Source organism: Acinonyx jubatus, chromosome A3 (genome assembly GCF_027475565.1).
Source record: "Acinonyx jubatus isolate Ajub_Pintada_27869175 chromosome A3, VMU_Ajub_asm_v1.0, whole genome shotgun sequence".
In the NCBI taxonomy this organism is placed as follows: domain Eukaryota; kingdom Metazoa; phylum Chordata; class Mammalia; order Carnivora; family Felidae; genus Acinonyx; species Acinonyx jubatus.
In genome coordinates, this window is record NC_069388.1 from 62,738,863 (window position 1) to 63,820,477 (window position 1,081,615).

Here is a 1,081,615-nt window from a genome sequence, read left to right on the forward strand (position 1 = left end):
CCTGGGTGGCTCAGTTGGTTAAGCATCTGAATTCATGATCCCAGGTCATGATCTCACAGTTTGTAGGTTTGGGCCCCAAGCCTCGGGCTCCATGCTGGCCGTGTGGAGCCTGCTTGGGATTCTCTCTTGCTCTCCCTTTGCCCCACCCACCCACTCTCTCTCTCTCTCTCTCCCAAAATGGACAAATAAATTTTTTTTTAAATCTTAGAAAATATACTTGATGACTAATATTGTATCACATGGATCTATAATAATGTTTTAGCTAGTCTTGCATCACTGAACAGTTAGCTTGTTTCCAATGTTTGCTCTTATAAGATTTTATTTATAAGTGATCGCCACACCCAACATGGGACTCAAATTTATAACCCTGAGATCAAGAGTCTCACATTCTGCTGACTGAGACAGCCAGGTGCCCCCATGTTTGCTATTATAAATAGCACTGTAATTTAGAAGCCTCATTATATGTAAATTTTTGTTCTTCTCTTGAATTATTTCCTTAAGATAGATTGTTGGGAGTGGAATTGCTGAGTTAAACGTTACGAACATTTCCTTCCCTCTATTACAAAAGTTGTGTATGTTGAGGGCAAATAGTGAAAAGTAAAAGTGCAAGGATTATTGACCTCATTCTCTTAGTCTCAGTCAACCACCAGCTGAGAATGAAATATTCACATGTACATGTGTGTCCAATTTTCTCCACACCACTCTGCTGATATTATCTGTACCGTTCCAAAACATTGTTTTCCACTTCACACTATGTTTTGGACATTTTTCTTTATCAGCAGAGATATATAAACGTGTTCTTTTTTTCATGCACTTAAGTATTTATGGCAGTAACTTCTTTTTTCCCCAATGTTAATTTATTTATTTGTTTGCTTGTTTGTTTGCTTATTTATTTATTTTTGAAAGAGAGAGAAAGAAAGAGCAAGCATGAGAACAGGGAAGGGGCAGAGAGAGAGGGGGACAGAGGAACTGAAGTGGGCTCTGTGCTGACCTCAGAGAGCTCAATGTGGGGCTTGAACTCATGAACCGTGAGATCATATGTGAGTTGAAGTCAGACACTTAACTGATTGAGCCACCCAGGCATCCCTATAAACTTGTTCTTTGCAGGAGCTATGTGATATTTCATTGTCTGAATCAACCATAATTTACTTAAATTATTTTCTAATGATGGATGTTTAGATTGTCTTCAACTTTATTGCAGTGTACATCCTTGTACATATGTCTTGTTGGTTACATCTTCAAGGTAAGTTTTTAGCAGTGTAATTTCCAAGTCAAAAGTTATGCAGTTTCTAATTTTGCCATAGACTCCCAAATTGTTCTACACAAAATTTGCACTAATGTATGCACGAGTGTATGAGTGCCAGTTCCCTCTATATTTTTGGATGCTGGGTATCACCAAAGTCTTTCATTTTTGCCAAAATGATAGTCTAAAAGTAGTATATCGTTTTTGTTTTTGTCTCTATTTCTTTAATTTTGGGTGAAATTTACATTGTGTGTTCATTAACCACTTGTATTTTTTTTCCTGTCAACTTTTTATACCCTTTGTCCATTTTTCTATTTTTTGGTGTTAGTTTGTATAATCAATTCCTGTATTATGGATATTAGCTGTCATATGTGTTTGCCATTTGCCTTCTATCTTTGTGGATTGCTCTGTTTGTTTTTAAATTTTGTAAGGGGCACCTGGGTGGCTCAGTCAGTTGGGCGTCCCACTTCAGCTCTAGTCATGGTCTCGCGGTTTGTGAGTTTGAGCCCCCCGTTGGGCTCTGTGCTGACAGCTCAGAGCCTGGAGCCTGCTTCAGATTCTGTGTCTCCCTCTCTCTCTGCCCCTCCCCTGCTCATGCTCTATCTCTCAAAAATAAATAAACATTTAAAAAGTTGATAAATTTTTTCCTTTATAGGGTCTAGGTTTTATATTTCATATTCTATTTAGAAAGGTTTTCCAACTCCAAGGTTTTTTTTAATTCACAAATTTCTGTCTAGCATTTTTATGGTTTTACTTTTTACTTGTAAATCTGATCTACATAGAACTTATTTTGATGTAAGGAATAAGGACAGTTATATAGCTTTATTTTCTTTTTCAAATAGCTAGCTAGTTGTCCAACATCACTTACTAAATAATCTTTCTTTTCCTAATTTGAAATGTTGCCTTTTCATGTTCTAAATTCCCTTCTGAATAGGGGTCTATTTTTGGTGACTCCAATCTGTTCAACTGATCGTTTGTTTGACCTATCCCTTCTTTCGTACCAACTCCTTATTTTACTGGAGTTTATATTTTAAAACCTGGCTTCATTTATTACTCTGAAAATGTTAAAACTCATGATACACATTGCCAAATTACTTTCTAGAGTTATTATGTCAATTTACCCTGGACATTCACCAGCACTATAATCTTTTAGAAATTCTTTGCCAAGGTGATTGGAAATGTTCCTTTGTTTCTCTAATATTAGCGAATTAATTTGTGTGAAATGTCTTTATATTTTTTTCTGAGTTTTCTATTGACATACATATTTTTTACTTGATATCGTGAACTTTCACATACATACGTATAAAGCCTAACAATGTTTATGTCCCTTTAATGTTAAAGACATAGCTCTCTGGCATATTTATTACCAATATATTTCCCAACTTGGCATATGCTTTTTAGTGACTACACTTTATGATATAATAAATTCAAAAATTTTATTCAATCTATTTAAGTAATCTTCTTTTGTGATTGCTTTTCTTATTTAAAGAAATCCTCCCACCAAAGACTAGATAATCATTTGTTTGTTTCTAAAAGATTCTAGTTTGCATGTCTGGAAGCTTAAAGTATTGTTGCTATCTTAAATAAAATTTAGAGAAGTTGAGGGGCACCTTCCTGGCTCAGTCAGTAGAGCGTGTGACTCTTGATCTTGGGTCCTGAGTTTGAGCCCCATCTTGGGTGTAGAAAAGTTGAAATGGAACATTTCTGTCATGAAGGCATACTGCTGTGATGTAGAGTTTTCTCTGCATTTATATGATTGCATAATTAGAATTTAAGGATTTATAACTAAAAGCTATTTTGTATAATTTAAAATTATTTTGAAACTATGGGTATTTTTGCACATTGTTTTTTCCCCCAAATAGTAACAGAATTTCAGGAATTAGGTCCTGTTTAGCCAAACTGTAGAAAGAGCCCAAATGTCCATTGACTGATGAATGGATAAAGAAGATGTGGTATACACACACACACACACACACACACACACACACAGAGAGAGGAATATTACTCAGCCATCAAAAAGAATGAAATCTTGCCATTTGCAATGATGTGGATGGAGCTAGAGTGTATTATGCTAAATGAAATAAGTCACTCAGAGAAAGACAAATACCATATGGTTTCACTCATGTGGAATTTAAGAAACAAAACAGATGAACATATGGGAAGGGGAAGAAAAGAGAGAGAGGAGGGGCACCTAGGTGGTTCAGGTGGTTAAGTGCCTGACTCTTGATCTTGGCTCAGGTGGTGATCTCATGCTTCATGAGATCGAGCCCCACATTGGGTTCTGCACTGATGATGCAGAGCCTATTTAGGATTCTTTCTTTCCCTCTCTCTGCCCCTCCCCCACTCACGCTCTCTGTCTCTTTCTCAAAAATAAATAAACTTTAAAAAAAGACAGAGAGAGAAAAGCAAACCCTAAGAGAGTCTTTTTCTTTTTTTAACATTTATTTATTTTTGAGAGACAGAGAGAGCACAAGTGGGGGAGGGGCAGAGAGAGAAGGAGACATAGCATCCAAAGCAGGCTCCAGGCTCCTGGCTGTCAGCACAGAGCCTGATGGGGGTCTTGAATCCATGAACTGGGAGATCACAACCTGAGCCGAAGTTGGATGCTTAACCGACTGAATCACCAAGGCTCCCCTAGAGATTCTTAATGATAGAGAACAAACTGAGGGTTGATGGAGGGACTTGCATGGGGGATGAGTTAGTTGGGTGATGGGTATTAAGGGGGGGCACTTGTTATGATGAGCCTTGGGTGTTGTATATAAGTGATGAATCACTAAATTCTACTCCTGAAACCTACTGTAATTTAACTACCTAGAATTTAAATAAAAATCTGAAAAGAAAAAAAAAGAATTAGATTCTTTTGTGAAAATTACTATTATGTTTGAGAGATAAAGCAATTTCAAGACATAATGCATAATTCCTTTGATTTTTATTAAAATTTTTTTTTAACATTTATTTATTTTTGAGAGACAGAGGCAGAGTATGAGCAGGGGAGGGGCAGAGAGAGAGAGGGCGACACAGAATTTGAAGTAGGCTGTAGGCTACGAGCTGTCAGCACAGAGCCCGCCATGGGGCCTGACCTCACAAACCATGAGATCATGACCTGAGCCCAAGTCGGACGCTCAACCGACTGAGCCACCCAAGCGCCCCAAATTCCTTTGATTTTTAAAAAAATACACAGTATGCATAATTAATGACAGATGCCATGTTGGATGCATTCAATGAGCTAGGTATTGGGATTTACTCTTTTAGAAAAATAACCTGGACACAATCAAATGGTTTATTCCTGTGTACCCCACACTGCTTCCAAGCCATTCTATAAAAAAATACAGGAATGTTAAGAATTCATATAGCTTTATTTAAAGAACCAAAAATTCTTGTTATCTGATCAAATGAGTCATAAGGCTGTTTAAATTCCATTGATTAAATGGTAACCATGAGTCATCACATTCTTGGAAGCCTTGAAGAATCTTCTAGGAAAGCACACCTAACTTTAGTGCAGTTTGCTCGGGTTTGCAAATGTTGTATTTTGCACTTGTCAATGATTAAATAACTCTTAAGTGCGTGTATTAAGTGCATTTATATTTATCTATAGTAAAGCACTTGAACTTGCTAGACATGGAATCCTTTCTCCCCATCTTCTCTTCCCCCACCCTCAGAGGGTACTTCAATGAATGGAAGCTAAAAAATAGAAAACAAGACTGGAGGGGCGCCTGGGTGGCTCAGTCAGCTAAGTGTCCGACTTCAGCTCAGGTCACAATCTCGCAGTTCGTGGGTTCGAGCCTTGCGTCGGGCTCTGTGCTGACAGCTCAGAGCAGGGCCTGGAGCCTGTTTCAGATTCTGTGTCTCCCTCTCTCTCTGACCCTCCCCCGTTCATGCTCTATCTCTCTCTGTCTCAAAAATAAATAAACGTTAAAAAAAAAAAAAAAAGAAAGAAAACAAGACTGGAGGCACCTGAGGTCCAACTGAGTGTACAACAAGCTTATTTATAGGGTTGGCCTGGACTGAGATAAAATAAAGTTAGCTTCAGTTACAAAAGTGTTGTTGCTCCCTGTCTCCAGACATTCTTCCTCTTGGAAGAGTGGAGGAAGAAAAGAGACCTTTAAAACAAAACATACAGAAAAAGCCTGTTTCCGCTTGCAAAATTCAGTATTTCTTTTTCTCCTACCTAGCTAAAAAGGACCATTTTTTAAACTTTTTTTTTTTTTACTGTGGTAAAATATACATAGCATAAAATTTGCCACTTTATTTAAGTATACAATTCGGTGGCATTAAGTACTTTTACACTATTGTGCAACCATCTCCACTCTCCATCTCCAGAACGTTTTCGTCCTCCCAAATGGAAGTTCTGTACTCCATAAACAGTGAGTCCCCATGACTCCCTTCTTCCCACCCCCTGGTAACCACCCTTCTACTCTCTTGTCTCTATAAATTCATCTAGGTGCCCCAGACGAGTGGAATCACACAATATCTGTTCTTTTGTGGCTTATTTCACTTAGTATGAGGTCTTCAAGGTTCATCCATGTTGTAGCGTGTGACAGGATTTCCTTTTTATGGCTGAATATTACTCCATTGTTTGCATATATCACATTTTGTTTGTCCATTCATTCTTTGATGGACACTTGGCTTGTTTCCACCTTTTGACTATTGTGAATAACGCTGCCGTGAACACTGGTGTACCCAGTCAAGTAACATTTAAATTGCGGTGGAACCCTGCTTCTTCCTCCCTTTCCCCCTTCTCCGTGCCCCTGTTCCCGTCCAGGTCTGAATCTCTCAGCGTTGGGACAGTAGCCACAACAGCCGCAAGGATTGATGTAGAGAGAATTTTTTTTAAAACCCCTTTTACCTTTACCCTTTCTTCCTTGGCTGGACTTTGTCCGCCCAGGTTTATTTATAAACCACAAAAGCTCATTAACAGGACCAAGCACTTCAGCAAGCCACCTTTCCACCTTTCTTATTGCAGGAAGGCCCTCTGAAGGGATAAGGCTGTGGGACATGGCTGAGAATAAAGGCAAGACAGACTCCATCAGGATGAGTATGCAGGGATGCCGGACAAACAACGGGTTTGTCCAGAACGAAGACATCCTGGAGAAGGACCCGGACCCAGGCAGCCGGCTGGACAGCGCCGTGGCCGTCCTTGGCCCTGTGGAGCCCGACCTGAAGGACATCAGGCCCTATGCGGGCATGCCCAAGGAGGTGCTGTTCCAGTTCTCAGGCCAGGCCCGCTACCGGCTGCCCCGGGAGGTGCTTTTCTGGCTCACCGTGGCTTCGGTGTTCGTGCTCATCGGGGCTACCATAGCCATCATCGCCGTCTCTCCAAAGTGTCTCGACTGGTGGCAGGCGGGGCCCATGTACCAGATCTACCCGAGATCTTTCAAGGACAGTGACATGGATGGGAACGGAGACCTAAAAGGTGGGTTCGGGAGTGGGGATTAGGGCGGGGCCGGGATGCAGCTGGTTTATGGCTCTCAATCCTCAAAACCAAACTGTGCCTGGCTTGGGCGCTAAGCATATTCCGCTGTGACTGGTCACACCGAGCTTCTCCTTGTTTATGATATTCGAAAAGCCATTCAGCACAACCTGGCAGTTCTCGGCACGATGTAAGGCTCCTCGCTGCATGCCTTTGAGCCCCCAGTGAGTTGTTTCATTTATTGCCCACTAAGTATATATGCTTAGTTCATCGATTCTGACTTCTTATGTGGAACTCATTTCCTCCTCAAATGCTTCCTGCTTCTGTGCACCTTCTAGTTGGTTATCTCAGAGTGACAACTTAGAACTGCTTTCCCAGTGTGTGTAGGGGCTAGTTTGGTAATCTAGCTGAGTTTCTTATTAGTGAATAAAGCATACATTATGTTTTTAGAAAAAAATTAAGTGATATCTTTAAAAGGTATAGGCTGAGTCTTTAAAGTTTAAATCCTGAGAAATGAAGGGAAGGAAAAAAGGTATTAGCAGAGTGTTGGGCGTTACCTGAGCCAAAGTCAGACGCTCAACCGACTGAGCCACCCAGGCACCCCCCCAAAACTATTTTTTTTAAGTTCCACCAATAATTTCTGAGTCAAGTGTAGAGCATCCTTATACTTTGTTGCTTGAATCAGGACACTTTTAAAAGTAAAATTTTGCCAGACAGCACATGTAAACTGGAGCTGTCCTGGACAACTTGGTTGATACGGTCGCTCTAGTTCAGGTAACGATAAGAAACAAACAAGGTAATTTTTGATAATACTTAGTTTGAAAAAAAAATAAAAGAAAATGATCTAATAGAGTATGGGAACTGGGGATGAGCTTAATCTAATGTTAAATGTTTATTTATTTATTTTGAGAGAGAGAGAGAGAGAGAGAGAGCACACGCACACAGCAGGGGAGGGCCAGGGAGAGATGGAGAGAGAGAAGCCCAAGCAGGCTCCACCCTCAGCACAGAAACAGACTCGGGCGCTCAGTCTCACAACTGGAAGATCATGACCTGAGCCAAAATCAAGAGTCCATTGCTTAACCGACTGAGCCACCCAGGTGCCCCAGAGTTTAATCTAACTTTAAAATCTAACTTTCAAATAGGATCTTGAAATCTCTAACTTACCTTAATAATTAATGAAAGGCTATGTGATGGGGCACCTGGCTGGCTCAACCTGTTAAGCGTCCAGCTCTCGGTTTCTGTTCAGGCCGTGATCTCAGGGTTTCGTGGGTTTGAGCCCCACATGGGCCTCTGCACTGGCAGCATGGAGCCTGCTTGGGATTCTCTGTCTCCCTCTCTCTCTCTCTCTCTCTCTCTCTCTCTGTCTCTCTGCCCCTCCCCTACTTGCACTGTCTCTTTCTCTCTCAAAAATAAATAAACTTTAAAATTTTTTTGAAGATTACTTTAAAATAATTAATAAAAGGCTTTTCTTTTTCATGCTTGATATCTTTTTTTGTATCTTCCTGTGTCCTCACTAATTGAAATATTGGGATGCCTGGGTGGCTCAGTTGGTTAAGTGTCTGACTCTTGATCTCAGCTCAGGTCATGATCCCAGTGCTGTAGATTTGAGCCCTGCGTCGGGCTCCATGCTGACTGTGTAGAGCCTGCTGGGGATTCTCTCTCCCCCTCTCTCCACCCCTCCCCTGCTTGAACTCTCTCTCAAAATAAATTAATAAACTTTTAAAAAAATAAATGGGGGCACCTGGGTGGCTCAGTCGGTTAAGTGTCCGACTTCGGCTCAGGTCATGATCTCATAGCTCGTGAGTTCGAGCCCTGCATCGGGCTCTGTGCTGACAGCTCAGAGCCCGGAGCCTGCTTCAGATTCTGTGTCTCCCTCTCTCTCTCTCTGTCCCTCTCCCTCTTGTGCTCTGTCTCTCTCTCAACAATAAATACATGTTAAAAAAATTTTTTTTAAGTACTAAAAAATTAATAAAAAATTAATTGAAATATTATCTGTCCTTCAAGGTGCAGTTGAAACTCTTTCTGCATTAATCTTTTTTTTTTTTTCATTAGAGAGTGAGAGAACAAGCAGGGGAGGGGGCAGAGGAAGAGAGGATTCTGTCTCTTCCACTCAGCATGGAGCCCAACGCAGGGCTCGATCCCAAGACCCTGGGATCATGAGTTGAGCTGAAATCAAGAGTCAGATGCTCAACCTACTGAGCCACCCAGGTGCCCCTATATTAATCTTTATTTAAGCTTTCAGTCAGAGCATCTACTCCCCTCCCCAGAGCTCATGGGACTTTGGACTGTTTACAGTCCCCTCTGATACCGCCTTGTAACCTATCCTGGTGACTTCACCCCTCATCCCTGTGTGGCCTTAGCACCTGCTCCCTTTATGTAGTAAATGCTTAGCAAAAGTGATGTTTTGACAAAATAGAGCTAAAATCCCTAAACCCAAATAAACTCCCCACTTCCTGGCCCTCCCATTGTAATCTCCTCCTAGATACATCCCAAATTCCCATACACAGGGCCATGTCTCATCAGCTCCTATGTTTGCCTTTTCTAGTAACTTTGCCTTGAGGGACTAGTTATTTCCTTTAATCAATAGGTATTTGTCCTTGAGGTTGAGGGGATTTGCTTGTTACTATCTGAAGGAACCACTGCAGGTTTCAGTTTGTTTTTGGTGATTGCCTTCTGTCCCCTGGAGTGGGGGCCTGGGATCCCTTGTTTACTTTGTATCTGCCCAGCCCCTTTGTTTTTACCATCCTGTTCCTTTCCTTATTCTTAAGATGTCTTGTATTGTTCTGATTGAAATCAAAATCCTTTTGTTGGTGGTGAATAGTCTGTGAGGTCTCACAGACACCCATATGGAGGAACTGAGGTACAAAGGGGACAAAAACAAGCATCCTATAATCGGGGAAGAGCCCTAATGCTAGGAGTCCGGAGACTTTGTGCTTTGGTCTCAGTGACCTCCAGCCTGCTGTGGGACCTGTGACAGGCTCTGATTGTAGGAAGCCATATAGGGGTCCCACCCAAAGTTACTGGAGATTGAAGTTATTACACTCAAGTCTGATCTGCAATTAGGACTCTGAACTGGGACTGCACACACACAAATACACACTATCTGCTAATTATCCCACAAGGTTCCAAGTACACGGAGTTTCATTCCTGTGTCTCTTCTCAGCCAAATCTAGAATTCTCTTCTGTATAAATGATTGGCTTCAGCATTGTCCAAAGGGTATAGAACGTGAACCACATAGATAATTGTGAATTCTTTAAGGAGCCACATTAAAACAAGTACAAAAGAAACAGATGAGAAATTCATTTTAATAATAATTTAATTTTAGGGGCACCTGGCTGGCTCAGGCAATAGAGCATGTGACTCTTGATCTTGGAGTTATAAGTTCAAGCCCCATGTTGAGTGTAGAGGTTACTTAAAAATAAAATCTTTAAAAAAATTTAATTTTAATTTAGAATCCACTTTAATAATAGTCATTTAAAGTATTTTGTTTAAGCCAACATATCAACATATCATCAACATAAAATATTACTGAGATATTTTACATTATTACATTCTTACACAAATTTTTTTTTAATGTTTATTTATTTTTGTTAGAGAGAGAGAGACAGAGCATGAGTGGGGGAGGGCAGGGAGAGAGGGAGACACAGAATCCGGAGCAGGCTCCAGGCTCTGAACTGTCAGCTCAGAGCCCAACGCAGGGCTCGAACCCACGAACTGTGAGATCATGACCTGAGCTATAGTTGGACAGTCAACTGACTGAGCCACCAAGGGGCCCCTACATTATCATATTCTTAAGAATCCAGTGTGTGTTTTGCATTTACAGCACATCTCAATAGACGAGTCACATTGCAAGTGCTCAATGGCCACATGTACAAATGGCTGTCATACTGGACAGTGTAGCTTAGACCGTGTGTTACTCTTCGTCCCTTGGCACTTAGTCCAGCCCCTGGCTTAGATTAGGTGTTCAAAAACCATGTGTAGGATAAATTAGCAATACTGTAGCCTTGATTTTAAATATAATCTATGAACAAGGCACAGACAGATGTTAACGTTTTCCATTTATGTTAAAGGTCAAAGGTTATTGCTAAAAGACCATTTGATGCTACTGGTAGAACTAGACTTTTCTATTTGAATTTCATCAAATTCAACAGAATTCTGAGTATTTCTGTTTCAATATACATATTTCAATTTTAGCCATATTGGTTTTGTTTTTAACCCTTCGATCAAAAAGTCAAACTTTATTTCTCATGGCCTTGACTTTTTTCTTCAGGCATTCAAGAGAAACTGGACTACATCACAACTTTAAATATAAAAACTATTTGGATTACTTCATTTTATAAGTCATCCCTTAAAGATTTCCGACATGGTGTTGAAGATTTCCGAGAAATCGATCCTATTTTTGGAACAATGAAAGATTTTGAGAATCTGGTTGCAGCCATACATGATAAAGGTAAACTGAGTGGTAGGTGGGTGTGGGGGGGGGGGGGTGGGGTTGAGAAAAGCATTCTCCAATTGCTTACTTAAAGCATTTTTTTCCTTAACAGACCTGTATTTGTCTAATATAATCTCTTCCTAACATTTGAAATATTTTCACTCATTAGGTTTAAAATTAATAATTGATTTCATACCAAACCACACCAGTGATAAACATGCTTGGTTTCAACTGAGTCGGACCCGGACAGGGAAATATACTGATTATTACATCTGGCATGACTGTACCCGTGAAAATGGCATAACCGTACCACCCAACAACTGGGTAAGTACCGACTTGTCTGATTTACAAAGAGAAAATGGGCAGATCTTCGGTGATTAAACTGGTTATCTATAAAGTCCTTTTAAGGAAAAAAGTGAATGGGTATAGTTTTGGGGGAGGGGAAAATTTCCCAAATAAATAGAAATAACCTACCCAAGGCTTGTAATCATTTGGATTTGGACTTTTTATTCCATTGTGGAACTGATGTGTTTTAGCACATTAAAGCCTGTACTTTCTGTTATTAGCTCCTTCCTCCCTTACTTCCCATGTCGTCAGACTTGGACTCCATGTCCTATTAGGTCAGTAACGGTCTTGCTGACTCCTCCGTCTTTCTGACTCCAGACTCCAGACTCCTATGTCTTTCTGACTGTGTGACTCCCCTGTCCAGTAAAACCCCAGCCATAAATGAGCCTGACCGTCCACTTTCTCTTCGCCTGAACTTTGGTGTCTGTGCCTTCAGAGACATCACACATCCATTGTCCTCACCTGAGCTGAGACATCCAGTCTTGGAATTTTACCATCCAGGCCCTCTCTTTTCCTCAAACACCCTTCTTGCCATCTCTGCCTCTTATCATGCTCAGCGGCAAGCTCTGCTTCAAAGGGTGAGCAGAAGTCATCAAACCTGCCGACTCCTATACCCACCCTCTTCCTACTCACCTTTTTTTACGGCAGAGACCGGGTCTTGTCTTGCCTGGGGTTACCAGACTTATAAGTAAAAATCCAGGAAGCCCAGTGAAATCTGAATTTGCATAGTTTCTGAGTATAAGGTATTTCATGGGACATACTTACACTAAAAATGATGCACTGTGTATCTGAAATTCAGATTTAATCGTATGTTTTGTATTTTATCTGGCAACTCTGCCCCTGTCCTGGGCTGGTCTCCCCACCTGCTCTGGTTCATGTCTGTCCTGCTTTCTGCAAACTGTTTACCCTGGATCCTCTGGATCTCTACCCTCCAGTCCCTCCTCCTCTCTTCCTGACCTTCTCCAGAAACACTTAAAGAGGCTGACTCCTGGGCATCAACTTTTAGATGAACCAAGGGCACTCAATATCAACACGTATCAATGCTGACTGTGTGATCTTCTCCCCGCCAACCTCTTGTACCCCAGGTTTCGTGAATAGTACTAGTATGCAGCCTGGTGAGCGGGTTATCAGCAATCCTGGCAGTTTTAGCTCCTTAATTTTTCTTTTCCCCAATCCCGCACACTCGTTAAAATGATTACGATATTAACAAGCATTTACTAAATGAATACTATGTGCCGGGCTCTGTGCTAAGTGTGTTATATTCATTCCTTCATTTAATCTGCCCTGCAAGCCTATGAGTTTTAATTCCTGTGTTGCAGATGAGCAGTGTTAAACACCTTGCCCTCCGTCACACAGCCAGTAAATGAAAGGGCTAATGATGGCACCGTCCCACCATACAGTCTACTTTTAAAAATTGCTGCCCATACTTCCAACCATATCATCTCTTGCCTGCAGGCCTGTAACAGCCTCCAGTTTCTCCATCCTTCCATCTGTTCTCCACTATAGCCAACATTGTTGGCTTTTTGGGTTTGTTTGTTTTTGGTTTTTTAGTAGTTAATACATGGATACCTGGGTGGTCAGTTGGTTAAGTGTCCGACTCTTGATTTCGTCTCAGGTCACGATCATACAGTTTGTGAGTGAGTTCTGCATCGGGCTCTGTGCTGACAGCACAGAAGCTGCTGGGGATTCTGTCTCTATCCCTCTCTGCCCTTCCCCCACAGGCACTTCTCTCTCTCTCTTTCTCAAAATAAATAAACTTAAAAAATAGTTGATACATACCAAAATATATGTAATATATGATAGGTGTATAAAACATCTTGTGTCATAACCATACAATGGAATACTACTCAGCCATAAAAGGAATGAACTATTGATAACCGGCAACACCATGGATGAATCTCAAAAGAACTATACCGGTGAAAGAAGCCAGACAGAAGGGTACATATTATTCCACTTAACATGAAATTCTAGAAAATGGAAACTCATCTGTAGTGACAGGAAGCCGATTAGTTGTTTAGGGATGGGAAGGAGATGGGGAGGAGTGGAAGATGGGGTCAGGGGGTCCCAAAGGATGGATATATTCACTATTTTGATCATGGTGAGAAGTTCACACACATATACACATGTTGAAACTGATCAGATCGTACACACAATATGTGCAGTTTATTGTGTTCATTTACACGTGAATAAAACTGTTAGAAAATATAGGTAATATGTATCTAAGTAATAATATAGTGAACATCAATGAGCCCATCCCCAAATTAAGAATTGAACATTACCAACGCTGCTGAAAATGCCTGCAGGTTCCTCCCTGTCCCTCCCCACGCCTCCTCTTAGAGGTGACCACTGCCTCACATTTGGGGGTTTTCCAAGTCCTTGCTTTGTGTTTTTCCTGTGCTGCATATGCTGCATATTTTTAAAAGATTTATTATTTAGTTTCTCCTGTTTTGGACTCTATGATAAATGTCCTGGTGCATGTAAATCTCCTGTAACTAGCTTTTTCACTGTTTTTAATGTTCATCTATGTAGAGTCCGGTAGCTGTGGTTTATACATTTTCTTTCTTTTTTTTTTTAACATTTATTTCTGAGAGAGAGAGAGAGAGAGAGAGAGAGAGAGAGTGAGTGTGCATGAGTGGGGGAGGGGCAGAGAGAGAGGGAGGAGACAGAGGATCGGAAGCAGGCTCTGTACTGTCAGTGCAAAGCCTCATGCAAGGCTTGAACTCATGAACTGTGGTCCCGAGCCAAAGACTGATTGAGCCAACCAGGTGCCCCTATACTTTTTCACTGTTATGTAACCATTGTATAAATATTCCATGATTTACTTATCCACTCTTCCACTGATGGGCAATTGGACTGTTTCCAGGGGTTTATTTTATTTTATTTTTACTATTATTAACGATGCCATGGTAACATTCTCATTAGTCTCTTTGTCCCGGGGTGCATGTACAAGAGCTTCTGAAAGGCAAATGGCTGGGGGTGAAATTTCTGGGTGCACGAGACTGCATGCTGACCTCTGCAAGATAATACCAAACTGATTGTCAAAGTGGTTGTACCAGTTTATATCCCCTCCAGCAGTATAAAACATACATATTCTCCTTAACTTACTGGTACTGCCGGACTTAATAATTTTTTACCAAGTGAACCTAAATTGGTACCACCTTGAGGTCTTCATTTTCCATTTATCTAGTTGCGAATGAAGATTTATCTGGTTACTAATGATGTTGAACATTTATTCGTACATTTCATTCACTTGAGCTTCCATTTTGGTGAAACACCTGTTTATGGATGGTTTCTTTCCTCAGTTTTCTTTTGGGTTGTTTGTGCCTTTGAAATTGATTGGTGGGGTTCTTTTTATATTCTGGATACCCATCTTTTCTTGGTCGCATAGACTGTAAATATCCTGGTTTGTGTCAGGGCCGGCGATGAGGGTGTGTTTCCTTGAAAGGCGGCAGCTGCCACTTAGCTCCACCCACTTGTTTTAGTGGCAATTTGGACCCACCATGACTGGGTCTTCCAGTTAAAAAGAAAGGATTTGTGCAAAATCCCCCAGTTTGTAAATGTCGTCCAGATGTTTTCTTTTGCATGAAATGAACAAAAGCCCAAGCTAGAGCCCTGAGGAACTGCCCCATTGAAGGAACCAAGCTGACTTAAAAGCAGCAGCAAGAGAGGCAGGAAAGTCCGCCAGGAGAGTCACGCTTTGGAGTCACATTTGTGAGCATTCCTAGAAAGAGGAAATCAGTGCCAGGTGCTTGAAGCTGCTAGATTTCTTTTATTCCTGAGGGCTAGAGGGTTTTGATCTTTATTATTTTATTTTATTTTATTATTGTTATTTTTTTAAGAAGAGTTTTTTTTTTAATTTTTTTTTCAACGTTTTTATTTATTTTGGGGACAGAAAGAGACAGAGCATGAACGGGGGAGGGGCAGAGAGAGAGGGGGAGACACAGAATCGGAAACAGGCTCCAGGCTCTGAGCCATCAGCCCAGAGCCTGACGCGGGGCTCGAACTCACGGACCGCAAGATCGTGACCTGGCTGAAGTCGGACGCTTAACCAACTGCGCCACCCAGGCGCCCCTTAAGAAGAGTTTTAAGTGGATGATTCTACTAATTTTCTGAGGATACAGTTTAAATATCCACTCTGTGGATTCAAACTCCAAGGCCAATGGAATGTATCTTTCTCCCCAGTTGACCATCATTTGCATTTTTTTCACCAACAGGAGTCCAGAGCCTGGATAGAAGGTTCAGGAAAATATGTTAGAAATGTCTGCTCTTTAGGTTCTTTCTGGGACTCGACAGCTCCACTCCCATCGCCACCCCCCCGCCCCGCCCCGGCCCATGCATCACTGCCACCCACCTGCACCCTCACCACCAGCTGCTGTGGGCCCAAGTGGGGAGCAGTTTCCTTTGGTCTTGGTTTCCAGTGACCCCTCACCCCAGGCGCATACTTGCCCTTCCAGACAAAGCTGACTTCCCACCTTGCTGCATCCTGCTCCTGCTGCGTCCCCACACTCAGCGGTGGGACATTGCTGACTGGGCTCTTGGTTTGGGCGTCCCTTCTGCTTCCCCACTCTTCCCTCTAAGAGCTTCCCACTAAGGGGCCTGGGAGGGCTCCCCTGGCCTTAAAAGGGGCTCAAGCCCCATCTCATTCTGATCTGCCCCACTCCATAGCCCTGGCAGCAGCAGATGGGGAGGGGCGCTCAGCTCCAAGATGCCCCCAGCCGACCTGTGCCTCAGTAGGTGTGGCTCACACCTAGTCTTCTTCCTTCCCACCTTGCCTAGTCCTTGCTCAAGGTCAGATGGTCCCATTTGGGGCACTAGAGGGAAGGCAGGAGGGGTCTGAGCCCCCTATCCTCTGTAAATGGGCTCCAGCCCACCTCACCGCCACCCTGGAATCTATTGCAGTGAGGGAAATGCAGTCCACCCATTATCCAGGAGGCCCAGGTTCCCTGTGGCAGCCACCTCAGGTGGGCCGCAGCCACTGCCCCACCCCATCCGCTTCCACCCTAGGCCTTGGTTTCCCCTTGCGTCACACGGGGCACTAATAACAAGGAACTAGCCTTGCTCACTCCCACCCTTCCGATCCTCCCTACCCCCCAAGTTTCTGGTTCCATCTTTCCTCTGTTCACAAACTACCTCTGGACAGTGTGTTGTTTTTGTTCAATGTTTCCATTCTTAGACACACGTCATCGCTGCCATGACCACCACATGTTCGTCCTCATTGCTTCCTGCTGTTCTGCCCGCATCCCCCTCCTCCAAGATGCTCTTAGGGGAAGGGGCCTGGGGCAGAGCAGGCTGGGTTACCGACCACCCCAGTCCCAGGGAAAGTGGGATGCTGTGGCAGAGCGAGGCGGGGGGACCTGTATTAACCATTGAGGGTGTAGGGGCCACCTCCTCCCCATTCTGCCAGGGAAGAGGTAGCCATTATTTGTCCCAGCCTGGTCCTCCCTCCCCCAATCTGGTTTCCGATTTGTAGTTATTGAATAAAAAAAATATCCTGTTCCGGAGGAAAAAAAATGTCCGCTCCTTAAATTGGCCTCATTCTACATTTGAGAGCATTGGTTTGCTATTGCGGTTGTTAGGAACAGCTTCTACTAGGCAAAGGCAAATATACCCCAACTACATCTGTGCGGCATTCGTGGGTGACATTTTAAGGAATGAATTTATCCAGTGCTCTCCCTAGAAGGAAAATTCCGAGGATTTGCGCACTCCACCTGCACCGGGCCAGGGATGGCAATGATCGTTTCTTTTCGGGCAATGCCATTACATGGATGCTAAGAAGGTGATATGCTATTTTCTGTTTGCTAGCTAAGCGTGTACGGAAACTCCAGTTGGCACTTTGACGAAGTACGAAACCAATGTTACTTTCACCAGTTTATGAGAGAACAACCTGATTTAAATTTCCACAATCCTGATGTTCAAGAGGAAATAAAAGTGAGTACAGATACCCCCACAGACTTCTCCATTGCATGGGTGTAGAAGTGGGTACCCGATACACTTTGTGTTGAACAGTAATTGTTGACTTCGGCTCAGGTCATGATCTCGCGGTCCGTGAGTTCAAGCCCCGCGTCGGGCTCTGTGCTGACCGCTCAGAGCCTGGAGCCTGTTTCAGATTCTGTGTCTCCCTCTCTCTCTGCCCCTCCCCTGCTCATGCTCTGTCTCTCTCTGTCTCAAAAATAAATAAACGTTAAAAAAAAATAAAAAAAAAACAACAACAACCAAGTAATACAATTAAACTCTGGGATTATGGAGTCTGAGGCAAATATTAGACCCTCAGACATGCTGGTCGTTCCTTCCTCACACAACGGACGGGGGAGGGAGGCAGGAATACCTTGGTAACTTAGCCCTGAGGTACCCCTCTGCCTGTGATGACGAGAGGATGGAGTGAGGTGCGCCAGAGTGTGGGCTCTAGATCTGAGCCTGCATCTGGACCCAGCGCCACTGCTGCTACCGTGGGCTTCTGGGTGAGATATTTGGCTTTCTGTGTCTCTGACCCCTCATCTGTGAAACACGGTCGAAGGCGGTATTTGTCTCACGGGCTGTCTGGAACATTGCGGGACATGACCCGTGCACGGCCTTCTGTATCCAGGTCGTGTTCTAAGCACTGGAAATGCAGCCGCGAATCAAACCTGCTCTCAAGGCGTTGTCTGCAAACCGAGGGGAGGGCACACAGTTACCAACTAAACGTGTAACGTGTCGGGTGGTCCCTGAGGGTAAGGGACGTCAGAGTGCCAGGCACAAGTTGGTTTGGGGCCATCCCTCCGTGGAGGTCCTGTTTGGACAAAGACCTGAAGTTTGAAAGGGAGCCCCGTGGATGTTTGGGGGAAGAAGGTTCCAGGCGGGAGGAAGAGCCAGTGCAGAGACCTCGAGGTGAGAGCGTGCTTCGTGTGATTCAGGAATGACGTGGAGGCTGGTGCATCCAGTGACCGGAGGGAGCAAATGGAAATGCAGGACACCAGCTAAATTTTCATTTCAGATAAACAACGAGAAAGATGGTATTTGGGACCCGCTTCTGCTAAAACATTATTCGCGGCGCATCTGAAATGAAAACTTAGCGGGGTGTCCTGTGTTTTATCTGGCAAGCCTGCCAGTGCATAGGAGTGACACGAGAGGGAGGGTTAGGGGCTGAGATCCAAGAAGTGGAGACGAGGGGTGGATCCCACGGGGCCACGAAGGCTGCTGTAAGGGATTCCTGCTGAGCTGCTGAAGATCCCTCCGTGGCCCCTCATAGGAGGCTTCCTGTCGGCGGTCACCACACAGTGGTGGTTCCAATACCCAACACGACAGACATCAGCTGTGGTGTTGCTGCTGCTGCTGCTGTGGCGGTAGTGGGCAGGGATTCAGGTTAGTGGGGGAGTGCTCTGAGGTCGGTAGGTGGGGAGGGGACCCGAACAGAACAGAGAGCTGTGGGTCCCTTTCTATAGCTCGTACCCTGTCAGCTGAAGGGTGAGGGTGCAGGTGGCCACGCTGGAGCCACTGAGGGCGCCCACAACCCTTAAGTTTGTTCTTGTTTTTTTTTTCTTTCATGTTTATTTACTTTTGAGAGAGAGAGAGAGAGAGAGAGAGAGAGAGAGAGAGAGAGAGGCAGAGAGAGAAGGAGACAGAGGATCTGACTTGGGCTCTGCGCGGATAGCAGTAAGCCCGATGCAGGGGCTTGAACTCACAGACTGTGAGATGATGACCTGAGCTGAAGTCGGATGCCTAACCACGAGCCCCCCTGGGCGCCCCTCTTGTTTTTAAGTACTACCTCTAGGGAGATATAATTCACATAAACATAAAATGCACCCCTTCAAGTGTATAATTCAGTGGTTTTAGTCTCTTCACAGAGCCGTAAAGCTATCACCACTGATTTCACAACATTTTGTTCACCCCCTAAAGAAGCCCTATATCTATTAGCAGATACTCTCTGTGCCTACCCCCCCCCCCCATTGCCGGCAACCGCTAATCTACTTTTTGTCTCCGTGGATACACCTGTTCTAGACATTTCATATAAACAAAGTCGTACAATATCTACCTGTATGTCTACGATATGTATCTGTATTTATAATCTATATTTAATAAGTTGAGAAACTGCCCAGCTCTATTCCAAATCAGCTGCACCATGTTTGTCCCGGTAGCAATGTGTGAGGGTCCCGATTTCCCCACATCCTTCCTTGCTAGCACTTGTTACTGTCTGTATTCTTGAGTACCGTCATCCTAGTGGGTGTGTAGTGACATCTCACTGGGGTTCCGATTTACGTTTCCCTGATGGCTAATGACGTTCAGCATCTTCGCATGCGCTTATATAGTTTATTTTTATATCTTTGCTGGAGAAATGTCTGTTCACATCCTTTGCCCATTTTAAAATTGTGTTATTCGTCTTTCTGTTGTTGGTTTTAAGATTCTTTTGAAGTTTATTTATTTTGAAAGAGTGTGAGCAGGGGAGGGACAGAGAGAGAGAGAGGGAGAGAGAATCCTAAGCAGGCTCCGCACTGTCCAGAGCAGAGCCCTACCTGGGGCTTGAACCCACAAACTGCAAGATCATGACCTGAGCCAGAGTCGGATGCTCAACTGACTAGGCCACCCAGATGCCCTGGTTGTAAAAAAATTTGTATAGGGGCGCCTGGGTGGCTCAGTTGGTTAAGTGTCTGACTCTTGATTTTGGCTGACAGGGAGGAGCCTGCTTGGAATGCTCTCTCTCTCTGCCCTTCCCCCGCTCTCTCTCTCTCTCTTTCTCTCTCTTTCAAAGTAAATAAAATAAACTTTAAAAAAGAATTTTATATGTATTCTGGATACATATAAAAGTGCACTTTTCTCCCATGCTGTGGGGTGTCTTCTTGCTTTCTTGATGGAGTCCTTTGAAGCACAAGTTTTAAATTGTCCAATTTATCCGTTTTTTTCCTTTTGTTGTTTGTACTTTAGTGTCATTTAAAAACCATTGCCTAACCCAAGGTCATGAAGATTTTTTATGTTTTCTTTTCCTAGTTTTATAGTTGTAGCTCTTACATTTTAGGTATCTGATCCACTTTTTAAATTACCTCTTATATATGGCATGAGGGGGTCCAACTTAATTCTTTGGCATGTGGCTATCCAGTTATTCCCACAACATGTGTTTTAAAAAAAAGCTATTCTTTTTTTAAAGAACTGTCTTGGAACCCTTTTGAAAATCAACTGGCCATAAATGTCAGGATTTATTTCTAGACTCAATTCTTCTCTATTGATCTGTAGGTCTGTTCTTGTGCCAACACCACAGTGTCTGGATTAGTCTAGCTTTATGGGAACTTTCAAAACTGGGTCGTGTGAGTCCTACAATTTTGTTCTTCTCTTTCAAGATTGTTTGGCTATTTTGGGTCCTTGTATTCCTTTCTTTCTTTTGGCGATCAATTATTATTATTATTTATTGGAGTATAGTTGACATATGATGCTATATTAGTTTTAGGTGTACAACATAGTGATTTGACAATTCCGTGTATTACTCAGCGCTGCCCACAGTAAGTGCAGTTGCCATCTGTCACCATACAACAATGTCAAGAATATTATTGACTGTATTCCCATCGCTGTACTTTTCAATCTCCATGACTTGTTCTGCAACTGAATGTTTGTACCTATTAATCCCCTTTATCTCTTGTGCCCATCTCTCCACCGACCTCCCCTCTGGCAGCCACCAGTTTATTCTCTGTATTGAAAAGACTGTTGTTTGTTTTTGTTTTGTTCTTTAGATTCCACAGATAAGTGAAATCATATGGTATTTGTCTTTCTCTGTTTGACTTATTTCACTTAGCATAATCCCCTCTGGGTCCATCCATACCGATGTAAATGGCCAGGTCTCATTCTTTTTATGGCTGAGTAATATTCTGTTGTGTGTGTGTGTGTGTGTGTGTGTGTGTGTGTGTGTGTACAGACCACATCTTCTTTACCCATTCATCTGTGAATGGACACCTGGACTGCTTCCATAGCTTGGCTATTGTAAATAATGCTGCACTAAACATGGGGGTGCATGTATCTTTTTGAGTTAGTACTTTTGTTTTCTTTGGGTAAATATCCAGGAGTGGAGTTACTGGATCATATTCTTTCCATATGAGTTTCCATATGATCAGCTTGTCAATTTCTGCAAGCAGCCTGCTCCTGGGATTTGAATAGGGATTGCATTGAATGCGGGCATCAGTGTGGGGCAGCATTGCCACTCTAACAATATCAAGTCTTCTGAACCAGGAACACATGATGTCTTTCCACTTGTTTAGGTCTTTAATTTCCTTCAACATTGTTTTGCGTTTTCAGTGTGCAAGTCTTGCATTTTGTTGCTGTTGCTGTGAAATATATTCCTGTAGACTCCTTACTTCTACGGCTGTTTTTACTACACATGTTTAATGTTTCCCAGAATTTAGATGAATTTAGACGATCTGTTCCAGAAGTAGGCACCTTGTCAGTGCAGCCTTGTCTCTTTGAGGTTGGGAAGAGGGGGGTGGGGCAAAGAAGGTTAGTTTTAACCTTCTTTGCTGGAGGGTGGACACTGCCTTCCTTCACCAAAGATCATTTACACACCCCCACCTGTACCTTTCCCTGCCCCACCCCGCCCCCACACACTTTTGGGCATTTACTTTGTGCCAAGTGCCTTACCTGGATCATCTCATTTATGCTCTGACCAAGCCTTATTTAGGAGACTGCAGGATCATTTTACAGAGAAGGAAACTGAGGGTGAAAGAGGTGAAGTCACCCACCTGGGGCGGATTGATCCAGAGCAGGATTCAAACCCAGAGTCCATCCTCTTACCCACAACCCCACTTCCGACTTGAGGCAAACCCGTTTCTGTCTCTGTGCTTCACTTTTCCTACACAGTTTTTCAAGGGGTTTCAGTTGGAAATTCATAAATGTGGCAGGGCGCCTGGGTGGCTCAGTCGGTTCAGCGTCCGACTTCGGCTCGGGTCATGGTCTCGCAGTTTGAGAATTGGAGCCCCGCGTCCCGCTCTGTGCTGACAGCTCAGAGCCTGGAGCCTGCCTTGGATTCTGTGTCTCCCTCTCTTTCTGCCCCTCCCCTGCTCACATTCTATCTGTCTGTCTGTTTCTCTCTGTATCTCAAAAATAAATAATAAACATTAAGAAAAGAAAAAAAGTAGAAATTCATAAATGTGAGTATAATCCAGTTGGTTTATCAGGCAGTGGATTTCTCCAGGCTCCTTGTGACAATAGCGATGGATTGTCTGGAGATGTTTAGACAAGTGTGATCAATTTTGTCCAAAGGTGCCAGCCAATACATTAATTATTTTTTGACTGTTCCGGCCGTTCCCTTGCAGGCATCCAAGTAGTGGAACAAGAGCCTTATTTACTAGTCTCAACAGAATGAGATTCCCCTTGGGATGAATCGTTAACTGCCTCCAGTTGAAGGTTAGACATTTTTGTAAGGCTGGTATAGAAGATTTGCTTCTAGAACTAAATAAGAAAGGCCAAGAAGCTGCAAGGAAAGGCTCTTTGCTGCTGAAGAGGGACTTTTCACATGAAGGGGACTTTCCAACACCCTCCTACCCCCCAGCAGCACTTATCTCTGCAGTAGAGCTAAGCAGGTTAATTATTTGCAACCCAGCGAGTTTGTGGTGGGGAGGCATTTGGAATGATTCCTGCTTGCATACCAGCTTGCACTCATGGCGACTTCTTGCTTCTGGCTCCCATCAGATTTCAGATTATCTGCACAGTGGGAGGCAAGCGGGGGGCACACAGCACACAGCACCCTTGTCTCTCCTCTCTGTATCCTCCTTGCACAGGCCTTCAGGGGACTTGGCTCTGCCCTGAACCTCTCGGGGCTTGAGTGTGTTTACCTCGTGAAGTCTAGAAGCCTTCTTGGGAGAAGGTGGAGGCTTACGTTTGTATGGTATTTTGGACGTTTCCAGCCACTTCGGTTTTTACTTGCGATCACGTCTCTTCTTTGCCAAATGAGCGAACAGAAGTCCAGAGAGCTGGGTTAGTAGCAGAGCAGGGAAGAGACTCCACACAGCCCAGCCCTCTGCCTGAACGGTGTCAGGACCCCGAGCCCGCCATGTGGAAATGTTGAGTGCTGGAGTGTGGGATCCTGGGGAGTTAGTATGTTCATGGCCACTGGGGACAGGGAGCCCAGGTACCCCACCTCCACCCACCCCACCCCACCCCCCACCCCGCCCCGGCTTAAATGTCAGCTCTGCTCTGCTCCTACTGAGCACGGCGTTGGTGGTGAGGTGGTGAGGATTTGAGTTTACAAGGTCTTAGGGAAATCATTTTCCATTTGCATTTTGGAAATCAGTGACTGTGGAGAAGGGGTTTGAGTGGGGCAGGTTTGGAGGCAGAGGGGCCAGGGGAGAGGATGGGTCAGTCATCAGGGAAGAAATGCCAGGGGCTTCGGAGCAGTGAGGTGGCACGGGGTTGCAGGGGTATCATCAGGTTAGAGAGGAGTCTGGCGTGACTCTCAGATTTCGGATTTGAATGCAGACTGGCGGTGGTGCCATTTCCTGAGATGGGAGACAAAAGACGAGGGGGTGGGGCATGTCTTAATCATGGAGAGTTTGACGTCTGAGATGTCAAAGTATTCAATGGAGACTCGGATATAAGGACATGGAGCTTGGGGGACATGTCTGGCTTAGAGATAAAACTCTGGGATTTGTGGGCATGCGGACAAGGCTTACAGAGGTCAGGCAGGTAGTGTCAGTGAGAGCGCCAGCTGGCCAAGATGGACAAGGGGGTCACTTGCAACTGAGCTTGAGGTGATTGTTGGCATGTGGGAATAGGGGCCAGGAGTTGGCAGATCTTCCAATCGAAAGAATAAAATAAAGCAGAGCAAATGGGTAAGGGTGCCAGAGGTTCCAATTCTGGTGCCACCACTTACTAACTCTGTGACCGTGATCAAGTTACCTCATCTCCCTGTGCCTCAGTTCCCTCGTTGGTAAAACAGGAACAATAATGACACATACCTCGTAGGGGTGATTGGGGATTAAGTGGTTTAACCTCTCTGTATGGCATTTAGGATAGGGTGTTCCTTGTTATTTAAATGCTTGTTAAATAATAAATGGGTAGGTAAATGAGTCAATACAATGTTGTGAAATGAAATGAACAGGGAGTGTAAGAGCCCCTCAAAGTGCTAATATTTAACTTTTCTTTATTTTTGAGACAGAGCGAGAGCATGAGTGGGGGAGGGGCAGAGAGAGAGGGAGACACAGAATCCGAAGCAGGCTCCAGGCTCCGAGCGGTCAGCACAGAACCCGATGCGGGGCTCGAACTCACAAACCATGAGATTATGACCTGAGCTGAAGTCAGACACTCAACCGACTGAACCACCCAGGCGCCCCCCAAAGTGCTAATATTTAAAGGACTGCAGAGTAGACAGAGAAAAGTGGCAAACGAGGAGTAGGTATCCGGGAGCTAAGGGATAGGAGTATTTCTAGAAGGCGCGTTTAGTCAGCAGGGACAAACACTGCAGAGAGATCAGGTAATATAAACACCCAAGTGTGAATTGACTCTAGCAGCAATACCTTATTTAGTCCCTACAGAAACTCTGCCAGGCGGGTGTAATTTTATGGATGAGGAAACCAAGGTCAGTAAGGCCATGCAGATGCCCTAACGCACGCAGCTGGATGCAAAGTGGGGAGCTGGGAAGGGCGCTCGGATGGGTCAGAATCCTGAGCCCGTGATCCTTCCTCCATGCCCTGCTCCTGAAGGAGTTAGCCAAGAGTTTCATCAAGATTTCTGAACAGCATTAGGGTCGATTTTCTTTCCTTTGCTTAAAAGCAGAGAATATAGTTTTCTCTCTGTACTTCTAAAATATCCTATAGTTTGTTATTCCTCTTTGAGATGGGCTGAACCTGGGGTTTATGTCACTTTCAAGACGATGTCTTACAGATCGTCACCTGTAAGAGCAGAGTTTTTCTATTTCGCAAACTAAGCTTTTTAGGTAAATGGCCCAGTAACTTTAGTCTCTCAAAAGAAAAGTTTTGCCTCTAGGTTTCGTGAATCTGGATATGAGACTAGTAATGCTGAATTGGTTCCTGTTTTACTCAGCGCAGTGAATTGTTTAAGGAGAAAAGAATGAAAAGGTGCCTGGTAGAGAAACCAGGACTCTGTGATGTCATGGGAGTTATACAGGAATTGGGGACACAATGTACTGTCCCCAGAGTCCCGTGGCGCCTCTGTGGGTCACCCAGACCCAGCAGAACTAGGCTCTGTGCCCATTTCTGCACCAGGCACCCTGGGAGAGCTTAAATGGGGTAAAGAGAGGGTTAATGATTAAAATCTAGAGCTCCCTTTTCTCACCTAGTTGGGAGAATAAATAGCACAAATATTTTTCAAGAGCATATTTTGGATTATCTGAATGAAGACCACAGCATTTTTACAATGACTCTCAAAAATAACCATCCAACTTTTGCTGTTTTGTCTCTTCAAACGATCATTGTATCTCTTACTGGACTGAAGTGAAAACCCCTGCCAGGGCCAGAAACCTTTGCTCGGGTACACATTTCTCATTTTTTATGGCTGGGTCAACCGTTAGCAAGTCTAACTATTCCCAAAGGGAATAAGGACCCCATGAAGAAAGTGAGCAGATTTTTTTCTGGGAAATCCGTGCCCCAAAGCTTAAACAGCGTGGTGTTTAATGTTTTCCCACAGCTTTGTCGGAGGTGGCTTGGATGGATTACAACTATTTGTGTCCCACCCCCACCCTGACCCACCTCCCATGTTCTCTCTTGTCAGGACCAACGCCACCTGGCCGTAGGCCTGGGTTGTATGGAGTCTGAAGCTTGTGAAAATTTGGGGCCTTCTTAAATTGTGTAAAGTTAGGTACAGAGTGTTTACTTAGCCCGGGGAAAGAAGGTGGGTAGGAAGGGGCCGGGGTTACTGAGGGGTCCTGAAGCTTCATGCTGAGTTGACCCCTGGGGCCACCAGGACGAGATGGTTCTGCCTCATCAATGAGGTACCTTTACATCTATTGACTTCTCTCTCTCAATCTCTAACCAATCGCTCTCACTTCCTGCCTTCCTGCTGCGCTGACCTCCAGGACCAATCCTGCTATTTCATCTTCTTGTAAGATCATGTGCCTCTCCTTTAAAGCTTTTTATCCTGGCTGTGACTTAAATATTCTTGCATTACTATTTGCTGGCTGTCTAGTTGGGGATTCTAAATAAATTCAGGAGACCAAGGACCACAGCTGTTGTATTTTGCTCATGGTTGTAGGGCTTAGCTAAGTGCCTGGCCCACAGTTGGAACCCGAATACTTATTGAATGAATGCATTTGGTTAAGAGCAAGAGGCTAGTAACAACAAATTTGTGGGTTTTGTGTGGGTAGAACCAGCTTAAGGGTATTTGGTTCAACTGTGTCCACGCGAAGATTCTAAGTCTGCTCTTAGATTTGAAAATATTTTTCAAGCTTTGTTACTCACACTTGTCACTTTAAAGGGACTTGACCTCAGCAGTATTAACCCTTCCAGTTAGCCTGTAAGAAACCCTTGAGACCCTTGAATTACAGCGCCCTAGAGACCCTACATTCACATGTAGACACGAAACACATTTTAAAAAGGACACGTGTTTTTTTGGGTGATAGTCTTTATTTGGGAGCTATGGCTCTGTTCTCCATAAATTAGCTACTTAGTCTAGTACTCCAAGTTGTGGGCTGTTCTGTTTTAATATGATAAGTACGTTCCTGTAAAACCTGCCACTCAGTAAGGGCTGAGCTGAGAGGAAAGTGGGGAGAGCCACTGTCCCTCTGCAGAAGGGTAGCTTACGGCTGGTGCCAGAGTAGAGCCAGCTGGCAGGGGTGGAGAGCGGAGACCTAGTTCCTCTGCTCTTCAAGGCCCTGTGGTCCTTCCAGCTGCCCCAGTAGAGGCCAAGTCAGTTCTGCCTCTGTGATTAGCCATGCTGTCCTACAAACAGTCCGGAATGTTCTTCCTAATCGTACTCCCTGATAAACTCCCACTGGTCAAGGTAGAACTCTAGCTCTTCTTTCGCTGTTTGTGGCCACCCATGTTAAATTTGATCTTCTTGGGGCGCCAACAGCCCTGCAGACAAAGGAGTCTCCTCTCATGATGTTGCAGTGCACCCCACCTGGCATTATTAGGTAATCTTCTCATGTCTCATGTGTCCCCAACTATTCTGTAAATGCACTGATGCCTGGGGCCATGCTGAATTTTCGTGTCCCAATGGTATCACAGCATGTTTGACTTATTTGGGCTTTGTACTGTGTACTTTCAGTCCATGACTGGTTCACTAAGGACCTGGTGCTGTGGTCCGAGGCAAGGGAAACAGAAATGAAAGCTGCAGTCTTTCCTTCTAGAATCTCCCACTCTGGTGGAAGAACCCTTCATGACCTGATGCTTAGCTGATTGTTTTCTCTGTTTGGAGTGGCCTTTAAGGAACTGGGGTTTGGGGGAAGATATGTTCCCAGTTTCTCCTGAGTCCCTTTCACTGTGGTTTCATACCTTCATTTTGAGTGATTCTTTAAACTTTGGAAGCATGCTCATAACGTTAATTACAAATGTAACATTCTGAATTCAAATTTGAGGGAAGTATGGGAGTCCATAAATGCAGTGAGAGTTCACTACATTAAGCTGCTGCTATGCTCAACAGACAAAAATACACTATAGGAGTGCTGTGCTTCTTTTGTACCTGGAGATGGCCGTTTTATAGTGGAAAGTCATTACAGACAGAAACTTTAATTAAGCATTATAAACATAATGCATAATGTAACCAAAGCATTTTGTTTCTTTGTGTTTAGGAAATCATACAGTTCTGGCTCACAAAGGGTGTTGATGGCTTTAGTTTCGATGCTGTTAAATTTCTTCTAGAAGCAGAGCATCTGAGAGATGAAGCCCAAGTGAATAAGACTCAAATACCGGTAAAGTTTTGTCTTAAACATTATTTTTTCCCCCTTTCTAAAAATGTCATTAGAGCATTTTCTTTTTTTCTTTATGTTTATTTATTTTTGAGAGAGAACGTAAATTCAGGAGACCTAGGACCGCAGCTGTTGTATTTTGCTCATGGTTGTAGGGCTTAGCTAAGTGCCTGGCCCACAGTCGGAACCCCAATACTTATTGAATGAATGCATTTGGTTAAGAGCAAGAGGCTAGTAACAACAAATTTGTGGGTTTTGTGTGGGTATGAGAGTGGGTTAGGGGCAAAGAGGGAGAGACAGAATCCAAAGCAGGCTCCAGGCTCCGAGCTGTCAGCACTGAGCCTGATGCAGGGCTCAAACTCATGAGCTGAGAGATCATGACCTGAGCTGAAGTTGGTCACTCAACTGACTGAGCCACCCAGGCACTCCCAGAGGGTTTTCTTTTTTAGCACGAGTCACCACTGACCAGAGAGGAATTTGATCCTATCTACTATAGGAAGCTTTTAAAAAATGTAATTTAAATGTATTAATATATGCCTCTGAATTTTAAAGCATAGTTTTTTTTTAAAGTTTATTTTGAGAGTGAGCACACTGGAGTGGGGGAGGGGCAGAGAGAGAAGGGCAGCATGGAGCCTGATGCAGGGCTCAAACCCACGAACCAGCAGATCATGTCCTGAGCTTAAAGCCAGAGTTGGACTCTTAACTGAGCCACCATGTGCCTGAAGCATAGTTGTGTGTGTGTGTGTATTTCCATGCCCAAAACGGGGCTTGGACTCACAATCCCAAGATCAAGAACTGTATGCTTCACTGACTCAGCCAGCCAGGCGCCCCTATCGGAAATGCTTTGAATCGTTTTCTTTAGAAGAACAGAGTTGCTTCAAATGCATATGCCTAGATGTTTCCTTCATTGGCACCCTCTGATGTAGGGCATCCTTAAGGAGTACTTTGGTGACAAGGGTTCCGAGGGCACGGGCTCCACCAAGGGCTCTGACAACTCCCTGCGATTGTATCTCACTCAAGCTCAAGTGGGGAGGCTTAGGATTCCTGAGCTGCTTCTGTAATCATTAAAGAACACACAGAAGAGCAGGTAACACACGCCTGCTGAATGTCTGTATGCTAGGTGTTTATTTAGAACAGTCCATTTAACTCTTGCAACAGCTCACAGGAGACATTTCATGATCCTCATTTAGAAAATCTTAGAGAACTGACTTTATCAGGGGTGATGGAGATGATAAATAGAACTATAAACCAAGCCTATCTTGCTACAGAATCTGGGTTCTTTGTGGTTCCACACCAGTGGTTCTCACCGGGCTCCCCGCCACGTCACACCAGAGACAGTAATCAGGATGCCACTCTGCTCTTCTGGTTGACCACCACTCTACAGTCACTCTATGTTCAATGGCTAGACAGGAGTCCTAAAATGGGTTGCAGAGTAATGGATTTGTAAATTTACACAATGGATTATACATTAGTCAAAATAAATGAGTTACAGTGACACACAACAATATGGGTGAATCTTAGCAGTGTAATGTTTAGTGAAAAAAAATAGGGGCACCTGGGTGGCTCGGTTAAACATCTGACTCTTGATTTTGGCTTAGGTCATGACCTCATGGTTCATGAATTTGAGCCTTGCATTGGGCTCTGTGCCAACAGTGCAGAGCCTGCTTGGGATTCTCCTTCTCTCTCCCTCTCTCTGTCCGTCCCCTGCACGCTCTCTCTCTCAAAATAAATAAACCTAAAAAAAAAAGAAAAAACCCTAAAAGTATTATATAGAGCATGATACACTTTACATGAAATGCATATAGTTAAATATCAAGTGTCTAGCTTTCGTCCTAATAGACTTATGGGTACTTAAGAATATCATTAAACCAAATCAGTTAACTAAAGAAAAGCTGGCAATGCCTGGACTAATTATGAGAGCATGTCCTGAATCAGAGGCCATTTTTTGGGGAGGTGCAGCGGTGGGAAGCACATGATTTCCAATAGGGAAAATGAAGGGGGGAAAAGGTGATATATTAGTCCCAAAGAGATAGTGCATATCCTTGGAGAAGAAATCTCCAAGTAACCTTCCTAATTATGATGAGATGTCATAAGACAGGCATATGCCTCCAGCCACGACAAAAGATCAGAACAATGGGTCTTGTGTGCCACCCAAAACAAACTTAAGGAAAAAGTGATTTCAGTAAGAGACTTAGGACTCCAAAACTCTTCACTTGATCTAGCAAGTTCACTTATTGAAAAGGAGTCCACTGAATGGATGGCAGTGTAGATCCACGTCCTAACCCAGGATTTATGACCTTGGCTTGTGTCAGACATAGTCTTTTACTTTGGATTCTAGATCACTGTAACCCTAGGAAGGCATAGAATGAATATCAGGAAAAATTACTGAACCCCTGGCAGTGTTTACTTACCACTTCTATCCTTTATTCTATTACACTTTGGACAATTTTGTAAGCAGATAAAGTCCAGGTGTAATAAGGAGCTCTATGTTTTCTTTGCCTTTAAACATTTAGGACCACTAAATGTTTAGGACAAGGGTTTTGTTGAATACATTTGCAATAAATATTTACATAGTAAAATTTGTTTTACTTAATAATTTAAGCATCAAAGGAAGTCCTAATAGTCATGAATGTTACTCTCCAGCCATAAAACCCCATGAGCACTTCAAGGCCTAGGATCATCCTTCCGCACGTTTGTCTTGGCTTGAGCCCTTTGAAGAGACCATCTATATTCGCATAAGGCCAGCTATAGGCATGTGACGTATGAAATGATGGTAACCATGTTTCTTGGTTTCCTAAGGACACGGTCACACATTACTGGGAGCTGTATCATGACTTCACCACCACCCAAGTGGGAATGCATGACATTGTCCGGAGCTTCCGGCAGACAATGGACCAATACAGCAGGGAGCCTGGGAGATACAGGTGACCGCAAGACGCGCTTCTGTTCTTCACGGGCGTAGGGTGTGATCTATAGCTTATCCTTCACAGCCAGGCATTCTCGAGAGGCTCAAGTTATTTAACAAACCTCCATAACTACAGTGTATTATAATTCAGTTTTGCCAGGGCCTGGGATAGTCTTTCATGTTGTTTTAACTTTGCTCATTTTCAGTTTCTTTTTTTGTTCAGACAATGCGCATCACAGTCCTTCACAGAATTTTGTGAAATTGGCTTAAAATACGTAGTCTAAATGTTAGTCACTGACTATTCTACTTTTAATCATTACTATTTGGCCTGTTAGTGTCCAGTGTCCAGGATGAATCCAAATGTTTAAACTAAACTATTAGATCACAATGGTTAGCAACACAGCTTTGGAATCAGATGGACCTAAGGTAGAGTCCTGTGTGTGACCTTGGGCTGGTTCGCTGACTCAAGTCCCACTTTCTCAACAGGTGATAGTGAAACCCTTTTCAGGCTTTTGTGAGACTGCAAGAGATAATGTCTATGAAGCACTTAAAACAGGGACACATGAACTCACTAAATCTCTTCCTATGTTTATATACATCACCCAGTAGCATCAACAGGAGTTAAAGAAATTTCTCCTCCTCAAAGTAGGTCCTCTGATTGCTATCCCCATACTACAGATAAGGAAACTGAGACTTGAGCACAAAGGCAATGGTCACACAGGTGGTAATGTCAGGGATGGAACCAGGGCTGAAACACTTGGGTTCCAGATGTCGTGCACTTACTTCAAACAGGTGAAGTCAGCACTGATGTAGGTCATTTCAGGCTGATGTCTTTCCCTAAGAGTGTTTTAAAGTAAGCTCTACAACCAACGTGGGGCTTGAACTCATGACCCCAAGATCAAGAGTCACGTGCTCTACCAACTGAGGCAGCCAGGCACCTCCAGGTTTTTTTTTTGTTTGTTTTTTGTTTTTGAGAGAGAGCAACAGAGTGCACATGCGGGACTGTGAAATCATAATGAGCCAAAATTAAACATCAGATGCTTAAAAAAAATTTTTTTTAAATGTTTATTTTTGAGAGAGAGAGAGTGCAAATGAGGGAGGGGCAGAGAGAGAGGGAGACAGAATCTGAAGCAGGTTCCAGGCTCTGGGCTGTCAGCACAGAGCTGGATGTGGGGCTCAAACCCACAAACTGTGAGATCATGACCTGGGCCGAAGCTTAACCGACTGAGCCACCGAGGCGCCCCTCCAAGTGTTTGGTTTTTAATAGCCAAGGGTCACCCTGATAATAAAGTGAGGCTTTATAGGGATTCAAATAAAACGGGAAGATTTGGGGGGAAAACCCCTTCACATGATATGCAGACACACACTGCAGATTCTAAGTGTGAGGAAGATTGCTAAAGGGTTCCTGGAAGTTACTGAGTTTTAATCAGATTTAGAAAGAAAGAACAATATTGACTGATATCCAAATGTATTTTATGTTTATTTGGAGAGACAAAGAGCATGAGCAGGGGAAGGGCAGAGAGAGAGGGAGAGAATCCCAAGCAGGCTCCGTACTCAAGCCTGACACATGGCTTGAACTCAGAACTGTGAGATCAGGATCTGAGCTGAAATCAAGAGTCGGATGCTTAACCAACTAGGGCACCCAGGCGTCCCCAAATGTATTTCCTAACTCTTAGGCACGGCATAGTATTAGGCTAGTCCTTGGGTTTATTGTCCATGAGAAGTGAGAAAGAGTCCAGGTGAGCAGGCATGCCACTACTTGGCCATCTGGCTTGATTCTGCTTCCTAGTGAGCCCAGCTGGATGTGGGTAAGAGTCCAGCAGACGGAAGCAGCTGCAGAATGCTTCTCAGTCCCCTGACGGGCCCTGAGGACACTGCACCCTGCCAACTCTTCCAGGTTCATGGGGATTGAAGCCTACGGAGAGAGCATGGACAGGACCATGATGTACTACGGGTTGCCTTTTGTCCAAGAAGCAGATTTTCCCTTCAACAATTATCTCAGTGAGCTGAACGCTCCTTCTGGGAACGGGGTGTTTGAGGTTATCACATCCTGGATGGAAAACATGCCAGAAGGAAAATGGCCTAACTGGATGGTAAGTCCTCGTGCCTCATCAGCACGTCTGGGGCTGTGGTGCTTGTTGAATAGTCACCCCTAACGCGAGGGCTAGGTCTGTAAACAGGCATCACCCTTCCCTTCATTGCTGATTCTTCAGGGAGCCAGGCCTATCCCAGCTTCTGACCACGTTTTTGTCATTTTTCTTCATTCTTTTTCTTCTGGTTCTCAGACTAGATAATCTTGATCGGTCTTCGAGTTTGCTGATTTCTCTGTCAGTTCAAATCTGTCCAGCCCGTCTCAATGAGTTTTTCCTTTCAGTGCTCATACTTTTCAACTCTGAAATTTCTTTCCGGTTCTTTCTTTTATCCTTTTGACAGTATCTATTTGATGAGACACTGTCCTCACACTTTTCTTTGAACATATGGATAGCAGTTGACTTAAATGTCTTTGTCTGCTAGGCCAGTGTTTCTTCATCCACAGTTTCTATTTTCTATTACGGGTTGTATTTTCCTGTTTTCTTTGCATTCCTTTTTAGTGTTGAAAACTGGATATTTTAAATAATGTAGTAATGTAGGAAAACCCCTTCTCTCTTCCCTGGTGTTTATTGTTGCTGTTTCTTTAGTGACTTCCCTGGATTAATTTTGTAAAATCTGTATTCTTTGTTGGGTGTGGCTGCTGAAGTGTCTGCTTGGTCAGATTATCAACTAATGATTTGAAGAGATTCCTGAAATATGGTGAACCATGAAGTCTCCCAGCCTTTGCTGAGGGACTGTGTGTGTTGGGGTGTGCTTTCAACACTTTGGCAGGCAGTTGGTAGTTCTACCTTAGTCTTCACTTTCTGCTTGCACTGAGTTTCAAGGTTAGCCAGAGATGAGAGATTAGAGCCTTCTCAAGTCTTCCCAGGGTATCTGCACATGTTCCAGATTCCAAAAATCTGTCAGAGCCTTTCAAAGGCTCTTATGGTCACCTCATTCCCCAGCTTTTAAGGTTTTTGGTCAGTCTCTGTTTAGCCCCAATTGGCAATACCTCCTCAGGCAGATGTGATGCTAAATAACTGTTGCTGATTATTTCTGGCCAATATCTCAGGGATAGGGCATCTTTCTAATTAAAAAAAAAAAAAAAATCCAACTAAAAGCGAGTGCTAGAAAGGTCAAATTGTGACAGTTCTCTAAATGGAGCTTTTGGTGAACTCTAAACCTATTCTGCCCACTGTCCCCCCCCCCCCCCGCCCCCCACTACCCGGTAGCTCCTGGTTTTCACAGCTACAGTAGTTGCTAGACTGAGGTTTTCAAGGCTATCGTAGATCCAAGGGGCAGGAGTTCAGGACCAGTTAAAATGACACAAAGCTTGCTGTTTTTCTTGAGTAAATACTTCTTAAGATTACTGAAGGCCTTTAGCTAGTTTCCAGAGTTCTGAAACAGTGGATTTTGTTTTTGCCAGCATTCTCCTTGAGATTTTGGAGGTCTTTCCTCCACCATTCCACAAGGACCCCCTCTATTTTATAATGGAGTTTTAGCACTTGTATTTTTCATATACTGAGAGTCTCCATTAGCTTAGGTGACTGGGATCTCTCTCAGCCTATGAGAGGCCCCAATCTCTGTCCACTGCTGTGAACTACCTGCGGAAATATTTCTTGATTTCAGTCCTGAAATTGAAAGTGCCCTAAGTCCAGAAAGTTTGAGAAACCACAGGGTTTCTTATCAAATGCTCCCGAGATAATGAAAATAAACAGAGGTGATATTTGACTTTTCTGACCATAAAAATAGAGACATAATTTACAGTGGTCTACAAAAAGGTAACTGTAGGTAGTTTTTAGTACATCTAAAAAAAAAACCAACAAAACTCCTTTTTTCGTGAACTGTAACAACCAAGTTCTTATTCTTAGACTCAAACTCAAAGGCTGGTTTTGCATTATACCCTAATTTGAATAAGTGATACAACGTCTCAGAGCTTGTCGTTTCATCGTTGTACACTGGAGAGAATACCTGACAGGGGAGGAGGGCAAGACGATAGAAGGTAGGTGGGAAAGAATTTTTTTTTAAAAGCTTATTTATTTAAGTAATCTCCACACCCAATGTGGGGCTTGAATCCACCCAGGGCCGAGTTGCATGCTCTTCCGACTGAGCCAGCCAGGTACCCCGAAAGTACTTTTTCAATACTAAACGTCCATGCTCAGCAAATGCACACGAGACCGAGTTGTGGTATATGGAGAGAACTGCTGGGTGATTTAAACAAACTCTTAAGGGCTCGGTAATATGTATCATAACATGTAATTAGAGAATTCAGCATAGAAGTACCAAATTTAAAAACAGGAAACACATTAGAAAATTTTCTCTTGGACTGTGTACATTTCTCTATAAAAGTTGATTTTTCTTTAAAATTTGTTTTGAATAGTTCAAGTCACACACACACACCAGAAACTGCTCCTACCCCTTCCACCTGTTCCCTCCTTGTTGTGCCCTCAATGGGGTAAACATTTTTGTTTCCTGTCCATATTCTCTCATCCAAATGTGTGAAAATATTAACATGCACCCTCGTACACTTTATCACATTTGCGAAGTCAACTGTTAACACCATTCTGTTGATCATAATGGCCAAGACAGTAAATTGGTCAGCTACACAGCAAATAGCAAGTAGCAAGCAGCGTTGGTACTCAAAGCCAGGCTTGCTGATACCATGGTACTCACAGCTAACTTTGTTTTTCTGCCTGATGAACTTTTTGTGCAATAGGGTAAGTTTTCCAGACAACTGTATATTAAGCTACGTCCTTAAAAATATCTGCCTTTCAGATCGGTGGACCGGACCGTGCCCGGCTGACTTCTCGTTTGGGGGCAGAATATGTCAACATCATGAACATGCTTGTTTTCACACTCCCTGGAACCCCCATAACTTACTATGGGGAAGAAATAGGAATGAGAAATATTTTAGTCACAAATCTCAACGAAAGCTATGACGTTGTAAGTTAATATAATCTAACTACATGAAACTAGAGAATTTACTTCTAGTCTACTGATGCAAACGATTATTTTGCTTTCCTTTCGTACTCTTAGACAGTCACCTTTCTTTGTTGGGAGCTAAGAATACTGTTTCCTAAGCCGCACAACTGAATTTCTTGTGTAGAGCCCAGGAATCTACATTTTAAAGATGTTTTCCAGCTGATTCGTAGACATACTAGAATTTGAGAACCTGTGTTCTGAGTTGGGAATATTACTCAGTGCCCTCTACCTGGAACACAGAGGTCTGTACTGCTAGATTCTGACCACAGCACAAAGATTCTTCCTTTCATGTTAACAAATGTAATGCACAGCCCCAGACTTGAGTGGTTTTTGTTTGTGAGGCTATGGATCTCAAAATTGTGTTCTTAGGCGAACCCGTAATAATTTGTATGGTTAGCTTGCAGTGTTGGAGATCCAATTTCCCTAATATTTGGTGTACATTTCCTAAATTTGTGTGTGTGTGTTCACGTGCAACAACCAGGCTGAATAAAAGCGGGCAGAATTTAGGCTTACTTGTACATGGGTGCATACCTGAACTCATCGCCACTACACCACAGAACGTGTTGGCAATCGCACATTTTGAAATCCTACGTTACTCATTTTTAGGGAAAAGCTGCAAAGATTCTAAGCATGTATCAAAGTCCAGTTACCATAATCTATTCAAACTCAAGATGTCACTGTTTTCCAATTAAAAGTGAGAAGCCGGTTTATGTACTGAATGTTGAAGCTTTTTCATTATGAATGCTAATAAATACAAGTACTAAGAAGTACAGGGAATTAAATAATTATGAAGTAAACCATGACCAAATTATATTTTTTTAATAACTACTGTTTTCTCTTTATGGTCTTTGACACAGGATACCCTTTTCTCCAAGTCACCGATGCAGTGGGACAATAGCTCAAATGCTGGTTTTTCTGAAGCCCGTCACACGTGGTTACCCACCAGTTCAGATTACCACACTGTGAATGTTGATGTAAGTATCAATGAAAATATTATGCTGATTCCAGAAATAGGAAATGAGTTTCTGTGCTGACAACGAACAGTCACCCTGAGGGTGCCCAAGACCTTAACTGATGCTCTCTTTAAATTAATCACATAGACTTAGAGTTTTTAAGTGATGTTTTTGTGGAAGTACAGGCTGGTACAGAAGTGTACCATGTGGAGTATCCTATGGAATACACAGCTATTCACTGGAATGACTTTGAGAACTCTGAGCTATTAAGGAGATTTTATGGAGGTCTTTCAGCAAGCCCAGCTATCTGTCCTCCTTTCCCGCCTTTGAAAGGAAGGAAAGAAGATTAAGGATAATTACCTGAAGAAACCAAGATGTAACCAATTCCTAAAAGGAGCTGTTCTCGAAAAGCACACCCTTTGGCTTTTGGCTACACTGTTTTCTAAATTCGTAGTGGTCAAGGTTGCCAGATTCAGCTGGAGTTGCTCGAATATACGCATTCCTGTTTAGAAAATCTGTTTGCTCAATTTGGCAAAGGGCTAAGTACATTTCCTTGGACCAGGACACTATGAAATGGCTTCAGGTGGAGTCACGTACTAGTGAAAATGTCATTGTTTAAACCACCTCAGGAGAAGAGAAATTCCTGGCATCCCATGAGACTTAAAAATTTTAAAGCAAAAATCTCCCCTTACCCCAATCTACTAAGTATTTTGAAAACAATCTCGTAAGATTTTGAAAAAATTACTGAAATATAGCTGACACACAATATTATATCAGTTTCAGGTGTACAACACAGTGATGGGACGATTCTGTACATTACTCAGTGCTCATCACAGTAAGTGCAGCCTCCCCAGGTTATTAATCTGTTTTGAGCTTCATGCAAACCCTCCTGTTTCCACAACTCCCTGCTCCAAACTCCACAGAGGCTTCTGGGATAGTATTAGATAGGTCCTTGAAAACGAAAATATGTGTTTTAACATTTGTGTTTGAGAGTAAATGCATCTATTCGTTTTCAATTTGAGTCCAAGAGGTTAAGAAATCCTACATAAAAATATATACCAGAAAGATGAAAAAAGATAAATGCAAATTAAAACAATTTTTTCTATAACATTAACCAAGTCTTTCAAATGATCAGGAGGAATGCTAAATCGTAACACAATGTCTCAGGCTAAGCTATTTAATAAAATACATCCATAAGAGCCCTAGAGACAGGTAAGAATTTAATTTCTAAAAGAAAGTAAAATCAAGCTTCTCATAATGACTAAAGGCAGACAACCGAAGATAAGGAGTATCAAAATGCAAAAGTAAATGGATCGCCAAGAAAGACACCTTTGAGAAAAATTAAGAGGATGGAAGAGAACACCACTCTTAACAGAAAACTGTTAAAGTAGAGGAAATATGGCAAACAGAAGACTTTGTTATTGTTATACTGTCTTATGGAGTCTCTTGATTCTCTTAAAAAAGGAATCAGAGGGGAGCCTGGCTGGGTCAGTGGGTGGAGCATGCGTCTCTTGATCCTTGGGGTTCTGAGTTTGAGCTCCACGTGGGGTGTACAGGTGATTTAAATAAGTAAAACTTAAAAAAAAGTGATTAGAGCGTGTAGGTACGTAAAACATTGTGAAAGACTGAAACAGAAATTCTAATTAGGGTGCTGGAAAACTGATCCAGAGACTTCTCCCAGAATGCACTGAAAAAAGGCAAATAACAGTATGAAGAGAAAATTTTTGATATGCAATCAATCTAGAAATTGCAACATGAAATTCTAGAAGAGAACAGAAACCAGAGGGAACTATATATTCAAAGAAAAATGGCAAGAATAAAGAAAAAAAGTCTAAAAATATGCGGAAACCAAAACCAAACTGCAAAACAGACTGCCCAAGCAAAGGACTGAGAACTGGACTTGCTTAAGCGGATCCTAGAACATATCAGAACTTCAATCTTTAACGCTATGATGGAAACTTGATTCTAAACCTACAATCTTATATCCACTCAAACTAGTGTTCATGAATATAGACTTGGAAAAGCATGCACCCCAATTTTACCATAAATAGCCAGCTTGTGAGAGAATAATCAGGGACTGAAACAAAACAAAAAGATGAATCTAAAAGAAAGACAGGATGTGGGGTGCCTGGCTGGCTCAGTCAGTAGAGCATGTGACTCCTGATCTTGGGTATAAAGATTACTTAAAGATAAAAAAATGTTAAAAAAATAATACATGATGTATAAAACACAGCAAGGAAAGGAATCAACAGAACTTAAGGATATTTTTTGGTACATCATGTAAAGTAAGATTAGTAAGATATTCTGGAACAAAAATCTTAGTGATTGATTTCTATATGGGAAGTGGCAGCAGGGAAGGGGAGAGAAAAGACAGAGAATGTGTGAGCGAGCAGGCTAAAGCATTCTTTTCAGGGCATGGACATAGAGTACCTCAACTGAACAATGCAGAATTCACTTCCTGTGGCACACTAGCACGCATCAAGTGCAGAGCAGCTGGGGGCTACCACTTTAGCACAGATACAGAAACTTCCAGCACTGCAGAAGTTCTGCTGGATGGCACTGCTCCGGATGTTGAGAAAAGTATATTTTAAAACAGGCATTACAATTTTAAGAGTGTCATTTTCAAAGAATAGAAGGAAAAATATTACATCAAAACAACCGATATGAAAAGGATGAAAACAATAGTACAAATATAAATAAAAAATAAAATAAGGCTGTAGGAGTATGTCCAAACACATGGCAATCACCAATATAAATGGGTCAAATTCACCTATTAAAAGATAAAAACTCTCAGATTAAGGTAAAGAGACAAAATCCAATATAGAGACATTGCTAAAACAAAAAACGCACATATAACCTTTGACTTAGTAATTTCATTCTGAGAATACTTACATATGTGGAAAATGATAAATATTCAAGGATCTCCACTGGAAATGATTTAAATATTTTATCAAGAGAATTAATTATGGTTGACTTATACAATGGACTAGTATGCAGCTTTTAGAAAGAATGCACTGGTATCATGAGACCGTCTCTACCCTGTACTAAGAAACAGAGTCCATTATGGTAGCATGCCTCCACTTGTATAGAAAAAAGGATATCTACATCTGTTTGCAAAGGCACAGGATGTAGCATAAACAGCAATAGTGTCTGTTTCTGAGACAAAAGGTGAAAAGCAAGGGGATGGTGTTAGGAAAAACCTTATTTTATATATTCCTCTTATAAATGAATTTTATACTGTGTGCATGCATTTCCTATTTTAAAAAAATAAAGTTACAAAAAGCAGGTGTGGAAATATTTAATAGCAGACAAAATAGAATTCAATATGAAAAGCATTATGAGACCAATGTAATTTTCAAAAACTGTTAAAGAACATTCCACTACAAGTCATGATCTATGCATCTAACAATAGCGTCCAAATATATAAAACAAGTACTATGAGAAATGCCAAGAGAAACTGACAAATCCACAATTACAGAGAGACACTTCAACATACTTCTAGAAAGTAGACACAGATAATAGTTAACACTTACTGGGCACTTCTTATGTGAGTGGCACCGAACTATGCTTTTCCATGCATCATCTAAGGCTATAGAAAATGTTAATAGTAATTTGACAAGTCATATACATATACCATATACATGTACTAAATACCTTTGTGCCTGATAACAGAGAATAAACATTTTTCAAACATTCAGTAGATGTTCACTGAAGACCACACATTAGGCACCTGCCCCGCAGTAACAACAATGATAACAGCAATGACAGCCACCACCGCCGCAGTCAACATGGCTGGCAAGAGTCCACGGAAATGAACATTACCACTGATTTGGCAACAGCTCTTATGCAGACTAATTTGGCATTATGTATCAAGTATCCATACTCTCTGACGTAGTAATTGTCTTTCAGTCCTAAATAAATAATCCAAATACGGGAGAGGCACTAAAAATATGAGAAAATATTAGAAAGCTGAATGCTGAAATGAGAGGGATGGTTTTAAATTTGGTATATCCATTCAACCAAACATTATCCTGTTATTAAAATAACATTTTACCATAATCACAGGAGAAGGCTCTTGAAATTAAATTATATATGTTCTATGTAGCTGTGAAATAAACCCCAATCTTCTTTAATGGACACACATTAAAGAAGTATAATTTTTAAACTTTCCCTGTAGGCAGCATTTTGCTTTGCGTCCTTTTTTGCAACTTTCTGTTCACCACTGGCTACGTAAGGAACACGTGTCTGCTGAAGTTAAAGAGACCTCCAAAGTATTCTACAAAAGAGAACAGGGAAGCCCTCCCAGTTCATGGCCACAGTGGCAGCCTTTCTTCCAGTTACAATGTAGCATAAAGGGACTGTAGTTAGGCAAGTTAAACACCAGGTAACTTAGACACGGACATTATTTTGAGATACCTAAAGTGGAGTCAAATTTGGTCTCTCATAACGTCTGGCCAAAATGCGAGCAGAATGCTGTGCACCCAATGACTCCCTGCATTTGCAGTATCTCTTGGTAGTTAAATAAACTACTCTTACCAACCTATCAATACTTACAATTTGGTAGTCATTTTAATGGGCAAAACCGAAGCAAACTTTTTTGGGAAATAAGTTCCTTATTTGATACTAAGACTACTAAAAAAAAAAAAAAAAAACTGCTAACAACTATTTGGGAAATGAATAGTTAATTTTTTCTTTTTTTTTTTTTTTAATAGGTCCAAAAGACTCAGCCCAGATCAGCACTGAAGTTCTATCAAGAATTAAGTTTGCTTCATGTCAATGAGCTGCTCCTCAGCAGGGGCTGGTTTTGCTATCTGAGGAATAACAGCCACTCTGTCGTGTACACAAGAGAGCTGGATGGCATCGACCGAGTCTTTCTGGTGGTTCTGAATTTTGGAGAATCCTCACCGCTAAATCTAAAGGAAATGGTTCCCAATATTCCCACAAGAGCAAGCATAAGGTTAAGTACCAGTTTTGCCGACAAGGGCGGTGAAGTTGATACGCATGACATTTTACTGGACAAAGGAGAAGGCCTCGTCCTTGAATACCACACGAAGAATCTCCTTCATCACCAAACAGCTTTCAGAGACAGATGTTTTGTTTCTAATCGGGCGTGCTATTCCAGCACATTAAACCTACTGCACAGCTTGTGTTAAAGAGATGAAGACACTGGCGTCCTGTTCCCTCCTAAGCATGTGCAGTAACTTCACGCACCACAGACGGCGGGGTAATACAACGTGAATGTAACAGCTTTAGAAAAGGTTCTCAAATGTTTTTTAAAAATAATAAAACTATCGCTTGCAGGAACTTGTAACTTTATTGAGCTAGCATCAGTGTAAGAGATGATCGGGACACCTGAGGACCCCGGACTGTCAGAGAGATCTAATGAATTCTAATGTGAAGAATGTTACCTCTTTTCATAAAATACAGACGTAGAAACTGGAGGACTTACTGCTGACATGTCTAAAAGTGTTCATTAGCAAAGAGGCAGGACCTTGATTTGTAAACTTTTCAAAGGAAATGTTAGTTCGGACAGACAGAAACAGAGCTGTTCTGAAGGGGGAGCTGGGAGAGTTGTGTTGTCACCAAACCTTCCTTCACCCTGTCCTCCGTGTCCTTCTGAGGTGCACGGTTTGAAAACCCCTTTCCTAGGTTAAAGGGCACGTGTGCCAAAGGACAGAGCAGTAGAATCAAGTGAGATATACACGAGACAAAATGTGGATGGAGAAGCAAATTTTAAAAAATTACTAACTTAAAAAAAAATCTCACTGTTGCTTACCCAATTGGAAATAAGACTATGAAATATTTCAGTGTGTTTCCAATTCCCATGGAATGCAGCGTTTCAGAATTTTAGGTATTTCTTAAGATTCTCGAAAACACTGGTGCTGTCAAGTCCAAGTTCCTCGTACAAGAATTTAATTTGGGCTGTAATCTAAAAGAAATGCATTTAAAAAATTAGATAAAGGCCTTTGTGGTAAAACTCGAGGGCTACATCTCTTTGTCTATCCATCTTCACCTAACCACAAAGTCAGCCATTTATGGCAAGTCTACTTTTATTTGGGGACAGAGGCAGAAGGTGCTTCCAAACAGGTAAGATTCCATCACTCTAACAGCACTCACTTATCAAGTATAAGAGGGAACCTTTTCTCGACTCAGCATTCTTCCTTCTGCTCTTGGGCCTCAGCCACAGACCAGACAGTGACAAAGCAGCTGTCATAAACTCTGCTGTAACCAATGAAATGGTGACAGTGACAGATCTCTACTTGGGCATCTGTCAACTGAGAGGGGTTTGAAAACATACCTTTTTGTGAGAATCCTCAATCACATGATTGCCTCCAGGCTGAATATCTAACACAACATTGGGGGCCTGGTAGCCTGAAAGAGTTAACATATGCAACAATTAGAAGGTTTGAGATTCATTTCTCCCCTTTCCTCTCAAGTACGCTATTAAAATAATAGCAAAGGAAAAAGGCATAAACTATCACCAAGTAAGAGATGGGAGGGGGCAAGCAGCAAAAGACAAATTTCTGAAACAGAGAAAGCAACAGGAGGATGAGTGGCTGAGGACACTGGATGGAAGAGACTTGTTGGGCCACATGGAGAAGGTTGTGAAGCAAGAGGAAGCCAATGGCCCTGTCGAATCAGAGTCTTATGACCTGGAAACGCCAACTTTTGCAATGTGTAAGTGTGAGGCATGGAGGTGAAAACAAGGTGACTGAAACTTGCATGTGGGTCCCTTCCACCCTGAGCTCAGAGGGTCTTGCTAATAAGGAAGAAAAAGGTAAGAGTTCCTGTGCAATGAAATGGAAAGATCTAGAGGAAATTAACGCAGCTAGTTTGGACACTGAAGCTCCAGAGCAAAAGCTTTTCTAGAAGTTTCCAGGAATAATGGCTCAATTCATATTGTTAAATGAATGAGTGTTGTATGACAGTATATCTCTAAGTTATACTTTGATGTTTAAATTTATTTTTCTTTGTGCCTTGCCTACCTTATTTTAAGACTGTCCTTTGAAAAAGGGGCAAGTCAGATATAGTTATTAGGTATGCCTCAACTCAGTAGTCAACACAGGAAAACCAACTGTCCAAACTCATGGGCAGATGATTTGGTCTGTGGCATAAAATGTACTACTCTGAGCAGTATGTGGTAGGTAACAGAACATTTAGCTATGCTCCCTGCTTCCAGGTGGTCTCCTACCTTCACCAGTGTCCTTAGCATGCTCCATAATGGCTTCCTTGAGTTTGTCAGTATAGTTTACAATTCCTTTCAGAGGTACACGCTCATCATTTTCATAAGCTGTGATGTGAATGGAAGGATAATGCTGAAAGAAAATAGATGTACAAGATTTGCATTATTCCTTATGGTCTTTTTCTACCTTATAGGTTATGAAAAATAACTCCATTTTTTTGACCTAAGTGCTAGATAATTTCTTCTCATTTCATATTGAGAGATCTACAGTATCATAGTACTAGACCACTTGCTACCTGGAATACCCTTTTCTTGGCTAGTGAGACCATGACCACATCTAACCTATTCTGAACTATTACATTGAAACAAACATGGAGTATGAGCAGAGATGGCGCTGAAAGTTGTTTGGGTATTATAAGCAGAAATAATCTAAAGCCCTACAAAATTCCGGGTCAGCATGGGTAAGTATTCTTTTGATTATCTCTTCTATCATTTTAGGATAGTTTATCAGAACTGTTATTCACTACCTGTGGTTTAATATTTTGATAGGGACAGTAACGTTTTATGTAGTTCTTGTGTTTTTCATCAGATGAAGGATTCCCCCATTCTTCTAATTCTTCTAATGTCAAAGGAAGTGTAGTATCCATCATGGTGTTGAGAACATCCAAGAAAGGTGCCTAAAAAAACAAACAAACAAAAAAACTCCACAAAGCCAAAGAAATTTAAATTTTGACTAAAAAATTGGTAAAATGAATTTCAGAAAAATATACTTTATGAATATAAATGCTGACATGAGAGAACAAAGGTCAAGAAGCCACGCTGATTCCCAGGAGGCAGACTACTCAGACCTACTCAGTCCTTAACTAGGGCCTGTGATTTATAACTGGCCTTTAAGGTATTCAGATATATATATGGGTTTATCTTCTAATTTCACAATTTTTTAGTTTGATGCCTTAGTGTACATTTTACATAAAAGTAATAAATGCTACCCCTTACATCCATTAGGATGGGTACTATTAAAAAGAAACAAAAATAACAAGTGATAACAAGTGTTGGCAAGGATGTGGAGAAATTGGAACCCTTGTGCACTATTGGTGGGAATGTAAAATGGTGCAGATGGTATGCTAGTTTCTCAAAAAATCAAACTTAGAATTACCATATGATCCAGCAAATATATCCCTAGGTAAATCAGAGTCTTGAGGAGTACACCCATAGTCACAGCAGCATTATGCACAACAGCCAAAAGGCGGAAGCAACCCAGTGTCCAATGGTGGATAAACGGGTAAGCAAAATATACACAATGACACAACAGATTATTATTCAGCCTTATAAAGTAAGGAAATTCTGACATATGCTACAATAATGGATGGACCTCGAGGACTTGAGGATATCTCTAAGTGAAATAAGTCAGTTACAAAAAGACAAATATGTACGATTCCATTTACAGGAGGTACAGGTATTCTAATTCAGAGACATAAAGGAGAGTGGTGGTTCTGAGGGAAAGGGGGAACTGGGGAGTTGCTATTCAATGAGCGTAGAGTTTTGGCTTTGCAAGGTGGAAAGAGTTCTGGAGACTGGTTCCACAACAATGTGAACATACTGGACATTACTGAACTATACATGTAAAAATAGTTAAGATGGTAAATTTTGTTATTTTATCACCATTAAAAATTATTAAAAAAACCCCAACACATGAGTAAGCCCTACTTTATCAGTTGGACATTTTACCTTAAAATATGGGTAATAAATGTTGATTGAAGAAAGTCTAGATAGTATCCAAATTGAAATAAGAAAAAAATCACTCACTGGCTTATAACCAGTATTAAAACATTTAGTAAAACGGCAGCTGCTTTTTTTCACTTAGCTTATAGTATTCTGTTAACATGCTTTTCAGCTTTCTCTTGTATTGGCATTAACCTAGTAGGCAAATGCAGTTCCTTCCAGCTGCCTAGAATCTGAACTCCTTTTTTGCATTTAGACTATCCCTAACCTTATGAGGCAAAGCCTGCCTCTCACTACGGAGGTACTAAATGCCCCGTATTTCCTTTCTTAGTTTTCCCTGCAGTTGTGGAGTATAACTACATGGCCTGGGTCTACCAAATCAGACATAATGCGCTCTAAACTTTGAATGGCAAGTTAGTGACTCAAAGAAGTAGGGACCATAGAGAATTTCCTCTGGCAAACGTGCCACATTTATATTGAGATTTTAGGAGCAGCACTGGCAGTATGAGAGGACTTGTACGCAGCAGTGGTGGCAGCGATAGCTTCACTGGGGCAGTTTTATTGGTGTATTTTGGACATGTTTCTGGCTGTGCAGCCTCTAAGACTGGTACTATACCTGCTCCTCCCCACTACCTTTTAAAAAATCCCTTTTCTGCTTAAAGTAGAGCTGGTATTTGGTACTTCTAATTAAAACTATGAATTCTCTATTGTTGGATATTTAGAGGTTGACTCTAATAAGCAACGTGGGATGAATATTCATATACTTTTTGATTATTTCCTTTCTAATTTCTAAAAGTCACAGACCAGTTGTATTCTCTTTATATTGTAAATAGCTTTGCTATTATTATCTTTGTATATAGATTTCCCCCCTCTATATTTAGCATCTCTACTTAAAAAAGTAGATTTACAGATGAGGATTATTTAACACTTATTTACAAGTCCACAGTGTATACCCATCCTCAAAATAAAAGAAACCTGAAAATAATATGCTCTCTCCATCCCGGTCATTATTTTCTAGAGTACCTAACCAGGAGCACAGTGATGAAGGTGAAATGAGCTGCTTTAATAGAACGTCATAATTTTGGACACCAGGAAGACTATACAGTTGCCCCTTGAGTGACATAGGTTCGAACTATGCAAGTCCACTTACATCTGGATTTTTTCAATAGATATACATACAGTACTGTACAAACATTTTTTTCTCTTCCTTATGATCTTAATAACATTTTCTTATCTCTAACTTATTGTAAGAACATAGTATGTGATACATAGAATATACAAAACATGTTAATCGACTGCTTATGTTATTGGTAAAGTTTCTGCTCAACAGGAGGCTATTTGCAGTTAAGTTTTTGGGGAGTCCAAAGTTTATCATGGGTTTCTGACTGCATGGGGATGGGGATGGGTCTGTGCCCCTGGCCCCCATGTTGTTCAAAGGTCAACTGTAGAGACTTTTAAGAATAAAGCAAGATATTTCAATCAAAGTACAGAAAAACTACCCCTTAAAGACCTTTAAGAATGGAGTATCTAAAAAACAGAGAGCCCCTACATCCAGGACTAAAAGGTTGATGGGCAGCACAGGCAACGGATTTCATGAATTCCAGAGTCACAGTGTGCTCTGCCTGAGTCCCTGGAACTGGTGAGTCATATATCCTTTGCCTCTTTTCTACCAACTCTACATGTTCTTAAAAATAAGAAATGGTCAATGAGGATAGCCATTAATATTCTTCAGTGGAAATTCTCAATGATTAATAAAGAACACTGTCCAGGAAGAAGGGATAAAGGATAAGCAGTTAGATTAAGTTTAGAAGTTCTCCCAGAGCTACAATTGTGTGTTTAAAATTTTAAGGTTTTGTTATTCTCCCTATGCTAGTAAATATGTTAGCAACTTCTTTAAAAATATTTGGGAGAGAGAGAGAGAAATGTGAAAAGATATAACAAATATTTTTTATAGAGCATCCTAGGGCTTTCCCACTTTCCCACTTTGTAAATAGAAGAGACAAAGTATACTCACCTCCAAAGTCACAGCTCTTAGGAGCTCTGGATTAGAATTACACAATGCTCCCACAAGCACCCCTCCAGCACTGAAAGCAGTCAAGGCTGTTAGACTTGGCTGAGAAAAGCCTTGGCCATGAAGCGTCTTAATGCAAGCCTCTAAGTCAGCAAGGCCATTGAGTTTTTTAGTTAGACGGCCATCAGCGTGCCACTGGAGGCCTAACTCACCACCACCCCTGAAATTAAAGGGCAAAAAAATTTTTTAGTGGGAAAAAAATATTAATGATATATTTCAGGGTCAGCAAACAATAGCCGGTGGGCAACAACTACCTGGAGGCCTGTTTTATTTTTTTATTATTATTTTTTTTAAATGGCGTTAGAGCTAAGAATGGTTTATTTTTAAAGGTTGGGAGAAAAAACAACAACAAAAAACAATGAGGAATATACAACAGAGACCATAGGTGGCCTACAAAGCCTGAAATATTTACTATTTAGTTTTTCAGAGAAAGGGTTTGTCAATCCCTGATAAGAGACAGTCAAAAATGGGTTCAACAAATATGTTTTTATAAAAAAATAAGAGTCATTTGTCATTTTTTCTTTTCCACTCATTCACTCATTCATTCATTCAAAGTAAGCTCTATGCCCAACATGAGGCTTAAACTCATGACCCAAGGATCAATAAACTCAGCATGCTCTAAGCCAGTCAGGTCTCCCTCAACAAATATGTTTTGAGTTGCTGCTTCTGCTTCTCAGGTACTGTGTTAAATGCTGGCCTTAAAAATATAAAAAAGCAAAAGGTCCTCAGATGACTGGACACCCAGAGCTGAGAATCATTAGGTTAAATGATACAAGATTACAAATAAACTTTCTTAAAAAAATTGTTTTTAACGTTTACTTATTTTTGAGAGACAGAGCACAAGTGGGGGAGGGGCGGAGAGGGAGACACAGAATCTGAAGCAGGCTCCAGGCTCTGAGCACAGAGCCCAACACGGGGCTCGAAGCCCACAAACCATGAAATCATGACCTGACCCAAAGTCAGACACTTAACTGACTGAACCACCCAGGCGCCCCACAAATAAACTTTCTTAAAAAAAAAAAAATCTACACACACACACACGCAAAAATCTCCTGCCTGAAGATCATAATTTTGGGGGGAAAGAAAACAGCTGCCAAGCATGTGGTTGCTGCTTTCACACAAGTGTACTGCAGGTTATCACAGAAACAGTAGAAAGAACATCCACTTATTAGGTTAGGGGTATATACTTCTTAAAACAAATGCTTAAGAAGGAGAGGATACCTAATCCGAGTCTTGGAGGAAGAATATGAGAATATGAAAATATGAGATGCACAAAGAAAGGGAAAACATCAAGACACAGCATGTGCAAAGGCAGAGAGGAGAAAGTGTCATCTGAAAGGATGTAACAGGGCTGGAGTGCAGGGTGTGTCTGGGCAGTAATGAAAGATCTCACTACAGAGATAAGCCAGATCATTAGGATGTTAAATACTATAAGTAAGGAGTTTGGATTTTATTTTGGAGATAGGGAGATGGAGAAAGATTTTAAGCAGAAACATAAAATATTACTTGTGTCTTGAAAACAGCTAAAATAAAATGAAGTCAGAGTACACAGACTGGTACATGAATTCTAAAAATCTGGTGCAACCACAAAGGAATCAATCAACAAAACTAAAAGGCAACTGATGGAATGGGATACTTGCAAATGACATATCGGATAAAGGGCTAGTATCCAAAACCTATGAAGAACTCACAAAACTCCACACCTGAAAAGCAAATAAGCCAGTGAAGAAATGGGCAGAAGACATGAATAGATACTTTTCTAAAGAAAACATCCAGATGGCCAACAGGCACATGAAAACATGCTCAACGTCATTCCTCATCAGGGAAATACACATCAAAACCACACTGAGATACCACCTCACGCCAGTCAGAGTGGCTAAAATGAACAAATCAGGAGACTATAGATGCTGGCGAGGATGTGGAGAAACGGGAACCCTCTTGCACTGTTGGTGGGAATGCAAATTGGTGCAGCCACTCTGGAAAACAGTGTGGAGGTTCCTCAGAAAATTAAAAATAGACCTACCCTATGACCCAGCAATAGCACTGCTAGGAATTTACCCAAGGGATACAGGAGTACTGATGCATAGGGGCACTTGTACCCCAATGTTTATAGCAGCACTCTCAACAATAGCCAAATTATGGAAAGAGCCTAAATGTCCATCAACTGATGAATGGATAAAGAAATCGTGGTTTATATACACAATGGAGTACTACAGGGCAATGAGAAAGAACGAAATATGGCCATTTGTTGCAACATGGATGGAACTGGAGAGTATTATGCTAAGTGAAAAAAAAAGTCAGGCAGAGAAAGACAGATATCATATGTTTTCACTGATATGTGGATCCTGAGAAACTTAACAGAAGACCATGGGGGAGAGGAAGGGGGGAAAAAAGTTACAGAGAGGGAGGGAGGCAAACCATAAGAGACTCTTGGATATTGACAACAAAGTGAGGGTTGATGGGGGGTGGGGGAGAGAGGAAAGGGGTGACGGGCATTGAGGAGGGCACCTTTTGGGATGAGCACTGGGTAAACCAATTTGATAATAAATTATATAAAAAAAAAAAGGAAAAGAAAGAATAGCTCATTCATAGACTTAATTTCAAAATGTGTTAAATTCTTGCTATTCTAAAGTGATCATCAAAGCTGTCGCTTGTTTTACTGTTATTTACCATATACCTACTGCTTTGCTTTCAGGTCTCATTTTTGCCCAAAGTAAAGAGGTCTCAATAGAATTTAAAAAAAAAAATCTGGTGCAAGATCCTAAAAATCTACCCTTTTGCTTTCTGGATCAACTAGTCTGTTAAATCAGCTTCTATCAGTACATGTTTAGGAATACATAAATTCAATAACACAAATGAGAAAATAAACTTTCCTCCCTGATACAGCATTGTTCTGGACATCTGTCACAACACTCATGGGCCAGGTAAAATGTGTTGACTCACCGAACGTGGCAATATGCTAATATCCATCCATCATCCACCAACACCCGTCTTTCAGGTCTGAAATTCATTTTTAAGTCCATTCCATAAGCTCCATATACATGTACCAGGAGAGGTTTCTTCTGCAAGTCCTCAGAATCCGTTTTGTGGAAAATAGTCATTGGCACTGATTTTCCATCCTGGAAATGAAGAGTTACTACGCAATGTAAATAAAAGTTTTTTAAAACAGTTTATCCCTAATTTTATGCATTGCTTACTGATGTTGAATACAAACTTCATTTAATTGAGACAATGGAGGGGCTCCTGGCTGGCTCACTCTTAAGAGTTGTGAGTTCAAGCCTCACATTGGGTATAGAAATTACTTAAAAAAAAAAAAAAAAGGACAACAGAGTTATGGTTAAGGTCTTTAAAAATACATCATGGTTCATCCCCATTTTTAGCTATTCTGCTGACCCATAATCCTAACTAGAAAAGAGCAGCAAAACTCAGGCTTGAAAACATTTTATGAAATGCAGCTTTCCAAGACAGTGAAGTGATTTTAAAGAGTTCTTTACTACCTACTATTACTGTAATTTTTTTCTTTCAAGATTAAGTCAAAATATAGCTACCAAAATTAGACGTACTAGCATAGTTAATTTCCCCACACCTATGGCTAGATACTGACATTTCACATCTTTGCATATTTACAAATAGGTTGACTAAAGAAGTTTTAACTGCTCAATTTTCTGTCCTCTATAGGCAGAATCCTCAACCATTAAGCGCCAGAATTTCAGTTAGTTTCACTGTTCTTTCCACTTAGGATATGATAACTACAACATTTTGATGGATTGGTATATGGTATAGTTACACATTTCTAAAGCAAAACAAAGCCTAAAAATATATATTTTTTTCTTTTCTTTTTGAGTGTAAAGGGGGAGGGGCAGAGAGAGAGAGACGGGAACAGGATCTGAAGCCAGCTCTGCGCTGGGAGTGGAGGACCTGATATGGGGCTTGAACTAACGAACCGTGAGATCATTACCTAACCTGAATTCGGATGCTCAACTGACTGAGCTCAACCGACTGCGCCCCTGTAAACATATTCTGTTGACAAAAAACCAAACACAAAAATCTGGAAAGTGATACAATAAATGGTAAACAATAATTATATCTAAGAGGTACAGCAAATGGGACTGAAAAGTAGTCATCTAAACTTTGTACATTCTGCATTTTTGTATTTATTCTAAGAAATGTGTATTGCTCTTGTATTATTAAAAAAATACACTTAAATAAAGATTTAAAAGAAAATCAACGAAGAAAAAAATTCATAAAGACAAAAAGGCTGTGTCATAATTCATTGCCAACACATATGAAATTATCTGATGTTTGATAGGTCAAGGTCTGAAAATTCCTTAAATCCAAAGGCCACAGTTTATTAATTTGTTCCCCACTTGCACAAATTTTCTTTTATACTTTTTACTCTGCCCTCAGTCTTACCTCTTTTACTCTACACTTTGGCCATATTGTCCTCCTTTACTTAAAAAAAAAATTATTTAAGTAATCTCTACACCCAACATGTGGCTTGAGTTCACAACCCTGAGATCAAAAGTTGCATCCTCTTGCAACTGAGTCAGCCAGGCACCCCTTCCTTTCTACTTCTTGAAAGCACCATTTCTCCCTCAATTCAGGCCTCTACACAAATGTATTCCTCCTGCCCCTTTTCTAGTTAGATTCCTAATCATCCTTGAGGTTTTACCTGAGACATCACTTTCTCAGAAGCCTTCAGTGATCCCTCCAGCCTAGGTAAGGTCCCTGTGCCATGTTTCCACTGTACTCAACACGGCGTCCTTTGCAGCAGTCAGTACATTAGCACTTACTCCTTCAATATCAATCATCTTCCCTACTAGATTCAAGCACTCTAGTCAACTGCTTACCACCTTCACAATTTTTTGCCATTACCTAGAAACCAACTCTGACAATTTCTTGAAGTCAACTTTCAAAATTCAAATTCAAAATTCAAATATTAACAAGCCTTGATGAAATCAATGACTTGACATGCTAGCTATAAATTTTCTAAGCCATGTTAAAATAAATACGGGAGTATTTAAAAAAAAAAAAATCCATGGATCCCTTAAGATCATTTGGGTCTTACTGTGGTATGTGAGATCCACTTCAGAAACCCATGCTAATGTAACACCAGCAGCAACTGCACAATGCTTGACAAGTAGTATGAATGCAGTAGATGGGGGCTCAGAGTTGGGATTACAAAGACTTACCTTGCTTTTGGCTTCTAGACGTAAAACACGACTAGTCTTTGTGATTGGGTCTTCGTGCCCAGTTTCCTCAAATAGTTTGCCTTCTGCAAATTTGTATGTGTAGTATTTTGGGGGACGTATTGGAGAGCAAAGCTGGAAGGGGCAGTTCTTTGGGTCTGAATTGGTATCCATTATGAATCCACAGGCCCAAGGAGGAAGCTAAAGAAATAAAAGTTATTTTTACTCTTTATCTACACACTAAGTATCATTAATTAAATTTGAGTCAGCTACAAACAAGATGATGTGGACATCCAGTTTACTTTTATCCATTATAAGTAATTCCTCATTTAACTATTATTTCAGCACAACAGAATATATTTCAAGTAACAAATGAACAGGACTCCACATTAATGACCAATAAAATAAGGAAAAATTATAGGAAAATGGTTTATCATGACTCTGGATTTATACAGGATCTCCTTTAATAAAGCCATTTATTTTGGGTATAAACTTGGGAAGTGAATAGTAAAATGGTTACGAATAAGAGCAAATCAAATAATAATTCCAGAACCCGGCAACATCTCCAGATCTCCGTTCTCAGAGAACATGAAATCTCGCTCAGGTGTTTTTTTAATGATTTACCCACCAGCACTTTCCCTGTGGCCTAGACAGCCACAGTGGTGACAGTTATCATGCCAGGGCTACAAACTCACTCAGCAGCACTAAAGCATTTACAATTTGTTTCTAACTTCAGCCCCCAGGCTAACTGTTGTGCAGAACAAAACCTTTCCTGGCACATACACTCTGAGAGACTCACAGCTATTATGATTAGGATTCTTCACTTTAAGAAAAAAGGAAAGGAATCAAAATTTATTCTCTCAGAGCAGCAGGGTCCAGTTTCAAGCCTGCCACTAACATCCCTCTTACACCTTTCAAAGAATTGTGGTAAGCAGGCTGGCAGAATATAAGAAATGGTACCGAGAGTCAGAACATTAAAAGAAAATTGCCTTTCCTTTCCCGAGTAATTGTAGAAAGAAAATCAGAGGTCTTGGCACAGCAATGTCACAGGTTGGCATTATTCAAAAAGGGTAGGTGGGGGCTGTGTGCATAAAGAGTGCATCATCTGACCTGTAGAAACTACAGCCAGAGTTTATGTTCACAGAGCATATGTCTTACTATTAGTCCAAAGAATCTATCTTCCTGAACACTCCAAGGATATATATTCAAAATATCTCTCAAAGAGAGTTCCTAATTTACTGTCCTCAGACCGAGAATTATGTTCAAGGATAATCTGTCTACTTAAGTGAAAGCCATAAAACGGAAAGAAGCATGTGGCACATCAAAGTTGTGAAGTCTGGAAGCATAAATGGGAGTGAGTAAATGGAGACCTTGCTGGGAAAAACCACCATCGCTTCTCACTACTCATGTTGTAACCAGGTCTCAGAAAGAGGGTACATGATGCCTAAGTCCACACAGGCACAAATTTTTCTGTCCTTTGGTGAAACTTTAAAAGAGTTTCCATGTGCCCCATGTGGTAAGTGGTCATAGTTTCAAACCAAGTAGTTCCAATAAATAACTCTTTTGGGTGTATTTCTTAAAGTACTGGGACCAAGGGTAAAGTTTTACCGTAACAAAAACTGTTCTAGTTTGTCTAGTTCTAGTTGTCCAGAAATAAATGTTAACCATCTCAAGGATATCTTAAACTGCATTTCCTATTGAGAAACCTGCAGTACTATCTGGGTATGTTAATGGACAGCACCCAAGAATAATGATAAATTGGCTAGGTGATCTGCAGCTATTTCTTTGATACATGAAAGAAACAGGTTCAGCGCTAGCATCCTACCAGCAATCGTAGTCATCTATCTCACTGAAAGAAAACTGGCTCAAGTGTGCAAATGCCTCCATGTGAAGTGATATTAGTACAGAGCAAAAAGTCTCCCCAAGATTTGCTTAAATTAAGTATCCTAACCAATTAAATTATCATAGCTTCTTTTTGTGAAAAAAAAAAATTACCAGGAAAAACTGGTAATATGATGACCAAAGATAGGAGGCAAATATATTAAGGATTTTACATTTCTGTTGCCCAGATGGAGTTTAAAAAGATCTTTTAGTGAAGTGCCTACTAGGCGGAGATGTTACATACAGAAATATTTTATAATATAGTCTGGCTTAAAGATTTTGTCCTTTGTGTATGCCATTGTCCCTGCATATTAATCAGTATTATCCAGTTCATGAAAGGCTCTGATCTATAAAATTTTCTTTAAGTAGAACCTAATATATAATGTAGTATTGATTCTATGTGTTGATGACTCAAAACACTGTAACAAAGCCCAAAAGGGTCAGGGAATAAAGAGAGGATATAGAATAAATTACAGATATGATGTTCCACTGGAGACATTCCTGGAAGCATCAGGCCCTGGAGAACAGAAGACATTATACCGCAGGACACTACAGGACCTCTTCTTCATAAAGCCATTACCCTCAAGAACAAGAGATGTAGTTGACTTTCCTCACACAGAAATAGGCATAGAAACTTAGACAAAATGAGAAGACACGCTTTGTCTCAAATGAACAAAAAGCCAGAGATTTAAGTGAAACATGGAAGTGATATGCCTGATGAAGAATTTAAAGCAATGATCGTAAGGATACTCACCAGACTTGAGAAAAGAATGGTGGACATCAGTGAAACTATTAGCACAGATAAGGAATAATATACCAGAGATAAAGGGTTCAATAAACAAAATGAGAAATGTGCTTGATACAATGAATAGCAGGCTGGAAGCAGAGGAACGAATTAATTACCTAGAAGACAGAGTAATTGAAAGTAATCAAGCTGAACAAGAGAGAGAAAAAAGAATTATGGAAAATGAGAATGGACTTAGGGAACTCAGTGACTCCATCAAACATAATAACAGTTGTATTCTAGGAGTCCCATAAGAAGATAAAGAAAAGGGGGCAGAGAATTTGAGAAATAATAGATGAAAACTTACTAATCTGGAGAAGGAAAGAGAAAGAAATCCAGATCCAGGATGCACAGAGAACCACCACCCCCTCCCCGGATAAAAATCAACAAAAGCAGATCCATAGCAAGGCATATTGTAATTAAAATGGCAGAATATAGTGATAAAGAAAAAATATTAAAAGTAGCAAGTCAAGGGGTGCCTGGGTGGTTCAGTCAGTTAAGCGTATGACTTCAGCTCAGGTCATCATCTCATGGTTTGTGGGTTCAAGCTGCACATCAGGCTCTGTGCTGACAGCACAGAGCTTGGAGCCTGCTTTGGATTCTGTGTCTCCCTCTCTCTCTCCTCGTTCCCCACTTGCACTCTGTCTCTCTCTCAAAAATAAATAAACACTAAAAATAAATGAATGAATGAATGTAGCAAGACAAAAGAAGACAGTTATATACAGAGGAAACCCCATAAGGCTATCAGTGGTTTTTTCAGCGAAACTTTCCAAGCCAGAAAGGAGTGGCATGATGTATTCAAAATGCTGAATAGGAAAAACTTGTATCCAAGAATACTACATCCAGGAAGGCTATCACTCAGTATAGAAGGAGATACAAAGAGTTTCCCAAATAAAAACTAAAAGAGTTCATGACCATAAAACCAGCCCTGCAAGAAATATTAAAGGGGATTCTGAGTAAAAAGGAAAGACCAAAAAAAGATAGTATGAAGCTAGGAAACACAAAACCAGTAAAAATAAATATTTCTGTAAAGAATCAGTCAAGGAACTCACAAAATAAAACAATGTAGAATATGGCACCATATATCTAAAACTTGGGGAGGGGAGGAGTAAAGAACTGGTTCAAACTTAAACGACAATCAAATTAATATAGACTTCTGCTATACGCAGAAGAGGCTATATAAAAACCTAATGGTAACCACAAATCAAAAAATACTAATAAATATGCAAAGAATAAAGAAGAAAGAAATCCAAATATATCACTAAAGAAAACCAGCAAACCCTGAAAGAAAGAGAAGAAAGGATCAGAGAAAAACTTTGGAAATAACTACAAAACAAGTAAAAATGGCAATAAATACATATCTATCAACAATTACTTTAAAACTAGATGGACTAAATGCTCTAATTAAAAGACACAGGGTGACAGAATGAATAAAAACCAGGACCCATCCATATGCTACCTACAGGAAACTCATTTTAGATCTAAAAACACCTGCAGATTGAAAGTGAGGGAATGGAGAAACACTGATCATGCAAATGGATGTCAAAGAAAAGCTGGAGTAGCAATATTGGTATCAGACAAAATAGATTTTAAAACAAAGATTGTAACAAGAGACAAAGAGGGACACCATATAATCATAAAGGGAACAATACGGGAAGATATAATAATTATAAAATGTATGCATCCAACACAGGAGCACCCAAATACATAAAACAGTTAGTAAGAAACATAAAGGAACTAACTGGTAATAATTAACAACAGTAGGGCACTTCCACACCCCACTTACATCAATAGACAGATTGCAACTAAACAGAAAATCAACAAGGAAACAATGGCTTTGAATGATGCACTGGATTAGATGGATTTAACAGACAGATCTATTCAGAACATTCCATCCTAAAACAGAATACACATTTTTTTCAAGTGCACATGGAACATTCTCCAGAACAGATCACTTATTAGGCTACAAAACAAGCCTCAACAAATTTTAAAAGATCAAAGTCATACCATGCATCTTTTCTGACTGTAACACTATGAAGCTAAAAGAAAAAAATCTGTAAGAAAAAAACATCTGGAAAGACTACAAATACATGGAGGTTAAATAACATGCTCCTAAACAATGAATGGGTCAACCAGGAAACAAAAGAAATTTAAAAAGTACATGGCAACAAATGAAAATGAAAACACAATGGTTCAAAACCTTTGGGATGCAGCAAAAGTGGTTCTAAGAGGGAAATTTACAGCAATATAGGCCAACTGTAAGAAGCAAGAAATATCTCAAATAAACAACCTAACCTTACACCTAAAGGAGCTAGAAAAAGAACAAACAAAACCTAATTACCAGCAGAAGGAAGGAAATAATAAAGATTAGAGCAGAAATAAGCGATACAGAAACCAAACAACTACAATAGAACAGATCAATGAAACAATGAGCTGGTTCTTTGGGAAAAAAAATCACTAAAGTTGATAAACCTCTAGCCAGACTTCTCAAGAAAAAAAAGAGAAAGGACCCAACTAAATAAAACTACAAATGAGGAGAAATAACAACAAATACCATAGAAACACAAACAATAATAAAAGAATATTATGAAAAATTATGTCAAAAAACTGGACGACCTAGAAGAAATGGAAAAATTCCTAGAAATATACAACCTACTGAAACTGCAACACAAAGAGATAAAAAAATTTGAACAGACTGATAACCAGCAATGAAATTGAATCAGAAATTAAAAAAACAAACAAAAGGCCAGAAGCAGATGGCTTCACAGATGAATTCCACCAAACATATGAAGAACAGTTAATGCCTATTCTTAAACTATTCCAAAAAAAAAAAAGAAAAGAAAACTTCTAAATTCATTCTATGAGGACAGCATTACTCAGATACCAAAACCACACAAAGACACCATAAAAAGAGACCTACAGGCCAAAATCCCTGATGAACACAGATGCAAAAATCCTCAACAAAATACTAGCAAGCCGAATCCAACAATACATTAAAAACATCATTCACCATGACCAAGTGGGACTTATTCCTGGGTTGCAAGAGTGGTTCAATATTCACAAATCAATCAACGTGATATACCACATCAGTAAGAAAAAGGATAAGAACCATATGATCATTTTAGTAGATGCAGAAAAAGCATCTGACAAAGTACAATGTCCATTTATGATTAAAAAAAAAACCTCAACAAAGTAGGTTTAGAAGGAACTTAGCTGTACATAATAAAGGCCCTTTATTAAAAGCCCACAGCTAACATCATCCTAAATGGGGAAAAACTGAGAGCCTTTCCTTAAGATCAGGAACAAGATAAGGATGTTCACTCTGACCACTTTTATTCAACAGAGTTCTAGAAGTCCTAGCCACAACAATCAGGTAACAAAAAGAAATAAAAGGCATCCAAATCAGTAAGGAAAAAGTAAAATTTTCACTATTTGCACATGACATACTATAAATATAAAACTTGAAAGACTCCACCAAAAAACTGCTGGAACTAGTAAATGAACTCAGTAAAGTTGCAGGATACAAAATCAATCTACAGAAATCTGTTGCATTTGTATACACCAATAATGAAGCAGCAGAAAGAGAAATTTAGAAAACAATCCCATTTACAATTACACCCAAAATAATAAGATACCTAGGAATAAACCTAACTAAAGAGGTAAAACATCTAGACTCTGAAAACTCTAAATTATAACACTGATGAGAGAAATTAGAGATGACACAAATGGAAAGACATTTCATGCTCATGGATCGGAAAAAAAAAATATTGTTGAAATGTCTATACTACCAAAGCAATCTACACATTTAATGCAATCCCTATCAAAATACTAACAGCATTTTTCACAAAACTAGAACGAACAATCCTAAAATTTGTATGGAGGCACAAATGACTCCAAATAGCCAAAGCTATCTTGAAGAAGAAAAGGAAAGCTGGAGGCATCACAGTTCTGGATTTCAAGTTATATCACAAAGCTGTAGTGATCTAAACAGTAGGTACTGGCACAAAAATAGATACACAGATCAACAGATCAGAAAAGAAAAACCGGACATAAACCCACAACTATATGGTAAATTAATGTTTGACAAAGCAGGAAGTGATATCCAATGGGAAAAAGACAGTCTTTTCAACAAATGGTGCTGGGAAAACATGCAAAAGAATGAAACTGGACCACTTTCTTATACCATATACAAAAACAAATTCAAAATTGATTAAAGACCTAAATGTGAGACGTGAAACCATAGATATTCTAGAAGAGAGCACAGGAGGTAATTTCTCTGACACTGGCCATAGCAACTTTTTTCTAGACAAGGGAAGGGAAAGAAAAAACAAAAATAAACCAAAGGAAACAACAAACTAAAAGGCAACCTACAGAATGGGAGATGATATCTGCAAATGATATATCCGATAAAGGGTTAGTATCTAAAATATATAAAGAAAATGGGGAGCCGGGGTGGTTCAGTCAGTCAAGTGTCTGACTCTTGATTTTGGCTTAGGTAGTGATCTTGCAGTTGTGAGACTGACCCCTATGTTGGGCTCTGCTGAGCAAGGAACCTGGTTGGGATTCTCTCTCTCCCCCTCTCTCTGCCCTTCCCTATGCTCAAACTAAATCTCAAAATAAATAAACTTAAAAAAGAAAAAAGGTAATGATTTCAATTATTTGGAATAAAATTTAACCAAACAAGATGCTCAAATGGCATTTCTCTCTCCATTTTGGCTAGGTCCTCAAACTAGGTATAAGTGGTCAACTGGTTTAACAACTCTTTCCATATCAAGTAAAATGGAGGCCTTTCCCGTTCCCTTCAGCACCTGTTTTCTAACCTACATGTTTTTAAAATTTTTTTTTTTTAATGTTTATTTATCTTTGACAGAGAGAGACAGAGTATGAGCAGGGGAGGGGCAGAGAGAGAGGGAGACACAGAATCCGAAGCAGGCTCCAGGCTCTGAGCTGTCAGCACAGAGCGTGATGTGGGCCTCCAACTCACAGACCATGAGATCATGACCTGAGCCGAAGTCAGATGCTCAACTGACTGAGCCACCCAGGCGCCCCTAACCTACATGTCAATGCTGCTTTAAAATGGGGTTGTAAGGCTGGCATTCACCAATTTTAAGAAGTTCACTTGTGGAGGCAGATTATCTTTTCTGGCAGCCACAGGCAATATCAGCAAGTCAGCCTGCCAGGCAGATGTGCCACCATTCACAGCTGTGCTGCAGTGGAGACCACTGCCACCCCTTACTGAAAGAGACCAAAGGTTTCTTGGTCCCTTCTGCAACCCCCACAGGTAAGAAAATGAACAAAAAGAAGAGGGTATTTCTGCAAAGGCAGAAATATGGTGGGCATGCCTCCTATCCCCACGGGGGGTGGTGTGGGATGGGAGCAGCAGCAGTGGGTCAGGCTCTAGCCGGCAAGTTGGCCTGAGTGATTAGTATACGTAAAGTTGTAGAGATGGATGATACATAGCGATAGGTGGAAAGAGGAACGTGACACTGAACTCTACTTCTGAAGTTCGTATTTTAAGTAAAACTTTACTAAAAGTGAGGTCCTCCAAGTAATTTTAAAATAAACCCCCTAAGATCCAGTATGAAAAGATCCAGTATGCCAAGTTTCATTGAAATTAAATTCCACTCAAGAAACAGTATGTTGCTATCACTCAAAATGTGATGTTCTGTTACACTGAACTGGATGTAGAATTAAACTTACCTTCAGAGACCGAACCGAGTCATCAGCCAAACCAATCACATTAACGTAAAGTAGATTGCTGTGCTTCAGGAATAGAACGCAGTGGTCCTTAAACATGTCCAAGTCTACAACTTTGGTATTTCTCTTCATTGTGAAAAATAAATCCCAATTCATAATGGCAGGGGAATCAGCTGCTGTTCTCATGAGCTGTGTGGAACAAAGTCAGAAGAGATCCAGGTAACAAAATGTGATAACCACGGCATCCAGAAGAGCCAAAGAACACATCAGGGCTGCAGTGTGACCATCACCGTGTGAAGGAGCCTGCTGTGTGGTGAGATAGAATGGCCTACTGCTTAGCTCACAACAAACCAATGGATGTTCGAGTGAAGGCATTTGCTAGCGAGCTAACTGTGGATGCATTAAGGAGCCTGGCTGGGACCAGCAGAACTGCCTAGCTGAGATCAATACCAAATTACTAAGTTATAAGGTCATGAATTTATAAAAGTCTATTCTTTTAAATCATTAAGTTTGGCTTTCATAAATGATATAATCAGGATAAAGTAGGTTTCATTTGCTAATCTTTTTAGGCATAATTACAAAGTGTAGAGACATTATATCTAAGGGAAGAGAAACGGAATTGGTTATGCATGGAAAGGTAGCATCAATTTCTACAGTTTACCAAAAGTCCACGAAAACAGTTAACTCTTAACGTAAAGAATGTTGTTGATGGAAGTGTGATACTTTTGAACAGACCACATAGGGACAAGGAGAATCCAGGATTACCTTGAATTCTGTAGGCTCGCCAACATTAGTGAGAATGTATAATTCATCATCTCTGTGTTCAACGTAGTAAAGGACGCCATGTATTCGCTTCTGGATAAGTACTGGTGGGTCCCAAGGGCTTAGGCCATCTATCAACCACACTTCAGAAGTAGTCTTGTTCATAATGTTTATGGTGAGGAAACGACTGTCTTTTGTAAGATAAAGGAAAACAAAATAGCTGCGTGCACACACACACACACGCACGCAGAAAGAGACCGAGAGAGAGAGAGAGAGAGAGAGAGAGAGAGAAATCCAGTAAATTTCAGTGGCATGTTACTTTGTTAATGACAGTATTTCACTGCCTGCTATACATATGTTGATTTATAATGCAGACAGAAAATAACTCCTTAGTGAACACTGCTTGTAAAATAAAAAAAATAAAAAAAACTATTATTTTTCTCATTTCTCCCACAGAAGTATTCAAAGGAACTTCTTCTCTAACATTTTATTATGAACATTTTCAAAACCACAGAAGTTGAACATGTCAGGTGAATACCCATACACCCACCACTGAAATTCAATTATTACCAATGATTTGCTTATATTTCCTTTATTACATTATTTGTGCATCCATCAATCCATCTTTTTCTAAATGCATTTTCAGGTACACAAAAGGTATCCTCTCTCACTTAATCACGTTAATAGATTACAGGCTTTTTAGTGGGAAGAGGAAATAAATTTCCTAGAGGAGATATGTAATTGTAGGAAAGAAGAGGGACACAGAATTTACTTTGTTCTTCCTCTGTATGCTCCCCTTCCCCTAGTTTTATAACAAAACAAAATAGAAATAACAGAAACACAAACAGGAAGAAAAATGCTTGCAATCTAAACACATTTTAAAAATTAATGTTAACTGTTTTAATTTTTTCTATTTTTCCTTCTCCTTTATTTGTATTTCATGCATGTGTTTCATTTTTTTAAAGTTTATTTAAATATTTATTTTGTGAGAAAGAGAGAGAACATGTGCACGACTGGTGGAGGGGCAGAGAGGGGGAGAGACAGAATCCCAAGCAGGCTTCACATGGAGCCCAATGTGGGGCTCGATCTCATGACCGTGAGATCATGACCTGAGCAGAAACCAACAGTCAGATGCTTAACCAACTGAACCACCCAGGCACCTCAATATGTGTTTTTTGTCTGTTTTACTATTTTTTTTAAATGTTTATTTATTTTGAGAGAATGTGCACACCAGTGGAGGAGTGGCAGAGACAAAGAGAAGGGTGAGAATTCTAAGCAGGCTCTGAGCTATCAGTGCAGAGCCTAATAGGGGGCTCAGTCTCACAAACCATGAGACTGAGCTGAAATCAAGAGGTGGATGCTTAATTGACTGAGCCACGCAGACACCCTTGTGTTTCATTTTTAAATTGAAAAACGTCTGACTTTGGCTCAGGTCATAATCTCATGGTTTGTGAGTTTGGGCCCCACATCAGGCTCTCCACTATCTGCAGAGCCCACTTCTGATCCTGCCTCCCTTTCTCCATGCACCTTCCCCGCTCAAGTGTGCGCACATGCTCTCTCAAAAATAAACATTAAAAAAAATTTAAAAAACTTTAAATTACTGAAGTACAGTTGATATATAATGTTATACTAGTTCAGATACACAATATAGTGATCAGAGAACTCTACCCATTACTTAATGTTCATCACAGCAAATGCAGTCATCATCTGTCACCATACAACATTATTACAATATTATTGACTATATTTCCTATGTTGTACTTTTCAGCTCCAGGACTTCTATAAAACACAGATGCAATTTTGGATTCTGCATTTGTGACTTCACATAATATCAGTATTCCCCCCACATTAATTACAATCTTTTATGGTCATTTTAAAAAATGTTTCTTTATTTTGAGAGAGAGTATGTGCACACGAGTAGGGGAGGGGCAGACAGAAGGAGAGAATCCCAGACTCCATGCTGTCAGCACAGAGCCTTTCGTGGAGCTCGATCTCACAAACCATGAAGACTGGAAATCAAGAGTTGAAAAAACCAAAATTAAGAATTGAACACTTAACTGAATGAACCACCCAGGTGCCCCGTGATCATTATTTTTAATGGCTACCTAATATTCTATTAGGTTGAATTATTATAATTCTTAAAACTTAAGATTTTAATGTTTCATTGTAATAAAGAATACAATAGGGAACGTATTCATGAAGACAGTTCCCCCTTCCTCACCTTTACAATTATTTCCCTATGATAAATACTTACCCATTTCTTAGGAATGGAAATATGAATTTAATGATAAGCAGTATCCTTTTTTAATCTTTTTTTTTTAATGTTTATTTTTGAGAGGGAGAGACAGAGCACAAGCAGGGGAGGGGCAGAGAGAGAGGCAGACACAGAATTTGAAGCAGGCTCCAGGCTCTGAGATGTCAGCACAAAGCCAGATGTGGGGCTTGAACCCACAACCATGAGATCATGACCTGAACTGAAGTTGGAAGCTTAACCAACTGAGCCACCCAGGTGCCCCTGTTTTGGAAATATTTCAACCAAGTCGAATGAAGTACTTACCACTGGCATCTAGGTTTTCTGGATAGTTTTATTTTTATCAATTGATTCTTTAAATCTTTTAGGAATGTATGCTGATGTATGAAGTGATGAAAATTATTTTTCTACAGTATTAAAAAATTATACCTGTTTTTCATTGGTCTGTGATGCCTTTTCCATAATTTTTTATATATATAAATTTTTGAGTTATCTCTTCTGATCTCTATTATTTGTCTATCGGGTTGTATTAACTATTGTAGCTTAATGTGTTTTAATACATGGTTTTAGGACAAATTCCTTACTCTAGTTTGCTATTTTCAACACTATCTTTGCTATTTTCAGTATTTTACTTTTATCTATTTATTTTTGTTTGATGATGACACAGGTAATCAAAAGATAAATTACTTGGTCAACTACTTGGCAGATATTTGGTTACGGAAAGTCAGAATACAACTGGTTCTACAGAAACAAGTTTCTTAGAAAGAGAAGACAAGTCATGGTAACCACAGAGCAAAAATGTACAACAGATATACAAAAGAAAAGAGAAGGGACTCAAACCAGAACACTATGGAAAATCATAAATTCACAAAGGAAGATAGTGAGAGAGAAAGGAACACGGGAGCCACAAAATAACCAGAAAACATCAATAAGATGGCATTAATAAGTACTCACCTATGAATAATTACTTTAAATGTAAATGGATTAAACTCTCCAATGAAATGGCACAGAGTGGCTGAATGGATAGAAAGGAAGACCCAACTATATACTGCCTATGAGATTCACTTCAGCTTCAAGGACACATACAGGCTCAAGATGAGGGGATGTAAAAAGAAATTTCATGTAAGTGGAAACCAATCGAGCACAGGGGTAGCTATACTAATATCAAAGAAAATACACTTTAACTCAAAAGTTGTAACAGATAAAGGCAGCCATTATATAATGATAAATGGGTCAGTTAATTAAGAGGATATAACAGTTGTAACTATATACAGACATACCTTGGAGATATGGGTAGGTTCCAGAACCACTGATAAAAGTGAGTCAAATGAATTTTTTGGTTTTCCAGTGCAGATAAAAGTTATGTTTACACTATATTGTAAACTGTTAAGTGTGTTACAGCATTATGTCTAAAAACACAATGTATATACCTTAATAAAAAATACTTTATTGCTAAAAAATGCTAACCATTATCTTAACTTTCAGGGAGTTGTAATCACTGATCACAGATCACCATAAACAAATAACAATGAAAAAGTTGGAAATGGTGTGATAATTACCAAAATGTGACAAAGACATGAAGTGAGCAAGTGCTGTTGAAAAATGGTGCCAATAGACCTGCTTCAATATGTTAAAAAAACGCAGTCTGCGAAGTGCAATAAAACAAGGTATGCCTGTATGCACTCAACATCAGAGCACCTAAATATATTAAGCAAATACCAACAGATTTGAAGGGAAAAACAGACAACACCACCACAATAATAGTAGGGGATGTTAATACCTCACTTTCAGCAATGGAGAGATTATTCAGGCAGAAAATCAATAAAAAAAATTGGGTGTGGACTCTATGTATACTTTAGACAAAATGGATGAAACAGACATATGTAGACCATTCCATTCAGCAGCAGCTGAATACATTCTTCTCAAGTGCACAAGGAACATTCTTGTGTAGGTAGATCATAGGTTAAGTCATAAGACAAGTATTAGCAAATTTGAGAAGACTGAAATCATACCAAGTGTTTTTTCCAATCAAAATAGTAACTATTAAGAGAAAACTGGAAAATTCACAAATATATGGAAATAAACAATATACCGCTAAATAAGCAATGGGTCAAAAAAATCAAAATCAAAAATATCTTGAAAAAAATTAAAGTAGAAATAGAACATACTAAAACTTAAGGGATACATAAAAGTACTTCTACGAGGGAAGTTTATGGGATACGTGTTTACATTAAAAGTATCTCAAATAGGGGTGCCTGGCTGGATTAGTCGGTAGAGCATGCAACTCTTAATCTCAGGGTCATGAATTCAAGCCCCACGATGGGTGCATAGCCTACGTAAAAAAATAAAAAGGGGCTCCTGGGTGGCTCAGTTAAGCATCTGACTCTTGATTTTGGCTCAGGTCATGATCTCACAGTTTGAGTTTGAGCCCTGAGTTGGGACTCTGTGCTGACAGTGTGTGCTTGGGATTCTTTACCTCCTTTTCTTTCTGCCCTTCTCCCACTAACATGTACACCCATGCACTCTCTCTCAAATAATAAACTTAAAAAAAGAGGAAAAAAAGAACTATCTCAAATAACGTACATTACACCTTAAAAAATTAGAAAAAGAAAAAATAAGCCTAATGTTAGAAGAAGGAAGGAAATAATAAAGATCAGAGAAAAATAAATTAAGGAGACCAGAAAAACAATAGAAAAGATCAACAAAACTAAGAGCTGCTTTTTGAAAAGATACAACTGACAAACTTTTAGTGAAATTAAGAAAAAAAAAAAGAGGATTCAAAATCGGGAAGGAAAAAGGACGCATTACATCTGATACTGTAGACACACAAAAAAGTATAAAGTTACTATGAAAATTATATGCCAGCAAATTAAATAATCTAGGAGAAATGAGTAAATTCCTAGAAACATACAACCTACCAAGACTGAATCATGAAGAAATAGAAAATCTGAACAGACCAATAGAGTAAGGTAGAGTTGATTACCAATCAGTAATCAACAATTTCTCAGCAAAGAAAAAAGCCCAGGATGAGATGGACTCACTGGTAAAATCTACCAAATATTTGAAGAATTTGCACCAATCCTTTCAAATTCTTCCAAAAAAACTGAAGAGAAGGGAGCACTTCTAAACTCATTTTATTAGGCTGGTAGTACCCAATACAAAAGCCAGATAAGGACACTACAAGAAAACTATCCAATATCCACAGTGAATATGATACAAAAATACTCAACAAAATGCTAGCAAACTTAATTCAGCAGGCACATTAAAAAGATTATTCATCATTATCAAGTAGGATTAATCCGAGATATAAAAATGGTTCAACATATGCAAATCAATAAATGTGATACATTAATAGAATGAAAGCTAAAAATCACATGATCATCTTTATAAAAAGCATTTGACAAAGTTCAACATCCATTCATGATACAGACTCTCAACAACTGGATATGAAATGAATGTTACTCAACATTATAAAGGCCATATATGACAAGTCCACAGCTAACATCACATTCAGTGGTGAAAAGCTGGAAGGTTTTCCTCTAAGATCAGTGGATGACCACTCTTACTACTCCTAATCAACACAGTACTGTCAGTCTTGATTTTATATATAGGAAACATTAAATATTCCACCAAAACACTGTTAGAATTAATCAATGAATTCAGTAAAGTTGCAAGATGTAAAATCAAGATATGGAAATCAGTTGTTTTGATATACTAACAATGAAATATCTGAAAAACACACAAAACAATCCCATTTAAAACAGCATCAAAACTAAACACAGTACTTAGGAATATATTTAATCAAGGAGGGAAAGAGATGTGTACATTAAAAACTTAAGACTTTGATGAAAGAAAATAAAGACAACACTATAAATGGAAAGATATGCCATATTCATGATTTGGAAAAATGACTATCATTAAGATGTCCACACTACCCAAAGCCATCTGTACAATGAATGCAATCCTTATCAAAATTCTAATGTCATTTTTTAACAGAAAAACAATTCCAAAATTTGTATAGAGCCACAAAATATCTAGAGTAGCCTGAAAAAGAAGAACAAAGCAAAATGCATCACTTTTTGATCTCAAACTGTATTACAAAGCTATAATAATCAGAACAGTATGGTACTGGCATAAAAATAGACATGCATGGGGGCGCCTGGGTGACTTAGTTGGTTAAGCGTCGGACTTCGGCTCAGGTAATGATCTCGAGGTGAGTTCCAGCCCCGCATCAGGCTCTGTGCTGACAGCTCAGAGCCTGAAGCCTGCTTCAGATTCTGTGTCTCCCTGCTTCTCTCTCTGCCCTCCCCTGCTCACGCTCTGTCTCTCTCTCAAAAATAAACATTAAAAAAAAAAAACACAACCGACATGCAGATCACAGAAACAGAACCGAGAGCACAGAAACAAACCATTAAGTATATGTCCAACTGATATTTGATAAGGGAACCAAGAATACTCAAAAGGGAAAGGAAAATCTCTTCAATAAATTGTGCTGGGAAAATTGGATAATCACATGCTATTGAAATTGCTATGCTAATGAAATTGGACTCCAATATTACTCTACTCACAAAAATTAACCTGAAATGGATTAAAAGACCTAAACATAAGACCTGAAACCATAAAATTCCTAGAAGAAAACGTAAGGAAAAAGCTCCCTGACATAGGTCTTGGCAATTATTTTTTATGACACCAGAAGTATAAATAGATGAATAAGTGGGACTATATCAACCTAAAAAGCTTCTACATAGCAAAAGAAACAATCAACAAAAAGAAAAGGCAATCAATGGAGTGGGATAAAGTATTCCCAAACCATTTATCTGATGATGGGTTAACAGCCAAAATATATAAGGAACTCCTACAACTCAAAAGCAAAACAAACAAACAAACAAACAAAAAATCCGATTTAAAAATGGACAGAAGACCTGAACAGACATTTTTCCTAAGACATACAAATGGTCAACAGATACATAAAAAGATGCTCAACATCACTAATCCTAAGGCAAAGGCAAATAAAAACCATCGTATCACTTCACATCTGTTAGAATGGCTATTATCAAAAAGACAAGTGGTAACAAATGTTAGGATATAGAGAAAAGGAAACCCTTGTGTACTGTTGGTGGGAATATAAACTAATAATAGCTATTATGGACAAAAAAATGTAGGGTCCTCAAAAAATTAAAAGAGGAACTACCATATGTGATTCAACGATTCTACTTCTGAGCACATATCTATAGGAAGTGGGATCTGGATCACAAAGGGACATCTGCACTCCCAAGTTCATTGTAGTATGAACAACAGCCAAGATACAGAAACAACATACATGTCCACTGATGAATAAATAAAGAATACACACACACACTGGAGTATTGTTCAGCCACAAAAAAGGGAAATCCTGCCATTTGTAAAAACGAGGATGCAACTTGAGGGCATTCTAATAAGTCAGATGGAAAAAGACTAATACTGTATGATATCATTTACATGTGGAATCTATAAAAGCCAAATTTACAGAAACAGAGTAGTAGAATGGTGGTTGTCAGGGGATGAGAGCTGGGTGAAATGGGGACATAATGGAAAAAGGGTACATACTTTCAGTTATATAAGATGAACAAGCTTTGAGGATCGGGTGCCCAGCATGATGACTATAGTTAACAATACAGTATTAACATACTTGAAAATTGCCTCGACAGTATATTTTAAATGTTACCACCATACACACAAAAAAGTGGTAATTTGTGAGGTGATTGAGATATTAACTAAACTTCTTTTGTTATTCATTTTGTAACAGGTATATGTACCAAATCACCACATACATCTTAAACTTAACGTGTTATATATATATATATATGTATATATATATATATATATATGTCAATTATATTTTAGTAAAGCTGAAAAAAGTAAATCTTAAAAAAAAAATGCATGTGTGCATTGACAAAAAAAACTCTAGAATGATACCAAATAACTTTCAATTCAGAAAGAGAGAGAAGACAAGGGATGTAAAGAACTAAGGGCAATCTGTTTTCCCATTCAATTGATATTTATTACAAAATTTTTAATTGTTATTTTAGAAAGAGAGTGTGCAAATGCGGGAGAGGGGCAGAGGGGCAGAGGGAGAAAGAGAGAGAGTCTCAAGCAGGCTCCACGCTCAGTGCAGTGCCTGATATGTGGCTTGATCCCATGACTGTGGGATCATGACCTGACCTGAAATCAAGAGTCAGATGCTCAACTGACTGAGCCACACAGGGGCCCCCAACTGATATATATCTTTTAAACTTAATATATCCTTTACCTCTGATTAGGAAAATAATCATGTTACTTTGAAAAATAAGTTGACATCATACTATATATTCACTTTTTTCACCCAGCGGAGTAATACATTTTTACATTAGTTTTAATTTATAATTCAGCAGCAATATATTCTTTTTTTCTGAGCACAGGTGACACACAATGCTACGTCAGTTTCAGGTATATAACAAAGTGATTTGACAAGTTTATATGTTATGCTATACTTACCACAAAGCAACGCATACTTTAAATTCTGCTATATCCTGCTAAGAATTCAATGGTTAAAAGGTACTCACAGCCATCACTGGTTTAGGGTTTTAGCTTGAAAGACAGAAACTGACCTAAGTGTACCATTTAACTAACAGGCATAGATGAATGGCAATGATACAGGCCTGGTACCCTACTTATCAGTAAAGATGCAAAGGTGGAAATGATTCGGTCTTTGTTCATTATCTAGCAATTCTAGGTTGTCTTTATAGAGTTTACATGTAGGAACCATGGTGTAATGCACAAAATCAATTTCAGTTTTAATAATCAAACGTGTCTTTTTTTTCTTATTATTAATTACAATGGTTGCAACCATTACCCTTGCATGGGTAGCAAACTCCAACTTCTCATTCTGCAGTATTACTGGATATGTAAGTGAGGGGTTTGAAATGATCTGCATTGATTTTTAATTTGCGTAAATATATATAAAGATAGGTATACTCCAAAGTATGAAAGAAACACAGAAACACAAACTAAACCCAGAAAGACTTTTGGAATCAATATGTCAATGTCATTATCCAAATCCTAAAGCATTACCTAAGTATTACCAAGGATACTGAAACTGAACAAGAAATGGCTTATCCAAGATCAAACAATCTGTGGAAAAAAATAAAACTAGAACCATCTGCCACATAGAGGAAAAGGGGCCATTCCAGGCTAATTCCATTTGTCCCACAAGAATTTAGGTTCTATTGTGAAGGAAGAGCAGTGTCAAGTGCTAGAAGATGCAGGCGTCTGGTTTTTTTTTTTTGTTTTTGTTTTTTTTAATGAACTGCATGATTTCAGGTAAATCATTAACTGTCTTTATTTTCAAAAGGCTAATTTCTAAATGAAGTTAAAGGTATACCTCTAAAATTCCCTTTACTTGAAATTTCTAAGATGTCAAGTGTTTGGTGCAGCTTAATATAATCAAGTTACCCTGAGACGGCCTCCCTGAGTTCTTTGGGGTTTGAACCTCTGGTCTTCAATGACAAGGCCTGTTTCAGTAACCTCCCAGGCTTTTCTAATTTAGCTCTGTTCTGGCTGTTAGTGACAGAACCACACTGTACGTTGTATAAGTGAATAGCATTTGTACCAGTTGTGTTTTTGGTGGTTGTGAGGGAGGTGCTGTTTTTCAGTGACTTGAAAAGCAGGCCTCTTAATTTGGTTCAGATCTTTTCCTTTAGAATCTATACAATTCTGTTCTTCCCAGAATTTGTGAATTAAATGGTTCCGGAAGTATTTGAAAATGGAAGAATTAGGGATGTCTGGGTGTCTCTGTTGGTTAAGCATCTGACTTTGGCTCAGGTCACGATCCTACGGTTTGTGAGTTCGAGCCCTGCATTGGGCTCTGTGCTGACAGCTCAGAGCCTGGAGCCTGTTTCGGATTCTGTGTTTCCCTCCCTTTCTGACCCTCCTGTCCTTGCGTGCTCTCTCTCAAAAATAAACAAACATTAAAAAAAAATAAAATAAAATGGAAGAATAAATATTCAAAACTATCGATCTTTAAGAATAGTAGAGAGGCATTTTCCTTGAACATGACTTTCAGAGGCTCTCTACCATTGAAATCGAAAACTACCTTTGAACAACCAAATTTACCAAAGCACTGCAAACAAAGCAGATGAAGAACTTGGTTGGTAAGGGTTCTTTTTAGGCACATTTATAACAGCACATCTTTAAAATTTAGGTACCCATGGGGCACCTGGGTGGCTTGGTTGGGCATCCGACTTTGGCTCAGGTCATATTCTCACAGTTTGTGAGTTGGGAGCCCTGCATCAGGCTCTGTGCTGACAGCTCAGAGCCTGGAGCCTGCTTTAGATTCTGTGTCACCCTCTCTCTCTGCCCCTCCCCGCTCATGCTCTGTCTCTGTCTCCCTCTCAAAAATAAATAGACATTTAAAAAAATTAAGGAAAAAAAAAATCAGGTCCCCAAAACTGGGCCAAGAGGGGCAGGTAAATACAGGCTTTGGTGAACTTTACTGATGAGAACAGAAAACTGAAACCTGAGGATCAGAGCAAACATAGTAAAAAAGCAGCTCTGTGTTTTAGAAGTTCTTTGAAGACCTTTACTTCATTTCTCTTCAGGTATTCTGCTTTTCCCTTTTGGTCTTCCCTTCTGGATTTGGGCATTATAAAGTGTCAAGAATCTACAAACTAGTTTGTATTGTAGATCAGGGTTCTGAATGTCAAATTAGGCTTAACCATAATTGGTTAGTTCCTTATGGGGCAGAAAAGCATGCTACAAGCCAAATAAGTTTCTACTTAATCTTAGAAATTAGGATGATAACGATATATGGCAAGTGAGTATCTCATTCCAGGGTATAGCTCACTGTGTTAATTTGAGCTTTATTCACAAGATGGCAAACAGTTTGTAATCACAAGTTATTGATATAATAAATTACTACCTTAAACTGTCATCTCCCCAAAAGACAGCCTTAACAAATGACATATAAAATCACAGGGGCACTTGGGTGGCTCTGTCAGTTAAACATCTCTTGATGTCAGCTCAGGTCATGATCTCACGGTTCATGAGATCAAGCCCCATGTGGGACCTGTACTGATAGTGCAGAGCCTGCTTGGGATTCTCCCTCTTCCTTTCTTGGCCTCTTCTCCCACTCGTGCTCTCTTTCTAACTAAACTAAAAATCAAACAAACAAACAAAAATAACAAGAAAATAGAATACTTCTATCAGACAAACTAGACTTTAAATTAAAGGCTGTAACAAGAGATGAAGAAGGGCATTATATAATAATTACAGGGTCTCTCCATCAGGAAGAGCTAACAATTATGAATGTGTATGCACTGAATTTGGAAGCACCCAAATATATAAAACAATTAATCACAAGCATAAGCAATCTTATTGATAAGAATGTGGTAACTGCAAAGGATTTTAATATTCCACTTACAGCAATGGACAGATGCTCTAGACACAGAATCAATAAAGAAACAATGGCCCTGAACGATACACTGGACCAGATGGACTTGACAGATATATTTAGAACTGTACATCCCAAAGCAGCAGAATATACTTTCTTCTTGAGTGCACATGGGACATTCTCCAAGATAGATCACATACTGCATCACAAAATAGCCCTCAATAAATATAAAAGAACTGAGATCATACCATGCACACTTTCAGATCACAATGCTATGAAACTTGAAATCAACCATAGGAAAAGTCTGGAAAACCTCCAAAATTATGGAGATTAAGGAACATCCCACTGAAGAATTAATGGGTCAACCAGGCAATTAGAGAAGAAATTAAAAAATATATGGAAACAAATGAAAATGAAAATACAACAATCCAAACCCTTTGGGATGCAGCAAAGGCAGTTCTAAGAGGAAAATACATTGTAATCCAGGCCTATCTCAAGAGACAAGAAAAATCCCAAATATCAAATCTAACAGCATACCTAAAGGAACTAGAAGCAGAACAGCAAAGACACGCCAAACCCAGCAGAAGATGAGAAATAATAAAGATCAGAGCAGAAATAATATAGAATCCAAAAAAACAGATCAATGCAACCAAGAGTTGGTTTCTTGAAAAAATAAACAAAATTGACAAACCTCTAGCCATGCTTCTCAAAAAGAAAAGACAGAGGACCCAAATAGATAAAATCACAAAAGAAAATGGATTTATTACAACCAATCCCTCAGAAATACAAGCAATTATCAGGGAATACTATGAAAAATTTTATGCCAACAAACTGGACAACGTGGAAGAAATGGACAAATTCCTAAACACCCACACACTACCAAAACTCAAACGGGGAAATGGAAAATTTCAACAGACCCATAACTAGTGAAGAAATTGAATCAGTTATCAAAAATCTCCCAACAAATAAGAGTCCTGGACCAGATGGCTTCCCTGGGGAGTTCTACCAGACATTTAAAGCGGTTAATACCTATCCTTCTCAAGCTGTTCCAAAAAACAGAAATAGAAGGAAAACTTCCAGACTCATTCTATGAAGCCAGCATTACTTTGATTCCCAAACCAGACAGAGACCCAGCAAAAAAAAGAGAGCTACAGGCCAATATCCCTGATGAATATGGATGCAAAAATTCTCAACAAGATAGTAGCAAATCGAATTCAACAGCATATAAAAAGAATTCTTCACGATGATCAAGTGGGATTCATTCCTGGGATGCAGGGCTGGTTCAATATTCGCAAATCAATCAACGTGATACATCACATTAATAAAAGAACCATAGGATCCTGTCAATAGATGCAGAAAAAGCATCTGACAAAATACAGCATCCTTTCTTAATAAAAACCCTCAAGAAAGTTGGGATAGAAGGAACATACTTAAACATCACAAAAGCCATTTATGAAAAGCCCACAGCTAATATCATCCTCCATGGGGAAAAACTGAGAGCTTTCCCCCTGAGATCAGGAACACGACAGGGATGTCCACTCTCACCACTGTTGCTTAACATGGTGTTGGAAGTCCTACCGTCAGCAATCAGACAACAAAATGAAATTAAAAGCATCAAAATTGGCAAACAAGTCAAACTTTCATTTTTCGCAGACTACATGATACTCTACATGGAAAACCTGACAGACTCCACCAGAAGTCTGCTAGAACTGATACATGAATTCAGCAAAGTCAGAGTACAAAATCAATGTATAGAAATTGGCTGCATTTTTATACACCAATAATGAAGCAACATAAAGACAAATAAAGAAACTGATCCCATTCACAACTGCACCAAGAAGTATAAGATACCTAGGAATAAAGCTAACCAAAGATGTAAAAGATCTATATGCTGAAAACTATAGAAAGCTTATGAAGAAAACTAAAGGAGATGAAGAAAACTAAAGGAGATACAAAGAAATGGAAAAACGTTCCATGCTCATGGATTGAAAGAATATTGTTAAAATGTCAATAGTACCCAAAGCAATCTACACATTCAATGCAATCCTAATTAAAATTGCACCAGCATTCTTCTCCAAGCTAGAATGAACAATTCTAAAATTTTTATGGTATCACAAAAGACCCCAAATAGCTAAAGTAACACTGAAGAAGAAAACCATAGTGGGAGGCATCCCAATCCCAGACCTTAGCCTCTACTACAAAGCTGTAATCATCAAGACAGTATGGTACTGGCACTAAAACAGACACATAGACCAGTGGAATAGAATAGAGAACCCAGAATTGGATCCACAGATGTATGGCCAACTAATCTTTGACAAAGCAGGGAAGAGTATCCAATGGAAAAAAGACAGTCTCTTTAACAAATGGTGCTGGGAAAACTGGACAGAAGAATGAAACTAGACCATTTTCTTACAGCATACACAAAAATAAACTCAAAATGGATAAAGGACCTGAATATGAGACAGAAAACTATCAAAACCCTAGAAGAGAAAGCAGGAAAAAAACCTCTTTGACCTCAGCTGTAGCAGTTTCTTACTCGACACATCTCCAAAGGCAAGGGAATTAAAAGGAGAAATGAACTACTGGGACCTCATCAAGATAAAAAGCTTCTGTACTGCAAAGGAAACAATCAACAAAACTAAAAGGCAACCGACAGAATGGGAAAAGATATTTGCAAATGACATATTGGATAAAGGGCTAGTATCCAAAACCTATGAAGAACTCACCAAACTCCACACCTGAAAAACAAATAAGCCAGTGAAGACATGGGCAGAAGACATGAATAGACACTTTTTCAAAGAAGACATCCAGATAGCCACAGACACATGAAAAGATGCTCAACATCACTCATCAGGGAAATACAAATCAAAACCTCACTGAGATACCACCTCATGCCGGTCAAGGTGGCTAAAATGAACAAACCAGAAAACTACAGATGCTGGAGGATGTGGAGAAACAGGAATCCTCTTGCACGGTTGGTGGGAATGCAAGCTGGTGCAGGTGCTCTGGAAAACTGTGGAGGTTCCTCAAAAAATTAAAAATAGATCTACCCTATGTCTCAGCAATAGCACTGCTAGGAATTTACCCAAGGGATACAGTAGTGCTAATGCATAGGGGCACATGTACCCCAATGTTTATAGCAGCACTTTCAACAACAGCCAAATTATGGAAAGAGCCTAAATGTCCATCAACTGATGAATGGATAAAGAAGATGTGGTTTATATACACAATGGAATACTATTTGGCAATGAGAAAGAATGAAATCTGGTTATTTGCAGCAATGTGGATGGAACTGGAAGGTATTATGCTAAGTGAAATAAGTCAGTCAGAGAAAGATAGCATATGCTTTCACTCATTTATGTGGATCTTGAGAAACTTAACAGAAGACCATGGGGGGAGGGAAGAGGGGAAAAAAGTTAGAGAGAGGGAGGGAGGCAAACCATAAGAGACTCTTGGATACTGAGAACAAAGTGAGGGTTGAGGGGAAGAGGTGATGGGCATTAAGGAGGGCACCTGTTGGGATGAGCACTGGGTGTTGTATGGAAACCAATTTGACAATAGTATTATATAAAAAAAGAAAATAATAGTGGAATCATATGAATAGTTCTAGTAATTTCTCATCAAAACAATCATCATCAGAAAAAAAAAAAAAGCAAGGGCAGCATCACGAGGCCAACAATGTTAGTTCTATGGGCTGGAAAAATGGAACTTCTTCAGATCTCAAATTCTCAATATAAACTGGGGACTGTACAAGATTTTCATTACATCCCTGTCAGTTTTGACATTTCATGAAATGATGGGTTACTTTTCTTGTTTTGAGTATCAATTTCACTGACATAGATTTGGTGTTAAATCTTTTTTTTTTTTTTCTGTTCAGACACTGTCCAAACTGTACCGTTAATTGACATATAAGGTGACAGGACCTGGTGTCAAGCAAAAATCTGTTTCTAGTAAGTCATTTGGAAAAGTGTATCTGGGTAAGAATAATGGGATTTTGCCAGATAAACTTACTGTCATTTCCTCTCACGCTTGCTGAGTATAAGACATGAGTCCTGGATTACAAGGAGTAAAGAGCATTACTTTTATAGTTTTATGTAGGTATGTATGTATGCATGCATGCATGCATGCACGTTTGTTTTTGAGAGAGACAGAGACAGAGTGCGAGGGGCAGAGAGAGAGAGAGAGGGAGACACAGAAACCAAAGCAGGCTCCAGGCTCTGAGCTGTCAGCACAGAGCCTGACACGGGGCTCAAACTCACGAACTGTAAGATCATGACCTGAGCCAAAGTCAGACACTTAACCGACTAAGCCACTCAGGTGCCCCAAAGAGAATTAGTTTTAAGAAGCAATTATCAAAATACTGGAGAGAGTAAAATTTAAACACCAGTGGACATTGTGGCTCAAAGCAATGGAATTTAAATGAAAGATCATCTATATAAAATGTAGTGAATTCTGTGCAATTGACACCATGGCATTCTAGTTTATAGAACCATATTCTATGGTTTATAAGAGATCTAGAAACGCAGTATGACAACCCAATTAAAGACTTAACAACTCTCCTCATATGTCACAGTCCCAAGACAATGTAAGCAACTTAGCATATGCAGTGTACTGGTATATTTGTGTTCACTCTGGAGTTTGAATAGATCCATATTCCAATTTTGAATCCAAACAACTAATAAAAGAATGATTATGTTTATCTTCCCTATTACACCTGGTTCCAGCTGAAATCAACATCTTATGTCAACCAAGAACTGCACTTTAGATAACTGGAGATAAACCCTGGAGGAAAAAATTTAATTTCATTGTTCTAGTACCTTGGGTCCTTTTCTGTGTAAAAACGTTCATTACGTTTGTTATCACCAAAAGTTGCTCGATACACATCATGACAGCGAAGGTTCCTCTGGAAGGTGTAGAATAAAACATCTTCCTCTTCTTCATCCTTTACCCATTCTGAAAGAAAATAATTAAAGATTTATAGACATTACATACTACTACTCGAAGTTGAAAAAAAGGGCACAGTGCATTCAAATTTTGAGTTTCCTCAAAAAAGAGATGCACAAGTTTATCCCTGGAAATGTAAATTGAACACAGGTTTGATCGTGGTCACCAAAATAAGTCAGAGAGCTTTCCAGAAAATAAAATACTGCCACATCAGTTCCAAGGTTTCGAGCAGTTCTCAGTCCCAGGTTTCTGAATAAGAGTTGAATGTTTAGTATTTTCAGAGTCACAGCTTACATGGGATGCATTGTTTCCATCTACAACCCCTAACTTTAAGTCTGAAGAAATACCAGATCACTTTCTCTCATGCCTCTTTCCTGTCTGCTTTCAAGCCACAGGGTATCTCATTTAATACATTTAATGCTGGAGTTTTCTTGCTCTTACCAGAAGCTGTCAATGGAAGTTTTCACACGATTACATCATGACTGCCACCTGGCTGACAGTAACTGTAAGACATCATTGTATAATATGGATCTTGATTTTTAAAGAGGTTAAAATGTGCAAAATTGTAAATCTAAGAATCGATTAGACTAAAATTTCAATTCGCCGCAAAAGCACTTAGTTATTAAACAATGGGGAAAATTAAAGTAGAAAATGAAAAAGGAAGATAAACTATGAACATATGTATCACTCGATGATAAAAGGTAAAATTAAAAAATTAAAAAAAAATTTTCATGTTTACTTATTTTTGAGAGAGAGAAAGAGAGAGAGAGAGGGTGAGCGAGCATGAGGGGAGGAGGGGCAGAGAGAAGACACAGAATCTGAAACAGGCTCTAGGCTCTCAGCAGAGAGCCTGGCACGGGGCTCAAACTCAGAATGGTGAGATCATGACCGGAGCTGAAGCTGTACGCTTAACCAACTGAGCCATCCAGGTGCCCCAATAAAAGAGAAAATTTAAAGTTGGTTCTACTAGTAAAAATATGACGAATTCTATTAGTGAGTTAGTTAGCTCAACATCTTCCAAAGTTTCTCGGTAGTGACCTTGGGCAATTTGCTCTAATAGTTGACAAGATAACGTGAAATTAAAAAAATAGATACCTAAAATTAAAGTTCAGTAACATATTAAGATACAACTTATGTGCAAAAATGTATCTGAGGTAATAAATTTGCAAAGAATTATTGATATATCAAAATAAACTGTACGGCCTGGATTCTGGTTGTAGTACTTTAAAAAACATGAACATGAATTAGGATATATAATTAAGGAAGGCAAGGTCTCCTGAATGAGAGACACACAGGAAGCTTTGGGTCCATAGGGATAAAACGATTAGGCATTCACTTTCTTATTCACTCACATGGACAAGTAAAAACGTTTCAAAAGTGCTGACAATTCTCTTACAGTTGTCATAACACAGAAGACTGTTTTGTTTGGTGGCTTACCAAAACTGGACACATTTGGGAAAGAGGCTTCCATTACAGGCTGATCACTTAGCTTCACAACTATACAGGTAGATGCTTCAGAATCTTCAGTTCTTATCTTAGCAGCTACATATTTTTCATCAGGAGCAACTCTGATACAATCAATGAAGGGCTGGTCTAATTTAAGTTCCTCCAAATTGAATAAAACTTCGTAATTATCATTATCTGCTGCATAAAGACAAGTATGAAAGTGATAACTCCACAAGATGTAGTTAAAAAAATCTTTAGTATTTCAATGTTTTGAATTAGCATTCCCCTTCTAGAAGAGGATACAATCCAGCCTCCTTCAGCCTTGATAACAGCTTTATTTGCATAGAAACTGGCATTTTGTTAGTTATTATTGTCCTATGCTATTCAGTGTTATTCCACACATTAGCCTATGTGATATTATTTGATAAATATAGTCTAGTATTTATAGATCATATAGAACCTAAAGGGTTATTATTTCAACAGAATTAATATAGGAGATATTAAAAAAAATGCTGGTTCCCACCTCCATTCTCCCCACCAAAGCTTTTGGATGTACCTGTTAACTATATCTTAAGTAAACCCAGATACTAACTACTTATTTTTTTTTAAATGCAGAAATAATCTAAAAAAAATTTTTCTATACCTTTAAGAAATTAATACCAAATTTCCCATGAAATACGTGAAGTATAAAAAATCAGAGTATGTTAAAAAATAAAAATGGGAAAACTGTGGTGTACCTTCTTCATCTTTGGAACGAACCAAGCAGCAACCTTCTTGATAATAAACAAAACCACCATGCTTCACCTGACAAAAAAGAAACAAATGATTTATTTAATAATTATTTAAACACAATTTAATTGTTTAATGATCTGACCATTTAAAATGAAGAAATGAAATCTTCAGTAGACCTACTGAAGTCTATGGATGAACACATAACAAATACAAAATGGATCACTTTTTACAACACAGTGGTTAAGATACGGTTTTCATACATTCATAATCACTGAAGTTTCTAACATATAAATGTAGGAGGCAACAAAGAGAAGGTGTAACAAAATCTATGTCGGTTCTTATGACTGTATAAATCACTTTAGGTATATTTGGGAGTATCTGACATCCCTATGGTGGGATTCCATTAATAGAGATTGAATGCAGCTTTAAGGTAATCCAAAATGAGGCAGATGAAGAAATTATGGCTCAGACTACTCTGAAAATCCGGTCAAAAACTTGCTGAGATTCTTTTCCTCTAAGTATGCAGTCACTACCAACTGTCCACGGTTTTGATTTGATTTCACACAAAGCATCTTCCAGGTTGACAGATATACACAATTTGAGATCGAGAGAATATTACTCAATATATAAACAGTGCTCTTGTCTAATACCTACATATTAAATGCAACTGACTGATCGACAGGATTTCAGGTAGCCTAAGATGCATTTATCACCTGCTAGTAAATGGCATATTCTGAATCTGGATTCCGGATTTTTAACCTACTGCTATTTCCATTCTCCTATGAATATGATTTTCATTTATAAGTTGTGGTTCTATTTTCCAGTCTTATTGGGAAATTTGCAACATGCATGTTCAATCTGTTTCAACTGAATATTTATGACTGTGGTAACCATAAAAGATCAAATACTTGGCTTTTGTGGTATTATACTACTTCAAGTGAATTCCTTTTATTAAAAAAAGTGTAGACAGGGCAATCAGATACTTTTCAAATAATAAAAACATGATGGTTTCATATGAACTTTTCCTTGAAATTATTATTATTTTTTAATTTAAAGTTTATTTTGAGACGGATAGAGAGAGAGTGCACGCATATGCAGAGGGGGGCAGAGAGAAGGAGAGAGAGAATCCCAAGTGGGTTCTGTGCTGATGCAGAGCTTAAACTCAAGAATTGTGAGGTCATGACCTGAGCCAAAACCAAGAGTCAACTGTCAGATGCTTAGCGCAATTGAGCCACCGAGGTGCCCCTCTCCTTGGAGTTGTTAACAACATTTTAAAAAAGAACTGGTTGTTTCCAAAAAATAGAATTAACACAATAGCTTGGAAATTCACTTTGACCTTTGTTTATTTTACAAATCACACTGATTATTCTCTGTTTAAGTTTTTCAGCATATTTTAAAGGTCTAATTTTGATGTGGGTTTATGTCTAAATTCACAAAGCACTTGATTTGCGGGGTGTCTCGGTGGCTCAGTCGGTTAAGCATCTGACGTCAGCTCAGGTCATGATCTCACAGGTCGTGAGTTGAGCCCCACGTCAGGCTCTGCGCTGACAGCTCAGACCCTGGAGCCTGCTTTGGATTCTGTGTCTCCCTTTCTTTCTGTTCCTCCCCCACTTATACCCTGTCTCGCTCTCAAAAAATAAAATAAACATTAAAAAAAGTTAAAAAAAAAAACCCCAAAAAACAAAGTACTTCATTTGCATCTTGACTGGTAATATGAGATGTAGGAAAAAAAAAGTAAGATATCCTACCTCTGCATTGATGATTTCATATTCTTCTTGTGGCTGTGTTTCTAATTTTGTTCTCACTTTTTCAAATGCATCCATGTTTTCTGAAAGTGAGTCTTTGTTTTCTTGTTTAATAGGCAGAAAATCCTGGAAGAAGTTTACTGGTATGATCATAATATTTCAAACTAGAGAAAAAAACCTTTGCTTTTTAGAGCTCATCCTTACTTACTTTTCATGCAAGTACTACAATGTTAGGTTTAAACCTATGAAATATATATTTCATCATAAATGATGTTTCTTAACCTCAATAAACGATCCCCTCTTTTTCATTTAAAGATGTAAACAAATAAAATAAGGTGAACACCTGATGGCTATACTATCAATTTACACGTATTTAATCCTTAAGATGCAGAAGCATTAAGAAGCACTGGAGAATGTTCAGAAATACTGTAAGATTTATACAAAATTAAGCAGGAAAGGACATTTACACATTTAGTAGTCAGGTGTAAGAGATAGAAAAATCTGTTTACTGAGTTTTATAAAGTACTATAATACTTCCTAAAAGGAAGGACAGTTCAAAGGGAGAGGAAGGCATTATCTTTATTAGTAAATGTTCACTATTACTCTATTCACAGCAAGTATTACAGGAAATGTGTCTTACTTTATATCTTTATTAGCTGCAATTTTCTTCTCTTGTGGGGATAAGGAATCCCCTAAATAGAACTGTTCATCAGATCAAAAGGTTAATTAATACTTTAAAAAAGAGCTTCTCTTTAAGTTTAAGGAAAAAATAGTATGTTCACTGTATACAAGAATAAGAAAAAATAATGGAAAATTAATAAACACGAGCAGAGATACAGATTATAGCTAAAGAAGCATTTAGTGTCTTATTGGAAGTATATATGAAAAGCTAATGGCTTTAGGTGACCTCTGGTGAGTATGTAAATGCCGTATGAATTATTAAAATTTGGATAAGGCAGAAACCTCAGTTATCACACAAAAAAGGTTCACTAATTCAAAACTCCACAGGTTTGTTTTGGTTAAGCAAAAAGAATTCTAGCCAAGATTTTCAACATCAGCTTTCTGCCCAAGACGACAACTGTACAGTGATTTGTGCCAGAGGGGCACTAAGCCTTTGGGAAGGACCTCTAACAGCTGGTAAATATTTATTGCACAAGTGTGTCCATGATACTTTACCAACACTGTAGAGAATGTAAGCTATAAATACAATTTATGTCACAGTTTAAAATCTAAAATTAAACACACGAATAAAACAGAAATATCACCAAAACAAATTACTGGAAAAATGATCATTTTCTACGTTTTTCTTTTGGACTTTTCGAGACGCTTTATGATTTGGATGAGATTCCCATTAGGAACAATTGTTGTTATGTCATTCAGTCTCTACTTCAATCATACACTTAATATGCTTGAATAATTATTTGAAATCAAATACCGGAGGCTCATGTTTATTTTTCATTTATTTTTTAGCATTTACACAAAATCTAGAGCTGATCTTTAGAGTAGTGAGGTGAAATATCCGTATTAGTAATTTCCTATTATCATCTAAAACACAAATCAGGAGATCATTAGAAATCTATCTTCAAACTGTAACTTAGCGATAGGAGCTGTTTTTTCATTTCCAGATATATTGCTTATTTATTCTGTAATTTCATCGGACCTTCTCAAGTAGAGTAGCTATGAAGTAGAGTTAGGATAGCTATGAGGAGTACCTCTTTCTATCTTGCAGTTTCTAGCACATTCTGCATCTCCTTTTAAATAACCATTCTTCTTTTTCTTAATACCCATTCTTATAGAGCCATGGCCAACACAGGGCTAAAGGCACAGAACTGGGTATACTACCTGTTCCCTTAGTCAATTTTATTCTTGATTAACCTTTTTCTGTGTCAAAAATCCAAATATACCAAGCTTATCTGAACCAAAATAACCCTGAAAGCAGTATGATTTTTAAAAGCCTTAATTTGGAAGAATTCAGAGCTTTGTAAATAATTCCTTAAGCAGAATTACTCCCAGAAAAAATTGAGGTTTTCTACAATATTCATAAAGTATTCCAAGTTGTTCTTGGTTTTAGTTCTGTCCCAACAATACCCATTGGGTGTTTTAAGCTTTCATTTCAACGCCACTTAGCATTATCATTAGGTTACACAGCTAAACCTACCCATTACAGCCAAGTATCTTAATATGTTAATAGTCTACTGGTCTGAAGGGCATATATACTACCTAATGGAGCTGAGGTGAGGATAGCTTTAACTTAAAATTTTAAGGTTACATATACAGTATCAAGAGATATCAAGAGAGACTCCATTAGTGGAAAAAAGCACTCTTTACCTTCCAGGTAGCCTAGTATAAAACCATTTTAACAATGAAACTTATGAAACAGGAGGATGGAATATATGAACTTCATTATGGCAAAAAATGCGTAATTCTAAAGACAAAAAAATCACACAGTAGAAAAATACTGGACAGCTTTTAGTCAAGATGGTACCATTAATAAATGGCTAATTCCGAGTCCAGGGCAAGAGAGTAAAAAGTAGGCTAGTCAGAAAGCAAGGAAATGCCCAAAGATTAATGGAGCTGCATTAAAAGGGCTCGTCTGTAGAGGTTCCTACATCTGGGACAATTTGAGCATCAAAAAAATAATGATTAAAACTGATATTACCCTGAAAAATATAAAAATTCAAAGTAAGTTGAAAAACCAAACCAAACCAAAACAAAACTCCCCAAACACACTAAAGTGAAAAAAGAGTTCAACAAAAAAGAAAACTCTTCTTTACAAAATAATATCAGCTAATAAATGTAGAAATAATAGAATCAGGAAAATCATTAGCAACCCCAGTGAAACAACTGATCAGGGTAAAGATCATCAACGGTTGTTAAATGTATTAGGTGAAATGATGTTGGGTAACACAGTACTGAAGTACTACCCTACTGATTACTTAGTAACTGCAAAGGGAATAAGGTCCCTTTATGTATGGAGAACTAGCAATTATTACTGTAACCAAAATTATCAAACTTAACATCATTAATAGTAGGAAAGACTGACATTATAGGTCCTGTGAAATGCAGTATGAAGCATTTCAACTTGAGTAGAGAGTAAACCTAAAGGAAGTAGAAGAAACAAAATAAAGTGGTTTCAGTGAAATTGGTAAAGAAACTAGAGAAGATCAACAAAATAAAAAGTGGGTTCTTTTCGGGGCACCTGGGTGGCTCAGTCGGTTGAGTGCCTGACTTTGGCTCAGGTCATGATCTCACAGTTTGTGAGTTGGAGCCCTGCATCAGGCTCTGTGCTGACAGCTCAGAGCCTGGAGCCTGCTTCGGATTCTGTGTCTCCTTCTCTCTCTGCCCCTCCCCCATTTGTGCTTTGTCTCTCTCTCTCTCTCTTTCTCAAAAATAAAATTTTCAAAAAAAAAAAAGTTGGTTCTTTTCAAAAGAATATTAGAAATGAAAAAGGTGGTATAACTACAGATATAATACAGATTTTAAAAAATCACAATAAAGTTCTTTGTGTGTATACATTTGAAAACAGATAAATGAATAATTTCCCAGAAAATAAATGAATTCTAAAAATGGATAAAAAAGGAAGAGCTGTATAAGCCAATAACTATCAAAGAAATTAAGTGGTAATTAAGTATCCTCTTAAAAGAGATACCAAACCCAGTTGCTTTCAAAAGTTTTCTTAAATCTTCAAGGATCTTTTCAAATGCTAAGAAAACAATGTCAACTATTTAAAACTATTCATATTATCAAGCAAATAAAACCTTGACACCAAAACTGGACAATGACGATAAAAGACAATTAAAAATCAATCTTATCATAAAATATAGACTAAAAAAACCAAAAGTATAATGAATTAATGTATTTTTAAAAAGCACAAAACGAAAAATAGTAACATAATAATAAAATGCTATGTGACCAAGTAGGATATATCTTAAGAATGATTACAATCTATTTGTATTACAATATTACAAAATCTATTATTGTAATCTAACACAAATAAAAGAGATAAATCTTAGGGCCATTTCAATTAATGCAGAAAAAAATAGAAAATAATCAAGGCACTTTAAAAAAACAATAAAACGTTAATTAAGAATGGAGAATTTAGAAAAACTAGGAACTTCTTTGACTTGATAAACAGTCTCTGTTGTTTTACACTGGACCATATGTAATCTGTAATTAACATACCTGAAGTGTATTCATATTAGTACACACCTTATTTAGCATCTGTGAAACACGTCTTAATAATCTTAATTATATTTACTTAAAATATCTAGCTATATTCGCTATTTTGTTATTCAAAAGTGATTGTTAAACGAAGGGAAGTAATCGTTTCCTATGCTCTCTGCCTCCAATTCCTTTCTTCCTTTTCCTTGCCCTTCTCATTCCACTGACTCTCTTGTTAAGGTCACTGATGGCCACAGGACTGCAAAATACAAAGGTTATTCTAGGTATTCATATTACTTAACCTATAAGCATCATGCCACAGTTGATTACTTCCTCCTCCTGAAAACACTTTTCTTCACCTGACTTCCAGAACACCTCATTTTCACTGTTTTCCTATTTCACTGGCCCTTCTCAGTCTCTTTAATGGGTTCCTACTTCCTGGCTTCTTAACATCAGCATGCCCTGGACCATTTCTTCATCTACAGTCTGCACGAATTCCCTTGATGATCTCATCCAGCCTCATGACCTTAAATGCTATTTATATGCTGAGGACTCCCAAATTTGTATCTCTAGCCTGAACTTTCCCCTGCATAAGCTGAACTTCTATACCCAACGGACTTGTTCAACATTTGCACTTTGGATGACTAATAGGTATGTCAAAAAAAGTCCAAAACTTCCAGTCTCCCCATGTATCCTCTCTCCCAAAAAAATATTGTTCTTCAGTCACTCCCATCCTGATAAATGACAATTCTGTCCTTCCAGTTGCTCAAGCTTCAAACCAGTCTTCTTTTTCTCTCTTGATACAACCAAGTGATCTGCAAATCCTTTCAACTTTTAAGATACATCTAGAATCTGACCACTTCTTACTCTTGTACTGGAACTACTCTGGTGGTACTGTTATCCTCTCTCCTTTGGATTACTGCAAAAGCCTAAATGCTCTCTGCTTCTGCTCCTGTCTTCCATAAGCTATTTTCAACAAAAGAGCTAGCATGAGCCTAAAGTCAGATATCATTTCTTGACTCAAAGCCCTCCAATGGTTTCCCATCTTGCTCAAGAAGAAAAGGGAAAATGCTTGTAATGGTCTACAAGGTCCTAAAGGATCTTGTTTCACTACCTTGCTGACTCCATCTACTACTGTATTCCTCCCACACCTACTTACTCTGAGCCACACTGGCCTCTTTGATATTGCTTGAACATGACTGGCTTGCTCCCAACTCTGTTTCTTAGAACCTGCTATGCCCTATGCCCAAACACCTCCTTCAAGCTATTTCTCAAATGTCACCTTCTCAGTTGGGCCTTCCCTGACCATCCTATTAAATAACAACTCTCCCTATCTCAGTATGGCCTATTCATTCTTTCCCTGTCTTATTTTACGTTTCACTGTACCTATTGCCTCTGATATACTTTATATTTTATTCATATACTTTTTCGCTCTTCTCTCTTCTCTCAACTAGAATGATAAGCTTCATGACGGCAGGGATTTTTGTTTCCTCTGCTCACCGCTATATACCGAATTGCTAGAATGGTGCAGAGTAGGGGTGCAACAAATAATTGCTGAGTAAAATGAAACAAAGCATAAAACATAAAAATTAAAAAACCCATTTAAATAAGACATCATAAGCAAAGTGAAAACACATAGCACAGAAAAGATACAGAAAAGATACCTACAGCACACAAAAGACAAAGGACATGTAAATACCTCTTATGAACCAGTAAGAAAACGAAAACTCATTGGAAAAATGGTTAAGGGATGTGAACATGCGATTGAAGAAGACAATACGGGTTAATGAGCACAGAAAAAATCCTCAACTTTATCACTAATCAGGACACTGAATATTAATGACACACTTGACATACTGATATATTTACCTGTTGGAAGGGGAAAAAAGAAAAAGTCTGATAATATCAAGTGTTACTTGAGATACAGACAGAACTCTCATATACCTGGTTTGTAAGCTGGTTTTATCAATTCAGAAATTAATTTGATAAACATTAGCATGTGAATGTAATCAGGAATTCTTTTATTTATTTATTTTTTAAAAGTTTACTTATTTTGAGAGAGACAGAGACAGCATGCGTAGGGAAGAGGCAGAGAGGGAGACAGCGAGAATCCAAGCAGGCTCAGCACTGGCAGCGCAGAGCCCAACATGGGGTTTGAACTCACAAAACCGTAAGATCATGACCTAAGCAGAAACCAAGAGTCAGACACTTAACTGACTGAGCCACTCAGGTGCCCTCCCTACAATCAGGAATTATATAATAGTTAATAGCACAATTAAATGAAGTATGGTTTTTATGGCCTAAACTCAGTACCTATATATGGATAACTCTTCCCAAATTCCAGACTCAGATATCCAACTGTCTATAGAAATCTCCACTTTATTTTTTTTATTTTTTAAAAATTTTTTTAACGTTTTTATTTATTTTTGAGACAGAGAGAGACAGAGCATGAATGGGGAGGGGCAGGGAGAGAGGGAGACACAGAATCGGAAGCAGGCTCCAGGCTCCGAGCCATCAGCCCAGAGCCTGACGCGGGGCTCGAACTCATGGACCATAAGATCGTGACCTGAGCTGAAGTCGGACGCTTAACCGACTGAGCCACCCAGGCGCCCCTGAAATCTCCACTTTAGTAGTGAATTATATCTATTTCTTCTCTGTCCTCACCCTTAAGATCTAAGTAACAGAGTATATACTTGTGACTATGACATAAGTCCATCTGAAACGTAATGATGCCTAGATGTGCTTTGGAATTTAATGATTTTGCAAAGTTAACATGGTGCCTATCCCAGTAAGTGTGTGTGTGTGGGGGGGGGGGGGGACACTATCTTGTAATGAAACACAGAAGATTTTGGAGCGAAACATCTATTAAGTGGGATAAAAACTATAATAGCTTTGTGTCAGTTTGTGGGGGATGGGGGTAGAGTTAAAACAACTTCTGTAAGAGGCTTCTGAATTTTAAAATGCAAACAGAAGAGGGATTATCAACCTATATTCTCTATTCCTCTACTAAGATGTCCACAATAAAATGTAATCATCCTATAATGAAGAAGTTTGAGTGATTCTAGCTCTCTAATCTTTCCTCAAATCTACTTCTCTCCATTCTCATGGCTATGGCCTTAGGTTAGACTCTCATCTTCATGCATCTGAGTTCCTGGCAAGGCCTCCTACTTCCAATCAATTTTCTGCAGTTCTGTCAGAGTGATTCTTCTAAAATGCCAATCTGACTTCACCTGATTTTCAATGGCTTTCTGTTACTTTTAGGATGTAGTTTAAACTCCTCACAAGATTTACAAAATTGTCTATACATGTTCTGGCCCCTGTTTACTTCTATTGGTTCATTTTTGACCACTTTGGCTACACTACTTGTACAGATGCCCTCTCTAGATTTGAAGCTTTTACACATGCTGCTCCCGCTGCCTGGCAGGACCTTAACTACATCTGAGTCATTTCTTTTTTTGTCTAGCTCAATCCTTTATTTCGGGAGGTAGGTTCAATAATTATATTGCATCCACAGAATGGCATTCTTAAAACTGACGTAGGCCCATATTTATGGGGACAGGCATTCATTTAATACTACTGTCATGCAATGTTTCAGAAACAGGGAAACAATGTTGAACAAGATAGGAATGGACCAAACCTTTTTGAAAGTTACATTTTATTTTTTAAGGTTTATTTTGAGAGTGAGCAAGCATGCATGTGCAAGCTGGGGAGGGGCAGAGAGAGAATCCCAAGCAGGCTCCATGCTGGGTGTGGATGCGGGGCTCGATCTCATGACCATGAGATCATGACCTAAGCTAGAACTGAGTCTGATGCTTAACTGACTGAGCTACCCAGGCGCCCTATGAATTTTACATTTCAGTTAGGAAGACAAAATAAAAAGGGAAAATGACCGATGAAATAATAATTAGAGTGGCAGGAAGAAAACAAAGCTAAAGTAGAAAATAACAAAGCGAAGAAGTTACTTTGATCACCATAATTGGAAATGTACTTTCTTAGGAAGTACCATTTATCAAGACCTAAAATAGGACAAGAAACTAGACATGTAGAAGTGACCTAAAGGGAATGCCATGTACAGGCCCTAAGATGGATGGGAAAGAGCTGTATTCTTTGATCTGGGATATAATCACCGCAGCTTTACCAAGGTGGACGGGGAGCAAAGTGACATGAAATAAGACAGTGTAAAATGCTACGGGCCCTTGGGGGACATGGTTAGAAAACTGGATTTTATCTTTATGTAGTAAGAAATTCTGGAAGGATTTTAAGTTGGGTACGGACAGATTTAATTTATATTTTAAGATCATTTTTCCAGTTGTACGGAAAATGGGTTGGAAGGGAAGAAGAGGGCAAACAAGGAGCCTGTTTAGGTGGCTTTACTAGCAGTCCAGGTGAAAGATGACTATAAAGGTGATGGTATGGACAGAGAAAAATAGATGCAATATATATATTGGAGGTTGGTGCAGTGTTTCTGAAAGCATGTCAACATGATGGCATATAGGATTTGGGATATGTGGACATTTTATTAGAAAGAATATAACTAGCGTATCAATTTGCACATCATTTACTAAATTTATTCCTTGGAATAAGAGAAGTTGATGAAGCTAAAATAAGTAAATAATAGCCTTGGTGCTATTGAGATATGGCAAAAATCATGAAGCCTGTTTGGGATACAGTATTTAGTGAAGTGATGGCAGGTAAAGGAATGGGAAGAATAAAAACTTCTGTGTTTCCAGTTGTGAACAACTGAGTATACAGCAATGAAAAGTAGAACTGGGTTGGGGAAGTTCAACTGTGGAAAGTTTGTTGCAAGATGTTCAACTGGCAAGTGTTAATTAAGTAGGCTGTAAAATACCGTGTAGCAGAGGGGAGTCTGGGATGAATAACTGCTACGATACTTAAATCCATACAAATGGATAAGACTGCTTGAGAAGAAATTAAAGAGAGAAAAAAGGGGCAGGACTAAGCACTGGGAAACTCCAAAATGCAGACGTCCTATGAAAGAAAAGTTAGAAAAGAAGACTGAAGACAGGTTTGTAAGGGGGGGAAGAAAACCAGGAAAACATGGAGTCAAGAAGCAAACACAAAAGAGTCTTTCAAGAAGAGATGGTCAAGTGTATCAAATTTACTGAGAAAGCCTGTAAGAGGAGGAAAGAGAAAGGTCTACTGGGTTGAAATACGCTCCATCATTGGTGACACTGACATGAGATTTTAAAGGAGGAATAGGAGCCATACTCCAGCAGGTTAAAGAACAAATGGACTGTGGAGAAAATATGAAGCTGTACCTACAAGGCAATCTCACTCTGAATTACTACAAAAAATTGTGAGACTACAATGTTCACTTTCTTTTCTTGCTTTCCGGAGTTTTATTTTTAAATTAAAAAAAAATGTTTATTTATTTTTGAGACAGAGAGAGACAGAGCATGAGTGGGGGCAGGGGCAGAGAGAGGGAGGGAGACACAGAATCCGAAGCAGGCTCCAGGCTCTGAGCTGTCAGCACAGAGCCCGAGGCACGGCTTGAGCTCAGGGACTGAGATCATGACCTGAGCTAAAGTTACGCTTAACTGACTGGGCCACCCAGGTGCCCCTCCTGAGTTTTACTTTAAAATATCCCCTTTCTTCTTCTTTCTGATGATGTTTCAAACCCTTTAGTAATTCCTACAAATCACAGGTCAGAAGTGCTAGTGAGGATATCCACTACCAAATTATCTATCTTAGAACTACTGCAGGATTTGCTATAATCTGTATTGTAGAAACAGCCAACATGTTTAGTCAAAGGATTTAGCATGTTCTCTTTTCTTATTTGGTTTTCTTTTTGTATCTTGTTCAGCTCTGCGTGATCAAAGATCTTAGGAATTATTCTTGAAGGCAGAGCAGAATGCTGTAGAAGATAAATGTGGTATCTGGTTTGATGTTGGTCTTTGACTATTACTAGCTGCTGTAGGAGTATAATGGACTAAATTCAACTTGCCTTCTGGTACTGTTGAATGGAAAGCTAAGGGGCACCTGGGTGCTTCAGTCAGTTCAGTTAGTTGAGCATCTAACTTTGGCTCAGGTCATGATTTCATGGTTTGTGAGTTCAAGCCCCACATCAGGCTTTCTGCTGTCAGTGCAGAGTCTGCTTCAGATCCTCTGTCCCTCTCTCTCCGCCCCTCCTCCGCTTGCGCTCTCTCAAAAATTAACGGGGTGGAAAAAAAAAAAAAGGAAAGCTCAGGTACCTGCCAGTAAGAACTTCAGAACTAAATGAATTCAATTAGGTTTAGATCAGTAACAGTTGGTAACCAAGTGTCTCTAGATCCTAAATGCAAGTCTGCTGTCAGTGTCAGGCTGGGAATTTCAGAATTATCTGAGAAACTTAAAGAAAAGAAAAAAAAAAAAAGGAGGAAGAGGAGGAGAGAAAGACCCCAGCCATAGAGATTCTGATCCAGCAGATGTGGGATGAGATCCAGAAGTCTGTATTTTTAAAGAGCTCCCAGGGACTTCTGATACACAGCTATACTGCAGAATACGGTTGGTACTAAAGAATCCCAAATGTATAGGGGATAATTTGTTAAGGTTAATAAGGAAGAGCTACAGAATCATGAGACTATAGCACCTGGAGGACTTTTAGACTACTACGTTGAAACTCCCTTTCTTTTTCCATTCAGGAAGATTAGAATCCTGGCTAGTTCACAGACACACCTGTCATAGACAGACCCCTTGACTTCTGGCATTTCTGTTACATATGCTGCCCCTCTTATTCTTTAGTTAACTTAAACAGGTCTTTGCCTTACGGTAAATATATATATTTGTAATTTGCCTACAGACACCAACAACTCTTTTTTACTTTATTATACCTGTAGGAGTGAACAAAGTTGGAACTGAGTGGAAGCTTGCTGAAAGAAGAAAATGTGCATTCTTGTTTACAGGTCTCCTCACAGCCTCCCCAGGTCCCTGGGATCACACAAGACAGGGAGCACAGCTTTCAGATCTTATCACTTCTCAGAGAAGAAAACGATTGATATATGACACATGAAAGCAGGACCAGTTTTTCAGGTTGAAGAGTTACTAAAAGAGCTACTTTTCTTGCAGTCATTGAGTCAGGTTAAAGTTTCTAGGTGACAGGAATCTAGGAAAGAGAACTGAAAAGTTGCCTCAGGGACAAACGGAGGGAAAAAATAGTCAACCTCCTGTTCAGGGTGTGAGCTCATCTCAGCTGTCACTTCACTGGTAATTCCTGCCTGCTATTTATAAACTAAGACTCAAGAGTACTAGATGACAAAATGTTCTAAGCAAAATGTAAACTAAGATGTTCTATAGGTCCAACATTTTTCCAACAGGTAAAATTTAAAAGTTTATCTTTCTTAAGTAGACTAAAGCTGCACACACAGGCACAAAATAATGAAATGAAAGACATAAAGAATTTGAGTAAAGGAAGATGCAAAATGCTAAACTAAGCCATGATACTATAAAAAAATAATTTGAAAGATTAAGACATAAAGAGTAAAAAAGTCTAGGAACTACAGATAAAAAATCAAAAGCAAAACCAAACAAAAAACAGACAAAAAACCAAAACCCACACAAGAGCCCACAAGTATGAACTAAGAGCAAATGTTAAATAAAATAAAGGAATTGAGCAAAAGAAGATGAAAAAAAATCATTTCTAAAACGAGAAGCCGTTCAAGTGTCCACCGACAGACGAATGGATGATATGGTATATAAATATACAATGGAACATTATTCAGCCATAAAGAGGACAAAATTCTGATATATTCTACAACAGTTACATGAATTATCTAAAACAGGCAAATTCATAGAGACAAAGTAGATTAAAGGTGACCAGGGACTTGGAAAATGAGGCAGTGGGGAGTTATGGTTTCCTGGGTACATTTCTTCTGGGAGATGACAGGGATTTGGAAACAGTGGTAATGGTTATACAACATTGTGATTGTAATTAATGTCACTGAATTATACACTTAAAAGTGGTTAAAATGGCAAATTTTATGTCATATATATTTTACCACAATAAAAAATGAAGTAGCCAAAACAGACTAAAAAGAAAAAAATCAGTATGCAACAAAACAATTTAAACCGGAAATTAAAATATTAAAATAATATGCTGAGTTACTGCAAGAGTATCACCCCCAAATATAATTTAAGGAACCTAAGGAACATAACAAGTATATGGTGGGGGAGGTATGTCAAAGTGGCAGGAGCATAAATAGTTTCATCCCAATTGAGTAGGATGTCCACATAACTTACCATCATAACCAGGACATTTTTGAGAGAATACTATTAATAATTACACAGGGACAAGAGGTGTAGATGGGGCCTGTCCCAGGCAAATTGGAATGTGTGGGAACGCTCCCTACAAGGGCTATCAGATCCTCAAGGTTGTGGTCAGGCCCATAGCTTGGGGTCTGGTGAAAGTACAATAGTCTGAGAACATCTTCCTGAAGGACCCAAGTGGTCAAAAGTCCAAGTCTTTTTTTTCTTTCTTTCTTTCTTTTTGTTTGTTTACAAAGAACACACAATTACATAGAGTTATGGAAGCTTACAAGTTTGGGATTCATAAAGCAATTAGTATATTATTGGATTTTTTTAAAAGCTATTATGGTATTCCAGGCATTTCGGGAAGGTGAATTATACTTTGAAATGCACGCGTAGGCATAAGATTTCCTAAGCTGAACCATTTTTCATTAATATACATCTTTATATATTACATTACAGCTCTATAAATGCATGTTTTCACACTTATATTGAACTATACACAACTGAGTTTTAACATTATAAAAATCACACTAGAATTACTGAGAAAATTAGTAACTGATGGCCTATCCATTCTTTATTATTAAACTAAAATTTATCTTAATGACCTATAAATAGGTTAACTTAAAAAGTCCATACCTTACATGAGAAGCTCCGACTCGGGATGTTCCTTGCTAACTCTGATATCGTGGGTTTATCCTGCAGACACTTGGTTAGGTGACATTTTTTCAATTTTATTCTATTGTAACAATGATCAGCGAAGTTATAGTGATTCAAGTGCTGTTTCTGCACGCATTTCCCAAGGCGAGGAATACTATACTTCAAAGCCTGGAGAAATAATTTGCTCTTCTGCTGCATGATATCAGAGCGCCTGGTTTATGCTCCCTTTGGGGCTGTCAGCACATGATTTCACAGTAGTGGGTTCTCAGAATATCTAAGATCCACAGTTCTTATCCCTCCCCTTCAGGGCCATCCACCCCTCAGGTTATGAATAACTGCAGACAGCTGATAACTCAGGTTAAAAATACCTGAAAACTTGTATAAGTTACAGTTTCATTCAAATGACACCTCTTGGCAGACGTGACTTAAAATGTCTCATTTGTAAAGTCAATCCTATCAGGGTCAAACTACGCAGCACTGATTCTGGTACACATGAGGCAAACTAAAAAACAATAACAAAACAAAACAAAAAACAAAAAAATAAAAGAAAAATTTGCAAACAAACACATAGACTTAATGGCATCTCCGGAACTCTTGAGGGCTTTACAAGGCAAAATGGCTTTGGTCTTACATAATTCAGAACATGTTTCCGGTGTGTATATTAGGAAAAAGCCTAATTACTTAATAAAGGTAGGGGAGTGTTGAGTGTTTGCTACATGCCAGACACTTTTATACACTTTGTCTAATTTAAACTTCATAAGGACCTACCCGATAGAGTAGCTATTGTAATGTTCATTTGAGCCAACTGTGGCTCTGGGCGGTTTTAGCAAAGTGCCTTGGGTCATTTGGACAGTAAGTAGCAGAGCAAAAAGTCCAATCTGGCTGGCTCCAAATGTTAGACGTAACAATGGACTTAACGTTAAAAAGGTGTTGAGCTCTTTAGTTACAACAGAAGCACATCACTTTAAGATGAACAAATATAATGTGAGGCCGCCCCTGGTTTCTGTTGAAAAGATGGTTCTTATTAAACCATCAAAGGCTCGTATTTAAGAGAGACACCTGGGTTCAGATCCTCACTCGGGCACTCACCACTTGTGCCTCAGTTTCTTCATCTGCAAAACTGAGATGATGACATCATTTACCTTATGGAGTTGTTGTAAGAATAAAATTACAGAATTTATGTTAAGATCTCAATACAGTGCCTGGCATGTAGCGTGCACTCAATAAATGCTTGTTACTATTATTACATAAAAAAATCTAAGTTTCTTGCACACTGTTGAATATCATCATGGGAGTCTTCCACAAAATGCCCCTCGGTATCAAAGATACACTATTGCGTCAGATTTACTACAGATTTGATCCGCTCCGACGATTCCGCCCCCCCCCACCCCCCACCCCCGTAATCTCTGTGTCGCAGCAAAATAACGGGCGAGTGGGGATAAGAGATCAGCAGCCAACACTAACCACCTCCACCTCCCCGCCCACCAAGGTCCCGTTACAGGGGCCTGTAAGGCCCTAAGTCATTATATCCATGCCAGAAGCCTCAATCCATCCATCTTTCATCCGCAGGGAGAAGACAGTATGCAAAGATAAGGATGGGGGGGGGGGCACGAAGGGGTGTTCCGGGAGGACCTACTCGTTTTCCCTGTGCAACTCTCCACCCCAGGGATAAGACGGCGTGAATGAGAGAAGGTCAGGGGAGGTGGCAGTATGTGCCACGCAAAGAAGGGACGCCAAGCAAAAAGCGACCAGGGGGGCTGACGGGTGTCTGGGTGAAAGGAAGGAGAGGACCCCGCCCCCGCCACGGTATGCCTTCCGTACGTACGCAAGTTGAAGGACAGTTGGCCGGGCTCTAGACACCGAAACGAAGGAGGGCAAGTCTGAGAACCAGAACCTTTCAGGAAGGAGCACAGGTGTCACCTCGGTCGCGTCCAGCCGAAGTCTGCGTTCCGCAGCCCGCAGAACAACAGCCAATCCAGAGCCGCCCAGAGCTGGTTTGCAGCACGCTGATCTACGTAACCCCAGTCAAACACTAGCGCTAAGCGGATTTCGCCATTTTTATTGTGGTCATGAATAGGTTCTCCTCCAGTGTTTTTTTTTTTTTTAACTGTCAAAGTTCTAAGACTTTTGGTTCTTTGCTAGTCTTCTGTGATCTAGATGAGGCAGGGGACAGTGGGAAAAGAGGAGCCGGGGTCCCATTAGTTCTGCCACAGCTCCTTACCCTTTGGTCTGCCCTCACAAAAGATGGCCACCAGCAAAATGGTGCAATGACGCGCTGCCCTGGTTGCCAAGGAGACACGAATACCGGAAATGCGGAATTCGGGGAGGGCGCGCGCGCTGGGGCTGTCGGAGCTCACAGGTCCTGACTGGGAACAAGTACACAGGTCCTGGCAGGGGAGAGTTGTGGTCGCGACGGCGCGTGGTATAGGCGGGTTTAACGGGATGGAGTCGCGAGTCGCGGATGCCGAGGCCCGCGAGGCTCAGAGTGCTGCGGGCGAGGGCCCAGCAAGCGGCGACGCCTCTCAGAGGCTTCCAGTCTCGGAGCCCTTGGGAGCTGCCCGGTGGAAGCTTCTGCGGCAGGTAAGAGAAAGCCCACTCACCTCACCTTTGCCTCTGGCCACTTCCTTCCCGGGTACGCAGCGAGCGACCGGTAGAGTGTCTCTCCTTTTTGCAACTCTGGGAGTTCGCTCGTAGTTTTGCCGGGAGCCACGTGAGAAGCGCCCCCTTGCTTCGGTTAAAGGTCCCACCAAAAGGGAAGAATTGGATTGGGTGGGGCGGGGAGGGGGCAGCCAACACTGAGTTCCTGGGAAACTCAGATGGAAGTATAAGATCTTTTTTTGGACATTTGTTTGCATCTCGGGGACTCTTCTCTGTGCTCACCAATCCAATTGGTGGGACCGCCGCTCCCCATCCTATGCTATTTTCTTTCTTGCTTCTGTTTTACTTCTTTCCCCAGGTTTCTTTTCCTTGCTTCTTATCTCCCAGCCTCAGTCTGGTTCAAGTCTGGCCCCTTCCTCGGAAATCAGCGTGGTTGACTGTGTTGGGACTGTGAAGTTGCACGCGGTGTCGGTACAGCGAAGAGTGGAGGGTGTATCCAGAAGAGCTGCTTCTGTCTTTGGTGGCATGTGAAAGTTTCGTGTTGATCTTGTAGTTTGAAGTGATCAGCAAGATTCTTGGTGCCCAAGGTGGACTAGTCCGGGTGTGTTGGTTTGTTTAACGGCGGTCATTTTCTAGTACTTTAGAGTTGCTGCTGTTGGTAACTTCAGTTGTACACAGGTTTGACAAATGTCTGATTTGACATCGCCGACCCTCTTTCCAAACTGCTTGAAGTAAAATCTGTTTATTGTTTTGCACACCAGTGTTAATCCTCTGCCTGAGCTTTTCTCCTGAAAACTTGACTCGAGGACATTTTCCACTTCTGACTGTTGTATTTCGAGAAGGATTTCCCAGCTACAGCCACTTGGAGATTGTTTGCAGCTGTCTCAAGTCACTTTTTCATATAATGTCATGATGTGACTCAGAGATCATTTCTTTGCTGATGCTTTGAAAGTGTATCCAAAGCATTAATGGTCTGGTTTTGTTACTAATATTACAAAATTATAGGATATTAAATGCATCATTCATAGATCATTCTCATAGGAACTTTCTACAGTGAAATAAAACAGCAGTTAAAGTTGAATTATCAAAGTAGTAAATTAGGGCATTAAATTAATCAAATCTTATTGTGATAATTTCAGTGATTCTTAGTATGGTAAAAACTCCAGCTGACCATCACATATGTTCATTCTGAGTTGCTGTCTACATCAGATCAAGGACAAGCTTCAGCTATGGCTACCATTTGAACTCCCCACATACTTTGTTTGACATTTAATGTTTTGGTACACATGTGTATTTTGCTTAGAGTCTTGTCTTCTTTCTTACTCGATGAAGTTCATTTTTCACAACTACATTTTAACATCCTCTGTGAAGCCTCTCCTAACTCATCTGGGCTGAGTTAGACCCTCAACTCACTCTACCAGTGAACCCCATATCATATCATTTTATGATCATCTGATCAGAGTCCATATAACTTACCAGAGTGGGAGTTCTCCCTGGGAAAAGATGATATTTTATTGATCTCTATCCTCTGCACCTTGCACAGTGCCTGAGTGGTTTTTAGTAGATGTTAAGTGTTGTGGAAAGCCTGAAAGTAAGAACAGGCTTTAAGTGGCCCATAGTATCAAGTCCTCAATGTATTGTATCATTTAGATATTAATGAGTAACAAACAACTACAACATCACAATGGCGTACAATAGTTAGCATTTATTTTGTATATCCATGGGACACCTGGGAGTTGACTGACATAGGCTATGATAGCAGACTTTAATCCTTGGACCAGTTGGCTGACATATTCTCAAGGTGATGGCAGAAGTATAAGAGAGTAAAGCCCAACCACTAAAATTCATTTTAAGGTCTTGCTAACTCCTATTATCTGAGGTAAGATACTTGGCTAAGCTTAAAATCAAAGGGCCGGGAAGTATACTCCTTCCTTGGAGGGGGCAAGAAAGGAATAAATCCATAATAAATCTAACCTATCATGTATATTAAACATTTGCAGGTGCTTAGTAAATATGTTTCAAACTAACTGACCATCCACATCTTGTAGGCATCCAGAACTGGAAAACTGAGGAATCTAAGCAGTGATAGAGCTATGCAGCGCGCTCTCTCTCTCTCTCTCTCTCTCTCTCTCTCTCTCTCTCTTATGGGACATCTTCATGACATCTGCTTATGCCTGCTTGTTTTCTTCTACACAGTTCTGTCGCTCTATTACCCCATAGGGCTCCAGTGCTATCTAATGGTCCTTCACTTTAACTGTTCAATAATTTTTTTTTTTTGGTTTTGTAATTAACCTTTTTTAGAAAAAGCCCAGTTGACCTAGTTTGTCGTTTGATACCAGGTCACATGATAAATTGCTGACTTTTGAGCCTAGTGCTGACTTTAATCAGATGAAGACTATGGATCAATATTGATAGAGGCTTTAGATAGTATTCTGTTTTCCTCTTTGTTGGGTGTCATTACCTAATAGCAAAGATGGCTGCTGGTAACAACAGGCTTTCATCATGTACCTAACTAGTGATCCAGGAGAAATGACCTTTTTTCCCGAAACCCAAATAATGCCCTTTGAACAACTCTAATAGGCCAAGGTTGGACCAGTTGTTGTGTCTAGGAGAATGAGGCATTTTGGCTACCTGGAACGTTAGCCCACCCTGTTGCTGGGAAGATAAAATCCCCATCATTAACACGTAGAGTGAGGGAGGGGCAATTCCTAAGAGGAAGGGATGTAGGGCAGATGAAAAAGTGGCAGTGATCATTACACCCATACTCACAAACACCTTCAGAATGAATAATCTTGCCTACAGGTCTCATATTTGGCTGAAGAATCTGATTAATGGACTATTTCACAGCATGATTTAAATTAAAGCGCTATGCTGTATGTTTGAGACTATCAGTGCTGAAAGAGATAGCATGATTTCTGGAATGGAATTTAATATAACTTAATTTCGGGCCCAGATCCACCCTTAACTATTTGTGTGATGGTGAGCAACCTCTTTGGACCTCAGTTTCTCAGTTGTGAATGAGGGAACAGTAGTAGATTTCTCTAAGACCATTTTCATCTCGGATTATTTTGGAGTGAAATTATTTACCAGCGTTAGAAATAAATTCATTTTCTATGTTCTTGTCCTGTTGTTTTATATTTTCCTAACAAGGATTTGATTGATGTATTTTTAACACTTAAAAACAAAACATTACATATTGGGGGCACCTGGGTGGCTCAGTAGGTTAAGCATCTCGCTTCCACTCAGGTCAGATCTCATGGTTTGTGGGTTTGAGCCCTGCATTGGGCTCTGTGCCGACAGCTCAGAGCCTGGAGCCTGCTTTGAATTGTGTGTCTCCCTCTCTCTCTGTCCCTCCCTTACTCACGTTCTCTCTCTCTCTTTCGAAAATAAGTAAACATTAAAAAATTTACATATTAGATAAATGTGCAACACTGCGTATACAAGTGAGATTATCACGGTATTTAAAGTATTAAAAATGATTTTTACAATGTCAAAGACAAAAACAAAGGATAGGGACAGTATGCATAGTATGAGCCCTTTGAGAATTATTCATGGTTTTTTAGTTTTTTTTAATGTTTATTTATCTTTGAGAAAGAGATAGAGACAGTGTGCATGCAGGGGAGGGACAGAGAGAGGGAGACAGGATCTGAAGCAGGCTCCAGGCTCTTATCTGTCAGCACAGAGCCCAACATGGGGCTTGAACTCACCAGTCGTGAGATCATGACCTGGGCCGAAGTCTCATGCTTAACTGACTGAGCCACCCAGGCACCCTTACTCATGGTTATTTGTATATGTAGGCATGCATGTTTAACAGTGTGCTCTCCCAGAATAGTAGAATTTCAACTGGGTTTTTACTCTTCTATACTTAAATTTCTTTTACAGTAAACATGATTCTTTTTTTTTTTAACGTTTATTTATTTTTGAGACAGAGAGAGACAGAGCATGAATGGGGGAGGGTCAGAGAGAGAGAGAGAGAGAGGGAGACACAGAATCTGAAACAGGCTCCAGGCTCCGAGCTGTCAGCACAGAGCCCGACGCGGGGCTTGAACTCACAAACCGTGAGATCATGACCCGAGCCGAAGTCGGACGCTTAGCCAACTGAGCCACCCAGACACCCCAACATGATTATTTTCAAATCACTTACCAAAAACTTATTAAAATGCCAAAATGCATAGTTTTAATTTTAACATCTTTGAAATTGAGATACGGCTTTTAGTTGACTGCACGCTGGTTAATTGGCAGTCTATTCTATATAACAACAGAAGAAAGAAATGTTGCCATCTTGTAATCAATGATGTGTTAAATTTAATGAAGTACAGTCATAGGAAGGGAGGACTTTTTTTTTTTTTCATTTTAAGGTAAAACACTAAAGACCCTTGACTACCAGAAAAACTCCACATGATTGAACAAAATTATTCCCAGATCAAGATGCTTTATACAGTAGAAGACCTATTACCTGGATTGGTTAACTGAGAGAGTTAAAGAGGTGAATCATAAAAATGATACATATTCTAAAGTGAAGCTATAACCTAAGTGCTAAATACTTCTAGATATTTATGATTAGTTCTTTAGACTTTTTACGGTTGGCTTCCCACACCTAAATTGATAGTATAGATTTTGGGGCACCTGGATGGCTCAGTCGGTTAAGTGTCCGACTTTGGCTCAGGTCATGATCTCACGGTTCGTGGGTTCAAGCCCTGCCTCAGGCTCTGTGCTGACAGCTCAGAGCCTGGAGCCTGCTACAGATTCTGTATCGCCCTCTCTCTGCCCCATCCCTACCTGCTCTCTGTCTCTCAAGAATGAATAAACGCTAAAAAAAAAAAAATAATAATAATAAATAAAATATAAATAAATTAATAGTAAGGTTTTAAGCAACTTTTATCAAGCAGACTTGCCTTTACCTTTCCAAAACATTCAACTTAGTTTTTTATTTATTTTTATTTTTTTAAGCTTATTTATTTATGAGAGAGACAGCATGAGTGGGGGAGGGGCAGAGAGAGAGGGAGACACAGAATCTGAAGCGGGCTCCAGGCTCTGAGCTGTCAGCACGGAGTCCGATGCGGGGCTCGAACCCACGAACCGTGAGACCATGACCCGAGCCAAAGTTGGATGCTTAACCGACTGAGCCACCCAGGCGCCCCTCAACTTAGTTTTTATGGAAGCAACAACTCGGTTTTAATTACCATTTTGTTTGTTTTTGCAAATTTAATTAATGACAGTAACGAGAACAACTGGTGTAACAAAACTTGTGAAGAAGCACTGTTAACTTGGCAAACATACGGCTCAGTAGGAAAGGGCAAGAACAGTGCTTTGGCTACTACCTTAAAGTCCACTTTGAATATTTAATAGAGGGAATGGAAAGCGTCTGTTAATCCAGAGTCAGCTATAATCCAGAGTCAGCTAACAGAGCTGCTACTTTATAGCGTGCTCTGTTTAGGCCTTCTGGTTCTATGGTTAAAATGGCAAACAGACACCAGAGACCTTGTCTTGCAAATGCTGGTGTGGTGCACTTGTAGATTTTGCACTGAGGATTGTGGTTTGGATTTCTACTTAAAGTGAGGGACTGGTGTTTATTGGCATCACTTGACTTAATGGCAGCAGAGGCTGAGCTCTTTCGTGCTTTCTCTCTCTCTCTCTCTCTCTCGTTTTTTGACAGTAATTTATTGACGTAAAGTTTTATACATCATTGTGTTTATAAGGGCTTTTTCACAGTGTTAAGATTAAACTGACATTTCAAGTTAGTATAGAATTTTAAAGTTCTGAGGCAACAGATGACGTAGATTTTTGCATGTGCTGTGGAGCGTGCTTGAGTCTTAAGGGTCCGGTACGAGGTTCACCATTAATCCCTGCTGTTCAAACCATGCTGACATGTATGTCAGTGACTGGAGGAGATTTTGTTTTTTATGTCTGACTTATTAAGATTAATAATTGGTTTCTCTGGATTCCTTAAAAATATTTAGGATTGTACTTTAGGTTAAAAAAGAGGACGTGAATGTTTTCTTGAATTTTAAAAGTATGTGGTTTATCAGTCCCAAACCAAGATATTCTTCTAATACTTTTTTTAAAAGAAATGAACTTTTGGGGTGCCTGGGTGGCTCAGTCGGTTGAGCGTCCGACTTCAGCTCAGGTCACGATCTCACGGTTTGTGAGTTTGAGCCCCGCGTCAGGCTCTGGGCTGATGGCTCAGAGCCTGGAGCCTGCTTCTGATTCTGTGTCTCCCTCTCTCTCTGCCCCTCCCCCATTCATGCTCTGTCTCTCTGTCTCAAAAATAAATAAACATTAAAAAAAAATTAAAAAAAAAAAGAAATGAACTTTTAATTGTGGAGTAAAGAAAAAAAAAGTTTAGAAGGCTCTAGATATAAAAGCTTTTGTTTTCAGTTTCACAGAGCTGTGTTAACCAATAATCTTCCTATCAGTAAATGTAGTAACTTTTCAAAGGTTGAATAGTTTAGCTGCCTTTCCTGGAATAATGCTGAATATTTTTATATGCCCGCTTTTGTTTTTTATTTATTAAAAAATTTTTTTTAATGTTTATTTTTGAGAGAGAGAGAGAGACAGACAGACAGTGTGAGCAGCGGAGGGGCAGAGAGAGAAGGAGACACAGAAACTAAAGCCGACTCCAGGCTCTGAGCTGTCAGCAGAGTCCGACGTGGGGCTCAGACTCATGACCTGTGAGATCATGACTTGAGCCGAAGGTCAGATGCGTAACTGATTGAGCCACCCAGGTGCCCCATCACCTGTCTTTTCTTATACGTTACTTGTATGTATGTATGTATGTACATATGTATGTATGTATTTGTTTATTTTCAAATTTTTATTTAAATTCTAATTAGTTAACATATAGTGTAATATTGGTTTCAGGAATAGAATTTAGTGATACAACTCTAAATGTAAATGTAAATCTAAATCTAAATGATTCATCTCTTACACATAACACTCACAGAAACAGTTCCATTTTTGGAAGCTGCTTTCTCCAGTTTCTCTCTTGACCTCATGGTCCTTGGTCAGACCGCAAGTTTTATTTATAAGATTTTTAACCTTCTTCCTCTGAACTTAGTTCTGAGATGCTTTCTAACCCCTCAGATTTTCTATTGTCATATAATTTTTCTCAAGTTATTTAGTGCTGAAATTACTGAATCTGGTGAGTGGAATAAAGAAAATATCCTACTGTTTTGAAGTCGCTTTAAGCATTATTGTGGAACTAAGGAATATTTAAGCAATTTGTTGGCACGGTGGAAAGGGAGCATTGACATTGGACACATGTGGTTCCAATCCTAGTTCCAGCACTTAGTGTGTGCTCTTTGTTGATCTCCCGTATCAAGTGTTTACTCTTCATGGAATGTACTTTTGTGTCACCATTATTTCTATCTTTGTTTTTTATCCCTGCCCTTATTTCCTTATTTTTAATTCCCCTCATGCATCTTTAATGAATGGCATCCTGTGGTATTGTATTTTTCTAAGCCACTTCAAGTCCTTTTGGTAACAGTTGTGACATAAATTATTGTCCTAGAAGTTGTGGGAATTGGACACCTTTTATTAAAAGGATATTTTTATGAAAAAGATCTCACAACTGTGAGATCATGACCTGAGCCAAAATCAAGAGTTGGACGCTTAACTGACTGAGTCTATTTATTTCTGTTTTGTACTCTCTTGCTTCATTCTTTTGGGGGCTCCCTAACTCTCAAAAGAGAACTGTTATCCCTTTGGGGCCCCAGAATTAAGCACCCTTCTGGTTTCAGGCCGTCTTGATTGAATTAGTAAGTCTTTACCATAGGGTGATTTCTGCAGTAATTGACCATTTTGTTGGGAGATCCCAGATGTCAGTATCTACAGGTCTTTTCTCTTGGCCCATAGCCCCCAAAAGGAATCTTGCAATCTCTTCTCTGGCTGATATAAGACTGGCTGCCTGTGATCTAGAAGGTAAGTGAGGGAAAGGGATGTTCATCAGAATGAAGAGCATCTTATACCACTGTAAGCTCTGCTTGATGTTTACGACCATAATTTTTTGCTACCCTTTCTCTAGAAATTTAGAGAATTCAGAGTGCCACTGTGGACGAGAAAGGTAGTTGCCTGGCATTGCTGATGGAATCATGGGATCTAGTAACTTCTTAAAAATATTTTCAACCACTGTTTCTGTGTTTAGTCTTACTTCTCTATCCTCATTGCCATTAGTGTCCCCAGTGACCGAGTCTTTCCTGAGTGTGTGGTAGAACTTTGCTGCTTCTTGGCTCTCCCTTTGTCAGCACTTAGATTTTGGCAACCTGTCGAATAAGTTACCATTCATCATGTCTCCTCCAGGTCTCTTTGTCCTTTTGTATTTTTGCTAGTTTTACTCTTTAACTGGTATTCTGGGGAGTTTTGGAAGGGATAGGATATAACTGTGTGTGTGTTCGGTCTGCTTCGTTTAACCAGAAGTTAGTTAACTATGTACTGAGTACCTGCTCTCAGCCAGACATTTTCCAGATAGCGTATATTATTTTAATTAATTTTCGCACAAGTCTTGTAGTCAGTCCACAGTTACCATATATCAGGCATTGTATTAGAAGCTGCAAAGTAAGCATTACTATTCCTGTCTTACAGGGGAAAAGACTGAGCTCAAAGGATAATAAATGTGCTTGCACTCAACTATTGAGGGAGAGGCTCTCCTGCTGCAAAACCCTTGCTCATTTTCTGAGTGACATTACTTTTAGAGTATTGGTTAGTAGGGTTCCTACATAGTTATGTTCAGTGTATTTTAGTTCTGGAGTAAACAAATACTTCAGGTAAATTAAATGGGTTTTAGACTTTCATTGTGTTTAGTTGCATACATTTTTTACCTGATGGGTCCAGCAGTCCATGCATTTTTTTTACCCCTTCGGATATTTGATATTTTGACATGAACTTATTTGGTATAACATGTATCCTTGATTAAAGAACTCATTGATTTAGAGGAATTAGACAATGTCTTGACTTTGAGCATTTTCCTTCACCCTAGATAATGCAATCTGGATTTTATTTAATTAGGTACCTAGGAGCTTTGAAGGTAATATTCTAAAAATGGTAGTTGATAAGATTATACCTCGATGGGAGATTCAAGTATCCTGTCAGCTCACAAAGCTGCAAGTATTATTGGTGACATTAAAATAACTGAATCTTCAGGGACGCCTGGGTGGCTCAGTGGGTTGAGTGTCTGACTTTGGCTCAGGTCATGATCTCATGGTTTGTGGGTTTGAGCCCCGCATCTGGCTCTGTGCTGACAGCTTAGAGCCCGGAGCCTGCTTTGGATTCTGCCTCCTCTCTCTCTTCTCTTTCCTTGCTTGTGCTTGTCTCTTTGTCTCTCCCTCTCTCTCAAAATAAACATTAAAAAAATTGTTTTTAAGTAACTGAATCTTCAAACTAAAAAGAAATGTCAAAAGTAATTGGACTTGATTTCCCATTGTAATTACCTTTACTGAATATAGATTATATAAAGAAGTGTTGTTTTTACCCTAAATGTATTGCCTGTTACTTCCATTGGGTATCAGCTTGTTCATATTGTAGATCATGGGATTTATTTAAACTGTAAAAGCCCCTTCTAATATTATACCTGTGGCAACTTGATTTTTTGCCTTAGTGCTTTGTGGTGCTGTAATCTTGACATCAGACATGTGGCGCTGTAATCTTGACAACATAATTAATATAAAAAGGTGTTTGAGGGGCGCCTGGGTGGCTCAGTCAGTTAAGTGTCCGACTTCGGCTCAGGTCATGATCTCACGGTCCGTGAGTTCGAGCCCCGCGTCGGGCTCTGTGCTGACAGCTCAGAGCCTGGAGCCTGCTTCAGATTCTGTGTCTCCCTCTCTCTCTGACCCTCCCCCGTTCACGCTCTGTCTCTCTCTGTCTCAAAAATAAATAAACATTAAAAAAAAAAAGGTGTTTGCTTTTTGGACATTAGATGGACAAAATCTACGACAATTTATATCTACATTTTACATTTTTAAAAGTTTAATTACTTTGTTTTTGTCTTAAGAGTTAGCTCTGTTGGGTGGTTTTTCTTCCTGATAACCATGGTTGACATAGTAATAAGGCCCTGTTTTTGGTAAAGACTTTTAAATAATTCATTCTTTAAAAAAAAAAAAAGAAACCTTCAACCAAATCAAAGAGAGACAACCTTTTCTGATCCTCCATTAAAAAACCCAACCTTCTAAATCTTATACATAGTGTATACATTTTAAACAGATATCCCTCAAGATTTTATCTTGATAAAAGATAAAACTGCACCTGGGTGGCTGAGTTGGTTAAGCGTCTGACTCTTGATCTCAGCTCAGGTCTTGATCTCAGGGTCTTGATCTCAGGGTTGTGAGTTCAAGCCCTGCATTGGGCTTGGCGCTGGGCGTGAAGCCTACTTAAAAAAATAAATTAACTAAAATTAAAAAAAAAAGTAAAGATATGTTCATACTGATGTGTTCTCTGGCTTAGTGCTGACCTTGGTTTGCTCTTTTGCATATAAGAATTATGGCATCATTAGAGTCAGAGTTCCTCGTTAGGTAAGAGAAACAACTCTAGCTGTCTTTAGCAGGAAGTGATTTAATATAGTGGATTAAGTACTTACTCTTTGGACGTACCAGAGGAGCAGGCCAAGAATGAGTCCCAGAACAACACAAAATCCCAGAACAATGCAAAGCTGACCTGCCAACAGAAATGTCACCTCTACCAAAATGAACAATCTGATCTGTCTCCAGCATTACACTATTTTATCTATTGTCTCTGGTGATGAGGAAGCTGCTGCCAGAACTATAGACTCTGGAGGCACATTTTGCCTACTAGATCTCTCCCAGCAGAGGTGATGCCCCTTGTGCCTCCTCTCACTTCCCGTTAAATTAGGAAGGGAACACTGGACCTCTGCTGAAGATGCTACAGAAGAGCCAAAAGTCTTTACAACTGTTCTACCAGTGAAAATCACAGAAATGTAATTACCACGTCTATTCCTCTTTCAGAGCACACGTTAGTGCATCTGATTAGCTAACAAGATCACATCTGAAACTTTGGTTGGTAGGGACTCTGGGAAACGTGGCTTCCAGCTTTCTAGCTTTATAATATCAGTAGGTATCTTAGAAGGAAGTTGGAATGGATGATTGATGTCTACCATATTCTCCACAAGCAGAAATGTTAAGAGTTTAGGCTCTGTAGTCAGTCTGGATTTGCTTTTTCCTAGCTTTCTGACTTTGAGCAAATTAACATCCCCTTGTTTCCTGTCTCATATAACAAGTATCTACCCCATAGGGTTATTTGAAGATTTAGTGAAGAGTGTGGTAAGATAAGCATTGATTCTTTTTTTTTTTAAATATGAAATTTATTGTCAGATTGGTTTCCATACAACACCCAGTGCTCATCCCAACAGGTGCCCTCCTCAATGCTTATCACCCACTTTCCCCTCCTTCCCACCCCCCATCAACCCTCAGTTTATTCTAGTTTTTAAGAGTCTTTTATGGTTTGGCTCCCTCCCTCTCTAACTTTTATTTTTTTCCCTTCCCCTCCCCCATGGTCTTCTGTTAAGTTTCTCAGGATCCACATAAGAGTGAAAACATATTGTATCTTTCTCTGTATAGCTTATTTCACTTAGCATAACACTCTCCAGTTCCATCCACGTTGCTACAAAAGGCCATATTTCAGATAAGCATTGATTCTTACTTAGACATTGGGTTGTCTTCGACGAGATTTGCTGGTGAGCAATCTGGGCCTGGAGTTTTCTTTGGTAGGACTTTTATTTATGCATTGCATTTTAAAAAAATAGTTTAGGACCGTTCAGACTTTTTACTTCTTGTGTCAGTTTTAGTAGGCGTAGTCTTCTAGGACTTTGTCTATTCATCTAAATTTTTAGTTGTTTTTTTTAATGCCTGCTGGATCTGTAGTGATCTCCCTATGTCACATTGATATTTATATTTTCTCTCTTTTTTCTTATTAGTGTCATCAAGGATTTGTCAGTTTTATTAATCTCTTCAAAGAACTGGCTTTTGGTGTTTTAATCTTTCTATCTATATTTTTGTCTTCTACTTTATTAATTTTGACTAGGGAACTTAACTTGCTTCTTTTTGTAATTTTTGCAGTGGATATTTAGCTTACTGATTTTTAGCTTTTCCACAAATTTTCCTCTTAGCGTGAATTTATCCGCATTTCATGTGGTTTGAAATGTATTATTATTCTGTTCAAAATACTTTCAAATTTCCATTGAGTTTTCTTTTTCTTTTTTTGTTTTTGGCTCATAAGATATTTAGAAACCAGTTTTTCAATTTTATTTAGAAAGCAATTTATATTGCTTTCTTTCCAAATATATTTGATGTTTTAGGTATCTTTTTAGTTATTTTTCACTTGTTTATGACTATTAGGATGTTTTATATCTTTTTTTAATGTTTATTTTTTGAGGGAGAGAGAGACAGTGTGTGCATGAGCAGGGGGAGGGACAGAGAGAGGGAGACACAGAATCTGAAGCAGGCTCCGGGCTTGGAGCTGTCAGCACAGAGCCCAATGAGGGGCTTGAGGCCACCAACTGTGAGATCCTGACTTGAGCTGAAGTCGGACGCTCAACCGACTAAGCCTCCCAGGCACCCCTGGATGTTTTATATCTTTAAAAAAGCTTTCTATTATGGGAAATTTCAAACATATACAAAACTGGAGATAACAGGATAATCCTCACTCAGATATCCATAAACTTCAACAATTTTTTGAAAAGTTTATTTATTTATTTTGAGAGAGAGAGAGAGAGAAACAGAGCACATGAACAGGGGAGGGGCAGAGAGAAAGAGAATCCTAAGCAAGCTCTGCACTGTCAGCACAGAACCCCATGTGGGGCTCAATCTCACAAACTGAAATCATGACCTGAACCAAAATCAAGAGTCCGACGCTCAACTGTCTGAGCTACCCAGGTGCCCCAACTTCAACAATTTTTAACTCCTGACCAACCATATTTTATATCTCTTTTCTTTATACCCCAACCTCAGATTATTTCAAAATGAATCTTGGGGTACCTGGGTGGCTCAGTTGATTGAGTGCCCAACTTTGGCTCAGGTCATGATCTCACCGTTTGTGGGTTCAAGCCCTGTGTCCGGCTCTGTGCTGACAACTCACAGATCCTGGAGCCTGTTTGGATTCTGTGTCTCCCTCTCTCTGTCCCTGCCCCACTCGCACTCTGTCTGTCTGTCTCTCTCTCAAAAATAAATGTCAAAAAACTTTAAAAAAAATTTCTGAAATGAATCTCAGATGTATCATTTTTTTCTATAGATATTTCAGTATGTACCTATACAAGATGACATTAAAAAAATAGCTAAAACATGGGGTGCCTAGGTAGCTTAGTTGGTTAGGCATCCAACTTCTGTTTAGGTCATGATCTCATGATTCGTGAGTTCGAGCCCCTCCTCGGGCGCTGTACTGACAGTTTGGAGCCTGGAGCCTGCTTTGGATTCTGTGTCTCCTTCTTTCTCTGTCCCTCCACTGCTTTGGATTCTGTGTCTCCCTCTGCCCCTCTCCTGGTAGCGCTCTGTCTCTCTCTCTCTCAAAATAAACATTAAGAAAAATTTTTTAAAATAACTAAAATACCATACCACACCTAGAATAATTTCTTGATGTCATGAAATAAATAGCTGGTCAGTTTCCAGATTTTCCCCATTGTCTCTAGATTTTGTTTGCAATTTGATTATTTTGAAGCATGATTCAAATAAGATCTAAACTTTTTTATTATTTGATAAGTTTTATAAGTCTTTTTTTCTTATAAAGCTTTTATTTTAAAAATTTTTTAAATTTTTGTTTTTTAATGTTTATTTATTTTTGAGAGAGAGAGAGAGAGAGCGATTGAGCATGAGTGGGGAAGGGGCAGAGGGAGCCAGAGACACAGAATCTCAAGCAGGCTCCGGGCTCTGAGTTGTCAGCACAAGCCTGATGCAGGGCCTGAACTCATGAGCTATGAGATCATGACCTGAGCCGAAGTCAGATGCTTAGCGGATGGAGCCACCCAGGTGCCCCATAAAATTTTTATTTAAGTAATCTCTACACCCAGCATCAGGCTTGAACTCATGACCCGGCGATGAAGAGTTGCACGTTCTTCTGACTGAGCCAGCTGGGTGCCCCATTTTATAAGTATTTTTAATCTAAATGTTTCTTCTGCAGGTATGTCTTTCAACTCTTGCCATTTATTTATTGAAGAAACTGAGTTTCTTGTCTCTTAGGAGCTCTCCATAATTTGAACTTTGCTCATTGTACTTGATGATGATGTTTAATGTGTTCCTGTATTCCTAGTTCCTGTAAGTTCCTATTTCGTAGGTACAGAGACCTGATCAGATTCAGATTTAACGGTTTTTGTTTGGTTTGGTTGGTCAAATGATGGTAGAGTGTGCTTTCATCAGTAATCATAGTCGTGTCTGGTTATTATTCCTCTTGATGATGATTTTCTAGGTTCATGAATTCATGGAGAGGTTGAAAAATGGTGATATTCTAATTGCATCATTCCTTCTTCATTTATTCCCTGGAATACAGCTATAAGGAGAAATTTCCCCTTCTACTTGGATATTCTCAGTTACAGTTCATATAGGAAAGACAGACAGATACTTGATTCTTTCTCTTTGTTTACTAGTTTTCAAAATAAGTTCATTCTCTAGCATCCTTTAGTGATCATTTTTTTTTTAAGAAAATACCCCAATGAGCTTGTATGTTTTGATTCTATTACATTTATTACCTTTGTTAATGCTCATACTGTTCCATATTTGGCCACTGGATCCTATTCAAATAGGCTCTGGAACCTTTTTGATATAACCCTTAATTTTTTATGGCTTTCTTTTTTTCTCATATGCAGGATATTCCAGGTTCATTTGTACAATTCGTGCCGTTTCTCCAAGGGACCTTACTTTGTTTTAGTAGAAAATGATATTTAGAGACAGCAATGTGGGCATTAAATGTGCTCATTGCTTCTAGTTTGGTCACTGTTTCTAGAGCTTTTTTGTTTTTAATTAATTTGAGAACGAGAAAGAGAGTAGGCATGCAGGAGAGGGGCAAAGAGGGAGAGAGAATCCCAAGCAGGCTCCATGCGGTCAGCACAGAGCCTAACATGGGGCTCGAACGTATGGACCATGAAATCATGATCTGAGCTGAGATCAAGAGTCAGATGCTTAACCAACTGAGCCACCCAGGAGCCCCTGTTTTAGAACTTTTAAGAGGTCTGATGTAAGAAACATATACATTTTAAAAAATGTTTTAATAAATACATCATTTGTTTCTATTATATTTTATTCAGATTCAGAGCTATAGGGTTTTTGCTTAACATCATTAAGCTTACAGCTATATTTGGTTCTCCCATAGTTAAAAACCCACATTTCAATGTCTCCAACAAAATTACTCATTTGATTTATCTTAAAACAGACACACATACACACACACACACACACACACATACACATGAGACAGGCTTGGAATAACATACCTGCCTCTGCCTAGGTAGCTTTGAAAATCAACTTTTACCCCCTAACTCTACAGGCTGCAAAAGGTGCTGCTTATCTTCTTAACTCTTTCTTTTGGAATTGGACCTGTGTCCCCCCCCTAAGGAAAGTGATTGCAAAGCCAGGCTCACCTCTCTAGATTTATTTCCTTTCTGAGTTCTGAGACTGGTAAATCTTCACTATCTTCTTTGTTCTCTGATACCATCAAATAATGTTTTAAGATATTTTGCCCATCTTCTCTAGTCGTCTCCGGTAAGAGTTTGGTCTCCATTATCTAATCTGCCATTATTGGAAATGAAACTCCCCTTCCCACTTAAACTTTGAACACTTGCGTTTATATAATAGCACAATATTTGGTTTTATTTCAAAGGTTCTGAAGCAAAAACACCTGGATGACTGTCTGCGACACGTATCTGTGAGAAGATTTGAATCATTTAATCTGTTTTCAGTAACAGAAGCCCAAAAAAGGACAACTGAAGAGGACTTTGGTGCATGGATCCAATATACAAGTGTCTTCTATCCTGAGTACAGCATTTCTTTAAGGTGAACATCATTCTGGTTAAGATATTTTTAAAAGTATTTTTCTCTTGTAGAAGAAAAGCAGTCTAATAAGAATCTCATTATGCATTCTGTTGAGTTTGCAGGTAATCTTGATCAGAACTTCGGTTTTGCAGCATTGTATTAGGAAATCCTGCTGCTTTAACTGGGTTTTGTTGTATCCTCAGAACTGAGGGAAAAAAAGTCTCAGGAATGTAGTGGCATTTGAGGATAAAGTGCCTTGCAAATCAAAAGGTTCATTTAACCATTCTCTCATAGCATTTGATTATGACAGAAAGCCAAGTTCTTTTTGAGGCTGAAAGTGGAAACAGAATTTTCTAAACTACTTTTCAAGGAGTAGTTATCTGAAAAATCAAGCTTTGGTATTTTTCCCATTCATATTTTGTCGCTTTCAGAATGGAATCTTAAGAATAGGAGGAGAAAATCCAGCTGAAAACATGGAGACTGTGAGAAGCACACAGACTGTTCTGGCTTTAAAAATCGTTTTAAAAGAGACAGAAGAGTTGCACACTGAAGTAACAAGATACCATTTTTACCGAATTAATTTTCTCTCACAGTTACAGTCTAGCGTGTTGCAATATTACTGTAGGTGTTTGATTTTATAAAATCTGCCTTTTTTGACAAGATTTCACATCTTGAAAGGGAGGGAGGAGCACATTTACAGTAACTGTAAGAAGAGCAAAAAACATTTTAAGTGGAATGTGACTGAATAAGGTTTAGGTGAGGCGAGGAATAATTTTCAGAAAAAAAGTTTTCACAAAGGGTGTCTATTTATAGTATATGTTTCTCGAACCATTTTAGTTTAAAATATCTAAGCTTTAAAAGACATCATAATAGCTGAAAATTTGGGATCTGGATAAAAATTGACGAGGGTGGGCAGGGAAGAACCATTAGGATCTGGTTTCACAATACTGCTTTGTTGAAAACTCCAAAAAGAAGATAAAAACCTAGGGATTTGTGAGCTTGCCTGGATATTCATTATGAGATTCTAATTAGAATACCTGAACTGCCTCGTGTTCAGATGGAGATAATTAGTTTAGTTCCTGTTCCGGAAGGGAAGGAAAATGCATGGAATGTTTACCGTGTGCCAGGTGCCAAGCTAGGTGCTTTGTTGTATTCTAATTCTTGTAATCCTTCCGGTAACTCTGCAAAGTAGGAATGAAGATGATTACACAATTGGAAGATAGCATCTGTAAGGAAATTAAAGAGAAGGAAGAACAGTGATCCCATAGGGGTCTTCAGGTATAAAGTTCTAAAACTTAACTTCTCCATCTGCTGGTAGACCAGACGCAGTAAGTGTAGTATGTACCATGAACGATTTCCTGACATCTTCCAAGTCCTGGTAAGGGTTAGCTAGAGAGAATGGGAAATCTTCCGGTTCATGTGAGTTTTCAAAATAGGGCATGGTTCTCCACCTGCTGGAGATGACCCTGGTGTGGCAGGAACCCAGGCTCCAATGTAAACTGAGACTCCTTTCCGGTGGCATGGTTCCTTGTGATATATCCATTTTTAAAATAAATAAAATAAATAAATAAATGCAAGTCTGTCTATATAAATACGACATTGAATCCTAATTTATGGAGAGAAGACAGGTGACCAAGCTAGAACATTGGCTGCGATGGCTACCAAGATTTTTTCCTCTTTTTTTCACACTAGTTCTTTTCTCTCCACATTAGTAATACAAAGGTAACAATAGTGTGCACATATTCTAGAGCTGAGCACAATCTTAGAATAATTTTTAAAAGATCACAACCACATTAATGATGGCTGACTGCTGAGTGACTACTATGTCACAAGCACTGTCGTGAGTGGTTTACATGTATTAGCTTATTTAATCCACGCGACACCTTTTGAGGTAAGTACTGTTATTATCCTCATTTTACAGATGAGGAAAGTGAAACCCAGAGAGGTTAAATGACTTGATTGAGGTCATACTGCCAGTGATCGCGCCTGTATTCAAACCCCAGTGGTCTGGTTCCACAGCCTGTACTTTTAAAAACTTTTATTTCGAAGTAATTACAGACATTCAGGAAGTTGCAAAAATAGTACAAGGAGTTCACATACCCTTCATCTAGCTATCTCCATTGGTAACATTTTATGTAATGACAGCTACAGTCTGCACTTTTAACTTCTGCACATGCTGCCTCTCGTGAGGCAATCATGTATCCACTTATTCATTTTACAGATGAAGGGATTGAGGCCCAGATAAACTAATTTCCTCATTGATTATTCTGAGCGTTCTATTTCTTACTCTATAATTCCGTTACCATACAGAAAATCGCTGAAATTACTGCAGTTGCTTAGGGAGGGGAGGATTTCTGCCAAGAATAGTTTATTCCATTCCATTGTCCACTTTGTTCATGTTGATTTCTCTTACCACTTCTTGTTTTCTGTTAGTTGCCCAACATGGATGGATCCCCGTTTTTGTTCCTTTAACATCTTGTATCCGCTGTTTTCTCAACCTGCTTCCGTTACATTTCTTTAGCTACCTTTATTGTCTTCAGTATTGTTTGAATTGGGAGCATTCTAGAGTTAAAAAAAAAAAATTACTTGCAGTAGCTAAAAGCAGTGGTTTAGAAGGTAGTTTTGGAATGATGTACCATTACTTTCACGTACATTTTTTAAAGTTTGTTAAATCAACACAATGGAATGATTTACAAGAAGTGATGAATTATTTTATCTTATTTTTTTAATGTTTTTTTAAAATTTATTTTTGAAGGAGAGACAGAACATGAGCGGGGGAAGAGCAGAAACAGGGGGAGACACAGAATTCCAAACAGGCTTCAGGCTCTGAGCTGTCAGCACAGAGCCCAATGCGGGGCTCGAACTCACATGTTTCCCTCCTTTTCAAATAATAATCTGCCCCAGTGACTTGTTCCTTAGTCTACTTACTCCATAGGCCATTCGTGGGAGAAACTCAAAAATCATCAATTATAGGTTAGCTTAAAGTGCTTGATGAAAAAATGGGTTGGCTTTTAGAAGAGACTGACTATGGGGGTGCCTGGGTGGCTCAGTCGGTTGAGCGTTCGACTTCGGCTCAGGTCACGATCTCGCGGTCCGTGAGTTCGAGCCCCGTCTCCGGCTCTGGGCTGATGGCTCAGAGCCTGGAGCCTGCTTCCGATTCTGTGTCTCCCTCTCTCTCTGCCCCTCCCCCGTTCATGTTCTGTCTCAAAAATAAATAAACGTAAAAAAAAAAAAAGAGAGACTGACTATGGGTAATTTCCCCCCCAGCTTTATTGAGAGATAATTGATATGTAACAGTATGTAAATTTAAGGTGTACAATGTGTCGATTTGATACACTTATATATTGTCAAATGATGATCACCATAGCATTAGCTAATACCACTGTCATGTCACATAGCTACTATTTCTTTTTTGTGATGAGAACATTTACAATGGCTATTGGTGTTAAGGGTTTGGGAAAGAAGTTAAAGCTTTGGAGTTTAGGAGAAAGATAGAGTGAACTTTTTATACCTTGATATGTTGGGAAAAAAAATGTCATTTTTCAGTAACATTAATTGCTAGTGTAATGCTAAGATTGAAGTTTTGGGGTCCCTTCCTTATAAGTATTTTTATCTAACCACATTGTCCAGGCAGGACCTAGGTAAACTGTTGAAAGATTAGGGTTAGACAAGATGTTATACAGTTGACACATTAATAAAGTAGATGACTCTGTTAAGAAAAAGCTGTCCATGAAGTTGGGACAAGTGATAGGGAACTTGAAATAATCGAACTGAATCTTTACCGCATTATGTTCATGAGAGTTTTCCTATAGTTAGCACTAATTCTTACGCTGTTGAAAACAGTGATTGCTGACATTATTCTTTCATGAGATGCCTTCTTTTAGGATGTCTAGACTTCATAGATAAGCGATTTTCACTTTTGGAAGTTATTTAGAGGGATAGAGTTAGTTTTACACTTTCCCTACTTCTTACCCCATTTTATTTTATTTTTAAAATGTTTATTTTTGAGGGGGTGGGAAAGGGCAGAGAGAGACACACACAGAGTCCGAAGCAGGCTCCAGGCTCTGAGCTGTCAGCACAGAGCCAACGTGGGGCTCAAACCACAAACCGCGAGATCATGACCTGAGCTGAAGTCAGACACTTAACCGACTAAGCCATCCAAGCACTTCCTACCCCATTCAAAAATGTCATACTCTGTTTTTTTTGGCTTGTTACCATAGGTAACATTTTTAAGACTAGACAAGTTCTGCTTCAGTGATAATTTTGCCAAATCACACTTTTTGTTTTGAATAATGCTTTTTAATTTTTAAACATGAATTTCACTTCAATTATCCCAGTTTCTGTTTTTTTTAGAAATATTTAACATTTTTCAAAATATATATTTAATTTCAAATATATATCCATCCTGAATTGAGAAGCTTTTAGGGATTTATCCTCAGGAAAATGAGAAATGGGCTCAGTGATGTTTCTGCAAGGGTGCTCATTGTAACAATATGCATAACAGCATAACACTGGGCACAGACTAAACATACAACAAATAAAGTGTTGGTTCGGTAAATTATGGTGCCAACAATCATTCACTGAACTGCTTGGCAGCCATTAAATTCATGTTGCAAGAGAATACTTAGTGATGTAGGAAACTGTTTTATAATATCTTAAAACACAAATTTCAAAACAGGAGAAATATGCTCTTAGTTATTTAATGAAAGTATGAGCATGGAATAAAATTCTATACCAAAATATGAATAGTGGTTGTCTCTGCATGATAGGATTATGAGCATTGTTTTTCTTGAAGGAACCGTAGATTGCTTTTATATTTAAGAAAAACTTTTTTAAGTTCTGTGCCATGTTGCTGATCACTTTTAGAGCCTCATCTTGCATTTTAGGTATTAAATACTTTGACCTTTTTCTTTCTTTTTCTTACATGTATACTGTAGTTTTCCATGTTAGGGCGTATAACCTCATCTCTACCTAGAATCACGTATACAGAGAAGGTACAGAATCACTGTGTTATTGCTAACACTTTGGTAGCTTTGTCTTCTTAGATTATGATACTTCTGAGCCCAATGCTTATTTGGCCGTGATGATTGCACATAACTTCTTCCAATCTCAGTCACTCTGTCCAAGAACTGGGTCTGTATGACAGAAATAAGAAGAAGTTCTTCTGCAAAGGCTAATACAGTTTACGTGTATTTTCTTACTAAATGTATTAGTTTGCTAGGGCTCCCAAAAACAGTGCCACAGACTGGATGGCTTATACAACAAATTTGTTTTTTACAGTTTTAGATCTAGAAGTCTGAGAGAAAGGTGTTGCAGGTTTGGTTTCCTCTGAGGCCCCTCTCCTTGACTTGCAAGTAGCTGCCCTCTTGCTGCCTCTTCACATGGTTGCTCCTCTGTGCGCATGCTCTGTTTTCCCAGTCTCCTTTCCTCGTAAGGACAGCAGTCATATTGGATGAAGGCCTACCCTAATGACCCCATTTTGACTTAATCACCTATTTAAATAAGGCCGTGTCTCCAAATACGCTTTTATGCTGAGGTACCAGGGGTTAGGGCTTCAACATGTGAAATTTGGAGACACAGTTCAGTTGGTAACAATATATGTCAGATATGATAAGTTTAATGACAAAGTGGTGTTGATGAAGTAAATTGTAATTAACTGCTTATGAACTGTTACAACATCCTAGAGCACTACAGCTGTAAATGAACTCTGCTTATATAGGGGAGAATATGGAAGATTGTGGATGCATTAGCAACAGTTTTTTGTGTTTAATCACCCCTGGAAAAGTGTCTCAAACTCTGTGACCTGTTGACAATAAGGCCCGTTTATATATGAAGAATAGTATCTTTTGTAAGTATTAATGAAATAATCAGCAATCAAATTAGATATTTCAGGGGCTGCCAAGTGAAGAGAGATTAGAATTAAAAGGGAGTAGAATTAAGGTTAGTGGGCAAAAGATATGAAACTATTGGCCCCCTGACATTTAGAACTTTCTGTAGGTAGATCGTGCAGATCTGAAGGTGGGTTAGTTCTTTGTGGCTGAAGTTCTGAGTTTGTTGGGCCGGTATGGAGGAAATCTGTATATTGTTGAGTGTGGTTGTGGAGTTGACAGTTTATTTCTCTTTTGAGATTCTTAAAGGTATGGTTTTGTTTTGTTGTCTTTAATAATCTACCTTATCTTTATATAACTAAAACAAAAATGATAAAAAATATTTATTAATACTTTAAAATGTAGATTACTCAGCAAGAATATCATCACATTAAATATCCTGAGGAATGTATTCTGTTACTTCTTTTCCTTCTCCCTCTAGTGGGCAGAAAATATTTTGAAAATATAGCAGGGAAGGGTTTATTAGTGTTGAGTGGGTGCATCACAATACAGTGTCTCAGCTTTTAAAAACATTAATGTTAATATTTCAGAATCATTGACTAAAATGTTTTATTCCTTCCTAGGCATAATAATGGATCTTTGAATGTTGAAGATGTTCTTACCAGCTTTGACAATACAGGAAATGTTTGTAAGTTGCATGTTCCCTTTGTGGAAATATTTTTAGTGTTTTAAAATGAATTTATAATTAGTGTTTTTCTCACTAAGGTTTATTGTAATGATGTGTGTGCATGTGTGTGTGTGTGTAATACAAACTTTTATTGTTTCCTGCTGCAAAATCAGCATCATGTAAGATGCACCTACTCAGTAGGATAAGGGTGTCTTTACACTTTGCAGTTGTGTGAGTGTGTGTGCGTGTGTGCGTACATGCATATGTGTGTGTATAACAGAATGTAGGTCAAAAGGAACACTGGACTGTCTCTTTTTCTTGTTTCCATTTTGACCTCAGTTAATCCAACAGATGGGCTGTCTCTTTCTTCTTTGCTATATCTTGGGTACTTTCGTTTCCACTTCCTGCTTTCCTTTTTCATTACAGAATAAAACCATTTATTTCCCTTGCTGTGAATATAATGCCAGAAGGTTTTTGTTTTATGCAGTATTATAATATAGAACACGTTGCCTTTTCATATAAGCTGATTGTCAGGATAAATTTCTTCACTGAGAGAATTATCTAAATAATTATCATGTTGGGCTGCCTGGGTAGCTCAGTCAGTTAAGCGTCCGACTTTGGCTCAGGTCACGATCTCAGGGTTCATGAGTTCAAGCCCCGCGTCGGGCTCTGTGCTGACAGCGCAGAGCCTGGAGCCTGCTTCAGATTCTGCGTCTTGCTCTCTCTCTGCTCCTCCCCTGCACTCTGTCTCTCTCTGTCTCTCAAAAATAAGTAAACGTTAAAAAAAAATTAAAAAAAATAATTATCATGTCATATGATGAAAGAAATCAGCCAATAATATATTTTTATCACCATGTTAAACAACATATGATGAAGAGCTGCGTACCCCTCCTTCATGTGTGTTGCCTAGGGTATTTCTCTTCAGATAGTGAATGATTTGTGTAATATGACCTTTTCAAATGTAAAAATTGTACTCAGATACTTTTTTCTCAAAGGAAATTTTGTTGCTGTAACTTTTCTCTGAACTAAACTAATGTACTTTGCTAACAGCATTACTTTATCAGATGCGCTCTAATTTTACATCTGCATAGAATCATGCCTGAGCAATACTCAGGCAATAATTTTGTTTTTATGCTCACCTATGGCAAGCTTTTCTTAATATAGACAAATATTTATGTATTTTGTCACTAAGGAATCTGAAAGTATCCTAAAATTATCCAAAAATATTTAAATAATATGGGTTCCTTTTTCATAGATAGTGACAGGTTTGCCTTTTTAGTTTCTACATGTTGGCACTTGCTGAATTCTTTCCCACTTAGGCATATCTCCATTTTATCGGGGGTTAGGACAAGGGATGCTAGTGGTGTTTGAGGAGACATTCTCCTTTTAATGTAAAATATCACTAAGTCAGGTTTATGCATATATAATTTAGGAACATGGTCCTAGAATGTTAAATGTGGAATTTTTTGATTCAGTAATGAAAAAATGAAGTATTGTTTCTAGTATGAAATAGGGCCACTAGCTGGCAGCATCATGTAAAATAAAAATATTTTCATAAAAGTCTACATTATTATTTTATGCACGAATGCCTGTCTTGTCCTCCTCTGACATTTTTTTCTCATCAACTTACTCCACACCGCCTTCATCCACCCCAAGTTGTTGCATTGACAAATGGAGAAATTGCATGCAAAAGGTACTTTTTTACTGATGTTGTATTGTTTGGTGGAAAGGTTTGAGTCTTTGAATGAGACCCACCTACGTTTGAGTCTTGGCTCTGAAATTCATCTTGAGCAATTTACATTATGTCAATTTATATGAGTTTATATTATCTCTTAGAATCGGATATAATACATAGAAAGTGTATAACGCATATTCCTCATAGTTGACGTTCAGGAAATGGAAGCTATTTATTAATTATTACTTGTGATGAGTACCTCTAGAACATCTTTCCATCTTTTTCTAATAATGAAGAGAATATTAAGGGTTGTTCTCATGTTTTAAAGTAAACTGTTTTGATTGAACTAACAAGGTAGGAAAAAAATACATCAAATTACCAAAATAGCAATTTATTAAAAAGTCTTGTGACAAATGTTGTGTTAAAAATGTGAATATATTGCCAAGGGATGGAAGTGGTGACAAAAATAAGACCTATTAAAACATGTTTAGTGTAATTTTTATATTATCTTCCTATTTTAAAAGAAAAAATCTGTACTGAGATTTTACTTAATGATAAATTGGTAAAATCCTGTTATGGTAAAATGGATTTTGATTATATAATCTTTTATACAATCTTTGCCAAGGCTTAAAATGGTCAGTGACTGAAAAAGTGGTTTATCACTTCATGCCTCAAATGTTTGATTTTAACCTGATAGGGATATTAGGTTGAGTCTGTGACTAGAAAACCCAGCAGAGGGCGCCACAATCATAATTCTGTCTCACAGCACACTATAATTTGAATAAGTAACTTGAATAATAACAAGTTTTCATCATGTAAACATATGAAGATGTAAGCTGAAGCATTTCCATTTGATTTATTTTTCATGTATTTAATATATTCAGCAATCCATCAATACAAAAAAAAAAGATTTTCCTGAGTTATTTTTGAGTTAATTTTTTTGTCTTTTGTTTTCAATATCAGTTTAATTTTTGTACTTCTAGCTTTAAAAACAGGAATATTTTTGGTCTTGTTAATCTTAATAGAGATCAGAAGTTCTATATAAGAATATCTATTCCTAAATGACCGCCATGGTAGTAAATACATTGATGGTACACTGAAAGGTATTTAAAATAAGGAAAAAAGTTTCTAATACTGTGAGAGAACCAATAGATGGAATTATTCATTTGTGTCAGGAATAGTCCAGGTTAACAGAACTGCCAAATAATAGAAAAAATGACTAACATATTTTAAAGGTATAAAAACCTGATATGTGTATATGTATAAAATGTGTGTGTGTGTGTGTGTGTGTGTGTGTGTGTTTGTGTATACAAAATATATTCATGGCTTAATGGAACCATTAATCTCCATTTTAAGTTAATTTTTAAAACCAAGTAATGATTTTATTGTAAATTTTCAAAGATGAGAGGATCAGTCTTCGTTCCTGAATTTGTTCTCTAATAAAAAAGATATGGAAATGTCTTTAATTTTGGAAAACAAATGAAATTTCTGGGTAGTTCCTTATTTCCTGAAAGATTAGAAAAAAAATCCTATTTACCTTTATTAGTTTCAAGTGTTTTGTGTTTCTAAATGTGTGACCTGTGAAGTGTTTTATATTTTTGTGATATCCTCTCAGAGTTTGAATTCCTTTGAATGCTGTAGGAAAAAATTAAAAATGAATCTCACACAGTCATCTTGGCATAATGATTCACTGCCCCAAAGAATATATTTGCTATTGTGGAGAACACATTATTTTGAAAGTCAAGCTCCCTTTCTGCTTTCCTCTATTTTGGGATAGGTATGTGTATTTCATTCTTTGGGTCTACTACTTGAGAACCTATTTCCTTTGCAAGTATCAAAGCTGCTATGGAGGGGTTATGTCTGCTATCGATTCCTCATGCCTGGAAAGAGATGCCATCATGCTACCTAGGGAAAAGTATAGGCTGGCATCCTTTACCTCAGGTGGGGTACTGGCTGCTTCTGTGTATCATGTAACATGTCGCTTGAATACGTTGGGTAACAAGAGTACCCTGCCAAGCACTGGAGCAGATCACTTGCTTCTGTTTTCCCTGTGGGCAGAGTCTCCTTTCTAGCAAGTCCCTGACCTCTAATCAAAGAAGTCCCACTATGCCGTCTCTTCCAAACCCACTTCTCTTTCTCCAAAGTCATCTCTTTCCTCTACTAAAACTAATTTTTTAAAAATGTGATCCTCTCCAAGGCTTAATTGATTCAAATTTGGTTGTCATATTACATAATATAAACTATTTGGTATTTGTAAAGTCTCATCAGTGCTTGGGGATATAATAGCTTCATTTTTTACTTTTTTAGCACATCATCCTTCATTTGACAGCTTGAATAGATGAGGTAATAATACTTTTCATACAATTTATTGTGCATGATATATGCAATATAATATGTATAAGCTTTTAAAGGATAGGAAATCAATAATAATATATCCCTACAGTAACCTTGTGTGGCTCAGGATCTTTGGCTAACACTGCAGCTTAAATTGGGAGAATGTATTGGTAAGACCCCTTCTACCATTCTTTGAAAAAAATTTTTTTTTCTCCTGGCTGGGCTACATGACATGGTGGTTGGTATACCATAGTCTCCCGGGGAAATTTGTAGACCCTCCGCCTTATATACTCTCACATTTGACGATAGTAATTTTTTCCCCCAGTGAATCTCAGGGCTGATCTGGATTTTTAATATACACAGCTATAGTCTCCTGCTTTTAGATCCTTCCTGGTAGTCTGATAGTGGGACCTGTTTTATTAGGTATCCAAAACGGATCTCTTTCAGTTTAGTAATAATTACTACCTGAGGAAATATTCTTACTAGAAAATGAAAATATTTGGGGTGCCTGGGTGGCTCAGTCAGTTAAGCGTTCAACTTTGGCTCAGGTCATGGTCTCACAGCTGATTATGAGCCCCGCCTTGGGCCCTGTGCTGACAGCTCAGAGCCTGGAGTCTGTTTTGGATTCTGCGTCTCCCTCTCTGCCTCTCCTCCACTCATGCTCTGTCTCTCTCTTTCTCTGACCCTCCCCTGCTTGTGCCGTGTCTCTCTCTCTCTCAAAAATAAATAAACATTAAAAAAAAAAGAAAATATTTTGTATTTTAACTGCATTTGGGAAACCAAGAGAAGGTAACCATCTCTAAGGAAATATAGTCCCAATTTTTAGTTCTTGTTTCATTGTTTTGTGTTACATAGTTAGGGTCTGTAATATCAGTGGAATTATCAAAGCTTCAGGAATATCAGCTTGGGTTTAAAATTTTTTTCTTCATTCAAATAAAGGTATGTGTGTGCATTCACATGCACGTGTGTGTATGTATGTGTGTAGGTGTATAATACCTATGTGTAGTTATATGTGTGTGTTTATATATGTGCGTGTGTATAGAATGTATACTTGGTAAGATAGTTTGCTTAAAAATAAGAAATTTGGGGGGCGCCTGGGTGGCTCAGTGGGTTAAGCATCCAACTCTTGGTTTCGGCTCAGGTTGCGAACTCATGGTTCATGGGTTCAAGCCCCACATTGGGCTCTGTGCTGATGGCACAGAGCCTGCTTGGGATTCTGTCCCTCTCTCTCTCTCTGCCTCTCCCCTGCTCGCTCTCTATCTCTCTCTCTCTCATAAATAAATAAACGTTAAAAATTTTTTTGAGCTTTTATAGGTAATTGCTCTATTTTTAACTTAGTGGGTTCATGGAAGGATCATGGAATATGAAATTCAGGTTGTAGTTCTGCCATTTACTATGTGATCATAGGTGAGTTAACAAATCTGACTTCCTTATTATGATTGGGTAAGGAACAATAGCTTCTAGTGTGGTGGACATAGTGTTAGGTAATGTGAAAGCACTATGTAAGCTGTAAATTATGTGTGTTCCTAACATGTGTGTGTTAGTTTTTATTGTTAGTATTCATATCATTTGTCTCATTTGTTAATCTTGAACCTTTGCAGTATTTTAATATTGTAAAATAACACAAGTTAGGAAATATTTTTGGTGTGTGCCATCCTGTTTTCATATTTTGCATTATTTTGTTATGTGAAAACACAGTGCAAAGCTACATAATTAAAACAGTGAGTATCAGTGCAGAAATACACATATAAAACTGTGTTTTAGAAAAGAGAGTTCAGAAAGATATAAATATATGCGATTTGTCATACGATGAAGATGGAGTGTCAGTAAGAAAGGAAACGATGATTCTTCAATAAATGGTGTTGGGAACCATTGATTAAAAATTTAGAAAAAATATCAAAACTGAATCTCTCCTTTATGTTATGTACTGATACAAAAATAAGCTGGATTAAATATTTAATTAAAAATCCTAGCACTCCACTTTGAGATATTTCAGATGAATAATTTAATAATAAAAAAAAAAGGAAGGGCCTTCGAATAGTGACCCAAACCCCATGAATTTAAAGATGAATATATTGACTAAATCAAGATTTTAAAAGTAACTTTATTCAAAAAGCATCAAAAAAGTTGAAAGACAAATGACACACTGGTATTATTTGTGACATATATGCAGACAAAGATGTATTTCCTTTATTGAGTGAAGAGCTCCCACAAAGCAATAGCAAAAACAGACTGCAGATCCATATGAAAAGGGCAGAACACAGCCAAAGATTAGGACAAGTTGTTTCACACACGCCCACAAAAACAAAAAAACACTCCCAAAACCAATGCTCTATAAGCACATCAAATAATTACTTTACCAGAAATGAAGTAATGAAACAATGAAAACAGTGAAATAAAATTTTTGTTTATCAAATTGGCAAAGATGAGAGAAGATAGGCAATAACCAGTGAATTATAGGGAAATGGGCCTTTTCAACTGCTATTGGTTGGAGGGTAAATGATTCTACTTTTAGAGGTGATCTGCCAATATCTTTTATAACTTTAAGTATCCGTATCATTTTGACTAATAATTGCTTTGCTAAAAACTGATGAAACCATTATGCAAGCCTGGAATGTAAGAGAGTTCATTGTAGCACAAAGAACAACTGGAAAAAGCATAAAACTTTAATTTTAGATGACTGGTTGATTATGGATAATCCATGGACATAAAATATTATGTAGCTGTTCAAGATTTTTAAATCATATTAGGTTAAAAAAATCACTTTAGGGAATATGATCTTCTGTAAAATACATAGATATCCATTAATTATGAGTGTATGTATGTATATGCATAGAACTATGTCGTAATGCGCCTCATGTTTTGTTGGGGCATTAGGGTTATGGTTGATTGCTACTTTCTTCTTTATCCTTTCCAGTACTAATGGATTTTTTTATGACACATATTTATTAGTTTTATAACTGGAATAAACAATATTCTTTTCATTTTGAAAAAGCGTAGATATTCTTTAACTTCCAAATTGAGTATTAATATTTTTGACAGAAAGCTGTGATAAAATCTTGAATTGCTAAGTACAGCACTGTGGAAAAAAAAAGGAGCAATTCATTTTACCAGTGAAGAAAATATAAACTATTTTGTTTTAAAATTGCACTTTTCTCTAGGGAGCTCACAGCATGTTCCACATTAATTGTCTTCATCTCCCAATGGACTTACGAGATGATAAATCAGAGATCAAATCATCCTCTCCCCGTATTAGGTCAGGGGGAGTACCAAAGAGGCTTAAGAGCTCAGGTGGTGGCAGAATATTGAGCTTGGGCATTGATAATTTTAAGTTTTGTTAAAAAATAAATTTTAAGTTTTAGTGCATTACATGGTTGTTATGTGTGGGTAATAGTCAGGGGCCCCTAGACTGTGGTAGGCCCCGTGTCAGTGGGGAGCTGGTGATAGGCCACACTGACATTAGGTTTGGCTCTTAGCCCTTCTTGAGAATCACAGTGTTCATGTACTATGTAGTCTTTGTGGGAGAGGGGTTTTTTGTTTCTTGTTTGTTTTTATAATGTTTATTTTGAGAGAGCGAGAGCAAGCGCACATGCAAGCAGGAGAGGGACAGAGAGAGAATCCCATGCAGGGGATTCCCAAGCCCTGATGTAGGCCTTGATATCATGTCTGTAGATCATGACCTGAGCCGAAATTAAGAAGTCAGATGCTTAACTGACTGAGCCGCCCAGGTGCCCCTAAAAAAATTTTTTTTTAATTTGAAATAAAAAATTACAGAGTTGAAATGATTCTTAATAGTAGGGGCTGCTATCATGAGAAAAGAGTGAAATAAACCCTGTAATCCTTTCTAGACTCACCAATGTGTGTTATGCTTCGTGACCGCACTAACACCGGAGCATAGTTCACATCATTGCCATAAAGCTGCTAGTTTTTCAAACCTCCTTTAAGTAGTTGCAGGGATGTTCCTAATTTAAGTGCCTCCAAGTTTTAGCAGAAGAGACATATGCCAAGCAAGTCTTTTTTTCTTCCCTCCTCTGAGCAAATGCTGAGTAATACCACTTCTTTCTCCATCTTCTTTTAAATAGCTACTTTTTTTTTTGCACCCTCCCCGCCCCCCCCCCCGATTTATCAGGAGCTTTGTGAATATTATTCCCATTTAGTTTTCTTTATGTGGCAAGGGATGAGGAAACCGATACTCAGATAAAGATAACTTGCTTAAAAATTAATATTTATGAGGTTGTTACACAGGAATTTAGAGCTATTCTGTATTTCTTGAAGGTAGCATTTCTCCAAAGTGGCGAGAAATGAATTTTAAAAGTTCACGGTGGGAATTGGAACTAAAAGTGGTAACTTGGAGTGCTAGAAAATAACTTTGGCAAATGGAAAAGAATTCTGTCCAGTGGATTGTGTCTCAGAGGAGACTGATTAAAGGTCACTGGAAATGGGCTCTGTAGGGTTCCTGCAAGGTAGTTGACAATCTAATGGAGCGGGGATTTGGGGAGTGAGGATGGGGCAAGAGAATGCATTTTCTTTTAATAGTCTGAAACCTAATGTGGGTTTTGTTTTATGTCAGGGTTTTTTTTTTTTTTTTTTTTTCCTCCTTTTTGGGAAGTCCTGCTTTTTGCACAGTAATATAATAGTAGAGTGATTTGTGTTTTTACATAGCCCTTTCTCTGAGGTACTCAAGTGTTTCTCAAGCTTAGGGCTATAATGATATTTAAAAATTGCTTAACAGAAACAGAAGTCACACAGAAAGCTTGACAGAAAGGATATTCTTGTTTTTAACCAAAGTTGTTTGGATTGTGGCCAGCCTTTCCACAGGGAATTATGGATATTCGGATACTTGTGTGGCCTGTGTATGTTGTATCCCTCGATGAATGCTTGATGTGGACAAAATATTTGGTGATTCAGTGAATTTAGTGTCTGTATATATGTATCTCATTTTTCTTATGTTCTTCCCTCTCACCCTTCACTGCCCACTCCCCCCCCCCCCCCCCCCCCCCCCCCCCCCCCCCGCCGCCTTTCCCTGTATCTGACTATTGTCTTTTATCCTGGGGAGGTGGGGACGGTCCATGGAAGGAATGAGGAAAAGTTTCAGATCGTTCTGTGTATATGGGCTGGAAAATATGGATGTATTCTGTGTGTTGTAGATGCCCCCCATGCTCACAATCTGCCAACTCTATTATGTTGGATCAGGTAGAGTCTTTGTTCCTGGTGGTAAATTCATGGTGTGTTTGAAGCTTTGGCCCATCCATGTTGTTGGAGGCCAGACTTCTGTGTCATTGCCATTTACCAGGGGTCCCTTAGTTTCTGACTGAAAGGTGTGGTGGAATCCAGAATCACAACTTAAATAAAGTATCATTTTTGATAGTGTGATAGTCAACGGGGGGGGAAAAAAACCCAGTATTTTGATTAATCCTGGGCTTTGTTTTTATTTTAATATTTGATAACCCAATCAGAGCTTCGTGGGGATTGGTTGGACTGTCACTACATACAACTGAGAACTCCTCTGCTTGTGCCTATCCCCTGATCCTTTTGAGGAGAAACGAGAACAGCAAGAAGGGGAGATAGATTCGTATTGCTCTCTTCGATCTTTCTCAAGTCCTACAGGTTTGCAGTTCCTATGCTACAATTGAGCACTCAATTTTGTATCACACTGTATTAATTCCTTGTTAGTCTTTTTCTCCCCAAATAAAATTTGACCCCCTAGATTGCAGGACCATGTCTTCTACTTCTGCCGCATTCATAAAACCATGTCCCCTCTGCTTAAGGATGGTAGTGCAAGTCTATGCAACAAAAGGATTTTCAGCTAGCTTGAGTGTTTTACCTCTCTTGATTAAATGACATGAAGGCAACATGCAGTCTCTAGCAGTTTTTCTTTTTTTCCCCTCACCCATCTGTTGTCATTCCACACTGCCACTGATTGTGTACCTCTTAAATACAAAACAAAACAAAAATCTTAGGAATCAGTTCTAACTCTTCCTATCATAAGACAACTCTCGACTTCCTTTTTACCCCCTTTCCTTCTAATTCTCTGTTATAGTCTGAAGAGATAGCCTGGCAAGGCAGGATTTTCCTTGGACTGTGTGAGCCTGGGTAGGCAGAGGGGAGGAGACTGAAGCAGACCGGTTTCTGTTAGGTAGGGTGACCGTACAGCCTGGTTTGTCTGGCAGGGTCCCAGTTTACGCCTGTTGTTCTTAGCCTAATTATTTTTTTGGTAAAGTTTATTTTATTTATTTTGAGAGAGGCAGAGAGTACATCAAGGGAAGGGCAGAGAGAGGGGGGAGAGAGAGAATCCCGAGCAGGCTCCGCACGGTCAGTGCAGAGCCTGACACGGGGCTTGAACTCATGAACTGCGAGATCATGACCTCAGCCGAAACCAAGAGTCAGACACTCAACTGACTGAGCCACCCAGGTACCCCTCTCAGCCTAATTATTAACACAGCTCTTTTCACTCCTAGAAGTACCTTGGTTTGGATGATAAATTATTCGCCCATTTTTAGAAGACAGAGAAAGATCGGAAACTTACATTAATTACTAATGTCCAGTCACCTCTTTATTCCACCATAGTGACTTGTACAAGGTCTGGCTGAAGTGGTATTCAAAAAGTATGCATTGAGTCATTTGAATCCTTAGTCACATTCACATGAATTCATTCATTCTATGCAAGTGTATTTATATTTGATACACTATTATATCTAACACAGAAGTAAATCTGATACGCGATTCTATCTAACACAGAGGTAAATCTGGGTCTCAATTTTAGAGGGCATATACTACAAGCCCCATAAACTCTAGAAATTGAATTCAGAACACATACCTGTTTTGATGAGCTGAAAAAAATTAGCTAAATGAGAAAAATGAATTACTATCAAGATTTGACAATAGGAAAATTCACAAAGAGTTTTCTCTTAGAGAAACGTAATGATCTAGAGGTCCGAGTCTGTGCTCACGTGGTAATGATTATCTGGAACTGAGCACATTCTCCATTTTGTACCCTCACCACTCCACCCATGTATGTGTGAATTCGCAACTTCTATTATGTATTCTGTACCCGGAGAACTTTAAGCCATGTTTGTTTTTGTGTATTTTTCAGATTGTTTCGTTACCTACTTAAGAATCAGTTCTGATTAGTCAACTTGTTTGTCAAAGCTAATTAAATACTTGTAAAGTCTTTTGGAATAAGTCTTTTTAAAAAACTATCTGAGTATAGTTGACACACAGTGTTACATTAGTTTCAGGTGCACAATAGCGATTCCACAAGTTTATACATTTGGCTGTACTCACCGCAAGTGTAGCTACCATCTGTCACCATACAACCCTATTAAGTATCATTGACTATATCTCTTATGCTGTGCCTTTTATTCCTGTGATGGACATAATAAGCCTTTTTGAATTCAACAGGTTAATCATTCATCTCTGGGAAATATTTTTTGCCCATACTATCTAAGAAGGACAACTCTTACAAAAATACTTCTGTTGTTCTATTTAGTAAAGGCGATATTGTTTAAAATTTCTTTCAACATCCAGTCTCTTTAAGAAAACACATTTTTGAAGCTTACTCATTTGAGTTAAAATTGTAAAATATATTAAAAAATGAAATTGAAAACTCACATAGAGCTACGGGAGAAATTTTAAATATTTGTGAATGTATGTTGTGTGTGTGTACATGAATGTGTGTTTATGTGTATATGTAAAATACATAGTTAACTTTATCTTCACTTGCCTTTTCTTGTTTATAGATTGGAAAAGAAAGAGCAATCTCAGCAAGTGTTTGTATTAAGGGCCTATTATGTGCTCTCCTGCATTTTCACTTCTCAAATGGTTTCTCAACTTTGAACTACTACAAAGGAATAAAACATTCTGCTCCACATGTTGAAGAAGCTACTGTGTATTAAAATATGGATAAATATCTCAGTGTCTGATGCATCCAGGTCCTTGGATGATCTGTGAATAATGTCTTAAATCTCACCAGCAGACATCTTTTTAAAAATAATTTAAAAGAGCTACATTGCTTCATCAATGAAGGATTGAGCCTGATAGCAGTTTTTAGAATATTGGTGAGAATATGGCTTGACTTACTCTAACTACATTAAATATAAATCTAACGGTGTGAACATATTGTCTCAGGACACAAAATATTTGTCTATTTTTAAAGCTTCGTATATTCTCAGTTAAAGTTATTCATACGTAGACCATCAACTTCATGTTTATGAAGTGCCTTGGTTCATAAGGCACTTTTTGATGCCTCTGACCTGCTGTCCTCTCTAGGCCTGCTACAGACCTTTCATCCTGAACGCTCCCTTCACGATTATCCTGGGGATTGTCTTCACCTCTTTTTTGTTGGATCTCATTTCCCAAATCCCATGGCTTCCTCTTTGTTTACTCTGATCATTTTGAAGATTATAAACTCTATTTATAATAGAAAGTAAAGGAGAAAGAAAAGGAAGTAATTTTTGAGAACTTGGGATACTTTGGTTGGATATAACTATTTGAAATAGTTCCTTTTTCACAGTTTTACAGCTACAGTATGTTGTAGTTTCAAGTGTTGCATTTTAAAAGTTTAATATTATTCTAAAATTCTTTATCTTTTTAAGAAATCTGTTCTCCTTCAAATTTGACAGAATCTTCTTTTTTCAGTGTTCTAAAAACCTTGGTGTGGCTCTGTTTTTAAACATCGTATTGAACATTTGACAGACATTTTCGATTTAGAAAGTCATGGTTTTTCGGTTCCAGGAAATTTTCTTGAATTATTTCTTCTTTAAAAAAAAAAATGTGTATTTTTGAGAGAGAGAAAGAGAGTGTGTGTGCACACACGCACAAGTTGGGGAGAGGCAGAGATAGAAGGAGTGAGAGAGAATCCCAAGCAAGCTCCATGCTGTCAGCACAGAGTGCGATGTGGGGCTCAAACTCACGAGCTGTGAAATCATGACCTGAGCCAAAATCAAGAGTTGGATGCTTAACGAGCTGAGTCAGTCAGGCACCCCTTGAATTATTTCTTTAATGATTTCCTTCCTTTTGTTTTCACTGATGTTTTTCCAGACCTTCCATTTCCTGGACAGGTTCTCAAAATTATCTTTTCATCTTCTGTCGTGTGTGTGTATATATACGTGTTTTAATGTTTTATTTATTTTTGAGAGAGATGGAGAGACAGAGTATGAGTGGGGGAGGGGCAGAGAGAGAGGGAGACACAGAACTCGAAGCAGGCTCCAGGCTCTGAGCTGTCAGCACAGAGCCTGACGCGGGGCTTGAACCCACGAACTGTGAGATCACGATGACCTCAGCCAAAGTCAGATGCTAAACTGATTGAGCCACCCAGGCACCCCTTCTGTTTGCGTATTTTTGTCTTTTTTCTTTACTCTCAGGGATATTTCTATAACTGTATCTTTCAACCTTTCTGTTAAATTTTTCATTTCTAATTTTTATACTTTGTAATGACCTTTTTCTTCTTAGTCCTCCCCCTTCCCCCATTGCATTCTTTTCATATTTCTTGATTGCTTCTCTTGGTTTCTCAGTTTTTAAAATATATTACTGGAAGTTCTTTTTTTTTTTTTTTTTTTTCTTTTAATTGTCTCTGTTTCCTTCAAGTTACTTTTTCCATTTGTTTTCTTTGGCCTCTGTCTTTTATAATAGAGGCCATTGTCAAATATCTGGTGATCTTTAAGAGTTGTACTACACAATTAATCGGGTACTACTGTGATGCCATAGCTTGTTGTGGTTTTTTTTTTTTTTTAAGAATTTATTTTTAAGTAATCTCTATATCCTACGTGGGGTTTGAACCCACAACCCCAAGATCAAGAGTTGCACACTCTGTTGACTGAGCCAGCCAGGTGCCCTCCTCCTTGTTTGTTGGTTATGGGTTTAACTATGGGATGATCTGGCTGGGCCGTTTCTTAGGGAACTCCGGATGTCCGTATGTTTAGGTGTTTTCTTTTGAGCTGATCTGTTTCCCAGAGAACCTTCTTTTGAGTCTGCTGCCTTGGAGAGTGTGTGTACCTTAGCAGCTAACATGTTAGGAGTTGGGTGGGAAGAAGAGTCTCAACATTCAGTTACTCAGTCTCCCTTTAAAAAATATTTTACCTTACCCCCTCCCCCAATACCCTCCCTCTACTGTGCTAATGCCCTACAGTCCAGAGACTCTCACATTTATACTCTAGATAAGATTTCAAGGTCTAACTGTCTTGTAAATACATTTCCGACAGATCCTGTATTTCACTTATTCTTCCCTCCATTCACAGAATGGCTTTTCTCCCTGCGATTAAGGATTCAGCTTTTTGCTGTCAACTTCGTGTGCCTTTATGAACCTTTGTTTTATTTTCAAATCTACTTATTTTGTAGGTGGGGTATCAGGAAGGGTGTGGAAGCTAATAATGTAGATTCACTCTGATATCTGTAACCACCATTTTTAACACATATACATATAAACACATGCCTACATACATCAATCTCACATAAATGCTGTAACAGCTTAACAATAACAGTAAAATTTTTAAAACTTCGTATCAGTAGGCCACATATGGTTCTTGTCAAATCTGCACTAGAAATATATTTCCAGCTTAAATGCATTGAGATGAATCACCAAGCTTTGAACAATCTTTGTAGAGATTCTTTTCTCTTTCATTTCTGAATTACTCTTCAGCCTTCAAGATTCAAGTCCTATGTCGCTCACTTCCTCTGTAAATCCTTTCCTGACTCTCCTTAGCTATAGTTCAGTGGTCTTTCTTGTGTTTACCCGCAGACTTAAATGAAAAAATACACCATTAAAATATATGACATCGTATCCTAATTGTGTCTAAATCACTCACTAGATTGTAAACTCCTAGAAAGCAGGACTGATGTTTTGTTCTGTATGTACAGTGCCTGGCATATAGTGAGCAACCAGTAAATGCTTTGTGGGGTGGTTCAGTCGGTTGAGCATCCAACTCTTGATTTCGGCTCAGGTCATGATCTCAGGGTTTGTGAGTTTGAGCTCCAGGGCAGAGCTACCTTGGGCTTCTTTCCCCCCCACCCCCCTGCCCTTTATTCTGTCTCTCTCTCTCAAAATAAATAAATAAGCTTAAAAAGTCTTTAAAAAATAAATGCTGTGTGGATTAGGGAATTTAATATTTTAAAAAAGAGAAACCACACTTTAAATAAATTAGGATATGATTATTGTATAAAATGTTCACTGTACAAAATAATTTACTTTGGGGTTGCTTTAAATAGCCCTTGTCTTTGGTGCATTTGAAATTTCATTACTTTTTTTTTTTTTTGAGGAACACATTTTGGTGTAGTATTCCTTTTGCATATATGTGTACATATGCATACATTCTATATTGGTCTTCCTTAGTGGGGATGTTACTTATATTTGAAGAGAAATAAATGTTATTTTGTTACACATTAGTGATATTTTTCCCTCCAAATTCCCTTTGCTGGCTGAGCGCTAAGTGGCTATTCTAGCTTTCTGATGAGTAGTGCAATAGATTTTAAGCAGCTAGTTCTAAAATACATTCAAAAGCATGTCCTATTCCTCATGAATTGCTCTTTCTTTGCTTAAATTTCCCATTCGGACCACCAGCAATCCCTTAAGTACTTTCCCCACCAGCTAATGCTAGCTTTTAAAAATCTACTTAATGTTACTCCTTTCTTTCTCTTTGTTGCCTCTGTCACTTAATATACCTCTATGCCTGCCTGATATTTTCCTTTTCAAGGTCTTTGTATGCTTTTAGGATGATCTTTCCTAGTCTCTTTTTCTACTGTCTTAGATGCTTTGATTCTGCTGTTTCTCCATTGCGAAGAGCTTAGTAGAGGGAGGAAGTGACTATTATGGGTGACTTTTTTTTTAAGTTGTTATGTACAGTACTAAAGAAGATACAAACACTGGTGGTTACTATGTAACTACTGTTCCAAAAGGGATTTTAATAAACTTTCAGAGCCATTTATGGAGACAAAAAAAAAAAATTTTTTTTTAATGTTTATTTTATTTTTGAGAGAGAGCGTGAGTGGGGGAGGGACAGAGTGAGAGGGAAACAGAGGATCCAAAGTGGGCTCTGTGCTGACAACAGACAGCCTGATGCTGGGCTGGAGCTTACAAACCATGAGATCATGACTTGAGTCAAAGTTGGACGCTTTAACTGACTGAGCCACCTAAGCACCCTGAGACAAAACTTAAAAAATTTTTTTTTTAATATTTTAATTATTTTTGAAGGAGAGAGAGAGAGAGAGAGAGAGAGAGAGAGCATGAGCAGGGAAGAGCAGAGGGAGAGAGAGGGACACAGAATTCGAAGCAGGCTCCAGGCTCCGGGCTGTCAGTACAGAGCCCGATGCAGGGCTGGAACTCAAACTGCGAGACCATGACCTGGGCCGAAGTCGGACGCCCAACCGACTGAGCCACCCAGGCGCCCGAGACAAAACTTTTAAAATGAGACTTGTTTACATTTTTTAGAAAAGGAAGAAACAATTGAACATTAATATTTGGCAATTGTCAAAGTTGAATGATAGGTAAATGGGAGTTCATTATTTCATATTCCCTTTATTTTTGTGTATATACACTCTTTTATACGTACAAGATTTCTAAAAAAATGGAAGTATCATTTTTTATTCCTCTTGACCCAGCAATCCCACTTTTTGGTATCTGTCCTCTAGTATATCAGGACACATGTACATGGATATTGATTAGCATTATTTGGATTGGAAACAGTCTGATGAGTCTGAAAATTAATGAAATTATTGGATAAATTATGGTGTATCTATACAATGGATTACTATGCAAAAATTAAAAAGGATGAATTGAGTTATATGCTATATACTTTGGAGGGATGTCTGAGATGTGTTGTTAAGTGCATTGAGTAATGTATATAATGTCATTTCATTTTTATAAAAAGAAACTGGTAATATTACAAAAAGCTGTGAAAGCATATATAGCAAATTATCAGTTTTGGTTATTTTAGTAAAGTGGGACCTGAGGGAATGAGGTAGAGGAAAAATTAACCTTTTCTCTATCATTATGTGTATTGTTTGATTTATTTCAAGTATGTGTTACTTTTGGGAGAAATGTAGTAAAAATTTTAAAAATAATATAAAAATAAAATATTTTCAAACTGAGTGTCAGTTCATCCATGATAATAAGAACTCATTTTTTAAGTTTTAAAGAGAAGTGGGAAGTGATGTGCATAGGAAACTAAATGGTGCATTAGATCACAGTTTGCCTTCGGAAGGAAAAATAAATCGATACTTGTGTCTATATATTGAACTCTGACCTTATACCCAGATTTCCAACAGAAATTTCCTGGTGACAATTAGAAACAAGACTTTGACCTTCTCTATATTAATTCAGTAGACCTCCTGCTCCCGTTCAACTGTACCTGAAATTAAAGCCTTTTTTTTGTTATGATTTTGAACTATTCTATTTCATAAATAAAGATGTCCCATTAAAAAAATTTTTTTTCATGTTTATTTATTGATTTTGAGAGAGAGAGAGAGAGAGAGAGAGAGGGAGACAAAAAGCACGAGCAGGGGAGGGGCAGAGAATTCCAAGCAGGCTTCGCCTTGTCAGTACAGATCCTGGTAAGGGGCTCATTCTCACGAGCCATGAGATCATGACCTGATGACCTGAGCCGAAATCAAGAGTCAAACGCTTAACTGACTGAGCCACCGTGGTGCCCCAAGATGTCCCATTTTTAAGAGGCCACATTTAACTTAGAACTAGGGTACCTAGTTATATCAGTTAGGGTTCTTTGATCACAAGCAAAAATCCCCTGACTTTGGCTAACTTAGGTAAGAAGAAATGTATTAGAAGGATACTAAGCAGTAATAGAATTTAAGTTTCACTTGACAATTGGACATTTTGCTTTATGATTTAGTATGCCTCTAATTATATTTCCTGCTTTTAATTAGAGCATTGCATTGAAAGTTCCTAGCCAGACACTTTTTTTTTTTGGATTAAATTTAGTTAAGTCTTAAAAAATTTGTCATTATTTAAAAGGGAAACTTATATAGAATCCATTGTTTAAATTGTTCTCTAGTAAATGGTGAGTTTGGGATTATAATTAGTTTCATTTATTATAAGAGGTATAACCATTCAAATACAGATAGTCTCAACCTATATATGTTATTTTAGAATGTCATCTTTGAGTTTCTCTTAAATGTCATATCTGTGTATGGGGGGGGGACATAGTTTTTCAGTATCTTTTTTTTCTTTAATTGTAAATTTCCCAGGGAGATTCTTGTAAATGCCACCTGTAAAATTATGATTTTATTCCTATGCTTTTCTTTATAATTTCTGTCTACTTAACTGGAACACAGGAATTTTATATTATGATCTTTTTAAATCTGTGCAACAGATTGTTCCAGAAGTTTCTTACATACCTTTTAGAAATAACACATTAATTTTGACTCTATTTTTCAAGGGAATTATCTGGCTTTGTTTTACAGAAGACTCTTCTAAGAGGCTTAACACCATTTTTATTATAAACTATAAATCATGATAACATAAAAATTTATATAAGTATATAAAGGCCAGCTTAATGTTTTTTATTTTGAGAAGCATGAAGTTCTCCCTATGTACTAGATAAAGGCAACACTTCTACTTACATAGGGTACACTGCACTTATTTTAGAATCTGGCTCATTTTTCTCCTTATCCCTCTTTGGGGTCAAGTTTTCAGTTGGCAGTACGAGTGGAGGTTTGAGGGGCAGATCAAGGCCAAACTTTCTAACTAGCCTTTCTTCCTACCCATTTCTCCCTTCTGTTTTGTTGGAGTCAAGGTTTAGGTTCAAATATGGGCAGAGACTGGGAGGTGGGAGGGTAGTGGGTTGGGACATCTGGGGTTAAGTCTTCTGCTTTACAGCTGAGAAATTGTTTACAATCAAGAGATGGAAATAAGCAAATACATTGAGGGTAATGGGAGCTAAGTTTCTGAGCGTCAACAAAGAGAATTGTACATATGGAAAGGGGGAAGCCTAAAACCAACTCTGTGGTGTTGAATTAGAATTAGAGGTATCAGTATGATCTCATTGCTTTGCTAGCTAGGTAGGTAGGGGTGTGTGTGTGTGTGTGTGTGTGTGTGTGTGTGTGTGTATTTCCTAGCTGTGTCTGGGTATAATAGCAGTGAGCACACCTAGCGCCCAGACCTTGGTTTCTAAATATTCTTCACTAAAAAGACCCAGACCAGGGATCTTTGAAGAAATGGTTGACTCTCTCGCTAGGCATTTTATATCATGAAGTAAGGAAGCCCTCAAATAGTAATTGACACATGCCCCAAAGGGCACAGTAACAGGTTTGAAGGATTAGTGTTGACCAATTCTGAGACCATCTGAGTATCAAAATAAATGTTATAAACAGATTGTAACCTTTTGAGTAAAATAGAACTCCAGAAATCCACACTAATATTAAATATATAAATGAAGAACAGAAAATTCTGAATGTCATTTAGTAAATCTAGAACCTTGGCACTAAGGACATTTTGGGAAAGATAATTGTTTTGAGTGGGAGAGTAACGTCTGGTGTATTGTAGGATGTTTAGCATTATCCTTGACCTCTACCTTCTAGATAGTAGCATCCCTCCTGCCCTCAACCTCTAGTTGTGAAAAGCAAAAATGTCTTCAGGCATTGCCACATTGCAATGAGGAGGCACAATTGCACCCTCTGTCCTCATTTGACAACCACTGATCTGGAAAGAATGATGGAATTAGAAAATTACCATTTGGTAACTATCATAGTAATAACTGACTTCAGCATGGATTATCAGTGGATACTAAAGTAAGTGAACATATGATGAGTAAGATATTATCTTAATCTCAAAATATCTCCGCGAAGCACTAACTACTTAGTAACTGATAAATACCATATGCTTCTAATTAACTTTACAGTGGGAAAGCCCAGCAGCACCGCTTTAACCAAGAAATAAAAATTAATATCACGTGCCTCCTAATATAGTGCAGTGACAGAAGAGAGCATTGCTTCTGTGGTATTCCTGCTGAAAATCACAAATTGTGAGGAAAATCCTGCAAAACCAAACTGGGAGACATTTCACAAGGTTAACTGGACTGTACTTTTCCAAAAAGTTAAGATCATGGAAGACAGAACTGCTCTAGATTGAAGGAAAAAAAAAAAGAGACATGATCACTAAATGTAACATGCGATTATAGAGTGGATCCTGGACCTATAAAGGACATTGTAGGCATGATCAGAGAAATTTGAAGAGGTTTTGTGGATTAGATGGTAATGTATCAGTGTTTATTTCCTGATTTTGACATAAATTTAACTGTGGTCATACAGATGAGTTCCTCAAACACACTACGTTTCCTTGAGAACATTTCAGTTTCTGTTCATGGTGTCTTTTGTCAGTTCTTTTGATGGGTGGCACTATTTCATCTTTTGGCACGTTTTCACCTTCTCAGAGAGGCCATCCGTAATTGCCTTATCTATTGTACCTATCTTTCCCAAATCCCTGTCACCCCATGTTGCTTATTTTATTCATAACCTTCACTATTACCTGTTATTACCTTCTTATTTCTTTGTCCCTCTGCTGAAAGGAAGCTCATGAGAGCAGAAGCTTTCTCTGTGCTGCACCCTCAGTCTGAACCAGTGCCAGATATCTTAGTGGACTTGTAATAACCGTTTCTCGAATCAGTAACTCTACTGTGAAATCTGGCCTTCTACATTGGCCACTTGGTCATGTAACCAACCTGGGTATGTTAAGATGTTGTAGGAATTAGTATCTATTGAAAAAAAAAGATAAAATGGTATGGTTTGGGTGTGGCAGTGGAAGAGGAGAGAGAACTGGAAGGATAAACAAAAAAGAGAAATACAGTTGTTTGATAAATCTTAAAATAGCTCACAGGGATTGCTTGGATGTGCTTAAACACTTGAACTGAATATAATTTCTCTACGGCATTTTAAAAATTGTTTTTATGTTTTATTTTTGAGAGAGAGAGACAGAGACAGAGTGTGAGTGGGGGAGGAGCAGAGAGAGAGGGAGACACAGAATCTGAAGCAGGCTCCAGGCTCTGAGCTGTCAGTACAGAGCCCAGTGTGGAGCTCGAACTCACAGACCTTGAGATCATGACCTGAGCCGAAGTTGGACGCTTAACTGACTGAGCCACCCAGGCGCCCCTCTCTAGGGCATATTTTGAATTCAGACCCAATGAGCTGTTGGGACCCAGCTCCTTCTGCTCTCTTTGCCAGCAGGGCTCACTTGAAGGCTGCAATTAGTAAAATCCTTTTAAAAAGTAGAGGCTATAGATTTTGGATACTAGCCCTTTATCCGATATGTCATTTGTAAATCTCTTTTCCCATTCTGTTGGTTGCCTTTTAGTTTTGTTGACTGTTCCCTTTGCAGAGCAGAAGCTTTTTATCTTGATGAGGTCCCAATAGTTCACTTTTGCTTTTAATTCCCTTGCCTTTGGAGATGTGTCAAGTAAGAAATTGCTGTGGCTGAGGTCAGAGAGGTTTTTTCTTGCTTTCTCCTCTAGGATTTTGATGGTTTCCTGTCTCACATTCAGGTCCTTTATCCATTTTGAGTTTATTTTTGTGAATGGTGTGAGAAAGTGGTCTAGTTTCAACCTTCTGCATGTTGCTGTCCAGTTCTCCCAGCACCATTTGTTAAAGAGACTGTCTTTTTTCCATTGGATGTTCTTTCCTGCTTTGTCAAAGATGAGTTGGCCATACGTTTGTGGGTCTAGGTCTGGGGTTTCTATTCTATTCCATTGGTCTTTGTGTCTGTTTTTGTGCCAATACCATGCTGTCTTGATGATGACAGCTTTGTAGTAGAGGCTAAAGAACTCACCAAACTCGACACCTGAAAAACAAATAATCCAGTGAAGAGATGGACAGAAGACATGAATAGACACTTTTCAAAGAAGACATCAGATGGATGGCTAACAGACACATGAAAAGATGCTCAACTTCACTCCTCATCAGGGAAATACAAATCAAAACCACCCTGAGATACCACCTCATGCCGGTCAGAGTGGCCAAAATGAACAAATCAGGAGACTATAGATGCTGGAGAGGATGTGGAGAAATGGGAACCCTCTTGCACTGTTGGTGGGAATGCAAACTGGTGCAGCTGCTCTGGAAAACAGTGTGGAGGTTCCTCAAAAAATTAAAAATAGACCTACCCTATGACCCAGCAATAGCACTGCTAGGAATTTACCCAAGGGATACAAGACTGCTGATGCATAGGGGCCCATGTACCCCAATGTTTATAGCAGCACTTTTGACAATAGCCAAATTATGGAAAGGGCCTACATGTCCCTGAACTGATGAATGGATAAAGAACATGTGGTTTATATATACAGTGGAATACTACTTGGCAAAGAGAAAGAATGAAATCTGGCTATTTGCAGCAATGTGAATGGAACTGGAGGGTATTATGCTAGGTGAAATAAGTCATACAGAGAAAGACAGATACAAGACAGATACCATATGTTTTCATTCATGTGGATCCTGAGAAACTTAACAGAAGACCATGGGAGAGGAGAAGGGGAAAAAAAAAAAGTTACAGAGAGGGAGGGAGGCAAACCATAAGAGACTCTTGGATACTGAGAACAAAGTGAGGGTTGATGGGGGGGTGGGGGAGAGGGGAAAGTGGGTGATGGGCATTGAGGAGGGCACTTGTTGGGATGAGCACTGGGTGTTGTATGGAAACCAATTTGACAATAAATTTCATATTTAAAAAAATTAGGAAAAAAAGTAGAGGCTAAACATTGTTCAACACAGAACTAGAAGATGGGAATAGATAAATTTGAGTAATTCCAATCTCAAATTCCCATGCCTTTACGTCTTAAAGAATACATATGTATCTTTTCCCTGTGAATTAATTTGTATGTAATCACCCCAAATTACTTTTGACATTGTAGTGACCCTAGACTACTGTGAATTGAGGCACTCCCCCCCCCCCCCAATGGCAGGTAAGCTGCAAAATTACTTCCAGATCGACTGACCAACAACATGTAATTTTGTTGCTTTTACATAGGTTTTGTTACATCTTAAAAAAAATTTTTTTTAATGTTTATTCACTTTTTGAGAGAGTGTGCACATGCATGGGAAAGGGGCAGAGATGCACGTGGGGGAGGGGCAGAGAGAGAGGGAGACAGAATCCGAAGCAGGCTCCAGGCTCTGAGCTGTCAGCACAGAGCCTTATGCGGGGGCTGGAACCCATTGACTGTGGGATCCTGACCTGAGCCGAAGTTAGATACTTAACCGACTGAGCCATCCAGGGGCCCCATTCTTTTGTAGTTTCTAATAGGTAGTTAATCTCATTCAGAACTTTTTTTTAATTTTGGATACTGTATTTTTTCTGGAAGTTCCATTTGGTAACTGTGTCTTCCATCTCTCTATCTCTCTACGTTCAGAAAACATTCTCCCTTCTTTTTTTAAAAAAAATTTTTTTTTTTTAACGTTTATTTATTTTTGGGACAGAGAGAGACAGAGCATGAACGGGGAAGGGACAGAGAGAGAGGGAGACACAGAATCGGAAGCAGGCTCCAGGCTCCGAGCCATCAGCCCAGAGCCCGATGCGGGGCTCGAACTCACGGACCGTGAGACCGTGACCTGAGCCGAAGTCGGACACCCAACCGACTGAGCCACCCAGGTGCCCCACATTCTCCCTTCTTGAACATGTGCAGCATATTAACTGTTTCGATATCTTTGCCTGCTAATGCCATCATCTCTGTCATTTTTGGTTCAGCTTCTATTGATTGACTTTTTTCTCCTGTTTATGGTCATCTGTTCCTGTGCCTTTGCATGCTTGAGGATTCTTTATGAGATGCCAGATACTGTGAGTTTTATTTTGCTGGATTGTGTTATGTTCCCTTAAATTGTGTTGGACTTTGTTCTAGGTAATTAGAATCAGTTGGAGCCTCTTGAGGCTTGCTTTTAAGCTCTGTTAGGCTGAGAGCCAGAGGAGCCTTTGGTTCTAGGACTAAATTAGCCCCATTTCCAAGGTGAAATCTTTCTGAGCAGTCTAGTCAATGTCACAAGGTTTTTTCAGATTGGCTGGTAAGAATGTGAATTATTTCTGGCCCTGTGTGAGTCATGGTAGTTGTCCTACACTCTTTTTTGGTGCTTTTTTTCTCTCCTTTGTGTGTGTGTGTGTGTGTTTCCCTCCTTTGGAGACAAGACCTCTGCAGCTTTCTAGAGTTTTCTCTGCGCAGCTTCCTCCTCTCTGGTACTTTTGTTTCACAAATTCTAGCTCCTTTGGCATCCTCAAAATTGAATGTCTATCTTCTTGACTCAGAAAGACTGTTGGGCTCTGTTTAGGCTGTTGGGCTCTGGGCCCCCACTCCCTGCATTGTGGCTTAGAAACTTCTCTGGGCAGTAAGTTACTGCAATTGTAAGGATTGCCTTGTTTCTTTTTTCTTTTTTCTTTTTTTTTTTTCCCTTAGGGATCATAGCCCCATGCAACCAGTTGTCCAATGTCTCAAAAATATTGCCCCATATAGTGTTATATGGTTTTCTAGTTGTTTAAGGAGGGAGTGTACATTTAGTCCCTGTTACTCCAATCCAGAAGCAAAAGTCTCTTGCCTTCATTTTAAAAGACATTTTCAGAATGCATGGTTGGCTCAGTTGGTAGAGCCTTGATCTCAGCGGTGTGAGTTCAAGCCCCACGTTGGGCATGGAACCTACTTTAAAAAAGAAAAAAAAAAACATTTCACAGTGTAGAATGCTATACTTTTTTTTTTATTTCAGTATTTTAAAGATTTTGCTCCATTGTTTCCCAGCTTGCATGGCTTCTGATGAAAAGCATGCTCTGATTTTTATATTGTTCTTCTGTTTGTAATAGTCCTTTTCCCCCTGTCTGCCTTCAAGACTGTCTCTTTAATGTTTGATTTTCAGCTCTTGGTTATGATGTGTGTAGATATGCTTTTCTTTATGTTATTCCACAGCACCTGAATGCCCCATTCGGTTTTGACTCATTTTGTGTGTGTGTGTATTTCAGTTTGGGTGATTTCTTTTTCCCTATCTGTAGTCAAATTCATCTTTTTTTTTTTTTTATCTGTTGTGTCCAGTCTGTCAATACACTTGTTGAAGGATTTTTTGTCTCTAAAATCACATTTTTCATGTCTAGCATTTTCATTTGACTTTTTAAAAAGATAATTTCCTTCTCGCTACTGACATTTCCCATGTATTCTTTATTTTGTTGATTATTTTGTCTCTCGAGAGTGTTTTTTCCCTTAATTTTTGTGTCTCTTATACTTTATAATTGAAAACTGATTACTGTGTGTAATAGGACAGCAGGGACTGAGGTAATAATATTCATGCCCAGAGGTGGGCATGCCTCTTGTTCTATTGGATGCTGGCTTAGGGGTTCAGTCCATCTAGTCGACAGTTGAACTGGGTTTGGGTTTTACTGTTGCCATAGCTATCTTCAGTATACCCCAGACTTCAAGTTGTGCCAGTGGACTGCCATTTACCTTGTGCTTTGTTTGAAGCCTAGAGAGTTTTTCTCAGAATTTCTGCTCTATGTACAGCTTTTAGAAGGCTTTGCATGCCTGTATGACAGAGAGGGTTTCACTCTGTGCTCTTGAGCTGCCCTAGCAGTAGACTGCTCTAGTTTGTTAATTGGTTCAGGTGTTGTGGTGGGGCCTTAGAAGGCTTAGTCTTTGGCAGGTCCTGCGCACCTGAACCTCAGGAGTGGGGCTTTTTCAGTGTCCCTGCACTTTTCCAAGTGGCAGCAATTTTTTGCTTTGTATTAGTGCAAGGTCCTAACAACAGTGGGTTTTCTCCCCTTTCCTGACGGCAGGTGGCTTTTGCCTAGTGTCTATGCAGGTGGGGTGGGGTTGCCTTGTTGTCTAAACTGACCAGAATCGGGGCACCTGGGTGGCTCAGTCGGTTGAATGTCCAACTTTGGCTCAGGTCATGATCTCACAGTTCGTGGGTTCAAGCCCCGCACTGGGTTCTGTGCTGACAGTTCAGAGCCTGGAGCCTGTTTCAAATTCTGTGTCTCCCTCTCTCTGTGCCCCTCCCCCACTCACAGTCTGTCTCTCTCTCTCTCCTTCAAAAATAAAGAAACATTAAAAAAAAATTGACCATAATGAACCTTGTTAGTAAAAGGGAAACAGTATTGCTGTCTACCTCACGAGGTACGGCAATGTAATGTTTTATGTGCTGTGAACTCTTTGGTTCTATACAAATATTTGTTAATTAGGTAATATTCAATGCAAAAAGTATAGATTGAGCCATCACTTGAAAGAATTAGGAGGACTTAGATGGGCAGACTGAAGGCAAGAGAGCATCTTGGGTAGATTGCATAAAGACAATGATAGCCAGCCACATTTTGACTTGAAAGTACTTTTTATTTATTTATTTTCCAGTTTTATGGAGATATAATTGATACATAGCAGTGTATCAGCTTAAGATGTACAGCATAATGATTTGACTTCTGTGTCATGAAATGATTAGAAAGTACTTTTTCTTAAATCAGTCTTCTGTACCTGAAAGATGCCTTCGTTCATTCAGTCATTCATTCATTCATTGTTTTTTGCTGTACTCTACCAGAAGATGGTGTTTCAGAGGCATGTTGCTTAAATGTATCAGCAGATAGTACCTAAGACATTTCCTGATACCTTGGGAACGATCAGGGAAATTTAATTGAGGCCTTGGTTGGTTTGGAGTCAGGACAAAAGCAGCGCATCTCCCTCTCTTTGTAGAGACCTTCTTTATCTGTGGATTCTAAGATAATGGAAATAATAACAATTTTGGTTTATAGAGAAGTTTGGTTTTGCTGTGGGCAGACATTGACTAGATACTCTGATCACATTCTCTCTAATCTTTATGAGGGCCTTGCGATATGTGGATTATTCCCTATTATTTATTTACGTACAGAGGTGAAAAAATTGAGTCTCAGAAGGATCAAGTGAGTTGCCCAAGGCTGCTCCACGAGTTTAAGCTAGAACATGGCTTTGACCAAGGCCAGCATGATTTTAAAGTCGGAACTCTTTTCATTACATCACTCTGCCTCCCCAAAACGAGAGATGTAGTGAGGAAAGGCAGTGTTCAGAAAGTCCTATATGTTTTGTTTTTAGGTGTTTAGTTTAGCTGATAACCTTTTATTGCTAGATACAAACAGCTAGCCAAAACGCAGTGAAGTATCTGTTCAGTGCTTATTAAGTGTCCAGCATTCTTGTAGGTATGTATTCTCTCAATAGTTTCCATCTGATCCTTCAGAGGCAACCATGACCTATTGGTTATGCCCAGTGTGACATTTCTTAATTTCTTGTGGCCCGGAAGCATTTAAACTTTCATATCACACTGGGTTAGATGATTTATAAATTAGTTTTTGGTCTGTTTTTATCTCCTCTTGAAATTTTACCTGAATCTTGGTTTGATTTGATTTGATTTTTTTAAGTTTATTTACTTATATATAAGTAAAGAAAGAGACAGGGAGAGAGCATGCAAGCAAGGGAGGGGCAGGGAGAGAGGGGGACAGAGGATTGAAGTAGGCTCTGCACTGACAGCAGTGAGCCCAATGCAGGGCTTGAACCCATGAACCACGAGACCCTGGGATCATGACCTGAGCCGGATCCAGAGCCGAACGCTCAACCAACTGAGCCACCCAGGCGCCCCAGTTTTTTTTTTTAACACCAATTTTTTTTGTAGAAAAAAATTGTTTTGTAGAAAAAAAAACTTGTAGAAAAGTCTGAATCTGTTAGAGAACACATTTTAGCAGTTTCACATCATGTATTATCAAAGAAGCAGAATATAAGAAACCAGCAATCCTGCAATAATGTGTGTATCCTGACAAATTTAACATAATCTCTTAAGTGGACATGTTTTCAGTTCCATAAACATGTGGACACCAGTTAGATATTAGTATTTTACAAGCCTCTCTACTTGATGTATAAGGATATTTTTAAGCCAGTGTGAAATGTGGAGGATCGTCTTAAAATTGAGAGTTGTAATCAACTCTGAAGTCGAAGTTCCAAGGCTATTCACAGTGCAAGGTAGGCTTTCATGACTCATTTCATCTAAATGAAACATACTCTATTTGGAGCATTATTTCAGTTGCCTATTTAATATGCCAAAAGACTAGTGTAGTAATTTGGAGAAACAACTTCATTAACAAGTGGAGGCAATTGCTTGATAACTAATTCGGTCGCAGTGTATCCAGAGATTAAAGGAGAATTTTAAGAGGTTAAAAACAACAGCTGTGTTTAAGGATAAGTGAATTTTAGCTCACCTGCAGTAAATGAAGCAATTAGTTTTTTGGTGAAATGTATCATTATGTATAATATTAACTTTAAAAAAGAAATTGATAGTTCCACAGTGTTAAGGAACTTTTGGCTAAGAATTTCCTATTGGAGTTATACACCTTAACAAGAGAAACCTAATCTTTTGAATACCCATCCTTGATTGCTGAGTTCTCAGAGATGGCCTTTACTGTTGTACTCAATAGTTCCTGCTTGTAAGAACTTCTAAAAGTAGGAAATTGGATTGTTTTGTTTTATGAATGCTTCTTTTGTTTGAGCAAATATCATTTATAATCTTTGGAATTTTTTTTTAATGTTTATTTTTGAGAGAGAGAGAGAGAGAGAGCAAGCAGGGGAAGGGCAGACAGAGAAGGAGACACAGAATCCAAAGCAGGCTCCAGGCTCCAAGCTGTCAGCACAGAGCCAAAAAAAGCAAAAAAGATACTATTCTATAGGAAAACTACATTTGGTTTTCAAAGTTTCTGAATATTTAGAATCCAAGGAAATATACATTTTATACTCACATTATATTAGAAATAATTGCATTTTTTAGATGATTTGACTTTGAGCATATAATTTCATCTTTCTAGATTTTAGTTTCCTCACCTATAAAGCCATGCAATTGGATTATATAATCTATAAATCCCCTAATGAGAATTTTAGGATCCTTCATTGTTAAGGGTCTTAAAGGCTACCTTATAGAAATAAATTCTGGGTAGCAATTTTTTTGCATTTTCTTAATTAGCATATTGAGTATGCAAATGAATACAGCCTTTGACAATGTCATATGGCTACTTTTCTTTTATACATTGTATCTGCCACTGGAATAATCTTTCCCCAAGTTTCCCCCCCAAGTTCTTTTTTAAAAATTCCGTGTATTAAACTCTGTATTTTTCACCTCCCTTGCTATTACACGAGTGTGACATTTATGTTTTTTGCCAGTTACCATTGCTTTTTTGAATTGTTATCCTTTGATGTGGTCTTTTAAATAATTTTTTTCATTGTCATCCAAGCCTCTTAGATATCAACTGATGCTTTTAACCTCACTTGCATTGTTGATTTACTGCCCAAGGCATCGTTAACATTATTAAAGAAGCTTTGGCTTTGGATATTGATTTGTAACTATATATTGTTATAAAAAAATTCAATGTCTAACTCTGGCTTCATTGGCTTAGCCAATGAAGATTTACATGAAAATTCTTTTAAAATTGTTTTCTTCAGCAGACAGTTTAGATTTGCACTGAATCTTCTTTAATTCTTCAGCCAGGATTCTCTGAGGGTAAAGGCATATAAAGGTAACCACAAAGAGATGGAACTGATTGTCGTAACATTATGTCCAACCATGAGCAACTGAATGAAACAGCTAGAGGTAACTCAGTCTGTCCATTTATTCTGTATATCCCCTGCAGCACCTACTATAGTCCTGTACATACAGTGGAAGACCAAATATGTGTTGAATGAATGAATGAATGAATGAATAATCAAAATAAAGGAGAGCGTAACTTTGCCACAAATTGTTTTTGGACCATCAGTATTTTGTTTTTAATGTTTATTTATTTATTTTGAGAGAGAGAGAGAGAGAGAGAGAGAGAGAGCGCGCGCGCGCGCGTGAGCAGGGGAGGCACAGTGGGAGGGGGAGAGACAGAATCCCAAGCAGGTTCCACCCTGTCAGCATGGAGCCCTACGTTAGGCCCAGTCTCACAAACCATAAGATCATGACCTGAGCCAAAATCAAGAGTTGAACACTTAACCAACTCAGCCACCCAGGCAGGCACCCCTGGACCATCAGAGTATTATTTAAGTTATAAACTATGTGACCAGAAGTATGGAGATGCTGAAGAAGAGGGAATTTATGTAGAAAAAAAACTGTCGCTGTTTTTTCTTTTCCATTCTAATATCCCTCATTTTTAAGCTTCCTTTATATAAAGTTAGCTGTTCTTATTTTCAACATTTATGAGTTATGAACTATTGCAAGTACACAGAGTATTGAGAAGATGAGAAGCATGCATGTAGCCACCATCCTGATTTAGCCAGAGTAGATCTTGAATTTTTTATAACAATACATAGTTACAAATCAACTTGACAGTCCTATATTAGTTACTTGCGCTCTCTCCAGACTCTATGGTGGTAGTGATACAAATTAAAAAGTCACACAGGTAAATTGATGGTTATACTTTCTTTTGAGTCTTTTTCTTTGGCCTTTAAATTGGTCACTTTGCATTACTTGTAGGAATTTCTAATGTAAACAGAGCAAATTGTGTGTGTGTGCATATATATATATGTGTGTATATATATATATATATGCATATATATATGGCCATTCATATATATGTATATATATATGCACACACATATATATGCATGAGTGTGAAATCTATAATGAAATCACAGTTTAGAGAAGGAATTATACGTTTAAAGTCTTCAATTTTGTGAAAACAATGATTCCACATTTCTTCAAGTGGCTGCCATAGAATGGAAATTGAAATCCCTGGGTGGGAAGTGTGCTAGAAATCATAGTATTCCTTTTCAAAGTATTTTGCATCCCCTTATACGTATATTCAGTACTTCATTTCTAACCCCTACACACTGAATCATGCTGTGATTCATAATACTGTGTTATGTTTTAAATTCAAATATTGTTTTTAAAGGGAAATTGCTACTAATGTTGGTTAAGCTGCACATAATAGTTTCGTAAATGGTTGTAGGTTTGATTCTTCTCGTGTCAATCTAAATGTGAACTAATATTACTCAAAATCCTTTCAAGACATTGAATAATTGTTTCAGTTAACTAAATGCTTCACCAAATAATATCAATTTATGAAGTATAGTTGAGTTTAGTGAATTTATTAAAGAAAAAAGTAGTAGGTGCATAGTTACATAATTAAATATTAATGGCTATCTTTTGCTGTTGTTAAACGATATCTTTTAAGTGGCCCTGTGTTCAGAGGAGGAGGCAATTTAGTATCTTAACAGAATAATTAAATTATATTGAAAATTTTCAAAAGTAATATATGACTAAAGATTGCTCTTTTTTCATTTAAAATTTTAAAAGCAACTGTATTGAGACATAGTTTGCGTAAATAAAATGTACCAATTTTGATGTACATTTTGGTGAGTTTTGAAAATGTTATATATTCATATAACCACTATCAAAATCCAGACAATAGAACATTTACATCAGCCCCAAAAGTTGCCTTGGTCCTTTTTCCAGTCTCCGGTTCTCCTCCCAGACAACTACTGATCTATTTTCTGTCACTGTAGTCACTGTAGTACTCTATTTTTTTCTCTAGCTTCTTTCACGTAGCATAATGCCTTTGGGGCTCATCTATCTATAGTGTTGTGTACATCTGTTGTTCATTTCTTTTTTATTGCAGAATAGTATTGTATGAATAGACCCACAATTTGTTTATCCACTCATCTGTTGATGGATATTTGGATTGTTTCCAGTGTTTGGATATTTTTAATAACACTGCTGTGAACAGTCATGCATATGTGTTTTTGTGTGGACATATGCTTTCATTTCTCCTGGGTAAATACCCAGGAATCAAATTTCTGGGTTGCATAAGTGTATGTTTAACTTTGGAAGATAGTACCAACTGTTTTCCAAAGTTTGTACTCACATTTTTACATTGCCTCCAGCAATGTATGAGAATTCCAGTTCCTTCATATTCTTGTCAGTGCTTAGTATTGACTTTGTAGCCATTATACTGGGTATGTTGTGTATCTCATTGTGATTTTATACAGTACCCGATGACTGTGCTGTTGAGTGTAATTTCATATGTTTATTGGCCATTTGTATATTTTCATTCATGATGTGCTGTTGAGTGTCATTTCATATGTTTATTGGCCGTTTCTGTATTTTCATTTGTGAAGTATATGTCAAATCTTTTGTCCATTTTAAAATTGGGTTGTCTGTCTTCTTACTGATGAGTTGTAGGAATTCATTATATATTCTGAATACAAGTCCTCTGTCAGGCATGCATTGAGAGCACTTTGTCCCAGCTGGTGGTTAGCTTTTGCATTTTCTTAATGGTGTTTTTCAAAGAGCAGAAGTTTTTGATTTTGGTAAAGCTCAATTTATGAACTTATTTCACTATGGTGCATACATTTTGTATCCTAAGAAATCTTTGCACAAAAGTCATGAAAAACTTCTCCTAAGTTTTCTTTTAGAAGTTTTATAGCTTTGCTCTTATTTTTGGTATATGGTCCATTTTGAGTTAATATTTACATATGGCATGAGATTGTGGTCAAAGTTCCTTTTGTTGGTGTTGCATATGGATATTGAGTTGTTCCTACACTATTTATTGAAAAGATTATTCTTTCTTCATTAATTTATTATCGTATGCTTTTTGAAAATCAGTTGACTGTACACACGCACACACATATATAAATGTATGTATTCCTGTTTCTAGACTCTTTATGCTGTTTCATTGATCTATCTTTTATGCCAATATTACATTGTTTTGATTATTGATTATTGTGGCTTCCAATGATTCTGGAAATTGGGTAAGTCCTCCAACTTTGTTTTTGTTTCTCAGAATTCTTTTGGCTATTCTGGGTTCATACATTTCCATATAAATTTTATAACCAGCTTAATAATTTCTACTAAGAAGCTTACTGGAATTTTGATTGCAATAGTGCTAAGTCGACGGATGGATTTGGGGAGAATTGACATCTAAACAAATTTAGTCATGCAAACTATGAATATGATGTGGCTCTCTCTTTATGTAGGTACTCCTTAATTTCTCTCAGCAAAGCTTTATAGATTTCATGTGCCAGGTCTCGCACAGATTTTGTTAAATTTATTCCTAAATATTGCATGTTTTTAAAATCATGTTTTAGATCACTTTTTTTTTTTTACATTTGAATTTCTAACTGTTGCTGAAAATCAGTTTATCATAATCTGGAAGTGTATTTTAATTTCTTAAAAAGTTTTATTTATTTATTTTGAGAAAGAGCACAAATGGGAGAGGGGCAGAGTGAGAGAGGGGAGAGAGAGAATCCCAAGCAGGCTCCGCACTGTCAGCACAGAGCCCCATGTGGGGCTTGCACTCACAAAACCATGAGGTCATGACCTGATCTGAAACCAAGAGTCAGACACATAACCAATTGAACCACCCAGGAGCCCCAATCCAGAAATATATTTTAAATACAAGTAAGGTAAATTAATAGAAAAAGGTCTCTCCTTATGAGAGCTAAATAATTTGGCCAAGGCAAACAAAGTTTACCAATTTCTATTTGCACCTAACTGAAAAGATGTAGGTAGTTTTTAAGAGGGCCAATTTAGTATCATTTTATGGCATATACCTTTCTTTCTTATTTTTATTTATTTTTAACAATTTTTTAGCATTTTAATTTATTTTTGAGAGACAGAACACGAGCGGGGAGGGGCAGAGAGAAAGGGAGACACAGAATCTGAAGCAGGCTCCAGGCTCTAAACTGTCAGCATAGAGCTCGACATGGGGCTTGAACCCATGAACTGTGAGATCATGACCTGAGCTGAAGTCGGACGCTTAACTGACTGAGCCACCCAGGCACCCCTTCTTTTTTATTTTTTAAGTTTATTTATTTATTTTGAGAGAGACCGAGAGAGTGCGAGCAGGGAATGGGCGGAGAGAGAGGGAGAATCTCAAACAGGCTCCATGCTGTGAACTTGTGAGTACAGAGCCCAAGGCCAAGCTTGAACTCATGAAACTGTGAGATAGTGACCTGAGCTGAAATCAAGAGTTAGACGCTTAATGGACTGAACCACCCAGGTGCCCTGGCATATGCTTTTCAATAGACGCATTATTTTTTAAATTTGTGTATCTTAAATGTAATACCAACTCACAAATTTAAAATGAGTTATTGGTTACTTTTGTGACTTTTATAATCATTAAACCAGACATGGCAGCTAGAATGATTATATCTAGGTACATTATTGCTTTTAGCATATGTCTTATAAGTTCTTGATTGTATTTGTCTTCTTGTCTAGTGTATTACTATATAAAATGTTAACTTGATCTACCCTCAAAATTTATAATAGTTACATAATTATAAAATGATATAAGTCCTAATAAGTCACTTTTATAAATATACCAATATCTTTACTAATAGTAAATGATGTATAGATATTCAAATGTAATCTTAATGAAAAATCTATTGGTTATATGTCAAACTATAGTGACAAAAACAGATACTTTCTGAAAATCATTAGCATAGTATCTGGTAATGGTAACTGTTAGCTCCTCCCTCCTTTCCCTCATTGCTCATTTTTAACCCTGAAATAAAGTTTACATGGGTCTTTACTTATTTATTTTGAGAGAGAGGATCCCAAGCAGGCTCCATGCTGTCAGTACAGAGCCTGATGTGAGGTTTGAACCCACAAACCATGAGATCATGACCTGAGCCGAAATCAAGAGTCGGACGCTTAACCAAATGAGCCACAAGCACCCCGTAAATGGATCTTTCTTTATTCTCAATTGAATGTGTCTATATAAATAAGACAATGGGTTCACATAACAGCCCTTGCACTTCAGATTCTTTGCTAATTAACTTTGAGGTCTGTTTCTAAAGTCTGAGTGCATATAAAGATTTGAGGTTTGCTTCTTCAATATTTAATTTATTGAATATTTAATATTTAATTTAATGAATATTTAATTATTCATCTTGTACTAACTGGCCCTTAGAGCCCATGACTAAAACATTTGACCAGGCAGTGCCATGCATGAATTTTGAATTCAGCAGGTTCTCTGGAATATAAACCACCTGTTTACAAATGTTCAATTTTAACCCATTATTTTATTTTCATTTTAAATTTAATTTAACTTTAATTTTAACTGAATGCTCGTTGTTTAAATTTTAACTGATTATTTTATTACTATAGCCCTTTGTGAGACATTAGTGCTGCATTGTTTTGCTTTAGTGAGAAATAATCTGAACATAAACTGCTTTAAAGTAACATAGTTTGGGGCGCTTGGGTGGCTCAGTCGGTTAAGCATCTGACTTTGGCTCAGGTCATGATCTCGTGGTTCGGGAGTTCGAGCCGCACATTGGGCTCTGTGCTGTCAGCTTAGAGCCTGGAAGCCTGCTTCAGATTCTCTGTCTCTCTGTCCCTCCCCCACTCACACTCTGTCTCTCTCTGTCTCTCAGAAATGAATAAACGTTAAAAACAAAAGTAATATAGTTTGAGTGGTCCAGTGTATTTAGAGAGAATATTGAATCACTTCCATCAGAGTTAAGATATTACCACATCTGGCTAAGATTTAGAAATGGTATATCCAATGATTTATATTTAAATTCCATAAAGATGATAGAAATATTAATACATAGATAAAACTGATTATATTTATTAACTTATTTAAAAATGGAATCTATTACTTCTCTATGTAATACACTCTCACTGAAAAAAAATCCAGCAATATAAAAATATGAAGGTCCCCTTGAAATTCTGTCCTGTAGAGATAGAATTGGTTAACGTTTAATGGACTTCTTTCTAGGCTTTTTAACGTATCTATAGACACAGTTTTTGAAAATGTTTATTTATTTTGAGAGGGAACACAAGTCGGGGAGGGACAGAGAGAGACGTAGAGAGAGAGAGAATCCCAAGCGGGCCCCACGCTGTCAGCACAGAGCCTGATGTGGGGCTGGATTTCACAACCCAGGAGATCATGACCTGAGCCAAAATCAAGAGTCAGATGCTTAATGAACTGAGCCACCCAGCTGCCCCTAAACAGGATATTTAAAACATATATTGAATCATGCTGTGTATATATTATTCTGTACTTAACTTTTTTCTTCATTCTCTGACTTAACAGTAAATATTAAATATCTCACCAGATTAAGTCATCAAACTTGTAGCTCATCTTTTTAATGGTTGCATAGTATTGCAGTGTTAACTGCTCCTTAGACTCCTCATTGATGGAAAGTTAACTTTTCCTTGACTTTGATATTTTAAACAGTGCTACACAAGATAGACTCTGTACTGATGTTTTGTTGCTGGCCTAACAAATTGTCACAAACTTAGTGTCTTGAAACACCATAGATTTATTCTTATTATCTTACAGTTCTATATAGGTCAGAAGTCTGACACAGGTTGCACTGGGCCAAAATCAAGATGTACACAGACTGCCATCCTTTCTGACATCTAGAGGCAAATCCATTTCCTTGCCATTACCAGCTTCTAGAGTCTTCCCACATTCCTTGGCTTGTGGCCCCCTTCCTGCATCTTCAGGTTGGGGAGTCAGGGGGTTACCACCAGAACTGTTGAATTCAAGAATACATACCTGAGATCTAGGGATTAGAAAGGTATACTTTCCTCTTTCACCCATGAAGCAAATGGCTGAATGCTGGAGTGGTTTTGCAGAAAAAACCAACATGTCTATCATTGTGCTTTATGATAGCAGCAGCTAGTCAAAGCATTGTCTTCTGTCCACATTTCAAATCTGGTGTAAGTGCATCTAAGTGGTGCAACCTATTTCACATTGAGAACCTTAGCTGTAATGGAATCTGGGAACGTAGTTTTCCTGCTTCTGTGGTTCAAGAAGTCAGTCTAGAAGAAAGTTGGAATGTATGCTGAGTATTTCTATTTCACCATATCTCGCACAGTAAACACTGTGCTATGCACTGAAAGGTTGCTGCAAAGTGAGTTTGCAGCCTGGAGTTTGGCCAGGTGCGAAGCAGGAGGGTCCTTTTTATGTGAGTCAGGGTCCTTTGCAAACAACAGAATCCACACTGGTTGCTTTAACTGAAAAGGTGTTTATGAAAGTGTTAAGAAACTTATGGAATCCTAGGAGAGCCAGAAAGTCAGGCTTGGGGGAGATGCATCAGGTACAGTACCCAAATCACATTGGGAAACCACTTGGCACTAAACCCACAGTCCGTGTTGAATCCCATCGGATGTTTGCTTCTTCAGTCTGGTCACTAGTAAATTGAGTAATGTGCAGGTGTGTTTGGCTGAGTCTGCTCTGTTAGCAAGGTAAGATGAGAGAGTGAGTTCTGGCTTTTACCCTGAAAAGAGGAATTCACAATGTGTGAAAATTTCCAGACCTTAATGGATGCTCAGAAGATATAGGGCATTCACAGATAAGGAGATGTCCACGATAGGAAACAATAAGTTGAAGACATCTATGTTCTAAACAGAATGGTCCGTTTTCACATTCTATCTAAAATCCTAACTCCTAAGTTTTTTGTAGATCTGATTTAAACAGTTCAGCCTGTGTCAGCGGGATGATGCAGAACTGTTTTAGGACGTTTGTAGATCTTAGGAATTCTTATTTTTGGAGGCAAACTCTAGCAAGGCTGATTACAGTGCACCCATAGCTCCCATTAAATACAATTTAATTGCAATCACATGTGTTAAACTGAAGTTTACTGCTTATGGTTTGCAGACATTTGTTTGAACCTTTGTTAATTTTGATCCTACAGTTACTGTTACGTATGTTGGCACAATATTTATTTTAGGTTTTAGATATTTTCACAAGTTTTTGGAAAGCATATAGGCCCTAAGCAGTGCAACTGTATTGCCTAATGCATCAAAACACCTTAAGGCACTGTGTGGAATCCAGTGTCCAAACTTGGACCCAAGGCTAAAATTGGTAGACCCCCCCACCAAGACAATGTTGTAACAGTGATGATGGTAAGTGATGAGATCCCCAAGGGGAAAGGAGGAGATAAGAGTCAGGCTTTTAGGTACCTGTATGTGTACAGCATAATAAAAGGAACACACTGCCATGCCTTTTGTCATGGCTTAGAAGATGTAACTCTTATGAGAATTATAGAATTAACAACTAATGTGCCATAGAAAGAATGTGTAGACATCTAAAATAATAAGTGCATCACAAAATCAAATCAAGCCAACGTGGGTATTTCTAAACAGGTAGCAAGTGATAAGTGATCTTTGTTTACCGTGGAATGCCTTTGAGCAAGGTTCTGTTCAAAACAAGCAAATCATCCTTTGATCAGCTCTGTTAGTCTAATGTGGCAATTTCATTAGAATTTATTTTTCTATGTTTTTTTTTTTTTTGATGGTTAGTAATAATCATTTTTTAAAGTGCAAAGAGTGGGGCGCCTGGTTGGCTCAGCCAGTTAAGCCGCCGACTTCTGCTCGGGTCATGATCACACGGCCCGTGAGTTTGAGCCCTGCGTCAGGCTCTGTGCCGACAGCTCAGCGCCTGGAGTTGCTTCGGATTCTGTGTCTCCCTCTCTCTCTGCCTCTCCCCTACTCACACTCTGTCTCTTTCTCTTCCTCAAAAATAAATAAACATTAAAAAATAAATAAATAAAGTGCAGAGTGTCACAATCATTAGATACGATACATGATGTAATGCCATCATTCTCTATTTTAGTATTTAGAGCTTTTTGCTGCCTGAGAAGTACTCAGTGTCACTGCTCTTCCAAGTTGAGGTGAATACTCAGAGGAAATGACACAATTTTGTAGGTAATATTATATAAAAATTTATTTATTTAATTTTTTTTTAACGTTTATTCATTTTTTTGAGACAGAGACAGAGCATGAATGGGGGAAGGTCAGAGAGAAAGGGAGACACAGAATCTGAAACAGGCTCCAGGCTCTGACTCATCAGCACAGAGCCTGACGTGGGGCTCGAACTCACGGACCGCGAGATCATGACCTGAGCCGAAGTCGGACGCCCAACCGACTGAGCCACCCAGGCGCCCCAAAGATTTATTAATTGTATGAGTCCAGCATGAGTTTAGTAATGATGGGATATAGCTTAAATCTCTGGTTTGTATTTTAAAAATTTCCAAGGATCACGTCCAGGCATATGAAACAAAAGGTGACCTGTTCATCATGTGCAATTTGCATATTTCTGTGTAAGTTTTACAGTCAAGTCTCTGGCTGTTTTCTAACTAATATTTGCTGTTGCTTTCATGATTTTTTTTCTTTCTTCAGTTTTAGGACCTACAATACTTTCCCTTAAGTTTGTGAGAGAGGGAATATATATACGCAGAGAGAAAATATATAAAAAACCTGGTGCAGTGAGGTGCATCCGAAACATTACCTGGATTGTTTCTAGGCCCTTGAAGGTTTTGTAGGGAATTTGGAGCTAAAATCATTTAATTACATCTTAAAAAATATTAGTGTGTTGGAGTTGTTCCCAGGACAGAGGATCATGTATTTCATATCCTGCATCCTGCTGGTGGAAGCTTACCTTTTCTTCCCCTTTGGCAAAGTTCTTCTTGAAAATTGTGTAAGGGATTAACTGTCACCTCGTTATCTTTGTTAATCGCTTCCAGAGCTTTTGCATTATCCATCACAGTGGTCAGGAGGCTCACAAAGAAAGTGCTCAATCTTTATTCACAAAGGAAGTTGATATTGGCTGTTCTCTGTATCTGCTGTATATTTCCTTTGAGTATTTGTGGGATAATTTAGAATTGACTCTTAATATTGTGTTTGCGGGAAATTTGATGTCTGAGCAGTACTGAATATCCAAAAAATAAAACCATAGAAAATAGAATGCAAACCATTAAGATACAAAACTAATGTTTCTTCAGAATGGTTTAAAATATTCTCCTATTCATATTGTTCTTTCAAGCCGTTTTCTGGAAAATTTTAAGGAAGGACTTTTTCTTTATTTAAAAACTTAAAAAATTTTGACCATATGAAGAAATTTTATTTACATTTTTTGTTCTTATAAACGCTTATATTTCATGTGCCCCCCCAATATTACTGAGATATAATTGACATATAACATTGTATAAATTTAAGCTGTACAATGTGATATGTCTATATTGTGAAATGATTACCAAAATACATTTTAGATATCATCCATCCCTTCACATAGTTCCCAAAAGTTTTTGCCCTTGTGATGAGAACTTTTAAGATTTACTCTCTTAGAAACTTTCAAATATATAAAACAGCAGTGTTAGCTATAGTTATCATGTTGTACATTATATCCCTAGAGCTTATTTATCCTATATCTGGAAGCTTATATATTTTGACCACTTTCAAATCTGATCTCTGTTTCTGAGTTTGGTTTCTTTAGTATCCACAGATAAATAAGATCATAGTGTATATTCATCTTTCTCTGTCTGACTTATTTCACTTAGCATAATGTCCTCAAGGTTCATCCATGTGGTCACAGATGGCTGAATAGTATTCCATTCTATATCTGTACCACATTTCCTTTATCCATTTATTCATCCATGGACACTTGGGTTGTTCCCATGTTTTGGATGTTGTAAATAACGCTACAGTAAACATGGGGGTAAACAGATGTCTTTTGGGATGGTGATTTCCTTTCCTTCAGATACACACCCAGAAGTGGAATTGCTAAGTTATATGGTATTTCTATTTTTAATTTTTTGAGGAAGCTTCTTACTGTTTTCCATAGTGGCTGTACCACTTTATATTCCCATCAAGAGTTCACAAGGGTTCCTTTTTCCAGCATTTGCTATTTCTTATCTTTTTGATTTTGATCTTATTGAGACTTTGATTTACATTGCCCTAATGATGAGTAATGTTGAGTACTTTTTCATCTACCTGCTGTCCATTTGAATATTTTCTTTGGAAAAATGTCCATTCAGGCCCTTTGCCCATTTTAGTGGGATTATTTATATTTTTCCTATTGAAGGGTATGAGTTCCTTGTATATTTTGGATATTAATCCCTTGTCAGGTGTGTGGTTTGCACATATTTTCTCCCATTCCATAGGCTGCCTTTTTATTTTGCTGATCATTCCCTTTGATGTATAGAAGCTTTTTAGTATGATATAGTCCAATTGTTTATTTTTGACTTTGTTGGTTGTGCTTTACATGTCATATCCAAAAAATGATTGCCAGGACTCAATGTCAAGGAGCCTTTCCCTGTGTTTTCTTCTAGGAGATATATGGTTTCAGGTCTTATGTTTAAGTCTTTAATCTATTTCAAGTTAAGTTTTGGGAATGGTATAAGATAGGAGTCTAGGTTTATCCTTTTTTTTTTTTTTTTTTTTTTTTTTTGAGAGAGCGAGAGAGTGTGTGAGTGTGGGGGAATGGCAGAAGGAGAGAGAGAGAATCTTAAGCAGGTTCCATGCCTGGTGTAGGACCCAATAAGGGGCTCGTTCTCACAACTGTGAGATTCATGACCTGAGCCGAAATCAAGAGTTGGACACTTAATTGAGTGAGCCACTCAGGCGTCCCTATACTTTTTCATATGAATATATTTACATGTTTGATAAAAACATCCATGGGCCTTTCTTTCAAAGGTAAAAAACTGTGAAAGTTAAAGTTATTGAATATGCTCTCTCAGCTAAGAATAACTTTTTCAAAATATATAAATGCAATTATCCTCTAAGAAATAAACACATCTTCAAATTTTTTAGTAATGTGTCACTGAAAAATATTAAAAGGTGACATTCCTACTCACAATACAAAATGAAAACAATTGTAACAGACCCAGGATGTTGGAGATAAATGAAAAATTATCTTGCTTTTTGTAATTAAAGTTTGCTAGTTTAATATTCATAACAGGCTTGTAGACTTCTTAATTACTCAGGTGAAATATTTCCTTTGTTTTGAAAGCATTCTCTTTTTCCTACTAAATCAAAAACAGAAAATTTAAAGCACATGACTCCCTTATAGTTTTTAGAGCAACGATGGTTAAGAATATCTTAGACTTAGGAATCCTTTAATTTCTCTGACTTTTCATTGTTTTTGTGCCATATCTAGTTTCTGTTTGCAAAATAACTGATACTGACTAACTTGAGTAGAAATAAAATTTATTGGATGTTGGGCAGTTCCTAGAACCTGTGTTAAAGTCTGGAAAGTGGGGCTTGGGGCTTGAGCAGGAAACAGGGCAGGCTGGGTCCAGTCCCCTCTGCCCCAGCCAACCCAGAGGATAAGTCTTCAGTTTTCTAAGAGGTGAGCTGCTTTTTGATGAAAAGATATACATAGGAACAGTGAATATTCTGGGTTGTCAGCCCCTGGCTTTACTGTTGTCGCCGTGAAGGGGGCTCCTGTTTTCAGAATCACTGCTGTGTAACACACATCCATAACACCTTCGGTCTCAGCGTTTCTTTCCTCCTCCTCTTCTCTCTAGTCATAACAGTATCATAAATGATTTTTAATGGACTTTTCAAGAGGAACAGTATTTTTTTCCACGGGCTGTCCTGGCTTTAACGACTCATCCCAGGAGTGAACCTAGATGAGAGGATGAGTGATCGTATGCTCCGGTTCAGACTCCACGAAAAGCTCTTAGCTCAAATAGCATTTCGCACAGGGTGTCTGGGTGACTCAGTCTGTTAAGCATCTGACTCTTGATTTCAGCTCAGGTCATGGTGTCATGGTTCCTAGGATTGAGCCTCATGTTAGGCTCTGTGCTGACAGCATGGCTCTTGCTTGTGATTCTCTGTCTCCCTCTCTCTCTCCCCCTCCCCTGCCCATGCACTCGTGCTCTCTCTCAAAATAATAAGACAGTTCAAAAACCCAGGATTTCCCATATTAGTTCCCCATCTCTTGCCTTCCTCTGCGTTCCTGTGCTGCAGAGATGCCATCTTGTAAATATTCTATAAGCACAGTTATCACTCTGAAGTTTAATTAAATATATATCTCATCTTCCCCATGGACTATGAAATCCTGGAGAACAAGAAACAGGCTTACATTTACTTAACATTTATTTATTTATTTATTTATTTATTTATTTACATTTATTTTTAACATTTGTTTCAAATTTATTTTATTTCAGATTTGTTTTCTGTACCTAACATTATGTTTGGGATACAGTAAGGGCTCAGTTTTTAAAAATCAAAGTGATATATACCTATGGTTAGAATCAAATATTTTGTATTCAGTTTGATGCTATATTTGATGTATTTGATACTACTCAGGAGAGCTTAATGATGAAAATCAACAGTCCCTTTTCCTACCCTGTCTTCCCCCTGTCCTGCTTCTTGAGGCCAACACTTTTAACTTTTCTAAGTATTTTTTCTGTTAGCCATTTCTGTATTTCTTTAAAAAGATACTTATCCTGGGGCGTTTGGTTGGCTCAGTTGGTTAAACATCCAGCTTCAGGTCATGATCTCGTCCGATTTGAGCGCCATGTGGGGCTCTGGGCTGACCGCTAAGAGCCTGGAGCCTGCTTTGGATTCTGTGTCTCCCTCTCTCTTTGCTCCTCCCCTGCTCACGCTCTTTCTCTCCCAAAAATAAATAAATATTAAAGATTTTTTTAAAAAAATATACTTATCCTAATATTTCTTGATTCATCAGTTTTGCACAGCTTATTGACTGCCCTCTACCATTATGAGATACAGATCAATAATTTTTGGTTTTATGAATAATCAGCATGTACATTATTTTAACTGTGTAAATAATATTCAATATAGAGCCACGTTGGAGTCTTTAACTATATTGTCTCTCATACATTTTTTTCTCCCTTATCCTTTTGCATAATTTCCTTTCTATAATTATATTTCCTTTCTTGTACAGCTTTTCTACTGCTTCTGTACTGTGTATATTTAATTTTTTTTCCAGTCCTCCATCAGTTGTCTCCCCATTGTCTTCCTGCGTTAGTCTTTTAAGCTCACAGCGTAGCTGGCAACGAGTACTTTCTTTTACTGTCTAGGCTGAATCTCTTGTGTTTTTGATCTGTGACTTCCTTCTTGGTATACTTTTTTTTTGTTTTGGTTTCATGTAACTTCCTAAGAAAGGAAGGGGATTTTTCTGAGTCCATGTATATGGGAAGAATTATTTTACCATCACACTTTGTTGTTTCATTGATTGAGTGTAAATTCTAGTCAGAAAATAATTGCCTTTAATAACATCAGGGTCTTGGCTGTTGCCTTCTAGCAGCCAGTGTGGCTAATATAAAGTCTGTTATTCCTTTTGTGAGAAGCTTTTAGGATTTCTTTTTGTCCTTAGTCTTCTGAAATTTCTCAAAGAAAAACCTAGATAGATGTCTTTTTGTAAAAAAGAGATATGTGTCTTCTGCTTGTGGACAGGTCCTTTGAATCTGAAGACCCATATCCTTCAGTCTGAGAAATTCTTTGTATGATTTCCGTGATCATTTCCTCATTTTCATTTCCTCTCTTCTCTAGTTTGGAACTCCTCCCTTAATCTTTTATTTTTCTCTGTCTTCTATATAATTATTACTTAAAAATTAAAATAATATAAAAGGGTTCACCGTGAAAAGTAAACTTGCACCTCTGCTGCTATATGCCCTGGTTCCCTGAGGTAACCCTACATTACCAGTTTATTTCCCCCTCTGATCTTTCTAGAGGTATTCCATGCATATTGTGGCAGAGATTATACACCAAAACACTTGTTTTCTTCTTTCTGGGACCGCAGGTGAACTATAAGTTTCCAACTTCCCTAGCAGTGAGATGCAATCACGTGACTAAGTTCCAGCCAATAGAATATGAGTAGAAGCGATGTATGCCATATCAGGATTAAGGCTTTTAAGGAGTGTTTAGGTCTTCTCTTTTCCCCTCCCACTGGGAAGATGCAGAAAATAACAAGGTCTCTAGGGGAATGGTACGACCACAGATAGAAGGATCCTGAACCTGTAAATTATTGCTTGAAAGAAAGCAGCCTATCAGGAACAGAAATGAATTTCCATGTATTTGAGCTCTTATACACTCTTGGGCCTGATGGTGATACCCCCTAATATTACCTAATACACATATGCAGTCATTTCTCGCCCCCCCCCCTTTTTAACCTTTTGTGTTAATTTCTTCTTTTTATCACCTGCCCTGTTAAGCATATTATTTCTAGGAACTCTTTAATGTTTTGTAATTGTTTTCTTTTTCACGCATCCAGTTCTTATTTTATATATGCAGTATCTTCTTCCAATTTCTCTGAGGCTTTCAGAATATTTTTTTTCCAATGTGTTTCCCAAATTACTTCTGTCTTCTGTAGCTCATTGTTTCGTTTCATTTGCCACGGTCTTCTCTTACATTTTAGCTTTCTCTCAATTGTTGAGCCTCAGTTGTTCAGTCATATGTAAGAATGAGACACCAGAAACCAGTTGAGAGTTCCGTGCATACATATGAGTAGAGGTTTGTTTTAGAATGACCAAGCGGAGAACTCCCACTAATGTGTGACTGCCAGAGTCTCTTCTCTGTGGGCAGTTCAATTTTGTTTTCAACTGGGTAGACAAAAATGGCTGCCGGGGGGGGGGGGGGGGAGGATCAACTACCCTGTAGACTGACTTTCTGTTAGTGCCTCAGGGTTTAGCTCTGCTCTTACATCTCTCGCTTTCTATCTGGTGCTTCCAAGCCTGGAAGGTCTCTAGGATTCTGATGGTAACTTGTTTCCCTTCCCCATGTTTGGGTTTGTCTGCCCTGCTTCACTAATTGCTACTGTTCCATTTGCTTTCCATCTTCCATAGGAACATAATGGGGCCAGTCTTTTTCCCTATCATGCAACTTCTTTCCTTCTCTTTGTTGTTGTCAGGTTTGTGCTCTGTTGTCATTTTAGTGGAGCTTCTAGAGGAAGAAGAGATAAGTGTGTGCTTTTCGATGTTCCGAGTTCTGCTCTTGACCTGCTGCTGCTTTGTAAGCTTTGCAGCTTGTGCGAGCCAGCCAGCTCTGCTTAGAAAACTGAGAACAGGATAGGAACTAAACTAAACCTTTAGGGATTTGGTTTTTTAAATTATGTGATCTAGAACACTACATGAGACTTTTAATCTAAAAAAAATTACCCCCTTTGGTAAAATAGTAAAATCTCACACCCTCCTTTAATATTATTCAAAATTAGAACACATTCAACGTCATGACTCCCGATTTAAGGGACAAAGTATTGCTTTGTTTTCAAACTGCACAGACTCTTTTAGAGACTTTGATACAGGATCTACTCCCTACTACCATTTCATCCTATGCTTAGAGCATTGCTAATCTGTTCATCCATCCATCCATTCATTCATTTATTTTAGAGAGAGAGCATGCACATGCATGTGCATGCAGGGGAGGGGCAGAGGGAGAGGGAGAGAGAGAATCGCAAGCAGACTCCCCACCAAGAGCATAGATCCACATGACTGTGAGATCATGACTTGAACCAAAATCAAGAGCTGGATGCTTAACTGACTGAGCCACCTCAGCGCCCCAGAGAGTTGCTAGTTAAAAACAATTTTTTTTAATATTTATTCATTTTTGAGAGAGAGAGAGAGAGCGTGAGTGGGGAAGGAGCAGAGAGAGAGTGAGACACAGGTCCAAGGCAGGCTCTAGGCTCTGAGCTGTCAGCACAGACCCCGATGTGGGGCTCAAACCCACGAACCATGAGATTAAGACCTGAGCTGAAGTCGGTTGCTTAACCGACGGAGCCACCCAGGTGCCCTGAGAGTTGCTAATTTAAAGACTGCATCATATATTGTAACCTTTGCTTCTTTAAAGAAGCAAATGTTTAGGGGCACCTGGCTGGTTCAGTTTGAGGAGCATGAGACTCTTGATTTCGGGGTTGTGAATTGGAGCCCCATATTGGGTGTAGAACTTAATTGAATAAAAACTTAAAACAAGAAGTAAATGTTTAATTTCATCTCATGAGAAAAATTCAGCACACATTTCAAGGCAATTTTTGAACAATATTTCTAAGCAAATGATATAGGATTATAAAAGTAAGGATACTTAATAGGTCAAGTTTTTAATGAATTCAAGAAAACTATTAGTTATCCTATATATCGTCTATTAAATTTGCTTCTGTGCTATATAAGACTTAGAGAAAACCTACTTTATGTATTGATTCACTTATTTTGGACCTTTGTCTACCATAACTGAAATAGTATTTTTATTTTTAATTTTGGCTGCCTTCTCGATGGGCATTAAAGAGGGCACTTGTTGGGATGAGCACTGGATGTTATATGTAAGTGACGGATCACTAAATTCTATCCTTGAAATCATTATTATGCTGTATGTTAACTAACTTGGATTTAAATTAAAAAAAAAAGTAAAAACAAAATTTTGGCTGCCTTCTAGAAGCAGGAATCCTTTTAAAAATGAATATCAAAAAATAATTTGCTTGGAGAATCTTTCATCCTCATTCCTTTATTACAGTTTTTGACTCTGATTTGACCTCCTTTCTAACTGTATTCATTTACTCTCTTTTCTTCAGTCCCCTTAATAAAATAATAGTCATAGTAGTAATGCTAGGATATGTCATCAGGATTACATATGCCTCTGTACTTGGTCTCATAAAAAGGGATTCAATCTAAAGTTGATAAAGAAAATGATGCTGATATTTTTATAATGACTTCATTCATATTAGTTATAAAGACTAATTAAAAATAAAAGAAAGCTACTTAAGTATAGATTGTGGCCAGGTTTTCAAATGAATACAACTCATCTTAACAAAAGACAGCAATATTTCAAATCTAGCTGAGACTAATGATCTGCCTATCCAGCATCTGTTAACCGTTGTTATAACACCCATTTTGATGGAGAGGATTTACTGACATTGTGAGAAGAAGAATATCATGACTAAAAGAAGAGACCAGTGACTGCAAATTATCATAAAGATATAAAGATGAGGTCATTATAGACTCTTTGATAGTTAATAGAGCAATCAAAAAACAATGACGTTTGATATGAACTATTTTGATTACAGAAGAGGCTATGACTCATCTTTACATTCATACATCTCCAAGAAAATTTACAGATTTATGAGATTGACCCTTCAATTACTAATTTTTTTTGGTAACATACAATGAGTAAATGAGGTTACAATTTTGAAAGGGCAAAAGAACTGTTAAATCAAAAGCCATATGTGTAAAATAGAGACGATTTCAGGGAGACTGATTTAATTCTCTGAGTCTATCTAGGATTAAATCCATTAAGCAAAAAACTTAATAGCTTTGTCCATGACTTAAAAAAAAAAAAAACATGAAAATCATTTTACCAAGTAATTTGCTTTGCAAGAATAATTTGAAATTATGCCAATTCTAAAGCATAGTTTAAAAATTTTTTGAAAAATAATTTTAGTGTTTGTATAAAACAGAACTAAGTTAAGGCAAGGGCAACTCAACATAACTGTTAAAAGGAAAATTTACTTAGTGGAGGGGTTGCTTGGCTCTAAGAAAAATAAATATTTGAATGTCTGTACCAGTAGAAATTTGTAGTTGTACCATTGAGAATGACTTCCTGGCCACTAAGAAAATCTCAATACATAGTGATTAAGAGTATCTGGGAAAATATTCATTGTGGAGAAAAATGTGAAGAGTTTATGTTAGTACAGATTATAATCAAATATGTTCTGAAGGTTAGTAGTTTGGTGAGACTGAGGAGTACTCGTGGTTCAGGTTAGTCAGAATGCCACCACACACACCAAAATGAGATTCTTCATAGCCCTTGGCATAAAAATATTGACTGCAAAACATTAACAGCTAGGCTTCAAACATAAATTAACATGGAGCCCCAAGATGCCAAGAGCCACCACAACATATACTAGATTCATGTTGTAATGAATATGTGACCCAAAACAGACTGTATATTTAACTTTTTGATAAAAATGTGTAAGCATTTGTAGATTGTAGCTATTTCTTTTGGTAAACACAGTACAAGATTTTTCCAGAATTCTTGTGTGTGTGTGTGTGTGTGTGTGTGTGTGTGTGTGTGTGTGTGTACCTAATTTTCTTCACACCAGTTTAGAGGTATGGAGTCACATAATAACTCAAATTCCACTGGCTCTTATACCTACTTCTATTGAAGGACCTCAGCTAATGTGCCCTGAAATATTCCTGAAAGTCCCCAAGAGTATCACAAGTGCTCACACACAAGGCGTCTTTCATATGATATTCCTATGCCTGTTGGGAATTATGTAGGTATATCTAGTGCTCTTCTAGTAGTGTGGTCTCTTGCCCTACCCTTTCTGGGCAGTATCCTGAGGAGTATACCATGGCGGTGTAGAACATGGAGTGATTAGTGGTGAAACAGAGGAGCAAGAACTTCTCCCTTTGGTATTTCTATTCATTATTCTAAAACAGTGCTGTTGGGGCGCCTGGGTGGCCCAGTCGCTTGATTGTCCGACTTCAGCTCAGGTCATGATCTCATGGTTCGTAAGTTAGAGCCCCATGTTGGGCTGTGTGCTGACAGCTCAGAGCCTGGAGCCTGCTTTGGATTCTGTGTCTCCCTCTCTCTCTGCCCCTCCCCTGCTCACACTCTGTCTCTCTAACTCTCTCAAGAATAAATAACAAGGGGCGCCTGGGTGGTTCAGTCGGTTAAGCATCCCACTTCGGCTGGGGTCATGGTCTCGCAGTTTGTGAGTTCGAACCCTGCATCGGGCTCTGTGCTGACAGCTCAGAGTCTGGAGCCTACTTCAGATTCTGTGTCTCCCTTTCTCTGTGCCCCTCCCCTGCTCACACTCTGTCTCTCTCTTAAAAATAAGTAAATATTAAAAAAAAAAAAAGAATAAATAATAAGCATTAAAAATTTTTGTTGAAAAAAACAAAACAGTGCTGCTTATGTCTGTCTTGTACAGAAATGATTCTTCCAGTTTTTTTTCACGAGTCCCACAGAGGGTGCTCAACAAGCTCTTGTCCTGTCCAGCAACCCTTCAGGGTCACATCAGTGTGTCTAGTTTCCACTTTCCACTACTTTGTGTTTATCTATTTAGGACAGATTTCTTAGAAGTTTACTCAGTGACCGACCCTCATCTCCCCACCTTGCCCCTGACACTTTGTTGGCTTCTACCCACTAATGTACTAGCCATGCCAGCAGCTGGCAGAATGTGTGTTCTTTCCCATGAGGCTCCATTAACTACCGTGGTGTCAGCCTGACAAGTAACCTTGTTATTTGTATTAGTTTTGTTTTTGTTTTGTTTTCCTTAGAAAGAATTTAATGGCTTTAGTTTGTGTAAGGGAGCCAGAAATTTGGCGGCTACGACTCCAGATGCAAGTTGGTCATGACTCTGTGAGTTTGTAAAACTCATGTAGACTTTCGAGGATCTCAAAGCAGGGGCAGCAGGCATTTGGTCCTGTGCAGTGTGCACTGTCTGCTGTTGTGACAGTCTGAACCCGGGCACTGTAGGAGAGGAGGTTATTTTGCCTTTTCCTGTCTTTTCTCCAACTACTGGGGCTTTAAGAATGCTTCGAGTCTAAGGAAGAGATTTGAAAGATAGGTTGTGAGAATCTTTGTTGCAGCCATCTTGAACTTAAGGTCAAATCAAAGAGCCTAGCTCTTTTTTATAGGAGCCTTTGAGCCCTTGACCACAACAGGTCTTGTCAGATGGGTTTGTTAACCTTAAAACGAAAACTGTTAAGTTGCTTTACCAGCAAAAAATGGCTTTATTTGGGAATAGCAGAGAATTGCAATCTGGGACTTGCACGTTACAGCAAAACCATAAGTAAGTGTGGAAAACAAAGGAGAGAACCACTCTTACAGGGCAAGGAGTGAGTTGGAAGGGACTATTCTAAATAAAAAGAACATTGCAGTAAACTGAGAGTTAGAAGTATAGTGGCTTTTGATTGGCAGATTTCTGAGTCTCTCATTGGTAGGCTGTTTCCGCGGAAGGAGAAAACCATTCTTCCACCTCCCCCAACCCCCCTGCGGTTGTCAAGTAGTATCTACTTGCAAGGTACTGCTCTTACTGTTGGGGCATGCAATTTTCTAGGAGTGGTTGGGAGTTAGAGCTCCTCCTTCTGGCCTCTCAGCTCAATTGTTGTGAGGTTTCCCTTTATTAATTTTCACAGGCTCACCTTATCAGCCCAGAAATGTTTGCTTCCGACTCAGACTCAAGCTGGAATCCCCATCCTCCAAGCTGTGCAGCTGATGTTGAAGCAATGTGTAATGTGTTATCTTGGTGTCTTGGTAACTTTAATATATTAAAAGAAATTTTCAATTATTATAGATATAGAATTCTCATAGATTATTAGTTCAAACTAATATTTCTAGATATTTATCATATTGCAACTATAGTTTTGGATGGTTGTTCAGTCTGAAGTAGTCTTAGCCCATATCTTTGCCTCTTGGTCCCTATTTTATCATATTTCCTTCCGCATCTTCTATGGGGGGGTGGGTACTAATGACTTACTGAGTTTCCTTCCAGGGTTTGGGTTTTGTTTTGTTTTGCTTTGTTCTGTTTTTGAGAGTATAGTAGTTTAATGAGTGTAAAAGGAATATGTCAAACAAAATAAAACCTACCAGAGTTAGGTTAACTTACTATGATTAGGTAGGCTTTCATTAAGTAGGGTTAAATAGAGTTTGTGATAGATACAGATAGATGTATTATGTGTGTATATAAATATATTAAGACAAAATTCCCTAAATACTCAAAATAGTAATTTACCAAGGGAGAAACTGTCCATAAAGTGAGAGCGTCGTTTCGGAATTGTGACCTGAATAACCGAGTGGGCTTTCAGCTCCGAATGTTTGAAATTTTCATGTTGTGAGATCAAGTCAGTGTTCCATTTAGAACAAAGACACTCTTGGTGGGGCCTGAGGAATACCCTGCCTTGTAGTCTCTGATGTTAACAGAAGAATCTGCTCAAACATAGGATCTCCATCAAATGTAACGTTAGGGCTTGGAAACACACCTTTCATTTTCTTTTTTTTTCTCCTTTAGCAGCCCTGAAGAGTTTTCACCAAATTGCAAACTGGAGTCAGGTAATGTTTGTTTCTGAGCTTTCAGAGGAAGCTGTTTATTTTAGTAGGCAATTTTCATGTGTGATGAAGTGAAATGTTGAGAAGGCAGCCTCTCATCAGTGGACAAACAATGCCTAAGAATTTAGCTAATGGCCCCCCTTCAGTGCAGAGAATAGATGGCAACAATTGTACTTGCAGACCAGACCCCGAGCTACTTGTTTGGCTGCTAGGTGTTAATGCAAATTTGTTCTTCAGCTCATTCAACCCTGGGGCTCCCATCCTTTGATTTAATTAAATGTAATTGGTTACATTGCTCCTCCCAGGCCCCTGAGGTGTTTTTGTTTATTGCTTACTCTTTGCAATAAAGCTTCGATTCATGGCACAAAAATGCTGGATAAATAAGACTCTTTTTTTCCCTATGTTGGATTTGCAGGGAGATTATTCCCTTCAAATAGTTTGGCTTTCCTGTTAAAAGTAAATGACCAGTGAAATAAACTCATTGGGTGGCAAATGTAGCATATCCAGAAGCAAGGAATTAAGTAGGGTAAATTACATGAGATTAGGAAAAGATATGAAGTTGTAATGTTAAATTAGTAAAGATTTGCAAGAGTACTCTAAGAGATACCCACATTGTAAATAAATGAGGCTCTGATAAGTAAAATTATCATTGTTGTAGCACATAATAAAGATTATTAAAAAATTTACTTTAAAATGCCAGCTCTGAAATTCAGAGCTCTGAAATTCAGCTCTGTAAATTCACTCTTAGCCGTCCAGAATTCTCTTACTCATAAATATGCAAGTGACATTGTTGGGGACAAAAGCGAGAATTATATTGACTTAAATTAGATGGGCACAATTAACCTATTCCTTTTTAATGAAAGATTTTTTTTTTCTTATTGCATGAGTTTTGTTTTTAACCTGAAGATACTGTAAATAACATTTTTTTTGTAAACTATTTTTTCAAGTTTTCCTTTTTGAGAAGTGGGATAAATTATCTTAATGTATTAATCTATAATGTAGTAGCATCTATAATGTGTTGACTTCTGAGGAAGAGCTCGGAAGCTTAGGGAAATTAGAAAACTAGCATTAGCACTTCCCATTCCATTTTAAGTGCCAAACCGTGTAAATGACTTTTGCCGTTGTTGCCCTCGTGAGCTGGATAAAAGGGCCTGCCAGAGGGTAATATTTATCATGGTGTTGCCTGGTTAGTTCTTTCATTGCTTTCTTCTTTTCCTTGCCTTTATTTTTCCCGTTTTTACTATAGAGGTATAAGATACGATGACATTTCCATTAATGCTCTAGACCTTCTAAATCTTGCCGTGTCACAAGCCTAACTCGTATCTCTTCTGATGAAAAATATGAAAAATCGACGATAAGAACACGGGTGTTCTCAGCACAGTATTTTTACAGCTTCAGTTCCTCACAATAGGATTGTTTGGCAGGAATTTTTTGTCTAGGCTCCTTTCATATTCAGCTGCTGCTGAGGTGCTGGGGTTTTATGCTAATCATGTTGTGCTATCAGAAAGTTAGGTCTTAAAAGGAGAGAGGGAGAGAGAGAGAGAGAGAGAAAGAAAGGAGAAAGAGAAAGAAAGAAAAGGAAGGAAGGAAGGAAGGAAGGAAGGAAGGAAGGAAGGAAGGAAGGAAGGAAGAGAAAGAAAGGGAAAGAAACAGATCTTTCTTCTGGAGGGTGGCCCTGACTGAAAACCAGCAGTAGTTCTAATAGAAAACTAGAAAACACTTCCCTGGAAGGTGGAGAAATGGCCTCAGGTGGCAGCTCAAAGTTCAGAGAAAAGACGGAGCACCATAGCCACAGGTTGGAAGTGTGCTGTCAGAGAGGCTGGCCTTCATTCACTTCGAGAGGGTGTTTTAGTTAGCCTCTATCAGATTAGGTGTAGGCAGAAAACCCTGTTGTGGCCCAAGGTGCAGGAACCTTTAGTGGGAAGTACAGGCTTTGTCACTTGGCTTCAGGATGATTTAACTTCTCACCTAGTTTACATGAAGGAGTCACAGTTTAAAATAACTCTTGACCCACAGACGGGGAAATAAGAATGTTTAACATGATGTGGTGGCTACTGAGTGTAAATGGAAATGTAATGTCATTGACAGAAAGAAGAAAGGGAAGTATTCCAGTGATCTTTTAGATAAAACCAGATACTCTTGTACTTGAGCAATTTTCCTCCCTGTGGGCTGGTAATAATAAGCCCGGTGCCCGTCCCCTGACTGTGACTCTCCTGAATCCGCAGCTTTGATTGGAAACTCTCAACCCCTGACTGGCCTCAGGAGCACTGATTACTGGAGGCACCCCACACACTTCCCTCGTAAACATTTGGCAGATCAGGAAGTGCTGAAAAGCGATGCCCCTGGCTCTCAGAAGAGGGTACTGGTGGGAGAAGAAATAGAACATTTTCCCTCTTGCAGCTGTCAGAGAGTGATTATGTCAAATGGGTTTTCAAGGAGCCACAAAGTAATTACAGGGTAACTTCTTGACGTTATTTTCCAATGTTTGACTCAGCAGATGATGATGATTAATTGATGTGTATTATTTTATGGCTCTCTGAAACTTTGTTTGATACTTTAGATAGAAGTCAGACTAAGTCTTCATTTAGATTAATATAGCAAGTCTGCCTTCAATTTTAACATGTTAACGCTCCCTCGGTGACATGATTCCGTAAACTTTGGTGGTAAGAGAGACTGTGTTTGGGCTGCCTTTTCCCTATAGGCTTTCTTGCGCTTTCAAAGCAGTATTTTATACTTTTACTAGGATGATAGTGTGAATTTCTGGGGCTATAGTGAGACTCACATGAGCTAAATGATGAAAAGTAAAAGTTCTCAACTACCTGGCCTGTAGTGAGTATCAGCTATATTGAAACATGATGTAGTTGTCATTAAACTTAAGAGGTATTTTCTTGTGTGCTTGCTAATGTTTTGGTCAAATTAGCGGGGAAGATTCTGCCACCCTGCTGATTTTCTTCTGTATTTATGTCATGTTAGAGCTGGTCTTTTGGTTTACGTCTTATTATTAATTTTAATTCAGTTTAAAATAGTTGAGAGTACCTAAATACAATGGACTTGAAATACATTTATATTTCCTGTCCCTTTCCAGGGTACACCCTGTATATGTGTCTGTAATTGATTGATTTCAAGCAAATGAGTGATTCAGGTTGGCCAACATCTGGACATTCATGACAGGTGTAAGAGAAATTAAGACACATTAAAAGAACGAGTAATGAATATAGTGGAGCTTTTATTATTTTAACGCACGTAAATTGTAAACATACGTTTTTCAACTCAAAGTTGTCAGTGATATGAGAAATGTTTGGTGATCTGAGACTTTCAGAAGCTCTTCTACTAAACGATGTTTCATAGGCAGAATGTTTCTTATGAGAAAAATGGAAGTGTCTGATACAACACTTTACGTTAAGCCTGGATAGAGAAAAACTGTCTGAAGTTTCATCTTTGCCTTTGTTCTGTATGAAATAATTTGTTGGCTGACCCCCCACACTGTTCTCCAAAAAATAACTGCTGTGCCTATGAATGTTGGATGAATGACTGGGTTATGGCATAAATGCTAACATTTGATGAACTTTTGAAAACATGCTTGAATACAGTTATGTAAATAAGTGCTTTTGAGTAGATTTTTAAAAAGTTTTCAGGCATCGGTGTTTCATTCAAAAGTATTATTTTCTCATAAATTTAAGAGAAATACCTTGGGATTAGATATCTTGCTGTAATAGGACCCTGGCATGTCTTTTTACACACCGAATGCATTCACTGGTGTGGTGGTTGTCTGTGTGCTGTGTTTGTGTGTGTTTTGTAAGTAAATGAAGTAGGTGAGCTATTTATTGGCCACCCTGCTTCTGCTTGCCGACCGGATAGATCGTCATTCCAGGTACAAACAAAAGATCTTTAACCAGTTCAACTGAACAGTCTTCCTTTGTCTCCACATGTGTTTCACAAAGAAAAGATGTTGCTCTCATGGTAACAGAAGGATGGCAGGCTAGGGTTTGCACTGCTATCTTTATTATGTGTGTGCTGAATGAAAAGAAACCAAGTATTTGACTGTGGGCCGTGTAGTTGGGAGGGATTTGTTTGTTTGTTTTTTTCTTTGTGGTGGGGGCGGGGGTGTTGTGGTCTCCACTGGTAGGATATTTTAGACCTTAAAAAAACCATCTGTTTATAGGAAGCACTGGGGGTGCACCCATCTATTGAATTTATTATGTGTTTTGCAAATAACAGATGGCTCAGCAATAGATTGACCCTTCTGAAGGAATCTGTTGCTTCTAAAAGTAGCAAATCTTCGTTTTTCAATATTTGCACATTTTAGGACATTGGAGGTTTGTTTTCCTTCTAAAATAATGTTCTCCCTGGCAATATGATCTCCGTGTCTCTCATCAATGGACTGAACCTTGCCTGGTTACTCTGAATCGTCAGCTTCCTTGCCTTACTCAAGTTCCACCTTTGACATGTTTGATATTTTTTTTTCTCTACCAGAATTATTATTCGGAAACATTAAGTGCCCAGGATTTTGCCAGGTCTTAAGGTTGTAAATATTTACCCTCTGTCTCTGTGATTGCAGTTATAGCAAATCGACATGGATTACTTATAAAAAAGATTATGACACATAGGCAACTCTGTATTATTGTGTATACAACTCAGCTTACAGTGTTTCCTTTATTTAAATTTTCTACAGCTCTTGAACTTTTTTCTTTCTTGTGGAGTATGCTGTAAGGTCCTTAATGATGCCCTTCGTCCTTTTCTTTCTGTAAACCTTTTTAAGTATAGTGTTTTTAGTTAAGATGGTGAATAGATACAAAATAATCATATATATAAGAGACAGAGATGAATAGAACAACATACATCCATGAATACTACATTCAGGGAGTGAATTATCCAGGATAAGTAAGAAGGTAGCATATGTATGGATGTTTAGGGGCAAATGGGATAATATGTTCATCTGGGCTGGGACCAGAACCATCTTTCATGGAAATGGGTACTCGTCCAAAGCCCAGCTGGTAAAGTTTTTAGAGGGAACATCCTTTTTCTCTGAACAAAGGTGCTTTTTTTTTTCTCTTTTAAATGTTTATTTATAATTTTTGAGAGAGAGAGAGAGAGAGAGAGAGTATGCACTCGTGAGCAGGAGACGGGCAGAGAGAGAGGGAGACAGAGAATCCCAAACAGGCTCCATGCTGTCAGTGCAGAGCCTGACACAGGGTCAGAGCTCAAGAACCGTGTGATCACGACCTGAGCTGATGCTAAGAGTAGGATACTTCACCGTTTGAGCAACCCAGGCGCCCCAACAAAGTTTTTGGCCCTGGCAGCTGGGCAGCAGTCTGTCAGCTAAATATGATGGTTACAAGCTGGCTGGCCAACATTTCAAACATTGAACCAATTGCAGGCACTTTCCACAGCATTCCGTGTACTCAGACATGTGTGGTCAGTAAATGCTGTTTGCTATTTTGATGGTGATGTAATTGTATATGATCATTTTAATCCCTATTTCTCTAGTTCTTGCTTCTGTAAGACTTTTATATAAAAAAATTTTAAAGTTTTTATTTAAGTAATCCCCACATTCAACATGGGGCTCAAACTCACAACCCCAAGATTGAGTCACAGACTCCTCTGACTGAGACAGCCAGGTGCCCTCATATCAACTTAAAAAAAAAATGTTGGGGCGTGACTCAGTCAGTTAAGTGTCCAATTCTTGGTTTTGGCTCAGGTTATGATCTCATGGTTTGTGAGTTTGAGCCCCACACTGGGCTTCACACTGCTGGTGCAGTGCCTACTTCAGACGCTCCCTCTCTCTCTCTCTCTCTCTCTCTCTCTCTCTCTCTGTCTCTCTCTCTCTGCCCTTCCCCCCTCCTGTGCACGCTCTTCCTCTCTCAAAATAAATGAATAAACTTTTTTAAAAAGTTTATTTATTTTGAGAGAGAGAGTGCATGCATATGTGTGACTGAATGGGGGAGGAACAGAGAGAGGGGTAGAGAGAGAATCCCAAGCTGACTCCACGCTCAGCACGAAGCCCAATGCAGGGCTTGATCTCAAGACCATGAGATCATGACTTGAGCCAGAATCAAGAGTTGGTTGCTTAACTGAGCCACCCAGGCACCCTTCAGCTTTTTAATGTATACTCTAATTTCCTAAGTTTTTGTTTCTTCTATCACTCTTATCTTAATATCTCCAAAAATTTTAAAGCAAAAATATGGTTTAATTCTTCTATATGATGCATCAGTATTCATTCCAAGTTTACCTCTAGGCATCCAAAATTTCTTACTTTTCTAGCATATATATTTTTAAGTCTTATAAAAATTGATATTTGAATCTGGGTTCAACTAATTAAAATTTTTTTTTAATGTTCATTTACTTTTTGAGAGAGAGAGAGAGAGAGAGAGAGAGAGTGAGTGAGAGAGTGGGGGAAGGGCAGAGAGAGAAGGGGATGTAGAATCTGAAGCAAGCTCCAGGCTCTGAGTTGTCAGCACAGAGCCTGATGCAGGGCTTGAACTCACAGACCATGAGATCATGACCTGAGCAAAAAGTTGGACACTTAACCAACTGAGCCACTCAGGAGCCCTGGATTCAACTAATTGTTTAAATTTGAAGTTCCGTGTTTAATCAAGTTTTCATTCAGGTGTTTTTATAATTCAGTTTTTGCTTTTTACCCCCTGTCTTTCCTTATCTAGTATTTACTGAATACAAATGTAAGTTATTAACATTAAGCTTCTAATAAAAAATAGTTAATTCAATGTAGCCTCAATTTTTGTAAGTCTTGCATGATTTTTTCATTTTCTTTAAGGTTTTTATTTTTGAGAGAGAGAGAGAGAGAGAGAGAGACAGACAGACAGATAGAGCATGAGTGGGGGAGGGGCAGAGAGAGAGAGGGAGACACAGAATCTGAAGTAGGCTCCAGGCTCTGAGCTGTCAGCACAAAACCTGATGCGGGGCTGGAATTCATGAACCATGAGACCATGACCTGAGCTGAAGTCGGACACTTAACTGATGCAGCCACCCAGGTGCCCCAAGTCTCACATGATTTAAATGAAATTTGAGTTTTGTTTTTTTTTTTTAAAGTGGAGGAATATATAGACACAGGCCCGTGGACTTCACCTCTGCCCCATTCTCTACTCTCACTGTTTCCTGCAGGAGTTGTTCTGTCCTCTCAGGTGACAGGAACTGGGAACTGTTACTTGTGTGTGTGGCGTATCCCTTGTGCCCTAGCAGAGTTGGTGGCTGGCTTCTTTTTGTGCCCGGAGCTCTCTGTTTGTACCTTAATTGTAGTACTTGTCCTGTTACATTATAATTAGCTGTTTACCTGCTATCTGTTCAGCAGACAGGGCAGTGGCTTTGTCTTATTTTGCCTCCTAAGCTCAGTAAACACAAGTTTATTGAATGAAGTAGTGTGTGTGTGTGTGTGTGTGTGACAGAGAGAGAGAGAGAGAGAGAGAGAGAGGGAGGGAGGGAGGGAGGGAGGGAATCCATTACAGGACATCCAGAAATGCTGTTAATGAACCTTTTTTTTTTTTTCTTTTTTTTTTTTTTTTTTTAATGATAGAGAGACACAGTGTGAAAATGGGGCAGAGGGAGAAAGAGAGAATCTTAAGCAGTCTCCCCACTCAGCATGAAGCCTGACATAGGGCTTGATCCTATGACCCTGGGAACATGACCTGAGCTGAAATCAAGAGTCAGATGCTCAATGGACTGGGCCACCCAGGCGCCTGCCTTTAATACACCTTTAAAGATTTGATAAAATTCAGCTGTTTTGTGAAAGCTCTCCTCCCCTTTTTAGAGAAAGGTTGCTAATAGGCTTCCGACAAAAATGGCAGAAACCTAGACTGCTAATTTACTGTTTACGTTTGCATATATTAAACTAGGACCCCAAATGAAAAAATTAGAGTAGAATGTTAATCACAATTTGAGGTCAAACCAATTAGAAAACATCCTAAGTAAGTTTGTTGTTCTTTCCGACTTCGTATAATGGCATCGCGTTGGCATCGCGTATGTTTTGGAATATGAACATCGTTAGGTCCCTTTGAACAACTGTACACCATCTCATGAATTTACATATATAAATACTACTCATTAACATTTGTTTATTATTTTGCATTTCACTGCTATTTACTAACAGATTTCAAGACAATAGACAATTTTGTAACCTCAGTTTTGTAAAAACCACTAGTATTTTCGGTCCCTAGCAACCATTTAGTATGTAAATTAGGTATTCTCAGGCTTAATGTACTTCATTTTTATAAAACAAATACATCATTAATCTGATTAAGTTCTTGGATGGGAGTGCTGTCCTCAGATCATTGTGGATCATTTATTGTTGGGCACGCATCCAAAAAAAATTCAAGCATGGCACTTACAGTCTGGGTTTAGGAGAATTGTTGAAGCCTCCTAAATGACATTTTCCAGAAGAATAGAAAGGCACTGCTTACTTACAATTGCAAGCATTACCTAAAACTTAATGATGTTCTTATCCTTAATTGCAGCTCAGTTTGATGATGATTCAGTGCCTGAAATTATGCCATGTTTTGCTTTGATGTTATAAAATGTATAATGAAATAAAGGTGATCCAAGTGAATCAAAAATAGATTCTGGCTTTCCAGTAGTGACTTAATCACTATGTTTCTGAATTCAGAAGTTGCTTGACTGTCATGGCTATTATTTTGTATGTCTTTAGCTTTTAGTCAAATTTACTCCTTAAGAACTGAGAATGTTTAATATTAAGGTTAAAGAAAGTTCATGATGTGTGAATTTATCTAGAAGAAGGACATTTTCAAGAAAATTTAAAACCAAGTTTATCGAATTCTGCCTTTTTAGTTCATTTACAAAGTTGTCTGTCCTCCGTTTGGAGGTAGTCTTTGTACAATGAAGCACAATTAGAATAGCTTTCATTTATTGAATGTCTACCATTGTACCTCATTCATTCCTCTAAAAGTGTTGTGAAGTTATGTTTATTCCCATTTTGCAGATGATTGAACAAAGGCACAGAGGTTGAATAGTGCCCAAAGGCATACACGTAGCATGTGATTAATCTGGGACTCAAACACAGTTCTCACTCCAGAGCCTCTGGTTCCTCAGATAGAGGAGAGAAAGAGGACAAGATAACTTAACCAGGCCCACGAGGTGGGAATCACTTTGGGCAGGGGTTGACAAACTTTTTCTGTAGTGGGTCAGATAGTAAATATTTTAGGTATTCTTTATCACATATTCTCATTTTAATTTTTTTTTTTTTTACAAACTTTTAAAAATGTAAAAATAATTCTTAGCTCGAGTGTCATCTAGAGAGAGGCCGAGGGCCAGATTTGACCAAATGTCCTTAATTTGCCAATCTCTGATTCAGGACAGTGTCACTAAGCCCTATATATTCTCTCAGCCCTTATGTGATTACTCTGTAATTATAGTCAGCAATAAAATAATTTATAACAATGACTTTTAAACATCAACAGAATGGACAAATTATGTTCTCAATGTCTTATTTAAGAAGGCATGAAAGCACAACATCTTAGATTTTATCAAAGAAATCAAATTAAAGTTCTGGTATTTATAGTGGTATATTTAGCTATCTGGAAGATTAAACTTTTTGAAGCTATTCATTTTAAAACAAAAAAATGAAAAATTATATTACAAGTATATTTTGACAGATAATTTATAACATACCATTTTAATTTCATCCTTAATTGTTCATTAAAAGAACCTCACCTTGATATTTGAGTGCTTACTATTCTGTCCTGTATTTATATATTTTTTTATTTTTAGAAATAGAGCATGAACAAGGGATAAGGAGCAGGGGGAGAGAGAGGGAATCTTAAGCAGATTCCACCCTCAGCACAGAGCCAAATGCGGGGCTTGATCCTACAACCCTGAGATCATGACCAGAGCCGAAATCAAGAGTCAGATGCTCAACCAGCTGAGCCACCTAGGTACCCTGGTCCCTATATTTTTGAAATTGCAGACAACTCGTTCCCTTTTCTCACAGCACGCATTTTGTATATTTGTTTTTGTTTTTATTAATTTTTTAAAATTGTTTATTTTTGAGAGAGATACCCAATGTGGGGCTCAAACTCATGACCCCAAGATCAAAAGTCACATGCTCCTCCAACTGAGCCAGCCGGACACCCCTTTACTTAAGGAAAAGCATCTTTTAATTGTGGGTGCCGGGCATCTCAGATTTTTGTTGGTAGGTTAATGTTTACCTAGATGTGAATGTGTCTTTCTTCAACTTTTTAATTTATGTTCTAGTTTCAACTGGCTTAGGGGACACAGACTCCAAGCCCTTCCTTAAAGAAGCCCTAGGCAGGGTCACTGGGGGACAGTTGTCCTCCTGATGGGGCATGGGGAGTGGCAGTAGACCTGGGGCTGTCAAACCTTTGTTTGGAAACTTGTTTTAATCAACTCCCTGGTATCCATATTTTCCTAATTTCTTTGTTTTTATTCAAGCCATTAGTAATGTTGCTTTTGAAAAATTTAGTATTATTTTGGTCAAATGGTGAAGGGAAAGAGATATTTGTATCTTTTAGCAGACTAGGTCATAGATGCCTAGGAGGCAAGAGTGCTGCTAAGCACAGTAGCCTCGGTGGGCTTCTAGTCCTTCTGTTTTAGAGGGTAGCCTTCTCAGAGCTTTTCCTCTAGCCCTCAGATGGCTACCAGGACAAAACCACTCCCACAGATCCTCCTAAATGACTTTACAAAAGATACACACACACACACACACACACACACACACACACACACACACACAGTATCAAATTATAGAGACAAGAATTTTGAGTCATTATTTAGGTAGTGAGGCTGGCTTTTTGTTCCTATTTTCCTGTCCTTTTTATTTTTTAAAATTTTATTGTTTTGTATTTTAACTCCAGTATAATTAACATACAGTGTTCTATTAGTTTCAGGTGTATAATACAGTGATTCAACAATTCTTTATATTACCCCGTGGTCATCACAATAAGTGAACTCTTTAATACCCATCACCTTTTTCACCCATTCCCACCCATCTCCCCCCAGTAACCATCAGTTTGTTCTCTATAGTTAAGACTGTTTCTTAGTTGTGTCTCTCTTTTTTTCCCATTTGTTCATTTGTTTTGTTTCTTAAATTCCACATACGAGTGAAATCAAATGGTGTTTATCTTTCTCTGACTGACTTATTTTGCTTAGCATTATACTCTCTAGCTCCATCCACGTCATTGCAAATGGCAAGATTTCATTCTTTTTTTATGACTGAGTAAATATTCCATTATACACACACACACACACACACACACACACACACACACACACATACCACATCTTCTTTATCCATTCATCAGTCAATGGACACTTTGGCTACTTCCATAATTTGGCTATTGTAAATTGCCCTTCCTTTTTAAAAAAAGTAATATCCAATTGACCAAACATACAGTCTTACAGTAGTGGGGATATTAAATGATTTGACTAGTTCAATCACTAAACTAAACTGCCAAAGTCTGACATACAGGTGATTTTCAACTGATGTTTACTGAGCACTTACCGTGTACCAGGTTCTATCCCAAATGCTTTACATTCATCATCTCATTCAGTCTTCACAGCCACTTTAAGAGCAAACTGAGTTTGGGGCACCTGGGTGGCTCAGTCAGTTAAGCGTCTGACTTCGGCTCAGGTCATGATCTCACAGTTCATGAGTTCTGGGGAAGAAACAAGGTGAGGCTGGAGAGAGCAGAAAACCCAGATGGTGAAAGGCCTTTTGTACCCAATGCCAACGAGAATGAACTTGATCCTGAAGGCAATAGGGAGCTAACGGAGTGGTGTGATCAAATCTGTGCTTTAGAAACATTTTTCACTCTTGCTGCAGCATGAAGAATGGGCTGGAGGAGAGCAAGCAGGGAGAACAATTAGGAGGCTGGTGATGTGGCCATGGGGAGAAATGCGTGGGTGGATTCCAGAGATTGAGAAAGTACAGGTGACAGAATTGGTGAAAGAGGAAACCAGGCATGGGGAGAAAGGGAAGAGGGAGCAGTTACAGATGGCATCTTGGCAACTTGTTAGAAAGGAACAATAGAACTGAAAAAGGAGAATGGAAAAAAAATATAGAAATTAGTAGGAGTTTAGTTAAAGATGAGATGTCAGCAAAAGGTTGTAATGGTTTTGTCTCTAAAATTGCTTTTCTACCCAAATCATTAGCTGTCATTTGTTTCCAGTTTTGTATTGTACTACTCATTCACACAGTTTTACAGTGTAGATTCTAGGAAAACAATATTTTAATTTGTTGGGGCATTTTTTAGGTACAACGCTTTTATGAGCCAGTGTTTCTAAAATTCAAGACACAGACTTTGTTAGTTTAGTATTTCAAATACCATTATGTAATTATTTTTTATGGGATGAAGTTTTAAAATATGGCCCTTGATAATAGTGGTATTACTTGCGGTTAAAGTTATGCTTTCTCTTTAAATTTCCCCAACCAAATATGTATATAAGTGTGTGTGCGTGTGTGTGTGTGTGTGTACACATGTTTTTGTATTAAAACTAAATCCAAAATCCAAAATGCAAGGTTGTTGCGGCAGAGTGATGGTGATATTTGGTAGTGTTTATTAAAGCAAATCTCTAGAATTTTTAAAGCTCATTTATCTTTCTTTGTGTTTTGTTTTTCTGGGACTTGACAACATAGTGGTTCATGTGCAACTCATGGCAGTGTATAGCCCGGTACATCATATCAAACTTTAAAAGACTGACCTACCCTGGGGCGCCTGGGTGGTTCAGTCGGTTAAGCATCTGACTTCAGCTCAGGTCATGATCTCATTGTTCGTGAGTTTGAGCCCCGTGTCGGGCTCCGTGTTGACAGCTCAGAGCTTGGAGCCTGCTTCGGATTCTGTGTGTGTGTGTGTGTGTGTGTGTGTGTGTGTGTGTGTGTGTGTCTGCCCCTCCCCCATTCACACTCTGTCTCTCAAATATAATAAACATTAAAAAAAAAAAGACCTACTTGAAATTGTATTTCGGATTCATCTACTTTATCATTGTTAGTTGATACAGTTAGGAGGCGTAACCAAATAGGATTCAGAGAACTACTGCCTTCTCCAAATTTCTGGTTTTGTGGACTTCTGGGTCTTTTTTTTTTTTTTTTTTTTTCATGTCATCTGGTCCAGATATCCACCAATATCTGGTTTTATTGAAGTAAAAAATATCGATAGCTAAAATTTAAGTGCTTACTGTTACCTTGTTCTAAGTTTTTTACATGTATTAATTCACACTATCTTGGCAGTAACTCCATGAGAAAGGTACTTTTAGCCCCATGAGGAAACTGAGGCATAGACAGGTTTAATAATTTGTCCATGGCCACTCAGCTAATAAATGGCAGGCTGAGATTTGTATGTAGGCAGCCTGGCTTCAAGGTTTGTCCTTGTAACCATTCATTTGTACATTGTTTCAAATTAAAGATAACACTAGATTTACATCTTCCTACTATTAAATCTGGTTTCAGTAAAACATTATCCATCACAGTAAATGGATGACTTCAGTTTAAATTACATGGCCTTGAACTTGAATTTGTAAATTTGTTTTGGTTTTATGATTATATAAAAGCTATAAATATAAACATAAATATTTATGTCTGTACATATATAATTAAAATTACAAAAATAATTTAGTGAACAATTAGAGTAATCTTCAAATCTTTTCTTTAAAAAAAAATTTTTTTTTAATGCTTATCTCATAGAGAGAGTGTGTGGGCACGTGTGAGCACAAGTGGGGTAGGGCAGAGAGGGAGAGGGAGACACAGGATCCAAAGCAGGCTCCAGGCTCTAAGCTGTCAGCAAAGAGTCCGATACGGGGCTTGAACTCACAAACCGTGAGATCATGACCTGGGCTGAAGTCAGATGTTTAACTGACTGAGCCACTCAGGCGCCCCTCAAAATTTTTAAAGGTTTTTTTTTTTTTTTAAAGAATAATTGTGTTTAAGAAACACTGTGACATAAAGTTAGGTTTCTAATATGGTATTAAAGGTATGTACCTTACCTGTGTTTTCAGTTTTATTTCTTACATCTAGCTTTATACTTTATACTTCTGGAATATTAAATTCCACTCAGATGCAATTTTTTTTTTTTTTTTGCCTCATTTGTTGCCTTTACATGGGATTGTTTCTTATTGCTCCCCAGCTAAACCTCCTGTCTAACTCAGATCAGATACTACCCCTTCTAGGAAGACTGAACAACATCCCCTCAGTGCCTCCCTAAACTTGGTTGGTGCCCTTGTTTTCGTAACCTCACAGTGTTCTGTTGCAGCCTTCTATTGTTTCATTCAACAGATTGTTTTAAAGTTGTTGTAGCTAGGGGCACCTGGGTGGCTCAGTCGGTTGAGCATCCAACTTCAGCTCAGGTCATGATCTCACAGCTCATGGGTTCGAGTCCTGCATGGGGCTCTGTGCTGACAGCTCAGAGCCTGGAGCCTGCTTCAGATTCTGTGTCTCCCTCTCTCTCTGCCCCTCCCCCGTTCATGCTCTGTCTCTCACTCTCTCTCAAAAATAAACATTAAAACAAATTTTTTTAAGTTGTTGTAGCTATTTTCCATTGGCCTGATAACTGGAGCAAAGGGGTAGGAGCTGAATAAACAACTATAGTTAAAGGTATACTTGTTTGGCCCAATTGGTTCATGTTCTTGAAGCCACAATCTTTTTCTCCCAACTGCCTTTTGGAGCCTCCAGTTGAAACCACCATCAGCTGTCATCAAAGCATTAAAAACTCTCGTTTGGGGGCACAGTTTGCTGGAGTACATTCTTTCTTGCATGCCTAGATCTTTCTCCTCTTATCATCCCAATGACTTTATCCTGCAATTAATCTCTCTCCCACATCCTTATTTCTCCTTCTCTGTAGAATCATTCTCATCAGCACACAAACATGCTATCGTACCTCCCTTGTTAAAAATAATTCCCTCTTGACCTGATTTCCATCCTAGTGACTGTTCTAGTCCCCTGGCACCCACCTCCTTTTTGGTTCCTTGTCACAGAAAAACTTCTTGGTAGAATAGGTTCTAGTTGTTTCCCCTCTCTGCTGGTCTGGATTTAAGAGGTGTCAGCATACTGGGTCCATCTGAAAACTTTTCCAGTCTTCCTAAATACCGTAGGTCAGGAGGTGTCAGGCATCAACAACGAAGTTACTGAATAAAAACCCTGAAATAAACATTTTTTGATTGGAGGCAAAGTTCTCATTGGCAGGTTCAAGGTTCAAGATTCTCATTTTTTCTGATAATGTCTCCATGTCATGGGATAGGGCTTCTTATGGTACAGGGCGGGCTGGTTGGAGATGAAGGGGCTGATGTGGGAGGGAATGGAAAACGTTTTTTGACTTATACAGGTCTCATCAAAATGTACTCGTTTCAGCTAGGGCTTAGGATGGTGTATCCTCTGGTCCCATGTATATAGTTCAGCTTCTGATTTCCGTAAGGAAATCTTAAGATTCTGAAAGCTAGACTATGCTATCCTTTTCTAAAAATTTTTTTTTAACGTTTACTTATTTTTGAGACAGAGAGAGACAGAGCATGAACGAGGGAGGGTCAGAGAGAGGGAGACACAGAATCTGAAACAGGCTCCAGGCTCTGAGCTGTCAGCACAGAGCCCGACGCGGGGCTCAAACCCACGGACCGCGAGATCATGAACTGAGCTGAAGTCAGCCGCCCGACCGACTGAGCCACCCAGGCGCCCCTGTGCTATCCTTTTCTAAATTATCTAAAGGTCTCAGGGAAGATGTCATAGAGAGGGTGTTGGTAGCAGTAATAGAAAATACAGTATTATTCTTATTTTTTGGAATTAAGAACCTGACATTCAGATTGCCCCATGATACAATGCTAGTAAATGCTAGTAAATATTAATGCTGGGATTTGAAACCCAGGTCTGATTTCAAAGCATGTACTTGTTCCACTGTTACATCTGTAAGAATACTCTTTTTTTTTTTTTAAGTAATCTTTCCGCCCCCTGTGGGGCTTGCATTCATGACCCTGAGATCAAGAGTTACATGTTCTACCAGCCGAGCCAGCCAGGTGGACCAACAAACTCCTTTAAGTCTTTTTTTTTTTTTTTAAGTTTATTGATTTATTTTGAGAGAGAGAGAGAGAGAGAGAGAGGGAGGGAATGGGCAGAGAGAGAGAGAGGGAGAGAGAGAGAGAGAGAGAATGGGGATGGGCAGAGAGAGAGAGAGAGTGGGGATGGGCAGAGAGAGAGAGAGAGAATCCCAACAGGCTTTGCACTGTCAGCACAGAGCCCAGTGTGGGGCTCAAACTCATGAACCGTGAAACCATGACCTGAGCAACAATCAAGAGTTGGACGCTTAACAGACTGAACCACCCAGGCGTCCCCCAACTCTTTAAGTCTTAAATTGCACTACCCAGTGTGGTAGCCACTAACCCCGTAGCTTTTTAAAATTAAGCTTAATTAAAAATTTAAAACCTTAAATTAAAAATTCATTTCCTCAGTCCACTAGCCACATTTCGTTTGCTCAGTGCCATATGTGGCTAATGACTACTATATTGGGCAGGGATCATACATGTCTATCAGAAGGATCTGGTAAGCAGCACTTGTTTCCAAGACATTCGTTTTTCATAGAAGAATCTCACATTCTGACAATTTGATACTACTTGTGTTGATTCTAATCGTAGAAACTTTGTTCTCTGATTTTTTTCTCATTGTCCGTTTTGAATGTCTTGGCATTATTTTTCACAGAATCTCTCTTTTGTTGGGGGTATACATCTATACATCTTTTAGCCCACCCTTGTGTTCTCAAAATGGCCGATTTTACGTTAGTCTTGCCCGTTCCACTAATTTGAATTCCACGTCATGAGATGAATATTAGCGTTACACTTTGTTCTTATCTGGCCAGCACCTCAGGGATTCATCTGTTAGGTCATGTCCTCTCCTTTGAAGTAGTGCTTTGGTCCTGCTTTGTTAGGATTTTTTCCCTTGCTTGTTTATTCCCTGTTACATATCAGGACACTTTTCTTGTGTTGTGACTCTTTGCATGTTTATATTCAAGTCTCTTTTTCGATCTGAGATTTCTGGATACTTGAGGTTCAGGCCTTTTGATTTGGCTTGCTGGAAAACAAGGGGTTACTCTTTCTCTGTATCATGAGTTTTCAGGATCAGACAATTCTTTGGCCTTTAAATTATGACTAATAATTTACCTAAATCAGTGCTGTTGGGTGATAAGATCCAGGCTAGATCACAATGATGACAATGAGGTCTTAATCCTCAGCCCGTGTCATTAAGCTTGCAAATAGAAAAGTCTTGAGGGCTGCTTGGGCTGCCCAGTAGGTTAAGCATCGTCATGACTTCAGCCCAGGTCATGATCTCACAGTTTGTGAGTTTGAGCTCCCCACTGGGTCTTGGGATTCTCTCTCTCCCTCTCTCTCTGCCCCTGCCCCACTTGTCTCTCTCTTTCTCTCCCTCTCTCTCTCTCAAAATAAATAAAATTAAAAAAAAAAAGATTTTGGAAAACTCTTGAGAACTAAAACTCTGTCTTTGCTTTCCCCCATGGTAGGTGTCATTTTGTGTGTTCAGTAAATATAGATGATTAACTGTATAAAAAAGGCAAGTTGTCTGGTTAACCCATTTCTTGTGCTTTCTTCTTCTTCTTCTTCTTCTTCTTCTTCTTCTTCTTCTTCTTCTCTCTCTCTCTCTCTCTCTCTCTCTCTCTCTCTTGTGCCTTTAACTCAACACAGAGTGAGCAATATAATGCCTTTGTATACCTTTTAATTTTAGTGAATTGTTATAGAGATAACTCAAATTTAGTGCTAGGCCTTCTGCCTTATAACTCTGTACGGATATATTTCCTTATACCAACTAGTTTTACTGCAGAAGGTGACAGCTGCACCTCATTCTTGCCTTTTTATGTCTATTCTATATGCCACTGTTTTCTGTGCATTTTGATATGGGAGTCTTTATGTTTGAAATGATATAAAGGGAAGGAAAGTATTCTCTTTATGTAGACCTCTAAGACAGTTGTTTTTTCCCCCCTTTCTTTCAGCACCTTCTGTGGGCAACTATACATATAGGATTGATGAGGAAGCAAAAGAGGCCACCCCATAGCACTTTAAAGAAAAGATGTTGGGCTGGCCTTCAAAGCTGGCCCTTGGGAAGCAGGTAGTGTCCTTGTTTCTGGATGGACATGCTGGTAGCAGCTTGGGGATAAAGAACGTCAGCAGAGTCTGGCCTGGATATTCATCTTCACTTAAGAGACTTGAATTTAAGAGAAGAAGGAGCTGTGTAGATGAGGTGAATGAGGGATAAGGTGTATGTGACCCAGCTCTCCCAATTGCCTTACAATAGCTTCAGCGACCCTAGCGGAGCATGGATTGGAAGCCCAATAGCATAGGTTATAATTCCCATAGAGCTGCATGTATGCGTGTGTGTATATGAATGCATATATTTGTTACATGTATGTGTGTGTGTGTGTGTGTGTGTACACACATTGGGTCTATATATATAAAACAAATATATACTTAAAACTATATATGACACGTACATATATAACCAATACATATAATACATATACACATATAAATATGTATGTAATAAAATCATGTATTTAAATATAATGTATAACTATATATATGTGTGGTTTAGATCTGTTCACTTTTCTTTGATTAGCACCAAGGTTTTCACGATTACGGCGTTCTTATAGTCTATTCCTAGTACAGAGTTGAAGCCTGTGATTTCTAGGCACATCTAGAAATGACATCTCCAGGTCATCTCTTGCCTATAAGCCATGTTGTATTTCTCAACTTTCTGATGAGGGCCACACTTTTTGATGACAGCTTGTGTTTCAGTGTGATATTACCTCTGCCTTGACGATGCTCTTCTCAATTTGCTGACAGACTTTACTACTCTTTTCTAGGTACAGTTGAAATGCTGCCTACTTGCCTTTCCAAATTCCTTCAGGCCAGGGGTTCCTTCCCTTGTACGTCGACAGTACTTACTTTATCCTTCTGTCCCAGGACTTAGCGCCCATTGTCATTATCACTGTGTGTGTGTCATGCCTCTGTCTGGAGAGCGTCTGTAGCTGGGGCGGGGTGAGGTTATATCCTTAACGTTTAGCACAGACCTAGACTTAAAATAGGTGCTCAATAAATGTCTGAATGACTGAAAGAAGAGAAGAATGAATAAAATCTACCACCTCAGGTTTCAGACATGCTTGAGTTCTTCCAACTCCCTTTTCTTTTGTGCTGCTTTTCTGTATCTTCTTCCGTGCCACGTGTTCTTCTGTCCTACCTGGTAGATTTTAGCGCTTAGGAAATATGTGTTGGAAGGTTTAAAATATAGTGCCTTGAATTCCTTAGAGCAAAAGTCTATGAATAAATAATTAGACTCATTTCCCATCAAAATCTAAAGTGTGAAAAAATGTTCGCTATCATTTGGTGCTTTATTCACTTGTATGGTAATCTAATGGCATATCCATTGTTATCACAGAACTATACTGAAATATTTTACTCTTGGGGCTTTTCATCTGACAAAAGGAAGCTTTTCGAAAATGAAAAAGCACAGTTCCCGTCCCTGGTATGCCAGGGGGCAATTTATTAGTTTTGTAACGCATGGGTTAATATTACCATGTTTTATATTGAACATTACTTGAAAAAATTACTATTAATATCGCTGCAGCATGTATGTATATAACTGCTGTCATCTTGGGGGTATGTAAATCAGGAATGTTGCTGAAGAACTACTTAGCATTTTCTTGGGGGTGAAGTGCTCAGTTTTGGAATTTAATTGTAGGTTTTACATTTAAGCTGTTCAGTATTACTCGTATAAAGGTTCTATAAATTTCTTGCTTTGTAGTTTAACAGATTTAGTCACCACAGTTGAAAGGCATCATCCTCATAATGAAGCCAGAAAAGAATAAAGGTTGATCATGCAGGGCTGGCTGGCTGTGACATTGAACAATAGAGCTTGACTTCTTCATGTCTGTTAAATGAGACTATGGGGTGTGCTTATCTTGCTGCAATGATATTGAATTGTAACAAGAAAATGTTATGTTGTGCTGCTCTGCAAAGGGGGTGTGTGTCTATTCTCACGCCATATGTACGGGAAAGGCTTTAAAACACTATGGAAGCAGCTTGAAGTCTAGCTTGAAGTCTAACGGCACAGACCGGGTATAATACTGAAACAAAAAATAAAGAAAGAAAAAAGTAACAAGGCTTTGAAATAGCCCCAAAGTTTTTTTCCAGTGCAGTCTTTCTTTAAAGGGCTGAAGGCGGCTCAGGAATGGTGTGCTGGAAAAATTTGATTTTGAAGAGGTCTTTGTGAAGGAGATAAGTGATGTGGTGTGAGGGAAAAACAAGAGGATGTTATGTTGCCCAGATGACAGATTTATTCTAAACTTTTCTACATTTGTACTTGGTACAGTTCAACTCAAGTCCCTAAACATCAATGAAATACTTTCTGTGTTTCCAACACTGTGATGGATACCATAGGAGGTTTTGAAAAAAGTGTGTGATTCAATCCTGCCCCCGACGAATTTAGTATCTTTTTTGAGGAGACGAAAATGAAATCCGTGAAATAACTTCTTAGAATTGTTGGATGTATGAATGACAGTATTGTAAGCTGTCAGGATCATTTAAAATTTTGATTCTGTTATTATATGTATCATTCCCAGATGTGTCACATGAGCATTTGATAGGCATCCCTTTTGTGTCTTAAGTCACTGCTAAAAATATTGAAAAGTCAAGGGCAAGCTTGGGGGCAAGAAAGAGCATTCTGACACTCCCACACTTGTTCTTAGCATGTGTTTTGGTCTACTCTTGAACATGGCGTCATTTTCTAAACATATATAAACTACTTAGTTAAGTCAGTTACAGAATTTTATCATGGATGTCAAACTACTGTTCAAGTTTGTGTACTTATTTTTTTATGTGTACTTATTTATCTTTCCCAGGAAATCAAAACAGCACATCCATTCCCGTTTCCTTCTTTTCAGTCATTTGTCATGATTCCTCAGTGTGATTCCTGACAGCAGATTATAGATACCAGTTTTAAACTTACTTCGTATGGTGAAATATAGATTGCTTTTTCTGGAGATCCAAACCCTCCTAAGGCAGCTACTAGATATTCTGTTGTTTCCTCACCTATTCTGGCCTGTGTTTTCTTTTTTATGTTGCTCATCTTTCCCTTCCTTTCTGAAGACTGATTTTTTTCTTCCAGGAGAAGACTGAATTGAAGTAGAAGGTGAACCACTGCCTGCCTATTGTCCATTGCCTTTACTTTCTTCCTTAATAACAGAACCAGAACTTAGATTTTTTTTCAGGATTTTTTTTAAGTTTATTTATTTTGAGAGAGCGAGGGGAAAGTGGCGGGGGGGAAGAGAGAGAGAGAATGAATCCCAAGCAGGCTCTACACTGTCAGTGCAGAACTTGATGTGGGGCTCTAACTCTTGAACCATAAGATCATTATGAAATCTAGAGTTGGATGCTTAACCAGCTGAGCCACCCAGGTGCCCTGGGAACTTAGTTTTTTTTTTTTTTTTTTTTTTTTAGGGCAGGAATGTGCCCAGTGAAAATACTATCTGCACTCCCTTGGGTGGGTGACCTTGTGATAGATTCTGGCCAGTGAGAAAGAAGGGTACATTGTGGGGTGCAGGATATTAATTAGCTGATGCTGCATGACAAATTACCTCAAAATCCAGTGGCTTAAAACAAAAATAAAAATGTATTATCTCACAAATTTTGGGGGTCAGTAATTCAAGAGAGCTAGCTAAACTGTGTGGCCAAGGGTATCAGAGATTGAAATCAAGATGTCAGGTGGGCCTGCAGTTATCTCTGAAGGTGTGGCTTACAGGATCTTTTAACCCCTATGTTCTCTTGCCTAATAATAATAATAACATCAACAAAATTAATAATATCTGCCCCAGGAAGGCAAAGGTAAAATACACAGAGCACTATTATAGGTCAAATGCTACTATGAATTTAAAGATGCTGATTAGAACTAAGTCTATGTTATTAGTCCCATTCACTGATTTCTTTTCTTTTTGAAGTGTTAGGATACTCTGAATCCTCTCTCACTCCTATAACTTGTGTTCTTTCGTAGAACTTTTGTAATCTGTCTGAGAAAGACATCCCTTGCCCTCCATGTGCCCAAGTAGCCATTGTATACTCACTATTTAACCTAAAACAAACAAACAAAAAATATTAAATGCTAAACTGATGACCATCAAATGTAAAATCTTCCAAACAAAGGCTACGTATGTTAGGAATGAGAGAAATCAGTAATGGCTAGAGGCAGGGAAGGACATAGCATTGTGGTAAGAGTAGACTGATTGAAACATGACTAACCCTAAAGCCAGAGATACCTGGATGATGATGAAGACACTAAAGAAAGAAATGATAACAGACTGCCCATTATTACTTGTAATTTTGAGGCCAGAATTCATTTGCTGAACTATGAATAAGAGCTTAACATGCATAGATTGCTTTTCCTTTAAGCAGAATTTCTCCCTTATTCCCAAAAAGCTATACATGTAAGTGTATTATGAGGCTGCTAAGCTTGGTGTGTAATTAGCATGATAGTTATGGGCTAGGGTTAGGGATGGCATGAGACATGGGTAGGCAGGCATGATAAGGCACATGAGGCATTAAGTAGCTTGTTTCTCACACACTCTGTTCTTCGTCTGGTGGTAGAAAAATCCCGAAATGATTTATTTGGGGTCTTAATCTTATGGGAGGTGATGTTTACTGGAAGAGAAAGGGTCTTGGTAATATGATTCATCAAATAAATTGGTCATTGTGTTTGGTGTGGACATATTTAGGAAAAGTAAAATTTCTTTTTCTTTTTTTTTTTTTTTTTTAATGTTTATTTATTTTTGAGAGGGAGAGAGTGTGAGCAGGGGAGGGGCAGGGAGAGAGGGAGACAGAGAATCCCAAACTTCCAGCGCAGGCCCTGTGCGGGGCTTGAACGCATGAACCGCAAGATCATGACATGAGCCGAAATCAAGAGTCGGATGCTTAACCACCTGAGCCACCCAGGTGCCCCTAAAATTTCTTCGCTGGAAGTTGCAGGATCTGTATCCAGTCAACGAATAGTTTTCGAATGTCAATTATGTCAGGTTCAGTGGTGATTTATTCTCAGAGTCTCCTGGATTTGTTCTTTCCCTAATATTCTCATTTACTTCAACAACCTAAGTTCAGACCCAGTGGCCTCCTTCCACCTCTGTTTTCCACCTCTTGTGTACCCTGCATGCTTTTGGTCCAGATCGAGACCTTTCATCAATCAGTCTTTGCCCTAAAGCTTATCTTCTGCCATTCTTCGTTATAACGCAAGGAATTATGGCCACACCTGTGTCTTTGCTTTTATTGTCATGCATATTAATAATTCCCACATCTGGGCCTCTGCTTATTCCTTTTTCATTTTAGCATTTATGAAGGCAGTGTCTATACTTGGTTACCCAAATGTTCTTTCTTTAGTGTAACTCATATTCCTGACAAGTGAATAAAATTTTGGTGTGGCATACCATTTAAGACAAGAGTAAAGAATTTTAATTTACCTTCATGTAAAGTTCTGTTTTTATTTAGTGGATATATGACCCATCTAAAATATTGCTTTATTACAGAAACATGGAGCCTCAGAATTAGAAAAACCTTGGGGGTTAGAATACACCCTTCCTTAATTTTCATATAAGGAAACTGAGATTCAGAGAGGTTAAGAGATTTGGCTTAAGGCATTTGAATAATACATGGGAAGAGTAGGATTAAAACCCACATTTTATAACTCATAGAGTGTGCTTTTCACTAGAGTAATTGATTTCTCTTATTCTCCTCTTGTTTTATCTCTTTTCTAAAACCTCTAGAGGTAAGGGCTGTATTTCTGTCCCTCCAACCTATATCCATAACATTAGCACCATGCAGTGATTTTGGATAAATAAGCTTAGACGAGATGTAATGATCATGTAGATATATGTGAATGTATCAGTCATAATGGGATGGGTTGTGCTGGAATAACAAATAGCCTATTACCTAATTTCAGTGGCTTAAAACACCAAAGTTTCTTTCGTGTGCATGTTTATCTTGGGTTTATTGTGGCTCTGGTCCATATTGCCTTCAATCTGGGACCTAGGATGTTGAAGCAAATTCCAGAACAATTGTCGGAGATAGAAAAGAGACACAATGAATGCTGTGCTGGGCCTCAGACACTTGTTTTCACAACTTATTGCCTAGAGCAATTTATATAGCCAAGCTTGTTGTTAATAGGGTGGAAAAGTATAATCTTTACCAGGTAGGGACAGCAAATATTTTTGAAAAATAATACCCCCAATTTTTTTTACTGTGACCCTAGATACAAAGTGTTGAGTAACTTACACTTTTCAGTTTGTGACACACTGTCATCATGGGTCCTGCATGGCCGTTTTCTTTTTTTTTTATTCATGTTTGTTTCAATGTATTCTTATAAGACGCATTCTGTTGATTGGGTTGTGTATTGTGAATTTATATAATGGGTATTATGCTCGAGATTATATTTTGTTTCTTAATTATTTTCATTTAACATTATTGCTCATTGCTACATATTCATCCAGCTTGTTGCCTCTGGTAAATACATGGTATTTCATGATAAGCATCTACCACGTTTTGCCTATCCACTCCCTAGATTGCCTGCAATTCTCTACCACAGTCAATGATGCTGTGTGAGAATTTCTTTGGGCTCTATACTCAGGAGTAGGATTGCTGGGTCATGAGGCATGCCTATATTTAATTTAAGTGATTAAATATTATTCTCTGAATATTTTCACCACCTTTTCAGAGTGATTAATTTTTGGTGTTATTGAAGTTTAGCAATTTCATGGTTTATATCTTATAAAATCGATGTTGCTAATTCTGCAAGTCAATCAACTTCACCCAACTGAAAATGCACAAATAACTAACACGTAATTCACATCTGTAAGGTGATTTTTCACTAATTATCTATAAGCATATGTTACAAACTATTGTTCTCAGGCGTTGTTTTACGTTGCTATAAGACCCAGTTGTTTTTATGAATGTTTTTAGTGTTTATTTATTTTTGAGAGAGAGAGAGAGAGAGAGACAGAGCATGATCAGGGAAGGGGCAAAGAGAGATGGAGACAGAATCCAAAGCAGGCTCCAGGCTCAAATCTGTCAGCACAAAGCCCGATGCGAGGCTCAAACTCAGGAGCTGTGAGATCATGACCTGAGCCGGTCAGACGCTTAACCGACTGAGCCTTCCAGGCGCCCCTAAGACCTAGTTGCAAATGCATGAACAAATTGTGCCATAAATATTAAATGCAATATTTTTCAACAATAAAAGGGAGCAAATTATTGATACATGGTATAGTATGAATGAACCTTGAAAACCTTTTGCTGAGTGTAAGAAGCCAGCACAAAAGCCTACGTATTACATGATGCCATTTATATGAACTATGCAGAACAGGTAAATCTATAGAGACAGAAAGTAGATTAGGAGTTGCCTCTAGCAGGGACCAGGGAATGAATGCTAAACAACACAGGGTTTCTTTTTGGAGTCATGAAAACATTCTAAAATTGACTGTGTCAACAGATGGACAACTCTGTAAATCATGTATTCATGATAAACCATTGAGTTGTACATTTCAAATAGATGAAATTTTGTGACCTGTAAATTATACCTAAATAAAGCTGCTAAAAAAAAAAAAAAAAAAAAAAAAAGACCAAACACCTCAATTGGATCATTTTCCAAGAAGCAGGTTGGAAGTGAGTTCAAGGCTGACCCCTTAGTTTCTTGCTTCCTTTGTGGAAAGAATAGGGGAACATTTTCTTCTCCTGTGGGAACCTAAAGGGGAAGAATCAGGACAGTTTTGTCCCCAAGCTCTATCGTCAAGTTATTTGAAAAGAAACCCATACATGTTATTCAGCTAACAGCCTCTGTGCTCATAGAACTCCCATCCCAGATCTTTTGTTTAAATGTTTATAATTATGTTCAGGACATTTTTACATGTGTTACCCACCACTAGTTAGTTCCCTTCTTAAATATCTAATTTTTTCCTGTACCCTCAGTTTTTGTATGTTGATATTTAGAAAACTTGGAGATTTTTTCTTTTTCTTTTTTCTCATTTTTAGATCTAATCTTTTATCCTGTCTTATCATCTTAAAAGTATTTTTCAAATATGTCTCCTTTTATTCATTGGATTTTACCCTGCCCGAAAGGTGAATATTTTCAAAATTTTAGAAAAGGTAGGATTTGGCAGAGTTGTGCTAATTATAATTGTTTAAAAACAGCAAAGATGTTTCTTCTGTCAAAAGTATTAGCGAGTGTTTGACTTTACACTTTGTGACTACAACTGGAAAATTCAGTTCCAATTTTTATTTTGTTCTGCATATGGCATTTCATAGTCACGGTAACATTTGTGTTTGTCCAATCAGTTAAACTGTGGTTGTTTTTAAGTAAAGTATCAAAATCCATGATAACCAAGGGGTGCTCAAGTGACTTGAATGCTCCAGCTTGAGATAGGTCAGCTTTTGGGGTCAAGTTGTGAAGAGAAAGCCATCACACACACTTCATCAACACTGTGGAATGAGAGACCAGTGCATTTACTGAGCAGTGGATTTCTAGTGAGCATATAAACTAATTGGTGGATGAACATGCCCCAGGAGCAATGATTTTAAGGTCATAGCAGGCTCAGTGAATAATGCTGACTTATACTGCGTCTCACTGATAGCTGATCTTACCAATGAGCAGTTTAGAAGCATTCAAGCCTGAACTCTCTTCCATGTGCCTTGAATGGCATGTCAGCGGTCACTGTTTTTGACATCCTTTATATTTGTCCAGTCAGCTCTAAATCTTTAGGTTGGGCTTCAGAGTACTCAGGAAAGAAAAGAGAAGCAATTATTTTCAGCCATTGAGTTTTGAAGATCTTAGCGTTAATTATGCCAAACATTGTTGGTTCATCAACAAATAAAAGCGGTAAAAGGCAGTATGAAACATTCCAAAACTTGCTTAAACATAGTTTATGGTGATTAAGAATTTCTTGTGTACACTAGCATATTTTCAAATACATTTTTACCCATGCATGTTCATGTATAGTTTCAAAACCAAATATTCAAATTAAAGTCATTTTCAACTTTGGAGAAAAATATTAAAAACTTATTCACTTCTAATTAGCTTACACTTTTTTTTTTAATCATTTGAAAGCAGGGGAAATAAATAGTGCAATTCACTATACCTGTGTGGAGTCAGAATAATTTGGGGTATGAAAAATATTTCCATAAGACAAAAATCAGTGTTCTAGTTTTAGTTAAAAATTAACTGGTTAAAAATTATTTAACTCATAGTGGCCTTTGAGATTTAGGAATTTTTCTGCCACTGAAGGCTTTAATGTATAATAGATTATTTGAGCATTAAAAATGTGCTTTACTTATTGCTTTTCAATCCCTGTGCTCTCTGACCTGTTGAAGTTTTGCAGGAAGTGCCCAATCAAAGGATTGGAGGAAACAGTATTGCACATTCTTTGCAAATGTTCCTCTGAGAAAATGAAAGTTAGAAGCTAAACTGGTATTCTTGTTTGTGACTCAAATTTTAAAACTCCTTTCCCACCTAAATAAAATAAGCAAAAAGCAGAGGGATATAAACTCCCCAAATCTGATAGAATTTTAGATGTTAATAAAAAAATAATTTTATTGTAGTAACAGAAACACATTTGGCTCCTAGAGAGAGTACCTTGGATGGTATTCTTTTGACAAAGTAGAGATTTGAAGTTTTTCATAATGTACGCATATTATACAGACATAATGTTAAATTTTAGAATAGTTCTGGTTTCTGATATACTGATGATTAGAAAAAAAAATCATCCCAATTCTTGGTTTGTAATTAAAAAAGAAACTGACATGATATTTTGTTTTTTGGTCCATATTCTTTCCAAGTGATGAAATGTGTTCCCCCTTACTGTCATAGTTTGCCCGTCAAATTAAGATATGGTAATCAGAATCTAATGTAGAATTTAGATTTAGAATTTAGTGACCATAGAACGTGTTTGCCTTTTCTTAAGACCAAGTGATACCATAGTTTTTAAAAGAGAGCTGACAATTTATGAGAATCTGGCTGCAATCACAAACAGTAACTGTTAACCTCAGAGGTTCGTTATTCAGTAAAGCATTTGTACTCTTTTTGCTACTCTTTATTTTATTCTTATGAAACATGTTTATCTTTTATTAACAATTACTTTTTCAGACAGATAGATCTGTAATAATACAAGCATAGTAAAATGTTAATGGTAGTTTCTAGGTGGTGGGTATATGGGTCTTATCTATAAAATTCTTTCACATTGCTATATATTCAAAACTTTTCATAATAAAGTTTTAAAGAGAGGTTTTCTATTTTGACTGAATGGCATAGCCAACTGGTGAAAATAACTTCATATTTGAAAAGAACATAAATATTTTAGTTTTCTCATGTTTAAGCAAAGCATTGCAGACACAATATAATTTATGTATTGGCATTATCACATATTTGACCAGCAAAACATGAAACTGATTCTTTTTTTTTTGTTTTTTTTTTGTTTTTTTTGTTTCTTACATCCAAGTTAGTTAGCATATGGTGCGATAATGATTTCAAGAGTGGATTCCAGTGATTCATCCCCTATGTATAACCCCCAGTGCTCATCCCATGAAACTGATTCTTAATTATAAATCTGTTCACTATACCCCATTCATATTTGTTTGGTGGTTGAAAAAGCTATTTTAGGCATTTTTAACTGAAATAGAGCAGTTACATCAAAAATGGATTTTTAACCAGAATCATCTTCTGTGTTGTTAAAGGGGCCATGATGAAATGAAATGTTTGGAGAGCTTTAGGAATAAAATGTGGATGTGTATGAGGACCTGAGTTAGTTTAAAATAGAATACATTTTCTTATTTCCACTGTATCTTGGAGTGTGAAGAACATTGATGTCAATAAATCATGCTTATCAGGCTTCTAAGTAGGCATAGTTCTGATTAGCTCAGATTTTAGTCAGAATATTTTGTCCTTAAAGTAAATAAATGCAATAGCTGCATCTTTTGGGTGTTTTTCGTGTTGTTTATATTCACCTGCTCGCCACACATGTGCGTGCCCAATGTATTGGTGGCTCACAGAAGCAACGTGGAAATGTAATGTGTGTATGCCTACCCCCCTTTTCTTAAACATACTTTTTTGTTTGTTTGTTTAACAAAGAAATGTTATTGTTTCTGTCCTAAAATATTTTTTGGGGGGGGGGCAGATTTGGCTTACAGAATTTAATCCTGCTAAATTGCTAATGTTTTACCTTCTCCAACAATGGGGTTTATGAGTTTGCAAATCATTATACCTTTGGTATTTCGTGGTAGGAATCTGGAGATGATTTTTTTAAAGGTAAGATTTGTTTTTTTAATATCATGACTATTGTAATCTCTTCTCATATGACTCTCCCAGTAGCATCTGTGGATTAATGAAAATAAAGACATGAAAATAAAAAAATAAAAAAATATATTAACCTGGTCCTTGCATTCATTAGAGGTATTTGCAAGTCATTTGTGGCCCGTGGAGTTGCCATCTATTTGATATCTTGTAGCTGTTATTGCATGCCTTTGGGGTTATGATATCATGCTGTGGAAGAATGGTCCAGCTGTGGATTTCATGTGCTTTTTTAGAGTTGTTCACAATACCCCATACTAAATTATATGGTGAATTATTATGCATTAACTAGTTAGAAAGATGTCTAATTGATTCACTATGCTGAAATATCAAAGACTATATGCTTTAGGAGTGATGCTTCCAGTTAACAACCTATCATGTATTCATGGAGGCGACAATGTTTGCTCACATGTTGGCAATATTATCTAATTTGGTGTGCCTGGTGTTGTAATTCAATCATCTATTATTAAAAATAGATATGACTACAGGGAGCAAAACCACATACAAACCCATAAACACATGTATGTGCATGTTTACTTACACTAATATATTCAATGAGGTTTTTGTCTTAAACGTGCTTACACTGGTGAGTCATAAATGGAAAATAGGTATTGGCTTTAAGGTAAAATAAAATAGATTTTGATTTAGTTCAAGTGAACCATCTCATTTAAAATTAGCCCAGGGGCCTCGTAAAGAATGCAAATAATCTAAACATAATAATGCACATTGCCCAATTGCTTCGATGTATGATACAGGTTCAGTGCTGTACTGCTTTGACAGCCCATTACTGAATGTAATGAACAGCTATTTTTAAACAGAAGAAATTCAAGTTGACAGCTTGGCAATGAAATTCAGCTAGTGGGATAATTTTTGTCATCTTTAGGATAGAGCGTGGATTCAGTTTAGTTTAAGCAAATTTGTATCCTGTAGTTTATAAAGCACACATTTTTATTAAAAGTAAATTTGACCATTCTGGGGGACTGATATCACTGTTAGAGTATAGGATCATACTCTAATGCATATTTTAATGAATTACTTAGACATCATCTCTAGGACCTCAGTTTAAAATCACATTTCCTCTTTTTTTTTTTCCTCTGCCATGGGTGAAAGAGTCAGTCTAGTAAAATGACTTTAAGAGTTACCATAGAATGTGTTTTTCATTGCTGCTTTTTAGTCTTTCAGAGTTTAAAAGAAGTAGCTTTTTAGAAATAAGAGAGTCTTTGGAAATGGACATAAAGCTTGAGGCAGTGTTGTCTTAATGGAATTAACAATTAGAATAGCATGGAAGGAAAGAAGGAAAATACCTGCCGGACTGTATATTTTGGAGAAATTCTTTTGAGGGGATGGTAACATCCGATTTTGGCAACTCAGAAGAGTTGGAGATGTTTGTTCTGCAATTCTTAAATAAAATAGGTACATTTAAAAACTCATCAAAGTAATAGAGTAAATCACAGTAAATTATTTCTTTTTTTTCCTGTTTATAGCAAAACTTGCCTGAGAAATTTAATTGCTGTTTTTTCTAAGCGCAGCTAATTATTAGGGCTTTTAAGATAGAAACTTTAGGTTCAACATTGAGGATTTGTGTTAAATGTAATCTGAATAAAGCAGCAATACATTATTCAAAAATTGGGTGAGTTAAGTAAGTAAATTGAATACTTCTCCTTTTATCCGATCATGTTCCAACCCATAAAAGAACCTATGTCTATAGCAGTGATGGAAATGTACAAATGTCAGAGTCATCCCCTTCCAAATACATTGCCAGGAACCTCCATTCATGGGTCTTCATTGCCCTTCCCTGCTTCCAGGGCACCTCCTCTGGGTCCCCAAAGGGCTAGTGCCTGAGTGCTAGCCTTGCTTAGGGACTATGCCTTAAATTAGGAAAATAAAGCAAATCATCTTTTTTTCTTTTTAAGTTTATTTATTTTGAGAGAGAGAGACAGAGTTAGTGGGGGAGGGGCAGAGAGAGAGGGAGGGAGAGAATGTCAAACAGGCTCTGTGCTATCAGCCTGGAGACTGGGGTTTGAACCCGTGAACCGTGAGATCATGACCTAAGCCAAAACCAAGAGCCAGATGCTTAACCCACCGAGCCACCTAGGTGCCCTGCAGATCATCTTTAATAGTCAGTAGACTTTCATTCCCCATATGTTTCTCTATTTTACTTCTCTCTTGAAAGACATGATGTCCCTGAACATAATGTAGCCATGAATCTATGTAGAAGTCAATCATTTTTGGAGAGGCTTTCATGTTAGGTCACTACTGTACTCTCGTTTAGAATTGTATTATATCAGTGAATCAAAGGAATTTCCTGACATGAAAGAATTGGTGCACCTCAATAAACATTTTATTTAAAGCTAGAGAGGATATTTATTGTTCATCTAACAGGATCCAGCTTATTTCTAGCAACTGACATCAGTTTGTAGCCTGAACTTTGAGCTCTTGATTTTGTTGTGAAGTGATCCTCTTGAAATCTTGGTTTACTTGTGGATAGGAGATGTTGTATGAGGCAGAAGGGCATTATCATATTAGCCCTGCTTCTCTATGGCAACCTGGGGTACTAACCCAAGTACCTGAAGGATATTTTTCTTGATGGAGGAATAATTTGAGAAGGTACCCATGGTACTCAGGTGCTGAATTAATAAAATAATTTGTCATATTTGGGGTGCCGGGGTGGCCCAGTTGGGTAAGCATTCAACTTCATTCAGCTCAGGTCATGATCTCGTGGTTCGTGGGTTTGAGCCCCATGTGGGGCTCTGTGCTGACAGCTTGTAGCCTGGAGCTTGCTTTGGATTCTGTGTCTCCGTCTCTCTCTGCCCCTCCCCCCCCCCTCAAAAATAAATAAACATTAAAAAAATAAATAATTTGTCACATTTGGTGATGTTATTCTTGGGGAGGAAACTAGTGGCAAAATGAAAGCAGGACTAGTGATGTCAAAGCCAAGCCTAGAGAGATGTTTTTTAGGAGGCTTAGTGCTACAGACGGGCAGGATGAAGGAAGTCACCAGTGATTCTAGTAAGTGCTTTCTGTATTATCTGGCTTAATCCTTTCTGTCCCCTCTGCCTTTAAACTATACTTTCAAGTCTGAGCAGTGCGGGAAAAGGAGAAGAAATTGTGTTGCCACGATACACTGTGGAGGGCTTGAGGAAAATATGATATGGCAGTGGTTTGCAAGATACTGAGAAGGTTTCCAACCCAATTATCATCCATTGCAGCTGGAAGAATTTAATGGGATGTGGGACAATGAAACACACCCATTGAAAAGTTCTCAAAGTAAACTCTAGTGTCTTGCGAGTCAGTATTGTGTAGTAGTTAAGAAATACTCTATCTGGAGACTGACTCCCTGGTTTGAGCCTCATCGCTTACTAGCTGTATAACTTTGCCCATGTTATTTAACTTCTTTGTGCCACAGTTCCCTTATCTATAAACTAATAAAAACCACATCTACCTTCTGGGTTTTATATATAAGGATCAAATGAGTTAAACGTTTAAAGTTCTTAGGACAGGGGCACTTGGGTGGCTCAGTCGGTTAAGCGCCGGACTTCTGATTTCTCCTCAGGTCATGATCTCACAGTTGTGAGATGGAACCTGACCTTGAACTCCATGCTGGGCCTGGAGCCTGCTTAAGATTCTGTCTCCCTTGCCCTCTGCCCCTCCCCCGCTCCATTATGCATGTGCGCGCTGTCTCTCAAAAATAAAGTTCTCAGAACAATGCTTGGCATTTAGAAAGAGCTTGATACAAGTAATCTCTTATTTTTGTTGTTTCAAAATTCATTTTCTATTTCTATTTACATTTTTCTAATTAAAAAGAAATAATTTCAAAATCCATTATAGCTGGAATGCTCTTAAAGATCTGAGTGTTTAATTGAAAGGTTAAAGTTATTGGTTATCCTAACTGAGAAGAGAAAGTCAAAGTGAGTACTCAGATTGATTTGACGACATTTATCAATCATAAATATTAAGTAGCATGGGGTCAGATTTATAAAAGGTTGAAATCATGGCTTTTACCCTTTTAGTAAACTCCATGATAGTAGGGGACATGCTGTATATTGCCTATCTTTGCAACCTAAATTGTACCTTGTATAATTCAAATATTTGTTCTATGAAAGTCAGATCAACATGAATCCTAATCTATTGCTAGTACTCATTAGACTCTTGAAAAATGGAACTTGAATGAAAAAAATATTTATATCTTTGTGGTATATGTGTGAAAGTGTTTGCTATTTTCACTAGTGATGGAGGACTTAAATTTATAACAGAAGTGTTAAGTTAGATATAACTGGCCGCATCCTGATTATAGGGTTGGGAAAACATTCTAGTTCTTTTATTAAGAGAAATAACAGAATCTTCACAGTTGTAAAGAATAGGTTGTTAGTGGATATTTAGCTCTTTATTTGCTGTAGAAGAATATTTGGGTCTTTCTTGACCTCTTTAGACCTCTTAACCCTCTCTCTAATTCTCAAATTTGTTATAAAAATTTGTACATGCTTGTAAAAGAAGCAAGACTGTCTCAGAATGAAAAGGTTTAACTACAGCCAACTTTCTTTTCTACATGTCATCTCTCTCTCTTTTGGAAGAAATGAACTAGGTGAAAAGTAAAGAAATCACCACCAATAACTCTCTTCTTTTTTATTTTACCGGTAAATATGGTTAGGAAGAAGGAGCTCATAAGAAAAAATATTTTGGTTGAGGCACTCAACCTTGTCCTTGCCTTCATGATCTTGACTCTAATTGGAGCAGAAATCCTCATGCTAGATATTTTTCTTCTCTGGAAGGTCAGTAATCAATTATCCTATTTTCCTATTTTAAGATTCCTCTTTCCCCAGCTCAAGAGTGTTTTATACAAAGCTAGTGTCTGGGATGCTATCTCTAACTCATTCAAATAGGTTTCTATGCTGTATTGTTAGAATAAATTCTATTTAAAATGCTTAGTAAAGTACAGGATTCATAAAATAATTATTGCTTTAGCTTGCAGCTGCAGTGATACTGATCAACATTCATCATAAAGACAGTTGAATGTGATTTACATATGTTTTTATGTAGATGTATATGTTTTGAGTAGGTAGTACACTCCTATGATTCAAAGTTCACAAGAGCATATACTGCGAAAAGTTTCCTTCCCATTCCTGGCCCTTCATTAGTTCAGTTCACCTCCCTTGGAAGCAACCACAGTGACCAGTTTTTTGGTTTTTTTTTTGTATACTTCCAGAGTCATTTTCTACATACAAGCAAAACCATATATGGTTAGATGCATTTTTGTATACTTAAAAATGGAAGTGACTTTCCTTTTGCAAATGTACCACTTTCTAGCCAAAAGATGAGAGCCAAGGAAGGTCAAGAGCTCCTTCTGAGAGTGCCAACTTGCCTTAAGTCATATATCTTAAAAGTGCCTAGTGTGTAAGAGTCTTTGAAAATGGAGATAAATAAGGAGAGAAACCAAAGAAAGATTAGAAAGTCTCAGTAATTGGTTTCCTCTTGAAAATTCTCTTCTCAGGACAAAAATTCCAGATTTGACAAAGCTGAGATAGGTAGTTCCTCCATGACTTGCTGAAGGATAACGTGGTCTCTCTGAAAACTCACAGTAAGCCCCAAGATTCCCTTGAAAGCATGAAACAGCATGCCCAAAGGTATAACCCAGGAACATGCCCCATTTTGGTCAGATTTATCGGGGTTCAGAGACCAGCATGAGGATCTGGTAGCTTTGTGACTTTTAGTCAGTGCCTGAGTCACCTCCTGAGATTGTAAATTGGGAGTAATCAAATCTTCTGGTGTGTTTCAGAGGATTAAACGAGATGATTTCAGTGGAATAATGTCAGACACAAAGTAGGTACTCAATAAATGTTAGCTTCTTTCTTTAACCAGTCCTCCATGATATTTAATCCTACTTTCAGTGTGTTGCAGTGTTCAGTCTGATGGTGTTTCTCCAAATTGAAAACGGCATTTAGGAAGAAGTTTTTAGGTGATCATTCATATTGTGAGTGTCAGAACTTTTTTAAATCTACAAACTAGCCCTTGTGTTGTGCTTTAACAATTTGCAAAAGTTAACTTTCTATTCTGTCTAGTCTCTCTTTGAGGGAGATGAGAGGAATGAATGAAAAGAGATTACAGATGAAGACATCTATGGCAATATCTGATAGATTAAATTATTTATTTAAAGTGTCTAGTTTTTTCCTTTTTGCCCTAGTTGGAGTACTATGAAGTTTCCAAAGGCTATATTGATGGACACAAAGAGGAAAACCAGCTGTGGTAGAAAGACTCTCAGATTAGGTTTTGACTTCCCATATGGCAATAAAACAAACAGTGAGGCAAAAATATGGTTGAATTTTAAGTGACAGATAAATTGAAAATTCACCATCTACTTTTTGGTTTTAGTTATAACTCACTATGGGATCTAGGCTAGTCACTTCACCTTTGTAACCCTTAGATTCCTTCTTAAAAAAAAAAAAAAGGTTTGGAAGCAGTACCCTTTTCAGATTCCCTTGGAATTATAGCTGTAAGCACTATGTAAATTCATAAAAAATAGTTTTGAAGACCAGCTTTAGAATTTCAATAGTTATTGTATATTCAAAACAGCTACAGAAGCACTTTATTTTCATTTTAAAGATTTACAATTAAAGTGATTTTATGTATACCTCAAATGCCTGATTATATACAAACCCATTACAGGGTTTATGCACACATTAAATCCCTTCTTATTATGGGGTTTTGTGCACATTAAATGCCTGGTTGTTATAGATTGTTGTTTTTCTTGTTTCCGTTAAATGTAACATTTCCCTAGGTGATGAAATGTATTATTACTGGGAACATTTATTTTAGTGTGTGTTCTGTATTTTAAAAAAGAAAGGTATTTAAGCAGGAAAGACATAGCTGTTATGAAATTTATTTTTTATAAATAGCTTTTAGCAGAAATCAGAGCAGTGCTTTAAAATTACAGTTAAAAAAATCATTTAATCATTACACTCCTTGTTGGCTAATAGGGTACTAAGTGACTTCCCCCCCCCCCCCCCTGCAATAGGCTATTCTTGATACGCTCACTAAGTGGACCTAAGAGTACTAGAGTATTTTATGTTAGCAAGCCTTGATAGCAAAGTGCTGAAAGTTCAGGGGGCATTTGTCTCCTTTCTCACAAATTCATTTAAGTACCAGTCTTGCTGGAGCTTTAACTGGGGCAGACAACCATACAAATGACTTGAGATAAAATGAAAATAATGGACTGAGCTGGGTTCTGGGGGTGGTAGTTACGCTGAACACACATCAATAAGCTTCGAGTGTGATTCTATGCTAATGTAAGCCTGATGGATCAGCTTTCTCTTTTAGCCTGGAGGACCATTAAGCTCTGGATGCTGGGTCAAACTGATAGAGTCTGCAAATATAGCCCATCGGTTAGCAGCAGTAGTTAACTGACTGTGATTCCTAATGTGGGAAACTAACATTGCTTAAAAACCCTCCAGGATCAGGACATAGATCAGGAAGGAGATAATAGATTCTGTTTTCATTTGCATAATCAAAGCTTCTCATTTTTTCCGCCTATAGATAACATAACAGGGGGAAAAAAAACAGCTGTGACTACTTGTATTATGTTGTTAATCTTCAATCATAGCAAATAATTTCCATAAAAATGTAAATAACTTGTTTCAAAAGAAAAGAGTATAATTGAAAGATTTGACGAGTTATTTCTTTGGAATTAAACTGTAAGCACAGTTATGCAGGTTAGGTAATGAGGATCTTGGGGCTCTGAAATGTAAAAAAGTTTTTTAAAAAAATGTCTTTTTAGTGATTTGATTCAAGCACAAAAACTTTGCTGCCTGTGGTAAGTCAGATTTCTTTTAACATGTGAGCTTTGAAATAGATATAAATTAATACTGTGACCAAAGCGACAGGGAAGTTGATCATCTCGTTTTCTCTCAAAGAAGAGAAAATGAATTAATTTGTTTCACGGCAAAAATTATAATGAACAGCACCAGAATGGAAAGAATCCAGAAATACTATTTAGTTTTATGAAGCACAAATGCTAAGAGGACTCTGGTATAAGAACGAAGAGCATCTTCCACTCACATATACCACTCTTTATTCTTTTTAATCCCTTACTTAATTTTGTATCTAAAATACCACAACAATGGCAAACAATCCTATTTTTAACTAATGATTACCTTCATATAAAATCAAGTTCAGTACTTTTTATTTGAGGATATTGGCTCTGCAAACTTGTCAAAAACACCTCAAAATTCTATTAGGTTCCCATTTTTGTGATATGAGGACTCTCTTTTGTCATTCATTTAGAAAACATTGAGCACCCATTTATTTCAGGCATTGTCTTGGGCACTAGTAGTACAGTTGTCCTCTCGGAGCTTAACTTTTCTTTCTTCCTTTCCATGTTTCTTCCTTTCTTCCTTTCTTTCTTTCTTTCTTTCGTTCGTTCGTTCTTTCTTTTTCTTTCTTTCTTGCTTTCTTTCTTTCTTTCTTTCTTTCATGAGAATTACAATAAGTAAACAAAGAGATCATTTCAGAGAATGATAGGTTCTTAAGGAGAGCCTTTTCCATCTGGGAGTATGTTTCTGCCAAATAGACCCACATATCAAATATGATGCTATTTTTTCAACCCCTCGTTTTCAGACTGTCTCAAAAATTTTTGAATATAAGGAAAATAAGTATATTTTGTTAAAGAAAAATTAAGTGCTTTTGTGTACCTAGTGGTAATCCAGGCTGGTATTTCTATGAAACACCTAATAAAATTCTATATGTATGATTTTTTCCCCCATAGTGCTTATTGGATGTGTCGGTTCTTCTAAGCACTTTAGTCATTTATTAACTTATTTAAAAAACTCTGGGGTGCCTGGGTAACTCAGTCGGTTGAGCATCCAACTCTTGATTTTGGCTCAGGTCAAGATCTTATGGTCCAGAGATCAAGCCCTGTGTTGATCTGCACTGTGCATGCAGCCTACTTAGGATTCTCTCTCTCCCTCTCCCTTTGCCCCTCCCCTGCTTGCTCGTGCACGCTCTCTTTCTCAAAGAATAAGAATGAATTGAAAAAAAAAACAAAACCTCTAAGAAGAGGTATTATTATTCCCAACTGAGGAAACTGAGGCAAAACATGATAAATAACTTGCCCAGAATTGTATAGCTAGTAAATGGGTGAGGTGGGATAGTTTGGCTCCAGAGTCAGTGTTCTTAATCACAATTGCTCTATGGCAACCAGAAGAAATTTATGTGGCTGAAAATGTGTTGCTATATTAAAATGCAAGTTCCAGTGTGGCAGGGAATCCCACTGTCTTGTTCATCTCTATTCTTGCACTTATCATCTAGCAACCTGGACTATAGAGGGTGCCCAATAAATATTTGTTGAATGAATGAATGTAAATGAGTATTAAGTTTATATCCAAAGTAATATTCAGTATCAAAGTCTTTTAAAAATTTACTTTACTTCTGCTTTGCTGGTGTTCTAAGTATCTGCCTTGTGTGTATAATTGTAGCACCAGTTAGAATGGCAACATGGCCACTTATTAATGATGAGATAAGGGTAGAGCCAGAGTTCCCTGACCTTGTTTGGTTTCATACCCTGTCTACCCTAGGTATGTGGATTTCTCTGTGGATCACATGAGAATGAACTCATCTTGTATCCTTGCATAATACTTCCTATATTGTGTTCTGAATGGGTTAATTCTTTTCTAAAATATGAGCAGCTTTCTTCTGGAAGTGAATTAACTAATAAGTAGAATGTAATCTGGCTTCCAAATGTTTTGAGTAAAATGGAATAGAAGAGGCATGCATATCTTCACCTTCAATTTATTTCCTTTCTTACTGTGTCTTTGGAGAAGACAATAATATTTTTAAAGTATCAAATTGATATTAAATGAGTAAGTGAATGGAGGATTCTATTCTATGGTTTCTTTTAGAAGATAAAAATAAAACACAATTTCTAAAAATATAGTACACATACACATTCATGTTGAATTTTGAACAATACAGACAAGGATAACTAATAAAGTAAAAATAAATCATATTCTCACAACTCAGAATAGTTCATATTCCCATCACTTAAAGCTGTTAATTCTCTATTAATATTTTGGTTATTATCCTTCCAGAGAGCTATATATATTTAGGCACTTATGCATTATTTTAAATAAATGAATTTATATTTTACATGTCACTGGATAACCTGCATTTTTTTCCCTTAATAGTTTTGGATTGTTTTCATGGCAACAAACATTATATGAACATCATTATTATTTTTAATGACTTCTTAACATTCTGTTTGGATTTATCATTCTTTAATTGACTTCCTAAGAATAAACCTAAATTCCTTCCTTTCTTATTTTTGGTATTCCAAAAAAATTGAAGTTCACACACACACACACATACACACACACACACACACACACACACACACATAAATTGTTGCTGGATGAAAGATTTTCTTTTGTGTGTCATTGTATAAAGTCCTTATTTTACTACTGAGGGAGCATTTGTGTGCAAGAGTAACATAATATGAGAGAACAGAAATATAACTTAGGTAGGGGCACCTGGGTGGCTCAGTTGGTTGGGCATCCAATTTCAGCTCAGGTCATGATCTCACAGCCTGTGAGTTTGAGCCTCACATCGGGCTCTATGGTGACAGCTCAGGGCCTGGAGCCTGCTTCAAATTCTGTGTCTCTGTCTCTCTCTGCCCCTTCCCTGCTCATGCTCGTCTCTCTCTCTCTCTCTCTCTCTCTCTCTCTCTCAAAAATAAACAAACATTAATATGTATGTGTATATATATATAAAACATATATAGAACATATATATATATATATATATATATATATAAAACTTAGGTATCAAGTATTTTTTAAAAAATGCTTCTTAATCTCTTACTCTATAGGTTTCCTTATATTTTTTTTTACATTTTCCCCTTACAGTTTGTCATGGACACTGATATTTTTGTCCTGTAGATTTTCTTAGAGAATCTGAATCTTGCCAATTACCTGTCCAGATTGTCATTTAATATGAGCTTCTGTCTTCTGTATTCCCTGTAAATTGATAGAACTAGAGGCTTGAGTGTTTTGGGCCTTCCTTCCTTCCTTCCTGGAAAAGGTGGCTGTGATTTCAAATGCATAAGTCACAACACAAAAAACAAAGCACAGGAAGAAACAGAAACATGGTCCATATGGCTAGAATCAAAGGAAAAATATAAATCTTTAGAAATTGACTCTAGGGAAATGGAGATTTGGGGTGCTGCCTGGGTGGCTCATTGGGTTAAGTGTTCAGCTCTTGGTTTGAGCTCAGGTCATGATCTCATGGTTCTTGGGCTTGAACCCTTGCATTGGGCTCTGGGCTGGCAGTGGAGCCTGCTTGGGATTCTCTCTCTCTTTCTCTGTCTCTGCCCCTCTCCTGCTTTGTCTCTCTCTCAAAAATAAATAAATAAACTTAAAAAAAGAAACGGTGATCTGTGAATTACCTCACAAAGAATTCAAAATAATCATTCTAAGTTCAGTATGCTACAAGAGAACACAGAGATCTAAATGAAATCAGGAAAACAATGCATGAACAAAATGAGAATACCAACAAAATGATACAAACTATAGAATAAAGAACCAAACAAATTTTGGAGCTCAAGAATACAATAACTGAATTGATAATTTCACTAGACAGGGATCAATATCAGACTTGATCAAGCAGGAGAAAGAACCAGTGAACTTGAATACAAGTCATTTGGAATTATCAAATGAGAGGGGGAAAAATGAAGAGAAGTGAAGAAAACTTGAGGGACTTAGGAGACAGCATTACATAGACCAGTATTTGCATTATCTTCTCCTAGAAGGAGGAGAGACTGGGTCAGAGAGTTTATTTGAAGAAATAATGGCTGAAAACTTCCCAAGGCTGAGGAAGAAAATGGACACCTAAATTGAAGAAGCTGAAGGGACTCCAATTCAGATAAACTCAAAGAGGCTAACAGCCAAGACACATTATAACCAAACTATCAAAATACAGAATCTTAAAAGCAGCAAGAGAAAAGCAACTTGTCATGTACAAGGGAGCTCCCATAAGATTATCAACAAATATCTCAGTAGAAATCTTACACACTAGAAGGGAGTAGGATAGTATATTCAAAGTGCTGAAGGAAAAAAAATTGTCAACCAAGAATAATATATCAGGCAAAACTGTTCTTCCAAAATAATGGAGATAAACAAAAGCTGAGGTTGTTCATCACCACTGGATCTGTCTTGCAGAATTGCTCAAGGGAGTCTTTGAAGTTGAAACAAAAGGACACTAGACAGCAACACCAAAGCGTATGAAAATATAAAGCACTCTGATAAAGGTAAATATGTAGACAGATACAGAATCCTGTAATATTATAATGGGGTATGTAAATCACTTTTAAGTGTAGAATTTGAAGATAAAAGCATAAAAATATAACACTTTGTTACTGAATATAAAATATAACATATATAATTTGTGACATCAATAACATAACATGTGGGAGATACAAAGGAGGAATAGTGTTTTTGTATGTGATTGAAGATATCAGTTTAAAATAGATTGTTATAACTATGAGATGTTTTATGGAGGCCCCTGGGCAGCTCAGTCAGTTAAGCATCTGACTTCGGCTCAGGTCATGATCTCATGATTCATGAGTCTGAGCCCCACGCCGGGCTCTGTGCTGACAGCTCGGGGATTAGAGCCTGCTTTGGATTCTGTCTCTCTTGCTCTCTCTCTACTCCTCCCCACTAATGCTCTGTCTCAAGAAAAAGAAAAAAAAAGATGTTTTATGTAATCCCCATGGTAATGACAAAGAAAATACTTACAGAAGATGCACAAAAGAAAATGAGAAATGAGTAAAAGCATGTCACCACAAAAAAAAAATCACTGAAATACAAAGAAAGGCACCAAGAACTGAAAAGAGAGACAAGTATGAGACATACAGAAAACAGTTAACAAAATGGCACTAGCCTTTTCTTATCATTAATTACTTTAAATGGATAAACTCCCCAATTCAAAGACATACTGTGGCTGAATGGATGAAAAAGACAATCCAACTATATACTGTCTATAGAAGACTCACTTTAGATATGAAATATCTATAATGTAGAAATAGATATGAAAGTCATTTCATTTTTTATTTTTTATTAAATTTTTGTAATGTTTATTTATTTTTGAAGGAAAGAGAGACAGAACATGAGTGGGAGAGGGACAGAAAGAGAGGGAGACACAGAATCCAAAACAGGCTCCAGGCTCTGAGCTGTCAGCACAGAGCCTGATGTGGGCCTCGAACTCACAAACCATGAAATCATGACCTGAGCTGAAGTCTGTTGCTTAACCAACTGAGCCACCCAGGTGCCCCTATGAAAGTCATTTTAGATTGAAAGTGAAAGGATGGAGAAAGATTTTCTATGCAAATAGTAAGCAAAAGAGAGTAGGTGTGACTATACATATATTAGACAAAATAGATTTTAAGTCTAAAACTGTCAAAGAGACACAGTAAAACATTACATAATGATAAAAGTTGTTCAACTCGCCAGAAAGATATAATAATTATAAATATATATGCACTTAACAGGAGAGCACCCAAATATATGAAGTGGATATTGACAGAACCAAATAGAGAAACAGAGAGTAACACAATAGTAGATTTCAATACCTTACTTTCAGTAAGGCATAGATCATCCAGGCAGAAGATCAATAAGGAAACAGAGACTTGAACAATACTATCGACCAATTGGACACTAGAAGTAATGGATAAATTTCTAGAAACATATTGTACCAAGAATGAATCATGAAGAAATAAAAATCTGGATAGGCCTATAACTAGCAAAGAGATTGAATCAGTAATCTAAAGCTTCCCAACAAGGAAAAGCCTAGGACCAGATAGCTTCACCAGAGAATTCTACCAGACATTTAAAGAATTAACACCAATTCTTTTTAAACTCTTCCAAATTTGAAGAGGAGGGGAACACTTCTGAACTTATTCTGTAAGACCAGCATTACCCTGATATCTAAATCAGACAGAAGACACTGTGAGACAAGAAAACTACAGGCTAATATCCTGATGAATATTGATGCAAAAAATTCTCAACAAAATACTAGTGAACTGAATTCAACTGCATATTAAAAGGATTGTACATCATGACCAAGTAGGATTTATCCCTGGAGTTCAAGGATGGTTTAACATGCAAAAATAAGTGCAATATACCACACTAACAGAATGAAGGACAAAAATGACATGACCATCTCAATTGACATAGAAAAAGCATTTGACAAAATTCAACAGTCTTTTATGATAAAAACACTCAACAATCTAGGAATATAAGGAAAGTATCTCCACATAATAAAGGCCACATATGTAAAGCCCACATCTAACATCATACTCAATGGGGAAAAAACTGAAACCTTTCCCTGTAAGATCAGGACGAAGGCAAAGATGCCCACTCTTCCCGCTTCTACCCAGCATACTACTGGAAGTCCTAGAGCAATCAAGCAAGGAAAATAAAAGGCATCCCAATCAGAAAGGAAGAAGTAAAATGATCTCTGTTCAAAAATGGCATGATCTTATGTGTAGAAAACCCTAAAGATTCTACAAATAGAACTAACAAAGAAATTGAGCAGACTTTAAGACACAGAATCAACACGCAAACATAATTTGTGGTTCTATACACTAACAATGAGCAATATGAAAATAAAATTTAGAAAATAATCCTATATACAATAGCATCAAAATACTAATATAATTACAAATAAACTTAAGGAAGGGAAAGACTTACACACTGAAGGCTATAAAGTATTGTTGAAATAAATTTTATTTTCTTATTTAAAAAATGTTTATTTTGAGAGAAAAAGAGAGCAAAGGGGCAGAGAAAGAGAGAGGGAGAGAGAATCTCAAGTAGGCTCTGTGCTGTCAATGCAGAGCTTGATGTGGGGCTCGATCTCACAAACCTTGAAATCATGACCTGAGCCAAAATCAGTTGGACATTTAACTCTCTGAGTCACCTGGGTGCCCTGAAAGAAAAATTTAAAGACAAAATAAATGGAAAAATATCCTGTGTTTATGGCTCGGAAGAATTAATATTGTTAAAATGTCCGTACTATCCAACATGATGTACAAATTCAATGCAATCTCTATCAAAATTCCAATGGAATTTTTTTAAGAAAAAAAATCCTAATTTATATGAAATTTCAAAGGACCTCAAATAGCCAAAACAACCTTAAGAAAGGGAAACAAAGCTAGAAGTCCCACACTTTCTGGTTTTGAAACATTATAAGCTACAGTAATCAAAAGCATAAAGACAGATACAAAAATGAATGGAAGAGAAGAGAGAGTTCTTGCGTGCCATCCCAGAACAAACCCTCACATAAATGGTCAAAATGATAACTGGCAATGTTTCCAAGGCTACACAATGGGGACAGGATGGAACCTTCAACAAATGGTGGTGGGAAAACTGGATATCCACATGCAAAAGAATGATGTTGGACCCTTACCTTACACCATGTACAAAACTTCATTCAAAATGGGTTAAAGATTTACATGTGAGACCTAAAACTGTAAAACTCTTAGAAGAATACATAAGGGAACATCTTCATTATATTGGATTTAGGAATGATTTCTTGGATGTGATAACAAAAGTACAGGCAGTGAAGGCAAAAACAGACAAATGGGACTATATCAAACTTCAAGACTTGTGTGCAGCAATGAAACAATCAGGAGAGTGAAAAAGCAATCTATGGAATGGGATTTTCAAACTGTATATCTGATAAGGGATCAGTATCCAGAATATATAAAGAGTTTCTGTACTCAACAACAAAAATACAATCCAATTAAAAGTAGGCAAAGGAGGGGTGCCTGGGTGGCCCAGTGGGCTAAGCATCTGATTTCAGCTCAGGTCATGATCTCATGGTTCATGAGTTTGAGCCCTGTGTCAGGCTCTCTGCTGTCAGCGCAGAGCCTGCTTTGGATCCTCTGCCTGCCTCTCTGCCCTTCCCCCACTCATACTCTCTCTCTCTCTCTCTCTCTCTCTCTCTCTCTCTTTCTCTTTCTGTCTCTGTCTCAAAAATAAATAAAGCTTTAAAAAATGGGCAAAGGACTTTAATAGAATTGAATAGAATTTCTCCAAATGCAGATATACAAGTGGGCAACAAGCTGATGAAAAGCTACTAAGCATCACTAATCATTAGAACATTGCAAATCAAAACCACCATGAGATATCACCTCACACCCATTAGGATGGCCAATATCAAAAAAATAGAAAACAATAAACGTTGGTGAGGATGTGGAGAAATTGGAACCTTTGTGTGCTGTTGGTGGGAGTGTAAAATGGTGCCAATGCTATGGAAAACCATTTATAGAGGGCTCTTAAAAAACAAAAAATAGAATTACCATATTATCCACCAATCCGAGTTCTGAGTATATATACAGAACAATTGAAAGCAGAGTTTTGAAGATATATTTGCATACTCGTGTTCATTGCTGCATTATTCACAGTAGCAAAGAGGTAGAAGCAACCTAAATGTCCATCAGTAGGTGAGTGGATAAAGAAAACATGATATATTCATACAATGGAACATTTTTCAGCCCTAATAAAGAAGGGAATTCTGTCATTTGCTACAATATGGATGAATCTTGAGGACATTATGCTAAATTGAAATAAGCCAGTCACAGAAGAGCAAATACTGCAAGATTCCACTTACATGAGATATCCAGAGTAGTCAAATCTTAGAAATAGAAAGTAACATGGTGGTTTTCAGGCCCTAGGGGGAAAGGGAAATGGGGAGTTGTTGGGTAGAGAATTTCACTTTTGCAAGATGGGAAAATTCAGAGATCTGTTGTACAATAATATGCATAAAGTTAACACTACTGTACTGTACACAATAATGGCTAAGACAGTAAATTTTATATGTAACAAAGGCTTATCACAGCAACAGGTTTTATATATTTCATCAATTCTGCAGTTCATGTATTCAGGCATGGCTCAGGTATTCTTCTGCTCCTCCTGGTATTGACTGAGGTCATTCAGCTGGTGGGTAGAGTGGTCTAGAGGAGCCAAGACTCCTATGCCTTTTTTCCGGTGTCTTGTGTTTGGTTGGGCTTGGCTAGAAGGTTGAATTCATCTGAGGCTGTTATCCTCAGTGCCTACATGTCGTTTTTTTTCACATGATAGTTCTCAGGTCAGTCATCAATCTTCCATGATGGGTAACATCCCCAAGAACAGACATCTAACAAAACTGGGTAGAAACTCTGTGGTCGTTTCTAACTTAGCCTCAGGAATCTCACAATATCACTTGTGCTTCTTTCTGTTGGTTATGAAGAGTCAGAAGGCTAGCCCAGATTCAGGGGGACTGCATTTCTACCTCAGTGGAGGAGGGTCAAGGTTACATTGTAAGAAGAGCATATAGAGTGGAGGATACCGTTTCACTAAAACTCAGTTGGCCTCTGTTGCCTAGAACTTATTTTCTAGTAGTTTCCTCAAGAAGAATTTATGGAAATCCTGAGTTCTTTCACGTCTGCAACAGTTTGAATTCTTTGCATTTGAAAGTTATTTTGGCTAGATAGAAAATTATTGGCTCATTTTTTTTCTGTTAATTGTTTTAAAACTATGTTGCTCATTGCATTATGGCATAAAACCTTTTTTTTGAAATCTGACAACAATTTTATTTCTTTTGTAAATGACTTAGCTATTTGTCTGATATCCAAAGATTAGATACAGGGTGTGCCTTATTTTGTTTGTTTGTTTGTTTATTTATTTATTTATTTATTTAAATTTACATCCAAATTAGTTAGCATATAGTGCAACAATGATTTCAGGAGTAGATTCCTTAGTGCCCCTTACCCATTTAGCCCATTCCCCCTCCCCCAACCCCTCCAGTAACCCTGTTTGTTCTCTATGAGTCTCTTCTGTTTTGTCCCCCTCCCTGTTTTTATATTATTTTTGTTTCCCTTCCCTTATGTTCATCTGTTTTGTCTCTTAAAAGTCCTCATATGAGTGAAGTCCTATGATATTTGTCTTTCTCTGACTAATTTCACTTAGCATAATATCCTCCAGTTCCATCCACGTAGTTGCAAATGGCGAGATTTCATTCCTTTTGATTGCCGAGTAATACTCCATTGTATTTATATACCGCATCTTCTTTATCCATTCATCCATCGATGGACATTTGGGCTCTTTCCATACTTTGGCTATTGTTGATAGTGCTGCTATAAATATGGGGGTGCATGTGTCCCTTCGAAACAGCACACCTGTATCCCTTGGATAAATGCCTGGTAGTGCAATTGCTGGGTTGTAGGGTAGCTCTATTTTTAGTTTTTTGAGGAACCTCCATACTGTTTTCCAGAGTGGCTGCGCCAGCTTGCATCCTCGCCAACATCTGTTGTTGCTTGAGTTGTTAATGTTAGCCATTCTGACAGGTGTAAGGTGGTATCTCATTGTGGTTTTGATTTGTATTTCCCTGATGATGAGTGATGTTATTTACCTTTTTATTAAAATTTTTTGAAGTTTACTTATTTGAGAGAGACAGAGACAGTGTGAGTGGGGAAAGGGCAGAGAGAGAGAGAGAAGGAGACAGAGAATCCCAAGCGGGCTCCACACTGTCAGTGCGGAGCCCTATGAGGGCTCAAACCCATGAAACCATGAGATCACATGACCTGAGCTGAAACCAAGTGTCAGACACTTAACCAACTCAGCCACCCAAGCTCCCCAAGTCATGTATAAATTTAAAGATAATGAGCAATATAACCAGGAACAATTAAATATCCTAAATAATTTAATTTAATTAAGTTAAATAATTACAAGATTAACTCAGAAACTGAGGTGTTATGGATGGTACACATGAATAATGCTTAAGGTATAGAATATAGAATAGGTTGGTAAAGTAAATGAGATTTAGTTTGATACACATTTATGTACACACACACACACACACACACATATAGGCACACATATACATATACCCATACATACATACACATACATTTATGTGTATCTGTGTGTCTAAGAGCTAATAAACAGCAGGTAAGAATAATATAGACTTAAATAAATAAGGGATGTAGGTACATATATGCATATATATGTGTTATATATTATATATACATATTACATATATAATACATAAAATAGATATTTGGGTATTTGTTAGGTATTATAGATCCATGAAGCAATAGAATCAGGTGGGTGATGAAGGAAGAAAGCTAATATATATAGAATGTTTACTCTGTGGGCAGCCATCATGTTTTCACATATTTTTTAAAAGTAAGCTTTACAACAACTCTGTGTGGTAGATATTATTATTCCCATTTTATAGGCATTGAGAAAGTGAATTGGCTTATTACAAAGAACATGGACTTTGGAGTAAACTTAACCACTGGCTAGCTGTGGGACTTTGGTCAGATTGCTCCTCTCAGAGTCTTGACTGTCTCATGGAAAAAGGAGATAAAAATAGCACCTTTTACTTCAAGGGGTTGTTGTATAGATTTTCAAAGGAGTTATTTATGATTTTTCCCAAAAGAAGAACATAAACAATCCTATTTTAACCTGTGCATGAAAATTTGCTTTTGAAGTTCATTTGAGTGGTTATTATTTCTTTTTGTGAAGTTTAAATATGATAATGTTTATTAAAGTAGATACCATAGTAGTCATTTAATAAATGGTAGCTATTACTACTGACTGCTGTTGTGAGGCTTAATCTGATAACTTGTCTAAGATTTGAACTTGTGTATCAGCCTTCAAAAACCACTCTGTACTAAAATATGCTACTTAAAAAATTCATCGTACAGATATTCGATATCTCCTCTTTCGTTTTAACACGTATTTATAGATGATGCAATATAAACTAGGCCCTGAGGGAATGCAAAAGTGAGACATGGTTGATGTCATGTAGAAGCCATAGTTGGTAGAGAAGGCAGGCAGTTGTTAGAAGAGACTGCCTTCTGGAAATTACACAAGCCAGAGAACAGCATTTTGGAACCTGGTTTTTAACAGACTTTGATTCTCCAGATGAAACAAAGGTTATGTGTTGATGAGATTGAGTGTTGGAGTCAAATAATCAAAGTATACTTATTTATATACGTTTAATACTTCCCTACGTAATCATCAGGTTGTACTTTTCCCAGCTGGCTTGCAATCTGTGCACATTTCTTTCCTACTTCTGAGATTGATGTGCAAGCAGCCCATTTCAGTTATCGTCACGAGGGATAAACGTGAAGAGAGGAAAGGTGGGGGGGAGGGCAGCTGACAGGACATTCGCTCACTCTTCCAGTATAGTATATCTAAATGGATAGCTCTATCATGATGTTTTTTTCAGTTCCTCCTGAATTTGGGGGAGGAGGCAGAAGGAATGCTTCCATTGGTCAGATAGTGGTACTGCCTGCCATGTTGTACGTTCTACTATCAATTATTACTAAAAAGAAAACCAGAGATATGGATTGTTCCTGGCCAAAGTATATGTGGTTTTGTGCATGTTTCCTTTGTTTTGCTTTATGAAAAATTATATGCCTTGTCTTTAAGAAACCAAATAGTTTATATAATTGAAACCTCATTAGTAGATTTTACCTTTTATTTACCAAAATGCTAGTAAGCTGTGTTTGAAAAGTTAAACATTGAACCACTAACAAATCAGAGCTAAATAAATAATTCCATTATTTATCTCCTTGTTGGAGAAGGACCGACAGTGGTGGATTACCACTGACACACTAGAGCTTTTTTTTTAAAGAGCACATTTCAGAAATAATTTAACAATACAGTTTGAATTTAAAAATGTGATTTAGAGAGAGAAATTGTCTAGAGAAAATTTAAGTTATATACAATAAATTGCATCTCAAATGGAAGATCCCACTTTCAGACAGTGAAACATTTACATCCCATGATTGTTCTCTGTGTAGAGTTTTTGAGTGGATACTCTGAGGTTACAAACTATAAAAAGAATGCTCTATCCTTGGGGAATTTACAGTTTGCTTGCTTGTTTGTTTGTTTTTTTATTCTCAAGTTCGTTAACATGCAGTGTAGTCTTGGCTTCAGGAGTGGAACCCAGTGACTCATCTCTTACATATGACACCCAATGCTCATCCCAAAAGGTGCCCTTCTTACTGTTCATCACCCATTTAACCCACCCCCCCACCTCTATCAACCCTCAGTTTGTTCCCTATATTTAAGAGTCTCTTATGGAATTTAGTTTTTTTTTTTTTCAATTTAATTAAAGAAATATATTTGAGAGAGAGAAAGAGAGAGAGTGCGAGCAGGGGAGGGCAGAGAGAGAAGGAGGCTGAATGGCAAGCAGGCTCCCGGCTCCGAGCTGTCAGCACAGAGCCCGACTGGAGGCTCAAACCCACGAGCCCTGACTGAGATCATGACCTGAATCAAGTCAGAGGCTCAACTCACTGAGCCACCTGGGTACCCCTGGAATTTACAGTTTAAAGTGGAATAAGTAAACTGTACAGTAGAAACCCAAATGGCAAAAGCTAAAAGAATTCATGAAGAGAAAACCCAACTACCCAGGGAGGTGGTAGACTTGCTAGGACCATAGTCCTTTGCAGCTGAGTTTTGGTTAATGGGGTCCCCATCATTTATTAGTGTCCTCCTTTTACAACTGCCTTTTATCTAGCAAACTGGACCAACTGTTCTCTTTAGAGATTATCTGTGAGGCACCATCTAAATCAAATACAATCCAGCAGCAATTATGTGAATTCTGTAACAGGTTTTCTGTATACTTGCAGCACAGGGCAAAAAGAACGATGTTTTACAACTCCATCAATCTCATCGCGCGATGCATTAATAAACATCATAGTCCATTGGAACTATGAAATACCCCTTCAACTGAATAGAAATTTAGAGTACAACAAGAACGTAAGCATTTAGAAAGAGAGAGAAAGAAAGAACTAGTCATATGCTACGGTAATTTTTTTGGAAAAAATATAACCCGGTTAACATGTTCTGTTACTGTTTAATTCCTGTATGTCTGTCAACCGAACGAGATCTCAAATCTTTAAGGCAGTGAATACCTCAGATTCAAGTTCAGCAGACAACTGAGCTGGGTTTCTTTCCTCATCTGCCTCTCCTCATTAGGCCAAGTGCTCCTCCTCTGTGTTCCAAACAGCATTGTGTGCTATTTCTATCAATTGCATCAACACCACTATAGATGCATTGAAACACTCCCAATTGAAATGTTGTATTTCCACGTTTTCTCTTACATTGCTAACAGACAAGCTCCTCAAACTAGTAACTCTGCCTTATTCAGTACCTGGTACACGGCTCTAAGTTAACTGAAGGCTGAGTGATCCAAATACTTACAATCAACAACATAGACACTCAGTGTGAAATACTGGCTAGGAATAACAGTGATAAGACCTGAGGCATACTGATAGACATGATTCAGGTATATTATTATCTGAACACACTTGATTCTAATTATTTACCAAAATATGTGTCTACATAGTTGAAAAGACCCATAATGTAATCTTTCTATGGCATGTGGCATTAGTTTAGTATTCGTTATGTTCTATATTTCTTTTGTATCCCCTTGAGCATTTTTTTTTTAAAGTTTATTCATTTATTTAAGTAATCTCTCCACCCAGTGTGGGCCTCGAACTCACTCCCCCGAGATCAGGAGTCACACGCTCCTCTGACCGAACCAGCCAGACGGCCCTTCTCTTAAGCATTTAATAAATGTTATTAATATCCGATTTAAAATTTAAAGTAGTAAAAACAAAAAAGGAGTCCTAATAATGGTAGGAACTTGTTATATTGAATGAGGAATAGAAGACTGGGTTTTACTTGAAAAGTAGGGGTTTATAAACATAGTTAAGAGTAGGTGGAAATTTTGGAAAGAATCAACTGGTGTGCCCAAAGCAGCGCCAGCAGCATCCGGTGTGCATTGCAAAGATAGCCCCCACCGGGAGGAGGACTGTTAAGAGAGGGGGATGGCCCACTATTTTAGGGGGAAATTTCATTCAGAGAGCCTCATGCATGATCTCATTTTCATCCCGATTTACTAGAGGCATATGGTGGGCATATCAACAGTACCCTCCAAATCAAAGTGCATCATCGTTTAGGAATTTGTGAAGGGGAAATAGTCTGTGACTGCACCATCTGCTCACCTACCTATGTCCCTCAGAACCGAAGCGTTAGGATATCTTTCTAAACCTTTTCCTTTGTTTCTCGCTTTGTAATGTGTGGGGACTGATGTTAACTGCATTTGAGTTTTTGTGTAAAACAAGATTAAATCACTGTCTTAAAAAATGAGGTGACTTTACTTGATGACTTAAAGAACAGGTTTCTTTTTAATACATTTAAGACATCTAAAATGCCTTTTATCCTCAGACTAGCACTGTAGTTCTTTGGTGCTTGAGTCGATACTGCATTTAATACCGCACCTACAAAGAAAATTACAGTTTTTAAACTGTTTCTCCCAAGGGCTTTCAGAATGAAGACACTACAAAAGTGGTAAAAGTATGTTGTTGAAAAAAATGAGCTACGAGATTATTAATTCCTTAAAGACCACGAATATTGTAAATTCAGATGATCCCACTCATTATCGATATGGGGTCCCTTTATGGGTTTGCATATTGCAATGTGTTCTTAAAAATGGGGTAGATGATGACTTTACAGCATCAGCTATTGACGCTTTCCAGCTGCTGAATCCTTTTTTTTTTTTTTTTTTGCTGTGAGATGTGTTCGTTTCATTGTGTGATAATATATGTCAAGAAAACAGTAAAATTTTAAATCTAGTCATGTTCAGGTTTTTATAATACTTTATGCATTTTTAAGAATTTTGAGTGACCCAATTTTGTAAAATAAATTATCTTATAAAAAAAATGTGTTTCCATCGCGTGTTCCATGTAGCAGTTGTTCAATAATTTTCTTTGGGTTGAATTAAATTATATCCACAGTTGCTTAATGCAAAGAGCACTTAATTTGTAATTCATAGGCCTGGTGGCCTTGGGCAAGTCATGTAATTTTCCTGTCCTTCAGTTTCTTCATCTGTGAAATGGGGATAATATCTCACAGTGATGGTTTAAGGATCAATGTTGATGACTAAAAAGTTCCTAATACAGGACAAACGGTGGATACAAACTATATCACAGCTATTGTTATTATCCAAGTGGCTTATTACTGAAGTAATAAAAGAAGTTTTCACATAATTACATCAAAGATAGTTCTGGGACACAGACTCTGAGAAAGGATTATAGTGAGGACATAGAGAATTGAGGAAAATAAAAAAGAATATGCAAATAAAATTTGAAGAAAACTTTGAAAAATATATTTCCACATATAATTATATCTGTCCATATATCGAATCACCTTTTAAAAATTACATGGTAAAAGTCCAGTTTGAAACAGTTCATTATTGAGTTAATAGGAACTTGGGATTTTGATCTAATAAAGCAACTGGGAATTCAATTTCAATTTGGAAATTGAAAGAAAATTAAAGTTGAAACTATAATGATTACATAAGCAATTTAAAATGGCTTGTGTAGGTAGCTGGGGGAAAAAAAAACTTGTAAAAACTTGAAAATACAGATGTAAAGCCCAGTATCTAGAATTCTTAGGTGCCAGTACATTTTTGATTGAGCACTTAAGCTTTTCCTATTTCTCCACTTTGCCTAGCTGCCATTTTTCAACTATGAAAGGGATTGAAAGTCCGTGAGAGTTTCTGTCAGCAGCACAAAAGTCATTTGAAGAAGATGGTGGCAGGTTAGACATGCAAAGAAAAAAATGAGGTGATAGGCCTCAATTCAGGACTATCAGCATATTCACAATGGTGGAGGTATGGGCCTCATCACAGGTGAAGGATGGTAATGTGAGAACTCATGGGCTTATTAACAAGCTACCTCACCCACAGGGAGGGATAATACTTCTGTATACAGGTCTACATGGCAAATGCCATGTATATGAGGCCACAGTGACAATTTATGTCAGTGGCCTCAAAGAATATCTATATTCTGTACCATAGATTTAGTGTGTAAAATTAAGAGCAGTGTATATTAAGTATATTTTAGGAATCTGTGATTCTGTGACCAAAGATCCAAATGATACTCAAAAACAGATCCCAAGTTTTTTTCTATAGAAACATGATGAACATCTGGACAGGTGGTGATATTTGTCAGTATTCACCCGTCTCATATTTCAGGAATAGTCCATATTTTGATGATCATTTTATTTGCTTTTTCATAGCCCCAGATTGAGTATTGTTTTGTTTCCTTGTTTTGTCTTGAGTCTACTTTTTTTCTTGCTATTTGTGGGGATCACAATGGGAGGTTTAGAGTTTAGCAGTTGTGGTAACTTGCTGTTGAATTCAACTTGTCAGTTCATAGCATGTCTACGGCGGTATGTGGGGCAATATTTTCATAGCACGAGTGCTACTTGACTCTGAATGTTTTCTGTTACAAGATTTTCATATATAAGCTTATTTTACCTTGGCTTCTGAATATGCTGACATCCTTCACCTCTGCCCTTGGTTATAATACCTTTTATTTTTGAACATTTAAAAATGCTCCCAAATCTTTAACATTGATAACAGCATTGGCTATTTTAATTAATATGGACAAAATAAAAACAAAGGGAAACTTTTTGTTTTGTCCTTCGATGATTACAGTAAAAGCACAGAAAAGTTAATTTGCTTTTCTAAGAAAAATTATGCAGGCCCTCCTTGGTACACAGTACTACCCATAAGGGTTTGAGTTTTGGAGTCCTTAACAGTAAATGACTTTTAAAATGTATACCCTGCTGTAAATCACCTAAGAATTTCACAAGAAGCTGTCAGCTTTCTGGTTATTTCATTACAGAGTACCTGTTTAATAAATTCCAGGAAGATGGGACTAACTCTGATAACTGGCATTCTACACTCTAAAAACACTTTCTTTCATCTCACCCCTTTGCAGTGACTCTCAGCAGAAAGTCTCTCTCTTTTGTGGCCTTGTTGGTACAGCATGGCACTAAGTGACATCAGATTAGCAACTGGAGAACGACTTTGTAAAGCTGTTTATGGATGTGAATTTGCAGAGTTCAAGACTGTGTTTTTTCCTTCTCAAATCACCTGGCAACTTTAGATTCAGGCAGAAGTTGGAGTTTATTTTACAAAACACGAAAAAGCTTTTAAACCAACGTCTTTGAGGTAAATCTGTAGCAAAAGTGAGGCCACCTGCTGTTAAGAAAAGTGCTTACACATTCAGCACATTTCTGTCCCCAATAGAGGGTACTGCTGAGTAAAACACTGCCATTATCGTTAGAACCTATAGGTGGCAGCAGTTCCCGCAGATTCAGAGCAGAACAATGGCTTGATTTGTGGGTCTAAGAATAAAGCTGTCATGAACTCATGGGATCCTTGTACTGTAAGGGCTCTTCTTTGAAATGTGATACATCAGAAAATTACCATTAGTTTTTAGTTTCTCTTTTAAGATTTAAGTAGCTTATCTTTCTTCTAAGTTCCATTTTATATTTTAAATTGTGTCCCCAAACACGTGTCCACAGCCTTAATTTTATGGTGTTACATTATGAAGTATAAATCTTTAGGTAATCTGAGGGAAAGACATGATAGAAACTATTTTTTTCCTTTTCCTTCCACTGCTCCACCCCCCCCCCCCCCCCCGCATACAAGAATAATTCATTGTTAATTTTTACTGCCCCTGCAATCTTGGGAGGGAAATCTTACTTGCTATACAAGCGTGATTTTCCTCACGTTCAGGAGCTGAGTGGTTAATGGTTTAACATTGCCATTCAGCTTCTAGGAGGCTTTGAACCAAATTGTAGCACCTATAAAAGAGTGATTTTGTAACTGTCTTTAATAAAAGGAGTTTTGAATAATACTGTAGTTTCCTATTAGTTGACTGAGAACTCAGCAACTAAGTACTCTTCGAGCAATTCAGTCACCTCTTGTGTCTGAGAAGAAGCAGTCATTATTAGTGTGGCTGGTCACACACACACACACACACACACACACACACGCCCCTCCACCTGTCCCAAATAAACCCCATATTCGGTAGAAAGATTGTTATTCGTTTAATTTTAATGGTCAAAGAGATTATTTAAAAACAATTTTCCCTGACTGTTTTTTTGTTTAATTCACACTCGCAAAATCTTAAATGAAACTAGTTTTTGGTTCAAGTTAAAATAGACTTAAGCCTGCCTCTGAAATGTTTGTTGAGAAATTTGGCAACCTTTTTCTTATTGTTCAAATTAGTTATTCCAGAATAATTAATTAAAATATTTAAATATTTAAATATTTAAAATAATTAAAAAGGATAATTTATTCAAATTAACATCAAAGTCTGGGAATCCTATCTTCTTTTTAATTTAGGAAAGACTAAGTTCTCTGTATTTATCATTTGAGATAACAGAATAGTAAATTAACTGTACTATATAAGTATCCGAATATATTTTGAAGGGAATAGGTTAAACTTATTCTTGGATATTGGAGCTCATCTATTTTTATTAATTAGATACCTTTTAACTCTGTTGAATCTTAGTTTTTGGAATTAATCTGCTTCTGTTAGGTAAATAGATTATTGAACTCTTAAATTAGAACATACAGATCTATAGGCATTGTACATATACACAGACATGCATATGTGCGTTTCTTGTAGATAAAGGAAATGTAGCTTTATGAGCTATGGAATATTTGGATCATACAAGAGATATATGCCTATAATGTTCATCCATATATCAAAACATTTATTTATCTGTATGTTCAGAGTGGTGTTTTTCATAAAGAATGATGAGTGTTATATATACCTACATATCCCATTTGATGGGTTATGAAAGGAAACAATGGTAAAAGCAAAAAGTTTGCTAGGAATCTTCCATGATATGAATAGTTACATTGTGTGTGCATTGTCTGCTACGTAACAAACCTAAGTTGTTTTTAAAGCAGCTCCTAGGAGCAAAAATACAAGTCAATTTATTTTTGAATACTTTTAATATGTGCTCGTATAAAGCTGATTTTGGTGGCATAGCAATTTAATTATGTGCAAATATATCTCTTTTGTCCTTGTTGTTTTTAGCATATTTAAACCAGCTGGCTGCATAACAATGATCCATCACTTAAGACAGGGCTCTCTCGGTTATCTGGAAGCACTATGTCCTCTCCAAAAATATCTCAGCCAGATATACACCAAGATATTATAACATAAATTCCATATTTTGGACAATTCTTATTGAGAAACTTAGTTAAAATCAATCCCAATTTGTTAGTTTCTCATATAGTGAACATGTAAAGCTGATCACTTTGCTCTAGTTCATAAATTTTATGAAGTATTTTAATGAATTTATATTGCTACTTAACAAGATATTTAACATTGATTTTACTTTTTGAAAGTAAAGTTATTTTGGCGAATAACAAAGCTTTCTAGGAGTGCGATATTATGAATTCTTGGAGTTGTTTTCAGCATTTAAAATGTACGTAGGCTTTAAAAATATAGCAAAAATATTTTAGGCATCATAAATGTGGAAAATGAGCTATTTGGTTAAGCTTGACTGATTTAGACTCATTTAAACCCACGTATTAGCATTTCTTTTTACTTCCTTATAATTAAAAATCGTGCCATTTTATTTCAAAATTAATTTGTATTTTATTTTCCCATATCAATGATAGTGAACTTTAATATTAATAAAATATCACCTAAAAAAGATGTTCATAGAAACTACTTAAGGTTTGAAAGGACAGGATAAGATTAACTCACATATTTTGAGGGCAATTTTAGGGCTTACAGAATAATGTACTACACTGATAGGGAAAGATTTTTAAGGGAGGAAGCACAGCAACTGATAGTCTGACTTTGAGAAAGCAGCAGGTACATTAAACCCTTGATTCTATGTAATGGATGGTGAGTGGAACTTCTCATCAATTGAATTGTTCTGTTTAGCCAATTATCCATGTGTATAGACTATGCATGTGACCAGCTTTATAAGCATTAGAATATAATCAGAGAAACTTAACTTTAACATATACTAAAAGTAATTGCTTCTAAAAAAATTACTCAGGAGGCCTATTGTGATCTTTAGTCTCATTGATTACTGTCCTGAGTATCTGTTGCTATTTTAGCATCTTGTTTTATGGGGAAAGAATTTGATCATGATTGCACTTTCTGATTGCTTGGGTTACAGACAAATGAGAGTTTGTTAATATCAATTCTGTAAATTTAAGTAAGGGTATTTATTATCAACATTTAGCTAAAATATTATGTAAGCATAGTTATTTTCTGAGTCATATAATTTAAAAGAGTAGGACCTCAAGAAATTTTTTCTCTGAGTGGCTTCCTACAAATTCCTGGACCCTCAAAAATGGTTTTATTATTTACTCTAGGAGAGCCTTGTTCTTTCACAGGTCTGACACTCCATAGAATTCACCTTGGGTATTACTAATGGACATGTTTTGTTTTTTTTTCTGTATATGGTAGAATGATGGTTGGAAAGGTCAATTAGTACCATAAACATGCCAGATATTCCAGTATTTGGGGGAATTCTTCTCTCCCTTCATGAATGGCACATTGTCTCCATATGTATCTGGTCCCACGGCCCACAAAAGGGCCATTTCCAACCCATGAGCATATAGATCAGGCTCTGCTTAAAGTTCATATTTCAGTTTCTTTTCTTTTTAATGTTTATGTATTAATTTTGAGCACGCGTGCAAGTGGGGGAGGGGCAGAGAGAGATGGAGAGAGAATCCCAAGAAGGCTCCGCACTGTCAGTGTGGAGGGGCTCGAACTCACAAACCATGGGATCATAACCTGAGCCAAAATCAAGAGTTGAACGCCTAACCAACTGAGCCACCCAGGCACCCCTAAAATTCACATTTTAAAATGTACCACCGATATTGTAAAGAATTACGATATTAGCGCTCTAGGTTTGAATGCTCTCACATCAAATCAACATGTGTACATAGCACAGACACCATGGGCAGGACATGCTTACACTGGATGAAGATAGAGCGAAGAACTCTGCAACTGACATTTTCCCCTTCAGGCCTGACTGACCAGCCCCATCTACTCACTCATCTAAATGGATATACCACCCGTCAACCACAGGGAGAACAAAACCCAGTGTGAAATTTAGTTTCCCTACTTGACATTTTAGGACAGTTCCCATTCAGGTTAAGTATTTTTCTTAGTCTCACATGTTCTTTCCGAAAAACATTGATGAGATAAAATTAACTGCTCATGAATTCAACCACAATTATTATGTTTTACTATTTTTACTGTGTAGGGATTCAACTGTCCCTTTCCTGAAGTCCTTTGTAGTCTAATGGATTGCTCTAGCCTTAAAATCATCACCCAGTTAATATAATAGATGAAACACAGGCAATACAGTTCTTTCATATATAGAAAATCTGAGTAGTTATAAACACTTGATGGCATAGCTCAAACCGGAATCCTAAATTCTTGACTTCTAGTTTTAGACTGTTTGTACTTCTAAAGTTTGCTTGTAAGTTGGGCATTGAGAATTCAAAGCTATAAGAACGGAGGTGACTGGCCGGTTCAGTCCGTAGAGTCTTGAGTCAGAGTCTTGATTGTAGAGATTACTAAAAAAAATAAATAAACCCCCCCCAAAGCTGTCAGAACATATGAAAGTCATTATTCAGTCGAAGTTCTAAGGGAAAATAATGCTGTTGCAGTTCTTATAACAATATAAAACAATAATGATTATGTGAGAATTTCACTTTAAAATCTGATATTCAAGTAAAACTGGATTTAATCAAAAGAGGAGTAATCCCAGAAAACCCTTTGCCTTCTAAAATTTTAAGAACTTGGTGATTCCCCTTGTTTTTAAAGGGTGATATAATTGGAACTTCTGAATATACCCTGAGACTTTAGAAAGTACATGATACTGGCAATTATCATAAAAGTGTATTTCGAGAGAAGTCTGGATAGCTGTCTCTTTAAAAAAATCTCTAAGGGACACAAGCACATTTCTAAGACGTAAGGGCTTGCTCCTCAGCCTGTGCCATGAACCTCCAGTCTGAAACCCCTCATACTGGTACCTCATGCCTTCTCTGCAGAACTTAGTACTCCTTATTACACCGAGTCCTCACGAGGAGAAAGTGGTCTGGGCAGTTGGGAGGGAGACAGTTGAGGTACTTTTAGCAGAAATTGACCAATGAGTCTAATATTTATACAGAAATGCAAAGGACCAATGATAGTCAAGATAATCTTGAAGAAAAAGAAGGGCGATTTACAATACCAGATATCAAGGCTTATTATAGAGCTATAGGAATTAAGAAAGTGTGGTGTTGCTTTAAATGTTGACGATGTCTAAGACGACGAAGTCTAATGGAATAGTGTGGCGTCCATAAACAGACCCATATGTATCTGGAAGCTTGATTTATGACATAGGTGTCACTACAGAACAATAGAGATAGGTGGAATTTTCAGTAAAACATTCTATGCTTGAGCAATCAATAAGGAAACAATCAATCAAGCATTCTGAGCTAGCAGGATAGCCTTAGAGGAAAAAAAAATCATGATCCCTTACCTCACATCATCTACAAATATCAATTCCAAGTGGATTAAAGGTCTAAATGTGAAGCATAAAACAATAATGCTGATAACAAAAATATGTAAGAGTATCTTCATGACCCTGAGGTAGGCCAAGAATTCTTAAACAGGATGAAAACAACCACATAGAAAAAGATTGATAAATTGGTCTACATGATAATTAGGAGCTTCTCTCACTGATGAACACTGTTCAGAAAGGGAAGAGGTAAGTTATAGAATAGGAGAGAATATTTGCAATACATATAGCTTACTAAGGACTTGTTTTCAGAATATATAACAGATTCTTACAAATCAATGGAAAAAGAAAACCTAATTTCACAAATGCAGAAGATGTGGTCAGGCACTTCACAAACGGGATATCCAATGGCCAATAAACACAGAAAAAGATACTAAACCTGAATAGTCACCAGGGAAATGCAAATTAAAACCATAATAAGATAGCAATACACCACTCCCAAGAGAATGGCTAAAATTTTTTTGAAAACTGACAAAAGCAAGTACTGATAAGGACGCAAAGCGCACAAAACTCATACAACTGATAGAAGTGGCAAAAACCATCAGGAAACTCCATTTACTAAAGTTGAACCTATAAGCATCCCGTTACCTGTCAATTTCCCTCTAAAGGATAATAGACCGTACAGAAATGTGTGTATATGTGCACCAAAAGACATATAGAAGTATGTTCGTAACATTATTAATATAGCAAAACACTGGAAATAACACAAATGCCCATCAACACTGAATACATATGGTGGTTCATTCATGCAATGGAATACTTTATTATAAAAGCAAAGAAAATGAATCAGCTACTTCCACACACAAAATCCTCAATGACTGTCACAAACATACTGTGGAGCAAACGATGCCAGACTCAGAGTCATGCCCACTGTGTGATTCCACTTATAGAAAATTCAAAGGACGGCAAAACTGTAATGTTGAGATCAGAGTGCTGGTTACATCTGGGGAGGAGAGAAAGGGCACAAGGGAAGCTTAAAGGGTGTGGGGAATATTCCATTTCTTAAACTGGGTGATGATTATGTGGGTGTGTTCAACTTGTGAGGATTTTTTCATCAATGATTTTATTGTTTTTTCATGTTTCTGTATGTAGGTTGTACTTCAACAAACACGTTTAACAAAAAGAGAGGTGACAGGAGTATTTTTGCAGGTTTTTAAAGTAGAGAGCAGAGGAGAAACAGACCAGGGAGTGGAGAAGGAGCTCTGGATGTTCTTTTTCTGGTTTGGGGGAGGTGGCTCACAGATGAGATAAATCAGTGTCATTCACTGAGCCAAAAACTCATAGTGTATGTTGATGTTGTTCATAAAACAACAGTGCTGTAACATTCTGTATTCTGTGGTTCTTTTTTTTTTAAATTTTTTAATTTATTTATTTTTGAGAGGGAGAGACAGAGCATGAGTGGGGGAGGTAAGAAAGAGAGGGAGACACGGAATCCAAAGCAGGCTCCAGGACTCTGAGCTGTCAGCACATAGCCTGCTGTGGGGCTCGAACTCACAAACCCTGAGATCATGGCCTGAGCCAAAGTCGGATGCTGAACCTACTGAGCCACTCAGGCACCCCTGTGTGCTGTGTTTCTTAACCTATATAGGATAGTGTTTATAAAGTACTTGAATGCTGTCCGAGGCTAGGGGTCTTAGTCATAGAACTTAAAGCTGTTGAGCCCTGAGCGTACATTGCTCAGCTGAGATACAATTTCCCCCTAAAAACCTTTCCTGACTTGTCAGTTTGGGCCAGGCACCCTTCTTTATGCACCCACAGTACCAGTCCTTGTGTACCCCATGTCCCTGCTCCCCAGACACTGTAAGCTTCTTAAGGGAGTAACTTTGTCGGGGCGCCTGGGTGGCTCAGTTAAGCGTCCAACTTGAGCTCAGGTCATGATCTCACAGTTCGTGAGTTGGAGCCCCACATGGGGCTCTGTGCTGACAGCTTAGAGCCTGGAGCCTGCTTCAAATTCTGTGTCTCCCTCTCACTCTGCTCCTCCCCCTCTCATGCTCTCTCTCTCCTTCAAAAATAAATAAAAACATTAAAAACAACAACAACAAAAGGGAGTAACTTTGTCTTGTTTTAAATCCCAGTGCCTTACATAATGGCTGGTACTCAACCATTACATGAATGACTGGAAGTCAGCAGTTCATAACGGGATGGGTGTCTGTGTTTAACTATTTTATTTTATTCTCTTATTTTTAGATTTTTTAAGTTTATGTATTTTGAGAGAAAGAAAGAGCATGAGCGGGGGAGGGGCAGAGAGAGAGAGAGAGAGAGAGAGAGAGAGAGAGAGAGAATTCCAAGCAGGCTCCGCATTGTCAGTGCAGGGCTGCACACGGGGCTCAATTTCACATCCTGTGAGATCATGACCTGAGCTGAAATCAAGAGTCGGACGCTTAACTGACTGAGCCACCCAGCGCCCCTGTGTTTAACTATTTTGTAGATAGATTTAATCAGTTCAAAATACATAATTCTTGTGAGCACTAAATATTAGGATGAAGAATTTGGGACTCTTTTAGGCACCTGCCTTTGGTCGTTACAGTTAAGTTTTACAAGAAAGTAGAAGCTTGAAAAAGTCTGGTATTTCCGGTTCTAAAATAGCATTTTTCTCAAAGCAACAGCGTGACCTTCTTGAAAGTCTCTGCTTACTTTATGAAGATGTGAAATCATTTCTTTTTCCTGATAACATGGAGTTTAGTGATATTTTCAAATTGCTCTTGAATCACAACTAAAAAAGAACCTGATAGCAGAGTTGTTACAGATGAGAGTTTCTCAAATGTTTTGAGTTTGGAGTTTTTTTTAATTGTACGAAGTCGAAATATGGACGATAGTCATAATTATAATCAAGTAGTGAAGCCAGGCTTGAATTTCATATTTTAGCCATTGGTATGCTTTCTCTCAAATTAACTGTGTTTTTAACAAGTGTAATTTTCACATTGGAGTCATAGGAACGGATGTCTATGTCATACCACAAATAGAAACTGTTTGATTTAATGACAATGCCAAAAGCAGCTAACTAGAGTGAAGACAAATGAAATTCTCCCTTTTGTATTTGTTGGTTGTTGTGTGAAGGCAATCATAGACACAATCTGTGTCCTGGGATGTGGTATGTGAAATGGATGCAAGTCCTTGAATTTCATCATTTTGTGCATTCAAATGGATAGACAGAAGACCATGAGGCCCTTTAATTTAGAAATTCCCACAGTTCTCAATACAGTGGCTCACCTATGGTTTCGGTTGTCACCTTTTTCTAAGGGCTTTGACATCATGTCTTCTTCAGTGAAGTAATTCTGCTTCAGCAGGTAGATTTTCATATTTATGACCTATAGGCTAGACTCCAAATGCTCTTTGGTATTTTCTTTATATCATGGCACAGTCGGCTTTTGCGTGGTTTCTGCCTTATATTCGTGGTAGCTTTGTAAAGCTTTCTGTTGTAGATAAGAGAACTCTAAAATTCAGGTGTCTTATCTGTAATTGTATGAGAAATATTTTAAACCTGTAACGGAATGGAATGAAATACACATCTCATACCAACATTAATGGCATTAGGTCTCCAAAAACCGTGTGTTTTTTTTGTTTTGTTTTTTGTTTTTTGTTTTTAATATGTCTCTGTTGTCTAGCTTTAGGGCTATGAAATGTGTAAATTTACCTGTATATAATCCTGTAATATTTTACTATTATTTTAATAACTTGCTTATAAAGTTATATTCAATTGTGTTTCTATAAAATATGGAGTCAGGATATATTTTAAGCTCAAAGATAGTTATTATACATTAGAAAAAGCCTTTGTTTTATTATATATGTTTAACATTTTTATTAATGTCTCTAATTTTGATTTATTTTTCTAAATTTGAGTTGATTTCACTAGGGAGTGTTGTTTTATTTGGCTGTACTATTTAATTTTGGAAGTTTATCACTCTTCCTTTAGCTTAAAGATTTCCAGATCTATTTATCCATGGAATACTTTCTACAGTATGATGTCATGGCAGAACTTCACAATGTATTCATGAGCTATAATAGTGGATTGCAATACTTGGATTAAAATTATGGAAAAATAAACAAAAACTTTGCAAACTAATTGCTGTGAGAAGTAAAAATTGTGATTCTTAGGCTCTGAAAACTTTATAAGGGGTACCTGGGTGGTTCAGTCGAGTCTCCAACTCTTGATTTTGGCTCAGGTCATGATCCCAGGGTTGTGAGGTCAAACCCTGTGTTGAACCCCGCTTTGGGCTCCGCACTGAGGGTGGAACCTGCTTAAGATTCTCCTTCTCTCTCACCCTCTACCCTTCTCTCCTTCTCATGTTCTCTCTCAAAAAAAAAAGAAAAGAAAAGAAAAGAAAAGAAAACTTTATAACAGAATGGGAAAAATAATGGTAACATAATAGAAAAACTGGATTATTATATGAAGAACAAGAAAAATTCAATTTATTTATTTTTTATTTGAGAGAGAGCATATGCACAAGCAGGGGAGAGTGGCAGAGGGCGGAGAGAGAGAGTATCTTAAGCAGGCACCACCCTTAATGTGGAGCCAGATGTGGGCCTTGATCCCAGGGTCCTGGGATAATAATCTGAGCTGAAATCAAGAGTCAGATACTCAACTGATTGAGCCACCCAGGTGCATCTCTGTCACTGTATCTCTTATGACTATATATATGACCTCCTTTTGATGTTCTTTGTCACTGTGAGGACTGGAACATATACTTTTCTTACTGCTGTTCCTTTACCCATTACACCCCCCCACCCCCCAACTAGAATGGGCCTTGTTTAATTGGTAACTAATTGCCTTAAAAGTACCTGGAGAATAAACATTATTTGGGACACCAACAAATTTATAGAAAAATCTTGGAAAGCATGAAATTCAGAAAAGGCTTTCTTTCTCTTTCTCTTTCTTTCTTTCTTTCTTTCTTTCTTTCTTTCTTTCTTTCTTTCTTTCCTTCCTTCCTTCCTTCCTTCCTTCCTTCCTTCCTTCCTTCCTTCTTATTTCTTTCTTTCTCATTTATTTTATTTTATTTTATTTATTTATGTTAAGCCCCACTTTCACCTGTAGTGCATGAACCAGGTACCTCCCTACTGCATTGCCATGGCAACTCAATCACTACCTACACTGGAACAGGACTGCTTTCTTTTTTAAATAAATTAAATATCCATACTTAGTTTTAGTAACATTATTGGTTCATCTCTGCCTCCCCCCACCCCGCCAGCTTTACTGAGATATAACTGACATATAATTGATTCATCTGAAATCCAGATTCCAGCTGACCAACTCTTTGAAATGTGATACACTAGTTGGTTTGAGTACTGCAGATACTGTTATCTAGATCTCAATTATGATTTTATTACTTATTTGATTTTGAGGGACAGAAGAAAACAGGTAGGGATTAAATATAAACCTCACAGAGACTATATGAAGATTAATGAACTTGTGTCTCTTATAAAGCATTTTGGTTTTCATTTGTCTACAGAATGCTGACATGTGAGAATAAAGGAGGATATTCACTAATACTCAACATTTATTTGAAATGTTGACAGAAGCAGATCATATCTGCAAAGGAAGGTTAGTCTATGGTTAAGAGTTTATTGCCTCCTAAAATTATTATCAGCTTACATAAACTTTTTTTTTACCTTGTATTTAAAAAAATTTTTTTGATGGTCAGTCACTGCTTCTCCCCAACATGGACAATATTAAACTGAAAGTTTCTAAAGTGCTCTGAATTTCTTAACTCCTCTTATTTCTAGATAAGAATGCAAATGTAACGTGTTTCAGAAATTTTTAAAAAATTAGGGGTGCCTGGGTGGCTCAGTCTGTTAAGCATCCAACTCTTGATCTCAGCTCAGGTTATGATCTCACGGTTTGTTAGACTGAGCCCTGTGTCGGACTCTGCACTGACAGCGTGGAGCCTGCCTGGGATGCTGTCTTTCCGTCTCTCTGCCCCCCCCCCCCCCCGTTTGCACTCTCTCTCTCAAAATAAATAAGTAAACTTAAAAAGATAAATTAAAAAAATTGAGGGGCGCCTGGTGGCTCAGTCGGTTGAGCGTCCGACTTCGGCTCAGGTCACGATCTCGTGGTCCCTGAGTTCGAGCCCCGCATGGGGGGCTCTGGGCTGACGGCTCAGAGCCTGGAGCCTGCTTCCGATTCTGTGTCTCCCTCTCTCTCTGCCCCTCCCCCATTCATGCTCTGTCTCTCTCTGTCTCAAAAATAAATAAAGGTTAAAAAAAATTGATAACGGTAAGAAATGTAATATAACATGATGTAATGTGTTTTGCATCTGGATGTATACTTTACTGCTGTGCAAAAGCGGCAATTGAGTATGATGATCCCATTTTCCTTGACACATTTCTTGACACATTTTCCTTGGAGCCCACGTCACTGATGATGTTGGTTTGTGGGTCAGCTCCTCTTCACCACTTGGTCCATTTTTATTGCCAGTCGGTGACAATGATGATGTAATGCGTGACAAAATATTTTCATCAGTGTTTGGGGTGTGTGGCTGGCTTAGTTGGAAGCGCGTGCGATTTTTGATAGCGCGGTTGTCAGTTCAAGCCCCACGTTGTGGAGATCACGTATATAAATAAATCTAAAAAAATTTATCGGTGTTCAAAATGGGCTACAATTCCTTATATAGTACTTGAAGATAAAAGCTTTATCTTTTAAGGCACTTGTACCTACTTTAAGGATTTACTGTAACCAAACATGCTTCCCTGATTGTATTTATTAGAGCTAAATGATGTGATCTTTTGTAGATATACTAGATCTTATTTTGGCTACATTAAGCAATGGTCAACAGAAGAGAAAAACACTTTGAATCCTAAATAGGTTATAGAAAAGAACATGACAAGAAAGTCACCTATGCAAGGGACCTTAGGGCTAAGAAACAAATGCTTTTGGATATACTTTATATTTAAAAACCAAGCAACAAAACTTCAAGTTTTGGCTCTGAACTTCTAATCTTCCAGTCCTGTTTTGAAAACCTGTTCTTTCTGTCTCTAAACAACTCAAGAGTATGTACGCTTTCTTGTTTCTATTTGCTTTGCAAAGCGCTAATCAAACTCTTGGTGGTAAAAATAATTTATTTAATAGTAATGATTTTTGCTCTTTGTTGATGTTGTTCTTGATGAGATTTTTCCCAGGGCCAGCCGATGAGGACATTTTGACCACCGGATTTTTACTTGCTGCCATTGACTTTTCCTTTTTGAAGTGAGACTAAGCTTTTGACAGCTCTTTCTTTGGTAATTGGTAGAAGAAAAAGCCTTCAGGAAAAAAAATATTTGTACTTGATTTTAAGGGGTAACTGAATTTCTTTGTTGTTTGTTTTTTTTTGGAATAGTGTTAAAATTGTGAAACTGTAATGACTGAGTGCATATTTTTGAAGGATTTTACTTTATTTCCTTCATCAAGAAACAAAACAAAACAAAACAAAAAAAAACAAGCAAACCAGTAACTGTTAACCCTAATTTATTTTTACTCTTCAAGTGACATTACTTTTAAATGGCTACATTTGGATAATAAAAGCCATAGATTTTAAACCACTTAGTAATTTGGTTTCATTTTTAACACAAATAACACCTTTTCATCCATTTTATATAAACTTCAAACAACATATGTTTTAACTTACTGCCAAATAAGAAGAAATGTGTTACATTAAAGTGCATGTTGTTTGCTTGCGCATTTGGAAATACCATTCATTTTATAGCAATTTTGAGTTATTTTTCTGTCACTTTGTATTCCTATTCAAAGAGACATACAGAAACCCTCACTCAAAACAACTCCCTTAGGGTTTACTCCTGGATGTCAGCAGACATGGAGCGGGAGGTACAGTATACAACAAACTTAGGTCATGGAAATGTCAACTCTTGGTGACCTGCATTTATTATTATCCTTTGAATTGTGTCCTCTTGAAATTCTGTGAGTGGTATTTTAATACATTTCTTTTGTGTTTAGGTGGGCAAGAGAGAGATGCCACATCAGTTTTTTTTTTTTTTTTCTTCCCTCTCCCTCTGTTGATATAAAAAATCCAGATGCTCTCATTCTCTAGGATTTGGTTCAAATTCTTAAGATGTGTGTTGCCACGGGGTAATGCATACAGAATGTGAAATGTTAATAACATCAAAGACTAAGACATAAAAATGGAAACGTTTTCAATGTTAAGATGCAGTTCCAAGTGTTAGATTGTCTTAAATTTGATGAAGTGAAACGGATATTAGAGAAATGCAGAGCAAATCGATTTTGTTGTGTTCTTCTTCTTATGTTTAGGAACGGGAGGCAGTTTTTTGGTTGAGAATTCTAAGGAATAGAGAAATTAGCAGGTGTAGATACCCATACCTGTTTTGGTTCTAATTAGCTGTGTGACTGTGGGCGAGTCATTTTATTTTCTGAGCCACGGGGGCCCAGTCTCTCTCTGTGAGAGTTTCAATTCTGGTATGACACCACATACTAGGAGACGCTCTACAGGATGGTGTGGTAATCCCAGGTGCCGGGAGGGATGAAGTGCATAAGAAGGACTGCCCCAGATTTAGCCTCTTTGGGTAGCATAAAAATATTGGGGGCAAGGGAGTTATTAAAAATAATTGATACTATGGAAGTTCACCTCCCCCACCCCTTTACATCCCTTATAAACTGAAGGAAAAAACAGCAGAGCTGTTCTATGGACGGGTGTACCCACTACATGCATTTTACATCAGTTTCGGTAAACCGAACAGTTTCCTAAAACTTGAACAGTTTGTTAAAGAGTGATTCAAATTTTCACCGGTGTTTTGCAGGAGATTGTTTGGCAAGATCTTTGTCTGGAAAGGGTGTGAGGTGTTCTGTAACCTAAGTGCTCAGTTCGTCAGTTGACTCCCCATACTGCCTATTTGTCTGTCTTCTGTATTTAAAATGGTTAAAGAGTATCACAGGATGAGATATAGAAGAATAATAGAAAACAGCTCTCCTGGAGCTTTACTGTGGTTCTAAGACAATAGTATGCTGGGAGGTTAGAAAAGGAATCCCTTCCTGCAAAAAAAAAAAGAATTATTTTTAGTTGTTTTTCTTTACCACTTTAAATTGTAACAAGAGAATATGGTTTCTTTTAAAGAATGTGGATTACAGTTACCTAAAACATATCAACTAATATAGGGGAGAGAGACTCTTTCACAACAGATAAGGTTTACATAAAATTTATAACTAGTAAATTAAAAATGAAAACATCCTCTGGAAGCGTTCTCTGACCTATCTCATCTCCTGCACCTGTTGGGTCAGGTACACCTCTGTGAAGCTCTTGTAAGCAATACTCGTCTCGTTTTCTCTGCGTGAGACATACCTCATGCCTAGCACATCATCACTGGTCAGAAAGCTCCTTAAAGGCAAGGACTGTATCTTATTTGGCTTCGTGTCTCACCCGTGTCACACAGTAGTTGCTCAGGAAATATCTGTTGAATGAGTATCAGGTGTAGAGAGATGCTGGACAGACCCTAATTACGTCTACATCCTTCCATCAAAATAAGCTGCATGTGTGGGTTCGAAAATACTCTCATTGCCTTTTCATTAAGAAACAAATGTCTCTGCAGTCTTCCAGAAGAGTTCATATTTATTATTTTTTGAGGACTGACGATTAAAAATTATGTATATGTAAAAGTTGATAAAAATATATTGCCAAAAATATCATCACTTGATTTTGGTAACTTGACTGCTTTGGGGTTTTTAAAAGCCTTTGTAGGGGCACTGGATGGCTCTGCCATCCGGGCTCGTGGGATGGGACCAGGTTGGGCTTGTGGAATCGATTGTGAGTTGGGTTCATGGGATCCAGCCTCTTGTCGGGCTCCATGCTGAGTGTGGAGCCTGCTTTAGATTTTCTCTCTCCCTCTCTCTCTCTCTCTCTCTCTCTCTCAAAAAATAATCCTTTGTAGTGTTAATTTCAATACTATCCTTTACTGGTGGCCAAGGATGTCAATCGAAAGTGATTCTTGAGGCAGCGGAGACGGGAAAATGGGTGATGGGCATTGAGGAGGGCACTTGTTGGGGTGAGCACTGGGTGTTGTATGTAAGTGATGAATCATGGGAATCTACCCCCAAAAACCAAGAGCACACTGTATACACTGTATGTTAATCAACTTGACAATAAATTACATTAAAAAATAAGCAAATAAAATAAAATATCTAACTTAAAAGAAAAAAAAAAGCAGTTCTTCCTTACTGCTAGTTGTTGGCCAATGATGTGAACCAGATTTGGACCCAAGCTGAAGCTGAAATGTCTAGTCAGGCACCCTTCTTTAACAGCGGTCACAGGGTGCGCACACTTCTCGTTCCCCATCAGAAGGCCACAAAGAATGCGTCCAGTGAACATGGATCAGCCAAAGTTTTGCTATCGTTCTGTTGGGCTGTTGTTGAGTTTCATTTTTATTAACGATTAAATTAGATTCCTCCCATCTCTAATCACTTTTTTGGCAGGATCTCTTACTTTCTTATGAAATCTAGAATTTCCAAGTAAAGAGCCGTAAATAATTCTACACCTTAAATTCAGCAAAGTTTTCCCCCTCTTGCTTGCAGAAGAAAGCTATGGTTGCACTGGGCCATAACCAAGTTTGTAATTTTCAAAACGTCAAGGCATTTGAAGTTTTTCAGATTTCTGTTGTAAAGTCCTCAGTACAATTTTACACTATCCTTTATATTGACTGATCTAAAGGTTTGACTATTAATTTAACAAGCACTATTACACTTTTCCCCTAACATAAACCAAAGCTCTTTAAATAAATTGATCCCTTACTGTCCTATAACAATAAAGAGTATTCAGTAGTCCTATTTTCCAGACACTATTGCACAGTATTGTCAATACTTGAAGACAAGAACAGCTGTTGTCTGGTGAGTGAAGGCACTCCCTACAGATTGAAAGAAACAGGCACCCTACTTTATTATGTACGCATAAGTAGAGCTCAGTAGAAAATATGGTCAGCTTTCATGTATATTTCATAGAGTAACAACAGCATTTTCCACTGTTGACTAATACAGCCTTTAGAGCCCGCCCTTGTAGGTGACTTGTATATTGCCATATACCCTGCAGGCACTCATTAAATATTAGCTGCTGATGAGAGTTGAATATCCCTGCTTTTCAGTACTGCATGTGAGATAACCAAGCCTTCTAGGTAGAGTTAATTAATGTCTGGTGGTCTTCTACATTCCAAAGAGAATAGGACTTTGAATTACCTCTCTTCATCATGGATAAATTTGTAAGGTCACAAAAGCGGTTTCCCAGTTAGGGACTTGGGGAATGACATTTAAATGAGTAATGGCAACCTATAGTCATGTAAATGCTTGGTTCTACTGGCCATCTGAGTCTAAAGTATAGGCACCTAGGGACTCTGATATACTCATTTGCTTGTGAGAACCTTCGTTGCTCCTGGCAGTCATATTTGTTGGCATCATATGTTGCATTATTAGTGTGACGGTGGATTTAGAAGTTAAGTGTCAGTCTTTGGCTGGAATTATTTGCTAGCCAAAGAACCTTAGCCATTTTCAGGTATGAGTTTTTTTTTTTTTTTTTTAATTGGAAAAGGGAGAATATCCTCATTTATTATTCATAGATGCAGTACATTTGTTATGATTCCTTTGTTAAAAATGAGACAATGTGAATTAAAACCAAGTACAGTTTTAAAGGCTCCAAAGTAAATTAGAATGCTAGTTTCATATATCTTCATAGAGAAATCATGATTTTAAATTTTATTAGCTGATTGAGTATTTCACCTCAGTTAATATGGGGGGATATTGACAAATAACTAGACATTTCTGTTTCATTGGGGATGCCTTGTCTCTATTTTTCATAATCATAAAAATAAATAGCATAGAATTGGATGCTTTATTTTTCATAAATAGAAAAGGAAATGGTATAGTATTGCACATGGGGGGAACAAAGTACTTGAGGTAAGAACTACAAAGTGGGTGTGTACAGCTCAAGGTGTGGGATGGGATGGATTCAGGGAACCCATTCTTTCATATTTGATTTTTTTAACTCAAGTTTCTCCGTGTAGGCATGACAAAGGGTAGGAGAAAGTGAGAGTAACAAAGACCCCTCTTTGTGAAAAAAGAAATTTTGTATCGGTGTAGAAAAAATATACCCGAAAGTTGCACACCAAAATTATTAACCATGACTGCCCCTGGGGAACAAGCCTCTAACCAGAGGGCCTTTTCTGTTTTTTATTTTATATACCTCCATAGTGCTGCAGTTTACTTTGAATAACATGTATTATTCCTATAATTAAAAAAAATTATGAAATAAGCAAAAAGAGAGAAAGAGACACACAGAGACAGAGAAAATGCGAAGGGCCTTAGGAAGTCAGAGGATGGCAAGAGGGGTGAAGATTGTGGTCATTAGAACCTGGTCATGACACAGGTCAATTCAGATACTTGCTGGCTGATGGAGTCTTCTTGCCAAAAGAGAAATCTGCAACCCAGGCCAGTGGTGGCCAACTGGGAGCCTGTGTGGAGTGGGAATAGGACTGGAGAAAGATTGGGAAGGTGAGGGGACTGTTTATGGAGATAGCTTGAAATAATGAAATCAGTGATCCTGGAGTGTAGCTAGGATATAAGCATTTTGTGGCAAGAGTGTTAACCTGGGGAGCCACTGGGAGTTTAGGTATGTGTCTCTATTGAGTGAGATCAGTCATAGTGAGCCTTTACTAATTTTATTATTTTTATTTTTATTTTTTAATGTTTATTTATTTTTGAGAGAATGTGATAGAGCACAGCGGGGAGGAGCAGAGAAAGAGGGAGACCCAGAATCCGAAGAGGCTCCAGGCTCCAAGCTGTCAGCACAGAGCCTGACACGGGTCTCGAACCCATGAACTGCGAGATCATGGCCTGAGCCGAAGTCGGACACTTAACCGACTGAGCCACCCAGTTGCCCCGTATTTTATTTTTATTTATCAGAAAATGAATGATAGTTGCCCTCTCCAGACAACCTTAATGCAATGACATGACTTCAGTTGGTCAGGTGATATCAACATTCAGGAATGAAGCTATTCATTTTTCTCAGTTTTGATAATGACACATGTAAAATATTTTTTAAATTGTCTAACACGGGGTCAGACTCTTACATCTATAAATTGAAGTATAAGAAGCTATTTATGGGGTGCCTGGTGGTTCAATGGGTTAAGCCTCCCACTTCAGCTTGGGCCATGATATTGTGGTTCTTAAGTTCAAGCCCTGCATTGGGCTTTGCTGACACCTCAGAGCCTGAAGTCTGCTTCGGATTTTGTGTCTCCCTCTCTCACTGCCCCTCCCCAACTGGTGCTCTGTCTCTCTCTCAAAAATAAATAAACATTAAAAAAAAAAAAAAAAAGGAGCTATTTGTTAGCTAATGGGGTGGGTTGATTAATAGTTAGCTATGCTAGACATCTGGAATTACATCAATATATATAGACAGAAGTACATACATAATACATTCTCTATGTCAGCTTAAAATCTAGAAAGCTAAATATATTCATTAGTATCACTTAGGAGATGCTCTCTTTTGTCATGTTTCTTTGGCAAAAGCTAGCAGTTCTGTTAGCCGTGGTTTTGATGATAAAATCCTGCAATTCAAGAGGTTGGCTTATTCAACTAAACTGCTACCTTGGGCAATGCTGGACCAACTGTGAGGGCTCTGTTTTCTTGAGACCTGGAAAGCTGTTCTGTTTGCTAAACAAAGGAATTGTTGATTTCAGTGATTTAATTCCCCTTTTGGCTAAAGGCTGCTGAATGAAAACAGTGCTTATTTGAGAAGGAATCTGTTGCTAGGGCAACTGATATCTCCTTAATTATTGGCCAATATTCCCATATGAGATTGGTCTCTTTTGATTGTTGGAAATAACCAAATTATCCAGAGCACTTTCAAGTCTTGAATTTGGTGTGGATGATGGGGAGGTGGGGGGGTGGTGGGGAAAGAATTTCTCTCAAGTTTATAATCAGAAATCTCCCATTTGGGTTGGCAGAGTGAAGGTAATATGTTCAGGGTGGTGGTGGTGATAAAGATACAGGTCACCGTGTCATTTTTGCAAAATCTCCTGCATTGTAAGAGATCTTGTTACTTAAGACTAGTTGCAGTTATGAGATTAATGACCTCTGCTCGGTCTTTTTTTAATTGAATTCTTTGATGTCTAAGAAAATACATCGAATCAGTTATTTATCCTTAAGAATGGGTAGATCTGAGGAGAAACTTGTAAGTACTATTTCAGTAATTATGCCAACAAGGACTGTCTTCGGAAGTGTCTGCAGCCATTTATGTGAAGTTCTTTTCTTGAATGTATCTAGTGGTGCATATGTTGACCTTAGAGACTGACCTCTTTCTGCCTGTTACTTTGTAGGATCACGTAAAAGACCTATGGTTTCTTGTGTCTCGGCAGTGCAGTTGTTTGATCATTTAAAATTAATTGAAGCTTTGAATATAGTCAGGCTAAATTCTGGTGTGTTCCTATCATACTTCATGATTGTTCTCCTCTGGTGTGAAGGACATACTGAGAAATCAGTACAATTCTTACAAAATGGGAGTTTGTCTCTATAATTTTATTGTATGTCTTTTTAAATACTTACTGTGGATAATAGAAATCTCACATTATCTCATGTCTTTACAACAAAATGGGAATTCACTGTACTTGTCCTCTCTAAGCCTGGTGAGCATTGACGAGATGCTTCTAAGATCACTCAGAGTGTCCCAGGTCTTCTAGCCAAGTGAATGTGAAGTTCCGAAATGAGATTGTGATTTTTATGCTGTGGAACCATGTGGATTTTCAGACTCTCACATGAAAGGCTTTTGGCACAACAGTGCTGAGTCAATCTGTTTTGTGATCCTTTTGGATGGCTATAGTTCTTACTCAGGATTAGTCTTTCCATGTTTCATTCATGGGGATGACATTGGTTTTACACCTTGGGTTGAATTGAATATGAAAAGCTTGCACTATGTATTGGAACAATCCTTGAGTTGGATTTTATGTACATATTTATTATCTATTCTAGACATTCAGAATTTCACTCTTCATTTTACTCTTCAAGAAGTAAATACAAATAAGATTCACTTGATGAAAGTATTAAAATACATGAACAGGGACAATAGCCTGCAACGCTGTTGACTAAAACATAAGCACAAAGCCACAGAATATAGGTTCAAAGTGGTTGCTGTCCCCACATGTGCCTTCAACATCATTAATCTAGTTCTCGCCTGTGGGTTTTGCAGCATCTACTGAAGTTCTTCCATCTAAGGCTGCAAATATAATTACACAATTAAATCCATGATACATTTTGAATTGGCCTCCTTTTAAAGAACCTTTGAGCTTATGTCTTATTTAAATTATGTTGAAGTATGAACTATCAGACATTATTCTTTAAAAAGCATTTTGTGCTTTCTTTTTCTTTTTTTTTTAAAGTTTATTTATTTTGAGAGACAGAGACAGAGAGAGCAGAGGAGGTGTAGAGAGAGAGGGAGAGAGAGAGAGGACTCCACACTGTCAGCACAGAGCCAGATGCAGGACTCGACTTCACCAAGTGTGAGATCATGACCTGAGCCGAAGTCACGAGTTGGACACTTAACCGACTGAGCCATCCAGGTGCCCCTGTGCTTTATTTTTCAATTTCATAATATTTATAAAATTATAAAGATATTGTTTTAGTCATTTATCTTAACAAATTACTTTTTCAGATTATTATATGAAAAAATAAATTCTCCTAAGATTGTACAAAGAGAATTGATACTTTGTGTTGATTAGATTATAAAAACTTGACCCAAGGGGTGCCTGGGTGGCTCAGTTGGTTAAGCATCTGACTTCTTCTGCTTAGGTCATGAACTCATGGTTCCTGAGCTCAAAACAACCCCTCCGCCCTGGGCCCACCTCCTCCTCCTTCAGACTCTGTGATGATAGCTCAGAGCCTAGAGCCTGCTTCAGATTCTTTGTCTCCCTCTCCCTCTGCCCCTCCCCTGCTTGTACTCTGTCTCTTTCTGTTTCTCAAAAGTAAATAAACATTTTAAAAAAAAGAGCCTGACCCAAGTTATGGCATATGTCTATTATAATTGTCAACCTATTAGTTTGTTTTGTCACATAATATTTGATTACGTTTTCCAACCAAAATATAGCATTTTACCATTTTCTTAAATTCATTAAAGATCAAAGATGTAGAGAATATTTTGTTAGCATTTTCTTACCTTTTTTTATTTTAATTTTTTATTTTTTTAAATATGAAATTTATTGTCAAATTGGTTTCCATACAACACCCAGTGCTCATCCCAACAGGTGCCCTCCTCAATACCCCTCACCCACCCTCCACTCCCTCCCACCCCCCATCAACCCTCAGTTTGTTCTCAGTTTTTAAGAGTCTCTTATGTTTTGGCTCCCTCCCTCTCTAACCCTTTTTTTTTTTCCTTCCCCTCCCCCCATGGTCTTCTGTTAAGTTTCTCAGGATCCACATAGGAGTGAAAACATATGGTATCTGTCTTTCTCTGTATGATTTATTTCACTTAGCATAACACTCTTCAGTTCCATCCACGTTGCTGCAAAAGGCCATATTTCATTCTTTCTCATTGCCACATAGTATTCCATTGTGTATATAAACCACAATTTCTTTATTTATTCATCAGTTGATGGACATTTAGGCTCTTTCCATACTTTGGCTATTGTTGAAAGTGCTGCTATAAACATTGGGGTACAAGTGCCCCTATGCATCAGCACTCCTGTATCCCTTGGGTAAATTCCTAGGAGTGCTATTGCTGGGTCATAGGGTAGATCTATTTTTAATTTTTTGAGGAACCTCCATACTGTTTTCCAGAGTGGCTGCATCAGTTTGCATTCCCACCAACAGTGCAAGAAGGTTCCCGTTTCTCCACATCCTCTCCAGCATCTATAGTCTCCTGATTTTTTCATTTTAGCCACTCTGACTGGCATGAGGTGGTATCTGAGTGTGGTTTTGGTTTGTATTTCCCTGATGAGGAGCAACGTTGAGCATGTTTTCATGTGCCTGTTGGCCATCTGGATGTCTTCTTTAGAGAAGTGTCTATTCATGTTTTCTGCCCATTTCTTCACTGGATTATTTGTTTTTTGGGTGTGGAGTTTGGTGAGTTCTTTATAGATTTTGGGTACTAGCCCTTTGTCTGATATGTCATTTGCAAATATCTTTTCCCATTCCATTGGTTGCCTTTAGTTTGGTTGATTGTTTCCTTTGCAGTACAGAAGCTTTTTATCTTGATGAGGTCCCAATAGTTCATTTTTGCTTTTAATTCCCTTGCCTTTGGGGATGTGTCAAGTAAGAAATTGCTGCAGCTGAGGTCAGAGAGGTTTTTGCTTGCTTTCTCCTCTAGGATTTTGATGGTTTCCTGTCTCACATTCAGGCCTTTATCCATTTTGAGTTTATTTTTGTGAATGGTGTAAGAAAGTGGTCTAGTTTCATTCTTCTGCGTGTTGCTGTCCAGCTCTCCCAGCACCATTTTTTAAAGAGACTGTCTTTTTTCCATTGGATATTCTTTCCTGCTTTGTCAAAGATTAGTTGGCCATATGTTTGTGGGTCCAATTCTGGAGTCTCTATTCTATTCCATTGGTGTATGTGTCTGTTTTTGTGCCAATACCATGCTGTCTTGATGATTGCAGCTTTCTGGTAGAGGCTAAAGTCTGGGATTGTGATGCCTCCCGCTTTGGTCTTCTTCAAAATTACTTTGGCTATTCGTGGCCTTTTGTGATTCCATACAAATTTTAGGGTTGCTTGTTCTAGTTTTGAGAAGAATGCTGGTGCAATTTTGATTGGGATTGAACTGAATGTTTAGATAGCTTTGGGTAGTATTGACATTTTATCAATATTTATTCTTCCAATCCATGAGCATGAAATGTTTTTCCATTTCTTTATATCTTCTTCAATTTCCTTCATAAGCTTTCTATAGTTTTCAGCATACAGATCTTTTACATCTTTGGTTAGGTTTATTCCTAGGTATTTTATGCTTCTTGGTGCAATTGTGAATGGGATCAGTTTCTTTATTTGTCTTTCTGTTGCTTCATTATTGGTGTATAAAAATGCAGCTGATTTCTGTACATTGATTTTGTACTCTGACTTTGCTGAATTCATGTATCAGTTCTAGCAGACTTTTGGTGGAGTCTGTCAGGTTTCCCATGTACAGTATCATGTCATCTGCAAAAAGTGAAAGCTTGACTTCATCTTTGCCAATTTTGATGCCTTTGATTTCCTTTTGTTGTCTGATTGCTGATGCTAGAACTTCCAACACTATGTTAAACAACAGCGGTGAGAGTGGACATCGCTGTCATGTTCCTTATCTCAGGGGGAAAGCTCTCAGTTTATCCCCATTGAGGATGATGTTAGCTGTGGGCTTTTCATAAATGGCTTTTATGATGTTTAAGTATGTTTCTTCTATCCCGACTTTCTCGAGGGTTTTTATTAAGAAAGGATGCTGAATTTTGTTAGCATTTTCTTAGCTTTTTTTAAAAAAAAATTGTGTTTTCTGGGGATTATACTTAGTACTAACTTTCAATTTGTATAATATACATTAATATATGTGATGTAAATATTATATATATATTTATGACAAGTCTTAATCTTTGTATACAAATATATGACAATGTTATTTCTTTTCTTTCTGCAAAGGTAGTCTTTTCACCCCACTCCCACCCCCACCCCCCACACCCCAGTCTAAGTCTGGGTAATTTGTTAGTTAGTAGTTTATTTCTCTTTGTTTATAACCATGTGTCGTATCTTTCTTTGGAGAAAGCATTGACAGTCTTTTACTACTAGACACTTTCTTTGGGTGAGGTAGAACCACTAACTGTGTTATGCATGTATACACCAGAGAATATATAAGAACAAAAGAGAAATGTTCCATCACACTTTTGAAGGGTCTATTGAAAGTGCTACATATTTCTGTAAAATCTAGCACTGTAATTTGGAGCAGGAGTAAGGAAAGGGACTTGTATAGTTTACGTTTTCTATTGCTCAGTGCGTATGGCACATCCTAGTCTGTCTTTCTTGATACTTTCTCCAACTGATGGAATAACTACTTCATAAGCTTTAGCTCAACCAAGACTTGGACAAATTTAAACACTGGTTCTACTCAGGGAATAGTTTTAAGGCACAGTTCAAATGTCTGAATTAGATCATACGTTAGAAAATATAAAGGTGATAGAAGGCTTACTTCTGGCAAAAATCATCAAGTAGATACGCGTTTATCTGTGATGTTTCTAAACTTACCAGCCATACCCCATCAATTGAATAGTCTTTTTCCTTTCATAAACTCTTCCCGGTGCTCTCATGCACCCTCTGATAAGGATCCTTTGCCACAGCCTGTGCCCCTGTTCCCTTTCTGCATTACCAGCCTTCCCATGTCCCATGCCCTTAGGTCAAACTTCCTTCAAACATTGCCAAGCCTGTATTTCAGTCCCTCTGTATTCCATTGACCTAGGAATTAGTTCTGTGCACCAATCATTGTTTAATTGGTAGTAGTTGATGATGTGATAGCTTTTTCTAGTTTGCCATGGTAACGAAAAATTGTAACTTACTCAGTTTTTGGTGAAGAACCCTTCAGGGTACACCCCCTTGCTGGCTGGACTTTGATGGTTTCGACACTGTTTCAAGCTGGTTTGTTTAGGTATTTATTTGGAAGGAAAAAGAACACTGATAGACTATCAATGCATATCTGCTTTCAAGATTTGTTAATTTAAGTATAAGACTGACTGTTCCTTAAGGAAAGCTGATTTTAGAAGAGAGAAGGCAAAACTTTATTCAACAATTATGATCCATAATAAAATACCCTCTAGTTGCATACTCTTAGCCAATTAAATGAAAATATTTTATATTAACAGGACACACAATTTGGAAGATGGAAAGCATTTCCTTTTTTAATCATCTATTTTTAATCTTTGTGATATGGCTGCTGATTTGCCCTGTTTTATAATTCTCTGTTAGAGTTGTTTAGTATTTATTATAGGTAAACTCTCATTTGTTAAACTATGAAGGGGGCATTTTTATTATGTTCATGTTATTTTTCTTGACAAAAAACTGCAACAAAGAACAAACTAAAGTCTATTCATAGAAAGATTATGTCATCATTAAAAAAATCCCTTTCTCGGGGTACCTGGGTGGTTCAGTGGGCTAAGCATCTGACTTCAGCTCAGGTCATGGTCTCATGGTTTGTGAGTCCCAGCCCCACATCCGGCTTTCTGGGTGTCAGCACAGAGCCTGCTTCAAATCCTCTGTCCCCACCGCCCCCCTCTTTCTGCCCCTTCCCTGTTCGTTCTCTCTCTGTTTCTCAAAATAATTAAATAAAAGCTTAAAAACAATCCCTTTCTTAGGTTCTGTACTTCTTTTTGTTAGTGTAATGATCAAACCTTTTCCCCCAGGTATTTATTTTACCCCTCCCTTGCTTGTGTCATTCGGATTTCATCCAAGAGCGAGCAACTGAAGCACTTCTGGTCTACCCTTGGTAGAATCTCTGCATTTCCAAGTCTATACTTGTAGGAGTGTGAAGGAAAGCAAGAATAAAGAGAATGTAATATAAGCTAGAGTTCTTTTTCATAAGACACTTATGGTCTATTAAGAAATCAGATTACTCCATATGAAGCAACCTATTAGCAAGCCAGGGTAATTTCTAGTTCTAAGATATGTGATAAAGTTAACATTATCAGGCATCAGAGAGGAAAGAGAAATTACAAGCTTGAGATGCCAGAGAAGTTTTAAGCTGAACTTTGGACAGGTGAAAGGGAAAAGGACCTTTGAGATGGAAATGTTAAAATGCTCCTGTAGAATTCTGAGCCCCAAAGGTGGTACATGTACCAAACTAAGGAAAAGAGCAAAAAAGATTATTAGCTTCCAAGTTTCTTCATTGGTCCACAGGAAGCCTGTCTAAACCCACTGGGCTGGCCCCTCCTATTTCCAAATACCTGGTGCTGGTCAGCTCTGGCTGCTATTACAACATAGATTGGGAAGTTTGAACCAACGAAATTTATTTCTTACTGTTCTGGAAGCTGACAAGTCCAAGGTCAAGGTGCTGCCAGATTCAGTCTCTCATGAGGGCCCACTTCCTAGTTCATGGAGGCCATCTTCTTGTTATTTTCTCATGTGGCTTTTCTATAGTGCTTGCATGTGAAGGGAGAGAGATTTCAGGTCTCTCTCCCTCTCTCTTTGGCTTTATTGAGGTGTAATTGACAAAGTTGTAATATCTTTACATGATGTGATGATTTGATACACATATACCTTGTGTAAGGTTTCCACAGTTAATTAACACATCCTCACCTGACATATTTACCTTTCTTTTTGGGGGTGAGAACACTTAAGTTCTATTCTCTTAGCAAATTTCAGTTATACCATGCAGTGTTATCAACTGTAGTCACCAGGTTACACATAAGATCCTCAGACCTTGTTAATCTTATAACAGACTTTCCCTTTTTATAAGGACACTAATCCTATCATGAGGGCAACACCCTCATGATCTCATCCAAACCCAATTACCTCTCAAAGGTCCCAGCTCCAACTACCATCACTTTGAGGTTTTAGTGATTCAACATGAATTTTGGGGGTCACTAACATTCAGTTCATGCACTTCCCATAACTCATATGTGCTATGTACAGCCCCATCTCTGCTTTGACTCCCTGTCTTCCTTCAACACCCTGGGAGATAAGATGCACAGCAAAGACTTAGTCCAGATTTGGTTCAGGACTAAGTCCTGATTTAGTTCAGATTTGGTTCCCTTTATGTTTTTATGGTTGTACTAATGCTGACTTCAAATATTTATAAATGCTTTTAGATTCATGTTCAACTGTTTTCTTTTCTTTTTTTTTTTTAGAGATTTTTCAGTAATTTCTACACCCAACATGGAGCTGGAACTCACAACCCTGAGATCAAGAGTTGTGTGCTCTACCGACTGAGCCAGCCAGCTTACCCCTTAACTATTCTCTCAAAATTAGCTTTTTGGAGAAATTGGGTCACCTTATAACTCCGTAAAAGTGAATATTTGGCTTGACATAAATGTGGTTTGTTTAATTATTTAACAACTACTCAACAGATGCCTGTTAGAGGCTTCTTTCTGATTTCTGACGTAGGAGTTTGTACAATGTGTTGTCCCCGTACTTACAAGGGCAGAATTGAGGTGGGCATAAAAGCACTTGCTGTGAACTTGTTATAATTATTACTGAATACATATTTTTAAAGAACCTTTATATACCCTTAATCTCCCCCAAATTTGTATTGTGCACATATTATGTGCAAAGTATTACGCTGGGTCAGGGGTTTCTGAACTTTTCTTAAAGGAGCAGATAGCAAATATTTTAGGCTTTGTGGGTCATAGGGTCTTTTCATAACTAGTCAACTCTGCCTATAAGACAGAGTAGCCATAAACACTATGCAAACCAATCAGTGTGACTTCATTTCCAAGAATAAGCATCCAGACTGTGGGCTTTAGTTTTCCAACCTCTGTGCTAGGTGATGGGGCTACACAATGGATATGATGTGTGAGGCATTGATAGTGTAGCTAAGGAGACAGTCATAAGGGATAATTTCAGTGTGTTGATAAACGCCAAGATCAAGGTAATGCATAGGGTTCTCTGAAGCACAGGGGAGGAGCACTTAGCCAATTTGGGAGGTTCAAGGAAGGCTTTCTGGAGGAGCTGAAGGAAGGATAAAGCATGAACCAAATGAAGCAAAATGAGAAGCTACAAGGGGCGGCATGAGCAGTGACACTTTGGAGCTGAGTGGTGGCAGACAACTGCTAGAAGTGTGCCTTCACAAAGGGGTCAAGAGCCATTTGTCAAGTAACAGGATTGAAGAATTAGATGGGGCCAAGTCATGGGAGAGCCTTGTATGGTGTACTCAGAGCTTATGACGTTAGGTTGGAAAATTTTGAATTGCCGGTACTTCTGGGACAGCCAAAGTGACATGCCTAGCTTAGGTGGATTCCCAGTCCTATCATAGACTGGGAATCATGAGCATACACATGGTTATTAAAGCCACGAACATGGATGAGATTGTGTTGGGACAGGGTAAAAAGTGGAGCGAAGTGAACAGGGAGCAGGACAGAGACTTGGTGAACAATGTTTAAGGAGTGTGCAGGAAGGATAAGCCCAAGAAGGGAGCAGAGAGGGAGGAGACAATTAGCGGAGAGTATTGTCATAGCAGCCAAGTACTCTTCTGAGGGTACAGTGCTAAGCTACAGTAACAACAAAAACCACAAACAAGTAACAGTGAAATGGCCACACGCAAAGGTTGATTTCTTCTCATGCAGAGTCCTATGCAGGTCTAGCCCTCACCTCCTTGCTTTAACACTTGGTGGAACTTGTGGGCTATGAGTTTGTCATTGGCAGGAGGAAAATGAGATGAAGGGGGGGACACCAGTTCTTTGCTGCCTTGATCTGAACTACTTGAACCCGAGTAGTCAAATGGGCCCAGCCTAAATGCAAGGGAGGCTGGGAAGTACAGAGGACTCCAAGAGTACTAACAGTCTCTGTCTTATCCATAAAGTAATGAGTTTCAAGAAGCAGTGGGCAGTCAGCTGTATCAATGGAAAGGCCCACCTAAGGAGAGACTTTAATAAATTTTAAGAAATGTGAGAATATTCCAATAGGCACACCATTAATGTCTCCAGACCATTCCTATGTCCAAATGAGAAGTTGTGGTACTTCTTTCCATTTGGCCTATGAGGGCATCTCTGGAAGTTTTTTTTCTCCCAAATTTAATTTTTTTTTTTTTTTTTACCTCCAGTTTTCCTGCGAAGCTTCTTATTATGTCAGAAAGAGCTTTGTGAACAGACAGAAAAGGAGGCAGAGATGAATGATCTCCCTACCAAAATGTCAGCATGTTCTTCTCTGTTTAGACAATGGAAAGTGACTTGTGCATCAGTTTTGTTTGTTTTGTAAGGGTCAACACTAAAAAAATTTTTTTTAACATTTATTTATTTTTGAGAGACAGAGAAAGACAGAAGAGGAGAGCAGGGGAGAGGCAGAGAGAGAGGGAGACACAGAATCTGAGGCAGGCTCCAGGCCCTGAGCTGTCAGCACGGAGCCCTCTGCAGAGCCCAAACTCACAAACCATGAGATCATGGTCTGAGCAAAAGTTGGACACTTAACCTACTGAGCCACCCAGGCGCCCCCATAAGGGTCAGCATTTTAGAGCGCTAATATCTATTCTTCTTCCCTTATAGAAGAGGTTGAAGTGCATAATTTTCACGAAGGTTATCAATAAGAAGATATAGGGAATTTTTTCTTTCCATAGTGTAATCGCTATGATACCCTCATTTGTGTAAGGGGAGAAAAAGAAAAGGCAAAGCTCTGGCCTAGTGGCTGAAAGATTGGGTTCTAGTAAAGACTGCAATGAATAGAATGGACTACTGTGATAGGATAGAATATATTGGAATCAATCACATATAGTAAGGGTAAGGATTGTTGAAACTTGTCTTTCAATTACAGGTTGTGTGTGTGTGTGTGTGTGTGTGTGTGTGTGTGTGTGTGTGAGTGTTTTTATATAAAACACGTTTTTTGCTGTGGATCATCGATGAAAAGAGGTTTAAAAACACTAGACTGGACATCTTGCTGGGATTCAAGGGTTTAGGTTAACACTGCTTTTAACTTATAACTAGATGCATCCCTCAGACTAAAACCTGGAGCTGAGTGACAGAGCACTCCAGGAGAAAGAGACTAAAGTTAGAAACAGAAAAGAAGAGGAGGAAATGAATATTTTGGTAGAAGCCATGTGGATATCAGGAAAGAAGATGGTTCCATTCCTCTGGAGGCCAACCTACTGAGGGAAGACATCTAGGCAAAGTGCCTATGGGCCCTGTCAGCTATTTTGGCCACCTGTTGCCTACATAACAAATTGCTCTAAAACTTAATGGATTAAAGCAACCATTTTATTTTGCTCATGATTTCGTGGGTTAAGAATTTGGCAAGGCTCAGCTGATCAATGATGATGGCTGTTTGTTCACATGTCAAATGCCTTGGTGCTCTTTGTCCAGTCTGTGTCCACGTGTGTTGTCATCCTCCAGGATGTCCCCAGGTGGCTTGATCAATTTTTCTGGGTAGTCACATTTCTTTCATGGCAGTTGGCTTACAATAGTGAGTGTTTCAAGAGACAGGAAGTAGAAGTTGCCAGTATGCTAGGGACTGAGTTCAGAAACAGGTAAAGTGTCATTTCCACCATATTCCATTGGTCAGAGGAATCACAGAGCCTGTCCAGATTCAAGGTAAAAAGAAATAGACCTTACTTCTCAGTGGGACCATTAGCAAAGAATTCAAGACCACCTTTAATGTGCTGCATTGGCCAATTTATGGTGATAGTTTTAGAAGGGTAGCCCTGTCATAAAATAGTGTGGTAAGGTATTGTTTTGTTTGTATGCTACTTTTATTGGAATTATTAAATCAGAAATAATTATGTTGTTATTTCAACTATTTTGAACATTGTTTTAACTGATATCCTTTTTCTTTTCACTTATTTTATTTAACTTTTAAAATAGTTGTAGATTCACATGCAGTAAGGAATAATACAGAGATATCCAGTGTACCATTTATCTAGTGTTTCTTCTAAATATATATATATATACATATGTATATATGTATATATATATATATTTAATGTTTATTTTTGAGAGATACAGACAGAGAGCGAGCAGGGGAGGGGCAGTGAGAGAAGGAGACACAGAATCCGAAGTGGGCTCCAGCCTCTGAGTTGGCAGCACAGAGCCCGAAATGGGGCTCAAACTCACGAACCATGAGATCATGACCTGAGCCAAAGCCAGACGGTTAACTGACTGAGCCACCCAGGTGCCCCTACCTAGTGTTTCTTCTAATGGTAACACTTGCAAAATAATAGTATCATATTACAACCAGGAAGTTGACATTGATACAATTCACTAACCTCACTCAGATTTTCTAGTTTCCCATGTGTTCAGTTGTGTGTGTATATGTGTGTGCATGCGTGTATGTGTTTAGTTCTATGCAATTTTATCATGTAGGTATGTGTATCCACCACCACAGGCAAGAGACAGAACAGTTCCATCACCTCAAGGATCCCTCATTGTTGCCCTTTCATAACCATATCTATCTCTTCTCATCCTTAATCCCCGGCAACGAGCATAATTCCCTTAAGTTTCATCCACATTGCTGCATGTACCAAAAGTTTTGTTCCTCTTTATTGCTGTCTGGTGTTCGTGGTATGAACGTACCACAGGTGGCTTAACCATTCACCAGTTGGAGGACATCTGAGTTGTTTTCCAGTTTGGGGCTTTTATGAATAAGGCTGCTATGAACAGGCATGTACAGTTGTTTTTTTTTGTTTTGTTTTGTTTTGTTTTTTCTGAATATAAGCTTTTATTTCTCTGGGATAAACACTAGTGTAATTGCTGGATCATATAGCAATTGCATTTTTAGTTATAAAACCGTTTTCCAGAGTGGCTCTACCATTGTTCATTCCCAGCATATGAGTGATCCAGTTTTTCCTCATCCTTGTCAATATTTGGTGGTGTCATTATTTTTTATTTGACATTTTGATAGGTGTATAGTGATATCTCATTATGGTTTTAATTTGCATTTCCTTAGTGGCCAGTGATGTTGAAGGTATTTCATGTGCTTATTTCCCCATCTGTATATCTTCTTTGGTGGGATATCTGTTCATGTCTTGCTCATTTTCTAATTGGATTATTTGGCTTTTTTCATAATTGAGTTTGGAGACTTTGTATATTCTGTGACTAGTCCTTTGTTGCATACGTAGTGTGCAATTATTTTCCTTTGGTCTGCGGCTAATGTCTTCATCCTCTTAACAGGGTCTTTTGCAGAGCAAAGACATTTAATTTTGATGAAATCCAATTTATCTGTTTTTCTTTGTGAATTGTGCTTTGACATCAATTCTAAGAACTCTTCTCCTAATCCTGATCCTGAAAATTTTTCTTCTATGTTTTTGTCTAAATTTTATAGTTCTACGTCTTACATTAAATTAAGTCCATATTCCATTTTGAGTTGACTTTTGTATATTGTGTGAAGTTTTAGTTGAGATTCTTTTTTGTTTTTGTTGCTAATGAATGTTGTTTTAAAATGCCAGTTTGGGGGCGCCTGGGTGGCTCAGTTGGTTAAGCGTCCGACTTCAGCTCAGATCATGATCTCATAGTCTGTGAGTTCGAGCCCCACGTCAGGCTCTGTGCTGACCGCTCAGAGCCTGGAGCCTGTTTCAGAGTCTGTGTCTCTCTCTCTGCCCCTCCCCGCTCACACTCTGTCTTTCTTTCAAAAATGAACATTAAAAAAATAATAAAAAAATAAAAATAAAAATGCCAGTTTGTCTCAGTTAAGGAGAAACAGAGTTTTAATGTGTGTTTGCTTCAAGGCAAAGACAGAGCGGAAAATGACTAGTTGCTGAGTGATCGGGATATCAAAGCAAGATAACTAAATAAGTAAGGAAAGTTGAAATTCAAGGAGAAAGAGCTTATCCCTTCTGCAAAATGTATTTATTTCTATTTAAGAAATTTTCTCATTCCTTAAGGATTTTGTAATATAGAGGGATGATTCTCTTTCTGGTATATGAGACAGTTTTCAGAGATTTTTTATTTAAACATAGTAAATTATTTTTCTTACTCTTTCCTGATTATAATTGATTTTTGACACTCGGGGATAATAATGGTTGGTTTTTGTCAATATTTATGTAATTTATTCTTTATTTGTTGGAGTTGAAATTATGTTAAAATCCTGATTATAATCTGGTCAGAATTAAACCTTATATCTCATTGCAGAGGGCTCTATAAATACAGATACCCACAATCCCAGAATTTTAGTGCTGATAATGACTAATAACACAAAGTATTTCTTATGGTATCAATATAGTTCAAGAAATCCGTCACCTTACACCAAATTGAATTTCTGTAATAAGTCTACTGACTAATTTTCCTCCAAAATTAACTCTGTTTAAACCATTCTTGCTTTTTGTCATATTTCAAAATGTGTTAGCTAATATACTTTAAATAATCAAGGTATCATTTTTATCTTGCAAATTTATGCTGATCAAAAAATCTTCACATTTGAAATGTTTATAAAAATGACTATGTGACAGAATGGCAAACATACTCTTTAAAATATTTTAATTTTAAAAGCTCACAAGGCATTTAGAAAGGTAGTGCCTACAAGAAAAGTATTATCTTCAATATTATTTACCTGTTCATTTTTGAATTCATAAAATTTGTTCACTTTTTTTTGGAGAAATTTGAATATGTAGGTCCTTATCATCAGAAAGGAATAGAAAAATTGAAGGCAGTTTGAAGCTGAATAGAAGTTATTAATGAGCTTAGCTTTGACTGAAATGACAGATTAATGGCTAAATTTTCCTCTATAGCAAGTCTGTTAAAACTTCTAGCTTGCTTCAGTAAATTCTTTTTGTCATTACAAATTGAAGGCAAAAGGCAAAGTAGTCTTCATTTCAATTTTGAAATTCAGACCTTAAATCTTCAGTGACCTTCATGCAGAACAAGGACTGGTGGTACTTCTTTGGAGCTCCTTAAAAAAAAAAAACAAAAATCTAATGGACATTATGAATCATGTAGCACATAGCATTTTCTTCTTTGTATTGACTACAAAAACCCACTGAACCAAATCTGCAGGCTACCTTTAATTAGTATACCATAACAGGTGGTATGCCTTTTCCCATTTTTTTCTTATGCTCTTTGCCCTGATCTCCTCTTCTGTTCTGATAATAGTAATAATTATCATCATAATTTATATTTATTTAATGCATTTGATAAGCACTTTATGTAGATTACATTAAGCCTCATGTTTAATATCCCTTTGCGATAGGTATTTTTGTTACCTGCCTTTTATTGATGAAGTGTAGAGCAGTGCTGGTCAAAGTACCAGTCTGCAATGAAATTAGGAGTTTATACCAGAATTAAGTCAACTTCCTTCTTCTTTCTTCAAGAAAGTTATGCTCTAGGGGTCCCTGGCTGGCTCAGTTGGAAGAGCATGCGACTCGATCTCAGGGTTGTGAGTTTGAGCCCCACGTTGGGTATAGAGATTACTATTTTTTTTTTTTTGAAAACTTAAAAAAAAAGTCACACTACAAACAAAATTTCTCCCTCCATTGTGTGTGTGTGCGTGTGCGTGTGTTTCCTCTTTGAAGACGCAGTAGTGTAGTGGTTAAAAACACAGCATAAAGTTATTAGCTCCTCTCTTAACCCACATTTTGACTTTGGGCAAATAATTTCGCCCTTCTGTGTCTCGTTTTTTTAATAAAAATAAATGGAGGCTAATAAAGCACAGGTTTCCTGTAGGGATGCAATAAGAAAACACACATAAAGCACTTAGCTTGGCACCTGGCACGTTGTAAGCATTCAATGAATGGCAGCTATTATCATTATTATCTAACTTTTATGGATGTGTTTTAAATGTGGAACAAAATTGTACTTTCATTTACCTCATTTTGACAGTATACTTCTTCTTCTGACCTACATGTACTTAAATTTAAAGAACATTCTTCCTACCCTTTCATTATTGCTAGCCTTTCAAGGGTCCCCTACCTTTTTTGCACTCTCAATTCCTGGACTATGATGTATGTGAATTATAATAAAATAAGCTAGTGATTTTTGTATATTGGAAGGCCAATTGGCCAAAGGTAACATAAAACATATAAAAACCTAAATCTGTGCCTGTATAAAATTTTGAAAGGCGTGATGTAAAGCTAACTTAAAATGTTTTTATCATACTTGCTTAAAGTTGAATTTTCATTTGATTTCTATTTTTGTTTTTTCTTAAGATAAATGTAAGCAAACTTCCTTTCTCGAAGCGGATAATAAAATGAATGTCAGTATTCCTGGGGTCTCCAGAGGGACTTGCAATGATATGATACATGCTGTCCCGCATCTATGTATGTGGAGCCAGTACAGAAAAAAAAAAAAAAAAAAAATCCTGTGTAATTACATTGGTGTTAATACTATTCACAAGATGCCATGCATTTTCATGGAATTAAAACACATTCTGATGAGAGTTTTAATAACTTTTTATATGTGTTTATTTTCATGGTCAGTACTAGTGGTGCTCGTAATTTCCAAGCCCTGCAGAGGGAGAAATGCTCTGAGGCAGCTCTTCTTTGTGGTTCACCGCAGACAGCCAGCTCACCCCACTATGCACCCAACCCCCTCTGTTTTTCACACAGAGTTAGATGGGGGCCAGAGGAGAGGGATCCAGAGCATAGGAGTATGACTAGTACATAGTAGTGATCCAGTAATTGTTATCGAATTAATGAATGCACAGATGATATAGGCACGATGTTTCCATGTTCCCCGTGACTGCTAGAAATGTCAGGGCTAAATTTATTATTCAGTTGTAGCAACTAGGCGAGGTGTCTGATACATCGTATGTTTACTCCCAATTATTTAAAAATTTTTGGTAAAGCAGGATGCCTTAATATTATAAGCGACCTCCCATATTTGGACTAGGGTGCTTAAGAAAGACTGGTGTCAAGTGCATGGTGCACATGCAAGGGGAGGTCCTCTTGGGACTCTGGGCTGGTTCCTATCATGGCTTCCTCTCATGGCAGCCTGTAGTGCTCACTCCTCCCTCCCTTCTTGGGTAGGGGCACTGGAAGGGACACACTCTGGTTACCGTGGACTTCGATTTATTCCGACGGTATAGAAGAGAGCACCGTGCAAGATAGGGCAGACATTCCTCACCCCCCTCCCCGCCCCGCTTCCAAGACAGAGGAAGAAAGGTTGAAAAGAAAATCAGCGCTTAAAGAAAGCAGAACATGAATGGTTATGTAGAGACCAGCCTGAAAAGCACCATAAGAGGAATGAAGAAGCTGAATTAGTTGTCCAGGGTTAGAACCTGTATCCAAGAAAGGCAAATGTATTTAGGAGTAAGACAAAGTTTATTTAATGTTTGTGCCAGGCAAGGTACTAAAAATACCTTTGGCCAGACCTTGGTGACTGGCTAGATGGAGAGGTTGGTAGAAGGGCAAACTTGCTGAGATGAAGCTTTTTTAGGGTAGCATGCCATAGATGGCCCTGAATGTCCAAATCGATCAAAAGTCTCTCCTCTCTGAGGACTAAGCGAGCCTAGAGCTAGCTTGCTCTGAGAGCAGGTGACACTGGTCTGTGGGAGTTGCTAGTCTGTACTAGGTAGAAGGTCAAAAGAGGGAGGTGCTGTGCAGATTAATCAAGGGTGTCTAATTCCAAAGCAGGGGATGCCACGATGATAAGAAAGGCAGAGGAAGAGCTAATGAGATTATAAATGCCATGGGAGCAGGGACCTTGTCTGTCTTATTCGTTGCTCTATTTTCAGCTCTTAGACGAGGGCCTGACACATGGCAGATGCTCAGTAAATAGTTTTGAATGATTGTATTAACAGGAGAAACTTCTGACAGATTAAATGCAAGGTCGATTTTATGTAAGGGTTATTGCTCTATCAATGATAGCCGTGCCTGGATTTCTCGTAATATCCATCCCAAATACGTTAAGATAATTAAGTTACTATTGAAGGAATATGTTAGGTAATCATAGGATATAGTTGCTGTGATTTATGGAATGGGGCAAGAGATGGTTTAGTATATTCACAAGGGAGGATGCTGTTGGATATGAGGCCTGCACAGCCTCTGAGAAGTTGGGTAGTCTGTGTAGACCACTTTCTTATCTGCACCAGGTCAAGTGACAAATAGAGCTGGCCCAATATACTTTTATTTCTTAATGTCTGTATAATATAAGGGATCAAGAAGGGAGTGGCCAGGGAAAGGCAGAGGATTTGGGGTTTAACATCATATGATCATCTACAAAGATTATACCTAGAAGTGAACGTGGCCTCACTTGTGATTCGAATTTCTGTTGAAGAGGAGCTTTGATCTACCGCTAGACCATTCTTCAGATGCTGGCTTTGGTGTCTGAAAAGCTTTTTGGGAGAGTGGCTCTAGTCACTAATAGAGGCTTTTCAGGGGGATGGGGAGGGGGTTAGAGGAAATTTGGGTTGGGTACAAAGAGACTTATGACACTGGGTCAAAATGCTCAGAGCCTGACAAAAATAGCCCTTCAGGCTCTGGTGAGGGATCTCTACAATATCTACAGAATATCCTAAAACACAGGGGCGTTTAGGGGAGAAGATGACCAATGGAACAGGCAGTTCATTCACCTGTCAGTTACAGAGGTCTTACTTCTAAGAAATATCTGAAATTGAGGAATCTACTGTGGTACGTGAATCAGAGATGTGACTTGAAAAATTGGGGGAATAATGTCATCAGTGAATGGGTCAGGGAATTTGGAAGTAGAAACTGGATTGGGTGGAAGGATCATCATTTTGGTTTTAGAAATTCTGAGTGGGAAATGACAGCACGGCATGTTGAAATTTGTGGTAGAGAGCTGGGAAGAACAGAGGGAAAGCTTAGGGGAGAATCAAGTTAGGGATCATTTGCTTTTTGTTCAACTCCTCCCCCCACCCCACCCCCGCCCCGCCCCGGGAAAGCAATGAACCGCAGATACCACATTTAGCCTGTTGCCGTGATAGGTGTTAGGTCCTTTGCCTATGTGTAGTCTAACAGCATTAGGACATCGCTAATGACATGTTGAAAACACAAAGCAGTGACTTCTATTTATTAGAGTGAGAATCTAAAGAACAAGATTCACAGATAAGCAGTTTTCTTTGCCATTTTTTTTTCCTTGAGAACTTAACTATTATCGAGGTCTATCAGGAAATACATGCTCAATGCCAAAGAAGAACATCTCATTGCTTGTGTTGAAACGCACCAGGGTAACTGATGGGTGAAAAAGAAAGCCTCATATAGAAAACCAACTGTTTCAGTAATCCTGCTGCAAACCATGACGGTTTACTTAAAATTTCTTTCCTAGTCTCGTTAGACTCATGCAGTAAATAAATTAAGTACCTTTCCCACTGGGAGTTTTTTAGAAACACTTAATGAAGTAAATGCCACAGTGTTAGGTTAGAGGGGAACCCTGCTATTGAATTATTTTTAGCATGCATTCCTAGTTTAATTTTTGTTGGTTTCTTTTGATGTGGGCTTGAGTCTTAGCCAGCTGGTGTGGTTCAGAGGACAGAGTGAGGGAGAGATTTGGGTTTAATGTCCAGTACACGTGACCAAGCAAAGCATCTTTCTCAAAGGTCAAAAAATTTAATTTGGTAAGAATGCCTCTGTATTGAAATGGCTGTATTTGCGACAGCTGAAGAGACATACTATTAACTCATTACCCTTGAATATTTGAAAAAAATTCTCTATGCTTAATTTTAACTATATAGCTTTTCAAGAAAAGTATTATTATGTACTATTTAAAAAAATAAACATAGTTACCAATGAAATTATTTTAATTTTTTTTTAACGTTTATTTATTTTTGAGACAGAGAGAGACAGAGCATGAATGGGAGAGGGTCAGAGAGAGGGAGACACAGAATCTGAAGCAGGCTCCAGGCTCTGAGCTGTCACCACAGAGCCCGACGCGGGGCTCGAACTCACGGACGGCGAGATCATGACCTGAGCCGAAGTCAGCCACTTAACCGACTGAGCCACCCAGGCGCCCCCAATGGAATTATTTTAAATGCAGCTTAATCTTTATAAGTAAGAAAGCTTTTGGGGATCTTGAAGGGCTTTGAATCATTACGATAATTAAATTAGTATTATAGCAACAAAAGGCCAACAGGTGTGTGGAAAGATGCTCAACATCACTAGTTATTAGGGAAATGCAAATTAAAACCATAAGGAGAAATCACCTCACACCTGTTAGAATGGCTAGTATCAAAAAGACCAGAGAGAACAAATGCTGGTGTAGATATGGAGAAAGGGGAGCCCTTTGCACTGTTGGGGGGATTGTAAATTGGTGCAATTTATAGTGTGGAGGATCCTCAAAAGATTAAAAATAGACTACCATATGATTCGACAATTCCATTTCTGGAAATATATCCAAAAAGAAACAACAGTACTGATTCCAAAAGATCTCTGCTTCCCCGTGTCCACTGCAGCATGACTTACAACACCAAGACACGGAAACAACCCACGTGTCCATCAGTGGATGAATGGATAAAGAAGGTGTGGTATATTTATATCCTACCACTTGCCACAACATGGATGGATCTTGAAGGCATTACACTAAGTGAAATAAGTCAGGCAGAGAAGGACAAATACCATATGATCTCACTTAGATGTGGAATCTGACACCAAATAAAACTCATAGAAGAAGAGATCAGACTTGTGGTTACTGGGGACGGAAGGTGAAGGGGGAGGGGAAATTGGAGGAAGGTGGTCAAAGGTCCAGACTTCAGTTATAAGGTAAGTAAGTGCTAGGGATATAATATCCAGCATGACGACTCTAGTTAACACAGCTGTATGGTATATAGGGAAGTTGTTAAGACAGTAAATCCTAAGAGTTCTCATCACCAGGAGGAAAGTTTTTCCCGTTTTTCTTTTTTTTCCTTTTTAGTGTCTCGAAATGAAAAGACTGATGTTAGCTGAACCTATTGTGGTAATCACTTAATAGTATATATAAATCATGCCATCATGCTGTATGCCTTAAATGTATACATTGATGTATGCCAAGTATTTTATTTTATTTTTATTTATTTTTAAGAGAGAGAGAGAGCATGAGCAGGGGAGGGACAGAGAGAGAGGGGGACACAGAAACTGAAGCAGGCTCCAGGCTCTGAGCTGTCAGCACAGAGCCTGACGCGGGGCTTAAACCCACAAACCATGAGATCATGATCTGAGCCGAAGTTGGACACTTAACCGACTGAGCCACCCAGATGCCCCAATGTATGCCAAGTATTTTACTTTATTTTATTTTATTTTATTTTATTTTATTTTATTTTATTTTATTTTATTTTATTTTATTTTATTTTATTTTTTATTTTTTCAATGTATGAAGTTTATTGTCAAATTGGTTTCCATACAACACCCAGTGCTCATCCCAAAAGGTTCCCTCCTCACTACCCATCACCCACCCTCCCCTCCCTCCTACCCCCCATCAACCCTCAGTTTGTTCTCAGTTTTTAAGAGTCTCTTATGCTTTGGCTCTCTCCCTCTCTTACCTCTTTTTTTTTTTTCCTTCCTCTCCCCCATGGGTTTCTGTTAAGTTTCTCAGGATCCACATACGGATGAAACCATATGGTATCTGTCTTTCTCTGTATGTATGCCAAGTATTTTAAAATAAAACTCAAAAAAATTATTATCACAGCATAAATGTACATAAGTGTTTGTTAATCAAGTTTCTGATTAATAAAATTCATTGAAAAAACCATAACCACATTCTTTGAATAACTAAAAGGAGTTGCTAAAGAGATTGCAGCTAATATAAAAATATTTTTTTGGAATAAACAATTTACAAAAATGCATCACAGAAGATGCATTGTCTGGAAATACTCTGTGTCTAGAGGGAAGTCTTCAGTTTTGATTAATTGAAAATTACTTTCTGAGTACCTTAAGAATTAATGAAATGTGGAGTTAGATAAATTACAGCAATAATTTTCTAATGCTGAACTGCTCAACAGACTCTTGAAGGATGGGATTTTCTTCTGGAGGAAAGAAAACCCCAAAAGACAGTTTTCTTTTTGCACAGAGCTCTGTAATACCTCCATACACTGTCTCAACAGGGAAAGTGGTGCTCTTCGTTTTAACGTGCAGCCTATTGTGAGCACGAGCCAGCCTTTCTGCCGTCCCCAGGTAGTCAGAAAGTATTAAAAGGTGTAATGGGGAACAAAGTGGAAAACGGCGGTATCCCAAGTTACAGGCCAAATGGGTAACCCCAAGAGAAAGATTTTGACAGCCATAAATACTTCATCTCCCAAGGCCCCGGTGCTACTGTGTGAGAACAATTTAGCTAGAAAGATCATCAACAATTAGGTGACATCTCTATCACACCTATTACTGAGTTGAAATTTCGCTGACATGAATAATAAGGGGTCTTGTTTGACATTTAACAGTTTAATTAATTTGTTTCCTAAAGTGAATGATGTTTTACACTGTGATTTTTCAATACGCCATCTCCATACACTTGAATTTTTTTCTTTTGCTTTTCTCAGGAAACCACTTAGTTTTTCTTTTCACTTAATAAATTACCTACCCATCTTGGGTCTGGTGCTAGCTGGTGTTTGGTAGGGCTTGGGGGTGGGGCTAGGGTTTAGAAAATTAGGGAGGTGTTACAGATCTTCTGCTATTCAGTTTTTTTTTTTTAAGTTTATTTTGAGAGAGAGACAGAGTGGGAGGTGGGGGGCAGAGAGAGAGGGAGAGAGAGAATCCCAGGCAGGCTCCATTCCCACTGTCAGTGTGGAGCCTGATGCAGAGCTCCAACTCACAAAACATGAGGTCATGACCTGAGTTGAAATCAAGAGTCAGACTCCTGCTTAACCAACTGAACTACCCAGGTGCCTCTTCTGCTGTTCAGTTTTAAATGAGAGACCCTGGAGGAATATGGAAAAGGAAAAAGAAAACACCTTTTTTCTCTTTTTTTCTTTTGGAGAAAATGTAGTGCTTTTTTGTTGTTGTTAGACCAAAACATGAGTGTTGTCTCTGGTCACTGGAGTCATGGGGGATCGTCAAGGGACCATTATGTGTTGTCACACTGTCATGTGACATGTCTGGTTGCACTGTACCTTGTATGTTACTGATCTTATTGTTTTCTGCACACCTTCAAGATATGTTGTATATTAATGTGATATCTGTAGAGCTATTTTTGGAAATAAAACACGTGAAGGTCACTTCTAAAACAGCTGCTATGTGGGGCGCCTGGGTGGCTCAGTCGGTTAAGCATCCGACTTCGGCTCAGGTCACGATCTCGCGGTCTGTGAGTTCGAGCCCCGCGTCGGGCTCTGGGCTGACAGCTCAGAGCCTGCAGCCTGCTTCGGATTCTGTGTCTCCCTCTCTGTCTGCCCCTCCCCCGTTCATGCTCTGTCTCTCTCTGCCTCAAAATAAATAAACGTTAAAAAAATTTTTTTCAAACAGCTGCTGAAGCAGGTGGAATAATCCAATGTGACAATAGAAAACATGAACCTACTCTGTGTTCTTGAAAATAGAAATAGACTTTTGAAAAATTAGTCAACTCCATTAAATGATTTACTATAATTGCCCCTGTACAAACCTCAACCCCCCTCCTTAATCTATTTACTTTAGCAAAGAGGGTTTTTGTTTTGTTTTGTTTTGTTTTTTTTAAACCCAAAGATGTCTGGGATAGCTCCTTCTCTCCCACTTGAACCTGTAGGACATCAAGGTAAATGATCCACAGGTATTCTCCAGAGTATGAGTGTCCTGAACCGTCTGATTACGATGTATATTTCTGACAGATGGAGCTTAGCCAGGTAGACGTGCCCAGATGAAATCAAAGTGAGAGTGCATGTTCATGACAAATGTGAGTGGGAAGAATGTCTTAGAACATGTCATCCTGAAGAGACAACGCTGAAGTGTTGCCAGTTGAATACTGAAAGGTAGGCTCCAGCTTTCGGGGAGAAAAATAGTCCGGGACATACCTCCCATGTGATACTTCTTTCCTGGTTACCTTCTTATTTTATAATGGCACCTACAAAGTAAAACAGATGCCTCCACTTTTCTGAGCTGTTTTAGGGCCAAATGTGATGAAAGTGATATGGAGCTGATTTTTAACTATTAATCCTCCGGGATGGATAAACTTTTAATGCTGTCACAAAATACCATGAGATGCTTCAGCATAATAGAATGCTAGGAAGAGTTGAAATTGCCGCTGTTGTATATCTCAGACTTGTTAAAACCATTCCAGACCCATGGTGAAACAGATCGCTTCCTTCCACTGATGGAAATTGAACCCCCTCCCCCCCCCCCCCCCCGTACATGTGTTTTTAAATAAGCTGGGACGTAAACCCTTCCTTCGGAATATACTTTGAAGCAGGGATGTATGTTTATAGATTATGTATATGCAGAGATGTATGTTTATAGAGTATTATGTATATTATTAAATATTTCTTTTTTCAATACGGCTGGTTTCCAGTTTGTAATTTTGAACCTGTATAATTTTCATCACGATTTTCTCCTCCTGTGAACTGAAAGGCCATCTAATAAGTGAAAACATTTTATATTCATTTAAAATAAACACTTTATTAAGTACTTTTCCCTCTCCACCTTACTACATGCATAACAAAGTGTCAAGTATAATTTATGAAAGATAATTAACCACAAGCCTCGAGTGACTTTCTTTTACCACAAAGACTTAAGAAATGAAATGACAGACTTGAGTCAGCACAGTTTGGTTAAAAAAAAAAAAAATCTGTGACACAGGGCATAGGAGATGTGTATTTACTAAATACTTATACTATGTGCTGGGCACCGTGCTTAGAACTCAAGACACATTATCTCATTTGTTTCCAACAACCCAGTGAGGTAGTGATTGCCTTCATTTTGTACATGAGGAAACCAAAGCATTTTTAAAAAATTTATTTATTTAAATTCAAGTTAGTTAACATACGGTGTAGTATTGGCTTTAGGAGTAGAATCCAGTGATTCATCACTTACATACAACACCCAGTGCTCATCCCAACAAGTGCCCTCCTTAATGCCCATCCCCTGTTTAGCCCACCCCCCCACCCACCTCTCCTGCAGCAACTCTCAGTTTGTTTTCTGTATTTAAAGTATATATATATACATATATTCTGTATTTAAAATATATATATATGTATATATATATATATTCTGTATTTAAAGTATATATATACACACACACACACACACACACACATATATACACATACACACACATACTACATCTTCTTTATCCATTTGTCAGTCGATGGACATTTGGGCTGTTTCCATACTTTGGCTATTGTTGATAGTGTTGCTATGTTGGTATATTGGGGTGTATGTGCCCCTTCGAATCACTATTTGTGTGTCCTTTGGATAAATACCTAGTAGTGCAATTGCTGGGTCATAGGGTAGTTCTATTTTTAATTTTTTGAGGAACCTCCATACTGTTTTCCAGAGTGGCCACATCAGTTTGCATTTCCACCGACAATGCAAAAGCGTTCCCCTTTTTCTGCATCATTGCCAACATCTGTTGTTTCCTCAGTTATTAATTTTAAGCCGTTCTGACAGGTGTGAGGTGGTATCTCATTGTGTTTTTGATTTGTATTTTTCTGATGATGAGTGATGTTGAGCATCTTTTTATGTGTCTGTTCACCACCTGGATGTCTTCTTTGGAAAAGTGTCTATTCATGTCGTCTACCCATTTCTCTTCCATTCATCAACCCATTTCATCATAGGTGAGTTATTTTGGGGGGAGCAATTTCTTTACCTGTTAAGTGTTGGTTTTAGTACCTGTCCCTCTTATTTCAAAGTCAACCTGGTACCACGGAAAAAGCAGATTTAGAGTCATAAAATATGGATTCAAAGACTAACTCTAGTAGTTATTAGCTGTATGACTCTGGATTTATTCACCCAATCTCTCTTGTTTCCTTAGTATGTAATGTGGGGATAATGATATCAGTGCAACCTATCTCCACAGGCTTGTTGGAAGGACCAAATTGAAAATGACATAAGGTAGGTGAATTTGCTTTGTGGTAAACTTTATTACATTTATGGACTGCTCGCCCCACATAGTAGGTACTATTAAAAGCATTTTATACTTTATGTCTTATTCTCCACAACAGTCTTACATGGTCGGTGCTGTCACGATTCCAATTTAATAGATGATGATCCTGAAGCATGGAGAAGTTAGGCAACTTTCCTAGGATTACAAAGCTACTAAGTGGCAGAGCCACTTGATTTGAATTTAGTGATCTGTCTCCAGAGTTCGTGCTCTCAACTACTTTTTATGTAGCCTTCTATAAAGCTAAGTTGTTTAGGAATATCTCTCATTATTCACATGAGTGGCTGAAGTAATGTGGGACTGCTTCTTTTGAGGGAAAAAAAGAAGGTGCCCAGGAAAGAAACAGAAGGGAGAAAAGCCAAAGTCAGTGAATCCTGGAGTAGGAGTCTTCTCAGCTGGTCAAGGCCAATGATCCTTAGTGGATTTGAGAAACTTTAGAAGTTAGTAAAATTCTATGGGCCTTCTTTGTGTTCTGGAGGAGATCTTGAATCGCAGTCCTTAGAAGAACACCACTGGAGAGGTGTCCTATCCTCGGCTGAGCTGGAGGCAGAAATTATTTACAGTCCCCCTTTAAATTAAAATAGACTTATAATGCTCCCCTATGTTCTCCTATCTTCCCATCATGACAACTGGAAGTCTAGGAACTTGTCATCCAAATCAAGTTCATGAGGTCCTCAGCTATACGACTCCTTGAGTATGGTTTCTCTTCTCTAGTCCTATGAACCAGAGAGATGCTATCTGTCCCCCATGCATGGCCACACACAGTGGTGGGATAGGCACTGGGTACCTGCTGAGCATATTCCTACTCAGAAAGAGGAGGAATAGGACACGTGATAATGACTGACCCATAGCTATACATCCTGGCACATGTTGCATGTTCTATGTTCTTTGTGACTCTTGGCTCTGCTCTGAAGGTTCTAGGTTCTAGGTTCTGAGTCATCCTTTCTTTCCTGTAAGAAATGGCCTGTTTACAACTGAGTAGTCTTATTCTCTTGCTTCCTCTTCGTAAAAACTTAGCGGTCCAAAAGCCTCTTTTCATTTTGTACTCTATCTGCCCTTTCAACGTAAACTAATACAATTCCTTTAAACACTTTGTCAACTTACTGTATAATCATTTATAACCCCTTACGTTAGACAAAAGCCATACTTACTAATCAGTCCTTCTCTCCCTTGGACTCCCTGTGAGGCTGCTGTAGAATAACACCTTTAAGGTGCTTAGAAGCTCTGTTATTTATCAGAGAAAGTCTTCATCTTAAGTGTGATCTTAGGAGATTTAGAAGTTCTTTAATCTGTCCAAAAGGGCTTATATCACCTTAACAAAGGTCCTTTTTCTTCTTTTTTTATTATAGGGTAATCTCTATACCCACTGTGGGGCTTGAACTCATAACCCTGAGATTAAGAAATGCATGCTCCACCGACTGAACCAGCCAGGGGCCACTTAACAAAGGGCTTAACAATGGGTTTTACAGTCATTCACAGTCTGTGGTGTTTTCTTCACATCACCCTAGATTTGATCTTTACCCTGAAGACATTTTTTTTTTAATGTTTATTTAGTTATTTTGAGAGAGAGAGAAAGAGAGAGAGTGCCTGCCTGTGTGTGTGCTCACACACACACATACACACACACGTGGAGGAGGGGCAAAGAGAGAGGGAGAGAAAGAATCTCGAGCAGGCTCTGGCTTAGTCCAGCTCCATCTCATGAACTGTAAGATCATGACCAGAGGCAAAATCAGGAGTGGGACACTTAACCTACTGAGTCACCCAGGCGCCCCCTGAAGGTGTTTCTTAATTTGAGAAGTGTTTGCTGTGAGACTGGGAATAAGAAACAAATTGGGTCTGTCAACCCCACCAAGTCCTGGCTGCTTTATGGCTCCTGTAAATTTTGCCTAAAAACCAGAGTTCATCTCTCTGCTTTCCCGTTTTATCATAGGCAGCAAGAAGAAGGCAGGTAATACTTGTAGTGTTCTTTTCCCAATCTCCCTAGCTAGATCACCAAGTGAATTATGTTTCCTATTTCCCATGCCTCTGCAGCCCAAGTATTGCCACGTTTTAAGCCACTGTGCAACAAGGGCCTGTTTTCCTCCAGGTTCCAGTAACATCTTTCTTCCTTTAAGCCCTCACTTTTAGCCTCTAGAGCCCTGTTCCGAAACTAAGACCATGTGTTGTAGATTTTGGTATAGCAGCATCATGCTTCCAGTAACCAAATCTGCCCTGGTTATCTTCGTTACATTAAAAAATCAAACCCATCTTAATGCTAGTGGTGTAAAACCACAGCTGTTTTATAATGCTCATAAATTTGATGAATCAAGAATCTGGGAATGGCTCTTCTCCACTCCATGATGTCTGGGACCCCACTGGTAAAACTGGAATGGCTGAGAGCTGGAGGATCCATTTCTAAGATGGTTTCTTTGCTCACATGTCTGGTACCTGAGTTGGGATGATTAAAAGGCTGGCTTAATTGGTATTGTTGATTAGATTATCGTGGTATGGCCTATGTGGCTTGGGCTTTTTGTAGCTTGTGCTAGGTTCTGAGAGGGTGTTCTGTGAGGGGGGCTCCAAGCATTCCAAGAGCAAGGATCAGGCCCAGGTTGTATACTTTTCCTTACTTAGCTTCAGAAGTCACATAGCATCCCTTCCAGTGAATTCTATGGGTTGAAGCAGTCACAAGTCTGCCCAGATTCAAGGGAAGGGGACATAGAATTCACTGCTTAATGGGGAAAGTATCAAAGAATTTTGGGTTCATGTCTTTTTTTTTAAATTTTTTTTACATTTATTTATTTTTGAGAGACAGAGTGAGACAAAGTGAGAGTGGGGGAGGGGCAGAGAGAGACGAAGACACAGAATCCGAAGCAGGCTTCAGGCTCTGAGCCATCAGCCCAGAAACCGACGCGGGGCTCAAGCCCACAGACCGTGAGATCATGACCTGAGCCGAAGTCGGACGCTCAACTGACTGAGCCACCCAGGCGCCCCTGGGTTCATGTCTTAAAACTGCCACAAGGATGGTAAAATTCAGGGGGCAGGTAATACAGTTTGACTCCATGGCCCAGTAACCTGTCTCTAATCCCCCCATTCCTCATCGAGGAATTTCTCCTACTAGTCAGATGGGAGGTTTCAAGATATTATTTAAAAAAAATTCTTTTAATGTTTATTTATTTTTGAAAGAGAGATAGAGCATGAGTGGGGGAGGGGCAGAGAGACAGGAGACACAGAATCAGAAGCAGGCTCCAGGCTCCGAGCTGTCAGCACAGAGCCCGACGCAGGGCTCCAACTCATGAGCTATAAAATCATGCCCTGAGCCGAAGTCGGACACTCAACCGACTGAGCCACCCTGGTGCCCCTCAAGATATTATTTACTGGGGTACTTGGCTGGCTCTGTCGATAGTGCATGTGACTCTTGATCTCTGGGTTGTGAGTTCTAGCCCCAGTTTGGACATAGAGATTACTTTGAAAAAATTTTTTTAAAAAGATACTATTTTATTGAAGATGGAAGTGTTTCTGTCCAAAGATGGTGTTTTTATTGCCTCTCTTTTGCTAATGTTCTAATCCTATTTATATTTTTCATCATCCTCTTCTTTGTTCTTTTCTGTTCCTCCTCCTTCTTCTGTGCCTTTCTTTCCCTCCTCTTCCTTCTCCGACTTCGCTTCCTCCCTACTTCTCCCTCATCATCATCTTCATCATCGAGTGATGTACACCGGACATCTCTTAGTATCTGTTTTCATTTGGTTGTTGTTCTTGGGGTTTTTTTTGGTGGGGGGGAGGGGAGTTTGTTAGCTTTAAGGACAATCTGAAATCTTTAAAATATCTCAAGCTGTAAAATTTGAAAAGAGGACAAGAGCACAATGGAGAAAATAAATAGAATAAAAAGGTAGAATGAATGTTGGAGAGCATTTTCATCCTGTGAGCACACTGTATCAGTAAGGAGTAAAGTTGAAGGAAATTCTTGTAAAATAAAGTAGAGTCTCTTGTTTGAACTTCCAGGGAGATAAAGTACGAGAAGCCATTTGGACTCTCTAGTTCCCCAAGGGTGGCCAGTACACAATATTTTTGGTACAAATGAGAGAATGAAATTGCTAACCTTGTACAGAACTCCTTGCCCTGTCAGTGCAAATCACTTAAAATGGGAATGGAATTGGGGGAAGTGAATTGGCCAGAAGAATCTGTGAGTATTTCATGAATATAGAAAAACATGTTTAGGGTATGAATTTCCTGAGCTCTTAATAAAGTCACTTGTCAGACATGCATGCTAACGGAGGAGTAGAATGATACTGATACTCAAATATCATTAGGTTAGGGTTGCTTACTTCCAGTTATTTGAGGTTGTCCCAATATATATGGTAAGACGTAAACTAGGGACTCATCTCAACAGCAGGTAGGTAATCAGTACACTGTTTAAGTCGGTAATCCACTAAGTGGACAATGTCTTTGCACAAAGTAGGAGAAATTTAAAAAATTGGAAGTGAACTAGGTGAGTCAGAATGGCTCATGTGAAATTAAGCAGGAATTTTAAAATATCATTTCTTGTAACTCAAATAGCTTGTCTCACAAACCTCCACAACAATTAAAAATGTTAACATAAACTTATTGCCTTGACATTAAGAGAAATGGCATTCTTGACATTACTCTTAACACCCATTATGTGCCCCACTCTACTGCTTTGAAGACATTAATGTAATTATTTACATTGTCTACTTTCCCTGTTAGACTAGAAGCTTCTTGGGGGAATGGTAGGTCTACCTTGTTTTCCTCTGTATCCTCAACACCTGTACATATTTGGTGAATATTTGGTGAATAAATGAACTAAACAATAGGGCTGGAGAAATCTTGGAGTCCTTATTTTTGCAGTCAGCCACGCCTTACCTTATGCTCCAAAAATACTTTGTATATCCCTCTTGTTAGCATTTATTTTATTCTTTTTTTTTTTAAACGTTTTATTTATTTTTGAGACAGAGAGAGACAGAGCATGAGCAGGGGAGGGTCAGAGAGAGAGGGAGACACAGAATCCGAAACAGGCTCTGAGCTGTCAGCCCAGAGCCTGATGCGGGGCTCGAACTCACAGACCTCGAGATCATGACCTGAGCCGAAGTCGGACGCCCAACCGACTGAGCCACCCAGGTGCCCCAGCGTTTATTTTATTCTATTGGAATTATTTGCTTACTTAAACCTGTGTGTGACAATAGGTTGGGAACTCCTGGTGGGCAAAAGTCTTCATTAATCCACCAGGTCTGGCATGATGGGTAGAATCCAGCAAATGTTTGTAGAATGATTAACTGAATGAATGATTTTCCTTTTCTGCTTTTCTTCTAAACAATAGCCAGTATGCTTCCAAAGATCTTTTCTTTTTACTTTGAACAGTTTAAGAGCCTCAACACGAGTGCAAAGTATCATAATAAGATAACCAATGTAGCTTGTTAAGCAACGCTTTGTATTATTTTCATCAAATATTCATTTAAAACCCTTTATTTTATATGAGAATAGGTGGGATTAAGATGTCCAGCATATATGAGTAATTATACTAATAGTAATAGTACTGGAAATATTTTTAGGCGTTTATACAAACATCTCGGGCTAGATGATACAGATGTATATTAAATTATATTACTGCTATTAAAAACTGTCCATGTTTAGCTTGTTGATGGCTAAAATCCAATTACAACCATTAGAAAAATTGTCCCAATAAATATTAGAAAGATATTATCTCCTTTAAAAATTTCACTGCACATTTTCACAGGAAAATTATAATTCTATTTTTTGAGCGCTAGCCGCTTTCTAGCATCTTATGTCATGCAGTCCTTATCATAATCTTATTAGGTAAAAATCATTCTACTGATAAGAAACTGAGGCTGAGAGAGGATAATTCATTTGTCTGAGGTCAACAGCTAATAAGTAGCAGAGCCTGGGCTCCAACCTGGGTCTGTCAGATCTCAAACCGGTCGTGTTAAGCAATATGCTTCTTCCCCAATATTTCACACTGAAATTTTGTGCCAATAAATTGAATACATATGCTGATAATCTTATGACATTAATGGCTACTGCCTTAGAAAATGCATAACGCTAAGGACATTCACAGATAATTTTCCATTTTTTTTCTACATGTGGATATAAAATCCCTCAAAATTTTAAATAAGAACTTTATGAGGGTATAATTGACATATTATACAATTTACCCTTTAAATTGTATTATTCAATAGTTTTTAGTATATCCACAAGGTTGTATAACCATACCCGCAACCAATTTGAGAACATTTTCATCACCCCAAAAGAAACCCTCTACCCATTAACAGTCACTTCTCATTTCCTCCCAATCCACCTATCTCTAGACCAGCTCCCCAATTCATTTTTAACGTCCTAAGATAGTTTACGATTATTTGTACTTAGAGTCAATCATACATGTGTAAGAGCAGCAGTATTCTGAGTTTGTGCAGCCTGTTGATGAGTGTCTTATAGTTCCTCTTTTTTCTTTGAAATAGATTATTTTTTAGAGTATTTTTTCATGGCAAAATTAAGCAGAAATGTTCAGAGATTTCTCATATTCCATCTGCCCTCACATATGTACAGTCTCCCCCACTACCCACATCCCGCATCAGAGTGGTACATTTGTTACACTTGATGAACCTGCAACAACATGATATTGTCGCCCAGAAGTCCATAAAGGTTTACATTGGGACTCACTCTTGGTGTTACACATCCTCTCAGTTGTGACAAATGCATAGTGACATATGTATCCGCCATTACAGTATTATACAAAGTAGTTTCACTGCCCTAAAAATCCTCTGTGCTCTGCCTTTTAATCCCGTATAGTTCTTTTTAAAGCCGTCGAATTATAGAAATTCATAGTGGAAAGGGATTTAGAGATTATTTAGTTCAACCAACCAGTTGGGAAGGATCTAGTAAGAATTTTGTCTCTTCAGCTGAATTTATTCTTTCCTTTCTTGTTGAGTGTCACAGGTAGAATTTTCTTCTTTTTTTGTAGCTTCTGCCCCTTCCTAACTTCCCAGTTTATAGTTAGTCAGGCAATAAATTTTAGAATTTAACAAGAAACATATTTCCTTAGTTTTTATTTTGTGTGCAATAAAGCATTTTTTATAATAGGACATTTCAAAAATACACAATAGTAGAGAGCATAACATATATATAATATTATAGATAGATAGATAGATAGATAGATAGATAGATAGATATATGATATAGATATATAGAGAGAGCACAGTTACCAATACATGGTCAGTCTTTTTTTTTTTTTTTTTTTTTGGTCAGTCTTTTTTATCTGTCCTTCTATCCAGTGCCACCTCCTATCAACTGAATCATTTCTGATTAACAGACATCACTAATTTCATCCATACATACTTTAATATGTATTTTAAAAGATACAGACTTTAAGAAAGAAATTAACACAGTACTATTATCATACCTTAAAAATGATCAACAATCCCTTAAAATCATCAAACATCTAACCATTGCTCAAATTTTCCCAAATTTCCCATCTTTTTTTCTTAACTGTCAGTTTGTTTAAATTGGGAGCAAAACAGCATCACCCATTGCATTAAAAAAATTCTTTTTTTAATTTTGATTCTTGAGAGACAGACAGAGCGCAGGCTGGGGAAGGGCAGAGAGAAGTGGAGACACAGAATCCAAAGCAGGCTCCAGGCTCCAAGCTGTCAGCACAGAGCCCGTCATGGGGCTCAAACTCACAAACAGTGAGATCATGACCTGAGATGAAGTTGGACGCTTAACAGATTGAGCCACCCAGGCACCCCACCCATTGCATTTTAATCTATGGTTTTAATCTATAGTTTCCTCTCCCTTCTTTATTTGTTCAAGAAATTGGGTCCTTCTTCCTGTTGTTTCTCACATTCAGGATTTGCTCATTGCATCTCTGTGGCGTCGTCTAATAGATTTGTCTCCTATAAACTGATAGTTAGCTTAAGAAGCTTTTTTGGGGTTGGAGGGGGGGCGACAAGAATACTTTATTGGTCGTACTCTGCATTTTTATTTCAACCAAGTATCTGATTGTTTTTTGATGTTAGTGGCCATTATTTCATTAGAGGCTTCCAAAGTGGTGATATTCTAACATGTTTATCTTTCTTCCTTTATTAGCTGGAATGCTTCTATTAAGAGAAAATTTCTCTTATCAATAACCTGAGGTACAGTTCTTATAGGAAAGGCAGATTAAATGCTTGATTTCTTTCCCTTTATCTACCAGTTTTCAGAATAATGAATTTGTTCCTTAGCATGCTCTGAAGGAGACCAGCCAGGTTGTATTTGGCTTTTCTTTTCTTTCTTTCTTTTTTTAACTTTTTAAAATGTTTATCTATTTTTGAGAGAGAGAGAGAGAGAGAGAGAGAGTGTGAGCAGGGGAGGGGCAGAGAGAGAGGGAGATACAGAATCTGAAGCAGGCTCTAGGCTCTGAACTGTCAGCACAGAGCCCAACATGGGACTCGAACTCACGAACCACGAGATCATGACGTGAGCTGAAATCGGACGCTTAACTGACTGAGCCAACCAGGCACCCCTGGCTTGTTTTTCTAGTATCATTATGAACTCACAGATTTTTAACCTATTTGATGTGTTTCAATCCACTACAGTTTTTATTCTATCGATTCTCAAACCTGAAAATGCATATAAAATTTGAAAATTAGATCAGTAAAGGGTGATTGCATTACAAATGGCTTTCCTTCATTGAATTTATTTTAAAAAAAGCTTCCCTGTGTTGTTACACTTGATTTTTCGGGAATATATCTAATACACAAAGTGGGTCAAACCTGCACAGGGGCCTTTACTGGGCATATACACTTGAACGAAAGTGTTTCCATGGATCTCGGGGACTGTGTATGGTATCCTAAGGAATGACTACGTGTTCGCATTTATCAGAAAGATCCCAACTCCTCTGCTTTGGGCCAGCATTGTTTCTGAGGTGGCAGGCATTCTGCAATGGCTCTTCAGGGCATTAAAAACAAACACAGCCTCCTCCCCGTAAGTTCTTTGGCTCTGACCACAGGAGGGAAGCTAGGCTAATGCTCAGCCATTTGTCAGGTTTACCTGCATTTTCATGGTATTCCTATCAAAGAAATTTGTCCTAAGTGTCAAATTGCTGATTTTTCCAGTGACTGAAAGGTTTCATGGGGATTTCTGTTGTTATTTACATGTATATAGAGAAAATTGCAATCTGTGAGTAATTTGAGAAATTTCAACGGTTTCAGCAGTAGTGATCTAGAAATTGAATGGGTTTCACATACAATATTCCAGTGCAGTGCTGCATATATAATGTATGTGCCGCATATGCTGAGGTCTTTTTCAAAACATTTACATTAAACCTGTCAGGTATTTATGAATAGCAAAAATTAATTTCCCCTAGTTCTGTCATCAGTTAGAGAAATGGATTTTAGCACAGAAGACTGTCAGTGTTTCCCACATACCAGAACAGCTCCTTCAATGTCACAGTATTACACCAGGTGGCCTTCTAAGAGTCAGCTTAATGTGATTTCAAATGATAGGGTAGAGAATGTGAGGGAAATTAAAATAGTATCATACTTATGATTTAAAAGCAAGTTAATTACAAGGGCTTGTTAATAAACAAAGAAAAATTCAGAATGTATTATTTGTCATGTAGCATATCAATAACAAGTGTGATGCTTTGAAAACAAAAAAAAACGACCACTACGTGACTTTGAGATGACTTAAAAATATTTCATTAAATTGTTGACAAATGTGTTCGTCTACTAATGGCCTTATAGCATTTGAAAGAATTTTTAGATATTTATTTTCGTTCTTAAGGCACTTCTAAAAGCATTGTTTAACCAAAAAGATTAGCCACACTGTTGGCATTCTTCTCTAGAAAATCACCGATGATGTGTTTGATGTGAATGATTCTAACAGTACTGTACTTTGTCAATGTTCAGTCAGTGTATTTTCTCCAACTGAATACCTTTAAGGTTCTTAAAGGGCCAAAGCACATGCGGTCTCACTATTACTAAAACAAGACACATTTCACTTGATGAATGATTTAATATTTTTGATGGTCATAAGTGACGTGCCTCTTCAGCGCTCCTGTCTTACATATTAGAGAAAAGGAAAAGAGTGGGTATGTGCCATATTTTAAGACATTATTTAAATTCTAATTTTAAAAAGTCATTCTGAAATGTTAATGTGTAGAAAGTTTTTAAAATATCCACCATTTGTTTAATAGCCTCAAACAGTATCACAGTACTTGCAGGTGTATGGTTTTTTTTTTAATTTTTTTTTTAACGTTTATTTATTTTTGGGACAGAGAGAGACAGAGCATGAATGGGGGAGGGTCAGAGAGAGGGAGACACAGAATCCAAAACAGGCTCCAGGCTCCGAGCTGTCAGCACAGAGCCCGACGCGGGGCTCGAACTCACGGACCGCGAGATCATGACCTGAGGTGAAGTCGGCCGCTTAACCGACTGAGCCACCCAGGCGCCCGTAGGTATATGTTTTTTGTAAAAAATATTATTAATGGTTTAATAGTGTAGTGGCCTTAGAAGAAACAAGAGATGATGACATCCGTTGTGCATGTGAACTTGCTAGGAGTGCGATATCTTATAAAGAACAGAGACTGACTTTTAAAAATGTATGACTTATGAAAAATCTCATTTTCTAGTCGCAAGATAAACTGAAGATAAATTTTTCCCTTTCTGGATTATACTGTTAGGGTAGTTAGCAAACCTATTTTTTTTTAAAGATTGTTCTAAGGAATTGTAATAGTTCTGTTCCACTCTGTTTTTAAGGTTGAGAATTAAGTTCAGGGGCGCCTAGGGTGGCTCGGTTGGTTAAGCCTTCGACTTCGGCTCGGGTCATGATCTCAAGTTCATGAGTTTGAGCCCCACGTCAGGCTCTGTGCTGACAGCTCGGAGCCTGGAGCCTGCTTCAGATTCTGTGTGTGTGTGTGTCTCTCTCTGCCCATCCCCTGCTCACTCTCTGTCTCTCTCTCTGTCTCTGTCTCTGTCTCTCTCTCTCTCAAGAATAAATAAACATTAAAAAATTTGAAAAAAAAAAAAGCATTAAGTCCAACCCAATGGATCTCTCTTTCAATAATGGAGCCAATACAGGGTTACATGGACTTCAAATCCCGGAAATACATGGCTCTCCTTAACAATGTTTTATATGGTTTTCCTTGTAAGAATTGCGCTGTTTAATATACCATGCTATAATTTGAGACTGCACAACCCCACGATGAAGGATTTCTTTGTAAGATCCAGCTGTTTTAAGGTTCTTTAAGTGTCCTGGCTGACAGCCCACAACTGCTGTGCTGATGTGGATACAAGAAATCTCATTTGAATAAGAAAGACATCTGACATGAGATTCACAGTTTTATCAGAGGCCAGAGCATTAGTAGTCACAGGAGTTAGTGCTTCGGTTCCAGTCATATATACCTTTTTCCACTGGGCTTCCTACTTTCTGATTACTATTCATTCACATCATGTATATCTATTTTATGTAAAATAAATAGTAGCACTACAAATCTCTCTGGTACATATCGGCGTCTGTTTTACTTGAGGTTTGTCTATGTCATAGCAATTTTGATAAACCTTTGAATCTCATGATACCGTACTTGTATTTTTTCAGTTATACACACGTTCCCCTAAGAAAAGGAAGCCAAATGTTTTTGAGTATATTTAAAAGAGCATCGTTTCTGCATTTTCTTTTCTCTTCTCTTTTTTTTTCTTTTGGTCTTATCACAATTTTACAGTGTGATGCCATCATTCTAAGGCATCTTCTACAGGAGTTTAAGCATTAGAAAATAAAAGGCAGGAAAGGGTATTTTTAGAGGCTATTCAGCTAACTTAAAATAAATGTATGTCATAGTAACTGAGAGTTAGGACTCTTGATTGTATTCCCTATAGTGCTTTCCTCTAGTCCGATGTATAGTACGTATGTATGTACATGCATTTTCCAAATCTGGTTTCATGTTGAGCCAGCATCATTTTTTATCAATATTTTAATCAATTAACTATTCAAAAAATGGTACCTACAGCATAGAGAGAGGGTAGCTACTTGCTTTTGAAGTGTCAATATGTTGGAACAGTAAGATGTTTTGTTGATCAAAGTTACAGTGTACAGGGGTGCCTGGGTGGCTCAGTCATTTAAGCGTCTGACTTTGGCTCAGGTCATGATCTCACGGCTCATGAGTTTGAGCTCCATATCGGGCTCTGTGCTGACAGCTTAGAGCCTAGAACCTGCTTCAGATTCTGTGTCTCCCTCTCTCTCTCTGCCCCTCCCCAGCTCACGCTCTGTCTCTCTCTCTCTCTCCTTCAAGAATAAACATTAAAAAAATTTTTTTAAACAGTTACAATGTACAAGTGTCTAAGAAATCACAGTTATTAATATCACATATAGATTATGTTGACAAATACATGGGCATATAAATTGAAAAGGGAAGATGACCTGTTGATATGCAAAAAGAAAATAGGTAATAAAATAGGAAGGAATCCAAAAATCCAGAAGTTTAAATATCAGCTTGCATGCAATGGCACTTCGCATTGTATTCTGACTTGTGCCACAAACATTTATCGAGCTCCCACGACATGTCACATTCTGTATCTGATGCATGAGATGAATTTGACAATTTGCCTGCCGTCATGGAGCTTGAAGTATATTGGGGAAACTTGGCATGCAAATAAATAATGGTAATGCATAGTATATATAATAGGATACCTACTTTCCAATGGGAACACAAAAAGGGGCAAATTCATTTTTTCTGTGGGAGCCAGGGAAGGCATCACTATTAACGTACTCTAGTTGGGCAGGCAGAAAATTCAAGTATTAAAGCTGAAAAAAATTTATGAGGACTTTGTAAGTCATATTAAAGAATTTTACTCTTACCCTAATTGCACGCCACTGAAGATTTTTTTCACAGGTTGACAGATCACATTTTTGTGTTAGAGATACAGTTTTGAAGAGGCAGAATAAAGATGGTAGTTACCTCCACATTTACTCTGACGGGGAAATCAAAAATCTCATTTTTTAAAATCATGGAAATAGATGGATGCATAGACTGACACTGAGAGCTTCCCTGAAAATCTTGGCATAAAGTCTTGGAGAAACAAGTAGGGTAAAGCAAGTTAAAGGAAGTAGGCTTTCAGGAAGGTGGAGTTGAGGAAAGAGAAACTATATTATGAACAGCCCTGGAGTGTTAACTTCATTTGGCTCAGGGGAAGGAAAGGCTCAGAGAATTTATTCAGTCTTATGTCCTATTAAAAATCTCAATAGCCCGATTCTTTCTTCTCCCTCTCTCTCTGCCCCTCTCCACCTCTCTCCCTTTCTCTCTCTCTCTCTCTCTCTCAAAATAAATAAATAAACTTAATTTAAAAATTAAAAAAAAAGATGGGGCGCCTGGGTGGCTCAGTCGGTTGAGCGTCCGACTTCAGCTCAGGTCACGATCTCGAGATCTTGCGGTCCGCGAGTTCGAGCCCCGCGTCGGGCTCTGGGCTGATGGCTCAGAGCCCGGAACCTGCTTCCGATTCTGTGTCTCCCTCTCTCTCTGCCCCTCCCCCGTTCATGCTTTGTCTCTCTCTGTCTCAAAAATAAATAAACGTTTAAAAAAAAAATTTAAAAAAAAAAAGAAAAGAGAAGAAATCCCAATAGACTAATAGCCTGGAGTGTGGCTCTGGGCCTCCCCAACATGAACCTGATGCAAATAGTTGGCCTTGGAAAAACTCACCTTGTTCAAAGATGACTAATAATTAAAAAAAACAACAAAAAAAGGAGTCGGCAGGATCAATACAGAAATATCATAAGGAAAAAGAAGAAAAGAAATAGAAAAAAAAAAAAAACAGTGACAAACTTACCAGAAAAGTGTTGAAATAGAGTAGAGGCAATAACATATTTGGTCATAATTTAAGATAGATGAAAAGGTAGAAAGATAGGAAGGAAGGATAGTAACAAAACAAACAAAAACTTGATGAAATAGTTGCTTCTGTAAAATAAGACCAGAATTAGGGAGATATGGAATCAGAGAAGATATGCTGATTCATCTGAAGGAAATGAAACGTGACTTGGGAAATTTCAGAAAAAGAGGAAGAAGAAATGATAACCGTGGTTACAAAGATGAAAGCCATATAGTTAATTTTCTGTAAAATGATTTTATAATTTGTCATCCCAACTTGAACACTTTTGGGGCTTATGAATCACATGTCAGGAACACAGGCATAAATTGGGATGTCTGGGACAAAGCAAAATTTATTACTCATTATTTTGCCGTCTTAGAGTTCCTATGAATATTTTCTTCTCTTATTGATAACTTGTTTTCAGAGGGACTCCATATGGATGACTGAACATAGGCCATTTGGTCTCCTGGGTTCTCGTTGGCTTTCTTTTCTTTTTCTTTTTCGTTTTGTTTTGTTTTGTTTTTTTCCCACTAAAGTGACCAACATATTCAGTATTTTCTGATGGCTCTCCTTTCATTGGGGATAGCTTGGTCTTTCCTTCAAACTTATCCTCTAACTGACCCTGAGTTTCTCAGGGGGAAGTGATCACTGTCTGTGACACCCTCCCAAGGAAGTACTTTGTGGGCCATGTTCTTACACACTCAAACACACGTGCAAATTATATATTTATGTAGACACACACTTTAAATACTTCGCACTTACAGAACTCGAGCTTCTGTACTTTTTACTTGAATACATTATTTACATTTTGCCCCATTTAACATTTTCTCAATCCATCCATCTATCTCAATAATCTTTATGTCCTGTATATAATACTTCTTTGTATATGCCTTTTTATATCTATACTCTCTTCCCTAACCACAGAACAATTGTCAAAATCAGGAAATTTAACGTTTATACAAAGCTGTTATCTAACCCACAATCCATATGCAGATTTTATCAGTTATCTTGATATTCTTTGTAGCTGTTTTTCCCATACCAGTATCCAATTCAGGACCATGCGTTTAATATACTTGTCATGTCTCTTTTGTCTCCTTTAATCCATAGCAGTTCCTCAGCCTCCCTTTGTCTCATTTGATCTTGACATTTTTGAAGAATAAAGGCCAATTACTTTGTTGAATGTCCTTCAATCTGGGTTTGTCTTCTTGTACCCTCATGATCAAATTCAGGTTATACCTTTTTGGCAGGCATATCACAGAGCGATGATGTCTTTATCAGTGCATGATATCAGGGGATAACATCATATTGGTTTGTTCCATTCTGGGTGATACTGTCTCAAACACTTGGTGATGACAAAGCTGATGACTTCTAGATTTTCCATTGTACAGTTACCATTTTTCCTTCTGTAATCAATAAGTAATCGGGAGAGAAACTTTGAGACTATTCAAATATATTATTCCCCAGTCAAACGCTCACCTGCTGATTTTAGCATTCACTGATGAATCATGCTTGAATCAATTATTATTGTATAAATAATTACTTCTGCATTTATTAGTTGACATTCTATCGTAAAGAAGAACTTTCCATTTCCCCTTTCTTATGCATGTATGCATTTTAGTATGGACTCATGGGTTCTTGTTTTAGTCAATAGATTAAAATACTTTGTTTTCATTATTTATTCTGGTGCTCAAATTGCCCCAGGTTTGGTCAGTGGAAGCCCCTTCAAGCTGACCCCTTTGTCTCTTTGACATGGCCCTATGTTTTTTTGTATTCTTTTTTACTTTCTGATACAACTAGATATTCTAGGCTCATTGTATACTTTCTTGGTCCAGCCATGGCACCAACCAATTCTCCAAGGAACACTGGTTCTTTTTAGTAGAAAATGTGATTTAAAAACCCAGAAGTGTGTTTTAGGTGTGCTCATTATTATTGGGATGTTATTGCCTTTAGGCCCTCACAGGGAACAAAACTATAAAAATTATACACACACACACACACACACACACACACACACACACACACAATACTGATACCTTCAATCCTATTTCAACACCATATTTGTAACCCTCTCCTTTATCAATGAAGAATCTGGTTCCCATTATCCTCAATATATTTAGGTATTTGCTGAATCCTAGAATATACAGAAAATAGTTTCAGAACTGCTAACCCATAAATACTGCAAAAAACAAACCTATTTACTAGAGTTCGGTATTTGTTTATAGTTCTTTCTGTCTTTAGAGTGAGGTGTAAAATGAATCCCCACCTGCCCCTTCCAATCTTTTCCACCTTCACTGTAATTATATTATTTAATTGAAATATAAAGTTCTGTTCACTTGTATTTACTCGTACTGCATTTTAAGGTTACCCTCTCATCTTTGTTGGCTTTGTGCTATTTTATCTTTTTAATATGTAAAGTATTACCATGGCCCCAAAAGTGTATCACTCAAAGAACTGTCTTTTTGCTCCCTCCCCACTTGACCACTCTTCCACCCATTCTTACCTGCTTCCTCTAAGAAATATTCCTTAATCTCTGATTTATCCTTTCTTGATTTCTTTTGCCAAAGAAATGCAGAGTGTATATTTTCTTATTTTATCTTTTTTCTTATACAAAAGATACCTTTCCATATATACTACTGCACTTTAATATATACTGTGAATCACTGTATTGATTTATAGAGATCTTTCCATTCTTTGTTTTCAATTAAAAAAATGTTTTTTAATGTTTATTTTTGAGAGACAGAGTGCGAGTGAGGGAGGGGCAGAGAAAGAGGGAGAGACAGAATCTGAAGCAGGCTCCAGGCTCCCAGCCACCAGCGTAGAGCCTGACGCAGGGCCCTAACTCATGAGCCGTGAGATCATGATCTGAGCTGAAGTTGGACGCTTAACCGACTGAGCCACCTGGGCGCCCCTCTTTTGTTTTTAATTTTTAAAAGAATTTATTTATTTGAATTCAAGTCATTTAACATATGGTGTGGTATTGCTTTCAAGAGTGGAACCCAGTGATTCATCCCTTACATATAACACCCAGTGCTTATCCAGCAAGTGCCCTCCTTAATGCCCATCACCCATTTAGCCCATTTCTCCCCCTACCACCCCTCCAGCAACCCTCAGTTTGTTCTCTGTATTTATGAGTCTCTTATGGTTTTTATCTTTTTTTTCCTTCCCTTCCCATATGTTCATCTGTTTTATTTCTTAAATTCCACATGTGAGTGAAATCATATGATATTTGTCTTTCTCTAACTTATTTCGCTTAGCATAATACACTCTTGTTCTATCCACATTGTTGCAAATGGCTACATTTCTTTCTTTTTGACCTCCAAGTAATATTCCAGTGTGTGTGTGTGTGTGTGTGTGTGTGTGTGTGTGTGTGTGTGTGTAACATCTTTATCCCTTTGTCAGTCGATGGACATTTGGGCTCTTTCCGTAATTTGGCTATTGTTGATAGCACTGCTATAAACAGTAGGGTGCATGTGTCCCTTCGAATCACTATTTTTGTATCTTCTGGATAAATACCTAGTAGTGCAATTGCTGGGTCATAGGATAGTTTTATTTTTAATTTTTTGAGGAACCTTCATACGGTTTTCCAGAGTGGCTGTACCAGTTTGCATTCCCACCAACAATGCAAAAGGGTTCCCCTTTCTGTACATCCTCACCAACATTTTTTTTGTAGCTACTAATTACTGCACTGTGTTGATGTACCATAGTTTATTTAGCCACTCTATTTATTGTTCATAGACCTTTAGATTGTTTCGAAATATTTTATTTCATTTTTTAAAAGTTTATTTCTTTATTTTGAGAGAGAGAATGAGTGGGGAAGGGGAAGGGGAAGGGGAAGGGGGGGAGAGGGAGAGAGAGAGAGAGAGAGAGAGAGAGAGAGAGAATCCCAAACAGATTCTGCCTCAGCGCAGAGCTGGATGTGGGGCTTGATCCCACAACCATGAGATCATGACCTGAACCAAAATCAAGAGTCAGATGCTCAACTGACTGAGCCACCCAGGTGCCCCTGTTTCAAAATATTTTATTGAAAAAAATTTGTTTAATGTTTATTTATTTTTGAGAGAGAGAGACAGAGCATGAGTGGGGGAGGTAAGAGAGAGAGGAAAACACAGAATCCAAAGCAGGCTCCAGGCTCCGAGCTGTCAGCACAGAGCCCAGCGTGGGGCTTGAACTCACGAGCAGTGAGATCATGACCTGAGCTGAAGTGGGACACTTAACCAACTGAGCTACCCAGGCACCCCTCAAAATATTTTAAATTCAACAAAAAATGCTGCAAGGAATAACCTTGTGTATATGTATTTTTTTGCAATGTTCAAGTGTTTCTTTAGGGTGAATCCTTAAAAGTAGCCATATCTTTGTGGATGTAATCAACTCAAATCTGAGTTTGTGTGTATAAATTATTTTCAGATACTGTTTGGTTCATAACTTCTTTCAACTCTTTTGAATATATTTATCAAATGTAGAGCGGTTAGTATACAATTCCATATAAGGCCCTCAGCCCAAAAAATCCAGAATAAATACTTAGAGAGCTATTGCCATGCATAAACACTGCTAGGCATTTGGGGGTTACCAGAAAAAAAGAGGAAGATAATAACTAAGACCTCTACTCAACTTGCTTCATATCCAAGGAGATAAGGTTCACTTTCTCTCAAGGCTCCTGGGTGGCTCAGTCAATTGAGTGTCCGATCCTTGATTTCGGCTCAGGTCGTGATCCCAGCATCATGGGATTGAGCCCTGTGTCAGGTTCCTCACTGAGCATGAAACTTGCTTGGGATTCTCTCTCTCTCTCTCTCTCTCTCTCTCTCTCTCTCTCTCCCCACCCCCCCCCCCGCCACTGTGCCCCACTTGTGCTCTCTCTCTCTCATTCTCTCTGTCTCAAAAAAAAAAGACTCTCTTTTTTTTATACGTAGACATAGCTATACATATACATATGTGCACACATGTGCACAGACGTGTGTATATCTATGTAAAAACTTGGTTGAGGTCAAGGGGGCATTACATAGAAAGAACTAAACAAGTAGGTTCAGGAGGGAGGCAGGGGAAGGCTCATGGAAGAGGTAGGATCAGTGCCAGGCCCAGAAACAGGCATGGTGTTCAGGATAGCAGTTATGGAAAGCGTAAGGTAAGGACCAAATTAAAGATCATTCCAGCATGGCTTCATCTGGTGAGCTGTGTTTGGGAGATGAAACTGGAACTCCAGAATAATGGTCAGATGGTGGGAGGCTCAGGGTACCAGGTTAGAAAGCTGAGACCCTCTTTCTCCTTAGCCTCCATTCCTCACCTTCAGTAGCTTTCAAAAGCCATACTTTTTTTTTCTTATTATAATAGAGAATATGGTTTATCTACTAAACAGTTTCTTTCATGCAGATTATCTCTTGTGAGTTGGTAAATAGGGGAACGAAGTAGGAGATGATGTGGAAATTGTGTTGGTATTTATTTATTTATTTATTTATTTATTTATATATTTTGATTTATGTTTTAAAGCCATCAGGGCAAGCTTTCTTTCAATTGAAGAGAAAACTTTAGCATTTTCTGAAGACCTCAAGAGAGAAGCTGACAGTCTGCAGAAGTGCCTTCCTTTAGTGCAAGTAGTGGGTCACGTAGTGGCTTTAAGAATCTCTGCTCCTTCCATGGTGCTAAGCCGTCTGTGAAGATGGAGGCAAGTGGAGGCCAGAAGGCAACAAGACATTTCCCTCGTTAAAAACATGAATTAGTGAAGAATGCTATGCTGTGGATTGTCCATACGTTTTGTTTTCATGAAAATAGTCTCTTTAAAATCAAATGCCCACCAAGACCTGTAGGTAGGAGGAAGCACGAGCCTCAAGGTTTAAGGCTGCAGAGGTTGCCAAACTAAGTGTAAATATCAGCAGAGATGAACCATGCTGGTGTTTTTAATTGGATCGTTACTACTTTCATTTATGCTCTGGTTAACATGTTTTGAGTTAACCCTCATAAGCTCTATTATTATTATTTTAAAACATATTTATTTATGGGGCGCCTGGGTGGCTCAGTCGGTTGAGCGTCCGACTTCAGCTCAGGTCATGATCTCATGGTTTGTGGGTTCAAGCCCCGCATCAGGTTCTGTGCTGACTTCTCAGAGCCTGAAGCCTGCTTCGGATTCTGTGTCTCCCTCTCTCTCTGCCTCTGCCCCGTTCATGCTCTGTCTCTCTCTCTCTGAAAAATAAATAAATATATTTTTAAAATATGTTTATTTATTTGGGGGGGGGGGCAGAGAGAGAGAGAGGAAGAGAGAGAATCCCAAGCAGGCTCTGGGCTGTCCACACAGAGCCTAACGCGGGGCTTGATCTCACAAACCATGAGATCATGACCTAAGCCAAAACCAAGAGTTGGATGCTTAACCAACTGAACCAGACACCCAAGCTCTATTATTTTTTAGCACATAATTTTACAGAATGCAAAAATTGTCAGGAAAGATTATGTGGTTGGTTTTATAAGGCTGCAAATTCTAATATTTATCAAGTGTTTACACAATTTAGTTGATCCATGCAGTAATTATGTGATTTATTTCTCTTAAAATTGTATCTTTACTTATGAGAATTCAGAATACTGATTTGGTCTAAGTCTACATAATTAACTTGATTTGTTGACTGATGTGTTTTAAAATGAAAATCAACATCTATGAACAATCTGAGTTAGCATTTATTTTAATTTCTGTTCAGAGGGTGGTATATATTGGTCAAACCAAAGCCAAGGGGCCAAGATAGGCCAGATGAAGTTCATGAGATCCCATAAGTGTGCTAGACAAAATCTGCTAGGCTACTGTTGGTGATCATAATTCAAAATACATGTTTTTCACAGGATTTGGTATTTAAATTTAGTGCCCCCTGAAAGAGGAGTATGGTTTCAAATAATTTTAAATTTCTATTACATTAAGTACATTCCCAATTTATTCCCAAAATAGTCAATGAAATTCTTTTATTAAATGATAGTTTTATGATTACCTAGCCATTTGGGAAATTTAGCAATTAAAGTTCAGGATTATTTATTCTAGTGCTGGTTCAGAAATTTCTGTTTATACTCATCAAGAGGGATTTTCAGCAGCGTGAGCCTTCTTTTTCTTTTTCTTTTTAAGCTGGCAGAGTCAATGGCTAAAGGACAAAAATTCTAAATTGATTGAGTTACAAATGAATACAGTGTTAATTAAGCCAGGCCATTGTCTTTAAAGTGGAGTTAGTACATTGGAAGTCAGATTTCTCTTGCTGTTTAGTCAAACTGCCTAAGGCTGCAACTGCTTCCTTATTAGGTTACTGGCTACGGGGAGATGTCATTGTTTGCTGCTGTAGCTGGGCTTTCTGTTAAAAATCACAGCATGAGGCTTACACTGCTGCAACCATTATCCAGTGCTAACATGTCACTAAAGGTCTGCTAATAGAACAAGAGGAAAAATATCAATCTTTAATTTTAGAACAGCTGAGTAACCTGTAGCACCTGTTCAGTTTCTCTCATCAACCAATTTAAAACTAGACTAGAGCGATCCTTTGATGGGCAGGCTAAAAGATCCTCATTCCTTTTCTTCCTTTTTCTTTTCTTATCAGAGGGAAATTTAGAATTTAAGCAAGAACGAAGAAAAGAAAAAAATAAACCACATGTAAATTTCTCTTAAAAATTATTTCAAAGGTGGGCTAAGCTGATGTAATCCAATGATATCTAGGCTATTATAAATAATTTTTGAAAAGGATAGTTTTGTTTAATTTTCTGAAATGCATTTTGTAGATAAAAGTTAATCAATGAAGACATACTACCGTGGTCAAAGGAGCAAATTTTCTTCAAAAAGCAGAAAACTCTTGAGCTGTAAATAACAAATGTACATTTACCTAGTCAAATATAATAAACAATTAGAACTTCGCAGCTGCTAGCTTTCCCTTTATGGAGAGCTCAAGGCTCCATCACAGTATGGGGCAAAATTGAAGAAGTCATTGTGGTCTGCTTTTAGGAGAGGTGAAAACAAAGTATGGCTTCTGCAAACTTCCATTAAGCAATGCAAGTTTCAAAACATTTCCAGTGATACTAGACCAAGTACTACATACTTAGCAAACACATATATAATAATAAAGGCAATAAGAATAACTTAGTAAACTTTTCTCAAAGCATATCCATCTTTAATTTAGTGAAACTTAAAAGTAAATTATCAGTAAGCCAATCACTAATTAGTGATTAGTGATCAGCGAGCCGGTCACTTTCCTAGGTATTGAGAACATCAAGATGGGTAATAATACCACATGTACCCTGCTCTCCATTATGGAACTTGTGATCTGTTATTGATCCTCTACCTAAAACCTTTTTGCGGAGCTAGTACACCTATACTTTTTGTTTGTGTTGGTTTTTGTTTTTGTGGGTGACAAAATTGAGATACAGGAGGTTGTGACTTGCCTAAGGTAACAAGATAAATGGAATTAAAAAAATCTAGGATTCTGACTTCTAGTCTAGAGCCTCTTCCCTCCTTCTCTCCCTTCCTTCCTTCCTTCCTTCCTTCCTTCCTTCCTTCCTTCCTTCCTTCCTTCCTTCCTTCCTTCCTATATCAAGATGAAGCCACCAGAGGAGAGAAGGGAATTACAAAAATTACAGTGTTAAAGGACACCTTGTGGACTAATACGAGAATGGCGTAATAGCATGGGAGGATTTGATTCAAAAAAACTAATTCTAGTGATGGAAATCCGGAAGCCAGTTATATTTTAAGTGCCTTCAAAAAGAGATGTCAATAAGATAACAAATTTCACCTTTTACATAGACAGTTGCCTTTTGTTTGTAACATTCCTTCTGGCATCTGATCATATTCTTTTGGATTTGGCTCTTGGAAATACCTTAGACTGGTAGGAGACACACACACACACACACACACACACACACACACACACACACCTTTGACCAATTTCACATCTGAGATCTGACATTTAGCCCTAAAATCTCCTTAGCCCAAAGCTGCCGTTGTCCTTGTCCCAGACACTCCAACTTTTAGCATTTTCTTCAGTGGTCACTTGTGTGCTGCATCTGTCCTGAGGTCTACATCAGAGTAGGCTCAGCCTCATTCTGCCACGACCATTTCCATCATCACAAGTACTTGATCTGTTTCACGTTTTATGGAATCGATAAATCTCATCCCTAAAGAGTCCAGCAGGCCTTTGATTCCTGACCTGACATTTGCTAATGCTCTTCCTGATGACCTGCCACCACGGATCTGCAGCCCTGCACTCTGTGTTTGACAACACTCATAATATGAATCAATATTCAGCATTCAGTAAGTGAGCTGGGGAGTCATTTCACTGCTGCAAAAGGCAGCATTGCCCCTGGGCAGCTGTCAGAAATGGGTAGTTATTAATAGCCCTCTCTTTTCACTTAGCATAGTCAGTAGGGGTCAGGCATGAAATGATTTAATCAGTTTATGATATCTGTGACAGAGAGCACTTAAAATGTAATCACAAAATTTAGGTAGAAGTGTCCCTGGGCTGTTGTAATGTTTTTCTCACTTAATTTTCCCTAATGCTGATATAGTGCAGTGTGCATGGAGACTGACCATACAACACGAAATGACACATGACTTGGTGTTCCTTTCATTTCTGCCTCTGTAAATGTGCCTTTTTAGTGGGATTTGCCACTTTAAAATATAGACTGTAAATCCCCAAGGGTAAATAAGGATAAATCTCTTGGCTTGGCTTGGCCGGCTCTGCAGAAATGTGTTGTTTGTTGAGGGGTCTTGTGGGTGGAGAAAAGAACCTGATTGGACAGAAGGAGCTCAGGCGCGAATGTCTCTCTCTGATCCCCAAAGAAACTGTGAATGTACTAGAATCCAGAGAACGTGATCCAGGTTCAGAAACCTCCACTCCATTACTGGTAGTCGTGTTCAACCTTTAGGCAGCCTCTTGGAAATTCGCCCAGCAGAAGCAAGAATAAAATCTGGTCTAGGCCGATGGTTTGGGAGGACGGTGTCTCAGCAGGATTGATCAAGCTGGGAATTCAGGGTTCAAGTAAGAAGAGTGAGTCAGGAAATGGTAGATGAAAGATTAACCTAAAACTTGAAAGACAGTGAATGAAATCATTACAAGTTGACGGTTAGCAATACATGGAATGAGATTGGGCACAGTGGTTGGAGCTTAGAATCAGAAAGCCCCAGGTTTCAGATCCCATCCCTCTACCTTAATTTCTTCATTAGAAATAATGTCCATTTCATGGGGTTATTATGAGAAGTAAGTAAGGGCTTATATAAAAGTGTCTGGCACACAGTAAATTGTATTACTCTCCCTTCTTATCCATAAAAGGCTAAATTTAGTTAATTATAATGCAGTGTGGAGGACAGGATTAAACTGAAATTCAGGTGGAAAGAGAGCATCCCCACAGCTGTCTGTCCCTGGCTGTCCCTCCTGCAGCATTGTCCTGACACTGGCATACTTGCCTATCAGAGGCACACTAGCCACTCTCACTATCCTGTTGGAGGAGTGGGAAAGAGCCTCAGTTTAGAACATTTTCCTACAAATTTAGGGAAATGGAAGAAAGACAAGCATAGACATATGCTGGGTTTAGGTGTGTGATTCCAACATGAATTAATGTTTGCCCCCAAATGGGCTTAGTTCTTTTAATTAACAAATATTTACTTAGCACCCTACTCTGTGCTTCCTACGTGTTAGCATAGTTTACAGGCACAGCCAGCTCCAGGTCCCCTCCTGTCTCAGTCCTGACTTCTGTTGGATATCACAGAATGAATGTTAGACAAGTACAGGTCACTTCTAGTCCCAGTCTAGAGTTTTCTGTGAATCCAAAGCCTTGGAAGCTCTTCCATCGTCTAAGACCATTGTTCTCTGTACCTGCTTTGGCTTTCACTGGTTCTAAACTAGGAGGTCATAGTCTCACATGACACCTCAAGCCTCCATAACAGGTGTCTCCTGTGGTAGGGAGAATTCTAAAATGGCCCTCAGGACCCTTGGCCCTTGGTGTGCACACACCTTCTCCCATGAATTCGGTCAAATGCTAATCTAGGTATTGGCTGGGGTAGGATTTTGCAGTCACAATTCAGGCCCCAAATCAGTTGACCTTAAGGCAGGGAGTTTATCTGGGTAGACTTGACCTAATCACGTGAGCCCTTTAAATCTGAGGCTAGAGGTCAGAAACGGGAAGTCAGACATTGGAAGCATGAGAAGGGCTTAACTGACTTGAAGACAAAAGGAGCCACACTTCAAGGAATGCTGGTAGTCTCTAGAGCAAAGAGTGGCCACTGGGTGACAACAGCAAGAAACAGGGGACCTCTGTCTCTCCAACACAAGAAGCTGAATTCTACCAACACGAATGAGCTTGGTAGTGGATTTTTCCCCAGAGCCTCCAGATGAGAAAGTCTCATTGATGCCTCAATTTCAGCCTGTGATACCCTGAGCAGAGGGCCTACCCATGCCATGCCAGACTTCTGACCTACAAGATGATGAACTAATCAGTGGGTACTGTTTTAAGCTGCTAAGTTTGTGGTAATTTGTTACATAGTAATAGAAAACGAAGGTGTCATCTCTCTTTGATTCTTGCCTTTTCCATATTAGTTTCCTCCTAGGCCAGAGGAAAGCATGATATCCTTTTTCTATTTTCACATCCATTAAGTTCTTCTTTCAGCTGGAGGAAAATGTTCCTGGTTCATTTGTAGAAAGAGATGGTTGTGATGTTCTGAAGCTAGAGAATGACTAAGGCTTTCTTTAGTTTACCAGCTCTGTCCACTTCTTTGGGCTCTCTTTGGTGACTGATCACTCAGGCACCCCCGGGGGGGATTCCCCGCCAGAGTACTATGATTGTAGTTCTATAATCCCCCAAACACGGAAAATGTACATCGAGTGGCAAACATAATTCACCCCAAGGGAAGAGAAGAATCCTTCGCTCACAGCAGGAAGACTCCATTTTTTCCTGTCAAGCCACCTGCCACAACCTCTTGAGCTACTCATGTATTTTAAAGACATTTCTTGACAGAGAATCATTATCCTTTTGTTTACCAGCTTACCTTAAGGACCCCGAAGCCTCAAGTCCCAGTTAACCTATGTCCTCTGTGATGTCCTCCAACCCCACCCACTGCTGAGCTTTCATCTTAGAAGGACAGAATGGGTCTTCTTGAACTTGTTGAACTTTGGCCATACATTTTGTTTCCAGATCCAGCTCTGTCATGTTCAAAGTCATGGTGCTATGTGGCAAGCATCTTTACTCCAGCCTTCCCTTGCTTAGTGTGTAGTTCTTACTAGCTTTAGATTCTAGGATTTTTAAAATAGGAGAGATTCACTTTGGTCTGTCAGAATTGGAAGTAACATTAAAAGGTGGGCAGAGAATGGGGAAGGGAAGTGTGTTTAGGGAGTCATATTTACAGAAATGTCTTGCTAACGAGACAGTGTCAGCACAAAGAACATCAGCATATATATATGTATTTTTTTAAACTGACAACCGTATAAGAGTGTATTTACATATAAAACACATATATGAAAATTCCACATGTGAGATAGTAAATGATTTTTTTAATGTTTATTATTTATTTTTGAGGGAGGGAGAGAGAGAGGGAGTGGGAGGGGCAGAGAGAGAGGGAGACAGAGAATCCCCAGCAGGTTCCATTCTGTCAACACAGAGCCCTAGGTGGGGCTCGATGCCACAAACCATGAGATCATGACCTGAGCCAAAATCAAGAGTTATGCACTTAGCTGACTGAACCACCCAGGTGCCCCTGGGATAGTAAATGGTTTAAATCAATTATGAAATGTCTACTGGAAGGTTAACATTAAACAAGGCTCTGGGGAGACAGTGAATACAGGGGATTTATAGGCTCCTCATATCTGTTTTTCTATTCCCATGTGGTGGATATGGGAAGAAGTCAGTAACCAAATGATACCTGATTCACTATCTTCTAAACCAAAGGAGTGCTCTAGAAGCTTGCAGTGTCCGGATGAGTTATATTCTGTGTTTCCCTCTTTTCCACTTGTCTTGTATTTGGGGATTAAGCCAATGATGTATTGCCTCATACATTGCAAGATATGAAGGGAACTGTGGATGTTTTATATATTCTTTGTGTATCTTCACAGGGACTGCTAAGAATGGGGCTTGGGACCAAAATTTTAAACTCCCTGTTCAGTGAATGCCCACCTACCTAAATTCCTGTACATAAAGTAGGACATCTTGCAAGGCCTAAAAGTCGGTTAATTTTAAAGCAGTTTCTCCAGTGTTTTGTTTGGAAAAAAAGCTATCCATTCCCTCAAGCCACACAATTCCAGGTGGTGTTCCAAAGTTCCAGACAGATTACGCCCCAGTAATCTAATCACAAGATTACATAGTACTATTTAACTTGGGGCAGAAACCCACATCCACAAGATCTTTATTCTCGCTCTTAGATTGCCCAGACAAAAAACTGTTGTGGGACTTCACCAAGTGTCACACAGTAGTTGGGCATGCCTTAGATGTCACATTAATTGAATTCATAAATTTACTTTAGATATCTGAGCGCGGAGACCTCAAATTCCCATTGTCCAGGTGACTCTAAGCAGATGGCTTATGCATAGTGTTGGAAGGGTTGCAAGTTCTGGAGGGAATTGTGCAAGTTGCCCTTTATATTCCTCTGGCCATTACTGATGGGCCTTGAAGCTCCCTGGAGTTTTATGCATAAGAAAGAAAGGTGTCGAATTTGCTTACTTGCGTAGTTTTATCAGGGTCACCTGTGATCTGTATTTAACATTCAGTTGCAAGAGAGAGTTTCCAACAAAAAGATGCTGGAACACAGCCAGTCCATTAGCATTGAGGCCATGCTTTCTTCAAAACATCCTGGGCTGGGCTTTAAACCAAAGAATGCTTTTTAAATGGCAACAATGGAAAAGATTTGTTGAAATTTTATGTCACTATAGATGAATTTGTGTGGAAGAATAGAGATCATTATCAGCGCAGTAAACTTGGGGACATCACAGTGAGGCACTGTGCTAAGTGCTTTTGCATGTTATTTCCTTTGATCTTGGTAACAGTACTGGGAATCACATGACCTTACTCCCACTTTACATAAGAGAAAACTGAGGCCCATACACAGTCTGCCTCTGAAAAGCTATGGAGAACTTTCCTTAATGATATGTTGGCATTTGTATCAGAGCCAATGTAACTTACTCTGGGCAAAGTGCACCACGGTTTCTAGCATATAGGATAGATAAGCATTCACGGTGACATCCACTGATATTTTGTCTACAGTCATTGCTACTTCTGAATCTTTAATCGAATTCAGAAAAGAAAAATATAAAAACTCCATTTTACTTCTGGCTTTCTCATTAGCAAGCTGTGCCAACTGAGCCAAGTCACTGACCCGTCTAGGGCTTGACATTCTTCTCTAGAAATGGAGGATCTTACCATAACAACTCTAAAACTCTGGAATTTTACACAGTTGGAGTCCTTCCACACCCAGTACTGTAGCTGTGCTCAGAATCTGGTATGAGGACTGACACCACTACTCACCCTCATATTTTCCATTTATTCAGCACCTATTTATTATGTTTCAGGAGCCATGCTGAGCAGTTTACAGACATCATCGTGTTTAATCTTCACAACTGTCCCACTAATATTGTTCCCACTCTACAAGTGAGGAAACTGAGATGCACAAAAGCTCAGTGACTTGTCCAGAGTCACACAGTATGTGGTGCGAAAGCGGCGATGTGAAAACTAGTCTGTTTGGCCACAAAGCCCACCTCTTAACCATTGGACTACTGCCTCCTGTTCTTCTGCTTCAGGGGTAGAGTAAATTTATATGGTTTAGGTAGGACGTTTCTCCCTGATGGTCATTAGACAAATCTGCAGTGATTTTAGAAGAAAAAACTATTTTGGAGGGAGGGAATAGGAAAGTTGGAAAGAAAATAAGAGAAGAGTTCCCCTTTTAGTCTACATCTTCCTCACCTAGCACAAGGAATATTAATGTGTCATCTGACATTAATATTAATACTGAGCTGAAATTGTTGTCATACCTACCATAACTCTTCAGATTTATTTGCCTGTGTATGATTGAGAATGATTTTCCATTCTTTATTATTCCTCTCGATATACTGAGTGTGATTTGCCTGGTGTCTTACATCCATCTCTGTGCATCTAATAGAGAAAGCATTTTGGGGTGCCTGGGTGGCTCAGTCGGTTGAGCGTCGGACTTTGGCTCAGGTCATGATCTCACGGTCCGTGAGTGCAAGCCCTGCATCCGGCTCTGTGCTAATGGCACGGAGCCTGGAGCCTGCTTTGGATTCTGTGTCTCCCTCTGTCTCTGACCTTCCCCCTTCATGCTCTGTCTCTCTCTGTCTCAAAAATAAATAAACATTTAAAAAATTTTTTAAACAGACAGGCATTTTTAAGATGGCCATATAATTTATCATACAAATAGGGACACTTTTGAGGACGAAAGGGGGTGCAGTTAATAACTGTGCTTCAGTAATTGCATGGAGTAGGACTGTCCCATGCACACGAGCCTAAATAGTCTCACTGGGCTTAGGAGGAGAGGTTTGTGGTTCTTATTCTAGTTGACAGGGCAGAGGTTTTCAAATATTTAGCCTGAAATATACAATTCTCTTTTGGACTCATGAAAATTTATAAATCCGCATGGCAAACACTTGTGGGGCAATGCCCACATGCCAGATTCCCCTTGGCATGAATTTTGCACAAGGTCAGAATGCTCCTTTGTCACAGAAATTAAGTACCAGACACGTGCTGTGATTTAAAGTTTCATGGCACATGAAAGTCTTTTGTTTAAAATCAGGAACACCTTCAGCAAGTAGCGGATGGTATCCAAATATCTCTTATTGACCAACACAGTATTACTACTGCCACTCTTGTTGACCATTGAGCCAGAAACTCACATGTGTAGATAGCATGTGAACATTCTTCATTTTATACTCTCATACAAGGGCTGTCATTCTGGGGTACTATGTATAAGTACTCCTAAGAAAAGACAAGTTGACTTTTTTTTAAAATTTTTTTTAATGTTTACTTTTGAGAGACAGACAGACAGGATATGAGCGGGGAAGGGGCAGAGAGAAAGGGAGACAGAGTATCCGAAGCAGGCTCCAGGCTCCGAGCCGTCAGCACAGAGCCCGACGTGGGGCTCGATCTCACAAACTGTGAGATCATGACCTGAGCCGAAGTCGGAGGCTTACCCCACTGAGCCACCCAGGTACCCCAAGACAAGTTGACTTTTTAACCTGTATTGTTTTATCCATTAAAAGGATATGGCATCCTTTTGTCCTGGAGTGACACACGTTTTTATTTTTGCTTTTGTTCTTTTTTTCTTTTTGTGCTGAAAGAACAGTATTCCCCTCTTGTGGCCTACCAGAGTTAGATGGTAAAATATTCCACAGTTGTACCCTTTTTTGCTTTATTCTAATGAATGATACTTTGCTCTAGTCTAGCGAATGGTACAATGATTCACACAGCCCAGATAGAGTTTTGAATTATAATTTTACACTGAAATAAAAATAATTTACCAAAGGAAGACATTTTAATGGGTTTAAAATTTAAGACATTCCTCTTACAAAGTGTTGTTCATTTAATTGGTTACCTTTATTGTTTGGTTGGGTCCTCTGGTTCTATAAAACACAAACTTTAAAAAAAGAGGCTTTAAGTATTAGAGTCTAAGTGACTTGCAAATAAAAAAGTATGGAGAATCTTAAGAAATGGATACCTGTTTAGGTTTTAGAAATACTAAGCGTACTTACCCATTGTGACCATTTTTGCTACCTTATTCATTCATTGAACAAGTATCTAGTATCTGTATATTCAATAGCAATTACTAGGATAACCACTAGACCTTCAAAGATCAGTAAGATATAATTTCTGCCTCCAAGAAATTGTTTCATGAAGGAGATAGACAAGAGAGTAGGAAAATCCAATGGTTAGTTAAGCATTTTGACAGAGGGATGCATTCAGTTGCGTAGGAACACAAAAGTCTTCCTAGTAGTTAAGTAAATGGAAGCTGGATCGAGATCACTTGGGTTTGAATCCTGTTAACTGTGTGCTCTTGGACAAGTTACTTGGCCTTTTTTGTACTTCCTTTTTTCTTCTGTAAAATGAGCATAATAAAAAATCGGTTAATATTTATTAGGCCTTTAGAACAGCATCTGGTACATAGTAAGTGCAGTATTATAAGTAAAACTGAACAGATGAGTAGACTTTAACGAGATGGAGGTCGTTTTGGTTGGAATGGGAATAGGGGGAGATAGGGAAGTTCCAGCAGAGGAAACTGCATATCTATAAGGACTTGACAAGAGTAGTCTTGGAACTGCCAAAGAGAGTGGAAAGGGGGTTAGACAGCATTGAGAGAAGAAACTGGAGAGAGAAGCAGGAGCCATGTCAGATAGTCTTGTATAAAAGCATGGGCATGATTTGCATTTTGAGATTCAGATTTTTACAGTATTTTCATGGAAGATAGATTGGAAGGGGGGTTAATGCAGACACAGGGAGACCAAAGGTTTGTTGACATTGTTCAAATTTAAAAAAAAAATCATTGAGGCCTTAAACTAAGGGTATTGATAGTGGGAATGGGAGAGCATGGAAGTGTTTAGAGAGCTGGAAACAAAGTAGAGTTACTAGGATTTGGTGACTAGTTGAATGTGTGGGATAAGGGATGAGGGGGAATCATTTGTGACTCTCAGGCCTCTGGCTTGTGAAACGGGTAATGCTGAAGCAAGGATCACAAGAAGAAGAACAAATTAGGGTAAGAGCTGGGGCAGGAAGGTGAGTTTCATTTTAGGTATTTTGAGTGTGCAGAATCTGTGGGACAACGAGAAGAGTTGTCCTATTAGGCCTTCAGCTGTTCAGAGGTCTAGGGATCAGCAGAGAGGTCTCAGCTGGAGAAATGGATTCGGGAGTCTTCTTCAAGTGCATGCGAGTTGAAGCCATGATGGCATAACATGAAGAAGAGGAATAAAGAAAGAATAGAATAGAGTTTAGGATAGATTCCTGGTGATCACAGATTTGAAGAGTGGATAGCAGCAAACAAAACCATGGGAAATAGACTGAAAACTAATGCCCAGAGAGGAGGAAACCCAGGAGAAGGTGTTGTCATAGAAACCAAGGGAGGAGAAACTTTCAAGAGGGAAAAAGTGTTCAACCATGTCAAATCCTGCAGAGACAGTAAGATGAGGACAGAAAAGTATCCATTGAATTTAGCAAAAAAGAGGTCATTATTGATTTTGGCCAGAGAGGCTTCCAGCAGGTAATAAGGAATGGCAGCCAGATTGCAGTGGGTTGAGGAGTGAATGGGAGGTGAGGAAGTCTGGCTTGTCTATAAAGGAAATCCAGGGGCGCCTGGGTGGCGCAGTCGGTTGGGCGTCTGACTTCAGCCAGGTCACGATCTCACGGTCCGTGAGTTCGAGCCCCGCGTCGGGCTCTGGGCTGATGGCTCAGAGCCTGGAGCCTGTTTCAGATTCTGTGTCTCCCTCTCTCTCTGCCCCTCCCCCGTTCATGCTCTGTCTCTCTCTGTCCCAAAAAAAATAAACGTTGAAAAAAAAAAAATAAAATAAAGGAAATCCAGATGTGAGGAGCAACAGAAAGGAGAGTGTAGGGGCATACCTGCCTGTGTAAGTGGCATCTCCATTTCAAAGTGAAAGGTTATTAAATATGTGTGTGTGTGTGTGTGTGTGTGTGTGTGTGTGTGTGTGTGTGTATTTGAAGGATGTAATTTTATTTCAGGGAGAAAATGTATAGAAAATATCCACCCCACCCCACCCCCATGAATGCAACAGTATGCTAAGAATTTGTCTTTTTAACTCTCCCCTTATGTGGTTTGCTTTGTCTCTTCTCACAGATGAGATGTCTTCTTTATTAATTTACCTAGACATAAGATTTATTCATAATTAATGGTAATGTGTTTTATAAGCAGTATTTGTCACAGAAATGTCCAGTAGAAATATAATGGTAATAACTGCTGTTTAGTCCTCTTTTTGGCATTGCTTCAATCATGTTCACAGCTCTGCCGGAGCACAGCACTAAAAGGAAGCAATTGGAATATTTTCTGTCTTGTTTCTGTTTTGGGGGTAGGGCTGTACTTAAATGCTAGTACATTCCATCATTTGAGGAAATAAGACTCACACATGAAATAAATAGGAAGCAATACTAAACCGTGTTTAATAAGGCACTTAATTTTGTAGTTCTCTGAGGGCAATCCTTTTGTTTGTTTGGCAATCTGTTTTTGAAGAGGAGGAATACTAGTGGGATGGTCTGATGGTATTGTTTCTGATCTGGAGTTGACATGCTGGAATACCTTGAATAACTCACTGTATCTCTTCCTCCCCCTTCCATGTGTAAAATAGAAACAGTAATAGTAGTAATAATATCTTTAGGAAAGGCTTGGGAAAAAAATTTCTAAGTAATTAAAAGGATGGTTTGTACCATATTTTTGAGTCATTGTCCATTTGCTTGTAGCAGCAGGTGATCACTTTATGTGGAGAGATGATTTTTTAAAGGCACTTTTAATTATTTCCTGGATGTTTCCATTCCATGTTGATAGACAAATGTTCCTTGTGTTTAATTTGTAATATATAATAATATATTAAGTGAGAATAATAACATATTAAGAAATAGAAGGCAGTTTAAGAATTAGATTAGCCATTACTCTCTGCCTTCTATCAATTTAAGTTGCCCTCCTTCTGTCTCATGTCAGTCAATTTAAAATATCTGTGAGCAGGACCCTACCTGGCATTAAAGGAAAATGTATGTGATAAGTCTCTCCTTGAGATTAGCAACTGTGGTAGTATTGTCAGTTTTTTTTAAAGCTCTTTCTCACTGTCACAAATTCCTCGGTGCTTGCTAAGTTTAGACCAGTTTACATATATGAAAGGATATAAGGAATGCTCATACCTTCTGTTTTAGCCTCAAAGGATGTTTCTCAAGGCAAAAGTCCATCTTAAACAGACAAGGTTCAGAGGGACTCATTAATTAATTCTCAGTACCTATAACAGATGCTTCTTCAAAGGTTTAGACCCACTAGAGGCATCCAACTTGAGAGCTGTTGGATTAAAAGCAGAACCTAGTGATGGCGTTGTTTTAATCAGGACACAATATTTGCCCTGGAACAATAGTGTTTGCTATGGAACAATAGTGTTGCAAGGGGATATACAGTCTTCTCTTCCATCTATTTCCCCCAATGCAGGAACCCCTCCAATAAGCATCTTGACAGGCTTGTGAGCATATTTACTCCTAGGAAGTACACTCCTTTTGAGGGTAGAACATAGTTAGACCATTGTTTAACCGTGTGTGAGGAAGGGTACCCCAGAATGAACCTAAATCTATCTTTATGTTGTAATATACACTCTTTGTCCTCTCTCTGAAGCACTACCCTATTTTCATGAGACTCCTTCAAATTTTTGAGGACAACTCTAATGGCTTTATTTTTTTTTTATTAAACATTTTTTTAATATTTATTTTATTTTTGAGAGAGAGAGACAGAGCATGAGCAGGGGAGTGGCAGAGAGAGAGGGAGGGTCCAAAGCAGGGTCCAGGCTCCGAGCCGTCAACACAGAGCCCAGCACAGAGCTTGAACCCATGAACTGGGGGATCAAGGCCTGATCCGAAGTTGGATGCTTAACCGACTGAGCCATGCAGGCACCCCCTCTCATGGCTTTTTAAAGTCTTCGTTTCTTCAGACTATGAATTTCTATTTTGTATAACCACTTATTTTTTTTTTAACAGGGTCTTCAGACTTTTCACCCTCTTCTGTTCTAAATCTGTCGTCCCTTTGAAAGACACATCTCATACAGGGTCCAGTATAGCAGACTATTACATCTGTGCATCTGGGCCCACTACTTACTGAAGCCTAATTAAGAAATAGGTAAAAGAATGTCGTATAGTGCCTGAAACAGTTGATTGAATTAGAATTATGTGATTGGTTCATGATAAAGCATTTTATGACTATTGAAAATCACCTTCCTTTTCATTTGAACTGTTAGCAAGCAGGGTCTTCTCTAACCTGTATATTTGGCTTTTGTTTGTCTTAAGATAAATAACATTCTTTATATTTCTACCTGCTGGATTTCATTTGAATTTGAATAATACTGGTTTGAAACTCATTTTTACGTCAATCAAAATCCACTGAAAATTTTCATTTATCATCCAGCTTATCAACTAAACTTCCTGCTTTGGCTATTGGAAAAATAGCCAAAAAGTTTGTCTTTGACATCTTTCCAAGTTGTTAATAAAAATTTTTGAATGGGGTAGATCTAAACACACCATTCTGGGAGTTTCTCCTAAGACAGGTTGACATCCATCAACTAACTTGGCTGGTTTTTCTTGACTATGTCCGTAAGGATCTTCCTGAGGTTTAAATGCCTTCTTGAAATGAAGAGATACTCTGTGACATTCTTCTAATGACAGCCTGATTGTTCTGTCAAAAAAGGGGCTATGAGATGAGCTTAGCATACTTTCATTTAGTAATATCTACAGTTTGAGGAAAGGAGGTATTATAGTTATACTCTTCGGGCTATAGCTTTACCTAATCTTTTACCTTTAAAAAAAATATGAACAAAGCCTATACTTATCTTCATTCTCCTGGCACCTCCCCTGTTCTTCAGGATGTCTTGAAGCTCCTAATACTGATTCTGCACACTCACCCTTAAATTCTTTCAGTACCCTGGGATGTAGATGGTCTACTCATGTAAACTTGAATTCACTCAAAGTAACTTCATGCAAATTTTTTTTTTTTTTTTTTTTTTTTTTTACTATTCTACATCTTACATGGGGCTTTGAGTCCTTTTTAACTTTTTCTATCCTTCCCAGAGAGCAATTTAAATCAGAGCAAAAAAAAAAAAAAAAAAAGGAATTGATAAGTACTGCCTTCTTCTTGTCATCCTTTATTATTACATTGCACACCCTGGACACTTGTTCTGTAACATTCTTGTTTATCTTCTTGTTCCAAACAACCTTTTCTAATCTTAACCCTTTTTTTTCTTTCTTCTTGCAAACCTTAGCATTCTGGAATTTGGCCTTTCCGACACTATGTTTTATAAGCTCCTATCAACTTTACAGCAGAAGTCTGGCAAGGTGAAGCTCCTTATCACTACTACATCTTAGGAAAATGTCAAGTTCGTATCTAGATTTAGACATGGATCATCTTAATTCTCCATCTTGATGGTGGTTTCTAATATATGTATTCTCATAGGACTACCATTGCTGTTTTCCTTTCTTAATCTCTACTTTATTCTTTGTATTATATTTTTATGTAGATAAATACGATTTTACATACAATTTAATCATTACTCATCTCTATGCATTGGTATATAGGCATATTAGTTAAGGTTCTCGAGAAAAACAGAACCAGTCTCTCTACCTCTTTATCTCTATCTTTACATAAGGAGATTGATTAGGAGGAACTGACTCACATTATGACAGAGGCTGAACAAGTCCCATGATTTGCCAGCTCCCAGGTGGAGACACCAGAAAGTAGGTAGTGTGATTCCAGTACGAATCTGAAGGCCTGAGAACCAGAGGAGTTAATGGTATAAATCCCAGTTCAATGGCAGTAGAAGACTGGTGTCACAGTGCAGTGGGCAGGCAGGCAGGACAAGAATCCTTCTTTCTCCCTCTTTTTCTTCCATTCAGACCATTACGGGATTGGATGATGCCCACCCACATTTGGGAGAACCATCTACTTATTGAGTCCACCCATTCAAATGCTAATCTCATCCAGAAACACCCTCACAGATGTACCAAGAAATAATGTTCAATCTGGGGATCCATGGCCTAGTTAAAGTTGACACATAAAATTAACCATCATAATGGGCAAAATAGGCATTTCACTTTGTTTTCACTCTTGTTTTCTCCTGAGATGACCTGGTGACCTTTCCCAATTATACGGGGAAAAGTCTTACCTATAGGTCTTTTTAGGAATATTCCTCAGTCACTTCAGCCAGGTTTTGTCAAACACGTTCTTCCTTCTTTTTAGGAGGTGAGTGGGATTCTTCTTGAAGGGTTTTTCAGTCTGCTAGGTTAAACTGTAGATAGACAGGAAGCAACATATGGGTCTAGGACAAGTGGCAACTAAGGCATTAATGATGTGCCTGAAGATCTGGTCACGTTGGGGCCCCTCACTCACTTGTGACAGAAGGTGAAGTAAATCTGATGCTGCTAAATCAACAGGGGCGTGGAATTGTGCGGTGCAAAGCCTCAGGACAGGGATTGGTTAGGAAAGGTCTGGGAAATCACCAGGCAGTGGCCAAGTAGGGAAGTGAGCCCTAGATAAGGCAGGAGAGTGTAAGTAGGAGAAAAACCTAGCCTCCATTCAGAGTGGTGGTGGCTGTGATGGGGTGGGGCTTGGGGGTGGGGGGCGAGTAGCCATGGTGGTAGAGTTGCTTTTGCTGGTAATGAGCGTGTACAGAATGAAGATCCAAGATCAAGTGGGTAGGAAATTTATTAGGGTATTCTGCTGAGGGCTTTGCGATATCCCACCTAGCTGCTACTTTGAGTCCGGGTTCCTCTGACATGTTGAGCTAGCAAGAGGGGCTGACTGCCCTCTACCCCTTCCCGCGCCATCCTGGATTGAACCTCAGCCCTTTAGACCCTGAGCAGTTTCACAACAAACTAGGCGTGTTTTTCTTGACGTTGTCAGGCCTCTGTGATGTCTCCTTTCTCTTCTTATGCATTTACTTCGTAGTATAATTATAACTGTTATAATAGTCACGCCAGCTATTAACAACAATAAAAGCTCACACCTTATGAGCTTCTGTTACGTGCCCAATACACGTATTAAATCATTTAATCCTCAAGATGGCCCTGTGGGGTAGGTTTTATTATAGCAAGGTAACTGGTCCAGGGTCATACAGCTGGTAAGCCAGGATTTGGATCTGCCTCCAAAGCCAAACTCTTAACATATCATAGCCCCACCTGCCTGGCCTGCATAAGGGGCTCTGCATCCGGCAGTACTGATGGTAGAGGTGGAAGTGGGGTATAAAGATAGAGTGATAAGTATGCATCTCATAATATACAAAGACCTAAAACATTTTTAAGTTTGTTTTATTTAAAAAAATTTTTTTAAGTTTATTTATTTTGAGAGAACGAGAGAGAGAGCACAAGTGGGGTAGGGGCAGAGTGAGAGAGAGAGAGAGAGAGAGAGAGAGAGAGAGAATTCCAAGCAGGCTCTGCTCTGTCAGCACAGAGCCTGACACAGGGCTTGAATCCACAAACCATGAGATCGTAACCTGAGCTGAGATCAAGAGTCGGTCGCTAACAGACTGAGCCACCGCGGCGCCCCAGAGATTTAAAACATTTTTAAACAGACGTTACAATGGTATTGGCACAAAAACAGACACATAGACCAATGGAATAGAATAGAAACCCCAGAACTAGACCCATAAACATATGGCCAACTAATCTTTGACAAAGCAGGAAAGAACATCCAATGGAAAAAAGACAGTCTCTTTAACAAATGGTGCTGGGAGAACTGGACAGCAACATGCAGAAGGTTGAAACTAGACCACTTTCTCACACCATTCACAAAAATAAACTCAAAATGGATAAAGGACCTGAACGTGAGACAGGAAACCATCAAAACCCTAGAGGAGAAAGCAGGAAAAGACCTCTCTGACCTCAGCCGTAGCAATCTCTTACTCGACACATCCCCAAAGGCAAGGGAATTAAAAGCAAAAATGAATTACTGGGACCTTATGAAGATAAAAAGCTTCTGCACAGCAAAGGAAACAACCAACAAAACTAAAAAGCAACCAACGGAATGGGAAAAGATATTTGCAAATGACATATCGGACAAAGGGCTAGTATCCAAAATCTATAAAGAGCTCACCAAACTCCACACCCGAAAAACAAATAACCCAGTGAAGAAATGGGCAGAAAACATGAATAGACACTTCTCTAAAGAAGACATCCGGATGGCCAACAGGCACATGAAAAGATGCTCAACGTCGCTCCTCATCAGGGAAATACAAATCAAAACCACACTCAGATATCACCTCACGCCAGTCAGAGTGGCCAAAATGAACAAATCAGGAGACTATAGATGCTGGAGAGGATGTGGAGCGCCTGGGTGGCTCAGTTGGCGAAGCGTCCGACTTCGGCTCAGGTCACGATCTCACAGCCCGTGAGTTCGAGCCCCGCGTCAGGCTCTGGGCTGATGGCTCAGAGCCTGGAGCCTGCTTCCGATTCTGTGTCTCCCTCTCTCTCTGCCCCTCCCCCGTTCATGCTCTGTCTCTCTCTGTCTCAAAAATAAATAAACGTTAAAAAAAAAAAATAGACCTACCCTATGACCCAGCAATGGCACTGCTAGGAATTTACCCAAGGGATACAGGAGTACTGATGCATAGGGGCACTTGTACCCCAATGTTTATAGCAGCACTCTCAACAATAGCCAAATTATGGAAAGAGCCTAAATGTCCATCGAGTGATGAATGGATAAAGAAATTGTGGTTTATATACACAAAGGAGTACTACAGGGCAATGAGAAAGAACGAAATATGGCCCTTTGTAGCAACGTGGATGGAACTGGAGAGTGTGATGCTAAGTGAAATAAGCCATACAGAGAAAGACAGATACCATATGTTTTCACTCTTATGTGGATCCTGAGAAACTTAACAGAAACCCATGGGGGAGGGAAGGAAAAAAAAAAAAAGAGGTTAGAGTGGGAGAGAGCCAAAGCATAAGAGACTCTTAAAAACTGACTCTTAAAAACTGAGAACAAACTGAGGGTTGATGGGGGTGGGAGGGAGGGGAGGGTGGGTGATGGGTATTGAGGAAGGCACCTTTTGGGATGAGCACTGGGTGTTGTATGGAAACCAATTTGACAATACATTTCATGTATTGGAAAAAAAATAAAAAATAAAATAAACAGACGTTACACCGTTTGATCTAAATGGCAATCCTGCTGTAACTATTATTCCTATTTTACAGAAGAGAAAAATAAAGTTGTGATGAATTAAATCATACCAAGGCTACCTTCATGGAATTTTTACAATATCTTTTCTTATTATAAAAATAATCCTATAATCCCACTACTTAGAGGTATTTACTTTTTATCTGGATACATTTCCCATAAGTGTATAGAAAAATTAGTTATTTCTTTAAAAAAAACCCAGGATTATACAGCATGTACTGTTTTATAACCTAACTTTTAATTACTTTATTGTAATTCCAGTGTAGTACATATAGAGTGTTGTATTAGTTTCCGGTATACAATATAGTGATTCAACAATTCCGTACATTACTCAGTGCTCATCATGGTAAGTGTATTCCTTAATCCCCATCACCTAGTTCCCTTGTCCCTCCCAGCCCCTGCAAACCATCAGTTCGTTCTTTATAGTTAAAAGTCTGTTTCTTGGCTTGTCTCTTTTTTTCCCTTTGATCGTTTGTTTTGTTTCTTAAATTCCACATATAAGTGAAATCATATGGTGTTTGTTTTTCTCTGGGTGACTTATTTTGCTTAGCATCACACTCTCTAGCTCCATCCACGTTGTTGCAAATGGCAAGATTTCATTCTTTTTTGTGTCTGAGTAATACTCCATTGTGCATATATATAACACACCTTCTTTATCCATTCATCCAGTGGTGGACACTTGGGCTGTTTGCATAATTTGGCTATTGTAAATAATGCTGCAATAAATGCATGAGTGCCTATGTCTTTTTGAATTAGTGTTTTTGTGTTTTGGGGGTAAACACTCAGTAGTGCAATTAACTGAATCCTGTGGTAGTTCTATTTTTAACTTTTTGAGGAACCTCTATGCTGTTTTCCACCGTGGGTGCACCACTTTGGATTCCCACCAACAGTGCAAGAGGGTTCCCTTTCTCCACATCCTGACCAGACCTGTTGTTTGTTGTATTTTTGATTTTAGCCATCCTGACAGGTGTGAGATGATATCTCATTGTGGTTTTGATTTGCATTTCCTTGGTGATGAGTGACACTGAGCGTCTTTTCCGTGTGTCTGTTGGCCATCTAGATGTCTTTTTTGGAGAAAGGTCTGTTTATGTCTTGTGCCCATTTTAAAATTGGGTTAGTTGTTTTTTTGGTGTTGGGTTCTATAACATATTTTTATATATATTTAAGTTTATGAGTTTGTATATTTTAGATACTAACGCTTTATCGGATATGTAATTTGCAGATATTTTCTCCTGTTCAGTAGATTGCCTTTTAGTTTCGTTGATTGTTTCCTCCTCTGTGCAGAAGGTTTTTATTTTGATGTAGTCCCAATAATTTATTTTTGCTTTTATTTCCCTTGCCTCGGGAGACATATCTAGAAAATGTTCCTACAGCTGATGTCAGACACATTACTGCCAGAGCTGTCTTCTCGGATTTTTATGGTTTCATGCCTCACATTTAGGTCTTTAATCCACTTTGAGTTTATTTTTGTGTATTGTGTCAGAAAGTGGTACAGTTTCATTCTTTTCCATGGAGCTGACCAGTTTTCCCAGTACCATTTGTTGAAGTGTCTTTTTCCTAATCTGCCTTTTTTAAACTTAAAAATACATTTTGAACATTTCAGTGTGATTAAATATTCTTCTACAGTTTTATTTTAATAGTTGTATTGTTTTTCCTCATGTGAATGAATATTACCCTTTGTGCTCTGATACTGTCTCATAGTGGAAAAATAGTAAGGGTAATAATTTTAACTAGTAGTTTCATAGTATCAGTAAGGTTGAGGTGCAAAGCACATTAGTTGACTAGAACTTAATTCAGGACGAATAAAGGCCTACATTTCTATTATTTATCAAGCTGATAATACTTTAATTTTTCATTGGACCTTGTAGTAGCGTTGCTATTAGAGTTGTGTGAGATGGAATCATAGTCCAAAAAGCTGTCCCAGGACTATCCATTGCTTCCTCACTTGGTCTGCCCGACGCCAGAGTCATGTGTGTTCTTATCTTAATTTTTCCTACTAGACTGTAGATTCTTTGGAGAGGGCATCATCTTTCTCATCTTCACGCATTGCATTTCCTAGCAGAGTGTAAGGTCAAGAGGACCCCTCCAAATGGTTTAACTTTTATATTCACCTAACATGGCAGAGGTGGCTTAATGGTAATGGCTCCAAACACTTTTTTGATTCATAAATTGGGTCAGGGATGCTCAGAAAAAGAAGTAGAAATTAAAAACAAAAGAAAGTCAGTACTCAGGCAGTGTGGTATCTTGGGGAGAACAGTAGATTGGAGCAGGAAGATGTAGCTGTAAAATTTGCCACCAACTTGCTTAGAGAACTTGGGGAAGTCACTTGACTCCTCTGGGTCTCTATCTCCCTTCTTGAAAATGAAGACATCACATCAGATGATTATTTCAGATTGTTTCCAGAACGGACATGTGAGGATTCTGTAATTTACTATTGCTATAGCTTGTTACTTTAGAGGAAGAGAAAAAGAAGACTTGGAAATAGATTCTAAAGCAGTTTTTCTAAAATTTGGCTGCACATCGGAATCACCTGGGGAGCTTTGGAGGAAGACCTGATGTCTGGATCTTACCGCAGATCATCTGATTTAAGTGAGATAGAGTGTGGCCCGGGTCAGGAATTAAACAAAACAAAACAAAACAAAAACAAAAACCTCAAAACTTCCCAAGTGATTCTTCGTTCAGCCAAAGACACCATTTTCAAGCGGTTTCCCCGTTGTCTTAATGACAAGTGATCGAGTCTTGGTTATGCCACAGGTGTTACTGTTTTGGCTTACAAAAATAAATAGGAAGGCTGGATTCTCGAAAGTTGATGATGCTGGTTTCACAGAGAGGTAGTTTGCCGCACAATATCGTTTTGTCATACAGCAACACGTATTTGTGTGTGAGTGCAAGCGTGGGTGTATGTAGCCTGTAAATCTGTTGAGTAAATTAGATGGGGCTAAAAAGGAATTGAGGATTACAAATTATCTCTACCGGCTGTTGAATATTTCATGTCAATTAAACATTTGCAAAAACCAAGGATAGTATTATGATCCACTCATAACCATTATGAGACTGGCACATCTCCACACAGCAATAGCCATTGCTAGGGCTACTGTACTTACTCTGGCACAAATCATCATAAATTGGGGTCCCCCTGGACATAATGAACAGTAATATAATTTTGTAGTTATTCTCCTAGCATGATGAAGCAGGAAGCCAAATTGAGTTTCTAGATAAATTTTGACATATGGGTCTTATTCCTAAGGAAAAAGAGCTATTGTTGCTCTGGCTTTGTTCCAGAATTCTGCAGAAATCCACATGGTAGCTTATTGTTGTATTACAAAAAGGTACTACAAGTATTTTTTTATGAAAAAGAACAAATTGCTAAGTTCAATTAGTCCTTTGGGGCAGAATTTGGAATTTCTTTTCAGTCTGGCGGCTGGATCCTATGTGAGCTATTGTTTGACTCACAGAGGGGCAGTCTTAAAGGCCTATGAACCACAAGGCCGCTGTCGGGGCTTCTAGTTGATGGTGGAAGGATCAAGCAGACCTCTTCGCCACAGCCGTGAAATATGACGTTTAACTTTCTTTCTTTCTTTCTTTCTTTCTTTCTTTCTTTCTTTCGAATCAGCCACAGGAAAGGAGGTTAAGAAGTTGTGGCAGAATCAAAACAAATCGAGGCTTTTCAGCTGGCAGTCTGAGAACCCCACTCGACATTTCATGAGTGGATGCGGTTTGAAGGATTGTGTAAGAATAACCAGCTAAAGGATGCTTTTCATTAAAAAATTTTAAGATAAATGGAAAACGTACATGTTGAAAAAATCTCAGTTGGCGCGGTCTCTTGTGCCTTTAACAAGGATTCATGTAAATGTGTACTTAAGAACTGGGCCCTGATCTGTAAGTATTTCTCAGGGAGACAAGATTCTAGGATTAGAAACCCAGTGGTGGTGGTGGAGGGGCACCTGGGTGGCTCAGTCGGTTAGGTGTCCGACTTTGGCTCAGGTCATGATCTCGTGGTTCATGGGTTCGAGCCCCATGACAGGCTCTGTGCTGATAGCTTGGAGCCTGGAGTCTGCTTTGGATTCTCTCTGTCTGTCTGTCTGTCTGTCTCTCTCTCTCTCTCTCTCTCTCTCTGTCCCTCCCCCACTTGCACTGTCTCTCTCTCAAAAATAACTCAAAAATAAATAAACATTAAAAAACAAAACAAAACAAAAAACTAGTGGTAGTGGAAAGCAGCATTGGAGTGTCATTAAATAGCCAAAGTCAGATGCTTGAGGGAGGACAGGTACCATAGGAACCAGTATTCCAGAAGTAAATTCTGCTTCTGTGTTACCAGTTGATCAAAAGATTCCTGTGTGTATTTGTAAAGAGTCTCAAATCTAGTGGTCTCGGTATGGAATTATTGGATGATGTAATAGAGGAGCAGAAATTTTCCTGCAGCTCTTTTAGTGGTACTGGCTCAGTCTTGGGTTATCCAAAGAGCTCTCAGATTGTCCTGATTAACATGAATTCAGTCCTACTGTCAGGCTTATGTGACGTATGCAACCCAACTATCAGTGGCACATTAAAATGCTCTCCACAGGACCGTGGAGCTGCGGGTGACCTCTGCGTGGACATGTTTGTGGAGCAGGAACACTCACATTTCTGCCGAAGCACTGTACAGAGCAGCAGCTGCGGGCTGGAAAAATTATGTTCTCGCTTCTCTCTTGCGCAAGTCCTTCGTCACAAGGTCAGGCAAGAGATCAACACAGAGTTTTGAGTAGGAGTGTCTATCTAAGCTAGTGCACTGGTAGCAGTGGGGTTCCATTTGGAGGAAGCTCAGTTTAGGGCTCAACTTGATTTCTGGAAGGAAAAGATTGCTATTAAGACAGACACAGAGATGGGAGGGGTGAAAATTGAAAGGAGATAAAGGGGCCCCTGGGTGGCTCAGTCCGTTAAGCTTCCGACTTCAGCTCAGGTCATGATCACGTGGTCTGTGAGTTCAAGCCCCGCGTCGGGCTCTGTGCTGACGGCTCAGAGCCTGGAGCCTGCTTCGGATTCTGTGTCTCCTTCTCTCTGCCCCTGCCCCCACTCATTGCTCTGTCTCTCTCTGTCTCTCTCTCTCTCTCTCAAAAATAAATAAACTTAAAAAAAAAAAAAAAAGATCAAAACCGAGGCTTTCCTGCGTCCGATTTCTTCTGTAGTTCTGTCTGTTGTCCTGGCACAGCCTTGCTAGCATGATTCGTGGCGGAGTCCAACATTTGAGTGCCACACCAGGATTCACTTTTTCTTTGACAGCATGGCCATCCAAGCTGATTTCAAAGATGCTGGTCACTGTGCTCTGTGGATCTAGAGTTATTCATTCAGCAGGTGGGTTTGTTTTGTTGTGTTGTGTTGTGTTGTGTTGTGTTGTGTTGTGTGCTTCCCTAGTACTGGGGAAACAGGTGAACGAGAGCAAATTCCTTTCTTGCCTTTATGGAGTTTGCAAGTGAGTCCTGGAGAGGTAATTGTTTGCTTACAGTTGTGGTAAACAGTTGCTGTTTGAGCTTAAAATAAGGAGATCTAACTTGGCCAGGGTGGGGCTAGGGTGATCAAGGAATGCATTCCTGAAGAAGTGTCAGTTAAGCATAAATCTAAAGGATGTACTGGAGTTAGAGACAAAGGGGTGGGGCAAAGCAGACAGCTAGAAGAACATATGCAAAGTCCCTGAGGTAACAAAGAGTTTGGTACTGAAGGAACTGAAAGTCTAAAATGCCCAGCCTAGGGGCACCTGGATGGCTCAGTCAGTTAGGCATCCGACTTTGGCTGAGGTCATGATCTCACAGTTGGTGAGTTCCAGCCCTGCGTCAGGCTCTCTGCTGTCAGCACAGAGCCTGCTTCAGATCTTCTGTCCCCCTCCCTCTCTGTCCCTCCCCTGCTTACTCCCACGTGCTCTCTCTCTCTGTCGAAAATAAAGAAAAAAAAAAGTGTTAAAAAATAAATTAAAAGGCCAGCCTAGGTGGAGCAAGTGAGCAAAACAGGAGAGGAAGGAGAAAGAGACAGATTTTGCAGAGCCCCATGGGCCACGGCAGGAGTTTTGGCCTTTATCCTAAAAGCAAATGGGAAGGTGTGGAAGGCACAAGGCCTGGGAATGAAATGCATGGGCTGGTACTTTGAAAGAATTCTCTGGTTACGGAGTGCACAAAGGACTATGTCTAGAATGGGGTATGGGTTCTGAGAGGTCCTGGGGATGCTACTGGAAAAGTCCAGATCTGAAAACTGGAATAAAGGGGACAGCTGTGGAAGAGACAAGTGGAAGCATTCATGATATATTCACAAGGTGGAGTAGTCAGGTCTCGGCAACGACGCAGTGATGGTGGTTGAAAGGCCAGTCCTAGAATTTCATCTGAGTGCTCTGGCCATCTTACCTCAGTTTCTGGATTGCTTAGATTAATGCGAGACAGTTAGAGCCCCAAACTAAGTATGTGTTCTGAGACTGTGCCTCATGAATAAAAATCACACTCAAATCACGCGCCTGTGATTTTTATTCATGGAACAATTGTACCTAGAGACAACTCAATAGGAAAACCATTAATAACTGGTGATAATATCATCTCACTGCTTCAAAATAAATGTTTTTCATTTTCAAAAGTTCTAAGTTCAGTTACTTGCAGTGTTTCTGCTTACATGGTAAAGGTCTATAAATCAAGATGCAAATATCATAGGCTTCTTACAGCTTATTATAGGAATGGCGATTTTCTTGGAGGTATTTTGCTAAATTTGCATATGTAATCCGATGGAATGTATTCATCGAAATGATTCTGAGTCATTGGCATTTTTTTCTCCCCCGTTTTAAAAATGAGTTTTGTTTAGGAACTTCACATTCCCTGGAGCTCCTGGGTGGCTCAGTCAGTCCAGTGTCCAACCTCGGCTCAGGTCATGATCTCTCGGCTCACGAGTTCGTGCCCCGCGTTGGGCTCTGTGCTGACAGCTCAGATCCTGGAACCTGCTTTGGGTTCTGTGTATGTCTCTCTCTCTCTCTCAAAAATGAATAAACATTAAAAAAATAAAAAAGAAAAGAACCTCATTCTGAATCTCTATTATTACTGTCCCTCGGTAGTTCTGTAAAATCTCTTCCAACTCTCAAATTCCCTGATTTTCCTGCCTTCTTATCTCTCATCCCATCCTTTCGCTCAGTTTCCCATCGCTCTCTCTTTGTGAAGGTAGTGGCTGGCTGGAGAGGTGTGGGTTAGAATATTCAAGGAGTGTAGTTATCAAGGGAAGCTTGGGCCCTAGTCCTGGCCGATCTTTCCTCAATCTTCTCTGTGCATTAGCTTCAAGTGCAGTCATTATTCATTTAGCCCTCAAATACAATGCTCTTTGTTGCAATGGCAATTTTTCTCTGGTATAAGGCAAAATGGCGTATCAGCCTGATAATGTGAATTTGATAGCAACTGGCAGGTTTTATTTGTGTGGGGAGTTTTTATAGTTGTTGGTGATATTTTTTTTTTCTTTTCTTTTCTTTTTTTTTTTTAAGTTGCCATTTGGATCAGGGAGGATTTTATTTCTTAACTAGGATTATTCCTTTATCGGATATTAATTTAGAAGTGGTTTTTTTCCCCCCTCTAAATACCAAAATCATAGAGATGCTACATAGTTAATTTTTTTCTTTTTAACTGGATTAGCCCCATATCAGGTATTTCATAAAGCTAGATTAAATGTATTTAAGAGCAAATATTCATCTTATGAGTAATACTTCCCCCAAATACAATGAGGCCCATTTAAAGGAATACCTGAAATAAAAATAATCCTAATGAGAGATCTAATGCACTCTGTATCAGACCCATTGAGTTCCTTTAAACCGTATTCAATAAATGCCTGATTAATAAATAATCCTGTTAAATGAATAAAACTCCAGTGTGCCAAATGGAGACATGCAAAGCAATCACGATCAGACTTGTTATAGGAGAATGGTAGATGAATAAATCTACTATGCAATTAATTTATGACTGAACTATGATGAAATCCCTGTGGCAATGCTAAATCTGTTAGAGGAATAGATTTATCATCTTCTTTCAAACAACTGCATTCCAGGAATTTAACAAAATACCGTTATCTGAGTCTCCTCATAATGGAGATATATCTATTCATTTACATGGGGGAAGACAGTTCCTTATCTGCAGTCAGAACTAAATAAATGTGTGTTGTTATTGATGCGCAGCAGGAACAGTCTCACAAGGAAACTACTATAATGCTGGTAGCTATTCTTATCTGCTTCTGTTTCTTCAAATCTGATCAAAGTTGCCTAATTTTTAGATAGTTTGGTGTGAATAATTCTACTTTTTAGAAGCCTGTAGGACCAACAAAAACCAGCCACAGACTGAAAATGATCTGTACTACCGTATAACATGGTTCCACTTTGCTTATAATTTTTTTTTAAACATCTATTTGTTTTTGAAAGAGAGAGAGAGAGAGAGACAGAGTGCAAGCTAGAGAGGGGCAGAAAGGGAGACATACAATCTGAAGCAGGCTCCAGGCTCTGAGCTGTCAGCACAGAGCCCGACGCGGGGCTTGAACCCACAGACCGCGAGATCATGACCTGAGCCGAAGTCAGATGCACGACCGACTGAGCCACCCAGGCGCCCCGATTCCACTTTGCTTATAAAAGTGCAAGTTTGGGGACCCTGTGTGCAGAAGTTCATCAGACCCTGGTAGAGTATCAGAGTGTTCGTTGCATGTTTTAATTTCAAAAGATAGCCTGCCATATTTTAGTCCTGTTGTACTATTAGATAGGAGGTGCTTATTGGTACAAAAAATTAAAATAAAAAATATCTTGAGCTAAAGGTTAGATCATCTGGAGTGAGAGTCCTTAGATTCAGAGCACAGTGGCAATGTTTGAAGAGACTTAGGACCAATAAACCAAACATAAATATCCTTATAATTTTTGTTGCCGTTCCTGTTTGCCTGTGGCTTCACATAGCATTCAGCCTTTATAGGATCTTATTCAAGATTTGATTGTAGGGGAGGAAAAACATTTCCTTTACCCTTCTAAGTTCTTTTGGCTGGTCTATTAATCAAGCTGAAAGAAGACAGATTCATAAGAAAAAAACAAATTTAATTACATACGCATGGAAGGCCCATAAAAAATAGGAGACCCAAGGACAAGTTGGGCAATTGCGGGTTATACACCATCCTGAGTAAGGAATGGGATAGGGGCTTAGGGCTTCAAACAGGAAGAGGGTAATTCACAGGACAATAGGAAGAGCAAATATTTGGTAATTAGACGTTTGCCCTGACCTACAGATAGGTCTTTCAGGTAAAAAGTTATCTCTGGTAATAGCTCCTTCTGGGCCAGGCCCCCTGTACAAATTCTTTTAGGTAGTTAAGGGAGAGGTAAAATTGTTTCTTAAGTCTGCTGGGTCTTGATTGCCTTCAGCTCAACATAATCCACATGCCAAAGTAGAGTATTTTGGGGTCCCGTTTTTTGCTCCCCCTCACAATCATTCATTTATTTTCCCAGCAAATATTTGCTGTCTATCTACTTATAAAGTGTGCATCAGACTCGCAGGTACCCACCAGGCATCCCCTTTCCTGGGGACCTGCTATATCCAGATCTGGGAGATCTGAGCACTGCTGTGGAGATGTTGCATAGAGGGAAGGCACATGGTAGAATATGTCTCAGAGAAGATAAGAACAGATGAGATCAAAAACACAGGTAGGAGAGGGGAGAGGCCGAAGCAAAAGAAGCCACAGATCTGAAGCAAAGGGCACAGAAGTTCTGGGATGTGGGGCTCAGTGGCTTTGATATATTCGGTAACTTGGGAAGAAGCAATCGTCTGCTGAAAATGAAGGGTCAGGGGCAAGTTTGAATGGAGGAGGATATATCTTGTGAGAGAAATAGAAAGCTTGTTGGATTACCCAGCAGCCCAACATGAATGTGGTCAGTGATCCAAGTGAATGTGACTTTATGCCTTGCCCCGATGGCAGTCAGCAAGCGTAGGAGCAGGTGGGGAGAATGGTTGGTGAAATTCCCGGTTCTGAGGGCTAGCAGATTAGGATTAGTGAGAGAGGGATATCAAGAATAATGGTAACAGCACTGTTGAAGCTAGAGAATGCTTACGATTTGCTCAGAAATGGCCTCCTTGCACAATTTAAAAATGCAACTCAAAAGATCATCATGGACACTTAAATAGCGCCACTGCTCATAACCAAGATAAAAATTTTGCAAAGAATTTCATTCATTCAGTTTCTGTGGACAGAACGCTTGTGTTCAGTACCAGAGCTATTTTCAAGGAGTTTATTTCTAAAAGATTTACTTTCTTGGACCATTTATTAATACCATTTCTTTAAAGGTATATGTTATTCAAATATGCAGTATCTTCTATAAGCATTCTAGTTAAATGTTTCCCCAGAGTGGGCAGATCATTTTGGTGCTGGTATACCAGGGAAATGCCGTGAATTCCCAGATGGTTTTTTAATACAGATGGTTATAACGACAAAAGTAATGAGACTTTTTGAATGTCTCATTTTCTTTTATCGTAGCTTTCCATAAATTCAACATTTGAATAATGCCTGAAGGTAAATTAACATTGGTAAGAAGGATATACCGTAGTATAAAGTACTTTAACATTTATAATGTAAGGAGGCCGTTTATTAAAGAAAATACCATTATATAATAATGAGGCTAATAATTTCATATGGAAATAATACTGTATTAATTTGATGTATTCATACTAACAGTGAACATGATATTTTAAATTTTGCTGTCACATAATTATGCTCCTACTTTCTGAAATGTTATACTGTCACCTAGAAAAACCCTTCTTTGAGTGTAGTTCTGTGATCTTCAGCTTTAGATGGCAGATTGTAATGTGTCACTGAGGTATTTTTAAGTGAAGAGGTGGGAAAAACTCCTGGCTGAGTCATAAAGCCGAGGATTCTTTCTTTCTTTAATCTTCTACCTGGAGCAAGGCTCTGTAGGATAACACTGGCCTTTAGCAAAGAATTAAAGCACCTTCCTAATTCTACAGGGCAAACTGGATAAGTGGGTGTGATGTTAGGTTTGAGCTGAGAAGTAATCTTAAGGCTGTGCGTCATGGTCTGTATAATTGTCACTCTAGAAAAAAGAAAAGGCATTCAAAGGAAAAGTGAGAGCTAGAAGGATTTGAAGACCAGATAATTCTGTTCTGGTCAGCAAATAGCAGTGTTACAATTATGAGTGACTATTTGATACAGGCCTTGTAACTCCTTGACTCTATTAGGTATTTGTACTGTTCCAAGAAGTATGCTTCTGTAAGGGAAAATGAACACATGTTAAAGCAACGGATTAAAAGTGAAAAAGTTGACACATTGGTGCACTGGAATCAATAATGCCTCCAGGTTTACTCAGGGGTGGCAAGGACACCAAAATACAAAGCTATGCCTTTGATAAAGTTTGTTAACATTTCAGGAAGTAAGGTTCAGTGACAGTGGGCAACACGGAAAAGCAGAACTCTTTCTTGCCGCGATATTTTACAGCTGTCACTGGCAGTGTGTTTTCTTAAACTGATACCAACTACTATTTATACACTTACAATTTCTGGTCAGATTAGGGTAGAAGGTTGTAGTACCCACGTATATCAAATAGTATAATAATGTTCTATTCTTTTTGGAACAAATTTGTTACGTGAAATGTCAGATGAGTCATTTTGCTCATGTCAGATATTTGAAAGTAATGGAAAGATGCCAACGTGGAAGCCCAGTAATTCATGCACTGGTGTAATGGAGCAAATGAAATGCAAAGCTCTCGTACAGGTCCAATTTCAGCACCAAGCGCTTACCTGTCAGTCAGCAAAATTGTCCCTGAATAAAAATGAACCCCATCTGAGAGGCAAAGCATTTTAATATACATCACATTCTTTGACTCTGTTGCGAGGTAGAAGCTGCATGGAAAGAAAGAGAATGCGGTTGAAAAAGACATTTAGTAGCAACCCCTGAGCATGCTGAAAATCTTGCTCGCACTGCTGCTCACAAAAGGTTTTTGGTGTGCCCTTTCTCTCCCGAGCTATTGACAAACTCTTTAGCGGTGCTCCCCACTCCCCCCCCCCCCCCCCCCGTGTCTCTTATCTACATGGAAAGGCGGCTGATTGACTCCAGACAGAGATTTGGCCACTCAGGATGTGGAGACCAAGTTTTAGACAGGTAACTTTATTGCCGTCTGGGTGCAGCTGGAGGATGTATTTATGGAAGGGACAATTAAAAACGTGTGTCGCACAAATCGAAAGTCAGACATATCCTTGTAGAAATGGTTATTATGGCCCAAAGTGACTGCCATTCTTTTGAAAAGACTTTCATTTTGGAATCGGTTCCCACTTTTCTATATGAGCAAGCGTCTTACAGAAATGAGGTGTCCTAGTTTTTTTAGACCCAATTCCTTGTGGTTTTTAAAAGGCAAATGGAAAAGTGAAGAGTTTGTGTGCTTCAGTGCCCACACACCCAGGGTTTCTCGAACCCAACCTTTGAAATGTCTGTTTTCCATTTCTGTGTTTTAAGACTCTTAGTGCTTATAGGAACCCAAGCAGCTATTGAAAACCAGTAATGACTAGTTCTTCTCAATGTTAATGATCGAGAATGAACTAGCAATCAGGGCTCAAAAATAAAATAAAATAAAATAAAGTGTGCCGTATTAGGAACAGTAATAATTAAATCAAGCCAAGGTGCCCTATACTTATGACTGCATTAATGCTTGAAAAATTAGGAGTACAGAGAAAATTTACATAAATCCTCTTTAAATGATGTATGTGAGAAAAAGGAAAGAAAGAAAACCATGGTCACAGGACTGAATTTATTTTAATCCCCTGGTTCAAGTGGCCCTAGAAATAATCATACTTGTATCAATCTATATTGCATGACTTTTGTAAGATGTGAAAATAGTGTTTTCCACTAAATTGTCACTTATTATTGTTCATTTAGGGCCACTAACATAGAAAAATTTCTCAGCTACAGTGTCAAAAGAATAGGGACAATTTGATGTTTTCTTTTGATGCTGTTTGTTGATATCTAGACCACTGTAGCTTGATTGCCTAACATTAAACCTATAATAACAGTGCAATCATAGCAGTATCATCATGAATGTTGTTACAATAGAAACAACATTTACACGGCTTCAGAATGGTAATTATCAAACTTTTTGTCATGAAGCGCTTATTTGCTAGCATTGATCTGCCCCGGTCAGTTGTTAGCTCTTCTCATCTGAGGTGTATTGATTGTATAATCAGTAGATAGAGGCTGTGGGCAGATGAAATTCAGTGTTGTGGGGCAAATTATCGGCTGCTTGCCTGTTGACCTGGACCCTGCTGGTTGTACCTTAGATGCTGGTGGGATTATTACTCATTTCAGTGACCCTACTTTACGGCAGAGCATTCTGTATTATTATAAAAGATAAATGCCATCCTGCTCGCCATGGCTGTGGTTGACTACACAAATGTCAGACTATAGCTAATATGAAAACTAGGCGGAACAAGTGTGTTCCAGATGAGGTTACAAAGAGAAATTTTCAAAGACTTTACCTTTTCTGTATTGGTCCCTCCATATGAATATGCAGATCTTCCTGGACTTTTGACGGGGTTATGTCCTGATAAACCTATTTTAAATTGAAAATATCCTAATTCGAAAATGCGTTTAATCCACCTAAGCCAGCAAACATCGTTGCTTAGCCCAGCCCATCTTAACGTGCACTCACAACACTTACATGAGCCCGCAGTTGGGCAAAATCATCTAACACAAAGCCTCTTTTATAAGAAAGTGTTGACTATCTCATGTAACTTATTGAGTACTGTACTGAAAGTGAGAGACAGTATGGTTGTCAGTGTATCGATTGTTTGCCCTTGTGATGGCGGGGCTGACTGGGGGCTGGGGCCACTGCCCCTACCCCCCGTTGCAAAGAGAGTGCTGTGTATCACTAGCCTCAGGAAGGATCAGAATCCAAAATTTGAAGGATGGTTTCTACTGAATGCAGATCACTTTCGCAGCATTGTAAAGTCAAAAAATCCTTAAGCTGCTGCATTGTAAATCAGGGGCCATCTGTAATGATACCAGCCTCTGTGTATCTAGCTGATGATAATAATGAGACCTTACATGGATATAGTGCTTTCTCATGTCTAAAGGCTGTGATGTGTAAGTTAATATTCTTGTTTTGTCAGTAAGAACACTGAGGCCTAGGCATGAATTTGATTTCCTCTGAATATAAGTCGAGTTTGTCTTGTTGTTCTCCCTTATTAAGTTATCCAATCTGACCATTAAAAATGTCCTGAAAGATCTAATGTTTCATTCAGGTTCATTAAGAAAAAAAGGGAGGGGGGCACCTGGGTGGCTCAGTCTGTTGAGCGTCTGACTTTGGCTCAGGTCATGATCTCACAGTTGGTGGGTTCGAGCCCTGCGTCGGGCTCTGCGCTGACAGCTCAGAGCCTGGAGCCTGCTTTGGATTCTGTGTCTCCCTCTCTCTCTGCCCATCCCCGCTTATGCTCTGTCTCTGTCTCTGTCTCTGTCTCTCTCAAAAATAAACATAAAAAAAAGACCTTGATGTTATTTAAATAAATTGTTGCATTGGGTAACTTTTGAGACTATCTGGGGCATTAAATATTTACAGCATTTGAAAGACCAAAGTCTAGCAGGGGATTTATATTTTAAAAGACAAAGTCATTTTATATAAAGAGCAATATGAATTTTATAGCTGGCGGCTCCTTAAAATCTAGATGTTTCTTACAGAATGTTTTGCTTATGTGGGAAAATTCTTTAAGGTTATTTCTTCTGCCATTTCTTACCTTCCTCAGTCTGACTCCTCTTGCATTTTGGAACCATTCTACCCTTCACAGATAACCGTAGCGTGGCATCATACCTTGATGCCTGGACTGGACCTTTCTGGCACTACACAGAAGCCTATTTTGATATTCAAGTCACCCCATACATACGTTTATTTAAAACCCGACAGTGTTCACAATGGCATGTTCACCCTTCTCTCTGAAAAGGAAGAGGTGTAAAAAGGGCGCACTTTACTAACAGTGAAATACTATAAAGATATTAACGTTTTGGAACTGATAGTCGGATTCTCCAATTGGTATTTTAGAGGAAGGGACATTTACACATAGTTCTACATCTCTAAATGTTCTTGGTTGTGCCTAGTAATTAGCGGTTTCATCCTTTCTTGCTGACAACTACTCCTCCATTGTATTCTAAAGGTCAGTGGTTACCTACTCATTGTGTTTTAAAGGCAAACTCACAGCAAGTAGTCCCACAAGCCAAGTGCAGCAGTACCACATTCCCGTTTGGTCTTAAATCTTGCAGCTCTTGAATCATGATTGAGCAATGATTTTTTTCCTTTCTGACAACTATTTTATATTCCTAGTTTTAAAAGACCAAATGACTGATCTCTTGCTTAAAGTATTTCAGAAGACAATGGGTGAAAGGCATGAAAGTTACACGCAGAAGTCGCTCAGAGTTGAGATATTTAGCGCTTGATGTCTCTGTGAGGACCAAAGAAAATAGCTGTTTGTATATTCCTCTAACACTTTTCTTACCTAACATAGGGGGGCATCAGATACAGCAGTCAATGAACAAGACACACACAGTTCCTGCTCTTCAAAGCAGTGAGGAAGGCAGTGAGACAGATGTTAGACAACTAATTACATAATTAATGCAGTTTTTCACTTTAATACTGTATACCTAAACAAACTTCAAGATGCTAGAGGTTTTTCTAATAACAATCAGATCAAGGTCGCCTGGGTGGCTCAGTCTGTTCAGCTACTGACTCTTGGTTTCAGCTCAGGTCATGATCTCATGGTTTGTGAGTTTGAGCCCCGCATCCGGCTATGTGCTATTAGCACAGAGCCTGCTTGGGATTCTCCCTCTCCCTCTGTCTCTGCCCCTCCCCTGCTTGCACTGTATCTCTCTCTCTCTCTCAAAATAAATAAATAAACTTAAAAATAAGAAAGAAATCAGATCAGGAGCACCTGGGTGGCTCAGTCGGTTAAGGGGCAGCTCTTGGTTTTGGCTCAGGTCATGATCTCATGGTTTGAGTTCAAGCCCTGAATTGGGCCCTGAGCTGACAGTGCAAAGCCTGCTTCGGCTTCTCTCCCCCACCCCACCCTCTGCCCCTTCCCTGCTCACATGCACGCACACACACCCTCTCTCTCACAAAATAAACTTTAAAAAAAATTAAAAATTAAAAAAATAAATCAGATCATTTTTATTGTTCTCCAAGACAGGGATCTTTAAAAATCAACCTTTAAGGGGCACCTGGGTGGCTCAGTCGGCTGAGCGTCTGACTTTGGCTCAGGTCATGATCTTGTGGTTTGTGAGTTTGAGCCCCGTGTCGGGCTCTGTGCTGACGGCTCAGAGCCTGGAGCCTGCTTTGGATTCTGTGTCTGGCTCTCTCTCTGTCCCTCCCCTGCTCACGCTCTGTCTCTCTCTGTCTCAAAAATGAATAAAACATTAAAAAAAATAAAAATCAACCTTTAAAATTTGATTTCACTTTTTAAAAATGCATACATTCAAGTGTATATTTTGATGAGTTTGTACAAGTGTTTACACATACCCGTATGTAAGTATACATCTAAGTATATGCATATCTAAGTGTATATGTATGTATATATGTGTATATATAAGTAATTGTTTGCACATATACATGTATGTATATATGAGTATATATACATATACAGGCGTATATGTATGCACACACATATACACCCTTATAATCATCACCTTAATCAAGCTTTAGGATATTTAGGGGCGCCTGGGTGGCTCAGTTGGTTAAGCGGCCGACTCTTGGTTTTGGCTCAGATCGTGATCTCACAATTTCATGAGTTCCAGCCCCACACTACATTGGCAGTGTGGAGCCTGCTTGGGATTCTCTCTCTCTGTCTCTCTCTCTGCCCCTCCTCCACTTGCGCGCTCTCTCTCTCTACCTCTCTCTCAATATAAATAATTAAACTTAAAAAAAAAAAGATTTAGGGGAGCGGCTGGGTGGCTCAGTCGGTTGGGCATCTGGTTATGATCTCAGGTTATGATCCCACGGTTTGAGTTTGGGTCCTGCGTCTGGCTCTGTGCTGATAGCTCGGGGCCTGGAGCCTGCTTCGGATTCTGTGTCTCCGTCTCTCTCTCTGCCCCTTGCCCTGCTCGCACTCTGTCTCTCGCTCTCTCAAAAATAAATAAACGTTGAAAAAAATAAAAAAATTAAAAAAGATTTAGGATATTTATAATATCCCAAAAGGGGTACCTTTGTGCTCTTTCCCAGTACAACCCACAACTTTCCCCAGGACCTCAGATTTGTTTTAGATAAATGATGCCATACAGCATACACTCTTTGTGTCGGGTTTCTTTGCTCAGCCTGATGTTCCTGAGATTCACTCATGTTTTTGTGTATATCAGTGTTTTCCTTATTGTTGCTGATTATATATATATACATATACATAAAATAGAATACTAATAGATACTACAATTTGTTTATCCATTTACCTGTTGATTGACATTTGAGATTTTTTTCGAGTTTAGAGCAATTACGAATATAGGTACTATAAACATTAATGTAGAAGTCTTTTCATTTTTCTTGAGAAAATAGGGAGTGGAATCCCGGGATGGCTCATAGGGGAAGTGTATACTTAACTATATGAAAAACTGTCAGATTGTTTAACAAAATGGTTTTCTCTTTTACATTGCCACAGGCAGTGCTTGAGGGTTCCAACTGCTCTATTATGTCTTTGCCAGCACTCAGTATGGGAAGTGTAGTAGTATCCTATTGAAGTCAGAAGTAGAAGTGGGGAAAAGTAAACTGCAATCCCCTTCTTGTCCTTGCAAAAATAATCTTCTTAACATATTATTTCATTCCTCTGCTCACCCAGGGAATAGCATATAGAGACCCAGAAGCTATTTTGTTCTGAGTAAGGTAAAGAGTTTTTATGGGTGGTTAGTAGAGGGAGAGGAAGTAGAGAGAGAGACAGAGAGAGAGAAAGACAGAGAGACAGAGAGAGCACACAGGGAGAGGTGTGATATGGAAGGAGGCCAGGGTTATATTGTGAAGGTTTGGGTATTACTGTTATACTGTTGAACTTGAAAGGTAAATGAGGCTGTTTTTAATAAGAAGAGTGTCAACATCAGGTTCATGTTTTAGATTTATGGTTTACAAGGATGATCCTGATGAGCATATGGTTGTTTGTATGTGTACAGTCAGGGGGAGGGGAGCGCTAATCTTCATGGCTCTAAACCCATAGCTTTTGTTTTCTTTTTCTCTATTCCTTAGAAATTCAAGGAGTCTATTGACTGCATCCATCTTCTTTGGGTCAATGACTTAGGAAGTTCCAGGCTTCCTCTCTTACTTATTCTATATATTCCCAAACACCTCCTGGCATAATCTTTTGGATCCTCTAACTTTACCTCCACCCCAACATATCAGAAATGGAAACACCCAAAGTCACCATGCCTGTTCACCCTCAGTCAAGTCTGTTTCCATCACCATTCTTTCAGTGCCTAAGCTAGAAATCTTGGAATTGTCTTGACTTATCTTATCCTATCTTATCTTATCACACACTATTTCATTTAATTCTGTGAAGCAAGCCTCATTAACCTCACTTTGTAGTCAACAAAAACTAAACTCCCAACAGTAATAGAGCTGGAATTTGTGCCTAGTTCTATCTGATTCTGGAGTCCATAGGTTTCCTTCTGCACCTTTCTGCAAAAACCTACAAAGAGTCCCATTGGTCAGCGACTTTAAGTCCCAACATTTCTGGTCTTCAAAGCCCTACAGAATCTTCTCCCTTCCCTTGGGTCATACCCCCCATCTGCATTCTACCCTTCAAGCTAAATTCTTATATTTTCCAGTGTTCCAACATAAGTCCTGTCTCTTCTGGTTAGGTCTGCTATCTTAAAAACTGCAGCTACACACGCTGTTTTGCCCCTGTGTCTTTTCACATAACCTGTGAAATGTTTTTCAAGTAACATTTCTCCCCTAGAATTGTCTCCTTTTGGCCTAGAAAACATCATACTCTGATTCTCATACTGTCCCAAACTGAAGTTGATTCAAACCATTGTAAAGTCCTCACCAGTCTTTTTGTTTTGTTTACTTATTTGATTTATTTATTTTGAGAGAGAGAGAGAGAGAGAGAGAGAGAGAGAGAATCCCAAACAGGCTCTGCACTGTCAGTGAGGAGCCCGATGTGGGACTTGAAGTCACGAACTGCGAGATCATGACCTGAGCTGAAGTTGGACACTTAACCGACTGAGCCACACAGGCACCCAGTCCTCGCCAATCTTTATATTAGGGAATAAATTTGAGAGGGTAAGTACAGAACATAAAGAGACACATTTCTGAAAAACAGATTTTAACCTTGCCTTTCAGTTTGAGAAATTAATAGGGAAAAAAAAGTAGTAGTCAACGGATTAAAATTTAGAAACTTTTCTTTTACGATGAACAGTAAGAAACACAGAGACCATTGTCCTTGTTCAAATTCTTGTCTGTCAGATTTCTGCCTTCCTGAGGTACTGTGGCCTGAGTATGGCAGGAATCAGCTATACCATAAAGTGTCAGTGAGAGTGGAATATTCCAAAGAGAAATGGAGAAAGAGAAAGTAAACTTGTTTTTCAGTTGCCTAATCAATACTGGCTCCCAGAGAGCAGCAGAAAAAAAACAAAACAAAACAAAACAAAAAACTTGTGGAGGAAAGAAAGTTGGCCTATTACACCTTATTAACACTTTCCTAATATCTTGTTCTTATCTTTGGGTAAACTCACTGCCAAAAGTCCTGGAAATTCCTGTATTTTTTAAATTAAGAATTTCAGACCTCTTAGCAACAATTCTTGGGACAGACAGCATTGCTTAATTAGAAACTCAGATATGCATATTGAAAAGGACGACATTTAGGTTAAGTGAGAGATGAAGGCTAAAGAAAAGAGAAATTGAGATTGAGGATCCCTGAGGAACTATCTTCCCATGAGCAAGTTTTTAGAGAGACTCCCATGAGTTGGGCAGAAATCCCTAGAGTACTCATTATGGATGCCAGATAAGAAAGCCACCTTATAGAGGGACAAAATGACAGCAAAAACCATTGCAATGGGCCATCTTTCTCTTCCCACAAATGTCAGATCCTTGAGAACTGGGACTATGTCTAATTTGTCTTTTCCTCTTCGTATCTAGAGCCAAGCTTGGCACATAGAAGGCCCACAGAATGACTAAATAGGATGAAGAAGAGCTTAGCCTCTGTAGTAAGACAGACAAGGATTTAAATCCCTGCTCTGCTAATTAGCCAGCTTTGTTACCTGTTATTTAATTACCTTAAACCTCAGTTTCCTTATCTGTAGAATGGAGATAATTTTATCGCCTTACATCACAGAGTTTTTGTGAGGGTTAAAAGAGGTCATGGTGATAAAGAGTTTTAGCAATATGCTTGGCACAAAAATTCTCAATAAAAAAGAGCTATTAGTATTATTATTTTTATAAGTAGTTTATAAAATGGCTTATTAAGCTGACCTCAGTTTATTGCCTAAAGTATCCTCAGCGATGTTTATTTTTTTTTTTCAATGTTTATTTATTTTTGGGACAGAGAGAGACAGAGCATGAACGGGGGAGGGGCAGAGAGAGAGGGAGACACAGAATCGGACACAGGCTCCAGGCTCTGAGCCATCAGCCCAGAGCCTGACGCGGGGCTCGAACTCACGGACCGCGAGATGGTGACCTGGCTGAAGTCGGACGCTTAACCAACAGCGCCACCCAGGCACCCCTCCTCAGCGATGTTTAAATCTTACTTGGATATTTTGTAAAATAGAACCTCATCCAGTGAGATTATGGATCACTCCTTAACCTGTCCCCCAAAGGATACGATGAAAGTAATGGCTTAGTTTTAGCTGTGAACTATGGGAATGACCTGGGATGTTATGTGGTATTCACCATATATAAATAAAGTTGGCCTACATTGAAATCATTTTTATCCCCCAATGAAAGTCTGTTATAAAGACAAATCCTACCTATAGAAACACAGTTTCACTGATAATTTATGGATAATACTACATGCTCTCTAAGTTGTTGAGTAGAATGCTGAAGTGTGAGACACTAAAATCAAATTAACCCAATACCATTCATTGTGGGGTACTTATGGAACTCAACAATAATGTTTAGAATTAAAATTCAATAAATATTTATGTCTGCTATACACAAAGCATAGTATTCAGTTCTATAAAGTAATAGAAGATAAGCAAGATGGTGTTCCTTCCCTAGAGGTCCTGTGGTCTAAAACTTGGAAATTGGGGATCTGCATCAAATGATAAAAAATAGTAAAAAGGCTTGTTGATTAGACCAAAGCAGTTTTAGTACCCAGCTTTTTAGTTTTATTTTTTAAATTTTACTTCTTAAATTTACATCCAAATTAGTTAGCATATAGTGCAACAATGATTTCGGGAGTAGATTCCTTAGTGCCCTTAGCCATTTAGCCCATCCCCCCTCCCACCCCTCCTCCAGTAACCCTCTGTTTGTTCTCCATATTTAAGAGTCTCTTATGTTTTGTCCCCCTCCCTGTTTTTATATTATTTTTGCTTCCCTTCCCTTATGTTCATCTGTTCTGTGTCTTAAAGTCCTCATATGAGTGAAGTCACATGATATTTGTCTTTCTCTGACTAATTTCGCTTAGCATAATACTTTCCAGTTCCATCCACGTAGTTGCAAATGGCAAGATTTCATTCTTTTTGATTGTTGAGTAATACTCCATTCTATACATATACTATATCTTCTTTATGCATTCATCCATCGATGGACATTTGGGCTCTTTCCATAACTTAGCTATTGTTGATAGTGCTGCTATAAACATTGGGGTGCATGTGTCCCTTTGAAACAGCATACCTGTATCCCTTGGGTAAATACCTAGTAGTGCAATTGCTGGATCTTAGGGTAGTTCTATTTTTAATTTTTTGAGGAACCTCCATACTGTTTTCTAGAGTGGCTGCATCAGCTTGCATTCCCACTAGCAATGCAAAAGAGATCCTCTTTCTCTGCATCCTCGCCAACATCTGTTGTTGCCTGAGTTGTTAATGTTAGCCATTCTGACAGGTGTGAGGTGATATCTCATTGTGGTTTTGATTTGTATTTCCCTGATGATGAGCATTTTGTCATGTGTCAGTTGGCCATCTGGATGTCTTCTTTGGAGAAGTGTCTATTCATGTCTTTTGCCCATTTCTTCACTGGATTATTTGTTTTCTGGGTGTTGAATTTGATAAGTTCTTTATAGATTTTGGATATTAGCCCTTTATCTGGCATGTCGTTTGCAAATATATTCTCCCATTCTGTTGGTTGCCTTTTAGTTTTGCTGATTGTTTCCTTCGCTGTGCAGAAGCTTTTTATTTTGATGAGGTCCCAATAGTTTGTTTTTGCTTTTGTTTCCCTTTCCTCTGGAGATATGTTGAATAAGAAGTTACTGTGACTGATGTCAAAGAGGTTTTGCCTGCATTCTCCTCTAGGATTTTGATGGCTTCCTGTCTTATGTTTAGGTCTTTCATCCATTTTGAGTTTATTTTTGTGTATGGTGTAAGAAAGTGGCCCAGGTTAAAAAAAAAAAAAAAAAGTGGCCCAGGTTCATTCTTCTGCATGTTGTGGTCCAGTTTTCCCAGCACCACTTGCTAAAGAGACTGTCTTTATTCCACTGGATATTCTTTCCTGCTTTGTCAAAGATTAGTTGGTCATACGTTTGTGGGTCCATTTCTGGGTTCTCTATTCTGTTCCACTGATCTGAGTGTCTGTTTTTGGGCCATAGTGCCCAGCTTTTTAAAAGCGGAACAAATTACATCTCTTATAAGCCACTCAGGTTAATTTTGATACCTTTAAAGATTCTGTGCTAGATGAAATCATTGAACAATCAATTAGTCACCACATAGGAGAGCATGAAGTACTGAGTAGTCACTGTCTTGGCTTTGCAAAGAGCAAATTGTACCAAGTCGATTTAATTTTCTTCTTCAAGAGATTGACAGTTTATACAGACATTTAGGAAGCAGGGCATGTAATTTATCTAAACTTCAGAAAGGATTTTGATGAAGTCACATGTGCCATTTTAGCACTAACTCAAAGGATATGATCCAGTCCAGACCATATTCCTCCTGTAGGAAGGGGCCCACCTCTCTGACAAGTCACAATTGAAAATGCTTACTGAGAGCTTGGTGTCAATAATGAACCCTCTCCTATAAATGCATAATCTAATGCTGGAGTTCTTTTCTGAGTGTCTATGTGTGTCATAGATAAATAATTGAAAATAAACTCACGTTGGGGTGCCTGGGTGCCTCAGTCAGTTGAGCATCTGGCTTTGGCCCAGGCCATGATCCCACAGTTCGTGGGTTCGAGCCCCACATCAGGCTTTGCACTGACAGTATGGAGCCTGCTTAGGATTCTCTATCTCCCTCTCTCTTTGCCCTTCCTCTGCCCCCTCCCTCTCTTTCTCCGAAAAATAAATAAACATTAAAAAACAAAAGAAAAAAAACTCACGTGTTGGTTGAGGAAAGCTCTGATACAAGGACTTGGGGAGATTGTTATGGTTTAAATGACATGATCTTAAACCATAAAAATGAACCATTATGTACTCTGCGAAGGGCAATAGGACCAAGTTCATAATAACATGCTGTGGTGATCATGAACAATACCAGAGATACATACAAAGTGGGAGTGCTTGGCCATAAATATGGCGAAGAAAGACTTGGTAGTCAATGGTGGAACCCGATCCATGTATCGCTGAACAATTCTGTGTTATTATTTGTAAGTAACACATAATTTTAGACCGTGTAAAAAGGAATATGATTTGCAAGCACGGGGCGCCCAGAAGTCATTACTCTACAATAGTCTGTTTTAATCACAATTCTCAGACTACTCTAATTTTACACTGCAGGGAAGCTAGATGGTCCAGAGAAAAAACCTTCTAAATATGTAAGATGATGAGTGGATATTTCTTTAAAGTTCAGACTAGAGAAGAGCGACCACTCTTCAAATTTTATAGTCACTTGTTGAGTAGCAGATATATATGTCAGATTGTCAAGATATTTCATATCTGTTTCTGGAGCAAGTGTTTTGTTTTGTTTTTAGAGGGGGAGTATATAAAACAAATCAGCTTAAATGTGGCAAGAGTGTGGGTAGGTAAAGGAAGAACTCTTTTCCTATTGAGTTCATTAAACGCTAAAACATGTTATCAGAAGGTATCTGAAATATTTTTTTTCTTGTAAGCTGAAAACAGAATAGACAGCCTTCTGCCTAACGTAGCATAGGTGTTGAAGGCTCTGGTTTAGTCCAATAGTTCCAAAATCTGACAGTGTCAGGATCACTTGGATAGAATTTTTTTGTAAAATAGTTTTCTTGAAGTGTAACTGACCTACTATAAATTGCATGTATTTCAAGTATATAACTGGATAAGTTTTGACTTAAATATATACCCATGAATCTATTACCACACTCAAGATAACAAATATACTCGTTATTTCCAAGAGTTTTCCCATGCCCCTTGTAGTTCTTCTTCCCAGACCTTTCTAGACAAACATTGTCTGTTTTCCGACACTATAAAATTGCATTTTCTCAAATTTTATGTAAGTAGAATCCGATGATTTGTATTTTTTTTCATGTTGCTTCTTTCACTTAGCAGGTTGATTTTGAGTTTTATCCATGCTATAATGTATTTCAGTAGTTCATTCCTCTTTGTATTGTATTCCATTGTATGGAGATATACAGTTTGTTGATGTATTTTTCCTTTGATGGACATGTGGGTTGTTTCCAGTTTTTTATTATTACAAATAAAGCTGTTGTGAAGATTTATGTACAAGCTTTTGTATAGACATAAGCTCTCATTTTCCTAGGGTAAATACTTAGGAGTAGAATGTTTGGATCATTATGGTAGGTATATATTTGACTTTGGGGGAAACTGCCAAATTATTTTCCATTTACAAAGTGGTGGTTCCATTTTACACTCCCATCAGCACTTGTCGGTGAGTTCTGCCAACACTTGATGATGAGTGAATGTCTTTAATTTTAGACATTCTAATGGGTGTATAGTGGTATCTCATTACAGTTTTAATCTAAACTGACCCAATGACCAGAGATGTTGAGCATCTTTTCATGTGCTGATTTGATATCTGAGTATCTTCTTTGGAGAAGTGTATCTTCAGTTTTTTTGCCCATTTTTTAATTTGGGCATTTGTTTTATTTTTGAGTTTTGAGAGCTCTTTATGTATTCTGAATACAGGTCCTTTAGCAGATATATGATTTCAAATATCTTCTCCCAGTCTGTAGTTTGCCTTTTCATTCTCTTAACAGTGTCTTTCAGAGGAAGATGTTTTTCTTTTTGTTGAAATCCAATTCATCCTTTTGTTGGTGTGTTTTTTTTTTCCAGATCATGCTTTTTGTTCATGTCTACAAACTTTTTTTTTAGTTTACTTATTTTGAGAGAGAGAGAGAGAAAGAGAGAGAGAGAGAGAGAGAGAGAGAGAGAATCTCAAGCAGCTCTGCACTGTCAGTGTGGAGTCCAGTGCAGGGCTCAAATTCACGAACTGTGAGATCATGACCTGAGCTGAAATCAAGAGTGGGACACAACTGACTGAGCCACCCAGGCACCCCTAGAAACTCTTTGATCACCAATATTTTCTCTTAGGTTTCTTAAAGAAGTTTTATAGTTTAAGTTTTATAGTTAGGTCCATGATCCATTTTGAATAATTTTTTGATATATGGTACAAGGTATGGATCAATGTTTTTATTTTATATATGGATACCTAGTTGTTCCTGCATAATTTGTTGAAAAGACTGCCTTTTCCCACTGAATTGTCATTGAACTTGTGTCAAAAATCATTTGTCTATATATGTTTGGGTCTATTTCTGGATTCCCAAATCAGTTGCATTGGTTTACTTGTTAGAGTGTTCTGAGATCCATTTTCCAATGTATGTGTGAGCATTCTAAGCAATGCTCAGGAGGCCAGTTGGACATTCTATAATTCACCTCGATGCTGATGCTCCCCGAATTCCACAGGCTGAGGACTCTGCATCACAAGGCCAGCTTCTACTTCAGATGCCAGTTGCAAGCCAAGGTTGTTACCTTCTGGCTGACTGGCTAGAAATCCACAACCCCCTCCTTGGGTCCAGTTAATTTGCTAGAGTGGCTTACAGAACTCAGGAAACCCATTTACTCTTTGGATTACCGGTTTATTATAAAAGGATATGATAAAGGATAAAGATGAACATCCAGATGAAAGAGATGTATAGAGCAAAGTATGTGGAAAGGGCTCAGAGCTTCCACGCTCCCTGAGTGGGTCACTCTCCCCAAATCTCTACACCTTCACCACCATAGAAGCTCTCTAGACCCGTCCTTTTGGGTGTTTATGGAGACTTCATTACACAGGCATGATTGTTCAAATCATTGGCCAATGGTGATTGATTGAATCTCCAGCCCCTTTCCTCTTCCCAGAGGTAGAGGAGTGGGATTGAAAGTTCCAACCCACCTGTCACTTGGCTGGTTCCCCTGGCAACCAGCCTCCATCCTTAGGTGACAAAGTCACCTCACTGACCCAACAAAAGACACCCCAGTCTCTCTCACCACTTGGGAGATTTGATTCCAAGGGTTTTAGAAGCTCTGTGCCAGAAACTGGGATGAAGATCAAATATGTATTTCTTACTGTAAATCACAACTTCACACTTGTCCAACTTTACCCTGAAACCATGCTATTTTGGTTGCTTGATCATTATAGTAAGTCTTAAAATCAGGTAATCTTAGTCTTTCAACTTAGATCTTCTTTTCAAAAACATTTTGATTATTCTAGGTCTTTGCATTCCATATGAATTTTAGAATCATCTTGTTAATTTTTACTTGACTGCCAGGATTTTCACTGAGATTGCATTGAATCAATAGATCAGTTTGGAGAGAATAGGCATCTTAACATCATTAAGTCTTCAAACCCATGAACATGGTATATCTCTCCATTAATTTAAAATTTAAGTTTCTGTCAGCAATGTTTTGTGATTTTCATTGTACCAGTCTTGTGTATCTTTTGTCAGATTTATCTCTAAGTGCTTTGTATTTTTAAATGCTATTGTAAATTTTATTTAAAAATTTTAAATTTCCAATACCTTGTTGCTATTATGTAGAAATACAGCTGCTTTGTGAATTGACCTTATATCCTGCAACCTAACTAAATATTTGCTTTTTTTTTTTTTTTTTTGGTAGATTCCATGGAATGTTTTGCATAGACAATCATATTACATGCTAATAATGACAGTTTTACTTATTCCTTTCCCATCTGGATATCTTTTATTTCCTTTTCTTGTCATTCTGCAACTGACTAGAACTTATACTATAGTGTTAAATAGAAGTTACAACAGGGGATATATATATTTGTGAGAGATATTGGGCTTGTGAATTTTCTCATAATGTCTTTGTCTGGCTTTTGTATCAGGGTAGTGTCCTCATAAAATGAGTTGGACAGTACCCTTCCTTTTCAATTTTCTGAAAGAATTTGAGAAGAATTGGTATTATTGTCTCCTTTGCTATTTGGTAGAATGCACCAGTGAAGCCAGCTGGGCCTAGTAAATCTCACATCTGTGGGTGAGCTTAGAAATTTGTTTGTAACAAGGCTCCCATCTGATTCTGATTGGATCAAATGTGATTTCTTAAAGGCCCATCCAATCATCAAGCAGCCAGGGAAGTGGCAGTTCTCAAGAGGTAACAGGGTCATGATCAACCTGTGAGTCTCAGCTTCAAACTATGTTTGTGTCATCACAGACCTGCATCACTAAACTGTAGAACTTTCTCTCCCAGAAAATTCCATGCAGAAAACTCTGTCAGGAAATCATTCTGGCAGAATTGTAAGAATTGTAACAAGTCTAAAATTTACTTGGTAATTAGGAATATGCATATAGATTCCTATTTCATAGCCAATAGACAATTGGACATTTGCTCCAATCTGCCATGAAATCAAACTTTTTAAAGTTATGTTTTTATAAGGAAAATAAGTTGTTCCATGTTATTGATTAGATCTTTGCTCTGTTAAAGTTTGGAAAGATTAAAATCCTTATCAGTAATTGTGAAATTTCTACTGATAAAAGTCACCTTAGAGGGTGTGTATTACATAATAAATTCAAGTTAGTTGTTTTCTCTTCCAGAGAACAGCTCTCTAAGGGTGTCATTGCAATTCCCTAAGTGCCTGTTAATTGACTGGTTGATTTATCTGTACCAGATTTGATGAACTGTGATGTTACTGTTTTCACAAAGGTTCAACTTTCACAGAGACTAGTTAACTATCATTGTAACTAAGTTCTGATTCTAGGAAGGTGGTACCAATTTGTGAATAATAGGTTTCCACTGACTGTGTACTTACATACAAACATTTTGTTTGACTAAATATAGAATCATCAAAAAAATCTAATGTCCATAATTCCTTGTAGTGAATCTATAACCAATAGTATTCACCAGCCAGTGATATCACCACTTTATGTAGGAAGCATGCCACTTTCTGGGCTCTTTCTTTTTTTTTTTTAAGTTTTTACTTAAATTCCAGTTAGTTACCATAAAGTGTAATATCTGTTTCAGGTGTACAATATAGTGATTCAGCACTTCCTTACAATACCCTGTACTCACCACAAGTGCCCTCCTTAATCCCCATCATTTATTTAACCCATCCCTTCCTCTGCCCCCTTTGGTAACCATCAGTTTGTTCTCTATAATTAAGAGTCTGTTTTTTGGTTTGCCTGTCTCTTTCCCCCAGCCTTTTCTTGTTTTGTTTCTTAAATTCCGCGTATGAGTGACATCATATGGCATTTGTCTTTTGGAGTGACTTATTTTGCTTAGCATAATACTCTAGCTCCATCTATGTCATTGCAAATGGCAATATTTCATTCATTTTTATGGCTGATTAATATTCTATTGTGTGTATATGTGTATACACACACACACACACACACACACACACACATCACATCTTTATCCATTCATAGTCAGTGGACACTTGGGCTGTTTCCATAATTTGTCTATCATAGATAATGTTGCTATAAGCATCGGGGGGCATGTATGCCTTTGGATTAGTATTTTTGTATTCTTTGGGTATCTGAGCTCTTTTTAAATTTTAATTTATGTTCCAGTAAGGAGTGGAAACGTGATATTATTTGGTAGATGGTCTTTAAGTGTATATATTACAATCCCTCAGAAGTTCTTAACCCTTTTTATTCCATGGGCCCCTTTGATATTAGATGATGCTTATAGACCCTTTCTCAAAATAATGTTGCAAATGTATTAGTAAAATTATAGGAATACAAAAGAAACCAATTACACTGAAATACAGTTATCAAAATATGTTTAAAACACAATTGTGGTGTAGTAATATATGTGCTTCCTTATTCATGCAATAAAATAATAAGCTCTAGTTGCAGCTATAATAACTATTGTAATTTGTCATTAAGAATGAGCTACTACTTGGCATTTGGAAATAACTGCAACAACTATAATGTCAATGAAAATATCGCTGTTCATAGCCTACCTTTGTAACTGAAGAAAATGCTAAGATTTCAAGAGTTTAGTAAAAAACGCATATTTTTTTCCTTCCAAGCTCATGGACCCCTGAATTCACTCCATGAATCCTAAGAAACCCTGCTTACTTTCTGTTCATTTTTAATGAAAATTCGAATCGCGAAAAACAAGTTATGCAAAAAATAAATTATGAAGGAATGTGAGAGAAAAAAATGAAGGTCCATTTTTCTTGTGGAATTGGTTGAATTGCAACATTTTGATATACATTGTGTTTTTTTACGTTCCATTACTTCCTGCTGGAATTAGCATTGTCCTTTTCAATGAACCACTAATGAACAGCCTGACAAGTATGACTTAATCATACAGCACTTTTAATCTGTGAAACCTATTTAGAATGTTAGCACAAAATAGAAATATAATGATGTAAAGGAGAGAATTATATACCATAATGAAATCCCAGCTTAGAAGAACCTAAAAGCTGCAAGCTTGGGACCCTTAAAATCAGAAGTTCTTTGGGTCTCACTCAGTTTAGAAACTTGTTGAAGGCTCTGGGTGGTAAGATGATGGTGAGGGAGGATACAAGAGAACAAAAAGAAGGAACAAATAAAGTCCTGTTTGCAAAATATGAGGCTCAGAAGAATTACATCCTATTACAGGTGTTCAGTAGATATGCCAAACATCATATTTGCAAGTCGCTAACTGGCATTGCGTGATTAAATTGAGTAATTGCACATGTTGGTAAAAAGCCATAATTACCTAAGAAAAATGTATGCATTTTGTCTGAGTAGGGTTCACCCCTTTATCATGTCTTTTAAATTTTGATCAACTAAAAATCTGCTAGCAATGTAAAGTTCTCCACTTGCGTGGACCCTGGCACATGGGGGTTCTTGATCGTTGTTTACTCAACAGTTAGCTTTCACATTTAAGGTGACATGGAAGCATACTTAAAACTGGCAAGAATTGCCTCGCTATGAGAAGCTTTGGGACTTGGTCAGAAATTTCTGTTTTTCTCCATTTCTCCAACATTGTGACAATAACTCATCGTCTATTTACAAATGGAAAGCAACACTTCATGGTACCTGGCCGCTTTCAAAGCTAGATTCTATCTGTCCTTGTGTGAAGGGCTCCAGTCACACCATTGTAAGATATTTTCTTCTGACCATCTGGCAGTTCTTCAGAACCCTTCTCTCTCAACCTTTACAGCTACTGCACTAGTTACAGCTAATCCTTTCAATGAATGAGCTGGAAAATGTAGGTACATCAATATCATATCCTTTTAGAGCCCATTTAATCCATGCCCTATTATTATTTCGTTTAATAGGGCCATTATCTTCTGTGGAAATGAAAAGTAATTTGTCAGAATCATTTCTAAAATTTTAAAGATCAGTCTATGTAAATTTTTTTAAATAAAAGAAACCCTAGATTTTTTTCTTTAAAGAATCTCAAACACACTCATTAAAAATCTCAGAAATGGGAATCTAGGGCTTAGATTTCAAACATGTGTTAGGTCTTATTTTTCAGCCTGGGTTCTAACATGTCTAGTCTAATAACCCAGCTCAGGTTGGGCTGATAGTATTCCTGAGAAAGAGTTTATATTAACAGTGACATTAATTACCCCAGCAAGGCCAATAAAACAATTTGTATGTTTCTCTTATTGTTTGCTTTAAGAAGCTAAGAAAAGGTTCATTCCAGTATGGGAATTTTATGAATTTTCCTTACTCTATGGACTTTGGTTTTTAAATACCTTATTTTGCGATTTATGAATAAGCTCATAGACGTGTCTAGTGTTCTCATTTTAACCAAGGTTTTACTCCATGAAAAACCCATGTTGGCTGAAAAGTTTTGTTAGAAATGCTGTTAGTATTTCCACATTCTGAAATTTACATTTATAATCGAATCGAAATGAAAAAAGCCTTTTTTTTCCCTCCAGATTCGGAGTTTAAAACTGTATTCACAATACCCTGTCCCCAGCTCACCATTTCATACACATCCCCATCACCATAATACCAAGTTTTTGACAGAAACCTTTCCCCTAGTGTTTTCCACTTTCGTGTTTAGGTACTTTAGCTTGGGCAAGTTATTGTCCCCATTGTTCAGTTAACACACACACATATGCGTGCCCGTGCATGTTGGCAAACTCTCCCTGAGTTGTAGGATGAAATTGATTTGTTATTCCCAAGGTTTCTTGGTGTTAAAATTAATTTTTAAAATTTCCGTGAGAGCGTTATGGTGACTTCTGGAAAATTATTCTTTGCTTTTCTTTTTTGTTTTGGGGGGGTTTTTGGTCACATGGGGATTGAAACTGCCCAGTGTTTAGACTCATGAATTTATGTGAGGTTTGGCTAACAATTGAGCTACCTCTGGAGATTAGAGTCCCTCAGCCTCCTTCTGTTGATACTGTCTTTTCCTCTAATTGCTGGGTTTCTGTCATAGCCTAAGTTTAAGGAAGGAATAATATACATCTCCAAGTTAATTATAACATCTGGCTCTATTTTGACACCCTTAGACTGCCTATAAATATCAGCCATGCTTTAAAAAAAAAAGTCATAAAACTGGAAGAAACCTCAAGAGGTCACTTATGTAGTGTCCTTTCTTAGGGACTATGTTTCCAGAAAGAGGAAAATCTAGTCTCTGTTCTAGGATGTAGTTACTGTTATCATCAAACATTTCAAATGTAGTAAGAAACAAACTCTTTCTTACTGTTCTCTAAACTCCATTCCTCACATTTCATTTTCTTCCATTTTAAAATATTGAACACTTTAGTTTTAAAATTTCTTTTTGAAATCTCTGCTTTAAAACTTATTATTAAACAGTTTCCCCATTCTCTTAATTACTTTTTAGTTTTTCCTAATTAAGTAGACAATTTGGAAAACATACAAAGGTAAAAAGAAAAAAAAATAGCCCCATGTCCAGAGGTAATAACTTAGATATTAGTGTATGTCTTTTGTTTCTTTTAATATTTGTGTTTTGCAAAAATGATATACTGCACATACTATTTTGTAGTTTGATTTTCCAAGATCTGTCACTCAGTTATGATGATAAACATTCTTCCACCCTCTTATTTTTAATGAGTACCTAGCATTCTATTTTTTGAATGCACCACATGACCCAACCTCCCAACCTGTTTTCCCAGCAATTGTATTAAGAAAACAGACTATGGAAATGTTGAAATAATTTTACAGTGAACACACACATACGCACCACTTAGCTTTTACAACTAACATTTTATTATAGTTGCTTTATCACATATCAGTTGAACTAGCCCTCTCTCTACCTATCAAGACATCTTGTATTTTTTATGTATTTCAGTATACTGGTATACTCCTCCCCCTTCAAGTACTTCAGTGCTCATCACAATAAGTGTATTCCCTAATCCCCATAACCTATTTCACCCATTCCCCCCGCTCAACTCACCTCTGTCAACCATCCGTATGTTCTCTATAGTTAAGAGTCTGCTTCTTGGTTTGTCTCTCTCTTTTTTTTCCCTCTTTGTTTTGTTTCTTAAATTAAACATATGAGTGGAATCATATAGCATTTATCTTTGATTTATTTCACTTAGGATTATAGTCTCTGTATCCATCCAGGTTGTTGTAAACAGCAGGATTTCATTCTTTTTTTATGGCTGAATAATATTCCACTGTATAAATATAGCACATCGTTTTTTATCCATTCATCTATCAATGGACACTTGGGCTGCTTCTGTATCTTGGTTATTGTAAATAATGCTACATTAAACAATAGGGCATGGGGGTGCCTGGGTGGCTCAGTCAGTTAAGCGTCCGACTTTGGCTCAAGTCACAATCTCGCAATTCATGGGTTTGAACCCTGAATCGGGCTCTGTGCTGACAGCTCAGGGCCTGGAGCCTGCTTTGGATCCTGTGTCTCTCTCTCCCTCTGCCTCTCTCTCTCTCTGTCTCTCTCAAAAGTAAATAAACGTTAAATTTTTTTTTAAACAATAGCACATGTATCCCTTTGAATTAGTGTTTTTATATTTTTTGCACAAATACCCCGTAGTACAATTACTGAATTGTATGATAGTTCTATTTTTAACTTTTTGAGGAAACTCCTGAACCTGTATTTAAAAAAACAAAAATTGTTTTACATTTAAGTTGTTTTCCAATCTATTGGAAAAAATAATGTACTCATTAGTGTAATTGAATCAGCTTTCTGTTGCTGCATAACAAAATACCTCAAAGCTTAGTGGCTTACCAATGCTTTATTTGCTCATGGTTGTATGGGTCAACAGTATAGGCTGAGCTCAGCTGGGCAATTTTTCTGCTGGTCACAGTGGGGATTATTCCTGCCACCACAATCATGTGTCAGCTTTGCTGAGTCTTCTGGAGCAAGATATTCTCACTTGATGAATCCCTAGAATTGGAGTTCGATTATATAAAGTTATACATACCCATAGCCAAATTATCCTTATTAATTATTTAAAATGTTTTTCTTCCCTTAGGTTCTCTTTGCATTTTTTAAATTCAAAGTCATTTTAGTTCAGAATAACTTTCTGAGATGCTGGCTGGATTCATTTTAATCAATATATTGAGTTAGACATTAAGAACAATACAAAAGAAAGAAATCTAAGACATCGTCTGTTTTTCAGGAAGTCACAATCTAGTTGGGAACACCAACACTTACAAAATAGTCAAATTGAATTATAAGAACTTGTATAGTTGTCAAATTGCTTACTTCTTTCCCTTCTCTAGACTGGGTTAACTACTTAACATCTAGTAAGCATTCAGTAAATACTTAGTAACTACCATTGTATTTCAGAAAGGGGCTAAATTAAAGTTCTGTAGACTGGGGATTTTGTTAAGGAGGTAGGACTTCATCTCGGTCTTGGATTAGAGGTATAATTTAGATAGACTAGGGAAGAGTGTATAGATTCATGTATAGAATCATTTTATTTCATTTTATTTTATTTTATTTTATACTGTTCAAAAAAAATTATGGTTAGAAATTTACCTTCTTTATCACGAACACAAAACTATCTGCTGAAACATTTGCCACTGAGCTCACAACAGGGATTGCTAAAGTGCTTATTTCACTACCATCTTTAAATTTCTGACCATCCTTTATAATACTAAGTGTGACTAGAAGGGAAACAACCAATTTCCCCAAATTCAGAAACCCTTTCTTTTCTGCAAACCCCACCTAGTAGAATTCATGTAAATATGTTTGAGGGATTTTGTGGGCAGAAGCAAACCTATGAAAGCTCATCTAATTTTTTTTTTTTTACATTCACTAAAATAAAATACTAATCTCAGCAACTGAATACACATATTAAAATAGTTATAATGAGATCCTGAAGAATTAAAGCCATAAGCTTTTCAGGCTCTCCATCATCCTTGATTTCAACCCTATGCTTACAACTTCAATTTGTGCTTGTTGCAGCACGTGCTTATACTAACAGTTTGGTGTCTTTTCCCCTGAGTGTAAGTGTTGATCCTCCAGCAAATTTTATGATACAGAGTTGACTTCCATTGTCTAATTCCCACCGTGGTCCCAGAGATGGAGAAAACTGGACTTGTAAGCTGTTTGTGGCTCCTTTTTTTCCAACAGCCTGAATGAGTGTGCCTTTGCCCCCATTTCAGTAGGAGTGTTAACATTGCCTTAGTTCCAGACTAAGTGCTTTCAGTCCCTGATAAATGTAGCTTTCCAAGGCCTTCGTATACTTTCCCTCAGCTTCCTGTCCCTCACCCTCTCCCTCTCCAAGACATTCATGGTAATACCTCTGTTCTCCTCTACTTTATTTCCCCTTATTTTTCTATCCCTCTATTCCTTTTTTCTTAATTATTTGTGGAATAGGGAATCCAAAACTCCTGAGGGTAAAAAAGAGCCATAATTGAAAGTGAATTTCACCTCAGGGGAACTCAAAGTTAAGAAACGATCATCCTATTAGAGCACATATCCATACTTAGCATACATAGAAGTGTTGCCTCCTTCACACTTGTTATCTTAACCTATCTCTGCTGCTGTTGCTCCCAGCATTTTTGTTAGGATCTTTTCAGACCCTTGCATGTTGTCTTGAATATACTTGGTGGTGGCAAATCTTCTTTCTTGAGAGGTGGGTTTTGTTTTGGAAGCAGATACAGGTTATTTGCAATCAATATGGGTGATTTCACCGGAAGGAATCACACTGGGTAACATGTGTTTACACACAGCACCTTTCCATACACACACAAGTGTACAATCACACGTATATAAGGCAATGAGACTAATTAAGATATGTGTAGAAAAAGTAGTTTCCACAGGTGGCTGTTGCTGTTGTTGTGTTTGGTTAAGCACACCACTTTAGAATTTTAAGAAGCAAAAGGTCGGCACTGAAAGAGGCTTAGTGGGCATTTATTTTAATACCCTGAGGAAACGAAGGCACAGAAAGATGAAATGACTCCTCTGAAGTCCCATGGTCAGTGATTCAGAGCTCTTCTTCTTCTGTGAATGCACATCTTGTTCGTCCGAATTCCCCAACACGAAAGTGAGTTCTGATGGAGTAGAATCTTGTACGTTGAGGTTCTTAAGAAATTTTGATGTTAATGATAGAAAGCAGCCTCTTTCTTTCTTTCTTTCTCTCTTCCTAACTTCTTTAAAATATCCTTTTTTTCAACCCCTTTCAAATATTCTTAACAGCTCCAAACTATTGAAGAATAATCGATTGGTAAATTTCCTTTTTAATTGGAAATATATAAAAGGAAAGAAGATTTCTATATTGCCCGTGATCATTGGAAGAACTTGAGGCTACCCTCAACTGAACACTTCACATGAGTATCATTCAAAATGAACTACTCCAGGAACCAGTTACCTGTTTTTGTGTTTTATGAGGGTTTGGAGCTGCCCTTTCAAGCATATTATAAAATCGGCTGTCTATACTACTTTCCAAAATCAGGACTTTTTTTAAAAGTTTATTTATTTATTTTGAGAGAGAGAGAGAGCACAAGCAGGGCAGGGTCAGAGAGAGAATCCCAGGCAGGCTCCCATTGCCAGTGCCGAGCCCATTGTGGGACTCGAACTCACGAACTGGGAGATCATGACCTGAGATGAAACCAAAAGTCGGACTCTTAACTGACTGAACCACCCAGGCACCCCCCAAAATCAGGACTTTCAAACTAACTCCTAAAGTATTAGCCAAAAGGGATCCCCACTGCTATAATAAACAATGTGTCTAAAATACCTGTTTTGTAAAGTGATTTGGAAAGGAAAACAGGTGAGGAAATGAGACAATACTTGATCATCCGGAGAAACAAAGTGGCTGAAAAATTGCCTTTCAAAATGACAAATATCCTTCTCCATTTAAATACCCTCAAAGATCAGCCTCTTTACCATCTCGGGAGTCTGAAGATCTTAGACTCCATGATTCTCACTCAGTGTTGGAAGAGACCGTAGAGTAATGGCACCCACAGCCGGTCCACCAGCCTGTGACAAGCAGTCTATGACAGCACGTTAGCCTCAGTAGTGCAGTGAGGAGGAGGTAGATGATGGGGTGAACTTGTCATAGAGCTAAATATACCCGGCTTACTATTGAAATATCATTTTCGAAATGACTGTAATAATAGATCTTTGCTGTTATTGTTTATTTTTAGTTCTTGCTGTTATTATTCGTTTTCATAATGATCTTCCTCAGCAAAGTCGGGGGCCCCGAACTTTAAAAACAAATTGTACCATTCAGGAAATTACAAAAATCTGGGCACCACTGCATTAGAGGTTATCCAGTTCAATTATCTACCCTTCCAGAATATAAATAAAGTGCCTCGTGTAGAATTTCAGTATTTAACCAAAGTTGAATAGATTACTGAGAAGATTTTTAATATGACCCCCGCCCGACACACACACCCCACGTCCCCCAAGATCACTCTGCTAGACTCGTCTTCTATAGTTAATATTCAGCAGATTATTGCAGCAGTCTCTAGGCAGTAATTTTTTCCCTTCCATTTTCATGACCATCCTGAAGCCTTCACTGAAGCCCAGCCTGCTTATATAGATCCTGAATTGTTTGTCAGTATTAGTAGCTCGTAATTGTGATGTGTCACGCAGCACCTCTTACTGTTCTTATAACAGTTCTGTGATTTTAAAGTTATTTTGGTAGCAGTTCCTTTATCATCAGAGGGAACATTTTGCCTCAATAGGAAATTCATTCTGTGCAGACAGACTGCAAATTCCCATGACATGGTAGGCTCATCTGTCAAAGAATATTTTTTATTCCCATTTACCTCTTTGATTACGTTCAGAATGCCCCAGTAATGCTGATGAGATCATTCTGACTCTTTAGAACATTTTCTTCATGTTTTCCATCATCTCCAATAACATAAAAGGTTTAACTCACAGCGGAAATGGTAGCGAAATCTCTTCTTTTCTCTTTGGGAAGCTAATTTGGGGAAAGGAGGTTGATACATGAAGCTTTAAAAATATTTTAAAAATTAGCAGTACCTGTGTTTATTTCTTAACTGAACACCAAATTGCTCTTGCCTGTGTCACATTTGCATACATGTGGGTTCTAGCAGTGAACATAAAAGCTCCAGTGAGTTACACAAAAAAGATATTTTCTGCTTATTGTCAATTCTACCTATCATGTATTGGAAGAACAGGAGATACTCTGAATTCTTGATACGTTTTCTCGTGAAATGTGGTGTTTTATGTGCCATAATGAGGCCCAAAATAAGTAAACCCTTGGCTGTAGTGATTTAAGAGCAGAGATCTATAATTGATATAATTAGATGCCTAATTGGCATTTTTTTTTAAACTTTTTTTTCAACGTTTATTTATTTTTGAGACAGAGAGAGACAGAGCATGAACGGGGGAGGGTCAGAGAGAGGGAGACACAGATTCTGAAACAGGCTCCAGGCTCCGAGCTGTCAGCACAGAGCCCGACGTGGGGCTCGAACTCACAGACCATGAGATCATGACCTGAGGCAAAGTCGGCGCTCAACCGACTGAGCCACCCAGGCGCCCCCTAATTGGCATTTTCAATGAAGTCTGTATTTGTGCATATGGAAGTAATTATAATTCAAAACTTTCTGATTTTTTATCCTCTATCCTCCAAATTCTAGCAGTGTATACGGGTTTCTTGTTAAAAAATATTTTATTATGAAAAATTTTAAACATTTGCAAGAGTAAAGATAATACTATAATGAGCCCAGTATACCCATCACTACTTTAATAACCAAAGCTTGCAGATCTAGTTTCATTTATATCTCCTTGAACCACTCTGTCTCCATGAGATTATCTCAAATAAAATACCAGACATCATTCATCCTGAAGAACTTTAATCCATAAATTGTACACCAAGAATGCACCTAAAATGTTTTCTTTAATACCATCAAATATTCAAAGAGTTCAAGTTTTCTTTCCTCTTGATTATCTCATCATATATACATGTTTACAGTTTGTTTGAATCTGGATCAAACTAGAGTCCTATTTTATTTTATTTGGCTAATACTTTTCCTGAATCTCTTAAACTGAGGTTTCCTCCTTCTCCTTTGTAAAAATTCTCTTGGGGCACTGGGGTGACTCAGTTGGTTAAGCCTCCGATTCTTGGTTTCAGCTCATGTCTTGATCTCACAGCTCATGAGCTTGAGCCCTGCATCCGGCTCTGTCCTGACAGGGCGGAGCCTGCTTGGGATTCTCTCTCTGTCTCTCTCTGCCCCTTCCCTGCTCTCTCTCTCTCTCAAAATAAATAATTAAACTTAAAAAAAATTCTCTTGCCAATCATTTATGGAACAAACTAGGTCATTCGTCGTGTAGAATTCCCCATATTCTGGATTATTTGGATAGTACCTCCTTGGGGGTATTGAGAGAGAGAGTGCATGAGCATGAACAGGGGAGGGGCAGAGAGGGAGGGAGAGAGAGAGAGAGAGAGAGAGAGCTCCATCTCATGAACTGTGAGATCATGACCTGAGCTGAAATCAAGAGTCAGATGCTTAATCAACTGAGCCACCCAGGTGCCCCTTCATATTTTATTTTAATATCATCTTTCATCTTTTGCTGGGAATGTAAATCTCAACATGTCTTCATTTCTCTACTTCATTCAAGTAAAGTACTGTGTTTATTCATTCAAGGAAGTCCAGTCCCCAAGTCTAACTTATTCTTGCCATACCAGTCAATCACATTGGCAGGGTTTTTTTTTTATGTTTAAAAAAAATTTTTGTAATGTTTATTTATTTTTGAGAGAGAGAGAGACAGAGTGTGAGTGGGGGAGAGGCAGAGAGAGTGGGAGACATAGAATCTGAAACAGGCTCCAGGCTCTGAGCTGTCAGCACAGAGCCCAATGCAGGGCTTAAACTCAGGAATGGTGAGATCATGACCTGAGCTGAGGTCAGACGCCCAACTACTGAGCCACCCAGGTGCCCCTTTTTATGTTTTCTTTTAAAATTTAAATTCAAGTTAGTTAACATATAGTGTAGTGTTGGTTTTAGGTATAGAATTTAGTGATTTATCACTTACATATGACACTCAGTGCTCATCCCAACAAGTGCCCTCCTTAATGCCCATTTAGCCCATCCCCTCCCCCACCACCTCTCCAGCAGCCCTGTTTGTTCTCTGTATTTAAGGGTCTCTTATGGTTTGCCTCCCTCTCTGTTTGTATCCTATTTTATTTTTCCTTCCCTTCCCCTGTGTTTATGTTTTGTTTCTTAAATTCCACATATGAGTGAAATCATATGATACTTGTCTTTTTCTGATTAAATTATTTTGCTTAGCATAGTACACTCTAGTTCCTTCCACGTTGTTGCCACATTTGCAGGTATTTTAAAGAGAAAATTACATATAAAAAGACTGCTTTCCCACTTGTTCCTAGACCTTGAAAAGAGAGATTAATCAACTTAAAATTTTAGCTCATTCTTACTTGTGGGTGGAGAGAGTTCCACTGAGGTGTACAAAGGCCATTTTAAGCCCTTTAGGTAAGAGTCTTTGTAAGTGACTCCTAATATGGCCATAAATTCTTCATTACCAAGTGCTTGTTAACCACTGTAATTTTATGGAATTCAGTTTCTGAAATTACAAATTTTGTTCCAATGGGCTAATTCTCTTCTTTTCCAAAATGTTCTAATTTAGTGTTTCTCGGCTTGCTGGGGAGGAAGGAGAGAGAATGGGCTCATTTCCAGAAGGATGGATTGGGAATTATCCTTAAGGTTTTGAATGCCCCCTGATCTTCCCCTCCCTGCCTCCGCCTTATCCCTACTGAATTGAACACTCCCATGTAGTGTTCAATCGTCACCACTACTATTGATGGAATCATCAGACATCGGTCAGATGTGGTGGGGATGGAAGAGAGGTTGAAAGCCACCGTCTATCTGTGTAAGACCCTCATGAGAAAGTTGCTGTGTAAAGTTGCACTGCGCCTCGTTGACTTTCAAAGTCATCTTACCCTAGGACGTTGACTATTAAGAAAACAGAGGTCAGAGAGTATCGTGACTTTTCTTTCTGCACTAAGGAAGAAGGCTCATTTCACATACCTAGACTAGATTACGGAGGAGGATACATTTCTGACTAGAGAAATGAGCGTATTCATTTAGTGGGGGTTTACCCAGTGTCTACTTACTATTGCCCGGTGCAAATCTCTGAGGGAGAAAGAAAATAAAAATTTTAAGTGCCCCTTGCCCCCGAGAGCTTTTAGTTTGGTTGAAGAGAAAAGGCCCATAAAGGAGCATAGTCAACAGTATTGATGTGGGAAACAAAGACAAAAGAAAAAATTAAATTTCCTTACTACTTACAGCCCCTGACGAGTCCTTGATACAGGCAGAGTGACATTCCTTGAGAACTCAACTGCCTGGATGATGACACTTTGCTAAGGGCAAAAGGCAATCTTAGTTTTAACATTAGCCCGACCCCCCAGGATCCTGTGAGTCTACTTTAAACATATAGGAATTCCTTTGGAAACTTTCTTTATCTCTGCCCGCCCAGGATGTATGCTGGCAAACATACTCCAAACGTATGGCCCATGGATATACATCTGAAGGGTCTCATGACTGAGCTTTTACTAAACTAATAAATGACCTTTTCCTAACTATAGCTAGCCCCCTCGGAGCCCTGGAAACCTTGTTTCCAAAATTCTTTGGAGGCTCCTGCTATTCCTGACCCCCTCCCAACCTGAAAGTAGATCATTGGCCACGCCTCACCACCCCAGTACAGCTCATCCTGCCCATGGGTCCTGACCCCGTGCTTTAGTAAAACCACCTTTTTGCACCGAAGACATCTTAAGAATTCTTTCTCGGCCATCAGCTCCGAACCCCAACATTTCCACATCACTATTGTAATAGCAGTGGGTGCGGACAGAGGGTAGCTACACTTGCGGTGAGCATAGTATAATGTGTAGACTTGTCGAATCACTACTACGCAGTATAGTACGCCTGAAACTAATGTAACATTGTGTGTCAACTACACTCAAATAATAATAATAATAATAATAATAATAATAATAATAATAAAACAGAGAAGGCACACAGACATGAAAGAGTTAAATAAAAATGAACGGTAATATTTAATTAAGCATTAGGATTTGGGATTAAAAAAAAAAAAAGCCCAGGGGCGGCTGGGTGGCTCAGTCGGTTAAGCGGCAGACTTCGGCTCAGGTCATGATCTTGCGGTCCGTGAGTTCGAGCCCCACGTCGGGCTCTGTGCTGACCGCTCAGAGCCTGGAGCCTGTTTCAGATTCTGTGTCTCCCTCTCTCTCTCTGACCCTCCCCCGTTCATGCTCTGTCTCTGTCTCAAAAATAAATAAACGTTAAAAAAAAAAAATTAAAAAAAAAAAAAAAAACCCAGGAAGCAGAATGAAACCGAGAACAAGTGCCAAAGGATTTCTGAAGGAATTTGGGCCTCTTCGAAAAACTGGGGCTTCTTTGGGAGGTGCTGATTTTATCATGTGAAGTGAGTTGATGACAATTCTCCAAAAGCTCTTAAGTTTCCTCCATATTTGTGGTTCACATAAGAAAATTACCCAAATTACCAAAATCTACAGTTCCGGTGAACAAACACTGTCAGCACAACCAAAATAATGTAACCCTTTCAATGAAACTGGCAAGCTACCCTTGCAACCTATTTGCTAAAAATAAATGAAACATCCCAAAGTAAAAATAAGATATGAGTGGTAAGCATCAATTGTGTTCTGTTATTTAAGTGCGGGTGGAAACAAACAGTTCCTAACGTTTGTGTTGAGTCTATGGAAAACTGATGAAAGCTATAGAGCCCTTTCTCTTGAAAATTACTTACATTTACATACAGAATTTTGCACACATTTCACAAAAAAGAAAGTTAATTCATGGAACGATCATTCAGGAAATAGAATAGGCAGCATACATTGCTGCTTTGAAGGGGGATAGCTGTCAACTATTGATAGTTCAAAGTTTCCAGAAAATTTCTAATATCTCCCTGCCAATCAATAAAGATAGCATCACATTCATCACTTTAGTTGTCAGAAATGATGTTATTTACTGACTAAAGGCAGTACTTTAAAAAAAGCAAAGAGGAGAGTTAACTTTGAGGGAGTACTCACTGTGGAATTTTAGCAGCAATGATTTCCTCTCACTCTGAAAGGCATCACAAATAGAGATATATTCGTATTCTTAGGATCAAATAGTTTTTTAGTAGTTGCACAGAAGTACAGCAGAATACATTATTAGTTCCTATTATAATAAAGAGCATGGATGGAAAATGTCTGACTTGCAACTAGACCGGCCCACCAAAAAAATCAGTAACAACATTGACCAAGGGTGAACGAAAGGTTGACTCGGGAGTTTAAATTCAAAATTAATTAAGGAGCATGTTTATTGCAATCACGACAGGGCCTCCAAGGTGATATTAAAACTCGTTGGAGTGATAACTAGTAAGACTATTTAAATTACTGTTGAGCTTACTTTTCAGTCTCTCCCTCTCTTTTTTCCCTCTCTCCACTTCCTCCCCTCACCCCACTCACTCATTACTATCAGTGGCTTTTAAAGAGTAAATCAAGATTTCTTTAAATGTGAACAGATCTTTGCCAATCTACTTTGCTGCCTGCATATACATTTCTTCCATATACATTATGTGGCAACGGGGATAGTGGTGAAAAGGGAAAGATGGATGGGAATAAGGCTATAAAAAAAATCCACGGTTCAAAACATTTTAATTTATTTTTTATCTAAAAATATTTTTTTAATGTTTTATTTATTTTTGAGACAGAGACAGGGGCAGAGAGAAAGGGAGACACAGAATCTGAAGCAGGCTCCAGGCTCTGAGCTGTCAGCACAGAGCCCCGACACGGGGCTCAAACCAGCAAACCCTGGATCGTGACCTGAGCCGAAGTCGGATACTTAGCCGACTGAGCCACCCAGGCGCCCCTCAAAAAAAAAATTTTTTTTTAAATAAAGAATCCATGGTTCTTCTTTTAAATTTACATGAGACTTCAATGAATCATTTTGGGAGCAATATAAGATTTCTGTATTTGGCATTATTTTGGTAACATAGTGTTACTGACATAAAAATTTAACTCATACATTGTCTTTTATTTGTATAATTAGTGTTTGGGTGTCTGCTATATACAGTGTGATCCGCATTACACAGAACAAACGTACCTTCTGTGAAAATGTTGAATTATTTTTATATTAATTAGGAGATAGCACTGCCCTCGAAGCCATGCTCTGCCTCCATGCTCTGGAAGACCCAGGCTCTCTTCCAGAAACCTCTATATCTCCCTATGAGCCAGCAAATAAAAGGAAAGTGAAAGGCACAGCAGAGAGTCTTCAGGACCCTAACCTAGTGTGGCTGTGAAGATATTTAATGTTTAAATCATCTCTGGTTATATGCAGACCACTGTGCTTAACTCACCAGGGAATAAGAAGTCGCATCTCCTAGTGTCAAGGAGCTCACAGATGTGTCAGCAGCAATAATTGGAACAGCAGCTGATAGCACTTACTAGACGCCTAGGCACTGTTCTAAGCATGTTTCATGTTTCATCTCATTAGCCCTCATAATATCCCTAGGAGTTTATTTTCCTTGTCTTACGGATGAGAAAACTGAGGCATAGAGGGATGAAGTCATTTTTCCAAGCTCATGCAAACTGTGAGTGGTGGGGCCCTAACGCATCACATGCAGTCTGACGCCTGAAAGAAAGAGCATGGAAAGATGCATGGTGTTCTAATTGGTGTCCACCTTCCAGGCACATTCAAGACGCTGGAGATACACTAGAGAATAAAGTGGGTCAGACTCCCTGCCTTCATACAGCCTGTATTCTTATGAGCAAGATAGAAGGAAGATTTGTAAAACATAGAGCATAACATGGTGAAAAGTGCAGTAGGAAAAAACAAAGCAGGGGAAGTGGTGGGGTCTGCTGGAGCTGGGAGACATAGCCTGCAGTTTTAAATAGGGAGGTCTGGAACAGCTTCAGGGAGATATTTGAATAAAATGCTGAAAGCCAAGAAGGGAACAAGCCCTGTGACTCTCTACAGAGAAAGAATATTCCAGGCAGAAAGAATACCCAATGAAAAATCACTGGCATGTTCTTGGACAGCAAGGACACCAAATGGCTGGTTGCAGCGAGCAAGGGGACAGTTGTAGCAGATTGATGATGTCAAAGAGAGAAGGGGATATTGTTGGTGTATGTGGAGTCATACTGAGACGTGATTCTGGAAAGGATGCAGAGACCAGATCATAAAAAGGCCTTGCAAATTGTTGCGAGGAGTTTGATTTCATCTTGATTGCAGTGGGGAACCATTGAACTTTAAGCACGATAGTGACAGATCTGGCCATCATACAGAGAATGAGTTGGAGAGATACAATCCCAAAGTCATAGAGACCGTTTGATCAGTAATCAAGGAGCAGAAATCAAAGTAAGATATGATGAGCACCTGAGCTAGTGCTGCCGCTGGCCAAGGGAATGGAGAAAAGTACACAGATGCAGAGATTTAGAAGGAAAAGAATCACCAGAACTTGGTGATTGCTTAGATGTGGTAACCAAAGGGGAACGAAGACTCCAGGTAATTCCCAGGTTTCTGTGTTATTGGGTAGCTGAGCGGCTGATGATGCCATTCACTGAGAAAGATAAAGTTTTCGGAGGCATTTAGGCGAGATGATGAAAATGGTTTGGGGCGTGTTACATTTGAGAGGCATCAGGCATGGTCTGGACGAGATATCGCATACAGATTCAAGATGATAATGTCGCCCACTCTGGTTCTTGTTGGTGTTTTAAACTGCTGCAATATATTTTTTACAAACCTACCCTAAGATGCCCAGTCACATACTGACTAACTTTAGACTGTAAAAAAACAAAAAGAAAAATTGCCTTTATCTGCCAAGCAATTGTTCCCCACGGAAGAAGAGCTCTGTTGATTGCTTGTTCCTTTATTGTCTCTAATTCTCACATTCTAGAACTCACTTTTTTTTTTTACTATTGTCATTTGATTTAGATGACTTAAAAGCTTTTCCATCACAAGACATATGTATACTAATAGAACAACCTTCAACACTATTTTTTTTTTGATTCACCAGAAAAGGTGATCCTTTCTTGATCACAAGCAGTAATGTTTCTTGTCCTCAGCTCAACCTCATTATAACTATACATTTGAGCAAACTAAGATATCCTCAGAAATGAGTCACCTCATCCCAGGGTTCAACTGACATGAAGAATTATCTTATTTTAGTTAGAAAACCTTAATTAGATTAGGTTGGCCTTTCTGGACTTTATGTGTTGTGACATACAGGAGTTAAACACCTTGATCTATGCATATCACACAAATCAGGAGAAAGCAGATGAAAGCAGAAATGAACTCATGTTTCTGTATGCAGCTGCTTTGATGAAGACGTTTCAAATAGAAACTGGAAAACCAGAAGCACAAAACTAAGGAGATAATAGCCAGCGAAGGGGAGAAGTGATTAATTCAGATCAGGAAAAAGCTGCAGAGTTCAAAGAGACTTATGATGAAATTAGGGGCTGTTGGAGATGTAATCCATATCTCCCTGTCACATATGTCCTATGTGATAGTACCGTGAATGTCATGGGAGAAAATTAATGCCTTACAGAATAAACATGTTTAAACTTTGTGAAGAATACCCACACAAGAGACTGATATACATACATTTCAGAGATGGACACGTTCGTCTTACAGGAAAATTCATCTGCCTCACAGTGAGTGCAGCTGACAATCAGGGGTCACATTCTAGCAGAACCTTTTACTAATATTGAGCCATAATTGTGTCTCTGTGGAAGTTTTTTTTTATCTTATTCTATTTATATAATGTTCTTTGTATAATGGTAATGCATCTCTATTATTTTTTTAATGTTCATTTATTTTTGAGAGAGGGAGAACGTGCGTGCATCAGCGGGGGAGGGGCAGAGAGAGAGAGAGAGAGAGAGACAGAATCTGAAACAGGCCCCAGGCTCTGAGCTGTCACCACAGAGCCCAGTGCAGGGCTCGAACCCACAAGCAGCAAGCCAAAGTCGGTTGCCTAACCAACTGACCCACCCAGGCGCCCCATCAATTATTATTGTTGGATTGCAAACAGAATGCATCCTAAACATACACTCCTTAGGAGAAAAGGCCTAAACTAGACTGTTCTCTGCTCTTGGAAAAAAGAGTTCTACAGTTTTCTCTTTCTTAAAACAAAATACCCTTGGTTAAATTTTGAATTCTTTTTACATTCTTCATAAATTTTTTTATGAAGTTATTTTTTTCATTCTGCAATAGTTTTAACCATCCAGATGGGAAACTTGAGTGTGGGATGTAAACATACACGTTTCTCTACTTTTCCCACTAATTTACACATTGCTCCCTGGGCTCACTGAACAATCTGTCTTCATTTTGAAGTCACCTGGGGTTATCCCTCATCACAGCCTCACCGAAGGTATGTAGGTGGGTGAAGAAAACCACTTAAATAAAAAGAACATTGTGACTTTGAAGAGTACAGTGCATTTTCCCAGAATGCACACTCATGATTTTTCGCAGAAAGGCAGATGACATGGGACAACAGATTACTTTGTTTTGATTGAGGATTGAATTAATGTTACAGTACATTCTTTGTCCGTACGCAGGCAACAAATAAATAATGTGTGATTCTGAAATGCAAAAATGGGATAAAGGTGGCCTATATAGGAACCAAATACAGCAGAAGCGTACAGATATCAAACTTTTCTTTATTCAGAAGAAACTATCCGAGCTGTTCTTTTTATCTCCCTCCTGTTTCCCCCGTGCATCGCTCTGTATACACTTTTAATAGTTAAACTGCTTTTAATGGCTGGATTTTCATTTAAAAGTAAAAGACGTTCTCTGCTTCAAGCAGCAGGTGTGTTTTTAATCTTTAATAGGTCACCTTCCCAAGTGCAAGCAGGCAAGCTGTTATTGATCAAAGAGGTTTTGTTGGGTAGCTCTCAGATTATTGAGTGACAAACTTTATTGAATTTGACTTAACAGAAGTCAGAAGACAGCTGAAGCATAAGAGCTCGCACTGCCATCAGAGTCATTTTACGACAGCCAGGGAGCAAAGCTCAGAGATGGATACTGAGCTCTTTGCTGGCCCTTGGAGATTAACTGAACAGCCTTCCTACCAATTCCCAAGCCTGTCAGCAGAACCAATTAGATTTTCAACCAGTAGACAAGAAGGGTGGCACTTGGGGACCTTTTTGCTTTAGGTCGAAGGCTTTTCAGACTGCGATGAGATGACATTGATGATGACACGTTGAGCATTGGTTGGTTTTAAGACAAGTTAAATTAGCAGTCTTGAAATGATTCCAACTGTCTCCTGACTTCTCACTGTTGCCATATTCAGTGGATCCTGTCAGGAGCAAGTTGATGACTTAATAGTCTTTCTTGAGTGGATTTGAGCACTTTGGCTGTGTGTTTATGTGTGGTTGTCATGCTTAAAATATTCATATGAAGGCTTGAAATATTTATTTGAAGGCGCCTTCTGCAGAGTTCAGCAGTAAGGCTCTCAGTGCTTCTACCTCCTTGTTATTTTATTTTATTTTTGCTTCCCTAAGCAGTTATTTTGCACGACTACCTTTTATTCTGTTTCATATATAATTGATGACAATATTGCATGTAGTTATTGATCACTTCATTTATGATAAAGTTAAAGAGCCTTTGTGACATCTTCCTTCTCTCCTAGACTACTGTAAATTCAGCTCTACTTACTTCTCAGGGTGGCTTGGGAACCATGGGGATTGGGAAGGATGCCATTGTTTTCGCTCCATGACCTTTTATCCAAAAAGACTGGGGCAGCTTTGAGTGGAAGGGATGGAAACACAGATGTAGTACTAACGCAACCAGTCTCGTCCAGATGGAAACTGGGTATCTTTGGGAAGCTTCATTTTTGACCTGGATAAAGTTATACAGGATACTTGTTTGAGGTGATGAAAGACTATTACTGTTATCAAGTCTGCATTTGTACTTAAAGATTTGCTGAACAGCCTTAACATCTACTAACATCAGTAAACTAGTATGATGTGGACTTTTGCATTATGTAGATAACTGACATTTCTAACTTCGACTTTCTGGTATTTGATAAGCTTACCAGGCATATAAACCATTTGCGATAGTTTGCAAGTTGTTGTACCTAACACTTACAGTTTAAAAGCAAGAATGATGCTAGCCGATTGTATTTGTGTGGGTGTATACATATGCAGCTGCAAACACATGTGCACTTCTTTGTGTATTTCTATTTGTAATTTATGTTTCATGACAAAGTTCTGTAATTTCTACAATTACATTCTGGTGCCATTACTTGGTAATTACTGACCCCTGAAAAGGGTGCAAATGAAAGTATTTTGCATGTGTAAGTTCTTTCAGACTATTAGACAGTACTCTTCTGCTGAGATACAAAACTAAAATTTTGTCACTAACACCTTGGCAACTTATAGTGGTTAAGTCCTTTTTGTAGACCTTGATTTAGAAACAGGGGATCTTTGGTGTATGTATTTAATGCTGGATTTGGAAATCTAACCCTATGGTTTCGTATGTACACATTGCTCTGGAAAGCAATGATAATATGTGGGGAATAAATCCTTCAACATCAGATCATGTTTTCAAATGGATTATTTTTTAAGATGGCCGTGTTTGGTCAGAACCCCATGTAACCATTGCTCAGTCCCAACAGGCAACGATCCCTGGCCAATATTGTTCGTCAAAAACCCCATTCACCCCTTGTCTTGTATTATTTCGAAGCAAATCCAAGATAACCATATAATTTCATCCATAAAATATTTCCGTATCTAAAAGGTGACATTACTATCATACCATTAACACAGCAGATTCAACAATAATTCCTTAATATTATCAAAGGTAGAGTCAGATGTTATTTGTTATTGTTATCCAGGATGACCAATGTTTGAAATTTTGCTACATTTCTTTCCTTTTTTCTAAACACACGCGTTTCTCCTCAAAGCTATTTTCATGTTGTCCTTTGATGCCTGTTTTTGACTCCTTCTCATCCCACCCAGCCAAGTTGAGCATTTCAGTAGCACTGTCATCTGTCTCTTGAAAGCTTTCATCCCTTGGCCCTCTTTTATGCTTACTCATTCAATCACCAACTACATATAAAGCTAACAGTTGTTTTTCTCTGCTCCTGTTAATCTCTGCTAAATGCTGTTGAAGAAAAATTTGTGACTGTTGATGGCACCATTACACAAGTGTGATTTCCAGCTTTAAGTGGCCCCTTGGTACCACCTGGTGGCCGTTTTACCCATTCCCCACAGGAGCTATTTTCAATCCACACTTTTCTCCATTCCCCAACCTTGTCTCTAGCCAGTATCTTCAGGCGTAATAGATGACTTGGATATTCACCCTTCGTTCCTATGCTTTTTCTCAAAAGAAGGTTCCTTTTTCCAACAAGGTTAATGTTTAAGACTCTGAAACCAGACTGCCTAGTTTAGAATTCAGGCTTCACCCTTTCTTGGCTATGTGTCCTTGAGAAAGTTAGTCAATTCCTCTGTGTTTCATCTGTTTCTTCATCTGTAAGGTGAGAATTATAATAGTTCTTGCCTTTAGGGTTGCCAAGAGGATTAAGTGACTTAATATGTATAAAGTTCTAAGGACAGGGCCTGGCACATAAGAGATCATACACAATACATGTAATAGTTATTATCGTTACTGTTACCTTTCCAAAGCACTACCTGCGTTCCTGACTGTTCTAAGTAGCATAAGGAAATGAGCAGGAGGAAGGTTCTTTACCTAAGGTGGTCTGGGAAGGCCTCTCTGAGGAAGTGACATATAAGCTGAGATGTAACGCATGAGCATGGGCCAGTCAAGTGAAAAGCTAAGAAGACTTATTCTAGGCAGGGCACACTAGTGCAAAGGCCTTGAAAAAAGGAAATTGTTTGGTCTGTTTGAGGAATGAAGGGACAGTAATTAAGGCTGAAGTGTGGAAGGAAGGGTGAGAACGGCTCAAGATGAACTTGGTGAGATGGCTGGGGCCAGCACCACAGAGCAGCCTGGTGGGCCACATAAAGGGTATGGGTTTTATTCTAAGTGTGATGGGAGGCCAGGGGAGAGTTTGGGCCAGAGGAAGAACATGATCTAATTTGTATCTTGTGAAGATTGCTCTTTTTGCTTCATGGAGAATAGATTTGTTAGAGGGGCAGGAGTGGACTGAGGAAAGGTGTATAGAAGATTGTTGCATTATTCTAATTGAGAAATAATAGTCATTTGGATTGTGGTCACGGCAGTAGTAATGGTGTGAAATAGATGAATTTAAGATGTAGTTTGGAAATAGAAATCAGGACATGGTTATGTACTGGTTGTGGGGGGATGGTGAAGGAAAGGTAAGCATCGAGTTAGGACTGCTAAGTTACTGGCTTGAACAATAGGGTGGATGATGAGGTTATTTATATAAGTCATTCTCTAGCAGTCCACAATCTCCAGACAGACAAAGGTAAAAGTAAGAGTAAGGAATAATTCAAACTACAAAGTTATTCATTTTGATCTCAAAATGGCCTTGGTTTCTCATTTCTCATAGTACAGTAGCTAGCAAGGAAAACTTCTACTTATTTGTGTCTAGAGTCTTTTTTAACTTTTAAAAATCAACTTTATGGGGCACCTGGGTAGCTCTGTCGGTTAAGCGTCCGACTTCGGCTCAGGTCATGATCTCATGGTCATGATCTCAAGTCAAGCCCGCATCAGGCTCTGTGGTGATGGCTCAGATCCTGGAGCCTGCTTCGGACTCTGCGTCTCCCTCTCTCTCTGCCCCTCCCCTGTTTGCACTTGGTCTCTCTCTCTCTCTCAAAAACAAATAAAAACATTGAAAAAAAATTTAATAAAATAAATTAAAAATCAACTTTATAAAAGTTCCAATTTACATACAATAAATGCACCCATTTTAAAGGTATATCTCAATGAGTTTTAACAACTCATGTGTAACCACTATGCCAGTCAAGTTATAAAATGTTTCTGGCCCTCAGAAAAGTGCCCTCATTTCCTTTGTGATGAACTCCCAGCTCCAGCGCCAGCCCCAAATCCAGGAAACTGCAGATCTGTGTATTGTCACTAGGGATTAGTTTAGCTTGTTGTAGAATTCTATATAAATGGAATTATATAGTATATAATCTTTTGTGGGTATCTTTTCCCCTCAAATCTTTGTGGGCTTTTTTTGTTTTTTTGTTTGTTTTTGTTTTTGTTTTTTGAGAGTCATCCACATTGTTGTATATCAGCAATTCAGTCTCCTTTATTTTGGAGTAGTATTCCATTGTATTAGTATGCTACCCCTATTTGTTCATCCATTCATTTGTTGATTAACAGTTGGATTGCTTCCGGTTTGAGGCTAGTGTGAATGAAACTATTAGAAACATTTGTGGTAGGTTTTTTTATGGACGTACATTTTCATTTTTCTTGGATAAATACCTAGTTGTCAGATGGCTGGGTCGTATGGTGTATGTTTAACTTTTTCAGAAACTGCCAAAGTTTTCCAAAGTGGTTTGACCATTTTATATTTCCATGGGCAGTGTATGAGTTTCAGCTGCTTCACATCCTCACTAACACTTGGTAGAGTCAGTCTTTTTAATTTTTCCGCCATTATAGCGACTATATACTGCTATCTCATTATGATTTCAGTTTGCATTTCCCTGATGATTACTGGTGTTGAATATCTTTCATGTGTTTGTTGGCCATTTGTATGTCTTCTTTTGTGAAGTTGGATGATTCCACTTAAATTTTTTGCGTTGTTTTTAATTGAATTGTATGCTTTTTTTTATTGAATTGTAGTTCTTTATATAATCTGGAAACAGGTCTTCCAGTCCAACTCTGAATAGAAGTGTCGAGAGTAGGGGGCGCCTGGGTGGCTCAGTCGGTTAAGCGTCTGACTTCAGCTCAGGTCATGATCTCACAGTCTGTGAGTTCAAGCCCTGTGTTGGGCTCTGTGCTGACAGCTCAGACCCTGGAGCCTGCTTCAGATTCTGTGTCTCCCTCTCTCTTTGCCCCTCCCCTGCTCATGCTCTGTCTCAAAAATAAATAAAAACACTAAAAAAAAAATTTTTTTTAAAGAAGTGTTGAGAGTGGGTATTATTCTCTTGTTTCTGATCTTAGGGAAAAGTATTTGGTATTTTACCATTAATTATGATGCTACGTATAGGGTTTTTTGTAGATGCCCTTTATTAAAATGAGGAAGTGTCTCTCTATTTCTGGTTTGTTGAGAAATCTTGTCATGAATATGTATTTTGTCAAGTTATCTCTCTGCATCTTTTGAAAGTGTTGTATAGTTTTTCTTATTTATTTTAAATATGGTAAATACACTTGATTACGTTTGATTTTCCATGTTGATCCAACCTTTTATTCTTGGAATCAACAGCATTTTGTCATAAGATATTTAGATATTTGGATATGACTCTATTTGATTTGCTATTATTTTGTTAAGGATTATGTCATCTATGTCCATACCAGCCATCATGGTTTGTATTTTTCTTCAAGTTTGTTTGTAGTTTCTTTGTTCGGTTATTGCTGAACTCATAAAATAAATTGGTAGCTATTTTTTGCTCTTCCCTTTTCTGAAAGACTTTGTATAAGATTGATAGTAATTCTTCCCTAAATGTTTGACAGACTTAACCAGTGAAGTCATCTGGCCTAGAGCATTCTTTTTTTTTTTAACTTTTTTTTTTTTTTTTTTTTTTTTTTTTTTTTTTTTTATTTTTGAGACAGAGACACAGCATGAACAGGGGAGGGGCAGAGAGAGAGGGAGACACAGAATCGGAAGCAAGTAGAGCATTCTTTGTAAAGGGAAAGTTCTTATTTACATTGTCAACTAAATACAGAGGGTGCTTCCAATTGTTTATTTCTTCTGTGTCAATTTTGACAATTTTTGAGGAATTTGTATATTTCCTGTAATTTTTCAAATTTATGAGCATAAAGTTGTGTATAATATCCCGTTGTCCTTTTCGTGTTCATAGGATCTGTAGCAGTGTCCCCTATTTCATTCCCAACATTTGTGTTTCATATCTTTTTTCTTCCTTAAGCTGTCTACTTAGAGGTTTATCAACTTTATTGATCTTTTCAAAGAACTGGCTTTTGATTTCATTGATTTCCGCTGTTGTTTGTCCCTTTCCTATTTCACTGCTTTGTCCTTTTATCTTTTTTATTTCCTGATTTCTAATTGTTTTGGTTTTAATGTGCTCTTCTTTTTCTAGCTTCCAAATAAATATGAAAGCTGAAGTCGTTGATTCTAAACCTTTCTTTTTGCCTAATGTAAGCATTCGATGCTGCAAATTTCCCTCCTAAGCACACTACACACCCAACAGATTTCAATATATTTTAATTAGTATTCAAAATACTACTAGTTTAAAATACTTAAAATTTTTTCTTGTGATTTATGTAATGTATGGATAATTTGGCAGTATGTTGTTTGATTGCCAAGTATTTGGAGATTTTTAAGACATCTGTATGTTATTGATTTATAACTTAATTTTAGTTTGGTCAGAGAATGGATTCTGTAGAACTTAATCTTAAATCATGGAGACTGGTTTCATGGCCCTTCATATGTTTTCACTTGATGAATGTTCCATATGCATTTGAAAAAAATATGTATTCTGCCATTGTTTGATATATTGTTCTATATATGTCAGTTAAATCAAGTTTTCTGGTAGTATTACTCTTGTCTTCTGTATCCTTACTGATTTTCTGTCTACTTATTCTATCAATTGCTGAGAAAGGAGTGACGAAATCTCCTACTATAATTATGTATTTGTCTATTTTTCTTTTCTTTTGTCAGTTTTTACATCATATATTTTAAAGCCCTTGTATTTGTTGCATATATATTAATTATTGCTACCTGTTTTCATATTTTGCTGATTCCTTTATATTTATGAAATGTCCCTTTTTATCCTTGGTAATATTCCTTGTATAGAGTCTATTTTGTCTGATACTAATATAACTACTCTAGCTTTCTTATGATTAGTATTTGCATGGTATATCTTTTTCCATCCATTTATGTTTAACGTATCTGTTTCTTCATATTTTGTGTATATTTCTTGTGGACAGCCATATAGTTGAGTCTTGGATTTTGAGCCTACTGGCAAACTTTGCTTTTAATTGGACTCAATTTAATTATTGATATAGCTGTGTTTGAGTTTAATATCTTGGTATTTGTTTTTTATTTGTCCCATTTGTTATTTCTCTTTTTTTCTTCTTTATTGTCTTCTTTTGTATGAATTATTTCTTAGCATTCCATTTTTCTCGGCTATTGGCTCAGTTACTATACCTCTGTTTAAAGTTAGAGGTTGCTGGGGCGCCTGGGTGGCTTAGTTGGTTGAGCGTCCAGCTCTTGATTTCAGCTCAGGTGATGATCTCGCGGTTCGTGGGTTCAAGCCCCACGTCGGGCTGCACACTGTCATTGTAGAGCCTCTTTGGAATTCTCTCTCTCCTGCTCTCTCTGCCCCTCCCTCACTTGCACTGTCTCTGTCTCTCTCAAAATAAATAAATGAACTTTTAAAAAAACGTTAGTGGCTTCTGTAAGGTTTAAACTTTATAACTAACTGATCTACCTTCAAATGGTATTTCAGAAGTTTCCCTCCCACCACCCCTTATTTATGGTTTCACTTTTCATGGTTTCAGTCACCCATGGCCAATCTCTTTTTGGAAACAGACAATCTTCCTTCTGATGTAGAAGGAAAGAGGATCCTAATGCTATGTCACAGTGCCTACATCATTCACCTCACTTCATCTCATCACATAGGCATTTTATCATTTCATCACAAGAAGAAGGATGAGTAGAGTACAATAAGATACTTTGAGAGAAAAAAATAGATTAATTTAAAAAAAGATACTTTGAGAGAGAGAGAGACCACATTCACATAATTTTTATTACAGTATATTGTGATCATTGTTCTATTTTATTGTTAGTTATTGTTGTTAATCTTTTACTGTACCTGATTTAGAGATTAAACCTTATCATAGGTGTGTATGTATAGGAAAAAACATAGCAGGGGCGCCTGGGTGGCTCAGTCGGTTAAGTATCCAACTTCGGCTCAGGTCATGATCTCACAGTCTGTGAGTTCGAGGCCCGCGTCGGGCTCTGTGCTGACAGCTCAGAGCGTGGAGCCTGCTTCAGATTCTGTGTCTCCCTTTCTCTCTGCCCCTCCCCTGCTCATGCTCTGTCTCCTTCTATCTCAAAAATAAATAAAACATTTTAAAAAAAAAAAGGAAAAAACATAGCATATGTAAGGTTTGGTACTATCCACCACTGTCAGGTGCCCACCAGGGGTCTTGGAATGTATCCACATGGATAGAGTACTATTATATACTTCTTCACATGTAATATTAGAACCATCAAGAATATACTTTCACTCTTTCCATTCTCTCCTCTATGCTATTGGTATCAAGCATTTTACTTCTACATATGTCAAAAACCTCACCACACATTGTTTTTATTTTTGCCTAAACAGTTCCTTATCTTTTAAAGAAAAATTTTTTTTAGCATTTATTCATTTTTGAGAGACAGAGAGAGACCAGGGGAGGGGCAGGGAGAGACACAGTCACAGAATCCGAAGCAGGCTCCAGGCTCTGAGCTGTCATTACAGAGCCCAATGCGGGGCTCGAATTCACAGACCATGAGATCATGACCTGAGCTGAAGTTGGACGCTTAACCAACTGAACCACCCAAGCGCCCCAGCAGTTAATTATCTTTTAACACAACTTAAAAACAAGAAGAAAATATGTATACTACCCACATATTTACCATTTCCAGTGCTCTTCATTTGTTATGTAAATCTCACTGTAAATGTGGTGTCATTTCCTTTTGCTTGAAGATCTTTGTTAATCATTTCTTATATTCAGGTTGGCCAGCAATGCCTTCTGTCATCTTTTGTTTGTCAGGAAAAGGTTTTATTTTTCCCTCATTATTAAAGTTTCTTTCCACTGGACATAGAATTTTAGGCTTATGGCATTTTTTTTCTTTAACACTCTTTTCTGGATAGGACTTTTAGTTTCACAGGTTTTTTTTTTTTTCTTTAACACTTTAAAGATATCATTTCATTGTTCTCTGGCTTGTATATTTCTGGTGAGAAATCAGTGATAATTCTTATCTTTTTTCTTCTGAATACACTATGTATCTTTGGAGGGGAGACACTGGTTTAAGATTTTTCTCTTTATTTCTGGTTTTCAGTAATTTGATTATGAGGTGCCTTAATGTGACTTTCTTTGTAATTATTCTGCCTGGGGTTTGCTGGTCACATGGATCTTTGGGTTGATAATTTTCATCAAGTTTTGGGCTTGTTTCTTTGAGTGTATCTCCCTCCCCAGTCCTTTTTAAAGGTTTAGTTATATGTATGTTTTAAACTGATATTGTCCCATATGTCACTGAAGCTCTGTTCATTTTCTTCATCCTTTTTTCTGTCTTTCCTTCAATTTGCTTAGCTGTCACTATCACCAGTCTTTTCACCCATAGATTTATCTGACATTAAACCCCATCTTGTGAATTTTTAATCGCAGACATTGTATATTTTTGGCTCTAAAAGTGTACTTGATTCCTGTTTTTTTTAATAGTTCCCATTTCTCTGTTCATTGTGTTCATGTTTTCCTTTAATTCTCAAACGTTTTTCTTTATGTTTATTTATTTATTTTGAGAGGGAGAGAGAGAGAGGCAGAGACAAGGAGAGACAGAATCCCAAGCAAGCTCCATACTGAAGTGCAGAGCCTGACGCGGGGCTCAATCTCATGAACCTCTGAGATCATGACCTGAGCCGAGATCAGGAGTCAGACGCTTAACCGACTGAGCCACCCAGGCGCCCCCTTGAATATGTTTGTAACATCTTTTTATAGCTCCTAAATCCATCATCTTGTCACTTCTGGGTCTATTTCTATTGGGCAAATTTTCTTCTCTTTTGATCACTGTTTTTCTTCTTTGTAAGTCTGGTAAGTTTTTTAGGATGCAAGATGTGAACATTACATTGTTAAAGGTCTGAATTTTGTTTTCTGTTGGTAGTCAATTAAGCTGCTCGTGGATCAGCTTGTGTCATTGAAGTCTTGCTTATGTTTTGTTTTTAAAATCTGCTGGGATGTGTCTAGAGTAGCCTTTACTTTCTGGCTAGTTTAGCCCTACTACCAAAGGGGATCTTTTGGGATCCTTTCGGGCTCTTCACTGAATGCTTCCATTATGTAATGATATCCTTCCAGTATTGGCTACCTGAACTGGAACACCATCCAGCCTGGCGTTCTTTGCCCAGCTTCAAGAAGTCACTCTGTGGAAGCAGAGCTTAATGCTTAGGCAAAGGTTCAAGAAAGAACCTATTCACGTTTTTGAAGTTCTACTTGTGCATAGCTCCCTCCTCTCTGATATTCTGCCCTGTCAATTCCAGCTACCTCAGCTTCCCCTAATTCAGGCCTAATCTCCTCAACTCAGCAAATCATCCATCTTCTGCCTGGAGTGATCTTCAGGCTCACCTCATTTATTTCCCTTCTCCTGGAGATCACAGTCCTATGCTGCCTGTTGTCCAGTAGCTGAAAGCAGTGGTTTCATATATTTAGTCCAGTTGTTTGCAGTTGGAGGTCAAGTCTGGTACTCGTTTTCAGTCCTCACTAGAAGCAGAAGCATTCTAATGCCTTTTAAAGATTAATAAGTAATTGCTTAGAAATTCACTTATACACCCCGTTACACTGATTTATTGAGCGCCTGCAATCTGCTAAGTACCATGCCAGGATTTGAGGATACAAAGGAACGTCAGAGAAGACAAACATGTATTATAAACAATTAGAAAGGTATGTGGGAGGCTAAAAAGAAGACATAAGTAGCTGCAGGGTAGGGGCAGAGGTATTGATGAAGAAATTAGTCCTAGTTTCACAGGTGTTGCCCGGGTCGAGAGCTGGCAGAAAGGATATTCCAAAGAGAGAGCAATAAATGGAAAGTTTCAGACAGATGAAACAGCACAATGTGCATATAAAACTAGTTTAATTAAGTAATCATTCATTTAGTAAATCTGTCTTTAGTATCCGTTAGATGCTATGCAATTTACCAAGGGTTGGGCACCCAAGGGGTGAGTAAGATGTTCATAATCCCTGCCTTCATAGAGCTTACAGTCTAGCAACTCAGTGTGGAGGAAGTGTAGGGTGCCCAGGTGGAGGTAATATTTGTGGGTGAGGTGACAGGGATGGCAGGTTGAAGGGAGCTTTTAAGCTACTTTAATTGCTGCTGTAAGGGGCTAGTCACTGTCCTGAAGGCCACTGTCCTCCAAACATTTTTTATTGCACTTCCCATCTGCAAAAGATTTCTGCATACTACCCCCAACATAGGTATACACATTTATTAATAAACTATATATATGTTCTACTATGTTGAGATATACACTAAAAAATATACCAAAAAGAAAGAAAATGTAGGTGGGATAATATAAACGCAAATCGACATTGCAGTCCTCTTTTCCTGCATTCCATGCTTTGTCTTGCACACCCTAGGTTCACAACCCTCACTTTGTAGACCAGTAGACAGTGGGGATCTTGATCTGCAGGCAATGAAATTGATCAGAATTCGGTTTTAAAAAGGTTCTGAACGTGACTTTGATTCTGAGTAATGGCTTTTAAAGCAGAGGAGAGGCTGGACTAAATATGATTCCTTCCAGTCCCAAGATTGTATAGCTGGGGCTGCTCCTTAGAAGAGGATAGAAATCTAACCTGGAGTGGTTATTTGTCGCATCATCAAGACGTAATACACTAGACCAGTGTATTGACTTGTGACTTGACGCAGTGGAGTGTCTAACTGGGAGTCGCCGTTCCCTGCGATGAAAACCTGTGTTGCCACCCGCAGGCCTTCACTCTACACTTGACATTTCAAACTTTGGCAAATCACTTTTTGATTCACCTGTATTATGTCCGAAAATGGAACAGATCCAGACTGGGCACACTAAGCAAGAAGTTGGACCATCGAAACAAAACCAGGTAGAATTGAAGGTCCCAGAAATCAATGGTACGGGCTGGGAGGCCAGCCAGAGTTCAGGCAGCTGAAGACATCAGGCACAGTGAGAAGCCAGGTATTTGAGAAGGAAGTAACGAGAAAGACAGAATTACCAGAATTAGGACGAGGTGCCTCCAAACTAAGAAAACAGAATTACCAGAGTTAGGGCCCAGGAGGTCTGCAAGAGCTTGGCGAATGGATGCAAAGAACCAGCCCCGAGGAAAACCTGAACGGTGAAGAGGCGGCTTCGGCTCAGCAGAGTCTCTGGGCTTCCAGTGAGGCAGGCTGCCAGGGCAGAGCAGAGAACCTACCTGGAGTGGGCGATGGAGGCGGAAAGAAAGATGGTTTGGGAATAGTCCGTATGCCCCACATGTACCCACTGGTTGAAGCACTTCTATTATTTCTGAACTTTCAACAATTCTATTTATAGTTTTAAAAAATATTATCTCCCAGAACAAAGGGAGCACTTCCTAAGTTATGTGACAGTGTATCAACCACGTCCTTCTATACTACACTTTCTATGCAGTTTGAGAGCAAAGGCCTATCAACTTCTTTTGCAAATTGGAAAACCACGTCCAGAAAACTTACTCCTGTCGGGTAGGGCAGGGTTCCATTTGCCTCTTCCAACTTTCCTCCAGCTTCGATTTTGTTTCTTGCCTGGAGAGTCGTTGGGGCCACCATGCCTACCTCTTGCTCCGTTTTACCTGACACCTCTACCTGCGGTAACATCACATCACTCTAAAAACAGAAGCCGAGACTATCCCCTGTCGTGAATTCACCCAGCAGTAGATAGAGTAGGGCTTCAAGCGGACAGGCATTGTGGCAGGTAAGAGGGGAGCACCGAGTTACAAACGTATGTGACACACCGCTGCTGTAGCTGTCCTGAGGCTGGTGGGTGTTCGCTAAAAAAATGGGCCAGAGCCAGGGGCACCTGTAGAACAGTTAATGGCAGTCATTTACCTGTCATTCACTTTTCAGCTCAAATTATTTTAAAATACTTTGTTAGTTCAGAATGTGTTTGCTTAAGTCACTTCGGCAGTAATACTTTTCTCCAGGAGGCAATTAGGTATTCTTCATTTTACAGCTCTTGCATAATAGCCGAGAAAACAGCAATTGCCCAAGCCAAGCGCCGATAAACACCAGATTATCATATTAAAGTCCTTATTAGTCTGTCAGAAGGTTTTTTTTTTCACTGAATGCTTTTTGGTTTTTTATTATCCAATTTTTTTCAAATCAGGATTTTCTTAATGTGAGTTTAGTTTTAAGGAAATCATTGAGGTCTCCATTTTTAATAGGCAACTGGTCTTTTCTCTACTCCACCCCCACCACTGTGTTAACTTCAGCCTAAAAATAGCAAGTTGCCCTTTTATATTTTTAAAATATATATAAGCCATTTTAAATAGTTTTCTGAGGTACCCAATGGACCCTTTTACTTTTTTTTTTTTTTTAATGTTTTTATTTATTTTTGAGACAGAGAGAGACAGAGCATGAGTGGAGGAGGGGCAGAGGGAGAGGAAGACACAGAATCCGAAGCGGGCTCCAGGCTCTGAACTGTCAACACAGAGCCTGGTGCGGGGCTTGAACCCACGAACTGTGAGATCATGACCTGAGCCAAAGTCAGACACTTAATGGCCTGAGCCACCCAGGCGCCCCTGATCCCTTTACTTTAAGGCAGTGTATTGGAAAAGGTGGACCTCTTCCTCCTTCAGGTTGGACTGCAGTGGTAAGGAGCCTGTTGATAATCTTAAACCCAGAATGACAGTGGTTACTCAAAATAATAATAAACCTCCCATTTATTTACAGTTTCTTTTTTGAGAAGCCAGGATATTAAAGTATTCTTAAATTCACATATGCATTTATGTGTTTGTAGGTGAAACTGTACTAACTTTTTGTGTGTGTACTATGGTTTTATCTCCTGAGAGAGAAACTGCATCTTCCACAGATATTTCTTTCTTTCCTGTGTCTTTCAGCATTCAAGGCAGTGCTGTGAAAGTTAGGGTGTCAGTCAATATTGTTCGATTTCTATTTGGAATAGGCTATTTTTTTCCCCAAGATTCGAGGAGAATACTCAGAACTCCCCTCCCTTCCCCCCGTGAAATCTAAAAGACTACCTTTCTTCTACTTGAGTCGTTATTAGAGATTAAAAACAGGAGGAAAGGAACTAAAGTTCCTTCAGTGTGTCATGAGAGATTGCTGAGAAGTCTAAAATCCTGCCATCTGCTTCGTACGAAATCTTTCCTAATGAGAATCCAAAGCAACACACTGTGCTTCTTCTAATTCCTCATAGATAGAATGTCTTATTAACTTTCTGATGGAGACAAGGCCTCTCAAGAGAAAGGAAATACCCCTCTAAAGTAAAATTGTAGGATGCAATATAATTTCTGGGTTTTTTTTCTTTTATAAAAAATTGGCATGACATCAAGAAAATACACAAGCAGGAGATATGTTCTACTCTTTCCGATACACGTGACTAATTGCCCCTGCCCTTTCCTGACCTTTGCCTGCTCCAGCACTCGTGGTCAGTGGCACAAGCCTTAGTTAGCCAGTTTTGCCTTCTTAGCTGGCAGAGGGATAGATAGAAAGAACTCATTTGTAGTCGCTGGCAAGCCCAAGCCCTCAAGTGGTGGAGAAGATTATCTCTGGGTTGTCTCAACTGCCCAGTTAGCTTCCCAAATGGCTTGTTCCACAGCGGGTGTGATCTTTTCGTGATATCCTGAGTTACGCTTATTTCCTTTGGCTTTTTGACATGGAGAAAACAAGATACAAGAAAGCAAATCAAGACTGGTCTTTGATATTTAAGAAACGTTCCAATCAAAACTAGGTAGACTGGGTATATTAACAAAGCCAACGTGGAACATTAACAAAGCTAATTCAGGTCAGGATACTTGACCGAAACTCCTAATGGGTGAGCGAGCTCTTAGTTTATTGTGTTCATTTGAGTCTCCAGGGTGTCTTTGGCAAGGTAGTAGATACAACTGGATCATGGTTTGCCTGTTGCTCAGGCAGCAGCACCATCTTTCAGACTTCCCAGGGGGTGTTATGTTATTTCAGTTCTTGTGGACAGTTTACTTCGTGGTTGAGAGCACAGATGCTGGACCTAGACCGTGTGGATCTCAGTTGCAACTCTGCCACTTCCTAGTCGGATGAATGGGCAAATTCCTTAATGTCCGAATTTCAGTTTCGTCATCCATAAGATGGCACTGATAATGGTGCCTACTTCATAATGTTGTCATGGGTTGTAGGAAGTGACTTGATAAATATAAAAGCCCTTGGAATAAAGCCTGCTCCACAGAAAGCACTAGACACGTATGGCTGAAGCAGCGGTATAGTTTCTGGATGACATATGTGTCGTCACAATAATTTTCGACACCAGCTCCTGTCTCCCTGGCTGGGTGTTTGGATACTGATGATATCCCAAAGCCCCGTGTTCAGTTCCACTCTGTTAGGTTAATCCTATGTGGCAAAGGCCGGTCACCTGAATGTTGAGTTTAGTTTTTTCATTTGTAGTCAGTCAATGCTCAATAACCGAGTGACGATCCCTCATTTTGAGGACTATCCATGGAGGTATTTCAATTCTGGGCTATTTTGCCCTATTCAACCTGTTTCTGAGGGCACTCCATTTACTAGAAGCTGATTGGGTTTTCTGGGAATACAAGTTAATTTTGTGATTAGGTTAAATTACCTAAGGACACTAGGGTAACTTAAAAGCTTCTAATGCATTTGTAAATCTTTAGGATTGATTCACGTTTTGGACTGTCTGAGCAGCTACCAGGTGGTAAGCTATACAACCAAACAAGCTATACAACCCCAACTTGGTTGACCCAGGGATTGTATGTGATTTTATTGCAGTCTTGGCTTTTTGCCCTGGGCGGGGGTTGGGGGGAGGAAAGGGGGACATCTACCAAGGACCCAGTGAGCACCCATTTCCCTCCTGTTTGAAAAATGAGTTTTCTTTGTGGAACACACATCCCTCCACTAAATACATAGGTTTTGAATATTCACATTAAGCAACAGACAATTTAAAAGTCATTTTACTATTGATGTGTCATCAAACAGACAATATGACTATATGAGTATCAATAATATGACTTTTGGTAAAAGGGAATAGAAATAGTACTTTAAATAGAACCATCATAAGTGAAATGATCAGTGGTTCTTAATAGTTTTAAAACACCTTTTATAACAACATAATACAAAGAAATATCTTCTCTGATTTCATTCCCCTTTTATGTAGAGTTTTGTTTTGAGTGTTTCAGAGTTTGAATTCCTCTGAAAAATGTAAATACGCACTGGGTTGCACATAATTTAAGAGCATGAGCTTTGGAGTTACACTGCCTGGCTTAATATCCTAGCTTTGCCATTCACTAGCTCTGGCTTGGGCAAATTACCTAACCTCTGTAGACCTCAGTTTCCTCATTTACATGGTGGAGAAATCATCCCCATGGCCATGATGGAGAATTAAATGGCTTCATAATATAAGTAAAGCACACCATACAGTGCCGGCATCTTAGTAAAAGCTAGTGTGATATTAATCTTGAAAAGATTAGAGATACAGTTGACTCTTGAACAATGCAGGAGTTAGGGCCATCCACCCCTGTGCAGTTGAGATTCCCCATATAACTTCTGACTACCCAAAAACTTAACTACCCATAGCCTATTGTTGACCAGAAGCCTTAACGATAACGTAAACTGTCGGTTAACACATATTTTGTATGTCATATGTATTTATCCACTGGATTCTTATAATAAAGGCAACTAGAGAAAAGAAAACTTTACTAAGAAAATCATAAGGAAGAGAAACACTTAGTACTGTGCTGTATTAATCGGAAAAAATCCACGTACAAGTGGACCCTTGTAGTTCAAACCCATGCTGGTCTCTGGTCAATTGTATTTACAAGCTTCCTTTAATATCCCAATGTTAATCTGTCAGCCATGAAGTTTCCCGAAGCCTTCCTGCACTTCCAAACATGTCCAGCTAATGCCATTTCCTGGAGTCACGAGTGCCATGAGCCTATTTTGTGCTATGTAAACCGGACATGGAGCGACCAAGGCTACTTGCTTCAGGAAGTGGGGCCTCCCTCCTTTTTGTGTTATATATAGATCAGGTGGATGTATCCCTTCTGATCTTCTTCAGATCCCCCGATAGTGATTTTTGTAAATCTCAATTGCCTCCTTCATCTCACACATTATCTTCTCAACCTAAAGAATCTTTCAAATAATAGTATGAAAATATAAATATCTTGTTAATGTCAGCTTTTCCCTCACTAAGATTACATTCAAGAGCAAAGCAGTAGTTATTTCTCTATCGTCACTGCTAATTTTTCTAGATTCTAACATAATTAATTCATGCCTGCCTCTTTTCTTTTTCTAACGTTGATCTTTTTAAGCTCCTCTCAAAGAATTACAGAGGAAGATGATCTCATGAACCCCTTCAGTCTGGTCCCTTCCTGGAGCAAATATGATTTTCCATGTGTCAGGATGAACAGTTTTCTCAGGTGAGAGGATAGCCTAATCTTGCAAAAACAACCACAGACGTGAACCACTAGACTCAAACACATGCATCTGGCTGTTCATGTTATAGGGTCAAGTTCCATTGTTCTGAATTTTTGTAATCTTATATTTTGTCTGATCCCAGACATGAATCAGGGCTTTAGAAGAGAAATACCATCGTTGTTAGCAATATTAGCTATGCATGCATCTACTGAGCTATCCTTACCTATCTTGCCATCTAGTATCCTGACATTTGGGCAAAAGACTTCTCAAGCCTGCTTTTTTTTTTTTTTAGTGTTTTTTTATTTTTGAGAAAGAGAGACAGAGCGTGAGTCAGGGAGTGGCAGAGCAAGAGGCAGAGAGAGAGGGAGACACAAATCCAAAGCAGGATCCAAAGAGGGAGAATCCACAGCAGGCTCCAGGCTCTGAGCTGTCAGCACAGTGCCTGACGTGGGGCTTGAACTCACCAACCATGAGATCATGACCTGGGCCAAAGTCGGACGCTTAACCGACTGAGCCACCGAGGTGCCTCTCAGGCCTACTATTCTTAAAGGCTTATGTTGTCTCCAGACCTCTTGCTTTAATCGTAAAGACATAGCGTAAGGGTAATGCTGTGGTATTTGTATTTTTTTCCTGCCTCCTATATAAAAATAATTAATGGAAAAAATAAGGGAAGACAGTTTTACTTTTGTTTGCTAAAAATCACCTTGAGTGCCAGCCTGAATAATGTGCTAGGTGGTATAGGCAGGCCTCAGGAACAGATGAGAATGAACTCAAAGGGTAAGCAAAGAATGGGCAGAGAGAAAATAAGGCTGTAGAGGAAAGACAGGCTCATCTGGTGGAAAGGAATCAAGTGGCCTTTGAATTGTCTCAAGTGCTTCCTAGTGGCACTGGTGGCATGAGGCAGCTGTGTTGAGTCTAAGCTGAGTGTCTTCCTGATTTCCACTGTTTCTTGAGACTGAAAAGGGTACTGGTCTTTCATACACATTTATTATAATGTAGGGAATGAGTGTGATCTAGGTCTTTGAAAAGAAGGCTGATCTTCAAGAAGCATTCCTTCTGCTTCCCGGCATTGTGTGTCTGTGATTATGTGTGTGACTTTGTGAGAAGTCTCTGGCCTCCTCTTTACACAGATTCTCTTGTTTGTGAAATAAGGTGTGCCCTTATTGCCCCCAGGTGTTGGCAAGCCTGGTGGATGTGTCTAAGCTACTCTGGAGGAGGACTGTGGGGAAGGGGGCGGGCAGCGGGGGCAGAGGGAGCGGAGTGCCCTTGGGTCCAGTCTTCCTGGAACATGAAATGAAATGACACTCTGGGACCCAGCTGCACTGAAGCTTGGAGGAGGTTTGGTGAAGGATTTCATCCAGTGCATGAAACAGTTAACTTTTCTTTGTCTGAATAAACAGAACACACAATTACCCATGGATGACTCTCAAGCAAAGGCTCATGTCGAGCATCTGCTGTGTTCAGGGCATGGGCGTAAGCCTAATGGGTCATCAGATAAGAACACCTAATTCTTAGTCTGAAAGGACTGACAGTAAAATGGGCAGGGGAGACAGACTGGCAGAAAAAACATGTAGAACCCTATGGATATAAATGACCATGGAGGTATCAGTCAACAATGTGTCTTGCTACCTTGTTTTTGCTTAGTTTTCTAAAAACTTTCAGTTAAATTATTCCCCATGAGTATATCGAAGGTGGCTCTCTATTTAATTTGCAAGATTTAGGCTATTTAATATTCCTTAGGAAACCCTACTGAAAATAAGCTGTTTCCATCAGTCCAGTAGATCTGGGGGCACTGTGTAAAGGCATGGAGAGGGTAGGAAATGAGGGAGCTCAAACTACTCAAGTTACTGGAAAAGCAAAGGCACGTCGTAAAAGAGTTAACAAATGATATAAGAGAAGATATAGAATATATCTAATATAAGGAAAGGACCTTATAATACAATGGACACTACTATAAGGAATGGACTATTTTGGATCTATTCAAAGGAGAGGAATATTGTTACAGGCTGAAAAAATGAGGGAGGGCTTGATGGAGGGGAAAAAAAGCTTCAGTTAGTTCTTAAAAAGATGGGCAGGAGCTAAATGGTAAAAATGAGATGAGAGAGTTTTCCAGCTAAAGGAAATAATAATGAACTTGCAAAATTGTTTTTAAAGGTTTTAGGAAGCCACAGTCATTCGTAGTTGTAACCGCTAATGGTAAGAAGGAGTAAAATATTTCTAAAGGAATTTAGAAATTTTAAAATTGTAGAAATTTTCTGTATTTTTCTCAGGAAAAAATGAAATATCCTCCTATTTAAAAGTAACCTTTCACCTTCCTGGTATGATTTGGAAATGCTTCTGTATTTGAACCTCCCCGTGATTCTGTAGTTATACCTTTTCCCCATGAACCCAGAAAGAGAAGACACTAGATGGTACCTGAGATCAGTTAACATTTCCATATCGTGTAGCTATGATCAGCATTAACACTTTATGATAAAGTAGACTAACTAGAGACAGTGACAAAGCATTGAGATGGTGGCACCTCTTAAACATTCCCTCTGCCCATTTCAGGAGAAGGAAGCACTAACTACTCTCACATAGTGATTACCTCTTGTGACAAAAGACAGGATCTTCGTTTTTCTTCATTTGAAGTCAAAGCATAAACGTGGGCAGAGTTGTTTTTCACTAACATGACTACGATCATCTATGCCCCATTATTTAATTATTCATAGGGATCGCGTTGTACTGGCACAGAGGAATCTGAATCCAGTCTTGAGTAGAGAATGTAGAGAATGTCATTCATTTCAGTAAATCGCCCCTTGACTGTCATCACGTAGAATTCTTTAATTTTAGGCCTGAGAAACTCAGAAAGAAACACTGTGTAAAATATGCCAAAAAGAACTATCCTGTGTCATACACTTCATGTAGCGTTTGGAAATAAAACATGGGCACTGCAACACTTCAGTCTGTAAGTTGATTCCATCAAGGCACTGAGAATGGGAACCGTTAACTAGGCTCATGTGTTCTTTAAAGAAGTATCACATGTTTTCAAATTATGCATTGAATTTAACCTATCTTAGCACATGGAAGTTTTGACGTAGTTCCTTTTCTCAATCAATTCCAAAGAGTCAAAGTGATTATCTAAGCTGAAAAGGCTTTTTGTGTTTTCTTCAAATGTTGAAGCCATGTATGTGAACAACAAGGCGGATGGATTTGCCGTTTTATTTAGCTGACATTTTAATTCAACATGTAAACTGAAGTTTCTTTTCATTTCTTTGCACTATTAATATTATTCTGTTTTTGGTTAGGCTGGGTGAACCATTCACTGGTGTCATTTTTGATAATTAGCCTTTTACATCTTGGGGTTTTTGGTAAGCAAATAAATATTTTAAATGTAATTGGTGCAATTACTGTATGTGCATTGAACAACTTTATATTGAGCTTCCTGTCATGTCATTTTTATGCTGGTAGGTTTTTTATGATTTTTTTTTAATTGTATGTGGTATTCTTCTGAAATATGTAATTACCAGCTCAGCCCTGTGTTGGAGAAGCAAGAATTCTGTCGTTCTCTCACACAGACTTGTATTGAAAGATTATAGGAAAGCTTGCTTTGCTCTAACATTATTTCCCAATCGATAAAAGTAGTTCATGTCTGAATGTTAATGCTATTTTTTGCACCTTTTACCATCCCAGATCACACTGGTCTAGTTGAGTCCAAGCAAACAACCCGAGCTTGGCCCACATTTGATTTGGTAGAAACTGGAAGGCTAGGGGCTGGGATGGAAGGTGGTGGTAATTAGGAGACTGGGGGAAAAACACCGACATACGCATTAGGCAAAAATGAACTTTTACCCCCAGTCCTGTCTCATGGAGTTGCATCGCAGGGAGAGAAGCTTTATGGTGATAGATCTGCTCCAGGATGACTTCTTCTCAAAAAACCAGCCAGTGGCATAGTCCGGCCACAGAGCAGCCACAGCAGGGAGGCATGGGGCAAGGGTCAGTGGAAAGGTGGGCACAAGGAGAAGGGAAAAAGTAGCATAGGTCTGGGCTCCAGGAAGTTTAGGAGAGCGTTTAGAATGACTGGGCCGACTCTTGATCTCAGCTTAGGTCTCGATCTCAGGGTCATGAGTTTAAGCCCCCAAGTTGGGCTCTGTGCTGGATGTGAAGCATACTTCAGGGGAAAAAAATGGCTGGACCAAAAAGGAAGTGTTAACCCAAACCAAAAGTGAATGGGGAAAGTCCACTAGCAAAACAAACAAACAAATGAAAACTGAAAAGAGTTAAGCAGAGAATGAATAGAAAAGATAACAAAATTCTGCACTCCTTACTAATCCTCTCTTCCAAAGAGTAGAAAGTCTGACTGTGACAAAGAGGAGTGTCTTACCGAAGAGCCAGGATAAGAAATGATCTTTGGGACACCTGGGTGGCTCAGTTGGTTAACTATCTGACTCCTGATGTCGGATCAGGTCATGATCTCGTGGTTCATGAGATCGTGTCCCACATCCAGCTCCACACTGACAGCAGGGAACCTGCTTGGGATTCTCTCTCTGTGCCCCTCCCCTGCTCATGTGCGTGCACACACACACACTCTCTCGCGCTCTCTCTCTCAAAATAAGTAAACATTTAAAAACAATAAGAAAAAAATGATCTTTGCTTAGGGTCGGACTATCCTGTTAGATGGCATTGTAAACATTGTAGCAACAACTTATGACTGTTACAACTCTACATGTGCTCCCATTGCATGTTTAAGAATTTTCTACTTTAAAAAGAGATCGTAAAAAGAGATCGAGAACCAGACTGAGAAGGAAACGGATCGTAGAACAGTTGGAGGGGCTTCGTGCTGGGGAACATCAATTGTGATATTATACTCTGCCTAAATTATGATGAAATCATAGGAGGCATCAGAGCAAAAAACATCGTGGGGAAGCTGTTAACAGTCTAGCATTTCCTGTTTGTGTGAGGGTAATGAATTCCATCTACCAAAGGGAATAATAGTTCGGCTCAAGTTAGAGACGAATAGCAGTATCATGGATTTCAGCTTTGTGTTCTGTGTGCCTATAACTGTACAGAGTTAGGCATTGCTAGACGTTTGGTTTTTTTGGGTTTTTTTTTTTTTTTTTTTTTTTGGTTTTTTTGTTTTCGTTTTTAATTAGCTAGACGTTTGGTTTTTTTGGTTTTTTGTTTTTTGGTTTTTTTGTTTTCGTTTTTAATTAATACGAAATTTGTGATGTTCCAAAGGTTATCCCAGTAGAGTGACTACTTCACCTGCCTTACGAGCTTACAGAAAAATGAGGGGCTCAAGGAAAGAGAAGCATCACCAAATTCTTACAGTTCAGCTAGTGATTTAGCTGACCTGGGACCAACTGCAATAAAGCCCAGGAGATAACTTGAAATCTTCACTGTTGAGACAGGTGAAGTCCCGGCCTGCCTGCCTCCCTCAAGTCTCTGCACTCCATACTGAGATAAACATTTTTTCCTGTCTGCTTTGGAAGCTAGCCTAGAGCATATGCCCGCGACAAAATTTCCACCTTTTTTTCTAAAGCCGTGGAATTTCAGTAACCTTACATTTAGTGTAATTCGGACACATTTTATTCAACTTGCTTTGAAGAGAACCACCACCAAGCCCCAGGCTTCCTCAGTAAGAAGCCAGAGACTTCATAGATACTAGATTGTCAAGAAAGGTACAGTTGTGCCTTTTAAAGAGCATTAAAGAGAGCGCATTGTCTCTCATTGGCAAACTATGCAGGCTGGTTAATGATTTAGATGAAAGAAGGGTAAAAACCAATGGGCCTGTGCTGCTGTCCAGCGGGGAGTTGAGAGTCACAGGCAGACTTAGGGAAAGGATCTTTCCTGGTTACTTTTCATATAAATGGGATATTAAAAACATTCCTTGAGGTCTCATATACTTAATTGCAATGGAATTGCATCTATACGTATCAGATTACGTCTTCATGCCCGTTACTGTAAAAGTAAATGGCATTTGCCATTGGATTTTAGGTCAGGAGGATTATCACAGCTTTTGCTTTCCATCAAGAGCCTGAGCTTTGGGGTCAGGCAAACCTGAGTTTGAGTCTTAGAGCTGCATTTCACAAGCAAATCTGACCTTGAACAGACACTTAATCTCTCAGAGCCTTACAGTCCTCATCCATCCAAAGGAGAAAATAATACAAACCCAAAATGTCAGAGTTTTAAACTGAATGCCATGTATATATATATATATCTAACACACTGTCTGACTCAAAAGACAGTGACTTCCTTTCTTCCTTTCCCTTCATCCCACAGGCATTATTGAGCACGTACTCAGTACCAAACACTGTACCAGATTCCAGACATGGGAAAGAACACATAATCCAGTCCCTTAGGTACTCACAATACAGTGTGAAAAGTGCTGTAACCCAGCAGCCTACAAAGAGCCAGATGAACATAAAGGAGGGCGCAGTGTCCGTTGTTTGGGAAACCGGGGGAGACTCCTTGAGATGATGTACAGGCTGGGTTTTAGGGAGTGAACAGATGGAAAAGGGAAGAGAGGCATGCCAGGCATTGGTACAGACTTAGGAAACATCAGTTCAGTTGGGGGTGAAGCATACTGTCTGGGTAGAGGAGGAGCTAAAATGAGTCTGAGAAGTGATGTGTGGGCCTTGGATGCCTTGGGTTTTCAGTGAAGTGACATAATCAAATCTACACTTGGAAATCTCCTTCCATTAGCCATATGGGGGACAGATAGATGGTAAGGAAGTTGTCATCTGGTGAGGGATGCTAGTAAGGAGCCATTTACCCTACTCCATAAGGGAGGCTGAGGCCTCACCTGAAGCAGGAGTGATGAGACTGGAAAGGAGAGAGTGGATGGGTGAATGTCTCAGAGGCAGAACCTGTAGAACTTGGTGACTGCCTAGGTATGGTTGGATGAGAAGGAGGTGGGCATCATAGATGACAGCAATTTGGTGGATAGTGATGCCATTAGCTTATAAAAGAGAGGATAAGAGGCTGGGAAGGGAAGGTGAGCTCCGTTCTGGACCAGTTAGATATGAGGAGTTCAGGATATACTGGTGGAACTGATTATGAATACTTGGAAGCTCTTGGTCTGGGACTAGAGACAGCTTTAGCCCTCACTGATAAATGAAATCATAGTCACATCTTTGGTAAAGGATGTCCTTACTCAGAGAAAGGATATAGAGTGAAAGTTGGGGTCCTGGGAAGCACACCTAGGGGGCCAGCAGAGAAAGGGAAGGAGACTGACGTGGTAACACCTAAGTTAAGAGGAGAATCAGAATTATTTCTGAAGCAAAGGAGGGAGAGAATTTTAAGTGAGGAAGAATATAGAGCAATGTCAAATGCTGCAAGTAATTCAAGAAGAAATAGACTGAAAAGTGGTCATTGCATTTGGGAACTGGGAAGCCACTGATGACCTTAGGAAGAGGTGTTTAATGCAGAGATGAAGGTAGAAAGCATTTCTTTGAGTGAATTAGGAAGCGCAGACAGCAGCATGTTAGCTGAGCCTATGTGAATCATCTTTTAGAAACCTTGGGGGCACCTGGGTGGCTCCTTCCTTTACGCGTCCTACCTCAGCTCAGGTCATGATCTCACAGTTCGTGAGTTCCAGCCCCACCTTGGGCTCTGTGCTGACAGCGTGGAGCCTGGAGTCTGCTTCGGATTCTGTGTTTCCGTCTCTCCCTGTCCCTCCCCTGCTCATGCTCTGTCTCTCTGTCTCTCAAAAATAAATAAACATAAAAAAAAATAAAAAATCTGTAATATACCATGGAGCATGGAAGAGGTGCCCTAACCCAGAAAGTGGGCAAATGGCTTCTCAATTTTCGACAGCTCATGCAAGCTTAGCTGCACTGCCCCTCCCACGGCCTTCGAAGAGGCCTATGCATGTGGAGGGCCACGCAACTTGAGCGTCATGATCTTCACGGTGAACCCACCTCTTGTCAGAGAAAAGCAAAGACTGCCTGCACAAGAATGTTCGACACACCGTTGTCTGTAATGGGAACAAATAGAGACCAACAACCCGAAAGAAGAGCTAGTTAAATAAAAGTTAGTACATTCATACTGTGCAGCTATCAAAAAGAGTGAGGTAAATCTGCTATGTGTTAACACAGAAGGGTGTCCATGATACATTATTGAGTGAAAGAAGCCAGCTTTAGAACACCAGATAGTATATTAACAGAGGACCATGGGGGAAGGGAAAGGGAAAAAATAGTTTCAGACAGGGAGACAAACCATAAGAGACTCTTAAATACAGAGAACAAACTGAGGGTTGATGGGGAGGGGCAAAGGAGAGAGGGAAATGGGTGATGGGCATTGAGGAGGCACTTGTTGGGATGAGCACTGGGTGTTGTATGCAAGCGATGAATCATGGGAATCTACCCCCGAAGCCAAGAGCACACTGTATACACTGTATGTTAGCCAACTTGACAATAAATTATATTTTAAAGAGGGGAACACTATATAGTATAATCCCATGTATATAAAAAGGAAATGTGAATATACACATGCAGGCACATATAGACACATGCACACATTACGCATATGTATTTCTATATCTAGTTATATTTGACAGAAAAATCTCTGGAAAGCCCACCAAATCGTCAGCAACTGTTACTCTTAAGCAATAGGAATTGGAGACTGGGGCTTGGGGCTGGGAAGACTTTCGTATTGTGCTCTTGCACCCCTGTGTCATTTTAATTTTTTGGTCAACAAAGGCACAATTCTTTTGTTAATTTTCACCAAGTGTACAGAATTTTAAAACCTCACACGAGGAATAATTTAAGATATTTGGCTTGTACAGAGCCAATGTTTCTCAAGGAGAACATAATGGCATCCTTGAAACATGTAAAGGGTTACCCCTGGAAGATTAGATTCATTCTGAGGGATCCCTGGAGAAATAGGGCCCGTGGGTGTAATAAAGAGATACATGTTTGAAACTATAAAAAGTTAAAAAAAATACTTCTAAAGACCGGACGTTTTAGATGTCATCAGGTTTTAGAAGGCTGTTCATAACTGTACTATCTATGGTGCTGTTCTGGTCCTGCTCAGCCTCTTTGCTGGGAGTGGATCTTTCTGCCTCGCCTGTGAGGATCCGCTTCAGGCAGTATGTGTAGGAGTTCAAGGCAGGGCTCCGGGTCCACTCCTGCACCATCACTTACTAACCTTGGGTATGTTCCTTAACCTTTCTAGGTCTCCATTTTCGTATGTGTGAAAGGCAGTAATCAAACTAATAGTATCTTTTTTAAACTGTTTATTTATTTTTGAGAGAGACAGAGCATGAGCAGGGGAGGACAGAGAGAGAGGGAGACACAGAATCCGAAGCAGGATCCAGGCTCTGAGCTGACAGCACGGAGCCCGATGCGAGGCTCGAACTCAGGAACTGTGAGGTCATGACCTGAGCCGAAGTCGGCCGCTTGACCGACTGAGCCACCCAGGCGCCCCTAAACTAATAGCATCTTTGAGAGCAGACACATCTTCAAGATGGAGTTAGAGTTGCATCACATCTTCCTCCTCTACGGTCTCCATCTGCTTGCTCCCCTGAACCACCTCAAATAAATATACAGCCCAACTGAAAAAACCGTGGGCCAGCTCGGTTAATAGAGCTTTCAGACAAGTACTTTAGTCATCCACTTCCAACCAGATTGCTAACTCTAAACCCTCTCCTTGTAAAAAGAGAGCACCACCACTGCCTGAGAAGGTTGTTGAGGGAATTCAATGAGATGATTAAGACATTTAGCACAATGCCTAGCACAGAGTAACTATTCAAGGAAGTAAAAATTATACATACACATGGATCCCACTAAATCATAATGTTATTATAAGTGAGATGACATTTTCAAGATTCTGGGGGTACAGCTGTCAGGTTTTCCTTTCAGTGAATGGAAAAAAAAAATGATTTGATGATTAAAAGCCTGGCACACTCTTGATGCTCTTGGACCTCGTTTCCTTTCAGTTTTCCTGTCCTTGAAGTTCAATGACTTTTCTTATTCCTTTGTTCATTCCACAATCGTTTATTGAGTACCTTCTGAGTTCCAGGTTCAATCCCAGGTGCTGGTAGTACTACGATGAGAAAGTAGGGGCTCGGTGCCCCTGGTCAGAAGGAGAAAGAAGTTCGGATCCTTGCAACATGATGTGATTAGGGTTAAAAAATAAAGGCGTGTAAGTGATATTGACGGAGAAAGCAGACAAGTATACTGAAGTCTGTGTGAGGAGTCCGAGAAAGCTTCATAAGAGAGGAAACACCTGAACTGGAGCCTGAAGGGAAGACAGGAGTCTGTTAGGTAGAAATCCTCTATCACAGGCTGGATGTTTGGAGATACTGCTTGACGTTTGGTGTGAAGTTTTCCATGCCTGTTTATAAAACTGAAATGATAGGGGTGCCTGGGTGGCCCAGTCGGTTAAGCATCCAATTCTTGATATCAACTGCAGTCATGATCTCACGGTTCATAAGTTCAAGCCCTGTATAGGGCTCCACGCTGACAGTGCAGAGCCTGCTTGGGATTCTCTCTCTCTCTCTCTCTCTCTCTCTCTCTCTCTCTCTCTCTCCCTCCCTCTCTGTCTCTCTCTCTCTCTCTCAAATAAAGAAATAAACTTACAAAAGGTTTAAAATATATTAAAAAATAAAACTGAAATGGCAATCCGTTTGATTCCTCTTTTCTGTCCTGACAGAAAATCCAACAAGTACTATTTAAATAAATTAGAGATGTAGTAGCTCATGGTAGAGGCTTCAGCTGCCTTCCCACTCCACTATCCTTGCCACACAGCTTTCATCCCCAGGGTCAAAAGGGCAACTGTACCTTCAGTTGTGAGGCTTTGTATTTCTCCCAGGAAGGAATGTCCTTCCCCCCGATCTTCCAGTGGACAGGATCTTTCATTGGACAGGAAGGGGCCACACGGGCCACTGTGAACGGCGAGGGAGGCTGAACAATTTTTCTGGAGGAGGAAGGTGAGGCCAAAGGAGACTGTGAATGACCTTGGCCAACCTGTAGTGTCTCCCAGAGGTAGAGATGTAACTTTTTCATCAGTCGTCATGGTTTGGTCTTACTTTGTAGCTGTTGCCGTTTGTGTGTTACTTTCCTGGTGCCGGGGTAACAGGTACCACAAGCTGGGTGGCTTTAAACCACAGAAATGTATCGTCTCACCGTTCTGGAGGCTACAAGTCAAAAAACTAGGTGTCAGCAGAGCTCTGCTCCTTCGAAATCCGGAGGGGATCGCTTCTTGCCTCTTCCTAGCTTCTGCTGGTCTGTGGGCAGTGGCTGGTGTTTTTTGGTCTTGCTTAGCTGGGGAAGCCCAGTCTCTGCCTTTGGCCTCACATGATGCCCTCCTGTGTCTCTGTCTTCACGTGGCCAGTCATGTTGGAATAAGGGCCCACTCCACTCCCTCATCTTCAGCTAACAAAGTATGTCTGCAATGACCTTGTTTCCAAAGAAGGTCATACTTGAGGTACTGGGAGTTAGGACTTAAGAATTACCTTTTGGAAGGAGGAGGGATGGATATAATTCAATCCATACCACCATTTCTTTGCCCTTGGTATATAAATGAGAAATGCTCTCTTTCCAAATTATGTTTCTTCATACCTAGGTTTTGTAATAAACTTTTATTTTTTTAATGTTTATTTTTGAGAGAGAAAGAAAGAGGGTGCGAATGAGGGAGGGGCAGAGAGAAAGGAAGAAGGTGGATCCAAAACAGGCTCTGTGCTGCCAGCAGAGAGAGCCCAGTGTGGGGCTCGAACTCACAAATCACGAGATCATGACCTGAGCTGACTGAAGTCAGATGCTCAACCAAGTTCCCAGGTGCCCCTGTAACAGATTTTTAAAAGCTTTATTTTTATTCTTACTTACATTCCAATTTTGTTTATTTATTTTATTTCTAGTTTATTCCAGTTTTTTAGTTAAAATAATTCATAATTTTCCTAAAGTAGTTTAGGAAATAATTAAGAGTAATTCCGAAGTATTCCTAAAATAGTTCCTATTTATTTGAAGTGTATTGGTATGGGGGCGCCCGGGTGGCGCAGTCGGTTAAGCGTCGGACTTCAGCCAGGTCACGATCTCGTGGTCCGTGAGTTCGAGCCCCACGTCGGGCTCTGGGCTGATGGCTCAGAGCCTGGAGCCTGTTTCCGATTCTGTGTCTCCCTCTCTCTCTGCCCCTCCCCCGTTCATGCTCTGTCTCTCTCTGTCCCAAAAATAAATAAACGTTGAAAAAAAAATTTTTTTTGAAGTGTATTGGTATGAAAGATAAACAGTATTCAAGTAACTGGTTATACCTTTAGGAAAAATAATTTTAAAATTCATACCTGCACCATATGCCCCCCCAAAATGTGCAAATAGGTTGAAGGGTTAAGTATTTCATAGAACTGTAGATAAAACAAAGAATCTGGTCTCTTGAATATTTGCGTGACTGTAAGAATTGTAAAAACTAAATTGTAAGAACTGTAAGATTGTAAGAAATAGTAGACATAATAAAAGAAAAGGTCCCTGAGCTCTAACTGTATAAAAATGTTAAGTTTTTTGTGCCAGAAAAACTCAATGGGGAGATGATCGATTAGGGAATGTTATGCCGTATCAGACAGTAAACATAAACGGTATATTACATATAACTGTTAAGACCCCAATGGGTAGTCAAAGGATGTGACCAGACAATGTGTAAAAACACCATTCATTTTTGTTATGCAAACATGTGGGAAGGTATTTAATAATTGTTTAAAAGTCCAATTTAAATCGCAGTGTAACTGATAAATAATTACATTGCCGAGGGTAATAGCAGTCGCTGCAGTCCCTTTGTAAATAAAGCATTTGGCAAATACATCCAGTGTCATCCAAACGTTCCCACAATTAATATTTCTGGAAATCTAACCTCACTAAATAGACCTGAAGAAGAAGAAAAAAAAAACCTGTGTTCATGCAGTTATGAATTGCAGAATCACTGGTAACAGTGAAAACTTGGGAGCAGTCTTACTTGTCTGACAGTAGAGGAGCAGGTGGGTGAATTATGATGCATCCTTCTGTTGGAAACGCAGCCATCCAAAGGCGTAACAATGAAGTCCCGTGACAACATGAAGAAAGACTTGTTTTAAGGTTACGTGGTTTTTCTAAGTTGTGTACGCAACAAATGAGATGGTGGAGTGTACAGAAGGTGTCCAGGAGCATGGAGTTGTATTAAGGTGATATGATCGGGAGCCATTTTTCTATCATCTTCCAAACTTTCTTATAATTTAAAAACTGTTTAAGCATATTCAGCTTACTATTTGGTTTAAAATCCTCCTGTACTGCTTGCATGTTGATGAAATCATTAGGAGGTAAGGAGACTTTAATGAGCTTTCTGGGAAAAATTTTTTTGCTCACAGTAGTAGTGTAAATCACACCAGATGTTTTTCTGTCATAAATAAGTCTTGTACTAAGTGGTCGGATTATTCTGATATGAAAAAGTGACACTTGAAGAAAGCATTTTAATATGGTATATGTGCATTGTATGATGAATGGCCATGTTTTTGACTGGTGAAGTAATTCTTTTAATCCTGTCTTGTCATTCACTTTAGTATGGGTTTTGTGACTGAGATTTAAAAGCCATACTTTCTTAAAAAAAATTTTTTTAATGTTTATTTATTTTTGAGGGAGAGAGAGAGAGAACACAAGTGAGGGGAGGTGCAGAAAGAGAGGGAGACACAAAATCCGAAGCAGGCTCCGGGCTCCGAGGTGTCAGCACAGAGTCCCCACACAGGGCTCAAACTCACGACCCACAAGATCATGACCTGAGCTAAAGTCAGACGTTTAACCAGCTGAGCCAACCCAGAGTCCCTAAAAGCCATACTTCCGAAGAAAATAACTTGCCCATAGGCTAGAGAGAAATAGTTTTACTTCCATCATGACAAATGATCTCCTCTCACTTTGTCGTTAGGACTAAATAGCACAGGCTTAATGCCAGGTGATCAATGCAGTGAACACTATTTTTAGCAGTCTCTTTATTTGCATTCTTATAAAGAAATTTTGCTCCTCCCTTCTCAAAGGTAGAGTTTATAAGAAGTATAAAAGCATGATTATTTGCCCCACTCCTTGTTCCTGGTGAGATGTACCTGGTGTATTCCCCAGGCTTGCTGGACTGCCCACTGTCCCCGAGGGAACACAGGCGGCCAGCTCTCTTTGGGGGTGTGAGAAATAACCAGGGATGACAACCCCTTTGGGCTTGTCCACTGCACAGGCCTGATTAGATTATGAATCTCTGGTTGACTAGTCTTTGAATTCACTAGTCTGAATTCACTACCTGAAGATTAAAGTTAGTGGTAGCGCATCTCACTGTCTCCCAAGATAATACACACGCACACACACACAGAGGCATGCGCACACCCACACTCACACTTGTGTATATAGGCTTAATGCCAAATAACCAATTTATATCCTTTAGGAGAAAAGAAGGAGTCTGGTGGGTGGGTGTGATGATGGAAAGGAGTTAATCCCTGTCTCCAAAGTAAAGACTAGACAATGGGGATCCATGCAAAGCAGTGCTGGACAATGGACATCTACTGGCTCCCTACTGAAACGCAGCCTGCCCTCGGTCATTCAGGGGCCGATCATCCAAAGTGTGGATTATCCAAGCCATATGCTTCTCCTCCTTTGCCATCTGGCTGGTTGCCTGCTTCCCTTCTTCCTAACAGGGGAAATACTCAAAATACCTCAGTCCATTTCTGCCAACCCATTTCTATCACCTGTATCAAACCCTCTCTTTTGGCTGATTTAGTGCAGTGATTTTGATCAAATCTGGTCTCTTGGTATATTTGGATTCCTCACAAGACACATTGGTTAGTTTCTAACGCATAATCTTGTGCTTGTTGATCCTTGCCTCGTAAGTCCTTTAGTGGTCATCTCTTGGATGTTTTGTTTATCTTTTCAGGTAGCTAGGGAGTACTTTCAAAATAAAGAGATCTCCTCTGCTTTTCTTTATTTTTGTTTTAAGTTTATTTATTTATTTTGAAGGTGGGAGGGGCAGGGAGAGAGGGAGGGAGGGAGAGAGAGAGAGAGAGAGAGAGAGAGAGAGAATCCCAAGCAGGCTACGTACCATCAGCATGGAGCCCCACACGGGACTCAAACTTACGAGCGGGGAGATCATGACCTGAGCCCAGGCAAGTCATGAGAAAGTCACAACAGTAAGGAGCAGTGAGCAGACATGCCATTTTTATAAAAAAAGAAACTGACAGAAAACTCTAGACTTTCAGAATTGGAAGAAGCATTAGAGATACTTTTGTCTTGTTGACAGGGAAACTTGGGCCCAAAGGAGTAAGGTAACTTGTCTTTGATTGCCCAGAACATTTGTAGCAGAGTCAGGACTAGAACTCAGATCTCTAGAGCCATTTCTGTTATGTTTCAGATTTCCAAGGATCATATAAAAGGAGTTACGCAGAAGGTATGCAAAAAGAATGGCTTAGATTATACTGCTGGGAAGAAGAAAAATGTTATCCCTCTTTTGTGTACACAGATCTTTTGGAGTTATAGATATCATAGGAAAATAGTAATTTTTTGGAGTTATTTTTATTTGTTTTAAAGACTGACCTAAAGTAAGAATTGCAAAGGTCTCATCCAAGTGCCTACAACAAACCTGACATGGTAGCAATCAATTAAAATTTGCTGAGTGAAAGAGTGAAACCAAAACTTTCTCATTTTCTAAGGACTAGGAGTATTATTTAGTTCCAGAATTATCAAGTCCGCTTATGAAAAATATTAGTCTTCTTTGAATCAAGTTTCTTGGTTTTGCCATGTATTTTAATTGACTCTCGACAAGTAGTTCAGCCACAAATTACAATGAACTGAAATACCTGTGTGTGAATGTCATAAATTACCAGAGAAAACTAGTACCCTGTCACTTACAAATGAAATGCCCATTGAACATTTTATAATCTTAGCCTGAACATCTTGGGTATGACTGACGTGAATTTTTAAGGTGAATCTCAAACATCAGATTGCATTTCCAATTCCAGGTGTGCGGGGAGGGCTTTGTGTAATTTTAGAGAATATATTTAGGTTTATAGTTCTATAACCCATGAACCTTTGCATGAGGGCAAAAGTAATTTATATTGCTGTCTTTAAAAGTTTTATACAGGGGTGCCTGGGTGGCTCAGTCGGTTAAGTGTCCGACTTCGGCTCAGGTCACGATCTCACGGTCAGTGAGTTCGAGCCCCATGTCCGGCTCTGGGCTGATGGCTCAGAGCCTGGAGCCTGCTTCCGATTCTGTGTCTCCCTCTCTCTCTGCCCCTCCCCCGTTCATGCTCTGTCTCTCTCTCTCTCAAAAATAAATAAACGTTAAAAAAAATTTTTTTTAAAAATAAATAAAATAAAAGTTTTATACATTACTCAAATAATACATGTTCATTTTAGAAAAATTAGAAAATATCGGTAATCACAAGGAAGAATAAAACCAGTGTTAACTCCAGGAGCCAAAGATTAATTGTTAACTATTGGTTGTGTACCCTTGTAGACCTTTATTCTATGCATATTCATGGGGCCATACACTACACACTGTTTTATTTTTATTTTTATTTTTTAATATGAAATTTATCGTCAAATTGGTTTCCATACAACACCCAGTGCTCATTCCAACAGGTGCCCTGCTCAATACCCCTCACTCACCCCCCCATAAACCCTCAGTTTGTTCCCAGTTTTTAAGAGTCTCTTATGTTTTGGCTCCCTCCCTCTCTAACCTTTTTTTTTTCCTTCCCCTCCCCCATGGTCTTCTGTTAAGTTTCTCAGGATCCACATAGGAGTGAAAACATATGGTATCTGTCTTTCGCTGTATGACTTATTTCACTTAGCATCACACTCTCCAGTTCCATCCACGTTGCTACAAATGGCCATATTCCATTCTTTCTCATTGACACGTAGTATTCCATTGTGTATATAAACCACAATTTCTTTATCCATTCATCAGTTACACACTGTTTTAAAACTGAGCTTTTTCTTATCTTGTGAATATTTCTAGAAATCATTCTTAATGGTTGCATAGTATTCCATTATGTACAAGTACCATAATTTGTTTAACTAATCTCCTGGTTTTGGATGTTTAGATTATTTCCCATTTTTTGCCATTATAGACAATGCCTTGGTGAACTTCCTTATTTATACATCTTGACTCACATATTCACTTATATTCTTAGAATAGGTTCTGAGGAGTATGATTGCTGAATTTGAAATATATTCAGTTGTAGGGTGGGAAATGAGTTTTTAGGTGTCAATGAAATTATCTTCCTGTAGACTTTGAAATTGCCTCAGAGACTTAAGATGTTTTTAGGACTTAGTACTTAATTTTGCTTCTTCGCAAGAAACACATTTTTTTATTTTGCATTGATACAATTGTATTTGACAAATGATGATCTTCCAAACACATTGTTGTAGATGGTTTTAAGATATTTCAATGCTTTAAATGATGGTCTTCTCTTAGGAATAATAATATTAAATTATGCTGATCGGTTTCCCCTCATTATTTTCAAAGCCTGGATGCTTTGTTTAGCTGGTTGACATGAGGCGGTTTCTTGCTGGAGGCAAAATGTCATTGGACCATGCACTAATCTTTTTTCCCCTCTGATTTACCCATTTCCAGGCTGATTATATAAACAATAAGGTGTTGCCTTTTTAATTAAGTGAAAGTGACACATTACAGGTGCTTTCCAGCAATCTGAACTTATCTCCTAAATAGGTCTTGTACTATCTATACCCACAAGAGAACATAAACATTCAGGCAAGGCCACTTTAGAGGAGTATTTAAAGTAAGGAACACTGGAGGCTTCCCCAGTTTTGCACACAATGGGATGTAAGAGCAGCGCTATCCAATTAGGACGAAAGGAGACAAGAGGGAAGAGAGGCTATGCTTACTGAGCTTGTTCAACCTGATGGCATTATGATTTTCATGATAAAGTCTGCAATAACCTTTATCTTTTTATATTTAATTTAATGGCCTTGGAATCTGGAGATGCCAGCAGGCCTCAGTTATCATGTGGCAAATATCAGCCTCTTCTGGTACGATTTTTTTTGTGCTAACTAAAAGAGACGTGGAATTAAAAATAGGTCAGAAGGCTCTTCATTTCAGTTTTGTTGATTTAAGTGGATGCAGGAGGGGGGAGGACAGGCAAAACATTCGTTTCTTTTAAGTGATATTATGGAGAAAATAATCTATAACAAGCAAACAGAGATTAGAGCACAATGAGAACACTGAAGATTATGTTTTATGAAATGAGTTCTTTCCAAAGCATCAGAGAAGTATAATTACAAAAACGATATCAAGTTGCCTACCAGTGGTTTTTGCTTAAAGTAAGGGAATGGTATTTATTTGAAATATTTTCATTTATCTTTCTGTGAGGCCGTGATGGGAGAGGTGAGTATGTGCTTTGCTAAATTATTCATCGTTCATTAGACAATAAATTTATGTCCTATAAGAAATTTCTCTCAAAAAGAATTATTAGTTATTTTCTTAAAAAACTAAACTAAACTCAAACCTGAGCCAAAATAACGGTACATCTAAGAGTATGTTTGGAAGGCCCTAGCTTGTCACCAAAAGAGAATAATGAATTACACTCTGAGATATGTTTAGATTTATTTAGATATACTTGGATTTAGATGATAATTTTCTCAAAAATATTTTTTGCTTCTGGAAAAAAAAAAAGTTAAAAAAAGAAAAAGCAATAGTCCCTCTTTAGGGGTCTCTAGAAGGCCTGTGCTGTATGTAATAATAAGAGTGGATAAGAAATGTGAATTCTGGGACATTGTTGCCCATGGCTTTCATACTGCAGTGAAATGAATTACAGAAACACAAAGAGCTGTTGAAACCCAGGTAAGCATTTCTCCATCCGTTCCGCTGTGACTGTCACTCTGAGTGTCACCAACTCTCTGAAACCTATTATGTCCTTTAATTCTAACACTAAAGAAGGCCTCCAGAAGAAGCCTTGGTTTTTTGGTTTTTTGGTGGTTTTTTTTTGGCCACTGACACTCCTTCTTTTCCCTCTCGCCATTACCCCCAAAATAAGAGAAAATTCCCATTTCAAATGATACAACACACTTCAATGTATATTCCAACACGTTGATAGCTTTCACATGTCCTGGGTTAATACTTTGTCCCAGCAAGCAGGAGGGTAAGCAGGCTTCCTCTTCTTATATCCTAATGCCACAAATGCTCTCGAGAAGCAACCGACACTGTTGGCTAGTTGTTGTCAGAAAGAACCACAAAGCTAAGATGATTGATTTTTCACGGAGACATTTTCACATCCAGATGGCTACCGTTCATGTATTTAAAAGTTAACTCTAAGATATCGGAGGATATAGGCAATTTCTAATTTGTTCTCATGTCCTTAGTCAGGGTGTAGTCCCGCCCCAAATCCAACATGTGTGAGAGCCACATGAGGCCAGAGGTCGGGATCTCTCAGAGTACAGTGTAGGGCAAGATCCAGACGCCTTTTACATTTTGAGGCTTTAAGCACAGGAAAGAACTGAATAGATGCCAAAACAGGGTTGCAACAATTATTGATTTATCTTCCGTGTTTACATGTAACTGATCAATGATATAAACACGCACACCCAAATGCGATGACTGCACATCCCACCCAACTCATTTGGAGAGAGCTTTAAGCCTTAACCATGTGGCTCCTCGTGCGTGTCACAGATCTGAAGTCTAGACCGGAACTAACCTCTCCATCCTTCCCGTGAAAGGATCTAGCCCGTCAGAAACTTGGTTACATGTGTCACTGAGCCATTTCTGGCCAGTGTCATGCCTTCCATGATTTATGGTGCATACGTTTGGAACTAAACTGAGTCCATAAGCACATGAGTAGATGAACATGGAGCTTTTCCTGAACAAACCGTACCTCAAGCTACAGGCGTTTCTGAGGCCCCCTCCTGAAGGTGGGTCACCACTTCTTTGAGCAAGAAAGCCAGACAATTCTGTTGTTCAAAATATATCTTTTCCAGCTACATGCGTATTATTTTGTGGACTCTTAGGGGGAAAAAAAATCTTATTTCAGTCACGTATAAGAATAACTGACAAAGTTGGATTCTCAAGCATTTCTACACACCAAAGAAAGAAGGAACTTGTACTGTAGAGTCAGAGTCCAAAATAGCATAGCAGACTCAACATTTAAGATCTTCGGTTTTAGTTTCGAACTTCATATAAGTGTTGTATTCTTCTCCATACTGTGTTTTAATATGAAATAGTGATGTGTCTCCCCTGCACCCCCTAGTCATTGATAAATTTGGTTCCCACGTGCTCTGTTTGACTCTGCGGTGCTGTGTAACCTTGGCACAACACTGTGTACCCCTGTGGTACACATTCCTGGAGTGTACCCCAGCCTGACATACACGAACCCAAACGTGTATTTGCTTTCTGCCCCCTCTGATCGTCCAAGCTTTATCGCTGTTAAGTTGAACTGTCGCACACATGGGTAGTCAGAGGTGGCTCTAGAATTGGCGAGGCTCCCAGAAGAGGGGTTCTCGTGAAGCAAGTTCCATTTTTCCAAAGTAATCCAGTTTTGATTTTTAAAATTGATCACGTGCTCCCCTGTATCATGCTAGGCCTGGAGAGGATATCCATGGTGGTCTAATTCACAACCATGGGAGGCCTATTACAAGGTTCTCAGCCAGTGGTTCTTAAAGGGTGCCGTTTAAAATTTGTGGGGATATTTTTTTTATTCTCACACTATTAGGAGAAACTGTTGGCCAGGGATGGGGACCGAAGAATACTGGAAGAAGATTTTTTTTGTCTTTTTTTTTTTTTTTTTTAAGAAAAATGTGATTTAACGTGAAAACCTTGACGGATTAGCAAAGTGGTTAAGACACATACTTCGAAGTCAAACAGACTTGAATTTACATCTTGGCTTTATTTGATACTTAGAGCTGATTGCCCTGGACAATCTTTTTACCCTCTGGTAGACTCCATTTCCTAAATTGTTAAATAATGGAATGTATGAAATTCCTTCAAGAAGGGTACCATTGCTTTCACCCTCCTCCTCACTCTCAGTGAAAAGAGTCGTGTGACAGATTACTTTAAACGTCTCCAGAGTTCAGGTCCCCAAGGAAGATTATGTCTTCGAAAGAGCTAGTCTATTTCCTTCTAGAGAGTGGGAGCCATTTTCCCCTTTACTTTGACTAGTAGCAAACACGGAGCTAGTACTCAGGCTTAATTGCTGTGGCTTTCTGCAAATAGGGCTTAATATTGTTCGCCTCCACTCCACTCCCTCCTCCCTTCCCCCCTCCCTTCTAAATGTTGGCCTTTCATCCTGCGTTGTTAGTTGTTGGTCTTATTGTTCTGGTGCTTTTATTGGACGTTGTCTCAAATCCTTTTGAAAGTAGGTGGAAAATAAATAAGTAAGAATGAAATAATAAGGCTGCATTTTCTTTATGGTACTTCATAGTGCTTATTTCTATAGGTGGCAAAGTTTCTATTCTCCCCTTAATTTATACTGTTTGTTAATGATAGTATTAGTCAGATCGTTATTGTATCACTTACTTGGGAAAATATGACAGTCCTAAGCTGATGTTTTACCCAAAATACCCATCTACAGAGTTAGCTCAATGTAAATCATTTAATTCTATTTTCCCAGCAAAAATCAAAAGAATAATACACATTCCTGTACCTCATCATGTTACTATAGAACAATGGTTCTCAAGTTTTTTTGGTAAGGACCCCTTTGCACTTTAAAAAATTTTTGAAGACCGGGGCACCTAGGTGGCTCATTCGGTTAAGTGTCCGACTTTGGTTCAGGTCTCATGGTCTGTGAGTTTGAGCCCCACATCGGGCTCTGTGCTGACAGCTCAGAGCCTGGAGCCTGCTTCAGATTCTGTGTCTCCCTCTCTCTCTGCCCCTCCCCCACTCGTGCTCTTTCTCTCTCAAAAATAAATATTTTTAAAAATTATTTAAGGGGCACCTGGGTGGCTCAGTCGGTTAAGCGGCCAACTTTGGCTCAGGTCATGATCTCACAGTCCGTGAGTTCGAGCCCCGCGTCGGGCTCTGTGCTGACAGCTCAGAGCCTGGAGCCTGCTTCAGATTCTGTGTCTCCCTCTCTCTCTGACCCTCCCCCGTTCATACTCTGTCTCTCTCTGTCTCAAAAATAAATAAACATTAAAAAATATATATATTAAAAAAATTATTTAAAAATTGTTGAAGACCCAAAGAGCTTTTGTTTATGTGAGCTATTATCTCTCAATGTCTATATTAAAACTGAGAAATTTAAAAAATGTTGACTTACAAATTCATTTAAAAAAGATACTCATTGCACTGGGTGTTGTATGGAAACCAATTTGACAATAAATTTCATATATTGGAAAAAATAAATAAAATATATACTCATTATGTATTAGCTCATTATATATCAAATCCACTGTGCATTAACATAAATTTATATAAACAATAATTTCCAAAACAACAGCCATAGAACATTTTAGAGAAAATAGTGGTATTGTTTTTGTAAACCTATGTAATATTTGCTTGTGTGCTATTTTTTTAATTGAACTATAATTGACATATAACATTATATTAGTTTCAACTGTACAACATAGCGATTCAAGATGTGTGTATATTGTGGAATGATCAACACAAGTGTAGTTAACATCTTTTTTTTTTTAAGTTTATTTATTTTTGAGAGGGAGAGCGAGAGACAGAGAGAGCAAGAGAGAAAGAGAGAGAGACCAAACATGAATTGGGGGAGGGGCAGAGAGAGAGGGAGACACAATCCCAAGCAGACTCCAGGCTCTGAGCTGTCAGCACAGAGCCCGACGTGGGGCTCGAATTCACAGACTACGAGATCATGGCCTGAGCCGAAGTTGGACACTTCACCGACTGAGCCACCCAGGCACCCCAACGTCTTAATGTTTGTCTTAATGGAAGACAGCTAGATTCTTAGATCTGCTTCTGCATTCACTCTGTTGCAATATCATACATCTTGTAGCCTAGTGGGTAGATGGAAGTGAAAAAGGCAAATATATATTACTACTACTACTATTAAAATTTCTTGGATTTTAAGGACCCCCGAAAGGGTCTTAGGGATGCTCAGGGCCCCAGACCACACTTTGAGAGCTGCTGCTGTAGAACGTAGCTGATGAAAATAGCAATATAAGAAATCGAAATTAATGTTTTGCCCACATTTTACTTTTTCATGGTTTCAGTGAGCTGTTAAGGGTTTGAAAATACGCCTCTAAGCCTTCTCCCAAAGTTCGTAGAAACATTAAGGTCAAACTATTGTTGATGGGAATGCTTAGATTTTTCCTTCAAGATCTAGACAACGTATTTTGAAAGCCACTAGCGATATATGAAATCAGTGTTATGTTTTTGGCAAGACTTTTTGAAAAATATTGAACAGTGATCATCCTTTTAGTTGTGGTATATAGGAAGGCTTAGCTTTTTTATCCTTCCGATCGATAATAGTAAAACTAGTTTTATTAAGCCATTATTTTTATTTGTATGTGTTCCTTGTTATATCATCTTTATACCGTTCTATAACTGGAGTGGAGCAAATTGATTTGTCTTATTCCTGCTGTGAGGTAGCTCATGATGAAAGGGAGATGGCTTGCCTTGTTTACAGAGTGGCATTAGGTTCAGAATAAGTTAGTACAGAAGAACAACACATTTATTTTACTGTATTTTATGTCTTTTTCGTCATTTAGGTGATAGCAATCATGGTCGTGAGCAAGACTTTAAGCTTACGTATTGCTCTAAGGATCCTCTAAGGATCCCAGCTCTGCCTTCAGTGTGATGGAATTTCCATTGCAGTATGGTGGTGCTGGTTCCAGTAATTACCTGGGTTCTCCGTTTCTCCTTCCATGGGAAAATAGTCTTGAACTTTCAAATAGCTCCACTGGACAGAACAGAGGCTACCAGTGCTTGACCTGCCCAACAGTGGCAACAGAGTCTGGTTTGGATAACTTTGAAGTAGCAGCGGTGATAAACAGAGTTTTCTGCTTATGGGACACATACCCTTCAGGTTTCAGATGGGTAATAAAATAAACATGGTGGAGGAGTGTTAATTACCACCTTCAGCCATACCTTCATACAGCTCGGCCCAATCCTGTCCTTGCACCTTTCATAGAAAATCAGATCATACCTTCACCTAAAAAAAATAGCTTGGCTGTAGGTGTATATATCTATCACTATATGTATTATCTGACACTTGCCCAAGGATTTTCAGAACTAAGTCAGATAGGTTAAGAAGGAAAAATGTTTTAATGTTTTTATTTATTTTGAGAGAGAGAGAGTGCAAGTGGAAGAGGGGCAGAAGAGAAGGAGAGGGAGAATCCCAAGCTGTCAGTGCAGAGCCCGACTCAGGGCTCGATCTCACAAACCGTGAGATCATGACCTGAGCTGAAATCAAAAGGACCCTTAACCGACTGAGCCACCCAGTCACGCCTACTCTATTCTTTATCTGAAAATTTTGTCAGCCCCTTTCTTACCCTTCTTCTCTCTCCGGTTGGGCTGCTCTAGTTTTCGGCATCTGTCTTAGAAGTCTCATACCCAGAATGACACTCCATACTCTTGATGCTGAGTGACCATTATAGGGTTGAGTGAGGCCTTGTTGCCATTACTTGCTAATGGATCTGAAGATCTTCTAGCTTCTTTGACAGTTGTATCGCATGGACTTGCCCTGTACTTACTATCAATGGAAAGTATATCTGAGCCACACCAACACTACTAAGCTATATTTTCTCTTGCATTTATATATTGAACGTGCATATTCAAAACTCAGCCCGTTAAAGTTTGAAGGAAGGTGTTCTTTCTTGTTTTTTAGTTTTTGACAGGGGGGATAACTTTTTATTTTAATGCAATTTTAAATCTACAGAAAGACTTCAAGAATATCTCAAAGGATTACCGTGTATCACTTACCTAGATCACCCATTTGCTTTATCATTCTCTAGATAGATTGATGTACATTACACAGAAATATAAATAGTTGTATATTAATTTTTTTGTGAGCAACTTCAGAATAAGTGGCAGATGTGCCTCTTTAAGTATTTCAGTTTATATTTACCACAAATAAGGACATTTTCTTGAATAGCCACAATATAGTTATAAATCAGAAAATTTAACATTGATATAATGCTATTATATAATCTATGGTCCATACTCACATTTCACCAATTATCCCCACATAGTCCTTTATAGCTTTTTGGGGAGGGATGGAGGGGTTCCAGGATCCAATCCAGTATCATGCATTTCACTCAGGTGCCTGCTGACTTCTCCACCTTAAAAGCAGTGTTCTTTATGCTTCAGAAGTTGGATATCTGTGAAGACTCCTGAGGTCTTTGTCCACCGTTTCCATATCACTGATTCAGCAAACACTCAGCTATCATCTTCAAGTAAAAAAATAAAGTAAATTACGAAATCTGCTCAGTTTTGAGCTTTCCCCTTCCATTTAACCTTGTTTAGCATTTTGACTGTGGACCTTTCGATGTAGGCATTGGAAGCGACAACTTTCTAAAGGTTCTCAACCTATCTCCACTCCGGACCGTTTTCATAAGCCTTGTGTTCAGTGAGCCTTTCTTCTTCCTTCAGACATAGCATGACCATTAGCACAGTCTCTCTACTTGCCCCGAGCCACACTCTATCTGTCACGTCCCCATGCCTCTACTCATGGGGTTTTGCTTCTCTATAATGTCTTATCATTCACCCCCTTGAGCCATCCAAACTCTATTGATTTCTCCAGGTAGCATCTTCTTTGTGAATCTTTCCATTCATTTATATAACAAATATATATTGATCATCTTCTATGTGACAGGCAGTGCTCTTAGGTGACAGGGATACAGCAATGAGCGAAACAGGCAAATATCCTTACCTTATGGAGTTTATATTATAGTGAGGCAAGGAAATCAATAAGTAAGATAAATAAATTTCCAGGAAGTTAGGTGATGATAAGTCTAAGGGGAAAAAAAATAGGCAAGAGATGCCCCCCCCCCCCCCCGCAGCTCTCTCAGAAGCTGGAGGTTGCTTCTCTTTCCTCCTCCTAACATGGCTCCACGTTGCCACCTCCACACACTTCTCCTTCCTTCTCTCTCAACGTCTGTAGCTCCTTTGAAGCTCATGTTGCTATTACCTGCTGGTTGGAGACACTCTCCACTCTGGTGAAGATTTTAGAGTTTATTTATTTATTTTGAGAGAGAAAAAGCACAAGTAGGGGAGGGGCAGAAAGCGAAGAGGGAGGGAGGGAGGGAGGGAGAGAGAGAGAATCCCAAGCAGGCTCTGCACTGGCAGCACAGAGCCTGAGGCAGGGCTCGAACTCTTGAACCATCAGACCATGACCTGAGCCGAAGTCAGACTCTCAACTGACTGAGCCACCCCGGTGCGCCTCTGTTGAAGATTTTAGAAACTGCCTCACTCTCTTCTTTGTCACTGTTCTCAAAGTCACCAATGTCCATGTAGATAGAAGATCTAACCCTGGTTTCTTCATTCCTCACCCTCATCTCTCACACTAGTTTTCCTCCACGCCATCTTAGTCATCCCTATAGTCCTAGTACACAGCCTAGACCTTGTTGTCATCACCAGGAACTGCACCACCTCTGAAGTCTCCGTGTGTAGCATCCTCACTTTCTGTTTCTGCGGCCCAGCTACCGGGAGAACTCCATCCCAACAGCACAGTGGAACTGTTTTGGACCTCCACTCTATTGACCCTATATAGTTTTCATTGCCTGTCACCCCTCCTTCCTGCACCCCTCCCCCCCCACCTCAGGCTCTCATTTCTCTTCTTACCTGTTTATATGGCACACTCATCACCGTATAAGTCATCCTTGATACACATCCTCCACACTCCTCCTTCTCGCTCACTTCAGGAAACTCACCCGGCCCCCCGTGACACTCGGGGCCTGCACCCGAGCAGCTGACCATGGCAATCAGCCAGGCTCACTGGCCTTGCTTTGAATCCATGATCCCAGATCTCAGATCAGCGTTTGAGAAATCCTGCTGCGTTCATTCCCCTGGGAGATTTGCTCATCACGGATCTCCAGCTTCTCCTCTCCCGTCCTTCTCAGCCGATGACTTGGCGGATGTTTGGCTGAGAGAATAGAAGCAATTACTCTAGATCTGCTGCTTGTTCTCATCACACATCCTCCTGCCCCCACCCCTGTGTACCATGTCTCTACCTTCCCTTCAGGAGTAGTGATCAACTACCCCACTCCTTGCTGAGGCTAGCCCTCCCCACTTTTGTTCTGGGTACCAGTTCTCTTCATTAGCTTCAGTATTTCGGTCTGTAATGATTCCCTCTTTCCCTCATTAGCAAATTTCCCTCACTGCTGATGAACTCCCATCCCTACAGAAGCATGTGGCACAAGCACGCATCTCAAGGAAAGGAAAGGACAGGAAAGGCCTCTGTTGACCATAGCACCTCTACCTACTTTGTTTCTCTGTTCCCCTTCACAGCAAAATGCCTCGAAAGAGTTGTCTTTATCGGTCAACTCCATCACCTCCAGTTCACTCTTGTTTTTCATTACTTTTTTGTGTGTGAAATACATATAGACGAGAGCATGTATGATGTGTAGGTTTCTTTTAAAAGGAAATAAAGGTAATACCTGTGTCTCTACCACCTGAACTCCTCCTGTGTATGTCCTTCCTCAAGTGTGTTCCCCTCTCTGCACTGCTGAAGTAACCACTGTCACGAATTTTTGTCATCACTCTTGTTTTTCTTTACAAGTTTACCATATGTGCATGTATCCCTAAGTAATACATTTTTGTTTTGCCTGTTTTTGAACTCTACCTAGATAGAGTTACATACTTTGATCACTTGCTTTGCCACTCCCCTTTAGGCTTAAAAAAAATTTTTTTAAATGTTTGTTGATTTTTGAGAGAGAGAGAGAGAGAGAGAGGGAGAGAGAGAGAGAGAGAGAGAGGGAAACAGAGTGCGAGCAGGGGAGGGGAAGAGGGAGAGGGAAACACAGAACCTGAAGCAGGCTCCGGGCTGAGCGGTCAGCACAGAGCCTGACGCAGAGCTTGAATCCACGAAGGGCAAGATCATGACCTGAGCCAAAGTCAGACGCCCAAACGACTGAGCCACCGAGGTGCCCCCCCCCCCACACTTAGGCTTTTTAAAAATACTAGCCTAATTGTGTGTAGTTCATTCATTTTCATTGCAGCGTAGTATTGTACTCTATGACCATATTACAATATATTTTTCTAGTTTACTGTTGATGCACACTTGGGTCGTTTCTGGATTTTTTGCTATTTCTAGCAATGCTGCTATGGACATTCTGGTCCTGGGCTCCTGATGTGTGCAGGTGCAAGAATTTCCACAGGGTATATACTGAGGAGTGGAATGACTGGGTCAATTTTACTAGATATTCCCAAGTTGTTTTCTAATGTGTTTTTTTTTTAATCAATTTCTACTACTATACACACTAAATGGAATTTCCTGTTCCTCCATGTCTTTACCAAAACTTGGTGCCATCTGACTTTTAAAATTTTTGCTAGTCTGGTAGTTAATTAATGCCATCTCATTATGGTTTGAATCTGAATTTCCCTATTTACTAATCGGCTCCTTTTCAATGATTATAGACTTTCGGGTTTCTTCTTCCTTAAAATGCCTATTCGTATTTGGGCCTTCTCCTCTCCTCCCCGCCCCCCACCCCCTGACCTTTTGTTTTACTGGACTGTCTTTTTCTTGATTTGCAAGAATTCCTTATGTATTCTGGTTACGAATCCTTCGTCAGGTATATGTTATCGGCTCCCAGTTTTCAGCTTGCCCTTCTACCATTGTTATGAAGATTTAATGAGCGAAATTCTTAATGTTAATGGATTCGGTTCAACTGTAAGACATCGCTGATAGGTGATGATTTTCTACGACATGATTCCATACGGTTCCTGAGGAGCTTATGAGAACACAGTGCTGGGCCTCATTTGCAGAGTTTCTGATTCAGTACCTCTCTCAAGTGGTAGGCGAGACTTTGCATTCTCGTAAGTTCCCAAAGTGATGCTGCTGATCCAGGAAGCGCACCGTGAGAAAGTCTGCCTCAGCCCATTCTGTCTTCTCACTCTTACCTTTAGCCAATTCTCCCTCCACGGTTTCTTAGAGATCACACCCTGTGCCTAACACATAGCCCATCTCTCCTGCTCAGCACAGTGTCCTTTTCGCCAAGGACCTGTCAATCTTTTCCCAGCTGAGGGTTGCCTCAGTTGACATTAGTGGGTCTTACCAGTCCTGGGTGCAGATAGCAGCCTAGGCAGTGCTTGCCATGTTAAATAAATGCCATTTTGTTCAAAGTTAACATACAGCTTTTAATATGTCCCAGGACTATTGATTAACTGACTTTGCCACCTCCTTTAGGAGTATATTGTGTGATGAAGTTATTCTGATACAATATTAAATCATGAATCAAACGCACTGTCTTGTCATGCTCTGGTACCAAGTCTCCTTCTGCAAAACCCTCCTTTTTTTCCTTCGAAATTTCACTTAAAATGTCTACCCTTTCCTATCGTGAGTTAGTCACCCCACATCTCCAGCCCCATTTGTGACACCCATGAGTTTTTCTAGGACATGCATAATAATATCAAACATTTTAATAATAAAGCCTCAGATGGGCAACAGAATACTGAGTAAAGATTAACAACAAATATTTAAGTCGTCCTTCAAGTTTATTTAGAGCAAGCTTTCTTTTTTTTCTTTTTAAAGTTTATTTATCCTGAGAGAGACTGGGACAGCACAATTGGGGGAGGGGTAGAAGAAAGGGAGAAAGAGAATCTCAAGCAGATTGTCAGCGCAGAGCCCGATGCGGGGCTAGAACTCACGTAACTGTGAGATCATGAGCCGAAACCAAGAGTCAGACGCTTAACTGACTGAGCCACCCAGCACCCCTAGAGCAAGCTTTCTGAACAGTGACACCATTAACTTTTGGGGCTGGGTAAGTCTTTGCTGTGTGGGGCTGCCCGTGTTGGGCAGCATCAGTGGCCTCTACTCAAGATGCCAGTTGCAGCCCATTCGTACCCCGTGTGACACCCAAAAATGTCTACGGGCATTGCCAAATGTCCCCTGAGGGCAAAATTTCCTCTGGCTGCAAACCGCTAACTTAGAGACATCTCATGCTTAACTTCTGGTGGGTTTTCTCGTGAAATACTGTCAGCCGGTTGGAGCCTTAACATTTCAACCCAAACGTCTTTAACCTGTTCCATTTCTCTTCTATTGTATATTTCTCTTTTGTCCACAGCGAAAGGAGAGGGTTATATTTTCGAATTGTTCTCTCACTGATCCTCGACCACATTTCCCCAAGACAAAAGGCAGCTCCCACCAAACACAGAGGCAGACCCCAGGACAGACTTCAGATTTTTTTTCCTGTCCTTCCTGCAAGTATTAATCTCACCGTAGGATGGTGATAGCTACTGTGATTAATATACTTTTAACTGTAATGCGATTATAGAAAATCATGCCAAAATTGCTAGAGCTCAAACTTGACCTGCCCTGACAGGATGATGAAAACTCAGTACCATTCTCCCCGACCCCCACCCCCAACCCCCACGCTCCCCAAATAGTCTTGCTTCTTAATGAGTAAGAGTAGTTTAAGCTGCAATTATTTCTTCTTACACTGACTGTCCTTTTCACCCTGATTACTCTTTGGATGTATAATGGGGAGATAGTTGCTTGCAGGCTAGCAAGGAGGTCTGGTGAATGGCAGCAATACATACTTGGAAAGAGTGCATTCCGCTCTCAGAACAACCTGCCCAAACTGAATGCAGCTTCGCCAGCGGAGTGCATAGAGCTCTTTGTGATTTCGGTTTGAAACGCCACTTTTCTGGTTTCTGCAGCTAAAACAGTAAATAATTTTGTGGGATTTTTTTTTTTTCTGTTGCTCATAGTTTGACGTTGGCTGAACCATCTTGATTTACTTTTGCAAAACAAGACAACCATTTGTACCGTGAGGCCACTTCTCTTTTTTAGTTGGGTTTAGGGACCTTCTCCAATTTAGCCTCTTTTGACACGAGCACAGTGTCTATTCATTCAAAGGGAACCCTATGACACAGCTGGAGAATATGCCTTGGGAATGTAGAGGGCATTGTGTCTATGTTTCCCAACTCCAGAAGCTCAGACTTGCTTTATTTGCCAGACTATCAACCAAGCTCTGGGTTACTGGGCACTTTTATACATTTATAGTTTTGTGTTAATTGAGATAATAACAACTCCGAAGCATTATAAGATCTGTAAGTACCTTAGGAGTCATCAAAAAAAAAAAAAAAAAAAGAGAGACTAAACAATAAAGTTTTTGTATCGTTTGTGAGCCAGACAAATGCTATTTGTAGCTATGTACTTGAAAAGTAGCGGTTCTTATAATTAGGTATTTCATAACTATCTAATAAAAATAAATCCATGCCTCCGTTATCTGTACTTTTTTTTTAAAGCAACCTTAGACATCAGAACAGTGCCGAAACAGGGAGTAATAACCTTAATTAATTGTGTGTCTCAGGGGGCGCCTGGGTGGCTCAGTCGGTTAAGCGTCTGACTTCTGCTCAGGTCATGATCTCATGGTTTGTGGGTTCGAGGCCCTCATTGGGCTGTGTGCTGACAGCTCAGAGCCTGGATCCTGCTTCAGATTCCGTGTCTCCCTCTCTCTCTGCCCCTCCCCCGCTCTCTCTCTCTCTCTCTCTCTCTCTCAAAAATAGATAAACAAAAATAAATTAAAAATAAGTAAATAAATAAATTGTGTGTCTCATGGGAGATGACAAAGCCCCTCTACGTATATGATCTTGTTTGATTAAAAAAAATTTGGCGCTAACAGGCAAACATTCACTCGGGGCAGTGAATGGTTAAAATAAATAGCTAAAGACCTAAAGATTAGAACTGGCCAGCATGATTGGTTGGTTTGCGAATCAAAAAAGAAGGGTTCTGATTTGGTGCTGGTAGCTGTACAAACCAAGGGACTTGCTGCAAAAACCTAGAAACACTGGAGAATGCCAGACAAAGGAGTCAGGCAACACGAAAACAAAGGAAAGGGGGAAGAAGAAAGAACATGAAGGGAGACTGGGGGACAGTGGAGGTCACTGGAAAGAGAAACAGAGATTTAAACACTGGTGTGAGGAAAGGAGAGCATCAGTTACAGAAACTGACACAGGTAGGGGTAAACAGCCTAGGCTAGCTGAGCAGCCTTTTGGGACACCTACCCCTGAGGGCACCGGGCTCGCAGAGTGAGACAGCCCAGTGCATGGTAGGTTCCAGTCACCCTGGAGCTCTTCACCTCATTCCACTCCAGCACAGTAACTGATCTTCATGGTGAACCCCCTTCATGATGAATGAAGAAGAGTTTGCATCGCGTCTGTTTTTCACGCACTGAGACCTTAAGTGTTACCTAAAGAAAAAAGAAGTTAACTGCATTTTTTCCCATAAAGGAAGTCGATGTGGAATCATGCATTGTCTGACAGGGCTCACTAAATTTGATGTTTCTATCGGATTTATCGGGATGCCTCATTTCTCTACTGTGCTCTGCAGTACATAAGAGGCAGCGAGGGGGTAGTCACTTCATTATTATATGAACTGTTTAGGATGAGAGGAAAGGTTGATAAGCCAAGATGGTGATGCATCCCACTGGGATTTACGCTTGATTATTTGCATTTGTATTTTGATATTGTGCACTTACCCCTTTGTATTATAATGATCTGTTTACATCTGTCTTCTCTGCGAGACTATCAGTGTCTTGACTGCAGGGATCATATTAGTATCCAAAACCCAGAGCACAGTCTCAGGCATGGAGCTGGGGTTTAATGTTAGTTGAATAAATAATTGAAGAAATAGATATATCTGATCTGAGAAATCACTGCGAACAAAGTAATGCCTCCCTCCGCACAGGGAAAACATAGTAACACCTGGAAAGCTTAACTGCTTGCCTCTCAGACTGCCGCGAAGCCCCCAACCTCAACCCAAGTGCCCTACTGTAAATCTCTCCCCAGAACAACGGAAGTGGTTAAGTGTTCAGGTGTCAAAACGCTACCCCGCTGGGCTGCAGGCCGCATACAAAGTTATATTACACTGAGTTTGAAATGCTAACAAAGCAAGTAATTAAGCTGAGTAAGTGCTAACTTGCTTGAAAGCAAGATTTGAAGCTGATAAACTAAAATGCTGATAATTAAGAGTTGATTATACAGCTTTGTTGTTTCTCTACCCTGCTAATAGCCTCTCATTCTTGGCATGTAATGATTTCTCCCCCACAAGGTGGGGGGGGGGGGAACCCAACCATCAATCTTCTCCACTTCTTCTCTCCCTTCCTAAGACAACTCCTTCCTTCCCCAAGCTCAGCCCTCCACCCGTGGCCTTGATCCTTCTCTCCTCTCTCTTCTAGCTCTACATCTTTTACCTCTCCCCCTCCACTAGTTTCTTCTCTTCTGTCACAAACATGTCCAGGGGTTACCATCCTTAAGGTTTTTTTGTTTTTGTTTTTGTTTTTTTAAAGCGAGCCAGCAAATATGAGTGCAGGAATCTTCTCTTCTGCTGCGTCCCGGAAGCCTCCACCATCTTTCCCCTCTACATCTCCCTAAGCTTCCTAAAGGGGACCCACATTCCTTGTAGCCTCAGCTTGATTGCCGATTGCTTCTTACTCCCTTAAGATCTCCTGGTGTCAGCACTCTGATGAAGCTCTTTCGAAAGTTATCGATATATTCTGGATCGTCAGATTCCACATTCTTAAGTTTTCTTGATGTCTGCAGCATTTCACATTGTTGACCTGCCTCTCTTCTTTTTTTTTCTAAGCTTATTTATTTTGAGAGAAAGAGAGAGAGAGAGAGAATGCTCGAGCAGGGGAGGGGCCGAGAGACAGGAAGAGAGAGAGAATCCCAAGCAGGCTCAGCACTGTCAGAGCAGAGCTTGACTCGGGGCTCGAACTCACAAACTGAGATCATGACCTGAGCCAAAATCAAGAGTTGGACACTTAACCGACTGAGCCACTTGGGCACCCCGACCCGCCCCTTTTCCAAAATGTGCCCGTACGTGACTCCCATGACATGTTACCTTTGTGGTTTTCTTCTCCCTCCCCTTATTCTCTTCTCTTCCTCTCCTCTTCCCTCCCTTCTCCCCTTCCTTCCTTCCCTCCTTCCTTTCTTCATTCCTGGTAAGAGAGAGAAAAAAAAGAAACTAGTATTTATCAACATTTAAAACGAATTATATGCCAGGTATTGTGCCAGATTTTCAAACATCTCCTTTTGTCCTCACATCAATCCTAAGATACAAATATTATTCCTATTTAAAATTTTATTCATTCATTCATTCATTGTAATTGTGGTAAAGTACACATAATATAAAATTCACCATAGTAACCATTGTTAAGTATACCGTTCAGTGGCATTAAGTACATTCACGTTGTTGTGCAACCATCCCCACCGTCCATCTCCAGAACTTTCATCTTGCAGAACTGAAATTCTGCATCCATTGAACATTGACTCTCCAGTCTCCCATTACCCCCAGCCCCTGACAACCACGCTTCTCCTTTCTGTGTCTATGAATTTGACTACTCTAGGCATCTTATATAAATGCACTCACATTTTTTGTCTTTTTGTGACTTACTTCTTTTGTGACTTATTTCACTTAGCGTGTCTTTGTGGTACGTCCATATTGCAGCATGTGTCAGAATTTCCTGCACTTTAAAGGCTGGGTAATATTCCATTGTATGTATATGTCACATTTTTATGAATTTTGAAGAATGTTTATCCATCCTTCCATTGATGATCCCCATTTTATAATGGTGAAAATGTGGCTCAGACAATAACCGATCAAAGCTACACAGCTTTTCCCTGTGGGAAAGCATTCTTCTAAATTCTATCCTTAGTCTTGTTTCTTCTCTCTCCCTCCCTCTCCCCCTCCCTCCCATCTTTGCTGATCTTATCCTACATTTTAAATTATAATCTCCATATGGATGTTTCTCAAAACGTATATCCTAAATGTAATCTTGGTGCTGAATCTAGTTCCAGATATCCAGTACATCCAACAGAACCTGGGATCTCTGTTGCCTTTGAGTCACCATGCAAAAAAAACAAGCCAATCATTGTTTGATCCTCAAAATAAGCTTGTCATTCTGACACCCCTATGTTGTAATGATGCCACAAATTCCCCAGTCACCTGGACCCTAAAACTCCGAGTCATTCTTGAGCCTTTTTCTCCTGCATCCCCCAAATTCACTGCCATAAAGTCCTGTCACTTTTGCCTCCTGATCCTTTTCATACCCATCCTCGCCTCTCTGTCCTTGTAGAAGAGGTTCTTAGTCAGGTGGATCTAAGGGCTTGGGTTAGATTCAAACTCCAGCTTGGCCACTCCCTGGCTTGGAAAGGAGAGAGGATGCTGGGCTAGTCACCTGACCTCACTGAACCCCAATTTCCTTATCTGCGGAAGAAAGCCCAATTTGCAAGGCATTTTGATCATTAAATATGACAATATTTATAAATAGCCCAGCACGGTGCCCAGTGTTTGGCAGAAGCTAGGTAAATGGTAATTCTTCTGTTAATCCTATCTTCCTACTTCTAGTTTACTAGCCTTCTTCTCTTATAAAGATTTTTCTCTCCCAATATTTAGTGACTTGAAGGAAACAAACCACTGCATTTTAGCATTATGTTTCATTTTACAATGTCCTTGATTCAGTATAGCAATCAGAGGACAGTGATTGTGCTCAGGGTCGATCCTTCATATTTGTGTTTGGGATTTGATGTGACATTTAGAATTCCTAAAACAATCTTGGAGGGGATTTCCATCTCGTAGACTGCCTCATCAAAATTGTTTTACACAAAACAGTTACAACCTGCAAGATTTATTGAGCCCAGTCTCATTTTTTAGAAGATTGCTACAAAGTCAGTAAAGTGAGATTTCCATGATTGGAGAGAACCCAATCCCTCCGTTGGAGGGAATGATGGAGGGGCAGCATGATCTTACACATAACTTTATTTTGAGCGTGCCAAGAGTTTTAACTAGGATAAGTGCAATCAACGAATATCGCCCCCTACACACATACGCCAAAATACAATTTGGCAGGAAAACAGGCAAACTTGCACATTTTCAGCAGAAGACACACCTGGGTAGGAGACTGTCTTCAGTTTGTGGAAGAAGGGTACACAGGCATATTAAGTCCCAACTCCCTCATCAGCAATCTGCACTCCAGGGAGCTGTCCAGAGTAGCCGGGCCACGTCCAGCTGCATTGAAAATAGGAATTCCACATATGGATCCTGAACGGACAGTGTTCTTTACCCAGCTAGATTGCTGGGTCTCTGAAAACCCATTAACAGCAGCCACAAAACTTCCAAACAACTCTTATGAGTAGTTTGGAGAAAGATTTTAATAAGGAGGCGTTGGAAAATTAGACTTCAGGTTGCTGTTTTCCTTTGATGTTTTGGAATGGTGAAAAAGTAGGTGGTGAAAGTGGGAATGGTGTTAGTTCCCATCATGTATTAGACCTTCAGGTATAGCCAGGAGTGTAGTTCTCTAAACTTAACTCGCTCTTCCCTGAGATTGCTGCAGAGGCTACAGTGCTGCTCGGTCATCCGTGAACGGCACGGCCACCCCTGGTATGCCACTCTAGTTTCAAGCTAATGGTTCAGACGTGTCTAAGATCGCCAATCTATCCAAATGCTTGGGTTGGGCTCATTACTCCTGTCTCATTCCTGAAGCATGTAATCAAATTCTAAAAACCAATTGCTTGGGTGTTTTTATTTTTCTTTTGCACAGCAGGTTTTACTCAACCAAAGCAGACTGCACCCTTTAGTGGATAATAGCAGCTCACAAGCCTACCTTCTGATGTTTTGTGTTGTATTTTTTTTTTCTCATGGGTAAGATTTTAAGTGTGAATGCTCATACATTGTCTTCTCTTTTTCTTCCGGTAGCCTCCCTTCCCATCTCTTCTTAGACTTTCTCTTATGAACTCTAAGAATGCAGTCTCTGGAATTTTCTGTTCATGGTTTATGAAAATGGCAGACTCCACTACTCACTGGTCTTTTCCCACAACTGTCTTGCCACAAATCCCGTTTTTCACTCATTGTCCTTGAGAATTTTGGTTCTCTTGACTCCACGCCGAGTTGAAAGTCTCCAGGAAATCAGTAGCAGACTGGATTTTAAGTTGGTTTGGTCCCAGCAGAACCTTAACAGAGTCCTCCTTCCATTCCTGTGTGAGTAAGATTCCTCAAACTCTTTTGAATAGCCATCGTGGTCTCCCCTAGGCTGGCTGGTAGAGTTGGGGCGTGGGCTTCAGAATGAAAGGTTATGCTCAGAAAACTCAAACTCCAGTTTTTGGGGGTTGGGTAGGGGAATCAACTCTTCGTGAATATTGTAACCATATATCTGGCTGTTTTCTGCTCCTGCCGCAGCACCCTGACATAGTAAAATAAAATTTTATAAATGTGGCTCAAGATCTGGCAGTTACCATGTTTGATATTGGACGGCTGCCACACTCTCAGCCATTTCCTCCCCACCGTTTCTTTCCGCTCTGCCTGCCTGCCTCGCCTCGGAGCAGGAGGGTTCAAGAATAAATGTGTTCCCAAAATGAAGGGCAACAGTCTATGAACTTCAGAGTGAAGAACTGTAAAGTGGCCAAGACTCTGATTACCAGTCAGGCTTCCAGATGGTTTATTAATGAAGCAATGCATTATCCACAAGGGGCAAGAAATGCCATTAGTGTTTTTACTCCAGGCACGGAAGTTCCTATTTAAGGAAAAGTAAATGCATAGCATGAGCCATGTCAGAAAACTAATTTTAATGTTAACAATGAGGTGAGTATTCTTGTAGCGATGAGAAAATATTCCAGCCTTCATTGCCTTCCACAAATAAGTTGCTGGAAGTAAACGAGGTGTGCTATTTCAGTACCAATTTAGCAATACCTCTGCTCTATTATCAGCAACATGCACAGTTGGTTCATGGCGGAATGCAAGCCACTCTTGTCTGTGAATAAGCATCAGGCTGACTGTGCAGGAAGATAATTGCTCTGCCTGCACTTCCTTTGGCGCCTACTGATCTCTGCTAAGTGGTTAGTAAAACATTTTTGTAGGAATGTCAAGCACTTCTGAAAATGTGAAGGACTGAGTTTTTTTGATTGTTCTTTTCCTCACGCTTAAGTTTGAGGAAAGTTCACGCAAAGCCGTTGCACTGCGGCGTTACTCCTCGCGTGTCTTAAATAGTAGGGTGCCACTGCGTCCTGCCTGGCATCTGTTAATCAACTGTGCTTTCTGCCGCGTTCTACTGTGACACCGGCTGGATGTGTTGGGATATCAAGTGACTGACTTCAAATGGATGGCAAATTCACTAAAGTGAAGATGATTGTGGTAGTTCCCTCATTTCCCCCCACAGTGTATGTAAAACTGACTTTTAAAGTGTTTAGTGGATAATGGATCATGTAAGGTCAGTACTAGCCATGGCGGCCACGGCTATTATTTTCCCTTTTCATGGGAGGGTGCTCAGCAAAATGAGATTGTCACACTCTTTTTTTTTTTTGAGAGGACGGCGACAGACAGTTAAAAGCCTCTTCATGTAAGGATGTTATTTCATAAAGACACCAGCACTGGATTATCCCCTTCACTTTAAACTTCTGCCAGCGTGTACAAAGAGATAAAACAAAATAGCCCTGGTCCCAGGGGTGGGGAAGTGCCGGCCGGCTCAGCCTGGGTCCACGAGCTTTCATTTTGATTAGTCACATGTGAGGAAAATTCACTTAGGCTGAGAGGTAGATTTAATACCAGTTATGCCCATGCTGTTCATATCACAACCATTTTCACATGATGCCACTTAATTCCCTAAGAAGCAGAAAGGTAAATCGGTGGCTGGCCAGCAAAGGTGTCACAATGCATTAAGAACAGCACTCGCTGCAGGGGATAATGGTTCTGATTGCTGTTGACTCATGTCTCCACCAACTGCCTCATGTAAAATAAGTGACATTTAAAAGACATCAAGATGTGAGAAGAGGTAAGGGAGAGAAAAAGAAAGGGAGAGGAGGGTAAAAAGTCCGCGCCGCAAAACTTGCCACCCGAAAGCGCGGTTTCTTTTCCACCCTAAGTGGTAGGGAATGGTAACTCGACGTGCCACGGTGACCCGTACTAGGCTTTTAACTTCCCGTCTTGTGTTTTTAGAGAAGAATCTGTAAAATTGCTTCTGGGAACTGCTCCAGCGTGTTATCATTTATTTCCAATTTAATTTTTTTTTTTTTTAAGTTTTATTCCTTTGCCCTCCCATATCAGTCCATTCATCTCTTCAAAAGCTTTAGGCTGAATCGAGTTAGGCAGTGGTAGACAACAAGAGGCAGTCTACTTTCTGAAGGCCCATTTATGTCTATTTTTATAAAGAGAATCAAACTCCAGTTTACAGTAAGCATATGCTTCAGTTGACATCTGTTTCTAAGACTTGGACGCTTTGTTTGCATAACAGTCACCAATAAATGGCCTTGTTTTAAGTCTGCTCACTGAGTTGTATGTGGGTTGTTCAGCTGGGGATTTCGGTCGCAGCTGATCCCCTACCGCTCATAGCTGATAGGAAGGGGGAAAATCCGAGAAGCCCAGTCCTATTTATTAATGCAGATTTTAACATTCTCAATGAACCACTTATCCAGTGTGATTCGGCAACCAAATCCTTATTTGCTCAGGCAGAGGAGGGGGTGTTCTTCAAAGTGCTGAATTAAAGCTTACCAGCTTTTTTTTTTTTTTTTTTTTTTTTTTTTGGACGGGGAGGGGCAGGGGGGAAGGGGAGAGACAGAGCAAGGCCTTTTCGTCAGCCGGTCTCTGATAATTCGGAGTACAATGAGATTGAGTCTTTACCCAGGACATCGTAAACCAAGCTTATGCTTAATGAGTTTATTGTTAACTAAGAATATCAGACGTTTATAGAGCTCCAAAATGCAGGCCTTTTGTGCAAAACATCTTGATGATTTTTATTCAGTACTGCTTACACATCAGTTTAGAGTTTGGTAGAACAAGGTTGTGTTTCCTTCGTTCAAGTGGTTTTGTTTCGTCGTAAAGCCTGGCCGACGCCACATGCGTGGGAAACAGGCACAATATTCACATATTTCAAGATGTCCATGTGACTATCTTCAGGATCATTAGTGCTAATTAAAGAAGTTACTACTTGCGTTAAGCTGCTTCGAAAACAAAGCTAATCCGTAGGCTCTGTAAGTCTGCCCGATCTCCCCCTGCCCCCTGGAAGGCATGCCAGCAGTTAAAAATATTAGAAGTCCGAGGATAGAGTCTGTGTGCCCTTGAACGTAAACCTGGTCAACAGGGGGCTTTGTTTTGAGTCACATATTTACATAGAGGAGATCTACCTTTAACGTGTTGGAAAATACGGTGTTCGCTAACATGAGCATACTGAACTTTTCCCCCTGAATTATTGTGTAATATTCAAGTAATCGTTTATGAGACGTGTAACTTTTTTTTGAGGGGATTTACATATCAACTTTTCCTAGTGGAATCAACAACGGTAGCATGAAATGTATCTACTCCATTTACTCTTCTCCAGTGCTCCTACTTTCTTTTCCCCTTTAATTTTTATATATGGTAAAAATTTCATTGAAGAGAGATTTCAGATGACAGGACTGTAATTTTAAACCCAATAGAAGAGGTGTAAGCAATTTGAGCTTAGTTGAAGCATAATCTTAGGTTGTCAAGAAGAAACCCATTCTCCCTATGCTAATCAATCAGTGTATCAACCAACCAATCATCTCTTCAGCTTAGCATATATCCTAAGGTTTGATATATCTATTAACTGCCCATCATGCAGCTGGTCTCTGGATGATGAGATTCCCTCTATCTTGGCATTCGGCGGCAGACGACTGAGCTATCACAGCCTCAGATAAGTACCAAAGTGGAGATTTCAATCCCGTTTCTGAGTGCAGAGACAATCCAGGAACGTGGAAAATATTCTTAGAAGAGAATACGCAGAAAATTACATTTCTCAACACGGTAGTGTGTGTGAAAATTGTATACATTACATGATTTCCCCTCCTGAGACACAACAAAATAAAATAAAATTACTTTTATTATGATTGGAATGCTGGGAATCAAAAGAATAGCTGGGATCTGCTGCAAACTCTTAATTGCAAGGCAAATTGCATGGGGGACATTTGAGTAAGCGGGAATAATGACCGCGTGGATAATAAATTTCCTGAAAACAAACAGAAGCCCAATTTTATAAAACAAGGCACATAATCATTGTAATTCCGGAGAAAGGGGTCACTATTTCCGAAGATTATTCATTGCTTCCTGGCCTCAGTTCAGAGGTTCCACCATTAGGTGGGCTGCAGCTGAATGTTACTATAGCCTCTTCCTCCAGCCAGGATGTCACGGTATGGTTTGGAGAGAGTGCGTATTTCCACAAAACTGTTCGTTGAGAAATACAAACCGACAAGACTCACATTTGATTCCTGAGAGTCTGCGAATATGTTGAAATTGGAAGGAGTAAGATTCATCTCTTCAAATACCGATTTCCACCTGGAAGGTAACATCCTTCCACAAAATGCAAACGCAACCGACGATGTCTTTCCTGCTCTGCTGCCCCAGTTCTTCCTCTGCAAAGAGAACCAAGGAGAGGAATTAGGGAACTGAGGTTCTAACCGAAGCTGAGCCACTGACTAGCCAAGGCTAACAAGCAAGTCCCTTAATTCTCTGGGCCTTACTTCATAAATCGAGATTTCTCTGAAGCTCCCAGGAAAAGTAGTAGCTAAGTAGTCTCACGGTAGGTCAACACTGGTTTCTATTCTCCCAAAAGGTTGTTTCCCGTGTCAATTGTGGCATGAATTTAGACCTCGATTATAGCATTTGGTCAGCCAAAATCTCTTCAGCGCTTGGGCAACATGAACAAATGAAAAACATTTGCCAGTCTAAATGAAATGGTCTGGGTTTGAAGTCCCTTTTTCAATCATGTGTTGCGGGTGGGGCCTAGGAGGAGGAATGATGGGGTTCACGATAACATGAACTCTTTGCTGCTGGAGAGAGAAGGAAATCTGCTTTCTGTCGTGAGAAGTCCAGCGTGAGTCCAGAGAGACCATGATGACTTCTCCACTCCCAGCAACTCAGCCCGTGCACTTTGATCTCAACTTAAATGCACCTGTTTGTCCTGGTGTGAGAGGGCCAGTGACAAATATAACAGCTCCAGAATTTTGTCTTTTTCCCAACAGAAAGATGATTGTGGTGTCAACTTTAGAGCAATAGTTCAGTTCAAATAGTTTATTTCGAAGGCCCTTCTCCAAGAGTTGTGATTCTCGGAGAAAACACTTTGCTCTGTGGGTTAAGGTTATAAATTTCATCAAAGCCAAAAAAAAAGGGGGGGGGAGGTCAAAATAAAATAAGGAGGGAAAGAAAGAAAAGAAAAGAGAACCATTTTCTCTATCTCAAGTCACTTAAAGGGCCCATTCTGGGACTCATTCCAGGCTACTATGATTAGAGACCTGCCTGTTTGTAGATATCCACAGATAAACCCCAGATATGAGCACTCATGACACGTGCTCTGCTGAATGAGGCAAAAGGATTGATTTAAAGAAAGATGGCCTATTGAATGTGGATTCTTTGTTGCTGGCCTGGAACCTTGTAAGCATGTACCTTTCAGGCCCAGGACAGCCTTGCTCCCCAGAGCATCTATCCTGTCTTCTGGTGATAATTGTCCTGCCAGCCCTGCAGATTGTGGATATAGATAAGAAAGCCAGTGAAAGTGGATTGAGTGCAGTTAGAAACTTATCCACACAAGAATTGACCCATGATTGCATTTACAGCTAGACTCAGGTCCTGAGGAGATCCATCATATAAAGCTCAACATTAGATTTTGCAGAAGAAAAGGGATTCATTTTTTTTTTTTATTGTTGTGATTTCCAGCTTTAGAACATTTGGCTACTGCTGTATACACAATTTCAGCATGCCTTCACATGCATCATGTAAACATGCCACAGAGAGGTAAGAGAAGCAATGAGCTCCCTGCCCTCAAGGAGTTTCTGTTTCAAGATAACAAAGAAGCAGATTAAAATGTTTTTATAAAACCTTGAAGGCGGTACCAGCAAAATGTCTTTATCAGAGTGTGATTAATGTTTGCTTTTCTATTGTGAATTCTTTTAACTGGAAAGCGGAGGCTAAAACTTTAGTCGAGATTGAAGTGAGAAGTAGGAGAGATGATGAGAGGGATAGAGAGGGCACTGAGGGAATCAAGGGAGGGCAGAAAGGACTAGGCCGAGTGAAGGGCTCTCCTGAGGCCATGGCTGTGCTCTGTCTGTGCTGTGGGTCCTGTGTATGTTTTAGGGAGGGAGTTCTTTCAGCTTAGAATGTACTGGAGCTAGAGAGGGAGTGTTCACTCAAATATCAGGCACGAACCATTGACCACTGTCTCAGCCAATGTGTGCTGCCCTAACAAAATGCCCTAGACTGGGTGGCTTTAACAACAGACATTTCCTTCTCGCGGTCTACGGCAACCACTCTTTGTAGCTACAGGGTATCTCCCCAAAGGCGTCTTTTCCAACTTGCTGTTGGAGAGACTACCATTAACCAGTATGGAGCCCATGAATCTTTGCAGGATTCTGGAAGCATTGTACCCAGCCATTAAGCAGTGGAGCAGAGGGGGTAAGAAAGCACGCACAGAGAGGAGAGGGTGCGCAGTGAATGCTTTATAAACATTCTGAATGGCTGAAAAATAATGACCTCTGACTTCTTTGTGGTTCTTAACTCATGCTGCCACAAGATTGGTTATAAGGTCCATATCACACTGTGATATGAAAGTATTAATTGAATAGGGGCAATCAGAATTTCTATGTGAATAATGACTTAGAAGTAATATTCTGCCCATTCAATAATGTAGTGGGGAAGCTGGGCTACACAGTTCCCTTGATGGGGTCAGATTTTTTTTTTTTAACCCTGAGTTATATGCATTTTGTGCCCTGCTTTAATTCTTAAATCTGATACGAATTTCTTTAGAGTAACTTGAGAAGAAGGAAGAAAATTAAGGGAAGGAAACATACGATAGATGCTAGTATTGTCGTTTAGGCTTAAATTTTGGCTTTCTGACAGACACCTGCCTAGCTCTCCACTTGAATAGTTACCCTCCCGTTAAAAACGAACCCATGGATATAGTGTAATATGAACGTACCAGTGTCAGTTTCTTAGTTTTGATCGATGTTAAGATGTTGATAATGAGAGAAACCAGATGAAGTGTATCCAGCAACTCTCTGTACTGTTTCAGCAACTTTTTACTTTTCTGTAAATCTGACATTGTTTCAAAATTAAAACTCTATTTTTAAAACCCAGGTATGTGTGTTTCACAATGCGCACGTTTGAATGAGAACACCCTTAGCTCTCATTTATGGGAGCATTTCCTCAATGTTTCTGCTCATTTAAATTTTGTATCCTGAGAAGCTGATGGCTAACCCTACACTTATGTATACCATCAAACGGGTCCCTAGCCGATCCTGGACAAATGCCCGCTTATGTGATATTGAATTAGAAGAGGAGGATTTAGAATTATCTGACTTTTTGGAATGCCCCCAGCACTGAAATGAAATGAATAAAATAAAATAAAATAAATCCCTATAGCACGTTCATTAGCCAAAGCATACTGTATCTCATTTTAAGTTATTTGAAAGTTTGTGTTTTCTACTAGGCTTGCCGTGTGGTATACTCGCAATCATGTAAAGGTATCTTGTGGTTACTGTAAAACTAGAGGCTGTCCAAATGAAACTTAAAATCATAAAACTTTTATCCAAAGTGTGGTAATTCTTGGCTACACTCGTAAACAGTTTGACATGTGTTTAAACATAATTCAGTTTCCTTAAAGGAATGTCTAATGAAGTGTGTGACTGTATAATAGAGGAGACAGTATTTGATTTTTAATTTTTTCATGTTCGTTCCCTCTGTGTTCTCTACCCATTTGATTTAAAAAAAAAAAAAAACAGAGGTAGCAGAAGGTGCACATCTAACATCACTGTGCCTGCGGCATTGTTTCACTTTATGTTTTTTTTGTGCCCATCTTTTCCCCTGAAGGGTGAACTCACTGAGAGTAAGAAAGGTGGCCTCAGTATCCAGCCCAATTCAGTACACAGTAAGGATTCAGTAAATACTTGTCTGAATGAATAAATGAGTGAAATCACATTCAAATGAATGATTCCCATTCTGAAGGGGACCAAATAGGTGCCTCTTGATTTGCTCCCTTTACTACCCTTGTTTTAGGATGGCCTCACCGTTTGGACAGGTTTTTATCGTTGCTATCATTCAGCTATGTATACTAACCTTTCAAATCCGGAAAAAGTATTTAAAAGAAAGGGAAATTGTTCATGTTTCAAAACCTATTATAATGCATTTTCAAATATGTCAGACACATCTTTGTTAAAATTAAACCAGGGATTGGTTTTGAGCGAATAGCCCTATATCCTTACAGATGCTGTGGATGGGTGCATCTAAGCTGCTTATTATATTGATGGGTTTTGCTGCTCTGCAGCAAATGAAAACAGGCAGCTGCTTCCTCCATCAAAGCAAAAAGCAGCCTGAGTTTTTATTAACTGAGCGTTCATTTCTTCTATTGCCAAAATTCTTACACAAAACAAAAGAGCAGTTTTAGCACGTTATTGCTTAACTAGACATGAACAACTGACAGCAAGTGATAAGCCTGTCTGCTTTTCACAACTGGTAATCATTTTTGGAATAGATGTTTTAATATAGTTGAATATAAATTTTGTAATTTACATCTACAATGGTACGTAAATTTATAGATCCAGTTTGTTGCAGGAGAATGAAAGCTATAATCACAAAAGCCTTTCCCGGTGTTGTTTAATTTTTAATGACTATTTGAAAACTGGGGAAGGAAAATGAAATCAAATTCATTTCTTTAAAAAATACACAAAGGTGTTAAAGACAATCGTACAAGTTGGTTGGAGCCATTTGTAGATGGCCCTGACAGAGCAAGACCGCTGTGTTTACAGCCAGGACGTGCTTCGCACTCTATTTCCACATTAGTTGCAGTGAGCTGCCCGAGTTTGGACAGCAGCAGAAATTTCTGGAGAGCAGACCGTCATGTTTCCTTTGTATCAATGAATGAGGATGAGCAGGGAGCCCGGAAGGACAGACCCAGGCCATTTTGCATAGCTGAGATTCTCTGCCAACTCATATATATATATGTGTATATATATATACACACATATATATATATGCCATCTGAACACTGAACACCACACGTTTACTTTCAGATAGAATGGCAGAGAGCGGTTTGTTTAAAGTGGGTTGAGACCGAACCTCAACACCCTCAGCACACAGAGATGTTGCCATATCTACCGTGTCAATTTGCCTAATGATGTTTTTCCTTTTGGAACTTGCTAATGGCAATTCCTGCCGTAAGAAGGGGGAGGCGGGCTTTCTCTTTCCCCCACCCCCTCGCAGGCCTAAGAGGAGGAACTTGGAACGAAGGCAGTTTTGAAACACCACGATGTGCACCTTGCAAACCACACTGCTCGATAAATAAGTTCTGCCTAAAAAGCCTAATACCAGGGCCGTTTAATAGATGCACTTTGCTTTGGCACCTGTGACACGCACCCCCTGAATACCATTTTCTCTCCAGGGAGGCTTTCATAAATGCGCAGAGCATGTAGTCTGCCTGGAGCACAAGGCTTTCCATTTGTTTGGAATTCAGTCTTAGCATTCACCTAGAAGTGAGATAAAGCCGGACCCCAAGGTAGAAAGCTGCTTCAGAAATCAAGTTCACAAATCATAGGTGACTAAGACGGGGTGGGGGGGTGCCGGGGGGGTCTCACTCTCTACTTTTCTTTGGTGTGCCACGTAAGAAGTGTGTGTCTGAGCTGGTGAAGTGACTCAGTGCCTAAGATAAGGAAAAATAACAATTATTTCTAATACTTAAACAATTTTTTTAATCTTTTTTTTTTTTTTTTTTTTTAGTTTGAGAGAGAGAATGAATCCCCAGCAGGCTCTGCACTGTCAGCACGGAGTCTGATACGGGGCTCGAACTCATGAGCCATGAGATCATGACCTGAGCCAAAATCAAGAGCTGGATGCTTAACTGACTGAGCCAGCCAGGCACCCCCTAATACTTTCTTCTTTGTTCTACTTTGACACCTTGCTGCTTTCACATGACTTCAAGACACAACACAGTCCTATATTAAAAGGAAAAAGGGTGCTCTCCTTAAAATGATAGCCTGATCGCTCCACTCTGAGGACACTGAGCACAGCAAGGTCTTGGTGGGGGGTGTTACTTAAAGTAAAACTGGCAATGAAAATCTCCCTGCTTTATTTCTCTTTCTTTTTCTTTGTGTCTTTCTTTGTCTTCTCTGTCTCTCTCTCTCTCTCTTTAACTATGAGGAGAATGTGCTGTTTCTAGGGGAACACAGGCCATGTTTCTTCTCTTGCTAGGAGCTCTCTGGGTGTTCCTTTGCCAGACATGACTGTTCTCACTTTCCGACATCCTCTCTGACCAATGGGGATGGAGCGTTTTCTGGTCTTAAGCCCAAAAAGATTGCACTGGGAGATACTGTCCTACTTGTGCTTTGAGACTTCGGGAACATTTCTTCTGCCCCAAGGGTGGTTGGTACCCAGACAAGGAGAAAATAGGAGGAAAAAAATACGGTATTTATCTGAGAACCATGCTCAGTATTGGAGAGGAAAAATTCTACTCGAGGAGGTTGTTATTAATATGCTGGATTAACTAAATAAAAAAAAAGCTATTGCCACCAGAATACAATGATAGAGCAGTCTCTTCTGAAGCTATGAGGTTGAGTTAACAAAGGCAGTGCTAATTCAATTAAAATAGGTGATGGAGGTTTGACTTCTGAGACCATTTTGAATCCTAACTAAAATATTTCCTTTAGATTTGATCCTATAGTACAAATAAAATATTTAAACTGATCGAATTTCTTTAAAATGTTGTGGGCTAGAGCCCAATGACCATTTTACAGGTTTCATTTGGAAACGCACAATGATCTATAGCCGCTGGATTTAAGAGTTGGAAGAAGCCTCAGAAATCAATTTGACCCTTCCATTTTATTCTTGAAGCTAGAGCCCAAATATGATTTGTCCAAAGTCCTAAAATTAGTTATTGACAGCCATGAGAACTAGAAACTAGTTCCCTGGATTTCAGGACCAACCACGAGGGTTCGAGCAATGCAGGGCAGTGATTAAGAAACCGGGCCCTGGAGGTTGAGCGAAGCCACTTCAGCTCTGTGTGCGTCAGCAAACCTCATTGTGCCCCTTAGCTGGCCGTAATGATAGTACATACCTTACGGGGCTGTTTTAAGGATTAAATGAGATAATCTATATAAAGCAAATAGCCCAGTGTTTGTGAAGCAGTGAGTGTCCAATTAGTGATGCTGCTAGTTAATGGTAATAAAAACTAACACTAACAGCATTCGTTAGAGTCAGATTACCTGCGTTCAAATTCTAACTTCATGACAGAATATCTGTCTGATTTGGGGGAAAGGCTTTCATAACCTCTCCGTCCCTTGATTTCCTCGTATACCGCTTAGTATACGAGGATACTTAGCATTCGATAAATGTTGGAACGTCACGAGGCAGGCGTCCACCAGCTCGCTGTACCCGACTACGCAGACATTCCCTTTCATCCAGATGGACCCGTGTTCTCTGCGACCTGGCTCCACAAAACAGGGAGGCCTGCACTTGTAATTTATTGTTCAGAACAACTCTGTTAATGGGTCAGAGCAGGAAGACAATTAAAATTTATTTTAATTTTTTTAATGATTATTTATTTTTGAGAGCGAGAAAGAGCACGAGCAGGGGAGGAGCAGAGAGAGAGAGAGAGAGAGAGAGGGAGACACAGAATCTGAAGCAGGCTCCAGGCTCTGAGCTGTCAGCACAGAGCCGGATGCAGGGCTCGAACTCGCGGACCGTGAGATCATGACCTAAGGTGAAGTCCGACTGAGCCACCCAGGCGCCCACAAGTATTGTCCATTTTTATGGAATTCTATGTACAGTCGTTTTTCGAAGTTCCCAAAGCTAGGGTGAATTTTCCCCCAGTTCAGTTTTGGTTTGATTTGGGGTTGATTTTTTTTTTTTTTTTTATCGATTTAGGAATCATAATCCCCCTGAAAGTATTATAAATTATAATCAAGGCTGATAAAATTTCCTGGATAGAAATATGTCAAAATAATAACAATGACAAAAAGCAGTGGCAACCATAGCTAACATTATAAAACAATTTGCTATGTGCCAGGCACCGTTCTAAGTGCCTTATGTATATTATCTCATTTAATCCTTACAACCATGCTGAGTGGGTACTTATACTGCTGGAACTTAATAAGTGAGAGAACTGAGGCATTGCACAATGCTGGCAGAAGTAGCAATACCCCCCACCCTGTAGTTATTTTTTAATTTCATTGATGTTTTATTTTCTTCACAACATTAATCATTATCTGAAATTATCTTGTTTACTGCCTATTGCCCCTATTGAAGTTATTTGGGCAAGGGCTTTGTTTTAATCATTTCTGGATCTCCAGCTTCTAGAACAGACCTGGCTGCCAATAATTATAAGTTGAATAAAAGAATGAATGAGGCTTAGAAAGTTTGGGTTTTTAAAAGAAATTTTTTTAATGTTTATTTCTGAGACAGAGCATGAGTGGGGGAGGGGCAGAGAGAGAGGGAGACACAGAATCCAAACCAGGCTCCAGGCTCTGAGCTGTCAGCACAGAGCCGGACGCGGGGCTCGAACTCCCAAACCGTGAGATCTTGGCCTGAGCCCAAGTCAGTCACTCAACCGACTGAGCCACCCAGGTGCCCCGGGTTGTTTTTTTTTTTAATATAATTTATTGTCAAATTGGTTTCCATACAACACCCAGTGCTCATCCCAACAAGTGCCCTCCTCCATGGAGGCTTAGAAAGTTTAAGAAGCTTGCCCAAGGTCACGCAACCGTCAGAGCCAGTCCTCAAACTGGACTCTTAAGTCTGGAGCATGAAATCTGGTTTTTTATTACAACTTTTTATAGCTTGAAGTCCTCCTAGGCATAATCTGGCCCAAGCCTAGATTCTTGGGGATGAGGATACTGAAGTTCAGAAAGGCCAAATCACTTCCCAATATCACATAGCTTATCAGTGCCAGAGCCAGAATCAGACTCCAAACCACTAGCTGGTGTTTTTGTACCATGAACCCAGCCTCCTCGGTTCATATGAAATTGAAAGAAAATCCTATATGCATTTGCTGTGCATCACCCACCTACTTACTAATCCATGACACAAACCTAAGTCATATCTGACACTTTCCTCTCTCTTACCATCCCCTCCATCTAATTAACTACTAAGTCTTGTCAGTGTACTTTCTGAATATAGCTCATATCTTCCCACTTTTCTTCATCTCTGCTAACCATCACCCAGGCCACTGTCAGTGCTCACCTAGGTCATTGTGGTAGCCTCCTACCCAGTTTCTCGCTGCCTCCTCTTGCCCCTCTTCAATATGTTTTCTTTAGAGTAATCTAAAATCTTCTAAGATGTAAGTCTGATCATACCACTCTGCTGCTTAAAATGTGTTATTTAGGGGCGCCTGGGTGGCTCAGTCGGTTAAACGTCCGACTTTGGCTCAGGTCATGATCTCACGGTCCGTGGGTTCGAGCCCCGCGTCGGGCTCTGGGCTGATGGCTCGGAGCCTGGAGCCAGCTTCCGATTCTGTCTCTCCCTCTCTCTGTGATCCTCCCCCATTCATGCTCTGTCTCTCTCTGTCTCAAAATAAATAAACATTAAAAAAATTAAAAAAATGTATTATTTATATTAAGGCGTAATTTGCAAATCTTAATGTGGCTTTGAGCCTGTGGCATCTGGCCCCCGACCACACTTCCAATCTCGCCTGGTACTGCTGTCTTCCTTTCTCATATATTCTGCAGCTCCACTGACCCTGTTTCCATTCCTAGAATATCGAACTGTTCTCCTCCTCAAAGCTTTAGCTCATGGGGCTTCCTTACTATGGACCATTCCCTTCATCTGTCCCCTTCTTCCTGCCCTACTTGGCTTTTCGTGCCATCTCTGCAGGGAAGTGTTCCCTGATGGACTCCTCCCAACCTCCCTTCCAGCCAAGTCAGGTCTCCTATGATATGTTTTCAGAAGTACCCTCTATTTTTCCAACATAGCCTTTATTATAATTATACTTAGGCACATTAATTGTGTAATTATTTATTCAGTATCTCCTCTACCTAGACGGAAGCTCCAGTTACCAGGCTGTCTCATTCTCTGCCGATCCACAGGGCCTGAGATGTAGGAGGTGCCCCCGAAATATTTATGGAGCATTCTGTAGTCCTCTTTTGGATTTCCACTCTGGGTCGAAATATTAGTGACAAAGCAGAAATGTTTAAGGAAGAGGAGTCAGAGTATAAACACTGAAAACAGTTCAAGAGATTTACCTACCCATTCCACATTAGCTGATTTTCATTTTCGTAACACCTGCCAGTGTGCTTCTTCTTCCAGAAGAGTCAACAGCTTAGCTAAGGGTGTGCTGGTCTCCTCTCAGATTTGAGAGAGGCTTTACTTCTGACTCCTGTGTAATAGATGTGACCCTTTCATTTGAGGAGGGTAAAGAAAGCTGCTGCCTGGGTGCCTTATCAGCTGATCAGAGGAAAACCATCTCTCTGCTTCACGAGCTGGGTGTGTTGTCCCCATGGGCCAAGTACAAGCTGTTAGAGTGAGAAGCAAGAGTCAGCAGTGCTGTGGGTCCAGTGCCATCTGGCAGAGTCTTAGGACTTTCCTTTAACGTGAACTCTGGGGAAGCAAAAAGCTCTCAGATGCAAGTGATCTAGGAGGACCCACGCTCAGTTAGAGACTCCTATCTCTTATCATCCACATAGTTTGTTTCAAGATTTGTTCAGCCCTCAGGTTAATAACGGATTTATTGTTTGTTTCCAGACTAACTATGAAAGTTGGCATTTAAAATAATTCTAAACTAGCTACTTAACCCACAACAAAAAAGTGATTGCGTACATAAAATAGATCGCATTGGCAATTTCCCCCCTCATTATTGCTACATGGATAGCTAGTTTTTCTTATTTTAGTGTTGGCTGGCTACAGCTTTCTGAAGTTTGTCATATCCAGCAGGCCCCGTTCTGACAGAAGCATCTGCAGGGAACCAATCCTTTGTTTGAAAGAAAATGGAATGAAATCAAATGACCATGGAAACCCAAGTATAATATAGTATTCTTTTTTTTTTCTTCCAAACAGAGCTCTTGTTTAACTAATGCTTTTATGGAGGCCCAGTGGATGAAGGAAGACTTTTCTCCTATGAGTTAAATGAATTCAATTTATATAGAAAGCACTAAGGCGTAGAGAACTATATGCCTTCAAATAACTTTTAAGGAAGTATCCTAATTCATGACATGTGTTTAGGAAACAAGTTATCTAGAATAAGTCATTAATTAAAATATTTTGTGATGCTTTTTGGGGGATCAATGCTTTAGCTACTCTAAATGCCACTTTGGTCATTCTTCTCTGTCTCAATGGGTGATGTCAAGAATATAGCAGAAATGCCTATAATTGATTGATAGAGTCCTACAGTATTATTAATGGACTATAAAAATCTTAAGCATAAGAAAAACCTCCCCATTCATGTCATTGGCTTGTATGTCCTCCTAAAATTTAGGGGTGCCTGGGTGGCTCAGTCAGTTAAGCATACGACTGTTGATTTAGGCTAAGGTCACGGTCTCATGGTTCATGGGTTCAAGCCCTGCATCTAGCTCTGCACTGGTGGTGCAGAGCTTGCTTGGGACTCTTTAACTTTCTCCCTCTCTCTCTGCCCCTGTCTCTTTCTCTCTCAAAGTAAATAAATAAACATTAAAAAAAATTTTTTTTTAATTTGTCCTCATCACTTTTCCAATGAGTTTCTCTCTGTTGCATGAAGTCCTTCTAGTCACTGTTCTCCTGGGATGCATACTGAAACCCCACCACTCAGACCTTAAAGCATTTATACTAAAATGTACGTTATGAGAGATAAGAACCGTTACTATAGGTCTTGGGTTCCAGAATTATCCCACAAACAGTTACTTTCAAAAGACCAGACATTTCTGGATTTCAGGTAAACATGGGGGTTGAACAATGCGTTAAAATCACTTCCTTTGAGAAACTGTAGTAAACCACTATAGAGAGGTGTTTTTAAGACCTAAACACACAAGGATGATAGAATGAGGGGGCATATAACAACATAATTTTGGAACCTGGGAAGCAGGTGGATGAGAAGTCACTGACTTAGCAGATTTGAGAAAGCCAGCAGTTGAGAACGCTGAGAAGCAAACCAATTCATACATCTGAAACTTTGAAAGGCTCAGAAATTGGGGCAATTGTAAAAGTAGGAGTTGAAGGGGGCTAAAGTAAGGAAGACTGATTGAAAGCTGTTTATAAAGCAGTTACATCCCTATTCCAGTCTGCTGAGTAACTTCCTCTTCTGTACCCCCAGTGGAAGAGATTTGTTCTCTGGAGAGGGTTAACCTGAAGGGTTTTAGATTAAGGAACACCAGGCACAGTTGAAATCAGAGAGAGTACCAAAAGCAGGCTGGAAGGATTGGGTGAGCATACACAGAGCCACCCACACTCCACTCCGTGCCCACCCATTCAGCCGTCTTCATCTCCAACCAGCTTTTTATCTTCCTATGATTATGTTTAAGCAAACAACAAAGAATTACCAGCTATCTGAGGAAACCTTTTAATGTGACAGGTACCCAAATCAATGAACATCAGCAAAAACAAACACACAAACAAACCCAACAGCATGAAGAAAACAGACTATGTAAGGATCAGAAAACCTAAAAGAAACTAATTAATACTGTCAATTTTTTAAAAGATTGCATTCTTGAAACAAGAGTAAGATGTTCTAAAAAAGAAATATTCAGAGAACTACCAACAACAATAGCATAAATGAAAAGAACAATAAAAGGGTTGGGAGATAAAGTTGAGGAAATTTCCAAGAAAGTAGAAAACAATGAGAACTAGAAAGCAGGGAAGAATAGATAAGAAAATTAGGGGGCGCCTGGGTGGCGCAGTCGGTTAAGCGTCTGACTTCAGCCAGGTCACGATCTCGCGGTCCGTGAGTTCGAGCCCCGCGTCGGGCTCTGGGCTGATGGCTCAGAGCCTGGAGCCTGTTTCTGATTCTGTGTCTCCCTCTCTCTCTGCCCCTCCCCCGTTCATGCTCTGTCTCTCTCTGTCCCAAAAATAAATAAACATTGAAAAAAAAAATTTTTTTTTAATTAAAAAAAAAAAGAAAATTAGAGGATGAGTTCAGGAGATTCAACATCCAAATAGCAAGAGTTCCAGAGAAAAAGGACAGGTAAAAATGGAGGTCAGGAAATCATCAACGGAACTTCCCAAAAAACTTTAGAGGATCTGAGAACATCAAGTTTCCAGGTTGAAATTACCCACTGAATCCTGAAAAATTCCCAAACATTTACTTCCCACACACTTTTTCAAAGAAACTACTGGAGGATATGTTGCATTAAAATGAGGAAGTAAACCAAGAGAAGAAGACAAAGGATAGAGAAACAAGAGATGAGATACAGCAAAAGGGCAAAAGAGAGCCTGGAATGATAGTGAAGACTGATTCTAGGGGATCAGCTGTGCACCATGCATAGGGCACATTCGTTCCAGACAAAAGCAGATCAGAAGGCACCAGGCGAGATTTCCTCATGACGTTGATAAAATACCTGATGTGAGGGCACCTGGATGGCTCAGTGAGTGTCCAACTTTTGATATTGGCTCAGGTCATGATCTCATGCTTCATGGGATCCAGCCCCATGTCAGGCTCTGCATTGACAGTGCGGAACCTGCTTGGAGGTTTTCTTTCTCCTTCTCTCTCTCTCTGCCCTTCCCCTGCTTGTGTGCTTGTGCCTTCTCTCTCCCCCCCCCCCCAATAAATAAATAAACTTAAAAAAAATAAGAATACCTGATGTGAATGAATGTACTGAGAGGGGAAATTGACAACTGGATTTTGAGATTGAATAAAAATCTTAGCAAATGAGAAAAAAAATGGACAATTATAAACTCCACAGGAAAGAAAATTGTACATGAGAGGAAAAGCAATCGTAGTTTACTACATGGCTCAGTATTATTTCATGGCCATAAGGGAATTGACAAAGAGTAGTGATCTTCCCAAAATTATAATATATCTATGATAGGAAGACGGTGATAGTGGGTGGATAAGGAGCATGGTGTGTGTGGCATGGGGAGAGGCATATAGATGAAAGTGAAAAATGCTTATCTTCCATAGTGGGGGTCAATAGATTTTGCCTGAAACTGAAAAATCAAGAAGTAACAATACACACATATGTAGAAATATGGAAGTAATTGCCAGAAGCATCAACTAAAAGAATTAGAAGTACTAGTTTCTGAGAAAGGAGAAAGACTGGGTCAGAGGGGATGGGTCCTGCTGTTTGTCTTGATCATTCTCATGGAACTCAATGGCTCTTTAAACTCTGGATAAGTTCTTTAAAAATAAAATCCTTTAGGGGCACCTGGATGGCTCAGTCAGTTAAGTGTCCTGACTCTTGGTTTTGGCTCAGGTCATGATCTCATGTTTCGTGATTCGAGCCCTGCTGTAAGCGCAGAGCCTGCTTGGGATTCTCTCTCTCCTTCTCTCTCTGCCTCTCCCCTGCTCACTCTCCCCCACCCTCTCTCCCAAAATAAATAAAGAAGGGTGTCTGGGTAGCTTAGTCGGTTGAGCGTCCAACTTCGGCTCAGGTCATGATCTCACAGTTCATGAGTTCGAGCCCTGCGTCGGGCTCTGTGCTGACAGCTCGGAGCCTGGAGCCTGCTTCGGATTCTGTGTCTCCCTCTCTCTGCCCCTTCCCCGCTCATGCTCTGTCTCTCTCTGTCTCTCAAAAATGAATAAACGTTTAAAAAAAATTTTTTTATCAAAATAAATAAACTTTAAAAATTTCTTTAAAAAAGAGACCACTGTTTCCACAAATAGGAATGAGAAAACTTTTTTAAATAATGACATTATTGAGATATAATTCACATTACCACACAGTTCACTCAGTGGTTTTTAGTATATTCACAGAGTTGTGGAACCATCACCACAATCAATTCTAGAATATTTCATCACTGGTAAAAGGTCACTCCACATTTACTCTCAACCATCCCAGCCCTAGACAACCACCACTCTATACTGTGTCTATGAATTTGCCTATTCTAGGCATTTCATGTAAATGGAAACATGTAGGCACATGGTTCTTTGCTTTGGGATTCTTTCACTTAGCACAATGTTTTCATGTTCCATCTGTGTTGTAGTAGCATGAATCAATACTTTATGTCTTAATTGCCAAGTAATAGTCCATTGCATGGCCATAGCACATTTTACTTATGTGCTTATTAGTTGATAGGCGTTTGAGTTGCTTCTGCTTTTTGGCTATTAGGAAGAATGCTGCTACATGTACATGAGTACAGATTTTTGTGTGGACCTATTTTCTATTCTCTTGAGTCCATTCCTAGGAATGGAATTATTGGGCCATATGTTAATTCTATATTTAAGTTTTTGGTGAGCTGCTAGACTGTTTTCCAAAGTGGCTTTACCATTTTATATAATTTCTCCTCATCTTCGCCAACATTTGCTATCGTCTGACTTTTTGGTTATAGCCATCCTAGAAGATGTGATGTGGTATCTCATTGTGGTTTTGATGTGCACTGAGATCACTTTCAAAAACTTAATACATTCGCAAAGATAAAATACGTTGTCAAAATCTCATCGGCAAGGCTTTGAGGAAGTAAACACTCTTATTTGGAGGTATATTTTGGTACAAATTTAGGGGAGGACAGTTTGATATATCACAAGGTGATATGTACTTAGCTTTTGACCAGATTTCCCATTTCTGGGCATTTGACCTATGGAGAAAAACCACATTTGGGGAAAAAAAAGTGTCTTCGTTGTACCACGGTTTATAATCTCATTATATCAAGAACTCAAAATAACTTCTATCAAGAGGAAACTAGCTAAATAAATTATGATGCAGACATAAAATCCCTAGGAAGCCTTTAAACACAATGATGTGGGGTGCCTGGGCAGCTCAGTCAGTTGAGCCTCCAACTTCAGCTTAGATCATGATCTCACAGTTCGTGGATTCCAGCCCCGCGTCTGGCTTTGTGCTGACAGCACGGAGCCTGCTTCGGATTTTCTGTCTCCCTCTCTATCTGCCCCTCCCCCATTGGTGCACACTCCCTCTCAAAAATAAACATTAAAAAAAATTTTTTTAAATTTTTCTTAACATGTATTTTTGAGAGACAGAGAGAGACAGAACACAAGCAGGGGAGGGGCCGAGAAACAGAGAGACACAGAATCCGAAGCAGGCTCCAGGCTCTGAGCTGTCAGCACAGAGCCTGACGGGGCTTGAACCTACCAGCCCTGAGACCATGACCTGAGCCGAAGTCAGACACTTAACTGACTGAGTCACCTAGACGCCCCAAAATTTTTTTTTTAATTATGATGCAAGTAGATTTTTATTGTCATGAGAAGTTGTCCATCACATATTGAGTGGGGCAGAATCAGATTGCCAAATACCTGCACGATAAGATGCCATTTGTGTAAAATATCTTTGTGCTTGGAGAGCTTTTTTTTTTTTTAATTTTTTTTTTACATTTATCTATTTTTGATAGACAGAGAGAGACAGAGCACAAGTTGGGGAGGGGCAGAGAGAGAAGGAGACATAGAATCTGAAGCAGGCTCCAGGCTCTGAGCTGTCAGCACAGAGCCTGATGCGGGGCTCGAACTCACGAGCCATGAGATCATGACCTGAGGTGAAGTCGGATGCCCAACCGACTGAGCCACCCAGGCGCCCCTGCTTGGAGAGCTTTTTATGGAATGATGTCCAAAATGATACTAGGGGTTATATAGCAGTGGTGGAATTTTAGGTGATTTTATTAACTTTGTTCTACATATTTTTGTATTTAATTTAGTTAAAAATCAACCTCTATAATTTTTTGAGAAAATTATAAAATTCTCTTGAAAGACTGTGCATTTTAGAAGTCACATTTTTGTACTTAATCAAAGCTTGAATTTTAGTTAAATACCCTTCCCCTATCATTATTTTTTAAAACCTCAAAACCATCTACTAAAGGCATAAAGAAATTTATTATTCTGGTGATTATACGCACATGGTGTAGAATACTGTCTTGGGCTCTTCCTTTGGAAAATTTTATTATGTGCTTTAGTCTTTATGGAGTTCTTTTTATGAGGAGGTATGCCAGGTATTAAGGACTTTGGGGTGTGGCAACGTTCACGGGCAGGAGCAGGACAAAAATGTTCCCCATCTGTTCTGTCATTGGGATAATTGTCTGGGGTCCACATATTCTCTCTTCTACTCTTTTGTCCCCCTTCTCAGGAGAATAACATTATTTTTTTAATGTTTTATTTATTTATTGTTTTCAACGTTTATTTATTTTTGGGACAGAGAGACAGAGCATGAACGGGGGAGGGGCAGAGAGAGAGGGAGACACAGAATCGGAAACAGGCTCCAGGCTCCGAGCCATCAGCCCAGAGCCCGACGCGGGGCTCGAACTCACGGACCGCGAGATCGTGACCTGGCTGAAGTCGGACGCTTAACCGACTGCGCCACCCAGGCGCCCCAATGTTTTATTTATTTTTGAGAGAGAGAGCTCGTACATGCGTGCAAGCAAGCGGGGGAGGGGCAGAGAGAGAGGGAGACAGAGGATCCAAAGCCGGCTCTGCACTGACAGCAGGGAGCCTGATGCGGGGCTCGAACCCAAGAGCCGTGAGATCATGACCTGAGCCGAAGTTGGATGCTTAACCGACTGAGCCGCTTGGGTGCCTCAGGAGAGTCACATTTGACGATGAATTTTTCTTGGAGCTCATTATAAGTTAGGAACTGTTCTACATACATATCGTGTATTTTATGTATTTAATCCTCACAGCAATTCTGTGAAATTGATACTACAATTAGATTATTTTACAGATGAGGAACCTGAGGCACAGAGAGGTTAAGTAAACTACCCAAGGTTACTCAGCTAGGGCATGCAGTCCAACATGCTGGGAGTGGAGCCCAACGAGTCTGTTTCCAAAGCACCTGTGGTCTTAACTGCCCTACTCCACTGCCTTTCTGACTTTCCTCATAAATACGACTCCAACGCCTCTTGCTGGGGACCTTGTTCTCTCCCAAACTGTTGTTTCCACTGGAAATACCATGGAGGCTGAACTTGTTGAGCACACTTGACTGGACTCTCCTGCAGCACATGCTTCTGTGGGGTCACTGTCTTTGCTGTCCCTATATTTACCCATTGATTCCCTTAGGCTTTTACTTACCATTTCTTTGCCATCCTCTTTTCTGAAATGTTCGGATTTCTCACTCTTTGATGCTGGAGATGCAGCTGGGAGAGAAAAAAAATTTAATGCTCATTAGGTGTTTCAGCTTTGCATCCAGACCCATTAGAAGAGCGTTCAGTGCTAAGGCGGTGAACATTCACTGCTCTTCCTCGGGAAGGCAGAGCCTTCTCAACCTCAGGCAGAGCGAGATGCTGGTGCCCTGCCTGCCTGAGCTTTGAGTCTGGCCCCTTGGGGAAAACATAAGACCATGGTTAATTCTGATCATAGGGGTGATTCACATTCGTTGTGAAAATCTTTGGAAAATATAAAAAAGTGTGAAGGAAACACATTGAAAGCACTTGCAACCCTGCCATCCTGTGATAACCACTAGACACTGTCATTTCCATGCTTGTCTTTTTATTTTTAAGGAATTCACATTCATTCATGAAGATTATATAAGTGGTCAGAATAAATGACTTCTAAGAGATGATTTTAGAAAATGCCCATACATGGACTTTAGTGGGGAGGATTATTGTTAAATTTAAAGATGTGCCAAAAGTTGGTGAAATTTAAAGTTCTTAATTTTAATCTCCAGTTTGATATTTCTAATTGCAGAAAGGAAATCATTGTGCATGTTTGAAAAGATTAGGATGGAATCAAAGAAAAAAGTATAATGACCTCTGGGGTTTTTCTTTGCTCCTTGCAAGTGATTTTTTCATTTATTTTTGCCTCGTATGGGCTGCATAAACAGTAGGTATTCAACTGATGCTTATGGATTGGCTGAGAAGAATGTTCATGTGTACAAGATTATCTACCTGAAATCCCATTAAAACTGAACTTTTAATATTTGTAATTTGATTGTTATTGTTTTTGCTCTCTTATTGTGATTGAAATGTAGTAAAATCTATTTAGGATATTTTACTGTTTATCTGGGAGGGAGCTATAATCAACAACAAAAGAAAGCCATGTGATATGACATATTACAAGTAATAATTATGTTAAGTTTGGTTCAGGTGGAAATACCTTGTGCTGAACATTATTTTTAAAAGCAATTTCTTACGAGAATGATTATAGAACAGACTCCTATAATCAAAAAGTGTATCCTCTTGTGTTTTCCAGGCATCTGGCCATCTGAAGAGGTTTTGGCTTACTACTGCCTCAAGCACAGTCATATATTCAGGTACAAAGCTGCACTTAAAAAGATATTTTTTAGCCCCTTGTGGATATTGTATCTGCATGTTAACGATTGCCATGATTGCATTCTTCAAATTAAGTTGTTAGAAACATATAAAAAAGAAAGAGAGAAAGGAAGGAAAGAGGAAAAAAAGGAAGGAGGGAAGGAAGGAAGGAAGGAAGGAAGGAAGGAAGGAAGGAAGGGAAAAGAAAGAGAAAGAAAGAAAGAAAGAAAAAGAAGAAAGAAGGAAAAAAGAAAGAAAGAAAGAAAAAGAAAAAGGAAGGAAGGAAGGAAGAAAAAATAAAAAGAAAGGAAAAAAAGTTCATGGTGAAAACATGTTGCTTCTGAAAAAGAAATCTGAATTGCCTTTGGGTACTAATATTGCACAGCAAGCTTTTTGCTATATGTCAAAGGCTTTTGATTTCCACTCAAGGCATTTTATTTCACTTTGATTTTGGGGAAACAAAAGTGAAGCTCCAATCAATCCTTACTGATTGTGAAGGTCAAAAAAAAAAAAAAAAAGAAAAGAAAAGAAAGAAAAAAAAAACAAACCACAATAAGGACATTCTTTAAACTTCTGCTAGGGAAATCATTGCAGAATATTTGATAAATATATACCCCACAGCTCTTATTTAAAGATGCCATCCCACCCCTGGTTTTAAAGGTATTTTATATACCTAACAATATGTATTTGTAAAATATAAATTACTATTACAGACTCATGCTACGGAAATAACTGTTTTCAATTGTCAGTGTGCATTATAGATTAAACCCATGGATGGGATTTAGGAAAGAGGGGGGAAAAACCTCCTTTTATTTAAAAATTCTAAAGATGTTTGGTAGACCCAGAAAATACAGGTTTTTCATTTTAATTCTCATTTAATGAAAGTCATCTAATATATACTCCCTGAATAGCCCATTATGATTCCAGACAAGTCACTAGAGATCATGGTGTGTGTTTTAACAATATGTACTTACAAGATTGGGTCAATAATATGTATTTTTTGAAGCTCTGTGGCCCATATTTACCAACCAGTCTATAATTGCTTTGAACAACTAAATGCCCATTAAGTGCATTTCGGAATATGAACATCCTCGTTTGGCCTCTTCTCTTCCTCTTCCCCCTCTTTGCACCTCTCCCTCCCTTTCAGTTCTCTCTCTGTCTCTCTTTTTCTTTTCCCCTGTGGAGGTGATAAACTTCCCAACCTGGGAAGATGCAACAATCTTAAGGGTTTAAGCATATAAAATAACAGCAGGGCAGTATTGAATTTGGGCCACAAAGCTGCCCTGGGAGTCCGGCATTTGGCTCTTCTCGCTGTGCTTAAGCTTGACTGGAGCTCCAATCATCGAGCTGTGGGCCAGGGCAAGAATGTCACACGTTGAGGGCTAATATGTAGGCACAAAGGGGAAGGTGAGTGCCGAGTGCCACCCTAGACTGTCCGCTTTAACTCTGAACCGCTTTACTTTGGAGCGGCGAAGTCAGAGCCCGGTCATTACTTTAGCCGGGGTTCGCTGGCTTAACCATATTATGCCCCTGCATTGTTTATTCACTGTGTTGTGTTGGGGTCAGTTGTGATTAAGTGTTAATTGCTAAATGCTCTTTGTGTAATTGTTCTTTATGGGGGCGGTTCGGCTTTCCAAAATGTTTCAGTTTGGTTTCCATTTTTTTTTTTTTAATTCCAGATTGCATTTATTTGTGTGTGTGTTGTGTGTGTGTGACTATAACATAGGTATATACACACTCATATATGTTCTTCATTTACTTGTCTAACTGTTTTTGAAGGAATGAATGTGGATTAACAGTGTTATCCTTTCCTAACAATTATCTTTCGCTACTCTAGCTAGTTTAGTTCTAAAAGACAGCGCCATTGACAAGGGAAAAAAAGGGAACCTTCTCAGATTTTTCAGCTCAGCGGTGGTAATGTTGCAGTGAACACTAATGAGGGAACCCCCACTGATTTGCCTGCTTTGTGACTTTTCTATTTCATAATTATTTTTAAAACGCAAAGCAACATGAGGTAGCCTAGTCATGTCTCTACAACTTCCTGGTAGTGCCGTTCTTACTGCAGATGGCAATTTGTTCTTGTAACATATATATCTCTCTGACCATTTTCATCTAATTTGTATGGGTTCTACCATTTCTTTTCTCTCTTTCAGGGACCTTGCTGTGTGTGAGCTAGGGGGTGGCATGACATGCTTGGCTGGGCTCATGGTAGGTCTTTTCTCAATTCCAATCCCATTCAGAGGGAGGAACAAAAGGAAAAATGTTCCAGGGCCTCCAACTGCTGGGTCAGAGAACCGTCAACAGCATCAGCTGCGGTCAAGCTGCCGGGTCTTGAGAGACCTTCTAGATTGACTTACTTTCGGATCATATTGATTTTATGGTTGCCTCGATGAGCAGAAACATTTTACCTCAGTGTAGTCAATATCGCTTGTTGTGACATTCCAGGCCTCGCGCAGTCTTTCTTTGCCATAGCGAAAGCATTTTTTTTTTCAGATTATAGTCCCATTTGCTAAGATACAGGAATAGCCCGGCGAATCACAGTTGGAGCACCATGATATAGCTGCTAATGTTTTGCCTGCATTATTACACCAACAAACATGATCCAGAGCGCTCAGTAATTAGATTCTTTTGAATTAGATTGGCCATTCAGGAACGTCGTTCCCCATTCTCTGGGTTCTGAGTCATGTATTCAGGAGATATTATGTAGCAGCACAGTGCATTAGACAAGTTTTTATGTCTCTACAAATAAAAGCATATTGTTACACTGATTGGCATTTGACAAACCTGTCGCTCTTACACAATGTGTCGAGGTTACAGCCCAATGTGCGAGCATGTCAAAGCTCACAAAAAAATTACCCTCACAAAGCCATCTGCCTGCAATGCAAAGTTATATGAAGGGCATCAGGCAGTCAGACAGAAGCGAGCTGAAAGGCAGAGTGACAGACAGCCTTGTATGATGGCTCTACTAGATAAACAGAAGCCCACAAATGAAAGCCTCTCAGAATACCATCATCCGCTGTCACAATGCAATTACCGAACAGAATGATAGCAAGATAGAGGCTCCCGCAAATGGAATGATAAAAGTATTGACTGATTTGATTGAATGATTAAAATAATGCAGACATAAAATGGAAAAAGATTGAAGATTGTTACAGAGGAATAGGTGAGGAAGCATGATACTGAAGGCTTGTCATTCCTGTCTTCACTTCCACACAGACAAGCATATTTGCTCATTGTTTGCTGTGCTCCTTTTTTTTTTTTTTTCAGGTTGCTATTTCTGCAGATGTCAAAGAAGTTCTGTTAACTGATGGGAATGAAAAGGCCATCAGAAGTATCCTTATTCAGATAGAAAACGGGTTTGTTGTGCTCATTCCCTTTTCCCGGCTGAGTAACAATTGATATAAAGAAAGACAGCATGGGGTATTAAAAGAGAATTCCCCCCACACACATGATAAGTAATTAAGAAAAAGTAGAGATATATGGGATTCATTGGATACGACTGTTGTTTTTTTTTTTCTTTTATCTCGATAGATTTTTACAGTCACTTCTTGTTAAAGGAGCCTATGATTTGTGGACCTCTCAAGGCAATAAGAGCATTTGTTTCATAATAATTTCCAGGCATTCTTGTCCTTTTATTTCCACGGAAGTTTCCCAGGATAAAAGAAACAACTGAATATTTATTATATTGGATATTGCTTGCAAAAATTAACATCCATGTTCATTATGTTCATGTTCATTATGTTCATGTTCATTATGACCTTTCTTGCGTTTGATACTGAACGTTATGTGCTAAGTAGCACGGTACCTACTCTCATTGCTAAGGGGTTACCTGTATCTCCCCATTGGAAACAGCTATCAGTCTTTCATTATTTCCTCTTATTTAGGATTATAAAAGCTATCTTTTTTTTTTCTGCTATGCTGTTACAGTTCAAACCCCATTATATTAGATTATGCTTTACCAATATGTACACAGAGTTCGTGAAAATTGAACTGTACTTTAACTAAGAAAGCAAGCATAATTTATGGCTACTTTAGCAATCGAGCTGACTTGTTCAGGAGCAGTTAACAGCCGTTAGAAATTGAGAGGCGAAGTGGAAGGTATATTTGCTTTGGATTTTTTTGGTGTGCCTTACATTTGCATCATGAAGGAGGCAATCTACTTACGTGAATTCTAAACCCCTAAAATGCCAAAGCACTTTTGATTTTTGTGGCCTCTTACATAAAGCCTGTTTTCGATTTTCTTTTTCTACCCCTGCTATGTAATTTTTTTTTTTTTTAAACAAAACTTGCAGCAGCTCTATCAGGCTGTTCGAACAGGAGAAAGGGGATGTAAGAAGCACAGTAGCTAATATTGTTCCGCAGCACCTTCTGTGCTCTACAGAGCCCCACCCAGCTAATTGCTTGACAGACTTAAAAAAAAAAAAAAATTCGGGAAGGAAAAACAGCCAATCACAATCTTGGCCTTTCACACAAGGGAAAGAGATCACAAAAGGTGCTTCCTTTTTTAAGATGCAGGATTTTAATCATGATCTTCAGACTGTCGCAAGTTTCTCAAAATATCCCCGGAGATGAGCCTGTGCTGTTTCATTCACTCTGCTTTATTCTGAGTTATGCCTTGCACTGTATCATTTCACTGTGCTCCTCCTTCGCATGTCAGGGAACACAGACAGTGAGATGAAGTCAGGTATGCTGGCTCAGCCCCAGTGGATGTTCCCCCACCCCCCTTGGGGGTGGGGGTGGGGAAAGGAGGATTATTGGACAAGAGAGGGTCAATTTAGCCACAGAAACTTTCAGGTTGGGCCCGGCAACCCAAGGTTTTCCTCCCAAGTCAGCAGGTGCCTCATTTAATAGCGTCAGAAACAAATTCGAACTTTTATCAAACTATAGGAACATCTGTAGTCAGCATGTAAATTTAATCGTGCTAAAATTATTATAGAGCTAAAGTACAGAGCTTCCAAAGAAGGGAAGCAATGCTAATGTCATTAATTAACACACCTTTGCTTTAAACAGCAAAGATGCCATGCCAGCTCTTGAAACCAGAGAGGAAAAATCTTAGATTCTGTATTCACTCTGCTGGCCTTTCAAGGAAATGATTGGTACAGCCCCCTCCCAAGAAAATGGATTTTTAACATTTGGTCCTCAGAAGCTCAGCCCTGAGAGTGCTTTATTGTGCTGGGTTTTACAATGGGTTTAATATAGCGGGGTGCCAAAGGGCAGGAGGGGAAGAACTTTACAATGTAGATAAAGTAGGTCCTTTCAGGATGCAGACCAAAACTCGTAGTGTGTTTTATTTCATCTCTCAGGACTTTCCTGATGGAGTTCAGTTTTTATCATGCAGCTGTTCTGTGTGTGTGCCTTTTTCTTTTGTAACTAGATCTAATTTTTTTTTAATTAAGAGAAAAAAGCATGCATAAAGCCTTAAAAATTGGCAATGTGTTTCTCCTGCTTTTAATACCGATGTTATTCTCGATTTGCTAACAGAGCTTACAATTGGCATTCGTTGTAAGCTGTTTTCCTGAATAGGGTTAATATGAATGAATTTTTTTTTTCTATTTGTGTGCCCACTTTCTGTGAGAATAACTAATTTACTGAATCACATACTGTTGATGCATATAGATTGAAACAAATTCATTTAAAAATTACTGTTTACATCTTTCCTTTAAAATTTTAGGAAGCCTAAATTATATACCAGTTGTAGGATATTATCCAAAAATTACTTTCTAAAAAGTAAAAGTGGATGTCAACAAAAAAAAGGGGGGGGGAGAAACATTGCCAGAAGCCAGGAAATCTCTAAGCAAAGCTGCTAATTATTCTTAATGGGCAAGATGAGCACATTAAGAAACAAATGAATACATCAGTGAAATGTAATTGAAAATCGAACTGGCAATCGCACATCACATCTGAGTATTGGCCTGTATATTATTCTCATCATTTTAAAAATTATTTTTGTTGTTCTTGGCATCTGAATTTAATGAATCCAACTGAATCTTACTTTCTAGTCTCTTAGGCTTATAAGGTTCTAGTTTTTACCTTTTTTTTTTTTTTTAAAAAAAAACAGCATGTTTTGATATTTCCTTTTTATCTTCTGTTATTTCTGTTTTTTAACATGTAATGAATGGATGACTTCTGAATCTTTATTTCATAGAAGCATGTCAACCAGTTGTGAGGTTATTTATAATCTTCCCTAAGATGTATCAAATGGATTGGCTATGTCTTTCAGAGCTCTCTCCCTTGACCCTGGAAAGCTAGATGTTGATTTGAGATCTACTAAACAGAGATATCTGAAAAGAGATTAAGACTTGAGGTATAAGTGAATGTTGTAAGTCCTAAATATTTTCTTAGACTCGTGGGTACGTGCCCCTCAGGTTCTCCTTGGTCCTTAAACTGCATTGCTGGGTCTAACCCAGAGCCCCTCTACCTGGGAGCTCCCTCTCCTTACAGATGCCATGTGTATCTGCACCCAAAGAGAACAAGAGATAAATTAGAAATGGGATCCTTTGGTTCGTCCACTTCTCAAATTTACCTAAAATAATTTGAAATGCGTTCCCTCTGCTTTGGCGTGGCCCTTTTGGTGTAATAAAGAAAGAAATCTCTCGGTGCCTACAGATAATAATTACTCACTAAAGTTCATAGCTGGTGATGACAATGACAGAAGAATAGGGGAGGGAAGTGATATACTGAATTACTGTCGATGCTAAGCCTCTTCCAAGTCATCAAGAATAAAAGTGCAACACCCAGAAGTGAGGAGCCCTCTCTGGTATACTCACTAATTCCCCCAACACAAGCACCCTGCCTTGATCCACCCTTAGGAAACATCAAGTGTATTATCTGCGGACTGTGGAAGTGCTTGTTGACCCATTTCTCGTGCTCCTGACTCAGGCGTCTTATTCCCCCAGCATGCACAGTCCGGACCATGATCTCGAGCTCAGGGTCCACCAAAAATTGGTAAATCTCCTGTGCATTTTAAAGGCGCCACCCCTGGCTTAACATTATTTATTAGCAGAATCCCTGACTTGAGGAATTAATAAATTCAGCTTCATGTAGACTGCGCAGCCTGTGCTGTGGATGGCTGAGACCTTGGGAATGCCACGCCATCATCCTGTGTTCAGGTCTCTTCCTCTAATAGCTGTGCCAACTGCACTTCTGTTTGGTGGCTGAGTCATTAATGGATTCCATGTGCCTCATACCGGGTAGGAGCTCAATAAATGGCTTTGGAAATTCAATTTAAATTAAGTAATAAATTAATCTAAGTAATTAATTAAAACTAACCCAACCACTATTAATTGCACGCCATTTCAGGTGCTAAAGACATAGCAGTGGACAAGACGAACCAAGTGCCTGTTCTTATGGGACTCGGACTGTGCCTTGGCTGGAGCACATTTATACATAGGAAAGACATTGAAAATCTGCAGGGCAGAAATTCTTTGATTCCTCCCAGTTATTTAAATTCTACAATATAGGGGCTTCAGGGTAGCTCTGTTGGTAAAGCATCCTACTTCGGCTTAGGTCATGATCTCACGGTTCACGAGTTCAAGCCCCACGTCCGGCTCTGGGTTGACAGCTCAGAGCCTGGAGCCTGTGTCAGATTCTGTGTCTCACTCCCTCCTTGCCCCACCCCCCAGCTCGTGCTCTGTCTCTCTGTCTCTGTCTCTCTCAAAAATTAAATAAACAAAAATAAAATAAACAATAATTGTAGAAATAAATTAATATTTATAATTAATATTTATAATTTATAAATAAATGTGAATAAATTAATATGTATAATTTATAATATATTATGAGAAAATAAATATAAATAAATATTAAATATAAATAAATAAATAAATAAATAAATAAATAAATAAAAATTTTAAATGTTTGTTTATTTTTGAGAGACAGAGAGACAAAGCGTGAGCAAGTGAGGGGCAGAGAGAGAGGGAGACGCAGAACCCAAAGCAGGCTCCAGGCTCTGAGCTGTCAGCACAGAGCCCAATGTGGGGCTTGAACTCGTGAACCGCGATATCATGACCTGGGCCCTAGCCGAACGCTTAACCAACTGAGCCACCCAGGCGCCCCCTGCTAATGATAATCAACATTAAAAATTTTTTTTAAATAATAAATTCTACAATATAAACGTTAACCTAATTACTTCTGAGTGGCAGGGAGAGAAAATAAAGCCTAACTGCCAAACCTCATTTTAGTTACTCACCAGCCTCTTCGTCCTTCCAAAGCTTTTGCCTGAACTCTTGAAAAAGATAACGAATTGGCATGAATTAGGCAATGTGTCAGGCTCATCCTATGGAGTACTCCATTAAGCCTATAAAATTCAATAAATTAATTTATTATTTATTAGCAGAATCATTATTCCTATTTTTGAGGTGGCGCTCAGAGAGGCTAACTTACCGAAGTTCACACAGCCGTTAAGTATCAACATCAGCTTAGAAGCCAGCCAGGTTCATTTGCCTTCAAAGCTTCCCTCCCCCCGCCCCCATTAAACCATTCTGTTTCACCAAAACCTAGAATGGTTTGCTGAGTGTCATCTTACGTTTTCCCCAGCACCCTCAGTAAGAAAAGGCCTCTCATCCAAAAACATAACAGTTGACACTGCTAACAGAGTTCAAAGCATCTCCTGTCATCCTCTCAATTCCTTTGATAACAACCACATTTAAGAATGTTTTGCAGCCTTTAAACTGGCAAATATTGCAACATCAAGCATTTTTAAAAACCAGTGATCAAAATGAACAGGATTTGTATTATAACTTCATGGTTTTCGACCCTCACCTTGGATGGTCCAGTGAAAATAAAGGTAACATAAACTCAGAAAGTAATGCTTTCTGAATCACAACGTTTGTTTTATTATTTTATGTTATTTTTTTAAGTAGGCTTTACATCCAGTGTGGGGCCCAACATGGGGCTTGAACTCACAACCCTAAGGCGAGGACCTGAACTGAGATCAAGAGTTGGACGCTTAACTGACTGAGCCACCCAGCCTCTTATATATACATATATCTATATATATATGGATTGGATTTCCTTTGTTACTCTGAAGTGACACTAAAAAATGATAAAATTTGTTATTAGATACATGCCAACCAGAGGAACCACCTCAAAATCTGACCTAAAGTGAAGGTTGGGGGGAACAGAATATCAGAATGTATCTCTTAAGATATTTAAATACACTACTGCCATTTATTTTTCTCTTTGGACTTGTTTTAATATAAAAACACCTCCTAGGGGCGCCTGGGTGGCTCAGTCGGCTAAGCGTCAGACTTCAGCTCAGGTCACGATCTCACAGTTCGTGGGTTCGAGCCCCACGTCGAGCTCTGCTGACAGCTCAGAGCCTGGAGCCTGTTTCAGATTCTGTCTCCCTCTCTCTCTGACCCTCCCCCGTTCATGCTCTATCTCTCTCTGTCTCAAAAATAAATAAGCGTTAAAAAAAATTTTTTTTAATAAAAATAAAAACACCTCCTAAACCATAAAACATATTTCCTTCCCAGTTCTAAAAATAAAGCAGCCCAAATACTGCTGTGAATTTTTTTCATTATATATATAAAAAAAAAAAAAAAAGCACCTCCAGAATTACAAATACGTACACTTGCTTCAACCTGACCACCCAGTGCCACAGGTTTATAAATTGTATAAAAGCATAGAGCGTTAAGATGTTTACTAAAAATTATTAATAGGTTTTCAGGCTTATGTAATTTAACTTCCCTGTGACTATTTTATAAGTACTACCTCCACTAACAAAATAATATGTTTGGCTTGATAGATTAGTCACGTACTCATACGACGCTACAGGTGAACCAGGCACATTGTTGCATGCGGTGGGATGTCATGGAAACATCGAGAAGGGTGTGGCCGGCGTGTGGGGGAGCATAACCAAAAAACAGTTGTCAGTTGATTCTTCACTAATTTTGGTCTTCTCAGAATAAAGATGTCAGCTGTCCTTTCTTACAAGACAATTCGTTTAGAAGACTTTCCTGAAATACTTTCTTCCTGAAATAGACAGAACTGTAGGCCGATGTGTCATTTTAGTTAATCAAAACAAGTAGGCAAATTAGTCTCTTTTATTTTTTTAATGAATGTAATTTAACGGTATTTAATTTGCATACAGGAAAGTTCACCCAGAAAAAAAAAAAGTCTCCATATAATGCACTTTTGTAAACCTCCACAAAGCCCTTCATTAGGAGACCTAATTGATTTTTCCTACCCACTCCTGGGGGGGAGAAAGCTATCACAGTACCTGCTTATTCACTCAGAGAAGAAATGGGTGTGCCTGATGTTTCAAGCAGAGATTTGGGTTAAAAAGTCCTGTGGCTCTGTTCTTATGGGGAGATCTTGGCCAATGCTTGTTTGGAGCATTCAGGAAATCTGTTTTTCTATAATAAAAAAAAAAAAAAAAAAGGAAATCTGTTTTTCTGAGCAATAGGGGAACATCGCTTGTCTGCTTGGTGTCCTCCCCATGGGCCCAATTTAGTTCAGCTTGCAGCCTTCAGTGGAACTATTTTATTTCTTGCTTATTTAAACCTGCCTTGATCTGAAAGAGGGACTTGGAGGCTTTTTACAGTGACGCATAGGATATACCATATGAAATAAATGAGAAAGTGAGGATTATTGAAATCAGAAAGCCAGGAAAATATGATGAAGCCAGGATGAGAGGTCAGTACAGAAAACACATACCATAAGAGCTCTTGTGGTTGATAGAGTTTGGTCATCCGTTTGGCTCTGGATTGCACAGGGACCAGAGCAAGAAGAGAAACGAGGACAGTTGTAAGATTTATAGTGCCTGGAAGTTGAAGCAAAAAGGGTTGATCTCAAGTCTAGCCTTGCCCTGGTGTTGGAATGTGACATGAGTTTTCCCACGGGCCCTCATCAAGATGGCGCTGTGTGATGTCATGGACTAGCTCCTCAAAACATCTCTTCGAGAAATATGGCTTTTCTCGTACAAGCCCTTATGTGCCAGCAGATGGCCAAAGGCCTCGGCATGAGTCTGTAAAGCCAGTTCTTCAAGGGGCCTTTCCCTGGACTGACTTTCTTCTTTAGTAATTTGTTTTCTCTCAAAGGCTCTCCAAGCTTTTCTGTCTTTCGCCTCTCACTTCCTCCCAAGCCCTTCCCTGCTGCTCGTCCCCATACTCTCTGCTAGCGTTTACGAGATTGGAAATTCTTCACCCTGGAGAGTCTCCGAAAACTGCCTTTGCCCTCCCCACTGACTGAAAGAGGCTTGCCTTGGGGCTTGTAGCTCGTTTAAGCAAGTGGGGCATGGTGCCCACGCAGGAGTCATCTACACCCACCAGCACTCATAGCCCTGGGCCTGGCCAGCATGCTCCCTGAATGTCCATTTCACGGGTGACAAAACTGCAGCCCAGCAAGTCCAGAGAGCTTGCCTGTGGCAAGCAGTTCAACGTTGGTGGTGAAGAGTGGCAGAAGAGCCAGGGCTAGACCCTTCTTCTCCTACGACTCTTCTCTTTTCACCATGCTCATCCCATGTCCAGTAAGAAGATCATCGTATTTGTGGACCTTTTGGTTTGGTTTTGTTTTGAGTCAGTTGACAGTCTCTGCAGAAGCTTTCTTAACTGTGTCCTTCAGACGTGAGAGACATCATCACAAGGAATCAGAAGGCTGGCGTGTTTAAAACTCGGAAAATATCAAGCGGGTAAGATACCCTTCTGCATTAAAACACTCTGGTTTTCTCACTACTAGGGATGATTATTTAAAAAATAATAGCTAACATTTGCTGAGCATTTACTGTCGGTCAGGCCCTGTTCTAAGCACTTTAAAAGTATCTCATTTAATGTTGAAAAGAACTTGTAATGAGGCAGACGGACATTTTCATTATCTTCAATTAATAAATGAGGAAAACTGAAGTGTATTGAACCCTGGGTTGGGAATGATTTAAGGGTTGAGAGTGTACAGGATGAGGCTGGGGAGGTCCCTCGTGAGACCTCCTTATGAAGGCTCTGTTACTAGGGGCAGTCTTGCTCCCAGGGACTTTTTCATTGTCCTGACCTGGGGAGAGGATTGCTACTGACATCTGGTAGACAGAGGCCAGGGATGCTGTTAAACATCCTACAATGCACAAGACGGGCCCCTTTGAGAAACCTCGCTCCATTCATGATTGTAAAATGGGCTAGGTGTCCTTTCCCTTTCAGATTCTGTTGATTCCTATTCAAACTTAGAGAAACGTCTCCCCTCAACCAAAACAATAGTGCTTTCTGTGATGTTACATTTCCTTTTGCCCTAATGATAGGAACCAGAAGAGTGAGTAATCATCGTTCAGTACTTTTCCCATGAAATGTCTGTATTTGTGCATTTTTCATGCATAGGTCAAACCCCAGACATTAGAAGAACAGTCTGATTTTTAACTAACTATTTAATTTATTTATTACTCTTAACCTGTCACCCTTTGATATTTTGAGTTTTCTCTGTGTTGAAGATGCTTTCCCACCCAAACTGCTCGGTTTGGGGGTGTGGGAGGGAGATGAATGAACAGCAACAACGCTTAAAACGTGCAGCGGTCAACACATTGGGATGAAGCCATGGAATAGCAATAATTATTTTTCTCTCCTGTCAGCTGGTGAAGATAATGGAGTGTCCACGTATGTGTTTTGAAATTTCGCAGTAGAATGTCAGAGTGGGCTGGTGGCACAGGGGACAATGTGCTCTGTGTTCCTCATATAAATAACAAACCCTTTCTGTTTCCCAGAAAGCCTCAGGCAGGTCAGGATAAAGAGCAATCTGTTACCTGTGTATCCTTCATTCTTAGGACAGCCTTCACTCCGCGGTGTAGACTGCCCTACCCTTCTGGGGAGGCCTTCTTTAGGGACGTGATTTGCAACCTGGTCTTTTAGTTATCAATCAAAAGCACATTTTCTATGTTGTCCTCATTTACATTTATTTAATGCTTAAGGTCATTTGTGACCATTTGAGTGTATTTCAGCATATGGAATCAGGGAATAATAGATTTCAGCATCATGCTGTGAAGTGAGATTGTGTTTTTACAAGACATAATGTTGTTTACTGGGTGTTAATAATCACTAATTAATAAACATATCTACATTTCTAAAATGTGCCATTTTGAGGAATAAAAATGTCAAGTGTTTAACTTATGGAGTGCAACAGAATTTGCTGTCATCTTTTCATAAAATAATTGTTACAGAAAGAAGCAAAATGTCGTTATTCAACACAGGACGTATCCAAAATGGCCTTTGTTTCTATTTACCTGTTATTAAAAATGCGATCTCTAAATATGTTGTTCTGATATGTACCTGGACATATAATATGGCAATAGTCTTATAGGAACCTCCCAAGGTGAGAGATTTGGGTTTTTTGTCTTTATCTTCTATTCATTGTGGTCAGTTTTTTCTCTTCTGACCTCTGCAGGCATTTTGTCCAAAGTCTACTAAAAACACTTTGCCAGATAACCGGCGGATGAGTCAGACCTTGAAATGCCTTGATCTCATATTAAGAAGCTACTTGACCACTTAACCTTCCAGAAGCTAAGAGGGAACTGCCAACCAGTGATGTAGTAATCAGCATTTCCCTTCTCTCCACTGCTTTCCCACCCATAACCAGTACAATATGATGAGCACATTAGTTCCATGCGAGAAGAAATAAAAGGAAACTGTTCACAAAAGAGCTAAGATATAGTTCAATGTTCTTTTTTATTGCCTCAATGCCTATGCAGAATTTCTCCTCCAAATTGGAGGTGTGGGATAACAGTAGCGACAGATAACTAAGAAGTATTTACCATAGCTACAAAGCCCACCTGTGAGCCCAATATTTCTGCTATTGAAAAGCACTTCAAAGCTTGACATGAAGTTTGGAACAGCCGAGAGTTTCCTGTGACTTCATTCGCAAAGGAGATGTAACAGCAGAAAGGTGTATCAGGGTATGAGGACACGGGGCCTAGGAAATGGTGTGTTTTTAGAAAGGAGCGGGAAACTGCCCAGAAATGGCAACGGCACCCCAAGCTCCCCTTCCCGCTGCTCCAACAGCATGCTCAGTGACCATCAGCCTCCTCTTGCCTCTCAGCCAGGACAGACCCGGGTGCCTGTGGGGCCCCACATTTTGAGGGCTCTCTTCAGGAGAATGAATTTGATGACATCTTTGGCAAATTTTACAGAAGCATTTGACCATAGGGACACATCACTGGGGCGCCTCATGTGCTTGGAAGGAGCCTGTGCAAGTAAGGGACCCAGATACTTAAGCTCCACTAGCTTCACAACGAACCCACCCCTGCTCTCCTAAACATCACCACCCTTGCCTAGAATAACGCCCTTCCTTTAATAACAAACTTTCTCACTCCCCCTGTTCCATTCTAATCCCAGTCTAATTGTTGCGTAGTGAGACAGACATATTTGTGGAGGCCCGGGAGCTTTAGCCCCGGTGAAGGAAGATCTAGGATGCCCATTGATGAAGCGTTATATCCATTTCATCTCACAGATCTTAATACAGTCATTTGATGGTTCACGTGTTTATCCATCCATGTAGCCATCCACTCATTTAACTGATAGGTCCAAGGCATTCTGCCTTTGAGAATATAAATATGGAGTTAGCGAGAGTAACTTGTGAACAAAGGAAATTGTGCTGCTAAATATAGCCGAAGAGTGGTGGAAAGAGCAAGGATATTTACGGCTTCTCAATTGTTAGGTTTATCTGAAGCTGTCTTCAAAACCTTGACTGTCTCATAAAAAAGCATTTGGAGCTTTTGACGTCTACATATTTCTGGGTGTTCTAGAATTAGTGAATGGCGTCATTCTCTGGTTAATATTAGTTAACAGTTACAGTATTTTTTAAAATCTATTAAATATACCCTGCTGTGATATTAAAAGTAAGTTTCTACCGAAGAAAAGAGTTTATCTTTGTGTGAAAATTGCTGGCGAATTTAGGCCTGTGACTTGTATTATTCTTTGATAAACCATTAATTTTAGTAAACTATGGAACTTATTATAACATTTAAGACTTCTTTATAACCCAAATTTCACCTTTATGTGGGCCCCCAGGACTGGCTATTGGCCCCATTGCCCTACTGCTTTTTAAGATTTATGTCTTTTCTGAGGCTCATTTCCTTTTAAAGGTTAAATCAAGGGTGTGAAAAATGATTCTAAAAGTGTAAATGTCTACCAAGTGGGATCCAGTTGCTGATTTTTCTAGGCCTTCTGCAGCCTGCCCTCACTTCCTTCACTCTCCTCATTCAGTCTAGTTCCCTCTGCTTCCCCAGCATATGCCTTCTCCCTTGGCCCTCTCCAGGGGCCTTCTCCCATGGCCACCCAGGCCTCTGCACTCTCTGGACACATTTGGTCTTTCCCATCACTGGCCTTAACCAGTCCTATTCCCTTCCCCCTCGTCCTTCTAAATTCTTCCTTGTAGGATGGCCTAATTATCATTTATCCTGCCTTAATCTTGCCATCCTTTTAACTTCCATTGGCCTTAGACTGATCCCACAGTTAAAAGTGCCATATTCTCTTATTGCTCAAAGCATGTTGACTTTGTCTTTTGATTCATTTCTTTTTTTAAAAATTTATGTAATTTATTTTTTTAATTTACATCTAAGTTAGCATATAGTGCAAAAATGATTTCAGGAGTAGATTCCTTAATGCCCCTTACCCATTTACCCCATTCCCCCCCCACACACACAACCCCTCCAGTAACCCTGTTTGTTCTCCATATTTAAGAATCTCTTATGTTTTTGTCCCCCTCCCTGTTTTTATATTAATTTTGCTTCCCTTCCCTTGTGTTCATCTGTTTTGTATCTTGAAGTCCTCATATGAGTGAAGTCATATGATATTTGTCTTTCTCTGACTAATTTCACTTAGCATAATACCCTCTAGTTCCATCCATGTAGTTGCAAATGGCAAGATTTCATTCTTTTTGATTGCTGAGTAATACTCCATTATATATATATATACCACATCTTCTTTATCCATTCATCCATCGATGGACATTTGGGCTCTTTCCATACTTTGGCTATTGTTGATAGTGCTGCTATAAACATTGGGGTGCATGTGCCCCTTCGAAACAGCAAACCTGTATCATTCGGATAAATACCTAGTAGTGCAATTACTGGGTCATAGGGTAGTTCTATTTTTAATTTTTTGAGGAACCTCCATACTGTTTTCCAGAGTGGCTGCACCAGTTTGCATTCCCACCAACAGTGCAAAAGAGATCCTCTGTCTCTGCATCCTCGCCAACATCTGTTGTTGCCTGAGTTGTTAATGTTAGCCATTCTGACAGGTGTGAAGTGGTATCTCATTGTGGTTTTGATTTGTATTTCCCTGATGATGAGGGATGTGGAGCATTTTTCCATGTGTCGGTTGGCCATCTGGATGTCTTCTTTGGAGAAGTGTCTATTCATGTCTTTTGCCCATTTCTCCACTGGATTATTTGTTTTTTGGGTGTTGAGTTTGATAAGTTCTTTATAGATTTTGTATACTAACCCTTTATCTGATATGTCATTTGCAAATATCTTCTCCCATTCCTTTGGTTGCCTTTTAGTTTTGCTGAGGTTCATTCATTTCTTGACAAATATTTCTGTCACTTTCTACACACCAAGTACTGTTCTAGGTGCCAGAGATGTAGTGATGAACAAGACTGAGAAAGCCCATGCCTTCTTGGACTTCACACTCTAGCAGGGGAGACGGATAATTTTCTTGAAGGCAAAGATTCTGCTTAATATGTTTTTATATTCCCTGAAGCAATTAGTATGCTTTATCCCTGCCATAGAAAAAGGTTTTTAAGATTTGTAGTTGGGGCACATTTTGAAAGACATGAATCCATAAGGCTTATGGAACCAAATAATTTTTAGTAGGAGGAAAGTCAAGCTCTGGAGACTCAGACATCAGTTTATACATCAGATAGCTGACTTTCATTTCAGGATAGGCTTCTTCTCAGGAATGCCTATGCCGTGTCTATAGACAAACTGACATTGTAAGTAGGCATTTATCTGTCCTTTGTCAGGTTGAAGAGGAAGGTTAGAAGAAGGTAACTGAGATAAGGAGGCTGAAGGCTGTCTTTGGGAAATTTTCTGATAAACTATACCTGTTAGTGAGTTTTGCTAGAATTATGTAACAGAATCTTGAGAACTGCTGACAATTCTAGAGATGCCACAGTCCTGTTTCCTTCCATTGCTATCTTGGATGTGGGGGAAGGAAATTACTACATGTGCTTTCTATTACGAACATTTTTTATTTGCCTGACAAATTTAAAGAAGGATCCATGTCCCCTACTCTTCAGTGTTTTGCCCTGAAGAAACCAGCTCCCACAGGCATATTATCCAGTTTTTGATTATTTTTATAGAGTTCTCCTTTTTGTATTAAAATGAGCCAGATTTTAACAGTTGGGGACATTGTATTTTTTAAGGCATCCTCTTAAACTGCAGTAAATTAAAAATTAAGGCCTCTTATTCTAAAAAAAACATTATATTAACTCTTTGGACATGCGGTTTCCTACTCCTCACCAAGATCAAAATCTCACTATCCAAATTTGGCCAAGTTCAATATTGATAGCCAGGTGTGCATGTCAGGCTACTGCATCCTCTGCAAAAATGCCTTCTAGTTTTAAGAGAAAAATCACTCCTTTATGGAAATGTGTATCACCGAAGTTACATATCAAATAAAAACATCTTTATTTTCTTTATTTTTTTATTTTTTAGAAAAAAAATTTTTTTTAACATTTTTATTTATTTTTGAGAGTCAGAGTGCGAGTGGGGGAGGAGGAGAAAGAGAAAGAGGGAGACACAGAATCGGAAGCAGGTTCCAGGCTCTGAACTGTCAACACAGAGCCTGATGCGGGGCTGGAACCCACCAGCTGTGAGATCATGACCTGAGCCAAAGTCAGATGCTTAACTGACTGAGCCACCCAGGCGCCTCTCTCTCTCTCTTTTTTTTTTTTTTTTTTTTTTTTTTAGAGAGAGGGAGAGAGCATGTGTAAGTGGGGGAGTGGGCAGAGGGAGAGAGAAAGAATCTTAAGCAGGCTCCGTGCTCAGCACGGAGCCCCACCCGGGGCTCAATCCCACAACCCTGAGATCATGACCTGAGCCAAAATCAGGAGTCAGAAGCTCAACCGACTGAGCCACCCAGGTGCCCGAAACGTCTTCATTTTCAAAGGATTTCTTCACTTTAAAATGGACAAGGGGCAATCTTAAAATATTTTTTTAGAGAATGGCCACATCATAATCCATTGCTAAAAACTAATTGTTTTTTAATTTTAATAATAGTCTGTTTTCAGTATTTTGCCATTACAAACAGTGCTGCAGTGAACACATCTGTACGTAGACTGTATATTTGCAAGTATATCTACACAACAGACTTTCAGAAGTGAACTTTGTCTATTCATATGGCTCTACCAAAGGGTAAATTACTACCTCTTAATAATATATTTTCCTATCTGTTAAGACTAGTCCCTTGTCATTATGCTTTCTTTTTACAATTTTCTAAAATTATGTTGGTATTTTTATTACACTGGCATTTTCATTGTGATTGAAAGAAATATAATTTACTAAGCCTTGACGTCTTTATGACTGAGTCTTCCTATTCAAGAACAGGGCGTTTTCTTTTTATTCAAGTTTTTCCAGATGTTTCACTGGCACTTAAAATCTTTCTTCATGTCTCTTGTTAAGTTTATTTTTGGAAATTAGTTTTGTTTCTCTTGTAAATGAGCTCTTTTCTTTCATATATTTTCTAACTGGTTGTTATATGTATGTTTATAAAGGAAGCTACAGGGTTTTGTATAGTAAATGTTTAGTCATCTCTATGAGTTATTGTTTCTGAAGTTTGTCAGTTTATTTTCTTGAATTTTCCAAATAAACAATCACATCATCTGCAAACGATGACGATTTTGACTTCTTTCCAATTCTTATACCTCTTCTTTTGTATCCCTTGTATACTTTTATTGGATAAAAATTTCCAGGATGATATTAAATGATAGGCATTTTTGAATATGACTTTGTTGGGACTCCTCTAATATTTCACCATTAGCTATGCATTAGCTTTTGAGTGGAAATATATATGATATTTTTTATCTTGTTAAGGAAATTGTTATTGGTTCCTAGTTTTCAAGAGATTTTATTATAAATAAATTTGGAACTTCAGCAGGTGCCTTTTTTGCATGAACGGAGCTGAGCAAATTGTTTTTTTTAATTTCACCTGTAATTATGATAAGTCCTATTAACCAGTTTCCTAATATTAAAGCATCTCTGCATTTCTAGTCACTTGGTCATGGAGTCTTAATTTGTCCTTTAACATGCTGCTGTATTCTAACGTGATATCTGGAATTATTTTTATAACAAGTTTGTTGAGATACAATTCACATGCCATACAATTCACCCACTTAAAGTGTACAACTCAATGGTTTTTAGTATATTCACAGAGTTGTGTAACCATCATGATCAATTTGAGGACATTTTTATGTTCTAAAATATAAAAAGTGATACAAATGTTTTAAATTCTAAATAATAAAGTGACCCATTAGCAGTCACTCCCCATTGCCCCCCCCCCCCACTTTCTCCATCCTAGCACTAGGGGACCACTAATCTACTTTCTGTCTCTATGAATTTGCTTATTCTAGGCATTTCACATAAATGGAATCATACAACATGTGGTCCTTCATGTCTGGTTTCTTTAACCTAACATAATGTTTTGGTGTTCATCCATGTTTTAGCACATACCAGGATGTCATTCATTTTTATGGCTGAATAATACTCCACTCTATGGATAGACCACATTTACTTTATTTTATTTTAATTCCAACATGGATAACATACAATATTGTATTAGTTTCAGGTGTATTGATTCAACAATTCCATACATTACTCAGTGCTCATAAAGATAAGTGTAGTCTTAATCCCCTTCATCTATTCTACCCGTCCCCCAATCCATCTACCCCCTGGTAACCATCAGTTTGTTCTTTGTAGTTAAGAGTCTGTTTTTTGGTTTGTCTCACTTTTTTCCTCTGTTTTGTTTCTCAAATTCCACATGTGAATGAAATCATATAGCATCTATCTTTCTCTGTCTGGCTTATTGCGCTTAGCATTATACTCTCTATATCCATCCACGTTGTTGCAAATGGCAAGATTTCATTCTGTTCATAGCTGAATAATATTCAATCGTATATATATACTACATTTTCCTTATTCATTCATCTACTGATAGACACTTAGGCTGCTTCCATAATTTGACTATTATGAATAATGCTGCAGTAAATATAGGGGTGTGTATATCCCTTAAATTAGTGTTTTCATATTTTTTAAATAATTTTTTAAATGTTTATTCATTTTTGAGACAGGGACAGAGCGTGAACAGGGGATGGGCAGAGAGAGAGGGAGACACAGAATCTAAAACAGGCTCCAGGCTCTGAGCTGTCAGCACAGAGCCCGAGCGGGGTTCAAACCCACGAACCGTGAGATCATGACCTGAGCCAAAGTCAGACGCCTAACTGACTGAGCCACCCAGGCACCCCAGTGTTTTCATATTCTTTGGACAAATACCCAGGAGTGCAATTACTGGATCATAGGGTAGTTCTGTTTGAAATTTTTGAGGACCCTCCATACTGTCTTCCACAGTGGCTGTACCAGTTTGCATTCCCGCCAATAGTGCATGAGGGTTCCTTTTTCTTCACATCCTTGCTAACACTTGTTGTTTCTTGGTTGTGATTTGAGACATTCTGACAGGTGAGAGGTGATATATCATTGTGGCTTCAATTTGCATTTCCCTGATGATGAGTGATGTTGAGCATCTTTTCATGTGTCTGTTGGCCATTTGTAGACCCTTTTTGGAGACATGTCTATTCATGTCGTCTGCCCATTTTTTAATTGGATTATTTGAGGGTTTTTTTTGGTGTTGAGTTGTATAAATTTGTTATACATATTGGATACTGACTCTTTATCAGATATGTCATTTGTAATTATCTCCTTCCATTCAGTAGGTTATCTTTTAGTTTTGTGGGTTGTTTCTCAATGTCAGAGAAGTTACTGCCTGTGCTCTCTTCCAGGATTTTTATGGTTTCAGATCTCACATTTAGGTCTTTAATCCATTTTGAGTTTACTTTTATGTATGATATAAGAAAGTGGCCCAGTTTCTTTCTGTTACATGTAGCTGTTCAGTTTTCCCAGCACCATTTGTTGAAGAGACTTTTTTCCCATTGCATATTCTTACCTCCTTTGTCAAAGACTAATTGACCATATAATTGTGGGGTTATTTCTGGGCTTTCTTTTCTGTTCTATTGATCTATATGTCTGTTTTTGTGCCGGTACTATACTATTTTGATTACTACAGCTTTGTAATATAGCTTGAAGTGTTGAATTGTGATACTCCCAGGTCTGTTTTTCTTTTTCAAGATTGCTTTGGCTATTCGGGGTCTTTGTGGTCCCATACAAATTTCAGGATTGTTTGCTCCAGTTCTGTGAAAAATGCTGCTGGTATTTAGATAGGGATTGCATTAAGTGTGTAGTTTGCTTTGGGTAGTGTGGACATTTTAACAATATTGGTTCTTCCAATCCATGAGCATGGAAATGTCTTTCCATTTATTTGTGTCGTCTTCAATTTCTTTCATCAGTGTTTTATAGTTTTCAAAATATAGGCCTTTCACCTCCTTGGTTAAGTTTATTCCTAGGTATTTTATTATTTTTGGTGCAGTTGTAAATGGGATTGTTTTCTTAGTTTTTCTTTGTACTACTTCATTATTAGTGTACAGAAATGCCACAAACTTCTGTACGTTGATTTTGTATCCTACAAACTTATTGAATTCATTCATCAGTTCTAATAGTTTTTTGGTGGATGGATAGACTACAATTTTATTTATCCATTCACCATAGACATTTGGGTGGTTGCCATTTTTGGGCTATTGTGAATAGTGCTGCTATGAACATTTGTGTACAAGTTCTTGTGACAAATTTCATTTCTGTTGGGTGTATATAATCATATACTAACTCTATGTTTAACCTTTTGAGGAACTGCCAGACTGTTTTCTAAGTTGGCTGGACCATTTTATATTCCCACCAGCAGTGTATATGTTATCCGAGCTTTTTGCACTGATATTATGGTCCACAATTTTATTTCACAATCTTTATTAGATTTTAATATCACTGGTATGATGGCTTCTTAAAAGAATTTGGAAGCTTTTCTTATCTTTTGAACCACCTAATCTGGGTCACCCTAAGTTGCTACCATAATGCTAGATCAAAGCAATTTTTACCCCATTATTTTGGAAGCTATGACTTGAAGTTGGCAACAAATAGTGAAATTCTTATATTAAAATTGCATTATGCTTGAAAGTTCATAAGTTTGAAAAGAAAAAAGAAATGAAAACATGAAAAAACAATAATCAATTTGTGATTTCACATCTAATGCCACATAATTATAATTTGATATGAAATAAGAGCTAATTCTAATTTTTTATCATCACTTTGTTTTGCTCTTATGTAAGTTAATCAGCTGTCATAATTATGGAATCAGAGATACTTGAAATGGGAAATATAATTAGTAAAATAATTAGTACCTTTCATTCCAAGATTTCAAAACCCTTTACCAGTCCTCCTTAACCAGTGTGGAATATACTGGTCAACAACTTAGGAAATCCAAATGTTAAGTAAATCTGTCTTCCTTTTGGACTCTGAAGTTTCAGCTGAATTACAGACAAAAACACAGATCCAGAGAGTGGGGTCAGTTTTAAAGCCAGTCCAGAAATATACAACAAGCTAGAGCCATAGCTCTCAAACTTTAGTATCAGAATCATTTGTAGAACTTGTGACACAGAGATTGTTGGGCCTTATCCCCTGAGAGACTGAGGTGGGGGCCTAAGAGCTTGCATTTTGAGCAGGTTCCCAGGTAACCCTGCTGCTGCTGGTCTGGAGACCTCACTTGAGAACCACTGAACTTGGCGGTCTCTCTGAGCGTTTCCCGTTAAATTCTATAGTGTTTCATTGCTTTAAAGTTGTCCCAATTTTCATTCATTAAAACCAGCTCTATCCACCTTACTCCCATGTTTATTTTATAGATATCATGTATTTACAAAGAAAGTACAAGATCTGACATCCTGGCAACTCTTAATTGTCTGTAATTAATCAATCTTGTAGATCCTCTAAAGTAAAATTTTCATTGAGACCTCATTTTACTTCCCTTTCACCTTTCTCCAAGCCTTCTTTCTTAGTCTGGAAATGTGAATTAGTTCACTTCAGGATAAAAATCAAAAAGTTGGTCAGGTCATCTGTTTCAAGGAATTTATATAAATGAAATCCTGTTTTGGTTCATCTGTGATGTTGCTTCCTTCCCTTAGTGATCCAGGGGGGAGTGGGGTTTGTTGTTGTTGTTTTCTTTTGTTTTAATTGAAGTATAGTTGACACACAATGTTATGTTAGTTTCAGATGTACAGCGTAGTGATTCTGCAAGTCTCTACATTATGCTATACTCACCACGAGTGTAGCTACCCTCTGTCACCACACACTATTACAACACCATTGACTATTCCCTATGCTGTACCTTTTATCCCATGATTTGTTCATTCCACAGCTGGAAGCCTGTATCCCAGTTCCTTCACCCATTTTGCCCATCCCTTCATGTTTTTCCACTCTGGCAACCATGTTTGTTCTCCGCATTTATGGGTCTATTTCTGCTTTTTGTCTGTTTATTCATTTGCTTTGTCATTTAGATTCTACATGTAAGTGAAATCATATGGTCTTTGTCTGCCTTATTTCACTTAGCATAATACCCTATGGATCCATCCATGTTATCCCAAATGACAAGACACCATTCTTTTTTATGGCTGAGTAATATTCCATTGCACACATATATACCACATCTTCTTTATCCATTCTTCTATTGAGGAACACTTGGGTTGCTTCCATATCTTGGCCATTGTAAATAATGTTGCAATAAACATAACAGTGCAGATATCTCTTCAAATTAGTGTTTTTGTTTTCTTTGAGTAAATACTCAGTAGTGGAATTATTGGATCGTAGGATATTTCTATTGTTAATTTTCTGAGGAACCTTCCTACTGTTTTCCAAATTGGCTGCATCAATTTCCATTCCCACCAACAGTGCACGTGGGTTTCTCTTTCTCTACATTCTTGCCAGCATTTGTTATTTCTTGTCTTTTTGATTCTAGCATTCTGACAGGTGTGAGGTGATATCTCATTGTGGCTTTGATTTGCATTTCCCTGATGATTAGTGATGTCGAGCATCTTTTCATGTGTCTGGTGGACATCTGCATGTCTTCTTGGGACAGGTCCTCTGCCCATTTTTCAATGGGATCATTATTATTGTGGTGATGGTGATGATGATGTTGTTGTGTTGAGTTATGTAAGTTCTTTATATAGTGTGGAGTGCTCTTAATTCTGTTTTTAGGGCCACTATTACTTCTCTGGAATGGCACCCTTTTTAAAATCACTCTTTTGAAAATAAAGACATTTGACACGTGGAACTAAAAGTCTAGACCTTTGGCTAAAGAGTATTCTAAATGCATATCTATACTGGTAAAGATCTTCTGGAACAGGTTTCTCAAAATGATGCGTGACCCATTTTCATAGGAATTACCTTGTGGTGCTTATTTTAAAAACAAAAGTTCAGGGGCGCCTGGGTGGCGCAGTCGGTTAAGCGTCCGACTTCAGCCAGGTCACGATCTCGCGGTCCGTGAGTTCGAGCCCCGCGTCAGGCTCTGGGCTGATGGCTCGGAGCCTGGAGCCTGTTTCCGATTCTGCGTCTCCCTCTCTCTCTGCCCCTCCCCCGTTCATGCTCTGTCTCTCTCTGTCCCAAAAATAAATTTAAAAAAAACGTTGAAAAAAAAAATTAAAAAAACAAACAAACAAACAAAAGTTCCTTACTGAACTGGACTCCCCAGAGTTGTGGTTCATGAATCTCACATTTTAACAATCTGCCACGGTGATTGTAATGTATTTGGATCACAGATCACACTTTGACCAACTTGTTTTATCCCTACATTGCTGTTCCGTTTAGCATACCAACTGAAAGCATAAAGGCGAATCTATTGGATGGATATCCCGCTATTTGTCCTTAGGAGAGGTGTTTTGTTTTTTGTTTTGTTTTGTTTTGTTTTTACCTTCCATGTGAGGGCTTTATTCCTCATGTTGGACTCTGGATTTCTATGGTGGCATCTATGTAAATGGCAGTGGGAGGGGGAAAGTTGTACAGAGAAGGGAGTTGTACAGAGAAGGGAGAGTTCTGATTAGTTTCTTGTCTGCATCACAGCCTTTCGTTACTGGGATCCAACAAGAAGCACACATCAGAGGTGGAAGAGTCCTTTGAGATAATCCACCAGCTGTTCTCAACCAGAGGTGGACTGTGTGCCCACCTCTGCACCTGTTTGTAATTATGTGGGGTATTTCTGTTTGGTTGTCACAATGAGGGTTGTTACTAGAACCGGAGGGAGCAGAGACAGTAAACATCCTACAGTACCAGGGACTACAGTTCAGCGTTGTCCTGTCCCAAATGCCAATACTACCCCAGTTGAGAAACACTAATCCTATACTAGTTGAGAAAAATGGAGATCCAGAAATTAACCTTGCATCACTTTTATAGCATTGCTTATTTTCTGGACTTTTTTTTTTTTTTTTTGAATTGCTATATCTGTCTTACATACACTCTTCTTTAATTAAGTTTGTTAGTGAATAACATTTTTACCTAAAATGTTTCACTAAATTAGCTGCTATTCTAGTTCAACTTGTGTCATTCAGTTCAAGGTAATAAAATGTAATTTAGAGTCTGCTCCATGTAAAAGCACTATGGTGAGCCCTTTAGGGGTTACCATGAGTAACCCCTAAATATGAGTAAGGTGAGGTTTCAAGATACCCACATGAGACATAAGATACTTGCTCAACTACCAAAACACAAGACTGAGTCTGCTCTAGTTGGGTTACTCGTGTTTTGTAAGTAGAAAAAGAAGATCAGCCAATCCAAGGAAGAGGGATCTGAGAAAGGGTCATGAAGGAGGTGGCCCTTGAAAGGCAAGAGAAGAAAAGCAGTTGAAGAGTGCATTCTAGATATGATAAGCAGGGAGGAAATCATCAAAGGCATAGAGGTAGAAAAGATATGTCCAGGCAAATTTAGTTCTTTGGTGTGATGAATGGTGGCAGGCTAGAGGCCGATGACCAGTTAGAAAGTCATTGCATTGAGGTGAAGGTTGAAGGTGAATGATAGAGCACGTAAAGGGACTTCTGCGGGATTAGGCAAAGTTCCATTTCTTGATCTGGGTGGTGGTCCCGAGTTTTTTAGCCTCATAACTAATTAAGATGCACATTTGCTTTACATAGTTTTCTGTTTCACTGTTTTATTCTATAGTAAAAAGGGTTGGTTTTTGTTGTTGTTTGGTTCTTGTTTTATGTTGTTTTTTGTTTTTGTTTTTGTTTTGCTTGTTTCAAAGCCATCTCAGTGGTTCCAGAGAAAGGGAAAGAAGTAATCAGGCCTGAATAAGAGTGCAACCTGGTAAGCAAATATGGAGGCCATTCCAGAGAATTGACTATATGTGGGCACTAAAGAAAATAGGTGGAGTGAGAGAGCAGTTTGGGACATGATACATTCATGTGGTCATAGAACATTAATGTGTGTTCTATATGTGACAATACCTGGCAAGCGGTTAAGCAGGAGAGTTCAAATCTCAGGAAATGTGCCAGAAGATATGGAGATCAACATGAAGAGATAAGAGCAGAACTATGGAAACTGGAAGGTAAAAGAAGATGGCCAATGACAGAATCTTGGAAAATGGCTGTTTTGGAGGCAGAGTAATAGGAGTCAGTCAGGGACACAGAGAAGGAGCTGGAGATAGGAAGGCTGATGCAGGGTGGTGTGGCGTAAAACCGCTCCTTGACGGGAGCAGGGTCAGCTGCTGCAGATCGCTGAAGGTCTGGCAAATTGCAGAGCAGCGCTGGTGTCTGCTGGGGGAGAGGTCATATTGCAAGGGCAGGTGAATCAAAGGGAGTAGACTCCTCCTGCCAAACTGTTGATGGCAAAGGGAAAGAGACAAGTAGTATGTATGTCAAGGAGAAGCAGAGTTGAGGACAGCCAAGGAAGAAGAAATAAGTAATATATGAAGTGAGGCGGAGCGGGGGGTGGATTTGATGGAGCAAGGATGCAAAGCGGTGCTTCTCAAAGTATGGTCCCCAGACCAGCAGCATCAGCACCACGTGGAAATTTGTTAGAAATGTGGATTTGCTGCCACCACCCCAGACCTACTGAATCGGAAACTCTGAGACTGAAGCCCAGCAATCTGTATTTTAACAAACTTTCTGAGCATTCTGATGCATGCTCAAGTTTGAAAACCACCGAGCTAGAGGAAAGAGGGAGTGGCTTAACCCTGCGCATAGGTGGAAAGGATGGACTTTGAAAGGAAGGACTACTTCCTTTTAGATAAGAGGCAAAGAGAAAAGATGAAGAAGAGGGGAAAGATATCAGAGAGCCCCAGGCTTGAGATAAGGTCATCTTCGAGAACAAAGACCTGGGATGTTGGGGAGCTAAAAACACAGATGTGTACATCCAGCCTCCAAACCCTTGCCTTACACTTTGTCTAAGATATAATTCCTCTTTCTCTTTCCTGTCCAAAACCTGACTTTAACATCACATTCCACCTTCTACCTTCTTTAGCCTACTTTCCCCATCATGGCCCTCTGTAATTATTTTGTTTCATTTCCAGATAAGACTATATGTTTCCTTTGACTCTTCTAATTTTGTTACTTAGAAACAGGTCCTCCTTGTCCTACCTTCACAGCCTCCAGACAAGTGCTGAATAACCCTGTGGATGGACCGGCGCACAAGTTAGGAAATCAACAGATTGGTGTCCCTCCTCATTCTCGGTTTCTGTTCTAGATTTGGATTCCTTCCTCCAAGTGTCTAAGGCACCATTAGAGAAGCTTCTAGCATATGGCATTTTGAAACTCTATAAAAGATCGGGAGAAATGGAGGGCCAAGTGATAGGGAATGGTTTGAAAGAAGAGAAATGATTCCCCAGTGTAGGTTAATACTATGAATGACTTGAATGGACCCTCCATAAGGGGGAGCTAAGCCCAGACAGTGTTTGAGAAGTAAGATGTAAGAAACCGTGGAAGGGTTCCTGGAGTCTGTTGCAAGGAAGAATGGGTGTAATATCCATGTAAAGAAAACCACTGCCTTCCCCACTGCTGGTAGGACAGCTTGTGTTTTGTTTTGTTTTGTTTTGTTTTGTTTTGTTTTGTTTTGTTTTGTTTTGTTTCGTTTCGTTTAATAAGTCTAAGTTCATTACATTTGGCAAACATCATCAAGAATTGTATCAGTATGGGGCGCCTGGGTGGCTCAGTCGGTTAAGCGTCCGACTTCAGCTCAGGTCATGATCTCACAGTTCGTGAGTTCGAGCCCCGCATTGGGCTCTGGGCTGACAGCTCGGAGCCTGGAGCCTGCTTTGGATTCTGTGTCTCCCTCTCTCTCTGCCCCTCCTCCGCTCATGCTCTGTCTCTCTCCTTCAAAAATAAATAAAAACATTTAAAAAAAATTTTTTTTAAGAATTATATCAGTACACTATTGCAAACACACAAGGGACAACAGTTTTAACAGCAGAATTAAAAACTGTGACTCGCTCCTCAACAAGGAATCTACAAATATAACGGTAAACAAATATTAACTGTGCGAATGTGAGAAAAGAAATACCTTAAATCTGTAGAGGGAAGGTTATCTGTGAACACCAGAATGAAATACAAATGAGATTAAGCATGTTTGACATTAGGTTTTATTATAAACTTAAAGCAGACTTTCTGTTTGAGAAATTTTTTTTCTTTTTTTTTTTTTTTAGTGTCAGTTTTAAATCACAAGGTAGGAGTCCTATCAGAAATTGACTTGGCTTTGCATTTCAGGTTGAAACTCCAAAGTCAAAGCCAGAATGAAAAAAAAAAAAAAAATCTAAGTTAGTGCAAGAATAAGGGAAGGGAAACTGATATTGAGCACCGATAATGCATCTTTCATATATTCTAGCTCATTCGATTCTTTATTGCTGTGCAAGGCAGCTAACGTCTGTTACAGATGAGGGCCATGATACTCTGCGTCTCTCAGCCCCACTGGCCTGTGAGTGGCAGAGCTGGTATTTGAACTCAGAGCTTCCTAGCTACAAGCCCGGCATTCTTTCTGCTATGCTGTACCTGTTAAACTTACTGGGTTTGATATGCCTATAGGTATTCAAATTTTTCTAAACAATGGGGAGTTCTGTAATGATGATTGGCTTTATATTTCTATCTGTAAAATTGTACTCTGCTTCGTAATGAATTTCAAACAAATAAGATTTTGACATTGTGGTCAAATGGTGACAACATAAATTTTTCTTCAGTGTCGGTGTAATTCTAGGTAACACATTGGCATGATTTGGGGATTTGGAAGAACCATCTTTTACTTGTCTTTGCATCTGAATGTTATGCCTTAGATTGTGTAAAGTCCATATAGGTCCAGGGGCTAGGAGTATTTATGTATACACCCTGCTGTCTCAAAAAGCATTTCCCTTTTAGCTTTTCCTTAACAGTCGTATTGAGGTAAATTGGCATCCAGTAAACTGTATGTACAATTTTGTAAGTTTTGGAATTTGTGTATACCCTTGAAGCCATCACCACAATCCAAATACTGAACATATCTCTCACCCCCAAAAGTTTTCTCTTGCCCTTTAATAATCCCTCCTTTTTGCTTCTTGAAGTTTCCTCCCTCCCCAGAAAACCACTGCTTTGTTTTCCCTCCCCTTATATGAGTTTATATTTTCTAGAGATTTAAATAAATGGAATCATTCAGTACGTGCTTTTTTTTTTTAGAAAGTCAGTGTTCTTTCAGTCAGTAAGAATATTTTGAGATTCATCTGTGTTGTTGCATGGATCAATAGTTCTTTCCTTTTGGGGCGCCTGGGTGGCTCAGTCGATTGAGCGTCCAACTTCGGCTCAGGTCACCATCTCGCGGTCCGTGAGTTCGAGCCCTGCGTCAGTCTCTGGGCTGATGGCTGGAAGCCTGGAGCCTGCTTTGGATTCTGTGTCTCCCTCTGTCTCTGCCCCTCCCCCGTTCATGCTCTGTCTCTCTCTGTCTCAAAAATAAATAAATGTTAAAAAAAAATTAAAAAGAAAATAGTTCTTTCCTTTTTATTCTTGAGTAGTGTGCCATTGTGTGGATACACCACAATTTATTTCTGTTTTCACTCATCGATGAACGTTTCGGCTGTTGCCACTTTGGGGCTGTTACGAATGAAACTGTTAGGAATATTTATGTACACATATGGATATGTGGATATATTCTTTGTATGGATATGTGCCTTCACTTCTCTAGTGTAAACCACTTATGAGTGGAACAGCTAAATCATATAGAGACACATATGTAATGTTTTAAGGAACCCAACAAACTTTTCCAAACTGGTTCTACTATTTTATATTCCCATCAGTGCTGTCAGAGAGTTCTGTTTTGTCCGCAGCCTCTTCAACACTCGACATGGTCAGTCTTTTAAATTACAGCCTTTCTAGGGCACCTGGGTGGCTCAGTCAGTTCAGCGTCCTACTTTGGCTCAGGTCATGATCTCGTGGTTCGCGAGTTCGAGTCCTGTGTTGGGTTCTGTGCTGACAGCTCAGAGCCTGGAACCTGCTTCGGATTCTGTGTCTCCCTTTCTCTCTGCCCCTCGCCTGCTAACACTGTCTCTCTCTCTCTCTCTCTCTCTCTCTCTCTCTCTCTCTCTCTATATATATATATATATATATATATATCTCAAAAATAAATAAACATTAAAAATATTTTTTAAATTATAGCCTTTCTAATAGGTGTATAGTACTATCCCATTAGGGTTTTAATTTGAATTTCCCTAATTACTAATGATGTTGGGTATCTTTCCATGTGCTTATTTGCCACTTACATATCTTTGGAAAAGCATCTGCTCAAATGCTTTACCTACTTTTTTTTGGGGGGGGGGTTGCTTGTTTTCTTATTAACATACTCTGAGAGTTCATTACATATTTTTTATATGTTTATATGTAAGCTTACATGATATAACCTTTTATCAGATATATGATTTGCAAATATTTCCACCCAGCCTGTGGCTTCTCTTTCCATTCACCTCATAGCATCTTTCAAACTACAGAAGTTTTCATTTTAATGAAGTCTAATTTACCAATTTGTTCTTTTATGGATCACGTATCTTTTGTCATATTTAAGAAATCTTTGCTCAATCCAAAGTTACAAAGATTTTCTCCTGTACTTTCATCTACAAGTTTTATAGTGTTAGGTTTTACATTTAATTTTATGACCCATTTGGAGTTAATTTTTTAATATGGTATAAGATATGTGTTGGAGATATATATATATATATATATATATATATGTATATATATATTTTTTTTTTTTTTTTTTTTGATGTGGATATCCAAATGCTAAAACACTATTTGTTGAAAATACTCTCGGGGCGCCTGGGTGGCTCAGTCGGTTAAGCGGCTGACTTCAGCTCAGGTCATGATCTCACCGTCTATGAGTTTGAGTCCCGCGTCGGGCTCTGTGCTGACAGCTCAGAGCCGGGAGCCTGTTTCGGATTCTGTGCCTCCTTCTCTCTCTGACCCTCCCCTGTTCATGCTCTGTCTGTCTCTGTCTCAAAAATAAATAAACATTAAAAAATTAAAGAAAAAAAAAGAAAATACTCTCCTTTATCCACTGAATTACCTCCATTTATTTAGGTCTTATTTAATTTCTCTCATCTTTTGTCAGAATTATCTCCAAGTATTTCATATTTTTATTCTACTAATGGTATGGATTGTTTAATGTTATTGTGAATGGTATGGAATTGGAAATTACAATTTCCAATTATGTGTTGCTTGTATAAAGAAATGCAACCGATTTTTGTATATTGGTCTTATATTCCATAAGCTTCCTAAACTCACTTATTAGTTCTGCTTGTGTTTTTGTATATTCTATTGGATATTCTACATAGACAATAGGGTTGCCTGCTAATAAAGACAGTTTTACTTGTTCCTTCCCAGTCTTGATGACCTCTTTTTTTCTTGCCTTATTAGACTGTCTAGAACCTCCAGTGCAATGTTCAGTAGTGAGAGGAAGCATCCTTTCCTTGTTCTGATGTTTAAGGAAAAAAAAAATCTAGTCTTTCACCATTAAATATGATACTGGCTGTAGGTTTTCCCAGATGACTTTTTTCAGGTTGAGGAAGTTCCCTTCTGTTCTTAGGTTGCTGAGAATTTTTATCAGGCATAGATATTAGACTTTGTCAGTCAATGCATTTTCTGTACTTATTGAGATGATATTTTTTTTCTTTTCTAGTTCATTAATATGGTGATTTATTATATTGATCAATTTTTAAACGTTAAAGCAACCTTCTTGTATCCCTAGGACAAACCTCACTTGATCATGACATCTATATCTATATATTGATATGTATTTATATACCTGTAGAGAATATATATATTTATTAATATATTTTATGAATACCTGTTATATTCTTATTATCCTCTTACTATCTGTAGAATCTGTAGTGATGCCACTTCACTCGTTCATGATATTGGTGATTTATGTCTTCTCCCTGTTTTTCTAGTCAGTCTGACTAGAAGTTTATTAATTTTATTGCTCTTCTCAAAGAACCAGTGTTTGGTTTCACTGGTTTTCTATTTTGAAATTTTCTATTTTGAAATCTATTCCTATTTTGATTTTTCTATTATGTTTTTGTTTTCTATTTCATTTATTTTTGTTCTAATCTTTACTTCCTTTCTTCTGGTTATGTTGAGTTTAACTTCTTGTGTGTGAGGGGGTGCTTTTTTGTTTGTTTCTTTTGTTTGGAGTGGAGTCTATTGACTTGAGACCTTTCTTTTCTGATATAGGCATTTTAGTGCTATTAATTCCCTCCATGTACTGCTTTGATATCATCCCACAAATTTTATATGTTGTATTTTCATTTTCATTCAATTAAAAATATTTTTCAGTTTCTGTTTTGATTTCTTCTTTGGATGCTAGGTTATTTACAAACATTATTTATTTTCTAAATATTGGAGATTATTTATAGAGAATATTGATTTTTAATTTAATTCCATGATGGGCAGGGAACATATTTTTATATGACTGGAAATCTTTTAACTTTGTTGAAAGTTAAAATAAGATCCAGAATGGGTAGGGGTGCCTGGGTGGCTCAGTTGGTTGAGCATCTGACTTGGGCTGGGGTCATGATCTCACAGTTTGTGAGTTTGAGCCCCATTTTGGGCTCTCTGTTGTCAGCACAGAGCCACATCAGATCTTCTGTCCCCTTCTCTCTGTGCTTCTCCCCTGCTCATGCTCGCTGTCTCTTTCTCTCTTTCGAAACTAAATATTAAAAAAAATTTTTTAAGAACCAGAAATGGATATATTTTGGCAAATGCTCCATATCTATTTGAAAAAAAAAAAAGTTTATTCTGCTATTATTGGGTGGAGTGTTCTATAAATATCAATTAAGTCATGTTGCTCAATAGCATTGTTAAAGTCATCTATAACCTTGGTTATTTTCTGTCTACTTCAATTAATTATTGAAGAAGGAGTATTGAAATCGCTCATTATAATTGTGGTTTTGTCTATGTTTTCTTGCAGTAATACCCATTTGGGCTTCAAATTAGAAGCTCTGTTATTAAGTTCATATACATTTAGAAGTGTTATCTCTCCTTCTTGAATTGGCCCTTTAACATTATAATGTGATCCGTTTTATATCCAGTAATATTCTTTGCTCTGAAATCTACTGTCTGGCATTCATATAGGCAATCTGGAATTCTTCTGACTAGTGTTTCTTGGTATGTCTTTTTACGTTTAACCCACTTGTGCTTCACATTTAAAATACACTTATTGGGGTGCCTGGGTGGCTCAGTCGGTTTAGTATCTGAATCTTGATTTTTGCTCAGGTCATGATCCCAGGATCATGAGATTGAGCCCCACATCGGGCTCTGTGCTGAGTGTGGAGCCTGCTTAAGATTCTCTCTCTCTCTCTCTCTCTCTCTCTCTCTCTCGCTCTCGCTCTCGCTCTCTCTTTCCCCCTGTGCCCCTCCCCCCGGCTCACATGCTTTCCCTCTCTCTCTAAAAAAAAAAAAAAAATAGATTCACTGTAAACCGCATATACTTGCATCTAGCATTTTATTTTTTTACTTTTTATTTTTTTGAGAGAGAGAGAGAGAATGCAGTATCTTAATCCAACTTGACACTGTGCCTTTCATTTGGGGGCATTTATACCATTTTCACTGAATACAAGTACTAATGTGGCTAGATTTAAATCTGTCATTTTGCTTTTTGTTTTCCATTTGTTCCATCTTTTTCTTTCTCTTTTCATCTTTTTCTCCTTCCATTCTATTTTATCTCCTTTGTTGACTTATTAGCTATAATTTTGTTTAGCTGTTTTAGTGGTTACTTTAGGTTTTATAATATACATCTTTAGGGGCTCCTGGGTGGCTCAGTCGGTTAAGCGTCCGACTTCAGCTCAGGTCATGATCTCACGGTGTGTGAATTCGAGTTCTGCATTGGGCTCTGTGCTGACAGTTCAGAGCCTGGAACCTGCTTTGGATTCTGTGTCTCTCTCTCTGTCTGTCCCTCCCCCACTCATGCTCTGTCTCTCTCTGTCTCTCGAAAATAAATAAATGTCAAAAAAGAAATTTTTTTAAGATTTACAGTATGCATCTTTAGCTTATCACAGTCTATCTTCAAGTGATGGACCACTTCATCTACACTATAAAAACCTTATCATAGTATACTTCTATTACTGCCCTCCCAGTATTTATGCTATTGCCTTATATTTTACTGAGGTATATGTTATAAACTCCACAGTACTTGTTATTTGTTTAGCTAGTCCATTCTATTTCAAAGAGTTAAATAATTTTAAAAATCTTACATATTTGCCCATATAGTTACAATTTTTGGTTCTCATCATTTTTTTCTGTTGATTCATATTTTCGTCTGCTATGATCATTCTTCTGCCTGAATGACTTCCTTTACATTTCTTGTACTATAGATCTACTGATGATTAATTCTTCGAGGTTTTGTATGTCTGAAAATACCTATTTTACATTTTGGGGGAAAATATATTTTAACTGGCTATATAATTCTAGGTTGACAGATTTTTTTTTCCCATTCAGTCTTTAAGGATGTCAGTCCACTGTCTTCGGACTTGCCCATTACTCACAAGAAATATACTGTCATTCTTACCTTTATTTATATATAATGTGTCTTTTTTTCCTTTGGGTGCTTTTCAGCTTTTCTCTTTATCACTGCATTTGGGCAATTTGATTATTTGTGCCTTATAGTTGTCTTCATGTTTCTTGTGCTTGGAGTTGGTGCAATCTCTTGATCTGTGGGTTAATAGTTCTCATTAAATTTGCAAACATTTCAGCCATTATTTCTTCAAATAATTTCCATGCACGCTCCTCCCTCGCTTCTGTCCTTTGGAAACTCAAGTTACACATATTTGAGGTCATTTAAATTTGCCCTACAGCTCACTCACTAAACCTCTTTTAATTTATTTCTATTCTTTGTTTCTGTCTGTATTTCATTTTGGACAGTTTCTATTGCTTTGTTTTCAAATTCACTTATCTTTTCTTCTGAAATGTCTAATCTGCTATTAATTACATCTGATGTATTTTTTTCCTCTCAGACATTGTAGTTTTCGTCTTTAGAAGTTTGTCTTGGGACTTTGAAAATATCTTTCTTGTTTCTATTCATGTCTTTAAATACAACGAATATCATTACAATAACTATTTTAATGCTCTTGTCTGTTAATTTTAACATCTGTGGCAGGTTTAGACTGGTTTCAGTTGTTTGAAACCAGTTGCCTCATTATTGGTTGTGTTATTTCAATTCCTTGCATGCCTGGTAATCTTTGATTGTATGCCAGGTATTTTATATTGTATCGTGTTGGAATCGAACGTTGTTGTAGTCCAGTAAATGTTTCTGAATTTTGTTCTGGGTCGCAGTTAAGTTATTTTGAAATAACTTTTGGGTCTTGCTTTTAGTATTTATTAGGCAGAACCCGAGTAGCATTTAGTCTAGGACGAAATATTCTCCCCTACCGAGACAAGACCCATCTGAGGACTGTACCCAGTACCCTGTAAACTATGAGGTTGAATTGACAATAAAGAGTTTAAACAGGTTTTTCGTGGATGTTTCCTGCGGAGGAGGAATTGGGCAATAGAGTTAAAACTGGAGGGTAAGTAGAGTTAAGATATTTTAGGAGAGAGAAAATAACTACGTTTGAATAGTGATAGAAATGATCCAGAACAGAGGTGGTGCGATAGGATAGGGGAGGGAGAATTGCTAGAGCCATATCCTAGAAAAGGTGAAAGAGGCTGCACCTACTGTATAAGAAGAGGTACTAGATTTAGATAGGGGTATGGCATCTTTTTAAAATTTTTATTTTATTTTCGAGAGGGAGAGAGAGAGAGCATGTGAGCGAGGGAAAGGGATAGAGGGGAGAGAGAGAGAGAATCTCAATCAGACTCTATGCCCAGCGTGGAGCCTGACATGAGGCTCAGTCCCACGACCCTGGGATCATGACCTGAGCCGAAGTCAAGAGTTGGATGCTCAACCGACTGAGCCACCCAGGCACCCCAGGGTATGGCATCTTTAATTCCTCAATGATAACAGCAGGAAGGCAGGGTAGATGGGAACAGATGCTGTTAGGAGCAGAAGTGTGGTGGTGAGAGTAGGTGGAAGTTCTCATCTGATACCTGCAATTTTGACAGTAAAGTAGGAAGCCAGGTGATCAGCTGAGAGTGAGGGTGAGAGAGGAAGTCTTAGCATTTTGAAAAGAGAAGGTAGTGCAAAATAACAACCCGGGAGACTGGGGGAGTAAGTGGACAAGGGAAGTCTAAGTATAACTGTTAGACATCACCAAGAGTCCACTTGGGGTTCATGGTTATGAATTTAAAGCAAAGCCAGTCAGGATGCTTTTGTGCTTTCTCCAAGCACACTCAGGTGCACAGGTGCAGTCTCAGAGCAGGCAGAGGGCTGGATTTAACAAACGGGAGGGAGTAAGAAAGGGAAAAGGGAGTAGAAGAATGAAGAATGGTTGAGATTAGAATACCTTCTGGAAGGAGTTAGCTGCGAAAGGGCTGGTCAGAGAGTAGGTCCGGATTGTAGTTATTCATAAAGACAAGGTCTTGAACAGTGTTGCTCAACAAATAGGCCATACGCTGGAGCCAATATGTGAACTGCATGCTACTCATCTGCAATGAGGTAAGTTCAGAAACTGAAAGTAAACGTTTAGGAACACTACTGTGCTATCCAAGCATATGATCGGTGGACTTATATTTAGAATGTCTTGGCTTTTAAAATCTCATCTGTCTATTAATTTATATTGTATTTTACAAAAGGGTTGGTCTGCAACAGATTGGGTCTAAAAACCATAACAACAAAATCTGGTCCTTCCCCACAGCTAAAATACTGCTCTAGTGTACATGACCATCCTGTGAGTTATCTGAGAAGGGTGGAGGGCAAGGTCATTGGAAGAGAAGAATTGGAAGGCCCAGCTTCTTGAATATTGACATCACCATCGTCAGTTTCCTTCCAAGGTGGAAGGTCTCCTGACTGGATAGCTCCAGCGGGCACCCTTCTCATCGTATGCTACGTGAACACCGTAACTCCAGAATACAGTGTGAATGGTGTTCTCAAGAAGGTGGCCATTGTCCTCTCCATTTTACAGCTGAGAAGGAAAACTCTGAGTTCACATAGCCAGTCAAGGAAGGAACCAAAATTTGAACCTAGGTGTGCCTGTCACCCCAAAGCTGAACTCTGTCTATACACCACTCTTTTGTCACATGCTTACAGTTATGGGGATAGCATGGCCATAAGCCTCATGAGAACTAAGACAAATGCCTTTGGGGAATGTGTTGTGGTCCATGTGGCCAAGCCAAGCATTTCAGTTTCTTTTAGAATCACTCGTTACATCTGCTGTGGTATCACTCGTTACATCTGCTGTGGTAATCCACAGCCAATTGCTATCTAGGCCCCTGTCTCTCCAATTTGTCTTTGTTGAATCAAAGGCTGAAGCACCTCAGGAATCCAACATGCAGTACCCACCACAGGATTTCCTACATTTTCTGTTCATGTGCTTTAGTAACTACTTATGTGTTAGAAGCACTTTCTAAATAACGGTTTACAACATGGTAAGATTATGAGTAATTTTCACAGTTCTCTCTTTTTCCTAAAATTTGTGCGATGGGTACGTTATTTTTATGATTTGAAAAGGTCAAGCATAGATCTATACTTTCAACTAGCTTCTTCATGTAGTAACTTTTTAGGACTCTTAGGTCTCTGATGAGGGCTCAATGGGCCCGGTTTCCCAGGGAGCTGGAGTTCCAGCTGCACTGGAGGCCTCAGCATTTCCATAAAAGTTGATATCGGTTGTGTCCCACTCTCCTCAGGTGCATGGAGTTTCTGAGGAATTAATCTAAAAACAAAGTAAGCCTTAATCTCTTAGGGCTTCCCTGGTTTTTCCATTCCTTGGCTCTCCAGTAGGCCCAAGTAAGTACAACAGTAGAGTTAATTTAGAAAGCTTGTCCAAGTGTCATGGCATGACACGTTCTTCTGGAAAGCCCTCCCTGGAGCTCCATTATGTCTGTATGCTTACACAACACATAGGACACAGCATCAGAATTATAGGTTTATGTATCTGCATGTCCTGCTAGGCTGCCATCATGAAGATACAGCCTGTGGCACAGCGCAGGGCCTGCGACACAGTGGGTGCTCAGTAACAACGAGTTGATGAGTGAATGGGGAACTGATGCTCAGTCTGTATAGATATTTTCGTAGTGATGTGTTTAATCTTTTCTGCGTTAAGAAATTCACTACCACTTGTGTACATTAGTGTATAGGGGAAGAACTTTTGGACTTACCGACATAAGACTTGTTTTTTTTATTCAAATATATGGCTTTTCACCCAGGGAAGATGGAAAAGAAATAAAGAACCCACCAGGAAAACCAAATATACCTGGACAGGGTTGAATGTGCTCACTCAGTTTGGTTTTAAATAGCAATCAAAGTAGAAGATAGGAGCACAATTTTCCTTTGAAAAATAGCACTGCAAATCACTTTTGATGTGGAAAGAGGAATCGTTAAGTACTTTAACGTGGTAAGATGCTGATTATCCCCGTTATTAATTAAAAGTAACTTAAAATCTTTGGCTGGCTTCATAAGCACAACTAGAATTGTTAAATATGTGCTATTAATTATTGTTGCTAATATGAGGTTTAAAACCTGATCCTCTTAGGGAGACTAAGTGGTAGGATGGGTGAATTTTAAAATGTGCCTAAAGACTAGAACTACCAAAAATGAAAGTTGGCTCTTCTTCCATCCTGCCAAATTGCTCATTCCCTCAATCAGAAAGGCAACTGACATGCCAGGCAAGATAGATACACACTAAGTTTCACATCATTTATTTTTATAAATTTGTATTCCAGTCAGACGGGGAATACTTTGATCTCAATATGTACCTCATTGATGTTAAGAGTATGGACTCATTGTAATGACTATGGTAAAAATAAGATGTTTTTCCCTGGTTCATCTACAAAAAAAAAAAACTATAAAAACTAGCACAAGCTTAACTATTGTATCTAAATAGAGAATTCTTCCTCTTCTAGATTTGAAGACTAAGTAAAATACAGAACAGACAGTTACATCCTTAATTTTTTCATTATACCTTTTGAAATAATTTGTATATACCTTTTAAATAATTTCAAGTGCCACAAAAAATAATGTTAATAGCTCAAAATCAAAAGTTAAAAAAAAAACCCTAAGTATAATTTTTAAAATCTTTTTCTCCTCAAGCGTTTTACGATGGGATAATGAGACAGATGTCTCTCAACTGGAAGGACATTTTGACATTGTTATGTGTGCTGACTGGTAAGTACATAAAAATCATAAAACTCCTGTTAGAAAAAATAGCTTTGCTGGAGTAATTGGGCTGTGCTGCTTTGCTGACGGCTAAGCCAAGTCAACAAATGAAGCACAAAGCCACCTTAACCTCAACAAATTAATATTCATCTCCATGTGACAGTTATAAGGTAGTCTTCTATCACACAGTAACTTCTACCACATTATTTCCCAAAGATTGATTTTGAGAAGCATTTCCATTTTCTGGAATTGCCTCTGTTTCATGCTTGACGTATCAGTAAATGGACGACTTAGGCAAATTGCAAATAATTATGGCTCGGAGAGGAATAGTCTGGAGAAAAAGGAGTTTATCAACACAAACAGCTCAATTAGCTTACTTCTTAGGAGAGATCTGACTATTGAGATAAGGGAATATAGGTACATGTGTGTACACGCACGTATATGCTCCTACAAATAAACGTATTTGTGGAATATCTTCGGGGAAATATCTTTTCTTAAAATGTATGTTTGTTATCTAAATTTTCAATGTATTCAATTATGATATTTAATTATACACAAAACAGGAATTATAAAATTACATTTTATTGTTATGCAAATAACATTAAAATCTCTGTCAGGTGCCTGCGTTTTAAAAATAATTTACATTAGATATTTTGTCTTTTCTTTTAGCTCAATCTACTCATTGTTAATGAGAGTCTGATCCCAAGTTGCAGGATAAATATGTATCAAACCTTAATAATTATTTCAAATAATCTTAGGTATTTTCTTCATGCACGTCAAATAAGAATCATTTCACCATACGGGGAACGTTGACAGTTCTAAAGTATTTTTTTCCCTGGTAAGAGTAAGATGTTATTTGTCGTTTTATCATGGTTTTATGACACTTTAGATTTGAAAACACAAGTTTGGATTTTGAAGAAGTTCTGTTGTATCAATCAACCCAATTACGAGATCCGGAACCTGGAGAAAACTTTCCCCAGAGAGAAATGGGATGAAATTTTCGGGCCGTCATTATTATTATTATTATTATTATTATTATTATTATTATTATTCTAAGTAAGATTTTCAATAGGTAACTCTTCTACGTAAGTCACTGGAATTAGATTTGCTTTCTTTTTTCTTCTGAAAAATCCTTCTCAAGGGAAAAGAAGGAATTTGTTCTATTTCTAGTTTTCCATGGCCTTTTAGTGTCTTTGCACCCAATTTCAGAAAACCTTGTTCCAAAAGAGGGAGAAACAGATTTTGGACTAATCGTTGGTATGGTGCCTAATGTTATATCCCTCATCTGATCAAAACCAAGGCACTAAAACTTCACCATACGATTTGAGCAAGTAATTTAGTAACTGCCTCTCCTCACCAAATATGAGAAAGGATCCTCCAGGTTTCATTGCACAGGTGAAGATAATGCTGGCAGGATTAGATGAGATTAAGCATGAAAGATCAGAGAGCAGCAGGAAGAGGGAAGCAGGGAGGCATCTTCTTGGAGGTTTAGACAGGGTCGCAGGCGTGGGCTCTGATATGTGGAGAAAGTCAGGTCTGGCTGGGAGATTTAGAGTTAAATGTGTCCCTTACACAAATATCAGAACAGCCTGGCTTTGTCAGACCTTGCGCTATGGACACACACACCATGTCATCCTATTTGTACCAGAGAGACAAGCAGCGGAAGTAAGATTTAAGCTGTTTTCTGATTAATGTTCTCAGTTAGGTTAAAAATAGCCACACAGCATGTTTGAGAAATAGTCTTTTTTTTCCCCTAGCGAGCAACAGGGTCACGTACAACCGATATACATAATGCATATTCAGTTGAGGCTTTCATTGCAAATACATAACATAGCACAATGTTAGATGTATACACACAGACACACACACATCCAGGAGCTATGTGAGTATTTACGGATTCAAATGAACTAAATATACCAAGTTTTATTTTACAAATGGCTTTTCTATGCGTGAGTTGTTAAGTTTTTTTTTCCCCCTGGTGTCGTAAGTGCCAAAATGTCAGCCTGTTTATAATTTCCCATTTGTAAATGTGAAACATTAAGCTAGTCTCACTGCAATGCCGATATGATTTCCAAAAGAAATGCTTTGGTAATGGTCTCTCTTCATATTCACAGGGATGGGTAAGCTGCTTAGAAACTTAGAAAGCACAGTGATATTTTTAATATGCATGTTGTACACATAGCAGTGAAGCAAAGGCTCCGTGAGCTCTTTATGTCCTGACGATTTGGTGTTGCTCTGTCAGTGATTGGCGTGGGTGATGCTTCTGGGGACGGGCAGGCAGACCATGCTGCATTTTTTTTTTCCCACAATGTTACAGAGGAGGGGAAAAGAAAAAACAACTCTCTTTAGACACCACCTCCAAGATGAAACTTGAAATACGCAGTGGCAGAAATAGGTGCCACGCATAAACAGATCACACTGCCGCACCCCGTCCTTTAGTTATTATCCGTGAGATCTGGATTAGGCCATAGGAATATGAAGCAAGAGTTGGAGTTCCAATATTAGGTTCATGGATTAAATCCTTACTGAAGCATTTCCAGCAAGGGTGGCATTGTCTGATTCTCTGAATAGCTAACCAGTGGGACTGCTTGATCCCATTTACATGAAAACAAACCCCATTCACAAACCTATTCCAAACCCACCGTTGCGGTTCAAGGAAAATGCACATGATTACAACGAGCGGGTGATATGTTTATGTTTTTAAATCATTCATATATTCATATATTTACATTCAAACATTCATAAACCTATGGGCTGTGGGGGAAATGACTTCTTTCCCAGAAGAGACGGTCTCCTTCGCTCACGTCTAAATTTAGGAGCTCCCCAGATTCTAAAATAAAGAGGCAAGCTGCGAAAGCGAGCCAGTATTTCACCATTCAGCATTTTTGACAATGAAATATAGTTTCATGGTTCAACAGTTTCTAAATAACTTGTAAAATGTCAACTTTGAAATAAACAAGAGGAAAAAAATTGAGGTACACCTGCGAAAGGATGCTGTTGACAAACATCACAATATTAGAATATTTAACCACAGGTGTAGAAGAAAAACCTGCCTATTAAGTTCCTCGGTTGACTTGTTTAACATCGAATTTAATGTAAGAGTTCCTTTCTACCCGAATGCAGTCCAGCCTGGTCCTTGCTGAGTTTAGATTAGCACGTGATTGTTAATTTTCAGCCTGCCTTTCCAGACTCCTGTTCAATCACAATAATCTCAGAGTCTGGAAGTAAGATTTTTTTTTTTCACCCAATGAACGCTTTCATTCAGTGTTCGATGGCTGTCCAGCTTATTGTAGCTCTGTAATAAATAAAAATGATTCTGTATATTTGGATTCTCTAAAGGCTTGGAAAGGAAGTCTAAAATGCCACGCATAGCCTGATGCATCGCGCTAGGTCCGCAGGACAGTCAGCACTGTGCCTGCAAGCGCCATCTGAGACTTTGTGGAGAAATGGGGGAAGGTTACACCACCCCACTGGCTCTCTTAGCACTTTTACACTATGTATGGTGGGTTGTTCCTATTTTCTATTATTCTAAATGATGAAAAAAGTTTGATTTTTAAGGTGTGTTTGTGGCAACAAAAAAATATTTTTTTTTCTCAAAACAGGCTCTAGAATATCTTTGTTTTCTTCCAGATGCTGTGCTCATGGATAGTTCTAAATCGCAGCCTTCCCACCTGAAAAACTCTTTAACCCAAATGCGGCCAGCCCTTTTACCTAAACTCAGCCATACCTAAAACTCAGTCCCAAAGAAGATAAACAAATTGTCAAAGATCTGGCACCCTAAGGGGTAGCCCCACGGGCAATCAGACCCCCCGTCAACCCTGGCTGCACAGCAATCAGTTGATAAATATTGATAGAGGCCTTTCTTCTGAAAGTTAAATCTTTAACTTAGCACATGTCATCTTAAAGATTGCATAGAGACCTTCCTTTCTGTGCATACTGACCGAGAAATGTCTCCTTGTCCACTGCACTCATTAATTTGTCTATGAGTGGAGGGTTGGGTGCTCTGTGCTCTGCCTAAAACTCTGATTCTAAGGGAGGCCATGAAAATGGCCTAGCACCTTTCCTTTGTCCTGAAATCAGACCAGATCAATGGAACAAAGCAAGTGTTGATTCCACAAGTGCATTATATAGAGGGCTGTGTGTGTATGTGTGTGTGTGTGTGTGTGTGTGTGTGTGTGTGTATTTTAATAGCCAAACTAGTGCAACTGTCCATGTATTTTGATCAGTAACAGAAGGGAGAGTTGAAATGGTATCTCCATTCCAATCAGTGACCCACTCAGCCTTTTTTAAATAGATCCACTTAAGCTGCTGTTGTTCTCAGAGCCCATTAGGACTTATTTAAGGGGTGAATTTTCAGGAGATTATACATCACTCCCACTAAAGCACATTGAAATTGCTCATATGACGTATCCTACAAAGCATTATACATTCTGCCTCAGAGCTGAGTAGAAAGGTGAGCTTGCTTGGAATCAAGACTTATTAGAGAACTGTAAGAATTACTTTTGGGAAATTTGACTTGGAAGGATGGAGTAGACAACACTGCCATTCAAATACCTGTGTGGAATGGGTGCTTGGGTGTTAAGGTGCATTTTCCATTAGGCTGCAATATTAATATCTTTGTCATATCACCAACGTTGAGTGGAAACAGGGCTTTATAAGGTTATGTTTTAAGCTCAGTTTTTAAGGTGCTGATTATTTCTGACAGTCTTACCAGTTCATAGGATGCACAGGTACAAACTGAAGAGTGGTCTTTTGCTTAATGTTGCGTATCATAACCAGCCAGCTCTCCTACGGGCCTGAGTAACTGACAGAGATACTGTCCCACAATGATAGTCATTTTAAAAAATAAAACCAGGGTGCTTAATTATTAACATTTAAGATGTTATTGGGGCGCCTGGGTGGCTCCATCTGTTGAGCATCTGACTTTGGCTCAGGTCATGACCTGACAGTTCGTGAGTTCAAGCCCCACTTCAGGCTCTGTGTTGACAGCTCAGAGCCTGGAGCCTGCTTCAGATTCTGTGTCTCCCTCTGTCTCTGCCCTTCTCCTGCTCACTCTCTGTCTCTCTCTCTCTCTCTCTAAAAATAAATAAATAAATAAATAAATAAATAAATGAAATTAAAACAAAATTAAGATATTATTACCTCACTAAAGAATAGGGTATACAGTCCTGAAGAGAAAACTTTAAAAAAGACCAAGATAGAATTTGATTCCTTTCTTTTTTTTTTTTAATTTTTTTTAACGTTTATTCATTTTTGAGAGACAGAGAAAGACACAGCATGAGCGGGGAAGGGGCAGAGAGAGAGGGAGACACAGAATCCGAAGCAGGCTCCAGGCTCCGAGCTGTCAGCACAGAGCCTGACGCGGGGCTCGAACCCACAAACTGCAAGATCACTACCTGAGCCGAAGTCGGACGCTCAACCAACTGAGCCACCCAGGTGCCCCAAATTTGATTCCTTTCTTATCAACCCTTAATGATTATTAATCACTGATTAATATGACTTATGGGCAAGTTTTTGTAGCATTTGAATTAGACACACTCTAAGCTCTAAGATTTAGTGGTTTTTCGTGTTTTTTTTAATGGAATGATAGGAACATTTTCCCCTGGCTCACCCTCAGGTTGTCCTGATTGATGGATGGAGCGGGATAAGGTTCCCACTCTAGATATGATTTTAGCTCATCTTGAAAGGATTCTTTCTCCGATGCTCAAAGCATCCTTTTATAGAAGAACCTTCTACTGTACACATCATGATGAAACCCAAGCACTGACTTCCTGGCAATTTTTCATACACTGCTCTCCCCCACTCCTTTCACAAATGAGAGACTTGGAAGAGAACCATCCTAACTGGTGGAACTTTCTACCCAAGTGTTGGTTCTTCCTTAACAATTCCTTAACAATACCCGTAAAGAAGTGCGGACAGCCTGTTTGAGGGTCATTGAAACCAACACCGTACGTAAGTTGCTCGATTTCAAGAACTGTGTTTCTCTACCAGTCAGGCAGTAAGCAGATACTTACAGAGAGTACCTTCTGGGTGCGTATGTTGGTTGTGCTAGAACTTGTAGTGTGTAAATGAAGAGAGACCGGGAGCTCCTTGAGGATGGGAACTTTGTTTTATTCACAGCATGTCTCCAATGCCTAAAACAGCCCCTAGTATGTAGTAGATGATCAGCAAATATTTGTCAACTAATATATATTATTCATTTGATGCCCACCACAGCCACGTAGGTGGGCGTTTATTGACCAGGAAACCGAGGCCTCGTGGGAAGCGACGTAGCCACACATAGTAGAAAGTTCAGAGCCAGAACTCTATTAAACCCTGCACTGGACTGCCCACTTGCCTGCAGTTTGACTCGGCACAGCAGCCCTCCTACTGAGAGCTGGTAGTCACGCTGAGTTCAGAGGAGGATGATGAGGCAGGGCCCTCGAATCTGTGGTGCTTACTCATGCTACGTGAGGAGCAGGGAGGCCAAATCAGAGGGACCCACACCAAACTGCAGCATTAGAAACGGGAGGACGAGGCTCCACTTAGGCGCCTTATGAGGTGGCTGATGCACAAGGCTGCTCAGTGCTTTAGCCCACAAGTCCCAGATAAGACAAATCTGCCCCAGGTTTCCAAGAGCAGGCCTGGTAAAGAAGGCTTAGCCTGACCCAACCAAAGGGGTGACAGAGCAACGAACGGAAATTCTCAAAAGAGGGGGCGTCTGGGCGGCTCAGTCAGTTAAGCTCAGGTCATGATCTCATGGTTCATGAGCTTGAGCTCCACGTTGGGCTCTGTGCTGACAGTGAAAAGCCTGAAGCCTGCTTCAGATTCTATGTCTCCCTCTCTCTCTGCCCCTCCCCTGCTCATACTCTCTCTCTCTCTCTCTCTCTCTCTCTCTCAAAAATAAATAACCATTAAAAAAAAAAAAAGAAATTCTCAAAAGCGAAGAAAAATGAAAAATCACAGTGAACTCGAAAAAAATCAACATGGAGGTCAAAGGAGAAAAACCCTGTGTGATACCTTGCCTAAACCTGGTCTTTGTTTCTGGAACTGTTTACTCCTAGGTCAGTGGTTGAGTCTGACCTCAGTGCTGCTCTAACTCACTAAAACCCATCACCACCTGAGATCTGTTCTGTGGTTTGGGCATCAGAGGGCTGGTGTTTGTTTCTGGAGGGTGGCCTCATCGTGCCCTCCGTGGGCCGATGGCCCAGGTCTATAGAAACTAGGCTCTCATGACAGGAAGTGTTACATCTCAACCAGATGATCCCCGCAAATGGCAGCTTAGAAATTGTCCCTTTATCACTCACACATGACCCAGTCATGTGTGAATCCTGGCCAGTTGCACGTTGATGACTTGGCTTCGGGTGGATAACACCAACCACAATATCTTTTTTTGTTCCAGTGAGACACTTGAATGGAAGGAAACAATTTCTCCTTTTTTAGTGTTGAGTAAACATGCGTAATTAGTCTTGTACTTATCTCCATTAGTATCATTAGACTTGGAACCCAGTTTAATCTGGATTCTGCTCTCTTCTCAATGTCAGCCTGTTTCTGGACCAGTACAGAGCCAGCCTTGTTGATGCAATAAAGAGATTACTCCAGCCCAGAGTAAGTATGTTTCTATTTTCTCCTGAACACTGGCTTCAGAATAATTAGTCTGTGCACAAAGATGGAGAGAGTAATGGAATGGCAGGATTAATGTCATGTAATACTTTAATACTTATTATGTCCAACTTCAATTGGGCCTTCTGATCTATCAGATTCTTTCCTAATCACAACTAGGAAACTTCTTACCCTTGGCCTTCTGATAAGGAACACAGTGGGTAGTAAAATAAATGAAACCGCTTCAAAGATAGTGTGAGATTATTTTTATCAAAGAATTTCTTGAGTCTTTTCCTTTGATAACAATATCTTCATATTAAAGTAGAAGTATGATATTGAAAGTTTTCTGTTGACTTCTGTCATTTTAAATCCCTTCAACGGTAACCTTTGTCATTGGGTATTTATTTATTGCAAAAGAATATTTTTTTCTTTTTATTTCTGTTTATATCAAAAAAATAGGACTTCAGATGAATCTGTATATTAAAAGTTCTTTGCTTTAAAAGGAAGCCATTATTTACATATTATAAACATTAGGTCACAATGAAGCCAAGCATGGCATAAAATATTGTGCACATTTTTACATTTATATATCCATTTATGCCTGTGAGTAAATTACAGAGTTTGTAGCCATTCTTATTTTGTTGGGCTGTTCCACTAAGCTAGGAGGTCCTACAGCCTAACCGGAGAGTTAATATACATCTATTTAAAGTAAGAAAACAAGTTTAAAGCTCATGCATTAAAAAAAAAATCTTATAAGTATGTAAGACTCTTGCTGTGCCCTAGGAATTTAAAATAGGTTAACGATGTTAATGCAGTTCTAAGACAGGTACTCATATTTGTCTGAGAAAGGACTGCAGCGCGCGCGCGCGCGTGTGTGTGTGTGTGTGTGTGTGTGTGTGTAAAAGTATTTTCTAAAGTTTTGTTTCAAAAGTCTTTTTAAGAAGGTTCGCTCTAGTTCTCTGACCTCGATGAGACTTATGGACTAATACCTTTCAATCTTTCTTTTATATCTTATTCACATTGAAGGTTCCCAGAGCAATTTGATAATCGTCCTTTGCCTTATGCTGTTGCTTTTTATTTTGTTATCTCTGTGTAGCTCAGAAACTTTAAATAGGCCTCTCAGAGGAGTAACCGCAGCTTGGTAAGTGGTAATCAATTAAATTAAATTGGCCTTCTCAATTCCCCCTGTGAGGTGGGTAGTAGGTCTTGAGGCAAGGAAGGGGCATGCTCCAAGCTGTTGATGGCTGCTGCCATGGTTGAGTGAGCAGCCCAAGTTGAGGGTAGAAGAAGGAATTGGGAGCCTCCTCATCCCCCCCACCCCCACCATTAGCCTTGGGTGATTCTTGTGAGCACTTGCAAGGTCAGGATTTTCAGAGAGGGCATGGAGATTCTTGGATGCAAAGGCCTCTGTGAAAATGTATCATACATAAATACAATGCTTTCAAGGACTCTTGGATCTCACAGTGCACAGACAGGACTTCACCAACACCCTTCAAAGCCTATTTGTGGCAAATGCTCCATGTGTCAGAGATTTGCATGATTTACCTAGGATCTATTGTAAATCTTTCGAATGATTTCCAATGGAAAACCGTCCAGGCTGTGGATAGTCCTAAATGCGGATTGGGCTGGAATCTCTAGCAGCTTCTTCTACACCCTTCAGTAAACCCTGAACCTTGCCTGAAGTGTGGCTCCACGGAGCAGCCCTCCTAGTGACAGCCGATACTCACCGTTAGCTCGAGAAGGACGAGGCAGGACCCTGGAGTAGGTCGTACTTGCCCATTCTACGTGAGGAGCAGGAAGGCCAAATCAGAGAGGCCTGCCCTGAATTGTAGCATTCGAAATGGGAGTAGGGAGCCTGGCTTAGGCCCCTCATGGGATGGTTGATGCCCAAGGCTGCTGGGTGTTCTCGCAAGGTGTCAGAGACCCGCCATGAGAGGGGAAATCCAAGTTGTGGGTGGCGCACGGATATTCCCAAATTACCGCCCAGGAATCTCCTCCCCGTTGGAAGCAAGGCACTTGCACTTCCTGGGCCTCCATCAGGTGGGTGGTAGAAGGATCACATAGACTTGGCAGTGGCCACCAGGAGCTCCGTATCTTGTACCAGTGGGCTGGTTACCCGAAGCGGGGGGGGGGGGGAGGTAACCAGAGCAAAAACTGACCCCTTCCCCTCCTTACGTCTCAGGACTGGCTGTTCTGCTGCCATAGGCTCTCCTCCTGCGGAAATCACTACCTAAGACTAAGAGAACACGAGAGGTTTATTCCATTACAATTAAAGCTGCTTTTAACGTTCTCTTGAGCCCAGACAACTTCTCCATGGTTTTGTGGCCCTGGTGTTAAAAAGGCGTCACAAGAGGCCCACAAAGAAACAACTTGGGGGGCTCCATTAGTGGATCCCAAGTTCTGGGTAATTCAAGGCTCAGCAAATTCAGTGGGAGATAAAAGCCAAGTTCTCAGGGTGCTCTGTGAAAACTATTTCAGCCAAATGCTTCCAAATGCCCAGGAGGGCCCCAGTTTCTGCTGGGAAAGCAGGTAAAGCTAGAGGGTGAAGTCACAAATCTCTGCATACAAAACCCAAGTCTGCTCTTACTATCAAGGCTCTCTGAGCCCAGAGTTTCATCACCTCCGGGTGAGGGAGGAGTAAGTCTTGCCTCCGGCTGATGTAAAATATTTGCATATGTAAATGCCCAGCCCAGTGCCTGGTGCATGGGATGTGCTCCAGGATGAAAACTGGCTGTTTGTTATTGCTCTATTAGCTTGTCAGGGTTAATACCCATGAGACACTTGTCCAAAGGGACATTTGACCTGGCCGATGGAGGGTGGTGTGGGACGTGAATCTAGGCCCGAGTTCACACTAGCAGCAGGCTCTGGAACTCAATCTCTCTCACCAAGTCCTTCTTCTGGAGGGAAGGTATGCTTGTTCTCTGGAGTCTGAAAGTTTAAGGTTCAGATGTGGCCACTTACTGGGTTCATCTCATGAAGCCTCAGTTTCCCCCATGTGTAAAATGGGGAGGGAACAAGCCAACGCATCGGAAAGCTTTAGCACACACACACCACTGGCTCTGAATATATTTTAGCTCTTAAAGAAGAACCAGAGAGACTTTCTGACTGTGGTGAGGACAGAATATTTCCTTGCAGATATGCCGGTGGGAGGGGAGTACACCATTCTCTTGACCCAAACTTTGGTGATTTCTGCACATACCTGGACATACAGCGTCTCCCCTGCACCCAGGTCCTGCATGCCTGGCCGCGGGCCCCTCGGTCCCAGGAGGACTGTCCGCATGGATGAAGATGACACTTTTTGCTACAGATAGAATGAGAGGAGAGAGATCAGTGCTAGATGGCAATATCGAAGGAATTGTCACGTGAGGTTTCAAGCGGTGAGCTGCGGGAAGAAATGAACTCTGCCATTTGTGGGTATGTTCCTTGATTTCTAACTAAGGCAAATCAGCTGTCTGGAGTCACACAATCCAGAAGCAAAAAAAGGTAGATGGAGAAGAGGAGTTTCCCTGCTTTTCAGATTTTCAATTTTTTTTCTTTTTTTTTTATTTTTAAAGAACTTTATTTTTTTTTGAGACAGAGAGAGACAGAGCATGAACAGGGGAGGGGCAGAGAGAGGGAGACACAGAATCAGAAGCAGGCTCCAGGCTCTGAGCCATCAGCCCAGAGCCCAACGCGGGGCTCGAACTCCCGGACTGTGAGATCGTGACCTGAGCTGAAGTCGGACGCTTAACCGACTGAGCCGCCCAGGCGCCCCTGCTTTTCAGATTTTGTAGTGTGATCATGAGTGAGAAGAACAGACCCCGGAGAGAGCTGAGCCACCAAGGTGCGCTCCCGGCATGGCACAGTGCCAATGTCAAATCCCAGAGCTGAGCTTAGATCCTCAGCCAGATGGGCACCTGTAGTTGCAGAGTCATTACACGAAGCCCCAAATTTCAGCAGGAAATGTTTTTCGCCGGCCCAAATGGGAACTTTCCTCAACCTGCTGGTTGAGAGAAGCTATAGAACGCTGGCATCCTGCCAGAATGTACAGGGAACTCTCTAGCAAGCTTAAAAGGTGAAAAGAAAAGAATGGATACTAAAAAGGAATGAAATTGGCAAAATGTACTTATTCTAAGAAGCAATGTTGCTCCAAAGCATCCCCTCCCCATCTGTTTCCCTTCCATGAGTGGCTTCTTGTTGCTGCTGATTGATAGGTGACCCCCCGTTGTTGTGTTCTTCAAAGAACATCAGCAATGTCTGATATCAGAGGACCAGAATGTAATTTAAAATACAGCCACAGCAACCTGCAAGTTGAACTTTAGCCTGGAAATGACAAGCCACAAATGGCATCTACTAATATTTCTCTGAAATGGCTTTCAGTGCAGGGAGGGACACCAAGCCAGCTAGACGGTCTGAATTTACTCAGAAGCGCAAAGAGATGGATGGGGATGCCATGTTGACCGCTCTCCAGCTCGTTGCCACTAACCAGTTGTCGGGAATTCAGAAATGCCATCTTGGGATTCATTTAACCTTTAAAACTGGCCCTAACTAACCACCAAATTCCTGGAGCCCTGCTTGTATGCCAAGAGTGCTACGCATGTAAATCACGGACATGGTTTTTGAAGAGCAGAGATTTCCTCCTCCTCCTTTTTTTTTTTTTTTTTAAATCCAACATCTCTGCATACATCTGTACAAACCTCTGTTTTTGCTTATCTCGGGGAAATGCCTTGTGAGTGTGGGTTCAGGGCAATGAACTGAGCTGATGCTGAAGGGCCCTTATTTTCCTGTCTGCCAGCTGGGTCAGAGACCCAACAAATCCTCCCTTGTTCTTGGTGAGAAACCAGGTTCAGCCATACCTGCCTCTCCCAGTTGTAGGAATAGAGAATCTCCAGATTGTTTTAAGACCCTCAGAATAGGAGGCTGGCTCTAGAAGTTCTTTCCTGAAGTCTACCCAGGTGCTTGTTCAGCACATGTAGTACTGAGTCTCTGCCCCCAAAGAATTTATAATCTGGTCGTGGAGATGTACCACACTCACAGGTGGAACCCCAGTGGACAGTGAAAAATGGCCTACAAGAGCCCAGCCTTTGGTCATATATAATGTGATGCTGAGTTTATTTGCTTTGACAGTCTTTCTAATTTACACCTTCATTAGAACGTGATAGTCAAGATTTGGACTCTGTCTTGATGCAGTAAACATTTGTTAAGCAACTACGAACTACCCAGCACTCTGCTGGGAATGTGGGGTAGGGGTGTCAATATGTATCATGAGCACTCTGAGAATCTCAGTTTAGCAGATGAGTGCCTGAGCCACCAGGAATTACAGTGCAGTGTGATGGGTACTGGGGAGGAGGTACACCAGAAAGAGTGACTGACTGCCTGAGGAAGGTTTCTGTAGAGGGAGTGGCATTTGACTCTGGTCTTTAATAGTAAAGCATCCTAAGCTTCAAGGGAAGGGGACTGAAAGGAAGCATCCCACATCCCCGGTGGAAGGAACGATGCTCCCAGGTACAGGGCATGAAACAGCATGTTGCATTCTGGGGTCAACAGAAAGTTTGCTCTGTCTGGAGTGTGAGAATCTGTGTGGTTTTGGGGTTAGCGTTGGGAGGGGCAGAAGATGAGGTTAAAGAGTTAGTTTGGGGTGCCATTTTATGAAAGGCTGAGGACACTATGAGAAGAAACTGGGCTTTATTATATGGGCCACAGAGAGCCACTGAAAGTGTTTGAGCAGTGGGGTGGTCAGATGTGGGTTCTAGAAAGATCGACTGGGCCGCATAGAGGCTGTAGTGGAGTATGAGAGAGCTGGAAAGCAGCAAATCTCCTCAGGTCACCATCGTGGACCAACTTGTACATGAGATTGAATAGTTAGGAGCTAAAGAAGATCTGAAGATGGAAAAGAGAGAATTGAGTGGATATTTACTGAGGAATTATTCAGCAGACATTTACAGAGTACCTCTCAGATGCCAGATGCTGAGATGCTGTGCTAGGACCTGGGGATAGAATACGGTACAATGGAATCTTGCCCTAAACGAGATCCCAGTCTAGTGTTAGAGACAAACAAGCAAGCTATTACCTGATGGTGTGTTAAGGATATAGCAGAGGTGTGGGTGAGGAAGCAGAGGGCAAAAGTGGCTAACAGGGAGGAGGCACAGCATTGACGCCAGGGATGGGCAGCAAAGACATCCCAGGGACAGGGTGTCTAATCTGGGTGCTGAAGGAGGAGTAGGGTTTACCAGGCAGACAAAGAACTGGGGGTAAGAGAAGCATTTCACCCAAGGGAATGTTTGCAAGTTTGAAGACACATGGGGTCCATGAAAGGGCAAATCGGGGGACTACGACGAGTTTGGCCTGATCGGAGCTCCAAGTGGGTATGGGGGAGGGGCTAGAGCCGGGGCTGAAGATAGAGGCATGCGTCGGGTCATGCTAGACTTTGCCTGCCTTCCCAGAAAGGTGGGACCCATGTCATGGTCTTCAAACTCTTTTTAAATGGGAGAAGCCTTCGGTCAAAACGTTTTTAGCCATCACCCCAATTGTTAGACAGATAAAAGTGAAGCAGCTGTGGTTAGATTGGATGTGAGAACATTAGCACTTCTGCTCTTGGTCTCATTTTCACCCTCCCATGTCACCCTGGACACAACTCAAACACAGTCTGAAAATCATATACAGCAAATGACACTGATGCAGGTGTGGCATTGGAGGGTTTTACAGGCAATGCCACAATTCCCTGGTTTCTAACTTCATTTTGAAGGTGAAGGGTACAGAAATGCTTGGGGCCTAGTAGGTACTCAGTGTGTTTGGGTGGGAGGATGGGGGTGGGAAGGGGTTTGTGGCCAAGGGTACGAGTTCCATTGTAGACAGAATAGGTTAAAAGTACTTTCAAAAGGCCCCTGGCTGGCTCAGTTGGTAGAGCACGTGACTCGATCTCAGGGTCGTGAGTTCAAGCCCGTATTGAGCATGGAGCCTACTTAAAACAAAACAAAACAAAACAAAAATCAATTCCTTTATCATGGGGTGCCTGGGTAGCTCAGTCAGTTAAGCTCTTGATCTCAGCTCAGGTCTTGATCTTAGTGTCGTGAATTCAAGCCCCGAGTTGGGCTCCAGATGGAACCTACTTAAAAAAGAAAAAGTATTTTCAGAACATCCTCCTGGAGAGACCTAGTAGGCACCTGAAAACATGGGTGGGCCCTGGATGAATGCTCTAGATAAATATTTGGAAGTGTTGATGTATCAGTAAGAGCTGAAGTCGTGGACTTCCATACAATTGCCTAGAATCGAGCACAACAGGAAGAAAAAGTAGGCAGATCCCTGGAGACCAAGGGGCAGGTGGAGAAGCCAGGGAAGGGGGTTGAGAGAGATGGAGGGGAGGAAGCAGGCAAAGGCAGCATCTCAGAAGCCAGGTAAAGAAAAAAATAAACATAAGCTTAAACATGTAATCGGTATTTAATAGTTGGTTGCCTGGAAATGAAACAGGAATAAAGGCATTTCACCGGCATAGCGTATTCCTTTTAAAAGAAATCTGAAGCATACTTATTTTTTCCAGAAGCACACACCCTTTAATATATGAGTATAGATTAGTGTAGCAAAATAACAACAACTGAGCTCACGATGTAAACAATATCATTGTTGTTTAGTGGAACTACTCCTCTCTCCTCTCCAGGGATAAATGAATTCTCTCAAATTTCTGCCCATCAGTCAAAATTTTACGTTCAATTAAGTGTTCATTCTGAGTTTAAGATGATTCTAGGACTTCAAATGCCTAGAAAGTTGTGCTTTGGTAAATTGAAAGTAATTTCTCTAAAGTGATGGGCTAATTTGAAATCTATATCTCTTTTTCTTGTTTTGATTTTTGCAGCCTAAATTGTAAGGCATATTCCTCTGATTGTACCAGTGTCCTGCTCCACTGGGGACAGGGGAATTCTAAAATCATTCCTTATGGGGTGGATGCTGGCACTCAGCAGCTGTTTATTGAATGAATGGATGATGTACTATTGTCCCTCCTAAATACTGATTCACACCTCAAAGGTGTCTGTCCGTATTCAATAAAGTGAAAAAGAAAGCATTTTAAAACTCAAAACTGAGTAATTAGAGATTAAAACTACTGCTCACCCTTTCTCTTTGTTGTGGGCACAGTATTATGCACAGAAGGCTGCCCTCTGAAATCCCATCAGAGCTACGGACTCTGTAAAAGCTTCCTGGGGAAGATCATTTTTCAAGAATAAGCAATAGAATGTGGCCTTCGAATTCCCTAAGACTTGCATTTCTCAGATTGCTCAACATCTGGATTTCGTTTATTCTCTCGACAAGTATTGACTGAGAGTCTACTATATGCTAGGCACTGAGAAAATGCAGTGAATAAAACATTAGAAGATCCCGTTGTCATGAGCGTCCGTTCTAGCCGAAGGTGACTGGCAGTAACAAACAGGGATTTAATGTGTGTTAGTGGTGATGAGCGCTAAGAACAAAAGTGAAGGGGGGAGGGGAGGGGAGCGTGATGGGGAAGCAGCTGCTGTTCTAGAGGGTGGTTAGGGAAGGACAGATAAGCTGGGACCCAGAGAGGGAGAGATGTCTGGGCGGAGAGGAATGCCATATGCTTAGCTGGGTCCCCCTACAGCTCACCCTGACCAGCAAGGGGTGGGGGTGGGGAGCATGTGCTTATAAATGTAAACACCAACCCAGCCAAGAGCCCTGTAGCCCTGTAAACATTATGATATGTAGCTCAGATAATAACTGTTAAAAATCAACTCTTCAGGGGCTCCGGGCTGGCGCGGTTGATGGAGCATGCGACTCTTGATATCAGGGTTGTAAGTTCAAGCCCCACGATGGGTGTAGAGATTACTTTAAAAAAAAAATAAATAAAATCTTGAAAAAAAAAATCAACTCTTCAATTTTAACTGTGAGACAATTTTTGCAGGTGACTTGAAAATAAAGCAACTTCCGGGGCGCCTGGGTGGCTCAGTCAGTTGAGCGGCCGACTTCGGCTCAGGTCATGATCTCACGGTCCGTGAGTTCAAGCCCCGCGTCGGGTTCTGTGCTGACAGCTCGGAGCCTGGAGCCTGTTTCGGATTCTGTGTCTCCCTCTCTCTGACCCCCCCCCCCCATTCATGCTCTGTCTCTCTCTGTCTCAAAAATAAATAAACGTTAAACAAAATTTTTTTTTTAAAAGAAAATAAAGCAACTTCCATTATTCACAGATCCAGACTGGCAACCAGCTCTTAGAAATGACTAAAATGACCCACTAGTATTCCTTTTTTTTTTTTTTTTTTTTTTTAACGGAGACTTTTGCTCCCCTGCCGAGACCATGTATTATATCCAGTTTCACATCAAAATGAATTTTTGCTGCTAAGTTTGAAAAACGCTGAAAATAGCGTAATATTGGAAAAGCTGACAGGACCTGAAGTGTGGTGGCGTGACTGGTGCTGATATAATTATGTGCCTGAGTGTGCACATGTCTGTGTAAACACAGTATGAAAACACACTTGATGTCCAGGACACTATATCAGTGTATTTTCTTGCAGGTGGATGAGGGAAAGAGAGGGAGAAAGAACTGATAGAATCCCTCTGGCACTGTTAAGTGGTGTAGATGTCTCTAGTCTTACATTGACATAACCTTGATTTTCAGATTATTTTCACATTCGTCATCTCATTCGATCCTCACAACTTACTGGAGTTGGGGCAGGGGCGGGGGTTGCGGCTTCGTTCTTCGCGTTTGGTGAGTGAGAAACCTTGGTGGGTCGGCTGGGATGACTGAGGAGACCGGATTACGTCATCCCCAAGGTCCCTTCTCGTTCAACAGTTCTACGGCTTTTTTTTTTTTTCCTTCTTCTAATTTTCCTGAGGTGACAGCTGTGTCATGGTGGAGACTCTTAAGCCGAGAACGTTTTCTGCCACGCAATTCCTCCTCGTCTTCTTCAAGGCCTTCACTGCATGTTTAATCATGTGTCAAATGTAATGTCTACCACACAAGGTCATTGAGGGTACCGTTGATGGGATGGAAGGGAAGGTTGGTGAAGCACCAAACACACTGGTAGCTATTATTATTATTGCCATCGCTATTACTAATAAGGAGGCAGTGCAGTGTCGTGGAGCGAGCATCAGCCCTGGAGTCTGGTAAGTTTCCAGTCTTTTGCCGGTTGTGTCATCTTGGCCAATTATTCAACCATTGGGAGCATGCTGTAAAAATGGAGCTGATAACACCTCCATTACCGGGTGGCGTGAAGAGCAAATGAGGCCAATGGAGCGCCTATCCCAGACGCTCCATAAATAGGTGGCAGTAATAAATGAGAAACCACCTTTCATAAGAAATATTTTCATGACCCCCTCAAAACCTGAAGAAGCATTTCACAGAGGTGAAGTATAACCTTGAAGTTAACAGAAGCGTACGGTCATCTTTTGAACGAAAAGAAAGGATTTGGAAGTTGAGCTCTTCTGTGCATGTCTCAGAGGGCGCGGAAAAGTCTGCTTGCAGCCAAGGGTCGGCAAGCGGACATCGTGGAGTCTCATGTCCAATGGCCTTCTGAAATCCAGTGTAGATTTTACTCAAGTCCCTCCATCCTTTCCACGGCAACAAGCTCATGAGGTTGTGCAGTTTATTTGGAAAAGCCCGGCGACCCTCATTATACCACTTTCTTTGGAAAGCAATCATTTGAGTACCGCAAGGAGCTGCTTTGCTCTAATGATGACTATCATGAAGGATTCGATGAAGTTGGAAACCAAGATCTGGTAGCCTTGTCTCTGACAGCATGGTCCCGGAGAAGGCTGGTGGTAGCAAAGAGCAAAATTCTCCAATAGAGATTGCACTTAGCTGTCCCTGTGGAGAATTTCTTGGAACTGAGTTCTCAGGGCACAGTAATAAACTAACGTCCCTAGGCGTCCGTTGCCACACACACTGGAGCTGTGTCGTGGACAAGCTGGTAGCTGCTAAGGAGTCGCAAGGTGGGTAGCACTGCCGTGGACCAGTTACTCTAACATCTAGTTGATGGTCTGAACCACTGGACCCAAGAGAGGTGTGTGTCGTACAGAATACCCACTCTGGGCCACATTTTATTTATCAGATGCGTTAGCTGAAAAGGGAAAGACAGCAACATTTGAATGCGAAATACACGTATTTTTTCTTGCTCGATGTATATCTGTCCTCAAAATTATTCTCGTTGTGAATGCCCATCCTGTGTGGATGTCTCCAAGAACAACTGTGTTTTCTACCTGAGAGCAGTACGTTAAATGCTTTACCCAATGTTTGTTGTGTTTGGTTGCCTTCCAGGTTTAAAATGTGTGAATTTCCTTTTTAATGTTCTAGGGGAAAGCAATGGTATTCGCCCCACGCCGAGGGAATACTTTAAACCAGTTTTGCAATCTAGCTGAAAAAGCTGATTTCTCTATCCAAAGACATGAAAATTATGATGAACACATTTCAAACTTCCACTCCAAGGTTAGTTTTCTGCTTATGTTAGATAACACTTTAATCCGCATTGCATTTTGAAGAGATCATGGTCTTTTTGGCAGGTAACCTAAATATTTGATTAAAGCACTGCTTAGGTGTGCTGCTTCTGAACAGCTATTTGTATCTGATTATTTTTGTGTGGTAAAGCCATCTTTTATCTTTGCATGTCTAGAAGGATTTTACAGAAACCATTCCTGTTTACTCCTTTCTCTGAAACAAACTAATCTTTTCATTCATAATGGACTAATTTGTAGGATGCAGGGGAGGTGGCATAGAATGAATGATAAACAAGCATTTATATTTTAATGAAAAACCTTCGGCTTTTAAGTAGGTTAAATGCTCAGCTGCACTGAAATAAATAGAAGGTGAATGTCTAATTGTATCATGTTGGACTGTAAATCTTTCTCTCTGCTTGCTTTATGGCTGGGTCAGTTGGCAGTTTGAGACTGTTAAATCTCATACAGAATTTCACAGTTGTGAGGTTATATGTCAGATCGAGGAGCTACAAGATTTAGGTCAAAAGCACTTATCTGAGAGTGATTTCTAAGCTTGCTTACATAAAGCAATGTTATCAGCCTTTTTATTATTTATAAGTATAGAGCAGTATAGGACACTGAGAGGCGAGCGTTCCACTGAAAACTTTTTAGGAATCTCACCTTTGCTAATACATATCACACTTGCTAGTCTAACATGTATTACTTCTGTAATTTTGTGCCTTACAGAAATCTCCCTTTTCTGAGCTAGTCTGACCTTGGCAAGAGACTTTGAACTTGTCATGATTTTGCAAGTTGTGAACGCAGAAAAGTTAAGCCCTGACCTTAATTTTCTCCTGAGAAAATGGGAAGAGCATTCTTTATTATCCAGGACTATGATATAATGTCAAAGTATGTTGACTTTTGAAAAATTATATGCAAAGTGGATCTGATCTTCAGGCACGAGGAAGAAAATCCTTACTCTGTGGAGATGGGTTCACTCTTTTGGGTGTCTAAGGTTTCATTTAGCCCCCCTGGGGGTGGGGGTGGGGGTGGGGGAGGAAACAACCATGCTTTGTGAACTGAAAGGGTTAAATCACCTCCTCTGCCTGGTGGGATTGCCCTTTGCTTACAGTCAGAAAATAAAAAGAGAATGGCATGTTATTCAAATCTGACCTGCTTCTCCAGAATGAGATTTTTCCCTTTTGCAACCCCTCCCCAGAATAAAAGGAAAGCCTCTGAGGGCTTTACCAGGTAGGGGAAGGGTCTCTCCTCTACCCAAAGGGACAAAAACAGCCTTCTCTCCTGGATCGGGCTAGAGCTACAGGGATCAGCCTATGGCTGCTTCAATGCCTTGTCATTCACCTTCCCCCTAGAACAACAAATGCTTTCAGTTTCTCAGTCACAGATCAGGAGAGCAAAGGCAAGGGTTTGTCCACCAGCGGAGACGGTCAGCGTTGTGCCTGATACCCTCCGTTGTCCTCCCTGCAAGATTGGAAGTGTGCTGGGCCACGTGAGTCCTTCGTGGCCACGTCTCCTTTGTCTAGAACTTTAGATTGTCAGCGGCTAGCGGACAGCAGCTGCCTCTATTTTCAATGCTGTACACTACCCTGCTAAGCATAGCACGGTCCATAAATCGCTAGACACGCCTCTTGTATTTATATTGTGTCAAGTACCCACAGGTAGGTAGTACTCCGTAAATAACCATGGACTGATTGGTCCCACGGAAGTAAATTTCCACAAATAACCAGGCGGCCTTAGTTTTCATCTCTTCATGATTGCTCAAAAGTTAAAACTCTCCACTTTGCTGACCCTGGGCTAAGAAACAGTTTCCCTCCGCCTCAGCTTATGAGGAGTTAAGGGTTGCGTGTGGCTCTCAGCAAGTGGAGCCGCCAGGGGAATATTCTGCAGGGTTGGGGCGCCCCTGACTACGCGGTACCAACGCGTACCCAAGATGTGTATTTTTTAAGGATGGTGGGGGGGGGGGGGCAGTTGCAGCTGGTCTGGTGTTCTAGCAAAAGAGCGCCTCTGGTCCCTTCTGCCCCGGAAGCACAGAATGCCCTGCCCTCCTGCTTCGGGCGGCGGCGCGGATAACCGTGTGCCGCCTGGCGGGTGTGTCGGGGCGGCGCCACCCGGCTCCGGCTTGCACGTGAAGGTCTCCTTTGCAACCGAAGGCCGCCCAGACAGGGCCGCGGGCCAAGGCGGAGGGAGCGGGGAGCGCCCCTGCTCCGCGCCGAGCCCCGGTGCTCTTCTCCGGGGCGCCCCTTCGGGCCCCTGCCCGCCGCCCGCCCCGGGGCTCCGGGGACGCGCTGGGGACCGCGCGGGCGCCGGGAACCTCCACCCTGGCCGCTTTTGTTTGCCGCGTGCTAATAGCCAGGGCTTAAAAGTTTTCCATCTTGCGCGGCAATCAGCTTTCTTCCTCTCCGTCTCTGGCCAAAGCCCCACGGTCCCTGGGCCGAGCCTGCTCGCAAACGGAGGAGCAGCGTTTTCCTTCGGGCTGCGTGTTATCCTCTTAGCCCTACTGTGTTGGAATAGAGCGTAACCAGCTGGAGGACTGTAAGACGCCTGATAATGCCGCTCTTTTCCGCTGTCCCGTCTTAATCTTGTTACACAAATGGTTGTGAAGAGATTCATGAATTTTAATTTCGCCCTCTGCATTAGTGCCTCACGTCACTCATACACAGCTGGCTTCTATGCTGAGTTTTCCACCCCTCCTCTTACAACAGGGGAAAAAATTAGTTACAATCTTGGCAGTAGTGGAAGGTAAAAAAAAAAAATCTGCAGATTTAGGCAACCACCCATGAAGCTGATTAACAGTCAGTGATCAGGAGGAACAGCTTTGCCTCTTAAACTTTTCACCTCTCATTGTTAACTGTGAAATTTTATTTCCGTTAAAAAGCAAGCCTGTAATCAAAACGGTGCCATTCTGCACTTTTCTGCCAGTGCTTTTGTTAAATTGTGCCCACACCATGCAGCCAGCGTGCTCAGGAACCAGGCGGCCGAAGGTGTGGTGTTTTAAAAAATATTGCCTTTCTGTTCCTCCAGGCGACGGGGAAGAAAAATAGAACACTTCCCTCCTTCCCAACCTCTTGGTCTCCTCCAGGCTAGGAATCCCGTGCCTTGCCCGTGTCTCAAAACCTTTAGGATGTTAAGATAAGCAAATTGTTTCTCAAGGTGGAGACCTCACTTGGAGCTTACCGCTGGCTTGAAATCAGTTGATGAAAATACTCTCATTCATGCAGACAGTCTTTGAAATCTACATGCCACAGGTTTTGGGGTTTGTTTCTGTTTTTGTTTTTTTAACTTTTGCAAAACCACCAGTGTGTTTATTTTCTGTATTTTGTAGACTCCACGGTGAAAACAGCCTTGGGCTCATTTGTGAAGTCGGTACATTGTGTTAAAAGCATGGCCGTATTGCACTTCTGCTTATCTATTCAAAATGCCACTTTACAAGTGGCTGGTGCTTATAATCTGTGTGGTGTGCTGTTGATAATTGTGGATACTGTAAAGGGTAAACAGTCTGAACTCTGTCCCTAGTGCTGCTGCTCGCTCAGCGCCGTGGCGAGGCTGAGCGTGTTACATCCAATTATGAAGTAAAGCATAATGTTACTAATAGCCGCTATGTAATTTAGTTGGGTCCTCAAAGACCCTGTTTTAACCGATGAAATTGAAAAATTGTTTTATTTGCAATTTGCTTTTTGTTCATTTTTTTTCAAGGTGGTTTTCATTTCTTAAAATTGTAATTATCAATTGAGCAGAGAAGTACAGCCTGGGCAAATGGAATTACTCTTAGACCACATCACATTCCCTCGTCGACAGCAAGTATTTCCCAACAGCCTTGTGTGTGTTCAGGTGCCCTGACATGACAGACTTGGTTCAGCAATGATCTGGTGCTGGGGGTGTGGTGATGCCTTTGAGGGGCGTTGGTTCTTCCCCGTGGCAGGAAGGGCTCACAGTCAGTGCGGGGCTGGCCCCTGGCCCCTTCTAGCAAGGAAGCCTCTGCTTTGGCCTCCAGAGGTCAGCACAGAATCCAAGTTAAAAGTGATTTCTAACCCATATTTACAGAAGAATTATTTATCCCACATATTACCTCGGGGACTATATAAAGAGCTCATTTGAGTCTCTGTATATTAGTGCATTGTGAGTGAGTAGGTCAGCTGACTCACGCTGAGTAATCAACTTTCCTCCATCCCCAATCCCTGAGGAAGAACCGAGCTAGCCTGACCCCCTCTTCCCTCTGTAATGTATGTCAGCGAGCTCCTATCACTGGGGCGGCTGGCAACAAAGGTTATTTACAGCTGGCAGGCCCTAGGTAGTGGGTTTGGATTGGGAAGTTTGTGAAGCCATTTTTCTTGGCCTTTTTTTTTTTTTTTTTTTTAAGAGTGATGTTAAGGACCGTGTGTTGGGGATTAACACTGTCACTACTTTGGCGGTAACAAAATTCCAGGGGATCTTTCTAAGTAGGCAACTAATCATCTGTAAACAAAGCAAAGTCCCGTCTAAGAAAACAGAAGGAAGTTACTTACCTCAGTGACTGCACCACCATCTTTTCTTGTGAAAATGGATTAGAGAGTACAGGCGAGGTTGGCTTTCTGTTCCCCAGTGAGGGAGGTAAAGCTGGCCCGTTGCTCCTGGTCCTTACCGGTGAGGGTGTGTCACAGTTTGGGAATATGATTTAGAAGAAACATGAAAAAATTCAAGTTAATATGCCCCAGACCTATACTAATCCAGGAAAGTGTCATGTTGGAGCCATTCATGTAGTTTGGGGTGGGGGAGGGGAGGTAATCTCCCCTTTGAATCTGTATTGATTCAAAACAATAAAAGAATTGGTTCCGTGTATCATTAAAAGAAATATTTATTTCTGATCCTTATCACTTAAAGACTGAATTAACAATTGGCTCAGAAACGCCGATGTCAAAATACTAATTTTTGTCTTTATAAATAGCAAATTATTTTTTGCCAGGAGACATATAAATATGACCGGCAAAGTCTTCTGGCCGAATGAGGAAAAGAGTACTCTAGATTTGAGAACCCTGATTGGATTTTTAAAACTACCACGGAAAGGCCCTCAGAACTTCACCTGAATGGTATCGAAGCTTGCTGCTCTATTGTTGGACTCTGTTTTCCTCCTCAGAGAAAAGAGTTTTTGAATTATCATTAATATTAACCCCCCCTAAGGAGCAGCTGGAGAGCCTTTGAAATGTCTTACGCCTGGAAACCTGTCCCTTGTGCCCAGGTGCTGCCAGTCTCCAAGAGATCTGAAATGCCTGGCCTCCTTGCTCCTGGGGCTCAGGTGTGGGACACAGTAGACCAAGAGCAGAAACTTCGATGCCAAATGGCTGGTCTGGTGCAGATGACTGAGCCTCCAGCTTTCCCTTCACTGAAGTGCCTCACAGTTCATAGAGGTCACAAATACTGTCATTTATGAAAAAAAACCACCCTGCTCTCCTCCTTACCCTGCCCCCCCCCCCACCCCTCCCACCCTCCCAGGAAACATCCCAGCCTGGTGCATGGTACTATCATGCCAATGCCACTGAAACTACTTTGAGTTGCTTTTTTTGATTTATTTTCCAGAACAATATATTCGGGTAAGAAGTCTTCGTTGCATTCGGCATGAAAAACTACTGGAAAACCCATAAGAGACTCTTGAATACAGAGAACAAACTGAGGGTTAATGGGGGAGAGGCAGGGGAGAGGGGAAAATGGGTGATGGGCATTGAGGAGGCACTTGTTGGGATGAGCACTGGGTGTTGTATGCAAGCGATGAATCATGGGAATCTACCCCCGAAACCAAGAGCACACTGTATACACTGTATGTTAGCCAACTTGACAATAAATTATATTAAAAAAAAAGAAAAACAAACTACTGGTCAAAATTCCTAATCTGAGTCTCCTTACCTTTTTTGTTCTGTTATTGTTTTCAGTTGAAAAAGGAAAACCAGGATGTATATGAAGAAAACCTTCATTACCCGCTTCTGCTTATTTTAACCAAAAATGGATAGAAGATTAAGATGTTCAAAAGACGAAGAAAACACCAAGTGCACAGGGAATATTTTCACAAAAACAGAAGTCTGGGATGGGATTTCTTTTAAATCCTCCCTGAGGAGGCTCCCTGAGGCCCCCTGAGATTTGTGAGCCCCCCCCCCCCCCACCACCACCACCACCACCTTTGCAACATTCCACATGTGGGTTTTGGAGTCCACCTGTCCTCACTCACGTCATTTCCAGCCTTGCTGGACTCCTCCTTTTATCGTCTGCTCTTCTTGTGCCAAACCTTTGTTTGTCTTCAAATATCTATAAACAGCCTGCGATTTGAATTGGACTTAGGAGAATCCTAAATATTTTTCCTTTTGAGACAGAATTTCTTTTGGTTGATTCCCACCCCCACCAGCCCTTTTAGAAAATATCTTGGTCTTTGTTTTACTTTGTGGTGGTAGTTTTTAACCTGTAAACAGCTAACATCATGATTCTTTCCTGGTTGGGAAAAGAAAGAAATAAAGGCATATCTTTCTCACCTCCCTCAAATTAATTGTATTCAATCTACCATCTTTTTTCTCTCTCTCTCTCTCTCTCTCTCTCTCTCTCTCTCTCTCTCGTTCTCTTTTTCCTTTTCAACAGGATGTTTTTTTCCCTGTAGATGTATAAGAAATGACTACATCAGCCCAAAGCCTCATAAACTGACCGTTTGTCCTCTGGACACAATAGCGTGGCCAGCCCTCTGCTCCTCCTCTCCAATTATGTGTGATTAGTCTCAATGTGTTGTGTCAAGGAGGAGGAGTGTGCTGAGTGCTTATTATCTGTTTAGGTACAAGAAGAGCACATTTAGGCTCTGACTATGAATGAAAAGTGAGCCTTTATCGGGGCTCACATCTAACTGCTGCTATTCTCCAGGCCTCTTTCAAAATAGGTCCTTTCCAGAGAAATTTTGAATAAATGGTTGCTAAACTGGATTGCGACCAGGGGGGAGTTTTTAAAAACTCAATCACACAATTATCTTATTGAAAGTAAGTACATCTTGTTGTGTGCTGGGATTCAAGTGTGTAATAAACATTTAATAGGTGCTACCTAGGATTAAGAAAGAATGACTTTTCTGCGGGGAACCCAAGCATATCCTTGCCTGGTGCATCCGCGAGAAGCTTTAATGCCTTTTGTGGAAATTCAGATGTTTATCTGTAAGGAATCATCTGTGCCCACGTTAGCAGTAATGTCATTAGCAGGTTAGCTATATATGCTCATATCTTCAGTGGAGGCAAAGCATGTATCTCGTGTGATACAATGAAAGTGCTAGGTGGGAGACTGGGGGGCACATCCTTTTGCATGTTAAACAAACTTAGCTGTCGTAAAAACAGCCACTCTCACGTGTCTCCTCTGCTCACTTCTATCATCAAACAAATTTTTCACCATCAGTTTGCATGTCCTTGTATTCACCACTTTTTCTGCTCCATTAGAGCACCTAGATGGATCTCGGAAGGCATAGGTCAAGTCGCAGTTAGATCATACATTTCTTTCTCACAAAAACTTGAATTGCAATGCCAAGCGATGGGCTAACATCACAATAACAGCAATTTATTCCTCTTTGGATAAAACAGCAGTCTATTCTCAGTGCTAGATAAAGACCAGGGCAATGCAAACCAGCCATTTAGCCGAGTAGTTCAGCTAGTGGCAGCTCTCCTTTGGCGACTGTATAGACTGCACACTGGCTTCACATTTTCTTGTTTAAAAATTAGAATTTGGAATGTTTTAAAAGGCAACACAGGTAGTTCCATTTATACGGGTGGAAAAACAGCCGGAATTATTTCTTCCATAAAACCTGCAACTAAATCAGCCAGACAAAGAAAGCCCATCCCTACAGTGGCATCTGAGATGGGCTCTCCTTTTTCTTTTTTCTTTAAAACGTAGAGAATATTGTCATTTTTTTTTTCCCATGAGAAGACGTGAATCGGCAAGAATTCCATTTGCATTTGTGTGTTGTGGGTGTAGACATCCACTGTTTATTTCTTTGGGAGAAATTTTACTTTAAAAGGGGACTAGTGATGTATTCTTTAAAAAAATGTATCTGAGAATGGTATGTATAGGTTCCCAAGCTTGAGATGGGGTGTAAGAACTGGGCTTTTCTTGACAAGAGATGCCTGGTAAAGAAATAAGCTTATGGTGATTAAAACCCAGAGGGTCTCCTGTAAAATGTTAAAGGCTTCATAGAGCTGATCTTTATGGGCTCCTCACCTGGAGATGTCTCTAGTTCAGGCTCTTGGGAGGTTGGTGAGGAACTCACGTTGTGTGGTATTGAATAATTTTAAGGTGTTTTTATTTCCTGAAATTGTAATGAAATGCCAATATTGAGAAGGAAAAAAAATATATAGCTGCTTTAGAAAGGTTACCATTTTCATTTATTTTGAACTTTATTATTAAGAACTATTTGTATGCATCATTGTTGGGTTGTATAATTGCAGTTGAAATGCCCCTTCCATAATTGTCTATTAGGTAATTATATATGTGTTTGTTTCAAAAGGAGGCCTGTCCACTTAAGAAATCAGTAGGATTATTATGATATTCCTCTTCTCTGTGTACCTGTATCTCCTGATAAAACTCATGATTTCCCTTTATCATACTAAGTAGATTGGGTTGGACGTAAGAATGTTTTCCACATCACCCGTGGTCAGTCCTGATGCGGTGGTATGAACAGCTACATACAACTTGGTTATAAGAAATATATTTTATTTTATAGCAAGACATATGCTGTGAATTGGGATGAAAGTGCTAGCAAAGAGTACCTAAGAGGTTGATGCTATTTTGTATAAATTGTGTATTTTGTTGGCTTTTTGACTGAGCATGAAAATGTAACTTCCATTAGGGAAGAGTAATTTAGGTGCTCAATATTCAGCAGAAAACTTGTCGGGGCCATAAAAGCTTTTCTGGCTGGTTCCTCGGGTGTTTTCAGAGAAGAGCTGCCCACCCCTTGCTGATTTTCCCTTTGGCTTCAGTATGGGCTGAATTTACCACGGCATACCTGTTGAATCAATTTGGGGGATCCAGCAGTTAACCGAGTGAATGGAAGGATTAGTGGCCCTCCGGAGCCCTATTTCAACAGCCAGGTGTCTGTCCTGAACTAGTTAACTGCTTTTGACACTTGAAGAAGCTGATTTTAATAGCATAGGCAGGAGGCTGTTGTGGTGGTGGGTTTGTTGTGGTTGTTGTGGTGGTTTCCTTCTTCCCACTGCCAAAGTGGAGCATACCTTCTCCTAAGGGTTAGACTTTCCCTTGTTTAATAGGAATAGACCGTCCCCTTCCCTAAACCCAGCTTCCATGGAGTTTGTCTTAGCATTCGACTTGTTTCCAATCTGTGCCAAACAATTTGGTGGCATCGTCCAGCAGGACCCTTTCATTGGATTCTGGTAGTGGAGGAGGGAGGACACCCACATGAGGGAGGGAATGAAAGTAGATGTAGGTGTGCCCGTGCCCGCACGCGGGTACACACACTCACTCACACACACACACACACACACACACACACACACTTAGAAGGAAGATGAGGCTATTTAGACCCTAGATTGGGGCTCCAGTTCCCAGATTCCAGACCTGCTCCTCACACCAGATCAAAATCTCCTGAGTTCAGACAGCCCGCAATGTCATAATTATGCAGAGTGTATCTCATAGATTAGAAAGATTGATTTGAAAGTCAGTCTCCTTAGAAACTGAATTTAGACAGGGCAAATATGTTTTCCTGAGTGGACTGTTTCCAAATTAGGAAGGAGCTTGTTGGTGTTTAACAAACCATTAAGCCCGAAATGCCACTTTTAATTCTCAGACTTTGTTTTACCCAGGAAGCTGACTGCCTAGGCTGTGGTTAAAAGCTCACTCTGCTCACTGCCCTGGAAGTCTGCATTTGGAGTCTATATTTTGCCTTTTTTTTTTTTTTTGGTCTCCCTGACTTTCCAATTAATACATTTTTTAAATAGATAAAACAGATCATACTGTGACTTTTAAAATGTCAACAAGCTTGTAAACAGACATGTAATAAAATGGCTAATAGGAGATTCAATAGTTAATAGAGGGCCTGAAGTGTGAGCAAATACAGTAGCTGTATATTGGAAACTGTGCAAGTGAAGATGGCTTTAGTATTGCAAACTGAGGAAGAAAATTGTTTTTAATTAGCACCTTCATAAGAACTGCTGATTAATACTGTTTTGTTTGGTGAAAAGCTTTCAGCTGAGTAATTTGTACAGCCATTACAACAGTTTTGTTAGAGCAGCACTCCTGTTGTTAAACACAAACAGCAGATGATAATGGTGGAAGATGAGTTTGTCATGTAACAATTTACCTTATTGAAAAAAGCTTTATATAAAACCCAATACAGTAGGTACCAGCAGAAATCACATATTTTAAATCTTTCCAAAATTGCAGTGTGCCATGCTTGTGTGCGTGTGTGCGTGTGTGTGTGTTTTCAGGGACTGGAAGCAGATTTTATATCATTTATAAAACTATATATACAATTTAAAGGTGGTGTAGCATGGACAGACCACTTTTTCAGCAGCGTTTTACATCAGAGCAGTAAAGTGGCCGTGTATTCAAACACTTTCGAACTACACAAAGCAGGTTGGAAAATGGAATCCTAATTAAATAATGTTACTCAGATGTAAATTTGCAATGGGATGGGATGTAAGGAAATAAGAATTGGTGTTTCTGCCTTAGGTGGGTTTATCACACATGGGATCTTTTTTTAAAAAAAAAAAATCTCAAGTGAAGTTTAATTAACCTTTTTTTTTCTTCCTTTGGAGGGGTTCTAACCCACCAGGGAAAAGAGTGCCCGTTCAGTGAGACTTGACCAGGAAATCAGAGGCTGATTTCAGTGAATTCCTATCATATGGATATTGCCCTAGCCACAAGCATGGGAACTTGTTTTTTCTTTTTAAATAAAATGCAACGGTATAGCATATTTGCATTAAAATATTACACCAACCAAGGCTGGTAAGAACTGTAAATTACTGGAGTGGAGTAATAGAGCATGAAGGTTTTTTTTGTTGTTGTTTTGTGGGGTTTTTTTGGTTTTTTTTTTTTTTTTTTTTTTTTTTTAGACAGGCCTTCGGGGTAATAACAAGGGTTGAGGCTCACGACAGTGCCAAATAAGCTTCAGACAGCATAATAGTCTGCAAAGAAAGCCACAGAGCACTAATGTGAAGGAAGAGCTGTCCACCACATGCAGCAAAAATCACCAAAGGTCATTTTATGGTAGCAATTGTGACATAAAATTGGTGGTCATGCTACATGCCTAATACTCGGTACAGCTTTATAAATGATGGGCCCCTAGCGATGGCTGTCATTAAGTGCTTTCATCATAATAAACTTTAAACTGTTGGCTTTATGAATCGCCAGCTAGCTTCAGCTGTTCGTTGGATGGAGCTCGCGGTGCCTTAAGTGTGACAAGACCTATTAGGAATTGCAACCATGTTTCAAGCGTACTTGGCTTCCCCACTCCTGGGGTGATTGCTGCCTATTAAAGGCGTCTGGGAAGATTTTCCTCCAGCAATCTCTGATCAAGAGCGGTTTTTGGGCTTTGACCTGCATTTCCTTCAAGACTTTCTCTGAGGAGTTTTATAAGAGCAAAACTCCAGAGGATTTATAGCCACTTCTGATTAATACCTTTCCAGTTTTTCTAGCAACTCTCCCACTGCTGCATAGAGAAAAGCTTTCATTGTTCCTGAGGTGCTTATCCGTGACCTTTTCTCTGCTTCCTGATTCCCTCTAACGTGTTCTATCCACGAAATCCTCGGGGTGGAACCAAGACAGTCAGTGAAGTTGTTACAGCTGGAGACACAGAGGGAAAGGGAGGCTTTTATATTTTTAAAGAATTACATGCCGGGCAGCCTGGCCCCGCCCATGTAAATACCCGCTGTGACGTCACCTGCCGACCCAAACGCATCCTTAATGAGCCCTCGGTGTAAACTGAAGCGACACATAAAGATTTCATGATTCCGATTACACTTTCATTAACCTTTAGCATAGGAAGTCTTTTAGTTTCTATAAATCTTACAGTGGCTTACCGTCTGTCCTACTGATGTGAATAATAGATGTTTGGGGAAATCGCTCTTTAAAAACCCAGGGCATTTAATTTACAAGGGCTCGATACATATTTCAGACTCACTTAGCAAGAACTTTAATTACTTATTGTTGCTTTTTCTAACTTGGAGGTCTTCCCCCACCCCCTCCGGTTTGCTTCTGCTTGACTCAGATGTTTTAGACACGACAAAAGCTTTCAATGTCTAAGTCCCCGTCTTAGTTCTCTTATTAGTCCTTCTTTTAAGCTAAGTACTGTCCTAAAGATAGTTAAGGGAATGTCTCGGGTGTGGACCATTACACAATTCAATTAGCAAACCTCCGAGGGATGGGATTAGGACTCCGCGGGGAACACCTGGGACTCTGGGGCAGAGCCGAGTTTCTGAACGGCGGGGCTCTCGCCGTGAATAGCGAGGGTCTGCCTGTTTGGGTAGTCCCCATCACAAACTTGTCCTAACCAGATACGGTATGGCAGGCGAAACTCCTCCCCCTCCCTTCCCCCAGTAGGTCTCTGTGGCTGTCAGAGGGAACAGGAAAACCATCAGCGAATGTGTCAAGCTGAAGAGAAAACAAGAGTTGGAAGACTCGTGGCGTTTCACATACAAAGGCATCCGCCCATCCCTCCCCTCGAGCCAGCCAGCCCAGGGTGGACAAGTGCATTTTGAGTCTGCGGCCCAGGTGCAAGGGGTGGGGGCTGAGCCGCTGCAGAATGCCCCAGAACAAAGGCGCCTCCAGGAGCCTGTGCAGAGGTCACCTGCCGCCTCCAAGGCAGATTAAGGAGGACTGCAGAGGGCATTTGGAGGAAATGGTGCTGTTCTTTGGCAAATCAATTCGTCCCACCCTTAATAGGGCATTTTGCCCTCCCTCTTTGGGAGTCCCAGGCAAATGTGTTTCCAGGTCTCTCGAAATCAGTTATTAACCGGCCCCTGTTTGAAGAGGCGACACCTTTCCCTGCCTGTGCTCCTTCAATAGCCGGTGCCCCCTGAGAATTTCTTTTCTGCTCTCCGCAACGTCTCACTTCCCCTTTCTCGCTCCTTGGGGCTCTCCCGCCCCTCTCTACCCAGGCTTCTTTCATAATTAGGCTGGAAGTGGAACTTTCCCCCACTCCCTTACTCTGAGATTTCTTTTTTCCCAGTGACCTGGGCCGCACTTTGCCCCCACTCCCTGCCTGCCAATCTCTTCAGGGTTAGGGCCTCCCTCTTTCCATTCTTGCAGGCTCCCCCTCCTCGAGAGCCCCGGGAGGCCCAGCCTCCCAGAATCCGATCTCCTTCCAACACAGCAGCCCCCCTGTGGAGGAAGGAAGAGGCCTCCTCGGAATGAATGGCTGCTAAGGAGGTTTTTAATTTGTCTGGAAATACAAGAAAAAGGCCTCAGAGCAGCGTCCCTCCCTCACCTCGTTTGGAAGCCCCTGTGCCTTCGGGGTGGGCGCTGTCACCTCGCCATCCTAGGCCAGGTCCGCAGGGGAGGCTTGGCGGAGGGATGTGCAAACACTGGGAGGGAAAACCGCCTGCTCAACCTCGAAGAGGCACACCGCTTTTTAAATTGAATTCTGATTTTTTGTTTGTTTGTTTGTTTGTTTGTTTGCAGCCCGGCAATGTGAGAAATTTGGAAGCTTAGCACGTGTCTGTCAGGGTTGGAAAGTGAGCTCAGTTCATCACTTGATGTGGCATCTGCCTCCTGTGGGCCGACTCTCCTTGAGCTTGGGGGGGGGGGGGGGGGGAATGTCACCATGCTGTTCCCAGCCCAGAAAACACGACTTTTAAAAGCTTTGCCCACCTGACCTATGGTTTCATCTCCAGGTACATTAGCCTTCATTTTCCTTTATAGGCTTTATTTTTAGGAGCAGAGGGCACAGCCCTGACCGGCCTGTGCTTTGAGTGGAATGCACCCTCTCTGTCTCTTTCTTGGCCAAACCATTTATATAAGTGGCATCTCCTGATGCCAAGAGCTAACCAGAAGGAGGCAGCTCACAGCTCACAAGCTGTCTGAGGTGTTTCCTCGCTTCTCAGATACTCTGAGTCAGTCCATTTCAGTAGGACCCCCTGGGCTGCAGGACAGAGGCCTTGGGGACGCCACCTGGCTTTTAATGCCCACCCCCCACCTCACAGCTGGGGGTCTATGTCTAGCCTCAGCTTCCTTTTCTGCGCCACCCCCCTCCCCCCTCCCGCCAGACTAGACAAACCATAGGATGGTTCCAATATTGTCAAATATGAATGTGATACTGAAGGGGTTGATGGGGCTCTGCCCTTGTAGTAGGTTGGGAAAAGCACACAAAACAATATGTTCCAGCCTTGCTCATCAAGAAATAAAATCTGTTTCTCCACCCTTGATTCTCACTTTGGTTAAGTATAAACAGAGTATAAACAGAGGTGAGCATAAACAAAGTTTTGAAAATCACCGGCTCAATGCTGTTTGCTCTCTCTTGCTACTTTTGGAACCCAGCTACCATGGGGAAAAGCCTGGGCTATCCTGCTAACACCCTGGACACGTGGGACTTCTTCACCCTATTATTCCAGCCACGCGAGTGAAGGCGTCCAGGACTAAACAGCCCCTAAAAGGCTAGCTGCTGACAATAACTGCATTGGGTGAACGAGGTAAGCCAGCGGAGAAACTGCCCAGCAGAGACCAGCCCCCAATTCTTACTCAGAGAATCATGAGCTAATAAATGCTGGGATTTTCTTTTTCAAGTTTATTTATTTATTTTGAGAGTGAGGGTACGAGCAGGGGAGGGGCAGAGAGAGAGAGAGAGAGAGAGAGAGAGAGAATCCCAAGCAGGCTCTGCACTGTTAGTACTGAGCTCGATGTGGGGCTTGAACCCATGAACCATGAGGTCATGCCCTGAGCTGAAGTCAGACACTTAAGTAACTGAGCCACCCAGGCACCCCTCCTGAAGTACTTTTCTTTTCTTTTTTTTTTTTTTTTAACTTTTATTTATTTTTGAGACAGAGAGAGACAGAGCATGAACGGGGGAGGGTCAGCAAGAGGGAGACACAGAATCTGAAGCAGGCTCCAGGCTCTGAGCTGTCAGCGCAGAGCCCGATGCAGGGCTCGAACTCACGGACCGCGAGATCATGACCTGAGCCGAAGTCGGCCGCCTAACCGACCGAGCCACCCAGGCGCCCCTGAAGTACTTTTCTTAAGTGTACCTTGAGGTACCAAAACTTTTGAGATAATGTTTTGCCTAAAATGTGTTGAGTCACATGGTGACTAGCATTTTGAAAATACTAAAAGAGGATACAGGCCTCACTCACCCATCAGAAGGCCAGCAAGGCTCCTAGGAGAAGACACAAGAGAAAATAAGCTATGGGAGAAAGAATGATGGAGTCAGGATTAGAATAACTAGATGCTGGCCCAGGCTCTACCAGTAACAAACTGGTGATTTTAGGCAAGCTACCCACTCCCTGGGCATCACTTTCCTCCTCTCTGAACAAGATCATTTAATTTCCCATTTTACACTAAATTCTGAAGGATTCAAGATAAAAACATTCCATTATCAATCAGGGTCAGAGATGTTCATCACCTCAGGGAATTGGAATTCTCTGATGTTGCCAAGAAAAACTTGTTCCGCATTAGCTTGGTCCTAGAGAATATTTAGTCGTTCTTAACTTTTTTTAGTGTTTTTATTTATTTTTGAGAGAGAGAGGAAATTTTTTTTGACGTTTATTTTTGAGAGAGAAAGAGCGGGAGCAGGCGAGGGGCAGAGAGAGAGGGAGACACAGAATTGGAAGCAGGTTCCAGGTCCTGGGCTGTTAGCACAGAGCCCGACATGGGGCTGGAACTCGTGAACCATGAGATCATGACCTGAATCGAAGTCAGATGCTTAACCTACCGAGCCACCCAAACACCCTGAGAATACTTAGTACTTCTAAGTAGACTTAGCCTGGTGGGGCTCTGGAATAACCCCAGGATCCTACCTTGCTCTGTTGCAGGCTGAATCTGGGGGGAAAGAAAGGAGCAATGGGAACCCTTGAGCCTTCATTTTTATCCATTTATCTATAAATGCTTATTGGGTACTGGTCACCCTGTTAGGTGCTGGGGATCTAATAGTGAACAAAAAGACCCCATTCTATGCTGGGGTCTAGTGAGAAAGACAGAACTGCTGTCCACACATAGCTTGCATTCTAAACAGTAAAGGTGCCAGTGCATTTATGGAATAATTACGAATTGTGATAAGTTCTATGAGAACCAGATAGGGTCCTATTGGTAGAGAATCATAGAGAGGCTTACTTCAGATAGGATGGATGGGAGAAACCCCCGAGGGTCTCAATTGTGAGAAGGGACATTCCTGCAAAGCAGTGACGGTGGGGCCGAGGAGCTCAGAGGGAGGGAATGTGGAAGGCAGGCCCCAAGGTAGGCTGGAGCTGTGGCCTCTGAAGAGCGAAAGGGAGGCCAGTGGAGCTGGGGCCTTGGGAGGAGGGTCATGGGATGTGTGAGGGCCAGACTGTGCAGGACTTCGTGAGTTTGGATTTTATCTGGAGTCTGATGAGCAGCCGCTGAATGGTTTGGGGTAGTGAGAATGACATAATCAGATGTATATTTTTGAAAGCTCACCCCGGATGCTGGACGGAGGACAGTTTGGAGGAAGTGGAGATTCCAGTCAGGAGGCTTCTGTCACGCTGCAGTCTTGGGGGACAAAAACGGCAGTGTGGACCGGGGACACAAGTGACCATGAGGAAGGAGGAACAAACCAATTCAAAGTCTGTGCTTGACCTGCAAGTAGCCTGATTTCGGGTGAGGATATGGTTGGTCAGCCTAAAAGTCTGAACCCACTGCGTTGGGAATGTAAGCCCCTTTGCCGCACTTGGCTGGGGATATGTGGTGGTGTGGGAGGACAGACCATGGATGGGATGGGACCTCCACACACTCCACCCCCAGCTTCATGATCTGCAAGAACCTGGGAACAGGGGTCTTCATATCCTGATGCCTCCTTGGCCCCCCAGGTAGACCTGCCTAACATCCTCCGATATGCTCAGAGTCCGAGGTGGCAGTGACCAGACAGGATGAGGCTATAGGACTAGGAGCTCATTTGTATCCTTTCTGTGGACATAACTCCCAGGATAGAAGAGTTCATTCATTCATACTGTTTTCTAGGCATCCAGCACTTGGGGGTACTAAGGGGAAAACCCAAGGGGGTCAGAGACTAGCCTCTGTCCTGATCATAAGGCCCCACTGAGCTCAACACAGGCAGAACAAGTAATCCCCTATGTGGCAAGATTTAAAGAGCCCAGCAAAGCTCTTGGGTGGGAAAGAAACGAGTCATTGATACTGAAATTCCACCAACAGAACATCTCCCCCTTAGCTCAAGGCAGGGGGTGCTGTTAAAATGAGGCTTCTCTGGGCAGAGTGGACACTCTCATGGTCCTTGGTGTGAAATATCTGAGAACAGGCCTTAGTGGGGATGGGGAAGTGAAATGGGTGAGGTGAGCGAGGAGAGGACCCTGGGAACCTAGGGGAAGGAAAGGGGCCCCGAGACCTGGGGGAGGAACCGAAATGGGAGGATCCACTCGTCAGCTTCACGGTGTTACCTGGGGCCAGGAGGGCTGTCCTGACTCGACAGTGTGGACACCTGACTGTGTGTGCACAGGAGTAAGAGAATGAGGCCCACGGAGCACTTAGAAACTCGTAGGGAGATGGAGCCTGTCCTCAAATAATGCAGATGCACGGGAAAGGACTGGCATAAGGGTTACTAGAGACCAAAGGGAGGAGCAGGAGCGCCATGCAAGAGGAGGCCAGGTTCGCGGCAGGCCTCGAGGTGGTGGCGGTGGAAGGGGAGGCCCTGCCAGGGAGGGCAGCTCATGAGCTAAGGCCCAGCGGAAGATTTCAGAAAACGTTTGACTGGGCAGGATCGTGGGGTTGGCTGAGGTATACAGATTCGCTCATCCCATCCAGCAGGGAGCGGTGCCTGAGGCTCATCAAAGCCTAACAGGGGCCAGGCACTCAAGGGAGACTTGCAAACCGGACCGACAAATCCCCTGCTCTCGTGGAGCAGCATTCCTGTGGGGGGGAGAAAGGCAATCTACAGGCACACAAATAAGGCTGGCTCAAATCAGGACAGGTCTGGTGAAGACAAGAAGATGAGTTGCTATTTTGGAAAGTGACTGGGCCTCCTTTAGATACAAGGTCAAGGAAGCTCTCTTGAAGGAGGCATCATTTTAGTTGAAACCTAAATGACAAGAAAGAGCCAAGCTTTGGAGATTGAGACGAAGAGGATTCCAGGCAGAGGCAACAACAAGTACAAAGGCCCTGAGGCAGGAGCAAATCTGCAGAGCCAGGGCGGATGGAGCTCAGGGCACAAGTGAAGTGCATGGTGTGAGGCAAGGAACGTATGGGACTTTGTAGGCCACGGAGGAGAAGCTGGATTTTATCTCAGTGGGAAGCTACTGCAGGATCTGAAAGAGTGACATGATCTTGATTTGTCTGTTGCTGCTGCGAGGAGAAGAGGGGGGAGTAAGAAGGGAAGTGGAAGGTACCAGGAGAAGCTGTTATAGTCATTCGGGAAGGAGGTGACAGGTGAGGGGAGAAAACAGGGAGCCGGCTGAGGCCTGGAGAGTCAGCAGAGAGAATCCATCTGGCCAAGAGGGCTGGACTCCAGCTGGGAGCAGTGGGAGACCATCAAGACTGCTGACCTGGTGTGACTTTTGTAAGGAGCCAGAGTGAAAATATTCCTGCGCTGCGGGTCGCAGACATGGAAGCAGAGCTCCAGGTCTGTCTTTGGCGTGTGACGACCGCAGGACCTTAGCCCGGCCCCTGAGAGCCCCAGGGCCAGTGCACTGACCCATGCGAGCAGGGAGCGGTGTCTCATTCACTGAGGCATCCCAGCATCTGGCAGGTAGTAGTTGATGGACGGGAAGGCTGGAGGAAGGCGGCTGGACAAGAACTGGCCCAGGACATCTCTGGCCCCAACTCCACCCTCTTTGCTCGGCCACATTCAGGAATTGGCAGAAATGTCACAAACTTCCCAACAGAAACCTCTAACAGTTGTCGTCCGCGATCACATGCCCTACAGCCATGGGACTTTTTTTTTTTTTTTTTTTTACATTTATTTATTTTTGAGATAGTGTGAGCTGGGGAGGTTGCAGAGAGAGAGGGAGACACAGAATCTGAGGCAGGCTCCAGGATCTGAGCTGTCAGCACAGAGCCTGACGTGGGGCTCGAACTCACGGGCCGTGAGATCATGACCTGAGCCAAAGTCGGACACTCAAGCAACTGAGCCACCCAGGTGCCCCCATGGGACTATTTGAAGGAAAGAAAACCTCCATCGAGGATTTGAAGACCCAAGGGAAACGGTAGCAGCCGCTCACATTCACCGAGCACTTACCGAGTGCCAGGCATTGTGCTAAGTGCTCTGTGTTGTTGCCACATTTTATCTTCACAGCATTCCTCTGACCTTGTTGTTATTATCCCCCTTGTTGTAGACGAGGAGATTGAGGCTCAGACAGGTGAAATGACCGACCATCTCTGGCCTGGTCCCATTTCTGCTGAGGGAATGATGGGCCCAGATGAACCCTGGCCGTTCGGCCTGTGAGACCATTGTCCAGAGGAAAGGCTCACCTAGGAAGAAGGTTTAGCAGTTAATCCGAAGGCAGAGGAAAGGAAGAGTGGTGTCACCGGTGCCTGGTTGTTAGACTGACGGAGATGTTGAAGTGAATCGACATCGGAGAGCCATGTCTGAGCAAGGAGCCCTGCAGGGGCTGTGAAGCACATGATTTGGCCAGATGAGGGCCCAAACCACAGACAGATTAGAGGTTAGCCACCTCTCAAAAGTCGGGAGCCAAGCCTTCATTCACACACACGCACACGCGCACACACACACGCACATGCACAACCTGCCTGCAAAGGAAGTTTCTTTGGACTCTGGCCTCCCAGGACTCCAAGTGGTAGCCCATGGCTAGTTGGTCCCGGTGGCCAGTCTGAGATGCGTTCTTTGTCTAGGGATTTGACTGCTATCGCCCGGAATGGATGTTGGCAACTCGGTTCGAATTTTTCAGACGACGTCCAACACTGTGGCCACAGCGGTTGCTCCCACGTGAAGTCACTTGTGGCCTGCTCACCTGGGCCGAGACTAGGCTCAAAAGCCACCAGGTCAGCAGTGCCAGAGACATTCCTTCTCTGTGTTCCCTTTTGTTCGTCACGGGCAAGGCAGAAGCCACGTTTTTGACGGAGAAATCAACTGTGTCAGAGTGATGATTCACCCCTCACAGTGTGATTCAGTGGCTTCTCATCACCTCTGCTATAGGTAGAGACTATGAAAATTGAGGAAAACAGAAGAGCTGAGGAAATAGAGCCAACGCCTCAACTGGCTAGAACAAAAGGTGTCTCCCCCAGGAAGCAAGAGGCGAAAAGGAGACCAAGGATCCACGGACGTGCCATGGGTAGGGACAGGAAAACTACCAGCGATCCCACAAAGAAATTATTCTTGGGTATTCTCCTCTCAGCACAGGGAGCCCACACACAACCCCATCTCTCAAGTGCCTGTTGCCTCGCTGCCTGGTTGCCAGGTAGAGGAGGAAGACACAGAAAATTCCACTCTCTTACCGTGTATTTGACGTCAGTATAGCCATTTAAAAAAATGATCAAGCATATTTAGGTGTTTCTTCCTCTTAGAGATTCTCTTTGAAGAAGCAAAGAAGGAGGAATTGGGCAGGGTTTGAGGCAGGGCACGATTACTCAGAGGACCTTGGGGCTTGGTCGTGGGTTGTGGGCACTTGGGGTGGGGAGAGCTCTCACCCAAAAGTCTGTAAGGCTCAGAACAGACAGATTTAGTTGGTCACTTATATGATTAGCATTCCCTTCCTGATTTTTTGTGGGAGGAGGGGAGGGAATGGGGGGTGAGGACTAAAGAACATTCTTTGATGTCAATTGAATATTAAAGATTTAGATTTTTCTACATTTGAGTCTGGCAGCAACAGCTGCTAAGCTGGCATTAACAACTCGGGAATCTTCCTCAGATTTTGCTGCAAGGGGTCTCCAGAAAGGGGCTGAGGGGAGAGAGGGTGTTTACTCAGTCCCTTCCATCCCAAATTAAATATTCAAATTGGGTTTGTTCTGAGGCATTGTTAAGGCTTGAGCTTTAAGCTTAATGGAAATGGTATTGTCCCCTGAATAAAGGTTTCATTAGGCCGGCCCGCAAACTTGTCCCATTATCCCCTGCAAGAAACAATCTGGGTGACAGCCTGCCCGTCATAATCCCCTGCTTCAGATTTATGGTGACAAAAGACTCCTAATACTGAAAATGTTCGGGGGGAGGAGAAACACTTCCCAAACAAGGGGTCTCTGCCTTCCAGGCCAGGTAACAAAGGGTCAGGAGGAATTTGGTGGGGCCTCGTGGCCACCTGCCGATTAAGCCTGTGGTCAGTAGATTAACTACAGCTCTGGCTGAGTGTTTGGAAAGGCAAGTTACATGGCAGAGCAAACAAAATTCAGACTGTGCTTTACACATGGTAATCCCAAATTTAATAAAAGCCTCACCACTGGGAAGCCAGAGTCAGAAAGGTAGCTGAGGTGTGGAGCCCCATTGTTCCCAGCTGGGGATATCGCCACTGGTGCTGGGCAGCCCCTGGACCACCCCCTGGGGGTTCTGTGGCCCCGGCTGAAAAGTTCCTCCTGTTCTCTTGGGTGAGTTGGCTATTTTCCCTCGTTCCAGGCTTCAAGGGCCTTGTCTGAGATGAGTCACAATTCTGTCCGTTCTGAACAGAGTCTCTGCAGAATGCTTGGGTGGTCAGAAGGCCATAGAAGCCTCAAATGCTGTGGGCTGCACCAGAACCCACCTTCTTGACCATGGGGCTCACCATGGGCAGAGCTGAGGCTTCAGACAAGAGGCCATGGGAAAACTGTGATTCAGGCTTTGGGCAGTGCTGATGAAAACCTGGATGTCTATGCCTAGTCAGATATCAGGCGTCTGATATGTATATGTGGTATTTACTTTGGGCCCATGTGAGCTATTTCTCAAACTATGGGGAGCTGAAGGAATGTTTCTTTTGTGGCCACCTTCGTGATCATTCATTGACTCAAGAGATACTTAGTGAGCACCTGCTATGCTCCAGCTCTGTCCTCAAGTGCCTCGGACATCACAGTGAACAGAAAACAGACGTGGTCTCACTCTACAAATAACTCCTACAGATGGAGTTAAGGGCTGTAAAGGAGAGGAAAAATTGTTCCATGAGGCCATACTATGTTTTTTCTTTTTCTTTTTCTTTTTTTTCTTTCTAGGGGGATGCCTCTTAAGTTCTGTGAATGAAGAGAAAAAGATAATTCACATAGTGCCAAGAAATCGATTTGGTTTATTTCTCGAAGGCCAGAGGACCATCTTCATTGTCATCTCTTGTTGGGGACCAAATAAAGGATACTGTATGCTTTTCTCTAAAAGAACTCCCTAAGTAGCACCTGTCCCACTGGCATTTTGTCAAAGCCTACCGTAAATCTTTGTCCGCTTACGGTGAGCTGTTTAAGTGGTCCACACCAATGCTTGGTCATATGCCGAGGAAACATGATGAATTGACCAAGGGGGGCTTGAAAACACAACGTACAATCAAAATTATATTGAGGTGCTTGGGAGAGTCTCTTTGCATGACAGTGGGACATTTGGGGGACTGTGGGAATTTATGCAAATGTAGGACTCCAAGGAAAATATGGATGCTCCATTTCAGCTTGCCTGAGATTTGGCCCTTTACCATCTCCCTGGTAAGTCTTTTTTTTTTTTCCCTCCTAATGCCCTGTCCATATAGTTTATTGTAATCTTTCTCCATGGACCCATGAAATCTAGGTACTTAATAAATAGGTGTGCCCATGTCCACATTTCCAGAATTTTTGGTAAGAACCACCTTTATTTGATTCCTGCCAGTTCTTCTGATCTTACTTTCCATGTCCTCTCCTCAGTTCTTACATCCAAATGGCATTTGAACAAATGTATAAAACCTCTCCCTCCTCACATGTCCCTTGCCCTGTGGCCCGAGACACACTGCCATCCCAAACTTCTCAAACACAGTAAGTCATTTGTTGAGAACCTACCATGGGTCAGGCACTGTGCTGGGCACTTTATGTATATTATCTCACTTAATCCTTCACAAGGAAGGGTTGATATCATTATCCCATTCTATAAATAAGGAAACTAAGATATATAATTTCAAGTAAATTTCCAGAGGAACATGGCCAGTAAGTTGCCAGTCTCAAATATTTAAAGTTTTATAATAGAAACATACAATTCATATAATAAATTTATATATATTTTTGCTGTTATTGTCACATGTTTTAGCTTAGCATTATTTTTTTCTTTTCTTTTTTTTTTTTACCCTTTGACCCCCTTTACCCACTTCTCCTATCCCCTGCCTCTGACAATCGTCAATCTGTTCTCTGTATCTTTTTTTTTTTTTTTTTCTTGTTTTAGGTTCCACATGTAAGAGAGATCATCTTGGTATTTGTCTTTCTCTGTTTGGCTTATTTCACACATGGTGCCCTCAATATCTATCCATGGTTATGTTGTTGCAAGACTTCATTCTTTTTTTTTTTTTATGGCCGAATCATATTCCATCCTAGATATGGGCCACATCTTCTATATACATTCATCTGTTGATGGAAACTTAGGTTGCTTCCATATCTTGACTATTGTAAATAATGCTGCAATGAACACGGGGGAGCATATGTCTTTTTGAGTTAGTATTTTCATTTTCTTTGCATAAATACCCAAAAGTGGAATTTCTGGATCATATGGTAATTCTATTTTTAATTTTCTTAGGAATCTCCATACTGTTTTTCACAGTGACTACACCAATTTACCTTCCCACCAACAGTGCACGAGGGTTCTCTTTTCTCCACATTCTCACCAGTACTTGTTATTTCTTATCTTTTCAATAATAGCCATTCTAACAGGTGTTAGGTGCTATCTTATTGTGGTTTTGATTTGCATTTCCCTGATGATTGTTCCAATTTTACTATAAGGGCTGCCAAAGCGAGCACTGTATTTCCCTGGTGATGAGTGGTGCTGAGCATCTTTCCATGTGTCTGTTGGCCATCTGTATGTCTTGTTTGGAAAAATGTCTGTTCAGATATTCTTCCATTTTAAAAAATTCTTATTTATTCATTTAAGTGACATCTACACCCAGTGTGGGGCTCAAGCTCACAACCCTGAGATCAAGAGTCACCGATTGGGCCAGCCAGGAGCCCCTTCTGCCCATTAAAAAAAAAATTTTTTTTAATGTTTATTTATTTTTGAGACAGAGAGAGACAGAGCATGAACGGGGAAGGGTCAGAGAGAGGGAGACACAGAATCTGAAGCAGGCTCCAGGCTCTGAGCTGTCAGACCGTGAGATCATGACCTGAGCCGAAGTCGGACACTTAACCGACAGAGCCACCCAGACGCCCCTCCTTCTGCCCATTTTTAATCAGATTGTTTATTTTTTTGCTATTGAGTTATAGGAGTTCTTTGTATATTTTGGACACTAACCCCTTATCAGATACATGATTTGCAAATATTTTCTCCTATTCAGTAGGTTGCTTTTTCATTTTGTTGATGGTTTTCTTTGCTGTGCAGGAGATTTTTAGTTTGATATAGTCCCACTTGTTTATTTTTGCTTTTGTTGCTTTTGCTTTTGGTAAGGCCATATATGACAAGCCACAGCTAACCTACTCAGCAGTGAAAAGTGGAAAGCCTTCCCATAAGATCAGGAACAAGACAGCAATGCCCACTCTCACCATGTCTATTTAACATAGTATTGGAAGTTCTAGCCAGAGCAATTAGGCAAGAGAAAGAAGAAATAAAAGGCATCCAAATTGGAAACAAAGAAGTTAAACTTTCATTCTTTGCAGATGACATGAGATTATATATAGAAAACTCTAAAGACGCCATCAAAATACTGTTAGAACGAATAAATTCAGGGGCACCTGGGTGCCTCCGTCAGTTAAGCATCCAGCTTCAGCTCAGGTCATGATCTCACGGCTCGAAGGTTCGAGCCCCGCTTCGGGCTCTATGTTGACATCGCAGAGCCTGGAGCCTGCTTCAGATTCTGTGTCTCCCTCTCTCTCTGCCCCTTCCCTGCTCACTCTCTGTCTCTGTCTCTCAAAAATAAATAAACGTTAAAAAAATTTTTTATAAGAACTAATACATTCAGAAATGGCAGGATACAAAATAAATTCACAAAAATCTGTTGCATGTTACTTAGTAACATGAAACATGAACCATGAAAGTTATTCCATGAAACATGAAAGTTAGTTTCAATAACAATCAGAAAGAGAAATCAAGAACATTGACAACTGCATCAAAAAAACTAAAATACCAAGGAATAAATGAACCAAGCGAGTGAGAAATCTGTATGTTGGAAATTCCAAGAGATTTAATGAGAGGAATTGAAGGAGATACCAATAAACGGAACAATCTGAGCTCCTAGATTGGAAGAATCAGTACTGTTAAAATGTCCACACTACCCAAAATAATCTACATATCCCATGCAATCCCTATCAAAATTCTAATGGAGTTTTTCGAAGAAATAAATAATCCTAAAATTTGTGTGGAATCACACACACACACACACACACACACACACATACCACAAATAGACAAAGCAATCTAGAAAAAGAAGAGCAAAGCTTGAGGCATCCTGCTTCCCGATTTTACGCTGTATTACAAATCTATAGTAATTATAACAGTGTAGCATGAGCTTAAAAACAGACACATAGATCAATAGAACAGAGAGCCCAGAAATAAACCCACAAATACATTCTCAATGAATTTACAACAAAGGAGCTAAGGATAGATAATGGGGAAAGGACAGTCTCTTCAATAAATGGTGTTGGGAAAACTGGACCATGGTCTTACACCATACACAAAAATTAACTCAAAATGGATTAAATACTTGAACGTCCTTGTCCTAGAAGAAAACATAGGTGGTAAGCTCCTTGGCATAGGTCATGGAGATGGTTTTTTGAATCTGACACCAAAAGCAAAAACAACGAGAGATTATACTATGGAGGAACTTGGCTGAGTCAAGAGGGACAGGGAAGGCTTTTCTGAGGAAATGGTGCTGGATCTGGGGTCTGAAGGGCACATAAGGGCTAAGCTAGGTTGGGGATGGGAACAGATGGAATAAAGGACAAAGGGGAGCCTGCTGGGTGTTGTAGAGGCTCTTGGACCCTGTGGTGAAGAAAAGGATGGTGACTGCAAAGAAAGGCTACCCTCACTCTACTTCCTGGGGCCCCCACGCCTGTGCAGGAAGAAGTTGGGGAAAACCAAGCCCTAGTTTATGTGTACCATTGTAAGAGTAAGGGCCACGAGATGCTAAGCATCTGTGAACAACAATTTCCTGGGGAGCCCCTAAACCTCAGGTAGACCTCCTGGCTTAGGGGTACCAAGCTGCTGGAAGATGAAGCCATCAAAATTGTAAAAACAAAAAACAAAACTAAAAACACAAAAATTTCAGAGTCTTTTTATAGTTCGAGATGGTGAACCCAGGATACACATTTGCCTCCCATCTTTCCCAAAGTCTCATTGAAATAAATTTTTAGAATTCCAAGATGATATACACCTGTAACATTAAAGAGAGGGGGAAGGAGGCCACCAACAGATAAGAGATGTAAGCCAAATTTCTGGAACATGTCAAGTATATGGGAGCCGTTATTAGAGGAAAGGGCTGAAGGAAACCACACATAAAATGCTCTTTGAGAGGCAGCAGAGGAGATAGGAGCCAGTTCACTCAGAGAACCTCACAAAGGTTCAGGGAAGCCTATTCAGGCAGGAGATGTGCACGATTGCACAGTAAATCCACACCATCTCGAGTTCTTCCACATTCATCATCAAAGGATAATCAAGGAGGCATATGTGCAGGATGAGAACCATTCACATGAAATAAATACATAAAAATAAGCGAGCTGAAAACTATCACCCCAGGGAAACACAAGAAACAGGAAATCACTTTAAATATTTTTTAGAATTTTCGATTGGGGCTGGGAAGAAAATGCATTCTAAAATGGGATTTTGAGAACAAGAATGAGCTCTTGGAAGTTGAAAATGCAAGTGGTGAAAACAAAATGTTCAGCAGAAGCACTAAAAAGTAGATGAGATCTCAGAAAGCATTGAGCAGAAAGACACAGAGAGAGAGAAAATATAAGAGAAAAAAAGACACCCTGGCATAATCCAATCTCTCACTAATAGAAATCTTTGAAAGAAACCACCAGGAATTAAAGGGGAGAGAATTCTCAAAGAAAGTAAAGAAGATAATTCCCCAGGGCTTAAGAAAGACTAGTCCTAATACTGGAAGGACCACTTGTGTAAGAAAAAGACCCACAACTAGATGCATCCTGGCCAAATATCAACTCAGTGCACATAAAGAGTTGATTGTGAAAGGTTCCAAAGAGAAAGTTCAGATCTCCTACAAACAAATAGCAGTAAGAGTGGTGTCAGACTTCTCCTCAACACTAGATGCCAGAAGACAATGGAGTAATGTCTTTAAAATTCTGAGGGAAAGTTATTTTCAGTTTAGAATTCTATACACAAACTATCAGCCAAACGAAAGACGACAGAAAAATTTTCGGGCAAGCGGGAGCACGGAAAATCTGTCTCCAGCGCGCTCTTTCTTACGAAGTTACACGAGGCCATACTTCAGGAAAACTAGGACATAAGGTGGTAGAAAGAAGAAAATCTGGGCTCACACCTGGGAGAGCAGTAAAGACAAGTCTCCAGATGACTGTTGCCCACCAGCCTGGGGAGCAACTTGCCCACACTGGAGCAGGATGGACAGAGGCCTCCGAGGAAGAGGAGAAGGTTGTTCTCAATAGATTAGATAACGGGTAGATCCTGAAATAAGCATATGATAGTAACAAGTAATGCAAGAGAAAGGAAAGGCAACTGGAAACACTGGAGGAAAACTGATTTGATATTCAATTCAATTCAAGATCTGAATATGACGCTAGCTAAAAGTCACGTGATATTAAGCTAAAGATAAAGTGTAAGGAACGAGAATCCACGTGAGCTGGTGCCAGAAACATCCCTTGGAGAGGCAGGGTGTGTAAACCTAACATGATAACTACTATTAAATACAAATTCCACAATAATAACAAAACATATGATCCATTTCTCATTGTAAGAGTCAACCGTTAGACAAAGCTGGGAAGACGAGGGTGTGTATCAGAAGAGAATATAAGTTTTTTTTTTTTAATTTTTTTTTTAATGTTTATTTATTTTTGAGACAGAGACAGAGCATGAACGGGGGAGGGGCAGAGAGAGAGGGAGACACAGAATCGGAAGCAGGCTCCAGGCTCTGAGCCATCAGCCCAGAGCCCGACGCGGGCTCGAACTCACGGACCATGAGATCATGACCTGAGCCGAAGTCGGACGCTTAACCGACTGAGCCACCCAGGCGCCCCAGAATATAAGTTTTAACAACCTTGTGAACGTAAAAGTACAAGTATAGTAGCAGAAGGTGAGACATGGAAAGGGAAAGAAAAATATAGAAGGAAGGAGAGGATATCGGTAATGACTCAACGTATGAAGTAGACAGCCAAGAGGCAATGCTGAAAGTTGACAGATCAATAAATACAGGTTTAAACATTCTGTTAAAGTTACAAAGGCAAACAGAAAAATGGATATAATATAACTATTAAAAATTTTCACACTTCTGATTCCACGGATACTAACAAGTTGGTAAATGAAGAAATGAAGACAGAAATACATTAGAGGCATACTGTATACAAATCTATACATTAGATGAGGGATCTAATGAAATAGATAAAATACAGTATCTTGGAGTATTTTGGACATATTCGCTGTTTGTCTGAAATTCAAGTTTTACAAGGCGTCCTGTACTTTTCCTCCCTAAACTCGGCAACCCTGGATCCACTGGAAGAACTAAAAATCCAACAGATCAAAGAGGTTGCTTCAGAACAGTGGGCTGATGGTGGGAGAAGATGTAGCATTTTTTTTTAATGTTATTTCTGTTTGAGAGAGCATAAGCAGGGGAGGGGCAGAGAGAGAGAGGGAGACAGAGGATCCGAAGCAGGCTCTGCGCTGACAGCAGCAAGCCCTATGTGGGGCTCGAACCCAAGAACCGTGAGATCCTGACCTGAGCCGAAGTCCGACGCTCGACGGACTGAACAACCCAGGCGCCCTGGAGCTGTAGCATTTTTACTCACAAGCGTGCATGTGCTCCTTATTTGATCTGCAAGTATATGTGTGTATTATTTTGATAGGAGCAAAGATATCTCAAATGTGTTTGGTGCATGTAGTAAATCAATCCCTTACTCTGAGTATCCAGGAAAAGGCAGATAATTTTATTAATAGCAAATCAGTATTGTCCTACCCTACTGCATAAGTTTTAACCAGGTATGTAAGGAATACTTGTCTGAGATATTCATATTGTAAATAGTGTAGATATTCGTATCGTAAACCTGTCAGACACCTACAGGTCTTGCGTACTTGGACCAACTTTGTGCCAGATGCTATGGGTCCCTGAGCTCTAGGAGTTTGGAATTCAATTGAAAAGGCAAGATATATATTGTGCACAGAACAGCAAATCCTCTAAGAGAGATTGGCTTCCACTCCTAGAAGCCAAATGATTTAAAAAAAAAAAAAAGTGGTAGTTGCTAAATGCTACAGGGGCTCAGCTGAGGGACCAGAGTGAGGGCAAGGCAGGGTTGGTGATGGAGGTGTGACTTGAAGGAGGAAGTGGGATTTGGAGAAAGGAAGAAGCAGGAATTCCAGTGTCTGCTTTTAAAATCTCTGTTTTACCACCATGAGATGTCACCCCACACCTGTCAGAAGGGCTTATTTCAAAAAGGCAAGAAATAACCACTGTTCACAGGGATGTGGAGAAAAGGCAACCCTTGTGCACCGTTGGTGGGAATGTAAACTGGTGCAGCCACTGTGGAAAACACTACGGAGGTTCCTCAAAAATTAAACATAAAATGACCACAGGATCTGGCAATTCCACTTCTGGGTATTTATCAGAAGAAAACAAAAACACTAATCTAAAAAGATATGTGCACCCCTATGTTCATTGTAGCATTATTTATGATAGCCAAGATATGGAAGCAACCTCAGTGTTCATTGATAGATGGATGGATAGAGATGTGGTGTATGGCATATATATGGCATATATATATATATATACGGCATATATATATATATGGCATATATATATACACACACACACACACACACACACACACACACACACAATGGAATATTACTTGGCCATAAAAAAAGAATGAGATCTTGCCATTTATGATAACATGGATGGACCTAGAGGGTATTATGCTAATTGAAATAAGCCAGACAGAAAAAGATAAATACTATGTGATCTCACTAATATGTCGAATCTAAAAAACGAATGAACAAAAGACAGAAACAGACTTGTAAATATGGAGAACAATCTGGTGGTTACCAGAGAGGAAGACTGGGAGAGGGAGGATGGGCAAAATATGTGAAGGAAATTAAGAGGTACAAATTTCCAGTTATGAAAGAAATACATCATAGGGACATAAAGTACAGCATAAGGAATATAGTCGATAATACTGTAATAAGGTAGGGACAGATGGTAACTAGACTTATCAAGGTGATTTCATAATGCATATGAATGTTGAATCGCTATGTTGCACACCTGAAACTAACATAATATTGTATGTTAACTATACTTCAATAAACAAAGGAAAGAAAAAATAAGAATAAAAATAAAACAAAGTCTCTGGGTTTTTCTTCTTCAAATTTTTATTTAAATTCCATTACGTAAAGTGTCTATTTAATTTTTTTTTAATTTTTTTTTTTTAACGTTTTATTTATTTTTGAGACAGGGAGAGACAGAGCATAAACAGGGGAGGGTCAGAGAGAGGGAGACACAGAATCTGAAACAGGCTCCAGGCTCTGAGCTGTCAGCACAGAGCCTGATGCGGGGCTCGAACTCACAGAGTGAGAGATCTTGACCTGAGCCGAAGTCGGCCACTTAACAGACTGAGCCACCCAGGTGCCCCGTAAAGTCTCTGTTTTAAACTGCACCTTGGCAAAGGAGCAGATGTCTGCCCCCAACACTTTCAGCGTACCCCAAGATGCTTCCTTTTTTCTGGGCCTTCCCAAACTTCAGAAGGGCGATTCAATCCATAGTTAAATGTCCAAGAACCCCTCTAAAAGGACGAATCGACGGTCAAACGATGATTAGGAACCACTGTTCGTGTCAGGTCTAGGCAAACCCTACCCAGAGGTCCCCTAGCCTTGGCGGGCTGAGAGGACAAGGGTAACCCTCAGGAAAAGTCCCTTCCCTGGATCAACCAAACGCAAGGTGTTGATCTTGTTTGGACCCTACTTTGCAACAACATCTGTAAAAGTCCATTTGTAAGACAAATGAGATTTTAACCTAGGCTCGGTATTTGATGATGTTAAGGAAATGCTATCAATCCTTTTATGTGATAATGTAATTATGGTTATGTTTTTAAAAAAATTTTTTTTAACATTTATTTATTTTTGAGACAGAGAGAGACAGAGCATGAACGGGGGAGGGGCAGAGAGAGAGGGAGACACAGAATCGGAAGCAGGCTCCAGGCTCTGAGCCGTCAGCCCAGAGCCTGATGTGGGGCTTGAACTCACGGACTGTGAGATGGTGACCTGAGCTGAAGTCGGACGCCCAACCGACTGAGCCACCCAGGCGCCCCTGGTTATGTTTTTTTAAAGAGTCTTTATCTTTTAGAGATGTATTCTGAGGGGCACCTGGGTGGCTCAGTTAAGCGTCCGATTTTGGCTCAGGTGACCATCTCATGGTTCGTGAGTTCAAGCCCAGAGTAGAGCCCTGCACTGACAGTGCAGAGCCTGCTTGGGGTTCTCTCTCTCCCTCTCTCTGCCCCTCCCCTGCTCATGCTCTCTCTCCCACAAAATAAATAAATAAACTTTAAAAAATGTATTCTGAAATATTTACAGATGAAATTACATGATATGTGGGATTTGCTTCAGTATAGTCCAATGTGGGCTGGGCGGAGGGTGGGGAAGGATGAAACAATATTGGCTATAAATTGATAATGGTTGGAGCTGAATGATGGGCTCATGGGAGTTCATCGTACTCTTCTACTTCAGTATATGTTTGAAATTTTCAATAATAAAATTCCTCACTTAATATCCCTTGCTCTCTCTACAGATAAGGTAACAATAGCTTAGACTTATTTGACACGTCTGGTTTTACATCAAATAACTCTTTTGATCTCTTCAATACCCGAGTTGGGTAGTTGGGAAATTTTGCTGATGAGGTGAGGAAACAGAAAAAGACAAAGGTCCACGGAGGCCTTGACATGGAGAGAGGATGTTTCTGTCAGCCAGGCATTTTTGTAGCTCCTCCTCAGCATTCAATCTCCTGTCAACCGATCCTTTCTTCTCCCCATGGAGGGAAACACTATTGCCAAAGTCTCTGGGGATCAACGCTGTGCCGCGGACCCATCCATGATGACTGAGTGCTGAGGCAGCCATTTTTCTTATTCCAGCCTTCCCTAACTTGCTTTTTCCATCCCTTTTGGTTGTTCCTTTTCTCCTTCCTGTTTTCTCGAGTCAGTACCTCCCCTTTGTCCTTCAGGCTGGCCAATGATTTCAATGTCCCATGTCCTCAGGACTCACTTCAGAAGATCTTCTAATGTCTGGAGGGCTGGCCTCAGGTTTCCTCCAAACTGATGGGCTCTGCACCTCCTCCCAGCCTTGCTAGTCTCTTCCTTCAAACTTAGCTTGGGCCAACTCACTGACAGCAACAACCACCTCCAAGTCAGGGCCTCCCCACTCTTCATGCTTCTCTTCCTGGATCCCACATTTTTACCTTTTGAGAAGGGTTTATTGAGCATTTACTACATGCCAGGATCTGTGCTAAATATCCCTGTGTGTTATTTCATTGATTCTGCCTAACAGTGAGGTGGGCATTATTATCTTAGGTTCAGAGAGGTTACAGAGCTTGCCTGGGGTGGCAGAGCTAATGTTCAAACCAGTCGGCCGGTCTCTGCAGAGAGCACCGAAGGCTGGGTGAAGTGAGTAGCAATCAGGTTAGGACTAGAACCACAACCGGACATTAGGAGATAGAAGCTCTCCTTTTGAAACAGATGTGTGGTAATTGGCGTCATTTAGCCTCCCTGAGCTTCACTTTTGCCATATTAAACGTGTGGCTTGGAGAGGTAGGGACAGTACAGTCTCTTATGAGAAGCTGTACAACACAGTGATGAAGTGTGTGGACTCAAATGTTAGTTCTGTCAGTTGTGAAATCATGTGACCGAATCACCTCTGTCTCAGTCTCCTTATCTCTGAAATGGGTGTGATGATACCAGTGTCTATCTCACAGAGTTATGATGAGAACTCATTGGTACAGGTCGAGTATTTCGTGTCCTGCTGGCATACAGCAACATCAGTCATCATTCGTGTGATTTTAAATTATTATTAATGGTCTCTTCCATCAAAATTATATTATTTTAGGATGCATTAGAACTTTTAGAACTGCTGTTAACATAGCCAGGATTTTCACGTTTAGAAATTAGGAGGTGCGGGCTCTTGTCTTTCATAAGGAGAAAAAAAGTCTCCCCTCTTGTACAGTAATTCACTTCTTTCAAAGCACATGCACATAGGGTCCTTCAAAAGATTTTGTTTAAGTTTATTTGTTTACTTTTGAGAGAGAGAGCACGCAAGTGGGGGAGGGGGGCAAAGGGTGAGAGAGAGAATCCCAAGAAGGCTCCACCCTGTGAGCATGACTCAGGGCTCAGTTTCAGAACTGTGAGATCATCACCTGAGGGGAAATCAAGAGTTGCACACTTAACTGACGGAGCCACCCAGGTGCCCCTATGGTCATAATTAGTACCTGATAACTCTGCGAAACTGGTCATGAAAGTACATTTGAACAGCCGCTCACAGCGATCAATGCATTTGAAGTCATGTCACGCATTTTGGCCCCACTGTGAGGCAGGCGATGCCAATCAGAGACGAGGGACTTTCACCCAGCCAAGGTGACCTGCTCCAGATCACACATTCATGGGTAGTAGAACGAGCAATGAAATTGAAAGATCCTGATCCCAGTTTAGAGATCTTTCCGGAAAGAAATCTGTATTCTGCAAAGTACTTTGTGCTTATACATGTGTTGGGCCCCCATAGACCTGAACCGGAACTTGGAGTGGAATTCTCCAGGCGGCAAACATCTTTCTTCTATAACCAAGGACATAACCGGTCCCCGTCTAGAATGGAATCCCAGTGTGCACATGAAAGTGGGTATGGAGGATCACTGCTACCTCGCAGAGAGTGAAAGAAGTGAGGGCCCTAGGGTCAGAGAGACCCCAGTCCTCATCCCTACTCTGGCACTTAACTAGTTTGATGGCCCTGGGAAAATCACTCAAAATTCTCTAAAACCGTCTCAAAAATGGGGATGAGCATAACTGCCTCATAAGGAAGCTGTAAGAATTGGCACTAATATGTGGAGGCATCAAATAGGCATTGGACAGATGGCAATTTAAAAAAAAAAAGAAAAAAGAAAAAGCCTTTTTTTTTCTTCTTCTCCAAAAGGCCAGCATGGCTGACAGTCCCAGCTTCTGGTTTCACTTCTGATTCTCCGGGACGCTGGCTCGAAGAAAGGCAGCAGGCAAAGCAGACAGGTGACTTCAACTCATGAAACATATATTCTCACCTTCAGCACCCGCTGTTTTTAATGACTAACCCCCCCCCCACACCCCCATACAGCCATCATTTAGCAAATACCAGGGCTAGTTATTAATTTAAAAACATGTTCAGCCTGTGCTTCCTGAAACTGCCATTTCCCCCTCGGGAATGAGTTTTTAGTTATGTTTTTAAAATTAGCTGGCGCTTGAATTTCATTTTCCATCCAAGCTTCCCTGTTATCTGTAAGGTCACAGGAACACGTAGGCCACGGACAGTCCAATCCCAGATATTAGGCTCTTGGAATTAAAAGCCGAAATAAGTAAATAAAGAGAGAATGCCCAGGGATTTTTCAGAGCAGAAAGCCGGTCCTCGGCGAACTGAGGGAGCCAGGTTTCCTCCTTAGAAGCTTCTTCCTTTACATTTGGAGGTGCAGGCTGAGGAAAAGGAGGAGGAAGAGGAGGAGAAAGGCCTATGACCTATATCTTCAAGGTCTGTCTCTTCTGCTCTCAGCAACAGGAAAGAATCAAAATGCATTCTGGAGGAAGAAGAAAAACCCCAAGCGCTGATTGTCCCTTTAAGCCATTCCAATCACAGGCTCGCGGTTAAAATAATGCTCACCTACTGCGTTTCCAACTGGGCCATCTACCTTTTTCGCTTGGCGGGGTCAGGCCCAGTCAAGCCTGATGAGGCTGCCACAGGCCCCGTGAGCTGTGCTACAAGGCCGGGCTACACCTGTTTATCGCGGAGTCACTTCATTTCCCTTCCCCTCCTCCCTGCTTGAAAAGGAGCATTAATTAAACCGGTAAACAAGCCGGCTCCCATTCTAAATCAGAGCTGCAGGCAACGGAGAGATAACTTGGGCTCCGGAGAAGAGGGATTTTCAGTTAATTTATGGAATTCACCGTCACTCTCTCTCTGAGCAGCCAGCTCCCCGCTTAACGGGGGAAATTGAAGCAGACAGCCTTTGTCTAAACACTTCTTTTGCCCAGAATATCTTAATTTTTCTATTTGAATGTTTAATAAGGTTTGGGGTGCTTCTTCTTTTTTAATTTTAATGGTGCAGACGTTTGGGTGTTATCACTCGGCTGGTGGCTGTAGGGCGCCCGTCCTCCTGGGCCGTGGAGGGAAGGACCAAGTTGTTTTTGTTTTTTGTTGTTTTTTTTCAAGCTGGGCTCCGACAGCCTGCGAAAGAAGGACGCTGGGGTTGGGGGGAAATTTCGGGGGGGGGGGGCGTCTCCAAGTCAGGGCAGCCCAGAAACGCTTCGCCCACAGGCACGCCCTTTCCACCTTTCTGTTCCCAACGCCGTCGGTGCCCGCAGGCGCCCCGGGAACGCGGCCCGGGCCCCGCGCCCGCTTTCTTGCTCTCCCACCTCCCGGAGCACCCGGGGCAGTGCTCCCGGCGAGGCCCGACCACCCCGAGCGCGCACGCGGCCCCAGCGGCGTCTTGGGGGATCCCTCTCCGCCCGAGGGCTGGGCCACCGCTCATTTCCGGCCGCTGCTGCGAGAACCCTGCGCTGCCTAATTTCTCCAAGAAGGGGGGCTGCGCGCGTGCATTATTCCCACACTGATATCCAGAATTCCACCGTCTAAGCGGGAATTCCATTGAAATTGTCGTTTTCACAAGATTATAGACAGTCCAAGGAAAAACGCTCCGTAAATCTTTGTCATTTCCAATATAAACCTTCGTAAAAAAACACAGGAACGTCTTACACATATTTCAAGGCAGCCTGCTTTTCCGGGTGGCATATCCAGTAATCATGTTGACAAATTAATGGTAGAGAATTAGTTGTACATTAAAGATTTAAATTATATTATGCAGCACATTGTCATAAAGTGATATAAAACAATAGGAAAATAAATGTAAATTAATTCCAGTTACTGACATGTAAAACACCAGACTGACATCTGTACACTCAGCGGCGCGCTCAGCCGCCGGGGCGCAGCGCGGAGCGCGGCGGTGCCTTCCCAGAGCAGGGGAAGGGGCCGCGCGGCTCGGCGCGCCAAGGGTTAAGTGGCGCCGATCGCCGCCTCCCCTGGCTCCCCTCCCCTGTGCGCCGATTTTCAGGCCCGCCGAGTCGCCCGAGAAAGTTTTCAATTCGACGAGGCTGGAGCATTTCAGGGGCTGAGCTCCTTAGAAAGCTTCAGGGCCCCTGAGGGCCGACTTGCTGGGAGGGGGCGGCCTGCCCCGTTCTGGACACGCTAATTACAAGGATTCTGTTTCCCGGGTCTGAAGGAATGCATTACCTGCAGCAAAGGAGGCACGGCCTCTCGGGAAGGCCCCGAGAGGAAGCTGAATGCCCCAGTGAATTCCAGCCCCATCCCTAGGTTTATACCCACAACCCCAGCCCATGCTGAGGGACTAATCGCTTGGCCATTGTCAGGGCTGTTGTCCAATCAGCCTCTGAATAGCAAAACTTCACAATGCCGAGTATGAATTAGAGGGGAACAAATGTGGATGCAGACTTTTTTTGCAACAATACCTAACTGAGCCTTTCAGACAGGACAAGGGACGCACAAAAGCTCGACGGAAATTGGAGTAACTTTTGGAGGCCCTTGTAAGCTCCCGTCAATAAGCGCCCGCTCCATAATGGCGGCATGGGCCTCCCCCAGCAACCCCCCTTTTCTGTGGGATGGATCGATTGTTCATGGGGTGGGGGGGGGGGGACATTGTCATAAAAATTGGGCATTTTTGTTGTCCTTGTCTTGGAAACGGTGGCTGTCTGTTGAACAGGGCCAAATGGATTCGTCTCCTTTTTATGCGAATTGTACATTTGGTCATACGGACAAAGTCCCCTCCCTCCCTCTGCCTACCCCCAAAAGAACAGAACAGCTTCTTGAGCTATACAAATGTCAGGTCTCTGTTTTAAAATTTAGCTTTGTTTACCCAACAGAATGGAATTCATTACTATGTAAAAGTGGTTCCATTTTCTGATCTTTTTATTCAAAATGTTGAGAGTATCAGAAAGCTCATTTGAAGGTCACAGGTTTATGTATCTATTCTCCTAAGTGTTTTAGAAATTCATATGGAGGACACAAAAGGTGGAAAATGTGAAAACATACTGTTCATTGTTTATCCTAACCTTGCCATGGTTATTAGATAAATGAGTGTAGGGGGAAAAAAATGGCATTAAAAGCCACTGTGAACTGGGAATTTTTTTTTCCCCTGAAGACTGTTAATTTTAGCCCTTGATCTGTAAAGGTCAATTTCTAATTCTTTTTACTGTGCAGTTTATATAACTTCTGCATTTGAAGTCTATAAAAAGCTTTTGCAGACTTTTCATAATGTAAGTAGCAATTTATTTCATTACGGTTTGAATTTTTTATGTAATTCCTATGGACATTTTGATGAAATTGTCAGGCTTAAAAGCTGTAGTGCTTTTCATTTGGGGGTGTGTGGACTTTTTTTTTTTTTTTTTTTTTTGCTTGGATCCATTCTTGCTGGATAATTTAAAATTAGTAGATTAATCAGTTCAGTGATTTAAAAGACCACAGTTTGGTTGGAACAAGGTCTGAGGCAAAATCATTTTATTTTATTTTATTTTATTAGTAAATGATTTAAAAGGCCTTTTCAACTAGTTATCTGAAGCCGATATTTAACTGTTACTTATTCCACTAATTTCTATCTTTTGTTAAAAGAACTTTCCAGCCTAAATCTCCTCGCTCTGTCCCATGCTAATTGCAGCTTACATTATATAAATGGCTTTGTAAAGAAAACTATAACTCTGAGCCTTGAAAGTTGGGTGTTTCTATTTGCTCAAACTTGATGCACTTGTTTGGAGAGGGTCATTGCAGGGAAAGCTGTGTAGCCTGTAAGAATGTCCTGGATAACAAGCTTAAACAGAACCTTTTGTTGTGCTTAGTATTCTCAGGACTCCAAAATGAGGCCTCCTTTTTCTAACCGCGGGCTGAAGTGGTTCATTACTGCTGTTTCCTCCGCCAGGCCAGGGCTCAGCCATTCCCACTACTGAAGGTCTGTAACTTCCTTAAAAAGGAAGAAGGAAAACATGGCCCAGAAAGGTCTTGTTAGCACTTCCTATGTGAAATTAGCAGCTTTCTAAAAGGTACAACTCCAATTACCTCACATTGTGGAGGCGAGTACAAACTCAACAATACGCACAGCCTAGCAAGTGACATTCTGTCTTTCTAGAGTTACTTCCCTAATTAGGAATGAAGAAGCTCTATTCTGCTGAGTGCATCTATTTACAGTGGCCACAATGCTTTAACTTGAGCATCCTTCTCAAAGCCCAGTGTTAAAAAACACAAGTGCTCTTTTCGCCGAGCAGGCTATGGTGAGGCGACACATTCCTAACGGTTACGCCCGCGGAAAAAAAAAAAAAAGTGTAGCCGCTTTGGCAGGATTGTTAACACTTCAGGATTCATTTTCCACAATGACGCCCCTGCCCAGAGAGCTCTGGGAATTACAGTGGACAATGGGGAGGCATTCTTAGGAGGGTCTAATGATGGAATAAAAAGAAAAATATTTATTGCTTTTGACAGTTCCACAAGGGGCAAAAATCCTTGTCGTGGGTAAAGTTTCCCTAGCTGTTGGAGGAAGGCGGCTCACGGGGACTCAAACAGTTCCACTTCCTTTGTTAGGAGGCTGAGTCCCAGGGCCAAGCTGGGAAATTAAAGATTAAGTTCATTAAGGTAAGATAATTGTGCGGAGGCATTGTTGTTGATACAGGTGGAGCGATGGGGGCTGGGGTAGGAAGCCCATTTACATGGAGGGACGACCCATTAAACAGGCTTAACAGATGTGCAACACAAATATGTTTATTATTTGTCTGATGGCTGACCTAGGCTTTCGCTGTTTCGTTAGCCAACAGGCCCCCACCAGCGGAGAGACCGGACTCCCTGCCGGGAAGCAGGTGGAAGAGAAGAGAAGGCGGTCTCCGGAAAAGAAAGATCCAGTCCCGTGGGCCCTCCTCTGCCTCCGCTGCACGTCCCCACGTCTAAGTTCCCTTCTGTCCCTGTACCCACCTGACGGGACCAGCCCGCCCTGGATGGGTGGAGGGGACAATGCTCTCCCAGCTGAGGTGTGTCTTTGGGTCTTTGTGGAACTGACAGGAGGTGTTGGTGCAGAAGAACACAATGGATGCCCCTTTTAAAGAAGGTGTTGGACTCTCTCTCTGGAATCTGGTGATTGCGTTTCCAGTCAGGGACTTTATCAAACGCTTTCCTTCCCCAGTTACCTCCTCAGAAACTGACTACTTTGGAACTCTGGGTGGCCTTTCAATTCCTTCTTCTGGGGGAAAAGCAAAACAAAACCAAGCATGACTCCCCCCCCCCCCATACACACACACACACACACACACACACACACACACAGATACTTTCTCTGCTTTGTTATTGCAAACCATGTTTGTCTTTGTGAGGAAGAGCTCCTCCCTGCCCCTTCCCTAACTTGGAGACCCATAAATACAGAGAACTTGAAGAAGAAAACACTGTAAAGCAGCATGGTGGAATTCTTGTGAGCATGGGGTCCACCCGTGCGATTTGTTTGAGGGGAAGAAGGTGGACGGGGAGGTACCCAGAGTGTGGTCAAATGGCTGAGAATGTGTCTGGTGCACTGCTCAAAAAAATCATTCCCCCACAAGCCTCCCTGCCTTCCTTTCCCCGTGTCTTGGGATAAGGAGAAAGATCTTCTTTACTTTTGGTGGGGTCAGTAATTCTGTTTCTGCTGAGGAGCCGAGAAATGTGTCAGACTTGGAGATGTCTTTGATAACAGATATCTTGAAAGTGGAGCGCTTGTTTATTTGCATGATAGGGTCACTTATTCTACAAAAACTCACCAGCTTTCTTTCCTTTTCCCTCCTGCCCTCCCTCCAGCCCCCCCCCCCCCAGGAAAATAAACAGGTCATAATGATTTTGGTAAATAGAATTCTTTTTAAAGCCACCTGATCATGGGGAGATATTCTGAGAAGACCCTAGGATTTAGTTTAGTGTTGGTGTGTGAAAAAAGACTTAATTTTAGAGAGGTTTTAACACACACACACACACATACACACATATGCACACACATCACATGGTGAAAAGATTTTTCAGGAGTTAAGAATAAACATGTTTTGATTCCTTCAGGCTCCATCATGTTGCTGTATTTATTGTTATTTTCCTTTAAAGGAAAGGTTACAGTAGAGTGTTGATTTCCTTCAGGCTTCCAGGCATCTGTAACGTGGAGTGAAATGGAGAGTCTTTTAGTTATTTTCGTAGAGCATATCAGAGAAGTTTTTGAATAAAACATTCTCAGTGTAAGGTGTTTATTGGTTCGGACAGAACTAGAAATAATTCTGAAACAAGCAAGCAACACGTCCCAAACGTCTTGGCGGTTTTCTCCTCTGTGCTTATGTCAGGGTTCCTTTTTATTTATTTCTATAAAGTGTCCTTTGTCCTTGAGAATGTTGAATGGACTTCTTTCAAAAGTTATCAGAGACCGGTCTGATAAATCAGACGAGAAATTAGGAACATCTGAGTTATTTTCTAAGATGGGTTAATGAAGAGATGAGGATTTGCATTTTCTTTTAAAGACCTAATGAGCAAGCCAAACGGATGAGGGAGGAAGGCTCGCAGGCTGTCACATTGTGATTTATCAGAAAGCAGAAGGGAAAATTTGATACAGACAAGATTCCAAGCTGCGGCTTACTCGAAATGTGTTAACTTTTTGAAAACAAGTGTGCAATCATTGGCCTTTTACAAAAAAGATACAGCTTGCAAACCTCATGCGATGTCCTCGGAACTGAAGCATTTATCTCCATAAACGGCCCTGTAACTGAAAAGAAAAACTGTTTTGTCTATGATCAGAAAATATTGCTTCCTAAACTAGTGGAAGCTGCATTTGTATTTGCAGCCCTACTGAATCGAGATTACTAAAACCTTTTAAATGAGAGGCTTTTTCTTTACTGCTTAAAAAAAGAAGCTTGTCACATTGTCATCTAAGAAGGGAAGCCTCATTTTTGAAATGATTTGTATGTTTGAGGTTCTCAGAAGGATCACCCTGAATTTGGAACTGAGGTTAAAGTTGGCGAAAGGACAGGCGTGTCGGGACGGGGCCTCATTTCTCTACGAACTTGGAAAATTTCTCAAATGGGGAAGAAACTCGGGGCTTCTTCACCCTGCCCTTTCCAGCGTGCTGGGGGCCATGAGTTCCACAAACAGGAACAGCCAGGGAGGATGCTGTAAAACCCTCTAGATCCTCCCCCTGCCCAAGCCCTGAGTGCTTCAACTATTTCAGGCTATTTGCATCACAATTTCTGGAAATTCTGTTGGAACTTTTAAACTGTATCTATTTAATAATGATTTTTTATACTTCCTACTCGTAAAAAATATTTATGGGCTCTTTTTATTTGTTGCAAATACTTTATAGTTGTTATGAAAATATGAGAGTATACCGTGTTGCATTTTAAGGAAAGCTGTCAGGTTGCTATTCCCTGGTTTCTGCCATTAGTGTTATTGTTATTCAGGCGGAATTTCCATAACCCCAAATCAACCACTTCGAAGTGGACAGTGCAGTGGCATTTCGGGCATTCACAATGTTGTGTCTGTAGTTCGTTTTTTAGTTATAGTTTCTCCCAGTTGTAGAATCAGCGACAAGTCTTTGGAGAAGACTTATTAAATATCGATATTCACTCAACAAACATTTGTGGAACAGATTTTTCCAAGAGTGGTGCCAGGCTAAGCCCTGTTGTGAGTTACAAAGATGAAAAGGAACAGTCATGCCCTCGAGACATTTGTTTTAAAAAATCATTGAAGATGTGCTGCTGGCACCCACAACTGTAGTCAGGGAATATTTACTGATTTTATTAATAAACTTTATTCAGCCCCACAGAGTTTTAGCATCCTAAATCATCAAGAGTTGCTCATCAAACTGTAAAAGGCAGAGACTAGTTTCTATACAATTTTTCTCAGAGTGATTTCATTTTCTCTGACATGTTCCAAAGGTTCCAAAACCGGAAATATTTTGTTCAGCATGTTCACTTAGAGGAACGTTTACCCTGAGTGGGTCTATCATTTCAATGTGAAATTCTCTGTGTAATGTTTCAGCACACTGCAGCCTGGGCAGCGATGGAAGTTTCTGGAGAAGGCTCCACAGGCATATCAATTGCTTCCCCTCGCTGGCAAAGCCCTGTGTGTTTCTCAGGGGGCCTTGAAGGCAAATGGTGACTGTAAACTAAGGCCAATGGCTCAGCCCGCTGTGGGTAACAATAAAGGTCACGAAACCAAGAACGCATGGAGCCTAACCTAGATTTTAAAGATTGAAATTGCTTAGTATAGAAAAACCATGATCCATCTGTTAAAATGTTTCTCGTTTTCTTGAAAACATATTTCTCCTTCAAATACAACCTGTAGTTTGCCGTGGTAGTGGTGGTGATGGTTTGGTGAGAGTCAGCTCAGAGGAAACGTGACAAAGAAAGTGTCTCCTTAAGGTTAGGTTACCAGCTTTGGAATGTTTTCTTTGGCATAGAATGTAGGAGAAGTATGACAAATCAACAACCATTTACAGAGCTCCCTTTCAGCCAAGGCGGTACCAAGTTTCCTTTACGAGGAAGAAAGATGGCAGTCAAAGGGTCCAGTGTTTAGAGCTTAATTGTTGGGGGTTCCAGTGTCGGTCAGGCCACTTTCTCGCTGTGTGCCTTTTGGCAAGTCACTTCTCTGCTCTGAACCTAAATTCTTTCTGCAGCAGCCACCACAATAGTCTCGCATGGTCCCCTGGGAGGATCAGCAGTGGTGTGATGTTAAATCACATCCTCCGTGCTCAGTAAATCATTAATTGCCAAGACAAATACACACGTCAGTCCTGCTTGCCATGCCTTTCAGCCCAAGAACAGAGTCTGACATTCTACCAGGGAAAACAAAGTACCCTTTGGTGTGAGTTTTGCAAATCATCAAGCATCAATTTAGTGTATGATTGTGTGTGTGATGTCTGGGGAGATAATTTTGAAAGCTCTCTCTGGAGGGAGGGAGGCTTCAGGATTAGTATTTTGAATGGGAATGTCTAGAATCTGTGGCTTTGACTGTTGAATACCATCTCTTGCTGCCACGGAAAGCTTACAAATATCACCTGAAAAATTATTTCAATTTGCCATCGGACTGGAACTATCAATTTACACCTGAAATGTGTCAAAATGTTGGGTATCTCTATAATGATAAAAATGATTGGAATTGCCATGTTTAATTAAAATGTTAATCCACTGTCATTTTACATGATCTCTATTTATAGAGGATTTTCTATTTGCTGTTAGGACATTTTATTATTAAATGAAAACCCTGCTGTTTAGCCAATGGCTGCTGCTGACTTAAGGGAGAGGTGACAATCTGCTAGAGGTGAGGAGAGGTGACCCTTTCATCAGGAGAATGTCTCTTATAGTTGAAGGAGAGATTGCACGAGAGAGCTGGAAAGACCTCCCTGTCTCTAAATCTTGCCAGCCTGGTCCCTGATGTTTAAAATCTTTTAACAATAGATCTGGCTAAAATGCAAATGCTTTGGGGGGAAAAGGAACACTCGAGTTCGAATTCACAAAAAGGTGCAAAATGCTTGATACCCCAGCCCTTTTCTGAGGGTGGATGGGAGGAAGGAAATTATCCTCACTGAATTTATAATTTTGCTGAAAATGACCATGAATCAGAGGGACTTCCAAGGAGTGTGGAGGAGGGAAGGAGAGTCTGAATTTTTAATCTTAGGAAATGATATCTCTGCTTTCTTGTCCAGAGTATAAGTAAGTACAAGACCAGTCTCTGTTAAGGTAACAAGAGCAGATTCCAGGGTCTGCACTCAGGTTCCTTGGAAAGGACTCTGAATAACCACGAAAGTCTCTGCTTGGTGTGGACGTGGTCTTAGATTGGATTCAGTCCATCCTCACTGGGTTACTTGCCCAACCTACCTTCCCAAATGACTTGGGCTTGAGGGATGTCTCCTGCATAAGGCCCCCTTCCCCCCATCTCTAGCCACCTTGACCCTAACCACAGCTTGACCCTAACACACAGCTTCTGACTCCTCCTTCCCATCCATTGGTCAGCTTCTGGCTCCTCCTCCTCCTCAGCCATTGGTCAGCTTCTAACCCCCCCCCCCCAGCCATTGGTTACCTTCTGGCTCCTCCTCCCCAGCTGTCTATGACCTGCTCCTCAGGCTCTTTGAGCTCCCGATCCTCTAGATACACCGTCTCCAGTGATTTGATTTCTGGGGTAGCAGCTCCACAACAGACACATTCCACCCACTTCCCAGATGAGCTTTGCCCTGGCACCACTCTGTGTATCATCGATGCTTTCTTCCTTGGCCTGCAGGACAACTCCATAGCAGGTGGCATTGAAGCATCTCAACCTTAGGACTGGACTTCTCCTACAGGAGCTGCTGGGCCTAGGAAGCTCCTAGAGAGCCCTCCCTGCCTTTCCTGTAGTTTCTGTCTGTCCTGCTAAAAGGTTCTTCCTCCATCTCTCTCAGTCCAATTCTGCCTAAGGAATACCCCTGTCTCATGCCCTCTCTGACTTCCCAGCCTTCTCTGGAGAATGACTTTTTTTTTTTAACTGCAAAAACGTATAACATAAAACTTACCATTTAAACTATTTATTATGTGTACAGTCCAATGGCATGAAGTATATTCACAATGCTTTGCAGCCATCACCACCATCCATGTCTAGAACTATTTTGTCATCCCCCAGAGAAACCCTGTATCCGTTCAACAAGAACGTTCTCTCTTCCCCTTGCCCCTTGGAGGCTCTAACTCACTTTGGGTCTTTATAAATTTGACTACCTTTGATACCTCAGATAAGTGGAATCAGTACATTTGTCCTTTAGAGCCTGGCTTATTTCACTGAGCATAATGCTTTCAAGGTTCATTCGTGTTGTATCAGAATCTCATTCCTTTTTGAGGCCGAATAATATTCCACTGTATGCATGTATCACATTTGTTTGTCCATCTTTCTATGGCGGACATTTGGGTTGTTTCCACCTTTTGGCTACTGTGAATAATGCCGCTATGAACACGGGTGTACGAGTGTCTCTTTGAGTCCCTGCTTTCAATTCTCTAGGTATGTAGCTAGATATAGAATTGCTGGATCATAGATGGTAATTTTATGTTTAACCTTTGAGAACTTGTCAACCAAAAGTCACTTTTATGACACATTTATGTGACACATTTATGGTTGACCAAATGCTGGCCGTTTTATTAGCTTCTCATAGCAAGGAGACAGACACTGTTATGAACATCACCTTTATTCAAGTCCAGAAGATGAAGTTCAGAGAGGTTCAGTGACTTGATCAGGGTCACTCAACACATCGATGGGGACTTTGGCCCCAGAACAAAATCATGTGACTGGGGTGCCCATAGACTTTCTGATGCTGTGGGCCACACCTCAGTGGTCCCTCGTTGCTTTATCCCCACAGCGAAAATGAGCCTTGAGTCATGTTTCTTGACTCCCAGCCTGTCAACGTCAAGGGTGCTATGTCCTGGTTATTTTTGTCTCTCTAGTATACGCAAGGTCTGGTACATGATAGGCTCTCAATAAACGTCAGTTAAATGGATAAATGAATGAATGGGTTCTTGGTGAACAGAGAAAGGGCCAAGAGGGCCTTCGTGTTTTGCCCCAGACATGCAGCAGAGCTGAGGTTTCTGTACTGGTGGTGACCTCTGCTCCCTCACTCATCTGGAATGTCGCTTCTTGTTCGGCTTTTCCTAACCCTGGACATTCCTGCTCAGGGTGCTTTGATAGTCACTTCCTCTCTACCTCCCAGGCTGGACTGTAGGCTCCCTGAGGTCAGGCACTCAGTCTATCACCCCAGCATGGAACACAGTGCCAGGCACAGAGCACAGGTGCTTGGTATATAATTATAGACTGAATGAATTTTGCAATGAAAGGGCCTCAGGAACTTGCTCCTTTTTCCCTCACTCATGCAGGGATGGGAGGGTGGTCGGATAGAATACAGGATGCCCAGTTAAATTTGAATTTCAGATAAACGATGAACACTTTTCTTTAATGTACTACATGCTCATACTAAAAAAGTATTCGTTGGATATCTGAAGTTGACATTGAACCGGGTGTCCTGTATTTTTGGCAACACTCGTCACTAAGTACTTCTTCCCACATACTGTCATATCACCGACCTCCTCAGACGTGCTAAGGAGAGAGTAGGAAACAGGTTTTCCAGAGCTGAATTGCTAATTATCTTTTAGTCTTAAAAGTGTAAACGGGTGCGTTTTTTTCTAGAATGGAGACAATCCTACACCGGCAGCAATTTCATTCCCATTTGAAATCGTAGCTTCTGCGTCCTCTCAGATAGCTCTGCTCTGTTGTCAAAGTATTTCCAGTGTCTACTCTGGCTTTGGCTAACCCTGGCACCCAAGCCATTCCCTCTGGAGATGTATGTGCCTGTAGTCATTTGAGACATTCCCCGAAGGCTGACATCTAAGGGTGTCACTCCCTGGCAGGCTAACTATCCTGATGTGTGCAATTTATTACACTCATATTTCTGAAGGTTCTTTCGGGTTTGACTGTCCTATAATCCAGAACTTCCTGCCTGAGTCTTAATTGGAGACTTGACTTGGTTTCCCCATAAGCCCGTTTTTGTTTTTGTTTTTTTTTAATGTTTACTTTTGAGAGAGAGAGAAAGAGAGCATGCAGCCCAAGGCTGCACGTGAGCAGGGGAGGGGCAGAGAGAGGGAGACAAGAGAATCCAAAGCGGGCTCTGCGCTGACAGCAGAGAGCCCGATGTGGGGCTCAAACTCACAAACCGCGAGAAAGCCGGTCACTCAACCGACTGAGCCACCCAGGCACCCCCCCCCCCCAAAGGCCTGTTTTTAACTGTGGCACTGGCAGAAGTCACTCCCTAATGTCCCAGAGGGTCCATCCAAGTTCATCTGAGAGTCCTGGGATCAGTTCTCTTTACCAGATGTACCTCAGACTTCCTGGAATGAGGGAGGGGCAGGGGATCCAGTGGAGAGCAGAGTCCCTGCCTCGTTGATCAGGATGGTATCTGCTGGGGCTGGGGAACTGGAGGCTGAGACCAAACTGAGGTGAAGGTGGGGGGCTGCAAGAAAGGGCCAAGAGAAGACATGAGAATCTTTCATTTGCTATTTCCTTCTGTGGTTAGCCCCCTAAGTACTGAATTATCACACTCCTTGCTGCTTCTCTGACTCACCTAGTGGAATCTTAGGATGCTGTTACTTATGCGTCTTCTGATTTGGAGAATTTTTAAGCAGACATACAGTGGAGACTGGGCCTGCAGGCCAGCTTAAAGGCACTTTCAGAAGTTTGGGGTCTCCCCCAGACAAGGGCAGGGTGGGAGGAACGCAGAGAGGTTGCACAATCCAGAGATGTCTGAGTTCCTTTACCTCCAAACTGGGCATCTTGAACTTGGGAAGTTCTTGGGCTAAGGGATTGAAAGGTCTGTGTCCTTCCAGGTCCTCAGTTTCACTCACGCTCAGAGAGTGGAGAGTAGAGGCTAACCTCTGTCACGAGCTGGCCGGCAGGGGAGACTAGAGAAACTGAGGGTCTAGCACTTTGTATTCCTAGGAAGACAGATGTTGTCCAAAGTCAAGCTGGAATAGATCCAGAGTGAACAGGGCAGAGGACACCCTTGCTGAGACATTTTGGGCTGGGGAGACCGGAATGTGCACTGCTGAGTTATTCTTTGAAAAGTCTGCTCCCCTCTGGAATAAGAAATGGAATTGGCCTTATAACCTAAAATCCCAGGTTTGCATTGGCTGTCACTCACTTGAAGGGACCTTGTGACATGGGGCCAGGCGGTTCTGGGGAAATCAGCCTACCCTGTGGGACTTGCCACAAAATCCCCCAAACTTCCCAAGCATTAGGGTTTAGGCTGAAACAGAACACCCCGTGGAGATCTCATCACCTGATGCCACATCCTGTCCCATCTACGAAGGAAGGAGTTACATGGGGACAAAGTAACCTTAGGTTGTATTTTAGAATTTTGCTTTCAGGAGATACTGGAGAGGAGGTCCATGGAGATTTCATTGTCTGATTACTGCCACTTATGGGATTATATAGACGACATGTGAGTTGCCCTCTGGCCACCCAGTCAACAAGGAAGGGGCTGAGGGTGGGAGTCTGGCGGGGAGATGGCAGGTCAGGGTTTGTGGAGATTGACCCTATCAGAAGGGCCTCCTGGTGGGCACAGAAAAACCATGTAGAGACTTCTGAACCCTCAGGAAGGACCAGAGAATGTTCCACATCCCAGGCATCTAGAAACTTGAATCTAAAAGACTGTCCCCTTCCTGGATCTGGGCATCCCCTCCCGGCAGGACCCTCTCAGCCACGATCAACAAAATAGGATTATTTTGCAAAGGTCTAAAAAAAATCAGATGATATGGTTTTATAATTCTCCATTCTCTTCCCTTATGGAAAGTTATATGCCTTCCAAGTTGTTCTGATGGGTGGGTTTGCTGGGAATGATGCTTTGCCAATGACATATGTGGCAGAATGAGTTGGACTAGCATTGGGTGGGGAGAGGGACTATAAACAAACCAAGCCTGTGGTTGACGGAGCCAACTGAATGAGGTGGGGAGCTCCAAAAACTACCGACAGCAGAATCAGAGCTGGGGCAAGGAGGCTGAGCAGAGGGAGTGGACGGGCCCCGGAGGGTTCTACTCCTCACTACACTCCACCCAGGCGTCTCTCCTGGGTCCCCGTCTTCCTCGCCATTTGTGTGTTGACAATGTGGGGATGGCCAGAGGGGAGCCCGCATGCTGGCCTCTTGTATAATCCGATAATTGGCTGTAATCCCTGTATGAAATATTTGGAGATCTGCCTCCCCATTAACTCCTACTTGAAGAATAATCACATCTCCACATACAGGCCTTTGGGCCAAGTTCTCCCCTCACATCGCTGAAGCTCTTATCATAGTCTCGGCTGTACCAAAGGTTTTTGTAAATGGTCCACACCCTGTTTGTTACATTTTTAACTTACCACACACACACACACACAAAAAAAACCTTCCATATTCAAAGGGAAGGCCTCCGCTGATGTGTTTGAGTAAACATGGGGGTAAAATTCTTGGAAGCTGACGGAAGTGGGAGTCTGTTAGGCAGAGCATGCAGGTACCCGGGGAGACCATAGAGGGTCTTGACAAGAATCCTGGGCAGAGGGGCAAAATGTTGGGAGGGAAGGAGATCCGTGTTATAGGTGTGAAACTACAGCAAGGCCTCTGGTTGTCATGGAAACAGCACTCGAAGGCTGTTTAGAGGTGGGAAGGCCAGGGTGGGAGGCCTGGTACTCTTTCTAGGAGAGAGCAACAACGAGCCAAGGACAGGTATGTGCTTGAGAGTCTGGCCCTGGGGTTCGGGAGGCTCAGCGCCTTCTCTGTGAGCTGGTCTGTGACCATGGCTCAGCACCGTCTGCCTTCCCGGTGGAGACCCTCCAAGGAGAGGATGGAGGCCAAGCAAGAGCGAGAGCAACTAGAGACTTCAGCGCTCAGGGCCGGTGATGCCTGTGTGAAGAAGGCCTTTCGGCCCCTGTTGCTCCTCGGCGTGGAGGAAGCTGCCCAAAGCAGGACGAGCCCCAGAGAGTTCTGGTTCAGGCTGGAACTTCGTGTTAGGTGTGATACTACGTGCTCGTGTTTCGGTACCCATTCCTTCAGGCAGAGTTGGCAGAAGAGGTGGTCACACAGTTGGTATATTTTGGGGACTACCAAAGGGTGCTTCTGTTCCCAGTCTCCTTCCAACACTTGTCACAAGGCCTGGCATCCTGCCATTTGAGTTTCCTGCCCTTGGCTCGAGCATATCCTCCTCGAGCTCTTTCTTTCCATTGCAGGTTCTCCTAGGAAGGGGTCCCATGTGCAGTCCCTGCCACCTCAGTGTGGACTTGTTTATCGAATGCTTTGGCAGGAGGCTCGGCGCCTCGGGGAGCCTGGGTTAGTAAAGGCATGCTCGGAAAAGGGAGAACACGGGAGGTGGGATGCCCCAAAGGCAAACTTGTCCACCCGTCCAGTTTGTCCATGCTCCCGACAGGGCTTGATGGGCAGCTGGGATGCTGCGCTGACGGCTGTTCCCACCAACCCCTACCTCTGCTGGCTCCCGCCATGCTGGAAGGCTTCCTAGCTCAGATGGTTGAGAAGCAGGTGCTCTGAAAGGAGGCGGCTGCTACATGGGGCATGTTTGTTTGAAGATCCCGGGCATCAGGAAGTGAAGGGAAACACTGCTCTGGTGCTTTTTTCCAGATGCTGCCAATTGTCTCTCCGGGTTCCGGACCCAGATGCCGTGCATGGGAGGTTGTCAGATTACACACAGACACCAGTGAAACTTGGATTTCAGAAGAGCAACAGATGATTATTTAGTATAAGTATGTCCCATATAGCTCATGGGGACATAATTGTGATTATTCATTGTTGGTCTGAAATTCAAATTGAACTGGGTGTCCCATATCGTTCGTGGCTGAATTTGGCAATCCCACCTGTTGTGAGCGGCTGGGATTCCCAGGTGGGCCCTGCCTTCCCTTCCTTCCACGTGGGGCTTCCAGAAGGATCAGCGATGGTTGCTCTCTCTTTCCGTCTCCCCCTCTCTCTTTCGCTCTCCTCCTCTTTCCCCTCCTCTTTTCTATCCTTCTCCCAACTCTATTTCTCTTTAAGAATGGCCATTTTAGAGTCAGACATACCTGGATGCAATCCTGTCCCACTACCTGCTGACTGCATGGGCCTGGGCAAGTAACTCTACGTCTGTGAACTTCAGGTTCCTCAAGTAAGATGGAATGATATCAGGGCACCTGGGTGGCTCAGTCGGTTAGGCATCCGACTTCAGCTCAGGTCATGGTCTCTTGGTTCAGGCCCCGCGTCGGGCTCTGTGCTGACGGCTCAGAGGCTGCAGCCCGCTTCGGATTCTGTGTCTCCCTCTCTCTCTGCCCCTCCCGCCCCCCTCTCAAAAATAAAGATTAAAAAAAAATTTTTTTTTTAAATGGAATGATATCAAAGCTGTGTGATCCCGCTGCCAGGATTGAATGAGGTAATGTATGGAAAGGACCAAGTACAGCACCTGACATCATAAAACTGGCAAACAACTTCTGAGCTGTCTGTCAGCCCTCCCCCCAGATTCAGTTGTTGAGGTGCCCCCATGCCAGCAGTTCCCACCCCCATACCAAACCCAGTGCACACACTGGTACCTCTTCTGGGCGCAAAAGAGTCCTCTTACAAACATCGTTTGTGAGCAACGGAGACTTTCCGCAGGAGAAACACGAGAGGGAAGTTAAACCACACACTTCCCAGCCAGTCGAAAAAGACGTCTGAGATTTTATCCTCCTCCAATGTCTCTCTGTGAGGTTTCTTTGTTACCTCCCCCCCCCCCCCCCCGCAAACCCGCCGCCACCCCCTCCCCCAGCCCCTGCAGCCTCTCTTTCCCTCCCTCTCGGTGATCAAGCAAATCTGGCACTTTGTCCTATGTAGCCAATTAGCTACACACTCCATTGCTCTTGAATATTCCTTTCCTGCTTTACCCTCCTTTCTGTGTTGTTTAGCATAACATTTTCTCCAAGCAGATATAGGGCTCTCCCCAGGAGGGATTCTGGGGACCACGATGTCCTGCTTGTCCTTACTCTTTGTGATAAGGCCAAAGACCATTTATATGATACTCATGTACATTAATCCTTCCAGCAGCTCCACGCTGTAGGTGCTGTTAGAGTTCCCACTCACCGATGAGGAAACTGGGGCTACGAAGGTTTAAGTAATCGTCCAGAACAGGTAAAGAACCCCTATAAATTAACCAGGAAATGATAAACCATCCAATGGAAAAATGGGCAACAGGTGTTAAGGGGCAATTCAGGATGGAAGCAACCTGGACAATAAACATTTGGAGACTGCCCCCCTCCCCACCTCTCCGGAAATTGCAAATTAAAGCAAGAATTAGATACCACGCATCGCATTCATGGGTTTGGCCAGACAGTTAAAGTCTGACAACGCTAAGCGTTGGTGAGAATGGGAGGAGCCGGAGGTGGTGCCCGTAGGAATGTAAACGGGTCTGACGACTCTGCGGCAATCGGGCAGTATCCGGTGACGTAAATGCACACCCCGCCCCACAGCAGTTTGACCCCCTCAGTGTCCCGTTTGGAGAAGTGCTCGTAAGGTCCTCGGGGAAGTGTTCGCAGGAATGAACATGGCAGCATCGTTTGTCACAGGAGAAGAGTGGAAACGGCTCACCCGTCTCTAGGCCGAACCTGGCCTGCCACCTGCGAGCCAAGAGTGCAAATGGTTGAAAAAAATAAAAAGAAGAATATTTTGTGACACATGAAAAGTATCATCGAAACATGTCCATGCAAAAACCTGCACATGGATGTTCCTAGCAGCTTTATTCATAATTGTCAAAACGTGAACACAGCCAAGATGTCTTGCAGGGGTTCATGGATAAATAAACTGTAGTACACCCAGACAGTGGAATACCACTCAGCGCTAAAAATAAACGAGCTACCAAGCCATGGAAAGACAGAGAGGAAGCCTAAGTGCATATACCAAGTGAAAGAAGTGAGTCTGAAAAGGCTACATACCATAGGATCCCAACTGTGTGGCATTCTGGAAAAGGCAAAACAGTGGACACAGTAAAAAGCTCAGTGGTGCCAGGGATGGGGTATAGGGAGTAGGGAGGGCACAGAGGCAGAGCTCAGAGGATTTGGGGGGCAGCGAAACTACTCTGTATGGAACCATAATGGTGAATACATGTCATTATACGTTTGTCCAAACCCATCGAATGTAGAGTACCGGGAGTAAGCCCTAATGTAAACTATGGATTCTGGGTGATCATGACATGTCAATGTAGGTTTACCAGTTGTCACAAATGTACCATTCTGTTGGGGGATGTCAGTAATGGAGGAGGCTGTGCGTGGGGGGGGGGGGGGGACATATGGGAAATCTCTGTACCTTCCCCTCAGTTTTGCTGTGAACTTTACACTGCTCCAAAAAATAAAATCTTATTTGAAAAAATTATTTGAAATAAATTTTTTATTGGAGCACAGCCAAACTCATACTGTCTATGGCTGCGTTCCCTCTCCAGTGGTAGAGTTAAATCATGGAAGAGACCATATGGCCTAAAAGACTTACTCTCTGGCCCTTTACAGAGGAAGATTGCTGGTCCCTGTTCTAGGAGTGGAGAAATAAAACAGTGGCGCACTCTCAGAGCAGAATACCATAGGGGCGTCTGGGCGGTTCTGTCCTTTAAAAGCGTCTGACTTCTGCTCAGGTCATGAGCTCTAGGTCCATGAGTTTGAGCCCTGCATTGGGCTCTGTGCTGACAGCTCAGAGCCTGGAGCCTGCTTCGGATTCTGTGTCTCCCTCTCTCTCTACCCCTCCTCTGCTGTGCACAAATATACCCGTGGGCTCTCTCTGTCAAGAAAAAAAAAAAAGATTTTAAAAAATATTTAAAAAAAAAAAAAAGAATACCACACAGCCATCACACAAGCATCGGCCAAAGTCAGTCCCAGAATGCAATGTCGAATGCAGAGAAAAAGGAATTTTCAAAAGAATCCATAAAATATGGTACCTATCACGTAAAATTTTAAGCAGCAGGTGTTATTACGGCATATATGTTTCACAGTTATTTATGTAGGTAGTGAACGTTTTTTAAAAAATGCGCTGGAATAATAAATAGCTTCAGGACACTTGTTACCCTAGTAGAGGAAAGAAGGGGAACAATGAGAAGATAGTTTTAACTAATTGTTAACATTCCATTTCTTCTTTTAAAAAGGATGATATGGAGTAAATATGATACAATGTTTATGTCTTTAATGTTAGTGATGAATATATGGGTACCTGTTACATATAAATGTAAGATATATATAAGTGCTTGTTTTGTTTTAATGTCTATTCATTTTTGAGACACAGAGAAACAGAGTGCGAGCAGGGGAGGGGCACAGAGAGAGAAAGACACACACAGAATCCAAAGTAGGGTCCAGGCTCTGAGCTGTCAGCACGGAGCCTGACACGGGGCCCCCAACTCCCAAACCACGAGATCCCGACTGGAGCCCAAGTCTGATGCTTAACTGACTAAGCTACCCAGGCGCCCCTATAAGTGCTTGTTTTATATTTGAGATATATTGTAATTAAATTAAGACATTTTGGGAAAAGAAAAGTGAGATTAAATAACTCAGTCAAGGTCACCCAGCTGGGAAGAGGCAGACTTGAAGAGTTTGGATTTGAACTCTTAACCACATACTATGCCTCCCTTAACTTACTGACATAAATGCTCCGTAAATGGTCTTTCTCTTTCTGCCTCCCCTAAGAGTTTATAAGTAAGAGTAGAGGTGAGTCCCTTGGCACCATTAGTGCCGAGTTTGGATCGGCTGCCTTATCAGGCTCCCGGATCCTGTCTAATCTTTTACAGGAGAGGACCCTGGCTTCTCCCCAGGGGTTCACTGACACCTGGGGAGTCTGCCAGGAAGCAGTTCAAGATGCCTGGCGACCAACTGGGACATGGTGAGATGCTGAAATGTAGTCTTAACATCCCAACAGGCTTGGTATGAAGACCAGGGTCTGGAGTCCTATGGAGGGCACAGGCTCCATGGGAATCCTTTCAGACTTTGTAGGGCCACCTAAGAAGGTTCCAGAAATTTTGTTTTCTGAATCCTTGTTGAATGAGAATATTCTTTGTCTCCTTCTCTTCCTTTCAAAATGGCACCCATTAACCATTTCTGTCATCCTTCTCTCCTCATAATAATGGGGAATCAAAGGAGAAAGGGGTCTCCCACAGATGCAAGCAGACGCGAGCATTGGTGCACACAGTGAAGTGTTCCCTCACCACACCTGACCTTCCAGGCCATGGCAGCCTGGGGTGCAAAGGAGTCAGAGTTCCCACTTTTATGCTTCCCTTTCCCCAACTCCTATGTTTCTCTCACCTCTGGAAATACCTTCTCTTTTGTCTGTTTTGTGTGTCTCACCCATCATTTAAGGTCCATTTTAAAAAGCCCACGTCGGGGCGCCTGGGTGGCTCAGTCGGTTGAGCGTCCAACTTCAGCTCAGGTCACGATCTCGTGGTCCGTGGGTTTGAGCCCCGCGTCGGGCTCTGGGCTGATGGCTCAGAGCCTGGAGCCTGCTTCCAGTTCTGTGTCTCCCTCTCTCTCTGCCCCTCCCCCGTTCATGCTCTGTCTCTCTCTGTCTCAAAAATAAATAAACGTTAAAAAAAAAAATTAAAAAAATAAATAAATAACAAATAAAAAGCCCACCTCTTCCAGGCAGTCTGTTCCAGCCTGCCATGGCCTCTCACCACAAAACCCCCACAGTATTCGTCATCCAGTACCTCACGGGTTTCTGAGGCGTTTCTTTGTTAGTTACCCTTTTACCTCAGTTGAAATGTGAGTGATTGGAGCTCAGGGTCTATGCCTTATTTGTACTTTCCCATGATACCTAGCACAGTGTCAGGTATGCACTAGGCATTTAATAAGTGTTTGCGAATAAATTAATGAATGAGTGAAGTACATTTGAAAAAATTCCTGGAATTCTGTTCCTAAGGAGGGAGAGAACCACAAAACAGGTCAGGTGAGAGCTGGCTCTACCCTTCCACCTTAGTCTGGCTTTCAGACTCCCTGGGCGTAGGGGAGGGGTGGCCTGCCTGCTACGGGCCTTGCTGGGCAGGAGACAGAGAGGGAGAGCCAGTGTCCAGACAGAATGTCGACTGAGTGGGTGCAGGGGTCGCTGTGGGGGAGGGGAGCCTTGGCATTGGCTTTCCTTATGATATTTGTGTTTATTTTTCTGTTTGTGCCCAGGAACCTCAAACAATGCCCCACACTGGCTACATAATGTGAAAACAGCTGAAGAAGAAATAAAGCAAAAGAGAAAAACAAGGAAAAGAGGGTAAACAAAGAGAGAATTCACCTTTCATGCTCCTGCAAAGTCCTCGGTTGGGGAACGAAGTTAAGACACAAAAGCTTTGCAACAACAACATTGTGGGGGAAGGCACAAGAGGGGAGCCGAACAGCCATTAAAGCAATTAAGAAAAGATTAAGGTCGCTTGTGGTGGAGAGAGAGAGACCCATTAATCAATAGGCCAGAAATCGCAGCAGGCTACAAAATTATAAGACCAGGCAAACTGGAGAACACACAGGCTCACCTCAACCAAGATGCCTGAGTAACTCAAGGGCAGAAATATTATATTCACTTCTCAGGCTTGGGGGGAAAACGATTCTTAGAGGAATGGTTTCTTTTTAATCAGCTAATGGGGCATCCTGAGGTGGGGGTGAGGTCCACATTGATTTCAAGGCAAATTCTAAAACATCTTGGTAAAAGAAAAATTCCTAACAACGCATGATAGCAATGTTGCTGGGAAGGAGGGGATAGCAGGGCACGAGCCTGTCTGATAATATTAGGAAGGGTCTTAAAACTCCCTGTGGCGGGGGTATATTATGGTTCACAAATATTTGCTGCCGCTTCCTGGGAAGACCTGTGTCCCAGCTCCACTGGCAGCAGGCCTGGCTGTATGAGTTGCTTGGGCCAATGACACCTGTGTCACTTCTCAGTGGAAGTTTTAAGAGCCAGCAGTTTGCTCTTCCTTTTTTTTTTTTTTTTTTTGGTCCTTTGCATCAACCCTGAAATGTTCTAGACGAGTCTGTCCTTGGTCTGGTCTCAACGTGAAGCCCATGTGGGACAGAGGCTCAGGTGACTGGCAGAGGGCATATAAACTTTGTTGTCTGCCACTGAGAAGTAGGGGGGTGCCAGCGTGTCCTGATATATGTCCTTACAGCATGTCACCGCTCTATGGAACCTGTATGGGCTTCCTATTCCTTACAGGATAAATCTCGAACTTCTGGTCCTGACATGAGCCCTTCCCCTCTCCCCATGCATTCTAGATATCAGGATTTTCTTCACGTGCTCCCACGGTCCCGCCCAACCTCTCTCCTTATTGGGCCCACACATACCTTGTTTTAGTGAAGAAGGTCTTCTGGTTAAGAGATCTGAATTGCTCAGGCCTTTGGTCACACTCTTTCTGATATCCGCCTTGGGAAGCCATTTCACATAACCTCCCCCCACCCCCCTGCTCAAAGCCATCTCTGGACCATTATAGCTCATGGTCTGTGCCATTGAAACACTTATTTTTATTCAACAAATACATATATAGTGCTTGCTAAGCGTCAGGTACTATATTCATAGCTATACCTATATTAGTACATTTAATTCTCACTCAACCTTATTGTTCCCATTTTACAGATGAGGAAGTGGGGCAAAAAGAAGGTACAGTAAATCCATAGAGCTATCTAGTGCAGAGCAGGGACTTAAACCCAGGCAGCTGGGTTCCCTGCTGTTACCCTCTCCCGCACACTGCCCCACGTACGCCCATGCCATCTTGATGTGGCCTGACTTATCTTCCACCAAGATTATAGAGCCCTGGAAGGCACAGGCACTTTTATCTTCCCTAGCATTTAGCCTGATAGCTGGCCCACTAGCTCCCTCCCAAGACCTGTCAGTTGATTGAAAATTCAATGGGTCATTTCATTTCATCCATTTCTTTGTCTCCACGTAGAAAAGAAGCAAAACCACGTTAGAGAAAACTTCTCGAGAATGCCTCTTTGAGCATAGGGGAAGCTTCCTGACATCCAGCTCAAGTGTCTCCTTGGGCAACATTGATTCGTTTTCCATTGTTGTAGGTGTCCGTGAAGACAGATAGCGGACGACCAGCTCTTACTTAGGATAATACCTATGATACAGGAATATCATTATTTTATTAATCCCTTTGTCGTTTGAACACTGCCTTGTTTCTTTAAAAAAATTTTTTTTTTAATTTATTTATTTTTGAGAGAGAGAGACAGAGCACAAGGTGGGGTGGGTCAGAGAGAGAGGGAGACACAGAAGCTGAAACAGGCTCCAGGCTCTGAGCTGTCAGCACAGAACCCGATGCGGGGCTCAAACTTCCGCACCATGAGATCATGACCTGAGCCGAAGTCGGACACTCAACCGACTGAGCCAACCAGGTGCCCCAAACACTGCCTTGTTTCTAAAAGGATACATGATGGCCAGGAAGGAACCATAAAATACAGTCAAGAACACAGAAAGGGTCAGAAGGAATCATCACCACATACTGTTAAATGAAAAAAGCACACTGTAGAATAATGCATACTCTGTGAGCCATTTATAAACTTCATAAAAAATAGGTCTGCCTGCAAATTTCTATGAACACATATAAATGTTTATTGCAATTTCAAAAAAAACAGATCTGAATTAAATTTAAAATATTAGTTATGCAGGGAGTTATGCAGGGACTGGGAGCAGGGAACAGTCCTAGAGAGGGACAATGGGCACTTCAACTTTGTGTGTAATGTTTCACAGACTTAAAGCAAATATAACAAAATAGTAACGCTTGTCAATTTTGTATGGCAATATCAGATATAGTATTACTGTGTGCGCTTTTCAGAATTTTCAAAGTTCCTCAAGTTTTTAAAAAGGGAAAGAAGCAGAAAAAGATTTGGTAGAATACCTCAAGGCTGTATTTACTTGCTCTAGGGAGCCACAAATTTATCTCTAAGCTTTCTAAAGGCCGATACAAAGAAAGGTGCCGGGTCAGTTATATAATTCATGGTGTCATGACTGTCCCCAGGTGAAAACCTATCTGGGCTTTGGAGAAGCCCAGAAGCTGATACTAGAAACCCCAGAAGCAATGGTGGCTCCAGAGTGTCTGGAGGGATCCAGGAGCCTGCAGGCGTATGTGTGCACAGGTGTGCATGTGTGTGTGCGCGTGTGTGTGTCTGGTTGGGGGAGAAAGCTATTTGTTAGGAATCTACATTTATGTACTTCTTTACCTAAACTTGTCTGCAAGGATGGGACAGGTGGGGGCCACCCCTGGTCCTGCCATGGGACGTGATGAACGGCCTCCTCACGACAGCCTTGCCACGAGCCAGTGAGTAGTTTTTGTTTTTGTTTTTGTTTTTGCTTTTTGTGATTGGCATCACAGCAAGGCCCTTTCATAATGTAGTTCCGCAGGAGCCCCACGGCTGCAGGGTAGGCCCCACTCTCTGCCAACCTGGCCTGGCCCAGGGGTGGGCTTCCAAGCCCCTGGAGGCGTAAAGGGACCATGTGTCCTTCAAGCAAAGATGTCCTTAGAGCAAATGATTCGTGCTCTTGGCAGAATACAGGGAGGTGAGATAGGGTTTGTGCCACTGGCAGGGGCCTGGCAGAACCATCAGGGTCTTGTCTTTGTGGGGCAATGGCAGCCAGCTGGGAGCAGGCTTGGCTGTCCCCTTACAGAAGCTGCAGACATTGGGGACTCCCCTCTCTAGGCAGCCGTCCCACCTCCTCTGGAGGTGAGCCCAGGGGGACTCATTGCTCTGCCAGGTATCTCCTCAGAAAGCATTTGGAATTGGCTCCAACGCACGCACGTGCACACACACACACACACACACAGAGTGGTACAGGTGTCCAGGGTCCCCTCCAGGTGGTGTGCGCAATGGTCTAGCCTGAAAAATGTTTAAAGCAGGTGTCACCAGATATCCAGCCTCCGCCAACCTGCCAAGAAGGAATTCAAGAATGTTTGCCTAGCCTGCCCACACTTCCTGGCATGTCCCCTGGATGCACTGCTTGAGAAATGACATCACCACCACCGCATGAAGTGTGAAGCAGGTGTTTTACGATCAGTTAATGTGGCTTGCAGAAGAGCGGCTCTCTTTCCTTTCCTCGGGGCAATAATTAGCCAAGAGAACCAACTGCCTGTTCAGGCCTCTTACTCCCTCACCAGCCGTGCTTTGGAGCAAGACTTCTGCAGCCAGAATCGAGCCCCACCACTTAGTAGGTGGCACATTACTTCAACTTGCTGAGCTTCAGCTTCCTCACCTGCAAAGTGGAGAAAATATTAACAACGCACTTGCTTCACTGGGTTGTCGTCGGGAAGTACATCAGGGTGCTTGCGCTAACTGTAAGCGTTAGTTACTATTATTACTATTTATGTGGGTGGTGGCGGCATTTCTACCCTTAAATTCTGCCCCTGCCCTTTATCTTGCAGACAAATCTCGATTCCTTTGTGACGTGAGCCTCCAATGCTCGAAATGCTTTCATTGATTGGATCCTGAGCAGCGAGCTGTTCCATCTTTTCACGGCAACAGCAGCTTGCACGTATCACGCTTCAGTCTGGGCCTCGAGACGAGTTTCCCGTGTCAGATGGTTCTGAGGATTCTGTGGCGTGTGTCGGTTTAGCGGTAACAACACCAGGAACCCCAGCCCTGCAGCTGCCTTCTGGAAAGGACGTGCCCTTCTTCCTCGCTCCCCCTGCTCCCCCTGGCATCTCCAAGGGAGAGTGAAAATTGGGGCTCAGCTAATCCTGAAGGATAGGTCTTGAGAAGCGCTCTCTCAGCCCTTGCTTTGGGAAAAGGGCTTGTGAGCTGAGGAGGGCTGGTTGTTGGATTGGTCAAGTTGTGGGGAATGAAACAAGTCATTTATGAGGTGATGAGAGAGACTGATGGGCTTCTATAGAGTGGGGGGAGGGGGGGAAGGCCCGCTGGCCATTGCGTGGGGTGGGGGAGAGGGCCCAGGGACCCTCGCTAAGCCCCCTTCCTCACACAGCTGGCCTGTCCTCATTAGCATGCCACCACTGAGGGCCACTGGGAGCCACACTTTGTGGATTTTCCAGAGCAAAGAGTAATCCCAAAATCCACAGTCACAGGCTCCAGGAATAAACGAGAGATGGAAACTGGGAGTGTATAAGGGGGAAGGGGTACTGACTACCAGACAAGCAATTAATACTCATGTTCTTGTGCAAAGATCCTGAAACTCTTTGGTCTTAAGCCTCTTTTTGGTCTTAAAAATTATTGGGCATCCCAAAGAACTTTTGTTTATGTGGCTTATAGCTGTTGCTGTTAAGTGTGTTAGAAATTAAAACTAAGAAATGCTTAAAATATTTATTAATATTTATTAATTTATCAATGCTTAAAATATTTATTTATTAATAAATATAAAAATATTTATTAATATTTAATACTATTAATATTATTAATATTAATTATATATTTATGGTGACTTTTGAAGTCACCATACAAGCCCATTACTTGTTAGCACATATAGCATATTTTTATGACAATAGCTATATTTTTCAAAGAACAAAAATCAATGAAAAAGGTAGCATTGCTTTGCATTTTTGCAAATCCCTTCAGTGTCTGGCTTAGTAGAGGACAGCTGGATGCTTGTATCTGCTCCTGCCTTCAGTCTTTTGTGAGATCACACACTGTGTAGCTTCTGGAAAACACCAGTGTACCATGTGAGACAACGGGAGGGGAAAAGGCAAATAATATCTCGATATTGTTTTGAAAATAATTTTGACCTCAGAGTCCCCTGAAGGGGTCTTGGGGACCCCAGGGGGCTCCAAACCACACTTTGAGAACTGTTGTTTTCATGAACGCTGGAAATAACCGTTGTAAGATGACAGAAGCTTCTTTTAACTTTGTAGCTTTTCCCCTCTTTACTCTTTCCCTGACCCTGATCTGTATCTGTTTAATTAATCAGTGCCGGGCACAGTGCTAAATGCTAGAGGCTCAAAGAAGAAAAACGCAAAGGCCCGGCCCAAAGGAGCTGACAGGCGGAGGGAAGGTGGACACGAAACCCCCTTGGGCTCCAGAGAAGCTCTGTGTCTCTCTAGGCTCAGAGCATGTGGCACTCAGCCTACAAGTGAGGGAGAGGCAAGGGCCCCTCCAGAGTGGACTCTTGAGAGACTCCGGTAACATAATTAGTGAGTCCCTCAGTGCTGCCCGTCGAGTGCTGTGTAGTCTGAAGCGATCAGAGAAGTCTTCATGGAGGAGGTGGGATTCATGGCCTAATGTGGCCTTCCAGGCACCTGCCACCTGTGAGAAGGCACCGGGGCAGGGCAGAGCATGATGAATGTGAGAGGTAAAGGAGACCGGCCAGACTGATGAGGTGCTGGGGAGAGAAAGCACAGGGGAGGGTAAAGTGAACACGAGGGTTGGGGCAAAGGTGGGGGCTCATAGAGTTGGGACTCCTGCTTAGGCCTGGCCACTTTCTCCAGGGTAAGAACTCTGGGCTGCTGTGAGTCAGCAGAGCCTCACTGGGACCTTCTAAATGGCAACCCACATCCCACCTGCCATTAAAATCTGAGCCCTGAAGACAGTCACACTTGGGGACCCCAGTATGAGATAGGGTGCTGCACGCCTGGGTTCTGCAAGCCCACCTGGGGCCTTCTCACCTTCTTCCCTGACCCAGTTGGCACACTCCCATGGTAGTGCCTAAGCCCCTGGGTTCTGTGTGCAAGCCCAGTATTTTTTCACTGAGCTACTCACTTCCCTGGATGGCTATGAAAAAAAGAATGGAAGGGAGGAGGGAAGGGAGGGAGGAAAAAAAATAGGGAAAAAATAGGAAAAAAATGAGGCAGTTTGAGAAGAATCATCTTTGAGTCCTCTCTAGCTCTAAAATTGAGCATATCTCCTTTCAAACATGCTAAATGCCAGCCCAGTGCTCTGGCGAAGCTCTCAGCCATCCTGCCCTAAGCGAAGTGTGAATTTTCTATAGATAAGTCTGGTCCCCTTGGCGGACCTTCCACATTATCCTGCAGAAGAACAGAGACCCCAGAGATGCTGCTAATGCTACATGTTTTCTGAAGATGCAGACGTTTTTAAAACTTCTCTATAATGAAGAAAGAACCGAAAGATGAGAAGGTTCCTTACCCTGGTGAGCCTCTCCCCTACTCTCACTTCTCTTTCTGCTGCTCTGTCCCGGTGTCCCCGGGATGGAGAGAAGGACCCGTATCAGCCCCTTCACATCTCCTAGTACGAGGTGCAGGGGCACATATTATCACATGAATAGTCAGCGCTACATAAAGGAACACAGTAACGTGTTCTATGTAAAAGTAATCGGATCAGGCAAGTGTGAGGAAGTGGGGAGATTAATGAATTAAGAACCAAACGCGAGTGGCTGGAGAGCCTCAGAAGCGAGAATGAAGCTGATCGAAGATATGGGGGATGGCCCCCCAAAATCAACCACCTTCCCCATGGAGACTCGAGTCTGCTTGGACCACAATATGCAGATTGCGGGGAAAGCTAGCCTCCTCACGAGCTGGAGGGAGCTGCAGCTTTTGTGGAGCTAGACAACAAAGAACAGCATAAAGGAAGACATGGACCAGCAGAAGAGTGGGTGCCATTTTGCTCTTCTGGCTCGCTCAGCTTCCTCCAGGTTCTGTGGTCTCTGATGAGCTCCGTGGCTTGCTGAGTGATGGAACAGATTTTCTTCTACACCTACTGATGAAGAAGCTCCAAGCTTTCAATCAACCTGCACAGAAAGCCAGCTGGGACCCATGGAGGGGGCCTCAAGGGTGTTTGTGAAAGCACAGCTCCCTGGAGAAGCTAAGACTCATGTGTTTGACATTCTCACCTTCCAGTGTTTCCTGCTACAGCAGGCCCAGCCCTGACTTAGCCTACAGGGCGATGGGCTTTTGGCCAGAGGACGGAGATGGGGGTGCCACCTGGGTGGGCAGTAAGAGTAATGGCCCGAGACCTGCTCATTGTTAGGAGCAAAACCCCTCGGAGTGGGCCAGATCACGTCCGGGGAGGCCCACGGTCCCAGGCCCACACTGCCGAAGGACTTGCTGGTTATTGTGCCCATCAGATGCTTTGACGAAAGAGGCTTACACATACACACGTGATGCTTCAACCACTGCTCTGAAGGAGCAGATATGACGTCAAATGTTGCCATGGGTAGGCAGAAATGGGCCCTCCAATTCACTGCTGTAGAGGTGTCAGTTGGTTACCTTTGTGGGGAGGCGGGGGCACTTAATCTGGCAATATGCAAAAGAAGCTTTAAACAGTACATGCTCTTTATCGTGGCAATTACATGTCCGAGAATGCGTTCACAGGAAATAACCAAACAGTGTTCAAAGGGGAATGAGCAAGGATGCTTACTGCGCTGTTGTTTACAACAGCATTGGAACACTGGAGAAACCCTAACCAGCCACTGATGGGGTTGGTTAATAAATGAAGGTACAGCCTTGCCTCGGAGGAGGGTACAACGACTCAAAACGACGCTGTCGACCCTTGGATGGCACCATGAACATACAGTCACACTATATCGTTAGATTTTATTTTATTTTTTAACATTTTTAAGTTTACTTATTTTGAGAGAGAGAGAGAGCTTGCGCACGAGCAGGGATGGGGCAGAGAGAGGGAGAGAGAGAATCTCAAGCGGGCCCTGCACTGTCAGCTCAGAACCCGATGTGGGACTCAGTCCCACCAACCGTGAGATCATGACCTGAGCCAAAACCAAGAGTCGGATGCTTAGCCTACTGAGCCTTCCCAGGAGCCCCTGTATTGTTAGATTTTAAATGGCAGATTACAAACGAGCATTACATAATATGGCTCCCTTTTTTTGTAGCTAAACATCACACATGTGCATGAAAATAATCTGAAAGAATATACATCAAAGTGTGGCCAGGGTCCACCCAAGCATGTGGGGTTTCAGGTGGTGGTTTTCTTTTTGCTTATTTGTATTCTAAATTTTATATCATTCGTAGCATATACTTGTGCAGATTTTTTGAAGGGCCAGGTGGGGGAAACCGGGTGTACGGCCGCAGGTGAGCCAAGGATGGGTCTGCTAATGGTCAAGTTCTGGATGGGCTATTTCTCATTGTTCCACTTACCCGCAAGATCACCGGGAGACACAGTCTCCTAACATAGCATGGGCAGCTCAGGCAGAGGCTCTTACCCAATTCTAGAAGGCCCTACGGATATCTTCAGGGTCTCAGAGGCCCCCTGCTTTTTCCCCTAGAAAGGGAAAGGCCCACCAGGGCAGGGGCTCTGAAATCATTTGCCCCACTGCCTTCAGAGGAGGCCCTCCTGGGTCCTCAAGCTGCCCAGGTAATGTGAGGACAGTAGGTGGGTAAAAGAGAATAAACTACATAACCCAAATTTGTCTGATGTCACAGCAGAAAAAATCTTCTGATGAAGTCAACAAACATTAAAAAAATTTTAATCACAGGGGCGCTTGGGTGTCTCAGGCGGTGGAGCGTCTGACTTTGGCTCAGGTCATGATCTTGTAGTTTGTGAGTTCAAGCTGGGCTCTGTGCTGACAGCTCAGAGCCTGGAGCCTGCTTCAGATTCTGTGTCTCCCCCTCTCTCTCCCCCTCCCATGTTCATGCTCTGTCTCTGTCTCTCAATAATAAATGTTAAAAAAATTTTTTTTAAATAAAAAATTTTAATCACAAAAACAACACCTTTTTACCCCAGTGCCTGTCTCTTAACTTTCTCATTCTTCCATGATGGAGGAAGACAGAAGTCTCTAAGGCATCCCACCTTTTAACCTGTAGAAATTTAAGTAGCATGAAGGATAAAATCATTGGTGAAACAAATTAAGTTACTTTTAGATTCTGGGTCTCCTAAGCATATTGGAGTAAATGCCTCCTCCCTTCTCCAAGATTTTTTTCCTTCCAATTTTATTGAGATATAATTGACACATAACATTGTTTTAGTTTCAGGTGGACACCATAATGATTTGATATATGTTTATATTGCAAAATGATCACTACAAGTAAGTTTAGTTAACATCCATCACCTCACATAGTTACAAGTGTGTGTGCATGTGTGTGTGTGTGTTTGTGTGAGATGAGAACTTTTAGGATTTACTCTCTACATGTGAGTGAGATCATACAGTATTTGTCTTTCTCTACCTGGCCTTCTCGGAGGTTCTGATGGATTGAGTAGCAGCTCAAAGATCAGTAGCCAATTGTGAAACAAAACACAGCTTTAAAGAGTCTCTGGGCCAATACTGTATAACCCCAAAGCAGGGCTCTGAGAAAAGCAGGGCTGGGGAAGATGGCTCAGGCTTCAGGTCAAAGTGGCAACAGTTCCATTATCCCAAATCTGCCTCGTTTAGCCCCAGAACCGAAGGATGCAGTGCTACGAAAGGCCAATTTGAAGCTTATTTGTAGATAAAAGAGCAGGACAAAATAGTGAATGTGTCAGTGTCTCCAGTGCCCAAGTGAATAGCTGTCTGGGTTGTGAGACCCCGGGGGCCGTGTTGATGTGGAGCAGGAAATAAAAGAGGACGTGGGCAAAATGTTCACGAACTTTTTTATGTACGGTGACCCTTAGGCTCTCAGATTCCTCCCTCCTCCCATGGGGACAGAATCTATAAAGGGGAGTGTGGATGTTCCCCCAACATCCACCAGGGCGGGAAAGAGGACTGTGCCATGTTCTGTCCTCTCCACAGAGAGAAGCAGAAACATGGCGGGAGAGGGCAGGGGAGAAATTTCTTTCCTCCCCAACAAGGCAGTGCCCAATAGAAAGGAAGAACTGAAAGCTGGCCTAGAAACATGACCTCATCCATCCCCACCTTGAGTCAGACCATCTCTGACCTCTGAGATTCATGTGCCTTCACTTGGAGAACCTTCGGAAAGTCCTCTTGCTACCTGTAGGTCAGCACAGCCTTGTCCCTCCATATCCCTACCTTGACCCTGCTGTGCAACAGGGACTCTGAAACTGCTCCCTGGGAAACCCTCAGCCCACTTGAGCCCTCCCTGAAGGAGACAGTGGTCCTTGGTTGACAGTTCTGTCTGTCCTCCTAAAGTGCTGAAGAAAGGCAGGGGGGAGATCAGACAGAAGAAAAGGGGTTGAGCCAGAGGACTGAATTTCTGTTCCCAGAACACAGTCCTAAACCACAGGATTAAGTGTCATAAATGACTTGCCAACTCTCTCCATTAGACAATGAGGCCACATGAAAGATTAAATAAGAATTCCTAATATCCACCGGAACATTTTCTCATACATCAGAATATGGTCTGAGTGATGAAATGACTATAGGTAACATATTTTGGGGTTCTGTTCCCTTTTCCGGGAACTGAGTTCTGCCCACGGGACTGCCTACCCTCTAAAAAGGAGCAGGTGTAGATGGCCATGACTCGTCTGATGTTCTTCTCCCTCTCCAGCTGCAGCTAAGTGAGCCAGGGGTGGGCATCTGACGTAAGAGGAGCCTGTATTAGCTAGGGAGCTCAGCCAGTCAGATCCTCCCTTCTGTATGCAAACTAATTGTATTTGGGAGCAGGCATTGGAGATAACCATGTCGAGTTGGCTCTGGAATTAATGGCAAGGCAAAGCCAAGCTTCATGTGAGCCAGAATTGGAGGGGAGGAGTGGTCAGAGGGAGCAGAGCAAAATGGTCTGCAAAGAGAATGAGACAGAGCAGGAGAGATAAACCAGGAATGAGAAAAAGTGGGAAAGAAGGGAAGGAGAATGGAAAGAAGGAAAGACAGGTGCATGGAGACAGAAAGCAAGCCAGAGGGGGACCGGGAATCTTTCTGGCTGCCCGTGCCCTCTCGTTGCTAGTTTCAGTTTCCAAGAGGTCTGAATTTACTTTATTTCTAGAAGGAAGATGCTTCCACACCTTTTAGCAATCATCCTTTTCTTTAAGTAACATTTATGTTTCTTGTAGCCAATGAGCTTTGATTCAACCTATGACCCTAGCCATGGTGGCAGGAGAGGGCTAGAGTCTGCCGGTGGATATGCCCCGTTGAGTGGAACCAACACTTGGGGGAACATGAAATCAGGGGCAGGTTACCCATGAGAGCTTGGGCAGACAAGCAATTGGCATCTGGACAGAAAACGGGCAGAGAAACGGATCCCTGGGCTGAGAGACAAGAAAGGGAAGGAAGGGAGAGGGAAATGGTTGAGTCAGAGCAGGATTCTAGTTCTGGAAATCCTGGACAGAGACTCACCCAGAAGGATCCTATAACCAGAACTGAGGGCCAGGATGGGCCAAGATCTTGCGCTTTTCCTTTAAAGACAAGAAAATAACATCTTTCAAAAAAAAAAACAACAACAACAATAAAGAATGTCTTTGTAAGTATTTCCAAAAGCCCCACACAATTTGAGTCTTTATTGAAAGGGGTAGTTATTGCCAGACCACTTCCTGCAAGCTTTAGAGGACTCCAGCTCCAGAGTGCCTGGGACCTCCCTTTAACTCCACAAATCCCTTGTCCTGTTTACAGTCAATTCTTGTTATTGGCAGTAGCTACGATCTGTAAAGTCACCTGATCACTGAATTAGCAAATACAGAACCATTACATCCAGGGCAAATACCAGGTTACTTTCCTACAAACCTCTGGCCACATTTTCATGAATGGGTCAATGCATAACCTCGTTTTATATGTATTTCTGTTTAAAGATACCTTATTCGATATATATGGGTGATTCATTAACCTTGGACTCAAGACCAACAGCGCTATAACTCATACCTGAATAAAGCTTCTCTAATACACATATTGTCTCCAGAAGGCCTGTCACAGCCTTTTTGTGTCTTAGAACCATTACCACAATGGTGGTGTCATTGTTTACGTGTGAGGAGTGAGAGCTCTGTGGGGGAAGAGAGGATAATTACTTATTAATTTTTGTAGCCATAGCACCTAGCAGAGGGCCTGGCATCTAATAGTCACTCAGTAAATATCTGATGAAAGAATCATAGAATCAGGGAAGAAGCCCAGTTCCAAGAGTCTGTAGTGGGTGAATACAAAGTGTGGACTCTCTCCAAGTTTGCCCACTATGATCAGACTGGGTCCTTTCTGAGGCTGAGCTTGCAGAAGGGAATTCAGCCAAGGAGACAGGAGTGAACACCAGGCAGGGCCTGGAAGCATTCATCACTGTGGACAGGCGAGCACAGGTAACCATCAACTTTTAGTGGAAGAGCATCCATGGCTACTCACAGCATGGGAAGCCAAGTTCTAGGTCCCAGATGATCAGCTGAGCTGGTGAGGAGTCAGGGAGGTGTCTGAGCTGGAAATGGAAGCAGATGCACGTGTGTAAATTGCACTTACTTACATAAAAGTTGCTTCGTTAACATGGCACCAAACCTTCTAGTTGTAACGGGTCAAAAAAATAGCTTAGACGGCAAGCCATGTAGACAGATCCTTGCTTTCCTAACTTTCTGTCTCCTTCTTTTTATTAGATTACCCCCTGGGCATGATACTTGAAGAGATACTGCCCATCAAACAAATGGCATCTTAAGTAACTACTGTCTCATGGTGATTAGAGACACAGAACTGCCCATCAAGTTTCTCCCTGCCAAGAAATGCCATGTGGAGTTGCTCTATTCGAGCCAAAGGTAAAGACACTTGAAATTTACTCTGCTTATGGTGGTTAAATCTATGATTTCGACTTTTAAAATATTGAAATACTTTGGCATGCCCATTGCTAAGAGTTTCATCGGCCCCTTTGGAAACCTCAGGTGGAGAGTAACTAAAATCAATGTCTGAATTCACCGGTGCTCATGGCAGCAATATAGGCACAGGTGAACACAGGGAGCCGCTGCTGGGGGGTTTTGACCATGACTCGCCCAGCCCAGGTGAAGTGGCTTCCGGCCTCTCTCTTGCGCTCTGTTCTGAACAGACCCAGACAATCCTCCTTGGCCATCCCAGCCCCTGGTATATCCCAGCCCCACACCATATGGTATGGTGGGCTGTCAACTTCTGTTCTTCTTTGTGTCTCCTGTGGCCCCCAGCGCAGAGCCACGTACTCACAAGGGGCTCAGTCAATACTGGTAGACTTCTTACATGTGTCCTAGTCAACTACCATGGCTCCCTGTGATGAAGCATAAAATTCTCTTGTCCAAGGCTCTTCTTCTGACACCCGTTGGGGTCTCTGAGCCCTTTCCCCCAACAAGAGATATTAAGAAATGACCACGCCTCTGCTAGAGCGTTCAGAGAAAGAATCCAAAGAAAGTGGTGGCGGGGCTGGGATACAGGAGAGATGGGGCAGGCTGCTGTCTCATCAGCTCTGCTCCAGTTTGAGGAGTGAAATGCTGTAATTGTATATTTGGATGCTTTCACAGGCACATGAGATTAAATTCCTTGGCAGACCACTGTTCCGATCAACAGGGACATGTCCCCGAGGTACTCCTGCCTGTGGTCCCTGGCTGCCAATTGGTCATTCCCGTATCCTGGACTGCCTTCCTCCTCCCTGCTGCCCACAGCCTATCAGCTCACCCACGCTGGGCCCTATAGGCATGGGGAGGCAGGTTTTCTGAAGATCGTGGAAACACCTTTGGCCAAGAGACCGGTGAGACCTGAGTGCTGATTCCTGGCAAACGGAAAGGACTGCGTTGGGAGGCAGGTTCACCAGGCCTTGCCTCAGCTCCTGCATGAAATTCACTTAACTGTCAGTCCTCAGTTTCCCCACCCAGGATCGAATGCTCTGGATACATGCAATCTCCCTCCTACATGGTCCCTGCTTCTCGACAGTTGAACGTGGCCAGAGAAAAGCAGATGGGCCACACTGACTGGTCTCGCTTTCAATTTATTGCTGCAAATTTCTAGTGGGCACTCAGCACTGTCTAGAAGTCCTAACCTCTCCCCAGACTATTGTGCTCTCCTCTTCCAGATGACTATTGCCCCCTTCTCCTCTCCCCTCAAACCTTCAACCCCCTCCTCTTGCTCTCATTACTCTCAGCTAATACAATACTCTTTATTTCACTGAAAAAAAAAATAGAAGCATCAAAAGAGAACCACCTTTTTATCCTGTCACCAATCAACCAATCCACCCACATCTGCGTCACCTTCTCTGCCTCCCCTGCTCCCTCACCCCCTCCTCTAGGGTGACCAACCACCTCAGGTTGCTTGGATCTGAGGGTTTTCCTGGGAGGTGGGCCTTTTGGTACAAACAACAGGCAAGTCTTGGGCAAACCGGGATGAGTTGCTCTCGCCCCCCTCCCCACCTCCCATGGTGCCCTGGATTCTTCCTCCTCATAGAATCGGGGACGCTGGTCCCATACTTGTGTTCCTCTCCTGCACCACCATTTTTTTCTGTCTCTTCGGAATGGGTCTTATCAGCACATAAACATGCTGTGAATTTGTCTCCCTTTTAAAAATCCTCCCTGGGCCTCACGTTCCCCTCAGTTGCTGCACCATTTCTCTGCTTGCTAAACTGCCAGTTGGCCAAGTCCTATCATTAGCCAAGTGTGTTCCTCCATATACAGGCCTCGGCAGTCACCATTCAGCACTCATGGCTGCATGTTATGGGCCCGAACGCTGATTCCTGACATGAGCCCAAGTTTCACATGCTGGATCTGAGAGTGTCAAGGACCTGATATATTGGGGTCATTTGGTCGTGTATCTGTCCCTCTTCCCCACCTCCCACTGGGAGCATCCTGATGGCAGAACGCTGCTCTACTCATCTTTGCACGGCTGGTGTCTAGAAAATAGCGAGGCATGTGGCAGGAGCAGAGAAAGTGTTTGTTGAGTGAACAAATGACTAAAACACTGAATGAATGAATTATGGACCCAGTTCAAAATTCCTGAGCATTTTAACCACATATGTCCCACCATCCTCAACTCCCAAAGCTCTAGGTGGCTGACACTTAACCACAATTTCATGTCACATTTTCCCTTTTATCACATAGCCATTTATCTCCTGGGGTGCGCTAACCCTCGGGTGATAGTCTTGGCTTTGCCCCGTAAGCTTGTGAGTTCCCTGTAGACAGCCTGTATGCTCTACAACGTTCAATAACTATATTAGTCAGTTGGTTGGTATAAATTACGAAATACCTAAGGGAACACTCTTCCGTGTGCTGTGGGCCATTCAGACAAAAGACACGGCTCCTTCTGGTAGGAGCTTGCACAATAAAGGAATGGGATATTGAATAACAGGACTACAGAAGCCTATTGCCAGTAGATAAGAATCCCTCTTTTTCAACCATCTCAGGGCTCAGGCAAGATTTGGAGTCCAGGAGAGAGCCAGCAGCCAGGGTGGAAAAGTCAGTGAATAATACTTGGGAGATCGACCCATCCGGGCTGCTGGGTATACCTGGGGAAAAGATAAATCTGACTCCAGAACCTATCACCTGGATGGACCTGCCTTCGGTGCACACCAGCCCCCTACTGCCCCAAAAGTCTCTTCCTTGTGCGTTTGGAATATTTGGTCTTGTTATAATTAAATATTTCCCTTCAAGGAAGCATCATTCCTTGCCCAGTTAGGCGGGCTGTCTCTGATTTTGCTCTCTTAAAATACCACCCTCTCCCAGCTGCTTCCACTTCCTCCTCCAGTCACCAAAGGAAAACCCACCAAAGCACTTGGGTACCAGCCTGTAGCAGCCTCGCCTTCCCTGCCCTGCCCCTCCCTCCCCGAGAAGGGCACCTGCAGCCTTAGTAGAAATATGGTCGTCAATTTGTGCGGCTGGTACAAGCGTTTTAGCATATTGAGTGGTCCAAATATTTAAATATCTATGATATAGGAAGCGTGGAGAACATTAAAAACCATTTTCTCCCTGCTGATTCCAAGAGAGGAAATCTACACAGTCCCTGCTCCCCTGCACAGTTGCAAAACTGCTGGCCTAATCATATTGCCTATGTAAAGTACCTCTCCCGCCTCCTCTAGTCTGGCTTTAGGTTGCATTTACTGTAAACAAAGATGTATTTGGGGGGGCAGTTGGATTGAGTTTATTGTTTATGTAAATCTCTCAGAATGTGACATAGCAAGATAGCTTCCTATGTTGTGTTGATCCACATTTTAGGCCAACAGCCAAAGTATTTTATCTTTTCCTTCATTATAGTGATCTTCCAATTAGCCGTGGTCTGTAATACCCTGATTTTGGTGGCAGTGGTTTGGACAGGATTGTTTGATAGTTCTGCTCGAGAGGCAAAATAAGGGGCCTTATTATAGAAGTGCAGAGGTTGTGCGGGAGCTGAGTTCTGTTGCAAAGTTTGCCGATAAGGGGAAAACCGGCCCTTAAGCGTCCATTCTGTTCTGTATATTAACACTTCTAATCTGCACTGCTGATAAAACTGCAAGCCATTTGCCTTTGGAGGAATTAGTTCTGCCTCACTTGTGTAACCAGGCGATGGTGATTAACCTTTAAACTGTCCAATATTCCCAGCAGCCTCCTGCTCCAGATTAGAAACTATTTAGTTATGACCAACTAAATTAACAACACTCCCTCCTCTGAAGAATGAGATTTGGAAGGTGGATGCATTTTAAGGTGGAATTGTGTTTTGAATTGGCGATCCATCTTTCTAAGGTGCTTATTTCCTCGCCTGTTATAGTCCAGGCTGCCACAGTGGGGATGGAGTTCAGCTGGAGGCTGGGGAGAGAGGGAGGGAGACCAGTCGGTTGTCCCAGTTGGGTTTGCAGATCCGAGGTTTCCTGGGCACAAAGGAAACCTGACTTAGGTTTGGATTTCCTTCCCTGTTATTACCCCAGGTTAAAAGGGGACTTAGCTAGCTCTTCTGCTAGACCCAAGCCATGCTCACAGTGGGAGAGAGCTGCAGCTCCTAATGGGAAGATTAAGGAATAAATAAAGTAGCTCCTTCATCACCCTGCTCCCAATTTCTTCCTGGAGTTGAATGTCAGAAAAAGATACTAACTAACTTTCATGTTCCAGGCACTGGGATCTGCCCACCGCAGGTGGGTCTCCCCAACTGAACTGTGGCCCCGCTAAACAATCCCGCTCAGCCCGCTCCTATCTGCCCATTTCAAATGTGTAATTTATCAGTGGAAACATACCCTCGGTGGTGAGGGCCAGGCAATTATGTAATCGTGTGTCGTGCCTCAAATCCCCGAATTGTTGGTCCTTCCCGGATAACAAATAAAATGGAACAACAACCCTCACTACCCACACCCCTCCCCGCCGCCCCGCCACCCCGCCACCCCGCCACCCCGCCACCACCCAATCCCGGTAGCAACCTTTTCTGTTTTACTAGTTTCCTATTAGCTGCCTCCTTAAAAACTGCTAATCTAGATACTGCATTAGTGGGATGTCAGTCAAGCCGCAGTCCACGGCGAAGCCTTCTTCATATACCAATTTAAATCATTCATGGTCTTTTCTTTGGCATTATTCAAAAGATCATAATAATTTTCTTGTGCCCACGGCACAAAAAAATCAATTATTTCCCCACAAAGACTTGAAAGTACTTAGCGAGGGCGGCAAGAAAAGCTGAGGGTGATATCAAATTGAAATTGCACTCATTACATACAACACAATTAGTTGCCACTAGCCTGGCCGGGCTTTAATTCTGAATGGCATATCTTTATTATTACAGAAACAAGCATGCAAATGGCATTGTTCGGGATTTGCCGAAATCAATAGGATATAGTGCTGTGTGTTTGGTGGCCACTGTCACTCACGCTGCTGTGGATGCGAGATAATGTGTGTGTTTGAATTAATGAAGGGAGCAGGCAACATCATAAGTGACACCCAAATAAAAGAAATGGGTACATGATATTTGTAATTATTCTACTTGTGTTTTTGTTGTAAATACTTGTGCTTTTTGTTTTCTAATCAAAGGATTAATTGCATTTTAATAAGGCATTATGATTTGCAGAGCTTTAGTTAATTAAAACTTGTAGTATATAATTATGAAGTGATGCTGAGATTTTTCTAAAGATCACCCATATGTGTAGAATATGTATAATTTTTCTGTTTAAGCAGTTTCGATCTCTCCCCCACCCCCAGCCTGACTCCTTGGTCCCTCCCCTGCCAACAGAAGATAGGGATGACTTACGTGAAATGGTGAACTGCTGATTCCAGGTGCATTTCTCTAAGTGGCAACTAGAACCCAACTTAGGTTACTGCACAAATTAAAATGACTTTGAAGCCGCGCTCGTGTGATAAACTGTGGCAGGAAACTTTCTTGTTGACACTTGCTTTCCGGGTAATCCTCCTGAACTGCAGCACTGTAGAGTCTGGGGAGCTGATGTGGGTTTCAGAGTGCAAACACTGAGATCTCTCCATCTGGGTGAGGTGGTGCCATTGAGAGTTAGACCCTGGTTGCTTCTCTGAGGCTGGGACCAAACCCTGGTGGAGTCACCGAGCCCCGGCCTTGTCCTCTGTGACACATAGGAACTTAGTCGGGAGGGCTGCGGCGGGGAGAGGGGGTGCTGAAAATCAAGGGAGCTAGGCATTCCCGAGTGTTAACACATTAGTAATTCACAGTGGAATCCAGCCCAGAGACGCGGAATCGCGTTTCCTGTAGGTGTGTATTATGTGAAGGCTGATGGATTAATTGCTAGATAGATGGAATCGAGCTCAGGTAAAACATTATTAAGAAGTTTTAAAATCTTAATGCAACATTTTGAAATTTGCTTTGGGGAATTTTTTCATTGCAGTCTCCTACTTTTTCCATTCTCTCCGGGATCAGGAGTCTTAGTTGTCTTTGCAGAAGGAGGGATCCATTTGCTGAGAGCTCATGATGTTCTTTGTTAAGAACATCCAGGTGGCCCTGTGACGGTGGGTGGAGGCAGGAGCTGGTGGTTGGGCCTCGGGTGGCCAGTGATATGATGAGATGAGGTGACTTCGAAAGGCTGAACTCCAGTTACCCTTCCGGGACCTGGTTGGCTGGGCACCCAAAGGCGAATTTTCCTTTCCCTCTAAAGACCCAGACACTGCCATGAGGAGTACCAAGGTTCCCCACTCCCTGCAAAGGCAACGTGAAGAAGGATAAGGTTGAAGGGAAGAGGGTCCTGCGATGCTCGTGCCCCCAACCTGGTTTTCCAGGAGACTCACAATAGTGCTCTAAGTAGGGTGGCCCAAAGCTGATTTAAACTCAACTATTATTAGGTTGGTCATGGCTTCCTATTTTAACTCTGAAAACCTAGGGCTTGAAAAGGTGGTTCATTCAAAGCTTGCTAAAATATTTGCTCAGCAGCACAATGGTGTGTGATGGAAAATAAACTCTTGTGGCTTGCTTCATCCTATCAGCCGCGGCCTGCAGCAGGGAAAGAATGAGGGAAGGTCAGTCAATTATGTGTGGTAATCACCGTAAGCATATTATCTGAGACACAGATGTCTTCTATGACCCCACACGACATGGCTATTAACCTCGGAGCAATATAAAAATGGAGTGGGTTTGGGGGGAGGAGGAGAGGTAAACCAGACTTTCAGCCTGGCCTTGTCCACAGGCTCAGAAAAAAACAAAAACAAAAAAAAAAAAAACAAAAACAAAGTTGTGGACATGAAGACTATTTTCAGGAACCCATCCAACAATCTGACCCCTACTCATGGTGGCCAGGGCCTCATGCCCCTCCTTCCCGGAGACCTCTCTGTAGGTCTGCTCACGTGGGGCAGTACTTGCCTCATCTGAAAACGAGACTGATAAACTGACTCGGGAGATATCTTGGACGCACGATGGCCCAGGAATGCTACTTTCTGTTCACCAGGGGAGAGGAGAGAGGGAAAAGCCATTTGGGAGACTATGTGGGTACTTAAATAAGTTCACCTCCAGTCTTGGACAGTGGTAGGCAGGGAGGACAAGGGGGTCACCAAGGCATGTCGGGGGACACAAGTAGGTTAGCCAGCAGACACGGACAGATGGAAGTCAGGGTTGTTACACTTAACGGGCTTTTACCTCCACATCTAGCCCCGATTCTGAGGTCTCCCTGGAGAAGTTGGCATCAGGGCCTGGCCTGAGGGGCTGGGCACGAAAGCTGTTGATGGGTTGTTACAGGGTGGGTACAGCACTTAGGTAAAGCAACAGCCCTGTGAAGCACCCTGGACCAGAGGCTGAGGATCCCAAAATGAATAAACGAGTTCCTGCCCTCCAGGAGCTTATAGTCCAGTGAGGTGAGGATACAGGAAGACCTGGAACTCAACTCATCTCAGAACGTGTCGTGGATGCTAGAGCAGGCCGGGAGAAGGGGTTCTGGGCAGAAATGAAGAAGGGACTGTTCTAGCCCAGGGGCCTGGAAAGTCTTCCAGAGGAAGCCATACTTGAGCTGGGACATATGGGTTGCTAAGCAGCTGTCCTTTGGAGGAACTCACCAGAGCAGGGCCCCATCCTGGGCACTCTCCTTGCCTGTTGTCTGATTCTCACTACCCTGTAGGACCCACCAGACCCATCACGGACTTGAGACTGGGACAGGTAAGGCTATTTGTCTCAGGTCTCACAGCTGGCTAGCTGGCTAGCTGAGGTTAGAATTCAGACCCAACTGACTCCAAACTCCACTGAAAAGGAGGATGCATTTGACTGTCGGGCCAGAGAACGGCGTTTCAAGTGAAGGGAGACATATAAACGAGGGCACAGGCACATCCAGGGGGCGCAGGGACAGCTGGGGCTGGGAGCAGGTCAGAGGGGCGTGACCAGGAAGCCTGACAATCCCGGGTCCAGGGCCCATGCATTATCTTGTGCACGATGGAGCCACAGCAGGATCAGATGTGTGTCTCTGAAGGGTCTCTCTTAGAGTTGCAGGGTGAATGAATCAGGGAGGGAGGGTGGCTGAAGATCAAAGACCTCAAGCGGGTTAGGGAACTATTAGAGCAAGACCAGGGCCGGGGAGGCGGTGCAGGGCGCCGAAGGGGAGGAAGGGCTGAGTATCCTGAAGGGATGTGGTGGCGAGGGAAAGGGAAGAGTCTGGGATTACCTCAGCTCCTCACAACAACCCCTTGCGTGTCTTATGGCCTGACCCACCCACCCACCGCGACCCTCTGTGTGTGCGGGTCGGGGGTGGGGGCAGCAAAGGACCCCTTCCAGACGCTTGAATCTAGGTTCACCTCCTCTGTAGATCTCCTCCCTTCTTCCCTTTCCCTAAACTTTTCCAATGAAAAAGAAGTTGACAGATGTGTTACCAAAATTGCAGTGGTGACCCCAGCCACTTCTGTATTTCTAAGCTGTTACGAGAAGGTGACTGTACAAAATGAGCTATGGAAGAGATGTTGTTGCAATATATACACATTTTAAAATGTTTACTTATTTTCGAGAGGGAGACAGAGCACAGGGGAGGGGCAGAGAGAGAGGGGGACAGAGGATCTGAAGCAGGCTCCATGCTGTCAGCACAGAGCCTAATGCAGGGCTCGAACTTGCAAACCGCGAGATCGTGACCTGAGCTGAAGTCGGTTGCTTAACCACCCGGGCCACCCAGGTGCCCCTGTATACGGTTTTGTGTTGTTTGTTTTTTTTTTTTTTTTAACTTAAAACAGCTTAATTTAACAGGTATTCATGACACACGTTTTAGTGAGGGCGACAGGGTCATGGTGAGCGTGACTAATAAATGGCCTTATTAAGTGCTATTTTACAAAGTTGCAGCAGACACAGTTGGGTGGCTTTCAGCATCATTTCCACCACCCCTACTGTCCTCACAGAACCTATTTTGTTCAGGTTCCACCCTACTCCACGTGGCCTTCTGCTTCAAGGAAAGCTGGCTCTGGTCCCAGCTCCAAAGGGCAGATCCTGATTGGTCTGAGATGGCCATTATGGTCCCCCTTAGAGGCACGGGGTAGGGTGTGATGTAACTCTGGTCGGTGAAATGGGGCTAGATGTGGGAAATGTTTCCTCTCTCCTAAGGAAACCCCTTTCTCCCTAAGAATAAATGGTCTCTGTATAATTTATCATGTCTGGATGTCATGTGTCCAACTGTGACCATTCTGTGACCATGAGAAGAGCCAGGTACACATCCAGAAATGACAGGGCAGAAAGATGGAATGGCCCTGCGTCCTCCACGATGTGTCCGAGCCACTGATCACATGCTGTAGAGTTGCTCTACCTCTGGGCTTTGTGTGCTGTGTGATCATTTTAAATTTCTTTTATTATTTAAATTCTTTAATTTAAATTATTTAAATTTTAAATTATTTAAATTCTCTTATTATTTTTTTTATTGTAAATCAGTTTTCGTCTTTTACAAACAGCTTTTATAAACAGCTGTGGCATGACCATGTTATTTATATTTCTATAATATAAATAACAGAAAATTTACCATTTTCACCATTTTTAAGTGTACAATTCTGTGGCATTAAATACATTCACATTCTTGTACAGCCATCACCACCATCCATCTCGAGAGCTTTCGTCCTTCCAAAATGAAACTCAGTACCTGTTAAATATTAACTCCCCATTCTCTGCCGTCCTCCAGCCCCTGGAAACCACCGTTCTACTTTCTGGCTCTATGAATAAGATTGTTCCAGGGCCTCTTACAAGTAGAATCATATAGTATTTGTCCTCTTTTTTTTTTTTTTAATTTTTTTAACGTTTATTTATTTTTGAGACAGAGAGACAGAGCATGAACGGGGGAGGGTCAGAGAGAGAGAGGGAGACACAGAATCTGAAACAGGCTCCAGTCTCTGAGCAGTCGGCACAGAGCCCCACGCGGGGCTCGAACTCACGGACCGCGAGATAGTGACCTGAGCCAAAGTCGGCCGCTCAACCGACTGAGCCACCCAGGCGCCCCAGTCCTCTTTTTTTTTTTAATTGAGGTATAGTTCACCTATAGTATTATACTAGTCTCAGGTGTACAACATAAGGATTCGACATTTCTATACACTGTGAATGATCGCTACACTAAGCCTAGTTAATATCCATCACCATACACAGTGACAATTTTTTTTTCTTGTGAGAATTTTTAAGATCTACTCTTTCGGCGACTTTCAAGTATGCAATACTGTGTTATTAACTGTCATCACCATGCTGTACATTACATCTCCATGACTTCTTTATTTTATAATGGAAAGTTTTTCACTTTTTGACTCCCCTTCACCCATTTTGCCCACCTCCCCCCATCCCCTGCCTCAGGCAACCACCAATTTGTTATTTATTTATTTATTTATTTATTTATTTATTTATGTGTAATGTTTATTTTCATTTATTTTTTTATATTAAATCTAATTAATTGTCAAATTGTTTCCTATGCAACACCCAGTGCTCATCCCAAGGGACACAGGAGTGCTGATGCATAGGGGCACTTGTACCCCAATGTTTGTAGCAGCACTTTCAACAATAGCCAAATTATGGAAACAGCCTAAATGTCCATCAACTGATGAATGGATAAAGAAGATGTGGTTTATATATACAATGGAGTACTACTTGGCAATGAGAAAGAATGAAATCTGGCCATTTGTAGCAACGTGGATGGAACTGGAGAGTGTTATGCTAGGTGAAATAAGTCAGACAGAGAAAGACAGATACCATATGTTTTCACTCATATGTGGATCGCGTTCTCTGTATTTATGTGCTTGTGTGTTTTTGTTTGTATGCTTTAGATTCCACATTTAAGTGAGATCATATGGTGTTTGTCTTTCTCTGTCTGACTTATTTCCCTTAACATAATGCCCTCAGAGTCCATCGATGTTGTCACAAATAGTAAGATTTCCTTCTTTTTATGGATGAATAATATTCCATTGTGTTTCCATATACCACATGTTCTTTATCCATTGACCCGCTGACAGACAGATTATTTCCATATCTTAGCTAGTGTCAGTGACGCTGCAATGAATATGGGGGTGCAGATGTCTTTTTGAGTTCATGTTTTCATTTTCTTCAGATAAATACCCAGAAGTGGAATTGCTGGATCATATGGTGTTTCTATTTTTAATTTTTTGAGGAACCCCCATAGTGTTTTCCATAGTGGCTGCACCAGTTTGCCTTCCCAGCAACAGTGTAGAAGGGTTCCCTTTTCTCTCCAACACTTGTTATTTCTTGCCTTTCTTATAATAGCCATTCTAACAGTATTTGTCTTTTGGTGACTGGCTTATTTCACTCAGCATAATGTCCTCAAGGCTCTTTCATGATGCGTGTGTAAGTAATTAGGGGAAGGAGTTTCTGATATTTGCAGTGGTAGGCATTCCAAGTTATAAACCCATTAAACCAAGATTTAAAATTTTTCTTGCCATCATTGATTCTCAAGTGTAGTGGTTAAGAACATGGACTCTAGAACCCAAATCCCTGATTTTAAATTTACTTTTTTTAATGTTTATTTATTTTTGAGAGAGACAAAGACTGAACATGAGCATGGGAGGGGCAGAGAGAGGGAGACACAGAATCCGAAGCAGGCTCCAGGCTCTGTGCTCTCAGCACCAAGCCCACCACGGGGCTCGAACTCACAGACTGTGAGCTCATGACCTGAGCCGAAGTCGGACGCTCAACCAACTGAGCCACCCAGGCACCCCCAAATCCCTGATTTTAAATTCTCACTCTATCATTTACTAGTTGTGTGAGCTCAGAAAATTTGCTTGCCTCTCTATGCTTCGATTTTCTCAGCTGTTAAATGTGTATAATAATATTACCTCCTGCTTAGGACTGCTGGAAGCTTAAATGAGTTATTACATATAAGGCGCTTAAAGGATCCCTGGGACACTGCAATTCTTATCATCACTCTCACTGTTATTCTTGGCTATGAGCAGGCAGCAGTTTCGACAGCTTCCCCTGAATACCATGCATGAGTTTACTCTACACTCGCCTGGCCATTAGACGATAGAAGATCTGGAATGGTTCCCCTCACCCACGATTGTTGGTCTGTTTGGAATGAAGGTCCTGGGTCCTTTCCAGTCTTTCTCAATATTTTTCTTGCCTTGGGTCTTCCTGCTCCCATCTGAGTGATGTGTCCACCTTCCCCTTGTTCTCTGCTCAGTTCTAGCAAGACCAGCTCCAGGATCCCAGGACCTAAAGGCCCAGAGGCATCTGGTGCTGTGGGCCAGAAGACCAGGAGTGGGCTGTTAGGCAGCAAAGTCACCCCTGCAGGAGTCCTGAGCTCAAGGAGGGAGGCACTTGAGAAGTGGTGTGTTAACTCTGGATAACATGGATGGAGGGAAAAGAGTAAAGTGAACTTAGCCCTGGGTTCACCGTGTGGGAATCTGAGGAGAGAGGTGCAGTGATGATCCGACGGCTAAACTGAGGGAGGGACCAGCAGGCACAGAAAGCTCCAGAGTCCAGGACATAGACCCAGACACGGGTGCTTTGCCTTCAGCGGTGTTGAGGGAGTGTCCAGCAACCCCTGCTGTAAGCCCCATGGCTGTCTCTGTAAGGAGCTTTTGATGTGCTTAGGGAAGGAAGAGAGAGGAAGATCACCTGAAAGAACAGAAGGTAGAAGTCAATGAAGCAATTCTGGAGACAGAGACAGGTGTGTACGTGTGTGTGTGTTGTGTGTGTGTGTGTGTGCGCACGAGCGCGCGCGCGCGATGTGTCTTAATTTCCCCATCTGCATCAATTTCCCCATTCTTGCCTTGTGAAGAGCTTGTCAACAACGAATGAAATATACAGCTGATATCACTGTATTATATAATTGGGAAATAAGGAACAAAGGAAATAATGCATTACAAAGTATGTTGAGGGGCGCCTGGGTGGCTCAGTGGGTTGAGCGTCCAACTCCTTGTTTCAGCTCAGGTCATGATCTCATGGTTTGTGGGTCTGAGCCCCATGTTGAGCTGTGTGCTGGTGGTGTGGAGCCTGCTTAGGAATCTCTCTCTCTCCCCCCACTCTCTCTCTCTCTCTCTTTCAAAATAAGCATTAAAAAAATACTTATTTTTTAAAAAAAGTACTTTCTAAAGAGTAAAGCCTTCAAGGTAAATTGTTATTGGTGTGCCTTTATAAGATGACATTTGGGTCCAACCTCATGATGACAAAAGGAAATGTGTTCTTCTGGTGCAAAAAGGACACAACCTTGGACATGCCGTGTTTAGATGCCAGCGAAGAGAGGTCCGAAAAGGCATTTGAGGAGCCCTACGTACTGACTCTCCACCGACCCCTTTACAGAATTGCTCGGGTCTCCAAGTAGGCCCCGGAGTGCAGCGTTAGACTGAGAGTCTCAGGAAACCCACTTGGACAGAAGGGACACAGACTGAGATTTGTATTACTGGGAGAGGAGCAGAGAGGGGCAAGTGTCACCAGAGGCAGGGAGGCTGCCTGATAAACTGTATATTTGGTGGAGGGACAGGGAGGAGATAAAAGATTAAAAAATGTAATAGAAGATTTGCTTACACTTCTTGGAATGGTAATTAAATTTATTTATAGTTATGGAAAATTTGGGGAAGGGAGGAAAAGCAATTTAAATGCAGAGTTTTCACAGGGCAACTGCAAATGGCTTGCTTTAACGGTGCCTCTGAAGGTTAACAGAATGGCAGGGAGGTCAGACTGAAGTGCATATGATAAGTGACAAGTGTTAACATGGCAAATCATGTATTTAAAATTACTCTGAGCTTTATCAAATGTTTCCTCTTGAAAATAAACTATCCTGGAAGGAAAGGTTAACTGAGAAAAGAGTATTACTCTAATGTTCCCGCGATGACCAGGGGGGAAGGGAAGGGAGTTCTGTAATATAGGAGAGGTGGTGATGAATGTAAATAAGTTGTTATGTTATTAACGGGAAAGAAACAAGGATATTCCAAACTTACATTGCACTAGGAGGAAAGGCAAGTAAGTGTTCTCTGTCCTCTTCATCTCTCCCATCTCCACGAGCCAAGCAGCTTCCCAGTCTTCCCGTGGAGTGGAAAGGGGACACACTACAGAGGGGATGCTAAAGGAGGAGCAACAGCCGATGCCTCCAGGGCTGTAACTATCCACGGTCAGCGTTGGCCCTGGAGAGGAATCCAGAGGATTCTCTGAAACCCCCCACCCCCACTCCCATCACCTTGTTTCCATCTTTCATAGGACTTCTCCTTGACCTTGCCCTGAGGAAGGGTAAGGTGGTCAACTGGGCAAAACAGAAGCATCCCTGCAACCCAGCCCAGCCAATGAGACAGAGCCATGGGCTTTCTGTGAGGGTCATGAACTTTGCCACCATCTTTTCCCCGTGGCCCCAGCTTTCTCCAACTTATTGGAGCAAAACTTCCATTGGCTCGATAGAACAGTAGAAGCAGATGCATAAAAGTGAAAAACAAATCCGCAATGTTCTTGTGGAACACTGTTATTGAATATTGTCCTAGAAGCACGGGCCCACAAAATGTAGCAGGGAGAAGAAACAAAGTGATGATTCTTCGTGTACGAGGTGATCACTTACCAAGGGAAAAAAACAGTAGGAGACTCAAATGAAAAACTCTTATAATTCAGTGGCATGACTGAGTATGAAATTAACATAAAGTAATATATAGCCCTTGTAAAGAAAGCGGGAACACGTTAGAAGAGATAAAGGAAGAAACCATACTTAGGGAGAAATTGAGCAGGTAATGTCCAAATGATGGATTCTTTCAAATGTTAATGAGCAACAATATGGACCAAAAAAAGATCTGGACAAAGGATATTCTTCTACAGAAAGGGTCAACATCATAAAGATGCTAATAGTCTCTAAATTAATCTATAAATCCCAGTACATTTTTTTTTGGTAGAAGGCGAATCAGACAAGCTGATACTACATTTCACATGGAAAAACAGGCCAGAAATTGCCATAAAAACTTCAAAACTGAGATGTGATGAAAGGAACTGGCTCATCCAGATATTCAATTATATTATAAAGCTATAAAATTGAAGCAGTCTGATACTGGCACATGAATAGACAGATCGATACAACTATGAATAGGGACGCCTGGGTGGCTCAGCCAGTTGAACGTCTGACTTTGGCTCAGGTCATGATCTCACAGTTCATGGGTTCGAGCCCCACGTCGGGTTCTGTGCTAACCGATCAGAGCCTGGAGACTGCTTCAGATTCTGTGTCTCCCGCTCTTTCTGTCCCTCCCCCACTGGCACTCTGCCTGTCTGTCTCTCTTTTAAAAATAAACAAACATTAAAAAAATAGAACTATGAATAAAAATAATTTGTATACCTATCTCAGATCTTCTACCTAAAGAGACTCCAGGGGGTTCAAAGATATAAATAATTACAAGTGAACTTTAAAAGAGCAAGAAGGAATATGGGAGAGTATTTTTATTATTTATTTATTTATATTATTTTTGTAATGTTTATTTATTTTGAAAGAAAGACAGGGTGCGAGGAGGGGAGGGGCAGAGAGAGAGGGAGACACGGAATCTGATGCAGGCTCAGATGCTGACAGCTCAGAGCCTGACACAGGGCTCAAACCCACGAACTGTGAGATCATGACCTGAGGCGAAGTCGGACACAACCTACTGAACCACCCAGCCTCTCCCAGAGTATTTTTAATGGGTCCAGACTGAGAAAATCATCTGTAGTTATGCCATAAGAGCTGGGAACAAGAAAAAAATTTGGAAAACTTAATTGTATAAAAACCAAAGTTTATTCATGGGAGAAAACATCATAAAGAATGGAAAAAACAAACAAAAAAGGAAAAACTGGGGAAAAATACTTGCAACTCATAACACCTAAAAAAGGAAAAATATTAATATGAAACATTTCTAAACGTCAATGATAAAAAGACCAACTAACAGAAAAGGATATATAAATTGTTTTTAAAGTTCAAGAATGAATAGGGGCCTAACCTGTCTCCTAATACAAGAAGAGCTAAAACGACAATGAAGTACCATATTTTACTTATCATATAGGAAAAAGATTTAAATGTCTTGGAGAATGTGTAGGAAAAAAGGAAATCTATACTGATGATCCGAGTAAATACTAATATCATGTTTATAAAGAACAATGTCTATCAAGGGTACAAATGGGGGCCCCTGGGTGGTTCAGTCAGTTAAGCATCTGACTTCGGCCCATGATTCATGGGTTCGAGCCCCACACAGGGGCTCTGTCTGTCAGTGCAGAGCCTGCCTGGGATTCTCTCTCTCTCTCCCTCTGTCTCTGCCCCATCCCCATTTGCTCTCTCTCTGTCTGTCAAAATAAATACATAAACTTAAAAAAAGCATACAAATGAACATCATCTTTTACTCAGGGATTTAGCATCTAGGAATTTATTCAACTTATTTATTTGCACGGGCACATACCAGAATATTTACAGAAGCATACCTGTAACAGGAAACAATGAGAAACAACCTAAATGTCCCTCACTACGCCACCGGATGGATGAATTATTGCTCTTACGTGCGGTGCAATGGAACGATCTCCAAGATGCATTTGTAAGCGGAAAAAGAAAAGCGCATTACATTCAACAACATGTCTTAAAAATATAATATTAGGCAATAAAAAGCAAAGACACAAAGGAATATATATGATATGATTCCACTAATATAAAGTTTAGAAACAGGCAAAGCTAAACTCTATTGTTTAGAGGTACAATTCAGAGGAGGCAAAACTGTGCAGAAAAGCAAGGGAGGGACGATCACAAAAGTCAAGATAACGGTTCCCTCTACAGGGAGGGAGGGAACGGATATTAAGAAGAGGCTCTGGAGTGTTGACACTGCTCTGTGTCTTGAGCTGAGTGGTGGTTACACAGGTGTACGCTTTTATCGTGAGTAACTCCACATAGATGTTCTTTGCTTTCCTATGTGAGTGTTCTTTCCCGCAACAACTTTTCTTCCACAAAAGCGAGTGCAGAACTATGTGCATTGTATGATACTATTTATTTTCAAAAATAAGATGCATATATGCCCTTGTCTCTGCATAAAAATAACTCTGAAAGGATTGGCACAAAACTGTTAGCGCTATTTGCCTCTGGGGAACTGAGCTGCTTGAGGCCAGAGAGGGAAGGGACCGAGGAGGGAAGACCTACTTTTCACTGAGAACCTGTTAGTGCTTTTCGAATGTTTGACAGGTGCATGTGTTACCTTTAAAACATGTCTCAAGCATTGACTCAGCTTTAAAATGATGATCATACTCAAGATAGGTTAAAATTTTTAAATGGACTTTTACAGAAACAGAACTGAAAACATAATGCACCTAGACTCTAGGGAAAAAGTAACCATAAAAACAATCTGTTGGCTGGGGTACTGCAGGGACACTGAATCTCTAGAAAGTTCAATAGAAAGGAGTATCTGACAGGATGTTAAATAGCTCACAGAATGATTCCACCAAAGAAACAGACTCTAGGTTCAGTTTTCAGAAACAGGTGTCCAGGCCACCAATTCTCAAACTAATTGGGCCAACAAGATGGTGGCTGCCCCTTATATGATCTTGAAGCACCACGATCAGGAAGCTCCTGCTATGATCTGCACTAACACAATGGCTATCCTGCACCCTGTTCTCCATCCCCTTGAGACTGGGGACAAGGCCCTCGGACCCCCACTAATGCCACTACAGAAAAATAAAATGGCTCCCCACCTGTGCTTGCTTCTGGATGCAGCAGAGCGTGGCTTGCTCCCCGTTCTGGGTTCTTCGTGAGTTCGTTCTGTTTGCAGAACTGGATCATATCTGGAATGCTAGGTGCAAAGGAGTCTGGGAAAGTAAATTTGTGTTACCACCGTGCAGAGCGATTTTGCAGTATCTACTAAAGTTGACATTGAACCTACCCTAGGACAAAGAAACTCTACTTCAAAGTACATAATCTAAAGAAACTCTTACATATTTGCCCAAGGAACTAAACTACAATAAAGTTTATTCCAACAGCTTTTGTGACAGTGAAAAACTGCAAACAGCCCAAATATCCATCAACAGGAGAATGGATTGTGACCTATTTTTTTCAATAGATACTCTCTAGTAATATTAAAGATATGAACTAAAGCCACATGTGCTATAATAAATAAATCTCAAAACAATAATAGACGATAATACATCATATAATAAAACAAAAGTTGTAGAATTATGTATACGGCAAGATATCATTTACGTAAGTGTTTTCAATTGCAAAGCAACACTCTATATTGGACATGAACACATAAATGTATCACATGGATGGAAATGATAATTGCCAAATTCAGATTAGTGGTTGCCTCTGGAGAGAAAGAAGGAGGTGGGATTAAGGAGGAGTACACAGAGTTTTCAACTGCTCTGTAATGTTTTATTTCTTTATAAAAATCTGAACCAAACATGGCCAATGAAGCTGAATAGTAAGTACACTGATGAATGTACTATTATTTGGTGCAACTGTCTATATATTTTAAATATTTCATAGTAAAAAATTTTAAACTATGGATAACCATTAAAATAACAAAAAATAGGGGCACCTGGATGGCTCAGTTGGAACATATAACTCTTGATCTCAGGGTTGTGAGTTCAAGCTCCAAGTTGGTTAAAGGGATTACTTAAAAATTAAAAAAAAAATCTTTGGGGCGCCTGGGTAACTCAGTCGGTTAGGCATCTGACTTCGGCTCAGGTCATGATCTCGCGGTTTGTGATTTCGAGCCCTGCATCGGGTTCTGTGCTGACAGCTCAGAGTCTGGAGCCTGCTTCGGATGCTGTGTCTCCCTCTCTCTCTGCCCCTCCCCTGCTCGTGCTGTTTCTCTCTCAAAAATAAATATTAAAAAAAATTTTAATAAAAAATAAATCTTTGAAACAAAATAAAAAATATATGCAGTTTCCAAATTAGCAGAAAAAACAAAAAGAGTGGGGATAAAGCAAACATCCTCAATCTAACAATACAAAAGGAGCAGAAAAAGAAGTCAAGGAAAAACATGGAAAAAAGGGAAATAAAAAGAAGATGCCAGAAATAATTCCATATGTCAGTACTCATCATATATATAAATGGGCTAAACTCAACTACAAAAACCCTGAGCTTATCACTCAGATTTTAGATTTTTTTTAATTATATGTTTTAAATCCAAATATGTACTGTCTACAAGTACACCTCAAACCAAAATAATCGAAATATTGAAGCCAAATGAATGGCAAAGGTATACAATGCAAATACTAATCAAAATAATTATTCATATCAGATGAAATATAACTTAAGGCACACACATAAATAGAGATAAAGTGGAATATTTCATAATGGAAAAAACAATTCATAAATAAGGTATAATAATCATGAAATCGTATATGCCTAATAAGAGATAGTCTCAAAATATATAAAGTAAAAACTGACATAATTACAAGGAAAAAAGTTTTTTTATTTTTAAAGAGAGATTTCGTGCTTGTGAGTGGGAGAGGGGCAGAGGGAGAGAGAGAAAAAGAGAGAGAGAGAGAGAGAGAGAGAGAGACAATCCCAAGGAGGGTCCATGCCCAGCATGGAGCTTGATGCAGGGCTGGATTCCATGACCCTGGGGTCACTACCCAAACTGAAATCAAGAGTAGGTGGCTCAGGGCCACCTGGGTGGCTCAGTGGGTTAAGTGTTCAACTCTTGGTTTTGATTCAGGTCATGATTTCACAGTTCATGAGTTTAAGCCCTAAGTCAGGCTCTGTGCTGACTGTGGAGCCTGCTTGGGATTCTCTCTCTCTCTCTCTCTCTCTCTCTCTCTCTCCACCCCCACCCCCTGCCCTTTCCCCTGCTTGCACTCTCTCTCAAAATAAATAAATAATCTTAAAAAAAAAAGAGTGGACACTCAACCCACTGAGCCACCCAGGCGCCTTGAAAAAAAAATTTAAACCCAAAATTACTTGAGAGATTTTAGTACACCTCTATCAGGTGGATAGATTAAGTGGAAAATACAGAAACTATGTAAGTAATAACACTGGATGGTGAGAGAGGACCTGACTACAGATGCAGTAAAAAATTTTAAATCATAAAATAACCTATAGATGATTTTACTGAAATTTGAAAACTACATTTCTTTAAATCCAAAAAACTTAGATAAATGGATAATCATCAAAACTGACTCAAGGAAAATTGTTACCTTTAAGAGATCTATAATCATTATTAAACAAATTGCATCAGTACTCAAGTCCATCATCAAAACAAACTGTTCCAGAGAATGGAAATTTAGAAAACTTAACCAACTCATTGCAGATAGCTAGTTTAACCTTGGTAGTAAACCCAGACAAGGATAATAGGACAGGAGAAAATCATATGATGAAGGAAGGAAAGATAAAAGACTCATATGGCAATGTTACTCATGAACATAGATGGAAAGTACTAACTCAATCAACTTCAGAAAGGTTTAAAAGTAAAAATATGTCCTGATCAAGCAGGATTTATCTTAGGAATGTGTTAGTCAATAGCAAAAGATATATCAATGTAAGTGACCACTTATCAGATTGAAAGATCATTTCAGTAGATGCAGAAAATATTTGACAAAAGTAAATACTTTTTCATAACTAAAAAAAAGGAAATATTTATTTAACTGGAAATAGAAGGGGCCATTTTAATCAGATACAGAATATCATCCAAAAATCTATAATAATATCTTAGTTAATGTTTGAAGTGTAGTTTTAATTTCCTTTGATGTCATAAGACATGGATGCCCTCTTCTGCTCCTCTTATGCGAAATTATCCCGGAGGTTCTAGAGAATGTAATAACGATAGGAAAACTTTATTTATTTACAACAACATAAGAAAAAAATTATAATTTACAGATAACATAATTATCTACAGAGAAAATCCAAAAACCAAGCTCTTAGACCTAATCAGAGTATTCGACAAGGCTGCTGCGTTTAGTCCCAACATACGTAAAGTATTAACACTTCTAGACACTAATAATAACCTATTGGTCAAGAACTTAATATACAGTGTAATTCCAAACAAAGTTCCAAGTTATTGTGTGGATGTTGACAAGATGATTCTAAAGTTTACATAGAGAGGTGAAAGATCCAGAAAAGCCAACACGGTATTTTAGTACAAGAACAAAGTCAAAGGAGTGACACTAACCAACTTTAAGACTTACTATAGAGGTACAGTAATCAAGTCAGTGTGGTATTGGCAAAAGAATAGACAAAAAAAGTCAGTGGAACAGGACAGAGAGTTCAGAAATAGACTCACATAAATATAGTTAACTAATCTTAGACGAAGGAGCAAAGACCAAAACAACGGAGCAAAGATAGTTTTTTAATAAATGTTGCTGGAACAGCTGGACATCCACATGCAAAATAATAAATCTCGACACAGACCTTACACCCTTCACAAAAATGAACTCAAAATGGATGGCAGGCCTAAATGTAAAATGCAAAACTGTAAGACCCCTAGAAGAAACATAGGAGAAAAACTAGATGGTCTTGGGTTGGCAATGACCTTTTAGATATAACACAAAAGGCATGATCTGTGAAAGAAATAATTACTACGCTAAACTTCATGGAAGTTAACAGCTTTTGCTCTGTGAAAGACTTGTCAAAAGAATGAGAAGACAAGCCACAGCTCAGGAGAAAATATTTGCAAAATATACATCCGGTAAAGGACTATTATGCAACATATACCAAGGATTCCTAAAACTCAGCAATAAAAAAATAAGCAGTCCAATTTAAAAATGGGCAAAAGACCTGAACAAACACCTCACCCCAAAAAATGTGATGGCAAGAAAGCATATGAAAATATGTCATATGTCACTAAATCACAATTACAAATTAAAACAACAATGAGATATCACTACATACCTAGTAGAATGGCTAAAATCCAAAACACTGATAACACCAAATGGTGGCAAGAATATAGAGCAACTGGAATTCTCATTCATTGCTGGTGGGAATGCAAAAATGTTACAGCTACTTGGGAAGACAGTTTGGCATTTTGTTACAAAACTAATATATTTTAACCATGTGATCTAGCAGTCGTGCTCCTTAGTATTTGCCCAAATGAACTGAAAATTTATGTCTATTCAAAATCCTGTACAAGGGTGTTTATAGCAGCTTTATTCATAATTGCCCAAACTGGAAGCAACCAACATGTCCTTCAGTTGACGAGTGGATAAATAAACTGGTACATCCAAACAATGAAATATTTCGCACTAAAAAGAAATGAGCTATCAAGCCCTGAAAAGACGCGGAGGAACCTTAAATGCAAATTACTAGGTGAAAGAAGCCAATTTGAAAAGGCTACATACTGTTTGATTCCAACTATATGACATTCTGGAAAAGGCAAAACTGGTGACAGTGAGTGAGATCAGCGGTTGCCAGAGGTTATCAGGAGACAGGGATGAAGAGGCACAGCACAGAGGATTTTTAGCGCAGGGAAAAAATTCTGCACAATACTGCAGTGGTGGATACATTCATCATACATTTGACAAAACCCATAAAATGGACAATGCTAAGCATGAACCCTAATGTAAACTACGGACTTTGCATGATAACGATAGGTTTATTATTTGTAACAAACATACCACTCTGGTGCTGGAAATTGATAGTGGGGGAGGTTGTGCATGTGCCCGACAAGGAGTATATGGAAACTCAGCGTGCTTTCTGCTCAATTTTGCTGTGAACCTAAAACTGCTCTTAAAATTGAACTTGACTGGGGCACCTGGCTGGCTCAATCGGCAGAGCACGTGACTCTTGAGCTTAGGGTGGTAAGTTCATGCCCCACATTGGGTGTAAAGATTACTTACAAATAAAACCTTAAAAAAAAAGAAGAAGAAGTTGTTTAATTAAAAAGTAAAAGTAAAACTTTAAATCTATTTGGAGAAAATATAGGCAAACACATTTTTGACCACAAGGTAAGGAATAATGTTTCTTAAAGGCACATACACACAGAACATATACACAGAGAAATCGTAAAGGAAAAGGCTGAAAACATGTGACATCCAAGTGGAAAACTTTGTGGAACAAAAGACACCATGAACAAAATGAATAGCCAAGCAGTATACTGGGAGAAGATATTTACATCATATATAGCAATCAGAAGATTACTATTTCGAATAAAAAGACTACAAACAACCAAATAGAAAAATGCGTGATTCGTGTAAGAAGAAACCTGAATAGCCTAAAACACATTTTAAAAGGTTCAGCCGAAGTATAATCAAGGAGTGCTAATTAAAATCACAATGAGAGATCATGTCACACACATCAGATTAGCAGAAAATAAATTCTGATGGTTGAAAGGATATGGGGGAATAAGAACTCTCACACAATGCCGGTTGGAATGCAAATTGGTACAACCGTTTTGGAGATCGACCTGGCAATATCCAGCAAAATGTGAAATGTGCATATTCTATGCCCTGGTAGATCCGACTTTAAATACTGTAGAGAAACATTTGCACATGTATTCAAGGAGATGTTACACGAGTGTTCATTCCAGCATTGGAACAACCTGAAATCGGAAACAATCTAAATGTCCGTTAGAAAAAGGAATGGGGAGCCTGGGTGGCTCAGTCAGTTGGGTGTCAGACTTTGGCTCAGGTCATGATCTCACAGTTTGTGGTTTCGAGCTCCTCATTGCGCTCTGTGCTGACAGCTCAAAGCCTGGAGCCTGCTTCGGATTCTGTGTCTCCCTCTCTCTCTTCCCCGCTTGCACTCTGTTTGTCTCTGTCTCTCAAAAATAAATACACACTAACAAAAATTTTTTTAAAGAAAAAGGAATAAATAAATTATGTATGCTATGTTTATTCTACAAACTACTATCAAGGGGTTAAAATGGATGGACTGTACTTAAAGGTATCAACATGGATAGATCTAGAAACAATGTAGAAGAAAAAAGAAGTATGTAACTACAATCCTACAAACTGTAGGATTTCATTTAAGTGAATTTAAAAGAGCAGGAAGCAATATATTGTTTATGGCTACCTACATGTAATAAAATACAGTTATTTATGGATACCCTCTCAATTAAATCATTTGAATGCAAATAACAGAAGCCCCAGGCCCTGTCCTCCAGTCTCCTGGCCTCTGTCTTAAACAATTCTAAACCATCCTGACTGCAAAGGTCCAGATTATCAGGCGAGGACCTAGGGGATGGCAAGACACGGACATTTCTCTTGCTCAATCTCCCTCTTTTCTCTGCCTTAGGATGCCTTTAGTCATATCTTCCCCGTAGGATATTACCAAAAGCAGTAAGATAGAGTTAACACACCAAGATCCTGAACTTCTTCTTAATACTACAGCTTTAGTAGGCAAATGGTCTATGTCCCAAGGAACACTGGGGTTACTTGTCCCCAGCTTCCCAGCCTCTTCTGTCCTCCAACCTCTACTTAGCCAATTCCCCATTTTATTATTTATTTGATTATATTTTTGCATGCAGTCTTCTTCTTCTTCTTTTTTTTTTTTTTTTTTTTTTTTTGCAAGTAGGCTCCATGCCCAATGTGGGGCTTGAACTCACGACTCTGAAATCAAGAGTCTCATGTTCTACTGACTCTGCCGTCCAGGTGTTCCCAACTCCACATTGTAGTGTCTGATACTTGAAGCACCTACTTCCTGATTTAAAAAAAAAAAAAGTAAAGGGAAATAAATAAACACTCTTTGAGCAGGCCAACAAAACACACATGCACTTGAAAAGTATAAAAACACAACCTGGATATAAACTGAATTCATGTTAGTAGTTGCTGGTGGGAAGGATGGGATTGGAGAGGGACGTAGGGGAATATGTTGTCTGGAAAAGTTATTTCATTATAAAAAGATCCGAATAAATAGGATCGAATATTTTCCTGTTTGGGACGATGTGGGCATTCGTTATATCTTCCTCTATGCATGTACTTACTATTTTAATTTAAGATTTCAAAAAGAGGGCAGAGCTGAGCCTATGGCCATAGATGAACACTTGACAAAGTGATCAGTCCGGTGTAACAGTCAAGGAGCTGGCAGCTAAGACGTTTCCAAAGGGATGGTCTCTCACAGCCAAGGGAAGGCCATGCTTGCGATCAGAGCACATGGTCAGGTTTTGTCTCTGTCCTCCGCTCTGCCCATCTACATCCTGGTGACCTTTCCAGGCTGTGCTGAAGTCCCACTCCTCCGGGAAGCCTTCCCAGACTATTCCAGCTAACAATCACCTCTCCCTCTGTTCAACTATCAGAGCCCCTAAAGCTGCTGCTCACTGTGTATCACTAACTCTTCATTTCAGGAGTTTTCAATAACCCAGAGCAGTCAGGTCCAAAGCCCACGAGGGCCCCTACGAAGTTGACAGGGACTTCATACACCCCCATCAGTCCCTCCTCAAACCCCAAGCCCATTAACAGAACATAGCCTCCAATGTTACCCAGCTGACAGTATGTAGCTGGCAGAAAAGGGCCCATCTGTCACAATTCAGCGGGCTCAGCTCTCAGCTCGGATGAGCCTCGATCCCCTCAGAACGCATTTTCCTTTTGTGTGATATATGTAAAACACTCCTAATGTGAGGATCCTCAGCGAGAGCTCACACTGCCCGTCTAAGTGTTTTTTTTTACAGAATCGAGCTCTTACCTTTTAAAATTACACCAGGGTGGTATTGTTCAAATATGTCAGACCGACTACTCCAGAAAGCGGCGACAACAGGACACAATGCACTAATTTTATCCCACTTTGACTTAGAAAATATAATCGGTACTTACAAAAATTGTAAATACTAAAGAATCAAGGGAATAGGATTATTCTAAAATAGGGCGCTAATACATCAAACAAAATAGCTTTTGCTAGTCTTAACTGAGGGCCATTATCTATCAGAGAAGATATACCTCTGGCCTTGATAATGTGAAGAAACACAAATGGCGAAAGAAGCTTGCCAATATTTCTGGGAGTGGGAAGAGAGGAAAGCATCTTTAACGAGATAGGAACCTGGGAAAGCTGAGCGATTCGACAGGGTAGATAAACAGCCTCAAGCACACTGGAGAGGGGGCAAGCCCTGCCTGGTTCAATCACCATAATTTTCCTTGGAGACTCCATCCCTCCCCTCTCTGAATTGCTGTGGCTGTCACACAATCCAGGACTCCCTTCTACCTCTTGGTGCTTGTGTTCCATCACTGTATGTGTCTCCCCAACTAAATACAGCCCCCCTCAGGGTAAAACCATACCCTATATTCCCCTCCTAAATCCTGCTTCCTGCCCACAAACCCAGCTCAGCCTGGCCCACGCAGCAGCCTTGAATGTCAGGGGCCGAGCCCACTTTCTCCCTCTCTCTGTGTCCCTGCCCATGATAAGTGGAAGGGATGTGAGAATCTGCCGTATGCTTCCTGATGACATGCTTCCTATGACATCGCCATATGCCTCTGCTATGATGTCTTCCTGAGAGTATGCGGAGATTAGTAAGAGGCATTCATTCTGGACAGAATTCCAAGATGGAAAGGTGATACGTTTTACAGATAAAATATTGCAGCTTGTGAGCGCTACAGATGCGCATCTGAAATTTGGTGTTTAGAAGATTTTAGTTTGATTTGTGTGTCCCAAGACTGATGGAGAGTTGACGGACCAGTGTGGGGCGAAGGGTCCCCAAACACTTTGCAAGAAACCAGAGGCTGTTTGGTAACAATCAAGCAGTGTGCATTATATACTTCAGTGGTGTCCTCACTTATGGGCACCCGATCTTTACAGGGCTCCCCAGTGGCCACGAAGTCCATTCCCTTGCCTCTAAGTTTCACCACACCTAAATAATTCCAAGAACATGTGGTTAAGGACCAATTCTGATGGAAACCGATACCTGTATATTTGTGCTCTTTATGTTTTGTGTGATTCTCCATGGAGGAAGCAAAAATGAGTAGAAGACGCCTTCCACTTCATAGGATATACATTTAGCACTTTGCTCCTATTTTCGTTCTCTGTACCAAGTCCAGGTCATTTTTTTAAATGTCCATTTATTTAGTTTGGAGAGAGAAGGAGAGTGTGTGTGTGTGCGGGGAAGGGGCAGAGAGAGGGAGACAGAGGATCCAGAGGGGGCTCTGTACTGACAGCACAGAGCCCGATGCTGCCTCGAACTCACAAACCACAAGATCATGACCTGAGCTGAAGTTGGACGCTTAACCAACTGAGCCACCCAGGGGCCCCCAGCTCATTTTTGTCCATGGGCGCCCGAGTACAATCCAAGGGTCTACATGGTTTCTTTTCAACAATCATGTATAAAATGTATTTATTGCCTCTTGATTCTAAGAGAAAACTACAAAAGCAAAATTGGTATTTGTTACATTAAATGAATGAATGACAGAAATCTTGATGAGACACTTGATTCCAAGCTCTGCAGCGCCATACTGGTTTTCAAACTATTTTTTATGGGGAAAACCAATGTTCCTAACTGATTACAATGGAGGTGTTCTGGGTGAGCTGTGGTAAAAGAACTAATGCTCCCCTCTGCCTTCAAGTTTCTGGAAGCTTCCCAGAAAGCTCTAGACAGAAAAGCATTTCTCCCAGGATCAAAGGCTTCTGAGAAATACACATGACCATTCCTGGCTAATGGAGCCTTCTGCTTGTCTAACTTTTATCTGCATCCTTGTAGTAAAGAGTATGATAACAAGTCATAAGATATTCCGTTTCCCAGGGTAAACAATGCTTATCCATTTACCTTTCCCCTCAACACTCATCCTAAACCCATTAATGGACATTGTGTCTCTTCCAACTCCTTCTCTGGTTCTCACCATCTGTCATATTCTGGTGAGAATATAATTGCACAAAGACTGAAACTGAGACCATGACTTGAAATCAGGTCCAGTTTGGTGTCTACTAAAAATTTCTATCTCAGTTCCCATGAAGGATTTACGTTCCCACTTACAGGGTGTGTATATGTGTATGTTTAAAAAATATATATGTATAATAAAATTTTCCATTTAACCATTCTATTTACTCAAATATATACAATATAGTATTTAGAGCTTATATCATTATTTGGGGCTTTTGATCATCTGTACTCTGGCTTGGGTTCAAATCCTAATTCAGATACAAGCTGTATGCCCTTGGACAAGTTACTTAACTCCTCTGACTCTTAAGTTTCATCATTTGCCAAATGGGGTTGATAATATATAACCCACAAGGTATGGATTAAGTGAGGTAATGTGCTTGAAAACAGCAGATGTTCACTCATATTCCCATGTTTTAACTTAGTTATTGCTTCTGACTCTGGTTCTCCTGCTCTTGTCCATCCTTTCTGGTTCCCCATGATTTTTGGTGAACACAGTCAGTAGTCATTTCATTAACTGATGTTAGTAGGTGATCATTTGAAACATTTATTTATATATTTGATCGTATATTTGTTGCCTCCCTACATATAGATTTTGAGATGGTATTTAGATTTATGCCATTTTCCAAAGAGCTCCTTGTGAACAGCTGTAAGATTGACTTGTCTGACTTGGGAATACATTGTCCCAGCCTTGTCAACCGCTCTCAACAGAGTCCTCTTTTTCTTCTCTGTGTCAGAAGTGACATAATGGCGGACATGCATGAGTTCCCTGGAGAACAATGAGGGACTTCACAGAGCTCAATTTGGGAGAATACACAAGTGTTGTTGTTAGAGAGTGATTTTCCCGTGACACTTGCAAGTGGGAAATGAACTGGACAGTAGATGAAGTGAAGGGTGCTTGAGGGGAGAGAAACTTGCTTCCAAAAGGAATAAAAAACAAAAATGCCCCTAGCCAGGCAGAACTGGGAGGAGACTCTGTAGATGAGATGTGCAGGGTTAATTAAGCATTCACCCCTCCATCTTCCATCAACCCCTTGGCCACCATTGTAGGTGATGACTCTGAACTTTCCAGGACAGTATTTGTTTACTGAAATATTCTTCCCCTTTTCCTTTTTATTTCTTTTTCTTTTTCTTTGGGGATAAGGATTAATGAGTACCTCAGTCCGTGAAATCTCTAGTAGCTTTCTAGAGATCATTAATCCTTTCTTCATTCGGCAAACATGCACTGAGTGACTAATGAATGAAATAGGCAGACCCTGGTTCACACAAATAGTCAAGCTTGAGGGTGACAAACTAATCCTTTGAGGATAAGCTTGGAGAGAAACTCTTTTCTTCTATTTTAAACCTCATTCATTTTCTTTTTCCTCATATGTTGTGGTGAATAATTCAATTCCAAACTCCAAATCAATTCAATTCAATTCCAAACCTTGCAGGAGTGTATTTAGTTAGGTAGAACCTAATTCAAATCCAGAACTCTAGCTGCAAGAAAATTTCAGAGATGTCGTTTTAATCTTTCTAACCTCTCCAACTGCAAAGGGAAGTTGAGTGAGCAAATCTAGAGTATTTGGTATATGCAGATGATGAGCTTTGAAACTGGCCTTGAAAATGTATAGGATTTGTTTTAAGAAGGAAATTTTCAGGGAAAAGAATTCCTGGCTGGTGAAGAAGAAAATTGGGCAGGGGGTAATAAGAAGAATATCTTCTCTGGACTGGACTATAGAAGGCATGTGAGAAAGGCAGGATGTGGAGAGGAGCTTGGAAGGCTGGTTAGAGAAGACTGAACCTGATTCTATAGTCAGGGCAGTGTGAGAAACACTAAGGGTCATTAAGCAAGGAAGGAAGTTCTAAGAAAAATTAATGCCACCATTACTATACCATAATCAATATACACCTGCTAAAGGGTGATCTCTTGCCCTTCAACTTTTCTCCAGTTCTCAAAAATCTACTAGTAGGTTATCACTGTGATAGTCACTGATAGTGTCAAGTTGGTTTAATATTTTCAGAATCAGCATGCAATCCCAGGAGGTATAGAAGTGCTTTACAAAGCTGGAGAGAAATTATTTGCACCCTAGAATTCTATACCTAGCCAAACTATCAGTCAAGCATAAGAGCAGAATAATGACATTTTTGCTTATAAGAGCTCAAAAAGTCACCTCCCCCTTTTTTTTACTTATATTTTTACTATGAAGCTTCTGAGGAAGTAAACCAACAAAGGGAAGACAAGGACACAAAAATCAGAGAAGGTAATGTAAGAGGGAAGCATGTGGTGCCCGGTGGCTCAGTCGATTGAATGCCTGACTCTTGATTTCAGCTCAAGTCAGGGTCTCATGGACATGGGATCAAGCCCCATGTCGGGGTTCAAGATTCTCTCACTCTCTCCCTCTGTCGCTTTCCTTTTCTCCCCTGCTTGTGAGCTCTGTCTCTAAAATAAACAGAGAATGAGAGAGAGAGAGAGAGAAGCTAGAAGCTGAGGGGATCATCAAGATAGTAATAAGAAAGATCTAAGATACTAACTCCACAATAGCCTCAGGAATGTCCAGTCCAGATTGAAGCAGGAGGATAGAGAGCTTTGAGATGAAAGTCTCTAGGGAAAAAAATAAAATGGATAATATTCTAAACACATTGAGAGAAGATTTCAAATATGTAGGGATGAATTAGTGATAAGTATACAGTAAGCCAAGGGAAACAAGGAAAGTTAAGTATAGGAGAGGAAGTGTAACCATAGAATACGTAGAGCTCCACAGCAAATAATTATTTTCATAATCATAGTAATGTAAACGCTAAGCACTGACCCTATCAAAAATTGGGAAATAATGATGTTGTGAGCATGGGGGCAGAGAAAGGGTTGGTGGGAGGGAGCATGTGTGAATGGGGTTGGGGGGAAGAGGTGTAAGAGAGCCCAAATCTCATCCTCCTCAGTCAGAAGTTAGTGGACAGGGGCTAAAATCAGAAAACATAGAAGTAACCACATAAGCATGGTATTTAGACACGTGGAACTAAATAATAGAAGAGGCTGCTCAGAGATTGGAAGTCACGGCCTTTGAGGAGGGGGAGAAGGAAACTGGAAGGAAGCCTTGCTGGATTACATTTTTTCTTTTAAACTATGTACCTGTATAACTTTGGTAAAAATGATATTTTATGAGGGTTTATAATAAGTGCTCAAGCTTTGTCCTCTGTTCACAGTTTTCCTGTCACCCAGTGCCCTCAGTCTCAGACCCTTCTAACTACTGCTACTGGGTCCCGCTGGCAAATGGGTGGTGCAGATTTTGTTGGATTCTATGTTCGCTGCAAAATAGGAAGCACTGGGAATTTCTGAAAATATGACTATTACTAATGGCTTCAGCTTGCCTCGTGTGGCCAAGGGAAAGCAAACAGGGCATGGAGGAAGGCCACAGTGGTAGGTAGCGGGTCCCCTAAAGAGCTGCTTTGGTTGTGGGATGCTCTCGCCGGGGACAAACAACTGAGGAACATTGTAAATGTGGGGGGAACAATGATGTAACATGATCGAAAAATTAGTTTTTGTTTATGGTTTCGAATTATGTCTTCCACCCCTTTGTAGCAGGCTGCAAAAGGAATGAGTGATTGCTCAAGGAAACCATTAAACAGAGCTGCTTTGGAGTAAAAAATACGAAAAACACTGTAGGGGCGCCTGCGTGGCTCAGTCGGTTGAGCGTCCGACTTCCGCTCAGGTCACGATCTCACGGTTCATGGAGTTCGAGCCCCGCGTCGGGCTCCGTGCTGACAGCTGGGAGCCTGGAGCCTGCTTCGGATGCTCTGGCCCCCTCTCCCTCATCCCCTCCCCGACTCGCTGCTGTCTCTCAAAAATAAATAAAAAACATTTTAAGAAAGAAAAAAGAAAAAGAAAGAAGAACACTAATTATTTCCAGACCTTCCCTTGGCTGTGTTATATCTCACCATACTTCTCCTGGGCTGCCTGGTTTTTGGAAGAGGGGGAGATAACCATTGTTGTTTCAAGAGGGAGGGAAAGCCATTTGTTCAGTATCAGAAATTTAGAGAGTGTTTCATTTTCTAAGCTCCCAGTTACTAATGTATTAAGTTCTCTGAAAAATTCTCTTCATCATTTTCTGTGATATTTTTTTTTCCTTTCTAAGCAGCATAAAGCTCCAGCAGAAGGCAAAGACATTTCCTTGTCTGAATTACTACCACCATGAAATAGATTGGGAAAAAATACATCATTTTATATCAACCAGTAGCATCCCAGTCCACGGAGGGGTGTCTCCTAAAGCTATCAAGATAGTATCAGAGTATTAATCATTTCTGGAACAGTGAGAGCCCCAACACCAGCCAGCACCCACAAAGGCTGCAACCCCAGGGCCAGCTGCAGCCGCCCATGACAGACGTCGGCTCGGGATTCAATCTCCAAGTTCTGTGACCGAGAGCACATTCCGGATGGCTCCTGCTATTTGGCTAAGGGGCTGTCGCCAAGCACAGTGGCCGATGGGCCCTGACCTCCCCAGACCAAGGAATCACAAGGCCCTGTTCACTGCCGTCCAGAGGCCAGGGAGCAGCAAGAGTGGGACACGCGGGGTTCAGCAAACACACCCACACACATACAGGTGTGCACTAAATACATGTAATCCAATAGTCCTTGTCGTGAACACGTACCTCATGCAGGCTGGGCCCTGTACGTGTGACATCGTACAACGTAGCGGTTGAAAGCACGGCGTTACAGCAAGAGACTGGATTCAGCGTTCGGTTGCCAGTTACTTAATTTCTCTGAACCCCGATTTTCTCTTCAATAAAATGGGGATGATAACAGTACCCACCTCAGAGGGTTTTATCAGGATGACGTGAAGCCACACGTAAAGAGAGCTAACCCAGTGCTTTGCTTATTAAAAAAAAAAAAAAAAAAAAATCCCACTGGTGTTAGCTATTGTCACCAATAATAAAAAATTGAAAATTATAAATGGGTACATTTAGTCAGTACTTGATAAATGTTTGTACTGAAGGTGATAATCATTGTGGACCAAAGAATTCTTCCCTTCCGTAGGAAAGAGTCTTTCTGGGAGGAGGGGACTCCCAGTTTAGTTAAGTATCTATTTGCGGATCACTAAGTATCTGACAGGAAGATTGGAACTGTAAGACACAGAGAGGTTCCATAAGAAATTAAATTATCTCTGAGAAGATAAGGTATAACTGTGCGGAGAAGAAGGATTGCTTTATAAAAATTCGTTTCGTGCCCGGCTTGAGGAGAATGCCAGGGAGGTGATGAGAGAGACTGTAAGAACACAGGAGATCCAGCTGTCTTGAGCTCCAGCCGAGAAAGCAACTTTCTCCCATAAACACTAGGCCTGCAACAAAAAGCATGCTAGGGGCGCCTGGGTGGCTCAGTTGGTTAAGCATTCGACTTGGGCTCAAGTCATGATCTCATAGTTCGTGGGTTCAAGCCCCACATCGGGCTCCACGCTGACAGTGCAGAGCCCCCTTGGGATCCTCTGTCCCCCTCTCTCTGCCCCTCCCTCACTTGCAGGCACTCCCTCTCTTTCTCTCTCTCTCTCTCTCTCTCTCAAAATAAATAATTAAAAAAAAAAAAGAATTAAAAAAGAAAGCATACTCATGGGTCCCTTAGGTGGCTTTGATCAATCCTCCCTCTCCTGTGAAGTTGGTGACCTTCCTGGATGGAGTGGCCTGCCTCCACCCCTGGCCCCAGTGGGAAATAGTCCAAACAACCGAGTATCTGACTGGGCTTTTTCCTCTGGAGAAAGGCCCTTGGCACCCCACTCTCCTTGTCTCACACCAGTCCCAGGGAAAATTCTGGAATGGCCCATCCAATACCCCCGCCCTTTTTTTTTTAAAGAAAAACAGACTGTCACGGGCATGTGGCACCTCATTTGGGTGTGTCTGGAGTCTTGGAAGCTTGGCTACCCAACATTCCTCTACCAATGGACCTTGAGAGCTTGTTTGGAGGTTCTAGAAGGGGAGCACAGCTACTCGTATACTCTTGACTGAAGAATGTCCTCCTCTTCCGCCCAGTGAACAGCTTCAGGAGGGACACACATGGAGCAGTGAGGGAGGAAGGGGACACCTGCTCAGCCAGCCGGAGCAGCCAAGTCAGCGCTGGTGATCAATGGGGTGACAGCTGCGGCAGCCAGATCGCCCTCGCATCCGTAGCATAGTATCCTCTTGCCTACCCAGAGCACAGTGCGTGGCCAAGGCCCAGAGATCCCACGGTGGAAGGTGAGCGAATTTCTTTTTGGTGCCAGTCCAAAAAAATGGACTTTAAAGGGTCTGGCAGCCCCGGGAGAAGGAGGTAATTTACCAACATGCCATGTTTGTGTACTTCCTGACCGAGGCTTTCTTGCTCTGTACAGTCATTGGATCCAGCTATCCAGATGCCCCACACTCTATAGAAAGGATGTCACTGGTCCCATTTCACATAGGAGAAGATCAGGGTCAGTTGATGGAAGGTGACACAGATGAGTTAAGGCTGTGCTATCTCTTGGCCCCTTGCCCACAGGTTTTTCCACCATGGGAGATTCAGGTACAAAACCAGCCCCTTTCCCATCAAGGCTCCTCTGGCGAGTCTGGGCTGGGGTTGTAAAAGGAATCCATATACTTGTTCTTGCCATCAGGGAGTTTACAATCCACTGGGCAAAATAGAACACACATTCAAAAGGGTAACTGACAGTTATTACTCAGCAAATAGTATTAGAGCCTCAGAGAAGGGGGGCGCGGGGGGTGAGACTAGGCAGCAAAGCAGAGCCACCTCCTGCCTTCAGGAGCTTCTGTTCTAAATGATGCAAAGACAGCAAGTGCTGGAAAAGGGTCAGACACGGGCATGAAGGTGCACAGAGGGACTTGCGTGGTGGCCGGGAGGGGTCTGGCTTCAGAAGACGAGTTTGAACTGCACCTTGAGGAGCAGCTGAGTGGAGGGAGAAGCTTCGAGGGGGTTCCAGGTGGGGAGAGGGGTATGTTCCTTTCAGCAGCCAGTGAGCAGTAGATCAACCCTCTGGGACCAGAAGGAAAGAAGAAGTGGATGGTGAGTGAGGAAAGGTAATCGAGACGAGACTGTGGAGGGGCCTGGGGGCAGGGGTCATGTTGGATTATCATCCTACAGGCAATGAGGGGTCTTTGCCATTTCTGAGCAAGGGCGCAGGTGCAGGGCTCAGAAGGTGATGGGGACGGGGAGTCCATGTCACAGAGGACCGTCATGGGTGAGGCTTGGTGGCCCGAGGGAAAGGTGGAAGACTTGAAAATGCCAGACTCCCATCTCTGACTTGAAAGCAGGAGAGGTGTCGACCAAGAAGGACCCAGCCTAACCGCACTCTGTGGGGAGGCCACATGGCCTTGAGATCTACAGGCGGGAGTCCTCAGGAGGTACCTCTGCAGAGAAGAAGCCCCTCCTGGCCTGCTGGGGCCCTCCTTTCTTCTCTCCTGTACCCACCTGCCTCCAGCTTCTAGAAATCAGGCTTCATCCCCAGAGAGAATGAGCATGCGGCTTCCTGGGGCGTTGCGGGGCGGGCAGGGGTTGGGGGGCGGTATACAGGGGGACGGTGGCGGTGATATCTAATTCTACTCGGAGAGGCTTCACCCTTTCTTCTTCTGCCTCCCCATACGAAGCTGGGGGGTAGCCAGGGAGGGAGGGGGTCGATGGAGCCTGGAAACCCAGGAGCAAGGCAGCCCTCTCCCTCCCTGTGACGTGTCTCTCAGAGGCAGTAGGAACCGCCAGGCCGAGGGCTTTCCCTGTGAGGTTCAGTTTCAAATATGAGGTTGATTTTATTTTCCCCCGTTGCAATTAACTGAGAAAAATATTTCAAAGCTGTATAATTAAAGGCCGGCATTTTATTAGGGTTTAAAATAGTCGCTATGAAATTTGCTCCTGCCACTGGTAATTACAACGTACATCTTAATATCCCCCTGCTTGCCAGCCTCGAGATAACACCGCCGTGCACGCTGCATTTGGCTGTGCAGAGAAGGTAAAATCCTTATCTTATCTCCATCTGCACACAACAACCAGCCTCTCTTCCAATTCAACCCTAATCTTCTTAGTAAATAATACTGATATTTTTCACCATAACAAAATGGAGCCGGTGCCAGATTCTCACTGATAACACCTCTCGTTTACACACCATTCTCTGTCCAAATCGGCCCGATTTTTCTTAATCTCTTTAACTTATCAAAAAAATACTTTTTACATTCGGCCATAGTTAAGTTCTTTTCTACCCAATAATAATATTATAAATAAATCCCTTTGCCTACAGCTGACTCGTTGCAAGATACCCGGCCTCCTCATTTTCTTCATGAATGGGAAATTGTTCTGGCTCTTCAATTTGCCTCCGAGTTTGGGGTCCACGCCGAGCGAATTGTTTCCAGGCCGGCCCCGAGCCATCTTTGTGTCTCACAGGGGGTCAGCCTGGTCCAGGACGTGCAAGCTTGCTTTTTATTTTCATTGTCCCAGCCGTGGCGGGCTTCCCCCACCCCTACCTCCATCCACCTCCAACTCAGAGAAAACGCAGAGACGTCAGGCAAATCCGGCAGGCTCTTCCCCAGCCTGTAGATGACCGTCTGCTCCCACTCACATGCGTGCTGAGACAGGCCTCTGCTCAGAGCCCCATCCTGGCAGAAACTGGGACCCCACTGCCCTCTCCTGCTGCCTTCCAGTGTGAGTCTCCGAACTGTCATCCAACCGGGAGAGGCAAAACTGAGACATGTTCATCACACAGCAGGTATTTATTGAGCACTTACTGTTTCCCCATTCCAGGCTTAGCCTGGTAGTGATTCCAGAGATGGGAAAGCACAGTTTCGGCCCACCATGATCACATCACGTATGCAGTAGGCTGTCTCCAGGCATGAAGAGAATTTCCAGTGGAGGAGGATCGGGGTTTAAGAAATGTAAGGCGTTCAAGGAAAAACGGGATTGGGGCAAGGAGGTTGAGAATGAGCCTTTTCGAATATTTGTGTGTTCAGTAAGGTACGGCGGAAAGACACTAACAGACACTATCAGTAACATTTTACACAGTTCAAATTAATAATAATCGGCACTGTACCAGGAGATTCCAATTTCCACTTCCAATTTCCTTGCTCACTAGAAACTTCCTATGATTTCCCTTCCCTCTCCCGCAGTTTCCATGATATGCTTGTAAATTTGCTTTGCTTTGTCGCCGATAATGCACACCTAAGAGGGGTTTTACTTTCTGTATCTCTCCTCCTTCCAAATGTCCAATGCTTTGTCCATTCTATGACATCCCAGTGGCAGCTGCCACTCCTCCTTGGGGTCTCAGCCCCTCCAGAATGGGGATTCCCCTTCCTCCGCCCCAAGCCCCCAATGAATCCGGATGGTTGAGACTGCAAAGGTTGGGGGTGCCCTGTGTTCAGGTATTTCTCAATCCAGTGTGGCTCATAAATACTTAGGACTGTGGGATGTGGGCTCTGTCCCTGGGTACACGTCTTGCCAAAGCACATGGCATCAGCTCCTCTGACCCGGGCGCCTCCTGCCCCCAAGCCAAGGGACTCCTGTTCTACGGCTCTGTTTGCTCCTCTTATCTTCCTTCATCTTCTGCAAGGCAGCACTGAAATCCTTCTATTTTTTTCTTCTGACCCATCTGCTTCACATAACCTTTATATTCCTAATCCCCAATTCCCTCATCATCTAGGAGGCAGGAGAATAGTTATTAAGAATCAGAATCAGGGGCGCCTGGGTGGCTCAGTTGGTTAAGCGGCCGACTTTAGCTCAGGTCATGATCTCGCCGTCCGTGAGTTCAAGCCCCGCATCGGGCTCTGTGGAGCCTGCTTCCGATTCTGTGTCTCCCTCTTTCTCCACCCCTCTCCCATTCGTACTCTGTCTCTCTCTGCCTTTCAAAAAAAAAAAAAAATGAATAATTAAAGTCAGACAGACTTGGATTTTTGTCCTAGCTCTGCTATTGCCTGCTGTGTGACCTTGGGCAAGTTACTTAGCCTCTCCGGATCATAGTTTCTACCTATCTCATAAGATGTATTTTATGATTTGCCTTAATAAGCTATGTACGTACCTGGATCATAGTAAAGGTTCAATAAATGATAGTGACAGTTAATAATAATATTAATTGGAACTCAAAGAAGAGAGATATCAGTGTGAATACACTTGGCTGGAAATCTACTCAGAGTCGCAGGGCATCAGGAGAGCTGATCACAGAAGGCCAGACAAATTCTTTAACGAGAAACCAAATTGTTGGCATTTTGGTTTGGCGACATCTTCAGAAAGTCAGGGTTTGCTGGACCCACCGACGTCTCAGGACCAGCAGGAAGGGCACAGACAGCACCATAAGCAACTTTGTGCCCTGGTTAAAAATAATAAAGACAAACGTGCAGAACTCATTTCCCTTCAAAAGTGACATTCTTCCGGATCATGCCAAGAGGTCAGTTTAACTCAAATTTTGCCTGAAGAGCTCTCCAAGATCTCTGCTGTGTACGTGGGCTGGCAAGCAATTTTTGTGCAAAAACAACTCAGTGGAGAGGATCTCGGGGCTGGGTCTGTCTCTTCCCCATGTCCGAGAGAGGGTCCTCCTTCAGCACAGCCACCCCGCTGGTTCCCTCTGCAGCCCTCTCCAGCTTCTCCTCTGGGGTTCCTTCCTCATCCGGGTTACATCCACGTGGTTTGAACAGAAGATAACCCAATGCGTCCGTCACCCCCTAGCGGTTGTGTTGGGACATGTAATTAGCACTTGCTGTGCACCCGGCACTATGCTAGCTCTTCACATATTATCTCATTTAATCTTCCAACAACCCTGTTAAGCAGGGGTCCTCTTGGCCCCCTGCCATCACTAGGCTTGTTTCCTCCAACTTGACTCAACCTCCACTGGTCCCCTGGAGATTTGTCTCCATCTTAGAAGGCCGTGCCTGTCCCATGGACTGGAGAAGAGACTTTTACATTTTCTCCAACCCCAACAGCCTCTCCCTGACCTCTAGGTACTGCAGTATTGTTATTTCACGGGAAAGTGGGTGTTGTGCTTTTTCCCGGAGAGATTCGGAGGCCCCTTGGGACATAGATCACACCGCCAGTCGCAGAACCCCTAGGGCTGGAAGTCGCGACAGACATCATTTCTTACAACGCTTCATTTTATGGACGAGGAAACAGAAGCCTGCAGAGGTGGAATATGTTTTCGTCTGTATTCCCCACGACTTCCTGCCCTGGGTGGATACACAGTAAATGCTCAGTAAGTACCAAGGCCATCTGCTTGGCTCTAGCTTTGCTCCAGTATTTGCCACAAAATCTCTGGTACAAGCCTTGGTCTCTCACTCGTTTTCATTGACTGTGTTCACAATGTACGCAATACATAGGTTTCCCGCTTTAAGAAACTCTACTATGCCAACTTCCTGAGCCAGAGAAGCTAACACGAATTATTCATTCTAAACTACGGGGCTCCTTTAAATAGCTACTATATTTATGCAAAGATTGATTTTAACCCGGAATTCCAACTGAACTTTTCAGCCACGGGTCAAAACTGCAGAGAATAAGGCCCTCTTGTGTTTCACTTGCCTTACAAACAAAATGGATCTCTGAAGGAGCCGATAGCCCAGCCGATTTGCCCCTGAATCTGAACATTCATTGATGAGCCATCACCAAACCCAGGCTGGCTGAATGAAGGGGCAGACAGGTGTGGGTAGGTAGATCCGACAGCTTTGGGAGCCGGATTTCCAGGTAAAAAAGGTGGGAGGTGGGACGTAGGGAGGAGGGGGGCGGCTGGGTCAGCATCCTGTCCCGCTCATCAGGGACGCTGTCCTGCTAACCCTGCCACTGCCATTCTCGGGCAGTGCAGCCACGGGATGGCCTCCACCATCAATGCTCAGGCCAGAATGCTGCCCACTGCCTTCCTTGCCTGGCCATCGGTCATCCAGGTCTCTCCTCTCAACCCGTCTTCTCCTCCTCATATCGCCCACCCCAGTCCCCCTCTCCCACTCTGAGGGCACCTGTATGGGAGAGGGGACATAGTCATGTAACAGTGTTAAAAATAGACTTTCTACAGGTGGCTGGGTAGCTCGTTGGGTAGAACGTGACACTAACAACACCAACATCGCGGGTTTGATCTCCAAACAGGCCAAGAAAGAAACACGTTCTCGTGTTTAGTAAAAATCAGTCTTAAAGAAATAGACATTTCTATCATCTGGAAGGCTCTTGAGTGTTTGCATGAAAAGGGCCCTGGTTCCTTTATTTATTTATTTTTTTTATTAAAAAAAAGTTTTTCTTTAAGTTTATTTATTTTTGAGACAGAGAGAGACAGAGCATGAACAGGGGAGGGGCAGAGAGAGAGGGAGACACAGAATCGGAAGCAGGCTCCAGGCTCTGAGCCATCAGCCCAGAGCCCGACGCGGGGCTCAAACTCACGAACTGTGAGATTGTGACCTGAGCTGAAGTCGGACACTCAACCGACTGAGCCACCCAGGCACCCCGGCCTTGGCTCCTTTAAAAAGTCAGGAGGTAAACATTGCTTGCTCTCGCAAGCATGGATAGGGAATTCCGAGAAGGTGAATTGGAAGTAAATGGTTGACACAGGACGTTCAGTGCCTCGGTGAATTCTCTGCCTTTCTCAATGATCTGCCTTAGAAGAAAGTCTGTTCTACTGGGCCTGAGTTACCATCAACAGACCCCGCTGTGGACCTGACTGCAGGAGCCCTGGGCATAAGCACGAGGCCTGAGGAAGAAATCGGCCTCCGGAGGCCTCACCACCCTTGCCAGGGACTGCAGTGACTGGCATCCTCTAGGATCTGAAATAGAGAAATTCTCATGTGAGATCTGCCTCTTCCAGGCAGCCTTCCCTGCTCCGCCCCAACTGCCCTCTGCTCACCTCCTCCCTCTGCCAACCTTTCAACACCTCAAATTTAGTCCATACTTGAGTGTTTTGCACTCACTGCCATGTTGTTCTGTTATTCTCTACTATTTCATGTGGTTATACTTTATCTAGAACATCGCTTAAAAATATTAATAGCAGACGTTTATTAAGTGACTCTTAGGGGCCAGACACCTAGCTTAGCATTTGATCCTCGGACCACCCCAAAGGTAAGTATTATGTTCCCATTTTGCATATGAAGAAACTGAGGCTTAGAGAAGGTGAGTACTGCGTGAGCACTACACCCAGCTTGCACCACTCTGCAGGCTGTGGCCTCTGTGGGAGCCCCGGCGAGTCTTCCCTCCCTTCCACCCAGGGCTCTACCCGTCACACTTACCTGGCAAATGCCATTAACACTGATGCACTGTGCCTCCCCATCGGGGGGGTTGGAAACCAGGCTCATGGGTGTTGAGATGTGTCTGTCGTGGGACCTGTCATGGGACACAGAGCGCGGCATCCCTCTGCCCTGCTGCTGCTCACGCACTTGCCTGTGGCAACTTCCAGAAGAGTGAGGATGATAGGGCGATAAGGGTGGGGGCCCAGATGTGCCTGGAAAGCTACACTGAAGAAGCACTTTCCAGAATGTGAGGCTGAAAAGTGGCAGGAGTTGTTGACGTTTGGTTCGTTGCAGCTGCAGCAGCCCCAGTTTGGGAATGCTGGTTAGGGTGCTGGGGACACTCTCAAAGTCAAGGGCAAAACCTCCTAAGCACTGGCTTTCCCTGCCAAGTATGGACCCGCCCTGCATGTGGCAGCCTTAATTGGGCTCTCGTTTATTATTGTAATGAGGATCCCTTTTCTAATGTGTTTTTCTAGCCCTCATGTGGCTGAACTGTTATTTTTCTCACTTGACTTTTTTTTGCCTATGAAATGTTTTGGATAAATATGCAGCTGAAATGGCTTGTTACTGACTGTGTACATTTTTAGTTGAATGAAAAGTAAAGAAATACAGCCTTTCGCATATAAAATATTCTGTTAATGTTATATAATTTGGCTGCGGAGTATCATTTTGCTTTTATGAAAGGGTTTGGAGAAACCCTCAGGAATAGCAGATGGCTAACACACAGTAATTATCGGTTACTAAATATCACTTATATCATACTGATCTATTCATACAAGTATAACCACATTAAATGTATACATTTTTTTTTAAGACAATATGTAACGTGAGTGCTTGAAACAATGGCAGGACTTGAGTAAAATTCGTCTAAGGTGTAAGGGATTCAAGGGGCCCTGTTTGGGCCGCTACAGAAACCCCCCACCCCCCACCCCCGCCCCATCACACGGTGTCCTCTGCTCTGGGTTTACACAGGGAGCTGGGCTCTGTTGACAAACAGCTGGGCAGGGCGGGAATGCGAGGAGGGATGTTGTGTGGAGGTCAGCACTTGAGCAGATGTTTTGAATTCTCTGCTCCGAAGCTGATGTTTAGAACCGGCCATGACTGCCATTCTAGGCATAATTTCTGTTTGGCTGTGAGTCAATGAGGACTCAGAGGTCCCACGATGGAACTTGAGTCGGTCCAACAATGAAGCACTCTACAGACTATGAATCACACAGCAGTCCTCTGCTTGATGCAAGGTGATTTTCATTCTCCAAACAACTCTTCTCAGAGTTCGCAGGACTTCCAGGTCCTCTGACCTTCCCTGTCACTCTGTTCCCAGAAAATGGAGACTGGTTCTAGGTAGCTCAAGCAACTGCCGTGTTGGGAAAACAGAACTACTGTATACAGTAAGTGCCTAATCAATGCGGTTGCCTCAGGATCACGGAGAAGGCACTTCAAAGTTACATCAAAGTGGTTTTAGGAGGCCTGCTGGCTTAGGATTAGCAAAACCTAGGCAAATACATTTCAATTCTGGTTCTGATTGTGATGAATCCGGGGTAGGGGACTTCTTGGAGCACCTTCTTAAAGAATCTGAAGTTGAGTCCCTAGCTAAGAAAAAGGGTGCTGTAATCAATTAGTGGATGTCTGCCATTGACGCTGGCATAAGGGAAGAGCAACATTTTGTTGCATATTTGATAATCCAGCTTGCTTAAGACTGAATGTTTGCATCTCACCAAACTTCATATGTTGAAACCTAATTACCAACGTGGTGTTGAGGCCTTTGTGATGTGATTAGGTCACGAGAGGGGGACCTTCACGAACAAAATTAGTGCTCTTATCAAAGAGCTCCCAGAGAGGTCCCTTGCCCCTTCAGCCAACAGAGAGAAGACAACCATCTAGGAAGCTGGCTCTCGGCAGAAACCAAATCTGCCAGTGTCTTGATCTTGGACTTCCCAGACTCCAGAACTGTGAGAAATAAAGTTTTGTGGTTTACAAGCCCTCCAGTCTATGGTACTTCATTACAGCAGCCTGAAAGCAGCTCTACTTCTCCTTCAATCTCACCTCTTTGTCACCTCCCCAAGGAAGCCCGCCATGACTTCTCGGCAACATACCACAGGGCTTGAGAGTATAGGCTCTGGGACCCACTGTCAGGGTTTGAATTCTGAGCCTGCTACTTACTAGCTTTGGGACCCTGAGCAAATCATATGACTTCGTTATGCTACAGTTTCCTCATGTGCTGGCACCCACCTCTGAGGATCGTGGTGAATATGGAACAAGCGGAGACAAGGACCCCACGTACAGCACCAAGTCCTCCTGAAGATTTCGCCAGCTGTGGCTGTTTCCAGGCCAGCTCAGGTGCCAGTGTGACTCCATTGTCCTAATTCAGTTGTATTTTACATTCGCAGTGTGGGTGTTTAGTTAAAGTCTGCTTTTCCTCCCCACTGTGTGCCCAGGACATAGGAACAGGTGACCTCCCAGGCTGGTTGACTCATCCTGCGTGGGAGAAGGCCCTGATGGCTCTGGGAGCACCTCAGCTCACCTCCAGATGATTTTCTACTATAACTTGTGGTCGTGCCAATGTTGCTGCAGGAGAGAGAGCTGGCAGGGGGAGGCATAGGCAAGAAGAAAAGGAGGAGAGGTGAGAGAAAAAGCTAGGACTGGAGAGGAGAGGAAGGAAAATACAAGCAGACCCAAAACAAGGGAAATAAGGAGGATGAGATCATCAAATAAGCAAGTGAGGAGTGGAAGGGGCAGGGAATGGAAGGAACGTCTGAACACTAAGGAGGTGAACGTGTTGAGGGAGCCAGGGTATCTGTTCAGGAAGCCTCAGGCTTCTGAAAATCCCCTTGGCCTTTTGATAGGTTCTCTGTGGGGGGACCTGCTTGGAGGCTAAGAGCATGGTCTCTGGACTTGGACTGCGTGAGTTTGACTCCTGACCCCCGCATTCTGCCTGAATAACCTCGGGCAAGCCATTTATCTGAGCCCCGGTTTCCACACCTGTAACACTGTGATAAAAATTACCCATTTCACAAAATCATTGTATTACTGAGATAACCCATGTAAAAATTTTAAAGTTTCTGGCACACGGTAAGCTGTCAATGAATAATAACAATAGCAATTGTTATTATTAGAGAATGCCAGGCAGGCTCCAGAGTCTCTCATCCGTCCTCCCGCTCTATGGTTTCACCCCTTGCTAGAAGCTCAGGAGTACTAAGCTTGCAGCACCACCCGTTCACTCACTTTGACGCCCATTTACTGAGGAGCCCTGGCTTCCGGTCACTTGGGGCTTTCTTGCTCCCAAAGCAAGTCTCCACCTCCAAAGTGGGCAGTGAGAGTCAGAGGCTAGGAGCTGACAGACAGATGGAGGGGGCCAAGGAGTAGGCACGAACAGGCTCACAATGAGAATGCCCCATTCCAGCCTCCGTCCCTCGGCAGTCCCACAGCAGGACCTTGGGTGAGTCTATTAACCTCCCGGAGCTCCTGTTTTGCACTTTAAAAAAAAAAAGCCTATTTATTTATTTTTGAGAGGGGATGGGGAGGGGCAGAGAGAGAGAGAGAGAAAGAGACAGAGAATCCGAAGCAGGCTTTGCACTGTCAGTGCAGAGCCTGACGTGGGGCTCAACATGGGGCTTGAACTCCCGAACCAAGAGATCATGACCTGAGCCAAAGCTGGATGCTTAACAGCTGAGCCACCCAGGTGCCCAAGTTTTTTATTTTATTTTTTCATTTTTTTTATGTTTTCATCCTTACTGAGGTATAATAGACAAATAAAATGTAAGATATTTAAAGTGTACCCTACGATGGGGTGCCTGGGAGGCTCAGTCAGTTAAGTGTCCAACTCTTGGTCTCGGCTCAGGTCACAGTCTCACGGTTTGTGACACTGAGCCCCCCTTCGGGCTCCATGGTGACAGCACAGAGCCTGGTTGGGATCCTCTCTCTCTCTCTCTCTCTCTCTCTCTCTCTCTCTCCCTCTCCCCTGCTTGCACATGTGTGCAAGCTCGCTCTCTCTCAAAATAAATAAACTTAAAAAAATAAACATAAAAAATACAGTGTACAGTGTGACTATTTGATATACATATATATTGTGAAAGGATCCCCCCATCAAGTTAATTTATAATGCTCACATATTTACCCTTTTCTGGTGAGAATATTTCAGTCTCACTCTCTTAGCAAATTTTAATTATACAACACAGTGTTATCAGCTATAGTCACCAGGTTTTTATTACTGTGATAACTATTTGTACTAAAACAAATGATAAAATTTCCAGACAGAATAGAAAACTCCTTCTGGATGTTGTTTTTTGCTTTCTTTTTTTAAGAAATAAAAAAGCTCTGGCTAGTATTATAAAAACAATGTGAAGGGGTCTCAGCTTGGCGAGGGAATGAACTCTCAGGAGAGACGTGCTCAGGGCAAAGAGGTGGCCGGATGGCCTATAAATGGTGGGACTGGCGTGAACCCCTTGCCTCTTTCTGAACTTCCTCCTTAAGGGCCTGGACAGGAAGACAAGATCCTGAAATACCAGAAGAATGGTGTTTCTCATTTCTCACCAGTCCAAACAAGGAAGCCGGGAAATCTTGCAAGGGCACGTTTTAGTTCAAAGGCCTCAAGTCCAAAGAGCAGATTAAGTTCAACGGGAGTCAAGAGCCAAGGTCTTGAATGCTCATATGGTCAGGCCCTGGGTCCCTGAGTATCCCAGACACCCTCGCTTGGAGGCTTTGGTTGGACCTCACCTATTGAATCTGCACCACTAATATTTTGGTTGACTCAGGGTCAACCAAATCACAAAGTAGTGGCCTGCCAGCAAATGGCTCATTTCAGTATAAACCTATATAAATAGTTGAAAAGCACTCAACTAGCTATAAATGATTCTTACATACTACAGAATTCTAGAGGCTAATAACTGAACAGAAATTAGTACAAATGTTGGGCTTCTTTCAGAATTTGTGTTCATGTGGGGGCGCCTGAGTGGCTCAGTCGGTTAAGCATCTGACTTCAGCTCAGGTCATGATCTCACGATCTATGGGTTCAAGCCCCGTGTCGGACTCTGTGCTGACAGCTCAGAGCCTGGAGCCTGCTTCGGATTCTGTGTCTCCCTCTCTCTCTGCCCCTCCCCTGCTCACACGCTGTCTCTTTCTCTCTCTCAAAAATAAACATTAAAAAAAATTAAAAAAAAAAAAAAAAGAAGAATTTGTGTTCATGTGACCACAGTGAAATCTTTGTGAAATGTGAAAGCACAGACTCAGAAAAACTGTTTGGCTACTTTAAATGTATCCCATTTCCAAATCACTTTTCAGAAAGGCGATAATATTTATGAATCGGTACCACACAAGCTTCCCTCATGTACCCTCCCGGTCTGCACTTCCCTTGCCACCATTGAAAGGTAACCTCTGTCACCAAAGATGCATTTAGCCTGTTCCTGATCTTCACACAAGTTAAATAGTGCATCTGGCTTCTTTCGCTCAACACTACGCAGTTTTTTCTTTTTCGTTGTTGTGCAATATTCCATTGCACGAATATACCACAATTTCTTTATCCATTCTACTGCTGATGGACATCTAAGTTGTTGCCATTTGGGGACTATTATGAGGAAAGTTGCTATAAATATTCTTTTGTTCTTTTTTTACATTGGAAAAATATCTTTATTTTATTTTTTAAAATTCATTCTTAAGTTAGTTAGTATACGGTATATAGTCTTGGCTTCCGGAGTAGAACCCAGTAATTCATCACTTACATATGACATCCAATACTCATCCCAACAAGTGCCCATCACCCATTTTCCCCACCCCCATCAACACTCAGTTTGTTCTCTGTATTTAAGAGTCTCTTGTGGTTTGCCTCCCTCTCTGTTTTTATCATATTTTTCCTTCCCTTCCCCTGTGTTCATCTGTTAAGTTTCTCAAATTCCACATATGAGTGAAATCTGTCTTTCTCTGACTGGCTTATTTCACTTAGCAAAATACCCTCCAGTTCCATCCATGTTGCTGTTATTTTTATATATATATATATATATATATATATATATATATATATATATATACCACACCTTCTTTGTCCATTCATCAGTCAGTAGACATTGGGGCTCTTTCCATACTTTGGTTATTATTGATCATGCTGCTGTAAACATTGGGGTGCATGTACCCCCTCTAATCAGCACTCCTGCGTTCTTTGGATAAATTCCTAGTAGTGCAATTGCTGGGTGATAGACATGCTTTTAAATGTCTATTTCAGTATCATAAATACTAATTGCTGTTAGATATTTACTCGGTCATAATTTTACCAAATTGAAATGGGTCTTTGTGGGCACTTGATTCAAGCAAAGCCTGCATTCCTAATTGAAAGTAAACGTCTTCCGATTCCACTAGTTTTGTGACAAGTAGTGAAGCAACTATTCTCTCAAGACTTTCCACACTGTCTTATGTTCTATTCTACATATCTGAAACCACAACCCACTTTCCTTAGAGGCAATTGCACCCAGCGTACACTCAGGAAAAGCTCACACTACATCATGCGGTCATATGCAGAACTGTGAGTCTGTGTGCTACGTTAAACTCAGAGCAGTTTAAAAATCACAGCAAACGTCACTTTTCCCTTCAAGACCCAACCAGCCTGGCAAAACTAACTTTAGAATGGGACCTGCCACACTCTGAGCACACAAAAGAGGTCAAATCTGAACAAACCCTCACTACGTTGATGCAGGTGGAGAGCCCAGGGAGCAAAGGTGAAAACGTCTACCCTTCTGAAGCAAGGCTCTCATTTTCACTTGCAAATCTGCCCTTATCTTTTACGTTTTATCATTATTACTTGAACTAGTCATGGCCACTGTCCTAAACAGCTTCCCAAGGGCAGGGGGCTCACAGACGGCTTAATGCTCCTGTGTTATCTTGTGTGCGGTACCCAGCGTGAGTTGATGTGCAAAATCTTTAATTATTAATGACAGACATGTCATTGTGCTCTTCTCTTCTAGTGACCAGGGAATTTGGACCAAGGTTTGAGCGATGGGGAACAGCGGTAGAGAAAGCAGCTCTCACTCACTGAGCACGGGTCATTGCGCACTGCGTGAATCACATTGTTCATTGCTAGTCCGTTACCCCATTTTACAAATGTGAAAACTAAGGCTCAGAAAGGCTAAGTAATGTGCCCAGGATGGAACCGTTGGGAATTTGCAATGCCGGGGTTCAGAGCCAGGAGAGCCTGGCTGCAAATCTCAAGTTCTCTTCTCTACCTCATGTTGCACCCTTGTGCTACTGTGTCACTTTCCAGTGGGCCAAGTACTTCTGCGTGCGTGTAAGTCATTTAGTTTTCATTATGAGCAGAGCTGGGCATTGCCATGTCCCCTCAGCAGTGCCACACAGCTCATTAGTGGCAGAGCCAAGATTTGAACTCAGCCTGCCTGACACCAAGTCTGTTCTCTTTCCACCCTATCACAGCTACCTTCCAATGGAAGCCCTCTCCCCCAGTCCTTAGAGCAAGCCTTGTTTCATCTGATTGCCTAGAGAGACAGGAGAGAGATTGCTTCCTTCAGAGTACAGTGCTTTTATTTATTTTTAAAAAATTTTTTACTGTTTCTTTACTTTTGAGATACAGAGAGAGACAGAGCATGAGCGGGGGAGGGCAGAAAGAGGGAGACACAGTATCCAAAGCAGGCTCCAGGCTCTGAGCTGTCAACACAGAGCCCGATGCGAGGCTCGAACCCACAAACCGCAAGATCGTGACCTGAGCCCATGTCAGACCTCCAACCGACTGAGCCCCCAAGGCACCCCTAGAGTATGGTGCTTTAGAAAACTCTAGGCTCTCAGGTGTGTTGAAGGCTGGCAGGCAGTTGTACCCCCACTTGGGCCAAGGAGGCCAGAGCAGTGGCATAACCACAGGACTAGACCTGGGAATGAATGAGGTGATCAACAGACTAGATTTCCCTTCCTCAAGAGAGAGATGCAAAACTTCTAAGAAAACAAGCCCAGGGTACAAGTACTGTCACCCACCCTTAGCTGCCCCAATCAAAAATTGTTCCTCTGGCATACTGTTCTGTTCTCATCCTTTGAAAGATATTATGTGTTGTTCATTGAAAGGTGCACCCTCTTTGAAAAGCACAATGTTCCGTGTAAATGCAGGGCGGTGGTGTTGTTATTGTTACCATGATTATTTCTGCAGGGGAAGAAGAGGAGGGGCCGGGGAGCTGAGGTTCCTTCCCTAGCCCCCTCCCTCCTGCCGTGTCTGCTAACTGATCGGCAGGATGCCTCTGCTAGGTGTCGATAGAAGAGTCAGACCAAAAGTATTGTCTGAGGACATCGCGAATAACGCAGGCAGAATGATTCAAAAAGAAATCAATGGTCCTAAAAATAGCAAAGAGACATTACAGAACAACGTCTTAATGGGAAAAAAAGGGGTTGAATGATGTGTTGTATTGTAAAAAATCAAGTGTTTCTAAAATGTCTATACAGAAGTATAAGTGATCAGCTTATAAAAGGGAGAGAAAAGCCTGGTGACATTCAAGCTGAGAAGCCCCTGGACCTCAGACCGTGGCAAAGCCCACTGTGAGAGGACACGCCTTTCCCCTGTTGATTGCAACTTCTTCCTAGTACCCTGGAGGAAAGAGCTGCTGATGAGGAAGGTGGCAATCTTCCCATGGCAAAAATGACCCAGGAAGGACCACGCCGCTAAGAGAAGCTTCATTTGCGTGCATGTGTGCGGACACACACACGTGTGCATGCACACACACACCTGCTCCAGTCTTGGTCGTTGGGTTCATTGTGCTGTATTACACTGTGCTGTATTGAATAGTGTGGGTATTGAATATTTGGGTTCAGCCAAATAGTGGATTTGGCTGAATTGTGCTGAATTCATAATTGTCCTCGGTGTGGGTGTAAAGCAGGTAGATAGTCCTGATTTCAACTTCAACCCAAGGTGGGGGATGGGCCTTCAACCGAGAATCATGAAATTCAAAGAACTGCCAGCTTCCAACGGCTCTTGAGGACTCTCTCTGGCCTTGCTCTCCTGGATAATGACTCAGAACCTCAGAGAAAATGCTGATGGTCGTCCCCAAGAAGAGTGCTCTGGTGGGGCTCTAAGATCCAGCTTTGCATCCTGCCCCACCGTCACCATCTCCCTGTGAGTCCCTGCTGGTCCATTGAAGAAACTGGGTTCAAGTTTATTTGGGAAAGTTACATTTGTATCACGGATCGTGACCATAATGTATTTTTCCAACTCGTGCTCCTGAAGATAATATTCTTGTTTGCTAAAATAATGGAACTTAACTGGTACCAGTAACCTAATGGCCAAAATAGGGTTGGGATATTTTATTGGCAAGATGCAGGGTATATGGCTGCCTCTGTGGAGAGGCTTTTCAAAGGTGCAACGTGGACAACTTTCATGTCAATTAGGAAGCTTTTGGATTCCAGTAACAGAAGATCTGACTAACTGTAGTTTACTGATAAGGATAATTGTTTATTTAGAGATTAGTGGTCCCAAGTTTGGTTTAGCAACTCAGTACGGTCATCAGGGGACCAGGCTGTTTGCATTCTTATCCCACTGTCTTGAACTTCTTGGCTTTTGTCCTCAAGCTTCTTGTCTCATGGTTGCAGGATGACTGCCATTGGTCCTTAGATCAAGAACATGCAAGGAAAGATAAAAGGGGGCAAATGGTTTTTTTCCTTGTGCTGCTCTTTTGTCATGGAGAAAATTTTCCCTTAGAAACCCCAGCAGATTTCCCACCATAGAAGGTCTCAGGCTCTGAGCTCACGCACAGGCTTCTTCCACTTACTACCTATGTGAGTCTGGGAAAGTTCTGTGTCTCTATTTCAATGCCCATACAATCATAACGGTAACAGTGCTTATCTCTGAGGATTGACTGAGTCAATACATACAAAGGTCTTAGAACACTGCCTAGTACATAGCAAGTATTTAAAACATATTAGCCATTATTTTTAGTAATCTTGTCATCATGCTCATTATCATTTCCTTGGCCAGATCTGGGTCATATGCTCAAGAGTGTCTCCCAACTCAGAGGTAATGAAGTTAGTCACCAGCTGGAATTTGAGTCTTTAAGAGTCCTTTATTAACAACCTAACATCACGGGCAAAAAAAGACACCTTAAGCATTTGACTTCTAATAACCTTAGCCCAGGAATTTGCTGCTCAGATAATGTTCCTGGGAATGAGGCTGGAGGGAAAGAGATGAGAGAGAAGTCTCTGGGAGGTCAGGTGAGGACAGCGAAGCTCAGAGGCCCTGTGGTCAAACTGGCCAACTTTACAGTTTTGTCCAGAGTGACAGAAGCATTTCAGAGGGTACACTGTCACATGACTGTGACTATTCTCGGCAGTTACAAGGACAGTACAATTCCAACTTTGACATTGATCCAGAAGATCATAGGAGGCCAGAGAGACCCAAAGACATGATTTCCTGGATCCTCACTGGCATAAATCTTATTAAGCCAACCATGTCAATTTCCTTAAAAGCAAAGGCCACCAATTTGACATTCTTTTGCCCACCCCACAGCACCTTAAATAGTACTAGGCACAAACATCATAAGCTTTCAACATTGACTGGTTGCTTGATGTGCACATTCTTCCAAATAATAGCCAATGTCCTGGGTTTCTAAGGAGGGTAACTGGTGCATTAGAGGCACCCAGACAACACTATCTACCAGGTGGGTGCTCCTTTTGATTTCTTGGGAGTTGAGGGGGAAAAGATAGTGAAGAAACACCAATATGCCAGACGCTGCTAACATTATTTGTTCGTTTCTCACAACAATCCTAGAACTAGGAGGTATCATGATGCCCATTTGTAGGTAAGGAAGCTGAGGCTCAGAAAAGTAGTTATCTGACCTGGTAAGTGGTTGATACGTGGCACAGCCAAGGTGTGCTGTTTTCTATAGGTGTTCCCTGGATGGAAAGGCAAGGGATCTCAAGTTTGCAGCAGGGATACGAGTAGAAACCTATTTCTCTGTGCTCCGAAGTCATGGGTGTTTCAGCCAGGGAGATGGCGGCCAGGGCACAGGCTGTTCAGGAGCCCCGTGAGCTCAATTTAAAAAAAAAATTTTTTTAACATTTATTCACTTTTTGAGAGTCAGAGAGAGACACAGCATGAGTGGGGGAGAGGCAGAGAGAGAGGGAGACACAGACTCTGAAGCAGGCTCCAGGTTCTGAGCTTTCGGCACAAAACCTGATGCGGGGCTCGAACTAATTGACTGCGAGATTATGACCTGAGCTGAAGTCGGACACTTAACCAACTGAGCCACCCAGGCGCCCCCTAAAATCTGATGTTGGTGTGCCCCTCTCCCCAGCACCAGCCTCATCCACAATCACCAAATGGGTAGTCCTACCCCTGGTGCCCATGCGCATGTCTCCAGTTGTTCATATCTTAGACTCAACATGTGGTCAGTGCGCAGCTTGGCCCCCAGGTCTGCAGGATGAAAACCAGCCACTGTCTCTGCAAGTAGACACTGGGTTGCACTCCAGCCCAATCCATCCCTCCCCAGATTGTAGCAAGCAAATCAATTGGGTGGAATTGATTTCCTCCGTAACACAAGAGTTTCAGAAAACAGCAGACATAGACCAGGCCCTGATGACTGGTTTGCGGGTGATTCAATCAGACAGAAACTCAGGATGTTTGAGTGGTGATTTTAGGAAATATCCTCCCTCTTCCCTGGAGTGAATGAAGAATATATTGCCTTCATTGCTTCTGCAGCCATCTTGTGGCCATGAGGGAAGTTGGCCTGTGCCGACACACAGAGGAAGGTAAAGCCAAGAGAAGTGCAGAGAAATACAGTTGATGCCCTAATGAAACTGCATCAAAGCCCACCTTCTCTGGGCTTGATATGAAACAATAAATCCAAGTCATTTTTCAGCTGGTTTGATAGGTTTATGTTTTCTGCTTGCAACCCAAAGCACCCTAGCCAATATACCCCTGCTCTCCTCTCTATACTATCCTATCCACTTTGGATAGTAAGTAGGTTCCATCTGACGGATGAGTCATTTCCAGTTCACAGCTACTATATGGGAAAATGGGTAAAAAGGGACAGGCTCTCGGAGGGACAGGGATTCCCTCTCTTTATTACTATGAACTGAAAAGAAGGCAGTTGTAGGCAGTTGTCTGTCACCTGGGATGGTCCAAGAAGCCAGGTGCAGGGAACCTAGGCAAGACATTTGTGAAGAGGTGCTAATCTTTGCAGACAGGGTGAATTTTCCTCACCACTCTGGCAGGAGTGAACGAGATAGCTGTGTCGGCTGCTTGAATTCCACACACTTTTTATGTTTGTTGCCCTTTTGTCCTCTTTCTTTTCCTTTTAATTTCTTTTAATGTTTACTTATTTTTGAGAGAGAGAGCGTGTGCGAGAGCGAGCAGGGGAGGGGCAGAGAGAGAGGGAGACACAGAATCCAAAGCAGGCTCCAGGCTCTGAGCTGTCAGCACAGAGCCCCACGCGGGGCTCGACCTCAGGGACCGTGAGATCACGACCTGAGCCAAAGTAGGATGCTTAATGGACAGAGCCGCCCAGGCGCCCATTGTCTTCTTTCACATTTATGGAAGTCTTTGGGGGTGCTCCCACCTATCTCGGCTCTGCCAATGGGTAGAGCGCGAAGCTATATGGTGAATTGCCCTCAGCATCCATTTCTGTTTCTTTCTTGACAAACTGGAGAGGCTGAAAATCCAAACAGTATAGACCTCTTTGCAGCTAGGATTCTGAGGGTCAGTCACACCCTGCCAATTACGTGCCCTCTCGCGGGATCTGGCAGGTGAAGCGGGGAGTGATGCATCTTCCTTCCTTTGGCTGTTGCTCCTGGCGAGCACAGTCAGAAATATTGGGCTTCTCGGCACAGATCCCCCGTATCCCATGCGGAGGTGAGAGGCAGATGTGTCAGAGGGGGCTCCCTGATTCCTGGCTTGTACCTCGATCGTGTGTCCTTGGACTGATTCCAGTGCTAGTCTCCCCATCCCCGCCTCTTGGGTAGTGGCAGGAGCAGGTGCTCCCTAGAAGGTCAGTGCTGGGATGATGTTCTCGGAGTTCCTGGAGCCAGCCAGAACCGGTGGCTCCTGCAGCCTAGTGGCCTCGTATTTAACCCTGTGCGCAATACTTCCCTGCTTAAAATCTGCAAGAGGGCTTATGTTTCCCACATCTCAGCTCTGTCTGACATGGGCAACGAAGGCGAACATACTGTTCCTGCTGAGGACAGAGCATCGAAGGGCAGAAGCACTCCTTGGAGCCCACATGGAATTTAGTGGGACAGAATTCGTGTTGCGAGGTCAGCTGGCCGGTTCTCCTTCTTGGGCTAAATCGTTGGAGGTCTAGATTGTGCTCACTGAGCAAGACTCCATCCTCTTACACAAAATAGAGTCACTATGTCATGCAGTTTGCTGCCTGTGTAGCACTCTCTGCATGTCCTCAGTCCTCACATCCTGTCGCTCTGACGGGAGTAAGAAGCAAGCCTGATATTATAATCCCCATTTTCCCATTTTCCCAATGTTCAGAGAGTGTGATCCAACAGACCCTGATAAATAGTTCACCAGTGTTCCAAAATGTCAGATCTTCCAAAGGCTGCAATTCCACCATTAGAGACTCATTTCTCCTGGATTAAACACTGGTCTTTACTGGTTCTTCTTTCGAAATCAGATTATCTAGGATTGAGGGCCATACATGGAGTTCCTGACGTGCCACTATAAATGAGTTCATAGTTTGACTCCCAATAAAAGGGATGTGGCATCATCGGGGGGCCTGGCTGGCTCAGTCAGTACAGCGTGCAATTCTTAATTTCAGGGTCATCAGTTCAAGCCCCACCTTGGGGATAGACTTAATTTATGGGGGGAAAAAAGGAGGGACGTGGCATCACGGAGGCACTTGATGCCCACAGGGTGGGGAGTGGGAGATGAGTCTGAGAAGGCACTTGCCAGGGGAGGAAGCAAACGATGCCGGTGATATTTCTTGGACACCATATAATGTTTCTAATGACCACCCCTGCTGTCACACATCTCTTCTCTTCAGGGTGGGAGAAGGTCACAGATCTGCGGTAGGAACAACCACTGCAGCCAGAGGGGTGAGGGGTGGATCTGAGAGTGAAACTGGCACAGCAACCGGCCTCCTTCCTTTGCCAGGAAACTTGGCAGGATCGGGGCCCTAAAACACCCTGTGTGGTCTGGGCTTTGCCAGAGACCCTGGAGCTACAGCGGCAGAATTCCCCGACTAGGTAGAGAGGAGACGGCTAGGGAGGATTTACTTTGTCAGCGGTTTACTGGATGATTTCCCCATGCTCAGACAAGGATATCAATCGGAGCAGGCTCGCCTGTCTCCAGCGGGCCTGACCCTTCCTGCGAGCTGCAGACCAGCGGTGTTTGCCCTGGGCACCGCTGTCCTGCCCCCCCCCCCCCCCCCCAGCACAGCTGACAGAGAGAACTCACGGGAGACAGCCCAGAGCCACCCGGGAGACGCTAACCCAGGAAGATAGGAGTGCGGAACGCATCCCCAGGTTGAAGCCAGCCGAAACTTCCTTCCCCCCTTTGTTAATGCTTTCCACAGGAGGCGCCGGGCTCAGGGGTGACTCGCAAAAGCATTTGATGGGAAGAGGTGACACCTCATCTGAAATGCCTTCACCGAGTTTCTGAAGTTGACGGGAGCGTCGGGAAGTGAGGCCGATAAAGTCCGCTGTCCCCTCCAAGCGGGCTAATCAGACGTGAAGTCTTGGCGAGAGATAACCAGGTTATAAGAGAGCCAAAATGACATCACATCAACTCCACTTCAGATCCTGTACACACCGGTGCCTATCACCGCTCCAGGTGGCTGGCTTCCTCCACACACGAGAGGTATTTTCAGACCGGGACATCTGTCCCCCGCGCGCCCTGTAGCTGTCACTCTGGGGTATGCTGGGAACATGTTTGTCAGCATGTGTAAAGCCACACACGTTAAAGGGAGGCCACTCTGGAGATGAAGTGGGCTTTGTACTCTGCCCTCCTTCCCCACGCCGGCATCGGTAACAGAAAGACCTTGCCCTGGGCACCAGAGACAGAGGCCAGGGCGGGTGCCTTCCGGAACCTTCCCCGAGAGAATCGGACCGGGCTTTCCATCAGAAGAGTTGTTCGCATCAGCGACGAATTCCAAAAAAGTGTATTCGCTTCAGGAGGAAGTGGCTGGCATAGAACCCTCACCACCGGTTTGCGGAGACCATTGGTGGCCCGTACTTTGAGGATGAGGAAAAGAAACAAAGGACAACGGGCGTGGGTTTGGAGGCAGCTGTGAATGCCATATCTGTTTAATTATAGCTCCCTCTTTAGCTGACATGGGTCCTTTCCTCCTCGAATGAAAACATCCAAGCAACTTGAAATGTAACAGGGAAAAATGTTCTCTGTTCTGCTCCCTACCTTGTATCCTGGCTCAGGGCACGGGCACCAGCCCACTTGGAGCCTTTTTTCACCAGATAGTTTATGTGTCATGCAAGAGTTGCCTGCATGACACAGATAACTCGGGGAACAGCACAAAGTAAATGAGATGCATTAGTGCCTGGATGGGAACTGAAGATATAAGTTCTCAGAACTTCTTGTTTAATTTATAGACATGGCTTTCCCTCCTGTGCTTAAGATTTCAAAATAGTAATCATATTCTGAAGAGGAGATATTCCCACTCCAGGTACTAATATCAATATGTAAAAGAAAATCATTAACTCGCTGTACCTCTCAGCAGCACCTATTATATGTCAACAAGCTAACTGAGGTGATAAAACAAACTGTTAGTGGAAATTTAATTACCAGCCATTGAGATTTGGGCAAGGACCGAGGATTCTAGATTCATTACTCTGGCACCGGAGGCTGCTTGAAGCAGCCATCCGCCCGGAACGAACATTTTTAATAGGTGTTTTCCTTCCCACTAAAAAATCAGAGCACCAAAGGCCAATCGGAAACTTTTCAAATCCAGTTCCTTAGGGAGAGCCAGGGTGAGGTGGAGTGGAGGCCCGAGCAAAAAGAAAATAAAACGGTCCGTTTCCAAGCGCTTGCCTGGTCAACTTCGGGGATGATTGGGGCCTGTGAGGTCATTTCGTAAGCGGTTTCTGCACATTTAATTCTGTCCGATTCCTGGCCAATGGCCACTTTTCAAGCTGGCGTGATTTGTCATTTATAATATGATAAATAAAACAGGGTCCCACTCTCTGTGAAGCTGGCTAAGCTGTGTTCCCTTCTCCAGATACCCGAGCTGGGCTTGTCTTGCCCCCCCCCCCCCACCCAGTCCCACCGCAAAGAACCCCTTAATAGTGCCCTTACCCACCACCTTCATTCACCTTGGGTATGAGCCCGGGCACAGTATCTGGCAAGTGAACGGTGTTCAGTAAAAGGTTTAGTGTATGATAGATGCCAGTTGGACTCTGATGTCCCCTGGAAGCCCCTTGCTCCAAGATCTGGGTACAAAAGGCATGAAGCCACACCGATTCCCAGTCACAAGTCCTCTCACAAAATGTGTGCAGATTCCTTTATTTTTATTTTTAACATTTATTTATTTTTGAGAGACAGAGAGAGACAGAGCATGAGTGGGGGAGGGGCAGAGAGAGGCAGGGACACAGAATCCAAAGCAGGCTCCAGGCTCTGAGCTGTCAGCACAGAGCCCTATGCGAGGCTTGAACTCACGGACCGCAAGATCATGACCCGAGCCAGAGTCGGACGCTTAACTGACTGAGCCACCCAGGCGCCCCTACAAAATGTGTGCAGATTCTTGGAGGGGGTGCTTATCGAGGCGACTTCAAGTTCAGAGTCTTGCCTGCGTCCCATATGTCAACCCTAGAATGAAACTCGGCCACCGTTTCAGTTTTATAAAGAAAAAGTTGTTCATATCAAGCAATTTTTTAAATGGTTATTTATTTTTGAGAGGGAGAGACAGAGCATGGTGGGAGGGAGGGGCAGAGAGAGAAGGAAACACAGAATTTGAAGCAGGCTCCAGGTTCTGAGCTGTCAGCTCAGAGCCCCATGCGGGGCCTGAACTCATGAGCCGTGAGATCCTGACCTGAGCCCAAGTCCGACGCTTAACCCACTGAGCCACCCAGGCGCCCCATATCAAGTATTTTTGAATTGGTGGGTTTTCATGAAATCAGAGGGTCATGAAGTTGTACGTCGGGGGGATCGCAGGTCTGAGCCCTCCACCAGCTTGCTTCTTCGCTCCGTTGCTGCTTCCCACCCCCCAGTTCCCCTCCTTTCATTATGCAGAATTGAGCCAACCTGCATTGGGGTGGGGCGACAGGTAATAGAGTGATCAACCTTCCTGGTTTGGCTGGATCTGAGGGGTTTCCTGAGGGGCAGGACTTTCAGTACTAAAACTAGGACCACAAAGTGGATGGTTGGTCCCCTTCAAGGAAACGACCGTCCCAGCACAGAGAGTGCAAGCTATTGAGAAATGACACATTCTCTTCTTCCTTATACTACGGTCCTCCTCCTTTGCTCACCCGGAATGGCCCCTTATAGATCACTGTTCTCAATCTTAGCTATAGCATAGAATCATCTGCAGAGATTTAAAATATCTCGGTGTCCAGGCCACATCAAAGAACACTTGAATCAAAAGCTCTGGGAATAGGACCTAGGCCATAGCGCTTTTTAGAGTTTTCTAGATGATTCCAATGTGCAACCAAGGGTGAAAACCAATGCATAGGGAGAAATGACTTCAGGGAGCTCTTAAGGTTGGGCTCCTTTGGCTGTGTCTATTCAGCAGCCTGAACTACCTGAAAAGCCTCAAAAGGAGTCCACGTTTTGGTAAAATGAATGACGTCCAAATGTGTTGTGAATCTATCTGACTCTACTGTCTACATTTTCTCCAGTCTCATTAAAACAGCTAAACTTGTTTTTATCACTTCCTTTCTCCCTTCTTAAAGAAACTCTTAGGCTTGCAAGTTTCTTGGTAGGTGGCTCGGACTGATTGACATCTGAGGCTTTCCAAATGCAAATGACATGACCCCAAGGCCCTACCACTGGGGACATTTTGTAAAGAGAGGTGAGGCTGCACTAAAAATATGTATTTAGCTACCTAGATGACCTTGACAAGCTCAGGTAACCCTGGTCTGATTATCCATCTGAAGACTGAGGCTAAATAATCTTATCAGTCCCTTCCTAAGAAGGACTTCTGAGTTCTGGGTCTGTAAGTTCTCTTTAAGCAATTCCACTTAAGATCCCAAGATTTGACATTCCTGCCTCAGGACTTTTTAAGCAGAGAGAAATCTCTACCTTTGGTTCTGTCTCCGAAAACCTCACTAATGTTTCTGCTGCCGCTGCTGTGGTTAGAGGTACCAAGAGAAATTTCTATTCAAGTCAGCTGAGTCTATGTGGAGACTGCAGGTCTCTGTGCCTCAGTTTCCTCACCTGATACATGGAGGTGAGGGACGGGGAAAAGAGAAAAGGGTTGTGATGGGGACAAAGCTGTGTCGCTCATATGTTAATTTCACAAACATTGATTGTATCCTTACTATGTGGGCAAAGATGAGTAAGACAAGGTCCTTGCCTTCAAGGGGCTTATAATCTAGTAGATACCTAGTAAGAGCTATCAAAGGGCTCTGTATGGTGAAGTATACTATATAAAGTTAAGACGTAGTGGTGTCATTGAAAGGAAGCCTTCGGAAGCTGATGTCATTATGTTCAACCAGACCAACTGAATTGAATCCAAGTCAGTAGAATAGAGTGGCTTATCTTTTTTTTTTTTAAGTAATCTCTACACCCAAAATGGGGCTTGAACTCACAACCTTGAGATCAAGAGTCATACACTCCACCAACTGAGCCAGCCAGGCACCCCTAGAGCTGTGCTGGTAACATTATTTAAAAGAGGAAATATTTAGCATTCACTGAGTGTCTAAAGAATTTGCAACCCCTTGCTGGTGTCTGGCATGTGGCTAATGCTGCGTAACTCTTCACTGCGGCCTCCAGTTGAGAGCGTCTAAAACAGTGCCTGACACCATTGTGCCCATTTCACAGATGAGCAATCTGAGGCAAGGAATAAAGAAAAGTTGATAGCCTGAGAAGACAGCTCCAGAGGGAAGTTCTTCTAACTTTCCAGGGCAGCATCCCCGGGCTTTACAGAACTTCCTCTTCCTCAGTTTCCTTTTTCAATCTGGAGAGACCGCAGGCCCTTTGCACTATTAATTCACTATTAATTTGCGTTTGTTCTTCCGTCTTTCTTCACTATCCTGCCTCTTCCTGACATTCAAGCAACTTCTTGATATTGAGGTCTCAGCTCAGAGGTCACCTGCCCAGAGGGACCAGGCTCGATTAGACGTGCTGGTTCATCTCTATTAAATTTTCTTTTACGGTCGTCATAGCACCTATTTTCTGGGCTTCATAGCAATTCTCCTGATCATTCGTTTGTGCGTTGTCTTCTTCTCTTGCTAAAATGGAACCTCCATGAAAATAGGATTTGGTCTCAGTAGTGACTCTATCCATTACGCCTGAAACACTGTTTGGTACGTAGCAGGTGCTCAATAAAAATGTGTTGAATTAATCAATATGTTTGCATTCTCTCTGAGATACTGGTGATGGGAAGGCTAGCACGGGAGAATGGAAATGTCTCAACTCTCACAGCTAGGCTGGTCAGCTGCTCTCTCGGTACCTTAGCTTTCTTGGCTATAAAACCCAACGGACGACCCGGGGATGGAGGCATTGTGGACCAAATGAGAAATCTGTGGTGAAAGTGCTCTGACCAGAGAAAGCACGAGTTAAGTGGGAGACGTTATTATCTTCCGCCATCTGCTTTACTTTAATCTTTTTTTCCCTCTGTAAGCGGACCTATTGATTGCAGCTTGCTGCAGGAAGCTCTCACTGTCTAATTACTGCCCCAGCTCAGCCTGTCACCGTGTCCTCCACAGTCAGCACGTCCTGACACTGACCCCTGATACCACAGCCCTTTGCAGATCAGCCGCTTCTGGCACTCTGCGCCCGGCACAGAGGAGGCAGGTCTGGCCCTGCCGGCTGTAAGGGGGTCTGCTCTCCTCTCTGGGGGGAGCTGAAGCCCCCAGCGAGGCAGGCAGCTGGGGAGGGGCAAGGATACAGGTGCTGCGGCAGCCAAGGCCAGTGGGAACACAGCCCTTCCCTGGAGCCACAGGCCTGCAGCCGCACAGTGTGTCCATTGCACACAGTTTTGACCATTCTCAGGTTCTGGGTTCTGAGAGAATGTTCCCTGCCAATTCTTTCTGGCCTGACATATTATTAGTTGTGGCGGGGTGGGGGGGAGGGGGGAGGGGGTAGGACAACCAATCTTTTCTAATGCTGGGCAATAATGATTCCTTTCGCATAAATTGTAGAAAGTTTCAGAACATCCAGGGTATTTTCACATACATTACTTCCCCTGACACTCACAACCCTGTTGTGGTTAATCTTTCTTTCTTTCTTCTTCTTCTTTTTTTTTTTTTAATAGGAATGGGACTGTGGTCTTGAGAACTGAGGGTGTGATTTTCCCAGGTTCAAACAGTCAACTAGTGAAGAGGGGAATGAGAATTCTGGTTTTCTCACTCCCCATCCAGACTTATAGCGTAGTCCCTCCCAGGGCTGACTCTGGCTGTGCACAAATAACGGGAGTTAAAAACAGTGCTTGAGAAAAACTCCCAGAAGGTATCAGGACTTTTAAAGTGCTTTTAAAGAAGCAAATGCTTTTGGGGCACTTGGGTGGCTCAGTCAGTTAAGCGTCCAACTTGGGCTCAGGTCATGATCTCACGGTTTGTGAGTTCAAGCCCCGCATCAGGCTCTGCGCTGACAGCTTGGAGCTTGGAACCTGCTTTGGATTCTCTGTCTCCCTCTCTTTCTGCCCCTCTGCCAGTTGTGCTCTGTCTCTCTCTCTCTTAAAAAACAAAAACAAAACAACAACAACAACAACAACAACAACAAAACCAAAATGCTTTTTTGGCCAGCAAAGGACACGGAGATGTGCCAGAAATAACATCTCAGTTTTGTGTCTGTCATTTAGAAGAGAGGGGGTGAAAAAGATACAAGCAAACAGCACAAGTTTTCTGGGTTTTGTTTTAATTCTTTTCTTTTCTTTAAGTTTTTTAAAAATGTTTTTATTTATTTTTGAGGGAGAAAGAGAGGATGAGTAGGGGAGAAGCAGAGAGAGAGGGAGGCAGAGGATCCAAAGTGGGTTCTGCACTGACAGCAGAGAGCCCGACAGGGGGCTTGAACTCATCAGCCGTGACATCATGACCTGAGCCCAAGTTGGAAGCCTAACTAACTGAGCCACCCAGGCACACCTTGTTTTAATTCTTAAATAAACCACAATTTTGTCTTGGATTCAACCCCTGTAGAAATAACTGAATCAAGTAAACCTCAGACTAGGACAGTGCCATATAGAAGGTGCTTGGCAAATACTTGTTGAATGAATACATGAATATTGACCTAGATTATAAATAACCTGTGCTAGCTTTCATCACTGATCTTAATGAAAAAGAAATCATTCTTATCAGATACAGATTCATGAGGTGCTCTAAGATAGTGGGGTATTGCTTTACTTTATAGTTTAAAAGATGTTTCTTGGGGCGCCTGGGTGGCTCAGTAGGTTGAGCATCCGACTTCGGCTCAGGTCATGATCTCGCAGTCTGTGGGTTCGAGCCCCGCATCAGGCTCTGTGCCGACAGCTTGGAGCCTGGAGCCTGTTTCAGATTCTGTGTCTCCCTCTCTCTGACCCTCCCCTGTTCATGCTCTGTCTCTCTCTCTCTCAAAAAAATAAATAAACGTTAAAAAAAATTTTTTAAATAAAAAAAGAAAAGATATTTCTTGTACAATATCTCAATTGATCCTCCAATAGCCCTAGGAAATATGTGATTTTATAGATGAGGAGACTGAGGTCTGGAGAAATCGATTGTTTGCCCAAGATCAGAAAGATAGTAGGTGGCCATGTCCATTTCTTACAAGACAGTGGACTAGACCCTCTGATCAACCTTCCCAATGAGAACAGCTATATGTTCTGGATAAAATAAAAAGAAAATTTTAAATGTACTAATGAGGTGGAAAGAAATTAAAGAATATTCAAGCCAAAAACCAGATGAAAGTAAAAATTCAGAGAAATAACTTAAGTACTGATGTTGGCTTTGACCTTGAAGGCATTTGCCAAATCACGTAAAATTTGGTTTCGGTTTTCACAGCCTCACAGAGCAAGGGGGAAAGAAGAAAAAGTCTAGGGCTTATCTAAGGTGGGGGATATAGTAAAGATCCCTGTGCATAAATCTGAGACCCCCAAATTATGCTTCATGTGTAAAGATAAATGAAAAGTAACCTATACTTTATTTCTACTATGGGAACTACAAAGAAAATTACATACATCAAATTTTGACCCTAAACAGAGGGAAGAATTATTCTGAGAATTTATAACCATATCCAGCTTTTTGTAGGCTTGCACATCGAATTCCCACTCCCTGGGTGGCCCAAAAAGCCTCAAGTTAAAATTTGGAGGAAGTGAATCTGAATTATCAATGGTCCCAGGCACCTAGGAAGTAAGATGCTACCTCTCTGGAGGAATTTTAATCCAAACCTCAAAGAATTCCCATAGATAAAATTTGAAAGCAAGAAACTCACAGTCAAAAATCATTAAGCATTCAAGGAAGCAAAGTACCATTAGCAAGAGTCAGCAAACAACAAAATTGAACCCACGAAGACATCAGATGTGGAAATGACCAAATATAAATATAAAACATTATGTTTAATGCATTTAAAGGAATAAAGGAAAGGATTAAAAGCATGACCAGAAGTAAGAGGCTATAAAAATGCCCAAGCAGACTGGAAAAGAATTCCAACAGGATTTTTATCTAAATAAATAAGTAAATAAGTAAATAAATAAAATTGCTGAAATTAAAATATCAATAGATGGATTCAACAGAAGATTAGACACACTGAATATGCTACTAGACAACTAGAATATAGATCTGAAAAAAAAAAAGATCCAGAATGCAGCTCAGGAAGACAAAAAGAAGGATGATGTCAAAGAAATGTAGCTTCATATAGGATTGAGTGAATATGTTTACACATATCTCAAGACAATTTATAGAGGAGGAGGAGAAGAAGAGGGCAGAGGTAATATTTGAAAAGATAAGAATTTTCCATAGATTCTGAGCCCCCCAAATGCTAAGAAAGATAAATAAAAGATAATATTAAGTGGCAGTGAAGGGCCCAATACGTAGTATAACTTGCAGAGATATTTGGGTCCCTGACATTTGTTCTAGGTTCATATCACAGGTTTAAAACCAAGCTGGGAGTGACTAGGAAGGATTATCTTCATACACAAGCATACTATATTATACTGTACTGAACTTTGTGGTCATACCGTATATTGTATGTATAACACCAACATTGTACATGAGATTGAGCTTGGAAAGGGAAGATATTGTTCCAAAGAGTCTGACGTGACTCTCTCTCACTTAAAACTGCCATCTACGACAAGATACTCTCATGAAAACTAGTGTCCAGAAGCTTACACCTCTGTCTCTCTCTGCTGTGTATTCTCACTGCACTGACTTCCATTCATATTTTTTTTTATTTATTCAAAAATGATTTTTAATGTTTTATTTATTTTTGAGGGACAGAGAGAGACAGCATGAGTGGGGGAGGAGCAGAGAGAGAGAGAGGAAGTCACAGAATCTGAAGCAGGCTCCAGGCTCTGAGCTGTCAGCACAAAGCCTGGCACGGGGCTTGAACCCACAAACTGTGAGATCATAACCTGAGTCGAAGTCGGATGCCCAGTCTACTGAAACACCCAGGTGCCCCCCCATCCATATTTTTTAGGTAACCAGACATCTTCTGAATTATCCAAGCCTGTATCTGATTTCTTTATCAATCTGAACCTACTGCTAATGTTTATCAATACAGATCAATACGTGGTCATGCATATATACCCATGCATATCACACTGCAATCACAGAACACAAAAGACAAAGAGAAAATCTTAAAGGCAGTCAGAGAAGAAACATCATTTTCCAAAGGATGATCATTGAAATGGCAACTGGCTTCCCAGTAACAATTGGTGCCAGAAGATATTGGGAAAACAATCTTCAATGTATTGAAAGAAAATACTTAGCAACCTAAAGCCCTATACTTAGGGGAAAAAATACATTTCAAAGCATTTTCAGATGAACGAATTTTTTTACTAACAGGTCCTCACTAAGGAAAAGTAGCAAATACTGAAAGATAAAATGGTACAATTCCAAAAATTGTGGAAATCAGCTAAAGTAGTTCTTAGAAGGAAATGTTTAACCTTAGATAATGATGCTAGAGATGGGGAATTAAGAATTAAGGAGCTAAGCATCTGACTTGGAAACGTAGCCAAGGCCAGGGATCCCACTTTAACCTGCTGCGTTGCCATAGTCTGAGAGAACCACGTCAACGTGAATGTACCTAAGAGCCCTCAGAGAGATCCAAACATAAGTAGTGATGAAATTATCGAATGCCACACAGTCAGAAATGATAGTGTCTTTTCCTGTTCCCTGAGATTTTGGTTCTGGGAGTTGGGACGGTAAGGAGTTGGAGAATGGGGCAGGATCAGAACATCTGTTGTTACTCTTTCCCTCAGGGTGGGGAGCCTTTAGTTTCTGCTTGTGTTCTGGCCTCTTTAAGCCCAGGCGTCCCACTCTTCTCAAGCCGACAGAGGCCCAGAAGTACAGAGGCAGGATTCAGAAAAGCACTTACTAAATGCAGGGGGCAAAAACAAATGAGACACAGCCTCTGAAAAGTTAGATTGTCTTTTGGAGGTAGGCATTGCACACAAAGGAAACGAAACATCTTTCCACTCACTCAGGAAAGCTCATATCTCTGGTCCTCTCCAAATAAGTATGTAACTTTGCTTTCTGCCTTTAGATGGAATCCACTAGTGGAACCCACTAGTGAATCTGACATGATTCACAAAGTCTGGTGGCCAGAGTTAGCAGGGCTCCTTATTTGTCCAATACGCAACCCCGGACATTGAAGACTTGTGCCTGTCACTGACTGTGTAACTTCCCTGAGACTTCCGGTCTTAATCTAGCTGATGATGGGACCAAAACTGAGCTGGGAATGTGCTTTGGTGAGAAGATGTTATAAAATGCAAGATGTTGATTGTCACCAAAGTCTAGCTTCCTTTCGGAGTCTAGTAAAAGGCCTGTTTCTCTATAGGCATCCTGAAAACATTCCTTCCCATGGAAGCCAATGGTCTGATCCAACAATTTGCGTAAGAAGTCAACTTAGGAAAACTGAATTCTGTGTGACCTTAGATAATTCACACCCCTCTGAGTCTCTGAGTTGTCACAATTTTGTTTATTTGTGTGTGTGTTTAAAATTTTTATTGCATGTCTGCCTGTTTTGTTTTTCTCCAGTGAATAAAGAGTTTGGATTAGGAGAAGGATTCTTTTAATTAATTAATTAATTATCCATTCATCACTTACATATAACATCCTGTGCCCTCCTTAATGCCCATCACCTACTTTCCTCACCCCCATCAACCCTCAGTTTGTTCTCTGTATTTAAGAATCCCTTATGGTTTGCCTCCCTCTCTGTTTTTATCTCATTTTTCCTTCCCTTCCCCTATGATCATCTGTTAAGTTTCTTAAATTCCACATATGAGTGAAATCATGTGATTTCTGTCTTTCTCTGCCTGACTTATGTCATTTAGCATAATACCCTCCAGTTCCATCCACATTCTTACAAATGGCAAGATTTCATTCTTTTTTATCACTGACTAGTATTCCAATGTGTGTATGTGTGTGTGTGCGTTTGTGTGTGTGTGTGTGTGTGTGTGTGTACCACATCTTCTTACTCCATGCATCAGTTGATGAACACTTGGGCTCTTTCCATAATTTGACTGTTGTTGATAACGCTGTTATATACACTGGGGTGCATGTGCTAGAGGAAGGATTCTCAACCTTGACTTCATTTAGAATCACTGGGGAGGCATTAAATACACTGATGCATAGGTCCCTTTCAAGCTGGTTGAATTAGAATCTCTGGAAGCAGAGTCTTGGCTCTAGCATTGTTATAAGAGATTCTGAGGCACAGTGAGGATTTGAACTCCCATACCAGATGATGTCTGCAGTCCTTTCCAGTTCTCTGATTCTGTGACCCAGGCATGTACAAGGCTGCAGCCTGTGGCCCCTTGGGATTCAGCACAGGTGAGTTGTCTGAATCACACCACAATACTCTGAATACAATCCTTGACCTTGGTTAATCCTCTGAGGGTCATTACCTCATCTCACATCCACAAAACTGCCCACTGGTGCTCCACATCTGAATCAGAAGGCTGGCCTGTAGGGTCATTCTGATATGTGAAGGCAGAGGAAACCCAGACCTACACTAATAACGGAACAACTACTCTGTACCAGGCACGTACATACGTAATTGCTAATTCTCACAACCTCTTTTCAGTACAGGCTGCATTATTTCCATTTTAAGAAAGGAAACAAGAGGCTCAGGGAAGTTAAGCAACTTGTCTAAAACAATAGCTGGGTGAGAGATTCACACTCACATTCGGTCTAGATTCAAACACCACATTCTTTCCATTATACTGATTTGGCCAAAGATGAAGCCATGTCCTGGGCCACGAGAGGATGTGCTAAGGCAGAACCACTGGGGTTTGGCTGGGTCACTGGCTATCGGAGTCCCAAGAGAAGACCCTTAACCAGCTGGGAGCTGAGTCCAATGGTCTGCTTAGCTCCAGGCCTCCCTGGGTGGGAAGACAGCGTTCTTGACTAACACACATCAGGCTGCCAGCCTCAGTTTGTATTTTTACAGTCTACTAATTAGGCCATTTTAACTAATTTGTTTGCATTTTGTATGAGCAAGTTGGGCTTTTGGATTGACTAATGTAATTGCAGCTGGTTTCTGCCAAATACAAATTACTCAGTCTAGTGTGGGCTAGAGAGAAAAGCAAATATTTAATAGACATCAATACCCTTGTAGCTTTTTAGTGGAGCCCTTTTTTCCCTATGGAAAGTTGAAATAATTTCCCCAGCATCTGATTGAACTTTCATGTTAGGGAATTACTTTTTAATCATTTTTTTAAAAAATAATGAGGCAAAGGCTTTAGTGGCTCTGTTAAGGTTTATCTCTGATCCATTTACCCCTAAGCTCAAGAAACTTACGGGACTTTTCCATTTTCAGGCTGGCTCTCCACAATCTCTTTCTGCTTGGGATATTCCAGTGACCACCAACCAATCCATATCACAGATTGTCACAGCCAGAAGGGGACTGAGAGCTCATCTAGTGATGAGTGGTTCTCAAAGTGTGTCCCGGGACGAGCAGCACCAACATCACCTGGGAATATGCTAGAAAGGCAAATTCTCAAGCCTTTTGAGTCAGGAATTCTGGGGGTAAGGCTGAGAAAACTACATTTTAACAAGCCCTCCAGGTGATTAAGACACAGGCTGAACTTTAAGACCGCTGATTTAGTCTAACATCTCATTCTACAGATGAGGAAACTGAGGCCCGGGAAGAACCCGAGCTTGTGCTCATGGCACGGACTGTGTCTGCTTCACTCACTGCACATCCTCTGGGTTTAGTCCAGTGTGATAAGCACTCGGTGAATATTTGCTGAATGAATGAACCATGGAATGGATGAGCTAGAGCTAGAAACAAAGTCTCTTGATTCTATGTTACTCCCTCAGTGCCTCTCTGGCTCTGAGGAAGAAGGGGAACCTGGGGAGCAACTCCTTCCTGGTTTTTGCTTTGTGAGAAGGGCAAGGACTAGGGATTGCAACATTATATTCCTGTGTCCTGGCCCTTAGGGGGATGGCAGTCCTCCTCCCACAGCCTTGCTCCTAAACCAGGGATAACCTGGCTCCCCTCTCTCTAGCCTGGTGGATGATAGGGCCCAAAACCCACAGGGGATTGTTTCTGTCACTTTCAAAGACCCTAACAGTGTCTGAGGCAGAACCAGAACCCTTGTCTGGGTGTTTGATTCCCTGGCCAATAACTTCTGGTCAGCTAGTAAATGGGGAGAATGAATTGAGATTGGATTTATGAAAAAGGGGATTTCTTTTTCTTTCTTCTTCTTCTTTCAGAGAGAAAGCACAAGTGCGAGTGGAGGAGAAAGGCAGAGGGAGAGAGAAAGACAGACAGAGAGAGAGACAGAGACAGAGAGAAAGAATCTTAAGTAGGCTCTACTCTCCACATGGAGCCTGACACGGGGCTCAATCCCACGACCTGGTCTCATGACCTGAGCTGAAATCAAGAGTCACACGCTCAAATGATCAAGCTACCCAGGCACTGTGAAAAGGGGGATTTCTAAGCAGAGAATGCTACAGAGGTGAGTCCTTTAGATTAAATTACTGGATCCTATGAAGCCAGACCAAAACAAAACAAAACAAAAACAAAAACAAAAACAAAAACAAAAACAAAAAACAAAAAAAACCCAGTCCTGGTTCTCAAAACTTCTGATTGCAGATCTGCAGAGACGGGTTGACTAGATCCGAATGAAGTACTCTCCACTGCCTTGATCCCCCCGGCCTGGCCTGCTGACCTTCTAGGAAATGAGAAGAAGGGAAAGACAAACAGTGCCCATAAGTTTTCAAACAGATAAACAAGGGAATCTCCCAGGGCCATGAGGAACAAGCTTCTAGAGAGGGTGCCTCTGTCCTTAATCCGGTTAAATTCTCCTATGAACTATCTAAGCAACTAAAAGTACCAAGCCATCTGGATTTAGTCACTCAAGGAGTTTATGTTCTTCTAACCTCAAGTTCAAATGGCTCTCATGACACAGCTTCCCAAATCCCTTGCTTCTGCGTGTCTACGTGTCTCATGGAGCCCTGAGAAGGATAGTGCAATCTTTTCAACACTCACAGCATCCTCTTTACCATCCCTGGAGCGCTCAATGCTTTCCTAGTTATTTCCAAATTTCCCTGAGACCTCAAGGAAAACTTTGATAATCTCATTCACTTACAGGTGGCCCCAACTAATAAGAGCTGCTGCCTCCACCCCATAGAAGATTTACGCTAAAGATTCCATACCCCAATGTGAGCTCTTAGATCCTAATTTGTTATAGACAGTCGAACCCACAACATTCTCTTCTGAGAACAAGTCCCACCCACATAAGGAATCAGTCCTCTGGGTCAACTTCTAACCCAATAGACCACAAAAACGCTCTCTTTAGGAAGTTTGGAGTTGACCAATAGAAAACTGAAGGGGGGGGGTTGCTGCTGGTCACCTGAAGTGAGGGGGAGAAGTCCTAGAGATGTTGAGTCTTGCAGGAGAAGAGTAAAAGCTATTATGGAGAAAGCTGATGGTATAACTGGATTACAAGCCTGCTTGGGATGAGGGGAGGGGAGGGGTGAGACTTATATTATAGAAATATAAGTTCTAGAACTGAAGGGGTCTTGGTCCACCATGCACACAAAGAAGCAGAGAATGTCAACCAGTAGAGAGGCTTGAACTAAGCAGAGGCAAGACTCAGTGAGCATGAGAATGGCCACCTCTCTTCTGGTGCCTCATCTACTTCCGGTCCCAGACCTGTCTGAAGCAAATACTCCTTCTGCTATTTGGCCCTGAGATACCGTTGTATCCTTGACTGAGACTCCCCCATCATTTTAGTGATGCTAGCTTGACTGGGTTTCTCTCACTTCTCTTACCAGAACATTCTCGGAGCTCCTGGCAGAGCTGGGTTACTACAGAGGTGCCCAGTGATTTTGTGTGTGTGTGTGTGTGAAAACAACAAGTGATGTCAATTCACACAAATGTAGAAATGGAGATTGCTACATTACAGATTTTAGACTGTTAGACTATTAGATTGTTGAGCCTCTATGTGGCCAAAGACCTTTCTTTACTTGTTGGAAGGGTCCTTGAGGTCTAAGAGACAGATAAGACACTTATTCAGCCCAAGAGACTGGAGGCTAAGCCTAAGGGAGAAGAAAAGCCAAGGATGATATTAGAGAAAAAACAGGAGAGCCCAGGAAATGCCTAAACCAAGGAATCTAGAAGCAAATATCAAAGTTAGAGTTTGGGTGGGGCTTTAAGGGACAGGTGTAAAACCAAGAACATCCCAATCTAGCATCTGGCCAAAGATGAACTTGGCCGGTACAGTTGTGGGTGGTACCACTTCTTTTCCTTGGCTTCAGTTACCCCTTCTCAATTCCTTTGACCTTCAAACACTGATTGTAAAAATCAGTGTGAATTGACGATGATGCCCTCATTGGAACACATCCCAAACACGCGCAAACCAAATTCTCCCCTGACGACAGTGGGCAAGGGCTGATTCCTCCTTGGAGCACACTCCAGAGACTAGGAAAAGGTAGCACCTGAGCGACTGAGCCATATTCAGGGATGAGTGAGTGTCTGTGGGCTGCTCCCTGCGAAAGCGGCATGGTGGTAGTGGAGATCTGAAGGATGACCAAATACGCTGAAAAGGGATGGCTAAGGAGGCAGGAGAGAGGACCCTTCCAGCCAGATGTCTCAGACGCCTCTGAACCGCCCCATCACAGCCAACATTTAGGAGCCAGGATTTACGATTCAAAATCAGGTGGAGTATATTTGAGGGGCGAGGTTGGTGGGGGAGAGGGGAGAAGTCTTAGAGATGTTGAGTCTTGGAGGAGAAGAGAAAAAGCTATTATGGAGAAAGCTGATTGTATAACTGGATTACAGGCCTGCTTGGGGTGGGGGGAGGGGCTGAGGGGGGAGACCATCCCCCACTTAGAGTAACAAATTGCTCATACCTGGCATATTCTTTGAGTAGGAAAGGAAGTAGCGAAAATGGAACAAGAGTAAGAATAAAAAAGAATTAGCTGATATCAGATGTTTTCTCCTCGGTTTCTGCTTGCCCAGGTCTGACTGGTACAGCTTATAATTAGTCTCTGCTTGCAGATGTGTGGTTCCAAAGACTTGTGGATTAAGGAGAAACTCTAGAATTTCTCAGTACCTGACAAGTTGTAACGTGAAGAGCTACACTTAGTCCATTAAAGATTTTTCACAGTGACATTTGAGTGCAGCTTGAGAAATATGCCACCTTGCCATTTATCATTTTCAGGGCACGGGTGTCGGAAAGGAGGTTGCTATGAAGAACAAAACAAAATGGATTGCATGTGTAGAGGTGAGCTGGCGAATACTGATAAATGTACTTCACTGAATGTCAGCAAATGTCACTTGAGAAGCCATTTGCAGCTACCATAACAGCCTCCCAAACCCAACAAAGAGTAGCAAAAACAGGCAAAATGAACTGGGCGTCTTGCTTCCGCATGAATAAGCAATCGGCCCTCTCAGAAGTTACACCAGAAAGTTGTTAAACTTGATAGAAGAAGCTTTCGCACCCATACTGACGCACACTATAGATTGCTACTGAGGGTTGGAGACCTTGTGAGGACATCAGCACCGTGGCTCAGGGAAGGACCTAATAACCCCTTCTGTCCCAGGTGGGTGCCTTCCTTTTGTGTGCACAGACTTGCTGTCTCCTAGACCTGCTGGGTCGGCTCGGTTTTTCCTGTCCCCTCCTCTTGCTGCTCTCGCTGACTCTGCAGACCCCTCCCCTGCTTCCGATCTACTCTCCCTTGCGAGTGATCTGGGAGTCGTTGAAGATCTGATCTGGGTATCAGGACTCGAGGGTGCAGCCCTCACACGCCCCATCAAGAGGAGACCCAATGTACTACCCTTGAACCAGATTTTCCATCTCTCCCTCAAGAAAAGGCTTTTTGGTGCGTCCTCTGGTCAGTCTGAAAATGGGAGTAATGGAGCCAGCTTCTGTTTTATTCTTGGTAATGGGGTCTAATACTTTGCCTACATGTGATTTAGGATTTCTGAAAGCCAAGACCAAGTTTTCTTCGGAATTCGGCTGGGGTGGAGATGGTCCCCTCTTCCTCCTGGGCTTGGGGAGTCTCCATACTTTACTGCAGAGAGGCAAATGGGAAAGGAGATCATATTCTCAGAAAAGCCCTCCAGGGAAATGTGAGACTAATTAAAACAAAATTCCAGCCTCTGTTCAGTTTTTAATCTCCGGGGGCTCCTCCTCCTTAACACAGACACACAAGGTCATCCAATACTTTTTTCCTCCTTTTATACCAAGAGTCTTACCGAGTAGCTGGAATTTGTCCGGCCTTGTAAATACACACACACACACGCACAAGCGCATTGCCCACACAGATTGATGTCAGTTCAGCTTTCACTAGAGAGATCTTGCGGTATTAGAATGTTTTAGAAGCCCCGTATTAGAATGTTTTAAAGTTTATTTATTTGGAGAGAGAGATAGAGCGAGTGGGAGGTGGGGCAGCAGGGAGAGAGAGGGAGAGAGAGAATCCTAAGCAAGCTTCCGTGCTGCCAGCATGGAGCCTGACGTGGGGCTCGAACTCAGGAAACTGCGCGATCGTGGCCTGAGCCGAAACCAAGTGTCGGGTGCCTAACTGACTGAGCCACCCAGTCGCACCGAGGAGTCCTTTATTGAACGTGCATCCCAGCTTCTGCCCTTCGATGTGCCAATGGATGCACTTCTTGCTTCACACCATTCTGCCGTATGTTCAGCTTGTGTATGGTGTGGCTGAATACATTCTACACCCGGGACAAAAAGGGGCTCTTGGGAAAGCAAGCTTCCCTCGGACGAATTTGGAGAGACAGCACGTGGATGTGGGGTGGAAGGTAGACCCCTCTTCAGCCACACTCATTGCAGAATGCTCCATAATCCTTAGTGTTTCCTCCTTTTGAATTAGGTGCTTCCCGGGGAAGGGCCTTTACTTAGGTCTTGGGATCGCAAAAGTCATCTGTTTACTGTAGAAACGGAATTGCCCTCAACCCGTTGGCTTCCATGCTTAGTTTAAGAAGAAACAGTGGCTTGCTTAGAAAAAGAAAAAAGAAAAAAGTAAAAGAAAAGAGGCACCAGAAGAAAGCCAGATTTCTGGAGCAGAAGTGGAGGTGAGGGCAAAGGGGAGGAGAATGGAGATGGAAGGTGTCTTGCTCGAGGCGAGATCTGTAGTGGAGCCCCACACTGCTGTGCTCAGCGAAGCTACTTTCTGAAGAACCAGTCAGTGCTGTGCCCTAATGTGAAGCACATGTCCAGGCCCAAAGACCTAATGAAGCATAAAAACGCATTCTGTAGAGGGGCGCCTGGGTGGTTCAGTCGGTTGAGCGTCCGACTTCAGGCAGGTCACGATCTCGCGGTCCGTGAGTTCGAGCCCCGCGTCAGGCTCTGGGCTGATGGCTCAGAGCCTGGAGCCTGCTTCCGATTCTGTGTCTCCCTCTCTCTCTGCCCCTCCCCCGTTCATGCTGTCTCAAAAAAATAAATAAATGTTAAAAAAAATTTTTTTAAAAAACGCATTCTGTAGAAAAGACAATATGCATGTAGATTTCCCATCTCGCCAAGATTTATTTTCCAGTTGTTGTCATTTACAACTTGTATCTTAGGGCACCCGGATGGCTCTGTCGGTTAAGCGACCGACTCTTGATTTCAGGTTGGGTCAGGATCTTGCCGGTCGTGGGTTCCAGCTCCACGCTGGGCTCTGCGTTGACAGTGCGGAGCCTGTTTGGGATTCTCTCTCTCCCTCTCTCTGTGCCCCTCCCCTGCTTGTGCTCTCTCTCCCCCTAAATAAATTAATTTAAAAAAATTTTTTGAACATATTTTAAAAAGTAATTTAAAAAACCAAAACTTATACCTTAACGTTCAAACTAATCAGCATCTGCTTCCAGGAGAGAAAACAAAACAAAACAAAACAAAACAAAACCGTTCATACTCGATTAATATCACCCAAATCCTGCCATTGCTAGAGGCCAGAGCTGTGAAAACCCACCTTCTTGTTGTGCCTTTAAAGAACAAGGCCAAAAGTCTTGTCACATAGACAAGGGTGGCTGATATTGTCTCCGTCTCTCAAATGAGAAAAAGTGAAGCTGGGTTGGGTGAGCCACTTTAACCCCCCACTAATTATCAGCACCACCAGCTTTCCTTGTTTCTAATCCACGGGCCATTTTCAGTGGACTCTTCTCTGCTCTGTATATAAAAACCTAACAAGCCCCCTTTCACCATTCTGCATTCCAGGATGTTTTGAACAAAACATTAAATTGGTACCATAAGAGAAAGATTTGTTAAAAATAGGAAACCTCTTAGAATTTCAGTAATCCCCTCATTCTTGCAAGAATGTGAATAGGACTAGAGGGAACACTTGGCCCTTAGAGAAGTATCCCCTGAGTACGAACCCTCACCCCCTCCTATCAACAAGCATCACTTTGTCAGCCCTTGACATCATCAAAATTTCAGACTTTGCTCCCTCAGCCTAATTGAGGAAAAGGTACAACATCAATGGAGGAAAGAAATAAAGAGAGGTTCAGGTTAACAGAGCAGACAGGCCAGCCTAAAAAGAAATGTTTAGAGGAATTTATTATCAGACTTCTAAATAATTCTATTCATTCATTGCATTTGAGTAAGCACTTTTAAATGCCTGTGCTGTGTCAGACTTGTCACTATATCTTAACTGGATACCAGTTTTGCTTGTATGTCATTCTCCTCACCATCTCGAATCATAACTCAACTTTCAAGCCTCAGCTCAAACCCCACCTCTTCCAGGAAGCCTTCTGAGATTTCTCCCATGCTTCTCTCCTATGTGTTCCCAGCCAGGGCATCCACAGAACAGCACTGTTCTGTGCTATTGACCTGTGTCCTGTGTATGTTCTTCTCCCCCAACAAGTATCAGCCCCCTGAGAAAAGGGCCTCAGTCTTACTTATCTCTGAGATGGTCTTCCCTAATATGCTCTTGGAAATGGGATTTAAAGCAACTGAAAGCAGGGGCGCTTGGGTGGCTCAGTCAGTTCAGTATCCTACTTTGGCTCAGGTCATGATCTCACAGCTCGTGGGTTCGAGCTCCAAGTCGGTCTCTGTGCCAACAGCTCAGAGCCTGGAGCCTGCTTTGGATTCTGTGTCTCCCTCTCTGCTCCTCCCCCGCTCACACTCTGTCTCTCTCTCTCTCAAAAATAAATACACATTTAAAAAAATAAATAAAGCAACTGAAAGTGGGTTATCTTTCACCCACTTGAGACTTAAGCCATCTTGGTTTAAATATATGAGAAACAGCCTTCTCCTCCTTGGCTATTGGTAGTATTCCGCATTCAGTGAGGGGGAAATATGCAGATGAGGGTAAGAGTGTGTCCTGTCTAGATAATATGCGCCCTCTCAGCAGTGGAGGCAAAATCAGACTGGTTAATTTGCGGTCAGTAAAAGAAGATGGATCATCTAAATAATTGTATAAATCTGGTCTTTGCTGGCAGGTGTCACCCTTTTGGATACACTTGGGTGTTTATAGCAGCTTTCCCCACCTCTGTATCAAATAGACTTCAGAAACTTGGGGGTTGACTCCTAATCCTGGCATAATGGGAAAGAAATGGGGAGAGTTCACATTTTCTTTTCTAGAACTGCCAGCAGTGGGGCACCCAAGCTTCTTAGTACACTGACTTTCGTTATTTCCCAGAAGGAAAAGTTTGCAGTCTAGGAACTTACACTCTCCTTCCTTTATCTGTGCTCAAGTACTCACAGGGGAGAGAATACCCACCACTTCCCTCAACACAATGCGGCGAAGTTTACTGTTGAAAACTAAGACTTTGAGTGGGGTTTGTGAACGTTAATAACTTTTGATGAAGAGATTTTCTTTTTTTAAATCAAGAATTCAAAAATGCCCTTCCTTCCTTCCTTCCAACACCTGTTGTTTTCATGTAGGCCTTTCAGGGAAGCACCTTTCTTAAAATTTTTCTACCTTTTTAATGCAAAAAGTCCCCCCAAAGCGGGCAGAACGCATCACATCCGAGCAGAAAGTCAGGCCATAAAAAGCTGGGCATCCAGTCGCTTGGTAAGTGCACAGAGTTTAACAATCTCGTGTAACTGTTATTTTTTTCCGTGTTGAGCACTTAAAAAAAAAAAAACTCACCTAGCATACTTCGAAATAACCTTTCTTACCATGCCAAATGTTTCATTTCAGTGCCTGTAATACTTACTTGTTTCCCTACCCAGTTAGGGAAAAAAAAATTCTGCCTCGATTTTAAGAAGAAAAAGATCTTTAAAGTTTCTAAATGTAAGAATGGTTAAAAAGTTTTTTTTCCCTCTCAAATCGGCATTCGGAAAAATATATTTGTATATTCATTTACGTCTGGTGTGAGAGCAGAATTGCCGCTTTTGCTCAAAGGAAAAGGTCTTTGAAATGACACAGATCTATGTGTGCGTATTTTTAGAATTAAGACGCTTGTATTCATTGTCGTGGTGGGATTTCCTTCCAGGGGAATCCGTATTGGGGGATGTAGCCCGTCTAGGGAGCATTTAAAGAAATTTTAATATCCAAACAAAAGCGGTATTACCATTGCTATCCACTCCCTCCCCTAGAGGAAAAACAATTAATAATTTGCATATGCTCCTGACACAAATTAAAGACAAAGGGCCCCTCACTGACTGTGGTTACCACGCAGCCCTCAGCAAGCTGCACCGCCCCAGCACTGTTCTTGCTTCCAAATGAATAGCATTAAGCTCGATAACTAAAAATAGTGGTTCTGGGCCCTCTGGCCTAGTCCCACTGTAGAATCATGTGTCCCCAATCAGAAACATCTCCCAATCTCTCCACGAGGTTCTAGGCAAAAAGAACGTATAGTTCCAAGGGAAAAAAATACGTATATACTTTGCCCTTTTTATTTTAATGGCTAAACATTGTAATGCTAGCTAAATAGAAATTCTTGTCTGTTAATAGGTTCCTTTAGTTTGTAATAAATAGGAATGCTAATGACTAAAATTTGGTATTTGGTATGCATTAGCTTTTGTGAGCTTTTCTTTACAGTCCTCATTGACATGCAATATGGCAAGCTTCCTTTGAAACATATTTATAAAATAACTACAGTATAATTAAACCAACAAAGCCATCTTTTAAGTAAGCTTAATAGCTTGGTTTTTTTTTTTTTCACCTCGGTAAAAATTTATTTTAAAAAGAAAAATAGTTGTGCCTCAATCCCACTGTATATTTTATTCTGTGCATCTAATATTTCCTTTGCATCTACAATCTATGCATATCTAATTCTTTTTGACAACTATGATTACTAATAAAGTTCTCATGAAAGATATGCTTCATAGCTTCTTCAACAAGAATAATGGTTTTTTGTTAATGGAAATTGTAACATATCTTGACAGATACAATATATAAGATGTGCTTTTTTCTTAATTGTTAATGTTGCTGTGCTGAACACACAGGGAGCAGATCAACAGATATGGCAGGTAATAATCAGAGCGGATGCTATTTTGTACAAAGTGACTAAAAATATTTTAACGATATAAAAGCAATAGATAAATAAAAGCAATTATGTTTAATTTTGCTTTCGGTATGCGAACAATTTTTGGTTGTTGCTGCTGCTGCCGCGGATGTATTTAACAGAGGAGGGAGCTCAGGGCGCAGTGATGGGCACAGAAGCGGCTCTGCCTTCCTGCAGCGGAAGGGTCCTGCAAGCCGCCCTTTCTCCACCCTCGGCGGCTTCGGCCTCCCAGGGGCGCAGGGCCCGGCCGCACGCCAATTCGCGACACACAGTGGCTCAAGTTCATCAAGTTTTCCTCAATTTTGCAAACCCTTGCTGTATCTCCAAGCCTCCCGGCTTAAGACCACACGATTTCCAAAAAGGAAAAACTCAGAAGACCCCAGGCGCGGGACCCGAGCGGGCCCGGAGCGGGACTGGAGCGGGCGCTGGCTGCTTCTGCGCCTCCCGGCCCCCTGCCCGCTCCGCTCTGCCCCACGCACCTCGCTCCCTTCTTTCTCTCCGAAACTCCGTCCTCTCCGCCGAGGGGCTGCCGGGCCCCCAACCCACCTCCCGCGCGGAGAATAAACACAGTTGACATCACTGTTATAATCTTTATTTAAAACTGTTTCCAAGGTTACAAATTACCGTGCCTCGTATGCAACAGGTTCCTCCGAAGCGGTATCATTACAGATTAACTGTAATGTGCAGGATTAGAATAAAAGCATAAGGGATTAGGTAAAAGGGGGGACGCTCGAGAAAGAACGCCCGAGCGCATCTCGACCAGCCGGCGGGGGAAACCGCGTAGACGCTCTGTGTCCGCGCGCGGAGGCTCGCCGAGCTGGAGCCCGCTCGTCCTCTCCCGGCCCCAGAGCGGTCGGGGACGGCAGTGCCGGAAGGGCCAGCGCGGCCGGAGGCTTCGGGGCGACGCTTCCTGGGCGCCAGGGACTAGGGACGGGGCCCCCGGGCTCGGGGAGGCTAGGGGCCGGGAGGCCGCGGAGGCGCGGGGAGGCCTACGGCCGGGCCAGGGGCCGCGGGCAGCGCCGCGCCCGGGACCAGGTTCCACCGCCGTGCGAAGCGGCCAGAGTGCAGCGACGGGGACAGCACGCCCACGCGGGGGTCAGCGGTTTTATCGGTGTGGCTGACCCTTCATTCAAGGTCCAGGCCTGTTGGGGCCCCTTCCTGCGTGCTCGTCCAGACCCCACACAGCCGACGCTCTCCTGTGGGGCTGGGGGTTAGGACCCGCCGGCCGCTTCGGAGCCCAGGACTTGGGCCTGGGCCGCCCGCCGAGGCCGTGCGCCCCACTAGTCCACGTCCCCGGCCCGGCCGACCCCTGCCCTGGAGCTCCAGAAATGCCCCCGAGCTCCTTCGCCCCTCGCTCTGCTTCCTGGGGGTGGGGGTGGGGGCAGAGCTCGGCGCGAGGGCCCCAGCAGGGCTTGGGCCTGCTTTGGGCCACGGCCTCGGGCAGCTGACGCAGCCCCGAGGGCTGTTTGCACGTCCCGGCCGAGGGCGCGGGGCTGGAAAAACAAACAGGGCGGGCGCGGAGGCTGGGGGGCGACCGGCTGGGGGCTGGAAGGAAGTGCGCAGTGTGGCAAGAGCGCCGAACAAAGCCCTCACGGGAGCCCCGTCACCCCGCGGTGACCCCGGGCCCGCCCCGCTGAGCCGCCGAGCCCCGGGCCCTAGCCTCCGAGCAGGCCGCGCCGCTCCGCCGCCGCACGCCAGGCCCCCGGCCTCCGGGCCTCCGCCGCCCGAGCCCGGGCTCTCCTTGGGTCTCGCCTGCCGAGCCCGCGGCCCGCCCGAGGGCTTGAAAGGTGGCTCGGCCGGCGGCTAAGCCTCATCCCGCCACCAAAGCCAAAAGAGCGAGGCTGGGGGGGTGGCCCATGCGGAGGTCCTCCGCAAGGAAACAGGGTGACTCTGGAGCCGCTAAAGCCACAGCTCTGCCAGCAACCCCGGAGGCGCTGAGCGGGCTCCCAAGTGGGCCACCAAATTCGCCGAGGCTCCTGCTTCCAGGGGAAGGGCCCCCGGCTGAGGAGGCGGCGGGAGGGGACTGTCGCAAACAGCTGTTCCTCATACATATTTCATTACACAATCAGATAATGCGTCCCACCACCTTCTCAATTATTCACAGATAAACATTTTCAAGACGTTTTGACATCTGTCTTAGTGCCTGCTATTAATTTAGTAATCACTGTAGTTAAAAATGTATGGGATTTTTGCCGTCGGAGCACCTCCTCTTGGGCGCGCGGGCCCAGTGTTGGGCCGCGACGGGAAGCCTGGGCCCTCCGGGGGTGAAGACACCTTTGGAGGTGAGACGGCCCCTCTAGCGCACTGACACTGTTAATAGAAGGGATTAAATGGGGTGTCTGGTTATTTTATTTTATTGTCGAAGGTGATGGTTGTCCCCTCCCCAACCCGCACACACCGCCCTTCCTTTCCCTCCCCAGCTTAGGACCGGACAACGTTCAGCCCTTTGCCCCGGGCAGCGGAAATGGATAGCGTCTACCTAGGAAGAAGCATTCTTCGGAGGAAGAGGCGGGCAGCCGGGCGGACTCATCTGGGGAGGGGGGAGAGGGGGGGAGAGAGAGAGGGAGAAAGGGAGAGGGAGAGAGAGAGAGAGAGAGAGAGAGAGAGAGACACGGAGAGAGCCTCACACTATCACTAAGAATTCCTTACAACAAAAAAACCCTAACAACACAGTGCGCTCCACTCAAGAGGTCGCAAACCTCTCCGGTTTTGCCCTGAGTCCTGTGGCTCCGGCAGAGGTGATAAGGGCTTTTAGGAAACACAGAGAAAAATAAATTCTCTCCAGCGACCGTGCATGGGGCACTTAGGGCTATGAGAGACTGAACTGCTTTTCTGCTTGAGTGATGAATGTTACAACGACTTTAGCTACCTACGTGCGGTTTTCTAAATCATACAAGCAGAGTTTGAAGAATCTTGTAGAATTAATTGGTAAGTAGTAACAAACATCTTTAACTCTAAAATGCTGGTGGTTATGTATTATTGGAAAGACTCTGAATAAACTACTCAAAGGGGAGAAATGCCCTCAAGGTAAAGGAGTCTGCTTCTTTGTGTCCCGAGTCTCAGCTATGGGGAATGGCAGTGACTCCCGGCTTGGGAGTGATGGTCTCCTTACTCATTTCGCTCTCTGTCATAGTCTCTTCCTGAAGCATATCAGCAGGTGGACTCTTATTAGGGAATAAGGAAGAACAAACCTGGAGAAAGAAAAAGGTCTTGGAAGAAAATGCCCTTCCAAGGAAGATTGAGTCTAAAATGATTTTCACTCTTTATTGTTTAGAACATCTACAAGAACAAACACTACAATTTCCAGGAATTAAATGTATCTTTGGGAAAAATTGAAAGGACACAGTGTTTGTCCCCCAAAGGGAAGAAATCCTTCCCTACTCATACTCCCAGCCCCCCTCCATTTCTAGGGTAACCACATTTGTTTAAAAGTGTCCTCCTGCAGTGTTTTCCAGATGGTTCATCTCTTCTTCAGGAGACGGACCTTCCTCTGCCCCCTTGGAGGGTGGTCATCCGACTTGCTGGCCCAGAGCGTCCTCTTTTTTTTTTCTCTTGTTTTGTCTGAAAGAATCTTCCCAAACTTACCCTCTACTTTCAGAGAGACAGTTGGGGAGGGGAGGGCATCATTGCATCCAGTGTGCCTGCCTCTTCTGCAGGGAAACCACGATGGCTACTGTCTGGAAGGTTCACCAGGACGGGGCAGGCAAACAGAGCTGAAACCAAAAACTAGGCTGTGCACTTGCTTGGGCCTTTCCAGGAAAGCTACTCTGGGAATCAATCCCTCCTCTTCAATCCCCCACCCGCAATGGCCTGGACGAGGACTTTCTCCTGGGACAGGGGAGTAGGTGAGGGAGAACTTCTCAATATCTCACAAAGAAACGTACTCTAATAAACCAAATAATTCAATTTTCTTTGGAGTGCTCTTTTGCAGACTTATTTTACACAAAGGGGACTGGGATGGAAGGGAAAAGGCAGGAAGACGTGGAGATGAGCTAATGTTCTTTTTTAAAGACTAAATTTAGCATAAGAGGAGTGGAAGGGACCCTCCGGATTCTCCAACCTGATTAGAGCCCAAAGTTCCCATTAGGTATTAGGAATCTCCTGGCATTGAAGTGCACCTCTGCTCTTCACCTCATCCTCCTTCAGAATGCAATCTCCCAAATCAATAATATAACAACAAATAAATGATGCTGATCCAGACGGATCTTTCCTGGATTGCCCTCTTCTGGGTGTCTCTGACCCAGAGCAAGGGGAAAGGGCCAGCTTTGGGGTGGAGGAGGTGCTCTTTGTAGGTAGTCTCCTGGACTTGACCTGAAACCTTTCACGCAGTCGGCTCAACAAAGTTTTTTCCCTCGGGAACCAACGTCCCTCTAGCAGGAAGCCCTTGGCTTCACAGCCTGCATCCTCACTCGGTCCATTCTCCCGCTGTGGCCGGGGTCACTCCACGCGGGCATTGTGGCTTTTGTCTGCATCTGGACAACCGGACCACGCACTGGAAATGTCTGTGGACGTTTCTTTTTTTCCCTCAAATTCTGTTTTTAGTGTTCCTCTAATTCCACCGCGTGTACTCGGTTACAATTGCACGTACGTTCCATGTACTTACTGTCAAGTGACTCTGCTCAAGCCTGACGTGCGACCTGCTGGGTCTGCTTGGGGAGGAAGGTGTGCAAGTGCAAACTTGGGCCTTAGGGTGGAATGAGAGGTTAATAGGGCTTCCTAGCCCCGGGACCCTCTAGGCCTCTCTTACATCTTCATGTGCCCAACTTCTCAACTTTCCAAGAAGAGGCAGACCCTCCAAGGATCCTGCCTCCCACTCCCTTCTGGAAGGGTCGAAACAGCCGCTGGGACTGGTCTTGGTGGATTTTGGCGGGGTCAAATGGTGGGGGGTGGGGGGGGAAAGCGGGTTCTCTAGGTCTCCTAGAGGCTCGAGACCCCACTCCATCCCCGGGCCACCAAATGGCCGAAAGAGCCCCAGGATACTGGGGAAGGTGCAGGACCCAAGAGTGGACGTGACGGTGCCTCTCGGCCAGCGTTACGAGTCTTTGGGGGAGAAGCTCTCCTCCTAGGCCTCGTGAGAGCAGCGGTATTTGTAACTGGGAACTTGTCTGGGCCCGCCCCCTCGGCCCCTCCTCCCGCCCCCACCTCGGAGCTCTGAGCTCAGCAGGCAGCGGGAGCTCGGGGTCCAGCCACCCCCAAGCACCTGGGACCACGCCGTCTCTTAAAGCCCTTGGAGTGGGTCTAGGGGGCTGGAGTGGGGAGAAAGGTGGCCAAGGTCGTCCGGTAGCAGTCTTGCGTTGCATACCTCTGCTGGGAGCCGCTTTGCCAGCCCTCCCGCCTTCTAGTCTCCGGGGCCGCTGGAGGGTTGGCCTGGGAAGTGCGGGGGTGGGGATGGGGTGTGTGAGTGCTTGCTCGCCTGCTGCTGCAAGCCATGCTCAGAGGGATCCTGCGGGGACTTGTGCGGTCCTGGAATCCTGTGGATGTGTTTTCTCATGAGCGTGAGGGAGAAAGATGCGGACTTGGCCTCTAACTTCAGGTCAGTTTGTTGTAAAAGGCCATTGTCAGTCAGTCAGTCGGTAGGTCTGTCTCTACTGCGCAATCGCATAAAGTGAGGCCACCTCTCCCCCGCCTTCCACGCAGCCTTCCAAGTCCGGCCATAAGGCTGTGGCCCGGGGACCCTGAGGCCTGGCGAGGCGAGGGCCTGAGAGTGCGCCCCGTGTTTTGATCATAAGACCTAAGATGCCCAGGTGCCCAGGGTGAAGCTATAAAACCTACGTGGGAAAGGGGGACTCAGAGAGCTACCCCCGCACCCAATGCAGGGTGAAGTTCCAATCAAGGCGCGCGTTGAACCTGCAGACCTGGCATCTCATTGCTGACCCAGCCGGGGATCGGATTGTTGGCGGCAAGGGAAGGAGGGATGGGGAGTTAGGCTGATTCAGGATGGAGGTGGAGATGGCAGGGGGGGGGGGGGAGGAAAGATGACTGGGTGGGGATGTGGGGTGGGGATGTGGCTGTGGGGCAGACTCAGCGCCGGCTTTTCGCCCTGCTTTGAGGAGGTGCATCGGGCTGTGCCGTTACCAACCCCCCCCCCCCCACGCCGGAAAATAAAGCTAATGATGTAGTAATTTAGGAGGGGTGAGGGGCTGGGCGAGAGAAGGGAGGGTGGATGGGGAACGCGCTCCCCAAGAGCGAAGGCAAACAGCTGTGGAGGCGCTGCCCAGGGCTCAGGCTTCCCAACAGGTTAGCTAGACGGGGATCCACTCGGCATTTCGCAGGAAAGGGGGGGGGAGGCTGAGTGAGAGGGGGAGAGAGCCTCAGAAGAGGACAGAGGGAGGGAGGGAAAGAGAGAGAGGAGCGAGAGCGCGCGCCGCGCGGTTTAAAAGGAGACACTTACACTTCCTAATGAATATTTATCCGCCGCTGCTTCCTGCTCCCGGCTTCCCTTACCTTTCCGCAGGTAAGATCCTCCCAGAGCCCCAGCCCTGGGGGCTCTCCCAGCTCCCCCCGTCCTTCTCCGGGCACCGGTGGCCAGGCAGCAGGGCTCTTGACAGCCGGGGAGCTGGGGAAGTAGGAGGGTGGCTCTGCTCGCGGCTCGGCTTGGGCGCGGAGGCTCGCGACCCAGCACTTGCAAGGTCCGCGTGCGTGGGTTACCTGTGTGGAGTGGGTGTGAATGCGTGTGTAAGAGTGGGTGACAGAGAGGATGTGAGCCCGCGAGCGCGCGCGCGCGCCTCTGTTTCCCGCGCGCTCCGAGGACATTTTCCGACTTTTCACTCGGACGCCGGGGATTTCTTGCCTTTGCCTTTCTCAGCTTCCCCCTCCTCCCTCCGCTCGCCCCCTCCACCTCCCCCACCCTATCCCCACCCCCGGCTGCCAAGAACCCCTTCTGCGGGCTATTGTACAGCCGGCGCGGGCTCCCCCGGGCCGGATCCCGGGTCTCGAAGAAAAGAGGGTGTGTAGTTGGGTTTCTGCCTTAACCCCACACACAAAGGCCGCCGGGCCACGGGGTCCCCCGCCCCCTTCCTGTCGTCTCCGCTGGCGAAATGCTGCGGCGTGTCCTCCCATACTCGACCTCTCCCACCCCCTGCCACACACACACACACCTTGGGGTATCAGGGCCCACAACGGAGCTAAGAGTGATTGGGACCTGGGGGTACTGGGTGGAGCCTCGCGGGGCCCTCCAGCCAACAATCCTGAGCTGGAACCGGGGGACCGAGGACCCCCAGGGAGAGGGTGTCTCGCATCGCCACTACCACCATCCTCCCTGCCTTCACCCGGGAAAGGAGCACGGAGATTTCGGAGAGGCCCGGGGGTGGGGTGGGGGGGACCTGGGAGGGAAAAAGGAAGGAGGCCGTGGAGGAGCTGATAGTATGACCAGAATTTTTAAATGGACTTACCCGGCCACCTGTTGGGAATCCATTTGGGGTGGGCCAGTTCCGGAGCTGCTCCAAGTGGACACACAAAACCAAAAGCCGAAGTTGGAAAAAGAAAATTCTTTCTCTGGCCTTGCCCTGGAGGGGCCAGTCAGGCTAGCAGCTCTGCGCTAGGGTCAGGGAGCTGCAGAGCCAAAAGCACCCTTGCCACCCCAGTTCCGTTCATCCCATGGCTCCGAGGAGGCCGGGGGTCTCGGAGCCCGCGGACTCGGCGCTCAGGGCCCAGCGCTCGCAGTTCGGCTTAAGCCAGGACAAGCTTTCTAAGCCCTGCTCAGAAGTCAAGAGCAGCAGCGCCGCCGCCTCGGCGCGGCCTTTCATGACGCGGTCGCTCCTTATTCTTGTGCCTCGGCCTCTCTGGTCGCCCCCGGACAAAGCCACCGGAGCCCGGCCGCTCGCTTCCCGCTAAATCCCCTTCGGGGTCAATGCGCTACCAGCACCGGGCCGCGCGCTTCTCCTGCCAGTGGTGTGGCTCTTAAAGAGCCGCACACCCCCCCTCCTCCGTCCTGCGCGCTCCCCCGACCCCCGCCTCCCCGCCCCTCTCCTCTGGATCTAGCCCCCCACGCCGACGCCTTAGGTCCCTGCTGCCCCGACCGAAGCCTGCGGACTCTTAGCCCCCTCCCTTCACCTCCTCCCCTGAGCAGTTGGTGGGCCTGGCCTTAGGCTTTACCCCGCTTTAGGTCCCCTTTCTCTCCAACATCATTCCTCGCTTGCCCGCTCCTACCCTTGCCCTTTGGATGGATCAAGGCCCAGGCACCATCTTGCCCAGTGCACAGATGATCCCTAAAGATCCTCAGTTTGGGCTTAAATTAGGGGGTCGTGGGATGGGAAATGGGGCGGGGCATGCCAGCTGAGCTGGGGGAAAGAAAGAGGAGCAGAGCAGATGGACTTAGAGGCTCTGCTATCCCAGGGCCTTGCTGGCCTGTCGGCAGAGGGTGAGGACTGGCTGGGTGCCACTCATTCCTAGAGGTGGCCACCCTGGGATAGGGTCCTGAGGCTACCAACCTGGTTAGCCTGCTGTGTATCTGAGGGATTGTGGGCATGTGGTGGGGGGCACCTCTAGAAGTCCCAAGAACATGCGTCTGCGAGAAGCCTCTTCCCCAAGCCCTCCAAAGTCCAAGAACTGGGTGTGCAAGAAGGGACCTTTAGTGACAACCGTCCAGGCAAAAGGGCATGGGAAGGGGCAGAGAGGGAGTCTACTCCCTTTTCAGAGGACTGAAACACAACTTGTCCTGGGCCTCCTTAGAGTCGCTGGCTTGTCACTTGCCCCACTGAGGCAAGGGGAAGTAGATGGTGGCTTTGGTCCCCCTTCCTTCCAAAGTACCCCCTTTCTTCCTCTTCTTCGGGCTTGTTTTCGTCCCATCTTGCCCTAGCAGCAAGGTGGTCCTGTACAGGGGGGGCCCTGCTTCAAGTGCTTTCTTTAGGCTTCCTAAGGACTGGAAGCATGAGTAAAGAGAGACCAGAGAAGGCATGGTTCTCTGGGGGAAGGGGGGCTGGTTCAAGGTAGGCTGTAGTGCTGTAGTTGCCAGTGCTGACTGTGTTTGATTGTTTGGGGTCTGTGGTGGAGGGGCAATGATGGTTTGAAAAGGAGCGCGCCCACCCCTGCTCAAATTCACTCCCCAGCACATCCGTTCTGGCTCTCCTAAAGAGATCCCTGCAAAAACATAGGCAGCCTCCCGGGCAGTGGAGCCCAAAGGAACGTGGTGTGGGAGGAGGGTGGAAAATGGACCCTCCCCTGGACATCTGCCCTCTGCCACCCCAACATTAGTCCAGTGCATCTTAAAGGAACCCGGGTAAATGGTTGGAAATTGGTCTCTTGGGAGAGGGTGGCAGTGCACTCCCTGGACTGGAACCTGAGGCCACAACCCTCCTCCCCAGCCCAAAAGACTCACAACCCCAAAGTCTCCCACCTCTCTCACTCTTCCGGCTGGGTCACTACAGCCAGCTGGGACCCAGCTTGGGCCCACTCTCCTGGGCCTGGCAGTGGGAGGTGCGGTGGCCCAAGACTGAGCCAAACTTCTCTTGTTTGAGGATGTGGGGGGCGAGGAGGCCTTCAGCGGGCGGTGGGGCTCATTAGGCAGAGTGGGGTGCGGAGAGGTGCGCAGCGCCGCCCCGGAGGCCGCCTTTGAGCGGTCGGGGCAGCTTCATTAAGCAGCGCTAACAAGGCATACAAATGCCGGGCCCAGCAGCTTTCTTGCAATGCCGGAGCCTTAGCAGGGCGCCAAGCTAATGAGGGTCACTCAAAGGGGCTGATCAAATATTCAAATTTCCCCGCACGCCAGGAACTTTTATGTGCGGAGAAAGTTGAGGCAACTGAGCTGTGTTTACTGTCCCGAGCGACAATTGCTCGGAGCGCGGGTCCCCGAAGGCTAAGGCGCGGGGGGGGGGGGGGGGGGGGGGGGCGGAGGCGCTGGGAGGGAGCAGTTGTTGTTGTTGTTGTTGTTTTTCATTCAAAGGAAAGTAATCGGGGTCCTTGAAGGGCTTCTCGGCCTCCCCGCCTACGTGCTGCGCTCCCCTGCGCCCTCCTCCACCGCCAGCGCCTAGCGCCTCAGTTTGCAGCTTGCGGGGAGGCCCAAACAACCCTCGCCTCCCGATGTCCTGGGGGCCGGAAGGGCCGTTGCCCCCCGGAACGAACCGGCCTTACAGAGCTGAGCAGGGCCTAATGGATGCAGCTGCTCCAGCCGGGAGGCTTGCAGACCTCTGGGCTTTCCTGGTAGCGCCAAACACGAAGTGAGTCCTCAGACACCTCTCCCGGTGGAGTTGAGACTGCTGGGGTCGGGGCTGATTTTGTAAATAAATGCCCCGCAGGTCCTAGTAATAGAAAGACACTCTCCAGCTCAAACGCCCTTTCTCCCCGCACCACCTGTACGCAGTCCTGCCGGTTGCCTGGCCCAAGATTAAAGCAGAGACGATGGTGGCAGTTTTGTGACCTCGGCCTGTATGGGCTCCAAGTCCCAGATCCGGGAGTCTGAGCGGCCAGAAGGCAGGGGAGAAGTATGGGCCCCGCGGGCTGACCCATTCATCCGGATCTCCACGCTCTGAGAGACCCAGGGTGCTGGCGCCCCCCTGCGCGCCACCCCTTCCAGATGTCCGTCAGGCTCAGCTCCCTTCCCTCGCTCTGCTCAATGTCTCGGGCCCCCAGAGCGGCGTGAAAGGCGCCCGGGCCCCGGAACCCGAGGTCCTTCTGCTCCTACGCCCCCTCTCCAACGCCCAGCGCCTGGGAATTTGGGAGGGGAAGCTCGGGTGCTCCACAGTCCCCTCCCCCACACGGCCAGGGGGACCTACTAGACCCGGACCCTATGGAGCCTGCGCTCCCAGCTCCAGCGGGAGCCGGTCCAGTCACCCGCGCGGAAGACCCGCCGCCCCGCCTCCCCCCAACACCCAGCTCTCTGGACTCTCAACTTACAGGCTCCCGGAGGCGGACATCGTGCTTCGGGCCAGAGGGGAGAGGCGCTGGCGGCAGCGGGGCCGCGAGGCTGGCTCCCTGGGCGGCACGGAGCTCGCTTCTGCGGGGAGTCTGACAGCCCGGGGCTGGCCGCCGGCCCCGCCGCGCCGGCTCTGTCCCGGCGCACAAAGCTGCGCGCCTCGCAGCCGCCCTCCGCCAGGCTTTGCACTCCCGAGTCGCGGTCGCCACCCCAGCAGGCGAGGTGCGGCGCGTCTGCAGGCGCCCCGGGCCGAGGCTGGGGGCCGGAGTGTCGCCGAGCGGAGCCTCGGCCCCGTTTGCCTCAATTCTCCTTGAGTGGCGACGGTTTTTGATTTCAGCACTTTTCGGCAGAGCCCGCGGCACCTGCCCAGCCTCCCTCCAGGGCTGGCCGGGCTGCGACGGGGAGAGGCCGGGTCGCCCCCACCCGGAGGCGGGGGTTGTGAGGACGGGGAGGGGACTGGTTGGGTTCACCCGCCCGCCCGGCGCCTGGGTCCTCGGCTCCAGGGGATGCAGTTTCGGGGTCACGAGCTGCTTTCAAAAAGTTGAACACAATATTCGGAAACCCACCCGTAGGAATTCTCCCCCCACACGCGGCACAATACCCACTCCCCTCCCCTTTTTCATTCCTTCCTCCCCCGCTTCCTCCTCCTGCCCCTTCCCCCTCCCACCCCTCAGCCTATAATCCTTCCCCTACAAGAGAAAGGGATCGGGAAGAAAAGATGAAGCGTCTGTTTTTGCGTCCCAACCTTAGGGCTCTTTCTGGGCCCGCCGTGAACGACCGCCCAGAGCTTCGAAGCTGAACGGAGAAGTCCTCGCGGTTGGAAGCAAGATAGTTGGAAGGGAGAGATCAGCCGAAGTGGGACTTGGCGGGTCTTCCCTTTGAGCGAATATTTCTCTGTCTCTGTCGTGGGGTTTAGGACCCGCAAGCCTCAGCTGCCTGGGGCTGAGCGGCGGGTATCGTCCCCCATGCCCAGTCCAGACCCTCCCTGCCAGAGAAGAGACTCCAACGGCAACTTGCACTTCTGTTTCCAGGAGGCCTGGCTCTGCGGGAGTCAGGGCCTAAGCAGGGCCCGAGCTCAGGGTTTCGGGGTGGGACACTCACAGCCCTAGTCACGTTAGGTTTCCCATTTAAATTCTTGCTCAATCTCTTTCTCTCCTCCCTCATTGAGATCTCCAAAGTGGTGTGGACTCTGTGCCTCGCCCCCCGATCTGCATCGGAATGTAGAAAAGATCTTTTTTTTTTTTTAAAAAGAGTTTTGAATTCCTCAATGATTTTTCTTCTGGAAAGGCAGCTTAGGATAATTATTTCAGCTTTATTGAGGGCAGATTAGTTGAAGTCTGGACGCTGCGTTTCAATACGCGTTGTACACGGGCCGACAATGTGGGCATTGTTGGCTACTGTGTGTAAACTCATTCAAAATATACACTTTTTAACACCAAACCGAGTCCTGTCTAAATATACACAGTGCTCAGGGGAAAGACGTCTCTGACCCCGACAAATCTGCGTAAATCACACTTCCATAGTTACAGAGGCCTCACAAAGGGAGACCCCACTAAAGATGCTGATTACATCTTCTTAAAAGCAACATACCTTAGAATAAATACCCCTACCGGCCCCTGGGAGTAGGGGAGGGGGGGTTGCCGTGGCCAGAGGGAGGAAGGGCTCTCTGTATCCTATGGGCTTTTTGGGGTCTGTTTTAGGCTTGTAATGTTACTTTGCTTAGGTAAATTAGTTGTATTATTTTTTTTTCCTTTACAATATGAGCAAACATGCAATGTTCAGGCCTATCCGCTTCTTTGGGGAAGCCTCCAAAGTTTGACTGTCCTTCTGGGGCTGGTAGGCAAGTCCAGAGCTCCTTGGAGGAGTAGAGGTAGCAGGCATTTCAGGGGGCTCCAGAGGGTTCCAGACTTCTCAGCTCCCAGGGGACACAGCTGAAGTCGAGGGGGAAACAAAGACGTGGCTTGCCTTTCAAGATAAAAAGAAGTGTAGTGTTATTTATGCTGGTATTTTAAAATACAGGGCAATAAGGGAAATCAAGGCTCCTTGACCCGGAGCTGAGGAAAGAGAAGCGGGTGGAATCCAATGCAGATGAAATCGAGGTAAACGTGGCCGATGAACCAGGACGGGGGAGGCCAGAGCGGCTTCCAACACCCTGGGGCCTGAGCTCAGCCTCTCAGGCGCCAGGTGCCCCCCGAAATCCGGGAACCCCGCCGCAGCAGCTAGGGTCAGCGTGCGGTGGGCCCCATGATCTCATCTCTTCTTTCTTCCTCACCAGTATTAGTGCTCACATAGGCAGAAAGAGACAGCCCGACGTGCACACCGTGTGCAAACCGTGCCTGCTCGGCCGGCCCTCGGGCTCTACTTGAGGGCTGGCCTTCGGCCTTCAGGCGGCATGGGGAGCCTCTCACTTCCCGACAAAAATCCCTTTAATTGCTCATCCCATTCAACAACTCTATGCCCACGGCATTTTGAATTTCTGGATCAACTTCTTTGGGGAAGAGGGAAGAAGGGAGCTGAGAGAGAGAGAGAGAGAGAGGGAGAGAAGTGGCGAGATTAAGAGTTGCAAAGATTAAAAAAAAATCTCTTTCTCCCCCTTCTCCCTCTTTCCCTCCTCTCCCCCTCCCCCCCCCCCCAACCCTGGCTAAGTGGTAAAACCGTCCTTACGTTCTCGGTATTGATTGGCAGGGCTGACAGTGATTGGCAGCGGTTGCCGTGGCAACGCCACAACGACACGCCGCAGACCAATAGAAAAGCGAAACAAAATGTTTCAATGCTGCACTCACTGTGGATTTAGGGGAGATATTATGAGGCTGTTGTCATTAGGGCGATTGCTGTGGAATCGCTGAATCTTGACTCGGCGGTGGTTGGCTCTCTCTCTCTCTCTCTCTCTCTCTCGCTCACTCTCTCTCTCTCTCTCCCTCTCCCTCTCCCTCTCCTCTCCCTCTCTGTCTCGGGTTCTCTGCGCGCGCGCACCGGGCCGCTCTCCTTCCTCCCTCTCTATGTGGCTGCGCGGGTGTGTGTGTGTGTGGATGTGTGTGGGGTGTGGGTGTCCCTTACGCCCTTCCTCCTCCCCCTCCTCCTCCTCCTGCTCCCCCCTCCTTTCCTTCTCCTCCTCCCCCCTCTCCTCTCCCTCCTCCTGGTCCTCATCGCCCCTCTCCTCCTCTTCCTCCCCTCTCTCTTCCTCTCCCTGAATTTTCTCCTCTCCTCTCAGGTCAGTCCATGGTATTCCGCTCCCCCCTAGACCTCTATTCCTCCCACTTCTTGTTGCCAAACTTCGCCGATCCTCATCACCGCTCCCTACTTCTGGCGAGTAGCGGCGGCGGGAACGGTGCGGGCGGCGGCGGCGGCGGCGCGGGCGGCGGCGGGAACTGTGCGGGAGGCGGCGGTGCTGGCGGAGCAGGCGGCGGCGGCAGCGGCGGCGGCTCCAGGGCCCCCCCGGAAGAGTTGTCCATGTTCCAGCTGCCCACCCTCAACTTCTCGCCGGAGCAGGTGGCCAGCGTCTGCGAGACGCTGGAGGAGACGGGCGACATCGAGCGGCTGGGCCGCTTCCTCTGGTCGCTGCCCGTGGCCCCCGGGGCGTGCGAGGCCATCAACAAGCACGAGTCGATCCTGCGCGCGCGCGCCGTGGTCGCCTTCCACACGGGCAACTTCCGCGACCTCTACCACATCCTGGAGAACCACAAGTTCACCAAGGAGTCTCACGGCAAGCTGCAGGCCATGTGGCTCGAGGCGCACTACCAGGAGGCCGAGAAGCTGCGCGGCCGCCCGCTCGGCCCGGTGGACAAGTACCGCGTGCGCAAGAAGTTCCCGCTGCCGCGCACCATCTGGGACGGCGAGCAGAAGACGCATTGCTTCAAGGAGCGGACTCGGAGCCTGCTGCGGGAGTGGTACCTGCAGGACCCCTACCCCAACCCCAGCAAGAAACGCGAACTGGCGCAGGCCACCGGCCTCACTCCCACACAAGTAGGCAACTGGTTTAAGAACCGGAGGCAGCGCGACCGCGCCGCGGCGGCCAAGAACAGGTCAGTGGCGGGCCCGCGGCCTGGCTACCTTCTCCCGGGCTGGGGAGGGAGAGAGGGGTTGAAATGGGGGCGGATGGGGCAGGGTGCCAATGGCTGCCGAGCACTCGAGAAGCCGCGACCCCCTGGCCAGTTGGAGAAAAGTTTCTGCTTGCCCAGACGCACAGAAGAGGGACGGTCAGCGGGATTATTGGCTGCTTTGTCGGAGAGGGGCTTTCGGCAGGGTGGAGAGAGAGAGGGAGAGAGAGAGGGAGAGATCCTGAGTGCCCACGGCCCCTGGTCCCAGCCCTGGGCAGCTTAGCCCTGCTGCACCTTGCTACCTGCTCAGCCCTTCCACAGCTCAGCACTCCTCTGGAGCCTACAGACAGGGAAGGAAGGAAAGCAGTCCTTGCCATCTGGTTCTTATTTCCATGCATTGCAAAAACCCAGGAGGAATCCACAATGTCATGGAAAGGAAACTGAACCTGGGTCTCTGCCACAAAATGAAAAAGGTCGGTGGCCACCTTTGAGCAGGCCTTCATTGCAAATTGCCTGACGGGAAGCAGGAAAATCAGGCTGGGAGTAGAAAGGCCGTGTGTGTGTGTGTGTGTGTGTGTGTGTGTGTGTGTCTGTGTGTGTCTGTGTGTGTGTGTGTGTACACGCATGCAGGTGCTAGCCCTCAAGCCTCAGTCAAGGAGCATCCCCTTGGTACATTAACTTGGGAAGCCACCAGGAATAGGAGCAACCCCACTACCAGCAAGTTGGCCACAAAGTCACAAAGTTGACTGGGCTTGGCCAGTCAGCAGACTTGGGCCTGGGGGAAGTCAGGAGAAAAAGAACTAGAAGAAAGAGGAGGAGGAAAGGGCACGGAATGGGAGGGAAGGGGGATGGGAGGAACTTGGGTAAAAAAGCCCTGGTAAGGAGCCTGTGTCCCTACCTAGCCTGCAAAGGCTCTGGGCCTGAAGTACCGCAGGGAGCGGAGCCCCGGTTGCTGACAGTTGCCGGGGGCTTGAGGCCCGGTGTGAGTTCCCGGAGAGTGAGCGAGTGTGTTTGCGTTTACGTGGCCCAGGCCTGAGCCCCTCGCCCTCTCACCCTTGCCTGTAGAGCCAGGTTTTCGCCTGAGAGGGGGAGTTCCCCGGGGTCCAGGGGAAGGCCTCCTGGTAGGAACTCAGAGACTCTAGGCTTGGGCAGCGGCTGCCTGGTGCGAAAGGGACAGATGGAGACCGCTCTGCACCCGCTCCTGCCTTCTTCTCTGCTTTCTCTCTTGCTCCTCTTCCCCACTTTTTCCGCTTCCGGCTTCTCGGTTCTCTCTTCCCCTGCTCCTGCGCTCAGCGCAGGGATTCAGAGAGCAAAGCCAGCGTGTCCTGCCCGGGAGAGGCTGCGGACGATCACCCCGCAGCTCTGGGTGTGTTTGGGGGACCTGGGACAGGAGGCGCTGCGGGGACTGACCGCTCCCGGCAGCCGGCTCAGTCTGAAGAGTCCCAGGGGCTGGGGAGGAAGAAGCACCCTGTCCCTCTCAGACTTTTGCTCCTTCGGGACGCTGCATCCGGAGGCCTCCCCAGGCGCCCGGCCTCGGGTTCTACCTCTCCTCTGAGGCCGGCTCCGAACTGGGAAGCTTTGGGAAGCTCCAGCGAGTCCCGGGAAGGAGAGAAGAGAGCCGAGACCGGCGCTGGGGGGCTCTGCAGCCCGGTGCTTGGAGGCGGGGGTGGGGGGGGTGGGGTAGCGAGAAGTAATGAGTGCAGAGAGCAGAGTCAGGGGTGGTGGCGAGGGGCGTGGGGTTGGGGAGGTTGGGGTGCATCGGCGGCCGCCGGCGCGGGGAGGCTGCTTGACGGAGCTCTGTGGTGGGGCCGCTGTGTCAAGGGCTGGTGCCGCTCTCTGTCTCCCGCAGGCTCCAACACCAGGCCATCGGACCGAGCGGCATGCGTTCGCTGGCCGAGCCCGGCTGCCCCACGCACGGCTCGGCAGAGTCGCCGTCTACGGCGGCCAGCCCCACCACCAGCGTGTCCAGCCTGACGGAACGCGCGGACACCGGCACCTCCATCCTCTCGGTAACCTCCAGCGACTCGGAATGTGATGTATGATAGCCAAGGCCGCCCTCCTCCCCCTCCCCCTCCTTCCCCTCCTCCTCCTTCTCGCCCTCCTCCTCTTCCTCTTCTTCCTCCTCCAGCCCCAGAACCAACCGAAATCAGGATACACAATCATACACACACACACACACACACGCACACACACACACGTACACACACACTTCTACCCCAGCCAAAAATATATAAAAACCAAGAAAAATAACAAACGAAACGCAAACTATCAGCAACCCTGACCACCATCTACCGCCACGGCCACCCCAAAGGACCGCGACGCCGACAGACAGTCACAAACGCTGATGTTGCGGGCAGAAAACATAAAAGAGGTGACAATTGTATACTTTCTAGGACAAGCACGGCTTCTCCTTTCGGTTCCCACGGACCCGGCACCCCACCTGCATGACGATTTATTTGTATCTGGGAAAATATTCTCTCTAGTTTAAAACGATTTAAAAAGAGTCGACTATACAAAAACCGACCACCACCACGACGACAAGACGACAAAAGCAAAACAGACAAAAAGAGAAAAAAAAATAAAACCGCCATCTCCGTTCGGAATTTGTTTAAAAAAAAAAAAAAGAACTCCTCGAGAGGGAAATAGCAAATGTTTCTCGCCTTTTGTTGCTCGCTCTCTCTTCTTTCCTCTCTCACTCTCTTTCTTTCTCTGTTTTTAAGTCCAAGTATTGGTCAAACAAGATGCAATCTTCTGTTTTTTGTTCAGCAGACAATCATTTTCTTCGTAAGCACCTTTTTCTCTCTACTCTGTCACTGCCTGTGTGGGTACTGGTTATAAATGTGGAAAAAGAATAGTTATGACTGTAACAGATTTTTATTTTTATTTCAAAATTTTATATGAATTATGTATATCTTAATGATCAGTCATTTTCCCAGTTTGTAATATATGTGTAGAAATTGCCTGTATATGATATTGCTTTTTCTCCTCTTCCCTTTTCATTCTCTCTCCCCCCCCCTTCCTCTGCCCTCCCCGCTCACCTGTCTCTTTCCTTTTTGGGGTTCCCCTCCCACTCGGTGTTCCTGGCGTCGACTTGGCAGTCAAGGCGTGGCATGGCGGGCTGGGTTAGGCAGAGGGACCCCGTCGCTAGCAGAAGCGGAGAGTGAGACCGTAGTATTCTTATGCAAAAGCTATTCCAAGTATTTCTTAGCTGCTTTGGAGATATCTCTCACTCCCCGTAGGGCGCTTTTACTGTTATCTTAACTGCGTGTTTATCTATATGTAAAAACTTTCTAAAGCAAATACAGTATTCTCCATTTTCTTATCACTCTCGGAGACTGGTGTTTTTGTCCGCCCCTGTGCGCAGCCCGGGGGGGGGGGGGGGGGGGGTGTGCAGTGCCCGGCCTTCACTTCCACTCCGACTATGATACTAGAACTGGGGCAGAATTTTAAGGCTGGGGGTGAGCTTTTTCCTGGAGGTGGGGGTGGGGGTTGGGGGGAAGATGGGGGCAGGCCTTTCGGAAAAGAACCAAAGCCAAATACTGAAGGAAAGGCCCAGAGGGCGCAAGGGGTAGGGGGCTCAGGCAGGTTTCTTCAGCAAAGATGCCAGGCCGTGGTCCGCAGGAATTATAGCCTCCTGCGGCCCTTGTGGGTCTTTGGGGGTGTATTTGGCATCTTGTGGTTGTGGTTGTTGTGGTTGTGGTTGTTGTTGTTGTTGTTTAAGGGTAAACACACAAGGTCACCAAACCAACCATTCACCCATCCAGAGCAGAGCTGACAGGTTTTATCCTCTTTTTGTGGGGTGGAGTGGGGGGCAGCGGTAGCCAGGGTGCAGAGGGTAGAGAGAGCAGAAGAAAAGGTAGTGTGAGGAGTTTAGGGACCGACCTTCTCGCCACTCGTGTGACTGTATTGACTTGCCTTACGGATCTCCATCTGTCTCCTTGAAATTCCTTCCCGTCTTTTGGGATCGAGTGGAATCTCTCTCCAGCCCCTAAGACACTTCAGTTGGTTTACACTTTAAAAGGAAAACCAAAAAACTCACTGCCTTTTGCTAACCGGGTTCCCGCCTGCCCCAGGCCTCCCCGCCCTGCGCCGGCCCCACAGTTCCCTATGATGGGGTGGCTCACTGAGCCTCTGCCGCTCTGGGCCAGGGCAGCCTGCGCCCGAGGAGCCAAAGAGGTAATTTCAGAAAACTTGCCTTCACTTGAAAGTCTAATTTCCAAAGTGAGGAGGATTAGGGAGAAACGTGCCTGGAATTTTGCGCCCGGTTCCAAACTAATTTTGACTTCCGATTTCCTTTTGTCCCCATCCCCAGTCTCGCCATGGGGTTTACACAGGGCCTGGCTGGACAGAAAGGCCGCCAGGCCCAGAGGTGCCCTGTGCGCGTAAGGGGGGCCTTGTGCACCCAGGGCAAGCTTGCCTGCAGGGGAAGGTTTCTGTGTGTGTCCTTACTTAGATCCAGGGCATCCGGATGACCTCGAGAGCTTCCAAGTTCTGAGGTCTGGCACGCAGTGTCAGAATCTCTGCATGCATTCACTGCTCTGGGAAACATTCCTCATGATGCCACACTTCAGGCACTATTGACTTAGGTGGCAGGACTTTGGGGAAGAGCTGCTGCATTCTACCCAGCTTGAGACTCTGTTCTGGTACACAGCACAATGCCTGAGATAACTGGCCCTATCCCAGACCTGCATTTTAAAATGTACTGGCACATACTTGACCCAGAACTTGGACCTGAAATCCAGAGAAGGGGCTGCCTCAGACAGTATAGAGGCTGTGGATGGACCCTACCCGACGGACTAACCAGAACTGATGGGTGGAAGGAGAGGGTGGCTGATGGAGACTGATGGAGAGTGACTTCTGGAGGGGCTTTGATTGGTGAACCAGGGAGCGGACTCCTTTTTGTCTGGGGACAGAGGACAAACTCGTGGAGTTAAAATGCCTCCTTGTCTCAACATACCAGAGAAAGAAAGCGAGTTTGGAGTGTCCAGTACCCATTTCTCTCTCTCTCTACTGCAGAAAACAGGCGATCAGACTCCATAGCAACCTTCAGCTTTGAAGGCCTAGGCTCTGTTGGGTGTCACCTGCTACCTGTCTGTCTTCCTATCTAGCATCCATCACTCTCTCTCACATCCTGTGTTTCTACTCAGGTCTGTACAAACACCAATACTCTACTGTGCACTTTCTGACCTTACCTACAGATTCTCTGCAGGAGAGGTATGAGTGCTTGTTGTGAGTAGTGAAGATGTATGCAATGCTGAATGCTGGCCTTCCACCGTGCAATCAAGGTCTGCATATAAAGGTGTGTGTGTGTGTGTGTGTGTGTGTGCGTGTGCACGCATGCGTGTTTGATATACATGTGTGTATATCACAGTGCATCATAGTGCATCAACGTGTCCAGCATGTGTTTTCTTTTATGTCGCCTATATTGTAGATATTTGTGTGTAGCTTGGGCAGTTTCTGTTTACCTAGTTCTGCAAGAAGTGGCTCTCGGGTACAACTAGACGAGGCTGTGTATGCAGAGCCTTTCGGTGCAGTGGACTCGTGTCTCGTGGGTCTCCATTCTGGTGGATTCCCTTGTTCTAGTCAACCCACGGATATGACTCCCAGGCTACCCACCCCTAGGTGACCTTCCTCTGCGTTTAAGGAATGGGGCAGGGGTCATAACTGGCATACTCTGACCAGAGGGCAGAGGGGGAGTTGGGCTCTTTGGCTTCCCCAGTCTGCCCTTTTACCCTGATTGCTACCGACGTTACATTGGATTTGGCCCCTGCCCCTTTAAATATGAGAGTGAGAGAAAAGAGGCCCCATTTCCAGCCAGATCTCTCCTTTTATGGGCTGCCTGCCCATTCTCTTTCAGGGTCCCTCAAAGCCATGGCCAAGGCGGTCAACATCCCAGGGGCAGCCAGGGCAGAGCTCGAGGTGGGGCCCGACTGAAGCCCTGCTGGTGGAAAAGCCAGCTCAGCCACTGTGCACAGCCCCCCACGGCCTGGGAACCCTGTGGACTGTGCCCTGAGGACAGTGTATGTGCCGCTGTGTGCCCTCCCATGAGCCTTGTCAGCCTGGGAAGGCAGGCCTCAACATTAACCATCCCTCCTGTCTGTCTGGCCCCAGGACAGCCCATGGGTGGGCTTGAGCACGGGCATACACACCCTGTGTGCACCCTGCTCTGCACACAGCACACTTCTGCCCGGTGCCCCAGCCAGGGCACTTGAGTCTTCCCTGTGCGCATTGGCCTCTGTGTACCTGGGTTGCCTACCCTAAGGATAAGGGGCTTGAAGAATAACCGCCAACCTGAGGCTATTCTCTTCATTCCTGCCTCCCTCAAAGAAAAACAATGGCAATCCAGCTGCAGAATGGGAAGCAAAACTGGAAAAAATCTGTACCAGTCCCTGGCCTCTAAAAGCTGCCTGCCTGAGGTTAGAGAGGCCAGTCTACCTCTTCCAGCCTGCTCACCGCTTCCTCTTTGCCCCCCTCCCCGGGCTCTGGTCCTGAGACCCCACCCCGCCCCTCTCCTTGCCCTCCTCCAATCCTGCAGAATTGACTGCCCAGCGCCAACACAGCTGATCATCCCAAGTGAGACGTACAGCTGATTAAAATGAAATGACCTGGAAGCTGCCACGGCGTGGGGTGGGGATGCTGATCGATAGTGGAATTGGAGGCATAGGAGCCTGGCTGGTTCAGGCTGGGCCTCGGGTTGGAGGTGGTGGGACCAGCCAGGGCTGGCTGGACTTTGGATGTAGGGAGGGCTCCAGTGATGCGATGAGAGGGCCAGGCCCAAGCCTAGATGGGCCAAACGGGTGGAACATGCACCTTACCGTGGGCTGTGGCAACAGAGTAGCTCTCTCAGCTTCTTTTGAAAAGAGGAGTGACCAGCTTGGCACACTCAGGACCTAGTCCATCACTAGAGTTGCTGGAGCTCAGACCTGTGGCACACTGGATGCACTTGGCCTCCCTGAGCGGGGATGACCCAGTCTCTTGTCCCTCTCCCTGTCTTTCTGCGCCTCCGTGGCCACCTAGGTCCCTGCCTAGGTCTTTGTGTGGCCGTCACCTGGAGCATCCGCTGCTGCCTCGGAGGCTTTCCCTGGCCCTCACCTATCCCCTGCATGCCCAAGCACCGAGGATGAGATGCCCAGCCCCCTGGGGTGCGTGCCATGCCCCCAGCTCCCTGAGCTCAGGTCCGCCCGGCTACCCACCACCTTGGCCCCTTTCAGTCTCAGCTGAGTTAGCCTCCTCTGCCCTGGTGCGTAGGCCTAGCCCAAGGAAGGACAGGAGGGAGCCAGGGAGGAGGGGAGCAGTGCTAGCCGGCTCCGATTTCTCCGGTCAGCTGAGCACAAGTTTCCATTCGAGTGTATTCATGCAGCGGCTGATTGAGCTCTGCAGTGTCGGGCGGGGCTCCACAGGAGCAGGCTGGCACAGCCAGGAGGACGGGCTACACCACACAGGCACACACACACTCAATTATCGACACAAATATACCCCTCAACTCACGTGTTATGCACACACCTCAGCCCCAAGCCATGTCATCACAAACCCAATATAGTCCTTTCCTTATACACCCACCTGCCCCCAGAACAACCTTTTCCGGCCCCCATAGACCTCCTTCCCTACACAACACAGGGCTGCCTTTCTGATGTCCTCTTTACAGATTCGACATCGGTCCTCACACACAAACACAAGAACTCACCATCCTCCCTCTCTCCTGCAGGCACGCCCTCTAGGGCACACGCGCTCCAAATTGCACAGATGCACACACAAACATTCCCCGTCTCACAACCGCACCCTCTACAGAGCTATCCACACCACAAAAGAAACATGTCTGCATAAAACGGCATTAGCACCACTATACATTTGGTGTGCCGCCTGCTATATATAATGGCTGGGGCCAAAAGTTCCCGTATAAGAAAGGGGGCAGATGAGCAATAAATACAGTCGGAGAACACAGCCTCTCCCCATCCACCAAAACAAACACACAGAGGATAAGAGGAAGACTTCAGACACACAACATGCATGAGCCAACCCAAAGACATAAAAGAAATGCCCCCCAGAGGCACTTCAACCCCCAAACCACATTGCCTGACTCTAGACACTGAGAGGCCTCCCATGTGCCCAGCCTCACCCACTCCCAACACACACACACACACACACACACACACACACCCCAGGAGGCTGGAGCCTCCCCAAAGATAGGCAGAGAACTCGATAAACACTGTCAGAGAAACCTGGCTGATCTTGGGAATGGCCAGGGAAAGGGGGGGTCTTCGTTTTATAACCCCCCACCAAATGCTCAGGGGCATTTGTTTTACCGAGCAAGAAGGGAAGGGAGACTATTGAAGAGGGAGAGAAATTGTAGAGAAGGGAGAAAAAGGAGAAGAAAGAGAGAGAAACGAGAGCAAGGTTGAGAGCAAAAGTGGGGAAGTCAGGAACAGGAAGGGAGAGGGAAACCGGGGAGCAACTACTTCCTGGGTTCAAGCAGGGGGAGGACGAGGCGTGTTTGGGGAGAGGGTGTGGCTGTGAGCACAGGAACAATTCAGTCTCCACCAAGTGCCCGGGGAGCACGAGGACTCAGGGCAGGTGGGACCTGGGAAGTGAGCTGAGCGCTGCGAGTGTTATGAGGTGGGGGGCACATACCCCTTCCCCTGGTGGGCTGGGGGCTGGGGGGTACAGGCAGCTTCCTCTGCCCAGAAGAGGCTAGCCCTTAAGGTGCCCTCTCTGCATTCAGCAGCAGCCTCCCCCCTCCCACTGCACTCTCGGAGACCCCCACAGGCGACTGCACTCACATGACACACACAGCCCCCCCCCCCACCCCGCACAAACTGCCTCCCAGAGTAGACACTGGTTCCACCTCCCCCTGCACAGAACAGGGCCGCGTCTGCGCGCCCAAGCCAGCTCTCTCCACTTTTTACAAATAAGCTCATGACTCTCACCGATCTGCCCACACTCTTTTTTGGGAAAGGAAAGGGCCTTAGCCCGCAGGAGTGTAACCCTTCAGACACTGAGGACTTTACAGAAAGGTGCTGGCAAGAAAGAAAAGCACAGGGAAAGCCACCTCGGCTGGTATCTCCTCAGGCTGGGCTTGCCCCGCCCAGGACGGAGAGCCTCTCTGCGGGAGGATGGATGTGGCCGTGGGGCTGGGGTCGCTGCAGATCAGGAAACACCGGCTGCTCTTCTCCCCTTGGAAGAGGTGAGGCTCGGGGCCAGGGATGGGTTCTTGGACCCCTGGAGGTGAAGGCAGGAGAGTGCGTGCGGTCCAGAACCTAATAAACGTGTTTGAGGGGCAGTGGCGAGGCCCAGAGGTGAGCGAGAGCCGGGCTGTGTGTGTGGGAGGCAGGCCCCTGGGGCGGGGGTCTGGGAGGAGGCCGACTCCGCTCTGCGGGTGTGCGCTCCCCGACTCCCCGCTCCGCCCCCCCCCCCCCCACCCCCCGCCTCTGCGGCGCTCTCGCGCCGGGCCTTTGTCCCCGCGTCGCAGGCTCGGACTCCGTCTTTCTTCTTTCGGGCCGCTGGGAGGCGCTGCGGCCGAAACCCCCCTCCCCCGGCCCGACTCCCCGCTCCTCAGGCCGCATTGCCTTTCCGCACCGGGATCCCCGTGGTGCTGGGCCGACCCGGGCGATAGCCGGGCCTGCGCCTGGGGGCGGCCTGGAGCCCTTCCAGGACGGCACTGGCTTTAGTTTGCTGGATTTTGAGATGACTATTTACCATTATAACTAATTTGCGACCATTATTAAACAGAAATTCTTAGCAGGGCCTCTTAATGACTGAACGCTCGGCTAATTACGGGCGCGCGCGCCTCTGGCTCTGCATCCTGACCGGGCCTCTGCCTCCTGCCCGTCCCCACCTCGTCCAGGACGCGCTGGCTCCGCCTGGCCAGGCCGGGCTGGGAGGAAGGACGGACCGACAGACACGAGTACACAGGTGGGCGTATGGAATCCAGACCACCGCCAGCAGTGACGTCTCTGAGCTGTTGTTGGCGGCTCTGATTACACGAGAAGTGAAGCTCAGAGAGGGCCATGACTTGGCCGCTGTCACACAGCCAGCCCCTACCTTCATATGCTCCGCCATACCTGTGCGTCCGGTGTCCCCTTCCAATCAATCTTTTTGGCCCGTGGGCTGCCGGTAGGAGAGGAAATACTTTCTTAAGATCCTTTTTTGAGAGCGCAAGATGAGGCAAAGTCAGTGGGAAGGGGCGCGGCCACCTCAGGCTCTGCCTGTCTGGGCGCACTCTCCCACTCGCCCCTGCCCTTGGACTTTGCAGGGATGTAGCCCCAACCAAAACGCACCTCTTACAGGGACTGGCCTCTGAAGCCCAGAGGATGAGCAGAGATTTCAGCGGGCTCCTCTCCCAGAAGGGACTGAGCTCCACTTTGAACCACCAACGTGTCATAGTGCATGGGAGTCCGTGGTGTGTATTTGAGTGTGAAGTGTGTGCATGTGTGAACTTTGTTGAGTGTTCGGTGAGACTGCTGTGCAGATTCCCATGAGATGCAAGAGAAATGTTTATTTCGTGACCTCTGGACGCATCTACCTGCAGACATGCCTGAGGGGGAGGGGACAGTGTCCAGACAGACGTGTGCTTATGGGTGTGAATACATCCAACTTCGTCCAAAAATAAGACCCGGGGATGCAGGGGCAAGCACAGTGAAGCTTGGCTTTCAAGTTACTCACAGTCCAGTGGATGGTTAAAGTTATCACTGAAAAACAAACAAACCCAGTATAGTTGCATATAGTGCCCTGGAGAGTGGAGGCTTCGGGATTAATCACAACTTTGGGGATAGAAACAGGATGGGCTCCTCAAAGAGGTGGCTGTGACCAGAAAGACGGATTGGATAGCTTGGAGGGAAGGCCAGGGTGGAACAGAGGGGGCCAAGGCAATGAGAAGGTTCGCATTCTAGAGCAGGGTGATGTGGCTGGTGCCTGGGTGCATAAGTAGACTTGTAATCAAATCTGAGAGAAGGGTGAGTGGGGGTCAGCTACAAGTTCACACAAGTTGTGTGGCCTTGATCCCATGGGCACTGGGGAGCCAAAGGCAGCTTTGTAGAGAGCTAAAGTGGTCCCATCCAGAGCTCTGCTTCAGAAATTTGGCTGGAGGGAGTGAGGCTGTGACTGGAAGGCGGATTAGGAGGCTATTTCTGATGAGCAGGCAAAAAGTGAGGGGGCTTGAGCTGCAGAACCAGTTACAGACATTCAAAAGGAGAAATGGGGGAGGATTTGATCAGTTGGAGACCTATGGGCTCCCTGCTGACATGATTTCAGCGCTTGCCCTTTTTTTTATGGGTCTATGACTTGATCCTAGATCTCATCCTCTGACCCCCAATTTCTCCAGAAGCATCATGCCCTTTAGCCTCGCATATGGTTCACAATGTTCCTTAGAAGGGTCTGTCGGTGGATGCCAAGGGCCAATTAGTGTGGGGCACCTTGTTGGGAAACCCACCGCCCACCCAGTATGGCCAGGTCTCCTCCCATGCCCACCACTTTCTGCTTTAGTTCCGCTGCGCAGTAACACCCTCTCCGAGTGGGCGCTAGGGGACAGGAGGAAGGGGGACAGCTTGAGTCGCAGGCCCCTCAAGCAGTCCTCGAGGAGTAGCTGGAGTGACCAGAGAAGACCAGCACCCTAGGTGCGTGGGAGTGGGACCTGCGCGAGGGGTCCCCGAGGGTTGGAGATGAAGCAGGGCACCCAGGACTCGCGCCTCTCTGTGCCCGAAGAGTCTTCGTCTTAGCACCACGGGCCCCGCGCAATTTCCACGCGCGCACCGTCCTGCGCACCGTTTCCGCGCGTGGTCCTCCTGGCGGGCTCCGGGGAGGCGCTCAGCCCGGCGCCGGGGTCTTCCGTTTGAGCCACCGGGACATCAAGGAAGGCTTTCCAGGCTGCCGCGGCGCTTCGACGCGGAGGAGGTGCTTCCAAGCAGCTTAGCGTCTCGTTACTGGACGCCAACCCGGGTTTAGAGCCCCAGAAAAATGGAAGGAGTCAGAGTCCAACTCAGGTTTCTCCGCGCCGAGTCCTTCTATTCTTCCGTTGCACCTTGCGGCCTCTCAGTCTGCTCCTCGTGACCAGGGCGAGTCTGTGCGAGTGGGTGTCGGCGCCCGCACGTGTCTGCTGAGGGTGGGTGGCTGGGCGTGACAGGTGTCAGGGAGCGAGACTCGGAAGCCTCAGCTTCCAGACTCGCTCTCACGTTCCCGCCTGAGCTGTGAGTGGGAAAGCTCTATTCCTGGGCTTGACCCTGTCTGCAGAGAGAGCAGGGATGGGGGAGGGAGAACTGGATCCAACCTCCCCCCTCTCCTCCCCAGCCCCCGCCACGCCCAGGGCGGTAAGGCATGGGGGAGTGGGTCAGGGCGTCTGCGTTCCACCAGTCTCTCAAGACGTTTCCAGACACCACGTTAGGAGCCTTTATGACACCCAAAGAAAGCTCCGGGAGAGCCTGGCCGGGGCTCTCAGCCCTCCACCCCATCTGAAGGGTTACCCCTTCTGCTCTAGCGGTGCAAACCCAAGCAAAAAGTAAAACCAGGTCCGAGGCGGGAGGCAGCGCGCCGCGAGCCATTGGCGGGTTTTTGCTGCCACCTTGCGGCGGCGGCGCGCAGCCGCCTAGTCCTCTGCGCCAGCCGCGGGCTCTGCCTGGGCAGGCTGCATGCGAGAGGGCTTCGCGCTGCTTGTTTTTTCCCAGCACCTCTTACCCCAGGGTAGCCGTTTGCTACTCTTAAAGGGGTCTGCGATGAATCAAGCCCTGTTTTATACCAAAATCCACAGTCTTGCGTCTGTAAGGAGTCTCCACCTTGACCTGTGCGGTTTGGGTTAACCTTTCTAGCTCCTGTCTTTTGCTTAACGATTTGATCCTGGAGCTGTCCACCTGAACTTGCAATATGCGTCTGCTGCTAGGGCTTTCTTACTCCTGCACATGCTTCCGGGTCTCTTACAGGTGAAGTGTGGGGCTCTGCTTCCACGACGACAGTCTGCCTGGCAGGACGCCATCCCTACCTAGCACCCACTTCCCCCCTCTACTCGTGGGGGAGAGGCGCTGGGAGCTGAGCTGTTTTTTGGAGGGTGGTCCTTATGATGCTCTGGGTGGTGAAGACACTGCCTCTCTCTGAACAGTATGACCAGCTTGGGCTAACATATTGAGTAGAATGGTAAAATGTCAGAGGTAAAAGGAGCCTTTGGAATCTCTTTCCCATTTAAAGAGATCAGGAAACTAAGACTTTTAGGGTGGCTTAGTCTCGGGCCTTAAGCACACAGCTAGTTAAGTGGCCCATAACTCTACAGAGTCCCAAACACTGCTTACAGGAGGCTGCAATGCCAGGCGATCTCAGAGGGGAGGTTGGTGGTAGGGAGTACAGGTAGGTAGGTACAGGAGGAGCCTCTTCCTTGTATTTTCTTAAGGCCGGTTTGCTTGCCTTGTTCTCTCTTATGCAGCGTAAATACCAATCCTCAGTCTCTTCTCTACAAATCCAGAATTCTGAAAGCTTTGTTTAGGCTTGTTTGTTTGTTATATTTCCTGCCAAAACTATTTGGCAGCGAAACCTGAGCTAAACTGATGTGAGGCTATTTATAGCCCTCATTTATCCCACTTGGCCCAGATATCAGATGTTTCACTGTGGAAATATTAATGTGCTTGATTACAGGTACTGCTTTGTACCCCCGAGGTTGGTATGTTGTAACATATGATACATGCACCATTTGAATGTACCTTCCTGAAACCTCCAAAATCCTGAATTCCCAAACATATCTTACCCCCAAAGGTTTTGGGAAAGAGAATGTGGTTCACTGGGTTGAGCATGTATATTCCTTTTTTAAGAATGTTTTTATTTCTGAGACAGAGAGAGACAGAGCATGAGTGGGAGAGGGGCGGAGAGAGAGGGAGACACGGAATCAGAAGCGGGCTCCAGGCTCTGAGCGGGGCTCAAACTCACAAACTGTGAGATCGTGACCTGGCCCAAAGTCGGACGCTTAACCGACTGGGCCACCCAGGCGTCCTGAGCGTGTATATTCTAAGGATAAAGAAGCTCATGGTAGGAGAGGAAGTTGGAAGAGTTGGAATGTGAATCATGGAAGTGGGTAAACCATGAAAGGTGAACAGAGTCACAGGGCCAGCCCGGCAAAGTTGGTGGCATCCTGGACAGCCTCAGGGACTAGCGTCTTGATTTCTACACAAGCTGGAGAAGGCAGATAAATCTTGGGGCAAGAGGAGCCACAGAGCCTCCTGGGAAAATTTATCTTTCTAGATGTTTTCCTGCCATCCAGCTGGAGGACTGCCCAGGCCCAGGACTAGGCCCCTGTCTCCAAACACCATTTCTCTTCCCTGGCACGTCCACACACTGTGTAGGCTTCTACTGGACATGTCATGGTGGTTTGGGCTGGCTGGCTCCCAGACCAAGTTTGGTCCACCACAAACTGAGTGTGGTATCTCGTGGAGTTCCAGGTTATCCTCAAGGAAGGAGGAGATCCAGGTCCCCTGTGGTCATCTGTACCAATTCCAGCAGCAGGACCTGTCGGCATGAAGGGGGCTGGGTTATGTCCAGACCAGCCCTGTGGCACGTTCTTATAGGTGAACCTCCATACAGTTGTGGGATTCCATGAGCCTGGGCTCCTGCCTGCTCTTCTGTGACAGGAACCAGAATATCGGGACAAAAATGGACTTAAGACAGGGTGGGTCAGCCTCCTCTGTGCCCTGGCTGGGGACCACCTGAGAAGCTCAGTGCTGGCAAAACAGCCGGTGGGCTGGGCAGGGAGGTGGGTGAGGATGAAGGCCTGGCATGGACAAGAGTCTGGGTCTTTCTTCTCATCCTTCCAAGATGGTAGGTGTGAGAGTAACACAGTCTCAGTCAAGGCCCTGGGGGGCCATCCTGTGGCCAGTGGACAGCCCCCCCCCCCAACCCTAATGGAAATATAAATTTTCCGTTTTCACTTGAGTGGGCTCTTCTCCTTGAGTTGGGGGAAGTGTCAGAAGGATGGAAACTGGAGGAGGAAATACTCAAGGAAATACTCAAAAGGTTTTACTTTTGAAGAAAACGTGGCAAAGGACATACAACATAAAATTCACCATTTTAACCATTTTAAAGTGTACAGCTCATTGGCATTTAGTACATTCATAGTGTGCAGCCATCACCACTGCCTAGTTCTAGAACATTCTGTCTCTGTGGATGTGTCTATCCTGGACATTCTCTATAATAGGAATCACACTGTACATGGCCTTTTGTATGTGGCATCTTTCACTTGGCACAAAACTTTCAACATTCATCCATTTTATAGCATGTGTCATATTTCATTCTTTTTTATGGCTGAAAAATATCCTGTCTGTGGACATACCGCACTTTGTTTATTTATCAGTTGATGAAAGGGGGGCCTTTAACGCCTTCCCCAGGGAGGATTCAGGTAAAGGCAGAGTGCCTCCCACCCCCATGCATGGGGCCACCCAGCCTGCCAGTGGCTTGTATTTTAGCTTTAGAGAGAGAAGTCATCTGGGCTGAGTATACTTGGCTGTTGTCGTTTTCAGGGTCCTCCTCCCCAACACACACCCCGCACGGCCCTATTATTTCCCAATATGTTTGTTTAGAACCGTTCGAACTTGATCCTGGATGAAAAGAAGAAATGGGGCCCGAATCGTGGTAGGACAAGAGACAGGGTATCTGAGGGAGCTTGGAGCCAGGGTACTGGTGAAGGGGTGGAAGGCTGGAGGGCCAGCCTGGGATGAGAGCAGGCAGCGGGACGTCCTCCCCACTCCCTGCAGGTTTCTGCACCCCTGCTCTCTGTGCCCGCCCCCTCTTCCATTCACTGCGTGGCCAAGGGGAAATTGCAAGCTTCGTCTTCAGTGGAAAGAAGGGGCTTGCTTCAAGAAGCTCCAAACTTCAAAAATCAATAAAGGTCTTTTTCAAGGATGACTGTAATTCCGCAGAGATTAGATCCCTAACTCAGCTGCAAAACTGACCCCTTGGCTGGGGCCAGCTCTCATCAGTATTTTTTACTGAAGTGTAACTGACAAATAACATTATATTACTTTCAGGTGTACAACATCACGATTCAATATTTGTATACATTGCGAAATGACCACAATGCGTCTATTTAACATCCGTTCCCATGCATAGTCACAATTTTTTTTCTTGGAACGAGGACTTTCAACTCCCCTTTTGTAAAAATTTATTTTTATCCATTTTTTATTGTTTTATTTATTTTTTGAGAGAAAGCGAGCAAGCAGGGGAGGGGCAGAGAGAGAAAGGGGGACAGAGGATATGAAACAGGCTCTGTGCTGACAGCAGAGAGCCCAATGTGGGGACGGAACTCACAAACCGAGAGATCATTACCTAAGCTGAAGCTAGACGCTCAATCAGCTGAGCCACCCAGGCGCCCCGCAGCTCTCATTTTTAATTGCCATTTCCCACCAAGAGTGGGACTCTGCCCTTGGTGCCAGCCTTCCCTCTTTCCCCAGACCCAGGGACATGCTGGACTCCACCCTCCAGGTCAGGTTGGGGACAGCCAGATGCCCACTAGTCTCACGCCCGGGTGGCCCGGGACACAGTCCATTTCCACCATAAGGCCACAGCCATGTGCCTGAAGCTTTAACCCTTTACAGGAGACACGGTGCCAAGGGAGGAAGAAAAGAGCCTGGGTTGACTGTTCGTTAGGCAGCAGGATGTGCCCTGGGTTCTTTCTTTTCTTTTAAGCTTCTCAGCATCCTGGGCCCTCAGCAATTTTTTCCCCATTTCACAGCTGAGGACATAGAGGGGCTGGGAGAATTGTAGAGTGCCTGCCAGTCTCTCCTCCATTGTCTGAAGTCACCTTGCAAGAGGGTGAGGATTTCGATCACAGACACCCCTCTCGTCCTTCTTCAGAGCCTGACGGTGGGGGGTGGGTGGGGGTGGTATCCATTGTGAGGAAGTGGCCGGGGGCCCTGAGTTCTGCAGGGAGGGCGTCGCTCCCTGAAGGCCTGGCTTAAGGATAATCCTGTGGCGCTCCTTTCCCAGAGGCTCCATCAGAGACAAATAGAATGAAGACACACCCCCTTGTCCCTCCAGGGAAGGCTGCTCCCTCTCTAACATAGCTCCGTCTCCTTCTGTGGTGGTTCAGTTCCTCTGTCTGGGGCAGAACTCACCCCTTGGCCCTGGCACTCTGTGAGAACTTGGGCTGTGTTGTTTGCAATATTTGTTTAAGGTATTATAACATTAACACTTGGGCGATAGGAGTCTGGAACTGCACTCTCCTGGAACATCTGGGCGTCTGAGTCACAGGAGAACAGCTCGGAGACAGGGTGGGGTGGTAACCTGAGCCCTGAGTCAGGCTGTGCCCAGAGCAGAGGCATTGTCCAAATGGCAGCAGGAGGGACTTAGGCTGCGGAGTGACACGTGGTCCAGAAAGTGCTAGACGAACACGGCGCCCTCACTGAGATACCTTGGCCACCAAAGAGCCACAGCCACACTCCCCTTGGCCTTACAGGGATTTGGGTGCATGGCTCAGTCCCCCAACTAGATTAGGGGCAGGGAGGGCTCTACCGGGCCCCTTTGGATTGCCCACAGCACCTAACACAAAGCCTGGCATGTACCTGTTGAATCGATGTGTGAATGAGCGGTAAGCACCAGCTCGGGGCCGTGGACCAACAACCCAGGCACTACCAGAGGGCCACAGAATTTGCCTAGAGAAACCAATAGGTGACCAGGTAGGACATGCCGAACCTGGAGAGACACCCCCAAAAGAGTGGAGGTGAGGATTGCCTGGGCAGGGCAGGATAGCCTGGGGCCCACAGGAGGATTCTCTGGGGTCACAGGTAAGGGAAGCAACCAGGGAGCTTGCAAGTAGGGAGCAAGAGGGGCAGGAGAAAGAGGGGCGGGCATCCCCTCCTCTCCCTTCCCCCCCACTGGCTGGTGGCAAAACAAGTCTTGTGTGAGTGAGTGCAGTGGGGGCTGGGGAGGTCAGTGGTCTGGAGGTGATGTCTCACTGAAGTACCCAGCCCACCTGTGCTCTTCTGAACCCAGCATAACAACGGCGTTTTCTCCTTTCTCTTCCTACTGTTTTTCCTCTCCACCCACCTCTCCCCCCTTGCAAGATGGACACCACGTCGTGCCTGGCTGCTTCTCCACCATCCCCCTTCCATGGGTGCTTCCCTCCATTGCGTCTGCCATGTGTCCCGGCCTTCAGCCATGTGTTCCCATATTATAGACAGGAAGGAGCTTGCCCAAGACCGAACACCAAAGCAATGTCAAGGCCAAGGGCAGGCATTCTCCTGCTGTAGAGAGGGCACCTGGTAAACTTGGGAGTCCCGCAAAGAAGGCCCCGCCTCTGGTGTCCTGCCAAAGCCTCCCAGCTGTGGCCACATCTCTCCCACACTTCTGTGGCAACATTTCCCAAACTGTCCTGTCCATTTGGGGCACCTGAGGCTCTTGTCAAACAGTCACAATCCTGAGTCCTTAGCGAATCCAAATCCCCATGTTCTCCAGGTGATTCCTGAGGGACAAGCAAGATGGGAAATCACCGCACCAGGACCTCACCCCTCAAAAGCACGTGTGTGTGAGGTCTGCATAGCATTGGCCTCACCTGGGGACTTCTGGGGTCTGCAGTCCTAGGTTCAAAGCCAACATGCATTTCACAAGACCCTCAGGTGATTTCTATCCACGGAGGCACCCTCTGGTTTGTAATTCCTCAAGGAGGTAACATTGTGTAGGGGGACAATCCGGGCCTTGGGATCTTCGTCATGTCATTGCACCAGTCTGGGCTCTTGGCTTCCTCCTCCGTGTGTGGGTGGTAACAATATCTTCCAGAGGTCGTGATGATCGGGTTAGATGCCGAGCTGGAAGTGTCTCACAAAGTTTACAGGTGTTGTCTGGCCCTTGCCCTGCTGTTGCTCCTTTCACTCAGGCACCTAGGACTCCACATTCTGTCTGCCTTCTCCCTGGCACTGGCCTTCCCATCCTGCTGCAGCACATAAGCCCCTGGAGGACATGGTCAGCCTGAGGGGGGTGGTCATCCACTTGGCCATGCCCACAGCCCTCCCCCCAACCCACCTGTGGCCATGGAAACCAGAGGCACCCATCACCGGATGGGCACATACACTGCAGTGGGACTGGGACAACAATCACAGACATTCTGCCCCAGAGGGACAGACCCACTGGCAGGGCCTAAGCCTAGAGCAACGGCACTGGCCCCAGGAAAAGCCCATATGGAAGTTGGCTTGGGTGATGGGCTGGGCTTTTGCGGTGCCTAGAACTGGAGGGTGGCTGGACTGGGAGCGGCAGCTGGAACAGCACAGCGGGGAGGGAAGGTGCCCAGAGCAGATGTGTTGTGCCGTCAGACAAGGTGTTCCCCAGCCAGTGGGGCTTACTTCTGGAAGGACAGTGGGGATGCTGCCAATCTCCCCAGAGTCCGTGGCATTTCCTGGCTCCAGACAGCTTCTCCTCTATTAAGATTTGTCCAGCAGAACTGCTGGAGCCCCTCAGTGTGCCCCAGTCTCTCTATTCACAATAGCTGCGTGGCCTACGTTTTCCTTTCCTGCCCTTCGGTTTTAAATTCCATCCTATTTGTTCCCGCAAATGTCCCCCCACCCCCCCCCCCCCGCCTTGTGTGTCAATCACATGTTCCTTTTTTTTATCTCAGAAGACAGGACCGTTATATTTACAGGACTTTGTTGAGTCTTGTTTTATTGAAGGCAGAGGTTGAGCATAATTGTCAGACCCTGCTTTCCAACTCATTGTAGATTTCCTATTCTGTCTCCCTGGCTGTAAATATCATTCATCCTACAATCATTTCCGTAAGTTTTCACTCGGTGGCATCGAGTTATCCCGATTTAAGTCACATGCAACAACCACCTCGGAATTCCTTCCAGGGGTGGAGGTAACCCACAGCTTTCTGGAACACAGCGCTGCTCTCTCCCACATGGGTGCTTTAACACGGTCACTCCCGAAGAAGGCAGACATCCTCTCCCTGGGGTCTGATTCAAGCAGTCCTCTTGGAAAACACTTTTCTGAGCAGTCCCACAAAAATCTGTAAAGATCATGAACCTGAAATCCAGAAGCTTAATATGTGGGAGATATCTAACGTGGCGGGGACCTCCACAATTGGACCATGTTGTGTCCATGGGGGGAGCCTGAGATCCACAGTGGCCTTCATCTGAGTAACCCATAGTGTACCAGACCTTGGGAGTGGCATGCGGGGTATGCTTGTAGGTCTGGGCGCCTTTGTCACGGCTGTGATTTGAAGAGGGGTGCCCCGGGCCTGGGGTGCCACCAGCAGAGACCCTTTTCCTTTTCCTCAGGGCACACGTTGAATTCTCCTTTCAGGAACTGGAAGCTTTTCCCAGGGCATTCCTGCCAGTGTCCTCCTTCTTCCTCCCTCTTTCTCCTTCTTTTCTTCTCCTCTCATCTTCCTCTTTCCCCTTTTCGTGCCCTTCCCTCTCCAGCCTTTCTCAAGAGCCCTGCCCGGTGCCCCCTCCTTCTGGGGCCCCCGAGCTCCCAGTGACAGGCCCCTGCAGCGGGAGAGCCAGCACCCCGCATCCCCATCCTCCCCCCAGCGTGTCTGCCCCCTGCCTGCTTCCTCGGCAGATGCAGGCATCTCCTGCTTTGTTTCCCATCCTGAAGACGAGCAGCTGCCGCACTAATTGCCACCAGCAGGGGGTCTGGGCCAGGCTCACACTCCTCCTGTCGCTTAGGAGGCGGCCCAGGGGGGGAGGTGTTCAGGGGCCGAATGCGCTAAGCCAGCACTGAGCATTATTCCAGGAATTTTAAACACTCTTTAAAGGCTTTGCCGTGTCTCACTTCAGTACACATCATGCTCCAGTTACTGCTCAGAACTGCGGGGGCATCAGGCTGGGCAGCACTTATCAATATTTTAGCACGAGAAAGGCAAATGATGTTGAAACATTGAACTATATTTCCATCTGTTCAAACTGAAATGGGACAAGCACAGCTCAGGAAATGGAATACCTCCTCCCCAGCTGCCTCAGAAGCAGCGATACCCACTGGCCGGGCCTCTGCCCCTGCCTCAGTTTCTCCTTTACCTCTCTTATTACTTGGCCCCCAGTATTCATACCTCGTGGGCAAACTCTAAGGAGCTTGGTGTTGACGAGGTGTCGGGTTTGTTGGTAGAGCAGAGGTGCTGTCAACTCAAAGCATCCAAGAGTGATACCCCTCTCGTTAAAATGTGCTTCACCCATTGATTGACAGGGAAAAGCCGGGTCAAATGTGAGTTGTCTCTTTTGGTGTCAGAGGACATCATTTCCATCTCCTGCACTGGCTTGGCTCAGTGCCTGCAGACCCTCCTGCTGGGAGACCCAGGGACAGTGGTTAGACATGAAAAGAAATGCACAGACCATAGCAGGTGTATAACTGCTGCATAAATACAGTAAACAATAAAGCGTTTTTATTATGCCCCCACTGTCCCTGGAATGAAACAGAATTTATTGTCAGGAAAGAACCCTGAAAACTCTTAGTGTTCTATTGTCTCAAAGGATTTGAGAAGTTACTAGGGTGCAGAAAGCCGAGGTGGTTGTCATGGACCCTGAGACCAGTCAGCTCAGAGTTAGTGGCTCCCACAAGAGCCCCTGGGAAATCTCCACCAGCGAGACCCCAAGAGGTCTGAGATTCACAGAGTTCAGGGATTGGAAGCATGGAACCCTTGACCTTTTTGCCCCCAGCCCTAAAACAGATGAGGGACTACTGCCTCCCATTGTCCCTCACAGTGTGTTTTTGCAACTTCTTCTTTTGAGGCTGTTCTACTTAATTTGATCCATCTACAGAGAACTAGGGATGGAGTGGGAAAGGCCATTGGGGTAAGAGGTGGGCCCAGAACCTGCAGCCCCCAGGACTCACTCTGCTAAGGAGGGTATGTGGACTGGTCTCAAACCTTAGGGCACCTACTGAAGAATAACTTAAGATCTTCACTGTGGCTTCCTTGCTGGCAGCCAGGCCGATGGTAACTTGCCAGGTGGGAAAGAGATTTCCACCCTGGCAGCAGCAGGTGGACATTGGAGGCCCGTGTCTATCACAGGGGCTTACGGGCTGCAAAAGCCAGAGAACCCATCAATTTTATCTATACCTCTGCTTGCAGACAAGGCTGCCCATATCCCAAGCCAGTTGGAGGTGGGGCAGCTTCAGAAGTGGGATCCTCTCCCTCAGTCAGGATGGGGCGGGGGGGGGGGGGGGACAGTGGAGGGGAAGTACCTAGTCGCATCTGAAACAAATATGCAAGTGCTAAATGGCATCGTAAAGTCATGTCAGAAATCTGATATCCGATGAGGCAGAGGCCAAGGCCATTGCTGACACTTCTGGCCTGTGTGAGTCCAGTGGGGAGCCAGCAAAGTGCTTGGCCCTGCAGGGATCTTGGGTAGAGGGGAGGGGGGCTGGCTGAGTAGTATAGAGAGGTAGACCTATTTGTAAATAGAAAAATGTAATGTGTTTACTTCTGTCAAGCCAGAGTGATTTTTAAACTCACTGTCTCTAAGACCCAATTAATGTCAAATGTGGGAAAGACACAGCCCTCATGTCTTCATCCCTTGACCATAGAAGATGGGGCTGGTAAGGGAGAGAGAGAGGAGGCACTTCTGAAGATTTGTGAAGCAAGCCCAGAGCAGGGTCATGGTGAACCCTGGTCTAGGAAGGGTCCACCCCCAGCATCCTTATATACATTGGTCCCAGTGAAGAGCTAGGCAAGACTCTTAAGAAGGACTGGTGAGAGACAGAAGGCAGAGGGAATCAGTGCATTGGCTGTGGACAACATATGTGAGCCTGAGTTGGAAGAATTAAGACTTAATGAAGCCAAGACCTCTTTCTTGAAAGAAAGAAGGAAAGAAAGACAGAAAGACAGAAAGAGAAAGAGAAAGAAAGAAAGAAAGAAAGAAAGAAAGAAAGAAAGAAAGAAAGAAGAAAGGAAGAAAAAGAAAAGCACTTACAAATATTAGACAGAAGGCAGAAAGGCAAGGCCAGGGGAAGACTCCCCTTAAGTGAGCACTTACTCTGCATGGGGCGCTGTCCAAGGTACTTTTTAAATCAATTATTTCTCACAAAGTCTCTGAGATATAAATATTATTAAACTTATCTGACTAATGAAAAAAAAATGAAGGTCAGAGAAGTTAAATGGCATGTCAGATGACACACACAAGGTCACTGAGACCTTTTGAGTGGCACATTCAAAATTGGAACCTGAATTTGTACACTTCCAAGGTTCATGCTTTTCTTTTTATGCTACATGTTGCATGTAGCTTCAATGTCAAGGGTTAGGGGTAGAGAAAAGGAGCAGAGAGAAGGCAGGACGGGGCTTCCTGGAAACCAGAGGGAAAGAGGCATCATGGTGTAAGAAAATTGTGCCTGCAAAGTTACTGAGATGTGGCTGGTCCACAGCCCTGTGAATCTGGAATTGCAGAAGAAATGACAAGAAACCAGGAGGATTCCCATGAGGGTAACGACAGCTGCAGAGTGAGTGCAGGTGAGCCTGAAATTAAATATGCAAGCTCAGAGGCCAAACCAAAACACCATCATGGGGGGCTGGTGGGTCGCCAGCATGCCCGGGGCTCAGCATGTTTGTGTGTAGGCAGCACTGAAAGGGGACCAGAACACAAGGTAAGGGTTGGTGGAAGCAACTTTCTTAACTTCATGAGACAGGCTAATGCTGTTAGGATGCTAAGCTATTTACAATCAGGAGCACAAATAAACACAAAGATTCTTTTTGTTTTGTTTTGTTTTTAATAAAGATTTCATTTTTTAAAAGTAATCTCTACACCCAACATGGCACTCGAACTCACAACCCCGAGATCAAGAGTCACATGCTTTACTGACTGAGCCAGCCAGGTGCCCTCAAAACAAAGATTCTTTAAACTGCAACTTTGCAGGGGTGCCTGGGTGGCTCTTTCAGTTAAGTATCCAATTTCAGCTCAGGTCATGATCTCATGGTTCATGAGTTTGAGCCCTGCATTGGGCTCTCTGCTGTCAGTGCAAAGCCCACTTCAGATCCTCTGCCTCCCTCCCTCTCTGTCTCAAAAATAAATAAACATTTAAACTGTAACTTTGCAGAGCTTCATACTGGCTGTAGTAGAACACATTTTTGTGTGCATATACTGCGACCGAAGGGATCTCCAGTCAGAGGTAATGAGGGATTCCAGGGTCCACCCAGCAACCCAGTCTGCAGAAAGTACAGAGAAAATGGGAACTGGAGCTTGGAGAAAGGGTTGGTGGGGTTCTTTTGACTCAGAGTAGAGAGTCATGAGCTCTCATCAGAAACCAGTGCTTGCAGAGCAAATGCATGTGGAAATGAACATGATAAGAGTCTTAATTGTGAGTCTGGGCCTCTGAGAACCCAAGGAGAGCTGCCTGGAAGGCCTCACAGAGACTGAAGAGTGAGCTATTTGGATATCAGAAGGTTGTTCAGGATTTCAGGTTCTCTAGAGTCAAGGTTACATGGCTTGACACCAAATTTTATTTATTTATGTATTTATTTATTTATTTAACTTAAATTTTTAAAAATATTTATTTTTGAAAGAGAGAGAGAGAGACAGAGCACAAGTGGGGGAGGGGCAGAGAGAGAGAGGGAGGCACGGAATCTGAAGCAGGTTCCAGGCTCTGAACTGTCAGCACAGAGCCCGACATGGGGCTCGGACCCAGGAACTGTGAGATCATGGATGCCTAACCGACTGAATCACCTCGGTGCCCTGAGACCAAATTTTAAACTGCAGTCTCATACTTCCTCAGATTTTCCAAGTATGCCCAATGATGGAGACATTGAAGATAATTATAAATTAAATGCATTAATTTTGGGGTGCCTGGGTGGCTTAGTCATTGGGTGTCCGACTTCAGCTCAGGTCATGATCTCATGGTCCATGAGTTCGAGCCCCATGTCAGGCTCTGTGCTGACAGCTCAGAGCCTGAAGCCCGCTTCAGATTCTGTGTTGCCTTCTCTCTCTGCCCCTCTCCCACTTGTACTCTGTTCCTTTCTCTCTCTCTTTCTCTCCAACATAAATGAGCATAAATAAAAATAAATAAATAAACAAACAAATAAATAAATAAATAAATGTGTTAATTTATTAATTTCTATAGGCAAAAAATTTTAAGCAAGAAATAATGTGAGACTGGTAACATTATGGACATACTTATCATTGTGTTTGATATACAGCTTGTGAAGCTTTCAAACTGGCCTGGAGGAGATTCAGCTTATAGCAATTATTCAACAGTGTTTATTGAACATCGACTGCGTGGCAGGTATTGTTCTAGGAACTTGGGCTGTATCAGTGGACAAAGATAGTCAAGGGTCTTTGTCCTCGTGTTAAGGGAGATGGACCAAAATAAATAAATATTATAAATTAGTAAACATATAGTGTGTTTGAAGGTGACATGGCTATAGGAACAAAAAGAGTAAGACAAGGGAAGAGAGCCAGAAAGAATGGGGTAGGGGCAAGGCATGGCAAAAAAGAAGGTTGTCAGCCTAGACTTCAGTGAGAAAGTGAGAAGTGGGCTGGCTTGTAGGAGGTGAGTCAGGTAAACATCTGGAAGAAATGTGTTCCAGGAAGAGAGAACAGCCAAGGTTGAGGCCCAGAGGTCTGCCTTGTATGAAGGACAGCAAGGAGGCCAGTGTGATTTGAGTGGGGAGCATTTGGAGAGGTGGTCACAGAAGTGGTGCTCGGGGCAGTGCTGGCCCTGGCAGGCCATACAGCTGCTGTAGAGAGCTGGCTTGTACTCGAGGGCAGTGGGAGCCCTAGGAGGGTTCTGAGTAACTAGAAGGTGGGAGGTCCCATTCACGGAGACTGGGAAGGCTAAACGTGGGGCATATTTGGGGTGTGGAGGGAGGTGATCAAGAACTTGGTTTAGACATGTTGAGTCTTAGTGTCTATGAACCTTCCAGGTAAAGAGGTTGAGCAGGCAGTAGGATATACAGGTAGGAATCCAAGGATGGTCTGGGTGGGTTGGAGTTGGCATTTTCTATACGGATGTTTAAGGCCATGGGGTAGGATGACCTCACCAAGGAAGAGAGTAGATGGAGAAAAGGAAAGGAACAAGATGCCCCGAGCACTCCAACTGTTATGGGTCAGGGAGAAGAGGAAGAACCAGTCAAAGAGGCTGAGAAGGAGTGAGCAGGGAGATAGGAAGAAAACCAACAGGGGGTTGTCCTGGAAGGCAAAGAAGTGTATCTGTGAAGAAAGCTGTCGGGATGAAAGTCAAGTAACACATGTGCAGGGTTTAGCAGAGGTTGGCACATAGTAAGAATTCAGCAAATGATAGATACCTGAATTATTGGATGAGCAGTAGTATGTGAGCACTGGGGGAGAGGAGGAAAATGGAAGGCCAGGTAGAGAAATGAGCCCTTGGTTAATCAGATCGTCATTAAGAAGAATCTACACTCAATCAGAATCTGATGGCGAGGGGTTGTTGATACACAACTACCAGATTAAAACTATTCTGGGGAAAGGACCCCAGGTTTAGTGGGGGGGGACCCTTCCATTGGCTCCAACCCTCGAGCGCTCCCCACTGTGGGAGGAGGACACAATCCTGCTCGTGCGTGAGGTCTCAAAATGACTTCTTGAACCTCTTTAAAAATTTTTTAAAAATATTTACTTGTGTGTATGTGTGTGTGTATGTGTGTGTGTGTGTGAGAGAGAGAGAGAGAGATTGAGAGAGAAAGAGAGAGAGACAGAGAGAGAGAGAGAGAACGAACATGCACATATGTGAGCGGGGGAAAAGCAGAGAGAGGAAGACAGAGAATCCAAAGCGGGCTCCATGCTGAGAGCCTGATATGGGGCTCGAGCTCACGGAACTGCAAGATCATGACCTGAGCTGAAGTCAGACACTCAACGGACTGAGCCACCCACCCAGGCTCCCCCTTGGACCCCTTTTGACCTTCATCTCTGACCTGGGGATCGGGTTCTCTGGCAAGCCTGCCCCAGAGGTGTGAACAAAACAGACCTGCACATCGTCTGATGTGACATCTCACGAGCTCCCTGCTCCTATCCACCTGTCAGCCTGTCGCTAGGAGGAGACAGACCCTGCTGGGTTCTCTGAACACTCAGCAGCTTGGGGCGTAACCCAGCCGCAGATGACCCGATTGGTGTGGACACAGAGGAGCTGCTGAAAGAATGCAGGGCTAAGGTTCTGGGGGAGGATGGAGAAGGGTCCCTGGAGTCACTGATTCCCCACCGAGGCCACTCCTGGAGTTTGGCTGGTGCGTGGTTGTATGCTGGGCCCGGGAGTGGTGGCTCACAGGGCCATTTTGAGGACCCAGACAATTCGATAAATCATCAGACGGTTTGCAGACTGTTTCATGAAGCTGTGTGCCACACTCTCTCATCCATATCTCCTCAGCAGCTGGCACAGGGCACACTACCTGTCCCATGTGGGATGCCCATGAACCTGGTACATAGAGTCCTTTCACTGCCACCAGACCGTTAACGCTGTAGAGCAAAAACTCCAGCCAAGACAGTGATTTCCCTTCCTGGCTCTTGTTCCTGAGTTCATCCATTTGTTATGGAATCCTGTGTCTTTACTAGAGACGATTCTCAGCGGCATCTTGACAGGTAAGAGTCAGAATTTTCAACATGCCCTGGAGGTGGTTCTGATGCGAATGTGGCTCGATTTGGACCCTCAAGGATACACACACCTTCCACCCAGGAAGTGCTGTCTGGTGCTTGTGCTGTAGGCCAGATGGGCTCCCAGGAGGGACAGGCAGAGGGCTGGGGCAGAAAAATGCCAGAAAATTCCCTCTGCTCGAAAAGATTCCTTTGCCAATCCCATCTTAAATCTCACCGTGGGGTATCGTCCAAGTCTTCCGCTCTGCATTGTCCTCTCAAAAATTTCCTAAAAATGTAGCTCTCTCTGTAGAGTTCATCCCTCTTTCCAAAGGCTAGAGGCTGCCAAAAGCAAAGAATGTCATCGCATGCGGCCCAGGACCATCCACCTGTGTCATGGGCTGTACCTCCATATCTGCCATATCCTGGGAGCCAAGTCCTCTCCTTCCCCCCACAGCTCTGAAGCGGTCCTTAAGAGGGTGAGGGTGACATCTCCTCCCCTGTGCCATCCTCCTGCCGCCCTCCCTCCCCCCCTGGAATGAAGGGCAAAGGCACAGGGAGCCAGACTGTCTGCCTCTGCCCGGCACCGTTGCCAGGAAGTGTTGAAACGGCTGTACTGCCCTGCCCCTTGTGCCAGGCTCCAGGATGAAAGCAAACCCCAGAATGGCAGTTTGGGATTATCCAGTGCCCTGGGCCAGATAGGCTCCCCGCGAGGATTAGTGGCTTCCTCTGAAAAAGCCACAGCCACTGCTTCAGACAAAACCTCCTCTTCTGGGGAGCTCCTGCCCCCTTTATTAACCGAGAAGTTCAGGGTACAGAGGGCTACGAGTCTGCAGAGGACAGCTTATCTCAGAACACCTCTGACAATAGGGAACTCATCACCTCCCAAGGTTCTAGACATTTCTTCCTCGTACTGATTCAGAAGCAGCCTCCCTGCTTCAGAAGCTCTGATTCAGAAGCTCTGTCCTCCTGGGTCGTGGGGCAAAGCCTGCTGCTCAGTGAGGGGGTGATGGGGTGCCGGATAATCCTACTATCGAAGGCCCGGAAGAGTGTGTCCTCTCAGCCCCACCTCCATGGGACTTCTGCACCTTGCATTGTCCGCAAGATGCTTCTTTGGACACTGAAGGCCCTTCCCTAATGGGAGGGTACTTTGGGATTGTTGCCCCTTCTCCAGCTTCCTGTGCTGTCCCCACGGGCACCTGTCAACTGCATGTTCCAGTCAGCCATCACTGCTGCCAGGCTGGTATCACTCCACGTCCCTGGGCATGGTACTGAGTGGGGCTGCTGGCTATTTCCTCACAGCCCCTGGCATGCCAAGTGCTTATCCTGGATCTCTTGCTGGGTTACCCTCAGGCCTACTAGTATCTCTTTTCCCATCAGCACAAAGCCTGGGTCCCAGCCACCACCCCAAGGCATTGGGAGGCAGTGGACAGACACTTGTTGATGGCAAAGGGTTAGCAGGCTGTGTCTTTGGAAACAGGACCCACAGCCTTCTTCACGGAGTCACTCTGAACCCTAACCTCCAGTGTGTGTGTGTGTGTGTGTGTGTGTGTGTGTGTGTTTACTGTGGTAAAATATAATAAGATGTGATTTACCATTTTCATCATTTTTAGACCTACAGTTCAGTGGCATTAAGCACATTCAGAGTACATCATCACCATCCATCTCCAGAACTTTCTCATGCCCCCAATGAATCTCTGTACCCATTAAATAATTAAATAAACTCCCTATTCCTCCCTCCTTCAATCCCTCAGCAACCAGCATCCTACATTGTGTCTCCGTGAGTCTGGCTACTGTAGGGATCCTGTGTAGGTGGAATCAGACAATATTTGTTCTTTTGTGTCTGTCTTATTTCACTGAGCATGATGTGTTCAGGTTTCATCCATGGTGTAGCCTGCATCAGGATTTCGTTCTTTTTTAAGGCTGAACAATATTCCATTGTGTGCATACGCCATGTTTTGTTTATCCGGTCATCCATCGATGAACACTTGGGTCATCTCCATCTTTTGGCTGCTGTGAATAATCCTGCTGTGAGCACAGGTTTGGGTCCAGAGTGTGTATTTACATGTTGCCCAAATGGCTTCTCCCTCTGCCCCCACAACACGCACTGTGTTTCTATCAAACAGAGTACTGCTCCAGGGCACCGTGGGAACTTGGGTCTCTAATGACACCATAATCTGCACTGTTTTGTATTATGTCAACCCTCTATAGGGACTGAAAACGCCCTATTGTGTTTTTAAAGACTATCCCGTATGAGGCCAGTGCTGGAGTGGATGTGCACACTGCACGCTTTCATAGGTGGCATTCCCATGTATTCTGTTGGGTTATTGTTCTAGACTGGACTGTTAAATACTATGTTTGAGGCTGGGCTGTCATTTTTTTTTTTTTTAATTTTTAATGCTTTTATTTATTTATTTAAACAAATTTTTTTAAATGTTTTTAAATTTATTTTTGAGACAGAGAGAGACAGAGCATGAGCAGGGGAGGGGCAGAGAGAGAGGGAGACACAGAACCCGAAGCAGGCTCCAGGCTCTGAGCTGTCAGCACAGAGCCCGACGCGGGGCTCGAACCCACGGACCGTGAGATTGTGACCTGAGCTGAAGTCGGATGCTCAACCGACTGAGCCACCCAGGCACCCCTTATTTATTTTTGAGAGAGAGAAAGAGAGTGCGATCAGGGGAGGGGCACAGAGAGAGGGAGGCACAGAACCCAAAGCCGGCTCCAGGCTCCAAGCTGTCAGCACAGAGCCCTACACGGGGCCTGAACCCATGAACCACGAGATCATGATGTGAGCCAAAGTCAGACGCCTAACCGATTGAGCCACCCAGGCACCCCTGGGCTGTCATTTGTACAACTGCCTTGGTGTTTCAGCACCATTATTTATTACTCCCGATATATAGAAGGAGCTGCAGGCATGTATAGAGCAGTAAGACGGTATGTTTAATGTGCCTTGTTTTTAACTGCATGAATCAATAAAACTGAATAAAATGGGAGAGAAAACGTGTGGTATCCACTCTAGTAGTGGGCTTATACTTGATATTCTTTAAAACCACGGAAGGGTTTTCTTTTGACTCCTTAGAAAAGTTGACATAACACAAATGTGCCCTATCCTCTCCGCACCCCCCCACCCCCCCATCAGAACTTCACCAGGACCTGAGGAATCACTGGGATGCCAGCTAGAGAGCCTGGCAGTTTGTAAAGGAGAGTGTCTTAGCCCCAAGTGAGGAATCTGCAGTGAAGGATGGCAGGCATCAGCAATGGACACAGATTTGGGGTGAAAAGCCCCTCTCGTACCATTTGCCTCAGCAGTCACCTATTTTAACAGACCCGGCAGCTCCACATTAGAGGAGGTGTAAGGTCACTTACTCTATTCCCTCTTCCAGTCCCAAACCCTCTTGGAGTCACCAGCCTCTCTGCTTGAACACCTAGATGACTGACAACACATCACCACGGAAGCCAGCCCGCAGCTTCCCTGGACTTGCCTCTGAAGAACTCTTCTTTCCTGAATCAATGACTCTGTCCCCATAGCACCCTCCAGGGGCGTCCATTAGCTAATCCTTGGGGCTCCTCAGGATGGGGCGGCTCCCTTTTCTCCCAGGGCGGTGCCCTTTATATATTGGAGGCCAGTATCCAGTCACCCTGAGGGTGAACATCCGGGCTTTTGAAACTTTGTTCTAGAACGCCTGTGCCCAGACCTGAACATGAGCCCCCAGCCTCACAGCAGCTACAGGTTTGCCTGGTTTGCTCAGAGCTCTGCTCCTAGTCCCAAGGGCAAATGCGGTGCTGAGGGAGGGTGTGGGGAGGACGAGAAAGACACCAGTGCCAGCTACTGTTGAGTCAGCTCCATCTATGCTGGACTCTTTTTTTTTTTTTAATTTTTTAAATGTTTATTTATCTTTGAGAGACAGAGGGAGACAGAGCACGAGCAGGGGAGGGGAGAACGAGAGGGAGACACAGAATCTGAAGCAGGCTCCAGGCTCTGCCGAGCTATCAGCACAGACCCGATGCGGAGCTTGAGCCCACGAACCGTGATATCATGACCTGAGCCGAAGCTGCTTAACAGATTGAGCCACCCAGGCGCCCCTATGCTGGACTCTTTCTGGGAATTAACCCGTTTGACCTTAGTTCCACTTCACAGATGGGGAGACTGAGGCCAGGGGAAGTCAAGGTGTTAGAACTCCTGATGAAAGCCTGGGGTGAGCACGAGCTGCTGCAATCTCACTTTTAGAATGTTCCCCCAACCGAGGGGAGGAGGCAGGGGGGAGAGAGAGGGCAGTCCTTAGGTTCTCAGGTTTGCCCAGAGAACGGGCACTCTGAGCCAGAGTGCGGGAAGCCAGAGAGAAGCTACTGGCTGTGGGGACCTGGCTCATGTGCCCCTCGGCAGCCTTCAGCTCTGGCGTAGCTTGTCTCCAGGCTGGGTGGGGCTAGAGCCCCTCAGTCTGGCCCCTCAGGGACCCTGGAACCAGCTGACCTGTTTGATGCCTGGCGTTCAGCTCTGTGTTTGGCATGTCTGGGGCTTGTCCCTCTGACCTGGTGTGGGGCCAGGGAAGCTCAGAGGAAGTCAGAGATAAGTCCTGCACATGCCCTGGAAGATTCCTGCCTGGGTGTGGAGGTGGGGTGGATGTTGGCGTCTTGGGATTGGCTACTGAACCCACCAAGTCAACAGGAGAAAGGCAGAAAGAGAGGATGTTGAGGTTCCTCTCTGCTCCTCTGCCCTCCGCTTCCTTCCCACCCCCCTCACTGGTGAGTCGGGGTCCTGGCAAGGACATGTGATTCCACAGTTGAGTAAGAAGAGGGTCTGAATAAGTTGAATTGGGGTCAGACTTGCCAGGTTGGCTCCAGTGGGCAGGAGGCCTCCTCTCTCTGGCTGCCGCCCTGCCCCCCTGCCCCCCTGCCCTGCTTGTTGGCGGCTTCCACCCCGCTGGCCAGCTGAGGTGGGTGTGGGCCTACAGCCTGGGCCTGCTGGGTGCCCACCCTGGTTCCCAGGCTGAGACTCTTGTACTGCTGCTTCTGGTTCTTTCTGACTAGATGGCCTTTTTCTCACTGATGCAGCTGCTGAGGTTGAAGCCAGTTTGGGAGGAGATAGCAAAGGGGCCATTTAGCTCATGGCGGTTTTTGGCCCTGCGGCCAGTAGCTGGAGCTGCAGGGATCTCCTGAGGGGTCCCACGGGTGCTCATAGGGCACCACAGCAGGGCTTGGGCACATTGTGGAGGTGACTGGGGGCTGGGTGCACACGCCTTCTGAGCCTCAGTGTCCTCTCTGTAAGATGAGAGCAAACCTCATGGGTTTGTCATGAGGACTAAATAACAAAGCAAAACACTGAGCAAGCTCTTAGCACTTCGAAGGTGCTCAATAAATAACAGTCATAATTGTTGCCTTGTTTCTCCTTATCCTCTGGCACATTCTTTCCCCAGGAATGCCTTGGGGGGGCCTGGGGTTCAGGTACCTGTGGGCTGTGGCTTTCTAGCTCTGACTTCTGATTTCTGATACCTGGAGTGCATTTTTATTTTATTTTTTAATTTTGTTAATTTAATTTAATTTAATTTATTTTATTTTATTTATCTTATCTTATTTATTTAATTTTATTTAATTTTATTTATTTTGTCTTATTTATTTTATTTTATTTTATTAATTTTATTTTATCTTATTTATTTTATTTTATTTTATTTATTTTATTTTACTTATTTTATTTATTTATTTTATTTTATCTAATTTAATTTAATTTAATTTTATTTTATTTTATTCTTCCTTTTATCCTTTGTTGCAAACCTGCTTCCCTCCTAAACGCCCCAGTTTGGTTAATGGAAGATCATCCCCCAAAATGTCACCCCCATCCTCCTTTCCTTCAGCCCGCCATGTGCAGCCAGGGTGCAACCCATGTCTCAGCCCAGCTGCCCCGCTCCAGGGAGAATTAGTCACTTGCTCACCTGCACCTGGAGTGTTTTTGCAGACGTCCCGGACAGCACTTACCTCGACATGCTGTCATTTTTTGTAGAAGTCTGTCTCTCCCGTCCTCAAGGCCGAGGGGTCATGTCCTCTGTTTCTAAGGCAGGCATGAAGGATGGGCGGATGGATGAGAAAGAGGCTGCGTCAGAGCTCTGTGAATCTTGGGCATGGCAGGAGCCATCCTCTTCTCAGACTTTAAGAGAACTCCCCATCCTCCCCACCTGGAGCACTCAGGAAAATGGAAATAGCTTTCTGACTACTAGATGGGTTGATCCTGAGCCCAGAAAGGATAGGAGACTTTGCCTAAGGACACAGAGCAAATAAAAAGGATTCAAGCACCTGAGTGCAGGACATCGAGATATGCATGTTCTTAAACAAAGCTTCAGTGTGTTTCTCCGGAGTCAGAAAGGGTGCGTGGTTTGAGAAGAGGGATGATGCAGAGAGGCATGGAGGTTGTACTCAAAGCCACAGCTGGGAGATTTGTCTCAACATACAACGGAGAGAGGAAGAGATAAAAAAAAGCAAAGCAAGTCCCAGACACCTTCTGGCTAAGAAACAATCTAGGAAGATTTGAATTCTAGGGACGATTTGCTACGCGAAGTTTCACTTTGCCAGCTGACAGCCTGCCATCTTATCCATTCCTCTGCCTCTAGGACACCTCCCTGTCCACCCTCCTCCTTGCCCATACAAGCACTAACATCACTCGTTTCAGATTTTTCCCTTGGAGCAGCCTCTGAATTCTCCTTGAGGATTAATTTCACCTCCTAAGAACAAAGTTTTTACCTTTGTGTGTGTGTGCTGTGGGCCCCACCTCCCTTCCCTCTCCTCCCTGGGCAGCCTGAGTAACATTATCAGATGCATAAAAGAAAGTACAGAGGCCCTCAAAGGAAACCAATCATTTTGAAATACAGTTATCAAAATATTTTTGAAAGTAGTGATATAGTAATGTATGTGCTTTTCCAATTCTGGATTACATAATAAAATCTACTGACAGGACTAATAACCATTGGAGTTTTGAAGGAGTGATGTGCACAAATGATTCTGGAAGATACCTGTTATGGATGTAACAGGATTGGAAAATGTCTGTTATCACTGCTAATACTGCTGTGGTTGATGGCCTGCACTCATAACTTAAGAAAAAGCTGAATTTCAGTTGGAAGTTAGTGAAGATAAAGATGTCATTCCCCACCCCACCCCCCCTGCAAAGTCAAGTATACTTTTGAATCCTACCCGTTAATCTCTTGGCAGGGAGGGAGTCAGAGGGGGTATCTGAGGACTCCAAGTCAGAAACACTTGTTGTAGAGCAGTGTTTTTCACCTGGGAATCTATTAGAAAGGTAAATTCTCTGGGCGCCTCTCAGTCCGTTAAGTGCCAACTCTTGGTTTCCGCTCAGGTCGTGATCTCATGGTTCGTGGGTTCGAGCCCGGGGTCAGGCTCTGCTTGGACACTGCAGAGTCTGCTTGGGACTCTCTCTCTCTCTCTCTCAAAATAAATAAAAATGAAAAAAGAAAAGAAATGTAAATTCTCACCCCCTTCCCCAGGTTTGGCGAGTCTGAAACTCTAGGGTGGGACCCAGCAATGTTTGAGCAAGCTTCCAGACGGTTCGGATGTGTGCCCAAATTTGAGAACCACTGTCTGAGAGCTAGTTGGGACACAATTCCTGAAGTAGAATGTACAACCAAGATGGCCCCTTACCCCAAAGTCCTAGAGGATGATAGATTACCTCTATTTTCTCTCTCTGCTTCCTTCAGACTAACCTTTTATTGAGGTAGACTGGTAGTATGGAGTTTAAAAACCCAAGACTCTTGTTAATGCATGTTGAAGTGCTACAGACCAGCTTCTGTCACGGGTGCAGAACAAAATCCAGCTGCAGAGACAGTAGCTAAGGTTTCAGTCCTTTTTGTACATAAAAAGTAATTGCCTTCTAATTATCTCCATAAAAGTGGGAAAACTTGCCTGGCTTATTAGCACCTTTATTAGCACTAGGAAATAATTAGACACCCTTAATAGCTTTCTAATGATCCCTGGAGGAGGGAGCCATTTTCACAGCATCTCCTGGCCATTATTGGGTCATTACAGAGCCTTTTAGAGTCAGTCCACACAGAATGGGGTACAGGCAAATTCATCAGTGTTTGGATCTCTGTAGGCTCACTTGTGTGCCATCTCTTACCTGTCCGTGCCTCTTCCCTCAGAGGTACAGCAGCGCTCTTCCAGAAAGCTCTGGGAAGAGGCCTCTCACCATGGTGAGCTGGCAGGGGACCACGGGGGTGGGGGAGTGGGGGTGGGGTTGGGGGTGGGGGTGGGGTCAGGGAGGGCTGCTGATCTGCAGGCAGAGCAATCTCAGGGCCCCCCATCTCTCCTCTGGCCCTATACAGACTCTCCCAGCCTCCTTTGGGAAAGACTGCTAGGCTTATCACATTCCGATTCTCCAATCCCCAAAGCACAGGCTTTGAAAAGCTGAAGGCATATTGATAAGCAGGATAGTGGTTTCCCATCTGGCTGGGAGGTGGTTCCCGGCAGGTCTTGGGTCTTTAGGGCGGAGCTTAAAGATTGAGCTGTAGGGCTAAATGTTAGGGAGAAAACGACAGGAGGGAAATCCCGTCTCTGTTTCTCCAGCAGGTGGCGCCATAACTTTACCTTCGGAGATTCCGGCGCGCCGGGGCGGGCAGTTTCTGAGTTTGCAGTCTAGGGATGTGCGTCACCACCTGGGACTCCCCTTCTCAGTATTTGAGAATACCTCCCAGGACCCGCGCTATTTCTGTTTCTTTAACTGAACATCATAAACACACTTGTCAGAAACACTTGGCGATTGGCCTTCTAGACCAGGGGCACTGAAGGAATTTGGGCAAATCATAATTATGCTGTCTATCGCCCTCAGATTCTGGGGCTTTTCCCAAACACCCCCGGCCTCCTTCTATAGAGATTTGCCATCCGTATCTAGGGCTTCTAAAATTTGCTTATATTTTCAACCTAATAAATAGATCTCTTGCCCGGCTGCCACTCACGTCGCAGAGGCTGGGGAAGCAGCAGGGAGAACCCTGCATTTAATTCTGAGCAGTCTTTGGAAAGATGAAATCCTGACCTATAAGTGACACTACTCCGTGAAGTAGGACTGCCTCCCTTTTTCTAGAATCTCAAGGTTAATTCACCTAATCCAATTGTTCACCCAGTGCAGGATTCCCTTCTGCAATGTGACGACCGGAGGGAAGCAGGGTCCCTTGCAGTTTGCAGGTGGCGTTTGCATCCATTTCAATGCTCGGTACAGGCCCGTGAGATGCACAGTAAAGTGATTTGCCCAAGGACTCACAGCTACTTAGGGGTAGGACCTAGTCGTGTCACCTGACTTCAGCATCTTCCATGACAGCATAGCCACCTCCCACCCACCGTTGGCTAACACCTGTCCAGCTCTTATCAAATACTACCTGCCATCACTCCCTCCCAAGGCAGTCTGTCCCACTGTTCCAGAACTCTGCTTTTTGAGAAACTCGTTCCTTATTGTCTGGTTATCCTCTGCGGCATAACAACTACCCCCATGTTTAGTGATTTAAAACAACCATATTTCGGGGCACCTGGGTGGCTCAGTCGGTTGGGCATCTGACTTCAGCTCAGGTAATGGTCTCATAGTTTGTGGGTTTGAGCCCCACATTGGGCCCTGTGCCGACAGCTCAGAGCCTGGAGCCTGCTTCGGATTCTGTGTCTCCCTCTCTCTCTGCCTCTCCCCCTTTCATGCTCTCTCTCTCTCTCAAAATAAATAAACATTAAAAAATAAATAAAGCAACCATATTTCCAAGTTCTTGTATCTCACAACTTTGTGTGTCAGGAATTCACTTGCCTGGCTGATTCTTCTGTTCAGAGGTCACACAGTGGCAGTGGCAGTGAGCTGGCCGATGAGCTGATCTGGAGGGTCTGAGTTTCTCTTGGGTGTCTGGCTCCTTAGCAGGAAAGCCGGAAGGCTGGGCTGGGCCTGCCAAGCAGAGCGTCTCCGTGTGCTCCAGCCCATGGCCTCAGGGCTTCTGATCTGAAGGCCCAGAGCTCCAGAAGTGCATGTTCAGTGATCAAGGTGGAAGCTTCATGGCCTTGTGTCACCTAATCTTGGAAATCACATAATGCCGTTTCTTTTTTTCTTTTTAAAAATTTATTTATTTATTTATTTAATATTTATTTACTTTGACAGAGAGAGACAGAGACAGAGCACGAGTGGGGGAGGGGCAGAGAGGAGGGAGACACAGAATCCGAAGCAGGCTCCCGGCTCTGAGCTGTCAACACAGAGCCGGATGCGGGGCTGGAACCCATGACTGTGAGATCATGACCCGAGTGGAAGTCGGTCGCTTAATCGACTGAGCCACTCAGACGCCCCACATAATGCCCTTTCTACCATATCTGGTTGATCAAAGTAGCCAGAGACTTGCCCGGGTTTCTAGGGGAAGGGAGATAAATTCTGTCTCTCGTTGGAAGAGGCGTAAAAAAAGTTGCCACAGTGTTTTGAAACCACCACACTTATGGAATTGACATTAGCTTCTCTAGATCTGCCTCGCACTCTGTGCTGACTAAATCTAGTCCTTCCTTCTCTACTCAAAACCCTTTTTTCAAATTTCAAGACCGCCTTCTGAAATACCTTGGATCTAGGACCCCATCCACGAAATGACCCTGTGGAGGTGAGACAAGAAAATAACTTTCATGTTTTAATTTTATTTATAAAATTTGACATAAAGTGTTACTAACATTTCATATATAAATTGAGGCTGGTACCCATCTTCAGGTCAAGTTCCAGGTGGAAATACGTTACCTGCTGTATTCAAGAAACTGTAAGAGAACATTGGATGTGCCCCAAAAGAATTGTCATCAACACCCTCAATCATTTGTATTCCTTGTATAACAGAAATGTTTGAGTGCCGGGATGATCATATCTAGTTTCAAAAATTTGCCCATCCCCAAATGGTCAAGAAGCTCCAAAGGATTTGCAAACAATCTTTAGACTGCAAAACTAAACAAATAATCCAAGCAGAACAATGTACCAGAAAGCGAGGAAGGAGAATATTTCAAGACCCCTTCCTGGCGGCATCTGGACCACGTACCCCATGAAAACAGGGCGTGCATCTTGCATGTATTTGCAAACTAGCTCTGGGTATGATGCCTGACACATCCTAGACTCTTGATTGATAGTGGGCAGCTGAATCGCACTGACCTTGACTACACCAGCTCATTGGTTAATGTCGTTGAAGAGCAATTAACAATAAACCCTGTGCCTTCACCTTCAGCTCCCCAGCCCACAAATGTAGGCTATTTGCCCCCGGGCTGCCAGCTGCTTGCCTCAGTTTACCTGTCACTGCTCTGCCCACTCATGTGCCTTTGCGAGGTCTTCCTGGACTTGTTCTCATCTTCTCAAGTCCTTCACCCTCTAGGAGAGCAGCATGTCATCTAGAGATTTCACTATGATCTTCCAGAGCATTTACACAAGGTAAAATAGTTCATACACACACACACACACACACACACACACACGTATATTTATTTTTGAGAGAACACAAGTGGGGGAGGGGCAGACACAGGGGAACAGAGGATCCAAAGCGGGCTCTGAGCTGACAGGCTGAGAGCAACAAGCCCAGTCTGGGGCTCGAACTCAGGAACCACAAGATCATGACCTGAGCAGAAGTTGGATGCTGAACCGCCTAAGTCGCCCAGGTGAGCCATGAGGTAAAATAGTTTGGGTACTGATCCCATAGGCTGGGAAGGGGATAAAGTCCATTCTCTCTGGCTTCCAATAGCTCATTATCCTGCACAGCTATTAAGAAACACCTACAGAGTTTTTCCTCTCTCTGTCCGCCTCTGGACTCTTCCTGAGAGTGCCAGCCTGACTAAAAGTGGAAACATCTCTGGTAGCTTCCTGAGTCCGGGCAAATTTATCTAGGGATCTGAGTGGCTGAGGACTTGCTCTGCACTGTTTCCATTTTAGCATATGCGCTGCAGAAGGGAAGCAAGCACAGGGAACTTGCTTCTCTCGGGGGAGGGGCAGGGGCCTGGGCTATGCTGTAACTTACCTCTGCACGGTACCCTCTGGTGGGGACAGCATGCCCTGGGGAACGAGGAGGTACAACTTCTCAGCTACGCTGAGTTCATTGCCTTAAGCAATACTTTAAATGGAAGTGTGCAAGTTTACCATACCTTTGTGAACTAGGAATGGTCAGACTTAATACTACATGTCAGAGAAATATTGAAAGAATAAATGCAAATTACGTACATAAAAGGGCTACAGGGTAGGTTCCAGGCAGGAAGATTATACTCTGAATTTAGAAAGGTAGTTAACATTCGTTAGATACAACTGCATGTGCCAGAAAACCCAAGGGCTTTAAATAAAATGGGGGCTTATTTTTCTTTTACATTAGGGCAGTGAGGAAAAGAAAGTCTAGGGCTGGAATAGCTACTCCAAAGTCATAAAATTCAGACTTCTTTTGCCTGGCTTTTCCACCAACTTTAGTATGCTGCCTCACCGTCCAAGGTGGCCGTAGCAGCTCCACCATCACGTCTATATTCCTGTCAGCAGGAAGGAGGAAGGGAAAAGGAAGGAATCCTTTTCCTTTAAGAACACTTCCAGAAATTTGCATACAACACTTCCAATTGCATTCATTAGTCAAAGCTTAGTTACACGGTACACCTATCTGCAAGGGAGGCTGGAAAACACAAGTCTTTATTCTGGGCAGCCGTGTGCCCAGCCATGAATTTCAGTTTCTATTATTAAGAAAGATGTAGAGGGGGCACCTGGGTGACTCAGTCAGTTGAGCGTCTGACTCTTGATTTTGGCTCAGGTCATGAACCCAAGGTCGTGGAATGGAGTCCCGCGTCGGGCTCCACACTGAGCGTGGATCCTGCTTGAGATTCTCTCTCTCTTTCTCTCTCTCTCTCTCTCTCTCCCCCTCTGCCCCCCTCCCCATCCCCACTTGTTCTTTCTCTCTCTCAAAAAAATAAAAGGGGGGGGGCGCCTGGGTAGCCCCGTCTGTTAAGTGTCCGACTTCATGATCTCACAGTTCGTGGGTGGTGTTTACTCTTCTTTGTGGGGGTCTGTGCTGACAGCTCAGAGCCTGGAGCATGCTTGAGACTCTGAGTCTCCTTCTCTCTCTGCCTTCCCCCACTCATGCTCTGTCTCTCTCTCTCAAAAATAAATAATAAAAACATTAAAAAAAAAAAAAAAGACGTGGAGACAGAATAAAGAGGGCAGCCACTAGTCCTATGTGCTGAGGTGGGATGGCAGAGTCCATTACCAGAAAGAAAATACTAGTAGCCTGTCAAGCATACAAAGTACTAACAAGTGTGAAAAATAATTCTCTCCTTATTTATTTTCCCCCTTGGATCATCTACTCAGCCTATATTGGGCTCATCTTAGGGAGGCATTAGGAGGTGTATTAGTCAGGGTTCTCCAGAGAAACAGAACCAAGGGAGGCCTTATAATGAAGAAATTTATTATGAGAAACTGACTCATGATAATGGAGGCTGAGAAGTTCCACAATCTGTTGTCTGTAAGTTGGAGACCCAGGGAAGTCAGTGGTTATAGTTCCAGCCCAAGTCTGAAGGCCAGAGAACCAGGAGAATCAATGGTGTATGTTCTGGTTCACATCTAAAGGTCTACAGCCAGAGGACTGATAGTAAGCTCCAGAATAAGTCCAGAGACCTGAGAACCAGGCTGATGGCATAAGTCCAGGCCAAAGGCAGAAGACCAGTGTCCCAGCTCATGCAATAGAGAGAGAATTCTCTGTTTATTCTCCATTTTGTTCCGTTCGGTCCCTGAACAGATTGGATGATATCCACTCACATCGGAGAGGACAGCATGCTTTATTTGGTCTACTGACCCAAATGCCGATCACAGACACACCCAGAACTAATGTTTAATGAGGTATCGGCCCACCTTGTGGCCTGGTTGAGTTGATATATAAAATCGATCATCATGAGTCCACCCCTTGTCGACCTGCATCTCTTTCAACTGAACTTACCCCACAAATGAAAACAATAACAAGGTCATAGCTCCAAACATGATAGACCTATCAAGAGTACCACTGAAAATGCAGCAACCCCTTCCCCAGAAGAGCGATAAAGCCCTTGAGTGGTGTTTACTCTTCTTGATTTCCCATAACTTAAATACGATGATGTAAAATGAACAATCCTTAAATACTATGATATAAAGTCAATACATCTTATGTTACATAATTAGGGAATAAGAGAGGGAAAAACCCAAAGATATTTACTTAAAATATATACATATACACCCACAAGTATATTCATAACAAAATGAGGAGGAAATACTCTTGATAATTATAGTCTTAATTTCTGTAACTGATCACATGGTTGTAGCTGGTATTTAATTACCTTCTTCCACCATCCATTCTGGATTCCCTTTGCCTTCAGCAAGCACCTCAGCTTGTTGTATTTCTTTACCTGGGGCAGTGGTTCTTGAAGGGTCTGGACCATTAGTAGTCCTGCCTTATTTGGGTTGCTGTAGCTTTCCACTGACCTTAATCACAGGTCATGGTAATGCTAAGAGATGCCCTAAGGGATTTCCTGTTTTCCAGACACACTCAAGCTTACCTCCACTGTGGAGTACAGTCCCATTTCCTCTCGGTAGTCAGGACCAATCACCCAGCCAGCACAGTAATGTCCTTCTTGCCTGTGGATTCAGAGGCATGAGAAGCCCACAGTGGGCAGGTGGCAGTCTCAACTTCCAGTTCAATGGAATCATCGCTGTGATTCCTAGTGGGAACATTTCTCCTTCTGGAACTGAGACCTCTAGGCCAGCAGAGCATATTGTCATGGGAACAGGAAGCAAAATGTTTGCTAGTGGGTCACTAGGGATAATAGGGAGTGGTGCCACTCCCATCCCTACCTCTTGCTTCCCGGGCCTTTGAATTCTGGCTACGGGAGAAACAGTGCTGTATGTTGGACGCTAATTCAGAGCATATACAGCTTTCTGGAGAACCTTGCCCCAGCCTTGCAAGGTGTTGCCACCTAACTGGTGCTTTAAATCTTCAAAGGACCATTCCATCTTTCTATCAAGACAGGTGCTTCAGGATGGTGGGGAATCTGATAAGATCAGTGAATTCTTTGAGCATGGGCATATTGCTACACTTCTTTTGCCATGGGGTGAGTTTCTTGGTCAGAAGCAATGCTATATGGAATACTATGATAGTAGATAAGGCATTCTACAAGTCTGAGGATGGTGGTTTTGGCAAAAGGATTTCATTGAAGGAAGACAAATCCATATCCAGAGTGAGTGTCTATTCCAGTAAGAACCCTGCCCCTTCCATGATGGAAGTGGTCCAGTGTAATCAACCATTCCCTGGGAATGGTGCCCTATCAGAGATTCAGTTTTGGTCTCTGCTTCTGGCATATTGGACACTCAGTGGTGGTGGTAGCCAGGCTTGCCTTGGTGAGTTGAAGTCCATGTTGCTGAACCCATGCATAACCTTCCTCCTCCGCCCCAGCCACTTTGTTCATGAGCCCATTAGAGGGAACAGAGATGGCTGTTCCATTGGGAACAGAGATGGCTGAGAAGAGAGGCTGACTGGTATCCACAGAACAGGTCATCCTATCCACTTGATTATTCAGGTCCTCCTTGGTTGAGGTCACTCCTCCAGGGGCCTTGACATGAGACACATGATGTTTTCACCCATTCAGAAAGGTCTGTCCACATACTTCTTTCCCAGACTTCCCTGTCACCAAGTTTTCCAGTTGTTTCCTTCCAAGTCATCCCGTCTAGCCAAACCATCGACCACAGCCCATGAATTGATATTTAATCACACGTCTGGCCATTTTTCCTTCCAAGCCAAAGGAACAACCTGGGGAACCGCTCAAAGGTCTGCCCACAAGGAGGATTCCCCTTACCACCGTCTTTCAGGGATGCTCAGAAAGGAGCTGTAGTGCCGCAGCTGTCTGCTTTCAGGTGGTGCCTGCACGTCATGCAGAACCATCTGTGAGCTAAGCTTGAGTTCTTTCTCCGTCGTCTGATTGGAGGGAACTCCCCGTGAAGCTGTAGGTGCGGGCTGGGAGAGAGCCGATACTGTGGCAGGGGTAGCGACTGTGGGCATTTGGGCTGCCTCTTCATGGAACTTACTTGCGCCTTCAGGATGTGTTCGGGTCCCGTGTCATAATACCACCTCCATTTGATGATGGAATGCTGCAGTGTATGCCCATCTTTATGGCGTGGTGGGTCAGATAACACCCAGGTCATGACCAGCAGCTCAGATCACATGGGAACTTGATTTCACCCATGGTTAAGTGTTGGGTCTCAGCTAGGGCCCAGTAGCAGGCCAAAAGCTGTTTCTTAAAAGGAGAGTAGTTATCTGCAGAGGATGACAGGGCTTCGCTCCAGATGCCTAAAGGCCTGTGCTGCGCTTGTCCTAAAGGATCTCGCCAAAGTTTCCAAACGGCATCCTCGTCTGCCCTCGACACTTTGTGCACCATTAGATCTTTTGGATCACAAAGCCCGTGTCAGAGCAGCTTACACAGCAGCTTGGACCTATTGCAGAGCCCTCTTCTGTTCTGACCCCCTCAAAACTAGCTCCTTTTCGAGACACTCAGTAAATGGGCCAGAGTCACAGACCCAAATGACGAATATGTTCCCTAAAATTCAAAGAGGCTCGATAGATGGTATGCCTCCCTCTGGTTGTAGAAGGGGCCAGATGCAATAATTTGTCCTTTACCTTAGAAGTTTTTTTTCTTCTCTCTGATATTTTACTCATTTCCTTCCCCAGTGTAATGAGCACTTCCACCTTTTAGCCCATACTTTTCCTTCAAAGCCCTAACTCTTCCTCCTCCTAACCTCTAGCTTCAAATGTCAGTCATCACACCGGAATAGAAGATGAAGGAAGACAGTCCATTGCACAACCGTCTGAAAACTTTCTCTCAACTGTGAAAAAGGAGAGATAGATAATATGCTTTTCTCTAAATTTTTAAAAAATGTTTATTGATTTTTGAGAGAGAGAGAGAGAGAGAGAGAGTATGAGCAGGGGAGGGACAGAAGGAGAGGGACACACAGAATCTGAAGTAGGTTCCAGGCTCTGAGCTGTCAGCACAGACCCTGATGCGGGGCTCAAACTCACAGAGTGCGAGATCATGACGTGAGCCAAAGTCAGAAGCTTAACCGACTGAGCCACCCAGGCACTGGTTTTCATAGTGAGGAGCGCTGAGTGTTAACTGGTAGCACAAGGCAATGATGAAACCGAGGCCCAGAGTCTCTTTCCACCCTGGTAGGAGGGCCATGGTTTCATAACCTGGTATTCACTGCAAAGCTGAGGGTCTTTAGGTAGTACTTAAGGATATTGTCAGAAAGCAAAACTCACTCTGTCAGGAAACGTCTTAATTTCTCCCCCTTGCTTTGACTTTCTTTTTAAGAAGATTTTATTATTTTAGAGCAGTTTTAGGTTCATAGCAAAATTGGGAAGATTGTACAGAGATTTCCTATGCATTCTCTATCCCCAGAGTTGTACTTTTGTTACAAGGATGGACCTACATTGCCACATCATAATCACAAAAGTCCACGGTTTCCTTTAGGGTACACACTTGACATTGTACATTATATGGTCTTGGACAAGTTTATAAAGATATGTATCCATTGTTATGCATCCCCCTACTTACTCATTCACCCACTGAAGAGCATCTTGGTTGCTTCCAGGTTTAGGAATAACTTATTCTGACAATTATGAACAAAGCTGTTATAAACATCTGTGTGCAGGTTTTTGTGTGGACCTAAGTTTTCAATTCCTCTGGGCACAGTTTTGAGGAAATGGTTTGCTGGATATAGAATCATGGTTGACAGTTTTTTCTTTCAGTCCTTTGAATATGTCATCATACCATCTTCTGGCTCATGGGCTCTGTTCATTTTTCTTCATTCTTCTTTCTCTTCCTTAGACTGGATAACTCCAATTAACCTACCTTCAAGTTGGCTGATGCTTTCTTCTGCCAGCTCAAAAGGAATGTTGAGTCCCGATGGTGATTTTTACACTTCAGTTTTTGTCATTTTCAACTTGAGAATTTCTATCTGGTTACTTTATATGGTTCCAATTTCTTTATTGATACTCTCTGTCTGGTGAGATGTTGTTCTCATGCTTTTCTTTAGTTCTTTTTTTTTTTAATAAATGTATGTATTTAATTTATTATTTTTTTAAGTCCAATGTGGTGCTTGAACTCACCACCCCAAGATCAAGAGTTGTGTGCTCTACTGACTGAGCCAGACAGGCGCCCCTCTTTAGTTCTTTACAGATGGCTTCCTTTACCACCTCGATCATATTTAAAATAGGTGATTTAGAGTCTTCTAGTAAAATCAATGTCTAGGATTTCAGGGGCAGGTTGTATTAATTGCCTATTTTTTTCTGTGTCCAGGCTACCGTTTCTTGCTTCTTTGTGTACCTTGTAGTTTTTTCTTTTTATATTTTTTTATTGTGGTATGATATACATAAAATTTATAATTTTAATCATTTTGAAGTGAACAGTTCAGGGGCATTAAGTACATTGACAATGTTATGTAACCATCGCCACTGTCCATTACCAGGTTTTCTCATCCTCCCGAACAGAAACTCTGTACCCTCATTATGATTAAATGATAACTCCTCATATCCCTTTTCTTCAGTCTAGTAGAAAGCGACCCCCCTTCTACCTCCTGTTGCTTATAAATTTGCCTATTCTAGATGCTTCACATAAGTGAAATCATACAGTATTTGTCCTTTTGTTTCACTTAATATAATGTCTTCAAGGTTCATCCATGCTGTGGCATGTATAAGAATTTCATTCCCCTTTATAGGCTTTTTAAATGAATACTCCATTGTATGCATAAACCACATTTTGTTTACCTTTTCATCTGTTGATGGACACCTGGGTTGTTTCCACCTTTTGTCTATTGTGAGTAATGCTGCTGTGAATATTGGTGTGAAAGTATCTGTTTGAGCTCCTACTTTAAATTCCTTTGGGTATATATTTAGGAGTGGAATTGCTGTATCACATGGTAATTCTATGTTTAATTTTTTGAGGAACCGTCAAACTGTTTTCCACAGCTGCTGCATCATTATACTCAAATGCACTCATTTCCTCATTTTGCACTTTATTTATTTTTTATTAAAATTTCTTTAAATGTTTGTTTATTTTTGAGAGAGAGGGACAGAGTGTGAGCTGGAGAGGGGCAGAGAGACACAGAACATGAAGCAGGCTCCAGGCTCTGAGCTGTCAGCACAGAGCCAGATGCAGGGCCCAAACTCTCCAACCTTGTGAGATCATGACCTGAGCGGAAGTCAGCCCCTTAACCGACTGAGCCACCCAGGCGCCCTGGACAGGGATTGTTCTAAAAACCTGGAATAGACAAAGAAAAATCTCCTAGTCTTGGGGCACCTGGCTGCCTTAGTCGGTAGAGCATGCAACTGTTGGTCTTGGGATCATGAGTTTGAGCCCCACGTTGGGTGTGGAGATTACTTAAAAAAAAAAACAATCTCCCAGTCTTTATGGAGAGATTCAGTGTGCATGTTGGCTTTGGCCTGGGGCTCCAACACTCAGTCAGGAATTTTACAACTCTGACTTAGCCTTCACCTCCTGCTTGTGCAGTCTCAGGACACAAAAGTGTAGGGCCTTTTGTGCACATAGCTCTCAGCATGGGTGTGTCCTTCTAGAATCCCAGGAATATGTTGGAGCTTCTCAAAGCCCTTTTCCCCAAAATACCTTACTCCCCAGCCTTTCTTATAAGCTTTTGGAGTGATCTATTCTTTGCCCGACTGTTATCCATTGCCTCGGGCAGCAGAAATGGAAACATTTGCCTATAAATGTTTTTGAAAAAGGTTCCTTGGTTGGTGGCTGTAGCAGAAGGTGAGTTCCAGTTAGGCAGTCAAGATGAAGGCAAATGTTTGAGTAGATTTTCCAGGGAGCCGCCATACAGATGAACTAAGATCAGTTTGTAACTGGGGTCCATTCTGCCCCTTCTCGGCACTGGGAATGCAGACTGTTCTTTTTAAGGCTCCTGAGGAGCTGAGGAGTGAGGAATGGAAGAGTAAGGAAAATGCCACAAAGCTTGATGTTCTTACTAAGATTCAGCCGTATTCTCAAATGAGGTCTCCCTGGGTTGCTTCAAGCTTCTAGTTAGTCTCCAGAGTTCTAAAAAAAATTGCTGTGGACAGTTTCTGCCAATTTTTAATGTTGTTGCTCTTATGGAGGGGGTGGGCTTTTGGAGCTCCTGGCTCTGCCGTTTTCTCTGGAGACTTTTTTTCCCTCCTAAAGCTCCCTTTGAAAATCCCAGCACAGCAGCTCATAAGACAGTAGGTTCAATTAATTGTCCTCTAACCCCGTGTTTAGTGGAATAGTGTGAACGCTGTCAAAGATCAATTGCCTCCTAAAGGAATAATGCTCTTACCCATACCTTCCTTCCAAATGTCTTGCTTCCAAAGATTTTAAGCTGTTGTTCGCACTGATTAGATTTCCTCTGTCACGTCTATAGAATGAGAGGCTATAAAGAGTCCTCTCTCCCTTTATTGTCAGGGGAACTGATGTTCAGGGAGTCTTGCTGACTTGTTCAAGATTGCACAGGAATGCAAGGATAGAGGTAAAACGCCAGATCTCCTGTGTCCCCACCTAGTGTCCCCTCCATGGGATAAAACTAGCAGTATGTGTGCAGGTCGCTCTGTGTGGGTGAAGCCAGATCTCATTTTCTCCATTATAGTTAAGTGTTGGCGTCAGTTGATCTGTCCTTACTCTCCCTTTCTCTGCCCATTGCTCCATTCCCACACCTCATGAGGAAAGCGTTTCTTAGGGCTCGTGAATAGGCTGCTGCTCTCCCTGGCTTCCAGGGAGTAAACATTTTCCCCCAAAACATTGGTTCCAGAAAAGTCCACTCTTTTAGAGTTCTCTGCTGCCTGCTCTGATACGTCCCAGAGAAACACACAGGTTGGATTTGAAGAGGAGATCCTTTCACTTCACACCTGAGAACACAGATCCAGGCCTCTGTCTACATTGGAGATGCCCTCTCTAGCACGCACTTCACATTTATCTGGTTTATTAATTAGGCTGTTGTGTTCCAGGAGCACCTAGAGTACAGGAGGAATGGTGCTAATCAGGGTGGGTGATGCTCTAGAACTGAGTTAGACTAACATGCTGTAACAAATAGCTACCGTGTTGGCTCAAACACACACACACACACACACACACACACACACACACACTTATTTATCTCTTATTTAATCCAAGGCATTTGCTCCAAATTAGGGCACGTGTATGTGTGTGTGTGTGTGTGTGAGTGTGCGTGCAGTGCTCTACTCCACGTAGCTACTTAGGGACCAAGGCTAGTGGTAACTGCCATCTTCGGTACATGACTTCCAAGGTGACTCTAGGTATTGTCATTCTAGTGTGTGGAAGGAGGAACGGGGAAGAACATGTGGGAGATTTTACAAGCCAGCCAGCCCTACAAGTGGCCCATATCGTATCTATTTACATCCCTTTGGGGAGAACCTGGTCACAAGGCCAAACCTAACAAAAAAGGCTGAGAAACGTCATGTAGTTGGTCAGTCATATGTCCGGCTGTAGTTCTGTTATTAGTGAAGATAGGTAAAAACACTATTTATATCCCTACATGTAACACTCAGCAGATAGGGGTACTCAGGAAATATTTACTGAATTGGGATAGATGAATGAGTGAATGGATAAATAAATGAAGGAAGGAGTGAAGTAATTCTTTTACTACATGGTTAGAGATATGTTTTTGCAGCCCCCAGTATCCTATTAGTAGTGGAAGAGGTTAGAGATGTCCCAGTGTTTTTCCACACTCCCAGAAAGCATCTCGATATGAATGCATGGGGAAATAATTTTAAATGGCCCATTATAAGAGCACCTAGATGGCTTAGTTGGTTACATATCAGACCCTCAATTTTGGCTCAGGTCATGATCTCACAGTTTGTGAGATCAAGCCCCATGTTGAGATCTGCTCTGACAGGGTGGAGCCTACCTGGGAGTCTCTCTTTGCTTCTTTCCCACATGAGCTGTCTCTCTCTCTCTCTCTCTCTCTCTCTCTCTCTCTCTGTCAAAATAAATAAACATAAAAAATAAATGGCCCATTGTAAGTAAACTCAGTCAATAAAATTCAGAAACCACATTATATATTTATGGGGAGAGGGGATGGAGATAACGGTTATTGGTGTGAGTTTTAACTTTAAAATGAATTAGTCACAGGGCGCCTGATGGCTCAGTCGGTTGAGCATCCGATTTTGGCTCAGGTCATGATCTCACAGCTCGTAGGTTCAGGCGCCACGTCCAGCTCTGTGCTTGCAGCTCAGAGCCTGGAGCCTGCTTTGGATCCTTATCTCCCTCTCTCTCTCTGCCCCTTCCCTGCTCACACTCTGTGTGTCTCTCTCAAAAATAAACGTTAAAAAAATCAAAATGAATTAGTTACGAGTTTTTGGTAACAAATTTTTTTTAGTTTTTTTTAACACCTTTTTTGCTTATACTTTGCTGTGTGTTTTGCTTTGTTTTGTTTTGCTTGTTACTGCTTTTATAGAAACACAGGACCTCAGTAAGGGACCTTGGAGATTACCATGTCCAATCCCCTGTGAGTTCAGATGCGGTGTCCCTTAATATCCATTCTCCCATTCTTCCTCAGCAATAGGATCGCCACATTTTTGTTGCACATGGTAGTTCCGAATAGAATCTACATTTCATATCTTTCCTGGCAGTGCGGTGTGATCATGTAACGAGGTTATGGCCAAATTGATGCTGTATAGCACTTCTAGCAATCTTTCTTAAGAGACAGTGGGCATATGGCTTGTACCGTCTTCTTCATTCCTTCCTTTATACTGCTGCCATCTTGGGCATGAATTTGGGGTCACGCACGGTGAAGCAACAAAGTAGGAGGGGTTTGACTTGCACCAGTCCTAGATTGCCCACCTGGATGTTGATGTGTGAGAGAAATAATCTTCCATTATGCTTAAGCCACTTATATTTGCTTTTTTTAATCACGTCCAACCGAACCTTACCCTAATTAATTCACTGTGCAACAGATGAGGAAACCAAGTCCCAGAGAAGTGAACTGACCTGTGGTCTATAATGTGGGAGTGGTATCTTCATGGCACCCACCTGTTTTCTTCACTACAGAAAAGCTGAGGGGCATCTGGGTGGCTCAGTCAGTCAAGCGTCCAACTTCGACTTATGTCATGATCTCACAGTTCACGGGTTCGAGCCCCACGTCCGGCTGTGTGCTGACAGCTCAGAGCCTAAAGCCTGCTTCACATTGTGTGTTTCCATCTCTCTCTCTGCCCGTCCCCAGCTCGTGCTCTGTCTCTCCCTCTCTCTCCCAAAAAAAATAAACATTAAAAAAACTTTAAAAAAAGAAAAAAAAAGAAAAGCTGAGATAAGCAAGACAAAAAAAAAAAAAACCCATAATAGTAAATACAACAACAATAATATGTACAGGTTCTTAGAAAAAGAAAGATTTACAGAACACAGATTTCTCTGTTCTAAAATCACTGAGGATTGACTAACTCTTCATACAGACCCAGTAAATCTTTTTCCTTGGATTTCTTTCTGGTCACACAGGTAGCTCCGTTCCCCGGTTTCTCGTGCAGTTGGGTCGGTCGCGTTGTTCCAGCCAATGGAATATGAGTGGAAGTGATGCCCGCACTCCAAACCTGACCCCAGCCCCCACCTCTGGTGCCTCTCCTCCGTGCTCCTAACCCCTCCAGCAACAGAATGCAAAGGACTGTGAGGTTCTAGGTGAGGGTGGAGCCAGCTGATGAGGAAGCTCGGGTCTATGAATCACCTCACGGGAAGCCACCTGCTGTCCAGAAACAGCCCATCGGACTGTTATGTGGGTGAGAAACAAGTTCATGTTTTGAATGTATTAGTTACACACACACATAATACAGTCTCTTGTCCTGCTATTTGTCTCAGATCTATCTGGGAGCACAGCTACCCGTGTTCAGTAGATTTTGGGCGTCAGGCAGACTTTTGTTGACACAGCTTTCAGGTATGGTGGGATTTTCGGTCTTTTCTGGTCTCAAGTCTGGTGCCCAACACATCCCAGCTGCTTCCGGGTGATGTGGCACTACCTGTGTGTGCCTCCTTGTGCCCTCCTGGTTCCTGCTCATTAGGGACAGAGGCACTGCCGGCTGCCCTGCGTAACCCCTGAGACTGTGCTCTGGCTCCAGGCCATTCTGGACTTTCGTCCTTTCCCTGAAGTCTTGTCCTTTTTTGTTTTTTGTTTTTAGTTTATTTATTTATTTTGAGAGAAAGAGCGAGAGCACGTGAGTGGGGGAGGGACAGAGAGAGAGGAAGAGAGAGATTCACAAGCAGGCTCCTTGCTGTCACCACAGAGCCCAACCCCAGGCTGGAGCCCACAAACCGTGAAATCATGATCTGACTTGAAAGCAAGAGTCCCACGCTTAGCCGACTGAGCCACAGTCTCGTGCCTGTACGTCTTGTCTTTACGTATGTTTTGTCTCTAACCCCCCTCCTCATTTCTTCCTATGTAACATTATCTGCCAACTCATTTGCTGGGAGCCTTAACTGAAAGGTCCTGAGCCCAATGAGAAAGCAAAGCTCTAGTTCTCAGCGCTGCTCACTTTCTCAGTCTCCTCATGTATGTAAGCGTCTTTTCCGCAGAGGCCTGTTTCAGGTATTCCTTTTAGTGATTGCAGAGATAGGTTGTTCTGATTTTGAAGAACTCTTGCTTGAAGTCTGTAGCAGCATGTAGATCTCCATGATCCAGGATGGCTGATATCTCTCTGCATCCTTCCCCCAACCCCCAGGGAATAATCTTTACTCTTTGGGCTGGTTGGGCACCTGCTATTTCCCCCAAACTAGACAGGTCACCTCAACAATGGAGTGTAGAGGAAAGAGCCTCTACCAACCCTGGGATGCCAGGAAAGCCACACAGAACACCTTCCTTAGTTTTGCGTCCTCATCTGTCTAATGGGAATAAGAATTACTTTTCCGCCTACCCTATGTAATTGTGCATATTAAACGGTAGGCAGTTGGTGAAACCACTAACGCCCTGCAGAGTACCGCATACATGCTAGGAATCCTAGACTATTTCCCTTTTAGAAACCACTCAGGGTCACCTTTTCTAATCCCCTCAGCCCCCTACCCCACCCTACTGCGCTCTTCCGTCTGGAGGAAAAGGAGGAAGTGACTCCCACTTCCGGGTTGGCCTCCTTTGTTAGGCTACGCCCCAGGCTCTCCGCGCTGGCTCACTTCCCTGGGCTTGGACCGGTGAACTCCCCTCTTCAGGTGTCTCTGGGTGGCTTTCCAGGGCCTCACAACAATAGGGTATTTCATATGCCCTATCTTGAAACTGACAGAATCACCTAGCTCAGGTGGAATCAACATCTCTGCGGACGCAGAAGGGGATGGGGGCTTCCGTGGGCCTAATTTGGGGGCAGGTCGGGATGGGCGTGGTAAGTTCCGCTCTTTGGCTTCTCCATCCCAGAGCAGGGTCTGGGTTCTCCGTCCATTTCCGACCGCTTCCCATCCCTGCGGTAAATCCATGTTAATGAAATGACGCCTTAATACGCATCCCGGCCCCCCTCCAGGGAGAGCTCTGTCCGCAGCGCGGAACCAGTGGGGGATAGGGAAAGAGGAGGGCGTCCCACCCAAGACCCCTGTCTCAGCCCTCAGGGTCCCCCAGAGAGCTTCATCTTCCCAAGCGGAATGGCAGAGACGAGGCCAAAGTCTCGGGAGGACGAAGAGGGAAGTAGCAGCAGGCTGATCCTAGCGTCCAAGGTTCCATTTTTACTCTGGAGTAACCTGCACCACTCCCTCCGTGGTATGCAGTGCGCCCTGCCTACGTAGTAGAGGGCAAGCGAGGCAACTGAGTACACGGGAATTTTTGCGGAGATGAACTCTCTCACCCGAGTGAAGCGGCGCGCTCCGCGGCGGGGTCCGGACCCGGTCCTTGTCGGAGATTTTCGCCGCGCCCTGGCACTGCCCGGATCCCCGCGGGAGTCATTTGAGCCCGCCTCGGCCGCCCCGGCCCCGCGCTCGCCTGCAGCCTCTGCCCTGGGAAGACCGTGCGCTGCAGACTCGCGGAGAGCAGGCTCAGATGCCCAGCCCCGCCGCTGTAACGTGCGCGACTCTGGGCAAGTTCCCGAACACGGCGTCTCAGTTTCATCCACCAGTCATAATAGCTTCTTTGTGTGGCCGTTGAGAATTAAACAGATAGCTGGTGTGTAAAGTGCCTGACGCGTAGTAAGCGTTCAAGAAACGGCAATAATGACCTGCGACTCTGGAGACCACCGAGTCACCGTAGACCTGCGTCTGTCTCCACGGCCCAGGGCAAGTTACCTAGGTAGTTCTGCCGACGATGATCTTTCGAACTAGGGAGAGCGCCTGGCCGGAGAGCGACATAGGCCCTTGAGAAAGCCCCGAAGGAAGGGATGGAGGGCCGGCAGATCTGCAAGGATCATCCCGCTGCTGCTCTTGCCTTCCTGTCTGATCTGTCACTCTCTCTATAGGACCTCAGGCGGCTCTGGTCTGACTCCCAGGCCATAGAAGCCCGGATGTGAGCCGGTCGGGCCTGGGTGCCCTGGACGGGCAGAGGTGGAGCCCCTGCACCAGGATGGCTACTGAGGAAGGCACAGTTGCGTATGGTTTTGTCGTCCGCGGCGTGTCCCAAAGGTCCAGGCTCCCAGGCCTCTGCCTTATGCCTGACCGGCGGCTGAAAGGGCGGGAGGAACAGGGCTGTCCAGCTTCGCGGTCCGCGGCTGCCCTGCCCTCAGGCCCCTGAGCAGAGCGAAGGCTACTGGCCCGGAAAGCCGGCTCCGCAGGGCCTGGCACCCAGCGCGCTGGTGGGACTGAGGAAGCCTGGGGGCAGAAGGAGCGGCGGGATTCCTCCCTGCAGGCCGCCAGAGCCCCTCGGGTGCACACTGCTCAGCTAGTGCGGAGGCTGTAGGCTCTCCGGGTGGGCTGGGCTGCTGGTAGCTGTGCACTCGTCCTTGGCAAGAGCCAGGGCTACTAGCATCCTAAAGAAGGGCTCCGCTCCGTGTCCGCCCTTGTGCCAGCCTGTTGGGTTTGTGGGTCCTCCAAGAAAGGGAGACTTTGGGGCAGTTAGGGACGCCTGTCGAGCCTGGCGAGGGTGGCTTTCTTCAGGCACATCCACAGCGTGTTTCTTAGACTCTCTCCACAGCTGAGCGGCCAGGTGCAGGCATCTGCTGGGTGGGGGAGCAGCCCTGAGGCTGAGATTGTGGGGAAACTGCAAAACCCACCCCATTGTAGGACAATCTGACCCTCTGCCCTCCGATTCTACCCCGCAACCCCGGAAGAAGCCATTCCTGAGTTCCAGTCACACGGGCTCACAGAGTTTTGAAAAGAGACTCCTGCCAGGCGGAGCTCAAGACCTTGACCCTGACACCAGGATTGGAGATCTTTCTTGGGCTCAGGCTCCACTGCCCTGCCCCTGGCAGCAGCGACACTGAGATCCTCCTTCCTCCCTGGCCCACCCCGCCACGGTCAGCGTTGGCTTCAGGAATCAGGACTAACCTGTGCCCGCCCTATTGCGTTCTGGCATCTCAAGAGGAGAGGCTGGTCCTTCTCCAGCCCCGGGCACCTTCTCTTGCAAGTGGGGAACGCCAAGGCATAGCCTGAATTTGCTGGCTCCCGGGAGAGCTCTGGGCACGCACTGGTTCACCCGCCCACCTATGTACATGACAACAGCCACTCTCCCAGAACACACAGTCCGCACCCCATCTATGAGTTTTTTCACCCTATCGCGCCTACACACTCTCTCGGAACTTCTCACATTTCCCCCCGTACATCCTCACGCCCTTTCCAGATGCCCTAGGCAGCTTTGAGCACGGAGGGTACGGAAGCTGGAATGTTGGGATGGGCAACACGAAAAAAAGAGGGGACTCTGTCAAGAGCCCAGGCCCTCCTCCATCCTTCTCCACTTGCCCCTCAACACAAAAACATCCACACATCTCCTGGAACCCCAATGGTACCCTGGCCAGAGGTGGGGACCTGTGGAGTGGTGGAGGCAAATTCCTTGCGTCCTGACTCCCGCGGCTCCACTTGGCTGGTCCCTGCTTTCTCAGGCGCCAAAATGGTGTTTCCTACGAGAACTAGAGGACTATGGAAAACCCAGGACTAGAGAGCCCCGTGTTCCCTCCTCAGATCTCCCTGGCTCTGTTTAACGTTTTCTTGTGTGGCACACCATCAAGACATGCTTTGGGGGTGGGAACAACAGGGTGGGGGCAAGGCCCGAGTCCGAGTCCAGGTGTGGGCTGCTGAGTTCGGGGTGAGAGGAGGAGACTACCCTGGAGGCATAGCAATACCCCGGCTTCTCCCCCCTCTCCCCTCTGCGCTTGACCTTTGTGTCCCCAAGCAGGTGAGTCCGCCAGGTGCCCACAAGGGCTGGATTCTACCTTCATTCGTTTTCACCTTTGAGGCTTGAATGGGTATGGAAACTCGCTGGGAACAAAGACAAGGCAAACATGGTCAGGGGAACAGAAAGGGAGGGAGATTCCCCCTCCCAGTGCGCTGTGTCCTTTAGGGTCGCTTGAGCAAAACTCTTGGCTTCCGGCTGCCTCGGGGGAAGGGGTGACAAGCCATTAGGAACCGTGTTTGGTGGACGCCTAACAGAGAAGCGGTTATATTCATCTGGCATTATCTGCGCAAAAGTTATATGTCCAGTGTGCACTCTGGTGGGGGCCGCAGCCTCTCACTGGGTCTAGTGGAGTGTGGAATGGACGACTGGCTTGTTAGAGGTTTTATGCAGTGGGTGAGTAGCTGCTCCGGTTTATTTTCAGAACTTCTGCATAGTTTCCCGTTTAAGTAAATATTTTCAGGGTTAGCTTTCCAAGGGGGAGGGAAAGAGGGAAGTTATAATGGGGCTATGCTGGAATAAAGCTCCAGGACAGGCATGCTGCCTCCTACCGGCCAGGGAGAGCTCCCGGCAAACCCCAGGGATCCCACTTGGGGCTGGAGAGAAGGTGCGGCAGGTGGGATTCCTGACCCTCTGCCCCCTCTGGCCAAGATCATCGCTTTCGCTGGGAGACAGCCACTGAGACCTTCAAAGCAAGCTGTGCTGCAAGGCGGTTCCCCAGGCCCAGTGGACGAGGACTGGCTGCTGGCAGGGGCACCAGTTGTGAGTGTGGGTTTGCGTGCTACTGGGGAGAAACACCGTGTATATTTGCATTTGTGTGTGTGAGTTCATGTAAGCGGGAGAGACTCTTTTGTGTACATGTCTCACATGCCCGGGGCAGGAGAGTGTTCTGGTTTTGCCCAAGCACACGTGTTTGTGTGGATGGAGAGTGTGTGTGTTTGCTTCTCTGTGTGTGTGAACACATGTATGACAGGGTCAGTGTGTTTCCCAGTGTGGCAACTGTTTGAAAGGGTGTGTGTTTCTGGTGCCTTCCACGGCGCCTGGCACATAACAGGCTTTCAATCCGAGTGAATCGAACAATGAGTGTGTATGTTGGTGTCCTTGTGAAAGTTTGTATAAAGCCTGTTTTCCTGGGAGTGTAAGTCTGGAAAATAGGAGGCAGGTAGGGGTGATGTGGCCTCCAGGGGCTACGGTGTTTTCTCCCTTCCCAGAAGTAAGAGGGGGGTGGGTGGCTGGTGGGTCAGCTCTGCTGGCTCAAGGTGGCTTCTCAGGTCGCTTGAATGGCTCTGGTCCCCAAGGCCATAGCTGCCTCTACACTCCACCAGTCAGTGAAGGTCAGGCCGCTGGGGCCCTTATAGGCACAGATCTGGGCCAGAGGGGACCTGAGTTGTCCCCTAGAGTAGAGCCTCCAGGAGAGGCTGAAGGATCTGCCAGGGCTGGAGTTCCTCTTGGGGTTCGGGGCTGGGCCCTGAAAAGCAGTCTTAGCCTGCTGGCGATTCCTTTGACCTCCAGGCCCGCACAGGGCAAAGACCAAGGTGTAGCCTCCGCACGCACCCAGTGAGCCTGCCCAGATGTCCGCGTCTGCGTGAGTCTCGGTCGGGAAGGAATCCTCCGTACTTAGGAAATCCGCGAGAAAGGGTCCTTGAGCGCTCATTTCATCAGAAAGGAAAGTCCCCAGAGAGGTCGCCACACTCTAGGATCTCCTCGTCGGAAGAGCGCCTTATTCCCTGTTTCCCTTGGGGTCCGGGTGGCGGGGTCTGGTAGTGGAGGAGGAACATGTTCGGTAATCACAGCCGCCCCGACTTGAGATGGAAAAGCCACAACTGCCTCCTGGAGGAGTCCAGCATGCTTCGGATCTGCCTGGATAGGCTTAGACGGGTCGCTTAATTTGGGGGGAGAGGTGGGACTGGTTCCCCAAGAAGGGAGAGGGTGCTGCAGGTTAATTTACCGCTACCGAGGCACGTACTACTGTGCACGGCGCAGAGGCGCCCCCTCGGTCTCACCGGCCAAGCCCTGGCGCCCCCTTGCTCCGATGTAGAACATGCGCCCGCGGGCCGGCCTCCCCTAGTCTCCTCGGGCCTCCCTTCTCCCCTATCCTTTCATCGCCTTTCCCAAACGACAGATTTCTAAGCGTGGAGACCTTTGCTCCACGTCCACACGCACGACGTGGGCTTTGCGGCTGGCTCAGCGGCTGCCCTTGGGGCCAGGGAATCTGCCCAGGGCGTCCCACCAGGTTCTGGGGACTGTGACTACCACTAAGGAAGGAAACCTCCGTGGCCTGATTTGTTCCCCAGCGTTGGCGTCTCCAAACACACCAACAACGCGCTGTTCGGCAAACAGCTTCTCTTTTCTTACTCCCATCCCCAAAATGAAGAAAAAGGAGGGTGAGGGCCCTGCTCCGCTGGCGGAAGGAGAAGAGACCCCAAGAGGAGCAGGCCACCCCCTCCCCGCTTTTAAAGGGAGCCTTCCGGACCAGAGGAGGGACAGTGAGCTTTGGGGGCGGGGGACGCGGGTTTCGAGTTTTCAGTCCCTTCACCTGAGGGCTGATACACATCGTGTATGTGGGAAGGCGGCTCCCGGTTCCTGGGGCTCATGGGACACCGCTGCCCAGAGCGGTCCCCCCAGGGTGTCCAGTCCCTGTAGGGAAATCAGACACTGCTGCACTCCCGGCTCGTGGGCCTCATGGTATAGATCCATATATATATTTATGATTTCTAATTTTATTATAAAATAAAAGCAGAAATATTTCCCGAAGAACATTCACATGAGGACTTAACAGGGAGACGGCAAGTCCGCGGCTCGGGAGGCGCACTCTGCCGGGGGCACTGTGGCCACAGTCCGGGAGGAAGAGGGGAGAGGGTGGCGGGCCTCATGGGGAGAGGGAGGGAGGGAGGGAGAGAGAGAGAGAGAGAGAGAGAGAGAGAGAGAGGCAAGCGGCAAGGGCGCGTGCAGAGGCCTCCGCGCCGTGGTCCTTTCTCTTTCACTTAAGTTACTAGGCGCACAGCGGACACCTGCGACACGCCGAACCCCGCGGAGGGCCTCCGGAGAAGGCCGGGTTCCTCTGCTCTTCCCCCTCCTACTTCCAGGCCAGGGCAGTGGGGGAGGAGGGCGCAAACAGACGTCCAGGCAGGAGGAGAGAAGCTGAGGGATACGGACCCAGGGGCCAGGAGTGCGAGAGGCTGGCGAGAGGAGAACCGGAAAAACGGAGAAAAAGAGAAACGGAAACTTAGCGAGAATTGACAAGCCAGAAATATAGAGAGAGGGGCAGGGAAAGGGGGAAAGGACCAGAGAGAGGGAAGGAAAAGGACCTGGAAATAAGAGCAAGGAAGGGAAGGGAAGGGAAGAGCAAGGAAGCGGTGAGAAGGTAGGGAGAGAGTGTGAGCATGGTGTATAATTTATTCCCTTCCCTGGTTCAAGGCCGGGTCCCAGGCCTCCAAACGACCTCCGAAGCAACTTGTTGAAAATAAATCCCGGACAAAGGCCAAACCAAAGAGCCATCCACCCTGCCTGGGCCGGCGGTTCTGCCCGCTCAGCGCGCGGGTCTTTCAGTACCCGGTGGGGCCCGCCGGCCGCAGGGCGCCCTCTGACACCGTCTCTCAGGTCCCCGGCGCCAAGCCGGCGAGGCGAGCACGTCAAGGCAGGCGGGGCTCTAGGACCCCAGGTCCACGAGGTTGGCCGACATGGGGTTGAGGATGGAGTCCTGCAGGCCATGGTGGTGCTGCAGCGGGTCCGCGCCGCCTCCGCCCGGCACGGGCACCGGCACCGCGCTGGGGCCCGGAGGGTGGCCCAGGCTGTGCAGGGACGGCAGCCCGGGGGGCGGCGGCGGGCTGAGCAGCAGCGCGGGGCTGGACGACGAGTGGTCTGGCGTCCCCGACGGCGTTTTCTCGTCCTCCGAGCTGCCTAGCACCGACTTGCCGCTGCCGTTCAGCGTCGCAGCCAGCGGGTTGTGGCTGTTGGAGTTGGCGTTCTCGCTGTTCTCCCTGCAAGTGCAGGAGCAAAGCAGCCAGGTCAGGGGGGAAACCGAGGCCGCTCTGCACCGTGTCACCCGGAGCCAGGGCCGCCAGGCGCTGCCCGCGGGTGTTTTCGGTTTCTATCATTTTCCCCGCCTGGCCTGGGGCTTTCGTTCTTTTGGCCAGTTCTCTTAATCTCTCAAAACCCGATTTCTCTCTAGTCCTTTCCTCTATCGTCTCTATCTCCTCACCTCTCCTGTTCTTAACCTCTTGAATATCTTCTCTGTTCTCTGTAGGTTCTGCCCACCCACCCCCCCATCACTGAGTTGCTAACAATTTTTTTCCCCCAGAGGAGAGGGGTCCTGGGAGCAGAGCTCAGCGGGGTTCGGGGAGAGGGGAACAAGGAGATGCCCGGATTTTCAGAGTCTTGGCTCCTGGAGCCAAGGTTTGCTGGGTGGAAGGGGGGCAAGGAGAATGAGGGACCCGAGATCCTAGGCTGAGGGCCCCCATTTGAAGTTAGGAATCTCACAGGCCTTCACCTCCCATTGCTTTTCTCTGCTTGAGGGAAATCTGGCTGAGGGTCAGGTTCCTGGAGCTAAGGGTCCTTTCTTTCTAGCTCCACACTGGGAGGTCTTGTGAGGGCTGTCCTTGCTGGACCTAAGGACAAGGCCTTAAGGATGTAGGACTCCCTTTCCCTGGTGGCACAGTGCAAACTTCAGCTGGGAGACTGGAAGCTTGGGGCCTGGGGCGCAGCCCTTGGGAAAAGAATGGAAGGAATTGCTAATCCTGGCCTAGACTTGTCCACCGTACAGAAACTGAAGGATTCTGCAACCCTTACCTGGGGCCTGGCCTCAGAACCCAGTTCTTCAGGAGTCTGGATGCATGCCAGGCTGGATAGAGGGGGACCCCAGCAGGGAGAACCCACCTTCTGCTCTGCCTTTGACTGACAGCCCCAACCAGATTTGGAGACTTGAAATCTTGGGTAGATTCTCTCTTCACTGGCTTCCCAAGACCTTTTCTTTCTGTTTTCCTGGAAGGGAACTTCCCACAGGGCTGGCAGCTGAGAACTTGCAACTGTGGATACGCCAACCTCATTGTCTGGGAGGCCACGGTCAGCCTGAAGCCCCCCCATCCACTTCCAGATATTTGGTTCCACTGTTTAGCATCCCTGCCCCCCCCCCCCCCAGTCACTTACTCTGGGCTACGCACACCCCGCACCACCGACCCCAGGTGTCTTATGCGGCTACACGCAGGCTGGATTTTTGTGCCCACAATCGGTTTCTCTCCCGTTTCCCTCACCATATTTGGGGTTCAGAGGAGCCACGGACTGGCGGCCACAAGGGCCTAATGGTCAACTGTTAGGCTAGTTCAGGAAGTCCTGGTTTCCTTGAGGACAAGCAACTCTCAGCCCTTCTGTTGCTCTCAGTTCACCCCAGACCTACTGACCTACCACGCAAAGATGGTAGGGCCTGTGGGGAGAGGAGTGAAGAGGCTGGCAGGCCAGCGAAGGGCTGCTGGGTCCAACAAGGCAGGAAAAGGGGCATGCGTTTCTCTTCTGCTCTCCTACAGCGGACACTTCCGTCCTTCTCCTCTTGCTTCTTTATACGCGGCATAAAACAGTCTCCCTATCAACTTCCATATCCAGACAAGTAATATTCTTGCCCAGGCCCCTGCACATCCAGGTCACACCAGGAAAATATCACTCCCAGTCCTGACCCCTAATCAAACTTTGGCCTAGAGCTGAGTAAGACCAACAGGAAGTTCGGGGAAGTGCTGGTAAATTCGCACAGGCAGCCCGAAATCCGCAACTCTGAAAGTCCCGAGTCTAGACCCCTCTGTCCTTCTCAAGACCACCAGGCCCTGCCTGCTGTGCTCCCCCTTTCACGGGGTCCAGGTCCACCGTCTTGCCCCCCAAGTTCGCTGCTTCTCCACTCTGTTCACAAGCGACCAGGGAGTTAGTTGACAACTTTCCCGATCGCTTTGCCCGCTTTGGACAAAGTTCTGACCTCCTGGTCTCCCGGAAGACCTGAGCGCTGGCGGGGTCGGACAAGGCTGCGGCTGGGCCGTGGCAGGGACCGGGCACCCGGTTTAGGCCTCTCCTGGGGGTTGAGCACACGCCCGGCGACCCCCTCCCTCGATCCCCGGGGAGCCGGCGCCGAAGTTCTACTTACTCGTACCTTTCTTTGGCCTCGGCTGCCCGGTCGCGCTGCCGCCGGTTCTTAAACCAGTTGCTGACCTGCGTGGTGGTGAGGCCCGTGGCCTCCGCCAGCTCGCGCTTCTCGCGCGGTGAGGGGTAGGGGTTATGCGCGTACCACTCGCGCAGCACGCTGCGACTCTTTTCCTTGAAGCAGTAGCTGGTCTCCTCGCCGTCCCAGATGGAGCGCGGCAGCGGAAACTTGCGGCGCACGCGGTATTTGCCCACAGCGCCCAGGGGCCGGCCGCGCAGCTTCTCCGCCTCGATGTAGTGCGCTTTGAGCCACAGCTGCTGCAGTTTGGCGTGGTTGTGCGGCGAGAACTGGTGGCTCTCCAGGATCTTGTAGAGCTCCCGGAAGTTGCCGCGGTGGAAGGCCACCACCGCCTTGGCTTTGAGCACGCTTTCATTCTTGTGGAGGTGCTCGCAGGCGGGCAGCGACCACAGGAAGCGGCCCAGCCGCTCGATGTTGCCGCCCTGCTGCAGCACCTCGCACACGCACGCCACTTGCTCCTGCGTGAAGCCGAAGGTGGGCAGCATGGACATGGTGCCGGCTGTGCCCCCGCCCGCCCGCGCGCGCCCTCACCGCGCTGCGCCGTCCCGCATGGGCGCCTCCCCGCCGGGCCGTCCGGGGCCGAGAGGCGGACGGGGCGGGCCCCCTGGCCCCGCGCTGGCTCCGGGCGAACTCCGACTCACTGCAGTACGTCCTCGCGCCCGCCGCGGCTCCCGCGCTCCTCTGCGCCCCGGCCGCCTGCGCGCCTCGCCCGCGCCCCCGTCCAAGCCCGGGGGCCGCCCGGGGCGCCGCTCCGCATGCTCCGCGCCCGCCCGCCGCTCCCTCGCTTGTTTCTCGCTCGCTCTCCCTCCCGTCTAGCTCGCTCGCTGCTTTTTTAATAATATTATTCTAAGCGGGCATGAGGCGCGGCGGCCCGCGCCCTGATTGGTCTGGTTATCTGACCCGGGGCCTGCCCGCGCCAGACAATAGTCGGAGTCAAATTATTCGCCATGGAGACGCTGTCAGTCACTGGTAACCCGAGCCCCGGCGGGTCGGGCGGCTCCCCCCGACCGGCTCCGCTGACAGATCGCCCGGCTCCGCGCAAAGCGGAGGGCGGCCCGAGACGGGATCGGGAGGCGCTCCAAGAACCTGGGAGGCGGAGAGGACCGGGCAGAGGCCGGCGGCGGTGGTGATTGACGGGGCGGACGCCCAAAGAGCTAGGGAGGGGACCGACGCGGGGTGGGGGGGGGGGGCGGAGGGCGGAGTGGAGACGCGCTGAGAAGAAAAGGGGAGGAACCGGGTGGGGAGGGAAGAGGGGAGAGCAGAAGGCGGGGGACTGTTTAAGAGGGTGCCGGGAGGAAGGGGAGGAAGGGGGTGGAGGGTACCTCGAGGGGGAAGAAATTTTGAGCAGCTTTCACGAGGCCCTACCGGCTACCCTACCCCCACTCCGGGTCTTCAGCGTCCTCCCGGGGCCGCAGTGTTGGGGATAGATTCTGCCCAGGATCGGGCCAGTAGGATGGGAGAGTTTGGACGTGCTTGGGCGCCTCTCAAAGATTTGGCTTTTCCTGCGGACAGCGCCCCGCCCCCATCCTAGGAACTCCGGACCTGGGCGGTCTTCGAGGGAAAGGGGGAGGGAGTAGGAGACAGAAGTGGAGAAGATTTGGCAGTGGCCGCAGGCGGACGCCTGAGAATCAACTTCTTGGAGGATCCCGCCTTCCCACTCTCTCTCCTAACCCAGCCGGCTGCCCCGAGGTCGGTACCGCCCCAGCTCGGCGCTCTCTGCTCTTCTCCAGGCGGGGACTCACACTTAACCCCACGGGTCCCACGGCCCCACGGGAAGCGCCAGGCACTATCATGGGGCCTCTACGGAAATTGACCCCTATCTGCAGCTCGGGCAGTCGGCCCACGGGGAGGCGAGGGCAAGGAGTCTAGGCCGATGGTGGCGCTAACCCCGTGGGTGGTCGGGGAAGACGGAGTGGGAGTAAGACCCACCCCTTCTCCGGCCTCTGAGCTCAGACTCGGCTCCGGGCACTTCCAGCCTGGGAACAAGATCACTGAGCTCCGGAATAAGGGTGATAAAAGGGGGATCCTGTTTTTTTGTGTGTGTGCGTCTTTGCAAGGGCGCGTGTGGGAACACGTGGTGCTGGTTCTCTGGGAGGAGGGCAGGGGGAGTAGATGGAGGATCTGGGGGCAGAAGGGGGGCGGTGTTACTGCTGTTCCTACGGTTTTGAAAAAGCCCGGGGCTTAGCTTCTTCCCGGACTGGTCCTTTCCACTTCCGTTTCCCTTCTTTGCTCTGAGCTGTTGGAGGCTGGAGTCAACCCTGCTCCCAGTTCCAGGACCCAAGCCAGTACCGAGCCTGGGCTCTGCCCTCAGCTTGGAACTGTGGAACTGGTGTCTAGGCCACATCTCTTTTCCTTCCCACCCTTTTACATTTTCTCTGCAGTTTGTGTTAGGAGCACCGGATGGGAGACGGTAGAACCCTGGGTTCAAGTTTTTGCTTTGCTTGGTGTCTATGAGAAAAGCTTGTGTTTATTTCTGTAAGTGTTCATTTCCTTAGCAAGATTTCCAAAAGTTTCCTCCTGCTCTAGTATTCTAGAAATCTTCCGGGGGAGTTGCAGACATGAAAAAGTGGAACCCTGGGGGGACTCGCCCTAAGTCCTGTTTTTGGACGCCTCTCCCGCCTCCTCCTGTGTGTGTTGAGACCGGGGCTGTCAAAGTAGGTTCCAAGCCAGTGCCAGGGACAGTTCCCTGCAGAAATCCAGGTGGCATCTTCAGAAGCCGTGTCTGTTGTCTGGGAGGGGGCCTGCTGCATCCAGGCCACCCTATGCAGAGTCCTGCGTGCTGCCACACAAGGTTCATGCAAGAGTCGGTCTTAGAGGACTCTGGGAGACATGGGGGAAATATTTACCCCTGGCCTCACTAACGTTCAGAGTCTACCTTGCTGACCCCCAAGAATGGGCAACCTACTCTTTCTAAGACCTCATCTTCAGCCACAAGGATAATGACAGCAGGCTGGTCCCAGCTCTCACCATGGCCATCCTACCTCTTGGCAAGGACAGGCTGGGGCTGTGGGGGAGCACCATGGTCTGGGGCCAGTGAGTGGGACTGGACAGTAAGTTCCTGGTGTAAGGCTTTGGACCAGTTTATGGTCTGCTCTACCTCACCTTCTCCCACTCTTAGATGGGGCTTGCGTGATCTTTCACATCGCCGCTGATTCTGAGCTGGGGGCGGGTCTGAGAATCCTAACTTTGAAAAAGCGGGTAACCTTAGCATCCTCAGCCGCAGCTTCCACTATGAATGTCCCCCTCCCTGGACTCTTGGAGCTTCAAGACTGAACTTTCTCCAGGACTGGGTCCTGCCGTGTTCAGCTAAGGCAGATTTTCTGGAACTTCAGACTCACTGTTCTTTCCAGCTTTGCCCTCTTTGGGGCCCCTGGCTGCCAAACCCAAGAGTACCCGTGCCAAGAGAACAGATGCTGACCTGGATAATATCATGGGTGCCATGTGAAAAGCCATCACAGAGCAAGCACAGAAAACCTGGAACACCATCACCCAATGTATGGGTGTGTGTCCATGCCACCAACTCTCCCCTTCCTCCCATGTTTGCAGAAACCCAGTTCTCACAGGTCTGAGCTAGAACCTCTTGCCGGCAGGGACAGCTGAGGGCCTGCCCTAAAAGGGTTCCAAGCTTAGTTGGGCTCTCTTCACAATCTGAAGCCCCTTCTTGTCCAGCCCCCTCCCTGGAAGGCTTTGCCACAGGACAGAGCACGGGGGAGCTGACTGGGGGAGGATTTGCCAGCCTGACCTTAAGGCAATCCTAGCCCCCGGTGCCAGTGCTCAAAGCAGCTGCTGGAGAAGCCTTGGGTCTAACCTATCCCAATCTACCCAATCCCATATTCTTTCTTTCCCTGAGACATGCTGGGGAGGCCTGCATTTGCCATCTCTTCAAGCACAAATAGGAGAAGCTCCATGGCTGGGAAGGAGAAAACTTTAGCAGACACGTGGAAATTTGGGACTCACTGAAATGTCTCCTTTGACCTCCAAAGTGTGCTGGCAGTCCCTTGGGATGGGACTTTCTGGAAGGCAGCAGCACAGGTGGATGGGTGTGCTCCAATGAGCTCACTCTGACAGAATGCCTTTGCCCCTGACTCTTGGTCAGGGACAGTCTGGGGCCTTTATGTCTGGAGTTGGGCTGGAAGCTCCCCAGCACAAAGCCCTCGGGCCCCCACAGATGACCCAGCCCAGGGCCAGTACATTACCCACTAGCAGAACTTTTGGGAAAGGGAGAAAGCAGCCGCACCAACCCCCAAAGGGCTTCTCTGACTTTGGGTTGAGGCCAGTTTGGAAAGAAGAGGGTGATCTAAGGAGCAGCTGCTTGTAGGCTATTTCCACCAGCAGAAGAGGGGACGGTGCGGGGGTGGGGGGGCTCTATGCCAAACCAGAAGACCAGAAGCTTTTTTTTTTTTTTTTTTAATATCTTTATTTATTTATTTATTTTTCCAGGCTTTAAAGGCTGCAGGAATCCCCTGGGCAGAGTTTGGCCCTGGCCCTGCCGCCTCAGGCCCTCCCCGCAGCTCGCACCGGGTTGGGTTCTGGGGCGTCGCCGCCCCGGGGTGGCTGGGGGACTGTAGCGGGCGTCCGCAATCCCAGAGCCCGCTGTTCCCGCAGCAAACTCGCTGAGGGACCCGGCCTCCGGCTCGGGCCTCGGAGGCCAGTTTCGTTGAAAGCGGGCTAGCGGAGCAGGGCTGGTGTGCGCTGAGACTCTGGGCGCCTCCCCGCCGCCGCAGCCTCCGGGCCCTTCGCCCCCTCAGGCTGCGTGGCTGCCTCGCGGACCCGAGGGGGTATTGGCAAAACCCAGCACCCCATGGCGGTCTGTGTTGCCCAGCGTTTGGGGGCAGTCAAGGCGCAGGCATTCCGCTCACGTGAATCTCCATTTCAGAAAGTGGCCCCCACGGCGCCCCCAGCCCCGGGCAAGGTTTCGGGCACTGGGCTCCCGGCCGCAGCCCTCCCGTAACGACGCGACTCCGGGCGTCGCCGGCGCCGCACATGCCTGCACGGTCACAGGCCCCCAAAGGCCGGAGTAGTACCGTCCTTCTCTGGGGCTTTTGCTCAGGACCCACGGGGCAGTCTAGAGGGCCCTCCGGAGACAACGGGTTGGAGGTCGCACAGGCTCACAGGGGCTCTTGTTCAAACGAAAAGAGCGAGAACTAGGGCTCGGGGCCGGTTTGGAGGTCGGTAAACCGGTGACTCGGCCCGAGGAGGTGCCGGGACCGAGCGGGGACCAAGCGGGACCCGAGGCGGGTACCCACGCCAGGGGCGCTGCCCGCGGTCCGACGACGCCCGGCCTGGCTCGCGGCCTTCTGTCCCCGCCCGCGGTCACGGCTCAGTGCTGGGGTCCCTTCCTGCTCGCGCCACGCTCCCTCCCGGGCTGGCAGGGGACGCCGGGCCCCTTTGCCTGGGGAGAGGTTGGGGCGCGGGCACGGCGGGCCGGGCATCCGGGGGAGGCGGCCAGACTCTCGGCTTTGGGTTCAGGAAGCCGCCTGAATCCGCCGCCCGGTTTTTCTTTTTGGTATTTTTCTTTTCGTAGGAGCCTCAGAGGTCCTTTTCGTCCCTAAACGCGCCTTCGGCAGGGTCTGCCCGCGAGCGCCCCCAAGCGGCAGGTCTCAGAGTCCAGGTCGTTGGGTGAGTCGCAGTTCCCCCCAGGCCTCTAGTGGACCAGCCAGAGGGCGCCGGGAAGGCCCGCTGGTTCCTCCCTACCCACTTCCCCCAGCACTAACCGGACGTTTGCGCTGCCAGAGAGGCCACTAGAAGTGGGGCGCGCTCCCTCGGAGGCGCACTAGGTTGCCATGGTCTGATCACACCATCCCTGGGGCACAGACACCAGCATTTCACCCTCTTATCCCGTCGCCCCCTCCCGGAGAATCTGGATCTGCCTTGCACACCGTGGGCGCCCGGGGAATGTTTGTATGGACGGCAGAATGACCAGTGGGATTTGACTGACAGCAGCAACTGCCAAGTACCAGGCCAATAGAAAAATGGCCCCTTTCCTCCCCCTCTCTCCCGTTCTTCCCTCCTAGCTCTCTTCGTCGTAGGGGAAGTCTCAGCGTTGTGTCGGCTTCCTCCAACCAGAAGCACTGGGTGTTGGAGTCCCCTTAGGGCTGCATAGAAGCTGCAGACTGAACGCGCTGCTCTTAGAAATTCTGAGTGTATCTGACTGCCTATGGCGTTACCAGGTTCCCTTGGGTTGCAGGAAAGAAAGTTTTCAACGCAGAGTTAGTCTAATTTTTCTGGGGCTGCTGTCTTTAGTTGCATTTCCTTAGTTACTTTACAAAAATCCTCTGTAGGCAACGTGTAGATCAGGTTTCCTATAAGAAGTGACTTTTTTTTTTTCCTTCTTCTTCTTTCCATTACCTGTGAGAAATTCTATCCGGGAGTAGGGATTCCTGGCTTGGCACTACTCTCTCCTGCAGTATCTATTTTTATTAGCATTAATTACAATGCATCAGTCCCGCTCATCAGTGATAGCCCCTCCCCCTGGCTGGTGCCTGCTCTTGGCTCTCCTGATTTGGGTAGCACCTGAGCAAGAGGGCACTCTCACCCAGCCATTGAAAGCAGTCACACAGGGTTTTCCATCAAGTTCTGCATTTCTTGAAAGGGAACCTGAAAAAAGTCAGATTGTTCTTAACTTGGAAATCCAATACTTTATTTTGTTGTCTCTGTGAATTAAGGCTAAAATCCAGGGGCTGTTTCTTATAGAAGCATGTGTGCTAATTAATTTATGCACAGTGCTGTGCAAATGCTCTACTAAAGTAGGTAGAAACAAGATACAGCCCTGCTGGGGAGGGCACATAGCTTAGGACAACCTGTGCGCGAGGCTGCTGCAGAGGGACCAGGTCAATGTCAGCCTCAAATAGATGTCCTCTGGTAGCACTGTGGCATTCGGGTTTGTGATGACAGGTGTGGTGGGGCCCTTGGCAGTTGCCGTCTCTGTTCCAATCGTTCTAGTATAGTTGCGCTGTTAGTAAATGCTTACATTTGGGGAAAGTAGGGTGAGTAGGGCAGTGGGCACGGCCTTTGTCATCAGACAGGCCTGAGCCCTTGATCCAGACCCACCACCTCAGTAAATTACTCAGTCTTGGAGCCTATTTTGCTCATTTGTAAAATGAGAATAATGACCCGGTGCTTGGCACACAATAAGCATTCAACAAATTCTTGTTGAATTGAATACAGTTGCATTTGGGATTAGGGATAAAGGTAATGCAACCTCTGGTTCCCAATAACCCTATAAAATGGGTATTATCAGCATTTACAGAGGAGGAGACAGGCTCAGAGGTTAAGCAACTTGACCAATGCAGCCATGCAGCTGGTAAAAAAAAGCCTCTGAAGTTTCAGTCCTTGATGCCAAAACCCATACTATAAACCATAAGCCTTACTGCCCTTAGTTCCTCTATAATAGCAAGATAATAGGATAATAATAATAGGAAGAATTTGCTGAATGGCTATTATATGCTGGGCACCGTGATATCTCACATAATCTCATGATTCTTCCATGCACGAGGCCCACCTACAGCTCCATTTTACAGGTGGTGACCCTGAGGCTCTGAGAGGTTAAGTACAAGTCCAGCAGCTATGGAAAACCTGAGTTCTTTCCTCCCGCCATTTGGCTTTGACCCACTTCACTGGGGCAGCTTTACCAGTAAGCTCTCCCCACCTACCCCCAGTCCTTTCCACTCCAAGTTCCGCTCCCTGGGCACTTCCAGCTCCCAGTGGTTGAGAGTTCATTGCAGGTGTCAGGAAGACGGCTCTAGGTTCTAGGAAAAGCCATCTCTGCCCTCCTGAGGTTTCAACCACCGGGCCCTGGGGCTCGTGACCTTCAGTCTATGTGAGCCCCTGCCGGGCAGGAGCCCACTGCGACCAGGACAGGCCGTACAGCAGCCGTGGTCCCAAGCTGGTAAAGTCTGGATGGATTCATGGCCCCATTATGCCTGGGGTGAACTTAGGGGGACTCAGAGAATTAAAATATCTTAGTCAAGGTACTTTGAGGTGCAAATCACAGAAATCCACTCGGACTAATAGAATAAACAAAAGAATAAATTTATTGTAAGGATTCAGGGGTAGCACATGGATTCAAGGGCGGGGAACCCCATTGTCCTTAACAGGGATGGAACCAGAAACTGGACAGTAGTTAGAAATCAAAGCTTTTCCTCCCTCCCGATGGCAGAGTCATCTCTCCTCCGCTCCCATCTGAGCATGCTTGTTTTCTCTCTGAAGAGAAGCTTTCCCTGTTGCTACTCCTTTTAATACTTCCCTCGTTTTTCATTGAGTCCCTCGTTCAGCCACTCGGGAGGCACTCTGAAATCTCTGCCCCCCCCCCCAACCCGTTCAGAATTCAGGGGATAGAGGGAGGGAGAGGGAAAGGACAGGAGGAGAGGAAGAGGAAGACAGAGGGATAGGGGGGGGTGGAGAATCTTAGGCTCATCTTTGGTCAGGTGATTCCCACTCCAGTCGGTGATGTTGCGTGGGGGAGGGCGGGGAGGGACTGTATGGCCCAGTGCCTGATCTGCAGAGACTGTGCGTCCAGACATGGAAGAATGAGGTGATGGGTGGGCTACTATTCTAGTCTTCTATGGAATGTGGAGGTTTGGTGCCCGGCACATAAAAGGGACTAAACAAATATTGTTTCCTTTCTCCCCACTCCCCAGTGTGATGCCTTTTCTAACCCTTCTATCAAGAATCAGCCAGAGCCACCAATTTAGAGCACAGATATGATTGTGCCACTCCGTGTTTACATTCCTCTAATGGCACCTGTTAACCTCAGGATGAAATTTAGACGCTTTAGCATGGTTTCTGAGGTCCTTTGTCATCGGACTTTGCGCATATATCCAGATGCCCATCGCTTCCTCAAGGCTTCAGCCATCCTGAGTGATCTCCATGGGCTCTTCCACTCCGGTCATACATATCTATCACCACTTACTTATTCCTTTATGGGAGAAGCCTACGTCCCTGCCTCATTGGCCCTGGACTTGGCCACATGACAGGGTCGACTAATAAATGCGAGTGGATGAACAGAAGCTTTTAGAGACATTGTACGTTGCCACCAGGACTCTTTCTTCTTTTGCTCTCATACCCCCAGACAGGTGTCACTCCAGCTTGTGTTACAGGATGAAAGAGAAGATGGAGCGGAGCCCCAGCTCAAAGCACAGCTGGCCTGCAGCCTGCATTTAATATGAGCGAGAAATAATGTGCATGGCTGTAAACCTCTGAGATTTGGGGGTTGTTTGTCACTGCAGCAAAGCTGAGGGGTATCTTTCCCTCCTGCGGATCTTTGTATGTGCTGTTGCCTCTCCCTGGAAACCTCTCCCTGATTCCCAAACCCCTTATTTTTCAGGACTCAGATGAGATGTTACTTTCTCTGGAAAACTTTCCTGACACTCTTCCTCCCCCAGGTTGGGGCTGCGGCCCTGTTCCAGTCCCCACGTCACCTTCCTATACTCATTCCCACCATTACACCATCTCATGGTACCATAACCCCTTGATTTCTTTTTTTTTTTTTTAATTTTTATTTGGATTCAAGTTAGTTAACATACAGTGTAGTATTGGCTTTAGGAGTAGAATCCAGTGATTCCTCACCTACATATAACACCCAGTGCTCATCCCAACAAGTGCCTTCCTTAATGCCCATCCCCCGTTTAGCTCATGCCCCCACGCACCCACCACCCCCTCCAGCAACCCTCAGTTTGTCCCCTATATTGAAGAGTTTCTTATGGTTTGCCTCCCTCTCTGTTTTTATCTTATTTTATTTTTCCTTCCCTTCCCCTATGTTCATCTGTTTTGTTTCTTAAATTCCACATGAGAGAAATTATATGGTATTTGTCTTTCTCTGACTGACTTATTTCACTTAGCCTAATACACTCTAGTTTCATCCACGTGGTCGCAAATGGCAAGATTTTATTCTTTTTCGTCACCGGATGGTATTCCATTGTATATACATAACGCATCTTCTTAATCCGTTCATCAGTCATTGGATATTTGGGATCTTTTCGTACTTTGGCTATTGTTGATAGTGCTGCTATAAACATTGGGGTGTCTACGTCCCTTCGAAACAGCATACCTGTATCCCTTGGATAAATACCTAGTAGTGCAATTGTGGGTCGTAGGGTAGTTCTATTTTTAATTTTTTGAGGAACCTCCATACTGTTTTCCAGAGTGGCTCACCAGTTTGCATTCCCACCAGCATTGCAAAAGGGATCCTCTCTCTCTGCATCCTCTCCAAAATCTGTTGTTGCCTGAGTTGTTAATGTCAGCCATTCTGGCAGGTGTGAGGTGGTATCTCATTGTGGTTTTGATTTGTATCTCCCTGATGATGAGGGATGTTGAGCATTTTTTCATGTGTCGGTTGGCCATCTGGATGTCTTCTTTGGAAAAGTGGCTATTCATGTCTTTTGCCCATTTCTTCACTGGATTATTTGTTTTTGAGGTGTTGAGTCTGAGAAGTTTTTTATAGATTTTGGATACTAGCCATGTAAAAGATAGGTCGTTTGCAAATATCTTCTCCCATCCCATTAGTTGCCTTTTAGTTTTGCTGATTGTTTCCTTCACTGTACAGAAGCTTTTTATCTTGATGAGGTCCCAATAGTTCATTTTTGCTTTTGTGTCCCTTGCCTCTGGAGACATGTCTAGTAAGAAGTTGCTGTGGCTGAGGTCAAAGAGGTTGCTGCCTGTGTTTTCCTCTAGGATTTTGATGGTTTCCTGTCTCACGTTTAGGTCTTTCATCCATTTTGATTTTGTGTGTGTGTGTGTGTGTGTGTGTGTGTGTGTGTGTGTGTGTGTGTATGGTGTAAGAAAGTAGTCCAGATTCATTCTTCTGCATGTCTCTGTCCAATTTTCTCAATACCATTTGCTGAAGAGGCTGTCTTTTTTTCCGTTGGATGTTTTTTCCAGCTTTGTCAAAGATTAGTTGGCCATACATTTGTGGGTCCATTTGTGGGTTCTCTATACTGTTGCATTGATCTATGTGTCTGTTTTTGTGCCAGTACCATGCTGCCTGATGATTACAGCTTTCTAATACAGCTTGAAGTCCAGAATTGTGAAACCTCGAGCTTTGGTTTTCTTTTTCAGTATTACCCTGGCTAGTTGGAGTCTTTTCTGGTTCCATACAAATTTTAGAATTGTTTGTTCTAGCTCTGTGAAGAATGCTGGTGCTATTTTGGTAGGGATTGCACTGAATCTGTAGATTACTTTGGGTAGTATCGACATTTTAACAATATTTGTTCTTCCAATCCATAAGCATGGAATATTCTTCCATTTCTTTGTGTCTTCAATTTCTTTCATTAGCGATCTATAGTTTTCAACATAGAGATCTTTTACCTTTTTGGTTAGGTTTATTCCTGGGTATCTCATGGTTTTTGGTGCAATTGTAAATGGTATCGATTCCTTGATTTCTTTTTCTGTTGCTTCATTATTGGTGTATTGAAATGCAACAGATTTCTGCGTGTTGATTTTATATCTTGCGACTCTGCTGAATTCATGTTTCAGTTCTAGCCATTTTTTGGTGGAGTTTTTTTTTTGGTTTTCCACGTAGAGTATCGTGTCATCGGTGAACAGTGAAAGTTTGACTTTTTCCTTGCCAATTTGTATGGATTGTATTTCTTTTTGTTGTCTGATTGCTGAGACTAGGACTCCTAGTACTATGTTGAACAACAGAGGTGAGAGTGGATATCTCTGTAGTGTTCCTGACCTTAGGAGAAAAACTGTTTTTCCTCATTGAGGATGATATTAGCTGTGGGTCTTTCATATATGGCCTTTGTGATGTTGAAGTATGTTCCTTCTATCCCTGCTTTCTTGATAACCCCTTTATATCTTACCTATCAGTCTGTGAGCTCCTTGAAAGCAGGGACTGGGTCCTCTGGTTCGGTTAGCAGATGGTAAGTTCTCAAAAAAATACTTGTTGAAAAGGGATGATGGCAGTAGTATGAGTAATTTACCTTTGTGTGGCAGATTTGATTTTCTAAAGAATGCGACAGCAATATCTCAATCCCATGTACCCTTCTTTTACTGTGTCTTTGATAATCTTCTTGTTGAGGGGTGTGTGTGTGTGTGTGTGTGCGTGTGTGTGTATGTGTGTGTATGAAGAGGGTGATGGTCTATGTTTATTCCCCTTAAATCTGTAATAGGCTTGTAATAATGGCAGAAATGATGTCATATGACTTCTGAGGCCAGGTCGGGAAAGGCAATACAGCTTTTGCCCTATTATCTTGGGACACTAGCTCTTGGAACAAGCCACCAAGCTGTAAGGAAGCCCTGTTGAGAGGCCCCTGTGGAAAAGAGCTGAGTCCTCCCCCACTGCCCTGCCCCAGATCTGGCTAAGCTCCAAGCAGCAACCAGCACTCATTTGCCAACATGCCAGTGCGCCATCTTGAAAGTGGATCTTCCAACTCTAGTCAAATTGTCCCGGATGATACACAAGGAGCAGAGATGAGCCATCCCTGCCAAGCCCTGTCCCAGTTGCAGATTCATGAGTAAAATAAATGATTGCTGTTGTTTTAAGCCACTAAGTTTTGGAGTGACTGCTACACAGCAATTGATAATTGATCATTTGGCTTTCCTCTTAGCAATCCAATTTTCTCTTGGATCTGAATACCTGTCCTAAACCCCAGCCTCCCTGCCTTGGCCCTTAATATCTGCGTTCTCACCTTAAGGGGGGCAGGCAGACACTGTGCCCACATCCACAGCCACTGGCTGGAGTAACTCTGATAGATCTTAGCTTCTGGAACTCTGAGCTGCCCTCTATCTGGCTTTGGATAGTACTTTCCCCAATTCCTGCCACCCCCTAGACTAGAGCTCCTCGGTTCACATACTCGTGGGGAATCCACCCTAAGTGCCCCAGTCCCCACTGTACCTCAGACATTGCCTACATGCTGTCCACCATGGGCCACAACCCAGCTGGGACAATTCCCCACCCTTAAGGGAGCTGCATTCCTTTCCCTGGTCCATGCCATGGTGGCTCAAGGCTTCCTTGGGACTGCCTAAATTAGGACAATATTTCATTCTTCTTCTGCAAATGGGTTCATATGAACAGCTGCCTCATGAGGTTATTGTGAAGGCTAAATGTAACTCTATCCATGAACCATTTGGTAAACTCTCAGTGTTGTTACAAGTTTGTTCAGCCAGAATTAATGCTGCCTAAGAGGAGCTTGCAAAATGGACGTAAGGGCTATAGTTGCAAACGAATCTTTCTGAGTCATCCTCTCCTCCACTTCTGCCACACCCCTCCCTTTTTAATATCTAGCCTATCATGTACAGCATCCCAAAGACCCTTCACCCTGTCCCAGCAGGTGGCTGGAAATAAATGCTGGATCCCCCATGGGAGCCGGCATGATCTGGGTTTTTGAAAGTGCTCTTCTGAGCTTCTGACCACATAGGACTCACTATTTTAGAGTCCATAAGCTGAATTTGCTCCACCTTTAATCCATGTTGGCCAAAGTCAATATCCAGACCCTGGGAGTATTTGAAAACCCAGACATCATGGGGTGTTGCCCATCACACACATACCCCACGCCCCACATACAGACATATGTACACATCCAGGGAAGAAATCACATACTATTGAGTATATATTCCCAGCCATACCGGGCACATTGATCCAGCATTGACCCCGGAAGTTCAGGTTCTTCTCTGAGTGGGTCTGCGATGAGCTATGAACACAATCATCTCCACCTATGGCTGTGAGACTCAAGCCTCCTCTTCCCTCATACTTCTGGCATTTGATAAATACTTACAGAGGCCTATGAGGACACTTGATTCTCAGCAGATTGCACTACCAGCAAACACATTCCTCCTCAAAGGACGTGCACTCACTACATAGGGCATACAATAAAAATATATCGTTTTCAGCAATAAGTTAGCACTGAAGAGTGAACAAAAATAGTCTAACATGGATGCAAGGTGTGATACGGGTGGGTAAGGGTTCCTTGTCTTAAGCTGAGACTGTCGCAAAGAGGAGGAGGGCTGGAGCCAGAGCCGGGACGAGGGCAGACCCGGGGAAAAGGCACCATGAAGAGACTAGCACAGATGAAGAACAGATTCAGACCATGAAATCCATGAGCATTTCATAAAATGAGATTTCCTCATGGGGAAGTCTTAAATTAAGCCCACAAGATTATTGAGTGATCCATTTTGGAGTCTTAGAAAGACTTTAATTTAGGGTCTTGTTCCAAGGGTATGTGGAGACACACACACACACACACGGAAACAAACAGGAATGTATACACACACACATATAAATAAATGTGTATATAGGCAAATACCTGTCCCCACACATACACATGAGGATACACACAAAGACCTGTGTACTTATATTCATAGGGAATGATGAATACACACATTTGTACTCACATGAGAAAATTACTCCTGAAGTCATGGGGGCCATTTCACCCTCAATGGGTTGGTGAATATACCTCTGGGTCATCCCAAGCCTGTTCTCCCCACGAGTTTAGTCATAACTTTGGGGGTTTGGGGGAAGGAGACTCATCTGGTAAGGGGTAGAAGCTAAAACTAAGAAAATGTAAATACATTCAATTACTGAGCTTTTCTCCTTCTGAATAACAGGTGTGCTCCTCATTGGGAAAATTTGGATGCTCAACGTGTTACAGATTTTGTGGCTATTTGGGATGTGGCTGGGGATAGGGCCGTTCTTAAGGAATCTGTAGTTTCTACTAGATTTTTTTTCCAGCTCGTATTTAATCTGAGACATCGACAATACTGACGATGCCCACCAGCAATTCAACTCAATTCGATCTCATCCCATTCTGGTCAATGAAACAAATACACTTATTTTCCCAAAGTATCAGTCTAAGGTGTATTTAAGGCACTTCTACCCTATGTCTGACTCTGTGCCAGGCTCTGTTGGGGGAAGGAGAGAGGAGGACACCATTCTGTCATCTAGGAGTTAATGGGCTAGTTGGGCAACAGAACCAAGCTGTGTGAAGCTATAGAAAAGAAAACAAAACGGGGCACATAGGTTGAGAGGGAGGAAATATTGTGTGTCTGGGGGGCAAGGAAGCCTCCTTTGAAAAGGTGGTCTTGATGTGGGGTTTGTACAACAGGGAGAATTAGGATAGAGGGCAAGACATCAGCGAGACCGAATGAAGTCTGGCTGAGCCTTCCTTACCTGCCTTAGCTGTGCTTGGGAAGGCCTCCGAGGCTTTGTGTTCAGGATCTCTCCCTCCAGCTCCCCCAGGTGAGACAGTGAGATTTCTGGGAAAAGCCAAAATATGTAGGAATATTCAGAATCCACCAATGCCCATTGATTCCAGCCCCCTCTGGTGACAGCCACGGGTGGCAAATGCAGTCTTATTGCAGACAAGGGACTGGTATTTGCAGAGTAGTCTGAAAACCCTGCTAATCTGAAGAGTAGTGATTCCTACCTACAGGGCTCTGAGATCCCATTGGAAATGGTGAGGAAAGTCCTCTTCCCAATAAAATGCTCATCTGTATGGCATTCTACTGCAGGAACTCACAAACGCCAGCCCCCAGCCCTGCACCCCCCACCCCTGGGTCTGTGGTGTGGGCAGCTGGAAGGCAGCTGGGGCACGGCCAAACGCTGGAGGCCTGGTGCTTCCCTGGAGTTTCTAGCACCCTTCTGGGGTCATGGACTGAGCCTTTCTCCCGGTTCTTGATTTCAAACCCCATGTAGGGCTCTGTGCTGACGGTGCAGAGTCCGCTTGGAATTCTCTCTCTCTTCCTCTGCCCCTCTCCCACTCTCTCTCTCAAAATAAGCAAATACACTTTAAATAATTAACCAGTTGAGTAATTTCTCCCTTCCAACCCTTGCCCATCCTTGAACATGGAAATGGCCCAGAATCCCACAGGTGCCTTGCTCCAGCAGGAGCTCAAAAACAGGTTTTTGTTCATTTGTAAATAACAGCTGTCCTTCATTGCATGTTTACTACTGAGCAAGGGGCTTTAGAATCAGGATCTCACTGATTTCCCCGACAACTCCCCAGTGTGGATACTATTATTAGGCCCATCTTATAGACGGTAAAGTGGGTACTCCGTGGTGCACAGAGGTTGAATGACTAAAGTGGCAGAGGAAGGAGTTGAATTGAGGTCTGCTGGCAAAGTCTGAGCCTGTAACCACTATCCTGTCTTGCTCCTCTGAGCAATATGACTGTTCAGTTAATGTTGAGTACATCGGGCACGATTTGGCAGGGGCAAAGCGGGGCAGGGGGTCCTGAAGACTGCCCAGGTGCCAGGCGGGCTAATAGGCGCTTGTGCGACCGAGCGCTGCTCCCAAGCCGGGACCCTCCGCCCCCTCCGGACCGGCCCTGGGGGGCAACCTGAGCTGGGATGCGAGGACAAGCCCGTGCAACAACACCTCACCGGTGTTTTATTTCAGCCATGGCGGGGGCAGGAGTGAAACCGCCTCACTGAAATAATTGGCTCATTCTCAAACGGAGATTCATTTCCGACTGCCCCTTCCCGCGTCTCCCAGGCTGGCTGGTGTCAGAGGGAGGATATTTTCATAAGGATGAACTGTTCTTGAACGTTTCCTGCCACTGCACAGGTCTCCCATTAGCAGGCGCAGGGTCTGTTATCTAACACCTCCCTCTGCTTTCAAATATATATTCATGAAAATAAAGCCCCTCTATGAAAAGCCCCGAACTTTCAAGAGTGAGCTGGACAGGGACGCGGGCATAGTGTGTTATCCATGCCTCGCCCACGGTGGGAGCTGAGAAGTATTTGATTCAATTCAGCACATGCTTTCTTCAGTGTCTCCAAGTGAGCTCGGTCCTAAGTCTGGGATAGGAGGACGTCAGGCTTTTGCCTATGAGGCCACCTTTAAGTAGTCAGTCACTGACAGTGCTGCCTAAGGAGTCCAGTGGACAGCAGTCAAATTATCCGTGAACTTGGATGGGAAAAAAATTTCATCTTTATCGTCACCAACCCCTAACTGGAATCTAGTTGCTTTTTTAAGCATGTAGGCTTTGGGGTGCCTGGGTGGCTCAGTCAGCTAAGAGTCAGACTTCGGCTCAGGTCACGATCTCCGTGTTGGTGGGTTCGAGCCCCACATCGGGGGCTATGTGCTGACAGCTCAGAGCCTGGAGCCTGCTTCGGATTCTGTCTTCCTCTCTCTCTGCACCTCCCCCCTCACACTGTGTCCCTCTGTCTCTTGAAAATAAATGAAATGTTAAAAAAAAAAAAAAAAGAATGTAGGCTTTAACCATAGCAGTGTTGGGCAGTATCTATGGCATTCCCCACCAGCAGAAAACACAGGTATTTTCGTATCACGTTAAAGTTGAGGCAGACACGTTGAAATGCTTATGCTCACCACTACTTGGAAATTACAGTACCAATCAGACCTGCTGCTAGATCTTACAACTTAACATGTTAATCAAGAAGTGCATGTGTTACTATATCCGTTTAAAAAATTATTTTTGTAACTTGGGGCACTTGGGTGGCTCAGTCGGTGAAGCCTCGGACTCTTGATCTTGGCTCAGGTCGTGATCTCACGGTTCGTGAGATCGAGCCCCGTGTTCGGTATTGTACTGACAGCACACAGCCTGCCTGGGATTCTCTCTCCCTCTCTCTCTGCCCCTCCCCCGCTTGTGCTCGGGTGTGAGCGTGCTCGTTCTCTCTCTTTCTCTCAAAATAAATAAACTTAAAAAATTATTCTTGTAACTTTATTTCAACATAATTTGTTTTCTTTGCAATCATATTTTATGCATTAGAAAAAAATTTTTTTTTAATTTTTTTTTAACGTTTATTTATTTTTGAGACAGAGAGAGACAGAGCATGAACGGGGGAGGGGCAGAGAGAGAGGGAGACACAGAATCAGAAGCAGGCTCCAGGCTCCGAGCCATCAGCCCAGAGCCCGACGTGGGGCTTGAACTCACGGACCGTAAGATCGTGACCTGAGCTGAAGTCGGACGCTTAACCGACTGAGCCACCCAGATGCCCCTGCATTAGAAAATATTATTCTGAGAAGGGGTGCCTAGGCAGATTCACCAGATGCCAAAGGCAACGAAAACTGGTTAAGGACCCCCATGAAATCGCTGTGTATTTAGGGGTTCTTCCTCCAGTGCAGAGTTGCGGCTGTTTTGAATAAGAGTTAACTCTTCATCTTTCACCTGGTCAGAGGAACCCCCAGCCAGGCATCAGGGGGAAAGAGGAACAACCTGGGGAGCCCTCGGAGGTTTTGGTATGTTTAGATCTCAACTTTTCCATCTATGAAATGGGATGACTGAGCCCATCAATAGGAGGTGCTGTTTCCCCATTCCTGGCTGGTTAGGAGTCTGGCAGAACAGTGCATGCCTCAGGTGCTGGGATCTGACACGGCTGGGGGCTGGGCCTGGCATGGTGGCTTCGCAAAGTCAGCTGGACCCTCTGTGCTTCCTGCGTGCCAGGATGAAGACAGGTTTTTTTCATTTGAGATCCAAGATGCTGAGTCACTGGCCAGCTCAGAAGAGTAGTTCTTGTTGTAAAACAGCCCAAGAGGCCCCTCCCCTAACCCTGCCCAGCATGGTAGGCCTCAACCCAACTCTGATTTCGAGGAGAAGCCTCCAGGAAAGCACCGCAGGGGTAGAGGGAAGGGGGCTGCGTGAAACAGGTTCTAGGAGGAAAGCCCAGGTTTCAGACTTTCCTAGGGACTTGCCCTGGGCTCTCCTTCCATTTACTTTGTCCAGAGCGGGTGTTATTCCTAAAGTCTCTTATTGATCATCTCTTGTGTGGCCAGCCACATGCTCCACTCTGTGGGGACTCTGAGGGGGAAGACAGCTGCTGCCCTTGGTGACCTGACAATTTAGCCGGGGGCTGGGGAAGACAAGGCCAGCTCACCAGATGTAGCACACCTCCCAGAAGAGCTCAGGCGTGTGGCACAGGTAGGGCAGGAGAGGCCTGGAGTGAGCAGAGGTGCTAAATAGAGGGGAAGGGATTTGGCCAAGAAGCAGAGGGCAGGGGGGAAGGCCATTCTGGGAAGCAGTGTCTGCTCCAGGCCAGGAGCAGGTGGGGTTTTCATCAGTGGTGGTGAGGGGGCTCTGTGATGACATCAGCCAGGACGGAGGTGAAAGGCAAGTATTGGAGCGCTGGCTATGGGAAATAGGGTATTGATTATAGAGGACTGGGTGACCCTTGAAGTTGTTTTGAGCCAGAGAGGTGTTTCTGGTTGGGCTGCACGCTTGCAGGGAGGGGCTGGACTCCAGGCGCCAACTTACCCCTACATTATTGCTCTCCTAGCTTTCTAAATGTGGCAGCCATGCATCCATCCATCCATCCATCCATCCATGCATCCATCCATCCATCCATCCAACCATCTGCTTGTTCCCTTATCCTCTCTGCCTACCTCCTCACCTCCTCCAGTGTAAGCTCCCTCACTAGGCTTGAGGCTGTGCTCTCTGCTGTTTTTCTGGTTTCTAGCATAGTTCTGGGTACATAGTGGGCCCTCAGTAAGTATTTTTGAACATATTCCTCCCCTGAGCATTCATTTAGCCATTTACACTTGCTCAGGATGCTTCCTCTGGAATATTGAGTCCATTTGTCCCTCCTCATCTCCAGAGCCGCATCCGGTTATTTGGAGTCCACAGTGTCCCCTCACCGTTCCAACAGAGTCTCTGAGAGTCCCTTTCCCCTTTAGTGTAGCCACGTGACTTGACATGCAAGAAGGGAGACTGGGTGCTGGTCCCAGATCTGCAAAGACAAGGTACATGGCCTTAAGCACTGTCATTCTCTGTGCTTCCTTGGCGGAGTGATGGCAAGCGTGGACAAGGAGAGCTTCGAGAATTCCTTATACTCTGATGGGCTGTGGTTCTCTAACCTTAACTCGTCTCAAGTGAGGAGGCAGGTGTGGGGCACGTGAAACCATGTTAACAACTGCTTAAATTCAATCAGAGGGACGTTTCCCCGGAGTTAGTGATTTAACTATATTTCTCAGCAACACAGGGCTTTTCTAGCTGAGCAGCTAACCATTCCTTAGCCCTAGGAAACGATTCTCTTCTGATAGTCCTTTTATGAATGCATGACCCCCCCCCCCCATAATTGGGAGGATCCAGGAGTGCCCAGAAAGGGCCTTAATCGCTCTGAGATTGCGTTACATTCCTGATTAAGTCACTTAATAAATGACCACATCAAGTAGCCTGAAGGAAGGCATTTCCGGAGAGGACCTAAATCACTTTTAATTTTCAGGGCCGTGTGTTTTCCTTTTGCAGCCTGGAGCTGCTGTGCCCTGCCTGCCATCTGAGAAACATTTCTTTAAGGTGTCAAAAGGATGTGTCATGCATTTGGAATGAGGGCTAAATTAAAAGGCCACACAACACATAGTTGGGGAACTAGTGAGATATTCCGGGCTGTTTCCAGGATAAACTACCCATTTGGCAGTCTTTTCTTGAGCAGAAACAATGCATAGTGGGACGCTTGCCTGACATTTACACCCCACAGGCACATACATGCACACACAGACACACATGCACAAGCACTCACACATGCAGTCGTGAAGGGACGTGTAGGGTCCCCTGAATTGGACATACCGATTAGCCACGTGGATTTTGTTGCTACAGAAAGTGGGAGGATTGGTGACAGGTAACTTAGTACCTCTAGTTGTACTGAGAACGGCCCTGGGACTCTTATCTCTTTGCCTTTTGAGAGAGAGGCCCAAGCTCTGTGACGGGCTCCCATAACATGTTCTATTTCTTCATTTGGAGGTGAGAGGAAACGTCAAGTGATTTCATCCAAGTGTCTCCATTTTAAGTTGAGGAAACCAGTGCCCAGAGAAGGCCGGTTACTTGCCCAAAGACGCACAGCTCGAGAAAGCCAGAGCCAGTCCATGTCCTGGTGTCATGTGCTAGGTCAGGGCCACCGTCACCCCTTCCCCTCTGTCCCCAATTCTCCTCTCCCTCATGCTGATGTTATCCCACCTCAGATAAGCCACAGGGCAGGTAATTGAGAGCAGACCGCCTTGGCTACTGATTTTACCCCAGGGACAAAACAAGCGCTTGCTGCCAGCTGAGAAGTCCCAGCTGCTTCCAGCATGTTCTGAAGCTGCGGGCTCTGGAGAAGCCTTGCTTCTCCTTCATTTGGCCATTAAGAGACCATTTCCAGGACCTGCCGGGAACCATCGGATATTTTGCAGTTCGCATTTCTGCTCTTTATCTAGCCTTGAGGGATTTTTGCATTTCATTAAAAAATGTCACCGTTTTTTCCAATTTAGTGCTCACTGGGTGGGATAGTCCAAGGCCAGCCCTTCCAAGACAAATGAAGGTGAAAGGGCCAAACCTAGCTCAGCCACCGGCCCAGGAATGAGCAAACTTCCGGGAAGAGAGAAAACCACCAAACTCTGCTGGGTTCTTTCCCAGACTCAGTAACATGTTCTGTCAACCCTTTCCTGGCCCTGTGGAGCTAAGGGGCCATCTGGGATAAATGGACCGGAAGTTGGCCTTCAGAAAGCCTGGCCCGGGAGAAGGCAAGGCGATTTTCCAGAAAACAAGACCCAAACAAAACAGTTTCTGGGCACCCGCTGCCACCAGGCGTTGGGCCGGAAGCTTTCTCATTGGGTATTTTAGTGAAACCTTTTTCAGATCCGAGGGCTCCTGGCCTGGGATTTACATCAGGCTGAGCTCTGGAATGTGGTGATCACTCATTCTTCCCTTGAAGATCCATCACTCTCTCTCTGCGATACCTTCCAAGCCTTGCCCACGGAGAAACTGAGGCTCAGGGAGGCTGCTGGGCAGCGGAGCTCTAGAGCGCTGAGAAGTGATTCCCCTGCTCCCACGGTGCGGGATTTAGCAAACAAAAAGACAAAATGCCCAGTTAAATTTGAATTTCAGATAAATAATAAATACTTTTTGGTGTGAAGACGTCCCATGCAATATTTGGGATATACCAAAAAAAAAAAAAAAAAAGATTCATGGTTTCCTGGAAATTCATATTTAACTGGGTGATCTGTCCTCATTGTCTTTTATCCTAATCTATAGGGCTTTGGGTAAATTCTTCGTTTCCCTAAAGGTGCCTGCTACAGGGGGAAAAATGTCTGCAAGTTACTGATTTAAGGTTAGCCCGTTTGTTTGATTATTTTCCAGGAAAACCCAGGAGGAAAGTGATTGTCCCACCTCCCCACGGATCCACTGATGAGAGTCGAGAGTGAAGTTCACCTGGGGCGCCTGGGTGGCTCAGTGGGTTAAGCGTCCGACTTCAGCTCAGGTCATGATCTTGTGGTCTGTGAGTTCAAGCCCCACGTCTGGCTCCGTGCTGACAGCTCGGAGCCTGGAGCCTGTTTTGGATTCTGTGTCTCCCTCTCTCTCTGCCCCTCCCCCACTCATGCTCTGCCTCTCTCTCCTTGTCAAAAATAAATAAACATTAAAAAAATTAAAAAAAAAAAAAGACTGAAGTTCACCTATGTCAGGTCTTTGCTCCAATGTTACTTCCTCAAAGAGATGGTCCCGGATCACTTGTTAAAAACGGCATACTCCTGGGGCTCCTGGATGGCTCAGTAGGTTGAGTCCAACTTCGGCTGAGGTCATGATCTCACGGTTCGAGCCCCACGTTGGGATCTGTGCTGATGGCTCAGAGCCTGGAGACTGCTTCAGATTCTGTCTCTCTCTCTCTCTCTCTCCCCTGCTCGAGCTCTGTCTCTCAAAAATTAATAAATGTGAAAAAAAATTTAAAAAGGAAAGGCACACCTCCCATCCCTGGGGATCTTCTCCGTTTTATTTTTCTCCATATTCTCTGCTTTATTTACTTGTTTCTTTTATGGCCTCTGCCAGACTACTACTAGAATGTAAGCTCCGTGATGGTGGGGTTCGTATTTGTTTTGCTCACCTCTATAACCTCAGTGTCTAGAAAAGTGCCTGGCACTTGGTCGACTCTCACTAGCTTTTGTTGAATAGATGGACAAAAGCATCCGGGGCTCATGGCTTTCAGTCAGAAGCTCTTCTCCCTGCAGCCTTCTTTGCTGCCCCACAGCCTCCTCGGAGCCAGGGGATTTACGCAACAGCTGCCTTTGGGGGACCGCTTGAGAATCAATGGTAAGGGTGGGTTCAGGGTGGGTTCCGGGAGTTTTGACCTTAAATCCTACCACTCTTGCCATCCTGCTGGGTTCGGCAGCTGCTGGTGTCAGGCAGGAGAGCCAGTGGACAGACTCCCAGGAGGGGGAGAATAGTGTGACTAGTGTGCAGAGGGGGCTTTCTTTGCGACAATGAGAACTTAGTCGACCACAGTTGCTTTCTCCTAATGGCGATGCCTTCTGCTGAGAGTATAGAGGCCAAGGGGTCCTAGAAAGAGATGTTGAACTGGATTAATCTGGTGTGGCAGAGCACCTCCCTCCTCTCTGCTGCTCACCACTCACTGAGGGTCCGTGGGGAAAGGCCCTTCCCAACTCTTGCTTTCGAGTCTGCTGGCCTGGCAACCTCACAGGGGGAGGGCTGATCCCTGCCCCCAGGCTCCTTGTCTGGATCCCCACCTACCCCATGAGACCTCACTGGGCACTGAACCTCTATGAGAGATCATTTCCCAGACAAATTCACGGTCATGTGGGGTGACTGGGTCAGGGGAAAAAGCCCGCCCCATTACTGGAGACATATCAAAGCCCCAGTCCAAGGGGCTAAATGTCTTCTTTTTAGAAAAAAGAATGTCAAACACCTCTGTTGAGTCTTCGGCTTTGTAAAAAACAATAAAATAGATTCTGAAGGAGGTAATAAAGGAAAACAAAAGTATATATAACTGGGGAGCACAAGGGACCTTGGAGTTCCTCTAATCAGCCCCATTTCCTGATGAAGAATCAAAGGCTGGGAGGCTGGGCTGGGCCAAGTTCATTTAGAGACTTGGGGAGATTTGGTGGGGGGTGGGCCTGAGCTGGGCAGGTTCTCTTCCCTGTATCTTGCCACCTGCACACATCTAGAAGTTAATGTTTTTGGACGACTCTGCAGATGGGTCTCAAGGAGTCAGGTCTATCGTTTGGGGGGTTCAACTGCCCATGGGGGGCTTAGGAGCTGCGAAACAGGGAATCTCTAGTGTTTCTGGAGAAGGTTTCTCAGACAGGAATGAAAGCGAGCCTTGTCACAAAGGTAGCTGTGGGCTGGGGGATTTACTTGCTCTTTTGCCATGACCTTGGACAGAGCTAGTAAATGGATCGAGACCCTCGACTCTCAGAGCCTCCGTCCTTTACCTTGGCGGGTGTGAGGCCTTAGGTGAGTTCCCAGCATGTGTGAGGGAGCATGGGGCTGGGGAGCTGGCATCTCACCCTATCACACTGGGGGAGAGGTCACAGAGGGCCACCCGGAAGGACATCCACAGATGGGACATCCACATCCGCAGGGGCGGAGACAGGACTGAGCTTGCCCAGGTTTCTATAGCTAGAGATTCCCACCTCCCTCTCCTCGCCTCCCCTCCTGGGCTCAACGAACCCAAAGCATCTCTTTTTTACTGAGTTCTACCACAGGCCATAGTGCTGAGCATGTTGCCTAGATATCAGTTCATGTACAATTCCAGCAGCAATATGAGATTGATACCATTTCTTTTCAGGTAATAAATGAGGCAACATAGACTCAGAGAGATCGAGTCTCTTGCCCAGAGTCACACAGCTAGGAAGCAACAGAGGAAGAGTGAAAAACCTTTACACGTTCAGCTTCTGCGGGAAGGGCTTCACCGCGGGGGCAGGCCAGAGAATGCCACTGGTGTTTTTTTCCTCAGCTGCTTAAGGACCCAGCTGGGCCTTTGTACAAGCATTCCCAAATTCTAGCGTCATTGGCTTACCATGAAAACAGATGCCCCCTCAGATTTGCAGCCAGGGGTCCTGATTTATTTTGTTAATGATTATATTTATCAGTAGCTGTATTAACATGTTCTCTGAGTGTCCAGATTGCAAAGTTTATAAAGAATTATTTTCTTAATTGAAACATGTCAGGAGATTACAGGTGCGAGTCGGTTAATTATCTTTACTTTCCAAATGAAAATTGACCTTAATTGTGAAATTTTGATCGACATATTTTATGCATTACGTGAAACCCCCATCTTTGACATGAAGAGCTAGGGAGGCAGGTCTGCGGTTACATAATTGTTTTTAATGTAAGTGAATCAGTTAATTAATACTTGCAAAAAACCCAAGGTTTTTCAGGAAACTTACAATTACCATCAATTTAAGCGTACAGCTACATTAATATGGTGACAAGTCCAATAATAAAACTTAAGTGATTGCAGGCAAGTGCTGAGCAGATGTGTGAATAAGCATGCAGACCGTGGGTTGAGTGTCAGACCATATTGGAAAAGTGAAGCAGTCAGAGACCTCCACTCCTGGGTCCCAGCCTCCAGTGCCGAGTCTTACTCCCCAACCTCAGCCCCCCAGCACTTAACCTCCAGCTGCAGCCCGGTCCCCAGCCTCCAGCCTCCAGCTCAGGCTTCAGCCCCAGTCTCTTTTGCATGATTGTCTCCCGGACCCTGAAATAGGCCACAGACAGATCTATTCTCTTTATGTTCCTCAATATACAGCATGCACATTTGGCGCTGAGCTTCTCATTTTATTTATTTCCTAGTTATCTAAGAGAGTTGTTTCTCAGCACCAAGAAAGTGGGCACCTCTCACACGGGTTAGAGTTCAAAATGGTCAGAGGGATCCAAGGAGCCCCCTGGAGCAGAGAAGACCACTGGGCCCTCCCCCTCCTCCTTTTTTTTTTTTTTTTTTAATTTATTTATTTACCAGACAGAGAGGGAGAGAGAGGATCCCAAGCAGGCTCTGCACTGTCTGTGCAAAGCCTGATGCGTGGCTTGATCTCATGAACTGTGAGATCATGACCTGAGTGGAAATCAAGAGTCAGACACTCAACTGAACTGAGCCACCCGGGTGCCCCACCTCCCCCTCCTTCTTGACCTTGCTGCCACCTGCCCTAGATTCTCCATTAATATATCACCTGCCAGGTGCAGACAGAATGACACTTGCTGAGGCAGCTGGGATGCCTTTGACTCTGCTGTTTTCCAGTCAGCTGCATAGGGTTATGCAAGCTCACTTACCCTTCCTGGGCCTTAGTTTTTCTATCTGTCCAACGGGAAATTGAGGCAATTTTAAAACACTCCTGTCATTGAGAAGCGAGGGTCTATGTGCCTTTGCCTTGAATCTGGGCCAACCTTAGTGACTCACTTGTGACCAGTAGAATGCAGTAGAAAGTGACCTTGCATGACCTTGGAGACTAGATCAGAAAAGTCCACACCATTTCCTTAGTTCTTCTGGGACACTCACGTTTGGAGCCCTGGGCCACCGTGTAAGAAGTCTAACTACCCTGAGGCTGCCATGTCATGAAGAAGCCCAGGTCACATGGAGAGGGCACGTGGGGGGTGTTCTAACCGACAGCCTCAGTGGAATCTCAGCTGGCAGCCAGCACCAGCCACCAGATGATTTTAGCCTCCGGCTGAGGCCCCAGGCATCATGTGGCTGAGTCAGGAGTACATTATTTTCATTTCCTAATTTGCAGACTTGTTGGGATGAGCAAATGAAATAATATACAAAAAAAAAAAAAAAAAGGCCTCTGAAAGGCTGTATAAAGGGAGCTATTGGGGCACCTGGGTGGCTCAGTTGGTTAAGTGCCGATTTCAGCTCAGGTCGTGATCTCATGGTTCATGAGTTCGAGCCCTGCGTCGGGCTCTCTGTGGTCAGCACAGAGTCTGCTTTGGATCCTCTCTGCCCTTCTATGCTCCTCCCTCTTGCTCTCAAAAATAAACAAACATTTAAAAGAAAAATAAAAAAAAGAGAGCTATTATTTTTGTGGTTATTTTTATTATGGTGTTCAGTCCTACACTAGATTATACAGAGACAATATGAAAATGGAGAAAATAAGGTCTCTTCTCTCAAAGGGTCTATTCAAATGGGCAGAGAGAAGACCAAGAAATAGATAAGAACAATAAATAATATAGAACAGGGCTAAATAGTAAGATGTAAGGTACAGATTAGATGGTCTAGGTGTTTATAGGAGGCAGGACAGTGGTGGGGGGGCAAGGAGCAGAAGGGCCAAGAAAGGCTTCTTGGAGGATGGGGACCTCCCTTGAAGGATGAGGAAGGTTTGGGTTGCTGGAGAGGAGGGAGGATACATTAGGCGTGGGGGCACCAACTGAGCAAATGCACTGACAAGGTCGCCTTATAAAGGTGATAGAGAGACTGGGGGCAGAGGGAACCTACCCGGTAAGGGTGGATGGGGTCAGACAGGTCTACCTCACGGGGGCCCAAATGCCTGCCAGCAGTCAGGTTAGATTTCTGTGTTTGCTGACTCCCTATGTGTAGGAAGATTTCATGGTCCCTCTCGGTCACCTTTTCTGATACCATCATTGACTTTCTTGGCTCACGATGACCCTCTCTCTGTAGGAACTTCTTGTCCTACCCCTTCCTGGCATCCCTGTGCCTGCTCCTGCCCCTGGCCTGTGGGCAAAAGCTGATTGGTCCAGGATGTACACCTGACCGAGTGGGGATCTCAGACTTCTATTTCTAGAGGTTTCGAAGCTTTGAACCACTGAAGATGAGAGTTGGCACCAAGTGCTGTGGACAGAAGGGCCACCGACCCTGCTCAGGCCGCCAGCTGCCCTGCTTCCTCCCTGCCTGGGGGTGCAGCTCTCCACTGGATTCTGAGAGCCTTCTAGAGATCTTCCAGTAAAGGCTAAGCCCTCTCCTTACTCCTGTATTTATTTGTTTACTTCTTTATTTAGCCAGCCACTGTTTGTGTCTGGTACCAGTGACCACAGGAGACGTAACTCACACCAGCCACGGTTGAAGTGTGGGTAGTGACGAGGAGGCCAGGGCCTCCCCTGCATCATGCCTTTGCCCCCCCCCCCCCCCCCCCCCCACTGTGTGACTTTGGGCGGATCACCTTCTCTAAATCTCAGTTTCCTTATCAAAACGATGAAAAGAAGACCAAATGCATGGGTTGATTGCGAGGATTTTAGGAGATCATCTGTGTCTGGCATACATTATGTTCTGGAGAAAAACAAAGGCTGTTAGCTGCTGTGATTATTACAATTCAGGCTTAAGGAGTTGGAAGCCGGCTGCCTGCAACCATGAGAGTTCCTACCGACCAGGCTCCTCGCAGCACAGAGAAAACAAACACAGATGACAAGGGGGTTTCTGCTGATCTTTAAGTGGCCTTTTGACATTCAGTGGAAGGCACTTGACCCCTAGCAGCAAATTGATTTCTGGAACACGGCCCCAGCCTCCGTGTTTAGTTCACTTTTATCCAGCCCTTTACATCACAAAGGGGAGTGATTAGGGGCTCTGTCGGTTAAGCCTCCCACTCTTGATTTCGGCTCAGGACGTGATCTCAGGGGTCGTGAGATCGAGCCCTGCGTCAGGCTCTGCAACAACAGCACAGAGCCTGCTTGGGATTCTCTCTCTCCCTCTCTCTCTCTGCCCCTCTTTCACGTGCTCTCTCTCTGTCTCTCTCTCTCTCAAAATAAGTAAATACACTTTAAAATAAATTTTAAAAAAGGTGGGGGAGTGATTACATCACAAAGGAGCTGGTTCACTCCGTTGATTGGAGCCCAATCTGAGAGATCAAAGGTGAGACCGACCTTTGAGCCTACAAGCCAGAGAAGTGTTTTTCCAGGCCACAGGCTCCAGTCTCACTTTAGCCAACCAGCGTGTGCGGTGGGTCATCCTGTGGCCTGGGAAAGAGTGCCGATGGCTCCAGGCAACCCTTCCCCACCGCTGGAAACAGTTCAGAGTGTCTGGCCCCAGCCGAGCGTGGAACCGGGGCTGTTAGCTGACTTGGGTGTCGGGGACTGGGGTATCTGGGAAGTGAGACTGGGAAAGAGGGTGAGAGAGTTCTGCCTCTTGTAATAAAATAGAACTCCAAGATAAAGAAATAAACATTTTTAAAAAATGAGCAAAAATAAAACTCCAGACGGATTCACCTCTCCAGGTGGAAGGAGCAGTTGGGAGCACGAGGCCCTGGTCTGTCTGCGTGAGTCATCCCTGGGCTCTCCCAACCTGATCCCCACTCTTCCTGCCTTGTTGGGCCCAGGAGCAGGGGCTGCTGTTTGAACGACCCAGCCCAGTGGGGGCACAAACCCTCTCTCTGAACTGCCCTTAGTGGTGACACCTGGAATTTCTCAAAAGGATTCTGTAAATCTTAAGGAAGGACAAAAGGGAAATAAGCCCAGAAAATAAAAGAAACCTGGCTGGCTTGGAGAGGAAAGGGGCCAAGGGTCCTGCGTCATTCCCAGGAGGATCCCAAGGAGAGATTTATTTCTTCATCCTCATCCCAAGGGTCAGGAAACCTCTGCAGGCCCCTTGCTGGCTTTCTTTAGCACCAGATCCCCATCTCCACCCGCAAGGGTGCTCTCACATGTCTTTGCTCCCCCCAGCTCTGGCCAGAGCTCCTCAGGCTCCCTTTATCGGCCAGACCTGAGGCCCCCAGGGGGACCCTCGTTCCTCAGAGAAGGACCCATCTTGCACAAACAGGACACAGCTCTGGCCCCGTGCTGGCCCACTGTTGCAGGACCCTGTATACAACTGCTACCCACCCACGTGTCTGGAGGAGTGTTTTGTCAAGAAGTCTTTTACGTATGTGTTTTTTTCCACAGGTGAGAAAACGAAAACTCAAACGAGGTCAGATCACATGCCCAAGGGTCACCGATGGATGCCAAGGTCAGGATTCAACTCAGGTCCCCTGATGCCAAGCCACCTTCTCTTTACATTATACACACAGCCTGCTGCTTTATTGTTGCATGCCTTCCCCCACCCCTACGCCCCCATCCAGCTCCCAGAATTCACTGCTGCATGACCAAAGTCACTGGAGCTGCTTCGATTTACAGATGGAGGAAATGTTTACAGAAAGTCAGGGGACACTCGGTAAGTCTTGGTTGAATTACATTGACAGAAAGAGTTGTTGATAATCGTAGTGATAATAATGAAACTAAATGATCCATTTTAAAGGGGGGGGGGGAAACGTTTGCTGAAAGGAGATAAACAGAGCAGTGACTTAAAATCCAATGACTTGGCAGGGCCAGGGTAATTTCCCCCTGGGATTACCTCTCATGGGCTTTGGTAGGGGAACCTACCCGTTCACAAGAGTTTGGGGGGGACCACATAATAATTAACATTAAACGTTTTTCTTCGAGGCTTCTGCCACTGAATAACTAGAAACAGGAAAGGTTTAGTGTGAGAAGCCAGGGAAACGTGGCCATAGGAATAACGTTCATCTTTAATTGATTTAAATGACAGCCTCAAATACAATGCGATTAAAAAAAAAATACAACAAACATGTGGTGGAGTTTAGAGCATCTGGGTCTGTTTAAATTGCTCTTGTTTTTCAAGATCAAGGGTATTATTGATAAAAACAAAAATCTTTGTAATCACTAAATTTAATCCAACTAACGATGATGAGAAGACCGTTGTAAACATGAAACATGACTTGGGAACCGAATCGTACATATTTTCCTTGTTGGAAAAGGCATGTTTTTGGTCACTCGCTTTGGAGAAAGCAGCAGAATCAGGCAGCGCATGTGGACTCATCAGCTGCCAGAGAGAGTCCCCCAACCAGCCAGCACTTTGGAAGGACCGGCTGGTCAATCACAGCCAAACTGAAGAGCCGCAGGGAGCGCCTTTCTTTGGTCTCAACTCCAGAAGGGAGGGAATAAGGGTGCGTTGGGTGAGGAAGCGATTGAAAATTGGTAGAAGAGGGACGCTTGGGTGGCTCAGCCGGTTAGGCAGCTGACTTTGGCTCAGGTCATGATCTCACGGTTTGTGGGTTCAAGCCCTGCATCGGGCTCTATGCTGACAGCTCATATCCTGGAGCCCACTTCGGATTCTGTGTTCCCTCCCTCTCTGCCACTCCCCTACTCCTGCTCTGTCTCTCTCTGCCTCTCATAAATAAATAAATGTTTAAAAAAATTAAAAGAAAAAAGGAAATTGGTAGAAGAAAAACTGTCTCCTAGGGAGAAATGATGTCCAGGAACAAAATAGAATGAACCTGTGTCCTTGACTTTAGCAATTCAAGTGTTAGGTCTAGTTTTAAACTTTTATGGCTTCTTGATTCCTTGGGGTGTATACCACATCAAGATTTCAATTTAATTAACAAATATATTTATTGGGTATGTGGTCCAGGGTACCACGGGGGTCAGACAATGGCCCCTTTCTCATTTGTAAAAATGGGGGGTACACTCGCATGGGAACAGGCACTGCTCTGGAACCATCTGAGTGTCTTTCCTGTCTACTCTGGGCATCAGTGTGGTGACAAAAACTGTTGGCCATTGCTATTCCTCCATCGCACACATGCATTTTTGCCCGAGTTCAGGTTTCAGCCCTTGATAAAACATGAAAGGATACTTGGGACTTTATAAGGACAACAAAGGATTGAGACACCAGAACTCACACAAAGGAATAAACTAATATGCAGTTTCTTAAACTTCTAACCCAAGCACATTAGCAGCAACAGTCAACGGCACATCATGGGCATGCACGATGGCAGCCGTGCTCTGATGGTTAATACCACTTCCTCCAAGCTTGGAATTGCTATAACTCTCAGGGAGGGGGTTCCAGGCAGCAATCTGTCCTGGTTTTGTGTCACCCTCCAATCTGCTTCTGTGTCACCAGCTGGTGTCCACGTCAAACTTCACCTTCCTTGAATCTGAGGTATTACATCATTTCCAAACTTGCACATCTCTGTTGCTAACACCGATATCTCTAATGTTCAAGTTCAGTCTTTTAGACAATATTATGTGTGTTTCTATTGCATGAGCTATCTTCCTTGCCGCTATGAGTATCCACGAAGTACTCACTGTTGAAGGTAGTATGGCTCTCTGGATACACAAAACGGTTTAAAAACATTTCCTAGCACATGGGGCTCCTGGGTGGCTCAGTCAGTTAAGCGTCTGGCTTCAGCTCAGGTCATGATCTCGCAGTCTGTGAGTTCAAGCCCCGTGTCAGGCTCTGTGCTGACAGCTTGGAGCCTGGAGCCTGCTTCGGATTCTGTGTCTCCCTCTCTCTCTGCCCCTCCCCTGCTCACACTCCATCTCTCTCTGTCTTTCAAAAATGAATAAATGTTTAAAAAAATTTAAAAAAATGTTTCCTAGTACAGACCTCTGTGTACCTCTCTTAAAATATTGTCTTCCTGGGAGCAGGGAAAAACATCCAGCAACTCATTACAAAAATGGGAAAAGAATATTTACAGAAATTCCCCGAATAGAAGGTAAATTACAAATGTTCAAATCTTATGAAAAGGTGTTCAGTCTCTCCAATTATGAATAAGGCAAATGAAACCACGGCAGTTTTTACATTTTCCTATCAGAGTAGGAAAGACGACAGATACTGCTAAACCCCCGTTTGGCAAGGGTGTGGGGACAATGGAAACTTCCAGGCTGGGGACAGAAGAGTAAACTGGCATGTTTTTAGAGAGCAATTTGGCATTATCCATAAAACTTAGAATGTCCCTACCCTTTCAACCAGAAGTTCCACATATAAGGAATTTATCCTATGGCAATACTCACACAACTGTGGAAGAAATAGATATATCCATTACATGATTCCCAGTAGCATACCGTTGGGGCCCCCTAACTGTCCATCAATAGGAATTAGTTAAATAAACTAGGGTGGTCCAGTAATCTACACAATGGAACATGGTGTGATTATTACAAGATGAGGTGGATCTATGTGTACTCATCTGGGAAAAGCTCCACAATATGCTCAATTAAAAAAAAATGTCCATTAGTGTGTATATTTTGATCTTTTTTTTTTTCGAGAGGTGTTTCTGTGTGTGTTGACTGTTGTGGAAAAAACATGTAGTGTTCATCTTTGAGGAGGGAGGGTTTATGGCACACTTTTCTTCTTGTCTTATTTGAATCCTTTTTTTTTTCTTTTTTAGTTCATTTATTTTTGAGAGAGAGCGTGAGCAGAGGAGGAGTAGAGAGAGAGGGAGACAGAGGATCCCTCTGAGGATCCCTCAGAGCAGGCTCTGAGCTGACAGCAGCAAGCCTGATGTGGGGCTCGAACTCCTGAATCCAGAGATCATGACCTGAGCCCAAGTGAGATGCTCAACCAACTGAGCCACCCCTTGAGTCCTTAAGCAAACAAACAAACAAACAAGGAACTGTTTATAAAAGTAGAAAATCCACAAATAATTTTTAACACTTTCTTGTGAGTAGGCTCCACACACAGAGTGGAACCCAATGCAGGGCTTGAACCCACAACCCTGAGATCAAGAGTTGGATGCTTCACTGACTGAGCCACCCAGGCACCCGAGAAAACCCACAAATAATTTTTAAAGGAAAGCTTACGGGGGCTGCAATGAGATGAATTTAGAGAATGTGACATCTTGGTGGGAAACTGGCTCCCGGCCTATGACATGCATACTGCGTCCTGCTCAGGAGCTGTTCTTTGGGTCTCATCCTCTCTTCCCCCCCACCCTGCTCCAAACCCACATGGTGGAGGACAAAGTCTGTAGGTACGCGCTTGCTGCCCCCCCGGAGTTCAGTTGCTTGACCTTCACTATACAGGTGCCTCCTTGCACCTTCCCTCCTTCCTCTGTCCTGGCTCCTTGCAACTCGTCTGCTCATATCTTCCTCAAACGACTGCCCTTCCCCCTCCCCTCCTTCCCACCCCTCCAGCAGGGGCTCCTGGAAGGGTGAAGACACCCCTTCTCATTGAGATGCTGTCCCTTCCCCGAGGCTGTCCACGCGGTCCCGTGGCTCCCCCTCCTTTCGTTTTCCTTTCCTCCCTTCTTCCGGGTCAGGTCTCTTCAGCCACACAGCATTCCCATTTTCTTCCTCAGTTTTATTTCCCTGCAGAGGGACTCCTTCCTCCAAATTCCTAAATCTACTCTGTCCTAAATCCCGGACCCACCTTTCTCGTTGTCGGGTGGATCTCCCCTCTGCCCTGTCGTCTGCTGGTTGAAATCACGCATTCCACACGCCAAATGTCTCATCAGCTCTTCCCACTCCCCAGTGCAGGGGAGGCGAATGCTTTCCTCCACCCTCCTGGAGTCCCTGGTGGGTCTGAAAATTGAACTGACAGAGACAGATTAACAGGGGGAGAGGCACACAAATGTTCTTAAAGTTTTACATGTGCACCGGAGCCTTTATAGGAGAATGAGGAAGCAGCCAGAGCGGGAAGATTTCACGCCTTGTAGACAAAGAAACAACACACTTGTGAAGAATCCACGAGGCAGAGGGGTTTGCTGGGGGTGGTGAAGTTACTAGGAAGATAAGGGTTGGTTTAACCCGATTTGTCCGAACAGATTTCTTGGGCCTCAAATTCTCTGTCTCCAGTGGTAAGAATGTCTTCCTCCTGGTGCAGGGAGGGGACCTGTTCACATGGGGGTTTTGTGACATGTTTCAGGGAAGAAGGACGAGGTGGGGGAGGTCGGAGTGAACTTCCTGCTTCTGCTATTTTCCTTTAAACTCCTTCAGCTGAAGATACCCGATATGCCAAGGTGCCATGTTTTGAGGTAGGGTGTCCCGAACCCATCACCCACGTCTTCCCTCTTAAGCTGACAATGTCACTTGGAATCTCAGCGTCACCCTCTGCCTTCCTCACCCCTCGTATCCCCTCAGTTGCCAAGCTCTGCAACAGCAATCTGCATATATCTTACACTCCTCGTGCGCATCCCCAGCAAAGTGGGGCAGGCTTTCCTGAACCCCACATCCTAAGGTGACCACAACTCCCCCCGAAACTCCAAAGCGTTGTTTTCCTTCTCTGACACACTGATCTGTTGTGTTTTGTACGGACTTAGTCCTGTGTGTTTCTCACACCCTCCCACCCTATTTAGGTCACAAGCTCCTTCCAGGCAAGGACTTTCTTACTCATCTTTAGCTCTGCCAGGTCTTGCACAGGGCCTCCCAGGTGCTCAGTGTATGTGCTTGTTGGATTACCTTGGATCCCAGACTCCAAGTGCAGGGCAACGACTTGAGTTAAAAGTCCGGGGTCTGCTCTTGCTGATGGTCCGGGGCCCCCCATTAGTCCTGATGCCCAATCAGGAGAAGCCTGAGGAGCACAGAGGCAATAGTTAGGTTCCAGTGGTTGTAAGAAACAGAGACTTGTTCAAGTTACCTCAAGAGAAGAGATTTATCTGAAGGATACTCCTAGCCTGGACCAGAATGTGGTCTCGAACTGAGGGAGCCGGACCAGGGTCCTCTCCCATAAGCGGCCTGTGTTTCTGCCCCGTCGGGTGTGTCTTTTCCATTCCCCTCCTGATAACTCTTTGCGTCTGGCTTCTGTTACTTATAATTTCTATTCCCATGTAACTTTGGCTCACACTAGATTATCATGGCTTCTCTGGTTTCTTCTTACATGGCAGACCTTCTGTTTTAGCTTTATTGCTAATTACACCCTTCACTTTGCATTTCTTGGTTCAAATGCCTTAGAGAGTTGATGGGCGTAGCTCATCTTCCGGATTGGCTGCCCTTGATCTAGATGCCTGCCCCTGGTCCAATCAGCTCTTCCAGTGCTAGAAAGGTGAGAAGGGTGGTCATTAAGGCCCGAATACGACTGCTCAGAGCCTACCCATAACACAGATACCTTCTCTCAGAACAGCACTGAGCGTGCGGCAGCCTTCCGAGGTTGGGTCTGTCCAAGGTAGGGATGCTATCCGGTGCAGTCTCCAGCTGCTGCCCTGGGGATCAGGAACCCAGGTGAATATAGGAAGGGTCAGAAGGAAGAACCTCCTAGTTGTCTGGAACCCCACCTCACTCACATCACCTTCTCCCGACACACTCCCTCACTAGACACAGAGCATTTCCTGATGTGAGCTGCATGAGGGGCACAAGCCAGAAGGAAAACAGCGAACCAAACAGTCCTCACACTAATGCGAGGAGATGCTGTGAACATCCACCTTCGCTAGGAAGGTCACGAGGAAACAGAAAGAAGATAAACCCAACAGAGAACTTGATACCCAGCCAATGCGGAGGATGAAATAAGCCAGGCCTTCAGGATGCTGAAATGAGAATCTAATAAAATGGCAATTGATGTAATCAAGAGTAACTGCGCGTTTAGATGTGAGAACGGATTTGAAAGGATTGAGTATTGATTCTCCAACACTAGAATGGGGTTGGTCAACAAAGAGGACACATCCTAGCCATTCTGTTTGCAACTTGAGGTGAATTTCATAAGTTCCCAATGGATTGGTCTTTTCTGCGCTGCCGGAATTTTTCTCTTGGTGTGTATATGAAGATGTTTTAAAAGAACAAAGAAAACTTAGCTACAGATCAGTCTTTGTTCTACATCTAGAAGCTACTGTAAATTCCTTTTTATACCTCTTTTCTTTTCCTTCCTTCAATCCCTCTTTCCTTTCTTCCTCCAACATTTATGTGCATCTCTTTTGTGCAAGACATAGTATGTTCAATAGAGTTTTTGTGCTCGACAGCATGAGAAATAACAAACACGTACAGTACAAAAAGCATCTCTCATGTATCACGTGCTTACTGTGTGTCTGGTACTGTTCTCAGGTCTTTACGCATTTCAATTAATCCTCTCAGTAGCCTTGGGGCTCCTGCATGGCTCAGTCGGTGGAGCGTCCAACTTTGGCTCAGGTCACGGTCTCACGGTCTGTGAGTTTGAGCCCTGTGTCGGGCTCTATGCTGAGTTCTGTGTCTCCCTCTCTCTCTGCTCCTCCCCTGCTCATGCTCTGTCTGTTTGTCTCTCAAAAGAATAAATCAACATTAAAAAAAATTTTTTTTTAATCCTCTCAATAGCCTTAAAAGGTCAGGACTAGTAGTATCCTCATTTGTAAAATGAAGAAACTGAGGCACAAGTGGTTCAATCGCTTTCCAGAGATCACAGTCAGAATGTTGGAAAACAAAGCACCTGGCCTCATTGCTAGAAGATCATTAGCAACGTTAGTGGATCACTTGGGCAGTCTCAGGATGTGGCAAGAGAGAAACTCAGCGAGGGGGTTGGGGGAGGAAGAAAAGGAAGAGTCTGCTTGTCAGCTCACAGCTGACCCTATTACCCCCAGGAGGGTTTTTGGTGGTGGGGTGGGGGGGAGAAGGGATCTTTGAGGGGAAGAGAAGGATGATAGGGTAGTCTCCTACGCATGCAGCCTGAGTCATTAACGTGGAGGCAGCTCTTGGGAAAGCACTGGAACAGAGGTCCCGAATTTCAACGCTGTCTCTGCCATTTCCGACCTGTGTGACCTTGGGCAAGTCTTTTACCCTTTGTTTCCATAGGAGGAAGTTTTTTATATTGTGAAGGGCCACTGAAATATTTGATATGAGATGGCCGTGGCCAGGCAGGATCTGTTCGAGCAAAGCTGGTTTCCATGGTGGTGGCCAGCCCTTGCTCTGGAGTGTAAGCAGAGGGCTGGATCCACGGCCCTCAGCCTAAATGTGTTCCTGTGCGCTGACCTGTCCCTTCAGTAAAGCTGAGTCTCAGCAGAATTTGCTCCAGGAACATTACCATCTTCCTCAGACTGGCAACTTCTAGGCCTTCGTAAGAAATGACTGAGACAAGCCCACTTGCAGCAAGATAAGAAGGAGGAGAAGCAAGACACCAACGGCCACGTATTGTAAGATTCCATATGCATCAAATGTCCGGAATAGGCCAATCCATAGAGACAGAAAACAGATTAGCATTTGCAGGGGGCTGGCGGGGAGGGGCAAATGAGGAGTGGTTGCTAATGAGTGTGGGGCTTCCTTTTGAGGTGATACAAATGTTCTAGAATTAGATAGTGATGATTACGCAGTCTTGTGAATATACTAAAAATCACCGGATAGCACATTTTATTTTTTTTTTAAGTTATTTATTTATTTTGAGAGAGAGAGAGAGAGAGAGAGAGCTCACAAGTGGGGAGGGGACAGAGAATCCCAAGCAGGCTCGCCACCGTCAGGGCAGAGCCCGATGCCTGTGAGATCATAACCTAAGCCAAAGTCAGACGCTTCACCAAGTGAGTCACCCCGGCGCCCCTGAATAGTACGTTGTAAAAGGGTGGAGTTTGTGGTATGTGAATTAAATCTCAGTTGAGAAAAGAATGAAGGGAGGAGGCTCCCGGCAAGATTCCCATTGCCATGGAAGATTCCCTCTTCCTTGAAGTCTCCCTGAGTGGAAGGGAAGACATAGGGACCCGGAGCTTCAGAGAAAGCAGCCCGCTGAGGGGCCTGACTGGGGCCCATATAAGAAGCAGGTTCACCAGGCGGGTGCCCAGCACAGACTGCTTGTGGAGAGAGGCAGACGGGTCCCTGGGCTATTCCCCGAGGGGCAACAGTTCCCAGAAGACCAAAGCAATGTCAGCTACCACCAAGGAGGCCCAGGTGGAATTTCTGCCTGGAAAAGCACGCGCCAAGCACTTCAAGATGGTCACTGGGAGAGGAAGCTACGACCCAGACTTGGCGCATATTTTGTGGTTTGGTGGGAGGGGGGCACTGCACTCCACGTCAACGTCAGTCTAAAGTTGAAGAGTTGAAAGACTCCCTTGACTCTTTGCGCTTTCGCTTGTGGCTTACCTCAAGCACGTGCACACTCTCTCCTCCCTTTGGAGGAGGCCTTGGGAGAATTCTTTTTTTTTTTTTTTTTTTTTTTAAAGAAAATATAGCAAGTATTCATCTTGGTCTATAAGACCAAGGCATGCGCGCGCGCACACACACACACATCACTCTATATTTTCTTTAAATCAACTGAATTCCGACTCCAAGCTCCCATCTGGTGGGCTGGTAGAAAATTCAGTCATTGCTGGCTCTGTCTACCTCGTGGGCCTGGGCAGCGTTAGGATCGGGGTTTATGTGGTACCTGGAGTAGGGAAGGGCGTCCGGGGTTTGATGAATCAAACTCCGGCCTGGAGTGTTCCCCTGAGGTCTGGCGACACTGGGCAGGGCAGGCATCTTAGATTCTCTCATCTTCCCTGCTGGGGTCTTACTAACTCCCCAGGAAGCTGCCCTGAGTTGTGTGGGGAGTCCCTGTCCTTGCAAGACCCACCACAACCGTTTTCATACATCAGGTACTTTTCCAGGGCTTGGGAAAATGTCTTATCTTTGGAAGAATGTCCCTGGGCTCCAAAATCCAAAAAAGAGAATGGCGAAATGGAAAAGAGTAAAATGTTTTGTGTTCACGAAAATCTAGCGTTACCATCTTTTGTTAATTGCTAAGCTTAGCATTCAGGAACATTTCACTTTAGTTGAAAACAGCTCGTTAGTTGTTAGCTTCCCTCACTTTGCAAGAATTTCTGAGTACAATAATGTTTGCTCAGCCATCCTGGGTCAGGAAACGAGTGAGCAGCACCAGGGAACTACTCTGGAACAGCCGAGAGGTGGCATTCACACTATGCCAGGTTTCTTTTCTTTTCTTTTTTTCAATATGTGAAATTTATTGTCAAATTGGTTTCCATACAACACCCAGTGCTCATCCCAACAGGTGCCCTCCTCAATACCCATCACCCACCCTCCCCTCCCTCCCACCCCCCATCAACCCTCAGTTTGTTCTCAGTTTTTAAGAGTCTCTTATGCTTTTATGCCAGGTTTCTTAAAGAAGAACTTCTCGAATGTTAATGTGCCCGTGAGTCACCTGGGGGTCTAGCTGAAATGCAGGTCCAATTCAGAAGGTGTGGGATGGGGCCAAGCTTGGGCTTTTCTAGAAAAGCTCCCAGGTGGAGCAAAGCTCAGTTCATGGCTCCCAGACCACATTTTGAGGAGCAGGGCTGAAAGGTAGTCATGTGTCACTTCATCTTTGAGAATTTCCTGTACTCTCAGCTGATCTCAGGGTTGAGTTCCAAGTCTTCTGGTCCTCCAAGTGCTGACACTCAGATACTGACCCCTTTCTCCCACTCAGGTCCCACTGAGTTCTGTCCAGGCAATGCTTATTCCAGCCCTCAGGTCTTTGCTCAGATCATTTCTCTGCCTATACTGCCCTCTCTTGTGATCTCTGCTGAGCAAGATCCTTCTTACCCTTTAGCATCCAACTCAACTGCTGCTTCCTCCGTGACATTTGTCCCCAACTTGCCAGTCAGTATTCCTTCCTTCCTTCCTTCCTTCCTTCCTTCCTTCCTTCCTTCCTTGAATTCAGTTTTTATAATCCTCGGTTTGGCTCTGCTTATGTACTCTCTCATGTTATTAGCTAACTCTTTTGAAGATGTCTGTCTTACTTCTCCGACTAGGCTGTGAGGCCCTGGCGGACGTTCCCACTTTTTCTGCAGTCTAGACTTGGCTCTGCCATTAATTAGCCACATGATCTTGGAAAAAATCACTTTATTTCTCTGGGCCTTGGGTCCCTCGTTTGTAAAACGAGGAGTTAAACTAACTCAGAGACTGCTGAAAGCCTGTCTGCCTCCAAAATTCCTCGGTTCCATATGGTTCTCACTGCTTTACGTTGCCTAGGACATGGTTGACATCCAAGAACACACCTAGTGGATTTAATTAAATCGAAATTTTAAGCAAGGAAAGGCTATATGTCCCCAGAGAGGTCATGGATAAATGGCCCCGGGGCAATGCAACAAATCATGGCTGCAGGAGAGATTCATTCTTTCTGTGCCTCCCCCACTTGTGGGAGGCCTCTCCTCTGTGTCTGGAATTTGCCATCTCCACTCAGTGCTAGGTGCTTCCCTCCTTCCTGTTCTTTACCAAGACCACAGAGAAAATAAAATACAATAAGGGGCGTGGGGGTGCCTCGGGGCGTGGGGGAGGGCAAGTGGGGGAGGAGGAGGGGAAGAGCAAAACACAAAGTCAAAATCTGGAGGGACCAGACTTCTCAGAAATCATCTGTCACAGCAACCTCGCCACCAGAAGATGTAAATAAATTAAGATGGTAATTCCATCTCAGATTTGTGGAGCTGTGAGCAGCCCTTCTAAGCCCGGCTCTCATGGTGTGTGATGTCACCCACATGCCTTGATGGAATTAGAGCCCTAATTTATTTATGGTTGGGGATATGCTATTCCTTATGGCCTTGCAGTTGTCTTTATTTTATAGGCTGCTTGAAGCAATTTAATATGGTTGGATCCCACAGAGGATGCATACCAACAGAAACACAACAAGTAAGAGCTGGCTGCCTAGAGGCACCACAGTGCTCCCTCCTCATGGACAGCACGCAGCCCAGAGCCATGGAGGGCCTGCCAAAAAATGAGGCTTCAAGGTTTTCATCTTCCTTGGGTGTATCTCCTTCAGGAAGCAGGGACCTCTCCAGAGTGATAATCAGGAACAGTCCCAGTAGGGGTATTCTTTTCAGAGACCCGACCTAAGCAGCTGTGGAAATCCAGCAGGATCAAACAGGGTCAGAGTTCGCGAAGACAACTATTCCATGCTCAGATTTGAAGCAAGACTTTGTTCAAACCACTCCACACCATGTATGGGGCCACTTAGACCAGCAAACAGTGTGGAATAGGGTAAAGATTTGGAGTCACAATCCCTGGACGCAAGTCTTGGCTTTGCCACTGTCTGTGCTGTCCTGGACAATTCACTTCACTAAATCTCAGCCTTTACCGGTAAAATAGAAATGATATTGTCTACCGCAAAAGGTTGCTGAGATGGCCAAATGCCAACGTAGGTAAAGTGCTTGCATAGACAGTAGGCGAGTGTTGCATAGACTGTTATTTCACATGGAGAGGCAATGTGGGAATGATCTCACTTGCAGCACAATCTTTCCTCCGGAAGCTCTTGAACTTTCAAGGAAACCATATCTCAGGACAAAAAAGCCACCGACTGGTATCCTGCATCCCCTACCCTTTGATCAACAGTCGTCATGGATACTGAGTCCTCTCTTGGTGAAGCACCCAGACATCAGACTTTTCCCAGCTATAAGGCTGTCAGCCTTTTGATTCTTATGGGCCAGGGGTTCCTTCTCTCTTCTAATTTCTCCTCTCATCCTTCTTCTGTAGAAGTGATACATATGCTTTATTTATTTGTTTTATATATTATTTTGTCCTTCTTGAGTATATTGTAAGCACTCCTTGTGTCATGGAACAAAGTGTTTCTTCTTCCAAGTTTCTATAATGTTCTGAGGTCTCACTTGAGGAGGAAACAGCTAGGCCAGAAAGAAACTGAGGTTTAGAACTATATAACTTACAATATCCAAATTCCTATGGGACACAGCTGTATGTATTTAAAGAAATAGGTGATGTAAAGAAAGAAGAAAGGAAGAAAGAAAGAAAGAAAGAAAGAAGAAAGAGAAATTTTACACAACTATGTATCTGAGCTATATGTATTTAAAGAAACAGGTGATGTAAAGAAAGAAGAAAGAAAGAAAGAAAGCAAGAAAGAAAGAAAGAAAAAGAAAGAGAAATTTTACACAACTGTGTATCTGAGTATATACTATGGTTTCTTCACCTATGAAACAAAGAATTCTGGCAGCCATGTCCAGTTAATGATACCCTATAGATGTACAGTTTATTCCATCATTGGCAAATACATTACTTAGGGTCCACTGCCCATGGCAGACGCTATTAATTAATTACAGCACCATTCTTCTGTGCTCTGAACAATACCTTCCCAAATCATGTGACCACATGAAATGAAACCCATTTGCCTCCTGGGTTTACCCATTCAACCATCAAACTATTGTGGAATAACATCCACTTTTGTACACCTAAAATTTTTTATTTTCCCACCTTCCCTATTCTCTTATCTCCCTCATTTACCATTGCCATGAAAGAAGTTCTATAAGGAAAATGCAATGGGTAAAATAGGTTTTGGATGAAGTCATAAGAAGTGGCATCATGGAAGAGGTGATACTTAAAGATACTTGTTATTTTAACCATCTTACTGATGAGGAAACTGAGGCTCAAAGGAGTTAAATCAATTGCCCAGGAACACCTAGCATACAGGTGGCAGAGCTGGGATTCTCCTCTGAAGCCCATGGTTGGTGGGATTTTCATAGACAGAAATAGAGACAGGAGAAAGGTGGCCCCTATTAGCATTCCCCCGAATGAAATGTTTAGGTATAAATCTAACAAAGTATGTGTGAGATCTATACAAAGAAAACTACAGGATTCTGATAAAAGGTATCAAAGATGTTAAACCATGATGAAAGATATCTCCATTAAATAAATGAGGAGATTCCACGTTCATGGATAGGAAAACACAATATTGGCAAGATGTCAATTCTTCCCAGCTTCATCTATAGATTTAATGCATTCCTAATCAAAATCCCACCAAGTTGTTTTGTGGATATCGACAAACTAAGTTTACATAAAGAGGCAAAAGACCCAGAATAGCCAACACAATATTGAAAGGGATCAAAATTGAAGACTGACACTCCCTGAGGCCAAGACTTACTATAAGGCTACAGTAACTGAGACAATGTGGTCTTGGTGAAAGAATAGACAAACGGATCAGTGAAAAGAATAGAGAGCTAGAAATAGACCCACATAAATCTAGTCAGCGGATCTCTGACAAAAATGCAAAGACAAAAAGCAAAGATAGAAAAGCAAATGTCCAGTTGTGTTGGAACAACTGGACATCCGCATGGAAAAACATGAATCTAGACACAGACCTTATACCCTTCATAGGTAGAAATAGAGGGGAGGGGGCCGAAGAGACCCCAGGAAAAGGAGATTGGATAACTCCTTAAAACATATTGCAGTTAATATGCAGATGGTCCACACATGAGGTCAGTGTAAGATGAGCACACGAGGAAAACTGGGTCATTTGAAAGCAGACCCCTGCATCTCAGAGCAGAGAGAGCCACCTGAGGTCACTGAGCACTTACCTGGCCAAAAGAAAGAAGCACTGAATCCACAGGGAAACTTCAGCACACTGGGGATCCCTGTGCCGCGGTTCCTGCAATCTTGCCATAGAAAGGGGCAGGCCTCGGTGTCGGGCTCATGTGCTATGTCCTCAGGAGAGCTTGGAGGATGGACGATGTCTGGATGGGTAGGTTTTATGATGGGAAGAAGGGTCCCTCTGCTTAATGGTTTCTCATAGAGAATAAAGTGCGGAAGGGTGGGTGGCGTTTCAGTTTTAGCAATGTCATTCTCCGGCCTCTCTGTGTTGGGGGACACGGGTGTATCCTTCAATGGTCCCTGTAAAGCTACAAAGAGGAGCAAGGGTGAGTTGCCGTGACCAGGCCAGGCTGAGCCGAGTCAGCAGGTGGTATGGATTGCATTCTGTAAATAATTTCTGGAGGCAGCTGTGAACATGGGGGGTAGGGGGCAGATGGCAGTGTGAGACTCTGAGTGGGAACCTACTGAGCAGGACAACCCCGTAATGCTTTTCTCCAGTGGTCTGAGCAGTCAGGGAGAAGCGAGATGAGGGAGTGGGAAGTTGGAGGCCAACTGCAAACCCAGTGTTGACAGAATTTCAGGGTTTCTGGATGATGGAGCAGAGTGAAGGACAGGCTCACGAATGGCCCGCCACTTTTGGGTGGTTGTTTGAAGTGATGGCTGGTGTCCTTCTTTGGGGAAGATGAGGGTAAAAAGGCTCACCTTGCAGTGAAAAGACTTGAGAGGATACGTGGTGAATGCAGGTTCTCACATTCAGGATGTCCCATCCCTGGGCTTCAGTTTCCTCATTTTTTATTTTATTTTTATTTATTTTTTCAAAGTTTATTTACTTTGAGAGAAAGTGAGAGAGAGAGAGAGAGAGAGAGAATAAGAGTACTCTAGAGAGAGAGTGAGTGCACATGCTCAAAAGCAGTGGGAAGGGGCAGACAGAGAGAGAGAAAGAGAATCCCAAGCAGCCTTCACACTGTCAGCACAGAGCCCGACTCGGGGCTGGATCTCGCGAACCGTGAGATCATGACCTGAGCCAAAATCAAGAGTCGGACGCTTAACGGACTGAGCCAACCAGGCGGTCCTTCCTCGTTTTAAAATGAGACTCTTAGAGTAGATGACCCCCATTGTGCTATAAAGCCTGTCCTTTGATGAGAAGACGCTAAAAGTTCTTGTCTTCAAGGAACTTAGAGTCTAAATAAGGAGGCCCAGACAGAACCCACCAGTGTGGAAAGGAGCTGCCTGGACGATGAAGGTGGGGAGGAGGGGTGGGCTCTGGCAGCCGGTTAATGCCTGGGGAAGCTCAGAGCGGGGGGCTTGGGGCGAGCACTGAGCTAAACCAAAGCCCTCTGCCTGGCATGCTGGTCAGACACCGGCTGTGGGTGTGAAGTTCTTTCCCAGACCCACGGCTGCTGGAGCCTCTCCCCATTCTCCCAGTGGGGCAACTGGCCAAGGTTGGGAACTGCCATCTCAGAGACCCTGCCCCTGGTAAGCTCGGTGCTTCCCCTAGCCTCCTTGGGCCACAGAGATGCTATCCTGCAGGCCCTGAGAGGCAGCTCAAGCCCGCATCTTGAACTCATTTTGCAGCATGAGGGGGGCTGGTTTTATGTCACAGTCCGAGGCACGTGTTTACTCAGCTTCTCTGCTCCCCAGCCCAAGGAAAGATAACTGAACTTGATGGATAACCACTAATTGGGTCATTACCTTCATTTCGAAATGATTGCCCCTGGCCACTGGGGGCATTAGTTCCAAGCGGGCGGGGGGGGGGGGGGGGGGGGGCAATCTGGCCCAAGGCAAGGGGCGGAGAGGAGGACAGCTCCACCGGCTCAGACCCCAGCAGGACTGCGACCCTGCAAAGGCTCCCAGCTGTGGTCCTGCCGAACTGTCCTCTCCAACCAGCCCCCTCCACTCACCCGCAGAGACTCCTTGTGCCCAGAGTGTCAGGGTGCACCTTGGCCCCACCGATGCCTCCCCTACAGTGTGCTCCTGTCTTTGTTCTCAGCGTTCCCAGCTACCCCTCCTCTCTGTCTTTCTGAGCCACCCTCCCTCAGTGGGCCGCCTCCCCCGTCCTTGCTGTGTACAGCTTACCTCCCCGGATGGAGAACAGGGTCCTTGAAGACAGGTCAACCCCTCTTCTCTCAGGCAGCCCGTGTTGGCACTGATGCTGGCACTGAGCTGGGCACCCAGCAGTGGCTCATTGGTTGATTGATGTTATGAGGCTGGAGGGACGGGCCGGAAGGGAAGGCGATTGATTCCAGCTGAGGAACGAGGGCAACAGGCACAGGCTGCGGGGAATGGATGCTGCGAAAGTGGGGGGCGAGGGTCGGTGGCTCTGACGATGCCCCCACCCCTCCGCCCTGGTGGGTCCAACCTGGGAGCCTGGGTTAAAAAAAAAAAAGTTTACAGAAGTAACCCCACCGAGAATGATTAAATAAATCACCAGAACTCCTGCACTGAAATATGACAGCCATTAAAAATGCTTTGAAAAATACTTAATGGCATAGGGAAATGTTCATACGCAATGAGTGAAAAAAAAAAAACCAAAAAACAAGTTACAAAAGATAATGTATGATATGATTTTATTAGAAAACGTTGTCCCGGGGCACCTGGATGGCTTAGTCAGTTAAGTGTCCAACTTCGGCTCAGGTTGGGATCTCACGGTCTGTGAGTTCAAGCCCCACATCAGGCTCTGTGCTGACAGCTCAGAACCTGGAGCCTCCTTTGGATTCTGTGTCTCCCTCTCTCTCTGTCTCTCCTCTGCTCGCTCTCTCTCTGACCCTCTCTTGCTTACACTCTGCCTCTCTCTCTCTCTCTCGTATAAATTAAAAAATTAAAAAATGTTGTCCAAACATACATGTAGGAAAATTGTAGCTGACAGGTACAGGTTCCTTCCACTGTGCCCCGCATTGTGCTCTGGGCCTCCCGTGTGCTCTCTCATTCAGTCTTCACACCCATCTGAGGAGCTAGGCTCTTCTCTTATTCCCCACTCTATATGTGGAAACAGAGGCACAGAAGTGAAGTAACTTCCCCATCTTTCTTCCTATGAAGCTGTTAGAGCTCGCAATTTCTGAGGCTGCCTGGAGGGTCCTGACACGGGGGAATCGGGGCCAAACTGAAACCATGTCCTAGGGAGAGAGTCTGGGGGTGTGTTGTATGGAAGACAGCTCAGCTGTGCCCACTGTGTCCTCAGAAGAGGGGAGGTGGGGGACAGGGAGGTGGACTGTGTCTGACTGGAAGAAGGCATTCTATTTTTTTTTTAGGTTTATTTATTTATTTTGAGGTGGGGGGGAGGGGCAGAGAGAGAGAGGGAGAGAGAGAGGGAGAGAATCCCAAGCAGCCTCCACGATAACAGCACGGGCTCCATCTCACGAGATCATGACCTGAGCCAAAATCAGGAGTCTGAGGCTTAACAGACAGAGACACCCAGGTGCCCCGAAGAAGGGCTTTCTGACATCTGCTGGGCAGGGAGGACGACTGTGTCCCTGGAAGTAGTCAGGAATGAGCTGGGAAGCAGCTTCCTTGGACACCGGAGAGGGGGCTTCATGCTGGGGTGACCTCCGGCAATCTCGAATCCTCAGTCTGTGAGGAATGGAATCTGGGGCTCTCCCTGGCCAGGTGACTGGGCAGAGAATCCAGAAACGTGGGAACTGCTCTTGTGCCCTTATTATGGACTAAATGTTTGTGTCCCCCCAAATTCGTATGTTGAAACTCTCCCCACCAAATGGGATGGTATGAGGGGAGGGGGCCTTTGGGAAGTGATTAGAGCTCACCGAGTCCCTGAGGGTGAGGACCTCATAGTGGGATTAGTGTCCTTATAGGAGTCCTGGGAGAGTTTACCGCCCCCACCCACCTTCTCTACTTTATGGGAGTCAAGAAAACAGCTGCCTGCATTCTGGAAGAGGGCCCTCTCCAAGAGCCCCACCATGCCGGCACCCGCATCTTAGACCTCCAGCCTCCAGAACTGTGAGAGACAAACTTCTGTTGCCTAAGCCTCCGGGTCTGTGGGACTCTGTCACAGCAGCTGGAACTACCCGAGGTCCCCCTCTGGGAGATTGGGTGTCCTGTCCAGACACTCCCGCAGATTTCCCTAAAAGAGTACAGACCACAGCCACCCCTCCTCGCTTTCTCTGTCACTGAAGCACGGGTGATCCATGTGCTATAGGTCTTGGGGCCCAAGATCAAGTTTTCCAACATTTCCCACATGGGGTCCCAGGGTGCGCTTGGGTGGTGAAACCGAACATGCTGGAGAAAGGTCATGCTAACTCAGTAACCACGTTGTCCTGCAGGGAAGGCCTCGAGGTGGGGAGACCGTGTCCCTTCTTGCCTTCTGTGGCCTCCTGAGCCATTGCTGTGCATCTGGTAGACTTGGGCCGAGGAGGGCCGAGAGGCATGTGTGGTGGGGTGGGTGTGCGGACCTGTCACCCGAATGAGACCTTAAGAGTCCACTTAGTTTTCCAGGCAGTGTCCCGACCTTTGGGAAGGACGTGGGAATGCGAAATTCAAGCTGTGCCCACTGGTATGGATCCTGGTGACTGCGAATCAATCAACTCCCTTTATTGCCTGATAAGCGTGTATCCGGCCTGGCACATGCACGGGCACGCGGGCATGTGTGGGCACACGTGGACACGTGTGAGTGTGTGTTTGGAGGGGTGAGGCATGAAGAGAAGGCGTGACCCTGCTCTGGGAGTAAGACAGACTCAGGGGGAAACCGTTCACAGTGAACCTGGAAGTCTGGATGCTGCTCTGGGGGGGGGGGGCCGAGGGAGAACCGAGTGGCTTGTCTGCGGGAGGAGCGGACTACGAAGCAGCGTGTGCTGTGGACAGAAAAAGCCCCAGTAGCCCTCCGACGTTTATATTTCGTGAAATACACTTTTACCCTGTGTTTCAAGAGATCTCTGAGTGCTCTCAGGCGTGGAGGGATTTGCTGAGAACTCGGTGCCAGCTTCGGCTCCCTCCTCCAGCCGAGTCTCCTTCTCTAGCCCCCTCCCCTCTCTCTGCTCTGTTCCCCCCACTGCCCTCGATTTCAACCTGTGGGGAAGACACTTCCCTTATTCTGCCCCATACGCAGCACTGTTTTTCTTCCTGAGGGGAGGACTGAAGGCCAGGAGGGCAAGGTCTTGGGGAGAGGAGGCCTCGGGGATGGCACTGGGCCCCCACCCCTGGGTGGCTGTGGGTGCTGGGAGCAGGGGTCGGGAGTGTGAGGGACAGGTGAGGAGGAGAAGGGATGATTTGTGGGGGAAGGTGGGTCGGTGCTTGCCCCGCCTGACCCTGGACAGCTTTCAATAGTACGGGTGGTAATAAAAACCACTGCCCAAGCCCCCAGAATGCTTGGCCTTTCTCCCTGACCCTGGCACGTCTGGCCAGGTGGGCATGTGGCCTGACATCCGGCGTATTCTCTGCACTTTCATGCCCCATCCTTCCCAGAAATCTGACCTCCTCTGCTGGGCTTCTCCGGTTATGTACTACTAGGCTCGGGGGGAAGCATCCAGAATGCCAGTGTGCTCAGAGCAGAGTGAGGCTCCAGGGCCTGAGCTAGCCTTGGTCCTCTCTTTTCTGCCGAGCGCTTGCCCCCGGGTGTGAGCAGAACCAGTCTGGAAGGCCCCGCTCGACCGGGGCTGATTCTCAAGGCTCCTCTGATGCATTTGATGTGACCCAGCGCCGGGCAGCCCCATCTTCCCGTCTTCAGGGTTCCCACCCTGCTTTGCTACATTCTCGGCAATGCACTCGGGGCTGCCTCTGTTACCACTGAGAGAGGAACAAAACACCTGATCGGGAACAGCGGGCCCATGGAAACACCCCGCAGAACTCTGGAGCTGATTTCCACCAGGCCCGGCTGCCTCCTTGCTAGTCCAAGGCGACTGCCCCCGAACCGGGGGTGGGTGGGTGGTGGGGAAAAGAGAGTGTAGAGGTGCTTTCTGTTTGAGGCTTAACACCTGGGACTGCAGACAATGCCGAGTGGACTGACAAGATTTAGGAGCAATTCTGTAGGAAGCCAGAGTGTAATAAGCTTTAGATCAACGGTTCAATACGCAGAAAGTTCTTGCCCACCGCCCGAGAGAGGCTTCCTAATACGCTGTAACCTGCATCTTCTCCCCGAAACATCTTAGCTCCATGAAGCAATAAAACAGTCTGGCCTAAGTTACTGAACTTCTTTGAAGTCCCGGAGAGGCCCATAAATAAGGTGGGTACTTTGGAAGCGGGCATTCATTTTGAGGGATCCCTATACGACTCTTTCAGAGTCACATTGATTTGTAGCCGCCTCTAAGTCAATTTCCTGGGGTTCATAAATCTTGATTCGAGCAAAACTAAAATGTCATCAATATTTATTTGATGCATTTCTTACCACTCCATAGGAAAGGAAGAAGAAAAAAAAAAACCAAAAAACCACGTCAGCATTCTCACCCGCCACCCTGGAGCAGGCATGGGACTTGGCTGTTCCCGGGTCCTCCCAGCCCATCTCGTCGTCCTGGTCGTCGTGAACCATAAACCCCAGTAACAAATGTACCATTTCATGGTCAGCAAGAGTGGTAACTGTCACTGGAGAAATAAAACTGAGTTATTGTTTCCAGTTTCAAAAGAACAGCAACAAGTATAAAAAAAAAAAAAACTGTATGTGATCCTGTCCTCTTTCCCCTCAGACACCTGCAACCATCTAATGTTTCACTGAACCCTGCCACATAAATGCATAGCTTCACTCACTAATCCATATGGCTCCAGAGACCACGGTTACATGAGAACTTAAACTGATGGGGCCAGGCAGCCCAGGGCAGCTTAATCTTTTTTAATTCAAATCGACTGAGTCCCATGTGGCCCGGAGATGATACCCTATATGCTGCAATCAGACTGACCTAGACTTCTCGTGCTCTAAATGATTAATGAAACTGCCTCGAGTTTGTTTCTATGGTGATTGGAAACCCGACCCGGACGGAGGAATCTGCCATTCACGGTGAACGGAACCGAAAGGGGGGCAAGGGGGTGTGTGTGGGGGGGGACCCTGGTCTCTGGCTGGTGGGGAAGAGAAGATATGCCCAAATGCTTTGTGGTCCCCTCCCAGGCCTGCAGCTGGGCTTGGAGAGTGCAATGAGGAAGAAACCTCCCCATTCTAGGGGAGTTTCAGCTCAACCGAACTGCAGAATTCTGTTCCCCCCAAAGAATCTAGAAATTCTTAAGTATTCCTTAAGCAAATGAGCAAGGAGTTGAGGGAAGACAGCATCTACCTCACTTTTGGTTCCCTAGAATAAGTACGTGAATAAAGAACACAAAATAAAACCAGGAAATCGTTTGATTCCTTTTTGGGAACAGATGTTTTTTGCCTACCAGAGTGTTTGTTACAAAGCCAGCTGAGCACCCCACATTACCTGTTCGTCTTCTGGTCATGCCGTTTTCCTTCTTCATTTGTAATAGGTCATATTTGGCTTTCACATGGCAAAACTGTGCCATCAGAACCGGCAGAGGCGGGTAGCGTGGGGCTTGGGGGGAACTGGATGCTGCTGATGGAGAAGCGGTGGATATGAATGTTAGTGCCAGCAGTCACCTGCCCGGCAGGACGCGTGGGTCCTGCTTCGGGATGAAGTCCATCCTAGCTTTCCTGTGAAAGCCCCCAAATCCTGCTCCATGCTACCCTGAACTTTTGCAGAGGTCACACGGAGAATACCAAAGGACACACCTTGCCATTTAAAACTCCAAAGCGTAATGCAATGTGGCTGTTGAGTGAGGGATAATGGGTATGAAAGTCAGTGGGGACCTCACTCCCTTCTTTGTTTCTTCCTCTACCTCCCATCTACCTTTCTGCACAAGGTCCTTGGCCACCAATTTAAACAGTCCCCTGTCTGGAAACCTTTGATGCCCCATGTTCCCTGAATGTTTTCCCCGATTTTCCCAATGTTCTGCCATTGCTTTGCGATGAGGCGGGGCCGGGGGGGGGGGGTGCAATTCCATCTGTGGAAACCATCCCGAGAACCCAGTTCAAGTGCCACTCAGCACATGGGCATCCTAGCTCCTCAGTCTCGGGTTTTCCCTCCTTCGTGTTGTGCCTTTCAGGATCATGTGTCCCAGGCTCTGCCCTGCACGATGGGACATCTTGCTCCGGGTCAGAAAACTTGGTGCATAGTATGTGCTGAATCCATGTTTATTCAATTGCATTTCATCTTCCAAACTTACTCCTTGGTCCCTGGCTCCACTGCCCATTAGCTGGGAAGTGCGTCTGGCCACCATATCTGTTGTCTCCCTGATGGTCACTGCTGACCGTCACTAAAGGCTTCAGGGCTTTGTGGCTCAACAAACACCTGGGAATGCTTCTGGGAAAGGAACCGGCAACTGCTAACTTGGTTCTAAGCCACCCTTAGGACAAGAAGCTGGAGCTCAAGTTTCTGTAGAAGCTTCTCCAAATTGACACCTTCCCTGTTTGGAGGCCTGAGCTGGTCCCAACCAGGCTGAGTGCTGTTTAGAGGGTCTGTCTGGCCCCTTTCTCGTGGTGACTCGGCCATGCCAGGGTGCACCTGTCAGGCAGCTCCCTCCCTCTGCCCTTAGCAGGAAAAGGAGAACCCAAGTGAGAACGGGCCTCAGCCAGCCTCTCGCTCATCCAATTAGATGTTTTCACAAACTACCTGCTGGAGAGCAAGCCCTTGGCCTTACCTGACTCTCCTGCAGTGGGGGGTATCGTGTGTGCCTGTTTTGTTCTCTGAAGACACAGGTGGCAAAACTTGGGTGTGGGGCCCTGGCAAGAAGGGAGTGGCAGGGACCCAGACGCCCAGGAGCAGACATTTGAGTGAGCAGAGACCGCCGACTGCCTCTCCTGCAAGTGATAAGCCTGAACGAGTTACGTCCCCAGCACCGTCTCCATTTTACCGAATTACAGACCCCACCTCGAATCTCTCATCTGGAATGCCCCATGCAGTAGCCCAGAGCTCACAAACTCTCCTCTGTCACTTGTTTCCACCTCTGCTTCATTTGTTAAATGGACAGGCTCTCAATCCCCGACTCGGCAACGCTTTGTAAGGAGCAAAGAATCTCTCTCCCGTGTTCCCGTTATCTCCCCTCGCCCATTGCCCTAACCGAAATGTTACTTGTCATAGCTGTACTTTTTTTAAAACCGTATTTTTGTGTGTGTGTGGCATTCAGAAAAAGTCCCATTGTCCCTCTTCAGAATGTTCTTTCCTGGATGTTGTGAGCACTCTTGCACGCTGCCAGAGCCAGGAAGGTGGGGGCGGCTGGGCAGGCGGGAGAACCTGGGCACCTAGTCAGCCCTGAGGTGAGGAATGTGAGATGCACAGGAGACGTGGCAGAGGGAAGTGAAGCCATGAATATTTAGTCGAGGGGGAGAGTGGAATTCAACCCGACACTGATACACAGGAGGATTGGATTGATAGCAAAATCTAAAATTAGAAGCTGTCTGTCGTGGGAGTTCAGAGCTCCCGCTGTAACTGGGTTTAAAACCGAACCTGCCGCTTAACAGCTGAGTGACCTTGGGAAAGTTACTTAACCTCTCTGTGCCCCAGTTTCCTTAATAAAGCACTTCCTGCATGGGATTGTTGTGATGATTGAGTTCATACAATAGTGCCCAGCACATCTAAGTATCAGCTTCGGTTATGATTGAATAAAGGTCAGCATTATGTCCTTCCTAGAACCTGTCAGGATCTTTCTCTAGAGTTCCTGAGTTCTTTCCACTGGTCTCCAAAATCCTTCCCCCTCCTAGGCCACCACTGTCCAATAAAAATATAAAACAAGAAACATATGAAATTCAAAAATTTCTGGAGGCCACGCTAAAAAGAAAACAACAAAAAAACCAGGTTAAATTGATTTTGCTAATATATTTCCTTTAACCCGGGTGTCTGGGTGGCTCAGTCAGTTAAGTGTCTCACTCTTGATTTCGGCTCAGGTCATGATCGCATGGTTCGTGGGATCAAGCCCCACCTTAGGACCCAGCTTGGGATTCTCTCTCTCCCTCCCCCTCTCTCTCTCTGTCCCTCCCTGGCTCATGCTGTCTCCCAAAATAAGTAAATAAGCATTTAAAAATGTAGGTATATTTTGTTTAACCCAGTACATCTAAACTATTATCCCGTCCAATGTAATCAATACGAAAAATTGCATGAGGCATTTTACCTCTTTTTGCATACTAATCTTCTAAATCTAGTGTGTGTGTTACCTTTACAGCACATCTCACGTCAGGCACTAGACTGTCATCTAGAATACTTGACCGTGTTTAGATTTCCATGAGCTGCCGGTTGAACACATAGCTCCACACGCCCACATTCTTCCAAACAACATGGTTCATTTCCCAGTGACTGAATCCAGTATCAGTTGTTAAACTGTAATCCATTAAAATGAAATAAACATTCATTTTTCAGATGCATTGGTCCCTTTTCAGGCGCTCAGGAGGCTGCTGCCCTGTAGCTGCATGTGGCTGCTGCATGGGACAGCACAGATCTAGACGTTGCTGCGGGGAGGAATTAAGCTCGAAGGCACAAGGAACCTAACCAGAACGGAGACCCTGTGACATCCCAAGCTTGTTCTTAGAGGTGCGGGGAGGTGGTAGGGTGGGGTGAGGACATGGGAGTCCCAGGGATTCCGTTTACTCCTTCGAGAGCCATTGCCTACCAGTACCCACCATTTACCAGGTGCTGCCTTTGGTGCCAGAGACGGTGAGCGGGACCTCATCAGTAGAGCACACGACAATTTACTTGTGGAATAAATGAGTGAAGGGGGCACAATGTCGGCCAGGACCGCAGCTTCTCTGTATACAACCCTAAGCAGATCACTTAATGCTCCAACTGCCCGGGGGTTTCTATAACTGGTGCCCCTTCACATATCCCACTGGCCAGGTGGGGTCTCCACGCCAGGCAAGACCACTGTCCCTTTGCTTTCAAGATGTCTGGCTCCAGTTTCCCCACTGACTTGAGGCCTGGCCTTTCCTCCGGAGTGTGGACCACAAAGGCTTCCTTCTGTCTCTCTGACTGGGGTGGGAGGGTTAATTTGGGAAGAGGCCACACGGGTACGAGCTGACTCAGTGAACACACGGCAAGGCTGGAAGTTGAGAGGCCTGGGTTCATAGCTAGTTGGATCCCGAATAGGCTGTGTGACTCTAAGCAAGTCAACCTGCCTCTCTGGGCCTCAGTTTATTTATCTATTGAAAGGGCTTGGCGATGTTTGTACTAGCCAGCTCATGGGGCTGTTGTGCAGATTAAGTGAGATAATATATAAGAAAACACCACGAAAAGTAAAAGACTGTTTAATGCAAGCAGAATGAGGTATTATTTTATTATTTTATTGTCAGACTAGTTCAAAGTAGGAAAATGTGTTACTTGAGGACAGTGTGGTATTAGTTTAATATTTTAACAAGCAGCTTCTTAAAAAATTTAAAATTTCATTTTAGAGAGAGAGAGAGAACAAGCAGGGGAGAGGGGCAGAGGGAGAGAGAGAAAGAATTTCAAGCAGGGTCCACGCTGAGCACTGAGTGTGGAGCCTGACTCAGGACTTGATCTTATGACCCTGGGATCACGACCTGAGCCAAAATCAAGAGTCAGACGGTCAACTGACCGAGCCACCCAGGTGCCCCAATATTTTGTTAATAAATGAAACCATCTCTGTTATTTCGTTTGATGCACTTGAGGGATAATTTATCAAAAAAAAAAATAATGACACATTTCATAGGATAAACTAAAGTTGGAGTTTGGGGAACCTAGCCAGATGTGTTCTACCCAGGGACAGAGGGTTCTGGAAGGAAGACACATGTGAGCTGTTTCGAATGTGTAAAGGGATATTACACCAGGCCAGAACAGTCTATGGTTTGGGGGTCAAGGTCAGCAGTGGCAGCAGGGGTGGGACTGGAGTGAAGCTATAGCACGTGGGGTGAGACTCCAGAGACATGTCTCTGAGCAGTCCCAAGAGATGAGGGAGAGGTTCAAACCCTGAGGGCTTCCATACCTAGCCCTGACTAGCTCACCCCGGCCTGGGGCGGTAGAAGGAGCTAGAAGGTGACCCAGGAGGAGAGGCTGGGGGTGGGGGAAGGGAGGAAAAACCTCCTATGAGACCAGGTGGGGAGAAGCTTCTTCCTCTCGGGGACCTCTGCCACCTGAGGGCTGGAGCCCGCCAGGGTGTGGAGTGGGGACCTAGTCACGTTAGATTCGTGGAAATGAAATATGTCTCAAGTGTGTGCCCAGAATTTCAGATGCCTCATGCTGGCCCCAAGTTCAAAGTTATTCCCAGTGAGAACTGAGACCACAAGGTTTGAAATGGTCTCGATTGCTTCATGTTTGCTCGACTATCTGCGAGGAGCGGGGGGGGGGGGGGGGGGGGGGGTCTTCATCCCTTTTGTCTGCTCCTTTAGAGGACAACTGAGAGCCAGGCCCAGCCCTGAAGACATCCTGGGTTAAGGGGGTACCAATCCACCGGAAGCAACCGATGGACTGAAGGAAACCACCTTTGTCTTTGGGAGGTAAGCATGTAGAGTAAGGGGTCAGACGGCCCAGGTCTAAGTCCTGCTTTGCCACTTAAGTTATAAAGTTAGTTAACTCTGTTCCTCAGTTTCTTCACCTGTAAAACAGAATAATAACAGTACCTACCTCAAAGGCTGTCAATAAGGGAAAAATAAGAGAGCCTTGCAGAGCACTTAGAACAGTACCTGTCGTATGATCTTTGTCACGTAAATACAATCTTTCTAAAGGACTCCTGGTGGATTTGATTCACGGCAGTATCTCCAGCCTCTAGCAAGCACTCGGTAAATATTTGTGAATGAAGGCAAGGGTCTCAAGGAGAGCTCTGGAAACAGAGGAACACTTTGCTAAGCCACAGGGGGTGCGTGCCCCAGCACAACCTGTCTCCTGGGAGAGATGAAGGAGGTGAGCAGTGGGCGGCATGGGGGTCCCTGTTGAACCTTTGCCTTGTGAATGGCGGGCAAGGCCGGGCTGTCTTCTTGTGCCCATCACCCACCGCTCTTACAGTTTCCTCCACGTGTTTAATGAATGTTAAGGGCTACCAGTTCCAAGGGGTGCTCAGTGATGGACCTGCCCGGGACACTCCAAGCTTCTGTCTGGCTCTGTCTACTGGCTCTGTCCACCTCTGGGTGAACCCTGGAGAGTGGCAAAGGCTTGCCAGTTAGACAAAAGGTCCTTCTAGATAGACTCCAAGGAGAACAGTCTGGAAACACAGGCCAATTGTCCCAAGGACATGGGAGTTGACACCACACTGAGCATCCTCCCTTCCCCATGCCCCCCATATTTGGAGGGGTCACAGGCAATGATAGAGGGTGGGGTTAAGTAGAGGGATCGTTCTGCCATCTTCCTGTCCCTAGCTGCCTCTAACTTCCAAGGGGGAGGGGGCTTCCAAGGGGGAGGGGGCTCCGAAATGTCCCCACCCCCACCCCCACCCCCTGCCACCAGCCTCGCTCAGTGATCTGACTGAAGTTGTATTTTGATACCATGGCCGGGGAGCATTGGCTGTGAGCCAGGCACTGTGCCCTTAACACACAGGATGTAGCATAATGGGGCGACCAGAATCGTTCGGTTGATTGGGACTTCTAGCTCCCTATTGCCTCTCGCTGTGTGGGGAGGCTGTGGCCTCCCCCTGCCCAGTGCACCATTGGCTTTTCCCTGTCCCCTGCTCACCTCCCCACCTTCTCCCACACCCACCTTTTCACTGTCCTCAGCATAAGCCTTACGACATATTTTGGCTCTGGATCTTTGCTGATTTCCCTTCCTGGAATGACCTCATTTGTATTGTTTAGTACCTACCCAGATCCTACCTGTCTTCAAGGTGTTCCTTCCCCCAGCTACCTTCCAGCCGGTGGGGGGAATCTCCTTTTCCCTACAGTTGTAGCTCTTACCGTCTATAACCACTTTCGGTGGTTAGCTTGGGGCTGCAGACCGGCGAGGCAGCGGTATTTGACGTCTCAAGTTCATGCTTTGTCCCACAGTGGCCCTGAGAGCGGGGCTGTCTGTCATGCTTCTGTGAGTCCTACACAGCTCTCATTTCGCCCTCCCCTTCCTGTCTCCCTCCAGCACCTAGGCACACAGGAGGTGGTCAGGAAATGCCTGCTGATGGACTGATGTTCTGGCCAGGAGTTCTATAAAGCCTGGGAACCTACTCTGCCCAGGCAATAATGTATCCACCCAGGGTCAGCCGTGTCCACTCTCGGGTCTTACATAACGCAGGCCACTTCTGAAATATTTATGGGAAAATTAATTGCCCTGGAAGCTGCCTCAAATGAGTTCTCTGATACTGGGTTCCTCTTTCTGCTGATCTGATTTGACAAATTGAAAGGCCTTACTCCCTCAATTAAGTCTTTATTCACCTATGGAATGATTTTTGCTATCGAGAAAATTAATGATAATGGCTGTAATAGTGGAGAGTATCACTAACATTCACGGATCACTTACCATGCGCCGAGCACCGTGCCAAACGTTTCACACGTATCATGGCATTTCACTGCTGTAACAACCCAGCGAGCTTGACACCGGTGGGAAGCCTGGGGTGACCGAGGGCTCAAGGACCCGCGCTTCGGTAATGGGCAGCTTGGTTCACCGTCGCCGGCTGTGTGATCTTTGGCAAGTGTATTAACCAGCTACAAAATGGGGGTGATGAACGTGCCTGTGTCACGGGAGTCTTGCACAGGATTCATTCTTGTGTTATCAAGCGAGGGCAACAGAAAGGACCGTATAACCCAACATTGGGGGCGACGATTAGGGCAGGTGGCTTAAGAGCGCTACAAGGAGGTGGGTTTTGAGGGTGCTCGGGCTGTGATAGCCAGTCTGGGTGTCCCTTTCCTGGCCAGCAAACTAACAGCACGATGCCTTAAAAGCACCGAGTTCCTAAAGCTGGCTTCTCACCCACTGCCGACACTCTGATTTTACTTCTATGGAGTCCGTGGCCAGGCCCTTCCCTCCGTGGCTGGGCTCCCGCACCAGCCTGGCCGGGCCTCTGGCGTACCTGCGGGCTGCAGTTTGCTCCCCCAGACTGCAGACACTTGTGGTTCCTATAAGTAGCTTTGACAGAGCTCAGTGGTATCCCCGGGATGAAAGCTGTTTTCTTTTAAAAAACAGATGTTGATGACAATAAAGTCTGAAGAGAAGACTGCAATATAAGTGGATTTTTAAATCACTTCTACTTAGAGGAATTTACAGGACATGTTTTAAAAAATATAGCCCCCTACATGATTCCTATTACTAGCTCCATTGATGAAAAGGTTCAACCACATTTGGTTTAACATCCTTAATACAAAGGGGCACCTCAAAACACATTTCCAGATGAGGAATGATGTAGACTTTTTTCCTTCTCAATTAGACCCTACTTTCTGTCAATGGGGCTCCCCTGTTACCTTTCTCTTCCTTTTTAAAAATTAAGAAAATAATGTGAGTGGTCTCCATTTACGATACAATTAAAAAAAAAAAAAAAAAAGAGAAGCCAAAAGGCAAATGATTTTATGGGTATATTTAACTATTGTCAACAATAGGAAACACATCAATATGATTACAAATTTTAAAGGAACACAAAGATAATTAGCAAAAACCTTCCCTCTTACCCCACGCCAGCTGCCCCGTTTTCCTGCCCAGAGGCAACCAGCATTAATCAGGTTTCTTTTGTGTGTGTTTCCCTTCCAGAGCTATGTTACTCATAAACACACACCTGCCTATTACTTTTCCCCTTTTTAGGTATCATAGTTTCTATCTACTGTTTTTTCATTTAGCAATATATCTTAGAGGTCATTCCTTTTCATTATAGAAAGACTTCTCTTGTTCTTTTTTTCAGCTGTATAGTATTTCACCCCAATTTATTCAGCAAGTCCCCTGCAGATAGATAGTTGGATTGCTTCCAATCTGCTGCTGTTGCAAAAAGGCTGGAAAGGAGCGCCTTGTGTATGCATAATTTCTCACATATGCTTGTATATCCGCGGGATAAATTCTTAGAAATGGAAGTTTAAGGTCAAAAGATATGGGCATTGGCAACTTTGATGGATTAAACTTTCAGTTTAAAATCACCTCTAATCCCTTCTCCAGTGTTAGTCATGCTAACATTTTTATGTCTAATTTTCCAGAGTCGCTCATTGAACAAGCATTTACTGGGCCCCTAGGGGCTAACTGTTTTGTTAGGCACTGGACATACAACACTGAACAAAACCGGCTTAGAAAGCGGAGGGGGCGGGGGCGGGGGGGGTGGGTGCACACATGGGCTGAGCAACTGGTATGAATTGCTCCCTGACACTTGGGTGTGAAAGAAAGATTCCCCCCAAATCCCATCAAATCTGGCTCTCAGCTCCACCCATGCCAAGGTCTGCACTAAGTTCACCATTAGTTGTTGGGGTCATTTCCTTTCCCATGAATTGTACCAAAATCCTGGGGTTTTTGTGGCCAGAAAATCGGAGGCGGCTCCCGAATGGCCAGCCCGCCGTCGCAGTCCCTGTGGGTATCCTGTTCTGCCTGCTCCCAGCGCTGTTCCCAGCAACCCCCGTGTGGATTCCCACCAGCCCCGGTTGCTTCAGAGTTGAGGCACCGGCTTTCCAACCTCAGAGGAAATCTTCGCCCCCACTGCGTTCTGCCCCTGGGAGTTTACTCAGTTTCCGGGTGCAGTCCCCTCTGCCTTTTCAAAACGCTGGCTTCCATTCCTTCCTTCCCTCGCCCAGTGCCAGTTGCCTCCTCAGAAACCCACCAATACCTGGGAGACGTGACCCTCCCAGGAAGAGTCCGGACACTCGACCACAAAGGTTAAGTTGCTTTGAGAACCGGTGGGGAGGGAAATCATGTTTTCCTTCTTGGGGTGTCTGTATCCATGGGGATAAAAACTCATCTGTAAAGGAATGACCCCACTGCATAAATAAATTGAAATATAGTTTCAAGCAGTGACAAGCCTTGTCTGGTTCACTACTGTGTTCCCTTCACCTAGAATAGTGCCTGACACATAGTAGGTGCTCAATAAATATTTGTTGACTGTAAGAATGAAGTATTATGAAGAATAGGATTGGAGGAATGATGCAGGGAGAGCGCTGGTGCTAACAGTTAATGAACTGGCCTGGGGATCAGGGACAGTTTCTCAGAGCCGACATTTCTACTGATCCTTGAGGATCCGTGAGCTGTGCGGGGAGGAGCCGTCCAGACAGAGGGAGTGGAAGAGCGTTTGCAGAGAAGCGAACACAGAAGGAAGCCTTGGGCAGAGGTGGCCAGTCGTGGGGAACCTTGTAGGATCTGGTAAACGGTGTGGAATGTATGTAAACCGGCAGTGCAAAAGCTTCCAGTGATTTTAAGCAGACGAATAAAGTGGTTTTTCAGAATCTCTTTACATTTTGAAGGATCTCCTGGCAGCAGAGGTGTGTAAATAAGATGGCCATCTGTCCGTCCCCTCAAGAAGACGTGAGTGGTGTGGGGAGGGTGGACAAGTGCGTGCAGATTTAAGATGCATTTTAGAGGTAGATTTAATAAGACTCCATAATGGATTGGGTGTGGGAGACCAGAGAAAGAGGAAGATTTTAAGAATGATTCCCACGTTTTGACCTGGGACGTATTGTGGGCTGTGAATAATAGTGAGGTGTGGGGGACGTCTGGCAAGAAAACATGCAGAGCCAGGCTGGATGGAGATTCTGTGCAGGGGCATGTGTAGGGTTAAGAGTGGTGTCCAAGGTTGAGTCCTGTCTCTGCCAGGTCAGCTAAGGGACACAGGGCACGTTTCCTACTCTCTGTGCCTCACTTCCTTGTTGGGAAGGAAATAATAAGAATTCCTTCCTCAGTTTTTATGGTGGTTAATTGGCAAAATCTATATAAAATACTTTTAATAGTGTCTTTTACATAGTAGAGCACCTAATAAAATGTAGCCGTTTTTTATCATTGACTTTTATATTGGCATTTAAGACAGATAGACGGTATTTCATTTCAGGGATAAATTATGTATCCAAATCTCCGAGTGGGTTGTTACCAGTGCCACAGCTCAGTAATAACAGCCTGGTGGTGAAGGGCACCGACTCAGGAGCTAAATTACCCAGGCTCCAATCCGGGCCCCAGCAGTTGCTAAATGTATAGTCTTGGCAGGTTACCTAGCCCCCCTGGGCCTTAGTTTCCTCATCTCTAGAGTGAGGATGACAAAAGTAAATCGGTTAAATAAAATGAGGGCAGCAATAGCACCTATCCCAGAAGAGAGTCCATAAAAATCAAGGGAGTTAAAAGGACCAGGTCACTTAGAACAAAGTATTTCTATGTTCTGTAGAACATGACAGCATTAGCTTTTATCATTTGTGTGTCATCTCCTCTTTTAAGCACGTGTATGCCCTCATTTAATATTTATAACATCCCTATAAAGTAGGTACTGTTATCATCCCGATGTTCTAGACCAGAAAGGCGAGGTATAGACATGGTTTGCGCCCAGCCTCCAGAGCCTCTGGTTCTAACAACTACTCTGCCTGCACATCATTTTGATATTACCTTCGCTCATCCGTCCAACTGTTTCTTTACAGTAAATTCCAAGAAATGGAATTGCATGATTTAAAAATTCTTTTTAAGGCCTTTGATACATACTGAGAAATCATTTTCCAGAGAGTTTGTAGTGATTTACAATCCCTGAGTGTTAAAATAGCTATGTTTTCTTGTTGGATTTACCATTAAGTTCTTTCTTTCTCTTTCTTTCTTTCTTTCCTTTTCTTTCTTCCTTCCTTTTCTTTCTTTCTTTCTTTCTTTCTTTCTTTCTTTCTTTCTTCTTTCTTTTTCTTTCTTCCTTCCTTTTCTTTCTTTCTTTCTTTCTGCCTTTCTTTTTCTTTCTACCTTTCTTTTCTTTCTCTCTCTCTTTCTTTCTTTCTTTGAGAGAAAGAGAGAGACTTTGTGAGCAGGAGAGGGGGAGAGAAAGAGAGAGAGAGAGGGAGAGAGACAATCCCAACCAGGCTCCACACTCAGCACAGAGCCCCACACAGGGCTGCATCTCACTGTGAGATCATGACCTGAGCTGAAATCAAGAATTGGATGTTTAACTGACTGAGCCACGCAGGCGCCCCATCTAATTCTTATTAATATGGCTGAATCATTTTTTTTGTTTTGTTTTTTGGTTAGTAATGGTATAGTATATATTTTTTCCATTCCTTAATTTTAATCTTTCTGTGTCTTTATTTTAGAATGCCTCTTGTGAACAGTGTATGTCTAGATTTGGGCTTTTAATTCATTCCAATATACTTTGTACCATTATAAGAAAACTTAATTCATTTACATTTATTATGATTACTATATTAGGAATCATACTAATTTTCCCTGACGTTTTACTTTACATTTTTTAATTTACTACCCATCTCTTTTCTTCTTTCCCTTCCCATCTTTAATTCCTCTGTTGGATCTATTAAATTTCCCTTATTCTTCCTTTGGTTTCCTTGGTTAGTTTGAAGTTCTATGTTCCGTTTTTAACAGGTGCTCTCAAGTTTTTAATATGCTTATTTAACTTAACAAAGTTTATCTTCCAAGTAAGATTAGGATCTTAAAATACATTAGTTCCAAATTACTTCTCTTCCATTCATCGATGGTAATACCGCTGACATATTTATCTTTAAAAATACCTGTCTTTCCAGTTACTCATGAAAAAATATTAAAGCAGGACTTCTGGCTCTGGACTAATGTGGAGATTGGCAAATTCTCCTCCCCCAAAACAAAGACAAAATTGACAAAAATAACTGTTTTGGCCCCCTGGAAACTGAGCAAAGGCCTAACAATCTGAGAAGCTATTTTGCTAGAAGAACTGCTGGATTTAGGGTAAGGGCAGTGGAAATCTGTGGCATGCTAGGCTGGGGCTGTTCCCTTCCTGCAGCTCAGTTTAAGTGAGGTTCCCAGCCAGGGAAGATCAGGAATACTAGCAGCTTCCCTGCCCTGGTCGGATTTGGAGCAGTGGGTGAAGCTCCGCCCCCCCCCCCCCCCCCCCCGCCCCCAATGACGTTGTTGGTGGAAGCGACTCTTTATTGGCAGATGAGCTGCAAGGCTCATGGCTCCACTGACCTGAGGTTGTGGGGCTAGGCTAGCATGTACACCTGGGACTAAAAAGGGTACAAGATCACACATTACAGTTAGGTGTCCTCTCTCCTTAGTGTTCTCCATTCTGGGACACTTCTTCACATTTTTTTCTTTTCATGATCTTGACACTTTGAAGAGTCCTATCCAGCAATTTGTAGCCTGCTGGCAATTTGGGATCAGACAAGGAATAACTATTATGTAAATATGTTGAAGATTTTATAGGAAAAGATGGATGTGATGAGCAAAGAATTATATTAGGGGTATTTCAGAAAAGAAATGGAAGCCCTAATAGAGAACCCAATAAAAATTCTAGAACTGAAATAAATTTTCTGCAATCACTTCATTGGATAGGATTAAAAGCGGATGAGACATTAGGGTATTGGAGGCTGAAGGAGTCATGAACTTGGAGCTGGGATTCTCAATCAAACCAAAACAGAGTGAGAAAAAAATATTTCTAAAAACTAGTAAAACAAATCGTCAGTGACATATGGAATAATATCAAGAAGTCTAACATATGTATTGGAGTCATCAGAAGAGAGACTATGAGAGAGAGCTTTAAAGAAACCATGGCTAAAATTTCTCAAATTTGGTGAAAAACGTCACTATGCAGATCCAAGAAATTGAACAAACTTCAGGTGGAAGAAATATTGACACCTAGACACATCATGGTCAACTTGCTCAAAAAGATAAGGAGAAAATATTAAAAGAAGGCATGGCGAAAAAGAAAGATTGCACACAAGGTAACATGGATATGATTTTTTAAAAATTAGAAACAATACAAGCCGGAAGACCATGGAACAGCGTCTTTAAAGTGCAGAAAGGAAAAAAAAAAGCCAACTCTTCCACCTGAAATCCTAGAGCTAGTGAAATGATCTATTCTTCAAAAATTAAGGCAAAATAAAGACATTATCAGATTAGCAAAAGTTGAATTTATGGCCAGCAGCCCCTCAGTACAAGAAGGACTGAAGGAAGTTGTTTATGCCAAAGGGAAACAGCGAGACAGCGCCAGAGAGAAACCCAAATGAACAGGAAGAAATAAAGAGCTCCAGAGATGCAAGGATGTGGGTAAAGACCTTTTTTTAAATCTTTTTTTAAATTGCTTTAGAGTTCAATCGATAGTTTGTAGCAAAAAGAGTAACAACAATATGTCATGGGGGTTATAACATACACAGAAGTAAAATATATGACGATAATAGCACATCGCACAGAAGGAGCTACGTGCGAATAGATGGAACAGTGGTTTTACTACATGTGAAGTAGCGGGATATTAATAAATTGCAGTCTGTAAAAAGTTAAAGTTACATATGGCAATCACTAGAGTAAGAATGAAAAATGAAACAGGTATAACCAGAAGTCCACTGAAGGAGAGAAAATGGACGACTGAAACATAATTTTTACTAAGTGGGGAAAAAGGGGGGAAATCAACAAATAGAAAGAAATGGCAAGGCGGTAGATGTAACCTAAACTAAGACAGTTACTTATCAATAATTATCTAAATGCAAATAGGCTGAGCACCTCAATCAAAACCTGAATGCCTTGGGCGTATATCTGGTTCTAATAACACTGTGGGCCATTTGGTTTCTTACTCCCCTCCACTGCTCTGATTTTAACTTTCTTTGTCTATTTTCTGGTACTTGTGGGTTTCCTTTTCTTATTTTTGAGACAGGCCAGGTATGAATTCTATTTAACTCAGCAGTTCAGAAATAAGGTAGGGAATCTGGGGGCTTCCCACAGCAGTTCAGTCCTTTAAGTGGGCAGCTTATTTTTAAAATGCAAAGAGTTAATCCATCCTGAATTTATTTTAAGTTAATAGATACATTTCTAACTTTAGTTTAAAAATTATTATTAATCCGAGTAGAGTGTGCGACTCCTGACCTCAGGGTCGTGAGTTCATGTACCACGTTGGGTACAGAGTTTACTAAAAATAAAATAAAATTACATGCAAAGAAACCTATTATTAATCCGTTGCCCTCATTTATTAAATAATTCAGCTGTCCTCCACTGATTTGAAAAGTACGTTGGTCACAGTCTACATTATTTTTATGCATTTGGCTGCGTCACTGAATTTCTGTTCTGGTACCATGGTTATCTGTTTCTGTACCAGGTGGTATAGTCTTAAAATTATTTCTGCTTTACATTATTTCAGTTGTAATGGTCTGGTCGTCGAAGGCTTCTATCACCACCTTTATTTTAAAACATCTGAACTGTTCTATTTATATGAAATGTAGGATCATTTTATCAAGTTTAAATACTTGTTTTGAATTTTACTTGGGATAATGTTAAAGATGTAACACAAATTAGGGGAAGAATTGTTATCGGAGTGGTATTACATTTTCCCACCCAGAAACGTGACGTGCTTTCCCACTATTCAAGACATTAATATCTCTAAGTAAAGTTTTATAATTTCCTTTGTATGGATTTTGTACATTTTGTCATAAGGCTATTCTTCCACTCACATTTAATAACTTGTTTTGCTGTAGTGAATGAGATCTTTGTATCGTATATATTTGCATACATTTACGGTTGTTTTTGTCCTAACCTTGTGTTTAATGAAATAAAGTGTTAAAAAGAAGGATTTTCTTTTAAAAAGTTTGCTGTTCACATTCTTTTTCTTTTCTTTCTTTTTTAAATTTTATTTTAGAGAGAGACAGAGAGAGAGCACGAGCCAGGGAGAAGGGCAGAGGGAGAGAGAGAGAATCCTAAGCAGGCTCCACTCTCACCATGAAGCCTGAAGTGGGGCTCGATCCCACAGCCTTGTGATCATGACCTGAGCTAAAATCATGAAATCAAGAGTCTGATGCTCAACCGACTGAACCACCCCTCTTCCTCTTTCTCTTTCTCCCTTCTTTCCTTCCTTCCTTCCCTCCTCCCTTCCTCCCTTCCTCTCTCCCTCCCTCCCTCTTTCTTTTCCTTTCCTTTCTTCTCCTCTCCTCTCCTTTCTCTTTTCTTTTCTTCTTTCTTTCTTTCTTTCTTCTTTCTTTCCATCCATCTTTCTTTCAAATCTTTATTGATGTATAACATACATGCAATAAAATATGCAAGTGTACTAATGTAAGTGTTCATCTTGATGAATTTGTATATGTGTATACATAGACCCAGGTCAAAATACGGAGTTTTTCCATTACCCCAAAAGATTCCCTCATGTTCCTTCTCCATCTACAAAAACCCTTGAAGTAACTACTGCTCAGATTTCTATCAACAGAGAATAGTTTAGGCTGTTTGCAAACTCATTATAAATGAAATCATGCAGTATACACTTTTTTTAGTGTCTGGATTCTTCCACTCAACATAACTATCTTGAGGCTCAACACTTTCTTGTACTCATCAGCAGTTTGTTGTTTTTAATTGCTTTGGAGCATTCGATTGTATATGAATGCGCCTGTGTGTGTACATATCTATCTACATGTGTGTACACATATACACAAATCTTTATGTATCTACACTTACATACCGCAATTTATTTCTCCATTCTCCTGTTGATGGGTCTTTGGGTTGTTTTCAGGTTTTGGTTATTGTGAATAAAGCTATTATGAACATTCTTGTACCTGTCTTTTTGTGAACATATGTACACGTTCCTGTTGGGTGCACACCTGGATGTGGATTTGCTGAGTCATAGGGCATATACACGTTTATTTTAATAGACACTATAAAATAATATTCAAAAGTGGCTATGCCATTTTACATTCCCATCATTAGTGTTTAAGGGGTCCAGTTTTTTTATATCCTCGCTAACATTTGGTACTGTAAATCTTTTATTAATTTTTATTTTTCTGATTTTTTTCAATATTTATTTCTGAGAGACAAAGACAGAGTGTGAGCAGGAGAGGGGCAGAGAGAGAGGGAGACACAAAATCCAAAGCAGGCTCCAGGCTCCGAGCTGTCAGCACAGAGCCTGACATGGGGCTTGAACTCACGAACCGTGAGATCGTGACCTGAGCTGAAGTTGGACACTTAACCGACTGAGACATCCAGGTGTCTCAGCATTGTCAATTTTTAAAATTTTAGTCATTCTGGTGGGTATGTAGTGGTCTTTCATTATGGTTTTAATTTGCATTTACTTGATAAGTGAAAATGCTCAGCACTTTTTCTTATGCTTATTGGCCATTTGGATATTCTCTTTTTTAAAGTACCATTTTTGGGGGCACTATATGTTAACTAACTTGGATTTAAATTTTAAAAAATTAAAAAAAATAAAGTACCATTTTTGGGGCACCTGGGTGGCTCAGTCAATTAAGCGTCCGACTTCAGCTCAGGTCATGATCTCTCGGTTCATGAATTCGAACCCCGCATCTGGCTCTGCACTGACACCGCGGAGCCTGCTTTGGATTCTCTTTCTCCCTCTCTCTCTGCCCCTCCTCCACTCACATTCTCTCTCTCAAAAAAAAAAAAAAAATTAAAAAAATAAATAATGTACCATTTTTAATTTGTGTTGTTTGAATTTTTTAAATTGATTTGTAGGAGTTTTTTCATATATTCTAGGTATGAGTCCTGTCTCTTGTGTTCAAAGATATTTGTCTGGGGCTTGCCTTTTTATTTTCTTAACGATTTTTTTTTTTTTGATGATCAGAAATCTTCAATTTTAGTGAATTTCAGTTAATCAGTTATTTTTCACTGAGGGCTACTGCCTTGTGTTCTGCTTAAGAAATAATCTGTTTACCCCAAGGGCACGAACATATTTCTCCTACATTTGCTTCTAGAACTTTGGTGTTTTACCTTTCATACTTAGGTCTGTGATTCATCTCAAATTAATTTCTGTGCCATGTGTGAGGTAGGGGGTCACACTGCATTTTTTTTTCGCCATTATGGCTCTCCAAAGTTTCAGCACTACTTGTTGAAAAGATCATTCTTTCCCCCAGCAAATCGCATGGGTGCTTTCCTTGTGAATCAGGTGAACATGTAAGAAGGTCTATTCCTGTGCTTAATTTTGTAATATTGGTCTATCGATCCATCCTGTCACCAGTGCTACTCTACTCTGTCTTAATGACGATGGCTTTCCATCTTTGTAGGACTTGATATCTGTAGAGTAAGTTCTTCAAGGTCATCTTAGCTCTTCTGGATTTCTTGCGTTTCCTTGTAAAACATACAACCAAACTGTCAATTTCAACAACGGGTAACTTTTTGGGAGTTTGAAGGGGATTTCCTTGCATTTATGTATCAGTCCAGGAAGAGTTAATACCTTAACAATACTGACTCCTTCAATCAATGTGTGTGCCATTAATTTAGCCCCTTTCACATTTCTCCCAGCAATCTTCTGTGCTTTCAGCGTACAAGTCTTACAACATATTTTGTTAAATGTGTCACCAAATATCTCATAGCTTTAATGCTATTGTCATACTATTGGATTTTGAGGTTTTCATTTTCCAATTTTTTGTGGCTCTTCTATAGAAAATACAATTTTAGGGGCACCTGGGTGGCTCAGTCAGTTAAGTGTCTGACTTCGGCTCAGGTCATGATCTCGTGATTCATGAGTTCGAGCCCCGCATCGTGCTCTGTGCTGACAGCTGGGAGCGTGGCACCTGCTTCAGATTCTGTGTCTCCCTCTCTCACTGTCCCTCCCTTGCTCATGCTGTTTTTCTCTCTCTTAAAAATAAATTTTAAAAAAATTTAAAAAAAAGCACAATTTTATATATTGGCTTTCCATTAGTTCACTTATTACTTCTAATTGTTGTAGATTTGGAATCTCTACGTGGACAAGTATGCAGAATAGCGGCAAATGAAGAGTCGTACTTCTTTTCCTTCCCCTTTTTGTGGATGTTTATCTGTTTTTCTTTCTGAAAGGACTTCCAAAGGATCTCTCTGTAGACTGATGGTCTTAATTCAAGTCATACGGCTCCAATGAGCCGTATGACTCATTAGCAGGACAAGGAAGACTTAATTAATGGCTAATTTAATGGAAGCAGTGATGTGAATGTGATTTCTCACTGCGTGCCCCCATTTACATGAAATGTTTAGGCGCACAAAGTGTATATACTGCCCATGTCTGGTAAATATGCACATCAGCAGCCACGTGGTGAAGTAGGCACAGAAAGTGCAAGAAAATCTTGTCCAAAGGAACGTTTTTGGTTAAATCATCACAAAATGTTCAAGAGCTTGAACATAGAGGTCTCAAAATAAACCTTGCTTATGTCAAACTTTACCTCTTGATCTTTTGGGACTTTTCGGAAAGCAATTTTCTCTGTATTTATCCACCAAAGGACACACAAGAGAAGGGCAGGATTTCTGTCTTCTGTTCCTAGTCTGTACTTTGGCACTTAGGTGTTCCATCCACATTCCATGAATAAGCGATGGGATGAATAAATAAAAGAGTGAATGAGTGGAATTAGGGATGAGAGAAGTCAGCTCCACTCTCAGTTATCTTGGACAATACATCCTGTTGAACTTTGAATTTATTTGCTATTTTGTTTGATGTTCAAATAATCTGGTTTTCCGCTTACAACTTGGTTCCACTAAAGGAATATTCCATCCGTAGTGGACTGTTTTCAAAGATGGCCACAAGAATCTCTCTTCCCACCACAATTCAATCCCACTTCTCAGAGGTTGCTAGTGGTAACAGTCAAAAGGTAAAGTAGGAGAAGTGGATGTTGGACCGAACTTGACTTAAAAAAGGTTTTTTTTGGTCTTTATTTTTATTTTTGAAAGAGAGAAATCTTTATTTTTATTTTTATTTTGCAGGGGAGGGGCAGAGAGAGAGGGACACACAGAATCTGAAGCAGGCTCCAGACTCTGAGCTGGCAGCACAGAGCCTGATGTGGGGCTTGACTCAGCAATGGTGAGTTCATGACCTGAGCTGAAGTCGGACGCTCAAGCGGCTGAGCCACCCAGGGGCCCCTTGACTTTTTTTTAAAAGCTGAATTTGCTTGCATCGATCTGTGTGTACACCCTATATATAGTTAAGGTCATGGAAGATGCCGTAAGGGTTGTCCAGCCTTAATGAGCTTCAACCCACCATCTGGCAGCACTGGCAGGGAAGTGACAGTGGCCGCTCTTCTCCGTCAATCTTCAGACAAGTGCTTCCACCCTCGATCCACACTCAATACACCTGGCAGCGTCTGCCAGCCCCTCACCTCTCCCACAAATAGTTCACTCACTTACGTACTTGTCCCTCTCCATAGACAATTTCCCTGGACCCTAAGTGCTTTGCAGAAAGTGGACCCTCGGAACGATATTTGCTAGATGCACGAGATAAAAGATGTGTAGGGCGGGGGTAGACATCAAAGATGCAACTAATACATACCAAATGTTACAATCTGCAAGGTACAGTGCACATACATTAAATTACATTGGATTGCTTTCTAGTAATTATGGTTCTGGGCTTACAATGGTTTTTAGAGAGGCATTAGAAATTCCTACTTTAGCTTAATCACTGTGTTCAGTTTTCTCTCGGAAGGCACCTTATTTATTTAATGTCACAATACTAAAATCATTCCATTCTGCAGTGTTCAATAAACAGAAAAAAAAAACCCAACATCTATATTAAATTGTTACTAACAAAGTAAACATTTCTCCCGCTGTTTTTTTTCTGAGTTGATTAAGCACCAGTATATTTAAAACGGTTTCCCCAGCCTGAGAAAGGCTCCCCTCTGAATATACAACTATTCATGGAGAATGTTTTTCCTACCACTTGATTACAATTTGGCAGTAGTTTCTGAATAATTTACAAATTTTAAATTTCTGTGCCCCAAACACACATGTGTTTGCAGCTAAACAGACTTGAAAGAATATGCAAATTGCACTTTTATGTCAAAAATGAGTGAACGCAGCTTCATGCAGGAAAAAGCTAACTGTCACCCTCATGTTTTTGTTTAGACTAATCTGTGTGCCGTCACCCCCACATCAGACTGCATCAACATTTTCTTTGGGATATTAGACATAAATGTTTATGGCTGCAGATAGCTAGGAGGGATTGGCACTTATTAAAAATGACCCGGGAGTATTTTCTTTGGTTTCCACATAAATATCCCAGGGAAATGTTCAATCAAACAAGGTTGCCAGGTAGAGGGAAATGAGCTTTGCAGCGGAGTGCTGGGGTCTCCTGGGCTCAGTCAAGTGGGAGTCCCATCCAAGAATGTGGGAAGGCTGAGCCCAGAGAACCAGCTGGAGCTGGCTTCTCCCTCAGGGTGGAAGATAATGCTGCGTCTGACTGGAAATGTCTCTCCCTGAGGCCAGGAATCCATCCCTTCCCACAAAAAAAGCGTCACATTTTAAAGAGTCATCAAAAAATTAGACACCATATGTGGGTTTCATCCCGTCTTTGGCTGTGGGGCCAAGCCTGGGTATGTTACCAAGATGGGACAGCCACTCGCAGCCCAGCTGGTTTCTTTCATGGGGTGAGGCAGGTGCCTGTCCCACTGTGCCTTCAGAAAGGGCAGGGGGGCTGGTTTCCCAAGTTGGGCTCTGGAAACGTCCACTCTTGACTCCGGCAAAAGCTGAGAATCTTATTCCAGAATCACAGACGCTGAGACTGAGGACACGCTTCTAGCCCTCTCTGTTTCAGCCCAAATGTGCCCCAAATCTATGGTGTAAAGTCTCAGTAAGGTCTCCAGATGTTAACTAATTACTTGAATGTAATCACTGCTCTCTAGCTTTTTCCTAGAGTCCCTGAAATCTAGGGAATAGCTCTGAATAGTCCCGTGCCCTGTTGTAGTCCCACTACAACAGCTGTCCCCAAGGTCAGAAACAACTTCCGTAAAACCGATCACAAGGAGCGCGTTCCAGCGACCCTGTTACCATAGCCCTCAACGGCACTGATAGTCTCGGCCAGTCTCTCCTTGAAACCCTCTTCTCCTGTTGGCTCTGGTAACACCACCATTGCTTTGGTTTCCCTTCCGTGGCTGGCGACTTCTGTCCCCTTTGCGGGTTTCTTTCTCTCTCCACAGTCTTTTACAATCGACAGAACAAAACCCACATAAACACCTCAAGAGGTACGGAGAAAGCATTTGACAAAATCCAACCCCCTCTCGAGGTAAAGACACTCAACAGGCTAGGAACAGAAGGCAACTTCCCTGGCCCGGTAAAATACTAACAGAAAACACACACAGATTTTGGTGCCTGGAGGTAGGGTGCGGCTGTGGCAAACACCTGAAATGAAGAAGTGACTTTGGAGTCAGGCAACGGACAGAGGCTGGGAGAATGTTGAGGAGTGTGATAGAACAGCCTAGACTGCCTGGACTAGACAGGAGAATACAGACGGTGATAGGGCTGCTCATGAGGACCAGAGAGGAAATGCCAAAGAGCAGAGACAACAATTTACCTTACATGATACCTAAATCATCACAAACAAGTATATGGGTGGTAAAAGGACCCACTGTTGAAGGCTCAGAAGGAAATGAGGAACATGTTATTTGCAAACTGGGTGAAAGGGATTCTTGCTAGGTAGGAGCAGAAAGCTTAGCAGGCTTTTGTCCTGCGGGGATGTGGAAGGCAGAACTGGTAAATGAGGAAATTCGAAACTGAGCTGAAATTGCCAAGCAAAGTGTTGGAGGTGTGACCTAGATTTTTCTTGCTGTTTATAATACAACGCAGAGAAAAGAGATGAATGGAAGGACGATTTTTTTTTTTTTTTTGAGAAAGGATCCAGGACTTAACGGCTTGGGAAATCCTCTGCTTATCCGTAAGACTGCAAAAGACTTTAAAATCAGGAGATGCACTATCCAGGAAGTGTATTATAGGGAAAAAGTGAATATCTCAGGAAATAAAATGGAGTGTTCAGTCACATACAAGGCTGTTAGACATTCCATGTATGATACATAGATTCCCCACCCACCCCTGCCATCCCAACAGAAGCCAAAGACAGAGATGGGATTATTTAAGAAGAATCTGTGGAGGGACTGCTTGTCTAATGGGAAAATGATAGATTCTTGATCATTTTACAGCAGCAGAAACACCACCAGCTTGGACCAAAGGGACAGAGAGAAAACAAAATGCAAGGAAGCTGTGGGACTCCCTGAAAATCTGCAGGCACAAAACAGGCTGAGGAAGCAAACCCCTGAGCAGCAAACACATGTCACCTTTGATGAGAAAGGAAGGGTGGGCCAGGCCCAGACAGTGGAGCCATGAGCCGGAAGTTGAAACTGAGGCCCTCAGGAGATGATTTCCAGACCTCGAAACCCAGTGGAGTTTACCTGGCTAGATCTCTATATTTTGGGAGATCAGTGGTTCTTCTTCCTTTCCATTTTCTCTCGTTTTGGACCAGAGTGTCTATGTCTGTCTTATCTTTATATCTGAGGAGCATGTAACTTGTTTTTTTTTTTTAATTAAGTTTATTTACTTATTTATTTTGAGAGAGAGAGAGAGAGACGAGAGGGCATGAGTGAGGGAAGGGCAGAGAGAGAGAGAGAGAGAGGGAGAGAGAGAATCCCAGGCAGGCTCCAAGCTGTCAGGCAGAGCCCAAAGTGGGGCTCAGTCTCATGAACCATGAGATCATGACCTGAGCTGAAATCGAGTCAGACACTTAACCAACTGAGCCACCCAGGCTCCCCAGTGTAACTTGTTTCCTTGGCTTCATTGGTCCACATGGAGAGGAACTGTGCTCCAGGATAGATTATACTGAGTCTTGCCCATACTTATACTGTTGATTTAGATGGTGGCATTTGGAACTTTTGAACTGATGAGATATAGGTGAGATTTTGGACTTGTTGATGCTGTTAGGGGTAGAGAATTTAGGGAATCTTAGGATGGAGTGAATATATTCTGCATATAGGACAGATGTGAATTTTGGGGGGTCAAATGGAGAATATGGTGGGCAAAATAACAGCATCCCAAGATATCCACATCCCAACTAGTGGAATGTGTGAAAATGGTGCCTTATGTGGTAAAATGACTGTTTAGGACCTTTAGATGGGACTGGTATAATCAATCACTCGAATCTTTAAAATAGAGAGCCTTTGCTATTGCAGTTCACCAGAGGAAGATATGACTATGGAAAAAAGGTGAGAGATGCCACGTTGCTGGCTTTGAAAATAGAAGAAGGGGCCACGAGCCAAGAAATCGTTAGAAGCTGGAAAAGGCAAGGAAGCCTTGCCTAGAATCTCCAGAAAGGACCACTCTGACACCTTGCTTTTAGCCCAGCGAAGCCTGTAGTAGACTTCTAAAATACAAAACTGACAGATAGGGGTGTCTATCTCTTGATTAAGCATCTGACTCGATTTTAGCTCAGGTCATGATCTCACAGTTGTAAAATCAAGCCCCGTGTCAGACTCCATGCTGGGTGTGGAACCTGCTTGAGATTCTTTCTCTCACTCTACCTCTCCTCCTCCCTGCTTGCATGTGTACTCTCTCTCTCTCTCTCAAACAAAACAAAACAAAGAACAAAAACAAACAAGCAAAAAACACCTGGCAGATAATATATTTGTGTTGTTTTAAGCCCTCAAGTTTGTCATGATTAGTTATAGCAGCCATATAAAATGAATACAGCCATTTACAAAAGACCCACAGCCAACATCAACTTAATGGTGCAAGTTTGAATGCTTTCTCCTTAAGATCAAGAGCAAGGCAAGGACACTTATTCGTGTCACTTCCACTCAACATTGTACTGGAGGTTCTAGCCCAGTGGAAACTAGGCAGGAAAAAGAAACAAAAGGCATCAAGACCGGAACAGAAAAAGTAAAACTAGATTTATTGACATCTGAAATAATTTTTTACACAGAAGATCCTAAGGAATCCATTAAAAAAATTTAGAACAACAAAACAAAACAAACTTGGAACAAATAAATGGCTCAGCATGGTTGCAGGATACAAAATCAATATGCACAAATTGATTGTATTGCTTATAACACTGGCAATGAACAATCAGAAAATAAAATTAAGAAAAAAATTCTTATTTTTTTTATTGAAGTAGCTGACATACAATGTTAATTAGTCTCAGGTGTACAACAGTGATTAGATAATTCTGTACATTGCACAGCACTCACCGTGATAGGTGTAATTACCATCTGTCACCATACAAATGATTATAATCCTAGTGACTGTATTCCCTATGCTGTACTTTTAACAAATCCATTATAACAGCATCAAAAAGAATAAAATAATTAGGAACAAAATGAACAAAACAAGTGCAAGGTGAGCACTGAAAAGTACAAAACATTGCTGAAAAAAATTTAAGAAGACTTAAATAAATGGGAAGCCATCCCATTCTCACGGATTGCAACAATTAGTATTGTGAAGATGGCAATACTCTCCAAATTGATCTACAAAGTCAGCGCAATCCTTACCAAAAATCCCAGGTGCTTCTTTGGAGATATTAATGAGTTTATCTTAAAAACCCATGTGGAAATTCAAGGGATCCAGAATACCACACACACACACACACACACAAATCTTGAAAAAGAACAAAGTTGGAAGACTCATACCTTCTGGTTTTAAACTTGCTACAAAGCTACACTAATCAAGACTGTGTAGTATTGGCTTAAAGATAGACATACAGATCAATGGACGAGAAATGAGAACCCATAAATAACCCTTACGTTTTGGGTCAATTGAGTTTTGATAAGAGTGTCAAGACAATTCAGTGGGGGAATATAGTCTTTTCAATGAATGGCATGGAGACAGCTGGATATTCACATATAAAGGAATGAATTTGGACCCCCTACCTTCAAAGCATATACAAAAGCTTACTAAAATGGATCGGAGATCTACATGGCAATGGTTTCTCAGATATGACACCCAAACCACAAATTACAAAAGAACAAGTAGTCAAGTTGAACCTCATCGAAATTAAAAAACATTTATGCTTCAAAAAACATCATCAATAAAGGGAAAGGGCAATCCATACAGAATAGGAGAAAATGTTTGCACATCATGTCTGATGAGGGACATCTATCCAGAATAAAAGAAAAGTGTACAACGTAATAATAAAAAGACAACCCAACTTAAAACTGGGCAAAATATTTGAACTGCCATTCCTCCAAAGAAGATCTACAAATAGTAAATGAGCACATGAAAGAACGAACAACCTCATCAGACAAACACAAATCAAAACCAAAATGAGATGTCACTTCACACTCCTAGGTTGGTTACAATAAAAAAAGACAGGAAGCGCCTGGGTGGCTCAATCGGTTAAGTGTCCAACTTTGGCTCAGGCCATGATCTCGCAGTTCGTGGGTTCGAGCCCCGCATAAGGTTCTGTGCTGACAGCTCAGAGACTGGAGCCTGCTTCGGCTTCTGTGTCTCCCTCTCTCTCTGCCCCTCCCCTACTCACACTCTGTCTCTCTCTGTCCCTCTCTCTCTCAAAAATAAATAAACATTAAAAAAAAAAAGACAGAAAGTCACTGGTGTCAGTGAGGATGTGGAGAGATTACCTTTCATACATTGCTGGTGAAATATAAAATGATGCAGCTGTATCATTTTCTGCATAAGAACCTTTTGGCTGTTTGTCAACAAGTGAAACAAAGAGTTACCACGTGACCCAGGAATGTCACACGATTTCGAGATATATAAGAGAATTGAAAACATGTTCACACAAAAACTTATTCATAGCAGTCTTATTCTTATGCATCATAACTAAAAAATGGCACCAACCCCCATGTCCGCTAATTGACGAATGGATGAGCAAAATGTGGTACATCCATACAATGGAATATTATGCAGCCGTAAAAGGAATAAAGCACAGATACATGCTACAACATGGAAAAACCTCAAAGTCGTTATGCTAAGTGAAAGAAGCCAGACACGAATGAAATGTTCAGAGTAGGCAAATCCATAGGGACACAAAGTAGATGGGTGCTGTCCGCACATGTGCGTGGGGTAGAAATGGAAAGTGACTGCTAATAGGGACAGGACTTCTTATTGCAGTGACAAAAGTGTCCTAGAATTACATAGTAGTGATGGTTGCACAACTCTGTGAATATATTAAAATTCTGAACTGTAAGCACTTTAAAGTGTTGAATTTTAAAATGTTGGCTCAGTCGGTTAAGCATCAGACTCTTGATCTCGGCTCAGGTCATGATCTCATGGTTGGTGAGTTTGACCCCCGTGTCTGGCTCTGTGTTGATGGTGCAGAGTCTGCTTAGGATTCTGTCTCTCCCCCATTCGTGTTCTCTCACTTAAAATAAATAAATTAATTTAAAAAAGCTTTTTAAGGTTTAATTTTAGGTATATTAATTATGCCTCAATAAAGCTGTTATCTATTAGAAAAACCAGTGGACGAGCTCAAGCCCTGGTCCTAAATCCTGTTCTTTTCTCTACTCTCTCTAAGCGAGCTCTTCAACAGCTATGGCTATAATATCAGTTGAGGAACCTGTCAACCTCAAGTGTATATCTCTGTCCTGGACCACCCCTCCTCTGCATTCCTCTGACTTGCCCACTTGGAAGTTTCAGAAGCACTTCTAAGTCACCATGACCGAGGCTCAAATTTCACATTCCCCTTCACCGCCAAAGCCTGGTCTTCCTTCGGCGTTACCGCTTCATCAAATGGCACCAAGAGCCACTGAGTTTGAAATAGCAATGGGGCTTGCTTTTCCTTAATGCCTCGCTGGTGTTGAGGAAGTTCAGCAAACACCAGTCCTCTTCCTCTGCTCGGGCTGATATTCTAGGATGTCAGGTTGATATGGACGAAGATTTCAGTGTCCGCTTTATGACCGATAAACTGTCAGCACTGGAAAATGTGGCTTCGTTGCATAGTGCCAGGTGATTTCCCAACACTGAACCGCAGATGCAGACAGATTGAACGTTCATAAGCAGAACCAACCACGGCAGCCTCCTCACAGAGGACCCTGCCTCTGCAAAACTTAGTACAAAGAGGAACAGGCATGGAAGCACTTTCAGTGGACAGGAACTCAGAGGAGGGATTTGGGAAAGAGATAAGCTTTGGGGTTCACGGGGACCTCAAACACATATGAGCCACGGGAGCAGGAGAGATTGCGCAGGGAGAGCATAGAGAAAGAACAGGTTCGGGGCTGTGGCTTGAGACTGTCAAGTTTTAAAGGCTGTGTAAAGGGAAACAAGCCTGTGAAGGAGACTGGGTAGCCAGCAGATAGATATAGGGTGAAGCAAAACTGTGGTGCTGTGAAGTCAGTGGAAGAGAGGATTTCAGAGAGAGGGAGTCCTGCATCAACCCTCCTTGATTGTTCTCTGTTGGCACGTCCTTCCCCACTTCTTTACCTGCTTAATTTCGACTCCGTTATCGAGTCTCTATCAAAATGGAAGAAACCTTCCCCAATCCCTGAGCGTTAGCCCTAAGCACCTCTCTCTCTCCCCCTTTCCGTGCTCTCATAGCCCGGCAAGTGTCCTTTGTGACTTACCCTAACTGTGTTCGTTGAAATGGGACTAATATAAGTGTAATCGTATGAACTGAAATGTAACTGAATGCACGGGCATCATTTTGTGCCCCTGTTTCCCATCCTTCAATGTTATTTCCATGACGGTATGCTCTATTCATCTGTCTAACCCTTTGTTCAAAAATATTGATGAATTTATGGTTAAGTGGTAAGATAGATTTCAGAGAGCCTGAAAAGTATGGGTGTTACTTTTGGAAATAATGGCTCTCAGTAGAAAATGCAGTGGTTTACTCTGCACGTTTCCCGCTAAAGAAAGGTAGGGAAGAAAACGTATTTAGCCCTGGAGCCTGAACTTGAGCGAGTGCTCCTTCCGAGAGGCACCACAGAGATTACTCTGCCATGACTGTTGACCTTCCTGGAAGATCTTGAAAACCCACACCTGCAAACGGGAAGGCCCTTCATGCCTCGTGAGTGTTTGCTGAGTGACACTGAGCACTTGGCAGCGGGGAGGTCTGCACTCTCTTCTATAAAGATTTTATGGCAGTGACAATACGGATGAGAGCATTTCTCACGTGCGACAGAGCCGCGGCTGCCTCGTGCAGCTCCCTGACGCTTGCAGCAATAAACCTTTTACGACAGTCCTGCTGTCTTGCACACCCCATATACCTTCCTGTGCTAATTTCGATCTCATTCTGTTCTCCCTAAAGGAGGGACACGAAGGGGAACTGATGTCCCAACCAGGCATGTGGTCCTAAGAGGAGCCAGAGCCCTCTCCAGCTTTGCCGTTTCCCTCCGCCCCTTGTAGAGAGCAGGTTTGAGTTACAGAGTCCCGGTCACTCACTGGGTGTGCACTGGGCTCCTGCACAGACCACATCTGGGATATCCTATATGACCTCAGGACTGGGGGGTGACGAACACTTGGACTTGGCCAGCCTCAACCGTCTGTGCTGTGACAGGCCTCTGCTCATTATTAGGATTTAACCCAATGGCAATATGTCTAAGCTACTCCGTGTTTTTGCTGAAAAGCGTAACTTAAGTGAGCCCTGCAGAGGCATTAAAAGGCGTGCCGCCAGACTCACAATTTTGACCTTCTTCCCAAAGCTCTGCTGGGGAGGCCTGAGATGAGGGGGAGAGGAAGAGAGGTTTAGAGGAATGCATTTTAGAGAAGGATCATTTTCTCCTCTCCTCCTCCATCAACAAGGATTGCTGGGCTTCTGGTTGAGCAAGCTGTATCCTGTGCATCCTGACCTTGACCTTTGCTCTTTCCCCCTCTTTCAGAGTCTTGGCTGTCCCACAGTGGCTAACTACACACTGTAAGCCCCATGCCTTTTGTATGGTTCAGCTTGCACTCCTGGCGACCAATACAAACCAGTCGAACAGGTTAAGAGCACAGGAGTGAGACAGACTTGGGTCTGAATACTGTGTGGCCTTGGGCAAGTTACTTGGCTTCTCTGAATTTCTGTTTCCTCACCTGCAGAACTGGGATGATAATAGCAACCCGCGCAAGAAGTAGGTGGAGGAATAAATGAGCTAACACAGGTGAAGCAGCGTGCCTGGAGCGTGCAGGTGGACGAATAAACGTTCGCCACCACCTCCACCGGAGCCGGCACCACCCTCGTCCTCATCCTCACCACCACTGTGCTCGTCACTTTTAGCCGCAAGTAACCGAAGCCTGTGTCAAATGAATTTAAGCCCAAGAGGAAACTAGTTTAGTTAACAGAAAATTCTAGGCACAGGCTGGATCGAGTTTCCACAATGTCACCCGTGCTAGATCCGTCTCTGTCTGAACCTCACCCTACTTTCCTCTATCTTGGCATCATCCTCCAGCAGGTGGACTAATGGGCAACCGGGGGACTCAAGTGTGCGGAGGCCCATCCCCTTCTCTTCCCACCAAAGAGCTTACGCATATGCAGGCCGACACTCCAGCCCACGGGCCCAGGTTTCATCCACAAACCCACCTTCCGGCAAACAGCCTCTCCTTGGCAACCCCTTGTCCACTGATCTGGGGAAGAGGCTCCCCGGGTCCTGGAAATAGATTCAGGGCTGTTTGGGCCCAGAATTTCGGGGTCCTGGCTGTCAGAAGCATGGTCTAACAGTGGAAGTAGAAAGGATGCAGACTGAAGATGGGACTATTCCCTTGGTCCCACAGAACCACCCCCCCCCCCATGGGGAAAGGTGGGCTGGAGGGCGCCGAAGTGGGGCCTTCTAATGGGCAGGAACGCTGGCTGATAGGTCTGAGAGAGGAATTTATTTACTGTGTAGTATATTTATTCATATGGCAATCGTGAAACTGCCTAATGACAGTTCAAGACAGGATCTGACTAAGGCTATGGGTTTCAGAGAGGAGAGCGGTCCCTGCCAGCAGGGAAGGGTTCCTCCAGAAGCCGGTCTTGCAGGATGGGAGGGTCAAGATAGGACAGGACACAGGGCAGGGCCTTCCCGGTGAGGAGATCAGCGCCAAGAAAGGCCATGAGGCCAGACTGAGTGTACTGTGTGTTGGGACAACAGGGAGCCCAGTCTAGGAAGACAGAGGTGTGCGTGGGGAGAAGGAGGGATGGCCGGTGGGGCCTAGGGAAGGCGTTTACAAGAGCTACAAGGGGCGTCCAGGTCCAAATCTGTTACAGGGAGAGCTGGGGAGCCTCTGAAGGTTTGTGAACAGAAGAGGGTGGTTGAAAGGGATGCTCCAGTCCCCTGATGGGCGAATGACACTCAGCGAGTCCATGAGACCTGGCCTGGCCAAGGTTGCTGCCTTTGGGTGTCCTGTGGGCAGAGCTGGCGCCTCAGACTCAGGCTGACGCGTTGGTGAAGTTCCTGTGGCCAGAACTGAGGGCTTTTTCCTGGCTGGTTTTGCCGGGCGGTTTATAGGGCCCTGTCTGTTGGCCAGGAGTGAACGCAAACTGGAATGTTTGTGAAGGGGGCTTCCAGTCTGGGCCGTGCCTGCCAGCTTCTCATATGAGAAAGGAGAACCACAGGCGCCTGGCCAGCCACATGACTAGAACTGCGGGCCAACAGGTCCCGGAGGTCCCTCTGGAGCCCTGGCTCCTGGAGCACGGGGCGCTCGAAGGGGCCCAAGGGTATTCCTGAGTGAGAAAAAAAAATCACGAAAGGCCGTGTGAATCCACCCTAGCCTTTAAGCCAGCAATTGATAATTATGTGGTAGCCATCAACCCACAACGACGTATTGATCGCTTCTTGTGGACCTGCCTTGTGAGCAGTGCCACGTGAGGTAAAGAAGAGATCAATATGACTTCTGAAGAGTCTAGAGGTTTAAGCTGAAGGACTTTGGTTCAAGTCCCAGCGCTACCCTTTACTATTTATGTGGACTTAGCAAGTCTTCTAATCTCTCTTGTCCTCAGTTTCCTTATCTTTAAAATGGGCACAGAAACAATCCATCTAACAATGTCGATGTGAGAAATAAATGGGATTATCTATAATGCTATCCAATTAATTGAGAGACATTTATTCTTTAAAAAATTTTTTAATGTTTATTAATTTTTGAGAGAGAGAGAGAGAGAAAGCATGAGCAGGGGAAGGGCAGAAAGAGAGAGACACACAGAAGCTGAAGCAGGCTCCAGCCTTTGAGCTGTCAGCACAGAGCCTGACATGGGGCTTGAACCCACGAACTGTGAGATCGTGACCTGAGCCAAAGTCAGATGCTTAACCGACTGAGCCACCCAGGTGCCCCAAGAGATATTTATTCTAATCTACTAGAGATTAATGGAATTTCTAATTTTACAACTTTTAAGAAAATAATGAAATTGGTTTTGGAATTTAGTGAGTTCTGTGAAAGTTGTTTTTGCTCCTAAGAAACATGTAATCTAATTGGGGAAATAAAAACACACACATGTATCACAGGATTAAATACATGACAGAAAGAAAATATACCACACTTCGCGAAATAGACGGTAAGAGCCACTTAGTATTGTCTCAACTTTGGCCCAAATAAATTTGGTCATTTTCTTCCTTGCTTTTTGCCACCTATACGGAAGCATTTGGTTTTTGCATAGGCTCTTGAAGGTAGAGAATGTCTACAGTTAGAAGCCACTGTCCTCTGGGCGCCTGGGTGGCTCAGTCAGTTAAACGTCTGACTTCAGCTCAGTTCAGGATCTTGTGGTTTGTGAGTTCGAGCTCCGTGTCAGGCTCTGTGCTGACTACTCAGAGCCTGGAGCCTGTTTTGGATTCTGTGTCTCCCTCTCTCTCTGCCCCACCCCCACTGTGTCTCCCTCTCTCTCTCTGCCCCACCCCCACTCGTGCTGTGTCTGTCTTCTGTCAAATAAATATTAGGAAAAAAAAAAGAAAAAAAAGAAGCCACGGTCCTCTCAGCCTGCTGACAGATGGGACAACCAGGGCTGAGGAGGTGAGGAGACTTGTGCTACAGACTTTGTCTTTAAAAAGTGGCAGGGCTGGGACTTGACCTCAGGGCTTCCAGATCTTTCCAATTCAGTCTGCTGCCCTCCGAGCTGGCAGTCATTCACCGTGTGTTAAGATGTGGGTCCTGGCTCCTCACCCACCACATTGCAAGCCGCACCTTTCCTTCCTTGCTTTCCTTCCCTGGGTGGGGAGAGTGGGGGGTCCTCACACATAACCACAGGGCGGAAAACACTGTATTTGAAAACATTATTTTTGGAGTAAAATAAATAAATAAATAAAAGCCAAAACAGTAAACCGGAGCAATGGGAGTGTTCAAATGGCACCTGGGTGGAGAGACGGGTAAAACAGTGCTCATCTCCTAAAGCGGGGGCCCCTCCCGTCTAAACTTAGACCTTGCTGACCCTGCATCCCCAGCTCCAGGAGAGATCACCCCAGAGCTGCGGCTGCCGTCTGAGCAACCTCTGACCGGAAGAGAGCCAACAGTGAGACCCGGGAGAGCGTTGACAGAGCTTCCCGACTCTTACCCAGGGCAGGGAAGGCTCAGGAGGGTGGGGGTGTCTGGGCAGCCGCCTAAGGGCATCACTGCAGGTGTATCAGGGGAGGTGGTGGGAGTCCAGATGATCTGAGTGCTGGTGCTGAGAGCGGCCCAGGGCTCACCTCGGTCTTGCCATTTCCCTATCAGGTGGGTGCTGCGAGTCCTTCCTTACCAAAAATCATTTCTTTATCCAGGACCCAATCACCGTGAAACCTCATATCATTAGGATGCTATTTCTGCCACTCCTCTATGGTAACTGATTTTCCTAATGACGTCCCCAAGGCCCTGAGGCATCCAGGAATGCTTTCTGACTCACCGAGGGAGTATGCGGTTGTGCTCGGTCTAGTTTTCATGCGAAGCGGTTCTCACCGTGTTTTCCCAAAGCGTGGAATAAAAGGCAACTCCCGTGGGGACTACCTAAATGTTGCGGGGAAACAAAAGACACCTGTCTACCGAATGGCAGCGTGTCCTGGTCGGTTGAGCTGCTTCTGGACATGCGCACATCCACGGTGATCCATGCGGGTCTGCTCGGCTTTGGTTACACGATGACGTTCGTGTCCGTGGAAAGGGTCTGCGGCCCTGCTTTTACCACGCGCCCTGTTTCCCTCGTTTGCCTGCAAGGTCCTCAAGGGGCAGGAGCAGTGCTCGGCCTTTCCTTGCCTTCCAAGCATGTCCTACTGATGACTGTGGTCACCCCAGGAGCCGAGTCTGGGGGGCTGCTGAGCTCATCGCAGGGCCCACTCTGGCCGGACAATTGCCGTTCACTACAGACACAGGTCATCTGCAGACATGCAAACCTGCCTCCCCAAAGTGATCGATCCTCGAGCCCGAGTTTCCCAGATACTTTGGCCTTTTCCCTTGGAACTCAGTCTGCCAGCGGAGGCATCCCTTCCATAGTCTCTGCCTGCTCTCCCCCACATACTGCCTCAATTATGCTCTCTGCCTCCAGGGGCAGAAGAAGTTGGTGAAGGGAATGAGGGGGATCGCCAGCAGGGCAGGGGCCCTAAGGAAGCCTCGCCATGACGTGATAGGAGGCACCGATGGTCTTTGCCACTTCTTTCCATAACAAAAAGCCCTCGAATGCAACAACCTTAGGGTCCGGCTCACCTTTATATTTCCGGCAGTGGGGGAAGTGGTCTTCTTATGTTCAATCCATATTTGCTATGGGAATGAGACACGGGCTTCCCACCCGCTCGGCCCTTCTTGAGCTCTGTGGGCCTTCCACCTTTTCCCATCTCGATTGTTGTAGTACTTTGTGTTATATTCCACGGGATAAATCGCAGAAGCCTAATGTTGTGTAGGAAAGAATCGTGGAGCCATGGTGTTCCATATGAATTATCATCTTTCAGAGCTTAAAAACAAGCAAAAATAGAATGTGCTGTTCAGAGATGCATCATATATTATCAACCCGTTGCATAACAAACTCAGTGGCTCACACACGTTTGCATATTTCTACTCAGGTATCTGTGGATTGGCCGGGGGTTGACCAGTCTAGTTTGGACTCAACGGGGCTTGGTTCAGAGTTCAGATGGAGTCCGGCTCTGTTCCACGTGTCTCTCATCCTCCTGGGACTGGCAGGTGCCCTGGAGCCCTTTCTTTTCATGGCAGAAGCAGAAATACAAGAGGGGAACGTGGAAATATGTGATGCCTCTTAAAGTCCAGGCTCAGAACTGGCATCCGTCACTGCCGACAACATTGAACTGGCAAATCTACCATCGCTGGGCTGGGAAATTTATTTCAACTCTAATGGGAGGAACTGCAAGGTCATAAGTCAAAGGATACCTAAAGAACCCAGAACAATAATGCAACCTACCACACAAAGGGTAGGTTGAAATGTAACTGAAAAACTATAAAAAATAATCAGAGCGATAAACACAGAATTCTGGATAGTGGTTATTACTGTGGGGGAGGCAGAGAAAAGACAGGGAGGGGCAAGCATTGTAACCACCTAGTCATAAGGCAGAGTGGTGAATTCACAGGCTGTACGATTACTGTGCTTTATAAATAATTTACGTAGATGTTATTCTGTACATGTCAAATGTTATCTAATAAAAACAGCAAGTTTAAACAAATAAATAAAGGGTGCGACCCACTGATGCGAGAGTTTCCGAGCTAACCTTGTATGGTGTACAATTCTAAGGTAAACAGAGGCTGAGAGCTCAGGTAAACAGAGGCTGAGAGCTCTCCTTCAGAAAGCATCTGAACATTCAGTAGTCATCATGGCAATCCAGCATACGGGTTAGGAAAGAGAAATCAGCCCATGTCGCTTCTGTCCAGATCCAGACCCGCACTAGGACCAATGGGGAAGATGAAAAGAAATGGTTTCTGCAGTTAGGGCTCTAGGAAGATTCTAGGAAACAATTTGGGTGGCAGCTGTGAGATAGCAGTGAGAACCTTGGCTTTGCCTCCAAGCTCATTGGCCTCAAATCCCAACTAAGACTTCCAGCACCTGTGTGACGCTAAGAAAGTTACTTAGCCTCTCTGAGTCTGTTTCCTTACCCATAAAGGAGACAACCCTACCTTGGAGGGTTGCTGTGGATCCTTGAATAAGTGAGTTGTATTTGCTTTCTGATGTTGGGCAGAGAGCCTGTGTGGCACAGTGAGTTGGGCAGTGGGTCCTCAGGCAGTGATTTCACTGTTCCCAAATCTCCATTACCTTCTGTAATGTGGTGGTTATTAACATTTTTCTTCAAAAATGGGTGATTTAATTTTAATCGTGAATCAAAAATGATTTATTTAATTTTAAATGGGCGGTTTAAATTAAATAATGTGTATGATGAACCTTACACATACAGGGAGGCTCAATAAATGTTAATCCCTTCCCCTCTTGCTTCCAGCCTCTACTGAGCTTCTTTCTGGCTGTGGCACAAAGAGGGTGAGGGAAAGAGGTCAAGTTCACAGCCACGTGTCTTAAGAAGATGGGTGCGGATGTTGAATCCCAGCCTCCTTGGATCGAAAGGTAGGGGTGTCTCAGGTGTGGGTAGTGGGAGGGGGCTTGGGCCCGGGGAGGGATTATGTTTTCCATTACCCAAACATCTCTGATTTCAGCCTCCAATTTTGGGAAGCAAAATAATTTTGGCCCCCCACACAGTATCTGTCTCTGGAACTGATTATCTGCTTTGTTAAGTTCAGAGGCATTCTGATAAGGGTAATTGAATTAGGCTTCTCAGGGCTCCTAGAAGCAGGCTCGCTGCCACAGTAGGGGGTCTCTCTGGCCAGGCCCCCTCTCGGGCTGCAGGCTCTGGTCATAGAGCGTGCCCTCCTGGGGTGCCCACCGCCTTGGGCTTTGCCTTTGAAGATCTTTGCAGAGATGCCTCTCCGCACTGTCCACCCTCCCAAGGCCTTCCATGCTTTTCTGGGGTCCTGCCCTAAATCTGTTCCTAGTCCACTTTGGAGACCTCTGGGGGTTGGGGGAGTCTTCCCTTGAGGCAGAGGAATTTCTGGAGATCAAGGACATGTCTGTCAGAGGACGAAAGAGCAGGAGGGCAAGGTTCAAATGAGGTTGACCTAAATTTTTCCCAATTCCAGAGGGCTTCTCTTTCAGGGGAACTTGCCCCCACTCTCCCCACGATCTTGGCAGGACTCTGCCCACCTGAAATGACAGAAGGCCAGTCGGTTTGGGGATGTTACCATGACAGCAGCCATTCAAGATTTCAAGAGTCAGCAGGCTGCAAGGAAATTTATCTGACGGCTCCAGCATGTGCAGATTCGGCCCCCATTTCTCACACTTCTCCATGGTCTCCAGCCCACCTCCCCCTCTTTTGACCATACTGAGAAAAATCGCAGGATTTGTTGCTGTATACCTCTTAGGGGTTGTTCTTTCTTCCTCCCACCAGACAAGATCTTGTGGGAACTCAGCACACAGAGGGAGACAAAGTGTAGGGTGGCCGTGTGGTGAGCCCTCAAGACCCCTTTCCATCATTTGTCGGCCCCACCCCACTTCCTCAACTTCTGCCCCAGCAGCCTGCCTCTGCATCTCCTCGTGAGCCCACCGAGTGCCCGTCATTATTATAAACAAAGAGTGATATCGTTTTAGGGACTGCTAGAAGAGATTCTGGTTTGAATGCCTGCTCAGGAACTTACTTCCTGTGTGATCTTTGGCAAATCGATAACCTGGGAGGGTTGGCAATAACACAGAGGATCTTGAACTTGCTCAGTTAATATACTCATGAGTTAGTACAACAGTGATTTTTTTCATAGTGTTTCCAGGCTTTAAGAAACACCTAAAGTCCCATTTATTAAGAAGTTAAGACCAAATAACTTAATCCGTATTTATGTCCAGACAAAGTAATACATATACATTGAAAGAAAAGAGTAATAGCTTTATTTCATTCTTTTTTTTAATGTTTATTTATTTTGAGGGAGAGAGAGAGAGAGAGACAGTGTGAGCAGGGGAGGGGTAGAGAGAGAGGGAGACACAGAATCCGAAACAGGCTCCAGGCTCTGAGCTGTCAGCCCAGAGCCCGATGTGGGGCTCGAACTCACAAACGTGAGATCATGACCTGAGCCGAAGTCAGAAGCTCAACCAACTGAGCCACCCAGGCGCCCCTTATTTCATTCTTAAGTAGCAACAAGTACTTATTAATGAGACGTATGCTCCTCTTGGGCACTGTACAACTTTTCAAACCCTGGAATCTGACTGGACCCCGTTGCCCTCATCTCCTGTTCCATGTTGATTTTCATATGGTTCTTGTTTATTTATTGCAGCAGCCACCAAAGCCCCAGCTCCACAAGATGTGACGTCATCAAAAGGAATGTGGCATGATCTCACGGCAAAACTGTGAACTACCTCGAGCTTGTAGTTAACACAGTGTCTAGCAGACGTTGAATGTCATTATGCTTCCCCCAAAATTTCAAACAACTGACAGTGCCCCTATGAGTTTGCTGCAGTACCCCAGAGTGCGAACCGTAGCAATTCTGTTTGAAAAGAACCTAACATATCACCGGTGCTTAAATAATGGTAACTATCATTACTTCTCTTTGGACTTTTTTTTTTTTTTAATTTTTTTTCAACGTTTTTTATTTATTTTTGGGACAGAGAGAGACAGAGCATGAACGGGGGAGGGGCAGAGAGAGAGGGAGACACAGAATCGGAAACAGGCTCCAGGCTCCGAGCCATCAGCCCAGAGGCCGATGCGGGGCTCGAACTCACGGACCGCGAGATCGTGACCTGGCTGAAGTCGGACGCTTAACCGACTGCGCCACCCAGGTGCCCCACTTCTCTTTGGACTTTTAAAGCCACTGTTGGTTGACTTATGACTGCACTGCTATGTCACCAGACTAGACTTCAATCTCACTGAAGCCTATCTTCTCCATCTAAGTATCTCCTATGACTGGTACATGTAAGTGTTCAATAAATATTTCTCAAATAAATGGGTGGATGGATGCCTTCTGGACCATCCATCTGTTGATTCATCTCTACTTCCTTCCTTTCATCCATCCATCCATCCATCCATCCAGTGAACAGTGGAAAGTTGACTTTGCTCTCAGCCGAAACTGCCTCCCAATCCTTGCCCCACTCCAGTGATTCATGTCTGCTCCTTCTCCACTTCTTGCCTACCTCATGTTGCCTTGAAAAACCATCATGCTTTGGCCTCCGGTTCTGGGACTGTTCCTTCGTGTGGATAGCTTGTTTTCCCAAAGGTCTCTGCAAATTACTCAAGAACAGAGACAGGTCTTATGAGTCCCCACATGTTTTCTGACGTAGCATGTTCCCCACAGGGCTGACCATAAGGCAGGTGTTCAGTAAGTACTTGCTAACTGAATTATCTGATTTATGCTATGGCTCTGTGCATAAACAAGTGTCAACATTTTGATCAAGTTGTCTAGTTGTCTGACTCAGAATGGGCAGCTAGTGACCAGCCCATACACGGAAGGAAAGAGGAATTGGGGTCGGTGAGGACTTCACTGAGAGGCAGTGGACAGGATTCAGAGAAGCTAAAGGAAGGATACAGTCATTCTGGATAGGATGGTGAGGTATAGTGTAAGAAATCACCTGAAGAAGGAAATGGGCTTGGTGCACGAGGGGCCAGCGAAGCAAAAGGCTTCACTGCCTAGAGAGGGCATGAGATGCAGTCATGCAGGATAACCATGGATAAGAAACTTCTAAGATCTGGAAGCTAGGAAGAAGCATTTTAAAATGTGAACATTAGCAGTTAAGTGGAAGGTCTGCCACAGAGTTGATTGTGAGAAGGTGGCTGTACCATATTGAATCACTTTACCTAGGGAAGAGGATGAGGGGTAGAGGGAAATTAAAATAATGTGCCTTGTTACAGGAGAGGTCCAAGTGAAAACATTTTGCTGGGGTCTAACTGGCCATAGGTCCGATGGTTTTCTATCCACCACACAAGTAAATAGCTCAAGGGCAGGCTGCCCGCCAGCATAAACCTTTGTGTGGAAAATACTGCCAGTGTGGCGATGGAAAATACCCTCTTGCTGACCATAATTATACAGAATGTGTGCAAATAAAAGCTGAAAGAAAACACTTTTGCAGAGGTGTATTTTTTCTGTTCTTATTTTGACAGAGTGGAAGCGAAATTCACAGACCATTTTCTCATTCTCCCGGTTGGGGTAGAATGAGCTCATGCTGTGGCTGGGCTGGGGGTTGGGTTTCAGTGAGAGACCCAAAACTAGTTTCTACACACAGACCTACACTTACGGGTCTTTCGGTCCCTGGGGCGGCAGGGAGCTGCCTTGTTCAGCTCTGACCAACCAACAGGTTTGGTCTTAGTCAAAGGAAGAGAAGAGAAGTTGGGATGTTCAGTGTGATCCCCACCTCCTACGACTGACTTCAGGGGAAGGTAATTGCTCTCCACCTTTGGCTCTTTCCTGGGGTTCCCGTCAGAGACAACCCCTAACTCTGAAGATGGCCAGAGCACAACAGATAGCTCCTGGAGAAACTTCTCCAAGCAGCAAGGGGACAGATTTTGTTTCTTCGTGTTTTATGTCTGCCCTTCCAGAAAGTTGCCCTTTTCTCTTCTCTTTGACATCCTTAGGAGTACTTGCGTGAAAAATCTCTCAGAGAAGAATGGAGTTTGCCAGCCTGGCCATGATGCATTCATGCATCACCTGGCCCCATCAGAACTGGGCTCCAAGGTGCACAGGGGCAAAGGATAGAGCATGAAGAGGCACGCCGTAGGGGACACGCGGATTGCAGCTGGAAATGGATAGGCAACAGGAAAGCTAGAAGGAACCAAGGCAGCTCTGGAGACCAGCCCTCTCTCTCAACAGTTCTTGTTCTGTATGCCTGTGTGTCCCAGTCCCCCCTCTGCTTACTCATAGTTTCTGTTACTTCACTTTGCATATGGCCCATCGTGACTGCCAGCTCCTTTCATTTGTGGCAATTCTCTATACAACGTCTGGCTTCTGTCCTCAATGCTAACTGGCTGTTTCTCTGTGTCCTAAAAGAAATAGAACTGGCCCAACTGGCCTCTATTATTCTCTTTTTAATTTTTTCAATGTTTATTCCTTTTTGAGAAGTGGGGAGAGAGAGAGAGCGTGAGCAGGGGAGGGGCAGAGAGAGAGGGAGACACAGAATCCGAAGCAGGCTCCAGGCTCTGAGCTGTCAGCACAGAGCCCGACACGGGGCTCAAATCCACGAACTGTGAGATTGTGACCTGAGCCAAAGTCGGACGCTTAACCGACTGGCCACCCAGGTGCCCCGAGCATCTGTTATTTTTGAGAGGCAGGGCCTAGGGCCCTGGGCACTCAGCTGTCCTTGTGCTGGACGCCTACCCAGAGCACAGTCAGCTGAGGGGTGGGCAACGTGTCACTTAGAAGCAGAGGTTATGAGTTGGGGTGGGGACAGAGCAGGCGATGATTGTCACCTCTGATACAATAGTCATTCTGAACAGCACTGGTGGGGAAGGCTGTGGCATCCATAGCTTTTATCAGTTCAGCTAACATTTGTTTTACATGTAAAAAAATATTTTTATGGGCAGGAAAAACCTGGCTATGAATACCATATGACTGTGATATAGTCTAAGATACATAGGTGCATTTGTACCTAATAATATCCAAATAATCTGTTAAAGGGTAGAAACAGCTAACTCCAACTCTTTGGTGTCATGTTGGGAAAAAAAAGAAACAAAGAAAAACTATCCACCTATTTAGTTGACTCTGAGTATTTTTTTAAAAAATGCTTCCTTTAAAATTTTTTAAATGTTTATTTATTTTTGAGAGGGGGGGGAGGGGCAGAGAGGGAGACCCAGACCCCGAAGCAAGCTCCAGGCCCTGAGCTGTCAGCACAAAGTCCGATGTGGGGCTCGAACTCACAAACCGTGAGGTCATGACCTGAGCTGAAGTCGGACGCGTAACTGGTTGAGCCACCCAGGCGCCCCCCAAAATGTTTGTTTTTCAATCCCAATTTCATCTATGCAAGGGAGAGAGGAGGACTTGTAAATGTTACAATTCCCATTTCTTTTGAAACTCAACTTCATGGGAAGATAAACGTACTCTGTCCCCACCATCCCCCGGGACGAACCAATGCAGCCATAACCTGCGTGCGTGCCTTCAGCATACTGTGGACTCTGGCAGGCCCTCTCGGCTACAGCAGATACCGTGCTCAGAGCAGAGCAGGGGCAGGAAAGGGCGGCTATGTCATGTAGGATTAGATTTTCCTGCTGGTAGCAGACATCCACCGGCAGTGGATGGGACAAAGAAGTTCATTTTTTCCCTCAAGTAAAAGTTCAGAACAACATAGTGGTTTTGCCTTACAAAAGCCTCAGGAGCCCAGATTCGTTCCGGGTTCTCACAGTTTGGGACATCCCAATTCACAGGTTGGTTCTCCTCCTCCTGTGGTCCAGGAGGGAGCACTTCCTGTCACACCTTTCTGGCAGCCAGAAGGAGGAAGAGGGAGGGAGGCAGCAAAGGGCATCCACCAGCTACCTCTTAAGGAAGGTCCTGAGAATCTGCCACGACCTTCTGTTTCTGTTCTGGTCACATGGCCAGACCTCGCTACAAGAGAGCTGGGAACTGCAGTCTTTGTTCCAGATGGCCCTTTAGCAGGTAACATTCGAATGTATGTTATGCGTATTAGGGTTCCCCAGAAAAACAGAACCAATAGGATGTGTTCATATAGATAAAGAGCTTTGTGCTAAGGAATTGGCTCATGCGATTATGAGGCTAGCGAGTCCAAAATCTGCAAGGTGGCTGGCAGGCTGGAGACCCAGGAAACCTGATGCTGCACTTCCCGGTGGAGGGCTGGCAGGCTGGAGAATTCGTTGTCGCCAGTCTTTCTGCTCTAACTCAGGCCTTCCGTTGATTGGATGCGGCCCACCCACATTATGAAGGCAATCTGCTCTCCTTAAAGCATGCTGACTTCATCTCATCCAAAAACGCCCTCACAGAAACACCCGGCATAGCGTTTGATCAAATATGTGACACTCCATGGCCGGCTGGGCCATGTAGGTACATAAATTAGCATCATAGTATGAAAGAAGTATAGATGGCCATTGGGGGGCAAAAGTAGGCTCTATCACACGGGAGGTCAGCAGCCTCTGCTCTGAGCACGAGTGTTAAAATTGCTGCGGGGAAAGACTATGTCTATATTGGTCACCATCGCATTTCAGCGATTTTCGTAACACTTTGCACAATAATGCCGACCGATGAATATTTGTTGAAGGAACAAAATCAGTTAAGAAAGGATTAAAATGAGCTGGAACCATCGACGAGAACAGTGTCAGCAAACGTTTTCCATAAAAGGCCGCAGAGAAAATATTCTCAGCTTTGTGGGTCTCTGGCCCAAGCCTTCAATTCTGCAGTCGTGGGTGAACGCGGCTACAGACAACATGTAGATGAATGGGAGTGACCATTCGCGGTAGTTTGCCAATGCTTGGACTAGAATGTCAGAGCTGGGAAGGGCCTAACCTCTCATTTTATAAAAACTGCACTTGGTCGAGGTTACACATGGGTCAGTGGCCACAGAACAAGGAATAGATCATAGGTCTCCTAACTCCTAGCTCAGTGCTTAAGCCCTACCATTCAGAAATTAATTTTTGAGGGTCCACAATGTAAGATAGCTCCTGCTCTTCATTCTATGTCGCAGACCTTGGAAGAATAGGGGTGTGTGTGTGTGTGTGTGTGTGTGTGTGTGTTGGGGGGTATGTATGTATGTGTGTGTGTGTGTTGGGGGTATATGCGTGTGTGTGTGTGTGTGTGTGTGTGTGTTGGAGGTATGTGTGTGTGTGTGTGTGTGTGTGTGTGTTGGGGGGTATGTATGTATGTGTGTGTGTTTTGGGTGTGTGTGTGTGTGTGTGTGTTGGGGGTATGTGTCTGTGTGTGTTGGGGGTATATGCATGTGTGTGTGTGTGTGTGTGTGTGTGTGTGTGTGTTGGGGGTGTGTGTGTGTGTGTGTGTTGGGGGTATGTGTGTGTGTGTGTGTGTTGGGGGTATATGCGTGTGTGTGTGTGTGTGTGTGTATGTTGGGGGTGTGTGTGTGTGTGTGTGTGTGTTGATAGCCATGGAGAAGGGTCACTATCTACCCCCTTTGGGTTTGAGTGGGCACTGGTGCGCTGTGTGCTAACTGGCGGTCTCCCCAGATTCCTTGTCCAAGTAGGCAGCCTGGACTGCCAAATCCACCCATGCTCACCACCTCCTGAAGTTGTTTGTACCTTAACGGGTGGGTCATAACTGAGGTCTTGTCCTCTCGTTAGCGGTCACGCTGAACAGGGTCACAAATGGAAAGAAGACGCCAGACAGGTACGTGATGGGAAAGAGCAAGTCTGGCCCACTGCCCGGACGTAGAGACTCTAAAGAGCCCCACTTCTGCTATCGTGGTTTTTGTGATTTCTCTATGGCTGAGCCATCCAATATGGTAACCGTGAGCTGTGTGTGACTGCTGAGCATTTGAAACGTGGCTAACATGACTGAGGAACTGTGGTTTAAATATATTAATTATAATGAAACATAATTTAATTTTAGTTCACTTAGATTTTAATTAAAAAATGGATACTTAAGTTATCAGAAGACTTTAAGTCAGTGCGGAGCAGCCTGCATATGTGAATCCACTTTTTCAACTGAATATTTTCTGAAATCTAAGCACAGCTCAAGTATTACTGATGAAAACGTAGGATTTGAATAGGGATTTGAAATATACATGGGTCATGGAGCTTTTGTGGGTTTGCGTATGTGTCCAAGCTCATCTAAATGTATCCATTAAATATGTGTACCTTGTTGTATATCAATTATATACCTCCATGAAACTTGAAAGAGAAGGATAAAATCCATGTGGGACCTTGAAACTTTAATGCAGAACAAATATCTTATTAATAATTTGATATATTGATTCTACACTGAACACATGTTGATGATATTTTAGATGCGTGGTGTTCACTGAATTGCTACATTTATTTTCACCTGTTTTGCGGCCACTAAAACATGTAAAATAACACACGTGGCTTACGTTGTATTATCGTGGGATGACGCTGTTGTAAGGATGTCAGCCCTATACCCTCAGGGGCACCCTGATCTGTCCTCTCTCTAGCAGCTCTGTCTACGCCAGGACTAGACGGCCTCTTTGCCTCATCTCTGGTTGTCTCGCGTAACCCGGTGCTTTCTTCCTTCGTGGGGTGGAGGTGGAAGGAAGAGGCTTTGGGCATTTTCTGCAGAGCCCGGCAGGCAACAGGGACACGCTGAGGAATGAATGGAATGACTCCTGAGCCGGCAATCGGAAAACTGGGACTTTGCCCTGCCTTCTTGTTAACAGGGGGTGACTTTAAGCAAGCCGCCTCACGGCTCTGGGCTTCAGATTCCCCATCTATCACGTGAGAATAACGGGCAGGGCCCTCCTCCCAGGGCTCCCTGAAAGAGAAGAATCAACATCCGTGGAGATCTGGAAGCAATGGAAGTGGGGTTCTAGTATTAGATGATTTGTATTCGCAGAGTGGAAGTACTCTGCTCTTTCCAGCACTTCCTTCCCTCTCCTGTCTAGTTAGCAAATGCTAAATGCCGAATTCCTGCCTCAGGCCCGGGCTGGACATCACAGAGGGTCTTGCTTACCTGGCCGCACCCCATCCCCCTTCCTGCCAGGAGAATCCGGGTTGGCTCAGTGGCTCATGCCCGCTCACCTCCGTAATCACCTGTGGTCACAAACACAGCCTTGGGGCCAAAATTGGGGCCCGCTGTCATCTGCATCGTGAACCTTGCATGAAGCCCCAAGGAAGGGATCAGCTCACACACTGTGTTTTGGGCCCACCACTACCCCTCGATGATGAAATGTACACAGAGACCCTCAAAATTGGTGTTAAAAGCACATAAACCTCTTGGGTTGTTGAGATTCTAGCCCGAGCAGGGTGTGTGTGTAATATCACTAAAAGCAAGTATGATGGATAAAAATGAACGATGGCCCCTTCTCAACGTAAACCGAGCTGCTCATCCCTCAGGGTTGTTTATAAATAGAGGGGAGTCCATTTGTTCAGGATCCCAGGGACAGACCGGCACTCCATTTAGATAACGACCACATTTTGTGCCCAGCCATCACTCCCCAGCTTGCAAGATGGCGATTAATCAAACAGTGTTTTCGTTTCTCCTGATATACATCTAGTCCTTCCGGTTTAGAGTGAGCTGACGATGGCCTCCACAGTTTACAGAACGGCCCTGGCCAGTACATTAGAAGGCGGCGAGGACAAGGGCCCTCAGAGGGCCTATCGGGCTGGACGTTCTACTTGGAATTCTGAGTTGGGAGCAGCTGCATAGATGAGGATTCCAGAAGTTTCGGCCGGTGGAGGCCTGGCCCTCCGGGGCATCACAGGCTCATTACGTTCAGTCCTAGAGAATGAATTACATGTGTCATTAAGATAGAGACACCCAGGGTTGAAGGAACACCAAAATTGGGCTAATCAGAAGGCTTTATTTTTCTGATAAGGTAATTGGATGCAGACCAAGGTTAATACAGTTTCTCCCCTGGCCACCTTACCTCGCCATCAGTGAAGAGGAAGGAGGGGGCCCAGAGTTTAGGGTGCTCTTGCAAGATTCCCCCATCCCCAACAAGCACAGCCTCATGACTACAGTCTGCCTTGCAGACCCTCGGGACTAATTCCGTCATGCCTTTGATTCCTGTTGGTGTCAATCGCCCTGAGAAGCCCAGGACTCCCAGATCATACTCTGTGCCCTAACTCTTACCTCCAGGCATCTCCACGAAGCCCCTGGTCTTAGTCTATCTCTCACTCCCCCAACTCCCCAAGCCTCTGGGCCTCAAGGTCCACCATAAGCAAAATGCCCTGCGTCCTCTGTTCCTCCCTGAATGCACTCTTCACCCTCTTGCTCTAAGCAAATTCTGGCTTTCCACCCAGGACATTCCTCTGCACCCCTTCAAGTGGCGGCTGCTTCCTCCCCTCCACCCCTCATGCCACTGGTCATGCCCTGATCCCAAGTACCACTTGGGGACCACGGTTCCTTCTTCCTCTCTAAAACACTTGCTTTGAAGCACATGCCATCGGCCTAGAGAGTTTGCAATAGTCTCCTGCAGCCATCTCCAGAGCCCTGGCTCACTGATTCCCACATGCTTTAGGTATCATTTTTGGTGATACCTTTCAATACCTTGTCCTCCACCCTATCATGGACATTCACACCTTCTAACCTTCTTATTGCCAATGACTGCCACCCTCCCACAATCTCAATTTCATCTTCCCACTCTGGGACCACCACCCGCTGACTCATACCCATCCTTCTAGTACTCAGTCCCAACAATCCTTTGACCCAGGGCTGCCATGTACAGTTGTGCATTTTGTGGACTGCACAAAAGTCCTTGTCCAACGGATCAAGTGAACCCTGAAATCCAGCCCAAGCTCCAGGAATGACACTGTGTACCCTGACTCATGGCATTATTTATCCAAAGGAAGAAGCAGCTTTTTTGCTGCACAATTGTGGGGCTGTATCACCCAGAGGGGTAAGGGTTTAACTAATTCCTTGAAGATGCTCCATGAACTAGGGCCAGATCTGATTTAGCCCCACTGGGATCTATAACACATTGCTTTGACTACTTTGTCAATGCCTCTCATGACCTTTCTTCCTTTCCCAGCTTAATTTCCATGTTCTATCATTATATTCCCTCCTCTCATCTCTCTGGCCCCTTACCTCCTTCATTGTATCCCCAGCAAAATACCCATCCCTTAAATATTGAATCTTTCATGCCTGCACCATGCGGCCGAATACAACTAGAGTAAAACGAACCCAGTTCATGCTCACGTTCATGAGCATTAACATCAAGTGGACCCCTAGGTGTGCCTGGTGCCCCCCCAGCTCCTTGGTTGTCAATCTGGTTGTCTACACCCAGTGAGAGCCCTGCTCCCCATTTCTCTGCGAGAACACAATCAGAGGGCACCTGCCACATGCTCCCACCACCATATCCACTCATTTGTGTCTGTCTCCTGTTCTCTGCCTTCCCTCCCATACTGCGCATGAGCTGTTTCTACTCTTCTCTAGAGCCAACCCCCTCCACTGGTACATCAGACACCTGACCTTTCACCATACAAGGGCTTCCTGTAGTAGTCCTCGCTCTCCCGCATTGTCAACTCTTTTCTCCCTCTGCTGGATCACTTATATTGGCATATCAACATGCCGTAATATCTTCTATATTTCAAAAACTCTCTCTTGAGTTTACAGCCTCCTTCAGCTGCTATGCCATTTCTCTGCCGCCCATAGCAAATCTCTCAAGAGGGGGTTATACCTGCTGCCTGTTCCTCATTCGTCTTGAATCTCACTCCTGTCAGGCTCTGGCCCTCACCGCTCCACCAAAACCTTCTTGTCAAGATCACCAGTGACCACCATGTTGCTAAATCCATTGGTGAATTCTCTCTCGGTTCTCATCTTACCTGACCCACAGCAGCTTTTGACACAGATGACCACCCTCTCGTTCTTAAAACTCTTTCCTTGGTTTCCAGGACTCTCCTCTGTTGTGTCTCCCTTTGCGGATTGGCCACTACCTTTCAGACTCTTGTAGGTTCCTTCTGCTTTGTTTCTTCCAGCTTTAAGCTGGTTTTTTTCTTATCTCCTCAAACTCTGAACACTGACATGGCCCCACATATTCTTTGGCCTCGTCTCTTCTCTATCTACACTCACTCTCTTGGTGATCTCATCCTCTCATGGCTTTAATTATCATTTACATGCTGATTATCTCAAATTTCTCTCTTTGGCCCCTTACACTCTAGACTCACATATCCAGCTGCAAACACAGTAAGTATCTGTGCTTGGATATGGAACTCAAACTTCACATGTCCAAAGATGACTTTGGTAGCCAAAGACTACCACCAAGGTCCAAGTCACCATTATCCTTCATCTGATTTATTCCAGTAGCTTCAACTGGGGGCCTCAGCTGGGGCTGTGGCCAGAACATCTCACAGTGTGATGGCCGGGTCTAGGGCTGGTGTTGAGAAGTGAGACCAGGGAGGAGATGGGAGGAAGAAACTGTATATCCTTTCCTAACCTAGTCCTGCTAAGGGACAGGTCCTACAGTATGCACTGAGGGCATTAGATGAATAAGGACTAGTTCCTGAGCTCAAGTTGTTCACAGACTAAGTGCAGACTAAGACTTCTCATCTTAGAAGCCAATGTTCTACGCGCTGTCACAGAACTAGGCAGAGAGTACCAGGGGGAAGTGAGGTGAGGGAGGTAAATCAGAATGGGGGGGTGGAAGGTTTGAACAGAGTCTGAAGGCTGAGTGGGAATTAGAGTGGAGGGGACAAAAGGCCTCTACGCACTGAGAAATGTGCACATGCGGCAAAGGGGTTACAGATTGATGATGTTCACAGCTAACAGAGCTCGGGCGAAAGAGATAGAGCTGCTTCAGGTTCCCCTCCTTGCACTTACTAGTTCAACTTGGAGAAATTACACGACTTCTCCGAGCCTGTTTCCTCCTTTACAGTATGAGAATTGCACTTCAGATTTTAAACTCCTGTCCCAATGGCTGACACTTAACGGGCATCCCATAAAGGATTTCTTAGATTAGTTCATCCAAATTGCCCGGTTAAAGGTTTTGTTTTTCCCATCAGTCTTATTTAAACAGGTCCAAACAATCTCTGGAATTTTAATCCAAAAAATAGAAGAAGAAATTTGGGGAGCAGGAAATCAGGAAGGCTACTTTCCTTCACCTCCCTTGGGTCACCGCAGCACAGCCTGATAGCCCCTCCTCTCCTGCGTCTGCAATGCGGAAATTCCTCACAGCAGACCATGTATTTGATGCCGGGGCTGAATCTGGGCATGACGTCCCAGGATTCAGACTGGCAGGTGAGGCGGATTTCCAGGTCACATTTTCTTTTACATCAGCTTGGATGGACGGGGAGCGGAAAGAATACGTTACGGAAATAAAAGATTTCTTTTTAACGTAATAATTTTTAATGTCGGTACTGTTGAGAATAGAGCACGTAATAGTTGGTTCCTGCCTTCAAGACGCTTACAACGTATTTGAAGGGACCAGATTTAAACACGTGGATCTGTGAGTTATATCTGTGAAGTCACAGGATACAGTCAAGGGTTTCAAATGGCAGGACAGCAGGTACAGACACCGGGAGCAGGGGAGGCTGGGGGCGGGGTGGTCTCTGTGGTGTCTGTCACAGACGAGCCCCCAGCCTGCCCTGCCAAGGTGACTCTGCTGGGGCACATGGTGTCTCTACATAATCAACTACTTCTTTCTTTCTTTCTTTCTTTCTTCCTTAGCTCTTTTTTTCCAAGGCTTCAACTTTCTGGAAAGGACCTGCCAGCCGGACCCGAAAGCTATTAGGCCAGATCCACCAAAGGGCCTGCCCCACATGCTTTGAGGATTAGCGTAGGTCTTATTTAACAATCTAATTAATGTTTTGATAATTTAACAATTTTGTATGCTTTCTGGAGGGCTTTCGAGGGGAGCGACCTTGGCAAAGAAAGCCACGTTTTCTTTCATTCTGCGAGAGATGCCTTTTCTGATCCTATTAATGAGAAACATCCTTCCTATCTGGGCTGGGCCAGGTTGAGTAAGAGCAGGCTTTTCTGCTGTTGGGATGGGGGCAGGGAGGACCCCAACAGTGTGGCCAGTGCGGGGTGGGGAGGGTGCAGGAGAGGGCGGGGGACCCCCAACGGTGTGGCCAGTGCGGGGTGGGGAGGGTGCAGGACAGGGCAGTAGCCATCTCCTCAGCCCTGGTCACCCCAGTTTCAAGGCCAGCCCCTGCCCAGGCTCCAGCTGTATCCACCACATGCTGTATGGCTGCAGAAGGTGCCCTGGCAGCCTGCTGGGCCGTGTGGGCTAGTCTCAACCCTTCCCCCGGACTCTATCTCTTCCCACTTCGAGTGGACACAGTAATCCTTCTCTTACCTGCTTCAGTGGGTGATAAGCCAAGCCACCGGCAGCAATGTAGGAACCACTGGGGAAGTTTAAATCAGCCTGGGTCAAAGATCCCCTGTAGACCAAATGCAAGAAGTGTAATGAGGCAGAAGCCTTTTGTGTGATAAGGCGGCCTCCAGAGACAGGCACCCCCGCCCCCCTCCTTCCAGATCAAGGCCTGCCGTGTAGTGGTGGGGAGGGCAGGCTCCCGAAACCCTCTCCATCACTGCCTTGCCATGTGCTCAGGGGCCTGAGTTAGGGGGCCCCCCTACGCCCCTTCCTCTGTAAGTGGGTACAACAGTGGCCTTACCTGCATCCTTCATAAAGCTACTGTGGGAATTAAACGGCATAACGTAGAGACGGTCTGCAGCCGGCCAAACAGTAGAGGCACGTCGTGATCAGGGACCAATTGAGTCCTCTCTCTCAAGGCCCGCCGGTGACCGGTCACCGCTCGTCTGCTACTCGGTTCACGCACGGACGGCAAAGCGCGAATCCCTGACGTGCCCGTGTGATAATCAAAGTGGGGAGCGGGCCCACCGAGATGGAAGCGTAGCAAAGAGACAAAGCCGGAAGTGAATTTCCGACCCAGCCCAAGCGGAGTGACAGAAGAATGGCTGGCCCCGGGGGAACGTGCTCTCCTAGACACTCCCCGTGTGCAGCTGAGAGTCTTAGCGGAGGCAAACTTCGCGACTTAAGTGAGGAAAGTGGTGACAACAAAAAGGACAAAGGTGTCCCAGAGGCGGTGACACCAGCAAGACACGTGCCATGAAAGGACCTCAGAGAGACACTTCAGGACGTTGAAACGCACAAAAACATAGCGTTGGAAGCCGATCCACACTTGCAAGGAAGTCGGACAATTTGGTCGGGCCTAGCAAAGATGCTGACTCATTCTCGAGCATCCATTTCATGATGAGAAGGCAAACACTGTTTAAACTTCTCTTGATTGACAGTTTAAAAATTTTTTTTAATGTTTATTTATTTTTGAGAGAGAGAGACACACACACACACACAAAGCGTGAGCGGGGAAGGGGCAGAGAGAGAGCGAGACACAGAATCTGAAGCAGGCTCTACCCTTTGAGCTGTCAGCACAGAGCCCGATGTGAGACTGGAGCCCATGAGCTATGAGATCATGACCTGAAGGCAGACGCTTAACCGACTGAGCCACCCAGGCGCCCCAAAACGCTTCGTTTATGCTCAGCTCCAGGCACAATGGAGGGGTGGGGGATGGGAAGGCAAGAGTTGCAGATAATTTAGAAGACCACCTCGGTGCCAAACCGCCAGGGTTCAAATCTTGGGTCTACAGTTGTGTAACAGGACTTTGCCTCTCCATCGCTTGGTTTCTTCGTTTGTCAATTAAAGATAACGGTAGTATCTTGGTTCAGGCTGCTATAACAAAAATACCATAGATAGGGTGGTTTAAACAGCAACTATTGGGGCACCTGAGTGGCTCAGTCGGTTAAGCGTCCGACTTCGGCTCAGGTCACGATCTCGCGGTCCGCGAGTTCGAGCCCCGCGTCGGGCTCTGGGCTGATGGCTCGGAGCCTGGAGCCTGCTTCCGATTCTGTGTCTCCCTCTCTCTCTGCCCCTCCCCCATTCATGCTCTGTCTCTCTCTGTCTCAAAAATAAATAAACGTTAAAAAAAAAAAATTAAACAGCAACTATTTATTTCTCACAGTTCTGGAAGTTGAGAAAGTCCCAGATTCAGGCACTAGAAGGTTCAGTGTCTGGTGAGAGCCTGTCTCCCGGTTCACAGACAGCTATTTTCTTGCTGTGTCCTCACATGGCAGGAAGGGGTGAGGGGGCTCTCTGGGAGCTCTTTTATAAGGGCACTAATCGCATCACAAGGGCTCCACCCACATAACCCAATCACCTCCCAAAGGCCCCACCTCCAAATACTATCACACTGGGGGTTGGGCTTCAGCATATGAATTTGGGGCGGGGAGACACAAACATTCAGTCCATAACAAACAGGATCTACTTCTACAGATGTGACGTCTATAAGTGATCATCCGGAAAAAGCCCTCTGCACAGTCTCTGGCATTTACTCACTGCTCTATAAATGTCTTCTTAGAAAGCAATTAGTTAAAAGAAAAAAAAACTTAGGAGATTCACTTTTATGCAGAAAGTTCCAGAGCATCAGGTTTTTAGCATTATCCAAATAAATTAATTCTATCCTGAGTTGTGTGATACAGAAAATTCGTGGTGCTGGTGTAAACGAAGTGAGCATCAAGCTGATTATTGATAAGCAGGCCTCTGTGGTCCAGGAGGGACTTCGGAGTGACACTCATCTCATGGGCTGTCACCGACTCCGTACCGGAATCAACTGGCCTCTGAATGAGATGCTCGTGAGTTCCTTACTTACAATGAGAAGGAGACTTCCTTCATCTATCTTCACCGACAGGGACTACAGTGGCAATTGTTTTATTTTCTAGAGGTGAAGGGCATTCAGATCCTCTACCAGCCCTGCTGCCCCCCTGCCCCATATCAGTGGCATGTCTCTGTGAGAGGGCTGGCTAGGGTTAAGGGTGGGTCTGTGGGAAGAGAAGGAGATAAGGTAAGGGCGTGGCCTTGGCCTTTACGTTCTGAGCGCCCCGGCCCCCCGCTGAGCCCTTCCTTCTCCAGTCTGTTAGCACGAGGCCTCTTTGGCACTCAGCATATACCACAACCCTAACAACTGTTGTCCATGCAGGTGCGTGGTACCTCCCCTGAGGGGAAAGTGCATCCTTTCCAGTCTCTCCGCTCACACAGGGAGCGCTCCATAGCTGGGAGGAGGAAGCACCTGCTGACCGAGAGGAGGGACCTTTCTGGGGAGTAGGATGAACCTCTGGGGCTGGGAATGGCCTGAAGGGGCGGGTGAGGGCTGCACGCGTCCGTGTCACTTTTATCCCCATAACTGGCAGTCGGGACAGAGTTTACCGCCTCCCGCAGGGTCTGCTGGGAGCGTGTCTTGGGTGACTTCAGGCTTCGACGAACATGAAAGTTGGAAGTGGGGGAGCTGTACTCTCTAGACAACGTGAGGGTGAAGGGCCCTCTAAAGACCATCTGGCAGACGGGACTGGTTGCATAATTTGCAAGGCCCGGTGCAAGATAAAAATGTGAGGCTCTTTGTTCAAAAATTATCGAGAATTTTAAGACCCAGGCAGCAGAGCTTTAAACCAGGCGTGGGCCCATCGAAGGGGTGGGGCCCTGTCCCCACAGGGCTCGTGCCCACGGAGCTGGCCCCGCAGCCCACCTGGGAGCTCTGCCCGGCCTGGGCGTGGTACGTTAATTCACCCCCTCCAAACTCAGCGAGCTCGGGACTTTGGGGTCAGGGAGACAGGAGCCAGACACCCCTGGCGGAGAGTTGCGATGGGAAAAAAAAGACTGCCGGCAAGACTAGCACGCTGTGCCCTCAGAAGAGGCCCCGGAAGCCCCACGGACGGAAATGTTAAACACAGAGTCTCTGTGTTTATCTCACCCCGTTGTCATGTAGCATGACTAAGGCCTGTCTGCAATTCTACGCTGGCCACGCCAGGGAGGGGTACGGCCCCTCTCTGACCATATTTACATCACTGTTGCCCTGGGGAGCTCCAGATTCAGAGGAGGGTGGTGATTTTTTCCCCAGAGCTCCACCCTTGTGAGCACTTCCTGTGCCCACTGAGAGCATGTTCTGGTTTGGGTCAAGAATGGGGTGCAAGCCAGGGCCTTCAAACTTTTACTCTGGCCAAGGATGAGGTGGGGAAGAGGATAGTTACACTCAGCTCAGTTTGCCCCCTGCCATTTTTAGCTCCCGAGTGCTTTTCCATCTTCTCTGGGCTCTTTCAGATGAGAACAGCATCCATACCCTCTCTTTCATCTCTGAGGGCTCAGTGCTTGAGTTCCTACATGTAAGATCTTGGTTTACGGAGCGGAGGAGGCAGGTGCGAAGGCAGCCGGGAAGTCTTGCTCACATGCTGAGTGCGTTGGGCGTTGGGCATTATGAGTTGCACTAGAGGTAGGGCGGGATAGAGGGGTGAGGCGGCTCTGTTCTTCCTGAGAGCCATCTCACCCTCAGCCCTTCAAGGCAGACGAGCTGCCTGGAATTCAAGTGTTGACTTTTGGCAAATACTTTAAGAGCGATGAACACTTAACAGCTTTGTGAAGTTCCCCGCAGACGCACCCGCGTTTTCCTAAGGATTTAGCCTGTCGTGAGGGTGTAACACCTAAGAAAACTCTGCTTTAGAGAGTGATGTTCCAGAAAAGCCAGATAATACCAGGCAGATGAGCCTTCTGTCTGCGGGAGCCTAGCAAATATATCGTCCTTTTGCTTCACTCAGATACTTCTTCTGCTCTCTTTACATTGGTGGCAATACATTGCCTCTGCCACGATTCCTATATGTCAAACCTAGCAACCTGCATTATTAAGAAGATTGCACAGGGTTTATCTTTTATCTTAGTAATATGAGCTGGTATATCTAATATAAAAGAGAAATAAAAGGAAAGTAATTTATTATAAATTAAAATATTACTACTTTCTTCTATTTAGTATATATGTTGTATATATTATAAAGTCATACATGTTATGTATTATGTGTTCATATTGTATGTTTTATATTATATAATTATAAATATTATATATCAGCATATTGCATATTCTGTTGAATTCAATGAAAGAGAATTTAGGACTCATTTTTCTCAGATTTCGAAATTCCCAGATCCTTCCATTCTAATTGATCTAGATACTTGATCACGTCACCTGCGTCCACTGAAGAGAGAGGCTGATTCGGCTAGTGGCTTTGTCAGACCACCAGCCTTTCTGTCTTTTTATAATGTGATACAATCACACCTGCCATGCATCAACAAATTATCATTTGCTCTGTATCTTTGCAAATAATCTACTAATGCACATTTTCCTTACAAGCAAGATTGGCCGCAAACTACTTCATGTTTTTGTGAAGTTGGGCAGGTGATGGAACACATAGGTACAGCACCAGTATCTCAAGGGCGACCATGATGATCACAGCCTTTTCCAATTGTTTCAGCCAATTTACAGAACCAAGTAGTAAACAGAACTTACTACAGGGCCAACACAATGGTGCTTTCCATAGTGACTTTGCTTACAAGTTTTCAGGCCTGGAAGAATTGAGAATTTTTTTTTTTTTTAGAGAGAGAGAGGGAGAGAGAGAGAGAGGAAGAGTGCTTCTATGCACAAGTGGGGGAGGGGCAGAGGGAGAAGGAGCGAAAATCTTAAGCCAGCTCCATGGCCAGCATGAGCCCAATGCGGGGCTCGATCTCACAACCATGATCTCATGACCTGAACCTAAATCAAGAGTCCCACACCCAACCAATGAAACCACCCAGTCACCCCAAGAACTGGAAAATTTTCTTCAAACTAGGCATGGTATCTATGATTCCCATCTTACCCCTCTCCCTACCACACAATTTCTGAAACTTGGTTTTTTTCCCCTGTTACCATTCACCTCACTTTAGAGACCTCCTTTACACACAAAGTGACAGCTTCACAGTGGCCTCTCAAATATCAACCTCCTATTGCTTCCTGATTAACAGTTGCAATCCCCCCTACAAATCCAAAACAGCTGCTTAGGTCTGGTCATGTGACCCCCATCCTGACGAATGGGACCTAAGGGGAAGTTGGCCTGAGGCTTCTGGGAAAGATTCTTCTTCTCTAGAGAAGAGCGAAGAGAAATGGCAACTCCTGCGTGTGGCTCTTGAGTGTGGTGAATAAGAAAATCTACGTGCGGGCGTTGATGGAGCAGGAAAATGAAAAAAGCCTGGGTCTTGTTGTCATGGATGAGTCTCCGCGTTGACCAATCCTCCTCTTGCCCTCCTGTCTTTCAACTTCTCGCTATGTGAGCTAACGAATGTACGTTGTTCAAGCCGCTTCTAATTTTTGTTAGGAGCTGCTGAGAGGGTCCCTTGCAACTAATAGCATAATAATTAACAATACACATAATAGATGAGGAACTCTGGATCAGGTAATAGTGGGAAATTCAAAAGAAACATAAAATGTCTTTATTTCCTTTGGTGAAATCGTAATTTAATTGACAGAAAGAAATATGCCTACAAATACAAATTGAGAATTTCTGCCCAGCACTTTGGGCTCGTGCGTAAAGTACTATAGTATAAACTAAACGCAAATTGCAAAAATTTCTGCAAGATTTGCTTAGATTATCGGTTTTCCACCAGACATTTCCATACGGTTGAGAACCAAAGAAAAATGAAACATAGAACATGACTCCTTTTTCCCCCCCATGAATCCGCTTAGAAGTCGACCTTATCTCTTTGAAAGCCACATACTCTGGGGTTGTTTTGGAAAACTCTGGGACATAAAATATTTCTCAGCAATAAGAACTCACCTTTAAAGCCTGTAGAACACATACACTGTTGCTTGTGACTGATTTGGAACATGAAAGCAATTTACCTCTTTAAGAATTTATTACCATCAGGTTAATAATCTTCACCTGACAGTTAGAGATCCCATCACAGGTACCTTCATGTTTTTTTAAATTCTACCTGTGGATGGGGCGCCTGGGTGGCTCAGTCGGTCAAGCGTCCGACTTCGGCTCAGGTCATGATCTCACAGTTCATGGGCTCGAGCCCCCACATCGGGCTCTGTGCTGACAGCTCAGAGCCTGGAGCCTGTTTCAGATTCTGTGTCTCCCTCTCTCTCTCTGCTCCTCCCCCATTCACACGCTGTCTCTGTCTCAAGAATAAATAAACATTAAAAAAAAATTTAAAAAAAGCTCTACCTGTGGCTGAGCAATTATCCAATGTCCATGCAAATGCCAATTTCGTGGTCAAAAATAATAATTTTGTGCCTTTCAGTCTTCCTGGAGGTTACTTCCATTAGGCATGTTCTGAAGACTGTAACAGAGTGTCCTTGTAAGTTTGTGTCACACAGCAGTAATTATGGTGACAGCTTGGACTCAAACATTCACAGTTTGGTGAAAGAAGCCCCATTTGGATGATAAACCGGTTGGTTGGCCTTCACACGTCTTCTCAGGAATACCATGAAATAAGACTGTGACCTAAATTCCCCTAGAAAAGTTGCAGGGGGTCCAGCAGCTGGAGGGGAGCTCGACCCCAAAGTGCCTCAGATCTTGAGTGGAGCCCCGTCCTGTTGACGAGGAAGTGAGAGCAACGGCAGGGAGGCAGTTATGGACATTGGCATTTCCATTGTGCTGTGGTAGAGAAACACAATTGTAGAATGCAGACCTGCATGACCTCAAGAACCTTCCACAGGTCCCTTCCATGCTGCCCTAAGTGCAAGTTCGTCATATCAGCTTTCTAGCCTCTCTGACCTACCTTTGGTCCCACTTGTTTCCCAAACCCATCAGTTTCCTCTCTTTAGAGCTGTCCTCTGAAATATGCGTGTTCATTTCTATTTCCCCACCTTGGCTCTTGGAGTGCCCACCTCTGGTGTGCCCCCTCCTCCCATTTTCCTTCTATATCACTCCCCTCTGCCTATTCTTCACTGCCTAATTCAAGTCCCATCACTCTCTCATTCTCTGTCTCTTTTTTTTTTTTTTTGAGAAAGAGTGAGCAAGCTCAAGGAGGGGAGGCACAGAGGGAAAGAGAGAGAGAGAGAGAGAGGGAGAGAGAATCTCAAGCAGGCTCTATGCCTAGTGCAGAGCCTGACACAGGGCTCAATCCCAGGACTGTGAGACTATGACCTGAGCTGAAATCAAGAGTGGGATGCTTAACCAACTGAGCCACCCAAGTGCCCCTCAAGTCCCATCTCTTATAAGACTATCCAGCCCTCAGTGACCTCTCTCTTCTTATAATAGGAGTAATTCCCATGTGCGGAGCATGCAGGATGTGCCAGAGAAGTCACACTTGTTTTTGTTCATCCTTGCAACACCCCTTGCACGTTGATATTGTTGCACGTTGATACCGTGAGGAAATTGAGGTCCCAAGAAGTCTTAAGTGACTTGCAAGAAAACTACTCAAGTAAAAAGTGGCTAAGCCTGGTTTACTCCATCAGGTCTAGCTGTTCCCAGTCTTCTACCCTGCCTAACTGCATCGGCTTCAGCGCCTCCCACCCGCACAGCATTGCCTGCCTGGAGAGAGAATAAAAAGAATTTTAGCCTCCCAGCGGGCTAAATGCTTCTAGGTGACAGGCAAACATTGTGCTCCCGTAGACTTTCCATACACTGTTTCCATCCATCCCAACCCTGGGACCTGGCACACACTGTGAAAAGGGTATTTGATAATGTAACTCAGGGAGTTTGATAATTAGAGCGCTCTGCAAAACGATGCTTAGGTTGTCTTGCCAATGTTCCACCTCTCAGAGCTAAAGGCCCCAGCCTACTCAGAATGGAATGAGATGAAAATAAAAGAAAGACTGATCACATTCATCAGAGGCTGGGGAGAGGCTGTAGGACCCATGGATTAGGGCCCAGAGGGTTAAAGTGAAGAGAATTCACGGTGATGGTTTGATTAAAGGACCTGCTGATCTTAGTGGATCCTCAGTGATCTATTGAAGAGCTGGGAGACAGGCTGAATCGGCAGAGGTTCATCCGAGTTTCCACCCTGCTACAGACCCAGAGGGACAGCTCAACCTGAAAAAGAAGGGGTGTTGGTGCTTTAGTGGGTTTACTTTCAGTGGGGCAGTATGTGTTACCTGGTGGACCCTCGAGGGGTTATCTTGCTCAAAAGGGGAGGCACCTTTGATCATCTATTAGCTAAGCTAATAAACAGCTCTGTAGGGGCAGAAGTTCAGTGGTAGAAAATGTACAGATGCAAACGACTCTGCTCTCTAGGGGTCAAATACATTTTGTCCAGTTGAGATACAATTATCTCAACTCTGTGGAGAAAACATCCTAAACACTACACTTTGTTGTGTTATAGGATATCAGCTGGCTTTGTAAATAATTAGCAAACTCAAGTCTGATTTCTGACTTCCTATATACCTGCATGCCCATTCTGTACATTCTCTTATGAATTGGTTTTAACAGCTTGTTGATTCATTTCATGAGTTAAATAAAACCCTTGCCAATTGTTCATTTTGTATTTGTATGAAGATCATGCTTTTACCTTTTTGAAAATTAGGGTGTAGCATAGCTTCGGTGTGGTTGGCTAGCTAAGGGTATTTAAGAATGAATTATGCTGAGGGACAAATATCATATGATTTTACTCCTATGTGGAATTTAAGATACTGAACAGATGAACATAAGGGAAGGGAAACAAAAATACTATAAAAACAGAGAGGGAGACAAACCACAAGAGACTCTTAAATACAGAGAACAAACAGGGCTGCTAGCGGGGTGTTGGGTGGGGGGATGGGCTAAATGGAGGATGGGCATGAAGGAGGGCACTTGTTGGGATGAGCATTGGGTGTTATACATAGCGGATGAATCACTAAATTCTATTCCTGAAATCAAAGAAGAAGAAGAAGAAGAAGAAGAAGAAGAAGAAGAAGAAGAAGAAAAAGAAAAAGGAAAACAAATATATTAGATAAATCCAAATTCAGAGACATTTTATAAACTATCTTGAGAAAATTGTCAAAGTCAAAAAGTAGAAAAGAGGCCAAGGAAAAGTTCCTGATTAAAGGATAACAGAGATAACAGCTAGCTAAGTGCAACATGTGATCTTGGATTAAATTCTTTTGACTATAAGGAACATTACTGGGACAAGTGGCAAAATTTGAATGGCCTCTGTGATTTAGATGGCGGCAGGTATCAGTGTTAATTTCCTGGCTTCAATGGGATTACTGTGGCTATGCAGAAAATTGTACTTATTTGCAGAAAACAGACACGGAACTTTTTGGGAGTTAGACTAAAGAATCTGGTGCGTATAGCTCATCTTATCAGCTACTTGCTCAAATGGTTCAGAATGAAAAAGCTCTCTGAACTATTCTGTCTACTTTTTCTGCAGGTTTTTAATTATGTCAAAATAAAAGAACACACACACACACACACACACACACACACAGAATGAATCCTACTTCACCTTCTGCCCAATAGCGATGGCAGATACTGAGCTTAACAAGTGGTAAGAAAAATGACAGTCTTTCTTGTTTTCTCTTTCAGCTGTCATACCTCAGTAAGGGAATCATAGAACATTCTCATACCTGGAGTGCCTTCTCAATGCATTTTTAGCCCGCCTTCCCCTTTCTCAAACTGCCTGCGGTAAAGAATCAGTATATATGCAGAATAATATTTTTCTCAAATGTCAAAAAAGTAAAGTGTCAGAGAAATAACCACATGCTCAGATGTTGTAGCAATGTCAAATGGCTAGAAAGGGTGCCAAACGCTTAGGCTGAATTTTTGTATTCATCTCATGGGGGCTGGTTGCAAATAGTTCAGGGGCTGGCACTAGTTTGTGGCCCAGACTTTGAGGAGTACAGCTTTATTTAAGAGCCTTCTACTTCCTCAGGCCGACTTGTCCTACAAAATCCCAGCAGACCAAACACCCAGCCATAATAACACTCTTCCCTGAGGTTGAACAGCTTTTGGTGAATAATACAAAGTAGGGGAGGGGCAAAGGTTGACTCTCTCCAAATGGTTCAGTCAGTTCCTTAGGCCGGACCAAGGGCCCCTCCAGGCTTAGGCTTGAAAGAACGTCTTCCACGGACATTCTCGCCCTCCTGACTTTTCTCTTCTAAACCCAGTTTCTTGTCTTCTATTCTTTTTGTTCCCTGCATTGCTAAGTAGAATGCGGGTCTGGCTCCTCTAATAAAAACCAAAATAATAGTGGCTTGAGCAAGACAGGAGTTTATTTTTCTCTAACGGTCTGAGCATGAGTAGTCCCTGGCTGTTGTGATGGTTTTCCAGTGTGTGAAACCCACTCCTGTCGTGTTGCTCTGCTGGCCTCAACACACACCTTCCCTTTTGTGATCTAGAAAGCCATCCCATCTCCTCACCATCACGTCTACAGTCTAGCCAGCACGAAGAGGAATCAAGAGAGAAGAAGAGGCCACGTTCTTTCGTTCCAGGGACACCATCCGGAAGTCATACACATCCTATTGGCCAAAACCTAGTCACATGGCTACACTCGGAAGGCTGGGAATTGTGTCTTTATTCTGGGCACCCATGTGTCCCGTTAAAATTCAGAGATCTGTTAGTAAAGCAAGAAGGAGAGATGGGTATTGAGGACTGCTGAGCGGTCTCTGCCACAATCTTCTCGAAGTTTCTAAGTCAGCTGTCTCTCTTCTTCCTTCCATAGCACCCGCCCCCCCCCCCCCCCAACAAGGGGAGGCAATTCTGCCTCTTAGTACCTTGTTCCTTTGCAAAACTTGGTCAGATGCTCACAGAGGCTTTCTTTGGCTTGCCGCACACACTCCAAACGGTGGCTGGTGCTCTGCTCTTATCAGGGTCAATGTGGATCCTCCACTTCCCGTTCAACCTCCCTGTTAGGGAGACATGGCTATTGTTCTTACCAGAAAGAGCGAACACATGTAGCCAAGGCAACACATGACGCATCCAAAGGCACCACCACGTACTCTCACATGGCAGGAAGATATTTCGCACCTCGGCATGCTTGGGCTCTCCCTGTTGGGGAACAACAGACCTCATGCTCATCGTGCTCAGGACCACCGAGCTCTCTCTGGTCCCGCCTGAGCCTGCCTGAACTGCTCCCCCTTTGCTATCCAGGAGGAATGGTACCCACTCCTCATTCCACATATATATGCATGGTTCCAAGAGGTGAGGGCAGATCACCTGGATCCTGTGTCTCCCTCTCTCCCTGTCCCTCCCCTGCTCACTGCTCACGCTGTATTAATGTTTTAATAAACATTAAAATAAGAGCATTCGTATGTTTGTTTTGTTTTTAGATTAATAATGATTGGAGGTTTTTCTAATTAGAAAAATTTATTAATTTAAATAATTATTGGACAATTTTCCAATGACCAATTTCTAATTATCTTTTTTCTAATTATTAATTTTTACTGAAGAGATGCATGAAGAAAAAAGATAGACATCACCATCATACCATTTTCACAAGTACAGACACTGAAAATACGTGGCTGTATTTCGTTATAGGCTTGTGCCTCTGTTGGTCTGTTTCCCTCCATATGTATCCTGGTGTTGCTTTACTGTGGAATAACCTAACTTTCCACAGAAGTGCCACGCCCGGCTTGTGGGCACAGCAAGCTCGCTGTTCATGCAGTTTCATCTAAACTCCAGACTTAGTGTGACCTTCAGAAATGGCCGAGATTGGAAGGGGCCCTTGTCGTATAATAGTCACACAGGGAAATGCCCAGAGAAGTTTTTCAGGCAATGACAGTAGTGCTCGGATATTTTTTAAATGTCATCTGCGCTCTTTAAGTTGTAACTCAAACCCTCCCCGGTGGCTGCAGCTTGAACCCTAGGGCCGCAGAGGAGACGGGACGTGTGGCTTGGTTCCAGTCCGAGGGTCTCAGCTATCAACAAGAAATTCCCTCCGAGGAGGTCTCGGGCTTTTTTAGGCAGGAGCCAAGAAATGCAATCATATGATGACATTCGATAATTTTTTTTTTTTTTTTAAAGCAGCACATCCAGAACTCTAGCATCCTAGAGACGGTACATCCCTCGGCGGTACCTTGACCTATTCTGGATGGTGTCAGGGCCTATGGACTTGGGACAGAAGAGACAAAATTGTCAGGCAAAAGACGCTGGCTCTCCCTGAAGCCAATCTAATCTAGAAATGTTTACTCAAATTGCTTAGGTGGAGCTACAGTAAGGATCCTGTGACTGAACTTGGGCACATTCGGCCAGACTTTCTTGGGGCAAGAAATATTCCTGGGTGCCAAAGAGAACGGGATGAAGCATTCTAAAGCGCCACCCCCCAAAAGACTCTATGGTCCATTCTTTCGGGCTCATTCTTCTCTACTCTGAGCTCTTTTCAACATTTATTGATTCTTAGCAAAAGAGGCCTCATCATGTTCATCACCTTTTGAGGGCTTGTCCTCAGCACTTGATGGTGGCCCGTGGTGGCTCGTGGTGGCCTGGCTTACCTTGCCGGGACAGCCAGGCAAGGGAGCCAACACACAGAGCTGCCCACCCCGTATTTTATTTGTTCCGGTGCTAAGCTGCAGAAGAGACGTTTCTGAACCCAGATATTCCAAAGAGCTCCCTGGACAGTCTTCCGGGTGCCCTCTGTCTCTCCCCCCTCCATTTCCTTCACCTAATCCTTACCGTTTTCTGCGAGGCACCCTTATCCCATTTATAAAGAAGGAAGCCAAGACTCAGGTAGAAAGACTTGTCAAAGGCCCCTCCGTGAGCAAGTGGTAAAGGCAGGGCTGGAGCTGGAAGCGAGGTTTTCCGGCCCCAGGTCCAGTGTGCCTGCCTGATATGACAGCTGTTTTCACTTGGCCACGATCAGGGGGCTCTGGGAAACCCCGTAGCAATGCGTGCGTGGGAAGGGGGCAGAAGGCGCGTTTCCACGGCCTCCGTCTGTACGGCCTGGTTGGCGCGCCCGCTGCGCCGGGCCCAGGTGGGGCTCCACGGAGGGCTCTTGACGGCCTCGGGCTCCTCATTTTGCTATTGAAGTTCTTTCATTCTTTCCTCCCTGCCCCCTCACCTCCCTACCAAATACGCAACTGACCCCAGGAATAAAATGCAAGAGCTCGACCAACATAAAGCAAAGGTTAGAAATCGAACGCCACCCCTCCCGAAGCCAGGAAATTCCAGAGACGTGGTTCTCATGGCAAGGGGACTTCAAGTTACATATTTTGCAGTCTGGCTAACCAGTTGTACTTTTCAGTGTGGGGCTTAAGACAGGGTCTGCCTGTGCCACGAGGCTGCCTCCGGGGCTCTCAGACCCATATTAGATTGCACGCGGGCTGTACTGCGGATTAGCTGTGAGATTTGCAAATGTATAGTTTACAATGTGGTAAGAGCCTCACGGCCCAGGAGCGGGCTCTGAGGGTGGTTACTGCGGCTGTGCTGGTGTTTGGGGGGATTTGCCCTGCAAACCTCAAGGCTGCATTAGCATAGTTGGGGCCTACAGAGCTCCCCTGCTACAAGAAGCAGTCTAAAGTTAATTTAAAGTGATTTTTCCCGGTCCTCCCTCCTCTCCACGCAACCGGATGTGTTTCCCTGGGCAAAACCAAATAAACTGCGAAGTCTGAGGTCGTACAATCAGAAGATTGGTCTCCATTAAAAGTGGTTTCTTAATCAGCTGTGAGCTAAATGAGGGTCCTGTGGCCCACCTCACCCTGGTGTGTAGATTCCCAGTATGTGGGCAAAGCACCTGTTCCGAATGTCTCAGGCTGAGCGCCTATGGTCTCCTGCTCTCTGGCCCCAAAGCAGGGCCTGGGGACTTCTCTGGCCCATGGCAAGGCACAGGACAGAGTTTTGCCATGGCCTGGAGAACGGCAGTGAGGAAACCCCAAGTTTTTCTCCAAAAGCCACGGTCCCAGTGCCTTAGACCACATTCCACCGGGGAGCTCTGCCCCTCTTCTCCCTCCTCCTCCCCATCCATCCTCTGAGGCCTCTTGTTAAACTTCCTCCCAGCTAGCAGTCACTCCCAAAAAGATCTGATAAAATTGAATAATAATGACTGAACGACTGACACTATTGAATGCTCTACCCAAAAAACACATTCAGCAAATATTCCCTCTGAACTCTCATATCAGCCTGCGATATTATTCTGTTTCAACCAGAGATGAAGGAAATAAATGGCTGCCTCTCACACAGGTTAAGTGATCATGCACTAAGAAGTGATAGGATTTGAATCCCCGTCTTCCTGTGCCAAATACCTGGTACCCTTTCCTTTACTGGTGGCTGCTTTCTCAGCCCTGCCCTACCCAGGGTTAATGATCGCTCAAGACTTAATCCTTACTTACCTCGGTGGGGTTTGTGTTTCAGGACCCCGCACTTATACCAGACAAGTAAGCCAGCCTCGGAGGGAGCCTGGTGGGAGAGCCTGGGAGGGCCTTTCTGACTCTCTTCCAAGCTGACCTCAGAGCAGACAGCTCCCACTTGACCTGCTTGACAGAGAAATGAGTCGTGCTCATGCAAAGAGCTTCCAAGGCCTCTTTTCTGCCTAATTCTAGAAGGCACAGCCAGGAAGGGAGATGTTGTGGATGTACTGTTCGGAGAAATAAGCCGACACTGTAGACTCGTGGACTCCCCTCCTCCTTTTCCTCTTCTCCCTTTCTGGGGGTTAATTCTTGGCTCTGAGGCAGAGAGTCCTCTTTCAAAGATTCTGGTCCTGCTGGCTAAGGAGGTTCAGTCTGGACTGTGAAGCTGGTAACACCCCTAGAAAAGTCCTAGTTCCCCTTTCCTCCCTGCCTTTCTTCCTTCCCCTCCCTTATTAAATATTTGTTACATAAATGAATGAATGAATGAATGAATGCTACTCTACCCCCCTGCTCATGGAGCCAAGTCACCCAGACAACTCATTCCCATAGAGGGACCCTGAGGGGCTTAAGGGTTTACCTGGTGCTGAAGCAATGCACAATTTAAAAAAAATGGATCACCAGTGTAAACCTGAAGGCCCTATACCTCTTGGTTGGAGAGGATAACTCACCAGAAGTCATTTTAGTTTACAAGTAAATGCATTCAAATGAAAACTGACGCGGGCTGCCTATTTACGTAATTGGACTAGATGGTTGCCCATTTGGTGTAACTGGAGAGCGGCTAGAATAGCTCTTCTACCCTATCACTCTCACTGGCCTGTCTCTGTGCCTGGAATGTCACCTTTAGAGATGCATTACTTGGTAGTTTTAAGAGCCTTTTAGACAAGCATTGTCAACAGCTCAATATGTGGTTGGTAGCACACTAAATGTTCCGATACATTGATCTCTGTGATTGGAGTTGCATAAAGATAGCATTATTATCCTAATCAAATTAAGGAAAATCTACACGAGATGAGATTCACAAGCTTATTTTCCAACACTGAAGACGCTTTGCTGACTCTGGTTCTGCCTCCCTTCTCCCCGTGCTCCCTCTGCTGTCTTCCGTATTAGGACACCGGCTCAGCAGCACCTCTTGGGGTCTCCATCAGGGCAAAGTCACATCCATGGCTTCCAGACCCAGAACCTAGGAGAGGAAACGGAGGGTGTATGAGGAAGAACTGGTGTTGGAAGGCATGGGTGGGAGACAAGCAAAGAATAGGAGAGGAGAGAGGTAAAGGAGGTGCTTGTGGTGGGGCCGGGAGGAGAACCGGGTGCCCACTTCCTACAGGAAGCGATGATTCGTCCTCCTGAGCTGAGGCTCTAATCCTTTCTCCCCGACTCACCTTATTCTAGCTTGTCCCCGGGCCTGGAATTCCACTGAAGGGGACGAGCTGCCTCGTCACTTGCCAGCCCCTTAGCAAGTCTCACTGGTTACCCTGCGGCTGGCTCTAGGTCATGTGCGCCTCCAGTCTAATTCAAGGTCGGATGGTGAGGCCGGGCTTGTCGACTGGGTCTCTTGGGTAGGTGTTTTGTTCACACCTTCTTTGGCGTCTTTGAAACCATAAACAAGTTTTAGGAAGAACTAAAAGTGTGGCTGGGGCCTGATCGTGTTGTTCAGTAGGACAGTCTACCCCAGATGCGGGATGCTGGAGATAAAGACGGGGAGCTCAGCCGTGATGGGGCCGTGCATCTCCTCCTTCACAGCATCCAGCTCACAAGCCTCTGCTCTCCCAGGCCTCGTTCAAAGATCTGGGCCAGGTGTGGGGAGGTGGGAGTGCATATCAGCTGCTTCTGGAGAACCAGGCCAATGAGCAGATGTTCCTTCGCCTGGTTTTCTTTTCTGAACCGAATCCACGTGTAGATGTTGTGTATTTGGAGATCAGCCCTGACCCGACATCCTTGGACCTCAGAGCCACGCTCTCACCCCCTCGGGCGGTGCCTTCTAAAGCCTTGGCTCACTGGCGCAAGTGAGAGTCCCAGTCTCCATAGCAAACGAGTGCTGCCATAGTTGGCACTGGGCAAAACATGCCTCATTCTTTGAGCTTCTGCTGGGGCTTCTGGACTGCAGGGGTGGGGAGGGAAGATCCTGGTCAGCTCTCAATTTTAGTGGGTTCTTCATGGTTCCCAGGGGTTCTCTCCTCTCACCCCCATTAGGTCTTTGACAATGCTTACCACAGGTCAGGCAAAGGATCTGTACCTTTACCTTCTCTTACTGAGCCAGAAGTTTCCAACCCCCCTGCCACCAGCAGTTCTCAGGACCCCCTTCCACACTCTTAAAATTTATCAAGGACTCCAGTAAGCTTGTATTTATATGAATTATACCTATCAAGAATTTCCCTTTTGGGGTGCCTGGGTGGCTCAGTTGATTAAGTGTCTGACTCGATTTCAGCTCAGGTCATGATCTCATGGTTCATGAGTTCGAGCCCTGCATCAGGCTTCATGCTGACAGTGTGGAGCCTGCTTGGGATTCTGTCTCTCCCTCTCTCTCTGCCCCTCCCCTCCTCTCACAAATAAAGAAATAAACATAAAAAATGAATTTCCATATTAGCAGTTAAAACTGCAAATTTAAAAATACCCATTTATTAATTCATTTAAAAACAACAATAAATCCACTACATATTAATATAAGTAATACTTTTATGAAAAGTAATGACATATTCAGACACAACAGCAAGAAAAAACCTAGTGAGAAGCCAGGCATTGTTTGCCATTTTTGAAAACCTTAAAAAAACTTTTTTTTAATGTTTATTTTTGAGAGAGAGAGAGAGGCAGAGCATGAGCAGGGGAGGGGCAGAGAGAGAGGGAGACACAGAATCCGAAGCAGGTTCCAGGCTCCGAGCTGTCAGCGGGGCTCGAACCCGGGAACCATGAGATCATGACCTGAGCCGAAGTCGGACGATTAACTGACTGAGCCACCCAGGTGCCCCTGGAAAACCCTTTTAATGTCTGATTTATGAGACATAATAAATATGATTCTTCATATGCTTCGGTATCCAGTCTATGTGCTAGAACACGTCATGTCCCTGGGGGCAAATACGAGTGTGCACGTGTGAGACGATGAGGATGAAGAAGGCCATCGATGCCTTGGTGTTTGTTTGGAAAATAGTTTTGACTCGTGGACCACATTGAGAACCAACGCTTTACAACATTAGATGTGCTAGATCTCCCAGTATGAACTGCCTTCTCTCACACACGCGTGCGTGCTTCCACATGCTTGTTCAGGATCTTGCCTTAGGTACCGTCGTGATGTTCTGGGGATAACTGAAACTGTGCATTGAGAACTGGCATTCTGTATGCCTGGCTAGTAACAGAGTGGAGGTGATGGCCCCACTTTAGAGCCACATAGTCTCCTACTCGGATCCTGGCTCTGTCACTGATAGACTCTGGCCTGGGGGAAATTACATAATCTCTTTAAAGTCTCGGTTTCTTCTTGTGTAACGGGGGACAGTAATAACTTCTCTTCATAGGGTGGTTGGGGAGATCAAGGCCACAGTGTATGTGAAACAACAGGTGCAGCAGCTGGCAGAAAGAGAATAGATGCTCAATACCTAGTAGATAGGATTGTTGCCATCATTACTCTTATTCAGTAATAAGGGACGCTCCAGAGTACGGGGACTCCATTCACTGCTATAACTCTAGACCTCTGCTTAGCGTTCAAGAAACATGAATGCATGGGATTTTATACAAGTTCAACTTCCTTCAGAATGTACCAGCCTGACTCAAGGTACGGTTAGGCATATGAGAGAAGAACAGGTGGTCCCTGCCCCTGGGAGCTGTTGGTCTAATTAGGGGGAAAAAAAGACTCACACTTGAGAAACACAGCGGTAACCGAAGGTGTGTGATGAAGAGTCAAAATGAGCAGAGCCGCCAGCATTTATTGCAGTCGTTCACAGATGGAAAATTCTAACACCTGGCACGGGGACTTGCGTTGGCTCCGAGGTCTGTTTGCCTGCCGCTGTTGTTTCTATCCCTCCGGCAGCTGCACACGCACCGTGCGGTGGGGAGAGACGGAACACATCGTCCTCGAACGTGGCGACCCCCGAGCCCTCTTCTGCACACGCTCTCCTCCCAGCCAGAGCTCTATTTCATCTGCTTCAAACAACACGATGTTGTAGAGGTGCCACTGTGGGACTCCAGAGCATAAGCTTTCTTGAGGTAGCTTCTGCTTCTCCCTCTTGGAAGCCAGCAGCCACTTGAGAAGTTTGGCCATCCCGAGATCGCCACGCCGGGGGACAGCCCAACAGGAGGCACGGCCACACAGAGAAGCACCAAGGCCCCAGACATATGCATGACCTTCCTTGACCCGCCAGCACAGCCCCTCTGGCAGCTGAATACAGCCACGTGAGTGACCCCAGCGGATATAACCCGGGGGGGGGGGGGACTGTCTGGCTGAACCCAGCTAAGCCAGAGTCAGGGGACATAATACAATGTTGCTTTAAGCTGTTGCATTTTGCAACAATAGAAAAGTAAAACAGGAGGGCAGGGGCTGGGCAAGAGGAGGGAAAGGTTGGCAGAGCCGCCGCATTCAGAAAGCTCAGAGTCTAGGAGTTGGCACCCTTCCCCTTCCAGCCTCTGGGCACAGAGCAGACAGAGACATCGCACACACTTTTGCTAAGGTGTGTCTGGATTTGAACTGATATCCTCAAAGGATATCCCACAAATGATTGGCAAGTAAAAAAAAAACCTTTAGGTAACAGATAACAGAGCTGCCGGAGAGAAACGTGCAGATTCCTCCCGGGAGCAATGCCACTGCTGTGGTTTCTCTTGAATATTTTTCATTTTGCATTCCTCTTCTGTTGGGACCACCTCATTCCCGCTGCCAGGCCTTGGCTCATGGCTTTCCCCCCGTCTGGCTGCCCTTTTTCTTTTCTCTTCCAGTTGGATCCTACCATCCTTCAAGATTCCACTTAGCCCATCAACCCTGCCACAGGACCTCCCTAACGCCAGCCTGTACTGGTCATACCCTCCCATGAAGGCCCACGGCACTGGCTGTACCTCACATCCATTTTGCCTCTTAGAATCCGAGCATCGCAGATGGTTAGGGTTGACTGGACTTCGGGGGTGGAGTCCAGGGTGGGAACCTGGAGCCCAGGGAAAGTGACTTGTCCCAGTTAGTGGAGCATGGAACATCAATACTCCAGCTCTGTAGCTCTGATAACCCAAATTTAGTAAACATCTGAGCTAAGATGCAGCCAGGCCAGGACTCGCTGAGAGCCAGCAATGGCAAAATAGGCTTATACCTGGTGTAAAATGAAGAGAAGACAAGATACTCAGAACAAGCATCGACTGGGGGAAAAGATTAAGATCAAAATGATAAAAATGCATCTGTTTGGTCAGAATCTATAATTTGCACAGTTCCGATGTAATTGATCAAGTCTCTGCACAGTAAAGTGCCTGGCTGGCCAGACGCTGACCTTGGAAAGCACACCCAAGTCACTGCCCCCTGACCTGTATTTGCAACCTCCACGTGGCTTAGAAAGTAACTCTGACTCGTTAGGGTAGTTGAGTAAAAATCATACCCACTCACTGCAAAGTGAGCAATGGGAATCAAAACAAAAAGAAGAATCACATGTAAGTTAGGGCGTTGGCCCTCTGGTAACAGATTTTAGTGTAAGTGAGCCGATGAGTTTAGCATCGTGAAGTTATTGCCAATTTATTTTTTAAAGGGTCTAAGGCAATTAGGAGAATCTGATATATTAGAATGGTAAAGACTTTAATTGCTCGAGTGTGCAGAACTGTTTACTTGTTAGGGGGAATCTAATTAGTTGAGTTGATATTCTTGACTTATTAGCTATTCAGTAGTGTGTGAATAGTTTCAAAATGTTCATTGCTTTAAAATTAGTAAACTGGATACCAAACCAAGTATGAATCATTTGTGTGATTGCAGGAAGTGAACACTCCTTCACCATCCCCCAAAGCCCCTGGGACACAGACAAGCCTCGACTTCTCCCAGGCCAATCATCCAGCCCCTGTCTCAGTCACTCTTTCATGTGTGTTCATTTTCTATTACAGGGGGAGACATGTGGCCTCCTCTCTTCTTTCTCTTGCACCACTCAGGGCAACCCCGAATCATCTTTCCATTTTAAACTAATTGGATTTACCGGAATTGAACAGGACTTTTAATCCAATGACCGTCAGCAACATGCCCACTTCTACAAAGAACTGAATGAGGGGTGCCTGGGTGGCTCCATCGGTTGAGCGTCCGACTTGGGCTCAGGTCATGATCTCGCAGTTTGTGGGTTCGAGCCCCGCGTCGGGCTCTGTGCTGACAGCTCGGAGCCTGGAGCCTGCTTCGGATTCTGTATCTTCCCCCTCTTTCTGCCCCTCCCACACTCAAGCTCTGTCTCTCTCTGTCTTTCAATCATAAATAAGCGTTTAAAAAAAAAAAAAAAGAATGAGGCACAGCTCTTGTCAAGAAGCCTTGCTGAGGACATGACACAAAAGTGGAGGGGTTTCCGTACAGGGAGAAGGGACAGTCAACATACTCACTGGGAACATATCGTGCTTTTGGATGGTTCTGGGGGGCAGGCAGGTGGGTTAAGCAGAGTTCCCAGAAGTGGTTCTGAACGAGGAGGTGATGGCTGGCCCCAGCACCGTCTTGGTGGACCAGTAGAAGAGGGAAGATACGACCAAGTAAAGGAGGCTGGGATTCATGGCTCCAACCTCTTCCTCTTCACCCCCTGCAGCCTCACCCCTTTACTCAAGGACAGACATGTATCAGCACAAGGACAGCCACAGGAGGGAGACAGAGCAAAGGTCAAGGGTATAGTGAGCTTGGTTTGGGAGCAAGACAAAGGGAGAAAGTTGGGAAAGGCTGCTTTTGAAAGAAGAGCTCTCAGGAGGGCTCATGCTTACAACATTAAAGGTGACAGCCAAGGGTTTATTCCAAGGACAGCAGGGAGCTGAGGCTAATGTGGCAGGAAGGCCTGGATGGCCAAGAGGGAAGGAAAGAGGAGAGCTAGGACGGCATGGAGAAGAGAGCTGCTGAGGAAGAAACAGAGGCAGACCCAGAAGACATGACAGTGAAAGAGCCGCAGGAGGCCCCCCTTAGAAGGCGGGTCTCCAGGGCTAGAAGGCGACGGGCCCCTTGGCCATCAGGCCATTCAGAAGCAGAGGCGAGTAAGGAAACAGCCCGACACGTGGGACTAGACTGAGGTGAGGAAAAGTATTTGAGTCACTTGCACAAAGCCAGTTAAATCTATGCAGAAAGGTCAGGTTTTCCAGAATATTGACATTTGGGACCCAACGTTGGCCTTGGTGCCAAGGGTTTCTACGCCTGTTGCAAGACCTTTAAAATAATCCTTTTGCGGTGGAAAGAGCTGCTCCTTTATTTGTACAGTGTGTAACTTTGCACTTAGGGGCAAAGACAGTGATGTGAATCACTGTAAATTTCCCTCCCTGTTGAATCGGGTTGTGTGGGGGAAGCCAGTATACTTGAAAGCAGTGAGCGTTACAAAAGCAGCTTTCTGAAGTATTTCCAAACAATTCTTTTTTATCCGAGTGAAATCATTAGCTACTAAACATAACACGGCTGGCTGATGTGGGAGGGACCCGGAAGGGTGGGAATATGACTACCAGCCATAGCTGCTTGTGGTGAGTGGGGCATTCACGCTCAGCGCTGCCTACGCCTGTCGCGTACACCCTCTGATTCACCAGCCTGTCCTAGGAGGTAGGGCTGTTATTTACAGGTGAGGAACCTAAGGCCTAGAGCAGTTCGGCAACGTGCCCTATGTTCCAGAAGCACCGGGATTATAAAGCACGTCTGTGTGACCCCAGCACCACTGATCATGGGGTGATGGGGAAGCAACACCAATGAGGTCTTAGATGGGACCATGAATGGAAGCTTCAGGCTTAAACCAGGAACCAGTCCTGATGTCCTTAACATGAAGAAAAGGTGGATAATCTGCACATTGATGGCTATGCCACTTGCTGGCTACCTGGGACTTCTTGCTGCTGTTCACGTTTTTATGTATTGTTGTCTTTTCCCCTCAACTGCTCTAACAGCTCTGGAAGAGGGGAACTGTTTACTGGGTCTCTTGCCTCCTGCTTGGTACCTGTTATTCTCAGAGCCCTTCGGTGATGATGTAATTGATTAACTAGTGTTTCAGCCTATTGTCCCACCCTCTTTGTAAATAAAGGACAGCCCGACTTGTATATTTTTAAAACGTGGTTGGGGCGCCAGGGTGGCTCAGTCGGCTGAGCAACCAGCTCTTGGTTTTGGCTCCTGTCATGATCTCCTGGTTCTTGAGATCAAGCCACACATCAGTCTCTGTGTTGACAGTGTGGAGCCTGCTTGGGATTCTCTCTTCCCCCCCCCGCCCCTCCCCCACTCACCCAGGCTTTCTCTTTCTCACCCTCTCTCTCTCTCAAAATAAATAAATAAACTTTAAAAAAAATGTAGTAAACAAATTTTGCAAACATTTGGTGGGGTATTTTCTAAATGCTCTATAGGTAGAATGAATGTAATGATGCCCCAAAATTTCTGGAACTTTTTTTTTTTAATGTTTATTTATTTTAGAGAGGGGGGAAGAGAGAGAGAGAGAGAGAGAGAGAGAGAGAGAGAACACATGTACAAGTGGGGGAGGGGCAGCGAAAGGGGGACAGAGGATCCTAAGCAGGCTCCAAACTGATAGCAGAGAGCCAGATGCGGGGCTCGAACTCACGAACTGTGAGATTATGACCTGAGCAGAAGTGGGACGCTTAACTGATTGATTCCCACCCCCCCCCCCCCAGGCGCCCCTTTGGAACTTCTTCCAAATGTAAAGGTTTACACTAGATTTTTTGTCAACTTTTTTTTTAATTGTCATCAATAAAATGTGTATTCTGCCTATCAAAATACCATCTGGGACTATCAGACTGTCATAAAAGTTCTTTTTTGCTTTAAAGAAAAAGAAGCTCTAGAGTTGTCCTTCAGATTTTCTATTGGAATAATATGTTGACAGTACCGTGCTGAAAACATGGTCAAGGTGGTGGGGAGGGGACGGGAAGGAGAGAGACAGGAAGGAAAAGAAAAGAAAACGCAAACACACACTCAGAGGCTCATGCTAATCCCCACTGATGTGTACCTGGGAGTTACAGAACTGACCCCATCAGGGTCTAGAATGGTTGAAGTACCTTCCACGTGCTGATGACTTTCTGACCAGATTTTATTTGTTACTCTTCCCCGGCACTGGAGTGGGTGAAAGACCACCAGCTGTCCTAGGTTTAGCAATAACTAGAACACCATCTTCCCAGTTGAAGGAGGGACATTCTCCCCGAGAGGGCCGCCAGCCTGGAAGGCGTGGGACCGCAAACGTCCCTTGGCTCATTAGAGCAGAGTTGCGTCTGGGCATTGTATATTTCAGAGGGGGGAAAAGTTTCCAGGGGGAGACTCGGGCAGTGGTGGTGAATCAACTATTGTCAGAGGGGACTTCAGGGAAGTCCAGCGTTAGGAAGGCCCCCGTCTTGTGCAAACTGATCAAATACAGATGTTTCCAAAAGGCTGACCTTATTCACCGTGACTTCACTGGAGATTGAATGGCAGACAGCCGGTTAGTAGTGGGGTGAAGCCCTGTTTAGGCGAGAGGGTGTAAACGTATATACAGTCGGCAGGATGTGGATGACAGTGGACAAACATCTCTTCTATTGATAAATACATATTTTACTTCCAAAAAGTTTTATACCAGGGAGATGTAGTGAAAAAGAAATATAGTCTCAGGATTTGTTAGGTGTCTCCCGTGTACATCAAACTCTGAAAGAGATGAAGGGAAAAAAATATTAAAAATGGATCCAACCTTCGCCTTCCTGAAATATCAGTTTTCATATAAAACTCATCAGCTGAGCAAAGTATTAGGCTTGATCAATGGCAGGAAACGAGGGGATCAAATGCTAATAAATCAGAAACAGATACCCCCTCTCGAGCCGAAAATATATCACAAAACTGAAAACGAGGAAATCAACTGATGATTTTTTAATGCATGCACAAGGAGAAAATAAGCTTTTGTGCGTGTGTGAGGGGGGAGAGGCCCGCACCTTAAATAGCAACAAAGAGTCAGATTCTTAAACACTTTAATCAGACTGTGACTTTCACTTAGGCAGAAGAAACAAGAAAGATCCAAATATTTAGTGAAGTCTGGAAACTGAGGCATAATCTTAAGTGTTTGCAGATACAAAGATGGTAAAGTGAACACATTAAGAACTCAAAAATATATCGTTCTACAATCCTATTCCCTTCTTAGCATTTTTTTCTTGTTCGTTTTCATTTTGTAAAGTAAATGTTTTATTGAAATAAGACCTATATACAGAAAAATGCACAAATTGTAAGTTTGTAAATTCATAGGCTGAATGAATTTTCATAAAGTGGGCACACCTGTGTAACCAGCACCCAGCTTGAGAAACAGAACATTACACCCCCCTCCCAAGCCCCTCTTGTTTTGTGCTCCCCCTAGGGTAATCACTACTCTGACCTGTAACATATAGATTTGTGTTGTCTGTTTTTGAGCTTTATGAAATAGTGGAGTAGGTTTTCTTGCAGCTGCTTCTAATGCTCAACAGTATATTTGTGCAATTCATTCATGGTGGTTAGTTGTTGACTTGTTAATATTTTAAACTGTCTTATTTTTTAATGATACACATGGAGTCATTTCATTAATGCAATTTTGTAGATACAGAAACACCTCTGTTTATTTCAGCATAGTGCCCTGTCTCCCCGCTCAGAAGAAAGTTAAAAAAAGTAACCAACCCCCAGCAGAAATCACAAAGAATCCACTGAGCTGTGATAAAATTCCGAACTGACAAGTCTGTAATGAAAGGCACATTATCACCAACCGACACCTTTGAAACCTTCGTATTTGTTTTCCATTTATTTTTCTTAAAAATACACATGCAATTATTTTTTTCTTCCACCCACCCTAAACAAGGATCCAGAGAGCGTGGTCCTGGTCTTTGAATGGAAACTGTTTGCCTCTGTGAAAACAGGGAGCCAAATTAAATTAGAAAATCCTGGTATTCAGTAGGACCGAATTTCCCTTCCTTCCTACTCTCCCATTCCACAATCTATCACCTAGAGTAATTAAGACCAGGGAGGTATCATCTTCACTGGATTAACCTTAACTAAATTGTGCTCATTCAACATGTGCCCTTTTGATTAGTCCGAGCAGGGCCTGCTGTCTCAGATACACCCACCTTGTAATTCTACACACTTAATTAATTTCAGATGAATAGCAGAGGGGATAAGTTAAATTCTCTGATTAATAAACTATAAGTCCTTATGTGTGTCAGAGTAGCTCAAGGTTTTTTTCTTTCCTTTACTTCTGTGCCCTGCAAAGGCAGGGTTGAAACCCATGCACACACACACACACACACACACACACACACACAGCTGCAATTGTGTGAAGTTGGTGAGCAGATCCCTGAACAATTTTGTCATTTTGTAAACGGCCGACCTTAAGAGAGAAAATATTGCAAGAACTATTGGTAAAATAGATCATTTTTCTGCCAAGTGTAATTTTGAGTGTCCTTCTTCACCTGGACTTAGGTCTCCAGTTTTTATTTGTACATAATTCCAGTTTTAAGTACATTCTTAGTTTTGAAAATTCAATACTGATGCCACGCATTTTGTATTTTTAATGCATTACTCCAAAGTAAAATACTCTGAATAGTCTGAGAACTTTTCTGAGAAATGACTTGAAATGATGTGTTTAATCATCAAATTGAACAGCTCTCAAATATACATTAAAAATGTGCTCTCATGAGCATCTCTGACAGCAAAGAAAATTATTTTCTTATAATAAAACAGATCCCAAGGATGTTTATATGCTATAATTTATCTCATATTAAAAGATGGCTAGAAAAGTATATGAGATAGATTTAAAATCTCTCCTTCAACCCAGATAATTTATGTCTAGTTATTAGTGACTTAAAAAATCCAATGATTTGCATAATTATATATAAAGGGTTTTTATAAATTAGCTTTTATGTCCTATGATTCAACTTACTGAGGTCAGTTATATTCAGAGAATTGAAATTACTGATACTTAGGGAATATAGCCAACATAGCTGTTAGTTTCTTATGTTGGTATGCAAGGAATCCTAGTTATATAAGACAAAAAAACATATCTTAATATAGCTCGTGTTGTGTGTTTAATTAAACAAGAGATTTTTTTAAAGGCCACTAAGCTATTTTATATAAAAAATCATTTAAGACACCATATACTTAAACTCACTTATATATTCAGATATTACGGCTGTTCTGATTTGTTTCCTAAATTTAGTCTTTGTGCCAAAAGGATCTAAAAAAAAAAAAAAAAAGAAAGAAAAAGAAAAAAGAAAAGGAACGAGTTATTCTGTTAGTATTTTTTACCAGTCCAGAAAATTGAACTGTGAAATTCGTGTGCTGCATTTGTGACCGCACTACAAATTCCCAAACTATTAAATATTCCTACAAGTTAAAGCATACCGCTCAATAAGTTACCATTAAATGAGTGAGTGTGGAAGATTTTACTGATCATTTTACTAACAGCTCATTTGTGAAAACTCAAAATGGTGGGCCATTTGGTTAATTGAATGCAAATATTAAATAATTTTTGGTTGCTAGCAGGCATGCTGATAGGCACACCATTTTTCAGGATGCCTCAGCTAAAGCCTTGTCAGGTTTGTATTATCTTCTCCATCTGAGACTGGGCACAGGGGCATTTTAACTCATGTCAGGAAATCTTATTCTCTTCCCTTCCTAAAACCAGATCCTACGTTTGACCTTTTAAAAAAACACAAAAGTAAGTAATTTAAGTCAGTCCACACCTGCACCAGCTTCCCAAATATCCTCATCTGAATGCCTAGCACATCTCATTCCTGAGCACCTCAGGCGGCTGGAAAGGACAATTTATTCCCTCTAAAAGAACAAAACACTGACATTGCATTTTGTCTTCTTTGGGGTCCCAGGAAAGTTGAGATATTATTCATGAAAGGGCAGCTAAGCTTGGCCCTGTGATTTAGATTTGCTATACAAACTAACAACTATTTTTGAATGATGGCATCAGGTATTTACATAAAGGGACTTAACAGCTCTTTAGCCTGGTTACGTCCTGCTGTTTATATTACACAATCGGAAACCTTGTGGGTACTGTTTTAGAAGATGCATCACCAAGAAATTTTACATAGCAAAGTAACCATATTATCTGGGGGTGTTAGCTGTAGGGAAGGCTGTTTAGCTGCATTTTGCACTTAAAAAATAGGCAAATTCATTAGAACGTCTCCGCAAAGTATGGTATAGGGGTCGCATCGCCTAGCAATTTAATCGCCACGTGTCTCCTACTCCTGTTGGCCTCTGTGAACAGAACTTGCCTCAATAAATTCAAGTTCTTGTTTTTGCTTACAATCGGCATTTCAATTAGGACGGGTCCACGGAAAATAATTAAGGGTCTGAATAGCTTTTCGATATAATTTGAGGCTGTTTATCACTCTGTCTTTTAAGAACAGCTCTGCTTTCCGCACACCCATTGCTGTCGCCTCTCCGGCTGGTTAAATGAGTCTCTGCGCCAAGCCAGGTCGCTCTGGGCCAGTTTGCGTTTCTGTGCCTCAGCGCTCGGATTGTCGTAGCCCCCTCGTCTTTTTCGTGAATGTCTCCGAAATTTTTTTGTTTGTTTGTTTAAGGTCGTGGCACTTCTCGCGGATGGAAAGGCAAGCGGGAGAGGAGGGTGCAGGTGCCGGCGAGTGGCCACGGCGGGCGGGCGGCGGCGCGGGGTGCTGGCGGCGCCGGGGGCAGCTGGGACCGGCCTGGGGCGGCGAGGCTCGGCGCACGTGGCTCTCCGCGCCGCAGCGCTGCGGGTTCGCGCGCGCCGGTGCCGGTGCTTCTGGCCTGGAGCCCTCGTCGCCGAGCGTGGCCCGGAGGCAGGGAGGGAAGGAGGGAGGGGCGCCCCGGGGCGGGCGGCGGCGCTGGGCGCGGGTGACGCTCGGGGCCCCGGGGCCCCGGCTGGCCCGCCCCGGGTCCCTCCGAGCGTGCCCCGAGGCGGAGGGGGTGCCCGGAGGCGCAGAGGCGCAGAGGCGCGGGGCGGACGGTGGGCGCCCAGACGGGTGTCTCCGATGAGCGGGAGGCCGTTGGGAAGGCCGGGGACGACCGGGTTTGGCGTCAGGGCAAACCTTCTCCACCGTGCACCCGGCGCGGCGGCCGGCCCCTCCCGGTCTGCAGGTTTCCGGGGGGAGCCGATCCCGCAGCTGCAGGGCGCGAGGCTGGCGCGGTTGGGGCCCGGAGAGGCGGGAATGCGAGGGGCCGAAGGTGGTGGGGGGCCTGGCCCCGGAGCTTCGCTGGGCGGCCGCCAAGCGGTCTGCAGCTGCGTCCCCGCCGCCCCCCTGGGCCCCGGGAGCGGCACCCGCAGAGCGGGTCAGGAGAGGCCGAAGGGGTTCGCTCGGACCTGAAAGGCCCGGGGCGGAGGACGAGACCGCAGGCGAGGGTGGCCGCGCGAGCCGGGACCGGACGGGGTTAGTGGCTCGCGGAGCCACCCCGAGATTGGAGAGTTGGGGAGCTGGTTGTGAATAAATTCGAAATCGGGCTCGGGGCAGATCAAACACGGAAGAATGCACATGGCTCCGAATTTTTTTTTCTCGCCTTTCCGTCTCTGCCCCAAGCCCTTAAACGCGGAGCCCGCAGTCGGGGCTACGAGGGAGCCTGCGGGTCGCCGGTTCTGCAGGCATTTTGCAGAGATGGGGCGGTCCGCGCCGCTTCTCGTCCGGGGCAGCGCCGCTCAATCTCCGCCGGGGCTCGTGGACTGACCGGGGCTTGACCTCTCCCGCTCCCTCGGCCTCCGCCGCACTCCCAGGACCGCGCTCTCCTCGGCCCGCGGGCCCGGACGTCTCCGACTGGGATCTTTCGTCCAAGCCCCTAGGGGTTGGGAAGGGGAAGGTGCCTTTCCCTGTGGGGTGGGGGTAAGCCGGGGAAAAAATCCAGAATCTCTGGGTCGCCCGCGGGTCGGGCCCAGAGCGCCTTCTGCTTGCTCAGGCCCTGCGGCGGAAGAGCGGAGCCTCCCCAGCTGTCCCGGCCAGCCAAGTTCAGAATTTCCCGAGCCAGGCCGGGCAGTCGGGCCCCTGGAGGCGGGGGCTGGCGGCGAGGGTGCGTTACTCCCCAGCCACTTTAGGGAAGAAGCATTGGGGTTAGGGATGCTGGGGCTCAAACCGTTCCCGCACTGCCTTCAAACTTTGGGGCCTCCATTGCCTCTGCGGTTACCATGTGTGCACCCCATTGCTCCCGAACATACTCCCCGCAGCCGCCGCGAGCACCCTGAGCACACAGCTGAGGCCCGCGGCGGTGTGCACCCGGCCGCGCCGGGAGGGAGGTGCGGGGCGGAGAGGCGGCCCTCCCTGGTCTCCTGCCTGTCACATCTGCACTTATTTAAAGCTCGGCTGGTGGTCCGCGATCTCTGGAATGCCAATTGCGGACCTGGCCTCCTACGACATTTGCATTGATTAGTGAGCCGGTCAAGGGGGAGGCCAAAGGCGGGGGAGGTGGGAGACCGGAGGTTCACAATATTCTTCCTGACCCGGTTCCACGAGCTACCCTGCAGCCCAGCGATTCCCACCGCACCAGAAGGCTGAGTGTGGCACGGAGCAGAGAACTGAACTTCAAGAACGTTTGATATGTATAGCAACTGGCCATTGCCTTTCAGCTTGTACAATGTGGTGGGGACGGGGGGGGGGTGGGGGGTGGCATGCACACACAACCCTAAGTCTCTGAAGGCTCCAGTGTTGAATCAGGCAGAGACGGTGGACACGTGCTGTGACCCCCGGTTCACCCCAGGCACTACAAGTGCCTATGTGATGTCTGGGGTATGCAGCTTACTCAATGCACGACTCTTAAGAAATGTTTCCTGGTACAAGTTCATGAAGCCGAGACTGACCTGCCTTGCCTAAAATACCCTACACACAGCCTTAAAAAGGCACAGGCAACCTTGCATCTGAGTCCAACCCCAAGGCTCAGGCCTGGTGCAAATTCATGGGTGAACAACAAGCTTCCTCCCAACTCTGTGGGGTTCCTACTCTGCTGGGGTGGGAGAGAGGCAAGGGGGAGGGACTTTTTAGTTCTATAAACCTTGAAAAGTTGAGTCTGATTTTGCATTTGCCTGTGGACGTGGTATAATTAAGGGCGAAAATAAGGCCCCTCTGTATTTCTCTTCCCCTTTGCTTTCTGTGAAGCCTTTACCCCAGAGGAAAGTTGTTTTAGTAATCTGGAAAAGAGAAACCATGTGCTGAGTCAGCAGAAGTGCTGTACCAGGCCAGTTCAGTTCAATAATACTGCTATGTGTAATGAACACACTGTATGTGCCTTCGTGGAAATAATGAAAAATATATTGGAATTTTCACGGCATAGAAATGGCCACAAAACTTGTCGGCGGCTCAGCGCCAGATTAAATGCTGTGTCTTCTAATACAAGAAATATGTTCTGAGCATGTCGTCTAACAAGCAGTAGACCCAGTTCCATTTAATGGGAGGAATCCAGAGACATACAAATTCTCCAAACAACGCAAAATGTTTTCTTGTTTCCAAATGGTCGTGTTGCAGAATGTTGAAACTTCCTTTCTGCTCCTGTTCTTGTGACATGTTCAAGGTGGCTCCAGCAGATAGAATCTTATTTTCCACTTTGAATCATTCAAAGCATTTCTCAAAAATAAGTCTTTAAAAGGTCTGAAAAGCCTCCTTGCAAATCCTGTTAGAATCTCGACAACCTGTTGATCGTGCATTCTCATGTTCATGCAAGAAATACATGTAATTAGAGTCATTTCCAATGACACTCTCATTTTTTAAGCTATGAAGCAACTGTTTTTGAGAACAACTTTTGAACTGTCCAAGTCTTACCTGAATTTGCAGGATCTGAGCGTTTTCCCTGTTGAACAACAGTCCAACTTATTGTATTTTTCATGACAGGCAGTATTTCTGGGGATATTTCTTCATAATGCTTTTAATTCTGATAGTTGACTTGCAGAATACGTGGCTTAAAAAAACAAAAACAAAAACAAAAAACTAGCATATTGCATAAAGAACAGCCAAAAGTTTGTCTCTATTTCTCTCATCTTTTCCGTGTCAAAACTTAAATGAGTATAACTTCTACACTTTTACTATTTAAATTCTTAAAAATATAGCTGCGTACTTTAAGCTGTTTCAGTATGGTGCAAAAACATCTGGATGTGAAGTGAAAAATTCAGTCTGTCACCCAGGTCCCAGATGTTTGGGACTGCGTAGACAAAACATCAGGATGAATGACTGAAAATGTTCTCTCCAATCCAGATGGTTTAGTGCCTGGTGCTTCTATAAGGAAGCATATTTTCCTTTGTCTAAACATCACATCCTACCATATCCCACGTAAGGCATGATTTACACTCTTTCATCGACAAGATGCTGGGCCATTTGGAGCACAGCAGAGCAATCAGTAAATGAAACTCTAAGTATATGTTTTGGAAAACGTAGTCCAAGTACAAGTGTTAGCGTGTACTTGGGAGGGAGTGGGGGCAGCGGAGCCAGAAAGGGGAAGATAGGAGAGAGGGAGCCTGGTTCAACAGGATAAGGGCTTACAATAAAGGGCACAGCCTACAAAGAATCCGTCTGTGGCATCCCATAATCTTAAATAGGCTAAGTGGGGCGTTCGGCAGCAGCATGAACAGGGATGCCTTTTGCCTGAGATTCAGTCGGATTGTGAAATATCACTGTGCCCTTGGAGGCCCTCTCCCCCGCATTGTTCCTTCTTGGAGCATTATAAAGTCAAACAAATAAATGTCAGATGACATTAAAACATGATTAGGCCTTATGAGCACTAGACAGGCAGGAAAATTCTATGTTTGAAAATAAAGCAGTATAGCGACAATTCTAATAACTTGGACAGATACAGTAACAATAGATTTCTCTTCATGTGAACTATCACCACACAAGCTGTTAAGCTTGGGGATGAAGATACCGAGCCACATGTTTTTCCTTCCCCAAAGTTGCAGAGATTTAAAATCTTGAGCTGAGTCTGAGGTTTTCCACGTCCCTTTGCCTTAACCATGTTGAGAAAGAAGGAGCAGATATGAGAGGCCTTGCACTAGAATCAGCAGATGAAATCAAGCCCAGAATGAATTCCATTCTACTTATTAGCCCTACACACTCACCAGATTACAGAGGAGTGTTTAGATAATGAATGGCAATGAATGTTAAAACATCATAAAATGTGACCACTTACAATCGCTGTAAGAAAAACATACCATTTTAAATAGACCTTCTTATAACTCAGAATCTGAGACTTGGATAATAAGACACAGGATTTCATATTGGCCCACAATCAATTTTAAAAAATAGTTTACAGGGATGCAGTAGAGTTTCGGGGGTACACATATCGAGTCGTTAAGAGACTCAATAGGCAGAAGGGAATCTTTAACACCATATAAAACCGAATCACAGTTATTTTTCTTAATGGCTATAATTAGGATGTTTTCATGACTTTTTTTGTGATTCATTTATTGGAATAATAAAATGACAGAGTGAGCTGGAAGGGATTCAGAGCTCCTCCAGGCCTCCTCTCTCCCTTTATGGATGAGAAAACTGGGGACCAAAAACATTAAAGGACCTATCCAAGGCCACATGTGAGTCAGAGGAAGGGTCAGAACTAGAATCACTGAGTTCCAGTCATGACTCACAGAGCCCAAAGCTTATTCCAGGACAACTTGCCTTGGAATCATTACCATACTGCTCAGACTCACAGATTTCCCAAGGAGTGTCCAAGAAACTGACACCCATCACTACGGGCTGGACGCAGCTCAAAACCATTCATTGGTGTTACACATCTAAGAACTATAAAACAAAGCCAGTGTAAAGGCAGAGTCCTCCCATTTGTCTCCATAGTAAGACAAACTATTGCAAAAACATAGCGAATAAAAAACCCCGTCAACTTCAGCAATTTGCCTGGTGGTCCTGAAAACAACACACGACAGCTTAGCTCTCTACAGAGAACTCACAGCACCTTGGAGGAACGTCACACACAGGATGGGGTACGGTCTCTTTTCCTGGAAAAGAACACATCTAAACAGCCAGAATAACAGACCTTAATGGGGTGAAGGGAGGAGGAGGAGGTGGGGGCAGTGACATCAACACCATTCTTGACACAAGAAGACAAAGATGTCAGCGGAAGTGTCTCACCTGACTTACAATCGCCTCAACTCATTGTCCCAGTGGTTTGTATGATGAAATGAAAGGTTAGGATGCATGAGGTAGGTGGGTGGGGGATGAAGGATGGGGGGGGAGGGCCCCAAAAGAAATATGCTATTTAAGGATATTTAGATAGTGAAACGAAGTATACGTCCCCAATTTTGGGGACCTGGGAATCTCACTGGTCCTTCATGGCAAGAGCCAAGGAACTGGATTCATACATGGTGTAATCAGACCTCTTCCATTTTATATTTTCTTCAACATCAAATGAGAACATAAAAGCATTGCTTCCAGAAAGGGAAGACAGCCCTCCTTCATGAACATTCTGGTCCAAGAAATGCAAGGAGGGATACTGGTTAGGAGAATGCGGGTGGGAGGAGGGAGTGACCCAGGACTCAGTATTGGGAGTTGTGAGAAAAGAAATAGTCCTGTTTTGATTGGCCTGGAGAGAGAAGAGGTCCTGGTAAGCCTCCCCTTCAGGCTAATCCAAGGTCGGTGCCCCCTGAGAAGCAGGATCTGGCCAAAATTTGAATTGGGCAGTGGGGGAGATAATGATACTGGGAAAAGAGGTTTGACAACCTATATTCTTCTTTTGAAATGCTTAGGGGAGCCACGAAACTAGCAAAAGTTAAACCAAATAAAATCAGCATGCCCGCTTACCTCTTTAATTTACTCTCCCAAACAGATCATCATTTGGGCTATTCCCCTGAAGTCAAGCATGAAATCTATTTAGCTGGATAGCTACCCATTTCCTCTGACCTGCAGAAGAGCCCTGTTCTTTCAGAATCCCCGGAATGCCAGAATCTAGAGAAAACTGGAGCCACATGCCTGGGCCCCTTGAGATCCTCCCCCCCCCCCCCCCCCCCATACCAAAGGAACTCAGTAACAAAGACCGGGCAGACTTTCAGCACCAACCAACCCAGAAGCATAGATGCGGATTCATCAGTGTGGGTTGCCATGTGACTTCAAGTTGCTATGGGCTCAGAGGATCTCTTGTCATCAGGAGTTTCTCATTCTTTTTTGTATCTGGGACCTTTCTGGCAGTTTTGCAAAGCCTAGAGACTGCTGGTCAGAATGTTTTAAAGTTCATGAACTATATTGAAATCAACGTATCAGAATACTTTTAAGAAACAAATTTGTGAGACGGTATTGTATTTGTGTCTTTAACAACCCATTAAATGTGAGATCCAGTGGTGAGTCTAATAGCTTCTCTAATATTGAAATAGTGATAAGTGTGAATGATAAACTGTTATCAGCAACTATGTGATACGAAGGTAGCTGTGATTTCTGTTGGTGATGAAGACATAGGCACTGCTAATGCTGCTGTTTGTTCTCTGTATTCATAATGTAAGGAAATGCAAATTTTCAAATAGGGGTTCATAGAAATAAAGATGCCATTTTTTTACATCCAAGTTTATGGGATTCTGCTTTTCCTTGGTCGCATTTCCAGATCACTTTCAAGTGAAGAACCCCTTAAAAGGAGGAAGAGAGGCAGGCTGGTGGTACTTTGGAGATACACAATAAAATGGTCATTTGGGTCCGTTTTGATTGGGTCGTGTTGGGCCAACATTTGGAGTTTAAATATTGAGCCTGTGATATTAGGTTTTGGTCTTGAGGTGAAAAGTAATTTTATATCATAATCCAGAGAGTGGAGATCAGGAGAACTGTTCCCTTGCCCAGAGGACACTAAAGGAAGTGTTAAAGGTCACCTGTCAAAGTGCCTGGGGGAGGGGTGTAACCAGAGCCTGGAAAGACTTGATAAGGATGAATGGATCACCTCTCCTTGGCGAATGAGGCCAGGGTGGGGCTGGGACTGGAATGTGAGATGCAGAGGAACCTAGGGAAGGAGTACTGGCTGCTGATGGCAGGCAGGGAGACCCCAGCAGTCTGATAGTTCTAACCTTCAAGACCTGTGGCTGCAGAGGAAATAGGTCCAGGCACAAGTCAGAAAGAGAGGATGATTCTGCTTATCCAAAAAGGAGTTACAGCTTCAGCCCCCACCCCAGGGAATCTACAGCAAGCCAGCCAGCAGAGCAGAAGGGATCTGCGGGAAGGGTAGGGAAAAGACCCGCAGGTCAGGACAGAACAGCCTGCAGCCTGGGACCCAAAGCAGAGAGTCTTACTGAAGTCCAAGAAACAAGTGACCATTTGAATTTCCTTCAATTTAAGAACTTCCATTCATCAAAAGACATCATTAAGAGAATGAAAAGGCAAACCACAGACTGTGAAAAAAATATTCACAATATATTTCTGATGAAGAATTCGTATCTACAATATATAAAGAATTTTTACAAATCAATAAGAAAAATACCAAAGAAACCAAAGTTTACAAATGTACAGAAGACTGAACAGATATTTCTCAAAAGAGGATATCCAAGGGGCCAATACACATATGAAAAGATGCTCAAAGCCATTAGTCGTCCAGAAAATGCAGATTAAAGCTTCACTAAGATCCCTGCATGGCAGAAGGGCCAAAATTCAAACAACAACAACAACAACAACAACACTGGAAATATCAAGTGTTGGAGGGGAGGATGTAGAACAGGTGAAATTCTCATACTGTGGGTAGGAATGTATTCTGATACAACCAGTTGGAAAAATCTGTAGTATCTACTAAAACAAAGCAGTAATTCATACCCTAAGATCCAGCAACTCAATTCCTAGGTATAGGCCCAGGATTACATTTGTCTATCAAAGACCTATAAGAATACATCTTTAAGGGGCACCTCACTGGCTCAGTTTAGTAGAGCATGTGATTCCTGATCTCAGGGTCGTGAGTTCAAGCCCCGTGTTGGGTGAAGAGATTATTAAAAAAAAAAGAAGAAGAAAAGAAATGTTTTGGGGTGCTTGGCTGACTCAGTTGGCCGAGTGTGACACTCTCGATCTCAGGGTTGTGAGTTTGAGCCCCAAATTGGGACTTAAAAATAAAAAATCTTTCCTTAAAAATAAAAAATCTTTTAAAAAAGAATATAGCTTTATATATTTTGTATGCTTATAAATATAAATATTAAATAAATTTATATAAATATATATATCAACTTTATTCAGCGTAGCACCAACTTGGAAACAATTCAGGTTGTAGTATATAACAGAATATCATATAGCAACAAAAAAGCACCAACTATTGTCATAAACAAAATGGATGAATCTCACAGACATAATGTAGAGCAAAAGAAAGCCACATACAAAAGGGTACATGCTGCTTGATTTCATTTATGTGAAGGACAAGAACAGGCAAAACAAATCTATGGTGAGAGAGGTCAGGATAGAATTTACATTTGCAGGGGGCTATTGATTGAGAGGGGGCACAAGGGCACCTTCTGTGGTGCTGAATTATAAATATTATTGACTTTCTGAAAAGTGATTTGGAAACGCAATCAAGTAAAAGCAGCTGGCCGTGCTGTAGATTCAGTCCTCCTAACTCTGGTTTTATATTACAGAAGGGTTTCATTGGGCCAGATGAGCACGAAGAGAGTTCAAAGGCAAGTTGCAGACTGGCAGAAGATTTTCACAATAGATGTATCTGACAAAGGGCTTATCTCCAGCGAACAATGTGCAAAAGATTTGAAATGTACTTTATCAAAGAGGATAACCAAATGGCCAACCAGGATAAGGAAAGGTGCTCGACATCATTGTTCTTCAGGGAAATACACAGTAAAACCGCAACTTGCTACTAATATATATCCACCAAAATGACTTAAGACATGACCAAGACTGACCACAACAGAGGTAGACCACCATCTTGAGCAATGGAATCTTCTACAGCACTGATTAGAGTGCAAAATGGCATAAATCCACTAGAGTGCAAAAATGGGATAAATTTTGGAAACCAATTACATCTACTGAAGCTTCACACATGCCTATGAGGTAAGGGCTCTGTGTGGCTGGTCCAGCGACTGAGTTAAGTAAGAACAGGAAAAGAACCAGGGATCTTGACTAACGACATCCGCTGGGCTTAGGAAACCCTGTTCCAAGTGTTTGGGTTTTTTTCTTAGATTTCTAGCAAAGCTCTTTATGCAAAATCCCAGCACTATTGTGGCTTAAATAAAGGGGAAAAGGGAACTGGCAGAGCTTAGCTCAGATCAGTAAAGGAGAGATCAGGTCCACCGGTGGAAATGGCTGAGTCAGCCAGAAAACCTGGGAAGGTTCCAGGAGGCTTTGAAGAAAGTGTGCAAGTCAGGATGGCTCTAGGGTTCTCTCCTGGAGCACCAAGTGAAAAGACCAAGAAATCCATTCATCTCTTCCCACCACTGTCCAGGAGATGGCCCTCTCTCTTCTTAGAATTTGTGCCATCTTGGGTGGCACGGACAACATACTTGTCCTGAGCGAAGGTGTTTCTGTCGCCCTCGCTTGTGTCTCTGATGAGCCAGTGCTGCAGGAACTGAAGTGAGAGCCCATATTTATTGTGAAAATCTGGCTCAGGAGGGAGAACAAAGGGGACAGAGGGGGGAGGTGGGCAAGGGGAACAAGGTGACCCAAAAAGCAAAGAAGGCCAGAGCCAACCGTAGGCTGAGGCCCAGCCTTCCAGCTATCCTCATGTGTGCCCATCCATCAGCACACACTTCCAGCCACACATTGACGCCTCCCACGAAAATTGGTGTTGGGATGGACAGGCTCCAGAGTGACTCATAGCAAACAGCAAACAGCAGAGGAAGGCCGGGGATTTGACATCTGTTCTTTGGCCCAGAATTAAAACTTCTTTCCCCTAAACAACGAGGACAGTAGTTATACGTACCAGCCTTAGTGTGTCACTGTCAGAGTATTTCTTTTTTTTTAGTTTGAGAATTTTTTCAGGGGACGTAACCAATGGAATGGCCACGCCCACCTCCCCAGGCCACAGGTCGAAGTTCCAAGTTATCATTACCCTATGGCAGCAAAATCCTTGAACAAAATATAAACTACAAGATACTAGCCCTCTTGCAAAAGAAGGGTTTTGTTTGTTTGCTTGTTTTTAAAGATACTATTTTTTTAAATGTACTTATTTTGAGAGAAAGAGAAAGAGAGAGAGGGAAGGGCAGAGACAGAGAGGAGAGAGAGGGAATCTCAAGTAGACTCCACACTGTCAGCATGGAGCCTGATGCAGGGCTCAAACTCACAAACTGCGAGATCAGGACCTGGGCCAAGATCAAGCGTTGACTGCTTAACCGATTGAACCACCCAGGCGCCCCTTTTTGTTTTTTAAAGATGCTATTAAACTGAGACCCTATTCACATGTCTTGTTCTGTTCATTTGGCTTTGAGATTTGGGAGACCGACCTTTCAACCTTCATATTCACTGCTGTCACTTTCCACTGACATGTTTTAGGCACCTCCTGGGTGTAGAATGTTGTGTTTCACATAGAAGGGATATGTATAAACACATAAAAATTGTCACTAGGATACCCGGAAAACACCTGGTGTTAAATCCTAAGACGCCATTCATTCACTGATTCATTCATTCAAAGGATGTTTATGGATCCCCCATCACGTGCTCAGCACCATGTAGGTGTCAGTGACACAACGGAGAACAGAAATAGTCTCTGCCCTTCGCATGCTTATAGTCCAGTGAGGGAGGAAGGTTTTCATTTTTAAAAATCATTCTTATTTGCACATTTCCCCCTTCAACCCTAAACTACCTGAAAAAGACGGTTGTTGAAATTAGGATAATCAGGGGTCCATAGTAGGGAAGAAACTCACTGCACTGGAGAGGGCTACCGACTGGGGGAAGAGATAAGCAAATAGGTCAAGGGGGCTGCAGCTGGTGTTTCCATCATGCATTGGATGGGGTTTGGGGAGTTTGATGGAGGGCAGCTGTGACGTCCGCCAAACTCTGAGACATGATCCTGCCAAAGAACCACAGGGGTGTTACTATGGTTCTTATTTAGTTTGAGAGGCCTATGTCCCTGCATGGTTGAGAATCCCCTAATCTGACTCCAGAGAGTAGGTGGAATCTGGGGGGTGAGGGTGGGAGTTGGGGCCTCAGGACAGGCAGATACCTTGACTGAGGTCCAGAACACTATTCTAGATCTTTCTCACCTTGACTCTCTGGCGGGGTCACCACAGACAAACCGGAATGAAGGGTGCTAATTCAGCTAATATTGCTCCCCTACCCGTGAAAAGGGTAGATATGTTTCCATGATCACATTAGTTTCTCTGAATATAGCCTTTTGAAGTGGGCAATGCTGGCCGTTTCACACATGAGAGAATGGAGGCTTCTTTCTTTGGATTAAATAATTTGCCTGCTACACACAACTAATTAAGTGGCAGAGTGGGGATTTGAACCCATTTCCACTGACCCTTAGTCCTGTGTCCTTTCCACAGGCATAGTATTATTATTTAAACTTGTAGAGTTGAGGGGCACCTGGGTGGCTCAGTTGGTTAAGCGTCTGACTTTGGCTCAGGTCACGAGTTCATGGTCTGTGAGTTTGAGGTCCCCCCCTCATCAGGCTCTGTGCTGACAGCTCAGGCCTGGAGCTTGTTTCGAATTCTCTGTCTCCCTCTCTCTCTGCCCCCCCCTACACTCATGCATGCTCTCTCTTTCAAAATAAACTTAAAAAAAGAAAACAGGGGCACCTGGGTGGCTCAGCCCATTAAACATCTGACTTTGACTCAGATCATGATCTCACGGTCCGTGAGTTTGAGCCCCGCATCGGGCTCTGTGCTGACAGCTCAGAGCCTGGAGCCTGTTTCAGATTCTGTGTCTCCCTCTCTCTCCCCCTCCTCCACTTATGCACGTGCTCTCTCTCTTTCTCAAAAATAAATAAACATTAAATTTTGCAGAGTTGAGAGTATGGATGAATCCCCCCACCAAGGAACCTGAACCTCCCAAGGTGAAGGTTTTTTCCTGAACTCAGCAAACAACATCGAAGACTCTGCCAGGAAGGAACCTTGCATTTGTCAGGAACTTCGCAGGAGGGCTTGTCTCCGTGGGTGTTGAAGAGAAAACAGATGGCAGGGACAGGTTCTCAGCTGCCAACATTAAGTCCACCTTATGATTCTCTTCCATGGGTGGGTTGAGAAGAGATTCCTGCTTGCCTCACCGGGCCAGCCCCATGCACATGGAAGATAAATCGCTGTCTTCGCTGTATGATTCGACAGCAGTGGTCAGCAAACTTTCTGTAAAGGGCTGGAGAGTAAAGGTTTTAGGCTTTAGGGGCCACATGCAATCTCTGTCCCAACTGTTGAAGTCTGCCATTGTAGCACCAAAGCAGCCACAGACAACGTGTAAACGAATGGGCGTGTCCCAGTAAAACTCTTGGACACTGAAAGGTGAATGTCATATAATGTTCACATGTCACAAAATATTGCTCTTCTATTGATTTTTTTCCCCAATCATTTCAAAATGCATTGTGTAAGCATTATTTTTAACTTGTGGTCATATAAAATAGGCAGTGGGCCACCTATGGGCCATAGCATCCCAAGCCCTGTTCCAGAGGACCAAAGAGGTCCTGCGGTCCCAAATATCACCCCCCTCCCCCGCCCCATACACACTTACCAGGAGTTCCAAACAGGTACTTTGTTCCTTTTTGGGTTAAACTAGACTTCTCCAGACTTCTGTTCTAGGAAGCAGTCATTCTGACTCAGCATGTTAAATTCCCAACAACCTCCTTTTAAAATCTTGTGAGACAGGTTAGATTGTAAGCCCTGTGCAGGCTGGGCTTTCTGGTTGTTTTGATCACTGGTCTGTTCACCGTTAAGCACCTAGGACAGTGAACAGCCTTGTACACTGCACAAATCCTGGTTGAATGGAAGAGAGAACTCTCCCCTCTGGCCCAAAGGATTGGAGCCACCAGAGGGGCAGCAGTGGGAAGAGAACAGTGAAGACGAGGGGCACACACCCCTTGGGGTGAGGTGGGCAGAGGTGATGAAGATAAAACTCAATGATGTTCCTGCAGGCCTGGGAGGTGCTGACGTCAGTGATGCTCCAGGAAGCCAGCAGGCTTGGAGGAGGCGGGATGCTGGGCATGCCAGGCCCAGAGGAGCCTGGGAAGGGCGTCAGGAAAGCCCCAGCGGCTGCACTCGGCGCCCGGCGGCGCCCAGAGGAGCGGCACCAAGCCCCGATGGCTCGCCCCACCCATCTGAGTGGAGTGGTGTGGTCCCTGCCAAGGAAAACATCAGGACTTGACAGATTTGGCAAGTCCCCGGGACATGAATTTGTGCAACGTAAAGTTAGAAGGGCCCTTGGGAGATGGGGCAGACCTGCACAGGCAGTGGAAAAGTGTGCGTGGGATGTCAGAGCCCACTCCCTCGGCAGGCAGGGAAGTGCCAGGGAAAAGGAAAGCGGAGAGAGGGGAGAAAATAAAGACCACCCCTTACACCCCCAGGAGCCACACATTTTCCTGGGTCAGACACATCATAAAACGCCTTAGGACTGAATGAATGCAATGGCTGTGGGGTGTGTTATTAAAAATAACCAGAGCTCCTCACTGTGACCGCAATGAAAAATATCAAGCAGGAAGTTACTGGATGGAAAAGTTCTTGGAGATGAGCTGTCCCGGCAGAGGGGCTCTGGCCCTGATTTCTCACCCTCAGTTCTCCCTGTGCAGAGTGGATTAACAACCAGCCGGTCCCTGGCTGCCTCTAAATTGCTCATCCCTTACTTATGGACGCTTCGATCCAACTTGGTAATTCCCCAATGTACAGGGACGGGCCAAATCAGTCGTTTCATCTCTGGTTCGATAAGTCAAGCTGTGATCTGTGAGACCTTCTAGATATCGTTACAGGGGGCGAGGTCCCCACACACCTGGCCCAGGAACCCGGGGATGGGGAGGAACCGGTAGGACAAACTGAGCTCTTCGTTGGAGCTAGGGGTCTGTTCCTGCCATGCTGGAGGTCAACATCTGGGGGCCAACACAAGAATCATACAACGTTAAGGGGGGCCTAGGATTAGTTGTGGAGACATACGATGCATGGCTTTCCTTAATACACCCACAGCGGCACGGCATAATAGAGAAGAGTCTGGATCTTACTAGCTTTTTGACTTAGGGTGAGTTACTTCACCTCATAGTGGCTTGCTTTCATCAGCTATAAGGTGAGAGCGGTATTTACCTCATTGGTTGTCATGAGGATTGACCTGAAACGATATGTCTAATGCAACCAGTCCAGCGCCCCACGGGCAGGAAGCTCATGATACCTGCCATTTACTACTTTTTTAAATGGAAGTCTAGTTGATGCACAGTGTTACATTAGTTTCAGGTGACCGCATAGCGATTTGACAGCTCTGTATCTCATGCCCTGCTCACCGCGAGTATAGCCACCCTCTGTCACCACACACCGCTATTACAGTACCATTGACGACATTCCCTGTGCTGTACATTTCATTCCCATGACTTATTCATTCCATAACTGGAAGCCTAGACCCCTCTACTTCCCTTCACCCATTTTGCCCATCCCCCACCTCCTCCCTCTGGCAACCATCAGTTTGTTCTCTGTGCTTGTAGGTCTGATCCTGCTTTTTTGTTTGTTCGTTTATTTTGTTTTGATTTCACATATAAGTGAAATCCTATGGTACTTGTCTTTCTTGTTTGACTTATTTCACTTAGTACAAAACCCTCTGGATCCATCCATGTTGACTCAAATGGCAAGATCTCATTTTTTATGGCTACGTAATATTCCACCATATGTGTTTGTGTGTGTGTCTTGATTATCCATTCATCTATTAAAAAAATTTTTTTAACATTTATTCATTTTTGAGAGACAGAGTGAGACAGAGCATGAGCAGGGGAGGGGCAGAGAGAGAGGGACACACAGAATCCAAAGCAGGCTCCAGGCTCTGAGCTGTCAGCATACAGCCCAATGTGGGGCTCGAAAGCATGAACTGTGAGATCGTGACCTGAGCCGAAGTCAGATGCTTAACTGACTGAGCCACCCAGCCTCCCCATATCCATTCATCTATTGATGGACACTTGGCCTGCTTCCATATCTTGGCCATTGTAAATAATGCTGCAATAAACATAAGAGTGCAAGTATCTTTTCAAATTAGTGTTTTTATTTTCTTTGAGTAAATGCCCAGTAGTGGAATTACTGGGTTGCCTCACATGGTATTTCTACTTTTAATTTTTTGAGGAAGCCCCCCCTATACTGTTTTCCCAAGTGGCCGCACCAGTTTGCATTCCCACCAACAGTTCATGGGGGTTCTTTTTTCTCCACATCCTTGCCAACACTTATAATTTCTGGTCTTTTTTATTCTAGCTTGCTTTTGTGTTTTTTCTTAAATTGCAGATTGGTGAAACCATGGCCATTTACTCTATTTTTTTAAACGTTTATTTTTGACAGAGAGAGAGAGAGACAGACAGGGAAGGGCCGAGAGAGAGAGAGAGAGAGAGAGAGAGAGAGAGAGAGAGAGGGAGAGGGGGAAGAGGGAGACACAGAATCCAAAGCAGACTCCAGGCTCTGGAGCTGTCAGCACAGAGCCCAACATGGGGTTTGAACTCGTGAGCTGTGAGATCATGACCTGAGCCGAAGTCAGACATTCAACTGACTGAGCCACCCAGGCGCCTAGCCATTTACTTTAAATCAGCAAGATTTCCCCTGTCGTTGTCCAGCCTGTATGAAGAGAAGGGAGCATCCAATGTCCCCTGACATCTTGCTGCCTATTTCTCCAGCTCTTATACCCAAGTTCCCCAGTGGAGAGGAGAGCAAGCAGGTATCCAGTTGGGTATGGCCCAGAGTGATCCTCCACCTTCGTGAAATTTCCTCGAGGTCTCAGCTTTCTTTTTCTTTTTTTTTTCAACGTTTATTTATTTTTGGGACAGAGAGAGAGACAGAGCATGAACGGGCGAGGGGCAGAGAGAGAGGGAGACACAGAATCGGAAACAGGCTCCAGGCTCTGAGCCATCAGCCCAGAGCCCGACGCGGGGCTCGAACTCATGGACCGCGAGATCGTGACCTGGCTGAAGTCGGACGCTTAACCGACTGCGCCACCCAGGCGCCCCAAGGTCTCAGCTTTCATTGACACGTTCTTGTATTTAACTCCATAAAATGTTTTAATATATTAAATCTTATTATGTTATTCCCTCAGAATCTTTGAGTAACATTGAGGTTCTGGGAAGATAAACATTCATCCTGAACACATATTCCTGTTGAAAAACCTCAAACCAACATCATTTCTGCCTACAGGGTCAGCAGGTCAGGGGAGGGAGACTCCAGGCTAGACCATCAGGGATGACTTCACGAAGGGGCCTTCTTGAAGCCCTAAGCTGGCCCAGTAGGATGTAGACATGTGGAAAGAAGGAAGAAAGGTCACAAGCGAAAGTCTGGAGGTGAACACAAACGAAACCCTCAAGGAACCGCAAAGAAACTCTGTTCCAAAAACCAGGACCTGAGGTTCCTTCTCATCTGAAAGTCACTAATCTTTGTGTCTGGTTCCAGGAAAAACTGATCCCACAGGAGCCTGATTTGCTGTCCCAAGGCCATCAGTCACCTTCAGCAACCACGCCATTTCTTCTCCTCTCCTAACTCTCTACACATTTTCCATCTGGACGGGAGGCCCCGGGCAGGCATGTTTGGCACCACACATTGCCCACGTGCCTCCCTGAGGACTTACGGTCATTAAGAAACTTCTCATAATAAGCGCTTTGGCTCCAAAGCACCCAGCTTTCCTTGCCTCTCTCAGCAGCCAGCCCTTAGATTCCATCCTCCCCCATCACAGGTTAGGGACCTTCTTGCCGTGGGAATGGTTCTTCCTCCCCTCCCGCCTCCCTCTCTTCCTCTGTGTGGCTTCCTTCCTGGAAGGGTCGATGAGGGCTGAAAGCCAAGAAGAGGGTGAATCACGATATTCAATCAGTTCTGCTACCTAAAGTGTGGGCTGCCTCAGTGTGCTGGGCTACCTAAGCTTCTCACCAGGACGCTCCCATGTTGCTCTTCCAGTGCTGGCTGTCTTCCTCTGGGTCCAAGTGAAGACATCAAGAAGCAAAGCAAGACACTGTTGGTCGGGGGACCTAACAATGTCTGCCTCCACTAACACATTTGCCAACACTGAAGAAGGCTGCTTTGGGGCTCACCGGTATGCGATGGTGCTGTAGTGGGGGCCCCCTGGAGATCACCAGGTCCTTAGAGTTATTCTGCGATGTTTGTTCTGCATCTTGAAATGACAACCCACACCTCTGGGGCTTGGCTACAAGGAAGACATGACAATGGACATGTTTTTCCCTATTCTGAAATGGGTAGCTCTGTCCTTGCAGATGGGATCTCTCTCTCGGAGGGTCTCAATGAATATTTGACGAGGGATTTATTGGCTTCCAGCCAATATGTTTAGGTCCCTAGCCCTCCTCTACACAGAAACCAAGGTGGGGCATCAAAATAAGAGGGCTCTTTAATTTGGAAAGACAGAGGTCGCTATAAGGCAGCATATAATGGCATTACGGACTTGGCAGCAAGAGAAAATGGAGAACAGGCTAAGCTTTAATCCAGAAAGGATTCAAACCTAGCTCCTCACCTGTAAGATGGGGGTAATCCTTCTTACATAATAGGTATCCTGTGAAACAATTTAGCAAAAGTGCACACTTAGCAAAGGCTTTAGTACATCGCAGATCCCTATCATAATCATTTGCTTCTTCTCTTTGTTAGGTTATCAAATTCAAGTCGGTACAGTGGGTCTTTTGGGAGAAAAAGATGTGTCCACTTTAGGCAGTGGGAAGTCAACTTACGAATTTCACTCTTCCCTGATGTGGCCCCGGTGGGAAATACAGTGAGCTCACAGGAGAAGAATTGGGACACATCACGAAAGCCGTTCCCTGGATGTTCTGGCCCCGCTCTGCCTTTGGAGGGTATGGAGGAGGCCCCTCGTGGTCCCTGCCCCACACTGTGCCTGGGGGTCTCAGCCGTCAGATTCTAGGCTGGACAGAACCCGGGGTGCTGACACTGTGGAGGCCTCTCTTGGGCTCTGACTTTCTTTATCCCACTCTGGCCTGCTAGCAGCTGTTTACAGCTAACAGGAGAGAAAGGGTGGCTTCAGAGGTCTCCTCAGGGCTTTGGTGGGGGTGCTTGGAGATGTTTAAAGAGGATGCAGAGGATCACTTCCCCCTGTCAGGAAGTGGGGTCCTGGTGGACAGTACGGAAGTATGTGGCACCCCTTCCTCTGGGCTCATCCCCAGTTTGCGACTTTCTGACCCTGGACGGGGTCCTCAGTTCTTGGACCTTTCTCCACTCTGGTCAAGGCTAGGATGCTGCCTCTCACAGAAGAGGCAGCACCCAGTACCCAAGGCGACTGGAACCTTGGGTCTTCCAGTACCCAAGGCGACTGGAACCAACGCAAGGATCCTGCATCTGTGGGGAGGTCGAAGGTCTGGCCACAGCACTGACGAGTTTTACCTGCCCAAACCGAACTGGGTAGAGTTTGTTCAGTATCTCCTTAGCTTTGACAACCCCGCTGAACGTCAAGAACAAGTCAAAAGACCCATGAGGTTTCCAGGAAACTGGTTTCGCTTCTTTGTTTTTGTTTTGTTTTGCTGCCGCAGCAAGAGGTCAAGAACCACAGAGTTTTGTAGACTCGAAGCTCTTTTTCAGCGAGGTTACCTTCAGGTAAATGGTACCTTTTCTTCCAGGAAGCTAGTAAATCAGCAGAATGTGTCCCAGAGGCAGGCACATAGGAGTAATGATGTAAAACGTTTGAGCCATTGGCCTGGATCACGTGGCATAAGAAAGCTGAGGGGAGAAGGAGAAGCTTCAACGGGAGTTCGTTTTCTAACCTCCAGTTCGTATTCTGTCTGGCAGTGGTGTGTGTTTTTTTATTTGGAACTTTTTCAAATTGGGTGTCCAAATTTTAGCCCAAGACAGGGCTGTACCAGTCTTGGAGATCAAGCTCACACACGTCAACTCAAAGGCTGCCTGATGTCAAATTCTCTCTGGTTGAGTCTCCTGTGCGGCTCAGTCGGTTGGGCGGCCGACTTCAGCTCAGGTCATGATCCCCAGCTTTGTGGGTTCGAGCCCCGCATCGGGCTCTGTGCTGATAGTTCAGAGCCTGGAGCCTGCTTCAAATTCTATGTCTCCCTCTCTGTCTGCCCCTCCCTGCTCACGCTCTGTCTCTCTCAAAAATAAATAAACATTTAAAAAAATTAAAAAAAAATTTCTCTCTGGTTGGCACCTGGGGTCCCTGTCCCTGGCTTCCCACCGCAGCTGTGGTGCCACCGCTCGCCCGAGTTTTCCCGCCACCGTCTCCGCTTCTGCTCCTGCTTCCAGACTGCCAAGCATGGCTGGAGCACTGGCCACGGCCGGGCAGGCTGGGCTGCTGCAGAGTCAGGTTTCTGTCTTCAGCTTGGTTCTCAGGGCTGCTCAATGCCCTATTATTCAATCCTGCTTGACTTGCTGTCCCGTTTCCTGCCTGCCTCACATTTCCAAGCCACACCACTCTCGCCATGTCCTCCACCCCCACCCCCTACAGTCAGCACATGATCTCATTGGTTCCCTTCCCAAGAGGCTGCCAAAGCCGTCACCCCTCTTTGCCTTTACCCCAGAATTCTCTGGCCCATCACCCCTTCTTCCTGCTGCTTTCCAAGGTCAATTCCTGCACCCCGTCCACCTCCCTCATGATCACGCTCCATCTGAGTTCCCTCTCTAGTCCCTTTTCCATCTCTGCCTCCTTATGGGTTCCCCACCGACCATTGTCCAGAGGACCATCACCCAAGGAAACTTTTCACGCACCACTGTGACGCTTCCTTTTTTTTTTTTTTTTAAGTTTATTTATTTTGAGATAGAGACAGCACGGGTAGGGGAAGGGACAGAGATAGACAGGAGAGAGAGAATTCCAAGCAGGCTCTGTACTGCCAGCAAAGAACCTGATGAGGGGCTTGAACCCATTAAACTGTGAGATCACGATCTGAACCAAAACCGAGAGTCGGACGCTTAACCAACTGAGCCACCCAGGCGCCCCACTGTGACACTTCTTCAAATCCGCTCTTGCTGCCTCTACTTCTCGATTCCCACTCAAGCTTCCCCTGTACTTAGACTATTCTCCTCAAGATAACCATTGTCTATTTATGGCAGACCCAACCACTTCCCCATCTCCCCTTATGGGGCCTCTTTGAAGCATCAGAAATGTGTTCCAGCTCTTCCTCTCAAAACTGTCCTTCCGTTTCTTCTCAGCTCCTCTCCCGTTCCCCCTGCTCTCCCCTAGCGTCTGTTGCATTGGTGCCTCTCAGTGTGAATGGTCCTCAGAGCACTACCTTTCTCCTATTTTGGTCCCTTTCTCCCTCTACTGCCGCCTGGATATTGTCTCATGAACCTCGCCACCAGAAACCCCAGTTCCACCTATCCTGTCGGAACTGGTGCCTTCTCTCTCCCTCTCCCCAGACCACTTCTCCCTCAGGGTTCCCTGTCTTTCTCATGGCCAGGAGCATCTTCCCAGACACACTGAAGATAGCAAACTACTTGCTGGTACTTCCCTTCTGCCCACACAAGTGACGGGTTTCCCCTGGCCTCTGCAGGGTCCCCGGCACCCATTCCCTCTCTCCAGGAACGCTGCCTGTGCTCGCCAGCCCTCCTCCGCCCTCCTCTTCTCTGACCCGGGTTGTTGAAATAGCTTTGGTCTGCCTACCTTCGCTGTCTTCCGTCCTCAGCCTGCTCCTTTATGGCTCTTCGTGGCTCACAGAGTCTATTACAAATACACAGATGGGGTCACATCACCCCTCCCTTACTTACCTCCATCCTCAAGGCTCCAACTCTTTTAAGGCATGGCTGTGGTTTGCAAAATACAGCATAGCTTCCGTAGCCTCCTGATCATGGCTCTCAACATGGCCCCATCTTAACCATAGTTCTACGTCCCACCACCCTTCCCACCCCCACCAACACACACACACACACACACACACACACACACACACACACACACACACCCTTACCTCATTCACCTTTCACTTGGGACCACTCTTTGTTCTCCAGATACCACTCTCCCTTTCACACCTCCGTGTTACGCTGGCTCCTTTTACACTTATACTGGTTCCTTACCTTGGAACATCGTTATCCTCTCTTGAAATCCTACTCACCTTTTAAGGCTGGTCTCCTCCATGAAGCTTTCTCTTGTTCCTCTGGGCACAGTTCACTGTTTCCACCTCTGCAGTCATGTAGCATTTGTTTGTATCTCTAGTAGACCCCTTCATCCTTGAGAGGGCAGACCACATCTTCCTGATGCCTGCACGCTGAGAGGCACAGCACCATGGCCGGCACATGGTGAGAACTTATGAGTTGCTGAACGCGTGAGTGAATGAACGACGAAAGTGTTCTACTGTCGTCCAGGAGTCATATGTATAAGCACTTTGGGGGCAGGCTGAGTGGTAGATGACAGGCCTCTCACAATATTTATATCTTAGCTTCGTCAGGATCCCAGCTCTGACTCAGCTGAGGCTCCTGTGACCAGCCCTCCAGCTTCACTTCCTCACCACCTTTCCATCTTTCCTTCTGAGACATGGGCCTCTCCTTTGCCCCTTTACCCTGGATAAGTCTCGGACTCTTCCATAAGCCTACCAGAACTTTCTATGTCTTCATAGGGCCACCGTGAAGGTGTCGGCTGGCTAGGACATCAGTCCCCCTACATCTTTGCTCTCTCCTTGCAAGAATTGCCCTCCTGCAAGCCAGATACAGGTTAACTTTGTTTTTTTTAAGTTTATTTATTTTGAGAGACAGAGAGAGAGAGAGAGAGAGAGAGAGAAAGCACAAGTTGGGGAGGGGCAACAGAAGGGAAAGAGAGACAATCCCAAGCAGACTCCGCATTTACAGTTCCTAGCTGACAGCTCAACTCCACAACCTGATGTGGGGCTCGAACTCATGAACTGTGAGATCATGACGTGAGCCGAAGTCGGACACTGAACTGACTGAGCCACCCAGGAGCCCCCAGATATGGGTTAATGTTAAGGCTTTTTCTTCCCCCCTCAGGATGGGCTTTGCCGTGCCCATCATATACACAGTAGTGGAGAGCTGAGTCTTCTTGCCAAGGACTCCTGCAGTCAAGCCTCTTACGAAATGAAAGGCGTGTCCCCCACTACAGGCGGTGAGACCTGTGAACGGGGTAGGGGAGCCCTGAGAAGCCGGGATCTTTCCTCCTGCTGCTGAGATTCCACAGGCAGCTGCCTCCTCCATCTTCCACTGCAGTAAATTCAGGGAGGTGGGACCACACAGAAGCCCTTCCCCTAAGCCCTGTCCTAGCACAGGCAAGAGAAGGCCGCGCTGGGGCAGGACAGCTTGTAATTCTGGCCAGCCCTGACGGGTGAGTCAGCATTCATGTGGGCAGCCCCCGGCTCCTCTCCCCAGCCTGGAGGGGAAATGCTGAGTCGCACACCTTGTGGGGAGCCACTGAGCCAGAGCCCCCGTCGCTCTCTCTCTCTCCACAGCCCAGACGGCTTCTGGGCTTAGCCCATTCTTCTTGGCCTCTGAAGAGGGGGTCCAGCAAGCTCTAGAGCAGCCATGACCTGGGAAGTCATCCTGCTAGTGGTCGGATGAAACACAGGCCTTCCAAGGAAGGGCCAGGGCCAAAGGCGTGTGTCCACTTCCCCTACCTGTGCGGGCCGGAGCACAAGCTGCGGACTCCCTCCCGGGGCATCGGGCGGAAGGGGAGCCAGCAAAGGGCCACAGCCCACCATCCAGGCTTCCATTCATGAACCTTCTTACAAGCGCACCGCTGGAAGGCCGCCACCTTTGCCAGGGCTTGAAGTGGTTCGCAGAGACCGAGGCCAGATAGGTAATAGCTGTTCTCTATTTTCTATGAGAAGATTTATTCAAAAATAAATTTAGCTAAGGGGGAAATGTTAAAAAAAAAAAATAGGAAAGCAGAGGGACAGATTTTCTTGTTGACTGGCTGCCAGGGATTGAAAGGTTGAGGCAGCCAGTCCCCTCGGAGGGGACAGCTGAAACATTTCATGGTGTAAAGTCAGCGAATTTCCACCGGCTCGCCTGCCAGAGACCACAAAATGGTTTCAAACAACGGCTCGCTTCATGATATGTGTGTGTGTGTGTGTGTGTGTGTGTGCGCGTGCGCGCGTCTGTATGTGTGTTTGAGAAAAAGGCAAGGCAAGGGTGGGGGATGGGTAGAGCTAAAAAGTGTCCTCTCTCGGCCAGCCGAGTGGGCAAGGGGCGTGGTGAGCAGATTAATGAAAATGTTTTGCTGGCATGAGGGGTTTGATTGCCCCGCTGCAAAATTGCTTGCAGATTCAAAAACAGCATGTTTCATTTCAAACTCATTCTCTTGCCATACATTAGCACTTGTCAATGTAACCATTAAGCACAAGCAGTGCAGAAATTTAATTACAAAACCATTTATTTTATTGAAAGAAAAATAAACCCAAGCTACCTCAAATGCATTAGGTAGGTTCAAAACATGTTCAGCTGATAACACCCAAGGGTAGGGAGGCCTGCTGCAGGAATAAATGCGTCTTTCATGTGCGGTGGGGACTCGATATTAGAAACAGCTGCCCATAGGTCCCTCTTTATTTAAGTGCAATTATGAATTAAAAAACAACAGATTTAATGAAGGGACTTTTTATATCTGAAGTTACTCGGCTGTGGTGTTCACTCTCGTCTTCCCATTTTTGCCTCCCCTTTTCAGCGGTTCAATTAAAAATGCTAAATAGGTTGAGCAGAACTTGTTCCTGAACGGGTCACCTTCCCTGCCCCCTCCCAGTTTGTCTTTTGTTCGCCTAATGGTGGGAGAACCAAGGTCTGCGGTGTTAAAGGAAGTCACAAAAATGTGCTAAACACATCAAAAAGTCCCCAGTCTGTGTCTCATTTATGCCTTCTTCCCCTGCCCCCCGTGTGCATCTTCTACATGTTGGAAATCAGGCAGTGCAAGGCTCTCTGGTGAAATAGATTTGGCTGATGTCATGCTGGAGACGGCCTCTCCTTAGCACGACGGAGTTGCCAATAACGCGTCTGTTTTACTATTCTGCTGGAGAGTGAAGAGAAAGAGTTATAACCTTAGTGGTTTGGACTGATTTGTCCATTTAAAGTGCTTTTTTTCCCCCCTGTCTGAGATATCAACCCACAATTTCTTACAGACATCTCCTCATGTAGTCCGCTCAGAGGAGGAATCTGGAAAGGAAAGATCTTTTTCTTTCTTTGTTTCTTTTCTTTTCTTTTCCTTTCTCCTTTCTTTCTTTCTTTTTCTTTCTTTCTTCCTTCCTTCCTTCCTTCCTTCCTTCCTTCCTTCCTTCCTTCCTTCCTTCCTTCCTTCCTTTCTTTCTTTTTAATTTCCCTAGCAAGAATACGAATCTCTAAAATTTTAGGGAGGCATATTTGTCTGGTGGGAAGTAGGAAGCAGGAGGCAGATTAGGCAGGGAGGGGGGGTGTTCTGCTGGAAACTCCCTTTTAGCTCTTATAACGAAGCTTATGCACAGAAGCAGAGCCTTTGTGGCATTGTCATATTGATGATTTTGCCTGTGTGAGACCTAAGGAGGATGTCCTGGCCTGTTTCACAAAGGCCTCCAGACCTCCATTGTCTCCAAGGGACCATGGCCGATGCTCTGGGGCAGAGGGACCGTGCACATCATTGTCCAACTGCTCTGAGACCAGCCAGGAAGGGACCCTGAGCAGCCACGCTGTCCGGATGGCTTGGAAGTTGTACCCACTCCCTGGCCTGGAGGAGCACGTCTGCCTCTGACCCAGATGCTCTGCTCTGTTCTTGACACGTGCTCTCTGTGCCAAAGACCCAGGGAGCCTGAGGCAGGAAAAACACATTCGGAGATCGAGAAACTCACCGCAACAGGTATTAAAGCCTGTACTACAGAGTTAAAATATTAGTTGTTTGGGGAGGAGGAAGGAGGGCAGAAGGGAACAGGATGGGGATGTTGGAGGTGGAGGGTGGGTGTTTGCATCCTATTTCAATATTCTGAGACAACTGAGCCCAGGGTGTCTAAATTGAGCCCTGTAAGCCAAAGCCAAGGAAGCCCCGGAGCAGACTGAGCCTCCATCAGTTATCACAAGCGCACCCAGCAGAGAAAACAGCAAAACACTACAAACATTCTCTGAGGGGGTCAAGAAGGTGATGCTCCACTCTGACCCGGCCAAGGAGAGATGCTCTTATTCCATCCATGACTGTGTATAAGAAAGGACAAGGGGAGTGACTGGGGGATGGTGGGACGAGGGTTCCAGACTGGCTAATGGCACTGTTATTGAAAGAAATTCCACTCGGGGTGTGTGCTGTAGAGTTTTGAAACATCACATCTCACTCAATAAAAGCACATGTTGACATCACGTGCTTCTGCTTATGTCTCTCCCTATCCAGTGCTTCCAACTCTTAGGTGTGCATTTTCTACGTACGTGATGCTTCCTGGCCTGGGTTTCAGGCAGGAGAGTTTCAAAATGTATCCTACGTTTAGAAACCACAGTGGTTTTTAAAATAAAGCAACTCAATGGAATATTCAAGAATTCTCTTATTTGCACTGTCTTCTGGAATAAGATGTAAGCCTCCTAGGGAACAGAATAGGTTTCCTCACCTAAGAGCTGGGTTGGAGAAGCCGATGGAACAAGCAAGGGCTTCCAAATCATCCTGTGGCCTAGAAGCAAGAATTAGGGGAGGTGAAATGAGTTTGCATCCACATCGGTCTTCTGGGGAATGTGGAAATCCCAGCCCTGAAGTGTGCCTACTGGAGTGTGCCCAGAGAACAAGGTTACCTTACCCAAAATATCATTTTCACAGCCGAACCTACTCCTTCACCCCCAGGGGGCTGCGCAACCCACAGCAAGATCATGAGGGGCCCTCCTTGCAGGTAGGCTAGTGGCAACGAGGGCTGCCCCCTTCAAACAGGGCTTTCTCTCTCCTCTTCTGATCCTTCACCCTCCACTCATCTCCTGCTCTGTGATACAGAGTTAATCACATGACCTTTAACATGTAGTTATAGCTATTTATCCACGGATATTTTCCAAGTATCTACCACACGCTGGGCACTATACTGGGTGCTGGGGATTTAATGAGCTACAAGACAGCCAAGATCCTTGCCATTGTGGTCTATGTCCCAGTGGAGGAGGTAGATATGAATCAGGTGAACAAACAGGTTAAGAGACTACAAATTGGTATTCATGCCTTGTGACGGGTTTTAATAGCGGAGGCACCTGGCATAGGGAAGGGAACCACACTGGACCTAACGGCCAAGAAGAAGCCAGCCACATGGTGAGCTGGGAGGAAAGTGACAATAGGCAGCACACAGTCCTGATGTCCATAAGAGCTTGGCCTGACGAGGCCCAGCCAGAAGGCCATTGTGACCAGATGTGAAGGTAGGGAGGCTGGGCATGAAGCCATGGGAAGTGGTGTGGATTCAGAGCGTTCTAAGTGCAGTGGGAAGCCAGTGAGTGGTTTTAAGCAATGGATTAACCTGTTCTGATTTGTGGTTTTAAAAGATGATTGGCTCCAAGTGTGGAAAATGGATTGAAAGTGAGCAAAAGGAATAATGGGGAGGCCCTTTGGGAGAGTACCATAGGCTAGGTGAGAGAAAATAGAGGCTGGAGCAGAATGATGGCCATGGGTATTCTTCTTCTTTTGTGTAATGGAGGTTGATTTGGCTTCTCAACCAGTGGAGGTTGGTTTGGCTTCTCTGAGAGCTCCTGGAAGACAGAGCTTGCTTTAGTCTTCCTAGGATGAAGGAGGTGTCCTACTCTTTCCCACCAGTACCATCACATGATGCAACAAACTATTTCTCAGCTTGAGCTTCAAACAGCCTGACACAGACCACTCTCCTGCCCCACCTTGGAGACACTACCCTCCATTTCCTCCTTCCCCCTCCTCCCAATGGCAGCCCCTTCCCAGAGCCCTTCCGCCTAGAATGTTCTAGTTTTGACAAAGTCTGACTATTCCTGCTAACTAAAATGCCTGATTAAGTGCCAACCCTCTGAAGGTCTTCCCTGACTCCCTGGGATAGCGGCAGCCATCTGCACCCCTGTGCTCTCCTGGCACTTTGTTCACATCTGGATTTTAGCACCTCATAACACTGTGTTGTAAACTCTCTGCTTGGTGTCTGTCTCCTAACTCGATCCCTAGCTTTGACTCAAGTTATGAACTTATCACAAAATCTCCATTTTTCTATAGAGAGTTGTCAAGACTGAGGACTGAGGTTTTGAACTTCATTGCATACGAAATCATGGTATTACATAGTTAACATTAATAAATCTTAGTATTGTGGATTTCTATTGTACTTTACCTGAGCCTTCTATTATACTTTAAAACCTAATATTTAAAAAGTTTAAATATTAAACAGTCCTGGTTAGGGAGCCACTCCCCTAATGACTGACAGGATGAGTGACCTGGAAGATCCGCCAAAAGGAATTACCCAATCTGAAGACAAAAAAGAGAAAAGACTGAAAAAACTGAGTAAGATTTAAGGATGGGTAGGGAATATCCAAAGTTCAGTATGAAGTCAATGGGAGTCTAAGAAGGAGAGGGGAGAGATAATGAGGCAGAAAATATATCTGACAAAATACTGGATAAGAAATTCCCAAATTTGTTGAAAGATCCAGAGCATAGGGAATCCCAAACAGCATAATTATGAATAAAATTGCATCTAGGCATATCGTAATTAAACTGCAGCAAAAGAAAAATAAAGGGGAAATCTTGCAAGTAGGCAAAGAAAAACGACACGTTGCATACAAGGGAATAGTGATTTAAAAGGCTGTGGACTTAATGGTGATAGTGGTGGTCGGGGTGGCAAATGGACTTACACTGTCTTAAGGTTTCTACATTTTATGTAAAGATGTTCAGTACTAACTGTAAGTATACTGTAAAATGAATCTAAGGATTTTTTTTGTAATCCTTAGCTAAACCATCAAAGAAATAATGCAAAGTTATATATCGAAAAATCTAGGTGCACCTTGGTTGCTCAGCCCATTAAACATCCATCTTCAACTCAGGTCATGATCTAACAGTTCGTGAGTTTGAGCCCTGTGTTGGGCTCCATGCTGACGGTGGGGAGCCTGCCTGGGATTCTCACTCTCTCCTCTCTCTCAGCCCCTACCTGCCTCTCACATACATAAACTTAAAAAAAAAATCTAATAACTAAAACAAAATTATGAAATATAGTCAAATAATCCAACAGAAGGCAGGGAAACAGAAGAATTAAGAATAGAGTGGAGTGGACAACAGAAAAGAAAGAGTATAATGGTAGACCTGGATACAATCACATTAATAATCACATTAAATATTAATGAACTAAATACCCTAATTAAAAGGCAGAGTTTACTAGATCTTTTTTAAAAAGCAAGACCAAGCTATATTCTGACTAGAAAGGATGGACTTTCTCACCCATATTCACTGAAGCACTATAGCCAAGATACAGAAACAGCCTAAATGTCCTTCAACAGATAAATGAATAAAGAAAAATGTGGTACAGATAGACAATGGGATATTATTCTGTCATGAAAAGGAAGAAAATTCTGCCATTTGCTAAAACGTGGATGAATCTGGAGGGCATTACAGTAAGCGAAATAAGCCAGACAGAGGAAGACAAATATTGTATGGTGTCACTTATATATGGACTCTAAAAAGAAAAAAAAAGCCAATTTTACAGAAACAGAGAATAGAATGGTTGAAGGGAGTTGGGACTTGGGGGGCAGAGAGGTGGGAAAAAACAGGATGATGTAGGCCACGGGTCATAAATTATCAGTTATAAGAATAAGTTCTGAGGCTCTAATGTACAGCAAGGTGACTACAGTTAATAATACAAGATTGTAGACTTGAAAGTTGCTGAGAGGAGATCTTAAGCATTCTTATCTCACACACACACACACACACACACACACACACACACAGAGCTAACTTTGTTAACTATGTGAGGTAACGGATTGTTAATTTTCTTGATCTTGGTAATCATTCTACAATGTATATGTATATCGTCACATTGCACACTTTAAATATATATACAATCAATCATTCCTCAATAAAGTTAACGATAAATTTTGAAAAAGAGATAAACTTTAAGTACAATGGATCAATTAATAAGGAAGACATAATGATTGTTGATGTGTACATGACTAAGAATAGAGCTTCGAGATACATAAAACAAAAATTGACAGAATAGGGGTGTCTGGGTGGCTCAGTTGTTTAAGTGTCTGGCTCTGGATTTCAGCTCAGGTCATGATCTCATGGTTCGTGATATCGAGCCCTGCATCAGGCTCTACACTGACAGTGTGGAGCCTGCTTGGGATTCTCTCTCCCTTTCTCTCTGCTCCTTCTCTGCTCACGTGCTTTCTCTCTCTCAAAATAAGTAAAAAAAATTTTAAATTGCCAGAATAAAAAAAGAAATAGAAAAATTTACAATTATAGTAGGATATTTTAATCCTTCCTACAATTGATAGAACCACCAGAAAAAAAATCAGTGAAGTCACAGAGGCTCTAAACAGCCTTATCAGCCCCTTCACTTAACTGGTATTTATAGAACACTATACCCAACAACTGAAAATATACATTCTTTTCTACTGCACACGTTTACCAAGAAAGACCATAACCTGGGCTATAAAACAAGTCCTAATAAAATAAAAAAGGATCAAAATTATACTAGCATGTATCTTCTAATCACAGGGTAATTAAATTAAATTAGAAATCAATAAAAATAAGGTACCTAGGAAATCCCCAATATTAAATTAAACCCACACTTCTAAACAACCCATGAGTGAAAAAAGAAATCAAAGAGAAACTAGAAAATATATAAAACTTAATGATCATGAAAATACAACAAAATTTGTGGGTTGTGGCTAAAGCAGGGCTTAGTGGGAATTTTATGGCTTTAAATGCTTATATTAGAAAAGAAGAAAGGTCTGAAATCAGTGACTTAAGATTCCACCTCAAACCCAAAGTAAACCAAAGTAGAACAAGTAATATAATAAATATAGTAGAAATGAATGTAATAAGAAACAGGCAAGCAATAAAGAAAACTAGCAAACCCCAAAGTTGTTTCTTTGTGAACAATAACAGCAAAAAAAACCTGATAAACTTTGTTAGAGTGCTCAAGAAAAAATAGAAAACACAAATTACCAATATCAGGAATGAAAGAGGGATTATCAATGCAGATTTTACAGGCGTTAAAATAACAAAAAGAGAATACGAGAATGCTGTGAAGACCTTTATACCAATAGTTTCTACAAAATAGATGAAATGGAAAAATCCTTTAAAAATAACAAATCACCAGTATTTACACAAGATGAAACAGAAAACCTGAATTGTAGGCACAGTAATTACGCTGATCAACTATTCAAAGAAGAAATAACACCAAAGTTACACAAACTCTTTCAAAAAAATAGAGGAGGATGGGATACACTTCCCAGTTTGTTTTATGGTGCTGGTAAACTCGAATACCCAAACCTGACAAACACATACGAAAAGGAGGCTGGCCAGCATCCCTCACAAACATAGTTGTAAACACTCTCAACAAAATATTAGCAGATCAGACACAATAATATATAAAAAGAATAATACCTCATGACCAATAAGAGTATCCTAGGAATGCAAGGTTGATTTGACAGGAAAAAAAAAAAATCAATCAATGTAACTCACCAAATTAAAATAATAGAGGAGATGGGGCGCCTGGGTGGCTTGGTCGGTTAAGTGTCCGACTTTGGCTCAGGTCATGATCTCACGGTCCGTGAGTTTGAGCCCCGCGTCGGGCTCTGTGCTGACAGCTCAGAGCCTGGAGCCTGTTTCAGATTCGGTGTCTCCCTCTCTCTGACCCTCCCTCGTTCATGCTCTGTCTCTCTCTGTCTCAAAAATAAATAAACGTTAAAAAAAAAATAAAAAAAAATAGAGGAGAAAAAGCATACGGTCATTCTGATAGATGCAGAAAAAGCAACTGACAAATACACCTTTATGATAAAAACTCTCAGCAATCTAGGAATAGAAGGGAGCTTCCTCAATCTTATAAAAGGTATTCTTAATAATGAAATATTGAACACTTTCTCAGTAATTTGGGAACAAGGCGATGATGTCCACTTTCATCACTTCTTTTCCACATTGTACTGACCACTACTCCTTGCCACTGCAATAAGGTAAGAAAAAGAAATAAAGGTTTTAAAGTTCAGAAAGCAGAGTGGAAACTGTCTCTATTTGCAGATGACATGATTTCTTATGCAGAAAGTTCTAAAGAATCTACAAAACCATTGTTGTAATTAATAAGTGAATTTAGCAAGGTCATATGTTACAAAGTTAACATGCAAAAATTATTTTTATTTTTATAGAATTGCAACAAACAATAAAAAAGGAAATTTTAAGAAGTTCATTTACAAGAGTGACAGAAGACACTGAGGAATACATTTAACAAAAGCTATGCAAGACCTATACACTGAAAACTATACAATATTGCTCAGAGAAATGAAAGACATAAATATATGGAAAAATATACTGTGTTCACGGATTAAAAGAATCTGTGATGTAAAGATGTCAGTTCTCTTCAAATGTATTTATAGATTTTATGCAAAATTCCAGCAGGCTTTTTTTTGGTTGCAATTAATGAACCAATTATAAAATTTATATGGAAATAGAACTGACTTAGGTTGCCTAGATATTTTCATGAACAAGGTTGGTAGTCTTTGACTAACTGGTTTCAAGTCTTGCCATAAAGCTGCTGAAATCAAGGGTACAGTATTGGCCAAAGGGCAGACATATAAATCAACACAATACAATAGAGCCACAAATACACTGCTGGTGATTTTTTACAAAAGTCTAATTCAAAGGACAAAGGATGGTCTTTTCAACAAATGGTACCGCAACAAACACATATCCATATGTCAAAAAGAAAAGGAAAGAGAAAGAAAGAAAAAGAAAAAAAAAAGAAGAACCTCTCTTTACCCTGCACACTTTGTAGCATGTTCAAAACTTAAAAATGGATCACAGACCTAAATGTTAAGCCTTAGATTATACAATGTCTAGAAGGAAACACAGGAGAACATTTTTATGACCTTGGCAAAGATTTCTTAGATAGAACATCAAAAACACAATCCCTAAATGCAAAAAAAAAAAAAAAAAAAAAAAAGATAAATTGGATTTCATCCAAATTAAGCAGGAAATAAAGTATCTCTTAATTATTAATAGCTAGCAAATTGAAGCTTGCACCAGGTCACACAGCTAGCAAATGGCAGAGCCTGGAAATGAACTCATGGCAATCTGACTCCAGAATCTACATTTTTATGCATAGTATTCTAAAACAACTCCCTTTACAAGACACAATGCAGGGAGCACAGACTTCAACAGTACAACAACAGTCTGGGCTAATAGGCCAGGGCAGCACCCCACAACCTCCCAGTCCCAGTCTGGACCTTGGGGAAGCCTGAGTGTTTGAGCTTTAGCAACACTGAATGAGCTTTCAACAAACTCGGCGATGCTTCATTGCAAAAGAGAAATGTTATGAAGGAGGTTAGAACTGGCCTGTCTTCCCTGAAGATTTGCTAGCTCGATCTTAATGACATATTATTGCTGAAAATAAGGGTCATCCACGTGACCGGTGTCACCCCAGGGCTGTGCTGTATGCTGCAGAGAATTCGGTTAGGCATGAGCCCGCCCCTTGGGGGAGGCTTGTGCAGGGACGGGTGGGCAGGGTGTGCCATTGGCATCCCACAGTGTGAGTCCTTATTTGCTGGACCCACCCCTGCCTCTTTCTTTCCCCGCAGTGCCTAACGCAGGACTAGGCACCCAGCAGATTTCAATAAAACCTCGTTGCTTGAGGGATGGTTTGTGGATGCCATTTTCACATTAGAGATTTATTTGTACTTAGTTCCAAAGTCCAGACTTAGGTCACTCCGTGTTCTATAGAACAGCACATACAAATCCCTTTACAATTCAGACTGGAAATCAGTAGATCTGGGGTAGAGGCCAAGATTCTGCATTTCCAACAGTCTTCTGAGTGATGCTGGTGCTGTCCCCTGGACCCCTCTGTGACCGGTAAGGCCCAGAGAACATGGACTCCAGAAGCAGGTTCTCTCCCTCCCTTTCAATCAAGAGAGTTCAGTGTGAACTATGCCTTAAGATGATTTTCTCCCAGGGAAGAAAAGCTCAACTGGCTCATTGCAATTCTCTTTGTGGGTTCACTTAAAAAAGATGGACTGAGAATATGCTGTGTTTGCAGTACAGCTACCAGGCCAGAGGGAGAAGTGTAAGGTCCAGGGCAGGCTCATAGTATGGCGCCCTGCAAACACATTTGGGCACACATATTTAGAGGCTGGTGCCATCTTTGCCTGGTGAAGGGGGAGAAGCAGCCAGTTGCCCTCTGTCTTCCTGCTGAGTTTGGCTCTGATTCAAACCTGCAAACCCCTTAGAAAAAAAGTAGCAACTATATAGCGAATGCCCCTGAGAGTCTCTCGCAGCCCACTTTCCTTCTACCCATGAGACAGATCAAAGTATGCACAGCTTGTCCTTCGCACACACTCTCTCTCTCTGAAGAATCCAGTTAATGTAAGTTTTCCATCTTATTATTTATAATAAACGGGCATCTTCGGAAGGTCCTGGCTGGTCCATCTTCTATTTGGTGCAATTAAATTTCATTCCACCTGTACTTTATACTCAACCCAGTGCTGAGAAAACATAGTCTCTGCCTTCAGCACGCTTTCCGTCCTCTTTTTAAAAAAAGCTTATTGGGGCGCCTGGGTGGCGCAGTCGGTTAAGCGTCCGGCTTCAGCCAGGTCACGATCTCGCGGTCCGTGAGTTCGAGCCCCGTGTCAGGCTCTGGGCTGATGGCTCAGAGCCTGGAGCCTGTTTCCGATTCTGTGTCTCCCTCTCTCTCTGCCCCTCCCCCGTTCATGCTCTGTCTCTCTCTGTCCCAAAAAAAAAAAAAAACAAAAAAAAAACCACGTTGAAAATAAAAAAGCTTATTTATTTTTGAGAGAGAAGAGCGGGAGGATGGGCAGAGGGGGGTGGGAGGAGAGAATTCCAAGCAGGCTGTGTGCTGTCAGCACGAACCCAACACAACCTGGAGATCATGACCTGAGCCAAAATCAAGAGTCAGGCACTCAACTGACTGAGCCACCCAGGTGCCCCCAGGCTTTCCATTGTCTTAAAGAAAGAAGGCTCACAGCTAAGTACTAGGAGCACGTAGCAGCTGAATTCTGGGGCATGGTGTACCCGATCTGACTGCTGGGTGAGGAGGCACCAGTCATGGTGGCCTGGCAGAGTTTATGGAAGGCTTCATGGCAAGGGCGGGGCTGGGCTGGAGGGACAGAACATAATGTGAATCCAGAGAGCAGAGACCAAGGCCAGGGAGGAAATCTTGCAGTCTGGACAAATGTGCACATGACCACTCCTGTCGGAGGTCAGCTTCCAGCTCCTCTGGGTTTTCAGAGCCGCTCTGGCCGCATGCTCCTTTTACCAGCACCTAACCGAAAGTTCCACAAACATTTCCATCCTGAGCTCAGCCAGGTTGGGATCTTTCATTCTACCGCGGAGAAGAGCCAGAGGCTTTGACCTGAATGCATGAAATGAAGGTGGAAAAACAATGTTTGAATTTTTAATTCAGAAAAAGGAAGCAACCAGCAATAATCTGGAAATTCTTAATCGGGAGGCAACTGAGGACAGCACTGGTGTGACCTGGCAGAGTGGGAAACTGTGGGGTACCTTCTTCTGTCAGATTGAGATTATTGGGAGAAGCAGAGCTGGTGGCATAGCACTGCTGTCTTGGATCTTTAAAAATCTGGGTGGCCACCAAGAACCTTGAGTCAGTAAGGTCTCTTTGGAAAGGTGGCTGGGCAACGAGGAAGGTCCTGGGTGTTTACAGAGGCTGCAGAGGGTCAGGGCACAGCATAGGCAAGCTCCCGCCGGGGTGACCAGAGATCCCAGCCACCGGCCGCCTGGGGCTTCTGCCCAAGAGGGCTTTGAGTACCTTGGCTATCCGGCACATTCCGATTTAGGGGAGGAGAGACAATGACAAAAACAAGATTGCATGTACCTCCCATGAGTCCCATTGCATATGGGATATATTACAACTCCCTTGACAAGGCATTCAAGGTTTAAACTATGGCCCCGACCTATCTGCTCAACCTCGCTGCTCCCCTGCACACACCATGAACACCATGTGCCCCAGCGAGGCCAGTGCTCTCGGTTCTTCACTCTTCCTCCATCCAGGCCCATCCTCTTCCCTTCTCTTCCCTTTCTTGGTCCTATCCATCCCTTAAGAGCCATGAATCTGGCTGGCTCTACAGGCCCACAATAAGCTCTTCTTTCTCTAGAAAGGGAGACCAAACTGCAGACCACACCAAATTTACCACCAGCAGAACACGGGCAACCGAATGTATTGTTGGGGAGGAAGCTGTTACCAGAAAATTTCTTTTGAAAGTACTGGAGGCACCTGGGTGGCTCAGTCGGTTAAGCGTCCGACTTCGACTCAGGTCATGATGTCACGACCAGTGGGTTTGAACCCTGCATTGGGCTCTGTGCTGACAGCTCAGAGCCTGGAGCCTGCTTCGGATTCTATGTCTCCATATCTCTCTGCCCCTCCCCCACTCATGATCTGTCTCTCTCTCTCAAAAGTAAATAAATGTTAAAAAATTTTTAAAAATTAAATAAAATTTCTGTTGTGAAATAATCACAACAGGAAACAGGAATTCTCTTGCATTTCTTTACCCTGATTTTGTTGTTTATACTATTGCTTATGTTTTTTTTTTTAATTACCTGGAGAGGACACCCTGTAATCTTTCCAGGGTTTAAGTTCCCTAGCTCTGAACCCAGCCTGTGCTTCTCTGACCACTTCACCCAGCGACAGCCTGTCCTGCATATCGAGGCCCCGAATCTTTCAAATCTTATATATGGTTACAAGGCCATTTCCTGTCTCGCTTTCGCATTAATCAGAATCTCTTTCTGGGGAGGCAATAAGTGTTCTGCATGTTACAGGATGTGAATGAATGGAAAGCTGTTAGGACAGCCCCTGACACATGTTAGATATTAATACTATTATTGTTGTTATTATTTAACTTATTTGCATCACTTCCGAGATTTTTACTTCCTTCAAAGATTAGACATTGCCAACTAATAGGGGCTCAATAGATACTCGTTAAACTTCTTTGTGGTGATATAGTATCCACTAAATTAAACAGTGTTTTCAAGAGCCAGTGCAGCATAGCAGTTATGAGCACAGCCTGTGGAGACATGTGGGTCCAAATTCTGGCACCACCACCTGAGTCCTATTACTTAACCTCGGAGTCTCTGTTTCCCCGTCTGTAGTGCCTACTTCGTAAGTTTGTTATGAGAATCAGTGGGTTAATATTTCAGTACCACCATCACACCATGCCTGAAACATAGTAAGTCCTACGTAAGTATCTTACATACAAACATTACCAAAAAGAGTTGGGTAGAAATTTCTCTTAGAAAAAAAGTTTTCTAAGCAGTACCAATTATACCAATATTAATTTGAGAGAATGAGTTCCCCCTCTTGGTAATATCATTTGTAGATAAGCAGTTAGTATGCTGAGTACATGGAGACTCAACACCTTCAAAGCAGGGGCGACAGGATCTTTCCTTGGTGGACTTGACTAATGATTGAACTTCAGGTATATATCTTTATGATAGTTTTACTCAAACTGTCCTCTCCCTTAGGGTAGTGGATGCTGTGATGTGCTACCCTGACCCCTCCTCAGAGAGTTGGGACTGCTGCCAGCCCAGAAATCTGTCCTCAGCTGGAGAGGGCCATCGGGGACAGCCATAGACAATGACCGGTCCCTGCGCAGAAGTGAGGCCCCCTCCCCTTGCCCCAATTGTTAATAATTCTGAAGGTCACCCCTAGAGCTCCCCCTGGGGCCCGCTGAGGGCTCTGATGACACTGCTTTGTAGTCCAAGTGTTTTCTCTGCCCGAGCCTGCTTTTCCTCCTTCCCTTCCACTTCTACAGATGTGGATCCCGAGAGCACTCCCCGATAAATGTCCTGCACGCTGATCTCTACCTCCAAGTCCACTTCCGGGGATCCCGGCCTGTCTAGGGAGGGGCACATTCACTTATTTTTATTAGTTCTGATACAACCTTTGACTTGCAATTACCTGGACTCCACCTGTAGCTAGTGTGGGTGTATGGTGTGGTTTGTCTGGGACAACCTATTTGTGCCTTTAATTATTAAAAGGTTTAATAATTGATAGCAATCCTTTCGACTTTAAAAATATTTCTGGTGGAACAATTAATTCTACGGCCACCTCATCTGTAAACAACTCTAATGTCCCCAGGACTCACTGCCAGTGTGGAAAAGTGAGGTCATATTAACATAGTCTGGATTCCCCTAGCTTGGAGTGCCTCTTAAGTTTAATTCTGGAACCTCAGCCCCTCCCTCGTCCTCCCCTGCTTCCTCCCCAGAAAATCTGAGTGACGCTGGAGCCCACACGTTCTCGACAGATCAAACTACTGCTCAGCTACTGCTCTCGACCCTCTTCTGAGGCTGCTGGTCGAACCTCAAGGCTGACAGTCCCCTCCACTCTCCCCGGGAGCAGTGGCTCCAACTGGCACTGCTGCTTTGGGGTATCAGACAGTGTCTGGGTGTTCTATCATTGCCACAAGGCCCAGATAGCCCAAGGAGGCCCCATGGACGCTCATCCCTGACCAGGGTTTGAGTCTCTACTTTGGTTGTAGCTCGATATATCTGCCCTCCCATGAAGTGAGTAAAGAAACACATTGCCTTTATCTAGTATACATTTTTTCTTTGGTTGAACCCCAGAGTAGAAAGGCATGGCCCCCAAATGGGTGTGGTTCATCTCAGATTGTCCACAACCCTTTCCCACTCAGGATCACACACAGGCCCTCAGGTGGCTGGATCGGGTTGGGGTTGAATAACAGCCTCCAACTATAACTGGAAACCCTCGGACCTAGCTAATCCCAGTGGTTCTTTTCCAGAAGTTTCCTCACACTCCATGTAATTGAGTTGACACAAACAGATGCAGAGGAATTGCAACCTAACTCTGCTCAAATCAGGTATGTTTGCTCTGCATGATGACACAAGATCGTAAAAATGACTGTGGGCATTCCAGTCCTACAAAGTGATCTTGATAATCAATGGAAAACCGGTTGTTCTGTGACCTGTAAGTATTTTTGTCTAAACATTAAAAACGCTCTTATTGTTGGCTATAAATGCACCAGGAAATGAAAAATTAGCAAAATTAATATTTACATATTACGCTGTAATTTAAAACGTTAAAAACAGTGAGGATTAAAGTGTTTGCTTTCTTTCTAAAAAACTTATCAAAAGTAGTTTTGAGCAGTTCTTGCCTTCTTCCTCTCACTGTATAACTGTGTTTTTTAAAAATGTTTTTATTATTTATATTTGAGAGAGAGAGAGAGAGAGACAGAGCATGAGCAAGGGCGGGCATAGAGAGAGGGAGACACAGACTCTGAAGCAGGCTCCAGGCTCTGAGCTATCAGCACAGAGCCTGACGCAGATCTCGAACTCCTGAACCGTGAGATCATGACCTGAGCTGAAGTCAATGCTTAACCGACTGAGCCACACAGGCACCCCACGCTGTGTAACTTGTGATGCTATGCCTCGGTGTGTTGTTGTCCTTCTTACATAGTTTGGATCAGCGTGCAATAGTTTATCCTTCACTCCTGCGATGCCGTGAAATATCTCAGAGCATTTCTTGAGGTGAAGTTTTTTGCTGGCATCACTTCCTCTGGGACATCTTCATTTTCTTGGAATCTGGCTGCAAATGTCATGGTGGCATCCTCATCTGGGCTAGCAGCTTCACGAGCAACTTAGCACCAACCAGCTCATGTTGAACTCAAGAATGCAGAAACCAGCCTTTACTGGCAGTCAGTGGTTCTTCTTCAGTCTCCTTGTGATTGGCTTTGCTGTTGTTTTTGTTGTTGTTGTTGTTGATGATGCAGCTGACTGCAATGCTTTGGTCTGAATGTTAGCCAGACTAATTAGGACTTTAAAACATTATGGTCTTCAACCCAAAGTAGAAGGAAACATTCCATTTCAACCATAAGTGGCTTTATGCTTCCACCGCAGTTAAAACTGAAAGATAAAGTGGCTTTTCCTGTTGTGTTTTTTTTTAATACTCATTGAACTTGTCCAGTAAGGTTAGCACCATAGCTTCTAGTAGCCCTATGATGCCCATGAGCTTGGCTTTGCTGTTGCCATTTTCCAATCTATTCACATCCAGTTTCACTGCCAGCGTTGTCACTCTTTGTTTCTTTGCTGTACTTGTACTTCTGTTAGCTAATCCTCTGTGGATTTTTCACTTTTGTAAAATGTCATGTGTGTTTATCACTGGGAGGCAAGGAGGCAACACAGCTACATACTTTGCTGCCTGTGCGTGAACGGAATACCAGAAGCACGGTGATCAATCACAGACAGACTTTGAAAGGAGCGATGCAATTGGTCACTTCACGATTTGCATCTGTTGTTTATGTAGTGATCTGCGGCCTGAAAAGCAGGCAGTGAAATTTGTAGTTTATGTAACTACAGTCCTATACCAAGGCCGCAGAAATTGCAACCATTTTGTTGGGGACAGGTAATACATATTAAATCATGGAAATTGAAACTTGTGTGTGTCAGAAACATGCAGTGCAGGGACTGTTTTGTGAATATTTGTACCAAATATTTCGTTTTTAATGTTAACTATTTATTTTCGAGACAGAGAGAGAGAGAGCATGAGCACGGGAGAGGCAGAGACGGGGCCGACAGAGGACCCAAAGTGGGCTCCACGCTCACAGCAGAGAGCCTGATGAGGGGCTCAAACTCACAAACCCCCAAGACCCTGACCTGAGCCAAAGTTGGACACTCAACCAACTGAACGACCAGGTCTCCCCCCGCCATTTAAAAAAATGTGTTTATCAAAATATTTCTGAGCACATTGAGAGTATTGCACTTCACCCACCTTGTGGTGGGATAGTCACGTGTTATTACTTCTGGCCAATGAACTGTGACCAGAAGTTACAGATATCCCTTCCATGCCAAAGCACTCAATTGCCAGTGAGTACTGGCATAGCCCCTGAGAGTATCCGAGCAGGAGCTATGCTGTGAGTCAGGGTCCCTGACCAACTGAGACAAGCAGAGGCCTCTGCTAAGGTGTCACAGACATATAGCATAAGCAATAAGCAAAACTTTGTTTGATGCCGGGGTAGAGAAAGAACCAGGGGCATGTAGCGAAAACAAACATTCAATCTTCATATGGCTAAAAAAATGGTACAAATACAGAAAATAGGTGTATAGTTTAATAAAGTATTAAAAGGTGAACATGCTTATAACCCCTACCCAAATAAAGACAGAACCAGGTCATAAGTTTGTGCCTGAGCTCCATCCCATCATAGACCCCACGCTGCCCTCTGTCAGCTACTGCCCTGCTGCCTTTTTTAACAATGCTTATTTATTTATTTATTTTGAGAGAGAGAGAGAGGGGAGGGAAGGGAGAACAAGAGAGAGCAGGGCAGGGGCAGAGAGAGAGGGAGAGAAAGAATCCCAAGCTGCTCTGTGCTATCAGCACAGAGCCCGACACAGGGCTTGATCTCATGAACCGTGAATTCATGACCTGAGCTGAAATCAAGAGCCAGTGGCTTAACTGACTGAGCCACCCAGGCATCCCTGCCCCACTGACTTTTATGATGACTTCCTTCCTTTCTTTGCAGCATTATCACCTACTCGGGCATCCCTCAACATGGAGGCTTAGTTTCACTTTTTCAATATTTTTAAATCTCTGAATATACAGATTTCCCATCCACCCCTTTCCACTTGTGAATTTACTGGCTGCGAACTTTGTTGTCCACGGGTACCTGTGATACTCACGATGCGGCAGATATCTTCATCAACAAGGAGGGATTTCATCCGGACCGATTTTATGCTGCCTCACCCAGAGGATGCATCCAAGTTCAGCTTCATTCTGTCTGTAGGAGGCTTCAGGAGCTGTGTAGGGAAAGAATTTGCAAAAATTCTTCTCAAAATATTTACAGGGGAGCTGGCAAGGTATTGTGACTGGCGGCTTTTAAATGGCCCTCCTGTAATGAAAACCAGTCTGGTCATGTACCCCGCGGACGATCTCCTGGTAAGGTTCACTGGCCTCCGGGGGGAAATCTGATGGCTGTGAATGCCCAGACCTCAGACTTATTTCAAGTGTACCTATGAGTTTTTACACAGTGTTGCATTGATACTGTTATATTTAATTTCTCAATGCATTCATAATATCTCTGTGTCTCCACTTCAGTACCACAGTCATGAAGCATGAAAATAATACCTTTGTATAGTTTCCAAATAAAGTAAAATTTGAAGGTGAAAAAAAGGGGGAGTCATTTGTAGTTTCCAACAGTGTGGGTTTTGTTTCTTGCATGACCTCTTTCCTCTGACCTTGTAGTTCCTTTAATATCTCTGGTTGGATCTGTCAGCCCAACAAATTTGCGTGGGTTTGATTAATTTTGGCAAGACACCTTCATTGGCAGTGGTGCATTTGTTCACTATAAAGTACATAATCAGCTACAACATGACTTTTGTGTTATAAACAGTCATTGTTGCTCAATTCCAATATGTATCTGGGGTTTCAGAAAGGTGAAAGTCCAATTCAGAACTTCCCTCCTTCTATAATCTGGTTACTTGTGGTATAGTTCACACAGAAAAATCTGCATAAATCCCTTTCTTCCCCCCAGAGCTCAAAGCTCTGGCACATTCAGGTAAGTAATTGAGGTCTGAAATTGGCAAAACTGTCATAAAGATGGCCTCCATCAGCCCAGCCTTCTCTCACTATGCCTTCGACCACAAAGAGTTCACCCCAGGCCTTGTGATTCCTCAGTTTGTCTCCCCAACTCTCCACCCCAGCAGTGCCCACCTTCAAGGAACAGGTTCTCATTTTCTCCCCCCTTAGAAGATAAATTGAGGGCATCACCCATCCTAGAGGCATAGGGACTTTTCAGCTACCTGTCTCAAATATTCGGTCATAAACTTTGTAGGGTTGAAAACAGGTAGCCCTGGTCTACCTGGGTAGCTCAGTTGGTACAGACTAAGGCTGCAGTCATGATCTCACGGTTTGTGAGTTCAAGCCCTGTGTTAGCCTCTAAGCTATCATTGTAGAATCTGCTTGGGATTCTCTTTCCCTCTCTCTCTGCCCCTCCCCTACTCATGCTCACTTTCTCTCTCTCCAAATAAATGGATAAACTAAAAAAGAAAGAAAGAAAGAAAGAAAGAAAGAAAGAAAGAAAGAAAGAAAGAAAAAGAAAAGAGAAAAGAAGACAAAAAGAAAAGAAAAGAAAAGAAAAAGAAAACAGGTAGCCCTAAACCCAAACCCAGATAATGCTTAAGCTGTTGGGGCCAGCAAGAGTGTTTTTGTTTGTTGGGGTTTTTTTGTTTGTTTGTTTTTGGTTTGTTTTAAGCCAAATGAAAATACATTTGGTAGGGGGGCATTTTCTGTCTGGTTAGATCAGAGGCCACCACCCCCTCTTGTATTATACCTGTTCTGGTTTTTGAGTCTTGGATGTACTTGTATTGTCACTTCTGTCTTGCAGCAACCTTGTGGATGGGTGTCAATAGCCCATTTTACAGGTGAATAAACAAAAACTGGCTATGTGATGAGCAGAGCCTGAGCGAGGTCTGAATGGAAATGAGACAGATGCCAAGTGCTTTGGGAAGTAGACAGTGTTGGGAGAAACGGTGATGGGGCCCTCTCTATCCCTGCACGAACTAAAACCCACATTCTTTTTTCTTCTCTTTTTTACAGAGACAGCTCAAGGAAGCATGATAAAATGAGGCCTAAGATAATATTTGGGGGGGGAAGTTTATTTTTTTATGGTCTGTTTGCATTAGACCGTCGGGCGAAGAGAGGCGGTTAAAGACTTGTCCCAAATGGCTGGGCTGGAGAAGCACACATCCAATGTCAATAGTTGGAAATACAAGTGTTTGGTTTCATTAAATTTCTTTTTTAAAAAACATGTCTTCTTTCCTTCTCCTGAGGCAATCCAAGGGAAGGAGATACGGAGCCGGAAAGAGACAGGGAGGAGGAGGGAGCAGCCAGGGCCAGGGAAGAATTGTCCAGAGGGCCTTGCTTCCCTCTGAGTGTGGTCAGCCAGCCCAGGATGCTGTCGGTCCTGACCAGGAGAAGTTGCCTGGAGTCATCCGCTGGTCCCAAGGACTGTTGCTAGTTGGGGGGGTGGGGGGAGTGGGCAGAGTGCCTGCATTTGTCTAACAGCACACTTTTAAAACAACAGAGCAAAAGCGAACAAATCGTCAAATTGGGGCCAGCTTTGGGAAAGACAACTTGAATTCTGTGTTGTCCCATGGACCCTTTCGGCAACAGCTGCCTCCTTTTCTTCCCCAAGGCAGAGGCCACATGCAACAGAGGAGGCCACAAGCAGAAGAAGGCAGGTTAAGAATGCAGGATCCAGCCTTCCTGCCCGTTAAAATCCCAGCTCTGATCCTTACTAACTGGTTCACTTGAGGCAAATTCCTTGTGCCTCAATTTCCTCATCTGCAAAATAGAGAAATCATAATACCTCCTGGCTGTCAAAAGGATTAAGTGGGAAAAATGCTTAGCATGTAGTAAGTGTTCAGTAAACGTTTATTGTTGTTATTCTATTATTTTTAGAGCTCTTGCTCTCCTTCCATTACGTGCCACTCCCCGGCAATCCCACTGGATTTGTCCAAATAGATCAATGCACCCAGAAGAATGAAAACACAGGTTCTTTCACAGGGTATTTTGCACGCTGTCCACCAAGACCCTCTTTCTCAGGCAGTTTCCACACAGCTCCATGGACACCACACCCTTACACTCATCAACACACCCTAGTTCATATGGCACCGTCGACCTGGATTGCCCTCTTGCCCTCCATCCACCCAAATCTAGTTCAAGGCCTACATTGTAACAAAATGCTTTCTGTTTCAAGAAAACTGACCCAAGTACATACAAGAAGAAGGGAAATGTACTGACCATACAGTTGAAAAGTCCAGAGGGTAGGTCCGTCTTCAGGCACGGCTTGAACCAGGGTCTTGCAAGAAGTCACAAGCACCTGATGTTCACCTCTTGGTCTTGCTTCCTCTATGTTGGTGCCACCCGCAGACAGACTCTATACTTCTGGTGGCAAGAGATTTGCATTGCAAAGTGAACTGCAGGTTCAAGCCCAGTGAGAGAGAGAACGTTCCTCGCTCCTAACAGCCCCAGCACATGTTGCACGTGTTCCTTGGCTGTCATTGGGTCCATTCCCTGGACCAATGTTAGGGTTGGGTGATGGGGGAGGAGTGTGATGCTCTCACCTGCAACCCAACTGACACTTCCTAGATTGATGAAGGGGAAGGGGGTTCTTCCCAGAAAGAGATGAGGATAGTCTCCAGAATAAGGGAGAATACACACAGGAAACCCAAAGCCCAGCAAATGCCCACCACATGCTCATGTCTTCCAAAACCCAGCCCCAACAATTCTAGCCAATTCTCTCCTCTGAACTCCTGACCTGATTCTTCATACTGCCATTCATGTTGGCCATGTCTTTTGCTGGCATCCTTTGGTTATGAATAAGTCCTGCTACATCAGATACTCTGTGAAACACTTTCATATGAAAACTGTTCTTGGGTCCTTCGTTTGGCAATGAAGCGGTACTGCTCCCTTGTTCTGCACTGTTACGTCTCTCTTTCTGATCCTGAACTTCCCATCGTGTGCGTGTGTCTTACCTTTCTTTCAGACTGTAAACTCCTCCACAACAGGAAACTAGAATGCTTCTTGCCTAGCACCTTCTATATACTAATTGTTTCATCGATGTTGTTTGATTAGGAATCGAAGGACGTTTCTTCTCTTATATCTTCTGTTGGTGGAATGCCAGTAGGTGCTAAATAATATTCTTGGAACCACAGATTTAGGAGGAACATTGAAGGTACTTTGGGCCTTGATCCAAGCAGCCCTAGAGCTGGCCCTCCTGGGGCTGGACTCCCCCTCAGCTAGATCCCCCTCAGCTGGACCAGCTGAGGCCATCCCAGGAGACAGGAGTACAGCCCTCAAACAAACAAAACAAACAAAAAACTTTATCTACTCTTTCATTCCTCAGGGAATAGAGATTAGGTAAGGGAGGTCCTTAGTAGGTGAATGATATAAATCCATAAAATAAGAGAAATACCAAAAGGGTGTTAAACCAGTTTGGACACTTCATTCAAAGCCTTTGCCATTACCAGCAATGATTACCTGGTGAAGCCCTGTCCAACCCGCAATCTCGGTTCCAGGCCTGAGATTCCTCTCTGGGACCTGGCTGGGGGCTCGATCCCAATGCAACCCAAACTGAGCTCTGGGCAAGGCCCACAGGTCAAACAGCCTCCAGAGACACCAACCAGCCTTCAGCTAAGAGGGAGGAGAGCCAGGAGGCATGGGATGAAGCATCTCCAGTTCTCAATCCTCTCTACCAGATGGAGGGGGCTCCCTAGGCGGGCAGGAACTAGTGATCAGGTCAACATGGCTCCCTGACCCTCAGGAAACCTCCAGCAGATAACTGCCACCTGACACCAACAATACTCCTGCTGTCCACTGTGGGGGCTTAGGTGGATGGGACTGGGGTGCCAGGGCAGGGGCATAGTCTTACTTTCCTAGAGAAAGAAAGACAATGCACAGCAATTGAAGGGACTGTCAGAAAACTTTGGACTCTTGTGTCATCATTTTCTCGCTGCGTGACCCCAGGAAAGCTCTCCAGATCTGGGTGCACTAACCTTAGGAGGGGGTGGGGTTGGACGAGCCCCCTGCCTGCTCTAAGTTAGGGGCTGGTCAATTCTGATGGCATGCTATCACCTGTCCTGGCTAATCACCCACAGGCCTCATCTCTAGGACGTTTGGTTTCCCAGTGGACAAGTAAGACTGAATCTGCACTCCAGCCTGTGCTCTGGGACAATAGGGCAGTGTGGCCCAGCAGCGAAGGGCAGGGCTTAGGAGCAGAGTTATGGCATCGATTCCTAGCTCTGCCCCCTTTCCAGGCCTCCCCTCCCACTCTATAAAATGGGGATAACTCCTATCTTGTAGAGTTCTTATGAGCGCTCAGTGAGGTGATTTAGACAAAAGCTCTCAGAACAGTGCCTGGTACTTAGTGAGGGCAGGGTAAAGGCTCACTATTAGTGTTCAGGCATCCATAAAGCTCTTAAAAACCACCATCCGAGCTAATAAAAGGTCCAGGATGCAGTTTCCAAAGGCTTCCTCGCAGTGAAAGTCGAGCCTGGTACAGACCTGGGGCCAGGAACAGATGGCCTTGACTGTTCGCTCCTTCCCTACCTCTGGCAGGTGAGAACTGGCCTCAGCCCCATGGCCTTGAGATGAGAACTCCCCCCACCCCCAGCCTCCAGCTCCAGAGGGTGGCTGGCATCGTGCTGCTGACACTGACCGCTGCACCCCACCTTTGCACAGTGAGGCCTGGCAGGCCGGATGTGGCCTCCTTTCCCAGCGGGCTTGTGCCAGATGGCTTGATTACCATGGGGTGCATTTCAGGCCTCCTTGCTATTATCAGCTTCTCACTTTCAGCTGCTGGATTAGGGGCAGGATCCTTTCTTTCCTCCCTCTGCCCCATCACTGGGTGTTTGTTCTTGCAGCAGCCTGGACTGCCCAGGTGAGCCATGTCCTGTCCTAGAGAAGACTCCTCCAGGCATCCCCGCACAGACCCACCTGGACATCGTTGCACCTCCCCTCTGCTGGAGTCCAACTCCTGCCTCCCAGGATCAATCTTGAGAGAGGGTTGGCAGGTGAGGAAGGAGCTAGGTCACAACCATCCAGTCCACGCCACCAGCATTTCAAGGTCACTGAAGAAAACATCTTTCCTGCCCACCGATGACCATCACACTGATTAGGATAAAAGAGGAGAAAATTATAAACAAGTAAAAAGCGAGGATTTACACCAGAGTCATACAAAATTTGCCTCCCGCTCTAGTTCTGTCCTCACGCAGCAACCCCCTCTCTGTGGTGCCCTTCCCTCTCCCCCACCCCCCAGCCCTGACACTAAGCTCTTCCGGATCTTTCCCTCCTGATCATGGACCCCCCAAATGGACCCCCCACCACACCCAGGTGGGTAAAACTTCCTTATGTGAGATAAATTCCTTAAGAGGGGGTGAGGGATGGGACTTCACCTTTGAATAAACAAACAAACAAAAAAACTCTTTCATCAAACAGCTCCAGGAGAAGCCCTTCCAGAGGGGGAAGGGACAGTTCGGTAGCTAGTCCCTTTCCCTCCCCTGAAGTTTTTGTCCTCACTGGCACCCCTCTTTTTTCTCATCACCACCAAGTCACCTTGTCTGCCTTGTTCTCCTGCCCAGGTGTGGGCTGCACCTCTTTCTGCCTGCCCCCCCCCACTTTTGCAGAGCTCAGACAGGCTGGAATTCTCTAAAAATAACCTCGCAGAAAAATCAACGAAATGAACAAAAGAACACAAACAGCTGAACAACAGATGTGCCTGCCCAGTGCAGGTACCTAATCCCAAAACAACCAGAGTCTCGCCACCCCTGGGCTGGCCAGGCTTGGGTCCCTGCCTGCCTACTCCCTGCCCCTGCCAGAAAAGACTCTCTCAGGTAAAGTTTTTTGACATCCTCCCTCCCTCCCCCTGCAGAAGTGGGGAAGAGAAAAGGCAGGTGTTCACAGTGCAGCCAGCAGCTGGCCTTGTGTCCGGGCTAAGGTCAAAGGGAAGGTGGGCCCCTAGGTCCCCTAAATTGGAGCAGAATCCTGCTGGTGAAGCAGCCCCCCACTTGGTGTGACCTCTGGAGAGGGAAGCGTCTAGAGAGGGGGACCTGGCTGGGGGAGGGGAGCTGGTGTGGCCACACTTGGAGCCAAGGCCAAGCTCTAGACATTGGGAGCGGCACCTGGTTCCAGCTCTGCCTCCAGGACTCTGGCCATGCCCCATCTTTTCTGGGCCTCGGCTTCCCCGGTGGTCAAAGGAGGAAGTTGGAGGAGGTGACCTCCAATGTCTCTGTCACCTCTAGCACTTTTCCATTTGGCAAGTCTCCACCTTCAGCCACCAGTTCCAACTCCCAGAGACAACTCCAGTCCATCAAGATGAGTCTCGGGTGCAGTGCCTTGGTAAAGGCATCAGTTCCCAACCGTCCTGAATCTTAATCCAGTACCGGAAACTGTCGGAGCCACTTAGCATGTGCAGATTCATTTCCTCCTCACACAAGCCCTGAGCAGGGAGGCCCTTGTATCCCTATTTCACAGATGAGAAATCTGAGGCACAAAAAGGTTAAGACCATCCCAGGGTGGTAAGCAAAAGGAAGGGCCTCAGGCAGTGTGTGTGGCTCCAAGGTCTGTGCTCTGTTCCCCCACATTCAGCTAGTTTTTCATAGGGAGTGACTACGATGGGTATAATAGGCTCAACATTTAGAAGGTGGAAACACAAATGTCCACCAACAGATAAGTGGATAAATAAAATGTAGTATATCCATACAATGAAACGACGTTGAGCCTTAATGAGGAATGGAATTCTGACACGTGCTGCAACATGGATCAACCTTAAAGACATTGTGCTAAGTGAAATAAGCCAGTCACAAAAAGACAAATACTGTATGATTGCACCTACATGGAATATCCAGAATAGACAAATTCCTAGTGATGGAGAACAGATGAGAGGATGCTGGGGGCTGAGGTAAGGGGAGAATGGGTAGTTACTGCTTAATGCTCAGAGTTTCTGCAGGGGATGATGGGAAAGTTCTAGAAATGGAGAGTGGAGACGATTGCACAACATTATAAATGTGCTTAATGCCACTAAATTGTGTTCTTGAAAATGGTTTAAGATGGTAAATGCTGTGCTCTGTTAAAAATAACTTTAAAAAATATCTGTAACAGGATAGGTATCACTTATTGAGCACCTACTGTGCTGCGTGCTTTTCGCATCACTTCGTTTTACCTTTACAACAACCCTGAGGGAGGCTGTGGTGTCATTCCACCTAATTTATAGGCACGGAGACCAAGATTCAGAGGACAAATTCCCCAAGGACAAGGACAAGGACCCACAAGTGGTAAGTGACAGAGCTGATACGTAAACCCAGCTAATGCTGAAAGCAAACTTGGAGAAGAGGGTAGGGAAATCTGAGAAGGCCAGAACAAGCTGGGGCGAACCAGGGTGTGGGGCCGCTCACACCCCTACCTGTCCTTGCCAGGTTCCACATAGTCCACATTTGCACTTGGTCACATCCCCCCCCACGCCCCACCACTTACATTCTTCCCTGTTTCACAGCCAACCAACGCCTTCCTGCCTCGCCCTTCCACTCACATCACTAGATCTGCCTGTGTTCGTCCAGGACACCTCCCCACCCACCCTCTGCACAGGAGGACAGCCTGTCTGGGTTTGAGGTGGGAGGAGGGCTCAGAGTCCATGAGCCTAATTCTGTTCTGAGGGAGAGAGAGGCCCAGATCTCTCCTAAAGGTGACTGCCGAGCAAGCAGCAACTGGTCAGGGTGGCAGGGGGAGGGTGGGGGGGAGGGGGTTGTCCCCACCAGGGACAGGGGCAGCCGGCTGGTGACTGTCCTTGGAAGAACCTCAGGAAGGCTGGGCAGGCAACTCCATGGGGTGCCAGGTCTGGTGGGTGACTAGTTTAACTCAGTCTCAGGTGACCTCCCGTGTGAGCACAGTCAGGGCAGTGAGTTTCTTTTGCCTTTTAAATAACAAACTGTCCACTGCCCCTGAAACACAAGGCATTCTGCATTCAGGTCACCCAAGAAAGCCAAGCATGCCCACATCCAGGCCACTGCACTCATGCCCACTTGTAGCCTCCTGAGACGTTAGCCTAGCCTCCAAGGTCACATGCGAGCACAAAGCATCCTTAGAAACTCCTCACACGGAAGGGCTCAGCAAGAGTCACCGGATGCTGCAGGTTGTGATTGTGGGGTTTGGATGGGTTTTCTCTGTGTGTGCCCCATGACTTGCTTTCCCTACCCCATACCCCCCGGGATATTTTCCTGGCAATTTTGTTCCCCCAGGCCCTGCAGTCAGCCACTGACTGTAAATCCCCAGAAGATGTACACCGATGAGCTGTGATTCCTTTCAGGGGACCCTGAACAGCTAACACTGCCCCAACGAGTGAAATCCACAGGGATTCCAGACCTCGGAAAGATTTTAAAGCAGATGAGGCTTCCCAAACACATCTTTAATCATGTCCAGGAAGGGTGGCCTCTGCCAGCTGGCAGATTTAAAGCATAGGCTCCCACGCTCTTGGGAAAGGCATCACGGCTCAGAGTCATCAGAGGACTTTGGCATCAAAACTCTAGGCTCTGACTTGACTCTGCCATTACCCAGTCCTGTGATCTTGAGCCAGTGTGGCTGAATTTTCCTCCTTTATAAACTGGAGACAGTGATAGTACCTACCTTCGGACACTGAAGAGAATTAAATGGGATGCAGCACATCAAGTACTTAGGAAAGTGCTCAGTCCCAAAGTCCTACTCAAGAAATATTAGCTGTCCTTATTGCGCAGACAGACATTGGCAGCCAACCATGGTACCTTTTCCAAAAAACCAGACTCCGTCTCAGGCTCCTCAGTGCAGTCCGGCAGGTAGCCACCACCTGCTACTGGCTATCGGCCAAGGATAGCATCTAAGACAAAATCTCTTTGCCATCAGTGTCCCACTTTTTCTTTACCTGACAAGTAATGCACGTCTCCAGTCTCCAAGTTGGGACCCCCCTACTTCTCCACCCTTGTCTCCATTATGCCAGTGCTAGGCCACCCTCCTCACACGGGCACTCTGGACCCCAAACTGATCTGTGATTACCCCACACACAATTTTAAACAGCTTTTGGGGCACCCGGGTGGCTCAGTCGGTTAAGTGTCGGACTTCAGCTCAGGTCATGATATCATGGTCCACAAGTTTGAGCCCCACGTCGGGCTCTGTGCTGACAGCTTAGAGCCTGGAGCCTGCTTCCGATTCTTTGTCTCCCTCTCTCTCTGCCCCTCCCTGGCTTGCGCTCTGTCTCTCAAAAATAAATAAACATTTAAAAAAATTAAAAAAAATTAAACCGCTCTATTGAGATATAATCCATATGCTATACAGTTCACTATACAATTTGAAGTGCACAATTCAATGCCTTTTTGTATATTCTGAGCTATGCATACATCACCACAATCCATTTTAGCATGTTTTCATTACCTCTCCTGAAAATTCCCACACTTCTTTTTTATGTTTATTCATTTTTGAAAGACAGAGAGAGACAGAGCACAATCAGGGGTGGGGCAGAGAGAGAGGGGGACACAGAATCTGAAGCAGGCTCCAGGCTCTGAGCTGTCAGCACAGAGCCCGACGTGGGGCTTGAACCTCACGAACCTGAGCCAAAGTCAGATGCTCAACCGACTGAGCCACCCAGGTACCCCTGAAAATCCCCACACTTCTTATCCATCACTTTCCCTCTGCCCTCCAGCCCTAGGCAACCACTTATCTACTTTTTGTCTCTACAGATTTGCCTGTTCTGGACATTTGATATAAATGGAATCATACACTATGTGGTCCTTTGTGACTGGCTTTTCACTTAGCATGATTTTTTCAAGTTCCATCCACACTGGAGCATGCATTGGTAATTCATTCCTTTTTATTGCTGAGTAATACTCCGTTGTACAAATATAACATTTTATTTATTGATTTGTCAGTTGATGTACATTGGGGTCATTTCTACTTTATGACCATTATGAATAATGCTGCTGTAAACATTTATGTAGAAGTTTTCGTGCGGACACATATTTTCACTTCTCACTACATACCTAGGAGTGGAATTGTTGGGTCAAGTGGTAACTCTATGTTTAACCACTTGAAGAACTGCCAGAATGTTTTCCAAAGTAGCTATACTATTTTAAATTTCCACCAGCAGCACATGAGGATTTGATTTCTTCATATCCTTGCCAACACTTGTAATTATCTGTGTTTTTTTATTAAAGCTATCCTAGATGGTATGAAATGATATCTCATTGTGGTTTTGATTTGCATTTCCTGATGGCTAATGACGTTGAGCATCTTTTCACATGCTTATAATCATTGGTATATCTCCATTGGAGAAATGCCTATTACAATCCTTTGCCCATTTTTAAATTGGGTTGTCTTGTCATTATTGAGTTGTAAAGAGTTTTTCATATATTCTAGATACAAATCCTTTATGAGATATATGATTTGCAAAATGTTCTCCTATTTGGTGGGTTGTTTTTTCACTTTCTAAGCTGTATTCTTTGAAGCACAAAAGTTTTAATTTTGATGCCATTTTGAGTAAATTTTGTATGTGGTATCAGGTAGGAGTTCAACATCATTCTTATACATGTGGATACCCAGTGGTCCCAACACTGTTTTAAAGACAATTCTTTCCCCAATTTAAGTATCTTGGCAGACTTGTCAAAAATCAAGTGACCATAGTTGAGAGTTTATTTCTGTACTCTCAATTCTGTTCCATTGGTCTATATGTCCGTCCATAGACCAGTACCCCACTGTCTTGATTAGTATGCTTTTGTAGTAAGTTTTGAAATCTGGCAGTTTAAGTCTTCCAACTTTGTTCCTCAATTTCAAGTTTATTTTTGGCTAATCTGGGTCCTTTGCATTTCATATAAATTTTAGGATCAACTGGTCAATTTCTGCAATGAAATCAGCTGGAGTTTTGATAGGGATTATGTTGAATTTGTAGATCAATTTGGGAGTACCACCACCTTAATAATATGTTTTCTATCCATGAGCATGAGCATGGGATGCCTTTCTATTTATAAATTTAAGTCTTTTTAATTTCTTTCAATAATATTTTGTAGTTTTCAGAGCATAGATTTTGCACTTCTTTTGTCATATTTATTCCTAAGTATTTTATTTCTTCAATGTTATTGTAAGTGGAGTTTTTTTCTTAATTTTCAGTTTACTTACTGTTACTGTATAGAAACAAAATTGATTTTTGTATATTTTTCATATATCCTGCAACTTTGCTAACTCACTTGTTAGAACTAATAGTTATTTCATGGGTTATTTAGGGTTTTCTCTATACGAATCATGTTGTCTGCTTCCTTTCCAATGTTGATGCCTTTTTTTTCTCTTTGCCTGATTTCCCTGGCTAGAATGTTTTGCAAAATGTTGGATATAGGTGGTGAGAGTAGATATCCTTGTCTTATTCTTAATCTTAGGAGGTTGCACTCAGTCTCTTACCATTAAGTATGTTAAATGTGGACATTTGTAGATGCTTTTTATCAGATTGAGGAAGTTCCCTTCTATCCCTGCTTTCTTGGGTATCTTAGTCATGAAGAGGGGTTAAATTTTGTCAAATGCCTTTTCTCTGTCTATTGAGATGCTCATAAAGTTTTTTCCCTTTATTCTATTGAGGTGGTGTATTACATTAACTGATTTTCAGATGTTAAACCAACCTTGCATTTCTGGGGTAAATCCTACTTGGTCATGATGCGTAATCCTTTTTATATATTGCTGGATTTGATTTGCTAGTATTTTGTTCAGTCTTTGCATTTGTATTCCGAAGACATGTTGGTGTGAGTGTTCTTTTTTCATAATGTTTTTGTCTGGTTTTGGTATCATGGTAACACTGGCTTCGTAGAATGAGTTGGGAAGTGTTTCATCCTCTTCTATTTTTGGAAGAGTTTGTGAAGAATTGGTATTAGCTTTTTAAATATGTGATAGAATTCACCAGGGAAGCCATCTGATCAAAGGATTTTCTTTTGGGGAAGTTTTAAAATCACTAATTCAATCTCTACTTGTTTTAGGTCTATTCAGATTTTTTATTCTTCTTGAGTTAGTTTTGATAGTTTGTGTCTTTCTAGGGATTTATCAATTCAGTTAAGTCATCTACTATGTTGTTATGTCATTGTTCATAATGCTACCTTATATCCTTTTTTTTCTGTACAGCCCATAATATCACTTCTTTAATTTCTGATCTTAGTATTCTGAGTTTTCTCGTTTTAATTTTGATCAGTCTAGATAAAAAGACATGTCAATTTTGTTTATCTTTTTAAAGAGACAACTTTTACTTTTGTTGATTTTCTCTGTTGTCTTTCTATCCTGTTTCATTAGCCTATGTTCTAATCTTAACATTTCCTTCCTTCTGTTTGCTTTGGGTTTAATTTGCTCTTCTTTTTCCAGTGTCTTAAGGTGCAAATTTGGGTTGTTTATTTGAGGTCTTTCTTCTTTTACACTGGAAGCCTTTATAGCTATAAAATTCCCTCTAAGCATACTGTTTCATTTTTTACTCATCCCAAAGTATCTTCTGATTTCCCTTGCAATTTCTTCTTTGATCCACTGGTTATTTAATAGTGTGTTATTTAATTTCTGCATATTTGTGAATTTCCCCATTTTTTTCCTGTTATTAATTTCTAATGTCATGCTATTGTAATCAGAGAATATACTTTGTATGATTTCAATCCTTTTAAACTTATTGGGCTTTGTTTTAGGGCCTAGTATATGGTCTATCCTGGAGAATGTTCCACATATGCTTAAGAAGAGTGTGTATTCTGCTGTTGTTTAGCAAAGTGTTCTGTAGACATCTGTTACTTATGCACATTTTATCTCTTCTCATTAATTCCCACTCCTAGAATACCTTTCTCCTTTATCTCCACAGAGCTAAAGTATATCTATTACTTAAGCCCTGGAGCAAATCTTACGTCCAATGCTTTGTAACTGCTTTGGAACACTGAAAATAAAGAAAATATATGCACTCATTACCTAATGCTGAATAACAAATTATTGCAAAGCTCAGCGGCTTTAAACAACTTACATTTGTTATTGCAGTTTCTGTGGGTCAGGCATCCAGGAGCAGCATGGCTGGAATCCATCTGAATCAGTCTCTCTCATAAAGTGGCAGTCAAACTGTCAGCCACAGCTTGCCATCATCTCAAGGCTTGTCTAGAGGATGCTTCTGAGATCACTCATGTGGCTGTTGGCAGTCCTCAGTTTCTCGCTATCAGCTGGAAACTGCAGTTTCTTGACACACAAGCCTCTCCACAACATGGCAGCTTGCTTCTCCTAGAGCAAGTGATCCAAGAGAGAGCCAGAAAGCAAACAAAAAACACCCAGGACAGAAGCCATAGTCTTTTACAACCTAATCCCTGAAGTGAGACTCTGCCATTTGCTACCAATTACACAGACAAACTCTGTGACAGAGTAGCAGGGGACTATGTGAGGGGGTAAATACAAGGACATGGGGATTATTGGAGGCTATTCTGCAGGCCGGCTGCTGGAGCTTACAAATGATTTGTTTGAAGTAGCACAACACTGATACCTAAATCTGGTTAACCACAGCACACAAAAAAATAAAATACCGGCCAACCTCACAAATGAATACTGAGGCAAAATTCCTAAATAAATTGTTTATAACCAGATTCATGTGGCACATGTGAAGAATAATACCCATACATAAGTGATATTTATTCTGGGAATGCAAGGATGGTTTAATATTAGAAAATCCATTAATGTGATTCACTATATTAAAAAAATCTACGGAGAAAAATTAATTGATTATTTGTATAGATGCTGAAAAGGCATTTAATAAAATTCAACACTCATTCTAGATTTAAAAAAAAAGTCTTTTTAAAAATGTTTATTTATTTTTGAGAGAGAGAGAGACAGAGCATGAGCTTGGGGGAGGGGCAGAGAGAGAGGGAGACACATAATCCGAAGCAGGCTCCAGGCTCTGAACTGTTAGCACAGAGCCTGCAGCTCGAACTGACAAACTGTGAGATCATGACCTGAGCTGAAGTGAGATGCTTAACCGACTGAGCCACTCAGGTGCCCCAAGAAAAAAAGTCTTAATAAAAGAGGAATAGACAAAATTCTTTTTTTAGCAGGATAAAATATATCTTTCCCAAAAGTCAGCATCTTTTCTAAAAGGAAAATACTAAAAGCAGTTCCATTAAAGTTAGAAAAAAAGACAAGCATGCCCATTAGCATCACTCTTTAAAAACCTCTGCAGATACGAGCCAATCCAAGTAGGCAAGAAGTTAGGATTAGGAAAAAAAGTTAGAGGTGTAAAATATGAAAATAAGAGGCAAAATTATCATAATTTATAGACCTGTCATGGTTATAGTGTATAATTATTATGATTATATATCTGGAAAACCTAAGAGAACTTAACTGCAAACAAGAGAAATGAGTAATGAGCCTGTTACAAAATTAATATGTAGTAAACAATAGCCTTTCTACATCTAAATATCACTCAGAAGACACAGTGGAAGAATTCCCAACAGCAACTAAAGTACAAAACGGTTTGGAATAATTCTCAAAATTTGCAAGAAACATATAAAGAAAACCTTAACATGCGTGTAGAGTGGATAGTAACTATAGTTATGGCGGTGTGAGCATTGTGTAATGTATAGAATTGTCAAATCACCATGCTATCCTCCTGAGACTAATATAAGGTTGTGTGCCAACTATAATTAAATAATAAAAAAATTTTAAACACTTTAACATAAAAAGGGACCTGAGAAAATGCAGAGGTAGACCATGTTCTTAGAGAGAAAGACTCATCACTGCAAAAATGTCAATTCTTTAATCAGTTACTTTATAAATCTAGCACTCTCTCAATAATGATGTCTACAGGACAATTTTTTTTTTTGGTGTAGACCTAGAAAAGCTGATTCTAAAAATAAACAATTTTTAAACAAATAAACAATACCTATGAAACTTGGGGAAAGAAGAAGAATGAGCAAGCTTTGGGGTAAGAATTAAGAAGCCAGGGCTCTAGGCCAAGCTCTGCCCTAACAAACTGAAGGACTGTTCATCATTTCTGTTGGAGCTTCAGGTTTCTCATCAGCAAAGTGAGGCACCCAGGCTAGAGGCTGTCTAACCTTCCTTTCAGTTCTAGAATTTTCTCATTGATTCTGTTGTAAGACTGTTAGTTCAAATACTCCAGACTTGGATAGAGCCATGTCTATTCCAAGCAAGTCCAGGGCACCTAAAAGAGTGTTTGGCTAAGTACGTGAATTTCTGGGGGTACTAGCGAGGTCCTTTGCCAAACAGTGGTCCTATTCTTACCCTTACCCACATGCTGTCTCTCATATTGCTCCATGGGATTTAGTCAGTTGATATGACCTCTCCATTACCTGCCCCACGAGGAAGTAAGCATTGTATTTGGGACTTAGTGCCATACCTCTCTGATCTTTCCTTAGGAACAAATTTGTTGTTTTTTTTTTTTAATCTTTTTTTTTAACATTTATTTATTTTTGAGACAGAGAGAGACAGAGCATGAACGGGGAAGGGGCAGAGAGAGAGGGAGACACAGAATTGGAAGCAGGCTCCAGGCTCTGAGCCATCAGCCCAGAGCCTGACGCGGGGCTCGAACTCACAGACCGTGAGATCGTGACCTGAGCCGAAGTCGGACGCTCAACCGACTGAGCCACCCAGGCGCCCCCCTTAGGAACCAATTTGAATAGGAGAAGGGAGAGGATGGGGAGAACAGAGACTCTACAGGAGGGTGAACTACTCAGGGCAAAGGAAAGAGAAAGTGGAGATGCAGAACACTGCAGACACCTTAGACCCAGAGAGGCCATACAGAGAACCCAGAAGAAGGCGCAAGAACTATTCCCAGATTATAGCAGAATTAAATGAATCAATATCTTTACCAGTGAAACAAGTGCATTATAGACTGAGTTCAATATTTGTCGCTTTGACAATAGCTAAAGTATGGAAAGAGCCCAAATGTCCATCAACTGATAAATAGATAAAGAAGATGTGGTATGTATATAAAATGGAATACTACTCAGAGATGAAAAAGAATGAAATCTTGCCATTTGCAACAACGTGGAAGGAACTAGATGGTATTATGCTAAGCAAAATAGTCAGAGAAACACAAATATACGATCCCACTCCTCTGTGGAATTTAAGATATAAAACAGATGAACATAAAGGGAAGCAAAAATAACATAAAAACACGGAGGGGGACAAAACGTAAGAGATTCTTAAATACAGGGAACAAACTGAGGGTTGCTGTTAGGGTGTTGGATGGGAGGATGGGCTAAATGGGCGAATGGCATTAAGGAGGACACTTGTTGGGATGAGCACTGGGTGTTATATGTAAGTGATGAATCACTGAATTCTATTCCTGATATCATTATTCCACTATATGTTAACTAACGTGGATTTAAATTAAAAAAAAATTTGTTGCTTTGAACAGAGCAGAATGTTTTGCCCAAGGAGAAAAGGAAAACTTCCTCTTCTCTACCCAGTCCTGAAGGAGAGGGAAGATGACGCAAGGCATGTGCCAAAATCCAGAGAAGGCACAGGAGAAGGAGGTGGGGATGGCCAGAGAGCAGTGAGGAATCGTTCACTTGAGAAAAGGGGGAGAGAGGAATTGGGGAGAAAAGATGCTAGCCTGGGCTGGCAAGGACCATGGAAGGTTCTGCAGGTGGATTTCCATGCAGCAGGTCGGACAATTCTCCCTACGGAGGGTGGCGTGATTTCCCAGTTCCAGGCCCCTATACGGAAGCTTTGAAGGTAACATTCTGGGGGACTGGGATAGTTCTCTACGATATAACAGGGCACCAGGAGAGCCTGCAATCTGACCACATCTAAATGTTCTTTATCTGCCCCAGTGTCCAGGCTTGAATTCAGGTCAACTCAAGTATTTACCAAACTCCTACCATGAGTCCAACCTCACACTTAGGGCTGTGGTGAACAGAAGGGAAGCCAGAGGAGGGTCCTTGCTGTTAAGGTGTTTATAGCTGGGAAAATGAGAATTCCATATTGGAAAGTGGTATTCTTCATATAATTCACCCACGTCTGGAATTAAATATAAAAATGAGTGGAACAGTGAGTGAGTTAGGAGCTCAGAGGGAACAGAGGACAGTGGGCTGGTGGCCAGGGATGACTTTACAGAGAAGGTAGAACTTGACCCCAGTATTCATCTGTGAGTACAAGGTCCCTCTTCTTTTCTCCATGCCCCAGGCTACGAGAGGACTAAGCCAGAGGCCCGGGGGTGGAAGAAACAGCTTCTTTTCTGAGAGGTGACGCTTTAAGTGAGAACTTTCTCTGGTCCTATCTTTTTCAGTGCTGTTTGTTTGAAAAGGGAGTAGATTTTCCTGTTACAACAGCCAAAAAAACAAAATAAATCAAGAAAGGAACGGCAAGTGTGGACCTGGAAATGAAGTTAAAATATCTAGGCTTAGTGAAGACACCACAAAATGGTTTTCTCCTCAAAGTGGCACTCAACTTAGACTAGACTGCTCTAATGGATCTGGGGACATATTCTTCTCCTTGACAACACTCCACCCACCCCTCTTCCCACCCCATTTCCTCCAAAAGCCTTTTGCAGATGGTGCCTCTCAGTTCCCAGAACCAGTCTGGAGCAGTGATTAAAAAGATCAAAATTCCGGGAACCAGTTGTTGTTTTTTTTTTTTTTTTTTTCTTAGCTACCTTGGCAAATGCTTAAGCTACACTAAGATGCAGTGAATCACTTAAAAGTGACAATCGTGATGCTGGAGAAAAATTAAGAATTCCACTAGGCATAGGGCCAGCCCACAAAAAATGTGGTTGTTAGGGAAAAAACAGGATTCTGTGAACACACTTTTGGGGACCCCCCCCCCTTACCCATAGGGGCTCAGACCTCACTCTTGCCTCACTGGGTCTCTTCTTCCTTTCTCCATTCACACGGACAAGAACCATCTGCATGACTACCAGTTCTCTGTATATTACAGGGTTGTAATACAGTCTAGAAAAAAAGAAATAATGAAAGATTCAGGACCTCAGTGGATCCAATAATCCTGAAGAGTCCTCTGTACAACAGCCCACATTCCACTAAAAGGACACCCCGGACTCTTTTGCCCATTTCTGTCTTCCGCAATTTTTCCCGACGCTCAAGAGGCTCTCCCAGGATGCAGAGGGAGAAGACAAGGAGATTAAAACAACAAGAGAGAATATAATAGGTATAAAAGACAGATAACAGAAACCATACTTATGAATTATAGGTGACTTGAAGAAGAAGCTGATCAAAGTAGTGACCCCCCCAAAAAAGTTTATAAACTGAAAAGACGCGTGCATTCCAGCCGGTTTTAGTTTTCCAGGGCACCTGTAACACAGCACCACAAACTGGGTGGCTGAAAACAACACTAATTTTTTCTCACACAGTTTTGGAGGCTGGAAGTCCAAAGCCAGTATGTCAGCAGGACTATGCCCCCTCCAAAGGTTCTAGGGAAGAACCTCGCTTTTTCTAGCTTCTGGTGGCCCCAGGTGAACCTTGACTTGTGGCAGGGTAACTCCAACCTCAGCCTCTGTCTTTACTTGGCTTTCCTCTCTGTATGTTCAATGTGTTCTTACCTTATAAGGACACCAATTATTGGATTGAGGGTGCCCTAAGTCCAGGATGATTTCATTTGTAGCCACTTGTATCTTTAGAGACCTTATTTCCAAGTCAGGTCACATTCTGATATTCCAAGTAGATGCAAATTTTGAGGGGACATTATGTAATCAACTGCACAGAAAAAAATCAACAAAGAGAGCAATAAGTAGACCTATCTTGGCAAGAATCTAGAAATAGAAGGACAAAGACAAAAAAAATCCTACAAGCAATGCAAAGTTATTACAATCAAATGATGAAAAATCAGACAGTCTTCTTCAAGCATCTCAACAATAGCAAGAAATGACAAAGAAAAATGAGATAACATCTCCAAGGTTTTAAGAGAAACACACTTTAACTTAGCCAAATTGCAATTTTATCATTCATATATGACATTTTCAGAGAAACCATTCTCAGATATTCTCGGAAACATCTTTCCTGAGAAAATTGCTTTAAGATCCACTCCAACCAACAGAGAGGTGAAGTAAAATGAGCCAAAGAATCGGTAGGCTATAATCTGAAGGAGTGTTGGCAGGCATTGAAGATATTTAAGCATATGACTGAGGTTAAATGATTAATGTAAAAATAGCTTCAAAACATGTAAACAGCAATTAAGTTTTAAAGAGAATATGGCGTAAAATGCCCATAATTTAATAGTAATACATTGGTTCCCCATATCTCAGATCACACAACACACACACAGAAGAAATAGATGGGAAAAGGTAGAAGGAAGTAAAACAATGTGAATTTCATCCTATTACACACGGATATTCAGTATTTTAAAAAATTCTTAATGCTGGCAATTAGAAGAAATATGGATTCAAGTATTTTATGGATAGATTTATAATTCATAAAATGATCTGTGTGTGTTTGTGTGTGTGTCAGAGACAGAGAGAGCATGCACACAAGAGAGCAGCTAGTTCCCTCCCTTTTTATTGGATAGGAGGTCATTTCCTCCCCAGCTTTATTGAGGTATAAATAATTTTAAGGTGTACAACCTGATGATCTGGTGTATGAATGCATTGTTAACTAATCACCACATTCAGGCTAATTAACAAATCCATCAACTCACACAGTTACCAGTTCCTTTCCTCCCCTCTCCTCTCCTCTCCTCTGTGTGTGTGTGTGTGTGTGTGTGTGTGAGAGAGAGAGAGAGAGAGAGAGAGAGAGAGAGCGCACTTAAGCTCTATCTTCTTAGCTAATTTCAGTAGGATACAGTATTATTAACTATAGCCACCATGCTGGACATCAGATCCCCAGAGCTTATCCACCTTGCAAACCTGAAACTTGACCACTTGACCAGTGTCTCCCTATTTCTCCCAGGAGGTCACGACTAAAGAATCTGTCCTTTGTCCCCTTTGCTACCATGGCCCTTTCACACTCCCCTGGCCCTGCAGGCCCCCCATTTCTGGTTTCACCTGCCTTCACACCCAGCCTCTGCACACTCCTTTAGGCAAAAGGAAAGGGGTCAGGTGGAGTAGGCCATGGATGTTAGGCTCTGCTCTTTGTACTTCACCCCTCCTACCTCATGGCCTAAAGTGATTGGGCTGAGCAGGGGTTGGGGTGGGAAGGGGGAGCTACACACTACACAGGCTCTTCCTAGACCTTTGAAGGGACATCTGCACTGTTTCTTGTTTATTATCAACAATACAGTAGTGACTATCTCTGTACATGTATTTTTTTTTTTCAAAACTTTTACTTCTGTTATAGGCTATGGAGTGAGACTCTTCCTCTTTTCCCAGAAAGCGGCCAGGACGCACATCTGAGTCAGAAAAAGCACGAAGTACCATGATAGGCAGATTTTGAGATGGCTCCCAATGATTCTTGCCTGCTGGCATTCATGTCCTTAGCTAGTCTCCTCCCCGTGAGTGTGAGCTGGTTCTAGTGACTTCTTGTAATAGACTCCTTAGAGGATGGGCAGGAGCAGAGAGTGTACTTTTTCCCCACAGGATCCAGTCCTGTGCTGCCTCTCCATAAATGGTGAGTGACGTCAGATGTGAGAGGTGAGGGACAGTGTGGCCTTCCTGAGGGTCTGGCCACACTGTCACTCTTTGGGTTAGTCCGGTGGTCTTCAAATCAAGGCATGATATATGGCCACGGATAACCTAAGTCTTTCCAGAAGACATGTAAACACAGGTAGTTTAAGGAAATCTAATTTTAGTTTCCAACTTCCACGTCTATCTTTCCTAAAACAGGTTTGCCTGAGAATGTCTCTGGTTTAAGGCTCCTCCTGCGGTTTCTCCGTTCCTACTTGCTTTTCAAAGTCCCACTTCACGAAAGATGAGGATTCCCTTCACCCTCCCTGAGCCTTAATCCCTGTGGTGCATGGTCCCCAGGCAACGAAAACCTCCAGGGTATCAAACAAAGGGACAATTCAAGATACATTTTATTTAACAACCTCATTTCTTCCATTCCTTGACCACCGTCAAAGGATGCATCCAGAAAGGACCCCCTAAAAGCAAATCAAAGAGAATGCCTTGGACAAATATCCAGCTAGCAGCACCTTATTTCCTACAGGTCACAAGCTCATGGCAAGCCTCTGTGCCTGCTCTTGCCCTCTACCAGAAATAGAATTCATACGTGAGACTGTCTCCAGGACGCGTGTCGACATACTTATTTGAATTAAAAAATGAAGTCTGATTTTTTTCTGATTGAGACTCTGATTTGGCCATTTGGTTTTGACTGTGACTTCTGGCTTTACTAATTAAGTTAAATGGTGGACAAAACCCATAAACTGAATAAGATAGATATTCAGCTGTAAGAGCGTGTGTGTACGTGCGTGTGCACGCCTGTGTATGCATGTAATGTGAATTTTTTATTTGAAAGACTTTGTATTAGCAAGGTATATTAACAATATTTTTATTTTCCGAACCCTTTCAGAGTATATCAGGTTTAACAAAGCGCTTTAATGTGAAACAGTACAGAATGCAATCAATAGTCATCCGTCAGTGAGAGGAGAGCCTTTGGATATTCTTTCTAGAAACTGAGAAGCCTGGATGAGTGCAATGACCAAGAATAAATTTTTCCAGGTAGTCAATTCTCCATTCTTCACATTCAGCTCAACTGATGGAGGGTCTAATTAAATAGTCAGCCGAAAGATCATTAAAAAATAATTTTTGATGATAGATCACCATATGATTTTGGCATATAACTACGAAGGTGTTTGAAGAATTGAGTCTCATTGCTATGACAACACTCTATACGCGTCATACTTTTGTGGACACATTTTCTCAGCATATGCATCTATATAAAAAGGAAAAATAGTAATAGAGTTGAAGCTAAACAGTGTCTCTTTCTAACAATAATTAGTGCTCATCCCTGGATAGAGGAGCAAGCATAAAAAAAAAATCCTTCCTGCATCATTAAAAGATGCATTTCCCAACAGTATGGAGGTTTCTTTAAAAAAGTACGGGGCACCTGGGTGGCTCAGTCGGTTAAGCGTCCGACTTCGGCTCAGGTCATGATCTCACGGTCCATGAGTTCGAGCCCCGCATCGGGCTCTGTGCTGACAGCTCAGAGCCTGGAGGCTGTTTCAGATTCTGTGTCTCCCTCTCTCTCTGCCCCTCCCCTGTTCATGCTCTGTCTCTCTCTGTCTCAAAAATAAATAAACGTTAAAAAAAATTTTTTTCTTAAATAAAAAAGTAAAAACAGAACTACCATACAATTCACCAACTCCACTACTGGGTATTTACCCCAAGAATGTAAAAACACTAATTCGAAAGGATACATGAACCCCTATGTTTACTGCAGCATTATTTACAGCAGCCAAGATATGGAAGCAGCCCAAGTGCCCATCAACTGACGACTGGATAAAGAAGATGTGGTATATTCATACAGTGGAATATTACTCAGCCATAAAAAAGAACAAAATCTTGCCATTTGCACTAATATCGATGGACCTAGAGAGTATAATGCCAAGTGAAATAAGCCAGTCAGAGAAAGACAAATATCAAATTATTTCACTCATAGGTGGAATTTAAGAAACAAAAAAACAAAGGGGAAGAAAAAGAGACAAACCAAAAAAAAAAAAAAAAACCAGATTCTTAACTACAGAGAACAAAATGGTGGTTGCCAGAGGGGAGAGGGATTAAGAGTACATTTATTATGATGAGCACCAAATAATATATAGAATTGCCGAATCTATATTATGTACTATATACTATACTATACTATATTATACACCTGAAACTAATATGACACTATACACTAACTATACCGAAATTAAAATTTAAAAAGATGCATTTCCAGCAACATGGTAGTTTTGTTCAATATTTATTAAATTTTGCATTCTATTTCCTAGTATTTTGGTCAACTGTATAAAAAAACTATTTTAATGGATAATCTAGAAACTTTATTAACACCTGGAGCTTATGATCACAGGAGATTTGTCAAGTTAGCTTGAATACATACACACATTTTTATTGCAGTCTGATAAGCCTACAAATACATTGGGATGAAAATCTATGGGGAAATTGGAGTGAAAATGTGGATTCAAGGAGAAATAGGAACAACAGAAGATTTCTGTTGGTCAAGAAGAGCTTGTTCGGTATTTTTTAAACAGATGATGGAGAGTATCAAGTTGCTGTGCTATTTATATTTCATTGGATCCATTTAAAGGAGTAACGTTACAGTTGTGTAACTGGCAGATTTTCAATATGCCAGAAATTGCACCCTTTGCAATTACTATTTAAATTTGTGAGGCAAATATTTAGCTGTCAGTGCACTTAATCTGCCTCTCCAACTTGGCTTAGCCCTTCTCCGTATCTGGAATAATCTCCCTGTCCCAGCCAGGACAGCATGGGCACCCAGGGTCTGGGGCTGGGGCAGCCTGGCCAAGTACAGGACCCAGAGGGAGGCATGCTGTGACAGTAGGGAAACTCAGGGCATACTGTCTGCATCACAGCTTTCTGGGGCTGTCCTGACCCCACCAGTCTCCAAAAGCCAAGCAGAGGGACGTCCCACACCTTCCCTAAGGGACTGTGCCTCTGAGCTGAGCACAGCAACAGGTCATGGCCACACAAAGGATCCCTGGCACTTTCAGGCCACAAACCCCTCTGATGTCCTCTTGGCTTCCTATAGAGAAGTGGGCTGAGGGGCCTGGGATGCACACCACCCTCCTACCACCCACCATGCAGCTCAGCCTTCCCCCCAGCAAGCATTGGGTAAGTACTCTAGAGAAAAAGAGAGAGGGGACCAAAGCTCCTGTCAGATGGAGGAGACAGTTCCCACACAGAGGCAGAGAGGGGACCCCAGAATCCTCCTTTCCTTGTCCTCAGTCTAAAAGAGGGACCTTATGGGGCACCTGGGTGGCTCAGTCAGTTGAGCGTCCCACTTCAGCTCAGGCCCTGGTCTCATGGTTTGTGAGTTCAAGCCCCATGTCAGGCTCTGTGCTGACAGCTCAGAGCCTAGAGCCTGCTTCAGATTCTGTGTTTCCCCCTCTCTCTGCCCCTCCCCTGCTCATGCTCTGTTTCTCTCTGTCTCTCAATAATAAATAAACGTTAAAAAAAATTAAAAGAGGGATTCTATGCTCTTAACTTTTTCTTTATGCTAATAATTCAAGAGAATGGATGTTTTAAAGGGCCCAGGGCCTGAAATATTTATAACATTCCTTGAGGACTACCTACCCAACAGAAGAGGACCACCTATACAAATAGCAAGGCCATCATAAAGGAATTGAAGTGTCTGGGGAAGGCAATCCAGGAAGACTTCCTAGAGGAAGTGAGATATTGAAAGTAGTTTTTAAACGGGATTTAAAGTGAGATATTGAAAGTAGTTTTTAGGGGGAGACTACTAAGGAACAATTCCAATAATTATGGCCTCCCAGAATGTCCTTTCTGTGGTGAGGAGTTGTAACACTGAAAGTGCCAGAGATCAGCGGGAGACAGATAAGCTGAAGTGTGGGAGAGGGAAGTGAGAGGGGCAGAGTGGAAGGGGAGAAAAAAAATCCTATCCCAAATGCAGTTAATGCTGCCCAGCTTCATTTCATTACCAGTGATGAACAGGGCTTATAAATGACGACATTATAAGCTGAAATGTGATCCCCTGGGAGAGAGTATCCGCTGCCTTAGTAATTGTAGATCTGCTCCCTGCCTGCCTTCGATAGGGATCTACGTGAGCTCTGAGAACCAACAGGCAGGAGCACTTTCCACTGAGACCAATGATGCTTTAGCTGTAAGGAGCATAACCTGGCACAGCACAGAGCATTGCCGGGTTGCCCTGGCCTGAGGACCCAGCCACAGCTCAGTGGCCTGGCCAAGGGGGACAGCCAGGCCCATTGCTCAGTCCTTGGGTGAGGAGGGCACCCAGAGCAGCAGGCACCCAGTCTGACCACTCCCTTCCAGGCTTGCTCTTGTCCTGCACCTCCCCACCCTCTGTTCTCCTGCCCAGGACACTCCCTTCCCTTAAATGCCGTTCTCTGCATATCCCTTTGTCTGCCTTCAACTGTCCCTCAAGTCCTACCATCCTACGCCCCTGACTTACAGTTCTCTCGTGCAATGGATCCCTTTCTACGTTGCATTATGGTTATTTATATGTGGTCTGATTTTCCCTTGGAATTATCAGCTCCCTCTTCACTTCAACTCCAAGAACCTGGGCCGACCACCTCCTGGGTGCCTGGCAATGTACAGGGTGCATTAACGACAGAGGGACACTTAACCCTGCAGCCAGGCGTTCATGTCCCAGTCAGAGAGGAGAAGTCAAGCACAGCCTGGAGCACAACCCTCCACGGCCAAGCTCAGTGCTCTTTCTGTAGCTATAGCCCAGAATGTGGCTTAGTTCCAGATGGCTGGAAATGATTTATCTTTAGCTGAATGCAGACCAGACTCTGATGGGCCAGGTAGCAATGGCTGAAAGGCAGTCCAGCCAATACCACTCGGTGCTCAGTCACCTGGCATGGGCTTCTGGGGAACGGCGAGCGCACCCTTGGTCATTATATTTTATCTATCTGGAGGCCCAGGAGGGACTCTGGAGCCAGGATTCCTACGGGTGCTGGCTGAGTACAGGAGAGCATTCAGTTCACATCCAGCAGGTGGTTCCTAACTTTCTGAGAAGCTAATGAAAGTTCTGGATGTTCTTCCCAGAAGTGCACAGACACATGCGCGTACTCTTTGGCACACAGTTTCAGGGGATTCACCTACTCTCAAAAACCCACCCATGGGTCCCTGAATCAATACCTTGATGTAAACAGTGGGTCCTTTGGTGTGGTTGCTACGGAACAATGAGCAAAACCTATATAGCCTGAGGGAAAGGTACTCAGGAAATACTTGTTGAATTAATGAATGACCTTGAATTTGGCCAGGCTAAGATCCCTACTGTGTTCACTGACCACTATTTCTTATACTATGTGGCAGAGCCAGAGCTCACCCAGTGTTCATGTGGAACAGGCAGCCTTCCACATGGTGGCATTTGTGGGGTTCAGGGAATGCCTTGCCTCTGAAAGAATCTTTCTCCAACAAACTCTGCCATTAGCACAACCATTAACACAGCATCCCTTTGAAGCAAGGAGTCAGAGTGACTGGGTATATGGAACTCCTCTCCTCCTTCCAGGAGGATCCTGGGGTTAAAGACAGGTGTGTATAACATCTTTTCCTTTTAGAAAGGGGCTCAGCAACATAAGTCTCTACGTTACTGCAGAGACTTTCCAACCTGGGCTCTGCCTCCCTCAAGGGCAATATTCTACCTATAAAGAACTGCAGAGACCTTGAGAGCTGGTTCAACATCAAAACACTACCCTTAGGATCTGACAATCCAGAAACACAAAAGTACCCTGGAAAATCTTTTGTAAGTTTATGAGAACTGCCACGAGCCCTCAGCCTCTGGAAAGTTTGGATTTATCCAAGCAGCAAAGGTCTTTGCTGAAGAAGTGTGGAGGGATGAGGATTTATTGGGTGTCTACTATGTGCTGGGTAGTTTCCATATATTGTCTCATTTAAACCTCACGCTATTGGGAAAGGAAAGTATCATGTTCCCATTTACAGGTGAGGAGGTGGAGACAAATGAGCCCCAAGTTACACAGTTACTAAGAACCCAGGTTCAAATTCAGGTTGTCAGTGCTCAAAGCCCATGAGCTTCCCACTGTACAACAGACAGAGGATGTTTTGTTCTGTTTCAGGACAGAATGCAGATTAGGCCTGTAATCACTTCAACTCAGAAATAAGGGACAATCTGGGGGAACCAAGGTTGCCCTGAATTACGACAACTTTAAAATTTGGAGGATGGGTCAAAAGCCCACTCTTTTCCATGGAACAAGTTCTAGGTTTGCTTCATGATCATGAGAACTAATCACTTTTCTGTTTCAACATACATGCCCTCAGACCTTAGGATCCTTGTAAAATGTGAACATGGGGAGACCCTCCCTGACGGCTCAAGTCCAAAGCTTCCAGAGGCCGGACAGATGCTATGACACACACCTCCACAAGGTGCCAGGTTCTGGGGCCCCACGGAGCCCAAGAAGGCTGACCCCGAGGCTTCAGGTGAATATGACCAGGGACTCACCTGTCCATATACTTAACTGTGTCAGAAAATGACCAACCTGGGGAAATACTCATTTGCAATCACATTCATTATTTCAAAAAAATTTTTTTTCTTTGTTGAAAGTATCTCTGTATTTTCCCTCCTGGGCATTTCCTGTTGCTTCTGTGAATAGGCACACTTCCCGTAAATGCGATCGTTATCATCATAATAGCCAACGTCCAGGAATTTATTTGCCGTCTAAAAAGCACTTCCCTACAGGGAGGGGTGCCTGGGTGGCTCAGTGGGTTAAGCGTCCAACTTCAGCTCAGGTCGTGACTGCATGGTTTGTGACTGTGAGCCCCGCATCGGTCTCTGTGCTGACAGCTCACAGCCTGGAGCCTGGAGCCTGCTTCAGATTCTGTGTCTCCCTTGCTCTCTGCCCCTCCCCCACTCGTGCTCACTCGAGGGTTCTCTCTCTCTCTCTCTCAAAAATAAATAAACATTAAAAAAATTTAACAACAAAAAAAGCATTTTTCTACAAAATGTAAATTGTGACTGTGAGCCATAACCAAGACTTCCTAAGACAGTCAGTGTTGCGATAATTTTTTTCTTCGGGAATAAGCAACTTTTGGTATGGTTACTAATTTTCATTCCTGGATTTTCCTCTTCTGTCTCTCACAGATAAGTTTATCTTTAACTAGATGTTTTCAGATAAATCACTGACTCCATTAGACAGAGAAAAAGAGACAAAACGGTATTTATGCAAATAAATATTTTGCTCACCGATATTTGCACACTGATGACTTTTTGAAGTCTAGGTTTCTCAGACAAAAACTATTTGGATATCATTAAAGAAAAAAAGCCCAAAACTTTTTTCTGCTTAATAGAGGGCTCTGCAGAAAATATTTTTGGCACCTCGAGTTGTCTTGTTGTTAATCAGCTATTGTTACAGAGGTTTGCACCAGAACAATGTTCGAAAAGCTCCTTATCTTGTTACATAAGCAGAATGGCATTCCAAAATCTCATTTTTAAAAGGCATTAGTCACCAGTATAACAAAACACATCTCTGTACCAATAAAATTTAATGTTCAAATAAAAACTGCTTGTTTACATGCATTTTTATGTGCCAGTCTATATTAAAGAAACCATGAGATGTTTTCCTTGGGTCAGTGGACACTCCCCTCCTATTTCTCTGTCTAATGAGAAGCCAGCCTATCTCTTTGTCATTGCCCCTGGAAAGGAGGCAGAGACCCAACGGGGAGGAGCAGATTCTGTAGCCCTGCCTCCCCACCCTCCTGACTCAGTCTGGGATAAGAACTGTTTCTATAGGCGGGTCACTGCTGCAATCATACAGAAGAGAGCTGTGTCACTTCTTTGCCCTCAAACCCAACTTTTGTGGACCACTCCGCAAGAGGGTCCCTCCTGTCTTCAGCAACAATAAAGAATCAGACCTGTGTGCTATAAGAAACACAATGACAAACGGTGCAGTTTTTCTTTTTTTCTAAAAAAAAATTTCCTTTTACCCTCAAGTCTAGAGGATCTGGCCATCAATACAACTTTTTGTTAAATTCCTTAACTTTTGTCTCATCCCAAATAAGTAAATCCTATGAGGTAGGGCGATAGTTCACTCTAAGCCACTACAACTCCATTTGGTGTCTTTAAGCTAAAATTTCTCTTCAGTCTACTTTAAATTTACTAATTGGAGTTTACAGCCCAGCAGCATCCAAGTTTACCCATGTTACTGGGTTTGATGTATTTCTCACCTGCATTTTCACACGCATTCAGAATTCAAATAGCGTAACACTGTAAAGGTAATACTCATCGTGTCATTCGGAGGCTTCTCTTACATGCTTTGCAACCATGGGAGAGGGTATCAGAGTTAAGGGTGGAGTCTCTTGTAGGTAACACCTTCCATTTTGGTTCCATAAACAAAAATAGGCGTTGTCATAAGGAGCATTGTATTCTAGTAAGAGGTTAGATTTTTATTCAATAGTAAGGGAATGATTTATTAGTTCTATTAATTAGACACCAAAGCCCTCACAGCTGAAAAAAAAAAAGTAATTAAGCTTCACAGTAACAGAGAGAGACCATGAAGACAGAAAAACATGTCCTGGAAACTATTTTTGCATGTGTACAAAATAGGTATTGCTACTACAAATTCTTCCTTTTCCTCACCTGAAAGCCTTGCAAATTCTAGACAAACTACTTCTCTGTCAGAGTTCAGAAAGAGAAGGAAAAAACAAAACGAAGCTGACACCATTTTTTGCCCATGATGTCATTTGCTGTCTTCCAAAGCCCGTGGGTCCAATTTTGATGTCAGGGTGCGTAACTCCACAGTGACAGGCCCAAATGTATTTGAGGAGGGAAATAACCTTTCAGCTCTGCGGCAGTCATTTTCCCCACGAAGACAAATATAGCCCAGGCTGAAATCACTTAGTGTCAATCAAGGTAACCAGATCAGCTCAGCGTTAATAATGAATTTGGTCACGTGCCCCCACAGCGAGCAAAGTGTGAGATGGCCAAGCACTTGTTCCATGTGACATCCACTGGCTTCTATGTCAGGCCACAGTTCTCCTGGCCCAGCTGGGAAGCAACAAGGTAATTTAATCTGCCACCCACTCTAATTGCTAAACTGAGAGAATTACCAGGGTTGCCAGAAAGGGCTTTCAGAGCCCTGGGTCCAGGCTTGGTGGCTGGTATGCAAAGCTATGGCTGGGGTTGTCATGAGGGATGGACCCAGGTTTTGTAGGGTCTAAGGCTTATGCAACTTACAGTCTCTCTTTAGGAAAAGAATATAAAGTTACAAATACAAAATTAGAAGCAGGGCCTTGGAAAGGTCCCCTTTAAGTGAGAGGCCCTCGAAGCTTATGCTTTATTAACATAAAAATCCTCTAGCTGCCATGGAAACTGAAAGAACGTTGGCCTCCTGTCTGTGTCCTGGATTTTGGATTGACTGACTCCAAAGAAGTATATCCTCTCTACTCTTATGTAATCATTTGTACTTTTCCATAATTCCTTACATGGAGATGAACCACATACAAAGCTATCACGGGTTATGGGGCATCAGCCCTTTACCAACCACCTCAAATGTAGGGTTGCGTTTCTGACTGACACCAGTCAGCAGTTGGTATATCCTGGTTGTCCTCTATAAGACCAAACTTTAAAGGTTAAGGATATGTCCCAAATATCCTTAGTTTCTCCTAAATAATCTGCAATAAGACTTTTGAAGAGGATGACCACAAACTCAATTGCTAGAGACAAAAATAATAGAACCATGGACTCATGAGAGACCTTCAAGGCAGGCAGTTTTCAGGCAAACCAAAGACTGTCTGTCCTATTTAAGTATTTATAAACAAACTAAAAGCGTTATTGCCACAATAGGGAAACATCAAACGGTGTTTAATCCCTCAAATGCAGTGTTGGTTCAACGCTTCAAAATATTGTTAATAGACTGGAAGAGAAAAATTATATGATTATCTCAACAGAAGCAGAAAAATTTTTTCATGAAACTTAACACTCATTCCCAAGAAACTCTTAGCAAGTTGAAAATAGAAGAAAATTTTCTTTTCTTCATAATGTCAACCAGAAACCTACAGCAAGTATCATGCTTAATAATGAAATAAAAGAATTATTCCTATAGATATTAGGAACAAGACAGGGATCCCCATAGCTATTTTGACATTAACCTACAAGTCCTAGCCAATTAAATGACAAGGGAAATAAATAAGACATAAGGATTTGAAAGGGAAAAAAAAAAAAAACCAAAAACTGTCAGTATTTGCAAACAACATAATTGTGTATCTAAAAAAATCTAAGAGAATCTGTAAACTACCACAATCAGAGTTCACTTAGGAGGACACGCACAGTGTTAACATAGGAAAACAGCAGCTTGTCTGTATCCCACAATACCTATTATAAAATGTCATGAAAAAAGATCTCAATCACAAAAACCACAAAACTACAAAATACCCAAGAATAAAAAAAAAATATCCAAGGTCTAAATGAGAGCATGCTAAAATTTTACTGAAAGACATAAAAGAAAACCCAAATAAATGAAGAAAATGTTCACATATCTGCTTGGCAAGGCTTGGCATCTAAAGATGATTGTTCTCCCCAAGTTAATCTACACATTCAGGGAAATCACAATCAAATTCCTGGTGGGATTTTTCAAAGAACTACAAACTGATTCTACAATTCTTCTAAAAGAGAAAACGTGAAAAACTACCCAAGGTGATTCTGAAAAAGAAGTTCTAAATGAGAGGATGCTATCGTAAATTTCTGAAGGAGTCCAATAGAGTCTAGGCTTGAAGATGAGTAAGAAGGAACACTCAGGTACTAAGAGAGTACACAAATTGTATGGCATTGCAATGACCTTATAGGATAAGAGATTGCATCAAGGAGGAGAGCTTGAGGAGCACAGCTCCGTGGGTTTACTTTAATCACACTATCAGAGACAGGCTGAGTGCTGGCCTGACGGGAAACTGTCAGGTGATGGGAAGTCCTGAACAGTGTTTTCTGGAGCCCACAGGCCCCCAGTCACAAGGCCTCAAAACTCCAGAATGGTTTTACAAAACCACTGTTGGTAAGCCACGTCATCCAGACCTATTATCAGGTTCAATTGCTTGCAATATCACTATAATGTCATATTGCTACACTGCACGCAGATTAAATGATAATAACTAGGCATCAAACATGCCTGGTTGCCTTAAGACAATATGACAGGCTGTGTGTGATGCCTGGTTATTATCACCATTCATTCTAGAGGCCACTGTCTGCTGGGCTACTTTAGAAATATAAAAGAGCATGTGGGGTGCCTGGGTGGCTCAGTCGGTTAAGCATCCAACTTCGGCTCAGGTCATGGTCTCACAACTTGTGAGTTCAAGCCCCGTGTCAGAAACTGTGCTGACAGCTCAGAGCCTGGAGCCTGCTTCAGATTCTGTGTCTCCCTGTCTCTCTGCCCCTCCCCACCTCACATTCTGTCTCCCTCTTTCTGTCTCAAAAATAAAATAAAAACATTTAAAAAATTAAAAAAAAAGAAATGTAAAAGAGCATGTGCTCTCTCTCAGGACTCCTTTTTCAAATTTCAGACAGGCATGTCATTTATCTCCTGGGAGGAGCTGAGCAGGACAAGCCTGGCCATTGGCTACCACATCAAAACATAATATAAAGCTACGGGAAATAAAACACTGTAACACTGGTGCAAAATAGCTCAATGGGACATAAAATGGAATATAGAAACTGAGCCATGAATATATGGGAATGTATTTTATAATAAATGTGGCATTTAAAATCAATAGGGCAAAAATAGACTATTCAAAAAGATGATATTGGAGTAATTTACTAACTTTGTGAGGAATTCATATATATCATTATTTTTTACTTCTCAAAAATATAAGTTCCAGAAGAATTAAAGACCTATACAATATGAAAAACTATAAATCCTTAGAAGAAAATCTTAGAGAATGTGATATTGGGAAAGTCCATGCAAAAACTATAGAGGAAAAAGTGATTAGGTTTAATTTTGTCTAATTGTAAAATTCTGTCAGCAGAAGTCCTCATAAACATACTAAAACAAAAGTAACAGATCATGAAAAGATATTTGCTACATATACAACAAAGGATTGGTATTTAAAATATATGAGGAGTACCTGTAAGAGAAAGACAACCCAACAGAAAATGGGTGAAAGATGTGAATTGGCAGTTCATATAAGACAAACTACAAGTCAATACTAAACACAAAAAAATCAGCTTCACTGCTCACTAGTATAGAATTAAACAGTAGTGGGATACTATTTCCACCTCTTGTAATCAACAATACTTTGGTTTGGCTGAGAAAGTATTTTTTCCCTTAATTTTTAAAAATTTTATTTTTGAGAGAGAGATGGCATGAATTGGGGAAGAGGAACAGGGGGATGGAGAGAGAAAATCTCAAGCAAGTTCCACGTTCAGCATAGAGCCCGATGTGGGGCTCGATCCCACAACCATGAGTTCATGACTTGAACTGAAATCACTCGATTTTGGACACATAACCAACTGAGTCATCCAGGTGTCCCTTTTAATTTTTGAAAAATATTTTCACTGGATATGAAATTCTGCTTCACAGAGGTTCCCCCCACCCTCCACCTCTAGCAGTTTAAAGATGTCACTCCATCATCTTCTGGCTTTCATATTTTCTGACAAGAAGTCTGTTGTAATTTTTAAATATTTGCTCCTCTGCATATAACGTCTTTTCCCTCCTATTGCCTTCAACTTTTCTCTTCATCCTTGGCTTTCAACAGTTTGAATATTATATGCCTAGGTTATTCTGTTTTGCTTTTGTGCTTACTCTTCTTGGTGCTCTCTGAGCTTTTTAGATCCAGGGGTGATGTTCATAATTAACTTTGGAAACTTCTCAGCCATTATTTCCTTAAATATTTCTTTTGCCTTTTCTCTCTTTTCTCTTTCCAAAATTGTAATTTACACATATATTAGACTATTTGATATCGTCCCTCAGAGTTCGTCATCGTCTGTTCTGTTTTTCTTTCTTTCACTCATGTGTGTGCTTCCATTTGGGTAATTTCATGAAAATAGGTCTTCATGTTCAATGATTCTTTTCTTGCTTGTATCAAGTTTACTAATGAGCCAGTTGAAAGCATTCTTCAACTCTGTTGCTGTGTCCTTCATTCCTAACACTTCAATTTGATAACTTTCTTATTATTTCCATCTCTCTACCAAAATTACCCATCTGCTACTGTGCATTATCCATCTGTTCCATTATTACTTTTAACATATAAACAACAGTTTTTTAAAATTCTGTCTGATCAATCCAATACCTGTGTTATATCTGAGTCTGACCCTCTTGCTTGCTTTGTCTCTGGATACTGTCTTTCCCTTGTACGTATCATAATTTTTGTTGAAAGCCAGACATCTTGTATGTGACAGTGAAAATGGATGCAAATAGTTTTTAGGCCTGGAAGTAAGCATGCCTTTCCCTCTGCTAGGCCTTTGGTATAGAGATGCTAAGTGGCAGACACTGTTGGGTGTCTCTCCAAAGGCAATCACTTCTTTTTTCCCTGCTAAAAAACTTGAATATTGAGCAAGTATTGGGTGACAATGTCTTTAGGAAAGATTTGTCTTCCTCCAGTTTCAGATGAATCATGTTTGGTTTAAGCCGACCATAGAAATCTGATTCCCTTTGCAAGTGATTGGTTTAAAAGTAGGCATTGGTCCTATCTGTACCAAAAATATTAGAATGAATCCAAGGAAGAGTCTGGGAAAGACTTTCCCACATGATGAAAAGAAGGATGCAGAAGATACTTTTCCCCCTTCCACCCTCTCTATCTTTCTGCCATGTGAGGGTATGCTGTTTGAAGCTGTGGACACTATTTCATGATCACAGAGGAAAAATCAGGGAAAGCTTAGAGGCGTGGACTCAGAGCCCAGACGTGACTGAACTATTGAATGAATCAGCCCGAGAATCACCTCTCTGTATTTCATGTTGTATGAGAAAATAAGAGATCTCTATTGCTGGTCTTGTTCCTTGAAGGGGAAACCATCCCAAAGAGTAAAATGCTTAAAAAGCACCCAATGGCAGAATGAACACAAGGCTCAGGGCTAGGCCACTACTTATCCCCCAAAAATGTTCAAACCATTTCTCCTGTCTTCTCTGTGCCCAGCCATTCTGCTCTTTTGATTTTTTTCAGTTCCAAGACTAACACATGCTATTCTCTCTGCCAAAACAGTCTTCCCCAACATTCTTGCCTAGCTAATTCCTACTCACCCTTTAAGTCTTGCTTAGGGCACTGCCTTTTCTAGGAGGTCTTCCTGACCCTTCTGAGTATGTTCAAATGGGCCTCTTACATTCTCCCATGGTACCCAGTCCCGTCCCCTAAATAGTACTTGGCACACTGAATGGTAATTGTTCCTCACTAGAATGTAAGCTCCTTAGGGCAGGGACCATATCTGTCTTAATCAATGCTTTATCCTATGTGGAACTCAGGGCCTCACACATGGTTGATCCACAATAAACATTTGCTAAACAAATGAATAAAAATTTACCCTCTAGAAAGGAAAATAAGGCACACACATAAAAATGAAAAATCTAGGTCAGGTTTTGCTAAGTATTAAGTAACTCCCACTAAAGTTCAAGGGATTTGGATAGAGTCACTGGGGGAAGCTTCCCGGCGGAGGTGGAAGTGAGCTGGACTTGTAGGAATTATACCAGAGGGAGGAAGACATTTCTGGCAGGATTAAAGTCAAGGTGCCAAAAATGGGAACAGGAGCAAGCAAAGCAGCAAAGTTGGATCCAAGTTTTCACGTGAGGTGAGCGCCAGAGATATCTGGCCCAGGCTAAGGGCTTTGAGCATTATTCTCTAAACAAAAGGAAATCCCTTAAATATTCTGAGTGGAGCTGTGGCACATGCAGAGTCGGACTTCTAACTATTAAGTCTTGGGAGAGCATGGGATGATTGGAGCAGGCGGGATGGAGCTGGGGTGACCCGTGAGACAGCCATTGTGATATGCCAGGTGTAAGTACATGTGGGTAGTTGTTTGAGAAATGATCCCTCTCCCATTGTTAGCCTACGCTCTTGGAACAAAAACAGTGATTAGTAGATAAAGCAAATGCAAAAAGCAATTTTATTTTATTTTATTTTTTGGTTTTAGAGAGACATAGTGCAAGTGGGGAAGAGGCAGAGGGAGAGAGAGAGAATCTCAAGTAGGCTCCATGCTCGGCGTGGAGCCTAAGGTGGGGCTAGGCTGAAATCAAGAGTTGGACGCTCAACCAACTGAGCCACCCAGATGCCCCAAAAAGCCTTTAAAAAAAAAAAACCTGTAGAAAGAGCAAGTCAGGCACCATGACCCTACAGACAGATTAAGAAGCAGACGCTGGAAAAGAGGGAAAGACGGTCTCCAGGCGATTCCTTTACTGACAAAAATGAGTTCTTTAGAAGTCATCAATTTCAGCCAAGACTGTGAGAAGAAACCTGGTTCATTTTTGCAAATTCCAATGCCATGTGTGGTTTGTAATGTTTTCAATGACAAGAGTATTTTCCTGCTGTCACTGAAAGCTGTAACATTTCTTCAAACTACAAAGTAGGGTCAAAACAATACGGAAGTGGCTGAGTGTGCTTTTCTCCAGAAATGCCTTTTAAGATAGGACAGGGCGGAGGGATACTCACGTAGAGTTTTTTTTTTTTTTTCATCCCGAGCACTTTAATTATGATAATAGTCTGAAAATTCCTAACACCTTTCATGTGAGATGATCAAAAGCAATTTTATCGCACTCATGGTTTTATTTGTATGCAGAAACCTCTTCAGATTTCAGAAAAGAGGTGAGATTTATTATATATTTGCATCAAAGCTACCAAATCACAGGCCTGACAGCAAGTCATATTGTACCCAAAAATGAAGACTTCAACTTTTACTGTCATAAGGTTTCTAGTCCCCTCATTGTATTTTAGCATTCCTGCCAAACATGCCAGGAGAGAAGGCACCTTGAACTTTGCTGACCCTGTTGTGTCAAACACATCTCTCATGCGCTTCATACTTCGTCTGTGTTCTTTGACAGTCAGGTCTGAGGTTTAAGAAACTCTCCACAGGAGAAACCTCAAAGCACACACTGTACCTTCCACTCCCATCTGGAGTCATAATATCAAAACTGCCCTCACAGATCAGCTCCTGGCTTTTCCTGACAGAAGAGAAGCGATGTCTATCCTCAGATGTACGAGCTGGCCCTTCTGAGTGCCTGCCCTTCCCTCCTTTTCCCTTAGGTGAATCCTCATTTTCCCTTTAGGAAACCTTCCCCTTTTCCAGTGCTCTGAGTCCATGGATAGTCTGCCCGTGATATTTCAAGAACCCTCAAAATAGTTCCTCATTAGGGCACAGCCAGCTATGATCTACTCCTTCAGACCCAATTTGTGAAGTCAAGTTTCTTCACTACTAAGAAATATGCATATTTTAAAATGCTGAAGCCCACCTGAATCTGAACCAGTTGGTGGGTGAGGCCCAGACATCAGTTCAATTTTGAAAGCAGCCCTGATAGTTTTAATCTGTAGCCAGGGTTCAGAACCACTAGGTTAGATGATCTCTAAAGTTGTATCATCTTTAACATTCCATGGCTGGGCACCTGGGTGGCTCAGGCAGTTAAGCATCTGACTCTTGATTTTGGCTCCAGTCATGATCTCACAACTGAGATTGAGCCCCATGTTGGGCTCTGTGCTGAGCATGGAGCCTGCTTAAGATTCTCACTCTTCCTCTGCCCCTCCCCAATTCATGCATGCCCCCTCTCTCTCTCTCAAAAAAAAAAAAAAAAAAAAAAAGCAAAAACAAACAAAAAAACATTCCATGGCTCTAGGAGGTACTAATGGATTACTAGGGTACACACTCTCCCTTTCCTTTTGAAACAGGATGACTAATCCTAGAATGGCAAATAGTTTCAGTTCAAAGACCTACATTAATGACTTAGTAGTTGTGGTCCAGAGCTCTGTGGTGAGGTTTAAGGCAGAATCTGAATTAAAGAGGAAAGAGAGTTGTATCAACCAGCAGTGTCTACCTTGAGCAATGGGGAGAGAGAGGCACTGAAGATTTTTCCTGGCCTGTCCTAACCCAAAGAAGAGACCACACAGGAAGAGATCTCAGACAAGAATGTAGATCAGTGGTATCCCTTGTTTCCGGGATGTACTGCTGTGTAACAAAACATTCCAAACTGAAGTGGTCCAAAACAACAACTGTGTGCTCCTTGATGGTATGAATTGGGTGGGTTTTGGGGAGACAACTTATCTCTTTTCCAAGTGGTGTTAAGGGAGAGGATCTTGATTGGGGCTGGAGAATCAAGATGGCGTCACACTCCTATGCCTCTTCTTGCTTTGAGAGGCTGGAAAAGGGTTCCAGGGGTTGGCTGGTCCCCCTTCTCCAGCAGGGTCCTTACATGGTGGCTCAAGGCTCTAAAAAGAGTGAAAGGAAAAGATGTCAGGCCTATTAAAGGCCTCTTACAAGGCTCAGAACAGGCACAGCATTGTGTCTGCAGAATTCTCTTGGTCATAGCAAGTCACAAGGCCGGCCCAAGGTTCAAGGGGAGGAGAAATAAACTCCACCTCTTGATGGGAAGCACAAAATGAGCATCCAAGGAGGGAAGGAATTGTTGGCAGCCATCTTAGCAAACAATTTACCATAACCGTTTCTCGGCTCACCTGATGGATCCTGTTGTGTGTCTGCTGGCCTAGAAATCGTATCATAAAATAGCTGAAGACAGTATGTTGATATTCCTGATTATCCATTCCTAACCTATATCATTTAAATGTTAATAAAACCACAAGGTGCTTAGATGGGCAGTCGGTTGAATGTCTAACACTTGATTTCGGCTCAGGTCATGATCCCAGGGTTGTGGGGTCAAGCCCAGGTTGGGCTCCACGCTGAGCATGGAGCCTGCTTAAGATTTTCGCTCTCTTCCTCTACCCCTACCCCACCTGCATGCACACTCTCCAATAAAAATTTAAAAATAAATATTAATAAAACTACCAGCACATGCCTGTTACATTCATAAATACATATATTTACATCACTACCTTAGTTAATATCTAAATATTATCAAATATAATCATTTACTAAGTTATTAGCTTCACCAGTGACCATTAGAAAGAGATAATATGGTTGAATTTTAACCCTACAAACCCTTGGAGGGATTGTATTTTGTTGTATTTAAGAATACTATTGGGGGGAAAAGAGAGAGAGAGAGAAACCAAGGAACAGACTCTTAGCTATAGAGAACAAATTGATGGTTACCAGAGGGGAGGAGGTGGGGGGGGGGGTGGGTGAAACAGGTGATGGGGATTAAGGAGTGCACTTGTTGTGATGAGCACAGGGTGTGGTGTGCAAGTGTCGAATCACTACATTGTACACCTGAAGCTAATATTACACTCCATATTAACTGACTGGAATTAAAAGAAAAACTTAAAAAATAATACTATTGGACATAGGCAGTTAAGAATACAATAGAAAGGGAGCTGTTTCCCCCACAGCACTCTTACCCAAAACCCAAACTGGCAAATAGTCTCTCAGGTATCAGCTTCAGGATATTGTGCATAGCCAGATTAGGAGCAGCAAGTGGAACCAGTGGCTTAAAATCCACTTCTTCTAGGAAATTACAACCCTCACCCCACTCTGACCTCCCCCCACCATGCTGCATATCCTTAGAGCATCTGTCTCCTTCTGGAAGCTATGTTCACTTGTCTAAGTCCTTTGTCCCTCTTCATACCATATGATCTCAAAGACTTGGGTGGTGACAGGGGTGGAGGGAATCTTCTTTTATCTTAATTACTCTTCAAATAAAACCCAGCCCTAGATTCTGTTCTGGAAACCATGTCAAAAACAGTGTGGCTGGGACCACAACTCCAAGTGGAAAAATTTATTAACCAATTGAGTTTCACTTGTTTCCACATTGTAGTTCTACTGAGTAGAATTCCAAGGCAACTTTCTTTGTTACTTAAACAAAAATGAGACTTGGGGAATTTGTAAAACCACAAGACAATTCACATGAAGGCCACAGAGGTATCGTTGACATACTGCTTGTCCTCTGAAGTTTACTGGAGAAAAATGATGTGAATGACATCATAGACACAATTATATAGACCATGCCCACTCATTTATCCCACGAGTGTTTATTGAGCACTTAATACGTTCCTGACATGGCATTAAGCACTGAGAAAAGAGAAAAATAGGACTCTGTTCTGGCTCTAATATTCTGAGTGGGGGAGGCAGATGTGTAATCCATTACATTGCACATGATATATTAAATAGTCTAACAATAATAATAATAACAGAAAATATTTACATAGCACTTACCATGAACCAGGCATGGTTCTACATACTTTAACTTATACTAATTCTCCTGCTCCTCGGAATAACCCTATCCTATGATCCAGATTCTTTTATTATCCCCACTTTATAAACGAGGACACTGGGACACAGAGAGCCAAATAATGTGTCCAAGGTAAACCCATAGTAGGTGATAGAGTTGGGATTTAAACCCACATGCCTGGCTCTCAGACTTGTTCTCTTTATGGTCACACAGAGAAGACCGAGACTACTTTGTGGGATGGAGTCGGGAATGGTACTGATGATGTCACGATGCTACCATTTTAAAGGAAAGGAGGAGTGCCCCGGGGTGAAGAAGAGACATTTGCAAACTTGAGGACAATATGAGGGCCGGTGAGGCTGTTGAGGGAGTGAAGGGGAGCTGGGGCGGAGGGGCGCGCAGAGGTGGTCATTGAGAGTGAAGAGCCCTGCGTACTGTGACTGGGAAGGTCCATTTGGGGACCGCTAGCTTCCCTACACCCCCTGTTCAGAAACTCACCCCTAATTCAGAACCATGTCCTCACAAATGACAGCTTGGAATCTGGAAAACAGAGATGGAAAATAGTTTTGGTTTTCAGAGCCTTGCAACACACATTCTCTTAGCCGTATACCTCATGTTCTGCAATTAAGAAAACAAAGAGATAAATGTCCCCCAGTAAGTAAGTCCAGAGTCAGGCCTCAGACCAGATCTTTGGGTTGGTTATCCAGTGCCCTTTCCACTGTGACCAACACAGTCCATCCCTTTGACTGGACCCCAAAACCTCCAAGTGTCCTTCTGGCTAGTCCTGCGTCCAGAAGGTCACTGTGACACAAAAAAATGACAGTTAAGGACATTTAGAGTGCTGTGACTCCAGAGGAGGCAAATGCGCTCACAATGAAAATGACATTCAAGTCTCCTCATTACTGTAGTCACAACATGACCTGCAGGTCTTGGTGTCCTTACCTGTAAACTAAAGGAAGAGCGTACAAGATAATTTCCGGAGGGCCCGTCCAGCTCTGTTTTTCTCCACCTCCATCACTGTCCACATGTAGCTTCATTATTTTAGTCAACTGCTGTTTTTGGCCATTACCGAGTGTCCAGTTCCACTCAAAACAGAGCTGAGCTGACAGGCTGTGCCCTTAGAGCTGGAAGCCCGGTGCCTGGGACACAGCTTCAGGCATGTCTGTATTCCAGCCGGGTCCCTCTCTTCAGTCTAAGCTAACCCTGAAGCGGCCAGCATTTCCGTGTCCTACTGTGGGATCTGCTTTGTAGCCTGAAATGAGATACGTGTCTCCCTCTTAATATCCTCACACTGTCTGAATGCATTTTAAAAGCTCACCGTGCTCGGCAACCTGTGGGCCTGTTTTTATTGCTGTTGGTTGGAGTCGTGCATACTTGACCTAAACGTTAGCCCCAGATGCGGCTTTATCTGATCAGGGAAGCACGACATACGGAAGGAATGGGTAAATTTCCTTTGCAAAGCAGACCCTCCTGGTTGTGTTTTTCATGCCAGAGATCTGCACCAACCCGAAAGAATGGCAGGTGAAGTGAGTGCCAATGAGGTCACGGAGAGAGTAGAGGGCATGACAAAGATTGCAACACAGACTGAGTCTACTGGCTCAAGGAAAGGGATGTAGGGCAGTGAACATGTTAACTTGATTCCCTAACCCCCCTCCTCTATTTATACAGGTCTGTTCAGTTTTCAATGAGTCTTTACATGCCTTAATTCATTTGATCAGCATAACACCCAGGAGGTGACTGGGACATAGATAACTATCTTCAGTGACAGGAAGCTGAGGTTTGGCAAAGGGCCAAGATTAAGTGGAAGGGAGGACGAGAACCCAGGCCTCCCAACGCCCAGTCCAGTGTGCTTTCCTCTGCACCATGCTCCACAACCACTGGGATTCAAACTTGAACTTCTTGAAGCAGGGACAGCCTTACTCATCAGTGTATGCCTCAGGACTTGGTGTACAATTTAAGAAATATTTGTTGAATTTCTTGAACTCTAGCTTGACTAATGAGAGAGACTGACCTTTATGGAATTTACTCAAGTAGGGACAGAGAAGAGCCCAAGCCCTTACTGTGCCTACAAGGCCCTCCATGGTCTGGTTCCTGTTATCTTTCTGACCTCACTTCTGACTTCACCTCCTTCTACTTCTCCTAGTGCTAACTTCACTCTGGCCACCTTGGCCTCCTTGCTGTTCCTTAAATGTGCCCTGCCTCAGGGTCTTTGCACTGGCTGTCCCCTTTGCCTGGATCACCCTTCTCGAATTACCTTCATGGCCAATGTCCTCATTTCCCTCAAGTCTATGTCCACACATCACCTCCTCAGTAAGGCATAGCCCCGAGAATGATACAGATAGTAGTTCTAGATATTAAGGAAGGGACAGAATGTGGCACCAGACCCACTGATGTGGCAGCACAGGAGCCAGGACAGGGATTCAGAGCAGATGGACAGGACTGAGTTCAACGGGCATGACTTCTTCTAGAGCAGGCCCGGGCAAGTGCTAAGCAGGGGGGGCAGTGGTTGAAGAAGGAGGGAGTTTCCCCCAAATCGTAGCATTTCGGCAAGCGTGGCAAGTCCGGGTACAGGGCAACTGGAGAGCTGGCTTCAAGCACCCAGACATCTGTATGGAGCAAGCAGGAGTCTTTGCTCCTGGGGGTGCTGCTGGGATCCTAGGCTGGTCACCAGGGCAAAACCCTGAGGGAGAGAAGCTAGAGCTCTCAGGCAGGAGGCTAGCGCTGTGCTCCATTACCACAGATAGGCAAGACAGGCAGCTGCTCGACTGGAGACCCTCAACATTTCCTCATTTCCTTCCTTACCCCAAGCCTGGTCTGGGAACTGGGGACAAGCTGAGCCAAAGTGGGGAGAGTCGGGAAAGGAGTGTGAAACAGCCCCAGCTGTGCAAGAAAGGGACACAGCAGGGTGGCTGGGCAGGGCTGACCAAGGTGCCCAAGTGTTTCTTCTCAGGGAAGAATGGCTGAGCCTGGTTCCTCTTTACTTAACAAGGTATGGTGGAGAGAGACGGCATAGGCTTTCAGAGTCAGGGTCAAAGCCCAACGTCACCGCTTTAGAGCATAGTTACTATGTCTGAGCTTCAATTTCCTCACTCTGTTTCCTCCCAGAAGTGCCGAAATAGCTGAAGGAGAGAGAGAGAGAGAGAGAGCGCTCAGAAAGCCTGCACACCTCGCACGCACGCTGAGGGCCTCCTAACGCAGCTCTTTTCTGGAAGGATCAGTGGTCTCTGAGTCTCTGATTTTTCTACTGTGGCCCTAACCTTAGCAGGTTGAGGAAGGGAGGCTATAGCATGCCCCCCACTTTACAGCCAGGCTTCTCCCCGCCCAACACCCCCTTCTACCCCACATCTCTACCCCACCCTGTGCCCAGCCAGAGCCGGTTTATTTGAACTAAGAATTTTAATGTAAACATGCAACATCCCTTCCCCTCTCCCTCCACTCAGGAGGCAGGAGCATGTGTCCACCCCTGTCAGCTGCAGCAAGAGTGCCCTGTATGCAGAGATCCTATCTACGCCGAAAAGAGCAGAAATATTAGATGAGGCTAAATAAGAAAACACAGATTATTGCTGGAGACCCCTAAGGCCTACTTTGTCTGTGCAATAGTTTGTTTTACTTTTCACAGAATTTATTTTGGCTGCAGCCAGATTGATGGTGATTATATCTGAAATCCCTCCCACATATCTGTCACATAAACACTTCGTTTAATTCAGGTTTGTAAAAAGCTATGGGCCAATAGGGAGCCAGTTTCCCGATTAATTAGCAGACGCTAATGCTGGGCATCTTGTCACATGGGCCAAAGGCTCAGAGGATGAGGGCCCGAGAGGGGATGGTAGGCAGCCTTCGTTCCTCTCTTAGGAGTTTGATCCCTTGGCCGGTAAAGTAAACCAAGGAAAAGTTGAAGGGGAAAAAGAAGGCCGCTCGCTGTCTAGCCTGGCGGAGGAGAAGGATTCCAGGCTGCAGTGTGGGCCAAAGTCACCCATCCGGGCACAGAGGAGGCAGGGGGTTTATACACATTTTGAAGTGGATACAAAATAAACCCCAGGCTTCCTCGGACTTTCTGTCGATAGTATCACTGGATCCGACACCTCCTGGGAAGGGGAAGGGCCTTAAGGGCCAGTGGCTGGGGAAGGAGGCCCCTGCTCAGGCAGCCATGGAGGGACCCGGGGCCCGGAGCTTGGGCAGCAACGGCTCAGATTCCCTGAGCCCCCCAGACCGCCTGCTCCCCAGTGGCTGTTCCAGCCCTGCCAGCCCCAGGCAGGATTTCCTTCTGTCTGATGGGAGTGTGCCCCTAACAGGCTGCATATGCCTGCCAGCTGTTGCTCTCCTTCTGCCCCAGGAGCCAAGACAAGAAAAGCATTATTTCCTCTCGGCCTTCTAATCTCCAGGCCTCTCTAACTTCACAGGCCAGCTTTGGGCACCGTTAGCTCAGTGTTTCTCTGGGGTGAGTTCCCTTCTGCTCAGAAAGGCTCTTTTATTCTCCCCGTCCCATTGGCCTTCTCCTTTGATGTGGAGTTCCCCCAGTAAGGGGCTGAGGGTACATAGGACTGCCACAGGCATATTTGGTTTTCAGAGGCTTTATTTACCTCCAGACAGATTCGGAGGAGGAGGCTGGTCTCTCTGCGTGACCAGTCCCACACCTGGGAGAATTCTTATCAGCCCAAGAAAGAGCAATTTTTGAGTGTGTCAATCGCTGATCTTATACGTACTTTTGGCATCTAACTGAATGCCAAAAACCCAGCCAAAGAGCTATTTTTGAACCCCATTTCACAGATGAGGGATCTGGATGAAGAGGGAAAAAAGAGGAACAGCAGGCAACCCAGCCAAGAAGAGGCTGAAACAACCCCGAATCCATGTCTGCCTGAATCCACATTCCATGAGACCTGACGCTTTCCAGAAAGGACTCTGGAACCGGAAGCAGGGATTGCCTACCCTTGTCTTTGCTGTGCCACTAACCAGAATGACCCAGGTCAAGCCCCCAGCCTGCCCTGGGCCCTTAGTTTCCTTCTGTGTAGAGGAGGGGTGGGGAGCACCGCCCAGGCCTTGCCTTCCAGGCCTGCCTGCTTCCATTCCAACCTCCAAATAACCGCAAGAACTGGGCCATCCCCGGCTCTCAACCTGCAGAGGGACCGGAGGCCAAAATCCTGCTCCAGCCATATCCTGTTACTAACCAAACACTTGTCTTTCTTCCTGACTGAAACTGAACGTGCCTGTTGCTTGGGGCTCTTGACAGAGAGAACTCATTTTTAACCCTTTCATAACAGCTGGTTTTTTTTCCACAGAGCATGAAAAACACAAGGCACCAATTAGTCAGATGGTACTCCGCTTAGACCTCACGTGGGGATGCCCGTTTGAAAGGAGCAAGGCCCTCAGGAGCCCACACAGCACATGCCATTGGCTTCGCGGGTCCCAATTTCTTTGTGTGAAAGTTATTTTGAAAGTGCGATTCCTATCTCACCGTCCTTTATAAAACAAAGTGTGCCATTGTTTAGAGGGAAGGAAAGGAGAGGCTGGTTTGGAGGGGAGAGAGGGAGGCAATGGGAGTTGGGGTCAGGGGTCACTTTTTGGCACAGGGATGCCTGCTCCCCAGGGTGGGGCTGGGGAAGGCCAGGGCTCCTGGGAAATACCCACCGAGTCAGGACGCCCCAAGTCTGTGAGGAACTCCCCATCTAACTACTTGAAAGGGTCTTTTGCACCATTAACTCCTTATTCCTCATGACTCTCCTCTCGGGACAAGACTGGAATAAGTTTTGTTCTCCTGCACTGATTATTATTAGCTTCCAAGATTTTTAAAGCTCCACCTCCAGAGCCCAAAACAAACAAAACAGAACAAAAAGCAACCTCAGGGGACAGTACTGTGGGAAACTCTTGGGTTCACCCCAGCCTTGAGGATGTGATAGTCACAGCCAGGAAATGCAGAGCACGGGCCTCTGGGCTCAGAGGCCTAATTGCCAGACTGTGTTTCCAGATGCAAGGTTCCTGCCTTTGGCACGGACTTTTTCTACAACAAACCCACTTTGGGGTCATCCATCAGTGCATAAATACACACCTGGGAGGTGGGGGACAAGCCCCCATTTTTCTAGCTTTATAAATACAGAACTCACATTTCTCCCATTGACATTTGCAAAAGAATGATCGATTAGAGGGCTTTGCACCATGGAACAATTTCAAATAAATGAGCATCGCCTGGTGCACGCTATAGCTCTCCACACCCCGCGGAGGAAACGAGCCTTTCTTTCTAGCCTCTTCCTTTTACGTGAGCAAAAGCAAAGACCTAAGCCTGACGGGGGTTCCAGGTTCAAGTTTTCGACTCGGCGAAGTGGCCAGAGGGGGAGGGTGTGCCAACTCTCAGTTTCATTTGCTGCTCAGCAAGTGGGGGAAGTAGAAGTCCAAAACACGGAGTACCAAGGCCTCCAGGAGTTCATGGAGAAATGGAAGTGCCTGAGACTCACTGTTGGCTGACTTCTCAATGTCTGCTCCCCAGCAAGAGGGATCTAGAGCCACGTCTATTTGCGGGACAGGTTGGTGGCTGTACAAATGGAAAGATTTGAGAGAACCACTAACATTGTCGCCTGACCCCAATATAATCGTCTGCCTCTGGTACCTGGAATGACATCACTGGAGACCCCTTTGGGTTGACCATGTTACCTGTTGGTGACGTGGTGGAGGTGTGCGGGGCCCAGGGAGGGGTGCCCTGGGAGGGGGTGGAGGGGAATTGGAAGCTGGCAACAGGAAAACTACAGCAGAGGCAGTAAGGACTCAGAAAAGGCCCTAGGTTTAGACCTGAACATGAGTGGTCACTTTAACAAAGGTAGCTCCGGTCAATGTGGGAGGAGGGTTGTAAGTCATGAAGTGGAAGCAGTGCGTATGGAGCCTTCTTTTCAATCCCACAAGTTTAGGATTGAAGGGAAGCTGAGCAAGCTTAAACTACTGCTAGTAAGACACGTGAATGAAGGATTCGGGGGAAACTTCTAGACTTTGGGGGCAGCTCACATAACATGCTCATATATGAAAATACCATCAAAGCAGTAGAAAGCCACATGGATGAGAATGTGGGGTCCTGATTATTAGCTGGCAGTAGCGTGGAGCCAGTGGATGGGAGAGATGGGAGCCTTTCCCGGCCAGCTATCCGGTGCCCTCCACCCTCTGAACTTCCACGACTTCTCAGGGTCTCTCCAGAGCCTCAGCGACTGGCTTCTCCACCACAGCACTACCTGCCCCAGGAGATGAGGACTGGAGCCTGGAGTGCCTGGGACAGAAGGTGTGAGGGAGGGCCACTGAAGAGGTTGCCATCGCCACCACCTCCCTGCCAGGCCTGCTTTCAACACCACGCAGGTGCCTGGAGCTTGCTGAACTTGCTCCTGAGCTTTTAGAGGGAAGACCAGCATGGTGTGGGGAGGGCTAAGGAAGCCAGTGAACAGTTTGGGAGGAGAATTCGATTTCCCAGAAGGGGGCTCTCTTCTTGGAATCCCGGAGAGCTTGTGTGACAGTATGATGGAGTGGGAGGCCACAACAGTCTGTCAGAGTGCAGGTGTGCTTCTGGCCTGCCTGAGGTGGAGGGTGGCTGAATGGGGCTGGGGGCATCGGGCCTGGCATCATCAGCCCAGTAATTCCAGGTATGTGCCTCTTTTGGTCAGAAGCAGAAATGAAGTCAACAGAGCCAGGAGCCTTCAGCAGGTGAGGCTGCCCATGACTCATCAGCACATGGCGGTCCTGGGCAGGGCAGAGCCACCCATGGGGACCTCTGATGCCCCAGACCTGCCTGGGCTATTTCCCCTCCAAGCTCAGCCTGTGGTCACCAACCCTGCTTACACCTGCATAGTTTGATTGTCGTGGCCCCTCTGCAGGAGCGTTGCCCACATGTCACCATCACATTTGCTACTTGGATATGGAGACCGGTGCAGCCAGGGGGCTTTGCATCCAAGGTGGAGAAAGAGAGAGAGAGAACACAGAGGGATTGACACCAAGAGAGAGGGACCTCAACAGAATATCAAGAGACATTACTGCTAACTCAATGGCTCTTATAACTCTTCCCTGTGCACCCCCACCTCCTCCCTATCCACCCCTTCTAACCCCCCACCTCTGTCCACCCCTCCCCTCCCCATCCACTTTCACCTCCTCCCTGTTGCCCACCTCCCCCCCCCCTCTTTCCCCTTCCACCCACTTCTCCTCCCAGTGCACTCTGCCTCATCTTTGTGGTCCTTCACCACCACACAGCTGTTTCAGCGTAACCCAGGGCTCCAAACTGAACCAACCTTTGATTTGAAAAACACTCCTAATAACCACCGTGGCCCCTTAAACAAATGTCATTATCCACAGACAACAGACACCAACATACATACGTCGAGATAAACACAAGTGTGTTCTGTCTCCCCATCATTTTAAATAAATGTTACCACAACACAGCTCAGCTATGTGGACCTTTTTAAAAAAAAAAAATCAATATTGCCTCCAGCTAGCAAATAAGGAAGGAAATCACTGGGAAATGCATTATTCATGAGCTTGCCAGAGCGCTGATGCCTGGCAGTGATAAAAGTCCCAGTGTGAGCAGAGCGCAGTCTGATAGCTCCCTATCGAGTCAATCTACCCAGCTCGCTTCCTGTTTTCGGGAGCAGGGATATCGGCTCTCATCACTTTTTCTCTTCTCCCTCGTTTCAGAGAGTGGGATCCGTGCACCTGTGGGAACTGAACTCGCCTTCTGCTCAGGTCAGAGCGCACGGGGAGCAGGATGGAGCAGGCGGGGAGAGAACTGAGTGGAAAACCCAGTGGGAACTACAGTTCCGTCCTCTGCTGTCCTTCAGCTCACACCTTCTCTGGAGCCAGAAAGAATCCCTCCCAGCTCTCAAGAATTCTAACCAGCAAAGGGGAGGTGGGGGGGGGGGGGTGGGTCATCATTGCACAGTAATGAATACAGAGCCCTTGCCTAATGGAATTGTGGGAAAGGCTCTCAGAAGCCAGAGCACAGAGCAAGTTAGGGACGGCCTGGCCATCGCTGAGCCCTCCTCACACAGGCAGGCCTCCAAGCCTGGGGAAGGGAGGAGAAGGAGATGAGAGGAAGGGCTGGTGGGGCAGGGAAGCCTGGGGCTCCCTCACAGATCCTGTAGGGGCCCATGGAGTTACTTCAGGCAAGAGGCCCCATTCCAGCTGGGCTTCTGAGTATCCACCCTCCATTAAGGAAGTCAGGAAGCTCACAGTGCCAGGGAAAGAGACCGGAATTCTTCCGAAATGTTGCATGAACTCGAGTGGAAGAGAGAGAGGGAAAACGGAAGAGTAAGGAAAAACTGGCATGTTCAAATTAAATTTCAAACGATTAACAACACAGACTTCATGCATAACGTATACGCACCTGAGAAATGTGTTATGTAAATGAACACAAAGTTCCAAAGAGCACTAGTTCACACGCTGTCACACATGCAGGGGGTGTGAATCCCAAAACAATAAGCCCTGAGACAGGACACAGAGATTGGAGATCGCTGGAAGAGGAAGTGGGTCACCTCTAGTCCAAAGCAGCTACCAGCATTTTTGTTAAGCCTCTGGAGGAAAGTTCGCGTGTGTTGTCTGGTATGGTTTCTTACAGGCCCCTGCCCCACTCTCTGCCACAGCCTGGGAGGCTGGAACTTCCAGAACGGCAGTGTCCACCTCAGAACTCAACGGAAGCGGTTCCCAAGGAAGGGAGTGGGGGCAGGAACCAGGTCCAAGGTCTAGTCCTCCAGCTGCCTGGATGGGAAGCAGAGGGAACTGCCACGGTGTCATCCTCTTTCAGTTCTGGCCAAATAGGGCTCCTGGGTGGGCAGGCGGGGTGAGACAGGACCAGCAGGAGGCGGAGCCCGAGGCAGCAATGCTCAGCCATCCTGAATCAGCAGGAGCATTGAAACCCCCGTTAGAAACATCAAACCCCTCAGTGAAAAGTCTGCGTTACAGATTTCTTTCTTTTGTAATGTTGCTTTGATATTTTTATGTATTAATAGCACCTTGAAGGAGGTTAGTAAAGACTGACAAGTAGAAATTTTGTGGTCCCACTTACCAAATAGAGAAGAACAGAGAGAATTCACATCGTTGATTATATACGTTCCCAAAGCATGTGACGATTGTTCTTTTAATAGAGTTACTTTTCCTCCTGCAATTTTATGTACATGATAGCAGTTATCTGAAGGAAAGGCTTGGTGGACTCTTAAGCACACCATCCATGGCAGAGAGAGAGAGAGAGCAGAGAGATAGAGAGATGAGACCAAGACAGAAAGACCTCAACTGAGTAACAAGAGACGTTACTGATGACTCAATGGCTCTTATAACTCTTCCCTGTGCCGTGTTTTTTTTTTTTTAATTTTTGTTTAACGTTTATTTGTTTTTGAGACAGAGAGAGACAGAGCATGAACGGGGGAGGGTCAGAGAGAGGGAGACACAGAATCTGAAACAGGTTCCAGGCTCTGAGCCATCAGCCCAGAGCCCGACGCGGGGCTCGAACTCACGGACCGTGAAATCATGACCTGAGCCGAAGTCGGCCGCCTAACCGACTGAGCCACCCAGGCGCCCCCCTGTGCCATGTTTTCAAGAACTATCGTGATACCCATTGGGAAGAGGAAAGACTGTCTCAGAAGCAGACAGCATTCACAAAGCTCATTAACCGTACTCTTCACAAGACACATGTCCTCCAGCCTCTCACCCAGATGTGGCATCTGAGAGGGAGAGCCTGGCAGCAAGAAACACAGCAGTAATGCATTACCCGCTGACAGCCAAGGAAGTGCTATGGAAACAGTTCTTCTGTCTGTTTTCTTTCCGGGTCATGAACCTGGGTTCGCTGAGTGTAGGGATGGAAAAAACACACAACAACAACAGAAACGCTCTCCTTCCTTAATAGTCCCAGGGGGTACCCCTGTGTTACAAAATAGCATAGAACAATAGAACATAAGATTGGAACAGTTTTTCCCTCATTAGAGCCACTAACATACTATGCAATGACATTATTTTGGTTAAACATATATCTGTCTCCCTTCTCTCCCCCAACTTTCCTGTCTCCACCCCACCCACACACATACTTTACCAAAACCTCAAAAAGGTTAGGCGGAATGCCCAGACGAAGCTCTTAGAACACCTGCTTGGGGTTCAAAGGCAGCTTGTTCTAGGTGGCTAATTGCTTTAATGGCCCCAATTTTGCACCTTTCCCTTTGCCACGTAATTTTGCAATGCCTTCCATAAAAGGAGACGAGTATCCTTCCCCCTTCTTGACTCTGAGTTCGGTCACGCACCTTAGTTTGGCCAATAGCAGTGACGGTGGGCCCGCAAGGGGCCTGTGCAATTCCTCTTGCTCTGTTCCACCTGTGCCACAGCCGCAAGAACACGCCCAAGCTGGCCTGCTGAAGGATGAAAGGCACGTGGTGCAGAAGGGAGTCACCAGGTTGCCCCAGACGAGGCCAGCCTAATCAACCGATGGCCAGTCAGCCACCAGACGTGTGCACGAACAGCAGAAGTACCTGGCCGACTCCCAGCGGACCCCAGGGGGGTGAGCAATATGCACTTGTTGTCCTATGCCATTGAGGTTTTGTGGCTGTTCGTCATGTGTCATGCAGCATTACTGAGGCCATAGGTAACTGGTAATGTGCAGTAAAAAGAACAGGGGCTTTGGTGTCTGTTATTTTTATGTTCCACTCCCACCTCCACTGTCTTTCATCTGCATGAACCTGAGCCTGCTACACTTGACTTGACCTGACTTTAGCCTTCTCGACTCCTGAACAAGATAACCTCAGTGTGTGATTAGCGGGATTAATAAAGGTAATATATGAAAGCTCCTAAAATAGTGTCTGACACATGGTAGGTGACTGGTAACTGTTGCTTCTTTGCCTAGAATCCTTTCACAGGATGCACAGAACATCCATCCAAAGCTAAGCAGTTTGGTCTCCTCATTTATAGATCTGGATGGTCCAGAATCCAGCTCACCTCTATGGCGTCCCTAGGCATAGAGGCCATCCTACTGTGCATACTGTTTAGCAACCAACGGGGTCACTAAGTGACATAGCACCTCTTTCCAATATTCCAATGTCTGTATCAGTGGCCATCCACATCCTTTCCAGAGGTCAGTGGAGCCCACTGAGTGAACACATCATCATTGATTTTACCATTTGGGACTTTCCCTTCTTTTTTTTCCCTCACTGAATAGGGAGTAGATGTATATGAAATACCAAAGATAGAGGAGGCGATGGAATTGTAAAATAGCATATAATGAACAAAAGAATAGCGAAGGGAAGCCAAGGTCTTTAAACCCGACATTCAAAATAATGGCCCTGCATCATCAACGAACACTTAATGTTTCTGCAACAATTCTACTGAAGGAGAAGCACAGGTAATATATTCTTGAAAACTGTCTATCCTGAATGGTTAAAATAAAAGCTTTGCTGTCTACAGGAAAAAGCCACCGTTATCTGAGAAGTGTCCCTTCTGAGGTGCACCAAAGCCAGATAACTCGAATGTGCCTGCAGATTCTTAAAGAGAGGACCAAGAGGAAGCCCAACCTTTCCAGATTTCAAGAGTTCTGACGGGTGCGATTTGGCTGTTAACGACAACATCATGATCCCCATCCCTCTGAACCCATTTTTATTCCTGGTTCTCTCAGGACACAAGACCAACAACGGCAGCCGTGTGGCTCCAGAGAAAGGCGCCTGTCTTTCTTCAAAGCCCTCTGTGAGCTCATAGTCCCCTCAAAATGCCATTCGCCCCTCTCTGAGCCTTCCAGTGGAAACAGTGGGTAAGTCTGAAAACAGCCGTGGCCGACCGGTCACCATTAGCCGATCTCTCACTTGCTCCTGGAGGAAGTCATACTGGCCTACAGCGGAAGTCCAATTCCAGCCATTACCACTAGACAAATGGCTTTTAAATTACATCCTAAAAGGCTAACAGGCCATTTGTCTTCTTAAGTAATGGCACAGAAATACTGTATTGCTGCCATTCTAGCCCTGCAAGCGGGAGGGAGTGTGGGTGGGTGGACACGAAAGAAGCCCAGGAGGCGGAAAGACCCAAGGTAGGATGGGATTTGATCCAGAAGATCTGGAGGCTTTTCTGGAGTCAAACGGGAGCGTGCACACTGGCTAGACCTCTGAGAGGGCAAAGCTGAAGTGACTCTCCCTGGAAGCTGTCCAGACCGACAAAGTGGACTGGAGGTGCGCTGTGCGGATGAGAAAGGTGTTAGGAGCACCGGAGCAGGAACAGATAAGGCCGGACGACAGCTGTGACCGGGCCTCGGCCACCAGGCTAGCGTCTGGGTTTACCTTCAAACACGCAGCCTCGGGAGCCAGGGACTTCCTAAGGAAGCAGCCAGATGCCAAGCCCCATATGACAGAGCTGCTCTGGCTGTAAGCTCAGCTCAGAAGCTGCACCCAGCCTCTGCCTCACCACGCTGCTGGCTCGGGAGACCTTGAAAAGCAGGAAGCGCTACCTTCACCACGCCGGCCAGGCAGGCGTTAGCCCTGTGACATGTTATGAATAGGGAAACATTAAAGGAGGAATTCCACATCCCTCCCCCATGCTCTAAAGCCTTTGTTTACCTTATTAGTTGAGGCCTGTCAGGTCCCCCATGAGCTGACAGGTCTGGAGGGTGAAGGAAGCTGTCACCACATGGTTTCCACGCTGACAGTCTGTCTCGCCTCCGTTTCAGCACACAATCTGCCTCGAGGCACCACGGCATGCTACATCTTTCAGACTGTGGCCTCCCTGGGGCATGGCGGGACCAGAGCCCCCAGTCTGGAGCCCAGAGAGTCCCACAGAGGGGCCTCTGGGTCTGCCGAGAACAAAAAGCTGCCAGCTTTCAGGGATGAAGTTATCACCCCACACGGCTGGCCTCGCCCCTTCCCAGGGAGGAGGCGCTGCTTCTGTGTGACTTCCTCCCTCCTGCTCTCACATGAGATCTCAAGTCCCAGCCTTCACAGAACAGTCACTGCTGTTTAAGATGCCCCATGGCTAACTTCACGTCCCTCACAGTGGAGTTATAAACGCTTAGACATGCTCACCATCCAGTGCTCACCATCCAATGAATAAGCATCATTTATGTTTAGGAGAGTTGATATTATAGAGAGAAAGAGTTTGACATGAAACCATAATTTCTATATTGGATCAAACGCGGGTACATTAAAAAATAAAGTACAAAATTTGCATGTGTTGTTTCAGATAACACAGAAGTCCAAGACATTTAACTCTTATGGAACAGAGCTAAGCCCTGAGATTCCTTGGGTTTATGTTTCTACGTGCCTCTGATACTAGGAGATGCTTTGGTGAAATGTTCAAGAACTACTTAACTAACATGAAAAGTTACAAAATAGTTCCCAGTATCTAGTAAGTCTATGAAATATGTCCATGACTCAAGTTCTTCATTTATAGCAATAATAACAAAAAGATATTTATATGCCAGGCTCTATTCTAAGCACTTCATATGGATCATCTTCTTTAAATATGTTTACCACCCAGTGAAACAAGGACCATTATTATATAGCTGCTCAAGGAGGTTAAGTGATGTACCCAAGGTCAGGCAACTTCGAAGTGGTGGGACCAAGATTTAAACCCAGTTAATATGACAATAGACCTTTTCTCTTAGCCATTCATCTACACTGACTATAAAATGAAAGGGTTGGGTCAAGTGATCTCAAAGGTGTCTTTCAGTCATCCAGGGCTAAGGCACAAGGAACATGAGAAAAGAAAAAGGAATCCTTTCTTCTAAAGACAAATCCAAATGGCCACGTCATCCTTAGTTTATTTTCCCCACCTTTTAGGTGGGAATTTTGAGCTGGTTTCACTATTAGAATCAAGTTACACAAAATGGAATTCAGGATGGATTCCTAGAGTGGGCTCAGAGGACAGGGATCCCAGGGGCTTTCTAAAGCATACAGTGCTGTGGTAGAACCAATTCTGTCAACAGGAGTGACTTCTTAGTAGGTACACCCACTGAGAAAGCAAATGGAGGAGACGGTAATCAAATGACAAATGTCTTAAATGAAAGGAGGCAGCATAGCTGAAGAATGGACCCAAGAAGAATGCCTTCCTGTGCAGTCCTAAGGGGCTCTGAGCAAAATGGCTCTGAAGGAAAGGACATCTGATACCCAAATGCCATCTTCCTTCCCCATCCAAAAGCTATTTCTTGGCCTGGGATGCTGACCCCAAGACACTGCCCTCTGGGCTTGCTCTTCTACAAAGTGTGGTAAAGGCAGGTTGGATCCTTTGAGTCAAGGGATAAAGCAGACAACCATGCAAGAATCCAGGGGAAGGGAAGACAAGGGGCGGGAAGTCTCAATGAGAAGATGTGGGCAAGAGAGGAAAGGCCGCACCAATCTCACGGGCCATCGACTGTTATGGGTGGCAGCAGAGGCCACAGGCTGAATTATCTGAGAACATAGAGCTTTTCTTAGCATTGACTTGAAGACTCCCTTCATCCACCTATCTCTGTCCCTTCACCCACCTGAACTGAGCTTCAGCTGCCCCTTCCCTGCAGCAGCCCAGGAATCCCCAAAGTACACAGCTCAAGATTATGCCTCCAAGGGACCTGGTACCTTGAGGTCAAGGATGTGATACAGGGGAGATCTTCAAAATAGGTAACTATTGGTATGACTTGGGCACCAACCAATCAGAACAGGGTTTCTCACCAACGATAACTTCATGCTGAGTCCCTTCTACCTTTTCGTTTTAACCTTCAGTGACATCCTTCCATGGGGGGCAGCAGTCACCTTTAACTTTTATGCTGTGGATCTCCCCCACTGGCAGCACAACCTCTCTGCCCGGAATCCCTCCTCATGCCTCACACACTTCTCTCAAGTCCTAGTCTCTCTCCAGCAAAGGCCACCAAAGCACATGACCGAACATCACTCATTCCAACCTCTAAGTGGTCACCTAAGCCCTTCTCCCTGGAAAGGGCCTTCTCCTCCCTTCATTGGCCATATGTCCTCATCCTGAGCTCTGCCTGTGGGTTCCTGATTCCGATAATGCTTCCTTCCACCCCACCCGGCCCTGTGGGCATCTCTTCCGGGACATGTTAGTCTGGAGTTGGCATCTGATGTTATGAAGCTCCGCTCTTCTCTGGACATTGCCCGACAGACTGCTTTGCCTGTGAGCTCTGCCACCCTGTGGAGGCTATAAGCTCCTTGAGGGCAGGGGCCAGCCTCAGGTCCCTCTTGTAACTCCATTGTGCCCAGGGCAGGACAGAACACTCTGCTGGACTGCAACAACCACCTAGCAAACCAAGTTGACTTATGCCTGGATACAGGTCCGGTCCTGACACTGGCAGTCAACTCCATCTTGGGGCCTCAGTTTCCTTATCTGGAAAATCGGAGGTTAGACTGTGGTTCTCAACCCTGGCATTAGAGTCACCTGGGAACTTAAAGAAAATCTCAACAGCCAGGGCCTACAACCCCAGGGCTTCTACTTGAATAGTGTTGGGTGGGATTGGACATCAGTTTTTTTTGTTTTTTTTTTTTTGTTTGTTTTTTTTTTAAGCATTCCAGGTGATTCCAACATGCAGCCAAGACTGAGAACCACTGGATTTGATCATCACAACAGTCCCATACAAGTCTGTGATTCCATGAATTGCACTGAATTCAATGCTATATCAAGTGAGAGAGGGTCAGGTTTAACCCTCCTCCTGATTCATATTGGGGAGAGGCCACAGGTGAGGCTGTAGCAAGAGCCAACTGAGCTTGGGGCTGGTCATCACCTATGCCTGTGGCTGATCCTCCTCTGGGGCTGTTCTTAGGTGACACTTACTCCAAAGGACACTTAGATGTAGAATGAAAGCGTTAAGGCCTCCCCCCAGTCCACCCCCCTTCAACATATTACGTGCTCTTCAAAGTGTCAAGAGAAGTTCAGGATGGCTGTTGGCAGGCTGTTCCAAAATTCTTGCCCGAACATATTGGATTATAAAATATGTGGCTATGACAAGCATATCTGACAGATCAGTTTGCCTCATGATAAGATGATGTTTAGAAGAAAAGACATGGTTTTTTTTCACTGTTGTGGTTTAGAGTTTTTTGGTTGTTTTGTGTGTTTCCTGAGTGTTTTCACTCTTCCCTCCCTCTGGTAATATGGTCCTGAGTCTGAGCTGTGACATCAATTAAAAACCACGCTAATGAAAAAGCTAAACCCATGGGAGTACATTAAATGCCACTTAGGAAAGTTGGTTCCGGCTCCCTTTCAAAGTCAAGTCTTGGACACCAAATCATCCTCAATTACAGACCTTCATTTTTCCTTGTATATCAAAGTCTTTTTGTAACTCCCCCCTCATTGTAGAGCTGCATAAATGGAACATATTCATATTCTTTCTCCCTCCCTTTCTCTCCCTCCCCCTCTTTCTCGCTTGTTGAAACAAGCAGAGTAATTGCATTACCAGATTTCCAGGATTAACTTTTGGTTCAAGGAAAGGAACTCAGTTTGAGCGCATATCTGTAATTAGAGGTGGAAGAATAATTAGTTGCACATAGCTCGACTGTCTACAAGGGGCCTAGAAGACAGGTCTATTTGTTCTGTTTCATCAAACAATTTAATCAAGCAGTGAGTGCCTTGCTCACAGGCCTCGAAGAACAAATATTTGCTGATTGATTGATACATCAAACAACTGGTCAATTCAGTTAAACCAGCTTGGCTGTCCAGTAAGCCAAGGAAAGAAAAATAATTGACCTAAGTCTTTCGCTTTTCAAATGGCTGCTTTGCTGCCTTACAGTAACAGCTACAGAATGGCACGTGGTAAAGGTGCTGAAACACACTTCTTTCCTTTTAATGTCTTTCCAAAATAAATAGCATTTAAAAATTAATGGGCTACAAAATGAAACTCAGTAAGAAAATACACAAAAGACAGTCATCACTTTGTCTATGCAAAGGCCCATTTCTCCAAGAGATGGTCTCCTTGGGGTCAAGGTGTCTCCCATCATTGAGAGGCACTTAAGTCAGCACATCCCTCAAGCAGAGCAGGCTTGACCCATGGAGGCAGCCTCTCGGCTACGAGGAGAAGACACAGTCACAATGGCTGGGTATCTCGCTGTGGACATGCCACCAACATCTAGATGCCAAAGGAACACCCAGGCCAGATGCCGATGTCTTTTCCACCTCACAGAGAAACGTCTGCTTTCTTTGTCACTAATTAGAAGACTATAATGACCATCTAGAAGCCCTGCTCTGCCCTGCTTGGCCCTGCTCTGTGGGTAGAAATTCCTGGTGGGGAGTGAAGTGTTTCAACACACTTTATTTTCCATCCTGGAGCCACCGACCAGAGGAGATCTGTCTCTGTTGGGCGCAGAAGAAAGAAGCTTGCCCCACGGCAAGGCAAGGCTCCAGCTGTGCACAGAAATGCCTGCCCAGAGGCTCTGTGTGGAGGCTGAGGAATGGCAGGGAGGCAGTTTTCCATGAAAAGCAATTTAAAGTGACATGATGTTAAAGGCCAGGAGTCCAAAAAAGGCAAACAGCTCATCACCTGTGAGTGATCCCCTGAGCCAGGTCACATTTTTTTAAAAATCCATCTCACAAAACGCCCAGTGTTTAACTTGAAGTCCATTTGTTAATTTGGTAAACACTGACATGATATTGACAATATGACTCTAATCCAGGCAGGAAGGAAGTATCCGGTGTCAGGCAACTTCAGGCCCCTCTCCAGTCCCTCCTCACCTGAGGGGCGGGAGGGGGTAGTGACAGTTCAGACAGCAGGTGGAAGAGCAGTGGAGGCAGGGCTCCTTAACCCTCCACGTGCCAGGACACTCTTGCTTGGGGATGGGGCAGGTGCTCTCAAAGATAACCCCTCTCTCAGCAGATGGGGCACTTTACCATTTGCAAGACACTTCTTACATTTCTGGACTAATTAAATCTCCAGGTCTGTCCTATGAGACGAGCTAGGATGGTTAATTTTTTTGTGTCAACTTCACTGGGCTATGGTGCCCCAATGTAGGGTCAGACATTATTCTGGATGTTTCTGTGCAGGTGTCTTTGGATGGGATTAATATTTTATTTATTCGTTTATTTTTAAAACATTTATTTATTTTGAGAGAGAGAGAGTGAGCTAGCATGAGCAGGGGAGGGGGAGAGTATCCCAAACAGTCTCCACACTCAGTGTGGAGTCCAATGCAGGGCTCAATCGTGAGATCATGACCCGAGCCAAAATCAAGAGTCAGACACTCAACCAACTGAGCCACCTGGGCGCCCCTGGATGAGATTAACATTTAAACCACTGGGCTTTGAGTCAAGGAGATGACCCTCCATAATGCAGATGGGCTTTGTCCAATCAGTTGAAAGACTTAATAGGACAAAAAGTGACTTCCTCTGAGGAAGAAGGAATTCAGAACTTCTTTGGGCTTGGACGGCAACTCTTCCCTGGGTCTCCCGCCTGCAGGTCTACTCTCCAGATTTTGGATTTCAACCTGTATCATCACATGAGCCAAGTCCTTAAAATACAGTTAGTTCTATTAATTCTAAAGAACACTGACTAATATACCAGCAGTGTTATCAACCCTATTTTATGGATTAGGAAACAGCTTTGGTGAGAACAGGAACCAAAACTGGTCCACTGTGGTATAAACCGGTCACTTCGAGATAGCGTATCAGGGCTGTGTCCTCATCTGATTACTTCACCAGTTAGAAACATGAAAGCCCAGGGCTGGGAAAGAACCCAAGAGTCCGGGCTTTAGCCTCTGCCATCAGACAAGCATACACCTCGACCATATCACTTCTGTTCTTGAAGATTTCTGGCTACATAATCCACCCCCCCACCCTCGCATCTCCATTTCTTCTTCCTCCATTGCTGATTAGAGCTACCTTCTCTTGTAACTTAAACCTATTTTCTTCAGCGCTATCATCCACAGGGGGAAAATGCTATCTGTGAACTTCTAACAGGAGCCCTCTGTGAACTAAAAGACAATTTAAAATGGCACATAGCTCAATGCTCAGAACACAGCAAATGCACAGAATAAACAAATTAAACAGTTGTGTTTGCAATATCCTACCAATGGGACCGGGGCTTCACAAACTATACTGCGTTATGCAAATAACGTCATTGTTGTCATCCTCGTCATCATCATCATCATCATTATCATCACCAGTGCAGGATGTATGCCTGGGTGGTTGAGAGGACACTCAATTCTCAGGTATAAGAAGGAAGCAGATCATAAAAGCTTCAAGACCAAGGTTGAGACTACTGTGTGCTAAAAATTAGTTTAACTGAGATGATACGGATTTAATACCCTGAACTTAACTACCTAAATTCTGGACCCCTGGTACAATCATCTAACCCTTCAAACCCTGTCATTTCTTCACAGTAAATGAAACAGGTTCCCCTTCTTTTATTAAAGGGAAATGTTCTGGTTGCAAGAAACAGAAAGCAACTCACGCTAACTTAAATACCCAAGTGCAGTCTCACATCCCTCAGGGCAAGAGCAGCTGAGCCAAGAAAGGGACTGGAATCAGAAAAGGGAAAGACATCGATAACCAGGGGATCCTCTTTCTTCCCCTACTGATGACTCCATTCTTGTCTCTCTGCTAATTCAGTCCCTACAGTGGAAAAAGCCTCCTTGCTGGTCCTAAATTTATATTTCCCCTTTTGTCCAAAAGTCTAGCCAAGAATGCCATTTCTTAATCCCCGTTCCCCTTACCTCATTGGTAAGGAGTTCTAATTGTCCAGGTTCGAGCCAGATTCTCACCCATTACCCAATAGCAGTGGCAGGAGGCTGGGGTCAGTTAGTACCCGCCACATGGCTGGCAGAGGATTTATGGTTCTGGACGCTGGTGACCCATGGCTATAGGACGGAGACAGGAAAGTCACTCCCAAAACTGTCAACCACACAGTGTTCCTCCAACCAGCTCTGTGTCCAAACCACCTGGAAAGCTTGGGAAAGAATATAGATTCCCCTACACTATATGCCTTCACTAGCTCAGATACCTTTGACCAGTGGTCTCCAGCCGCCCACAGCTTTGTCTACTTTCACTAGAATGTTCTAGAAACAGGAAAAGACAATCAGTACATTCAGCAATAGCCTCCATCCCTTTCTATCACTACTTCCTCCCACCCCACCCAACAGTTCAACATAACTGTTAAAGGCCCCTTTTTGGGAAACCACTGGAAAACATTGTCAGGTGATGCAGCGTAAGAGATGGGGAATAACAATCTGAAAACCTCGTACCTTTTACCATGTATCCAGTCCTTCCTCACTTAGGAAGTGCTTCCTGCCAGCCAGTCACTGGGCTAGGCTGTTTCCTAAATATGACCTTCTATCCTCACGACAATCCCATAAGGTACGTGCTTTTTATTCTCATTTGACAGACGAGGGAAGTGAAGTTCAGAGAGGTCAAGTGACTTGCTCAGGGTCACTTAACTAGCCGGTGACAGAACCACTTACTTGTATGTCTGTCTTCCTCGGTTTCACTGTCAATTCCATGACTCCATCCTTAGGGAGGATATGTACCTGCTTTTGTCCATCCCAATACCCCAGCACTGAACCCGATACACAGGGCAGCTGCTCAATATTGTTTGGGAGAAAATGTAAAATAAAGGAGCGGTAGCCTGACAGCCTTCCGTGAGGCCACATCCCACGCAACCCTACCTGAGGTTCCCAACCAGTCACTGCCGTGCCTCAGCAGGCCCTGCTGGGTTACAGGTGGACTCAGCCACTGGGACAGCCCGAACCCTTGGACCAGAAGCTTCCTCTGGCTAGAAGCAGCCTTGTCCTCTTTCCTTACGATGTCCAGAAATCATTCTGTTGTACATGTGGCATGACTGGAGAAAATGTGGGAAGTGCAGTCCAGTCTCGTTTAGAGAGTAAAGATTTGTTCTGTTCATCAAAAATTTGGAAGTGACCCACACCGGCCCTCTCTAGTTATCCTGAGATATTCAGAAAATTGTTCTGCATCCTCTGTCTAGGGAGAGTCACTGGATGACAGCCCTCACCAGCCAGCCTCCTCCCTTCCAGCGAGAACACCCAATGCTTCCTCCCTGCTTGTCCAGATGGAAACTCAGACCCTAACGGGGGGATGGGGGGTGGGGAGGGAGGGGCAGAGGAGGTGTTGACTGAGGGAAAGGCCGAGAGTGACAGCATCCTGCGTTCCTCACGTTCCTCACGTGAAGGCCAGAGCCTCCAAGCCTGATGCCAGGACTCTGAAACGCCTTTCCTGCCAGGGGATTATGTTCATTTGCACAGGGTCTGAGACAGAAATTCCAAAGAGATGATACTGGCAACCAAAGGCCTAGATCCTATTAATGATACAGACAGGAAGGCTCCCTCAGCAGCCAGTAGCAAACATATTAAAGGACGGAGGGGCCTCAGCTCCAGCCCCCCAGCCGGGTCATTTCAGATTACAAATAGAAACATGTAAACCTTACTGGGTTTGTTAGAGAGATCTTGTCTCTGGTTACCTATTGCGTTTCTGCACTTACATGCTCATTTCTGAGTCAAGGAATCAGAGATTTCCCCAGACTGGGTGCCCACCGCAACTTGGCAGGCTGCCAAAAATCACTGGATCCTCCGTGCTTATGTCAGGCTGCCTCAGTGAGCAGGAGGCCAAAGTCAGGGAAGGACTTTCACAAGGCACAGCGGAAGTCATCTGTTCTGCATGCAGAGGGCTTGGGTTGGAGGCCTGGCTCGGCCTCTTACCAGCTGGGGGACCATGGGAGAGAGGCAGAACCCACATTTGACCTTTTTTTCTTTTTAAGGTTTATTTATTTATTTTGAGAAAGAGAGAGAGAGGGTGCAAGTGGGGCGGAGCAGAGAGAGAGGGAGAGAGCGAATCTCAAGCAGAGCGTGGAGCCTGACATGGGGCTCGATCTCACGAACTGGGAGATCGTGACCTGAGCTGAAACCAAGAATTGGCTGCTTAAGCGACTGAGCCACCCAGGCACCCCCACATTTGACCGTTTTTAACTTCTCTGCCCAAGCACTCATAGCTCTCACCTTCCACGAGCCCCGATTCTGGCTGTCAGATTCCTATACCCACCACCTCATCGGTCAGTGAGCAAGCTGGCTGACCAGACATCATACCTTTAGGTAGTATGGGTTCAAGTGTAGACAGATAGGACTTCAGCTTTCTCGTCTATAACCTAAGAATGATAATAACCCCCACCTGGGTTCTGAACCCATTCAGGTTCACATTCTTGCTCGGGACCACCAGTTGTATAAATTTAGTTACTTAACCTCTCCTGGCCTCAGTTTCCTCATCCTAAAAATGGGGGATTGGCCTGTGGGGAGACTAATGAGACTGAGTGTAAAATCAGTACTAATTCTTGTTCTTTGTCCACCTTCCCTTTGAGACACATCTTTTATGGATCTGTAAGAGCTCTTTATATATTATAAACTTTAACCCATCCTCATCAATGCCACATTTTTTTCTTAGTTTGTCCTTTATTTACGGCATGTAAAGGACTTAGCACAGTGACTGTGATGTTGGCAGCAACTTTATTATTGAGAAATGGCTTCCATGTGGGAAGTTCTAGAACAACATGAGCTTTCAAGGACAAGGGTAGATCCAAAGAAAAGGAAAAGGAGATCCACCTCTCTGAAGAACTGAAACTGATTCAAACTGGCCAGAAGCAGAGGGTGGAGACAAATGTGGCTGTCTAGGGCTGTGCTAGAGATAGACCTAAGGTCTTTACGTGAGAAAGACACATGTTGAGGGGAACCAAGAAGATCTTGAAAATGAAGGGCTCTCCTTCAATGAGACCACAGCCCATCCCCACCCACACACACATCACACACGCAGCCACACAGCCAAACATACACACACACACATACCATACGACATACACCACACACACACCTCACAGATGCACGAACACACTTCCACATCCGCTCTCCTTTGATCCTCAAAGCGGCCCTTGGAGGTGTCCCGGGCAGGTATTTGTAGGCCCTTCACAGAGGCAACTGACGCTCAGATATTCCATGGCTTATGTAAAGGCCTCAGTGAATGACAGGACCAGAATGAGGATCTGGATCTCTTGATTCCTATTCAAAGTTAGTCATCCCACAAACATCTACTGAGACCCTGCCTAGGGCCTGGCTCTAAGTCGTAGGTTAGTTCCAACACCTGGTTGCAGAAGCTTTCAGAGTTCCTTAAGCCTTCCCATGTTGGCCTAATCCACCCGGGGCTCCCAGAATCAGAGTCCCAGGCTGCAAGGACGCCTTGAGAAGGGCGCTGGCCAGAGTGGCACGTCTCAGTGTTTTGCAAATGTTCCTATGTCCTGTGCCTAAGAAAACAGGACATTGTTCTGTGGGCAACGTTTTGCTGAACAGCTCGGCCGTGGCAGCTCTAATAAAGACTGAGCTCGGGGACCAAGCAGAATCCTCCGGTTTATTTGATAGCATAAGACATTTGTGAGTCTAGGAAATACCTTTGGTTTCACTGTCCCACTTGAAAACCCCTTCACGTTCTAGTTCCTGCTAACTCAGCACGATGAACATGGCTTGGGTTAGGGCTGGTGGGGAGGAAGACCATACCTCTTGTCCCCAAACCCAGACAGTGGGCTCTGTCTCACTGTCTTCCTCCAACCACCCTCCCACCACTGGAACTGCTCACGGATGAACAGCGATGAGGCCACAGACCCAAAGTGTGCCCAGGACCAGCTGCCGCGTGGGGCTCACAGCCCTCAGGGCCTCCCCTCCTCCTCAGCATCCTCTCCCTCAAGAACCGCCCCTTCTCTGCGAAGTCTGATCAGCCGGCAGCCAGAGCGAGGTAACTGAGCTCAGACACTGGATCGGATGTCTGGAGGGCCCCCACCGTAAACTGCCGGTCACATAATTCAACTTGATCCCTCACTCCATCCTACACTTTATGTGCTTCAGGGGACATGGCGGCTGATGGGCAGAGAGATAAGTCTGCGATGGGAATGGGAGGTGAGGGATTGCCCTAAAATGGAAAAGTTACTTCAGATCCAAAGAGGAGTGATTGGTTCAAGACCTTGCAGAGGGGAGAGAAGGGGCGCCACCCGGGGTCGAGGGGGACAGCTCAGGAAGAGTCCCCACTTTCCTTTCCAAACCCTAGCAAGAAGATTCGGCCCTTCTCTCTACTTGTGGGCCAGGTGACCTCAGAATGGTGTTGGGAGGGTGGGGACACCCTCCCCGACAATTTTCCCATCTGTAACATGGGAACAGCTCTCCGCTGAGAAAACGCAATGAAAATATCAGTGTGCATTCATCCCGGGGAAGAAGGATCCTGGAAATGGGCCAGAAGGTTATTTCCTGAGACAGAGTCCGCCGCAGCACCTTCAGGAAGAGCTCAGACGTTGGCGCCTTCTGTTTTCACAGGGAGGACAAGGAGGGGCCGTCCTGCTCTGAGCCAGCGCTCCTGGACCCCAGGAAAGCAGGAACAAAGGAACGGGACTTGTGCTGCTGTATACCCTGGGGTGCTGTTTGCCCAACACACTTGAACCTGGGCTTTTCATTTGAGCAAATCCCTCCCTCCCCGTGGCCATGGCCAGACAGGCCCGGTGGCGTGGTTGCTGTGCACCAGCATTTAGACACGTTGCTAAATATCCCCAGCTGCCCAGAGGCCCCAATGCTGTACGAGGTGAGACTCTGCAAGGTCTCACCGCACAGGTGAGGACAGCCAAAGGGCATTCCCTAAACTTTTTTCTAGTATCCTCCATTTGATGAAAGACTTGTGCTTAAGCCTTTATCTTCCATAAACATTTAAAATGTGGTTACCTCGATTTCCACGTCCCATTTTTATTTTATTAAAAAAACCCCACCAAAATGGGTTCCTTGTAGTCAAACATCTGACACTGGACATTCTGCAGAAAACAGATGTTTCCCCACATAAGAGGCAGCAGCGGGCCTCTGCACGCCCACCAGGCTCCACACTCACACTCAGACACAAGCATGTGCATACGTGTCTCGTGGAAGGCCAGGGCAGGGCCGGGTCCCACCAGGGATGCTGAGGTCACAAGGCCACAAGGCTCAGGTCCCTGCAGCCATGGGATCTTTCAGCCAAGAGGCCAGAGAAGTAACAAAACCTGAAATGTAACTGGGGGAGGTTTCATCGCTTCTGGGTTCTTGACGGGAACATTTCCCTCCACAGTTCATTGTTCTGGCTCTCGGGGTCCCCCTCACACAGCCTCACACCGAGCACTCTGGCTCTCTCTGCCTCCACAGGGGACAGGACGGAGCTGGAACCAAGCAGGCACAGTCTTCTCAAGGGCACACAGAAGTCCCTGGGGACTCTGCCCAGTCAGCCTTTGGCAGAGCTTCTAGATGGGCTTTTTCCCATCTTTCACCTCTTCTTTCCATACACCGTCCTGAGAGGAAGGAGAGCCACATGGGCCCCAAATTCTTAGGGGAAAGCCACAGTTTTTGTTTCTTTCATCCCAGGCACACACATCCCACTGCTGGCTTGACCCCTCAGGCATTGGGACAGCTTGGCTCACTCATTTTCCCAGGAATTTTTCTCCCCGTCCCCTCCTGAGACCCCCCTCGAGCTGGCTGAGATGCCTGTGGCTTGCTCCCTTCCCAGAGATATCTGCACCTTTCATGGAGACTCTGAACATTTAAGAGTTCTCAAGACCCAGAGAAATGAACTCCCTACAGTTGAATGTCTCGGGGGCTAAGAAAGCTGTCTCTGGGCCCCATACCCACCCTGCCCCACCCACAGGGCAGAGTGTCAGTTCAGATGCCTGACTTCCCTCTCGACGTGCCTCTCTGTTCCATGACCCTAGAGCATCACTTCCCCTCTCTGTACCTCAGGATCGTTTGAGGAAGGTGGACTTTCCTCTCTCTGAGCTCTTGTAGTTCCCACGAGCTGAAAGTCTGAGCCAATGATGCTGTAAAATTATTACTCTAGAATTATCTCTATTTATGTCTACTCCACCTCATTCCAAATAAAATTTGTGGAAAATCTATGTACAAATGCACATAAGATATGAATAATATTATAGCAAACAACTGAAAAATGAGCGTAGAAAAATAAGATGAATCCCGGCTGCTACATAAAATCTTTGCTAAGGGGACCTGCAGATTTGGCTCTGTGCTTCCCAGATGCCAGGGCAAAGAGGATAATACTGTCAGTTACAAGACTGACAACATCACTAAGATAAAGGGCAAACCACTGCTCAGAAGAATCATAGATATCCCTGGAAGTGAGACTTCAAAGCGACCTCTCACACGGGTTCTCCAAGGGAATCCCGAGGTACGTAGGAAACCAGGGGTTTGCATCTTGAAAGCCTGGATAACTCTTTTTAAGTTAGAACTTCTTCTTTTTAAAGTGAAGAAAAGAAACAGACAAAAGGACTTCTCTGGCTGAAGGGGAGTTCAGGGACCAGGGCCCCGTGCTGTGCACAGGACACCAAAGCAATTCATAACCTCACTCCCCAGACAGCTCAGGCGGACTGACCGGGCACTGCGTGAGTCACTGTTTCCAAACCTTGCCAGAAAATAAGAAGTCCTCTGGAGGGCTTGTTAAGCATGTGGACCCCAAAGCCCTACAGCAAAACCGACTGCATCAGAATCTTAGGGGCGGGGGATGGGCGACAGGGTATGGTCTATGACCCCAGGTGATCTTATGACCAGGCAAGCTTCGGAAACACTGCCGTAAACTAACACCACAACCATCTGGCCAAACTAGACGGTAAAAACCCATTAGAATGGTAAGCCCGGTCTCTGGGCGTGTGGCATTCATCTTGAGGTGGAGCCCCAGAGGAGGTGCCTGCTGGAAGAAAGTCAGGGTGAGCTGACGTTGAGTAAGCTGTCAGGGCTGTGGGCTGGGGTGATCTGGCAGTGAGACAGGTCATTTCTCTGTCCCTTCCTTGACAGCATTGCCCCACCTGCACGCCAGCTGCCCCTTCCCATCCTGCCCTCCCTGCTCGCAAAAAAACATGCAAAAACAGTGTGCCAATACCAGGCGGGGCAGGCAACGAGGCTACTCTTCCATGAGACAGATGTGCCCTCCGTGTCTAAGCCAGGTCAGGCTCCCCTAAACCTTGTTGTCATCAGGTCACCTCCAGTTTGAAAGTCTTTTTATGACTTCCCACCAGCCACAACATTTTTTTTAAGTTTTTATTCATTCTGAGAGAGAGAGAGAGAACATGTGTTCATAAGCAGGGGAGGGGCAGACAGAGAGGGAGAGCGAGAAAATCTCTGTGCTGTCAGTGAGGAGCCAGATGTGGGGCTCCAACTCACTAACCATAAGATCATGACCTGAGCAGAAATCAAAAGTTGGACGCTTCACCGACTGAGCCACGCAGGTGCCCCTATGGGCCATGACTTTTCCTTGTGGAGTCACAGGATGGCAGTGAAAAAAGTTTGTGCCCTGGAGCCATATCTGGGTCCAAAGCCTGCTATTCTCACTATGGCTTGTGTGCCAAGGGCAAGTCCACTAGGCAGAATATGCTAGACTATGCTGAAGTAACAAACAACACCAACATTTCAGTAGATTAAAACAACAAATGCTTACTTCTTATTCAAGCAAAATTGGTTGGCTACAGTTCAAGGGACCTCCCAAGGCAGTTGTCCTGTTTCAGCCATGTGTCACCCCTGTTCACCACATGATTCCATGATCAGAATAGGATTCTGGAGGGCTCTGTGGAGACAGTTCAATTCTTTGGCCCAGATGCAACACACATCACTTCCATTCACCGATAACTGGTCAAGACTGGACCCATGGACCTGCCTCTAGCAAGGGTGTGGGGAAGGACAATCAACAGGTGCCAGGGAGAAAAGAGCCAGCTATGAGAGAGCACTAAATATGGGTGGTAATGCTGAATACGGTGCTGGTGATAATGAAGGGAAATAATCCACATAAACCGTTAGCGCGGTCTCTGGCATACAGAAAGGGGTTAATAAATGTTGGAGAGTATAACAATTATTATCACAGCCTTCCGCATGATATGGCCAACTAGATCGCTGACTTCTCTTCTATGCCAGTTCTGACCAGTTTTCTTAGAAGCAGTGGCCCATTTCCTAGTTTGTAACTTCTTTTACCCTCTAGGCTAGGGTTTTTGCGGCTTTTCATCACAAGATTTGCATCAGTCACTGTAAGAACTCTAGATGCTACAATGGCAAGAGGCCAAGGATGATTTATTATCCAATGTATAACCACACACAGAACACACACTCATTCTTGTTAATGACGGCATATTCCAGAGGTCATTAATTAACGTCTCCTCAAGGCTGTCATCATGGATGACAACTCATTCAAGATCAAGGAGCAGGAGGGGCCACCATACGCAGAGGGAAGAGCAGTCCTGGGAAGTGAGTAACAACATGATTCTAAAACCTCAGTGTTCATATCTATAAAACGGGGCTAATGCACCTGCCAAGCTCACTGGGCTGAGAAAACAAGGCTCATCTGGTTCCCTGTGAAGTGCCATCCAGATGCAGGGCACAGTACTGTGGTGGGTGCTGAGTACTGTGGTACCTGACTCAGAAAACACTCATCAGCAAAGTCCTTTGCAAACCTCAAATGCTTCTTTTCTGTCTCTCGGGTTTCTCTCTTCAGGTGTCTGTTCCCTCTAATTCTTACTCCCTTGATAATTGGTTCACCATCAGATTGCACAGCCCAGTATCTTCCTCCCTCCAGCCTTCCTGGGGGTGGGGGTGGGGCGAGGGGTCGGACTGTATTGGAGAGAATGCGAGGCTTCCCAGGACTTTTCCCACTGGAGCCCCAAGCTCTGGGGAACAGCTTACTGCTGCCCTAATCATAACAAGGCTCACACCACCATTACACAACTTTAATACCAGCTTTTATGCGGGCATCTGGGGATGTGTGTGCTTATGAGCAATTTGTAATGAAAAAAAGACCGACCTGCAGCAGGCTGGGAGTAGAGGGGCCCGGAGCACCAGGCAGGGCAGGCCCCATCACAGGGGCCGCCCAGGCTCTGGGGACACGGCTGCTGCTCTGGGACGTTTAAGGCACTATTTGATCTCTCGTTAAGCCCCACATGGCTTCAATTTCCATGTGTTCTGAAAAAGAATGGAATTAGAGTCAACAGATCCATTGTGTCTTTCATAAAGATGTGTTCTTAATCAAGAAGGAGACGGAGGAGGAAAGGAAACCTGCATTCATGGAAGGCCTACTATGTGCCAGGACCAGGTCAAGAGCTTTATTTCTATGCATTATCTCCAGTGTGCCTCCCAATAAACCCCTGGGGTAGGAAGGAAGGAAGGAAGAAAGAAAGAAAGAAAGAAAGATGGATGAAGGAAGGAAGGAAGGAAGGAAGATGAAGGAAAGAAGAAAGAAAGAAAGAAAGAAAGAAAGAAAGAAAGAAAGGGAGAGAGAGGAAGAAAGAAAGAAAGAAAGAAAGAAAGAAAGAAAGAAAGAAAGAGAGGAAGAAAGAAAGAAAGAAAGAAAGAAAGAAAGAAAGGAGGAAAGAAAGAAAGAAAGAAAGGGAGAGAGAGGAAGAAAGAAAGAAAGAAAGAAAGAAAGAAAGAAAGAAAGAAGGAAAGAAAGAAAGAAAGGGAGAGAGAGGAAGAAAGAAAGAAAGAAAGAAGGAAAGAAAGAAAGGGAGAAAGAAAGAAAGGAAGGAAGGAAGGAAGGAAGGAAGAAGGAAAGAAAGAAAGGGAGAAAGAAAGAAAGGAAGAAAGAAAGAGAAAGAAAGAAAGAAAGAAAGGAAGGAAGGAAGGAAGGAAGGAAGGAAGAAGGAAAGAAAGAAAGGGAGAAAGAAAGAAAGGAAGAAAGAAAGAGAGAAAGAAAGAAAGAAAGAAAGAAAGAAAGAAAGAAAGAAAGAGAAAAAGGCCGCAATATTTGCATCTCATCCCACTGAGAGGAGGAATCTGTTTCTCCAGCCTTCAAATCTGGTGTTGACCATCTTCTTGCGTGGGCCAACGAGGCATTACTAGTGAACACAGAGCAGGAAGGGGCTCAAAAAGTGCTTGCACATCAGGGCTTGCCCTCTCTTGCAGCCTTGAACCATTTTTATTACTATGTGAAGAAGCACAGACAACCCTCTGGGAGGAAGAGAGACCAGGTGGGGCAAGACCCCAGCCACTCTGGCCATCTGGGCCGAGGCCACAGGCACAGGAGTGAGGTCATTCTAGATCATCTCCCTCTCAGCCAAGGCAATGCACACCTGAAGCCCCACTAACCCAGAGAATCATGGGAAATAGTAAGTGGTTACTGTCTTAAGCCACCATGTTTTCAGGTGGTTTATTATTCAGTGAAAGCAACCTGATATATCCCTCATTACGGATGTGGAGCTGAGGCTCAGAAAGGTTAAGTCATTTTTCCAATATTCCTCAATTGGTAAGTGGCAGAGAGGGGTGAGGATCCCAGACTTCCATTGAGTGCATGGAACTACCTGGGATCCCCTACATGATGCCAGCATGTGCAAAGGGACTCCTGAAAATTCTCCTGAGAAATGCTAACGTCCCCACTTCCATGGTCACCATCTCATTTTGAGGAAAGTTGGAAAACCTCCAGTCCAATGGAGAATTTCTACTTACCTGGGCTTCATTCTTACAAAAGGCACAGCATAGAGTTGAAAACTTTTCTCTATATGGCATTCTCAAAAAGCAGAATCTAATTTTTTCACTGTCCCTTATTTTTAAGGATTGTTCCGTCCTTCCACTTAAAGAATATTCAAGGGACCCAGGTAGCCACTGCAAGTTTCTCTATTCTTCTGGCTCAGAGATTCTTGCCTCTGGTCAGGTGTCAGTGGGTTTTCAAATCTTTTGGTGTGTATTTTTTTATTGTGATAAAATGAAATTTAGCACTTTAATCATTTCAAATGTACATCTCAGTGTTGTTAAATACATTCATGTTGTACAACCACCTCTGGAACTCTTTTCACTGTAAAATGGAAACTCTACACCCATTAAAGGGCAACTCCCCATTCTTTCCTGCCCCCAGCCCCTGGCAACTACCATTCTACTTTCTGTCCCTAGGAACGTGACTACTCTAAGTACCTTCTGTAAGTGGTATCGTACAGTATTTGTCTTTTTATGACTGGCTTATTTCACTTAGCATACTGTCCTCAAGCATCACTCATGTTGTCGCCTGTGTCAGGATTTCCTTCCTTTCTAAGGCTGAATAATATTCCATCGTATATATATCCCACATTCTGTTTATCCATGGACACGTGATGGACACGTGAGTTGCTTCCGTGTTTTAGCAATTGTGAATAATGTTGCTATGAATATGGGTGTGCAAACAGCTTAAGGATGAACCTTTGTATGTATCTGGGAACCTCCTTGTTCAATAGTCATTGAATCATTTGAGATGTTTGAATGATAGCTTGAGGAAACTACCTTCCTATGCCAACATCATGTTCCAAGGAAGGTCTGCCTGAATATGGACTCCTCTGTGCTCCAGGAGTCAGTTAATTGAACAAATCTCCCCAGTGAAGTCCCATTATGCTTGTTGGTGTACTCAGGCTAACCCATGTACCCCATAATATAGGCAAAGGATAATACACAAGTTCTGGGTCCCAGAGGCAGGGTAGCCCTCCTTGATGCAAAAATGTTATTTAAGCAGAATTACAAAATAACCACTGTTGCTTCAGGGCTCTGTGTCCAGACAGCAGGAGCGGGTGGAGCAAGAGCCTCCGGGGTCATTCTGAAGCGACGATGGATGGTCCTTCGCTGCCTTTAAGGGTACAGTGAACTTTGGGGCTCTTGTTTTACCGAGAAGGAACCCGAGCTGGAGCCAGAATAGAACTGACTTCTCAAAACCAGAGGAGAAACTGTAGCTGGCTTGGAGGGTTCTCCCTCTGCACCCCAACCCACACGCAGCTCCACCTGTCTTCCAGATAAAAAGGAAGCATGTATCTGGAGAGAATCCACCGGAAACAGTGCCAATTTTGTCAGCCTGCCCAGTGTACCCGCCATCTCTAACTATGGTTTTGCTGACACAGGAACAGGGCTCCTCTTCTCCCTGCCAACACCTGGCTGGGCACACGGCGCCAGGCCATTCTCCTCTGCTCAAGCGGGGAGACAAGGGCCTGCTCTGCACAGCTGGATTAAGAGTTCCACCCTGGAGCATATTCCTCAGGAGGGGAACAGTCACTTGGGCCTTCTTTTTTTCTTTTTATAAATTAAAAAAAAATTTTTTTTTAATGTTTATTTTTTGAGAGACAGCACTAGTGGGGGAGGGGCAGAGAGAGAGGGAGACACAGAAGCCGAAGCAGGCTCCAGGCTCTGAGCTGTCAGCAGAGAGCCTGACGCGGAGCTCGAACTCACAAGCCACGAGATCATGACCCGAGCCGAAGTCTGATGCTTAACCGACTGAGCCACCCCACCCAGGCAGGCGTCCCTCACTTGGGCCTTTCAAAGTGCTCATCAGTCAGGGCAGAGTGCTCAGTCCCTGGGCATCTTTGGTCAGATCCCCCTCCTACTGGCAGCTTATAATGGCCAGGTCACACCCTTGCCTCTGGAAACCCAAACTTTTAGCCCCAGCCTGGGTCTTCCAACTACAGACCTCCATGAAGAGCACCTACTGTTGAACCCAGCCTAAGGCAGGTCTGACTCCGAGGACAGTCCACCTAGAAACATAGAACAGGGGTGTGTGTTTTTCCCTCCCCAATACTGCTCCTGCTTCCCCCAGAGGGAAAATGAGTTCTTCCCTAAGGAAGAATTGCCTTTAGGCTGCTCTAAGAAGAAGCCACTGCAATTGGCAGAAGCAGGGATGGCTCTAGAAGGGAGAGAGCATGAGCAGGAGGATAGCCAAGTACACTCCATGCTCAGTGCAGAGCCCAAGGCGGGGCTTGATCCCATGACCCCGAGGTCGTGACTTGAACTGAAATCGAGTCAGATGCAGGTCCTGTCCCTCAAACTGTGGCTGCCCTTCTGTGACCCAGTCTGTAGGTCTTTGAGCCCCAAGGACAAGGACCCATGTTCAACAGGCAGCAGCTTCCCTACCACATGCTTACAACTGAAGCACTCTCCAAATGTGGGTGTTTCCAGGAAGCTAAAAGGCTCTGGCTGGTGCCTCCATTTTGGGCCTCATGCTTCCTGCCCCAGATACTAACCCCTGTCACCAAGGCCGGCCTCCTGCTCACCTCCTCACCAATTCATGATCGTGGAAGAAAAACACAATCTCTTGGCTACATCCAAATGAAAACCTTCTGTGTATCAAAGAACATAATCAACAGAGTGAAAAGGCACCCTATAGAATGGGAGAAAACATCTGCAAATCATGTATCTGATAAGGGCTTAATGTCTAGAATATATAAAGAATTCTTACAACTTAACAAGCGCACACACACACACACACACACACACACACACACTCCTACAACTCAATTTAAAAAATGGACTAAAGACTTGAATAGACATTTCTCCAAAGAAGACATACAAATGGCTAATAAGCACTGGAAAAAATGGTCAACATCGTTAATCGTTAGGGAAATGCAAATCGAAACCACAATGAGATACTACCTCACACCCGTTAGCATGGCTACTACAAAACAAACAAACCCAACAACAGAAAATAACAAGTGTTTGTGAGTGAATGTACAGAATGGATGCTTCCTCATTCCCTGACTCTCCACTTCTGCCTTCACTTCTTCCAAGTCTTTTCCCCATGAGGGGTGGGAGCCCTAAGCATTTCCACTCTTTCCCCTGGTGACCCTACCCCCTCCCCATTCAAATATCAGTAGTTCCTAACCCCTGAGGTCCCTCCTCATATCTTGCTAATTTCACAGACTCCAGTGGCATCTGGAGTGACTGTCCTGGTGCCTCTTCCCAGCCCAGGGTCAGCTGCCATCTAAAGTGAGGGAGGGTGTCTCTGGGCTGAGGGTCTTTGAGCAACTTGGGGGCAAGATGGACAGTGGACGCATCCCTCCTGCCTGCAGTTAGCTCCTCTTCACCCGTAACTCATGGTCTTGTGGGTCAATTCCTTTAAAAAACAAAACAACAACAAAATACCTAGGCTGGTTTTCAGAAGAGATTTATACTCCTCCTTTAACATGACCTTCACCTATTTGCGGACAGTTAATAACCTCAGCCATGAATGGCACTAGGCCCAGATCTCTTGCTGTCTGTCTAGGATTCTCCTTGATCATAGACCACGGAGGGGGAGGGATTTGGTTTGACTGTTAGCTTTGTTTTAGCTGTCACTGATAGATACAAGCAGAGCTGGTCTGATTAAAATGTGGGAAATCCCTATCCCTTCAGGGCCCCATCCCTTTCCTGGCAGAGCCCCGAAATAGGCTTGTCAAATTTAGCCAATAAAAATAATGTTGTCCAGTTAAATCTGAATTTCAGATAAACAACGAGTAATTCCTTATGTCCCAAATCTTGCATGGGACAATCCTGCTCCAGAGACATCCCCAAGGAACACTAGGACATCCCGGAGCACTGACTGAGCCCACTGAGCAGGCCATGTTGGCCTTAGGTGGGGGGATCAGAACAGCTGACCTCTAAGATTCCTTCATCCCGAGGATTATGTGATTTCTTATGTACCACCACACCAAGGGGTGGGGTACGCAGAATACGGGTTGTGGTCCCTGCCTGCGAGGGGGCCCCTCCTCAAACTTCATCTCCTGCCCAGGGCTCTGCCTGCGGTATTATCCACTTCTGCACAGGAGCCTCAAACTCTGTGCTTTGCTTCATCCTCAGCCCCAACACTGCCTCCCGGCCAGGCGTTTCCAGCTGAGTATCAACACTGAATAACGGGTTGTGACTCTGCCTCCTGCCATCTCCTCCACCTGCCCTCAAGTCTGGGTCCTCCTCCCCAGCGTTCTGGAAGTATCACCTGATACCACAGGTGAGTAGTTTGTAGTCACGGGCTTTGCTAGTACAGCAGGCTCCCCTCAGAGTGGTGCAGGCCAATCTTTCCTTGAAGCAGGAAGGCCTCAGGCTTCCAGAATGAGAACCCTTGTCAGGATGTCCGTTCCTAAAAACAATGAGCCAAGATCACCACATGAGAGAGGAAACTGTGTTTAGTTTGGCTCAAGTCAGGTCTGACAGAGAGTGTGTGTGATAACCATCTTGGGGCTCTGCTAGAGGATACAGACCAAGGAGGAAAGAGGAGCCGGGCAGGAGACTCACAGAATCAGGAGATAAGGGGCAAGGGGAAACACAGTCTGAAATGCAGGAATGTACCCAGCCCTGGTTTGCCCGAGAGGCTGAATGAAGCAGGCTTGCAGATACAATGATGAAGATACTGACAATAATGCCAGAGTCATACTTTCTGCATCTTTCTCTTGAAACATAACAAGGAAACCACCTCCATTTCTGTCTCCTCTTAAAATGGAGGAGGATGATGCCTCGTCCATGTCAGCTCGAGGCACAGCGTCCACCCAGGTCAACTAACCAGTGACAACTAAATGGACAAACAAATGAAGGTAGCTGCCCTATTAGAAATCCCTCTGCAGGGAGGGATATCTAGGTTCAAAGTCTGCCTCTGTTACTACTTGTGTATTGGCCTTGGATAAGTACTTGCTCTCTTCAAAGCTTCAGTTTCCTTATGAGTAAAATGGTGTTAATGACTATCAGTTTTACCACACAACGGTAAAGATGGAAGGAGATGACATTTCAGAAAGGGCTTAGAAACTCTAAAGCAGTGTGCAAGTGCTAAATACCACAGAACGCGATCCCTACCTCTGGGCAGTGAACAGTCTAGACCTGTACAATCCAATATGGTGGCCACCAGCCATAATGTGACCATTGAGCCCTTGAAATGTGACTGATAAAAACGACACAGGCTCTAAGTATATTACAAAACAGAATAAGAACATAAAAATGCATGCTGAGATGATACTATTTTGATATATTGGGATAAATAAAATATATTCTTAAAATTAATTTCTTCTGTTTCTATTTCCTTGTTTTAATGTGGCTAGTAGAACATTTTAAATTATATGTGAGGCTAAAACATATTTCTATTGGATAGTGCTGGTCTAGATGGACCACAAGCCATGTGCACACACACACACAAAGTCAGTGATAATACAAGAGCCCAAAAATAACATGTCAATAAGGACAAGGCCAAGAGGGGTACTCAACATCTTATGAATGTTTAATTAGGCTGACAATAGCAATAATTTATTACTATGCATTCAATGCTGGCCGACCAGTGTGTTTTAGAATGCAAACTAATTATGCGTGTGTCTCTTCTGGGCCTCTGCTAGTCAGAAGAGCTAACATAAACATTCTGAATTCTAAGTGACCTTCAGGACAATCCAACCCAACACGTGATTTGTTTCAGTTGGAGAATCTGAGGTCCAGAGAAAGACTGAACAGCCCATGAAATGATCCCGTGTATCTTCCATTAGACCACAGTGGGGTTTCAGAGATTTTCAAAAAACTTTTTATCAAGATTGCCTAAATTGAGTCGCACAATAATTCTGGGAAATAACATGTCTGCATTTGGCAGATGAGAAAACTGAGGCCCTGAATGACTAAACACGTATAATTAGTGGACATCTTTGAGGCCAGCACCCTGACCTTTCACCCCACGCTCTTCTTCCCACCACAGGCTCCCTCTCTAGATCCAGAGGATGGTCCAATAACATGCAGAGTCACCTTCCCTGGTGCCCCCACCACCTCTTGTTCAGGACGCGCCTGTGAGCGTTCTTCAGCCTAATTAAATCATGGAACCACACTGATCCTTTCTTCCAAGGTCCAGGGGCACTGTTTCCTCTGCACCCCGGTTCAGCTTGGGAATGTTGACTTTGGAAAACGGCACCAAAAACTTTCTGGCTGCAATTTCCAAATCAGAAACAGCCTCCAAATCCTTACTGAGCAGAGAGCAAGAAATCTTGGTAGGAGGGGTTATTTAGCCTGTGAGAGCCTAGAACCTCCTCTCTGTATGGAGCCTCCAGGGATGTATGAGGTCATTGCATTTAGATCACATCCACAAATGGGTACGTTCTGTATGTTCTGGGATTTAGATATAAATAAAAAGATTAAGTCTTAGCTCCTGGTCATTCCTGGTCCAACAGAGATTCACACAAATGGTTAGCTGGACCATGTGGCAGAAGGATGTGAATACCATACAATGGAGCCCAGAATAAGGAAGCTCGGATCCAAGTAGGCTCCCTGGGAGAGTGGGGTCTTAGAGGAAGGGAAGGACATCATAGGCAGAAAGGCAGGGAGAACAGAGACACAAGAAAACGTCAGTTTTTGAGGACACGTGACACAGGTGGCTGTTCCTCTCTGATGCTCCCCAAGGTCTCCCTGAACCAAACCTCTTCAGCAACAACAGGAACTCCATTTCTCTCTGGGATGCTTCATCTCCATGCCCAATCTCATTATGAGCACCCCAAAAGGGCAGATGCCATCATAGCCATCCTTCAGATCAGGGAAGACTTGGGGAGGTTAGTGCCCTGACTGGCATCACACTGCAATTAAGGGGCAGAACCCAGGCATCACCAAGGGTTTCTGGCCCCTCTACCTCTCTTCTTTCCCTCCTGTACAGTTCAACAGCCTAGAATTGCAAAACTCCAAGGGTTTTCTCACCCTCCCTTGTTTTAAAGGCAGCTCAGTTACTGCCAGGTACCTCTTGTGGGGCACTTTGCTTGTTGGCCCTGTTCTGCAGCTGTTTTCTCAAGGTCTTTAACTTACCTTCCAAGGTGCTTCTTTCATCTCTTACTCTCTTCTCTTAAAGGTCTAGTTAAATTTAGGACATGGTAATTGTTCAATAGAGACTTGATGATTCGTTGATTGCAGGATGGGAGGATTTCCCTATAAGGGTCTGATGATATTGTCATTTATAATAAGAGATATGTATTTGGTCTTCATTCCTGTCCTGGCACAGAGCTTCTAAAACCCTTAGACTTTCTGGGGCACCTGGAGGGCTCAGTCAGTTAAGTGTTCGACTCTTGATTTTGGCTCAGGTCATGATCTTGTGGTTCATGAGATCGAGCCCCGCATCGGGCTCTGTGCTGGGCCTGGAGACTGCTTGGGATTCTCTCTCTCCCTCTCTCTCTGCCCCTCCCCTGCTCTCTCTCTTTCTCTCTCTCTCTCAAAGTAGATAAATAAATGGGGCACCTGGGTGGCTCAGTCGGTTAAGTGTCCGACTTCGGCTCAGGTCATGATCTCACGGTTTGTGAGTTCGAGCCCTGCATTGGGCTCTTTGCTGATGGCTCAGAGCCTGGGGCCTGCTTCGGATTCTGTGTCTCCTTCTCTCTCTGCCCCTCCCTGACTTGTGCTCCATCTCTGTCTCTCAAAAACAAATAAATGTTAAAAAAAATTTTTTTTTAAATAGATACACTTAAAAAAATAAAACCCTTGGAATTTCCTAAGTGACAAGAGCTATGAAGGTGTCTTTTGTCATGTTAATGAGATGACTTTCAGAAAGTCCCTAGGTAACCCAAGGATGGGGAAAGAGAATAGGGACTGAAAAGTGAGTTCAGTCACCAATAACCAATGATTTAGTCAATCATTGTAATGTAATGACGCCTCCATGAAAATCCAGAAGGACTGGCTTTGGGGAGCTTCTTGGCAGGGAGCACAAAGAGGTGCTGGGCCTGCTTGGGATTCTCTCTCTCTCTCCTTCTTTCTCTGCCCCTCCCCCACTCATTCTCTCTGTCTTTCTCTCAAAATTGTTTTGAGAGAAACAAAAAATTGTTCAATAATAAACAAATATTGACCAAAAAAACCCCTGAATTCAAATCTATATCACCTCTTGCACTAACGGGGATGACTTTGAGCTGGCCCAGCAAGGTTAGGGAAGCCAGGACAGTAAGGCTTCAGAATGAAGTCTGAACAACACTTGTTCTCTCTACCCACACAGAGCTCTACTACAAAGAGCCCTAATGCACCAAAGACTTGGTCCCTCCTGTCCACCAAGTCAGGAGGCATAACCTCAGAGGATCCCACCTCTTGTGGCCTAGAAGGTATCCCTGGGTTCAGCCCCTGTGCTTCCCTAAGTGCCCCTTACAGTCTGAGGGCCGTATTGTGGGTCAACAGCCGAGGCACTAGGTGTGGGCTGGGAGGGAAGGAGGGGGTTTTCTCCTGCACTTGTATCCGGCTCCTTTGCCACAAGGCCATTCTTGCTAACCTGACTCTCCTGAATTTCCACTAGCTATGGGTGCCCTGCCCAGGGTGATAGCCCCAGACATCGACAAAAAAAGATGTATTTGAAATAGATGAGAAACTTAGGCTTGGCTCCCAGGTGCTCCCTGGGCCTCCAGCACACCATTGCCAGGAACTGCTCAGTGAAGCTGGCCACAGCCCCCAAATCAGGCCTAGAATTCTCTAAACTTCCTTATGGGCGCATTAGATCCCTTGCCCAGTGTCAGCAATCCTCCAGGGCCTGGCCTGGACCCCCAAGGGCCCCAGGAAGCAGTTCTTACTCCCAGTGAGATGCCTCTTGTCTCTGGGACACCTCTCTCCAGTAATGTCTCCCAGTCAGAACTTAATATCCAGGCTCACTAGATGCCATAGGGGATGAGCCAAGTCTAGAGCCTCTGACATAGTTTTGAGGGCTCATCTCTGACTCACTTTTAATTTTACTCAGGCTTTGAGAAGACTTCACAACATGGGTACCACCCTATTTGGAAACTTGAAGGCTGTGGCAGGCTCCAGACTTTGCCAGCATTTGGGGTGGTGCTGTCCCGGAAGATGGTGGAGTGGCCAGGCACCTGTGACTGAGGCATTCTGTATGACAGCCGCTCCCCATTCTCACCTCCCCTCCCCATACCATAAGGGACCTGGGGCCTCAGGTTCCCCAGGAAGGCCAAGACCCTAAAGCTTCTGTGACACTTGAGATCCTCCAGTGCTGCCCTTGGCCCTTCCTGGGTGCCATCCTCCTTCCCTATCACCGGACTCTCATAAAGCCTGGTGTATGAGAGAGGGTCCTATACTCAGGAGAGAAGAAAGTCAGTGATTTTCACTGTGGCCTAAGCCCCTTTCCTAGGACCACAGGGAGGGAAGGGAGAGAATGGCCGAGTATCACCCAAGCTCTGGCCACCATGTTTGGTGACTTACATCTGCTATCCCCTCGGCAGCATGCAGGTGGGCATCTCTTTCCTCCGTGGAGCTCCTGCTTCCAGGTGCCCCAGCTGGCTTTATGGAAATACTCCTGGGTGCTGTGTACATAGTGGGTAGGATGTAGTGGCAAAGGCAGGCCTGAGCTCACAGCCTCGATTCAGAAGGGCTGCCCACATTCCACATTTGGCAAGACTCTGAATGGACTTCTGAGTTTGCCAAGACCCTCCACGGCTTCTGGTGCAGCTGAGGTTAGATGATCCTTAGTGTACCCTGAAAACTTGAATGCCATGTGGAAACATTCTAATTTCACCTGAACTTGCACAGGCCTCAGCTTGTTGTGAAGGTGACACGAAGCTTCAGAATTTTGTATAAGGGCTCTGTGCTTAACCCCCTCTTGAGGCTAAAGCGAGGCTCACAGGCCCCGGGAACTGCACATAACCAAGTGCATACATGTGCCCCTGTGAACATCACCTGCCCAGACTGGATGACACTCAGTGCTTTGAGAGCAAGAGAGCATATCTTACACCCACCAACTTCTACGGCACCAGTTACACTGTCAGTGCTCATCAATGGCCCACTAACGAATGCATCACTTGCTAAGTGGATTTATTAGGGGCTTGCCTTCGTACAGGGCCATCCCCAATCAGACCATGAGATGACCACTGGGGCACCGGGAGAACAGACCAAATCAACAGAGCAGAGTGGGGAACAAAGCAGGGGAGGGCTGTTGGGAGGTCCAGATGCTGGCATTCAGACTGATCTGGAAAGCTGCTGGACCCACGAGATTTGGGAAGCCATGGAGAACATCAGAGAGGCCTGTCAGGCAAGGCAGGAATGGAGATGCACCCAGAAACCACACTGATCCCAGGGCAAAGCTTCCACTCCAGGTGAATTGGCCCCCCAGTGAGGGGAGCAGGGCAGACACTGAAGATCAGGAGGCTGAGAGGGACCTGAGAAGAGCTGGCCTGATGCTGAGCTGCTTGTCCAGAGCCCCCGAGTTGCAGAAGGGCAAGCCCCCTGCATCCAGGTAAGCCTCACTCAAGGCCCTGCTTGAGGGCCCCAACAGGAAGGTGACAAGGACTTGGTGTGAAAGGCCTCTTCATATCACGTCAACAGTAGAAGCCAGAGAACCATGCGAACTCACCCCAGCAGAGGCGAGAAAGTAAACACATCACCTGTGATGCCTTCGAGCCTAACCCTGAGAAAGCCGGGGCTGGGCCAGCTGGCACACAGATTGTCTTTCTTTCCAGTGCACACAGAGTCTCTACTTGCCCGCAGCCTGGTGTCTTCCTAAGCCCGTGGCCATGTCACTCCACACTCTTTGCGGGCGTGTGCTCTTGTGTGTGCACGCACACCTACCTCAAGTGCTAGAAGAGCGCATGTTTATATTCTTTATTGTCCTCACAGGCATTTCTATGGAAGTCACATTTTTCTAAACGTTTATTGCAAGTGAAAGAAAATCATAAGTGTGTAGTGTGGAATTACTGACACGTTCAGGATAAACGAGGGACATTAAAGGCTCTGTTAGGATTGGGTGACAGCTGCCAAGAATCTTTTCTATAGTCATAAATGAGATAAGCACGAAGCAATGAAGACGACGTAAAACCCCTGGCGCAGACCAGGGGCAGGTGTTTCCCCTGCCGCAGTTAATGACCCTGTGCAGACTGGGAACACGTGCAGCCCAGGGCTCAGGGGGCCGGGGAGCCTCGGGGTGACTCCCTCCTTCTCCACGTCCCATCTTACCTACATGTATTTTCCTGGCTGACAGCCCCAGCCTGGAAAGCATCCCTCTGCAGCGTTCACCTACTGGAGTCCCCGCCAGTCTCTGAGTCTCCGGGGCTCAGCGGGGACCCTCTTCCTTCTGGGAGGGAGACTGCCTTAACCTCTCCACACCACACACACTGCCTCCTGCTGTGCTCATCCGCTGGGTGTTCCCAGAGCTCTTGGTTAGGGGGACGCTTTTTCCCAGCTTCCAGGCAGGGCGCCTGCGGCTCATTCAGGCAAATATGTCACTGGGCTCTTACCAGCTACACCCTGGAGATCCCTCAGTGAGCAAGCTTTTGCCTCTATTCTTTACTTTCAAACTGTTCCTCCCTTCCCTCCAAAAGTGCTCTATTCTGCAACTTGCAAGCAACATTGGATTAAGGACACACGTCGCTCTGTTGCTGCCCCGGAAGTGTCCCTCAGGGGAGCAGAGTCAGCTGCAGAAAAGCTGTGAGGGGCATAGAGCGTCGCTTAGGGCACTCAGTGTGCTTGTGCTTCTTCCCCTCCTCCCCGGCCATGCCACCCCCATCTCCTGGCCTCCTCCTACCATTGGAGGATTCTGGGGGGCTTCGAGAAGGGTGGGTGGAGAGCAAGCAAAGAAGGGCTGCAGTTTGCCAACTCAACCTGAAGGCAGGACAGGGAGCAAATTGAGGGCTCTCAGAGGATTCAGCCCCCTGTCCTCTCTGCCCCCCAAAATTAAAGCCTAGCCAGACTGAGGGGGAGCGGGCTCCTCAGCTTGTACAGGAGGTGTAATGGAAAACAGAGCAGCCCCTGGTCACAGAGACTGGGGTGGGGTCCGGGACCCAGGCAGACTCACCTCAGATGTCTTCACCTCCCGCCCATGCTCCTCAGAACTCCTCTGAGCTGACAGCTCAGAGCCTGGAACATGCTTCGGATCCTGTGTCTCCCTCTCTCTCTGTCTGTCCCCTGCTTGCTCTCTCTTTCTCTCAAAAATAAGTAAACATTAAAAAGCACTTTTCTAAAAAAAGGTCAGGATGTAACCCCTTCTGAATGTCCTGCCTCCATCACATTTGCCCCAGGTGGAGACTCCTGTCTCCCTTGGAAACGTGACTCCATCCTGCATCCCAAACTTTGGGCCCCACTGCGAGCTTCCACCCACTGTACACCCATGGACTCATCTCATTTATGTGATGAGCGTAGACTCTTGCTCTGTCTCCAGGGAGGTCTATATCACTCTCCTTGTTGGAGTAAGCCCTCAGGAGAAAATGCCAGTGCAGCAAAATAGAATTATGTCATCTATTCTTTTCCCAGAAATGAAGTAAGGAGAGAAAAGGAGGGCCAGATTTAGGTAGATTTCGGTAGAGTAGGAAATCAGAGCTGAGGAAGTTCTACCAAATAATTTTTTAAATACGCTCTTTATTTTACAATAATTTTAGATTTCTAGAAGTTAACAAAAGTAGTAGAATGAGTTCCTGTATCTTCTTCACTCAGTTTCCCCTGATGGCAACATCTTACACAACCAGGGTACGTTTGCCAAAACTAAGAAATTAACATCGGTGCATTACTATTAATTAAAGTTTATGTTTTATTTGGATCTTACCAGTTTTCCCACTAATGTCATATTCCTGTTCCAGGATCCAATCTGGCACACAAATGTTTTTAGTAATTCAACAAACTTGTACCTTTGGTGCTAAAAAAGCCACCACTAAGGAATCATGCCTTTGGAAAGCAGAGCCTTCCTGATCTTTTTTTTTTTTTTTTTAATGTTTATTTATTTTTGAGAGAGAGAGAGACAGAGACAGAGTACAGGGGGTGGGAGGGGAGAGAGAGGGAGCCACGGAATCTGAAGCAGGCTCCAGGCTCTGAGCTGTCAGCACAGAGCCTGACGCAGGGCTCAAACTCACAAACCATGAGACCGTGATCTGAGCCGAAGTTGGACGGTCAACCGACTGAGCCACCCAGGCACCTTCCTGATCTTAAGGAGCCTCTAACACAGCACGCTCTGGGATGAGTGATCCTGTGAATGTGCTATCAGGCAAGAGCATGCCATTATCTGTCCTCTATAGGTATCCAAAGATCAGATAAGCACCTGTGTCTGTGGTGCAGCATGACAAGAGTCTGTGACTTCCTGGGGAAGGCTGGCCCCCCCGAGCAGGGGCATGGGATGGGGGTGGGGGCTGGGGGAGCATTCCAGCCCCTAGTCACACTCCTAGGCAAACACAGCATTGCTCTGTCTCACCAAGGGCCAGAGGACCTAAAGACCTGTGTTCTTGTCCTGGCACTGTCCCTCTCCAGCTAAGGGGCCTTAAGAATTTCAGTACCCCCCCCCTCGCTCCTCAGTGGCCTGGCCTGCACGCCAAGGGGGCAGGCTGGGAGATCTCCAGGCTCCACCTGCTAACCATCCACTGTTGGCCATGTAGAGCATCCTGGAATCTGACAGACAAGGACCAAGAAAAGACACTGCCTCAGCTACTTCAGGGACACCAGAGGGTCACTCCTTCAAGTCTTATCCCCGAGGCCCACCACCAGAGGTCTAGCCTCAGAGGTCAAGTTCGGAAACAGGAAACATGAGAACAATTCCACAAAGAGGTGATTTCAAGACAACTAGCCACCAGCAGCACAGCTGTACAGCCACACCATCTCCCTCTCTCCAAGCCTCTCCCCAGGTTATACGCAGGGCCACCACAGCACGGGCCGGTGGAGGGGGTATGTCTAAACACACACGGCTGCCTAACTGTCTGGATAGGACAATGTACCCTGTCCTATGCTGTGGTACGGGTGCCCATACAACCCCCACCCCTGGGCCTGGGCAGGTGACAGAGAAGTAGCTTCCACTAAGGGTCAAGGGGTTGAGGGACAAAGCCTGGGGTGGGGCCTAGGGGAGCGGCTGTGAGAGCACCTTAGATGAGCTTCCACAGGGTCTCCTGGGTATGACTGTTAGAGCCTGAGGACCAGGAACTACATAAAGGCTGCGTGGCCCCAAATCCCCCCACCAGAATTAACCGAGAGGACAGGACTGCACTCTGTGCTGTGAGCCCATGCAGGAGGGACACTTAGGGGCGGAGAAGTCCTTCTTCCCTCGACCCAGGGGCTGGGCTCCTAGAGCCCCACGGGGAAAGTGCTCTCTCAAAACAATCAACGACAGCCTCCTGAGAATAATTATAAGGCCATCCAAGGGTCTGAAATTACATGAGTTCTATGTGTTTTTGTTCTTTTCTTAAACAGAGTGCATGTGGCTCACTCACCTGGAGACATTTGTCTGATTTTTTTTACCCTAAGTTAAAGGGTTTGGGGCTTCGTGGGCCACACTACATTCCTCCGGTTAATGAGAACCACAGGCAGATACTTAGCAGTTTGTGTCGAAATCTTCCATGGACTATTTATATTCTTTTGCATCTCCTGACAGTACCTGGTAGGGATTTCTGCCCACAGTGCATTTGAGTGAATGGTGCTCACCAATCGTGATTCAAGTGTATGTAGCAACAGGGGTGAAATTAGCTACTGGGAAAAGAAGTCCAGAATTCAGAGTTGTGCCCCCTTCCCCTCCATCAGGGGCACAGGTACCTGTTGGATGGAGTTGTGCAGGCCACCTTGGCCTGAAAGTAGGACATTGAACAGAGTGACTTGGCCTTTCAGATCAAGAAAAAACATTCTTGTTTGTTGTTTTGATTTTGTTTTTTTTTTTTTCCTGGTCCTCCTTTAAGGAAATGGAAAAGAGAAGGGAAAGCAAAATAAAACACAAAAAACAATGTTCTCCTAAGCTTCAGAATGGCCAAAGCCTTTGATTCTTCAACTGCAAGTTTAAAGAATGGCTCTGTTTGGGTGGCTTCTCCATCTCTTTACAGTGCCAGTAACAATTAATCACATTTCTGGGATTGTTCACAATCGCAGGACTCTTGGCACTCATCACCTCCAGTCCCTGGATGCCAACAGGCAGGGTCTCACCTCCAGGCTTCAGACATCACACTCCAGGGACCTTCCACCTGTGCGGCCTCAACCTCCACACCAAACGCCCCTGAGGAGGGTGGGAGTCTCTGTACAAGTGGCATTGGAAGCAGGGGAAACCTAAGGTTGAAGCCGGTCAGAGCCCCCCTTGGCCAGGGCTGGGCATCTGATTCACCGGAGGCCCTTTCTAAGAGGTGCGAGTCTAGGCCCCACCCCCAGGGGTTCCTTTGGAACCCAAGGTCTGGAACCAAGGCATCTGTATTTTGCAAAAGCAGGTCAGCAATTGTGTTTTGTGTCCAGGGTCACCACACATAGCTGACAAGTACAAGGCATCCTCGTGGAGCCCTCAGAACCACTGGACTCAACCCAGTAATGCGGTCAGCTTCTATACAGAAAGCTATACAGAAACATATTGGTATCGGATGAAGAAGGCTGGCAGGGTGACCCTGGCCACGAGGGGGAAGTCCTTGTCATTTTCTTCCTGGGGATGCTGGATGGAGGAGTGTCAGGCCACACCACCCAGGAACAAACAGCTCAAAATGGTGGCATGGTGACCTATCAGTCAGCAGGGCCCAGCCCAGGAATGACAGGCCAAGAGAATATGGGCTCTTGAACTCTATAGAGGAAAACTAGAAATGATTTTCTTGGTTTAAAAAGAAAAATGCAAGCCTCAAAATATAATGTGTCCAGGGGCACCTGGGTGACTCAGTTGTTTGGGCATCCGACGTCGGCTCAGGTTGTGATCCCATGGTTTTGTGGGTTCAAGCCCCGCATCAGGCTCTGCGCTGACAGCTCAGAGCCTGGAGCCTGCTTCAGATTCTGTGTCTGCTTCTCTCTCTGCCCCTCCCACACTTGTGTGCTCTCTCTCTAAAATATATATATATATATATATATATATATATATATATATATATATATATATATATAGTGAAATATATATATAGTGAAATATATATATAGTGAAATATATATATAGTGAAATATATATATATATATATATATAGTGTCCAAATTTAGGGGAAAAGGTCAGAAAACCTTTCTGCTTATTCCCAACAGCCAGCCCAAAGTCTCCAACCAAGCAGACTAGTTTGGTGGTTAAAGGCACTATGCTGGTGCCAGCTTGCTGGGTTCAAATCCCAGCACAGCCACTTAGTGGGTGACCTTGCACGGTTACTACTCTCTCTCTCTCTCTCTCTCTCTCTCTCTGAGACTTGATTTCCCCGTCCATAAAATGGGGATAAAAATAGTACGACTTTGTAGGGTTGTTGTAAAGATTAAGTGAGAGTGTATGTGGAAAGTGCTGAGAACAGGGCTTGGCCCCACATGCTGTGGAAATGTTAATTACTGTTATTACTCGTAACATGTTCTCCCAGCTGCTGCCAGTCATTCCTGGGCACCAAGCCCTGAAAAGTCAAGATCTGAAGAGCCAACGCAGAGCTCCTGATGGCAGCAGCAAAATGAATACTCTCCCTTCTCCTAATCCTTTGGAGATTTGGGCCTTAGAAGCAGACTGGGTTAGGAAGCATTTAGATGGGCCAGTTGAGTAACCTGGGACACATTCACATGGTGGAATGTGATGTGACCATTACAGATAGTGTGTGCATATAAATACACGTAGAAGGATGTGTGACACAGTGCTGAGTGAAATAAACAGGTAACGGAACAGGATGGCCCATTTTTGTTAAAAGTATATATGTGCAGCATGTATGAATCACACTCTACAAGTTGAGATATGCAGGAAGTATCACATGTCGTTATTTTACTTTTTTTTCAGCTCAAATCTGACTCTGTTTTACCCTGTTGGACTGGCAGAAAATTCCCTCTCAGGCATGACTGCAGTTTCTTCTCCTATCCAGTGACTCATGAAAATCCAGCATGCTAACATGGTGCCCAGAAGACAGGAGGCCGGCCTCTAGCCTCCTGTCTCTTGTGGCTGCACTGACATCCTCATGCACAAGCCCACAGGCCCCTTGCAGGTATGTGGCTGCTCAAAGATGGGGAGCACAGGGGTGGTGCTCCTCAGCAAGACTGGGAGCTCAGGTGCCTTCATCCTGTTCCCCGGGGGCAGTCATTTTCCTCAGGTGTCCTGTCCCCTCTGCAGGTGCTACCAGGACAGGTCAGGTTCCCTGCAACCTGAGGCCTATCAACTCCTGAACTCTGACCAGGGTTGGGCTCTGTCTTGTTCCCTCTCCCAACCCCTGTGCACACCTGCCATAACACCCAGCTCTTCAGGAAGCTTGGGTTTTCCTGAGAGCCAGAAAGAGGGACAGCTTCTGCCTTCTCCTCCCCTGGAGCTGCCCAGACTGAGAATGCATGGACTTAGAATAGAGGAGGAGAGGAGCCAGGGAGAACCCACACCGATTGATAGCACAGTATATTACATGACCACATGCGTATGTGTGTGCCTAAGGACCAGTCTGGCCAGTGTGTGCCCAAACATAGTTCTCTGGCGGGGAGGGGACATTATGGGAGATTGGAATGGTCTCCTTTTAATTTTCTGTACTTACTACAGTAACTGTGAATCATTGGTATTAAAAATTGTAAAGTTTGAGAGAAGCATTTGGATTCACTTAGAGGCCTGGATGATGAGTTTCTGAAACAGGAGGAAGTGAAAAGCAGGGAAAATGGAACTGGCCCTCTGAGCAAAATGAGTATCGTCTGAGTGACTTCACCTCTCATGCACGCTCTGACAGTTAAGTCCTTCTTGTCCACATATAAATAGCTACATGCTGTAAGAGACACCCTCAGAGCGCTAGGGGGAGAAGTCAAGAGCCGGGCGAGCTAAGCCTTGCCCTACTGCCCCCTCCACCAGGAACTAGCTTTCCCAAGAGCATAGCCTGGGTCGTGCCTGTTATCGCCAAGCAGCATGTATATGTGTGTGTGTGGGGGGGGGGCATGCATGTAAATTTCCCCAACCCCCTCCTTCCCTGAGTCCCTGTTCAGCGCACCCTTCCCTGAGCCATAGCAACGCCTCTAGATGTGTTTCTGTGTTTCACCACCTCCTGTCCCCACAAACCTTCACTGGACCACAGAACAAAGAAGAGGAGCAAGAGGGGATGGGTGTCTCTCATTCTGATTCTGTGGATCACAGGGGACCTGGCTTATTTGTTTTGGTGGGCTAGCCAGCTGTGAGCTGTTTGGCTTAGGGCTGTAGGATTAGGACTGTTTTCCTTTCAGAGTTTGGTTCAGGGGTGAGAAGAAAGATCCCAAGTTGAGGACAGCCACGGCCTGGCCTCTAGGCTCTCATTTCTCACTGATGCTTCTGGAGATTCCAGCTCTCCCAACAAGTGTCAAAGATGCTGCCTTACAAAGAGGGGCAGCTCCCTGGATAGAGGTAGCTGGTTGTCACCCCCATCCCGGGGCCAAAAACTGTCCCATAGCTCCTGGGGAGAAAGTCTCAGGGGTGTAGGTAAAACACAGAGGGAATAGTCAGGGCAACAGCTCCTCTCTCAGCCTCAGGGCCCCCACAACTCTCAAAGACTGCTTCTTCCCTCCCCCTCCCAGCAGACTCCAGCATCCCCAGGACATGGAGTAGGTGGGGTCCTCAAAGACTCTTTGATCTTTAAACCCTCAAATCCACTGGACTGCCAGGCCATAAATATCGCGCTAACCACCCTGGTCGCCAGCCCTCTAGAGTAACAATGTCTATGGCTTTAATTTTGGCTTCGATAACAATGGCTACCTTCTATTTAATGATTCCTGTGTCTGGGCTTTTTCCCCTAACTCGACTGAAAGTTCTTTTAGGGTAGACGCCACAGGAGAAAGCATAGGATAAAAAATGACCAGGCACTCAAAACACACTTGTTGAATGATTAACCTTGATGGATAGGTGGCTAGGTAGATGGGACAGACAGATGGATGGATGGCAACCATCCTTCATGGAGGTCTTCCCATAACAGGACCAGTTTTGTTGTGTATTCATTCAGCAAATATTTACTGTTCACTTACTATACATGCGAGCCATAGATCCTGGCCCTTGGGATTCATAAGAGAACAAAAATACAAAAAGAGTCTGCCTTGCAAACAATAAATATTAAAAAACAAGCAATTTCATAGAATGTGTGAAAGTGATAACTACTATGGAAAATAAATGAGCAAAATAAATAAAGTTGGGATTTGAATAGGGGTGGGCTGTAGGGTTTATGGAAGTCAGTTTATGGAAGTCATTGAAATGGTGACATCTCAGCAAAGGTTTGAGGGAGGTGGGGGTGTAGGTCATGTGGCTATTTGGGAAAGGAACATTCCAGGAGAATGAACAGACCGTATAGTTTATACACAGGAGGATATTTGGCATGTTTGAGGAACTGCCATGTGGTCAGTAGGCTAGAATGGTGTATATAAGAGGAAGATTCGTATGAGGTGAGTTCAGACAGGTAGAGTTGAGATGAGTTGGCAGATCCCGTAGGGCCTCAGGGAAATGGGAGCCATTGAAAGGTTTGAGATGAGAAATGACTTGGTCAGTCTGATTTAAATTTTATTTATTTTTTTATTTAATGTTTATTTATTTTTGATATATATAGAGAGAGCATGAGTGGTGGAGGGGCAGAGAGAGAGGGGAACACAGAATCCCAAGCAGGCTCCAGGCTCTGAGCTGTCAGCACAGAGCCTGATGTGGGGCCTGAACTCACAAGCCAGGCCAACACCCAGGTACCCCTGATTTAAATTTTAAAGGACTCCTATGGCGCCTGGGTGGCTCAGTCGGTTGAGTGGTCCAGCATCAGACTTCAGCTCAGGTCATGATCTCGTGGTCCGTGAGTTCGAGCCCCACGTCGGGCCCTGTGCTGACAGCTCAGAGCCTGGAGCCTGCTTCAGATTCTGCATCGCTCTCTCTGCCCTCCCCTGCTAATGCTCTGTCTCTCTCTCTCTCAAAAATGAATAAATGCTAAAAAAATTTTTTTTAATAAATAAAATAAATTTTAAAGGACTCTCTCTAGCTGCTATTTTGAGAATAGACTGAAGAGGAACAAAGGTGAAAGCAATTAAGAGGCTATTAAAATAATCCAGGTGAGAAATTAAGGAGGCTCCAACCAGGATGGTAGCCATGGAGGTGGCAAGCCTAAGTAACTGGAAGAAAGGAGTTGCTATCAAAATGGAGATGGCTGTGGGTGGAGCAGGTTTGTAAAGTATCAGTGGGCCTGGGGGCAAATCGGGACAGAATATTGGGTTGAGATATCTTCCAAGTCAACATCCACGTAGAAATCCGAAGGCTGGCGGTATAACTTTAAATTTGGGCATCATTAGTGATATTCGATATGCAAAGCTGTGAGATCAAGTGAGATCACCAATGAGATAGATAAAGAAGAGAAGGGAACCAAGGACTGAACCCTGGGGTCTATCAATCCTAAAAGATCAAGGAGATGAGGAGGAACCAGAATAGGAGATCAAAAGGAGCAACCTGTTAGGCAAGAGGAAAACAGTGACAGTGGGTTTTTCTGGAAGTCAAGTAAAGAACACATACCAAGAAAGAAAAAGTGGTCAGCTTACATCAAATGCAGTTGATGGACTAAATGGTCAAGACTGAGACTTGATCACTGGGCACAGCAGTATGAAGGTTGGTAAGAGCAGTCTGTTGAGTACTGGGGGCAAAAGAGTGATTGGAGTGGTTTTAAGAGAGAATGGGAGGATTCTACACACTTATGGTCAACTGATCTTCAACAAAGGTGCTGAGAACACACAAGGGGGAAATGACAGTCTCTTTGTACGTAGTGCTTGGAACACTGGATATCTACACACAGAAGAGTGAAACTGGATCTTTATCTAATACTATATAGAACAATTAACTCAAAATAAATCAAAGACTTGAATGTAAGAAAAAAAGCTTGAATAATGACATAAATATAAGTCCTGAAACTGTAAACCTACTAGAAGAAAACATAGGAGAAAAGCTTCTTGGCATTGATTTTGGCAACAATTTTTTGGATTTGACACTAACATCACAGGCAACAAAAGCAGAAATAGACAAGTGGGACTGTATCAAACTTAACTTCTGTACAGCAAAGGAACCAATCAACAGAAAGAAAAGGCAACTTACAGAATAGGAGAAAATATCTGCAAACCATGTATCTGATAAGGGTTAATATCCAAAATATATAAGGAATTGGGCAAAGGACCTAAACAGACATTTCTAAAAAAAAAAAAAAAAAAAGACCAATAGGTATATGAAAAGATGCTCAATGTCACTCATCATCAGGAAAACACAAACCAAAATCATGAGATACCACCTTACATCTGTTAGAATGGCCATTATGAAAAAGACAAAATATAACAAGTGTTGGTGAGGATGTGGAGAAAAGGAAACCCTTGTGCACTGTTGGTGGGAATGGAAGTTGGTGTAGCCACTATGAAGATCAGTATGAAGGATACTCAAAAAATTAAAAATAGAGCTACCATATGATCTAGCAATCCTACTTCTGGGTATATATCCAAAGGAAATAAAATCAGTATCTTGAAGAGATATTTGCACTCACTTGTTTATTATAGCATTATTCATAATAGTCAAGATATGGAAAAACCTAAATGTCTGTCAAAGAATGAATGGATAAAGAAAATTACACATACATATACATATAATTATATGTGTGTATATATATATATATCTCCATATATATGTATATTGTCATATACACACACACACATGCATGTATAATGTAATATTACTTAGTCTTAAAAAAAAGAAGAGAACCCTCCCCTGTGTGACAATATGGATGAACCTGGGGGACAGTATGCTAAGTGAAATCAGCTAGACACAGAAAAACAAATATTGCATGATCTCATTTATATGTGGAAGCTAAAATAGTCAAACACATATAAACTGTGAGTAGTATCGTGGTTCCCAGGGGCAGGGGTAGGGTAAAGGGAAAGGAGATGTTGGTCAAAGGTTACAAAATTTCATACAAGATGAATGAGTTGCCATCTAACATATAGCATGGTGACAATAGTTAACAATGCTGGATTGTATACTTGAAGTTTGCTAACAGGATAGACCTTAAATCCTCCCTTCCCCCCACACACAGGTAACTATATAGAAGTGATGAATAAGTTACTGAGCTTGATTGTGGTGGTCTTTTCATAATGTACATCTATATTAAAACATCAAGTTGTACACCTTAAACAAACAAGTTTTATAGGTCAAGGGTATCTCAATAAAGTTGTTTATGCAAGAGAGAACTGGAGGAAACAAATTGAAGATAGTACAGACAACTTTCTGGAGAAGTTTTGTTGCAAAAGGGGAGCAAACAAAAAGTTGCAGGAGAAGTGGTTCAAGAGAAGGTTTTTATAAAATGGGGGAGATAATCCCATGCTTGTATGCTGATGGGAAGGATTCAGGAGAGAATGAGTAATTATAGATGGAGGAGAGAAGTAGGCAATATGGCGGGAGAGATATCCTTATGTAGGTGACCAGGGTGAGATCCCATGCTCAGATGGAGACGTTGCTCTAGAGAAGTTCATCAGGTTACAGTGGAGGGAAGAGAGGACATGAGGGCAGATCTAGGTGGGAGTCAGGGAAAGATGTGCTGGTGGAGTCTGTGGGAGTTTGTTTGGGGGCTGGAGAGAGAAGAGACAGTGTAAAGTTGTCACCTAGGGGTGTGAGGGAGTGAGTAGACAGGAGAGGGTGGTGACCCGGCTGCCACTGAGGCCTCCTTGAAAACTGTGGGCATAAATTTAACGTGAGAGAGGTCAGCATGACTGTATTTCTTCCCCAAACAGGCATGGAGTAAGTGGGGAGTTGGATTTAACCTTTATTGTGGGTTTGCCAAGACAGTACAATGAAACAAAAGGGGCAAGGGAGTGATTATAATGATTGACTATGGAATTTAAGTTGCATTCTAGAGAGAAGGGCTTCCATTTTAGTAAGTGGGAACATGTTGAGATCTTTTACTTTGCCAAGAATGAACCATGGATGGAAAAAGTCTGAGACTCACTGCCCTGGGGCCATCTTTAGTTGACTACCTGAGGATTTAATGGAGGTGACCTGCCTCTGGAACTTGACTTCATAATCAGCTTGCCCACAGTGATATAGTGCAGGGGTTGGCAATGGAGCAGGGAGGGGAGGGTCCATCCTATTTGTAACAGACTTGCTCTTAGGCTATCCGTCAGGCGATCTAATCACCCAAAGACACAGCCTTCCCTGCCTTATCCGCAAGCCTGGATTCACTGGGAGTGGCCCCAGAAGCCACCTCTGTCCTCAGCCAGGACTCAGCTTATCCAGTTGGGCCAAAGTACCTCCACTATATAGCTGCCTGTCCCTGTCCACCTGCCTCCCTTCCTACGGCTCACTGTTCCTTCCTCATTTGTTAGTCCCAGGACAGCAGCCCCATCTCAACTCTGAATTGCCAGGAATTTCTGAAGCCCTGCTCCTGGCTTATATGACCAAGTCCTTAGTCAACGCCCCCCGTCTTCCTCACCCAACCAGCCCCATCAAACATGCAGGCTGGACCTCAGCATTCCTGCCCAAACAGCCGGCCTCATTCCTACATACTCGGCCCCAGAGTTTGTTGGCTTAGTCTCATCTACCCCCCGCAGACAGTCCATCTCTAGGCCTGCTTCTAGAATCATGACAACAATAACAGCATTAGCTGCCACAGTACAACGACTGAGAAAGTCTGCTTACTGCTATGTTCACTTTCCCAGCAACCAGCACAGAGCCTCACATATAGCAGGTACTCAGTAAATGTCTGAGGAACCAAGGGATAAATGAGTCCCATCTACCAAGTGCTTATAAAGTCTCAGGGATGGCACTAAGTCTTTTTTCACATATTATCTAATTTTAATCCTCCCAACAATCTCCTTCAATGCAGGACATGAGAGTGTCCTAATTTTATGGATGAGGAAAATTACGGCACTGAGGAGTCACATTGCTAATAAATGGCAGAAACAGAATAGAACCCAGTTCTGTCTTTTTTTTTTTTTTTTTTTTAGTGTATTTATTTATTTTGAAAGAGTAGGGGAGAGGCAGAGAGAGAGGGAGAGAGAGAGAATCCCAAACAGGCTCTGCACCCGATGTGGGGCTCAAATCCACGAACCATAAGATCATGACCTGAGCCTAAATCAAGAGTCAGATGCTTAATCGACCGAGCCACCCAGGCATTCCTGTCTGTCTTTTAAACCCACTACCTTATACAGATCCAGGCCAGTGAGTCCCCAAGGTCACCCTGCCTCTCCCCCAGGGCAGAACAAGAGGTTACAATTGACAGCATCCAGACCAGAGCCCCTGGAAGTCAAGCCATATCTCATAATGAGTGGAATAAGAATGGCAAGGCCCTGGTTCCCAGCTCTGGGAATGCTGGCCCAGCCCCCTCAGGCAGGTCTGCCCAAAGAGTGCCAGATGGCCATCCAGAGTTCTGGCCAAGGACCTCAGAAATTCCTCCTACTGGTGACCACCCTCAGTCCCTTCCCTCCCATTGTGCATTCCAGGCCAGTACCTTGGATATGAGGTAAGATTCAGTAATTTGGCAGTCCAGATGCTGGAAATGGGTGCAAAGACTGCTAGTTGTTCCTAAACACTCATTCTCTTTTGCTTTATAATAGAACTCCCAAGTTATAGACAGGTATATGACTGTCCAGCTTGTTAGGACCACAGGATAACACCAGAAGCAATATGTACTTTTTCCAGATCAGTGATTCTTAACCAGGGATGGTCCTACCTCCCAAGACATTTCTGGTTGTCACAACTGGGGGGTTCCACTGGTAGAGGCCCAGGATGCTGCACAAAACAGCACTGCACACACACAAAAAGAATTCTCTAGCCCAAAATGTCAACAGTGTCAAGGCTGAGAAGTTGTATTCTATATCATGCCCTTAAAAGGAATGTACACGCCTCCCCCGCCCTGGTTCTTTCCTCCAGACTACAAGTCAAACAAAACTGGACCAATGTTCTTGGACCTAGGAACAGAAGCTGGATGCGTGAGGGGGAGAGACTGTCTGCCTCTGTGATTACCATGGAAAAGAAATAACCTTCTCTCTTGTCTAAGTCATTGCATTTTAGGGTGCTTTTATTATAGCAGCTTAGCCCATACCCTAACTGATGCGATGGGTTTTAAAGACTAACACCTGGATCCCTGAAATGGCTTACCCCATGCCCAAGCACCAACACTGCGCTTTGGCCCACGCTCCCAGACCACCATCTGGTGCTTGTCTGAGACGGCCTCTATCCAGGCTAACCAGGATTCCAACTTTGTGCCATTTCGTGTAATTCCTTTTCTCCTATTCCCTCTCTTGCTGTTTCTTTCTATAACACCTCAAGGTGGGCAGAACAATGCCTCCCAAACATGTCTACATCCTAATCTCCAGAATCTGAGAGTGTTGTTGCATGGCAAGGGGGAGTTAAGGTTGCTAACCAGCTGGTTTTAAGGAGGGGATCCTGGATCATGCAGGTGAGCCCAGTGTAGTCACAAAGGTCCTTAGAAATGAAAGAGGGAGGTGAGAGAGGCAGTGTCAAAGTGATGCAGGGTGAGGACTCCACTGTCTGTCCATCGCCGGCTTTGAAGACAAAAGGGGGCGGGGCACAAGCCAAGGCATGCGAGTGGCCTTTAGAAGCTGGAAAAGGCAAGGAAACAGATTCTCCCCTGGAGCCTCCAGAAGGAACCCAGCCCTACTGATGCTTGATTTTAGCTCAAGGAGACCCATTTCAGGACTTCTAACCTCTAGAACTGTAAGAGAATACATTTATGTTGTTTTAGGCACCAAGCGATAATCTAATAAAGAGTCATACAAAGCAAATATTGACCCTTTCTTCCTTTCTCCTTTTCCTTCCCTCTTTCTTTCCAATTTAGCTTCTTGGGCTCTATTCCCTATGAAAGTTTGAGGCAGTGTGAAGCAGAGACCAAGGCCCCAGCCAGCCTATGTCTGAGGCCTCGAGAGCTCCCGCCAACAGGACAGACCCACCAACTGAGAGAAGAAATGGGGCATGGTAACTGGAGCACGGGCTGGGTCCAGCAATTCATGAATTCAGGACTGAGTCCTTTTATGATGTGCTTTCAGAAATGAAAATTTCATTTGCACCCAAGGTCCTGCAGTCAGCATCCCTGCACTGCTCTTCATGGGACCCAGGTTATCACTAGATGGCCTGCGTTTCCAAAGGTGCATCTATCTGCTCAAAGCCAAGACGACTGCCAGGTGATACCCATACTAACTAGAGGCGGAACTGGCCAACCCTCTAATTCCAAAGTGTTTAGCTTTGGAGCACAAAAAGTTAAACACCTTCTTGCAACACATTGTAAACATGTCAGTGTGTGTAACATGTTAACTGTCCTCTGTTCTCCTGCCCACGTGCTTAGAAAAGAAACAGGTTATGATGTTTAACTAGTAAATGGATGTATGTGCTCATAGCAGCTAGCACTTTTTAAACACTTGTGGATGCTTAAAATTATGATGTGTTTAAGATTTGAACACGTTTGCTTTTCTACACTCTTAATCCAATGAGTGCTGGCTGCATTTTTTTTCCCCCTGCACAGCAAAGTTTTGTCCACCTTGCAAAGGCCAGTCTGCAATGACAAGTTCTTAGGGCCATCAATTGTGCTTTTGTTAAAAAAGCATTTTCTTTATGCACAGATCCCCCCCCCCCCACCATCCCCATCAGGGGGAAAATGGTAACTTAGAGAGTACAAATAATGGGCATTCTCTAGAGGATGTCCAGAGTTCCTAATCTGTCAGGGAATCTAGATGGTTTTACTGGCATCGACTGAGAGGCTTTACCCATCTCACTATATGGTTCTGAAAATGAAAACCAAGAGAGGCTCCAGGTCCCGCCCAGGCCACACAGAAGTGTGTGGAAGAACTGACTTCTCTACCCAGTCTGCCCAAACCAGTAGCTGGAAAAGGCATTCATTACGCTTGCAGTCTTCCAAGCACAGTCTTACCATGTGTGATCACTGACAGGGTTGCTGGGGGTGACAGCCCGTGTGCTTTCCTGTTCCACTGGAACTTCTTTACCCTAAGTGTCCACTCACTCTTGTCTGATGTCTCTAGTGATCTCCCCACTCAACTCCCTCGTCCACTCGTGTCCGCTCACTTCTCCGTGAAGTCCCTAGAGGTCTCTCCCTCACTTCTTAGGCCGGTCATTTATAAGCTGTGACTTGCTCTCCTTGTTCGACGTTGTGAACTTTCACTTCACTCAGACTCCTGAGAAGCCACGTGAAACTGCTTAGAGGGACTAGTGGGTGACCCATTCCAGGAGCTGCCCCGGTGCCAGCCTGACCAGGCGCTGGCAGGCCTCCTCCCCGGGGCGGACCCGGTGCCAGCCATGGCCAGGTCCCAGACTCCTGACACCCAGGCAGGATCTGAGGCTGGCTGCATGGCGCTGACTGCTGCTTCGAGCTTGCAGGTGACTTGCTTTTCTCATGTGTGTCATTTTGCGGCCACAGTGGCATCCAGGCCCTGTGCCCTCAGCCCATACTTCAGTTAACTCTGGACTCGTTACCCCTTCCTTTCGTCCCTCACATGCAATGATTTTCATTTCATTTCTGTAGTTTAACTCTTTGGTTTTTTTTTTTTTTTTAATATGAAATTCATTGTCAAATTGGTTTCCATACAACACCCAGTGCTCATCCCAACAGGTGTCCTCCTCAATACCCATCACCCACCCTCCCCTCCCTCCCACCCCCCATCAACCCTCAGTTTGTTCCCAGTTTTTAAGAGTCTCTTATGTTTTGGCTCCCTCCCTCTCTAACCTTTTTTTTTTTTCTTCCCTCCCACCCCCTCCCATAGTCTTCTGTTAAGTTTCTCAGGATCCACATAGGAGTGAAAACTAGTATATGACAACATTAAGTTTAGTCGCATATACGGACACAGGCTTGGGAGGATGGGTCTTCTATCCTCCACTGTAACATGTTTTAACTCACAAATAAAATTCTTTATTTCCCACTTCTGACCATGGCCCCTCCTGTAAATGGCCATCAGACACCCTTCCCTAAGCAGTCTCATTTCCTGCCAACGTGTTCATCCCTCTCTGTGCCCCAGCCACCCTGGCCTTCGTTTAGTCCTTGCTACTTCCTACCCCAGGGCCTTTAAATATTCTGTTCTCCCTGCATGAAAGCCATTCTTTTCTTGGTCCTCCTCAAATGGCTAAATGCTTTCATCAGCAGTACCCCAGGAAAGCTTTTTCGGACTCCCCTCAGCATCTCAAGCCCAGGCAGTTGCTTTTTTATTGCTGCCCTAGCACTCTGCATCTCTCCTCCAGCACTTAATTACCAAGCATTTAGGTTTGCCTTTTCCCACTAAGCTGTGCCTCCTCCTTTCCCTGCCTTCTCACTGTCATAAGCCACCAACAAGGGCAGGGTCTGCTACTATCTTACTCACTCGTGTGAGTGAGTGCCCAATATATGCTGGGCACAATTACAGGATGTTTGTTGAATGGCCAGTTGGGACTTCCGGCTCTCTAGTCAATCTTGAAGTCAAGGAAAAAAAATTGCATCGTGAGTTGGGGCTATCGTTTCTGACCTGGTGCAAGCCCTTTAATCTCTCCAACTCTCAGCCTGTCTGCATGCAAATGGGGAACTAGTTAATCCAGCCAAAGCTTATTGAGCTGGCACAGTGTATGAGAACTCTGCTAGGCTCCCTAGTGCCCATAGAGATGGAAACCACAAGGGGCTTGCCTTCCTCGTCCTCAAGGGGATTGTAGTTTAGCGCAGAAAATAAGACTTCTACAGAAATAACCACAGTTTAAAGCAGATTTGATAAAGCTTCAAGATCATTTGAATGGATGGCAGAATGCATAGAAGAACCCACTTCCAAGTGACAGGCTGAGAACCTTGTGGAGGAACAGACATCTGGGCAAACCTTAGAATGGGCAGGACTTCAACAGGCCAAAAGGTGGGGTGGGGGGGAAATGAGAGGGAGTCTTCTCATCATTAAAGACATTAAAGACCCAGAGAAGCAGGAGCCGGGGACATGCTCAAGGAGTGTCTAGGGTCCAGCTTGGCCGCCATGTAAGATACAGAGGAGAACACGAAACTGGAGAGGCTGATTGGAGTCATGGCAAGAGGCCTTGAAATGTTACTCAGGAGTCTGGAATAAACTCATATGGTGGCGGGGAGCAGGGGTGCGCCAATGAGAGCTACACACAGGGTATTAATAATGCCAGCTGCCAGGTTAGGGTGGAATGACCAGTTGAGAGGCAGTTGTAATTACTCAGGAGAGAAGGTTGAAGGCAGATAGCAGTGAGAAAGGCAGGGAGGAGAGGAGGAAGAGATCAGAGGCCAATCAAAGATAGAAGCAGCAGGATTCAGGAACTGATCGGATATGAAGCCAAGGGAAAGAGTGGAGCTCCACAAGGATGTCAAAATTTCGAGCCCGGACCATCAGGAACATGATGCGGCAGTGAGCAAATACAGAGAATGCGGGAGGGAGGGAAGTGGGGGAAAGAGGGCCTTCTGCCGAGCACCGCGGTTCCTCTGCAGTTTTCTGAACCAGGTAACTTCTTGGGAGGTGTAGTTAAAACGTTCACAGTTTAGATAATAAAACAGATCATTCGTTTTCCAAGAGCAGCACTACTCCGTGTGTGATTCAGTTTCAGAATCTCAGCGGATTAGGGCTGCCAGCTTGAGGCAGCCGTCTGCTGGCTAGCCTCCGGACTGGTCAGGAAGACCGGAATCAACACCAGCCAACCTGCAAATGTGAGTCAGCAAAGCACTTGTGACATATGGAGTCAGAAGAGTGGAAACCGTTTTCTCATGCCTCTTGCATGCACGGTGTGGTAGGTTCTGCTGGCGTCTATGAATTGTCAGTTGCCATCCCCTTTCTGGCAAGAAGTCTACACTTTCCAGGCCCCTTAGAGCCAGGCAGACCCACATGCTGGCCTCTGGCCATGGGTTATGAGAGGAAGGGACTCCCGCCCGAGGCAGGGAAAAGCCCATACAAGGTTTTCCCTCTTTTCTCTTGCTTCATTGATGGAGAAGGCCATATGGTTTGCCCCTCATGGATCCCTAAGCTGTTACATGGAGGACATGTGCTTTTCAGGGTCGCCAGGGCTGGTGGGGGTGAGAAAGACACCTGTGTGTTAAATACTGATCTCTGAAGATTGTGTGTGGGAATGTGAGCCCCACCACATTTTTTCATTTATTTCAGTGACATTTTAGCTTATATAATAGACCGGTGACTGTATTCATTTCCTATCACTGCTGTAACAAGGTAGCACAAACTTGGGGACTTAAAACAGTACAAATGTATTCTCTTACAGGTCTGGAAGTCAGAAGCCCAAAATCAGTCTCACTGGATTAAAATCAAGGTGCTGGCAGGACTCACTCCTTCTAAACTCTCAGGGAGGATCTTCCTTGCCTTTTTAAGCTTCTGGAAGCCACCTGAATTTCCTGGTTCATGGTCCCCTCTGCCCTCAGCATCAACAGTGTAGCACCTTAAATCTCTCTTTTGATCTTTCTAGAACTCTGACCCACCTGTCTCCCCCTTACTAGGACCTCTGTGATCACATTGGCTCAGCCAGATAATCCAGGATAACTACTATATAAAAATTCTTAACCAACTCATAAGGGCAGAATCCCGTTTACCATGTAAAGTAACATATTCACAGGTTTGGGGGAATCCATCATGGACATCTTTGGGGGGCACATTGCCTTTGACAGTGACGCATACAGTTTCTGACTGATCCTTAATCCCAGTCTGGTGGGATGTGGTCTGCAGTCAGATGGCTCTTCCCAAGGAATATTCCTCCACATCACCTATAGCCATACATCTTTCCTTTAGAAACACATAGAGTTCCACATAAGGGAACTGATTATGGGGAGATAATCCAAATGAAGATAAGCTTTATGCACAAAGATACTTTGAAACATTACAGATTTTGTTATAAAAAATTGGAAACATCTAAACTAAACATGCAATAATAGGGGAAAGTGGCCAAAAATCCTAGGAACACTTGTGTTTGAATATTCTGAAGCCATTATAAATGTTTATGACAAATCTTGATAACTTTGAAGCTCTTTATAATGTTTAAAGCAGCTGTACATTTATATGATCTCAATTCTGCGAAAAACATGTAGAGAAGACAATTCTGGAAATGTATACACCAAAATGTCAACATTTGGGTTTCTTTTTCCTTGAAGTCATGTATGGTTTTTATTTTCTTCTTTATACTTTTTTTTTTTCATTCCTACAAAGAACAAGAACTACCTGTGTAATCAGAAATCCACTGTTGATAACAGCAGGCCGTCAGACTGGAAAGAGCAATCTGGCAATCGTGGAGAAGATGGAAGATGACTGTTTACAGGGAAAGGTGCATCTTCTCTCTCAAGCAAGCATTCGAGGATTGGTGACTGGATGATTCCTGCTTCCAAGTGTGCTTTGACCCTAGGGCGTCCCTTCTTTCCATGTATTTGCCTTGGGGGAGCAGCTAGAATTTCTGCAGATGATACAAGGACCCAGGCAACCATCTGAATGATGAGGTACAAAGTTAGAAATGTCACATTGATGGTTACCCATAGGCTTCTGTTCGGCTTGGCAAGGAGATGATCAGAGGACAATCTTCAGTGTGAATACGAAAAAGTATATATACCATCTTGCAGGGTGGCTGGAGCCAAAAACAAACACTCTCAAGCAACAGCTCTCCTGCACAGGGGCAGTGCGGGTCTCAGATTTCATCATCCCCAAGACGAAAGTGAGTGTCAGCCCGTGTGGCAGGCAGAATGGGGAAAATGGGCACATTCAAAGACAGCCAGGGGAAGCGTAAACTGGTAAAAATCATGCTAGAAGGACGCAGGCAGCCTGCATCAAATTGTAAAAATGTCTGTGTCCTGTGGCCTGGTATTTCCATGTGAAGGAATTTCTCTTAAGGTAGGAAAAATAATCTGAATGTCCAACTTTATGAGCTCTGCATAGTGGAATATTATACAGTCATTAGAAATCATGTTTGAGAAGAATATTTAAGAAAAAGAGATGAGATGAGGGGCTCCTGGGTGGCTTGGTCCATTAAGCGTCCAACTCTTGATTTTGGCTCAGGTCCTGATCCCAGGGTGGTGAAATGGGGCCCCTCATTGGGCTCCACACTGAGCATGGAGCCTGCTTTAGATTCTCTCTCCCTCTGTCTCTCTCTCTCTCTCTGCCCCTCCCCAGCTCACACGCACACTCTCTCTCAAAATAAATAAACATAAAAAAAGAAGGAAAAAGAAATGATACTCAGGATAAAATGCTAAGTTTAAAAAGCAGAATGTGAAACAGTAGATACAGCATAATCCAATTTCTTAGCAAATAAATATATAAAAAAGTAAATCTATAAATAGAATGTTCCTAGAAAAAAGCCTGACTTACACCAAAATCATATAATATAATATAATATAATATAATATAATATAATAATATAATATAATATAATTTAATATAATATAAATCATTTGCAGGGTTGGAGGGAGGTTGGCATGGGGAGGTATTTATCTTGGTTTTTCAAGTTTTGTGCATTAAGTGTAAGTATCCTTAATATACACATATATATAGGGCTTTTGCTTCCCAAATCATCATCCCAAAGTTGATTCTGCTGATGGAACCCCTGTTCTGCTCTCTAGAAGGGACTCCCTTGTCCACTGTCCTTCGTGGCCACACCTGCTTGATCTCCGGAGAACAAGGACCCTCAGAACACTACAGAGGTTCCTACCAGTGCAGGACTAGGTGCCCAGGGATGATTTTAAGGATCAAACAAGCTTTTCAAAGACAGGATTATGTTTCCTGTGGTAAAACAATTTCTTCAAATGCTTTTGAAGTACTTTTGCTTCTGTTCATTCCATGTGCAAGAAACTACTAGTAAAAGCTCTTGCCTAGTTGTAATTTTTAAGCCTAGATGCCATTCTTTCACTTACAGATGGCTGGGCCCTGCCAAGTGCTCTCCGTTTAATGGCAACTATCTTGAGGCCACTCCAAACAGGCTTGAGTGGGAAAGCAACATTCTTGTGCCCACCGGGCACAAGATCACCGGGCTCCCACCGCCATATGGCGGGACATCTTCTGCCAAGTCTATGGCTTCTCGAATGCCACTTAGCCTCTGCTTCAGTGTGAGGTAGAGAAGCAGTTGCTTTTTTAATGATTCTGATCCCATTTCCAGTGTGTTTCAGGGTTTTCCTGCATATCCAAGGAATTCTCTGACACCAGCTTAGATGTCCTACAATTTAATTCCATTCTGACACCGTCTACCGGGAAACAGCACCAGGTTCCACAGGCTGAGGGCTCAGTCCTCCAACTGCCCCTCGCCCCAGTTCAGATGCAAATCCAGGTGTCACTTGTGTTTCTGATCAACTGGCTGGAAATCCGAGGTTCTTATTATCTCTCCTTGGGTTCAATTAATTTGCGAGAGTGGTTTACAGAACTCAGGAAACCAGTTTACTCCCTAGATTACTAGTTTATTACAAAGGATGGTAAAGGAGACGAGTCAGCAGCCAGATGAAGAGACGCATAGAGCAAGACATAGGGCGAGGGTGTGGGGCTTCCGTGCCCTCTCTGGGCTCACCACTCTCCCCAAGTCTGTGTTTCCCAACCTGGAACCTCTCCAAACGGTCCTTTTCGTGTTTCGTGAAAGCTTCATTACATAGGCAGGATTGATTAAATCACTGGTCGTTGGCAACTGATTCACCTCCAGCCCCTCTCCCCTCCCAGGCTGTGAGACTGTAAATTCAACACTCTAATCACTGGGTTGGTTCCTTTTGGGTGACTTAGGAGCATCCCCAGAGTCACCTCATTAACATAACAAAAGACACTTTCCGTTTTTCAGCACTCACGAAATTCCCCATGCTTTAGGAGCTCTGTGCCAGGAACCATGATTTCTTACCATAAATCACAATATCACACTTTTTCAACACAACAAGGCTCCAAATTACTGAACTCTCAGTCAATTTAGATTTCAGGCTGCAGGCAGCAGACAAGCACCTTCGCGAAGCCACACTCCTTAACATCCGTTCTCGAAGACCTGTTAACGCTAGCCTGATTTCCACCCCACTCTCGCAAGACTTGGTAAAAAGCCACGAGACACAAGCTGACACGTGCTAACGTTCTGACCCTTTCTCATCCTTTCTTCTATTGCTACAGCCTCGGGCAGCTACATTCCCCCTTCTCAAGTCACGCACAGTTTGATCAAATGTTTTGCCACACACAAAAAGCGTCACTCTGAGTCCTCACTGACTCTGCCTCAACTTCTTTTAGTGACAAGACAAGCACAAAGCAAAGCATGAACATCCCACTGAATGCTGGCCTGGCTATGTGACTGCTTTGAAGGAGACAAGCCCTACCTGCCTGTGTACATTCTGTAAACTTAGTTTGTAAACTGCCAGCCTGTTCCATGTTCCTGGAGAGAGATTTTCTCCACATTTACTTAAAAAAAAATTTTTTTTAATGTTTACTTATTTTTGAGAGAGAGAGAGAGAGAGAGAGAGAGAGAGAGAGAGCATGAACAGGGGAGGGGCAGAGACAGATGGAGACACAGAATCTGAAGCAGGCTCCAGGCTCTGAGCTGTCAGCACAGAGCCTGACGTGGGGCTCGAACCCACAAACTATGAGATCATGACCTGAGCCGAAGTCGGATGCTTTATCCACTGAACCACCGAGGTGCTCTGATTTTCTCTACATTTAAACGCCTTTCTCAACAATGAGCCAGAAGTGAACGTGGGCTTAGCTGCATTAATTGTGTCACGTATTATGCTCCCTACACACAGCAGGTAGGTCCCTCGTTCCTCGTGAGATTCCAGTGCAATGTCTGATGCTGATCTGATGGTGGGTACCGAAGCTCGACACTCAGGATAAAGTAGAAAAATGTCTCCGAGCTCCCCATTTCTCCAGTGCCTGACCAGAACGATGGTGTTTTCCCCTATGGCCCCAAACACGACATGGCAAATCAGTCCCAGTGACCCTGATGGGTAATGCACTAGCTACGTCTGTGGGATCTGGGTCCACTCGCCCTTCTTCACGCCAGCCTCCCCTCATGGGGACTGGCCCTCTCACACTTAAACGAGCCACAGGGAAGAGTTTACTTTGCCAAGACAAATAAGGTCACTGGGGACAACAGCTTTGTCAGGCTGCAGCAGCCAATCCCCATTACCTAAAATCCCTTAGCACTGTCTCTTCCCTGGTCAGGGCTTGTCCTTCCTGAAAGACCAAGCGGTGGGGTGGGTAAGGAGGAGGGGCAGTGAGCAAGCCACCTGTGAGGTGTGATCTCAACAGCGATACCCAAATGTACCCTGACGTTCAGGCCTCTCTTGCCCCTGCAGACTCTACTGTCTTCCATTAAGGTTTCCGTTCCTTTGAACTAACCAGTTTCCTCTTCGAAGTACCCGTGCCCAAGCAGGACAGCTGCCTGTGGTCTAGGGGCAGACTGTGGTGAAGCATCCTGGCCTGACCCATCCTCCTGTCTCCTACAGCCTCCTTCCCTTATCATCCCTTTGCCCTGCTCCTATGTGTGTGGTCTCTATTTCAGCTCCTGTTTCTGGCTACAGCTTCCAGATAGTGGCTGTCTCTACTCAGGCCAATCCCCGGGACCTCTCCTGTTCACCACCCCTGAAGGGAGTTGGCCCATCCATCACCAAACCCTTGGAAGGGTTGAGCGAATAGCTGTTTCCCAAGAGGAAGGGGGCAAGGCACTAGAAGACTCTGGGTGTGGGTGAGGATGACACAAAGGCGAGCTCTGCCCCCCGCACTGCACTCATGGCTCTAAGAGCCACCACAGTGCTTGGCCAGGTTCCCTTGACTTCCTTTGCCTTCTTCCTCCAGGTCCTATAGATCCAAAGTCTATTCTCAAGCCTGTCTAAGACTATAAGCTTTTAAGAGGGGAGATGGGGCCACTGCCAGGACAGATACAAATAGGAGTTTAAAAGTGACTGAGGAAAGGAAGAGGAGGGCAAGGGAAGAGAGAGGAAGAGGAGGGGGAGAGGAAGAAGGAAAGTGACCTTGTATTCTAGCCTGCATGCCTCTATCCATGCTGAAACCTTGGGAGGTTGCTCTGACCACTCTGGTCCTCACTGCTCTCTCCCTCCCCAGACCTCCCCACCTGGCCACTATCACTTCAGCAGAGAACTGCCTGTGTCGCCACAACGGGCCTAGACTCACAGCCTGCTGGCGCTGTGGCTGTTTGCTGCCTGTGCATCAGCTCTGGCCGGTGAATTGCTTCTTCTCTCGTCCCCCTGTGGTGTCTAATGGGCCGCTGCAGTTTTGATTGATTGGGCTACGGGGTGGCCAGGGGCTGAGGCACCCCGGTGGCTCTTGCAGAGGAGGGAGAAGTCCAGGGCACATTCCGACCCTGTCGGTGCTGGCTCAGCCCCTGGGTAGTGTAAAATCTCACGCCTGGAGCCCTGTGAGCTCCTGGTGCCAGCTGCAATTTTATTGGTGGTCTGTGACTTCAAAGGCCTCTCCTTCCGCATGGCGGAGCCAGCAGGCTGCAGAGCAGAAGGCCTGTGCCCAGGGTACCAGAGGATTCTGCTGGACCCGGACCTAGACTCTCCCTAGCCTGTCCTACCTCTTTCTTTTATAGTCACAAAAGTCACATTCCCGGTTCACTCCGTGGCCACAGCAGATGGAGAGGGAACCGCTTATTTAGGATACTGCTTTCATGGTCCCAGATGCCCCAGTTTGTAGGCAAGACACTTCTACCAAACATCCACATCCCAACATTTTTGTTGAAAACAAAATTTTGAAAACTCCTTCGGCAGAGAGGTGGGAAGCTGGACCACGGTCTGGGTAATCCTAGGCACCCACTTGACTTTTCCGTGCCTCGTCCATCAAGGGGGTTGGGGGGTTGATACCAAGACCTGGCTGACTGACTCACCACTCTTTGGAGACTTACAAGAGGTCAAGTGTGGGAGAAGAGGCAGAAAAATCTCCCAGTGGAAGGTACCACTCAGTCTACACTGCTGGCATCCCTCTCCGGCAGTCCTAAAACTCAGTCGAGTGGGTTTTATTAAGACACACTCTGGGTGTGAATCTCCACTCTGACATTTCCCAACTTTGTTACCTCGGGAGAGTTACCCACTCCCTCTGTGCCTTAGTCTCCTCATAGGGATTAGTTAATACTGCTGAAACCCGTGACTAGTCACTGGCACCTGGTAGGTGATACAGACATGCTTGCTATTTATTACTGTTACCAGACAGAAGCCTCATTTTGCTTGTTTATTCCACATGAATAGGTTTGCCAATGAGAGGACAAGCTTCCCGTTTTTTCTTTCTTCTCCCCATGACATACCTGGACACACAGACATGCACCAGCCTGGTGTGGTAGCAAGAGCAGCCCAGGAGCCAGATCCTGCTAAGTTAGCCCTGCAAAGCCAGCCTACTCATTTCTAAAGAGGAGCTAAGAATCACCCGCTTCCCAGAGCAATACAGAATTGACATGAAATTTAAGTGAAGCTACCAGTAAAATCAGTGAAGCCCAGTGCTCTGCCTATGGGAGGCATTTAATGAATGCTCTAGTTCTCATGGCTGGGCACACAACAGCTCAAAAGAAACTTGCTGGCTTGAGGTTGAGGAATATGTATTAGACCAGAGGTCACGGGCCCCACTCTCCACCACAGGCCACTCCTTCCCTAGTGGCCACACTTAACAATGCACTTAGATGGACCAATGGGGTGAAACCCTAAGGGCAAGCACTGTGTCTTCTCCCTCACACTTGCCAGCAGCTGATTCGGCTCGCTACAAGCAACGTGAGACCCCGGCAAAAGTGACCCTGGCTGTCTGAAATCCTGTCCGGAAGAAAATTATTGAGAGAAAGCTGAAGAAAGAAAAGCTGTCTCAAACACATCCAGAATCTTGCTGGAGATGGAAACTAACAGGGATGGAAACATGACAGCAGAAAAATACAGGCCGTTTTGAAGTCTTCCCACCTGGGAGTCAAGCCACATTGAAAATCAATAAGGCACCAAGGCCGGGAGCTTGGGGAGCCGACTGGATACCTGCTTGTGCCTCCTTTAAAGCGGGGAAGGCTTTGAAGTTGCAGACGACCAATAAAAATACAGCTGGCATTTACAGCTTCAACTCCTCCTGCCTTTGCTTTTCACCAAGTTGCTAAAGCTGCAGCCAGTCGTCCAGGCTGGAATGTTGGCTCAGGACCACAGAGGCCATGCTGTTGACAAGGACAGTGGCTCCTGGCAGGCACTGGCCAGGGATTGGTGACTAACTGTAGGCACGCTGGCACCTTCCCAGGACAACCCTGGCTTTGGTTCCGGCCATCAGAGGCAGTGGCTGAGGTCCCCAAAACATGTTAGTAAGAAGCAGTCTAAGTCATGCCCAAGACGAGCCACAGGGAAGCTCTTGTTCATATGGTATATTAGCATCCTGTCCATTCTCCTCTCTGCTCTCTTTGTAATGCCTGTAACACCAGGAGAAGGACTATCTTGTGGAATGACTCTCTCCCTCAGTAGATGGGGCAATCAAAACAGAACAGGGTTAAGTGACTAGTTAAAAAGGCAACAGAAGTCAAAGTCAAAGGGTGCTAGACCCCAGGTCCCAGCCCAATGCCAAGGCCTGCAGGTGCTGAAGTTGGAGTCACTTCTCACCGCTCTCATTTTACAGGAAGCTCCGTGACCTCACCCTTCATTCGGTACGCGTACAGCAGGTTCTCAGACTGGGGGCCCTTGGTCCGGTCAGAGAGACAGGACTCAGAGACACAAAACAGTCAAGAAAAAAGTTACAAAGCTGTCTTTGGAATGGAAGCTATCTTACCATACAACATACATGGGCAACGTCAAGCCTAATGACCGAGCTGAGCGAATGTCAATAAACAGAGAACTATTAGGAAATTCATTAATCAAGGTCTTGTTTATACTCCTATTTGTCAACGAAATTATTTGTTTGACTTGTGGCCTCCCGGGTTTATTACGGTCATTTCTGTCATCGGCAGAACTGGGCTGCTGGAATTTCACACATAGGTAGGGCCTGCACTCCTCTCAGACATGCCGTCTTGGAGAATCAGAGCTCTCATCAGAGGCCAGGGTCTGTCTTCAGTTAACAAACAACTGCTCTTTGTAATCCAGTGGCTCACTGGATCTTAAATTAATTGATTTGCCAATCGCCGTTTCCTGTTTCCAGAAGTTGACTCGGAAGCACTCCCCTGCTCTTGGGGAAATGTCATCAGGAAGCAACTCCAGGCTGAAAACACAGCAGCAGGGCAAACAGGGGGACTAGCATCTCTCTGAGGACAGCTGGGGTCCTGCCCCACCTGGATTTGGTCTTTACAGTGCCAGCTCTCACTGTCCTCCCACGCTGCCCGCACCTCTATGCCTTTCCTTCTTGCTCACTTGGCTCCTACTCGCCCCTCTCGCTGTCTTTTCCTAACCCCGGCCCAAATGTCAAGCTCCCCCAGGAGGCCTCCCTCAACCACCAGTAAGCCAGCACGGATGTGTGCCCCCTCTGGCTCTTGAATTCCTCAGTCCCAGTGGCTGTGTCTGCTCTGTCCTGTTGGCACCCTCCACACACAGCTTTGTGAATGGCGCGTGTCAGCCAGTAACTAGTGTGCAAGTTCTCTGAGGACAAGCCGCCTTAAGTGTCTCACAACTCTGCATCTTCTCCTTACCCCGCCCACAGACCCCACTAACACACACACACACACGTGCACGTGTACACTCACACTGGCACACATGCAATGCTGGCCCAACAGAGGGTACTCTGCTGGGAGCAAATGTAGCTGTTTCATTAGGGGTTTTGCCTCCCCACCCCACCCCCAGACCCTATGGCATCCCTGCGAAGGCCTTGCCCATAAGCAAATAGAGAATGAATATCACTTTGGTAAGGAGGAACTTCCCTACTTTCATCTAAGTTGAGCTAATTTCTAGGGCTTCCACCTTCTCAGAGCCAGTGCTTCCTGTTTGGGAAATAAATGTCAAATGATTTCTCCATTCAAAGTGACGGATCACAGTAGGTTTCTGGGTAGCAGGCAGGGGAGCCTGCCTCATAAAAAGTAGACATTCTTTATTACTTTGAAGGGATAAGGGTGAAGGGCCTTGTGGGGAGTGGGAGGAAGGGTCAGATTTCTCCAGGATGACTCAGAGTAATATCTATCCTCAGCAGCCACCCTATGAATTCTGACACATCTCAAAAAGTGGGAGTCTGGAAAAAGCAGTCAGAATCTCTTACCTTCTGCAAAAAGCTACTGTGCAGTCTGTTCCTTTGTAGTTTGGGGTGGCTTTCTTTTATCAAAAAAAAAAAAATCAAACCATCTTGGAAAAATCAGAAAGCAGACGCACCCATAATTGAACTTGGCAAGGGCAACAGAAACCTCGTTATAGGTGTTACAGGCCCTCACACCGTAATTAATCTGGGGCATGGAGGGGCTGTGGGTTTCTCTGTACAGGTATCCGGGTAAGAGAGCATCCTGGCAGCGGATTTAGGTGTCTGAGACCTCTCTGGAAACTTAGGGCCCAGGACCCTCGTCCAGCCCTGTCATGGACTCCCTCTCCTGGCTTGGGAGACCCCGTCCACAGAACTCACGAACTGGCCTCTGGTAGGCATTGGGGGGGGGGGGGCACCAGCCCACCCCAGAGCGGCCTGAGCACGGCCCGGTCCCGCCCTGCACCAACAGCCTCGACCTGGTGGCGACTTTTACTATCCGCCATTTACCATTCTGACGGGAAAACAAATTTAAAACACCTGGAAATTTATGTCTCTGATGGGTCGAGTTGCACTGTTCCATTATATTAAATAATCCCGGCTGGGCGCTTCAAAGGCTGCCGGCCTCCGGGAGGAGGCCCAGGCGCGGGGCCTTTGTTAAGAGTGGGCATCCAGACAGCTCATGCAATTGGCGCCCGCACCTGCCCCCATGCCCGCATCAGCACCCGCACCCACACTGATGCCCGCACCTGCGCCTAACCTGCATCCACGCCCGCATCCGCACTGGCGCCCGCACCTGCGCCCAACCTGCATCCGCGCCCGCATCCGCACTGGCGCCCGCACCTGCGCCCAACCTGCATCCGCGCCCGCATCCGCACTGGCGCCCGCACCTGCGCCCAACCTGCATCCGCGCCCGCATCCGCACTGACGCCCGCACCTGCGCCCAACCTGCATCCGCACTGGCGCCCGCACCTGTGCCCACGCCCCTAGTGGCACAGCACCTGCACTGTCACCACCACTGGCACTCGCACCTGCACCCATGCCCACACCCACGCCCAAACTGGTGCCCACACCTGCGCATCCCAGGCCCAGGACCGCCAGCTCGGCCTGCAGCGGGGTGAGGGTGGCCCTTACAGACAGCCCTGTGCCTAGCTTACCTCGCTCTTCAAGACGCCTCTCTTCCTTTGTGTTCACTCCACCTGCGGCGTGGTATGTGCTATTCTCAACACCTGCACCAAGCTGAGCTCAGAAGGTTGAGGATGCGTTTCTCACCCCGTGGCTCACTAGCTCCAGGACTCCAACTCTGGTTTTCTCACCTGTGTAACAAGAGTTGGTGGCTGGCAGCTGTTGGTGGTGATGCCCCTCTTGACGGCTGTACTCTGGCCTCTGTACCCCTCCCCCAGACTTAGCAAGCAGCACAGAGGGATTTATTCCTTTCAGTCACAGAAGCTCTAAAGGTCAAGGTGGGCAGGGGGCAGAGAGAAGGCTGGGGGTGGAGGAACAACCAGAAGGCTGGCTAAGACTGGGTGCTAGAGAAGGTCAGAAGAAGCTGCTGAAAAGGGTTGGGAAGCACTTGGTGAGACCTGGGGCCAAACAGACCTCCTTAAGCCTGGAGCAGCCAAGAGCAGCACTGATTTGGGGGTCTGGGGGTGCTTCAGCATCCTGGAACTATCCAGAAAGCACCCTCAGCATTGACACTGCCTGGGGGCAGGGGCTCAGGGGTGAGCACCACATGTCCAGAAGCTGGGTAGAAAGGACAGTGAGTTGTGCCTGGAGTCTGACACCAACAGACCGGTTTATGGGCTTACACAAGGTCCCTCTTGGAAACTTCAAGAAAATGCTAAAGGAGAGGGTGGAAGTGGGCTCTAAGATGTCTTGCCTTGGGGTGAGGGCTGTAAAGTTTCTCATGGAGCCCCACCCTGCTCCCTCTACATAACACTACTGTGAGGACCAGAAGGGAAGTTTTCTGAAAACACAGGTGTAACCCTGTGAGTGTACAAATGAGGTCCTATTATTGCAGTTGGGAAAGGGAAGCCCCAGGAGGCTGGGAGCATCTCGCTGCCACAGCAGGAGAGGAGCCAGGAGAAGATGCTCCCACTCCAGCTTCTTTGCTGTCCAGCCTCCCATCCTGCAGTTATGCAGGGTCGGCTCCCCTCCTCCCCACATCTCCTCTAGGGGTCCCTGCCAAGTCCCGGCTCCTCCCTAGTCACTAGTGCCACCCCACTCGGCCACAGTACCAGGGCTTAGAGAAAACTCCAAGATGGTCTCTTCTCAGTACAACCAAACGCTTAACTGTTTGTAACCATCTTATAAAACCAGTGAGCAACCCTGTTTTAATAAATTTTGTTTTCATAAGCAGGATTGCTCATTGGCTTTACAGCTGTTGCCCTCTGGGTACAAGTAACTCAGCCTGCACCCAGAGCAGAATGCTTCAGGGTTATGAGTTCCAGACCCGGACCTGCCTCATCTAACTGTGGCCTCAAAGAAACATGTTATGTCACCTCGTCAGTCTTGTCACTTTGGAAATGAGGGCATTGGGCTGCATTTTATGAAGCTATCATGTTCCCATTAATGGTTCTTAAAGTTTATTTATTTTTGAGAGAGAGAGAGAGGGAGAGAGAGAGAGAGAGAGAGAGAGAGAGAGAGAGAGAGAGAGCGAGCACATGAGCGGGGAAAGGACAGAGAGAGAGAGAGACGGAGAGGGAGAATCCCAAGCAGGGACTGTGCCATCAGCGCAGAGCCCAAGTTGGGGCTAGATCCACAAACCGTGAGATCATGACCTGAGCCAAAATTAAGGGTCAGATGCAGGGCGCCTGTGGCGCAGTCCATGAAGTGTCCAACTGCAGCTCAGGTCATGATCTCACAGTTCATGAGTTCAAGCCCCACATCAGGCTCTGTGCTGACAGCTCGGAGCCTGAAGCCTGCTTCGGATTCTGTGTCTCCCTCTCTGCACTTCCCCCCCTCATGCTCTCTCTCTCTTTCAAAAATAAAAATTAAAAAAAAAAAAAAAAGGTCAGATGCTTAACCAACTGAGCCACCCAGGTGCTCCCCCATCAATGGCTCTTCACCTTGGCACCACATTTGAGCCATGTGTGGAACTCTGAAACCATTGCCTAGGCTGCACCCCTAGAAGTTCTGATCTCATTGGGCTGGGAATGGAACCTCAGGTGATTCTAATGTGCAGGCAAGGTTGCAAACCCCCATGCTAGTTGCTGTGGGGATTTTATGAAGCTAACATCAAGTCTACATGGAGTGGCCCAGGGACCAGAACTCAGAAGCTCAAGAGGGAGCTCCTGGGAGTTTCAGTTCTTCTCCTGGGATAAAAAGTTTAAGAACTCAAAAAGCCCTAAAGGTGATTTTTTGGGGTCTCTTTTCAAATTATGGCACTAAAGTGTAGGCCACAGTTAGACCACCAGTAGTCCTATAATAGGTTGGCTAAAAAGAAAAGGGCCTGGCCTAGGTGTTGGATGAGTTCGTTGGCCACAGAAACTGTCCACTGGACTATCCCCAGTGAGTCTCCTGGGCACAAGGGGGAAGGAGCCAGAGTGTCTCCTCCACTGCCTTCCCTGGACCCCCAATTGGATGGGACTTTGGAACCTCCATGCCATCCAGGCAGCATCCTGGACAAGAGACACCACCTGTGTGTGTGGTCAATCATCCCTGTAGGCCTCTAGGAACCCTGCGAGCTTTGAACTGGTTTGCCCCACCCACAGTGCAAAGTCAGTGTCTGGAATGGGTGTGTGAGAGAACGCTGCCAGAACGCTGCTTTCCCCTCGGTGGACCAGAGGGGGAAGAACTTGGGGAGCAGTGAAAAGTTCTCCATCAGAGGGTTTAAAAGAAATCCTGTATTAACCCTTTCAAGGATACCAAATGACAGATGTCGGAACTTGAAGAGGCCTCCAGGGAGCGGGTCCAAGCCCTACCTGCAGTTATAAAAGATGCTCGTATCCCCATGTCACCTCTGCGGTAAAAACTCACAGGAAGAGCTGATGGCATGTTGTCCATTGTTCTGCTCTAATGAAATAGGGTCGTTTCTAATTAACCAGACTCTACAAATGGACGCAGCTGATATGCTTGGAAAGGTTCCCTTTCTTGAGTAATAATGATAATACTTTCATGCCTCGATTCCAGTGCTTGCACTGGCATTTGCACAGCATGGCACTTCACAACCCCTCGAGATAAGTGAGGCAGGTATTAATGTCACCGTTTTATAGGTTATGCACCTAGCATAGCAATACCGGGGCAAAAAAAGTCCTGTAAACCGGGTCTCCTGGGTATCTGCCATGGTCTCATCTCCACCCCATGTTGGTGTTAAACAGTCCCCTCTCTAGCTACGATCAAGCTTACAACATTTGCTTGTTCAGAAATTTTCTTTTTTTTTTTTTTTTTAAACGTTTGTTTTTGAGACAGAGAGAGAGACAGAGCATGAGCAGGGGAGGGGCAGAGAGAGAGGGAGACACAGAATCGGAAGCAGGCTCCAGGCTCTGAGCCATCAGCCCAGAGCCCGACGCGGGGCTCGAACTCACAGACTGCGAGATCGTGACCTGAGCTGAAGTCGGACGCTTAACCGACTGAGCCACCCAGGCACCCCTGTTCAGAAATTTTCTTTGTAATTTAAAGGCATATGTTTTGTTCCCAATGATAACATAAAGATAAAAAGTATGAAATAGAATTGTTTAAAGTATGTTCCCAGGGGTGCCTGGGTGGCTCAGTCCGTTGAGTGTCTGACTGAGGCTCAGGTCATGATCTCACAGTTTGTGAGCTCGAACCCTGTGTCGGGCTCTGTGCTGACAGCTCAGAGCCTGGAGTCTGCTTCAGATTTTGTGTCTCCCTCGCTCTCTGCCCCTCCCCCACTTGCACTCTGTTTCTCTCTCTCAAAAATAAATAAACATTAAAAAAAAATAAAATAAAGTATGTTCCCAAATTAAAAAAAAAAAAAAGTGTGTGTCACACTCAAATAAAATACAATAAGCCAAATAAAATACATCAAAATATCAGCCGTGGTTATCTATGGACCATGAGAATGTGCTTGACTTTATTTTACCTTTCTATATATTTTAAGACCTTTAAATAAGCATGTGTTAATTTGAAATTATAAAACAATGTGTTTTAAAACTAGAGTTTTGTTTGCACAAAGCGTGCAAGAGTAAACTTCACCTCAGCTCCATCACTGCAAGTTTCAAAATGGCACCTACCCAGCTGGGAATGGCAATTACCAAGGGAGAGCTTGTGGTTTAGCACCCCAAGCAAAGCCCCACATTAATGGCTGTTAGCCATTACAATGGCCGATTTCTCAGGGATCACTCCAATTAGGATCTTCTCTACGGCTTACAACACCCGCCCTCTGACTTCAGACAAGGAGCATCTGCGGCACAGCTGGAGCAGCTGGGTTGGAAAATCAATCACTGCCCAACAACTGTGCGACTGATGGCCCATCAATCAGAAACATAAGGCGTCCGCTCCATTTATAAAACACATACATTCTCTTGCGAATCTGTAAATGCAATAAGCAGCCCCCAGCACCTCAGCCCTGGAAAAATGGCAGCATCAGTCACCTCTGCCTGTGCAGAATCCCAGACTGGCATCACCAAATGAAGCACCACTACTGAGAGAGCCCCGGAAGACCCTGTCCCCATGCCCACTGGCTGTCCAAGCCCTGCTATCCTCGGAGACCCCGAGTCCTCCTGATACCCACACCCAGGGTTGGCTTTGGGATTTTTATCGGCCCTGACAGCCAGCCACGCTATAACTCCACGAGAACGCATCAGTACTTGAAGAATTTCCCTGAGACTTTCTAAAATGGCCATCTCGTCCTTCCTTTCTTTCCTTTTTTCCTTCCTCTCCTCCTCCTTTCCTTCCTTCTAACCTTCAAACATTAAAAGAGAAATGTCTTTTCCCTAAACCATGGTCCCTAAATCATACTCCTGTGTGAGCTGACTTCTGAGGTGAATTTCCTTTCTCAGTATCCAAAAGACTTTGCTACAAGGCCCATACAAGACATGGCTCACATAGTATTTCAGATATCAGTGCTGGACCAGAAAACCCCAGAATGGCTCAGCCAGAAGTCCAAAGTCCCTCCTGGGAACAGTTTTCCATCATTTATTATTATTTGGAGAGGAACATATTTTGTGATCCTGGAAGGGACTAGAGATATTTGCTGGGCTATCTTTCTACCCCGTGACCCACCCTCGTGCCCTGAGGCTGGAACTTGGGGTTCTGAAGACCCTATTACTTGCAGATGCAACATCAGGCCATTGTCTTTCAGTCCCTGCCTGGCCCCAGAACTGCAGGTTCTATCTAACTGCTCCCGAGGAAGGCTTCCTGAACCCCAAGATCCCTCACCTGCTCTGTTTGGGGAAAGAAAGGTTGAGCTGCCTCTGTCAAGAGCCTGTTTTCGCCTCTGTGTGCAAGGACTACACGCCACTGGGGGGGGGAGGGGCAGGAGGGAGTGCTGCAGGGGACCCTATTCCTGTTCTGTGAAAAGCAATAGTGGTGTTCCTACAGCATCAGAAAACTCCAGGCAGCAGAACCAGACTGCCAAACCACATCACGCCTGGGGGTGAGCTGTGAAACAACGGGGCAAGCAGTGTACGGGGAGCTGGCTGGGTTAATGGTGTTCAGAAATAATAATTGTAGAGAGCAGTTATTGAGCATTTACATGTGGCAGATGGAAGGGTGGTTGAACTTTTCAGTATGGTTCCCAGGGGAGGGATGAAGCCCGTTGGGAAGAAGCTAAAGGAGACAGATTTCAGGTTGGAAAGGGAAGAACACAGCTACACAGAGACACAAAAGGCTGCCTTGCTGGGCAGTGGCTCCCCATCGCTGGAAGTGTTCAAACGTAATGTGGCTAGTCCCTCGCTGTGATGGTAGAGCTAGAATCATGGAGTAGGGAAGCGGAGGTAAGATGTGAAGATTTTTTTAATGTCTCTCTTCAATGAAGGGGTGTCTATAATTCTGCTTCTGTGTTTGAGTCGAGTGTCTCCTGTCGTACATCCTTCAAGCACTTGTTGACATGTTCCAGACCTTCTTGGCAAATGCTGTGCCCTAGAAGTTCCTGGAGGGGCAGGGACAGAAGGCTTCCTTCCCTCTAGATCTCCTTGCAAGGGTTCGAGACCATGCCCCAGAACTTCCCAACAACACAGAATTAATTCGTTCATGCTTGGAGGCCTTCCTGTGCTCCAAATCATAGCAACATTAGGTAAAATATGAGATAAGAAAGTTACAAAGACATAGTTCCAATTGCTCAGAACCAGATAAGCCCCTCTGAGGACCTGAGGCCACATGGAAAGATGAGCTAGTAAACAGGCAGTAGCTCGACGCCTGCAGGAGAGAGGGGCCTAAAGGTGCCCCAGAGAGGCAAATCGCTGGATCCAGAGCCATGCTGTGAAGTCAGGGGTTGGGATGGGGCTTCCCTATCATGAAATGAGGTGGGAAATAATTCTCAGTGCTGCTCAAGGCCCTGGTTTATTGGAGGGGCAGGGTGAAACAGTGCAGTCTTGCAGCCTGGGCCCAGTGGCCCACCAGCTCAGGTCAGGAGACCTGAGCCACAAACAACAGGCCTAGGGTCTAGGATTCCTGGGACACTGCTGGGAAACAAACAAACAAACAAACAACCAAAACACTGCTAAACAGGGTACATGCAAAGAGAGAGAGACAAAGAACAAAACTCCACTCCAAATGAGCTTGCTAACAAAATTCCAAACCTCCAGAAAAACAGCCTAAATGATTAGCAATCAGAAAATAAATTTACTCCAAATGAAATGAAATAATAGAGGTCCAAAAACAAATTTAGAATATGCATGCTCAGGAATAAAAGAAGAAATAGTAATTGTGTTTTTTAAGTAATAGAGGGGCGCCTGGGTGGCTCAGTTGGTTAAGTATCCGACTTCAGCTCAGGTCATGATCTCGCGGTTTGTTGAGTTCGAGCCCCGCGTCGGGCTCTGTGATGACATCTCAGAGCCTGGAGCCTGCTTCGGATTCTGTGTCTCCCTCTCTCTCTGCCCCTCCCCTGCTCGTACTCTCTCAATAATAAACAAACATTTAAAAAAATTAAATAGAAAAGAAGAAATAAATTAAGAGATATAAAATAGAACTAAAATCTTGTAAATAAAAACATAGTTGATGAAATAAAAAACTCAACAGAATAAATTCTACATGGGATACAGTTCAAGACAAAAGTGCTACGTTGGAAGATAGCACCAAGGTATTTGCTCAGAATGCAGCATAGACAGAAAAAGAAAGTTTATTTAGATACATGAAGTTTACAAGAACTTGAGGGTAGAAGGAGAGGCTCAAACATATATTTAGTAGAAGCGCCATAAAAAAAAAAAAAAGAATAACAGAAGCAACAAAGAGATGATGCTGGTGAATTTCCAAAATGGAAGAGAGACAACGCCTCAGATGGAACATCATTACTGAGAACGGATCAGGATAAAGAAAACCACCCTGACACATCATAGTGAAACTGCAGACCGCCAAGAAGAGGAAAATCGTAAAAAGCTCCTGGAGCCTGCCCCGGTAGGGCTCAGAGAAAGAATGCTCAGGGAAGTTCAGGACTAGGAACTGTAACTTCTCTTTAATTCATCTCCAGAGCAAGGAGCAAGACTGGCCCCCAATCTTGTGGGGGAAGGGGAGGGAGAGAGGGAGCCACTGCCCTGATCCTCTGCAGTCCAGCCTGGTACACAGGGAAGTGCTCACACACCCAAGGCACTGGGGAAACTGAGGCTGCCAGCTTCCTCCTGCATGTCTCAATTTAACAAGTACTTTACAAAAGCTCTCAAAGAGCCACAGTAAGTCTTTTTGGCATTTGTGGTGACCATGGAACCCAGAGCTTCTTTCTGTCACTGAAATAATCCCCGGTTCCCAAAGAAATGGGTCTTTGGGAAGGCACTGGATCTTGCTATTGCCAACTACTGTTTTTCCTTACTGTGTAACCTTTGGTTGTTCCCACAGTATGTCACTCTGGAAAAAATATAGGAATGGGGCTTTCACATGTTTGAGACAGAGCAAACTCCCGTTGGAAAAAATGAAATCTCCAACCTGGAGTCCCAAGGCTGAGTCAAACTTTCCACTGAATCAAGATCTCTACTTGCAACTTGAGAGGCAAAATTAAGTTGTAATATTCCAGCAAATAGCTATAGCCATTCAGAATGCTACTCCTGGCTCTTTGGCTGGATCGCAAACCAATGCAGAGGCAAATTTAATTACCTGTCAGGAACTAAATAAAAGGTTTGCTTCATCTAATACTCCCAGTGTGCAGGACCGCTATGAAAACAAGTCTGACGTTCAATCGATTTGCTGTTTATGGAGCCCCGAAGAGGCACCCAGGCACACCAGTGGGCTGCTTGAAGCTTTTGGAAGCTTAAATATTCTTTAATGCACTTGTCCACTGTTCCTTCTTCCTAAGCTTGGCTCAAAACCACTGGCCACTCCCAAGAGCTCTTGTGTCTGTTCCTAAAAAAATGTCCCATAATCTTTCCTTCCAAAATGGCCGGTAAGGCAAGACCCATCCCATTAGCTTATCCACGCCAGAAGGCTCATCTCTTGCAGAGAAAGGCTTGCTTTCTGGGGTCTGCTGCCTGTCCATCAAGACCTCCAGGTTGCCTTTTACCCCCAGCAGCAGCATCCATCGGTGAATCATGGGAGAAAGAATATTTTGGCACCAGCAGACTTTGCGAGCTAAGATAAGCTCACATTTGCTGCTATAAACCTCACTTTCCCCAACTGCAGCCCGGGGAAATCTGCCCTGCTATTCCCAGGGTTGAAACAAAGCTAAGTGAGAAGATGGGTATTGAAAACCTGGACCGATGTACGGAGGTGTCATTTCTGATTAATACATGTTATGTCATTTCATAGCCTGGGTTTGGAGGGCCAGAAGGCAGGGAAAGAGCAATCTCTATCTTCATGGAAGTTGGAAATGGAGGCTGTGATCAGCACACTGAGAACAGAAAAGGGCCAGACAGAGCGCAGAGCAAAGTCTGTGGTGTGCACTGGGCAGGAAAGGCCACAGCTCTCTTCCAGGGCTTCGCAGACAGCAGTCAGTCCACAGGCTAGTGTGAGAGAGCCCACACCATTACTGCACCATTATGGTTTCCGCTACTTCTCACCTAGGAACTTAGAGGACTTTAGGGAATGAAATGGGCTCAAGTGCCCTCGCTGTAGTTTAGAGAGATATGAAAGAGAAGGTAGCCTGGGGCCGCTCCACAGAGTGCAAACCTGGGTCAGGCTTCTCAACCTCGGGTCACTGGGCCAGGCGGGCACATGTTTTAGTCTCAGGACCCCAGACTCTCAGTATGAAAGTCCTAGACTTATAAGGGATGGACTGAAGCTGAATCCACCCCCCCTCCCACCCCACCATCTATCCCTAACTCCTGACACCCAGGCACTACCCCCACCTCTAACAGGGCCCCTGGGACCAGAGGTGTTCATGCCTTTCTCCAGACCCCTTACCACTCCTTCCCTCCCAGTCCTGCTGAGTTCCCAGGCAGGCCCTGCTGAGTGCCTGACGCAGCCTGGCTAGGACCGAAGTCTGCGACTTAGTCACCTCTGCTAGCCCTTCTGTCATTGGAGGGGTCACAGAGGTTCCCAGTTGTCCTGCTTTTGCCCTCTTTCACAGATCAGCTTAAAGGGCACCTCCTCTGGGAACAGCTTCTCCACCTCGTTGATCTCCAGAGAGCTTTCCCTCGCCTGTGACCGTGCACAGAGCAAACAGGCAAGCTTCTCGGCATCCCACTCTGCTGGGAGAAACTCAAAAAAGGAAGAGGCTCAGGCCAGCTCCACAGGTCTGCAGCCATGCCTCCCTGCCCATTCCCACCTCCAGAGACTTACCAGCACCTGGCAGGGAATGGGAGAGATGGACGGCACTGGGGACCCCACCAGCCACCAAAGAAATGTCCTACTCCCAAAGCCCTTAGAAGGGGCTCTGAATAGCCTTGCTCCTCACCTGGTCATACTCAAGGAGGCCTGCTGCCCCAGCACAGCTGGCCTTTAGCTGACGGTGGAATAGATAACAGCACTTAGAGATCCTTTTTCCAAGAACAGGAAAAGAAAGATGCTCCCTGCCACGTCTTTAACGATCTGATTGTCAGGAAGGCACCGCATTTTAAATTTCTCTGTATGGTGTTCTGTTTTTTTCTAGACAGTGCTAATAAAATCTCTAACCCACGTGGCAGCCCCACTGCTCATCAACTATTAGCTGCCCTCAGGCTGCACCAGTCTGTTTATATTATAAATAAAGTCTGAAATATGCTGCTTGCTCAGTGCGGGCTCCTTGGGGGCTGAGGGGGAGCTGAGCCAGCCCCTCCCTGCTCCCTCCTACCCTTGTCGGGGGAAGGATGGCCCAACAGAGGCTTTGCCTGAGGCCAGCAACTTTGGACGTTAACAAACCACTACAAGGATCTGCGATCCATCCCTGGAATCCCGGTTTAATTATTTAGGAAGAACGCTTTTGCTCCCCCTAAGCTCTGCAGCTCCCCAGAGCCAGTGGAATCATTGTTCAATGCTTATTACTGCCGCGGGCCCCCGGGTACGGTGTGGCAGAGACCTCATTTCAATATTTACCACTTAGATCACTTAAGGGCTGTCAGCTTTAATAACATTTTATCAATTGGATACTTATATTATTCACGGCTTCATAAAAATAACAAGACCTGCCTTGGCATTTCAATCATACCCAGGCTAATTTCAGTGACTGCTCGGGGATTTCGTTTTTATTAACATTTAGAGCCAACGTGACTGCTTCTCTTCCTGAATGCAGAGTGCCTGAGGTGGCCACTGGGCAGCCTGTGGGGGCTGGGCCACACAGATCTCTGCCCTGGGCGTGTGGTCAAGGGGAGGTACACAACCAACACATCAACAGGCCAGGGAGAGACACCCTCCCCAGTGATGACTCATTCGTGGCTCAGGGCTCCATCGGTGGAAAACTACTCTCGTCCCTCACAGTCTGGCTTCCATGTCACCTCCTTCTGCCCTGCCTCGGCTGCAGCCACAGTGAACCATCTCCTGGGCTCCAGAAGGCAGCCTTCTCTTCCGCAGGGCTTGTCTGGAAAGCTTTTGCTCTGTCCGCCATCTGTAGAGCTCCATGCAGCCCTCCAAGCTCACCTTCAAGGCCTCTCCTGCTTCCTGAGAGCTTGGGAAGCTTGACTTGCAGTCCATGCTCGAGGTGTCTAAGTGAATGGTGCTTCCTGGCCCTCTGGTCTCCCTGCTGTGATTCCCATGTACTCTTCTCTTACAGGTGCCAGGGACCTGGCCTTTCCTAAAGCCTCAGCCCCTCTCTCTTCTGGTATCCTGGAGGAGCATGGCATAAGCCTCCAGACTTTTCCTGCATTTTGCTGAGAAAAAAAAGCTTGCAAACCCTTCTTGTCTCAAAGGGGCATCCTGTTGCTGGTAACTGCAGGGCAACTCCAGGACTTCTGTTAACTGCTCATCTCGGCAACCACCCCCAAAGATGTCACCCTTTTGGAGGAAATGCCACCTCATCAGTGGCCGCCCCATTTCAGTGGCTCTTGGCTCCCACGGCGGCCTCTCCTTACTGCCCCCAGGCCCCCAGCCTTCCCATCATTCTTCAGCCCCTGGTACCCCTCAGTTATACTGCTGTGGCAGCCTCTGCCTCTTCTAATCCATTCTCCTCATGGAAGTCACAATCCTTCAATGTCACTGTCCTGATTCCCATCAGTGGATTTTACTGCTCTCAGAAGCCCATCCAGAGTCTTCCCCTTGGCATGGGCCAGTTCCTGCCCCGGCTCTCTGGCTTCCCCACAAAAATCCTCCCCCAGTTCAGTCCTCTGGACACTCTGGATATTTGATTCATCCAAGACGTTTCTTCACTCAGGGCCTACGATATAGCAGCAGCCCTAGAATGCCCTTCCTACTGCTCCTCACATGGCTAACACTAGTCTCTGCTTTGATGTCACCAAGAGAGACCTGTCCTGATGCCCTCTCTAACATGAGTTTCTCCTCTTCCGGTCTTCCTCTCTCTTGGTCCCCTTTGTTACCTCCATGGGACTAATGGATCACACATGCAGTGTTTAATAAAACTTTTTTTTTTTTTTAACAAAGGTGGGTTTGATTTGCTCCATTAACTCAGAGACATGCACATAGTAGTTGCTTAATAAAAATATGTTGAATGGGGGCACTTCGGTGGCTCAGTCAGTTGAGAATTTGACTCTTGATTTCAGCTCAGGCCATGATCTCACAGTTCATGGGTTTGAGCCCTGTGTCAGGCTCTGAGCTGACAGTGCAGTGTGCTTGGGATTCTCTCCCCCTGCCCCCTCTGCCCCTCCCCCACTTGCACGTGTACTTTCTCAAAATACACAAACTTAAGAAAATATGTTTAGTTTATAGATGAATTTATCCATTCCCTTCTTCTGTTTCCTTTATGAGAAACTCCCCTCACTTAACAACCCTCCTTTTCACATCATCTCAAGTATACAGATAACTACATAAGGGGAATCTGATTCATATGAGCCATTCATGTTGCTGGAAAATGCCCAGATTTGTGCCCACAATTCACAGACAGCACTGCAGTAGGGACACAGGCACTGCTTCCTTAATCTTTCTGTACTTCAGTCTGTACATTTGTAACCTGGGGTTAGTAATACCTACCTCATAGGTCACGATGGGGATTAAATGAATTAATATATGCAAAATGCTTAAAACAGTGCCTGGCACATAGTATGTGCTTCATAAATGTCCACCATTCCTATTGTGAGTTCAGAGTGACCTTCTCTATTTCCCACAGAGAACGTTGCCCCCTCTCTCCCTCACATGTACACACTACTGCTGCTCTCTTGGGTGCCTATCATTCACTGTTGAGCCCAGGAAGCCCATTCAGTGAAGCTGTGACTCCCTTCCTTTCAGGCAGTTGCTATGAATGACCTCAGGATGGGGACAGAGTGGAGGCTGGAGAATCCTTGCTGCGAGCTGATCAGGCGAATTACACTTGGGGAAACAGGGCTTTCCGGCCAGAAGATGCTTCTCATTCGTGCCTACTACACGGAGGTAGACTCCCTGGGTCCCCAGAGAAAAAGCCTATTCTCGGCAAGAGAGACTCGAGGGAAGTCAGCATCTCCCTTGGAAATAACGGGAGCAAACCAGACAAGTACCCCCCACGGAAGGGCTGCGACATCTGCACGTCCCGTGGAGGCGCCAGTGCTCTCGGAGAGATGGGAAGGGAAAGCCTGCAGCTGTTCTCTGGTCATCCCGTCAGGAAAATCAGAGCCTGGTCTGCCACTCATCTCCCATGCTGGTTGGAGTCCTCCACACATATGCTGCTATCCCCGGACTGCCGGGCTCCATTTGTGCCCCGTCAACTGTACTTGAGTCCGTCGGTAAATGTGTCTATTGCTTGAAGCCTCTATTTCTTTTAGAGAGATGTTATATGCCTCCCAGGTGGTGGGGCTGCAGGGTTTCCAGTGTCTCCGGGGCAGTGTGTGTGTGTGTGTGTGTGTGTGTGTGTGAGTGTGCACGCGTGCGCGCGTGTATTATGTGAAGTAAGACCTGTCCGTTTTGACACCCTGGGCTGTCTGGGTTCTGTCCTCCCAAATGTTCTAAATTGCAGGAGAAATTGCCCTGACAGAACCTCCCACTGGCAGACAGTGTCTTTTGTTACAGACAGAGGTGTTGATCCTTCTCTAATCAACAGCTTAATTAGGTCTGCCGAGATGAAAGAGTCATTTTTACTTTGGGAGCTAATATTTATAGACAGCCCTCTCCCCAGTCCCTGCACTGGAGGTGTTAACAACTTGAGGGCTAAATCAAATAAAAATTATAAAACTCATTTCTCCACTCTACAGAAATCACCGGCAAACTCAGACAGAACTCTCCAGACTATGAGCTGCTCCACAGAGCAGTTTCATTCATGGCCATTGAGCCCAGCACAGACTTTGGCACACAGTGGGCACTCGGGAAGCATTTGCTGAATTTTGAAACATAGGATGATGTCTGATGGCTTTCTTCTCCAGCAGGAATCTCTATGGCATGATGGTTATGAGCTTGGCTTCGGAGTCTGACAGACCCGGAATGAAATGCTAGCAGCCTTACCACTCAGCTGTATGACCTTGGGCAAGTTGTTCAACATCCCTTAGCCTCAGTTTCTAGGCTATAAAATGGGACAATAGTAATATCTGATTTACAGGGATGTTACTCTTAAAGCCTCTATCACAGTCTTGGGCATATAGAAGCCCTTTAGCATTAGCTACTAGGAACAGAGATGGCGGCAGTAAAGGGGGAGGTGACAATTAAACCTCAGAGCTGCTACTTCTGTAGGAAGGTCACCTAAGAAACTTTGAAGCTATGTTGTTTCATAGACTGTTCAATTCTGTTAAGAATGCATTACGCCCCCTCAATAGGGAAATGGAAATCAAAACCACAGTGAGATACAACTTCACACCCACTAGGACGGCTATAATTTTTTTTTTTAAAAAGGAAAATAAGCATTGGTGAAGATGTAGAGAAATTGGAACCCTCGTACACTGCTGGTATGTATGTGAAATGGTACAGCCTCAGTGGGAAACAGTTTGGCAGTTCTACAAAAAGTTGAATATAGAGTTACTATATGACCCAGCAATTCCATTCTGAGGTATATACCCCAAGTAGTTGAAAACAGAGACTCACACAGACACTCGTCCACCAATGTTTATAGCGGCATTATCCTCAATAGCCAAAAAAGTGGAAACCAGCCAAATGTCTATTAGCTAATGGATGAAAAAACAAAATGAGGTAAACTGATCTAATGGAATAGTATTCAGCCATAACAAGGAATAAAATTTAGGGGCACCGGGGTGGCTCAGTTGGTTAAGCATCAGATTCTTGAGTTTGGCTCATGTCATGCATGATCTCACGGTTTATAGGTTCAAGCCCCATGTGGGCTTCTATGCTGGCAGCATGAAGCCTGCTTGGGATTCTCTTCCTCTCTCTTTGCCCCTTCCCTGAATATGCACTCTTTCTCTCTCAAAATAAATAAATAAATATTTTTTAAAAAAGGAATGAAATTTAATACACACTATAACCTGGATGAAGCTTAAAAATATATGCTAAGTGAAACAAGTCAAACACAAAAAGCTGTGTATTATATGACTGCATTTATACAAAATATCCAGAATGGGGAAATCTACAGAAAGAGAAGGCAGATTAGGGTTGCTATGGTTACTCGCCTCCCCACATACATCCATGAGGTGTGAGTTTCCTTTTGGGGTGATGGAAATGTTCCGGACTTAGTGGTGATGGTGGCACATCATAGTGATACTTAAGACCATTGAATTGTACACTTTAAAGTAGTGAATTTTATATTATATGAACTGTATCTCAATAAACAAACAAACCAAAAGAATGTATCAGGGGTCCGTGCCCAGCACCCACTCTAACTGCACCCATATGCACGTGCCCTGCAGGCGGCCCCCTCCATCATCTTGTTGTCTGAAACCAGAACCAATGACTTTTCAAGGTGAAGCCTCTACATTATAAAATTTTTTCAAACACTTTACAATTTGCAAATCACCTTCCAATCTGATCTCTTACACCAGCCATGAAGACAGGTATCGTCATCACTGTTATACAGATGTGGAAACTGGCATTCAGAAATGCGAAACAAGTTGGCAAAGACTGCCCAGTTAGTAAGTGGAATACAAGCCTTCCAACTCTAACACCCTCTATGTTTTCTACCAAGGTCCACAATTTGACCAACAGTGCTTTCAGATCTTCACAATGGCGAGCCATTTCCAAACAAGAGTCCTGACTACCTGTGACTTCAGCCCTCCACCGCACCTACATGGGTAGCATTCCTGATTCTGTCAATTGCGGGCCTCCACTGTGCAAATCCCTCAGGTCAGAGACACAGCCTCACCCAATTCCCATTTGACCCAGGGAAGGGGTTTGCACAAAGCATGACTCACTTATCCAGCTTCCAGGTGGTCCCCCAAATGTCCCACTGCTTTTGATATTAACTAAACACCTCAGACTAACAAGGGGCGGTAAGGAAGTCCCTGTTTTCAGTTGCTTCTGTCTCCTTCCTGCCCTGTGTAAGTCCTAGTCCGTCTGGAAGAAGGCTTTTTGCATCGTTCAGAAGCTTTCATGTACAAGGAAGAATCCGGGGTTGGTGGGGGCATCCATGCAGTGGGTCAAGAAGAAAAGAACAGATGTGAAGAAGTTGAGAAGAGTGAGGAGGGCTTTCTATTCCAGAGTGTTGGGATGGGAAGTAAGAGAAAGGGAGGAAGGAGAAACCAAGGGATAGAGTGGAGAATATGCAAAGTATGTGAAGGGACTCCTGAAGAGCCTGGCGTGCCTAGAGCAAAAAGAGCAGAGATAAAATTGGGGGAGCAGATGGGAGCCAGATTTAAAAGGTCATGGGCACCAGGCTAAGCAGGGAGGCCATGCCAGCAGGCAGCATGGAGCCACTGGAACTTCTTCAGTAGGGGCCTGATACGAGAGTTCATATTAGTCTCCAAGGTATAAATTGTCCATATGGAAAAGCTATTAAAAACACCTGCTCATGGGCCTCAGATGTAGTTTCTGTGGGTGGCCAACAAAGGCTTTAACAACCAAGTTGAAGACTGTTTCATGAGGAATGGATCTAAAGGAGTATAAAGCTTTTGAACAAAAACCATGAGACATTGGGGAAAGGTCATGAAATCCCAATGCTCTATTTTATTTTTTTACATTTCATTTCATTTCATTTCATTTCATTTCATTTCATTTCATTTTATTTTATTTTTAATTTAGAGAGTGTGTGTCAGTGGGGGAGAAGAGAGAGAGGAAGAGAGAGAATCCCAAACAGGCTCCATGCTGTCAGCACAGAGCCCGATGTGGGGCTTGATCTGATGAACTGTGAGATCATGACCTGAGCCAAAATCAAGAGTCAGACACTTACCTGACTGAGCCCCCCAGGCACCCTCTAATGCTTTCTTCCTTATTTGACCCCCCTGGTACCTCACCAGAGAAGCTGACCCCCTTCAGAAGTGATCAGATTCAATAGACGCAAAGATAATGGCCTTATCACTTTTTCTGTAGCCACACCAAAGCATTGCTTCTTAAGTTAGAAACGACCTCGAAGCCACTGGTACTTACATGTGAAGCCGAGGTTCTGATGTAACTTCCTTGCCAAACTGTTGTCCAACCTCCACCTGCTTCCAGAGTGACAGAGCTGTCACTATCTATTGGACAACTCTATCTTTAGATGTATCTGGCTTTTAGAACCTATACCCTTAGATAAAGTCAAAATCTGACTTCTTGGGGACCTCCACTCATTGACCTCATTCCACCTCTTAGGGCCATTCAGACACACCTTGCTCATGATAGACCTTCAATATTTTAACCCACTCGATGAGTCTTCTCTTCGTTGTATTTCTTACATGACGCTGATTAGAAGCTCTACACCATCCCTCTCATTTTGCTCTTTTTTGTTTCTTACAATTCACTTTTTGGTGGAGGAAAAAATGCGTATTTTGCATTTTCTCTGAGATACTTGTGAACTTCCCCTCTGTGGGTTAGCATTGCATAGAAAACTTTAGCATAGGCATGGTTTTATCTCCTCCTCACTCCCCCATTGTTACATCTGGTCACATGGTCATGCATGGATGGCAGCCAGAGCAATGGGCACTTGGGACCAGGCACATCAAATGGGCTACAGCAGGTTCTACAGGGCTACAGATGTGACATCTACTGGGCATGGAACCAAACTGTGGCAGCCATCAGGGAGTCAGTCCAGTGGAGAGGGGCTCAAGGAAGATCTCCCCATAGGTGTAGAGATGGACATCTGGGAACAGTGATGCCGTAAGAGCCAGGCAGAGAGTCAATACTAGGGGAGTTGTACAGTAAGCGGCCAAGCTTCAGGCTCAGATCTCTAGTCTTAAGGAGGCTGTTGTTCTGGGAAGGCCATCAGCACAGGGGCACAGAGAACTGAGCCCCAGATCTGGGTCTGGGCTCGGGGCTTGGTTTTGGCCAGTTTGAGTGCCAGCTGTGACTGACTGGTCCAAGGGCACTGTGTGGAACAAGATTCTGGTTCTCTTCTGCTTGGGTAGCCTCCTCTCTGCCCTTTTTGTCCAGACAGGCTGGGTTTCTCACGGTTCCTTCCACATACTCTGCACATTCTCCACTCTTCCTTGGGATTTTCCCTTGCTCACTTTCTCTCACTCCCCATCCCAACAATCTGGAACAGGAAGATCTCCTCACACTTCGCAGCTTCACAGTCAGCCTTTACTTCTTGACTTAGCTGCCTGGATGCCCCCACACCCGATTCATCTAGATTCTAAGATTCTAAGACAGCTTCTGGGAGAGTTTCACGACTACATTACCAATGTTGCTCCAGGCATAGGAGGGAAGAGTAATGGCATGAATGCTGAGGACTTCCAAACTAGCGACAAGGTCAGCTGCTAGACATGGGCCTGGGATCAGAATGGTACTCCAAGCTGTTGTAGCAGAGCTGCTACAGATCCTGCTGCCAAAGGACAGGACCCACGGAGCAGACTGCAACGTCGCCAAGCCTGTGTGGGTGTGGGGGAGACAGAGAGTGGGAGAGCAGGCGGGCCGGGGCAGCCACAGCCTTCAGGCCCCCAGCATGAGGCTCTGGCCCCGCAAGCCCTCCGAACTGTCCTGATAATCAACCTTCCTCAGTTTAGGTAGTGGAGGTATGCACTCAGGAAGCACTCTGCAGAAGCAATTTCTATAGTGAACAAAAAGAGAATTCCATATGTTTCGGGTCAAAAAAAAATGGGGGTGAAGTGGAGAAGGGAGATGAAAAGAGGGTGGAAATAGTAACAGAGAGATTGACTTCTAGAATAGTAACTGGCAAAATATTTGAGACTTCTTTATGTATATTTAAAAGTCTCATATCACGACTTGGAAGGTAATCCTGCCTGTGAAGCCTATAACAGAAACTGGTCAGGTTTTCTCTGAATGACTTTATTGTAAGAAATCCACATTCTTAATGAGGCACAGGAAAGTCAGAGGAGGCCACCAGGATGGACCACGGCAAAGGAGGGCCGGTGTATCCTGAGATGTTCGGGGCCTGTCGAGACATTTGAGTAGGATTTTATGCAAATCTAATCAGCCCCCAAATCAAATCATAATTATTTAACCCATTATCACTGGTCCAGAGTAATGGCAGGCACATTACTCTTACCGGCCCTCACGCTGTCAAGACAAGGAAGAAAAGACGAGTGTTTACTTTTATTATAATACATCCTGGTATGAACCCTACCGTCGCTAAGTGCACGCAGCACCTTTAACTAAAGAAACTAATTGCAAGCCACTTTCAATATCTCTTGTTTTTTAATTTAATGCCCTCAGAGAGATATAATTGGGCTGGAGGGAAGAATTTTCACTGAAGTCATGAATTTGCTATATAAATACAAACAAGAAAGAAAGCTAATACAGTAAGGGAATATGGGATTAATTTTGAAATTGTCTGATTAGTGGATTGCTGCCCATCAATAATTGCCTTATATTTTCCCAAGGCCCTCTCTTTATTAGAGTCTGGCACTGCATCTGCCCACAGCCTGTCAATCAGCCCATGCAGCTGGGAGGGTCTGCAGAGAGACCACAATTGGAAGCCTGCTGGGGCGCCTTGTTAGACAAAGCAATATATCCCAGACGTGAAAACGCTGCCATCTCAACCCGGCTGCTAACGTCTTTACTCTCAATCCTCCCGTGTTGGCGCGGGGCCTCGCTGTGACTAGGCCTGATTTTTAAAAAGGAAAAGAAAAAGTCGCAATCGCCTCTTTGCATGTGTTTTCAAGGCCTGGGCTCTGCTCGAGTTTGAGGGCGCGCGCGCGCGCGCACACACACACACACACACACACACACACACACACACACACACCGCCCCGCCCCCACCCCACAGTGGCTGAGTTGCTCAGTAATGTCGTTAAGAAAAGCTATGCAACAGCTGGAATTTCTGAAGCGGCGTCATGGGAGGCAACTAAACACGCTTCATACATTTAAAAATTAAGAAGGATAATCAGAGGGGTTACGAGCAAGTGTGCAGATGGTGGGTTTCTAACTTAATTAATGCTTAAAATCTGGGACGTTCCTCCAGCTCCCAGAACTTTTCCTGTCTATCCTCTCCAGGCCTGATGCTCTCAAACCTTCAAGACTCTTGATCAGACAAAGACGAGGAGGGTCTGTTGACTGAACTCGCCATAAACATCTTTGCAAACCACACATACACACAGAGTTGCAGCCCTGCTAATGATATGTTTATGTCATGTCCATTTCCAGAAATATTTATGTCTCTCTATCTTGCCAGCAATCAGTCAAAATATACAAAAATGGATTTGCATGTAAAGATGCTTCGTTCGGAAGACAAAATATGATGATAATAGAACAAAGATGGCTCAGAGCATGCTCCTTTTTGTTTTGTTTTCTTATCATCTACTGCTTTCCTTTTCTGTTTGGTAAACTGAGCATTTGTTTTAAATTGGGGCTTTGTTCTTGTGAGGTAGGAACTAAGATGATCCGGAGCCAAGGCATCCTGTAGCACCAGGCGCTTTATCAGCTACTGAAGTACAACCTGCTCTCCGTGCCGGATCCCGGCCTTGCCCCACAGCCAAGACTAACCTTGGTGCCATCTGCTATTGGGCACAGTGGGCATCTGTGTGTCTGCCTGTTGGCAGGATCGGCAGCCCTCTAGGCACCGGGGCTGAGGTCTGAGGATAGAGCTTGACACTACCATGCCCTGCGTGGCAGGAATACCAATCCTGGTCCACTGAGCGGCACACGTCCATGCCGACTGCAGAAGCCTTACAAACCCATTCATTCCCCCTCCCTCTGCTTTCCACTGTGGGGCCTGGCCCCAAGGTTTGTCACACCTCCCTCGCTCCCTGTTGTGTCTTCCACCCTGGAAGACTTACAGGAGCAGGGAGCACTTGGTGCTGGTGCGTGGACTGCCAAAATCACCCCAGCTAGGGGCCTCAGTGCCCTGGGGCACATAGTAGCAGGCCAGGAGGCCACTCAGTGAATGCATGTCTCCTTCTGTCAGGTGGGAATGCAGAGACTTAGGGCAGAAAGTTGTGAGAATTGAGAGATGTGAGTAGAAATACTTTTCGAGCTATAGCCCAGAGCATTTTGCCAAGTAGGGGGATATTTTGCCGTTAACAATATGGAACCTTGTAACAACTGTTCATAATAGTGGTATCGAGGCAGCTGCCTTGGTTGCTTGCTTTGCTTTGGACGGGCCACCAGTTTCGGCCACCGGACAATGATAAGCCCCAGTGGGCTTGTGCCTTTCACATTTGTTGAGAATCTCCTATATGCTAATAAGCAACGTGTCACAGCAGATCCTCACAAGAATACATACTCCAAAGATATTCCTCACGTTAGGTTTGTGGTTCCAACTGCCTGGCTTGAGTTTAAGCTCCTGGAGAGCAACAACCACATCTTACTCGGTATTTTGCAAATGTTCATAGTTACTGGTCAAACTAGTTGAGTGAGTGACTTAGGGATAACCAGTTGTTGCAGAGATGCATAGGGGGAGGTGAACCATAAAGAAAACAAGCTCTCGAAAACCAAAAGTTAGTGCTCCAGTCAGAATAGCAACATCCCTTGCCCATATTCCCCAAACACATAGCATGACAGAGAAAATTAAGAAGACACAACATATTCATATCCTCTTGCTAAAACAACAAAATCAGCCTCTAGTTCAGACACAAAATGGAAAGATGATATTACAAGTGGGGCTGAAGCCATCAGTCTGCCGGCTCTGGGTCTAGGGTAGGCTCCCTGCTTAGGAAGGGGGCCAAAACAGATGCTTGGGGATCTAGAGCTCCTGCTGAAAGGAAGGAGGAGGCCACCAGGGCCTGGGCCAGGACTAGATCCATGAGATTCCCAAGGGCACTGTGGGACAGGGGCCTTAGCCACCAACAGGTAAGACTAGTTCTGGTCTGGGAGGCCTAGAAAACTAGGTGGAGATGCCCACAAAACTGCTAGACCAGGAAAGGTTCGATCAGTGGTTACTCTTCCTCCTCTTCCAAATTTATAAACGTTGGAGTGCCTGGTGGTTCCCTCCTTGGACCTCTTCTTTTTTCAGCTACACTCATTCCCTGAGGAAAGGCCCCAATATTATCAACATTATCAAAGTCCTGATGATACTTGTATTTAAAGCGCCAAACTCAGCCTCTTCCTGAGCCAGATACTTAGATGTCTAATGGGTATCCTAGTTCACATGTCCAAACACCCCTCTTGATTCCTGTCCCACACCAGTTCTGCCCCCACTTCTCTCAGGAAATAACGTGACCGTTCACCCAACTGCTCAGGCCCAAAACCCAGGCATCAGTTTTGAGTTTTCCCTCACACCACATGCAATCCCTCAGCAAGTTCTGTTGGCTCTATCTTCAGAACATTCCCTGAACTCGATTTGACCACTAAAACAGTGCGCAAACCTGCCAACAATCGCCCGGGTCGCTGCAGCCCGGGAGCTGGTCTTCTTGCTTCTATCTTGTTGCCTACCATGTGTTTCCACACAACAGCCAGAGTGATGTTTTAAAATCACAAATCAGGGGCGCCTGGGTGGCTGAGTCCGTGAAGCATCAGACTCTTGATTTCAGCTCAGGTCACGATCTTCACAGTTTGTGAGATGAAGCCCTGCGTCGGGCTCTGTGCTGACAGGGCGGAGCCTGCTTGGGATTCTCTCTCTCCTTCTCTCTCTGCCCCTCCTGCACTCACTCTCTCAGTCTCTCGCTCTCAAAATAAAAAATAAATAAAACAAAAATCAGACCATGTGCTCTCACCACTCAAAACCCTCTCCTGGCCTTCCCTTATGCCTAAAAGACCCCAGATGCCTACAGTGGCTGCAACACCCTACCTGATGAGGCCTGATTTCCCACCAAGCCCTCCTGAAGCTCCAGTCACATGGGCCTCTTGTTGTTCCTTGAACCCGTCACCCTGTTTCCTGCCTCGCCACCTCCTTGGCATTCTCCTGTATCTTTGCATGCTGCCCTGCCTCAGGTCACTCTAGCTTCCACCCAAGGTCACCTTCCAAACAACAACTACCCTCAGGATCCCACACCCTTGTCACTCCTTTCCTCCTTTCTTGCTTCATGAGTCTTCACATTCACCATCTGAGATTATATGTATTATTTGGTTGTTGATATCTCCCTAAGGTCCAGGAGAGCAGGAATTTTGTCTCTCTTGTTTACTGTTACATTCCCAGTGACTGAATTGTGCCTAGCACATTAAAGGTATTTAATGCATATTTGTTGAGTGAGTAAATCAGTGAGTGGATAAATATGTAAGCTGTAAGCTAATGTGACATTATTATCCTCATTATCATACACAGTAACTCTCATGAATTAAAAAAAAAAAAAAAAGCAGATTTCTTTGTGGGGAGGAAAATGGTCGCCAAAGAAAGAAAAACACTAGGCTTGATGATAGGGTAGCACAGACATAAAGAGAACGTCTAGCTCCCTTAATAAAGTAAAACCCAGACTATATAGGCCTAGAAAAGGATGCTGGGGGAGGCATGGCTGGACCTCTGTCATGAGAGCTTTGGAACCATTGCTGCATTCACCCCAGCTCTCACATCTTGAAATAGAGCTCAGCCCAGGCTGGACTATTTAAACGAGATGTCACCAAAGGTCCATGGAAACCGAAGGAAAGGCTTGATGTATGGTGAGGGGATACCAGGAGTTGTGAGGGCTGCAGAAAAGAGGAAGAAAGATTTCCAGATAACGTCATTTCATGGAGGACCAGTCTCACATATGCTGCAGTATGGGCCATTGCAGAAAAGACAATGTAAGGTTTGGGGGGTAGAAGGAGGACTTAAGCAGTGATGGGAATTCACTCGTTCACTCTAGTCCCTCTCCGCTCATGCACAATGGGAAGTATAATCCCAATTTTTATAAGCAAACACTATGCTTGGAGACAGGGGGTGAAACCAGGTCTACATGACCAGAAACCTGGTGCTCTTTGGGATACACTGGGTCTCCATTCCACCCATTATTGATCCAAGGTCCCCTTCTCTAGCTGGAGCCTAAAGGACATCATGAGCCCACTTACATTCTAAGGTCTTTGGAAAGTCTACAAACATGTGTGCTAGCTTGTTTTAAAACAAATGGTATCACCCTGATTCCCCAGTGATTCTCACACCAAAATGGGGGCAAGGGGGGGCACGCAGGGGAAGGAAAGCTCTGAAGCAAAGCTACTCTCTAACTAACGATAAGGCCAAAGCCTTGCTAGAAACATGACTGATGATGTGATAAGAGGGTGCCCATACCACACTGAATGCAAAACAGGAATTCCAAGGTAACTGATTGCGTATAAAGGACTAGGTAACTGAGTGCATATTAAGAACACAGTTTCAACTTACTCACTTGGAACAGAACAATCTGTAGCATAAAAGGAGAGTAAAATTTGGCAGCGCTTATTGTGAGCCTGTGAGGCAGCATGAGTGGAGAGAATTCCTAAAAGAGATCCTAACTTAATCAATCACTTGAAGCAGGAGGCAAAAAGCTGCCTTCGGAAATAGATCAAAAGAGTTGTATTGGCCCTGGTGTGCACACACCATATCAATCTCTGGCCCTAGTGTGCGAGGCTCCAGGCATCGCCTCAGAAGCGTGCCCAGAGCAGCCAGGACTGGCCTGAAACACAATCCCAGAGCAAGGCTGATGGGGCAGGGGCCATGTGGAGCAGAAGGCAGGACCAAATGGAAATTCCCTTGGATTTATTTTCCTACTGATTTCATTCCTGTGGAACATACTCGAAATCCATCCTCAAACTGACAAATTAGTGGGGCCCCATCTAAGAGATGGGGAAAGAAAGGCCAGGGCTGGCTTATGCCAGGGACAGAGGACCCACCTCTCTGGCCTGTACCTGCAGGAGCCGGACGCTAGTAATCCAGACCCGTCACCTGGTCTCCGTGTTCCCTGGGCCCAGCAGCCAGCCTTTGCTCGTCCAACGCTCTGCTCTGATAAGCAGATAGATGATCTTTTTTATTTACACAAAAGGGACGCTTTGTTGTTCATCTTGCTTGTTTCACTTTATACTATGTGTTGCAGATATTTCCATATCAACTTTGTTCCAATTAAAGAATTAAGCCCTAATACTTGGAAGCCACAATGAATGTCATGAACTAACTTCTCTCCTGTGCCTCCAGAAAGGTAGTAGTTGTGTACAATCCTTAGGAGAATTGAGAAAATCCAGTCACTCAAATCACTTTCTGTTTTCTGGGGTTTGGATGAGGATCCTGGCTAAGAGAGGCTGATAGAGTGTTACACTGGATGGTGAACTATAATTTAACCAGTCCCGTACTGGTGGACATTTAGGTTGTCCCCTGCTCTTTTTCCTATTACAAGGCTGCAATGAATATTCTTGTAACATAACATGGTGAGCTTTTGTGAATAGATTTGTAGGATAAATTTCTAGCACTGGAAATGCTCTGCAGTTAGTTTTTAAGCTCCCTCAGACCAGACAAATGTATTAAGATCTTTATTGTTCCTTTGCCTGGCACAGTCACAAAAGTTGTATAGATAGTAAAGGACTCAATAAATGTATTGTTGAGGGATGCCTGGGTGGCTCAGTCAGTTGAGCGTCCAACTTTGGCTCAGGTCATGATCTCACGGTTTGTGAGTTCAAGCCCCACATCGGGCCATCAGGCTCTGTGCTGACAGCTCAGAGCCTGGAGCCTGCTTCAGATTCTGTGTCTCCCTCTCTCTCTGCCCCTCCCCAACTCATGTGCGCACACGCTCTCTCTCTCTCTGTCAAAAATAAATATTAAAAACATTAAAAAAATATTTGTTGAAATGAATTAATGAAAAAATACAATCCATACCATGAAATTATAGAGCCGCAGGCCGGACAATAACAACAAAATTGTTGAAAATAAAGTGGCAAGTAAAATGGTACCGACCTGGTGAAACTGCTGCCGGAATTCCAAATGGAAGGTGTAGATTCTTTGATTTTTACCCTTTTTCCTACATCTGAATTTTATATAGCATTGCCAATTAACATCTTGTTCTAAGAGGCCAGCTATGGATTGGTCAGCTTTGCTTTCTTACTCCTAGAGATAACAAACAGGAGGAAGAAAAAGATCAAAAGACCCCGGTCAGAACTTGCTCCTTTCACTGTGATTTTTGGGAGATATCTAGAACATCCTTTCCTAGGTAGGTCTGCTTTTGGAACACAATTTTCTAGTAATCTGACTGGCTCGACGTGTTTGTCAAAAATGAAAGAAAATTGGTTTAATTTGGAGTTCCATATTGTCCTGAGATAATTGGGATCAGAGCTACTTAAGGACATACCCCACTGTAACCAGAGGTTTCTAAATTCACACAGCACCACAGATAGGAGGATTCCAGCCTTCTCTGTGGGATGTGGGCCAACTGCTTGTGACTTTGAAGCTAGCTGGTATTTCATTGACATGATGTCACTGTGATCTTATTAGCATCTCAGCACAACACATAAGGTTTTATTATCATCACTTAACAGGTTGAGTAAGTACTTGACATTCCATAATTCCTAAAAGGCAGAGATGGACTTGAATCTTTTAGTCTACTTTCTTCCTATTGTTCCCAGATTTATCAGGTCCACACTTGCACCTGTCCTTCCTGGACCCCGGGAAAGGCCCTAACATTATGTTTGTATGGTCAGGTATTTGTGTAACATTTGCAAAAATAAGGTACTGAACTGTAGTTGAAAATCACTGTCTCTTTTCATTCAGACTTTCCTCTCTGACTCGTTCACCTAAGGTGAACTTTCAAGTGGGGGGCATTTTTAGGAACCGGTCAGATACGTTTATATGCTTCATAATCACTTTCATGTTAAGTTATTGCTGGCTGTCCTTGTGCAAAACCAAAGCAAAGCAAACCAAATGAACAAAAACCGTAATTTTACTAAAATAATATATACACGTGGTAATAAATCATAGAGGAGGCTTGGAGGAAAGTTAGATAATATTACAGGACTTATAATAAAAAGAAGTCTTCTCCACCCACCTGGGATAACTACTTTCAATTATTTTGGGCAATCTCTTTTGACATTTATCTCTGTATTTTTAAATGATATCCTAATGCTTCAATTTTTTACATAAAAAAAACCTGCAGGCATGTAAACCTTCCTTATATAAATTATTTTAAAATAATTTTGTTTTAGAATAGAAAAATTTGGTTTATATATTATAAATATTAAATATTATATTAAAGAGTAGAATTCAATATTTTATAATACTCTATATTTATCCACATTATCTACTGATTTCTTGTATTATTAGATAAAGCTATAGCTCTCTTAAACCTATCTACTCCTTCTCTCCCATTTTATTTTATAGTTATATTTTAATTTTTGGTTAAATCAACAAAGTGTACATGTTATATCGGGATAATATTTGCATATTAAGTTAATGTTTTTATTTTTCCCCTTAATTATTCCCAACAGAAAAGCAGGCATATGTGCACCACAAAAGTACAAGAATATTCATAGCAAAGTTTTTCATAAAAGTCTCCTCCTATACCCTATCAAATAAACGTCCATTCACAGAAAAGTGGATAAATTGTAATATACTCATATAATTGAGTGCCCTACATTTATGATAGCGAATGGACTACTGTTACATGCAACATGATCGAATACAAAAAATATAAATTTTTGTATTTGTATATGTATGTTTTACTTTCATAAAAAATTATCCTAAGATATCATTTAAAAAGGATATTTATACCTCTATTAGTAAATGATATCTTGTTACCTCCCAACTTTAAAAGGTTTTGTTATGCTTACACTAACACTCATGTCTTCTCTCCTTCTCCTCTCAACTTTGTTACTTCATTCCTTTTTCATAATAGATATTTACATTAGTTTTAATTTTAGTTTTACAGTTAAGTAGACTCAATGTTTACCACCAGATTATTTTACTACAGCTTTCCTAGTTTTCTCTTAGGTAACTACAGTGCATGCTCTTATTCACAAAAACCAAAAAAAAAAACAAAAAAAAAAAAACCCAACCTAATATTTATTTTTAATTTTTTTTTTTTTACATTTTATTTATTTTTGATAGAGAGAGACAGAGCACAAGTCGGGGAGGGGCAGAGAGAGAGGGAGACACAGAATCCGAAGCAGGCTCCAGGCTCTGAGCTGTCCGCACAGAGCCCGACACAGGGCTCGAACTCACAAACCGCGAGATCATGACCTGAGCCGAAGTCGGACGCTTAACTGACTAAGCCACCCAGGCGCCCCTAGTATTTATTTTTGTTTGGTCATGTGTCTCCTTACTGTTACTAGCCAACCACTTGTTGCTCAATTATTCTTTCCACCATGTGTGGAATTAGAGTTATATTATTATATATACTTTTATATGTATTTATATTTATACGTTTGTATTCTTACTGTATTTTAACAGACATGTTACAGATTTTAATGTAAATAATATACATAGCAAGAATTATTATTATTTTTGAAAAATATTTATTTATTGTGAGAGAGAGCATGTGTGTGCATGACTGGCGGAGGGGCGGAGAGAGGTAGAGAGAGAATCCCAAGCAGGTCCCATGCACACTGCTGAGCCCAACACCGGGCTGAATCCCATGACCCTGAGATCATCACCTGAGCAGATATCAAGAGTTGGGTGCTCAACCGAGCCAACCAGATGCCCCCACACAGCAACATTAATAAACTTTTTGTAAGTCTCCCACTTACTGACCGTCTAATACTTTCCTTTTGCTAGGACTTTCCACAAACCAGTTTAAATTGCATTATTAAAAATAGAACATCTATCAAGAAAATGAAAATACAAGTCACAAATGGAGAGAAAATATTTGCAAAAGGTATTTTGCAATAGATACCTGAAAAAAGGACTATTATCCAAAATAAACAAAGAACACTTGAGACTCAACAACAGGGAAACAAACTACCTGATTAACAAAGGGGTCAAAGACCTTAGTGGACACCTCACCTCACTAGATGGCAAATAAGCATTTGCTCCAAATTATATTCCATTAGGGAAATGTAAATTAGAACAACGAGATACTACTGTGCACTTACTAGAACGGCCAGAATCCAGAACACTGACAACACAAAATGCTGGTCAGGATGTGGAGCAAAAGGAACTCTCATTTATTGTTGGTGGAAATGTAAAATGGTACAGCACTTTGGAAGGCAGTTTGGCAGTTTCTTACTAGACTAAGCATGCTCTTACTATGCAATACAGCAATCCTGCTTAGTATTTACCTAAAGGAGTTGAAAATATGTCCACACAAAAACCTGCACATGAATGTTTGCAGATTTTTTTCCTTGTAATTGACAAAACTTAGAAGCAAGTAAAATGTCTTTCAGTATGAATGGATAAACTGGAACATCCAGACAATGGAGTACTATTCAGCGCTAAAGTGAAACAAAGAATTAAGCCATGAAAAGAATGCATATTACTAAGTAAAAGAAGCAAACATGAAAAGGTTGCACTCAATGATTCCAACTCCATCACATTCTGGAAAAGGCAAATAATGGAGATAGTAAAAAGATCAGTGGTTTCCATGGATTAGAGGAGAGGGAGGGATGAATTGGTAGGACACAGGGTTTTTAGGGCAGTAAAACTACTCTGTATACTATATTGGTAGAAATATATCATCACACATTTGTTCAAGCCCATAGAACGTGCAACAGCAAGAGTAATACCTAGTGTAAACGATAGACTTTGTGTCATAGTAGGTTCATCAATTTTAACACATGTACCACTCTCGCGAGGGATGTTAATAATGGGGGAGGCTATGTATGGATGATGGCATGAAGTATATGGGAAATCTCTGTACCTTCTGCTCCATTGTGCTGTGACCTAAAACTGCTCTAAAAAAAAATAAACTCTATTAAAAACAATTGAACACCTTTCTCTGTAGAGGTGTAGGATAAAATGTTCCCAAAACATAAACTAGAACATAATATCCTGAGCTTTACAAAACCAACTTTATTTAATTAGGGATAATTCCTCCCTCTCAGACTTGATGTGCTTTTTTAATAATATCAAACATTTAATTACAAACATGCTCCTTTTCAATCACTAATACATTACCAACTTATCTCTATATAACAACTGTTGAGTATCCGACTCTTTCCAACTCTGTCTTGCTTTTTAAAGACATTTCAGGATGTCTTACAAAACAGAAATTCAGCATGATTATACTTTCTTCACAAAGGCTGTACAAGTTTCATATATGTGTTGTTGTTTTTTAAATCTCACTTTAACTTAAGCTAAAAAATGAGATTTCTCTAAGAATAACAAGAATAAATAATAGTAATATGATAAGACTTGGAAAGGCTCTTTTGTCAAAACTATCAGAAATTGAAAAACTGAATGACTTTAAAGACTGGAAACAAAATTTTTTACAAGTTGGGTGGCTTCTAATTCCTGGGTTTTGACAAAGATGAGGGAGGCTCTACTCAAATTACCAGTGATATACCATTATGAACAATTTTTGCTGATTCCTACATTATTTTGGCATATTACTTGAAAAGATTTCCAAGCCTTGAGTGATGTTTGGTAAAACTCCTTTTCTCTCTATCAGCTATTTATGTCAATAAGGGTTCTTTCTCAGTGCTTATATCTATAAAATGTAAAAGGAGGAAGAGAATTGATGCTAAGCCTGTCTCTTTCCAAAAATAAATCATACTTGAACATTTACCTGTGCTTACATGAACTGAGAGATGTCTCATTCAATATCATGAAATGATAATTTTCTAATACACTTTTACTTTTTAATCATTATTTGTCAAAATTCATAACATTTGTTTTGTTTAACTGTATACCGTTAATAACTGCAATAACTCCCATCAGAGGAAACAATTAATATTTATGAGACTTATGGACATAAGAAATTAAAACAAATTAAATTTTAACTCATACATTTTTTGTTGCAGAGAAATATGATAGGAATAACACAAAAAATGTTTAAGCATAATGATACTCCACTGGGATAAAATTATGTGAAAGAAGTGAAAGGAAAATAGAAGCTCAAGGGAAAAAGAAATGATGTACAATATTTCTTGTACTTCTAACAAGAGCTTATTCACATATTTTGGTGCCTATCAAAGTCTTATGATATTTAGACCTGAATGGATAATTTAAAACAGTAAGGTGAACTAAGTTTAATGTGGCTCTTGGGATGTAGTTTGCCAGACCCTGGTCTAGATCTAAGAAAGTGATGGAGAAAATGTTAATGATACAGATGAAACTTAAAAATATGTCACATCTACAGCCACTACATTGTGAACAGAAAAAAAGAAGAAGGAGGAGGAAGAGGAGAAGAAGAAAAACCCCTACTCTTCCAGTATTCCAAAACTATGATCCAATTCCACAAAGAAGTCACACAATGGGTGGATGTGGGAGGTTCCAACACATCTTCATTGTTTCACTTGCATCCAACTTGTTAATATCAACATTCTTGTTGGAATTACACTTGGGGAGCCAGGTGTTATGCCTTTATCAGCGGCACCCGTTGGTGAACTCTAAGTGTGTGATTCCTTGTTCAATCCATCTTCTTTTTGTTTCTCAAAACCAAATCTGGTCTTGGGGAAGCATCTGCCACCGGCCTGTGCATTTGACTCCTGCTACTGTTCACGAAGGATCAGGTGTCACACTTCAGGATGTGTCCCTCAACGTGGGGAAACACACCTTGGTAGGCTGTTCTGAAATGTGCCTGCAAATGCATCCTCTCTGCTTCTTCGCACAGGCTCTCCTGCTTGAGACTCCATGGTTTTGTTTCTGTTGTTTCATCCGGACTGAATAATCTTTGCCTTTTAATCCAAGTACTTACATTTAAAGTAAATATTGATGTATTAGGGTTTGTATATATCATCTTACCTGTGTTTCTGTTTGTCCCATCTGTTCTATGCTGTTTTCACTCTCCTTTCTTGCGCATAAAAAAAAAAAAAAATCAACCAAATGTTTTTTTTAATCATTTTGTTTCTCTTCTGATTAGCTTGTTAATTATACATTATTTGACTGTTCTTTTCGTGGTTAGCCTAGAAATTACAATACAACATGTATCTTGATTTGCTAGACTCTAACATAAATTTGTATTTCCACCAATGCAAGGACTATAGAACACTTTAAGTTTTTTAATTCTCTTCTTGCCTTTTGTGCTATTATTGTCATGAATTACATATAGTTCTACATATTTAATTTTTTTATTTTAAGTAAACTCTGCACCACACGTGGGGCTCAAACTCATAACCCCAAGATCAAGAGTTGCATGCTCCAATGACTGAACCAGCCAGGCTCCCCTCTACATATTTTAAACACCTCAAGATAGTAAGTTTTATATCATTAATGTTCATTATATTGATCCCTCTATTTTATGGTTTCAGTAAAAGGGTAATGCTATCCTCATAGAATGAGTTGGGAAGTATTTCTCTCTTCAGTATTCTCGAAGTGTTTGTGTGGAATTAGTATTATTTTTTTTATTAAATGCTTGGTTAAATTCACCAGTGAAGCCATGTAGGTCTGAAGTTTTCTTTGTAGGAAGGTTTTAAACTAGAAATTCAATCTTATTTAAGTTGTTGAATTGATTTGAATAAAGTTGTTCTTTTATTATTTTTCTTATCAATAGGTTCTGTAGTTATGTTACCTCTCATTCCTGATCATGGTAACTGGTGTTTTCTTTTTCTTCTTTTTTTAAATCAGGCTGGGTAGAGGTTTACCTTTTTTTTTTCTTCCCTGAAAGAATCAGTTCTGGTTTCATTCACTTTCTCTATTGTTTTTCTGTTTCCCATTTCATTAGTTTTGGTTTCTGTGTATTCTTTTTCTTCCTTCTACTTTCTTTGGATTTGATTTGCTCCTTTTTTTAGTTTAATTTGGATGCTAAGATCACTGACAGGACTTGAGGGGCAAGAATTCCAGGAAGAAGAGGGGTACACTCTGTACAACTTTTCCTTTCAGTGAGTTTGCTCACTGTAAATGTATCAGGTGCAAGAGCTGAAGCACAAAGCAAAGAGCAGCCCTTGAGAACCCAGGCAGCCAATCAAGTCTTTGGGCAAATCCTTCAGGCCGGTGAGAGAATTAGAGACCAGTGCCTACTAATGGGGAGAGGTCCTGGCATAGATCTCTGACTTGCAATTAGCCTCTGGAAGAAAAAATACCACAGGTGTATGGCTAAGATGGAAGTAGAAGAGTATGCTCTACTCAAGTCCAACTTCAAATCAGCTCAGCCCAGATTGGTTTAAAGTCATCTGTCCCTACTCTAATTGCCTGCCAAGTGGAGGGTAAATCTTCTCTGGAAGAAGAAAATATTTGCCGGAGCCTCAAATTGTATCTACAATTTTCATATATAAAATCTGGCATTCAATCAAAGGATTACCATGCACACCATGAGATAAAACCAACTGACCAAAACCAAGGAGTACGACAGACTTTAGAACAGACTCACACATGATATGGATATTGGAGTTATCAGGCATGACTTTAACTATGATTAATATGTTCTAGAAAATATAGGACAAAAGGGAGACTTTCACCAGAGAACTAGAATCAATGATAATGAAAAGAGAGAATCAAATGTAAATTCTCAAATGGATACCCATAAATTGCTGAAGTTAAAACGTTCAATAGGAATTAAAAAATGAATAGACAAGAAGAGGATTAGTTAACTAAAAGACACATCATCATTAAAAGAGATCCTGAGTGGAGAGAGGAAAGAAGGATGGTTTCATGGGTGTATGCAAATGTTAAAATTTATCAAATTGCACATTAATAATGCAATTTATTGAATGCCAATTATTTCTTAATGGAGGTATCTCACCTATAATGGAGTAAAAATTAAAGTGGCATCGGATTTATTTTCAGTAAAATCATTTTCTAGACTAGGGCAATACTTGGGGCACCTGTTCTGATAGCACGGAGCCTGCTTGAGATTCTCCCTCTCTCTGCCTCTCCCCCTGCTTGCCTGCACACGCACCTTCTCTTTCTCTCAAAATAAACAAATAAACTTCAAAAAAAAAAAAAGATTTAGAATAGAGCAATACTTTAAAAGTCCTCAGAAGAAAGAATTACCTTTGTTCTAGAAATCTATGCTCAGCTAAACTTGCAATCAAGTAATTAAATAGATCAATGGCTATTTTCAGACATGTAAGTCTCAAGGTATTTGTATCCCATGCATATTTTCTAAGAAACAAAACAACCTAAGAATGTATTCAAGTTAAACAAAAAAAAGTATGAGAAAGACTGAAGCCTCAAGAAAATGATGTGTACCTATGAGTGTGATAAAAAAAAAAAAAATTCCCAGGTGACAAATAAGCAGCAAGCTTTGAAAGGACCAAGCCCCAGCTGGACCCCAGCAAGCTACCTTCAAAGAAGAAAGTAGATTTTTATCAAGAAGTTAGTATAGTGAAAAAGATGTACTTTTTAATGTTATGGTAAATGTAATACTGTGTATGTTAGAAATAATGCATATATTGATAAGGAAAAAAGGCAATTAAAAGCCTGGAAGGGGCACTCTACAGAAAATGTGAAGCAATTAAAATATAGCATACTTTTCTCCAAGTATAAGAAAGATAATTCACTTGACATGATACTTGGAACATTCTCCCTCAAGAGTTAGTGGCATATGGGAATGCAAGCTGGTGCAGCCACTCTGGAAAAGAGTGTGGAGGTTCCTCAAAAAGTTAAAAATAGAACTACCCTACAACCCAGCAATTGTACTACTAGGCATTTATCCAAGGGATACAGGTGTGCTGTTTTGAAGGGACACATGCACCCCCATGTTTATAGCAGCACTATGAACAATAGCCAAAGTATGGAAAGAGCCCAAATGTCCATTGATGGATGAATGAATAAAGAAAATGTGGTATACATGTACAATGGAGTATTACTCGGCAATCAAAAAGAATGAAATCTTGCCATTTGCAACTACGTGGATGGAACTGGAGGGTATTTTGCTAAGTGAAATTAGTCAGAGAAAGACAAAAATCATGACTTCACTCATATGAGGACTTTAAGAGACAAAACAGATGAACATAAGGGAAGGGAAACAAAAATAATATAAAAACAGGGAGGGGACAAAACAGAAGAGACTCTTAAATACGGAGAACAAACAGAGGGTTGCTGGAGGGGTTGTGGGAGGGGGGATGTGCTAAGTAGGTAAGAGGCACTAAGGAATCTACTCCTGAAATCATTGTTGCACTATATACTAACTAATTTGGATGTAAATTTAAAAAAATAAAATAAAATAAAGAGTGGCATAGAATTATGTTTCCTTTTCTGAGGGTCCATTAATACTATTTTATTCCGTAGTTCACAACATTTAGAGTCCTAAAAATTCAACCGACTGCTATTTTTTCTAGGTTTTAGAATACACTTACAAACAAACCAACGAACCAAAACAAAACAAAAAACAAAAACAAAACACCCAGACACTTCACTGAAGTTACAAAGAATACAAATGCCTTAAATCTCAGAGCTGTGAAAATACTGGGATGCTAGCAGATGTGGCAGGGCAACATAGAAAATAGAAAAAAGAAATGAAAAATTGAGGAAAAAGGGGTCAGAATTGTAGATATCTTTATTTTCTTACTTTACAAAGCAGTGAATCAAAATATATATAGTCTAAATTGGACAGGAAATATATTAAAGTTGAAAAAATAACCAGTAGAAGAAATAAATTAATAACAAAACTATCAGCCTCATGTTTTAAGATGGAAGAATAAAGAAATCTCTGACTCTGTTATGGACTGAATGTTTGTGTCCCCCACCTGATTCATATGTTCACGCCCATTCCTCCGGTGCAATGGAATTAGCAGATAGGGTCTTTGGGAGGAAATTGGGGTGAGTGGAAGCCCTATAAATGCAGTAACTGCCCCCGTAAGAGTTAGAGGTTGCTTCCTCTCTCTGCTGTCTACCATGCAAGAACCTAGTGAGAAGTCAGCTGTCTGCAGACTCGAAGAAGGCTCTCACGGGAACCCAACCACGACCTCAGACTTCTAGCCTCCAGAACTGTGCGAATAAATTTCTGATATTTATAAGTCACCTAGTTTATGGCATATTGTTATAGCAGCTGGAGCTAAGACAGAACCTGTTTTTCTAAAACCAATCAGAAATAACAAGGATACAAATGAAATAAAAAGTCTGTCTAGGAGGAATGGGGCAACACTTATAACCTGAACCTTATTATTTATAAAGAAAGGCTGCCAAGTACAGTGAAAATTAGGTCAAAGAAAGGGTGCCAAGAGACGACACCCATGGCTGCAGATCTCAAGCAGAGTCAACAAGGCACAGTGTTCCAAGTTAGTAGCATACCCTGAGGAGCAGAAGCAACAGTTGCTTGTCTAAAAGAAGGCTGAGGTTTGCAAACCGGTTCTAGAATTCTCCATGACTCCCTTTGAAACCACACAGACATGACATTTTTGCAGGAAAAATTTCTGAAAGTAGGGAAACTAAGGTGAATGGATGGCATTGCAACTACCAATTCTACTCGATTAATATTTTGTAAAGGCTCTCCCCCAGTTCACCTCTCTGCACTGCATACCTGCTGAGTTCTGTGGCTCGAGTTATGCAGATTTTTGTGTTAACCCCCCTGATCAACTTCGTAGGTATTCAAAACGGTTGGTGCTGATCTGGCTGCATTTCAGGGATGAGACAAGCTCAGGGTCTCCATGCTGCTTGCCATCTTGAATTCTCCTATAAAGGCTCCACCCACACTCACAATACATTCCACTAGACCTTACATATGTAGGGCTTTATTGTAAGTTAGGACTTGTTAGCCCAGAGGTTGTTCAAAGCCTCTGACACCTCTCTCACATTTTCTTTCCCCATATAGGTGGTTCCGAAAGGACTCTGCATTCAACAATGAGAGTGACATAAAAGGAACTACGTATGGTTTCACAACCATATGAATATGTTAAAAAATATCAAATTGTACACTTTAAATCAGTAGATTATATTATATGTGAATTATATTTCAATAAAGCTTTTTTTAAAAAGGGACTAGGAGACAAAACCATTGCAGGAAAGAAGACAAAAGAAGTAAGAAAACAAATTCAACATATGTCAGAAAATGTATCGTGGAATAGCTGAAAATTGTGACTAAGTAACTTCTTATGGATTCAAAGAACTTAGTAAAGTTCTTTGAAAAACTTCAAGTGAAAAAGTGGCCTCCATGAATCAAGAGTTCAAAGCACAGATAAAGGACTGAAGGAAGAAATGATAAGACAACATCGGAAAAGATAAAATTGACCTGAATGAGCCCAGGAAAGATGTAGAAAAGTAATGACACACAGAAATGGAAACTGCAGAAAGAATGAGATATTGTTGAGAACAAGCTAAAGAAATGGAAGACAGGCTTAAGGAAACTGAGTCACATTTTAAAAAGTCAAGTAACATTTTACGAACATGAATAACATTTTTTAAAACTCAAAAAGAAAAAAAGAATTTTATAGAACTATAGGAAAAACTCATATACATAAAGGTTAATGCTCAACTACGCATTCAGAAGACAGCAGAACAATCAGCACACGAAACACATTCACAGTATAATTCAAGAAGATTTTCTGAAATAAAAAATTTGACTCTATATATTTAAACAGGTGCACCATCTTCCAGGAAGAACAAAGATTAATCAGCACTAGAACATGCCCTAATAAAGTTACTGGACTTCAAAGATACGATCATTCAGAGAGAAAACCAAATGACCTCAAGGGGAAGAGACAGAAATCAGGCTGCTTCATACCTCCTTATTTATTTTTAATGTTTACTTATTTTTGAGACAGAGAGGCAGAGAATCCCAACCAGGGTCTGCTCAGCACAGAGCCTACTGCCAGTCTCGAACTTACGAACCATGAGACCATGACCTGAGCTGCAATCAAGTCGTATGCCTAACCCACTGAGTCACGCAGGCACCCTGAGACATCAGGCTTCTTTAAAGCAGCATTCAACATTGTAGAAATTCACTGTCTTCAAATTCTAAGGGATACTATGACCCAAGAATTTTATTTCCAGCCAAAGTATAGTTCAAGCATAAAGGCAACATGCAGATGACTTAAAACACACAACTACTTACAGAACACAAATCCTAGGGATCTTTCTTGAAAAAAACTACTAAAAAAAGCCTCTGTCAATTGAAAGGCAAATGGAGAATGAAAATGATTACGTGTCCAATTCAGTAAGTTAGAAAAAGAACAACAGCAATCTTAAGAACAAAAGCAAGGAGATACTAGCAAAGACAAAAACAATTAAAGAATTAGGAAAGAGAAGAACTATAGAACAAATAAACATGTCCTAGAGAATGTTCTTAAAGAAAAATAAAAAGGTAAAGATTTAGGAAAGCTGGTCAAACAATATAAATAATAAAGAAAGAAGCATGTATATAAATATGAAAAAATGAGTACATAGAAATAAGCATACTTAGGAAATTGAATCATAAGAGAATACATTGTTCAGCTTTATGCAAATATATATAATACATAATTAGGAAAATACAAATTATTAAAATTGACCCCAGAAAAGGAAGAAAATGCAATAGATCAATTTTCAGAAAATTTTGTGAGTGAATTCTAGCAAATCTTTAAGAAATATGTAACTCTAATATTATTTAAATGGTTCTAGACTATAAAAAGGAACAATTCCAAAATCTTTATACCAATTCAGCATAATACTGAGATAGTCCCAATCCCTAAACATTGCAACTAAAATATCAGCCAACTGACTCTAACATGATTAAGTCAAACTCATACCCAAAATGCAAAGATGGATCAATATTATCTATTATTGTAATACAACTTAAATATATATCAAAAAAAGAGAAATACTATATGAACATTCCTGTAGATGCTGAAAGGGCATCTAAAAAAACCCTATCATAAAATAGTAATAGATGAATAGCTTCTTAGCATGAAAAAGTATATATATCATTTCAAAGGCTAGAAACTACATAGTGAAACACTGAGTCCCATTAAAATCAGAAACAAAACAAGGATGTACATTACCAGTATTGTTTAACTTTAGCTACTAGCTGACGTCATTAAAGAAAAGAAATAAAATATATAAAATCAGAAAGGAAAAGTAAGAAAACATTAGTAGATAGGATGATGCTACGGCAGAAAATTCAGAAAAATCAACTTAAAAAAAATCATTATTACCAAGAGTAAGATAATTTAGTCAGGTAGCTGAGCATAAAATTAAAACACAATTAATAGTTCTCCAATATCTGAATGGTTATTTAGAAAATATAACAAAAAATACCCAAGTTACAAAAACAAGAAACATTATAGAATACCTAGGAGTAAATCTAAGAAATGTACAAGATTCACATGAAGAAAATGTGGAAACGTTATGAAAGGTCATCTAAAAATATTTTAATAAATAGACATATTCTTATAGAGATGATGGAATATGATGGCAATCCTTTCTAAATACATTTATAAATTGAACTTTCTCAAGAAAAATATTAATACCATTACTTTGGGAATCAAGTGAGGAAAGAGTAATGAGGGAGGAATAGCCCTATCAGACACTAAAAGGTATTATAAACATTATAGTAATTAAAAGTTTGGTATCAGCACAAGAACAGAAAGATCTATGGAACAAAATAGCCTAGAAATAGATGCAAATAAATATTGGGATTAGTTTCTGATAAAGTTGACATTTCAAACTAGTGGGCTAAAATGACATATTTAATGAATAGGATAAGAGAGTAGCAATCTGGAAAATATGAAATTGGATTCTCTCTTTCACTTACACCAAATTAAATTCCAGATAGATTAAATATTTAAAAGAAAAAGTAAACATAAAGGTAACAGAAATGATACATTTGATTTTATAAAAATTTTTGTTTTCTTTATGGCAAAAATTTCCAATTATATTTTTCATTTCCGAGTATTCATTTAGTTTATCACACCTACTTGATCACTTAAAAAATATTCTCCTTCAAATGAGTTGTGTTCAACCTCTTCTCTCACTAAAAGATATTAAATACACTTATTTTATAATCTGTGTCTAATAATTCTAATATGTGAAGGGTTTGTCTCATTCAGCTGTTTTTTCCTGCTGCTTCTTATAGTTACTTGTTTTGTTTGCTTTAAAATTTTTGATTATGGTGTCATATTCCTTGAACTTTTCTGAGAGAATTCTCCTACAGAGAAGACTTGCATTCACTCCTGCAGATGCCAAAGGGCACAGTCATTTAAAAAAAATTCTTAGCTTGAGGATTTTGAGATCACTCCAGTAGTATGAAATCAGCAGTGCTAAGCAGCATTTTTACTATTTTTGATAGTTTGTATTTTTCTTCTTTTCTTTAGTTCTAAGTATTTTCTAATTTTCACTTTGATTTCTTCTTTGATTGATATGTTATTTAGAAGTATTTTTAAACTTCCAAACATTTGCCATTTTTATTATTTTTTGCTACCCTCAACTACCTCTATGAGCACTCTGCAAGCAAATCTTTTTTTTTAAATGTTTATTATTATTATTTATTTATTTTTGAGAGAGAGAGAGAAGAGGACAGAAAGGGAAAAGTCCCAAGTGGGCTCCACACTGTCAGTGCAGAGCCAGACACAGGGCTCGAACCCATGAGCCGTTGAGATCTTGACCTGAGCCAAAGTCGGATGCTTAACAGACTGAGCCACCCAGGTGCCCTTGCAAGCAAATATCACTACTATCTTATTCAGGCCTTGGTTACCTCTTGCTTGTACTGGAAAAACCACTACACACGATCTATGCCTTTACACTTAGGGGAGAGTGCTCTTTATTCTTTGTGTATTTTAAAAAATACTGTATGTAGTGGTTTGTCTAATCCTCATCTTACAAAATTATTCCAGGGGAAAATTCACAGACAAAACCTAGGAGGGGTATCAGTGATAAATTGAATCACCTAGCTTCACCTGAAACAATAGAGCCCATTGAATTAGGGCAGTCAAACGTGCTTCCTCTGAGGACACAGAATTGATTTGTTTAATTTCTGAAAGGTCATCTGCCCTGGGAACGGGAAAGGGGATTCTGCATTCTCTTCCATGGTTTGTAACCTCATCCCTGACAGCTGCAGGGACACGTGCATGAAGAAGAATCTCTCCTTCTCCTCCTCCCCCCCTCCCCCCCTCCTTCCTGGCATTCACACATAACTGTGTGGCAATTTACTTTTATCACCATGGCCTGCAATGGGCTTTACTTGCTAGGCATCATGTTCTCCACAGAGGATTGCCATGGGAAAGTCTCTCATTCTGAGCCCCCTCAAATAACCAGACCAGGCATTTTTCCCATCTTGGGTTCATCCTTGGATTGCTATCAGTTCATCAACAAGTACTAATGAGTGTACTTATGCATCTGGACTGAATCAGTGTCTATTCTCACTGACTTAGACATTCCCAGTTTGAAAAGGCAAAATACAAGGCAACAGACTTAAAATGAAGCCAAACTCATTGGCTTCCCATGAACTTGTACTTTAATTGCTACAACTGCTTCCTAACATACCTCCTGGACTTCTATCCCTAGCACCACTCCCAATGCACTTTCACATGTCTGTCAGAGCAACTGTCCTCAAATAATGCTGCACATCCCCTTTCCCCACTAAAAATCTTCAGTGGATCCTCTTTCCTTAGAAAACCAGGTACAAATGAAGAGAACCAGGAATGGTGGATAAAAAGGTTAATATAATAAACTCTGTATAATGCTTTCCTCTCTTTTATCAGGTTTTTAATTAACATAAAATTATGTAGTCATGGTTATATCAATGTATTATCGTTGGGTTTGTAACATACATAGATGTAACAATAATATAACAATAATAAAAATTTTAAAAAGGGGGGAGGGAATAGAGTTATATAGGGTTGATGTTTCTGTATCTCACTGGGAATAAGTTACTATAAATGTGAAGTAGGTTGATACCTATCATCTTATCTGGTAAGCCTATTGAAACACTAAGAAAATGACTCCAGACAAAGATCACAATTGAAGAAAACTACAGATCAACATCTGTTGTGAATACAGATGCAAAAAATTCTCAACAAAAAACTAGCAAACCAAATCCAATAATATATAAAAAGATTAATTCACTGTGTAAGTTTGCTATGCTAGAGTTGCCCAAACAAAGTTTCACAATGTGAATGGTTTAAACAACAAAAATTGACTACCTCCCAGTTCTGGAAGCTAGAAGTCTGAGGTCAATGTATTGGCAGGATTGGTTCATTCTGAGGGTGCTAGGGAAGTCTGTTCCAGGCCTCTCCTACTTTCTGGTAGTTTCTAGGTTTGTAGCAGTATAACTTCAGTCTTCACATGACATTCTACCTGTGTGCATGTCTGTGTCCAAATTTCTCCTTTTTATAAGGATCTGAGTCAATCAGATCAGGGTCCACCTCAATCCAGAATGACCGAATCTTAACTAATTACATTTTCTACAGCCCTCTCTGCAAGTAAGGTCACATTCTGAGATACTGGAGGTTAGGACTTCAACATATGAATTTGGGAGGGGGGGGGGCCTCATTCAACCCATAACAAAAACCATGACCAAAAGGAATTTATCCCAGGAATGAAAGATTGGTTTAACACTCAAAAATTAATTAATGTAATATACCATACTAATAGAATAAAGGACAAAACCCACATGCTCATCTTAATAGATTCAGAAAAAGAATTTGAAAAAATTCAATACCCCTACATGATAAAAACACTAAAAAACTAGGAATAGAAGGGAACTTCCTTAACTTGATAAAGGGTATGTACAGAAAATGCACAGCTAAATCATACTGAATAATGAAAGACTGAACACCTTCTCTTTAAGAGCAGGAACAAGACAAAAATATCCACTCTCACCACTTCCGTTCAACAATGTACTGGAGGCTCTAGTCAGAAAAATTACGCAAGAAAATTAGATAAAAGAAATTCAGAGTGGAAATAAAGAAGTAAAACTATCTCATTCACAGAGATAGCATGATCTTATATAGAAAACCCTAAGGAATCCACTAAAAAAACTATTAAAAGTAGTGAGTTCAGTAAGTTTGCAGGACATAAATCAGTATAAAATAATCAACTGTATTTCTATACACTGCAGCCAACATTCAAAAAATTAACATAAGAAAGCAATTCCATTTACAACTGCATCAAAAAGAATAAAATACTTAGGAATAAACTTAACAAAAGAAGTATAAAACTTAAACTTTGAAAATAGCAAAACTTTGTTGAAAGACATTAAAGACATAAGTAAGTGGAAAGACATCCCATGTTCATGGATTGAAAGACTTAATATTGTTAAGATGGCAATACTCCCCAAAATGGTCTACAGATTCAATGCAATCCCTATCAAAATCTCAACTGGCTTCTTTTCAGAAATTAACACGCTGAGCCTAAAATCCACATGCAAATGAAAGAGATCTAGAATAGCCAAAACAATCTTGAAAAAGAATAGAGTTGGAAGACTCACATGTCATGTCAAAATTATTACAAAGATACTGTACTCATGACTGGATAGTACTGCATAAGTACAGTTATAAAGACCATGGAATAGAATTTACCTATCTGTCTTTAGTATAGAACCCATAAGTCTATGGTCAATTGATTACTGACAAGTGTACCAAGATAATTAAATGAGGAAAGAACTATCTTTTAACAATTATAATGCTAGGACATTAAAACAAAATCAATTGGAGCTCTACCTCATTTCATATAATAAAAAATTCAAAATGGATCAAAGACCTACATGTAAGAACTAAAATTATTAAACTCTTAGAAGAAAACAAATGTGTAAATCTTCATGACCTTGAATTATGCAATGTTCTCTTAAATATGACACCAAAAGCACAGGAAACAAAAGAAAAAAATAAATTCAACATGTTATCAAAAATTTTGCTTTTCAAAGGACACTATGAAAAAAAGTGAAAACCCCACAGAACTGAAGAAAGTTTTTATAAATCATCTATCTGATAAGGGGCTTACATAGAGAATATATAAAGAACTCCTAAAAATGTAGAAGAATAATCTAATTCAAAAGAGGTCAGAGAGCCTGAATAGACATTGCTTCAAAGAAAATATACAAACAGCCAATAAGCACATGAAAAAATGCTCAATATTATTATTTATGAAGGAAATGCAATTTAAAACCACGCTGTGAAACAACTTCACATCCACTAAGATGGCTGTAATAAAAAATACAGATGAATAACAAGTGGTGAGGAGGATGTAGAAAAACAGGGTTTCTTGTTGGAGTAATGAAAATGTTCTAAAGTTCACTGTGATGGTTGCATAACTCTATGAAAATCATTGCTTTGTGCTCTTTATTTAAATGGTGAACTGGGGCGCCTGGGTGTCTCAGTCGGTTGGGTGTCCGACTTCAGGTCAGGTCATGATCTCACGGTTCGTGGGTTCAAGCCCCACATCAGGCTCTGTGCTAACAGCTCGGAGCCTGAAGCCTGTTTCAGATTCTGTGTCTCCCTCTCTCTCTGCCCCTCCCCGGCTTTTTTCTCTGTGTGTGTGTCTCTCTCTCTATCTCTCTCAAGAATGAAAAAACATAAAAAGAAATTTTTAAAAATGGTGAATGATATCTCAATAAAGCTGTTAGCAAAACCCAAACTCAAACAAGACCAAGGTAAAGTTTCTGGAGGCAAATTTGTGATTGCAGACTATTTTCTTTGGTCCTGGCTCTATTCACTGGGGCCAGCAGACAGTATTAGTGAAGAGTTGGCCAAAGCCCAAAGGAACTCTCTTCATCTGTGCTTTGCCTTGAGCAATTTATTTTTAAATAACCCTTTGTCAAATTAGACATACACAGTCTGGTTTTGCATATCCTCTCCTAGGGTTTTTGATGTTTTTATCTTGGGGATGGGGTAGAGCATGGAGGGTATGTTTTCCTCTTTGAAAGATGTGATGGGTTAAGGGCCAATTAATTGTCAGTTTTAGTTTTCTTGGCCCCTGACTCATGTCCATTTTCAACTCCAACAGCTTCCAGTATCAATCATACAGGAGCCAAACTCTCCATGAGGCACAGAGATCTCCCCACTGCTCTGAATTTCTAATTTTCTTTCTTTAGTGGAAGTGCAGTCTCTGCTCAGTGTTCTTAGAGGTGCAGGTGGGAGGGAAGTAATCTAAGGGAACCTTGTAAATAATGAACGAATAGGTTCATAGGCTTTTCAGCACCTAGGTTACCCAGTGCTGCCATACATTATGAGGCCAGGGATGGGTAGATGCTGGGGTTGGTTTGCTGGAGAGCTGGCTAGGCAGCTGGGTGAGAGTTGAGCTCTACAAGTACAGAATAGGATCAAGGGATAACTGGGGGGAAAAGGAGGGAAGGTGGGCGTTCATGAGCTAGTGGATCACAGAAACAGTTTGGAAGAAGCTCAATTCTAATGCTCCAGAGGCTGTACTGGACTTGTTTATGCTCCCAGATTCACCCAGCCTCAATAGGTGACCCCTACTCTCATCCTCAGCCAGATGCTGAGCACTGCAGTTAGTGCTGCTTACTGGAGAAGTGGGGATAAGGACTAGAATTCAGTGTGGCCTCTATCACACTTGTTGCAGTGAGACTCAAAGTAGCTCCAACACAAAGGTCTGACCCAACCATACCTACCTCCTTAGCAATTGTCCACAGAAGGCAACCTAGAAGCATGGGGGAGTCCATGCCTGGTAGGATGAACTGTGACCAGTGCGAAACAGGAGACAGGAAGGAGAAAGCAGATAAACTCCTCCTCTTTCCTACCTTCCTTCCACCCTCTTACCATCTGAGCCACCATCATTCCATATAACTTCTTCAAAGACAACCTGGCCTCTAAGAAGCTGGCAGCGTTTTCTTATGAGGCTGTATGCACATCTCGTTTTGCCCTCTCACTACCTGGACTCATTTTCCCCTTTCCCTTGCTCTTCCTGCCCTGGAATTGTAAACCCCAATAGAACATGAGTACATAAGCTTTTTCTCATGCTGTTTTCTAGAAAACCTAATGCAGAGTTAATGCAGAGCTTTTTCTCATGCTGTTTTCTAGAAAACCTAATGCAAAGCTAATGCAGAGACCAAGGCCAACCACTGTATCCGGAGGAATCAAGGTAAACAATGGACAACTCAGGTCTGGTGAAGCTGGAGTCAAAATCTGAGGATGTAAGGAATGAATAAAAAGGGGGGAAGGTTCCAATACCATGGATAGCGATGGGAATTCAAGGTTGCTGTCCTGGTGGAGTTTCCAATCGACAGAGGAAGATATTAGTTAAATGCTATTATCACATACATAAATGTATAGTCATAAACTGTGTGTAGGAAGTGAAGGGAAGTTGCATCACATGGTGCAAGGAGAGCCTACAAAAGTGAACTTGATTTAGTCTGGGAGTTCAGTAAGTCTTTTCTGAGAAAATGCCATCTGGGGTGACATCCAAAGGGGTGGGGATGAGAACAAAGGGAGGCTGCTCCGGGCAAGAGGAATGACAGGACACCTACACAGGCTCTGTGGTGAGGGGGAACATGCTCAGTTCAGGAGAGCAGAAAGGATTTCTCCACAGAGAAAGATGCCTCCCAGCCTTGGTTTTCATACTTAAAAAAAAATTTTTTTTGAAAGAGAGAGAGCACAAGCAAGGGAGGGACAAAAGGTGAGATAGAGAATCCTAAGCAGGCTCCACACCCAGTGTGGAGACCGATGTGGGGCTCGACCTCACAACTGCGAGATCATGACCTGAGCTGAACTCAAGAGTTGGGTGCTTAATCGACTGAGCCACCCAGGCACCCCTCAGTTTTCATACTTAAAAAAAAAATCTCAACCTACAATAAAGAATGTATTTTACATCTTAACCTAGTATCAATACAAATATACAAACAGACATACCAAAATAGAAGTTTCATTACATGATCTTTATCTTTTTTTTTTTTTTTAACGTTTATTTATTTTTGAGACAGTGAGAGACAGAGCATGAACGAGGGAGGGGCAGAGAGAGAGGGAGGCACAGAATCGGAAGCAGGCTCCAGGCTCTGAGCCATCAGCCCAGAGCCCCATGCGGGGCTCGAACTCACGGACCGCGAGATCGTGACCCGAGCTGAAGTCAGACGCTTAACCGACTGAGCCACCCAGGCGCCCCTGATCTTTATCTTTATGGGGTTTTCCATAATAGCTGTGAACAATGAAACATGTGTATACTTGGAAAGAGTACTAGCTCTAGAACAATGTGCCATGGTGTTCACCACAGAACTGTTCGCAGTGATTTACATACATACGATGAAACATATCAAGGTAGATACGTAGGTACTAACATGGAAAGATGTACGTACTACATTATAAAAAGGTATAATGTATATAATCTCACCCTGATTTGTTAAAAATATTTATATATGAAGAAGTCTATGTGCAGAAAAAGTTGAGAAAAAATATAAACTAGAAAAGGTGGCTATTCCTCAAATTACAGGGGATTTTTGTTTTTCACCAGCTTTTATATTTCATTATTTGCACTTTTTTTTTTTCAACGTTTATTTATTTTTGGGATAGAGAGAGACAGAGCATGAACGGGGGAGGGGCAGAGAGAGAGGGAGACACAGAATCGGAAACAGGCTCCAGGCTCTGAGCCATCAGCCCAGAGCCCGACGTGGGGCTCGAACTCACGGACCGCGAGATCATGACCTGGCTGAAGTCGGACGCTTAACCGACTGCGCCACCCAGGCGCCCCTCATTATTTGCACTTTTGACAATATTTGTATTGCTCTTTCAATTGGGAAAAATAATGAAAATGAAGTTAAAAGAAAATGACCAAAATACCTTCAGTTGTTCCCTGAGGGTGCCATTATAGGTGAAGTGAGGTTGTTAGTTTACCAGAAATTCAGTGGTTTTGGTTACCCAAGTAGCAAATTATACCAAATTTGACTCAGCTGGCATATTAAGTTTTAGCTTCATGGAATCATTTTTAACCTTGTGAAGCAAAGAACTTGAACAAACCTTAGGTCCGACTTTCACTGGTGCCACTCTCTTCTTCATGGCCAAGAGATTCAAACCTGGGAAGCAGGTGGGCAAATGTCATCAAGTGATCAAAGAACCATGGCTGGGACTGGAGAAAGACATCCAAAGGCGAGTTGCTCTCTTGGGGAGAACCTCCCCAGTTACTGTGCGCCTGGCTATAAGGAGGTGGAAAGTTCATCAGAAGTGGGAAGCTTTCAGTAGTAGGCTTTTGTCCATCTATTACTTGACTGCTTTTGCAAAATACTATAACAAATCTGGAGACTTACATTTGGCCTCATTACTTAGATAAAACAAGACTCTCAAAACTTGAGACAAAACAATGCTGGGCTATTCCACTGCTCTCCCTCCCTCACCCATCTCTCCCTTCAACACTGCATCTCTAACTTTAGATTTTTCTGCTAGGATTGACCTGTCACATGAGATGGACTATATAGCTGTAACAAATTCTCCAGTACATGAGAGGTTTCCCCATAGTATTTAGATTGATAATTTATTTCCTCTCTTCTGGGATAGACGTTTCTCCTTAAAAATACTGGAGAGGAGGGGGATTATAATCCTTGTTTAGATTCTTGAGATGAGCTAAGAGAATAGCAAATCTTTTCAGGGGGTGACATTTAATTTCTAAAAAGGTAATTTTTAGTGCTGACAGGACCAGAGTCTGCTTATCCTACTCTGCCTCTAAATAATAAACTCAGCCTCCACGCACAGAATCATCCTCACCATATAAAATGAGTGAGTGGGAAGAAATCTATATCTTTCTTCCTGTGGAACAGACTGCTTTGGCAATGAGCCCAGTCATTCTGAAGTTCTCCATGATCTGTTATTTAAATCCAACTCATTATGACTGATTTCAGGCAGGAAGCCAAAATGACAAGACTGACTAAATACGTATTTTTGTTTTTTCCATTCTGTCCCTTCTTTCCGTCTCTAGTTTTAACACAAGTGCTAACTCCGAGGTCAGGATTAGAGGTATAGACACCTCAACATGAGCACTCCATTAATGCAAAACCAAGTATTCCAAAGGGTCTTTTGGCTGCAAATGAGATGGGATGACACCATATTCTGAAGTAGATAGCAGCCAGGCTTAACTCCAAACCGCCCATGATATTTAACTTAAAATATTCTGTGCCGCAGTTTAAATTCCAACTCCCCATGGCTGCAGACATCCTCAAAAGATATCATATTCATCTTTTGTCTCCAGTACCTGGCACGGGATCTCATGGAGGTATCCAATAAATGTCTTCTGAATGGAACTTTTAGGTCTATAGGCCCATGTTCTATTTTTTCTTGCATTCTACAACCATGGCTGTTCAATCACTTCTTAAAGCTCTTCTATGTTTGCTTATAGTTCTTTTACAATTTTATCTGTGTTTAACCCATCTGGAATTTATTTTTGTGTACAGCATGTCAATATGATTCTGCCTTAACATGAAATGCCACTTTTAACACACACTAAATCTCCAATGATTTTGTTTTTTGTTTTTTTAAAGTAGGCTTCACACCCAGGGAGGAGCCCAATGTGGGCTTTGAACTTATGGTTCTGAGATCAAGACCTAAGCTGAGATCAAGAGTTAGCCGCCTAATGGATTGACCCATCCAGGCCCCCCAAATCCCCACTGATTTCGAATTGGTTATTCTACCGTTTTGTTTATCTCTTCCTGTGCTATTACCATACTGTTTAAATTATGGCAGCTCTTGACTATATTTTATATCTGGAAGGACAAATTCCCTCATATTATTCCCTCATATTATTCTTTTAAGGTATTGTTTTGAATTTTTTTTTACATATTCTTCCAAATAAGTTTAATATTTTTTAATTAAACTGTAAAAAAAAAAATTTTTTTTTAATTTTTGAGAGAAAGAGAGGGGCAGACAGAGAGGGAGAAAGAGAATCCCAGGCAGGCTCCGCGCCATCAGCACAGAGCCCACTGTGGGGCTCAAACTCACAAACTGTGAGATCATGACCTGAGGTGAAATCAAAAGTCGGATGCTCAACCGACTCAGCCACCTAGGCGCCCTGAAATAAGTTTAATTTTTAGCTTAAGTTTAAATACACATACAAACAAAAGCAAAGCTGATTAGAATAACTAGATTTCTGCCAAAAGTAGACATATATAATAATTTTTGGAGGACTCATTTTTCTACAATACCATGTCTTCCAATCCAGGAACACGGTATGCCTTCATGCTTTCTGCTTTATTTTATATTCATTAGTAAAGCTTTACACATTTTGTTCACACTGATCTTGTACATTGTAAGATTATTTCTAGATATTTTACAGTGTGTTGTTGTAATAAATGGGAACTGTTTATTCCATCATATTGTCTAACATGAGTAAGGAAAACTGGATTTTAGGGAACATTTTATATTCAACTATTTTTATTAAACTCTTTTATTAGGTATGTACTCATCCAATCCACATTTATTGAGTACCTGTCACATGCTGGTATTAAATACAGGGTATTTAAGTATGGCACAACACAGATATATATTATGAAATATACTTTGCTCTAAACCTTCCCCTGCCCCCTCAATAGCTTAAATGAATAAAACTTTTATTTTTCTCACCTAACGTGAAGTCCAGAGTAGGCAGTTCAGGGCTGTAGTGTGACTCTACAATGCCAAGATGGATTCAGGAACTTTCTATCTTTCTGTCCAGCAGTCGCTATTGAGTGTTTGTCACTGTCTGACCTCCAGCACTTCCGGCATTCTGTCTGCACTCCAAGCAGGAAGGAGGGCAAGGGTACCGGATAAGAAAAGTATGATAGCTGGTCCTGATACCCACTGTTTCTAGCCTTTCTAGAATCCCACCCCATGACTTTTGCCTACACTCACTGGCCAGAACTACACCACATAGCCACATCCGCGTCCATTAGTCACATTATCGCCCCCCCTCAAATCAGAATTCTTTTAGTAAGGAAGAGGGGGAGAATTCTGAATAGGCATCTAGGCAGGCCCTGCCATGACAAGACAAATTCCTGCCCTTAGGGAGATGTTCAAAGAATTTATACCCACTGGTAATCTTATTCAGTTTGGGGCTGTTAGTACAGTTTTATGCTGCCGATTACCAACTGACACTTCCAGCCCGGCTCTCTTCCCTGAACTTCAGAAAGAGCCTGAAAGAGCCAACTGCTTATTTGGCATCTCCACTTAGATGTCTAATAAGGATCTCAAACTCAACTGGTCCAAAATAAAGTCCTTCACCCAAACCGTCCAACACAGTCTTCTCCATGTCAGTAGATAACAATTTCATCCTTCTGGTTGCTTAGGCCAAAAACCGTCCTAGACTCCAGTCTGTCTTACATCTTATATCCAATACACCAGGAAATCCTGTTTGGCTCTGTGTTCATCTTCCAAATATATCCAGAATCCCACCACTTCTCACCATTTCTACCACTAACATTCTTGTCCAAGCCACCGTTATTTTATGCCTGCATTACTGTGACAGCCTCCTAAAATCATTATCCACATAGATAATTCTTCCTGAAGGTTCAATTCCCTGACTTCCTCTTTTTAATGTTTATTTATTTTGAGAGGGAGAGAGAGCACGTGAGAATGAGCAGGGGAGGTGTAGAGAGAGAGCGCGAGCGAGCAAGAGAGCAAGCGAGACAGAATCTCAAGCAGGCTCCATACTGCCAGCACAGAGCCCAATGAGGGGCTTGAACTCACAAACCATGACCTGAGCTGAAATCAAGAGTTGGCTGCTTAATCCACTAGTCACTCAGGAGCCCCTTGACTTTCTCTTTTCTAATGATCTTATCCTTGGTCTTCTACCGCTGCTACTTATTCCTGTGATCATCCCCTCCCCTTTTTATAATTACCAAGCACTGCAACCCTGAAAGCTGTAACTTCAAAGTTAAGCTTCCCACTGTTGATGGCCACTCTTTCACCCATTATGTCCTCTGTCACCTCCACTCTAACATTCCTCCAACTCCATCAGGACCTACAATCAATCCTGTGCTTTTTCACTGCCCCTCATTTTCCCATTACACTCTTTCTTAAGGAGTTTAAATTCCATGGTCAACAATTTTTTTGTCCACATTCCCTCAACTTCCTTGCTCTTCTCTTCATTTTACTCACTTGGCAAACTCCCAAACCTGATTAGATCCACCTCACCACCTGTGCCCATCCAGCTGATGTGGTGGAAGAAAATTATATAAGCAAGTGCACTGATCTTCCACTTGCCTGACCCTTAACCTGCAGTGGAACATTTAACATTGACTGGAAGTCACACTCTATTTCCCTAGGCTTTTCACTCTTTTCATCCTTTTCTCTCCTTTTCCTTTCTTCTCACACCTCCAACTCTCTTTACTCCTGATCTTCAGGCTCCTATGATGACCTTCCTTTTTATTTCAATGAGAGAAATAGAAGTGACCCAAGGAGACCTTCTATGAGCTTCCATCATCATGTTCTCCTCCCTATGTCTGGGCCCATGCAATCTTCTCTCTTGTTAAGATGGACACACTGTTTGTATTCCTATTTCAGACCAGTCACTGTGTACTAGATCCCACCCAGTCTCATCTACTCAAGGGGATCATTCCAGTGATTCCCCTCGGTCTCCCGTCTCAAATTTTCCTGTTTTACTAGCTCATTTCCATTTGTACATATTATTATTTCTTCTTAAAAAAATACAAAAACTCCCTCTGGACTCCATTTCCCCTGCCAACCACTATACGATTTCTCTTCTTGCTTGACAGCCAAACCTCCTGAACAAATTGTCTATTATTCAAAATCCCCAATCTAACTCCTCCCACTATTTACCAATCCCATCAGGCTCTCACCCCTACCATTTATCAGAAACAACTCTTGTTAAGGTCAGCAAAGTATCCATCTTGTTAACTTCTGGACATCTTTCACATTTCAGTGAAACCCCTCCGAAACATTTTTTGACATTTCTGACTAAGTAAACCACTCTATTACATGCTAGCTATCATATTGCTTATCCTCATTGTAACTTTACATTTGCATGTGATTTCTCAATTAAAGATTCTTTTTTCCTCAATTGACTCTAAGCTCCATAAGGGCAGGGATAAGGTCTATTTTCCCATCATAACTGTATGGTCAGTGTCAGGAGGACACCAATAAATTTTGGGAGAATTAATGCTGTATTACAATCATGCCCATTTTAAACTTGGGAAAAGGAGGCCCAGAGAAGTAAAGATACCAGCTCAAAGTCACATTGTGGATTATCAGTAGGATAGGGACTAGGATTAGTTGAACATACTGATCACCAAGAGCCATGCTACTTTCTAGGGGTACATGATGAATGACACATGTCCCACTTTTCCCAGTGTAGGCCTTATAGAGCTTCCACCATGTTTGGGCTGGAAAGGACCAGCCACGCAACCCAGTTCAATATCAAGCTCTTCTTGTGTCTACAAAGGCTTAGCTACCAGGTCAACAGAGATGCTTCAAATGCTCTGGTTCCTGCATTTAAAGTGGCCAAGGAGAGGACTTCTTCCCCAAAAGCATCTGTTTGACCATATATGGTGATAGATGTTAACCAGATTTATTATGGTAATCATTTTGAAATATATGCAAATATCAAATCATGTTGTACACCTGAAACTAATATGATGTTATATGCCAATTATGCTTCAATTTAAAAAAAAAGGCATTTTTTTTAAATTACATTGCAGGCTTCAGAATAAGACCCTTTGGGTGCATATCACTCATCACTGATCTACAAATTATGAACCAGGAAGAACACTGGAAAGGAGTAGGAAGGTCAACTTAAAGTACAACATTAAGATCCATTGTCTCTTAAAGACCAGTAACAGAGAGAAAAGCATTTCAGAAATGAAACTGTCAGGAAAACAGGCCTTCAGTTATACAACTTCTAAGGGACGTACTGCCTTAAAAAAAATCTACGTACAACAGTTGGAAGACCGCATATTTTGAGACTGGCAAACTACCAGGCAGAACTATCAATAAATGCAGTCCAATTTACCACTTTGTAAGGGACTGTATTACTAAGGTGATCATATGACTTATTATGCACAATGGGACAGTTTGGGAATAAAAAAGAAGCACTATTAAAAATCATACCAGGACAAATGAGTATTTACTAGGACTGTTCCAGGCAATAAGCGCAGGACTGGTTACCCTCTTTAGGAACCCTTCCACTCATTACACATGGAGAAAACCAGGTATTCATTCAGTCATGCAAATGACTCCATTAAGCAAATCAGCCAGAGCAGCCAGAATGGACAAAACACCAGTCTAGTATGGGCTCTATTTAAACAATTTTGACCCTGAATGGGCATGCTAATACTCACCATCTCCACTGAACAAAAACAGAGTTAAGAGTCACTTGCTTTATCTACTTGTTTTTCTTGTCCCTTCATACCTGATCTATAGTCAGTCTTTAGGAAGGCCATTTCTTCCCCCCTTTGAAGTTTAATCTGAATGCTTAAGAAAGAATATATACCCTTCTGTGGTAAGCAAAGTCAAACCGAATGCCATCCTTCCAATTTCCAGAGGCTTCCCATACGTGCCACATCTTTAATCAAGATGTACTCCTAGGTCATTCACTGAGTTAACATAACAAAAACAAGGTCACCAGCCACAGAACTTTATTGTAGGGGTCGATACATATATCCTTCTCAGAAATGTTTTGAGCCATTCACTTGATGGTTATGAACACATCAGGATCTAATTGGCCTATTTTTTATTTACTTGGCAAGAGAAAATCATGAATCAAGTCCAAAAGACCTGATTTAAAAAAATCTGTAAAAAAGGGAGGGCGAAACACTGCCCATCCTTCTATGTCAAGAAACATCGTACAATTCAGATGAAGAAAGCAATTCCATACAAGTCCAGCAAGGCAAGCTGGCAAGTAGAAATGAAACAATTTGTTATACAAAATGCAAAAGGAGTCTAAGATGAAATACAAAAAATAAGATTTGGGTCAAAAAATCATTACTAAGTAAAGACCATAAGGATGTCTACTAGTTGTTTTCTTTAAGGGGAAAAGAAATTGAGCTGTTACTTTTCTATTTATTCAGGAAGAAAAATAAGGAAAGCGTTTGAAAAATACTTCTGATATTGAGTGAATTCTTTCTCACCTGCTACCTAGAATTCACAAACATCTGACTTATTCTTGCCCACCTGTAGAAATGAGGAAATAAAATCAGTATTTGACTTTTAGTACGACACTCACAACACCCGAATGAGGTCCAGAGTAATCCTAGATCGGGGGATGTCAATGTTGAGTACTTGGACTTCCACTCTTTCTCCAGGGCCCAGTCCAAGACTCCTTCTCTTCTTTGTTTTAGAAAGTTTTGCTTCTGTCACATTTCGTATGGGAATCAGCCCTGATCTCCCCACTCCTATATCTACAAAAATTCCAAACAGAGTGGCATTCTCGACTTTGCCTGTGAGAACTGTCCCAACCTGCAGGTCTTCCAAGCAGACTATGCTTCTCTTGAAATCAGGTTTATCAAAATCTACAAGGAAACGGGAAAAAAAGACAGCGTAAATAGTAGGTCCTGTACCTCCTAGACACAATATGCATTAGTAAATAAGTATTTACCACGTGTCAGTTACATGCTGGACCAGGAGTAAGCATTGAGAGGGGCCATGAAAGAAGCTGAAACCCAGGCCTGCCTTCAGGGAATATGTATCTCAGCTGGAGAAGCAGCATTCACATAGTAGTAACGGTCAGGAGAATTTACCTGAACACTTTTTTCTCTCCAAACTCTATCTTGCTAACATGCAAACATTAGTAGTACACACAAGGACCGAGAAGAATAGAGGGTCTTGTGTTCCTTTTTATGAGGAGGTGATGGGAAAACATCTTTGTTCAATGAATACACAAGGCCAAATGACAAACACTGAGAAAAGTAAGATCTTCCCCAACAGAAGATGGGGAGTTTTCCCCCCAGTTCCTGAATTCTCAAACTGTTTACAGGTGGTAGAAAGTATGTCAACATTTGGTCAAGTGTAGATGAAATTAAAATGCTCTCCTCTCTCATTTCCCTCCATGAATTTGGGATTCACGAATCAATTTCCATCCATTTTGAATATATTTACCCAATCAAAAACTTAATAGATTCTTGACTATCTATGGCTCAGAAACCCAGATCGGCCAGTACCTAATCTTCTTTCTCCTCCTTCAATTCAATTCATCAAACATTTATCAGCTCCTGTCCACACACTCTGCTGGGTGCTAGAGCTACAAAGATGAAGACACACAGATCTCTGCTCTCAAGTTCCTTACAGCCCTCTTTTCTTGTTCGCCCCGGTGTATGCGTACAGTGTTCGTTAACACCATCCTCCCAAAAAGTGGGTATTAAGCGTGCCAAGGAATCATGGCTCTAGTAAAAACAAAACAAGAACAACAACAGAGGTTTCATGAGGGAGAAGGGTAGAAATAAAAGTCTAAGTGGGACTCTGGGGTTATCTGTGGATTCCATTTTCCCATGCTCTTCTTGGCCCCCTTTCCTAGGATTACTGAATGTTGATTCTAATAACAAAGAACATTCTATGCTTGGATCTCCTTTTACCAAGGCCTCATTTTCCCTCCACCCATCCCACTTCCTTTTCCTCCACAGCTGTTGGCTTGATCCTGATTACTTGTTAAAGCTATCCTTTACAGTTGTACTAACAACTGGCCACCTCTTGGTTCCCCTCCCCCAGTCCAACCATCCTGAAATCAAGTTTGTTTTTCTTTTTTTAATTTACCTTTTGCCTGTAAAACAAAAAAGCCCTCTTTAAACCTCAAATCTCATTTTCCTCATAAAAAAGGAATATGCAAAAACGAATTGATTCTTTAGATTTTCCCCTGACACCGAAGCAGTGGATTCCAGAAGCAAGAAACCTGTTGTGATATTACACTGGGCAGCGACTGTGTCAAAGCAAAGTGAAACTGAGTCATTGATCAGGATCAGAGAGGTAGGATGGTCTTGAGGTCTCATGGCATTGTTTTTATGCTTGGAAATTCTTTTTTCTTACAGAGGTTCAGCTGCCACAGATTCCCCCAAGGGTTCCTGATCAGCTGCTTAGTTTAATTTTGCATGGAAAATCAGAGTCAGGAACTACTTAACATGTTCCTGAAGACAGCCTGGGCCACTGAGAAATCAGAAAATCCTCCATGTACCAGGCAAACATTAACACTTTGATGGCCAAGCCTACATAGTCAGTCTCCTGTCACCGGGCTGCTTCTTTCAAACCCAATTATAGGAACTAACTAGCAACCAGAGTGTTAATAGAAATAGAACTGATCACGCCACTGAGAAAATAGAAGACGGGATGGGTACAGGGAAAGAATGTGGCATCAAGGAAGGGAATATTTTTGAGAAGACGGAGAAAAGAAAAAAGGTAACATTTATAAATACTGTAATGAGGAAATATCCAACATACTAACTGCCTCTTCTCAAGTATGACTGTTTGCCTTCCCTCTTGGGGATATTTTTAGTATTAAAATAAAAGTTTTCAGACATTTTGAGAATTGTGACTTACACTAGGGCAAAGGTCAATTCCAAAGTGAGTTTAAAAGAGACTTATTTGAAATTTCACTTGTCACACTGATAAAACACTGCAGTAACTGGTAAGCTTGGTCCAGAGCCCAGGTTTTCTGCTCACTAAGGGCATGACAAGGTGAGGGCCTCTACTTAGCAGTTGGTTGTTTAACTGAACCATATAATCTGAATGTCGATCTTTGCTCTTAGTCTACAATGTAACTAGGATAATGGAGCAATCCACACCAAGACAGAAAAATGAAGACGGACAAGAAAACCCAGTACAGGAGGCCTGCAGCTAGAGAGAGAATAGTTCCCAGTCTTCTGTATGTGGTGGTCCTAGGCATACCAGCCTCGTATCCCACCAGGTTTGAGAACTGCTGCTCTCCCTGGTATCCTGCTAGAGAATTCACATACAAGGACATCAGGACTCCAAATGAAGGTGCATCTGTCTACTGAAACATCCACTTTGGACGGACCACCCTGGGGTCGCCTACATTTTTGTAATACATCTTACTGTTTATTTTTTCTCTAACTTAAAAAAAAAAAAAAGTAATTTCTGACTTACAGAAAAGTTGAGGGAATAGTATAACTCACTGGGTGAGTTTTTCTTCTTTTTTAAGTTTATTTATTTTTTAGTAAGCTCTATACCCAACGCGGGGCTTGAACTCACAACCCTGAGATCAGGAGTCACTTGCTTTTCCGACTGAGCCAGCCAGGCACCCCTTATTGGGTGTGTTTTTAAACTCCTTTAAACCTTTTCAAAGAAGCATGTCTAACCCCCTCAACAGAGCCTAACTCAGACTGAAAAGAGTCAAGCCCTAAACATGGTGTCATAAAACTGGTTATGATACAAGTACAGATTCATTTAAATCTGTGCTTCCTATTCAAACTTCTTTAGGAAGTAGGTCATTTGATCCCTTAATTCTTTTTCATCGGGTCATTGCTCTCAACAACTATGGCTGTTCCCTCACCATCCACCTATGCTGAAAACTGAGAGCACTTTTAATTAGAAGGAAAATCAACAGAGAGATAGTATCTTATTTGTTCAGTGTGTTCGCTGACACAGAATCCAGTAACCTGGAAGGCTGTAATTCAGGAAGATTCACTTTTTAGTTTATGAACTGAATGCCTCACCTTGGACTTCTGGCTCCTACGAGATAACAGCTTACAAGAGGATTATGAAAAATGTGTGCCTCCATGCACACAGCAGCCAGTGTGTGATGCATTTAAGTCTAGTGTGATGGAAAATAAGCATGGGATAAGGAGTGGGAAGAGAGGGCTTCTAGCTTTGGCTCTGGATACTAACTACCTGCAATGACTTTGAAGAAAGGTCACTGTGCTTTAGTTTCCACACGTACAGAATGGAGAATAATATCCGTTTTTGCTTATGGCAGAGGTTTGTTGTGAGGGCCACGGGAGATAACGTGAGCTATACAAGTAAAAGGTGCTGTTATTCACGTTTAATTATTTACCTGTTCGAAAGTCAAAGCTCTCAGGCTGGCTGAGACCATCTATGATGACCTGTAAGGTGTGAACTGTTGTTTGCAAACTTTCTGCAATTTTCTCTATGCCCTCCTTTTCAAGGAACGAATTTATTTTTTGCTCCATTTCAGGCTTTCCAATCTCATACAGCGTCCCTCTGATGAATGACAAAAACCTGCAGGGACAAAAAAAGCCCAACACTTATTAATAATATTACTTATTTTCCAAATATTACTTATTTTTCAAAGAGGTCACCCTAAAATTCATTCATCTCAGATCCATGTACCATTAATCAACCAATCAATCAGTCTTGATTGAATATCTGTTATGTGTCCCGTGCTATGATGAATGATCTATCTTGGAAAAAAAAAAAAAAAGAGGAGGCGATAAATTTAGGTTCTTGTGCTGTTTCCCAATGAAGCACCTGCTCAAAATCAGGATCAGAAACACTTTACAGTATAATGTTCATTAGAGTTTAGTGTCATATATATTTTCTAAGTAAGGATACCTCAGTTTGCCTCATGTTTCCTAAATTTGAGTTAGGAACACTTATTTGAATTTAAATTCGCTAACAGGCAAACAAGAACTGATGCTATCAAAATCCAACAAAATATCCAGTAAGAACTGCCAGCTTTTGACAAATGAATTATTCTTTTCATATGCCATATCACTGCTTTTTACTTTTGTGGCCCCAGGACGGCAGTGTTACCTGTGCAGGGATGCTGTCAGCCTACGAACTCTCAAATCTCATTGCCAGTCAAGCTTCACACGGAATAGATTATATCAAGTATATTAAGTATTGAGTCCACAGAAAAAATATGGGAGGAGATATTAAAAAGAAAAAATAACTTTCTTACAAAATGGAAGGGGTAGAGGCAAGTAAGATCTCAATTACATCATCTTAAGATGAATATTATCTTCATATGCTGTATAAATTGTAGTTGCAATATTTACAAAATAAAAATACCTGCCTTTCTCAGTTTCCCTTTGCTATGTTTAGCATTCCCTTATTTGCTGCCTCTCAATTACTTAGCTTCCGAGTTCAGTAATAATTAAGAAAAAAGCAAAGGGTTAAGGAATTACCCCCTTCAGTTTCATCTGAATATTGGGCCGTAGCTAACTTTCTTGACAGTTCTTGGCTGGGTATTTTTCAACATCATTAAGTTCCATTTCCTATGATTAATGGCACTTTAAAAATGTCAACACAGTAATCAGACAGATAGTGATACTAATGCCCTCAAATCCTTTCCTCTAAGGATGTCTCTGGAACACAAGAAGGGAAAAAGAAAACTGTTGGAGGCTTGTCTATAATCAGAATTGGGAGGTATCCCATTTGGCAGGGTGCTGCATTATCACAAAAGGAATGCTTGTCATTTCCAGTCTCGTTCTGCATTGTTGTGTTCAACCAGAAAAGCCTCTTCAGTGATCATGTGGTACTGATCATCTGGCACCTGGTGGAGAAAGCTCTCTCATCTCTCACTGAGGGCTTCTCTTTGGGCCCAAATGTGCCATCTTTCTATATTCCCATGGCTATATTTTTGTTGAAAAACAGATAGATTCCCCAAAACCCAACTAATTCTCTAGAGAGTAGATCTTGGTGAATGGTCTAATGAAAGACCAAGGAATTGGTGCTTGGTCGCTGTCCAAGCTGGTGGCCAGTGAGACCTACACTGTAAGTGTGTGTGTCCATGGCTTCTCCAGCCCACCAGAGAGGTAGCCAGTATCTGCTGGTGCTGTTGGACAGGCAGTAGCACATAAGGGCCCTGGTGACAGGGAACAGCTGCTGAAGCTGACTGACGGGACAGCTGACCTACGACAACTTCTGCCCACAGCCAACTTTTGTGCACAACTTTCTAAATGATGCATATGCCCTGCTGAGCAGGCTTCCCCGGTATTTATCCTCTTGGCTTGATTGGTCTGTAACTAGTTATTTAGTAGAACATCTTTCAAATCCTCAAGATTCTGGCTTATAATCACCATTAAGATGCCAAAGCATATTCATGGGCTGTAAATCTATAACTTTGAATGGCATTTTATAATTAATAAAAGTAACTAAATGGCAGAAAATTTCCAAAGCACTGTACAAGTCTTGGCCTCAATAACAAAAACACTGGCTTAGGAGGCTGCTTGGAGTCTTAAGGTTGTGTGTGTGTGTGTGTGTGTGTGTGTGTGTGTGTGTGCGCGCGCGCATTGTGTGTGTACATGCGCGTGCCCATGCGCATGAGACTCAACTGCTTCCAAAGCCACTTCCATATAAAGAATTCTGTTTATAGTGGTTGCAGATGTAAGAAGAAAATTGGTCTGTTTAACCTGGGTGCATATTTCATATATCATTTTCATTCTCACACCAGAAGCCCGAGGGCACTGGTAACTGAAATCAATAAAAAAGTACCAAATTGTGCTCCTGGCTAATGTTTCGTATTGATCAATCCTATTTTTAAATGACTATGGAACAAAGTCAAATGCTACTTTATTTTGACAACTTTCTTAAAGTTACAACAGGGTTGATGAAAAAGGAAAAATAGCAAACAAAAGGGGGACTGTAAAATGAACTGGGAATATAGCATTCAGACTGATTGCTCCCCTCCTGGATTTCAAATACATTCAACTGTAAATGATAGGAAACAATGTTTTACAGTTGGTAATCATTCAATAAATATGTGTTCTTTAAATAGCCTAAGAAAAATTTATTCTACATATTCTGAATTTTCACCCTGGAGTTGAATGTGGTAAGTAACATGTAATACAAAGTTTCATTTTAGAACTGGATAGGCTAAGTAATACTCAATACAAAGTACTTTCTGCCTCAAAAATACCATATAAAAACACACTGCCTTTTATGAAGCTTGGAACACAGAAAGGAGGTGAACGTGTACTAACAATAAGTGCCAGGAATTACGCAAGTGCTCGATCGACGTGCTCATTTAATCCTGACAATAATCCTAAAGGCTAGGTGTCCTATCACACAGAAAAGGAAAACTAAGGTTCAGGGAAGTTAAATAATTTGCCCAAGGCCACAGAGCCATTTTCACTGACTGGAGTTTCATGCTGTACACATCAGCGTGTATCTGTTTATAACTGCAGTCGTGTCAAAATAAGGGATATATATAAAACATAATACTTCTGGTAACATTTCACCAACATGATTTAATGGCAGATTAGTTTTACACATGAGACAGCTAATACTGATAAATCCCACACAGAAATTATTACATACATGCATTTATGTAGACAATTCTCTCAAACGTGAATGAGTTATTAAAGTCACAGTGTCATTTTCTCCACTGTCTCTGGAAGGCTTTTCAGTTTGCTAAGGACTGCCGTCAGAGCTGCTGTTTTTATTTAATATGAAATTTCATCCATCCTACTTAAGTAAGAAAGTAGCATAAATGCAACAAATAAGCACATCATGTTCTTTCAGCGCACATCTGCACAAAGTTAAAACACAGACTTGCAGCAGAGATGATGCTTGCTTTTCAAGCAGAATGCTTATATAACCTAAAATCGCTGATATTTGCAACAGAAACTTGTTACATACTCAAGGGTTTTCCTCTCACAGAGTTAATCTTTGCAAGATTTTCCCCCAAAGAATAAGAAATTCTTGAGACTCGTAAGACTTCAGATATATCCGTTCAGTTTGGGAGCCGGGGACTGGCGTTGTGGCATTAAAGCACCACGGCACTCCACGGAGCACAGGAGAACCATGGTGATGCAAGTCAGTCGCTTTAAAAACAACTTGCTCTTAGCAACAGGCTCCTAGCCTGTGTGTGGGCCCAACACACAGGCTTCGCAATTTCGCAAAGAGCCAGGCTGCAAGGGCTGAGGGCCTGAAGTCGACTGTCCACTCTCAACATTTCCAAGAGACTTTAGTACTGGTTTATTTTTATCCATTCGTTTGACTCAGTTGCAATTTTATCAGTAAACAAAACATAAAATGCAAGAGCATGGTCATTTTGTAAGTGAGTAGGTACAGACAAAGCAGGCCGTGATTTGTAATTCAGGGAGACAGATGTTCAGTGATTTAAAAGGAGAGCTTGTAGTCTAGGAGAAAGCCCGACATTCTAACTATGATTGTAGAGTAAGTGGTGGGACACAAATGAAAGTTCAGAAATAATTTTTTATGCCAATACCACAGGTTCTATGTGTATTTTCAAATGTACTGCTCTTAATATTAAAGACCAACTATAAGTTCCACTGTGGCAGAAAAGAAAGACCCGGGACTCCTTTCACACTACCTACAGGAGCTGCATCTACACAGGTGGGCACACAGCAGTACACGCTTAGTTCAGCTTGGAGGGAGGGTGCCAGCTTTACCGCATATGCTGTGTCAGCAGCCATGTCAAAGGGGCAGCAATGTGAGTTGCGCCTTAATCATCAATTGTCTAACCTCTGTGTTAAACTGAGACACTGAACTGGGCCAAAATCCTTAAAACTCTTTGCTGGTGCAAAATCCATGAGTAATGGTAAATTCAAGTACAGTGCGTTTAGGGAGAGGTCCACAGAATCTACTGTATTGGAGAAGCTGGTAGGTAACTGAAGATAACCCTTCAGTGGCTTTTCTTAGCATGTGATCAACCAGAGAAACTTACCGCAAGCAATTTTTTCACAAGAACTTACAGCCAACTGGCTTCTGAGGCCTGCAGATAAACTTTTAAAAAATGTAACCCTTTCAAGAAAGGATACAGGAATTGCTCTGAAAGCCCTTACGGACTTTTATCTAAGAGTAGAGTTTTAAATGGTATGGGGCTATCCAGGCGGCAGCCAGGGGCATCTTCGGCGGCACTGGCTTGGTATCAGTTGGCGTGTCTTTGGAGCACCTCTTGCATCTGAACAAACCCTGCATCTGAACACCCCCCTGCATCTATGAGTGGCAGAAATAAAAACAAAAAACAAGAGCAATTGAAAAGGAGCTGTCATAGACTAAGAAGCAGTTTGCCTTCCAAAAGACTTGGTTTAGAAGCATCACACTATTACCTGCTTCTAACTTCTGAAGAACTTCAAATGTTTCCTTCTTTTTCAAAGATCTGGTATACATGCATAGAAACTGGACATGGCATGCACACTGCATTAACTGTCTGTAGAGAACATATCCTTAGAAGGCTGTTTTATTTTATTTTAGCAATTTAGTAGAGGGCATTAGCTTTATAAAAAAAATGCCAGTGTGCTTACACAGTTGCATCAAACAAAACATCTACGATCAGTGAAATAATAACCAATGCCACAAAGAATAAGTAGTATTGATTTTTATGTGGCTTTTCCTATTTCAGAACCACTTGCTAGGTTATGGTATACTGTGTGATGACAATATAATTAAAACTGTAATTTTAAAAATGTATATACATATACATCCAAATGGGTATGAGTAGACAAAAATGGGAAGGCATCATGCACTGAAATGATGTAATCACATCATTTCTAAAATCTGTTTTAGGAGCTGCCTTAGAAATAAACTTATAAGTGACAAAGGGAAATTAGTTTTCTTACATTTTTTAAAACAACAACACCTCCTCTCCAATAAAAAGAACCAGAGAAAACCCCAACAATCCTATATTACTCAGCTTGATCATCCTCTTTCCAAGGAGTCTGGTTGCTTTAAACACACACACACACACACACACACACACACACACACACACACAGAGCTCTTCAAAGGAATGTGACAAAATGCTAAAGCATTTTGAAGCATCTGAAAAATAAGTTAGAGAAGCATATTCAGCTGTTTTCACTAAGTATTTATTTACTGTGGAAGAAGACTATGAAAGACGGTGACAGAGCCTCTGCCTCGAATGAGCTTACTAAGTCTAATTTTAAGCAAAGACAATATGTCAGAATAAATAATCTTCCACTTCCACCTGGTCTTCTAGAAGCAGGAAGTAGGATTTTACCTGCAGATAAACACACTTTGAGAGTGCTCAATAAAGATGATTTCATTGAACTCTCTCAAAAATTTATTGTGGATATAGATTTGCAGACAAGAGAATCAAAACTCTGATAGATTAAGTGATGTGCCCCAAGTCACACATCGGAGACCACAAGGATGTAGGTAAGGAAAAAGCTCTCATACATCACCTCTTCATTAACACTCCTTAACCCTTTACTTTGGGGAATATTCAATGCAGACAGAAGATTTAGATCATGGCTAAACTTTGGCACCCAAGGACCACTGCCTGGGAATAATTTATTATTTTTTTTTTTCAAACCAAATTCAAAAGGAAAAAGTTTGGCTCTTTTTGAGTTACTCAGTAAAAGTTGGACAAAATTAAGTTAGTGGTTTCAAAGGCTGTACACTCTCTACAGCTCAAAAACACTGTGTTTAGAATTCATATAATTTAATTTACTGGCTGTAAAGCCATAATGTGGATTAGTGCCTGTGAATATTTGAAAGAAGAGAGCAAATAAAAAAAGTAGTCCTCAAAAACATACAGGCTAGTGATGGCAGAGCTGCAATTAAATAGCTCCGGCACTACTAGGGGATAAAGCTCAGGTATTAGGGTAAGGCCTTTCCTCCTTGAGAAAACAGCCTTTTTACTATGAATTTGGTACTGCCAAAGAATCCTCCTTTCAAGGAATTTGAAAATGCTAAACATCTGTCATTTCCATAAAACCCCTAGCTGTCCTCTGAATGGGCAGAGCCATTTTTATTCCATTTAGAGAGTGTGCAATTGAGGTGAAAGTAATTTGCTTCTGGTCCCACAGAGAGTTAGAAGACAGGCTAAAGTTAAAATCCATAGTGAGACTGGGGACAGGAAAGGGAGGAGGGAGACAGTGGGAGACTAGATCGATACCCTACTGAATTTCAGGCTCCAGACTGAGTGATCTAAGCCTGAAGAAGAGGAGAGAAGGAGAGGGCCGATACTTTGGAGATGAGAGAGACTGAAGCAAATGCAATGTTGTGGCTGGCTGGCAAGTCCCTGCCACTCCTCCTCCACTGGGTGCTAACAGGCTGATCCAACAACGCAGCACAGAAACCACAGCATTTTCTTTAGTCCCAAGACCCAGCGTTAATGTTAATTAGCAATGTTAAATGACCCAAATTATCGCCAGATCACATGGTAGAACAATTTCTTCCTGGGAGACCAATGTTTATAAACCACATCCCCCTTTTCTTTTATAAAAGGCTCAGCTTGACAGCCCCTCCTCAATCACAACAAAAATAACAGCAATAAGGGGCAACTGGCTGGCTCAGCTGTAAGAGCATGTGCCTCTTGATCTTGGGGTCATGGGTTCGAGCCCCACGTTGGGTTGTAGGGATTACCTAAATAAATAAATACATAAACTTAGAGAAAACAGCAATAATAATTACAGCAACAACAATAGCTTCCTCTGCCCCAGGGGCTAAGAATTCTAGATATATTAACTCATGTAATCCCATGAGACAGGTACTATGCTTTTCCTCACTGAACAGACAAGGACACTGAGGTACGGGGAGATTAAATCACTTTCCCAGATCAAACAGGCATGGTGTGAACCCAGGTAGTCTGGTACTATACTGCTTCCAGACAGAACTAGGGGACAGTCAGGTACTGTCTCAGATTCCTCAAGTTCCCAGTTCCCTCCACCAGCCTTGCCTGAAACTTGGAGGCAGGGTGTGTCAGGACAGCGAGCAGGGCATGAGACATGACAGTCCCTTCCTAAGAGCCCACAGCCTGGTCATCTGGTTGTCAAATGGGCAGATGCTCTTTGACCGGCTCTTTTGTGAAGGCCCTTTGAAAAATGTGATGTTACTTCCTGGGAATTATGATCTGATGTTTGGGGGTTTTAACTACCAAAAAGAAGAAAAAAGAAAAGAAAACCTAAAATCACTTTTATAACCTGCCCACTTACCTTAATAGTTTAGGCTTGGCCACCCTCTTATGATGCTGTGTATCTCTCTGAAGAGGCAGTCACAGCTCCACAGGAACTAACGTAGGGTAACTGGCTGGGTAACACACATGCTAACACATCACTTGTCACAAGTCAGCAACGATTCTGTCTTAATTTTCACATCCCAAAGCTGCCAACTCATGTGAGGCAAGTCCAGAAAAATGCACCTTTCAAATGTGCAAATAATTTCTTACATCTGTTTACCTAATCTTCACTTTTTTTTTTTTTTCCACAGCATTTATTTGTTGTTGGGTTTCTTTTCAGGCAAGTTTCCCCACAAAGAGACATGTTTTTATCATTGCAGAAGTGAGCTGGCATGCGAACGCAGAAGCAAGCTGCGGTGAAGTTTAGATGTGAGGAGGTGTGTGAGTGTGTGAGCTCAGGAAAGTTACAAATCACCTCAAGTCCTGCGCCTTCTGGGTTGCTCACAGTCAAAGCTAAGTATGTCACATCTGTAAACCTCACTGCTCTAATGCTGCTGTTTGTTGTTCTGTTTAGTTTTAAAATAACAATCTAAACTCCCTGCACTACAGCTGCTCGTTAGCCAAAAACTTAGCTCTTGCTGGGCAGAGAGCTAAGTTTGGGAAGAATGTGATGAAGCCTCTGAAAATCATTCCAAAAGAGCAGTTCTGAGATGCTAAATCCTTGAATAGGAATGGGAAAGAAACCGAGTCTAAGATGTGCTCACTCGTTAAAGGTCTTCAGTATGGGCCACTTGTCACTGTCTGGGTTGACTTACTGTAGCTCTGTGCCAGGGACAAGGAAGGACCTCTACGGGGCCTCCCCAAACCCTAGTCCCCAACTGCTTTTGGGCCAGAAACACTCGTTGGGATCCATGTATCCATCTACCTCATCACAGAATCCTGTGTATCTGTTGGCTTAATTCTACTTTTGTTTTTACCCCCTAGCTTTATTAAGACATAATTGACATAAAACACTATACAAGTTTAAGGTATACAACCAGTTGACTTGACACTTACATAACTGCAAAATGATTACCATCGTGGCAACTCCATCAGGTCACATAATCACCATTTCTTTCTTTCTTTTTTTTTTCTTACTTAGGTATTTACTTCTTTTTTAGAGAGAGAGAGTGTGTGCAAGCAGGGGACGGGCAGAGGGAGAGAGAGACAATCTTAAGCAGGCTCCATGATTAACACAGAGCCCAATGTAGGGCTCGATTCCACAACCCTGGGATCATGACCTGAGCCGAAATCAAGAGCTGGACAACTCAACCAACTGAGCCACCCAGGAGCCCCTTACCATTTCTTTTTTTGTGGTGAGAACATTTGAGATCTACTCACTTACCAACTTTCAAGTACATAATACAGTACTGTTAGGTATAATCACCGTGCTGTATATTAGATCTTCAGGACCTATTCAAAACTGAAAGTCTGTACCCTTTTACCAACTGTTAGTCTTAAAAACCTGATACAGGTTTTTAGTAAATTAAGAATACACATCACTGGGCTTTTGTATAGAAGATATCCTCGCCCTCCCCAAGTAAATATTTTGTCAAGTTACATGATCACTCTTGTCCCTCACCTGGATTTTAAATGGATAGTCGTCTACTCTCTGAAAACATACTTTCAACATTGATCGTAAGGGCCAGAAATAGGTGCTTCGGCAGTAATAAAGGAAATGATAGTGCTAGTACAGCACAGTACAGCCACTGACACAAATCATTCCTTGATACACATTTGCCTAGTCCATCAGAATGGTGCTGCGTGTGTGTTCCTGCTATGCAGGCTACTAACCACCTCCAGAAACTACTGTTTTAAAATGTCTCCCTAATGGCCAAAATGGAAATGACAATTAAATACCAGCCAATACTTTATCGACATGAGTGCCACGTGACAGTCTTGACATTAAATTTCCTGGAATTTTTTTCAAGCTAAATTCAGAACATCACAACTTTCAAGGTTAACTATCTGCAGTGAATCAAATTCTCAATGCAGGACATTCTTTGGGACAGTGCCAGGTCTCACGGTGACATGTACAAATCAGCATAATGCGCAGCACAAAGCTCTACCTCCTAATACCTTATTCAAGAAAAAGGAGAAATCAGATACTTGTCTTTGGCTCTCTTGACCAACCAAAATGGTAAGGCAAAAAAGAAGAGGCACGGGGTTGTGGCAACCCCTAAATAGGTTGTTTCTGGACTTCATTCTACTCATGGTACGGCAGCAATTTTCCTCATGACCCATATCACCAACACAATGAAATTACTCACACATGAGGACAGCGTGACAATTTCTGGTTGATGACAGAAAATGGTAAGTAATCTTCTTTCACAGTCTGTCTTCTTTTCTAGTCTGTAAAATCTAGGAAGGCTCTGGACACAATGCTCTGTGAAGGCATGGGATTCAACTTGGGGAGGTCTGAAAACGCCTTCAATCCATAAGGGACTCTGAAATGTCACTCAACTTGTGGGATAGGCAATTGCAGAAAGGATGCTCTAGATGTTTCATCAATAATTTGGCTTACGCAACTGCATTGACCTCACCCACTTTAGATGAGAGAAAAAATACCTGGAGTGAAGTAAAGCTAGACATTTCATTCGTTTCATTTTTAGCCAAAATAGGATAAAACTTACAAATAACCGTAACACAGGGCAATAATTAGTAAGTGGCCTTTGTGAAGTACAGAAGTTGTATACAGGAGAAAGAGCTCATTTCCAGAGAGGAGTATCTTTCTAAGATTTCATACAGGAGGTGACATTTGGGCTAGGTCTTTAAGAATTTCAACCAGTAGAATGTGGAAAAGAGATGTTTAAAGCGATGGAGACAAGAAAATATAGCTCAGGTCAGGTTTGGGGAATAGCTAATAGTTCAATACAAATAATAAACATTCATTGAGTATCTCCCTCATTATCAGGCACTTTAGAAACATCATCTTGTTGACTTCAGAGCAATCTTATGAGGTTGGTGTATTATCATTCCCACTTTTTAAGGTACACAGAGTCTCAGATAGGTGAAGCAATCTGCCTAAACTAACAGAACTCAGCTTACAGAACCAAGATATGAACCAGATCTATGACACTTCAAACCCTAAGCTTTTAACTAGCTCCAAATCCTGATCTCTTAACTGGGTTACAATTAAAAAGCTGGTTTGGAACCTGATTTAAGTGGAACCATATATTTAAATATAATCATACATACATCCATAACGATCATTCAGATTAAGGATATCATATCCTTAAAGATGGTATGTGTTTAGCACAGAAAAGTACCAAGATGTGTATATGTGTTTCCTAAGGAAAGGAAAGAGAAATGAGTAGCTGGAATATGCTGGATTTGACTGTTATTCTCTATCATCACATGGCTGAAATTAGACTCTGCCTTTCCTCTGGAGAAAACATTACCTCCTCCATTAAAGGAAACTTGGCCTATTTATTTTATTAAGGGATCTGTAGGAAATGAATTCTTCACATAGAGTCTGCAGGATTTTATGCTGCTCTGCTGCAGATATATTTCCTGAATATTGCATTAAAAGAATTCCCTTCCGTTATGTTTTTCAGAATGAGGGCATGTGCATTTCAAAAGAAGCAACTTGATAGTGACCGAATTTGGTATCTTCTCATGTTAGGAGAGGAACAGGGTGTAGAGCAGGAATAGCATATTCATCCCAGAAATGTACCCACCTCTACTAGAAGATATTTTTAAGTAACAGAGAGAGAGTAAGGAATAATGCAAGGCTTTTGGGAAATGTCAATGAAAAAAGCACAGAGAATCCCTATTACAGATTTAAGTGGAACAGAGGATTAAGAAACCTACTATTGCTACAGATCGATCTTCCTTCAGTAATCCTTTGAAGCCATTCTGTTCTAAATCTCTTTTACTTGTTTCAGGGCCTTTTTCACATTTACTCCATTAAATCCTACTTCACTGAAAGATTCAAAAATACCTTTGAATCCCCTTCCTTAGATGTCTTCATATCTTTACTCATCCTAATCCATACTTCCCTAAGCTACTGCTCCATCTGGTGATTCTGTTCCTCTCCCCACCCTCACTCCTCACAGGCTGCTAAGGACCCTTGACCTCTCCACCGTGTATAGTTGTCTCACCTCTAAAGGTAGGGGTTAGGGATGGGGAGTGAGCTAAATGAATAAGGCATTTTAGCTTTATAAAATTTTATGACTGACTCTGGTATCTTTCATGTCTCTACTACTTACTCTTCTTGTTTTGGCCACAGATGTATTATCGCTGCAGTCTCTTCACTCTACGCTCCCTAAAAGCTAAAAGCAGCAACCACCTTTTATCTTACCTCTTCCTGGACTTCCATCACATGGCTCCTTCTTTTCACTGCCAAACTTCTCAGAAGAATTACCTGCTTCTAATTCTTACCGCTTGCTTTTCCCCAGTCTCTTACACACTGGCTTCTTTCCCTGACACTCTACTAAAGTTAATTTCCCATCTAATGACCCCCTGACTGTTACATCCTTAAACCACTTACCCATTCTGCCATATGTGGCACCATCAACTTACTGACCTTCTTTCATGATGTTTGTTTTCATATTCTATCTTCTCTGATTTCTCTCCCTCCTCTGGCCCTCTAAATGTAGATATTCTTCAAGTGTTTGACCTTAGCCACCTTCTCCTCTTGTTCTACATGCTTCCTTGCATGAGTGCCTCCACTCACATGACTCCTTATCTCTTGCCTCTCCACTGATAATTCCAATCCTATGTGTCATCATGTCTAGTCCAGGCCCTTTTCCTAAACTCTAGTTCTACCTTTCCTTTTGCTTGCAAGAGAGGTTCTCATGAATATTTTAGCAACTCAAACTCAACGTATCTAAAGCTGAAATTTGTATCCTCCTTTCTCCCTCTCTTTATATCTCTTACCTCCCATCCGCCCTCACCAGCCCCGCACAAAAACAACAAATACAAAGGCTTGGTCCTCCTCTCTTGTTGCATAATGAATGTTAATGGCACTACTTCTTTCCACTAACCGAGGCTCGTATTCACAGAATTATTCATTCATTAAACATATACCTTCTGAGTGCCTGCTGTATTCCAGGGTACTGTTCTGCAATCTTGGAATACATTCAAAGATTCCTGCTCTCAGGGAGACTGATCGTATACAACCAGCATAATACATAAGCTGTAAAGTATGATAAAGGTGATAAGTGCTGTAGGAAAAAGAGAAAGAACAGAGTAACGGGGCTCAGAATTACCAGGCTTATGGGTAAGGGCTTCCAGATTTAAGTAGGGTAGTCAGGGTCAGTCTTGTTGATAAGGTGGCATGTGAGCAAAGTCTTGGTGAGGTAAAGGAGGTAGTTAGCTGTGCAGATATCTGGAGGAAAAGTGTTCCAGGAAGAGGGTCGACCAGTGTAAAGGTCCTAATGTGGGAGCAGGCTTGGCATGTTCAAGGAATAGCAAGGAGGCCAGCATGGCTAGAGTAGAACGGGCAAGGGAGGGAAAAATAGGAAACTGGTCAAAAAGGCATTGGAAGGCATAGGGACTTGGCCTTAATTCTGAGTGAAACTGAGAGCAGGGTTTTATGCTGAAGAGTGACACACTCTGATTTACATGTTAAAAGAATCTAGTTGTCTGTCCTGCTTAGACTATCCAGATGCTCAGTGGTAGAAGCAGAGAAACCTGTTAGACTAAATGCAGTAATCCAGGTGGAGATGATGGTGACTGAGACAAAGATGACAGCACAAGAGTTGATGAAAAGTGGTCAGACCTTGGGTATATTTTAAAAGGACAACCAATGGGGAGCCTGGATGGCTCGGTTGGTTAAGCGTCCAAGTCTTGATCTCAGCTCAGGTCTTGAACTCAGGGTCACGAGTTCAAGCCCCGCGTTGGGCTCCACACTGGGTGTGGAGTCTGCTTAAAAAAATAAATAAAAAAATTTTTAAAATAATAAAAGGACAGCCAATACTGTTGTCTGACAGACTGGATGAAGGGTATAAAAGACAGTAACTGGATATGAATGGCAAAAATAACATGAACACCAGAGACACTGGAGGAGGAAGTGGAAACTGTTAATGGAGGGAACGAGGAAAAGAGCAGTTGAAGAACTAACCAAACTTTGGTCACCCCTGTGGTTGTTTCTTCCTTTCTCATGGCTTTAAGGACCTGCATAAATACATGGGTCTTAAATTAATATCCTCAGCCCAGTCCGCTCTTCCAAACTCCAGATTCGTGCATCCAACTCCCTGCTTGATGCCTCAAACCGGACATGCTTTAAACCCAGTTCCTGGTCTTTCCCCCAAACCTGGCTCCAACCATGGTCTTCCTCATCTCAGATAGAGCAGTTCATCCTCTCAGTTTCTCAATCCAAATGGTCTCAAGTCATCTTGCCCTTACAAGACAATCCCCTTGGGCAATGACCTCTCAGTCCGGTGAACACCTTTGTGCTTCACCAAAGGGCATTGACTGCTGACCTCTTATGATTAGTTGTGAGTAAGTTTTATTCTACTTTGGTAGGTTCCCTGAAAGCATGAAGTGCCTCCATTCATTTTCATATTCTTCAGGCCCTACCACAATGCTCTGTACATTCCAAACAATAAATAAAATCATCAATACAATTCATAGAGTAAAAAACCAAAACCACAAAGAATATGAAAAAAGTATAGGAAATACTGTATTGATCTTAGAGATCAGTTATATTAAGAGAATACCAATTTGCATAAAAGCAAAAAGAAGCTAAACATCCATATTTCAAAACAAAATAGCATTGTAAGGAGATAAAAAAGGTAAACAAACTAGAAAACACACAACAAATCACATCAATATTTAACAGAGAATCCCTACATGTAAATAAAACTGGTAAAATAAAACTTTTAAAAAGTAATATAAATAATAAAAATAGCTTAAAAATAGACTTTTTAAAGAACCACTAAATGACTAAGTTAGGTTAAAAAGTATCACGATTTCTAAATATTATGTGAGAAAGAATACCATAAATACAGAAGTAAAAAGACTTAACAGCTTCATATCTTGGTGTATTTCTGGGAGTGACATTATGGTAGGGGGATATGAAAGCCAATTATTACGTTCCTACTGGTTTTCTGATGTAACTAAAAATGAACTTTACTGCAGTCGAACTTACTTTTACAGAACAGAGGTCAAACCAATGATGACCTACCCATAAGCTTTATGAGCTTTCCTTCCCTGGGAAGATCCTTGTGTAACACTATATGAAAGTATGAGCTACGTATGTTCAGTGACGTCTATACTAAGTATGCTTGAAAGCCAGAAATGACTATCATCGTTCCAAGGTGGATAACGGGGATGGTAAGCTTAATCAGAGAAATTACTAGTTCTGCTGCCAGATTTTAAAGGTCCGGAGTTGAACTTCATGTAGAAAACAACTTCCCATGAAATAGTCTACAAGTATCCTCCTTCTGAGAGACAAGGTTACTCCCAAAGGAAGCATAGAGATGGGTAGGGCTGCTAGGGCTTTTATGCTCCACATGCAGACAGTGGCCCATGTGAAAACTGGCAGAAAAGTCCTGCTTAAAAGGAGAAATTCAAGATTTCTCCAGCTTCAACACTGCTGGTGGCATTACAAATTGGTATGTTACTTGGCAACGTATATCAAGAGCCACATAAACTCTCAAACCCTTTGGCAGAGTAATTCCACTTCTAGGAATCCATCCATCATGAGGAACCACTGCTATTACCAAATTATACTTCAATCATGTGATGGGATATTACCCAGCTTTTTAAAAAGAGAGATAGGCAGAAATAAAATAAAAAATTGTGCTTATGTTAGAAGGCAAGCTGAAAAATTTATAAACTATATTAGAACTATATTAGGAAAATGAACAAAAATATACATTATTAAAAAGACACTGAGCTGCATATAACAAAATGCTGACCTAGTACCCATGAAGATGTCAGCTGTTGCAAGAAGTGTATACAATCATGTGCAGTACACGTGCATCTTCTCAAACAACAAACACTTAAAACACAATTACTATAATATGAGACCACACTTTCTTTTAATATCAAAAAAATGAGAACCATGTTCTAAGACTGAGAACGGGACAAGGAAGTCTACTCTCACCACTCCTATTCAACACAGTCCTAAAGGTCCCAGCCATTGCAATGGGCAAGGAAAAAGCATTAAGATTGAAAAAGAGGAAGTAAAGCTTCCATCTATTTGCTAGTAACATAATTGTTTATGTAGGAAAACTTAAAGAACCTACAAATACCTACTAGAACTAGTATGTGAACTTATTAGCAAGGCTGCAGGATACATAGTTGCTATGAAAAATTAACTGTATTTTTACATATTAGCAAAAATTAGCAACAAATTCAAAAAATTCCATTTATAAGTTGGAAAACATAAAATACATGCAAGATAAGACCTGTACAGTGGAAATTTTAAAACACTGCTGCGAGAAATGAAAGACCAAAATAAGTGAAAAGATGTGATAAATTCATGGTGAAAAGACTCAGTATGATGAAGACATCAACTATTCCTAAATTCACCTACAGACTCCATGTAATCCCAATCATAACTCAATCATTTCTAATGAAACTTGATAAACTCACTATAAAATGTACAGGAAAATACAAATCATCTATGATATTCAGAGTAGTATTTAAAAAAAATTAGATAGAGGACTAACACTCTCGGACTTCAAAACTTAGCATAAAGCTGTAGAGACCAAGATAGTATGGTACTGACCAACAGATCAATGAAACAAGAAGAGAGCCAGAAAGAGACCCACACTTACACAGTCACTTGGTTTGCAACAAAGCCACCAAAGCAACGGGTAAAAAACAAAGTTGTGTTGTTGTTTTTCAAACTTGGTGCCAAAAAAACTGAATGTCCGTAATGGACAAAAGAAAATGAACCTTGATCCTTACTTCAAATCATACATGAATTGTTATTTCAGATGCATCACAGACCTAAAAGCTTTTGGAAGAAAACACTGAAAAATGTTTTGAGGTAGCAAAAGTTTCTCAGACAGGACACAGAAAGCAATAACTATAAAAGGAAAATATCAATATATTAGACATCATCGAAATTTAAAACTTCTGCTCATCAACAGACACCAATAAGAAAATAAAGAGGTAAACAATAACCCAGGACAAAACATATGTTCACAAAAGACTAATACCCAGAATACATTTAAAAAATTCCCACAACCCAATAATAAAAAGGTAAACAACTCAATTAGAAAATGGTTAAATGATATGAACAGTTTCCAAAAGAAGGTACGTCAATGGCTAATAAGCCCATGAGAAAGTGCTCAATGTCATCAGAGAAATGCAAATCAAAACCACAAAGAGATTCTACCACACACATAAGAGAATGGCTAAAATGAAAAAGACTAACATCAAATGATGATAACGGTGCACAGTAACCAGAACTCTTATATATTGTTAATGGGAGTGCAAAATGGCATTGGCTATAAGTTTCTAAGAATACTAAAACATTCACCTACCTTATGGAGCCAGAAAATCCTCTCCTAAGTATTTTTCCAAGAAAAATGGAAGCAAATGTCAACAACAAAAACTGTATAAGAATATTCATAGCAGCTTTACTCATAATAGCCCAAAATTGGAAATAGTAAAGGTATTTCAATAAGGAGAATAAACTGTGGTACATTCATACGATGAAATATTAGCAATAAAGAGAAACAGGCCACTCAAACTTGTTACAACGTGGATAAAAATCTCTAAACTTTAGGCTGAAAGAAGGCTTACACAAGAGTACAATTGTATGGCACCATTTATAAGAAGTTCTAGAAGAGGCAAAGTAACCTTTGGCAGAAAAAGTCAGAACATGCAGTTAGCTCCAGGAGGCTTGGACAGGGATTTTCCAGGATGGGGAAAGATTTTAGGATGATGGCAAGGTTTTTTTGTTTGTTTGTTTGTTTTATCTCAAGAGGAGTTTGGGTTATACACATATAAGTATTTGCCAAAACTCAGCTAATATACACTTAAAGTTTAATCGTAGGTGAATTTTACCTCAAAGGAAAAAATGTTGTTAATAATCAGAATTCTGGTTAATGATATACATACTGAAGTATTAGTTGAAAGTATACTGATGTCTGCAATTTTCTTTGAAATACATAAAATAAGAAGGACTGAGGAACAAATAGATGGACAGGTAAG

At 43.1% G+C, this 1,081,615-nt stretch overlaps 6 protein-coding genes, 2 long non-coding RNA genes and 1 pseudogene across 21 annotated transcripts in view; 4 read left to right on the forward strand and 5 right to left on the reverse strand.

Moving 5' to 3' along the window:
* Positions 1–6,144: 6,144 nt before the first annotated feature.
* On the forward strand, positions 6,145–42,451 carry SLC3A1 (solute carrier family 3 member 1). Of its 2 annotated transcripts, XM_027072548.2 has the most exons (10): positions 6,147–6,656; positions 10,925–11,104; positions 11,256–11,410; positions 17,234–17,359; positions 28,125–28,244; positions 31,041–31,165; positions 33,044–33,239; positions 35,992–36,159; positions 37,056–37,172; positions 41,864–42,451. In XM_027072548.2, exons 1-10 carry the CDS (start codon positions 6,239–6,241, stop codon positions 42,302–42,304), a joined length of 2,046 nt encoding a protein of 681 aa, XP_026928349.1. In that variant the 5' UTR covers positions 6,147–6,238; the 3' UTR covers positions 42,305–42,451. The 2 variants fall into 2 exon arrangements, with proteins under 2 accessions (XP_026928350.1, XP_026928349.1); XM_027072549.2 differs by lacking the exon at positions 17,234–17,359 and having other exon boundaries at positions 6,145–6,656.
* Positions 40,434–98,045, reverse strand: PREPL (prolyl endopeptidase like). Of its 4 annotated transcripts, none has more exons than XM_015083054.3 (15): positions 97,852–98,045; positions 96,006–96,528; positions 82,968–83,090; positions 81,225–81,291; positions 80,479–80,682; positions 78,915–79,050; positions 62,444–62,660; positions 61,682–61,867; positions 53,320–53,517; positions 51,071–51,246; positions 48,071–48,287; positions 44,862–45,011; positions 44,344–44,467; positions 43,450–43,523; positions 40,434–43,080 (listed from the first exon to the last, which is right to left on the reverse strand). In XM_015083054.3, exons 2-15 carry the CDS (start codon positions 96,222–96,224, stop codon positions 42,991–42,993), a joined length of 2,181 nt encoding a protein of 726 aa, XP_014938540.1. In that variant the 5' UTR covers positions 96,225–96,528; positions 97,852–98,045; the 3' UTR covers positions 40,434–42,990. The 4 variants fall into 4 exon arrangements, with proteins under 4 accessions (XP_014938540.1, XP_014938539.1, XP_026928348.1 ...); XM_015083053.3 differs by having other exon boundaries at positions 80,479–80,685; positions 97,852–98,042; XM_027072547.2 differs by lacking the exon at positions 96,006–96,528 and adding an exon at positions 83,605–83,666 and having other exon boundaries at positions 80,479–80,685; positions 97,852–98,035.
* A 140-nt stretch (positions 98,046–98,185) lies between these two features.
* On the forward strand, positions 98,186–503,443 carry CAMKMT (calmodulin-lysine N-methyltransferase). 5 transcript variants are annotated; one of them, XM_027072551.2, is made up of 11 exons: positions 98,186–98,606; positions 114,432–114,604; positions 121,035–121,099; positions 438,115–438,175; positions 440,327–440,381; positions 441,441–441,504; positions 449,739–449,805; positions 477,898–477,972; positions 485,487–485,550; positions 496,814–496,945; positions 497,680–497,869. In XM_027072551.2, exons 1-11 carry the CDS (start codon positions 98,337–98,339, stop codon positions 497,704–497,706), a joined length of 1,053 nt encoding a protein of 350 aa, XP_026928352.2. In that variant the 5' UTR covers positions 98,186–98,336; the 3' UTR covers positions 497,707–497,869. The 5 variants fall into 5 exon arrangements, with proteins under 5 accessions (XP_026928352.2, XP_026928354.1, XP_053056520.1 ...); XM_027072550.2 differs by lacking the exon at positions 497,680–497,869 and adding an exon at positions 502,854–503,443 and having other exon boundaries at positions 98,197–98,606; XM_027072553.2 differs by lacking the exons at positions 496,814–496,945; positions 497,680–497,869 and adding an exon at positions 502,854–503,443 and having other exon boundaries at positions 98,187–98,606.
* A 155,156-nt stretch (positions 503,444–658,599) lies between these two features.
* SIX3 (SIX homeobox 3) lies at positions 658,600–661,459 on the forward strand. Its single transcript, XM_027072540.2, has 2 exons — positions 658,600–659,402; positions 661,267–661,459. The coding sequence occupies exons 1-2, from the start codon at positions 658,600–658,602 to the stop codon at positions 661,457–661,459; spliced, it is 996 nt and encodes a 331-aa protein (XP_026928341.2).
* A 39,654-nt stretch (positions 661,460–701,113) lies between these two features.
* LOC128311185 (uncharacterized) lies at positions 701,114–703,571 on the reverse strand (annotated as a pseudogene).
* A 12,761-nt stretch (positions 703,572–716,332) lies between these two features.
* On the reverse strand, positions 716,333–721,966 carry SIX2 (SIX homeobox 2). 2 transcript variants are annotated; one of them, XM_027072545.2, is made up of 2 exons: positions 721,258–721,966; positions 716,333–719,110 (listed from the first exon to the last, which is right to left on the reverse strand). In XM_027072545.2, the coding sequence occupies exons 1-2, from the start codon at positions 721,815–721,817 to the stop codon at positions 718,780–718,782; spliced, it is 891 nt and encodes a 296-aa protein (XP_026928346.1). In that variant the 5' UTR covers positions 721,818–721,966; the 3' UTR covers positions 716,333–718,779. The 2 variants fall into 2 exon arrangements, with proteins under 2 accessions (XP_026928346.1, XP_026928345.1); XM_027072544.2 differs by having other exon boundaries at positions 721,252–721,966.
* A 644-nt stretch (positions 721,967–722,610) lies between these two features.
* Positions 722,611–743,744, forward strand: LOC113603273 (uncharacterized). Its single transcript, XR_008289294.1, has 3 exons — positions 722,611–723,015; positions 726,851–726,945; positions 743,331–743,744. It is a non-coding gene; the product is annotated as an uncharacterized LOC113603273 (long non-coding RNA).
* Positions 735,664–748,589, reverse strand: LOC128311186 (uncharacterized). Its single transcript, XR_008289295.1, has 3 exons — positions 748,411–748,589; positions 736,433–736,518; positions 735,664–735,816 (listed from the first exon to the last, which is right to left on the reverse strand). It is a non-coding gene; the product is annotated as an uncharacterized LOC128311186 (long non-coding RNA).
* Positions 748,590–869,525: 120,936 nt separating this feature from the next.
* The window catches only part of SRBD1 (S1 RNA binding domain 1), a 385,358-nt gene continuing 173,268 nt past the window's right edge, over positions 869,526–1,081,615 (reverse strand). For 3 of the 5 annotated variants that reach the window (XM_027072539.2, XM_015074725.3, XM_053200549.1), the window contains exons 20-21: positions 1,063,661–1,063,845; positions 1,059,283–1,060,172 (exon numbers count right to left, since the gene is read on the reverse strand). In XM_027072539.2, coding sequence (XP_026928340.1) covers positions 1,059,883–1,060,172; positions 1,063,661–1,063,845 — 475 coding nt within the window. In that variant the 3' untranslated portion in view covers positions 1,059,283–1,059,882. Of the gene's footprint in view, positions 869,766–871,653; positions 871,711–872,101; positions 872,255–891,762; positions 891,880–894,883; positions 897,752–905,621; positions 905,870–910,443; positions 910,549–911,153; positions 911,308–1,030,759; positions 1,030,910–1,036,693; positions 1,036,743–1,052,703; positions 1,052,880–1,055,292; positions 1,055,439–1,059,282; positions 1,060,173–1,063,660; positions 1,063,846–1,081,615 lie in introns of those variants that run through there. The other 2 variants (XM_053200547.1, XM_053200548.1) reach the window with 2 other exon arrangements.

What these genes read in the sequence shown, in the direction of transcription:
- SLC3A1 (XM_027072548.2), top strand. Translation starts at nt 6,239, where the DNA reads ATGGCTGAGAATAAAGGCAAGACAGACTCCATCAGGATGAGTATGCAG. An exon ending in TGGGAACGGAGACCTAAAAG is followed by an intron (nt 6,657 to 10,924) that starts GTGGGTTCGGGA and finishes TTTTTTCTTCAG; the next exon opens with GCATTCAAGAGAAACTGGAC. An exon ending in TGAATAAGACTCAAATACCG is followed by an intron (nt 28,245 to 31,040) that starts GTAAAGTTTTGT and finishes TGGTTTCCTAAG; the next exon opens with GACACGGTCACACATTACTG.
- PREPL (XM_015083053.3), bottom strand. Translation starts at nt 96,224, where the DNA reads ATGCAGCAGAAGAGCAAATTATTTCTCCAGGCTTTGAAGTATAGTATT. An exon ending in ATGAAATCATCAATGCAGAG is followed by an intron (nt 81,292 to 82,967) that starts GTAGGATATCTT and finishes CTTTTTTGTCAG; the next exon opens with GTGAAGCATGGTGGTTTTGT. An exon ending in TTAGCATATTGCCACGTTCG is followed by an intron (nt 48,288 to 51,070) that starts GTGAGTCAACAC and finishes CTTTAATTTCAG; the next exon opens with GGGTGGTGGTGAGTTAGGCC.
- CAMKMT (XM_027072550.2), top strand. Translation starts at nt 98,337, where the DNA reads ATGCGGAATTCGGGGAGGGCGCGCGCGCTGGGGCTGTCGGAGCTCACA. An exon ending in TGACAATACAGGAAATGTTT is followed by an intron (nt 121,100 to 438,114) that starts GTAAGTTGCATG and finishes TGTGTTTTCCAG; the next exon opens with GCATCTGGCCATCTGAAGAG. An exon ending in AAGCACAGTCATATATTCAG is followed by an intron (nt 438,176 to 440,326) that starts GTACAAAGCTGC and finishes TCTCTCTTTCAG; the next exon opens with GGACCTTGCTGTGTGTGAGC.
- SIX3 (XM_027072540.2), top strand. Translation starts at nt 658,600, where the DNA reads ATGGTATTCCGCTCCCCCCTAGACCTCTATTCCTCCCACTTCTTGTTG. An exon ending in GCCGCGGCGGCCAAGAACAG is followed by an intron (nt 659,403 to 661,266) that starts GTCAGTGGCGGG and finishes TGTCTCCCGCAG; the next exon opens with GCTCCAACACCAGGCCATCG.
- SIX2 (XM_027072544.2), bottom strand. Translation starts at nt 721,817, where the DNA reads ATGTCCATGCTGCCCACCTTCGGCTTCACGCAGGAGCAAGTGGCGTGC. An exon ending in GAGGCCAAAGAAAGGTACGA is followed by an intron (nt 719,111 to 721,251) that starts GTAAGTAGAACT and finishes CTGCACTTGCAG; the next exon opens with GGAGAACAGCGAGAACGCCA.